Below are 1,117,520 nucleotides of genomic sequence, written 5' to 3'. Positions count from 1 at the left end.
TGAACTTCCGAAGAGCCAAGCTGTGAGGGCCTTGATGGGGTGGGGCAGCAGAAATACAGCAGGCACTGAGACCTGCGGGATATGAGGGAGGCCCTGTGCAGGGCATTCACGATACCTGGGAGCTGAGGCCTGTTAGGGGACAGATGGGAGGCGCAAATGGTAAGCGGCGGTAAGGACCCCGCTGCCGCCTTTTTGATCTGGGCCGTGGAGAGGTGCAATTGGTGAGATCCAGCCAGCCTCAGGCACATAGACTATGGCCTCTTTTGAGTGCATAGGAAATCACACTCGCTGCAGGGAGGTGGTAACTACGAGGAATCTTGACCCTGGCAATGAACACCCCGGGAATGAGCGTCTGCAACCAGAGTGAGGTGGTTGACTACCCCTTATAAGTTTACCACAAGGTGACATGGTTAACCCCTGAAACCCAACGGGGACATGTGTGCTTAGCTGACCGGTGGGTGCCTCCTGGGGACTGAATGGGGGCTCCTGGGGAGAGTGCCTCTGGCCTGGAAAGAGAGCAAGAGCGCTGAGAATTTGGGGGCCTATTGCCAGATGGGCGCCCCAGGAGGTTACTGGAAGAAAAGCGGCGGTGCCTCCCATGGGGTACATTTGGAAAACACCTGAATTGCTGGCCCCCAAGAAAAAAGCCACCATGGTAAAAGATAAAGGTAACCGGGTGCAAGGCAAGAAAATCCTAAACTATGCTCAACTCTTCCCCCGGGGCCACGAACCACAAGAGACAAATATGTTAGCACTACACAGAGAAGAGGTGCAACCCTCCTTAGCAGCTATATTAGCGGCGATCCAGACCACCTGGGATGACCTGGTGCATAGAATCAACGCCATAGCCATTGACGTCAATTTGCTGCAGTGTGACCTGCGCAAGGTATCCAAGAGAGTGACCACCACTGAACAGAATGTGAATATGCTGCAAATAAAGGTCCACTCCCTCAGGGACAATGTCATTGAGCTACAGAAACGAAAGGTAAAGCTTGATGATTGGGTGGAGGATTCAGAAGGGAGGTCACGGAGGAACAATCTGCGCTTTGTAGGATTCCCTGAGAGGGTGAAGCGGCCCTAACTGAATTGTTCTTGGAGGACTGGCTTGTCACCGTCCTAGCTCCCAAGCGACTTTCAAAAATTTGCAACATTGAGAGAGCGCGCAGTACGTTGGTCTTCCTGCCTTGGCCTGGTGTGCCACTGCAAGCTATCATTGCCCGATTTTTGTAATTGCCAAGACAGAGATGCTGTCCTGCAAGCCACACGGACTTGGGGACCGTTGTTGTTTGAAGGCCACCCCATATCAATTTATCCTGATTACACACAGCAGGTCCAAGACCAGCGAAAACGTTTTTGAAGTCCAACGTCATCTACAAGACCTCAACATGAAGCACACCTTCCTCTTCCCGGCTAAGTTAAGAGTTGAAAATAATGGGAAAACCTTGTTCTTTTGTCTTTGCGGCAGAGGTGAGCGACTGGCTAGACAGTACTGGGCGACCGAGTGCCTGTCTGGTGCCCTCTACGGAGTCGTCCAGATTGGCCCGGGATCAAATGCGGCAGATTCAGAAGAAACCCCACAGCGGCGATGGAAGCCCGGGCGGATCTGGGTCTGCTCCAATAGGGGACTGCAGGCCACAGAGAAAGTGCTGGATTCGGACTGTGCAACCCAGGATCTAATAATAGATTCCAGTTTATCGAAGGACCTGTTCAAAGCAGCGAGGTAAGGATATACCTGGGTGGTCCAGATAAGTGCACTGTTGGGTCTTGCTGCGGGTAGGAGATGGGGCTCGGCTGCTATGGGAAGGAAGGTGACAGGTGATGCATATACAGGGATTTACTCCTCCACATCATGCAAGCTGCTGCAGATGGGGGCTTCCCCCCCTCAGAGGATAATGCCTGCGTGGGGAGCTTGAGATCTCTGCCTCGCACCCCGCCGGTTATTCAACCACTGGTATAGCACCAATGTTTGGAGACTGTTACACCACACACCTAAAGACGGATCAGGAGATGTGGACAATGGTGATGTGGGTTCTAATTCTTTACAGTTTGAGGGTTGAATGGGTCATGGGGCGGGGTGTGCAAGTCCTTGCTCTCCAAGGAAGAAGGGGGATGGTGGGGTTGACTATGACGTATGTGATTTGATACGGGTGGGGATGCTTTCACTGTTCCCATGTCTGGTTATATTTGCGTCGCAGAAACGATCCTACTGGGGGAAGGGGAGACGTGCGATGGGGGTGTGAGTCGGAGAACATTGCAAGTGTCACGATTCATGGCTTCTCCATAAAGAAATGGATCACCTGGAATGTCTGGGGTATGGTAGCATTTGAAAAACGCAGAAGGGTATTTGTTTATCTAAAGAGATAGAGGGTGGCAATTGCGTGCCTGCAGGAGATGCATGTATGGGAAGACTCACTGCCTTGTATATGACGGAGATAGAGAGGGCAGCTGTATGCTGCCTCTTAGTCAGGCTTTGCATTGGGGGCTCTCATTTAGGTGGCCCCCGGGGGTTTCCTCTCAATACTTACAACATGTAGGGGATCCCGAGGCAAGGTATGTTATCTTACATGACAAATTGGAGGGAAGGGAAATATGTCTACTTAATGTATACGCTTCTAACGCGGACTGTATTTCCTACTATCATAGTGGTGGCAACCCCTTACCTGGGGCAGCAGTAATCATGGTGGGAGACATTAACTGCGTCCTCGATGGAATGTTGGACCGTGAGCCCCCCTCTGGGTGAATACTAAGCCTCGAATGACAGGGACTCTCCGATATCTTGCATGGCATGCAGTCGTGTGATGTGTGAAGGGCTAGCTATCCCACACAGAGATCATTCTCTTGTCACACCCTGATGTCTAATACCTTCAGTCGTTTGGACTATTGTTTGCTTTTACTCGAGCTGTCTCCAGAGGTGGAGGGCATAAGCTAGTTACCCAGATACCTCAATGATCACTCGCCTGTCTTGCTCAGTTTTTAGGGAACACAGGAATGCCCGGCAATATCCGTATGGCGGCTTAGGACAGAAGAGTTGTCGTATCCCCCTTTTGCAGCTACGGTCTCTGACGTTTTGTCTTGGTACTTTGATGAGGATTGGGGTCGACTTCTATTTGGGCCCTTGAATGGGAGCCAATGAAGCTTGTCCTTTGAGGGGTTTGCCTAAAGACGACCTATTGGGGTGAAGTGTCAGTTTGAACAGGATATACGGACCCTGGAAAGGGAAGTTTGGCAAATTAGAGGCAGAACTCACTACAGCTCCCTAGGTTATGGGGGAATGGAGCGCTGCCGGTGAGGAGTTAAAGTTCACCGACATTGCGTAGCAGCAACCCTTGCATATGGAGGGCAACAAAACGGGGGCCTTGCTCACCCGACTTGTTAAACAGGACGCCCCCATGACATCTTTACTTCCGATTTGGGGCAGTAATGGGGAACTAATATGTATTCAACAGGCGATCCTTGAAGTACTAGTTACGCATTTGGCCAACTTATATAAGAAACAACTCTCCCCGCTGCAATAGGTTGTCCAGGATTTCTTGGCCATGGTGGCATTGCCTTGGCTAGATCAAGAAATAGAGGACGTGATAGGGGCCCGATCACTAAAGAGGAATTGCTGGCAGCTATCTGATGTATTAAGCCGGCTATGAGTCCGGAAAGTGATGGTCTCCTGGTGAAGTTTTATCTCTGGAGGTTCAATCTCTACCAGCCTCCATGAGGGAGGCAGTGGTGGCCATGATACCAAAACCTGATCGGGATCCCATGTTTCCTAGCTCTTACCGGCCGATTTCGCTTCTGAATTTAGTCATGAAACTCCTGAGCAGCTAATTGGCAGTCCGGCTCCTCCTGCATATGCCCCACCTGATCCATTCAGACCAGGCTGGGTTCCATGTTGTAGTACCACTCATAATCTGCAATGCCTGATGCATATTTGGCATGCTTCATGCCTCATGGAAGAGGATTATGATCTGACACTGCTTGATATAGAGCAGGCCTTCGTCTATGTGGATTATTCATATGACTGGTTGGTCTTGTGGCGGCTAGGAGTAGGGCTGAGGTTCCTCAAATGGGTCCAATTACTTTATAAGGCCCCCATCACCCGAATTCAGGCTAGGGTATGGTATCAAAACCGTTTGCATTGGACTGGGGCACCCATCAGTGTTGCCCCCTTGTCACCGCTGATTTTCGTGGCCTCTGTTGGCGGCCCTGAGGAGACAGCTGGGTGCTTGGAGGATATCCCTTGGGGAAACCAACCACGTGGTTTCCCTATATGCCGACGATACCCTGGTGTATATCTGCCAGCTGGCGTAGTCCGTGCCAGTCCTCCAAGTGTTTACAGAGGTTTGGGGACATATCTGGTCTCCGTATAAATCCAGGGAAATCTAAACTGATTACGCTGGGGAGGTTAGCGGCAGTGCTGAGGGACGCATTGCCCAAGGTGGGGCTCCCCAGGGTGACTAATGGTACTAAATACGTGGAGATCCGACTAGCAAATACTAAATACGTGGAGATCCGAATAGCAAGTACAGCTCCCTCATAGCTCAACATGGGACGAGTGGTGGAGGGTATCCTTCCATTTTGGAGAGAGCTACCTCTTGTCTTTTATGGGCCGAATTGTAATTGCAAAAATGATTATCCTGCCTCTACGTGCTACAGCACTCACTGTATAAAGTCCCCAGATACTATTTCCAAACAGTGGATGGGCTATTGGTGGTACTCCTGTGGGGCTCCAAAAGCATACATTTAACAACATTGCAGAGAACATGGGGAAGCGAGGAGCTTGAGGTACACTGCCTTGAGCTCTATTATATGGCCTCCCAGCTCCAACATGCGATCCACTGGCTGGATGAGCATGATAACTGGGTAAAGCGAATCCTGGCGGGCATGCACGGTGACCAGTCCCTACCGGAACTCCTGATGCTTGGCAAAGTAGTCCCTACATTATACAACATGTGGCCTCTGTATGGGAGAGCGCGGTCAGGAGGGTGGCGCAACATGCGCCCTATACCCCAGACATGCCGATGACCTCCGGATGGGACCCTTCCGGTGCAATCCAAGTGGAATGGCGCGATCGGGGAGCACCTAGCGTAACAAGAGTGGGTGAGAATAAACTAGGGTGTCTGAAGTGTGAGTTCCAATGCACAATTTAAATTAGTCCAATACAACTTTGTGCATCAAGCCTACCTCACCCCGCAAATACTGTGCAGAATATACCTGGATCGATCGGGTGAGTGCCCCCGTTGCGGCGGAACTGAAGCAGCATTTCTACACAAGGTGTGGACATGCCCAGTTCTAACCTTGTACTGGGAGGATATACTTACACATCTGAAAGACGCCACGGGGTGCATGGTACACTTTTTACCATGTTTTAGGGAGACAGCACAAGCACTTTAGCACTGGGTAGCAGTGGTGGTAAAATGCAGAGAGCCCTAATGCCAACAAAAACAAATTTAAGAAAAAAGGAGGGGTGAAGGCAAAAAGTTTGTGGGAAGACCACACCAACCGTATTGTGTCTAACAGGAAGGGATCAGGTTGTCAGTTGGGGGCATGGCTATGGTACATAGGGAAGATTTTCATAGAACACTTGAGCCACCAATTTTAAATGTCCCAGAATGTTTTGCAGGAGGGTTGGGGTAGGAGACAGTGTTGATAACGTGGAAACGAAGGATTGGGCAGGGGTGCCTACTTTTCAGAACTTTCCATCCCCATTTAAAAAACATTGTACAAGGGAGAGACACTGGAGAACTGAGTGGGCTGGAACGCGACGGCACGGAAAGAATGCCTGGTGGGATGGAGAAGCTGCCAACTCCACCACAAGGATGGACTGAAGGACATTGGCTTAAACTGGGAGTCTCTCTCCACGGCCAGTGGCGCTAGTCCCCTTATACTCTCTGTTGGACTGTAGAGGGTTGGACCTACTTGTAGACACTCTGAAGGGTTTCACTAGAACGTTTGTAGACTGGTTATACAGCTGGGTGAGGGCAGGCAATGATTCTGATGTTGACACACAGGTGCCCAACAAGACAGCCAAAGACATAGGACCTGTGGAGTGCAGCAAGGAAGGGGATTCTGCTGGAGGCTGCAGATGAAGCCCCAGGGCTAATTAAGGTACAAGGACCCCTAGACAAAGGACTGGTTCAATTCAATTTCCTTTTTAGGGCTCGGCCTCCGCCCACGTAAGTGGGAGGAGTTTCGAGATCCTAATGTTAAAGAAGAGAAAAAAAAGTATCTCCTAGGGCTTTGGCGAGACAAATTCCACACATTCCTTAGTGTGTTATGTCATCTGGCCAGTGATTCGTCTTCGCTGTGGTCTCGTTTTAATAGCCTTGAAGTGATAGGGTAAATGTAGTTTTCGTCCGCCATGTTGGGCATTTTTCGTTCGTGTGCGCGCAAAGAAGTACATTAATTATAATTAGGAGCTGTCAGGGTGCCTCCGTAAGTGAATCCAGATGGCCGGGCGCGTTCACCATTCAGCAGCGCTCAGCGCGCAGCTGCTCCATGCCAGGCCGGGAAAGGGCTTCATTAGTTCAAGAACAAGAGTCTGACGTTCTGTCATGGGCTGTTCTTTTAATCTCAGTTTCATTTTTTTTTCTGGAATGGTCCGTGGCCGGTGTGAATGGAATTGTTCTCTCGAGTTTATAATGTGTTTCTTTGCAGCAGCTTTTGTTTTCGGAGCTGAGGTAATGAATAGCAAGCTGGCAGGCAGCGCCTTTTAGAACTGTTTGCTTTCTGGGCAGAGTCCTGCAGTGGTGTTGAACTTCAGCATAGTCTGACAGGCTGCTGTATTGTTTGTATTTTCCCATACCGCCTGCGTCAACTTTTTTCCACACAGGAATTTCCAACAGTTTTGTTCTCTCTCAATAATGCGCCTTGTTACTTCCTTCAGACAGCAAGCAGAGTTTTAAAGGAATGATTCAAGGAGCCCGTCAGTTGTTGACACAACGAAAGGTGAGGTAACTGTTTGCTTGCAGTTACGGACCTTCGTTTGGGGTTTTTATTGGTATTGTTTTTCCTAATGGGATTGGTGTTTGCGAGAAAATTGACTGCCCACAGCTGCGCTTGTAAGACGCGCCTGGCAAAGCGTGTCACGAGGGCTGCGTGGGGCTGATACAGATGCTCGCGCCCTATCAACATTGGGGACTGTATATTGACCGTCGTGCTGAAAGGCGGAGCAGCAGAAGTAGATTTCCGTTCTTGACTTAAATTCTATTCTTCCGAGCTCTGGGAGAAACCCCGAATGGAATCTAGGTATCCTGCTAGTTGCAGCGTTTGCGCGATGGCAAAAGAGGAAGTGTGCTAAGTTTTATTGTTTTTATTTTTTATAAAGTAAAGAACATTGGTAGGAAAGTTTGTAGAACTCCCCAAGTCTAGCAACTCGGAACACATACTTTGATTATGTCGTTTTTAGAACAGTCTGCCAAAGAATTCATTTCACAACTTGTAAATGCAGTTTGAGAGTTGAGACTGCAGTTTGAGAGTGCAGTTTGAGAGTTGAGAGTGCAGAGTGCAGTTTGAGAGTGCAGTTTGAGAGTGCAGAATCAGAGTGCAGTTTGAGAGCAGTTTGAGAGTGCAGTTTGAGTGCAGTTTGAGAGTGCAGAGTGCAGATTGAGAGTGCAGTTTGAGAGTGCAGATTGAGAGTGCAGTTTGCAGATTGAGAGTTGAGAGTGCACGTTGAGAGTGCACATTGAGAGTTGAGAGTGCAGTTTGAGAGTTGAGAGTGCAGTTTGAGAGTTGAGAGTGCAGTTTGAGAGTTGAGAGTGCAGTTTCAGAGTTGAGAGTGCAGTTTCAGAGTTGAGAGTGCAGTTTGAGGGTGCAGTTTGAGAGTGCAGTTTGAGAGTGGTGTTTGAGAGTGCAGAGTGCAGTTTGAGAGTGCAGAGTGCAGTTTGAGAGTTGAGAGTGCAGTTTGAGAGTGCAGTTTGAGAGTGCAGTTTGAGAGTGCAGTTTGAGAGTGCAGAGTGCAGTTTGAGAGTGCAGAGTGGAGATTGAGAGTTGAGAGTGCAGTTTGAGAGTTGAGAGTGCAGATTGAGAGTGCAGATTGAGAGTGCAGATTGAGAGTGCAGTTTGAGAGTGCAGATTGAGAGTGCAGTTTGAGAGTGCAGTTTGAGAGTGCAGAATCAGAGTGCAGTTTGAGAGTGCAGTTTGAGAGTGCAGTTTGAGAGTGCAGAGTGCAGATTGAGAGTGCAGTTTGAGAGTGCAGAGTGGCAGTGAGTGCAGACTGAGTGCAGAGTGACAGCGAGTGCAGACTGAGTGCAGAGTGACAGTGAGTGCAGACTGAGTGCAGAGTGACAGTGAGTGCAGAGTGACAGTGAGTGCAGAGTGAGTGCAGAGTGAGTGCAGAGTGAGTGCAGAGTGGCAGTGAGTGCAGAGTGGCAGTGAGTGCAGAGTGGCAGTGAGTGCAGAGTGGCAGTGAGTGCAGAGTGGCAGTGAGTGCAGAGTGGCAGTGAGTGCAGAGTGACAGTGAGTGCAGAGTGACAGTGAGTGCAGACTGACAGTGAGTGCAGAGTGACTGTAGAGTGAGTGCAGAGTGAGTGCAGAGTGACAGTGAGTGCAGAGTGACAGTGAGTGCAGAGTGGCAGTGAGTGCAGAGTGGCAGTGAGTGCAGAGTGGCAGTGAGTGCAGAGTGGCAGTGAGTGCAGAGTGGCAGTGAGTGCAGAGTGGCAGTGAGTGCAGAGTGGCAGTGAGTGCAGAGTGGCAGTGAGTGCAGAGTGGCAGTGAGTGCAGACTGACAGTGAGTGCAGACTGACAGTGAGTGCAGACTGACAGTGAGTGCAGAGTGACTGTAGAGTGAGTGCAGACTGACAGTGAGTGCAGAGTGTGTGCAGAGTGAGTGCAGAGTGTGTGCAGAGTGAGTGCAGAGTGACAGTGAGTGCAGAGTGACAGTGAGTGCAGAGTGACAGTGAGTGCAGAGTGACAGTGAGTGCAGAGTGACAGTGAGTGCAGAGTGACTAGCGTGAGTGCAGAGTGACAGTGAGTGCAGAGTGACAGTGAGTGCAGAGTGACAGTGAGTGCAGAGTGAGTGCAGAGTGACAGTGAGTGCAGAGTGACAGTGAGTGCAGAGTGACAGTGAGTGCAGAGTGACAGTGAGTGCAGAGTGGCAGTGAGTGCAGAGTGACAGTGAGTGCAGAGTGACAGTGAGTGCAGAGTGACAGTAGAGTGCAGAGTGACAGTGAGTGCAGAGTGACAGTGAGTGCAGAGTGACAGTGAGTGCAGAGTGACTGCAGAGACAGTGTGTCAGGGTGCACATTGTGTGAGTGTGCAGAATGAGTGTGCAGGGTAAACAGTGTGTGACTATGCAGGGTGACATTGGGAGTGTGCGGGTGAGTAGTGTGTGAATGTGTAGGGGCAGTGTGTGAGTGTGCAGAAAACACCACACACACATACACCACACACACATAACGCACACACAAACCACACACCTCAGTCTCTCAACACCACACACTTGTCACCACTCAACACAACACACTCACCACCACACTCACTCCCCAGGCTCACCCCCACAGACTCACCACCACACACTCACCAGCACACAGAAAACAACACACACAACAACACACCCCCAGCCGTCAATGAATGCTTTCACCATGCACAAACACCAACAACCATCATCCATCTGTGCACGCTTTTACCAAGCACACACCCACCAGCCGTCAGTGCACCCTTCCACCAGGCACACACACCTCCAGCCGGCAGTGCACTTTTCCACCAAGCAATCGCAGTATGGTACACTTTACTTTTAAACATATTCATATAAAGCACAGCATGCCACCATTGGTAAAATTACAATTCAACCAAGATACTTCCACTACACACCACATGCACACACTCCATAACACATGGCAAAAAGACATTGGCATTTACAATGCCATTAGCTCAAACTCAAATAAATCCGAGCCCGATTGCATTTCTAATGCTTGTTTTATACGTTTTAAACATTTTAAACCATAAAAGTACATGATAAAAATACATGATAAGAACAACACAATATACATGATTCGCTTTAAAAGAGAGGCTACCATCGCCATAAAAAAAGTTAATAAAAATGGGAATTCATGTCAAATATAGGACAGCAATTTAAAGTACAGATACCAAAACTCTAAAAACGAGCTAAAATTCTAGTGCAGATATTGACTTGTGTACTAGCACTGCAACTTTCAGAATCAAGGTAACAGTTAAGGACCTCATCATCCAATCGGAGGAGTGCTTTATTAGCTTCTCTAAAATCACTAATGCGTAGCTTCCTAATCACAGGAAGCAGAATGGTGTTGGTGTATATAGAATAAAAATTACAGAAAAATAAAAAAATGCTATATAGATTGGACAGATTTGCCATCACGGGCATGGGCGGTATCCAAGTTAACTTGAAAGCCTAATGGGCAGTTCAATAAGTATTTTATTGTACTTGACCTAAAACAGAACAGTAAGCTACGTTTCCAACGATTCATAAGGCCAGTCAATTAGCTTTGGGGTTGACCAATCCGTCCCTGATTTCTACTTAAGTAGGCCAATACTCTCAGTTTTGCTGACTCTCTTTATTCCCTCTGCCTGCACAAGTTGATACCAACACACCTGTAACTGTTTCTTCTTGATAGTACATGGGCCCGCTGGGTTTTCAAATAGCTGGTTGAAACCAATCTGCAAACAGGATTCAACGTACTTTAACCAAGGGATTTTACTGCCTTTATCGCATGCAAGGCAATCTTTTATGATATCTTTCGTGAGTGCTCCCTCTATTTTTTGCCAAATTGCGTACTAGAAAAGCAACGGTCGGGCGCTAAAGTAGTTTACAACGAAGGGGAGACCCAGCTCGTTGTGGCAGATAAAACTAGAGCTAGAGGTCGGGACTCTCAGCCTTTTTTTTTTAAACAAAATCTGTTTTCCTCTAATTTCACTTGGGGACAGTTCTCAGTTCTCCAAACCTCAGCCAGATAGGTTGCAGATGGGGCACTGTGACCTATGACCCATAGATCTTTAGTGAGAGAACTAAAACGTTCCCTTTCTTAGGGCGAGGCAGGCTGAGTAGTGTACCTACGGCTCTAGACAGTTTATTCCCACTGTTTGCTATGTGTGCTTTCCAAGAGCCACTATCACTAAAAGTCATACCAAGGTAAGTGAAAGTGGTTGTGCTGAAAAAACTATGTTCACCTAACTTCAGGGATGGTGTGTTATATTTCTTAGGGCCGCAGGACATAATAATGGACTTATTAGAATGGGTAAACGAAAATGCAGTAATCCCCATCACCCAAACAGGGTTTCGAAAAAAACTAGGAACAACGACAAACATTCTGGCCCTAACTCTGCTAATTGAATCCGCCAAACTCGCCAGTTTACCCCTCTATATATGCTTCATCGATTTCACTTCGGCTTTCGACAACATCAATAGAAACTTACTATGGGAGAAGCTTGCCAACAGGAAAATGCCGACAACTTTACTATCACAACTGGTGCTATTACATACGGACACATGGGTACAAATCAAGCTAGGTTCAGGAGACTGCCTGTCAAGAAAAGTACAGACGACCAAGGGCCTCAAACAAGGGTGCGTTCTAGCCCCGACCCTTTTTAATATTTTTATGTCGGATCTTTCTCCAATGCTAGACGAATGTAATCCTCACGCCCCAAAACTAGGAGGACTTATAGTCTCAAACTTGATGTACGCCGATGACATCGTGCTCATAAGCCGAACGCCGATAGGGCTACAACACCTAATCAACACAACTTACACCCATGCAGCCAGGAACGGCCTCAGCATAAACCTCTCCAAAACAAAAGCCATGAGAGTAAATGAGAAGTCAGCCACATCTAAATTTCACTGGCAAATGGGAGGCCTAACAGTGGAAACCGTGGACGAGTACAAATACCTGGGTGTAATTGTTGACAGAAAAGGGACATTCCTCCCTCAGAAGGAAGCAATATCAAGGAGAGGTACCATAATATCAGCTGCACTGAGAAACCTTAAAAAGAAAGTATCAGGCCGCAGTTTCACTCCACTCCTACAAATAATCCAAGCAAAACTAACACCGGCTATCACCTATGGAAGCGAATGCCTCCGAGGAAGCGACGCACAGATACTGAACAACACAACAGCCAGGGCAATGCGCATGCTATTTAATCTGCCCAAATACACCTCTCAAGCACAGATAAGACTCGAATTTGGCCTGAGAAACCAAGTAACAGAAAGAATGGGGGCCTACGCCAAAAGTTGGCACAAAATACGAGGAGCCGATGCCTCATCCATGGATTATCATCTCTGGAATGAGCTATCAGGGAGAAACACGAGTCCAGCCGCAACTTATCTAAAGCACTCCATAGAAACTTTGGAGCTACAAGAAGCCTGGAAGAGCAATACCTCACATAATTTGTTCAAACAACTAGCAAATAAATCTGTAAGGACTATGTCTCTAATAGAGGACAAAGCTGCGTTAAGGAAAAGGGCACACGGCTGGACCGTCATCCAAAACGACACCAGCAGCTCATGCCAAAGCTACTTAGGAGCCGGTTTTACACGGTCTACAAAGGAGAAATTTATACAACTAAGGCTGGGCATCCTCCCATCTCAAATCCATCTTCCCCCGTGGAAATGGCCACAAATGCCATCAAGTTGCAGATTATGTGGGAACACAAAAGAGGACATCCTTCACTTAATATGCATCTGCAAAGCTCTGGACAAGGAGCGCCGACAACATCTAAAACCAACCCTAAAGAAACTGGGAATAAGGACATGCCGGCAGGCAGTCAAAGCATGCTTTGATGGAAAAAACATCCAACTAGCAAGTCATCTGGTAAAATTCCTGGAAAAAAGCTGGTAAGAAGCAGAACGACAGAAGGGAGAGCCCGGAAGACACTCACCCACACAACATTTAACTCCGATTACCGCCCCAGCAAGCCTCTACCACAAACTCAAGCCACAATCCCCATGGACAGATTACGAACTCCAAAGAATCTGTAAAGGCCGCAGGTAGCCTGCGAGCTTGCCTTTTATTTCCTGCTCACATAATGACTAAGCATTTAGATAATCGAAAGCCTAATCGCCTTCCAACATAATTTTTTTTTGCTCAAGTAAGTTCTTAGAACATTTTAAAGTTTATTTAACTGAAATGCCCGATAGCAATATTTTATTAGACAAAAGTTTTATTTTAAGTTCATCTACATGTAAATATGCTGGGTGCAATGGTTTTAATTAACTGAGCAATAAAGAATTCTTCTTCTTCTTCTTCTTATTAGAATTCGGCTGCAAATCTAATGATGCCATAAATTTAACAAAGCCATTCACTAAAAGAGAGAGATGGCCTTCAGTGTACAAGCCATCAACACTGCATCGTCGGCACACAGCAATGCAGGTAGCGTGGAACTTCCTATCATGGGGACGTCAGTAGTTAAAAATGACTGAAGATCATTAATTTATAGGATGAATAAAAGCGGGGCTAAAACACAACCTTGTCTCATGCCTCTCATAATATCGACATCATCTGAGACTTCACCATTAGTATTAATCCTTATTCTGGCTTTCATTCCTCTGTGCAGATATGCTAAGAAGTGCACTAAGGCTTCTTCCAGACCAAGAGAGATTAAGATAGACCATAGCTTAGACCGATTAACACTATCAAACGCCGTTGATACGTCCATAAAAGATAGGTACACAGGGGAACTTCTTGCTAATGTATATTTTACTATGATTAGTTTAAGGTTGAGGCACTGCTCTATAGTACCCACTTTAGGTCTAAAACCATACTGGCTGGGATGCAATAATGCTTTTTCTTGTGCCCAGTCATTTATGCGATTGTATAAAACTCTGCCCAGTATTTTTATAGTATCTATTAAAGAAATGGGTCTATAGCAACTGGGCTGAGAGCGATCCACTTTTTTTAAAAATCGGCACTATGATCAAGGTCGGCCATGATTCGGGAATAGGAGCAGTGGCGAGGCTGTTAAAGACATTCAGTAGTAAAGGCGCCCAGAATGTCGGGTTATATTTTAGAAGATCTACAGGCACTCCGTCAGGACCGGGTGCCTTGCACCCAACACTCTGTTGTAATGCCTCCTCTACCTCCTCTAGGGTCAATTGAATTAAGCTAAAATCAAGATCCGGCAAAGTGTCTATGATTGGGTTAATCTGGGCATACATTTTAGAAAAATGATTCTCCCAGTCCTGACTAGAAATATGGCAATTAATCTTTGGGTCTGTGCAATTAGGTTGTTTCATCTTTTTGACTGAAGCCCAGAAGAGATGGCTATTCTTCCCATTTGCGGCTATACTATGGGATTCCCGTTGTTGTGTCACTAATTCGGCTTTTCTAATGCGTAGTGTCCTCTTGTATTGTTTGCTTGCTTCAACTACAGCTGTAGGATTGTTTGGTATGGTCTAAAGAGTACGTCGCAAATGGTTATTGGCACGTGAGCAATCCTGATTGAACCAGATGGTCTACTAGTATGTTCAAAATTTGGGACCATGAGCCCTTTTTTATTGCGCCACACCGATGTACAAAAGGGACAACTACAGCGTTGACAGCATCAGACTCAGTGTGGCATGCCTGTACTAAGGGGTCATTTTCAATAATTATCTTCTGGAATAGGGGTTTAGGTGCTACGGATCTCCATTTCAACCTTAGGCCATGTGTGAAGGGATCAATATGCCGCGCCCCAATCTCCTTGTAATACTTTGGCCAACACTAGATGTGCTTCAATGGGGTTATGAACACTAAAACTAGAGTGGGTCACATTGCCATATGATAGAAAATCCATAAGAAAAGAAGATATAAAAATATAATCAATAGTGGAACTGTGGCCTTGTCCTTTAAAAGTGGGGGGAATATCGGTCTCAGTGCGTGTGACTGGTTCCTCAATATGAACATTAAAAATCAAGCTCCCAGGTAAAGCAACGTTTAGAAGTCAGGAGGCCTGAAAGAAATGCTCTTGTAGGCTAGATATGGTCCTCCGGAGTAATTCAACAACTGAATTGAGATAATCTGCCTTACGGGCCAGAGAAAACCGCCTTTGAAGTTTGGTCCTCCAGGAACATAGGACGGGAGATAAAGTGCATAGCACTCCTCTACCAATCCTTGATTTGCCAGAGGTAGGGTGAAGCCACCTTATTTGTATTTGGAGTAGTGTGGCTCACTGGTTAGAGGCGGCAGACCCAGGAGCAGATGTCGGCCCGGGACCAGGGTTCAATTCCCGACGCGGCAGGGTCGTGGACTTGGGTCAGCGGACTCGATAATTCTCGCTTCGGTGCTTACTCTAGTCAGGGGTTCCACTCGGCAACTCTGGGCATTAGCTTGCCTAATCTCCACAACGGCCCCATCAATTCCGGGGATGCCTGGCTCCACCTTGGGGACTCCCAGCAGGGACCATCCCACAGGGAAAGCCAGGACGGGTTCCCCAGAGTTATACAGCGCCAGGAAACCTACGGATGGGTAGCAGTGCGCTTTACAAGCTCAAATACATTTACATTTACATTTTATTTGTATTTACTTTAATGGGGAGGGGCCATGCTTGGGGTCCCCTGGAACGGATTCCCCTGGGGAAGATGCAAACAGCAATTGTTCTTATGGACCCCTTCTCCCCAGGACAAAGAAGGGCACTGCCTTGCACCAGCACTGAGGCGGTGCCTTCACCTGCTCCCCGAACAGATGGGGGTAGAAAAAGCAAATCCTGACGGTTTCCATCCCCAAAGAGCCCAGTTTTGGCCAGACTGGGAGTCGGCATGAGTAGTATTCCAGTGTAGCTCCAACCCATCATAGTCGCAGGGTGCTAAAATCCAAGTGGCAGGGCACCAAGCACTTTAAAAAACTAAAAAGACACCCTCTGTCTCAAGTAAATTATCTAAACAAAGGGAATCCTACTGACAGTGTTTAAGGGAAGTGTTACCCACGGTGATGTGGGAGCACTTAGTATTTTTTTAAATACCCCTCACACACCAAAAGGCCCCTTGGTGTCATGCTTCATCATAGGGGTCTTCGCACCCCTCTAGCGGGATGCGGCGTGCTACGACCTAAGACTTCGCGGGAGCACTTATAATAATGACTACGTGTGGTGCGTGGTACAAGTGATAGGGATACTTATGGGAGTGGTGGGATTTAGTGAAGAGTTAAAAAGATACCTGGCTCGTGGGTGTATTGGAAAAAACTTTATTCACAACCCCGGGCTGGTACTACTAAAAGAAGTGAAGTGCGAGGTTTAATCTGTCGTGTTAATGGACAGTACCTCATGTGTGCGTCGACATGTTTCGGAGCATGTGCTCCTTCTTCAGGACGGGGGCACAACTTCCCCACCTTACTCACGTTTCACTAGTTTGTAACTAAAAAGTTTTTGTGTAAGTAACAAAAAGTGAAAAAATTATTTATGTGTATAAAAATATAGGCTATAATGTGCCTACAGGGGTTTTGCTCAAGTTCAATGCAATTTGCATGACTTAATAGGTATAGCTTGCTTGCTTCATGAGCACTCTAGAACGTCTGGGGGGGTGATTGCTATTCGTGCAATAAACTCGGGATGAGTTGTCCTCCGTCTTACCCCACACGCTGCTCCGCCGGAGGACAACTCATCCCGAGTTTATTGCACAAATAGCAATCGCCCCCCAGCTATACCTATTAAGTCATGCAAATTGCATTGAACTTGAGCAAAACCGCTGTAGGATTCCCTTTGTTTATGTAACTAAGCCTGTGGAGTAAGAATCCTACACCGTTACTCTACCTCCCTTTTTTGTTAATTTGTCAAGTAAATTATCATCATGATTGATGTATGGTTAAGAAAAAGCAAAATGGAAAAACAGAAGACAGTAAACATAGAATTGAAAGAACATACTATATAAAAAAATATAGGTCATGTGAAGTCGCAGTACCATATAATTTTTAGAACTTCCTCTAATATTCGTAGCTTTTTATACAATTCTCAGTGAAATTGGTCTAAAAGATGCTATTCGTCCCACAGTTTTTCTAAGTATTGTGGCCGAGGGTAAACCTCAGCATCCCCTGGTGAAGGCACGGGGCTTTATTATGAGTGCCCCTTCAGAATCTATGGCTTTTAGCAAACTTAAGAGATAGAATTTAAGCCATTTGAGGGGCAAAATCTCCAAGCCTCCAGACCATTTATCCCATGCTTAGTTCACTAGCTGAGAGCAATTCGTACAAGGTATTCATACATCAACACTGCCAGACTGTAATGAAGTAAGTACACCGGTAGTAGGTTGATTTATTCAGCATGTAAATTAAGCAAGTGAAATAACACGTCCTATCCACTCATAGCTGAAAGCAACTGCCCCTCCAGGAACCAAGTGTAACTAACCTTCTAGAACAAAGAACATAATGACACTCGGGTCATTCTTGATGTGGGAAAGGGAATGCGATGATGGGTAAACCTCAGCATCTCCTGGTGAAGGCACAGGGCTTTATTATGAGTGCCCCTTCAGAATCTATGGCTTTTAGCAAACTTAAGAGATAGAATTTAAGCCATTTGAGGGGCAAAATCTCCAAGCCTCCAGACCATTCCTCCCATGCTTAGCTCACTAGCTGAGAGCAATTCGTACAAGGTATTCATACTTCAACACTGCCAGACTGTAATGAAGTAAGTACACCGGTAGATGGTTGAAGTAGGTTGATTTATTCAGCATGTAGAATTAAGCAGGTGAACTAACACGTCCTATCCACTCATAGCTGAAAGCAACTGCCCCTCCAGGAACCAAGTGTAACTAACCTTCTAAAACAAAGAACATAATGACACTCGGGTCATTCTTGATGTGGGGAAGGGAATGCGATGATGCATAAAACATTCTGAATTAAGAGGCAAGATCATTACACATCTTTCCCCTTTCGGAAGAAAAAGAAAGAAAAAAGGTGAGAGCGCAGAGGGAGAAGAAAGAGAAAAGAAAAGAAAGAAAACCCAAACCACCAAAAGACAAAATGTCAATGCAAAACAAAGTCATTGAGTTTCTTTGCAGCTTTCCAACACGCACACACTTTCTTAATTTCGGCAAACATCAGTAGAACCATTACGAGTGACAAGCAGATTAGGCGCAGGAGAAATTCTATTAAGATTCCAAATGCGACCATCACTTAATTTGACAGCATTTAGGAACAGTTTTTTAACTTCATACGGCGAGGAAAACTTTGAAGTGCCAGGGGGCCTTGGGGAAGGCGAACTTTCACTCTGTCAATCACGCGCACGCGAATGTGTGTGACTGCGTACCTAGAGTCAAAGTATGCCTTTCTCTTAGCAACTTAAAAGTCTTGACTGGCTTGACAAGAAGCTGAATCAGGAGCTGTACTGCCCTCTCGAGAATCCTTTCTAGCATTAGACAAATCCATTTCACCATTCAAACAAAGACCTATACTCTCATCCATGATTGAAACATACGGGTATTAGGTTTTCTCCCACGACAGAGTTCAAAGGGAACCAAGGATGTTGTCAAATGGGGAGTAAGACGGTAAAGCATTACTCTTTCTTGGATCTCTGCTTTCCAATCCTTGTTTTGAGATCTAGCCAGCTGAATGGAATCTTTAAGCACATGGTTGAACCTCTCTTCCATCCCGTTAGTTTCTGGATGATAGAGGGCACAGCGTTTGTGTCTGATCCCTTTCTTTGTAAGGTAGATTTCCATCTCTTTTGAAACCAGCTGGACCCCATTGTCAGTAAGGAGGCAATCAGGAAAACCCTCTCGAGAAAAGATCTCATCTAGAAATTTGATGACCTATTTAATCTCAATACTGTGGCAAACTTTCATCTCTGGCCATCTCGGGAACAGGTCAATTAAGACTAAGACAAATGACTGACCAGAGTTAATAGAAATGGGCCCTAGAAAATCCAGAGCTACTTCTTGCCAGCAATGAGTGGGAGCCTCACATACAGCCGTAGGTTGCACTCTAGTTTTATATATTTTATCAGAAGAGTTGCACTCCTGACAGTCTCTTACCATACGTTCAACTAACAGATCAATTCCGGGCCACCAGAAGTGCAAACAAATTCTCTCTTTTGTTTTAGAGATCCCCTGATGGGCTTGTTGAGCGATTTCTCCCTGAGGGAAATGGGTGGAACTAGTCTAGTGCCTCTCCGAAGTAAATTTGAGGAGGCGGACAACTCATGTCGTACGTTCCAAAATGTCCTTGTCTCCTCAGCAAGACTTTTTATACCCTTCCAACCTACAGTTACCAACTCACAAACTTTAAGAATGACTGGATCATTTGTCATGCTAGATTTCCACTATTCCTCGCTCAAGACGCCATCCGTTACTGCACAGACTTTATAATCATCGAACTCTCATGCCTCACTTAACCTATCACATGTGTCATCTGAGTCATTCCTTACAAGGCGGGGGAATACAATCGAAAACTTTGTTTTTTTGTGTACCAGGTATGTGATGGACAACAAAATCATAGTCCCGTAAAGCTACAATCCATTTGGTGATTCTCGAGGAGACGGCATCAAGACTCTTTTTTGTAAATAAGTCTTTCAAGGGTTTGTGGTCAGACTGTACTGTAAAGGAGTTTCCCCTCGGAACTTTTTAAGTTTCTTTATCGCCCAGAATATTCAGAGTGTTTCCTGCTCTATTACAGAATATTGTAACTCAGGCCCTATGAGAGCTCCTGATAGGAACATTATTGTTGTTTCATGACCACCTTTAACTTGCTTAAGAACAGCCCCATGTCCTTTAGAACTAGAGTCAGTAACGAATAAAGAAGTTGCAGAGGTATCAAAGCTGTGAAGTGATGGACCTTCACTCAAGGCTCTCTTCACATCATCAAATTCTTCTTGACATTTCTCTGACCAACTAAATCTTGCTCCCTTCTTTAGAAGTGTTCTCAGGGTGCAGGTACGAGAGGCAAATTGAGGAACACATTTGTTATAATATTCTGCCATCCCTAAGAAGGTGACAAGCTCATCTCTGGTTTGAGGGATAGGGAGATCAGCAATAGTTTTCACTAACTTGTCCTTAGGTTTGACCCCTTTCTTAGATAGCTGGTGACCTAAGTAGTCAATCTCATCAAGATTGAATTTACACTTACTCTCACGTAATGTCAAACCACGTGATTTAAAACGATCCAGTACTGCTGTGAGCCTTACATCGTGAGTATTTTGAGGTGGGCCGTGGACTAACACATCGTCTTGATATATTTTAACGCCGGGCAGTTCCTGCTAGTTGTGTTGTTTGCGCTATTTCTTTAGCCTCAAATGTATGTGTTATAATGATGAATGAAGCGATGACATGTTGTATAGAATAGGATCACAGCTTTATTAGATGTTAGTCAGATCCATTGTAAAGCCCCACCAGGAGCAGGCTCTCCACAGCTCAGCCCTTCCACACTAACTGACATACTCTTCTAAACCAAACACTATCAACATTCCATTTGACATCATCAGTGGTTGAGCAGTAGGGAGAGAACTTCTGCAGGGAGAGTGTATTAAGTAAAGGTACATTATAACACATCCCCCTTTCATAATGATAGAAAACAATTAATACATGTGAGAGGGTGTATTAAGTAAAGGTACATTATAACAGTATGCTTGTGTCAGAAATCGATGCACGAACACAATAAGCACTAAAATATAACACTGCATGACAGATTTCCATTTTACATAAAAACGCATAATTTAGCGCATTTTTCCTGAAATGTCACGTAATTATGCAAAAGCAGATTGTGTACATTATGCACATCTCTAAATGCCACTTGGCGCTCAACTGGATAAAAACTAGGTTAGAGTAACATATGAATAATTTACTACCAAACACATGACAAAGCTACAAAGAGATACAACTAGCTACTATAAAAACACATAATTATATGTACATTTTCAAAACATGACATATCTCTTTGGAGAGGTGAAGGAAATGGAGCCATGTTTAATATTCTGAATTGACAGGGATGTAATACGGTTTGATAGCGAAGCACATACTTATAAGCATGGATGTCATTTAGGGGTTGCAGCTGCGACCCAGACTTGCCCCCTGCTAACCCTGCGGAGAGAGACCATCGAGTCTCCACCGGCAACCCACCACCGCTAATATGGCCACATAAGGTAAGCGCTAGCCCTTGCCCCTATGGCGGGTTGAGCACCTCCCCATGGGATCACTATACTGACCCCCACGCCTTAACTTTTTAATTGCAGCATCTTGGTTGCCGTAACCACACGGCTCCACAACCAAGGAAGCACGCCCCACCCCCGAGTAACACGACTAAGGACTACTCGATCGCGAGGTAAAACGAACCTCGATCTTGGAAAGGTAATTTTGAGCATGGGCTACCTTCAGACGAGGAACCGCACCGGGAACTACTCCGTCCCTGAACCCCTTTAATCTCGTTGTTCTAGGTACTCGGACCCCCTCAGTACCTTGCTCACTTACAACGGCGCCTGACCAGGACTAAGCACGTTGCTCGGCAGGTCAGTGATGCCCTGGACCACGATCCAGCGGGTGCATGTTTGCCCTTGAATGCCTCACTATTAAGCCACCCACTCTCAAGGGCCACCAATGCAATTCGAATAATCCTCTTATTCAACCATGCCAACTATGAAGCAGTCCATGGTCGGAACCGTTTAAAAACCCAAAAAAAAAACCCTCCCCAATGGGCACCACTTTGTACTATAGTCAGGCATGCACACCACGAACGATTCCTCCGTTTTTGGCGCCACGCAATGGGCACCTACTGCACCATCTGAATAGTCTAATAATTAAACAGTCACCCAGTAGTTCACGGAATCCACTATCATCATCGCCTAATTCAAGCATTTCGGCGGACCACCGACACTGGCGAGTTTTATTCTTTTTCACAGGGCATTGCTCCTGGCGTTGCCCCCGCCTGCATGATTGTGCCACAGACCCGCCGCATAACCCTGCACCATGACATGCATGTTGTAGCCACGGAGCCATCCACCTGGCCCTCGCTATGATAATTACTCCTATGTTCCTACTACTCTGGGCGGATGCCTTATGTTGTTTCTCTATTTTTTCCCCCTTTACTCCCACAGGCATTCGTAGTGAAAACAGGCAATGATTAAAATAGTCCTGATGATGATCCCGGTTCATTAGGAGCCAGGGGATCGAAACGTTGACGCTTGAACAGTATTACAGGAAATTCAATTGTATTTTATTCTGTAAATACTGTACGTCGTAACTTGTTTGAATTGATTAATAATTTGCAAGCGACAGTTGGCTCCAAACCTCTTGCCTGAAAAACCCTTTTCTTTCCTTATCTCTCTCTTCTACTATGGTTTTCCCACTCTTAGGATAGGTACAGGATTGTGCCCTATCTAAATGTTTGTATATGACCCTCTCCAGGTCAACCAAATCCTTTTTGATCTTAAATTAAACATGTCCTCACCCGGCTGGGTTTGGAAACTTGATTATAGTACCGATTGTGGTCTGTAATTTCATTTCTTTTGTTTATTTGAATCTCCTGAGGACCCTTGTTGTCTTTAATACCCCTGCTAACCCTGGCACTGCCTTTGTGACCCCCGGCATAAGATCACAGATAGAAACAAAAAGAGGGTCTCTTGAGCCTTGTTTACTTTTAGAAGCCAGTAATTATTTAGACTGTTATGAGAATATATGGATTCATGTGTAGAACAGGCATGTAAAACAAGCTCACAGCGGAAAGCATCAATCTTGCAATGTAATGATTTAATTTCCTAATGGACATGGCCCAGGTAAAAAGGCGTCTCTGTGTCTTTGGCTGTCTGCGAGCACGTGTGGGAAGGAGAAAAATCAGCTAGGCAGAAAGATGAGAGACAGAAGATAATAAAAGAGAGAAGGCATTGGGGAAGATGACGGGGAGAGGAGAAAGCAGACAAGAAGAGGACACGAGAGAGTGACAGGTCAGCGAACGACGAAAACAGGTGCATGCATTTGTATGTGCAAGAGACAAAGAGGAGACCAATGTGATAGCGGTAGACATCAACACCTGTAGGGAAGATTGAGACAGGTCAGAGAGGTGAGGGAAAGACACAGGCTATGCCAACAGATGATAAAGAGACAGTAGAGGGGATGACCCAGGTTAATAAGAAATTATGAAAATGGATGGATGAGAGAGACAGCTAAATAAAAGAGAGTGGGCAGCTCTTAAAGAGACTTTTAGAAGCTAGAGACATGAGACAAAGAAGGGGGAGATGTGAGAGGTGATAGTGAGGCAGACTGGTGTGAGAAATAACTCCGAGAAAGAGGATAGAGGTAAAAGAGGGGCTCTAAAGAGATAAATAAGAAAAATGTGAGATAGATGAGAACGCAGTGAGAGCGAGACAGGTGAGAAAGAAACCACAACAGCAGTGAGTTTGAGATAGGGGAGAAGTAGAGAGGGGATATAGAGACAGACCGGTGAAAAAGAGAAGGATGAGTGAGTGGGACAGAGCTTTGAGACTGGTAATAGAGGCTATAAAGAGACAAGAAAGGTCATACGACTTTACTTCCTGTGATGCGCTTCGAGTCAAAGGGCACATGATGTCACTACCGCTACCCCCGGCATTTGCTTGTGAATCTTTGGTTTCACAAGCTATGTTTCAGCATCAGGCTTTGTTGTTTTTCATCCTATAACATTTTTGGCTTTATTAGTTCAAATGTCCAAACCTTAAATAATATACTTACTTAATGGAAGTGTATTTGAGAAGATGGCTGACAGTAGGATCAACCTATTTACATTGTGCTTTTCATAGTGTGATTATTTAGATATGATTAAAAGAGATGCGCATGCTGTTATTACTCCGTTTTATGAAAATGGAAGCAGGTTTAAGTTGCATGCTTTCAAATTTTGATGCGTTCTTTTAAGTTTCAATCATTGGTGAAAAAAAACCAATATCAAGGGATGCCTCCCTACGCTCTCCAAACATGGCATGTAATGTGAGGTTAATATAGACTTATAGCCCGCCGTAGCGGGCTATACCAGCTATTAAAGGCCTACTCTGGCCTTTGACAAGGGAGCAGGACTTTAATAGCCGGTAAAGCCCAGCTACGAAGGGCTATAAGGCTATTAGAACATTCTGCCACTAGAGGGCAGAATGTTCTTACAAATAAAACAAAGGCCTCTCAGAGCCCGAGGGGGTTTAAATCCCCTCTGGCTCTGTCGGGCCTTTTTGAAAACAAAATTGAATGTTGCTTTGCGGGCCTGTACCGGCCCGTAGAAGCCCGGAGCACTCCATTGTCTTCAATGGAGTGCTCCACATTCCACTGTTCTAATTAACAATATATCCTGCAAGTAGACAGTAAAACACCACCGCAACATCAGCGCAGCACCAGTCAGCGTCACGCAGCACCACTTCAGCAGCAGCACCTGAGCATCACTCAGCAGCAATTATGCACTACGACACCAGCACAGCACCATCTCAGTATCACTGAGCCCCAGCGCAGATCCAGTTCAACACCTGCACACTACCTCAGCACCAGCACAGCACAACTTGACTCCCAACGTAGCACCTCAGCTTCAGTGTAGCAGCACCACCTCAGCACAGCTCCAGCACAGCATCACTAGGCACCACCTCAGCACCAGCGCATCTCCTCAGCATCACTCAACACTACACATCAGTGCCCCAGCACAGCACTGACTCAGCACTAGCACAGCCACACCACAGCATCATCGCAGCACAGCACCAACTGAACAACACCTGAGCACCACCAAAGCATCACTCAGCACCACCTCCGCACAAGCACACCACCACCTCAGCAACACCTCAGTATCACTCAGCAACAGTGCAGCCCACCTCTGCATCAGTGCACCACCACCTGCGCTGCCCCACCGCTACAGCAATTCAGCACCAACACAGCACCACAGCAGCATCAGAGCAGCACAATTGCAGTATCACCTCAGCACAGCACCAACTTAGCATCATTCAGCACCACCTAGCACCAGCGCAGCACCACCACCTCAGCAGGACTCAGCACCACCTCAGCATCATTCCGCACCACCTCAGTTTAACTTTGCATCAGCACGACCTCTACATCAGTACTCCAACACCAGTGCAGCACCAACTCCGCATCAGCACAGAACCATCTCAGCATCAGCACAGCTACAGAGCAGCACCACTTCAGCACCAGTGCAGCCCCACCTCAGCATCAGTGCCTCACCACCTCACCATCAGCGCATCACCTGAGCACCAGCTTGGCACCCCCTGAGCAACACTCAGCACCACCTCAGCACCTGAGTATCACCAGCAAACCACCACCTCAGCATCACTGAGCACCGCCTCAGTCTGCCCCCTGAATCTGGCATCAGTTGATTCTCCCCTAGTGCCTGTCCGCTGCTCGTGTTGTAATTAAGGTACTATTTCCCAACCTCTATCCCCCCGTTGTGTTCCCCCTCCCGTAACAAAAAAAAAGGCTATAACAAACAAGCATTGGAACAGGCAGGAAGAAGTTGTCAGCATTTCAAAGACAAAAACTAGAAGACTATTATGTTCTTTTTTTTTCAGGGTTGTTCAGTATGCCTTCTTGGTTATGTATAAGGCAATAAAAATGTTCAGCAAACACAAACTCATAACACTTTTTTATTATAACTTTTCATCTTGCTGCTCAGCAGCCACACTGCTGTACAACATAGCTTAAAGACATTGGCAAAGCCAATAGCTCTGGCTGTTCGAGCAGTAACGGCACCCCCCCCCCCCACCCCAGCGCCTTGAGACCCTACGGGTGAGTAGTGCGCTCTACAAATGACCTGATTGATTGATTGATTGATTGGCTAAACACTTATAAATTCCCAAAGGCGAGACTTATTGGCTGTGCCAATGCTTGTTATTGCTTTGCAACCAGTAGGCTATGGCTGTGGAGACCTCCTTTTAACGCGAAAGGAGTATGGCCTACCAGCACTGCTAGGGCAGCGGAAGCATCCATTACACCTGGAAAGCAGGAAAGTTGCAGCATTCAGGTGGTTGGACTCAAGCTACAGCGAGCTTGCATTGAGCAGAAAATCGTCCAGGTATGTGAATACAGAAATCTACAATATGCGTAGATGACGATGTGCCACAATCACCGCCATCATCTAGGTGCAGATATCAGGAGGACTGCGTATGGATAATGCACAGAACCTACATGAAGTACCTGATGTGTGACTGCAGGATCAGTACCTGGAAGTAAGTGCCCTGCAAATCATAGGCCACCTTATAGTCTCCAGGTTCCAGCGCCAACAACAACTGAACCAAGAACAGCATCTTTATTTTCTCCTAGTCGAAGAAAGAATTTAAGACCTTAAGGTTCAGGATCAGACGCACAAGTTACTACTTGTGTAACGATATATCTGTAAGAGACATTAGTTAGTGATAGATTCCTTACCTTAGAATATCCCCAGGCGTCAGACTGGATCCGGAAATTTTTTGCATAGCAGTACCCATGCGCGTCGGTAGGCGTCGTCCGTGGCTCCGCGTCCGTCGTCGGCGTCGTGGGTACCGTGATGACGTCGTCGGAGTACTTAGACACCGCCTCCGCGCGCTGACGTCAGTTCTTATACACAGCTTTTCCGCACCAGAAACACAGAGCCATGATAAAAACCAACACTGGTGCCATGAAACTAGGGCCCTGAAAGGGGATGACCTTAACCCTAGATATCGGTTCGCAGAACGGGGAGGATGGGTGGGTCGGTAAGGAATCTATCACTAACTAATGTCTCTTACAGATATATCGTTACCCAAGTAGTAACTTGTGCATCTGAAAGAGACACGTTAGTGATAGATTCCTTACCTTAGAATAGATACCCCAGCAATACCAACCCCGGAGGTGGGTCTGCGAACCAATAATCACACCAGAAAGTCCTGGAGGACGGAACGGCCAAAGAAGCCATCCCTCCGGACTTGGCTGTCCAGGCAGTAGTGTCTTGCGAACGTGTGCAGCGAGGCCCACGTAGCTGCCTGACATTTGTCCTGCAAGGGGACTCCCCGGCCCAGGGCAGTAGTAGTCGCCGTGGCCCGAGTGGAATGGGCCCTCAGCCCAACAGGAGGTTCCTTTTTAGCCAAAGAGTAGCACGCTTGAATGCACAACACGATCCACCGAGAGATGGTCCGTTTGTGCACCGCCCGTCCCTTCTTAGCGCCCACGTAACCAACAAAGAGTTGGTCATCCACCCGGAACTGGCGTGTGCGATCCAGATAGTAAGAGAGCGCACGTTTTGGGTCCAGACGGTGGAGCCGCTCTTCCTCGAGGGATGCGGAGGTGGAAAGAAGGTGGGCAAGGTGATGGACTGCCCGATGTGGAAGACTGTGACTACCTTGGGCAGCAAAGAGGGTCTTGTCCGCAATACTACCTTGTCCGGATGGACAGAAAGGAAAGGAGGTGTAGAGAAGCGTGGCTCAGTGGTTAGAGGCGGCAGACCCGGAAGCTGAGATCGGCCGTGGACCAGGGTTCAATTCCCCGCCTCGGCGGGTCTCGGGCTCAAAATTCCACGGACTCGACAATTCTCGCTCCGGTGCCTACTCGACTCACGGGGTCACACTCTGCGACTCTGGGCAATAGCTTGCTTAATCTCCACTACGGCCCCTCGCGGCGGGATGCCTGGCTTTCACCTTGTGGATACCCTGCCGGGGTATCTCACAGGGGAATACCAGGATGGGTTCCCTAAGCAAGCGCCTTGATACCTTCGGGTGATACGTGCGCTATATAAGTCGCAATACAAATACAATACAATACAGAGGAAAGAGCCTGGAGCTCACTCACTCTCCTGGCAGAGGTGGTGGCAACCAGGAAAGCAGTCTTAAGTGTAAGAAGACGGAGAGGACAGTTATGAAGCGGCTCAAAAGGAGCGCACATCAGGTAAGTTAAAACCAGGTTCAAGTCCCACTGGGGGATCACGAAAGGAACAGGAGGGAACTTATGAGTGATGCCCTTTAAGAATCTGTTAACAATCGGGGACTTGAACAAAGAAGGCTGATCAGGTAGCCTTAAGAAGGCGGAAAGGGCAGAAAGGTAGCCCTTGATAGTGCCCAGAGCAGAGCCCTGCTGGGCAAGAGAAAGAAGGAAGAGGAGAACCTCAGAAAGGGGGGGCAGAGAGTGGATCCACAGCCTTTGCTGTGCACCATGCCACAAATCTGTTCCACCTGCAGGCGTATACCGACTTTGTGGAGGGACGCCTGGCTGCCAGAATGACATTACAGACTTCAGGAGGCAAGTCAAATGGCCTCAACTGTCGCCGCTCAATCTCCAAGCATGGAGGTGGAGACTGGACAGGTTCGGGTGGAGGACCTTCCCCTGCTGCTGCGACAGAAGGTCCTCCTGAAGAGGCAGACGAATCAGGGGATCGACAGACATGCTGAGTAACTCTGGATACCAATATCTTCGTGCCCAGTCTGGAGCCACAAGGATAACCTGGGCCTGGTCGCACCTGATCTTCTTCAGCACTCTGGGCAGAAGTGGTATAGGCGGAAAGGCGTACAATAGACCACAACTCCACTCGCGACGAAAAGCGTCTCCGAGGGAGTGCTGCTTTGGAAATTCCAACGCGCAGAACTGATGACATAGCGCGTTCTCTTCTGTGGCGAATAGATCTAACCAAGGCTCTCCCCACTGCTAAAAGAGGCCTTGCGCCACGTCAGAGTTCAGACGCCATTCGTGATCCATCATGCACCGACGGCTGAGTTCGTCCGCCCTGGGGTTCAGGGAACCTGCCAGGTGTTGAACCACCAGGGGCACGCCCTGATGTTCCCTGATGTTCCAGCCACTGCCAGAGGCGCAGAGCCTCCTCGCAAAGGGTCCACGACCCCACCCCGCCCTGTTTCTTGCAGTACCACATGGCGGTGGTGCAGCGGCGTCACTAGGTGGGTGCGGACCGCACCAGGTGACACCCTCGTCATGGGGTGACACCAATCTGTGTAACACAGCTCTGCAGCCTCGCCTCTGCTCTGCTGTGCAAGCGCACCTGCTTACAATACAGTCTTCAAATACAAAATCTTGCTAACAGCTGGTAGAGCATTACATTTGCCCTATATCTCCGCTCAATGAGCAGCTAGCATGGAAATTATGATGGGGCTCTAATCCGATTGGCAATGTGCAGGGAAAACGAGAGATCAGCAAGATCGATAACATAAACAATAAAGTGAACAAACAGTGGGCTCTAGGTGATCAACTTCTAGTATTCCAAACAGGAAAATGCATGGGGTTAGTGGGTCAAGACGAGGGAAAGCAAGGGAGTCATCTTTTACCTGCACTGCAAGCACATACTTCACGAACCGGCACAACTCGCATGAAGCAACAAATACTGCAGTGCACGCACGCAAACGCACGCACCACCTACTAGTATAGTGGTGATGGTGCCATGGGCGGCGGCGTACCCAGTTTGTGGGTCCCAGGGCCGTCAATCTTATAGTGCTACCAATGACGCCCTGGGCCAGCCCCTGCGCTGTGCTCCTCTGACGCGCGCCAGTGCGCCACCACCACGCGCTTAGACTGAGAGTGGAGACAGTCTCGGCAGAGGAGTGCTGCTGGGCGATTTGTAGAGAAGTCTAAAGAAAAGGAGAGTCTGGTGTCCACGTAAGTGTTTTTGCTAAACTTTCTTTTTCAGCAAAGCTGTTGTTCCCAAGCCCCCACTAGCTGGTGACAAAAACCAATGAAAACGCCTTGTGTATCAGGAAGAGGGGCAGAGAGCACCGGTTTAAGAACACAAAGGTTTCTGTGTCGTGGCACTTAACTGAAAGAGCAAGAAGGGGTTCATGCGTTTACATCACGCTTTGTGTTTCACTGCTTGGTGATGGGGGTGGGAGGGCTGAACACTTCAAATGTCCAGGCCCCCTCACCTCTTACAGTCTTTAACCCTTATTGCAGTATTACAGAGCACGTGCAGCTCCTATCTGCAGTTTCTCCCAGCCTACTTTCTTAGAACAATATGTAATAATTGCATTTATATAGCGCTTACTAACCCTGAGGAGGCGACAGAGCACTTTTCAGCGAGTAGCACGCTACTCCGGAACCTAAAAAGGATTAGTTGATCAGTATAGTAAAATTTGTGAAATAAGAAAGAGCGCAACACGTGCCCTGGTAATTAGACTGTAATAATGTGACACCACTATAGTTAAAGGTGTCGTGCCAAGTGAGAGTAACAGTGAGCTATGTGTCATGGGTTTCCTGAACAGGGTGGGGTGGAGGTGTGATGAGATCGTGCAAGCAATGATGATGCAGAAGAATTAATTCAGTGGTATAGCGTCGATTTTGCCTAGCAGCACACCAGGAGCTACAAAGAGGGTGAAATAGTTCTAGATTACAATACAATACAATCCAAATAGGCTCAGTCTTAGTACGGATGCTTCAGCACACCTTTCTTGTGTGGTCACATACGTTACAATACCTCACAGAGCCTCCCATGACTATGTAGATGGGACACTCTATAAAACTTTACTCAGACACAGTTTGTTAAAGTCAGCAGTCAATTGCAGTGTATTAAAACATAAAAAAGGTTTCCCAACATATATGCCTTCTGCCTCTCAATCAGAGTAGGGTTGAGTCAAGTTCAAAGTTTCTTTCAACCTTTGCAAGGGGCTGTGGAAAACGTTGTGAAGCTGGTTAGCTTTTCCAATTCACGTTTTCAGACAAATTGCGGCTTTTTGGACAATTTATTTGCATTTGTGTCAGACTAACACAATGGTTGTGCATAAGATATACTTTGCAAGACACTCTTAGAGGGTCATGTAGATCTGAGGAAGGTTTTACAGGCCACCGGTGCTGTACAAAACTCAACTCATCCTGACATATTTTGGTTCCTTGCCCCTCTGGCTCGACATGTAGGATTAAGTTGCATCCAGTGACATAACTGACACTTTTTCACAAATATGTCATGGTCGACTGCTCAACAATTCTTGTTTCTAAGTCGTGAGGGGGTGACACCATGAGTTACCTGCACCGGGTGACACCAACCCTAGTGACGCCACTGCGGTGGTGTGGTCTGTGAACACCTGCACTACACTCCCCCGGACAAAGGGGAGGAATGCCTTCAGTGCAAGCCGGATCGCCCGCAGCTCCAGAAGGTTGATGTGGAGCCGGGACTCCGCCGGAGACCAGAAGCCTCTGATCTCCGCCTCTCCCATGTGTTCCCCCCAGCCCTGGAGGGACGCGTCCGTCACAACTTCGTGCTCCGGTTGGGGTAGGGAGAGGGATCTGCCGCTGACCCAATCGCGGTCCGTGAGCCACCACTGCAACTGTCTTGCAGTGCCCTCCGAGATCGGGACATGGTCGGAAAAGTTGCCCTGATGCTGGGCCCACTGAAACTTCAGGACCCACTGCAGAGCCCGCATCCGCCACCGGGCGTGAGGCACCAGAAGGATGCAGGAGGCCATCAGCCCCAGAAGCCGCAGCGTCAACCTGACCGAGACTCGGGATAAAGGCTGAAAGATCGGAATCAGAGCCTAAATATCCCGAACCCGCTGTTCGGGAGGATAAACCCGAAACCGCGCCGAGTCCAGAACCGCTCTGATGAAGAGGAGCTTCTGAGAGGGACACAGGTGTGACTTCGGCACATTGATGGAGAACCCCAGCAGGTGCAGGAGGTCGGCCGTAGTCTGAAGGTGGCTGACGACTGTCTGGGGCGAGTCCGCCTTCAACAACCAGTCGTCGAGGTAGGGGAAGACTGAAACCCCTAACCTGCGCAGATGAGCTGCGACCACCGCCATCACTTTCGTGAACACCCGTGGGGCGCTGGTAAGGCCGAAGGGGAGCACGGTAAACTGAAAGTGCTCAAGGCCTACCGTGAACCGCAGGTAACGCCGGTGGGCCGGCAGGACGGGGATGTGAAAATAAGCGTCCTGCAAGTCCAACGCTACCATCTAGTCTCCAGGGTCTAGGGCAGCTAAGACCTGAGCCAATGTCAGAATCTTGAACTTCTCCTTCCGGAGGAAGCCGTTGACGTTCCGTAGGTCCAAGATAGGGCGTAGGCCCCCTTTTCCCTTCTTGGGTACCAGAAAGTAGTGGGAGTAGCAACCACACCCTACTTCTGGCCCAGGAACGCGCTCGGGCCCCCTTGGCCAGGAGGGCCGTAACTTCTTCTTGCAGAAGTTTCAAGTGATCTCCCGACACGAGATGGTACTGCGGTGGCTGGAGGGGACGTCTCGAAGGGGAGGGAGTAGCCCCTTCGGACGATTTGCAGCACCCACCTGTCCGATGTTACAGTGCGCCAGTGGTGGTGGTGATGGCGAATCCTGCCCCCTACTGGCGTCACATGGGCCTGAAAGCATGGACTAAGAGGGTTTTGAGGCGGATGCTGCAGTGGACTGGCCTCGCCGTTGTCCCCGACCGCCGCCACGGCGGTTTCCACGTCCGCCACCGCGCTGGATGGTAGTCTGCGGCCCGTGGCTGCCAGGACCTGTGGGGGCGCCCCTTCCTTGGCCACGAAAGGAGCGAAAGGCAGCTGTTTGCTGGCGCAGGGCCGAGAGGCCCAAGGACTTGGCCGTAGCCCTGGAGTCCTTAAACCGCTCAAGCGCATGGTCAGCCTTGTCGCCAAAGAGGCGACGGCCATTGAACGGCATGTCCATAAGTGTGTTTTGGACATCAGCAGAGAAGTTGGCAGACCTCAACCAGGCGTGGCGACGAATCGCCACCGTTGTTGCCATCGCTCTGCCCAGTGAGTCAGTAGTGTCCAGCCCACACCGGATGGAATAACGCGCCGCATCCTGACCTTCCACAAGGGCTTGGCCGAGTTTAGGCCGGACCTCCACCGGGCATTCTGGCAGCACGTCCGCGACTGTGTCCCACAGAGAGTGGGTGTAGCGGCCCAAGAGGCATGCGGTGTTGACGGACTGCAACCCTAAACTCAGGGAGCAGAATACTTTCTTCCCGTATTGCTCGTACCTCTTGGATTCCCGGTCGGAGGGGAGCCGACGGGAATGCGGTCTGGGAATTAGAGGCCCGGGCTCACGGGAGTGGTTTGGGTAGACAGAAAGCAAGGGTCGCCTGGAGCCGGGCGGTGGCGCCTGGCCACGTTCCTATCCACAGGCTAACCTGTGTCGGGCTTGGACCAAGTGCCCAGAAGAACGTCTGATAAGGCCTCATTAAACGGCAGCAGAGGCTCGGCCGAGCTTGACTGCGGTTTAAGGACCTCAGTGAGGAGGTTAGTCCTCACAGCCGCGATGGGGAGCTCAAGGCCCAAGGCCTTGGCCGCCCTCATCAGCACCACGCTATAACCAGCCCCCTCCTCCGTAGCCACGCTAGGAGGGGAGACAAAACCAGTGTCGGGCAAAGTGTCCAGACCACTGGCATCCCCAAGCTCTCCTGTCCAGTCCGCAGAAGACTGACACTCACGTGCCAGAGGGTCCTCAGACCCCTCCCAATCCCCCTCGTCACCCATCGCCTGGTACTCAGGCTCAAAGGATGGGGCCGGGTCGTAGAAGTAAAAATCCCCCATCGGCGTAGAATGCGGCGCCGAGCGGCGCTGCTCCGATGCCGGACCCGAATCGAGGGCAGGATCAGGGACGGCGGCGTCCTGGGACGGCGCCGTGGGCGACACCCTTGGGGTCGGCGCCGGCGAGGTTGTGAGGTCGACTGGCAGCGACCCGGATCCGGAGCCGGATCCAGTGGGGCCCTGCGGCGTCGGGACCGAAGTCGCCGACGGCGCCGGGGCCAAAGCACCCGACGGCACCGGGGCCGAAGCACCCGGCCCGCGTGGGGACCCAGTCGGGGCCGCTTGGCCCGAAGGCGCCGCGGAACCCGACGGAGGAGCGAGCGACCTCATGGCCATGAGGAAGTCATCAATCTCCCCCAGCGTCGCGTTCTGCCCAGGGACCGGCGGGTATGGAGCAGGCCGCGACACCTGCGGCTCCGCTGGAGCCACGTGGGCGGTGTCGCCCGAACCCCCGGCCGCATCGCGCGAGCGTCGGGGGGAGTCAGAAAAGCGATGGTGCCTCTTCGACTTCTTGTGCCTCTTACCTGAGGACTTCGAGCCCGAAGACCGATGACGACTCCCGGAGCTCGTGTCGCTTACGGGACCGCTCCCGTCTAGCTTTAGACGTCAGGGCCCGGCAGTCGGAGCAGGACTTGTCGTCGTGGTCCGGGCCTAGACAGTGCAGGCACCGGCGATGGGGGTCGGTAACCGACATCAGTCGGTTGCAGTCGGCACAGGGCTTGAACCCGGGCATCCCTACCGGCACCGTCGGAGTCGAGAGACTTCGAAGTAGATCAAAAAGGATCGTAAAAAGTTAGTCAAAAATTGACTAGGGTACAACTTTTTCCGGATCTGCGCTTGCTGGCGCGGAAAAAAGAAGAACTGACGTCAGCGCGCGGAGGCGTCGTCTAAGTACTCCGACAAGGTCATCACGGCACCCACGACGCGGACGACCGACGCGGAGACGCGGACGACGCCTACTGACGCGCATGGGTACTGCTACGCAAAAAAATTCCAGATCCAGTCTGATGCCTGGGGATATTCTAAGGTAATATCTTTATCCGATATTCTGCTCTGGAACTAACTCCACCATCGCTTTTTGTACCAGAGCCGCACCCTACTGCTGAAGAATGCAGATGTATCTGACTGGGATCTTGGGATGGGACGAAGACTGATGGGATGGAATGTGGTGTAGATTGTTGGAAGATAAAGTTACGGCCTCTTAATATGCAATACTCCTCCTCCCACAGCAGACATGTGATCCCTTGAGAGAACACTTCATGGGTGGTGCTGAGCAAGACGAAGCATGAGGAGCAAGAGGGCTGCTGGCCCTACGTGCCTTTGAATCTGTCATGCGTCTTTATTGCTGTAGAAAAGAGTTTGGTTCCTGACCGGCTGGGAAAGGAAATTGTTTTGAGGTAGCACAAAACCTGCAAAACTGCCAGGGAAATTCACAGGCTGAGGATGCCAATCGTATGGATCGAGCCTAATTTTACCCATCTTGAACCTCGCCGGTTGTCCCCTGAAAAACCCATGAAGCGAAACCAGTATGCCATCTCATCACGTTCTAGGATCTCATGGCACTGGCAGCAGAGTCCAGGGTCTCAGTTTAGCATGGCCTGAGTGAGGGCAATGCCATTGCTGCAAACTCTGGGCAAGCCAGAACCAGATTTGGCATCAGTTCCCCCACCCAGGTGATGTTGATTAATGTCGAATCAGATGACGACTCCGTTTCTTGTGGTGAGCATTGAAGACACCTAGCTCTGGAGCGGGAACGACATTCAGGTGGAGAGTGGTCTTGCCTGAACCTCTTGTATTATTTATCAATATTTATTTTAGACACTTTAAAGGGAGACAACGATATGGAGATCAAATGGCTCTAAGCCCAGCGCTCACCAATACACCATAAACAATTTTGCTTTCCACTCCTTTATGCCTTGGAGAGCATGAGGCCCCATCGCTCACATGACTTGGAGTCGCACTTGGGCCCCAAGCACGAGAAACAGACCTTGTGTGGGTCCGAAATGGACATCTGCTCTTGGTTGGAGCAGCAGGACATGAACCCTGACTTCGTAGGTGCTGACATCCAACCAACCCAGCACTGCAAATTGTTAGCCATTTTTAATTATTGTGAGAAAATGTTCCACAGAGACCCATCCCAGATCTATTTTGAAGGGCACAGGAAAAGGAAAACGGATAGGGTGGTGCTATACAGCTCCCTGCAGCTGAAACAGAGAACCTAGCAGCGCCACCTACCAGCGCAGAAGAGCTATTGCAAAACTTAGAGATCCAGTCTAGTACCTGGGCTATTCATAAGGTGAAGAATCTGCAAAGAGACGCATACATCAGTTATTATCTTTAGCTGTTTATTTTGTTCTTTAAATTGATGCTTTCTATGTTTATTGTTGAGAAGTACAGTGCCCTGACACTACTGGTTGAGTGCATTTATATAAATACAAAAATAAAATAAATATGGTATCTGTCGCTCTAAATACAACATATGAGACAAATTGCTCATGCACAACTCATTTTTCTCATGCTTACATTCTCATGAACATCAAGGGAATGAAAGAGTTCTTTTAACCTTATACGAACCACTGCAAAAGGCACTGTTTATTGTGCTTCTAGGCCAAGAGTATAATCTTCAGCCAGTTAACCAATTCAAAAGATATTCTGCTTGATATCAGCAGGAGGTTTATTGATGTCCGTGTGTTCTCCAGCAAGCATTACATATTACAAATCAACATTTTTTCTATGATTGAAAATCAAATAATGAAAGATCTAGTGTGTATGCTGAATTGGGGGTTGGTGAAAGGTTATCACCTACATATTCCCTGCTGGGTATCTGGTTTGACTACGCTAGCCCTGTGACACCAGTGTCCATAGTCCACACCATGCAGCGCCCTTAAGGCTAAAAACCAAGGCCCTGGAGGCCAGGAGAAACATCTAATTTGTGACTACTCTCTGGCAAGCACCCAGTTGACTCATTGTTCTAGACCATATCACCAACACCAAAGTCCTGGGCCTTACAATAAGTCACCTTTAATCTGATACCAATGTGACAGTGCAAAAATATTTGGCATTGATAAATACTTTTAAATAGGCAAACCAGTGTACATCAGAGCTGATCGATGTTGGCCTTGAGATGCGGAGCATCTGTGAGGTACATTGGAAAGTGCATACCATAATTTTCTTGAAAAATTGTGATAATTTATTAAACCAGAAATGTATTAAACCAGACGTAACTGTCCATACATGATTTGAGTTTTCTAAAAAAAAACATTACATTTAACAAATGTAATATTTAATTTCCAATCATTGATTGAGATAATACAAATGTAATATATCTCAGTTTTTTGGGGAATAACTACCTCTAGATATCAAAGCTGTGGAGCAATTGTATATTTCGAATGTTCTGAGATAGCTAGTCACTGTCTCAGTGTTGGTAAAATTCACCTCCTAGTCAGATTGTGAATAAGGTGTATACCTGCTTCAAGAATGGCAACGAGGACCAATAGATAGTCTGTGTATGCTTCCACTTTTTGATGAAAATGGTCTGTCTGAAAACCATGAAAGTTGAGTGATGCTCGTAAAGGTTAAATAAAGATGAAAAACAAAGGCAACAAGAGGGAATCCTGCCTGGACTCCTGCTTGTTTTAAATTCACTTTTTACACTGATATTAATTTTGAGAGATCATGAGGCTGATTTTGGTTTTCTAAAACATTTGCAAAACAAAATGAAAACTTCTACGAGAAAATGCTGAAATTGACAGACACGTATTTTTCTGTGTTTTGCTAAATTATTTCTGGGACCCATTTGGATTTTAACCGCAGCCATAATGTGTGTTTCAATTTCAATTTCTGACACCGCACATACCCACAATGTGCACTGATGTTCAGTATGGACATGGTGATCTTAAAGAACCACACATGAATCCTTTCTTTACATTTAAGGATCTTTCTGCCTGTATCTCGGTTTATAAAACATATTTTTTTTGTGTAACTAGATTTGTTCCGTCACCTCCGATGCATTAGGTTAGAATCAGGCATATTAATATTAATTTAGGGGCTAGGCCTAGAATAGTCTCATAAGAAGACGTTGAATAATTAAGTATTGTTATTTTTCAGTTCATTGCTAAATGTGATCAATATTGATCTTCGGACACCAGCAGGGTATGCGATGATTATGGGATGACAACTGTGTGGAAACTCATTCCATATTCTTGAAGCGCATTTGCACCTTGATTCCTGCCGCTGCAAAGTGTTGAACAAGGTTTGCATATCCACTTTCTTTGGTGGGTTTGTGAGAAGGGAGTCTGATTTTTCCAGTTGAATTGGTTTATCTAGTCCTGAGATTATCTTGGTAAATTCATGGTTTATTTACCGTCTTACTGTTCTTTCCCATTCCAAGATGGCAGAAAATAACTTCCGGATCATCAATTTACTTTGGCCATAAAGTCAGACTCTGTAGGCTGATTCAGTATGTAGCATTGTGGATACTTTATTTCTCATTCCGATCTGTCCATGAGTTTTTGGTTTGCTACTTTGTTGCAACAGTTCCTGTATTTTTCCTGCTTTGTTTTCTGGCCTGCTAGCCTGCGCCAGTTTTTTTTTTATCTTAATAGATTTTTAGCTTGGGAACTGGTTTCCAGTGGACTGTCGAGTTTGTTTACACTCTAGTGTTTTTCCTTCAACCTGGGGTCTGAGCAGGGTGAACATACTCTCAGGCCATATCTCAGAACCAAGCGAAGAGGTCCAACCATAACCCAACCTATCCTTGACAGATTGCGATGAAAAAGAGTGTGTCAGCCCATAAAATACTTTGGATCAAGTTCAAGAATAGTGACTGATGTTAATATGTTAACAGACAAAGTATAAGCACTTACTACTTTCTCTGACCCTTTGTCGCTATATTACAAGGAACTTTTGGTTCACCCATGGCTGAATTACGTGAACAATGGTTTGATGGTAATCTTCATAATTCTAAGGAGTTCCTATGATACCAGTATTGTTAACTTTACCTTCATACTGCACATATGCGCATCAAACAGTGCCAAGGTTGGATGAGCCATTAGTAGTGTGGAGGAAAACACCTTTGCTTGGGCTACTCCTCTAATGACCCAACAAAGACTCTTCCTTACTGGACAATTATAATGCATTTTAATTGCCTCCAAGGAGATGTTCGACCGTCATCACCAACATTATTCCCTTCAAGATAAAGTTCAGCCGAGGTTCATTTGACTTACAAACATATATAACTAAGTTTGATGTGTTAGTAAAAAATTGTGATTGGACTGATTTCACCTTATTCTCTATATTTAGAAAAGTGTTTAATGAAAAGCTTGAGGTAAATAAAATATTACCCTGGCTGAATTTCTAGGCATTAACAATTAGCATGCATCAAGTGAGAAGCAGAGTCCGTGGTATCTGAGTTAAAATGGGCTTTATTCCAATAACTCGAGTCAAAGGGAGAATATGTTCCATCACCACAGAGGTTCAGGAAGAGTCTTCTAATCATTTAATAACAAAACATCATATATATACTTTTTACTCCTTGTACATAGGAGCAGGCGCAAGACAGAAAATGAGATAAGAACATGTGGGTGTACACTTGATGAGTCATAGGTGTGTGATAGGTAGGTGTCATAGGTGGGTGGTACACAGAGGAGGAGTTTGCATGACCAGCTCGAACTGTGCCCTAATTGTGCAACTTTGATCATGACGTGCAATTGACGTGTAACTGGGAGGAACCTAGCAGAGAGATCTCTTATGTCAAGGCGACCAGCACATCTAGTACAACTGATATCTAGAGTCAGGGGATGTATTATCTGAAGAAAAGGTTGTTCGTCACTAAAAGACAGAGAGGGCATATTTATTCGTTCATTGCATGAGCTTTCTATGGGTGCAAGCACTGTGATTTACTTCAATGGAGACAGAATGGCTAGGCCTATCTCCCTCGGACGGGTTCTGTTTACTTTTCCTCACCGGGCAGGCAGATAACTGTTAAGCAAAATATACTGTCTTGGCAACCCTTACTGGGCTTCTTGCGGCTGAGCTAGAAGTATGCGAGGTCAGAGGGACGTAACTGCAGCTTCAGTGTGTCAGGAGTCATGAAAACATTAATTCAGGGACTGGTGGTTCAATCTGAACCACAAAAAGGGTTCAGTACGATATTTATTAGAGGTGTACAATGCAAAATGCAAATACATGGGCCTTATGCTAACTTAACGTTTGGGAGACATGATGACTGGCATTTCTAATGCAGGACATGATTGCAGGGGCCTAGTGATTCAGGCCACTACGGGAAATATGCATGGGTGACATGCACATGACATGTAACATAGGGTGTATGTAGAGGACATATTTGGTCATATTTGGTCAGGCAAAATATCATTTTCCTCATTCCCTCCTTGTTCCCTACATAACCCTTTAGGATACATCTATATTCATGAGACCGTATAGTTGATCATACAGCATCATTTCTTCATCTTTTATCCTTTGTTTACGTGGATGTGGAATACAGGCAGTAGCACACAGCCCGCAAATCGCCGGACCACACTGCAAACAGAGACAGCAACCAAATACCATAAGTAGGGCCATTCCTAGGAAGGACATAACTTTCCATCCCCATGCAGATATTACACCCTAGAACCAACTGGACCAAGTCCATGTGCCTGGATCTTGATGTATGGCATTAGCAATCTTGTGGAGTCTTGTTATAGCTTCGTACACAGATGGTGCATTATCTGGGATGAAAACGCAACAACTAGATCGGAACACTCTACAAGCTCCGCCCCTATCCGCCAAGATGACGTCTAGAACGAGGCGGTTTTGAAGAACGACAAGTCTAATAGCAGACTGTTCCTGGGTTAAGTTCGCCAGGGCAGATGCAGTTATATTTACAACTGTTTCAAGAGTCCTTGTTAACCTGCGTATCAGTTTACTGTTTTGGACGGGACCTATGAAGAAAAAGAATCCTCTGTTGAAATCTGTATATTGCTCCCATGCTGTTTCAGTCTGATCGATACCTGCAGAATCTGTCTCTCTCTTTTGTCTAACATGTTCTAGTCGTGAATCTCTATGATAATTTGATGGGGCTAGAAAAACGGGTGGCAATAAGAATGCTATATAACAAGTCCCACCCCAGTCTAAGGGCAGATGTACGTAGGCTGTCTGACCACAAATGAAATAGGTATGGCGTGATGTTTTGAAAGAAGAAAGTCCGTTATCATCAAACTCTACTACAGTGTTACACTTGCTGTGTCCCATATGTACTGAGCCTTTCTTACTAACACATAAATCACCTTTTGCTGGCAGGACTGATATAAACGGTGGACCTGTATTTTGCTTGGGCTGAACATTTAACATTATAAAATTAACAGATGCATTTCCCTGTTTGTACTCTTCATTCTCTAAATCGGATCCCTTTCTTTGGGGGAATCCGTCTTTGTCTGGGAAGCATGCTTCATTCATTACTTTATTCAGGTTTCCATATATCCAGCCACCTGGATAAGCTATGTACCTTCTATCTATTGAGGTCATTAGAGCAAACCATGCTCCACACGAACCATTGTGTGAGAACGGTAATGGGTAGAAGGGCAATACTCCCTTCGTCTCTTGATAAGGGGGCAGTTGGCCACATACCCAGCAATTAGTCGCATTGCTGGTCTGATGAGAATGGTGTAACATTCGAATAAAGGTATTGTTACGTAGTGCAAGTCGATATGACAGTTCATGGGGAGGCAGGTCACTAAATGTGTGCTCTGCGGTGCTGTTACTGGAAGAGTGCATATGTGAGGAAATGGGAAAGAAAACATGTAGCAATAAACTGACACCAATTATAACAATGCACAGAATAAAAAGGACGATTAAGGTAACTATACATCTACTGCGTAATCTCTTGCAGTATTTTTCCTTCTTATCTCTCTTCTTGCTATTCTCATATGTGATCTTATGCATGTCAGAATCGAGTCTAACCGATTCACCACCGGGTGGGCTTAAACAATTAAACTACGTCTGACTTGCTAGTTCTAGACCTATACTCTTGCTGAGGGGTATTTTCTAGCAAAGGTCAGTGTTCTTTTTTTAGTTTTTTTTTTTGTCAAAGTTCCAAATAGTGATGAAGGTGAGTTCGGCCTTTACGTCCTTCCACCAACTTCGGCGTCTTCCAACGTGGCTCAAGGGGACTTGAACGATCAAAGATCCTGAGGAGTCCAAATTCTCCTGGTGCTATGGCATGTTCCTCGACCTGGGTGTTTGTCAGGGAAGGCGGCAGCAACCTGTTTATATAAAAAGAGAGTAGTGCAGACATCAAGGAAGCCAGGTAATCTGTCAGCATGTTACTGTCAACATCAGTTATTTTTTCATGTTTAGACATAGGCGTACCCCACACATAGTTCATAAGTTCATAAGGAGATAGGCCTGTTCTGGAATGAGCTACCATACGCATGTAAAAGAGGGCAACCGGCAAGGCAACCATCCAATCCACGCCTATTTCTGTACAGATCTTAGCAATGTTTTGTCTTGAGGGTCTGATTATGTCTTATTTCTACAAGGCCTACTGCTTCTGGGTGTCTGACACAATGGAATTTCCTCGAAGGGACACTTGTTTCATTAATTCAGAGGAGAATGGCTGATCGTTATCTGAATAGATCACATGAGGTGATTCATAGCTGGGAAAGTACTGCGCACTACTTGTCTGGCTGTTGTAACAGCAGTATAATCTGGAACTGGATATGCTTCTGTCCATCTGGACAGGGCACATACAACTACTAAGACATATTTCTAACCTCTACATCTGTCCATTTGGATATAATCCATCTGGAGAACCTCAAAAGGGTGGTCAGGAGGATGAAATCCGCCTTGTTCCACCGGAATGCCTTTACCTGGATTGAACTGGCAATAGATCATACATGTTCGTAGATCATACATATTCGTACATGTTCGCACTGCTGCACGTAGGTGCTTGTTAAACCAAACAGTCTGTAAGCAGTCTAGCATTGCCTTCTCTCCTAAGTGTGCGGGACTATGTGTTGTGTTTATGATTATTTGTATCATAGAACCTGAAAGAAAACCATGTGCTTTTTCCCTTAGTCATCTAACCTTGGTTAGTCTGGATCCCTCCTTGTAAAGTCCATTTCTTTATCTCATCTGTGGTGGCATGTGTCTGTATGTCGAGTACATCTTGAGTGGGATCCCTGACTGTCATGCTTTATGTCAGTAATGGTACCTCTGTCCTTGTCGTGTCAATTTTAGATCTCCTTGCCGTGTATGTTGGTGTCTGTGCTGTCTGAGCTGTTCGGTCTGCCAGGTCATTACCCTGGGTAATGGTGTCTGTAACTTTGGTGTGAGCTTTACATTTCAGGATAGAAACGGCTGTAGGTAAATGTATGGCTTCTAACAGGGCCTGAATAAGCTGGCTATGCTGAATCTTGGCACCATGGGAGGTCAAGACTACGCCAAAGGCATATTGTGAATCCGTATAAATGTTTACTTGTCAGGCTTGTGTCAGAGCAATGAGCTCTGCTGCTTGAGCAGACAGTGTGTCTATTTTCTGTGTCTCTATGACTTCAGTGGTCACGGCATACGCTGCTACTAAGTCTCCTGTACTTGTTCTCATGCGTGATCCATCTACATAGAGTGTCAGGTCTGGGTTTAGAAGTGCAATATCTGTCAGGTCTTGTCTTGGTTTATTCATTACTTCCACATAGTCATGTGGTGATGCATTTACTGTACTTGAGGGCAAAAGCGTTGCAGGATTCAGAATGTTACACTGTCTGATCTCTATGTGTGGTTGAAATAATGTCAGTTCATATCCTGTCAGACTCGCTACAGTCAAATGTAAAAATAAACAAAAATAAAAAAGCATAAAATGTTTACTGTGACATGGAGTTGCTTAAAACTGGCGCTTGACATAATGCTCTTTTTAATTCCTCAAATGCCAAGGTGTGTTCTTGTGTCCTAGGGAGAACAGTCAAAATGGCTGCCTCCTGTGTAGTTAACTGTATGAGTGGTTGGCTAGATATGCATACTGGGGAATCCATTGCCTACAGTAAGAAGTGAGGCCAGTAAAGGCACGTACTTCCTTCTGTGTCCTGGGCTGTGAAAGGTTAGTAATGAGCTGTATGATTCTTGTGTTAGCTGTCTACCTGGTGACCCTCCTTGGAAAGCAAGTGTTGTACACCACTTGCTTTACACAGAAAGTGCAAGACTGTCAGAGATGCAATGTCACGGTCTGGTTCTGATCCCGCTGTATTAGCGCTGTGTTGGTAGGCATGTCAATACTGTCTAGCTGTCTTTTCAGTGTCTGACTGTAAATGCTAGGGCTCACTGTCATCAATCTAGCAAAAATGAATTACATAAAAACAAATAAATAAATAAATAAATATTCTCAATTCAAAAGCACTATTTTATATTGGGGAACCTCTATCCAAAACCTCTGCAGTTTTACAATAAATCCTACTCTAGATCTCGGGAACAGTATGACCATACTACCTACAATATGTTCTCTAAATGTATCTGAATTAAATCCACATTATTCTTGTTATAAACAGAAGGCCTAGAAGCCTTGAAAAAAACTCACTCCTTTGAGAAGCAGCCCCTCCCTCTAGAATTATGTTCGCGCTCGGAGCTTTGAATCAATTCCAAGCCGGGCTACACTGAGATCTAAAATGGAATGACTGCCAGATGCTGAACTCATCGCAAGAGCAAGACTCTTGCCAATTATTCTGTTTACACTACTCAGGGAATAACTATCCATTTGCAAGCGTGACTTTATCTGAAGTCAATGAAGCTTTTAGTGTTGACTGCTTCAGAGGAGCAACTTGGCCCCCCCTTCACATAAACAAAGGGATCGCGGAAAGAATTGGGTTATGGCCAGCAAGACAGGCACTGCTCGCTCCAAGAGGGAGTAGCCCTCCCTTTTTATATAAACATTAATTACTGGGAACCAAGCCATCTCGGTCTCGGACGGACTGTCTCAAGGTTAAAAAAACACATTCCTTGTACGTCATAACATATCTCTTCCCAGGCCAGAGCTTTTCTAACTTTAACTGAAGCAAACTTTTAAAACGTGTTAAAAAGTAAATTAATAATGACATATATTTTTCTGTAACTGAGTGACATGCTAGCATTTTTAAAATAATTCTGTACTGCTACTAGCTGCAAGGGAAAAAATAAACAGAACAAAACAATCATGGCATGGAAACACACCATATTTTACTTTTTTGAAAATAACATGTCGAACTTCTTAATTCTGCATTGCATAACCAATATTTTCATAAGTAAGTGTACAACCTTTTCTATTCTACCTATTAAGAGGGCCAGAATCATACTTTTTCAAAAGGCCATGTTTTCTAATTTTAGTGGGGACTGTTCTCTGCACATATCAATTGAAGCAGCCTGTCAAAGTACATAGGTCAGTCTTGAAACTAAATGCAAATTAAACTAATGTAGGGGACTCTTAGCAATGCATTAATTTACAAAGAGCCACTTACCTAATTGAGTGGGCTAACATTCACACGCTATTCTAAAGGGCAGCTTGCATTGGGAAAAATATTCTGTAGAAACATTCCTATTTAACTGTTCTATTACACTAATTAAAAGCACATTCTAAGATGGGTCTGATTCATATTTTCTTTCCAACCGTGAAAACATTGAAGCACTCTTTGTGCAAACCCTTATCTCAATTCGACTGGTCTATTTACAACTTTACCGACCTCTGAGCGAAACACATTAAATCAAGTATTCCAAAGCAAAACCCTTCACAAAAACACTCCTTTACTCTCCATGCAACATTTTACCATTCAATCTGCAAACTGAATACGCCCATTGGATAACATGGCAAATCGCACCCCCGCACAAAACATTCTTTTTTCACCACTTCCACAGCTCAGATCCTTTTCAAATTTGGCATCACAGTAGTCCAAGCTATTCCCTAAATCCTCACCAAAAAGCAACCAAATCCCTCCACTGGAATGGGTACGAATTTCCGCTCAAAAACACGCCCCCCCCCGCAAACACAAAAAAAAATAAAACGCCAGAATCCCTCAACACCTTGTTAAAACAAATACTGCCTTCTCAATAAAAGATATTAACTCTTTGGCAGCCTAAGCACAATCATTCCCCAATGACTGCAGTACATGGGAAAGTCATGAACTCATCTCTCCACGTTATCACATAACACATACGCACATCTTCAAAACATTTTCTCTAAGCACTTGAAAGAGATCCAGCTCTCTCCTGCCTAACGTAACGGCTAGGGACCTGATAACATGCTCTGCACAAGCCATAACTACATGGCGCTATTCACAAGCCATATTTACAAGAAACTCAACAAGTCACAAAAATGACACGCTATTCACAAGGCATATTTACAAGGAGCTATACTTAAGAACATTCAACAAACTACTCACAAGTCTTAATCACAAGTCGCTATTTACAAGCAACTACAAGCCATTCACAAGGCGTTACACACATGGATGTAACAAACTATTCACAAGTCTTAAGCACAAAGCACAATTCACAAATAAACCAACTAGTTACTCACAAGGCACTTTCGCAGTCCAGAAGGGACTTGTCTAGATACAAGGAAATGAACTCTTCAGATGTTGTTGGCTTTAATTCTACATACTCTAAAGGGTACAGGTGGTGGCGTTCTCTACCTACTGGGTCTTTCTGAGGTGGTCACTTTAGCTAGTTTTTCTGACAGAACGGGATAAATACCAGTTAACAACGGCATTTCTTGGCTTGTTTAGTTCTCTCTGCTTTATTGAATTCATTCTTTGTTCTCCTATGTCACTCTTTGCGCCATAACTCAATGGCATCTTTCTGAGAGGGTCTTGACTTTTTAACACATATCATGACCCGGTGTGTCTCTAGGCCGGATATTAACTGTCTATTCTAGTATACCTTTTCTGGTCCCTATCTGACATACAGTGGTATGTTGAAACCAACACAAATGGAAACACAATACACAAGAATAGACTGAAACATTCAACAATCATTCATACAAGACACATTATAACACTAAAACAGACACAGTCTAACCTGATACATGGAATAAAACATGTACTTGAAAAACAGTTTTGTGCACTGAAAATACAGTACAACCATACCGGTCCCAAAAAATTGAGACACGTCTTTACCGGGCCCACCTTTTACCGTGGGCACGTCTTTACTGGGCCCACCTTTTACCGTGGGCACGTCTTTACCGGGCCCACCTTTTACCGTGGGCCCGTCTTGAAACTAGATGCAATCCCTATAGTGGTACTCACCGGGAAAGCAGAACTTGAAACTTGAAGGCCTCGGAAACTTGACTTGACTACGCTTGCGCCTTGGAACAGGTGGACCTCTGGAGACCTCGGACCTTGCTCTCTCACGGGCTGGGCCTCTGGTTGAGATGATCCGCTTTCCACACCGCCTCACATGGATGCCAGGTCGCAGTCCGTCCTCCTCCGTGGGCCTGAGGGAGTGGCAGGAAGACCTGCTGGTGCGCTTTGAAGTCCGTCACGGCTGTAGAAGGGGGCAAAGACTAGACCCACAACTCCGGCGAGTGGGGAAAGGGATATGTCCCGGTAAGGGCGCCAAATTATGTGGTAAATAAAATATTACCCTGGCTGAATTTCTAGGCATTAACAATTAGCATGCATCAAGTGAGAAGCAGAGTCCGTGGTATCTGAGTTAAAATGGGCTTTATTCCAATAACTCGAGTCAAAGGGAGAATATGTTCCATCACCACAGAGGTTCAGGAAGAGTCTTCTAATCATTTAATAACAAAACATCATATATATACTTTTTACTCCTTGTACATAGGAGCAGGCGCAAGACAGAAAATGAGATAAGAACATGTGGGTGTACACTTGATGAGTCATAGGTGTGTGATAGGTAGGTGTCATAGGTGGGTGGTACACAGAGGAGGAGTTTGCATGACCAGCTCGAACTGTGCCCTAATTGTGCAACTTTGATCATGACGTGCAATTGACGTGTAACTGGGAGGAACCTAGCAGAGAGATCTCTTATGTCAAGGCGACCAGCACATCTAGTACAACTGATATCTAGAGTCAGGGGATGTATTATCTGAAGAAAAGGTTGTTTGTCACTAAAAGACAGAGAGGGCATATTTATTCGTTCATTGCATGAGCTTTCTATGGGTGCAAGCACTGTGATTTACTTCAATGGAGACAGAATGGCTAGGCCTATCTCCCTCGGACGGGTTCTGTTTACTTTTCCTCACCGGGCAGGCAGATAACTGTTAAGCAAAATATACTGTCTTGGCAACCCTTACTGGGCTTCTTGCGGCTGAGCTAGAAGTATGCGAGGTCAGAGGGACGTAACTGCAGCTTCAGTGTGTCAGGAGTCATGAAAACATTAATTCAGGGACTGGTGGTTCAATCTGAACCACAAAAAGGGTTCAGTACGATATTTATTAGAGGTGTACAATGCAAAATGCAAATACATGGGCCTTATGCTAACTTAACGTTTGGGAGACATGATGACTGGCATTTCTAATGCAGGACATGATTTCAGGGGCCTAGTGATTCAGGCCACTACGGGAAATATGCATGGGTGACATGCACATGACATGTAACATAGGGTGTATGTAGAGGACATATTTGGTCATATTTGGTCAGGCAAAATATAATTTTCCTCAAGCTCACTGATGGAGCTAGCTCGAGTTGCCAGACCAGCCACCTTGTTGGAATTTAGTTTGATAACCTTTCAAATTGATAGTTGAATCATAGAGAGGAAACAGAAGAAAATAATGCCAGGAGGTACAATTGTTTTTTCAAAATAACTCCAGATCCATTCCTGTATCTTCTCAGCTATCCATGCCTACAGTAGAAAACAAAACAATACAATGTGGCATGGCTAGATCTTGGTTGTCTGAGGAGGAGATGGTTAGGCCCTTGGTATATTGTGGCAAGAAAGGGCACCTTCTTGCTGGTTGTCCTGTTCGACCCAAGAAAAGCTCCTGAAACGCGAAGACTCCCACATAAGGTCAGGGAAAATGAGGAATATTTTTATCAATCTGTAACTCAAATCTATTAATATCGACTCCTGAATTTATCCTTCCTCATGCCACATTGTCTTTATTTGGACAAGCATGCAGAATATTGAAAAAAATATATATATAATTAAACTTACCTGTCCGTGAGCGGGTCCTGCGTCTTCTCTCCTCCTGCTCTCCTGCCTCCGGCAAGAAAAGGAGACAGAAGCAGGCAGCCAGGCTACCTCCCCTTAGCCAGTCACAACACTGCAAGCAGCGTTGTGATTGGTCGGGACGCGACCCAGCCAGGGTCTTATGGGGAGGCCATTTTCTCCATGCAGGCTGCAATGCAGAGTGCGCATGACTGGTTTGGGCGGCCCCAGGGGGCCGACCAAACAGTCTTTGCACACTCCCCTGCCCTTAGAGCTGCCCTGCCCGCCCGCCACCAAACATAAAATGGTAATAACTAAAAGTTATTACCATTTTATATTTTGCTTCTCATACTGCGAGAAAGCAGTGAGGCGACGCTCATCCGCCCTAGTGGAGGAGCCACCCCTGCATTTTATATACATCTTTTTTATATTTTTATATACTTGTTTTATGTGTTTTTAATGTGATATTTTAATGTATTTTTTGCGACTTTTATGGCCAATTGCGAGCCGAATAAAGTACTGAAAAAAAACCTGACAGGACTATACTTGAATAAATAAATTTTTCTTAGAAATGTTCTTTTAACTATATGAAATCTGCACAGAATGTCCTTTTAGGCTAAGCATGGAAGAAGGCAATCATGCAGCATCAGTATTAACGGGGACACATACTAGACACTAGATTGCTTTGGCAGGTACTGGTGTGCGTGTAAATCCCTTTTATAAGGTCTGCAAGTGAAGATTTCCTAGACATTCATTATTAGCTCTAAATGCAACAACAACATATAAACACCAAGTTGATGCGGCAGTGCCACAGATGCAAAACAAAATACAAAGCGGATAGAAGTAGATCAAATGATACTTTTATTTGTTTTTATAAAAAATGTTACATATTTAAAATAATTAACACATTAAAATAAATATGAATTATAATACATCTGAAACCTCAGTCTCAACCTCTACAATACACATTTTCACAGTAGACAATTTCAAAGTAATGTGCCTTTAAGCCGAATCATCTGGTTTTACAAGGTTTTGCTCATCTCTTTCACGCAGTAGCAGCTGTATTCTCTCTTTCAGTTTTTCAATTTCCTCTTCTTGCTGCACCACTTTCTTCTGAAGATTATTAATAACCTACGTAGGAAAAAAAATGTGCGTAAGTCCACTGTAAGCCGTCCTTTCAAATATTCTTCATAGAAATAAGGTTTATTCAAGTTGATTCTCACAAAGAATCACACAATAACGGTCATGCAAGCACACAATAACGGTCATGCTTTTCACAGGTACTGCAAAAGGACGTGAAATAAGTTTTCCTTTCAACTGCCATGTTTCCTGTGGATACATTTTCGTTCTACAGTTCCTTCCTCAGTCGTTAATCTCCGCTGTTGTTATGAATTGGAATAAAATATTTTTATCATTTGTGGTGAGTTCTTCTAGAATGGAAGGTGAAGGCCTTGTGTAATCATTTGAAGGGTTGACCACACTTTTGATGATACTGGCAGTCTTATATGGCCTACCTGGGTACATATGGTGCCACTAGCGGCATATTCTGGAATAGGATATAATTTAATGTCAAGTTTAACTGTTTGAGCTATTTCAGTCGATGAAAAAGCAAAAAGAACCCGGAATCGACATTGCTCTGTTCAGTAAAGAACATGTACTGATTAATGTTTGGTGCATTTGGAATCTTTTAGAAGAGTCCCAGAATTATTTGCAATGTGATTCGAGGTGAAAATCGAGAAAAAATAGATTATTAACCAGAATGATTCTGTAAGACCTAATGAACTAATCTACCTTTACCTTGACAGTCTAGATGAGTGAGTGGGGTGTGCAAGCAAAGGTGTAGATTGACCTGTAAGGGAATAGGAAGAGCACAGCATGCTAACAAAAACCTGTTCACAGAACAGAAAAGCTATCTATCAGTAATATGTATTTACTAAAGTCCTTTGGAACGCAGCTAGCTGGAACAAAGCAAGACATTCTACCAATGAACGTCTGAGGTGGATTTTAAGATTCGTAATAAACATAACTCAAACTGAGTTACATTCAGGATTTACTGACGATCATTTACATGAAGGTCGAAATGGGCAGATGGAGGCACAAAAGCAAATATATTTAAAGTTTGGCACTGACACCGCCTTTGACATGATTACTTGTAGCTGCCTGTTAAAGGCTTAAATAAACAAAAGAAGGTTTACACCTAAACATAGTGTGTGGGGACAGTTGTTTATTAAAGTCCGTTCAGAAACGATGTCTATGACCATCTTTTAATAGGATGCCCACCCAAATGAAAACAGGTTTATCTTCACTAGGCAACACAGAATCACTATGGTACATGCTAGGGCAGGTAATGGGTTAATATTTACATCAACATGTTCGGAGAGAGTGGTACCCCATTCCATGTTCGGTACAATACAGCACCAAATAATTCTTAAGTGGGACCCAGTATTCAGGGGCGTGATTACATCCTCAGGTGTAGTGTCTGGATGTAGTGAGTCAAAGTAAGATAAGGAAAGTTGCTGCACTGCTAAAATAGGTCTTCTCTGAGCTGCACCTCTAACACACTGCATCAAACTCACCAGAGCCCTGTTTTATTAAATGACTACTGTATTAAGCGGCGGGAACATGTCACTTCGGAGACTACAAAATCAATCAACCAAACTGTGCCTCAACTTAAAGAATTTATGCCACATCACTACGCCCCACATGGCTCCCAGTGGCCTTTAGACAAAAGTTGAAACTTCTCTGCATAGTCTTTAAGCAATGGTTGGAAATGGCCCAAAATACATGGGAGATTCTAGACGTAATGCAGATATGTAGCCTGCACACCACAGTGTTCAATCAACTTAATAATCCGTTTTTCAAATTTATACAATTTTAGTAATGGTGCTGTTCTTGGTTAAGCCTGGTTAGCCCATCCAGGCAATGCATTATACAACATGAATCAAACAAAAACTGTTTGAGCCCAAGAGCGCACTGTTCACAAAGCCTATAAGGTATGACAAGATAAAATGAAGTAAAAATGAAACTTATATTGTAATTGCACTATTAATTATTCACTGCATATCAATAATCAATGCAAAAAGGTCCTCAACAAATAGAAAACATCTAAAAAACAATGCAATTAAAATTCAGACGTTGTGTGGACTTCTTCAGACGATATATCTGTATTTATTTTATTTTCTTGCGAAGATTTTCATTTCATGTTACATCACAGAAATGGTTTATTCAAGCTTCCCAATGCATTTCGGTACTGAGCACCTTCGTCAGGGGAATGCTGTAAAAATATACATGATATGTGTATGAAACCTAGGCATTCTATAACAACATGGAGGAAAAATGGGATCACAATAAGGGAGAACAAACAAGGCACAAAATTGTTAAAAATTAAATTATTTTTAATCTACATATATATATAAAAAAAGCAATTCATATCATACAAATGTAACCAAAATCAGTAGTAGATTAATCTTGTTGATGTAAACTTAAGGTTCACTGCTCATCACAGTACTGAACAAGTGGAATTCCTTGATCTTCTAATAAAAAGTCAACACGATGGCCTAGAAGTTGATTTATATGTAAAGCCTACGGCACGCAACATGCTATTAAATTTTCAAAGCTTTCATCCGAAATGCCAGCGTGAAAGCATTCCCTTCTCTCAATTTTTGAGGGTCCGTAGGAACTGTACCAACCTAATTGACTATGATAGACAAGCATCAGTTATGAGAAAAAAGTTTCTAAATCGTGGCTATCCACATAGGCTCGTGAGAAATTCTTATAAAAGAGCGCGATTTTATGATCGCGATGCTTTACTAAGAGCAAAAGAACCAGTTAAGAAAGATCAACTTGTCTGCGTCACGAGGCATTCCACCTTGGATGAACGCGTAAGACAACTGATTAATGCCAATTGGCATATTCTGAATTGCAACCCAACATCTAAAGATAATTTGGCCAAGCCCCTGTTTGCACATAAAAGAAATAAGAATATCAAGGACTACATTGTCCACTCCAAATTTGGTAAGAAATCTACCGTATTTGGATCCAATCAGCGATCTTTAACTAATAACCTCCCAGTGCGTGGCACTGTTAAATGCTCAACATGTAAGTCATGTAGTAACATACTTGCAGGTGAACATTTTTCACATAATGGCTTTGAAACCAAAGCATGTGAACTATGGAATTGTAAAACAGCGAATGTTGTGTATTTTTTAAAGTGCCCTTGTGGGTTGGGCTACGTTGGAGAAACCTGTAGACCAATCCAGGTATGGCTTACAGAACACCGATCTGCAATCGGAACTAAAAAACTTGCAGCTCCCTTAGTAAAGCATTTTTTGGAGAATAATCATAAAGCAGAGGACTTTCATTGGCGCATCCTCGAAAGAATTAGGACACCAGAAAGTAAAGGTGGATGCGCTATTCGAAAAAAGAAAGAGGTCTACTGGATTTTTGTATTGAACACCTTCAAACAGGGTTTGAACGGTGAGATTCCGTGGGAAAATGCGATATTTTAATATGTATCATTGCGCATTATTATGTCATACCAAGCTTGTCCATATGGCTTAATAATGCTGTAATTGCTGAATTTCAGAGGTGCCACATTGATTTATATCCATGGTGTTTGATGTCGCAATACACCCTTGGATATTTTAATCAATGTCACTAAAGAATCAAAGATGTAAAAAATAAGGTACCTGGTGTCCATACTATAAAACATAATAATTTCAACATCTTCTGCTTTTGTGTAAAATATGGGTCGGATCAAGGTGGTATCGAACCCCTGGAAGACACCGAGTGTCTCGAGCACGGTTGCGCTATGCCGGTTCCCCTAGACTAATACAGAGCGGCTCTTTAGCCACTGCAAGTCTAAGGTTAAAAAATTGCTTAACCCGGCCCCTTTAACCAGCTAAATTTTGTCCGAGGAAGCGCAGCTGGATGTAATTAACCGGCTGAGAGCCCATATTTTGTTCTGCCCCTTTAAACCTAGAGTGCGGCATACCATGTGATCACTGAAAGGAATATATTTAATGCGATCGAGTTTGAGGCGGTTGTCGTCATTTTCAACCGCCAAGAGGACGCTGCCGGTTATCCGCCATCTAGGTTCGCAGAAGGTCCCATCTAGGTAAGTGCCATAAAATGCGAAGCTAGGATTAGATGTTCCTATTTTAAGGGAAGGAAAGGGTGCGAACGAAGCACAATGAGCGGTTCTGATTTTTCGCTTGCCTGTCTTTTGCTATACAGACTCGACTGCCTAGAACCTGCCTAGCAGCGATCAGCTTTGACAGAGGATTTTTAATTTTGCTCCACATCTCTGCCAGTTTCCGATGGAGCTATTGAAGTCTTTGTATTTCTAACCTGAAAAACCATCGTTCGCGGTTAGTAAACATTATTTGGTTATCATGTATCAGACCCTTAGGATAGATTTACAAAAGTGAACTTTATGAGTCTATGTCATTATCCTTAGGTACCCGATCTGAAGGATACCACAACTCCATTGAATAGAGCGTTAATTGGCCGCCTTTGATGAAAGCATAAGGATTACCAATATATTAATGTGAATATTAGTGGAAAGGTAAATTGAATAGATATCCCTTCGATACTAATACTGACAACCGATTGCATAGGACATAATTTATAAATATATTCGTTGCTTATCTGCCCCCCAGATAGAATACGAACAGGAGACATTAACATGAGGAAGAACTAATCCATAGTTGTCGCGGATTTGATCGTGTTGAATATGAATTTGGGCACAAATGGTTGTTTAAGTTTTTAATTGGTGAGTGTTATATAACAGGCCCCTTTATCCAACCTTTTTGTAAAGAATTAAAACAAAATCGTGAATTTCACTGTTTTACCCTCATAAAACGCAATAATCATGACTTTGCCTACTTCGTTCATTAGGTGCAGACTGAAACAGTTGTATCAAGACAGTACAATTGTGCTCTGTAAAGTTAAACCGTCAACATATCATTGATTGGTCATGAAAAGCAGCGCCTGCTAATTTTTAGAGTAAGTATTCGTTAGGAATAAGAATCTCATCATTTTATTTCGAAAGGGTAGGATATAATAACTCTATCCCCACATGTAATTTAAAATAATGAAGAACTCCTTTAAAGATACTATTCCGTTGAATGACAACTTTATTACCATATGGAAATCAAAAGAATGAGGAATTTCCTTAGAAATATTAATCTCTTGAACACGTTAGGCAGTAACTACAGAGTTGCCTTACCGTGTTGAAATTCAAGTGTAGGTCCTCAGTACTTGCCTATACACTACTTATCATCAAGACTATGGAATTAAAAATCGATAGAAAGTAACAAATGCAAATGCTCATTAATTTGATTTTGACTTTATTCTGAGTGCATATTGTGAATATTGTATAGGATGATTGTTAGATCATAAAGGGAAAAGGGAAACATTGTAAAGAAAGGAGAACAAATGTTTAGACAATAAGGCAGATGATTAATTTTGTAATTAATTATGTTAGTGTTTTGTAAATAGTAAATTAATAGTCATAATTTTTATGTTTTTTCACAGAAATATTCGTGGCTCCTGAAGAAGGCATTTTGTTTGACACCGAAACGCGCGTAGACACCTATTAATGCCACTAGTTGATTTTAGATTGATTGTTTAAAACTGTTTATGAATTTTTATATGATCAATTATGTACTACTGATTTTGGTTACATTTGTATGATATGAATTGCTTTTTTTATATATATGTGTAGATTAAAAATAATTTAATTTTTAACAATTTTGTGCCTTGTTTGTTCTCCCTTATTGTGATCCCATTTTTCCTCCATGTTGTTATAGAATGCCTAGGTTTCATACACATATTTTGTTTTCCCTGTCCTAGGAATTGTATTTACCTTCACAGGGGGTCCTTGTTATTTACATATTGTAAAAATATACATGAATGAATATGCTACTTACCAGTATGCATCTGTTCTTGGCATGTAGGGCTGCTAACATTCATATCTATGCATAGATCGCCGCCTAGTGTTGGGTCCGGATGATTGCACATTGTTGTCCTGGAAGAGTCTTCGAAGTATCACGAGATAGGTGGCTCCTCCCCTGGACTACAGTGCGCATGGGCATCGACTCCATCCCCAGATTGTTTTTAGCCATTGTGGCAGAGATGGAGTGAAATAGTGTAAAGGATGTCCATGCTAATGATGAATGTAAGAGTGTGTCTGCAGCCGCTACGGGCACCGGGGAGGAGGGTGGGCGATATGAATGTTAGCAGCCCTACATGCCAAGAACAGATGCATACTGGTAAGTAGCATATTCAGTTCGAGGCATGTGGGCTGCTAAATTCATATCTATGCATAGAATACATAGCAGTCCCTCCATTAAGGGCGGTTGCCCGTGCCAGCTGCAGAAGTCTGAAAGAGTGTCTTGAGAACAGCCTGTCCTACAGCTGCTTGCTGCTTGGAATGCACATCTACACAGTAATGCTTGGTAAATGTGTGTGGTGTAGACCATGTGGCTGCTCTACAAATGTCTTCCAAGGGAATGTTCCCCAGGAAAGCCATGGAGGCCCCCAATTTGCGTGTGGAGTGCGCCCTTGGGGGTATTGTTAAAGTGCGTTTAGCCTTTTGATAACAGATTTGAATGCATTTAACAATCCATCTGGCTATTCCTGCTTTGGAAATGGGGTTGCCTTTGTGCTGTGCTGAGAAGGCAACAAAAAGTTGTTGTGTCTTTCTAAAGGGTTGTGTTCTGTCAATGTAGTACATTAGCGCCCTTCTAACGTCTAATGTATGAAGCATTCTTTCTGCTACCGTTTGTGGGTTTTGGAAAAATGCTGGCAGGTCAATAGTCTGGTTGATATGAAACTGTGACACCACCTTAGGAAGGAATTTGGGGTTAGTGCGGAGCACCACCCTGTTAGAATGTATTTGGATGAATGGCTCTTGGATTGTGAGCGCTTGCAGCTCACTAACACGTCTGAGCGACGTGATAGCAATGAGAAAAGCCACTTTCCACGTTAGAAACTGAATTTCGCAGGAGTGCAGTGGCTCGAAAGGTGGGCCCATCAGCCTAGTGAGGACCACATTGAGGTTCCACACCGGAGCTGGTGGTGTTCTTGGAGGAATGACTCGCGTCAGTCCCTCTAGGAAGGCTTTAATGGCAGGCACCCTGAAAACAGAGAGATGCTGCCTATTCTGTAGATAAGCCGCTATGGCGGATAAATGTATCCGAATAGAAGCGTACGCTATATTGCATTTGTAAAGGTGTAACAAATAGCAGATGATGTTAGGAATGGTTGCATCTAGCGGGTTGATATTGTTGTCCGTACAGTAAATGACAAACCGCTTGCATTTTGCAGCATAGCAAGCTCTGGTAGTGGGCTTTCTTGCCTCCCGGATGATGTCCATGCATTCAGGAGGCAGGTTGAGGTAGCCAAATTCTAAGACTTCAGGAGCCAGATCGCCAGATTGAGCTGTTGCGGATCTGGATGCTGAATGTCGCCATGGTTCTGCGTCAAGAGCCTGGATGTGAGATGCAGTCTTTGATGCGGTACCACGGAAAGTTCTAGAAACGTGGTGTACCATGGTTGGCGTGCCCATGTTGGAGCAACCAGGATGAGAGTCATCGAGTGTTGCTTTAGCTTTCTTGCCACCAGCGGAATAAGAGGCGCTGGGGGAAAAGCGTACGCAAATTTGCCTGACCAGTTCATCCATATCGCATTCCCCTGCGATTCTGGGTGAGGGAACCTGGCAGCAAAGCTTTGGCATTTTGCGTTTTCCCTTGTGGCAAACAGGTCTATCTCCGGATGACCCAACTGCTGGAAGTACGGGTGGAGTACTGATGGATGTATCTCCCACTCGTGCATTTGATGGCTGTACCTGCTGAGCAGATCCGCCATCTGATTGTCCTTGCCTCGGAGGTGTTCCGCCATGAGGAAAATGTTCCTCTGAATGGCCCACTTCCACATGCTCTGAGCCAGGTGAGACAGCTGTGGTGAGTGAGTACCTCCCTGCTTTTGTATGTAGTACATGGCAGTCATGTTGTCCGTCCGGATCAACACGACCTTGTTGCACAAATGTACTTTGAAGGACTTCATCGCCATGAAGATTGCCATCAATTCCAGGTAGTTGATGTGCAACTTCTGTTGCTGGGTGGACCACAGTCCCTGCACAGTGTAGTGGAGCACATGAGCTCCCCACCCTTGGAGAGATGCGTCCGTTGTCAGGATAATCTGTGGCACTGGCTCTTGGAACGGTCGTCCCTTGCAAAGGTTGTGTGGATTCCACCAATGCAGAGAGTTGTATGCCCGACCGGTCACCAACACTAGGTCTGTCAGTTGTCCCCGAGCCTGTGTCCACTGATTTGCCAAGCACTCCTGGAGCGGGCGCATGTGCAACCTCGCGTGCGGGACTATGAAAATGCAGGAGGCCATCATGCCTATCAACTGCATGAACACTCTCGCTGGTAGGGAGTGTTGCGGTCTGAACCTTTGGATCAGCGACTGAATGTTGTCGATCCTGACCGTGCTTGGCTGAGCCATAGCAGTCACGGTGTTTATTGTCGCGCCCAGATACTGCCGCACATGGGCTGGTTGAAGGTGCGACTTTGGGTAGTTTAGGGAGAACCCCAGACTGTGAAGGAGGTGAATAGTGTGGGACATGTCCGCGGCGCACTGTTGTTCCGACTTTGCTTGAACAAGCCAGTCGTCTAGGTACGGGTAGACATGTATGTTTTGTCTTCTGAGGTGCGCCGCCACTGTCGCCAGACACTTTGTAAACACTCTGGGGGCAGTAGTCACCCCGAAGGGTAGAACTTTGAATTGATAGTGCCTGTTTTGAATGGTGAACCTGACGTATTTCCTATGGGATGGGTGGAGTGGGATGTGGAAGTAAGCATCCTTGAGGTCCAAGGTTGCTAGGAAGTCCCCTTGATTTAGCAGGGGAAGAATTTGTTGTAGTGTCAGCATGTGGAAGTGTTCTGACAGTATGTACATGTTGAGGGGGCGTAGATCCAGAATAGGTCTGAGGGATCCGTCCTTTTTTGGGATGAGGAAGTACAGGGAATAGACTCCTGTGCCTTCCTCTGCCACTGGTACGAGCTCGATTGCGCCTTTTTGCAGCATCACCAAGACTTCCTGCTGCAATAAGTGCAAGTGCTCTGCCGACATAGGACGGTGTCTTGGGGGAATGTTGGGGGGAGTGGATGTTAACTCCAAACAATAACCGTACTGGATAAGTTTTCTCACCCACCTGTCTGTGGTGATGGACGTCCAGACTGGCAGGAACTGCTGGAGTCTCCACCCGACAGGTGTTGGGTGGTCGGGGGGCAGTGACAGAGAGTCACTGTTTATTGGCGGCAGAGGAACGGGTGTTGTTGTTCCCTCTGCCTCTGCCCTTGGTACTGTTACCTCTGTAACCCCCTCTACCCTGCTTGGGTACGAGGATTGTGCACCACCCTTCGTGTATTGTGATTGTTGACCCAAGTGTCCTCTGGTAACACCACGCGCTCCTGAGCGACGAAAAGTGCTTCCCCTGAACTGTTGTGACTGAAGCGCCCCCATGGACTTAGCAGTCTCGTTGTCCTTTTTTATTTTTTCAAGGGTGGTGTCTACATCTGGACCAAACAGTCTGTCAGGATTGACGGGCTGGTTGAGGATTGTAGTCTGGATGTCAGGCTTAAATCCAGATATGCGAAGCCAAGCCTCAACATGACGCTAGTGTTAATCCCCCTAGCCGCTTTATCTGCCACATCAAGTGCACACTTTATTGCAGCGTTTGAGATAAGCTTTCCCTCTTGTATGAGCATTTCGGCTGCTTTCTTAAACTCATCAGGTAGGTGTTGAAGGAGCTGTTCTAGGGTGTCGTAATGCGCCCTATCGTATCGTGCCAATAGTGCCTGTGTGTTTGCAATACGCCATACATTGGCAGCCTGCGCCGCCACCCTTTTGCCGGATGCCTCAAGCACTTTCGACTCCTTGTCTGGGGGAGGAGCTTCACCCGTTGTTTGGGAGTTTGCCCTCTTGCGGGCATTGGCGACCACCAACGAGTCTAGAGGCAACTGTCCTCGAATATATGCAGGATCTGCAGGTGCTGGCCTGTATTTTTTCTCGATACGTGGGTTTACCACTCTCGCCCTGGTAGGTTCCTTAAAGATCTCTGGGGCATGTTTAAGGACACCTTTGAGCATAGGAAGTATTTTAACTGTTCTTTCTGAGACAGAGAAAGTGTCAAACAAAAAGTCTTCCTCCACCGGGTCAGCATGCATGTCCACATTATGATTTGCTGCTGCCCGTTCGATTAAAGCATTAAATGCTGCAGAATCCTCTGTTGGAGATGTACGTGCCCCAAAACCCTGTGGATCTTGTACCACCTGATGTCCACCTTGGTCCCCAGTGTCGTCATATGAGTCCTGCTGAACATCAGGGTCATTGTCAACTGGGAAATTGTATTGGTCATCTTGTTCATCATCCTCTCCTCCTGATTGGTTTGGGGAAGGTGTTGGACTCTTTCTTGGTGGTGGCAGAATAGGCTCAATAAGGGAAGGAATGTCCTGTGCTGGCCTCTTCTTCTTCAGTGGAATAACATAGGATTCCAGTGGTTGGGAAGTGATTTTCCTCTTATAAAGGGTCAATTTCCCTGTTTGGGCATCGATGTAATGCTCAGATTGGTCTTCTGAGGCTTGATATTGATCCGAGCGTCTCTTTTGCGTTGACGGATCCGACGTTTTTGGCACCGATGTTGTTGCAAATGCTTTTGGGGCCACCTTCGGTGGCAGAGTGTAAAGAAGCTTGCTCGAGGACTTCGGAGGTGTGTCCACCGATTTTGGAGCCGATGGCGTGGAAGCCGTGGACGACAAAGTCTTCTCCCGAATACGTTTCGGGGAGTCGGTGACCTGCTTTGTGAAGGAGGTAGAGGGTTTTGTAACAGACGGCCGATGTTCGGTGGCGTCGGAGTCCCTTGGTGTCGACGGTATGTGCGTCGACGAATCTTCGGCTGCAATGTGTCGCGGCTCCGTTGAAGGCTTTGGCGCCGACTCCGTTGCTGCAGATCCGGCATCCGTGTGCCGATGTGTTGTGCCAGCGGCCTTCGGGTCGTGGCTTTTAGTCGACTTTGGTTCGACTGGGCGTTTACTTGACGGCGCCGTAGGAGCGTCCGAAGGCGTGTCAACAGTTTTAGATGTCCGCGCCGGAGCAACCGTGGTCGACGCCTGATGGACGGCCTTCTTGGAGGAGGGTTCCTTGAGCACCTTCTGCGGCGCTGTCGACTCGACAGCCTTCTTCGACATTTGTGGGCCAGAGGGCGACGGAGTCGATGAAGGAGCAGGCTTCGATTTTGTTTGTATGACGTCGGCCATTTTAGGTGTTCTCGAATCCGTAGGTTTCGGTTTCGATTTCGGCTGGACGTCGGCCATCTTGGGAGCCGTAGAATCCGAAGGTTTCGGTTTCGATACGTGCAATGGCGGCTCCGCTTGAGTGTCCGTGGCCGGGCCAGAAGGCGGGGCTGGGGATAGCGGTGCAGGGTCGTGGGTAAGGCCGAGTGGCGAACCCGTGACCTGAGCCTGAATAATGTAGACTTCGGGGCATAGCTCTTCCTCTGAGCTATCTTCCGCGGCCCCATAAACGTCTTCGTCGTCCCCTACCTCCTCGACGTATTCAAGGTCTTGGGCCTGTCCTTCGACGTATTCCTCTGGATCGGCCTGGACCTCCGTCGACGGTGGCGAGATCTGGAGATGGTGGCTATCGCCTTCTTCCTCGGGGTCGTCGAATATGTTGTTGGGTGCCGGTGTCGCTCGCTGGGCCTCCAGGTGCGCCGCGCGCCGATGCTTGAGCGTCTTCTTGGACCTGAATTTTGAGCAGGCCATGCAGGTTTCTTCGTTGTGGTCCGGTGATAGGCATTTATTACAGACCGGATGCACATCGATATGTGGATATTTGGATCCACAGAGGGGGCAGAACTTGAACGGGCTCCGCTCCATGTTAAGTTCGTCGGGGTCTTGCTGCGACGAGAGGGCCTCGATGTCCGAGGAGTTACTTGACTCCGTAGATTTCCGGCTCAAAGAGTCGGACGACGCTCGAGACCGTACGCAAACAATACCGACGCAGGTAACGAAGGCCTTTTGGCCTTAATATCAAAGTTTCTCGGTTCCGACACGGAGACGTCGAAACCACATCCGAACCCAATGGCGGAAAAAAACAATCTGGGGATGGAGTCGATGCCCATGCGCACTGTAGTCCAGGGGAGGAGCCACCTATCTCGTGATACTTCGAAGACTCTTCCAGGACAACAATGTGCAATCATCCGGACCCAACACTAGGCGGCGATCTATGCATAGATATGAATTTAGCAGCCCACATGCCTCGAACCATGTATTTTCTTAATGTTTTGACTTTGTGCATTTATGCAAGATATAAATCTTTCAAGTACAAGGCGTGTAACAGCCCAAGGCCACTAGTCAATGTGTAAGAAAGGTAGAGGTGCATTCTACCATGCAAGACACAATCGTGAAAAAGATCGTGCGAAAAATTATATAAGTACAGTGTTAAAAATACAGTGATGAAAGTAGTGTTCAAAACACGCAAAGAGATGTGGCATGCCATTACCAGAAAAACCCAAAGCGAGTCACTTTCCAATCACTAGTTGATACACACGCTATCCTAGCTCACCTCCGCAAGTATAATGTAATGGAGAACGAATGTAATGCCAAGGTCCACTGTGGTTGCCACTTAAAACGGAAACACTAATGTGGGGAAAACATAACATAATGATACTCAACGTTATTCAAAATATGCCATTCAAAACTTCTGACTCAAAAAACTATTCAAACCCCTGCTCAACACATGCCGCATACCTCTTCGTTCGTGTGGTGGCATCTACCAAACAAATTACCAATGTCTTGCTCCCAATGTACGCTGCAACAAGATATACAAAACACTCGGTCAGCTACTGACGCCATCACGAGTACTGTACTACAATTGAAGCGCCTGTTTAAACGCTTACCGCTATCCAAAGAAGTGAGACCCGCTTCAATCCACTCTGCTTGGAATCACCAAGCTGTTTTCCTCGAGCCCGTCAATCTAAGGATGGCGTGTGACGTCAGCTTATGCGTGCGACGTTCACCTCAGGTCAATTAACATAGAAAAAGGACTATACAAAAAGTATACATGCCTGCCCTTGAAGCAGAACCTAATAGTCCCGTCAATAAACAATGTTAAGCAGAAATGCGAGTGGGACATGTGTTGATTATAAAGAACTCGAAAAGACAAACCAAGATCTAAAACGAGATTATGTGAATGTGTGACCATTAAGTGTCAAAAATATGCTCATGAGCGTTCCCAAAATTATACATCATAAATATAACATGATATAACATTGATTACATAATCATAAAAAGCATGTGAATTCGATTTTATCATTCGGACCACAAGGTTGCATCGTGTTTAGCAAACAAATCCAAAAAGTTTCTCTTTGAGCCAGATATCTGGCAGCATCAACATGTGGTAAGCCAGACACCTGTTCCAATATGGTAAAACGAAGCTGAGGTATAGTATGTTTATTTTCCCCCCAGTGAACTGCCAGATTGGATTTAGCATTGGCTGTGTGGATCATGCTTTTATGTTCTGTGAGGCAAATTTTTATTTTCCTAGTTGTGCGCCCAACATATACCAGTCCACACGGGCATTTAATGGCATACACCACCATACTTGTATTGCAATCAGATGTGTGTCGTAACACAATTTGTTTACCAGTATGAGGATGTGTAAATTTGTTACCCGCGATCACATAGCCACAGTGACCGCAGTTATGGCATTTACGCATGCCCAACCATGTGGTGTTCTGGTGTGTTTTAGCTCTAGACTTTAAGAGTTCCTTAAGATTTTTTGATCTGCACAAGTCAAAAAAGGGATAACCCCTAAACACTTCCTTAAAGTCGTCTTCCTGCTCAATGATCTCCCATCTTTTTACAATACTCAGTTTTATGTCTCTAGCAGGTGTAGAATATTTCAATACGCACACCTCTCTGTGTGCTGCTGGTTTATCAGATTTTTTAGTAATGGTGCTCTGTCTAGGTTGAGAGCTTTTTGTTTTGCTGCCTCTGCTACCTCATGAGGGTAACCTCGCTTCAAATACTGACTTGATATGTTCTCAATGCCATTTCTTCCTTGGGCCTCATCTGAACAAATCCCCCTGATTCTAGTAAATTGCGAAAATGGCAGGTGATTTTTTAGAGTAGCTGCGTGAAAGCTGCAATAGTGTAGTGCATTATTCCTGTCAATAGGTTTTCTATAAACTTTTGTTGTCAATCTGTTACCTGTCTTTTCAATGCAAATATCTAAAAAGTTTATAGAAGTGCTGCTGATCAAATGAGTGAACTTGATCGGATTGTGCAGTGGGACAACGGCCCACTGAACGGCCAACTTACATTTTCAGTGTCATGAAATAGTTCACTTTCCAGAAGGTGGGCTGCTGATGGTCTCTGGGAAGATGCTGTGCTTGTCAACAATTTGACATACTTGCTTTGAACCGGCCACTTCTCGTTAAAAGCAGCAGGGACCTGGCCGTTTCTCAAGGCGGTCAGCACCTCGTTCCGTTCCATCTCTGTGCCGAAAGGCTGAAATAGCTCCAGCAGAACTATGCCCACGCTGTACATGTCCGACTGCAAGAGAAAAATACAGGAAATGAAGTCGAAAAGTAACGCGTGCGCTTTGTACACACTGCGGAAACAGGGACTGTCTCGTGGTTGGTGCAGTCCGCGCTCTGCCGGCGCACAAAGTGTTGGAGTTTCTGTTTCACGCCTTCACTCTTCAGTGCATTCATTCACTAAACTCTTTGGGGCAGATTTACAAGCCCCTTGCTCCACTTTTGCGTCACTTTTCCCATGTTAAAAGTGACGCAAAAGTGGCACAAGGGGCTTGTAAATCTGCCCCTTACTCTCCAAGTGAGAGCATGGTTTTGTGGCAGCGAAGCTCGGAAACACTGTCCTCAGTGCGTGCACAACTCGCACATTTTACAAGTATAATGCACGGGCTGAAGATGCAAAAAAGAAATGCTGACAACTTCTGTGCTGCGCAGTTCAGAAAACGGCATCACGATAAACCCCAGATATATCAGTTCTAGAGACCTGAATGTGGTGTCACACAATACATTCATTTACCACAAAGCAATGTACACTGAGCAATTTGCGTAAAAATTCATTCACCAGCGAGCGTGCAGACTGAGCTTTATACTTGCAGTTACTGCGCCACTTAATTAAATCAATGCTCAAAATGTCAAGACATGCCATTGACAATGTATTTAATCCCCTCGGTCAACTGAGCACACACTATGCAGACGTGTGAAGAATCGGTCACTGGTTCCTAGATGGGAAGGGTTAAGACTCGGCATTTTACCCTTTGGAGGATAATGAAATCAATACCACTAAATTATTATTACTAATTTGTATTAGTATAGTGTACAATTTGCCATTGGAATAGCACTGAAGTGTCTTTCGGTGGTGTTAGTGGGACTTCCCAAGGTTCTCCCTCTCCGCTACACTGGGGGTCCCCAACCTTGTGGAGGAGGCAATTCAGGCGCCACAGCAGCTCGAAGAGCACACCGTGGGCTGGAAAGGGATGTTGGGTCACGTACGGTACTTGTGGAAGGGTAGGGCATGCTTATGGAGGAAGGACAAGGGAGTGGAGTTCAACTTGAGGGCAAGCCAGGAATCACATCGGAAGCAGCTGGGCCCACCACCTAAAACATCATGTCAAACATGAGACTAAACCTCGGCACTCTAGTCAGTTCAATATTAATTCATGGATAGTTCTCCTATTCCTACGCAGATCAATTTAGACAAAAAACAGTCTCCTCCTGTAAAAGTAAAGTAAAAGTCCACATTTGTAAAGCGCACAATCACCCGTAAGGGTCTCTAGGCGCTGGGGGGCCGTCGGGAAGATTAAGCGAGCTATTGCCCAGAGTCACATGGTGCTGGGCTAACCTGCCGCCGGAGCCGGGGATCGAACCGTGGTCCCCAGATTCCAGCGTCAGTCGCCCTGGCCGCGGCGCCACACCTCTTCCACTGTCGAGCGTTGGATGGGCTGCCGATCCAACGCTCAACAAGAGGATTACTGCACTATTCCCTCCATCTTTGGAATATAATGTTACTGTAATTTTTTGCTTCTGAATTCATTGCCAAATCTGTATGTTTCATATATGTATTAAATTGAATAGCAAGTTAAACACAGTTTTTTGTCTAAATTGATCTGCGTAGAAATAGGAGAACTATCCATGAATTAATATTGAACTGATAAGAGTGCTGAGGTTTATTCTCATGTTTGACATTTACACTGGGTTCAGTTGAACCACAGGGGACTGACACCTGAGGTAGTGGGGTGTATGTTCTTAACCTCGAGGGGCACCAATATTGTTTTTCAATTCTCATTACATATAAAGAGTGATTGGCTACCATTAAGACCACCACTACCGTCGGTAAATTAACCTAAAACATCATGTTGGGATCTTCTGTGTGATTGTGGATGCAAACCTCGCCCTTGTGCCTCAACTGAGGCTATGTCACGAATGGATAATTCTACATGCGATGCCCAAGCTAAACACTCCCCTCTTGGAGTTGCAGGAAAAGGTACACGCCACCATCAGTCTAGTATTCTCCCATCTAAACTGCGCTAGCGGTAACCCACTGAGTGATTACAAGCCCAGAATGCAGCTATAAGATCATCCTTAACATCTGGTCACAAATTTATCCTGCACTTCACTTCCTACCATGGCTCCCAGAGGTCAGATATTTAGAACTCTCTGCATAGATCACTGCACCAATCAAAGATACAGGACCCTCCTTTCAACAAAAACTGTGTAGCAACTATCAGCCCAGAGCATTTAGTTCCAGTTTAGCTCCCCTCCTGTCTCTTAGTTCAACAAATCTCACATCGGAGGAAACTCCTTAGACCATTTAGCTCAACTTCTCTTTTCACGTATAACAGTAATTTGCAATCATTATGAATGCCGAAGAGCACAAAAGAATAAGTTGCTTACCTTTAATAACGCCTTATCTGGTAGAGACTTTAACAAGTCGCACATTCCTCACCATAGAATATTTTCCAGGCGTCAGACTGGATCCATAAAGTTTTGATAAGCAGTACCCACGTGCACCAGTAGGCGGCGCTGTTAGGCTCCATGCGGCATAGTCCACACCTGAAATGTCAGCATGCTGACGTCAGTTTCTTTCTGTGACTTTCCACATCAGAAGCGCGGAGCCACGTGGAATACTAACCACTGGTCTGTGAAGCTAGGGCCCTTAGAAGGGTGATCCCTTTTGCACATTAAATACGTTAGCACAGCATGGAGCATCGTAAGGAATCTGTAGCTAGATAGAGTTTACCAGATAAGGAATTATCGAAGGTAAGTAACTTGCTCATCTGATAGAGACTTCTAGCCACAGACTCCTAACTCAAAATAGTTACCCAAGAAATACCTCCCCGGTGGTAGGGCTGTGATACGGATTAGACTAAAAAGCCCGTAGTACTGAACGTGCAAAGTGACCGCCACACCAGGCCTGACTGTCCAGGCAGTATTGCTTCGTAAAAGTATGCAATGAAGCCTATGTTGCTGCCCGACAGAGATCCAGGACAGGAACTCCCCAAGCTAACGCAGTGGTCACAGCCTTGGCTGTGGTAAAGTGATCACACAAGACCTCACGGTGTTGCTTATTGGTAAATTTGTAGCATATTTTGATGCAACGTACTATTCATCGCGAGATGGCCCATTTCTGCACCACCTTCCCTTACTTGGCTCCGACATACCCCATGAAGAGTTGATCGTCCACCCAGAACTCTTCTATGCAGTCAAGGTAGGGTATGAGAAAAAGAAAAAAGCAGGGGATTGTGCTCACTGTATCCCTATGGATGCACAGAAAAAGATGAAAAACAATTCGCTAAATCGTTAGAAACAAAAATATCATCAATAATGCTAGAACAAACCCTACTTGTAAAGGTAGGGTGAGAACTGTTGTCTAGGTCAGATGCCCACAGTGCATCAATCAAATTTCTCTGAGATCAAAACTAGTAAACAAGGTCTTTTACAATCCTGTTTGCCAGTAATAACAGCGAATTCCATTTTGTTGGCAAGCATACTGGAATGATCATCAAATTAATTTTGTCTCAAATTAGCAGCAAAGCCACCAGCTAGAATTTTAGAACACGTTATAGTAGAAAAATGAATGTGGATACGAAAATGGAGTCCAAATAATTAAACAGATCACTGAAGTTATTAGAATTTTTTGTGACAAAATTGTTATTGTAAAAGTAGACTATAAAAAATGGATGTCCCTACCCCAGCTTATTAATACAAATTGAGAATTATAAACATTGATAGATAACTGAGTTGCATATTATGGCAAGAAAGTAGCCACCTAGCTCTGCAAACCCCAGTTAGGCTGGACACAGTAGAAAGGTTCTTGGCAGGCTCTTGTGGGAGTCAATTTAAGACATTCTGCGATTCCAGATTGGTAAAAGGTTTATAGATGGGTATTTGTTGATAACTATGCATGTTAACTTTAGGGAATTGTTTGGACGAGAGTGGCAATGGGTATAGATAACATATAGGTTTATAAAAGTAACCTAAAGGAACAGGCCTGATCTTGGTTCCTAGAACGAGCAGGATTCAAGGACTATATTAAAGACTGAAAAGGATTACAATACATTCTCCTGGGTCTTGTTTAATCGATTGACATACCCGCGAGATACACCTGTTAAAACTATCTAGTTATACAAGGAGGGAAAACCATGCATTTGAATTTGTTCTTCAGTTTACAATAATACTCTAGTTTACCTCTTCCCAGAAAAGGAACCAAAACATAAGTGGTGGTATTAGTAGGTAAATTCAATGTTGGTAACCTTGTATCACTTGTCCTGACATTTCCTTCTAGTGTGATGGTGTTATTGATGCGGTCAAGAGGTATAACTACTGCATTGGTAAAATTAACAGCACTGGAAGTCACTGACATAGAAGAGGTGATGAAGTTAAATGAAACTGTCTTTGGCAAACTTGAAATCGTTGGGGGATTGATAACACCCTTTTGCATTTAACTACACAAAAATACCTGGATGCAGGCAAAACTGTCAAATGAGGCTGGCCTAACCCCCAAAATACCAACTTACAATGGATGATTAAAACAGGGTTGTATCATTGCCCCATAATTATTTTCCTGATACATTGCAGATTTACCAGAATTTCTTGATTTGTTTTGGAGGGACTAGCCCCAAAATTGATTCACCACGAAATTAGTTACCTAACCTACACAGGCAACCTCTTATATTTTCGATAACCTAGCTTGTTCTTCAACACCAACTGGATCGAATGAATGTATAATAGAAACAATGGCTTACTGGTGAATCTTACTAAAATAATTACTTTTGGTCGGTCATTTAAACAACTTAAATGGAAGTAGGTGGCCTCACTAATTGATATTGTTCAAACTGATCCTATCCTGGCGTAACCATTCACAAACTATTAAACTGGCAAGAACATGTCGAACAAGGTACTTACCTTCGGTAATGCCTTATCTGGTAGATACTCTGTCTAGCCGCAGATTCCTTATTTCAGAATTTTCCCAGTTGTCAAACTGAATCTAGAATTTCTCTAGCAGTACTCCTGCATGCTGGTAGGTGGCGTAGTTGAGCTCTGCTTTGTCTGGACCGGAAGTGATGTGCATGGTACCTATATATGCGCCACCCTTGTGCGCTGACGTCAGTTTCTTTTCACAGCTTTTCACTCCAGGAGCACGGAGCCAACAGGAACACTGATAACGTGTGAATTTCAAAAAGCCCTTATAAGATTGACCCTCACACTATAATCAGTTTGCAGAGTGAGGAGGATGGAGGGTCAGTACGGAATCTGCAGCGCGATAGACTCTACCAGATAAAGTGTTACATAAGGTAAGTAACTTGTTTATCTGATAGAGACTTCTAGCCGCAGAATTCCTTACCTCAAAATAGATACCCAAGCAATGCCTCCCTGGAGGTGAGTCTGCGAAATAGATTCAGACTAAAGAGTCCTGCGTAATTGAAAGGGTACAGAGCCCGTCATGATAGACAAGACTGTCCAAGCAGTAGTGTTTGGTAAACGTGTGCAGAGATGCCCATGTAGCTGCCTGACTGATGTCTAGGACAGTGACTCCATGAGCTAACACCGTGGCCACAGCCTTAGCACTGGTGGAATGAGCACGCATGCCCTCAGGAGATTGCTTCTTGGCCAATGTGTAGCAGAGTTCTATTTGGAGCACTATCCATCATGAGATAGTTTGTTTCTGCACAGCCCTTTCCTTAGCTCCAACATACCCTACGAAGAGTTGATCATCCACCCAGAACTCTTTAGTTTGATCAATGTGGAACGACAACGCTCTTGTTGGGTCCAGACAGTGGAGTCTCTCCTTTTCCTTATAAGGATGAGGTAGAGCAAAGAAGGTAGGCAAGGTGTTGTGTTGGCCTGAGTGCAAGGGTGTCACACCATTTGGAAGAAAAGAGGCACATGTTCGAAGAACCAGCTCGTCTAGATAAAAGGTGATATAATGAGGCTGCACAAAAAGTGCCTGAAGTTCGCTGACCCTCCTGGTCGTTGTTGTGGTCACAAGGAAAGCCATCAAGATGGTTAGCAACCGGAGTGGACAACTGTGCAGCAGCTCGAAGAGAATACCCATCAGAAAGGTCAGAACTAAATTTAAGTCCCATTGGGGCATGCTAAATGACCTGGAAGGAAACTTGTTGTGGTCCTTTGGGGAAACACTTCACAACAGGTGACTTAAACAAAGGTTGGGACGCCAACTGTAAAAATGGAGAAATGGCTGATAAATAGCCCTTAACAGTGCCCAGAGCAAAGCCCTGCTGGACAAAGAGAGAACAAACAGTAGAACTTGACAAAGTGGTTCAGAAAGACGGTTGATGTTCCTATATCCACACCAAGCCACAAATTTGTCCCAGAGGCAGGTGTGTACCGTCTTTGTGGAGGGACTCCTGGCTGCCAGAATAACATCACAGACTTCAGGGGGAAGGTCGAAGGCTGTCAACTGTCTGAGGGTTGATCAGGTTAGGGTGTAGAACAGTCCCCTGTTGCTGCGACAGAAGATCTTCATGAAGAGGCCAGCCTGACCGGAGGACCAATGCCCATGCTCAATAGCTCAGGATAACAGACTCTCAGTACCCAATCTGGAGCCACAAGAATAACTTTGGCCCGGTCATTCCTGATCTTCTTGGGCACTCAGGGCAGGAGTGGTATTAGCGGAAAGACGTAAAGGAGGCTGAAGCTCCACTCGAGACAACAAGCATCTTTAAGCAAAAGCAGCCTTGGAAACTCCTGCATGCAAAACTGCTGGCATTGCGCGCTCTCGGCGGTGGTGAACAGATCTAACCTAGGCTCTCCTTACTCTTGAAGGCCCTTTCACCACCTCCGGATGGAGACGTCATTTGTGTTTCGCTAGGCACTGACAGCCAAGTTTGTCCGCCCTGGTGGTCAGGTGTTGATCCACCAGGGAAATGCCCTGATATTCAATCCAAGTCTAGAGATGAAGGGCCATGATGACAAGGGTCCATGAAACTACCTTGCCCCGTTTTTTGTAGTATCACATGGTCGTGGTGTTGTCTGAGAACACCTGCACCAGCCTTCCCCTTTCAATGCCAAACGAATCGGCCGGAGCTCCAGCAGGCTGATGTGAAACCCGGAATCTGTTGGAGACTAGAGTTCTCTGATCTCCACCTCTCCCAGGTCTAGGATACGACAAAGGCCTCTGACCCTCTTGGGCACCAGGAAGTAGTGGGAGCGGCAACCACACCAACTTCTGATGCTGACACCCTCTCGATTACTCCCTTGGCAAGAGAGCCAACACTCCTGATGGAGTAAAAAGAGATGGTCCTCTGTCAGCCAGTCATAAGTGGACAGCATGGGTGGAGGTGTGTCCAGAAAGGGGATGGAGTAGTACCTTTGGCCTATCGGAAAAACTCATCTATCGGATGTTATCGACTGCCAGTAGGGTGGGTGATGGCGTATCCTCCCCCAATTGGATGCCGTGGTGGAAACAGGGCAAACTAAAGGGGCTTTAAGTCTGCGGATGCCAGGGGTGTGGTGGACTGGCCCAACCTCTGGGTAGTTGTCCCACGTTGTCTGTGGGAACTGCGTCATCAGCCACGAAAAGGTTGGGAAGCCTGTTGGCCTTGACATCTGGGAAGGAATGAATGTGGTTGGAAGCCCCTTCTGTAGTCACAAAGGGGGAGGTTGGTGGACTGGGGTTGGCAAGGGGCCCCCTTCTCACCAAAAAGGGAGGAACCAACTAAGGGCATGTCCATTAGCGAAGCTTGGACATCCTCAAAAAGCCATTGGTTCTCAACCCGGTGCAGCGCCTAAGAGCAACCGACAATAAAAGCACTCTGCCTTGCGAGTCGGCCTTATCTAGTCCACATCTGATGGTCCACTCCGCTACGTCTATGCCGTCTGCAATTGCCTGCAACAGTATGGCTAGGGTCTCCTCTGAGACCATGGACAGCACATGTGCAACCAAGACACAGATCTTATGGGTATATCGGCCTATGAGGCACGCTGTGTTCACCAACTGCAGTGCTAGCTTTGTGGAAGAGAACATCCTCTTACCGAAGGTATCCAGCCTCTTGGATTCCATATCTAGTGGAGTGGTAGGGAACGCACAAGGTTTGACTCCGGAAGAGGAGGCTTGGATCACGAACCAGTTCTTCGGGATGGGTTCAGGGTGAGGAAACTGGGGCCCCTGGAGTGGGGCGATGCCGGCGGGCAATTGTCCTGTGCACAGGAGACCAGTGATGGGCTTCAACCAGCCAGAGTATAACATTGTTAAGGGCTTAATTAAATGTGAGTAAAGATTCGGAGGGGGCAACTCCCAGCTGAAGCACTTCTGTCAAGGCGTTGGTCTTGACTGCCACCAAGTGCAACTGAAGGTCCAAAACTGCACCCAACCTTCGTATGAGGCACCCTCCTCCATAGCCACGGCAGGGGGGAGACCAAAAGCCAGTGTCCTGCGCTTCAGGAATAATGGGTGCACTAAATACAGCAGAGGGCACTCCTCCTCCCCCTCAGTTAAAAGAAGCAATGGAAGCCTGTGATGTATAGTCTCTCTCTCCCAGGCACAAACAATCAAGCACAACAGAGAATGTACTCACAATTGACATGTATGAATACCCCGCTGCCCTTGGCCAACTCACATCAATAAAGCATTCTCTCAAATCTTTATTTAAGACCACTATGGCTATCACACACAGTGACAATGACTGTTAGACTTGATATCTTTTGGCGTGTTTCCCCTGTCTTTTTGCTTACTGACCTCCAGGTTTTGACTCTGTTTTGCTGGTTTAGTGTCTCTGCGCACTTTCTCACAGCTGTTCAGTGTTAAAGTGCAAGTGCTCCTGTTGTAAATTGTGTTATGAATTGGTGTTTCCATGATTGGCATATTGGATTTACTAGTAAGTCCCTAGTAAAGTGCACTGAGTGCGCCAGGGCCTGTAAATCCATTGCTACTAGTGGGCTCGCAGCACAGATTTTACCACCCACAGAAGTAGTAGGTAAAAAGGTAACTCAGACCTGCCACCGCAGAGTCTGCGTGCAGTTTGTAACTGCCATGTCTCCCTGCCAAGTGCACCCACTTGCCAGGCCCTAACCTCCATTTTTTTCCTTGTCAGTCACCCCTAAGGTAGGCCAAAGGTACCCCTGTGGGCAGCATGCAGTGTATGTGAGAGGTAGGACATGCCCTGGTGTGTGTGGCATGTCCTGATAGTGAATTAATGCCAATTTCGTTTATTTACTATTGCAAGGCTACCTGCTCCCAAACGGACAGAATGGCGAGTTTGTTTATAACAGCTTTAGTATGCCTGAACTCAGTATCTAAAGATGCATTTTTAGTAAAGGTGATTTTTACATTCTGTGTTTGAAAATACTACTTTTAGAAAGTAGGTCTTTTCTTGCTCAGCCATTCAGTAGGCCTCTGCTGGGGTTTTGGATTGACTCTCTGGGTTTTGGATGACAGGGGCTGGGGAGGAGCTGTGGCTCCAGATAGTCTAGGTGGGTCAGGAAAGGGATGAATAGACCTGGGCAGCATTTAGAGTTGGAGAGATTTCCTTTCACCTGAATGGGCCTGGTCTGCCTCGGACAATGCCGTCTCCACCTCCTGCCAGGAAGCCACACCAGAGAGGGCAGAACTGGTTCTGGCTGGGCACAGACGCTCTCTGCCTGAGAAGACAAAGGATTTTGGGCTATAAAAAGTGGGGCCCAAACCCCTGAACTTTAGAACTCTTTTGGACCAAGAAGACTGCCAAGATGAAGAGCTGGAGAAGTGGTGAGGAGGAACTACCACTTGGCTATGTGCTTTGCTGTGTTGGCCTGCAGTGGCTGCTTCTGCCTTGGGTAGTGAAAGGACTGGACTTGAACTTTCTGCAACTTCTTTTCTTTGAATTTCTCCAAGGGTTTGAGGTAGGGCTTGCCCCCGGTTCAGAAGTCTCAGGAACAGCAAAGACTTCAAGTTCTTCTTCCCTCAGCACTTGGGACTGTGTGTTTTGTGCTGCAACAGAAGAAAAAGCAACCCAACGCCATCTACGATGCCGCTGCCGGCTCCATGTCCTGAAGGCACAGCAGAGGGCACCGCCCCAACGTCGCACCGTGACCCTGGTCTCACCGACGCAGCTATCTGATGCCACCACCGAGCCACTGCTCGTACCGCGACCTGTGGGCACCGCACTCCACACCGCCTCACTACACGCCGCAGCATTGGTATACCCGCCGACCCCCATTTCTAACATTGGTTGCTGGCGGTGGGGATAGGACTTGTGTTTGCATTTGACTTACAGTGATTGGTGTGCACTACTACCATATCGCAGACCATAACGTGCCACATTCCATTTTTGCTGGCCTATTTTTGTGATCCTATTGTTTTGGAACTTTAACTTCCTACTGCATCATGCCTGACACAGCAGCATGTATTGCGACTTATATAGCGCAGGTATCACCCGAAGGCATCAAGGCGCTTGCCTTGGGAATCCGTCCTGGCTTTTCCCTGTGAGATAACCCCTACTGGGTATCCCCAGGGTGAACGCCAGGCATCCCGCAGCGGGTGGGCCGCCATAGTGGAGATTAAGCAACTATTGCCCAGAGTTGCAGCGTGGGACCCCATGATTAGAATAGGCACCGAGGCGAGAATTATCGAGTCCGTGGACATTTTGGGCTCAGGACCCTGCCGCGTCGGGAATTGAACCCTGGTCCCGGGCCAGACCTCTGCATCAGGGTCTGCCGCTCTAATCAGTGAGCCACACTCCTCCACTTGCATCCCTAGAGGAGGCCTTTGAGGATTTGAGGAGGACAGGTTGGAAGCCTACATCGTCAAGGAGTTGAAAGCTATTTGTAAAAACCTAAAGGTCCAAGTCAGAGCCCTCACCAGGAAGGAGGAGCTACAAACGGTGCTGAAGGCCTGGGTAGCAGCCAGATATGCCAGCGAGCAGTCTGGAATCTTAGTGGGGAGGTGAAGGAGACTACTCCTACGGTAGATATGCTGTTGGGAGGGGGGGTCCCTCCCAGCCAGGTAGCAGTGGTTTGTCCCCAGAGGAGCTGGAGGACAGAAGGGAAGCTCGGAGACATGGGAGCTTGAGAGCCTCAATATTTATTTATTTATGTATGGAGTCACAAAGAATGGTACTAGACCATGAGCGTGGGCTCAAGGAGCTGGAATTGAGGAGCAAGTCCAGTACGGACTGTGGCAGCAACTCCTCAATGCAGGCAGATAGGACTGTGCACATCCCCAAGAATGTAGGTAAAGAGTACAAGAATAGGGATGACATACAGAAGTGATTTCAAGGAGTCGTCTATTCAAATGAATGAGGTCCCTGAAAGGAACTGGGGGGCAGGGTTGTGGCCTCTCTTTCCAGAAGAAGCTAGGGATACCCTGATAACTTTGGGTAAGGGACAGAACCTCACCTATGCTGGCACGAAGGATGCTCTTCTCACTAGGTATCGACTCACTCCTGTGAAGTACAGGGATTAGTTTAGGTCCACTAAAAAGTCAGATGGCAACACTTGGTTGGAATGTGTAGATTTGTTCTGCTGGTCACTGAATGGCTGGGTGAAGGGCAGTAATATAACAGATTTTCAGGGGCTCTACAATTTGATTGCATGGGAGTACTTGTGTAGTCTATGTTTTGAAGATCTGGCCGCCAGCACTTGGTTGATAGTAAGCTAACTGACCCCAGGAAGATTGCTATGGAGGCGGACTGCTGGGTGAGTACCAGGGTCCACAAGAAAGCGTTTGGGGGAGACTCAGCCAAAGGTGGGCAGGGTCCTCAGTAGAAAAGTGTGGGGGGGGACAAGGGTAAAGCACAGGAGTTCTCTAAAGTGCCCTAACCTATCACCCATGGTAAAGGTTCCCATTCCCCAGGAGATAAGAAAGCAGTGGTCTCTTCAGAAAATCCTGCTGAGACCGGCCCCCGCAAGTGTTTTGCATGTGACCAGGTGGGTCACTTGAAGGGGGACCCAAATTGTGTCCCCAAGAGGGCACAGCCACCCGCCTGTGGACAGTCCTCGGTGTTGGCTAGTGTAGCCTCTTTGCGAGGAGGGGTGCCCACAGGAGGGTGGGATCCCGCAAAAAATCGAACTCGCAAGGAAACCAGGTGCCCCCTAACACAAAGAAATACAGCACCTGGGTGACCATCAAAAGGAAAAGGGTAGAGGCTCTCAGAGATACTGGAGCCAGTGTGTCCTCAGTTCGATGTCACCTGATCTCTGAAGAGCAGGTAGTCCCAGGGGCATTCCACCAAGTAGTTGTGGTGGACAACTCAGAGCGCCAGCATATGGTGGCGCAGGTTCCCTTTGAATGGGGGGGGGGGTGTCTCAGGTCCCCTGAGGGTGGTTGAGAGCCCTACCATGCCTGTAGATTGTCTGTTCAGTAACGACCTGGAGGAGACCTTATGGAAGGACGTTGAGCACAGGTCTCACTTAGAGATGCTTGGTTTGCCAGAGTGGGCAGGCCAGAAAGGGTGATCAGAAGGACCTGGAGCCTGAAACAGTGGCCCAGGTCCCTGCCAAGAGAAAGGGCAGGGGGCGTGGGAAACCGGCCCCTGAAGTTCCCACGGACCGGGAGGAGGCGGACCTTGAGGGGAACGTCCCGGTATCTACAGGGGAATAGGTAGCTGAACTGGGGACACCTCAGAGCTGACCCATTGGCAGCAAGAAGGGGGTCCCACCAGGGAAGGCTTCTGCAGGGAGCAGAAAGAGTGTCTTTCTCTGGAGGGTCTGCGGCAGCAGGTTGCAGACCAGGCAGCTGGTGATGAGTCCAGATCACATTGGATCTACTAGGAGAATGGTCTCTATTATAGCGAGCTTAAGGTTGCTGAGCCTGGTCAGCCTGTGTGCTGGTGGTACTCCAGCGCTCCTAAGGACCTCCTACTGGGTCTGGCTCATTATGTGCCTTTGGCAGGACATTTGGGGTGAGACAAGACCTTTGACAGGCTTGTCACCCACTTCTTTTGGCCCCAAATGCGAAGGCAGTCGGATGGACATTGCAGGTCTTGCCAGGCAAGTGGTAAGAGTGGGAGGAAGGTCAAAGCTCCACTCCAACCTTTTCCAGTTGTTGGAACACCTTTTGAAAGGGTAGGGATGGACATTGTGGGGCCACTGGATCCCAAGCAAACCATGGGCAACAGGTACATCCTGGTGTTGGTGGACCATACCACCGGGTACCTGGAGGCAATCCCTCTCAGGACAACGACGGCGCCAGTGGTGGGTTGGCCGTTAATGGGGATCTTTTCCCATGTGGGGTTCCCCAGAGAGGTGGTTTCTGACAGGGGGACCAATCTCATATTCAAGTACATGACATCCCTGTGGAAGGAGTATGGTGTAACCTACAAGTTCACCACTCCTTACCACCCCCCAGGTAACGATCTGGGGGAGAGATTCAACCAGACCTTGAAGGGCATGATTAAGGGTCTAACAGAACCCATGAGGAGTAAGTGGGACGTCCTCTTGCCATGCCTTCTCTTTGCATTCAGGGAGATGCCACAGACGTCTCTTGGGTTCAGTCCCTTTAAGCTTCTGTATGGTCACCCTGTGAGAGGACCTCTGAGTTTGGTGAAGGAAGGCTGGAAAGCAGTCCCCCGGAAAACTCCTCAGGATGCGTTTAGTTACAGGCTTGCCTTCAGAAACCAAAGTGCCCACTTCAGGAAATTCGCTCAGGTGAACCGAGAATCAAGCAAGGAAGAAATTAAGAAGTGGTATGACCAGAGTGCAACTCTGGTCGAATTTCAACTTGGGCAAAAAGTGTGGGTCATGGCCCCAGTTGAACCTTGTGCCTTGCAGGACAAGTGGACTGGGCCGTTTGAGGTGGTGGAGCGCAAAAGTGATGTCCCCTATCTGGTGGATTTGCGGACTCCAACTAACCCTTTGAGGGTCCTCCACGTAAACCGCCTCAAGCCCTACTTTGAGGGGTCCGAAGTGAGCATGCTTTTGACGACAGATGATGGGGTGGAAGAGGAGAGTGAACTGCTCCCTGACCTCCTGTCCACCAAGGAGCACAATGGGTCAGTGGAAGGTGTGATCCTCTCCCCTACACTGACCCCAGAGCAGCAGGGGTACTGTCGCCAGTTGTTGGGACAGTTCGCCCCACTGTTCTCTCTGACCCCAGGTGTTACTCACTGGTGTACCCATGACGTGGACACTGGTGATAGCCTCCTGTAAAACACAAGATTTACAGGTTGACTGACCGGGTCAGGGCCAGCATCAAAGAGGAGGTCTCTAAGATGTTGGCGTTAGAGGTGATTGAGCCGTCCAACAGTCCTTGGGCCAGCCCAGTGGTCTTGGTCCCAAAGGCTGCTGCACCCGGTGCCACTCCAGAACTGTGGTTCTGTGTGGACCACCGTGGGCTCAATGCTGTCACCAGGACTGACGCACACCCCATCCCCAGAGCTGATGGGCTCATTGATCGGTTGGGAGCTGCCAGGTTCCTCAGCACGTTTCAATTGACATCTGGGTACTGGCAGATTGCCTTAACCGATGGGGCCAAGGAGAGGTCAGCATTTTCAACCCCAGAAGGACTTTATCAGTTCCGGGGGATGCCCTTAGGTTTGAAGAATGCCCCAGCCACCTTTCAGAGGTTGGTGAACTAGGTGTTGGCTGGACTGGAGAATTTCAGTGCCGCCTACCTGGATGACACTGCAGTGTTCAGTTCAAGCTGGGAAGAACACTTGCAACATCTCAAGGGAGTGTTGAGGGCTCTGCAGAAGACAGGCCTCACGATCAAGGCTAGTAAGTGCCAGATCGGGAAGGGCTTTGTGGTGTACTTGGGACACCAGGTAGGAAGCAGCCAGGTGGCGCCCCTACAGCCCAAAATTGACACCATTCAGGCTTGGGAGCCCCCCAAGACCCAGGCGGAGGTGAGAGCCTTCTTAGCTCTCACCGGGTATTAGAGGAGGTTTGTTAAGGGCTATGGCACCATTGTTGCCCCCTTGACAGAGCTGACTTCCAGGAAGCAGCCCAAGAAGGTGATCTGGACTGAGACCTGCCAGAAGGTTTTTGATGCCCTCAAGGCAGCCATGTGCACGGCGCCCGTCCTCAAGGCACCCGACTTCTCCAAGGAATTTGTCGTGCAGACCAACGCTTCAGAGCATGGTATGGGAGTGGTGCTCTCACAACTTAACGAAGAGGGCCTAGACCAGCCTGTAGTCTACATTAGCAGGAGACTACTCCCCAGGCAACAGAGGTGGAGTGCCATAGAAAGGGAAGCTTTTGCTGTGGTCTGGGCGCTTAAGAACCTGAGACCATACCTGTTTGGGACTAACTTCCGAGTTCAGACAGACCACAGGCCCCACAGATGGCTGATGCAAATGAGGGGTGAGAACCCAAAGCTGTTGAGGTGGTCCATCTCCCTAAAGGGAATGGACTTTACGGTGGAACACCGCCCTGGCACAGAACACGCCAACGCAGATGATCTGTCCAGGTTCTTCCGCCTTAATGAAGAGAACTCCAAGGAGATTGGGTAGTTCTACCTACTTTCAGCTGGAGGGGACATGTATTAGACTTGACATCTTTTGGCGTGTTTCACCAGTCTTTTTGCTTTCTGACCTCCTGGTTTTGACTCTTTTCTGCTGGTTTAGTGTCTCTGCACACATTATCACTGCTGTTCAGTGTTAAAGTGCAAGTACTCCTGTTGTAAATTGTGTTTTGGATTGGTGTTTCCATGATTGGCATATTAGATTTACTGGTATGTCCCTAGTAAAGTGCACTGAGAGTACCAGGGCTGGTAAATCCAATGCTACTTGTGGGCGGGAAGCACCCACAGCATCGGTGTCAAAACATTGCGGTGCTATCGCACCGCGATTTTGACATCGCATCGTCGTTGACATCGCATGCAACGACAGCGCGATGTCATTAACATCGCATGCAACTACAACGCATGCGATGTTCGTTTTTTACAAATGTGGGAATGTTTCAAAAGAAGTTTACTAAATGAGGCACATTAATATGGGCGCAAATGTTTAGAAACATGACAAATGTGGAAATGGCAAATGTTTAAAAACATGACAAATGTGGAAAATGAGGCACATTAATATGGGCTGGAATTATGGGCGCAAATGTTTAGAAACATGACAAATGTGGAAATGTCAAATGTTTAAAAACATGACAAATGTGGGAATGTTTGTGGCAAATGTTTAGAAACATGACAAAGGTGGGTGAATGGATGGATGGGCGGAAATGAGGCACATTAATATGGGCTGAAATTATGGGCACAAATGTTTAGAAACATGACTGGGGGATGGGTGGATGGATGGCATACTGCAAGCATGGATGGGTGAATGGATGGGTGATGGTGGAGAAGCGTGGCTCAGTGGTTAGAGGCGGCAGACCCGGAAGCTGAGATCGACCGTGGACCAGGGTTCAATTCCCCGCCTCGGCGGGTCTCGGGCTCAAAATTCCACGGACTCGACAATTCTCGCTCTGGTGCCTACTCAACTCACGGGGTCACACTCTGCGACTCTGGGCAATAGCTTGCTTAATCTCCACTACGGCCCCTCGCGGCGGGATGCCTGGCTTTCACCTTGTGGACACCCTGCCGGGGTTTCTCACAGGGGAATACCAGGACGGGTTCCCTAAGCAAGCGCCTTGAGACCCCTGGGTGATTCGTGCGCTATATAAATCGAAATACATTTACATTTACATTTACATGGTGGATGTTGCTGAATGGATGGGTGATGGTGGATGAATGTATGGATGGGTGGTTGTTAGGGGGTGGGTGGATGGGTGAGTTTAATGTATGGATGGGTGGTTGCTAGGGGGTGGGCGGGTGGGTGGGTTTATGGGTGGATGGATGAAATTATGGGCGCAAATGTTTAGAAACATGACAAATGTGGAAATGTCAAATTTTTACAGGACATTTGTACTAATGAGGATGTTGGTGAATGGATGGGTGATGGGGGATGAATGTATGGATGGGTGGTGGCTAGGGGATGGGTGGGTTTATGGGTGGATGGATGCGTGCATGAAGGATGGATGAATGGATAGATAATGGTGGGTGAATGGATGGATGGGCGGAAATGAGGCACATTAATATGGGCTGAAATTATGGGCGCAAATGTTTAGAAACATGACTGGGGGATGGGTGGATGGATGGCATACTGCAAGAATGGATGGGTGATGGTGGATGTTACTGAATGGATGGATGATGGATGAATGTATGGATGGGTGGTTGCTAGGGGGTGGGTTTAATGTATGGATGGGTGGTTGCTAGGGGGTGGGTGGATGGGTGGGTTTATGGGTGGATGGATGCGTGCATGAAGGATGGATGACATTTGTACTAATGCGGATGTTGGTGAATGGATGGGTGATGGGGGATGAATGTATGGATGGGTGGTTGCTAGGGGATGGGTGGGTTTATGGGTGGATGGATGCGTGCATGAAGGATGGATGAATGGATAGATAATCGTGGGTGAATGGATGGATGGGCGGGTGCTGGGGGATGGGTGGATGGATGGCATACTGCATGGATGGACAATAGTGGATGAATGGATGGATGGGTGGGGGATGGGTGGATGGATGGGTTTATGGGTGGATGGATGCATGCATGAAGGATGGGTGGAATCAGACCTGCTGATACATTGTAGCACTGATAGCCTGCCAGCAGTGCCCCAAGCCTGCAGGGACAGCACACCAACGCTGCAAGCACAGGCGCGTGCTGCTGAATGCCACACATTTTAGTTCCATCCACTGGCTTCACAATGGCAGCTGCCATATGCATGTATGCGTGACAATGCATTTCAGTGCGGTGATGTGGAGCACCACACTGAAATGCGTTAATCTAACGCCTGATGCATACTTGGCAGGATTGATTGCCAGACCGGCTACTTTTGTTCTGTGAGCGTCTGCAGCACAGTATTCATTTTTCCACCAGTGCTAACGTTTTGGGATTCTGAAGAAAAACCGGGAGCTGAGAATTTTCATACTCACAAGTGTTGTTTCTCACAAACGTTTCACTCACTTATGTGAATATAAACATCCTCAAATAACTGTCCACTCGAGGAGACATTCCTTTGTTTCGTGACTAACTTCCACAGCATATAACATTTGGAATCTGTCGTGCCGTGTGCTGCTAATACTACCTGTTCAGAGCGCAAGATTGGCGCCATTTGGGTCTCTGGTCATTTTTGTTAGATTTGTTATAATGGCCATTCCGTGCCTCCATGGCCAACTACTCAATTGGTTTCAGATTAGTGAAGCACTGGCGAAGAAATTACATTGTTTCACATTTTCGCTCCGCAAAAGAGTGCGTCTGCTGCTCTGCATTCGCATTTATGTACGGATGGCAACCCGAGCCTGTTTTATGCAACTTAGTACTTCACAAAAAATGGAAACTTTACATAGGGACTTTTGTAACAGTTCCATGCAGAACTTACATAGTTTTAATGGGAGCTTCCCAGATTTGTTTTGAAGTAAGTCATTCACTAATTGCATGTGTCTCTAATTTTAGCACATGGAATAATCAAACATACGCAAAATGTATCTGAATTTAGTTTATGACCAGTATCAAAGTAAGACCGAGGATAACACTCATTTTTCTAATGAAACTGCATTCATCCATAATTGGTATTTCTTTCATGAAACATCACAAAATAATAATTCAACACAATATACACAATATATACCCCCCAGCCCCCCAGAAACCCATTGGCTGTGTGAAATATTGCGTTGTCATGTCGCGCGATGTAATGTCGCCGATGTGACACGCGATCCTAGGCTGTGGCCACATTTGCGTTGCAACGACGTGCGATGCCAAAATGGCCGGTGTAATTGAATTTACGATGTATTGGCCGCGATGCGAACGCCCGCGAGGACGTTGCAGACGAATGATCGTCATACAACCCTTGTGGGCTCGCAGCACGGGTTGTGCCACCCGCAGAAGTAGCCGGTAAAAAGGTAACTCAGACCTGCCACCGCAGAGACTGCGCGCAGTTGGTAACTGCCATGTCGACCAGGCAAGTGCACCCACTTGCCAGGCCCAAACTTTCCCTTTTCTTACATGTCAGTCACCCCTAAGGTAAGCCCAAGGTACCCATATGTGCAGGGTGCAGTGTATGTGAAAGGTAAGACATGCCCTGGTGTTTGTGGCGTGTCCTGATAGTGAATTACTGCCAATTTTGTTTTTTTACTATTGCAAGGCTACCTGCTCCCATAGGACAGAATGAGGAGTTTGTTTATAACAGCTTATAAACATAACTGGCCCTGGGAACTAGGTAGAAAAAGAAAGTTTAGTATGCCTGAACTCAGAATCTAAAGATGCATCTTTTAGTAAAGGTGATTTTTACATTCTGTGTTTGAAAATACCACTTTTAGAAAGTAGGCATTTTCTGGCTCAACCATCCAGTAGGCCTCTGCTGGAGTTGTGGATTGACTGTCTGCGTTTTGGATGACAGGGGCTGGGAAGGAGCCGTGGCTCCAGATAGTCTAGGTGGGTCAGGAAAGGGCTGAATAGACTTGGGCTGTATTTAGATTAGGTGGAGGATATTTCCTTTCACCTGAATGGGCCTGGTCTGCCTCTGACAATGCAGTCTCCACCTCCTGTCAGGAAGCCACACCAGAGAGGGCAGAACTGGTTCTGGCCGGGCACAAACACTCTCTGCCTGAGAAGACAAATGATTTTGCGCTATACAAAGTGGGGTCCAAACCCCTGAACTTTAGAACTCTTTTGGACCAAGAAGACTGCCAAGAAGAAGATCTGTAGATGCTGTGATGAAGAACTACCACTTGGCGGTGTGCTTTGCTGTGTTGGCCTGTAGTGGCTGCTTCTGTCTTGGGTAGTGAAAGGACTGGACTTGAACTTTCTGCAACTTCTTTTCTTTGAGTATTTCCAAGGGCTTGAGGTAGAGCTTGCCCCCTGTTCAGAAGTCTCAGGAACAGCAAAGACTTCAAGTTATTCTGCCCTTGGCACTGAGGACTGTGTGTTTTGTGCTGCAACAGAAGAAAAAGCAGCCTGACACCGTCTACTAAGCCACTGCTGACTCCGGGTCCTGAAGGCACTGGCATAAGTCTAAAAAAGGTTAAAATCATATTAATAATTGATGGCTGTCAACACCAGATGTTTCAAAAGTAGTTAACTCGCCATTAAGTAGCTTTTTGCAAGCATTCTTCAGAAAACATCAAATCAGACTTGTTTTTTATTTTACCTAATGCTGCACCGCGATCCTGGTCTCACCAACGATGCCATCTGAAGCTGCCCCCGAGCCACTGCTTGCACCGTGACTTGTGGCACCGCACTCCACACCGCCTCGCTTCACGATGCCGCCTTGGTATCCCCGACGATGCTGCTCCACGCCAAAATAGACGCCGCTTCGTGAATCGAGGGCACTGCTCGTAAAGTTAAACGACGCACCGCCCTCATCCCGCACCACAGCCTAGGCCTACCTACGCCGGTGCCATCGATTCCAGTTCGTTAGCCGACGACATCGCTTCAAGCAAAGACGCCGCCGCTGCTTGTAACGTGATCTGCCAGCATCCCGACAATAACCGCATCACTTCGCACCGTGACCCTGGTCTCACTGACGACACCATCGGACGCCACCACTGAGCCGCGGCTCGCACCGCGACCTGAGGGCATTGCATGCCGCACCGCTGCACTTCACACCACAGAACCCGATGCCCGCCGGGGCCAGCGCTCCTGACTTCAACTGCAAGGAGTTCGATCTGCAGCGCGTGTGACTTCAAGAGCCGACGACTCCTGCACCGACCTCCGGAACCGACGCCTGCGGACTCTGTGCTTTCAGAAGCTCAACAAGAGATCGCAGACGCCCTGTATTTTTAAAGGTACTGTTTTGCGGGTCTTCCCGACACCGTAGCTGGCCCGCGATGCCGTGGGCAGCCAGAACAGTTTGGATTTGATTGTTCACAACGCCGTGATAGCCCACGACAGAGCTATTGACTTCAAGGGGCTGTATTTCAAGGTTATTTTGATAACTGAAGATTTCTAAGTACTGTATTGTGGTTTTTTATCGTTTTTGGTCTTGTCTTAAGTATATAAAAATATTGGATATTTTTCTAAACTGGTGTGGTGTCCTTTTGTGGTGCTTACACTCTAGTACTGTTGGTTATGTGCAAATGCTTTACACACTGCCTCTAGAATAAGCCTGACTGCTCGTGCAAAGCTACCAAGGGGTAGAGCAGGGCTTATATTAGGATTATAACTCCCTTGTTCGGACTAGGAAGAAGGGTCCCTACTTAGACGAAGGTGCAAGCCCTTGCCAACTAGAGACCCCATTTCTAACAATGACCTATAGTTCTGAAGGCTTCTTATCTGTTCTTGTGTTCACTAACTTGGTGTCTGCTATGTTGCTCTCCATCGTAGACTTAGCACAGGAGATGCATATTCACCTTTGTACAAGAAGTGTGGTACATGTGGTACAGATGAGGACACTCGGAGACACATGCTTTGGTAGTTGTAAACAAGAGGTACGCTAGCATGTATTAACCACTGGCTCCCAAATGCAAATGACAACAGGTATTCTGAGAAGCAAAGGTGGGCAAATGCATAGCACATCTTCAGCCAAGTACACAAGCTTCCATCATTGTCAGATATCAGATGCATAATCTTCGATTCCCGAGACACCAGTAAGCATTATTTCCCTCTTCCCCCCAAATATAGCTGCCAATTAATGTCCTCCTGCAGTTAAAAATTTTTTTTTAATCCAGTATTTGTAAAGCACACGGCTAACCAGAGGCATCCCGGCTCTGGGGGCCATTGAGAAAATTAAGTAAGCTATTGCCCAGAGTCACATGGTGCTGGGCTGACCTGCCGCCGGTGCTGGGGATCGAACCGTGAGCCCCAGGGTCCGGTGTTAGTCGCCCTGGCCGCAGCACCACATCCCTTCAGTTCAAAGTACAGAGGAATTAAGAGTCTCGCCCTGCATCAACAGCCACTAAACATGAAGTGCTATGAATTGCCAAGTCTACAGAGGCAGAACACAAGACTAGGATTTCTTATACATGCATCACCACACAAAGGAACACACCGGAAAGAGCTAAATGCACTGTTAATTGCATTGAAAATATTGACAGAACCAGTACAGAACTTGCCTTCTCAGTCCAGCAACTATCAGCCACACCAAGCCAAAAGCAACTCTTCACAATTCCACTCGAACAGTATCCTCCTATGTAAAACTCAGTTAAACTAAACCCAGTCTTTTTCTCCTCCACTGGGAACCAAATTAAACCCAAAGTAAAAGCCTAGAATAATCTTTCACCAAAAGTTGCTGTAAAGCTGTTGCCGTCCTTTGCACCCACAAACTGGTGTAAACTAACTGGAGATTTCTTGGATCAGCTGGACCTCCTTCAGCAACAGCGCAGTTATTGCACCAACCACATAATGAGAAAGAAGAAACTCGATTAAGGAACTGTGAAGTTTACACTTCTAACACCAATGATTAAGCATGGCAGCTAAATGGCAACCATGTTAGAAATTCCCTGTCCCAAAGACATCCAATTATGTTGTTTAAAGGAGTAAATCAACCCAGGTATCAGCCTAGTATCTTAAAATCCAAAAAGTGTATCTCTTGGCCCTTCAGGAGGCAGCTGAGCCCACGGACATAGGGAGTGCAGTCTGGTCCTAGGGCAGTTTGCCCCTTGATGAATTGGGGGGAAAGAGGTGGGTGGGCACGCATAGCACGGTCCAGTTACCCGGTACTGTGGTTTGCTACTCAAAACCGGACAAGGGTCTGAGGTGGGAACTTAGCACTTATGAGAGATTACCTTAAGGCTTGCCCACCATTTGCACCTTGTGGAGCACTTTACCACGCTGCCTCATGCAGATCACTAGCTAACTGCTATGGTAATGGCACACATTCGAGAGCAGCATCTCTATATGAGCTATTCTCAAATGTCCACCTAGGCTAAGACCCAGTTAGTGGCCGATGCAAGAGGACTACTTTCAAACATTAGCTGTAGTTTATTATACATGGCCTTGGGTTTAATGGTGGATAAAACGTATCCTGGCATGGCCAGAATACCGCTCTACAGATTTTTATTAGTAGTGTGGACATTAATTTATTCAATCTAGGCTAGTGACTAGTTTCAGCAGGGTATCCATAGCACTCTATACAGCTGCACAAGGAAACTTTAGGCTGCACTTTGGGGCGCATTTCAATTAGAAGAACTTTAATAAATGCACCCAGGCAGTGCACTCACCGGCCTGCATAGAAGCCACTGAGGTAAAGTCTAGCTCAATGGAGAATTCAGCTGCCAATCCTTGCATGCTTTGTGCACCTTGCTTTCTAGAAGCATTTTAAATATTTGGCTATTTACTCACTAACTTAATCTAGCAAGTTGGCTTTAGCCGGGCATTTGTAGCATTTTATGAAGTAGCATTTTACAAAGCTGCACGAGGCTCTCCGGGTCGCATTTAGAGGAGCATCCAGGCAGTGCACTTAGTGGCTAGCCTAGAAGTCATTGTGCCTTTACCTCTAGTCACATTGCCCAAAGCTTTGCCCAGCCCAGTGAGGCAGCCACGCCTTGCATGCTCTATACACTCTACCTTCTCAAAAGCATTTTAAAACTTGCAAGCAAGCATCGACCAAGCATCGAACAAGGCGAGCTTACAGACTATTTTATTGTGCTTAAATACTAAGGTCAAGTCTTTAAAAGTGTCAATGTTTGTTTGCAGTTACTGCAAACCGAATGATGATGGTATGTTTTTTTTTTAAGGGGCATAACATTTTTACTCACATTCTAGAGGTAGCCACTATGCTATTGTAATGATTTTAACCATTTGCACAATACACCTAAGTCTAAGGACATCCAGAGAGTCATATTGAGTTCGTACCATTTCACGAAAACCCTCTCAAAATGCTGGCAATTACAAAAATTATTGATACAAGGAAATACTAATACAATTATTGTTTTTGATACATTTATTTTTTGTAAAAAAAGATTACCAAAGACCGGTTTCTGTGTGGCACCTTAATGTTAGATCTGGGGGTCTCTAGTTGGATGGTAGGTATAAATGTGCTAATAGGGACCCTTGCTTCTAGTCAGGGTAAGGGGATACACTCATTGGATAACCCCTGCTCACCCCCTTGATAGCTTGGCACGTGCAGACAGGCTTATCAAAGGCAATGTTTAAAGTATTTGTACCAACACTCACAGTAACACAGTGAAAACACCACAAAGGGACACCACAAAAGTTTAGAAAAAGAAAGTATCTTGGGGGGGCGTGGCTAGCGCCCGCAGGAGATGGCGGCTGTTTGTAGCTCTCCCGGGAAGCGGCGGTGAAGGGGGACATGACGCGGCTCCCTCCGAAGACCTGAGACATCAAAAGCACGGAATTAACTATCGGACTGTCTGCAGCATTGGAACAACCTCTTAGCTGGAGCTTTTGAGGTCGAGCAAGTCCATTATCGTCCTTCGGGTAGACGAGGAGCCTGGTGAGGTTGCGGCCATTTTCTGGTCCTTGCTGACGGAGCTTCGCTCCTAGCGATATTCCGGTTTTATTATACCTGCAGTGATTAGCAATCCTTGACCCACTCTCCTTCTGCCCAAGTGCTTTACTGCCCTCATTTCTTCGAAAGGCCAATTTTATAGTTGCAGCATTTCAATTGCCGCTCCACTAACTTAATTTGCGTCTGAGGAGACGCGGCCGCCATTTTGCGAGTCCCGCCGACGGAGCTCGGCTCCTAGCGGTTGCTCGATTATTTTGCTGAAGAATGTACACTATGCCAGTTCTCCTTCAGTTTTCTTGCTGCCTTCTTTTGTAATGGTCTTTTCTATCATTTGCTGCCACAAGCTATATCTTCTTCATTGTGCACCGCCTCACTAACAAATAAGGTTACTCCCTCTTTCTTCATTAAAACAGCATATATTACAGCACAGCTTCTGCACTAAGTGCAAGACGATGGATTATTAATGACTTCTCAATTACTTAGCAATGATGCAATTCTCAGTTTCATGCATGCCATAGTTTAATATTCCTGCAACAGCCTTGGAGGTTCTTTGTGCATAAACCTGCAGTTATCGTTTCACTTGAATTTATGGAGCCATTTATCTTACACTCATTCGAACTGATGCTTTGATATTTCTACATACTTCATTGACTTTTACTGCAGAGCACCGCTTATATTCCTCCTCATGGTCTTTTTATGCATTTATATTTCACTGAGGTTAATTGTATAATGTTCTCTTGAGCATTTATATGTACGTTTATCTCATTATCCTTCTCTATAATGTAATGGTTGGATTCTGTATTATGCATTTGCAATTTGTCTTACCAATACACTTTGCTGGGTTTTGATACGTCAGTATTATGTGTATAGTGGGATTTTGAATTCACTATCTCTGCATTAGTTACATTTGCATTTTTGTTTCCATTCAGTTTTTATATACATACAGTGTCTTGTGAGGTTTATTATTTTGTTTTTTGGACTAATTCTTTCCTTAATGGGTAGGTTATCCAAGGATTTGCAGAAACCCTCAACTTCTTCACGTAAATTCCTAATTCATACGAGCTCCAGATTTCAGTGCCTTGCAATGGAGGACTCGCCGGAGTCATCATCTAAGCATTCATCACCAACATCAAATCCATCCATGTCCTCAGCTACCAAAGGTCCTTTGAAAAGGTTAAAAAAAGATCCTCCTTCTCCTCCAAAGCAGCCTACCTTAGCCACCAAGGATATCCTATTGGAAGATATAAGGGCGCTACGCCCCTTCATCGACGAGTCTAGAGCCACACTCCAAACGATCACGGACAAATTGTTAGCTGTTGATGGACGTGTTACCCAATTGGAGAAGGATATTACTTCCTTGACCTCATCTGTCTCTAAGGTTGACCCGTTGTGCGCGCAGGTTTCAGTTTTACACAAACAACTCGAAAATTTGGAAAATCGCAATAGAAGGAACAACCTACGAATTTATGGTCTTCCGGAGGGGACAGAGGGGTCAGACCCCCTGGTGTTCTTCAAAACTTTCCTACCAAAAGTCCTTTCATTGCCTGATAGCACCAATCTCAATATACAGAGAGCGCACCGTTTAGGTTCTCTTCCTAATGCAATATCCACTTCAGCTGTCAGGAAACCGAGGGGAGTTATCATATATTTCCTTGAATATACTGATTTGCTCAAGATTATATCAGCTGCAAGAACTCAGGACTATGCCAAGGCCACAGCTGATAGGCGCAAGGAATTTTTGTCATTGCGTCCTCAGTTGCGCTCGCTTGGAGCACGTTATGGTCTGTTTCATCCCTGTCTTTTTAGGGTGACTCTCAATAACAAAACCACTACTTATGATGACCCATTAAAGTTGAAGAGTTTTCTTTACTCCCACATTTCTAATGCGATAGATGTTGCATCTGGGTCCCATTTTACTTGATATATTCACTATTGCTGACTTATTGTGCTGTACACATACCTTTATTGCTGTTGATGGTTAGTTCTTAGGTAAAGTCTTATCTTGACTTACTTTTTTCTATATCTAGTTGTTAATGTTTTTCATATGCTCTTTTGTCTCCATTTTATAGGTAATTACCCTGTGCGTTTCTTCTTCCCTCATTTTATCCCTGGAGTCCGCTGAGTCGTCTCTCCTTCCCGTCTTTCCTTCCGAGTTGCAAACCCGTCATTATCCTATGTGGCCTCCATCCTTCCCACCCGTACATGTCCTGGATGTTCTGTAAGTCATATCTCTCTCTTCTTGTTTTTCTTTTCTCTTCTTTTCTTCTCCTGTTTTTCTCATCTTCTCGTCCCTTGGATTCTAATCTTTTTTCAACTTTCTTCTCTTTTCTCATCTTCTCCTGGACGCTCTCATGTTCTCTCTATTTTTCTTCTGTTCTCTCCCAATTCCTATGTTCTTCATCATTCGCTCTTTTGTTTGCTCTAATTGCTTATGAATACCGTTTTTTCTCCATAGGTTATTATATTACTTGCTCTTTTTTGCTTATTCTTAATTTTTTCTGCATACAAAAATGTTGTATTCTGTATTGTTTATGTATCCACGCTTTAAGAGTTCTCTATTGTTTATTCTCAAGACTTATTATTGTTTGTTATATAATCATTTTTGATTCCCTTATATTGTTGTATTACCTTAACCAGCTTCATATGTATTTTTTTTTGCCTTCTTGAATGCCTTTAAAGATTGTTTCATGGAACGTTAGAGGTTTGCATTCCCCCATAAAAAGGCAGAGAGTCCTAACACACTTAGCCAAGCTTAAAGCTGACATTGCGTGTTTACAAGAATCCCACCTTTCACCCGAAGAATCGGTCAAACTTAGAAGAAGCTGGGTGGGTGAGGTTTTCTTTTCCCCAGGTGATGGAAAGCGAAATGGGGTTCTTATTTCATTTCATAAATCCTTATCAGTCAAGATAGTTGCTGATTCAGCAGATCAGTCTGGTAGATGGGTCTTAGTTAAATTTGTTGTGGATAATACTCCAGTTTCCCTTCTAAATATATATGCTCCAACTACAGGGGATGCCTCTTTTTGGTCTTCTTTATCTCCTCACATTACCCAATATTATGAGGACAATTTCATCTTGGCGGGAGATTGTAATGAGGTTTTCGATCCCTTTCTAGATAGACACTCTATCAGCACATACACTCCTCACAAATCACATAAATCCTTTACAAAACTCATACATCAGTTTAAACTTATTGATGCTTGGAGGTTATGTAACCCTACTCTAAGAGAGTACTCTTTTTTCTCACCGCCTCACCAGACTCAATCACGTCTAGATTACTTTTTTATCTCACATCATCTTTCTCAATCTCTGTTTGCATCCGACATTGGTTTTATCCTGATATCGGATCATGCGCCAGTCTCTATTCACCTAGACATTTTACAGAAATCACCCCTCACTAAGAAATGGCGCTTCAACAATTCCCTTCTTCTTGACTCTGATTTTGTTTCACTTTTTACTGCCTTTTTTCACGACTTTTTCTTACGTAATGACTCTGCGGAGGTGCCCTTTCCTGTTGTGTGGGATGCCTTTAAGGCCACTGCTAGAGATTTTATTATTGGCTATGTATCCCGCAAACGTAAGAAAGCTGAGCAACTCACTAATGACCTTTTCTCCAAGATCAAAAAACTGGAAGATTCATACTTTGCTTCTAAATCTCCAGAATGCCTACATGAGCTCATAGCTACTAAATTGCAATTTAACAAGGATACCACAAATAACGCTTCCAATTATTTGTTGCGCTCTAGCGCTAAATTCTACGGGGGTCAAAATAAAGCTGGCAAACTATTGGCAAATTATTTGAAAGTTAAAAAGAATAGGACTAATATAGATAATATTTACGGTCAGGATTCTGTTCTGAGGCACAAAGACGACGATATTTTAAAGGAATTTCTTCAATTTTATAAGACCTTATATTCTTCAGAAACAACTTCCACGACTCATGATATTTCTCAATTCCTCTCCGACATTGAATCACCTTTTGCTACCCCTCCTGACCTCTCTTCATTAGAATCAGATATAACTCAGAAAGTACTTATAGGTGCTTTAAAAGCTCTTAAAAAGGATAAGGCCCGGGTCCTGATAGATTTACAGTAGAATTTTTTTTCTCCACTTTTCGGCATTACTTATTCCCAAATTAAGCTTGCTTATTTCCACTTTTCTTGATTCTGGTTCTTCTTCAGGTTCCTTTTCTGACGCCCTCATTTGCATTCTTCCCAAACCAGGTAAAGACCCGCAGTATTGTAAAAATTATAGACCCATTTCCCTAGTGAACATTGATTATAAAAAAAATTCTAAAACTTTGGCTCTCCGTTTAGAATCCTTTTTGCCGGATCTTTTGGGGAAAGAGCAATCTGGGTTCATCAAAGGCAGATTGCTTTCAGATAACACTTGATTGTTCTTCGATATTCTCTCTAAGACTTCTTACTCTTCTCATTCTATCGCTGCAATTGCCTTGGACGCAGAAAAGGCTTTCGATAGAGTTGAGTGGTCGTATCTTTTTCAGATGTTGAAGTGGTTCGGCTTTGGCCCAAGAATCTTGACCCTTATCTCTCTCTTATACTTGCATCCCAGAGCTGCTATTGCAGCGAATGGTGGCATTTCTTCTTATTTTCCTCTTGGTAGAGGGGTGCGCCAGGGCTGTCCTCTTTCGCCCTTCCTATTTAATCTTGCCCTAGAACCCTTTCTTCTGCGAATTCGCCAAAACACTGCCATAAAGGGCTTCACGTTCCAACAGTCCACAATTAAAACGGCAGCGTATGCGGATGATGTTCTACTATTTTTGTCTGAGCCCATGACTTCGTTACCTGCTTTTTTAAGTGAAGTTAATAAATTTGCCTCTGTCTCCGGCTATAAATTAAATAAAGATAAGTGTGAGATTCTACCTCTGACTAAATTCACTTATAAATCGGATTTCCTCACTTCAGGTTTCACATGGAACTCTAGTTGTATCAAATATTTAGCTCTTCACTTTACTCCCACTCTATCAGGTATGGCTTCACGTTGCATAGAGGACTGTATTAAAAAATTGACGGATCTCACCACAAAATGGCATCCTTTATATCTTTCTTGGTGGGGTAGACTGGATACTATCAAGATGATGCTTCCCCCCTTGGTTTTATTCACGATTTCCAACATTCCATTCTCTATTCCTTTATTTCATTTCAAGAAAATCAATTCCATTTTATCTTCATTCCTGTGGGGACGCAAAAAGGCTCGCATGTCCATATCTAAGTTAACGCGCCCGAAAGCTGAGGGTGGGGTACATTTTCCGAATTTTTCTTTGTATCACAACTCCTTTCTATTAAACTAAGCCTCCAAATGGATTGAAGATCCCTCCACATTTTCTCCCCTGTGGAAATCGCTAGAATTGGCATTTATTTCTCCCTTTTCTTTTACGGAGCACCTCTCTTTTTCTCGTCCACCACAGTCTATTTCTACTCCGATTCTCAAGTACACATCTAAAATTTTGCCACCTTCTTTATTTTCGTCCTTTTTTGAACAACCTATCTGGCATAACTCATCAATTTTACTAAATAATAAACCATTTTTTTGGATGTCTTGGAGAGGTCGTGGTCTTATATGGGTACATCAATTATTCCAGCAGGCTCGTATTGTTTCTTTTTCAGAGGCTGCGGTATCTTTCTGTCTTCCTGCTTCTTTTCAAGCTAAATATATCAAATTAACACAAGCACTTCAGTCAGCTTATGATTCGCACATCATGTTGCCTCTTATGTCACCTCAGGAATCTTCAAGCATTTCCCAATTGCGCACTTTACTCACTAGAGGGACCAGGGCGTCAATGATTTATTCTTTGTTAAATGCTCCGACATCACCACGCACAAAGACTAAAGTGTAGGAAGCATGGGAGGCAGATATGGGTCTCTCATGGTCTGTTGAGTTATGGGACAAGCTATGGGTTAAGATACGTAAATCCTCCAGGGCTGCAAATACTATTCAGACTTTGTTTTTCATCTATAATCGACTCTTACTTTCCCCATTAATTCTTAGTAAAAGATACCCTGACTTATCACATGCATGTTGGACCTGTTCTGCACCTCATGCAGATTTGTTCCATTTGCTTTTCACTTGCACTCCAGTCCACACGTTTTGGGTTAAGGTATGGTCTCAAATAAATAACATCTTTTCAACTGCACACCCGTTTCACATATCTCATATTTTTTTAGGTAGTATATCCCCTATCTGGGATCATTGCATAAAAATAATTGACCTGCTTATTGCAGTAGCTTTCCAGCAGATTACTAAGACTTGGAAGGATTTCACTAAACTTTCGTATCAGGCTTGGTGGTACGTTGTCTGTTACAACCATAGGCTTGACACAACGTATGTTTATCCACTTGCTATGGCTCCAAAACGAAAACAGTTGTGGGATCCAGTCACTTCATTTTTTGATGCATGTGCTCTCCACCCCCTGCCTCAAACCCCCTTTCAGTAGGAAGTCGCTAAACCTCCTTGAGTTCCCTTCATTGCTTTATCTATTTCATCTTAATAATTATATTATCATCCTGTTGTTTATTAATGCATTAATAATTACTGCCTATTTTCATTCTAGCTGGTTGTATTTGTAATTTACTTTTTATGGATTGTTTCTTTTATTCATTTTACTGTATGTTTTTTTTTCTCTCTTTTTCTTTTTTGTATTTGATTTCGTGTATTAATCTCTCTCAAGTTGTATAAGTGATTTTTATGAATATCAATAAACTATATTTTGAACTGAAAAAAAGAAAAATAAAGTATCTTTATCTAAACTACACAAGTCCAAAACGACAAAAATCCAACATACATAGTTCAAGAATATGATTTTAAAAGAGTTCTAGTGTTTATGTCAAAATAATCCACAGTTGCGTCAGTTTTAGCCCAAAGTACCTGTAGATGCAGCAAAAGTTCCTAGCCGCAACTGCAGCGTCGAAAAACAAGCGATGCGTCAGTACTGAGACCTTGTGGAGGCGATGCGACAACCCTGCTGCACTCAGCGGGCGTGTTGCGATGAATCTGGTCTGTAGGGGGAGCAATGCGATACCTTGTATGGGTTCCGGGGTGCAGGTTCTCCGGTAGGAAGCGTCTCGCACAGGCACGATGCGACGATCTTCAGGGCGGCGCAGCATTGATCTGCTTCTGGCGCGGCCCCTCGATGCGTTGGCGCTGGACTCTGCGATGATGTTTGCACCGCCTGGATGCGATCCGCAAGCAAGCGGTGCGACGGTTCTCACAGCGATGACAGGCTCTGAAGCGATATTCGCAGCGACAGGAATCTTCCCGCACCGGGGCAATGTGCTCCGCAAGCGAACGATGCATCGGTTCTTGCAGCGGCAACAGGCGCTGCGACGATCTTCGCGGCAACGGAAATCTTCTCGCACTGTCGACGATGCGCTCCGCAAGCGAGCGATGCGTGCAAATTGTAGATTTTCTTCTTTTCTTCTTGTCCAGCTGCCCAAACAGCAGGAAACAACCTCCAGAGGCCCCACAAATGGATCAAGCACTCTAGGCAGGTCAGCACTCACACAGCAGAGTTCAGGGGGGAAGCTGGGGGTGAAGTCCTTTTGTTCCTGGGACTTCTTAAGAGGAGGCCAGCTCTCCTCAGGCCCTCGGAGATCTCTTCAAGCAAGGGGACACAGCAACTGCAAAGTCCTTCCCTCTCCTTGGCAGAATACCAACTGCAGGTCAGCCCACAAACACACAGCAGGACAGTCCTTCCTCTTCAGTCTTCCAGCTTTTCTCCTTGGCAGAGGTTCCTTCTTGAATCCAGGATGATCTAAAGTTCTGGGGTCTGGGTATCCCTTTTTATACCAATATTGTCTTTGTTCACTGAAGTCAGAGAGGCCTTCGCCTAGTCCAAACCAGTTCTGGTCAGTCGTGGAGCATTCTGTTTACATGACTCCTTCTTTCCTTTGAGAGAGAGAGGCAGGGTCATCAGCCACACAGCAGGAGGTGGAGAGAGCATTGTGGAAAACAGGCACAGCCCTATTCAGGCCCAAGTGCTATCCCCTCCCACCACTCAAGATGCAAAGGGAGCTATTCATACCAGTGCTGACTCATTCTGCATCCTGGGCCCACCCGAGCCCCTGTCACTCACAAACCAGACAGTCAATTCACAAACAGGTAAAGGCACACACAGAGATCAGACAAGAAAACAGCCACTTTTTAAAAGTGCTGTTTTCAAACACAGGATTTAAAAAACATTCTTCCTAAAAGATGGGTTATTAAATTCTGAGTTCAGGGATACCAGACTTCAATTTTCTATCTTGCTCCTATGGGAAGATATGCAGGTAAACATTATACACAGCATCCCCCATTGTAGCCTATGGGCAAGGTAGCCTTTCAATAGTGAAATACGGAAATGGCTGTAATTCACAATCAGAGCATGTCACCTACACTAGTACATGCTCTAGCTTTCACATACACTGCACCCTGCCCAGGGGCCTACCATAAGGGTGACTAATTTTCAGGGAAGGGTTAGGCCTGGCCAGTGGGGACACTGGTCAGGTCAGCATGGCAGTTAGCAACTGCACACAGGCACTGTGGTGGCAGGCCTGAGACACCTTTTTAGGGCTACTCATGTGGGTGGCACAATCAGTGCTGCGGGCCCACTAGTAGCATTTGAATCACCAGCCCTGGCACACTCAGTGCACTTTACTAGGGACCTACTGATGAAACACATCTGCCAATCATGGATAACCAATCATAATTACAATTTATACAGAGAGCATATGCACTTTAGCACTGATCAGCAGTGGTAAAGTGCCCAGAGTCCCATTGCCAACAACCACCGGTCAGGAAAAACAAAGGAGGAAGAAGCAAAAAGTTTGGGGGTAACCCTGCAAAAAGGGCCATTTCCAACACACCTTGGGGAAATGCATAAGGAAAGAATCAACTAATTATGAAGTAGCATGTATCCTTGAATCAGATTTACATTTTGCTAGATTACATTTTCTTTTCTGTAGTCTTTTTAAATATCTCTAAAAAATGTAAACCTGTGTTTCCCAAACAAATAGTAATCTCTGCCATGGAAGCCCCTCCACAGTAATTGGTGTTAATTTATCACACTTTTCAATAAGAAGAAATTGTGCCATACAGGGCGCAACTAGACCCAAATTTAGGGAGGGGGAGGAGGGAGGAGATGACACTACAAATGCTGAAGGAGAAGCCAAATTGAGCCTCAGGTTCTAAATTGCTTGTGGGTGACACCATTATTTATTTTTCAGTTTTATATAGTGCAAACTCGGCCCAAAGGTATTGGAGCGCTTTACATAAACACCATTACATTAGATTACATAGGGTGACTGTAGTAATAATGCCACTTCTGATAAGGGTTCCAACATTTAGTTTATTTGTCATAAGTATAACAGGTGCTCCCAGCTTGGCGGCAGTCTCTCACAATGAACATTACAACGCGCTCTTGTGAAGGCAGGGCGGACTGTACCAGGAGGGTAGATAGTAGAGGGGGGTTAGAGAGAAAGAGGGAGGTTACAACACACCTTCCCCTCTAAGGAGAACGAGAAGAAAGGAAAACGGCGCCCCAGGCTGGCGGGAGAGGAGGGAACAGAGACGAGAGAGGGAAGAAAGGAATGGGAAGAGAGGGAACAAGGGGACAGGAAAAGAAGTAGAGGAAAGAGAACATGAAAGCTGGGTTTGCATCAAAGAACACATTACACCTTGAACTGTAAAACCATCACGTTAACCTCAGTGTAGGATTGACACGAGGTAGACCTGAGCATTAGGTTCCTCAAGTCCTGCAGGATCCGTAATGGGCCCTGGCCTTTCTCCTTGGAGATGAGCACCCTGGGTACTACCATAAGGGTAGCAGGTATGCCGGTCCTTAGAAGTCCACTCCTGCCAAATCGTTTCTATCCACTGCATGGTAAGTCTCAAAGCATGGATAAGGGGCAGGAAAGGGTGGACCCTGACTTATTTTTCTTAGGGTCCTCTAAGTGTGCACAAGAAATACAGTTTATTCCCCCCTTGAGTTGAGCAGTTTTAAACTATTCTTTCCATACCCCTCAAGGGGGGTGTATAGGTAATAACGCTGTTTTCTTCCTTGGGCAGGAGCTGGGGCCCGATCACACCCCGCCTGCTCCCTCTGACAAGATAAGACTCTCTCTCAGTGTCGTCCTCGGTGACTGGTCTGGTCCCTCTTCTACCCTCCTTACCTTGGCCAAGGGCAGAGTCCAGACCTTTATCGAACTCCATATCAACAACTCCAGAAAATTAACATCAGTCTCTGCTGACCATAGTCTGTCATTCTGCTCCCCTCCTTGACTCCCCAGGAAGAACTCCGTAGTGTTTCTCGGCCATGACGCTCCTGCCTGCTACTAGAATTTATCGAGTGGACCCTTCTTCCCTGTCAAGCCTCTTAGTGGGAGACCTTTTGACATTTTCAGCATTTCCCCACTATCACTCACAATCTTTCCACTGTAAGGCCTTTGAAAGTATTCAGCTTTCTCCTCACTCTTATCCTCCTACAAACTTAAGTCCCTTTCTCTTTTCTGCCCACCATAGACTCTTGTTTCAGTCCTGAACTCAACCGGTGTGGTGCTTTGCCTCGTCTCCCTGCACTTAAAGAGGTTACTCCTACATTTCATTTTTTCTCGCTCATTTCTTGCGTTGACTGTGCGTTCTTCCTTTTTCTCGAATTCTCCGTTTTTCACAGCTTCACTTCCTCTGGCTTTTCTCTCGCATTTCTTACGTAATTCTCTTTCATCCACCCAACTTTTGTGCATTTCAAGTTTCCTCCCTATTTTGTCCTTTGCTATTTCTTTTTTTTCTCCTTTACTGTTTGCAGCTCCTCGAAAAACTACCGATCCTTTTGACGGGAACATGCGAGCAACCCTTGTTTCACCCTTGGTTGCATCCGTGCCAATTGCTCTCCCTTTAAAAGCTTCCTCACGCCCCGGACTGTGGAGATCAGTATCTCTTTCCTGTTCACGTTTGTCATCATATTCCTCCATCATTTTGGTCTTGGGCTCAGACGATGTGGTTCTCCTCAACATCCCTATGTGACTGAATTGGATACTCTTACATTTTATCCTCTGCTGCTCCTTAGCTGAACTCATTTTGTTTTCTCCCATTCTCTCGGATTCTCCTTTACCTTCCTTTTTTCCCTCACTGTTTTTTCTCACATGTTTATTAACTTCTTTTCTATACTTTATATTACTTGCAGTTACTTCAATAACACCCCAGTCCTTAGATGTCAAAGCACGAGTCTTCGATACTTCACTGTTTGTTCCCTGAATGCCTTGGATCTGTGCCAACTCGCTCACGTGTTCTTTTCTTCTTCCATAACTTGATGCTTCCAATTTCTTTTGCTTCTTCCACCCTGACCTGGTGGGTCCTCTTTCCGTTATGTATCTGGTACTCCACGTATTGTTTTCCTTGTGCATTAATTCCATTACTTTGTAACCTATAGCGTTAATGTCCTCCCCTGTGTACCTTTTTAAGGATATGTTGGCCTCTTTGAATTCATCTCCATTCTTTTTTTTAGCAATGTCTCTTTTCCATTCACTCTTGTTTACCGACTCATGGCGTGATCCTGAAACTAAGATCATATCCGTCCCTACTCCACCTATAAGGATGGTGAACTCCGGGTTTATTTTTCTAGTATTATCTTTCTCATGGCTAACCATTCTTTCCTTGCTTACTTCTTCCTTTTGTACCTTTACCAACGAGGCTTGTTTCTTATATTCCTCCCACGCACTCTCGATATCTTTATTCACCTTTCTGACGGACCCTTTCGTGTAAACTTTTTTCATTTCGTGGTACTTTTTCCGTCTTTTAGAGCTTAAGCTGTAAAGTAATACTTCAGCTTTTTCCTCCAGTAAAAGGAATTCTTCCTCTTCCTCTACGACTGTTATATACTCTTTCCACTCACTCCATTCTGTAGTGTTAATTTCATCCACCTCCATAGACAGCACTGGTGGCGGAAAATTATACCTTAGACACCCCTCCATGTTGGATGCACCTCTAGCTCTAGGAATTCACGTGAAGAGGTGATATCCACCACCCCAGGAAGGTGGCGGTGCAAGTGCGCTTTGTAGAGTTCTCAGTCTCCCTGAGCAGATTGAAAGTAATGCGCAGGACGTGGGCACTTGTGTTCTTAACGGGGCAGAAGCATTCCTACTCCACCTACTGTTATCACTTCTGGGCTCCCTAAAATCGCTAAATATGCCTTGCTCGTGCCAATGGTAGGTTTAAGGCCCTTGTAAATCCTCGGACACAGATACCCAACGGTTACGTGTCCCTTCCAAGGCAGGCTGCCTAAACTCTGTAGAGACTCCGCTGCAAGGGTTCGTTGAACTCCCTGACTCTTTGCAATCTTCTCACACCGCTCCCCTGCGCCACATCCGTTCCGTTTCACACGTGGCCACCAGGGTTAACTCCCTTCCTTGATCACCTCAGATGATTTATCCAGCTGGACGTGCTGCCACAGTTAATCTTCGATAACTGGAACGAAAGCTCGCTACTCTCTCTGTTCCTCTGATATTTCCTCACCCAGCTCAATTCACTGCTGATCATCCGATTTTTTCTCACACAGCTCCGTTCTCTGCTGCCGTACCTTTCATAGAATTACAACACTGTTCCGTTTCACTCGTGGCCACAGGGGTTATCTCCCTCCCATACTCAACTCGGTTAATTAATACAGCTAAACGTGTTGCCACCTCTAATCTTCACTAACTGGAACGAAAGCTTGCTAAACTCTCTCTGTTCCTCTGATATTTCTTTACACAGCTCATTTCACTGCTGCCGTTCAATTTCATAAGATTACAGCCCGCTGTGTTACACTCCACGCTCCTCACGATGTTACTTAAGCTCGACGATCCAGGATGGAAGCGAGCGTGCGTTGACAAATATAGCCCTCAAGGTGGCAGTGCGGCGTGGCGCCCGCTCAGCTTGAAAGCTGTGGTAACTGACACTCGCGCCTGTCAAACTTTAACAGTTAGCCTCACTTCAATTCTCCTCCACATCAATTTCATAGGTACGCACCCTTGAATTATGCCAAAAAGTCACTGTGCTTCCGACAGGGTAATATTTCCGGGTAATATTTCATCCAATGTTTACCACACTAGTCCTTCCTTCGTTATGCAGAAAATTACTTGAATAATTAAATAACCTCTCAGTTCACGGAGACTCGAAAACCACTCGCAGCTTTTCACCTTAAGACTGTTGTCTCATATGTTCCTCTAGAGAAAGACACCCACCTCAAGATGTCGTACCTCAACTTCCTCCGGGGTGTGTTCTCCAGCCGACTGCTTCCCTGGTTGAGACGGCTTATCAGCTCAGCCTTGGCATCCAATCAGTAACCCTTATGGTAGAAGACTGCCTCACGTTTATCTCCGGGTCAGTGGTGGTAGAAAACCCAGCTACTGTTGGAGTCCAACTGACATTGAAAGAAGACCGTGCCCGAACCATACAGCACTAGCCGTCCGGCAATATTCTTCCACAGCAACAACAGCAGGTATAACGCCTCACACGCTTTCCCCAGCGTCTTCTTTCTCAGTGGTAGCAGGTCCGTTTCCCGCTACCGGACAACTTCTTCACTGTCGCGTCCCAACCAACTGTCCCAGCGATGCCTCCTGCTGCTCCTGGAACGCTACTTCCACCACCGCGGGATGCCGCCAAGGGACCAGGTCGCCGTCGCCAGTCAGACCTTTCACGAGGAGAACGTTCCTCTTTTTCTCACGGCACCGGCTCACCTTCTCTGAGGCCTCACACCCGATTCGGGAATCTCACGTCCCCCCAAGGGAACACCTCAATGATTACCGCCTGGATACCGCTACGTCTGCTGAACAGTTATCTTCAATCATCAACTGGTGAGTCTCCCTTATCAATTCAAAGCTCCGCACAAGCATCACATATCCAGGGGGGAAAGCACCTTACTGACCCTGGCTCAGCATCCCGTCCTCGTCGCCAGAAAATGTGGTAATAATGCCACTTCTGATAAGGGTTCCAACATTTAGTTTATTTGTCATAAGTATAACAGGTGCTCCCAGCTTGGCGGCAGTCTCTCACAATGAACATTACAACGCGCTCTTGTGAAGGCAGGGCGGACTGTACCAGGAGGGTAGATAGTAGAGGGGGGTTAGAGAGAAAGAGGGAGGTTACAACAGTGACATTCTTTATTTTTCAGGCACGGGGAGATGAAGTGATTTCCCACTTCAATACAGAGGAAGCCAGTGCAATACCCAGGGTTATGGGCGAGCAGCCCCAGTCCGGTCCACAGCACCTGATGGGGGAGTCTGACGCCCTTTCAGCCCAATGGCCGTTGCGCGCCTGCCACTCACTGTGCTGCACTGATTTTGTTAACATTCTTTTTATTTGAAAATGTTTAGAAGACTTTGTTTTTGCCATTAATTTGCAACAACATATAGTAAGTTAACTCTATATCTTCTTACTCATATGCAAGGCTGCCATGATTTAAAGCACACTCTGAAACATTACCTTGAAATCATAGTGGGATCCCTGCAGCTGCTCTGGTGCTGCGTACAGACTAGTACCGACTCCTGAGGTATGTGTTGAACCTAAACAACAAAACCAGTTATTAAGTTATTAGGAAAAGTGATATTTATCATTAGGAACTTTGACTGCCACCCTTTAATATTGTGAAGAATAGAATAGGGCAATATTTTAAAAGGAAATCTTTGGCAGAAATGTACATCCACCATGGCAGAAATCAGGTAGCCTCAATAATCAATGCTTGTGTTTGGTATTTAATCCAAAAACGCACAACTGTTTCAGAAAAGATCCATTAACCTTTTCAAAATTAATTAAATTACCATGTATCTTGTCTGTTTTTGACCAGGGCACTGTTTCATCCTGTATGATATCTCTGCAGGCAAGTCCAAAATCTCCTATTCGCACATGTAAATCTGGTCCATGTAAGAATACGTTTCGCGGCTGAAAAGAGATAAACAGACACATTTAAAAACCATATGCCACTTGGAAGCTTAATACATGTGTTACTCATGCGTCTAGTACATTTTTTGTTTGAACATTTTTAAATGAAGGGTTCCCCTTGATTTATGGCAATACAAGTTACCATAACATGTGTTAGAACCAGGGAGAGGTTTGCACCCTGTCCAAACAGGAACCACCACTCTAGTCAGGGTAAGCTAGATACACACTAAAAGATAACCTGTGCTCACCATCTTGTAGCTTGGCACAGAGCACTCAGGCTTATCTAACGAGGCAATGTGTAAAGTATTTGTGCAACAAACACACACTGTAACACAAAGAAAACACCACAAAAAGACTCTACACAGGTTTAGAAAAATAGATAATTTTATGAGTAAAATAAGACCAAACGACAAAAATTCATTAAGTTGAACCGAAGTTATGAATTTTTCAACAAGTAGTGCTTTGAAGCAAATAGCACTCAGGGGTTACTTGAGGTTGCACTGGACCAGGGAAAATCTAAAGTTCAAGCCGACCGCGATGGAGGGCAGGGCGGCAACAGGAGTCATGCAGGTCCAGCTGAAAAAGTACCTTGGATGAAGCAATCATCTATGTTGAAAACGCAATGAATCGGTTTAGATCCGCGCAGGTGATGAAGGCTTCGATAAACCTCGTTATGATGCCGGCAATGTGTCACCATTGAGCCACGTTGTCCATCTTAGTCGAGCCACACTGTCCGTCAAAGCGATGTCGTCTATCAGCTCCTGCGTCAGCGTTGAAGGGAAATGTGTTGGTTCAGATTGGCGCAAAGTCATCTCTGTGTCGATTGTGCTGGTTCTGCACAGCAGAAGCTCACTTTCAAGGGCCCAGAACTGGATTGGCACCACTTGGCAGGACTCACGGATGCACAGCTGAAGTTAGCTTTTGATGGCCATGAGACTTCAGAATAGGTGGTAAGCCTGCAAGCGCTTGGAGTCACTCTGGGTTCAAGTGAGATGGGTCCAGTCCTTGACCTCAGAAGGGCTGAGATCAGCAGGCAGCAAGCAGGGCAGCACAGCAAAGCAGAAAAGCAGTTCTTCCAGAGCAGCAGTCATGCAGAGTGGCAATCCTTGTAGCACAGCAGTCTACTACTGGCAGAGTTCTTCACAGGTCAGGTAGTGGACTGTCTTGGTATGTCAGAGGCCCATTACGTATACCCAAATGTGCTTTTGAAATGGGGGTGACTTTAAAGAGTGGTCCTTGAAGTGCACAAGCATCCTTTTAACCCAGTCCTGTGTGCCAGATTATCTGTGGGCGGTAATCAGCCCTTTGTGTGGGGTCAGGCCACTACCTATTGAAGAGTAAGCGTCAGCCACTTCCTCCCTTTTTTTCTCAGGAAGGGATATCAGAATGCAGATATATTTAGATTGGTACTCAGCCAAACCTAGCCTTCCCGTGTTTGTGGCTGTCTGGAGGGAATGCACAAAATGTAGCTGTCACCCAACCCAGATGTGTATTGGAGACAAGGTGCAAGGCACACAGAGCAGTAAGAGCAGAGAAACGGCCACTTTCTAAAAGTGGCATTTCTAAAATAGTACTGTTAAATCCAACTTTACCAGTAAAGAGGATTTATCATTACTCTTCCAAAGATAAGAAGCGTTTACATTACTCCTTCTTTCCTTTGAGAGAGAGGGGCAGGCTTGGAAGTGGTTTGCACCATCGATGTGGCACACACAGGCCTTGCAATATCAGGCCTGAGACAGGTTTGAAAGGCTACTTGGGTTGGTGGTACAACCAGTGCTGCAGGCTCACTAGTAGCATTTAGATTACAGGCCCTGCGTATATGGTACACAACTTTACAAGGGACTTATAAGTAAACTAAATATGCCAAATCAGGTATAAACCAATGCCACTGTTTTTAGGTGAGAAGCACAAGCACTTTAGCGCTGGTTAGCAGTGGTAAAGTAATCAGGGTCCTAAGGCCAATAAAAAGAATAAGCAAAAATAGGAGGTAAGCAGGCAAAACATTTGGGTGGAAGACCACCCTAAGGATGACAGGTAAAACAGTATGCATGAAAGAGAAGTATAGATAAACTTTGTAATGCTGCTTACACTGCTTGCTGCAACCCAGTTCTTCCAAAACAATTAATACACTGATGCATTTTCATACATACACAAGCCAGGAGTTAGCATTTACAGCTTAATATCTTGTTAGTTGTAAATGTCCCACTGATATAACCAAGTACAACATCTGGCACTTAGTCCAAGTGTATTGTAGCTCAAGTCCATAGCTAAGGCTAATCTTTCTTTGTTATCAATTCACAATACCTACTCCAGCAAAGTGAAAAATGTCTCCCCACCCCTCAAATCTTTTGAAATAGTTTGAGAGGAACCCCTGGAGTGTGCACTTCCTGCAAGCAAAAGCTAAGTTGTACTCAGCAAGGAACTACAAGCACATAGGCACTCATCACAAAGACTTTCAAATTCAAGACCATCATTACCAATCAAGTACATGTTTGTTTTTGCTTGTAATTTATTAGTTTATTCTGTAACCAACAACACAAGCGGTGCAAGTAAAAAATCCAGTTACATATGTTGCACAACATAAGTAAGAAGTACATCAGTCTCCAACTATAAGCATCTCAAGTCATCGTAGCATGAAATAACATGACCACAATGAAGCAAACATACAGCATAACTTATACCAAGCATTGGGGTAGACTAGCATGTAGAGATCAAAACCACACCTGGCAGCCACGACTCTCATACAAAACCCACAGTTTCACCTCCTGTCGCCAGTACCAGGGTCAAAGTTTGAGCCTTCACTGCCACTGAATCTATCCATTTGTAACCCCCAAGCCAGCACATTATTAGCAGCATTGTCAGCTTTACGAGGCAGGTGGAAGTCATGCTCTTCTGCTACCTACCCACTCAAGGACATCTTTAATCCAGAATGATACCTAGGTGCCCTGGGTCCCAGCCACCCTATGGCCACCTGCCACTTAGCTAGGAGGAGTGTGAGCAGGGAAATCTTATAAGGCACCTTCTGCCAGTTGTGCCTCACCACCATACCCAACAGGCAGGCCCTGGGAGTAAAGGGTAGTGTGAGGCCAGTAGCTACTACAATCTTGGGAACGACTTCCCTCCAGCACCTCTGTACAGTCGCACACGCCCAAGCAAGATGTAAGTAAATAGATAGCACCCACCAGGCCGCTGGGTGCACACTTTGCTGCTCTAGCGGGATCTATCCTGTTGAGCTGAAAGGGGGTAACATAGATGCGATGCAAATATTTAAAGTGTAGCAGCTTAAGTCTGTTATTACAGGAAACCATCCTCACCAATCACATGCATTCACCGAATTCGAACCTGCAATGGGCTTTCCCATCTCCCACGCCTGCCGGGCCTTATAGGGAGGCAATCAAGAACATGTTAGATTGAATTGTGTCCAATTTTATGGTTTGTTTTATTTTATTGGAAAGACCCAAAGAGTAGCTCATCAAGCACAGATTGGCGACACCTAAGGTAAAAACATCTACACAGAAGCCACCATGGAAAATAAATTGAATTGACAAATATTTTGCACATCTCATATTGAGCATAAAGAAATGGCCAAAAGAAATAACTCAAGGCCAAAGGGTGTAAAAACCACTTTACCCCAAGTTAGCGCCCTTGAAGAATAAACTTTCAAATATATAACAACATATAGAATGAGAATAAACATTCAAATACAGAACATATAGAATGAGGTTTGAGCTGATACTTAAAACCGCAACAAGGCAATCTCCAGAAGAGGAACAAGCATGGTAGGTTGTCGCCATATCTTCAAAACTCGCATGCAGCCCAGGGATGCCTGAAGACCTGCATTCTCCCCTCCAGATTATTATTATTATTTTTTTTTTTTGGGGAGTTTTATATAGCGCGAACTAGAACCGAACCGAATCAGTTATCAGAGCGCTTTACATAGCACCAGTTACACACTTTCATTTTTTTTATTTTTTTTTAGGCACGGGGAGATTAAGTGATTTGCCCAGAATCACAGGGGGTTATTGGCAGATTTACCGGGGAACCACAAAAATCATCTAAATCGCATACATTCAGATTTTGATAATTTGCACATCTAGCCCCTTCATTTGTGTTGTGTGGCTAAATATGGTGGATTACATGCACTCTGCCGACATACAGAGAAATTATGCCTCCAGTGCAGCCATGGTTACTATTTCATGTTGCTGCAATGTGGACTGCACCTTCTCCCTTTCTCTTTCTCCTACCAGGGCTGGGAAGATTTGAGACTTAAATCACTATTATTGAAGAAGTTCTGAATCATTTATTAAGTAACAACAAAACTCATGATCACTTACTTAATCTTGTGTCTAGGGGAATTGTAACTCCCAGATATCTTACACCAGTCCCCTCCCCGTCCTTATAGAGTATTTCCCTTTGGTTTTCCAGTTGGAAAATTGAGAACATGACGCATTCATTCAGGCACCCCCTCCTCCGGGAATCAGTTTTAAAGTCTAAAGTCTGAAAAACAAATTCCAATATGTGTGCGTAAAAGGGCTTCATTTGCTAGGCTCCCTACATTAAACAGCTCCTTAAGTAAGAGGAAGTCTTGTTAGGTGTTCCTTCTGCTGTCTTTAGATCAATTTCCCACATGCAGCATTCACAATATTCAAAGTGCAATGGAATAACACAAATAAATCATTGTAGAAAGGTGCCTACACACAAAAAGTTACGTTCTTAAAATCTTTGAAGACCTCTTGCAACAGTATGAGCTGAATGAGTGAAATTTTCTACTTCAAAATATACTGCCCAGGTCTTGGACAAAAGAAAATAGTGAACTATAATTCAAAAACAGACTGTACTTTATGCTTGATAGACATTCTCCTTAAAAACATGACCCAGTATTGGCAATGACCTGAGACGAATTGCTGTAGCTGTAATGTAGGTGATGGAGCAAGGATTCGAAGAAAAGAAACTTGCTTGAATCAACCTCTTGTTAACAATTACCAACAAACAGAAACAATAGATAAAAGAAAATTAACATACACACGACATCCATACATGGGTAAAGGGCTTTATGCTTGCTTAAACAACAAAGAATAATTTGCTACGTAACTGAAATCCTGCCTGAAACTGAAAATCGTCTTACGCATGTGCGAACCAGTACTGCGCTAATAACCATGTGATTAACCCATGTGAGAGGGAAACTCTCACGCATACGCAAAGAGAGGGATGTGCTCTGGTGCATCAGGTTCCAGAGAAGTGTAGTAAGTATAAATCTAGTCCTGCACCTGTCCTATAGTCTTTGTCTCCTTACTCTTTATCAGGTGGTCTCCACCAAACCTTTTGGCAAGGGGTTGGGTTTCCGATTTCACCACTCGGTAATTATATTTCTGTCTTGAATTTGTATATCCTTTGCAAAGTATAAGTTATTGTGTCTTTTGTCTCTTCATCCGTCACTCCTAATGCGTTTGGATTGCTGAACGTGTTTGAGTATTTTGAATGTTATTTGATAAATTAATTTTTCTCTCCCATGAATGTTGATGTAGTTTGTACTGTGAACCTGTACAAATGAGCGTTAATTTTAAATGAGTTATTAGATACAATTTATTGAATCTTACTTGGAGTCTGTGATGAATTTATTGAAAGATTAGTGTATTCGTTAATATCACCATCAACTACTCAACTAATGGTCCATTGATCAAAGGAAGAGTGTTAATCTGTGAAGGTTAGTTAGACATTAACTAATTCAGATCAAAGTGAAATCAAACTTGACCCCCAGCGAAACAGTCAGGAAACTTGAAAGTGTATATGGGCCCATTTTGAGTAATTGTTGATTTGTGAAACGTTTATCCTGGCCTTTCGCTGGATCTTAGGTAGAACCCACCTGGGTTCCATTTGATGTCACATGGAATTGTTGGGGGTTCTCCTGGAATCATTTAGGGTCTTCTTGGCTGAGAGACATCACCTATAAATTGTGTTCCTCAAGGTTGAGCTCTCTTCCTACCCAGTGCTACATTTGTGCCGGTGCTTTCCGGTGCTTAGCACCGGCACTTATTTTTAGGGCCGGGTCTACACCTGAGGGACACTGTGTCAACTCAACTGACTGAACTGCATGTAATATATATCAGTATAAATATTTGACTCACTACAGTGTTAGACACACTATCACAGTCCCCTGAGTCCCCGGTGAAGCGTGCTGCTGTACCGATAATAAATCCATATCGTGGTTCTGTGCGAATTTGCCGTCAGTTCAGTGTTGCTGTGGGCGGGCAAATGATTGCGCTGGATTTTGTTATGTGGGGTAGGGGCGCCAGCAGCGTGCGTAACCTTTTTTTAAAAATTCCATGCCTGCACACACGCACTGCTTGAGTCACCACGACTTATAAAGGAAGCGACACCAGTAAACAAGTAAGGACCCAAATTAGCTTTTTATTGCGCGCGGTGCGGTGTGACAGTCACCGTGTTTAGTAAAGTTAAACAGACTTTGAGTCGAGCAATCTTGCTTCCGGACTCGAAGCCTGTTTAACTTTACTTTGTTTATAATTACCACGAGGCCCAGCGGATTTCGGAGGACGTGGCATTGGCGGGTGGCTGGGGCTGCCCTATCTAGTGACTGGAAATAAAGGGGAGCCGGGCACGTGGGGGGAGCAAAGAGCTGCGGAACTCTCCCATGCGTGTGTGCTTTAGGACTGTGGAGTTGTTCTGGTTTACCTCAATGCAAGGTCAAAACACGGTAGCATGTGCAATCTGGACTGTATGGAAACATTGAGAACTCATCAAAGGGCCAGAGGGGTTGAAGAAGCTGTAGGAAAGCGAGGGGGAAACCGGCATGCATAGGAGTGATACCTCCCCAACTTAAGCGACCTATACATGGTAGCATTTCATTAAATATTGCATAACACCCGCCGGTAGTGGGGCGATGCTCATGCTCTACATTCTAGTTAGCACATGGCCACCTCAGTAGTGATGGGTCAAAACGCACAGTCCCCTTAAAGTATTCACTCAGTATTTACTTTTTTTTGCAGGCCAAAGTAACTGCTGTGCCAGCAGCCAAACCGGTCTTTGGAGCAAGTCCCTATGAATGCCATTTGTTTCAGCAAACCCCTGTTCACGTGCCATCCGCTGCCGTGGGCATGTTTTTCATTTTATTTCTGCCCTGGTCCCCGTCGCAGTCCACACATGCAGTGCCTGATGTAGAGGTGAATTAGACTTTTCTGGCAGTGTTGCACCCTCTCTGTGCCACAGTGAGGTAACACTGTGACACCAGTGTTTAATTTGTCTCATGGCCGGCTCAAGGGCACTACGGCCGGTACCACCAAACCAGTAGCTGATTTGAAGGAGCGCAGTGTTTGCGAGTTTATTTTCATTTTAAAAGCATCTGCTGCCGGGTTCCTTGTCTCCAGCAATTTTCCAGGCAACAATAAAGATTTAAAGATAACTCAGTGATTAATGTTCTTTCTGGAGAGCGATGGGAGTTGTGTTTAGTAGAGGTTTTGACTCATCATTAGGTTGAGAGTTAATGTGCCTGCTGTAAAGAATTCGTCCCATGCAGATGAAAAGTGCACATAATGTAAATAGGTCAGTGGGTTACTGCTTTTCTAAGAGACAGCGATTGCTACAGTTTATAAATTAAAAATCCTAATATAGAACAGTAAATTATTAACTGTTGTCAAAGAACTGCGTGCACAGTTCAAAGTGTAGGCTAGAGCATAGATCAATGTTGCAAAAAGGGTTAATTTGGGTAGAAATCAATTCTTATTATTAAAGAGAACCCCCAATTATGGTGTACCATTTTCAATTCAGAGGTTGTGCTTCTCCAGATCAAGCAGTCTTAAACTATACTGCCTACCCGTATAGACATGTCACTCCAACAACTTGTAGTCCTCTCGGCCTGGCTTCTGTAACATTTCATATACAGTGATTTACATACGTAGAATTCATTGTGTGTGGACCCAGTGGAGGAAGTGGGTGGAGCTGGAGGAAAATGGGTGTGGCCTGCGGAAAACATTTGAACACCTGGACCTTACTTTTTACAAATTAAGCACAGTTCCTACCACAGTCTATACAGCTTCTGATTCTTGTCCTGGTCTCACTACCCACTCAATGGTGTATGTCAGAAGCAAGACGTCACTCAGGTGGCTTCTGAACCTTCTTTCCTACCTGCATCACACAGTTCCCCATGTTCTTCTACTTATGACAACAGTTGTATAGCTCAAGCTTGCAAGCTCTGCCAACCCAGTGGTTTCCAGGGCATACACAAATGAAGGGAGTAATTCTTGCTTTTGTAGCTTACAGCTTCCTTAATGAGGCTACACAGACCCAGTGATCATCTGCAGCCATAGCAATCCTTGGTTTTTGATGCTTCTGCTGGTAAGGGCAATTGGAGATGTTAAGGAATCTTTCTTTAAATGAGGATTATTCCAATTACAAAACACAAACTGTGCCTATACATAGGTATCAATTAAGCCCCAAAGAAGGTACCCTGTAATGAGTGACCATGTTGCATAGCTCAGTTCTCTGGTTAGGGAAGCTTATGTAAAAGACACTTATAGAACAGCAATTGAATGGCCACTAGATGGCATTACTACCATACCAGAACTCCAAATGTGTGCCCTCATTCTAGTAGTGTTGTGCTGGCACCTTTTACTACTCCAGTGTTCCCCTATGTGGAAGCAAACTTTTCCAAAGAAGTCATTCCTTTATAAAGAAGTCTGCATGGGCACGTGATCAAATGGATCATCTTCAAATAAGGATTATTCCACTTACAAAACACAAACTGGGTCAATATATAGGTATAGAGTACGCCCCAGAGAAGGGTTCCTGTAATGAGTAATGATGTTGCATAGCTCAGTTCTCTGTTCCAACTAGCTTCTGTAAAAGCCACTTATAGAAGAGCAACTGAATGACCCACTTGATGTCATTTCTACTGTGCAGGAACTCCAAAACTTGTGCCATCTTTCTGGTGGTGTTGTGTTGGCACCTTATACGGTTCTTGTGTTCCCCTATGTGGATACAAACCTTTCCAAATAAGTGATGCCTCAATAAAAAAGTCCCTGTGGGCACGTGATCAAGTGGATCATCTTCAAATGATGAATACTCCAATTACCAAACACAAACTGTGCCTATGTATAAGTATTAAGCAAGCCTCAAAGAAGGTTCCCTGTAATGAGTGATGTTGTTGCATTGGTCATTTCTCTGGTCAGACTAGCTTCTGTAATAGCCACTAATAGAACAGCAACTAATACCCATTTGATTTAATTTGTACCAACCCAGAACTCACAAAAGTATGCCCTTGTTTTGTTGGTGGACCCCTGTCTCAACTACAAGCTGCTGTGTTCAAGACATGACAGAGAACCCTCTCAGAACATAGGCCGTCACACAAACATAAAATGATTACTGGAAAATGGTACAGGTATTTGCCTTGAGCTAGAGCTGTCCAGTCGGAGAAACAACAAGCAGCCAGAAATGTCAATATCTGACAAGAACTGTTAACAATTCACTCGAACTGCAGGGAAACATCCTTTACCACGCAGTGCTTTTACAACGCAGGTTTTACAATGAAAACCATTACAACGCATTGCACTGGGGGGCGCTCTAGGATAGGGAATAGTTTTAATTTACTATCCAACACCTTGCTACTATCCACGGGGACTGGAGTTGGAATAGTAAATTAAACTATTCACTATCCAGCACCCCCCAAAGCAATGTGTTGTAAAGGCTTGCGTTGTAAAACTTGCGTTGTAACAGCATGCGTGGTAAAAGCATGCGTGGTAACAACGTACATCCCATGATAATACTCAAGGTCAAAATAAATTAACTAAAACACTATGACAGATAATTTTTATGCAATGCCTTCGTTTTCCATATAGTGATGTCTGGCTTGATCTTCCAATTGAGAATTGTATCTGTAATTCAAGTATGGTACACAAATGAGCTATATTTAGGGACATGTTTTATTCAAAACGGACAAGACTTTTAACCAACACAAGTTCAAAAGATATTTTATTTAATAGAAATACACGCACATTTTCAATTTGTCAACGAGCTTTTTAACGGGGAGAACTCATCTCATATCTAAAACTGACTACAACAATCTATACAAATATGTCTATTTCTTTAAAATAAATATGCTCACTTTCTCAATTGAGCTTTTCCTTTGATTTATTCTTTGGTCTATACATTATGTTTGTTTACAGTACACTATGGACTCGCACCATCATGCAGACTGGTATGTCCATTCTTTAATGTGGCTTAGGTATCATGGCGATCTCTGGTAGTGCTTAAGAGTTTTGCAAGATTGAGGACCAGTCAATAGTTTTAATTTCTTAACTGATTATTGTAGTACATACCACTAAATTATATTAGCATATTTCTGCTCTTCAAATATTCAAATAAAACCTGAACACAAAAAGCAAACTTTAAAAAAATTCTGTAGTTTAATGTATTTTTGTACAATAAGGAGAAGAGCATACTTAATCCTGCAAAAGAAATATAAATACATTTTAGAAAATTATTTTGGTGAAAACAGATTTTATATAGTCAGTGTGTTTAAAAGAAATAATTACATGCAAATATATGGATTGCAGCTGATCTCCCTCAAGCCAGATCTAGAAAGAAGTTCTAGAACACAGAGGCCTGTGCCATCACAATGTGAAAGTGCTGAAGGGTAATTCCATAAGGGACTCTTGAACAGTCATCATGTAACATCACTTAGAAATAACAACACAGAAATGGGGAACACCACAGTATGCATCAAACAACCACACAATGGCCAGAACAGTTCATCTTCTCCAGCAGCAACAGTGTGCGATTGTCATCAAGAATTTAACGAACTACCAGCGAAATTACATGAGGCCATACTGAAAGGCGACTGTGAGACCATCAAGTCAATCTCAAAAATCCACCCAGTTAATGAGCCAATGACGATCTGGAAGGAGTGTATAACCTACCAATCAGAGCACAGACAGGTAAACTCTGGACTTATATTTTTACATAAACAGTCGCACAGTCTCACCATAATAGTAAAGTCGTTATCAGAAAGTGAAATCAAATCAGAGGGGTTTTTCGGGTTGGATTTCGGAATTCCGCAAAGAGCGTTTGAGAAAGGTAATAGCCTAATTCCATAGAACAGATTCATTGCCATTGGTCATGGTACTGTACAGGCTAAGCCAGAAATAACATAATTACTTTTCATTTTGCAGATCTTATTAAATTTGCATTGCAAGATATCTGCCCATGTAGGTTAAAATGAAAGACGGTCCAATACTTACGGACAATTAAGCATGGGAGCGCAAATGACCGTTTTACAAGTTTAAATATTGTTTTTGTACACAGAATGTGAAATTAAATTTATGAATGGATTTGCTCCCACAAAGTTTACCCTCAAGTTGGAATTTTACAAGTGTGCAAAACTGTTCAAGGGATGTGACTGGCCCGTCAAGAACGAAAATGACTTCAGAAGTTGTTGAAAACAAATCTATGAGTTTGTGGCTTTTCCCTAATATTTGTAAGGCAATCTGAATATGGTACGAGAGTAACTCCTGCTAATGGGAGGATCAAGCTTCTATTCAGCAGGTGAGTGCGCCCTCTCTTTGTGCACATAGAGCACTTTGGTGCAACAGAAAAACCCTCAAACACTTGTGCTGTCCTTTCTGTAATACAGATAGTGCTGGTACTACCTTAAAGAGGTGTTCCCTCATTTGTGTGGTCTCAACTGCTGAGGGGCATAGCCCCAAGCAAAAAAGGAAACACTTTTCCTCTGCAACAATACCATATTATGACCATGGGTCCAGAGTTAAAGAAGCATCATCACCTTACACTAATGCACTGACCCTTGGGTAGTCACAACTTCGTGTCTGCCTTGGGCAGTCACAACTTCGTGTCTGCCCTAGGGGCACGGCATTGTTTGAAAAATGGTGCATGCTTCCCAGTTTGAGCCCAGTGCACCCTGGTATGGGTGTGCCAATGACCTAACAGGGTGAATGTGCCCTAGCTGTTACACAGCCGTGTCTGCTTTCCAGGAGTAATCTTGGGTACTTTTGTGAATTTCAAAAATAGGTGTAAATTGCAACTCTTTGGCAATTGAGCCAAGAGCCTTTTAAGTTCTAGTACTTGGCTACTCCGTGTTCAGGTGTATAGTAATAATAAAAGCACAAATAAGCTTTTGGAGTGCAGCAGAGCCAGCCTGTGAACACCTATCTATCACAAAAAGACTTAAATTAGAGTCTAGACCAGGCCATCTCCTAGACCACTAGAGAAAACTGAACCCACTCCCACGAAAAATCTTGAATCCTACGTTGACAGTTCTATGACCCTTCATTGGTGCATTTAATACTTACGACTATGCATAGGCATTCCTATATGTGATTGTACATATTGCACAACTGTGACTGGGGAAATGGCTGTGCATTCTTTTTCTTAACAGAAAAAAAAAACATTTCTTGGAGAAGCACCTTCCGCCACAACCCAACCAGTTTTGGTGTCCATTATCACAGCCTTCATTGCTCGGGAAGCGATTTACTCCTGTTCTTGACAGTAGAAAATGTTTCCGTATTTAGTCAGAAGTAAGTTTGTGAATAGCCAAAAACTCTTAAGTTTCCCAAACAATCCAGGGATTCATTCCCTGGGACACCTGCTTTCTGGATTCTGCAATGGGATTGACCCAAGCACAATACTGGAGAGGTACAACTGCATACGAATAAGAAGATTTGAGTGCAATGTTACCTTGCATGGTATGCATTTGTATATATATTTATATATGTATATGTATATACACATACATATATCTAAAATATAACCTACTGGCGGTTGCCAGTAGGTAGTTATAGTTACGACCATGCTTTCATAGGAAAAGTGTTTGTTGACTTGCCTAGATCTTTTACGCCAGTAGACGAATCTTCACGAAATTTCCCCTGCCCAAAAAATGTGCCTCTAATTTTAATTGTGCATGTAAAGTTTTGGGACGATCCGACAGGCAGGGGCTGGGAAAAGTGGGGTAGGGGGTAAAAAAAAAAAAGTGCATTTATTATGTTAACTCCCATAGAGATTTTATACACAACTACAGCCTAAACAGCTGGATGGAATAACACCAAATCTGGCAGAAAGCTAGCTCTTGTTCTAGAAAGAGTGCTTTTTGTTATTTTATATAAATCCGTTCATTAGTTTTAGAGTTATTAAAAGAAATCCAAATTTGCATATATAGAGATGCGGATCCTGTAATAGAATGTTAATGGGTTGTTATATGATGTATCTTTAAGAGCGTGTATTTCTTTGATTGACTTAGAGCGTTGTCGACTAGAGGTTCGCTCAGTGACTGCAGTTACTGAGCGAACTCCGGCCTGTCAAGACACACTTGTATCATGGGTGAATAACTTGGAATAAACTTCTTCTTTCTTTATAAGAAGTCTTCAGACCCCTCCACTTATTATAGATTGGCGACGATTGGGATCATTTGTATTCACCCCCGACCCACTCAAGTATTATTATTATTATTATTTTTTTACTTTATGAGTCGCAAATTGTTACGGAGATAAGCAAGCATAAGTCACCAGTTGCCTACGTCAGTATCGACGATTCATTTGCTTCATTTATTGAAATTCGTCGGATTATGGTAGGATCTAATTTTTCTTTTTGGTGTGGCTGCTTTTGTAACAACTCGAAATAGATTAAACTTGGGGTTTCTGTTGTAATCTCCTTTGGTAACAGGAGTAACCCCTTTTGCTTCCATCAGGGGAAGAGATCCGATTGCCAAATCAGGTATCTAACCCTTCTCATAGATGTAACCTACATAATATTTTCCTTCTCAGATGTATCATAGCATTTTATCCTCCTTACCAGCAATGTGTTTATCTCTTTTAGCATCTACCTGGTTCCATTGTATCCTTCCCCTGTAAAGGGAGATGTGTTGTATTTTGTTTTATTCTCCTTAGCATAAATGTGTTCACTCCTTTAGTTTTTTTTTGGTTCTATGGTATCCTTCCCCTGCGAAGGGAGATGTGTTGTAATCTCCTTTCTCCTTCCCTTGGTACAATCCTTCCCCCCCTCCCTCCTTCCTCTTTGGAATGTTCCTTGAGAGTTCACTTTAGAATGTTGGGAAGCTTGTCAGTTACGGAGAATGGATGACAGAATAAAGACGTTCTACTTACATGCTTGAAGTATTTTCTTCTTTACAACAGTTTCCTTTGGCTGGACTATTTCCGAGAAAAGCACTCTCCCTAAGCTCCGGCACGTTTGTTGGATTTATTTCCTGATTGGACTTGTGGAGAGTCTCGTTATTTTTCACTGAGTTCCTCATTTTGATAAACAACGGTGGAGAAATGTGCATCTTTTGAAGACAGTCAACAATTTCACTTACTGGCACGTTCTTTCTGTAATTGTCTCTGCTTCCAGAATCTGCTGCTACGAAGGGATTCCAGTCTGACAAGGAGCGTGACGTAGGACTCCCTTTTGCTTCAAGGAATTCTGGGAGAGCTGCGAGTGTGACGTAGGACGTTTCCAGGAATTCATGCAAGACGTTCTCAGCTCCGGTGTTTCTATACGCGCTGTGAGCCACCCGGCTGCGCGTTCACGACGTCCCTCCATTTTCAGGAAATCGGATTGGAGTTGGTTTTCAGCTTTTAATCTTTTTTTTTTTTTTTTTAAAGGGAAAGGATTCCGAATTTGTCAGCGATTTTTATCTTGAAACAATATCTTGGGAAACACGTTCTCAAGGTAACATTTGACTATTTGATGGCTGCATTTATTTACTGATTTTCAACTTTTTCGACATTCAAGCCGATAGTTCCGACAAGACTCTTTCCGACAAGACTTCATAATACTTTTCTACAGTTTATTTGGAAACATTCTGTAATTTATTTATTATGGGGTCTAAAGTTAGGGGTTGGAATTGGTTGTAATATATATAATATCAATCTTGATTTTATTTTTATATAGGTCTTCGGTCAAAGATATCAATCACACAACCTCCACCCTTTCTAGACAAACCTGGTAAACCTACTCTTTTTAGGCCAGAATGGTTAGGGTTATTTCAAAATCTGGGGGTGAAGCGGTAAGGAAATCTGGTTTTTAACAGCACTGTATCACACCCTGCACCCCCGCACAACCACTTGGTGTCAAACTTACCCCCTCGCACCACCTATCTGGATTCACAACAATGGATTCTGGGTTCTGTAGTTCACTCGAGCACCGTGAACTAGAACAGGTGAGCGGATATTTGGGGGCGGAGCGGGCTCATACCAACAAAAAGGAGGCAGGACTCTCAAACATCTTGCTGCACACCTCCTGGACACTTGGGCGCTGAAGAAGGCAAATGATATGCCAAAATGCATTCGCCAATACAATTTCAATAAAGTGCTTCTAAAGTTCGCCCCTGTGTGGCCTCTGCTCTCTCGCAAGAAGGAGTTTGATATATATATATATATATATATTTTACCAGTCCTGATTTCGAAACATGCAAAGCAGGCGCTGACTCCGTGGGATGCAGTAAATCAAAGAAAAGTTTATTCCATGGATGAACGTAAACCCGTTTCGGCGGACGAGTCCTCCTTGCTCACTATACATAAAACCAAGAGGCCCATTGCTGGTAGGACGGCATTTATTTCAACTCCTGGCATCGCAGATTCCTTCCCATCGAGATAAAGTATTTTTATCTACGATCGTGCAGGCTGGATGCTGTTTTGCTCACGTCATTGGAATATTTACAGCAATGTGCGAGGAACATCAACTCACCGTGAGCAAGGCCCCTGTGGCTAAAATGCGTTGGTTTGTCTTACAGATTGAGGCTTAGTGGTGGATTGAAAATGAATCAAAGACCTTTAAATCCTGAGTGCGGCCAAACTTTGTTTAAATTTATATATATATACACATCATGTGATCAAGGCAGAAGGAGCTGCCGAAACGCGTCATGGCGGAGTGCTTACAAATGCAATAAAGAAAATGTAAGCACTTACTTGGGTCCAGGCTTGTTTGTTTTGACGATAAAAGCGGGAGAACGAGGATTCTTTATATATATATATATATATATATATATATATATATATTTCTTCAACTGAAGGGATGTGGTGATATATATATATATATATATATATATATATATATGTGTGTGTGTGTGACCAAGGCCAAAACGCGTTACAGCGAATAAAGATAAACACGGAAAATAATCCTGAGTCGTGTCCTTGTGTTGGCATCCGATCGTATCTGGGGAAATTGGAACTGGTGTGTATGCATATATATCTATATGTATGTATGTGTGTGTGTGTGTGTGTGTATGTATATATATATTTATTTTTTTTACTGCAAAAACCAAAGGTTACAGGGACGTTATAGTTAGGGTCAGATTTTACATATACAAAACCAGAGATATTCAGCCGTTATAGTTGCCTTAGTTAACTATAACCTGCGCCCGCAATGCACTGCTTATGACCTCGCATATTACATCACTCATGACATCTCAAATGATATCAATGATGACATCATCCACAGCATCTCTGACGCACTCTCACACTCCTATAGAATCTTTTATACAACCACTGCCCCTTCCACACAACCATTCACAAACCCATTCACAGAGCCATACCAGTACTTACACACCCACTCACTGAATCAGAGATCTACACATATCCACTCACCCATACTGCCACTCATACTTCCACTCACTCACTAATACAGCCACTGACATATCCACTCATACACCCATACAGGCGCTCACACATGGAGTGAGTCAGCCATAGAACTCCTCACACACCTAAACACTCACCCATACAGTCAAACACACATCCACTTACACAGCCAAACAGTTCCACACACACCCACTTACTCATACAAATAGTAACATACTCACTCACCTATACAGTTAATGACAGAAGCACGCACTCATCCATATAGTCACTCTCATATTCACTAACTCATGCATACAGTCACTCATGTACCCCGTCACTCACCTATACTACCTTTCACATTCCCAGTTACTCACCAATTCCGACACATGCACTCAATTACCCCCACAGACACTCACTCACCCATAGAGCCTCTCAGACATGCACACAGGATCCCATACAGCCACTGACTCACCCACTCACTGATCCAAACAGGCAGTCACACACCTCCTTACCCACACACAGTCACCCACACACACACAGACACCATATAGGTAGTCAGACAACCAATCACCCATATAGCCATTCATGTACCCACTAACACACTCATACACCCACTAAGACATCAACTGACAGAAAGATACACTCATTTACACAGGAAATATGTATTAATTTAATCCAATGAATGCACATTTTTTGTTGCAGTTTATTTTAGTTAAACATTTGTACTAGGGAGAGGAATGCGACCTGCGTTGACTTTTTTTTATTAATGCTCTCAGGGAGCACTGTATGGCATGTTCTTAGCTTTTTAAAGGCAGTAGTAAGGCTCAGAGTGTGATTAATCACCAGGGGTGAAGGAGAACCGGATGTGGAGCCATTCGGTACCATTTCTTAACTTATTTTATTGTAATTTTTAGGTGTTTTGGTGTTGTACCTTTGACTTTTGTAATTTTTATGTATATTGGTGATGTATTTCTGACATGGTTTTTCTTTACAAAAGCTGTATACAGTTTTATTGATTGATTGATTGATTGATTGAATGCACATTGTTTATTACAGTTTTTTTAGTTAATCATTTGTCCTAGGGAGAGGAGTGGTATGAGAGACGTAGGGGGAAAACAAATGAGAAGGGAAAAGGAAGAGAATGGGAGGGGAGAAAGTGTGGAGAGAGTGGGTAAGAGTGAGAAAAAATAGATGGAAGTGAGGGAGAGATTAGGAGAGAGGTGGAAGAGAGGGAGAAAAAGGTAAGAAAGGAACAGCGTGAGGGGGTAAGAGCAGAAGAAAAAGAAAGGAGCCGTGAAATAGGTAAAATATTGTGCTGGAAAGAAGGAACAGAATGGGAGAGGCAAAGGCATTGTGGGGACGTAGTGGTGTAGGGAGAAAAGTGGCGAATTTGGAGTGGCGGATAAAAATCCAAGTTTTGTTGTCGCATAACATTATGTGATCTTCGGCAAACTTGTTTTTTTCCACTTGTCTGTATGTATAAATGAATGGCCTTAAATGGTGCTATTTAACCAAGGAAACCAAACTGGTCACAATTTATAATAGATGCCCCCGGCCTCCGTATACAAAATGCGTACAGAAAGCCAAACTGATGTAACAGCATATTTATTACACACCGTGACCAAAAGCAATATTGTGAAACGTAAACGTTAAGTATAACACAGATGAAGAAAACTGTGAGACAGTTAATTTCACTGTAAAACGGATGAGAAGGGAAGAGGAGAAGAAAGGGAGAAGGGGAGAAAATGTGGTGGAATAGAGAAGTGGAAGGTAAGAAAAGATAAGCGTGAGACACAGTTAATTTCATTGTAAAGAGTCCTAGGGAGAGGAGTGTATGAGAGAGGGGGGGGTAAAACAGATAAGAATGAAGGAAGGAGAGAAAGTGTGGAGAGAGTGGGTAAGAGGTAGAAAAAATAGATGGCAATACTGAGGGAGAGAGTGGGGAGAGATTAGCAAAGGAGTGGAAGAGAGAAGGAGTAAATGTTAAAAGAAATAAAGTGCGAGAGGGGTTAAGAGCAGAAAAGAAGGAAGGGATATGGTGAGATAGGTCAAATAATGTGCTTGAAAGAAGGAACAGAATAGTAGAGGCAAAGGCCAGTGTTGAGAGAATGTGGTGTAGGGAGAAAGGTGCCGACTTTGGAGTTGGAGACCCAAGTTTGAGTTTAGCTGTGGCCCCAACTTCCTGCCATTAGGCAAATAACACCAATGGGCTTTACTTATTACACTGTAAAACAAAAGTAACAGCATACATATTATGTAAAAAAACATGGCGCACACCAAAGGGAGAAAGGTTCCGACTTTGGAGCTGGGGAGCAAAGTTCAATTTTCAACCGTGAACAAAAGAAATATCACGGAACATAAAAACTAAGTATAACACATATAACTTTCACTTTTGTGTGTTATAAAACAAAAACAGCATATTACCTTTTGAGTCTGTCACACAGCATGCCCAAAGAGCATATGCTAATGATTAAGTGGCCTGGTGCGCACCGGAAGACAAATTAAGCAGTAATTTAAAGTCTAAAATTGTGTAAATATATTAGGGTGCGCACATTTACACCCAGTACGTACTTTATACAAAAAAAGCTGCACCCTATCCAAAGCAGATATACAGCACGGACGCAAAAAAATATATGCAACACAATTGCGTTTTACTTAATAAACTGCAAAAATTATGTAACTGCTTACATAATACACATTTTTATCACATTTTTCCCCTTGTGTATGTAAAATAATTATGGCCTTCAGTGGTGTTATTTAACCAAGAAAACCGAATAGGTCACAATTTACAATGCATGCCCCGGGCCTCCTTGTACGTAATGTGTACGAAAAGCCAAACTGATGTAACAGCCTATTTATTACACACCGCGACCAAAAGCAATATTGTAGAACATAAATAGTAAGTATAACATAGATGAAGAAAAGTGTGAGACAGTTAATTTCACTGTAACGTGTGCTAGGGAGAGGAGTGTATGAGAGAGGGAGGGTGTAAAACGGATGAGAAGGGAAGAGGAGGAGAATGGGAGAAGGAGAGAAAGTGTAGAGAGCGCGGGTAGAGGGAGAAAAAATAGATGAGGGAGAGAGTGGGGAGACATTAGGAGGGAAGTCGAAGAAAGAAGGTGTTATGTTGTTTTAATATGTATTTGTATAGTGTTACTTTAAATTCTCGTGATGACTTGATTGTAGAATGTATGGTGATGTACCATTCGAGTTCGGGTTCAGTTATCAAGGAGCATCTGGACCTGTTGCTGCTTCCCTGGCTCTCACCTGTAATTTACTTATCGTAATCTTTATGCTAAATAAAGATACTTAAATCTACCTGACTTCTTTTCTACAGAAGGAGAAAAAGGTAAGAAAAGAAAAGTGTGACAGGGGGTAAGAGCAGAAGGATAGGAGCCTAAGGCATTTGTTACGCAGCACGCACAAAATCAACATCACCATCAAGAAAACATATATACAAACAAAAACAAAAATAAGTTTTACTTACATTACATAACTCAGAGGTAAAAAACATTAGGGACAATGCAAACCGACATCAAAAGCAATATCGAGGAACATAAATACTAAGATTAAGACAGATGACTTTCACTTCTGCATGTTGTAAAAGAAAACAGCACGCTGGGGACCAAAGTTCGAGTGTTGCCGTGGCCCCAACATCCTGCGATCCTGGTCAAACCGCGAACGTATAACACACACGACTTTCAGTTATGTGTGTTATAAAACACAAACAGCATATCACAACACACCCAAAAACAACATCACACAAAATAATGAAAATCTATGTATAAAAAATACAACAAAAATAAGTTTTAATATAGCAAACAAACAGCTTGTTACACAGCTCGGACAATAAAACATCATGTAGCATAACAAAAAAATATATATAACAAATGCATTTCAATTGGTAAAATTACAAATTTACAAATAAATAACTTCTAAATAAAAATATTACCTCCTCTGCAGCGTCACAGATTGCAAAAACAACACACATGTTGTGCAACCTACAACAACTAAAAATAAACCAGGGCGGTTTGTAAAACAACCAGCAGAACTGTTAATAAAACCTGCCGAGTAACAATACAAGTAAAAGGTCCAGTTCTTATGGGAGCTTCCAAAAGGAGACGTCTCTTTAACAACGTCACTGCGGCGGTGGGCGGATATTTTTTTTTTTCCGTCATGTTTTTGTCTTTTTCGAAGTGTCTTTTGCCGGAGTGGGCTGCGAGATTTAAGTTGCCAGGAAGTACTTTGTATTTGCGATCAGGTAAGCAGCATTTTCTTATCACTTTGTACGTCTACCCCGTCTCATGTCGTCTCCCTGTTTGTTTTAAGTCTTTGCGTGTCTCGTTGCTGTCGTCTCTGTTTTTTTTCTAAGTCTGGTGTCTCCGTGTATTGTTGTCCGTGGCTCGTGGCTGTCGTCTTTGTTTTCTCTCTGTTTTCCGTTTCCCGCTGTCCTTGTGCCCGTTCCCGCCCCGCCCCCCTCCCTCCCGCTGTCCGTGTGCCCGTTCCCGCCGTCTTCCCTTTTTGGAGCCCCAAGCTTGCATCCAGCTCGCTCGCCGGGATCATGGTTCCATTGCAGGCTGGGAGAAGCCCCTCCGGATTTTGGGGTCCCGTGGGCTATGCAGAAGCTGCCTTAACCGAGTTGCTTCGCTCCTTTTTTTTCCTGGTTCCTGCCTTTTGATTGTGCCCGTTCCCGCCCCCCTCCCGCTGTCCGTGTGCCCGTTCCCACCCCCCTCCCGCTGTCCGTGTGCCCGTTAACCCGCCCCCTCCCGCTGTCCGTGTGCCCGTTCCCATAGGACTCTTAAAAAAAATTATTTGTGTTGTAATTTGGTTCCCTAAGGTTGCTTCCTTAAGTCGCCTCGTGAAAGCTCCAACATTCCCGCCCCCCCTCCCGCTGTCCGTTCCCATAGGACTTTTAACACAAATTATTTGTGTTGCAATTTGGTTCCCTAAGGCTGCTTCCTTAAGTCGCCTCGTGAAAGCTCCAACGTTCCCGCTGTCCGTGTGCCCGTTAATCTGCCCCCCTCCCGCTGTCCGTGTGCCCGTTCCCATAGAACTTTAAAAAAAATTATTTGTGTTGTAATTTGGTTCCCTAAGGCTGCTTCCTTAAGTCGCCTCGTGAAAGCTCCAAACCTGGTGGCTTAGGAAAGGCATTGAAGCAGTGGGTGGCCAGGATATCTCCATTGCCTGGCTCCCGCTTCTTTTAGGTAATCTTGATAGATTTACCTGAAATCAGGTAGGAAATCTTTCAGACTGACCTCAGCACATGGACAATGAGCGAGCAGATCACGGTGTGAGGCCGGTGGGAGAGCTCACCTGGCAGAGAAAGTAGAGATGCATTAGACAAGGTGAATGGGTTGATGAATCCCTGCCCCCGGCGTCCTTCGGGTGGAACGGTATGTAATTAGCCAGTGTCGACTCTGAACATGAGGTGGTGTGTATAGGCTGTAAGGTTGAAATAGGCGCCGCTCTTGTTTCTGCTGGTTTGTCCATTCGAGCAGGAAATTAAGTCTTAGTTAGATACACGGTTCACTTTCAGATCTCTTTCGGAATTCTGTTTTTTTAAAACAACGATAACTTTGTTGAAATCTGAAAGGTAGGGGTAACACTATCTCACTTAAACTCACCTTTATTAACTAGAACAGTAGATTAAGCTATTGGCATTGTAAATGACAGTGCCATTTATTTATTCGTTTTCAAAACCAACACATACATAAAAATGTTGTCATTTACAATGCCAATAGCTCTAACGTTTTCAAAGGCGAAACCGTTGCATTGGAATTGCTTGTTTATTAACTGTGGATCAGTGATATCCTTTTCTTCCTACATTTACTATACGGAGGATAGCACTACTTTATACAGGGACCAAAGCTGTTATAATGAACACTTGCCGTGTGGTACCTGTTATTGTGTGAACACTTACCTCATGATGTATTTACCTTCCATGTTCTGGCTTGGGGTTTTCAGGGGGTTCTGTTGCTAATGGTGCTGCAGTGCTCTTGCTGCAGGTCTTCTCTGGAGAGACCAGCGTAGGACGTGGGCTCCCATTTTATTCCATTAAACTTGGATACAAACTTTCTTTCCTGGTGTGTTCCTTCTTGTACATTGGGGGACAAACTACTTTATTTGTAGGAGTCCACAGTTTCACCAAAGGAGTCTCTTCCACCCTGCGGCGTCTTCTGCTTTCCCCAAGATCTGCGCTATATGATTGGTGTTTCTGCAGCCCGCTGCAGCCTCCATCTGCTGCTGCTTGGTGTTATCCTCTTATTATGGATTTGGATTGTTCACATTTTAGAGACAGTCAGCTGCTGGTACCAGCTCAGCATGAACTGTTGTAGTTAGTTGAGCGCCTGCACATTGTTTGCACTCAGTTTGTTTGTGGACGTACGGCAGCATCCTGATGGACAAGTTACCTACCTTCGGTAATGCCTTATCTGATAAAGACATGATCCAGCTGCAGATTCCTTACCTTTGAACTTCCAGGCGTCAGGCTTGATCCAGAAGATTTTTCTTAGCAGTAAACCTGCACGCCGGTAGGTGGTGTCGCTCCACTTGACGTGACATCGTTGTGACATCCGTGTCGCCAATATAACTACAACTCAGCGCTGACGTCCGTACTTTTCACAAACTTCCAAGCCAGAAGCACGGAGCCAAGAAGTGACTGACTATGGTGTGTTAAAAAAAGAGACTAGGGCCCTGAAGGGAAACAGCCCTAACACTAAAAAACAATGCGGGAGGATGGGTTGGTCGGTAAGGAATCTGCAGCTAGATCATATCTCTACCAGATAAGGCATTACCGAAGGTAAGTAACTTGTCCATCTGATAGACACATCTAGCCATAGATTCCTTACCTTTGAACAGATACCCAAGCAATACCTTTTATGGAGGTGGGACTGTGGATAAGCTTTAAACCAGTAAATCCTGCAAGACAGATCGGCCAAATAGGCTCTCCCTGCAAACCTAGAATCCAGGCAATAGTGTCAGGCAAACGTGTGCAGAGATGCCGCCTGGCAGATGTCAGAAATAGGAACACCATGTGGAGGGCTGAGGTGGCTTCTTTCACCTTGGTGGAATGGGCCCTAAGGCTTCCAAGAGATTGCTTGTTTGCCAAGGCATAACATATTTTGGACAGCACGCCCCTTTTTTGCGCCTACATATCCTATAAGGAGTTGGTCATTTACTCGAAACTCTTGTGCGATCAAGGTAGAACGATCACGATCTTTTTGGGTCCAGACGGTGGAGACGCTCCTCTTCCTTGGAAGGATGTGGAGGTGAATAGAAAGTGGGCAGAGTAACGGACTGTCCTAGATGAAAGGGAGTTACAACCTTAGGCAAAAAGGATGCTCTAGTTCTCAGTACCACTTTGTCTTGGGAAACTGTCAGGGAAGGAGGCTGGGATGACAGTGCCTGTAGTTCACTCACTCTCCTGGAAGAGGTAATTGTCACCAAAAAAGCTGTTTTGATAGTGATAGTGAGCAACTGTAGAGGACAGTTGTGCATTGGCTCAGACAGTGCGCATATTAAGAAAGTAAGGACCAAATTAAGGTCCCATCGTGGCATAAGAAAAGGAGAAGGTGGAAACAAGCGGGTCAACCCCTTCAATAATCTCTGCACCAGAGGTGACTTAAAAAGTGAAGGCTGATCTGGAAGCCGAAGAAAAGCAGAGAGGGCTGAAAGGCAGCCCTTCAAAGTGCCCAAAGCAAAGCCCTGCTGGGCCAGGGAAAGGATAAACAGGAGGTAATTTGCCAGGTAGGCAGACAAGCGTTCAAGAGACCAGTCTGTACAATGTTTGCAAAATGTATTCCATAGGCAGGCGTATGCTGATTTTGTGGAGGGACGTCAGGCTGTCAGAATAATCTCGCAGACTTCTGGAGGAAGGTCAAAAGTTGTCAACTGTCGCAGCTCAATCTCAATGCAAGGAGGCGGAGAGTGGACAGGTTCGGGTGGAGGACCCTTTCCTGCTGCTACGAGAGAAGATTCTCCCGAAGGAGCAGCCTGATCAGAGGATCGATGCTCATATCCAGAAGCTCGGGATATCAAACTCTCTGTGCCCAATCCGGAGCCAAAAAAATAACTTGTGCCTGGTGATCCTGGGCACAAGTTCTCTGGGCAGGAGTGGTATTGGCGGACAAAATGCGTTGCAAAGCAAGAGCAGCCTTGGAAACTCCAACGTGCAAAACTGCTGACATTGCGTTTTCTCTTCAGAGGCGTACAGATCTAACCAAGGCTCTCCCCACCGGTGAACGAGACCTTGCGCCACCTCCGGATGGAGACGCCACTCGAGATCAGCAAGGCACCTTCGGCTGAGTTTGTCTGCTCTGACGTTCAGAGAACCAGGCAGATGTTGAGCTACCAGGGAAATGCACTGTTGTTCCAGCCAAGTCCAGAGGCGCAGGGCCTCTTGACAAAGAGTCCCCACTCCGCCTTGTTTGTTACAGTGCCACCTGAACAAGCCCTTGATGGATGGTGAAAAGGCTTTCAGTGCCAATCGGATCGCCTGAAGCTCCAACAGATCGATATGGAGCCTGGCTTCTGCCACTACTGTGAGATCTGGCTGGGGAAGGGAGAGGAGTCTGCCGCTGATCCAATCACGGTTTGTTAGCCACCACTGCAGGTCTTTGGCAGTGCTATCTGAGATCCGAACCAGGTCAGTGAGAGTTTCTCAATTCTGTGCCCATTGGAACTTCAGGTCCCACTGCAGAGCTCGCTTTCGCCACCGTGCACGGTCCACCAACAGGATGCATGAAGCCCAACAGCCTCAGAGTCAGTCTCACAGAAATCAAGAATAGAGTCTGAAACATCAGTATCATAACCTGAATACGCTGGACTTGCCGTTCGGGAGGATAGGCCCAAAACTCTCCCATGTCCAGAACTGCCCCCAATAAAAGGGAGCTGAAAGGAGTCAGGTGCGACTTCAGCACATTGATAATGAACCCCAGCGAATGCAGGAGGTTCACGGTAGTCTGGAGTTGGGGAGTCGAATGATTGGGATAAGCCGGCCTTCAACAACCAGTCGTCGAGATAGGGGAAGATTGGAACCCCTAATCTTTGCAGATAAGCTGCGACCACTGCCATGACTTTTGTTAGCACCCGAGGGTCACTAGTGATGCCGAAGGGGAGCACCACAAACTGAAAGTGCTCGTAGCCCACTGTAAACCGCAGGTAGCAACGACTGGCAGGCTGGACGGGGATATAAAAATATGCATCCCGCAAGTCCAGCGCTACCATCCAGACTCCTGGATCCAGGGCAGACAGGACCGGAGCTAGGGAGACCTTCTTGTACTTCTCCTTTTTGAGGAAGTAGTTCAAGGCTCTGAGGTCGAGGATAAGACGAAGGCCTCCATCCTTCTTTGGGGCCAGAAAATAGCGGTAATAACAACCACAGCCCATTTCCGGCCCAGGGAACCCTCTCTATCACTCCTTAGGCCAAGAGAGGTTTGACTTCCTTGCGGAGTAGAGCAAGGTGATCCTCCATCAGCCGATCGTACACTGGAGACATAGATGGAGGGGTAGTCTCAAAGGGGAGGGAGAAGCCCCTTTGGTATATTTGCAACATCAACCTGTAAGAGGTGATGTTTTGCCAGTGGTGGAGATGATGCCATATTCAGCCACCGACTGGTTGAGAATGATCCTGGGGGATTGAACCAAGAAGTTTTTACGGTGGAGGAGGGGGATCGTATCTTGGATCGAATTCTGGCCTCCTGACCCACAGGGTCGGGTTGAACCGTGTCCACAGCCCTGCAGAGGTTGATGAACTTGCGGGCCCTCTGGCTGGAACAGGGTTGGCGTGGTTGGTAGCCCCTTCCGTAGCAACGAAAGGAGCGAAAAGCAGATACAGGCCGGGACATTGTGGTGAGGCCCAAGGACTTGGCCGTAGCCCATGAGTCCTTGAAACGCTCAAGGGCATCATCTGCTTTGGCTTTGAAGAGACAGGAGCCATCAAAAGACATGTCCATATGGTTAGCTTGGACAGCCCCTGAAAAACCAGATGTCCTCAGCCAGTTGTGGCGACGTACGGCCACCAGTGTGGAAATCGCTCTGCCCAGTGAGTCTGTTGTGTCGAAGCCACATCTGTTGGCAAACTTTGGTGCATCTCTCCTGTCTGAAATGGCTTGGGAGAGTAGGAGCCAGTACTCCTCCGAGTCCATGGGCAGCACCTGCGCAACCGTGTCCCATATCAAATGGGAATAATAGCCCAAAAGGCATCCAGTGTTCACCAACTGCAATGTCAGAGTAGCAGAAGAAATCTTTTTCTTTCCAAAGCTTTTCAGTCTCTTGGAATCCCTGTCTGGGGGTGCTGACGGGAACGCGCCACAGGAAGTGGAATCTTGAACCAACAAGCTCTGTGGGGTGGGGTGGGAGGTGAGGAACATTGGGTCACCTGGTGCAGGGAGATGGCGGCGGGCAATCGTCCTATTTACAGGAGCCCTTGTGCTAGGCTTGGACCAGATGCCCAGAAGGACGTCTGCTAAGGCCTCATTAAAAGGCAGCAAAGGTTCTGAGCTGGAGACACCAGGCTGCAAGGCCTCGGTCAAGAAGTTAGTCTTGACTGCCACAGTGGGGAGCTGCAGGTCCAAGACCTCCAAAGCCATACGCGCCACCATAGCAAATGATGCTCCATCCTTCAAAGTCAGGTAAGGTGGAGACAGCATGCCAGAAACTGGGGAGGTGTCCAGACCACTGGCAGCACCCAGTTCCCCATACTAGTCCATGTCTTGTGGTTGCGGGATTTCTGAGGGATCCTGCTCCACCTCCCAATCCTCCTCATCCATTCCTAACCCTTCAGAATAGGACATGTGGAACAGTATGGTGCCGGACGGCTCGGTCGGCTCCAGTCTCGCATTGGAGGACGCCCGACCGGCTCGGTGTTGTTAGGAATGAGGATTAGGGAGGCACTGCCGGTGGGTGCCGGCAATGCCGAGGACCTCGGCGGTTGACGTGGCTCCGGGAAAGGTCCCTGTGGAGGTGCGACTGGTGCCGGTCCGCGGGGCAGTCCCTCGAACGCTGAGGTTCCTCCGCCTCATCGCGAGCAGGGCAGGGCGAAGTCGAAGTACTCTTTGACTTTGTTTGTTTTTTGTGGTGCCTCTTACCTGACTTCAACAACTTCGATGAAGAGGACTTTGATTCACCGGAGCGATGCTCGGACCTTCCGCTAATCGGAGACAGGGATCGAGATCGGCAAGGCGACCTCCGTGGTGTTGGACGCCAGTCCGCGATCAGCTTTAGGGACCGCTCCCTTAAAGCCCTCGGAGCCATAGACCAGCAATCGAAGTGCGACTGTGTGTCGTGGTCATGCTCTAGACATCAGAGACACACTAATTGAGGTTCCGTGACCGACATGGCGCAGTTACAGGTGCCGCGCGGTATGAACCCCGAGGTTTTCTTACTAGACTTCCTACATACCAAAAAGGAGTAGGCAAAAAGTAAAAAAAGTCTGTCAAAAACATGACAGGGGGTAGCTCTCTTCAATGGATTTGCGCTGGCTGGCGCGAAAAAAAAGAACTGACGTCAGAGAGTGTTAGACTTGGCATCTTTTGGCGGGTTTTCCCGGAGCTTTTGCTTTCTGACCTCCCAGTTTTGACTCTGTTTTTGATAGCGTAGTGTTGCTGCACACTTTTCTCACTGCTGATCAGTGGTAAAGTGCAAGTGCTTCTGTGGTAAATTGTGTTATGTGTAGGAGAGTAGCGTCGGCTTCCTATGGTTACCCCCACTTTCTGCTGTGTTTCACTGGTTTTTCGACTTTATTATGGCTGTGGCCCTGCTAATCAGGCCCACAGCCTAGCTGTTCTCTCTCTAAATTGATACCATGTACTTTAGGTACATACCAGATTGGTTACTGGGTCCCCCTTATGAGTCCCTGTATATGGTACCTTAGGCACCCAGGGTGTAGGTACCCCAGAGGCCTACCAGGGGCTGAAGCATGTATTATGCCACCCCAGGTTAGCCTTCCAAACTGACACCACAGGTCTGCACTTGCAGCCTGGGTAAGGTGGTACTTGTACCCCTTACTAAGATATAGTAGACCTATATCTACCTTTATATATAGACACATAGTAACCTATAAGTTACTCCTACGGCAGGCCTTGACAATCCTGAAGGCAGAGTGCTTAGTTTTGTGTGAGAGGGTGCCCTAGCATGAGCTGTATAAACAAAAAAGAGTTGGCTCGTAATCAGTTAGGCTGAGCACTTCTACACATCCGACCAAAAAGACATGCCTAAACTGATGTGTGGATTGAACAAAAACTTTACTCTGTCAGGTAGAAAAACTCATTTCAGCCTGCAATATTGCTAACAAATAGCGATTTGTTCATTCAATTTGAAAATAATTTTTTTACAAAAAGTTTTTCATTTTATATACAATACTACACCATTATTTCATACAAAGGCTCATTCAGCTAATCATCCATATCACACTCATACAAGACCAAACATACATATGTACAAAAACCAAGGAATGACAAGGGAAAATTAAAGAATTACCATGGGCAAAAAGGGGGGAAAAACAAAGGTTGCTCAAAACATAGGGATCTGTAGTATACCATATATGTATATATACACCAAGAGATTAATCATAATCAGCTTCAATGATGGAACACAACGTATATACTCAAATTAACACCTACAGGTTGTTACTATTTAGATTTCTGATTATGGAGAGCAACACTTTGTACAAGGGCCTACGCGTTTCGAGTCCTATAAAGTGAGGGGACTCTCATCAGGGCCAAAGGAAAGATCTGGAAGAAAAAGATATATATCTCCATGTAAAATTTTTAAGACCTTTAAGGAAATATTTGAGCAAAAACCAATTTCCTCTAACAGCTTACCCCACTGGTCTGCAAGGCCACTTAAAGGGTGTAGAAAGTATGGGCGCAGCTAGTGATGCTCTGTTTATGGAATGGCGGGGTCACACTGAAAGGTAGGTAGCAAGCATTAGCCTCCAGTGTTCTCACTGTACCAAAATGTAGTGAGAAATATCTACAAGGAATAGTTCTTACCTCGCTCAATTAAAGTGGTTTCCCGGGGTCGAATGCGGAGTCGTTCTCCCCTTAATCGTCGAATAGGTGACTCAGACGAAGTCAAGGCTGGTGGCCTAAGAAGAAACCCAGGGAAGGGTCAGGGGCAGTGTCTTAACAACTGACACCCACCCAAAGACATACTGTCGCCCAACAATCATGACAACATGGCCCGCTAGTTGGGCATTCAAAAACCGGTCGGTAAAAATCACCTGTGTTAGGACAGCACCCGGGCTCTGTTGAAGGGCGTCCCCACCGTATTTTTGAAGAGTTGTACTGATTCTGTACTTGACTCCTGTAACAGAGTCCAGGGCATTAGTATTTACAACTGCCTCGAGACACTTGTAGAAAATCAGGCATTAGTCTCAGAATTAGGCTCACCAACTAGTGAAAGTATCCTCGTCTTGCTCGGCGTCACCCCAAGCACTGCTCCCTCGCGCATGCGCCGTAAATCAGGGATCAGATGGGAGCCGTCTACTGAAATAGCGGAGTCCGCCCGGGGAACTGGTCTCTTGCGCGTGCGCACTAGAGTGAGTCCGGGGCTAATAATAGATACAGGAACATTTCGCTGGCAGTATACTTAACATTCAATGGACAAAATCGCCGTCCGTGGGGAAACTGATCTCTCGCACCTGCACACTAATAGGTGTCAGGGAAGGACCAGCTTTGGCACGACGAACTGAGCTGCCCCTGCGGGCAAGTCACTGGCGTATATGCTTACCATGAGCAAAATAGATGGTTAAAACCTCTAATTGCAGCCCATGATGGCGACAGGCCTAGGTAGAATGTGATCATATGCAATGCAAAATAGTTGCACAAAAAGGATTGGAGGAGGACCAACTTGGGCATAACGTCCTGAGCTGCCCCTAAGGGCAAGTCACTAGCGTATATGCTTAGCGTCCAATGGGCGAAATACATGATTTGCAACATCTAATTACAGCCCATGTCGGGGACGGACCTGGTTGGAATCTGGCCATATGCAGTACAGAAAGGTTGACCCTGGAGTTGATCAGAGTTTATAAATCTCTGAGAGTTCATTCAGACCTATGACGGCCGTATTGAATTTGACAATAAGGAGTGCTTCCCTTTTGGAGAGCCTGGCATCCCAGTCACCTCCTCTGGGGTCGCACTCAACCTTGGAGATTATGGTCCATTGAAGATCCTTAAGCTGATGGGACATTCTATTCCAATGGTTAACCAATGGTGCTGTCTCCACCCGGTTTCTCAGTCTAGATTTATGCTGGCAAATTCTTTTTCGGACCTCCCGATTCGTTTTCCCAATATACAGGAGTCCGCAAGGGCACAAGATCCCGTACACCACATATTTTGATTTACAATTAGTATGGGTGTCATGTTTCCACGAGATCCCTCTGTATTGGAACAGAGAGCCCTCTATTGTTGACTATTCGACGATTAAGGGGAGAACGACTCCGCATTCGACCCCGGGAAACCACTTTAATTGAGCGAGGTAAGAACTATTCCTTGTAGATATTTCTCACTACATTTTGGTACAGTGAGAACACTGGAGGCTAATGCTTGCTACCTACCTTTCAGTGTGACCCCGCCATTCCATAAACAGAGCATCACCAGCTGCGCCCATACTTTCTACACCCTTTAAGTGGCCTTGCAGACCAGTGGGGTAAGCTGTTAGAGGAAATTGGTTTTTGCTCAAATATTTCCTTAAAGGTCTTAAAAATTTTACATGGAGATATATATCTTTTTCTTCCAGATCTTTCCTTTGGCCCTGATGAGAGTCCCCTCACTTTATAGGACTCGAAACGCGTAGGCCCTTGTACAAAGTGTTGCTCTCCATAATCAGAAATCTAAATAGTAACAACCTGTAGGTGTTAATTTGAGTATATACGTTGTGTTCCATCGTTGAAGCTGATTATGATTAATCTCTTGGTGTATATATACATATATGGTATACTACAGATCCCTATGTTTTGAGCAACCTTTGTTTTCCCCCCCTTTTTCCCCATGGTAATTCTTTAATTTTCCCTTGTCATTCCTTGGTTTTTGTACATATGTATGTTTGGTCTTGTATGAGTGTGATATGGATGACTAGCATGAGCTGAGCCCCTCTGCAGCTTTCGGAACCATCTCCTTATAGCTGTTTTTTGATAAAGCCACACCATATACTCTTAAGTGCATTATAATCCATCGCGGTTAATGCTAACTTTGATTTGGCTTTATCAACACATGTGTAAGGTGTCAAACACTTTGGAATACTACCCCCCTCATCCTCCCCACCAGTTCAGATGGTGGGGGTAGCATTCCACCCTTCAAGAGGGAGAAGACATGTAGATACTGGTACACCCGGTTAAAGTTAAACAGAGCCCCAGCATCACAAAATGGATGCTGCTGCCACAGCCATGAGTCTGCCCTCCTGCTGCTGGACGAAACTCCAGCAGGGGAGGCCTGGACAATAGGTTTCCTGTCCAGGGAGGTGCTAGCACCTCTCCAGACAGGCTTTAGTGTATTGGGGCAGGGTGGGTTGCATTCAGTGAATGCTTTTCAGACACTGCCTGGGGCACACAAGGTGCTCCATGCATTTCCCAGTTCAAACCGGTTCCTGGGGCACTCAGCCCCAGCTCTGGCGTGAAACTGGACAAAGGGGAAGGGGTGTAACCACCCCCTCCCCAGGTCCACTCATAGGTGGGACCTAAGAGTTAGTCCAACCCCTAAACTTGCTATAAGTATAGAACCCCTGTCCCTAGGACTTTAGATTACCCTAGACTAAACTCTGCAACATATATTTTGGACCTTCGACATTCCATATCGTCTGGTAAACGTAAGAAATCTCCCTTGTGGTCAAGGAGTGACCACCCTTTTCAAACAGGCACCAACTGCATCTTTGCCGGTCTGCATTTTCGAGCCTCCCACCGGATCCCGAAGAATCTGCGCCACAGGACACCATGACTTCCAGACATCTCTGAAGCTGACCCGAGCTGACCCGAGAGACTTGGGACCGGAACTCCTGGACCTCCTGCATCTTTGCAACTGCACCTACTTCCTGAGGAAGCCCAAAGTTGTGCATTTTTGGTAGTTGAAGCCCCTGCCCCGAACACCTTTTGCACCGAAGTACAGAGGCCAGCACTCCATGAGTGACCCGTGAGTTCCCTTTCTTAACCCCATCTCGAGGCACCTTCGGGGTTCCTAGTCCGTTGGCTAGTGAGCCCCAACGAAGGCCAATCCTTTATTTCTTGAGCTTTCCTGGTTGCTCCAGACGTGCTCTCACTCCTCTCCAAAGGAGGAGTCCCTCAGACCTTACTGGTCTGCACCGAAGCCAATCTTGTCATCTTGCGTGGATTGCTGTTGCCAAGGCTAGTTAGGTCCAATCCGGATTCTGATGCCGCAGCAAGCTAGATCCTTCGTGGGACAGCTCGAATCCAGCTCCTAATCGTCGTCGACGCCTCCTGGTCCTCGTGGCTGAAGAGTCAAGCTTCACCTCTTTCACCTGAAATCACCCGACATCGGCTGGCATCTTCTCCTCGCCATCCGGGTCACTGGCTAGTGACCCAGACACTGTCCCCTCTGCTTTAAGGTTCTTCACATCTCCGATCTACCCTTGGATCCACCTGGTCGCCTGCAGCATTTCTTTGCAGCTCTCCATAGGAATCAACGACGAAACCCGACACCAAAAGACACCTATGCACCCGGCTTCCCTGGGTGAGGTAACACGAGTACTCCAGTGCTCCCGTGGGTCCTGACTCTCGAAGTGTCCTAGTCTAAAAGGGTTCCATCGTAGTTCACCTCTAAGTGCCCTTAATCCTTAAAATTGTAACTTGTTCGTTCTTCATAGAAAGTCAATGGTGATCCGCGGCTGTGTTTAGACACTGCATGCGTCCCCCGTGGGCCTCCTGTGTCCCTACCTTGAGTGGTTCCTGGTAGCCCCAGCGGTTCTACAGGCCCTAGGCCTGCTTTCTAACCCTCACTTGGTTCTTATACTACTGTTTTAGTATATGGTTTGTGAGGCCCCTAGGGCATAACGTATACTGTGCAACTTATCGTATGCTAATTAAATTCCTTGTATTGTACTTTTACCTCTGACCTCATAAAGAGTCCAGAGGGGTTGTGTTTAGAATAAATACATATATATTTGATATATACCTTGTGTGGTGTGCTTTCATTTGATCATTCAAGAGATTATAATTGGTAAAACTACTAGCTTAACTCGACTCTAAGTCTTAGCCTGAAGGCTGCTCTCCACAGCTACCACTAGGATAGCTTTCCATAAAGGTTGCCTTTAAACCTACCATCAATAAGGGTCGTTTGGACTGGTGCAAGGTGCCCACTAGAATAGTGGACATCATATGCCAGGCCAACTTCTCACCTTATGGATTGGTGTTTCCATGATTGGATATTTGATGTACTTGTTAGTCCCTAGTAAAGTGCACTGAGAGTGCCAGGGCCTGTGAATCAAATGCTACTAGCGGGCCTGCAGCACTGATTGTGCCACCCACGTGAGTAGCCCTGAAAAGGTAACTCAGAACCGCCATTGCGGAGTCTGCGTGCAGTTTGTAACTGCCATATCGACTTGGCCAGTGCACACACTTGCCGGTCCCTCACCTTCCCTTTACTTCCATGTCAGCCACCCCTAAGATAGGCCCAAGGTACCCCTGTGGGCAGGGTGCACTGTATGTGCAAGGTAGGACATGCTCTGGTGTGTGTGGCATGTCCTGACAGTGAATTACGGCCAATTTCGTTTTTCACTATTGCAAGGCTACCTGTTCCTCATAGGACAGAATGGGGAGTTTGTTTATAACATCTTATAAACATAACTGGCCCAGGGAATTTGGTAGGAAAACAAAGTTTAGTATGCCTGAACTCAGAATCTAAAGATGCATCTTTTAGTGAAGGTGATTTTTACATTCTGTGTTTGAAAATACAATTTTTAGAAGGTAGGTATTTTTTTGCTCAGTAATCCTGTGTACCTCTACTGGAATGCGAATTACCTGTCAGGGTTTTGGATGACAGAAGGGTGAGGAGTAGGAGTGGCTCCAGGTAGTCTAGGTGCCACATGAAATGGTTGAACAGACCTGGGCTGCAACTGGGGAAGGGGGAGGAGATTTCCTTTCACTTCAAAGGGCCTGGTCTGCCTCTGACAATGCCGTCTTCACCTCCTGCAAGGAAGTCACACCAGAGAAGGAAGAACTGGTTCTGGCTGGGCACAGACACTCTCTGCCTAAGAGATCAAAGGATTTTGGGATATAAATATTGGGGCCCAGACCCCTGAACTTTAGAACCCTTTTGGATCAAGAAGACTGCCAAGAAGAAGAGCAGGAGAAGCTGTGAGGAGGAACTACCACAATGCTGTGTGCTTTGCTGTGTTGGCCTGCAGTGGCTGCTTCTGTCTTGGGCAGTGAAAGGACGGGACTGAACTTTCTGCAATCTACTTTTGTGAGTTTCTACAAGGGCTTGAGATAGAGCTTGCCCCTGTTCAAGAAGTCTCAGGAACAGCAAAGACTTCAGGCTCTTCTGCCCTCAGCACTGGGGACTGTGTGTTTTATGCTGCAACAAAAGAAGAAGCAACCTGACGACGTACCGTGACCCTGGTCTCACTGACGCCGCCTGCTGACGCTGCCACCAAGCCGCTGCTCGCACCGCGACCTGTGGGCACCGCACTCCGCACCGCCTCGCGACGATGCCTTGGCATCCCTGACGACGCAGCTCCATGCCGAAATCTACGCCGCTGCTTGCACCATAGTTCGAGGGCACAGCGCGTAAAGTTACACAACATACCGCCCTCATCCCGCACCCCAGCCTTGGCCTACAGACGCCATCGACTCCCATTCGTCAGCCCACGACAGCGCTTCAGCAACGCCGCCGCTGCTTGCACCGTGACCTGCTAGCACCCCGACGAGTGCCGCACTCACTTCGCACCGCGACCATGGTCTCACCGACGACGCCATCTCTCCTGACTTCAACAGGAAGGAGTTTCATCCGCAACGCGTGTGACTTCAAGGGCCCGTGCTTTCGGAAGCTCAACTAGAGGTCGCTGACGCCCTGCATTTCTAAAAAGGTACTGTTCCCAACACCGTAGCAGGCCCATGACGCCGCGGTCAGCCAGAACTGTTTGGATTTGTTTGTTCACAACGCCGTGATAGCCCCGGACAGAGCTATCAACATCAAGGAACTGCTTTTCAAGCATATTTTGATAACTGAAGATTTTTAAGTACTGTATTATGGATTTTTATCGTTTTGGGTCTAGTATTAAGTATATAAAAATATTGGATATTTTCTAAACTGGTGTGGTGTCCTTTTGTAGTGCTTACATTGTATTACGTTTGTTATGTGCAAATGCTTTACACACTGCCTCTAAGATAAGCCTGACTGCTCGTGCCAAGCAACCAAGGGGGTGATCAGGGGTTATTTTTGGAGTGTAACTTCCTTATCCTGACTAGATTGGTGGTTTCTGCCTGGCTTTGGCACATGCCCTAGACCTCCAAAAATTCCATTTCAAACAGAGCGCCAGAGTGGCGGTTAGATTGACAAAGCAGACGTCTTGATGACGTCACACTGAGTCGACCGACTACACCAACCAGTGCGCAGGGGTACTGCTAAGAAGAATCTTCCAGATCCAGTCTAACGCCTGGAAGTTTAGAGGGAAGGAATCTGCGGCTAGATGCCCCTATCAGATTGACCAAGCCCGGTACATCACGACTTTCCGTGCATCTTCGCTTACTTGGCAGCCATATTAGATTAGGTCAAAATGTCGGAGCCCACTTACAACTTCACCCATTATCGTCTCAGCACTGCAGCCATTTTAGTTCGAACATATCTGTCAAAGGGCACATTTCACTCAATTTGTTTTCACCGCAGCAGTTCAGCTTGCAGGATTTGATACACTGGTTATTTATTACAGGTACTGTTTTGTTACTTCATGTAAGGAAGTGCCTCTTTTTGTATGGTCGCCCCCAAGTTTTATGATTGAAGCAGATGTTTTTTCAACTCAGAGTGCCTTGAGGCCTGCTAACCAAACCTCAGTGCCCTGACCCTAAAAGTGTACGCCGAATTGGCTAGAACCAGTAGGAAATGGCTAATTACATGTATGTCCATGTAAATTATACCCTGTTACACAGGTCATGTAAATTAGAGAGGTACCCCACAGCTTGAAGCACCGAATGTGCCACCCTGGAGGTTCCCTAAGTTAAACAAGTCCTCTAGTTTCCCACTGCAGACAGGTAGAGCAGTTGTGAACTGCTAGCCTAACTTTGCTATTGAAAGAAATTGCAAAGCCACCACTTCCACAGGACATGTGTATAAGTCACTCCTTTGGCAGGCCTTCCAAGCCCTAAAGGCTGGGTGCACCATATGACACAGGCAGGACATGTACTTTACATGTCCAGACAGTAAAACATGCAAAACAACCATTTTTACTGTGGAAAGACTTGGTTGCCCAATTGGCAACTACAGAATTACATGCTGACCCCTCAGCTTTGCTAACTCCTGAATGATGCAACCAAAGTGGGCACTACAAGGTATCAAACAACTCGCTACATTATGCACAACTTGTATCTTAAGTCGAAATTAATGTAACTTGTTGCAGTGTGCAGCTTTATCAAAGCTGCCACTTTGTTCTCTTTAAAGCTCCTATGCCTTCCCAGACACCCATTGAGCCTGCTCCACGATACAGCTTTCAGCCCTCCTGGAGAAAAGGGCCAAAGACTGTGAGGTAGGAGAACAATTGGGAATTTCAGGTCAGGGAGGTATTACCTCCGTCCTGCAGGAAGTCACTTAGGTGTTAGCAGATGTCGATACCACGGGGAGGGCTGTCCCATTGTGAAAGTAGACAGGCTGGCAAGGGGATCAGAGAGGGGAAAGCAATTGCCAAACCGGTTTCCTCAGGGGCGTGTAGCCCAGAGTTAGACACACACCGGGTGAGATAGGGAGGTCAGTACACCAGAAGAGGGGTCTCGCCATTTTGGGAGTGTGCAGAATGGTGCATCCGGGGATAGCCAGATGCCACACTCCAAAGGAAGTGGTCACCAGGTGGGAGGGAAATGGCAGTTCTGAGTTACCTTTTCAGGGCTACTCACATGGGTGGCACAATCAGTGCTGTAGGCCCGCTAGTAGCATTTGATTCACAGGCCCTGGCACTCTCAGTGCACTTTACTAGGGACTAACAAGTACATCAAATATCCAATCATGGAAACACCAATCCATAAGGTGAGAAGTTGGCCTGGCATATGATGTCCACTATTCTAGTGGGCACCTTGCACCAGTCCATTGACTACCAACCACATCCTGCCCAATGTGATTTTTCAAGCATAAGATGGGCACCCCTGACACACACACCTCAGATCTCGATCTACTTGGAAGAAGGACTGCCCTGCTGCACCGAGGGACCATCTTGAACGTCTTGTTCCGAAGGACCAAGATGGGGTGCAGGCCCCCCTGGTCCTTCTTGGGGACCAGGAAGTTGTGGAAATAACAACCACTCCCTACTTCCTGACCGGGAACGTGCTCGATGGCACCCTTGACCAAGAGGGCCGTGACTTCCTGACAGAGAAGAGCCAAATGATCCCCCCGACATGCGGTGGTACCGAGGTGGGATGGTCGGAGGGGAGGACAGAAAGGGGAGCGATTAACTGTGGCAGATTATCTGCAGCACCCACTTGTCCGAGGTAATTTCGTGGCAGTGGTGGAGGTGGTGGCGGACCCTGCCACCCAACGGCATGGGGTGTTCCCTGAAGGTCAGATTAGGAAGGCTTAGAGGCGGAAGCAGCGGGGGTTGAGTTGGACTGACCCGGTCGCTGGTTACCAGACCCGCCCCTGCGGAAGTCACGGCCACGCTGGGGCTGGTTCTACACAGGCTTAGTGGAGGAGTGTGCTTGGGTGGTCTTACCCTGGCCACGAAAGGAACAAAACCCAGACATGGCAGGGCTCTTCGTGGAAAGACCCAAAGAATTGGCCGTGGCCCCCTAGTCTTTAAAGCGCTCCAGGGCATTGCCCGCCTTGTCACCAAAGAGGTGGGAGCCATCAAACGGCATGTCCATGAGCGAGCTCTGGACGTCGGGAGAAAACCCGGTAGATAGCAAACAGGCATGGCGCCGCAACGCCACAGTTGTGGAAATCTCCCTGCCCAGCGAATCAGCGGTGTCCAGACCACACCTGATATCAAACTTCACTGCATCCTTGCCCTCTACAACCGCTCTGGAAAGGACAGCGTGGACCTCTTTAGAACACCGAGGCAAGACCTCGGCTACCGACTCCCACACCGCGTGGGAGGAGCAGCCCAACAAGCAGGCAGTGTTAACTGACCACAACCCCAAGCTGGCTGAGGAGAACAACCTCTTGCCATATTGGTCAAGCCTCTTAGAGTCCTTATCTGGCGGAGCTGTGGCAAAGGCACTCTGCGAAGTCGAGGCCTGAATGACCAGGCTCTCAGGCACTGGGTGATGACGCCCAGCGACGTTCTTATCCACCTGCGCTCCCGGGGGCCGGCCGCAACCCAGTGCCCAAGAGGACTTCCGTGAGGGCCTCATTGAAAGGGAGCAGCGGTTTGGACGCCGTAGACGCCGTTTGGAGCATCTCCGTAAGGAGGTTGGTTTTAAGGGCCACCGTAGGGAGGTCGGGATAAAGAGCCTCCGCAGCCCGACGGAACACCATAGTGTAGAAAGCTCCCTCCTCCATAGTAGGCGGAGGGGAGGCAAATCCTGGGTCAGACGACACATCAAGTTCCCCTGCATCCTGAAGGTCATCCACCCAATCCTGCTCGAAGTCACTTTGCCGTGCAAGGGGGTCCTCTGAGCCGTCCCAGTCCTCGTCTGGCTCTGGGGTAGAAGGAGCAGGCTGCGGCGGCAGGACCGGAACCAGGGAGGGGGTCAGCGGGCGTCGGAAGCGGCGTCAGTAACGGCGCCAGCTGGGGCCATGCTATTGCTGCATCTCAATGCGGATTCCAGGCCGGAACACGGTAACCAGGGTAGGGGCAGCATAAACGGCACCCAGTGCGGCGCCTGTGGGGGAGCCAGGGGCGGCACAGGGGATGGAGTAAAGGGCAGTGCCGGGGCCGGAGCCAGTGGCGCTGCACCTTGTGGTGCCGTGGCTGGAGCCAAGGGCGCTGGATCCAGTGGTTCTGGGGCCGGCTCCAGGGGGGGTGCCGCCGGGCCAACAGGATCTGGACACGGGACCGCGGGGCCCGCAGGCGCACCTGCGGGAGCCAGAGGCGTAAAAAGGAGGTCCATGGCAGCAAGAAATTCTTTCATCTGCTCGGGAGTCGCCGACGGACCCGGGTATGGCGGGTAGGCCGTGGGACTCCCAGGCTCCAAAGGAGCCGCAGGGGTGGAGCCCCTGCCCCCCTCGTCCGCCTCCGAGGAGCGATAGGGGGATGTTGGAGAGCAAGCACGCTTCTTCTTATGGCCTCCAGCAACTACCAGCACCACTCTCACAAGGCCTCCAGGCCATGGCTTGACAGTCCCGACAATCCCGGGAGTCATGGTCACTCTGCAGGCAGTAGAGGCAGACATCATGGGGGTCAGCCACGAACGGCCCACAAGACTTGAAGCCGGGCATTCCTACGTGCACCAGGAGACAAATTGAGGAGACAAAAAGTCTAACAAATTGGCCAAAAAATGACCAAGGTACGTGCTCAATCCGGATCTGCGCATGGGTGGCGACTAAGTACTCTCCGTGATGTCATCTCAGCGCCTACGACACCAGTGACGACGCGGAGCCGCAGGACGCCACCTACTGGTGTGCACCGGTACTGCGAAGCAGAAAAACTTTCCGGATCCAGTCTGACGCCTGGGGATATTCTAAGGTAAGGAATATATCACTAACGTGTCTCTTTCAGATATGTATATCTCCGGAAGCCCTCTGGTGGATTTTTATTAGTCTAGTATCTAGTATGTCATTTCGATTTCTTCATCAATTGTTTTGCTGCTGTTTAAATGCTTCACACTTGTCCTGTGTAAGCCTTGCTGCTCACTGCCACAGGCTGAGCTGAGGGTTTTCCAGATGAAACCTACTGGACCTAAAGGGATTGGTCAGTATATTACATAGGAAGGTCGTACAACCACACCCTATAATATTCTCAATTTCCTCACACTTCATCTTCACAGTTGTCTACTAATTTGACATCACCTAGGTAGTACATTATAGTTCCTCTTTTACCATGACTACCAGTCAATACCTTGTGGTATCTGTTATTGTTTGAACACCTACCTCATGATGTATTTATGTTCCATGTTCTCCCATGGGGTTTTCAGGGGGTTGTGTTGCTAAGGGTGCTGCTGTGCAGTTGGTGCAGGACGTGGGCTCCCATTTTATTTCATTAAAATTTGGTACAAAACGTTTTCTGGCGTATTACTTCTTCTACAGGGATCCTCTGCTTTCTATGGGCACTACTCTGACACTGTTGCTAGGACTATTTCAGGCAAGGAAGGAAGGGAATCCCATAGGCACTTGCATTCCCCTAAACGTATATACCCTATAATCATGTATGATGATCTATATAGTGTTTTCTTATGATGATCAATCAATAATCTTTCCTTATACACTGAACTATAATATTATTTAGGCACCTCCATGACCACACTAGTTGGGGCCTTTACATGTAGCAGTTGTACTAAACATGGACCATATACACTGCCTGATAAACAAGTTACTTACCTTTGGTAACACCGTATCCGGTAAGACTCTATCTAGCTGCAGATTCCTTATAGCATATTCCCCAGGAGTCCAATTGGATCCTGAAACTTTTGACAAGCAGTACCCCTGCATGCCTGCAGGTGGCGCCGTTCCGCACCACGTGACGTCTGCGTTGTCTACGCTGGAGAGGACGTGCGCAGTGCCTATATAGGCGCCACTCTTGCGCGTGGACGTCAGTTTCTTTTGTAACTTTCCACACCAGAAACACGGAGCTACGAGGAACACGGACTACTGGAGTGCGAAGCTAGTGCCCTTAGATGGGGTGAACCCTTTACACTATAATCCGTTAGAGTGGGGAGGATGGGAGTGTCGGTAAGGAATCTGTGGCTATATAGAGTCTCTACCAGATAAGGCTTTACCCAAGGTAAGGAAAGTATTTATCTGATAGAGACATCTAGCCACAAATTCCTTACCTTAGACTAGATACCCAAGCAATACCTCAGCGGAGGTGGGGCTGCGATAAAGGATTACTCCAAAAAGTCCTGTCGGACCGAATAGGCAAAGTGACCATCATGCTGGACCGGACTGTCGGGCAGCAGTGTTTCGTAAATGTATGTAAAGAAGCCCACACTGCTGCCTGACAAATATCTATGACAGGAATTTTGTGAGCAAGTGCAGTAGTTACAGCTTTGGCTCTGGTAGAGTGAGCACGCACAACCTCAGGGGGTGGCTTCAGCCAATGTGTAGCAGATTTTGATGCAGAGTACTATTGATCACGAGATGGTCCGTTTCTGCACCACCTTCCATTTCTTGGCTCTGACATAAACCATGAAGAGTTGATCGTCCACCTGAAACTCTTCTGTGTGGTCAAAGTAGAATGACAATGTTCTTTTTGTGTCCAGCTGATAGTCTCGCCTCTTCTTTAGAGGGATGAGGTGGAGCGTAGAAGGTAGGCAGAGTGATAGACTGGCCTATGTGGAAAGGAGTTACCACCTCAGTAAAAGGATGCTAGAGTCTGAAAGACCAGCTTGTCTGGATAGATGGCAAGGTACAGAGGATTTGCAGACAGTGTGGCAGAGAGATAACCTTTCAGTGTCATGAACTTGCTCCAATGGCAGGTGTATAGCATCTTAGTGAAGGGATGCCTGGCTGCAAAAATACCGTTGCAGACTTCGGACAGAAGGTCGAAAGCGGTCAACTGTTGCAGCTAAATCTCCATGAATGAAGGTGAAGCGTTTTCAGTTTTGGGTACAGACTCTGCCCTGTTGCTGTGAAAAAAGATCCTCCCAAAAAGGCAGCCTGTTTGGAGGACTTTTGCTCAACAGCTCAGGATACCTACCTACCTGTGCCAAATCTGGAGCTAAAAGAATAACTTGGGCTGGGTCTTCCTGATCGTCTGGAGAACTCTAGGCAGGGGTGATATTTGCAGAAAGGCGTAGAGGAGACCGGAGCTCAGCTTGAGACAAAAAGCATCTACAAGCGAGAGCAGTCTTAGAAACTCCAGCTCGCAAAACTGCTGACATTGTGCATTCTAGGCAGTACCAAACAGATCTAATCAAGGCTCTCCATACTCCGGGTGGAAACGCCATTTGTGACTTGCAAGGCATCGATGGCGGAGTTCATCTGCCCTGACGTTCAGAGAACCCTCCAGGTGTTGAAACACTAGGGTTTTGCCCTGGTGTTCCAGCGACGACATCCAGAGGTGCAGTGCTTCTAGACAAAGAGTCCACGCCCCCACCCTGCTCTGTTTGTTGCAATACCACATAGTGGTGGTGTTGTCCATGACCACGTGTACCAGCCTTACCCTGACTGCAGGAAGAAAGGCTTCCAATGCCAAACGGATTGCCCAAAGCTCCAACAGGATGATGTTCCCTCTGAGATCTGGACTATGTCAGAGAGATTCCACTGATGTTGCGCCCACTGGGTCTTCAGGTCCACCTGCAGAGATCGCATATGCTAAGGGGCATGAGTAATGTAGGAAAGTAGGATCTGCCTTCAGGGTCACCCCCACTTTTTGCTGGGGTCGTTCTGTACTCTGACTGGGATCCTGCTAATCAGGAACCCAGTCACTGGGCTCCCTCCCTAAATTGGACTTGGTAAGTACTTTTGTTACCTTCCTAATCAGCAGCTGGTGTACCCTTTTAAGTTCCTAGTATATGGTACGGAGGTAACCTCGGCATAGGTACACAAGGGGTCCTCCATGGGCTGCAGCATGTGTTGTGCCACCTATGAGAGACCACTCTAACTGTGACTACAGGCCTGCCTGTGCACCGTGTGTGAGCTGGTGCTCGCACTACTCACAACAGATATAAGTTTCCTTATATCTGAGGTCACTGCACTTAAAACCTATAAGTCACCCCAAAGGTAGGACTTTCAATCCTGAAGGCAGGGTGCCTGCTTATAAGTGTGAGGGTGCCCTGCATGAGAAAGACACCCCCTACGAACCTAGGAGTCAATTCTCCCGGTTTTGTAAGTGTGGTCAGCCATTTTAGACCTATAGTGGACATCAAGTCAATTACGAGATGTCTAACTATATATTGGCTGCACCAAAACCATACATGTTTGGCATCAAACATGTTAGAATCCTACCCCAACACAGATTCCAGTGTTGGATGTAGGATCCCATGTATTACCGGTACCATACTTTCAGGGTCTAACAGCAACCCAGTGCTGCAGCTGACCACAGACATGATTCTGCACTCCTGCTGCTGAGCCAGACTCGAGCAGGGCAAGGTAGAACAATAGGTTTTGCTGTCACAGGGAGAAGTAACCAGGGAGACCGTGTGCAGAGTGGAAACACAACGGTATGCTCAATACAAGTCAATGGGGAAGTCGCGGTTGATGTTTACAAGAAGGAGAGCCCTTCCCAGAGGACCCTGAAGATATCCTGTGGAAGAAGGAAGGTGGATACCCCAGAAACCAGGATACTTACACCAGGGAAGCCGGGGGCATATGTGAGAAATGACGTCGGAAACTGCCATAGACCACAATGGAGGACTTCAGTGAAGATGCCGCCGGCGAAGAAGGTGAAAGTGCCTGGTGGAATCCAAGGGTGGATTCTTGATGAGGAGTACCTGCAAGCAGAGGGGACAGAGTCTATGCCACTAAGGAGTGGCCTGAAGGCACCGAAGACCAATGACCACCGATGACGGAAGATGCAGGAGAGTTGATGGTGCCCTTGTCGCTGCAGCTGTGAGGGACCAGGCGACGCTGTGGAAAACCAGGAGCATTTCATGAGCCGTCCCACGTCAAAAGTCGAGAGCCAGGGGGTCGGTGTCCGGCAGGAGCACCAACAAGCCTTGACGGCAGCAACAGACGAGGAAAACGAAGAAGGTGCAGTGCCGAGACCAGCAAGGTCCAACGCACTCATCAATTGCAGGAGAGTCAGAGCAGGTGTGAGCAAGCAGGGGAGCCCACTGAAGCCAAAGACCCTCAGGAGGACTCTTGTGTACAAATTCACAAAGCAGATTGTGTTTGTACAAGTTTATTGTCTGGAGCAATTGAACATCCTTCCAGCTGTCTTGCACCGGTTCCTGCAAGTGCCTTCAACAGTAAAATCTTTGCACAATAACAATTCTAACATAGAACATTGCTAGTCGCCTAGCAATGCTTAGAGGAACAACACAACAAGGACCCACAGGCCGAAGGCACAGGAGTCGCAAGAGGACCTTAAGCAGCTCACCAAGAATGCAAGACCACGATGCAGAGGATGCAGTGAGGACGAAGATCTTGGTAGCAAGAGTTGCTGGAGACTGAAGATCTCTGGAGAATTGAGTCAACAAGCCTTGGCAACTGCAAGTCGACGCAGAGCACAGGGGTACTGCTCCAGCCGATCTGACCTAGCTGATGTACAACATGGCTAAAAGACATTGCCAAAGCCAACAAGTCATTCATAGGAGAGACCTATTGGCTTTGCCGATGCTTGTTTTCTTCAAACACAAAACCCAACTTTGAGTTTTTGTTCTTTGCGTTTTTCTTTTTTTGAAAAAAAAAAAAGAAGAAACTTTGCCAAATAGATCCGACATGTTTGGCTGAAACGTAGTGCAAAGTTCACACGGTTACAGGAACCAGCTTGACAGCAATCTAGAAATGACCGTCGGCCCAATTGATATTTTTAAATATGGCGGTTGGGACCTCCGTCAAGGCAATTGACTATTTTATTTCATTGCCCTGGCAGAAAATGGCCTGACCACCAAGAATTAAATTGGGTCCTTAGTCATTGATTATGAGTGGGTCAGTACTTTCTGACCCCTGCTCAGAGGGCGGGAATTACAGCACCCAGTAGTTACAGGGGGGGGGGGGTGTTTAAATACCTCACTATCTTAAAGTTCAGCACGTCTAACCAGCTGGAATTTAGCAGAGAAAAACCGTATAGTATTTACTACAACACGTGGGTTTTTGTACGTTGAGCCCCAAAATCCATGCTATTTCCCAGAATCATCTTCAAATAGGTGCATCTGATACATTTTAAGCCCATGGGAGTCGCATTTGTATCAGGTACAATAATTACCACTTACTCCCCTGACACACTCACTATCAGGGCCTTAGTTGTCATCAACTGATTGAGTCCCACTACTAGCAGAGCAAACTTACACAGTTCGAGTCAGACATTGCTCTGTTCCATACATGGCATTGTTATTGGATCTATATGGTTAATACTCTGTTCCATACATGATATTGTAATTGGATCTATATGGTTAATTTGATCTGTACTGTTTAGAGCTATATATTATTTTTTCTCAGTCTCTATACATAAACTGCTGTAACGCATATTACACGCCGACCTGTAAAATCTGTAACTGATATACAAAACATCCTGCTTTATACATACATTCAAATAGTTCCTCTGAATACACAGTTTGCGCTAAGCAATAAACGTTTACTAGACCTGTGAGGCCTACCACATGTACGGCAAGTATAACCATGTCGGTTTCTGAAATTACATCCACTAAATTAAAACATGCAGCAAGAATCTTACTCTTTAAATGAGCTCCTTAGCACCTAGAGACATCTTATGTAAATGCACTTTACAAACATCATCCAACCAACAGGAAAAAACATAGTTATGGTAAGAATGGAAACTGAATTCATGATAATGGTATCAAGTCTGATCGTTTCGGGGGCATGGCCGGGAGCATCAAGATAGCGGTCGCACTTTAGAAGTGCTCCGGACCCCTCCGTCATCCGCTCCTTAATCCACTGCCATCTCAGAGCAAACGGCTCGTATTCCTGCCCTGCTGCTGGAGCTGTCTAGAGTGCAACCGGCGCCGGAGCATGGATTCCATCCTCAGTGGGGCCTGAATACAGCCTCGCTGTGATCCTTCGGGCGGAAGGACTCAAGATGGCGGCCCCCGCTGGCACAGAGACCCGGCTCCGATCGGCGACGCTCTGAGACCGTGCCGTCCCATCCGCTGCTGAGTGAAGGCTGGCCGCCCTAGCTGAGACCAGCTGCAAGGGGCTGCTGCTGCTCCTGCAACTGCCATAGTCTTTGAGGTGAGAGGTGCCGGGGCCGCCTTGGCGTGGCCCGGTGTTTGCGGCGCAGTAGGTACGTAGGCTACGGAGGTGTCCGGCAATCGGGTAGGGCGGCGGGGGGGGGGGAATGGGGCTCCCTCCCTCCCCCCCCCCCTCCTGGTGTCCGGGCCTCAGCCCTGCCTGTTGGATTGCGCCCCCTTGACCCGCGAGAGAAGCGAGGTTCTCGTCGGGGAATGCCAACATCCTTCTCTTCTCCTGGACCTAGTGGATGGCCTGCTACGGCGATGGAGGTGATCCGACTGTCGGTGTGAGAGGCGGGGAGCGGCTGAACTGTGTCCTGCTCACCCCACCTCCTGTTGGCGCTGCCGCGCTCTGCTCGGCCCCGGTGGACGCTAGCCCTCTGGCTTGGATGGAAGTAGGCCCTGGTCCTGAACTCACCTCAATGTTCCTGCGGGCGAGTTTGTTCACTCGCTGAGGCCTTGGGCCGACTGGTGGGGTGAACCGGAGGGGCATCAGCTTACATTCCGGTCAGCGGGGGCCTGCCATACCTGTCCACCCCCCTGCCCTCCTTATCTTACACATCGTTGGTGCAGGGATGCACTTGGGCCTCAGGGGCCTTTCCACCATCTCCACTCTGCATTGTGGCTGACAGGTGCACGGCTGTGACTCACGACGGAGGGCTGGTTGCCGCTTGGGGCGGTGAGAGGACAGCTTCCATGACCTGGGGTCCCTCGCGCATTTGCCTTGCCTGACTCTGGACTTCGGGGGACACTTGCGCCTTGGGTGCAGCAACCGGATGGGCAGATTCCTTAGGTGGCACTCCTGCAGACACGGGCCCCATCACCTCAGCCTTCGGAGGTGTCTCTGCTCTGGCGGAGGGCTGGGGGAACCTGGATGTCCTGGAGTGGTACGGCTGTCTTTTCGTGCAGTAGAGGGTCCCCAGAGGGGCCCGCTGTTGATTGAGACCGGCAATGGTCACATCAAGGGACTTATGACCGATGGCGGCCTTCCCTCCTGCTCGCTCATGAGGGCGGAAGCTCGCAGAGTACGCTCAGTTTCTGGTCCTGACCCGGACGCATGCCCAATCCTGGTTCAGTGGCATGGAGTCATGGGTTTTGGATTTGGACCGACTGATCCCTGCCCCAAATCCATGTCTCTCACTCCAACTGGCTGTGAGCACCTGGGAGACTAATGGTGAAACTGGGTGGTGCCCGGGTTGGTGAGACCTGCCGAAACTGTCCCTGAGCTCCAGACCAGAGCGCCTGCCTGTCCCGATCCTCCCATCACCGGAGCGGTGGGAGAGGGGGGTTGTGGTTGCTGATCTACTTGCTCCCAGGTCCCCACCTTGCCACGATCGATGCTCATGGGGCTTCGGCCCCTCCTGCCGACTGGGATCATAGGAAGAGACTGGGTCAAAGCCTCCCAGCACACAGACCAAAATGGACCAGTACATGACCAACGAGATCAGGGCAACGGGGGGCCCCGTGGACAAGGATGCCCCTGCCAGCACGGATCTCGCCACTATCCTTCAAGCCATCCACACCTCCCAATCCTCTGTGGAGAGCAAGATCAAGGCGGTCAGGGCATGACTCTAATGCGTCAAGACCTTCGTAACGCCATGGCCAGCATTAAAGAAATGGAATCTCACCTCTCCACGGTGGAGGAGGATGTCCAGCAACTTAAAAGCCAGGTTGACCGCCTTCAGACTCAAACTCAAGAACTACATAGTCAGGCTGAAGACACAGAGAACAGGTCAAGACGGAACAACTTCCGCCTCGTGGAGTTTCCAGAGGGCTTGGAACAGGACAGAACGTCCAACTTCATTGAACGCTGGCTGCGCTAGTGGATGCCCGAGAGCTCCCTTTCCCTGTGGTTTGCAATTGAGCGGGCACACCGATCTCTTGCCGGCAGGCCGCCACCGGGTGCCCCCCACCGACCCATCATCACATGCATTCTTAACTTCAGAGACCGAGACTCCATCCTGGCTGAAGCTCGCAAGCAGCAACATCTTAAATATCAAGGTCAAGTGATCATGATCTTTCCCGACTACACCCGGGAGGCCCAGGGTCAACGACGCTCCTTCGGAGAAGTCAAGCAAAAACTCTGTGCCTTCAACATTTAATATAGGCTTCTCTTCTCAGCCCGCCTACGTGTGGTGCTCCTTTCGACTCCTCCGAGGAAGCCTGGACGTGGCTAACGGAGAAGCTCCCTCTGCGGATCAATGGCCCAGGCCGGTTCCCCCGCTCCCGCACAAAGGATACCCAGAGAGTCCTACCTGAGCCGCGACCTAAGCGCAGTCGTTCACACAGGAAGCGAGGTCCACGACGCGCCAGGTCAGATTCGCCACCGGGCCCTAGTCAGCGCTTCGTGTCTGGAGCACCCCAAGTGATCAACTAGCTGTACACCGCATTGGGTCCCCACACCTCTCAGAACCAGGAGGCACTCCGCCTCGCTCTTCCCGAACTGACCTAACTGACAACGATCTCTTCCAGAGTCCGGTCCTCCTCAGGGCTCGACCCTGAACCTACAATGGACTGATGGCAGGGACCAGTCCTTGGGCCTGCGGAACAGTACTCAAGCTTATTGCCGCTTTCTCTCTCTATGGACACTCCCACTGAACATCCTGATACGAGGAGGGGTCCTCCACGAATCCCCATTCCCAAGCATTTTAGTTTGGTTAATTTTCCAGTTCTCTTTGTTTGGGTCTCTAATCTCTCTGGTTTTAAAGCATGGGATCTCATTGGGATCTCCCAGTTGGGAGATGTATGAGGAAAGGACCGTTTGCGCACTTTTCAGGACCTGCATAACCGGTATTCCCTACACTCTTCACAGTTGTATCGATACTTGCAGTTGCGCCACGCCCTCCATTCCCACATCTCAGATGGTACCTCCCTACCTGAATACAGCTCACCCAAAGCCCAAATTATGACTGGCAATCTGGAGAAAGGGGGGGTTTCCCGCATCTACCGCTCCCTTACAAACCACACTCCTAACACACTGCACCTCCTCAGAGATCGCTGGGAGGGATGGCTGGGGGCCTTAGAAGACAACGACTGGAGAGACGGTCTAATGTCTCCTAAAACAATCACAGATTTGGCAAGACTCAGTTTATTCCAAACATACTATCTCCATGCTGCCTACCTCCCACCGCTGCGCCTCCACCACGCAGGGCTCAGGCCTAGCGCGCCATGCCCCCGCTGTAGTCAACTGCAAGCAGATTTTTACCACATGGTATGGCTTTGCCCAGTAGTCACACGTTTCTGGGAATTAGTGGTCGGAGAACTCACTGAGGTCCTGGGCTGAGAGGTCCCTCTTAATGTGCTCTTGGGGGTCACCGAGGGACTGGATGGTTCTTGGACCGACAAACTCTTTCTTAATACAGCCATGATGGTGACAAAAAGGGACATTGCGGCAAGCTGGCTGAACCCAACAGTGCCCACCATGGCACGATGGCGCAGAAGGGTGGACTGGTGTGCGGCACAAGAAAAACACCTGTACGCAGCTAGGTGATGCCCCAAGAAATATAATAAAATGTGGGGCAAATGGGTGGGAGCGATAGAGGACTGAGGTTCCACGGCGGCAGTCTGGGACACGGTGGGTGTTATCCTGCTTTTCCTTTTTCCCTTATTGCCTGTGAATATCCAAGACGTACTTGATGTCATACTGTAGTCATGTCTCTGATGGACAACAAAGCTCCTATTTGCTGCTGGTCTTATGCTTATGTTTTTCTTTTTGCTTTCTCTATGCTCGTTTGTTTTTATTACCAAAATCAATAAAATTGGTTATCAAAAAAAGTGTGATCATTTCTTTATAACCAAAACGGAATGGGTGGTTACCCAAGTGCACCAAAGGAAGCCAATCAAGAATCAACTGCTGTCTTATGCTTGTGAACATAATAACATTTCTTGTACTCTGTACTCTTTAAAGCAAATTAATCACCTTTTGTAACAGAAGAGACTTGTGCATTAACAAACTGCTTCATAAAGATGTAGGTATGCACCAATGCTAAACGTAACACTAAAGCAGTACATAATTGTCTCTTTTTTTATACAGAGCACATCAGTTCTTCCTATTCATTTAGCAGCAACCTACCGAAGGGAAAAAAGTCTACTCTGTTTATTAGAATTAGGAGCAGATCCTGATATAAGGTAAGCTGCGCGCATATTGGTTTCTCAGTTTCAGGGACTAAGTGGTATTCGATGGTTAAGCAAGACAAAAGATTTTGCGTAAGGGGAAAACTAACTGTAAATCTCCTGGCATTTAACACAACTTTTAAAATACTTAACCTACAACTCCCAGACTTCACCGATGGGTCATCTCTCACTATCCGCCTTTCTTTCTTTCTATCTTAATTTATATCTGGGCTTCATTATGTCCAAATGTCTGTGGTACCTGGCACAGTTTTTCTCCCCTCTAGTCTTGCAATCCAACTGGCATAGCCATTCATTACCCACTAAAGGATTCTCTCTTGACCTGGTCTCCACAATCATTCTACAGCCTATTCTCTACTGTGCTTCTGTGAATCCTACAATGCAGGTCCCATGTTAGGGAATGCCCTCTGGCAATGGCACTGCAGGTGGACATGGCTCGCCCATTTAGAGGGATCCCTCTGACACCGTGTCTGTCAGAAGTAGGCAATGGGAGTTATGACATACAGGTTTATGTCTCATTAACAGCCCATCTACAAAAGTTGTAGGTGGGCAAGAAAATGCTCAAAAATCTGGAGCCTAGAGCCCCAAGCAATATTATGCTAATCTTCTGAATGCTATTTAGAGATAGCAACACACTGAGGCTTTTATTGTATTGTACTAACCTGTATATAACATGCTAACAATAAGCTTGTATGGGCATAAAGTTCAGATTTTGCTATATGTAATGCTCTTAAGTATATGAAATATAATGGCCATGACCATGAATGTATTACTCAAAACTGACTTGATTCAGAATCAATCCGAAAATGGCAATACACTTTTTATAAAGAATAAAAACTGATGGAAAACACAAAACTAATACAACATCGAAATAATTTAATAATGAACCGATCTAATTAGACTACATAATGAGGATATATGTGCGTTTGTGTGTGTGTGTGTGTGTGTGTGTGTGTGTGTGTGTGTATATATATATATATATATATATATGTGTGTGTGTGTGTATATATGTATATAAATGTATATGTGTGTGTATATATAAAATATGTCTTAAAATGGAGGCTAGAGGAGGAAAAAAGAAAACTATACATGAGAGCAACTCTCAGTCGTAACAGCAACAGATGTTATGACAGAGATCATTCTGGAGCACCCTTCCCTGTGTAGCAAATCCATTGAAGTTCAGATTTAATTTGTGTACTTGGCAAACCAATATATGTTAACCACTGGTTTTACGTTATGCTACAGTGAATCATCATGAACTGTTTCCTTTTTAAGTGATCCAGCAAGTTTGCAAGGTGATAATTCTTAACTAAGTATTGGTGTAATGAGTTTCAGCATTATAGGGCAGTACCATTTACATGATAGAATCATACAGTCTTTTTTACTACTCTTTTTTACTACTCAAGATTAAAAACTTGCATTTCATGTACAATAGCATTTACGTTTGATCTTATTTTACAGAGACTTCAGGGGCCGCACAGCACTACATCTCATAATAACGCACTGGCCAAATATAATACCAAAATGGACTGAAAAGAAAACCACATTTCAGAAAGCCATGGCATCAATGCAAAATCGAACAGAAGCATGCCTGCGCATTGTCTGTGAACACGGAGTTGAGATTAATGCTGAAGTAGAGGGTGAAAACCGACAAACACCACTACACCTAGCTGTTCGCTATGGGGCCTACCCAGCCATCTCCATTCTGGCTCAGAACGGAGCCAGAGTGAATGCAATGGATCAGTATGGCATGACACCTCTTCACATGGCTGCAGGCACACTCAACACCAAGATGGTAGAAATGTTGATCACGCATGGAGCCAACGTTAACAGTATTATTCCCCATTCTGGCAATACTTCTCTGAAGCTGGCGGTATGTACAGCTTCTGCAAAAGGAGGTAAGGTTTTGGGAACTGATACAGACTGCATTCGCTTACTGTTAATGAATGGAGCCAGTGTTAATGTGCAAGATGAAGAAGGAAGAACCGCAATTCATGATGCCTGCCAAGGAGGAAGGGATGAAATTGTGGATCTACTCTTGAAATTTGAAGCAGATGCAAATCTCTTAACAAAATTAGGAGAATCTCCCATTTTTGTTTTCCTTCAACGGCGTTCAAATCTAAGATCTGTATTGCTGTTCAGCAAGTTGCTAAGTCTGTCATACCCTCTTAGGTTGACCAACAACCAAGGTGATCTTCCCGGTGGTCTCCTACACCCAGAGTTTCAAAAGCAAAAGGACTTTCTGCTACTTTTTTCTCGAGATGCCATGCCGTTGCAAGATATCTGCAGAATCACAATTAGAAACATATACGGAGAAAAACACAAATTCCGTTTAAAACAACTGCTTCCAGGGCTGCTTTGCGAGTTTGTGTACAGCTACCATGATTTCTCAGAATTTCTGCAACTAACTCCAGAAATGAAACAGTTGCAAGCTATCACACTCCAAGAAGAACTGCTCCAGATACTGGGAAACATGAACTTGAGGGGGTGAACTAAACATGACATGTCCTCCATTTCTGTGGGTTCCTAAACATTCTACGGAATATTAAAGCCAACCAGCAAACATTCGAATGTTGCCATTTATATCAACTTTCACGATCATGGTCTAGATTGGGCTCCTGTTGCTTGAGTGGTTAAGGGTTCTCCCAGAGGAGTCATTACCACATTTATCAATCACTTGAATGAAATCTGGAAATACCCAGATCATCCAACCACAGGCCAGTCTATTGTGGGTTCTTGCATGATCCTGGATAAGGTATTCACTGCTATGTCTCTAGGATTACAACTAAGCTGGGAGCCACCCCTTGAGCATTTACTTCTGGCTGCAGGGTTTCTTCTTTACATCTGTTAGGTCCACCTAAATAACTCAGGAGGATTTTAAAAAACAAATCATTTTGTTTTAAAACTCCTCAGTTTTCAGGTGCCAGGGAATAACTCAAATTTGAACATCTGTTGCTCTTACAGTATTCGACAGGCTCTCCAAATTGCTGTCCATTTTTTCATTTGGTGACAGCACATTGAATAAATTCTTTGAATTCAGCATTGTCGATTTGTACTAACTTAGAATGAGCAATTATGTCTGTGCTTCTTTTACAAATGCAGTAATTGCTAACTAATCAACCCCACATGGATTTGCATCCTAAAAGAAACTACAATGTGTCTCCTTGTGTATACTGTATTTTCATAGATGGAGTCACCAACTAGTTTTGACTCAAATCAGAAAAAGCACATGGAAATATCCGCAAGCTTTTCACTTAAGAAACAGATCCGACTCTGAGGGGTTGAAGAGAAAACACTCAGAGGGATAGGGTGTGAATGCTGATGTTCATGGAAAAAGGTTAGCGGTGAAAGTTTGGGAGGACACGGTATGGCCCACAAAGTGGTGAATATAAAGGAGTGACTGATTGTCTTTCATAAACAGCAAAAATATCAGGGAATTCATACCCACATGCAAGTGTAGAGCACTGGCAAAATGATCGCCTTACAGATATTGGTATCTATGAAGTAGAAGAGATGAAAAACACATCAAAAAACAAACTGGTTCTTCAGATATAGGTTAATATGGTCACCAAGCAGCTATTTCAGCAGTTTAAAAATCAAGGGGAGGGATACTGCTATATGAACAAACGGGAAAGAATATGAAAGTTATAAGTGGGGTAGAATAAGTCACGAATTAAGAACACGTAATAACTGTTGTGTCCTACAGATATAAGAATATAGGACTAAGAGTTTGATTGTACGAATATACATGCATCATATGCCTTCATCTTAATAAAGATTTTCAAAAAAAAAATCAAGGGGAGAAGGCTAAAAGACGGGAGGTTGTTCAGAAGGCAAACTAGTTCAAGAAAGGGTGCTCAAATAATGTTTAAATAAATAAAGGTGAGCATATGGGGCTAGGAAACTAATGACTGCTTTACCAAAGGAGAGACGGTAGGTAAATTCAGATTCGAGATTTGATGGGGGAAAACAAAAACAGAAGAAACAAAAAAGCATCTCCCAACTTTTATGGCATTCTAGCTAGCAAAGTACAGAGACATTTGAGGACCAGCGACATCTGCATGCATGTTAAAAATACTCATTTTATTGTAAATACATTACATTTCTGTAAGTCGTGGAATACTTTGTGCAGTTTTACAAGTACAGAAAGCCATTTACAGTTTCCAAGCATTTGATTTTGAAACCATGCATGACATGCCACCTCTTAAGCAGCTGTTGATGGAAACATGCCATGGTTTTGCTCCTCCTAAAGAAACCCAAATCCGACCCTCTCGATTGGTTTCATTATAGACCTAATTTGATGCTTCCTATAATGACTAAAATCGGAAAACATGTCAACAGACAAATATTGGTCTTTGTGGAGACGCACAACTTGTTACACCACCCTCAGTCGGGGTTCAGAGCAGGACACAGTATGAAATCCGCACTTCTACGAGTCACAGAACATCTCAGGCGGTTCCTGGATGAGGGTGGGACTGCAGCGGTGATTTGATTAGACCTCAACGCTGCTTTCGATACTGTGTTGAATGCTTTGCTACTGGAGAGACTGGTTTCTATAGGGTTCCAGGGCATGGCCTCATCTTGGGACATCTTTCTTGAGACCATACCTTCCAGGTCTCCTCAGCAAATGTTTTCTCCACAAAAAATGCTCTTACTTCAGGGGTCCTATAGTGTTGTTTATTTTAGGCTGTCCACCATATCTTTATCGCTCCAGTGGAACAAAACGTGTTCACCATTGCTCCTTGCATTCTATTTCATGAGTACTTGCTTTCTGTAAACATGCTTTTAATCTTGTCACATTTGCTGAGAGTTCAAAGATAGAGGTCAAATGTAAGGCTCTGTCTTCCGAGGGAGCTTGGTGTTCACTTTTCTTTCTCTGACTTCAAATTGAGAAGATTTATGTGACAATCTTTTTTTGTTGTAAACGTTGTTTTTATTGATAATCAGAAACACTGCCATGATTAACAAATACACAAAAGGAAGTAGTTGCAAGGAAGCAAAACGGTCCTTTACATTGAATTCAGATGAACAAAAAAAAGACGCTACCTAGACATGCAGAAACAATTCCCCTCCAAAAAAGGGGAAAAAACAAGTGTCAAATTACATATATATAGATATATAAAACGATGGGTGTTTAGAATATAAAATCTTAATTCCGATTTATAAATCAAGTTGCCAATACACCATCATTCATCTGATACCTCCTCTCTAAGAAAATCCCAAATTCTCTTGGCTTTCTTAAGTTTACCTACCCTTTGGGCATACAGTTCCTATAGCTTCCTAACACGATCTATTTTCATTATCCAGCATTCGAATATGGGAGGAATAGGGGACTTCCATCTTTGAAAAATTAGTGAGTTTATCACTAATGAGCCAATGAATAAGTACTGTTGCTGTCACAACCTTAGGTAACAGTTGGAGGGTGAGATCCCAAATAATTCCCCCTACAAGTCAGGTTCTATTTCGACTTGTAGTTTTTTACCCAAGGTGGCCTTTATTTTACTCCAATAATCAAAAGAATTGGGGATAGAGAAACCCCACATGAGCCTCCCGGATGCCCACATCTGAAAACTTTGGCAGACAAGGCCGAAAACTTCTGTTGCATCTCATCTGTTGCAAATGATATGGGGTAGAATAGAGCGCCCATTTTGAGTAGAAAGCCATACGCTTAAAGTCAGCTCCTCGCACAGCCATATGGGCCATTCGATGAAATCTAACCCAGCTAGCAATGCCCATACTCCACTCAATATATTGCTAAGTTGAAAAAAAAGTTGTAAGAGCAGTTGATTTGTGGAGATACAAAAATTTGATACCAGTTTCCTAGCCCTATAAGTTTATTAGCTGTGCTGGACATCTGGATATAGGGCCGAAGATGGTCGTTAATTTGAAGGTAGGAAAATGCAACATCAGATTAAATATCTGCATTATCTGCTTCTGCTTGCTCCCAGGTTTTTATCTGTCCTGCTAAAAAAAAATTGCCTAGAGTAGAATACCCTGCCATCTCCCATTTCTTACTAGTGCTATTCTGCAGTGATAAGCCTATTAACGCACATTATTTCAAAGACATCAAGAAATGCATCACAGGGAACTGGTATTGTTGAAGTTGGATAAACCTTTTAACTATAGCTCGTGGAAACTTATATCAGGAGTGTTTGGGCAGCTTCAGGATTTAGAAAGGCTGGGAGCAGAGTACCAGATTCAACCAACATTTTCTGTAGATAAAAGTAGCTCGAAGAGGGGTTTCCTGTGGCTGCACGATTCAGCCAATCAAGAAAGGCAGCTTGGCAATATTTACGCATATGGGGAAGTGGCAAACTGCCATCCTCAACAGATAGCTGAAGCGTAGAAAGTTTAGTACGGCTTTCTTTCCTTGCTATAGGAAGTATTGCAAGATTTGTTCGACCTCCGTAAAGAAAGATTGCCTGAATGTGATCATTAGATTTGAGAAAACAAAAACAAATAGAGGTAGCATTGAAATTTTAACTATTGCTACTTATCCGATGATGGACAGTGGTATGTTGTGCCAGCTAGTTAACCTTACTAAGGATGGCAGTATTGTTTAATGTGAACAAAGCTAAGAAATCATGTGAGACAAAGATGCCCAAATATCGTATAGGGCAAGTTGTTGAAAAGGTCTTTTGTATATCTATAGGAAGAATCAAGGGTGGCAAGTGATACAGAAGCCCCTCAGATTTAGCCTGGTTAATTTTATAGCCTCCACTATCCGAAAAAGATAGTATTTTACCGAAGGCCTTATGAACATTAAAGGTTGTATCTGCTAGATAGAGAACTATATCGTCTGTGAATAGTTTTAGTTTCAGGGCACCGGAAAGTGGCAGCCAGATTTTCGATTCTTACCTGAGGGCTGTTACCAAAGGCTCAACAAACAGAGCAACCCATACCGGCGATACTGTACAACCCCGACGGCTGCCTCTGGATATAAAGATGGTTCCTGCTGTCAGGGCATTTATCATGATTTTTATCTCGGTCTTGGCATATACATTTGCGCAGCTGCACTATACGTTTTTAAGGGAATCCAAAGTGCAGGAGGACCACAAATAAAACCTCCCACTGTACACGGTCAAAAGCCTTCCCGGCATCCAGCATAATTATTGCTGCATCTACGTTGTTAGTTGAATAGTAATCTATAACCTGTACAATATAGTTTGTATTTAATACATAGTTCTGTTTGGTAAAAAGTCACTTTGGTCGCTCTGTACCACTGAAGATGCAGCTGGGCCAGTCTTAATGTAATGATTTTAGCAAGGAGTTTATAGTCTGAGTTCAAGAGACTTGTAGCAAGGAACGAACCTGGCTGTTCTGGCGGTTTATCTTTCTTAAGGAATCATATGATTGCTGCCTCTGTAAATTCCTTTGGAATTTCACCGCCATCTAGAAATTCATTATATAGCACAGCAAGAAAATCCACCAGCTGTGTGGTAAATATTTGATAGAATTTAGACAGTATACCATCATTGCCGCACGCTTTGGCATTGGGAAGGAGCTTGATACCTTAGCTAATTTCTGCCCTCATAATGGAAGCTTTAATCCTCTCTTGTGATTTGTTATCCAAAAAGAGAGAGTTCAATCAGGTGCAAAAAGGCTTCAATAGCGCTATGTAAGGGTTTGCTCCTGGAGGTATGAAGGTCCGAATAATGATCTAAAAACATCCTGCCTATTGGTCTATATATGTCACAATGCTGTTCTGCTTTGCATCTAAAATTGCTTTGATGTCCCCTGATTACATTTCTTATTAATCGACCATGCTAAGAAGTGTCACACATGCTCGCTCTCCTCATATAATTTTTGAAAACAAGTACTATACAATATTACATCTCTAGAGATAAAATAATCTTTAGATGCTGGCTGCCTCCGCCACTTTGTTATTAGACTCAGTGGTATGTTAAGCGGAGGTCTGCTCTTTTGGCCTGTTCCAGTTCTTGTTGCAGGGCAATCATTTCCTCGTGCCTAGCTCTATTTATTTGGGCATTGTAGGTGATAGCTTCTCTCCTAATAAAGGATTTACATGCCCCCCAGACTAGGTAGTTAGCGGCCTATCAACTTTCCTAAGGAAAAACTGGATTAATGCAGTGCGCATGATTGTGACCCAGCCCTCTTGGCGATAGTAGGGATATATAGAGGGACCATTGTGGCCTTTCCTTCAGAGAGCGGTTCATTTAAAGATCTACATATAGAACTGAATGATCAGAGAACAGGTTTGAGAGTATACTTGAACCTGCTTTTCTCCAACTATGCAATATTAAAAATATTAAAATCAATACTAGATGCTAAATTGAAACGCTTAGAGAAGCAAGTAAACTCCCACCCCATAGGATACTCAGCTCTCCAAGGATCAATCAAAACGAGTTCACATACCAGACTGATCACGTACTATCCTGATTTAGGCATGTTCTAGAGTGTAATTTGACAGGAACAATCACAATTAACCTGCAGAATGAGGTTAAAATACTTCCTCAATAAGTACTAATCCCGTAAGTGGGGCTAAAATATTCTAAACCTCTTTTTGTGGAGTCGCCTCACCCGCAATGGGCCCATAAAAGCGGACTGTATGCATGGCTAAATTATGGGCCTTTAGACATACCAGGATCCACCTATCATTAGGGTGGTTTATCACCCGCGTTACTTCGCAGACAAACTAGTTAATAAATAGCGCCTCCCCTAATACCGCCTTTGCCGCACAAGAAATTACTGAGATTCAAATTTGGGCATATTTCACAACTTAGCCCACTCTTTTAGATGTGTCTCTTGGAGCAAGATTATCTGAGCACCTGATGAGTTAAGCCTTAATAGGATGGATCTAAATTTGCTCTGTTGTTGATGCCATTAGCGTTGCATGAAAATACTCTAAAGACTTCCACTTTAAGATTTTGGAGTAAATATACCAGTATTTTCTTTCAGTTACCTTCCTACCCAAGTCCCCCCTTACGGCAGTTTCGGCCCCACTAAGATGCGCCATATCTTCCTGAAGCATATTCAACAAAAAAGTGAGTTGTGTTCCTGCGGCAATTGCAATCCTGATTATCTTTTTATTTTTATTTATTAGTGCTCCACCCACAATGCACCCGCCCCATAGTGGATACATCCCCGCCTTGAACTTCCCTAGTCCCTGGAGGCCTTTCCGCCTGGGGCTCCTGGGAGAGTTCCCCTCCCTTCTCTCCGTGCAACCCTTCCTCCTCTTCAACCCATCCCTCTTCCATGTTGTGGTGCTTTGACATGGCACCTGGAGTCTGTTTGGCGCTGCAAAAAACAATGTATGAAAATGTATGGCCACTGATCACAAATATTCTTAACAACAACCCTATTTTCTACCAAAATTGCTAAAAAGGCGAACCAGCTGCAAATCATTTTAACAATTTTAAGTTATTAAAAAAAGCTCACTTTGCAAAATTGGCTCCTCCCAACCCTCGCCCTGCTGTTTTATAGAATGTAGAAAGTCTTGTGCTTTATCACCAGATTGGAAGATATGTGCCCGCCCCGTATATAGAACTTTCAGCTTTGACTGTTGAATGATGTCAGCTAGGGCGCAGAGATTCTGAGAACAGTTAATCATGCCTCTAAAATTCTTTGCTTCGCTGTGCTGAAAATATGGACATGACAGAAAATATATTGAAAGAAAAGTTCTCAGAAGTCTGGCATGTTTTATCTCTGATGGCATTAGCCAGGATAAATTCCTTGATCCTGAATCTCAAACATTCACCACTATTGTCTAAGGATACTTTGCATATGGAGGCTGAACTGCTAGGACGCAATGAGCGTGCACAATTGTTAGGTCTATCTTTTTTGCAGCGGCCTCTGGATTTACTTGTTTGAGAATGAGGTCCGTTACTAAGGAGGCAACTGACTGGCCATTCTCACGCCCCTCCGGTATTCTGGTAAATCTCAGATTACGTAATCCGTTCTCTGCATTGTCGACATTCATCTGAAGCTTTGTCAGTTTGGCTTGTAATTTACCACCTGGGCCTTTTTACGCGGCTTGGCATCTTCAAAATCGAAGACTCTCCACACTCGAGATTTGTGTTTTAAGCTTCTGCATGTTGGTTTGGATTAAACTGATCTGCTGCTCCATTTTGTTATCCACCCCTTCTTAGGAAACCTTCATTTATTTTAGTTTCTCTAAGATCTAATAGAGCAGTAAATTAATTGAAGCCACTTAAGATTCACCAACCCCAAAGGGTTTTCCTTGTGCTTGAATCTGCTGATATTCCAGTATTTAAGCTAGTGTTCTAGTGCCAACTGTATCTTTTGCCTGCATACCTTCTCGTATCATCGGCGATGGAGGGGCAATCATCGCTAAACTTGAGACGACTACATTCCCCTGAACTTCTAGATTAGAACTGTCCTTGGATGGCACATGCCCTTCTTCCTTGTTTTGCACCAGGTCACTGGTACTGGAAAATTATGGGTTTGCTTATAGCTGCTTACTTCCTGAACGGCCATCAGAAAATTGGCTTGGCCCCTTTAGTCCTATGCATAGAGTGGCCTGAGTTTGCCCTACTAAAGGTGCACCCCACAAATTTGTCTTTAATGAGTTCGTACGTAGTGTGTCTGGGGACACCACATCACTAATTTCGGGTTTCATGGATGCCGGGGATACCTTATTACACGCCAGTTATCTTCCCAGGTATTCAAAGAGTATTCTGTCATTTACTAGGCATGACCCCTGCACATACGATATCAGGGGGGAAACCTCTTAGATTCTACGTCGAGCTATTTAGACCCAGTTCCCCTTACAGAAGAGGTGTGGCTGTAATATTTAGCATTGCGTACTGGATTTGTGGCTGCACCATTCTTAGCTGTTGTGCCCCTTCACAGCCGCTTCATCATTCATGTGAATCCATGCTAGGAGATTCTCGTGGGAGCAGCATGCCGTACCTGTGACTTCACAGGCCACTTACATGACAATCCACAAGGCCCCCCTTCTACAGAGGAACCTATTGCCCCCTCTGAGGTGAGCCAAGACTAATTTACTGTAAGGCTGTCTATCTATGAGACTCCAATCACTGTCACAGCTGATTGATTCCTGGTGATGCCATTGCCTGTTAACACTACCTGAGAGTGTCATTAAGTTACCACTGTTTCTGGGTTTTTTGTTTAAATCTTTCTATTAACAGTTTTGCACATGTTTTAATAAAACATACAGTCAGAGCAGCACTCATGCATCATTTGTAAAAAGAAATAAAGGTGATTGGCAACAGCACGATGCACAACATTAACAGGAAAAATAGATGTGTATATTATGGCGAGCACATCGAATCATGAGTCAATATCCCTAGTTAGGGCGGAGCAGTGCTGGTAAGTCACACCACTGGGTGACATGCAAACGATTTAGGCATAGTGCAGGTCGAACCCAACTGGAGACATAGGGCACAACAAAATGAGGACAACATAAGCCAAGAAAGGGAAATTGGAGTCGCTTGAGACCTGCTGCTGCATCTAATGTAGCTGGAGGGCCAAAGCTGTCAGAGACTAGTGGTAATGAAGTTCTGGGTCTGAGGGGCTATGTCAGCATGGGTGTCACTACTACTCATCACTCGCGTCAGCTGGGGGTGTACCCTGATTCCCGTCCCCAGGCAACATGTTCAGGTCCCCTGTGAGTGTGATCATTTCCGGGAGCTTGGAAACCATTGTGTCCCATTGAGGCGCTAGGGGGAATTTGCGAACGCCAAGCAGGTCCTCTCTACGCAGCGCCACTCCCTCTGACTTAGCCCAATTAAGCAGGGATCGGCGCCAAGCAAGCGGGTGAGGCGACAGAGGGGATTTCCATCGCATGGAGATCAACTGTTTGGCCGTTATTAGGCCCAGGTCTATAAATCGGGCGGAAGCTCTATAGTTTTTGTTTCTGCTAAAGAGGTGCAGTACATGGGCTTCCCAGTTAGGGGGAATGGCTTGGGTGGTGCAAGCTGCTAGAGTGATTGTCACATTGTTCCAGTAGTCCATCAAGACCGGACAACACCAGCCACTGTTTCTGTTTGAAGCTCTCACTTGTACTGTGCACATTGCCACCATACACGCTTTCTCCCACTTCCTTTCCCTTCCATAAATGAATAATCTTTTTGTAATTGTGAAGTGTGCTGTAAACAAATATTTGAATATGATCAATACAAATCTGTACACTCGGTGGTCATATCCACACATTATCATTTGTGCACTGTATAGTTTTAACAGTAAAACAGTATGTGCAAATGTAATTGTCATTTCAATTGAAAGCGTATTGTCTGTAATGGCAATGCACTACTACACCTTGTATTCTCCACAGTATGCTGCTCCACTCTACAAAGCTCAACTTCACTATGTGACCCTCTACTCTAAGACACTCTAATCCATGACAGGACACTCCACTACACTCCATTCTACGATGCTCCACTCCATTTTACAACACTTCACTCCACAGCACTCTATGCCACTTTTCTTCACTCGACAACACACCACTCCACTCCATGACACGACACTTTACTCCACACTAAGCCCCTTCACTCTATGACACTCTCCTTTACACCACCCTACGCCACTCCACACTATGCCGCTATACGCCACTCCACTCTAGGCCACATCACTCCATGACACTTTATTCCACTCTACGTCCATCTGTACTACTCTACGACACTATTTCATGACACTCCACTATACGACACTCTACTCCACTCTTCGCCATTCTACTCCACTCTACGACTCCTTCCTGTACACCACTAACTTTAGCCATGTTGAACAGCAGCCACACTGGTTTGCAACATGGCTAAAACACATTGACAAAGCCAATAGTGCTGGCATAGGCAAGACCTCTTGCCTTTCCCAATGTTTGTTATTGTTCTTGGAGCAAGTCTGCTCAGTTTATTACCCCTCGATTGTGCCTTGTGTTTTAGCTACACATTTTAGCTTTCCCATGAGAATATTTTCATTTAGATTAGACTAGACTGTTTGCACTCTGCGAGGTCCTGCTTGAAACATTTGAAACTTTTGACCTGGACCGCAAAACCCTCGGACATGAGGTCTGCAACTCATAAAAGGCTACCATTTTATGACACATTAAATCCTACCAGAAGCACTCTTCTTGAATAGAGACCACAGAAACATCCAACAATATCAATAATTGACAGCTAAAAACATAGTAACAGCCAAGATGTTTTTAAAAACATGCACAGATGTTTTAATTGCTCTCATTTTTAATTGAGTATTGTAAAATAGGCATTATACCCAAAGGACTACAAGTGAAAAACAACTCAGGTCTGTTTGTGGAAAATGATAAATTAAAAAAATGATGAACTTCAAAACATACACTGACATTCCTTTTTTCTGGTGGTAGTCATTTTTTAAACCTTTTTCCTAACTATAATTTCTGTCCCATAAAAATAATATGCAATTAAAAAATAAACTTGGGACTAGGACCATAACAGTAAAATCAGTCAAGTGTTTTGGAATATGAATATATGCTTGTACCTCAAAGTTCAAACTACAATTGAGCAATTATCAATGGCATAATAAAGGTACTCTGGAAGTTTCAATTGTAACTAAATAACAAATGACTCTTACATCACCGAGGAGCAAGCCAAGCTCACTGCATGCCAAAATCATTATTTAAAATAACTTAAAATTCATAAAGGCTGTACTTCGCTGTCAGTTGTTGACTTACTTTAAGATCTCTATGCAGGACTCCCATGGTATGTATGTAGTATACACCTTCTAATAATTCCTTAAAAATTTTCAGTGCAACCTTGGCATCCACCAGATAGTACGGGTCTGAAATTCAGAAATTACACCTTGCAATTAAAATAATGCTCTACAAGCAGGAAAGCATCATAAATATGAGCATATATTTTCCAGGTACAGCCTGGTTCCACCAGGATCTGTTTTTTTTAAAAATTAGGTAATAATGGACAAGCTGTACGAATAACACTGCTGAATTGCCTTGTATATGATTGCTCTATGGTGCTTTGCCTTTTCTAATTTGAAAATAAAAAAAAGTTTAAAAAAAAAAGAAATACAAAATAATAATGGACAAGCTACTTACTTTTGCTATGCCTTATCTGGCAGAGACATGATCTAGCCGCAGATTCCATACATTTGAACTTCCAGGCGTCAGTCTGGATCCGGAAGATTTTTGATAGTGGTACCCCTGTGTGCAAGTAGGTGGCATTGTCGACTCCGTGTTCGTTGTTGTCTTGACATCCGCATTGTCAATATAACTGCCACTCCAGCACACTGACGTCAGTACTTTTCATGACTTTCCTCGCCAGAAGCACAGAGCCTTGAAATTACTGACTGTGGTGTGTTAAAAAAGGCAACTAGGGCCCTGAAGGTAAAAGCCCTCAACACTAGAACCAATCCGCAGTGCAGGGAGGATGGGTGAGTCGGTAAGGAATCTGCGGCTAGATCATGTCTCTACAAGACAAGGCGTTACCGAAGGTAAGTATCCTGCCCTTCTGATAGACACATCCAGACTCAGATTCCTTACCTATGAACAGATACCCAAGCAATGCCATGCCCAGGGGAGGAACTGCAGAAAGATTTAAACCAGGAAGACCTGCCCGACAGACCGACCAAACAGGCCTTCTCTGTGAACCTGGGAGTCCAGGCAATAGTGTCTGGCAAACATGTGCAGCAATGCCCACGTGGCCGCTTGGCCGATATCTGAAATGGAAACATCACGCTGGAGAGCAGTGGTTGCCATTTTGCCCTAGTGGAATGGGCCCTAAGCCCTTCAAGAGGATCCTCACTGATCAGACTTTCATACACTGATCCCACGGCATGCATCAGGGCCAACAAATTAAGCACCCCCCTTTCCTATTGCACGAATACCGATGCAGGGATGTCCCCTGTCCTCGCTGATTTTCATAACAGCCATGGATTTCCTGGTCCGACACCTCGAGAAGGCTAACATGCATCAAGGATTACAGTCTAAACCTGGTACTTTATTTATCTCCCTATTAGCTGATGAAGTTCTGTTGTTTGTACGGCGCCCAGAAGACAACATAGCCTCAATTCTTTGAGAAGTGGTCCGAATCTTTGGCCTCTCGGGCCTCCAATTCAACTGGTCTAAATCAGAATTGTTCCCACTTACATATATTACTAAGCCCTGTAAATGTGCATTCCCACTAGCCTGGTGCGATGGCCCGGTTAAATATTTAGGCATTTTTTAGCATCGGGACAGCGAACAGGTGGTGTGGTTCAACTACAGCCCGCTATTGACAAACTAACCATGCAGGTGGATTATTCAGTGGTTGATGGCCAGGCAAATCGCAATTCAAAAAATGGTGTGGTTCGCCCACGCTTCCTCCACTTTTTCTAAATATTCCTATCCCACTCACCAACTCATTCTTTACTACCTGAGAGGCATTTTGCTACAAATTTGGCACACCAGACGCCCGCGGGTGCGCTGGGACACACTGGTATTTCCTTACGAGAGAGGAGAGTTCAGAGTGCTACATTTACACCTGTATTATCGGTCTGAGCAATGTCAGTTTGACCACCACTGGTTTCACATGGATGCACACCTTCACTATACCAAGGCCGAATTTGATCATGCCGCACCAACGTCTCTGGCTTCCATCCTCTCAACGGGGGGATCCCTCTTGACTCAACTGACATACAGACGTTATACACCACATGCTGGGCATGGAAAAAACTCCAGCGACTACTGAGAGGCTCATTACTTTATTCACCCTCACTGGCATTGCCAGATAACCACTGGCTCCCCATAACCCGGGAAACCCTGGTCACGCGCACAATGACGCAATACACCCTCACCAAATTTGGGAACCTTTTCCCCAGACGGGCATGCCCTTGAGTACTCTGCAGATGCCAGTTTCATCATGGCCTCCAGCATGGACCAATTGTAATGCACCGTATTCAGAGTGTGCTGTGAGCCAACCTCCCGACATATCCACTAACGCTGGACGAATTAACCCCTTTATTCTAGTGATTGACGACTGTGGAAGGGGTTAACTAGTCTCAAAACTATATCAAGTATTTGTGGCTTTAGTGCCTGCTCAGAACGTGAAACTCAGGGCATACTGGGAGACAGGCCTGGGGCGCCAATTGACCAACAAAATATGGACGGCCTGCTGCACACAAACGTGTCTCATTTCCCTTGATTATCTTTATAATAGATTTTTTTTTGCGCAGAGCTTACATCACACCCAGTGATCACAATAGAATAATCTATCATTGAATATATATTTTACCAAAGTGGCTGTTTGTTAACATGAGTTCTTCATTCATGCATCCATGTGTCAGATGAATATCACAAAATAGGACTTTTTCTTAACCTGAAACCTCCATTTATTGGGCCTAGAGGATTTGAATATACAAGTCCCTGTATCCATACTTCAGGTTCCAGTATCGACAACATCCGGAAGGTTTTGCGATTTTTCCATGAGGTTTGAAGTTTACTGACATCAATACAACTTCCTTTTCGATGCATCATTTCTTTACTCGTCATAGTTTTGGATTTGGTATATTACAAATGTGGCTATCCTGATGAAGGCGCTTGGGTCGCACGTAGATTCCATGACGATCCATCATAGATTAAAGACACTACATTGTATCTCTCAACTTTAATATACCCTTTTCTTCTTTAGACTTGACATTTCATTTGAGTATTTCCTGACAATCAAGTTCATTCATTGGAAACACTGTGATTATCTTACATCAAATTGGTTGTATATTACTGTTGAATTTATTGAGAGCATTTGAATAGGATTGTATTTATGGACAATATATACAGGAAATCCATTCCGTTTTTGTTATATGTTTCGAGAGAACAATGAGATTGTGAAACTTGTCGTTTTTTATTGTATGTAATTTCTCAGGTAGTGTCTATCCAAGGAGAAAAAAAAAGTTTTTATGTTGTTTTGTAGGAATAAAAAGTTATTATAATGTATTATGTTGTGTACACTGAGCTTTCTCTACTAGCATGTAGCAATTATGGTTTCTAATGCTATATAGAATAAAAGTTGCCTAAGGAACTGTTTTGCACACTTGTATTTGCCCTTCCCTGGGAACAGATATTGGTAGCAGGTCCTTATATATACAGGTGTAGAAGCACTGCATCATATTGGCATGAGGTATTTTTCCAGATTGGCCCAAGACTGATATTGACCCCAACCCGGACCTGCTCTTGCAATGTACAGGACCTCCCAAAAAGCACTCAACACTTCACTGCTAAGGCCCTCCTTCTTGCCAAGCCCTAAGTCGCACTACACTGGGGTAGATGGCGCCCACCCACGGCCAAAGCCTGGCTCAGCAGCTTAGTATATTGCAACGCCACCAGAGAGCTTCTCTACAGTCACCAACACCCAGGCTGGAGGACAAATGGCAGCCACTATGTGACTACCTGCTATCAGTGGACAATGCATTCCAGGGTTCCAGTGCTACAGACACCGTGGCTCCCTGACATAGCCTAATCCTCAGTATACAACGTGTCATTCCATATGTGGAGAAACAGTTACGTATTTGTTTTCTTTTTGTTGCTAAGTTGGAAAAATTGAATTTATTCACAACAACAGATTCTGGATTCCTGTGCCCCAGGTATGACAAGTACTACAATGTTTTTATTTTTGCCTCACAGGTGTATTGTCACACGAACCCTCCTAAGCAATCATTGAGATTTTGATGTTCACTCGTATGGATATCTGTACTTATTCTGCCTCAATATGCCCCCCTATATGTGGTACTGCTATGTTGTTGTGATCCAATACCTGTATGTTATACAAATGCTCAATAAAACAATAGAATTTTTTTTAAAGTAAACTGAAATAGAGAAAGCTCCAACATCTGTGTCCAAGAAAAAAAGACTGCTGAATGCAGTAGGGGAGGGTGTGGGGAGTAGGGCAGTTTCACACTCCACAGGATAGGAAAGAGCTGAGACTGCAGCCATGTCAAGTTTATTTCCTTGACCTTAATGTTTTCTTATGCCTTAAAATTGACACAATTGCAGAGGGTAATCCAGCACTCGGAGAAACCCAGTCACAGCCATATATTTTCAAAGTAGACACAAAGAACTGATCAAAGGATAACTTACATGCACCATGCAGAATTTTTTACCCAGAACAGGAGTAATAGAAACGTACATAAAAAATAATATATGACTTTCTGAAAATCGACACAAAATAGACAAAGATGTAGCTAACCGCGGGAGGCGATAGAGGGCGCACAGCGGAATGGCTGCCTTCTGAGACAGCTCCGCCAGTCAGGCTCAACTTCCAGCGATAAAGGCTGCTATGTGGATTCAAAACCGACGGCTATTCATAGAAATGGAAATCGGAATGGATGGTCCATAATTTGCACAGGACGGGAGACGTGTAAAACGTCATGGAGCTCGTGTAACTGTAAAAGCGACTGGTGGTGTGACGGAGACTGAGGCACACAAAATGGCGGCGCCCTGAGTTGCGGCTGAACTGGAGCGGATGAGAAGTAAGGTGAAGCTGTGCGGGGCGCCGGGAACGGCAATATGCGCTGACTCTCATGTCACAAGGGAGGAGACTGTCAGGTTCTTCTATTTGAACGCGCTGGGGGAGTTTACAACTGAGCACCAGACGGCTGTGATGTGGAGTTTGGTATGCCTCTACAAAATGGCGGGCCGTTGTAGCGGCGGACCAACAATTGCTGCCCGTTGCGCTCTAACAGCGGTAAAAGTCCACATTTAAATGCGGGTGTGAAGCATGTGTGATCTGTGCTGCTGAGCTACCTGCCCCCCGACCCTTCCCGGTGCAATGATGTTGGATACCTGGGATGCATGAGTTATGCTGTAGGGAGAAGCGTGCATGCTTTGAGATAAAAACCTAATGCGCCACACAGGGAACTGAGGCCTAGATGGAGTAGACTGCAGGCAAAGATTGCATTGGCGCTGAGGGGTGGCTGATTACGGTGTAGAGTGCGGTGAAGTTCAATATATGCAAAGTTTGCGCCGCATGCAGGGAGGATACTGCTGTTGCTGGTGCTGTGGCAAAGTGAAGATCCTGCCGCTACCCGAACTGTGACCTGGTACCCAAAGTAAAGCGGGGCTATTAGACGGCACTAGCCGAGATGAGTGTCTGATACACGAGGAGGCGGGTAACAAGATTACACCTGCCTAGGGATTCCATCGGTGGATATACACATGTGGTACGGAGGGCTACTTCTGGGACTAACGATAATGCATGCCATAGATCACTACTGCTGCTAATAGGCCATACTCTGTGTTGTGGAGACTGTGTTATCTGAAAGCTGAGGGTGCCACGGCCTGGGGGTGTATTTCTCTAGGAGGTGGTGTGGACATACAGCATCGCAGTCGAGTTGAATTAATCCACAACATCATACTTCACGCGTTACAGTGTTGGCTACTGGAATAATGGGCAAGCCGGATAGGCAGCAGACCAAACAGTCATTTGAAACGAAACGGCAGACCAAGGGCACGTCTGCGCCTTCTGACACCGAACTTGAAGCAGAGAACGAGACGGGCAACGTCATGGAAAAAGTGCTTCAGGCAATACAACAAAGTTTGCAAGACATAAATGGGAAACTGGACTCCCTTACCCAGCGGGTTGACAGCATGTTGGCGAAATTAGACAGATAGGGAAAACGTCTTGATGAGATCGAGAGTCGCATTGCAGCTGTAGAGGATGAATCAGAGATCAAGACTCGTAAACGCACAGATATGAAGAAATTGTTGGAGATAATAAAAAATAAAGCAGAGGACTTAGAAGCGAGATCCCGTCGCAATAACATCAGGATTGTAGGAATTCCAAAGTCCACCAACACAGGACGGATGGAGACTTATGTGGAGGATTTGCTTTGCACAGTGTTTGGTGTTGAAAATTTCTCGGCGGTCCTTATAGTGGTGCGTGAGCACAGGTCCTTGGCTCCAAGACCACCGCCCGGTGCCGATCCGAGGCCCATTGTCGCCCGTATCTTTAATTATAGAGAGCGAGACGCAATCTTACGGATGGCACGGGAAAAGCAGCAAATAGACTACCAGGGCAACACACTGGCATTTTACCTGGATTTCACGATGACAGTACAACTCGCACAGAAAGAATTCAACCCGGTAAAAAAGAAACTACGTGAATGGGGTATAGAGTATGCTATGCTCTACCCAGCTCAGCGGAGGGTAGCATGTGATGGTCGCTCTACGATTCTTCAAACGCCGAAAGCAGCACAGGACTTCCTTAAGAAACTGGCCAGTAAGCATAAAGAACAGAAACGTGCTGAATAGAACAGAGACTCGGAATAAGCAAGGATTGAAGGGGAGTATACCCCTGGTCCCCTTGGTGATGTGAAATGTTGGGACTATGGTGTTCCTTGCGGTAGCAGCCAAAGCTGGTGGAACTCTCAAGTTGTAGTTTATATCCATGACACTGGTACTGCATTGAATTCGCTATAAGAGGTTACTGCTGGACAGATAGGCTGCCTGGCCTACTTTGAGTCAAAAAAGAAATGAGCGGCTGCCCTACAGCTAGATAACTTATTTATGGTAGCGGATGGCGATGCTGGAGCACCAGGCGGTAATGTATGCAGTGTAAAATAACATTCCGATCTATGTGTCGCTGTTGTCCTGTGAACACAAAACAGTCCCCTGTACCTTATTCACTCTGAGACACTGGACACTTGACAGCTGCGTTCTGCCGAACTGTAAACTAAGCTGCTCCAAGTGAATAGTAATATGTCTGTATCGGTGGACTAGGGGTGTGCCGTGCAGATTAGAAGGGTTATAAATGCAGCAGTCTGTCGGGGGAGCGTGATATAACATTCACTTTTTGGGGGGGGGGGAATGCTTCTTTATACTGAATAATAATTAGTTATGCACAGAAGCTAGGCGGTTACTGTGATAATTTGTATGTTGTAGGAAACGTTAAATCTGCATCAATAATGTATACCTGACCACCTCCACTATGCTGGATGGAGAAGTGTGCAGTAGGCGGGCCCCCCAAGCGGGTGTTCCCCACAAAGTAATTTGTTATGTTGTTTCTTTCTCTAGGGGGTTGTCTTTGGCATTGTTGGGATGCTGAAGTGGGTGGTGGGTGGGGGGGATGGAGTTTGAAAATGTTTTGCAGACTGTGGTACATGAGAAACATCGCGGATATCCAGGCTATTCGCACTATGAATGATTGTTGCCGACATCTTCCTAAAACAAAAAACAGAACAGGCGCAAGCTACGAAGGTTACACTATCTTGCGATATGTTTTAATACTTGGAAAATGAGCGCTAATAGACTGCAACCTACACAATTAAACTTAATCACTTGGAATGTCCAGGGGCTTAACAACCCGAAAAAAAAATCAGACAAATCTTTGCGAGCCTCAACAGACTCCATATTGATATCGCCCTCCTCCAGGAAACACACCTTGCTCCTAGCTCTGACCGTCACATTGGGCGTAAATGGGCGGAGGCAATACATAGTCATCATATTCCTCATATTCTAGAGGGTTCCTTATTCTGATTAAGAAAGGGACACAATTCAGTGTAGACACCACCATCACTGATGACATGGGGAGAAACGTCATTATCAAGGGGAGACTCAAAGGGCAGAGATTAACATTAATTAATACATATGGCCCCAATATCGACGACCCAGATTTTTACCACACTTTGGAGTAAAATCAATGATATATCAGACACGACCTTGCTTTGGGGGGGCGATTTTAACCTTGCTCTGGACGAGCATCTTGACAGGTCAGGCACGACAACAGAGTCACACCGAAGGGCAGTGGGTAAGCTAAAAGATATTATGACTGAGATGCACCTGAACGACATTGGGCGAACCAGAAATCCGGGGCGCATGAAGGCCACATATTCATCAGCGGCACATAACAGTGGGTCTTGTATAGACTACTGGGTGGGCACTGACGAAACAGTTTTGTGGAAGCGGAACATAAGTCACTTACCTAGAATATTATCCGATCATAACCCAGTATTACTTTCTGTGACCATGCCACATTATGTGCCGCCCCCATATAGCTGGAGATTTAATGCGAAGGCGTTGCTAGATTCAGTATATATGGACACTATTAGTAAGGCTATCACAGAGTACTTTGTGTTAAATGAACCTACCACTGAAGTACAGATTTGAAGTGCTCACGCTGCAAAGCAGAAATAGCAGATTTTATACACCTTGCGTGGGCCTGCACAGCAGTGCAAGACTATTGGGTAAAAATAGCACAGGTGCTAGGTAGCATGGTGGACATTAAAGTAGTATGTGATATTCGTACCTGCTTACTAGGCCTTGTTCGTGATGTGCGTGCTACTAAGCGCAAATTTTGCATAATTGCTTTGCTCCTAGCTAAACGTAGAATCTCGATGTGCTGGGGCAGTAGAGAGATTCCAAAAGTAAGACAGTGGATTCAGGATATGACGTACTGTAGAGATGCTCTGAAAACCTATGAAGAGGAGCTGCCTACTGGTTCCAAGCCTAGAGACTACTAGAAGTACCTGATTGAATATTTGAAAACGTACCAAGTTGATTAATTATGCATAGTAACTGTACTGTGGCAAATTTATTTATAGGTAACATTGTCAAATCGCCACAAACTGTATGATGGATGTTGTTGTACAACTGTCTGTATGTTGTTCACATGTTTGGACATTGTACGTCTTTGAAAATGCTAATAAAAAAAAAAAGATGTAGCTAACCGCAAATACCCAACCATTCTATGATACCATAATGTTCGGGGCCCAAAATAGGACTCAATGTGTGTAGGTTCACAAAGCACTTAGCCATAGGATGACAAAAGCGCACCCGCTTCAGATATGATGGGCAGACAGACTGATCCACATGTAATAAAGGCCTTACTTTCAATCACCTGCAGCAGTCATGTCTTAGGGAGCCAAACACCATCCCATATTTCTAAAAGGTTTAATACATATCAAATCCAAAATTCAATGTAACATGCTGGACTTTCAAGTTTTTTTTACCTATAATGTGCTTCGAGGCAAAACATCGCTATCATGAGACCAATCTCATTTACTGATAAAGATGTGAGCACATATTTAGGAATGAAGCCAATTACACACTCCAGTGTCACTAACAACTTTGTGTCATGCCTGAATTTTCGGTTGATTCAGGTGGTTGAGTTACTAAAGGAGCGCTCGCATTGTGGGGAGGTTCTGGCCATAATGCTATGGAGGACTCATTGCTGGGGTGCGCTCACTTCACCTTGAGTGCTTAACTGCTTGTCAGTTGAGCCTTTTGATTCCAACATGTCAGCCCTGCTTGGCATTCTGGTGGCGAGTCTCTGGGGGTCATGAAGGCAGGCATGAGCAGCAGACTTCAAGGTTTAATCTTCCCAGTAGCCACACTGTTGGGGGTTTCCCGACTCCTTGCTACTTGCCTTAGCCAGTTTGTTAAACCACTTCACATACTAACTTTGGGAAAAGGCATTTAGGGCATACTATATTTTTAAGTCTTTCTGCCCCATACAAGACAGGTTTCCGTTTACTGTTCTAGTATTCTTTTCAAAGTTCTAACTTACATAAGGAGTCTGGTTGAACACTTTCTCTGTTACCTTGCTTCAGGGCCACTTCTTTCTGATGTGCTGGACTCCTCAGAGTTTTGCCCTCTGGAGAACTCATAATTTCTTCAGACTTTCTGCCTTTGCGCATATTTGTTGTATTTCATTAGGCAACTGCGAGACTGCAGTCCACTTTGACAATGGCTCTAGGTTTAACGTTGTCCTTTATGTGGTGTGCATGACATTAAATCTGCAGTCTGCCAACTATCCATCAATATTCCATCCAATTTATATAATTTAATGTGTCTGCACAATGGATATGCTACAGTTAATATTGCTTTATGTGCTTCCAAATGGGATCTCCAGAACCCAATGACACAAATGTTTTCTATATGATAGGGCATATTTTAATGAAAGTCCTCGAAATCGATTTGGGAAGCCATTCCTATCCATGTGTCATAGACAACTCCATATCATTTTCCACCAGTTAGTCCAACAATCCGGCATGCCCACTGGAGGTTGTCAATTTTACCCATTTTTGTCAACACCAATGGTGGGCTTGGATGTCATGGGCCAACAAAATAGAATCCTTTTGTGTGAGTCACAACTGCACTCAATCCTCAACCTACAAGAGACAGACAGCAGTGGCAGCGTGATTTTTAGACATAGGTATCGGCATTTTTATGTGTTCCCTTTTTTTGGGAACTTCATCTTCCTTGTGCAAATGGTATGGTCCAGTATACCATACCTGGGTTCCTTCACCTTTTTCATGTCTGGGAAATGCATTAAGGGTGCCTGTGACTTGTGGGTGTGTTTGCACATATTCATCAGTATGGGTGAAAGTTTTAGTCCTTCGCGGCCCTTCGGTTCTGACGAATGTGTATGGTGTCATATCTTATAGGTCTTCTTCTCTGTGTCGCTCATCTTCTTGTGGATGCTTGGTTTCTCGGAGTCTCCTTCCAGAATTTTGACGTCCGATCCCTCGTGCGCCCACTCTGCTGGTATTCCCTGGTCCTCGTCGTCACTGGACAGGCTCAGGTCCTTAAGAGAAGTCTTCTTCGATGTTTGAGACATGGTGGCGTAGTGGGCCTCTCTCTGCTTTCGACGAGTCCAGAGTGTTTTTGGCAGGAACGTCGCACAGGCCTCACAGTCCTTGTCCTTATGGTCCTTCAGTAGGCAAAGTTTGCACATATCATGTGGATCGTGTTGTGCAAACTTGTAGTGGCACTCGGGCAGAACTTGAAAGGAGTATTTTCCATGGCCCTACCTCGCCATTTGTCGACCTTAGAGGTCTTCCGTGTCGATCCCGGAGTTCTGTTCTTATCTCCGGTTGCATCGTCAATGTTTGGTGTAGTTCACTGGAACTTTTATCAGCTTTTTCTTCTTTTTTATCGGGAATATCCTTTAAAAACTTCAGAGCTTCCCCCATCCTGCTTCCAGACCCAACGGCGGAAAAAAGAATCTGAAGATGCCTTCCACGCACAACGACCTCCAGGGCGCCGTCTGACGTCACACATTTGTGTCAAATGTCACCATTCGGTCAACTCCGTTTAAGCCACTGCTAAGCCACTGTTTCACGCGATCATCACCACGCGTCACAGATAGAATCGTTAGCCTTTCCATGCACTATCTTAGGCACAGATGCACTTTTTCGCTGAGCTGGCACGCAATTTTTTAATTTTTTCTTTGACTGAGGCACGGCGCCCTTGCCGCCCTCACATCTGTCGGCGAGCGCCCATTAAGCTTGTCACGGACTGCCTTTCCTCTCTAGCCATTCGACACCGTGTATTAGCCAATTCCAAACCCACAGACGGAAGTTCATGCCGTTTTTAACATAAACTGCATAACCAATCATCGGCAGCCACCAGATACTCACACTGTTAACATCGTGTACCATTCCACCCGCTCTTTCGTAGATTCACATCACTGCCGCTAGTGTCCCCCCGTGAGCACCTTGGGGTTACCACGATAACGCATCAGTTGGTATTCTCTAACCCGTGTTACTTTGACCCGTCCCATATCCCTTTCTCTTTAGACTCATGAGATTTATTCCATTGGACAACGGGAGATTCGGAACCCTTTGATCCCATAGAAAGTGAGTACTTCACCACTAGGTTGTTCCTATTACTGGGAACACGGACTTGGACATGTAGAATCATTACATGTCTTTCCTTTTTTAGTATACCAGGAGCCCTGTGAGAGCCCTACGATGAACTGAACGTTCTCCGTCTCTTCTCATGTCAAGTAGGTTTCACTCCACCTACTGAATAGGATCACCACAACAATGTAATTAAGCTCCAGATACCCATTCTTGTTTGTCCTTCCACTAGGTGCTCTTTTTGTCCTGATGAAGACCCCGCTGTGAGGCCATCACTCACCCTCCTCGTCACTGGGGTCGAAATGTAGGCCGTCGTACGGTTTCCCACATGCTCATAGTACTAAATGTTATAAATTGCAGGATACATATGAGCAATGTATATCCATGAACTAATTGACCGATATTTGGCTGTAAAGGTCTACTTGTAAATAGTGTGTATTGTATATTGTGTCACAAACACCTTTACCTTGTCACCCACCTGCCAACTCACTTTCACTACTCCAGTACCTTCCCTTTTTCTCACACTCATGAGCACTATCAATAAGTACTTGGTAACCAATTAACTAATGCTTTGAATATTAATTGCATCCAATGTTACAAGTATTAGGAAATTAAATATTTCCCCTTTCATAACGTTTGCTCAAATCTGTGGTGATCTTTCTCCTCCATATTTTATTTTGTGTAAATGTTTCTCTTAAAAGCTTTAGCTACTCTGACCAACTTGTATAACGTACTGCTCTACTGACCCAGGCCCGGTAGTTTTTATTTGGGCTACACCCCGTAAAAACTCAATACCATTTGGTACCTAGCACCAAATGGTGGTCGACAGCGCCCAAACACAAGAAAAAACACAAAACAAAAATGGAATATACTGGACCCAACCACTAGATGGTGGAATAATGCACAGCATGTGAATCCAGAAAAGAATTCACGCTGCAAAACCAAATGAATACCACTATTCAGAGAGATACCCCATTCTGTAACAGATAGTGTCAGCAATTCGGCGAACAGCTTCACTGCCAATGCAAATAAAGTGGGTGACAGTACCCAACCCTGTAGTGTCCACCTTTCAATTATGTATTGGTGGGAACTAGACCTGCCTATCTTCACTCTAGCTGTAGGGCGGGTGTAAAAGTATTGTATCCTTTGGATCATATGTTCACCCAATCCAAATTTATGTAGTGTAGAGAATAAATATTTCCTGCTTAAAGCGTCTATTGTCTATATCCAAGGTAAGTATAGCAGATTGCAGATATTTTTCGGAATAGCCTTTCAATATTTGAAATGGATGTCTAATATTCAATGAAGTGCTGCGCCCAGGTATGAAGCCTTTTTAGTTCAAATGAACCAATTTGGGCATATGTGATATCAAAGCAGGTAGCAAGGACCCCAGTCGACAATTATAGTCTGTTTTATGCATAGAGATAGGGCGATACGATGCCTTGTCTAATGGGTCCAGTCTTGGTATAGACAAAAGTGATCACTAAAGCCTCACGAGTAGTGTCTGGGAGGTATCCCACTTCACAGAAGCACTACTGTATAGCTGTCAGTTTAGGTGTTAGTAACCAACTATAGGCGTGATAAAATTCACCTGGTAAACCGTCCTTGCCAGGCATTTTATTTCTAGCCACACGTTATCGCACCTCTTTTCTCTTGGTCAGTAATGTGAGCTTGCAATTCTAGACCGTTATCCAATCCAATACAGGAGCATCAATTTATCCCCAAAAAAAATGTGATATTGCCTTGTTCAGGTTGGTGTGCACTTTTATATAATTGTGACAAGTATGTTGTAAATGCCAGAGTAATGGTCAACAGCAACTATTGGGTCTGCCCCCAGTATCACTTATAGCAGTAACAGGTGGATGTCTAGACTTGTGTCTCAGAATTTTAGCCAGTAATCTCCCTGTTTCATCAGCATGTTCATGCAACGTATTCCCGGTAGTCTGTATGGTGCAGTCTTTCCAAGAGCATATTATGGTTTTTTTAAATCTGTAATAATGTGGATGACAAGGAGGGGGTTCACTATCGCTTCACGTTCCGTGTTCTTAGCGCACCACCCAATGTTAATATTTTTTTTGTGTTGTCTTACAACATCCTTTGATCATTTTTATAAATATTTCCCGTATAACTACCTTCAGGTTCTCTCATTCTATTAATCTGGTAGGCACAGTACCCGCGTTGATTTCTATATATTCAATTAATGCTTCCTGCAATGTGGCTTTGTAGACAGTGTCTTCTAATTTTATTGGCTGCAACTACCGGGAGTGAATAGGAGCCACACTTCTGACCAATTGCAGCTCTACAAGAGGATTATGGTCCACTAAAGTTCTGTTTAAGTATACTGAATTGTCAACTGAACCATAAATATATTGCATGCAAAATATACAATCTAGTCTGGAGTATAGAATGCAAATGGGAAAGTAAGAGTATTCCTTTTCATCTGGAGGTGAGATTCACCAGACATCCAACCGTGACAAGTGTTGACAGCATTTTTGTAAACCTTTGGCAGTTTTTATCATGGGGCAATGCGGCAAAGGAGGAAACAAGTGACCCAAGTGTATATCCCCCCCCCCATCAAATTCACCATAGAGTATCCACATTTTGTTAGTCTCAGATAATAATTAGACTGTTCCTAGTTTTGAGCACACAAGCCCCTCCAATTGGAACAGGTGCTAGGATGCTTGTTTCCAGTCCAGGGAGGACCTGGCCTGGCAGTTCGGGCTGTTCCCAATGGGTGCAGGGTCAAGACCGATTTGCATATGGCTGGGTCCAAACTAGAATAGCATGGTGAGCAAAACAACGATGGATTTAGGCCCAGATCTCTGCGGTGGGGGGAATGTATGACATTGTTCTGCATACTGTCCATCAATTGTTCTTTTTGCATTCGTCTAATCTACCCATCATGAAAACATTGCACATCAATCACGGTATCAATACTCCAAAAAAACATAATTTGTTATCCATTTTATAACCCCACTTGCATAGACGGAATAAGTGGTGAAGAACACCTGGCCCCGCCACCTTCTGCCCATTTTATCCTGCTCAGTCTGTGACAGGTGGGTTTCCTGTAGGATAACAGAAACACTTTGATCTTTTACTGTGTTCCTATGCTGTTATTGTAGCTGGCTGTTGTTTTTCTGGTGACTAAGGAGAATGTGATCCGCACACATCCTAACCCCCTAAAGAACTTTGGACTGCTTTTTATAGTTACTAGACAGAAATGGCCACTACAATGACTATCCGGGAACATTCTTCTTGAAAAGTTAAATAGCTAGGAGTATTGCTCCTGAGTGTTTGTTCATTTCACATTGTGAGAGAATACTTTTTTGTGTTATTTATCTGTGGTATACATTCTGACAGTGTTGTTTTAATAAACCTTTTCAAACTAAATGCACAATGAACCACATAAGGAGTCACGGCATACCTGGCTAGGTGGCAGATGATGTTTGTGGCTCCCATGTGTAAGGAGCATAAACCAACTGGCAGAGAAAATGTCTGTGTGTTAAAAGGTCCTGCCAAATGGACTACTAAGAATGATCTGTCCTGAGCAAGGAAGCATTTCCAAAGCTTGACTGCTAATTAGCACTATTGTATATGTGTGGCACCTGTGCTTCTTCTGGAATATTTCAGAGGTGAAGTATGAGAGGGTCAGCACACTTAAAACCAGAGTAACAGGAAAGGACTTGGAGCTCAAAAAATTGCCTTAAACTCTGAGCATGTTGATTTGGATAACAAAGTCCACTGTGAACCAGTGTAAGAGCAACTTGAAAGTCATAGGAAGGTCGAAGGTGTAGGTGAGACAAAGTAAAAAGCAGGCTGAGCCAATCACAACAAGTGATCTATGCTTTTCCTCAAGACATAGAGTAAGGCTTACTGCAGGCCCATCTCCTGATCGCAGTAAGAAGCGAGAGGCACCACCTGGACACAGAAAACAATTCATCCAATGGCTACCTGGAACCTTCACGTGATAAAATAATGTTTAGGCTGGCAGCCGCCCCCACCTTAGCATTTCTGAACTGCTGCAATGAACAAGAGCTTCTGCAACTGGGACTTGTCCTTCACAGTTCAGTCTGATCAAGGTAGAACAGCAGAGGCAGAACCTGGTACAGATAATAGGATGCTTACCTGGTAGAGGAGGCTGTTGCTAATTAGTTGTATGGATAAGTAGGAAAAGCTGTGTACAACTATCCGATATAGGAAGGTGTCCATTAACCCCAAGGGACCACCCACTATTTTGCACTGAAAGGAGTAGTTGCTGCATATTCTGGGATTTCCTGGGAGGCTGCCACACTTGGAAATGGGGGCCTTTAAGGTAGGGCACACACAGCCATCAGCCGACATGGAATGCAGAGAGCATATGGCTGAAGCTGAAAAATATCCTTTAATTTGGTGTTGTGAAGGGTTAGATGCTGAATAGCTGGAGATTCAGATTTTCATCACACAAAACTTGGTGTAAAACTCAAGCTTTATTTGTTTCTCACCAATACCAGCAACTGCTGCACTTTCATTGTACAGTCTTGAAACAGGGAGGAGATCAGAAGCCAAGAAAGAGAAGACGGAAGCACTGAAAGTGACAACCTTTAACCGATCAAACTAAAAGTTTGGGCTATTGGCCTTCCAAGTCAACAAATGTGTGAACAATTTGTGCTCAACAATATCCAGCTTGCAACATTTGACTGTCCAGAGTCTGACTTGGAAAATCAGGTGCTTTGTGGTAGGTTTTTATACCCACCACATTATAGGAATGACAGGCACATACCAAAGAGTAGAAACCTGCGCAAACGTACAGCTTAGGACAGGCATGGAGAAACAAGAGAAAGCTGGTAACAAGGAGGGCTATTAACAGGCAACAAAGATAGTCCGGAACAGTGAAGCAAAAAGAGAAATAAGACTGGTGACAAGTTGAAAGGTCGGGCAAACAAACGTAAGGGGCGAAAAGGAAGCCGAAATCAGAAGTAAGATGGGGAAAGGAAGCAGGGAAAGAACAGCGAAAGGGGAAACAAACTCAGAGCCAAGCAGCAACTGAATAAAAAATATCTGTTTGGGAGGTGACTCCCCAAACACGCACAAAGAAATTCTAGAGAATGAGAAAAATGCAGACAGTACAAGTAGAAAGAAAGAAAGAACAACATAATGTTAAGCGACAGGACAGACATCAAAAACAAATTTTAAACTTGAATATGATGATACAAAGCATACATTTTATCTCCTGACAAGGATAATGTACTTCTTGAAACAGAAGTGAGAATTAGACTAGCCTATTTTTCACTCTAGTAGAGGAGGTATTTTCTAAGAGCTTTGAGGACCTAAGCTGTTATGTCCTCAGGATGCTGCCAGAGATATAATAAACACTGTTTAAGCTGTGAAACTTTGTAATAAGCTGGCCTGACCGTAAAACTCTTTTAAGGCTGGCTTAACCTTAAAACTCTTTTAAGGCTGGCTTAAAGGAGGTCGAACCTCAGGCTGCAGCAGCAAAAGACCTTGGAATGAACTGTGTAATTGATTTGTCAACTGATCGCAAGTGTGGCAGGATGGTATAGGCATTTAAGCTAGACCTGGTACCATAAATTAGCTTTGAAATTCATACCCTAGCCAGCTGTATTTACATGCACCAGAGCAGTTTTGAGCGCTTGTAGTTTTTACCTTATTAAAGGCTGTCTGTAAATCGGACTTGTTGTCTACAGTAAGAGCAGGCAGGATAGGAGAACAGGATATAGATCTCATTGCTGCTACCCAGCAGGACACCTCTGCACTAGCTCACTCCCCTGCCAAATGTACACTTTTTTGCTAATCTTTAAAAAAAAAAAGAGAGAAATGTCATTATTATCCAAAGTCATAGAAGATGAGAATGCAAGACTTTCGCTCCAGTGAACAGTTGGAGCAACCATAAATGATTGCCCCAAAGACGAGTCACAACACAGATATCCTTCGCCAGAATTAGTCTGCACTTGATTACTACGGGGGAAAAAGACGTTTGCCTGAGTTTCCAGGTCATCTTAATTTCCCCAGTATCCACTGAAGGGCATTGCAGTGATATTCACTTTAGGATGCATGCTCCAATTAATAGGCTTGAGGCGCATAAGCTTATGTCACACCAAACCACAGCATTAATGGCTTCATTCTGGACCGGAGTAACAACCTATTTAAGGCACAGAGGTATCTTAGATAAGCCTCTCTAGAGACTAGTAGAATTAACACATAAAGGCACCACTCACTCAGGTACATTAAGGCTACCAAGACACGTTAATGCAGTTTCAAGCAACTTTAGTCTTTGGGCACCTTTGAAAATGCTCCAACTTTAGTTGTGTGAAGTGCCTCAAGGTGCCGCCCCCAGTGTTACCAGTTGTCGGTGACACTCAGTTAGGTGCCTGCTGGACCCTTCCTAATATCCCTTAGACAATGTTCAAAAAGGATGTCTCAATGCTGGAGGACCTGTGAAATTAGTCACTTACATAAGATAGCAAGAAATGTTTCCACTTCCTAGTTATGCACTGCTAAGTATTATGCAATGTGTCAAAGCTAAACTTGGATGGCTTCCTCTAGACAGCATGCAGCCAGGCCATCGGTGCTCAGCAACTGCAGTAGATCTGGGTCAGCAATTCAGCAGTGTCCTTGGACAGATTTCCTGGAATCAGAGTCAACAACACAGAAGAAGGAAGGTGGAGTTGGGTGCTTGTTGCATGGTATGCCGAAATTAGGAAATCAAGAACTGAAAAGCTGTGAAATGATGCCTATTCTTTGCAAAGTGGAAGCAAAGGACGGCTATAACAGTTTGGTAGTGTGTAAATGGGCTGTGAAGGTGTGTGCCTATTCCTGGCTACCAAGTCTTTAATTTCTTTCCGTAGATGTTGAAGCAATGTCTTGTCTTGCAGATTGAAAGATGCATGTGTGTGTAGGTATGTGTTAGTGTTTTTAGAGAGTGACCCTACACACAGAACATGCCACCAGCAAGCTATGATGTAAAGGCAAGGGTAGACTGTTGGCTCAGACGTAGAGCCTCTTGAAATGTTGAGTCTTTCAGCCTTTGTCTGAACTGTAGGTCAGTCGATGCTCATCTTATGTTGATAGGGATGGAGTTACAGATCCACGGAACATGAATGGAGAAGTCTTGCCTTCTTGTTATTCCTTTCTTGCAGTTTGGTCTCCAGTCTGACAATATCCTGTCTCCTGGCCTAGTACTGTCCCCCAGAGGCAGCCAGTTTGTTTGCTAAGTAAGCTTGAATCTTGTTTTTGAGGGCTTTATATATCATGTGGCTAGTCTTGAAAATTAACCTGTGTGGAATGGGGAAGACAGTGTAGGTCTTTTAACATGAAGGTGATGCACTAGAAATGTTTTGAGTCATTGATGAACACGGCCACTGCGCTTAGGATATCTTCCAGGAGTGCTAGAGTGGTATCAGGAAGAATGCTGAGCAGGGTGTTGACTAGTTGACACTGCCCAGATGGGAGAGGACCAAGGCTTGTACGGATGTCCTGAAGTCGTCTTCCAAGAGTGATTGCTTCCCTTTTGACAAGAGGAAAGTTAGAACCAAGCTGTCTAGGTCGTTTTGGACATATGTTGCTTGATTGAGAGGTCTGTGTCAAGGGTGAATCACAGAGATTTTGCTTGGTCAGTTGATACGTTTGAGTTGAATAGTCAGACCTGAATCTGGGGCTGTCTAGTGATGTTGACTAACAGAAAGAATTCAGTCTTTGTGGGGTTTAGCTTCAGGAAGTAGGTTGACATCCTACATTGGAAGAATTCAAGACTGAAACTGAACATCTATAAGTTGGTGGATGAGGGATTTTTTGAGTGAGTATCAAGAAAACCCCATGCATGTTTTTAGGGTGTTTATCAGAGCTGAATGGTTGACTACGTCGAAGGCTGTGGAGAAGTCAAGCAGGGCCAGGAGACCGGAGTTGTTGCTGTAGCTGAGGAGGATGATATTGTCAATTAATTGGAGTGCAACTGTCTTAGTGTTGCAGCATGAACTGAAACCAGACTGGTTGTTTTATAGAAGAGTATTCTTGCTGATGAAAGCCTGCAGCTAGGTGGCGATTGATTTCTAGATTACTTTCTCTATGAATGTATAGTGGGTAATAGGGTGCAAGTTGGTGAAGTCAGCTGGGTCCAGGGATGGCTTCCTTTTCAGGGGAAGAATCTATCCTGTCTTAATGGCATCTGGCAATGTTCTTTGACTTAGCGAGGCATCAACAAAGTGAAGGGCCTCTTTTTGGAGCAACTTAATAATAGAGGAAGGAAGGGAGCTGTATTCATAGGTTATTGCCTTGAGACTCCCAAGGATACTGGAGGACACATATATGAGTCTGGACTGAAGGAGATCCATTTGCTGGAGAGGCGATGGGTAATACCTGGAAGTGAGAGGGCCTTGGAAGTAGAGGCAATGGGCTTGATGGCTTTACTATTGTTGAATTAAGTAGGGCCCTAGGAGAGGATTGGTGTAGTTTTCTTACAGTCTTGAGGAGGGCTCTGCTTTTGTTGGCTGCTTCTCTGATGGTGGCATTATAGTAAGATTTGTTAGTGTAAGGAGGGATAGGCCATTAGAGTGGATTGTTGATGCCATCTGAGAGTTTTGTTCTTATACATTTCTTCTCTGGTTTTCAAATGACAGGTTTATTTTAATTGAGCTCTTGAGTGACTGGGCTGCTGAGGGTTCATGGTTGCCCATATTTTCATTGCAGCATAGTATCAACAAGAGTTGTCACAATGATGTTGTAAATGTCGCAAACTGATTTCTGAAGTGGCCTGGAAGTGTTCTGGCTGGTTTAGTTATGCTTGTATTTTTTCCAAATGGATGTCTTTGATGGCATGAAAGAAGGGACAGGACATACATTACCAGAATATTTACTATCAAACTATAGTCCGTATTACCAAACTTAAAACCTAAAGCAGTCAAACAGTCTGTTTAAGAGTGAATGGTCTCATTAGTGGTTTGGAGATACATGTGTGTGTCAATTGAAGTAAGTGACCCACTTGGGGCCACCCGGGTCACTTCGGACCACCTCTCAGCCTTTCATGACAAATGAAGAGTCAGAGAACCAGTGGAGAATATACACCAATTATCATTTATTATATACGCTCAGAGCGGGGCTCCGTCTACACAGTCTTGTGAGAGTACTACAGAGGGAATGGAGTAACAGTAAGCATAAGGATACATATATGCATTGCATGGTCAACTAATAACATGCCCACAGTGGAATTTTCCTAGCAGATGTGGGTGAACGGCATAAAGACAAAAAAAGGTTTCTACTCCTGTATCTTGCACAGCTCAGAACACTTTCAAGGCCGTTCCACCCTGGGTTGTGATCAAACTGCCAGACAGGTGGGAGAGGATCTTTATCAAGAGAAAGCTGTGCACTGGTACGAACAGTTACTCGTTACAGAAACGAAACTTAGCAAGGGGCATTTCTCGGAATCAAACAGGATTAATTTTGAACAGTACATGAAATGGCGTCTGGAAAAGAATGGCTCAGCTAATGCTAACTTATACTTGGCGTTAAAGTGCATCATCAAGCATAATCTAACATCAATGCAAAATAATTTACATACTTTCAATCACCCAAGTATCTTAAAAGGTGCATAACAAGTTTTTCAAGAAGAACTCTTATTGCAAGCTAGAAGAGAACGCAAACTCACCAGGAGCTTTTGTTGTTCCATCATGTTTACAGTTTCGATCCACAATCCAGTCCCAAAGAGACAGTTCACATAATTTCATCTGTATGTGAAGCATCAAATGATACTGCATCTGAACAAAAAAGAAACACCAATTGTGAGAAGGCAGAGTACATGGATTGGTGGCTTATGATGAAGTTTAAAATTACTGTTTAACACAACAGAAATGTACTGCAGCAGAATTCTATTACAAAAGCCTATAAAAGCACATAAATTGTAAGCAAATTTTCAGCTGACATCTGACAACTACTTAGCACCCACTACATCGCCTCACTACTACAAAAAGGCCACTAAAGACAAAATTCCACTCCTTAGCATACAAGTACATCAACTAAAGTTAAATACAAAGTAAAGTGTAGGGGCAGGATTAGGGCAACTGACAATGTTAGGTGTATAGTTAGAGGTAGTAAAGGACAGGGTTGGGTTTAGGGGTATGAACAGGTGTAGGAAGTGCTTAATTTGAGCCAGTGATTTCCAGTGCTCAGCACCAGAACTTAATTGCCAGCACTGGCACTTATCACGGCCTGCCACATGGAATCACAGTTTGTGTAATTTAGATATGAGCACAAAAACAGTTGTTTATTAAGTCAATGTACATTAAAAGCCATTCTTATAGCTCTAGGTCCTGGAAGAGTCTGAATTGTCTTACTTGGAGGAGTTTGATGGTTAGTAGCTGTAAGACTCGGCCTTTTTGGCTAAAGTTCCCAAATGTTTTGCTTTCCCCCTAGACTGTTTTCCTGACAGAGCTGCCAATTTTGATACTTTGGGTAATTTGCCACTGTTGATCAGTGTCAAAGTAACAAGTGTTACCTGTGTATAGTGTAATGGTAATTGGTTGGCCATGATTGGTATATTTGCCTTACTAGTAAGGTCCCTAGTGATGTGCACTGTGTGTGCCGGGGCTAGTAATGCAAAGAAGTGCCGAGAAGGGAACTCAGGCCTGCAGTGTAGGGCCTGCGCACAGTTTGCTAAGTTAGCATGTTGTCCTGACAAGTGCAACCACTTGTCAGGCCTTACTTTCCCTTTTGCATACACAGTGGGCACCCCTGTGGTAGGTCTCGGGTAACCTCTGGGCAGGGTGCAGTGTAAGTAAAAGGCAGGACATATACTGAGGTGTGTGCTATGTCCTGACAGTGAAAACACTCCTTTTAGTTTTTCACTGGTGAAAGGCCATCCTGCCCATAGGACAGAATGGGGGAGGCTGGGTATTGTGTTTTGGTAGCCTAGTTTCCTCTAAGTTTAAAATGGAGAGGTGAAGTTTAGTATGTATGAACTCACAGTGTCATAACACATCTTTTGGTGAAAGTGGTTTTGTCACTGTGTGTTCAGAACCACTCTTTTAGAAAGTGGCTGAGTTTTGTGCTTTAAGCATTTCTGTGGGTCTGTGCTGAATGTGAATTCACTGTATGGATCTGAGAGGTGAGAGGAGCTGGGGGAGGTGTTGACCCAAGGGAGGGGTTGAGATGGCACCAGGCTGACCTAAATCTGGAGAGTAGGCTAGGAGAAGCCCCGGGAGGTGAAGGGGCCTGGGTTGTTGCTATAAAACAATTGACCCGTCCCCTGGTGAGTGATTAAGGATCTAGACACCCAGTATCAATGGGAGAAAGGTGACACTGGGAGGGAGACACCCAGAACTGATTTAGGCAGGGGTCAGGGACCCCTGAGCACCACGAACTTCAAAGACATTTAGGGGTTTGGTACTCAAAAAAAGGAGAGCCTTGTGTCCAGCCACACCCCCAGATTCTTTGCCTGAGTGCAGGGGACAGGGGTGGTCCCCAAACTCTGGGGCCACCAGGCCGATGACCACACCGACGGGGCTCTCCCCACCACAAGCACCTCGGTCTTATTGCCATTCAACTTCAGGCAGTTATTAGCCATCCATGCGGCCAGTTCTTGCAGGCATGCCACAAAATTGGAGGCTGCAGTGTCCTGTGCCTGTGTAAGGGAGACCACCAGCTGCTTGTCATCGGCATAGAACACGACCCTGATCCCAAACCCATCAGCAATCTCAGCTAGAGGAGCCACATAGAGATTGAACAGGGTCGGGCTCAGGGTCGATCCCTGCGGTACCCCCTGACTTAATTTGATGACTTTCGAATAATGGGAGCCCTGTCTCACCTGAAAGCTGCGCCCAGACAAAAAAGATTTCATCCAGCTCAGGGCACTGCCAGACACACCTCCTTTCCTCAAACACTGCACCAGAGTGTGGTGGGCAACAGTGTCAAAGGCGCACTTAAATCCAATAGGATCAAGGCCGCCGTCTGACCCGCATCCACATATTGCCTGATGGTTTCAGTGGCGAAGAGCAAGACAGATTCCGTAAAGTAGCAGGCTCGGAAACTGGACTGAGTGGGATGCAGGAGATTGAATTTCCCAATATGCGCCGTCAGCTGCATATTTACCACTTTCTCCGCGACCTTGACAAAGTACGGTAAAAGAGAGATGGGGCGAAGATTATCCAGTTGATCTGGGCCAATATGAGGTTTCTTGAGCAGCGATAGAACCTCAGCTTCCTTCCAGCATCCTGGTACTGTGCAAGTCCTGAATGAGGTCTCCACCAGATGTCTGATATATAGCAGGGAAACCTTTTTAGATTTTGTTCAACCCCCATTGGCTTGGAAACTGTATATTGTATGGTATTGTATTGTAATTGCATTTATATAGCGCTTACTACCCCTGACGAGGCATCGAAGCGCTTTTTCGGCAAGTAGCACGCTACTCCGGGACCCATTGAGGATTAGTGTTGAATTAGTATAGTGAAACATGCAAGTACATTTTAAGTGGTGGATAGGTTAGTCAGTTATTTAGAATGATCGCAGAAGGATAGAGGAGGACAAAGGTTTGTATTTATATAGCGCTTGTTGACGCACACTATTCAGGAAGCCTATAAAGGATTAGTGGTGAATTAATATGGTGAAATATGAAGTAATGTCAGTGGTGGATATTAGTCAGTTACTTGAAGTGAGAAGGATAGCAGAGGGATAAAAGGGGAAGAAAGATTTGCATTCATATAGCACTTGTTACCCCTGATTGGTGTTGAAGCGCTTTTCTGGCGAGTAGCACGCCTCTCCGGAACCCATAAAGGATTTGCGTTGAAAATTAGTATAATATAAATATTAAGTAATTTGAGTAGTGGATATGTTATTCAGGTATTTGCTTAGTATATTAGTATAGTTGAATATGGAATTTGAGAAGTGAACATGTTAGTCTTTAATTTTGATTGAAAAAGAAAAGTGGAGGGATAAAAGAGTGAAGGATTTTTATTTTAAGGTCTTAGCAGTAGGAGGAGGCTTTTGGATGAGTAAAAAGGAGTTTTGGAGGGGAGGAGTCAGAGGAAAGAGTTTAGAAAGGTTTGTTTTAGGGGATCAGTATAGTAAAAAGAGGTGTCAGATGATGCAAGGAGGGGTAGAGTAGGAGAGAGTCTAGAAAGGGTTATTTTGGCGATCATTGTAGTGGTATGGGGTTTGGGATAAATGAGAGAGTGGATATAGAGGGTATATTGATAGATGTATAGGATGAGAGATAGGGTAGTGCACTGGAAGGAGTAGTAGAAAGAAGTGTGAGATAAGTCAGAAGGTTGGGCTAGAAGATATATTGAGCGAAGTATAGGCTGAGAAATAGGGTATTGCATTGGAAATGCTAAGTTAGAAGAAAGTGATAAATATATCGATCTATAAGTACATTGAAAGTATATAGATACATAAAGGAGGTAAGTATATGTAGATTAAAGATATTGATAGAGGCACAGGATGAGAAATAGGGTAGTGCATTGGATATGCTTTTTCAGGAGAAAAGTAACAGACACACAGATCCAAGTACATGGAAGGTACATAGATGCACAAAGGAAGTATGTACATGTAGACCAAAGAGAATTTTTATTTATGTATGATTATTTATCTCTTAACAACATAATATTATTTTACATGTTTATACAAAGTAATACATACAAATAGGTACATATCTATAGTGAAAACAAATGTTTATATACAGAGGGATATGCTGTAAATTTCGGTTTGTGTATGGTGCTTATGAGGGGAAGAGCCAAATCTTGAGTAGTTTTCTGAAGATAAGGTGGTTGTCGGTGGATCTTATGTTGGGGGGTAAAGAGTTCCAAATTTTGTTGCTTGAACAGAGAAGGGTGTGCCACCCATGTTTTTTTTCTTGTATGGTGGGATTTTGAGGCGAGATGCTCCTTTAGAGCGGAGGTTCCTTTGTTGAATGTGTTTGGTGATTTTATTCCCGATGAAGAGTGGTACTATTCCATGTATTGCTTTGTGGGTGATACAAAGCAGCTTGAACGTGGATCTTCTGGCAACTGGTAACCAATGCAGGGCTTTCAAGGCAGGGGAGATGTGGTCTTGCGGTTTGATATGCAAGAGTAGTCTGGCAGCCGAGTTCTGAATCTGATATAGTCTTTTCATGGTCGTTAAAGGTGATCGTTGGTCGAGGCTATTGGCGTAATCGAGTTTAGACAGAACAAGGGAGATGGTAGCTTGGACCTTGTGTGGAAATCCCAAATGAGGGAAATTAGTCGCAACGTTTTTATAGTAGCAAAGCTTGATCTTGCTAGTTTATCCACTTGGGCATTCATCGACAGCTTGGAGTCCATGGTCATTTCGAGGTTTCTTACTTCCTTTGATATTTTAGGCAGTGATTCCTGTTCATCAGGCCAAGCAGCAAGCGGGTTGTAATGTTTCCAATCGCCACACGTCAGTTTTTGAAGCATTCAATTTGAGATGGCTTTATGTCATCCACTGATCCACGGCTCTGAGACAGCTGAAAAAAGGTGATTTCCCAATGTCTTTGGGGCATTCCAGTTGAAGGAGCATTTGCGTTTCGTCTGCATTGTTATATCACGTGAGGTAAAATGCATTGATCAGTACTGGTAATGACTTCATGTAGATGTTGAAAAGCATGGGCGAGATGATAGAACCTTGAGGGACCCCTGCTTTTGTGGAGTACGGTTTGGACGAGAAAGGTGGCGTATGGATGCCATTAGTTCTGTTTCAAAGGTAGGATGCGATCCAGTCTAGAGCAGTTCCCTCTATGCCGGCTTCTTTGTTTCAGAGTGTCATGGTCAACCGTGTCAAAGGCAGCTGAGATGTCCAAGAGAAGTAGCACAGCAACCCCGTTGCGGTCAACTGTATTCTTTAGGTCATCCCAGCTGGCTAGGATGGCAGATTCAGTGTCTCTTCCCGGACGGAATCCTGTTTGGAAGTCTGATAGTATGTTATTCTCTTCAATGAATTGTGACATCTGGGTGAACACTGCTCTTTCTATCAGGTTGCCCAGGAAAAGTCCATTTGTAATGGGTCTGTAGTATGACTTTTTGAGTTCTTCTGGAAATATTCCAGTAGTTAAGGAATCGTTGATGATTCTTCTTACTGGAGTGGCAGCAGAGGTTGTTAAAAGAATTGTCTTGAAAGTTTGTGGCAGACAGGGGTCAGAAGGGGTGCCGGCAGGCCTGCTTGCTTTGACCAGGTCCATAAATTCACCGTGCGAGATGTGTTGAAAGGAACGGAGAGGTTTGATTAGAACATTCTTGGATTGTTGTTTTGTATAAGGGTTAGTGCTGGTGCTTTGTTTCTGTTTTAGGTACGGATCCAACGTGTCTGCTTTATCCGTGTAATGATTTGCCAGTTTGTCTGTGTAATCTTGAATAACAGGATGAGTTCCTTCTAGGCAATTTGGTTTGCGAAATTCATTGAGTATTTTATAGAATTCTTTATTTGCACATTTAGCGTTTTGAATTCTGTCTGAATAGTACCTTTTCTTAGCTTTTTTGATAGCCGACTTGCATAATCTGTTATTTTTTAGTAGGTGAAGTTTGTCTTGTTTGGCGTTTGTTTTGAGCCAGGTACTTTGCAGCTTTCTAATTTGTTGTTTTATGTCTTTTATTTCTATGTTTCTCCAACGTGCTTTTTTTCTTTTTGTTCTGTTGTGTGGTTTTGAGTGGTATCAGGATGTCAAAAGCTTCCTGTGGCCACTCATATAGATTTTGAACAGAATTTATGGTTTCCAGATTTGTACTGGATGTTAGTTGTGTTTCCAAGTGTTCCAAATTGAGTTTGTTCCATGGCCGATAGGTGGATGGATGTAAGGTAGTTTTAGTTGAGTCGCTTAGCGTTGTTTTATGTTGGAAAGCAAGCAAGTGGTGGTCTGACCATGTGACTGGAGTTATAGTTTGAAAGGTAACTCGTTCAGTATTCGCAAAAATGACATCTAGGATATGTCCAGCGGTGTGTGTTGGATTGTGGACAATCTGATGTAGGTTCAATGCGTCTAGGCCGGTGATTATTGTTTTTGGATGGGTCATATTGGGTTTATCAAACCAAATGTTAAGGTCACCCAGAACGCATAGGTTGGAGTGTGTTGTTATCAGGCTTGAGACTGTGTCTAGAAATGCTTCTGGGAATGTTGCCTTGCTAGATGGAGGTCTGTAAAGGAGCAGGAAGTTACAGGAGGAAGACTGTGTAGAATTGCATCTTGTTAGAAGAGCCTCACAATTCTTTATGGAGATGTTGTCAATTTTAGTGATATGTATTGTTTGCCTGAATACAACAGCTAGACCACCTCCTTTTTTGGCTATACGATTTTGGGTGCTTATTTGATAGCCTAGAGGAATGGCTTCATGCAGGACTGGAGCCATATCCTTTCCCAACCATGATTCGGTTATGAATAGTATGTCTGGTTTTGCATCGGTGAGAAGGTCGTAGATGTGATGCTTGTTTTTAAAGAGGGATCGAGCATTTATTAGTAGACGGTTTAGTGAATGGCCTTTGCTGATAGTGGGACTTTGTTTTGTAAAATAGTGATCAGTATTGTGTAGGTTGGAGTGCTGTGTTGCTTTTGTGGTGTAACATTGTTGTGAAGTAGACATGGGGAAGCAAAGTTGTGAGATGTGGCATGTTGCTTATATTTTTTGTGTGTGTTTAAGGTGGAAGGTGTATGAGTCAGGGGAGGTGGTGCAGGATGTGGGTCATGTAGTAATGTTCTAAATTGTCCAATGGATGAGAGGCGGTTAAGAGAGAGGTGCTGTATTGCTGAATCTGTGTTAGGTGTGATGGAAGAGTGAAAGCTTGGCATTGGAGTTTGTTCCTTTGTGTGGTTTGAAAGGTGGGTATATGTTTGTATTTTGTGATGGGAAGTATTAAGAGGTGTAACGCTTTGAAGATCTAGTTGTGCTGGTGTGTGTGTGTGATATGTTTCGCTTTTGAGGAGTAGTGACAAGGGGTGCTGATGTACATGTTTCATGCAATGGATTTGGTTGTATAGTATTGTTTGTAAGAGGAGGTTGTGACGTAGAGGGGGGGTGATGTGTTTATGAGTAAAGTGTATGTTGTGTGTAGGAGGGAATGAAGTAGAGGTGAGGGCTTATCTTAGACTGGTTTGTTGCAAGAGTTACAAAGTGTGGTGGTGTGCAGTGTGTGCGTTGCGCGTTAGTGTTATTATGGTAGAAGGGAATGGAGGGTGTTTGTTGGACAATTGATGGAAGGATGATTATATGTTTATTAATGATAAAATGTGGTCTGTTAGGTGTAATTACAGCAGGGATAGTGTGTCTGAATGGGATGTATTTATGTATAGTGTTGATTGGCGTTGTGTTGGTGAGTGTATTGGTTAGTGGTATAGGATAGAGTAGTGTACTGTTTGTAGGTGATGGTGGATATGTGTGGTAGTTGGGATAGTAGGGTGTGTAGATCTGGTTTGGTTGGGTTTGTGGTGCATGCTGGTACATTAATCTGTGCATAGTGTTGTGCATGGTGTACATTTGGTGTGAGTTTGTTGCTCTGTTTGTGGATGTGGATGGTGTGGGCTGGGTATTGCTGGCCCTGGTCCCGACCAGTCTCGAACAGACTCAAACAGGTAACTGCCCTTGTCCTCTCTGCCCTTAGCCTCGACGCCTGGGCTGAGACGCCCTAAGCCTGACCTTTTATAGCCCTAGTAATCAGGTGACCCCTTCAGCCAATGAGAACCCTGGCCCTAACACTATCCAATCACAACACTAGCCCTAAAATCTAGAACCAATAGAAGACCAGGACCTTACAGCCAATTTTAGCCCTAGTCCAAGCAACCAATCAGTTCAAAAACCCTGATCTCTACATCCAATAAAGGCCCTAGCCCTACCAGTAGTCCCAGCCCAAGTCCAAGCAACCAATGCCACAGGTATTTATTTGAAATGTAGTATATATGGCGCTGGCTAGACCCGGATGTATCAGAGCGCTTTACATGAGATGGGACATTATTTCAGAACATTGTTACATAGTTAAGTCCTAGTCCCTACTTCCAATAGAAAGCCTAACCCTACTCTTAGTCCCAAAACTAGTCGAGCAACCAATCACACCATAAGCCCTAGTCGCTACTTCCATTTAAAGGTCTAACCCTAGCCCTAGTCCCACCCTACTCCCAACAACCAATAACATAGAAAGCCCTAGTCCCTACTTCCAATAGAAATCCTAACCCTAGTCCAATTGTCTTTGCTGTATCGCGTTTTTTAAATTGTATGTGGCACACTTGCCGGGCCTACCTAAAGTAGATCCTAAGGGTTGAAGAACTGTAGGAACCTGTGTAAGGCGAGCAAGTCTGTATTCATGCCTTAAGACTCGCATTGCTGTCTCAGAGTTTTATTTTAGCATACATTATATAATTTGTCTACTTTTTATACGGAGGGGTGTTTTTAATTTCCAAATCCCTGCTGTACCCGCGCATTGTGCATTTTGTGCCTTTCATTTGCAGGTTGACTATTGTACATGAAGATCCTTGTCCGTTTCACTGTTTTTAAACCAGATGTGTATATTATTTGTTTTATTGTTGTACTTTAATGGCCCAAGAGGCCGAAATAAATTATTAATGATGATGATGTAGAATGATGATTCAATGGTGTGGGCAGTATTTACTTTACACTAGGAAATGGTGAATAGCCAAATGTAGTCAAGTTACTCAAAAGTGTAAGAGTGAAGTTACACATGTAACTTACTCACACCTGTAACTTATCTTTATGAATAACCACCGATGCAATATGGCCAAATGACAAATCAAAAGAAGCCATCACACAAACACTAAACTACGCATGCTAAGATGTACCTTATAAACCTTAAAACAAAGTCAAACTTGAATATATATCAGAAAAGCATGCTGAATTGGTCCTTTACCAGTTCTTGACGTTCATGATTATGTTTAGTGATTAGTAAAATGATCAAACACAAACGTGTAAAAGGTCTTACAGCTGGCATGAAAAGGGTCTCTGAAGTATGCATTGCTCATCTTAAATTAAGAAATATTATGGAAGACCGAGCCCTAATCCATTTTTTTCACAACATTTAGTAACTCATACTCCACAGAGTATTCACCTGGTACAAGCTAAATATATCATCCTTTACAACCTGCCCAGGGAAAGATTATGATTTTCATAACTCACATTTGAATTAGTTGTTTAATTTCAACATCCATCACTCAAGAGTAATGTATTGAACAGAGCCCTGTCAGCAGATAATCCATTCAGCAACTTTATTTGAAGAATACATTAGTATTCAAAGTTTGTTTTTGTAATCAGCAAAACTACAAACACACTTTGTGGCCCTTAAGAAAGCATTAACAGCAAAACCCCTGTAAGATATAGTTGAACAGAGAAGCTTACCTCACACTGTCTGTGTAAACACATTTCCTTTTGAGGGCACTCGTCATCAGAGCTGGAGCTAGTTGAAGATAACGATTCACCATCTGGATTGAAAATGTTCTCTTGTCTCCAACTGAGTAACTCTCGCGATTGTCCCGGGAAACAAACAGCTCTGTTCAGGTTAGCATTTTGTAAACAATCCTCCTTTCCTTCCAGAGGCAAAGTAGAGTTATTCACTTTCACATATAGCTTAGGATCAACATGAAGACAGTCATTTTTCTCAGTTGATTTTATCAAATTATTATTATGAAGATTCTCTATTAATTTTTCACCCGATGATTTTCCTCCTTCAGAATGAGAATCAGCGAAGATTATGGATGAACTACTACCATCTAAATTTTGAGTCCCATTTTTATCTCTGTAAAAAACAACAACAAAAAATATCAGACTTGATGACAATAATGCACATAGGCAAATTGTAGGATCTGGTGTAGAAGCAGCTTCTGCTGTAACATCAGCCTTATGTATTAAAAACATTAATCGACAACTGAATAAGAAAAAACAATTACACACACACGCCGCTCGTCGCCCCCCCCCTCAAAAAAGAGCTTGGACTTGAACCTAATCACCTGCTGTTCTCTTTACATGCCATTCATATCTGGTTACCACCCATCACAGCATGCAGAATGGGGCAGTGGGCCAGCTACCACCAACTATTGACGGTCTTGCACATCAAGTAAGAAATGGTTACTTACTTGTAGTCCCGTTTCTGTATCATAGGCATCTTCATTGAATTCATAAACTTTAGAATAATGCCCTGCTAAGTGCAGGGACCCTGGACACTTGCATCTAATATATCAGATTGTGAGAAGGTGTGGAGTTCAACATGACGAAATGTGGCACATCACCTACAAGCCTATCCAGGCACAGTTTTCAAAACATTTAGACTAAGACCGCCTTTCACATTACTACAATGCAGCACCTTAAAACACAGCCAGCTGTCCAACCTGTATGAACAGATAGGTTTGCATTATAAGAGTCAAAATATCACTCTGCCCCTTTATGAGTCTGAAGTAATCGGAAAGAAGATGGATTCTTCAGGATAGATTATTCAAGTTACTTTATTATATTAAGATGTTAAGTTAAGTAGATAAAATGATAACCCCATCAGGAGCAGCTGTCCTGATGCTCAGCCCTCACCCAACTGACATTCACAAAGCACTAGCATTCCAACCATCCAACATTCCACAACACAGACATTCTAGCTGAGCAGCAGGAAGACTCAAGATACAACATATCTCCCTTCGTTATGGGAACAATTGCATTGTGAAATATAAAAGATGAATCAATTAAGATAATGACCACATGTAAAGTACACATAGTCACAAACTTAAAACAATGCACATATAATGAATATGCAATATATGCAATACCATTCTACTCACCTCGCATGACACACTATACCACAACTCACCAACGTACAAAGAAGATACATCCTGAATCGCTATACCACAATTCACCCAACTAACAAAAAGAATACAACCCGAGACGCTATATAACATCTCATCTCGCACACCACAGTCTGAGCAGAACGTCACATAGGTCCCTGAAATAAAGCACTATCCTTCATCATACACCATCAAACCAAAATGCCACAAATCATACCAGTTGGCCAGACCAGAACAACAAGCAGCACCCACAGGAACAAACCATAACACTAAAAATATCAGGAATCAACGGGTACGCTACAGACAAATGAACAAGCCCTTACATAACTCATTCATACACCAGAACGAGCACATACATAACTCATTCATACACAAGAACGAGCACTTACATAACTCAATCATACACCAGAACGAGCACTTACATAACTCATTCATGCCCTCACCCAACTGACATTCACAAAGCACTAGCATTCCAACCATCCAACATTCTACAACACAGACATTCTAGCTGAGCAGCAGGAAGACTCAAGATACAACAGAGTCCAGGGTCTTCCATAACGCATGATCCCTGTATTGGAAGTTGCCTCATAGAATCCGTTCTTTTTGATGCATGTGAGAAGAAGAATCCAAAATAAACTCTCCAAATGTCTATGTTCCATGACCAAGATCAAAGCTGGACAGGAGGACATGTTGTTTATGATTTTAATGAAGATGCCTATAATGCAGAACTAGGACTACAAGCAAGAATCCATTTCTTCTGCGTCATAGAACCTTTATTGATAGTCATGAACTTTATACAAAATGGAGAATAGAATCTGAAAAGCTTATTCTGCCCTAGTGAACTCCTGTATCAGAATCAAGATGGCTAAGTCTTGTAAAAAGGGTAGGCAGATAGCCAAGTGGCATCTTTACTCATGTCTGAATGGTACATTGCTCAGACGTTTTTTATCTGGAGGAATACGCTCCTGGTTTGCCTGTCAGTGTTTTATTGACCAACTGATAAGAAGAGAAAAAAGAAGAAACAATCCATGTGATGAACTGTTTAGAGGAGACAAGGCCTCTGGGTAACGGAGAACAAACTGGTTAGAGTATGCAAATCCTTTTCTAAGGGCTCCACTGCTGAAAGGGCCTGAATCTCATTAACCATACGAGCTGAAGTGACAGTCAGTAAAAAGGCTGCCTTCAATGGAGCCTTGGGACAGGGCTCAACAGAAGGGCCAATAAGGTTTGATAGATGAGATTGTGAACTTTCCATTGACACCGCAAACAAAATATTTCCCATATGAAGGAACGTGAAGTTCTTGTGGATGGTATTTCTTCTCATCTATAAATGGTCACATAAATAAGGTCCACTTAGATTTCTATCAAAACACAAAGAAAATTCTGACTATATGGTACTGCTGCAACTGTAGTTGGAGGGGTAGCCTTGTTGGTGGCGGGTATATATACTGCTGAAACAGTGTATGTGGGGAATCAATGTAGATGTTTTGTATTGCAATGCCAAATAGGACTGTACTATGCCTTGCACCGATGCATTTTTGTTCTCAATAAAAACAGTTTTTTAAAAAAACACACACAAAGAAAAGATTCCTGGAAAGATCTATCTTGTCAAATATCATTCTACATAAAACCTGCAGTGTACATCCATATCATAACTTTGTGCTTCAATGTCAGACCTCCGGATCAATGACAATGTTGTTTGTCGTTAGGCATGGTATGAAATCCTTGGGAGCTGACTGGACTGCTCTGAGCACTAAATAGTACATTGAACAGGGGCTCTCCCTTTTAAAACATAGACCGTGCACAGAAAGGTCGACTGGATGGGTCCCCAGCCAGAATGGACATATTTGTGACTATCACCCGCACAGGAGGATAGTGTTAAAAAAGAAAGTCTTTTAGGAGATGGTTCTTTTTGATCATCATAAAAGAGACTGATTTACTGTAATTGAAAGCTGAAGTCAGTGCTCCCAGTTGTCTTCAATTGTGCTATTGACCCTCAAGACACTGATTAGGTCGCCTCATATCCAGTATTGCATTCATTACAAATAAGTTGCAGGACGTTGTGGAACGCAGTTGGGAAAGAGATCTGACGAGCTCTCGGTTGGGAGTTCTCAAGGGGAGATAGAGTACTATCATTCTGAGAGAAGTACTATCTTCCTCATCCTCCAACAGAAACACTTTTGCTTGTGTGGTGTCTCATGTTGCTCCTAGACAGGCCTGAATCTGCACAGGTATTTTTTGCTGACTTTTGAAGGTATTGTGCAACAGTAAGATTGTTATCTTCAAGTCCTGCACCACTTTCAGTGGATTGTGGGATTTCATTTGCCCTCATCCAGATAAGGATGGATGAATATATTCTCCAACAATCGAGTGGTGCTACCACCACTGCCATGCACTTGGAGAAAATCGTCTGAGATCTGGAGAAAATTGTCGGAGATCTGGAATAATTTCTAATAGTTTGATGAAAAGCTAGCATGTAGAATGTTTCTCTTTGAATACACATGTTCACAAGATGTAGATCTAGGGTGTGTACTCTTCTTTGGGCCTTTTTTTCTGAACTAGGAAATATCTTGATAATTGTCTTTCCCTTTGTGATGAAAGGGGGCTGGTTTCATTGGTTGTTTACTAACAACGATGTAGCTTTCTTGTGCAATTTGCCTAAATGGAATTTTTTGAAGACAGCTATAGTGGTGAAGCCAGTGAAGGTACCTTGAAATGCAGTGATTTTGAAGACCGCTATAGTGGTGAAGCCAGTGAAGGTACCTTTAAATGCAGTGAGTAGCAATCATTTACAACATTTAGAACCCATATATAGTCTGTTATGTCTTGACACTTTTTTGAATGCTGTGTTCTGGTTTCCCCTACTTGATTGAGATGAAGGAGAAGTCTTTGCGCGAGTGGTGTTCGAGGACGGTCCAATAATGTCCCAATTGGTTGAATCTAATAGGATTTATTTCTTGAACCTTTTTGCTGATGGTACAAGTACATTTGACCCAATTTGTGGGACTGCTGACGTTGCTGGTAGAGCAAGCAGATTGAACTTTTTGTTGAAAATAGTACCTGGGGTCTCCCTGTCTAAAATGTGATCTTTACAATCTCTCATTTTCCTCCATGCTAATCGCTTTCAGATTCTCAGTAAAATTCTACATCCTTAGAATCTTTTCTTGTGGGTGTAGACTGAAAAAAGCAGGACTCTAAAAAAAGGTTTCATTCCTTTAGCTGGGCATCTTGTTTTACTGAAGTAAGACATAGCCAAGAAGAGTGCCTTAAGGATTTGTTAAAACAATAACTGGAAGACACTAGTTCTGCCGAACCTACAGAGAAAAACCTGACTAGATAGAAGTTACCCTTGAAGGATGGTCTCCTCAAAGTATTGCTTGCAGCTCAGCTGTACGTCATCCATTCTCTCATATATCAGCCCAAGATTGCTGTTCCCACTGAGGTCTTAAGAGCGATAGCAACTGCTCCACACATCATCTTTCCGACAACATCAATTTGTTTACTGTGTCAGGAGGCGCTGAAGCCTGCAATGCGGAGGTGTGCTTTTTACAAACTGTAGACATGATGGAATCAGGCTTGGCATCTGATCTCAGAAATATTGGCTCTTGCTGCGTAGGTTTGAACTTTTTTCAGAAAGTACGGTGAAGCTGCTTTCCTCATGGCGGAGGTTCAAGTTTTTCCTCCACAACTTCCAATACTTCTGGCACTGCAAGCAGCAAAGGTTTGGGATCTCTTGGTTGTAAAGTCTCCAGAATGGTAGAAAAATTATGTTGAGATGTTTCTAGAGGAATGTTCAGCCTTGCTACTCCTTGTGTCAACAGATCATGAACATGTGTATGTCAACACACGTTAAATCCTCAAAGGGGGAGGTGGCAAATCAGGAAACCAAGCTGGTAGCAAGAATGATTTGACGTGGAAATGTATCTGCTTTGATCTGTGCAAAGTGAAATGGGGCCTATCATCGAATAGCGCCTTTATGAGAAATGATGTCCAGACTTTTGACTTATCGACGTTGACTGGAGAGGCATTGATAGTTGCAGCAACAGCAAGAGTAGTCGGTTTATGTGATATAGACAAGGATTACGATTGCTACCATGTTGTGTACTTGCCTGCAGTTCAACAATGGCAGTGATGTACTGTTAACACAATAGTGACTCTGACCTCAATGGCAAACAAGCTGGCAACGTCCCTTTTTTTACCAATATTTAGTTTTCTCCCTCTGTGCATCTCCCTCCAAGAGAGTCCTTAATGAATGAAACCACTATATCAAGAGCATACATATGAGCTCTGCGCTGCCTCCTATTCATATTGGAAAAGTGTTCATCAATGTTGCATTGATTTTATATAGTCGATGTGGCATCATGTATGCTCCCTATGTAGCATGCCGTGTGTCTGGAACTGGTCCACCAATATGTTGTGGCTATGGGGTAGTTCATCTAAGGTTTGGAATATCCAGTCCTCAAAATGGTCACCTATCTGTGCAATGTTGTCCCTAAGTCATTCGGCAGTGTCAGCCACTGCAGACACTGCTTGGAATCTAGGATGCAACCACAGTGGGCGTTCTAGCAAGTAGCTTTCCACAGTTTTGGTGCATGTCAAGCCTTGTGTTCAGCAATACATATGGTGTCTAAACGCCTGGAGCTTAGTAGTATCATGCTGCACATGTCTAGTGTTAGTTTGACCATTGAGGTGCAGTGGAGAGAGCCTCTATTTGGGGACTGATTGTAGTTGAACTACAAAACTAAACTTTCAGTGTGGTGCTCCTATAACCCTTGAGAGATATGGGTTTGTAGCTTCTGCAGCAAGACCCTGTGCCTGCCCATGTTAGAAGTGTTTTTACCATTTCAAAGATTTTCCTGCATATTTACACCAGTATATATTGCAAAACCAATATAAGAAAATGAGGTACTATGATTATTTTGGAAAGTGCCGCGGTGCCCAGTCAAAGAATGGTAGTTTTTTCCAAAAACAGAATAGCCTCTTTGGTCGCTGATATAGACTTGCCAATGGTTTTTTTCTTATCTACAGTTTCTGCATCAAAGTGGTATAAATGAGTCAGTCAGTCAGTCAAAAAAACGTTATTTCGACTGTACAGCCATAAAAGCACAAATGATTGTAACATTATATAAATTGCGGTTAATTGTAATACACAGCATATAAAGGCTAAAAAATAATTATACACGGTATCATTAAGTAGATGTGGGATAATATGCTACAATTTTATAGTATAGTGTACCATCCCCTCTACTGCTCGACCCCCTATAATTGACAACCTTATGTATGAAGTATGACCAGGATATCCTATGTGCAAGAATTTAAAAACATTTAAAACAATTGGAGTAGAAACATTTAAAAAAAATTATTTAATAGAAAAACATTAACATTACTCATCAAAAAGAAGAATTTCAAAGCATTTCCCTAGGCGAAGGAATATCCAAATATAGTGCAGTAGCATTTCTAGTGAGAGAACACAGTTACATTATTGCCCGTCTCTTTTCCCTTTATGATGCCTCTGCCAATGCACCACATCGCAAATAAAAAATATCGAGGTAGCGACTACAAATAGTGGATGAGTCTCATATTTAAGTAGCCTAAAAACCTCAATATAATTTCTAAGCCCCAAATTTCTACAAAGTTGGAGAACCCACTTAGATCTAGATCTTTTATAGGCAGGACAGAAAAACGTAACATGGAGTTCTGTTTCTTCTGACAAAGTGCACCCAGGACAATCTAGTTTGGTTGCTCCATTCCATTCGTCCCGTGTCTAAATTGTAAAAACAATTTCTTTGCCATGAATGGTTGAATACTGTCCAGGGCCAACTCCAGCTTGTACTGCTGCTTGACATCCAGAAACCTGGATGCCAGGCAGCATGAATTTATACTCTGGGACAATAGGGCGAGTTTGTGTTTGTTAAAAGCTAGGGATAAGGACTTTTTGGGGCTGGAGGAGCAGGTCTCGACTGCTCCCAGTATGGACATAACATCCCTCAATTCCTCCCTAGAGGTTACTAACTCGGGCGTACTCCATAAGCGACGCCAGAATAGAAGTGGGCGAGAGGCAATTAGATCAGCAATAGGTCTGATGCCCAAATCCATCCTTAGTGGAGTTAAGGGAGCACTTTTTGGGATACCCGACAACTGCCTAATAACGGTGTTCTCTGTAACAGATAGAATATTGGATGGGCAATGTCCCCAAAGTTCAGCTCCATATATTGAGGCTCCCCTTGTTTGGGTTTTTTAGATTTCTGCTGGTGGGCCAACCACTTATAGAGTGCAATTTTTGTGAACTTTTGAGATGCCCCCTATTGACCGTGTTAGTTGTAAATTGGCTTTCTTTATTTGGGTCCCCCAGTCCATCTCGTCATGGAGTGTAAGACCCAACTAATGAAAAATGGACACTCTCTCTAGGGGCCGGTCTTCCATTTGAGGGTGCAGGCAATTGATAGTGTTAGCATGAAAGACCATATATTTTGTATTCTGGAGATTTATCTCCAAATTCCTCTTCCTACAAAATGAGCTGAACTCTTCCAGTACCCGCTGCATACCCATTGGTGATTTGGACAGGAGCAACGTATCGTCCGCAAACATTAAAGCTGGTATTTTGTGGTTCGCTAGCCTTGGTGAATCTATGTCCTTCACTGCCAGGAGCGTTTCAATTAAACCATTTAGAAAAATGGAAAAAAGGGTTGGCGCTAGAACGCATCCCTGCCTCACCCCTTTCTCTACAGGGAAGGGAGCTGTCATTTCTCCTATCTTACCATATCTTACCCTCGCATAAGTGCCTTCGTGTAAGCGCTTCAGCTGCTGGCAAAGGTAAACTGGCGCTCCCATGTCATAAAGTAAACCACATAGCTGATCACGCTGCACCATATCAAATGCAGACTTGAGATCCACAAAAGTTAGGTAGAGACTACCACCCTCCAAGATTACAGTTTTCCAATGGATCAATTGCAATCTAAAGATCTGATCGATGGTCGAGGTTTTGGACTGAAATCCTGCTTGTAAAGGAGTTAATACATTCATCGCATCCATCCATGATTGCAATCGGCCCAAGAGGACACGGGCAAATATCCTTTGGGTATCATCAATGAGGCTTATTGGCCAAAAATTTGCGGAGTTATGCGGGGAGCCTTTTTTTAAAAATAGAAATAATTTCCGCACCAGCCCAGGTCAGAGGGAGCGCCATACCTTGAAGGATGCCATTAAATAAGGTCTGTAAGTAGGGTGCCCACACTACTTGTTCATTTCTAAACAGGTCACCAGGTATTCTATCCAACCCTGGTGCCTTGGTTGGTAGCAGTTTGCCCAGCGCCAAGGTAACTTCTGCCAATGGGCAAGGTGGTGAACCCATGTTTAGAGGAATTTGATCAATATCAGTTACCCTATGTACTACAACTCCATCTAGAGGCCTTGAATATAAAACTTTAAAATGGGATCTCCAAGCTTCTTCCACCAGATTTGGTTTGATAGCAGAGTTGCCTTCGGATTTATCAATTATTATTATTAAAAAATTTTATAGAGCGCGTAGTCACCCTGGGGTATCCCAGCGCTGAAGAACCCTGCAACCAGAGGAGGCATGGGGGAGAACGAAAGCAGGAGTGATTTTAACATAATCATTATAAGTAGAGGCGATATTGAGTCGGGGGGGTTATGGTTTAAGGGAACAGGTGAGTTTTGAGTAGTTTCCTGAATCTCAAGTAGTTCGGTTCTTTCCGCAGGTCTCGAGGAAGGGCATTCCATAGACGCGCTGTATGGATCGAGAAACGTCTACCGCCCGTGCGGGCCTTCTTGAATCTATGCACGGTAATGAGGGACTCCTCGTCTGATCGAAGAGATCTGGGGGCTTTGTAGGGTTGTATAAATTTCCTCAAAATGGGGGGGCCCTGATTCTGCATCAATCTTTACTAGGTTCCAAAAGCCTCTCATGTCTCTATTATATGAAGCTTTCTTAATTGCTTCCCATTTTTCAGTCTCCCATGCTGCTTTAGCTTCAGATAGGGTTTTTTTTTTATAGTGTAGCCTGGTTTCTTTGGTACATAGGATATCCTTATTCTTAATCCCAAGTAACAGTGCACGTTTAGCTTCCCTACACGCTTTGTTATACCAGGGATGTTTAGATTTAAGGTCAGGATTATTGTTTATTTCACAATTATAAAAAATACTCTGCCAAATTTAAAAACATATCCTGGTGATTCCTACCTAACAACAGCAAAGATTCATAGCCTTGACTATTTTCAGACAAACCAAAAGCCGTCTCTAAAAAGGGAATAGTTTGTTTGTACAGGGGGGGCATTTTTTCGGTAGATGCTGCAAATGTTCTCCACCGTACTCTTCTACCTCGTTCTGTTGTAATTAAATTTGGGGCAGATTGTATTGGCAAACCCCGATCATCCTTAAGTTGGGAATAGGCTATCTCTAACACCAATGGATTTTGGTCACTTTCACATCGAGATTGGACCGAAAAGTTCATAATTCTATGCCAATTCTAGACGTCTACCAGAATGTAATCAATTGTAGAAGCCTGTCACAATTTATTAAAGGTAGGGTTGCCCGGACTGTCAGAGGGGAATCGACCATTACATGACCTAAGCGAATGGCTGAGTGTGAGCGAGTTCATTTGGAGAACAAGGGGAGTCTACCCCCTCATTGGATAGATGTTACATTCAGGAATTGCCCAGACAGAGTCTTCCTCACTTGTAATGGTGGTGCTTAAGCCATTAAGGGGTTCAAAGTGACAATTAAAATCCCCTCTAATAATTACATGTACAGACTCAGGTAGAGTGGGGAGGAAGGAGGCCAAGTAATCTAAAGTCTGTGAGGTTTGTCCCTGCCTCACTGGGCGAGAATAAATGTTGATGACAGCCATCTTAAGGGAGTTATCAAAAGAAAGGAGGATACACAAAATATCCAGGGAAAAAGGGTCTATCATCTTAATAGTACAACCCAGATGTATGGCGACCCAAATGCAGAGGCCCCCTGAGGGTCTCCCCCTAGTCCCCTGGAGAGCTGAAATACAGTATGCGACATATCCTACCCTAAACAATGCTATAGTAGACCATGTTTCCTGAAAGAGACATAGCACATGTGTATCAATGTACTCTCCCCAATCAGGGAGGTCCATTTTAGAAATAAGACATGCTATGTTCCAGGATAAAATCTTAGTATTCTGTGGATCTTTTACTGTATCAGGCTGTATGTGTAGGGGCCCCCCCTCCTGGTAAGGTACCTGGTGGAGAATCCCCACCTGTCCCTATGTGGTACCATAAAAATCCCATGATGTATTAATAGAGGCACCAGAGGTGCTAACTGCCACTATAGCCTCACGAGTTTTCCTGAAAGGGTGATCAACAGACTCAAATCTTCACAATTTTGGTGCTTAACTGGCTGGTTAACCATACATTCCATTTGTTTAGCTATAGGATTCAGTCAATCGACCAGGTCTAGGGTACTATATCTGTTGCTAACTGGGATGTTAAAAGGCAAGGTGATTTCGGGGCCCCGGCCCATATTTATCAAGTTTCCAGTCTGGGCTTTCATTTCCCACTTTTTATAAACACTTCCCATTCTCTCTAACATGGGACTCGGAGAATAGAAGTAGCCTAAAGGGAGTGTCTGGATGCCACTGATCTCCCTGGGCAGTCCCCATTTAAGAATATGTTGGAGCACCCTGCTATCCCTAAAATTAATCAGAACTCAATCCCCCCAGAATTTCTTTCTGCCTCTGTCCAAACCAGTTAACACTACGAGCAAATAGAATTTCACTCTGTATTAGGGGTGGGAGAGGTCTATGTTTGTTTAACCAAAAGATGATTTTATTTTTCAAATTCAGGATAGGACTCCCCACTACCTATTTCCAACTCTGGTACTCCAGCTAATATGACAACATAGGGAGTAGAAGCTGGTGGCAGGTCTATACATGGCAGGGTAGAGTTTGTTGTCCTTAAGTTAAGTTGGCGTGTATTCCCATTATCTCCTTTACAATTGCTGGATACGTTTTGTTCCGCTGGCGGACCTAGAGTTGTTGCCGTAACCCTAGAGAAATGGGCAATATCTCCAGCTTGTGTTGCCCCGTGTTGAAGAAAAACTAAGGCTACGACTTGTTGGGTTAGGGGGATAGGCCCAATTAAAGCGTTTGTTTGCGCTAATAGGTTTTGCCCTTAGGGTACAGATAGAACAGTACAGACAGGTGGGATCACTTGTTTTCGTTGGAAAACTGAAGCCTGATCCAGAGATTTAGTAGTTTCGATAGTATTTAAAATAATGTCTATTTTACTCCCCCAAGAATCTACCAGCGAGGTCAGCTTCTCAATGTGTCTCGTTACAACTTCTAGCTCACATTTTATAAGGTTTTCAAAATGGGTTTTGAGATCTTTAAACAAATTTGACGCCCATATCAGTGGCTTTGTTAGCTCTATACTACTTTCATCAGCTACATGACCCTCTGTCAGTTGCTTTGGTGCTACCATGGGTAGCTGGTTCGCTGGTTTCCCCCCCCTTATGAGCTTTTTGTTTCCGCTGTCCTCCTTTCCTATTTGCCCCCCCATGTCAGTTTTCCTTGAGTTTTCGAGAATTACATTTTCTTGGACAGACATTAAATCAGGAGTAATCGAGAGATTTAATGTTTGGGGAGAGTCAAGTACTCCTGTTTCCTTGACATGGGCCTTCTGATCGCAAAGAGGGAGCTCACTAGGGGTTGGAAGTCAAAGTCAGCTCCGACACACAAAAAATGGCTGAACGAATTTCTGAAATGGGCAGCGGCAGAAAGCACACTCAGATTCCAACTGGCCCGGCGGACAGCAAATGATAAGGCTCAGGACGCGGCGCTGGCATGGTAAGCCCTAGTCCAGGCGCTCAGAGATATTATGGAGTTGAGTGACGAGGAGGAGGGAGTGGCACTACAGGAAGCCCCGAGGGGAGAGGTATCGGACCCTGCACTGACACCTGACACAAGCACCTAATGTACTGTTTCCACAATCCTACTCACACAGCTTTGCCCGAGATTACACTGGACACGTAGGCTTAGACACCAGGGGGACGGGGAGGTAGGGGAGGGGAGAGGGAAGTAAAGTTGACCTGTTTATTTGAATGGAGAGAGAATATACACACCCGTAGAGCAGGGGGGCACGATAGGCGTTGGCGAAATAAAAGCGGAGAATATTGTACAGATGAGCTGTCTCTACAGGTACCAACTGCACCATACTACAAGATTGACCGCCGCCCAACCTCCGGGATGTGGGTCGAAAGGCTGTGTACACAAACGATAATCGGACAGTGCCTGCAGTTGTACTGGAGTTCTTGCTGATGTTTATACAGTATGAGTGACAATATCTCTGCAATAAAAATTGCTTCACAAAAAAAAAAAAAAAAAAGTACTCCTGTTTCCATAGTTGGTGAGATTTTTTGGATCGTTGGTGTTAGGGAGAGGTGTCTCTCAGTGCATTCTATCTCACTGGCCCTAATTGCCTGCCGTAACATTTTATCAATAGCCGTGGGTTTCGCAATAGGGGTTCACACAGATGCTTTCTGTCTAGTGTTTGGCCTTATAGGTGGAGGGGTGCTCTCCCCCATACTTGTATAATGGCTGGGCTTCGTCGATAAAAAAATATACAGATAGAAATATTGTTCAATTGAATGGAACAAACGAGCTCCCCACAATACTTCAAATACTATAATTCCAGGACTTCACTCTTTAGAACCCCCAAAAACTCTCCCCGGTTCACCAAAAATTGGCCAATGCCCAGTCATTAAACATGGCACCTCACGTAAACCAACTTAACACAGGGGTGGCCCAGCCCAGCCTCGATCAGTCTCGGACGGGCTCAGACGGGCTCAGACGGGCTCAGACGCGCCCGCCCTTGGCCCGGGCTTCGCCCGGCACATCCCGCGCTGCGGGGGTAGAGGCTGCGCTTTATGCGCGAAAATGGTCCGGTGCCTCCCCCTCGTCAGCAAGACCCAGAACACCTGTGTAGGCTTGCGTTGCACCCTGGATGTTGTGGTCCTCCACAGGGTGATTAGGGCGGAGTCCTGCGGCAGATGGAATGCCCCCAGCAGTTGTCAGCGGCAGTCAACACCCACAGCGACAGTTAAACAAAAATCAGGAGTGTCATCAAGAAGGTCGTGAAAACAGCTACGGGACCCACGATGCGGGGGAGAGGCTGCGCTTTATGCGTGAAGATGGTCTGGTGCCACCCCCTCGTCAGTAAGACCCAGAACACCTGTGTAGGTTCGCGTTGCACCCTGAATGTTGTGGTCCTCCACAGGGTGATTAGGGCAGAATCCTGTGGCAGATGGAATGTCCCCACCAGTTTTCAGCGGCAGTCAACACCCACAGCGAGAGTTAAACAAGAATCAGGAGCGGCATCAAGAAGGTCGTGAAAACAGCCACGGGACACCTAAATACCAGAAAGTAAATGGTACCCGCTACAAGGGTTACAGTGACAAACCTCATGCTCTGTGAGAAGACTGAGAGCATTGGGGTGGGGGGGCGGGGAGGAAGTGATGGGGGCGGTTGGTGAGGACAAGAACAGGCACAACTTGTTTAAACTTTCAGGCCTGAAAGCATGCTGTATCGCTCCGCCAGCAACTTCAGTGGTTGGACAGCCATGTTTGCATATCAAAGGCATGCAAAACATGTTGTTTGGATATAGGAATATTGTATGTGATTAGCTATACTGCGTGATGCATTGCTTTTTTTTCTCCCGACCGTTTATGCCATCAGTTTCATCATCTGGGAAAATAGGAGTGGAAAGAGGAGGCATCTCTGTCTTGTTCCCCTCTGCACCTCTCAAGATTCAGAGAGACACACACTGACAGGAGGGCATGAGTGTGACTTTCTTGGCCACCCGGAGAGTTCAACTCAAAACTCCATTCCTGTCAAAATCGCAAATCAAAAACCCCAGACAAGTATATCAAATACACTTTCCCTGTCAATGGCAGTTCACATCTTGGCTGTCACAAATGGGTTGTCCTGTATGTAGACCAATCGTCAGATATTTGCAACGTGCTCTTGCCAGACACGAAGCTAGACTGGTCAGAAGAGGTTTAGTAGGACTTGGGATATCCTGCTAAACCAGTACTTTGGCCAATATTTTGTAGCCAAGGTTAAACATGGACAGTGAACAACAGGCAGCTATATCTAGCAGGTGTCTGTTTGGCTTTGCAAGTGCCATTATTGTGCCTACTCAATAGTGGGGCAAAAACACCACTTCTCTCACTGTCCAGTCCACTGCTAAGACATTGAAAAATTACATAAAAGTCTATAAAAATGTTATTGCTACTTGGTGTTCTACCCCGGCACTGGCTGGCTCTGCCTTATTCATGAATTTAGCCAGATATTCTCTATAATCAAACAACATGAGCCTATCCCTTAGTCTCATATCGTTCTCGTTGGTCATTCGCTGGCAGTCAAATCTGACACTGGTGGTCTTTCTAGTTCTCTCATGGTGGTCTCAACTCTTGTGGCTTGTGTGTCAGGAGCCACCATGACCCGATGGGACATCCAAATACATATTTATCTCACACAAACTTTAAACACCTCACATTAAGCCAATGTGCTATCCGCTGACGTAGTAGTGTTATCGGCAAAGTATTGTTTTATCGAGACATTCAGAGTTTCGATAAAGGCAGTCTCCTGTAAGGCGAAGGGTTGCAGTCACCAAACGGGTATGCACATTAGGCTCCTTCCTACTGCACTATCATTAATAAGGAGTGGCTCTCTGACATTTTTTGCTTAGATTCTCTGTTGCTCCTTTTGCAGCACTGCAGATGTATGCTGTATAAGAACCATTCTATTATTATGCAAAGGGAGTGTACACGAGTAAAATGAGTACTCTTTCTCCTTGGTGTGTATTTTGCTATGAGACAGTCAGTACTTAGGTGAGCAGCACTTCATTAGTTCAGCTGGTCCATACTAGGGAGGCCAGGTACTACCTAAACTGGAACACAAGCAAACCCCTTACTTTTTTTAATACTGTATTTGTATACTTTAGTGTGTTACTTTAAGAGTGACAGGTATGCCCAGACATGCACCCTGTGTCACTAGAACCGAGCTATACCTGGCTGATGAGCCCTAACTAGGGCAAAACCCATGATGGTTTGCCTATGTTCTGGTTCAGGGAGACCTGGCCTGGCAGATCGTCTAGACTGTTTCCATTGGAGCAGATTCAAGACTGACTTGCATATGGCGGAGTCCAAACTCAGATGGCATAGTGTGCAAAATAACCATGGACTTAGTGGCCTGGGTAATTACCAGTGGCTGAGAATAATTCAAGCATTCCAACCATCACTTTTTTGTATACAAAGTGAAATACGGCATACACAAACAATACACACAGACCCCTGAAGTCAGGGCTCTAGTATTCAATAGGCAGGTCCGAGTCCCATTTCCCTCTCACTAGCAGCAGTGGTTATTCTCCATTCACTATAGGAGACATTCAGGTTAGGCGCCACCAGCAGTCTGAGTCTTAGGAGTCTCACTCTTATTCTTTTAGAAAAGTCAAAAGTATTCCAGTGCATAAGCGCTATCTGGCAGACAAGTTTCACTGGAACTTTACTGGCCCTAAATCATTCTTACCCACACCAGCAGGGATTCCATGACCAAGAGAGCATTACTTGTGCAACAGGAAATTTGCATTAATCTGTCCCTAGGGGGTGGGGGTTGCCGGCTTGCCCGCAGCACACAATGGCCTAATAAGCACAACAGTCCTCTCCTCATACTATTCTACAGAGATCAACTAGCCAAGATTAACCACTAGACCTCATTCCTCCAGCTATCATCTCTTCCTCACAGGGTAAACTGGTCTTGGCAAGCAGGCTGGAAATACTGCTCCATGGCAGGCAGTCTTGGAATCTCCCTGGGTGATGTCCTCACACCCAGCTGGGAGACTGGTGGTCCTTAACCCACAGTCCTGGTGACAAGCAGAAGTCTTGTAGAGCTTCTCCTCATTGCACTGCCCAACTGCATGCTTGGCAGTAGACAATGCAGGGGGCCTCCATCTCCCCTTCTTATAGTCAATTTCCAGACACCAAATGCGATTTAGGAAATGAGACTTTAAAGTTTGGATTTGGGGTCTGCTTCCTTTTGAAGTGCCCTCTCCTCTGCCCTTCTTCTAGAAAGCAGTCTGTCCCAGTAGAAGCGACTTATAATCTGACAGCCATACAACACAGGCCTCGGGAGTGACTAGATGTTCACACCTGGATGTCAGCCACAGTGATGAAGGTGTATCAAAAGGTTACCCCGTGGCCAAACTCGTACTCTTTATGAATTTCTTATCAGCCCCATCTCTTTACTAAAATATGCCTAGGCCCCTTTCCAGTGAGCTCTCCCTGAATCAAAGAACATCTTTTGAAGTATACTAAAGAGCTTGGCTCTTCTTCCTCAAGTGTATATGTCCCACCCAGTCCCCATGAATGCACCAATCCACAAATCTATCTAGGGGGATTCCTCTACATCCTCATGCTCCTCCAGTCAGCTCTGCGTCTCCCAAAATGGAGCTCAGAATCTTCCATGTATTGTACCTTTTCATGTATTGTACCTTTCCAGGCACACACACACACCCAATGCAAAAAGAACAATTGATGGACAGAATGTTGAACAATGTCAAACATTCACCCAGTACAGAGATGGGCCTAAATCCATCGTTTTTTTTCTCCCCATGCCAATCTAGTTTAAACCCAGCCATATACAAATCAGTTTGACCCTGCTCCCAATGGGAACAGACCAGCCTCAACTGCCTGGCCAGGTCCTCCCTGGACTAGAAACAAGCATCCTAGGACCGGTTTTAGGGTTTCACCCCTCATCAGCCAGGCTAGCTTGACTCCAGTGGCATGGAGAGCACGGAACCCACATCTGGGCATTCCCGTCCTACTCGGGGTGACAAATGCAAAAAGAACAATTGATGGACAGAATGTTGAACAATGTCAAACATTCACCCAAGTACAGAGATCTGGGCTTAAATCCATCTTTTTTTTGGGCCCCATACAATTCCAGTTTAAACCCAGCCATATGCAAATCAGTCTTGACCCTGCTCCCAATGGGAACAGTCCAGCGAAAACAGCCAGGCTCACTTTGCCACTGGATTCAAGCTAGCCAGGTTTGTTAGGGGTGTTACCCCGAAACAGGCCCCAGGATGCTTGTTTCCGGTCCAGGGAAGACCTGGCTTGGCAGTTCGGGCTGGACTGTTCCAATGACGCACAGGGTCAAGACTGATTTGCATACAGAGGGGTCTGAACTGGGGTGGCGAAGTGAACTAATGAACGAGTATGGATTCAAACCAGATCTGTGACTGGGGTTATGTCTAAAAAGTTTCAGCGCTCCATCCATAATCTCCTTGTGTTTCCTTTATTCGCATTAAGTTGGCAAGGTATGCCCAGAAGTGGGTCCCTTCTCACTTTGCCACTGGATTCAAGCGTGCCTGGCAGATAAGGGTGTTACCCCGAAACCGGTCCCATGATGCCTGTTTCCAGTCCAGGGTACACCTGGCTTGGCACTTCGGGCTGGACTTTTCCCATGAGGCATAGGGTCAAGACTGATTTGCATATAGCTGGGTCTGAACTGGGGTGGCAAAGTGAGCTAAAGAACAATGATGGATTCAACCCAGATCTGTGACTGGGGTTGTGTCTGAAAAGTTTCAGCGCTCCGTCCATCATCTCCTTGTGTACACATACACCCAACACATACAGACAAGACACATACAGTACACAGCACTTGATGTAGGCCAAAAGTGAGTTAAGCACACAGCAGCAGAACTTTACATAAGTGAGTGTGCGCACCACTTCCAAGGCTTGCAGGTTGGTGACACACCCTTATATGTCTCCCTGTGTGTAATTGACCTTCTCCTTTACACTTGGGGTGAGCGTGGAGACGCTAATGGCGTCATTGCGGCATTAGCGGAGTTTGTACATCATTCAGGCCTGTGAGTTAATTGGAACAAATCAAATATTTTTACATTTAATACCCTGCTTAAAGGGACTCCAACGCCTCAAATTGGAACAACTCTTCGCGGGGAGTGAGTCCCATTCCACTATCTCGGGATAAAGGTATATCTCACAGAGGCAGAGCTGCTTGTCCACGTAATTCTGGCTCTTGCTCACCCTCTCTATGATGGGACAGATTGCCCTGTCAAAAATGATATTCCTCCATCAGCTACTTACTATTTCGTCGCAACTCTGCCAGTTCACCTCCCCAGATCCATCTTCAATTAAATGAATGGTTGGCTTGCCTAGCTTATCTGGGTTACAGAGTGCCGCCGTATAGCTCTGAGTCAGTTATGCTTTCCTGTGAATGAAGGAGGGCATGTAGTGCCTGATATTGAGCTCTATTACCTTGCAGCACAACTTAAATGGGCAGCGCTCTGGCCCAATAGTCTCTGGGCAGTAGCACCTTAGGACTGCAATTTGCTCCCACCAGTTCCAGTCTGGCGACCATTCTCCTTACTCCGCAGCCCCCTCATAGAGCAGATACAGAGGGCCTGGTGTTATCCGTCCTCCGGTTTGCATGGGTCCGAGCGCTACAACGCACCAAGACGAAGCTCCGCTATGCCACACTCTACTGATGCTGTTGCATCTCCCACATACAGGTCACTGGTCAGGATTACAGGACTGGGAGCTAAGGGGAATGAAAACCATTGGCAACTGAGTTTGATGTTTCCCCTCATCTATTTCTCCTATATGGCGCAATGTAAGCAGCAATGAGATGGACATGGGGTGCGGAGGGTCTGGAAATCGTGCCCCCCAGCACAATTGTTTAATGACTATCAGCTCCGAGATGTGGCAGAAATGGGCGGTCACACTTATTTGTAGTTCTCTACTTTCCCAAACAAAGCACAATCTTCGCCCCTTGCGGGCTTACTGGTCTATGGACCTGGGCCAAGACCTCTCAGATAGTGACTGGGCCAATGTCCTCTGCTATGCTCAACGTACCTCCCGAAACACTCGCTTTAAATTAATACAGTATTGTTACCTGCACAGGATATACCTGACCCCTATATGACTCAATAGGATATTTCCAGGGTCCCAGGCAGCTTTTCCCAGGAGTCCATTAGACAACGCAGACTTTTACCTATGGTGTGGGACTGCCCTCGCTCCGTATTGGGAAACCATGACGGCCTTTGTCAATACTGCTACAGGAAGCCACCTTGATAAGTCGCCAGCTATTCTTTTGTTGAGCTTGTTTCCCAGACCCCATACTAGAATCATCACCTCCAGGTTTGCAGACCTAGCTTCAAATCTGGCACGCAGGCATATCTCAATGTCTTGGAAATCCCCGGGTCCCGCATTACTAGGGTAGTGATGCTACCTGGCCAGATGGGCGGAGTGCGAGAGTGCCATTATTAACATCGAGGTACAGAAGGGATGGCACGACCCAGAACATGCTCTAGTGTAGGATCAGATACTACGAGACACCGCACAGATAGGCAGGAATGGCTGCCTACTCCCTACCCCAGATGAAGACTCGGGGATGAGGCCTGAATTTCTCTCTTTCCTAAACTAAACCCCTAAGCACGTATCTATCACATCTTGCCTCTCAGCGCAAGCAAGGTGACCCTTCTTCCCCACTCAATGCACCCCCCCAGCCTTAAGATCCCTGTGTTGGAATCATCAAAAATACCCAGGGGAGACAACGCCCCTTCGTTCATGGGATTAGATTTTCTGTTTTCTTGGGGCCTGATTCAGAGTTTAGCAGACCGGGTTACTCCGTCAAAAACATGACGGATATCCTGTCTGGTGTATTAGGAGTCCATTCTATCCTATGGCACTTGGACTAAGGCGGACAGGATATCCGTCATGTCTGTGACAGAGTAACCCATCCGCAAAACTCTAAATCAGGCCCTTGGTGTTTTCTGTTCTTCCCCCTTTCTCCCTGCAACATTTCCTTGGCTTTGTGGGACTCACTAACATTATTTGCTTATGCGATAGCAGTAGATATTATAACCCGTTACTATGTACCTGGCTTTTTGAATCGCAGATACAACAAAGCTATTGATTATACCACATTGATGTAGGATTATTATCCACCATCGCAAATACTTGGATTGACACCGTGTTTCACTAGTCCTACGAATGTTTGTATCATATATATGGTAAATGTCCAGTGACACAATTAAAAAGGGCCAGTTCACTCCTATTGATCACTACACAGTAATTTGCCTCCACTGCGCTTGTGCTACTTAACTCCTGGCATAAGCAATAGCCTTTCACCACTGAAGGTAGTGCTTTGGGCACCCTTCTCAATCCAACAAAACCGTCATCTATGAGACAGGCCTATGTAATGGCACACATGCATGATCCATGTCTTCCCAGGACAAGAAAAATCAGCACCAGGGATCCAGACATTATTAAAGCCGGGGCACTCAGGGCAGGGGCACACTCCTGTCACCACACAAGGGACTTTTCCATCCCAACAGCATAATATGTTGGCTACTCAGTTAGTCCTATGTGATGGTTCCTAGTTGTGTTTGTGGCAGTCGCTCCTGCCTGAGGTTGTCCGGTTAGCGCTAGTGAAAAAGATTAATGAAATTTCATACAGTGCATAAGTGTCTCTTAATGAGTTCAGTTTATGCATCGTTGTACTTGCGGGATCCGAGGTTTGGCTGTGAGTCCATATACCGATCTTTCCTGACATTTTCATAGGTTCTAGGGGCTCTCATTCCAATACTCTACTATTGTGTCAAGAGGGATAGGTGTGACTTGGGGCATATCTCAGTCACTGCCCTTGGTTTTGTCAGTTAGATTCAGTTCTGGTGCCCATGGATCATAGGTCTGTGTTGTACACTCCTGAGTTCCAAGGTACTGACAGAAGCTATTGCTGCTTCCTTTTCTTCAGACTTTAGAGCTGTCCTTGGTTTGGGAATGTCTCTCCTTTGTGGTTCATTCCTTCTTCTGTTTGGTTGTTAGGAACTGGTTCTTCCCTCCCCACCCTTCTATTTCCCACCATCCATTTATCTGCCCAGTCATATGTTTCTGAAGTGTGAGTGGTTCAAGTCTTTAATTTTTAGACTGGCTGTGAAGAGCATATATTTAGTCCAGTTGCCTCCGTTTTTGCTCCACTTTCAATGTCTTTTGTATTGCACCACAGCAGATTAGTTAGAAAATAAGTATATTTTGGGATTGTTTAGAGCTATATGGCCCTTCCTTCTAACTTCTTGTAGTAACACATCCCAGTCCCTGTAGTTAATCAGGTTCAAAGGCAGGTTTGTGATTCTCAGAAAGACTCAGTGGATACCTGTAATAAAATTGCAAAATACTTTTCTGACAAAATCACTAACATATACGCTAATTTCTCTGGCAATATAAAATCTGGCAATGATTTCTCTGAGAACGAAGATTACATCAGCACTAATATCCACTTGTGTGCCTTCTCTGTACCTCCAACTGAAATCTTGAATAAAATCTGTAAGGGGATTAAATCTGGATCACCCCGCGACCCCGCACCCCCGAAAATACTAAATGCTAGTCTCCCGGTCCTGGAGCCGCACTTTAGATTTATGTTGGAAACATCTTTCTCCACAGCCACCCTTCCTGCTGACTGGAAACAAGCTATAGTGTTTCCCATTAAGAAAAAACCGAACCTAAGCCAAGACATACTGGAGAATCTCCGCCCAATTTCCTTACTCCCCTACCTTGCCAAACTGGCCGAGAAAGTGGTCAACGCCCAACTAATGACCCATCTCGAAACCCAAAAAACCTTTCACCCATCTCAATCGGGTTTCAGAACAGGCTTCTCCACAGAGACTGCACTTCTAAGAGCCACTGAAACTCTGCGGGAGGGAGCCGACAAAGGCAAAACTATGGCCTTGATCATGCTGGACCTCAGTGCCGCGTTTGACACTGTAGCTCATTCTATACTGCTACAGTGTCTAAACAGAGCGGGAGTCACTAAAGAGGCTCTAGGCTGGCTGAAGGCTTTTTTAACCAACAGAAGCTTTCAGGTCCAAAGAGGGATCTATCTCTCTGACAGTCTGATCTTAGAACAGGGGGTCCCTCAGGGCTCGGCCCTGAGTCCCACCCTGTTCAACTTATATATGTCTCCTTTGGCAGAGGTGGTCCAATCGTTCGGCGTAGAGCTTGTCTCTTACGCCGACGACACTCAACTCTTGATCTCCTTGTCTCAATCCCCCTCCTCTGAGGCAGATAACTTCAACTCATGTATGTGCAAGTTGGCTACATGGATGAACGAGCATTGCCTCAAATTAAACGGAACAAAAACAGAGGTACTCGTCATAGGTGGGAACAACACCAACTGGACCAAGGATTGGTGGCCCCCATGTCTGGGATCATTACCCATCCCCAGTCAGGAGGCCAAGAACTTGGGTGTCTGGATTGACACCAAACTTTCTTTTGACAGTCATGTCCAAAAAACAGTTGGGAAATGCTTCGGAGTGATGAAGACGCTCCGTCGCACCCTGGATCTTCTTCCTCTGAGTTCCAGGCGCACGATGACGCAGGCTCTCATCACATCCCGTATCGATTATGGGAATGTGCTTCTATTGGGCACCTCAGAAAAAAACATTAGGAAGCTACAGGTCCTACAAAATTCAGCAGCACGCCTTGTGCTACGACTCCCGCGAAGAGCTCCTTCTAAACCTTCCTTGGATGCTCTGCATTGGCTACCCATAAAAAAACGAATAATATTCAAGGCCCTTCTCTGGTGCCACAGAATCATTCACCTTAGAGCCCCCTCCTATTTGTCAGACTTAGCCTTACCCTATGAACCTTCCAGATCCCTTCGCTCGAAGGGAACTGGTCTGCTCAAGATAATGCGCCCAAAAAAAGCCAGACTTGGAGGCAGATCTTTCCGCATCCTCGCAGCTAAGGAGTGGAATACCCTTCCTATGAATATCAGACAGGAAAAAAGTGAAACATCCTTTAGGAAACATCTAAAAACATATCTTTTCACCACCTAAACTGTCTGATGCTTCACTCCATCTAAGCAACACTCTTCTCCATAGCGCGGGGACACGTCGAGAGACGTCACCAGGCGCTCTATAAGCCCCTATAATAAATAAATAATAATAAGAGCCACTGGGGTTTGCTGCACCCTGTATGCCTTCTAAATGGCAAGCTATATAAAGAGATAAGTCAGACCACATTTGCACAGAGTCATGTTTCCAAGATAAAATCATGTTGAGCTCTCTGTTTTCGCAGGTAAATCTACAATCATAATGTTGTTTCATCTTGATCTTCTGTCGGAGTCGGCTGCTCTGTACTCAATAGAGCACAGATGCTCTTGCAAGTCAGTGACATGCTTCTATAGTTCCTGGGCTACAAGAATGAGCTCCCCTATCATAGCTTCCGTGTTCGTAATCAATTATGTTATTTTGAGCTTTCCAGTATTCAGTAAGTTCAAGTAAATGGCCACTATGTCTTTCTTCTAATTGAATGCAGCCCTGAGGCCATGTACAAGTATAGCATCTAGATTAACTGCTGGGGCATGGGGTTTTCATTGCCCCTGTAGTGCAGCTGAGGTAGTAGCTGTCCTCTGGTGGGTTACTGCTGGGTTTCGTCTCGTATTTAATGCAAATCAGACATCCTTGGAGGGAGAATGGAGTCAGGAAGGGAATCTGTTTTGGGCACAGGTGTGTGGGGTGGCTGGTAATAGATCCCCGATGCATTTATCCAACCTCCTAGTCGCAAACTGTTTTCTAATTCAGTTGTACTTTTTTTGTCTAAAAGTCATCAGGTATCAGGTCCACACCGTAAAATTGATTGAGTTGTGTCTCTGGGGGAGCAACAATCGTTTAAATTATTTGTACCATATGAGCCCTCCACTGCCTTTGTTCCTCCAAGAAACCTGGGGTGAGCCGATGTACTTCATATGTAAGGTACACTACCTGGGCTTGGCTGGGGTGCGGCGGTAGTGTGATATCATAAGTGGCATTATCTGCCTGCTGCTGCCCTCAGCCCACGCATCAACTCTCCGCAGTGTCTCCAAGCCCATCTTCTCACTACTTCAAACTGGCTCCTCCCCCGTTGCTCAGGGCAGCAACACCCTCCACCTGTCTGCGTCTCTCTAGCGATTCTAGCCGATTTCCCTCACCAGCTCCCTGACTCACTGCTCATGCGTTTGCAGGGTTTCACTGCAACTACCCATCATGGCATCATGTCTACATTCTTCCGTATTTTGTAAATGAATTTGGCTCCAATCCAGAAATAGTGGATATCCTTAGCAGGAACTGATCCTGGCCCTTATGAGGCACTTATACTGTGGTTGCTAGAATTTAAGATTAGAAGGATTCAAAGTGAGCAAGTAGACACTGCGGAAAACTCATTAATATGTACCCAGTTCGATTGGTGGTCGGGTGTGCCTCAAAATATTTATTTATAATAATTTATATCCAACCATATCTCTGCTTTACACAAATAAGAGTATTCTACTTTGATGTGCAGACTTTCTGTACCAGTTCTTAGTGCACGTGCACGCAAGGAAGCATCCATACTTTTCTCTTTAAATTAAATAAAAAGGCAATTATTTTATGGGGGGTTTACAATTTTTATTGCAAGCTTGTGGCCGCCATGTTTCGACGGTGGCATGTTTCCTTTCCTGCCTGCTTTTTATTTTTGTGCATATGCTTGCAATAATAAATTTTAAAAAAACTTTTACACCAGCTTGCCAAGGCCAGACCTACCTACTTTTCCAATCCTTGTTTGCAAATGTATGTTTGGTATACCTCAAACACGAAGGCTTAGCTTTAAATATACTCATTTGCTAAGAGCTACTCGGCCTCATTAAGAGGTAGCTTATTCAGGCGGTAAATAGGGTACCTGTCAGAAGCTCTGTCGCAGGTTGGGCTATAGCAAACTTTTGAATTACAGTCCGATTGGACAGATATGTCTAATGCTACATTGTGAAAAAGGAAATCAGATTGCAGACTCAATTAGATACATCTCAGTAGTATATATTAATCTTCAGATTATAATTGACACATGAAAAATGTGTTCAGTTGAGGTTGAATCTCCTTTTTATAACTAGGTTTTGTCAGTGCAAACTTGGAAACTTGTAACTATTTGGACTATATTACCCCTGAAATTTTTCTGGGGTCTTTCAAAAATTTGTTTTCATTCTGACAGAGCGGGGCCTCCCTATTCCCGAGTGGGTGACCGGGCGAGGTGAGGCACACTCCCACATAAAGTAGGGTAAGTGTTGAAAATATAATAAAAAATGTTTGTGATGTATATACACTAAATCCAGCAATATTATTAATAATTGCTGTGTTACGGGGAGACCTTCTCTACCGTATTGTCTGTATGCCTATTGTGTCTTTAGTATACACGCTATGAATTGTACACTTTTCTCCTTGTTTTAGGAAACACGGTATGATTGGATCACCACCAGTGTACATCTGGGCTCAGAGTAACTGGTAGGACTTATCCATTATTTACAGTGCACAAATTCACCGTTATTGTTAATTTATTTTACTTTAATTTGCAGTCGCAGTATTCACTAGGTCCTGAAGAAAGCTAGGACCATTATGTCCATCTAGCTGAAACATGTCGACCACACCACACTGTGCCCTGATGTAGCTATTTTTTCAAAACTACTGGGCTCTGTTTTTAGATTTGACCTTAGTACCATACTTATTAAACTAATTTTTGGTCCTTTGAGTCTATTTTAGTTTCACTTTCACTCATCACGCGCACTGCACTCCATTGGCATCACCAGTGAAGCACTGTGGTCTAAGATTACATCAACAGAATCCATCTTTGCATCAACTTTAGGTGCCTTGGTTAAGTATTGGATTCATGATACATCTCCCACGTGACGATACTCCACCAGATGGGTGGGCTGATGGGAACTTTTTCTAGCCCAGTGCCATCACTACAGTGTTGTTAATGGGTCTCTGACTCAACACGGCATACTCACAACTATCTTTGACCAGGCCACTTTTTTTGTGTTTTGATAGTAGCTAGGGGCCTAAGTCGCCTTGGTCGTTTAAACTGCCCTTTTTGACCCTTCACTACCCCATTTTTCTAATGTTTCCTTTCCTGCCTGCTTTTTATTTTTGTGCATATGCTTGCAATAATAAATTTAAAAAAAACTTTTACACCAGCTTGCCAAGGCCAGACCTACCTACTTTTCCAATCCTTGTTTGCAAATGTATGTTTGGTATACCTCAAACACGAAGGCTTAGCTTTAAATATACTCATTTGCTAAGAGCTACTCGGCCTCATTAAGAGGTAGCTTATTCAGGCGGTAAATAGGGTACCTGTCAGAAGCTCTGTCGCAGGTTGGGCTATAGCAAACTTTTGAATTACAGTCCGATTGGACAGATATGTCTAATGCTACATTGTGAAAAAGGAAATCAGATTGCAGACTCAATTAGATACATCTCAGTAGTATATATTAATCTTCAGATTATAATTGACACATGAAAAATGTTACAGTGTTTACTGGTGGAGTTATCCATGGACTCCATTCATCCTAGAAATCCTTCTCAGATCCTACTTTCATGTGTTAATATTCATCTTTCTCTGGTCCTTTTTAGGTTTCGCCCTGGGCGTTGGCAACTGCGTAACAGTTGCCCCGCCCACGGCGAAACCTCATGATTCTACATATGTACTTTGGTTCAGCCTCTGTCTACCATTGGCTAGCTCCATAAATGGAGGCTAGCCATTGGGAGACAGAGGCTGTCAATCACGTTTTCTCGTGAAAACGCGATTCGGGGGAGTTTCTCTGACTTTTTTTAAGTCCCGCCCCTTTGTCCTGGGCCGCGCTGTCATTGGCTGCCGGCCCGGGACACCCCCCCCCCCCCCCCCCCGTGACGTCATTCACAGGAGTAGAGATAGGCAATGTTTGTGCGGCAATGAAAAGAGGTTTATGTACCTTAGGCTAAAAACCACTTGATTCTAGTAAGAGATTCGGGAAATGTTCCCCGTTACTACAAATATGTGATTTCTCTTTTTCAAACAAATGGCAGGCCTGTAACCTAAATATGCCCCCGTCTATAGTTTCAACTGCAGCCACCGGGTGATCTTCAGTCAGGGAATAATTAAAAGGCTGGGAATTTTTGAATAAGACCTCCGTGTGCTTTATTTTAAACAACATTTTTGGGTCCCGTTTGTGGTTCAGCGGAGGGCCATGTTAACGTTCCGTAGTGCCGTTTATCGTCTAAGGGAGGACATCGTGTGGTCTAATGGCCAGAGCTGCCTACTTTGGAACGGGGGAAGCAGGTTCGTGTCCCGCGTTGGCTCACAGTCCTGTAATTCTCGGCAAGTCACTGAAACGCCCTGTTTACAAATAAAATAAATTTCAACAGCGCTCCAACTCTGTGTTCAGCAGGCTGGACTTTTTAAATACTCGAGCTAATGTAACCTCGTGTCATTTTTGTAAAGGCTTAGTTTGCTTTTTTCTGAGCGGAAGCCAAACATACACTGGTTTTGTCGGCCCCCAAAAATCTATACATTAAGCAGAAAAAGTGAAAGCAGTTAATAATGCACTGATTGGAATTCACCGGTAGCTATTGAGGAAGAGACTCGGTGTCAATACTTGAACCACTTCTATCGAGTGGTAAAGAAGTGTAAACAGGCAGACGCGCATTCGAAAGTGCACGCCATTCCGGACGACTGCAGAAACGAGCACAATATTTAGTGTCCTAAATATGGCAGGAATTAATTGCCCTAGCGCGTGACGGGTGGGGCGAGGGAAGGGGTAACTACGACTCTACCGTTTAGGAGGTATCTCACTGGGCACTTAGCGCACCACTGGAGTGGCCATCGGAAATCCCTTAAGCATAGACGAGGCACAGGAAAGCGAAACCCAGAGGGTTTTGCTGAGGAAAGCACATTTTGCTGCGTAAGAAAACACAAATGGGTTAAAATAAATAAACGCAGTCACTACATGTGAAGGTGAGAAATGTTCACCGTAGGCGAACGGGAGGATTCTATTTGAAACCACACAGCACAAAAGAAACATGAAAATCGAAATATAGAAAATTGAAGATGAGCACAACTTTCTTGATGGGAGCATTTAGTTACACCTGTGAAGCCCAGAAAATGTCGGAAGGTGCAGTCCTTAAGAAATATTAGAGCTGCCCTTCCTTGGCAGAGTGCAGGGCTGGGGAAACATTCATCACAGGATGGACAAGTATGTCCTCAAGCAACATTCGGATGTGGGGAAATGTCTGTGCTGGAAACAGGCCGTGCTCAGCATGTCACTGTTCTGGAAATACCGTCCAGTTTCTCTCCTCTTTGGCGCGAGCGCACGTAATGTCACACTACCAAATGTATAGTGTCTTGTGCTGCGTTAAAAGAATTATTTGGGGGAAGTAGCCATGCTTACATGCTTGAAAAGCCATCCTTCGGAGAGACTGTTCATTTATTCTTGTTATGGTTTCTCCTTTTTTGGGGAGGGGTGGGGGGGGGTGGAGGGAGACGAAAGGGAGGGGCGGGATATTCGGCCGGAGAGAGGGGATTGGGGGCGCCACCTATCTAACAGAGCTATGGGTTGGTCTTTCGCTGCTGCTGCCTCGCGTGATTTCTGTGTGTCGTGGCTTCATGGACATTTGTCCACATGTCTCGGCGCTCAGTCCCTTGAGAGAGCTCACACTGAACAGCTCCAAGCGGGCGTTTCTCGCATAAAGCCCGCACTGCATATTTGTCTATTTTTCTTATGCTGCTAATTTTTTGCAGGCGTACTTGCTTTACATGTTAGCTCATTCTGCACAGAAAACAACACACCTGTGCATTATAGTTGGCAAAAGTAGTTTTTATTTCAAAAAGCGTTCAGTACATTTTTAAATATACAAAAGTGTGACCAATTATTTTGAAAGCCTATGCTCCTGCACCTATGCACCTGCTATTCTGATGAGAGCTACTCCCCCAGCACTAGGTGGTCAACGTGGCTGTGAAAGGGTCCCTGCGCACCCTGCAGACACCACGTGTGCGCCTGGTTGAGTCTGGCAAACGTTATACTTTAACTTTGTGTCACAGTGGCACTGACTCACAGCGGCCTCTTATTTGTTGTGAAAGGCAGCACAGCAGCGACAAGTGTTCGAGCTACCTCTGGAACAGCAGTGTTGATATGATTAGATTAGAGGAAATTGAATTGCAGCCCCCCCTAATGCCTCTTCATGTCACAGGTTGAGCAGGATGCTGCCGTCCTGTCGTGTAGCGCTAGTAACGGCTCACCTTTTATTTTCAAGAAAGAAGAGCCGAAAACGGCTTCTGATTTAATGTGAGACCCTCTCCACGGAGGCAGTGTAAGGGGACAAGCAGTTTGCCCTCGCATGTTATTGGACATGTCCTCCGTATGTGGACGCAGGTCACATGACTGATCTTGTCAGAAGTTTAGGCGGGAAGTGGGCGCCTGTAGAGACAGTGCCAGTGACCTGTGAAAACAGACGCTCAAGTCCCACTACTGGAGACGAGGCATTTCATCACCCATAAGTAAGAGAGCACGGGTCACCATTACCAGAGGGTCTGACGTCACTCTCTGTAGAAATAATACACCCGCCACAGACCTATCTTCACAGGAAGCCTCCCTGTATTCTAGAACATATATTTGTTTAGGGACTTTTCACTGAAGTGTACGCGCCAATTACAGCTGTTCATTAGCGAAATTGGGTATTTGTTTTAAACTTTAACCAATCACTTTGATATGCTAATTATGGTGTAATTTAATTTGAGCTCTGTAATGATGATGCCGTTATTATGGACATAAATGATGCAGTTAAGCTGAGAGTAATCTCATTTGCATACTGTACATGCCAGTAAATTAAGCCCTTTCTTCGGCTGCTTCAGCTTTAATTTTCCACTTCTTTTCACACGGCGCCTTTTCAGCCGGGCTCTCAGAAGCCCACTTTGTGAGAGCGATGATCACCGTGTGATGTACACGGCTGCGGCCCCACGAGACATGAGGTGTGACGTGTGTAAAAGGCGCATTGTCTTTCTGTGGGTTTCTCCAAAAACTTGGGTTAGCTGAGAAGCCTGTGTCCACTGCCCATTAAAAGCCAACAGATCCCTTTAGCAGCAAAACGTGTCTTAAGTGAAGAACGTTCACAATCCATCATTAGAGTGTTCTGCTGCACAAATGATAACTTTTTCTTTAATTAATAGGAAGGGTCGTTGTGTAAGCAGAGTTCAAGCAGCCTCGGAGCCTCTCAAGTAGAACTTTGCCTCCTAGCTCTCTAAGTTGGTAATGTAGCTCAGTGGGGTTTTACTGCAAAAGTTATCACAACCACATGTTTTTCCAACTATGGGATCAAATATATTAAGTACACAGTGGTGGCCAGTGGTAAAATATGAGATCCAGGTGCCTGGAAGGTCAACGTGTGTAAGTGCTCGTCTCTGAAGTAACTATTTAAAATGGTGTTTATTTTTACCCTTTCAGTTCAAGTTCAGATTAAGCTATTGGCATTGTAAATGACAATGCCATTTATTTATTTATTTTCAAAACCAACACATAAATAAAAATATTGTCATTTACAATGCCAATAGCTCAAACTTTTCAAAAGGCGAAACCATTGCATTGTAAATTCTTTTTTTACTTTCCTTTGTCACTATGAACCATTTTTGCACATCCCAGATTTCACCATTCATGAGATGTAATCTCACACTCCTTATTTCACCCTCACTTCCATAGGTGGTTGCCTGTAACTTATAGCTCCACTTGGATTTTCTTACAATTTCCTCCTATTTTCTACTCCACAAGGCAGAGTTTGGCTTTTCAGTTTTTAAGTTTGCTCCGGACATACTCTTGATGCTTCTACTGATCTATTTATCGGTTCAGCCTGCTTGCTCTTCATGGCTACCCTCACATTTCTGACTACTTCTTAATGTTACCCTTGCTTACCTGCCTACTCTACTTCCCTCCAATGCTATAAACTACCTACGCCATAAACCACTTAACCATGACCTCCCTGCGGTTTCTTCTACTACTTATTCTTTAATAAACCCTACTACTTTGATTTGTACACTGCTGTATCAAGAGTCTGCCCTCCTCCTTTACTTACCCGGGTTATTTTCTCCCATTTCATTCTTTTTCATTCATCCCCTTTCCCTAGGGTCTCCCATTTGCTGTAGCCAGTTTCCCTCCTCACTTTTTTTCCTCTCCCCCAGCATCACCTTCCCATTTGTTGTTTTTTTGCTCCCACTTCTCTTTTTTTTCACACTCATTTTGTCCCGCTATAACAGGTTGTTAGTAGAAGGAAAGATAGGGATAGCAAGTGGGGGAAAATATATGAAGGTTAGCATAAATGACAAAATGAGATGGAAAAAACAAAAGTACATTTTGATAGGTGCTGAATGTGAGAAAATGGGTTCCTCCAAGATTGAAGGGTAGGAGAAAGAACATTGAGGGAGTATCATGAATCAGAAAAAAAGTACAACCAATGATATTTGAAACCAAGGAGGAAGAAGCCAAAGACTGATCCCTATAGACCACCAACTAGGAGAGGATCCAAGGTAGAGCGCAAGTAGAACTCAGTTGGAAAGATGCAAGCGACACGAGAACAGGACTGACCAAGAGGTGCAGATTGAAGCTATGTAAGGCTCAAACAAACTGTACCAACTAGCACGGAAAGGAACGTGGATTTATAACACAGAGTTGTTTCTCTGCCACTTTTAGTTGTTGTATAGTGTTAAAATTGTTGAACAATTCTATGTCAGGTACAGAAGCCATCATTATTGTCTTTTCTCAGTTTTGCTACTGACTGCAGCTACTACACAAGAGACACAAGATATAGAGCCAAAACATCATATTTCCCAAGAATCAAGGTAAAGGGTCAATTCCAAAAACTGCGGCCATGTGACACAAATTATCAATCCCCACGGAGTAAATACATAACAGTCACCATCCATTGCCAAGTAGCATCTTTTTTTATGCTGCAGTCTGTAGAAATTAAGGTTCCCTCATTCAAAATCAAATTCAATACTATAAAACTGCATCAATATAGAACATCTTCAAAACAAAATTGCAGCATATTATACAATCGATGTTAAAAATATTAACAGATTCATAATTTAGACTCTCTAGTAGTGCGACGACTCCGAAACTACAGTGTATGCAACGATTGCTTTATCAACGAGTCCGGAGAATAAAAACTAGTCAGATAAGGAGCACCGCAAGGCGTTGACATGGGACTCGGTGAAGACATGGCCAAACCTATGCCAGAGAAAAATCATTTAACAATGGAGCTGATGCCCATGCGCATTACCAATAACAGGTATAGTCATTATACCTCATGACTCTAAGTCGGCTTTGAAGAAAAACACATTGAACACAACCAAGCCTAACTCTAGATGGTTTGAGTGTGCACAGCATATGCATCTTCAGCTACACATAAAACAAAGACAATATTTTTTATTGACAGCAACAAAACTGCAATGTTTTAAATAGAGCTATGGTTGCTTGTGAGATGCATACACTTAGAAAGGTTTGGACGAAGGTAGAAGAATGCTTTCACATGTACTATTACAAGAATGTCTTTGATCACTAAAACTATTACAAATAAAAAATGAAAAGAAGCAAAAGTAGAATATACAGAGCTGAAATAAATCTCTCACCTGTGATCTTTGTGACTGGAGGACTCTGTGAGTATTTCTATCTTAGAGGATTGTACAGGTTTACCTAACAAAGAAAAAGCAAAATAAACACCAGCTGCACAGCCTTGCAAAGATGCAGAACAAATCAGACTATTACAGATTTTATACATTCAAAATACGTTGGGGCCTTGTTAAACAAAATACAAATAAACACTTATTAGATTATAAAATATGTTAATACCCTTTTTTAATTAAAAATAAAAAAATTACAAAAAATAATTCAATTAATTTAGATTAATCTTCTTGTACATAAATTATAAATTTTTACTACATACTATAAATGTTACACTTTAGGTGTTTGTTTTAAATCCTAAGAAAAATAATTAACATTTCATAACTTCAAAATAATTAAATATTTAGTTCAAAATTAAGTTAATTAAGCTGTAGTTTTTTTTGTTCTACATTTTAAATAAATATTTAAAATTAATTTATTATACTTATCTTTAAAAAAATAGTAAAAATATTTTACACTTTTTTGTATTAACTCTTGAACTTTTCCCTATACTTTTCCATAGGGAGATTTCCAACCTGAAAGCAGCGATCTTTGACTATGGGTGAAAAGCTACAGGTACTTAAAACTTGTAAAGTAGGCTCCTCCCCTGAATTTCAGGGATGAAGACAAGTAAATGTAGACTGTAATAAATTCACACTTCTAAATTGTGAGCAACCTAAAGTCGTACATTTACTAAAAAGTGTAGGAGTAAACTTACATGTGTAGATTTACTGACATAAGTTCACATTTGTGAATAGCTCTCCAAGTTTAAGCTCTCATTGTGAGCAAATTCTAACAATTCTTTTTGGAATAAACAACTTGAGGTAAAAAATGTGCTTAGCCTACAGGGCAGACTTGAACCATACAGAAACAGTAAATTTGTTTCCAGTTTGATATATCTCAATAAATGACACAGACCAGAGAAGACAAATAATAACACTTGAAAGAATGATATGTAGCCATATTGTGAATGAGAACCGTTATCCTTAATGCATTTTTGTGCAATTTTGCATCCAACTTACACAAGGAGAACAATTTTGCAAAAGGGATATACAACATGCCATTGTCACTGAGACAAAAGCACACTATCAGTCCCTCTTCCTAAAACATACTAAATAGGTAAACATTCATTACGTGTCAGTGCCCCTGAACCCAATAGCAGCTGTTAAAGTTAAATATAAACAGATGAAGACACATAAGTATGACAAAGTATGCAAGCAAGCAATGGCAATTCATAGACAATTTAATGCATGCTTAAGCGATAAAAATATACTTTCTACATCTTGATTCCACAAACAAAAAAATAATAAAGGTACTTCGGATCACTTATTTTGGGCCTCAGAAAAACACATTCCTAAAACTCACTTCTTGGAAGTGGTGGCTGAACGTGTTCCATCCATGCAGTGTGATACCCCACTATATTAGCATGCTGCAGACCAGCCAGAACTTTAACTTCCCTGAGTACCTGAAACAAGAACAAATCAAACAGGGATATTATTTTTCACAAGGAAAGTACATATTGTAGAATTCTTAAAAAAGCATACACAGCACAGTTTAAGAGACAATCTGATATTAAGAAAAGCCTTCTGTATTAGCATTAGCCTTTGGAATACATGAATATCATATAAATTGACAACAGGTGGTCATCTGACGAATGCATTTTTGGATTTCAAATCGGATTGTGTATTTGAGAACTACCTTTATACCATTCTGGTCCCAAATGGAATCAAATTGTATATACTGTTCAGGTTGGGCACTCTTCCGCTCAATGCGTTTGTAAGCAGGAGGTCTAATTTGATCCCTGTATCTAATTGTTGCCCTTGTTGTGTGGATATGAAAGAGACTGTCGCCCATGTAATGTTTGCATGCCCAGCCTACAGGATTCCTTGGAGAAATGACTGAAACCTGTATGCAGGGGACTGGGCGCTCAGAACCATCTAGTTGTCCTAAGGATTTTGAGATCTGATCAGTCTACCTTGCATGCTTGAGCTGTGGCTAAATATCTGGGGCACATTTGGAGCATTAGGAGGAAATTCCTTGCAACTTAATGATTTTAACCTTGTGAATATAATCCGATTTTAACTCAATAATTGTCATATTCTGGGTGAAATGCCCACCATGTGTAGCGCCTCTAGTTTTACTTAATAGTATGCCAGTAAGGATGTTTATTTTTTTGTACTCTACATTTTTTATCTGTATTTACTTGGTCACTTCAACTTTGGATGGCATTTGGTCGCCAAAATAAAGTTTACTACTAGTACTAAAAAGATAATGACTACAGTGTTAAAAGTTAATAGAAATACCAGGAGGAAAGCAAATGCATCAGACTGAAATTGAAATTGTTTATTTGAATTTCTGCTTTTACACATTGGTAACAGTGTTTTCCTGGAAAACTGGTTGGTGGTCGTTATTTTTTAATTTTGAACCATCGTTTTAGCTTGATATTTCATGAAGTTGCTTTGTTAATCTACATATTTTAATGTATACATTTCATTCATGTATTAGTTAATACATTTTGTTCTAAATAATGTTCCTATTGTTGTATGGAATGTCTATTTTGAAGTAAGCAATGATAGACTGATTGATTCTTCATTAGTGAACCTGGTCACACAGCAAGCAATTACGTGGTGAAAACCGCACTGAATAGCTATATAAAACTTGTTCCCTTAAATTAATAGAAGATTTTTAGAACTCCCAAGGTTGCATTATCAACAATGATTCTGTTAGAATAAAAATGGTCCGCTGGGCTGGATTTCAGCTATAACAACTATAAAAAACCCCAGTGCTGAGCTCAAGTGCCTAGAGCATTACTCGCATCAGAATGGTTCACAAACATCTGAAAGTTTTAAAGAAAATACCTTCATGCAATCTTTTCTAGTCGCCTTCTTTATCAGAATTTTCTTAATAGCATAAAATTGGCCATCCAATTTGTTTCGTACCTGTAAAGTGAAAGTAAACCTACAATAAGCACAAGAAGCTTAATACACAAGACCAATTTACTTAACAGATATAGAAATGGTGGAGGGAAAACCAAAAGAGAAATTTGTCAGTATCAGAGTATAGTTACTAGAAACACACTATTAGCATTCTTCCAAGTAAGACTTTGCCTGAGCATATAAAACATTATTTACAACAAGGGGTGGTGATGGACAGAGTCTCTGAATTAAGCAGAGTACTCTCACCCAGTCAAGAGATCAGGGCTAGATCCAACACCGTTTTTTAGCTCATTGCACCATCCCAGTTTCAGAACCTGGCTGTATGCAAATTAGTCTGTCCCTGGCCCAGTGCATCATGGGAACAGGGCAGACCAGACTACAAAAGCCAATTCTTACACTGGGAAGGAAACAAGCTTCCGGGGACCGGTTTCTGCCATTTCAGGCGTCTTCGGCCCGGCTTGCTTGAATCCTGATGGTGCAATGAGCAAGGGACTCACATCTGAGTATACCCTTCCACGCTTAGGGTGGACAAAATTATTTACAACAAGGGGTGGTGATGGACAGAGTCTCTGAATTAAGCAGAGTACTCTCACCCAGTCAAGAGATCAGGGCTAGATCCAACACCGTTTTTTAGCTCATTGCACCATCCCAGTTTCAGAACCTGGCTGTATGCAAATTAGTCTGTCCCTGGCCCAGTGCATCATGGGAACAGGGCAGACCAGACTACAAAAGCCAATTCTTACACTGGGAAGGAAACAAGCTTCCGGGGACCGGTTTCTGCCATTTCAGGCGTCTTCGGCCCGGCTTGCTTGAATCCTGATGGTGCAATGAGCAAGGGACTCACATCTGAGTATACCCTTCCACGCTTAGGGTGGACAAAATTATTTACAACAAGGGGTGATGATGGACACAGTCTCTGAATTAAGCAGAGTACTCTCACCCAGTCAAGAGATCAGGGCTAGATCCAACACCGTTTTTTAGCTCATTGCACCATCCCAGTTTCAGAACCTGGCTGTATGCAAATTAGTCTGTCCCTGGCCCAGTGCATCATGGGAACAGGGCAGACCAGACTACAAAAGCCAATTCTTACACTGGGAAGGAAACAAGCTTCCGGGGACCGGTTTCTGCCATTTCAGGCGTCTTCGGCCCGGCTAGCTTGAATCCTGATGGTGCAATGAGCAAGGGACTCACATCTGAGTATACCCTTCCACGCTTAGGGTGGACAAAATTATTTACAACAAGGGGTGGTGATGGACAGAGTCTCTGAATTAAGCAGAGTACTCTCGCCCAGTCAAGAGATCAGGGCTAGATCCAACACCGTTTTTTAGCTCATTGCACCATCCCAGTTTCAGAACCTGGCTGTATGCAAATTAGTCTGTCCCTGGCCCAGTGCATCATGGGAACAGGGCAGACCAGACTACAAAAGCCAATTCTTACACTGGGAAGGAAACAAGCTTCCGGGGACCGGTTTCTGCCATTTCAGGCGTCTTCGGCCCGGCTTGCTTGAATCCTGATGGTGCAATGAGCAAGGGACTCACATCTGAGTATACCCTTCCACGCTTAGGGTGGACAAAATTATTTACAACAAGGGGTGGTGATGGACAGAGTCTCTGAATTAAGCAGAGTACTCTCACCCAGTCAAGAGATCAGGGCTAGATCCAACACCGTTTTTTAGCTCATTGCACCATCCCAGTTTCAGAACCTGGCTGTATGCAAATTAGTCTGTCCCTGGCCCAGTGCATCATGGGAACAGGGCAGACCAGACTACAAAAGCCAATTCTTACACTGGGAAGGAAAAAAGCTTCCGGGGACCGGTTTCTGCCATTTCAGGCGTCTTCGGCCCGGCTTGCTTGAATCCTGATGGTGCAATGAGCAAGGGACTCACATCTGAGTATACCCTTCCACGCTTAGGGTAGACACAATTATTTACAACAAGGGGTGGTGATGGACAGAGTCTCTGAATTAAGCAGAGTACTCTCACCCAGTCAAGAGATCAGGGCTAGATCCAACACCGTTTTTTAGCTCATTGCACCATCCCAGTTTCAGAACCTGGCTGTATGCAAATTAGTCTGTCCCTGGCCCAGTGCATCATGGGAACAGGGCAGACCAGACTACAAAAGCCAATTCTTACACTGGGAAGGAAACAAGCTTCCGGGGACCGGTTTCTGCCATTTCAGGCGTCTTCGGCCCGGCTTGCTTGAATCCTGATGGTGCAATGAGTAAGGGACTCACATCTGAGTATACCCTTCCACGCTTAGGGTGGACAAAATTATTTACAACAAGGGGTGGTGATGGACAGAGTCTCTGAATTAAGCAGAGTACTCTCACCCAGTCAAGAGATCAGGGCTAGATCCAACACCGTTTTTTAGCTCATTGCACCATCCCAGTTTCAGAACCTGGCTGTATGCAAATTAGTCTGTCCCTGGCCCAGTGCATCATGGGAACAGGGCAGACCAGACTACAAAAGCCAATTCTTACACTGGGAAGGAAACAAGCTTCCGGGGACTGGTTTCTGCCATTTCAGGCGTCTTCGGCCCGGCTGGCTTGAATCCTGATGGTGCAATGAGCAAGGGACTCACATCTGAGTATACCCTTCCACGCTTAGGGTGGACAAAATTATTTACAACAAGGGGTGGTGATGGACAGAGTCTCTGAATTAAGCAGAGTACTCTCACCCAGTCAAGAGATCAGGGCTAGATCCAACACCGTTTTTTAGCTCATTGCACCATCCCAGTTTCAGAACCTGGCTGTATGCAAATTAGTCTGTCCCTGGCCCAGTGCATCATGGGAACAGGGCAGACCAGACTACAAAAGCCAATTCTTACACTGGGAAGGAAACAAGCTTCCGGGGACCGGTTTCTGCCATTTCAGGCGTCTTCGGCCCGGCTTGCTTGAATCCTGATGGTGCAATGAGCAAGGGACTCACATCTGAGTATACCCTTCCACGCTTAGGGTGGACAAAATTATTTACAACAAGGGGTGGTGATGGACAGAGTCTCTGAATTAAGCAGAGTACTCTCACCCAGTCAAGAGATCAGGGCTAGATCCAACACCGTTTTTTAGCTCATTGCACCATCCCAGTTTCAGAACCTGGCTGTATGCAAATTAGTCTGTCCCTGGCCCAGTGCATCATGGGAACAGGGCAGACCAGACTACAAAAGCCAATTCTTACACTGGGAAGAAAACAAGCTTCCGGGGACCGGTTTCTGCCATTTCAGGCGTCTTCGGCCCGGCTTGCTTGAATCCTGATGGTGCAATGAGCAAGGGACTCACATCTGAGTATACCCTTCCACGCTTAGGGTGGACAAAATTATTTACAACAAGGGGTGGTGATGGACAGAGTCTCTGAATTAAGCAGAGTACTCTCACCCAGTCAAGAGATCAGGGCTAGATCCAACACCGTTTTTTAGCTCATTGCACCATCCCAGTTTCAGAACCTGGCTGTATGCAAATTAGTCTGTCCCTGGCCCAGTGCATCATGGGAACAGGGCAGACCAGACTACAAAAGCCAATTCTTACACTGGGAAGGAAACAAGCTTCCGGGGACCGGTTTCTGCCATTTCAGGCGTCTTCGGCCCGGCTAGCTTGAATCCTGATGGTGCAATGAGCAAGGGACTCACATCTGAGTATACCCTTCCACGCTTAGGGTGGACAAAATTATTTACAACAAGGGGTGGTGATGGACAGAGTCTCTGAATTAAGCAGAGTACTCTCACCCAGTCAAGAGATCAGGGCTAGATCCAACACCGTTTTTTAGCTCATTGCACCATCCCAGTTTCAGAACCTGGCTGTATGCAAATTAGTCTGTCCCTGGCCCAGTGCATCATGGGAACAGGGCAGACCAGACTACAAAAGCCAATTCTTACACTGGGAAGGAAACAAGCTTCCGGGGACCGGTTTCTGCCATTTCAGGCGTCTTCGGTCAAGCCCTGATCTTTGGACTGGGTAAGAGTGGTCTGCTTAATTCAGACACTCTGTTCATCAACACCCCCTTTTCTGAATCATTTTGTCCACCATAAGCGTGGAAGGGTATACTCAGACATGAGTCCCTTGCTCACTGCTCCATCAGGATTCAAGCAAGCCGGGCCGACGACGCCTGGAATGGCAGAAACCGGTCCCCGGAAGCTTGTCTCCTTTCTGGTGAAGAATTGGCTTGGTAGTTTGGTCTGCCCTGTTCCCATGATGCACTGGGCCAGGGACAGACTAATTTGCATATAGCCAGGTTCTGAGCTGGGATGGGGCAGTGAGCTAAATAACGGTGATGGATCAAGCCCTGATCTTTGGACTGGGTAAGAGTGGTCTGCTTAATTCAGACACTCTGTTCATCACCACCCCCTTTTCTGAATCATTTTGTCCACCATAAGCGTGGAAGGGTATACTCAGACATGAGTCCCTTGCTCACTGCTCCATCAGGATTCAAGCAAGCCGGGCCGACGACGCCTGGAATGGCAGAAACCGGTCCCCGGAAGCTTGTCTCCTTTCTGGTGAAGAATTGGCTTGGTAGTTTGGTCTGCCCTGTTCCCATGATGCACTGGGCCAGGGACAGACTAATTTGCATATAGCCAGGTTCTGAGCTGGGATGGGGCAGTGAGCTACATAACGGTGATGGATCAAGCCCTGATCTTTGGACTGGGTAAGAGTGGTCTGCTTAATTCAGACACTCTGTTCATCACCACCCCCTTTTCTGAATCATTTTGTCCACCATAAGCGTGGAAGGGTATACTCAGACATGAGTCCCTTGCTCACTGCTCCATCAGGATTCAAGCAAGCCGGGCCGACGACGCCTGGAATGGCAGAAACCGGTCCCCGGAAGCTTGTCTCCTTTCTGGTGAAGAATTGGCTTGGTAGTTTGGTCTGCCCTGTTCCCATGATGCACTGGGCCAGGGACAGACTAATTTGCATATAGCCAGGTTCTGAGCTGGGATGGGGCAGTGAGCTAAATAACGGTGATGGATCAAGCCCTGATCTTTGGACTGGGTAAGAGTGGTCTGCTTAATTCAGACACTCTGTTCATCACCACCCCCTTTTCTGAATCATTTTGTCCACCATAAGCGTGGAAGGGTATACTCAGACATGAGTCCCTTGCTCACTGCTCCATCAGGATTCAAGCAAGCCGGGCCGACGACGCCTGGAATGGCAGAAACCGGTCCCCGGAAGCTTGTCTCCTTTCTGGTGAAGAATTGGCTTGGTAGTTTGGTCTGCCCTGTTCCCATGAAGCACTGGGCCAGGGACAGACTAATTTGCATATAGCCAGGTTCTGAGCTGGGATGGGGCAGTGAGCTAAATAACGGTGATGGATCAAGCCCTGATCTTTGGACTGGGTAAGAGTGGTCTGCTTAATTCAGACACTCTGTTCATCACCACCCCCTTTTCTGAATCATTTTGTCCACCATAAGCGTGGAAGGGTATACTCAGACATGAGTCCCTTGCTCACTGCTCCATCAGGATAAAAGCAAGCCGGGCCGACGACGCCTGGAATGGCAGAAACCGGTCCCCGGAAGCTTGTCTCCTTTCTGGTGAAGAATTGGCTTGGTAGTTTGGTCTGCCCTGTTCCCATGATGCACTGGGCCAGGGACAGACTAATTTGCATATAGCCAGGTTCTGAGCTGGGATGGGGCAGTGAGCTAAATAACGTGATGGATCAAGCCCTGATCTTTGGACTGGGTAAGAGTGGTCTGCTTAATTCAGACACTCTGTTCATCACCACCCCCTTTTCTGAATCATTTTGTCCACCATAAGCGTGGAAGGGTATACTCAAACATGAGTCCCTTGCTCACTGCTCCATCAGGATTCAAGCAAGCCGGGCCGACGACGCCTGGAATGGCAGAAACCGGTCCCCGGAAGCTTGTCTCCTTTCTGGTGAAGAATTGGCTTGGTAGTTTGGTCTGCCCTGTTCCCATGATGCACTGGGCCAGGGACAGACTAATTTGCATATAGCCAGGTTCTGAGCTGGGATGGGGCAGTGAGCTAAATAACGGTGATGGATCCAGCCCTGATCTTTGGACTGGGTAAGAGTGGTCTGCTTAATTCAGACACTCTGTTCATCACCACCCCCTTTTCTGAGCATATAAAACAGTCACCACTTTGGAGCATCCGCATATTCTATATCCATCATCATCATACTTAATTCGGGTTTTGAGTATCATAAAATTACATAAAACAATATCACACAGACAAGACACAAATACATTAAGATATCCAGCCACAGTGTAAAAAGGAATATCTAGAAATCGTAGTTGCCCATGCCATTAAAGATAGGACATTGGTACTGTGAACATTTTTGGTCACTACATCATTCAATCAATCAATCTTTTGTAAAGCGCACTACATACCCGCGAGGGTCTCAAGGCACTGGGGGGTGAGGGGGGGCTGCTACTGACTGAAGGTCAGCAGGTCTTGGGTCCGTCGTAGGCTCAGTGGGAGGGTGTTCTATGTCTTGGTGGCGAGATGGGAGAAGGATCTCCCACCGGTGGTTGTTCTTCGGATGCGCGGGACGGTGACGAGTGAGAGGTCAGCGGAGCGTAGCTGGCGGTTTAGGATGTAGAAGGAGAGCCGTCTGTTGCGGTAGGCTGGGCCGGTCTTGTGGAGTGCCTTGTGTGGGTGGGTGAGGAGCTTGAAGGATATCCTCTTGTTGACGGGGAGCCAGCGCAGGTTTCTCAGGTGGAGGGTGATGTGGCCGTGGCGTGGTACATCGAGGATCAGTCATGCCAAGGCTTTTTGGATGCGTTGTAGTCATTTGATGAGCTTGGTCGGGGCTCCTGCGTAGAGGGCGTTTCCGTAGTCGAGTCTGCTGCTGATGAGGGCCTGGGTGACTGTCTTTCTTGTCTCTGTCGGGATCCATCTGTAGATCTTGCGGAGCATGCGGAGGGTGTTGAAGCAGGAGGAGGAGACGGTGTTGACTTGCTTGGTCATTGAGAGCGTTAAGTCGAGGATGATTCCCAGGTTGCATGCGTGGTCGGTGGGTGTCGGGGCTGCCCCCAGTGCCGCCGGCCACCAGGAGTCGTCCCAGGCTGAAGGGTTGGAGCCGAGGATGGGACCTCCGTCTTGTCCGAGTTCAGCTTCAGACGGCTGGTCTTCATCCAGGTCGGCGACGGCCTTCATTCCTTCGTGGAGGTTGGCTTTGGCGGTGATGGGGTCCTTGGTGAGGGAGAGGATCAGCTGAGTGTCGTCGGCATAGGAGATTATGTTGAGGTCGTGCTGTTGGGCTACATGTGCGAGCGGGGCTATGTAAATGTTGAACTGAGGGAGGATCCCTGGGGTACGCCGCAGATGATTTCGGAGGCTTTGGAACGAAATGGGGGAGGCGGACCCTCTGGGTTCTGCCAGAGAGGAAGGAGGTGGTCCAATTCAGATCCTTGTCTCGGAATCCCTGCGGGTTGGAGGCGTGCGCGTAGTGTGCAGTGGCAGACGGTGTCGAAGGAGGCAGAGAGGTCAAGGAGGATGAGTGCTGCAGTCTCCCCATTGTCCAGCAGGATTCTGATGTCGTCGGTGTCGGCGATGAGGGAAATCTCGGTGCTGTGGTTGCTGCGGAACCCTGACTGGGAAGGGTCCAGGATTCTGTTTTCTTCGAGGTATCGGGTTACCTGTCTGTTGACGGTTTTCTTGATGACCTTGGCCGGGAAGGGGAGCAGAGAGATGGGCCGGAAGTTCTTGAGGTCTCTTGGGTCTGCCTTAGGTTTTTTGAGTAGGGCGTTGATCTCGGCGTGTTTCCAGATCTCTGGGAAGGTCGTGGTCTCGAGGGAGAGATTGATGACGTTGCGCAGGTGGGGTGCGATGAGGCTGCTTGCTCTGCTGAAGACGTGGTGCGGGAATGAGTCTGACGGAGAGCCGGAGTGGATTGTGCGCATGGTCTTGATGGTGTCATCGATGCTCATGCTGGCCCAGGCTAGCAGGGGTTCGTGGTCGATGGTGTGCGGAGGGTCTGTTGTGTTGCTGTCTGTTGGGGCTGTCTGGGTATTGAAGCTCTCATGGATGTCTGCTATCTTGCGAGGGAGTTGCACAGGGCTTGCAACGGCGGGATGTCGTTTGTGTTGGAGCTGGGGTTGGAGAGTTCCTTCGCGATGTTGAAGAGCTCCTTGCTATTGTGTGCGTTGTTGTCGAGGCGGTCTTTGAAGGAGATCCTCTTGGCCACCCTGATGAGGTGGTGGTGGTTGCGGATGGTGTCCTTATGTGCTGCGTGGCTGTCCGGAGTTTGTTCATTGTGCCATTTCTTCTCTAGTTTCCAGCAGGCTTGCTTGGAGGCTAGGAGTTCTGGGGTGAACCAGCTGGCCCTCTTGCTATTGTCTCTGTGGGGGGGTTTCTTCAGCGGGGCGAGGGTGTTGGTGCAGTCCTCGATCCAGCGTCTGAGGCTGTGGGCAGCATCGTCGGTTTTTGAGGGTTCGGTGGGTGGGCTGAGAGCGAGGTTTGCGTGTAGTTGGTCTTCGGTGATTTTGCTCCAGCAGTGGCGGGGGATCTCTTGGGTGTGGTGGTGTGTGGTGGGTTTCTGGAAGGCGAAGTGGATGCAGCGGTGGTCAGTCCAGAGGAGTTCAGTTGTGTGGCTGACGGAGACGGCGGGCTTGAGGAGAAGACGAGGTCGATCGTGTGGCCGGCAGAGTGGGTGGGCGTTGTGAAGAGCTGCTTCAGTCCGAGGTTGGCGAGGTTGTCGATCAGGGTTGTGGAGTTGTTGTCATTGTTCTTCTCAAGGTGAAAGTTCAGGTCTCCGAGGATGTAGTCGGTGGAGGTCAGGGCGTGCGTGCTGATCAAGTCGGCGATGGAGTCGCTGAACTGGGGGCGGGGTCCGGAGGCGGGGGATCGGTAGACGAGGGTGCCTCTGAGGGTAGAGTTAGGGTCTGTGTGGATCTGGAAATGCATGTGTTCGGCGGTGCTGAGCACGTTGTCGGTGCTAGTCGAGACCCTGATGCTGTTCTTGTGGACGATGGCGATTCCTCCTCCGACTCCGTTGGTGCTGTCTCTGCGGGTGATCTTGTAGCCGTCTGGGATGGCTGTGGCGATGTCGGTGCGGAGGAGTCATTAAACCAGGTCTCTGTCAGGAAGGCGACGTCCAGGATGTTGTGTCGAGCAGGTCCCAGAGCTCGACGGCATGCTTGCGTGCGGAGCGGGTGTTCAGTAGTAAGCATCGGAGGTGGTTGGGGTCTTTCTTGGCGGGTGGTTAGTCAGCTCTGAGGCTGGTGTAGCTGCAGTTCCGGCAGGTGAAGGGGCCATGTGTGCGTTTCGGGGCGGCCTTGAAGCAGGTGTGGCTCCGTCTGGAGTTGAGAGCGTGCAGAGTGCTGGCGTTGTAGTGGCCACGGTCGTCGAGGTGGGTGTGGTGGCTAGGGTTTCTGGCGCTGGGCGCGGTCCAGGCGCAGACGGGCAGTAGCCGGCATATATGGGGATGTGGGAGGGAGGAGCAGCTGGGAGGCGGGGGCAGCGAATGGGCAGTGGGCAGTCAGGGGGGCGGGCCGCAGGGGACGCAGCGGCGAGGGCGGTGAGGGACAACGAAGGTAACAGAGGAACAAGCATTTACAATGCAACGGTCTCGCCTTCGGAAAAGTTAGAGCTATTGGCATTGTAAATGAAAAACTTTTTATTTATGTGTTGGTTTTGAAAAAACATAAATAAATGGCATTGTCATTTACAATCCCAATAGCTTAATCTCTCGCAAATACGAGACCTATTGCATTTGCACCACACCCACACACAGAGAGCCACTCACACACACACAGCCACACACACACACACACACAGAGATACACACACAGAGCCACACACACACACACAGAGCCACACACAAACACACACACACACACAGCCACACACAGAGCCACACACACACACAGAGCCACAAACAGACACAAAGCCACAGAGACACACACACACCCTCACCCTGGGGACTCTCCTTATTTACAAATGGGTCATTCGAGGTCCCCACCAACTCCCAGAGCTCATCCGTTGCTTCCCTCAGTCCAGGTCAGCCGGTGCGCTGGCGTCCATGCCCTGGGCACCCAATGCCCCTCACCACACGCCCACCTCTGCCCAGTAACGCACAGTCGTCCCTTCACACTGGCCGTGCCCTCTCTTTGCCTACCCGGTGTACAACTTGCCTCCATGCACCCCTTGCTGAGCCTTCCTTCTTCGCCCGTCATGCAGGCCCGGGGTGGCCAGTAGTGCAAACAGGCACTGCCCGACGGGCGGGTCTGTGCGTGGACTGGTTTTTGGGCTGTTTGAGGGCCTGCTTTGTGGTCTGCTGTTTTTTACTGTTCATTTCCCCAATAGTGAAACAAACGTTGCTCGCTACAAACTCAAACGTCTATAGCGCAGGACTTATGCCTGGGCATACTTAAAGCACCTCAATTACAAAAATATAGAAGTTGCCCCTCATCCTTGAGGCCAGAATTAGGCCTCAAGGATGAGTGTGTTGCTTTCCATTATAGAAGGAATTTAGCCAGTGCGTTTGGACTGAACTGTTGCTAATGGGGTAGAAGCAAGACTGGGTTCTGCATAGAGCGGGATAGAGGCCAAAACTATGACCTGGAATACAGCCCCAAGTAATTTCCAGTGCGGAGTTTAATTCAAGCATTCCACACATTACCTTTTATGTTTTCCTCAGCGCGCCGTGTACACCAGTAAAGGTATCAAGCTGATTTTCACTGATTAGGCCCCTTATAAGCCAAAACCGGTCCACAAGTAGTAATACATATCTAAATACTTATAACACGTTTAACATACATTTAGAAAACAAAACAAAATATGAACGTATTTTAAAGTATTCCCAGAATCTGCCCATATTCCAAGTGGCATCCTGTAGTCCGCTTTTAATAATGTTTTAAGTATACGTTCAATCTGTGCAACAACAAAAAAAGGACACTTGACAGTCAGCCCCAGCCATACTCTGACCAGATCCAAAAATCCATATTTTCAGCTCTGCCCTTCACCCCACATCAGCCCCATCCACCCCAGCTCTCCATTTTCAACACTAGCGTCGCTCCGGCTGATGCACTTCCACCCCCACCCGAGCCTACACTTCTACGGGCACCACAGCCTCCACCTTCAGTTCCACGTGCACCACAGCTTTCAGTCACACCCACCCAGAAGCAGTAAAACATCCAAGTTCCTGTCCTAACCCAGCTTCTGATCTCCAGATCTGCTCACCTCCAGGCTTCTGTCACCCCCTTCCCAGCCTCCACCTTCAGTTCCACGCCCACCTCAGCCTTCAGCTCCACACGCTCAGTTCATACCCCACCCACCCAGACTCAGTTATACAGTCCAAGCTCTTGTCCCACCCCAGCATTTCTAGATCTGCTCACCCCCAGGCTTCTGTCCCCCCTCCTTCTTCCTAGCCCCTACCTTCAGATCTACGCCCACCTTAGCCTTCAGTTCCACACTCTGGGTTCATACCCCACCCACCCAGACTCTGTTATACACTCCAAGCTCCTACCCCACCCCAGCTTCTCCAGATCTGCTCACCCCCAGGCTTCTGTCTCCACCCCCCTTCTTAGCCTCCACCTTCAGTTCCACGCCCACCGTGGCCTTCAGTTCTACGTGTACTACAGCCTTCTGTCACACCCACCCAGGCGCAGTTATACATCCAAGCTCCTGTCCTAACCCAGCTTCTGATCTCTAGATCTTCTCACCCCCAGGTTTCTGTCTCCCACTTCTTAGCCTCCACCTTCAGTTCCACGCCCACCTCAGCCTTCAGTTCTACACCCTGGGTTCATATCCCAACCACCCAAACGCAGTTATACACTCCAAGCTCCTGCCCCACACCAGCTTCTCTAGATCTGCTCACCCCCAGGCTCCTGCTCCCCCCTTTCCCCGCACCCCCTGTCACTTTCCACACCCTTCCCCCACCCCGCCCTCTCTTCCTTGAAGGATGCTGCCCACAGCCATGAGACTAGGGGGTCGCGGGGGTGACAGAGGCCTCGGTTCCCTCTGTGGGATGGGTGACAGAGGTCTGGAGGGTCCCAAACCCACCCAGTGCTGGGTAGTGTCCGTGGGCCCCCCGGTGGCGAGCGGCACCCGCCTCAGAGTGTGAGATGTGGCCGTGGGAGCCGCACGGTTCGGTATGCATGGAATGTGCTGCATAAACCGCTGCCCACGCGGCACAGGGGTGTGGCAGCACCCCCAGCCCCCCTCCAAGGCCTCTAACCCCGCAGTGCGCCCCCACTCGGTCAGCCCCACGCCCGCTGCCCCCCTCACCTCTCGGGACCAACGCTCGGCCGCAGCAGGTAATCCGGAACTGCCCCAGACAGACACCCCGTATCCCAGAGAGCACTGCGCGACGGGGCCGCTCTGCCCGTGGTGGGCGCCAACTCTATGGCGCCAGAGCGAGGGGGCCCCTACTGGGGCCGACTGGGGCACGTGACTCCCAGGGCCTATGGAATGTGGCCGGGATGTGCTTGGCCTGATAGGGGGGGGGAGGCAGAGGAAGAAGGAGGGTAAATGCAAACCCTCCAGCCCCGCTGGACTGTCACCCCTTCACCCTCAACACTGCATGAGCCACCGCACGAGCACGGGGCTGAAGAAGAAGACGCTCCAGTTTACGGTAAGGGCCAGAGAACAAGAACAGCTGGAGTGTGCGGGACCCTGCCCTGAGCACCGGAGTGAGGCACTGGTGCAAGGAGCAGGGGATGCAACCGGGGGAAGCCTTCTCTGTCTCCGCCGGGGAAGGGGGGGAGGAGAGGAGCCGGCGGTAGGCGGGCACAAACAGAGCCCATTTTTACAGACTGAAGAAAGATGAGATCAGACGACCTTTTCGTTAATGCCGGACAGAGCTTCTTGTCATACAATTTCAAATCTGCTTTGTAGTAAAGCTGTGCACGGCGCTATGTTGTGGCAACAAGTCCAGTAAAAAGATGTTATCTGTTGCACGTTTTGCAGGACATCCAAACTTTTCAGTGAACAGAAGGACCAGAATACAAAATCTAAGCCCTTGAGGTCATGAAGACATGATCGTTCTTGTAGAACTATGTTTAGGAATGGAGATGTACTGTAGTATATAAACTCCCATTCAAGAATTTGAAACAGTATCCTACTTAACAAAGGTAGATTCAAAACATTACCTTATAGACCTTCCCATAGCCTCCTTTGCCAAGCTGTTTTATCTCTTCAAACTCATTCAAGTAACGAGAGGTTTGCGCTTCAAAGAGAGAATTTTTTGCCCTGAAGAAAGAAACAAACTGATTAAAGAAATACATTTGTGGACAATTACATATGGTGCTGCAATGCCGCACTAAAGGCAGATTGCAAGCTATACAAGTGCTAAGTCAGAATAACAACTGTAAACCTTGATATATCAAAGTAGACTGCTGTGGAAAGGAGTTGGCTGATTAGATGTATTTTTTTCCAGTCAATAATCAATGGTGGTAGCTTTGGACAATACCCAAGGTTTCCTCGTGGTAACATGCTGCCATAAAACCAAATGATAAGTAGGATTTGGTAACCATAACCTGCATAGTTAGAGTGAGAGCCATAGACACCAAGGTGTTCATGCTGATAATAATAAAAACTAAAACAAAACGTAATTAAAGAATTACATCTTCAGATTTTTATGAATGAAGAGAAATTAGTTCAATCTAATAGTGAAAAAAATACTTATTTTTTTACACACGGTAAACGCATTATAATATAAAACAAACCATAAATGTGGAATATTGATAGTTACAATGACAACTATAAAATTTGTCTCGTCATATGGTAAATATCTGAAGCTTTGGAACAGAGCTACCATAGAAGTAGAGTTATTCTGGAGGAAAATAAATACAGAAGCACAATCAAGACTGTGCAAATCTATCAATGTGTAATATCACTAACTTATGAGTTGTGAAAAACAAGATCTTCCTAGTGTAATAGTGTGCACATGGCAGAGGTCAGCAACACAACCAACTATCAGAAGACAGAACAGAAATACAGTTTCATCAAAAATATTCTAGTTGGTACTATATGTTTATAAATGGCACATAGGTGTTCCATGCACCAATGCATGAATCCAGTTTTATTATCACACACTTATACAACCAAATTCTACTTTTGTCCAATCTTGTAAAGAAAACCAAAGACAGAAAACGAATGTCTAAGATTACCCAATGTTGTCCCATTCGGAGACTAGGATTAAAAACCAATTCTCATGGTTCCAAAGTTTCCAAAATGCTCACTAGATTACTGATGTGGAGGTGGTTCTGATAGCGAGATGCAAAGAAGGCTGTCCCTGGGGGTATGACACTGTTGGAGGCCAAGCCCAGATTTTAATGCAGTGTTTATTATCAGTATATTTTGTTAAAGTAATAAAGATGTGGTTGGACGTAAAAAAAAAGAAAAAACTTTCTAGACCCTTCCCTCTTCTATCCCTCCACTATCCTTTTCAATCCAAAAAACAGACTAACATGTCCACCGCTCAAATTAATTTCATATTTCCCCAGATTAATTCACCACTAATTCTTTTTTGGTTCCGAAGTAGCATGCTACTCGCCTACAAGCGCTTCAACACCTCATCAGGGGTACCAAGCGCTATATAAATGCAAACCTTTTCCCTCTTCTATCCCTCCACTATCCTTCTCAAGCCAAATAACGGACTAACATATATACCACTGAAATACATTTTATATTACACTATAGTAATTCTCAACTAATCCTTTAAGGGTTCCGGAGTAGAATTTTACTTGCCAAAAAAGCACAGTGACGCCTCGTATGGGGTAGTAAGCGTTATATAAATTAAATTACAATACAATATATAATGTAAGAGTCGCATAAGTCAAAATGTGTCTTGAAGATGCCCAATGAGCCATTGAATAAGGGTGTCTTCTTTCGGGCATTCTTTTTACCATGATTGAAAAGGTCCTGCAGGGCAAGGTGGAAAGACATAGAGAAGCATTGGGTAGCATTTTTTCTTTTAAAATCAGATAAGAGGAGAAAGTGCAGAACGTAGAATTGCTGGTGCAAAGCCTAGAAGTTAGGGAGAAAAGTTAGCAGCATAAGACTGGGGGTAATTAGGTGTTTTTTGTAGAGTACGGAAACTGTAAATATAATTTTCTTTAGCAATTTGGAAGGAGAAGAGGCTACTGCGGTTTATATTTTAGTAGTCCTATAGGTTCCTATTCTCTTCCTATTCTAGAAGGTTGCTTGGGGGAATTGGAAAGCTATAGATAAATAGATTTTCCTTCAATTCCTAGGATTTACTCTTTTAATGAGTGATGGAAGTCGATAAACTCTTAGCCAATCTGGCACCACGGAGAGCAGTAACTTCATTGGTTCTTCTCTTGCAGATCCTGCAGATGGTGAATGATGCATTAAGGCAATCTTTTCCATCATTGAACTCTTAAACTCAAGCAGATGTGAACAAGGCAAGCACTGTCCACGTTGGCGAAAGACTTTCAGTTTACAATCAAAGCAGTTCTGCAAAGGAAGAGTAATGTTCTGCCTTTCTAGAGATAAATCAGTGTATCTCGTATCACATTTCATGTTATCGAATGCAGTAAAATAACACCTCTGGTTCAACTCCTGGAATGCTTAAACAAAACTACGCACAGTAACCCACTTTCTTCACTTTCCTTTTCTGAATTCTAAGATGTTTTGAGCTAAACAAAATGGTTAAAAAAACTCTAAGACCAAGGAGAAGGACTTTGCCTATCGGGAAGAGTATTCTCATCTTGACTGGATGCCTATCCCTCATATCCCATGAAGAAAAAATATATCCCTTCATAGAAAGGGTGGAGGACAAGATTTTACAGTAAATTGCAGCCTGTTACTCCAACCTTGCAATACAGCAGAAGTCTCTTAAATACATACAACCAAAAATAGCATTACTTTGTCCTGCATTTCCAACTACCTGCGTTTGACCATAGCTTTTGGCTACAGAGCAGAGGTTACTGCATTGTTAAAAGGACAATTCAGACACCTTGTCCAGAAAGAAAAGTGAAGAAACAATCATTTGAATAGGTGCCAGTTTTTGAAGTGAGCAATCTGTAATATGTGCCCTGAAAATCAGAAGGAGGACCAATTTAATTTACTCAATGCTTTTTAGAATTCATATTGCATTGAAAACATGCCTCTTTCACAACAGGCGCCAAACCGTCTACCCTAATAACTAGTCAAATATTGCCCCTTTAACAAATGCTTCTCTCTGGTACCACCCGCCCCCAAAAGTATCCAAATTGTCCAAAAGCACAAAACCATTCACTTTTTGGTATTTTGCATGATACTGGAAAGAATTACTGAATTCCAAATTCAAGCAAATACAAAGGTAGACCCCCTGTGGTCGCTCATTCCAATGGACATTTATGCTACCTTCTAAACTGTGTACTATTAGCTCTCCTCACCAAGTCACAGATGGTCATGGAGGGCACTGCCTGAAATTGGTTGAGATCCTGACAGATGTTAATCAGTCCAAATGGAATAATCCAGGTTCACACGGAGCCCCAATCCCAGACAGATGAAGAGTTCTTCAAATATTCATTCTATAACCAAACCTGGGAATTTGACAACTACCTAAATCAGAACTCAAACAGAATAGAGTTAGTTGAATCAGAGTTGAGGAGAACAAACACAGCAGTATAAGCACCTTACTAAAAGGGCCCTATGAATGATCATTCGCAGAAAGCACACTATCTGTTGACCTGACGTGGATTCACAGTTCTACCAAACCCTCAGGAGCACGAAAAAACAAAATGACCTTAATATCTCCTGAAAAACGAAGCCCTTTTTATCTTCACCAATATTTTTGATTAATGGGCAAGATATCGGTTTTTCCAGACCGCTGGGTGCATTTCAAATCTGCCTTCCACTCCACTATTACCTGCAGCTCGGCTGATAAAAGGCCTAAAAACATTAATTATATCTTCCCAACCTGGACTAGAATGCATTAGCATCACCTACAAACAAGTATACTATCCAAGATTAAACAATGCTCAGCCTCCTTAAAGAAGAACAAGAAGCTTGATATTCTCAAAAGATCCACATAAATGTGAAACACTGATCTAAAGGTCAGATTCTGAAAGGTGTCGAACAGGCAGGTGGTAGTAAAATTACATAACTTTGGGCTAACTGGGAAAAGCAAAGACAACCATACTGGTTCAGTTTGTGTATTAAGCAGATAGGCATTGATCAGTGTGAGCTCAGGCCCAATAAGTCTGATAACTGTGGGCAATGTTGCAAGCGTGGTTATGACAACGGCCATGTTAGAGGTTATATAAAGAAAACTGGATTGTAACCAGGAAAGAATTGTTATCAATGCAAATGCCAAAAACTGGGTTTATGAGACTGCTGATGAATGGTCAAAGTGAGTAAGTTTTGTTAAATATACGGAAATCCTCATAGACAGAGTCCTATAAAATAGAGATTTCACCCTTTAGCCCATTCATAATTTCCTACACCAAAAGCCAAGAAAACTCTAGCAGTTATAATTTTTCTGGGAGTACAAGACTTTGACTGAAGTCTACATGTCAGAATTTTCTGCAACCAGTTCTCTGCTCCTGGTGTGACGAGAGAGGGGGGATATTACATAATCAGCCATGAGATGAGTGACTAATGCTCAGAAAATAATTAATAACTTGTACTTAATGTTTTATACATACCTGCTGGAGTGAAGATATAATTCCCCATTGCTAAGCTCCTAAAACAAAAGAGATATTGTACTTTTTACAAACATATGTTGTGTATGAATCATCAAATGGTTACAGGTGAAAGCATACATACAACTAAAAGAAACACGCTCTGGCAAGGGCAATGGGTGTGGCAATGGCTGTTTTGGCTTTGTCAATGCTCATTTGTTTGGGAATGGGTTTTTTTTGTATGAGGACACACATACTATGAAAACAAGCATCATCTGAAAGCCAAAAGGTATTTTTTGTATGTAAAAGCACACATTGCACCAGTAGTCCTTGGCACGGAAAGGGACTATTTATTGGGTCGATGTGAACACTGTGCAAGAGCAGAATGCTGTGATTCAGTCAAGCAAGCCAGTGGCTAAAGCGGGCTAAACCTGTGTCCCAATGCTGTAGGAGCTGGTAGGTGGAGGCAAAATGTGAATAATGCTAAAGCAGACCGAAGGATGTAGAGAAATGCAGACATCACACAACCATAAGCATAGAATGTCCTTAGAAAAAAGGCAAGGAATACACTGATCATGACTTTTTTCCTGTTGAGTGAGATTGAGATTGGCTGTCATTCTTTCTTATGAGTGTGTTCAAAATATAGTAAATAGTCAGTTCATCCAGCAAAGTGTAGTGATCAGGCAACACGTTTCACTCAATTACTTGCTCGCAGGCTATCCCACATATAGGACAAAAGATTTGGAACAGTGAAATGCTAGCTGAATGCACAACTGGGGAAGAATGTTTGTTGAAGTTAAAGAAATATACAAAGACAACTCAACATCTATCAACTCAGGTTCAAGCAATTAGGGATTGGCTACTCCTCTGAAACTGGTGATTACTTTCCACATCTTTCTACATTCAAACTCGGACCTTCATCACCTGCTCCAGCTCCAAGGGAACCGTCAGCAGGCTCATCAGAGCCAAGTATACCGACATAGATGCCATTGCATAAATATTAAATAGCTTTTTGTGTAAATTACTACAATCACCTGGTCACATATTTTAGTAAGTCCAGGTTTACCCACTCCTGACAGCAAACACTTAAAACATCACTGAATAAATAAGGAGTTAAGAGAAGCAAACAGTCCTCAAAAGAAAAGAGACAGCAACTGGTAAAGCACATTTAAAGTACAGGAGGCATAAGGGCAACGAGGAGTCGAAAGAGGAATATAAAGTGGAGTACAGGATAAGAAACGTCCAGAACAAGCATTGGAAATGCAATAGGTCTCGCATCATTAGAGTTAGTGCTTTTAGAATTGTTTATGGGTTTTTGTTGTAAATCTTTAGCATTTTTGTTTCCTGTAGCCAATGGTAAAGAATTACAAATAAAAAAAGCCATAAACATTCCAAAATGTTTGTCTTTTTTTATTTTTATTTTTTAAATGAAGTGTATGCTTGTTTGTGTGTGATGTGTTGTGTTATTGAACCCAAAATATAACTCGCTGAGAGGTAGCCCAAAACTGGTCGTGTGGCACAGCATATAATGCACAGTATTTTAGGTCACGTGTAAGCCAAACATATAATTACTTACGTCATTACTAGTTACAATTTGTGGGTCGCACCTTTTTCAGAGCAACCCTCACACACATTTTTCAGCCCACCTGAAGGGTTCGTACTAAGAATTTCCAACCAGAGCTTCATTCGGAAACTTTTAAAATGTTGAGAGTAGAACGGAGGAAAGGACACAGTAGAACAGTCTGAATCATGCAGACTCGCTCATTCTATATATATTTGTTGTTTGTGCTTCAGTCAGCCTTTGTGATATTGGCACGGGTTGCCCTGCTGTGAGGTTATGGGCATAGCACCGGTAGAATTTCACTTTTAATTTTAAGGAAACCTAGATTTGTAAGAAATTGCCCCGGTGCGGTTGCTAAGGTGATGGCAGTGTTCTTTTGTTTTTTAACGCACTAGGAGGGGGGAGGAGAGTGCAACCAAGAAGTGAGGGGCGGAGCTGGGGGAGGCTGTGAGAGAGAGAGTGGGGAGGAGAGTAGGAGGAGGAGGGGGGAGGAGAGTAGGAGGAGGAGGGGGCCCAAAAGAGACAAGACGGAGGGAAGTCAGAGAAGGGGAGGGGGGAGGAGAAATGCGACACGGCGGGCTTTTATTTTTTTATTTTAAATGAAGTGTATGCTTGTTTGTGTGTGATGTGTTATTGAACGCAAATATAACTCGCTGAGAGGTAGCCCAAAACTGGTTTGACCTCTGACCCTATGCATCGATAACACCTTTCTGTCCCCCATATTGCATTCGTTGTTATGTCATAACAATGTCATTCTAAGTTATGTTTCCCAAGGTCCTTTGCTGGGTTATATGTGTGACGCAAGATCACACCAACTCTGTGCCTTACTGCGCTATTCACAATAAAATACATCCAATTAAAGCAGAGATGGCGGTAAGGATGCCTGCGTGACCTGTTCAGCTTAATTAGTGGCCCCTTCAAAATCTGTAGCTTGAGGGTGGTGTAGGCGTGCGTTTGGTGCGCTTTTGTAAGAGGGGGTGGCCAAAACACGTCAAGAAAAAAAACACAGCCAGCAGCAGTGAAATAATGGAACACTCAGTGTAAAATGAGGTAAGCATGCCCACGCCTCCTGGGCAGGAGTAAAGCACGCATTCTCCCCTTCCAAGGGCTGTAATTAACCCCCCACCACCTGCCGCGCAGCTCAGTAAACAGCAATTAAGATAATCTCATCTTCCTGATTTAAACACCGGGCGCCGCTTGGTAACCGACGGCTGGCACGGGGCGTGCCTGGGATCCGTGCCAGTTCTCGCCGTGTGCACGACGGATCAGTGGCATGAGGGGGCGTGGAAGGACTGTGCGACAGAAGTGTGACCCGAGCTGGCCGAGTTGCGTGTGAGGACGTCTGTGAAACAAAGAGCATTGCACAGAAACGGAAATGACGACATGGAATGTTTTGCTTTGAGCGCACAAGACTACGTTCAATAACTAACAGTAACCCATAACACTGGACTAACCTTGGGTTCTGGAGCTGCGTGCTGGCCAGCGTAAAGTGCCTCGACGCCTCACTAGGGGTAGTAAGCACTACATAAATACAATTACAATTTACTATGTAAGTGTGGGAAGGGGGGTCGGGGAAGGAGAGCCGTCACAAGTATAAAGGTGTCTTTAACCGGGTTTTTTATTAAGTATGTCTCTACCACCGGTTGGTTTGTAAGCAATACAAGGATAAAGTACAATGAACATAGGTCGGGAGTCCCTTTAGCGGCGAACTGTCGAGGTCATCACTTCCAGTCTTTGCCTCGAGGAGAGAAGGCCGGCTTGCTCCAGGGATTGATACTCGAGAGAGAGAAAAAAACAGAAAAGAGCCACGTTAGGGCCGAGACCAATTTATACAAAGATAGAGAGGGGGGTAGGGTAGTGAGGGAACACCAGGGTACTACCACCGTCTGTAACCGCCTATCTGTGCTGGGTGACAGGGAACGGCGAGAGTGTCCACCCTCAGGCTACCCGGTCCCACCCCGTGAGAAAAACAACCCTTGAAAACGCCCTCGTACCTTGTGTAGCCACACTTCTCCCTTGGAAGTGTGGCGGGGCGGCTCATGGAAACGTTGGCCTCCTGGCTTGTCGACTCTCGGCTCCAGGGGGCTCAACAGCGGTTCGACGACGGTTCCTCCTTCTTCTTCCTTGGCGGTGTCTTCCTCGTCTTCCTGTTCCGTTTCCAAAGGATCCGCGCTGCAGTAGGGAAACGGGGCTTCCTTAAACGCCCCTAGCTCCCGTGATTGGCCAGTGGAAGATGACGTCCAGGCGCCGGAGTGGTCTAAAGTCGATGCAAAACCTGATACTGCCGTCTGGCTTTGGCACCAGGACCACCGGAGAGCACCAATTGCTGTGGGAAGGCACTATGATCCCGGAATTCAGCATGCTGTCAACCTCGTCCTGGAACGCTTTGCGTCTCGCCTCGGGGATGCGGTAGGGCTTTTGTTTTACCACCACATTGGGGAGAGTAGGTATACAGTGTTCTGCCAAGTGTGTATGGCCCGGCTGATCAGAGAAGACCGCTGCATGAGACATAAGTAAGGTGGTCACTTCTTGTTGTTGGGTAGCGGATAACTCAGGGTTGATAGGAGCATCACCAACGGTGTGGCTCGTAGTGGAAACGGGAGACGCCACATGGACATCCTGAGGAGGTGTACCTAACCATTTCTTAAGTAAATTGATGTGATACATCTGGGTTTTACCTCTTCCCAGTTGTACTAAGTATGTCGTGCGTCCTATTTTCCTCAAAATCTTAAAGGGTCCTTGCCACTCCTGCCTCATTTTGTGGGTAGAGGAAGGTAATAGGATTAACACCCAATCGCCTACGTCTAACACTCTCCACTTTGTACCCCGATCATAGAGGGTTTTCTGTTTGTTTTGCGCTACTGCTAAGTGGTCGTGAGCCAGGGTCCGTAGTTTATGAAGCCTGCTCTGTAACTGCCTAGTGTAATCCAACAGGGCCTCGGCTTCCTGTGCTCCCACAGACTCCCAGCTGTCTTTAGTGATCTCCAGAAGAGTTCTGGGGGGTCTCCCGAACAGCAGTTCAAATGGCGAAGTTCCTAAACTAGACTGTTTCTGGCTGCGAAGGACAAAGAGAGCCAGAGGCAATAACTGGTCCCAGTTCTTCCCGTCTCCTGACAACAGCTTTTTTAACGTCAACTTAAGGGAGCCGTTGTAGCGCTCAACCAACCCGTCTGTTTGTGGGTGATACACAGACGTTTTGATGTGTTTGATGTTTAACTGTTTGCACACCTGTTGCATCAACCGTGAAACAAACGGGGTGCCCTGATCGGTAATGATCTCCTTCGGAAAACCCATACGAGAGAAGACCTCAACCAACCTCTGGGCTATTGTGGTGGTCGTAGCAGCCTTAAGAGGAAATGCCTCGGGATATCTCGTGGCGTAATCAACTAGGACTAAGGCGTACTGATGACCTCGGGAGGATTTTGGCAAAGGGCCGATCAGATCCATCCCTATTCGGTCGAAGGGAACACCTATAATAGGCATGGGCATCAGAGGGACAGGAGGAGGAGTGTACGGGTTACGTTTCTGACAAATCCTACACTCCTGGCAATATTTCTGCCCCTGAGTGGCCGGCTAACAGATGCGCATGACCAAAGAACAGGATCTGATCACGAAAGCTATGCGGGACCAACAATTGGGGTTCGGCGTCCGCCTTGGCGAGTCTGTACAGTAGTCCGTTTTTCTCGACAAAGGTGGGATAACTTTGGGTGGTCGGGTCTTGTCTATTTCGGGCAACCTGCCATTGCTAAGGCTGGCGTCATTTAACTGGGCTGTCCTAAAATGAGCGTCCATGGCCCAGGGCTCTACGGCTAACAAGGCTTCACTAGGAAGGGACAGGTGGTGAAGAGCCTCTAACAACAAAGTACTAAAGGTGGGGTTATCTGTCCCTATGATTACAGGCTCGGGTAAACTAGACATAACCCCAACCACTACGTCCATTGGTGTCCCTGAGGGCGTTGTCAACGTGACCTTTGCCACAGGATACTCCTTGACGTCCCCATGGACACAACGGATACTGACCCGTCTCCCAGTAAGGAGAGAGGCCTGTTCTACCAACTCCTTTCGTATAACAGATTGTTTGCAGCCGGAATCCAACAACGCTCTTACTTGGGTACCGTTCAACAAGACACGTACGTAGAAAGTGGTTCCGGTTTCTTGTGCGTACATGATGGACCTGGGGGCATAGCTCACGTCCATAGGTTCTTCTTCTCTTTCCTTTTTCTTCCTGCAAAAGCGAGCGATATGGCCCCACTCACCGCAATCATAACATTGAGGGCCGGTGTTAGGCAGTTCAGGTCGTTGGAACCGTGCTTTCACGGGTTCAGGAATGGGTTTTTGGAATGTCTTTTTTTCAGGTTTGATAGGAGGCAACAGCTTGGTATTCTTCTCTGGTTCCCTCGTATAGGGCCTACCCTGGGCTCGGGCGTAACAAGTCGCCATTTCTATAGCGTGATCCAGGGTTAAACCGGCATGTTGTTTCAGCCACCTCTGGGTGCTATAGGGAAGGGACTCAATGAACTGTTCAAGATATATCTTGTTCATTATGGCATCGACGTTTCCTTCCTGGGGTTTGAGCCACAAGTCTGCTGATTCTTTTAGTTTGAAAAACAAAGTTTTGGGTAAATCCCCGGGAGAACCCTTTTCGTGACGGAACCTGAGTCTGTGGGTTTCCTCGTCCACCCCCAACCTGTCGAGGATATACTGTTTCACGACAGCATAAGCCGTAGTTCCATCACGGTTTACCGTTTGATAAGCTGCCTGGGCCTCACCAATCAATAAGGGCGCCAAGTAGAAGGGCCACCTATCCCCAGGCCAGGAACTGGCTCTTGCCGCTCTTTCAAAGTTCAAAAAGAAAGCCAGTGGATCCTCGCCTGGACTGAATTTTTGTAGCGGTACAACAGTGCCTGGAGGGGGAGCTGAAGTCCTTCCCTGTCCTATCACAGTCAACAATTGTGTTTGTCCTTCCGTTATTTTCATTAGATTGTCGGACTGGGTCTGAATAGCTTGAGTAAACGCGGCTCTGTCAGCCTCCATTTGGGTCAACAGGTTCTCCATTCTGTTCGAATGGGGGGGTTCACTGAAGGATCCGAGTCACGGCACCACTTGTGGGAAGGGGGGTCGGGGAAGGAGAGCCGTCACAAGTATAAAGGTGTCTTTAACCGGGTTTTTTATTAAGTATGTCTCTACCACCGGTTGGTTTGTAAGCAATACAAGGATAAAGTACAATGAACATAGGTCGGGAGTCCCTTTAGCGGCGAACTGTCGAGGTCATCACTTCCAGTCTTTGCCTCGAGGAGAGAAGGCCGGCTTGCTCCAGGGATTGATACTCGAGAGAGAGAAAAAAACAGAAAAGAGCCACGTTAGGGCCGAGACCAATTTATACAAAGATAGAGAGGGGGGTAGGGTAGTGAGGGAACACCAGGGTACTACCACCGTCTGTAACCGCCTATCTGTGCTGGGTGACAGGGAACGGCGAGAGTGTCCACCCTCAGGCTACCCGGTCCCACCCCGTGAGAAAAACAACCCTTGAAAACGCCCTCGTACCTTGTGTAGCCACACTTCTCCCTTGGAAGTGTGGCGGGGCGGCTCATGGAAACGTTGGCCTCCTGGCTTGTCGACTCTCGGCTCCAGGGGGCTCAACAGCGGTTCGACGACGGTTCCTCCTTCTTCTTCCTTGGCGGTGTCTTCCTCGTCTTCCTGTTCCGTTTCCAAAGGATCCGCGCTGCAGTAGGGAAACGGGGCTTCCTTAAACGCCCCTAGCTCCCGTGATTGGCCAGTGGAAGATGACGTCCAGGCGCCGGAGTGGTCGGGTGTAGATGCAGTCGGTGGGAACGCCCCCAGCGTCATGGAGGCTGGACACTGAAACTGACGTGCTGGAGGCAGGGCCGGGGAAGCCCACGAAACGTCACAAGGATCCTGCGGACGGGGTGTAAAGGAAGAGACGTTAGCAGGCACACCCCGTCCGATCGCGTCAGGGAGCTCGTCCAGGTCAGGGAGCCCGGCTTCGTGACAGTAAGAGATTCAGCGTGCAATGGCTGCGAGGATCTGACACGAGGAGAATGCAATGAGAAATTGCCCCGGTGCGGTTGCTAAGGTGATGGCAGTGTTCTTTTGTTTTTTAACGCACTAGGAGGGGGGAGGAGAGTAGGAGGAGGAGGAGGGGGGAGGAGAGTAGGGGAGGCACGGCCTAGCGGCCGTGCAACCAAGAAGTGAGGGGGCGGAGCTGGGGGAGGCTGTGAGAGAGAGAGTGGGGAGGAGAGTAGGAGGAGGAGGGGGGAGGAGAGTAGGAGGAGGAGGGGGACCAAAAGAGACAAGACGGAGGGAAGGCAGAGAAGGGGAGGGGGGAGGAGAAATGCGACACGGCGGGCAGGGGAGGGGGCGGAGCGTGGAGAGGGTGTGAAAGCAGCAGGGGTAGGCAGGCGGCTGGGGGCATGTGCACGCGCTTTTAAGCGCATGCGCATTGAGCTTGAATTTCACGGGCACTGCAAGGAATCGCCACGATTCCTTGCAAGTTGGTTAAAGACTGTTTAAGCCCCCATAGTCTCGCCAGCTCGATGTGCATGCGCATCGACAGGCGAGACCTAAAAATAGAGTAGTTGATCACAGTAGGGAGGAAGAAAAAACATTAATCATTGAGGATATGCACACCAGGAACAGAGAAATGTGAAGGTTTCAAAAACCAGATTGTTATGAATGAATCCAATTCAAGCATTACCCCATAAAAGACTAGATACGTTTTCATGTTTTTTTGCTCTTTACTGTGACAAATGCTTTTTTATCGGTATCAATGTTACCTGCTGGTGATATATTTGGTGCTTCGCTGCCTTTAGTAGCTCTGTTATGGCTGTGCTATGATGGAGTCTCACAGTGCTAAACTCATCACTGAAAGCAAAGGAGGACAGCAATCCCATTCTGGTAAACGTTTGACATAGTACTGCAAGTAAACAGAATTAACATTTGCTAAGAATCTTCAGGATACAGGTGCATATTCTTTTATTTGACAAAAAGGTAACAAGAAGACAAAGTTAGATTTTTTAATTTGATTTATGGAGATACTGAAAGCCAATTATTTAAAGCTATGCTAGTAACGTATGTGAATAGGTAATGTTAAGGGTCTCGTATCCGAACCTGGAAAGTAAGAACATCATAGAATTAAGGAGTCCATAATATTTTAACCAAACCTAAATGGCAAGCAACAATTACAACATTTGGGGGCCGATGTAGGTAATTTTTTTTCACCGGTTCATAAATACCGACTCATACCGAATCGGTATTTATGAACCGGAAACCCAAATGTAGGTAAAAATCCGGTACAAAATACCGATTCGGTATCAATCGGTATTCAAACTCGGTAAATACCGAATCGGTATCTACCGAATCGGTAATATCCGACTCGTTAACACCCATACAACCCTATGGCCTTCCAGTCCCATAGGAATGAATGGGAGACACCGAATCGGAATTTACCGAATCGGGAAATACCGAATCGGTAAAATCCGATCTCGAAATTCCGAATACATGACATGTGAGCCTGTGCACCAATCAGGGACACCCACCACACCCCACATCCTGGCATCTGAGAGATCAGCCAATCAGGTGCAAGTACCACACCCCAGTACCTGGAGGTGGCCACACCCATGCAGGTGCAGAGCAACAGAACTGCAGAGAGAGCTGGAAGGGAGACAGAGGAGCAGGCTGCAGTGAGACCAAGAGAAACAGCATGGAGTCCCAGGAGGCACAAAAGGATGGAGGGGACAGGAAGAGAAAGGTGAAATTCAGACCCACAGAGCTCCAGGTGCTGGTGGAGGAGGTTGTGCAGCACTACAGCCAGCTGTTTGGGAAACAGTCTCTGCATGTAGCAGAGTCTGTAAAGAGGACCACCTGGCTGGCAATACAGAGCAAGGTCAATGCTCTAGGAGTGACCTACAGAGAAATTGACGACATGAAGAAGAGGTGGTATGATCTGAGGATCACCACCAAAAAAAAACTAGCCACCCAGAGGAAGGAATCAGCAGCAACCGGTGGGGGGAAGAGCCGTGCCCCAAGCCTCACCGACCTGGAGCAGCTCGTGGAATCAACCATGGAGCCTGAAAGCTTACATGGGATCGGGGATGCTGATAGCTCAGCCAGAGCTGCAAGTAAGAAAGGTAAGATGCATGGACATGTACCCCACCCATTCCCAGGCCCCTTCCCCAATGTGGGTGAATCACTCACAATCTAGCACACATGACTGTAGTCCCCAGGAATGCATCATGGTAGTTGTAGTCATAGGTACATACATCAAAGCTGCCAACACCGAACCCTGCATGCCATGCCACACTCCCCATGCACAAACAGTCTAGGCAAATGAAAATGTGTGTTAGGAATCTGTGTTGGGAAAACAGGCAGCTGATCATTGTCCATGTCTGTTCACAGGAGAGTCATCGCGCAGAGCAGCGCTGGGAGGGGAGTGTAGTGCCACAACATCGTCTGCGCGGGAGAAGGCAAAAGACACTGCTGGACCTAGCACTGTCCCTGAGGAAACATCCACACCCCAGGCACCCACAGCAATGGAGCACGACATCACTGCTCAGCCACTCTCGCCCCTGCTGTTCGACACACAGACTCAGCCAGCACCAGCAGGAGCCACAACACCCAGCTCAGGGTCCCCTGTGCGCGTGAGGCCAAGGAGGCAGGATGTCCCACCTTTACGGATCCTGGAGAGCTCCGATGAGGAAGTGGTAGTGGCTCCCAGACCTACTACACCAACAATGGCTGGCCACGCAGGACAACTTGGCTCACTGGGATCTGGCCGTGCAGGTGACCGTGTCCGTAGGGCACGAGAGCAGGATGAGGGGCAGGATGTGCAGGGTCTCTTCGCTGGGCTTGAAGCCACAATGGTGAAAGTCCAGCGTATGCAGGCCAAAGGCATCATGGCTGTGCACCGGCAGGTGCGCATCCTGAATACTAGGATGTCGGACATTGATCGGGGGAAAGGTGCCATGGCAAGGGGAATGGAGACCATGGGCAAAGGGATGGAGGCAATGGGCAAAGGGATGGAGTCCATGGCAGAGGGGGTGAGGGGCATGGAGGTGCGCATGGGCACCCTCTGTGACAGGCTGCAAAGTGACCAAGAAGAGAGGCGCAGGTACAGGCGCGAGGTCAGGCTGCTCAATCAGTCGATTAACCGCTTGGCAACTTCCACCACCCTGCAGTGTCGCCGCTCTGTTAATCTGCAGACTGACATTGTTCACTGCTGCAGTGACTTGTCCCGGGGGATGGGGAGGGTGACCTCAGCAATGGAGGCAATGTTGACACAGCTGACAGCCACAGGTGGCAACATGGTTGTTGGGGACACTGAGGAGTCAACGAGCAGGAGTGGGTCCAGCACGCCTGTTCAGGACATACGTAGGAGCAGCAGACTCCATGCCGAAGACACCGGCACCACTGCACATGTAGACCCCCAGCCCCGTGCCTCGCAAAACATCATGCGTAAGCTCAAACATTGAAAGATATATTGATCACAGGACAGGTCAAAGTGAGGAAACTTTGGCAAAACATTGTGCAAGGTGCATTTAATTTGATTAATGTTTTTTTGGAAGGTGCAGTTGTGTACATTAAAGCGAGTGTTCCAATCACTGGACCTGGCTGTGTGTCATCGCTCAATTAGAAGTATCTGTTGGTAATTTCAGCACGTCACAGTTGCTGGTGCTGCTCCTGCTGCATTGTGATCTGCTTGTACTGTCCCATCATCAATGTCCTCATGATATGTGAGTTCTATCTCTGTGCCCTCCTTGGTGGCTAGATTGTGCAGCATGGCGCAGGTCGCAATAATCTTGCAACAGATAATTGGCGTGTGTTGCCGTGCACCTCCACTCTTATGGAGGCACGTAAATCTACTTTTCAGCAGCCCAAATGTACGTTCCACCACGCAACGTGTTGTTCTGTGTGCCACGTTATAACGCCTTTCACTCCTGGTGGATGGGTTCAGGTAGGGGGTGAGCACAAATGAACGCAGGGCATATGCACTGTCACCTGGGTGGGAAAGGATAATTAGATTAGTCACGTACTCAGGTGTGCACCTTCTTCATGAACTGTCAGGGTGTCTCACACATACTTACCCAGCAGGTATCCATCACCGAAATCACCAGCCACAAGGCGTCTGTATATCCCACTGTTGGTGAATATGTAGGAGTCGTGGGAACTCCCTAGATATTTGGTCACAATGTCCGTTATCATGTTTCTAGCGTTGCAGATCACCTGCACATTGATTGAATGGGTGGACTTCCGGTTTCTGTAAATGTGCTCAGTTGCTGCAGGTGGGCATAGTGGGATGTGCGTCCCATCGATACAGCCGATAATGTGCGGGAACTGTGCAAGTTGATAGAACTCGGTTTTTGTCCTTGCTAGTTCTGCAGCTGTCTCAGGGAACTCAATGTAGTGCTCCATCCTCTGCATCATTGCGTTTAGGAATTTTCTGAAGAAGCGTGACAGGCAGCTCTGGGACACTCCACCTGCATAGGCTATCACGTGCTGGTAGCTCCCAGAGGCAAGAAGGTGTAGGCAGCACAGCACCTGTACACGGGGTGGGATGGCGTGTGCTCTTGGGGTTGGGTGTTCCAGATATGGGTGGAGGTCCTTGATCAAGTCCAGGATGGTTCTGGGGTGGAGTCGGTACCTTTGCAGGATCTCTGCTTCAGTGAGTTGGAAGAGGGTGATCCTCTGCCTATATACCTGCTCCTCCCTTAGCCAGACCCTCTCTCCTGCTGCCTGTATCCGTAGCCGCCTTGCAATTACGTAGAAGGCCGCCATTGTGGGTGTACTGTTGCATTTTGGGAGCTTCTTATATATCCTGTTCCTGGTTTCCACCTGCTTCCAATCCATGTTAAATACCGACTCTTAAATACCGAATTTCACGAAATTCGGTATTTCCTGGCCTTGCTACATCTCAAATGGCCTTTTTTACCACTTCTTATTTACCGACTCGGTAAATATGAAATTGGTGTTTACCGATTCGGTAACTTACCATTTCTTATTTACCGATTCGGAGATTATGTATTCTGTAAATTCCGAATCGTGTAATACCGATTCGGTGTTTTACCGACTGGTATTTACCGATTCGGTACGTTTTTGGTGACATACATCTCGATGCACTGATACCGGTCGGTAATGGCCGAATTTTCCGATTTTAGTCCGTTACCGACCGGTATTTGGCTACCTACATCGGGCCCTAAGTCACAAAAAAGGAAATTTAATCTGACTATCTCTGGTCAAGTGGGCAGTGTATTTTTAAGCGTAAATTCCACTAGGATTTACTGTTTTTTGTGGCCCTTTTTCGCTCAGATAATGCTTGTGTTTTTTCCTCTGTGACGCGTGTCGGCAGACTGAAAAAGATCTATGCATGGGATCCCACCATGACCTGTAAATGTGGTCCTTTTGATTTTTTCCACTTATGTTTAAAGTCAGATTGATTAGTGACTCTTGGAAAGGGAAAGCCTGTGAAACTAACGGTATAATTACACAATTTCTAGAGATACTTCTCAATGCTTATTTTGCCAGTGATACTTCTTGAAGGGTATGCAAAATATTTAAGATGAGACAATGTGATTGGCCAAAAGAACTAGGGATGAATTACAGTAACAGGTAAAGACCATACACAATTGGATTATCACATTAGGACAATGGTTTTATGAACATTTTATCAAACATCTATATTTACTAGCAGCAGGTTAGTGATGAAATTTTTTTGCAGTTTCACAGCATTTCTAAGGTACAAAATCTAGAATGAGGAATGCTCAGATATCTGAATGAATCGGATAAATCTTGAGCAGTCAATATTTCAGAGGTAAAGCTCACATGTTGTTGAGTGGATACAAACTGATTTTTTTATATAAAGGCCCTTGATAAGGTGTAAACAATCTGGTTGACCCTGCAATACTGAATTTTGAAAACTATTAGGTAACTATAATATCAGTTATTGGATTAGACACTCTTTGAGTGAGTACGTAAATTATACAAGTATCAAGTCTGGAAGGGGGGGAAGGTCCAAGGAACTGAAAGTTATGGAAAATCATTTTAGGCTTTTGGATCAACAGTTTTTTTTATTTTTGTACTGTGGGTGATCCTCACAACTGGTGTCTCTCTCACAATAATCACATGGTAACTGGATTGTGTGTGTTTAAAGCTAATGTTTGCCTTTTAAGATAAGGCCACTATGGCACAGTAAGGGGCGCTTGACTTGTTACATGAACACTTGTGAGGCTTTTACATGAACACTTGTGAGGCTTGCACGCGTGAGACTACTGTAGCGTGCAGACTGGTAACTGAGCACAGGTACCCTGGCACAGACGGGACACTGCAGGGCTAGATATTAGCCTGGCCTTTTGTTACCCTGCTAGGCCAAGTTAATTGCATTGCTCTTCAGCAAAAGGAACAGCAGCCTCCCTACACAAAGGAAGCAATTAACAGTGCTTCACTCAGCTCCTGGGGAGGAAGGGTTGAGGACGAAAATCTGTCTGTTCATTTTCTGTCAGGTTTGGGACATTCCATGACTACTGAACAAAAGAGGGAGTTCAGGCCTCTGGAGCCAACACAGGAGGGAGCTCCTCTCTGACGTTTAGGTGGGAAAGGCCCTGGCAATGATACCAACTAGGGGAGGAGCTGAGGTTTCCAGAGGAGATATTATCTGTGACTTCTGAATGGTGCCATCTTGAACTGTTACAGCATGCTGTGCAGGAGGATTGGGACAGGGGCGGAGAGGTAATGTGGCACCCTATGATTGGCCGGGGGTGCCTGGCTTCTAAAACTTTCCACTCCCACTTACAAACTCTTGCACGAAGAGTGCTTTTTGTTGGACCTGGATACTGGGACTGGAAGGTGGCAGCACCACAAATAACTGGAAGGACAAATCCCCTGATGCCCTTATGGACCAAGGACTCTGCTTATAGTTGGGCCCCGGACCAGTGGGTCCCTCCAAGACCAGGGAGGCTGGTTCCCTTACACCCCCTATCGACCGGTTCAGAGGAAGAACTGGACTTTACACCCAAATTGGAGGAGATAAGTATCAGAGAATAAGAAAAGGGAGAAATGCTGGTGCAGGGAGCCAGTGGAAACTGCCCCCCAAAGTGTGCAACCTTAGAGACTAGGAGTTCTGTAGAAAAATCTTTAGGTAGCTAGTGATCGCCACCAGGGGCAAAATTAACCCAATATAGTATAAAATGGCCAAACAGGGCCCTAGATATCGCAGGGCAAAGGATTTGACCTTTGACCCCCATCAACTGAGAGACTGAGTGCATAGAGCGCCTGTGCAAAAGTTTCCAAAGGCCCTGGGTGGGCCAGGGCTCGTGCAGGTCGACACATGTATGTTGACACTGCAGTGTCCCCATAAGCTAGATCGCAAATAATTAGTTTGTTCCCTCCCCTCCCCATCCATAGAGAATACACTGTATAGCAAAGAACTAAAGGTGAGAAGACACAAGAAATGATCTTACTGACATTTAAATAAGCATCTGGAGCGATGGGGGTTTTGTTCATGCACATAACACAGGTGTTCCAAAAGAGATACAAGCAGCAGCTGGTTGGGAATTGCAGTAGATAGTTTTTGCAGACGTGGAGCACCCTTTATCACTGGCAGCTCCGATGGTGAATCGGACTCTAAAAAAAGAAAAGTATCAATTCAGGTAAAAAGTAAACATTTAACCGACAACATTCTTTAAGGCAGTCCCTTACATATAATTCAATTTCAAAATGCTTTATTCGGTATGTATGAATACAACCATATAACAACAAACATAAAAAATAGATACAACATACATTTGTGTCAGTTTTGGTTTGTCAAATGCCTTAGTTACTTGAATACAATATACATTTAACAACACGTATCCGTCAATCTTTAAAGTACTTTTTGGTACATTTGTCTACTAATGTATGTGCAAATTTAGCAGTATTAAAGTGCAAAATTAATTATATCATCCTTACAGATGTATAGCTTACATTGAAGCATACTTCCACTAGTACATGTACATTTGTCTACTAATTTATGTGCAAATTTAGCAGTATTAAGGGTGCAAAATTAATTATATCATCCTTACAGATGTATAGCTTACAGTGAAGCATACTTCTGCTCATACATGTGCAAAGTGGCAAGATAAAGTGCAAAGCAGCTATACCGTTCTTTCTGTATACATATATATATACGCATTGGAAACAGAACAGTCCACCAGGGAATTTGAATCAGAGGCATTTTGCCATTCAGTTGCTTTGCTGCTCTTCACACTTCTTTACAACATATTTCAGATTACATCAAATTTTAACTTCTATCACCATAGAAAACAATTCCAGACCGAGGTTTCCTACATGCACCGCACTGCCTTTTCTACTCATGAACTCTCTTAAATGAAGAGTTCCTAGCCAGACTGGTCTTAACAGGTCTCCTCGCCATTCACACTCCAGCGAAGAGCTTAACAAACACTAGGGGGAAACTAGACACTAGTGGTGAATCACGGCCCTCAGAACAAGGTTGACACGTTGGGCCACTGTCCACCTTCCCTCAAAGTCAGTAAGTTAAGTCTCTCTGATATCCAACAGAAAATAATGGTGCAGCAGACAACTCCACTTCTTCCTTTCGCAGTGTCACCATTGGTTTTTTCAGAGATGGAGAATATGAAACGTGACTGTGGGAATGGTAGGGGAACAACTCAAGTGACCACATTGCTTCCTAGCTAACCCGATTACAAGGTCAAGGTGACAGTCAGGGCAACAAGTTGTCTATGTTACTTTTCCAAGTTTACCCATTCTACTCTTAAACAACATGCATTGTTCCCAAAAATTATCGTTTTTAGCACTGCAAGCAAACATCTTTATAAAGTTTTAAAGGTGTGAGAGTTCCATCCATTTATATATGTCAACATAAAACTTCTTTGAAAAAACAGAAGGTAATTGTTCAGTTCTACATATTCATGCTCATTAATAACTTATGAATACATTTCAAAAGGTTGGACAGTTGGCTCTATCCTTGGTTGGCTTTCTTCTTTATCAGTAGTGCCCCTGGGGTGTGCGTACTGTTGCACTGCAACTGCATTAGTCAAAGCTTCCTCTGTATCCTGGACTCTCCAAGAATCGCATGGTCAAGCAATCAAAGCTGACTCAAGGAAGTACTATAATGCTGCAGCTCAGATGCAATAAGACATGCGCTAAATGTTAATGTCTGGTCACTGATTTTTAAAGAGTAGGTTTTTAGTTACAGTACAGAAATGCAGTGTAATTAAAATGACAAAGAAAAGAAAAACAGAAAGATGCAATATTGTTCTATTGCACTTCGATACAAAGACGCAGTAGCATTTTACCAAAGGAGGCTACAGCAAAATATTATTCCATGGCCATAGGTTCAGAAGTTTTAAGAAGGCTTTGTTAAATCTCTGGGAACTAAGTTTTAGCCTTGTACAATGAAAAACTGCAATTGATTAGTCGAAGGCCAGAGAGGACCACCACAACAATGCATCTTTGCCTGTCCAACTTTCCCCTCTAAATTGTACAATATGCAGAGCATCACAGAAAAGTCGCGTAGCTGCTTTAAGTTCTTGAACAGCTGATAACCCTGCACCCTTGTGCAAAGATCATTTAGGTATATATGACATGAACTGCCTGATGATGTTTGGAGTATTATTTCTCTGCATTATTGCATGTTCCTCAAACGCAAATTAATATTTCACTTAAAGAAAAAAAACTAGAAATGGAACCCAACTAAACAAAAACAAATTGAGATTCATGGAGGTTTCCCAGTAAACCTAAGTTTACATTAAAGGGAGCGTTCAATGAACAAGGCAGCATCCACCAGGAACATCTGTGGCCTGCCTTAGAAGAAGGGTACCACCATAACATGCAACCATGGTAACTCAAAAAGAGTAGGTTGTGGAATGAGGTTACGAATGGTCCCAAGTTCAGGAAAACCAGTCACCTGTGACTGACAGCACCTCAAGCGTTTTTAATAGAATAGAGAACCCGTATTTTTCCTCTCCAGCTTGGAGTATTAGAGAAGGCAAAGGAAGTTTTTCCATCTTGCAAGCCCCTACCCCTGTACACCATATTCACAGGTCAGTATGAAAAGAAACAACCATATTGTAGGACAATCGTGAAGAGTTTAGGTCAGGGGAGCAACGCAAGAAATACGCCTCATCACACAGACAATTCTCTTGGGGGCGTTCTCCTCCCGATGGTTTGGTCGCTGGTCTTGATCAGCTGGGCTGCAGATCATTGAGGCTCCTGGACAGGCTCCTCCCGTAGACAGCCCTCCACTCAAGTCTTAGTCAGGTGAACTTTGGTCCTTTATTAGGTCTCGCAGCTCGGCAAGGCTTTTTGTAATCGAGTAGATTTCAGAAGGGGACTTGAAGCCCTGCGCATCATTCCTATTGGCTGGCGCCATCGTTTATGCTAAATGTTGGCTTCCCATTGAAAACAAGGCTTTTTTGTTACCGCCCTGTCTCCTTTTGGCCCGCACACCCGGACAGGATCGTTTGTTTGCGGCGTGACGGCGTCTCTTAATTAGCCGCTAAGTACTTTTTTCTTGTATTAGCACAATTGCAACGCCCTGCAGAGGAGTCCTCCGTTGTGCGCTCTGCTTTCGCAAGGGCGCACGCGTTTCACGGGCGCCATGTACATAACTTAATTTAAGGGTTAGGTTTCTGTTTGCCTCTGAAGGTAACTACTAGCATGGCTCTTTTATTCAATAGTTTTTGCTTTTACGGTGCTTTCGAAAAGCACAGCAGTAGATTATCTGAAGTGACCGGCCACTGTCCGAAGACTGTAGCTGCGGCGGATCTGCACTGTGTCCTCAGCCCAGGCCACCCACTAGAGGGCACAGAGGAATCCCACAGTAGGGTGGGCCTACAGCGAGCCGAAGAGGTTGGGGGCCGGGAGCGAGTGCCGCTCCGCTGCCAGACTCAGCGCTGGCACCTGCTGCAACTCTCAGAGGCAGCCCCGCGCCGGGGTATGATGGGTCAGTCTGCCAGGAGACGGCACGGTGCGCACCGGGCCCCCACCAGCCCCACCACAGTCTGAGCAATGTGGTGCCAGCCCAACCACCCTTGATCATGGAGATTGAAAACATTGTGGCCAACACGGTGCTGCTGAAAGCCCGAAAAGGTGAGCGGGCAGCAGGCTCCACCTCAGGTCCGCAGAGGGCACTCCAGATTTGCACTCCCAGGGCGGGAGTGGGGTCCCTGGGAGGGACAAGGGGGGTCCTTCTTTCCTCCCGCAGCCAGAGTCCAGTCTCCCAGCTGCAATATGCGAACTGGTGTCACCGGAGTACTATAATCGGGCGGATAGTACTAGCCCGGCAGCTGGGACCCCACTTCTCGTGGGGGTTTGTAGCTCTCCGGAAGGTCTGCAGGCTGCAGCGGTGCATATCCGAGCAGGGACCCAGTGGTGTTGCAGTGTGTGATGCGCATACATAATGTACACAGTCCGAGATGACCTCACTGCCATAATGTTTGACTCCTCAGCTGGGTTTCTTGGAGGGCTGGCTAAGATTGTGCTTACTCCGGACTGGTTCTATGTTGGTGTCTGTGTCATTTAATTAACATTGTGTACTTTGGAGGCACACTTTTACACTCACTGTGGCCCTAGCACTTGCTAGCTCAGCTGATCCTTGGTTGTTTGAGCGTAAGTATAAAAATTCAGTATGCTCCCATCTGAAGACTTATTCCACTGTGCAGAGAAGCCTGCAAACAAGCATTTAATTTAGCAAAGTAAAGGAGTACTAGGGCCAGCTGGAGTGACCTTCTAATAATTTGCAATAGAATAGGTCTCGCATTTACGCGAGTTTAAGCTATTGGCATTGTAAATGACAATGCCTTTTATTTCTGTTTTAAAAACTAAAACAAAAATAAAAGGCTTCGTTATTTGCAATGTCAATAGCTCAAACTCGTGTAAATGCGAGACCTATTGCATTGTAAATGCGTGTTCTCTTGGTCAAGGGTGCCTCATTTCAGGGTAGGCCAATGAATGACTTGCCTTCCAAGAGAGATCAGCAAACTATATTTGTTCGGTCCCCTAGTTTTGGTCAAAGCCTCAAGGGGTGGGGGAGGGACACTGTCCTAGTCCCTGGACAACAGCGGCTGGGAAGCTTCTTCTTAAACTCAAGACATACAAAAGTACCAGATGGGTCATACTTATCTAACATTTGCAGCAGTGCCGACAATGCCAGCATCCAATCAGGTGTGCTCTATTCGAAATCTGAACTCCCACCCAAAGAAAGCAAAGAACATTTTGTAGGCAAATGAATGGCAGACAACATCATAAAAATACAGAGTAAGGAAAGCACTCAAACCAATTTCCAACACCTCTGAGCCACAATCACCAAACTAACCATGTTACACGTTCCATTACCCATGCAGACAAGACAGCAGTCAAAGTAAAACCACAAGGTCGGAAAAACATCATTGCCCATCCAAACATAAGGCTCTCTTAACCTCATGTCAAACACAAATATCACATACAGTTTAAATCACACATCACCACAGCTCTAGACCAGTGTTGTGAACATCACATATGTGAGGGTACCCTTGCAAGTAGTTAAAACAGAGGCCTACACATATTTATACATGCAGGGTAGGTAGTCAGACTCCTAGACGCGTAATAGTCAGGGTACAGATCCTTAATCCTCCTTAAGCAAGTTATTTTCTCGATATCCCAAAGACTGTGCATTAAGAGCACAAACCAATAACCAAATGTGTAACCATACTACATTACAAATTCACATGACAGACTCCACTTGTAGCATTCAGTTATGATTTTAAAAAACACAGAACAAAATTTGAATCTTAAAATGTACAAGCTAATATAATTTCCATCGCACCAAGATACTCATACACTACCTCCATACAATCCATAGGCAATGGCCATGTGTAGATAAAAAAAACACAAAGAATCTCCAAATGCCAGTATATAAATCAGACTCCTAGGCATCCAGTACTAAAGTCAGACAATGGCGCAATCTCGATTTGCCAATTTTGCTCATTCAGAGGCGACACCACATGAAAACTAAGTACTAACACATTGAAATCATCACAGCTCACAGGTTTGCCAGAAAAACTGCCCAGCCTCGTTGAAGTGTTAAGATTCTGCATAGGGCCTCCGAACGACCCAAATTTGAATCAACATAAATATGAATTCCCAAGTATCACAATACACACAACATTCTGCATTGCCAATGGCAATTCAGTTTTTAAAAAAAAATGTTTTAAACCAAACTCGTTTTCATCAAATACTGTAAAAACATAAAAATACTGCAATCTGATAATGCGCTCTTGAAGCACAAGATCTTTCACAAATACAAATACACAATTTTTTCTCCAACTCATCTTGTAAAAATTGGATCCTTCTTTGAAGATAAAGACTTCTGGCAACTTTCAGCTCTGTCTCCATCACATATGTCGCAGTCCTTCTTTTGTTAACGTCTTTTTGGAAGTAAAAGAAATAGTCCCCTAGTCCCATAAGAATATCAATGCACACAGTGGAAAGTTCCCTCTTGCTTCTAAACCAACGTAATCCACTCCACAGATTTCCATAGCTGTTGACGCAGCTCAATGAAGACAGTCCTACCTCTGTCTCCATCACATATGCCACCAGCCCTACCTTTGTTGGTGCCTTCCTAAAAGTAAAAGGAACAGACCCCTAGTCCTGCAATTCCATCAATGCACACACTGCAAACGTCCCTCTTCCTTCTGAGCCAACAAAACACTCCAAAGATCACCAGAACCTGCAAGTTTTTCTTGGCTCTTGAAGGTTGTGAACATCCGGCACCAATACTTAAGCCATTATAAAGATGCCGTGCCTCTCTTTAAGCACATCCTCAAGGCCAGGTGGCAATCCACCTGATGGCACTCAATGCAACCTCACCAGCAGCTACACCAAACTTCCTCATGAAATTATACCACACTCCCTCAGCAGACTGAGAGGACTAATAATTTCCGGTCCCCGAAAAAGAGTGCCTGTGTCCACCACCTGCACAAATTAAGCACTGCAAGGCCCTCCCTAATATGCTTCCTTTTGAAATGGTTCATCTACCTCTAGGAAGAAACTGCAAAGTCACAATTAACAATCTTTCACTAAGCCTCCTATTTACAATCTCTTTTCTTACTGCCTTTGGACACTCATTTTAATCTCTTCACTGCACAGAGCAATAGCCAGTGGCCGGGATTAACTAAAGCCCTTCTTCCATCACCCTGTTGTTTCTCTAATATTAAGGTACGTCATGTGTACAAGGATGGCAATGTGATTTATTTTTCAGTGGTGAGGGATACAAATCCCAAAATCAGTTAATAACCAGCTTAACATGGGTGACCAGAAGTAAGGTTTGCGGGCGGTGGCAGTTCTTTGCACAAGGTGACATGAGAACGAGTAAAAACAAGTGATCAGTAAAAAGTAAAAAAAATAACAAACGTGGTTGCGGGCTGTGGCAGTTCTTTGCACAAGGTGACATGAGAACAAGTAAAAACAAGTGTTTAGTCAAAAAAATACAAAAAACGTGGATATATAAAGGACTTTCACTCTAAAATTGCTAACACTGCGAGATAAGGACTTCATTCGCTCAGCTGTTCCAACATAGGAAATCACCAACAATGTGCTGGAAATTAAACCCTACGTTATAAAATCACTGTTGAAACGATAGTAAAATTCCATTACAAAGCACGTTTCGGTTGAGCACAGAAAAAAGGCGAACTAACTATATACCCTGAGCAAACTTGGGTTTGTGAGAAATTTGAAACGCATACTGTAACTGGACTGGAGAATAAATTGAAGCAGCTATGTATTTATCATAACACTGACAGGCATGAGATGGAAATGGGCAACACGGAATCACCATTTCAGCTCTGAATGGTAAACACAAACAGAGTTCAGTGTCAACTGTTGGCACTTAAATGACCTGTGTAGTCAAGTCTTTAAATTCACATGCCATTGCACATAAACACTATGTAAGTTCTACCTTCCTATATATAGAAACAAATTATATGAAACACATCACTCAAGGTAGAGATATTACTGAAATTCCTGAAAGATATCATAGTTGCATGCATATTGTGCCTCTCTGTAGCGATAACCAGATTGTGGCAGAAATCTTTAAACTTCATATTTTTGGCACAAGTTCTAATTTACGCAATTACTTAATGGCCTAAATCGTCCACCAAGTCGAGTAAAAAGCTCAGATATTGCTGAAGAAAATTGGGATAAATTTGTGACAGATCATTTTTAACTCTTTGCAATATATATAGAGCAATCTAATGAGGAGAGAATACAACTGTACCCACCGGCTCCTTATCAAGTTTCAGAGAATCAAATAAATAAAGTAATACAAAGAAGCAGAAATGATGGGGCCCCTAGGCCAAATGGTCGGCCACACGCGTTTTTTAAATCAAATGTAGAGTTCTGAACAAGAATGTTGTCCCAGGTATACAATTATGCGCTACAGCAAGAGACGGTGCCTGACTCATGGAGGGGATTGATAATTAACCCAATCTTTAACCCCTTCGACGCTCATGACGAGCTCAGCTCGTCATGAGGTACACCTCTCGTACGCTCATGACGAGCTGAGCTCGTCATGAACCGCGGGTTTTCAAAAACTTCAGCGCACAGCGGGAAAATGCGCCACACGGATGGTGTTAAAAGGAAATAGGCAACAGCTGGAAAATTATCGCCTAATTATCCTGCAAGATGTTGAGGCCAAATATGTTGCCGATCTGCTTCTTATTGAATTGCTGGAATGGTCAGATGATAACAATGTACAGGATTTTCCAAATCTCAAGGTAGAGAAATCAACCTACTGGTGGTATCAATAATAATGGATACATTGATAAACAAGAACTAGCCACTATTTTTGGGCAGTGTGGACTACAAGGCTGTATTCCACGAGTCGAAACCTCCTATGTCACAAGTTATACTTCTGGGGTATTTCGCACCCTCTTTTAAAAGCAATACAGCTGCTATACACAGATACCCGGGTGAGGGTAAGAATAGGAGATGGAACTACGCTGACAAAGAAATAAACTTGAAACCAAAAAAGGGGTTTGGGCTCAATGCAGTAAGGTCAAGCCTCACTTAACTATATGACAAAACAAATACCAGTACTGCAGTTCAACATTAAAACAAATATATCGACATAATGAAACAAATCACTATATTCCCAAGACTTATTTTTCTGTCTGAAATAAATCTTTACATTTTTATTCTTATTTAGCAAAAGAATTTTTTGTTATTTTAAAGCATTTCAACATTTATATACATTTCTTGACGTTTGCTTTTTATCACAACCTACAAAACCAAAAAAGCATTTTTTCTATCCTCTTAGATATTCCATACAAACATTCATTCAAACTCACTTAAATCAACCACACTTTCTTTTTACAATATACATTTTTACATTAAATTATACAATGAATTCTTTTCAATTAGGAACAGCCTTGGGATAACTTTTTCAAGTTAATAGTTTGAACACACTGTGAAGATTCCTAAGGCTGTATGAAGGCCCTAATGTTGAACTGCAGTACTGGTATTTGTTTTGTCATATAGTCAAAGAAATAAAGACATGTCAGGGCCTAAAACAGGGCTCTGCCCTTGCATCGTACCTATTCAATTTATTCTTAGTGGACCTCCCAACTGATCTAAATAAAGTGAATTACCATCCCCCAAAATTGGGCTCTATGCCCATATCTAATCTTCCATATGCAGATGACAAAAAGTTGGCTAGCAGTGACTTATTGAGCTACTTTTTATATATTCTGCAACAAATGGATTAACAGTTAATCTAAAGGAAACAAAGATCATGGAAGTGAGTAGAAAAATAAAAAACAAATGGTTCTTAGGAAATAAAACAAATGGAGCCGATAACATACACATATTTGGGAGTACTTTTGATCATTGGGCAACTTTTAAACAGCATATAAGTGTACTTGAAGAGAAAAGCTATTTCCCTGACCCATGCATTCCGCATCCTACAAAGAACCTTAGAGGGTCCCAGTTATGCACCACTACTGGGAGTGGTTACAGCTAGGCTCCTTCCTGCCAACAGTTACATATGGTAGTGAAGTGCTTTGTTTCAGGGATGCAGCTCTCTCGAATCTGATATCTTCCAAAGTTTTCAGATCTCTCTTCCGCCTACCCCTGAAAACATCCACAACCCACATAAGACTGGAGTTCGGGCTGACAAATCAAATGGGAGCAAGGATGGGGACATACATAAAAACTTGGAACAGAATAGGAACTGCCTCTGAAAATCACTTATGCAAAGCGTTGTGGCAAGAGTTGCAAAGGAATGAAAAAGCTGCAGCTCATATTTATCTAAATACAGCAATAAATGAATTGGGTATGCAAGCAGCAATATGGGCAAATTCTCTTCTGCCAACTGCTTTTAAAAACTGAATTAATAAGATAACAAAGAACGCATCTGTAATAAAGGACATAAAGAAATTTGCTAGCAGAGCCCATGCCTGGGCAGTAATCAAGGATTACGAAATTCTCAAAACCAAACCATATTTAGAAGCTGGCTGGTCAAGAAAACTGAAAATCGATTTTATGCACTGCCGTTTGGCAAAACTCCAGAAGAAGAAAACAAATGGAATAAGACATCTACAAGAGCACTGTGTACACTGAGTACTACAGTTGTTGAGAACACTGTGCACATTGTGTATATCCAGGACTGATAAAAGAAAGAAAAAAATTCCTGAAAACTTTTTTTTAAGAAAAAGGGTCTAGACAAGCTGTCACTGCATGTCTAAGATCCACAGACCCAATGATCAACAGCAGATATCCAAACATTTTAAATATGGCAGGGAAAATATTATCATCAAGTACAGCTGAGCATTCGTTGGCATGTGAAATCGTATAAAATATTTGAAGTTTACTCTGCCATATTTTGACTCGTTATAACCCCAACTTTTATTTTTATACAGCATTGCAACTATCACTGCACTTTAAAAATAGTACGGGGCACATGCCCTTTAGGGATTTAAAACACCTAGTGGTACTCGGTACAGATAGAAAGAGATCTTTCTTTTATATAGAATTAGTCCACATTTTACGATTAGAATATGCTCTTTTAAAAGTGTCGTTCTTTCTCCCACTTTGTGTAAAATTTGATGAAATCTGACGTATGACTTTTGTTAAATTATTTTTAAGTACATTGTATGCTATGGTTTTAAATAACTATGCATAAATAAACACTACTACTACTGTTTTAACATCATACAGCCCAAAAGAATGTGCCTGGCGTTTCAAAGGGATACTAAAAATGCACTGATCACAAGCTAACTTCTGCTTAGGGACCACAGGCAGGGAAGTTACTAGAAAACTAACCAGTGGTAATGTTTGTTTACAAGCAGTAATTTAATTCTCCATTTGAATGCAAAAATAAAAGCAACATTCTATCCTTTCAATGAAAGTTTTGGGTAAATTCACGGGCCATGAGTGTATTTGTTACTGCAGCAAAAAAGTTTGCAAAATCAGAGTAGTCTCCATAAGGTTGTGTACTTGATGGCAGAATCTATCAAGACTTGGGAACAACCACTGTAAGTAAGGTGACTATTTTTGTTTGTGTTTTTGTCATTTTCTGGGGAACTATTAAAGCCAAATTTTGCCTCTAGAGAGGATGTCTGTTTCCTTTAAAGGTGAAGTAACAGCACAGTCAAGTTAATCATTCTGCCCAACAGTTGCCACCACTGAAAATGCATGATTTTAAACTGTGTGTGGTTTGGAAAGTTGACCTACACATGCAGCTGTTTTTAGTAAGACTGATGTGGGGCTTACTATACCTGTTTACATCATACATCCAACATTTTTTTCTTGTGGTTTAAACACGAGAAAAAAAAACTTATTTCACGTACAGTGAAATCATTTGTTGTAAGCAAAAGTATTTTATAGCAGAGAAAATAAATGTTCTACTTTCCTTTTGATACAACCAAGATGGATCGCACACCGCTAGCCTCTCCTCCGGGTCGCCCCTTAGCACTCTGGTACATGTAGTGCATGTAGATGGACGAGTAAAAAGTAGTTCGGGTGGCCACTCGCACCAACTGTGGTGAACTGCTTTTTACTCGTCCGTCTACATGCACTACATGTACCAGAGTGCTGGGGGGCGACCCGGAGGAGAGGCTGGCGGTGTGCGATCCATCTTGGTTGTACTTTCCTTTTGATAAAGCCTTACTCAAGTCAAAGTAGACGTCACTGCCCAGCATGCTCACTGTGCAGAGTACTGGAATGTGTGCTTTCACGAAAAAACGTGTTAATTTTATGCGAGTACAGATTATGAAAAACAAAAATAGCAAAATATAGGACATAAAACTGTACCCATATCCACCTTAAACGGACAACATAACTTCGAGGTACTGTTTCAGAAATGTGCTCTTTATTGAAAAGACGTGTTCAGTGATACAGATATTACCCTTTAGCAAAAAGCTCAAGTTAAAAAGAAAAAAAAAGCAGAAACTATTCGTAGCTTCTAGAGGGTACACTATTATTTAAAATAAAAAGTATAGCGGGTGTAAAAATAGTCACGCCCTGCCTGAAGACGGGCTTCTGAGGCCTCAGAGATACAGACACAAGCCCTAATCACTCGAGTGAGGTCCGCAATCTCCAAAGAACAGGAAGCTTTGGGCGGCTCCTGGTAAGTTACTGACTCCTGCATGCAAGGGCGGGGCATCTAGAGGCAAGCACTGCCAAAGCCAACCATGCTGGGGCTTTTACTGTGGTTGTTGTCTCTTTAATGAAGCCAGTACAGCGTGTGGTCAAGTGACAAAAACATTTAAGTGGAGGTGAGGGGTGTGAAAAATCATAAAGTAAGGATCGGAATGAGAAATAAAAAAAGAAAACATGAGTCGTGGATGATCACTTATGACATGGGAAAAAAGATTAGGACCAAGTTGTATACACAGAGTGAAGAGAGCCAACGCTATCAGAGGGACCAGGCAGTAACACAGATTATATTGTAAATATGTAAATACTTCCGCCTCGCAGACGCCAGCTGACACTGACGAAAGCTACGGCTGAAACGCGTCTGTTTATATTTGATTTGCGCAAATAAATCCTAGACTGGGTTTAATCTAACACGAGTGCTGGTCCTTCAGTTCTGTGACAGTGGAGCTATATATATATAGGAAATAATTGATTTATGTGCAGATAGTGTGGAAAATACATTGGCATGTAAAAAACATCGGGAAATAATGGAGCAAAAAGTACAAAAGGAGGAGGATATTATTCGAAAACGCAAAGCCTTCAAATTCCAGCGCGACAAAACCGACTATAGTGAAGGTCGCATTTTCACTTTTGCTCGAAAATATGACGCAATTAAAGCATCCAAATCATCAGATTTGCAGGCAGGACAGGGCTCAGCAAGAGCAATGACCAACGTGCGTCATAATTCCCCTGATGGCTCAAGCAGCATTGATCTGAGTTCCAATATCGACAGTGGGTCTGAAACAGAAGCAGTGAGAATTTCAGACCGTTTGGGGTTTACACGATTGACTCTGGAACAGGAATTAGAATGTATCCGGCAGGACAGGCGCGAAACACTGCGCCCAAGAAAACCCCAAACACAAAGCGACGAGAGCGCAGGAAAAGCTCCGCAAAACGCAAAACCCAAGAGAAGAAATCAAAGGCGATGGAACTCAAACAAAAAGTAGAAACTCAAGTGCCACAAACAAATAAACTTTCTGATGTGTTGGAGTATGGACTCTCTGTGTTAAATCTAACGGATACCTCCTTCACTGACGTGGAAATTGACATTTTATCAAGGGGTTTATCATACAGTCCACCGAATAGATTTAATTATGTGGACACAAGGATCGATCTTTTTAAATTCACACGAAAGCTTAAATTACAGAAGCACTTTTCCAACAGCAAAACACGCAACACTTGTAGAAAGTCTGTGATGGCACCAACCACTTCGGGGTTAGTAGCAAATGACATCCCCCTGATACAAGATCTGGAATTGTTGCGGGCTGAAGCCCCAAGTTCCCAAAATACACAGGAGGTGGCCCAGACCTACACTGGAGGACTAAGTGAATTTAAGCCTCGTTCTACATTCACCCCTATCACACCATATGATAATATAGATATTTTTCAAGATGCAATTATCAAGGAAGTGAAGGCGTTACATGTAAAAACTCTCAAATCTGATTTTCACAGACAAAGGGGCAACATTGAATATCAAAATCTGGTGAAAAAAATACAAAAAGACAACAATATAGTGGTGAGACAAGCCGACAAGGGAGGCAACATTGTGCTCTGGCCAAGGAAATTATATCTGGAAGAGGCCTATCTCCAATTAAATGATCCAAACTGCTACCGACACTGTGATGTGGGTTCACTTAAAAAAGCACAAATGGACTTCCATTCGCTATTGATGGGATGGCGATCTGGTGGACTCATAAGCATGGATGAACTCAAATGTCTAAAGAATGATCACCCTATCACCCCCGTGTTGTACCTAATTCCTAAGGTGCATAAGGATACAGCTAAGCCGCCGGGAAGACCAATTATTTCGGCATGTGGGGGGTTGTTGGAAAAAGCCACTGCGTACATTGATTTGTTTCTTCAAGAACATGTGTTGGCACTTCCCTCTTATGTTCAAGACTCCAGTGACCTGCTAAGGAAGCTGGAAGAATTACAATGGCGTAGTGACTATTGGTTGATCACTTTGGATGTGTCATCACTGTACACCAGTATTGTGCATGCAGATGGATTAAGGGCTATTGAGTTCTTTTTGGGGAAGCGGCCAATTGAATTGGCCGAGCATAACAAAATGCTGCTCACCATGATTAGCTTTTGCTTGCACAACAATTATTTCATGTTTCTGAACCAATATTATCAGCAGGTCAGGGGCGTTGCCATGGGGGCCTGCTTCTCTCCCAGTTATGCCTGTCTTCACATGGGATACTGGGAGAGACAGGTCCTCAATGGTATTCACCATGAACAGTGTTCTCGCAATATCATACGATGGTATAGATACATCGATGATATTTTGATGATCTGGCGGGGAACACAGGAAGAAGCTGAAAATTTTATTGTTGCCTTGAACAGTAATGATTTCAATTTGTCTTTCACATCACATATCAGTCAAAAGGAAGCCCACTTTTTGGATATAACCTTGGAGGTCAGTCAGGACAGGCTTGAAACAAAGCTCTTTAGAAAGCCAACTGCAGGAAATACTATCCTGCATGCAGGAAGTCACCATCCGCCTCATCTAATTCGGAGCATCCCCTATGGGGAGATGCTCAGAATTCGGCGGGTCTGCAGTACGGATATGCACTGTATAACAGCACAGGCAGCCAGCAAACAAAGGTTTCTGGCGAGGGGCTATGCAGAAAACCTTATTGATACAGCCATAAGGAAAGCAAATGGCCTGTCTCGCAGTGATGCACTGATCCACAAAAAGAAAAAAGACAGGGCTGGCAAAGATGGGGCCAACCAACCAGTCAGACTTATCTGGACTTACAATAGTCAACATATGGCACTACGCAAAATAATCAACCATCACTGGGATCTGGTTAAACTAGATCCGGTGATAGGAGAACGCATGCCTAACAAGCCAATCATTACCTACCGCAAAGCATATTCATTAAATGATGCATTAGTTAAATCGAGTCCGGAGGTAATCCCACCCAAAAACTGGCTAGCAGCAAGTCGAGGCTTCAAAAAGTGCTCCAGCTGTAAGGCATGCTCGCAGGGGCTGAATAAAACAGAGTACCTAACAGCATTCTCCTCAGTGCCAAGGAAAATCAACAAACAGTTGACATGTAAGACAGAATATGTGGTTTATGTGCTGGAGTGCCCATGTGGTCTGCAATATATTGGTAGTACCAAATTGCAGGTTCACAAGCGGGTACTCCAGCACATAAGGGCCATTAACACAAATGATACCGCATATCCAGTGGCCCGGCATTTTAAGGAATTCCACAACAATAAAAGTGGACTCCTCAGATACTTTGCCATAGACTGTGTTGGTCCTCTTAGGAGAGGCGGTAACAGAGAGGGTATTTTAAGAGCACTTGAGACTAGATATATCCTTGAAATGGATAGTAAGGCTCCTAATGGTCTCAATTCCACTGAGGATATTTACACTTGCCTCTAGTTCTCTGACTATCTCCTTCCTTCTCTCCTAGTTGCACATAGGCTTCAACAATTATGTTCCTTATAAGTTTATTTGTAGTTGGCCAGGACAAACACACATGAAAGAAAGAACTTAGTTGTTTGATCCATATCCGTTAAGAAACTGTGTTCCATACTTGGAGGTATAGCTGGTTAAGAATATAAAAGCAAAACAACTAACTGAGCTAAAACATTTGTTTTTAATCACTTGTTTAATAATGCATTCTAAATCTACAACGTAATAGGGGTTCTGCTTTGCAATAACCTTCGAAGTTGCAATGGCAGCAATTTTTTACCAATGGGTTTTAAATGTGTCAGGCTTAGCACAAATTGCTAAAACATCAAACAGCGTATTTTTGCACATATATCCGAGCAATTGAGATAATGAATTGTATACATTAACTTATATCTTTTTAAAAACAGTAATCATTACTTGCATATTATGTAAATAGTTGTAAATATATGAAATACTGTGGATAGACATATAGTTATATTTTTCTATTATGATAGTATATTTTTATATGTAAATGATTGTTTAGTGTGTCGGATATTTATATATATATTTAAAACATTTAGCAAAGCAATGGCTGATGAAAAAAAGATAAAATGTGTAGTCCAGCAGGAAATGCATTACGCTGTGTATGGCTTTAAGGACACTCCCCTGGTTTGAAATTGGTTAACCAATCAAATTGTTGTTTTTTGAATGCACTTGCACTTTAAATCTCACGTAACTCTGTCTGTGCGCCATGTGACCAAGGCCTCTGTGTAGGCTGAAACGTTATACTGCCGTGGCGTGCTGAGTAATAAAGTAACTCACTGCATCTGGGTCTTCCGTTTTTCCTTTGAAGTGATGGCTCTGGACTATGGGCGCGTCGTCTTGAGGGTAACGAATATGCAATATATATATATATATATATATATATATATATATATATATATATATATATATATATATATATATATTTCAAAACACACGATCCTGATCCCTCGGACCGCTTCTCAATTAAGGGCACTCCAAGCCGTTTCACATAGTTTTAAATGCCATATATAATTTCAGCGCTACAAAAGCAAGTCAAACAAACGCGTTTCGGCATTGCCGCCTTCGTCAGTGTCGACTGATTACAAAATTGACATGTTTAAATAAAGTTACACAGTAACATTCCGTCACGTGACTAAAAACAAACATAAAACAAGCATTTGCAATGCAATAGGTCTCGCATTAGGAAAGTTTGAGCTATTGGTATTCTAAATGACAATTTTTTTATTTATGTGTTAAGTTTGAAAATAGTGAAATTAATAGCTTTTTCATTTACAGTGTCAATAGTTACACCTTTCGCAAATGTGACACCTATAGCATTTGTAATGCAATATGTGTTGTATTTACGTGACTTAGATGTATTGATATTACAAATAACAATGGCTCAGGGGTTAGAGGCGATTTTGGAAAAGGGGGTGGTGATGGACAGAGTTTCTGAATGATGCAGAATACTCTTACCAAGTCAAGAGATCATGGTTTTAATCCATCACCTGTTTTTTAGCTCATTGCACCATCCAAGCTCAGAACCTGGCTATATGCAAATTAGTCTGTTCCTGTCCCAGTGCATGATGGGAACAGGGCAAACCAAACTACCAAGCCAATTCTTATACTGGGAAGGAGACAAGCTTCCGGGGACCGGTTTCTGGCATCACAGCCTTCGTCGGCCCGGCTTGCTTGAGGGGGTGTTGCCAGAAACCGGTCCCCGGAAGCTTGTTTCCTTCCCAGTATAAGAATTGGCTTGGTAGTTTGGTTTGCCCTGTTCCCATCATGCACTGGGACAGGAACAGACTAATTTGCATATAGCCAAGTTCTGAGCTGGGATGGTGCAGTGAGCTAAAAAACGGTGATGGATTAAAACCATGATCTCTTGACTTGGTAAGAGTATTCTGCATCATTCAGAAGCTCTGTCCATCACCACCCCCCTTTTCCAAAATCGGTTTTATCCACACTTTGTGTGGGAGGGTATACTCAGACGTGAGTCCCTTGCTCATTGCACCATCAGGATTCAAGCAAGCCGGGCCGAAGAAGGCTGTGATGCCAGAAACCGGTCCCCGGAAGCTTGTTTCCTTCCCAGTATAAGAATTGGCTTGGTAGTTTGGTTTGCCCTGTTCCCATCATGCACTGGGACAGGAACAGACTAATTTGCATATAGCCAAGTTCTGAGCTGGGATGGTGCAGTGAGCTAAAAAACGGTGATGGATTAAAACCATGATCTCTTGACTTGGTAAGAGTATTCTGCATCATTCAGAAGCTCTGTCCATCACCACCCCCCTTTTCCAAAATCAGGGGTTAGAGGCAGCAGACCCGGAAGCTGAGATCGGTCCTGGACCAGGGTTCAATTCCCCGCCTCGGCGGGGTCTTGGGCTAAAAATTCCACGGACTCGATAATTCTCTTCCCGGTGCCTCCTCGACTCACGGGTTCACACACTGCGACTCTGGGCAATAGCTTGCTTAATCTCCACAACGGCCCCTCGCGGCGGGATGCCCGACTTTCACCTTGTGGATACCCTGCTATCTCACAGGGGAATACCAGGAAGGGTTCCCTAAGCAAGCGCCGGGAAACCCACTGCGGGTAGCTGTGCGCTATATAAGCTCAACTACATTTACATTTACATTTTATTTTTTGTAATAATTAATACTTAAATGAAAGTTATTGTAATTTATAATGGCAATAGCATAAACTTTTATAAATAACTTTTGTGAAGATTATGTTCAGTGTTTTTCATTGTGACGTAAATCCAAGAACAGAAGTGAAATATTAACATCTTTTTGTGACATTTGTAATAAAGCTTGAAACATTGAGAGAACATATTTGAACCAGTTGTTGTTGAACTGTTGCACAGAATGGAGAATATCAAAACATATGTGCGTGCAGTGCGTATGAGATGTGCACTCTTACAGAAGGGTTCTTCCCGTTCTGTCTGCAGGACGATCTTAGCCCGTGGGTCGGAGTCTGGTTGCACCTGTTCGGTGCTAGTTTAAATTGCACTGCTGCTGTTTGTGCATTGGCTGTTCTGTGCTCTTAATATACGTGCTATGCCTCACAGCGAAGCTTGGAGTGTGTGGTTGGGGAATGAATGACTATTTTCAAAACACAACATTTACCATGAGGGGCAGGACAAATGACTGCATTTACCAGCATGCACGGGGGAGATACAGTTTAGGCAGCTACTGTGCAACTGCACCTATTTTGAGGCGGGCAGTGTCTTTAGTTCTGCACATCTTTCCAAGGCTTTATGTCGGCGAACACTTACTTATACTGGGCTGCAACGTTTGGGGCAGCGCTGTGTACTTCGAGGCACTTGCGCCTAGTTGGCAGTGTCTGGGGTGGTACGGTGCAGGCGGCAGTGTCAGTGGCGCTGGTGCATCACAGACTAACCACAAGGACAAGGGAAGGGCAGACATGGTCCATCAGCTCAGCAACCAGCGTTGTAATCCGTCCAATTCCACTTCTACAAACTGTGTGATCGTGGACACCTCCGTTCAACTTTGTGCTTCTCTTCGAACATCTTCCTATCGCGGGAGCGCTTACAAACAGGCTCATCCAGCATTAACAGTTGCCTAAAGCTTAGATGAGCACAGAAACATAAACGGAAGTCCTGCAAACACTGGAGATGGCCTTTAGTGCGCTGTGAAGTATGTCCTCACACCTGCTGAGTGTGAGCCGGAGTCTCTCGAGTGAAGCCACGTGCATGAGTCGCCAGCCTCCAGGACATAAATCCTCGCACACAGACCGCGCATAGGTGCCACCAGTTTATTTTGGCGAGAAGTGAGTGCGAACAGGGCCAGTTCCAGCATCACTTGACCCCTGGGCCTGCGCCGGGACTCGTGAACGCGCACACCTGGTGCCTGGAGCGCGCCTCAGTGCAGCGCCGGCCCTGCTGGTAATACAGAGCTCCGAACGGGGTCTCCAGCTTCTCTGCAAAAACAGTCAATTACTGAGGGTCCCAGACTGGGGTAGCGCCTAGAATCAGCCTGAGCGTGCTGGGCGATAGGCTGCGATGCGAGCACCGGTGCCACAATAACACCCCGAGCTTCGCTTTAAAAGGCTGTCAGTCATCGTGAGGAGTGCTAAGCCGAGTTTACTCCACAGCTGCCGACGCGCAGCTGGAGGATGGGGGGATGGGGAGCGGGTTGGGAGCTGGGAGGGGGGGGCAGACATCCCCTATGAGGCAGGTAAAGTGACTTTAGATTCTGTCAACATACGTGCCTGCACCTACAACTCTGAAGCCACGCCCCCCTGCTGGCTGGTCACGAATACAAAATGTTTTATCTCTTTACTGCGTTCTGTCAGTCTTTTAAAATTGAGGTGAATGGGGTGCAGCAGCCCCAGCCCCAGCCGACACCCCCATTACTGAGACTTAGCGCGTTTTCTGCATTCTCCTATAGGTTTGGGATCCTGTTTACAGCGCCTCGAGGGCTCCGAAGCACAGCTAGACAAACACAGGATCTAACCAAAACAAGCCAACTTTAGGTCAACAGTAAATACCAAAATACAAATCAAGCATCAATGAGTGTAGACTTCGCATTCGCCAGCAGGGGGCAGTGTATACTATAAACCGTGCACAAACACGTACATATATACAGCACACACCGTCCTCTCTCAAAGCACATTACCACTCCAACAACGATTACATCACAAGGGTAAACAAATCAATATATTTAATAACATCAAAACAATACCCGAACTCTGACATGTTTTGGGGACTGAAGAGGAGGTAAGCAGTAGCTATCGGACACAAGAGGGTCAGGGCACCCCTGACTCCTCCCCCCACACACACCCAAGAGGTTAGCAAGGTGCGTCTTCGGAGAAGTGACCACCGACTTCCTACAGGGTGCGCCGGGCCCCCAGGGGACTCTGTCAGCCACAGTTGACTCCCTTCACAATCCTAGCTTCTTCCTCGGAGTAAAATTGATTGGGGCAAAATATGTCCAAATGTGGAACAAGTGGGCTGCAGTGTTGCAACACATGTTGAACAATGGCCATCAGTAATATATTCAAATTATGAACCACACAGCTCAACATTTCCATCTGATATTTCAAAAGTAGACCCGTAGTTTATCAAAATAAAACTATGCCTTTAAATGTCTGCAGTCTGCAGGCCTCCACGCCACTCCCTGTGATCCTGCCTGGAGACTGGCTGCCGTCCAGCGCCACGAGGCGGCCATGGAATCTTTTTGGGCTCGTCATGAATCCCCGAGGGTAAAGCTCCCTCTAATTACTGTATCTCCGTCGTCAAATGTGAAAATATTTCTACAGCTCACGCCTTCCTCCTTTTCCATTTGCAAAGGGTTTTGAGATTCTTATAACATTTATTGCCACTTTTACGGCGCTGTGCTGCCTATAAGGCATCAGGGCGCTTAAAAAAGCACAAGAGTTTGGTTAGTATTATTGCAGTGATTCCACTCGGGAATCCGGTTCTTGAGTGATTTCATATAATGTATATTTTGAATCGGACGGCCCGCCACCAGAGAGAGTCACTCACCTGACCGGCTCAAAAATGCTTTGTCACGCAGCGCCTCGTCCTAAATTATTTGTGTCCCCAAATAAATTATCACCGCCTACGGGCCCGGGATTCCCGAGGAAACGCTGTGCCCGCCTCCCTGCTCGGGGCCGCGCTGCCATTGGCGGACCCCTGAGGCAGGAAGCCAGGCAACGGGAGAGAAGACGTGGGCCGGGCCAGAAGAAAGAAGGAAGTCCCGCCTGCTGCTGGCCTATGATTGGCTGCCCGCCGGGATGGCGCAAAGAAGCCGAGTCCTCCCGCGGCCCGGGGCTCCCGTGAGCTAGGAAGAGCCCCGGGGCCGCCCCAGAGAAGAGAAATCCTGCTTAGCCGGTGAGTGGGGTCCGGTGCTGGTGTGTGTGTGTCTATGTGTGCGATGGCGGCGGCGGCGGCGGCGGGGGGTCTTTGTATGTGTGCGTGCGTGTGTGTAGGTGCGCTGGTGTGTGTGTGGGGGGTCTCTGTGTGTGCGTGTAGGTGCGCTAGTGTGTGTAGGTGCGGCGGCGACAGGGGTGTGTGTGTGTGTGCCTGTGTATGCGTGTGGCTGTGTATGCGTGTGGCTGTTATGTGCGCATGCGTGCGTGTGGGTGCGCGTGCACGCAGTGTAATCCAGCCGAAGAGAAGCGCGTGGCAGTTTCTTGTCCTTCATTCCCCCGAGTCAGCTAGCTATAAGTCTCCACCTGGACGCATCCTTTGGATGCGAATTCCAGGCTCGACCTAAAAACAACACATTCAATTCATTTCATTAATGTGGCGGCCATCTTATAGTGTCTAAGTGCTTTCCAATTGTGATACAATACAATCACAATTGTCGACATTGACGAAGGCGGCAACGCCGAAACGCGTTTGTTTGACTTGATTTTGTAGCGCTGAAATTAAATATGGCATTTAAAACTATGTGAAACGGCTTGGAGTGCCCTTAATTGAGAAGCGGTCCGAGGGATCAGGATCGTGTGTTTTGAAATATTGACGCACCCCACTGTGCGGTAAGGAGGCACCCAAGGTGTTGAGAGCAGCGACGGTTGGTGGAAAAAGTGAAACACACATATATATATATATATATATATACATATACATATATATAGTTATTTATCTCTCAAAACCGCCCCCTTCTGGGATCCCCGCCCGGGGTCAGGTGGTCCGCGAAAGCAGTGGAGCCAAAACCAGACCAGTAATTTCAACAAAGATATGAAATATTTACCCAGTAAGTGATGTAACGGACACCACACCCATATAATATCCCTGCTATATAAAAAAACAGAAATGACCTATTTTACAGCCAGAACAGACATACTGTCCTTATAGGACTGTAAATGTATGTGTACAATGTTTGGATTCCTTTCTAAACTCAGTACACACATACATGAACTTAACTTCTGAAACCCACGCTGTGAATATTTTAGACAATCATCGAGATGACATTTAAATCATAATCCACTCATTTCCAAAGATGTAATCATTTGCTTAGCGTGAAATAATGGGCAAGTGTAGATGTTTGATACACTTATAAAAACGAGGAAGCTGTTGCTAAAGCTGCTCGCTCCTATCGTTGTCACATATATCTAGATCTAATGAGGTTGGGGACACAGATGATACAGGACATTAAAGCAGCGTCTAGTTTGTGCTGTGGTTCCCAGTTGCGCTATTGTCTGGGATCCAAGGCTCCCGCAGGTCGGTTGCATGGGCAGACCCGGTCCTAAGTAAGGACATGCCTTTGCCGGAACTGTCCGTATTTTTTTCCCCACTGGCTCCAGACGGATCAAGGGGAGAAGACGGAGATATTCGCACCACAACCCTATTTGATTTACTTTTGGACGATGAGGTGGGGGAGGTTAATGTGTAAGAGTTCATAATGTACAGAGGGCATACTAGTCAGTGGGTTCTTTATTGTACAGGGTTTTCATACACTCTACATGAAACATACACTGCACAGGGGTTGGATACAGTTACACAGCTTAAACTGCACAGGAGCTAAACAGAAGGATGATCCGGCTGTGGTGTATCCTGTAAAGAGGACTCTGTACAGTAGAGTCATTCATTTTACAGGAACCATGCTCTGGAGAATCATTCATAGTACACAGGGGCTTATATTCGACAGGAGTTTGATGCAATAAGTGGACTGAACCGGCACTTGGACTCCAAGGCATCCTCATAGCTCCCTGTGCCCCTTACTGAAACCCCACTGTGCAGGACCTCTTTTATTGCTCGTCTATACTGCCCCATTCCTCCCCGCCCTTTTATTGCTCGTCTATACTGCCCCATTCCTCTCCTCCCCCATAAGCCACAACACAATATTCTTCAGCCCCCAGCAGTATGGCTCTTGCCGGTTTTGGGGGTTGGGGGGTGCACGAGGCAAATCAAGCAGTCAAACAAGAAATGAGCTGTCCCCACCAATTAATAGGGTGCAGTAAATCAAGGGATGGGGGCGAGAAGAGGTCATGGGTGCCCTTAATATTATTATAAACAGAGCAAAGTCTAATACGAGAGCATACCAAATACTCAGCACACAAGCCTGGAACAGGAATCTAGGAGGGTGAGCCCAAGACAGGGGTCTTTCACCTTTTCTGTAATGAGATCAACTTATGTTCAATGAAACTCATCAAGAGCTACTAATATCATTAGTGTTGCAAGTAGATACCTACGATCAACCAATGCGAGATTGATTACCACCACAAGAATCAGGAAAGTGAACTGGGGAGGAAGGAGTTTCATTAACAGCACAGCTAGGCTGTGAAACTATTTCCCATTGCATCTTAGGACCATACCCACCCTGCTCGCTTTCAGAAGGGAACTTAGGACCTGGCTGTTTAGGAATCAGTAGAACCCCAGCTCAGTAGCTCATGTCTCTGCAAGCACCAAGACACCTATGGGTAGACGCGCGCTGTCAAAGTCTCTATAACATAACATGACGTAATACTAACCACATCAGACCAGCTTATGTTAGTGCCCGTCTTATGCAAGATTACTACCGGCAAGCACTTCAGTGAAAAAAACGTGGTTGCCAGCAGTAATGTAAACAAGCATTAGCTAAGCCAATATGCCCGAACGGGCCACTAGGATTCTGGTCATTCTTGTTTTGTCACGGGTTTTTACAAAACGTTATTGTTTGGGAATATGACGGGCCCACGTCAAAGTAAAAACGCTACATTTTCTACAGGCAATAAAGGTTTGGGGGGACGGGCGGAAGAGAAAGAAAGAAAGAATGAAAGGGGAAGAAAGAAAGAAGGAAAGGGACATAAAGAAAGAAAAGGAAGGAAGGAACAGGAAAGAGATAAGGACAAGGAGAATAAAAGTTTTAAAGAAAAGAATCAAATGAAAGAGAAGGCATGAATGAAAGAAGGCAAGAGACGAAAGGAAGGAAGGAAAGAAAAGGAAAGAAATAAATAGAAAGGAAGATGTATTGTTTTTAAATAGAGTTAACAACTTGCTCCTTCTTTCCTACATTACAATTTCTTTAAACCAGAGACGAGTTAACAGCCTTCCTGGTAATCTTCACTACTCTTAGCCTTACTTGTACTAATACCAATCAATTATAAGGCGACACACATTTTGAGAGACTGGAAAAATAGCACAGGGGTAATGCTAATATGTCCCATCTACACCTCACACATTTGGTATAAGAAGGGGCTGACTTTCCCGCATCCTCTTAGAAATACCAAGCATAACAATCAATGACCAGCTACTGGGTGGAGCCATGGTTTCATGATGAATACAAGTATGATTATGAGTAATGAAGATTGGTGGTAGTAAGCTGACCCATACCTCTACATTCCTTCTTCTCATACCAGTCATTGATTATGAGGAATAGCAAATATTTTCCTCTTGGACTTCAACACAAAAATATTTAGGCCACTTGATGTAAAACCCTGTGATTTATATTGAGGCCAGGTATGCCATAGGACATGTGTATACTTAAGACCTCACACCAAAGGCCTTCTTTATAACTGTATCTCATTTGCTCAGTTTGTAATGTCCCACACAATTATTCCCAGAGCATCATGATCCTGTTCTACAATTCTCTGTGATTGAAAATGCTTGTACCTCCCTCCAAGAGGCTGTAACCCCTCTTATAGGTCTTCCCCTACAGTAAAATTTAATGTTAGTCCTATGCTTGAGGAAGCAAAAGTTGCCAACAAATGATCTATTAAACAAACACTTGTAGTTATTTTTAGCTAGATCTACACTGTTAACTTGATATCCAACATACACCACATTTGTTCGTCCACCGTTGATTGCTGTGGAAAAAAACACAGGTAAGAAAATCTCCTGACTTGCATTATTAAACAGAAGGCACTTTAGGAATACATGAATGATCATTTTTTAGCAGCCTATCATCATCAATTATGGACAAAAAAGTGGTCGCAACAAATGTCCATCCTTCTCCATGGTAACATTCATTGTCAAAAATGTTAAATCAATCAACTCCAATGGCTCAACAGGATGTAACTAAAGCTTTACAAACTTGCAGTAATTCATATCCAGGAGCCAATTTATGAGCAATAGGTTGTGACAACTTAAAACATCAAGACAACCTATTGATCATTCATTTTCCGTCCTTCAGATTCTCCCATGGATGCCTAAGCCCTTGAACATTGTGGATCATTGAGCTCTCAGTGTTACTGCCGGCCTTTTATGGAAACAATCCCATAAAAACCAAGACAGAAAACATGTGACATTGTAATGGGAATAATGATTTCTCAAAAACCACTTTCCAAGAACACCAATGTCGCAAAAAGGATTTTATAGTGCCTGGTCTTCTAGATTTCTGAACTGCCTCTGCTGCATGGCTTTTCTCTCTGTAAGCCTCTCCTTTCAATTACCAAATCAAACGATCATATGGTTTCTACGGTTCTATCGGAGGACGTAGAGGGTGAGCCTATTGATAATCTTTGCAGTAGAGGAAACCAAGGCATTTTCGGCCAGAACTGACCTCCAAGAATCATCATCTGGTTGCGTTCTTTGAACCTTGTTATCACATTCCTTATACATGGGATTAGAAGGAATGCCTAGATGAACCCCTGAAGCCATACATTTGTCATTGCATCCATTTGAAGGTTCCTTGAACGCAACTCAATTAACACAATTTTGGGACCACAGGACTGCACTGATCTGCAAACAAATCTAAAATAAATCAGTATCAAACCTGTTACGTATTTACTGAAAACACCCTTTATTGACCAGTATTGGGAGGACAGAAATACTCAGCTCAGTGAGTCTGCCAGAGCATAGTCCTTCCTCTAGGCTGCAGTCAGAGAAAGTAAACAATTCTCTGGTAGGTCCCCAATCAGAAATGCCAGAAATCTTAATTTCACAGATCTCGTTCACCTCCAACGGTTCGCTTAAGCTACTGCTGCCCTCCTATCTGCTCAAGACGTGACTACCTTTAATCTGGGAAAGAAAAAAAACAGTAAGGCATTGGGTATTGCGATTAGCGCCCTCTATTTTGAGGTTTGACAACTGTTCTTTTTTTTTAACCATTTTGCAGAAGTTAACATCTTGTTTAACCATGCACCTCACCCCACTAACCTGTCATCTATTGTGTTTCCTTTCGAGGTTACCATTTGGAGAGAAAGCCTCTTCTTCCATAAGAGTGGATAAAACAACCACCTTAATTTCTGTTTTATTTCCTCTGCTACTTAAATCAATATTTTGAAGTCCCGAGATACCAGGTCCAATACCTCTGCATATAAAATTACAACAGCTTATAAATGAAGGCGTATACAGGTTACTGTAAGTATACATGTTGAAATATGGCCCCGATCTTCAACCAAAACCTATCTGGAGCTATTTTGAAAGCATAAAGTTTCTGAATCAACGAATGTATCTTTTCTACTTTAAGAAGGGAAGAAACACTTTGTTAACATCTGTCCTGAACTGGGGTCCTGTAAATGTCAGGTCTTTTTGACTGTCAGTTGAAATTACTTTACATACGAAAATACATTAATTCATACATACATTCATGATCTCAAAACATTTCCCTAGTTCCTGTATTATTGGAGCATGAAATAGCCTATAGTACAGGGATGGGTAAACATCAAGACCCTGTAGGTTTAACCTAGCCACTATCACTGCTACCAGTTTTGTGACAGTAGTTCAAATTGCCAGTGCTGCTCCTTGCAGACAAATCTCAGATATCTTTGATGTTTCTTGGTTATGAGAACATGACAGTAAAAATCTTTCAGATCTATCGTGATCATGTAATCTCCTGTCTGTATTAGAGGAATTTTGGCACAATCCACTAGCTTAGGATCATCAAGGCTTTGATAGCCATGAAATACGCCGATGGTTCTAGTACAGGGAAAATGATTAAGTAAAGACCCAGGCCCACTTTCTCCCTTGATCATCTCAGCCATTTTGTTTGTCTGGTTCTGGAGGGAGAGCTTTGAATTCTACTATTCAACTTTCCTTCACCACTTGCAGGGCCCAAGCATCCAACTTGAATTCTTACAATGCTTCTAAAATATGTTGAATTCCTCCTCCATCTGGTAATTATTCCTTCTCTGCATTGTCAGAACATATAGTTTCCCAGAAATCCTGGTCTCTGCTTCCGAAAGCTTGTAAAAGTGTAGGTCTTAGCTTTGGGTTGCTTTAATTTTGATGAAGAAGACTGCAGTCACCATGATGGCCAAAATATTTTTGGGGAAAGGTGGATGACTGTTGTTGCTACATAAAAGAAGAATGCTTCTATTTCTTAAAATAAATTGAGTTTCTTCTAGCTCCGGTCTCAAAAAGTCTATTCCTAAGAATGGCATTTCCAAAACGTATTTTTGTGCTAAGGCTATGCGCCATTCTTTCAGCTGCAAGTTTCTTCTGGTTGCATTTGTGGCCCCTCTGACCTGAGCTATTGCTCTAACATCTAACCACATCTAATGAAATGTATGCAACTCAACTTGCTTTCCCATGATTTCAAACAATGAAGAACACACCGCGCCAATTCCAACAACATCAAATAGTTCTTTAAAGTCAGAGACCAATGGCTGAGCTGCACATGCACCATAAATTCCAGCCTTCATAGCAAGGTTCATTATAGGATATGCCTGTTTAGGTGAGGAATCGTTTCAGATAGATCTGTCACTAATGTTCTGCCACCCAAACTCCGTATCATAAACCCCAACTGCATCACACCAGGGAGGTCCTCTTCCTCCAAGTTCTGGATTCTTCTTAAACATCAAACCCCATGCAAGTCTGATATGGGAGAGTATTTTTGGCAAAAGCTCCCTCCCAATAAACTTTCATGTTATCCTTTGGCGATGAATCACCCTCCTCCCCGTTATCATCCCATACATTAGATTCTTTGTAGGGTTAGTTCAAGATTTATCCAATTTTCAGCCAAAAATAATAAGATCTTCATAGCAACTCTCTTGATTCTATCTCCGTCACTAATGTCACTCTTTCTCTTTGTTTCCTGCAGGAGAAGAACTACTTTAAAGGGAGGAGGAATTCAAATAATTCCTCTTAGATCTGGGCTTGCCCAAATTAACACAGACTTTAAGAATGTAGTCAGACAAGTAGTGAATAACAAGACACAAATAGCAGTTCAAGTGTAAAATCGCTCATCTGATCCTAGTCAGCCTTTCATAAAGCCAAAAATCTCCCACTTACTAGGATAAAGCTGAAAATTAAAGTGTGCAGAAGTTTCTTATTGAAATGCACATGTGTGGAAGTGTTCACATGGTCTTGCCTGCGACCAAGACAATACTTCCCTGCTTGTCTGACTCATGCCGTGTCTTATGCCCTTAAATAATATTCTCGGAAATGAAGACATAGTAACATGTTATATTTAAAACATGCCAAATAACAGTTGAGGCTAGCAGGACCGGTTATATTTGATTACTCGCATATGAAAGTGATTTTCTATGCTACTGTATTTTAGCACACAATATACAGACAAGTAGTGCGTGTTCCTTAAAATTCTAAAATAGAGGCGTAAATGTGGCTTGAAATGCTATTGCCGTTTTCATTAATTAACTTAAAGGCAACAATCATAGGCAGAATTTTATTTGAAAGATTCAAAGTTTGAACCCATGAAAATGACATTATATTATATTTGCAGTTAGTGTTTCGTGCTGCTCTTGGAACAGTTGAGCAGTGTAAATCTCGCTATTGTCACTCACACTACACAGCGCCAAGACGCCTCGGCATTAGTGCGCTCTAGAAATACCCAGTCAGTCAGTCAGTCAGTGTCTTAATCCACACTTATTAAAAGAAACAACAACAAAAAATACTGTAGACAAACCTGGGAGTGTCACCTAGCCTTCATGACCCTGAGATCGGCATTCGATCATGTAAATCATTCAAGGTTTTGGGATATTATGACTGAAATGGGGTGGAATCAAACACCGCCAGCTTTTTAAAATGGCTACATACTGAAGTAACTGCAAGTGTGAGGTATGGTTCTAAGGGTAAGACAACAACACCATTTAATGTAGCTAGGGGAATATGACTGGGTTGTGTGCTGGCACCATTTTCATTTACACTTTATATAAATGGCCTGGAAAGTCATCTAGTTAACCTGAATGTGAACCTCCCGCGATTTGGAACTCGCCCAGTTCCCACGCTACTCTACACAGTGCTCATCACTAGGATGTCACAGACTACAGAAATTGCCCGATCAATTTACAATTTATACGACAGATCTAGAATTAACAGTGAATAAATTAATGACGCACATAATGGTTTATGGGCCAAAGAGGAAAAGAAACAAGTCTTCTGTGGCCAACAGGACAAAAAATCACACCTGTCATCACTGTCCCATATCAAGGGGTAGTATCTGATGACACTTGCACCTGGAAGCCACGGGGATGTACTACGGCTGCAAACCTTGCTAGAATTGTTGAGAAACCTGTTATGTTTTCAATAAATGTAGGATTAAAACTCTTAAAGAATTAGTGTATGTTTATAAAGCAAAATGCTTATCTATAGCACATTATGGCTCTGGGGAACCATAAATCATTTGTAATTTGTAATTTGTAACTGGGTTTTGTATCGCGCCAACTCACCGACAGGTCTCAAAGCGCTACTAACCAAGTGCAGCAACAAGAAACAAGAAGAGTATATGGGGGATTCTGGGGCCAATAACCAAATACTAGGAAGTAAATGCGTCTTTGAAGAGTAGAGTCTTCAAGGACTTCCTGAAGTGGAGAAGATTGGACTCTCTGCGAAGCGCCTCCGGTAGCTTATTCCAGATGATCGGAGCCTGAACTGAAAAGGATCTGCCTCCTTTAGTTGCCAGCTTAAAGCGTGGGCAGGACAGCAGGAAAGAACCGGATGATCGCAGGGCGCGCTTGGGTTCGTATATTTCAAGCCTCTCTTTTATATAGGCTGGCGCCTGTCCATGGATTGCTTTGTGGCAGATGCACATACTCTTAAATTCGACTCTTTGTACTATAGGCAACCAGTGAAGCCTATAGAGCAAGGGGGAAGCATGAGTCCGCCTTGGCACTCCAAAAATCAGGCGCGCTGCGTCATTCAGAGTGACCTGAAGACGGTTGGATACGTTTTTTGGGAGGCCAAGGTATAACGCATTGCCATAGTCAATTCTAGACACGATTGTGGCTGAGACAATGGTTCGAAGCATATTCCTTGAGAGTATGGGGACGAGCTTCCGCAGTTGCCTGATTAAATTGGTACAAGAACCAACTACAGCGGACACTTGGTTAGCCATCGAGAGTTCCTGATCAATTTTCATACCGAGGCTCTTAACGCTAGGGCACGGTTTTGGAGTAGGTCCGAGTTCTTGTGGCCAAAACAAATCATTCCAGGGGGAGGTCGAGGTTGAAACTACGAGAACCTCCGTTTTATCTGGGTTGATTTTCAATAAATTGGACGACATCCAGTTCACTGTAAATCGTAATATGTCTTGGGCCATGGACTGAGCCGATGGTGTATTGTCGATACTCAGCAGCAGCTGAGTATCATCGGCATAGTTGAAGACTTTACAGTTCATATTTGCCAGGGACTCGATCAATGGCTGTAAGTACAAATTAAATAGGAGTGGAGAGAGCGCAGAGCCCTGCGGGACTCCACAGGATAAGGCATAAGGCACCCCCATCGGAGACCTGATCTGCTACCTGGATTCTCTGCGTCCTCTCAGATAAGAAGGCTGTTAACCATTCGAGGGCTTGCTCTCTTATCCCAAACCGAGCCAATCTGCCCAGGAGCAATGCATGGCTGACAGTATCAAACGCCGCTGAGAGGTCTAATAATATCAGGGCGCTTGGCTTTTTACTGTCAGCCATGCATCTAAGCTCGTCCAGCACAGACATTCAACCATTTAGAGAATTGACAAAGGGTCCCTCAGAAGACTTGACAGTCCCACAGAGCACTGCTACTCGCATATGTCATGCAAAATTAGGACTTGATTAGGTTTCAGATCATATTAAACTCCGCCCACTCCTTTTCTGGCTGTCCATTTGGACTAAGCCAGAAACTAGTTTAAAAAGCATTTGCAATGCAATAGGTCTCGCATTACTAATAGTTTGAGGTATTGGCGGTGCAAATAATAATGCAATGCCATTAGCTCATACTTTCAGTAATGCGATACCTAGTGCATATTCAAATGCTTGCCTAGTGAGCCAGCAACCAGCAATGTATGTCTCACAGCAGTACCACAAGCTGCTCCTAGAGGTCCCTAGTGAGCAAGGCACCAGCACTGCATGTCTCGGTGCAGTACTGCAAGCTGCTTCTAGAGGTCCCTAGAGAGTAAGGCACCAGCACTGCATGTCTACAAAGTTGGAGTTATTATTGCCATTATAAATGGCAATGTTTTTTACCTAGCCATGTTGTAGGATGCAGTATCATATGTGGCCAAAAGGGGACCTCTTTTGGTCACATATGATACTGCCCCCTGCAGAAGATATAGTAAATCCACCCTACCCATAATGCATTGCAAGCAAGACAGTACTAGTACATTCAAATAGCTATGTCCATATATACAATTAGTAGCTTTGTAATGTGACAAAGGAATTATTACATTAATTTCGGATTAGGTTGTACTCTGTGTGGAGCTGATGAAGGGACATTTATAGATGGTCTCATATAAAGGTGAGATGTTCTAGTGATGGAAGTAACCACTGCCAGCCTAGCTTAGGACCAATTGTATGTCCTGCCTGATGCCTTTCAAGAAATGAGCGCCTTGAGGCTGTAATTAGAACCTAGGGAGTAACAACACATGTAACAGGGGCTGTCCTCGTGGGAGGTTACAAGAAGAGACAAGGCAGTACTAAGGAGGGACTACTAAGCTTATTGACCGATAAAAAGCCATCATTTACAAACGACAGGGGCAGGAGCCAATTAAAAAAAGATGGTCGGAAAGTGGTTGGCGCTTTTTACACATATCCTGAATACAGTATGTCTCAAAGAGACAGCGCAAGCGCTGCCTAGGCAAGACCTGAAAATCGTAGGGTATTGCTGGATTGTATGCAACTCTGCAAGGCAAAGAAGATTCCTTAGCTTGCTCACGTAAAAAGTGTCAACTATTTACTGGACATACCAGAACTATACATTACCCAGAGGTCATTTCTCCCTTGAGCAATGAAACACTAAACGGTTGCTTCTGGGCATTGAGTAGGTGCAATAGCGATTGCACAGAAAATGTTAAATGCACAGTTTTCTAAAATGCAGTCTGAATATGGGACAGAAGGAAGGGAAGCCATGCTTTATATACAATTGCTGCCTTCACTCAATATTTGCTTGGCTGTAGTTAACTATGTCTACTAAGCAATTGGATGGAGACAAAGTTGGGACTTTCTGCTGATTGCAAGCCAGTTGCCCTTGATCGACTTTAGCCCTAAATGATACATTTGTGATGATTTTAATATGACTATCAATCGTTTTTTATTCATCTATGAGATTTTAATATGTTTATCAATTGTTTTAGTCTATCAGACTTTTTTTAATATCAAACTAGATGCGTGTTTATTGTATTTTTTTTATTTTCTGTTTTTTAAAGATGCAGAATATCTATATTACTTTCTTATTTTTCTGTTAGTGTATTTTATGGCTGAATAAAGAATTGAACTGAATTGCCCAACCACGTTTTGATTGAACAGATAGTGAATTTTTACCTTAGTAAAACGTTTAGCATTATGTGCTCTACAATACAGATCACACACTGTAACGAGTTAATTAAATATAAATAATAAATGAACTACCTACTGGTGCTTTTGGTAAACTGATTAAAATGTCCCACTGTATGTTTCATGCTCAGATTCTTGTTTGATTTTAATGCCCCTGGATAAAGAGCTGGCGCGTGGAGCTCTTTAATTAATGCTATTTGATCTATGAAGAATAATGAAAGGGGAAAATGTATATGAATCCAGAGTATAAAATGAAGGAAAAAAATAAATCCCACAAGCACTTCTAATCTATATAGTTGCCTAATTCCATAACAAAAGAATAAGCCCTACACAGGTAATATACCCGGCTTAATAATAACTCATGGATAGAGAATTGTCTGGAATATGTGGACCTTTTTGGTCCGTAGCATGCGGCTAGTGGCACGCTACAATTAGCTATCTATGTTACAAGTGAACAAACTCAACACAAGAGATAGCTGTGCTTAAACAGAGAAAAGCTGGTCTTCAAAGGGACACATGGGAGAGCACATTAAGGGATCACTGAGCACAGGGGACAGGAAAAAAGAGATTCTAGAGATAAAAGGGCTGAGACAAGGTGATAAATATCAGAGGAAAGGGACGAGAAGGGTCAGAGAGAACCCAGAAAGTTAATAGGAAATAAGAACGATGAGAGCATGCAGTGCAGGGTAGAGAAGAGGATACACCGAAATTAGATAGTACAAATGGAAGAGAAGGGATGAATTAGACACTAGAATACAGAAAAAGAATGCTTGAAAGAGCTCAAAACAAAGGCTGAAGAGAAAGGATAAGAAAGACCCAGAAGAACATAAGAAACGGAAGGGGATGGAAGATAAGCGAGTAGAGGGAGGGGTAGAGGGACTCGGAGATAAAAAAAAAAATACACCGCTGGTGGAAGAGGAAGGATGCCAGATGACAGGAAAGGATGGAAAAGAGCATAGAAAGGCAAATCTAAATGTGATTGGCTTCAGTCACTCAGTTATGAGAGAGACGGCATTGTCACACTATTGGCAACATGAATGAATCCAAGAATACCAATTTGCAACGATAAATAATCTATCACACTATTTAGTTCCAAGAATTAGTGCTGAAATTGGGACAAATTGTGTTGGGTCCAATTTCAGCATTAAGACCCATTAGGAGTTTAAGGGGGGCTTTAGTGAAAAGAAAGAAAATGTTCTCCTATCCAATCTTGCTTAATCAACAATCACAAGGCCTCCAGAATGTCCCTTTGTTTGCTGAGGTCTGATTAGGTTGTAACACAGAAAAAAGGCACCCAACAGATTATTAGGAAAGTCTAGTTTGTGCCCAGGAGAAAACACAAAGTTTTCAGTGAAACCCTCACCCACCAGGGTTACCCCTTAGTAGCATGCTTCATCATAGGGTCCTTTCCGTTCCGCTGCGGAACGGGGCATGCTGCGACCTACAAGTTATGCGAGAGGACTTCTGTTGACTATGAGAGACAAGATGGTCTGTGAGGGAGGAGTGGGGAAAGTGAGAATCTTTAAAAATACCTGGCTAGTGGGTCATGATTATTTTATTCCGACCCCTAGTCTGTATGGTTAAAAATAACAGGGGAAATATTAGGAACAAGCATTTACAATGCAATGGTTTTGCCTTTGTTAAAGTTAGAGCGATTGGCATTGCTCTTGACATTATTTTTATTTATGTTTTTTTAACATAAATAAATGGCATTGTCATTTACAATGCCACTAGCTTTATCTCTCGCAAATGACACACACAAACACACACAGAGCCCCCCCCCACACACACACAGAGAGCCCCCCACACACACAGCCACACAAAGCCCCCCACACACACAGCCACACAAAGCTTCCTACACACACAGCCACACAGAGCCCTCCACACACACCCACACAGCACAAGCGGGCAACAGGGGCACACGGAGGCACAAGCAAACCACTTCATAAAGATATACTGAACTCTAGCTACAACCTTTAATAGAGCCACCCGCGACCAACTGCATCAAAGAGATTAAATACAACCCAGCGTCCAAGGCAACCAATTTCTACGTACTGCAGATTTAATCCACAGCATCAAATAAAGCAGGTTCTCTCCCATGTCCAAGTTGAAAACCTTATTACAAGCCAGCAATGAGACAGTACAATTTAAGAGAACACTGAAATTTACCTGCAACCAAATTTCAGGAAACCATAGCTAAATAGTTTAATTCGGTAGCAGCAGATACAAAATAGCATGGCCAGTCTAGCACTGTACCTCAGGATACATGTAGGTCTCACACTATAAATTTGAGGGATTCTGTCCCCCTTGGACACGGCCGGCATGGTGCTGGTGGGGAACGACGGAGACGGCAGCGGGGCTAGGGCTGTGGAACGGGGCCGGGAAGCAGCGGAGGAAGATGAGGGAGGCAGGGGGGCGGGGTTACAGCAGAACGCGCAGAGCTTCTGAGAACTGTGACAGGAACTACACAAACCAGATTGCACATATGGACGTGGATACGCGCCACCGCTATAACCATGTTAGAGTCAGGCAAATGCTTTCTAGTTTGTCATTTTCTCCGTTAGTATAAGGGCGTGACCAATTAAACTGACAACCCGGCAGTTTTACCGCCTGACCTTGAGATGGCAGCCATCGACGATAGCTTGCACAGGCACCAGAAGAATGTTTATATAGAACAAAGAAACTTGCAAATGCCTTCCATCAGCGAGGCCAACCCAAAGCAACGACCGCGTTCCCGGCCAATCAGACACATTAACAGGAGGATGCATACCTCGCACTAGGCTCGCCAAGCGCTTCGAAACGCGGCCTCGGTTGAAATGCCCCGAACGCCAGCGTCTACACCACCCGGCCCGCTCTCCCTCCCAATGTCCCAAAAAACCTCCGCTCCTCGTCTCCTCCCGCCATCGCAGAACACCCGCAAGCAGACCCCCGAGCACAGCACTCACCGCAAACCGAGGGAAAAAAGGCAGCCAATTACCGCGCAGGTCGCCCGGCGAGCCTCCCGCAGCCTGAACCAATGGTAGCGCGGCTCCCGGGTGACGTCAGCGGTTGTTCCCTCGGCTTCTCCGCGGCCCCGGGGCTGCGGCGGTGATTTTCACGGGCAAAACGGCTGTGCACACGACGGCCGGAGCAGGAAGGCGGGCATCAGGAAACAAGCGGGAGGGGGCGGGAAAGGGGGAGGAGAGACGCAGCGCCATTGCGAGGCCAGCATCAGGAAACAAGCGGGAGGGGGCGGGAAAGGGGGGTGGAGAGATGCAGAAGTGCCGGCAATGCCGGACCAGATTCGGGGGCGTTCCCGGCTTTCGGCTGACGTCGGCAAAAGCCAAAGAATCTCGGGAACGCCCCCGAATCTGGTCCGGCATTGACGGACAGGCCCCTCGTCCAATGGCTATGCTCCATTTATGGAGCCAGCCAATAAATGACGAGGGCCGACCCAAACCCACACTACAGTTCTCATTAGGTTTTCGCCTGCGCGAAAAAGCTGCGCAGAGCGCAGCTTTCGCCAGGCAAAACCTAAAAAGGGGGCAATGTTCCTATCTCCTAATGGTCGACATGTTTCTAGCCTACCCCTATTGGCTAATCTTCAGGATCTAGCGGACAACAGAAGTCCTCCCTCGTAACTCGTAGGTCGCAGCACACCCTGTTCCACAGCGGAACAGGAAGCACCCTACGATGAATCATGCCACCAACGGGTAACCCTGGTGGGTGAGGGTTTCACTGAAAACTTTGTGTTTTCTCCTGGGCACAAACTAGACTTTCCTATAAATCTGTTGGGTTCCTTTTTTCTGTGTTATGAATCGTGTTTGGAGGGCGGCCCCAGCTTTTATACTCCAACTCCCTCTTTATTTATGTTTTCATGATTAAGTTGTAAAACATATTGCAACATCTTTCAATAGATGGGCCTTTTTATGTGAAAAATGCAATCCTTTTGTGTAAAGCTGGGTACTTCCCACCAGATTTTTACCGGTGAGAATTCCCAAATTACAGTTTGTGTGTATTTTTCCTCATTTGAACCCAAATAAAAACAAGCATTTACAATGCAATGGTCTCGGCAGCATTAAAGGTAGAGCTCTTGGTATTGCTCATTATTTATTTTTTTTAATCGTAAATAAATGGCATTGTCCTTTACATTGCCAATAGCTTCATCACGTGCATATGCAAGACCTATTGCATTAGCACACACACACACAGTAAGTAGTAGAGTGAGAAGTCGATAGTGAGTAGGAGAGTTATTAGTAAAGAGTATTGGAGAGCGCAACAGAGCTATGTGAATAATAACAGCTGTGAGCCCGTGCCTGAGGTGCATCATCTGAGCTATGTGAATAATAACAGCTGTGAGCCCGTGCCCGAGGTGCATCATCAGAGCTGTGTGAATAACTGCGTCAGCCCCGTGCCCGAGGTGCATCATCAGAGCAGTGTGAATAACTGCGTCAGCCATGTGCCCGAGGTGCATCATCAGAGCTGTGTGAATAACTACGTCAGCCATGTGCCCGAGGTGCATCATCAGAGCTGTGTGAATAACTACGTCAGCCCTGTGCCCGAGGTGCATCATCAGAGCTGTTTGAATAACTGAGTCAGCCATGTGCCCGAGGTGCATCATCAGAGCTGTGTGAATAACGGCGTCAGCCCCGTGCCCGAGGTGCATCATCAGAGCTGTGTGAATAACTACGTCAGCCATGTGCCCGAGGTGCATCATCAGTGCTGTGTGAATAACTACGTCAGCCCTGTGCCCGAGGTGCATCATCAGAGCTGTTCGAATAACTGCATCAGCCCTGTGCCTGAGGTGCAGCATCAGAGCTGTGTGAATAACGGCGTCAGCCCCGTGCCCGAGGTGCATCATCAGAGCTGTGTGAATAACTGCGTCAGCCCCGTGCCCGAGGTGCATCATCAGAGTTGTGTGAATAACTGCGTCAGCCCCGTGTTTAGCCTGGGCAGTTTTGGCACAACTGTGAATAAAAGGACACTTTAGAGGTGTACTCATTTAGTAACAGCAAATAAACAGTTATAGGTAAGAAAGCCCCACCTAACAGAAAAGCAACTAAATCCTGTAGTCTTCTGTAGGAAGGTTGATCCCTGACTATGGTTGCCCCCAACTTTTTGCCTGGTGTTTTGCTGGTTTTCTGACTTAGTTGACCTGGGACCCTGCTATTCAGGGCCCCAGGCCTACTGCTCTCTCTGTAAAATGGATTCCATGTACCTTAGGTACATATCTAAATTGGATACTGAGTCACCTTATCAGTCCCTGTACAGTGTACCTTAGGTACCCAGGGCATAGGTGTACCCAGGGCCTACCAGGGGCTGCAGCATGTATTATGCCACCCCTGGCTGGCCATCCAAATCTGACACAACTGGCTGCTTGACAGCTGGGGCAAGGTGGTGTAATCACCCTTTGCTGTAGATATAGTATACCTATATCTAACCCTAAAATGGACACACAGATCTCCTATCAGTCACTCCTATGGCAGGCCTTAACAATCCTGAAGGCAGAGTGCTTGGAATCGTGTGAGATGGTGCTCTGGCATGAGCTGAGCCTGTCTGCGGCTTTCGGGATCCATCCCTTAGCCGTTTCCATGATATCGCATACCATATACTCTTAAGTGCATTATAATCCTCGCGGTTATATGCCAACTCTGGTATCGCTTTATCAAAACATGTCGAGTAAGGTGTCATACGAATTGGAATACTAACCCCTCGCCAATTCTGGCGACGGGGTTAGCATTCCACCCTTCTAGAGGGACACGACATGCCTGTAACCTATAACCCGGTTAAAAGTCAGACAGAGCCTTAGCATCCACAAAATGGATGCTGCCACCGAGACACAAGTCTGCCCTCCTGCTGCTGGGAGTCCTCCCAGAGCAGGAGATAAGGACAAAGGGTTTCCTGCCAGGGGCGGTGCCAGCACCGTCCCAGACAGGGTTTTGTGTATTGTAGGTAGGCAGGGCTTTAGAGGAAGGTGACTGCACGTGGCACCCCGGTGCTCACTGTGCATAGGCTGGCTGGAACCAGTTCCAGGGTCACTCCAGACCCTGTGCTGGGGAAAAGCCCGCCAAGGAAGTGGGTGTAACCACCCCCCTCCTGGTCCCACCCATAGGGCAGGACTTAGTCGCGTGCCAGCCCCTTTTTACAGGATAAAGGTAGAGACTGGCCCCCTTCCAAATCAGATCATCTTTGAATCCTGAAACTACTTTCTGCGAAAGGAACTCAAGACTTCTTCCTAAGATTTCTCCCTTGTGACTAAGGAGTAGTCACCCTGCATCCGCAGGCACCATCTAAGAACACTGCGGTCTGCTGTAAGTCCTTCCTCCGGAATCCGACTGCCCAGCTCGACGAGAACCGGCTTCCCTGGCACCTCTGACCTCTACCCACCTCTACAGCCCAGCTGAGAACCGTGGGTGCGACGAGACCTCAAGGGACCGGCCATCTGCAAGACTGCACGACTTCTTTCCAGCAAGCCCGCCGAGTATTCCACTGGTGAGTGCTTTGGGGTCCGAGAAGCCCCGACTCTGAGCAGCTCCAGCTCCGAAGTGCAGCCCCCCAGCATCTCCACGATCTGCGTGGGGCCCTTCTGCTTTCCGCTGCTCACCGCGTTGTTTGGCTACTAGCCCGTTGGCTTGTGGCCTTCCTGACGACGCCCGACGACATTTCTGCTGCTGGTCTGGTTGCTCCAGACTGGCCCTTGCTCCCTTCCAGAAGAGGAGCACCCCGGACCCTCCTGGTCCACTCAAGACGCCATTTTGAGTCCACCGCGTGGGCTTGAATTAGCCAAGGCTTGTTGCCCAATCCTGGGTAACTTCGACGCCAACGACTTCATCCTTCGTGGGACAGCTCGCACCTCCATCCTGGTCGCCGACAACGCCTCCTGGTCCGAGAGACTGCAGAGCCCAGCAGCGCCCACTCACCTGACTGCGGTGACTTCGCCCGGTGCCATCCTGGTGCCCACTTAATCACTGGCTAGTGATTCAAGAACTTGGTCCCCTCTGCTTTCAGGTTTTCTTCTTCCTTGATCCAGGCTTGGATCCATCGAACTTTCCTTCACTGGTCGCCTGCCAGCAACTTCTTCCTTCCAGGCTCCTGGTCCGGCAACGAGATCCCCGACGTCTTTTCAGACCTATGCAGCTGCAGCCCCTGGGCTAGGTAACTTCGGCACTTCGGTGTCCCAGCATAGCCTCACTATCCTAGGGTCAGGATCCACTGTCGTTTTCTTCCCACCAGGTCGGGTTCGCCCGTGAACACTAACTTTGTGAATTCTAGCTTCCATAGACTTTGTCCCGCATCCCGCGTGAGAGTGCACACTCTGCACCCGAGTCCCCTGGGCCTCCTAGTAGTAATCTAACGATTCCCTAGTCCAGTCCTAGCGATTCCAAAGCCTATTAGAACTGTTACTTACCTGCTAGTAATTCGCATTCCACTTTTAGCGTATATGGTTTTTCGTGCCCCTCGGGCATTTGTGTAACGTGCTAACTTAAAAGTATTTTCGTAAGAGTTTTGTTGTGTGCTTAGCACCCTGTCCTCATAAAGAGTACAGGGTTGTTGTGATTCTAATAAATACATTGTTTATTTTCATAACACTTGTGTGGTGTCCTTTCACTGGGTGTTCAAGGGGTAATGTGATGGTAAAACAGCTGGCTTAACACGCCCTCTAGAGTCGTAGCCTTAGACTGCTCGTATCCATGCTACTAGGATAGCTGGTCTATAAGGTTGACTTACAACCAATCATCAATAAGGGTTGTTTGGACTGATATATAGTGATCACTAGAATAGTGAGCACTGCACATCAGGCCAACTTCTCACATTGGTGGCAGCGGTGGGATTTGAGCTTGCTGTTGTTTTACCACACATGCCCTAAGAATATCTTGTGAAAGATCACATAAGTACTAAAGGTACATATAACTTAGCTTAGAATACTCTGAGTTCTACTGAACCAGCTGTTGTAGCTCCTAGGGCCTAGCACACCCTAAACTACAACTCTAGCAAGGGATCAGTAGGCAAACATATAGTGTAGGTAAGTGCACCACTTACACCTCACTAGAAAAGCATGTCGACTCAGGGGGACTCTACTGAGACTCCCCTGGTCAGTGTTGACCCTCCACAGGTCACTTCGAGATATGCAGCTCTCAATTTTCAGGAGATGAGACAAATCTGTGTCTCCAGGAAACTGAAGCAGGGGTCTAACCCCACCCTTCCCTTTCTGATAGGTCTCTTAGAGACATATGATGCCAGAAAGCTCTCTCGGTTACATGAGAGCATGCCAGCCTTAGAGGGAACCTCTGGGGATCCAGACCTCCCCAACACTGATTCAGCAGTTGAGGAGGAGGATGAGGAGGTACTCTCTGGGGATGAGGTAGACAAGGGTCTTGAGGTAGTCAGAAGGCTAACTAGGACCAACTTAGACTTACTTGGGCTAGGATCTGGGGGCCCCCCAGTACTGACCCGAAGTGGGCCTAACCTTGGAGTTAGGAGAGATAGATCTCTTTCTAGGGACTCCAATAGATCTCTGCACTCTAATGCCTCTTCTCAGGGGAGAAGGAATCCTCCACAGAGGAGATTTACTTCCCCTCAGAGAAAGGAGCATGAAGCTAGGATGAGACAAGCTGAACTGAGGATTGAAAGGGAAGAAATTGCCCTGGCCAAAGAGAAGCTTGCCCTGGCAAGAGAGCAGCAGATGAGTGGGCTAGCTCCCACTGGTGGCAGCAATCTCCCAAGAGATAGAGAGAAGGGTTTAGATACTAAACACCTGACTAAAATAGTGCCCCCCTTTAAGCAAGGGGATGACATCCAGAAATGGATGGCTGCTTTGGAGAGGGCCTGCACTGTGCAGTGCATTCCCCAGAGTCAGTGGGCAGCTATACTGTGGCTCTCCTTTGATGGTAAAGGTAGAGATAAGCTCCTCACTACAAGAGTGGAGGATGCTAACAATTACCAGGTCCTGAAAAATGCACTGGTTGATGGGTTTGGCTTAACCACTGAGCAGTACAGGTTGCTGTTCAGAGACACCCAGAAAACTCAGTCTCAGGACTGGTCAGACTTTGTTGATTGTGCCACTAAGGCTTTGGAAGGCTGGCTACTGGGTAGTAAGGTTACTGATTTCAAGGGATTGTATAATCTAATTATGAGAGAGCAAGTCTTAAATAATTGTCAGAACCAGTTATTACACCAGCACCTGGTAGACTCTGATCTGACCTCTCCACAAGAATTGGGTAAGAGGGCAGACAAATGGGTCAGAACCAGGATTAGGCCCAAGAAGCAAGGTGGTGACCAGAAAAAGGAATCAACCAAGCCTCAAGAGAAGGGTGGGAATAAATCTTCAGATCAAACCACATCAGGGCCCCAAAAATCCTCTGAGGGGGGTGGGTCCCAGAATCCTTCCAACAACCAGAAGAAACCTTATTGTTATCCCTGTAAACAGGTGGGTCATTTAAAAACTGACAGCAGTTGCCCAAAGAATAACAATAAGGAAAACATACCCCCAAGTAACATTCCCAAACCTCCTGTTACTACTAGTAGTAATCCCCCAGGTGGTGGGAGTGCCCCCAAGAATTTGGGTGCATTTACTTTGGGAGTTCCTGGGGACTCTGGCCTAACCAGGTCCCCAAACTTAGATACTCTTGTCTGTGAGACTGGCATGGGGTTTGCCAACTTCACAACTTGTCCCAACACTTTGGGCAAGTACAGACAGGAGCCCCTCATCAATGGTATAAAAGTTGAGGCCTATAGAGATACAGGGGCTAGCATCACTATGGTGACTGAGAGTCTAGTCCCCTCAAGGCAACTTTTACCTGGTGCCACATACCAGGTGACCAATATTGATGGAGTACAGAGAGATCATCCCATGGCAGTGGTCAATCTCAGCTGGGGAGGTGTCACTGGCCACAAGAGAGTGGCAGTGTCACCAAACTTGCCTGTAGATTGCCTACTGGGGAATGATTTGGAGCTCTCAGCCTGGGCTGAAGTAGAGCAAGAAACCCATTCTAAAATGGTAAACATCCATGGTAAGGTTAGTGGGGCAGTGATAGCCACAGCCCCAGTCCAAGATATCCTCCCTGAACAGGTCAGGAGGGCTGTGCCAGTCACAGCCCAATCTCAGACAACTTCCTTCCCAGAACAGGTTGTCAAGGCTGTGATGGTCACAGCCCACACCCAAACTGAGCCCCCTCCTGAAAAGGTTGGGAGAGTTGTGATGGCCACAGCTCAAACTCAGACAGATGATAGTGTTGTGAAGCCTGAAACTATGGATCACTCCACTCAGACAGAGAGCATTGAGGAGGAAGAGAAATCTCCCTCCCACCAGACTTTAGGAACAGATCAGCCTCCTCAGGGAACTGATCTGACCCCTTGTGAAGCAACTGCCACAGAGGTAGTCAGGCCTAGCCTGGCAGAACCCCTGATGTCAGTGGACCCTTCCAAGGTGGGACCCAGTCTGGAGCAGGTAACCTGCCCCTCTCTACCCTGCCTCAGTCAGCCCAGGGCTGTAGAGGTCAGGGAGGCCAGTGTTGGACCCCAAAGGGCCCCCTGTCCAAAAGAACCCCCCAATCAGCAGATTAAGGGCACTGAAGCTAGTAGTCCTAGCCAAGTGAAAATAAAACAAACTCCTGAGGGATCCCCCTTAAATTTAGTTAGGGACCTCCCACAGATGGACACTGTTGGACACAGCCAAACTTGGGACCTGAGGGCCCCAGACCTGACCTGTCCCTCCAGTAAGCCAAACAGAGGGACCCAACCTCCAGCTGTAGGTAGCCAGAGGTTGACCCTGAGAGCCCAAAACAACTCAGTCTTGGAAAGAAAGGCCTTTATGGTGGATAGTGATTGGAGGAAGCTGAGCCCAAAATTAGTGGAGCCTCACTTCAGTACTCCATTTCAGCACCAGCCTTTTACTTTGCCAAAACACACCACAGGTAGAGATTCCCTATGGTGGAGACCCTCCGACACCCTTAGGGTGAGGGATTGCTTAGTGGACCATGAGATAGGGGGTAACCATGCCAGTGCTGGTACTTCCTTATATGGCCACTCAGGCAATATAGGCTTACCTGGACAAGGATAGCCTTATCTCCTTTCCCTGTACAGTGTACCTTAGGTACCCAGGGCATAGGTGTACCCAGGGCCTACCAGGGGCTGCAGCATGTATTATGCCACCCCTGGCTGGCCATCCAAATCTGACACAACTGGCTGCTTGACAGCTGGGGCAAGGTGGTGTAATCACCCTTTGCTGTAGATATAGTATACCTATATCTAACCCTAAAATGGACACACAGATCTCCTATCAGTCACTCCTATGGCAGGCCTTAACAATCCTGAAGGCAGAGTGCTTGGAATCGTGTGAGATGGTGCTCTGGCATGAGCTGAGCCTGTCTGCGGCTTTCGGGATCCATCCCTTAGCCGTTTCCATGATATCGCATACCATATACTCTTAAGTGCATTATAATCCTCGCGGTTATATGCCAACTCTGGTATCGCTTTATCAAAACATGTCGAGTAAGGTGTCATACGAATTGGAATACTAACCCCTCGCCAATTCTGGCGACGGGGTTAGCATTCCACCCTTCTAGAGGGACACGACATGCCTGTAACCTATAACCCGGTTAAAAGTCAGACAGAGCCTTAGCATCCACAAAATGGATGCTGCCACCGAGACACAAGTCTGCCCTCCTGCTGCTGGGAGTCCTCCCAGAGCAGGAGATAAGGACAAAGGGTTTCCTGCCAGGGGCGGTGCCAGCACCGTCCCAGACAGGGTTTTGTGTATTGTAGGTAGGCAGGGCTTTAGAGGAAGGTGACTGCACGTGGCACCCCGGTGCTCACTGTGCATAGGCTGGCTGGAACCAGTTCCAGGGTCACTCCAGACCCTGTGCTGGGGAAAAGCCCGCCAAGGAAGTGGGTGTAACCACCCCCCTCCTGGTCCCACCCATAGGGCAGGACTTAGTCGCGTGCCAGCCCCTTTTTACAGGATAAAGGTAGAGACTGGCCCCCTTCCAAATCAGATCATCTTTGAATCCTGAAACTACTTTCTGCGAAAGGAACTCAAGACTTCTTCCTAAGATTTCTCCCTTGTGACTAAGGAGTAGTCACCCTGCATCCGCAGGCACCATCTAAGAACACTGCGGTCTGCTGTAAGTCCTTCCTCCGGAATCCGACTGCCCAGCTCGACGAGAACCGGCTTCCCTGGCACCTCTGACCTCTACCCACCTCTACAGCCCAGCTGAGAACCGTGGGTGCGACGAGACCTCAAGGGACCGGCCATCTGCAAGACTGCACGACTTCTTTCCAGCAAGCCCGCCGAGTATTCCACTGGTGAGTGCTTTGGGGTCCGAGAAGCCCCGACTCTGAGCAGCTCCAGCTCCGAAGTGCAGCCCCCCAGCATCTCCACGATCTGCGTGGGGCCCTTCTGCTTTCCGCTGCTCACCGCGTTGTTTGGCTACTAGCCCGTTGGCTTGTGGCCTTCCTGACGACGCCCGACGACATTTCTGCTGCTGGTCTGGTTGCTCCAGACTGGCCCTTGCTCCCTTCCAGAAGAGGAGCACCCCGGACCCTCCTGGTCCACTCAAGACGCCATTTTGAGTCCACCGCGTGGGCTTGAATTAGCCAAGGCTTGTTGCCCAATCCTGGGTAACTTCGACGCCAACGACTTCATCCTTCGTGGGACAGCTCGCACCTCCATCCTGGTCGCCGACAACGCCTCCTGGTCCGAGAGACTGCAGAGCCCAGCAGCGCCCACTCACCTGACTGCGGTGACTTCGCCCGGTGCCATCCTGGTGCCCACTTAATCACTGGCTAGTGATTCAAGAACTTGGTCCCCTCTGCTTTCAGGTTTTCTTCTTCCTTGATCCAGGCTTGGATCCATCGAACTTTCCTTCACTGGTCGCCTGCCAGCAACTTCTTCCTTCCAGGCTCCTGGTCCGGCAACGAGATCCCCGACGTCTTTTCAGACCTATGCAGCTGCAGCCCCTGGGCTAGGTAACTTCGGCACTTCGGTGTCCCAGCATAGCCTCACTATCCTAGGGTCAGGATCCACTGTCGTTTTCTTCCCACCAGGTCGGGTTCGCCCGTGAACACTAACTTTGTGAATTCTAGCTTCCATAGACTTTGTCCCGCATCCCGCGTGAGAGTGCACACTCTGCACCCGAGTCCCCTGGGCCTCCTAGTAGTAATCTAACGATTCCCTAGTCCAGTCCTAGCGATTCCAAAGCCTATTAGAACTGTTACTTACCTGCTAGTAATTCGCATTCCACTTTTAGCGTATATGGTTTTTCGTGCCCCTCGGGCATTTGTGTAACGTGCTAACTTAAAAGTATTTTCGTAAGAGTTTTGTTGTGTGCTTAGCACCCTGTCCTCATAAAGAGTACAGGGTTGTTGTGATTCTAATAAATACATTGTTTATTTTCATAACACTTGTGTGGTGTCCTTTCACTGGGTGTTCAAGGGGTAATGTGATGGTAAAACAGCTGGCTTAACACGCCCTCTAGAGTCTTAGCCTTAGACTGCTCGTATCCATGCTACTAGGATAGCTGGTCTATAAGGTTGACTTACAACCAATCATCAATAAGGGTTGTTTGGACTGATATATAGTGATCACTAGAATAGTGAGCACTGCACATCAGGCCAACTTCTCACATCTTCTGCCCTACATCGACCAGGGTATAAAGAGGTCACCGTATGACACAAACAACACTCCAGTTTCTGTCACCAACACTAACTTAGAATTCATTGGCTGTAAGCATTCATAATGGAATGCACATAGAAATCATAAAAATGTTTACACTGAACATCAAGATGATTGCACGTCTCCACCAATACAACAGCTTATTAAAGCATTACATGTTCACCACATATTTACCTCCTTTACAAGTTAAGAAATCATGGCAAATTATTCGACTGCAGTACTTTCACACCCAGTGAGTGTTTCCACATTCTGGGTACGTAGGAACAACTCATCGTAACAGGTTAGAGCTGGCTCAATTCCAGGGGGAATCAAGGCAACATTACAAACAAAGATACAGTGGGTGGGAACTTGCATTCCCATTTACGTTTCGAAAAGTGTGCGTCGATTGTCAAAAACACTATGTTCCTAAATCAGCTCCCTAGGCTTCTGCTATGCATAAACATCTGCTCTCTATCTACCTTAATGTTAACAAAGGTCCAGGTGCCTCGAGGGCACACAGGTTAGATATTAGAGAAGTTTAGGGCACTGTCTGAAAGTGTTTATGCCCATTACTCAGGTGTGTGTTTCCTTGCTCCCATGCTTCTTTCTTTTAAGAAAAGGGCCTGTACAATTCTATCAGCAGTGCGCCAGGGTACATTCGTCCAGTGGCCTTTTCCATAACTGCAAAGAACATGTGATTGGAGTCAAGAAATACAGATCAGACACCTTATTTTCAGTAGCGCAGTCACTGTGTGATGGGTCTTAGTGCAAGCAAGGGAATGTTGCGTAGCATGATGTTATCAGATACAGTGCATGTCGGTTAGAGAAGACATTTTGCTGAGGTGTGCATTGTTGTTCTGTCTCAAAGCATGATGCGATGTTGGATGTGAGATATTGTGTGGTATGTCATGCTGGACCCATATAACATCCACCTTTTTACCAAGCATCCCCCTTCAAACAGATGCTAATGCTATAAAAAATTACGGAGACACACCAAGAAAAAGAAGAAATCTATTCGGCCACTTGAATTGGGCCCGTCAGTCATCCGGGGAGGGCATGTGCACTAACCTCAACAAACGAAATGGGCACTTTCGCGCACTGAAAGCGGGAGGGAGGAGGAAGAGGGGGCACCCTCATGCCATCAGCGGGCAGACGCCAGACGGCGTGTCCCGCGAGGCAGCAGCCGCGCGTGTGCACTTATTGCAAGGCGGGAGCCATGCCCCGGCCCAGGCGGGAGTGCCCCCATAATGTAACAGGCATGCCTGATCCAACCGCATCGCCTCGAGGTGTGCACCCGCCCTACTGCAGGAGTCCGCAACTGCCGCGATAGAGGCTACCCCTGCCTACAAGTCCACCGACCCCAGGGCTCACCCTGCATCTGACAGCACAACATAGACGGGGGAAGGGGGTGGTGACCAGTTCCAATAATGGCCGCCCGAAGAACACGCGAGCACCAGCCCCTGGCGGCCAGGGTCCGACCTCGCACCACAGCCCCCCCACCAAGCGCCCGTGGCGCGGCATGCCAGCGGTGCGGGCGGGGGGTTCGCCATGATGCCTCGAGATGGCAGAGGCGCAGCGGGGGGGAGGGGGGGGGAGGAGTTGTTGACGATAGCCTCTAAATGATCAAAGCGCTGCTCGGGGGCCTCCCCACGGCACCGAAACCGGGTCCACTGGATGCCATGCATCCGTTCCGCCATATGCGCCACACCCCGGACCAAGAACCCACCAGTGGGCCACGTAATGAAAAAGAGGGGGGGGGGGAATGGTATTGTCATTTATATTGCCAATTTACCCCTAGACTGATGCCTCACTGGGCCCTGAAGGATTAAGTAGCACAAACGTGTGCTTAGCGCAACAAGACCATGTACTCTGGGAACATGGCGCCCGCTAGTCTGTAACCGTCGCGAGCTCTCCTGCCTGGATGATGGAAGAGCTTAGCTAGGAGCAGCGGTTTGCGCATTTCACTTACTGAAACGGGATGCCCGGTCTAAGGACTTCCTCATTTTGACGGCTTTTGGAGCCGTTCTGTGGATAGTTCACCCGGCAGCTTGATTTGCTTTCCTTGCCACATTTGGCCAGACGGTCTCGGTGCTGCGCGGAGAGCCGCCGCCGCTGGGACGCTGGGAGGTGTCTGGGCGGACGCAGCAGCACGGGTAGGTAGGAGCAGTCGCGCAGCAGCGAGGGTCGGGCTCCCACACAGGAGCATTGATGGAATAGGAATACCGTGTAGTATTCAGGGGACAGAAAAGAATCTACTGGGAAAAGCCAACACAGAAAATCTTGTGCCAGCATTCATCCTAAAGGTACAGAGGCTGGAAAATGCGAGAAGGAATCCAACGCCGCTGCTGATGGAGGAGGGCGCTGTAGGGAAGGGGCTAGAAATCCTAACAAAACCTCAGTGAAAATGGGGAACAAGACCAAGACGATCCCCACCAGCAGACGAGAAATAAAAAATGGCGGCAGCAAGCTTCCGAATTTTTCGGATTCGGGGGCGTGGTTTTGCTGTTTTGAGTGACAGACGACGTCACTGTCTAAAGAACAGCAAAACTTACGCCCCCGAATCCGAAAAAGAAGGGGCTAAATCGGAGTGATGCATCTCTTTTCCAATGGCTGGCCTCCGTTTAGGAAGCCAGCCAATGGAGGAGAGACAGGGCAGGGAGGCGGGTTCTAAAGCGCTACTACAAAACATTAATTCTCCGACCCCAGACTGCGCAAGCGCAGCCTTTAGGTCCGAGACCTAAAAAAAGTGTACCAATCCCACACACAGTCGCATTGTAAACATTACTACAGAACATTAATTCTCCGACCCCAGACTGCGCAAGCGCAGCCTTTAGGGCCGAGACCTAAAAAAGTGTACCAATCCCACACCCAGTCGCATTGTAAACATTACTTGTATTGAGTTTGATTAGTCTTAGCAACTTACACCCAAGTCTTGATGGTGTTCTAGACGCGGAAGAAATTTTTCACACCCTTGTGCTTAGCCACCTAATACGTGTTCCTATTATTTTACCCATCTTCAAAATATAAAATGTAGCATTTAATTTTCCAAACATACCAAAAGGAAATGTAATATTATTTCTAGGTTTCTGGTCTATATATGCAACAGGGTTGTGTATGTGTGCCACTCATTATGAGAAGGCTTCCATAAAGCCAGTGCTCTCGTTTCTTTTTCTTTTTTTCTGACCATGCCCGGGCTCTGTGTGACAGAACTCCCAGAAAGTAAGAGCTTGGACTACAACATGGCTCGGAGTATATGGTTTTGATTATACTAGAGATGTGATTACGCCACTATTGTGTTCATGGCAGGGTTCAGTCTACACCAAGACTCAGATACATCTAATTTCCAGATTAGGTCAATATCCAGGCTATGATAAAGTTCTGACAATAATAGTGCCTTAGGTGCATCTGGAATTTGACTGTAAAAGGGCTGTAATGACAATGTTTCTGATTATGGTAGACGTTAAAAAAAATATTACAATGCGGTTTAGAATCTGCATACCCCATGCCTCTAATTGTGGAAACATTCCTATACTGGCTAAACACTGAAGATGCTTAAATTCTCATTAATTCACGTTCTTATTACAAGAGTTTCATAGTTGCTAAATTTCAGATTATAGCAGATATCTGCTGAAGCATTCGTTTCTGGGGAAGTGCCTCAATGTCAGGTTTCATAGGAAAAATCTTTATTGGAGGGCACTGAGGAGTTTTTACACAATTTTTGTAAAGTTAGAGCTTCTTTGTAATTAAAAAAATATAAAATAATCCGCCGAGTTTCATGGAAACAATTTAAAAAATAGAAAATCAAAATGAATGAAGATCCCTAGAAGAATACCCCATGTTTAATCTCAGAGCACTTACGCCAGAAAAAATAAAAAATAACATGCATCCAATGCCAACAATATGATTAAGAAACTCTAACAAACTTTCTCAAGCAGTTAAGGTACTACAAAAACACTTAACATCAGTAGAACATACTGAAAATCAGGTTGGAGTGAAATTCATATTTATCCCTACACAGGCAGCCATGCTTCCGCTACTGGGTACTGTTCCGCAGAGGGCCTTGAGCAAGATACTGGGTAGTATAAGGATTCTCTCTAGAAATGTCCTAGGGGAGAAACGTCCTAATACTGACACACACAGACACTAATACAGAAATGCCCAAGGGTATGTATGGTTAGCAGATCAATACCATTATCAATGTGAATCAAGTTCAGGCTCTGGCAGTTCCAATTACTAAAACTACTGCAGTTTGTATGCATGAATGACGTAGATAATCTATGCAGATATCAGAACCTCGAGCAGATTTCTTAAATAAATAAAAAAGGAAGGAGAGACCATAGTGATCTTCTTGGTCCTGATGAAGGCTGTTAGACATGTATGGGCAGAAACAATCAGCCTTAACATGGCACTGTAGACCAATAGACGCAGGCGCACTAAAAAACTACAAGTCACGGCTTTTGTTTTCAATCTTGACATAAGAAGCCAGGATAAAAATTTACTGGGAATAGGGATATTTATCAGGTGTAATTAAAAAACTGTGTGGAGGTTGATACAGTCAACGAAAAACCTGAACTGTCGGGGTAAACCTGGGACGTCTGGTGACCCTACTTTCAACAAATGTAATTGTTAAAACTATACAACCCATTACAACCACATTCTGAAGTATTTTATGTTTTTTTATTATTATAATGAGCTACATGCTCAGCACAATAAACAATATACGATCATCTGGCTAAAAACACGACTAATGTATTGAAAGGCATTATAATACACAGAGATAGCCAGTTACAAAAAGCAACTTGTACCAACTAAACGTTCTTAATAGCAGCTCTTTGGGTAAACAATTCCATATGTGATCAACTGAACCCATGAGACACTTCACTTCACAAGCCACCGGCAACTGATTCACTGGCATTTCGACTGTATTTGGAAAAGTGACAGATGCCGACTGAAAACGGATTAAGTGCAGTCTCCTTCTCCCACTATTGACAATTTACATGTGTGCGATGTGTCAGTTGTTGCACAGGAAACACACACATAGACAAGGTAAGAGAAATCGTTGAAATTTGGAAGAAACTTAGGCAAAAAAGCAGTCCGAGTGTGCAAAGCAGGCACATTTAGGCACGCCCACGGCAAAAGCCGGGCATGTCGGGACACAAAACGTTTCCCCTTACCATCAAAGGCAGCTGCCTCCTCCAGGGGGAAGTCCAGAGGAACTTTCAGCTCAGCCTTCCTCATCAGTTTGTTGTCCCGTTCCTCAGCAGTGAAATGGTCAGCAGAAGAGGACGCTGCACCGACATCTCCGCGATTCATCGCGCTCTACGGGCAGCTTTCCCTATGGCAGACAAAACAAACACCCTTAAAGCTGCTCTCCCGAAGCCGCCCGCTCAGCTGTCCGACCACCACATGGAGCGGCGACAGTTGCAATCACATGTCGCCTCCCACTTCTGTGCCAAAGGGGAGTGAGTGCGCGTCAGAGCTCGGGAGGGCGGGACTTCCTGGTTAACAAATATCCACTGTAGTACAGTCTTTACTGTAAAGAGGCAGCGCTGGCGGCCATTTCGAACAAGCATTTACAATGCAATAGGTCTCGCAGCATTAAAGTTTGAGTTACTGGCATTGTAAATGACAATGCTTTGCATTCATTTTTTTTTATTTGCAATTGGTATTTAAACGTTGTTTGTGAATGGTTAGCTGTGCTTATGCTAAGCAAAGTTGGCAGTAATATAGAGTGCTAGTCTTGCTTGTTATAAGCATGCTGATTAAAAAAATTATTTACCGCAGGAGAACCTTACCGACTACACTAAAGGGTAATAAGCTACATGAAAATAAAAATATTGCTTAATATGCTAATGTGCTCAGAAGCCAAGGCACAGGAAAACCAGTAAAACAAAAGCAAGTCGAAAATTCTAGTAGGACAAATGCTGCTGTACAAAAAAAACAGGACTGGGTAGAGGTGTCAGACTGGACATAGGCACTTGTTCTGCAATTTATGCATGTGTGCACTTATATATGAGCTGTCCGTGTATGCCTGTCCAATGTAAACCGTCTACGGGTACCCACGAAAAAGACAAAACTACATCTACCCACAATAAATTGTGACCCGCAAAACAAATCTCTCAGAAGCTTTAGGAAAGAAAGCTGAACATCTCCTAATTTGTTTTCCCAAAAATTAAATATGAAAAAATTATCTGGCCTTGCTGCTGCTAAAAACACACGTGTACCTTACAGTTGGCTGGATGAGAAAAAGAGAAACACATGAAAGGAGAGCATGCAATTGAAACACCAAACATTGAAGTGGAAGCGAGGGTGGGGGTTACTATGTTAGAGATGAAAGACGAGAGAAGCCAGGTTAGGAGTTAGATATTGAGACAAGGACTAAACACGTTTTAAACTACAGAGAGTAAGTGACATGCAAGAGGCGTTATGTGCGTACCTCGTACTGATTTGTGTGTTTTAAATAACAATGGCATGGAGGGACAGGCTGTTGAAACTACGAGATGAAAGCAAACATTCTTTTTTTAATTCACCAGGCTCCTACATTAAACACCCGCTGCTCACCTTTATTATGTTTCTGCTTAGCCTACCTTTGTGCCTGAAGTGCGAAAGCATTATTGGGAGCAAATCAACCTTTAAAAAAAAGAAATGTCACCACACTCAGCTTCGTAGTGCAGCCACCTAAATTTAACACCAGCTGCTCACCTTTAATACGTTTCTGTGGAGCCTGCACCTGTGTCGGAGGGTGGTGGAAGGGCATCAGAAAAGACGGGAATAGAGCAACAATTTGTTTTTCTAAGTCAGCACACTCAGCTCTATAGTACACCCACCTCCCTGAAACACCCGCTGCTTGCCTGTAATAACTCTCTGCAGAGCTCAGCCAAGCTGATCAGTGTGTTTTCTAGAGATCACGGAACGCCGGCAGTGTACATTGTAATATGTGAACATCGCATGTTTGCGAAGTGAGTGCCACTGATTACATTAAGGCAGTACAGCCACACACAAACAAATACTATTAGAAATAAATACAATGCCTCTGTAAAAATAACAACAAAAATAAAACGGAGTATGCATACAAGGAAAAAGCTATTACTTAAAGAGACGGGATATGCATTATGCCTTTGAGTTCATCCGGCTCTGCCTTGATGTTTATAATCGCAGCATTTGTGTTGGAGGGCAGAAGCAGTGACAGGGATGCCCCATGTTTAAAGAAAAATCTGCTTTTGAATTGGAGAGTGGTGGGAGGACAGAAGCAAATACGGGAGCAAAGCCATTAAAATAAAGCAACTTAATTTTTAAAGTCACCAAACTGAGCTCCAAAGTTCAGCCATCTACATTAAACACCCGGTGCTCGCTCTCCTAAGTATGGCCTCTCCGAAGTTTGTACTGAGCCCGCATCTGTGTTGGAGGGTGGTGGGAGGGCGGAAGGAAAGACGGGAACAAAGCAACAATTAACGGGTGATTTTTTAAGTTTGAACTGTGCCACCTACAGTAAACACCTGCTGCTCATCTACAATATGTTTCTGCTTAGGCTGTCTTTGTGCCGGAGGGAGGTGGGTGGGCGGAAGCAACAACGGGAGCAAAGGAACAATTTTATTAGGAAAAAGTCACCACATTGAGCCCCGAAGTGCAGCCATCTACATTAAACATTCGCTGCTCGCTCTCCGAAATTTGTATGGAGCCTGCCTCACTGAAGTTGGAACGGAGCCTGAATCAGATCAGAGGGAGACTCACACAGAGACGGGTTGCCTAGTACACAGAGCTTCAGTTAACCCAGGATCACACGCAGGAAAACCTAAGCTTGGCACTCTGGAGTCCGGAGTGACCTCCTTGCCCGGGAATCCAATTGTTTTCTGAAATCACCCGGAGTGAGAGGTACCGTCGCGGTCATGAGGCGTGAGGCCGACCTGCGCAGTCGGTGGCTCTAATTGCTGGCCCGGGGCTGAGGGAAGAGAGGGGAGGGGGGAGGAGAAATGCGACACGGCGGGAAGGGGCAGGCAGGATGACTCAGGGGAGGGGGCGGAGCGGGGCAGAGCGGCATGTGGGTGTGAAGGAGCCGGGCCTTTGAAGTGAAGCTAAGCTTCACTTCAAAGGTGTCGGAGGAATGCGGGCGGCTGTGCACGCGCTTTTAAGCTCAATGCACATGCGCATTGAGCTTAAAAGTCACGGGCACTGCAAGGAATCGCCACGATTCCTTGCAAGTTAGATAAAGAGTAGATGAGCCCCTATAGTCTCGCTTGCTCGATGCGCATGCGCATCGACAGGCGAGACCTAAAAAACAGAATGGAAGAAACCTACGTAAATCACCCCAACAAATGATGTATTTTTAAAATGGAAAGACGAACTCAAACAGTTCCAGTGAAAGAAAGGCGCAAGTCGTAACTGTATCCAAATACTATTTTTGTATTGCGGTTATGTTAACAAGCATTTGCAATGCAGTAGGTCTTGCATTTGCGAGAGTTTAAGCTATTGGCATTTTTCTGTTTTGCTAACTAACATAAATAAAAGGCATTGTCATTTGCAATGCCAATAGCTAAAACTCTTGTAAATGAATGTTCGCCATTGTCCCAGCTCCTCGGCAAGTGAAAGCACGCATGGCACACTTAAAGTTGCAGGAAAGCATGTTGTGCCTGCAGTAGGAGAAACTCATTAAAGAAAATAGTGCTTACAGACTTAAAAATACATACCATGTAACAACCGAGGTAAAAGGGCCAGTCCTGTGGGAGGTTACAAATGAAGACAAGGCGGTACTAAGGAGGGACTAAAAAGCCTATTAACAAATCAGAAGTCAGCATTTACGAAGGACAATGACACAGGCCATTGACAAATGTGGGCGGAGAGTGGGCAGGGCTTCTATTCCATACTCCAATACAGCATGCCGCAGAGCAGCGCATGCGCTGCCCAGGCTTGACCTAAAAAGGAATGTAACAGTGCGCAACAGTCCCACCAGCAGCTATAACGCAACTTATCTGTAATAAACTGTCACGGGATTGACCTCGAGAAGCTCAATGCAGCTTTATTTAACCCCTCGGTATTGCCAGGCCTCGAGAGTACGTGCTTCGTGTCTCCTCAACAAGTAAAAGCAGGGTGGCTTCACACCATCCCTGATACAAATGGATCATCGACATTCCTGGATCGGTTAGGGATTCTTCCACCTCTTCTTCTCTCACATCAATAACCGGCACTTTGATGTTTTGTGTTGCTATCTCTTCTCCCCAAGTTGCAAAAAGAGTACCTTTTACTTCCTCTATGACCCATGCCTTACTCTCGAAAGGTTTCCGGAACATTCATCTGTGACGTTGGTCTCTGCATGAGGACATGATCCCTCACCTGAAAGTGGAAAGTGTTGCCCTTGGGGCTTTGCTTGCACTGTCATTTGTGTTTCTTTGTGGTTGCTGTGTCCTGTCAATACCTAGGGTTATGTGGGCACCATGTAGGTCCAGTTGGGAGTCTATCTCGCGTCCGCCGGGTGAACATCTGCGCTAGGCTTGCAGCGAGTGGTGCTATGGGGCATTTTTCCATAAATTCTCAAGAAATTATGTAAACACCACTCGTGGTCCTCACCTTGGTCTACGCCAAATGCAGAAAGCTTTGTTCAGAGTCCTCATAAATCGCTCCACCTCTCCGTTGGCTTGCAAACGCAGAGGCATGATCTTTCTATGCCTGACCCCTAGGAAGTCTAGATACTCGTTGAAGTCCATTGCTTACAAACGGGCTCTGTTTTCTGTTTTGATCTCTAAAGCCAGCCATAACGTTGCAAAGGTCTTTACCAGTTGGGGCTATACTTTCTGGAATGCCATATTTAAGAATATTTCCATTACCAGGTACTGTGAGTGTTAATCCATCTTTAACATTGTCCTTCTGCTGAAGTCCATACTAATCTTAGTCCATGGTGTCCTGCATGGTTCTAATGTGGTCTGGGTAGGACATGCAGCTCCTTTAGTGATTTGAAATGTGTGGCACTCGTCACTACTTCCTCTAAAGCATTACCCATCCCCGAGAACCATGGTTTGTCTCGTAGTTGAGCTTTCATTTTGGCTATTCCTTGGTGGCCTTGATGCAAAGGTTCAATGACCTGCTTCCACAGCCACAGTGGCTACATATTACACCCTCCTTTGTGGTGCTGAGCTCATCCTAATCCCTCCATAACTGTGTCATCATTAGTTTGTCTGTCTGGCCCCTACCTCTTGGAGCCACTCGAACTTCTTCTACTGGTGTCGTTGCATGGCCTCGACAGCCTTCTGCATGCATGTGTCACTGTTGGATGCTATTTGGATCTCTTCCATGGACATTGCTTTTGGTTAAGCCTCCCAAGTGACCACTCTGATAAAATCCTCTGCTTCATTGTCTTCCTCCATCAGGGATGTCTTAATGGGTGGCTCGAAGACGCAAAGATCACCCCTAGTCCATGTTCCTATTCTTGTGTTCAGTGTGTTTCTCTTAGAGATGAAAATCCCAATGTGGCATCCTTAATCAGTGTACTTTTTATTTCACTAAAATGAGTCTCTGCTTGGGCAATCCAGTTCCACCAGACAGTCGCCTTTGTGAAGGTCCTTAAAGGTCCTGGAATGGTGGCCAGGTTAGGTACAACCCATAAACGCTGACCATAAAATGCCTCATTTCTGTAACATTCTGAACATTCAGGCGTTCCATATGGCTTCTGCCTTGGGCGTATCAACTCAGAGGCCATCTTTTGAAAACATGTAACGAAACAAAACAATCTTATTCTCAAAGAAAGAGCATTTTTTCTGATGAAGAGAGATCCCATGATCTGCTAGTGTAGTCAATGCTGATCTCTGATGGCAGTGGTGCTCCATTAGCATAGCTTAGTATATTAGAATGTCATCACTGATGTTTAAGACACCCTAAGGGCCTGATAACACTTCTCTAATGGTATTCTGTAACCCCTCCAAAATGTAGGCGTTGATATCTCCTCAACCCGAGGTGTGTGGTGAATGTGGTGATATACCTACTTGTTAGATCTAACATCAGCTGGTGATCAGGTCTAACTTGGAGAACCATTCTGCCCCATTAAAATCTGCGCTAATGTCACCCATATTAGGCATCAGATGTCTGTCTTGTCATATGACTTTATTGGGGAGTCTCATATGGATGCATAACCAAATCGCCCCTGGATATTTTGGCCTTGGGGCGGCAGCCAAAGGCAATGCCAGTGGGTGGCTTCCGACACCGTTTCAATCACCCCAGTCCAATCTGTGAAGTTTCTTCTCTACCATTGACCGAAAGTGAAACCGCACCAGACGGTGTCTGAGGGCTTTTGGCTGGATCGTCTTGTCAATATAAAGTTTGATAGATGTACTACTAAGCCTCTCAAATAGCTGTGGAAAGTCTTTAATTATTTTGTCTACCTGGCAATCGTACACCCTTCTCATTAAAAAAAACAAATCCAGTACTTCAGTTGTTTGGAAACCATGGAGTTTTCCCGCATTTATTGGTGACATGAAAGGGGGCCTGATTCTCGATGTCTCTGTTCTGGACTGTCACTTCTATCACTCCTGTCTGCAATAGAGTTGTTTCCTCCATACATGTAGATGTGGGTGCATGTTAAGGTGATGGGTGGCTTGGCTTCAACAATTAGTACTGTTTTATGCCCATGACATTGGCCGATGCTCTTGTATCGATTAGGGCTGGAAATTGTGTGCCTTCGATAGCCGTAGCACAACCAGTGGAGGACTCCTCATATTTTTGCCTTGATTGACATATGATACCAAGAAGATGTCTTCCTCATCATACTCATAAATATCCATTTAATCGAGTTCCAAGCGTCTGGAATGGTCTCCCCTTTTATTTTGGGGCTGATCAATGCCTCCATTCTCACTGGAGTGGTCCCACCTCCGTGGAAAAGAGCGATGGTAAAGGCACTTTTAAAACAATACAGTCTTGACCCGGATCTCCTGGGAAACTATCGACTCATCTCACTTCTCCCAGGGATCAGTAAAATGGTGCAGAAACACGACAATTCAGCATTTATTACATTCCTGGAATCCCATAACCTTCCCCACCCTTCACAGAAAGACTTTAGTCTGTATCAAGGAACGGAAACTGCAGTTTTAGCAGTAGTTGAAGAATCTAAGAAGATTCTTGATGCTCGAGGCACCACAGCTGTTATCCGCCTAGATCTCAGTGCAGCCTTCAACACGGTCAACCACCAAATTTTGGTCCATAGACTTAGAAGTTTGGGGGTGATTGGAGAATCCATAGCATGGCTGCAATCATTCCTGGAAGATAGATCCTTCCAGGTCTTTGAGGGTGACGTCACCTCAAAATGGATGCCCCTCCGCTGCGGAGTTCCTCAGGGATCATCACTGAGTCCCACTCTATTCAATGTTTATCTGAGCCCGCTAGCGGAGATTGTGCTCCCTTTTGGAGTTCATATAGTGACATACGCTGATGACACTCAACTTGTCATAGCACTAAACCATTCAGATAATTCCTCCCTCGGCTTTTGTCCCTGTTTAGAAGAGGTAGCCAAGTGGATGAACCATTCATATTTGAAATTGAATGGAGAAAAGACCGAGATGATGCTCCTAGGAAATTCCTCTCTTTTCAAAGTAGAAGTAATGTGGCTAGCCTGTCGGGGATCCGTTCCTGCCCCCAAGACCCAGATGAAAAGTCTAGGCATCTGTCTTGATCAAGATCTCAGCTTCAAGGTCCAGGCACGGAATGTTGTGGCTTCCTGCTACGGCATCCTATGGATGCTTCGCAAAGTGCTCCCACGTCTTCCCTTTAAGACAAGAAGGCTTATGGTCCAGGCACTCATTCTTTCCCGCCTGGACTACGGGAATGCTCATTATTTAGGAGCCCCTTGGGCGACCATCTCAAAACTCCATACGTTGCAAAACTGCGCACCGAGGATACTTCTTGGGACCCCGAACCGTCAATCTGCAAAACCAGCCCTGAAATCTCTTCACTGGCTCCCCATTCATGAAAGAGTTAACTTTAAGGCCACATGTATCCTCCACAAGACGCTATCAGGGAAGGGACCATCTATCAACCAATCCATTACCCGGCCTTACCTGGAGAATAGACCTCTGTGTTCAGACGACTTGCATCTCGCCATTGTTACCAGGATCAATAATGCCAGAAGTGGTGGCCGCCTATTTTCCTATAATGCCGCTAGGATGTGGAATACTCTTCCTATCCGCTTACGAAAGGAGTCCAGTTATTTGGCCTTTCGGAAATTGCTAAAAACTAGGCTCTTCCCTTAGTATTGCTGTGGTGCCCTCTGTTGACCGCTATCAGCGCTGGGATGCCCCCGGGTAGCTACACACTTAAAAAATGCTTTTTTTCATCTCATTTAATTTCTTCAATGCGCCCAGGTGCTACTCTTCTATTGTCTCTTGCCTCCGGGCTGTAGCGACGCCTAAGTGCTCTGCAGGCTTCCATCCTCTCTCTCCATTCTGGCACACCCTGGAAAAATAGTTAATTTTACTACTCCGGGCTCTACCTTTGTCGCGACACTTGTCAAGGGCCTGAAAGTCAAAACCAGAGTTTCTGCTGCACTTGTTCTAAGTGAGGTGCTGTAGCTTCGCTGCCCGGGTGAAAGGTTGCCCTCTTTTTATGGCATTGATAGTCTCTTTCTTCACCCTTGTGGCCCTGATTGTACACGAATGTGCTGGTCCTTTTGCTAGGGCGACCTCTAACACTTCACCTCTTCTGTCTTGATGTTTGACAGCTCGTGGGACCATGCCTTGACGAGTATGCCTTCCAGTCAGATGCCTGGTTGGCACTGTATCAAGAGCCTCAGCACTGACAATCAGCAACCCTGTGCCCATTCCTCCTTTTGTTGCTCATCATCCTTGAATGTGGTAGCTAACTCCTCCACCTGGGCTTAAAGTTGTTTCATCTTCCATCTGCTGATTCTGTTGCAGCTTGAACCGCTTGTAATCAGTATTAAGCTGATGGTTGATATGCACATTCATAGCTGCTACTGCGGCATTGTAGTTGTAGACAGCTTCTGTCCCTTGGAGATTTTCAAAGAGCTTCTACACCTCTTCCCCTGAAAATGCAATAGCACATATCTCTTTACTGTGTTGTCTACCTCTTGTGTAGCCCGGAAATAGTTATTCAAGCAGCCAACCCAGGTTTTCCATCGGAGGGCTGCAGTTGGCGGGTCACCAAACTCACAAAAGGGTGATAGCGGTGTCATAGAGGCATGTGATATCACTCCTCCTCGTTGTGGTGCCCTTGTGGGTAGTAACTGTGGCTGAGCCCGCTGTGCAGGATGGTCGTTGGCCATGTTTGCCAACTTCTGGTAGTGCTATTCACCAGGGAATCTGCATTCATTAAATTTCCTTTATAATTAGTTACCAGTCAGTGTTATTTTTGTTTTGAAGTTGCCTTTAATCAAGGAATTTATGTCCTTTCTTTTTTCTTTTTTACCTTTTTATTATGTCCTTTTTTTACTTGATTTCTTTCTTGTCTCTTTGTATTGCTGTGCCTTCTTACCCCCTGTCAGAACCCCTTCCACTGGGCCAAGGGGCAAGTAGGGATTACTGGTGTCAACGGTGGGGTTTGAGGCCTTTTACCACTAATGTTCTTGAGGCCCTCCTACTATGGATTCTGAGCAACAGGGACAAATATCCATTCAGCACATGACTCCCAAGAATAGCGTGGTCCGAGCAGTCCAAGGCTCTCTTGAGGTGAGGGTGATACAGGGGAGTGAACACAGGCTCACAACTCAAAATGCACACAGCAGCAATAAATCATTGTCCAGACAAATACTCGCTTTACTGAAAAAAAGTATTTCATTTCTACCACTGACAACACAAAGCAAAAATATGACATTCACAACTACACTGTTCTCCTGAGATAAGGGTTTTAGTGTTTCTTTAGCTGGTCAACTGGGTCCCACTCCCTCCTTGCTATACTGGTTATATCCTAATCACTATAGACAACATTTAGGGCAGCCTCACAGTAGTTCAAGTGTCAAGAGTCTACTCTGACTCTATTTTAAAGTCAACAGTGTTCTAGCACCACAGTGCTAACTAGCAAGCAAGTACCCCCAAGGTTAACAGGCCCCAAATAAGTCTTGCCTGCACCTGCAGGCTTGGAGTGTCCGGAGTACCTGAGCGTGCCCATCCACAGGTGCTTGTAGCAACAGCAACTGAATCAGGTGAGTTTCGCTACATATTGCCCAGGCAGGCCACTCTCAACGGGTATACAACCTTTACCACGCAACTTTTACAACGACCTACCTTTACCACGCAATTTTTACAACGCAGGATCCATTACAACGAAGTACCATTACAACGCATGTATTTACAACGCAGGTACCTTTACAACGCATACCATTACAACGTAAGTATTGGTAAGTATATAATTTTATCAAAAATATTATAAGTTTGAGTTTTTGGGTAAAGGGGTATTTTTAGGGTTCAGGGTCAGTTTTGGGTTTTTGGGTAAAGGGGTATTTTTAGGGTTCAGGGTCAGTTTTGGGTAAAGGGGTATTTTTAGGGTTCAGGGTCAGTTTTGGGTTTTTGGGTAAAGGGGTATTTTTAGGGTTCGGGGTCAGTTTGGGGTTTTTGGGTAAAGGGGTATTTTTAGGGTTCAGGGTCAGTTTTGGTTTTTTTGGGTAAAGGGGTATTTTTAGGGTTCAGGGTCAGTTTTGGGTTTTTGGGTAAAGGGGTATTTTTAGTGTTCAGGGTCAGTTTTGGGTTTTTGGGTAAAGGGGTATTTTTAGGGTTCAGGGTCAGTTTTGTTTTTTTTTGGGTAAAGGGGTATTTTTAGGGTTCAGGGTCAGTTTTGGGTTTTTTGGGTAAAGGGGTATTTTTAGGGTTCAGGGTCAGTTTTGGGTAAAGGAGTATTTTTAGGGTTCAGGGTCAGTTTTGGGTTTTTGGGTAAAGGGGTATTTTTAGGGTTCAGGGTCAGTTTGGGGTTTTTGGGTAAAGGGGTATTTTTAGGGTTCAGGGTCAGTTTTGGTTTTTTTGGGTAAAGGGGTATTTTTAGGGTTCAGGGTCAGTTTTGGGTTTTTGGGTAAAGGGGTATTTTTAGTGTTCAGGGTCAGTTTTGGGTTTTTGGGTAAAGGGGTATTTTTAGGGTTCAGGGTCAGTTTTGGTTTTTTTGGGTAAAGGGGTATTTTTAGGGTTCAGGGTCAGTTTTGGGTTTTTTGGGTAAAGGGGTATTTTTAGGGTTCAGGGTCAGTTTGGGGTTTTTGGGTAAAGGGGTATTTTTAGGGTTCAGGGTCAGTTTTGGGTTTTTGGGTAAAGGGGTATTTTTAGGGTTCAGGGTCAGTTTTGGGTTTTTGGGTAAAGGGGTATTTTTAGGGTTCAGGGTCAGTTTTGGGTTTTTTGGGTAAAGGGGTACAGGGTAAAAATTAAGTACAATACATTTTAAATTACATTAAATTAAATTAATTAAATTAAATTAAATTAAATTAATTAAATTAAATTAATTAAATCAAATTAAATTAAATTAAATTATATTAATTTTAATTAATTTACATTAAAAAAATATTATAAACTTACCAATACTTACGTTGTAATGGTATGCGTTGTAAAGGTATCTGCGTTGTAAATACATGCGTTGTAATGGTACTTCGTTGTAATGGATCCTGCGTTGTAAAAATTGCGTGGTAAAGGTAGGCGTTGTAAAAGTATGCGTTGTAACGTCATACATCCCTCTCAGCGAGCATATGGGGTTGCCAGCTCCTCACTACACAGTACTCTGACCAGATCAGCGCAGAGATGCACATGGCTCAATTCACTGTGGCCCTCCTTTGACAAACAAGAGTCACATAGTTCATCCTGCACATGGGCAACGGGCAGATTAATACAGCACCCATCTCCTCACACTTTGTAAAGTGAATCCACTCAACAGGCGGTCCACTGGACCTCGCTCCCTTCAACCTTCTCCTCTTCCTCATAGGACACATTGGTCTTGGCAAACAGGCAGGCGCTGGTGCTCAAGTCTCAAGGTCAGGTGGTCTTGGATTCCCTGGTTGACGTCCTTTCACCCAACAGGGAGAGTAGCAGTCTTTGCCCCACTCAGTCATGGTCACAGGCAAAAGTCTTACAGTGCCTCCCCTTCTCACAGAGCCCATCTGGCTTCTTGGTCGATGACAGTTTTAGGCGTCTCAAGCTCCACTTCTTGTAGTCCATTTCCAGACACCAAATATGATTGAGAGTCTGAGTCTTTGACGTTTATGTTGGGGATCTGCTTCTTTTGAACTGTTCATTCCTCTGCCCTATCTTCCTCTTGAAAGCAATCTGTCACACCAGGAGTGACCCAAAAGCTGATAGCCCCACAAAACAGTTCATGGGAGTGACTAGAGTCCACACCTGGATGTTAGCCACAGTGATATGTGCATTAAAACGTTAGAGGCATTCCTCTTCCTCCTCTCCAGGTTTCACCATGCAAGCTGGGGTCTCTAAAAATGGAACAGAGAGCCTCCATGTACTGTACAATTCACAGGTACACATACACTCAGTGCATGTACACAGACTACAGACGCTGCAAAGCACTGTATCCTTCATGTATTGTACCACTCATAGACACACTTACATCCAGCACATGCATTTACTATGCATGCACTGCACTGCACTACACCCTTCATGTATTGTACAACTAATAGGAACACACACATCCAGCATATTCATTCAGCTTGCACGCACTGAATGGTACTGTGGTGGTGCTGGTGGTGGTGGTACTGGTACTACTGGTGGTGGTGGTAGTGGTAGTACTGGTGGCTGTAGTAGTGGTAGTACTGGTGGCTGTAGTAGTGGTAGTACTGCTGGTGGTAGTACTGGTAGTGCTGATGGTGGCAGTACTGGTAGTACTGGTGGTGGTGGTACTGGTAGTGGTAGTACTGGTGGTGGTGGTACTGGTGGTGGTGGTACTGGTAGTACTGGTGGTGGTGGTACTGGTAGTGGTAGTAGTGGTAGTACTGGAGGTGGTGGTACTGGTAGTGGTAGTACTGGTGGTGGTAGTACTGGTGGTGGTAGTACTGGTAGTGGTGGTACTGGTGGTGGTGGTACTGGTAGCGGTAGTACTGGTGGTGGTGGTACTGGTAGCAGGAGCATTGGTGGTGGTGGTACTGCTGGCCGTAGTACTGGTAGTGGTAGTACTGGTGGTGGTGGTACTGGTGGTGGTAGTACTGGCGGTGGTAGTGGCACTGGTAGTGGTAGTACTGGTGGTCGTGGTACTGGTAGTACTGGTGGTGGTGGTAGTGGTAGTACCGGTGGCTGTAGTACTGGTAGTACTGGTGGTGGTGGTGGTACTGGTAGTGGTAGTACTGGTGGTGGTGGTACTGGTAGTACTGGTGGTGGTGGTACTGGTAGTACTGGTGGTGGTGGTACTGGTAGTGGTAGTAGTGGTAGTACTGGAGGTGGTGGTACTGGTAGTGGTAGTACTGGTGGTGGTAGTACTGGTGGTGGTAGTACTGGTAGCGGTGGTACTGGTGGTGGTACTGGTAGTGGTAGTACTGGTGGTGGTGGTAGTGGTAGTATTGGTGGTGGTACCGGTAGTGGTAGTGCTAGTGGTGGTGGTACTGCTGGCCGTAGTACTGGTAGTGGTAGTACTGGTGGTGGTGGTACTGGTGGTGGTAGTACTGGTGGTGGTAGTGGTACTGGTAGTGGTAGTACTGGTAGTGGTAGTACTGGTGGTCGTGGTACTGGTAGCACTGGTGGTGGTGGTAGTGGTAGTACTGGTGGCTGTAGTACTGGTAGTACTGGTGGTGGTGGTGGTGGTACTGGTAGTACTGGTGGTGGTAGTACTGGTGGTGGTGGTAGTGGTACTGGTAGTGGTAGTACTGGTAGTGGTAGTACTGGTGGTGGCGGTACTGGTAGTACTGGTGGTGGTAGTACTGGTGGTGGTGGCAGTGGTAGTACTGGTGGCTGTAGTAGTGGTAGTGCTGGTGGCTGTAGTAGTGGTAGTACTGGTGGTGGTAGTACTGGTAGTACTGATGGTGGTAGTACTGGTAGTACTGGTGGTGGTGGTGGTACTGGTAGTGGTAGTACTGGTGGTGGTGGTACTGGTAGTGGTAGTACTGGTGGTGGTGGTGCTGGTAGTACTGGTGGTGGTGGTACTGGTAGTACTGGTGTTGGTGGTACTGGTAGTGGTAGTAGTGGTAGTACTGGAGGTGGTGGTACTGGTAGTGGTAGTACTGGTGGTGGTAGTACTGGTGGTGGTAGTACTGGTAGTGGTGGTACTGGTGGTGGTGGTACTGGTAGCGGTAGTACTGGTGGTGGTGGTGGTACTGGTAGTAGTAGCATTGGTGGTGGTGGTACTGCTGGCCATAGTACTGGTAGTGGTAGTACTGGTGGTGGTGTTACTGGTAGTGGTAGTACTGGTGGTGGTAGTGGTACTGGTAGTGGTAGTACTGGTAGTGGTAGTACTGGTGGCCGTGGTACTGGTAGTACTGGTGGTGGTGGTAGTGGTAGTACTGGTGGCTGTAGTACTGGTAGTTCTGGTGGTGGTGGTGGTACTGGTAGTGGTAGTACTGGTGGTGGTGGTGGTACTGGTAGTACTGGTGGTGGTAGTACTGGTGGTGGTGGTACTGGTGGTGGTGGTAGTGGTACTGGTAGTACTGGTAGTGGTAGTACTGGTAGTGGTGGTGCTGGTGGTGGTGGTACTGGTAGTACTGGTGGTGGTGGTGGTGGTAGTGGTAGTACTGGTGGCTGTAGTAGTGGTAGTACTGGTGGCTGTAGAAGTGGTAGTACTGCTGGTGGTAGTACTGATGGTGGCAGTACTGTTAGTACTGGTGGTGGTGGTACTGGTAGTGGTAGTACTGGTGGTGGTGGTACTGGTGGTGGTGGTACTGGTAGTACTGGTGGTGGTGGTACTGGTAGTGGTAGTAGTGGTAGTACTGGAGGTGGTGGTACTGGTAGTGGTAGTACTGGTGGTGGTAGTACTGGTGCTGGTAGTACTGGTAGTGGTGGTACTGGTGGGGGTGGTACTGGTAGCGGTAGTACTGGTGGTGGTGGTACTGGTAGCAGTAGCATTGGTGGTGGTGGTACTGCTGGCCGTAGTACTAGTAGTGGTAGTACTGGTGGTGGTGGTACTGGTGGTGGTAGTACTGGTGGTGGTAGTGGTACTGGTAGTGGTAGTACTGGTGGTCGTGGTACTGGTAGTACTGGTGGTGGTGGTAGTGGTAGTACTGGTGGCTGTAGTACTGGTAGTACTGGTGGTGGTGGTGGTACTGGTAGTGGTAGTACTGGTGGTGGTGGTACTGGTAGTACTGGTGGTGGTGGTACTGGTAGTGGTAGTAGTGGTAGTACTGGAGGTGGTGGTACTGGTAGTGGTAGTACTGGTGGTGGTAGTACTGGTGGTGGTAGTACTGGTAGTGGTGGTACTGGTGGTGGTAGTACTGGTAGTGGTAGTACTGGTAGTGATAGTACTGGTGGTGGTGGTACTGGTAGTACTGGTGGTGGTGGTAGTACTGGTGGTGGTGGTAGTGGTATTACTGGTGGCTGTAGTAGTGGTAGTACTGGTGGCTGTAGTAGTGGTAGTACTGGTGGTGGTGGTACTGGTAGTGGTATTAGTGGTAGTACTGGAGGTGGTGGTACTGGTAGTGGTAGTACTGGTGGTGGTAGTACTGGTGGTGGTAGTACTGGTGGTGGTGGTACTGGTGGTGGTGGTAGTGGTACTGGTAGTACTGGTAGTGGTAGTACTGGTAGTGATAGTACTGGTGGTGGTGGTACTGGTAGTACTGGTGGTGGTGGTAGTGGTATTACTGGTGGCTGTAGTAGTGGTAGTACTGGTGGCTGTAGTAGTGGTAGTACTGGTGGTGGTTGTACTGATGGTGGTAGTACTGGTGGTGGTGGTGTTACTGGTAGTGGTAGTACTGGTGGTGGTGGTACTGGTAGTGGCAGTACTGGTGGTGGTGGTACTGGTAGTACTGGTGGTGGTGGTACTGGTAGTACTGGAGGTGGTGGTACTGGTAGTGGTAGTACTGGTGGTGGTAGTACTGGTGGTGGTAGTACTGGTAGTGGTGGTACTGGTGGTGGTGGTACTGGTAGCGGTAGTACTGGTGGTGGTGGTACTGGTAGCAGTAGCATTGGTGGTGGTGGTACTGCTGGCCGTAGTACTGGTAGTGGTAGTAGTGGTGGTGGTGGTACTGATAGTGGTAGTACTGGTGGTGGTAGTGGTACTGGTAGTGGTAGTACTGGTAGTGGTAGTACTGGTGGCCGTGGTACTGGTAGTACTGGTGGTGGTGGTAGTGGTAGTACTGGTGGCTGTAGTACTGGTAGTACTGGTGGTGGTGGTGGTACTGGTAGTGATAGTACTGGTGGTGGTGGTGTTACTGGTAGTACTGGTGGTGGTAGTACTGGTGGTGGTGGTACTGGTGGTGGTGGTAGTGGTACTGGTAGTACTGGTAGTGGTAGTACTGGTAGTGGTGGTGCTGGTGGTGGTGGTACTGGTAGTACTGGTGGTGGTGGTGGTGGTGGTGGTAGTGGTAGTACTGGTGGCTGTAGTAGTGGTAGTACTGGTGGCTGTAGAAGTGGTAGTACTGCTGGTGGTAGTACTGGTAGTACTGATGGTGGCAGTACTGGTAGTACTGGTGGTGGTGGTACTGGCAGTGGTAGTACTGGTGGTGGTGGTACTGGTGGTGGTGGTACTGGTAGTACTGGTGGTAGTGGTAGTACTGGTAGTGGTAGTACTGGTGGTGGTAGTACTGGTGGTGGTAGTACTGGTAGTGGTGGTACTGGTGGGGGTGGTACTGGTAGCGGTAGTACTGGTGGTGGTGGTACTGGTAGCAGTAGCATTGGTGGTGGTGGTACTGCTGGCCGTAGTACTGGTAGTGGTAGTACTGGTGGTGGTGGTACTGGTGGTGGTAGTACTGGTGGTGGTAGAAGTGGTAGTACTGCTGGTGGTAGTACTGGTAGTACTGATGGTGGCAGTACTGGTAGTACTGGAGGTGGTGGTACTGGTAGTGGTAGTACTGGTGGTGGTATTACTGGTGGTGGTAGTACTGGTAGTGGTGGTACTGGTGGGGGTGGTACTGGTAGCGGTAGTACTGGTGGTGGTGGTACTGGTAGCAGTAGCATTGGTGGTGGTGGTACTGCTGGCCGTAGTACTGGTAGTGGTAGTACTGGTGGTGGTGGTACTGGTGGTGGTAGTACTGGTGGTGGTAGTGGTACTGGTAGTGGTAGTACTGGTAGTGGTAGTACTGGTGGTCGTGGTACTGGTAGTACTGGTGGTGGTGGTGGTGGTAGTACTGGTGGCTGTAGTACTGGTAGTACTGGTGGTGGTGGTGGGACTGGTAGTGGTAGTACTGGTGGTGGTGGTGGTGGTACTGGTAGTACTGGTGGTGGTAGTACTGGTGGTGGTAGTACTGGTGGTGGGGGTACTGGTGGTGGTGGTAGTGGTACTGGTAGTGGTAGTACTGGTAGTGGTAGTACTGGTGGTGGTGGTACTGGTAGTACTGGTGGTGGTAGTACTGGGGGTGGTGGCAGTGGTAGTACTGGTGGCTGTAGTAGTGGTAGTACTGGTGGCTGTAGTAGTGGTAGTACTGGTGGTGGTAGTACTGGTAGTACTGATGGTGGTAGTACTGGTAGTACTGGTGGTGGTGGTGGTACTGGTAGTGGTAGTACTGGTGGTGGTGGTACTGGTAGTGGTAGTACTGGTGGTGGTGGTACTGGTGGTGGTGGTAGTGGTACTGGTAGTACTGGTAGTGATAGTACTGGTAGTGGTAGTACTGGTGGTGGTGGTACTGGTAGTACTGGTGGTGGTGGTAGTACTGGTGGTGGTGGTAGTGGTATTACTGGTGGCTGTAGTAGTGGTAGTACTGGTGGCTGTAGTAGTGGTAGTACTGGTGGTGGTAGTATTGATGGTGGTAGTACTAGTAGTACTGGTGGTGGTGGTGGTACTGGTAGTGGTAGTACTGGTGGTGGTGGTACTGGTAGTACTGGTGGTGGTGGTACTGGTAGTACTGGTGTTGGTGGTACTGGTAGTGGTAGTAGTGGTAGTACTGGAGGTGGTGGTACTGGTAGTGGTAGTACTGGTGGTGGTAGTACTGGTGGTGGTAGTACTGGTAGTGGTGGTACTGGTGGTGGTGGTACTGGTAGCGGTAGTACTGGTGGTGGTGGTACTGGTAGCAGTAGCATTGGTGGTGGTGGTACTGCTGGCCGTAGTACTGGTAGTGGTAGTACTGGTGGTGGTGGTACTGGTAGTGGTAGTACTGGTGGTGGTAGTGGTACTGGTAGTGGTAGTACTGGTAGTGGTAGTACTGGTGGCCGTGGTACTGGTAGTACTGGTGGTGGTGGTAGTGGTAGTACTGGTTTCTGTAGTACTGGTAGTACTGGTGGTGGTAGTGGTACTGGTAGTGGTAGTACTGGTGGTGGTGGTGGTGGTACTGGTAGTACTGGTGGTGGTAGTACTGGTGGTGGTGGTACTGGTGGTGGTGGTAGTAGTACTGGTAGTACTGGTAGTGGTAGTACTGGTAGTGGTGGTGCTGGTGGTGGTGGTACTGGTAGTACTGGTGGTGGTGGTGGTGGTGGTAGTGGTAGTACTGGTGGCTGTAGTAGTGGTAGTACTGGTGGCTGTAGTAGTGGTAGTACTGCTGGTGGTAGTACTGGTAGTACTGATGGTGGTAGTACTGGTCGTACTGGTGGTGGTGGTACTGGTAGTGGTAGTACTGGTGGTGGTGGTACTGGTAGTACTGGTGGTGGTGGTACTGGTAGTAGTGGTAGTACTGGAGGTGGTGGTACTGGTAGTGGTAGTACTGGTGGTGGTAGTACTGGTGGTGGTAGTACTGGTAGTGGTGGTACTGGTGGTGGTACTGGTAGTGGTAGTACTGGTGGTGGTGGTACTGGTAGTGGTAGTACTGGTGGTGGTACCGGTAGTGGTAGTGGTGGTGGTACTGCTGGCCGTAGTACTGGTAGTGGTAGTACTGGTGGTGGTGGTACTGTTGCTGGTAGTACTGGTGGTGGTAGTGGTACTGGTAGTGGTAGTACTGGTAGTGGTAGTACTGGTGGTCGTGGTACAGAAATAGCCAACACGTTTCGTCGTGATATTCTCCACGGACTTCCTCATGGCTACAAACCGAAAACAAATGCAACATATCACAAATCCGGCTCATAATCATGTTAAAAAACAATTAATAATACCCAAGTGAGAATAAGAAATTCTCCGCCCAATTAAAAGAAAGGTGCGAGAATCAACATATTCAAATGAACTGTGCCCCCCACATATTGCAGTGAAATAGGAGTGCATTTAGACAACATCATGCTAGCAAGCCACCGTGTAACGTGAGGCACACTAAATAAGGAAAGGACGGGTTAAAAATATAGTCTAGACAATCAATAGGGCATCTGATTCCTGTCAACATGCTCATGTCAAGTGTGTGACACGCCTGAGTGAAAACATCCCCCTCTCTGGATACCGCGCGCAGACTACCCATGCTAATACAAAGTGATTCCGTGCAGTTAAAGGCGAGCACAATCATTGTGTAACTCATTCGGTAATCTGTATTTAAATACTGCCTTTTTTTCAGCTCCAAAAAAGCTGCAGACGAACGCGCGCCCTATACATGCAATGCAGAATGGTGAACACGCTCCCACCATCTGGATTGCATTAGAAGGGCACCCTGACAGCTCATAATTAAAATTAATGGACTGCCGTGTGCGAAACCGCACAGAAAATGCCAAAAATGGCGGACAAACATTACATATGCCCTATCGCATCAACACTACTAAAAAAACAGCACCGCGAGGACCAATCACCATTCAGATTATAAAATAAAGCACTGCAAATGCACGAGCACAGAGGAATTTTTCCAGCACGAGCCAGAAACCCCCTAACAATACGGCTCGCAGCTCCTCCCCACTTCTGACGAAGTGGTGACGTCGCCGAGCCCGTAAAAAGTGGTATAACAATCACTAATCGATCAGGGGTAAGGCCTAGGGCCTTGGGAATCGCTTGGACTACACTGGACTAACAGCAGTTAGGACGGGAGTAGCCCGCGGGATTCGGGTGCAGTGCAGAAAGCACAGGCATGCACCAATGCAAAGTCAATGGTGCGTAAAAGTTATTGAGTTACAGTTTTAAGAGTCTTCCGACTGGGCTAGAAGGACAAAACATTAGACTTAGACACTAGAGGTGTAAAACACTACAGGAGCACCGGCGTTCAAGAGTTACCTCACCCACAGGAAGCGGGTGCACAGGTGCAAAGGTGTGTCGGGTTTCGTCACGAAGATCTAGGGTGCCTGGAGATGAAGATGCTGCAGGCGTCCAGAAGAGAAGTGTCCGGTGCGATCCAAGGGTGGATCGAAGTTGTAGAGTACCTGAAAGCAGAGGGGACAGAGTCTGGGTCACTAGCCAGTGACCAGGAAGGAACCAGGAAGGAACCAGGCAATGTCGGGCGCAATCAGGTCGATGTCGTGTAGCTTCTCTCCGCTGCCACGTGGTCTCTGGGGCACCGAGGAAGTCCTGGAGTGAATCACGAGCTGTCCCACGAAGGCTCTCGCTGTTGGCGGTGTCGGCTTCAAAATCGGAGTCAACAGGCCTTGGCAAATGCAACCCACGCAGGATTCGAAGATGGCTTTCTTCAGTCTTCCACGAGGAGTGGGATGTCGAAGAGTCCAGAGTTTCGTTTCATAAGTTTCAGTCAGGATAATCTGATGTGCATCTGCACAGCCCCTACCTGGTTACACCCCTTTCCCTTTGTCCAGTTTCGCGCCAGGACTGGGGCTGGATGGCCCCAGAACCGGTTTGACTGGAATCTGCCCAGGGACACCTTGTGCACCCCAGTCAGTGTTCAGTTTCTTTCAACCCTCCCTGCTACAATCCACTATCTCCTGTCTGGGGTGGTGAGACACCTCCCTGTGACAGGAAACCCTTTGTCCAGGCGTCCTCTGCCAAGTTTCGGTCAGAAGCAGGAGGCCAGACATGTGTCTGTGGCAGCAGCATCCATTTTGTGATGCTGGGGCTCTGGTTAGGATTAACTGCAATGTAGTAAAGTAACATGCCTTCTCCCTCTAGCAGGGGGGAATGCTATCCTCATCACCAGGACTGGTGAGGGGATAGTATTCCAATGTGTATGACACCAAACACGACATGTTTTGATAAAGCCAAACCAAAGTTACAATAACCGTCAAGATTATAATGCACTTAAGAGTATATGGTATGGCAGTATCACTGGAACAGCATTAAGGAATTGGTCCCAACACTGCAGTCAGGCTCGGCTCATGCTAGAGCACCATCTCACTTAAAACAAAGCACTCTGCCTCCAGGACTGTAAAGGCCTGCCATAGGAGTGACTTATAGGTGTAGATGTGTCCAGATATAGGTTTAGACATAGGTATACTATATCTAAGCAAGGGGTGAGTACACCACCTTGCCCCAGCTGTGGGAACACCCAGTTGTGTCGATTTAAGTACCAGCCAGGGGTGGCAAAAGATATGCTGCAGCCCCTGGTAGGCCTTGGATGCACCTATGCCCTTGGCACCTATAGTGCACTGGATAGGGGCTGACAAGGTGTCCAGTACCAAATGGGTTATGTACCTATAGTACATGTCTGTGAATTTGGAGAGAGAACAGCAGGCTGGGGGTCTGATTAGCAGGCCCACAGCCACATTAAGTCGAAAACCAGTGAAGCAAAAAGCAAAAATTGGGGTGACCATAGGATAGCAGACCCTACTCTCCTACACAACCCCCCCCCCCCCCCCCAAACGCAGGGACATTAAACTTAACCTTGACCAGATAAGTCTTCATGTTCTAAGTGGAAGTACCTGAAGAGACCATCTGCATTACCATGGCCAGTCCCAGGGCGGTGCTCCACTGTAAAGTCCATCCCCTGTAGGGAAATGGACCACCTGAGTAGTTTGGGGTTTTCACCCTTCATCTGATTAAGCCACAAGAGGGGCTTATGGTCTGTCTGAATTAGGAAGTGAGTACCAAACAAGTATGGCCTCAGCTTCTTCAGGGCCCAAACCACAGCAAATGCCTCCCTCTCAATGGCTGACCAACGTTTCTCTCTAGGGGTCAGCCTTCTGCTAATGAAAGCAATGGGCTGGTCTTGACCATCTACATTAAGGGGCTGATTATGATGGCGGACGGACCTGAGTCCGTCCGCCACCATAGAGTAGGAGGGACCGTCCGCAGGGGCAGCGCCGGTCCCTCCATGCAGATTAGGATGTGATCGCCAGGGTGGCGGTCACATCCTCTATTTTTAACATTGCGGCGGGTGCAGCTTCAAGCTGCACCCGCCGCAATGTTAAAAATGCATGCACGGCATTTGCGTGCACAAAGCGGCAGGCACCGCGCGGTGCCTGCCGCTTTGTTCACGCAAATGCAGGGGGGTACCATAGGTACCCCCCATGTGCACCCCCCACCCCCTTCACCCAGGGGGCCCGCAACGGGCCCCCGAAGTGAAGGTCCGTATGCTTTTCCACGGCGGAAAAGCCGCCGTGGAAAAGCATACTTTCTACGCCATCATAATATGGCTGGTGGTGTCTAATAGACGGCGGGAAGATTCAAAGACCCACCAGCCATCCTAATTTGGCGGTGGGTCTTTAAAGCATCCGCGGCGGTTTTCCTGCATCCTCTGGGCCGGCGGTGGCTTCCGCCGGCCCGGAGGATGCGGGAAATCCGCTGATCCTAATGAGCCCCTAAGTTGTGAAAGCACAGCTCCGACCCCCAACTCAGAAGCATCTGTTTGAACAATGGACTGTTTGGAGTAGTCAGGACTCTTAAGGATTGGTGCAGAGCACATGGCCTTCTTCAGGTCATCAAATGCCCTTTGACAGCTAACTGTCCACTGAACCTTTTTGGGCATCTTCTTGGATGTCAGATCATTCAATGCTGTCACAATAGACCCATAGTTCTTTACAAATTTTCTGTAATACTCAGTCAGGCCCAAGAAGGCTCTGACTTGTGTCTGGGTAGTTGGAGGAGCCCAGTCCTGTATGGCCTGGATTTTGCTCTCCAATGGTTGAACTTGGCCTCCACCTACAAGGTGGCCCAAGTACACAACCTTGCTCTGCCCTATCTGGCACTTGGTAGCCTTGATAGTCAGGCCTGCCTTTTGCAGGGCCTCCAGAACCTTCTTCAGGTGGATCAGGTGATCCTCCCAGGTAGAGCTAAAGACAGCAATATCATCTAGATATGCTGCACAAAAGTTATCCAACCCAGAAAGGACTTGATTCACCAACCTCTGGAAGGTGGCAGGGGCATTCTTCAAACCAAAGGGCATCACCACAAACTGATAATGTCCACTGGGGGTAGAGAATGCTGTTTTGGCCTTAGACTCCTCAGCTAACCTGATTTGCCAATAGCCTGCTGTCAAATCAAATGTGCTCAGATATGTGGCGGAAGCCAACTTATCAATGAGCTCATCTGCCCTTGGAATGGGATGAGCATCTGTCCTAGTGACAGCATTGAGACCTCTATAGTCCACACAAAATCTCATTTCTCTCTTTCCATCTTTGGTATGAGGTTTTGGCACAAGGACTACTGGGCTGGCCCAGGGGCTCTCTGATGGCTCAATCACTCCAAGGTCTAACATTTTCTGCACCTGCACCTCAGCCTTTATACAATCCCTGACATGGTCAGGTTGCCTGTAGATTTTATTCTTCACAGGCAGACTGTCACCAGTATCCACCACATGGGTGCTCCAGTTAGTTTGACTGGGTGTAAGTGAAAACATGTGTCTATGGACTTGCAAAACCTGTCTGCAATCCATCTGTTGCTGGTCAGTGAGGCTGCCTGCCAAGGCTACTCCTTCCACTGAGCCATCATCAGGGTTTTGGGAAAGCAGGTCTGGGAGAGGGTCACTCTCTTCCTCCTGATCCCCATCTGTAGCCATGAGTAAACCCATGCTTTCCCTGTCAACAAATGCTTTCAACCTGTTCACATGAAGCACCCTGTGGGGGCTCCTGGGGGTTCTAAGATCCAACAAGTAGGTGACCTCTCCCCTCTTTTCCAGTATGGTGTAGGGTCCAGACCATTTGTCCTGGAGAGCTGCTGGGGCCACTGGCTCCAACACCCACACCTTCTGCCCTGGCTAGTACTCAGTCAGAACAGCCTTTTGGTCATGCCAAGCTTTCTGTAATTCTTGGCTGGCCTCCAGGTTTTTGGATGCTTTCTCCGTGTATTCAGCCATCCTGGAGCGGAGACCAAGTACATAGTCCACAATATCAAGTTTAGGCGTTTTGAGAGGTAACTCCCATCCTTCCTTCACAAGACACAATGGACCCCTCACAGGGTGGCCAAACAAAAGTTCAAAAGGGCTGTAGCCAACCCCCTTCTGTGGGACCTCTCTGTAAGCAAAGAGTAAGCAGGGTAAAAGGATATCCCATCTACGCCTGAGCTTTTCAGGTAATCCCTTTATCATTCCCTTTAGGGTCTTGTTGAATCTCTCCACAAGCCCATTGCACTGAGGATGATAGGGTGTGGTGAACTTATAGTTCACTCCACACTCTTTCCACATTGCTGCTTTTAAGTATCCAGACATGAAGTTGGTACCTCTGTCTGAAAGTACCTCCTTTGGAAAGCCCACTCTGGAGAAAACTCCAAGTAGGGCCCTTGTCACAACAGGAGCTGTTGTGGTCCTCAGGGGAATTGCCTCTGGGTACCTGGTGGCATGATCCACTACCACCAGTATAAATCTGTGCCCAGATGCTGTTTGGGGATCCATTGGTCCAACAATGTCAATCCCAACTCTCTCAAAGGGCACCCCCACCACAGGTAGAGGTATAAGGGGGGCCTTTGTGGTGCCACCTGATTTGCCACTGGCTTGGCAGGTGACACAGGAGCGACAAAACTCCTTGGTATCTTCTGATATGTGAGGCCAGTGAAAGTGAGGGACAAGCCTGTCCCAAGTCTTGTTCTGGCCTAAGTGTCCTGCAAGGGGAATATCATGGGCCAAGGTTAGAAGGAAGCCCCTAAATTGCAGAGGTATAACCAACCTCCTGGTTGCACCAGGCTTGGGGTCTCTAGCCTCTGAATAAAGGAGCCCATCATCCCAATACACTTTATGGGTACCTTGAGCATTCCCAGCAGCCTCAGCAGCAGCTTGCTGTCTGAGGGGTTCAAGTGAAGGGCAAGTCAACTGAGCCTGCCCCAGGTCTGCCCTTGAGGGTCCCCCTGTCCCCAGAAACTCAACCTGATCAGGTTCAAGCTCTTCAGAGACAGTCTCCTCTTGGAACACAGAATCACCCTCCTGTGAGGTCTGATCCTCAACCTGGGGCAAGTGGGAAGGCACTGCCTTGACCCTCTTGCTTCTTCTCTTGGGTTGTGGTTGGTCTATTGTTTCAAGATCCACCACAGGTTCAGGTAGGCACTTCTTGGCCTGGGACCTGGTTACAGCAAGGACATGGGCTGAAATCCCTAGCATTTCTGCATGAGTCCTGTACTCCACTTCTGACCATAAGGATTCCTCAAGATCATTGCCCAACAAACAATCAACTGGGAGGTCTGCACTAACCACAACTTTCTTTAGGCCAGTTACCCCTCCCCAGGAGAAGTTAACAACAGCCACACTATGTTTAGTAGTGGCATTGCTTGCGTTTGTCACTAGGTAATTCTCACCTAGTATCATCTGTTCAGGGTCCACAAAGTTAGGTGTCACCATAGTGACACTGGCACAAGTGTCCCTGTAGGCCTGAGCCAGTTTCTCATTGATTAAAGGCATCTGCCTGTACTTGCCCAGGTTACTAGGACTTATAGTAGAGGACATGACTATGTCCCCCTCACAGATCAGAACTGCCTGAGTAGGGATTCTGACTAAGCCAGACTCTATCTCAGTACCCAGGGTTAACCCCACTATAGCCTTGGGTTGTGCACTACCACTGCTAACTGTACTAGGGGGTGCAGGTGTCTTAGGGACTGCAGTGGTAGGAACTGGATTTCTCTTAGTGCATTCACTTCCCCAATGAGAAGTGGACTTGCAAAAGTTGCACCAAGGTTTCTTTGGGCCATCATTCTTCTTTTTCTTGTTACCATTTTGGGAACCACCCTCCTTATTACTATTTTGGGGGCCTGTAGAAGACATCTGGTCTTTTTCTTTCTTACCTCCACCCTTCTGGTCTGCTTTCTTCTGATCACCTCCTTGGTTCTGGGGTTTCTGCTTAACCCTTGTTCTGACCCATTTGTCTGCCTTCTTTCCCAATTCTTGGGGAGAGGTCAGATCAGAGTCTACAAGGTGTTGATGCAACAGCTGGTTTGTACAGTTATTAAGGATCTGCTCTCTCATTATAAGATTGTACAATCCTGTATAGTCTGAAACTTTACTTCCCTGCAACCAACCCTCCAGAGCCTTAGTGGCACAATCAACAAAATCAATCCAGTCTTGAGTCTGTGCTTTTTGGGTGTCTCTGAACAACAACCTGTATTGTTCAGTGGTTAGGCCAAACCCTTCAATAAGATCACTCTTCAAGATAGAGTAGTTTTTAGCATCCTCAGGTCTAACTGTAAGGAGCTTATCTATCCCTTTCTCCGAAAAGGAGAGCCACAAGATTGCTGCCCACTGTTCCTTAGGGACCTACTGTACCATGCAGGCCCTCTCCAGAGCAGTTATCCATTTGTGGATATCATCCCCATCTCTATAGGGGGGCACAATCTTACTCAGGTTTCTATGATCATAGGACCTGTCTTTATCTCTTGGGATAATGCTGCCACCAGTGGGGATCTCCCCACTCAACTTCTGCTCTCTTGCAAAAGCTAGTCTAGCTTGGGCCGGGGCTAATTCCTCTCTTTCTATTTGGAGATTAACTGCTCTCATCCTGGCCTTATGCTCTCTTCTTTGAGGGGAAGTCATTCCTCTCTGTGATTCTCTTGAGGCACTAGAAATGTGAGAATCCCTTGAAGGGGTTCTCTCTCTCCTATTGCCTGGGAGAATCCTGCTATTGGGTCTGGGGAAGTGTCCTTTTCCATTCCCATGTAGGGCCAAGTTGGCTTGGCTAAGCCTTACCACTGGCACCTGGGTATCCCTCTGACCATGATCTGACTCTTCACCTTCTGATTCAGGGTCTGCCTCCTCATTTTCTACTTCTGGGGAGGTGGTCTCATTATCTGGGGGGTTCACTCCATCTCCTGACCCTGAGGGAACTATTCTGTTTCTCTCAAGATCATCCTTTTCTAGGATGGCTATCATGATAGGAATGGTAGGGTTGTGACCCTTTCTCAGCTTCCTTGCAGTGCACAAGGCACTCAAGTCTCTGTGGCTGAATTTGTCATAGTTGGAGGTTGCCTGTGGAGGGTCAACCGTCACAGGTAGAGAGCCTGTAGCTTCACCTGTGCCAGACATGACTCTAGTGTGGTGTAAGTGATGCACCTACCTACACTAAGTGTTTTCCTACTGTACCTTGCTAGTGAGTTGTAGTCAGGGTGTGCTAAGCCCTTATACCTACAACTACTAAGTTCAGTAGAACTTAAATATGCTAAGCTTTTATTTATATGTACCTATGGTACTTAATGTGATCTTTCAATTTGATATAAGATTGCAAAGGTAAAACAACAGCAAAGCTCAAATCCGTACCGCTGCTCACCAATGTGAGAAGTTGGCCTGATGTATGATGTCTCCAATTCTGGGGGCACCTTATATCAGTCCAAACAATCCCTTATGGTGGTGGTTGTAAGTCAACCTTATAGACAAGCTATCCTAGGGGTAGCATCGACTAAGCAGCCTTAAAGGCTTAACTCAAGAGGACACGTGAAGCCAGCTGTTTTACCATATGCAATCCTGTAATATCAAATGAAAGGACACCACACAAGTTATATATTATCAAAATATATGTATTTATTCTTAGAATAATCCCCACTACTCTTTATGAGCAATGAAGCACAAGCGTTTAAATAAAAGCACAGTTAAACATACACAAGTTGCACAATTATGGATAAGGCCGGTGGCCACTCAAACCATATATCACAAAAGTGGTATAACAATCACTAATCGATCAGGGGTAAGGTGTAGGGCCTTGGGAATCGCTTGGACTACACTGGACTAACAGCAGTTAGGACGGGAGTAGCCCGCAGGATTCGGGTGCAGTGCAGAAAGCACAGGCATGCACCAATGCAAAGTCAATGGTGCGTAAAAGTTATCGAGTTACAGTTTTAAGAGTCTTCCGACTGGGCTAGAAGGACAAAACTTTAGACTTAGACACTAGAGGTGTAAAACACTACAGGAGCACCGGCGTTCAAGAGTTACCTCACCAACAGGAAGCGGGTGCACAGGTGCAAAGGTGTGTCGGGTTTCGTCACGAAGATCTAGGGTGCCTGGAGATGAAGATGCTGCAGGCGTCCAGAAGAGAAGTGTCCGGTGCAAACCAAGGGTGGATCGAAGTTGTAGAGTACCTGAAAGCAGAGGGGACAGAGTCTGGGTCACTAGCCAGTGACCAGGAAGGAACTAGGAAGGAACTAGGCACTGTCGGGTGCAATCAGGTCGATGTCGTGTAGCTTCTCTCCGCTGCCACGTGGTCTCTGGGGCACCGAGGATGTCCTGGAGTGAATCACGAGCTGTCCCACAAAGGCTCTCACTGTTGGCGGTGTCGGCTTCAAAATCGGAGTCAACAGGCCTTGGCAAATGCAACCCACGCAGGATTCGAAGATGGCTTAATACTCGGACCAGCAAGGTCTGAGCGGGTGCTCCTTTTCAGGGGAGCGAGGGCCAGTCTGGAGCAACCAGACTAGCTGTGTAAATTCAAGGTTTCGTTGGTACTGGGGCCACTAGCCAACAGGCAAGCGACCGGACCAATGCATCTAGCAGGAAAATGCAAAAGGGCCCCACGCAGCACTCGTCAAGTGTGGAGGGGTGAGCTTCGGTGCAAAAGCTGCTCGGGGCTGGAGCTTCTCAGACTCCAATGCACAGCTTCGCGGGAGCCTCGGGTGCTGCACGGTCAGCACTTCGTTGTTCTTCCAAGATGGCCGCTCCCACGCTTCAGGTCGCCTCCACGGGTCTCAGCTCTGCAGGGACTGTGAATCGGGCTGTTACAAGGCAGGCACGCTGGGTCTTGTTGATCTCTGTTGCTCGAGTTCTGGCGGGAACTGCAACAAAGCAAATGTCGAGGTGGTGGATGGTGCCTGTTTGACCACGAGGGAGATTCTTCAGTCTTCCACGAGGAGTGGGATGTCGAAGAGTCCAGAGTTTTGTTTCATAAGTTTCAGTCAGGATAATCTGATGTGCATCTGCACAGCTCCTACCTTTATTCCAAATCAAGGGGCTGGATTACCTGCTAGGTCCCTCCTATGGGTGGGACCTGAGAAGGGGGTGGTCACACCCCTTTCCCTTTGTACAGTTTCGCGCCAGGACTGGGGCTGGATGGCCCCAGAACCGGTTTGACTGGAATCTGCACAGGGACACCTTGTGCGCCCCAGGCAGTGTCTAGTTTCTTTCAACCCTCCCTGCTACAATCCACTATATCCTGTCTGGGGTGGTGTGACATCTCCCTGTGACAGGAAACCCTTTGTCCAGGCGTCCTCTGCCAAGTTTCGGTCAGCAGCAGGAGGCCAGACATGTGTCTGTGGCAGCAGCATCCATTTTGTGATGCTGGGGCTCTGGTTAGGATTAACCGCATTGTAGTAAAGTAACATGCCTTCTCCCTCTAGCAGGGGGGAATGCTATCCTCATCACCAGGACTGGTGAGGGGATAGTATTCCAATGTGTATGACACCAAACACGACATGTTTTAATAAAGCAACACCAAAGGTACAATAACCGTCAGGATTATAATGCACTTAAGAGTATATGGTATGGCAGTATCACTGGAACAGCATTAAGGAATTGATCCCAACACTGCAGTCAGGCTCAGCTCATGCTAGAGCGCCATCTCACATAAAACCAAGCACTCTACCTCCAGGACTGTAAAGGCCTGCCATAGGAGTGACTTATAGGTGTAGATGTGTCCAGATATAGGTTTAGACATAGGTATACTATATCTAAGCAAGGGGTGAGTACACCACCTTGCCCCAGCTGTGGGAACAGCCAGTTGTGTCTATTTAAGTACCAGCCAGGGGTGGCAAAAGATATGCTGCAGCCCCTGGTAGGCCTTGGATGCACCTATGCCCTTGGCACCTATAGTGCACTGGATAGGGGCTGACAAGGTGTCCAGTACCAAATGGGTTATGTACCTATAGTACATGTCTGTGAATTTAGAGAGAGAACAGCAGGCTGGGGTTCTGATTAGCAGGCCCACAGCCACATTAAGTCGAAAACCAGTGAAGCAAAAAGCAAAAATTGGGGTGACCATAGGATAGCAGACCCTACTCTCCTACATCGAGGAACTCACGATGTTCATTGCTTAACCATAAGAGTTCTATTGAATCAAAGTATTTTATCAGATCAGGTTCTGATGGGCCTGTCTTAGAAGTGTATAACTGTGAGTAAAAATTGTGCATTGTGTCTAAAATCGCTGATGGTGAACCCGCCTTCTCGGCTGTGAGTGTGGAGAGTTCTGTTATGGATGTGGAATTTTGGGTGGTCTATCATCCTCCCCATACCAATGCACCAGCGCGTGTTTGAGTAAAAATCTATTCTCCCTTTCTGCCTCTTCCTGAAAAGCAGTGAGTTTACCCTGGATTTATCCAAGCGGCGAAGACAAGGGGGAGTACAAGTACTGCAACTCCAAAGTGCGGATTTCCTCTTCCAATCTGGCCAGACTGCCGCTGAGCACTCCTGATTGTAAGGCTATGCAGGATCCCCGAATCACCACTTTGAAGGCCTCCCAAGTCATCTTCATTTTGTCAACCGAACCCATATTGTTTTTAAAGTATTCTGTGATGTGATTCCTGATCTCTTCCCTAAACACTGAATCAAGCAGCGCGTTTGGGGGAATTCGCCAAGTAAATGGTTGAATGTAAGAGCTTGACCATGACTGGAGCATGATCACACAGCATGCGGGGGTGGTGTACGACATCCGCAACACAAGAGAGTAGGTCTTTAGAGGTTAACCAGAAAACTAGCCGGGACCAGGCCAGGTGTTGTTGCGTTATACATGTACCTTTGCGGGCCGTGGAGTGGAATATGCGCCATGTGTCCACCAGTTGGTGATCTTGCATTATTCCCTTCAGGGGAGCAGCTGTCTGTGGAGGGTGTGTGCGAGATGAGCCCATTCTATCTACATTGAAGTCACCTCACACAGTATTGCTGCATCCCCCATTGTCTGTACCTTATGCCAACCATTATAAAAAACCTCATGACTGTCAGTGTTGGGTCCATAAATGTTAATAATGATCATCTGTTGATCATAGATTGCCCCTTTTAAGGTTATAAAGCGACCCTCTGGGTCTGTTACCACCATCTGCTTTCTCCAATGGATCCCTTTTATTATGCAAATTGCCACCCCGTGAGCATAGCTTGAATAATTGGACCTATATATCTCACCCCATGTGCTTGAAGCTAGTCTGACATGGGCAGTGTCTTTCAAATGCGTTTCCTGTAAGAGGCATATATCAACATCTTGTCTCCTTAAGTAGGACTGCACTAGTCTGGGTTTTCTATGGTCATTCAGACCGCGTACATTCCAAGTAATACATTTGAATGATGACATTTATGCCCATGAGACACAAACACTGGGATCTGCACAAAGGTTGCGGATGTACCCCATCGCCCCCGCCAAATCACGCTGTGGCCTGATAGCTGGGTGTTCCACGACTTTCACTTCACTCTTGTGCATTACAGGGACCTCTCCATATACCTATTCGCAATGCCATAAACCGTCAGACACTCTGCAGTAGCAAACTTTAAACATGAACATTCCCCTCGCTCCCCCCACCCACACCCACCCCCCAAATAGGTTGTGTTTTTATTCTCATTTAACAACCCCAAATATGAGGATCGCCTTGAGAAACTTAGGGCTGTTGGGAATTATCCCAGAGGAGGGCGTGAGGTCGCTGGCATACACCCCTGTTAAAGACAACAGGGTGGCCGAGCTCTCACATTAACTACTTTAGAAAGGAGACAGTATGCACCGTATACATATGGTAGGGTGTCCACTTCTTGTAAGTACCATCTCATAAACCCCCCTGCAAACTATTATCATCTCAGGAGCTACAAAAATAAAAACATCACACAGCCATTACACATTACTCTTCAATCATTGTCACTTAGTTGTCCTCCTGATGACAACTCTTTCTCTCCAAGCGTACTTTGATGTTGTTGAGCCACTTGCTTTGTAAACTTGAGTGCTGCGCCGGGATCTGTGAATAATAAAGGCTCACTTCTGGTATGCACTCGCAGTTTGGCAGGATATAACAATGCATATTTTATGCTGATTTTCTGCTGGATTTTTTCGGCCGGTACAAACTCCTGCCGCGCTGCCTAGACAGCATTGGGTAAAGTCCGGATTCAAGGCTATGGAGTTGCCCTGATATTGGGTTGCTCCCTGCTCGCGGGCCATTTTGAGGATGGTGTCTCTGTAATTCAAAAGGCGAGCAAGGATCGGGCGAGGCTGCGCTCCGAGTAGCGGTCTGGGAGCCAGTGTGCGGTGGGCGCGCTAGACCGGGAACATGTTTGATAGATCCTTACTGAACAATTCTTTCACCATGGCTTCAACATATTTCTCCATGTCTGTGATGTTTGTTCACTCCAGAATGCCTGTGATGCGAACATTGTTACTCCTTAACCTCGCTTTAAGGTCTTCGTTCTTTGCTCTAATTAAGTTGAGGACTTTATCCATGTAGAGTAATTGTCCGTGCGTTTCGGACTGACGGTCATCAGTGTTTGAAACCCTTATTTCAAGTGTGTCTATTCTTGCCTCTTGTTTGTCCACCTTTTGGGTTACTTGGTCCATCCTTGCCGCCATAGAATCCAGTATTTCATCAATCGCCCGCAGACTGACCTTGACTTCACGCAACATGGATCTGATATCGTCCCCCTGGTCGGAGTCCAAATGTGTTTGCGGCACTACATTGGAAGGCGTGGGACCGCCTCCCTGCTGTCTTGTCGACCTTTTTTCAAGGTTTAATTTCGGCTGCCTGATGTCTGATTTCCCCATGTTGACCTATTCTTTACACCGGTCCAGCCGAACACAGCCTCCGCATCTGCCGCCCAGGCTGCGCACCCAGCAGAGCGCCTCTTCCACACAACATGGCTTTGCCGCAAAACGGCTGTGCTGAACACGCACCACTACCTGAGCAGCAGATCCCAGAGCGCACCTGTGGCTCCGCCACAAACACGCACCTAGACGGTTTCAGCTCCCTTCACTCTCGGGGCCAGTCAGGGCGGGTACAGTGTCCTAACAAGCTGACTACAAAACTAATTCCTGCTTTGCGTACAGTTCCACACCTCTCTGAGGCCTGTCAGTAGTGGGAGTTGTTGCAGCCAGCCCTCCGCCTGCACCATTACTCGTGGCGTGTCCTTGGCTGTGCTTATGGCTCTGCGAGTTGTGCCTCTCCTCCCAGCTTCTGCTTGCGCAGGACTTATTCAGTTGTATCCCCCAATATGTCGCTCAGTCTGCTGGGATATCCTGCCTGTGTTCCTCAGAACAACAACAGCCACAACAGCGAGGCCCAGGCGCCCGGCAGCCGCACAGCAGGACTTATCAGGTAGCCGCCGTTCGCCTCGGTCTGTCGCTGTGTCTCCAGTGCCCAATCAGGCCGATCTGGGCCACCCTCCACCTCCGCAGCACTCAGCCACAGCGGCTCCGTAGCCACACCCAGGTATAGCGGCAAGGGCGTCTGTCGAACCGCTGTCACGAGTGCACCGCCAGGCAGCCACTGGGGCTCACTCTCCAGGCTATGCCCCCTCATTGTTATGTATGTTAGTGTATATTTTATATGTATGTGATGTATTTGTATAAGAGTAGTTTATATTTTTAATATATGTTTTACTTTTTCAGTAGTTATTAATTTATTTTATTTGAATTTTGCGCTTTTAGTTCCGTAGCGGGTTGTGGGTTTATAAGGGTATAGGGTTGGTAGTAATTTAATTATATTAAATGTATTTTTTTTTATTTTACGCTTTTAGTTCTGTCATTGTTAAAAGTCACTTAATTATATAACATAATTTGATTAAAAAAAATTGATTTGAATGTTGCGCTTTTAGTTCTGTAGCAGGTTGTGGGTTTATAGGGAAATATTTATATTACATTTGTTCATTTTTTTAAATGAATATTTGTTTAATTGATATGGTATAGTGTTAACTGTGTAAAGTAATTTATTATTAATTAATTGGTTATTAATTAATTTGAATAATTAATTGGTAACTAATTATGGTAATTGTGTAATTTCAGGTGTTTGTTGTGGTATTTACAGGTGTAAAGGGTGGGAAGTAATTTATTTTTAATGTATGAATTATTAATTGGTTGATTCATTTTAATTAATTAATTGGTTATTAATGTTGGTAAATGTGTACTTAATGTTAGGTGTGTGTTGTGGTGTTTATAGGTGTAAAGGGTGGGAAGTAATCTAATTTTAAATGATGAATTAATAATTGGTTGTTAATTCTTTTTAATAAATTCATTGATAATTAATTATGGTAATTGTGTCATTCATTTATGGGTGTTTTTTATTATTTTTATAGGAGTAAAGGGTGGGAAGTAATTTGTTTTTAATTAATTATATATAGTTTTTAAATAATGTTAATTATTTTCTATTTACTTTAGGTAGTTGTTTATTTTTGCGTGTCCTTTTTACTTTTTTTTAAAACTTTTTTTAAACTGTTTTTATTAAGGTTGTTACAGTAGTATCAAAATAGGGTATATAGACAATAAACAATTTGCATTCTATTAAGGCTTTACATGCATTTTCTCTCATCACAGTAGTTCTTATGTTCCTATGAGTTCCTATCCTGTGTTGGTGTCCCCTCCCAAGGTCAACTTCCCATCAAACCTATTCGATCCCCTCATCTGAGCTATCTTCATCTGATTCCGGCAGCGGCTCACATATGTCCCCCCTGAAAGTGTTCCAAGCCGCCCATATCTTATTCCATTTCCGCGGACACTTCCTGGCAGTATATACTGCACGTTCAATTACAATCGTTAGGTCCATGTTTCTGCACCATGCAGACAGCGTCGGTACCTCTGTCGATTCCCCATTTCTGCGCAATGTCTCTTTTAGCAATCAGGAGACCCAGTGTAGTCCATACTAGCCCATAGCGTGTAAGGTCGTTAGATTCCCATATGTTTAGTAAACATCTTTTTGGGTCTGGTAGTAGCGATGTGTCTGTTGTCTGAGATATGGTGCGGAGTACCTGTCTCCAGTAATTTGCTATCATCGGGCAGTCCTTTTTACTTTTAACTGGGTAAAGGGCTGGTATTAAATTAATTTCAATTATTTAAATATTAGTTGTTAATAGTGATAGTTTTTCTTTTAAAACTATTTAATTATGTTTTATTATTTAATTTAGGTGTGTGTTGAGGATATTACAGTGTTAAAGCATGTGTACTCAATGAATGTTTCATTTATTAATAAGAATTTTTTTTTAAACATATTCTATTGAGTTTTTGAAGTACCACCCGGGCGGTTGCCCGACATGAATCATTTTCATAAGAGCTGATAGCATATTACCAAAAACTGAAATATCATTGGGTACATTTAGTATACAGAACAACATTGAAAACCAAAACTTTAACTTTGCGCAGACTGCCTCATCCCACCCACACTGGCAAGAGTTTTTAAATACATATACAGATTGAAAACGAAAAAACATGACTTCATACATTTTGGGCGTAAACATCCCATGGAAACTCCTGTTTAAGTGGATTGTGAGGGAAGAGGAGGGAAGTCTATGCCTCTGTAGGTAGCCCATCGTGAGCAAATTTCCTATGTTTTTGTGGGCAGCCCGAGTTCGGAAGACTGCCATTTCTGCACCCATGCAGGTGTCAAGTGCCTTTCGCCATTTACCCATTGTCAGTGGGGAAGTCCCTTTCCAGGCCTGAACAATATCGCATATGGCTATTGTGAGTTGCTTGTAATGATTCCCCCTATATCATCAGTACAATGGAGGAGGAATAGTTTAGGGTCTAATGGGAAGTCCAAGGACAGCCACTCCTTGAGGCAGGTCAGGACTCTGCCCCAGAAGGGTTGTATGGCAGAGCAGCTCCACACTGTATGGAAAAATGTCCCCTCTTTCCTATCTCAACGTAGGCATTGAGGAGATGCTATGACTCCCATCTTCCAGGGACAAAAGTGCGTATAGTATACCCCATGGACATATTTAATTTTTAATGACACGGTACCTACAGGACACCCCTGCACCCCTCTAGCTATAGCCTCTGCCCAAACGTCATCAGTCAATTTCAGGATGTCATCTTGCCATGCCTTCCTAATGTTATGGAGAGTCATAGGAGAGTGCGTTGTCAGTGTATGGTAAATTTGCCTAATTTTGTGTGCTCCCAAGTCACCCATAAGGAGGCGTCCCGCGAGCGGGTGGAACTCCAGGAGGTCATCTAATTGCTGAAGCACTAGAGTGAGAGCGTGGCGTAGTTGGAGATACTTGTAGAACTGGGTTTCATGAAGACGGAACTCTACCTGTGGTTGTTGGAAGGATTTTAACGTGGTACCCCGCATGGTATCCCCAGTGTAGAGATGCAAATTAGGTCCCATTGTCGGAACCCCTTCAATGTTGTCACCTGGCAGAGGTAGGAACCCTGCCACAGGGGAGTCGCCTGAGTCAAACTTCCATGCCAACCCATTCGCCGGACAGTATAGCTCCATAACCGTATTGTCGTTCTGCTGGCATGGGTAAAAAGTAGAGTTTCTGCGTGCTAAAGAGCAGCCGTAGGAGAGGAATCCCCTCCATCACTGCGTGCTCCAGGGCAAATGCATGATCGGCAGGTTTGTTATACCACCAATCATTAATAACCAGAAGGTTATATGCCTGAAAACGTGGGCCTAAATTACTCACCTCTAAAAGTTGGAAGAGATACTCCCAGCTCAGGGAATCAAAGGCTTTGTAAATATCTGTGAGAAGTATGGCTGCTGGACGTCCCAGCTCCGGAGCCAATGTCATAGCGTTGTGGACCCAGCGAATATTATGGCGGGTGTCTGTGTGGCATGAAGCCAGATTGATCCAAGTGGATCAGATCTTGGATGCAGGTCGGCAAGCGATCTGCTAGAACTTTCCCCTGGAGTTTAGATTCAAGATTAATTAGGGAAATAGGACAGTCTGAGGAAGGATCTTCCGGGAAGCGACCAGGTTTTAGAGAGAGAACCGTCTCGGCTTGACGCCAGTTCCGGGGTAATCATTGCTTGTCAAGGGCCTTATGGATTGTGTCTAATAAATGTGGGCCCAACACGGACATATGAGAGCAAAGGAATTCTATGGGAAACCCATTGGGACCAGGGGCCTGGCCGGGCCGCATCCCGATGAGTGCCGCTGTTAAATTGTCTAATGTAATGAGGCAATCTAAGTGATCCCGCATCTGATTGGACAATCTCTGGGGGGGTATGTCCCGAAGAAATTCTGCTATGAATTAATAAGATTTTTTTTTATTATTAATTATGTTAATTATGGAAATATATGTAATACAAAATGTTGAAGTGTTTTGTTATTGGTGTGATGTTATAGGGGAGGAAATACAATAAATATGTTTATGTTTTAAATAATGTTTTTGTTTGTTAATACTTGCTACTTTTAAATAAGTATTGTTTATTAATGTCTGGCGTGGGAATAGTCATTTTTACCCCTCCGCTATCCAACACTTTCCCTGCTGTTGCACTCACTGGAGTTGGAAAAGTAAATTTAATTATTCCGCTAACCAACACTTTCCCTACTGTTGCACTTATTGTATTGGGAAATGTAAGTTTACATTTTTTCAATAGTTTAATGTTTTAATTTATTATAGAATGTGTTTTTTTAAATTTAAATTATTGATATACATGTTTATAGTTGTATTTTATTTTTATATAATTTTAAAGGTTAAAAATTAAATAAAGCTAATAGTTAATACATTATTTTAAGTAAATATATGTATACATTTTTATGTTTGCGTTTTTATATATTTTTTTAATTTTATTTGTTATATTTAGTTAAAAAGTACATTAAATGTAATTTATTTTGTGAAAAATAATATTAATTTTCAATATATTTACTGTTGGACTTGGCCTTTTCCCCCCAAAATTTTTCGCATTTTGCCCCCTAATTTGAGATGCCTCCCCCATGGTAAAAGGTCACTGAATAGGCCATGTGAGGTATGAGATGCCTTGTGTAATGTAAAATTGTCATACAATGGTGTGTACATTTATTTTCCCCCCATTGTAAAATGTACCCTGGTGAAACACTGTAGTTAAAATGGCTGCCAAGGCTGTGTGTTGTGCCACCTGACTGCAGGAGGTTAGCAGTCTAGTCGTTAGGTACCCAGCCACCCCTAGCATTTGGAGGGAAAGCCTGGCACCCAGGGTGCTCTACTCCTCCCCCTGAGCCAGTTTAGACCAGTTTGTCACAACATTCTAGAAGGTTCTGGCACTGTCTGGGAGGAGGGTATAAATAAGGGGTTGTGCCACCATGCAGAGAGACAGAGCTGGGACAGGAATGTGAGGGGACCTGCTGCCAGGGGATACCGCCACTTGGGCCTGTGTGCTGGGCCCTGCACCCATCTAGGACCCCCCTACTGTCCCCAGGGCTTGTGAAGCCCCACTTCAGGAGTTCAAGGCTGCTGTGTGGAAGGAGGGCCACGCTGCAGTGGGGATGGTGAAAGCCTACCACCCTGCTTTGATGATGCCCCCACTACCTGCTGACCTGGCCCAGTAGTGCTACTGGTGCTACTGCTCTGTCCCCAGGGCCCCTGAGGAAGGAGGGCCCCCCAAGGTCCCTGGAGCGGCCGGGACCTTGCACCACGCAAGCGCTGCGCCAAGAAGCGCCGAGAAGGGAAGGAGTGTTGTGGACTGGACCCCCCCAAGAGGTGAGAAGAATTACCCTGGGACCCCTGGGCGTGTTACTGGGACTGTCCGCCCCCTTGCGCTGTGTGCCTGGAAGCGCTGGCCTGCAGAAGACTGCTTGTGTCCCCAGAGTGCTGTGACCAAGACTGCCCTGCTGATTGCCTGCCAAGCGCTATAATCTGAGAACCGCTGTGCTGCAGAAGCGCTGTATGGGGAGGATTGTGCCCCTAAGGAACTGTTGCTTGATGAAGTGCTGCTGGCCCTTTGAGCGCCAGGGCCCTGAAAGCTGTGTGGCCCGAGAGAGGAGCTGAGCGCCGTGAATAGCGCTGTGGGTGCCTACCCCACGTGTTTGTGCCCTTTTGCGGAGTGAATAGCGCCGCGGGAGCCTACCCCGCGTGCTGGCGCGCTTATGGTGTGTTTAAAATAATTAATAAAAGGGAGCCTACCCCTTATCGCTGCTGATCTCACCGCCGCAGCCCGGGGAGTGTTGGCGCTGCCTCGCGCCGGTTGTAAGTTGCCGAAAATCACCGCCGCGGCCCGGCGCTGTTTCAGGAGACCCCCCGCGGCTGTGGGCATCGTCGCGGCGGCCCCCGGCACCAGGAGAGGGCTGCCGGAGTAAGGGGAAGGCCGCGCTAGGCCTCAGAAGCACGAAGCCGTCTCCCGCATCACGTGACGGGGGAGACGCGACGTCACTAGCCGCACCCCCCCAGCCGCCGCGCAGTGATTGGCTGCCGCCCGGGCAGCCCAAAGAGGCCGGAATAAGCCAGCCGGCGGTGTCGCGGGCTCCCGTGGCGAGGAGGGAGCCCCGTTCGTGCAGAGGAGGCAGCCGGAAGAGGCCCACAGAGGTCCCGGAGGAACCCGGGTGACACCGCCGTGAGGAGAGAGCGGAGGGCGGGAGCCTACCCCGCCTCCGCCGGTGAAGGAGTGCCCCGAGTGTTGCTGCGAGTCCCGCGGCTGGCTGCAAGAGCACGGAGGGGGGGCCTCGAGGCACATTGTCGGTGCCTGCCCCACTCCGCCTCGAAGTCCTGAGGAAGACTGAGGAGGCAGAAGAGAGCCTCGGAACAGCCGGTGAGTGGGGTCCGTTGGCCCGGATTAGCCTGGGGAGAGCCTGCGACTGGGTCCAGAGTGACTGATGTCCCCCGAAGTGGGCCCGGACCTAAATTAGGCCCTCAGTGTCTGTTGGTTGGGGCCTGGAGTCGGGGCACAGGGTCGGTGCCCGCCCCCGGGAGGACTGTCATTTGGCCCCGTTGGCCCTAATTGTACACCAGAGACCCCGGACTCGGGAAGGGCCCACATGGAGAATTGGAGGACTGTTTTGATGGGTAGAGCTCATCCATCTGTAAGCGGGTCGCCCCTTTTAGACTGACCCCACGCAGGAGCTCAGAGTCCCCGCTGTATGGATTGCCCTGAGGGTCCAAGTTTGTACGGGTGCCTGGTTAATGAACTGTACCTGCCTATGCTAATGGGTTGTGCCCCAGGTTTAATGTGATTCAGGCCTGGTTTATCTTAGGCGTACCTCCTGGTTTGGCCCCCAATGATAAGGCTCCTGTCTGATGCCCCAGGATCATACCTAGAGCAGGGGGAGTCACCACCCCGGGTATTGTTGAATTGTGCCCACGAGGGTGTTTGTGCCCAGGTGCTCAGGATTAGGTTGATGCTCCAGGGTGGATGTGATTATGCCCAGACCCTGCTGAATGAAATGTTTATACTTACCTGATGAGATGGTTATCTTCCTGGCCTAATGTGATGTTGCCTGATCTCTAATGAAATGTGTATTCTTGATTGATGGGTTTCCTGCCCCATGATTAAGGCCTGCTCCGCCCTAGGCCAGATGTTAATGCCAGGTGCTACCTGTTTCTTTTCACAGGAGACGCGGATGCAGATCCTGCTGTGTGTTTATGCTTAATGTTGTATTTTGCACTTACAGCCTACTACCAAGAATCAAGGCCTGAGTTGGCCCTGCGATATTGACCTTGGGTTTCAGCATTAGTATTTCTTTCCCTCACGTAGTCTACTAAGATTCCATGTCAAATTAATAACATTCTTTTTTTTCAGCCATGGACTCACGGACTTAACCTTTTATTCCTTTCCTCATTTTTCCTTGTAAATAATCCCCTTGCATTCATTGCTCTGGCACCAGTTGGCGCCCCATTGTGGTTACTGCTATTATTGTGTTTACCTTTGCAGGTTGGAGACAATACACAACGTATCCTTTTTCCAACCAGAAGCAGTGTCGTGTCTCTTTTGTGGTGTGCCTGGTGTGTCGTCTGTGGGTACTGCGTGAATGCTTTACACATGTCCTCTGAAGTTTGGCCTGCCCCCTCTACTCCATGCTACATCCTGCAGAATTGGTAACCCCATTTCTGACATTTACTATATATTATGTTATTTTATATACATTTTTAAATCAATCTTTTTTTACATCTATATTTTACCTCGATATTTTTGGACTTACCTTTTAGGGTATTGGAGTCGATATTTTAGCAGTCAATATCTTTTTCCGATATTTAGAACATCAATGTTTGTTACATCAATATTCTATCAGTGAACCTATTCAAACGAATCCCTTCCGGGCCCTGTAGCCATTTTTTTTTGACTGTATTTTTATTGCAGATTCACAAACAAGCATCAAGACAATTCGACCGTCTCATCTTTGTTCATTATAGGGCATAGTTCAGTAACGAATTTGCACACAGCCATTCAGCCCACATCCCGGAGGCCGGGCGGCGTTCATTGCCAAACCGTTAAATACAACAGAAAAACCACCTCAGAAGGGTATCCGGTCAACAACACAATTTAGTATCTGCTTTTTTATAACGCAGCAACCCCCCTCCCCAATCCAAACAGAACCAATGCAGCTCGCTCCAGCCATTCACACCTCTGAGTTCTCATGTCCTAGATCTCCAAATTCTCTGCAATTAACTAATCCGCCTGTGCACTAAAGATCCGTGCCATGGGGGCTCCCGCAGTCACCCACCCCTAAGTCTAGCTGCTGCCTATATCCTGCCACTATCTGTATCAAAACCCCAACACCCCACCTCCCAACCCTCCCCCCCAACTACTGCTGATGTGGGCCATAATCATGTACTCTCAGCCACGGCTGTACTACCTGAGGGATCTATACATGTATACCTTCTCGCCTCATGGAACCTCCCACCCTGACCATCTCCTAGTCGTCCTCCTCAGTCAAATAGTCCGTTAGTGCCTGCACTATCGCCTGCCAGGCCCTCGCCATTTTAGGGCCTTGTCATTTGCTGCTCGAGTGGCTTGTCGTAACCTGACCACACCTTCACTCCGAGGCAGTTTCTGAAGTTCGTTTACCCATCTCCTGGCTGACGGACCCTCCTTCGATTTCCAGTGCCAAGTAATCTCTCTCTGGGCCAGTATAAGTCCTAAATCAATAAATTTACTTGTGATTTTCGTCTTGGTCGTGTGAGGGAACCAGAGCAACAGACACGTTGCCATGTCGTACTCCACCTGTCGATCAGTAACTGCGTTAAGAAGCTCCCCCACCTCCGCCCAATACGTCCCCAGTCTCGGGGAGCCCCAGAGTAAATGGTCCAACTCTACCTCAGGCGCTAAACATCTCGGGCAAGCTGCATCTTTCACTTGAAAATACCTCCGTATCCTGCCCGGGGTCAAGTAAGCCCTATGTATGACAAAAAAATGCACTTGCTGAAAGCGGGCATTTCTGCACCCCTTACACGTTGTCTTCAAAATGTGTCCCCAGACCGTATCCAGTATGGGTTTCCCTATGCTCTCTTCCCATGTTTCTTTCAGAGCTGTGAGCGGTTCCAGACCCTCATGCAACATCCTAGAGTAGAGGCAGGTAACCGCCTTAAACGTTCCCGCAGCCATTACGGTATACTGGCAGGCCATGGTTGTGGAGGGCTCTGCTAACCCCGTCTTCCAGTGCTTCTGGATCGCCGCTATCACCGCCGCATGTAGAAGGCAGCTCCCATCCGGGAGGCCAAATTGATCTTGGAGCACTCTGAAGGGCACCAACACCTCATCAGTATACAGGTCCCCCACCACTTGAAGGCCCAAGTCCTCCCAATCCAGTAATGGGGACCAATCCCCCCCACGAGGCAGTGCCGTCAGCATCCCCAAAGGGATCTCCGGTGCGTACGGGCGCTTCACCTTCGCCCTCTTTAAGCTCCTGTGCCAGCATAGTCTTAAGGTCTTCTCCTCCATGGTTAAGCCCCTCATCTCCAACTTCTGCTGCATGATTATATATGATAGGATATGTCTCTGAATACCCATCCCTCTAACTTGATCCGGACCTCTAAACTCCTTAGCAATGTTTTGCGTTAGTACCTGCAGCTGTGCCGCCAGATAGTACAGCTCGAAATCAGGGACCGCCATACCCCCTTCAGACTTAGGCCTCATCAGCGTATTCAGTGCCACTCTGCGCCTACCATGACCCCACAGGAAATCAATCGTCAACGTTCTCAATTCTTTAAAAACCCGCTGGGGTATCCACACTGGTAGTGTGCGAAAATAGTAGAGCAGTCAGGGTAGAGCCACCATCTTTAACAGTGCCACCCGGCCCTGTACCGAGAGGGGGAGGGACGCCCAAAAGGCCATGCATCCCTTCAGAGCCCTAATACAGCGCCCCACTGTACCCTCTAGCACAGCCGTGGGCTCGGGATATATAGGGACCCCTAGATAAGTAAAGCACGATTCTTCACAGATGACATCCGCTGGCAGGGTTGGACGAGGCATATCCCTTCGCAACGGGAAAACACATGTCTTCGCCCAATTGACCTTAAGGCCCGACAGTCTACCAAAACTCGACAGCATCGCCACCGCACCATCCAACGCCGTTCCCGTATCTTCCAGATACAACAGCAAATCGTCCGCATACAATGAGATGACATGCGACTCCCGGCCATGGACGATCCCATTGTACGCCCACCCAGAGCGCGCCTGAGCCGCCAGGGGTTCTATTGCTAGTGCAAACAACAGTGGGGAGCGCGAGCATCCCTGCCTCGTCCCCCTACGTACTGAATAGTCAGAAGATATCACAGGACCCAGTCTCACCCTGGCCGTCGCAAAGGAATAGAGAACCCTTGTCCAGTGCCCAAATTGCTCACCTAGGCCGAATTTGTCCAGTACCCTATCCAGGTATACCCATTCTAGGCTATCGAAGGCTTTTTCAATGTCTACAGAGAGCACTGCTGGCATTTGGTCTGGCTCCAGTCGGCTCTCCAACACTCGAACCAGGCGACGGATATTAGCTGAGGTGTTCCTAGTAGGGATAAACCCAGCCAGGTCTGTGTGAATCAATGATGTCATGTGTGGTAGTAGTCTAGTGGCCAAAATGCGACTTAAAATTTTATAGTCCACCGTCAGCATAGACAACGGTCTACATGAGGTGACATCTGTAGCTTCCTTACCAGGTTTCAGCAGCGGGACCACCGCCGTCTCCCTCATCGAGTGGGGTAGGCGCCCCAGTTCCAAAGCCTCAGAATATACCTCCAGCAGCCTGGGTGCCAAAACGTCAGTATATTCCGCATAGAATTCGACCGGCAGGCCATCAACTCCCGGCATCTTATTCCTAGCCATCTGTTTGATGGCCATTTTAATCTCTGATAACGTTATAGCACTACCCAACTCCTTCGCACTGTCCTTATCTAGCACTGGGAGTTGAACACCCGCCAAATAATTCTCAATGTCAGGTGGCTCCTATATAAAGTTGTATAATAAGTCAGGAAGCGCGACAAGATTGCAGCCTATGAATAAGCCATTCCCCCCGTCAACTCTCGTATACTCATGATCGGGCTCCCCCTAGGCTCTGGGTTCGCAAGCTTTGCCAACAGTGTGCCCACCTTATCCCCTTCTGCGTGCACCTTGGTGGTATACAACTTGTAATCATAGCTCCTCAATCGTTCCGTTTCCTTCGCGACCAGTTCCCTCGCTTCCTGTAACCGGGCCTGCAATTCTGGTCGCTCTGTTCTTTGTTGTTCTAGGTCTCTCAGTACACTATCTGCCTTCCCCACATCAGCTAGCACCGTCGCTCGTTCGCTCGGGAACCTACCAATGCAGAGGCCCCTCACCACCACCTTTAGGGCATCCCATTCCACTGATCTAGTAGTAGCCGTCCCTCCATTTTCGCTAAAGTAATGCTCAATACCCTGGCGACAGTGTCACTAAACACCCGATCCTCCAATGTGTCAGGCCGCAACCTCCATGTGGGTACGGCTGAGCGCACGCGTTGCCACTGGATCGATATCAACAAAGGATTTCGATCTGATATGGTCCTTGTCAAATATTCTGTGTGTGTCGTCATGGCAGCTATCGGTCCACTACACATTATAGAATCTAATCGCACATGTAAGGCATGGAGCGCCGAGAAAAAGGAATAGTCCCTGAAATCAGGATGGTGTTCTCTCCATACATCAATGAGGCCCCATCTCTCCTGCCAGTCCTTCTTGTGTTGAGCTAATCTGCGCACCGGGGAGTCGGCCAGTGGTGGGTGTGATCTATCCAGTAATACATCTTTAATAGAGTTGAAATCCCCTCCCAGTACTATAGGTCCTGCCAGAAAGTGTGCCAACGAACCAGATAATCTATCAAGAAAGCGGGCCTGGTCTACGTTGGGTGCATACACACTGCAGAAAACCACATCACGGCCATACAACCTCCCCTCCACTGCCACAAATCTACCTTCAGGGTCCACCAGATGATTCGTGACCTGAAAAGGGGTTCCCGCTCTCACCCAATTCAACACTCCCCTGGCGAATGCCGAATAGGTCGTGCCAAACACCTGGCCATGCCACCGCCTCTGCAAAGCGTTACATTCCTGTTTGGTGAGATGAGTCTCTTGCAGCAATGCTATCTGAATGCCACGCCTCACCAAATATGCATGGACTTTGGACCGCCTAGACATGGTTCGAAGCCCGCGGACGTTCCATGTGAGGCATTTCAAATTAGGTAATGTCCCCATTGTAGCTATCTCCCATCCTCCCCAGCAATATCTCATGACTGCCCACATCATTGCAGCAGAACCCCCCACTCAAAACACCCCCGAAAACTCCCACATCCCTCCCCCCCAGAACAGGACCCAATAACACCTTATCAGCCCCCATCCAAACTTCCAACACAGCACACATCTTACTATTCTGTAGTTGCCACCAAAGATAGCCTTAAGGGCAATAGGAGGGTGGCTCAGGGCCAGCAGGGGGCGGGCAGAGTCCCCACCCCAAGCCCAAGATCCTTTAGAAAAGTCTGTCACAATACCTCCCAATCTGCGGGTCACCGGGGAATTAGTTCCATCATCGCTAGATATCAGCAGTCCACTGTCGGCATAGTTATTCATTAAAAATCCCATCTGCCGTTTGGGGGGTGACCGATGGCCCTCCAGCGCTATCTGCATCCGAGACATCTGCTGCAGACTTTCCCCCTCCATCGTCAGAATCCGAGCCCACTGATTGCCCTTCTTGTTGCGAGCCCGTTATCACTGCCGTCGCCACCAGAGCCCCTTTTCTGTCCTCCGCCATTTGGCCGTCTTGCATCATCCTCTTGAGTCTGTTGTGCTTGCGGATGCGTTGTGACTTGCGCACCTGAACAGGTCTCTGCCGCTCCCGGTCCCCCCCACCTCTGCGGTCCGTGCCAGCCCTATACGATTCAAGCCACGTCCAAGCATCTTCAAGGGTCTGGAAGAAGTGCGTTGACCCATCCATAATCACTCGCAACTTGGCCGGGAAGAGCAGAGAATACTGGATACCTTCATCTCTCAGTTCTTTTTTCACAGCCAAGTAAGAGGCCCTGCGTTTTTGAACCTCCTGAGTGTAGTCCGGGAAAATCGTGACCGCATTATTGTCTACCTGGAAAGGCCCTGCTGGTCGCGCTCTCTGTATCAACAGGTCTCTGTCTTTAAAATGCAATACTTTGATCACCATTGGCCGAGGCGGGCGGCCCGGCTGGGGCGGTCGGGCCAGAACCCTATGAGCTCGTTCCAAGGAAAAGAAAGGGGAAAGGCCCTCCGGGACCACTACTGTTTTGAACCAGGTCTCCATGTAAGCAACTGTGTCACCCCCCTCAGATTTTTCAGGCAGGCCTACCACTCTTACGTTGTTCCTCCGATTACGACTTTCGGAATCTTCCGCTCTCTGTTCCAGTGTCACCAAGCGATCGAGTATATCCTTCAGCTTATGTTCCGCCGTCACCACCGCCGGCCTGACCTCCTGGAGCAGCAGCTCATTCTCTTTCACTCTATCTGCTAGCTTGGAATGATCCGCCCTCAAAAGACCCAAACCTGTTGCGACCTGCGCGATATCCTGATGCAGGGACTCCTTGGTCGCCGTTATAGCATCCAGTATTCCATCTAGACGTTTGTTCAGTCTCTGCTCCTGCGTCGTTCCCGCTGGGTCAGTCTGAGCATCGCGGCCCGCCTCCAATCCTTTCGCCTGATCTTGCCCCTGTTTTAGTTACATCACTCGGCCGTCTGTGGTCACGTCGACCCTCGAGTCCACCGTCTCTCTCAGAGGTACGCACAGGTCGCCCGTTCCCCCATGAACGCTAGGGCTGCACTCCTCCAAAAATGTTTCTGCGAAGAGCCCAGTCTCCTGTCTGTTCGTGTGCACCACCTCAGGCTCCTGCGTCGTATCTGCCACCAGTAGGGCGAACTCCCTCCAAGCCCGCAGTGTCCGCGTGGGTCAGACCGTACTCCCCCCCACTGCTTACTTCCCCGCGTCAGGCCTGGTCACCCCAGCACAGCGCTATACCCGTCGCTGGGACCCGGTCGTCGGTCGCCATAGCCCTCCAGGCTCGTTCAGACCGGGGCTTCTCATTTGTATCCGGGGCGGCCGGTCACCGTCGGCAGCGGCCTGGCCCGGTGGCCCGGCCACCCCCCTCAAAGGTTCTCCACCCCTTCCAGAGCGGGAGTCAGCGGCGTTCGAACGTTCCTCCGCCCGGTGTCTCTCCTGTACCAGCCACCTGTGTCTCCTCGGTAACCGGTAGCCGGCCGGGACCCCGTCCAGCAGCACCGCAAAGACCAGTCCGGGGTGCAAGGTCCAGCAATCGAGTGCACGCCGCTGCCCTGGGAGCCTCTCAGCGTGGTCCCACAATGCCGCCGCTCCGGCGGCACCGACTCTTCCCCCTGCCTCCTTCCCCCGCCCGGTCACACCACCTCGGAGGGCCGCTCCACACCATTAGGTCCTTCAGCCGGCATCGGCCCACAGCGTGGCACGATCTGAGGCGGGACCCCCAGCGCCCCGCTCACCATCAGCCACACAGTCCTCCTCGGGACCCAAAGTCCTCCACAGGGTCGGAGCCCCGGGAGGGGCCGTCAGCCGATTACATCTCCGGAGCGACCGTTCCAGGCGGTCACACCCCAGTGCACTCCCGAGGCCGACGCTTCTCCTCTCCTCCGCTCCTCAATAGCCACGGTCGGTCTCCGCTCAGCAGCAGACGTCTCAGACTGCAATCGGGGGTCGGGATCTGTACCTCGTGTCCGCCATCTTGTGCAGCCGATGTCGCATCCAGCTCCCCGGACTATCAGGGTCACAGGGGGTGCCAGTCCACTCCAGCCCTCACGTTGAGCCGCTTCGCGGTATGGTCCCCGCTCCGCTTGCCCTCCCAGCGACTTTCCTCAGCACATTTCGCTTCCGCGTCGCTCCGCTCCTCTTTAGGTCACAGTGTCCGATTCAGGGCCGCCGCCATCTTACATGCGGGTCTCGGCACCGTCAACTTCGGCAACGGTTCCCCTCACGCCGTCCAGCAGCCCAGGTCGCCGCCAACGAGCTCCTCAACCGCCCCCGGTTCTCCCAGGAGAGCGCCTGCTCCGTGAACGGCGCTGGGGTAGAATTAACAGGAGAAATGTCGGAATCGGACGCGGAGCTACAGGCTCACGCCGCCATCCCCATCAGCGCCCAAGCCACGCCCCCTTCCGGGCCCTGTAGCCATGTCCTTAACTTTCAGCAAAAATGCTCATTGATTTCTGAATAATGAGTGTAAAAGCATTAAAGTGTACCTTCTTACTTCTCACATACTTTACTTAATCTTGCATTCCCTATGTGTTTGCTTTTTTCAGGATGTTATTACTTTTTTTCAGGCAGCTTATTACTCTTGTCTAGTGCCTAATTTGAATTGAGTTGCATCCAGGTGTTTATAGCTGCACACAATTGGTTGTAGCTGAAGGCAGTGTGAGTTTTTCTCAATGTGGCAGTATGGTGTTCAGTGAGGGGAAGGATGTTGTACTATAGCCAGAGCTGCTAATTTGGAACTCGGGAACCAAATTAGGCCTTCATGACAGTCCAACAGGCCCCTCTCCTGAGGGAGCACATTCCCAAAGACCGTAGGAGGCCCCGCTAGGCCTCAGAAGCCCTGGTGTCCTTAGCACCAGCAGGTGGACTCCAGTGGTGGCAAGTGTGAGCCAACCTTGAAGGTCTGTCCACCAAAATCCATACTGAAGTTCACCTCCAGTCTTGTGGGCAGTCCTACGAAGCAGCACACACTAGAGCAATAGTGACTCTGTCACTGAGGTCACAGGACCCTTGAGGCTAGTCCGCCTTACCCATTGGTACCTCCATTGGCCTTGTTTCAGCAGTAGTAGTGCAACTCACCAGGGATCGGCACTGCAGGATTTGCATACACATCAAACTAAGTTCACAAACTTCACAGTCTTTCTGCTTCATGCACAAGCACTTTTAACGTGCTGCCTGCTTTCGGGCCACTGGTATTGTGCAACAATAGAAAACAAAATTATGCCGCAGCGATGACTAAATTACGCAGCAAAAAAAGGCTGCAGAGTAATGTGTTACATTATCTGATACTTTATTCATTTGATATTTTTACACATACTAACAGTCTCTGTAAATCTTTGGTCTCATTAGAACTAGTGTTATATGCAAATGCAGCAGTGAGAAAGGTGACCAGTCAACCTTTGCAAAGGGCCCTCTGCTTGGCAGCAACACAAGTCGCAGTTTAATTAACTTTCAATCCGTTTGAGCTACAAACATTTTTTTGTTAAAATCGTAAGATTATGCAGCAGATGATGTATTATGTGGCAAATTTTACAGAGCCATAATTATGTGGAAAACATTTGCAAACTAGGATATTTTGCCATTCATGTTTGAACTGTTCTTGTGGAAAAAGGGAGAAGTGCTGATGACAGAAACTGCATGGCTCAGAGACAAATGGGTTGTGATTTAAGTGTATTTGGGACATTCTGTGATTGGAAACATATCCCAAATGTGAATGTATTTTAATGTCAATAGCTCATATTAAACCTTAAATAAACGTGTATCCATTGGTTGGATTAAATAACATAATCAGCTGTGCATGCTCAGTGAAATGCCAAATACTCAAAATTGAGATGTTTTCCTCTTTCTGGCCACACATCTGATTCCACCCACTGACCCAATCCTCAGGTTTTCCCGCCCTCTGATTCTCCACCCACAGTTCCCCTACTTTTTTTTCTTACTTCGACCACTGATACCTTATGCTACTCCATGACTCTTCTTCAGCATCCAGATGACAAGGAATGGTATTGTGTGATGTCATCAAGGAATGAATATCAAGATAAAATGCAGGACGTCACTATATTTTGCCAAGTATTCCAAACTGCATTACACTGATATTCTCTTGTTGCAGGCGACAGAGGTATTGGGTACAAATTGTAGCTTCTTGAACGATATGGTTACAATATGATGCATAATTGAGCATTCACAAGGGGGTAGGAGGATAGTGAGTCTATTCTGCAAATACTTTTCTCTGGTAGCCCTCCGAAAATGGATTTCCAGGGAAGGTATGTCTTCCTGACTGTTTAAATGGATGGTTGCTGCATATATTTTGTTAGTGTGTATGCTCAAAGCCCCTCATGAGGAGTACTGAGTGATCTTATGCACTACTAACCTGGCTCCTCCAGGGGATGGAAATATTTGACCATGACTTTAACGCAATGATGGGCAAAGAGCTGGATTCTCATGGACTCAGTGGAGCCACAAAGAAATACTAATTCATCTGATTGGGAATCTCACTAGGGTTATGTGATGTGTGGCACACTTGGCATTTGGGTGAGAGGGGTCATACATACTATTCTGGGTGTCACCAGTTAATTCAACACTGCACCCAAACCCTGCAAAGTTGCATCCACAGTAATCACACACAAATCCTCCTTGACATAAGGCAGCAATGTAGGAGTTTCAACAATATATATCTTGGTCTTTTAAAGGGATCTTTCCAACACTCAGTCCACACAAATGTACTACTTTTCTGAGAAATGTCTTAAGTGGTTAAGTTAATATAGCAAACCCATTCACAAACTGTGGATATACTCATCTATTCTCAAAAATGCTCTAAGCTGGTCAACATTATGAAGTTGTGGAGCTTCTAGAATAGCCCTCGCAAGGTTAACTTTGGGTTTCTATTTCCTCACCAGTAATATATGATCAAGATATTTTATACTGTCCTTCAGAAATATGTCCTTATCTTTTCTCATGATAAACTCATAACTCTGTAGAAAATCTAGTACCCAATATAAAATCCTGTTGTGTTCTTCTACCCTTCCAGCATGAATCAGAATGACGTCCTGGAAGGCGTACACTCCACCAACCTCCCTGTAGAGGTTGCACATGAGTTTTTGAAAAACTGATGGCCCTGAGGCAAGCCCAAATGGCATACAAACAAACCAATAGGCCCCAAAAGTGTACTGAAATTGTTTAGAGACTTTCCAATAACTCTTATCTGATGTATCACAGATCTCAGATCAATAGTGGTGTAAACTGGGTGCCTTTCTAGAGTACTTTTCCCCCTTAGCTGTAGTAGTTTGAATAAAATACAACAAAAAATAACCCAGAAAGTCAATGGTGAAAAACAACACCTTGATGCGTGCTTTCCCGGAATAGGATGGGAAACATAACCGATCAGAGTGTAAGCACACTTACTGTTACTTACTTTCTTGCCCAGACTTGTTTTTATTCCTCTGTGCCTGTACTTGTTTTCTTGCCTAAACTTGTTTTCCTTCCTGTGCCCAGTTCTCCCATGGACCCCGCCCTTTATTCCCTCCGCTGTGTCCCTGCGGCCCGGCCCCCCTGCATTCCCATTCGCTGCCCCGTTCCCACCTCCCAGCTGCTCCTTCCTCCCACATCTCCTCATTTGGAGGCTGTGCCTGGACCGTGCTCAGTGAGAGGACCCCTGGACCCCGCGAACGCCACAACACCCGACACAGCTACGATGCCAGAACCATCCACCCATTCAACACCGGAAGATCACACACCTGCTTCCTGGCCGCCCGAAGCGCACCCACAGAGCTTTCACCTGCCAGAACTGCAGCTTCACAAGCATCCGCCCCACCATGCTGCCGAACAAGAAAGAACCCAACCACCTCAGATGCATCCTTCTCAACACCCGCTCCGCCCACAAACACGCCGCTGAACCCTGGGACCTACTCGACTCAACCTCCCCGGACGTCGCCTTCCTGACGGAAACCTGGCTGAACCCTGCCTCGGCACCCGACATAGCCATAGCGGTCCTGGAAGGCTACAAGATCAACCGCAGGGACCGCACCAACGGAGCAGGAGGAGGGAACGCCATCGTCCACAGGAACACTCTCAGAGTCTCGACCAACACCAACGACATCCTCAGCATCGCCGAACATCTGCACTTCCAGATCCACAACGACCCCAACACCACCCTCAGAGGAACCCTCATCTACAGACCCCCCCGGACCCCGACCACAGTTCAGCAACTCCATCGCCGACTTCATCAGCACACACGCCCTCGCCTCCACGGACTACATCATCCTCGGGGAACTGAACTTCCACCTCGAGAACAACAACGACACCAACTCCACCACCCTGATCGACAACCTAGCCAACCTTGGACTCAGACAACTCGTCACAACACGCACCCACTCCGCCGGTCACACGCTTGACCCCATCTTCTCCGCAAGTCCCCACGTCTCCTTCAACCACACCACTGAACTCCACTGGACCAACCATTGCTGCATCCACTTCACCTTCAAGAAACCCACCACGCACCACCGCACCCAACAGATGCCTCTCTGCTGCTGGAGCAAAGTCACCGAAGACCAGCTAACCACCACCCTCGCCCAGAGCCCACCCGCCGACCCCACCGACACCGCCACCCTCAGCCTCAGACAGTGGATCAATGACTGCACCAACACCCTCGCCCCAATCAAGAAACCCTCCAACAGTCATACCAACAAGAAAGCCAGCTGGTTCACTGAAGACCTCCGGGCCTCCAAACAAACCTGCCGAAAGCTGGAGAAGATCTACTCCGTGAACGAACACCGGACAGCCACGCAGCCCACAAGAACGCCACGCGCAGACACCATCACCTCATCAGATCCGCCAAAAGGGCCTCCTTCAAAAACCGCCTAGACAACAACGCTCACAACAGCAAAGAGCTCTTCAACATCGTGAAGGAACTCTCCAACCCCAGCTCCAACACCAACGACGTCCCACCCTCGCAAGACCTGAGCGACTAGCTGGCCACCTTCTTCCACCGCAAGATCGCAGACATCCATGACAGCTTCAATGCCACGACGACACCATCAAGATTATGAACACCATGCACTCCGGATCTCCGTCAGACCCATGCCCACACCACATCTTCAACAAAGCCAGCACATCCATTGCACCCCATCTCTGGAAAGTCATCAACACCTCCTTCGAGACAGCAACGCCTTACTCAAGAAATCTAAGGTGGACCCCAAGGACCTCAAGAACTTCCGGACCATCTCCCTGCTCCCGTTCCCGGCAAAGGTCGTCGAGAAGACTATCAACGAACAACTGACCCGCTACCTCAAGGAGAAAAGCATCCTGGACCCTTCCCAATCCGGATTCCGCAGCAACCAAAGCACTGAGACTGCCCTCATCGCCGCCACCGATGACATCAAGTCCCTGCTGGACAACGGAGAAACAGCGGCCCTCATCCTCCTGGACCTGTCAGCTGCCTTCGACACGGTCTGCCACCACACACTACAAACACGCCTCCACAATGCGGGGATCCAAGAGAAGGCACTGGACTGGACCACCTCCTTCCTCTCCTGCAGAACACAGAGCATCAGCCTTCCCCCTTCCGCACCAAAGCCACCGAGATCATCTGCGGCGTACCCCAGGGCTCATCCGTCAGCCCAACTCTGTTCAACATCTACATGGCATCGCTCGCCCACGTCACCCGTCGGCACGACCTCAACATCATCCCCGACACCAATAACACCCAGCTGATCCTCTCCCTCACCAAGGACCCCCATACCGCCAAAACCAACCTTAATGAAGGAACGAAGACAGTCGCTGAATGGATGAGGAATAGCCGAGTGAAGCTGAAATCGGACAAGACGGATGTCCTCATCCTCTGATCCACCCCTTCGGCCTGGGACGACTCTTGGTGGCCGACCGCTCTGGGAACCGCTCCAACACCCTCCGAGCACGCACGCAACCCAGGGGTCATCCTCGACTCCACCCTCTCCATGACTAAACAGGTCAACGCCATCTCCTCCTCCTGCTTCAACACCCTCCGCATGCTCCGCAGGATCTACAAGTGGATCCCCACTGAAATGAGAAGATTGGTCACCCAGGCCCTCGTCAGCAGCAGGTTGGACTTCGAAACGCCCTCTACGCAGGAGCCTCGGCCAAACTCCTGACACGGCTCCAACGCATCCAGAACGCCTCTGCACGCCTGATCGACGACATCCCTCGCCGCAGCCACATCACACCCCACCTGAGAGACCTGAACTGGCTCCTGGTCAACAAGAGGATAACCTTCAAGCTCCTCACCCACGCACACAAGGCACTCCACAACACCAGACCAACGTACCTCAACAAACGACTCAGCTTCTACACTCCCACCCGCTAGCTCCGCTGACCTCGCCACAGTACCCCGCTTGCTAAGAGTGACCTCCGGCAGCAGATCGTTCTCCCACCTCGCCGCCAAGACCTGGAACACCCTCCCCATCCACCTACGGCAGACCCAAGACCTGTTGACCTTCAGAAAACTCCTGAAGACCTGGCTTTTCGAGCAGTAGCAGCATTGCCCACCCAGCGCCTTGAGACCCTCACGGTTGAGTAGTTCGCTTTACAAATGATATGATTGATTGATTGATTGACTGTTCAGCTTTGTGCTCTGATCTTGTCCATAAAAATAATTTTACTGAACCGTTGTACTACTCTCTACAAGGAGTAGCCCTCCACTCCCTTGAGGTGGCACACTCATCGCTGGCAAACACAGAAGGAATCCGTCTGAGCACACTGATCGGAGAGTCTGTGACATATTGCGCTGATAGTCTGCGTTATGCTGTCAGTGTGATAGTCTTGTTATGTGACATTGCACTAAGCGCATGTGCGGCACTTGCCTGATTTTGCCTGATGCCCATGTCATCAACTAGGGCAAGAAAAACTCCACCTATCATCCTTCTTTCTCATCTGGACAGGTAGACACAGCGCACATATACTCTTTCAATTGCGTTTCTCCACAGCAGTGAAACTACTTGTACAAATATTCACACCACAGACACTGCAAAAGGCAGCAAATCTACCTGTTTGTTTCAGCTTGGTTGCTAATAGCTCAAAAGCCTAAAAATGCTTTCCATGCTCATTGCCACTTTTTGGAGGGAAAACTAAGTCAAGTATCACAAGTGAGTACCAAATGTACTTGTACGTTTATTCATTGCTGGAGATGCTCTGCTAAATGATGCCAAACACTTTGGCATTCACCAATATCTCAACTGTCATAGATGGACTGCTGACACCATCACACCTAGCACTAGAGTCATGACAACAGCTCATGCAGGACTTGGTCTGAGTATGGACTCCTGTACAGTCTGATTTACAAGACAAAGGTGAAGCCTAAGAGAGGGCTAATTTAGGATACAGAGTTCTTTGGTCTTGACTTGTTGTAAATAAAACAACGGTATTATTAAGCATTAGCTGAAGCCATAATGCATCAGTCCAAATATCTAGTATAGGGATTCCATTTTGTATTTCGAGTCCGCCATTTTTCATGCCCTACATTGCCATGTGCTCAATGTTCTGATTGTCCTACCTCTCTGCCAGTTACACTGTGGATTCTACCTAGCAACAGTTATTATTAGTCCTTCTTGAGAGTGTAGCGCATGCTCAGCAGAAGTAACAGTTGTTCCTTATTAGCATAGCCCTCCCATGTTCTAGAAATACTGTTAGCTCCACCCACTGATATATTTGGAAATGTCCTTACGTGGTTGCAACCTCTGTCTAAGCTGTAAGCTGAACCCCTTCCACTGTGTATAAAAGGGGCCATGTGCTTGTATTCAGTGTGCTACTCTGTACAATACTGTAGAAGTGTTGTGGAGGTTGTATCACCACCTTTAAAGGTTTATTAAACTATGTTTTTGTATTTCCAGTTTCCTTGCCAACTTCATTTGTAAGTCTAAGGACTTTGTACACAGAAGGGCGAACCCTTTCGGTACCTTTGGGCCTTGCTGAGGCCTGAACTCATCAATTGGCGCCCGTCACGTGGGGCTCATCGGCGACTCGGAGGCTCGAAGGACTGGTCGTGACGAAGGAGTGGAACTCTGCCGGGGAAGTGATCACTGCCAGCGGCGTCTTTAGTCCTGGCATCCTGAGGTATTTCTTCCTTCCTTCCGATCTGACCATCTGGGTGGCGCCGGTCTTCGACTGAGACCTCTTCTGTCGGTTTGCTGTGGATAAGCTGTTTGAGCAAATTGTGGAACTTGGCAAGTGGAATCTGGACGCTCGTGCTTGGTAAGGACCAATGTATGGTAATTACTGTGAGTGTTTATGGTAGCCAGTGATTAGCAAGGCAGTTTTAGGATACGCTTGCTGTGGCTTATGGATATGGATATGGATATGGAGATGTTTGGATGATCGATCATATTATGATTATGAATATGGGTATATATGCGTTGCAACACATATAGGTAGGCAATGTGGAGATTTTTCTCCAACATATGGTTGTGAGCGGCGCAACGATTAAGTGCCATTTTTCTGTATAATATTGCGTATTTCGCACTATTTCTAGCATGTCTACTTTTAGCGCACTACGTAAGTGGTGCTGCTGTGGAAACCGGTTAAGTCTTGAAGAATCGCAGCCGGCTCCCCCAGAAGGGACGCCGAATAGGGATATGTACATTAAGTTTGGTCTTTCCCCTATAATGTACAGCACATTGTGGAGGAAGTATACCAAGAAGGATCCTGAGTTGAGATGGCCTTTGTATGGTTCGTTTGATGTGCGCAAAATTGAGTATGTGGAACAGTGCCTGTGTAAGCGCCGAGCGAGACAAGATATGTTTGAGAGTGTGCGAATGTGGGTGAAAGAAGTACGTGAGCGTGAGAAACGTGAACATGCGCTGATTGAGAAAGAGCAGAGGAAGAATGTGCGTGAGAAGGCGCAAGAAATGAGACAACGTGAACAAAAAGATGCGGAAGAAAAACGGGAAAAGGAACGTAGATTGCAGATATCTGGCCAATATCCCATTCGTCGGCCTCTTTATCCTGTCCTTAATAATTCTGATGATGATTTTTCATTACTAGATCGTTCTCCGCCTCCGTATGCTGGCCCGTCTGCTCCGAAAGGGGAAGATGAGGATTCTGGATCATTTAAAGATAAGGTAGACACGCGGTCTAAGCTAACATCTGATCGTATGGCGGAGCTCCGACAAATTTCTTATCGTATTCTTAAGGGTACAATTCCTCTTGCTGAAATATTGTTGTCTCTTGAAAAATGGCCGGACAGGGAAATAATTTATTTTCTTGAAACCTTTTCTGATGAAGTAGTCGGGGCTTTTCGAAAATATTCTCCTGTTCTTGAACCTGATGACATAATACAAGATAAGAAAGAATTGCGTAAAGGTCTCTTTTCTCCTTCCCAGGCAGCTGATGCAGTTCGACGGTTATTCGTATTGCGGGATGAGGCGTCTCGGTTACGAGAAGAAAAACGACGAAAGACGGTGGACGACAAAGAGACGGGTTTGAGTGGCGACGGGAAACAATCATCTATCTTTTCTTCAGATAAGGTCGATATTGTGCATGTTAAACCTATGCGAGAGGCAGCGCCTTTGTATGTTCCTCCTAAAGGAGCGGGTACTAGTTCAGATAAAGATTCAGCTGATGCCCGAGGGTATTTTATCTATAATTGGGTATATACTCCTTGGAATAGAGCGGATGTTATGGCCTTAAAGAAAGCGTTACCTGACCCACGGAAAAATCCTGCTGCCTTTTATGAGGAAGTTGAGGGGGCTTTGAATTCTTGTACTATGACATTAGCTGACGTTGATTTATTCTTTGGTCTTATATTACCCCCTGACATGTGGAGATCAGTACGGAAAATTGATGATTTAGTGACGTTTAAAGCTAAATGGGAAGACATTGAGGAGGAGGACAGAGCTAGGAAACCTGCGCAGAAACCACCCCAGCTCATTCTAGACCTCCCTGCTGCTATTTTGATTAAATTAAAGACGATTATTCCCCCTAAAAAGATTGACTGGACTATGTTAGCATCTTGCAAGCAAAAGACAGATGAATCAGTTTCTGACTTCTTTACGCGATTTGAAGAAACTTTTCATGATTTTAGTGGTCAGTCTCTGACGGATGACACGGGTCGACATCTGTTTGTAGACAAATATGTTTCAAATTTATTACCGGGAGTAGCAGCTCGGTTGAAAGCGAGTGAAAGCTCCTGGACGACTTCGACTCCGGCATCCCTCCTGACTATGGCTCAGTATTACGAGCGTCAGGAATTAGAAGCAAAAAGTAATGAAGATAAGAAATCTAAGGATTTGAAAACAAAAGTTATGTTAGCACAAGTGTATGGACCACCCCAGAGAGGAAATAATAGAGGTGGTCGGGGTTTTTATGATCCTACATATAACCGCACAGACTTGGCTAAAGATCAATGTGCATATTGTAAGCAACGAGGCCACTGGGCCAATGAGTGTCCTTTAGCGCGAGAACACAGGGCTATGGGACGGGGTAGAGGTTTTGGGAGAAATCGTGGGGGTTTTTCTGGCCCACGAGGTAACCTAAATGACAGGGCTAGATTCGAATCTAGGGAGCAACAACAAGGAGGGTCTAATACCTTTGATAGACGAAATCAGTATCAGATGTCTGACTATGTGCACCCCGAAAGTCATGATTCCCAATATGCATAGGATTGCGTAGGATGGGGGGAGGAATCAGTTGAAGTACCAGTAGATCAGAGGGGTCCTTATGTTACAGCACATGTTTTGGGTTCTACTGATCAGTTTTTGGTTGATACAGGGGCTACTCGTAGCGCTTTGTCTAAACAATTGGTTCCGAGGGCTCCCCTGTCTGGCTTAACGATCACATCTGTAGGGTTCGATGGAACACCTTCTCTTAGCCCATTATCCCAACCCCTTGCATTTCATGTCGACAAATTTACAGCACCATGTCCATTCTTGCTTTCCTCAAACACGCCTGACAACATTGTGGGTCTAGACATGCTGAAACATTTTAGAGCCACAATCCGCTGCTCCCCTGAAGGAGTACGCGTGATTTTAAATGACAATTACCCTGCAAAAGAGAGAGTGTGTATGGTCGCTGAAAGTGCTGCATTAGCCTCTTTACCTCACACGTTGTGGGCTACTTCAGACACTGATGTGGGACAGATGGTCATTCCTCCGGTTCACATTAGTGTGAAGGAGGGAGCTGTGTTACCACGCCTGCCTCAATATAGGATTTCACAGGAGGGTGAGGAGGCGCTCATACAGATTGTGCAGGATCTCATCCGAGTGGGGGTGGTGGAAGAAGTCCCATACAATGTTTGTAACAGTCCTATTTTACCAATCTTGAAGAAAGACACTGATACTAGGGTATATCGATTTATTATTGATTTGCGGGAGGTGAACAAGATAGTGGTGCCCCAATACCCTGTTGTTTCTGACATCACGACACTCCTTACCTTGGTTCCACCAACAGCGACAACATTCTCGGTTGTCGACCTGAAGAACGCCTTCTTTTCGATCCCTATTCACCCTGATAGCCGTTACCTTTTCGGCTTCACTTTGAATAATCGATCGTATAGATTTTGTAGAATTCCACAGGGCTATACTGAGAGCCCTAGTATCTACAGTCAGGCGTTGAAAAGACAGTTGGATTCCTTTGTCTTGCTTGAGGGGGTAGTGCTTATTCAATATGTCGATGACATTTTGTTGGCTGCTGACACCCCTGAGCAATGTGAGACTTGTACGTTGTCCTTGCTTTCCTTTTTGGCTTCTCACAATCATAAGGTATCTATGAAGAAATTGCAATTCTGTAGACCTAAGGTGACCTACCTAGGCCACCTTTTGTCTAAGGAGGGGCGTGCACTTACATCAGATCGTATCCAAGCCATCCTGGACACACCAACACCTTCTACACAGAAAGATGTTCGAGCATTTTTGGGTCTTACGTCCTTTTGTAGGCAGTGGATACTGGGGTTTTCACATATAGTCAAACCACTGTTAGCGCTATTGACAAAAGACACTCCAATTCCCCTTCCTTGGACAGATGAATGTGAAAACGCTTTCCAACAGTTACGTCAGGCCCTTTGTTCAGCACCAGTGTTAGGCACTCCTGATTACACGAAACTTTTCACATTATATGTACATGAGAGAGATGGATGTGCGTCATCTGTGTTAGTACAGATGCACGGGGACAGGCAGCGTCCGTGTGCATATTTCTCGGCATTGCTCGATCCTGTCGCTCGGGCATTGCCGGGGTGTTTTCGTTCGGTCGCAGCGACAGCTGTGTCAATACGTCAGAGTGAGGGAATAGTGTTATCTCACAAGCTGTTAGTGTTGGTTCCCCATGCTGTTGACGCCCTTTTGAATCAAACAAAGACGCAGCATTTAACAAGTGCCCGTCTGACCGGATATGAACTAACGTTGCTGGCTCCCCATATCACATTGAGGAGATGTGCTACGTTAAATCCAGCAACATTGTTACCATTCCTGACGACTCAGCCTGAGGCACAAGAAGCACATGATTGTATTTTTGTGACTGAGGAACAGACAAAGGGTCGTATCGATCTCCAGGATACGCCTTTCTCAGATGTAGATGGAGAATTATGGGTGGATGGCTCCTGCCTGAAGCTACCGGATGGTACGACTTCGGCAGCATATGCCATCACTACTTTGTATACTATCGTGGAAACAGCACGCATTCCACAGAAATCAGCCCAGGCAGCGGAGCTGATCGCATTGACACGAGCATGTGAGCTTAGTGCAGAATTGTGTGTGAATATTTATACAGATAGCCGCTATGCTTTCGGAGTAGCGCACGACTTTGGCCTGCTCTGGAAGGAAAGAGGTTTTCTGACATCACACGGAACACAAATTATGTATGGAGAACTGGTGCACAATCTTTTGACTGCCCTGACATTTCCTAAGAAGATAGCTATAGTGAAATGCAGTGCACATAAGAAAGTTATTGACAAAGTAGGGCAAGGAAATGCTTTCGCTGACCAAGTAGCACGAGAAACTGCAATGAGACCTGACTCCACTTCAATGTATGTTGTGAAGTCACAAGCAGAACGATGGCATGATGCTAGGAAAGAAGTGAGGGAAATACAGAGAGTTGCTTCTGATAAAGAACGAGAGCAATGGTCTGAAAATGGAGAACTGGATGATGAAGGTTGTTGGCGCAACAAACAAATGGATAGGTGGAAGTTGCCCACAGCTTTTGTCCAACCTATGGTTCAAATGGCACATGGGCTAGCACATGTTGGAGCTTCAGCGATTGTGAAATTGCTTGCGCAAGTTTGGGAGCATCCAGAGATTGCTAGCACGGCCAAGAGAGTGGTACAGACCTGTATGATCTGTCTTAAATACAACCCAGGGAAAGGAACACGGACTCCAGCAGGAGGATTTGAAATACCTACTGCACCTTTTGAAGTCCTACAAATGGACTATATCCAACTTGAACGCTGTAATAATCTAAAGTACGTCTTGGTAGTGGTGTGTGCTTTCAGTAAATGGATTGAAGCCTACCCTACTAAGGACAATACTGCAATGACTACAGCAAAGGTGCTACTTAAGGAGTTCTTCCCTAGGTATGGTGTTTGTAGACTATTATGGAGTGATAACGGGCCTCATTTTATAGCAGACGTTATCAAGTACGTTCTGAGAGGTCTGGGGATAAAACAGAAGTTTCATGCAGTGTTCCATCCACAGTCGGCTGGCTTGGTGGAACGCTACAATGGAACACTGAAGCTTAAACTAGCAAAGATCCAGGCTTCCACTTCTCTGACTTGGCCTGACGCTTTGCCTTTGGCATTGTTGTCAATAAGATCAGTACCACACTCCCGAACCGGCCTTACACCGTATGAGGTGGTGTTTGGTCGTCCCATGAATATTTGGGGAGTGCCCAAACCAAGTTCCGTATATGATGTACCTTGTGTATTGATGAATGACTATCTGGCACAATTAACTGATAACTTGGTTTCTATTCATCAACAGGTTCGAGAAGCACTCCCTGACCGGTCCACAGGTGAGGGTCATAGTCTCCGACCCGGTGACTTCGTCCTCATCAAGGCGTTCGAGAGGACGAGTGGCCTGGAGCCCCGATGGTGCGGTCCCGAGCAGATTCTGCTCGCAACAAGAACGGCCGTCCGAGTGACCAACCGGAAGAACTGGATTGACTCCCTTCATTGTCGCAGAGTGCAACCCGGATTGGTGGAGCCTGCCGTGTTGACTGACCATCGAGAAATCCTGACTACAGAGAAAGGCCCTGCTGTGGTACCTGATGAGCAAGAGGAGTTCTTCCCGGACCCGACGACTTCTGGAGTAAGAAGATACAACCTTCGACCCAGGAAGAAGTTTTCTGCTGTTTAGACTGCTGTCAAAACGGCCTCTTGGTTGGTGCAACGGAGAGCCGATGAGGCAAGGGGGGGGGATCAGCCTTGCATTAGAGTAGTGACACCCGTCTTGGCCCGTTGGTGAAGAAAACAACAGCCGCCTTGGGGGAAGAGTTCTGACAGCCTTTTTTTTTTTAGTTTCAGGAAGATTTGCGAGACATTTGTTCAACATGGAGAGAAAGAAAGTGATCTGCGCCTTCGGATTTATTGCTAGTGTGGCAGTTGTTGCCATTATCACGTGGTTTGTTGAGGATGTAATTCCTGCCCGTGATCTATATGTGGTTTCTACACCGGTGCCAGAGGAGCATTTCTTTTATACGCTCCCCTATCAGGAATCAAAACACCGCTTGTCCTTTGTAAATAACACCTTCATTCAGATGCTACATCATACCCACACTGCTACAAATGAAACAAATTGCTGGATATGTGGTATTATGCCAGCGCACCAGAAGAAGGGGGGAACACCGTTTATACCTCTCCCTTTCTCTCATAATGGGTCTTGTCGTGCCTGGTATACTCTTCTATTTGCCACAAGAAAGCCTGCTGTTGGAAGATTACTTTTTAGACTAAACAAAGAATGTCACCAGAATAAAGACGGCTATCCACAAGCCAATGGAACTATATGGGAGTGGGAAGAATATCGACCAGACAATGAGTCTACTCCCTACATTTTTACGAACACTAGAGACACTGTCGAAAGTGAAAAATTTGTGATCTCAGTTGCACAAGCACAAGCGGACTTATGCGTACAAAGTGTTGGGAACATCCCTGTAGGTGTTAGTGATTGTATTAAAGTCTTAAATATAGATGGTCTGAATAATAGCACATTTTTAGCATCCCATAATACATATTTTGTATGCGGTAATAGAGGATATTATCGATTACCAGCTGGCTGGTCAGGAGTATGCTATGTATCGTTTTTATTACCACCAGTGTTTTTAGCACCTGCCACTTATCATAAAGACTTGAAATTGTTGAATAATGCCACTGTGAATAGATACAAACGTACTTTATCTATCGATGATGTGGACCAGACCGACACTAGTTTGCAGCAATATGTAGATTTTAACCTAGGGTTATTCTTTTTTGTTGGAGCTGCCCTAAACAGTAGAAAGATAAGAAGATTAACTAGAGTTGTAGAGGCAGTGACCAACCAAACTGCTGCAGCACTAGGAAACGTAACTGAAGAGTTGCAAATTACTAGAATTGTTGCCCTGCAAAACAGAATGGTGTTAGATGTCATATTAGCAGAAAAAGGAGGAGCTTGTAGACTTATTGGAAGTAGCTGTTGTGTCTTCATCCCAGACAACTCGCCTTCTGTTTATAATGCCATAAATAAACTGCATAAAATAGCTGCTGACATACATGTAGATAATGGTACATGGACCTTCTCTAGTTGGTTTTGGACCTTATTTACTACATGGGGTTGGAAGATCCTCACTGGCCTTTGTATAATAGTAGTAATTCTTTTTACTTGCTGTATGTGTATTCAATGTGGTCCTATGATATGTTCCCTTTGCATTACCTCTTGTATACCCAATAAGAAAGCTGTTTCCGAAGCTGCTTATCAAAAGAGTCTAACTAAAGAGATTTCTAACATTATGAGCATTGATATTCAAGATGAGTTTGATGACTACCCTATGAAATGGAATGGCTTCAGCTAACGCTGAAAGGGTCGTCTGTTGTAAATAAAACAACGGTATTATTAAGCATTAGCTAATGCATCAGTCCAAATATCTAGTATAGGGATTCCATTTTGTATTTCGAGTCCGCCATTTTTCATGCCCTACATTGCCATGTGCTCAATGTTCTGATTGTCCTACCTCTCTGCCAGTTACACTGTGGATTCTACCTAGCAACAGTTATTATTAGTCCTTCTTGAGAGTGTAGCGCATGCTCAGCAGAAGTAACAGTTGTTCCTTATTAGCATAGCCCTCCCATGTTCTAGAAATACTGTTAGCTCCACCCACTGATATATTTGGAAATGTCCTTACGTGGTTGCAACCTCTGTCTAAGCTGTAAGCTGAACCCCTTCCACTGTGTATAAAAGGGGCCATGTGCTTGTATTCAGTGTGCTACTCTGTACAATACTGTAGAAGTGTTGTGGAGGTTGTATCACCACCTTTAAAGGTTTATTAAACTATGTTTTTGTATTTCCAGTTTCCTTGCCAACTTCATTTGTAAGTCTAAGGACTTTGTACACAGAAGGGCGAACCCTTTCGGTACCTTTGGGCCTTGCTGAGGCCTGAACTCATCAGACTTAAGAATGGGCTTCTCATGGTCTTTAGGTACATTGTCCTTACAACGCTCTTCTTCTGCCCACACATAGGTTCTATGTTGAGCAGTAGATGGCTGAATAGACTTTCCAGTGACCTTTGCAATGGAAAGCAAATAATTTTGTGGGAACACCTTTCACTGATTGCAGCTCTGGTCCCAGTAAACAGGGATCCCTTGCACTTTAATATCCACAATTGTACTAGGGACCTGTCAACTGTTATAGGTCTTGCTGCTTAAATTACTTGTTATGCAGGGCCTTTCTCATATTGCCATTTCAATCATCATGTGGCATAGGCAATTGTTATTTCAACATGTAGACGTTGTGCAGGCGTGTGTTTGAACCCCTTCAGGGTTATGTCTCCACCTTCTAGTGACAGCAGGATAAGCAGGACTATCGAAGACAATACGGGTTTGCTGCTTGAAGCATAAGGAAGTGGTTTGGGGTCACAAAGAGATAGGAGTTAATGGGCCCTAGGCTTCATGAAGAACCCGGTGTTCATGATATGCACTCAAATACAACCGCTACAACCTCTAAATGGGATATGGCACCACTTATGAGGGGAGATTTAAAATGCTGTTTTCAGAAATTTCAGAAGGATCCAACTTGAAAAGAAAGATGATTGAAATGAGGAAAAGCTTCTTGGAAGCCATATCAACTGAGAGAACAAGAATGAACAAGATCATCCTCAGAATTTAGGAAGTTAAAAATAAATTGCAAGTGATGAACACTGTTATGGAAGCTGAAGGTAACATACTTCGTGACATCAAATCCCCCACTAAAACCTATAACGGGGGGTGTGGCCAAGATGGCGGGCAGCTAGGACGTGTCTTGCGGTCTCTCCGACACTGCCGCGGCAATCACTTTGCCTTGTCGGCCCTGTGTGCCCATCCCTGGCAGGAGGGAGAGAGTCTGGCTTCCAGAGCACGTCCGGATTTCCCAGAGGTGAGACGAAGCCCAATTGCCCGGGCTGGACGCCATTGGCAGTGCCGTGAGACTTGCGGGCGGCCTAGCGAGAAGGACCGAGACCTGCCAGTGGCACGATTGCCGGGTTCGCCGCGGAGGTAACAGCATTGTGGGACTCCTCTCAGCTGTTGAGGTTTCCGCTACAGAAGGCGGGTGAGCAGCAGTGTGTGCGGACCGCTTTGCAAGAAGTCGGAATATCCTGGTGCTGGGAGTTGAGAAGTGCCAAGCCACAGCGGTGCGGTCCGGAGGGGGAGGAGCAGAGGCCCTGAGGCCTAGTGGTGCTGGATCACAGCGGCTGGCGCTCGGACGAGAAGGGGGTAGCTTGAGAGAACCCCCTGGAGACTGGGGGCTTGAGCACCTCCCCCGGCACCTGCAGCAACAGTTTTAGCACTGCGGACCTGAGGTGCTCCAGCATGTGGTGTGGGGCCCGGGGCACATTCAGCAATACCCCGGGGCCTGGTGTGAGAAATGTACCTGACGCCGGCGCCTACGCAGACGCTGCTGATCTGGTGTGGTCACCAGTCCCCCGGTAAGTGCACAGCTAAGTGGGTAGCGTGAGGTTCCCTGAAGTGCAGATCTCCCCACAGGGACCGGTGTGGACAGCACGCATGTGGAGCCCAAGAAATTGGAGAGGAGTTTGGGTCCTGTAGTTCGTGTGCGGTCCCGTATGTAGGGGGGTCTCAGGTGGCCCACCCGGCCCAGCATATGGCAGTGCAACGCTGATGTATCAGTGAAGCCTAGAAGTGAGAGGCCCCTCCCCAAGACACGTATGCCACTCTCTTCACACATCAGGCAGGCGGAACAGCCTGAATTCGCCCCACCAAAGCGGCACGGCTGAGCGGCATCGTCAGCCCTTGAGATGCTGGGCCCAAGGGAAGCGAGCTCTACCACGCTCTAGGAAGGAGGAGGCAGAATTTCTAGTCAATAAAGACCCGGTCACCCCGTATTTTTATATCCTTCCAAAAAATCCACAAAACCCAACGGCCACCTCCCGGCCCACCAATCATCTCTGAGATTGGGTCCCTCTTGGAACCATTCTCCCAATTTGTAGACTTTTTCTTAAGACCTATGGGAAGAGAAATTTCCACCTTATTACAGGACACCAAGTACGTGCTCCACCTATTAACTGAGGTTCAGTTCTACACCAAAACTGATTTTCTCATTTCCTTTGATGTAGAGTCACTCTACACCAGATTAAATACAAGCAACTATAGAACCCATGCTACGGTCCAGGGAACAGGACACTCTAACTCCAGTCTCCTTCATCATGTAGTGCGCAACATTAGCTATGAACAGAACTTCTTTCAATTTGAGGATTTCCTATACCTCAAAATCTCTTGGACTTTAATGGGCAGTACTTTGTCCCTAGTCTATTGAACCTCTACAGGCACTCTTTTGAGATGAACGAAATTCTGGTACCTGAGAATCCCTATCTCTCCATCATCATACAATGGAAGTGCTATATCAATGACATTTTAGTCATTTGGGGTAGTGATGTTGATTCTCACTGCCTTTCAACACTGGCTTAAATCGGTCAATCTATTCCTGAAATTCACCTGTGAATACATTCAGGAGCACCTTCCTAAGTAGGATCTGCTTCTTATGGTTACCCCCACTTTTTGTGCTTGATGTGATGCTGTTTTAGACTAGTCTCACTGGGATCTTGCTAATCAGGACTCAATTCTATCTGCTTTCTCCTAAAACTGTTGTGTAAGTACTTGGGTACACCCAGGATTGGATACTGGGGTACCCTTGTCAGTCCCTAGTATATGGTACTCTTGAACCCAGGGCATAGATACCCCAGAGGTCTCCCATGGGCTGCAGCAAGTATGATGCCACCTACGAGAGACCATTCAAAATGGAACTACAGGCCTGCCATGGCAACCTGTGTAAGCTGGTGCATACACCACTTACAAAAGATATAGGTTTACTATATCTAAGGGTCACTGAAATTAAAACCTATAAATCACCTCTATAGCAGGCGTTTACAATCCTGAGGGCAGCATGCTGGTTCTAAGTGAGTGACATGACCCTTCAGTTTTAGTGACGGCTCTTCATATTCTTCAGTATCAACCTAATAGTCTGTATTCTCTCCTTTCTAAGAGTTTAGCACACAAACACGCTCTCTAGTCCTTCACACCTGACACCTCCGATACCTGTGCACTGACATATTTCAGAAGGGTTTGTTTCCCACACATTGGTTTGTGATTTTGAGTATTGAACTTCTGTTTTTTATTTGGGTTACGTGCAATAATGAATAACAAATTATTCTATACACACATAACTTAGATAATCTTATATGTTTACATTTGTATCCATATATTGGTTTTAGAACAGTTTACACATGAAGACAATGTATGCAATACAGAGAAGTATTGAGTAATTAAGTGAAAATGATTAGTTTAGGAAGGTAGGATCCTTCTGCATGTGTACCCCGACTTTTTGCCTGGTGCTAAGCTGGTTTTTGACTAGTCTGACTGGGATCCTGCTAATCAAGACCCCAGTATATCTGCGTTCTCCCCAAATTGTTATGACATTGTCAGGATCCCGATGATGAGCTGCCTCTGCTGCCTTTGATCCAGACGCTGTAATCGTATCCCCCTCTACGCAGGCAGGTCCGGAGCCCTTCAAGAAACCATACGGAGAGTCTCTGGAGGAGTGGCCTGTGACGTCACTCAACAGCAACCTATCAGGAAAGGAGACGAGAGACACAAGAGGGCCTAGCCTCCAAACGTGAGAAGAGTCTGGAAAGGAAACGCGTAAAAGAGAGGAGCTCATGGCGTGGACAGGCGGAGAAGAAACCAGGACAAGAGAGGAGAGCGGAAGAGCCCAGCTCGAGAAGAACGCCGCATCCAGAGACGCTGCTACTTATGCGGAGACCCAGCCGAGAGGCCCAGAAGATCGCACTTCACAGAGCCACCCTCCTGGAAGAGGGTGGCTTGCAAAGTTACGGGCGTCATTTCGGGGACTCACGGGGCACAGCAGAGGGACGGGAAAGTAGTGAGGGAGGTCACACAGGCTCCACATGGTGACGGGCAGGCGGTAAAAATTTCCCTCAACCCCCTAATCCCGGAAAAGGAAGTAGTAACATCCTCAACACTAAAACTGTTTTTTTTTGGTTTGTTTTTGTTTTCTTTATTGGCATCTGGGCTGACCCTTAAAACCGAACCTAAACCCAAGGAGAAGCTGAAACGAAGTGCGGACTTCCCCGATAAGGAGAGACTGTTTGTGAAATCCTTTAAGTTGTTACTCTCACAGATAAATAGCACAAATAAAACGTCTGGAACTCTGTTTCCTCGTGATTTTCTTTGGTCTTCCATATTGTCAACAACTCTCATAGCTGACAAGTGGTTGAGAATGCGTGCATATGCTCCATAGAGACAATGAAGAATCTCATGCACCAAGTAAAGGAAGGCCAATCCAAATTAGAATGGGCCATTGAGAGAAGCACCCAACAGGCTGAATTAGACAGGGCGGCTTTCTCCGCAGCCATACAGGCACAGGCGGATAATATGACTAAATTGGCAGAAGGGCAGAACCAGCTTCTGATAGGTCTGGGACAAAGCAGAACCCCTAACCCGTTGGGTACAGTTGTTCAAAAATATGTACCTGGAGAGGACCCCATAGCTTATTTTCTTAACTTTGAAAGAGCAGCTAGAGCCAGTGGATGGCCCAGCAACCGCTGACCTTTTTATTTGGCGTCACTGCTCACAGCAGAGGCTCAGGCAGCTTATCAGACAATTAACAGAGATGGCACAGCTGCTTATGGAGTTGTAAAACAATACATCCTGGACCGCCTCGGGGTTGATGAAGAGGCACTACGCCTTAGGTTCAGACAGGAGTGAGGAACCGCAAATGACACACCCAAAACACTTTTTTACAAGATGAAGGATGCCGCAGATCGTTGCCTGAAGCCACAGGAGTCTAACCTCGAGGGGGGACGTCCTTTACAATGGAACTTTTACAATGAAGTACCATTACGACGCAGGTTTAACAACGAAAGTCATTACAACGACTTTCGCTGGAGGGCGCTCTAGGATAGGTAATAGTTTAATTTACTATCCAACACCTTCCCTACTATCCACGGGGACTGGAGTTGGAATAGTAAATTCAACTATTCACTACACAGCGCCCCCCAACGCAAGTCGTTGTAACGACTTGCGTTGTAAAACCTGCGTCGTAACGGTACGCGTTGTAAAAGCACGCGTTGTACCGTCATACTGATGGAGCAAGGATTCGCATATTACGCGACTTGCTTGGATTCATGAACCTCGAATAATTTATAACAAAATAATTCAACCTGTTAGTCTTACTAATTTCCCTTTATTCTGACATTTGGGGTGTCCTAGAGACGCTTGCATATGTGTTTACTAACTCAATAACGTTTGTATCTAAAATGACCGCTGCTTGGCGGGGTTTCTTTCTGCGCATGCGTTAGTCACACTCTCGTGACGTGACGTACTTGCAGTTCTGGTGGGAAACTTTGCGCTTGGGCACTTGCTTTTAAGATGGCTGTCTGTGTTCTCACATGATGAAGCTTGCGCTAATGTTTTATGTTGTTGTCTGTCTGCACTAAAACACTCACGCATTAGTATATTATAAGTAAAGGGGTATAGAGTAGCTATTCATGGTATACAGTGTATTCATTTATTTCTGTGTTTTAATTTGTTTTCGCTTACTTTTCATGTACCACGTTCTTGAGGGTTTGCGAGACGCACATGAATCCATCTTGAAAAGCTCTACTGCGCATGTCACCCTGGCAGAGGGAAGACAACCTCGAACAGTGGAACTCAGCCAGCTGGTAGCCACAGTCAAGATGCTCCTGAGAAAGTGACCTGCGACCCAGCAGGATGGAGCCGAACTGTACTGCAAATGATACATTTGTAATATTTCCATTGTATTCTGTAGAGCCTGTCATGGGAACCCCAAATTCACTAGGCGGCCCCAGAATATGTAAATGTGAGCTTGTAGAAGTAAAATGTGATTGGTGTGTTGACCTATCCTACTTGGGGACCAATCGAAATTGGGGATTCTGACACTTGCAACATTTGGGGGGTGGTACACTGACCCGAAAACAGTATAACTAGCCTAGGTTTAGCTAGAGAAATTGTCCGACTTGTCCGAATAGCTGACCTGTCACTGACCCAACGCACTCAATAGGTGACTTTATACAGAGGGCTGCGGAGCACTCTGTCCGAAATATCCATAGACTCTAGAGGTTTTACTAAACCTTAAGTGCTGGCGGAGCACTTTGCTGGGGAATTCGATAACCCAATCAGGGTTCTGGCTGATAGCTGCAGAGAGGGTGGAGTGCAGGCGTTGCTTCCAAACTGCGGGTGCTGGTCGTTCCTTGGTGGTCCTGTCCTGATCCTAATCTGGGTTTCCTGTCCTGTCCTGGGGTGTCCATTCTGCACCTGCTGTCCCATTGATGATTGTCCTTCCTTGGGGTTTTTCCTGTCCTTGACTGATCCGTGGCCAGGGTTGGTCTTCACACCATTCTAGGTAAATATATAGTGCTGAAAACTCTATACTGCACCTTTCTATTTTCTGTCTTTTGCTTTAATAAAGACATTCCTTTGCGCAAAATTGATTTTCCATGCTTTCGCAAACTACTGAATGAAAGCTCATACGTTATTGCTGTTTCCTAGCATGTTCCTATGTTACCCTTCCTTTAAGTACAACTCTTCATACCGTTTATGAAATAATAGATGTGGTTTATAATTTTCCTTCTTCAAGTTGATTGAAGTAAGATTGTTAGAACTATAGCATGTACCCTGTTTTCCCTTTCCTATAGATGTATAGGATTTCCCAAACTCTCATCCAAACTTTGGAGTATTTCCCAGTAGTGAAATTCTAGTGTGTCTAAGATTGCTCATCTATAGTTAGTCAATCTCACATTTTCATCCCTGAAAGTTGATTAGCGTGTTTTCTGTTCTTATCTTTCATCAGACTCATAAATGGTTGCCCTGATATATTTTCTATATGGATATGTGCTCTTTGTTATCTTGATTATTGATTGCTTATTAGTTATAAACTGTATGCTTTCTGAATCTGAATTCTAGATAAAACCTTTAAAACTTCTTGAGTTTGTGGTCATTTACGAAGACAAAGAAATATAAATGTTGGTATTTGGTTGTTTGCCTTTCTTTCACAGCTAGCTCCCTGATCCATTGTGGTCATTAGGTACCCGTAACGGTGGAATGGTAAGTCGGGTACTGTAGAGAAAAATAGGAAGGACCCAGGGTTACTGATAGTAGAGTGTAAGGTCACCTGATTAACGCATATTTTAAAATTGTTGGTTATGGGCCCGATACGTATATGGTGAAATTGTTGGCCGGGTGGCCTGCGCGCTCTATCAGTAATTTTCTGGTAGCAGAGCTATGGTTAGGGACTAGTTAAAGTAAGATAGGACTAGTTAAGGAAGCTAGGTAGGTCGGATGCTGCTATAAAAGATTTTGCTGCTAAATTGTGAATATTTTACTTCTGAAATTGATCGATCACGTGAAATGTTTTTGCTTTGCAAATTATGAAATGTTTTAAATTGTTTTTCTTATTGTTATATTGATTTATGTATTAACCCACTTGTTAGTAATTGTTTAGTGTTTGTCTGGAATCCCCGGGGAATTGAATAGCGGGTGGTGAAGAGAATCCACGCCGTGGTGAGGTCACTGACTCTAGGAAAATTGGTGCAGGTTAGGTAAAACTGGAAGCACTAATTAGGGTTTTTCTGAATACATGGTTGTATTAATGATAGCAAAGAGTTCGCTGGCAAAACTTCCACTGTGGCATAACCTAGTGAGGGTCACACGGGAGGAGTAGCAGGTTCATCTGAGCTTGGGTGACAGCAAAGGGGTTCGCTAGTGAAACTTTAGACTTAGTATATATCCCGAAAAGAAGTGGATAAGGCAAAGAAGTAGCAGGTTCCCTAATGCTTGAGTGAGGGATAGGCGGAAGAGATCTATCCGTAGTGTGTGAAAAGTAGACAGAAGAGGTTTACTTGCAGTAAAACGTATCTTTCCTTTCTAGACACTCGAGTACAGTGGCAAATGTGTTTTCGTTGTTAAATAACTAAAAGCACTTGCACTTTAAGAGAGAAATTAAGTTTCCGTTACCTTGTGAGGGAGGGAGTCAGTCGCGGAGCTGCTCTGACGTCACTCTGTGCCGCGCTGGTATTGGTCGAAACAGCGGGTGTGTAGCGGAGCTGAAATTGTAAAGGAGGGGTGAGCGCCGAAAGCGTGAGAACCTGTCTCGCGAAAGGCCGCGCACCCATTGGTCGAAATTATTTGAACCCGTGCACTTGATTGGTTGCACGAAAACAAAAGACGCATTTGGATTGGGAGTGATTTATAAACAAAGTCACTCGCAGAAATCGTATGTGGTACACCTATAGACCGAATACTAGACCTGATCCACGACATTTAGGGTTTGAAAACGATCAGTGGAAAGGGCATAACACCAGCATTATGTACGGAAATAAGAGAAAATTGTCACTTGTAAATAAAGTGAAGAATTATTTCAAAAAGGACAAACCTATCAAAACTAGAGAAGGTGTTGTCATACCGCCACCTAATACCCCCGCATCGTTCATGATGTTTGATAAAGGGTACCCCTCGTGTATGGTTGGAAAATTGGGCGGAATACACAAAAGATGACGGAATTTTGGCTTTCCCGTTAGAAGGAACATTTAATGGCAGGATTTGATTTAATTTGAGAACCCGAATGAATGATTTACATCCCAGACCTAGATTAACGCAGTACGAAGCATTAGAGGAATGGGAGATCGAGGCTTTTGAGAGAGACAAGCCCCGAATGGATAAAGGATTAACAAAATGTAATCCAAATTAAAGCAAGAATCCCGAGATAAAAAAAATGAAACAGGGGAGACAGAATATGATTGTAGAAGGACTGTTTCCAATGATGCCAATGGGTGGTCCTGCGGGAGAGAAAAAGACAGAGAAGTGCAAACATTGGGTGCCCCCTGGGAAGTCGGATGATGAATTGTTAGATGACATGTTTATGAAAAGTCCGCCTCCTTATAATGAAGGTACCAGATCGTCTAGTGTAGAGGACACTTCCCAACGACCTCCGTGTCAGGAAGGGAATAGATCTGTAAACCCAAGAGATAGCTGTCAAATACCTTCCTATAGCGAAGGCCTAGGACTCATAGGTACCGGAGACACCTGTCTAAGACCACCATTTAGTGGAGACTCAAGATATTCAGGTGAAAGAAATGTTGGTTCAAGACCTCCTTATGAGGGAGGACCGAGAGCCTTAAACACCGGAAGCTGTTTCCCAAAACCTAATTATGGTGAAGGACCAAGTATGACGCATCCCACTGCCCCGAGTTGTGCTCCAACTTTGACTCCACAGGTATTGCATGAGAAATCCCTAGGACGGTTATTGGAGGAAAAGGAGCGAGAGGCTCTAGCTAAACAGAGAACTGAAATAATTCAGAAATTCTCCCAGTTAAATACAAGCCCCGAAGCCTTGACAATCCCAGTAACTATTGGACCTGTTGTTCCTTTGTATGCGGATAGACAAGTGAGTCCACAAGCCCCAATTATTTCCCCGACTATAGTACAGCCCCGAAGAGAGCCCTTAATTGTAGATGATCAGACGAGTGAATGTGAATCTGAAGCTTCTTTAATGGATTTGCCGATTAGAAACTCAGGAAGGAGTTTGCAGAAGAGACATAATCCTTTCAATACGAGAGAGATTCAAATGGAGTCAACTTCAGGTACCAAGAGTGTCACCTTAGTGACTCCTGAAGAGATTGAGAGATGGAGTCGAGAATTAGAGAGGCAGACTCCTCAGTCAAAACCTTTAGATATTTACAAATTGAGAATTGAAATGGAAGAACTGACAGCTGGAAATGTGGGGTTAGACAGATTAAATACCTTTTCCGAGGAAGAGCTGCTGTTTATCTGCAAGAGTCTTACCCGTAATACCCGAGTGCTCCATGAAAAATTAACGGACACTGCGGCTAGTATGGGAATAGATATTTCCAAATCAAAGCCATTACAAAAACCCTACAGAGCAGATTTCTCAGACAAAGATCTGGAAAATATGAATGTGTCAGGAAAGAAGGTTCAGATCAAAGAATTGTTGACCGTGTTGCAAAAATGGGGAGATGTAGACAAATGGAAAGCCAGGTGGGCAAAGAAAAAGGAAGAGGTTAGGTCCAAACAGACGACTTCTGAGTTTGCTTTAAGGGAAGCAGACAAGCCAGAACAGTTATACCCCATGCGAGAAGTGCCAGGTGGAAAATATGTGCACGTTCCATGGTCCAGACAGGATATTGTGTCCTTTACAAATGACTTTCCAAAAGTGCGAGAAAAGCCTGTGGAATGGTACAGGCAAGTGGAAAGGTTTGTAAAGGTGCAAAAATGCCTATGGAAAGACCTGGATGGGTTTTTCGACATAGTGGTTCCTGTGGATTTATGGACCGAATGTAAAATTGCAGTTGATTGGCCTAATAAAGAATACACGAGGGACCCTGCTACAGGAGCTCCCTCTGATGAGGTGATGAGAAAATACGACCAGGTTATGTTACACCTAAAGAAAAAGGTGCCTGCAAAGGAAACTGATTGGACCAAGATAGATAGAACCACGCAGGAAAGGGATGAGACTGTGCACTCTTTTTACGAAAGACTGTTACAGGTGTTTAAAACGTACAGTGGAATAGATAATATCTAGATGAAGGATATGACCCACTTCATTTACAGGTTTGTAAATGGTTTAAGACCTGAAATTTGTCAGTGGATCAAAGACAATAAAATCTGTTGGCAGTCTAAGAAAATAGACGAAGTCTTGCGATACGCAAAGTATTGCGAAGACGAGATGGCAGACAAGCGAAAGGCTCTGAAGGAAAAGGTTATGTGGGCACAAGTAAAACTAGCGGAACAGCAGGAAAAACAATTAGGTAAAATGAATAAAATTTCCCAAAATCAAGGTTCTGGGGGAGGAGGGAAGCCCAGAGTGAAAATGAGTCGAGAGGAAGCCAAAAAGAAATTTCCCTGTCACCAGTGCGGAGAGATAGGGCACTGGAGAGACGAGTGTCCATATGCACAGCATAATAACCCTCAAACCCCTGATTTAAATCCACAGACGCAGAATGAAAGGCCAAGAAAGACCCAGCAACAGGTAAAGGCAAGTCAGTTGCCCCGTGCACCTAAACCGAATTATAAGGGAAAAACACCGCAGGGTGATGACATAGAGATCTGGGGAGGAAACGAGGACAGAAATGCAGCAACTTCGCAATTCCTATTGAATGATACTTTTCTTTGTGACGATCAATACTGACGGGGCCTGAGGGGGGAGGACGAGGAGTGCGTACTTGGTGCCTCCTTGCCGGTAGACCAGTCAGGTCCATACATTGAAGGAAAGGTTGAAGGTAATGATGTCACCTTTCTGTTGGACACTGGTGCTACCCGTTCTACTGTAAGAACAGCAGACGTTCCAAACCTACCCCTCTCGGGTGAAGCAATCCAAGTAGTGGGTGTATCTAATCAATTGATTAGTACCCCAGTTACTGAGCCCATGGAGATTACAATAGGGAACTTCAAAGAAATGCATAGATTTGTAGTTTGTGACACCAGTCCTGTAAACTTATTAGGACGTGATTTGTTGGGTAAAATGAACTGCACCATCTTTTGCACACCAAAAGGCGTCGAAATTCAGACCCCAGATGAAGATGGAATATACAAATTAATGTTAATCAAACCTGACTCAGAAATTAAACAATTGACTATACAAGACTTACCCGAAGAACTCCAAAAGACAGTGAAACCAGAAGTATGGGACTTTACTGGAAAGGATGTAGGCCTAACGGCAAATGTCGATCCAATTAAAATAGCCATGAAAGAAAATGCAGTTTAGCCCAATACCAAGCCTTACAAAATGAGTGCAGAAGTTAAAGCAGGAGTTGCCATTGAAATAAAAAGATTATTAGAAGCAAACATCATACAAGAAGTGATGAGTAGCCCATGTAACTCACCCATAATTGGAATCAAGAAACCTAGTGGCAAGTACAGAGTAGTATAGGACCTGAGAAAGGTGAACAAAATCGTTGTTCCTTGCTGTCCTATTGTTCCAAACCCAGAAGTGATCCTGTATCAGATCGCCTGGGATGCTGAATGGTTCACTGTGATTGACCTATGTCATGCCTTCTTTTCGATCCCTTTGCATCCAGATAGCAAATTTCTTTTCTCATTTGCTTTCGACAGTCACATGTTCGTTTGGAATCGCGTCCCCCAGGGGTACACAGAAAGCCCCTCAATCTTTAATCAGATTTTGAAAAAATGTCTTGAATCTTTAACCTTACCTGGAAACTCAGTTCTGGTGCAATATATAGACGACCTCTTGGTGGCGTCTAAGAGTCAGAAAGACTGTGTTGTTGACACCATTGCCCTACTGAACCATCTAGGTGAAGGAGGACATAAAGTATCACCTGACAAATTGCAGTTCTGTACAAAGTCAGTAAAATATCTGGGGCACCAGATAGAGAAAGGTGTCAGAAAAGTTACTTCAGAGAGAATCAGAATAATTCGAAACATGCAGTTACCCAATACTCAGAAAGAAGTCAGAATGTTCCTTGGAGTTGTAGGCTACTGCAGGCAATGGATTGTGGGATTTGCAGTCCTAGCCAAACCTCTGATCAAAATGACAAAGAAAGGAGCAAAGGACCCAGTGGAATGGGATGAGGAAAGCCTGACAGCATTTACTAAATTACAAGAATGTCTGTGTACAGCCCCTGCTTTAGGCATGCCTGATTATTCCAAGGAATTTTCACTGTTTTGTGATACACGAGACAATTGTGCATTGTCAGTCCTAACCCAAGCCCATGGTCTGACTAGACGTCCAGTGGCATATTTTTCTGCCACTTTGGATCCAGTGGCTGCTGGATTACCTGGATGTCTGAAAGCTGTAGCTGCAACCTGCACGAGTCTTGAACAAAGCGAGTCCATTGTTATGGGACATCCTGTAACTGTGTATGTTCCACATGCAGTTGTAATCCTACTGACCAGAACCAAGACCCAGTATCTCACACCTAGTCGGCTGACTAAGTACGAGAGGATTCTTGTAGGTGCTGCAAATGTGGTCATTGCTCGGTGTAACATACTGAATCCAGCTACCCTATTGCCAGACTCAATAATTGCAGAAGCAAAGGGAGAGGTCGAACACGATTGCATTGACCTGACAGAATTCAGTACTAAACCACGCCCAGACATCAAGGAAGTACCCCTGCCAATAGAAGATAGTGAGCTGTTTGTGGATGGCTCATGTCTGAGACACGAACTTGTAGGCCTAAGTGCTGCTTATGCTGTAGTCACGGTAAAACGCACTATAGAAGCATCCTGTTTATTTGGAGTGAAGTCTGCACAAGTAGCCGAGTTGATTGCATTGACAAGAGCCTGTAAAATTGGGAAAAATAAAAGAATAACAGTATATACTGACAGTCAATACTGTTATGGGGTTGTGCATGACTTCGGCCAATTGTGGCTACAAAGGGAGTTCCTGACTTCTTCAGGTACTCCTATCAGAAATGGAAAGGTTGTACAAGAATTACTGGATGCAATCCAGTTACCAAAAGAATTGGCAGTGGTCAAATGTGCTGCTCACAAATCTGGCACCGATCATGTGACAGTAGGAAATCGATATGCTGACGAAGTGGCCCAACATTGTGCCAGACATCGAATGTCTGTTAATATTAAATTGGGAGGATATGGAAACAGCTGCCAACTTATGGTGTTTGAGGAGGTGCCTACATGGGAGGAATTGAGAGATTGGCAGTATGCTGCACCAACAAAGGAAAAGGAAAAATGGAGAAAGCTTGGTTGTCGACAGAGAAGTGAGGATGGTATCATTGTGGGCCCTGACAGTATGCCTGTGTTGCCTAGACGCTTGCTTGCTTCTATGGCCAGATTGATGCATGGAGATGCACACGTTGGCAGGGATGCCATGGTTCGGGTGTTCCAACAAACATGGTACAACCCGAAGTTCAGGAAGGTAGCAGAGTCACTCTGCCAGAGGTGCTTAACATGTCAGCAGTTCAATGCTGGGAAAGGAACAGTAGTCGAATTGGGAAAAATTGGGAAGTCAGGAGGTCCCTTTGTAAGATTACAGGTAGACTTCATTCAATTGCCCCTTTGTAAAGGAATGAGATACGTCCTTGTCATTGTCTGCTTGTTTTCAAAATGGGTGGAAGCTTACCCAGCCAAAAAGAATGACGCCATGACTGTAGCCAAATTGTTACTACGAGAGCTAATACCTAGGTACGGGGTTCCAGTCACAATTGAATCAGATAGAGGTGGGCATTTCCAGAATGAGGTAATCGATCAGCTCTGTAAAGCTTCAAGATTACACAAAAGCTGCACTGTGCATATCGTCCAGAGGCTTCTGGAGTAGTGGAACAAATAAATGGCACTATCAAGTCAAGATTAGGGAAGATGTGTGAATCTACGGGCATGAACTGGATAGAGGCTTTACCTCTTGTTCTGATGGCAATCCGAAGTATTCCAGACCGAAAAACAGGCCTGAGTCCCCATGAAATCCTGATGGGAAGAGTGATGAGACAAGCATGGGTACCAGGATACAAACTGATAAGCATTTCTGATGATTTGGTACTTGAGTACTGCAAGCAACTGGGTGACCAAGTGCGTTCTATCTCTCGCCAGATTGGGGAAGACGCCGTCGCCAGTCCTACAACTCCAGTCCATAAATTGGTTCCAGGCGATTGGGTTGTACTCAAGAAGCATACTCGTTCAAATTGCCTTGCACCGAAGTGGGGAAAACAACGCCAAGTGATACTGGTGACCACGACAGCGGTGAAGTGTGCCGGCGTTCCAAAGTGGATCCATGCCAGCCATACCAAGAAGGTGATCAGAGACGTGAAAACTGACGTTGAAGGTTGTCCAGCTGAGGGGTCTCCAGACGTTGGTCCTGAAGTAGCTGATGACGAACAACCGAGCACCAGTCAAGATGAGTGGATACCCATAATCGACCTGACGGATGATCCAATCAGAACAAGAAGCCAGACCTACGCAGACAGAGAGTGGAATAGTGAGGAAGAGACAGGAATAGGAGAAGACAATCAGATTATCGAAATCCATGTAAAATTTGAAGGAGAAGAAGATCAGATAGGGACAGAACAGGTGATCGACACACCTCCAAGAACTCCTGAAATTGAAAAGGAACAGACAGAAATTAGGGCGAAAGTTCAAGCGGAAGAAAATCAAAGGTTCGAAGTGCTTGAACAGGATCAGATAGAACTAGACGAATGTGTTCAGGACACAGAAACTGAAACGCCCAAAAGTCAAATCCCGTCTACACCTGAACAAGGCCAGCTTAGTAACCAGGCAGAAGAAACAGATATAAGACCTGGGACTAGTCAGACAGGAAGAGAAGAAGCAGAAGCAGAAGTGCCACAAACAAGTGAAAATAAAAGAGCATTAGAAGAAAGCCAAACAACAGTGCCAGCTAAAAGACTCAAGAAAAAGAAAAATACTGAACCAAGGTTTATTAAGAGACTGAGACTGAGATTAAAAACAGTAGAAGAAAAACTTGAGCAAAGAAGACAAAGTTCTCGTATAGCAGAGCAGACTGGAAAAAGCTCCAAAAGAAGAAGTGATCGAATAAAAAGACTGAACGAAAAATACCAAGATCCTGAATGGACTTATTTGATATTGGAGGAATTTGAGGATCTTGATATAACTGACGAAAGTGACGAAGAACAGACAGCTGATCAGTCTGCCGAAGAAGACGAACCAACCTGAAATTGTTCAGTGTAAGCTACCTGTGCAAAGTTACAAAGAGGGGTTGAGAAAAGCTTCTTTTGAGCAGAAATGTCTGATTCAAATGTGAATGGAAGGCCTAGACGTAATTGTTGTAAAACATGCTGCAAAGTATGTATATGTAGTATAGCTATAGTATTAATATTATGGATAGGACTAACAGTTTTTATTCCTTATATGGTGAGCAAAAATACTAATATTGACCCTACACAGATTGTGACAAAAGACACTGAAGAACTGACAACACGAAGTGTAGAAAGACGTGAGAAAGCACTTAGCCTCAGACAAACAAAACGAGACTTAGAAGCACCAGATGAGGAAGGACTACATTATCACGGAGTTAAAAACCAGACTCATTTAAATGTATTCGCAAACCTGTTAGTGCATTACGTAGAAACAATGGAAATAGAAGATTGCTATGTCTGCATGAAGCTACCTACTTCTGTGGCTGAAGGCGTGACTTATCATCACCTGCCCTTGACTTATGGAATTTCCTGTAGTATTTTAGCTAGCTTATTTTATAAAAGAGGACCGTTACAGTACTATTACTCAAACTCAGACGTGATATTTTCTGAACTCCCTATACGTGGAAATCTGAATCCTGTACATACTAAAAGTGACGTTACACGTTATATGGGAGAATACTTTCTGACTATAGGTACAATAGATTTAAATGAAGCACACAGAGATAACTTGACCTGTTCATTACATGAACAAGAAAAAATGTTTCTAAACATGGCAGAGAAAAGGAGCGAAAGTTTCCAAAGAAAGGCAAATGATAAAAGACAGAAAACTCCTAAATGGGCTGAAAACATGGAAAGCGCCTCAAATGGTGGGAGTGGTCCTGCTTTGTTGCTGGATTTCGAGAGGAAGGGAAAACTTTGTCTTCACCGCGAAAAGACTAGTTATTATAATAACATTTTCATTGGTTCCAGTCAATGTGAACACAATTACAAGGTAATTGGAGGTTGGGGTTTCAAAAATGGGTCAGAACCTGTGTTTCCCGGAATTTATTATATATGTGGAAACAAGGCTTATTTCAAATTGCCGGATCACTGGTATGGAAGCTGCTACTTTGGCATTGTCTTCCCGAAAATATACCATGTGAATGAAATTGCTGGAAGCAGTGAAAACACTAATGGCTTAATGCGTAGTAAAAGAGAAAGCGTAGGTGAAATAATGGGTAGTATTTTTAGTGCACTGATACCTGGAGTGGGAGTGGTTCTGAACACACACAGAATTTGCAAATTGTCAACAATAGTGGATCTGTTGTCTACTGACACAGCTCATGGATTTCTGTTGGTCAATACCGAAATGGTTGCGATCAGATCTATGGTTTTGCAGAACAGACTTGCTCTTGACACCTTATTAGCAAAAGAGGGCGGAGTCTGCCGGATGTTGAAAGTGCAACATTGTTGCACTTACATACCGGACAAAAGTGTACAAATCAAAAGGTATGTAAGGAACATTACAAATTTGGAAAAGGAACTCAAACCACTGGAGGTTGATAGTGCCTGGAAGAGACTCACTGATGGTCTCTCCTCTGTAGGTCATTGATTTTCTAATTTAGGTAAAGGTTTGTTGTACAAGGTACTGATGCCAATTGGAGTAATAGGTTTCATCATATTCCTCATATTTAGGTCTCGTCCTTTACCATTGCGAAGCAATGGGAAATGGGGGAGAATTCAAGTGCTCGAACTGATTGTCAAACCACCGCTTTTTTCCGTGGCGTTTTCTTCGAGTGCACGTACAGGCACGCGCATTTGGCCCATACACTTTCATGGCCATCTGTTCCTGTTCCTAATGGCCCTCCCCCCTGCCCCAGCACAGAGCGCGCATCGCGGCCGCACAGCACATCAAAGGGCTTCTCCCAGCGTGTGCTGTGCGGCTTCTCCTCCCCTAATTATGTGGCCGGCCGTACTTGTGTTTCCTGCCCGCTTCCCGGCCGCTCTTGTATTTAATTAGCAGCAGCAGCATTTCTCCTGCGCCAGGCCACATCAAAGGCTCTGTGCCACTTTCACCCACACAGCAACACTTACAGACACGCAACGCCACTCACACCCACGCAAGCCCACTATCATCCACGCAACACCACACTCACCCACGCAACGCCACTCACCCAAGCAACACCACTCACACACGCAACGCCACTCATCCACGCAACCCCACTCATACTCATCCACGCAACCCCACTCATCCACGCAACGCCACTCATCCACGCAACACCACTCACCCAAGCAACACCACTCACACACGCAACACAACTCACCCACGCAACGCCACTCACACACGCAACGCCACTCACACATGCAACACCACTCAGCCACGCAACGCCACTCAGCCACGCAACGCCACTCAGCCACGCAACGCCACTCAGCCACGCAACGCCACTCAGCCACGCAACGCCACTCACACACGCAACGCCACTCAGCCACGCAACGCCACTCAGCCACGCAACGCCACTCAGCCACTCAACGCCACTGACACACGCAACGCCACTCACATACGCAACGCCACTCAGCCACGCAACGCCACTCAGCCACGCAACGCCACTCAGCCACGCAACGCCACTCACACACGCAACGCCACTCACACACGCAACGCCACTCACACACGCAACGCCACTCACACACGCAACGCCACTCAGCCACGCAACGCCACTCAGCCACGCAACACCACTCAGCCACGCAACGCCACTCAGCCACGCAACGCCACTCACACACGCAACGCCACTCACACACGCAACGCCACTCACACACGCAACGCCACTCAGCCACGCAACGCCACTCAGCCACGCAACGCCACTCAGCCACGCAATGCCACTCAGCCGCGCAACGCCACTCAGCCGCGCAACGCCACTCAGCCGCGCAACGCCACTCAGCCGCGCAACGCCACTCAGCCGCGCAACGCCACTCACACACGCAACGCCACTCAGCCACACAACGCCACTCAGCCACGCAACGCCACTCAGCCACGCAACGCCACTCACCCACGCAACGCCACTCACCCACGCAACGCCACTCACAGATTGTGGGTGCAGATTGTGGGTGCAGATTGTGGGTGCAGATTCAGAGTGCAGATTCAGAGTGCAGATTCAGAGTGCAGATTCAGGGTGCAGATTGTGGGTGCAGATTGTGGGTGCAGATTGTGGGTGCAGATTCAGAGTGCAGATTCAGAGTGCAGATTCAGGGTGCAGATTCAGGGTGCAGATTGTGGGTGCAGATTGTGGGTGCAGATTGTGGGTGCAGATTCAGGGTGCAGATTCAGGGTGCAGATTGTGGGTGCAGATTGTGGGTGCAGATTGTGGGTGCAGATTGTGGGTGCAGATTGTGGGTGCAGATTCAGAGTGCAGATTGTGGGTGCAGATTGTGGGTGCAGATTGTGGATGCAGATTGTGGGTGCAGATTGTGGGTGCAGATTCAGAAAAAACTCAGCAGCACCACCACCATTGCAATGCAATAGGTCTCGTTTTAACGCAAATTTAAGCTATAGGCCTTGTAAATGACAAAGCCTTTTATTTATGTTCCAAAAACCAGAACGCAAAAATAAAGGGCATTATCATTTACAATGCTAATAGTTCAGACTCGCGTTATTGCGAGACCTATTGCATTTCCAATGCTTGTTTTCTGTTGCAAATGTCGCAAACACCAAAAGAAGTACACTGTGAATAAAAGAGGTGTGAAATGGAGTGTGGATGAACTTGAATTAGAGGAACTAAATAATCAGATTTACAAAAGGGTGAAAAATTCTCACCCTAACAAAGAAGTTGAAAAAGTTGGCATCTGATTTCATTAGTTATGATGATAGTAAATATCATCAAAGAGGGGATTGATGGAGCAAGGATTCGCATATTACGCGACTTGCTTGGATTCATGAACCTCGAGTAATTTATAACAAAATAATTCAACCTGTTAGTCTTACTAATTTCCCTTTATTCTGACATTTGGGGTGTCCTAGAAACGCTTGCATATGTGTTTACTAACTCAATAACGTTTGTATCTAAAATGACCGCTGCTTGGCGGGGTTTCTTTCTGCGCATGCGTTAGTCACACTCACGTGACGTGACGTACTTGCAGTTCTGGTGGGAAACTTTGCACTTGCGCACTTGCTTTTAAGATGGCTGTCTGTGTTCTCACATGGTGAAGCTTGCGCTAATGTTTTATGTTGTTGTCTGTCTGCACTAAAACACTCATCCATTAGTATATTATAAGTAAAGGGGTATAGAGTAGCTATTCATGGTATATAGTGTATTCATTTATTTCTGTGTTTTAATTTGTTTTCGCTTACTTTTCATGTACCACGTTCTTGAGGGTTTGCGAGACGCACATGAATCCATCTTGAAAAGCTCTACTGCGCATGTCACCCTGGCAGAGGGAAGACAACCTTGAACAGTGGAACTCAGCCAGCTGGCAGCCACAGTCAAGATGCTCCTGAGAAAGTGACCTGCGACCCAGCAGGATGGAGCCGAACTGTACTGCAAACGATACATTTGTAATATTTCCATTGTATTCTGTAGAGACTGTCATGGGAACCCCAAATTCACTAGGCGGTCCCAGAATATGTAAATGTGAGCTTGTAGAAGTAAAATGTGATTGGTGTGTTGACCTATCCTACTTGGGGACCAATCGAAATTGGGGATTCTGACACTTGCAACATTTGGGGGGTGGTACACTGACCCGAAAACAGTATAACTAGCCTAGGTTTAGCTAGAGAAATTGTCCGACTTGTCCGAATAGCTGACCTGTCACTGACCCAACGCACTCAATAGGTGACTTTATACAGAGGGCTGCGGAGCACTCTGTCCGAAATATCCATAGACTCTAGAGGTTTTACTAAACCTTAAGTGCTGGCGGAGCACTTTGCTGGGGAATTCGATAACCCAATCGGGGTTCTGGCCGATAGCTGTAGAGAGGGTGGAGCGCAGGCGTTGCTTCCAAACTGCGGGTGCTGGTCGTTCCTTGGTGGTCCTGTCCTGATCCTAATCTGGGTTTCCTGTCCTGTCCTGGGGTGTCCATTCTGCACCTGCTGTCCCATTGATGACTGTCCTTCCTTGGGGTTTTTCCTGTCCTTGACTGATTCGTGGCCAGGGTTGGTCTTCACACCATTCTAGGTAAATATATAGTGCTGAAAACTCTATACTGCACCTTTCTATTTTCTGTCTTTTGCTTTAATAAAGACATTCCTTTGCGCAAAATTGATTTTCCATGCTTTCGCAAACTACTGAATGAAAGCTCATACGTTATTGCTGTTTCCTAACATGTTCCTATGTTACCCTGCCTTTAAGTACAACTCTTCATACCGTTTATGAAATAATAGATGTGGTTTATAATTTTCCTTCTTCAAGTTGATTGAAGTAAGATTGTTAGAACTATAGCATGTACCCTGTTTTCCCTTTCCTATAGATGTATAGGATTTCCCAAACTCTTATCCAAACTTTGGAGTATTTCCCAGTAGTGAAATTCTAGTGTCTAAGATTGCTCATCTATAGTTAGTCAATCTCACATTTTCATCCCTGAAAGTTGATTAGCGTGTTTTCTGTTCTTATCTTTCATTAGACTCATAAATGGTTGCCCTGATATATTTTCTATATGGATATGTGCTCTTTGTTATCTTGATTATTGATTGCTTATTAGTTATAAACTGTATTTTTTCTGAATTTGAATTCTAGATAAAACCTTTAAAACTTCTTGAGTTTGTGGTCATTTACGAAGACAAAGAAATATAAATGTTGGTATTTGGTTGTTTGCCTTTCTTTCACAGCTAGCTCCCTGATCCATTGTGGTCATTAGGTACCCGTAACGGTGGAATGGTAAGTCGGGTACTGTAGAGAAAAATAGGAAGGACCCAGGGTTACTGATAGTAGAGTGTAAGGTCACCTGATTAACGCATATTTTAAAATTGTTGGTTATGAGCCCGATACGTATATGGTGAAATTGTTGGCCGGGTGACCTGCGCGCTCTATCAATACATCCTCTCCCAAGGACGTTATGAACAAAATCTATCTTGAGCAATATTTGGAAATCTTACCCTCTAATACTCAAAAGTGGCTTCGACAACACTCAAAACTGTCAATTGATCAAGCCGTCAAAATGGCTACCTCTTTTACTCATGCCCAAGGACGTGGTACTTACAAAGAAGCAGAGAGACCCCAGAAAGGATCGATGTCCACAGGTTTGAGAGGAAGCCCACAAAGGGCCACTCAGAATCTCTAAGATCTCGACCAGAAAGACCTGATAATCCTGTGACTTCTAGCCCCCAATGTTTCGAGTGTGGCGAATAGGGCCACATAGCCCGCTATTGTAGAAAAAAAAAGAGAGGAACGAAGACGAGCCTATGGATGTCAGTTATGCGCCCCGATCGGTCCTATATGCACAAGAAATGGGACCCATGTACTATGTAAGTCTTATGGAGGGAAACAAGGAAATAAAAACCCTCCTTGATTCAGGGTGCAAGCATTCAATAGCTCGGGAGGATCTGGTCTCTATCTCCAACATCAGACCAGGGAGAACTGTTAGTATACGCTGTGTCCATGGAGATATTAGAGACTATCCTGTACCTCAATTATCAGTATGCACTAAGACAGGTACACAAACCACTATTACTGTAGGGGGTTCTTCAATACCTTCCTGAGCCATTGATTGTAGGTGTAGACAATCCTTGTTTCCCTTTCTTCTTAGCCAATGCCCTGAAACGCGGAGTTCAGTCAGAAAATCCGCATGATACCCTACTAACTTCAGAACCATGGGCTATGGATAAGAATTTCAGGGGGGCCTAATTAAATGACGCAACTCTTAGATATGCATGGCAGAGGGCACAGGAAACAAAGAAAACCCAAAAGAGAAGCTATCCTTCTTTTGAAGAGCGACATGGGCTCCTATATCGAATCGCCAAAGAAGGAGCTGAACCTCAGTTACTAGTACCTATATGTTTTAGGGATCAAATTCTTTTTTGGGCCATTCCCATTTATTAGCAGGACACGTGGGGGCTGAGAAAACCAGTAAAGCAATCTTAGACCACTTCTACTGGCCTGGTATTTATCTACAAATCAAGAAGTACTGCCAGGAATGTCACATATGCCAAAAAAGAAACCCATTAATTCCTCCGAAGGCTCCTTTACAGCCTCTTCCCATTATGGGACGTCCCTTTGAGCGTATCGGGATGGACTTAATAGGACCCCTTCCCAAGTCCGCTAAGGGACGTCAGTACATCCTTATGATCGTAGATTATGCTACCCGATACCCTGAAGCCATTCCCTTACAAACAGCCACCACCACAACCATAGCACAGAAGCTGATCGAGGTATTTTCAAGAATGGGGTTCCCAAAAGAAGTAATTACGGACCAAGGCACTCCTTTCGCGTCCCGCCTCATGAAAGAGGTGTGTAAACAATTAGATATCAAACACATCAAAACATCAGTATACCATCCCCAAACAGACGGTCTGGTAGAAAGGTATAACGGGAATTTAAAACTCACGTTAAAAAAACTCTTGTCTGGGGTTGGGCGGAATTGGGATCAGCTTCATCCTCTGGCATTATTCGTTCTGCGAAGCACGGTTCAATCCAGTTTGGGTGTCTCCAAATTTGAACTCTTATTCGGGAGGCGGCCACGCACTCCTAGAGATCACGAAAGAGACTTGGGAAGAACAGGGTGTTTCTGAAGCCCAAGCCCTACTAGATTATGCAAATCAGGTGAAGGTGAGATTGCACAAACTGAGAGCTTTAGCTCAAGAGAATTTAGAAAGGACGCAAGAACGGCACAAACAACAATATGATAAAGGAACAAAGTTAAGGATTTTTCAGGCTGGTGATTGGGTATTGGTCCTTCTTCCCTCCTCCTACCATAAACTAAGGAAAGAGTGGCAGGGTCTTTTGAAATCATAAGAAAAATTGGAAAGACCACCTACTTACTACGTGTTTCACCGAACAAGACACAAATGTATCATGTTAACCTATTAAAAAAATGGTTTGGTCCCACCCCCAAAAACCCCTGTAACGTTTCCTTTGTCGCCCAAACACAAAGCACGGTCAATGAGACCTTATGTAGTCCCAAATTAAATACAAAGGAGAAAGCCCAATTACAGGCTCTTCTCCTCTTGTTTGCCGACATTTTTTCAAATCAACCCGGCAGAACCTCCATAACCACTCATTCAATACCTACTCCTGACGGTGTCGTAGTTAAACAAAAACCCTATCGGGTTCCTGAGGCCTGTCATATGGCATTACAGAAAGAGGTGGAGGATATGTTAGCAATGGGGGTAATGGTGCCCTCCAAGAGCAATTGGTGTTCACCAATCGTTCTTGTTCCGAAACCAGATGGGAGCACCTGTTTTTGTATTGATTTCAGAGCCATAAACCGCATCTCTAAACAAGATGGGTATCCCCTTCCCAGGATGGATGAGTTGAACGCCTGGGTGAGGCTCGATATATTTCCACCATTGACCTCACCAAGGGCTATTGGCAGATTCCTCTCCACCCGGCAGATCAAGAAAAAACTGCATTTTCAACACTGATGGCCTGTTTCAATTCACTGTGTTACCCTTCGGTCTTCATGGTGCCCCTGCTAGCTTACAGAGACTTATGGACACCCTCCTAAAAAGTCATTCAGGATATTCGTCGGCCTATCTGGACGATATTGTTGTGTTCAGTAAAACATGGGAAGAACATCAGACCCACCTTACAGCCATTCTTTCTGAAATAAGAGAGGCCAACCTTCACATTAACGCCAAGAAATCTAAATTTGCCTTTCAAAAAGATAAATAGCTAGGGTATTTGTTGGGGAAAGGACTCATTGAACCAAAATCAGAAAAAGTGTAGGCCATACATGACACACCTTTTCCCATTACAAGGAAAGAGATAAGGGCTTTCCTTGGCCTTGTTGGCTACTATAGGCGGTTCATTCCCCGCTTCTCTCAGACAGCTGCTTCCCTTACTGATTTGCTCAAAAAGATCACCACAGCTAGTCGTATAAAAAAACCCTCTGAACAAGAAATCCAGGCCTTCAGGGCCTTGAAGACCTCTCTTACTACATCACCTGTATTACTCACTCCAAATTTTCAAAAACATTCATTCTTCAGACAGATGCCTCAGGGGTGGGGATGGGAACCGTTCTTTCTCAAATAGATAACGAGGGATTAGAACTGTATATTAGTAGAAAACTCTTTCCTTGAGAAATTGTGTATCCCACCATAGAGAAGGAATGTCTCGACCTGAAGTGGAGTATAGAAAGGCTCAGGTATTACTTAGAGAGAAGATCTTTTATTTTGTATACCGATCTTGCCCCTCTTACCTGGCTCCAAAGAAATAGGGGTACCAATGATAGAGTCCTTTGTTGGTTTTTAGCACTGCAGCCCTTTCAATTTGAGGTACGTCATCGAAAGGGTATCGAACAAGGTAATGCGGATTACTTATCCCGTTTTCCTCTTTCCTCCGATCGGGAAAAGCCAAGGGGGGACGTGTGTCAGGATTCCGATGATGAGCTGCCTCTGCTGCCTTTTGATCCAGACTCTGTAATCGTATCCCCCTCTACGCATGCCGGTCCGGAGCCCTTCAAGAAACCATACGGAGAGTCTCTGGAGGAGTGGCCCGTGATGTCACTCAAAAGCAACCTATCCGGAAAGGAGCCGAGCGACACAAGAGGGCTGAGCCTCCAAACGCGAGAAGAGTCTGGAAAGGAAACGCGTAAAAGAGAGGAGCTCGTGGCGTGGACAGGCGGAGAAGAAACCGGGACAAGAGAGGAGAGTGGAAGAGCCCAACTCGAGAAGAACGCCGCATCCAGAGATGCTGCTACTTACGCGGAGACCCAGCCGAGAGGCCCAGAAGACCGCACTTCACCCAGCCACCCTCCTGGAAGAGGGTGGCTTGCAAAGGTACGGGCGTATTTTCGGGGACTCACCTGGCATGGAAGAGGGACGGGAAAGTAGTGAGGGAGGTCACACAGGCTCCACATGGTGAAGGGCAGGCGGTGAAAATCTCCCTCACCCCCTAATCCCGGAAAAGGAAGTAGTAACTTCCTCAACACTAAAACTGTTTTTTTGTTTGTTTGTTTGTTTTTGTGTTCTTTATTGGTATCTGGGCTGACCCTTAAAACTGAGCCTAAACCCAAGGAGAAGCTGAAAAGAAGAACGGACTTCCCCGATAAGGAGAGACTGTTTGTGAAGACAGAAAGAATCCGAAAAGGAAATCCTTTAAGTTGTTACTCTCACAGATAACTAGTAGAAATAAAACGTCTGGAACTCTGTTTCCTCGGGATTTTCTTTGGTCTTCCATATTGTCAACAACCCTCATAGTTGACAGACATGTACTTAGTTCCACTCCACATAGGATACTGGGGTACCCTTATCAGTCCCTAGTATATGGTACACATGTACCCAGGGCATAGCTACCCCAGAGGTCTCTCATGGGCTGAAGCATGTATTATGCCACCCAAGGGAGATCATGCAAAATGAAACTACAGGTCTGCCATTGCAGCCTGTGTAAGATGGTGCATGCACCTCTTACTTAAGATATAGGTTTACTATATCTAAGGGTCACTGCACTTGAAACCTATAACAATCCTGAAGGCAGGGTGCTTGGTTCTTAGTGGGAGGGTGTCCTAGCATGAGCAGGACAACCCTGCAGCCTACGGAGCCCATTCTCCCGGGTTGTCAGTGAAGCAGCCAAAATATAATATATAGGGGCATTATATGGCCGTGTGATGACCATCTTGAAAACGGCTGCAACTATTATGTTTGGTATCAAGCATATTGGAATCATACGCCCACACCGTTACTGGTGTGAGAGATATGTTTCCACCCACCGGGAAAGCCCTCCATTAGGCTCTCAGTGTTCCCGTTACCAGCCTTCTAGTCCCAGACAGCGCAAAATGGTTGCTGCCAACCAGAGAAACATTTCTGCCCTCCTGCTGCTGAGCCAAGCTCGATCAGCATGAAAGTATAACAATAGGCATCCTGTCACAGGGAGGTGGTGACCACCTCCCAGACAGGGTTTAGTATATTAGGGCTGAGTGGGTGCACTTGCCAGTGCCTGAAAGACTGCATGAGGGGCCCATTTGGTTTCCCTGTGCATAGTCCAGTTCAAACCATTCCTGGGAGACTTTGGTTCCCGCTCTGGTGCAAAACTGGAGAAAGGACATGGGAGTAACCTCCCACCTGTCTAGACCCTCCTCTGGAAAGGTCCCCTGAATCTTCTAAACCCTCTCCTTAGGGTACTTAAGGACTTACTTGGTGTAGGTCCCTAGATTCATCATGGACAAGATTCAGAACTGAAACCACTGCACTTCTACCGTCTGTGCACTCTGTACTTCGCTTGGGCCTGACTTAGTCTCCCTTTCAGTCTAGTGCCTCGTCTGTGCCTGTGCACCATACAGGATCCGTGCAGGGCCTGTGGAGCATCCAAGACACCTGATGATAACCTACCTTACAGTGAGTCACACCCAGGCAGCCACAAGCACCACACCACTGCTGACCGTTCTGCTGATTCCAAGCTCCTACGGACTCCGAAGGGTTCAACAACACAGGAGGTGGGTTTCTATGTCCATCGAGGCCAGAGCTGCCCTCTCACCCAGTTTGAGGCCAGAATCCCTCATGGGGGCTGCAATACCCGAACTCCTGTGCACTGCATCCTTTTGCAAGTGCGAATGCTCAATGGCAATTCTGCAGCAAGTGCATTAGGCTCCAAGTAGCCCCAACCTCTGGCAACATTTCCTGCAAAGATATTCAAACACATTGCACCGTGTGCTCCGTGGCCTGCTGTTTTGTAAAGCTGCCCTAGGTCCTCCTGCGCCTCTAGTGTCTTCGACTTGTGGTGGGTCAACTATGTCTTCTTTGGGCTCCCCTGATTGCTCTGTGCTTGCCCTGACTCCCCTGCTTGTGACGGCGTTGAAGCTTTCGTGGATGTCTGCGATCTTGCGATAGAAGAAAGTGGCCACTGAGTCGCACAGGTCTTGTGATGGTGGGATGTCGTTGGTGTTGGAGCTGGGGTTGGAGAGTTCCTTCACGATGCTGAAGAGCTCTTTGCTGTTGTGTGCATTGTGTCTAGGCGGTCTTTGAAGGCGGTCCTTTTGGCGGATATGATGAGGTGGTGGTGTCGGCGGGTGGCGTTCCTATGGGCTGTGTAGCTTTCCGGTGTTCTTTCATGGGTCCGGTTTTTTTCTAGTTTTCCGCAGGTTCGCTTGGAGGCCTGGAGGGCTTTGGTGAACCAGCTGGCTCTCTTGCTAGTGTGGGTGTTGTGTTTTTTTTTTAACGGGCTGAGGGTGTTGGCGCAGTCGTCGATCCATAGTCTGAGGGCGAACCTTGACCTGTTCTCAGGCCAGGCCACTCCCCCCCACCACCCCAGCGTTCCCTGCTGGTGCTGTGTCCTCTGTCTGCTGCCCCTCGCTGCTGCTGGGAGTTCGAGGCCCTCCTCCACCCGCAGGCTCCCGCCTGCGCCTCATCCCTGGTGGCCCAGTGGTGGGCGGTAAGTATTCGGTCTGATCTGCTGCCTGTTTGCCGTATTTGTATTGTATTTGTTGCGTGTTTTCTCTGTGCGCTGCTTCAGTGACTGTTTCCCATATTTGTATTGTATTTGTAGCCTGTTTTCTCTGTGCGCTGCTTTAGTGACTGTTGCCTGTATTTGTTGCCTGTTTTTCTGTGCGCTGCTTAAATAACTGTTGCCTGTGTTTTTGTTGCCTGTTTCCTTCTGCTGTGCCTTTAGTTCTTCGCCGCCCCGCTACCCGCACTCCCCACATTCCTTTCCCGCCGCTGCATCCCCTGCGGCCCCATCCCCCTCCTCTCCTATTCGCTTCCCCGAAACCCGCTTCCCAGCTGCTCTTCCCTCCCTCCACCCCTTCTTAATGCAGGACGCTGCGCGGGCGCGCCAGAGGCAAGCCCGTCTGCGCCCGTACGCACCGTGCCCCGCGCCAGAACCCCTGAACCCCGTGCACCCCACCGCACCATACCCAGCCTCAGCTACGACGCCAACTCTCTCCACGCTCTCAACACCGGCCGAGACCAACGCTGCAACCAGGCCGCCCCAAAACACACCCATGGACCCTTTTCCTGCCGCAGCTAAAGCTCCACCTGCGACAGAACCACCAAACCATCAAGGACCAGACCCAACCACCTCTGCTGCATACTCCTCAACACCCGCTCTGCACGCAGACACGCCATCGAGCTCTGGGACCTGCTCGACACCACTGCCCTGGACGTAGCCTTCCTGACCGAGACGTGGTGGAACGCTCCTCTGCACCAGACATCGCCATTGCCATCCCATACGGCTACAAGATCACCCGCAGGGACCGCGCCAACGGCATGGGAGAAGGAATTGCCATCGTCCACAAGTCCACCCTCAAGGTCACCACCCACGCAGACGACACCCTCAACGCCGCCGAACACCTGCACTTCCGGATCCATACCGACCCCAACACCACCCTCAGAGGAACGCTCGTCTACAGACCCCCCGGACCCCGGGCCCAGTTCAGTGACTTTATCGCCGACCTCGCCAGCACCCACGCACTCGCCTCCATGGACGACATCCACCTCGGGGACCTGAACTTTCACCTCGAGAACAACAACGACGTCAACTCCACCACGCTGATCGGCAACCTCGCCAACCTCGGCCTCAGACAACTCGTCACTGCACCCACCCACGCCGCCGGCCACACGCTGGATGCCGTCTTCTCCACAAGCACCCACGTCGCCTTCGACTACACCACCGAACCCCACTGGACCGACCACCGCTGCATTCACTTCACCTTCAAAAAACCAACCATGCACCACCGCACCCAACCGCTGCCTCGCCGCGGCTGGAGCAAAGTCACCGAAGACCAGCTGCTCACCACCCTCTCCCAGAACCCACCCACCGACCCCACCAACCCAGACGCCGCAGCCCGCAACCTCAGACAGTGGATCGACGCCTGTGCCAACACCCTCGCCCCACTGAAAAACCCTCCAACAGCCACGCCGGCAAGAGAGCCACCTGGTTCACCGACGAGCTCCTGCCTCCAAGCGCGCATGCCGGAAACTGGAGAAGAAATGGCTCCACGAACGTACACCGGACAACCACGTAGCCCACAAGGACGCCACCCGCAGACACCACCACCTCATCAGATCAGCCAAGAGGTCCTCCTTCAAAGACCACCTGGATAACAACGCACACAACAGCAAAGAGCTCTTCCGCATCGTTAAAGAACTATCCAACCCCAGCGCCAGCACCAACGACATCCCGCCCTTACAGGAACTGTGCGACTCACTGGCCATCTTCTTCCACCGCAAGATCGCTGACATCCACGACAGTTTCAACACCACGTCCGACCCGACCACGCCTGACTCCACCCCTCCTCCGAACACTAACAGCGCCAACCGCCTTACCTCCTGGTCCAACGTCAGCGACGACGAGACACGCAAGATCATGAACTCCATCCACTCAGGATCTCCGACAGACCCGTGCCCACACCACATTTTCGATTCAAAAGGGGGTGGTGATGGACAGAGTATCTGAATTAAGCAGAACACTCCTACCCAGTCAAAAGATCAGGGCTTGATCCATCACCGTTTTTTAGCTCACTGCACCATCCCAGTTCAGAACCTGGCTACATGCAAATTAGTCTGACCCTGGCCCAGTGCATCATGGGAACAGGGCAGACCAAACTACCAAGCCAATTCTTTACTGGAAAGGAAACAAGCTTCCGGGGACCGGTTTCTGGCATTACAGCCGTCTTCGGCCCGGCTTGCTTGAATCCTGATGCTGCAGTGAGCAAGGGACTCACATCTGAGCATACCCTTCCACAATTGTGGTGGCCAAAATGATTCAAAAGGGGGTGGTGATGGACAGAGTATCTGAATTAAGCAGAACACTCCTACCCAGTCAAAAGATCAGGGCTTGATCCATCACCGTTTTTTAGCTCACTGCACCATCCCAGTTCAGAACCTGGCTACATGCAAATTAGTCTGACCCTGGCCCAGTGCATCATGGGAACAGGGCAGACCAAACTACCAAGCCAATTCTTTACTGGAAAGGAAACAAGCTTCCGGGGACCGTTTTCTGGCATTACAGCCGTCTTCGGCCCGGCTTGCTTGAATCCTGATGGTGCAGTGAGCAAGGGACTCACATCTGAGCATACCCTTCCACACTTGTGGTGGCCAAAACGATTCAAAAGGGGGTGGTGATGGACAGAGTATCTGAATTAAGCAGAACACTCCTACCCAGTCAAAAGATCAGGGCTTGATCCATCACCGTTTTTTAGCTCACTGCACCATCCCAGTTCAGAAACTGGCTACATGCAAATTAGTCTGACCCTGGCCCAGTGCATCATGGGAACAGGGCAGACCAAACTACCAAGCCAATTCTTTACTGGAAAGGAAGCAAGCTTCCGGGGACCGGTTTCTGGCATTACAGCCGTCTTCGGCCCGGCTTGCTTGAATCCTGATGGTGCAGTGAGCAAGGGACTCACATCTGAGCATACCCTTCCACACTTGTGGTGGCCAAAACGATTCAAAAGGGGGTGGTGATGGACAGAGTATCTGAATTAAGCAGAACACTCCTACCCAGTCAAAAGATCAGGGCTTGATCCATCACCGTTTTTTAGCTCACTATACCATCCCAGTTCAGAACCTGGCTACATGCAAATTAGTCTGACCCTGGCCCAGTGCATCATGGGAACAGAGCAGACCAAACTACCAAGCCAATTCTTTACTGGAAAGGAAACAAGCTTCCGGGGACCGGTTTCTGGCATTACAGCCGTCTTCGGCCCGGCTTGCTTGAATCCTGATGGTGCAGTGAGCAATGGACTCACATCTGAGCATACCCTTCCACACTTGTGGTGGCCAAAACGATTCAAAAGGGGGTGGTGATGGACAGAGTATCTGAATTAAGCAGAACACTCCTACCCAGTCAAAAGATCAGGGCTTGATCCATCACCGTTTTTTAGCTCACTGCACCATCCCAGTTCAGAACCTGGCTACATGCAAATTAGTCTGACCCTGGCCCAGTGCATCATGGGAACAGAGCAGACCAAACTACCAAGCCAATTCTTTACTGGAAAGGAAACAAGCTTCCGGGGACCGGTTTCTGGCATTACAGCCGTCTTCGGCCCGGCTTGCTTGAATCCTGATGGTGCAGTGAGCAAGGGACTCACATCTGAGCATACCCTTCCACACTTGTGGTGGCCAAAACGATTCAAAAGGGGGTGGTGATGGACAGAGTATCTGAATTAAGCAGAACACTCCTACCCAGTCAAAAGATCAGGGCTTGATCCATCACCGTTTTTTAGCTCACTGCACCATCCCAGTTCAGAACCTGGCTACATGCAAATTAGTCTGACCCTGGCTCAGTGCATCATGGGAACAGGGCAGACCAAACTACCAAGCCAATTCTTTACTGGAAAGGAAACAAGCTTCCGGGGACCGGTTTCTGGCATTACAGCTGTCTTCGGCCCGGCTTGCTTGAATCCTGATGGTGCAGTGAGCAAGGGACTCACATCTGAGCATACCCTTCCACACTTGTGGTGGCCAAAACGATTCAAAAGGGGGTGGTGATGGACAGAGTATCTGAATTAAGCAGAACACTCATACCCAGTCAAAAGATCAGGGCTTGATCCATCACCGTTTTTTAGCTCACTGCACCATCCCAGTTCAGAACCTGGCTACATGCAAATTAGTCTGACCCTGGCCCAGTGCATCATGGGAACAGGGCAGACCAAACTATCAAGCCAATTCTTTACTGGAAAGGAAACAAGCTTCCGGGGACCGGTTTCTGGCATTACAGCCATCTTCGGCCCGGCTTGCTTGAATCCTGATGGTGCAGTGAGCAAGGGACTCACATCTGAGCATACCCTTCCACACTTGTGGTGGCCAAAACGATTCAAAAGGGGGTGGTGATGGACAGAGTATCTGAATTAAGCAGAACACTCCTACCCAGTCAAAAGATCAGGGCTTGATCCATCACCGTTGTTTAGCTCACTGCACGTTCCCAGTTGAGAACCTGGCTACATGCAAATTAGTCTGACCCTGGCCCAGTGCATCATGGGAACAGGGCAGACCAAACTACCAAGCCAATTCTTTACTGGAAAGGAAACAAGCTTCCGGGGACCGGTTTCTGGCATTACAGCCGTCTTCGGCCCGGCTTGCTTGAATCCTGATGGTGCAGTGAGCAAGGGACTCACATCTGAGCATACCCTTCCACACTTGTGGTGGCCAAAACGATTCAAAAGGGGGTGGTGATGGACAGAGTATCTGAATTAAGCAGAACACTCCTACCCAGTCAAAAGATCAGGGCTTGATCCATCACCGTTTTTTAGCTCACTGCACCATCCCAGTTCAGAACCTGGCTACATGCAAATTAGTCTGACCCTGGCCCAGTGCATCATGGGAACAGGGCAGACCAAACTACCAAGCCAATTCTTTACTGGAAAGGAAACAAGCTTCCAGGGACCGGTTTCTGGCATTACAGCCGTCTTCGGCCCGGCTTGCTTGAATCCTGATGGTGCAGTGAGCAAGGGACTCACATCTGAGCATACCCTTCCACACTTGTGGTGGCCAAAACGATTCAAAAGGGGGTGGTGATGGACAGAGTATCTGAATTAAGCAGAACACTCCTACCCAGTCAAAAGATCAGGGCTTGATCCATCACCGTTTTTTAGCTCACTGTACCATCCCAGTTCAGAACCTGGCTACATGCAAATTAGTCTGACCGTGGCCCAGTGCATCATGGGAACAGGGCAGACCAAACTACCAAGCCAATTCTTTACTGGAAAGGAAACAAGCTTCCGGGGACCGGTTTCTGGCATTACAGCCGTCTTCGGCCCGGCTTGCTTGAATCCTGATGGTGCAGTGAGCAATGGACTCACATCTGAGCATACCCTTCCACACTTGTGGTGGCCAAAACGATTCAAAAGGGGGTGGAGATGGACAGAGTATCTGAATTAAGCAGAACACTCCTACCCAGTCAAAAGATCAGGGCTTGATCCATCACCGTTTTTTAGCTCACTGCACCATCCCAGTTGAGAACCTGGCTACATGCAAATTAGTCTGACCCTGGCCCAGTGCATCATGGGAACAGGGCAGACCAAACTACCAAGCCAATTCTTTACTGGAAAGGAAACAAGCTTCCTAGGACCGGTTTCTGGCATTACAGCCGTCTTCGGCCCGGCTTGCTTGAATCCTGATGGTGCAGTGAGCAAGGGACTCACATCTAAGCATACCCTTCCACACTTGTGGTGGCCAAAACGATTCAAAAGGGGGTGGTGATGGACAGAGTATCTGAATTAAGCAGAACACTCCTACCCAGTCAAAAGATCAGGGCTTGATCCATCACCGTTTTTTAGCTCACTGCACCATCCCAGTTCAGAACCTGGCTACATGCAAATTAGTCTGACCCTGGCTCAGTGCATCATGGGAACAGGGCAGACCAAACTACCAAGCCAATTCTTTACTGGAAAGGAAACAAGCTTCCGGGGACCGGTTTCTGGCATTACAGCCGTCTTCGGCCCGGCTTGCTTGAATCCTGATGGTGCAGTGAGCAAGGGACTCACATCTGAGCATACCCTTCCCCACTTGTGGTGGCCAAAACGATTCAAAAGGGGGTGGTGATGGACAGAGTATCTGAATTAAGCAGAACACTCCTACCCAGTCAAAAGATCAGGGCTTGATCCATCACCGTTTTTTAGCTCACTGCACCATCCCAGTTCAGAACCTGGCTACATGCAAATTAGTCTGACCCTGGCTCAGTGCATCATGGGAACAGGGCAGACCAAACTACCAAGCCAATTCTTTACTGGAAAGGAAACAAGCTTCCGGGGACCGGTTTCTGGCATTACAGCCGTCTTCGGCCCGGCTTGCTTGAATCCTGATGGTGCAGTGAGCAAAGGACTCACATCTGAGCATACCCTTCCCCACTTGTGGTGGCCAAAACGATTCAAAAGGGGGTGGTGATGGACAGAGTATCTGAATTAAGCAGAACACTCCTACCCAGTCAAAAGATCAGGGCTTGATCCATCACCGTTTTTTAGCTCACTGCACCATCCCAGTTCAGAACCTGGCTACATGCAAATTAGTCTGACCCTGGCCCAGTGCATCATGGGAACAGGGCAGACCAAACTACCAAGCCAATTCTTTACTGGAAAGGAAACAAGCTTCCGGGGACCGGTTTCTGGCATTACAGCCGTCTTCGGCCCGGCTTGCTTGAATCCTGATGGTGCAGTGAGCAAGGGACTCACATCTGAGCATACCCTTCCACACTTTTGGAGGCCAAAACGATTCAAAAGGGGGTGGTGATGGACAGAGTATCTGAATTAAGCAGAACACTCCTACCCAGTCAAAAGATCAGGGCTTGATCCATCACCGTTTTTTAGCTCACTGCACCATCCCAGTTCAGAACCTGGCTACATGCAAATTAGTCTGACCCTGGCCCAGTGCATCATGGGAACAGGGCAGACCAAACTACCAAGCCAATTCTTTACTGGAAAGGAAACAAGCTTCCGGGGACCGGTTTCTGGCATTACAGCCGTCTTCGGCCCGGCGAGCTTGAATCCTGATGGTGCAGTGAGCAAGGGACTCACATCTGAGCATACCCTTCCACACTTGTGGTGGCCAAAATGATTCAAAAGGGGGTGGTGATGGACAGAGTATCTGAATTAAGCAGAACACTCCTACCCAGTCAAAAGATCAGGGCTTGATCCATCACCGTTTTTTAGCTCACTGCACCATCCCAGTTGAGAACCTGGCTACATGCAAATTAGTCTGACCCTGGCCCAGTGCATCATGGGAACAGGGCAGACCAAACTACCAAGCCAATTCTTTACTGGAAAGGAAACAAGCTTCCGGGGACCGGTTTCTGGCATTACAGCCGTCTTCGGCCCGGCTTGCTTGAATCCTGATGGTGCAGTGAGCAAGGGACTCACATCTGAGCATACCCTTCCACACTTGTGGTGGCCAAAACGATTCAAAAGGGGGTGGTGATGGACAGAGTATCTGAATTAAGCAGAACACTCCTACCCAGTCAAAAGATCAGGGCTTGATCCATCACCGTTTTTTAGCTCACTGCACCATCCCAGTTCAGAACCTGGCTACATGCAAATTAGTCTGACCCTGGCCCAGTGCATCATGGGAACAGGGCAGACCAAACTACCAAGCCAATTCTTTACTGGAAAGGAAACAAGCTTCCAGGGACCGGTTTCTGGCATTACAGCCGTCTTCGGCCCGGCTTGCTTGAATCCTGATGGTGCAGTGAGCAAGGGACTCACATCTGAGCATACCCTTCCACACTTGTGGTGGCCAAAACGATTCAAAAGGGGGTGGTGATGGACAGAGTATCTGAATTAAGCAGAACACTCCTACCCAGTCAAAAGATCAGGGCTTGATCCATCACCGTTTTTTAGCTCACTGCACCATCCCAGTTCAGAACCTGGCTACATGCAAATTAGTCTGACCCTGGCCCAGTGCATCATGGGAACAGGGCAGACCAAACTACCAAGCCAATTCTTTACTGGAAAGGAAACAAGCTTCCGGGGACCGGTTTCTGGCATTACAGCCGTCTTCGGCCCGGCTTGCTTGAATCCTGATGGTGCAGTGAGCAAGGGACTCACATCTGAGCATACCCTTCCACACTTGTGGTGGCCAAAACGATTCAAAAGGGGGTGGTGATGGACAGAGTATCTGAATTAAGCAGAACACTCCTACCCAGTCAAAAGATCAGGGCTTGATCCATAACCGTTTTTTAGCTCACTGCACCATCCCAGTTCAGAACCTGGCTACATGCAAATTAGTCTGACCCTGGCTAAGTGCATCATGGGAACAGGGCAGACCAAACTACCAAGCCAATTCTTTACTGGAAAGGAAACAAGCTTCCGGGGACCGGTTTCTGGCATTACAGCCGTCTTCGGCCCGGCTTGCTTGAATCCTGATGGTGCAGTGAGCAAGGGACTCACATCTGAGCATACCCTTCCACACTTGTGGTGGCCAAAACGATTCAAAAGGGGGTGGTGATGGACAGAGTATCTGAATTAAGCAGAACACTCCTACCCAGTCAAAAGATCAGGGCTTGATCCATCACCGTTTTTTAGCTCACTGCACCATCCCAGTTCAGATCCTGGCTACATGCAAATTAGTCTGACCCTGGCCCAGTGCATCATGGGAACAGGGCAGACCAAACTACCAAGCCAATTCTTTACTGGGAAGGAAACAAGCTTCCGGGGACCGGTTTCTGGCATTACAGCCGTCTTCGGCCCGGCTTGCTTGAATCCTGATGGTGCAGTGAGCAAGGGACTCACATCTGAGCATACCCTTCCACACTTGTGGTGGCCAAAACGATTCAAAAGGGGGTGGTGATGGACAAAGTATCTGAATTAAGCAGAACACTCCTACCCAGTCAAAAGATCAGGGCTTGATCCATAACCGTTTTTAGCTCACTGCAACATCCCAGTTCAGAACCTGGCTACATGCAAATTAGTCTGACCCTGGCCCAGTGCATCATGGGAACAGGGCAGACCAAACTACCAAGCCAATTCTATGGCAGGACCGGAGGCTTCTGATTATGCTTTCTCATTTCTTTACTGCACAAACAGCAGCCAATGAAAGTAAAACTACAATTATGAAAAACAACATTTCCCATGAGGCTTTGAACCACGCCTCCTATAACCATAACCAATCACAGTAGTCATAAGCATATAAGATATAGAGACACTAATCTGGCCTCCTCTTTCTTTGCTGCTCCGCAGCCCAGATAAGTGCTCTATATCTTTTATGCTTATTTACTGAGTCAGGCCTATGCCTCTTGATTTTGCCTTGGCGCGCGATGTTTTGCTGTTTCTATGATTGCTTCATGCATGCTTCCCGATTGCTTGTGTGCTGTGCCACGATCGTGGACTATTTGCTGATTCGCTTTAATTTTGCCCCTTCTGACCTGTAGCTCGGGACCGGAGCTTCCCCGCTCCGCGCTCCGACTCCCTTGGCGGCGCGTGTTGCGCCCGTAGGCCCCCGCTCTCTCCCTCTATCCCGCTGCTGCCGGCGGCCGCTTGGCTCGCGGTCCACGTTAGTGAGGGGTTTAGCCCCCCCCTCGGGGAGGGAGGTGCACGTCGGAGCCCGAGAGGCCCTGCGTGCGTCTCTGGGTTCTCGCGCGCGTCAGTGTGCGCGCGCAGGCCCTGAAGGTGCCTGATTGACGCTCTGCCCCCGGCTGAAGTGGGGATCTACGCAGCATTGGCCAGGAGCCGAGGGCGATTTATACCACCTATTGGCAGCGTTTTTTACCGCGTTGTGCACCGGAGCTTCCCAGCATTAACCCCTTGCCTCCCAGTGAGTGGGGAGGCAGGCATACTAATTTTTGGAACCCCAGACAGGGGTTACTCCCTCCATTAGTCCTAGATCTGGACTTGGTGCGTCCTATTTACTTGGTATGTTATGTTGTTATGTTAAAAGAATTTATTGAGCGCAACTATCACCATTAGGTTTCTTGGCGCTTGTGTTGGGGGAGCGGAAAAAGGAGAGTGGAGCAGAGTCTGAGAGTAAAACTCAGTGGAAAAAGGGTTAATTAGGAGAACAGGAAGGGGAGAGTGAAATACCGTCTAAGGGTAGGACTCAGTGAAAAGAAGGGTTTTGAGGAGTGACCTAAACCCGGAGTATGATGGTGACAGCCTGAGAGATAAGGGGAGGGAATTCCAGAAGGATGGGGCCAGAAATGAAAAGCTAAGGCCACCATGTTTCCTCCTCTTAAATCTGGGGACTGATAGCAGGGCCATCTGAGATGACCGAAGGTTGCGAGAAGGGACGTACGGGTGAAGAAGAGAAGAGATATAAAGAGGGGGCCTTGGCCTGCAAGGGATTTGGAGATAATGCAGCCGAGCTTAAACTTGCAGCGAGCAGGTACCGGGAGCCAGTGGAGACTTTTTAAGAGGGGGCAGACATGTTGATCTCTAGGTTGGTGGTAGATCAGGCGGGCAGCCTGATTTTGGATCAACTGGAGTCTCTTCAATTGATAGTCAGGAATGCCTACGTACAGTGCGTTTGCGTAGTCAACACGCGAGATGACTAACGCAAGCAGAGCCAAGGTGAGGGCTTCGGTGGTAAGTAGGCGGGATATTTTTCGAATTTTCCTGAGTTGGAAATGGCTAGCGGACACTACTGCGCTGATCTGGGGTGCCATAGAGAGGTCGCTGCTGATGACAACACCCAAACTTTTGGCACAGTTAACTGGGAGGGAGGACTACCCAGACTAGCAGGCCAAAAGGACGGCTGCCATGGATTGGAGGATCCACCGACAAGAATCAGTTCAGTCTTGTCGGGGTTGAGCTTCAGATGGTTTGAGCTCATCCAATTGCTAATGAAGCCAAGCGTGTTCTGAAAGGTCGTGATGGAATCATCGGAAGAGTCTATAGTGAAAACCAGTTGTATGTCGTCCGCGTAGTTGAACGCGGCGACATTGAACCCTCGGAGGGAGCGAAGTAAAGGAACCAAGTACAAATTAAAAAGAAGAGGGGGCAAAGAAGAGCCTTGCGGAACTCCACAGGTCAGCGCGACCTGGGTAGCAGAAAACTGGGATAGTCTTACGGCTTGTTGGCGTTCAGTCAGGAAGGACTGAACCCAAGCCAGGGCGGTGCCCTGGATACCGGCCTCTCTGACACGGCCGACCAAAATACCGTGGTCGACCGTGTCGAAAGCGGCCGATAGATCCAAGAGGACCAGGGCCTGACGGATATTGGCGTCGGCCCCTCTGCGCAGTTCATCCATTACGGAGAGGATGACTGCCTCCGTGGAGTGCGCGGGTCTAAATCCGGCCTGCCGGGAATCCAGGACCCGTGAGTCTTCGACAAAGGTGCTGAGTGTGTGGGTGACATGCGACTCCAGGACTTTGCTGAGGTAGGGAAGAAGGGATATGGGGCGATAGTTGCTCATGATAGAGGGATCTGCCAGAGGTTTTTTTAAGATGGCCACCACCTCAGCCTGTTTAAAAGAACAGGGGACCTCCCGATGGCCAAAGAGTTGTTTAAGAGGGCCAAGGGGGGTTCAGGGCAGGAAGTGAAAGCTACCCGAAGGGCCGAGGGGGGGCAACAATCGCGTGGAGAGCCAGAAGAAACTTTGTGCAAGAGGGAGAGAAAGTTGGTTGTCGAGATGGGGGGGATCTGGGTTAAAGTGTGGGGATTGAGAGGATTGGTGGGGGCAGTGGTCAGAGGAGAGGATGGTGACGGGGCTTGAACAGAGATACTAGTTTTAATTTTAGTGATTTTATCAACAAAAAATTGATTCAAAGAATCACACAGGGATTGGGAAGGGGAAGGCGCGATGGTTACTCTCGCCGGATTAGAGAGTTCCTCCACAATTGAGAATATATCTTTAGATTTGTTGGAGGAACCTAAGATTCTATTGGAGAAATAGAGGGATTTGGCCGATGCTATAGCTAGTTTGTATTTTTTGAGCAGGGAAGAGAATATCACCTTGGACTCGGGGGAATACCCCCGACGCCAGCGCCGTTCTGCCTGGCGAAGACCAAGTTTTTGGGCTCTTAAGTCCTCGGTGAACCACCTCTGGGCGTCGTGGCAACGTCTCGCCCTGATTGATTTTAAAGGTGCTACCACATCAGCAGCAGAGATGAGCCAGTTAGTGAGGCTCAATATCTGAGAGTCAATGGAGACCGGTGGACCAGAGGTAGGAGGAACAGATGAGCCAAGAAGTGAAGTGAATTCGTTAAGGTCTGCCCTGTTCCAGTTGCGGGCCAGAAAGTTAGTATCTCGAGTCTTAGTGGCAAGAGGGGGCATCGCAAGGGTAAAGGTAATTAAAAAGTGGTCTGACCACAGGCAGGGAAGGACAAGAGGGTAATACCGGCTCCTGCTCCTGGCACTCCCCAATTTCGACGCCCTTGCCCGGGCTGGTGACTGAGCTTCCCTCTGGGGACTGGAATTGGAATTGCAGGTTCCTGATTAAGATGGCTAGTACTGAGTACTGCGATGAGGAGGGTGCTGCGTGTGACTATCAGGGCAATGAGGAATTCTATGACGAGGAATCCATGGAGGATATTATTGACAAAAAATTGGACGCTAAATTGGATAAAGCCCTTTCCTCGGCCCTCCTTCCTTTGGCCAAGAAGTTAGAGCTTTTGGTCCCTGATAAGCCCCTTTCCCTTCCCAACAAGGACTCCTCCCGCCCCCCCCTAAGAAGATGGCCTTTGACCCGGCCTGGCCCCACGCCAAATCTTATGAGAAGGTTTATAAGGCGAAAGAATCTTCTTCTGCTGACAAGGCTTTGCCTTCCCGCCCTGCTCCCTCCCCCCCCCCAAGGATACCACTACTGATACTGACACAGATACGGACTCCTCAGATGCCGCTCCACGCAAACGCACTAAGAAGCGTAAGCATGCCTCTCCGGTCACTCCATCTCCTTTCTCCTTCGACCCTACCGACATTGTCCACCCTAGGTCATCTGATTGGGTACCCCCCCCTGCTGTGGCGGATTACCTGGAGGCCCACCTCCGTAAAGGTTTTGATAAAGAGGTGAGATCTCGCCTTAAGTCTGAATGTCCCCGCCCGGATTTACCCCATAAGGTGGCGATTACCCCGGATAATGACGCCTCCATGACCACTTTTCTTAAAAAATATAAGAAAGACCCCAAAAAAGGGATTGATCGCGCGCTTAGGGCGTGCCAGGATAAGGTCCTTGACCTTTCGGGTCCTTTGGCCAAGATCCTTGAGTTGGCCCTTCAGGCCCAAGAGACGGGTGATGCCATCCACCCGGACGTCCTAGCGGGTTGGGCGCAGCGAGCCATTTGCATGCTGGGAAACGCAAACTGCGCTCTTGCTTCAGAAAGACGGAAATCAGTCCTGCTGCGGATCGATCCTCAATTGGTGGAGTTGGCTTCCTCAGAGCCGGGTCCTTTGAGAGAGGGCCAATTGTTTGGGGACAATTTTGTAAAGGACATTGCGAAATTTGTCAATACATTTGCATCTCTGGATAAGTCTCAGACCTCCTTGAAGAGGGTTTTGCATCAGGTCTCCAATAGGGCCGGACGTGGCAGAGGACGCTCGACCGGCCGCTATTCTCAGTCCAGTCCTCAGAGAGGGTACGCCCGTGGGCGTGGCAGAGGGTACACACAGAACCGGACCAAGCCGGTTTTTACCCGTCTAGATCCCGAGGCTTCCGGGGCCGCTATAATCGAGGGGTCAACAGAGGCTACAAAAACTTCGATAATCAATCCTCTGGTAAGTCAATTGTTTCCGTTGCTCCCGCTAGGGGGAAGGTTACGTCATTTTGTCAGGAATTGGTCGAACCCCACTGCAGATACTTGGGTTCTTCAGACCGTCCAATGTTATGTGATAGAGATGGGGGAATGCCCCTTGCAACCTTTTCCCCCGCAACCTCTCCTTTTTTCCCGTCTCGAACAGAGTTTTATAGACTCAGAACTGGACAAACTTTTGACAAAACAGGCCATTGCTGTAGGACCCTTCATTCCAAGGGGCTTCTGCAGCAACGTCTTTCTTGTACAAAAGAAAGGGGGCGGACAACGCCTTGTCTTGAACCTGAGAGATTTCAATCCCTTCGTTACTTACCGCCACTTCAAGATGGAGGGTATCCATCTTCTTCGAGACCTTCTGTTGGAGGGCGACTGGATGGTCCGTTTAGACCTAAAGGACGCCTATCTGACAGTCCCCATCTGCCCCTCTCATCAAAGATTTTTACAATTCCCTTGGAAAGGGCGTTGGTTTCGTTACAAGGTGCTTCCCTTCGGTCTGTCTTCAGCCCCTTGGGTGTTCACCAAGCTTCTCAAGCCTGTGATCTCTCGCCTTCGGGAGATGGGAGTGCGTCTCATTATTTATCTAGACGACATACTCCTCTTGGCCCAGGACCGGTCCCTTCTTCTCACTCATCTGGAGTGGACGACGTCCTTGCTGCAGAATCTGGGATTCGTGATCAATACCAAGAAATCGGTACTGATGCCGAATCAGCAGATGGAATTCCTGGGTTTCCTGATAGACTCTGCGTCCTCTCAACTGCTCCTTCCCCTTCACAAGATCAGGTCCATCAAGAGAGAGATAACGTCCACCTTGACCAAGGAGCAGATTTCCTTGCGTGTGTTGGCACGGATTGTAGGTCTTCTGGCCTCGTCGATCCAGGCCATCTTTCCCGGCCCCCTCCACTACAGGGCCCTGCAGAGACTAAAGATCTTTTATCTTCAGAGAAAGTTTCACTACGATCACTTAATCCCTCTTTCCCCCGAGGCCCGGGAGGAACTGCAGTGGTGGCTGGATCACATGTCGGCCTGGAATGGCCGAGCAATCTTCGGCGCAACCCCAGATGTGGTAGTCGAATCGGACGCCAGTCAATGGGGCTGGGGCGCTCGCTGTGGAGACTTTACCACAGGAGGACGGTGGTCAGCAGACAAACGTTCACTACACATCAACTGCCTAGAGTTGCTGGCAGGGTCTTTTGCCATCAGGTCTATCTCACCACTGAAGAGCAATTGTTGTATTCTCCTTCGGATGGACAATGTCTCAGCGGTGAGATACATCAACCAGCTGGGGGGGACGAAGTCCCGATTGCTGGTCCACATTGCGAAAGAATTTTGGCATTTCTGCCTGGATCGCAAGATCGCGGTGGTGGCGGAATACCTTCCGGGGAAATTCAATCAGGTGGCGGATTGGAACTCCCGGTTTCTCCCAGACTTCAGCGATTGGAGACTTCACCCATCGTTGTTCTCTCAGATCATGACTATGCGAGGCCCCTGCCAGGTAGACCTGTTTGCCTCTCGCCTCAACGCCCAACTTCCCCTCTTTTACAGTTGGAGACCGGATCCGATGGCAATGGGGACGGATGCGTTCCTTCACCATTGGGGGCGGCAGAGGAATTATGCTTTTCCTCCGTATGCCCTGATCCCGAGAGTGGCGGCGTTGGTACGCCGGCAGAGGGCGACAATAGTGTTGGTGACTCCGTTCTGGTCGACTCAGTCGTGGTTTCCCACACTGTTGGAGTTGTCTGTGGATCTCCCCTTCCGGCTCCCGTTCTTCCCGACGCTTCTGCAGGACCCAGTGGGAGCTTGCCATCCCATGATCCTGCAGAACCAGTTGACCTTAATGGTGTGGACGCTCTCCGGAGACATGAATGCCTTGCAGGCCTTTCACGAGAGGCTTCCGGCTTTATGCGACAGGCTTGGGCTCCTTCCACCCGGAAACGATACTCTGCATCTTGGAAGAAGTGGGTGGGTTGGTGCCTTTCAAAACAGGTGGATCCCGTGGGATCAAATGTGACTGATGTACTGAATTTTCTGTCAGAACGTGCAGCCTCAGGTCTGGCCTACAGGTCGGTTAATAATTTCAGGTCTGCTATTTCTGCTGGTCACGACCTGATTGGAGGTAAGCCGGTGGGGATGCACCCCTGGTTTGTAAGTTGCTTAAAGGTGTGCGTGTGGCCAACCCTCCTCGGCCCAGGTATTCCACAATGTGGGATGTTACAAAGGTGCTTAGATTGTTGGAATCCTGGCCCAGCAATGGTGATTTATCGCTAAAACAGCTCTCTGCTAAGCTCACTATGCTCTTGTGCCTTATTTCATGCCGCAGGGTTTCTGATGTTAGGGCTTTGGATTTAGCTGGTAGGATGTTTTCTCCTCAGGGGGTCTCCTTTGTTATCACACGACGGACTAAGACCATGTCACGTTCAGTTGAGTATCCCGCTTTTCCGCATAACAGTAAATTGTGTGTGTTGCAGTGTCTCAAATGTTATGAAGAACGTACTATTACACACAGGATTGATCCCTTAGGTCAGCTGTTGATCAGTGTTCAAAAACCCTTCAAACCAGTCGCTGCTGCTACTTTAGCCAGATGGGTTAGATGGCTTATGTCTGAGGCAGGCATTGATATTTCTGCATGTGGTGCTCACTCAGCTAGAGGTGCGATGGCTTCTAAAGCCTATTTACTGGGTTCCCGTTTAGAAGATATCCTGAAGGCAGCTGATTGGTCTTCGGATTCCATGTTTACAGTGTTTTACTATAAACCTATTCCTCATGTTTCTGATGCTGTGATTGATGGGCTTGATGATGAGCTTTGAACCAGCATAATCAGAAGCCTCCGGTCCTGCCATAGAATACAGAATTTTCTAGCTATCGCAAAAAGAATTTTAGATTCTATTAAGGACACGGAGGCGAGGATTATCCCACCCGTTGGGACAGTTTCGATAACTGTAATGTTGTTTGGAAATGATGTTGTTTAACAACTTTGTGCCCACCCTCTGAGTAATGTAGTTAGTGGGTTTCTTTTTTCTCAAACCTTCTTTTTCTGTTTCAGGAAATGACTCCAACAAAAGTTAATTGCCTTCTGTGGATGGTGCTGCCCTACCTTCCTGGTGGAAGAAGATACCTCTTGGGTTCGGATGTTTTCTCCGTTGAGAATTACTAAGGAACTGTTCTCTCCGTTGAGAGTTAAAGACTTTGTTACCTTATGACGAGACTGTTCGCGCAAAGAAAGAGGAGGCCAGATTAGTGTCTCTATATCTTATATGCTTATGACTACTGTGATTGGTTATGGTTATAGGAGGCGTGGTTCAAAGCCTCATGGGAAATGTTGTTTTTCATAATTGTAGTTTTACTTTCATTGGCTGCTGTTTGTGCAGTAAAGAAATGAGAAAGCATAATCCTCGCCTCCGTGTCCTTAATAGAATCTAAAATTCTTGTCGCGATAGCTAGAAAATTTTGTATTCTTTACTGGAAAGGAAACAAGCTTCCGGGGACCGGTTTCTGGCATTACAGCCGTCTTCGGCCTGGCTTGCTTGAATCCTGATGGTGCAGTGAGCAAGGGACTCACATCTGAGCATACCCTTCCACACTTGTGGTGGCCAAAACGATTCAAAAGGGGGTGGTGATGGACAGAGTATCTGAATTAAGCAGAACACTCCTACCCAGTCAAAAGATCAGGGCTTGATCCATCACCGTTTTTTAGCTCACTGCACCATCCCAGTTCAGAACCTGGCTACATGCAAATTAGTCTGACCCTGGCCCAGTGCATCATGGGAACAGGGCAGACCAAACTACCAAGCCAATTCTTTACTGGAAAGGAAACAAGCTACCGGGGACCGGTTTCTGGCATTACAGCCGTCTTCGGCCCGGCTTGCTTGAATCCTGATGGTGCAGTGAGCAAGGGACTCACATCTGAGCATACCCTTCCACACTTGTGGTGGCCAAAACGATTCAAAAGGGGGTGGTGATGGACAGAGTATCTGAATTAAGCAGAACACTCCTACCCAGTCAAAAGATCAGGGCTTGATCCATCACCGTTTTTTAGCTCACTGCACCATCCCAGTTCAGAACCTGGCTACATGCAAATTAGTCTGACCCTGGCCCGGTGCATCATGGGAACAGGGCAGACCAAACTACCAAGCCAATTCTTTACTGAAATTGGCTTGAAACACCCTACCTACCCACCTATGGCAGACCGAAGACCTACTCGCCTTCAGAAGACTCCTCAAGACCTGGCTCTTCGAGCAGTAGCAACCCCCCCCTCACAGCACCTTGAGACCCTCACGGGTGAGTATCGCGCTTTACAAATACCATGATTGATTGATTGAGGCTGCGGTCGGGTCTGCGGGTGGGCTGCGGCCGAGGGTTAGCTGGTCCGTCGTAACCTTGCTCCAGCTGCAGCGAGGCATCTGCTGGGTGCGGTGGTGGGTTTCTGTAAGGTAAAGTGGATGCAGCGGTCAGTCCAGTGGAGTTCGGTGGTATGGTTGAAGACGTGGGTGCTTCCTGAGAAGATGGGGTCAAGCGTGTGGCCGGCGGAGTGGGTGGGTGATGTGACGAGTTGTCTGAGTCCGAGGTTGTTGATCAGCGTGGAGGAGTTGGAGTCGTTGTTGTTCTCGAGGTGGAAGTTCAGGTCCCCGAGGAGGATGTGGTCCATGGAGGCGAGGGCGTGTGTGCTGATGAAGTCGGCAATGGAGTCGCTGAAGTGCGTTCAGTGTCTGGGGTGTCTGTAGATGAGGGTGCCTCTGAGGGTGGTGTTGGGGTCGGTGTGAATCTGGAAGTGCAGGTTTTCGGCGGCGGTGCTGAGTGTGTCGTTGGCGTCTGTTGAGATTTTGAGAGTGTTTCTGTGGACGATGGCAATTCCTCTTCCTGCTCTGTTGGTGCGGTCCTTGCGGGTAATCTTGTAGCCCTCCGGGATGGCTATGGCGATGTCGGTGCCGAGGAGGGGGGTCAGCCAGGTCTCCGTCAGGACAGCAACGTCTGGGGCGAGTAGGTCCCAGAGTTTGACAGCGTGTTTGGGGGCGATACGGGTGTTGAGCAGGATGAATCTGAGGAAGTTGGGTTCTTCAGTGGGTGGGTTGGTGGGCCGGATGCTGGTGAAGCTGCAGTTCCAGCAGGAGAAGGGTCCTTAGGTGCGCTTCAGGGCGGCCAGGCAGCAGGTGCGTGATCGTCCGGCGTTGAGTGCGTGGATTAATCACAATTTATTAATCTCCCTGTTTTTGATGTCACTGGTCACCCTTTTTCCTTAGATAATTAGGGTCTGAAACATGCAGTTTGGTTCACTTGCTACATTGTTTTAAACATGTCTTGGCCCCAGAGCACGTCCCAGCATTCTTGTAGTCTTTTGGCTTTAAAGCATCTGTATTCCTATTGGCTCCAACATACCAGCTCAAGTGACACACGGACTACAGTTACTTACCATGTAGAAGCTGAGATACCATGAGGAGCACTTTTTTTTTTGTAAAACCGTTTTTATTGCAGAGCTTAATCATATATACATTATACATTTCTGAGTGTCTTGCATGGTCATTATCAATCCTTAGTTCTTGTTTGGGTAATTCGTATACACGGCCAAGAAGCCCACAACCCGGGGGTCGGGCGGCGTGAAATTGTGAATCACCCCTCGCAGCACCTCTTAAGCACCTTCAATTCCCCATGCAAGTCTTACTGTAGTCTGCTTTTACACTTTTCACCCCTCCACCCCCTCCAAACTCCCCTTCCCCCCAAACTTCGAAACGCCCTAAACTCCCCCCCCCCACTCATCCCTATGGCCTACGCCTACGCCTGGTCTCGCTGTTACTGTGCGTATATGAACTCTACTAGGAGCGATCCAGGATATCCAAAGAAAGTGCCCCTGGTGTGTCAGTGGGATCCTCAGTTCCTGAGATGGAATACCCTTCCTCCTCCTCCAGCGTACTATCTCGCAGTGCTTGCACTAGCGCCTCCCAAGCCGCTGCCGCTTCCAGTGCCCTATCGTCAGATTTGCGATGGGCCAATTGGTATCTGAGAGTACTTTTGCTCGCCATCCATTTATTTTAATTTTATTTTATTTTAGGTTCTTGTATAGCGCAGGAATTCAATCTCCGGAGAGATATCTCCGCGCTTTTGTTCTTTCCGAGTGCAGAGCCAGACAGTGAAATCTGTATAACTTTGGTGAGGCTACTGGATAGAAAATAGGTGCGTCTTCAGGTATTTTCTAAATGCGGGCAAATTAGGATTTAACCTAAGAGTGAGAGGCAGAGAGTTCCAGAGAGTGGGGCCTTTGTATGATAGAGCTCGGCCTCCTTTTCTCTCTTTTTTGATCCTAGGGATCTGGAGCAAAGCTTGATTTCTAGAGCGTAGGGTTCGACCTGGTTGCTAGGGTTTAAAAATTTCCGCTAGGTACCTGGGGGCAGATCCGAACAAACATTTGTGAATGATGCAACAGATCTTTGAGGCATTCATTGAACCATCGCTTGTGTGTGGGCCCCTTTTTTGATTTCCAATTTCTAGTTATTTCCCTCTTAGCTAGTATCAGTCCCATGTCTATAAACTTGCTCGTGACCCTATTCTTGGGTGTGTGCGGGAACCAATGCAGCACTCCTACCGCCTTAGTGTATTGTAGTTCTCTATCCGTTGCGTTGTTCAATGTCTCGCCAACCTCCTGCCAATAGTCTCGTAAGTGTGGGCAGTCCCATAACATATGTCCTAAGTCCGCCTTTGTTGTGTTACATCTGGGGCAAGCCGCATTTTCCTCCCCAAAGTATTTCCCGATTTTCCCCGGTGTAAGGTAGGCTCTGTGAAGAATATAAAAATGTATCAGTTGGAAGCGGGCGTTCCTCGTGCTCTTTCTAGCTCGCCGTAGCAGTTGCACCCACACTGTGTCAGGGATCTCCATCTGGAGATCTAGTTCCCATTTAGCCTTCAGTGTTGTCAGAGGTTTTAAAGGTTCTCGCAGCATTCTAGAATAAAGGCACGTCACTGCCTTATATGTACCGGCTGCCATCATAGTGTATTGGCAGGCCATGGACGTGGTGGGCTCCAGCATAGCCCTGGTCACGCCTGCGTGCAGCAGGTAATCTCCTCTCGGAAGATCGAATCTGTCTTGCAAGATCTGGTATGGGAGTAATGCCCCGTCTTCATTTAGGTCTCCTATCATTTGTAGCCCCGCGTCTTCCCACCCTTGCAGCCGTGACCAGTCACCGCCGTGTGGAAGTGCTGTCACCATTCCCAGCGGTATCTCGGGTGCATACATACGTCGCACTCCCGCTCTTCGCCATGCCCGATTCCAACAGAGCCTAAACGTCTGCTCTTCCAGGGACAAGTCTTTAAGGACAAGCTTCTGCTGTAGAGAAATGTATGCAAGCACATGGCGGGGGGTACCTCCGTCCCTCTCTTGCTCGGGGCCTCGATATACTCTTGCCACCTCCTGCGTAAAGACTTGTAATTGAGCCGCTAGGTAGTAGAACTCAAAGTCCGGGACCGCCATGCCCCCCTCATCCTTGGGCCGGACCAACGTGTCTAATGCTATTCTACGTCTGCCCGTGCCCCACAGGAACGATATCAGCAATGAGCGCAACTGCTGAAAGATAGAACCAGGAATCCACACAGGTAGCGTGTGGAAGTAGTAAAGGAGGCGCGGCAGAGCTATCATTTTCACTAAGGAGATGCGGCCTGTCATCGAGAGCGGAAGAGTGGCCCAAAAGGACATACTCCCCTTCAATTCCCGGATACATCGGCCCACATTGCCCTCCAGCATGTCTGCCGCCTTGTGGTACACATATACTCCTAGATATTTCAAACAAGCAGGTTCCCAGTTAAGTTGTGGGCGATTGGCAGGTCGCTCCTCTCCCTGATGTAATGGGAATAAGCAGGATTTAGACCAATTCACTTTCAGGCCTGACAGCTTACCGAAAAATTCGAGGAGCTTTTCTGCGCCCTCCAGCGCCTCGTTGGCGTCCTCTAAGAATAGTAAGAGGTCGTCAGCATACAGCGAAATAACCTGCGGGTTTCCCCTATAGGTCAGGCCCTTGTAATAACTTCCCGTAAGCGCTTCCGCCGCAAATGGTTCTATGGCTAAGGCAAACAGCAGTGGGGATAACGAGCACCCTTGCCTAGTACCGCGGCACACTTGGTACTGGTGCGATATTAGGGGGCCTATCCGGACTCGTGCCGTCGCGGACGTGTAGAGTACTTTAGTCCATCCTATATAATTATCGCCACGGCCGAAGCGTTTCATGACTCTATAGAGATATCCCCACTCTAAACTGTCAAATGCTTTATCGATATCAACCGATAACACTAAGGGCAGTCGCGCCTCTGGCATCGGGTCACCCATTAGTCGTATCAGTCGGCGTACATTGACGGTAGTGCTCCGCGTGGGGACGAAGCCGGATTGATCGCTGTGAATCAACTCCGTCATGTGGGTCAACAGTCTAGTGGCCAGTATTGTACTCAGGATTTTGTAGTCCGTTGTCAGCATGGACAGCGAGCGATAAGAGGCTAGTTTGGTCTTCTCCCTCCCAGGCTTCAGTAAGGGGATCATCAAGGCTTCGCACATGGATTGGGGCAGCCTTCCCCTAGATTTAGCTTCGTTGTAAACCACCTGAAGTCGTGGGGCTAGTTGTTCCAAGTATTTGCTGTAAAATTCTATTGGCAATCCGTCCAAGCCCGGGGTCTTGTTTCGAGCCATCTGCTTCACCGCACTTCCTATTTCCCCTATCGTGATATCCCTGCCCAGGCCGTCTGATTGTTCCTGATCTAGCTGCGGCAATTGCAGTCCCTCCAAAAAGGTGTTGATCTCACTTTCTCGTCCTTCCAGTCCACTTTCGTAAAGCGCTTCGTAAAATGACCGGAAGCTGTCCAGGATCCCCGTTTGGGAATTGCATATGTGCCCCCCTTCTTTTTCAATGGCCAAAATCGGGTGGCTACGCCTCGTTGGGTTAGCCAGCCAAGCGAGCATCGTCCCTGCTTTGTCCCCCTCGGTGTGCACCCACGTCAGGTAAATTTTGTGGTCGAAGCTCCGGAGCCTCTCCATTCCTACCGCCACTGCTTCTTTGGCCTCACTGACACCTTCCTGAAGTTCAGGATGGTTTGGGCGCGCCAACTCGGCTTTCCGCAGTGCTTTCTCTGCTTTATCCAAATCATCTAAGAGCGTTTTGCGGGCTCCAGCATATTTCCCGCTACAGTGGCCTCTGACGGCCACCTTGAAGGCATCCCACTCCATCGCTCTGGGGGCTGTGGTGCCCTCATTTTCCCCGAAGTATTGTTCAATTCTCTCCCCGAGCGCTTCCCTAAACGGTGGGTCATCTAGGGTGTCCGGGCGTAGTTGCCATGTCGGGATCTGCGAGGTCTCAGTCACCCAGTTCAGCGTCAATAATAAAGGATTTTGGTCGGACAACGTGCGAGTTAAGTACTCAGCATTTGCCACAGTGGAGATCACTAGCGGGGAGCACAAGAAAGCGTCCAGGCGGACGTGGAGGTCGTGCAGACTAGAGTAATATGAATAGTCCCTCAAGGTAGGGTGTCGCGCTCTCCAAGCGTCCACCAGTTCCCATCTCTCCTGCCATTCAAGCCTGCGCTTCGCCAAGCGATGCACTGGTGACGCTCCCAGCGGCGGGTGAGATCTGTCTAGAGCCGTGTCTACCACTGAATTAAAGTCTCCTCCCATGATTATAGGGCCTGCTAAATAACTCGCCAGCGCACCAGAGAGCTTCGTTAAGAAAGCCGACTGTTCAACATTGGGTGCGTACACACTGCAAAGCACTATATCCCGGCCCCGCAGTTTCCCCTCTATGGCCACAAATCTGCCCTCTGGGTCTATTACCTGTCTGGTCATTTGAAAGGGAACCCCCGCTCGGATCCAGATCAACGCCCCCCTTGCGAATGCAGAGTATGTGGTGTTGAACAGTTGCCCTCTCCACCTTCAGTGTAGCGCGACACCCTCTTGTTTTGTTAGGTGTGTATCTTGTAACAGTGTGATCTGAACCCCCCTACGAACTAAATAGGCATGCACCTTGTGCCTTCTTGTCATAGTGTGTAGTCCCCGCACATTCCAGGTCACACATTTCGTTGTTCCAGAGTTAGCCATAGTCCCACAGTGAGCTGCATGTAACTGTATAAGCCCACGTCCAGGCGTACGTATCGGCACCCCCCCCACTCCAAACCCAAACCCAACACAATTGTCCCCTCCCCCCCATGTTCTTCGCCTTGAGCCACCCCAACTACTCTCAGCACCCTCCCCCCCCAGAACAGGACCTGGCTTCGGTAAAGTAGCTCCCATCCAAACTTTAAACAATGACTAACTAATCTCCCACAATCACCCGACTAAACCGCAGTCTGCACTACGGTGACCTTATGGGCCGTTGGGGCGCTACTCGACCCCGAGGGTGGCTATCGCGGTCCCAACCCCCTCCGCACCGCAATCCCCAAAGTCACTCACGAGTCTCTCAGCTTTCAGCTCTCAGCTTTGTTTGTTTGTTGTTGCATCGGGAGCTTCCGGCGCCCCCAGAAGCCGCCTCCAGAACCATTTGTCTCCCTCCTCAGGCCTCGAGAATTTCTTCCGACATCTGCGGCGTTACCACTGGGCCCTTTGCGCCACCAAGTTCTGACAGATCCGTTTCCGACCCTGTACGATGTTCCTCCGAGTCCGAACTCTTGCGTGAGCGGGTACTCTCTGCTCCCGACAGGTCCACCACCGCCTGCAGTGCCGCTCTCCTCTCCTCTTCCGTTTGCGATTCCGTTGGTTTCCTGGACCTTTGCCGGCGCTTCCGGATCCTCTGCGATTTCCGCACTGGTTGCTGGCGTTCCGCCTCTTCAGCTCGATATTTCGCCCCATCCGTTCCAGTTTTATAAGTATCCCACCATGCCCAGGCATCTGCCGATGTCAAGAAGAAGAGCGCCTAGCCACCCACTTCAACCCGAAGCTTGGCTGGGAAGAGAAGCGAGTACTTTATTCCCTCTGCACGGAGTTCTCGTTTGAGCGATAGGAAAGAGGCTCGCAGTTTCTGAGTTTCAAATGTAAAATCAGGAAACAACGTCACGCTGCTATTATCCACCTGAAATGGGCCTACCTCTCTGGCCCTTTGTAGCAACCAGTCCCTGTCTTTATAGTGCAACAGTTTTATCACCACCGGGCGGGGCGGTTGGCCCTGCCTAGGGGGCCTAGCCGGGACTCGGTGCGCTCTTTCCAGGGTGAAGAAGGGTGAAAGACCCTCTGGTGCCACTTCCGTCCGCAGCCAGTTGTCGAGGTATCTCACCATGTCCTCTCCTTCTTTTTTCTCCGGCAGACCCACCAAGCGCACGTTATTACGCCTACTGCGATTTTCGGCATCCTCCGCTCTTCGTTCCAGCGCTTGTATTCGGTCGAGTGCATCCACCAAGCGCCCCTCCATAGACTTATGCTCCGGCACCATCTCTTGCAGTGTATCCTCTGCGCTTTTGACCCTGCCTTTCAATTTGTCATGGTCCGCTCGAAAGAGCCCGAGATCCGACGCCACCTGAGCTATATCCTGTTGAAGAACGTTTTTCGTGGCCGTTATGGCGTCTATGATTCGGTCTTGTAGTTGTTGTTGATCCGTTGGGCTTTGCGTTGTGCCGTCTGGCACATCAGAACCGGCAGCACCATCCACTCGTCCCTTAGGTTTCACCATCTTGCCAGCACCCCTCAGTTCACAGGAGTCGGGCAGCATTCAATACCCCAAACGTGGGACAGCTCCTCCTTATCCTAGCCTCCAGTTCCGCGGGGTCGACTATAGTTCTGATTCCTGCAGGTCTTCACTTCTGGGTCCGGTCAGCTTCAGTGCACCATTCAGCCCTCCGGCGTTGTGCAGGCCGTCACCACTCCAGGGTGTCGTGGGTCCCCAGGCACCACGCTATCTTCCCCCCGGTCACCCCCAGTGCGCAACGTAGTCTCTGGTCGTTCCTGTATCTCCGCTCTTGCCGCCGGCGTTATTGCAGAGCTCCCTGCGTCACGGGCCTCCAAGCGCTATCACTGCCCGGGCCCTAACGTCAAGACCCCGTTTTAGAGTTCACCACCACAGTCTCAGGGCCCTCCCATTAAGGCTGCCGCTTCTGGTGACCTGTGTGCAGGGTAAATCCCCACGGAGGGCTCTCCTCCTTATTCGCACTCCTTAGCTCGCACCTCCCCTGCTAGCGCCGTTGGCGTTTGAACCCCAGGGCTGTAACAAACAAAGCCTCTCACCAGGGCTCTCCCTCCGCTCTCCCCGGTCGGCCAGAGCGCCTGGCTCCTCTGCTCCAAACAACGCCTGCCGAGTCGGCGCTGCTCGGTGTCCCAATCCCAAGGCGCCGGCGAAAGTTGCTCCGCACCTCCTCACCGCTGTTCTCTGCCCATCCTCCCGCGGTGTGGTCAGGCTCGCTGCTTTCCGGTCTCGGGTCCTTGGGGGTTCCGCTCACCGGGTGGGCAGAGGAACCGCTCACTTGATTGGCCACTCCTGCGCCGATCGTGCGCTGCCCTCCGTGGTCCTGGTCTGCTCACAGCGCTTGAGTGTGCCACGATTCCCTCACTCCCCCGATTTGCGGGGTGGCCGCCATCTTGCTCTTGTCCATTACGGAGGCAGCCAGTCAGCAGACGAGTCTCCCCCCCGCCTTCAGAGGTCTCAATCCCGGCTCTCGTTACTGGCATCAATCGGGGGGGGTCCCGGGCGGCACCGTCACTCCCTCCGACACGTCTAGAGGGGCCGTCGCTCGCCCTCGGTCACCGGCCGCTTCGGCTCCGGACGCCGTCCGCCATTCTGGGGCCAAGTCGTCTTGAGAGGTGTTCCTTGCGCAACCTCAGTGTTTCCTCACTGGAGAGACTGTAAACCCGGTTCCTGGGGTTCCGTCGCTCTCCCGACGTTCCGTGCTTCCAGGATGTCGCCTCGCACGCCGTATTCCGTGCTATTTACAGGATGCTAGTGGGGATCGGGCGCGGAGCCCCGGGCTCACGCTGCCATTCCCCCCGGTATCCAAGCCACGCCCCAGGAGCACTCTCCCATTGTATGCACATACATAAATTGCCGACTGTTGGATTGAAAGATAACAAGGGATTAAAAGTACTGAGATATAGGTGCTTTCAAAAATCTTGTTTTACTACTGAGGACTGAACTTGATTATGACTTATTGGCCCTGATAAAGTAAGTGGAAATTATCCACGTGATGAAACACGAATTGGCTGCATTCTGTTCAGATTGGCTGTGATATTACCTATTTGGAATTCTGGTGTTTGAATTGAAACAAAGAAATTACAATAACTACGGACTGCTGGATTTACTTTGGAATGGACATTTGCTCAGGATAAGATTTTGTTTGTATAGTTACCATCTGTTCTGTAGTCCGAGAAGAGCCCACCGGGTTGGTTACTAAGGAAAGCGGCATGTGACACGCTGGCATGTCATTTCAAAAGCTGCTTGATTCACAAGGCCTTTTATATTGGACTCCGCCGCCCACCACAAGATAGCCTTTCCGTGGTGCAACGAGCGTCTCTGTACTCATTTCCAGTAAGGCATGTAGCCTCCAATGTGGCATGTGGGCTGCCCAGGAGAGCGATTCAATTTGAGTGGTATAGTCCTGACCGCTGTTGCCCTTTACTGCAGCTGCAAGCGGTTAAAAGTGTGTTCCTGCCCTATTGACATACTAAGTCAAGGCGTCACTTCCCACATTTTACTGTATCATAGCTCAGAGCGGCCATCAGCATATTGCTGCTGTATTTTATCTCACTCCTTCTATCCCACTTGTAGATCTAGTACACTCAGGGTCAACTGGAATCATGGTAAATGACTAAGGTACCTAGTGTGACACCAGCTAATAAAGTTTGTCCAGCACAACAAATGTTTTAATCAAAGATACTTGGGGATACAATATATATGAGAATTGTTTTTCACTGTTAAACATGGAAGGCTCGATGAGGGCCCTTTTTACTTACGATGGGCATATCTGTTTTAACATGTTGGTGGAACACAGATCTAGGTTTCCATCCTTGATTTTTATGTTGTTGGGGTATTGATATGATTAACAGTTAACAATTGAGTCACTTGATGTGCCCTTTTTGTCCCTTGACAAATTGATTTGCTTGTGTCTTTTCATTGTGATATAGGACTTGACAACTCCTTGATCTTTGCACCAAGGTAAAGTTGAGGAATGAAATCTGCGGGCAAGCCTATGCACCTTCTTTTTAAAGCACAATGTTGAGTTCCTATGACTCATTCCAACCCGCTAATATACATGGTTGATATTTTGGTTACTAATAGTCATGGTAGCCCAAATCCAGGTCCAGGATCCAACACTAATCCTGCAACATACACGTTGGTATGAGAGCTAGTGTGTCTCACTAAATATAATTAAGTTGCTGTCATTTTGAAACATGTTGTTTCTTTCAGGTAAGCACCAGTGGATCCTTGATAACGTGGACTCCCACTCTGACTGATCGTTCTGTATACACCAACTTGTTTTGCATCACTGTATTCATATATAATTTTGCTTGCACATAAGCTTGCAGAAGCTTCCATATATAGCCCTGAAGAAAGTTACCACACCTCTGTCGAGGGTATCAGGCTGAAACATGGCAACCTATTTTTCACTCTGTGGTAGGTTGAATTCCCTCCTGTTCTAGCTTGGTTATTAATCCTAGTCCATGGGTGCCCCTGTTGAATATTGTGTACTCTAGAGCTAGTTTTATTTTCATATTCACTTTGCTCTGCACCCTTCACCACACTTAATGCATTTAAGAAGATTAGTATACCTCTCCTCCCTAAAAACATCCTAGAGCTTCTCCTTCTCAGAGAGCGGGATGTAGCAAGCATTATGACTAGGTTCATAATGTGAGGAAGTTACCCTATGATGAAGTATGTCACCTTTGAGTGGGTGAGGGAAACCGTCCTTTAAAAGGGACACCCCGTTAGCACATTTTCCTCTTCTGTAGACCCAGGGGTTCATTTGTGGTGTTGATCATTCCTACACCATATCTTCAATATCCAGAAAAGAAACTGGCATTGAAGGAAGGAATTGGATTACTACTTCAGAAGACAGCATCTTTCTCAGTGCCTTGGTCACAGAGAGGAGGGAATTTATTCAGTAGTGTTACTTGTTACAAAAATGACCGGGGATTTTAGGATTGTGAGAGACAAGTACATCAAGAAAATGCCTTTCAAAATGGAAATTCTACAGAACGTAATTCCTTTAGTTCAAAATGACTGTTTCATAGTCAGAATAGACTTGATGGGTGCATATCTAGATGTTTTAAGGGCTGAAAGTCATCAGAAGTATGTGAGAAGTCTCCCAGGCAGTTCAGAGTCCTGCCGTTCCAATCCAAGAATACTTACCATGGTTGGAACTTCATTGGTTGCTCATCTTCATGTTAAAGGAATCCTACTTAGCCCTTAGTTGGCTGACATGTTAATTCATGCTCCAACATAAAAGGAACTGACTTATTTACATGACCTCCTACTGCATTTTTCAAAGTGTCTGATAATTCCAAAGAAAGAGTTGCTATTCATAGGAGCCAGATTCATGACATATGCGGACACAGTAATTTTAACAAGGGAATTTTTTTTTGATTGCATTCATTTTTTACTACTTTTTTTCATCTGAAGAATTCTCCAGCCAGAAGAAAATTTGAAAAGTATTGATTGATATAGACCTCATCCGAGAACCACATTATGTTAAAATAATATATACAGATTTCCAGTCCCATAGTATTACAATATATCATGAAATTCTTTAGAAGCAAATAAGATTATTCTTATCTTAAACATCTCTAAAAATAGCGGGAATAACACTTTAAAACTTTTTGACATACAAATTGATCAGGTGAGATTCTTATAATCTCTATCAGATTGATAGTTCTTAAAAATATTATATTTTGTACAAATCGGTTTTAAAAATCGAGAGGTTGCATCAACCAAGCTTCTATTTGGACAGACAAATAGGACATGTACCACATTTTGGATTCCTCCATTACACAAATCTCATTGGCCGGTTTTGTTAAAAATTCTGCCCCACTTTTTAGGTCTCGCCTAGACGAAAGCAAAAGCGAAGCTTTTGCTGTCTAGGGAGACTACTTATGTCGCCACTTTCCAGGGATTCCGAGGAATGTAGACAGCAGACTGTGACGAGCTTGTCCTCCTGGCGATTGTATCTCGTGAGCGCGCACGTCGCGTCGCCGTCCCTGCTATTCCCATGCACAGAAAGGCTCCCGCACGCATGCGCACATACACACACTGCATACACGCACACACACACGCACCCCCCCTTTAACGGACACACGCGCAGACAGACACACGCACGCACATCACACACTACAACAGACACACGCGCACACCCCACCCCCACTCACCCCTCCTCCTCCGCAACACACTCAACTGTTCTGGCGGTGCTCGGCGTGCCTCTCGGGCGGCGGTTGCGCTTTGCGGGGCTCTCTCACCACATGAGAGCCCCGCCTTCTTCATGCGCCCGGCCGCTCTTCACCTGGTCCCCCATCTCGGGACCGGGACTCGATCAGGAGCCCTCGGGGCTCCTCGGACAGTGGCTTCTCTCTCGCGCCGCGATGGGGGCGGGACTTCCGGTTGGGGCCGCGCTGCGATTGGCCGGCTGCCCAACCGCTTCCGGGTCGTCGCAGGCAGCGCGGCGGCCCGGCGGGAAGCGGGAACTTGTTGTTTCAGTGTTACTTATGGTTGTCCAGAGCAAACTCGCGTACTAAATATTTTTCGTCTGAACAGTATTTCTTTTCATTAAACCTACAATACTATCGGAACACATCAGGGGATATCGCATACCTTTCTTAAGAAGCAAAAAATAAAAAGCGATATAAGACATCACTAAGACAACTATCGCAGCTACACCCCCGTAAAAGGGGGGGGGGGATATGAAATTAAAGTTTAAGGTTGGTAAATTGTGGTCTGATTCATCCTGCTTTTAAAATTTCTCGGATAGCATAACGATTTTTTGTGTGCATCTTGCTGGTTCCTAGTATTTTAAGTAATTTGTTAGGAGATAGGGTGGGGAAGCATTTCGCATCCTGTTAGCCCTGTCTGCCGTTTGTGTGTAAATGTAGAAATATTATTCTGCAACCGTGCTAATGAGTCCTTTGTGGGGGCTAACAGACTTGCTTATTAGGATAGGGGTTTCAGTGGCGTGCGTATTTGGAATGGGAACAGTACAAATGCTAAAATGTGTGCATTACTGGCAAGTGACTGGCCATTGCTTCCACACTGTCTACATGTGTTTAATGGTTGCCTCGAATCGCTGCTGGGGAGCTTGGTGTGCTCTTCTGGCGCTGATACACGAGGAAGAGTCATGCAGATGAAAACCCATTCCATGACTAGCCATGAGAGTGGTCAGCAAGTGGAAGACAATCTGCAACAGTCGTTGGTGTTCCTGTGTGGTTTATTGCCCAGACCAGTGGCCTTATTAAGGCTGCAGCGTTAACAGCATAATTATGAATGTACTCTTATCGCCATTTGATTCAGTCGAATGCATGGCTTGCGGACTTCAACATCGTTTCTAGCTAAAACAGGACATTTTGCTGCAAACTCGTGCTACCACACAGTGGCAGGTCTTTACGAAAGCAAATAGTTTTTTAGTTCAATTGATTGCTGTATGCCTGTGTTGGACTGGTACTGATGAGGTGAACATGTTCAAACTGTATTAGTGTTAAAAATGCCACAAATGCTAAATAATACAGTTATGAAACCTGCTCCATAGTTTAGTCCTCTCATCCTGGCTAATTCCAGTGGCTCTGATACCATGTTGCTTTTCAGCTCTAAAGTGAGATACTCCATAGTCCGCTAGTTGGCTGTTTGATTTATCCTTTCTCTATAATGCGCTTTCGTACGCTTCTTATATTTTTCAATTTATTGCTCTAATTAAACTGCCACCATAAGTCTAAACAAGCATTTACAATGCAATAGGTCTCGCGTTTGGGAGCGATAAAGCTATTGGCATTGTAAATGACAATGCCTTTTATTTGTGTTTTAAAAACCAACACATAAATAAAAGGCATTGCCATTTACAATGACAATAGCTCAAACTCATACAACTGCGAGACCTATTGCATTGCAAATGCTTGTTTGTTATATCTTTTAACGGTAGTGTCCTGAGTCTTAGCATCAGGATGCAACGCCTAACCTCATGGTTCAATGTAAAACTCAAATATTTTGGGATCTCTTTATACTCCACCCTAGCTAGCGCGAGCTTGTAATGCTATAACTGTTGACCATAAAGTTTATCCATTTCGTAGCTCAACCTTGGAGTAGATTTTTTCAAACAGAACTTCAGGAGTTCCGGGAACCAACTTTGAAAAAGGTTCTTTGAGCATTGGAAGTGCTCCAAAGCGATCTCTAAATTTCCTTTAAAAGAATATACTTCTGGATCAGCCTTAAAAGTTTATTCACGTATAATTGCTCTTAATGTTCCTTCAGGTGCATGTAGTATGTTGTAAGCCCACCAGACAAGGTTTGCCATAGCTCTTTCGTATGGACTCACTACCTATAATTCCAATTGGAGTGCCTGAACAGGAGTGGCTTGGCTTGTAGATGTAAGCATATGCAAGAGTTTTTCCTCCCTGAGATTTAAAAAAAAAACACACAAAAAAAACTACATTGATTTATAGTAATATATTCAACCATATGTTAAGATAGGGGTAATCTTTGTTAGATAAACTTCCAAGAGGGCTGAAAAATGTCACCTCCCAGTAGATAAATAAAACTTTTTTATAGCACTAGCGTGGGATACTGTTTTTAATTCAGTCAGTTGAAAGTGTGAAGCAGTTCCAGTGGACTAAGAGAAATCTCTCCCTAAATAAATGTAAGTAGATGCTATTTCTACTGTAGTTCCTCCTAGTTTCCAGGTAAAAGGTATAGCTTTTTTCTGCCCCTAAATGGTACTACCTTTGTTTTCAAAATATCTATTCTAAAAAAAAAAAATGCCCTCGGTGTAATTAAAAAGAGCCTCCATATTACGCTACAGCCCAATTGGGGTTCAATAAAATAAAACTACGGCTCAGCGTACATTAAAAATTGATTTTTTGTGATGCTAATTGAGGTGGGAAATTACCTCCTGGAAACAGTCCAGTAAATCGTTAAGGAATAGTGAAAAGGGGAGGGGGCAAGCAAACATATATGCTTGAGGCCGTTTTGCGTAGAAATCTCGAGCTAAGCCCTTATCTCCTTCCATTCGTACCTTACACCATGTGGTTGTATGAAGCGCTACTATTGTTCTTGGCAAAATTATAGGAACACCTAACTTCAGTAGTTTCCTCCACAGGGACGGCCTATCCACCTTGTCAAAAGGTAGAAGGATTTGGATGAAGATTCGAGGCCATATGGCATCTTGCGTCTTCGCAGTCCAATAGGCAAGATTGCATCTTCAGTCACCATTATGATACTTGAACAGGTTTCTTCCACAAATAGCTTGAAACCTGAAGAAACCAATTCCTCTAACATCAGAGATTCAAGCAAGTTTGCGTTGATGGATGAATCCGAAGAATCTACTCAGAGGAATTCCAATGCATCCCGACCAACCAAAAATTCAAACAGATGCAAGCACAATTTGATAGGGTACTGGCCTAGAAGGCCATTCTATGCAAAGAAGATGGAACTTGATGGTAGCAAGAAAGTCAAACTGGAAGAAACTGAGAGCACTTTCTGAACCTTCATCAAATTCCACCCATATCTGCTCAAGACCAATGTGCCAGTAAGAATAGACAACACAGTGACAGGGGTAAATATAAATGACCAGGGCAGTAGAAATTTGAAATGACTGAATGAAGTGTCATGCAAAGATGAAACATGGACAGAGAAGCACATATTTTCAGTCTCAACAGCACATATCAAAGCGAGGACAATCTGGAAGCATATCACCTGAGCAATGTGTTTTCCTCCTCCCAAAATATGACCCTGTCAAAGCCTGTTTTTTTAGGTCTCGGCCTGCGTAGGCTGCGCTTGCGCAGTCTCGCTGGTGAGAAATTTTGTTTACAGTATGGGGGCTTGAACCCGCCCCTCTTCTCCATTGGCTGGCTTCCTAAACGGAGGCCAGCCATTGGAGGAGAGGGGCATCACTCCGTTGAAGAAGGGATTCGGGGGGGTGTTTTTTAATTTCTTTCTGTTTTCTTTCTCTCCTCTTCCCATTGGCTAGAATTTTACATTCCATCTAATGGGAAGAGGAGAGAAAGAAAACCACGCCCCCGAATCCGAAAATGTCGGGGCTTTTCGGAAGCCATTTCAGCTTGACCGCCGCCGGAGAAGCAAGGGAGAACGTCGGAGTCCTCCCCCTCTAGCCCGTGAGAGTGTGTTTTCTTTTGAACTTTGGCTATTTCGTTTATGCTCCACTCCGATTTCCTCCCTTGCTTTCTATTTTCTCGCGCACTGCAGGTTAAAATATAACACGGAAATGAGGGTACTTTGAAACTCGTCTTAGTGATCTAGTTTTTACTTTTTTCCTTATCCTGTTGTTGGGAAGGACCACCGGAAGTAAGCTTTGTTCTTACTTCGACAGCGCAGTCTAGCTGCCTAAATTTTCCGCTAATTGGCAGCTGCATTTAAACCTACAATGGAAGTATCTCTATCTCGCTTCTATCGTATTGGCTTAAGGACGTCGCCATCGGACACGGCTCTGGGTTTCTACGTGTGTCAAATGCTGCTTGAAGTAAGTTCAAACGCTGCCAAGAGTTATCGCTGTTTCGCTACTAATTAGCAGGACCTCGTGTGTGGGCCCCCCTAGAATGTCCGGCACGATATGCCTGACTCCAGTCGATTTACGTGACATTATTTAAATTTCCCGCTAATTGGCAGCTGCATTTAAACCTACAATGGAAGTATCTCTATCTCTCTTCTATCGTATTGGCTTAAGGACGTCGCCATCAGACACGGCTCTGGGTTTCTACGTGTGGCAAATGCGGCTTGAAGTAAGTTCATACGATGCCAAGAGTTATCACTGTTTTGCTACTAATTAGCAGGACCTCCTGTGTGGGCCCCCCTAGAATGTCCAGCACGCCGTGCCTGACTACAGTCGATTTACGTGACATATTTAAATTTTCCGCTAACTGGCAGCTGCATTTAAACCTACAATGGAAGTATCTCTATCTCGCTTCTATCGTATTGGCTTAAGGACTTCGCCATCGGACACGGCTCTGGGTTTCTACGAGCAGGCAAATGCTGCTTGAAGTAAGTTCATATGCTGCCAAGAGTTATCGCTGGTTCGCTACTAATTAGCAGGACCTCGTGCGTGGGCCCCCCTAGAATGTCCAGCACGCCGTGCCAGACTCCAGTCGATTTACGTGACATTATTTAATTTTAATTGTGCTTGCTCTCCTGCCCCCTCATTGTTGTGCTTGCTCTCCTGCCCCATTCCCTCATTGTGAGCGTTTTTTTCTGGCCTCTGTTCCCTCGTTGTGAGCGTTTTTTCTGGCCTCTGTTCCCTCGTTGTGAGCGTTTTTTCTGGCCTCTGTTCCCTGTGTGTGGCTCTGTGTGGGTGGCTGTGTGTGTGGGTGGCTCCGTGAATAACTGTGTGGGTGGCTCTGTATGTGTGTGGGTGGCTTTGTGTGTGTGGCTCTGTGTGGGTGCTTGCTCTCCCTCGTTGTTGTGCTTGCTCTCCCTCGTTGTTGTGCTTGCTCTCCTGCCCCCTCGTTGTTGTGCTTGCTCTCCTGCCCCCTCGTTGTCGTGCTTGCTCTCCCTCGTTGTTGTGCTTGCTCTCCTGCCCCCTCATTGTTGTGCTTGCTCTCCGGCCCCCTCGTTGTTGTGCTTGCTCTCCGGCCCCCTCGTTGTTGTGCTTGTTCTCCTGCCCCCTGTTCCCTCGTTGTGAGCATTTTTTTCTGGCCTCTGTTCCCTCGTTGTGAGCATTTTTTTCTGGCCTCTGTTCCCTCGTGTGAGCGTTTTTTCTGGCCTCTGTTCCCTGTGGGTGGCTCTGTGTGGGTGGCTGCGTATGGGTGGCTCTGTGTGGGTGCAAATGCAATAGGTCTCGTATTTGCGAGCGATTAAGCTATTGGCATTGTAAATGACAAAGCCATTTATTTATGTTTTAAATACAAAAACATAAATAAAAATAATGTCATGAGCAATGCCAATAGCTCCAACTTTAAAAATGCAGAGACTATTGCATTGTAAATGCTTGTTTTCTAAAGATTTGCAAGAGGTTTTGAACCCCGTTTGTGGACCCGTTTGCATACAGGTCAAATCACTTACTCCAGAGATTCAGTTGCAGATTCCTTAAAAAAGGGGCTTGGAAGTGGATGCCCTTCTTTTTTAAAGGCCAGAGTGTTTCCTGCATGCCTCCACCCCCTTTCCATTGATTCAGAAGCTATTGTTATAGATTTCAAAGGAAAGAGCGAATGTAATCCTGGTAGTTCCATTCAGATCATGCAGGACCTGGTTTCTTTTCCTACGGAGGATGGCCCTTCAACATCCATGGGCTCTACCTCCATGTCCTCCTTCCCTAAGATCTCTCACTTCACTGGGTCACCTAAAGATCACTCTGAGTATGGAGGTTGAAAAGGGCGAATAGTTTACAAAAGAGCTTACCTCCAAAGGTTGAACAAGGTTCAAGAAGGCCTTCAACACTAAATCCATATTCCAAAGATGGGTCTAACTTCAATTCATTGTGGTTGTCTCCCAATCTTTCCTCTACTTCTTGCTTTTGACTATTCTTGAACGTTTGCTTTAAAGGGTTTCACAATAATATGCTGTAGGCAACACTTAAATTGAAATTATTTTTAATAAATGCTTTTCATGTGGATGACCCGTCTCCTACAGAGAGCTAAATCTCTTGTTTCAAGATTATTCAAGAGTTTCTCAATTACTAAACCAAGTTCATGTAATGTGGCTCCACATTAGGATCTTACTTTGGTTTTACAAAGTCTACAATTGCACACATTTGAACTTTTAAATACAGCGAGTTGAAATATATTTCCTTATGGGCCTCCTTTCTTGTGACTATTACTCCTGCACTGCATCTGGGTGAACTTTCAGCTCTTCTGTGCATCCTCCTTTTCTGAAATGTTTGGACGATGAAGCAGTTTTGAGACAAGATCCATCTTTCTTCCAAAAAATGAACTCCAAATTTCACATTTCTACACTTCTACTTCTGAAAATGAAAGATTAATGCATTCATTAGACATTAGACATTGAACATGCTTTATCTGTTTACATCGACAGATCCATTGAGTACAGAAAATATTTCCGTTTGTATGTCACATTTGGTTTACCAGCTGGAGGTAAGAAGACGTCTAAAATGACCTAGTAGCTGGATTCAAAAGACTATTGTTTTTGGTTATTCAAGTGAAGATTTACAGCATCCAGGAGAAATTGAACGATGCTACACTAGAAGAAAGGGAAAACTGTGGAAGGCTTGGGTCCTGTCACTGACCGGCTTGGACCACTACTACATGGAAAAACAAAGCAATGGCCGGGCAGTATTAAATTAACATCATAGTACACAAACCTAGTGTAATAAATCACCAGGTTGGACAACCATTTGTGTTGATTGACTTATTATTTTTTATAAAATATTTTGTGCAAGAATTTCTTTGGCATCAAAAAGATACAACACAACATTCATAACACAATACAAAAACCAAATTCAGTGAACTAAGAAACAATTATCAAAACAATGTGAAAACAATACAATTGTCATACATAAATAACATGGACAACTATGAAAAGGCCTCAAATTAATCACTTTACAGAGGCTCCAATCCTGGATGTAGAATAAACAAGGGGACTGTTAAGTTTGAAATAACCTCCTCGTTACAACCATCACAAGATACACAGTAAATACCACATCAGGTGCTTAGGCTAGGAGCAACATGGGAACAGTTGGACAATTCCAAAGTGTATTTTAGTTGAATCCTAGCGTGCCCTAGCAATTTGGTATCTTGGAGGTAAGAACGTCGACGCGTTTCGAACCCAGTGCTATTCCGCGGGTTCTCCTCAGGACAGGGACTGGGGGGTTGTTGTCACTGTGAAACAATTAAGACATGGTGTAAGTGAGGGGTCGTTTTAATAAGCTCATCGCATGGACTCACCCACTTTTAAAATTAAAAAGGTACCTTATTCGTGAGATGGAGGGATCACTGCCTACGGGAAAAGAATGAAATGCGAGATTTACATTAGATACAGTCTGCCTGTGTTGTAAATATGCCGCAGACAGGTTGCTACATAAAATCAAAGCGTACCTTTACAGAGGGCGAGGTTGCCGCTGAACAAGGACGCGGTGCCGGCCGTGATCAGTTGTTCGATGTATAAATCTAAAGTCTGGAGAGAGGGTTGGGACTCAGTATAGCTCTTGTTACCAAGATGATGCACCGGTACAGCGCAGAGTAAGTGAGGAAAATCCTACCTTGTTTGACACAGTTGTTTATTTAAATTGAGCGCGTGGGAGGCGGCGGCCGCCACACGGGCTGGCGTGCTGTTAAAGAAAGAGGGGCACGCATTTAGATTGACATTCATATGACCGTGATTAGATACAAGTTCAAAACAGGGGATGCATGTCCCAAACAGATGACTTACTTCTCGACAGAGAAAGCGAGCTGCAGCGGTCCGGCACCCAGTGACTTCTGAGACACAGCTTGTTGCAAAAAAAGGGGCGTGTCTCCCTGTATTTAAACGCCCAGTGGTCCCAGTGTATTATGGGATTTGAAGTTTTTTAACAGTAGCAAGGAGTGCGCGGCATACGACCGATAGATCGTCTACATGTAAATTGTAGATTAGTGAATCTCTTGTGCCCGAGGTTTTGGTACAGCGCATTCACGAGAGTAGCAACGGCATAAGCAGACCAGCGAAGCGACCAGACCTTTCATTCATAGATTGCTGAGTTCGTTCAGATCGTTCAATCCTGACACTGCAGTGTTGAATTTCAGGATGAGGTATGCCTCTTTCTGTGCCAGTCTTGCATCAGGGTCTCCTCCGGCGCCCGGGACATTTTTTATGCTCGCCAAGATGGTCCACTTCAAATCGTTTGCGGCATGATCTTTTTTCAGAAAGTGCGATACCAGAGGCGCAGTGAGCACTTTGTTGTTGATTCGGGATTTATGTTGAATTATCCGCTGGCGCACTTCTTGTGTCGTCTTCCCTATATAGATTTTGCTACAAGGACAAGTTATGGCGTACACTGCGTATTTGGTTTTGCAGTTTGTGAAGTCCTCATGGCGCCAGTGTTTTGTTCCATCAGTGAAGTGAGTGCCTTCAATCGTCAAACCGCAGACTGAACAAGTTCCACATTTGTGGTGGCCTTTCACTGGGCCCATGTTGAAAAGGGTGCTTTGTGTCTCCTTTCTGGTGGCACCCCTGGTGGATGAGATTTGCTGTCCTATACTCCGTTTTTTTTTCAATGCGAACAGGGGCTTGCCAATCTCAGGGATGATTTCCTCCACGAGGTGCCAATTGTTCCGGATGATTTTTTGTACCGGATTTGTATGGGGTCCGAATGTAGACACACACACCATCCGATCTGTTTGTAACTTGACCCTTTTCTGAAGTAGATGTTCTCGGGGTGTCCATCTCGCCCTCTTCATGGAGTGTTTTACAAGCTTCCCCGGATATCCTCTCTCTCTTAGTTTGTTCATGAGAGCTTCGCCATGGATATTAAAATCTTCAGTTCTTGAACAATTCCTTCTCACCCTAAGGAACTGTCCATAGGGGAGGTTGTTCTTCAGGGTTTTGGGATGGTAGCTTTTGTAGTGGAGCGAATTGTTCTTATCGGTTTTCTTCTGGTATAAGGTCGACTTGAGACCATCAGGTGTTACTTTGATCTCTACATCCAGAAATGGCATCACTCGGCAATCATACGCCAGGCTGAACTTTATATCAGGACTTCTATTATTCAGCCAGGTATGGAACTCTTCTAGAGATTGTGGTGTACCTTTCCAGATACACCACACATCATCTATATACCTCATCCATTGCCCAATGTGGGCTTTGTACGGGTTGTTGTTGTAAACAAACCTCTCCTCGTACTGGGCCATATACAGTATTGCCATCTCAGGTGCGAACGGACACCCCATAGCTGATCCTTTAATCTGTAGGAACATCTCCTCTTCAAACAAAAAGAAGTTCTTCTTTAGGGCGAGGGCCGCGAAGTTGACAATTAGCTCAGTTGGTACTCTGTGAGGACGCGGTCTGGTGTCCAAGTACATTCCAATTACATCAACTCCGTCTTGTTGCGGGATTTGAGTATATAAGGACGTAACGTCCATTGTGACCAGAAGTTGAGTATTTGGGTCAAAATCCAAACCTTCCACCTTATTGATAAAATCCATAGTGTCGCGAAGATACGATGGTACCTTTGTGACAAATTCTTTCAGGAACACGTCAACAAATTTGGAAATGGGCTCCAACACTGAATCGCATCCCGATACTATCGGTCGACCCGGTGGCGTCTTGGGGTCCTTATGTACTTTCGGGAGAAAGTACAGGTGTGGAGTTCTGGGATAGCGTTTCACCAAAAACTCAGCTTCCTTTGGACCCAGGATACCCTGTTCTTTCGCTTCATTCACCAGTCGTGTTATTTCAAAGGTTATTTCCGCTGTCGGATCTTGTGTGATGCGGCGGTACCAATTTAGGTTCAACACGTGGCTTCTGCCCTCTGCTTTGTAGAGTTCCTTCGACCATAGGACCACCGCCCCGCCCTTGTCTGCTGGTCTAATGACCACATCCTGTTGGTTTTTTAGGGTCATGATGGCTTGTCTTTGTTCTTTCGAGAGATTAGCTGGTATAAATCGTTTCTTCTTCTCCAGCACATTCAGTGAGGATAGAACTTTTTGCTCAAAAGTAATGATGTTTTTTGCCATGTTATTATTTGGGGGACAGAAGGAGGACTTGTTTCTAAGGCCCGAAACTTCTGTTTGTGGTTGATTTGTCGATTCTCTGAAGAACCATTTCAGACGGATTTTTCTGAAAAATTCAATAACTTCTAGTTTAACTTTGGTGAAGTCTATACGGGTGTCCGGTACAAATGAAAGGCCCAATTGAAGCAGTTCTTCCTCTGCTTTGGTCAGAATCTTATTAGAGATGTTAATGATGGAGGAATCCTTTATGACTTGTAATTCCGCTTTCGCGTGCTCATTTCCCATTGTGGTTGTTTGAATTTGGTCCTCTGTTGTTGCTGGCCCTGTCCTAAAAAAGGCTTCTTTTGTTGGTTTTTATTGGATGATCCTTCGCCTGGGTCTGATTCAGCTGAAGCGTCTGAAGAAGTTTCAGAGAATGTAAGAAATCTTCTCTTGGATCTACCCTGGTAGCTGTTTAAATATCTAGTGGATTCAGAACGGGTATAGAAGTCTTCTTTTAGATACGGATATACTGTTTCTAGATTGAATGATTTTTTGTCTTTTTCAAATTTCGAAGTTTTGAAATTTATAGTGTTGTCCTTGAATGTTGTTAGTTCTTTTTCAATTTTCTCTAAGAGAAGTTTGGCCTCTGATTCCGTATGATTATCCTTGATAATTTGGAGTTGTTCTTCTATCTCTTGGATTTCTTTTTGGCAGATTCTGTGTGCCGTTTCCACTGTATGAACCATGAGATCTCTGCTGCACTTCGTACTAATACAGCTGAATCCCTTTTTGTAGACAGGGTCGTCAGTAAAGATGACTGGAACGTTTTTAATTTGTAGTCCCCAGGGAATGGTTCCAGCTCTTAGGTTTGCCAGTAAGAATTGGCCGTGTAGTTCCGTCCTGATGTGCTTTTTTTGCAATCTTACGAGTTTGTCTGCTACGTTTTGCTGCTTAGCCGTGCCGCTCAACGTGACCGTTGTGAAAAGTGTTGAGTCTGCGAGGAGCCTGTCAATGTGTTCCTCACTAAATGACAGTGTGTCTTTTTCTGCCATATTATATACCAGGAAACCTGGATGCAATGGATGCGGAGTGCACTATAATTTGCTTGTGACTTAGAGCCGTACGGGTAGCGACCCGTTCTAAAGCAAGGGAAAACTGTGGAAGGCTTGGGTCCTGTCACTGACCGGCTTGGACCACTACTACATGGAAAAACAAAGCAACATCTCTAATAAGATTCTGACCAAAGCAGAGGAAGAACTGCTTCAATTGGGCCTTTCATTTGTACCGGACACCCGTATAGACTTCACCAAAGTTAAACTAGAAGTTATTGAATTTTTCAGAAAAATCCGTCTGAAATGGTTCTTCAGAGAATCGACAAATCAACCACAAACAGAAGTTTCGGGCCTTAGAAACAAGTCCTCCTTCTGTCCCCCAAATAATAACATGGCAAAAAACATCATTACTTTTGAGCAAAAAGTTCTATCCTCACTGAATGTGCTGGAGAAGAAGAAACGATTTATACCAGCTAATCTCTCGAAAGAACAAAGACAAGCCATCATGACCCTAAAAAACCAACAGGATGTGGTCATTAGACCAGCAGACAAGGGCGGGGCGGTGGTCCTATGGTCGAAGGAACTCTACAAAGCAGAGGGCAGAAGCCACGTGTTGAACCTAAATTGGTACCGCCGCATCACACAAGATCCGACAGCGGAAATAACCTTTGAAATAACACGACTGGTGAATGAAGCGAAAGAACAGGGTATCCTGGGTCCAAAGGAAGCTGAGTTTTTGGTGAAACGCTATCCCAGAACTCCACACCTGTACTTTCTCCCGAAAGTACATAAGGACCCCAAGACGCCACCGGGTCGACCGATAGTACCGGGATGCGATTCAGTGTTGGAGCCCATTTCCAAATTTGTTGACGTGTTCCTGAAAGAATTTGTCACAAAGGTACCATCGTATCTTCGCGACACTATGGATTTTATCAATAAGGTGGAAGGTTTGGATTTTGACCCAAATACTCAACTTCTGGTCACAATGGACGTTACGTCCTTATATACTCAAATCCCGCAACAAGACGGAGTTGATGTAATTGGAATGTACTTGGACACCAGACCACGTCCTCACAGAGTACCAACTGAGCTAATTGTCAACTTTGCGGCCCTCGCCCTAAAGAAGAACTTCTTTTTGTTTGAAGAGGAGATGTTCCTACAGATTAAAGGATCAGCTATGGGGTGTCCGTTCGCACCTGAGATGGCAATACTGTATATGGCCCAGTACGAGGAGAGGTTTGTTTACAACAACAACCCGTACAAAGCCCACATTGGGCAATGGATGAGGTATATAGATGATGTGTGGTGTATCTGGAAAGGTACACCACAATCTCTAGAAGAGTTCCATACCTGGCTGAATAATAGAAGTCCTGATATAAAGTTCAGCCTGGCGTATGATTGCCGAGTGATGCCATTTCTGGATGTAGAGATCAAAGTAACACCTGATGGTCTCAAGTCGACCTTATACCAGAAGAAAACCGATAAGAACAATTCGCTCCACTACAAAAGCTACCATCCCAAAACCCTGAAGAACAACCTCCCCTATGGACAGTTCCTTAGGGTGAGAAGGAATTGTTCAAGAACTGAAGATTTTAATATCCATGGCGAAGCTCTCATGAACAAACTAAGAGAGAGAGGATATCCGGGGAAGCTTGTAAAACACTCCATGAAGAGGGCGAGATGGACACCCCGAGAACATCTACTTCAGAAAAGGGTCAAGTTACAAACAGATCGGATGGTGTGTGTGTCTACATTCGGACCCCATACAAATCCGGTACAAAAAATCATCCGGAACAATTGGCACCTCGTGGAGGAAATCATCCCTGAGATTGGCAAGCCCCTGTTCGCATTGAAAAAAAAACGGAGTATAGGACAGCAAATCTCATCCACCAGGGGTGCCACCAGAAAGGAGACACAAAGCACCCTTTTCAACATGGGCCCAGTGAAAGGCCACCACAAATGTGGAACTTGTTCAGTCTGCGGTTTGACGATTGAAGGCACTCACTTCACTGATGGAACAAAACACTGGCGCCATGAGGACTTCACAAACTGCAAAACCAAATACGCAGTGTACGCCATAACTTGTCCTTGTGGCAAAATCTATATAGGGAAGACGACACAAGAAGTGCGCCAGCGGATAATTCAACATAAATCCCGAATCAACAACAAAGTGCTCACTGCGCCTCTGGTATCGCACTTTCTGAAAAAAGATCATGCCGCAAACGATTTGAAGTGGACCATCTTGGCGAGCATAAAAAATGTCCCGGGCGCCGGAGGAGACCCTGATGCAAGACTGGCACAGAAAGAGGCATACCTCATCCTGAAATTCAACACTGCAGTGTCAGGATTGAACGATCTGAACGAACTCAGCAATCTATGAATGAAAGGTCTGGTCGCTTCGCTGGTCTGCTTATGCCGTTGCTACTCTCGTGAATGCGCTGTACCAAAACCTCGGGCACAAGAGATTCACTAATCTACAATTTACATGTAGACGATCTATCGGTCGTATGCCGCGCACTCCTTGCTACTGTTAAAAAACTTCAAATCCCATAATACACTGGGACCACTGGGCGTTTAAATACAGGGAGACACGCCCCTTTTTTTGCAACAAGCTGTGTCTCAGAAGTCACTGGGTGCCGGACCGCTGCAGCTCGCTTTCTCTGTCGAGAAGTAAGTCATCTGTTTGGGACATGCATCCCGTTTTGAACTTGTATCTAATCACGGTCATATGAATGTCAATCTAAATGCGTGCCCCTCTTTCTTTAACAGCACGCCAGCCCGTGTGGCGGCCGCCGCCTCCCACGCGCTCAATTTAAATAAACAACTGTGTCAAACAAGGTAGGATTTTCCTCACTTACTCTGCGCTGTACCGGTGCATCATCTTGGTAACAAGAGCTATACTGAGTCCCAACCCTCTCTCCAGACTTTAGATTTATACATCGAACAACTGATCACGGCCGGCACCGCGTCCTTGTTCAGCGGCAACCTCGCCCTCTGTAAAGGTACGCTTTGATTTTATGTAGCAACCTGTCTGCGGCATATTTACAACACAGGCAGACTGTATCTAATGTAAATCTTGCATTTCATTCTTTTCCCGTAGGCAGTGATCCCTCCATCTCACGAATAAGGTACCTTTTTAATTTTAAAAGTGGGTGAGTCCATGCGATGAGCTTATTAAAACGACCCCTCACTTACACCGTGTCTTAATTGTTTCACAGTGACAACAACCCCCCAGTCCCTGTCCTGAGGAGAACCCGCGGAATAGCACTGGGTTCGAAACGCGTCGACGTTCTTACCTCCAAGATACCAAATTGCTAGGGCACGCTAGGATTCAACTAAAATACACTTTGGAATTGTCCAACTGTTCCCATGTTGCTCCTAGCCTAAGCACCTGATGTGGTATTTACTGTGTATCTTGTGATGGTTGTAACGAGGAGGTTTTTTCAAACTTAACAGTCCCCTTGTTTATTCTACATCCAGGATTGGAGCCTCTGTAAAGTGATTAATTTGAGGCCTTTTCATAGTTGTCCATGTTATTTATGTATGACAATTGTATTGTTTTCACATTGTTTTGATAATTGTTTCTTAGTTCACTGAATTTGGTTTTTGTATTGTGTTATGAATGTTGTGTTGTATCTTTTTGATGCCAAAGAAATTCTTGCACAAAATATTTTATAAAAAATAATAAGTCAATCAACACAAATGGTTGTCCAACCTGGTGATTTAGTACACTAGAAGAAAGGCAGCCTCTTAAGTAAAATTACAAGGTGTCCCAATTGAGATTGGTAAAGCTGGGACTTTGGCATCTGAACATACCTTTATCAAGTACTACTGTTAGCAGAACAGTCTTTCAGAAATAAAGAGTTTCTGTGTAGGGGTTTTACAGTAAGCAAAAGAAATATATGGTTTATTGTTTTTATATACTACATTTCTATGAAATCACAACGTGAAGCAGTATACTACTGTTATGTGTTCATCTGTTTTAACAATGTGCAGATATAATTATATGGCATTTTGAAATTTTTAAAAAGTCAAAAGGCCATGCATGCCATGCTGCCTTTAGGATACCTCAAAGGTAATGACTGGGACAAGGACGAGGGTAATCTTCATTACTTTTAGTCCTACTTGTCTTCGTCCTGGTTATTACAATCCCACTAACCCTCTCTAGATTGGACCTTTTGCCGGCTTGGTACTACAGGAAGGGTAGAGGGATTGCTAGTCTTTATAGATTCCCAGCTGAGCGAGGGTGCGATTAGAGGTAGCATTTTCGGTTTTGTTTTTCTGTCTCTGAGTTGCCCTTATCACCATAGTTTGGTGAACCTAACTCGGAGGCCCACAAGTAGTTTTGATTCAAGCTCTGAAAAAGCCAGCCCGAAATAGATGCAAAGTATTTCTTTTTTTTTTGTTCTTTTCTTTGACGATCCGACCAAAGTAGGCTATCATCAAAAGACAGATTAAGCTGCACAAGCCAGAATTCCGAAACTCTGCCTTAAGTTTCATATGCGTACTATAGTACCGATAGATCAAACCAACTTTACGCTTTAAGATATTGAGAGCGGATTTCGACAAGTTTGACTGGAATGTTGTGGTTTGTTTATTGTACTTTTAACCTTGCACAGAAATGGAATGTCATATGTGTTTTAATGACTTTTTATTCTGTCTATTTGTAATTTATGAGTATTTTTAACTTAGACTGCTTTGAATGTGTTTTTCCTATTGCAAGGATTTTAACTAAATCACGCAATTAAAGAATTTCGTAGCTTTTTGTTCTTTTCTTTACATAGCACAAACTCAATACGAAGGTATTGGCCTCTCAGTATGTGCACCAGTTACATTACACAAGGACACAGTAGTTATGCCGGTGTCTTTAAACACACTATTTTAGCATTTGATATTGATCGTTATACAGCGCCTGCCCCCTAAAACCCAATATACTCGTTTCTCATGATTTTGGAAACGTTCCAAGCTTTCGCATAAAATAACAAATTATGCAATTTCCTGCGATTTAAAAAAAAAAATTATACCGAAAGTTATCATATAGTTCTGCCCTTTCAATTGTGTCTTTCCGCACGCGCTGTAGCCATCGTTCCTGGATTGCATAATTCAAACGGCACCCAACAGCCGTGCGCCGAGACCGAGTGGAGCGGACGCCGCGTCCCCGGCGCACCCCTTGCCTGTAGCAGCCTCTGCTGACCCGGAGACGCTCCACCCGGCTCCCCGCCCCCGATACCCGGATGTGGGAGGTAGCCATGGGTACGTCATTGTTCGTAGACGGGGACGCATTGTAATGGGGTGAACTGAATGGGGGCAAATCCAGGTAATTTACCCATTTTGTTTTCTTTTGCTGTTAAAAACGTATCCACTTTGCTCCGTTTCATTTCGAGTAGCGCAGCCACTTTGAGGACTTGGGGGTAATCCTTCCCGATAGGGGAGTGTCTGTCTCCATTCACAGAAGCCTCGTGTGTATGTGTGTGCCGGCTTCGTTTGCCAGTGTATGCGCGGCTTTGAGAAGAGGAGGATTTGCAATGCCGGTCAGTTCTATTCTTCCCGGAAGAGCGGCTGGCGGAGCCCGGTCGCTGGCCCTTGCGATGCTCTTGGTGCACCACACCGCGCATCAGCTTTATGCATGGGGCAGGAAGCTGTTCCTGTTCCGCGCCCCTGTGACCCGAGCGACGACACGTGACGTCACAATGAACGGTCCGAGACACTGCTGTCACGCGAACGCACTGGCAGCGAAGCGTGCAAAGTCCCTTGACCACCCAAGAACACCTTTATGGCGCTGGGCGGCAGTTGAAATGGAGCACGACGGTCAGACAAATTGTGTTACGTCAGTGCGTAGAGGAGTTTACGTTTCCTGGCTGCCGTGACGTCTCGTTTCCGAGCCGTTATGTCGCCTAGATGTTATGACGTCACAGCCCGCCGTGGAATCCTTGGTGCACGCGCGTTGTTGTTCCTAAGGGCGGCGGACATGGAGGGATAATGCTCGGCTGCGGGCCGTAATCTGAATTTAGACCTCGGAGAAAAAGGTAGCGTTGGCACACGCCGATCCGCAGAGATTTAAAGGGTGGACAGTATACACCTTCAGCCATTATGGATGACGTCTCGAATCTTACTATGGGTTTGACGTACTCCTCCGCCTTTTGACAGTGACACGCCCACTTTCGTGTTCCCTAACTATGACCACGTCCGGGTTTATTGGACGGGACGTTGGGAATTGATATTGGGGTAGTGCGCTCAGGCAAGGGTGTCTTTATTGTGTTTATTTTCAAAATATTGTACTTTTAAATATTGTGATTACGTTTTGGATTTAGAAATATTTATAAAAGCTGGGTCTGGGAGTACTAATAGATCTAAAGTAATACAACACGTACATTTATTTTGCCAATGTTCCGATGTTGCTTAATCGCCCTCTTTGGTGAAGATTATTCAGTATGAACGTCCCAGGGCACATTGCAAGTATTCAAATGTAAACAAGGAAGCGTGTATTGTGCACATACACACGTGGCTGCTGTTAGGCCTCTTTCACTATTTAAACCAACACACAAACATAAAATCATCTGGTTTTGAGCCTCGATTTAAATTTAGGGTCTTGTAGCCGATCATAAGACGAAGAAGACAGTGGTAGGTTGTTGAATTAATATACTGCGTTAAATTAGGAAAGTGCATGAACGATTTTTAACAACGTTCTTTATTTTAATATAGAAGGATGATGGTTCGTTTTGAAAAAAAGTTTTTAATGCCGTGTTTTCGAAATGCATTCACTCTACTAGATTTTTTTTTTTTTGCTTCTGACTCGCACTGCCCATAGTACTGTTTGTGATACCCAAAAATGAGCTAGGCGTCTGAAACGTAGCCACTCCTTACCCTTTGATTTACAATCTGATCTTTACCCTTACTCGAACAAACTACGCATATTGTGAGACCCTACACGCCCTCACGCACTTGGACATTCCTGCGGGAACAGAGTTCAGAACTGGAGCCAAGCCATTAAACCAGGGCCGGTCCTAGAACTTCTCGGGCCCTGGGCGAAAGGAAAGTTGTGAGGCCCTATAATTTGCATGTAAAATCCAGTTGCGGCCAGTATGACTCGCGGGTGGAAGGTCTCGCGGGGGTTCGTGCGCGGGGGGGTGGGGGGGGGAGTAGTTTAAAAATAAAATAAACTTACCTTTCCAGGTCTCGCGTCATCTCTGCTCCTGACCTGCTTTCCTTCTTTCCTGCCTCTAGCAGGAACAGGAAGCAGGCAGCCTCCCTTCCCTAAGCCAATCACAATGCTGCAATGCCAGCCGACCAGCCTGGCGCCTATGGGGAGGCCATTTTCTCCATGTAGGGTGCACTGGTGCCTACATGGAGAAAGGCCAGCGTGTGCATGACTGGTTTGGTCAGCCCTGGAGTGCAGACCAAACAGTCAGGGCCCTTAGCAGTGGGCAAGGCACTCCTCCCCTGTCCTAAAGCAGACCCGCCCGCCCCCAACCAAACACTTCTGCTTTCTCGCAGTGCGCGTAGCAGAAACATAAAGTGGTAGTTTTTGCATTTTGTGTTTCTGCTTTTCGCACTGCGAGAAAGCAGTGGGGCAACGCTCCTCCGCCCTAGTGGAGGAGCTTTGAAAGTTACATCGCGGGACTATTGATCTTATTTGGCATCCCTGAAGAGACCTAACGTGGATATCAGTAACAACATGGACAAAAAGATAAATATACAAATTAAATAAGTCCATATATTTTAAATCTGTATTAAATGGATTACATTTGTCACATTGGATGGAAAAGCTAGGTGCAGGTCTCACAAAGATGTATATTATTTACTCCTCGTTAACCTGTTGTTTCGAGATAAGTCCATGATACAATTTCCAGTTCTGCCTCATAAAGGGGGGAGATACTGTGAGGTAATGAGGGGCGGGATCATTAAAAAAATAAAATGACACAAGAGAAAACCTCTCGCACCATGGATATAATTGCAAATTTCAAAAGGCACCCTTATCTTTCCGTGCCATTATTGTGCTACCTTAGGATGAAATTAATACTTCGTAATTTGTTTTAACATAAACCCTCTCATCAGTATCCCACACGCACATGCTAAGAGACATAGGACAATCTTTTTTGTGTGTAGGCTCTTTACTCACCAGAATTATGTTAAGTTTAAAACACAACACATATGGTAACCATTACATTGCATGACACTACAATGCATGACACTACAATGCATGTCATTACAACGCATGTCATTACAATGCATACCATTACAACGCATAGTACCCTTACACTATCCAACACTTACCCTACTGTTGCAGCCCCTGGAGTTAGAATAGTAATTTTTACCCCTACACTACCCAACACTTACCCTACTGTTGCACTACCTGGAGTTAGAATAGTAATTTTTACCCCTATACTATCCAATACTTACCATAAATGCAATGTAGTGGTATGTGTTGTAATGGTATGCGTTGTAAAGGTAGTATGCAATGTAATGGAATGCATTGTAAATGTAGTTTCTTAAAATGCGATGTCGTGTCATGCGATGTAATGGAATGCGTTGTAAAGGATGTTGTGATGTGAAAAATGTGTTGTAAAGGCATGCGTTGTAAAAGTATGCTTTGTAACTTCATACAACCCATGGTATAGGCCCAGATTCATCAAAGGAAAATCTGGTCGCAAAGGGGCAGATTCTCAGAATCTGCCCCTTTGCGACCGGTATGTTTGCATTTGGGATGCATCATCCCAAATGCAAAAATCGCAAATTGAGAATTCGCTAAATTACGATTACTTGCATTTAAGGAATCTCAAATTGAGATTCCTTAAATGCAATGCATTAAAGTTTAAAAAATAGCGATTTCGCTAATAGGGCACGCAAATTACGATGAAGTACAACTTCATGGTAATTTGCAAAAACTTTGAAAAATGCACTAAAGTGCATTTTTCAAAGTTTCATGTTGCGCACACACATGCCCTAGGGGCATGCGTGTGCGCAACATATGTGCACAGATCAATTTCAGGGGTGCAACAGGGTGTCCTTTGGACACCCCTGCACCCTTGAAATCGCATTCTCATTTTGCGATTCGCTAATTGCGATTCACAAATTGAGAATGTCTTCTCATTCATTCCTATGGGCCTTTAGGCCCATAGGAATGAATGGCGAGGTATTCCTTAATAACGATTCGCAATTTGCGAGTCGCAATTAAGGAATTTTAAGAAATCGCTATTTTTTTTGTGATATCTTCATGCATTGCATTTTGCTATTCCTTAATAGCGAATCGTTATTTTTCGCTAATAAGGAATAGCAAAATGGGTTCTTGATGCATCTGGGGGTATGTCACCTAAATGCAGTACAGTGGAAAATATATAGGGTTTGCTCCAAGTAGGAGTGCACTGCAGTCCTGGCTCTACTGATTTAACCAACTGTTTGATTCTGGGCAAATAATTTTGGCACTGTGCCCCGTCCACTGATTTGACAGCAGGGCAGCACTTTGAAACAGCTTTCATGTGAGAAATAGACATTAAAAGATTACTCCCCGGAGAGGTAGAGGTGGGGAGAAGATGTGGCGTTACTTCAGGGCTGCTGAATTTTGACTGTGTCTCATCCTGTGATTCTCGCAAGTCACTTAATCACACTGTGCCTAAAAAAAGGAACATGTCCATGTTTAACGTAACTGGTGCTCACGTAAAGCACTCCAATACCTTTGGGTCAAGTTTGCGCTATATAAAAAGAGCAGAAGAAAACGGGTTTCATTTACACATTGAAAGCTATTTGCGTTTAAATTACGGAAGGTGCTCCTGATCCTTCATGGTGCATGCCCCCCTCGTGTGCTACAACGCCTTCTTTTCTGCCACTGACAAGCATCTCTTTCGCAGCTCATCAGCATCTGAAAGAGTGAGAGTTGCTTGTCTTTATAAATGTTAAAACTGTCAGGCTCCAAAATGCGTGCTAATTGTCACTGGCGTGGGAAGTGGACAGCATCCTTAATCACAGGTCAAACCTGGCAAATTCAGAAGGGCCTCTCGCAACACGTGGGGCTGCAAGGCCCAGCGGGAAAGGGGCCCCCTCCCTGGGGGTTAACAGCCATTGCCAAGGGCTGCAAGGCACAGGGGAGGGGGCCTCTTCCGCTATTCCTACACAAGCCTGTGAAGCCCAGAGGAGAGGCAGCCCTTCCCTGGGCCACGCAGTGCTCACCACAGGCGCGAGGCCTAAGATGTGGTGAGTTAACACTTTTGCGAGGCCCCCTGTTGATGGGCTGAGCTCGGGGCCCTGGGCAGCCGCCCATGCTGCCCATGCCTAGCGCCAGCCCTGCATTAAACGGTCTGGAACGTAAATCCAACTACTTAAGTCATATAACGACTCTAAGATGATAAAAGTTATTTTGCCTCGTTTCATTGTTACACCGTGGATTATAGTACTGTATTTAAAGTAATGGCTTCCAAATCAAACTACATTATGGAGGGGAAGACCAGTGTCTCTGGTGCTTGGCATTGCTTTCTTTTGGCTTACCTGCCCCCATGAAACTAGAGGCAAGCCACAGACAGACATTTTGACCAAACCAGCTTACTTGGGTGGAACTCCTTCAGTTTCCACTCCACATCAGCAGGCCATGCACAGCCAGCCATGCTTAGCACATACCAAGCCATAGTCCTCTTAATTGACCCTTTACACACCCTTCACCATGCTCTGTGGCCCTCAAACACACTGCACCTAAGCAACGAGGCTTGGCATGTAGTCTGCTGAGCCATGCACACTTTTACTTCCACACTGCATTTACTGACTATTACACTGCACAAATTACTCTCACTTTGCTTACCTTCATTTTTTAGGTCTCGCGACCCGCGCATCGAGCGAAGCGAGAATTCAAGTAGCCAAAATCCTCGTCAAACCAAGGGCTTTCTGCTGCGGTTTTGTTTACGTTCACGTGAATCACGTGATCAAACAAGCACGCGCATCAGCCTCCCTCCCTCCTAATTGCATTTTTAGGTCGAGCCTGTCCCATTCCGCAGGAATGGATAGGATCGAATTCATGTCGGCAAAATCCTCTTCAAACTAAGGGGTTTCAGCCCGGCGTTTTCTTGCAGTTCACGTGAACATGCACGAGCATTCACGGCCAGGGCTTCTCCTCCCCTAGCAGCACTCCTCCCACACCTGCAACTCCCCCCTCCCACACCAGCACCTCCCCTCTCTCTCCCCGCAAACACAGCCTTACCGTGGCAGCACTCCTCCCACACCAGCACCTCCCCCCTCCCACACCAGCACCTCCCCTCTCTCTCCCCGCAAACACAGCCTTCCTTTCATTTCTCCTCCCCCTCCCCAGCCAGCTTCCCCCAGGCCGTGTTCCCTCAGATATGCTATTGCATATCGTTTGCTACCTCTTGTATTTTGTTGCTCTTGATACTTGCACAACTGTCACTATTGTCTCATGTAACGTAACGTTTGCTTTTGTAACATGCTCACTTGTAATTTTGGCTTCATGTATCTAAAAACGCCTCCCTCGCGCTCCTTTCTCCCTCTCTCCCGCTGCCTAGTCCTCCCACCCCCTCCCTCTCCAGCGCGCGCTCCACTCACATCTGCCTGCTGCTCCCCCGCTCACCCCCCCCACTCCCACAACCAGCAATGCCGAGAAGCTTGCTTCCTCTAAGAACATATCGTTTGCTACCTCCAGGCCGTGTTCCCTCAGATATGCTATTGCATATCGTTTGCTACCTCTTGTATTTTGTTGCTCTTGATACTTGCACAACTGTCACTATTGTCTCATGTAACGTAACGTTTGCTTTTGTAACATGCTCACTTGTAATTTTGGCTTCATGTATCTAATAAAAACGCCTCCCTCGCGCTCCTTTCTCCCTCTCTCCCGCTGTCTAGTCCTCCCACCCCCTCCCTCTCCAGCGCGCGCTCCACTCGCATCTGCCTGCTGCTCCCCCGCCCACCCCCCCAACCAGCAATTCACACACAGCAAGGCCACTCACACACGCAACGCCACTCACACACGCAACGCCACTCACACACGCAACGCCACTCACACACGCAACGCAACTCATCCACGCAACCCCACTCATCCACGCAACCCCACTCATCGACGCAACCCCACTCATCGACGCAACCCCACTCATCGACGCAACGCCACTCACACACGTAACGCCACTCACACACACAACGCCACTCACACATGCAATGCCACTCACACACGCAACGCCACTCACACACGCAACGCCACTCACACACGCAACGCCACTCACACATGCAACGCCACTCACACACGCAACGCCACTCACCCACGCAACGCCACTCACCCACGCAACGCCGCTCACCCACGCAACGCCGCTCACCCACGCAACGCCGCTCACCCACGCAACGCCGCTCACCCACGCAACGCCGCTCACCCACGCAACGCCGCTCACCCACGCAACGCCACTCACACACGCAACGCCACTCACACACGCAACGCCACTCATCATATTGTGCTGCAAAACTAAATACTTATAAGGTCCCACAAGCGAGACCTATTGGCAATGCCAATGCTTGTTTTAACGGCCGCCGCACAGCACATCAAAGGGCTTCGCCCAGCGTGCGCTCTGTGGCTTCTCGGTTTCTCCTCCCCTAATTAGTCATGGCTCAGTTTCCCGGCGCACGCATTTGTTGACATTTTTTTCGCCGCTCTCCCCACTCGGCCCCCTCCCCTGCCCGCCGTGTCGCATTTCTCCTCCCCCCTCCCCTTCTCTGCCTTCCATTCCGTCTTGTTTTAATTTATGTAACTTCGTCCACACTAATTTTTACTATTATTTATAAGTATTTAGTTTTGCAGCACAATATCATTGGTGCAACAAGGATATTGTGCTGCAAAACTAAATACTTATAAGGTCCCACAAGCGAGACCTATTGGCAATGCCAATGCTTGTGTTTAAATGGATCATAACATCTGTACCTGTAGCATGAGGATGTGTTCAGACTGATCAAATTTGACAGCCCACTGTAGATTTTGGAGGTTGGTATAACTTGCTCATTACACACTTATTGGGGTGTGAGTGGTTCAATTTGGTGAGAATCGGGGGACTAATCTCTCCAAAGAAATGCCACTCTGCTGTGGACCCTGACCAGACTGTAAATATAGAGTTCACAACCAGCATATTTTGGCAAATTGCTAAAACCAGGATTAAGCTTCAAGTCTCACAGTGCAATGGTTAAAACTTTCCCTCTGTCCCTTGTCTAGCGGTGGAGGTTAGGTGTTCAAGTCTGACTACCTCCGTGAATTGTACACCTTGTGGGAGGGTCATATTCAATATTTTTTTATATCACTTGATTTTTCAATAAAGCCGGTTTCTCATTACTCGTAATGTTTACAAATAAGAGACAAAAAGCATCAGGAGATTGTGAGGCCTAAGATTCTATTTAATTCCAATTCAATATTCAAGTTACTTTCTTTGTAGACTTGACTTGCCAAATATAGTGACGGCAAGTAGAGAAGGTTTTCCTCGCTGCAGTAGAGGGATAGCAAATCAGATACAACATGACACAGTATTATCAAATCTATGACTGTTCGTTTAGAGGGCTGTATGGAATGAAACACTCAGAATAACTCCACAATTCACTCTCAACACCAGGTGCATGCATTTCTTCCTCCTTGACTACATTAAACCCATGCCCGTCTCCAACCTGCTTCCATCAGTGCAGCCTTCGGTTACCCTACAGACCATACATTTTGGCCCCTGGGAAGATGTTTGAGTACCCATGGTCTACAACGTTGTGACAGTGTACTTAGAAATAATTTACCAGTTAAAAAAATTTCCACATTACATCATATTTTGCATTTGTGTTATGCAATCCTCTTTTTCCTGTATTTTATGCCCCCCATAGAAAATCACAAGAACATTGTATAAGAAAACTGGCATAGTTACAGTTAATCATGGTTGGTAGAGCATGCATTATTTTGCTTAATGTGGAAAGTTTTGGTGTATGTTCCCAAATCAAACAGTTGCTACATCCAGTATCCAGTCATCTGAGGAAGGCCTCTAATAGGAGATAGGGTGTTGGTTCTATGTACTTTCCTAATTTTTTAGTGTGGCAGGATGTCACAAATGTTTTTGTTCCTTTTGAATGTAAAACGGTGGTTTCTCAAAAAATACCCCTCAGGCTGATAAAACATATACATTTCCTAAAAGATTTTTTTTAAGTACATTACTCGAAGGGGTAAAGGTGAAAACACTCTTCTATTGTCATTATTTTCTCTAGTTTGTGGTATGCATCCCTCGAAAAAGGATTTTTGTTTACCAGACTTGCAGGTCTAGTGACTTGAATAATCTACTCAACCTTAGTGTAATGCGCTTGACCCATTATCTGGTCTCAAATTGTGTGATTCTAGACAATTATTTTATTTCACAGGGTTGCCTATTCATTATCACGTAATGTGCGAGTTCAGCATGTCTGCTGCACAAAAACTCTTTTGTTTGTTGTATTATTGGACTAAACCTGTGGTCCATGTATAAGTATCTATTAGTGAACCTAGTTCACTAATAGGATTGTCATCAGGGCAGGAGCGAGAATGTTTCTTAGTTCATGTTTAAAAGCTCTCCCTTTCAATACATATATGATGTGGTAGCACACTGTTCTGCACATAGAGCATATTTTCCACTGATATATCCACAGACTTGGCCACTAACTTGCAGTTTTACTGAAAACACTATATAGCTTACCAGCGATAATGTTTGGAATTTCAGGAAATATTTGTCATTTGCACATCACAATAGTTTAGGGTTCTGATTTGTTTGATCCTGTTAAAATCTTTTTTTCCATCACACTTCAATTGCATGAAAAAAATGTGTTTCCCTCACCGCTGAGAAATGTTGAAATATTTGAGCAGTTAATATACAAGCTACTTAAATGTTAGAAAAGAAACTTACATCCTATAGCCTTTCATTTTACACTCCCTGTACCCTTTTATGTGTCCGTTCCCTGTCCAAAATCCTCTGTTTTTTTTTCCAAAGACAATTCAATACCAATCTCCTAGATAAAATGAGCAGGAATCTGTGATAAGACTTAAGCTGACCTTGAACGCAAAGCAAATGTCACAATATTAATACAAGATTTAAAGGCAACTGTACTACTCATTTACTTTTTCTGAATGAACAGAACACCTGTTCTTTGCCATCTCGAGTCCTTAGAAGAAGGGGTCAGTAGGTTCTAAAAATACCTTGTGCTGATAAAAATTTGATTCGTAATAGTGAGTGGGCGACTACTTTTTTTGAGGCCTGGGAATTGGAACGCTCCTACTAGGGCTAAATCATGCTATCTCTCTAGACCTCTTGACCATGCGTTTTGGGTCTATTGGCCTCTGGCACAAGGCATCAGATTCAGTAAATATTTCTTGTAACTACTTGGATTATTTTTTGGCAGTGGGTACCTACCCACCCCAAGGCATAATAGCAACTCATGTCACGGCGACCCCTCAAAGTCACTAAATTAACCTATACTCAGCCCACTGGTAGATATGGCAGAGAGCAAACAGGCTTGACTCAGGGCAATGTGCAAAGTATTTATGCAGTACCAAAACAGTAATAAGTAAAAATTAAAAACAATAAAAACCATAAACCAAATTAGAAAAATTGAATAAAAATGAATAGACAAAATGACAGAATCCAATAGGGGGAACAGGAGATATCAGGACATAGGTGCAGTTTATGGCTGACTGCGATCAAGCGCGAGTCCAATACAATAACTAGGTTTGTCCTTGTCAAAAAGTTTACCTTCTGACTTAGTCTTTTCAGTCCCAGTCAACCACAATACTACACTTCCAAAGCCCCTGTCCTCTCCATCGCCCCAGGACATCAAGGGAGGGACATAGAGACTCGCATAGTGTTGGGCATAGTCCAACAGCAGAATCCAGTCTGTGTCTTGTTGCCACTGTCAAGTGGGTACTTCATGTGGAAAAGGCCTCTTGCAGCTTGTTGCCTCCCTGTGGCCACACAGGAGATCATATAAACAATCCCCCCCCCTCTGGAATATACCCAGGGTAGGCAACTCGAGGTTATGGAGTCTCAAGGGTAAGCTGGCCTCCCAACACAGTGTATACACACACAATAAGCTATCCAAGATTTTTTTCAAATATTAATAATGCATCCCTCTCAACACTACTCAGTACGAGTATTGGAGATACACAAAAATGTGACAGGTTGTTCTCACAGTCATGCTTCATCGGAGGACAACTGACACTCTCCAAAAAACCTGTTTGATGGGGAGCTGGCCTTCACCTGTAGTCAGGCAGGAACTTCTAACTAAGAATTGACCCATGATTAAAGTGTAATAAAAACCAATGTGGCATCCTAAAAATGATTTATTCGCTATACGTGACACTTGGTAATTAAAATCAAATGTGGGGGGCAAAGGGTTTAGTACCCCACCACCAGTATTACCGTCGACATGTTTGTGCCTACTGGCTCAACTGAGTCTGCAGTACAAAACCACAGGAGGTTACACATAAAGTCAGTTGAGACCTGGATATCTTGTATTGTAGCACACAACAATGTCTCAACAGATAATATACATGCATGGCAATTGCAGAAGGAAAGGAACTGGGAGACGTCAATGATTATTAGAGAGTTTTAAGGAGTGGTCTTTCGAGGAAAAAGGAACCAAAAACAATATCAGCACTATTTACATTGATTGTGGGAGTAACCTTTAAGAGCTTGTGCACAATACTTCTCGCGCAACTGTGTGAATGGCACAAGTGACAAGTAAGGTAAAGGGAGACAGCAAAGAAACGGCGCAAATAAATAATTGGTATACAGACACGTAAATAGCTACTGCTTTTCGGGAATTTCCAGTACAATTTCTTTTGGAAATTCCAAAGTCATTAATGAATTAAACAGCCATAACTGCAGCAAAGAGTTGCTCTGAACGGTCGATGGCGTTTCGACCTGTGTTCGATTCAGGTCATCTTCAGGATCGGGTTACAACAATTTTTTGGTGCTGCACAAGGAGAAATACAAGGGAATAGAATAAGAATTGTTTTGATTAGGCATGGACATTCACAAGGAACAGAGATAGGATAAATTACCTAAGTAATCTAAATGTTCCACCAAGGTAATATGCTCGGAGTGGTAGAGCAATGAACCCTGATCAATAGGAAGTGGCCCAATTAATGAATCGTGGTGATTCTGAAAAGAGGGGTAGAAATGCTAAAGCACAAATGGGAGATCGATTTATTGGGGAGTAAGGGGAATGGGAGTACGTGTACTTGGGTGTGAACCTGAATAAGCACTCAAGGGGCCATGTACTGACAGGCACTAAATCAAAACTTTAGTTGGACTCCATTTAGCAGCAGACAACAATGTGGAGCTGTAATACGATTGCACTGCGGGTACTGTACCTTTTTTCATAGCAGAGTCCCCAACCTGTCGGGGGTAATAGCCCTAAGTAAAAAATTGACTCACCCATTCGTAAAGTAGGATCGGGCGTGCGCTTGCAGCGTCCGCGGTCCGATTCGTCCTCAAGCGAGGGGGGAAACGTGTCCTGGACTGATCTGGCATAGACCAGTGTACGTCCAATATCGAAAATGAAAACCATAAGCAGCGAGCGCCGGGGCATTAATAAAAAAAGTGGGGGAGAAGGAGGAATCGCGATCAGTGTTGTGTACCAGGGGCCAGGCTCACCTATAATTGAGAATGGTCTACGTCCAGAGAAGTGGAAGAGGTACGCAGTATTCGAGAAGCGACCTCTGGAAGACCCAGCCTCAGCGTGAGTCCGAGCGGGGGCGTGAACAGAAAACCGGAAGGGTTAATGAAGCCGAATGTGAAAAAGACTAGAGAGGGCGAATAGTGGAGTGGATTAATAACTGCTAGCCCCATTTAAATTCACCTCTGCTTCCACGAAAAATTACCTTCCTTTCCCAGATCTAACCCTCCATGTAGAGGATAAAAAGATCCGCTACACACTATTCCTCAAACCTACTCAACAGAACACACTCCTCTTATACTCCAGTTACTAACCATGTGGGCTTCAGGATGGTCTTCCATTTGGTCAGTTCCTCCGGATTCTAAGGAATTGCAAATGGAAAAAAGAATTCCTCTGGGAGGCGGCGATTCTATCAGAAACTTGCCTCACGCGGCTACCCCGCCGCTTTGTGACATAGGCGTGTAAAAGTGCTTGGAACTGTCTTCGGGAAATTCTATTTACACCTATTGTTTCTACTTTCTGCCCATCAAGCAATAAAGTAAACAAAATCATGAAGAAAAATTGGGATGTCCTTATGGACTCATTCATCTTTCCAATACCCCCCTCCCTATTTTCCTTCAAAAGAGGCAATAACCTGGCAGGCCACTTGGTACATGCCATCACATGGTCTGACAAGACCGACTCTATCACAGCAGCATGGGTGCTCCCTCCTATACATGGTCATTTTAGATGCCAAAACTGTGTAGCTTGCCCATTCACATTTAATACAAAAGAATTTAAGGTGGACAATCACACATACCAGCTAAAACAATTAACCAACTGATGCTCTATGAATGTCATTTATGTGATATGGTGTCCGTTTGACCTATTATATAGTGTCCAGTCTACACAGATGGTAGAACAACACATCATCCAACACAAGAGCTGTATATGTTGCAGAGTGGAAAATGCTCCCTTTGTCTCACATCACACTGAGAAAAATCACTCTTAATCAGACACGGTGTAGCAAGTTATTGACTACCTGACATTGCCCCAATGGAGCGGCAATTTACAAGAATTGAACAGATGTGAATGTAGATGGATAACACTGTGAGTCTGCCAACAGTGGATTGTACACCCTCGATGAAGGGAATAGTACCAATCAATCAATCAATCATTAATCTTCGATATATATTATCCATAAAAGTACACATATTGCACATAATCCATCATCAATAAGAAAGTTATAACTAAACATTAGTTATATTGCAAGCTTATTGTTTAAACATTTCTCATAGACAATTACATAATCCCTCATCAGTACAATTTTAAAACCAGAGTCAGTTCTACAACTAATCAATAAAATATTACAAGGATATCACACATAGTCAATTGCAGCTTCAATACTAAAGTGCCAAAGTGCGATGTGCAAATATGCAGGGAACAGGCAGATTAATAGATCACATTTGAAATTACAAATAGCAGCATTGTATGGAAGTGCCAGTGTGCAAAAACAAGAAAAAATTGAACAAAAAGAAAACGTATTAAAATCTAAACAAAGTGCTCTATGCACCCGCATATTGATTGTATTACATATTCCCCTATTTGGATATACAGTCCAACAGTATATATAAAGTGCGACCTGGTCCAACATTCAAGAATTCATAGAGGAACATGAACGGATAGCCATTTTCAAAAAGGTGCATACTCGGTATATTAAATCATCATTATTAACCTGCAGAACTGTTTTATAAGCAACCTAAAATCCGTTATCCCCATTGACCTAAAAAACTGTATCAATAACTGCATACTGTATTTTTGATAAAAGGTACAGTAAAACAAAAAATGGAGCATGGACTGTTTTCCTAAATTGCCACATGGGCAAGCCAGATCGTCAATATTGGGTTGATATCCTATGGGGAATACACAGCAGATATTTTATTGTACCCGATCTAATACAAAAAAGAAGGCTTCGCTCCCAGCGAGTAATATCTCCTAGCAGATAACTAGCAGGTAAGCAAGATGGAGGTCCGCCTTTTTCTGCCATTGATATATATTGTCCCACGGATACTTTAGTAGACTCCTGGGAATATCATATATCCCCATAATGTTTGTATAAAATTTTACGTATAGTCTTTCCATCGGTTCTATCTAATTGGTCGGGGTTATGAAAAATATAGCCAAGATTAACAGCTGTCAAATTTGCCCGTACTTCTGCAATCCACGGTATGTCACCACCCCTGTCACATTTTAGGCAATCAGCCAAGATTTCCCTTGTTAACGTGGCTGCTGGGTTTTGCCAGACTTTTAGCCAAAACATGACAGGGCGGGACCTAATCTAGTCCTCCAAGTAAGGTAATCTTAGCTCATTATGACCGATAAAAGTAGATGAAGAAATCGGTAAACCTAAAATTCTCCTACAAAATCTATTTTCTTCAGCCTGGACACTTTGCAGATTTATATAGCCCCAGATCTCAGCCCCATAAGTCATGACTGGTACACATTGTGTCCTATAGATTTTAAGTAGGGACAGTACCACCTCAATTCTTTTTGGTTGGGGGAGGCTTGTAACTGAATTTATTGCTTTTAAAAATGTAGTTCGTCCATATGCCAGGTGCGGTGTCCAGGACCCGTTATCTGAAAATTGTAAGCCTAGATACGGAGAAGTGCGAATGCATAGCAAAGAATCTGTGCCCAAAATAATTGCATTAATAGAACATTTTTGGGGGCCACAACACATTAAAAAGGATTTCTTAATATTTGTACAAAGGTTCAGACTATTCATAAAAGCTACAAAACCCCTGACTAAAATTCATAGGGCATTGGGTGTGTGCCCCATTAAAACACCGTCATCCGCATATAGTAGGAGGGCAGTTTATTACCATTGATTATTGGGACATCTGTAGTTTGGTTGGACAGTACATTATGTAGCTCATTAATGTATAAAATGAATAAAAGAGGGGCAAGGACGCACCCTTGTCTAACTCCTCTGCCTACTACTATGCCCCCTAAAATTGCCCCGCTTTCACCCGAGCCCTAAGGTCCCTATGCAAATATGCTAAAAAAATACACCATATCTTTGTCCAACCCATAATCTAAAAGGCATTGCCAGAGCCTGGATCGATTAACAAAATCGAAAGCGGATGTGAGATCCATAAATGCCAGGTAAAGGGGACTGTGTTGGGCGATGGTATATTTACCTATGATTAAATTAAGATTCAGACACTGTTCCCCCGTTCCAAGATGACTTCGGAAACCCAGCTGGCATTTATTTAATATGTTTGCATCCTCTGCCCAGGTTCTTATCTTATTAAATAAAACTCTCCCCAATATCTTAAGAGTATAGTCAATTAGCGAGATTGGTCTATAACAACTTGGTTTAGATCTATCTCCCTTTTTGAAAATGGGGACGATTACAGATGTGGACCAGGTGTTTGGGATCTTTGTTGTTGTTAAAATATTAAAAACATTAAATAGTAATGGAGCCCAAAACTCTGGCCTAGATTTTATACGGTCAATTGAAAGCCCATCCGGGCCCGGGGCTTTATTTCCCAAGCTCTGGTCTATTGCATCCTCAACTTCTGTCAAATATATTTGAATTTGGACAGGATTATGATTTTCAAGGATGTCTTCATATTGAAGTGAGGAGGCATATATTTTTGAGAAGTGAACTACCCACGCTTCGCTTGTTATATTACAACTTAACGGGGTATATACAATGCCAAACGCTCTTAATGATTTAGTGGCTGACCAAAAACCGTTTGTGTTGTTAAGCTTGGCAGCGCAAGCCCGGTTACTCCAATGCTCTTTTAAAACCACATCTCGCCTATCCCTTACTTCTTTTTTATAAGTATGCCGTAGTACTCTAATAAGGTCAGGGTCTCTAGGGGAAACTGACACGGCAGCTCTAAGTTCCCTGTTAGCCCTGGAGCAAATTCTATCAAACCACCTTGGGTCAGATTTTGGTATGGCTATGGGTCTAGAAATAAGTTCTTTGATACCTACACATAATGAAATAAAAGCAGAGACTGCCTCTGGGTTAGGATCAGCAAATGTGAGACAGGTCTCACAAAGTTATGGATAGGTTTTTACCATCTGTTGGAAAACCTTTGTGCAGTCCATACCCTTTCATTTAACTCTTAGGTTATCAGTAGAGATAACTAAATTACCAGACCCTGGCTCCTTTCTGATTTTTGGGTCTAGGGGCTGCCCTAAAAGAAACTAAGATAGGATTGTGGTCCCCAAAAGTTGTTGCCCTGACCTCTGCCAAAACTAAGTGATCTTCCAACTGGGCAGATATAAAACATAATCTATAGTTGACGCTCGTCCAGAACCTCTATAAGTAGGTATCCAGTTATCCTCATTATTTACAGCTGCAATATCCATAACATTTAAAAGACTACTGTTTGATAAGTGGGATATTAGTTCATGTCCTCTCTTGCATGGATTGACTGAGGTATGTTCGGTGGTGCTCGCAATATTTCCCCCTGCTATTTTTGCATTAAAGTCACCGCCCAGGCATATCCCTACCGGTTTATACTTTTCCAGCAAGTTGTCCATGCCCGAGATAAAATTAAAAAGATTAACAAAATTAACATTAGGTGAGGTTAAAAAGTCATTATTATAAAAATTAATAAAACAGAAAGAAATACCCTGTGTGTAAACCAGAACTTGAAAGTTAGCATTGTTGGTGGGGATTGATTTCACTCTACCGCCTAAAACAATGCTGACCCAAATCGATAAGCCACCAGAAGGTCTGCCATGCTTGGGATGAGGGGATAAGGTATTGAAATACTCGTATCCTTCGAGGTATAACTCTTTAGTTGCCCAAGTCTCCTGGAACAAAAGGATGTCTAATTGATTTATCATGTTAATCCATTCTTCAGTGTCTAATTATGAGGCCAAACCGGCCACATTCCAGCTCAACACCCGTAATAAGAATGAGTCCGAACGATCACCTGAAGAAGTGGTTTCCACCTCATTATCCATATTAGTTATAAGAATCTCCATGGGAGCAATAAGGGCGGAGTCAATCGGTTGGGATTGGGGTAAAGGTCAATCAAGAGTGTCTATATCAGAGATGTCAGAGAACCTGTTTGTCAGCTGAAAAAGTGGGCCAATGAATGGGCGTTGTGTATGTGGTGGTCTATAGAAGAAACCAAGAGATAATGTACAAATGTTTGTGGGTAAGGGGCAATATGTCTCTAGCATTCAGCATAGATCTAACAGTGCCTGGGCGATGAAAATTGATGACAATGCAATCGCCCCTTATGGTTTTTCCTGCTGATCCCACCCATCCTACCCTTCGTGCCATTATAATATCCTTTATATCAGACCTCCTATACCCTTTATATTTAGCCAACCAATCCATACATTTGTTCCGTAATTAGTCCCAGGATTCTGGTTTATATTTCTTTAATGGGGGTACCCCTGCAAGAATCAAAACATACAGGCAAGAAGCAGGGGGTAGATTTAAAACGTCCTTATTGGGCTCCACGTCCCTGCTGCTACGAATGTCAGCTGTACTCGTACAGACTGTCGAGCCAGCCTGGGTGTCACTAAGGTTTATATTTTGAGTATTGGCAGATCCGCAGCAATTTTTAGGGACTGTAGAGTTTTTAGTTTTACTATTAGTTTACCGGGGAGCAGATGGTGGTTTTGCAGTTTTGGGCACTAGTTGCCCACTCAGGGCTAGATTTTCCTGAGGACTAGCCTCTTGGGATGGTTGTTTGGATTCCATACAGGGTGGTTTTACCTTGGTGATTATGGATTCCAGACGGTCTAAACGCTTCCATAGCTTTACAAAACTTTCATCTACAAGCTCCTTAACACATTCATACAGTGTATCAATAATAATATCCATAGCAGTGTCCCCGAGTGTAAAATTAGAGAAAGCAGTCTGTATGGATTCCGTCTGGGTATGTACAGAGTTACTTAGAATGTCCAATGCGACTAAATTAGTTGCATCACTGCTGGGGGTTAGGTCTGCTACGGCATTTGAGCCCTTAACCCAGGTATTTAATGTTGCATATTGTGAGTTCTGGCGTGGTGGTTGTTTTCGTTTGGAATAGACTGGTTTCACTGCCTTCCTTTTCCTTTTCAACCGCCTACTTCTGGATTAGGGGATATGGCCGGAGTAGCCAGAGCTAGTGCATCATTCGTGCCACTCACAAGTACAAGGTCTGGTTCTACTATTGCTCCTGTATGACCAGGCCCTTCCACGCTCAATATGTTCTCTCCAGTTAATGGGTGTGCATGGAGGTCATCCTCGCCGAGTGCCATTGTTTGAGCATCACTAATCTCAGTTTGTACTGAAGGGTGGAATTTTGTGGGGCCCAGGGACAAACGTCTTTCAGTCAGCTCGATTTCGCTGCTGACCAAGTCCATCGCCCTCTCCAGCATAGTGTCTATGGACGTAGTATTACGTGTTACAATGCTTATATTCCGTTTAGCCATATTATTATATTGCCCCAGACATTCAATAGATATTCAAGGAACGCCCCACTCACCACTACAGGGTCCAGCGGATTATGGAGTGGCAAAATCAAAAGGGGGTGGCCCTGCCCGGCCTCGGACGGTCCCGGACGGGCACAGACGGGCTCGCCCTTGGCCCGGGATTTGCCCGGGCGCCGCCCGCGCGCGTCCCGTGCTGCGGGGGGCGCTCAGCGATTTTCTAACGCCTCCGGGCGCAGGCTGGAGCATCACAAGTGCGCCTGGGGTCCCCGGGGCTGCTCGGAGTAGTAGTTCGCCCAAACACGCTGGCCGTTGCCCTCACGGCGTGGAGGAGAGAGGTAGAGCGCCCAGCCATTGCCCTCACGGCTCCCGGGCTGTTACTGCGGGTGAGTTGCTCGTTTTGAATAGTACCATTATCCTCTGAGCACCTACCTCTGCCAAAACCTATCCCATGATGTAATTTCAAATAATGTCCTTTGTTTCCATCACCACCCTGATCAGATACTGTAGCTAACTAACGAGCTGATTTGATATTTAGCCCCTTGCTAATAGGGTTTACCTTTTTCTCCCCCCCTCCCACCCCCCTTTTCACCATTTATATTGCATGGCCATCCCATAGAATTGAACCTTAGTCCCTAGTAGACGTAGGTTCAGTATGCCACTTGTAATAAGAGTGATGTTGGATGAATTAAAAAAACAACACAATTCTGTATAAATGAATATGATACTGCTTTAGGTTTGCAACCTTACCAGCCACCTAGCAGATCGAAAATTCTGCCCTTTATCATCTGCAAGGCAGTGGGTCAGTATGGCCCCATATTGATTAAATAAAATAACACCACCATCCAGTATCTTGATATTCCAATTCATATGAAGTCAATAATGTGTATATGATATACGCACAAGCCCGGAGAATAAAAAAGAGCATGGTCGCAGCACTACATTTTGTATGTGCAATCTCATGCTGTGCGACTCGAGATCCTGCACAGTTCCGGACATCATTCGCCACACCTACTTCTAGGACTACAATCTCCATGAGCCTTCCGCTTGAAAGTACCCGGGGGTAGACGTTGCAGAATGACGTGAGAACTAGGCAAGCTAGCAATTGAGGACACACTGGCTCTAGAATTTCGGGCTCCTCCCACCGCAAGTGCAGGTAATTTACCTATTCCTGCAAAACAATGGCAGCTTAAAAGCGCACCCTTCTCCCCATTCAACACACAGCGAGAGGAAGGAGCAGATGCATTTAGATTGGTCGCAAGGGACACACCTTGACGAAGTAAGAGATTTAATGAGTAGAGGGATGTGATATCCCTGGATATGTGTGATTGTGAATGAATGCACATGCTATATGCAATATTTCGGAACCTCCCCCTCCCATTTATTATGCTTTAGAGTGTGACTACAGGGGTCTCTGTGCCCTTCGTCCATGGGGTGTAGAAGACCCAACCTTATGGTAAGATTGTGAGCTGGTCTCACACCTGGGAAAGGAAAATCGTTTTTTTACCTCATAAGTGAAGTGTCACAAACCACGAAGCAAGCATATTTTGCAGGCTTACAATTGTATATGCGTTATAATGTATCGCCTATCTACATAGTATGGAATCTTAAGAGTATCATTAAGAGCCATACTAGTTAAGAGGTAGACATAGGTCACTCTTTGTTAGAGGCAATTCTGAATGCAAGGTTGCCTCACTAGGATCCCGTATGCCCGTCCTGAAGGATGCTGCGGACTCCGTTGAACCACCAGGCACAACACATGTCGATGGTAATAGTGGTGGTGGAGTACTAAATCGCCTTGTCCTCACATTTGATTTTAATACCAAGTGTCATGTCTAGCGAATAAATAGTTTTTAGGATACCACATTGGTTTTTAATGCACTTTAGTCACTGGTCTGTTCTTAGTTAGAACAGCCTCCCTGACTCCAGGTGAAGATCCGCTCCCCATCAAACCGGGTTTTTGAGGCGCATGGGTTCTTCTATGAAGAAGCATGACACCTTGTGGTGTGTGAGGACAACCCGTCACATTTTTGTGTATGTCCAAAACTCATACTGAGTAGAGTTGGAAGGGATGCATTATTAATATTTAAAAAAAACCTCAGGTAGCTTATTGTGTGCGCACACAGGAGACCAGCCAATTGGCCCTTATGTTCACTTCTTTGTCATTGGCATAAGAGGAAGCAGGTCCAGTTCTTCTGCATTCCTCTCGAGCTACAGACAGCAAGTCCTGACCTCTTTTGATGGTGCAGCAGATACAGACAGTGTTCTTAAGTGGGTGCCTGTCACTAGCTAGTGGGTAGGAGTGACTCCTGGGCAAGCCCTAACTAATGTGGTAAACGTTCCAGAGGCCAACCCTCTCCACTTTTTCTGTGGTTCCTGTTTGCCTTGTTGCAAACAGTCCCAAATTGCCATTTGTTGGGGGCATTTTCTTTCAAGGTAGCGAAAATATTTTGTCACTCTAAACTCGGGTTCTGATGGCAGGCGTGGGGGGATATATGTGTGTGTGCTGTACCATGGTAATTCTAGGTTCCCCCCACATTAGTACTATAAATCAGTTTGAGGCAGTCACTATACCTTTATATTTTAAACAACGAAGGAGTGACTTAATGAAAACAAAATAAGACAAAACAAGGTGTGTTAGGTTATGCAATGGTCCCTACCCGGTTGGCGTAACTGTAAGGTTGGAAAAATCCAATCCTAACAATCAGGAGGTCGCAACCCAGAAAAGTAGTATAACTACACATAACTGGAAAGGACAAGTAAACCTCTTTGTTAAAAGGACCCTCACTCACCACTAGTTGGTGACATGCTTCATCATAGGGTCCCCGCTGGGGTGGCCGAATGCCCCCCCAGCGTGCTACAACGCCTGATTTACAGCGGAGCGGGTTGGTGTTGAGTGTGACAGTGGTTTAACTCAAAAGAAATTGTTGCAAAATAAGTGAGTGCAGAATTTAAAAATTACTAGGTTGAAACCCAAACAAAATCTTCAATGTGGGCCAACCTGTATCCAGATTAAAAAGGCGGACAAAATAGGTTCTGAATTTGGAGACCTGTGTCCTTGAGTGAGATATAAGGTCAACATGTTTCTGCTGTAAAAATGCAGGATCGCACAGCATTCGTCAGGACCATAGACCAATAGCACTCCGGTGGTATGTACACACTAAGGTACACCCTCCCGTGAGGCACTTGATGTAAAAAATTGAAAGAGTATGATGTAATTACTCACGGATATTGCCCGTGTCGGCACACTGTGATTCACAGCAGCCCGAGTTACCTGTAGAGAAAGGAGAGGGACACACTAACACATAGACACACAAATCAACATGTTATCCATTTTTACAACATGTAACAAGGTAACGTGAGAATTATCACATCACCTCTGTTTCCTTAACACCCTATTAGAGTGGTAGGATAAAGTACCCTCATAATCATGAATTCGATATAGAGGGATGTCTAGTTACAGACTTCTAAACAAAAATTAGAATAGTGGAACCAAAGAGGGAGGTTCCTGAAACGCAGTAGATTTATTTAAATCAGCGTATTTTGGGCTAAAGTTTTAGAAAGGCTAAGGATTTCTTACCCCTCCATAGTTTATACTTAAGCCGGGTATATAATCAATAATTAAAGCAGACAAAATATATTATTTTGGAGACTCATAAAACGGCAAAAGGGGGGGCCTCACAATGTGGAAACCAGAGCGACAACATGCATTAATCTGCAAGGTTCAATAGCGTGTCAGCAAGGAGCTCAAAGCACTTACAGCTAGAAGGAGGGAAATTCTCTTCATGGGTCAAGACAGCACGGGAATTGTTCACGCGGTGTAAAATCTAGCGTGTAAGGAGGAAAACAAGATGTTACCAAACCCTCCGTAGTTCGACAGTCTTTGAGGCAGAAAGCAGCTGCACGGTAGACAAGCAGTTAAAAACTTACTTTTCCACTCGCGACTCCCCGTCCCAAACCTATGCTACAGGACTGCCGTCTGCCCGGAGGTAGTAGAGAAACCCATGTGAGCTCTTTTAAATAACATAGTTGTTCCGGCCACGTGACTGGCGTGCCCGGACATGAAAAGGGGGGCGTGACACGGGGCGTCACACAGGGCGAGGCGGAGAAGCCTTAAAGGGACAAAGCCCCTTTGGTCACCCTACAGGTAATGCGGTTCGAATCCCCGTTCCGCCTCGTTGGTGAACCAATAAGTTGAGGGGAATAAGATGTTAATTTTGAGGAACAGTAGTTCTCTCCAAAAAATGTGATTGATATTCATAACGATAACGATTAAGGCAAAGACGTGCGTCGATTAAAACGAGCCAGTCCTGAGTGGGAGGCTACGCCTTGATACTGTATGGTAGGCAGCCAATTTGTCTGCGCCCATACCTTCCGAAATAATGCATTGTCATAGAATCTTCTGGGGCATTGATAACTTTAGTACTGTATTATTATTATATGCTTAGATCATGATGCCATATGAAATGGCTCTAGTGCGGTTATATTCTTGGTTCACCTTGATCCACCCAGTCACCTATCTGGGATATGGTATGCGCTAGAAAAGGGTCGAGAAATAAGGCATGTTGTCACCAAGCAAAGCAACCACCTCTTCTTTTGAAAAGGAGGGGCCCTGTTCTTCCATGGTAGATTGATGGTCTCGTTATTAATAAGTCTCTGCTAATAATAAATCAGTAAGTCTCTCACAGCTGCACGCTGCTCTAAGAACCAACAAAATCAACAAGAGAGATAGGGCGCGAGTAGACACTCCTGTACCCCAATAATTATATTTTAAACAACGAAGGAGTGACTTAATGAAAACAAAATAAGACAAAACAAGGTGTGTTAGGTTATGCAATGGTCCCTACCCGGTTGGCGTAACTGTAAGGTTGGAAAAATCCAATCCTAACAATCAGGAGGTCGCAACCCAGAAAAGTAGTATAACTACACATAACTGGAAAGGACAAGTAAACCTCTTTGTTAAAAGGACCCTCACTCACCACTAGTTGGTGACATGCTTCATCATAGGGTCCCCGCTGGGGTGGCCGAATGCCCCCCCAGCGTGCTACAACGCCTGATTTACAGCGGAGCGGGTTGGTGTTGAGTGTGACAGTGGTTTAACTCAAAAGAAATTGTTGCAAAATAAGTGAGTGCAGAATTTAAAAATTACTAGGTTGAAACCCAAACAAAATCTTCAATGTGGGCCAACCTGTATCCAGATTAAAAAGGCGGACAAAATAGGTTCTGAATTTGGAGACCTGTGTCCTTGAGTGAGATATAAGGTCAACATGTTTCTGCTGTAAAAATGCAGGATCGCACAGCATTCGTCAGGACCATAGACCAATAGCACTCCGGTGGTATGTACACACTAAGGTACACCCTCCCGTGAGGCACTTGATGTAAAAAATTGAAAGAGTATGATGTAATTACTCACGGATATTGCCCGTGTCGGCACACTGTGATTCACAGCAGCCCGAGTTACCTGTAGAGAAAGGAGAGGGACACACTAACACATAGACACACAAATCAACATGTTATCCATTTTTACAACATGTAACAAGGTAACGTGAGAATTATCACATCACCTCTGTTTCCTTAACACCCTATTAGAGTGGTAGGATAAAGTACCCTCATAATCATGAATTCGATATAGAGGGATGTCTAGTTACAGACTTCTAAACAAAAATTATTCATATTAGAATAGTGGAACCAAAGAGGGAGGTTCCTGAAACGCAGTAGATTTATTTAAATCAGCGTATTTTGGGCTAAAGTTTTAGAAAGGCTAAGGATTTCTTACCCCTCCATAGTTTATACTTAAGCCGGGTATATAATCAATAATTAAAGCAGACAAAATATATTATTTTGGAGACTCATAAAACGGCAAAAGGGGGGGCCTCACAATGTGGAAACCAGAGCGACAACATGCATTAATCTGCAAGGTTCAATAGCGTGTCAGCAAGGAGCTCAAAGCACTTACAGCTAGAAGGAGGGAAATTCTCTTCATGGGTCAAGACAGCACGGGAATTGTTCACGCGGTGTAAAATCTAGCGTGTAAGGAGGAAAACAAGATGTTACCAAACCCTCCGTAGTTCGACAGTCTTTGAGGCAGAAAGCAGCTGCACGGTAGACAAGCAGTTAAAAACTTACTTTTCCACTCGCGACTCCCCGTCCCAAACCTATGCTACAGGACTGCCGTCTGCCCGGAGGTAGTAGAGAAACCCATGTGAGCTCTTTTAAATAACATAGTTGTTCCGGCCACGTGACTGGCGTGCCCGGACATGAAAAGGGGGGCGTGACACGGGGCGTCACACAGGGCGAGGCGGAGAAGCCTTAAAGGGACAAAGCCCCTTTGGTCACCCTACAGGTAATGCGGTTCGAATCCCCGTTCCGCCTCGTTGGTGAACCAATAAGTTGAGGGGAATAAGATGTTAATTTTGAGGAACAGTAGTTCTCTCCAAAAAATGTGATTGATATTCATAACGATAACGATTAAGGCAAAGACGTGCGTCGATTAAAACGAGCCAGTCCTGAGTGGGAGGCTACGCCTTGATACTGTATGGTAGGCAGCCAATTTGTCTGCGCCCATACCTTCCGAAATAATGCATTGTCATAGAATCTTCTGGGGCATTGATAACTTTAGTACTGTATTATTATTATATGCTTAGATCATGATGCCATATGAAATGGCTCTAGTGCGGTTATATTCTTGGTTCACCTTGATCCACCCAGTCACCTATCTGGGATATGGTATGCGCTAGAAAAGGGTCGAGAAATAAGGCATGTTGTCACCAAGCAAAGCAACCACCTCTTCTTTTGAAAAGGAGGGGCCCTGTTCTTCCATGGTAGATTGATGGTCTCGTTATTAATAAGTCTCTGCTAATAATAAATCAGTAAGTCTCTCACAGCTGCACGCTGCTCTAAGAACCAACAAAATCAACAAGAGAGATAGGGCGCGAGTAGACACTCCTGTACCCCAATAATTATATTTTAAACAACGAAGGAGTGACTTAATGAAAACAAAATAAGACAAAACAAGGTGTGTTAGGTTATGCAATGGTCCCTACCCGGTTGGCGTAACTGTAAGGTTGGAAAAATCCAATCCTAACAATCAGGAGGTCGCAACCCAGAAAAGTAGTATAACTACACATAACTGGAAAGGACAAGTAAACCTCTTTGTTAAAAGGACCCTCACTCACCACTAGTTGGTGACATGCTTCATCATAGGGTCCCCGCTGGGGTGGCCGAATGCCCCCCCAGCGTGCTACAACGCCTGATTTACAGCGGAGCGGGTTGGTGTTGAGTGTGACAGTGGTTTAACTCAAAAGAAATTGTTGCAAAATAAGTGAGTGCAGAATTTAAAAATTACTAGGTTGAAACCCAAACAAAATCTTCAATGTGGGCCAACCTGTATCCAGATTAAAAAGGCGGACAAAATAGGTTCTGAATTTGGAGACCTGTGTCCTTGAGTGAGATATAAGGTCAACATGTTTCTGCTGTAAAAATGCAGGATCGCACAGCATTCGTCAGGACCATAGACCAATAGCACTCCGGTGGTATGTACACACTAAGGTACACCCTCCCGTGAGGCACTTGATGTAAAAAATTGAAAGAGTATGATGTAATTACTCACGGATATTGCCCGTGTCGGCACACTGTGATTCACAGCAGCCCGAGTTACCTGTAGAGAAAGGAGAGGGACACACTAACACATAGACACACAAATCAACATGTTATCCATTTTTACAACATGTAACAAGGTAACGTGAGAATTATCACATCACCTCTGTTTCCTTAACACCCTATTAGAGTGGTAGGATAAAGTACCCTCATAATCATGAATTCGATATAGAGGGATGTCTAGTTACAGACTTCTAAACAAAAATTATTCATATTAGAATAGTGGAACCAAAGAGGGAGGTTCCTGAAACGCAGTAGATTTATTTAAATCAGCGTATTTTGGGCTAAAGTTTTAGAAAGGCTAAGGATTTCTTACCCCTCCATAGTTTATACTTAAGCCGGGTATATAATCAATAATTAAAGCAGACAAAATATATTATTTTGGAGACTCATAAAACGGCAAAAGGGGGGGCCTCACAATGTGGAAACCAGAGCGACAACATGCATTAATCTGCAAGGTTCAATAGCGTGTCAGCAAGGAGCTCAAAGCACTTACAGCTAGAAGGAGGGAAATTCTCTTCATGGGTCAAGACAGCACGGGAATTGTTCACGCGGTGTAAAATCTAGCGTGTAAGGAGGAAAACAAGATGTTACCAAACCCTCCGTAGTTCGACAGTCTTTGAGGCAGAAAGCAGCTGCACGGTAGACAAGCAGTTAAAAACTTACTTTTCCACTCGCGACTCCCCGTCCCAAACCTATGCTACAGGACTGCCGTCTGCCCGGAGGTAGTAGAGAAACCCATGTGAGCTCTTTTAAATAACATAGTTGTTCCGGCCACGTGACTGGCGTGCCCGGACATGAAAAGGGGGGCGTGACACGGGGCGTCACACAGGGCGAGGCGGAGAAGCCTTAAAGGGACAAAGCCCCTTTGGTCACCCTACAGGTAATGCGGTTCGAATCCCCGTTCCGCCTCGTTGGTGAACCAATAAGTTGAGGGGAATAAGATGTTAATTTTGAGGAACAGTAGTTCTCTCCAAAAAATGTGATTGATATTCATAACGATAACGATTAAGGCAAAGACGTGCGTCGATTAAAACGAGCCAGTCCTGAGTGGGAGGCTACGCCTTGATACTGTATGGTAGGCAGCCAATTTGTCTGCGCCCATACCTTCCGAAATAATGCATTGTCATAGAATCTTCTGGGGCATTGATAACTTTAGTACTGTATTATTATTATATGCTTAGATCATGATGCCATATGAAATGGCTCTAGTGCGGTTATATTCTTGGTTCACCTTGATCCACCCAGTCACCTATCTGGGATATGGTATGCGCTAGAAAAGGGTCGAGAAATAAGGCATGTTGTCACCAAGCAAAGCAACCACCTCTTCTTTTGAAAAGGAGGGGCCCTGTTCTTCCATGGTAGATTGATGGTCTCGTTATTAATAAGTCTCTGCTAATAATAAATCAGTAAGTCTCTCACAGCTGCACGCTGCTCTAAGAACCAACAAAATCAACAAGAGAGATAGGGCGCGAGTAGACACTCCTGTACCCCAATAATTATATTTTAAACAACGAAGGAGTGACTTAATGAAAACAAAATAAGACAAAACAAGGTGTGTTAGGTTATGCAATGGTCCCTACCCGGTTGGCGTAACTGTAAGGTTGGAAAAATCCAATCCTAACAATCAGGAGGTCGCAACCCAGAAAAGTAGTATAACTACACATAACTGGAAAGGACAAGTAAACCTCTTTGTTAAAAGGACCCTCACTCACCACTAGTTGGTGACATGCTTCATCATAGGGTCCCCGCTGGGGTGGCCGAATGCCCCCCCAGCGTGCTACAACGCCTGATTTACAGCGGAGCGGGTTGGTGTTGAGTGTGACAGTGGTTTAACTCAAAAGAAATTGTTGCAAAATAAGTGAGTGCAGAATTTAAAAATTACTAGGTTGAAACCCAAACAAAATCTTCAATGTGGGCCAACCTGTATCCAGATTAAAAAGGCGGACAAAATAGGTTCTGAATTTGGAGACCTGTGTCCTTGAGTGAGATATAAGGTCAACATGTTTCTGCTGTAAAAATGCAGGATCGCACAGCATTCGTCAGGACCATAGACCAATAGCACTCCGGTGGTATGTACACACTAAGGTACACCCTCCCGTGAGGCACTTGATGTAAAAAATTGAAAGAGTATGATGTAATTACTCACGGATATTGCCCGTGTCGGCACACTGTGATTCACAGCAGCCCGAGTTACCTGTAGAGAAAGGAGAGGGACACACTAACACATAGACACACAAATCAACATGTTATCCATTTTTACAACATGTAACAAGGTAACGTGAGAATTATCACATCACCTCTGTTTCCTTAACACCCTATTAGAGTGGTAGGATAAAGTACCCTCATAATCATGAATTCGATATAGAGGGATGTCTAGTTACAGACTTCTAAACAAAAATTATTCATATTAGAATAGTGGAACCAAAGAGGGAGGTTCCTGAAACGCAGTAGATTTATTTAAATCAGCGTATTTTGGGCTAAAGTTTTAGAAAGGCTAAGGATTTCTTACCCCTCCATAGTTTATACTTAAGCCGGGTATATAATCAATAATTAAAGCAGACAAAATATATTATTTTGGAGACTCATAAAACGGCAAAAGGGGGGGCCTCACAATGTGGAAACCAGAGCGACAACATGCATTAATCTGCAAGGTTCAATAGCGTGTCAGCAAGGAGCTCAAAGCACTTACAGCTAGAAGGAGGGAAATTCTCTTCATGGGTCAAGACAGCACGGGAATTGTTCACGCGGTGTAAAATCTAGCGTGTAAGGAGGAAAACAAGATGTTACCAAACCCTCCGTAGTTCGACAGTCTTTGAGGCAGAAAGCAGCTGCACGGTAGACAAGCAGTTAAAAACTTACTTTTCCACTCGCGACTCCCCGTCCCAAACCTATGCTACAGGACTGCCGTCTGCCCGGAGGTAGTAGAGAAACCCATGTGAGCTCTTTTAAATAACATAGTTGTTCCGGCCACGTGACTGGCGTGCCCGGACATGAAAAGGGGGGCGTGACACGGGGCGTCACACAGGGCGAGGCGGAGAAGCCTTAAAGGGACAAAGCCCCTTTGGTCACCCTACAGGTAATGCGGTTCGAATCCCCGTTCCGCCTCGTTGGTGAACCAATAAGTTGAGGGGAATAAGATGTTAATTTTGAGGAACAGTAGTTCTCTCCAAAAAATGTGATTGATATTCATAACGATAACGATTAAGGCAAAGACGTGCGTCGATTAAAACGAGCCAGTCCTGAGTGGGAGGCTACGCCTTGATACTGTATGGTAGGCAGCCAATTTGTCTGCGCCCATACCTTCCGAAATAATGCATTGTCATAGAATCTTCTGGGGCATTGATAACTTTAGTACTGTATTATTATTATATGCTTAGATCATGATGCCATATGAAATGGCTCTAGTGCGGTTATATTCTTGGTTCACCTTGATCCACCCAGTCACCTATCTGGGATATGGTATGCGCTAGAAAAGGGTCGAGAAATAAGGCATGTTGTCACCAAGCAAAGCAACCACCTCTTCTTTTGAAAAGGAGGGGCCCTGTTCTTCCATGGTAGATTGATGGTCTCGTTATTAATAAGTCTCTGCTAATAATAAATCAGTAAGTCTCTCACAGCTGCACGCTGCTCTAAGAACCAACAAAATCAACAAGAGAGATAGGGCGCGAGTAGACACTCCTGTACCCCAATAATTATATTTTAAACAACGAAGGAGTGACTTAATGAAAACAAAATAAGACAAAACAAGGTGTGTTAGGTTATGCAATGGTCCCTACCCGGTTGGCGTAACTGTAAGGTTGGAAAAATCCAATCCTAACAATCAGGAGGTCGCAACCCAGAAAAGTAGTATAACTACACATAACTGGAAAGGACAAGTAAACCTCTTTGTTAAAAGGACCCTCACTCACCACTAGTTGGTGACATGCTTCATCATAGGGTCCCCGCTGGGGTGGCCGAATGCCCCCCCAGCGTGCTACAACGCCTGATTTACAGCGGAGCGGGTTGGTGTTGAGTGTGACAGTGGTTTAACTCAAAAGAAATTGTTGCAAAATAAGTGAGTGCAGAATTTAAAAATTACTAGGTTGAAACCCAAACAAAATCTTCAATGTGGGCCAACCTGTATCCAGATTAAAAAGGCGGACAAAATAGGTTCTGAATTTGGAGACCTGTGTCCTTGAGTGAGATATAAGGTCAACATGTTTCTGCTGTAAAAATGCAGGATCGCACAGCATTCGTCAGGACCATAGACCAATAGCACTCCGGTGGTATGTACACACTAAGGTACACCCTCCCGTGAGGCACTTGATGTAAAAAATTGAAAGAGTATGATGTAATTACTCACGGATATTGCCCGTGTCGGCACACTGTGATTCACAGCAGCCCGAGTTACCTGTAGAGAAAGGAGAGGGACACACTAACACATAGACACACAAATCAACATGTTATCCATTTTTACAACATGTAACAAGGTAACGTGAGAATTATCACATCACCTCTGTTTCCTTAACACCCTATTAGAGTGGTAGGATAAAGTACCCTCATAATCATGAATTCGATATAGAGGGATGTCTAGTTACAGACTTCTAAACAAAAATTATTCATATTAGAATAGTGGAACCAAAGAGGGAGGTTCCTGAAACGCAGTAGATTTATTTAAATCAGCGTATTTTGGGCTAAAGTTTTAGAAAGGCTAAGGATTTCTTACCCCTCCATAGTTTATACTTAAGCCGGGTATATAATCAATAATTAAAGCAGACAAAATATATTATTTTGGAGACTCATAAAACGGCAAAAGGGGGGGCCTCACAATGTGGAAACCAGAGCGACAACATGCATTAATCTGCAAGGTTCAATAGCGTGTCAGCAAGGAGCTCAAAGCACTTACAGCTAGAAGGAGGGAAATTCTCTTCATGGGTCAAGACAGCACGGGAATTGTTCACGCGGTGTAAAATCTAGCGTGTAAGGAGGAAAACAAGATGTTACCAAACCCTCCGTAGTTCGACAGTCTTTGAGGCAGAAAGCAGCTGCACGGTAGACAAGCAGTTAAAAACTTACTTTTCCACTCGCGACTCCCCGTCCCAAACCTATGCTACAGGACTGCCGTCTGCCCGGAGGTAGTAGAGAAACCCATGTGAGCTCTTTTAAATAACATAGTTGTTCCGGCCACGTGACTGGCGTGCCCGGACATGAAAAGGGGGGCGTGACACGGGGCGTCACACAGGGCGAGGCGGAGAAGCCTTAAAGGGACAAAGCCCCTTTGGTCACCCTACAGGTAATGCGGTTCGAATCCCCGTTCCGCCTCGTTGGTGAACCAATAAGTTGAGGGGAATAAGATGTTAATTTTGAGGAACAGTAGTTCTCTCCAAAAAATGTGATTGATATTCATAACGATAACGATTAAGGCAAAGACGTGCGTCGATTAAAACGAGCCAGTCCTGAGTGGGAGGCTACGCCTTGATACTGTATGGTAGGCAGCCAATTTGTCTGCGCCCATACCTTCCGAAATAATGCATTGTCATAGAATCTTCTGGGGCATTGATAACTTTAGTACTGTATTATTATTATATGCTTAGATCATGATGCCATATGAAATGGCTCTAGTGCGGTTATATTCTTGGTTCACCTTGATCCACCCAGTCACCTATCTGGGATATGGTATGCGCTAGAAAAGGGTCGAGAAATAAGGCATGTTGTCACCAAGCAAAGCAACCACCTCTTCTTTTGAAAAGGAGGGGCCCTGTTCTTCCATGGTAGATTGATGGTCTCGTTATTAATAAGTCTCTGCTAATAATAAATCAGTAAGTCTCTCACAGCTGCACGCTGCTCTAAGAACCAACAAAATCAACAAGAGAGATAGGGCGCGAGTAGACACTCCTGTACCCCAATAATTATATTTTAAACAACGAAGGAGTGACTTAATGAAAACAAAATAAGACAAAACAAGGTGTGTTAGGTTATGCAATGGTCCCTACCCGGTTGGCGTAACTGTAAGGTTGGAAAAATCCAATCCTAACAATCAGGAGGTCGCAACCCAGAAAAGTAGTATAACTACACATAACTGGAAAGGACAAGTAAACCTCTTTGTTAAAAGGACCCTCACTCACCACTAGTTGGTGACATGCTTCATCATAGGGTCCCCGCTGGGGTGGCCGAATGCCCCCCCAGCGTGCTACAACGCCTGATTTACAGCGGAGCGGGTTGGTGTTGAGTGTGACAGTGGTTTAACTCAAAAGAAATTGTTGCAAAATAAGTGAGTGCAGAATTTAAAAATTACTAGGTTGAAACCCAAACAAAATCTTCAATGTGGGCCAACCTGTATCCAGATTAAAAAGGCGGACAAAATAGGTTCTGAATTTGGAGACCTGTGTCCTTGAGTGAGATATAAGGTCAACATGTTTCTGCTGTAAAAATGCAGGATCGCACAGCATTCGTCAGGACCATAGACCAATAGCACTCCGGTGGTATGTACACACTAAGGTACACCCTCCCGTGAGGCACTTGATGTAAAAAATTGAAAGAGTATGATGTAATTACTCACGGATATTGCCCGTGTCGGCACACTGTGATTCACAGCAGCCCGAGTTACCTGTAGAGAAAGGAGAGGGACACACTAACACATAGACACACAAATCAACATGTTATCCATTTTTACAACATGTAACAAGGTAACGTGAGAATTATCACATCACCTCTGTTTCCTTAACACCCTATTAGAGTGGTAGGATAAAGTACCCTCATAATCATGAATTCGATATAGAGGGATGTCTAGTTACAGACTTCTAAACAAAAATTATTCATATTAGAATAGTGGAACCAAAGAGGGAGGTTCCTGAAACGCAGTAGATTTATTTAAATCAGCGTATTTTGGGCTAAAGTTTTAGAAAGGCTAAGGATTTCTTACCCCTCCATAGTTTATACTTAAGCCGGGTATATAATCAATAATTAAAGCAGACAAAATATATTATTTTGGAGACTCATAAAACGGCAAAAGGGGGGGCCTCACAATGTGGAAACCAGAGCGACAACATGCATTAATCTGCAAGGTTCAATAGCGTGTCAGCAAGGAGCTCAAAGCACTTACAGCTAGAAGGAGGGAAATTCTCTTCATGGGTCAAGACAGCACGGGAATTGTTCACGCGGTGTAAAATCTAGCGTGTAAGGAGGAAAACAAGATGTTACCAAACCCTCCGTAGTTCGACAGTCTTTGAGGCAGAAAGCAGCTGCACGGTAGACAAGCAGTTAAAAACTTACTTTTCCACTCGCGACTCCCCGTCCCAAACCTATGCTACAGGACTGCCGTCTGCCCGGAGGTAGTAGAGAAACCCATGTGAGCTCTTTTAAATAACATAGTTGTTCCGGCCACGTGACTGGCGTGCCCGGACATGAAAAGGGGGGCGTGACACGGGGCGTCACACAGGGCGAGGCGGAGAAGCCTTAAAGGGACAAAGCCCCTTTGGTCACCCTACAGGTAATGCGGTTCGAATCCCCGTTCCGCCTCGTTGGTGAACCAATAAGTTGAGGGGAATAAGATGTTAATTTTGAGGAACAGTAGTAACCAACCGGGTAGGGACCATTGCATAACCTAACACACCTTGTTTTGTCTTATTTTGTTTTCATTAAGTCACTCCTTCGTTGTTTAAAATATAATTATTGGGGTACAGGAGTGTCTACTCGCGCCCTATCTCTCTTGTTGATTTTGTTGGTTCTTAGAGCAGCGTGCAGCTGTGAGAGACTTACTGATTTATTATTAGCAGAGACTTATTAATAACGAGACCATCAATCTACCATGGAAGAACAGGGCCCCTCCTTTTCAAAAGAAGAGGTGGTTGCTTTGCTTGGTGACAACATGCCTTATTTCTCGACCCTTTTCTAGCGCATACCATATCCCAGATAGGTGACTGGGTGGATCAAGGTGAACCAAGAATATAACCGCACTAGAGCCATTTCATATGGCATCATGATCTAAGCATATAATAATAATACAGTACTAAAGTTATCAATGCCCCAGAAGATTCTATGACAATGCATTATTTCGGAAGGTATGGGCGCAGACAAATTGGCTGCCTACCATACAGTATCAAGGCGTAGCCTCCCACTCAGGACTGGCTCGTTTTAATCGACGCACGTCTTTGCCTTAATCGTTATCGTTATGAATATCAATCACATTTTTTGGAGAGAACTACTGTTCCTCAAAATTAACATCTTATTCCCCTCAACTTATTGGTTCACCAACGAGGCGGAACGGGGATTCGAACCGCATTACCTGTAGGGTGACCAAAGGGGCTTTGTCCCTTTAAGGCTTCTCCGCCTCGCCCTGTGTGACGCCCCGTGTCACGCCCCCCTTTTCATGTCCGGGCACGCCAGTCACGTGGCCGGAACAACTATGTTATTTAAAAGAGCTCACATGGGTTTCTCTACTACCTCCGGGCAGACGGCAGTCCTGTAGCATAGGTTTGGGACGGGGAGTCGCGAGTGGAAAAGTAAGTTTTTAACTGCTTGTCTACCGTGCAGCTGCTTTCTGCCTCAAAGACTGTCGAACTACGGAGGGTTTGGTAACATCTTGTTTTCCTCCTTACACGCTAGATTTTACACCGCGTGAACAATTCCCGTGCTGTCTTGACCCATGAAGAGAATTTCCCTCCTTCTAGCTGTAAGTGCTTTGAGCTCCTTGCTGACACGCTATTGAACCTTGCAGATTAATGCATGTTGTCGCTCTGGTTTCCACATTGTGAGGCCCCCCCTTTTGCCGTTTTATGAGTCTCCAAAATAATATATTTTGTCTGCTTTAATTATTGATTATATACCCGGCTTAAGTATAAACTATGGAGGGGTAAGAAATCCTTAGCCTTTCTAAAACTTTAGCCCAAAATACGCTGATTTAAATAAATCTACTGCGTTTCAGGAACCTCCCTCTTTGGTTCCACTATTCTAATATGAATAATTTTTGTTTAGAAGTCTGTAACTAGACATCCCTCTATATCGAATTCATGATTATGAGGGTACTTTATCCTACCACTCTAATAGGGTGTTAAGGAAACAGAGGTGATGTGATAATTCTCACGTTACCTTGTTACATGTTGTAAAAATGGATAACATGTTGATTTGTGTGTCTATGTGTTAGTGTGTCCCTCTCCTTTCTCTACAGGTAACTCGGGCTGCTGTGAATCACAGTGTGCCGACACGGGCAATATCCGTGAGTAATTACATCATACTCTTTCAATTTTTTACATCAAGTGCCTCACGGGAGGGTGTACCTTAGTGTGTACATACCACCGGAGTGCTATTGGTCTATGGTCCTGACGAATGCTGTGCGATCCTGCATTTTTACAGCAGAAACATGTTGACCTTATATCTCACTCAAGGACACAGGTCTCCAAATTCAGAACCTATTTTGTCCGCCTTTTTAATCTGGATACAGGTTGGCCCACATTGAAGATTTTGTTTGGGTTTCAACCTAGTAATTTTTAAATTCTGCACTCACTTATTTTGCAACAATTTCTTTTGAGTTAAACCACTGTCACACTCAACACCAACCCGCTCCGCTGTAAATCAGGCGTTGTAGCACGCTGGGGGGGCATTCGGCCACCCCAGCGGGGACCCTATGATGAAGCATGTCACCAACTAGTGGTGAGTGAGGGTCCTTTTAACAAAGAGGTTTACTTGTCCTTTCCAGTTATGTGTAGTTATACTACTTTTCTGGGTTGCGACCTCCTGATTGTTAGGATTGGATTTTTCCAACCTTACAGTTACGCCAACCGGGTAGGGACCATTGCATAACCTAACACACCTTGTTTTGTCTTATTTTGTTTTCATTAAGTCACTCCTTCGTTGTTTAAAATATAATTATTGGGGTACAGGAGTGTCTACTCGCGCCCTATCTCTCTTGTTGATTTTGTTGGCAGTCACTATACCCACAACTGACCGTAGACAGAAGTCTGGTAGTTGAAAAGCAGAGCCCTTCAGCAACCACACAGGGGATTCAAAAGAATTGTCTTGGCATCCTGTTCTTTACCTTTCAAGTGTGCCCCATATGTTGCATATGGCTTAATATACCTGCAAAGCAGAATTTTACACTGTGTGGTCCCCGGAGGCCCACAGCCATCCCCTGCATATATTGTTAATCTTAGAAGAGACTTCTCTGCTTATTCAGGTCAGACTTTTATTTACTCCTTGAGGCATTTCAGACCATTTTCAGATCTATTTCACACCTGTTCAAGGCTGAGTACAGCCTGAGAACTGACAGGGTCTTATGCTAATGATCCTTTTGCTAATTCAGGCATGTAAATGGTAGCTATATAAAAATAACGTTTCCTTAATCTTTATTAAATGTCTGATTTCACCATTGAATTGTATTCGTATTAGCTAATAAAGTTGTTTTAATATTTTTCCAGCTGGTTCCATTCCTGACATACAGTGTTCGTATTTTAATCTGTGCTCTGGTTTTCTATGTAGCACAGCTAGACTTGTCATTGTGAAAATACCTTTTAGGACCTTGTCAGTGTAGGGACATGTCCTATTCATTTTCTACTTTTCCCACTTTTATGTACCATGCACCTTACCTTGTTGGCCACAAGTCTTACATAGGGATGTTCTAATAATATGTTAAAGGGAGGGACGTACCTAAACAAAAAAAAAAGGATTATTTAACAGGGTGCAGTGCAAGTTTATTCTTCAATGGTCAGGCTGCTCAGGGTACACCAGAAGCCATGTGTACGCTGCCACCATAGTGGGTGGCAGAATATGAGCCACAGCCCGCAAGTGTTATTTACCTTCCAGGCCCTGGGTGCACTTTTTACACCATATCATAGGGACTTATAGGCAAGTTAGATGTGCCAATTAAGAATACATCAGTTCTGCCATGTTTAAAGGGAGAGCACTGACTTTTACCTTTGCTTAAAGGGGTAAAGAGCACAGAGTTCTAAAGCCATAAAAAATATAGGGTTCTGCAAAAGTAAAACAATTGGTCTATTATGGCCATAATGCCTTGTCATAGTCTAAGTAAATTGTCTAGTAATTTCATTTAGTGTACCTGAATATGTTGCTGATTAAGTATTTCAACCTATTATTACCGAAGATTTGGAACTCCTTACCTCCAGATGTACAACGAATACCCTCCTCCTTCAAAAAAGAAGTGAAATCGCTTCTAATAAACAAATGCATTCCATAAAACGCTAAACCTTATATCACTGTTAGCACCTTTTGTTATCTTATATACTACTGTCAACATCTTTCTATATCCAATGTCGTTTACTGAATGTATGTATATTACCCCCAACCATCTAACGTTTCCGTACATTCGATTGTCAAGCGCTCTGACACCCTCTGGGGTCATGTTTGCGCTATATAAAACATTATAAATAAATTAATCTAGCTTATCCATAACCCTAATTGGAACCACTTTTATCCATCGGTTTAATGATAATGTCATCATAAGATTTCCGAGATTCTTTTTCTTAAACTAAATCTTAGAAATGGGTCATTATACTGTTCAACATAATACTGTGAAGATTCTCAAAAAGTGAGCTGATTGTTATGAATTGATTATGATTTTGCGATGGGATGTGGGGGTTAAAAGTGGTCCAGTTCTGTAAACCTGTAAGATCACTTGCGAATTCATGATCACTGGTGCTACAGGAGTACTTAAATCTAAATTTCTTAAAAGAATCTCGTTGGTTTCTACCTTTGGTCAAATGGATCTTGTTGGTGTGCTGGGATCAAAGAAAAAGCTTTACAAAGAACCTATGCCTCAGTGCTGCAGAAGGCATATTTAGATACATTGAAAATAGGTATTGGCATATTGTATTTAGATGCTACTAACTGTATTACTGGTTCTTTATCTCCTCTCCTTGGTAGTGTATTAATTCCTGTAGCCATGTTTCTATCTGCCCAAGCTGCGGCCTCACCTTACATTTTTTTTTTTAAATGGAAAGTTGTTGTAAAGAGGAAGGGTTACACTGTCTTGTTTTTTTGTTTGTTAGATGTTGCTGTTGGTTGTACTTGGAACTTCGCCTGGATCTGAGCAGGAGTCAGAAGACATTTTAGAAAATGCTCCAAATCTTTTTGTATATCTACCTCTGTTAATTCTCGGGTAAAAGCTAGTGGAAGATCCTTTATAGTAAAACAATCTTATTGTAGTTTATGTATCCTGTGGTTGAAAGAATTAATTTTTAAATCACAGATTGATTTTTCCAGAATTTCTAAAGCTGTTGTAGCATCAGCAATTATACTGTACCTAGGTATTCTCTGTTCTTGATCCACTGCCAGAGTAACACTTTCATCAGATGGTGAGCAGTTTCTATGTCAGCACTATCTAGTGACGTGCGGATATGGTTGCCACTCCACTGAAGTCTAGTTTCTAGTGAGGGTCATAAATGGCATATTTTTAACCCGTAGTTCCACTTGTATTATACACACTTTCCTATGCTATGTCATCAATTTAGCATGTTACTCGGTTCCAAAAATGTCAGATATAGCAGCGGTGGATTATTGTGCAGTAGTGGAAGTCTGCTGATCAGTTGACCTACTCCCTGAAGTATATGTAAAGGCGTCTTTTGCTGTCCTAGCATGCTAAAGTGATGATTCAACAGAAAACCTACCAAGTCAGTATGCAGTCTAAAGAAAGCTTTGCAGACCAGCCGCTGTGCTACCACAGCCTACATTTAGATTGACAGGGCAAGGCAGTAGTCAATGTGAGAACTTAAAATACTTAACAAAAGGGCCGTTTTCACATGGAAGACATTTACAAATTATTTTGAAAAACTAGTTCTGATTCACTGAAAGAGACCAGCAGTAGTAATACATGCAATGAATGTGCAGAGGGTCTGGTGTAAGGACATGTCCTCTTTATTGTGTTATCATTTGTTTTTGTAAATACATCTGGAATCAATCATTAACAATACTTTGTTTAAGGAAAAGCAAACTGCTATTCACTCAATCACAGATATCCGAGATTATCTGGTCTGCTCATGCGAGTGTCGTTTTATCTAGTGGACATATCGACTGCAGCTTCTACCATCATACAGGGTCTACGGTTATTGAAAATACTTTAATTAGTGGTTCCCTCTTTGGCAGAGAAAAGAAAACAAGGCAAATGTCTAAATAAACCCAACTGAGGAACACTCTGATAACCTCATCCCTGAAATTGTTAAAATGATAGTATTATTATTTAAAGAGTTGTACCTCCTGATTGAGGGTTTCACCTATAGTAGCTGTAAGTAGACCTGAGGGCTTTAAAAAAAATATTGGAATGTTGCAGTAGCTAGCAAATGATTGCATTTAATCAGCTTCAGAACGTATTGAAGTCCTTGGTTTGCCAGACTCTCACCAGTCTGTACTATTTTGATTTCGTTTGGCACAGGCAAGGGGGAACTGTCCTTATTATTACGTTAAACCTCTTGGTAGCCTTCGACTTTATGACACTATTTCTTGCTGGTTTGGGAGCTGCAGAACCGGCTGTGTGAGATCACATTGTTCTGGCAGGGATAGTTTCAAAGTTTAAATTTGGGCTATTTTATGTCTTCCTCTGTCACAGTCAAATCTGAGGTGCCACAGGGGTCCTCTGTAATACCTCCTGAATGAGAACCAGATATTCTTATGCTGACCCGATGTATATTTTTCTCCTGCTCAGCAGCCCTATTGAAGTTTTTAAAGAAAACTTTAAATTATGGATAGGATGACCAAATGGCTCAGAGGAGCAGATTTAAGGTCAGTGTTGAAAAACCTGATGTCATGTTGCTTGGTCCATTTTACCAGCTCACTGATCCAGCAATGACCCAATGGCTTTTTGCCTCCTAACCAACTAGTTGGCAATCTACCTCATGTAGACTTCTCAGCTAAAGCTTTAAACTGTCAGCTGTGTAATATGTTTTACTTCCTGGCCAAGAACCGTGCAAAGTTAGAAAGGGTACTCCTGTAAACTCGGTTAGCTGCTGTTCATGGGAGACTGTTCAAGTCTCAGATGTCGTGCTTGCTCATAGTTTAGAACACTGTGGTAAGAAAGGTTATTGTACTGGAAATGTGAGCGATGATTTCAGACCTGCTTTTGCTTCAATGTCTTGTGAATGCCAGGATAATGCTTTACGCATTGATTATAGCTTTAAGCTATCCTCAAGGATTAGGTTTATATAACTAAAGAGATCGATTGGTATTGTCAATTCTTCATCTTGTGTTCTGAGACCTAGCATTTAAAAGACCTTCTTCAGATTAAATGTTAACCATAAGTTGATTGGAGATTTGCAGTTCTATGACATATGATGTAGATTCTTGTTCAGTTCACATTTTCAGAATTCAGTCCTTGTGGTCTTGTAGACATGCAGTACAGTTGTGTTTGTATTATTATTTTGGTTGCTGTTTCACTCTTGTTCTGAGTCAGGGTGCTGTCAGTGCCTGTACAATTATAGCTGCTGACAACCTGCTGTACTCACAAGTCAGACATTCAAGTGAAAATGTCCCCAGAATTCTGTGTTTGAAAAACAAGATTCATAAATGTCTTCTGCAGAATGCACCAGCCTTTGTCAAGCAGCCACTTTGTATCCTAGTTAGTCTATTAAAAAAGGCAGTTTTGGGGTAAATGAAACTCCTCCTGACAAAGTGGTATCCTTTAGAAGTAAATCTTTAGAATTCTTTATTCAGACTTGGGCAGTACTTATTTCAATTATCAATCTTAATCTTATTTTAACGTTATCTTAAGTTTTAAGACCTGCTTAGATGAGTCACAATCGGATATTAGATGCAGATCAGACTTTACATTTAGCCCACTTATTGCTTGTCCTTTAAATGAAAAATTGCTCTATCTGCGAATTCTGTATTGGCTGCATGAGTTTGTTAAGTGAGACTCTCAAAGAAGATAAAACAGTTGAAAAACACATTATGTTTCACCAGTAAGGTTGCCATTTTAATTTGATCTAATCTTGTTATCTCCTAGGACATCCTATAATATCTAGAGAATGCTCCAAAAGGTAGATGATGGAAATGTTTAGAAATTAAAATCAAAAAGTCAAAGGCAATTTGATTGTGAAGTGAACCCTGTTATTCCTAGGTTTGTGTCTCAGTTCAATTGAAACGTGATTGCCATTTCAGGTGTTCCTAGTCTTTTATGTTTAACCCATTGAAAATAATTCACGGACGCTACAAATATAGCAGATGGCCCATGCATTGGAGAGCCTTTAAATATATTAAGTGAGAGGGCGTTAGAGCAAAGCCAGATCTTACAACATGGCTTTCTTCAAGATTGTTTTATTGATTGAGCATTCTATTGCTGCCAAGTAGGAACCTGTTAATTTGTTTATGCTTATATTTTGGTCATTTTTATTGGGAGTAAACAGAGGGAAGGAAAATTGAACATAACCTAACACAAGCCAACAGCAAGTAGAAAACCCATCAACAAACATGTACGTGGGGTATGCCCAATGCAGCGTGGTTCAAGGGCAGCACACAGCAAGTCCCAGGCCAGGTCAGTCAAACAGATGGATTGTTTCTTACATCCCCAAAAATGCTGCAATTGCCTCTACTTGAGTAAGAACATGATGCTTCCCTTCCATCATCCATCAACATAAGCTAGTCAGGGTACCACAACAGTGCCATGAAACCCAGGTTTTCATTCATCTGAAACTTGTGTCTGATTTTCATTGACCATTATTGTTATTGGTGAAGCACAGGTCTTGCCCACCATGACAGAGGGACACACTGTTGTCAGATAGGGAAGAAATCTTACTGTGCACCCCTTAGCACCCTGTCTAGAGAATTTATGCTGGGATTCTAGCTCATCAGGAAGAGAAACCTGTTGTTTGACCTAGAAGGTCAATTATTGCCAGCCTTCCATGTTCCTTGAAGAGTTTTGTAAAGAATGCTTAAATACAGGCAAATATATATGTGAAAAGTTGGAAGAGACCTGCTCCAAAAAATTAATTAAAAAAAATGTTTTGTTGGATTTTTATAGAGCCTATAAAAAGTGGGTACCAGCAGGTACTCGTATTAATCACATAGGAACATCGCGGTAGGACAAAAGTACATTAAAGCTTCTACATTATCAGACAATACAAGTGAGAGGGATGTCATCAATACAATCATCATTTTTTTTGATATATTGAAATTTCATAGATTTCACAGTGTAATTACTAAAGAGGTGCAGCAACTTCATCAGGATACTCATCAAGTCCATAATATGCAATCCAGCTCCTCCATATTTTACGAAATGTATGTGGGCACCCCCTGCTTTTATACGTTACTCTTTCTTCTGCCATAAATAGATCCATACCGTTCTTCCATTCAGTTATGTTGGGAACCTCAGGAGCTCCCCAGCGCCTGGCCAGGTCGCGTTTGACCACCACCAAACGCAAATTACTCAGCAGTAATTTCGCCCATGGTACATTCACGTCATTGTGTATCCCTAGGAGGACATACTTAAGGTCTTCAGGCAACTGCACCCCCAGTATGACGTTGAGTTCTGACAACACTCAGCGCCAGTATAGTTATAGGGGCGAACAGGTCCATAATATGTTGATGAAGTCACCCCGATTCCTGCCTCAATGCAGACAGTCTGGCGAGGGCACTCTGCCTAGTTTATGGAAGTGAGCTCTATCATAATATATCCGATGTAGGATTTTGAATTGGATGAGACTTAACCGGGCTCTAATCACTACTTCTCGTGAGAACATCAATGCTGCCTCCCAATCTAGGTCTTCAAATGCACCAATATCGGCCTCCCACACATCCCTCAATTTTAGGAGAGTTTCAGGTATGTTATTATTAATAGTTTTGTAAGTTAAAAAACTGCTTTTTCTTGTGATTTCTCCATTAGAAGCCTGCCCTCTAAGGGAGCGTATTCACGAAGGTCTGGTGGTATATATTTTCAGCTTTCCATGCATGTGCGAGCTTTTATGTATTTATAATACTATCGTTCATGGAGTTGAAATTCCCTCTGGAGGGAAGACAAGGGCATCAAGGTTCTCCCTTCAAGCAAGTCCCCCCTCATTGGAAATGCCTATATGATCCCTGGGTGTAAATCCTTTTAATTTAGGTATTTCGTTCAAGTTTCTACCCATCCATAGTGGGGATTTCATTGTTGTAACTGCTGCCAGAGTGTATTCATGAAGTATGTCTCGAAAGAGTAGATACTTAGGCAATTACAATTTTTTAAAAGTTTTGTTTGTATGTATGTTGACATTTATAAAGAGCGACATACAAAATTCAGGTTAGATCCCAAATAAATTACTGCAGGTAAGTCGCTGTGAGCTGGTGCAGTTCAGTAATAATACAGTAAATGAACAAAAAGCGTATAGCAAACAAATGGGCAGCTTCAGGGGGATCAACATATGAATAACATAGGAGAACCTCATCAGAGGCAGACCGTCCTTCACCACCTTCTGGTGGGATCTTGCCCTGTGCATGACCCACTAGCTGAACATAGCAGTGCCCCAATAGACGTAACTGTCCGTATCATGTCTCATTTTCAAATGAACAATTGGTCAGTAGTAAGGTAAAGTGGAAACATGGAAACAAGCATACTAAAAACAAATAACAAACCATTTCAGGGTGCAAACTAGTCATTAATAGCTAAGGATATCGGAGTAGGTAGGCATCCCCCTTGGGGCCGGGAGGGGATCCACGGGAGCAGGGACAGTAGGCAGGGATCTTGGAGGGTAGCGGGGCAAGCGTCTCAGATTCAAAACCAGCTAAGGAGGGGCAATCCCCACTCAGGGGCGCAGAAGTGGGGCACATCTAGTACACATTCTCCTCCTCACCATCACCTTAGGAGTCATCTCAGTCTCCCTCATCTAGGCCTTCCTGCTCACCTGAACCTGCCTCTGTATCCCCACTGCACTTTGCCAGGCCTCTAGCACCTCCGTCCACAGCCCCGCTATTGGGCTTCCCCGCACTCCATGAGCATCCTCCCAGAGCAGAACCCCCTCTCCTGCTGTAGCCCACGCAGTGATATCTTTTACCCAGGTCCCCACAACTGGTCTCCCAGCAGATTTCTAGGCCATCGCTGTAAGCCTTCTGGCCAGCGCCAAAGCGAAACTTAAAAACCTAGAGCCCACCTTTTGTATTATACCCCAAAAGACCGATCTCTAAGGTGCAGTCAAAAGCCCGACGCTATTCAAGGTGCGTAACTCCGTATTCCCGAACAACTGGAGGCGGGGCAGCTCCAGGATTATGCCAGAAGTCCGCATCCAGGAATCTACATCTATGGCAGCCCTGTGGCTCTCCCCCGTAGATGAGTTGGATCCTGTGAGGCGTCATGTAGGTCTTACGGATATAATTAAATTGAATGTATTTCAATCTTGTGTTTCTGTAGACCTTTTTAGCTTACCCCAGATCCCTGCCCCACTCCGTGTCTGTAAGATCTCATCCCAGCACACCTCCCCATCTGTGCCTGAGAGCCAGCAAGGGTTTCCAAACCAAGCAGGTCAGGGCCCTGTAGAACCACGTCGCCAAATGTCATGGCGAACCTATGGACACCAATAACTGTAGCATGGCGTACGGGGCTGGCTCCTCACAGCTGCCAGCCCACAAGTCCCTAAAAGTCATCGCCTCATAAGTCAGGAACTGGCCTGGGGGCAAGGCATTCTGGAATATCATCTCCTCCAGCTGGATCAGGGAGCCCAGTTAGCAGCAGTTGCCAACCTTCACATGCCCAGCCTCAGTCCAGGAAGATAATTGTGGGGCTGTTGGAAAGGAAAGAGGGTCCTTTTCGGAAGCCCTACAAGTGGCAGGGCCGGATGGCCACGCTGTCCCCACTACACAGCGCCGCTAGCTTTTCAAGGTCACCAACAGCAATGCACCCAGACGGGGGCGGGGTGGGGGTACCATCGCTGGGCATAGTAACTTTGCAAATAGTGCTCCTTGTTTATGTGCCATTCCTATTGGGTCCAATTCTTCCTGATGTGCTCGGTCAAGCCTCCTAGTTACCCACTGGGGCTGCGCTGCCAAGAAATACAGTTCGCACCCAGGGGACCCCAGGCCCCTCCAGGCCCCCATCATCAGGAGGACAGCGGAGAACCTTAAGAGACACCCTTTGGCGAGCTCTCATCCAGAATCAGTTATCTGAGCTGCTGTCGGAACCAAGAGGCAAACACTGCGACCGGGAGATTAATAAAAATTTAAAGCAACCTGCTAGGGCGTGCAACCTAAAATCAGGGGAACTGGGTTTGAGTCTCTGCAACGAAGCGCAATATCCTGTGATTCTGGGCAAATCACTTAATCGCCCGTGCCTAACAAAACTGAATGTGTCCGTGACTATTTTGGATATAGAAACCCAAGCCATGATCAGCAATTTAAGTGACCTCGAAAAGGGACACAGGCTTTACGAGACCACAGGGCTTCACCTAAATTACCCTTCCGCAAATCCTCCAGTGTATGGAACACCTGTACCCCTAGATACTGAAAGGATGTAGGGGACCAGGTCAAGTCTTGTGGGGGACACGACTTTTCAATGGCCTGAGACCCAGGGAATAGGCGAGTTTTTGTCCTATTGACCCAGAGACCAGTAAGGGACCCAAATTCTTCCAGGAGGCGCATTGCTGCACCTGTCAAGCTATCTGCCAGGTATATCAGGAGGTCATCTGCATATACTCCGGTACCCACTTCCGACCTACGGAAAAGTTTCGCCAGCGGCTCGATGGCGAGGGCAAACAGAAGGGTGGACAAGGTGAAACCCTGTCTCAAGCCTCTCTAGATATGGTATTTTTGGGAGATAGTGGTGGCCGTCTTTACTTGCCCCATCGGCGTAGAGCTCAGCAATTTAACCCAGTTAATCCAGCGCTCCCCCAATTACACTTGGCGCATAACCTCAAACAGGTAGTCCCAGCGCACCATGTTGAAGGCCTTTTCAAGATCTAACAACATGATTGTGGTGCCCAGTCGAGTCTGCACTTCTGGGTGATAGAGGACATGGTGCAGTCGCCAGTTGAGGGAAGTGCTATGGGCCGCAGTTAAGCTATTTTTGTCACCATGAATCAGCACAGGTATATGAGGAAACAACTGAAGGGCCGGGACCTTGCTGAGTATTTTGAAGTTCATGTTAAGCATGGACAGGGGGTGAAATGCTGAGGCACTGGCTCCCTGAACCTTGGGTTTGGGCAGTGGTATCGCAACTGTGTCCTGTGAGGAGTTCCGCCCACAGGAAATCACCAGAAAGTGCCTCTAACTTCGGGACCATGATCCGCATAAAAGCGGAGTAGAACCCTGTAGATAGGCCATCCAGGCCCGGGATCTTACCCATGGCCATTTCCTTGATGGCAAAGCGAATCTTCTATGCTGTCACCCGGCCCCACTTCCAGAACCGTAGTCGTGCCGGAAGAATGGTCTGAATCCCGGCGGGAGGGATTCTGAGTGCACTTAGAGATTTTCATAATAGTCCCTAAAGGTGGCGTTGATAGCCCCTGGGTAATAGAGTGTCATATTATCTTCTGTACGGATCTGGGTGACGGACTTCTCTGGATTCAGGTCAAATGAGCCAGGCCAGAAGCCTACCTGGCCGTCCCTCTTTGTTCTGGCCCTAGCTACATAGCGTTTGTAATCATGGCATCGTAGGCATTCCAAAACTGTATTATATTGTTCCTGTGTGTCCCGTAGCCTGGGCAATGCCATCTCATTGATGCCCAGGTCATTGTCTAGCCTGTGTACGGTGTTGTCTAGGGACCGAAATACCCCGTCCAACTCCCTTCAGACAACTACTGAGTGGCTCGGACAATGACCATGAACCACCACTTTGAGTGCATCCCATTCCACTTTGACAGAGGATGGCGAGCCCTGATGAAGCTCGAAGAACCCTGTGACAGCCTCCTTCAAAGACTCTCTAAAGCTCGGTTGAGTTCACCACATGCGGATCCAAGGATGCTTCTGTACCGGTCGAAAGTCCAACAGTAATGGGCTGTGGTCGGAGAGTGTATGACCCAAGTACCCCATGTGAGTCACGTACTGGTTGAGGATGTTGGAGCAGGCAGATTTTCTAGCAGTGTGTGTAATTGATAAATTTGCGAGAAATAAGAGTAGCCTCTAATCCCCCATACATCTGACAATTACCAGTGTGCCAACCACTCACGGAGGCCATCCGGTGTCCTATGCACTGGCAGTCACTTGGTCCTGGTTTGGAGCATAAACACTCCCCAAGGTGATGTCCTTACCCAGAAATGTACCTTTGACTAAGACATTGCGTCCCTTCCTATCAATAGTGGAATGAACATGTTCAAAGGGCATCCCTGCTCTGATCCATAGGAGCGCCCCGAGCGTAAACAAATAGTTTTGCCATCTACGCTGCGAGTGCTTAATCTCCACCTCAGCGAGATGCGTGTACTGGAGCATAGCTGCATGTACACCACTTCCCTTCAAATGCCTGACGCTTAGCCGCCTAACCCATTCCCCCCGGATAGTCCACGACAAGAAGGTAAGTATGTGTCCTTGGCCAGGCATCTAAACTATTAGTGAGTGGGTTCCCTGCTGTCAACCCATGGCCCCCATGTCCAAACCTCCTATAGCAACATAAAGCGGAACCCCTGAGACAAACAACAATAACCCCAACCGTGATCCCAAGAGCAGCCCAGCAACTGCTGGCCACCCAATTCAAAGTGTTGAAACAGTGTCCTAAATATGCCTCCTCCAGTCTCCTGGCAGGGGCAAGTTAGTGGGGGTAGGCCAAGGTGTGCAGGCGCATCCAGTTGTGCGCCGGTCCTTTACCTCTCAGCATCCAGGAACAAGCCTCTGCCCAGGCATGTGCACGCAAGTCCACAGGGTTTCACAGGAGCAGCCATCTTGTGCAGAGAATACTCCTAGGCCCTACCAAGGTGCCGAGGGAAGGGGGCCTCTTACTTTCAGAAACGCACCAGTCTAGCCACTACAGGACTGGGCGGGCGACCTTTCGTCAGTGGTCTGACTGGTACTCTGTGGGCCCGCTTGAAAGTGAAGATGGGTGTTAGAAGATTTGGGGTGACCTCTGTCTGGAGCCAACGTTCTAGGTAAGTCACTATGTCCCTCTTCGCTGTACCTTCAGGGAGTCCAACTACGCAGATGATGTTGCGCCGATTACGGCCTTCCGCTTCTTCTGCTCAGTGTTTCTAAATTCCCACCCTATCAGTCAGGTCTGCCATTCGGCGGTTTAGTGCTTGTTGTTCCGGATGTAGCTCACCTGGTAAGGTTTCCACTCCTTGCACTAGATCTGCAAGTTTGGGGTGCTTGGCCCGCAGGAGACCCAAGCCCATCGATACTGTGCTAATGTCTTGTTGGGGGGTACACTTATAATCTGTTAGGCTTCAAGGATCTTGTCCAACTGGAGTTGGATAGGGTTCCCTGCGGGCTTCGGACCCTCCGTTCTAGGCTGGGAAGGTTCCCCAATCAGGGCTGTGAGCCCGCTGGCCTGGTTCTTGGTTTCTCCATATGAGCAATGAGTCAAGATCTCCCACTAGAGCCCTAGGCTATCAGCGTCCGTTTCTTCAGGGCCAGACTCAGACCCAGCAGAGGGCACCAAACGACCGGGGGGATTGGAGCAGGGGATGCACCAGACCAAGCACAGCCTCTCAGTAGGGCACTGGGGGAACCCAGACCACGTCCATCGGGTAGCCAACCCAGTCCCTCGCTGTTCACACATTCCTAAAGTGACTCCACACCTGCTCGCCAGGCGCCGATGTGTGCCTCGACCCACTCCAATCCATTTAGGAGTATCATTGTGGGCCTTCCCCCAATAGACCACCACTTTGCAAGTCAAGGGGATCTAATTCAGTTGTGGGGGCCTTCAAGAGGGCCTATACTTGGTAACGACCAGGCCAGCGGTCACCAGCCTTCAATTATATCCTCTGTATTGCTCCCCCAATCTTCGCTCCTCACCTAAACTTCTGTCCCACTGATTGGTGGAGTATTAGACACGCCTCACAATCTCAGGGGGCAGTTCAAAGAACCTCCACCCTGCCCCCACCCTCCAAGGCCCACTCCGGCCAGTCCAGCCTGTGAGTCCCCAAGCCTGAAGGCAGCGCCACCTGAAGCAAAGCCCCTTTGGGGCCGCTGGATAAACACAGGTCGCCTCTCTTCTCTGCACCAGATGCCGCCAGTGGTAGTGGCTGCGACACTGCCCAAGGAGCACGGACCCAGTTCACGTCTGTATGTGGTAACCGTCGGGCAAAAGGAGGGAAACAGGTGATTTATTCCATGGCACATCTCGGCCATGCCTTACAAAGCCCATAAAACATCCCAGGAGCTTCACTTTGCCTCATACCCTCCACCCCCCCCCCCGCTGGGTCCTCACTCACCAGCCATCGGGGTCTGCATCACGACAGCACTGCTGGCCAACGGAGCTGAAGGGCGGAGTCGCTCCAGGCCCCAGTCGTCACCTTAGGGGACTGGGCCTGCGCGGTGCGTCCAGTCAGGTTGGCCTTCCCAGCCGCCGCTGTCTCGGGACACGAGCAAGTAGCTATTGGGCCTGGTGCGCTCCATAGTCACCTCGCCCATCACCGGATCTTGACACAGACCTGAAACCTACAAGTATTTAAATTTGGCACCCTCTGGCCGGGCACAACACATCATCACTGATGCGGTAGGGCTCAGTCAGTGTTGCTCCGAGGGTTTTTAACAAAAGGATTAATTTTTTCCTATTGCTAATTTACCATCACATTAGGAATCTCCTCTGAATTTCCAATGATGGTACTCCTTTCTTTGTTTATCTAATCCTTCCACAGGGGAACAGGAGTACTCTCCGTTCATTTCTTGTGAACACGATCCCTTGCGCTCCCCTTTGTTAACATATACAACGGTATATATACTCAACAACACACCCATATATGTGTTCGTGACAAAAATTGTGAAAAAAGCAAAATGGTACCTCACGTGCGCACCACCAGTGGAGCTTGCTGATTGGTACTCACCAGCTATGCTCTCTTTTGTCATCATCAGCAACCATTTTGCTGCAACTTATAAGTGTCCCAAAAAAATCCAAAAAAAGGATTCAAAATAACACACACCCGTTTGTGTTTTTGCGACTACCAAACAAGACAAGACCCAAAAATAATACAAAAAACTGAAGTAAGCGACACCGATTACCATCTTTATTCTACTCTCGTGTCCTTACTCAGATATTTAAAACCGGTTGCATACATGCAAACCACTTCTTTTCAGCCAACATGTTTCATCGCCATTAAATCTTAGTGTCAATTCCGTCAGGGCAGGGTCAAATCGTGCGAAGGACGAGACAACGCACGAGTCTGCAGTCCGGGCGGAATTAAATATATAGATCAGCCCTGGAAGGGAGGAATATACAGTAGGATCCCCCTACATCTTTGAGAAGCTGGTATGAATGACCCTGGCTCCTTGATGTTATTTTAAAGAATACAAGTGTATAACAATAGCGACGATTTGACCCTGCCCTGACGAAATTGCAATTAAGATTTAATGGCGATGAAACATGTCCGCTCCACTGGTGGTGCGCACGTGAGGTACCATTTTGCTTTTTTCAAATTTTTTGTCACAAACACATATATGGGTGTGTTGTTGGGTATATATACCGTTGTGCCCTTTTTAGGTCTCGCCTCTCAATGCGCATGCGCATTGAGCGGAGCGAGACTATAGGGGCTTAAACAGACTTTAACTGGCGATTTGATGCTGTGCCCGTGCGCTTTTAGGTCAATGCGCAAGCGCATTGACCTAAAATGCGCGTGCACAGCATCAAATTGTCAGCCATCTGTTGCCCAGCTTGGTGCCGCTCCACCCCCTGCGGCATCAAAGGCTTTCACGGCCGGCCGGCCGGCCGTGCTTCCAGTTTCACGGCCGGCCGGCCGTGTCTCCTTTTCTTTTAACTTGTTTCTTGTTTTCTTTTTTCACCCACCCATTCTCACCTGCCCTCCGCAGCACACAGCATGTTTCCTTTCATCAACCGGGCGCCTGCTGTGTTTTATCTTTTCAAATGGCAGCCGCGCATTTTCTCACAGCTCTCGCCAGTGCAGGAGTGGATTTGTGCCCTTCACCCTCCTAGCTGTGTCTCTTCCGGGAACCCAACTGCCTCGCGGCGCACCGCAGCTCCCCTTCCCACTTGCTTTAAAGTTTCTTGTTTGTTGCACGGGCATTAAATATGTAGGCACAAAGAAAATTCAACGCTGCCTATGTGGAGCTTACACCGGGAAGGCTTTGGCAAGGGGCTAGGAAGATGGTAAAACTCACTTTCATGTCGGACAAACATGGGGGCTCCATAACAGGGAAGTTTCCAGCAACTGATAAAAGTCGCAATAAGATGGCTATCGAGTCAAGCACAAATACCTCATAAATCATATGCTTGTCTCCAGGAAGTGCATACCTTAGCTGCCTTCGAACCAAGGACTGGTTAGAAAGGTGCAAATAAAAAAAGGTTGAGAGATTTTTTTTAAAAGGCTTTTTGAAAAGTGAAAAATAACATCTTCCCTCTCTCCTCAACCTCCCCTCCCCCTCTCTTCTCACTCACCCCTCATTCTCTCCCCTTTCTCCCCTCGCCTCTCCCCTCTCACCACTCTCCCCTCCCTCTCTCAAATCCCACTCTCTCCTCACTCACTCCTCTCTCCCCTCTCCTCACTCACCCTTCTCCTCACCCACCCCTCTCCCCATCTCCCCTCTCACCACTCACCACTACACTCCCTCTCCAATCCCTCTCTCTCTCCTCACTCACCCCTCTCTCCCCTCTCCTCACTCACCCCTCTCCTCACTCTCTCCAGGCCTGACTCTCTCCTCCCCTCTCACCACTCTTCCCCTTCACCACCACGCTCCCCTCTCAACACCACTCTCCTCACCACTCTCCCCACCACTCTCCTCTCTCACCACCACTCTCCTCTCACCACCACTCTCCCCACCACTCTCCCCTCTCACCACCACTCTCCCCTCACCACCACTCTCCCCTCTCCTCACCACTCTCCCCTCTCAACTCTCCCCTCTCCTCACCACGCTGCCCTCTCACCACTCTGCCCTCTCACCACTCTGCCCTCTCACCACTCTGCCCTCTCACCACTCTACCCTCTCACCACTCTACCCTCTCACCACTCTCCCCTCTCACCATTCTCCCCTCACCACTCTCCCCTATAACAACTATCTTCTCTCATCCCACCTCACCAGTATGCACTCTCACCACTCTCCCCTCTCACCATCACTCTCCCCTCCCTTCTCTTTTTCCCCTCACACTCCCATCACTTTCCCCTCCCCCTCTATCCCCACTCTACCCTCCCTCTCACCACTCTCCTCCCTCTCGCCACTCTCCACCCTCTCGCCACTCTCCACCCTCTCGCCACTCTCCACCCTCTCGCCACTCTCCACCCTCTCGCCACTCTCCACCCTCTCGCCACCCTCTCGCCACTCTCCACCCTCTCGCCACTCTCCACCCTCCACCCTCTCACCACTCTCCCCTCTCACAACTCTCCTCTCTCACAACTCTCCTCTCTCCCCTCTCTCCCCTCTCTCCTCTCTCTCCTCTCTCTCCCCCTCTCCTCACTCTCCCCTCCCCTCTACCATCTCCCATCTCTCTCCACACTCTTCCTTCTCTCTCCTCTACCCTCTCTCCTTTCTCTCCACACTCTCCTCCCTTTCTCCCCTCTTTCCTCACTCTCCCTTCTCTCCCCTCCCCTCTCCCATCTCTCCTCAAGGTACATACGATTGTCAATGGGCACTAACACAGCATCATTTATACCATTTCGGCATTAGTCAACACCACTAGTTTTTCCCTGTTGTTCTCATCTTCATCCCCCCCATGGTTACTCCTTTCCCAGGTCTATCTCCATTGCTCTGCCTTCCACCTCTCATGCCTCTCTCCCAAACTCATCTTCTCCCTTTCTATACTCTCAGACTCCCTCTCCTGCTTCTCTCTCTTGCTTCGCTCTTGGGCTCCCTGTCCGTACTTCTCGCCCCTGATACTCTGTCTCCCTCTCCATGCTTCTGTCCCCTGCTGCACTCTCAGGCTCCCTGTCCGTGCATCTCACCCTTGCTTCACTCTTGGGCTCCCTCTCCGTGCTTCTCTTCCTTGCTGCACTCTCTGCTCCCTCTCCCCTGCTGCACTCTCGTGCTCTCTAGAGATGTGGCCTAACGACCAGAGCTGCAATATCAGTCACGTAAATACAAAACATGTTGCATTCCAAATGCTATAGGTGTCGCATTCGCGAAAGTTAGAACTATTGGCATTGTAAATGACAAAGCTATCCATTTAGCTATTTTAAAAACCAACACATAAATAAAATATTTGTCATTTACAAGACCAATAGCTCCAACTTTTCTAATGCGAGACCTATTGCATTTCCAATGCTTGTTTAAATATTGACGGGGTAGAGCTGTCATTTGACAAAGGGACACTTTTATTAAGAAGGCAAAGAAAGTGGAATTACACTAATTTGTAAAGATTAAGGAGTGTTTTAAAAAGTTAAGGAAAGAATTCCAAAGCAGAACTTTCAAGCAAGTGTCAATCAGCGTGCATTAGCAGCTGATGAACATGCACAGAGAAGGCGAAAAAAGAACCTAGACATACTTTTGGCATATTGCTTTGTCTGCCCTAGAGCCCCGTTTGTAACCTTCTGTCAGCAGTGTCATCCCAGAAGTGGCACCTTAATCACCATGATTCTTTTCTACGATATGAATCACCTTCATAAAAATGTTTTGATATTTTTGGCCCCTGAAGACAATTCAGCTCGTTCTACCAGTTGCCATCCCTTTGTATTTTTGTCAGCGTGGCAGTGGGCTCTATGGAATTAAACAGACTAACAACTCTCCTATCTTTAGACTGAATATTTCCAAACTGTTTACATCTCGGCTGTCAATCTAGTCTCGGCACTTTGAAGACATTTTAATAGCAATGCTTCTACTTCATTTATTTGCCAAATGTCATGCACTTTTTCCCTTCCATTATTGAGTCTTAATGGTTTATCACAGTTTCTGTAACAATAGAAAGGTTTTAAAGTCAGAGTATAGTGATTATACATTTAATAGTTTGTTCTTATAGCCCATTTTTGCAATCTGCAATTTCTTTAAACAAGAGGTGTTCCTTTTACCGAACACCTTGAAGGATACAAATCGGAGTTGGCCTTGCAGTTTCATTCACAGCAAACATCAGATGCACGCATTTTATCGAATATAAAAATATCGACAAGTAAGAAAGATTATATTTTTTATACCTAACTCCACACCTATGTCCTTCTATGGTACATATATCTCCAAAGTACATAGAATAGCAAACCTATACTTCCAAATATGCACTTACTTTTCTAGATTGTGTCCCTTGATATTATGTCGTATATATTAGTATGCCACAATATTGTTGGTGTTGATATTCAATAGTACAGTCGTATGAATAACATGTGCTGAAAGATTTGTGGCCAGTGGAGGTCTGGTGGAAGATAATTTGGAGGTCTCAACCCAGACTAACATCTTAGAGCAGTTAGCGTTTTTCCTATTTATTTATTTGCAATTCTATACAGAGCGAACATGGCCCGAAGGCATCAGAGCGCTTTACAACAGTAATTTAATTCAATATGTTTATTAAGAATTTCGGGGCATATCAACAAGGCCCCGCGATAACATTATCACCACTTTAGCATCCGTTTTCGGGCCAAAAGTGGCGATAATTTTATCACTCTATCAGCAAAGACACGCTATCGCGTGTTTTGATGCCTCTGCGCCAGTTTCCTCAACGCCCAGCGCTGCATCGCTAATGAGATGCAAAGTGGGCGTAAAACACCGAACCTACCAGGAAAATGTTTCTAAGCAACTTTACTCCTATTATCAAGTTGCACGCTAAGCTGTGCAGCGACTGTAGGAAAGTAGGGTATGCTTCCTAAGGTTACCCCCACTTTTTGCTGTGATTCACTGGTTTTTCGACTATAGTATGGCTTTGGTCCTGCTAATCAGGCCCACAGCCTAGCTGTACTCTCTCTAAATTGATACATGTACATTAGGTACATACCAGATTGGTTACTGGGTCACCCTTGTGATCCCCTGTATATGGTACCTTAGGTACCCAGGGCATAGGTGCGCCCTAGGCCTACCAGGGGCTGCAGCATGTATTGTGCCACCCCTGGTTAGCCTTCCAAACTGACACCACAGGCCTATACTTACAGCCTGGGTAAGGTGGTGTAATCAGCCCTTACTTAGATATAGTATATCTATATCTACCTTATATATAGACACATAGTATCCTATAAGTCACTCCTATGGCAGGCCTTGATAATCCTGGAGGCAGAGTGCTTGGTTTTGTGTGAGAGGGTGCCCTAGCATGAGCTGAGCCCCTCTACAGCTTTTGGAACCATCTCCTTATAGCTTTTCTATGATGTAGCCATACCATATACTCTTAAGTGCATTATAATCCTCGCGGCTAATGCTAACTTTGGTTTGGCTTTATCAAAACATGTTGTGTAATGTGTCAAACACTTTGGAATACTACCCCCCCCACCAGTTCTGGCGGCGGGGGTAGCATTTCACCCTTCTAGAGGGAGAAGACATGTAGTTACTGTTAAACCCGGTTAAAGTTAAACAGAGCCCCAGCATCACAAAATGGATGCTGCTGCCACAGACACGAGTCCGCCCTCCTGCTGCTGGATGAAACTCCGGCAGGGGAGGCCTGGACAATAGGTTTCCTGCCCAGGGAGGTGCTAGCACCTCCCCAGACATACTTTAGTGTATTGGGGCAGGGAGGGCTGCATTCAGTGAATGCTTTCCAGACACTGCCTGGGGCACACAAGGTGCTCCATGCATTTCCCAGTTCAAACCGGTTGCTGGGGCACTCAGCCCCAGCTCTGGTGCGAAACTGGACAAAGGGGAAGGGGTGTAACCACCCCCTCCCCAGGTCCACCCATAGGAGGGACCTTCAAGTTAGTCCAACCCCTAAACTTACTATAAGTATAGAACCCCAGTACCTAGGACTTTAGATTACCCTGGACGAAACTCTGCAACATATATCCTAGACCTTCGACATTCCATATCGACTGGAAGATGGAAGAAATCACCCTTGTAGTCAAGGAGTGACCACCCTGTTTAAACAGGCGCCAACTGCATCTTTGCCGGTCTGCATTTTCGAGGCTCCCTCCGGATCCCGAAGTATCTGCGACACAGGACACGGACTTCCAGACATCTCTGACGCTAAACCTGCGCACCCAGCAAAGCTGAGACCTGTGGCGGGCACGAGAGAAGTGGGACCGGAACTCCTGGACATCCTGCATTTTGCAACCTGCACCTACTTCTTGAGGGATCCCGAAGTTGTGCATTGGGGTGCTTGAAGCCCCAGCACCTTTTGCACTGAAGCTCAGAGGCCCACACTCCACGAGTGTCCCGTGGGCCCGCTTTGTGCATTTCCGCTCGACGCGTCTTCTCGGTTCCTAGTTCGTTGGCTAGTGAACCCCCAAGAAGACCAATCCTTGATTTACTTTGCTTTCCTGGTTGCTCCAGGCTTGCTCCCCAAAAGAGAAGTTCCTCAGACCTTGCTGGTCTGCAACGATGCCAATCTCAACATCTTGCGTGGATTGCGTTTGCTAAGGCTTCTTGGGTCCAGTCCGGATACCGACACCGCAGTCAACTAGATCCTTCGTGGGGCAGCTCGAATCCTGCTCCTGGTCGTCGTCGACGCCTCCTGGACCTCGTGGCTGAAGAGACACGCTTCACCTTCTCACCTGAAAACACCTGACATCGGCTGGCATCTTCCTGTCGCCATCCTGGTCACTGGCTAGTGACCCAGACTCTGTCCCTTCTGCTTTCAGGTTCTTCACATCTCCGATCCACCCGGACACTTTTCCTCAGGACGCCTGCAGCACTTCTTCGCACTCTCCATAGGAAGCGACAACGAAACCCAACACCAAAAGGCACCTATGCACCCGGCTTCCCTGGGTGAGGTAACAAGAGTACTCCGGTGCTCCCGTGAGTCTTGACTCTCGAAGTGTCCTAGGCTAAAAGGGCTCCATCGTAGTTCATCTAAAAGTACCCTTAAACAGTAAATTTGTAACTTGTTCGTTCTCCATAGAAAGTCAATGGTAACCCGCGACTGTGTTTAGACACTGCACGCGTCTCCCGTGGGCCTCCTACATCCTAACCTTTGGTGGTTCTAGGCAGCCCCAGCGATTCCAAAGGCCCTCGGCCTGCTTTCTAACTCTCACTTGGTTCTTATACCACTATTTTAATTATGGTTTGTGAGGCCCCTAGGGCATAACGTATACTGTGCAACTTATCGTATGCTGATTAAGTTCCTTGTATTGTACTTTTACCCCTGACCTCATAAAGAGTGCAGAGGGGTTGTGTTTAGAATAAATACATATATATTTGATATATACCTTGTGTGGTGTGCTTTCATTTGATCATTCAAGAGATTATAATTGGTAAAACAACTTGCTTAACTCGTCTCCAAGTCTTAGCCTGAAGGCTGCTCTCCACAGCTACCACTAGAATAGCTTTCTATATGGTTGACTTTATAACCTACCATCAATAAGGGTCTTTTGGACTGGTGCAAGGTGGCCACTAGAATAGTGGACATCATATACCAGGCCAACTTCTCAAAGCTACGATGAAAGTAACGCTAACCGCGCTTATTGCAGGCTTCCTTTCGCCTGCTTTACATCTGACTAAGCCATAATAGCCTATGGGTGGTGGATTATAACCTTAAAGCCACCCTGCCCTATCTACAAGGTTTGGCCTATTGCTGTGCGATTATCGCTGTATTTCCAGCGATAATCGCACATTTTGCCTCTATCGCTGGATTTTATATCGCATTGGAGATAGGCGTTGATGATAAGCTATCTCTGCGATATTATCCAGTGATAGCCGGCGATAATTATACTCGCGCAAAGTGCGCTGAGTGATAATTATCGCTGGGCCTTGTAAAGATGCCCCTTGGATCTCTGATGATGTCCACTTAAGACGTGCATAGATAGACATATTTAAAATATCAGCAATAATTACACACAAGCATTTGCAATGCAATAGGTCTCGCATGTATTTATGTGTTGGTTTTGAAAATAGATACATTAATAGCATTGTCATTTACAATGCCAATAGCTTAAACTTTTGCAAATGTGACAACTATTGCATTTGTAATGCAATATGTGTTGAGAGTGAGTGAGTGAGTCAGTGCGTGAGAATGAGTGGGGGAGTCAGTCAGTGAGTGGGGGAGTCAGTCAGTGAGTGGGAGAGAGTCAGTTAGTGAGTGAGAGAGAGTGGGTGAGTCGGTCAGTGAGAGTCTGGACAGTGAGTAAGTGAGAGTGGGCGAGTCGGTCAGTGAGAGTCTGTTAGTAGTGAGTGAGTGAGTGGGAGAGTCAGTCAGTTAGTGAGTGAGTGAGTGAGTGGGAGAATTAGTTAGTGAGAGAGTGATTGTTGGAGAGTGTCAGTGTGAGTAAGCGGGAGCAGAGCACGGCAACCTGGGCCCTAAATGGCTACATGTGAGCTGCCAATCGAGGCACAGTGTGACCGTCTGCTGGAAGAGTCATCAGCTGCAGCTTGTGGCAACACTCATGACAGAGGAGGGCGGCCATTGGACAAGGAAGGTCCTGAAAATAGCAGCGCCCTCTCGACCATACAGAGCAAGGTGAGTTCAGCAGGTCACTATGTTAGGGTGCACATAATATTACTTTTTCGACGCACTTCAGAAAACATGTTACAATACTCGATGACCAAAAAAAACTCGCCGTGTTGTGCCTTATTGCCCTAATTAACGAAGCAGCTCTATATTAATATGTTCGTTCACGACCTCAAAATGCTTCTAGCAGGTAATTTTTTTAAAACAGTAAATAACACCAGAAAATAGTAATGGGAAAGCATTTTAGTTGAACTGCTCAGCTGTGCTAAGAAAACATTGCTGCGAACGTTAAATAAAGTATGTAATGGCAAAGGCGGACTGGTGATGCCTGAGAAGGCAGAAACGCGAGGCCGCGTTCCCACCGAGAGCGCGCGGCGACGAGGCAAGTATGCACTGACGCCTGCAGGGGTGTCTGTGTCCCTCACCCAGAGGGAGGCATGTATGACTTCACCTTTATCGCGCAATCTGCTCTCCGAGGTCTAAGCGCTTCGCAGCACCGCAATTACCATGAGAAATGAAATAATTTCTCATCTATGAAGTCACCAGCATTCCACGAACCTGACATTTGCCTGGCTTTTCAATCTTAAGGGACGGTCAGTTTGACTGCTCGATCAATCTCCATCCAATATTTTAACCGGCATGGAACGTTCTCAAAAATCTTTCTAGCTGCATACGCCCAACACCGCACTCAATTACATTTCCGACTTGTGGCCCAAAAATCTCTCTAGGCGCAAATACCTCTGTTGTTGATATTTAAAAAATCGTGTCCGTTGCATTGACGGCTGGTGACATACAGGGTGGTGGTATGGGCGCAAATCCCTCCGCCATTCCTCCAAGACAGCACACGTCACGTGAGACGCAACCACAGGGTGGACCACTGACTTTAGCATCACCACGGTACAGTGGAAGCAGCCAGGCCGCCGCTCAATCACGGATCAGTGGGAGCTCCTCTCACAGCATGGGTGCCTGTGTGGGACTGCCAATTCATTGTAACCTGGGTGCCGGAAGGTGGAGATCTTCGCAAGAGGACATGCGAACACCTTGTAATACACATCCCCCCTTTCACTTTTTGAAATCAAACTTAGGAGATGCATGAAATATTATGAATTAAAAGTCATAAATTACAAAGAAACGGGTTATATCATCGGAAAAACTTCACAGCACCTACACTAAAAAAGAAAGCATGCGTCACCTGCAGTTACAATTGTATTACCTTATTGGGGTGTGCGGGTGTCTGTCACCATGCCCTATTACTGCGGACAGTTCACATGGTGAACAAGCAAACTCACCGCTGCAGCCCGGCTTCAACAGGAAGCCAGGCAACCTTTGTTGGGACGGGGGCGGGGCCGGACAAATACAGGAAGCAGACGGGAGCCTACCCCGCGCTCCTGTGCCCGTCTCAGCTAGCGGGGCTCCCGTGCTCGTGGAGAGCCCCGCGGCCCCCGCCTGTTAACCAGAATGACCCGCTGGCTGCCGAGGGACACGCGAGAAGAACCTGGTGAGTGGGTGTGAGGGGGATGTGTGCGCGCCTGTGTCTGTGTGTGCGCGCGTGTGTGTATGCGTGTGTATGTATGCGTGTGTAAAAGAGCCCGATGACTGGTTGGTGGGGGGGGAGGGGGTGTGTACCCGAGTGTCTGTCTGCCTAGCATAGCATGACGCCACTTTCTAGAAGATGCACGCTGTTTAAAAGCGGTTTGCAAAGTCTCTCCGCAGATTGTAAAACAACTTTCATAAAATGCTGGCTTTAATTTTGAGGTGTACGTGAACGTTGTGATAGGAACATACCTGTAGCTATGACACAAGTCATGTTTACAAGCGTGCCCCAAACAGCAGAACGCCAGCACCCAGCACTACACGTCTTGAGAAAGACAAAACCGAAAGCGAAACAGCGCACACACAGCAAGCAGCCAGCAGCAAAAGCGCGCTCACGAGGACAAATCTGAGACAGCAGAAGCGCGTGGCCGAACGCTGTCTCAGATTCCCAGGAGACTGAAAACAATAGTTGTCGAGCTAGATGCATGCTTCGCATGCGCACTCTAGCTCGACCTAAAAACACTTTATTAAAAACCATTATGTCTACGTCACTACACCGTTCTGTACATATTTAGTTCATCAAAATATAGAGTTTTGCAGAATCAGCTCTGGAGGCTCCTTTAGACAGCATAGGGAGCCCTCCAGTAAATAAATACAAATGGTGACACGATAGGAACGGAATACAAAATAAAACAAGCATTGGCATAGTCAGTAGGTCTCGCCTTTGGGACCATATAAGTGGTTAGCCATGCAACAGTTGATGTGGTTGCAACAAGGATATTATGCTGCATAACTAAATACTTAGGTGAGACCTATTGGCTATGCCAATGCTTGTTTGTTAAGGGGTCCGTAAATAACAGGAGGGTGAAGGTTGGGAAATAGCACCTGTGTAACAGTCAGTGAGAGAGTCAGTCAGTTAGTTAGTCAGTCAGTCAGTAAGAGAGTCAGTCAGTTAGTTAGTCAGTCAGTGAGAGAGAGAGTGAGGGAGTCAGTCAGTCAGTCAAAGAGTCAGTGAGAGTCAGTCAGTGAGAGAGAGAGTAAGACAGTTAGTGAGAGAGAGAGCGTGAGGGTCAGTCAGTCAGTCAGTGTGAGAGTCAGTCAGTGAGAGTCAGTCAGTGAGAGAAAGTGAGAGAGTCAGTCAGTCAGTTAGTCAGTCAGTGAGGAGTGAGGGAGTCAGTCAGTGAGAGAGAGCGTGACAGAGTCACTCAGTCAGTGAGAGAGCCAGTCAGTGAGAGTCAGTAAGTGAGAGAGAGAGAGTGTCAGTCAGTGAGAGAGATAGTGAGTCAGTTAGTGAGAGAGTCAGACAGTCAGTGAGAGAGTCAGTCAGTCAGGGCGTGTCCATATCCCTTGAATATTCTGAGAAGGGTAGTTCCATGTTCCTCTTCTCCCTTGCAGTCTCTCATCCGCTTCCCAGCATCAGGTGATAGGGCTTAATGGAAAAAATGGAAGAGATAGCCACCCACACCAGCTACCAGCGATGAGGGCAAGTACAGCCCATTTACTGTTGCACGTGGCTTAGCTGCCTTAAAAATCCAATTGTTGTGTTATGTGGGTATGTCTTAAACACTAGAAACATCTGGGGCTGATTTGCCTGAGACACAGTAGACTTGTCTCCTCACAGCCTTTCGTTGGCTCCCTGGCATCTTGTTGGTGCACTTCAAGGAATAAAGAGAAGAGACTGGTAACCACAGCAACATCTCTGGAAACAAGCAGCGAGGGCATATGCGAAGCACTGACTGCTTCAGCCGGCTTTAAAGCTCTAAGAGGCACAATTCTACTAAGGGGTGTGTCCTTAGCCCTTAGAATATAAAAGACAGTCTCACTCTGAAAAAGCGCACTCTTCTCTCCACTTCTTTCCTTCACCTCCTGTCACCTGGAGATTGCATCTGTGTGGAGGAAGAGAGACTTCGGCATCTTCAGAAACTGGCAGCTCACAAATGAGATTGGATCATGGCATGCCTTTGATGTTAAGTCTCTTCTCCAAACTATACCTAGCCAAACTAGATCTTCAGTGGCATATCAAACAGAAAAATATGTAGATCCCTCAAGCGTGATTTTGTGAATCCAACTGTAATTGTGTCACTTGGGTCTATTTTTGCCCAAAGATTCACATAATTCTAATCCAAACTGAATGAAATGTCCTACACTCATTTAATTTCATAGAGTTAACCAGTTAACCGCATTGTGTTCTTGAAGCAATTCTCTGGCGCAGTTCTATTGTCCTCGTACCAATTCATTTACACCAGTCAGGGGAGCACATGTCTTCATAGTGGTCTGATCCATGTGCACACGCCTTCTGCCACCTCGCTGACAAAAGTCACTCTGAGTTGGCGTATCTCGACTTTTAGACAATTGGCTTGTTCACCTCAGTTTCATTAAGCACAAAACTTTTCCCATCTTGTGGGCTCAAACATCTCCTTCGATAACTATGTCTAGAATGACATCTTAAAAGCATCCTGGTAAATCAACAGTGGGTTGATGTTTATCCTAAGCCCTGAACCTGGAATGTTAATGTTTTTCCTCCATGCTTTGCGCAGTTGAAAATCAGCTGGACAACTCACTTGTCGCTATCAGATCTTGGGGAACAATCAGTTAAGTATATTTCTGCAAGTAATCTGGACATTCCTCACCACAGACTGTAGACAGTAACAAAGGACTCGGTGCCAGTAGAGCTCTTTCGGACTGCGGCTATGTGACTTCCATTTTCTCAGGTTCAGGCAGAGCTGCTGTTTGATTTTGTATTTTTTGAAGAGTGACTTTGCAACTCCAATTTGATGTCTTTCGTTAAGAAGTGAGAGAACCCTTGTCAACGTGTTTTATTCTCAAAATGTTTTATTGTGTCCAGTTTATGATTGTATGTGCCCCCTATTGTATATGAAAACTTCGGTTCGGTGCTCAGGCATACTTAGCGTCTTGCCTGTACTTTAAAAAATAAACAACCCCTGTGCTACTCCGATTAGCCAGGAAAGGTTGACCGAGAAAGAACTGAACCATAACAAAAGTTTCTTTCTGATGAGCTGAAGACCTACGATTGAGGCTCTTCTCCTGTATTCTGTTGTTACTTTAATCTGCTGTGTACTGTTTTAATACATGAAGCACTTCCATGCCAGTGTGACTAGAATGCTCTGTATACGCATCTGTAAAAATACATATGTCTTTGGGGCATAGCTGAAACTGAATGCACTAGAACTGAGCAAATTAGATTTTGATTATGTTAAAGTACAATCCGCCTGTGACTGACAACCCTTGATGCGTTTGTCACAATGAATCTGGTAGATATATTGAGTGTTGCATAGAATAATGTCACTCCACTGCAATATAGAGAGCACAATTCCCATTTACACAGCACTCCTATCGTAACCCCAGGCGTTTTGTGTAGCTCTCCTATACTAGTACCAGCCTGCTGAGAAAGTAGTAATCAGAAAAGAAGATTTCTTAACAGTAATTTGGGGCTAAAGTTAGCGTTCCATGCGACACAGGAGCATCCTGGAAATTTGGAGGCCCAGCACCCCGGAAGCCAGGGGCCAGCACTCTGAAAAGAAGACGAGCTCCTGGTTAGGAGAACAAGTTACAAAACACGACCCTCAGTCACCTACACTACCTACTAGAATAGGGCGACTAGCACCGAGCTACACGTCATTGTAATTTACAGTCAACTGTTGTGTGCATACACTGCGGGCCTTTTTATTGCGGCACCCCGCTGGTAAGCATTCCACAAACATTTTCCATCACTATGCGCAGAGGGAGATCATTTAATTAAAAGAACTATGTGGTCACGTGCTTTGTGCATCGTCGGACTGTAATGCTTTTATTGAACTTACCTTACAAGTGGGCAGTTTGGGCATTATTCTATCTACTTTGCTGGTCGAGTATGGATGCCTGCTTGTAAGGTTGCCCTGCTACGTCCTTTTATACTTCTAAACAGAGCCATGCCCCATCGAAAGAGAAAAGTTCAACTAGTCACCAACATGCAAGCTGCGTGGTGCACGCACGCTCGTGTGAAATCGGACACATAACAGATGGCACACTGCATGCCGCTGCTCGTAACCACAAGCCGTAGGCGGATACATTTCCTGGGAAAGGTGGGACATGCACCCGCCTTTGCCCAATTGCGTGCTGTCTTCGCACATAAAGCCTAATAGGAAAGATGCAAAAAAAAAAATCGCACAAGCGTGTGAAAAGTCCTGAGTGATTGCAAGAGGTCGTATTCCTAGAGCAACGCATGCACGCTGCGCTAGGCTCGACCTAAAAAAAAATAATAATGGATAATTTTTTACAATATAGACTTAGATAAAAAGTGTGATGTATAGGTAAGTTGACAAAAAAACATTTAATTGTATGAATTTCTGAGGCACTTATAAAATAAAAAAGTTCAAAAGATTTTGTGTTTTTATTTGCACTGTGTGAAATGTATTTATTTGTATGAATGAAAATTTATTTTAATGCTCTGTAAGAGCTGCCACTTTAGTCTTTTATTTCCACTTTATGTGAGGAAATGTGCAATTCCTTTTCTACAAATATTTTCTTAAGCGGATTGATTGAAAACCCATTGTGGTCAATACATTTCCAGGAAAACCATAAAGTGATCCATTTTTATTCAGACACATGCCATATCTCTTTCCTTCGGACAATCTACTGCTCTATTTCTATTTTCAATCATTAAAGTTAGAACAGCCTTTTTGGTCAGACACTAAACTGTAGTTTGATGGATATGAGTCTTAAAAAATGAGCAGGCAAAATTTAAGTATGCCTTTCAGTAGTTTGATAAACATGAAATAATTTTAACATTTTGGAAAATGCACGTTAAAGGTTATTATCTCCCAGTTCACCTTTTTTTCCTTTACCCTTTTTAAAACCACTGTTCCCCCTTTTTCCTTTTTCTGGGATACTGTTTTATATTCAGTCTTTTCCCTGCAAGCTAGCGAGCACAGAATTGACAAGAATGTATGATCCTCAAAGAAGATAATACTGTTTTCTGTAGCTTTAATCTGATGTATGCAAGAGTAACTTTGATAAAAAGAATGATTGTCTAGTTTATATAATTTTTGGGTTGCCTGTGAAATAATGTTTTGCATGTGTATTAATGATTTGTTTAACCTAAGAACTGTGTTTTTTTCTATTATTTTGCAGAGATGAACAATGACTATAGTTGACAAACTATCCGAGTCCTCTAACCCTACGGCGTGCCACAACCTGCCTTGCAGCTCTCTGGCACCAGGTTCGGGAGATATGGACTCGGGGTCTGCAAGTTGGGGTGTAGTTTCATCTTTAAATGATGTTTCAAAACACAAGATGTCTTTGGGACCTGTGCCTGGAGCTGCTGTTTATTCCAATTCACTGTTGCTTGAAAAAAATAAGCTAGTATCACAGACGGACCAGTGTAAGTTATAAACTATATGGCTAGTTTATGCTTATTTGTTCTCAAAGGTGTGTACTTTTTTATGGAGGAAATGCTTTAATATTGCAGAATCTGATGCATGGCTAATTTATAAATGGAATTATGGTACACAACTTGGTGTGCATGTAAGGAACATTTCATTTTCTAGTCTTAAATTGTAAAACTAGTTTGCTAACTTTTAGCTAGATATGATTATGGCGCCAGAAGCTTGTTATATTGAGAAGCAAAATGTCCTTGCTAATCTATGGCTTGTGGCTTTTAACAAATCTTGATAGTTGAAAGATCTTTCACGTAATTGTCTAAGATAAATTATCTAATTTTATGCTTTTAAATTCTCCATCATTCATCCTCTTTCTGAATGACAATAGAATGCGGGCTACAGTATTCTCTGACATTAAGCTGAGAAGCCTATTTCAGATTATAACTTGTTGGAGAGGTTCAACTACATTGTTGCCACAGTGGACGTGTGCCACTATCTAATAAGTCCGATCACGATTGGACATGTTTGTCGTCTGTTTGCTCAAAAAGGTAATTTGCCTATATATCCACAACATCCATGTTTTACCTGTATTTTAGTTGCCAACCATGATTTGGCTAAATTGATGTGTGAATTGTTTGCTCTATTATTTATTTGTTTCACAATGTAGACCTTTTGATCATTTGGACCATGAGTGCAGTTTTCAAACTTTCAACCTCCCCGAAGTTTAGTGTCAGTCCAGCAGTAATACAAAGGGAGTTAGGGTTAGTTCAGAGGTGCAATACAATGTTTCCTTAGTAAGAGAAGTCCTAATCAGATCACATGGTGACAGCAGGACAGGTACACATGAGGATGCTACCCAGTGGCGGGTGAGGATTCAGCATCCAGTGTGACAGCTTTGATATTGACAAACACTAAATAAACCATGGCTGGTATAGTATATTATGGTCTGGCACATGCTCTTTTTAGGGCTCGGGCCTAGTGTACACTGCGCATGCAGTGTCGCGCAGCGAGACTCCTTTTCCCGGCGTTTTGAAAATGGACCTGGAAATTCCACGCAGCTCGTGCGTGTTATTTCCAAGGTCCATTTTCATTGGCTTTCGCTTGCGTGCTGTTTTTTAACAGAACACGCAATAGGCCATAGGCGGTCGCGTAGCTCCGCCTAGGGCCTATTGGTGTCTGTTACGCGCACCAGAGGCCATATGTCTTCAATTATCGCGGCTTGACAGCCGCGATAATTGAAGACATATGCTCGCAGTGGCGCGCGCGTGCACCACTCGCATTTTTTTTTTTGTAGTTCGCGATCGCTTTCGATCGCTTTCATTTCTCGCAGATTCGTCTTGAGCTAATTGCTACTCTCTGAGCTGCAGAAGTATTAAGGATGACCAGTGATTGAGAAAGGGAACGGCCCATGAATATTATGTAGGCAGATTATATTTTTAGGATTGAGTGTTTAGCTTCTCAAATTTAGCCTAATTACTTGTAAATATATGCTGATAAAAAAGAAGACCAATTCTACTTTTTGAACAGCGTGAATGGACCGGCGAAGCTTTGTGGTGTAGAGGATTGTGAGATTTGGGAGTGGCCAAAAATCTTACCTAAGTTCTAAGCGTTAGCAGTATGAAACTGTTCCGTCCTTCAGGTCTACCTATAATACACTGGTTAGATTGGATGTCGGTGGATGATAGCCTTAACCCCCCCAAAATCGGTGCAAAACGAAATTACATCTTCTGTTTTTTCGAGAATTGATTTTGCTTCAAGTACTCCCTCACCAACGAATATGTTCTAAAAAGCAACTTTTTAATCTGTTTAATTCAGTTCCGTACGTTTGTGAAAAGACTCTGGTGGTTAACCTGCTCTGGACTTGCGCACATTTCTTCGGAGCAGAGGCGTGTTTATTCAGATATTTGAGCCGAAAGTGAGGCGGGCGAGAGATGCGGAGGCAGGATGTTCTATGTTGTTCTGCAGCGGGTGCAGTTTTTGTCCATGGCCCGAGGGGTGTTCCCGGCAGACCCGCTGTGCCAGAGCAGAGGTGCTAGGAACCCCAGCAGCATCTGTTGGACACCCCCTTTTGTCACAGGTCCTGTCTCAGCCATATTCAGCGCCATCCTGGCCCCTCCCTCCATGCCTACTTCTAGTCTGACGCTGACCGTGGCACTTAAACTGGCTGCCCCTTCTCCGTTCCCGCCTCCACCGCTGTCAGTGCGTGTGTACCGTCAGTGCGTGTACCCACAGTGCTGCTCCCATACTGTGTACTAGAAAACCTAGGGTACCCAGATAAAAAAAAATCAGTGCACCGACTATACCCAATGCAACAGGACCGAGGTTCCAGAGAGCACCTAAGCGAGGTCTTTCCGTTCCGGAGTGCACAGAAGGTGCCCGGATTAAGGTGGCAGAATTTTTGAGTCAGAGCCGGGCAGTGCTAAACCCCTCGGAATGGCTAGGAAATCCGCCTGCGTAACAGCTCCCACCGCCGAGGCTGTGCCAGGCAAAGTTACGTTCTCTCTCGGCCTGATATATACACAGTACATAGAAACAGGTAACACAGGCAGGAGTGTGCAGGGTGAGCAGTGTTCGAGTGTGCAGGGTGAGCAGTGTGTGGGTGTGCAGGGTGAGCAGTGTGTGAGTGTGTAGGGTGAGCAGTGTGTGAGTGTGCAGGGTGAGCAGTGTGTGAGTGTGCAGGGTGAACGTTGTGTGAGTGTGCAGGGTGAGCAGTGTGTGAGTATGCAGGGTGAGCATTATGGGAGGTCCAGGGCCAGCAGTGTGTGAGTGTGTAGGGTTAGCAGTGTGTGAGTGTGTAGGGAGAGCAGTGTGTGAGTGTGCAGGGTGAGCACAAATGACGTGCTTTGGTGCCAGTGAAGTCCAGTCCTTTCACTGGGACGTGGTTCTAGGCACCTAGAAGACCTGGCACATGTTACTTGAGGCACACTGGTGTGGTGGTGTTAAAGACGGGGGCACTGCCTTCAAAATCTTTGACTCCTAAGGGGGACCCCAATCACCTGCCAGCTCTTTCTCAGGAGCGCAACATTTCCATGCTCCTTTATCTGACCATAGCTTCCATTCCAGACGACAGACCCCGGTGTCTCACAGAGGATCACACAACACCACACAGACACACACCACACACACACACACGCAACACCACTCACACACACAACACCACACACATAACACTACAAACATAGGACCACACACACACACACCACACACACACACCACACACACACACCACACACCACACACCACACACCACACACACACACACACACCACACACCACACACACACACAACACCACACACACAACACACACACACCACACACACACAAGACCACTCACATAACACCACACACACCACACACAGCACCACACACACACACACAACACCACACACACACACACCACTACCCACACAACACCACACACACACTCACCACCACACACTCACCACCACACTTTCACCAGGCACACACACACACCACCAGCGGTCGGTGCACACTTTGAACAGGCACACACAACACCAGCTGTCACTGCACGCTTTCACCAGGAACACACACACCACCAGCCGTCAGTGCACGCTTTCACCAGGCACATACAACACCAGCCGTCATTGCACGCTTTCACCAGGCACACACACCACCAGCCGTCTGTGCACGCTTTCACCAGGCACACACACCACCAGCCGTCTGTGCACGCTTTCACCAGGCACACACACCACCAGTTGTTAGTGCACACTTCCACCAGACACACACACCTCCAGCCATCAGTGCACAATTTCTACAGGCACACACATCAATTGTTAACACATCCACAATTAACTATTGTAGCAATCACAGTATAGCACACTTTACTTTTAGGTTCAAATAAAGAGGGAGTTACCCTACTACATACAATAGGGACTAGGTAAGTAAAGAGGAAAAAAAACAAGTATGTCCCTGAGCTATCAACATCTAATCTTTACCAACATAACAGTCTGTGACTGGATACAATAGAGACAATCGCCTAAACCTTAGTTGTGTCAGCCAACACTCAAATAATCCACTTCAATCCAAACAATGTGATTTAAAAATAGTATCTTCGATTTATTACATATACATTTTAAAAACACTTTCCCCATAAAAATATTTTGTATTGATACACATTTTATTACAGAAAACAAATTCGACGCTGCGTTTCGGTGACTTCAAGTGATGTTCACCTTCTTCAGGACAGTTTTCTAAACAGTAGAGAACAATAATATTACAATTACATACATGTGTTGCTGACACTAACTCCTAAGGTAAGTCTAAGGGGCATTGCCATTGGGTCTGCAAACATACAACCGTTTATAGGTTGTGTAATTCTTATACTTTAAAAACATCCCTGGATCGTTATATCCAAAGGTCCAAACATTCAACTATGGGCTAGACATCCATTTAAAAACATTTTTTTTTTATTTAAAAAAGAGAAAGACCACATATATACAATTGTTTTCATAGCTGAGCATTACACAAGAGACTTGTTGATTTATCTCATTACATTGCTGCGAGAACATCTTAATGTCATCACACCTTACTTTTTCTATGAAGTTTCTAACAATGCTGGAATATGGAACTTTCACACTTCGGGGTCACTCCAGGTGTGTATCTAGAATTGTTTAAAGCAATTTTGTCAAACCATTTATTTCTACCTCCATTAGTTATTGGGTAGTATCTAACTTTTGTTCTATACATACCAGTCTTCAAGGAGATCCAAGCCGAGCCACCGTACTGGGTTTTTATTTAAAAAAATGTTTTTGTTTTCCAGTGCGTAGCCTGAAAACAGTAAATGTACTGAGCCCCCCATAAGTCTCTCTGTTATCTATTTAAATTACTCATTACAATATTATTTATCTATCTCATTACTTGCCTAAAATCAACTCGTCAAGAAGCCTGATAGGGTCTACTTGTCAGTCGCCACTGGATGTCATCTGAGCTCGAGATACCATTGTAGGTTATATTTCCAGAGGATAGTTTCTAAAGAATTTTTTTTTTTTAACAAGGAAAGAGGTAAGTCCCAAATCTTTTTTACTTCCATTGGTAATTACTATACTTCCCAATGTCCTTATTCAGAATTACCTGGTCCTGTATTTTAGAGACCACTGTACAGGGTTAGAGGTAGTCTCTCCTCAATGGACCTGTTGGTATAATAGAAATTCTAATATGAGTCTTTGCTGGGTTTGCTGTATCACCCTCCATTACTCTGTGTAAGCCATTCAATTACTCTCATGTGGGCTCTCCTAACTTTTAGACAATTAAAGATTTTAGTGCTGCTTCATCTTTTAATCTGGAGGCCTATTGGCATCCTGGTGTCTGCCTATGCTAGTAAAATTTTTTTTTAGTTATATAACACGTTTCCAGATTCATTAAGAACCGCGTTTACCACTTAATCATGTTTCACCCAACATATTGCCACTCCGTCCGATATTGGCAGTGGTCGCACTATTTTTAGCCCAAGGTTAGTGAACCTCTACATTATTTAATTCCACTGTTCTATTCTACTACTAACTGTTAGTTTATTCGGGGTATTTAACTTAATATAACTAAATGTTCAAACTATCATGCTCCCCCTAAGCCCTTGGACAGAAACCTTCCAGTAGTTGGATAATCACATCGTAATGTTAAACTATGTGGTGATAATATAAAACAAAACCCATCTTCGGGCGACTATTACCCCTGCTCCTTAAATTCCATTCACCATCTATTTACTCACCTGTATTTAAATTCACGGCCTCCCTGCTCACCCACCGGTCTCTCTTTTCTGATTTCAGATTCCAAGAGAGTGAGCCTCCATGTGTCTGTTTTTACGTAACGCGTGAGGAGGTCAAAGGTCATTCCTCGAGGCACACTATTAATGCTCCCGAAGTTGACTTTAATCAAAATGAGTTTGTGGCTTTTTGTGACTTTATCTCTCACGCTTGTCTGGGGTCATGTTTAGTCAAAATCGAGTTCTTTCATGGGCATTTGGAGAAGAACTTTAGGTCTATACGCGTAGTGATCACGTGACCCGGGTCAGAGATCACTATTGTTTATATTCCTCCCCGAGTGCCCTTCGATTATTATAACCTCATAGTTTATATTTTTCAGTAATCATGAAGAGCAGGAAGTACCCTATTCGTATTCCAGTACCCGATCTTTTCTAGTATTTGTTGTATTTATTCGCATTTCGTAATCCTAGGTCCCTTATACAACTATGGCGGCCATCTTGGAATATCAATACTTCCTATTTGGTCTTATGTTCCAGTGCATGTATGTCTCAGCGATGGAGTACTAATGAATGAGGTTCGCGGGTCATACTATTGTTATTATATATATCTTTACCACGAGTCCTACTTTATTTAATTTCACATCAGGATCTTGATTTGTATATGAGCCCACTAAGTTCCAGTCCAGCCACCTATTAGATCCGCTATTTGGTTTGTCTGGTGGTGTGTCCTCTAGATGGTGAGGGTCAGGTATGTCCTCACTCCTCCTTTTAATTTGGGATCAACTGACTATATAGAAAGCATGTCCCCAATCTCCCTACCATGAGAATGTAAATATCTGAATTTCTGATACTATTGAAATATGAAAGACGGGATCTATTGAATTAATTTTTCCCAATCTTCCCTGCTGTTCAGACCTCTCTTGACCGTGTTGAACAAACACAAATAGTACTGTTCACGTTTCTTTCTTTTAGTGGACTCATTTCCACCTCTAAAGGTGGTTTTGATTGTCTCAATACCACACCATTTTAGCTCCTCTATGGTGCGTTTTTCGCTTTACTTTTAAACATATTCATCTAAAGCGCAGCATGCCACCATTGCTACAATTCAAATCCAACCCACATAATTCCACTACACATCACATGCGTACACTCCATAACACATGACGAAAAGACATTGCCATTTACAATGCCATTAGCTCAAACTCAAATAAATCCGAGACCTATTGCATTTCCAATGCTTGTTTAACTTCTCAAAACTACATTTGCTTTTATTGCTTAATTGCTGTCATGCCCTTCATGTATGTGAAGTTTACAAGAATACAGCAGATCACTTGCTAAAGGACTGTATGAGGCAAATGTCCAAATCTATTGGCGTTACATATGAACAGTTGATTGACCACAAAGTAGAACTCAAAGGTGACCCTATTCACATATTGATTTGGGATTTTTTTTTTTACCTGGCTTCCTTTTTCATTTAATAGGTCACAGCACCCATTAGCTACAAAACCACATCTGGACTGTAGGCTTGGCTACTGAGGCATACATATTCCTCTAACAAGGAATCACCTATATACAGAAAAGATGATCATCACTGCCTCAGTTTTTGGTGCAAGGTTCACCCTAACTTTTTCATTTATTAAAATAATTCTCTTCAATATGCTTTTTTCATTTTTTAGAGAACAAAATGGCCTATTAAGTAATTTTGCTGAAAAAACAACTCGAATAATATTGTTTTTGAATGAATAGAAGAAGCTTAAAGATAACTAGGCAGTTTGGCAATCTCCCTTTCATGAGGAATAAATAATGCACTTCAGAGGTCTCCAGCACAGCATCCTTTAGCTGTGGAGTATGCCCTTGGCTACTTATAAGGAATCTATAGAAGAGCTCTAATGCCCAAGATTGGGGATGCCTCTGGGAGGTCATCTATTGTTTCTGCTCTGTGGGATGTGGGACCCTGATTACTGGAATCTACAGTTGCATTATTGTTTGACTAAAACTGGTTTGAAACCTGTGTTGTAAAAGCAACACTCAACGTTCCTGGCTTCTTAAAGGCTTTCCTATTGAGTTGTGAACTTGGGAGTATGCTGTATTTTCACACTTGTTTTGCTTCTTTACAGATGCAGGCAAAGCAATACATGATCTCTTTTTGTCAGTTGTTTCTTTTGTCAAAGTATGAAATTATTGAAGGATTAGCCTTCCTTTATTTCATGTGCTTGTCTGACAGCTACTCACTGGAGGAATACTTGTTTTGGATCAACATGCTTAGGAGGACATTTAGAGTCAGGGAAGCTATCTTTCTTGTTGTCATCAAACTGAAGAACCAGTGGGAAGGTATCCGTCTTCCTGGGGGCATGTGAAACCTACTCTGGCTTCCTTTACCAGAGCATGATGCACTGGAATTGCCACTCATTTTTGATATCCTATTGCTTTCAAAACTGCCCCTTGCTATGCATGATTTGATGTTGAAGTCCTGTTTGATGTTAAAGCGACATTACAATGAAAGAACACTCAACATCAAAGGACATACTGTCAAAGATTGCATTGACCTGAAAAAGTGTTGAGGAGTGAATCGGCATTGCAGGGTACATTTTCAGATGAGGAATTACATCGGGTGGAAGAATGTGCATCACCTGTAAACATGGTGCAAGTATTAAAAGTTCATACCAGCTCGTTGTTGAAGTATGCAGACAAAACATCGGGGCACCTGCATTGTATGGTCCTCCCATAGAAAATATTATTTTTTTGAACCTGTATGTCGTTTAGCCACATTATGTTCATCCCAAAAAGAAGACATACGTTTAATTTCAGATCTTTTTATTGCCAAGATAAAAGGATTAAAAAAACAAGTAAATCATCAACTACCTGGTAACTTCAGTATCTCAGTAAAAGAAATGCTGACTTTTAAATGGGATCTCGAGATAAATAAAATTGGTCCAAGGCAAAAGAGAAAGGCTAAAGCACACAAATGTATCTTGGATTCAGTGCCAGTGGAAACCAGTTCTTGTTAAAGCCAGTCAAGCATGTTCCCCCTTCTTTCAAAGCGAGTGCCAGCAACCAATTCTCAAGTAATGTTACTAAGCACCCCCCATAACACACCATTAGAGGCAATGACAGGCAGTGCATATTCACATTTCAGGATTTCTCTTCCCTCACTCTAATACTTAAAAGCTTTTGTTGATTTCATTTACACTTTTGATTATTGAACTTTGAAATTATCTTGATTGGTAGTTCTGTATGCATGAACTGCCTGCTCTGTGTTATGCCCTTTTGATGCTTCTGAAGTGTGTACTTCTGTTCTGACGGTACATGTACATTTTGTATGTTTTAAACCAAAATATAAATCGTTTTTGCAACAAAATAAATCTGTCCTTTAGAAAAAAAATCTGCTTTTAAATTATCCTTGGAAAAAATAATGTTGCTGGGATTGTGTTCTTTAATAGTTAAGTTGAAACATGTTACCGTCTGTTTTCACAATCTGCGATTGTAATTTTACAAGTTAGACGTTTCTACACACTTGACTTTTTGCCTTCAGAGCTTCCTTCGCCTACTGCTTTCTGATTTTGTGTGCCGCATGAAGAGCATTTATCTGTCCATTCTCTTCCAGGGGATCCTCATCAATAGTCATAAGCATTAGAATATTCCCGCCCATGCGCGGGACCCCGGAAACAATATATTATATGTGCCCCACATATATTATAGACATATATATAAATATATATATATATAAAAATAAGCAATTGCAGCCAAATAAACAATAGAGCTGGAATATGCAGTGAAGAATTTCCACAATACAGTGAATTCTGTATTAGAAACATGAGAAACAACACCAATGCTTGTTTAGAAACTGTTTTAATGTACAGAAAACAGTAGAAATTCTCATAACACACTGTAAGCATATACAGCTCCCAGGCTGCATTGCAAAATCCCAGTCTAAAAAGACTGAAAAGCTAACCTGTAGCTGAATGCACTAAAACTGACGCTGTGCCTTTAAGGCACCTCTGCCCCTAGCTTCCCATCATGCCTCAGGGGTTACAGTTAGGTCAGTTGTTCTTTCCGGCTCCTTCAGGGAAGGACCCTGGATACACAGCTCCACACTTTTCTGCCTTTTTCAGTCAGAAAATCTTCTAAAGAACAATTTTTTTGATTTACTTTGACTTTTCACATCATAGTCAAGTAAATAACTGCTTAGCAGTCAATTTTTTGTGAGGTTTTTCCTTTCAGGATGCCCTCACTTTTTGATGATTGCCCTTCTTGTGGCCACAAGAAGGCAAAAACAGACTCTCATGAGGTCTGTATTTTATGCTTGCCAGAGGATCATGATCCTAAAGACTGTTCTCATTGTAAAAAGCTGTCTGACAGAACACTTAAAGACAGAGAGAGGAACAGGCTCTATAGTCTGGCCCAGAAATCCATGAGAGGAAGATCTGCGGAGAGAAAGAGTTCAAAGAGACCCAGAACTCCCTCCAAAGGCAAGTCAGAACGTCCATCAACCTCAGCACCGGGCTCGGCGCTGAAAAAACGACATCTGATGGACAGTTCAAGAGAAAAAGCTCCGTCGGCGTCGAGATCGGCGTCGATGAGGAAATCGTCGTCGAAAAGAGGTTCGCCGTCGTCGAGGAAAGCTCCGCCGTCGTCAACTAGGCGACGATCGGCGTCGAGAGAAGCCACGAGATCGCCGTCGACGAGAGGTTCGGCTTCAAGACATGAGTCAACTCCGCCGCCGTCAACCAGGCGACGGTCGGCGTCGAGAGACAGATCACACTCGCCGTCGTCTCGACGTCGACAGGCTTCGAAGAGTGTAACACCTCCGTCGACGTCTCCACGGAGGCGCTCGGCGTCGAGGAGCAAGAGCCCCCTCGGACGATCGTCGTCGAGGAAGGGATCATCTAAGGCACGTCGGCGCTCGTCGTCGAGGATGTCCGATCCTCCGCCGTCGCCACATGCCAGGTCGATGACATCTCCGTCGCCGACAGATCAACGTCGGTCGACGGCAGGACTAGGCCGTTCGACGTCGAGACCTCCGTCGACGGCAGGACAACGCCGTTCGACGTCGAGACCTCCGTCGACGGCAGGACAACGCCGTTCGACGTCGAAGGAGATGACTCTGTCGTCGGCACATCATCACCGATCGACGTCGAGGGACCACAGATCATCGTCGAGGCATTCAACGCCGAAAGTTATCGCCCCGTCGACGCCACAGAGGCGTTCGACGTCGAGGGAAAGGCTTTTGAGACGTCCTCCAACACCGGTGAGACGGAGATCACCTTCAGTGCCTTCGACAGTCCTGGTGACACAATCTGCTTCACTCCATTCCTCCTCAAGTGCCTCGGGGTCAACCGGGTCATCTTCGAGGAGTAGGAGTCCGGTTCAAAAGAATCCCCATCGGGGTTACACTTCACATATAAGACTTTCGCCAAGATGGTACGCTCCTTTGAGTAATTGGAAGGATTCTAAGGCACCAGAGAGACTTCAAAGGTACTTGAGTCCAATCCACAGGTCTCCTCTTCAGCAAGCAGAAGAGACAGAGCGATCACGCTCACGAGAGAGAAGAGTGGACAGGTCACATACCCCTAGGGTCTCCCGATCACCAAGGAGGGAGCAACCCAAATCTCGAACACCGAGAAAGGAGGTACGAGATGTGAGATCGAGATCTCCAGTACATCAGAGGGTATCACGTTCTCCTCGAAGGGAGGAACGACCTAGGAGATCTCCGGTGAGGAAGGAGCATTCTCACCACAGGAGAAGAAGAACTCCTTCATCCTCTCCTCCAGCTTCGCCTAGATCTTCTAAAGGGGACTACTCTCCGACGCTGGCAGACAGCCCTCGCTCAAGAGCTTCCCCTCTGGACGACGTCAACACGTATTTGGACGTTTTGCAAAGGGGTGCTCACAAGCTGAATATAGAAATGACCACTCCAGAGGTGTCCACTACTGTGATTTTTTTAGACTCTTCATCACAAATCATATGCACGGCCGTTGCTTCCATTAGTCCCAGGAATAATGGACCCAATCAAAGAGGTTTTCCTCACGCCAGCAACGATCAGAGCAGTTCCGGCACGTATCCAGAAAAAATATAGGCCGGCTGACTCAGATCCTATCTTCGTTAAAGGTGAGCCTGCAGCGGACTCAGTTATTGTAGCCTCAGCTAGGAAGAATCACACGGTCGCTCCTTCTTCGTCAGTTCCTCCTGACAAAGACAGCAAGACGCAAGATTCTTGGGGACGCAAGGTGTGCAACACAGCAGCTTCATCCCTAAAAGTCTCTAGTGCATCAGCCCTTCTGGGAAGGTACGATAGAGCCCTATGGGACTCCATGGAACGATTCAAAGAGAAATTGCCCAAGGAGGACCAGAAGGACTTTGAGGAGACCGTGACGGAGGGCTGTTTGGTGGCAAACCAAATGATTAGTTCATCAGCAGATAACGCCCTTCTAGCTGGACATAACTACTCACATGGAGTATGTGCGAGGAGATCCTCTTGGCTGCGTTTAACTGGGCTCAAGCCAGATGCCCAGCAGCGCATACTCAATCTGCCTTTTTCCGGATCTTCACTCTTCGGGGAGCATGCCGATCAGGAAATGGCCCGGATGAAGACCGAGTTAGACACAGTAAAGGCAGTAGGTCTGGAGAAACAGAAAGCACCGTTCAAACGACGCTTCAAGACCAACAAGAACCGGGGAGGCCAACAGAGGGTTCAAACCCCTCAATGGTCTCAAAACAAGCCGCAAGGAAAGCCACAATACAGAGGAGGAAGGTCAAGCAGAGGTAGAGGCGGACATAATCAATCCTCTACCACACCTAGAGGAGGCAAGGCCTGAGCAGTGGCTTCCTCTGTCGCCGTTACCCACTCCAGTGGGAGGAAGTGCTGCACAACATCTGGCAGAGTGGGTCAGCATCACGAAAGATCGGTGGGTGCTGAATATACTGCGCAATGGATATGCGCTACGTTTCAGGAAGAAACCACAACCGGCTCCTCCAAAAAAGTCTCGCTCGTACCAACTGGAGCTCCTCAAAAAGGAGGTGAGCGTCCTCTTAAAGAAAAACGCAATCGAAGTGGTACCCCTCTCCCAAAGGGGGAAAGGAGTGTACTCAAGATATTTCCTTGTTCCCAAAAAGGACCAAGAAGGCAAATTCAGACCAATTTTGGATCTTCGACTCCTCAACAAAGTGGTGGTCAAAGAGAAGTTTCGCATGTTGGCACTCCATCAAATATGTCCTCATCTACAGATCGGAGATTGGATGTGTTCGGTGGATTTACAAGACGCGTACTTCCACATTCCTATTACACCAGGTCATCGAAAGTACTTGAGGTTCCTGGTAGGGTCCAGGCATTACCAGTTCAAAGTGCTCCCTTTCGGACTCAAATCCGCACCAAGGGTCTTCACCAAGTGCATGGCAGTGGTAGCGGCGTGTCTACACAAAAAAGGTCTCTTTGTGTACCCATATCTAGACGACTGGCTCCTGAAGAGTCCGTCGCCTCGGCAAGCCACCAAAGACTGTCACCTGTGTCTCCAACAGCTACACAGGCTCGGCCTCCATGTAAACTCAGAAAAATCGATCCTGCAGCCCACACAAACTATCCACTATCTGGGAGCAGTTCTAGACACAAAGTTAGGAAGAGCGTTTCCTTCGCAAGAGAGACTTTCTTCCATGGGACAAAAATGCAAAAAGTTACTTCAGATTCCTCGTCCAAAGGTGCGAGACGTAGCGTCTCTGTTGGGCTCCATGGCGTCCTGCATCTTCTTAATACCGAACGCCAGGTTGAGAATGCGGCCTCTTCAAGAGTCGGTGGAGGATCAGTGGGACCAAGCGTCTGGAGATTGGGAGGATCGAATCATCCTGTCTCAAGCAGCGCTGACCTCAATACAGTGGTGGACTCGCCCTCGGAATGTCCTGCAGGGAGTCCCTTTTCAGCAACCTCTGCCTTCTCTGTCTGTGGTAACGGACGCATCTCTAGAAGGCTGGGGTGCTCACATGGGTCATCTTCAGATTCAGGGTCGCTGGTCGACCAACCTTCAGACATACCACATCAACATGCTGGAACTTCGAGCGGTTCATCTGGCGCTCAAAGCGTTCCTTCCAGCAATAACAACGGACAAAGTCCTGGTTCAGACGGACAACACTACAACTATGTTCTATCTGAACAAGCAGGGAGGAACTCGATCTCGCCCTCTGTCTCTGGAAGCCCAGGCGATCTGGCACTGGCTTCTGGCTCGGGGACTGTCGGTGGTGGCAGTGCACCTTCCAGGCGAGTTAAACACAAAAGCAGACGCACTCAGCAGGCACTTCGAAGATCAGCCAGACTGGGTGCTAAACGACGAAGTGGTCGAAGAACTCTTCCGTTGCTGGGGTCGTCCAGACATAGACTTATTTGCGGACGACGAAAACGCCAAATGCCACGCCTTCGCGTCCAGGTTCCACCGGCCAGGGACGCAAGGGAACGCTCTCCTGCTGGAGTGGACAGGAATGTTCGCTTATGCTTTTCCCCCTCTGGCACTGATTCCGAAGGTGGTGGCCAAGCTCATCAGATCGAGCATGGACATGATCCTAATTGCTCCGGATTGGCCGCGACAATGGTGGTATCCAGATCTGTTACATCTGTCGCGGTGTCCACACAGACGGCTGCCGTGCAAGCCAGACCTGCTGAGCAAAATGGACGGGAGGATCCTGCATCCCAACCTCCAGTCGCTGAACCTGACTGCATGGCTCCTGAGGTCTTGCAATATGGACACTTAAATCTGCCTCCGGAATGTATGAATATTTTAAGAGAGGCGAAGAGACCTTCCACAAGGACGTCTTATGCGTTCAAGTGGAAAAGATTTTTCATTTGGTGTAAGGACCATGGCTTTGATCCCACCAAAGGGCAAGAAGAGGTAGTCCTACCATACCTCCTATACTTAGCGACATCAGGGTTGAAATACGCTTCTATTAGGGTTCATCTATCTGCCATAGTAGCGTACAGAAAATCACCTACACAAACATCGTTTTTTCAGGTCCCGGTGGTGAAAGATTTCCTTCAGGGATTAAAGAAGGTCTATCCCCCTGTGAGAAATCCTTCTCCTCCCTGGGAGTTGAACCTGGTTCTCTCCAGACTGATGTCTACACCGTTTGAGCCTATACACAAGGCCTCCTTGCAGCATCTCACTTGGAAGGCGGCCTTCTTGGTGGCAATAACCTCTGCGCGCAGGGTTAGCGAGATTCAAGCACTCTGCACCAAGGAACCTTACACTGTGTTTCACCACAACAGAGTAGTAATGAGGGCTCACCCTTCTTTTCTTCCAAAAGTGGTATCGGATTTTCATATAAATCAAACGATTACCCTTCCTTCGTTCTTTCCTAATCCATCGACCCCAGCTGAGAGGTCGTTGCACTCGTTAGATCTTAAACGGGTGCTAAAGTTTTACCTAGAAAGAACAAAGGACACCAGAAAGACAGACCAACTCTTTGTCAATTATGGTGCAATGAGGTCCGGGTTTGCAGAAGCCAAAAGATCCATCTCCAGATGGATTGTCTCTTGTATCAAACTAGCATACCAGCTGGCTGACAAACCTTTGTTGCAATCACCCAAAGCTCATTCCACTAGAGGGAAAGCAGCCACAATAGCTTTTTTGCATGACATTCCTATGTCAGAAATATGCAAGGCTGCGACATGGAAATCAGTCCATACTTTTACAAGGCATTATTGCCTAGAGTCTGATTCCAGAGCGGATTCTCAAGTAGGGCAAGCCTCCTTGAGAAACCTATTTGGGTAGAAAAAGGCCTATTTTTGGGCCTACGGATATAAATGTTATCTGTTGATTCCTTTGCCCGCAGGGATGAGGTGAGGCTCGCTACTCTATTCTAATGCTTATGACTATTGATGAGGATCCCCTGGAAGAGAAGGATTAGTTACTTACCTGTAATCCTAGTTCTCTTCCAGGGGTATCCTCATCAAAGTCATAAGCACCCCTCCCGCCTCCCCGGGCAAAGGACTTTGTTTATTTAATAGGAGATGTTTTTTAACCTGTTATTACCATGGTTTGGTTTTCAGTCTCCGAAAAGAACAACTGACCTAACTGTAACCCCTGAGGCATGATGGGAAGCTAGGGGCAGAGGTGCCTTAAAGGCACAGCGTCAGTTTTAGTGCATTCAGCTACAGGTTAGCTTTTCAGTCTTTTTAGACTGGGATTTTGCAATGCAGCCTGGGAGCTGTATATGCTTACAGTGTGTTATGAGAATTTCTACTGTTTTCTGTACATTAAAACAGTTTCTAAACAAGCATTGGTGTTGTTTCTCATGTTTCTAATACAGAATTCACTGTATTGTGGAAATTCTTCACTGCATATTCCAGCTCTATTGTTTATTTGGCTGCAATTGCTTATTTTTATATATATATATATTTATATATATGTCTATAATATATGTGGGGCACATATAATATATTGTTTCCGGGGTCCCGCGCATGGGCGGGAATATTCTAATGCTTATGACTTTGATGAGGATACCCCTGGAAGAGAACTAGGATTACAGGTAAGTAACTAATCCTTGTCAGCAATCAGACATATTTGGCACGGTGTGTTTTTCATTCATAGCGACAAAAAAACGTTATCCTAATGGTGGAGAGTGCTGTGTTTCCCCTAACCTTGTATGCTATAAGAGTTCCACCTCTTTCCCATCTGCACCAACTAATCACAGATCCAAAGAGATCCCAGTAGATGATTCCTTACTGATGGCAGACAGTGCAAAATCCCTTGCATTCATCTTCACCACTGTCCTTATATGCAGAAGAATTAACAGGAAAAATAAGAAAGCATGGTACCAACTTGCTATCTTGAAGAAAGTTTGCTTTTGCTCCGAAAAGGGGTCTTAATAATAGGGCTGGTTCTGGTCCTCATTACCTGGATGAAGGCAATGACCTGCTCAGTTGTCTCCCAGACACCTTCCTAGGTCAATTGAAAGACTTCCTACACATAGCAGCTTGTCATATGAAGGGTCTGAATTCAACCATACAAGCCAACACCAAATGAGTTACACTGGTTCCACATCCAGGCCTCATAGTATCACTGTCTGATAGACTTCTAGCTGAAGATTCCTTATCTTAGAATATTTCCCAGATTTCAGACTGGATCCAGAAGATTTTTTTGAGTAGTTCCCTTCCGCGCCAATAGGTGAGGTAGCTTGACTCTGCATATCGTCCTCGGCGTCTTCAGTGGGAAGTGATGTGCACTGTGCTTATATATGTGCCACCCAGTGCGCTGACCTCAGTTCTTTCTTTTCGGATCGAGGTCCCCTTTTTTTTTCTTCTTCAAAACAAATTTTATGATGTCAATAGCCATATATAGTCCAGTGCAACCGGGATTCTCATTAGAGTCCATATGAGTCGGTATTACATCTGAGCTGTCGACATCCATTATATCAATACAAACCAGGAAAGAAAAAACATGATGAGCTAAAACCTTTGCCCTTAGAAGTACACCCAGTCACTTTTTGATTGACTTTTTTATTACCTTTCTTTCAACTTCAATGACCAGTGTGCCTTTTTTCCATCCCTTTTTGGGTATGTCTCACAAGAAACCTACTGGTTATACACCCTGTGGTGCTTGTCACAGGCAGTTAACTGTGACAGACTTGGCGTCCGTGTGGTGCCCGGAGAGGGACCACGACTCCAAGGTTTGTCTGGATTTTTGAACCATGAATCTTAAGGTAATCTGTGAGCGGTCCATGCCTAGCTGGCCGCTCAACAACACGACTCTGCTCCGCTCCAGGTCCCGTTTGTGATGGATGTCCTGGGACCTCACTTGGAGTTGCTCACCCCTGTCATCACCGCAATCCATGACTTCTACAGGTAAGTCTCATAAGAAGTCTAATTGTTCACACATCAAAGTAAATAAACAGTATGTATAGTCTCTATACAGTTTGTGCACAATCAGACCAATGTACCTACCCGGAACACAGTGATCATCCGTGAGGCAGTCCGTAGCATACTCACTACAGATCGTTTCTTAGCGCAGCCGCCGTCTGACGCTCTGCACCCTCACGGCACCCACTTCACGATAATAACTTCAAACAGACGCATTTCGAACATTGATCGTTACCACTTTTAGGATATAGCCCAGCTGGGTTGGAATTATCACCGGCAGCGTGATTACAAAGACCTTTCACTTCTCCATTCAGCCCTGAGGAAGTCGCGTAACTATTTCCTTTTTTTTTTTTTTTTTATTGAGCAAAATTCAAACAAAAAGATTCGACAATACAAATTCGTTGAATATACAGAAGATACTACAATCGAAATACAACATTAAGAGAACATAACGTAAGAAAGAAAAAATTACATACATATAAGTGGGTGTTGCATCTAAATGAAAGTATCATAGAATACCTAAATAAATGATATGTAGATTAAGAGATGCGAAAATAAACCAATCAGGTCGGGAGATGAAAAACCGGAGGGCTCAGATTAATATACCAGCTAGAGATTGGGGCCCAAATCTGTACTCCAAATAGTCTAGCTTTCTTGCCTCTAGTACCATAAATTGAGATCTCCTGTTTGTATGTGGCCAGAAATCGACTAAGCCACATCTGAAACGTAGGAGGCTCAGAGTCCTTCCAACGGGCAGCCAGAATAATACGGAAAATTGCGGTACAAAGAAAGATGGTTCTTTGTTCATCAATGCTATGACCAAGGGATTCATCATGACCCATCAAGTATAGGGTTTCTGAATCTCGTACATTTCGCCCAAATATCTGAGTCCAGAATCCCATGATCATTGCCTTTAATAAATCCAGCTTGGGGCATTTGGCGAACATGTGGATTAAGTTCGCCTGAGGTTGACTACATCTTGGGCAGTTGTCGTCAGCCCGTAATCCCCAAGAGAAGAGTTTAGCGGGTGTATAGTGCAAGTTGTATATAACTCTGTAATATTGGGCTTTAAGATTAGAGGCAATTAACAGTTTCGATGAGAGGGCCAGGGAGAGGTCTATATCAATATTAGGATTATCTAACCTTACAGCCCAAGCTTGTTCAACTCGCTCTAAATCATCCGGAGATTTTTCCATCAGCATCTGATATAAATTGCCGATGCTAGTGGAGCGTTTCCCGATGATTGAGAAAAAGTGAATACTATCTAATTTGATTCTGGGGACACAATTATGAATCGATGTAAGCACCTGAAAGTATTTGAAAAGGTCAGTTGCTGGAATAGTATACTTCTGCTGTAACCACTCAAATGAGGGAGAAGTATTTTGACCGTAAAAGTCCGCAACTGTGTTAATGCCTAAAATCTCCCACCTCCGAGAAATATTATCATTGAGGGAGGCCGAAAGAATCGAACTACGCCACAACGGAGTGTATTTTGTAAATTTTGGAATAAATAGTTGTTTAGATACAAATTTCCAAACATTCCGTGCATCCTTAACTACTTTTAACTTAATTTTTTTATAGTATGATGGTTCAACCTGCCTTAAAAATAGACCTTGACACTTGGACCCAAGACTCAGCTCATAAATGGAAGGGATATAAGATGAAATAATTGTTGTGGTAATATCTTTACGATTTAATAAAGGACCCATGTGTTGAATAAGTGTTGCCCATAAATATAGAGTTAGGCTAGGAATAGCTATCCCCCCCCCCTATCTTGAGGTAAAGTCAGGAGTGGTAAGGCTCTTCTGATCTTTCCAAAGCTCCAAATGAATTTAGACATGGAGGAGTCAAGGGTCTTAATAAAACTACCTCCAGCCAATAGCGGAATAGCCCGGAACAGATATAGTATCTTTGGGAAGACAGCCATTTTTAGGTAATTAGCTCTTCCGATGATTGAAAGATGTAGATTATCTACTCTCCTGAGATCATCTTTTATTTTATTAATTAAAGGAGTATAATTTAGGTGGTTGATTTCGTTCAGATCAGAGGACATACTAACCCCCAGATAGGTAGCCTGATTCACTTTATAAGGGCTTTCAAATATAGTGTTATTTGTGCATAGGACCATTGTTTTGTCCCTATTAAGGGAATAACCTGAGAAGGAACCGAAGATCTGGGTGGCTGACTCAATTTCTTGGATTGCATCAACAGGATTGGTAGTTAAAACAGCCACGTCGTCGGCATACGCCAATACTTTTGTCGAGAACAGAGCCACCTTAACAGGTTGAATAAAGGGCGAAGAAAGCAGCTTTAAAATTAGGGGATTAATATAAAGGGAAAATAATATCGGGGAACAGGGGCAGCCTTGCCTCGTGCCTCTTTGTATCTCAATAAACTCTGACTCAAAACTACAGATGGAAAGTTTAGCCTTTGGGTTAACGTATAAGGCCTTTATGGCATTAATGAACTTCTGTCCAAAGTTATTAAGTTCCAAGATGTTCCACAAAAATTGCCATGACACACGGTCAAAAGCCTTCTCGGCATCGAGAAGTATCAACGACATCTCTCCCCCCGTGGCACCCATGATGTCAAATAGGGTAATGACTCTCCGGGTATGATCCGTGGTACCCTTCCCGGGAATAAAGCCATGCTGCCACGGAGAGACAAGACGCTCGATCACCCGACTCAGCCGGTTAGCAAGGACCTTGGCGTATAGTTTTCAGTCAGAGTTTATAAGGGATATGGGGCGATATGAAGAAGGAAGCTGTGGCGGCTTACCTTTTTTGGGAAAAATCACTATATTAGTGTGTTTCCAGGATTCCGGCGGTGTTGCATGATATTGAACCCCCAAAAAAAGATCCAGTAAGTATGGAAGTATTTGTTTAGACAAAGCCTTGTAAAGGTCCAAAGGAATTTTGTCGGGCCCTGCAGCCTTGCCGGTTGCGAGATCAGCTAAGGCAAGCTCCAATTCCGTGATTGAGATTTCTCTTTCAAGATCTTCTTTAACTGATTCCTCAATCAGGGGATTGGGTTCTAGAGCTGGGATCCAAGTATCGAGAAATTGTTTTATATCTCCACCAGAATATAAATCTTCATTTTTATATAACTTCTGGTAATACTTCCGGAAAACCCCTGCAATATCCTGTGAAGTGGTATATTGCTGACCCTCATACTCGATCATCTTTATCTTGTTATAAGATTGTTTTTGGCGTGTTCGTAGGGCTAGTTGCCTACCTACGTTTTCTCCGGATTCGTATATGTTGTTTTTATTTGCTTGATATGTTTCAGCGGCTTTTCGAGTTAAGGAGCTATTAATTTCAGTCTTTAAAACTAGTATTTTTTGAAGAGTGTCAGAGGATGAGTCTCCTTGATGAATCTGGGTAGCGTGATACTCCTCAAGATTAGATAGTTCCAATTTAAGCTTAAGGTTGATGCTATCTTCTATCTTTTTAGACTTAGCCACATACGATATAGTTTCGCCCCTTAGTGCTGCTTTGAAGCAGTCCCACACAATCAATCTGGGTGCGCTGAATTGATTACAATCGAAGAATGCCTGAGCCCAGGAGGTTATATGAGTTACAAGTTCCGGGTTAACAAGAAGCTTTCTGTCAAAAGACCATTGGTGTTTGGGTCTAATAAAGTTCGACAGATCAAATATGAGAATCAGGGTGTTGTGATCGGAAATTGTTTTTAGGGATTTGATTATATCAAACAAGTCCGATTCAGCTAAAGATGTCAGAATATAGTCAATTCGGACATACTTGCTGTGCGGGTATGAAAAATACGTAAATCCAGAATCGTTTTTTTTCTTCATATCCCAGACATCAAGTAAATTATGACTATCCATTAATTGGCGTAGGGCTCTATAAACCTTAGGCTTACGTCCTTTATAGTTCAAAGGTAGTTGGTTGTCTATAAAGGTTCCTAAAGCGATATTAAAATCCCCGCAGATAATAAGGGGGCCCGGCCAAGAAGCCAATTCTATTTCTAGGTCACTAAACAATAGGGGATCGTCCAAATTTGACCCATATAGTGTGCAGATAGTAAGACCTAATTTTAGTTGAGCTATAGCCCATCTGCCTTGTTTATCAGCTAGTCTGCGTCTAGAATCACCAATTGCAGATTTTACCAAGATAGCGACCCCCGTGTTTTAGTAGTTTGAGAAGTGGCTACAATCACATTGTACCCAGGGATCTTTAGCAATTCTTTATCCGATTCAGCAATATGGGTCTCTTGTAAGCATAGAATATCGACAGGATCTTGTCGTAGCAGCTGAAATAATTGTGCCCTTTTATTTCCATTATTAAGGCCTGCGATATTCCAGCTGCAGAGTTTTACTCTCCCCATCTAAGATGATAGTTCCCGACCCTGGTCTTCAAAGCTAAGTAAAAGATATAACCAAAAACTCCAAACCTTAGATTTATAAACTGATTCCCTCTTATTGGGATCATTTGATCCATCGGTAAAGTTTTACTCTCCCCATCCAAAATGATAGGCCCCGAGCCTGGTCTTAGAACGAAGTAAAGCGTACAACACCAAATTCCAAACCACAAACTTATAGACTGATTCCTTCTTATTAACATCAATTGATCCATCATACTTAAGAATATTTGATGTTGCCTTATTTGAATGAGATTGCTCAATTTTATGCATTTTACCCTACCCCTACCCACCACCCTCCACCCCCCATACACCAACCTCCAAGGCATTTAGACTCTGTAAGAGTCTGTGGTGATGGTGAAACAACCCATGACCAGTACCACAATAATAACTTCAAACAGACGCATTTCGAACATTGATCGTTACCACTTTTAGGATATAGCCCAGCTGGGTTGGAATTATCACCGGCAGCGTGATTACAAAGACCTTTCACTTCTCCATTCAGCCCTGAGGAAGTCGCGTAACTATTTCCATATGCGTCGAAACACGTGTCGGCTGGTTTTGTTTTGGTCGGATGGAATAGAGAATTGAAGACAAAGTATCATTATCTTCATTGTTTATTGACCATTGGTCTGATTGTGCACAAACTGTGTAGGGACTATACATACTGTTTATTTACTTTGATGTGTGCCTGGACAAGGATGTACATGCTTGTGAAACATGCCCGGCATACGTAAGCTCTGCAATTAGACCTGATGTCACAGTAGATGCTGCTTCATGGGAATCTCTTCTACTTGGTTCAGATAATGGAAGGGACTGCAAAAGATCTGCAGTGGTGGCTAACAAACCATGGGTGGGTCTGTGGCAGACCCCTCTCCCTTCCTCACCCTGAGCTCACAATAATGACAGATGTGTTAATTCAGATTTTGGGAAGCCATGTGGAGAGAGTTGAAGATCAGAGGGCTCTGGTCCTTGATGGAATCTCAGCTCCACGTAAACCTGTTGGAACTGAAAATGATTTGCCTGGCACTAAAAACCTTTCTTCCATCCATCAAGGGACGGCTGGTTCAGGTGTTCATGGACAACACGACTACCATGTGGTAGTGCAACATGCAGGGCAGAGTGAGGTTGGGGATCTGTGTCAGAAGGCTCTGCGTCTCTGGACGTAGCTGGATCAATCGAACATTTTCCTGGTGCTTCAATATGTGACGGGCTCTCTGGATGGCAGAGTGGAGGAACTCTGCCGACGGTGCCTCACCGATCACGGATGACATCACCATCGGCAGGTGGTGCAAGGCCTCTTCAGAAATTTGGGAGAAACTTGGTTAGATCTGTGCGCCACTTCAGAGAACACAAAATGTCATGCTGGTATTTCCAAGGCAGCTCTCGCTCGGAGGCACATTTTGTCTTCAGTGGAGCTCAAGACCTCTGTACGCCTTGCAGCTAATACTACCCTTGCCTTTTCTCAAAAAGCTCAGGACCAACTGGGCCCAAGTCATCTTGGTGGCTTTGGATTGGGAATGGAGAGTATCCTGCACACCTGAGAATGAGTATCTGTCCTCTGATCATAAAGCCCCTTCCAGAGGATCTCCTGTCAGAGCAAGATGGCAGGGTTCGGCACCCGCAACTGCACACACTTCATCTACATGCATGGAGATTGAGCGATGATAGTTGACTGTCTTAGACCTCCCTCCAGAAGTGTGTTAAGTCATTCTGGCCGTCAACAAAAACAATATACGCCTGCCAATGGGACAGACTTGTGGGTTGGTGTGATGCCAGGTCTGTTTATCCTTTGTCAGCACCCTTGTCGGAAGTCCTCTTGTTTGTTTTATTACTTGCCCAACAATGCCTTCCTTTGGGCACAGTTAAAAAGTACCTTTCGGCCATCTCTGTTTTTCTTGTGGTTGCTGAATCAACTCTCCCTGTTAAAGTGACCCATTGTGACTGAAAGGCCTGAAAGGTTTGCAACATATGTTCCCTCATACCCCCAGACCTTTCATTATGCCCCATCCTTTTTGTGCTCACAATGCCACCCCGGACCCAGCCATATCCAAATCAGTCTTGACCCTGCTCCCCATGGGTACAGTCCATCCCGAACTGCCTGGCCAGGTTAGCCATGATGGCCATTGCGCCCGTTCTGTCTGCTTTTGTAACACAGTCTGCAGACCCACCTCTGGGGAGATATTGCTTTGGTATCTACTTTAAGGTAAGGAATATGCGGCTAGAAGTATCTATCAGATAAACAAGCTATTTTATTTACCTTATCTGGTAGAAACTGTATCTAGCTGCAGATTCCTTACCTATCCTCACTGCTTTGTGGATGGTAACATTAGTCTCTAAAAGGTCCTTCAGGACCTTACTTTATCACACTGGTCACATTACCTCAGTATGGCTCTGTGCTTTTGCCACAGAAAACAGTCACAAAACTGATATCAATGCGCTAGAGTAGCTCCTATATAGGCACTGCGCTCGTCACTTCCGGTGTGTCCGCCGTCGCCACGTAGAGCTGAACGACACCACTTACCAGCGCCCAAGAAGATTGCTAAAAGAAAACTTTCTGGGTCCAGTCTGATGGGTAATATTTTAAGCTAAGTAATCTGCAGCTAGATAGGAGTTTCTACCAGATAAGGTGCTACTGAAGGTAAGTAACTTGTTCTTCAGTACTAGCTGTATCACCTTCAAATCCATTAAAAAAATACTCCAGAATACTTGGCCAAAAAACTAATCACTTCTGGCATACAGTACCTTAACACGAGTCAGGACACAGCTGGACTAGAGAATAAATGATGCAGGAAGGAAAAACAACAGAAGATAAGCCGTTTCCTTCCATGCTCTCACAGTCTGGAACAGCATCCTTGTTGACAACCAGACTTCCCCCACCCATCTATAATTCAGGAAAAGCTAATTGCACATCTTTTTAAGGAGCATTACCCCGATGTACTAGTGTTACCTGTTACCTCCCATATATAATTCTAACACTTGTCCATGTTTAGTTCTTCTTTGCTTCCAAGGTGGGTTCAAGATGTGCAGGTACCAATACACATTTATTATAATTTTACAAAAAATAGATTTGATTCATCTAGATTTCCGGATCAGAAAGTGTCATACTCATCAGAAAGTGTCATACTCTGAAGAGAAACTCCCTTAGCTAGTTTTATATTCTGTATGGTTTTACCACATACCTAAATGAAGTTTTGTCTTTTTGTGCGCCTCCCTACAAGGCATAAAAGAAATCACACTAGCTGTTTGACAAAAATAACTAAGTTGCATGAAAATAATCAATTAAGGTTCTTTTTTAGACCTTTCCCAAAAGTCCTACATTTGACATGTCTGAAACAGAAAAAAGAGTAAAATGAAAGGTTGAAGATCTATATAGGGTAGTTTCAAAGATAACAAGATTTAATTATTTTTTGGAAAGGATATTTAAGGAGAGAGTGAAATTACATTTCTTTTCTTTTTTCATTGAGATGTAGGACAGATTGCTAAGGAGGTGTTCTCAAAATGCAGAGTTGACTACTCTAACAACCTGAGTCTATGTATCTTGAAGAAAAGCGTGACCACTTTAATCTTCTTCTCAAAAGCATACTTGCACATGTTAGGGAGATTCGATGGGCCAATTTGTCGCCATACTTGATTGTCACACTTGTTGGAAACGCAATAATAGCACATTTATAAGCATATGCGGACCACACCAGAAGAGAGCTCTAACCCAGAGGTCTTCAAACTTTTGTCGGCCGAGCCCACCAATCTAAACCTTTTTACACATCGACCCCCCCCCCCGCTACCGCCACCACCACCACCTGACAAAAAAGTTCTGGAAGCTGGCACTCTGCATCATTGATGGCCATTCCCTCCTGCAGAGCCCAGGGCAAATAATATTAAATAAAGGTAGAGTGTTTAGTAAACTGAAGTTTTGGTAGTCCATGTCCTTATTCTAAAGTTCAAATGAAAAGTCTCCAAGAAAATTGGTACTTTATTTTTCACATAAAACACAAAATTTAGGATAGATTAGCAAAAACACTCCCAAAACACAGGTGTGGGAGTGCATGTTTTTCTCCACAGAGACAATGTGTGGATGGATTGTTGCTTCTGCCATACTTAGGTTGAGCTCCACTTCCAGTCTTGAGCAGTGCCTTGAAACGGGAGTGCTCACAAAATTTTTTAATATATTTTTTGCAGTTTTATATAGAGCGAACATGACCCAAAGGTATTTGAGCGCTTTACAGGAGCATCTTTTACATTACACAAGCACACATTCATTTTTTGTAAGCACAGGGAAATTAAGTGATTTGCCCAGAATCACAGGATGTTGAGCAGACATCAAGAATTGAACCTGGTTTCCCAGCTCTACAGTCATCAGCTCTGGCTGTTGTGCCACATCCTTGCCCCTAAACAAGATATAAGAAAAAGAAGTTCCACAAAATATGCTTTCGGACACAATTGAAAAATCCATGATTAGGTGGGGTACGGGCAGGTGTTGCCATGCTTCCGGTTTTAGACGTCACATGGCTAGAGGAGAGCTCCAGTGGGCAGTCTCCCCTGTGAGCTGTCCCATTTCCATCTCTGCCCTCCCTGCAAGTTTCAACAGCAGCTAGGGCCCTGGGGTCTGATTGCATTGCTAAACACTGATAATCCGTAGTCCCCCTTTGTCACTCACCTCCACGCAGACATGGCTGAAGAGCATGGGTACACGAGGCAGGACACAACAGTGAGATATGTTATGGACACAGATTTTATCATAATGTGAGAATTAACAGTATCTTAATCGGTGGCGGTAGCCATGTCAAAGGCCATAAAAAACATACAGGACCTCCTGTCTGACCAGTTTCGACTTGCAAAGGGTCGCAGTTCGGACCCACCCTGTGGGTGCAGGAGGGTCCCCAAAGTGTGGATCAGAGATAAGAGAAATCCAGAACAAAGGCATACTCTTTTGACAAGTTTCAGTTGCGAAGACCAGAGGGATGAGGTAGCTGCTGGGCCCAGTGGTGTGTTTTAACCAGATAAGGGTACTGCCCACATGTAGGCTTCTGACTAAGACCTGGGGGATACAAATGCCTTCACATCAGTTGTGCAACGCCCATAGGGCTCAAAGGGCTTCGTCATGTGTGTCAGCCCGGGATGAGACAGCTTACCGGGCACTGACACAGACAGTTTTGGAGCTGCCAGACGCACCAAGTACTTCACACGTCTTTAAAAGACCATTTCGCATTAACAAGGCTTTGGTTTTTTCCGCTCCTTAGAGCCCCTGCATGTCTACTCTTCCTATTGCTGGAAAAATTAGCCCCGCCCCCCCCCCCCAACTGTTGCGCCTCTGGCCTGTGACTCCAGACACTCTCAGTCGCGCCCCAGCAGCTGGAGCTACAGCAGCCCGGTCTGAGACACACGACTCGCGCCTGGAAGCAACAATGGAAGGGGAAGTGGAGGGGTGAAGTGTGCGGCCCCCCTGAAGGGATGCTGACCCGTCCCCCCCGTCCCCCCCCGGGGGCGCACCATACAGTTTGAAGACCTATGGTCTAAAGTCTAAACTAAGTACCTTGACCTCTAGGTTTCTGGATATCAAGTAGCAATATAGGACAGAACCGGCTCTTGATTATATCCAACCATTACTGGCAAAGAAGCTCTTTCTTCAATTTAGGCATGGGGTGCTCCCGCTTAGAGCATTTACTAATAAATGGCAGGGAGCCCTTAAACTTGATTGCCCAGGGTGCGACCAAGTAGAAGAAACCGAATCCCATGTCCTATTCTTTTGCCCCGCATATGGTAGACCAAGGTCCAAGTGAGTGTTACAACTTTGCAGAAACTTGGGAATCAGACACTGCACTGAGGCTCGCAGGCTCCTTATGTATGAAATTGACACACTTATTGTGTTTGTCACTTCTAGGTTTCTCTACACGATGTGGTGCATTCGTAGAACCATCCTAAAGAAAACCAGTGTAGGAAAACCCTAGCCCCCAGTGCCCACTCACATGCTGCTATGTTATGTTTGGACATATTTATTGCACTGTATGATATTTGTATTACAACATTTTTCTCCTCTGATTGGTTTATTTCAACATCTTTTTTATTAAGTCCCATTCAGAGACACACAGAAAAAGGGGTCACATTGACACAGCGATAAGCCTACAACCCTCATGGGGCTGGCCGCGTCATATAACTTGTTGCGCAGATTCTGCGTGTGCTGGTATGTTCAGTTATTTTCGTCGTCGTGCACATCAAGGTCAGTCCAGAACCCAAACAAGTCGCTCAATGGGGAGATCAGTAGGTGCAGTCCACCACGCCCCAGCGATACCCCGCCTTATACACCACCCCGAGAGGTGAACAGTTTCAAATAATTCAAACAAAAACAAACAACGGACCATAGTGGCCCAACACTCAACCAGAAGCCTATAAGAAGGCAGCAAAAAGAGTAGAGACAGAAACTAGAGGGAGCAGAGAGGAAGAGAAGAGGGGACTAGGGGGGACAGTCAGGGCAGCGAGACGAAAGAGCCCGGGGGGGGGGGGAAGCAGCCAGCGGAGCACCCTTCAGAAGGTCCACTCCAGTGTCACAGGTCGCGAGGGGTAAAGGGGATTACCGCATCATCCACTAAATGCAACGCTCGCAGTGCCGGGGGCATATTCCTAGCATACTCGCTCTTGCAAAGATAAGTCACTAGAGGCCGCCAAACCTTCTCAAAGCGAGTCATGCGGGACTGCAGCCTAGCCGAGAGCAGCTCCATAGTGATGACCTGCCACCTTCTGCCAAACCATATAGCTAGGGGGGGAGCCTCCACCTTCTTCCAATACAGGGCAATAAGTTGTCTGGCGGCACCCAACATTTGCATCGCTATAGTCCAGTCACTACGGGTCAGGGCAAGCAAATCGGCAGGTTTAATTCCCAGCAACATTATACTAGCAGCATCAGGCAGAGGAAATCCCAGCACCCCCCGTATGTGGCTCAACACCTCTTTCCAGAAGATAGCGATCACGGGGCAAGTCCACCAGATGTGTAGGAAGTCTCCAGGCACCTGATGGCACCTCCAGCAACCGGGCGGCACAGAGGGGAACATCCTGTGCAGACGCTGTGGCGTGTAATACCATTGTGTCATTACCTTATACGCGTTCTCTTGTTGTGGCATGCTGCGGTATATTTTACGGACATCCCTCCAGAGGCGAGCCCATTGTGTCTGATCGATATCAATGCCCAGCATCTCTTGCCATTTTCGCTGATACGGGTGAGCAGGGGGAGTGTGTGGATGTTGTAAAATTCGATAGATCTTAGAGACGAGGCCCGTCGTGCCCGCGCCGGAACGGGCCAGCCGCTCAAACGGGGTGAAGGCCCAGGTGGCCCCCGGATACACCGCATCCGATAAGGCCCAATGACGCAGTTGGAGAAATTGCAGCTCGGCCTCCGGGGGAAGACGGAACTCGTCCCGACAATGGGCAAAAGACTTGAAGGAGCCTCCGTCAAAGAGATCTGTAAGGACTTTACAGTCCTCCCGCGTCCACCTGCGAAAGGCAGCAGTGCGGTTGGCCGGTGGAAACCATGGGTTGTCCTCAATGGGGGTGTGTGGCGAGGGGAAAGTCGTCAGGCCTCTCCGTACCGCCACCTTGTCCCATATGTTCAGAACCGTCTTCGTAGGAGCCGCCAAATAAGCACTAGGGGACGTCCCGCCCTGTGGATCCAAGCCAAGTTCCAGATGGTGCGGCCTGTGACCGCCCGATCCAGATGAAGCCACTCCTTCTCACTCCGCCTAATGCCCCATTCAATCACAAACCGCAAGTGGGCGGCCCAGTAATAGTCCACCAGATTAGGGCATCCCAGTCCTCCGCGATCTCTCGGAGCCATAAGGAGTGCCTGAGAGAAGCGGGGTCTCTTGCCCCCCCAGATGAATTTAGTACAGTCCTTTTGCAAGGCTCTAATCTTCGGTAGGGGGATAGGCGTAGGAAGGCATTAAAATAGGTAGAGTATTTTAGGCAATATAGACATTTTGATTGCATTCAATCTACCCAGCCAAGAGGGGATAAGAGGCTTCCACCGTTGCAGATCATTGAGGACGGATTTGCGACATTCCGCCCAGTTGAGTGCCGACCAACCCTCTAAGGAGGGAGTCAGGGAGAGACCGAGGTACCGGATATGTTGATCCGTCCATGGATGGGGGCAAAACCGCTCTAGTAAAGGAATATCGGCCTGAGGGATCGTAAGGTTGAGCACCCACGACTTTTCGTGATTAATTTTCAAGCCGGAGGCGCCTTCGAAGGAGCAGAGCACTGTATGGAGCGCCGGTAAGGATTGTCGGGGCTCCGTGAGAGTGAGGATGAGGTCGTCCGCGTATAATGCCACCTTATGGACTTGTCCACCCATCTTAACGCCGTGAATGTCCGGATTTCGCCTGATCAAGTCCGCCAGAGGCTCAACTGCCAGGGCGAACAGCAGGGGCGAGAGAGGGCAGCCCTGCCTCGTCCCTCTTCCAATGGCAAACGGTTCCGTCAATCTCCCATTCACCCTGACCCGCGGCGCAACATAAGGTGCCATGATCCTGGCAATCATCTTTGGACCGAGCCCCATCTTACAAAGGACCGCTTGGAGGAACAACCAGTCCACGCGATCAAACGCTTTCTCAGCGTCCAACGACAGGAGGCACGCCGGAATGCGCCAGTGGTGCACTTTCCCCACCAAGAGTGCTATTCTCCGCACATTATCGGCCCCTTGGCGGCCCCGGATGAAGCCCACCTGATCAGGGTCAACAAGGTCCGGCATGTGGGGATCAAGTCTTTTAGCCAGCACCTTCGTGTATATTTTAAAATCGGTATTGAGCAGCGCAATCGGGCGATACGACGAGCAGAGCGCTGGATCCTTCCCAGGCTTAGGAATTAGAGCTATTTCGGCCATCCCCATGTCCGGGGATGGACCCTGGCCATTATCGAAGGAGGCTAAGAGTCGGAGAAGATAAGGACTCAGTTGACCCTGTAATAGGCGATAAAAGGAGAGCGGCAAGCCGTCGGGGCCCGGCGTCCTCCCCAAGTTCAGATCTTTGATGGCCTCGGTCACCTCCTCGAGCGAGATTGGCTCCTCCAACCGCTCCGCCGCGTTGGGATGCAAATGCGTCCCGCCATAGTTCTCCAGAACCTCCTCCGACTGGGATGGGGCTGGTGGTGCCGCCGCGTACAAGGAGGCGTAATAGTCCCGAAACGCCTCCATTTTAGCCTCCGCCGCCGTCGCCCGAGACCCGTCCGGAAGCATCACGTTCGCTATGTGGGATCTGGCCGCCTTGACCCTCAGTCGTCTCGCCAAGAGTTTCCCCACTTTATCCCCTCCATCAAAGTGCAAGCGCTTCAGAGCCAAGAGAGAGCTCTCCGCCCTGTTCGCTCGTAGCATGCGCAACTGACCTCGTAGATTGGCCAGGCGTCTTCGCATCCTTAGCGTGGACTTCTCTTGATTCTGCGTCTCCGCCGCCCGCAGGTCTGTTACCAAGCTTTCCTCTACCGCCCTCTTCTCCCGTGCCCTCGCAATCTCAAGGGATGTGATATGGCCCCGTATCGTAGCCTTAAAGGCGTCCCACACCACTGGGAACGGCGTCTCCGGCAGATCGTTGAACTCAAAGTAGGAGGTAATGGCCATGCGGATGTCGTCAACCGACGTTGCATCCCTGAGGAGGTGCGGGGGTAGGCGCCATTTCCGTTCCCTAGGAGGGCCGCTCCGCGGATCCCTAAGAAGCAGCTCCACATGCGCATGGTCCGAGATGGATATGTCTGACATCTCAGCATCCACCACATCGCGAAGCAGATCGTGAGATATGAACACATGATCAATGCGAGAATAAGAGCGATGAGCACTAGAATAAAAATAATATTCCCTCTTTTCCGGGGAGAAGTAGCGCCATGCGTCAAAGAGACCCAAGTCTCCTATCTGTTTGCGAAGTGCCAAAGACATCGCCCCCGCTCCATGAAAGGAGCCCGCACCATCGTAGGGCACCACACCAGGTTAAAGTCGCCCCCGAGAACAATAGAGGACCCACCCCGGAGGACTTGGTCGCGCAGAAGATCTCGAAGGAAGCGATCCTGTGCCAGGTTGGGCGCATACACATTGCACAGCGTAAGACGGCGAGAACCCACCTCGACCGAAACCCTGAGGAAACGGCCATCACCACCCCGGAAGAGCTTGTCAGTACCCCGCCTGATGCCAGCTTTGCACAAAATTGCCACCCCTGCCGTTTTCGTGTCCGCTGCCGCCCAGTATTGGAGGGGGTATCTAGGATGCGCCATGCGCCCAGTATCAGCCTGGAGAAGGTGGGTCTCCTGCATGAAGATGATGTCCGGGTCATGCCGCAGGAAATAGTGCCAGATCTGCTGGCGCTTATTAGGTGAGTTAAGGCCCTTAACATTGAGTGATAAAATCTTAAGGGGTCTGGTCACATCACTCGCCATTGTAGGGATCCCTGGGATAGGTAAGCAAAGCTACGCGCATCAGATCATCCACCGGCCAAATGCCCCACTCAGAGGACCCACCCCCCCCCAACTCCGCCCACCCCCCCACCCACCACCCCCATCCCCCCATAGTAGACAGAAGAAGGAAGAAAAGAGAGAAAGAAGAGGAGAAAGAAAGCCAAGTGAAGAAACCAAACTTTCAGCAGCCTGTAGGGCTGACGGCATAAATCGTAAAGGTGTGGCCAACAGGGCCAAAGTATACTGTCCCCAGAATAGGGCATCCTACACCCACGGGTTTGAATGTCCATCGGGATGTCACTCCCCAGGAGACAGTTCTGGTGGGACATGACTGGCCGGAAACACTAGGAGGTATGGAGCCCCCACCCTCCCAGGCCCAGCACAAGGGGATCAGGAGTCCAATCAACCCACCCCACCACTCGTCCATCCCCCGCCCGCTGGAGGAGTGCGAGGAAACAGTACCTCAAGTAGATTGCCGCATGTGCGATGTCCTCCTCACGGTGTAGAGGGCCGCTCCGCAGGGGAGCGCTCCGCATGATCGATCTCCGCCTCCTCTAGAGCTCTAATGTGGGCGATGACGTCCTGCCTGGCTTGGCTGGTTGTTGGTGCGTCAGCAGGAGACGCGCGCTGTCTCCTCGGCACCGTGGTCCAGTCCGGGGCAAGCGATGTTCTCTTGCGTGAAGGGTGCCTAGAGGGACTCCCCGGGGGAGAGCCCGCAATGTTGAGGAGCCGCGCCGCCTCGTTGTAGGACCGCAAGGATTTACGCTTACCCTCCCACTGAAAGATAAGCGCAAAGGGATGGCCCCATTGGTATGAGATGTTCATGTTCCGCAACTTCTCCGTTACTGGGCGAAAAGCGCGTCGTCGCTTCAGAGTATTGGGCGCTAGATCTTGGAAGAGTTGAATCTTATGGCCCTTGTATTGTAGATCCGGCTTGTCTCGTACACGCTTCCAGATCTCCTCCTTCTCCACAAAGAAATGCACCCGCGTGAGGATGTCCGGGAGAAGACCCGATCTCCCCGCGGGGGCTGCCACCCGGTGAGCCCGGTCCAGTGTGGGAGGCGACACATCCTCATCGCCTCACACCTCGTGGAGGAGTTGTGCCACAAAGTCCATCACGTCCTCCCCTTCTTCACCGAGTGGCACGCCGCGAATGCGGAGGTTGTTTCGTCTACCCCGATTCTCCAAGTCCTCCTGCTTGATTTGGAGTTCAATATTTTGTTACTCTAGGGCCGTTAGGCGCTGCCACAGGTGTTCCTGGTCCTCTGTGCGCGTGTCCGCGGTCCTCTCCAGACTGTCCACGCGGTCCCCAAGTTCCGTGACCTCCCTCCTGAGCTCTGTAACGCATGAGTGGACCTCTGTCCTCAGGGATCCGATCTCGGCCTTAAGGTCAGTCATGAAGGCGGCCATGAATGCCTGTGTGACCGGAGGTGAATCCACCAGTTCCGCGGGTGTGCCCCCACTGGCCGCCGGCGCTCCCACTTTGCCCCACATGGCCGTCACCGGGTTTCCCTTGGGGGTCGGCGCTGGATCCGCCCTGCTGCTCCTGTTCGTGCGTGTCATCGTCCGTGCGGCCTAAAGAATGCCGCCCAGGCCGTGTCGGGGCCCCTGCCCGAGGTAGGTCGTGCGAACAAGGCTAGAAGCGGGGGGAAGGGACACTGGCGTGAAATCCTAATGCATCCGAGGGCTCCGGGCTCTGCACCGTCACCCCCCGCAGTAGCAAGCTCCCAGCACTCCCCCCACAGCAGAGCAGGTAGACCAGGGTCCACCAGACAACAGTACCTCACATTCGAAAGCACCGACGCGGAGCAGTCCTTCCGCTGTGGCCCTCCAGTCCAGGGGTATGCCTCAGGAACAAGAGGCCTAGCAGGCCAGGAAATAGACCTCGCACACCAGTTGGATCCCACGCACTGCTTGCAGTCAGCTCCTGCTGGTAACGTTCAAGGGAGTCCGCAGTTTCTCGGGGGGGGGGGCCCGGCACAGGACAGCGCCACCCGCAGCAGCCCCGGGTCTCCGCTTCCCCACAGAGAGGGGCCGCTGTACTGCCGCACCTTCACGGGGCCTCCATGCAGGCCTGCATCATGGCGGGCGCCGTCCGCTTTCAGAAGTGCCCCGGGGGCACCGCCCGCGTCGGAGCTCCGCGCAGGTCCTCTCAGCCGCTCCCCGCCGCAGCTCCGCTCTCCCACCACAGCGCGCGGGGGAGCGAGGTCAGGAGTACCCCCGACCGACGTCAAGCCTGGGCAGCAGGCCCCGTTGCCTCACAGCTCCGCCCTGGAACGCGGGGCGCCGAGCGCGCCGGTCGCGGAGAACACCCGGGGGGGTCAGCCAGTTCCTTCCTCCTTACCGGAGCGGCCGCAGGTAAGTGATCGGTAGTCTCCCCTCAATGGATGGGCGGGGAGAGCACCAGCAAGCGTCCGCCGGCGCTCGCAGTGTCCGCTGGACCCCACCGCAGGCCGCCTCTCCAGGGTCGCAAGATGGCGGGCGGACAAGCAGGTCCCGCCTGGACTGAGCTGTCTGCTTGTTTCTGCCTCCCACCAAGCGTATCTCGGAGGCGCCACACGTGGAGTGATTGCCCAGCTTGTCGGGGGCTCCGGGGAGGTGTGGAGTGGGTCCGGGCACCCCAAAATCCGCTTTGATTGCCAATTAAAGGCCCAACGGCGGCGGGAGCTCCGCAGCAGCGCGTCAGCTCACATCGCCGGTCAAGCCACGCCCCCCTCTGATTGGTTTAAAGAAAATATATATATTTTCTATATTTTTCAAGTAGTTTTTTAACACCGTTTAACTGTTTACTAGACAAGTCAATAGCACTTTTAGATTCGCTAGGAGTTTTTAATACAGCATGAATAGGCTATTTGTTCTATTACACAATATTTTAATCTCCCGTGTATTTAAGGTAGAACACACAATTCGTGATGATAATCCCTATATACCTACGCTTAGCATTGAGTGTTGCTGTGTGAGAGTATACCCAAGAACGAATTAGAAAACTCTCCACAAATCAGACTTGTATCTTTTTAGGTCTCGCCTAGCTATCGCGTAAGCGATGCTATGCGAAATATTAAGTAAGGGGCTTCTGAAAGTGCTCCCAAAGGCTTCAAGCGGATCGGGTACAGTGCATGTGCGCCGGGCGCGCGCACCATTTGTCAGCCTGCGTGATCACTTTCGCGGCCGCTTTGATCTCAGTGAGCCGCGCGGCCACTGAGAACATCAAAGCGGACGCGAAAGTGATCACAAACAAAAAACAAGCATTGGTGTCTCAACACATCCTGTTTCCAGTCGTTTACTCACATTCTAACGGTTTCTGGGAACATCAGTCCGAGGAGGTTGCTTCCATTAGCACAAGAGCATTCCTACATCCATGCGCCACAGAGTACATTTAATTTATTTAAATTCGATACATTGTAACTCTTGTTTTGTCGTTATAAAGCTGTACTTTCAAAAAGAGAAAAAAAACTGCTTAAAACAAACAAATGCAAATCACTCACAGGGTTTTATGCCACACCTAGCAAATTCCCACTTTCATGTTTTACACTACCAATTATCAAAATTCAACAGTATTTACCCAGCTATTAATCGCACTATAAAAAAATTAAACCTGCAGGGAGTGCTCCAAAGGAAAATTATATTTTGCTTTAACAGCTTTAATTCTATACAACAACACTATCTTTTTAGTCGAGTTACTTTAATCAATGTCTTTATAATAATGGCAGTTCCCTAAACATATTTCCTTCTCCGTCACTGCATTAAAATATAAAACCATTTCATGCAATATATCTTTATTCCAATGACAAACAGTGCACCATAATTTACTGCGCAATAAACAATACAGAGTTTCGCTTTTTTAAATATCAACCATTTATGCCTTGCACGCTCGGTTCCTCGCTTCATCTACCAACCCCATACCCACTGAACACATGTACGGCGCACAGTGTAAAAACCCATAAGAAAGGGCCTTCACAGGGACAATCCTCCACTTGAGTCTTACGCGCACATACAAGCCCTTCATTTCTCACCTTGCTTCTTGTTTTCCAACCGCTTACTCACATTTCACAGCACAATGTTTAACTACTCTTCTGATGATGATGCTGCTGTATTTAATACTCTACTCACACTGCTGTCCTGCTAACTATTATGCCACTAAAGACTCTCTTGTCACTGCTCTGTTGGTGTCACTGCTCTACATACTTCTGCTGCTATCACAATTCTCCTAATAATACTCTTTCACTCCTCACCCACTAGCTATACTGTCAGTGCTCTAATAATGACACTGCTCAAACTGTTCTGCTCTGCTGTCATAGTTCTAATGCTACTCGTATCACTACTATCCTGATGTCACTGCTCTCCCCACACTCCTATCAATACTCTCCTGCTCATGCAGTCTTTGCTCTCCTCACTCTGCTGTTACTGCTATCCTCCGGACTATGCTAACACTATTGTCACTGCTCTCATGCTTACAACTGTCACTGCCCTACTGCTCACACTGCTGTCCATGCTCTCCGGCTGATGTCACTGCTCTAACTCTGCTGTCACTGCTCTCCTAATGCCACTGCTCTCCTACTGCTACTTTCACTGTTTTCCTCCTACTGCTTTCACTACTCTACTACCTACCTACACTTCCATCACTGCTCTATTCCTAACTCTATTCTTACTGCTCTTCTACTGCTGCTTTCACTGCTGTCCCACTAACTGCTGTCACTGTTCTCAACATGCCACTGCTGTCAGTGCTCCTACTGCTCCTGTCAATGCTCTCTTACTACTGCTGTCCCTACTCTACTACTGCTTGTTACACTACTCTCACTGCATTCCTTCTGACTAGACTGGCACTACTAACCTACTAATGCTGCGGTCACTGCGCTACTGCTAACACTACTGTCACTGATTTCCCAATAACTCTCCTGTCACAGCTCTCCAAATACTACTGCTGTCACTGCTCTCCTACTGCTACTAACACTGTTCTCCTGATGGTGTAGTCACAACTCTAACACTGCTGCTCACACTACTGTTCCACTGCACTACTCACACTCCTATCACTGCTCTCCTGCTGCTACTGTCTTTGTTCTCCTCACACTGCTGTCACTGCTATCAAGATAACCCTACTCTTACTGCTATCCTACTGCTGCTGTCACTGCTCACCTACTACTGCTGTTACTACTCTACCACTACTTCTGTCACTACTCTACTACTGCTATTTACACTACTGTCACTGCTCTGCTGCGACTCTTTGTTTTTCCCACACTGCTGATACTGATCTCATGCTTCTGCTCTCACTGCTCTCCTACTGACTATGCTGTCACTACTAACCTACTAACGCTGCTGTCACTGCTTTTCTGCGAACACTACTTTTACTGCTCTCCCACAGCTGCTGTCACTGCTCTCCCAGTAACTCTCCTGTCTCGGCTCTCCAAATGCTGCTGCTATCACTGCGCTCCTACTGCTACTAACACTGTCCTCCTAATAGTGCAGTCAATACTCTAATAATGCTGATCACACTACTATCCCACTGCCATTGCTCTACTCACACTCCTATCACTGCTCTCCTGCTGCTGTCTTTGTTATCCTCACACCGCTGTCACTACTATCCTGATAATTCTGCTGCCAGTGTGTCCTGCTAACTTTACTATCACTGCTATCCAAAATCGAAATGCAGTCAGTGCAAGGCATTGTATTTATCAAATGGATCCCTTCCTCTTCCATATATTTTAGGCAGAGATTTCTTTTTTGTTCTTTTTTTCCGTAGAATATTTTGTCTTTTTTTGTGAAGACACTTTTTGCCCAAGACAGAACCAGGGTGAAGAACTGTAATTGCCATTCTCAGTTCTAGTGCCAAGCATCTGCGGATAGGTCAGTAACTAGACTTGGGAACAAGCAAATCCAGCATACGGTATAGTCTTTTGAATTTGCCTGCTGTGGCTTCACAGTTAATACAAACTTGCTTTGCTTGGAAGCAAGAGTACAACAGCCGGCGTTGTCCTTGATACAACTGACTTCTACAAACTGCTTCTGGAGTACAGATTTTATTGGGAGATCATGCAATATAAATAAATGGAACTGAAAAGTTCAAAGACAATTTACATCTCATTGCATTTAAATGAATTAAGCAGATGGTCTGTGCGGTCACCTAGTATGGACAGGCTGCTCTAAGGCTTCAAGGATGGAGAGGTGGGTGTCGGCGGGTCTCCCCACATCCCGAGGCTTCAAGAGCACAGCAGAAGGCATTACAGTGCAGGTCAAGACTTAAAAGGCTGCATAAACATGTCAGACAGTAAATGTATTGATGGCGCACCATTTGTCAGCCTGCGTGATCACTTTCGCGGCCGCTTTGATGTTCTCAATGAGCCGTTCGGCCACTGAGAACATCAAAGCGGCCGCGAAAGTGATCACCATTTGCCATCCGAAGGATTCTGTAAGTCGCAGAACCATGATCACTTAAATCGTAGACATTCAATATTCAAACATTTAAAGCCACCTCAAGCGGTATACTACATTCTTCCTCCTGCCAAACACCCATTTTCACATCAACTTGTACGATTCTGCAACACATTTAACCCCTTGCATGCTGCCGCGATTCTGCGCCTGTGCGGCAAAATCGCGAGTGGGTGGGTTTATGACGGCCCCCAGCCGTCATCAGCACACAAGTGCCGTAGTGCATGACGGATGGGGGCCGTCATCAGCATGCAAGGGGTTAAAGCTACCTCATGCGGTATACTACATTCTTCCTCCTGCCAAACACGCATTTTCACATCAATTTGTACAATTCTGCAACTTGCACATCAATTCGCCTAGCACATCCATATGTTGAAAACCTTCACCCGCTCGAAATAGTCAGCACAACGCCATCCTTCATTACACCAGATCTTGCTCGAGAAATAGATATAGTAAAGTCACTTCCCCCACTGTTCTATCTGTGTGGTGCCCCCAATTTAGGTAAATAAAGCAAATTACAAAACTTTTCCTGTGTAACGTCTGAAATTTTTGCATCAGCCCACACCACAAAATCGAAATGCAGTCAGTGCAAGGCATTGTATTTATCAAATGGATCCAGTCCTCTTCCATATATTTCTTTTTTGTTCTTCTTTTTTTTCCCGTAGAATATTTTGTATTTTTTTGTGAAGATGCTTTTCGCCCAAGACACTGCACCTCTGGTCTGTCCCTTATAATGCACACATCTTTCCTAATACACTTTTTAAGTATATCCCTCACACTTCTTACTGAACTTCAGGTCTAGCCACACTGCACATACATCGCACATTAAATCTTCAGTGGGTATGCACTGCACACACCTCTTACAGTGCACCTCATATTAATCAAAAAAACTGATACACCACACCCTCCCTAAAAAAAAAAAACTAATAAGCAAAGTGCTTTTGAAATAACTTCGTTGACCTTGCATTGATTAACACACTACTCGCAATACATCAAAGACATATATAGGCACTGCATACACCGCTCACACTACATCTGACCTGTGTCTACAGTACACAAACCTCTCCCACTCACTCTCAATGACAGACTCACTAATTCACTCTCACTGACAGACTCTCACTAACAGACTTTTTCACTCTATCACTAACAGTCTCTCCCACTCTCACACTAACTGACTCACTCTCACTGACTAATTCACTCTCTCTCAATAACTAACTCTCTCTCACTGACTGACTCTCTCATTAACTCTCTTTCACTGACTCTCTCTTACTAACTGACTCTCTCTCACTAACTGACTCTCACTAAGAAAATTACGAACTCACTCTCTCACTCGTCATTCACTCTCACTGACTAACTCTCACTAACTGACGAACTCTCACTGACTGACTGACTCTCTCACTCACTAACTGACTCTCACTGACTAACTCTCTTACTGACTCTCACTCTCTCACTAACTCTCACTCTCTCACTAACTAACTGACTCACTCTTTCACTGACTAACTGGCTGTCTCACTCTAACTGACTGACTAACTCTCTCAATAACTGACTCTCTCACTAACTCTCAAATATCACTCTCACTGTTGTAAAAAGTGCCTTCACAAAGAATCAACTCAATTACTGTTGAGCCCACACACACACACACAACCACACACACACACACACACACACACAACCACGAACAGCGGGTCAGGTGTAAACATGCCTTAAGATGGCAAGTACACTCATGATTATCTAGGCCGGACCAGTATGATTTAAAATGTAGTTACTTGCACTTTAACTGAATGTATCATCAGTCCATGTAAGGCTTTAGTAGTTAAAAAATATTTTTACAATTAAACTTCCACTTTTTGCAGCTATGTTCATGGTTTGTTTTAGTACATTAAGTACAGTGAGAACATTAGGGGAACAGATAGTACAATAGTAAGCACTGGTTTCTAAAGAAGTGCCAAGCGTTTTTTCATATTTCCAAAACATAGGTTTAGAGAGAGTGAGTACAGTGTGTCCCCTAGCTTTGTCGATTTTGTTTCTTTCTCTGCAACCTTGACAGAAATTCCTTGTGAGTACACTACCCCTCTACTCTAATACCACTCTTCTACAGCTCAACTCTTCTACCACCCTTCCACACCTCTACCACCCCTCTAACACTATTACACCTCCACTACCCCTCTAACCCCCTTCGAACCCTCTTCTAATCCTCTTCTAATCCTCTTCTAACCCTCTTCTAACCCTCATCTACCCCTCTTCTAACCCTCTTCTACCCCTCTACTAACCCTCTTCTACCCCTCTTCTACTTTTATACTCTTATACTACCCCTCTACCACTCTACTAACCCTCTACTACACCCTTCTTTCCCTCTATCCCTCTTCTACCCTTCTACACCTCTTCAACACCTCATCTACCTGCCCCTCTACAGCTTTTCTACACCAAATGAACCCTTTTCGACACCCCTACCCCATCTCTACCCCTCTACTACCTTTCCACCCTGCTACCCCTCTGCAGTCCACTATACCCCTCTTCTAACACTTTTTTACACCTATACTACCCCTCACCACCTCTTCTACCACTATAACCCTCTTCTACACCTCTATCCCTCTTCTATCATTCTTCTACCCCTATACTACCCTTCTACTATTCCACCACTCTTCTACAGCTCAGCTCTTCTACCACCATTCCGCACCTCTACCACCCCTCTAACACTCTATTACACCTCTACTACCCCTCTACCCCCTCCACTTAATCTCTCCGTACCTAACAAAACCAAACATTTGCTATGCAATAGGTCGCGCATTTACGCACATTTAATCAATTGACATTATCAATACCAATGCCTTTTATTTATGTTTTAAAAACAAAATCATAAATAAAAAAAATTCATATGCAATGCCAATAGCTCAAACTTAGTAATTGCGAGACCTTTTGCATTGCAAATGCATGTTTAATATAGCACCCATGTACATAAATTGCACGATGACTTTTTTAACAGTCCTTTAATGATTTACTAAATGTACTGTATTGTCTCTTATGTGCTTTTATGAACAAATGGCCGAAATAAAGCTTCTTTGACTTGACTTGCATATGTTGTTTGCATTTTCTAGAACATTATCTTTTTTGGAAGTTTTATATAGGGAAACTTGGTTTGGTTATAGGTTAGGTTGGTTGTTTTTCTGAGAAGCTAGTAACCTTTAACAATACCTCCATCCTTACTGTGAAACTTCCTTAGTAGAAAATATGGTTAGGAGCTATGGGTTCAAGAAACCTTTCAGTGAACTCTTCAAGTTGGCAACTTAATGTTAAGAGAAACATGTTGGATTTGTTTGATGGAATTAAGGCAAATGTTTTAGATCACTGTGATTAATCGAACCTTTTATATTGCTAGATTACTAGAATGTATGTATTTCTTACTTGTACAGAAATGATTATGCTATTGTATATATGGGTTGGTCTTCTGGTAATGATTTATCTTCATGGAAGAGATGCTTGCTGCACTGTATGATTTGACTTTTTTTTAATTAGGCCTAGACAGCATCAATAAAAAGCACAGTGTCACTTACATTACAACTCAAGCTCATACAGTATAATGTTTCATCTCATAATTTACCGACATCAAGACTTTTCGTGTGTAACCCTTAGTTCTGTAGGAGTGTACATTATCATCGCCTTCGCCTAAATTCTCCCAGCCTGGTCCTAGGCATCTTATAGTACAGTTCAACATTTCAAAGTGTGCAGTTCCTGTGTACATTTCTTATACATATTTAGAAGCGGCACCCCAAGTCCATTCGCCCACAAAAAATTTATAGTAAAACAACACTTTTTCCACTACCACCTCGTTCAGCGTGGTGTTCACTCGTCTGTCTGTGTTGTTTTTAGGTAGTGCAGCAGAGGTTCCCAATACTGTTTGATTCTTTAAGTCTCATGTGGTAGTGAAATTTATGATGGGATTGTTCAAGCTTCTTAATGCTCAGCATAACTCCTGCTTTCTGAGTAATGTTAGATATGTGGGAACCACTTTTAGCTCCTGCCTAACAAATATCTATTTCAATGCCCTAACCAGAATATGTTATGGAAGAACGGTCACGTTTCAGTTATTTTCAGAACCGTGGCTCTTTTTCCTTATCCTAAATGATAAGGAACACAAACTTGGTGTATCCGCATGGAGAAAATTCTATACCACGCCTGGCTTTTCAACAAAAGGAAACGAGAAACATTTTATTCCAGAGAGCCCATGTGTGCAAGTGGGTGCACAAAGACTAAGCCTGACCGTTGTGAATGGTTCTCTCCTATTGTGAAATGGTTCATACAGAAAAATATGCCTCAACTTTAACACAGCTTAACACAGTATCCACTTTAGTGAATCCAAGACGTGATAAATGTGTTTTTGTTTTGTTTGTCACCTTCATCATGAGTTGGCATAACTTAGAATTTTGGCAAAAAACGTGACAGACACTTGAACTGACTTTTCAGGTAGAGTTGAGGGTTACGGTTATATTGCATACTATGGTTTTAAAATAGAATTGCAATTATTTGGCATCACATATTTTTAATAAAACGTTGATTTTGGATGTGTGGCAAATAGATGCTTATTGATTGACAATTAGTACAAATGTTAATCTTGTTTTGCCGTAGGTTCTGGCGATGGAATTGCTCCACCACAGAAAATCCTATTTCCATCAGAGAAGATTTGTTTGAAATGGCAACAAGTACATCGTGTTGGAGCTGGACTCCAGAATCTTGGCAATACATGTTTTGTAAACTCTGCTTTACAGTGCTTGACGTACACACCACCTCTTGCAAACTATATGCTGTCTCACGAACACACCAACATATGTAAGTACACTAACCTGATCACGTCCCGTAATTTAATTTAAGTAGCCACTATTTTAGGAAACTCTAATCTTGGTGAACCTGTAAACCTCCATGATTCTGTGTTCCATACAGTCTATCAATGTGTGCTCCATACAGTCTATCAATGTGTGCTCCATACAGTCTATCAGTGAATAAGCATCTTAAGTTCCCGCAGTTCACCCCTTTCCACAAACTTTAATTGTCTGTAGGCTTCACTATAGACCCATAAAGATGTACGTATAAAGAGGAAGCTTTGACAATCAGTTCTTAACAGAGACATTTTTGCAGCTTTTCTAAAGCTCAGCAGAACAGTCGTATCCTTAATATCATTTACCAATGAGCTCCAAAGCCTCTAGCCCAGTACAGCAAATTTTCTGCCCGCCTTTTAACTAAACCACATTCTCTGAATTTTAGTAGTCTGTGAGTATCTAATCCAAGATTTGTGGAGAAAAAATATTTAAAGCTGCGTTGATTGTTTCCAGTGTCCCTAGGTTCCCCCTGGTTGCAGTAATAATTCGCATATTTTACAACCTTGCTATTTGGGACTTTGGAAGGCCACCAGTATGCCATGTAGCTTGGAAAAAATGAGCACCTAAACTAAGTTTTAGCATTGCAGTGCTTTTGTTAATGATTCTGATGGATACATCTGCCTGTGGATTCCTCACCTTATGAATATCCCCTGCGCCAGCATTCCATGGAAACTTTTTTCCTAGCTCTCCACGCCTACGAGGTCGTCACAATATCATGACTCTGCATGTGGCTCCGCGTGACGTCACTAGAGTCATAAAAGGACCACATCGGCGTGATGACGTCCGTTCCCTTTTTTCTGCTCTGTCGACGCTAGCGTTTTTTTCTGGGACTCTCAATACTTTCGGCTGGATACTTTTAATTTTGATTGTATCTCTCTCTGTTTTGGCATGTTTGACCGAGGAAGTCGGGCTTTAAGCCCTGTAAGGAATGCGGGGCTCATATGTCGGTCACTGACCCTCATGAGGACTGTCTTTGGTGTTTATCTTCTAACCAAGACGTCGAGGGCTGTTCTTCTGGTAGGAAGATGAATCCGAAGGCTCTGAAGGAACGGGAGGCCAAGCTGTATATGGCAAAGGCAAGGAAAGATAAAAGGGGTCGTAAAAGATCAAAGTAAAGGTCATCGACTTCGCACGACTCTGAAGAAGAGGCATGCATCTCAGCGCCGGTTGTCGAAGACTGTGGCTTCGAGGTTGCCTTCTCCAGTCCATCGACGTCGAGTAAAGGACTTTGCTCTCCTTCAGTGTCTCCTCAGGTGACTCCGGTTCATTCTCCTTCATATAAGGGGACTCCGGAGCAGTCTCTGATGCCGAGATTTTCTCCGACTCCTGAGGGTGTGTCGAATCCGGTTGATGATGAGGTTCCTTGGGCACCTGTGGCTCCGGCGGCTCCGATTCCAGAGGTACCTCATTTGGTTCTCGAACTGGCACAGTACCCACAATTTCGGGGCTGGGCTCAGATCCATTGCATTTTTTAAATGCGATGTATGGCGTGTTTGCCAGGGCCTCGTACCCCTCTGGAGCGCCTTCGGGTCCCATGGGTCCTATGCGTTTTAGTTTGGGTGTGCCTCACCAGTATCCTCAGGCCCGCTTTGTGCCATTTATGCCGACGACACCGTCCTGGCAGTTTCCGGCTCCGAGAATGTTGACGACGTATGGACAGTCCCCGGCTCCATCCCGTGAACCCACATGGATTAATTCAGCGCTGGTTACTACAGCAGACCCTCCTTCGACGCCGCTCCTTGAGCCATTGACGCCGTGTGTGGCGCCGCCGACGCTGCAACCGAAGATGCGCTCGAAGAGAGAGGCGCAGAGGTTGCTGAAGGAGGAGCAGTACCAGGCTAAAGAGATAGAGGAAGGAGAAGTTTGTGATACAGAAGATTTGTTTGATAGATTGTGTGAGGCAAGTGGGCTTGATACTTCCCCAGAGTGGGATATTGCTTCTCAGAAGGCTTCTCCTTCCAAAGAGGTTGCAACTTATCATATTGTGAAAAGGAAGGCTGCTGAACTTTTGGATTTGCAGCTTCCTATGGCTGAGTATAAGCCTAATTTACTCACGGAGGTGCTTCATTCTCCTTCCTCTGTGGTTGAACCACTTTTGCCTTTCAACAAAGCATTGACCGAGCCAATCCTTGATGTGTGGCGCAACCCGCTTTCTGCTCCTGCAGTTTCAAGGTCGGTGTCCAGAAGATATAGACCTGCTCCAGGGGATCTGGTATTCCTTTCATCTCACCCTTCTCCTGAGAGTTTAGTGGTGCAGACTTCATGTTCCAAGCAGTCCACAGGTGCTTTTCCGCAGGCTCCTGCTGACAGGGATTCCAAGAAGCTGGAGCAGTCTTCAAAGAAGGTCTTTTCATTGGCTAGCATGGCTCTGAAGTCTTCCAATGCCACTTGTCTGTTAGGTAGATATATTCATGCCCTTGTGGACTCTGCCAAAAAACTTCTTCCTAAGTTGTCTGAGGAGGATAGGGGAAATCTGAGTGAGGTGCTGGCACACTCACAGGCTGCGGCTCGCCAGGTCATCCAGTCTGGCCTGGACACGGCGGATTCGGTTGCCAGGGTGATGGGTTCATCCATTGCAACAAGAAAACATGCGTGGTTGAGGTCTTTGATTCTCTCCCGATGTACAGGCTGCCCTTGATCTGCCTTTTGATGGGTCTAGACTGTTTGGAGGGAAAGTTAACTGCTCTGCAAAGATTTAAGGACAGTATAGCCACAGCGAAGTCTTTGGGCCTGCAGTCTCAGGCGAAAGGTTATGCTATAGACAATACCGTGGCTTCGGGAAGTCTTCCTTTCGTGGTTATAGACCGCCACAGCAGCAGCAACAGCAGCAAAACCCCTTGTACAAATCCTATAGGGGTAAAGGCAGAGGTTGTCTTCGTGGAACCGTACATCAGCCTTCTTCCTCCTCCTCTACCTCCCCAATCCCTCCTGGTAATGCAGGAAAGCAGCCCTAGATCCGCCATCCTGGATCATGTAGGTCCCGTGGGAGGCCGGCATACCCATTTTCTACAGGATTGGAAATTTATCACTTCGGACCCTTGGGTTTTAGATCTGGGTGAAAATGGGTACACCTTTCCCTTCAGGGAATTCCCTCCTCCTCATCCTCCTTGCCAAGGGTTTTGCACGGAGGATCATTTACTTCTCCTTCAGAAGTAGGTTCTTGCCCTGTTACAAAAAGGTGCGATAGAGGTGGTTCCGGAGCAGGAAAGGGGTCAGGGATGCTACTCCTGGTATTGCCTGATTCCCAATAAGGATGGCAGGTTGCGTCCTATCCTGGACCTCAGAATCTTGACTCTGTTTCTCAAGCAGGAGAGATTCAAGATGCTCACCTTAGCGCAGGTTCTTCAGGCGCTGAAACAAGAGGACTGGATGGTGTCCATCGACTTACAGGATGCGTATTTTCACACCCCAATCCTGAAGTCGCACAGGAAGTGTCTCCGGTTTACAGTTGGTTCGCAACACTAACAGTTTGCGGTCCTTCCGTTTGGTCTTACTACTGCACCTCGAGTATTCACCAAGGTGATGGCAGTGGTTACTTCCCATCTCAGGAGGTCGGGGATCCCGTTTTTCCCCTACCTGGACGACTAGCTTCTGAAGGCAGAGTCTCCAGAGATGGTGTGTCATCATCTGCAGGTAACAACCCAGCTGTTGTACAAATTGGGTTTTTCGATAAATATACCCAAGTCTCACCTGGTGCCCTCACAGCGCAATCTGTTCATAGGGGCAGTACTGGATCCCACTGTGTGTTGAGCTTTTCCGCCTCCGCAAAGGATTCTCGACATTCAGTAAATAATTCCTTTGTTTTACAATGGAGTGGTTGTTCCAGTTCTGAAGGTCCTTCACCTGCTAGGTATGTTCGCTTCCTGCATTCTGTTGGTCAACCATGCACGCTGGCACATGAGGGCGCTCCAGTGAGGTCTCCGCAGGCAGTGGTATCAGCACAACGGAGATCACAGGGAGTCAGTCAGGATCACCAGAGAAGCTGCAGCGGATCTGTCTTGTTGGAGCGTGGAGGGTAATCTGTCTTAAGGAAAGCCTTTTCATCTTCCTCCATCAGTGGCCACAGTGATAACTGATGCCTCTACCCTAGGGTGGGGTGTTCATCTGTGGGATCTGGAGATCAAGGGTCTTTGGTCTCCAGAGGAAAGGTTGCTACCCATCCACCTTCTGGAATTGCGGGCGATACGTTTGGTGCTTAAGGCCTTTCTTCCTTCTCTCTGCGGTCAATTGGTTCAAGTCCTGACGGACAACACTGCTGCGATGTGGTACGTCAACAAGCAGGGAGGAGTAGGGCCGTACCGTCTCTGCAGAGAGGCGTTGCGGTTCTGGTCCTGGGCAGAGGACCATCGCGTTTGTTTGATGGCAAATCATCTGGCCAGGCTACTGAACGTACGTGCGGACAGTCTCAGTCGGCAGTTCTCCGCCGATCAAGAGTGGAGGCTTCATCTGGAGGTGGTTTGACACATCTTCCGGACGTGGAGAACACCTCGGATGGACCTGTTTGCCACTCTCGAGAACGGGCACCGCCCTTCATTCTGCAGTCTCCAGTTTCTGAGGCAGGGAGCTTTGGGGATGCGTTTCAGTTGAGTTGGAGCTCACAACTCCTTTACGCGCTGCCTCCCATACCCTTGATTCCTGGGGTTCTGAGGAAGATTTGCCAAGACCGTGCCCAAGTCATATTGATCGCCCCGGATTGGCCGAGAAGGGTGTGGTACACAGACCTTCACCTCTCGTTGCACCCTCCGCTCCGTCTCCCTCTCAGGGTAGACCTCCTCTCGCAGTCGGAGGGGTAGGTTCTACACCCCCACCTCCAGAGCCTGCACCTTCAGGCCTGGAGATTGAACGGGGCAACCTAAACACTTTCTCTCTCCCGCCTGATGTGGCGGATGTTATATTATCGTCCAGGAGACACTCCACCAAGTCTATCTATTCCTACAGATGATCTAAATTTGTTAAATGGTGTGGAGAGAAATCTATTGATCCTTTAAAAGCTCATCTTTCTTTGTTTTTTGTTGCATTAGGCCCAGCAGGGTTGTGCTGTGGCTACTGTAAAATGATATTTGCCGGCTTTATCTAAATTTCTTTGTTTGCCTGATCAGCCGTCTCTTTTTAATTCTCGGATACTTTTAAGGTTCATTAAGGGGCTTACTAACATGTTTCCTCCCACTCCTTTTATTATGACCCAGTGGGATTTAAATCTAGTTTTAACTTTCTTCATGGGTTCCCCATTTGAACCTATGCATAGTTGTCCTTTGAGACTGCTGTCATTCAAAACGGTCTTCCTTGTGGCTATCACCTCAGCCACGAAGGGTGAGTGAGCTTCAGACTTTGAGTTCAAAGCCTCCGTTTCTGACCATACATGCTGAAAGGATGGTCCTCAGGACCAGGGCAGTTTTCTGCCTAAGGTGGTAACTCCCTTCCATCTAGGACAGTCCATTAACCTCCCTACTTTCTATACTCCCCTCACCCTTCCAAGGAGTAGGAGAGGCTTCACCGATTGGATCCTAAGAGGGCGATTAGTTTCTATATCTACTACGCTCTGGCTGGTAAGGAGCCTCCTGAAGGCATTAGAGCTCACTCCACCAGGGCTAAATCATCTACTTCTGCCTTGTCCAGGGGTGATCCTGTGTTGGACATCTGTAAGGCCGCAACTTAGGCCTCCCTCCATACTTTCGTGAACCATTACTGTTTGGATTCTGAAGTGAGGAAGGACGCCATTTTGCACGCTCTGTTTTGCAAGACCTTTTGGTATAGAAGGGTGGGCACCCTTTTCCGGGAGTGGAACTGCTAAGGGATTCTATTCATAAAGTGAGGAATCCACAGGCAGAGGTATTCATCAGAAGAACAAGTTACTTACCTTCGGTAACGCTTTTTCTGGTGGATACAGTATCTGCCTGTGGATTCATCACTGACCCACCCGCCTCCCCGTTGTCCACCCTTTTATACCTTAAAAGAGGTATTGGTTAGTATGGTTATTTCATATTGTCATTTTGTATTGCCTCATTTTGTCTTTATGTGGGTTTATAGGAATGTTTGCTGTCTCTGCTTTCCTATTTCATTTTACACTGTGTGTATTTGTGTGAATACCGTGTACTATGTATACATTGTCTTTATGTTCAGTCCGCCCGTTTGCCTCGGTTGTATGGAAAAAAATGGATGGAACTGACATCATCACGCCGACGATGTCCTCTTATGGCTCCAGTGACGTCATGCGGAGCCGCGTGCAGAGCCATGGTATTGTGACGACCTCATTGGCGTGGAGAGGTAGGAAAAAAGTTTCTGCGGAATGCTGGCGCAGGGGATATTCATAAGGTGAGGAATCCAGAGGCAGATACTGTATCCACCAGGAAAAGCGTTACCGAAGGTAAGTAACTGGTTTGTTTGCTTTAGTTGGGATAGTAAAAGGTAGGCTACCAGACCAGTGATGCAAGGTGAGCCTCCACTTTGAGATTCAAATGTAAATGTAAATGTAAATGTACAGGAATTTATATAGCGCAAATCACCGAGCGGTTTCTAAGCGCTTGCTTAGGGAACCCGTCCTGGTATTCCCCTGTGAGATAACCCCGGCAGGGTATCCACAAGGTGAAAGCCAGGCATCCCGCCGCGAGGGGCTGTTGTGGAGATTAAGCAAGCTATTGCCCAGAGTCGCAGAGTCTGAACCCGTGAATCGAGTAGGCACCGGAGCGAGAATTGTCGAGTCCATGGACATTTTAGGACTCAAGACCCCGCCGAGCCGGGAATTGAACCCTGGTCCTGGGCTGATCTTTGCTTCCAGGTCTGCCTCCTCTAACCAGTGAGCTACACTCTCCACATTCACTTAATATATAACAACTAGATTATTTTCTGTTTTTGTTGGGGTTGTAGCTTTACTCCAAGACAAATTAAATGACTGAGAAAGTGTACTTGGTGCAAAAACGTATTCTTTGGACCCTTAGAAGGACTTCTGTTTTGGCTCCATGGAGTTTCAGCCAGTGTTTTTCATCAGAAAGTTCTCGCGTTGATATTTTTATGATCAGATAGGTCCTTATCAGTGCCTTTTACATGCAGATAGAGGTTTGTATCATCTTCATATGACTGAAGCTGTGTCTTATATCTGAGACAGTGGCTTAATAAAAATATTTAAGAAGGAGCTGAGACTAGGTAATCAACAGGGTCCAACATCTCTTACCCTGACCTTGGATAACCTAAAAGAATAAGACCACTTCTTGTCCATCACTTTGAGTACCATAGTTTTTTTCTTAGCATTGTGTCACCGCTCGAAATATTTTTTCTGCTGGTTAAAAATGTAGTAGTGAACTCATTGTGGGCTTGCTTGGAAAACTGGTCTATTTTTCTTTGCGGTGCTGCGTAACAGTGAGTGTCCGCTATAGCTAACCTTTCTGCCTAGAGAAGAATGCAAGCAGAAAAACGTCTTAAAAAAAGAAAGTGTAACAATGCATAACAATCATATTAAAGGAGTACATGTTTGCATATGGCTAGATGTCTTCATCAGGTTTTCTTTTTATGTATTTAACTTAATTGTCCCTTCACTTCATTGTTGATTTTAAAAACGCTTTGCAGCTAAAATTAGCCTTGTGTTTGGTAACATCAAAATTAGCCCTGTATTTGGTAAGATCTGTAACATACATAAATTATCATTTACAGTTCGTAACTTGCAAATTTAATAGCAGCTCTTTCAAACACTGTAGACGTTGTTTTTAAAGGGCAAACCGAAAAACTAGGTTCAGTGCAGTACTTAGAAAGGAACTGTCACCTGGCAGTGTGCGTCAGTATCACCAATAATGTGGTTCGAGTTCATCATTTACTTTTCGGCACTCTACCCCACATGAAGTGTGTTAATAAAAATTTTAATAAAACAATTTTCCACTGAATTTTGAAACATATGCTTTAATAGTTTTTCCCCATTCCAGTTTCTCAAGATGCGTCCAACAGTTTTGCAAATATTGAAAAAGCGAGGATTCTTTTTGTTTCTGCAGTCAAAATTGAATTTGTCCTTTTAATAACAGTGCTTTTTCCATATTATAAAGTGTTTTTCACCTAGCAGAACTATTGTATATTAGATTCTGCAAAAAACACTGGAAGAGAAGACCAGGTCCAGGATGGTGTGCTGTCCTGAGTGGTGGATGTGAATCACACGGATGCAAGTGTGAAGAAAAATGTATTGAGTCTCGCTAGGCTGAGAAAAGTGTATTGAGTCTCGCTGGGCTGAGAAAATCCCATCAGACCGCCCTTGTGGCGGTGTATCATCATATGGGAGTTGGTAATCGCTCCATACACCCTCTATACTGTCGGGTGACGGTGCGAAAATGAAAGACGACACATACAGCCACAGTCGTGCTCAAATTGTGGTCTAAAGAGAGTGCAGTGCTGTAGAAAAGGTGCTTGCTAAAATTGACTACCTAGACTCACTGAGTTACTAATAGACATTTGATGTAGGTGTCAAGATTAAAAACACGCCTAGTAGTACGTAAGTAAAACTACATCATGGCGCTGTGCAAAATGGTCGACTAGTTTCAGCTAGAAGGAGTATTACTCCAGCTTTCATCAGGACCTAAAAAGAAGATAGGCTACTGCAAACAGTGTAAGGGGTGTACACACATAGAAAAGAATAAGTTACATCAGTATCATGCAATGTACTTCAGGAAGTTATGTAAGTCCCCAAACCATGGAACCCCAGTTTCCATTGACGACAGGAAAGAAATCTTCTTCCCAGCTTTGTGTGGGTGAAGACCTCACCTCGCCCGGCGACCGCTCGGGAAATTGAGGCCCCGCTCTGTCCGTCGGTACCCAACGCTCAAATCCGAGCGGAAGGGAAGGCCGTGTGCGTCAGTATCACGAATAATGTGGTTCGAGTTCATCATTTACTTTTCGGCACTCTACCCCACATGAAAGTGTGTTAATAAAAATGTTAATAAAACAATTTTCCACTGAATTTTGCAACATATCCTTTAATAGTTTTTCCCCATTCCAGTTTCTCAAGATGCGTCCAACAGTTTTGCAAATATTGAAAAAGCGAGGATTCTTTTTGTTTCTGCAGTCAAAATTGAATTTGTCCTTTTAATAACAGTGCTTTTTCCATATTATAAAGTGTTTTTCACCTAGCAGAACTATTGTATATTAGATTCTGCAGTCAACCCTTAAAAATACTTTTGTTAGTGGAATTTTATTATTTAGAATTAGTGACAGTCACAAATTGAATGCCTCATCAGATTCAATATATATGGGAGAACTACTTCTTCTGAACAGTGTAAGTGAAGATTGACAGAGGATTACCCAGTAACATACTAATACATCAGTTTTCACCGGTTTGTATGATTTTTGGCTTTTTACCTCCAAATTCCCATTGCATGCCATGAGTGCCCATTTGGGGAACAAATCCAATGAAAACATTGCATACAATATACTGCACTTGGTGCATTCAGATTTAAAAAAAGTTAGATGAAGCTTAGAATTACGAACACAACATCAACATTAACACACACACGGAGAGCATTACGTCTTCAGTATACAAACACTTTAATTTGACGGGCGCAGTGTCAATCATTTGATATTTCAAATGTGTCCAGTACTTAACAAAAGGCAACAACCAAAAGAAATTGTAACTACAATGTATATAAGAAATATATGAGATGGAAAGACTTTTATCTGCACGTTGGAGCTGCTAAAGGTAACCTTTGAAATGAAAATTACATTAGGGTGGCTTCAGGTTTTATGGGTAAAGGTTTAACATGTTTTTAATGGATGTCGTTTGAGAGGGCTTAGTGGGGTGGAGTCAGGGCTTGGGGAGAGTGGTTCCAAAACACACAGGACTTCTCGGCTTCGGTTATAACAATAAATATACATGTAACAATAAAATATATGTTTAAAGATTATTGTGTTGTAAAGCAGATGGTTTTGCGGGCAGGAGAGTGGATGAAAGACAGGTTACACATGACCGCCTCTGTGATATTGATGGCCATTTCTACCATCAATATACTACAAAGATGGCATGCAATTAAATAGGGCTCAAACTATGAGTATGAAACTGGAAGATTCTTTCATACACTGTAGCAGGGCTATGTTGCCTACAAAAATATACAGTTTTTTTAATGAATAAATTGAATGTTTTACAGCAGTATGAGAAGAGGGATTGTTGGCATCTAGCTCATATTGGGGTGGGTGCACCTCACCAGGGTTAGTGATTGCTAAGGACTGTTGTTACTGGGTCATTTACATAGGAAGAGCAAGGGACAAGGACACAAAATCACTCCTAATTTGTAAGGCTACTTTGCTCCCATCCAACTGCTGTAGCGAAGGCCTTATTAGTTACTTCTTAGCCGACATACATCATTTCAAGGAAGAGAACTCTGATCAAACTATGTTACATAGGGGAAACTGTAATTGATATTTATTCCCACAAAATACCGAGGAAGAAGACAATATAAGAGTTGTCAAACACTTTTGTGGTATTGATTGATTTGAGTTTATTAACTGGAAACGGTGCCTCTTAGGAACTGCAGTTTTGTTTGTAATCCCCATTGCTGAGAAACGTGATGTTTATTTTAGTGGTGAAAGGATGGTATAGTACATGTTTTTCTAATCCTGGTCCCTGTAATTCATTACATTATACTTAATGTCGAGTGTTTTTCGATACAGACAGACAATTGATTTTCATGGTGAAATTGTCACAATAAGTAACTACTATTAAGAATGTTATTAAAGGAGGCACATATTAATGATACAACCGAGTAAACAGTGTGGGAAGGTGGTTGAGGGCTAGGAAAGGTTGGCACATTGTTCAGCCTACCTTAGAGTTGTATGTAGCGAGTAGATACATGCAGCAGATTAATGGTTACCCCTGTTGTGCCCATAAACAGTGGTCTAGCAAAATTATCGAAGCAGACGGTGGAGTAACAGTCTAGTGAGGTTTCGAAACTTTATCGAATATACAGGACATGCAAAAGATGCAGCAACCTAAGGTACTAAGTTTGAACTATCTTTTGCTGCCCTGTTGTATCATAATTGTCATAGGTTATGGAAACGAGCATTAGGGTGTTGTGATGTGCCTTTCTAAATCCTGGCTGTACATTTGTGAATGCCAGTGTTATGCATCTAAAATGGAATATAAAAGATGCAGAAATGGGGGAAACGTAGTTGTGCAGTATCAAAAAGAAGTGGCAGCTCTTGGGCTGTTCCTGATTGGGGAGTTACAAAGGAACAGAAGACTGCCCACATAGATTCTTTGCGTAGGAAGGCCCAGTGTGAGAGCTTTGTAAGCATGTAAATAAAGTAGTAACCAGTGGGGACAAAGTAGGAGGTTGCTCTGAAAGACTTTGAAAATCTGATAAAATCGGTCAATTTATCTAGTTTGCTGGGTCTAAATTGTTGTCCAATGACAGTGCTTAAATTAAGTCTGAGTTTTTGGGCTACATATTTACTGTTATTAGTCGTAGTTGCACTGTGGACCAGAGATGTCTATCTCTTATCGCCTTTCCCAGTTGCGAGGGCAAATTATTTACGAAATGAATACTCAATCTTTTGATTGACTGGAATAATGCTGACAAAATATTGCCAGCCGAGAAAGCTATATTCAGAGTAGGGTCCTGTACTATGAACAATATTACAGCTCTATGATTTTTAGTTGAAAAGACTGTTTATTTAGGTAGAACTGTCTTTTGCTGTATGGTAAACTGTTCAAGTGTGGTTTGGTGTGTACGTAGAGAACTATTATTATACAGTTTAAATTCTTAGGGTATTGATTAATTTCTTATGAAGTTGATTCAGAAATTGTAGGTGTTTACAATATTACAGTTTTAAGGCTGGACAAAGCAAGCTCAGATCAAATAATTACAGCGTATTCTTTTTATCCTCAGAAGCCCCAAGACTCCTCTCCTTGAGACTGACCTGAACCACACAGAATGCAATTCCAACGATTAGACACAAAAAGAACTGAATGATAATGCACCCCTTTATACTTCCTAAATCAACCATCATTCTCCCTCACCTCCTTGGTTCAACGATTAACTTTGCAAAGCTAAAAGTCTATGTTAAAGGTTTGAATATAAATGGCAGTCTAAATACTCGCCCACCAAAGATTCTAACACAGATTTCAGACCCACACCTTACTGTGATCTGCAATATTTTGATCTAGCAGTCACAGAGTTTTGGAATTATGGCCAGGTTATTCCTATTTTGAACAATCGCTCACCAGATCCCTTCTCCCTGCTAACTACACACCTGTTTACCGCTGTCTTGGTAAAAATACATGAAACAATTTTTAACAGACAAAATCTTTCGTATCTCTAACTGAGTTCTGTGAGAAGTTAGTCTGGCATATGATGTCCACTAGTTCTAGTGGGCACCTTGCACCAGTCTAATCGACCCTTATTGATGGTGGTTGTAAAGTCAACCTTATAGAAAGCTATCCTAGTGGTAGCATGAACCAGCAGTCTTAAGGCTAAGACTTCAGTAGGCGAGTTAAGCAAGTTGTTTTACTAATTGTAATCCCCTGAATACCAAATGAAAGGACACCACACAAAGTATATATCAAATATATAATATTTAAATATCAAGTATTTAATCTTAACACAATCCCTCTGCCCTGTTTATGAGGTCAGAGGTCAAAATACAATACAAGTCACAGAGTTAATATACGATAAGTTGCACAGTATACGTTATGCCCTATAGCCCTCACAAACCATATACTAAGAAAGTGGTATAAGTACCACGAGAGAATTAGAAAGCATGCCTAGGGCCTGTGGAATCGCTGGGGCTACACTAATCGACCAAAGGTTAGGAAGTAGGATGCCCACAGGAGCCGCGTGCAGTGTCTAAACACAGGCGCGGGTTACCATTGACTTTCTATGGAGTTCGTAAAAGTTACAAATATGCAATTTAAGGACACTTCCGGATGGACTAGGATGGAACCCTTTTAAACTAGGACACTTCGAGAGTCAAGACCCACGGGAGCACTGGAGTACTCGTGTTACCTCATCCAGGGAAGCCGGGTGCATAGGTGTCTTTTCGTGTCGGGTTTCGTCGTCGTTTTCTATGGAGAGCTGCAAAGAATTGCTGCAGGCGACCAGAGGAAAAGTGTCCGGGTGGATCCAAGGGTAGATCAAAGATCTGAAGAACCTGAAAGCAGAAGGGACAGAGTCTGGGTCACTAGCCAGTGACCAGGAAGGTACCAGGAAGGAACCAGGTGATGTTGGGTGATTTCAGGTGAAGTAGTCAAACTTGTCTCTTCAGCTATGAGGTCCAGGAGGCATCAACGATGACCAGGCACTGGATTCGAGCTGTCCCATGATGGATCTAGATGACTGCGGTGTCGTTATCCGGATTGGACCCAACAAGCTTTGGCAACCGCAACCCACGCAGGATGTCAAGATTGACCTTGTTGCAGACCAGCAAGGTCTGGGGCGCTTCTCCTTTACAGGGAAGCTGGAGCAAGCCTGGAGCAACCAGGAAAGCGAGTTAGTTTAAAAATTGAGTCTTCAGGGGGCTCACTAGCCAACGGGCAAGGATCCCGGAAGACGCGTCGAGCTGAAATGGAAAGGCGTGGCCCACGGGACACTCACGGAGTGTGGGGGCCTGGGCTTCGGTGCAAATGGTGCTCGGGGCTGGGGCTTCTCGTACCCCAATGCACAACTTACTGAGGCTTCAGGAAAGGAGTGCAGGTAGCAAAATGCAGGATGTCCAGGGTGTCCGGTCCCATGTCTCTCATGTCCGCCACAGGTCTCAGCTTTGCTGTGGATGTGGGTCGGAGTCAGAGAAGTCTGGAAGTCCAGTTCCTGTGTCACAGATTCTTCGGGATCCGGCTGGAGCCTTGAAAATGCAGACCGGCAAAGTTGCTGTGGGTGCCTGTTTGAACAGGGTGGTCACTCCTTGACCACAAGGGCGATATCTTCCGTCTTCCAGTCAGAATGGAACGTCGAAGGTCCAGGATATGTCTTTCAAAGATTCGTCCAGGGTAATCTAAAGTCCTAGGGACATCTCCTATACTTATACTAAGGATGGGGGCTGGACTATCTGGCTAGGTCCCTCCTATGGGTGGACCTGGGCAGGGGGTGGTTACACCCCCTTCCCTTTGTCCAGTTTCGCACCAGAGCTGGGGCTGAGTGCCCCAGCGACTGGTTTGCACCGGGCTATGCATGGAGCACCTTGTGTGCCCCAGGCAGTGTCCGGAAAAGTATCTGCCGATGCAGCCCTCCCTGCCCCAATACACAAAACCCTGTCTGGGAAGGTTCTGGCACCTCCCTGGACAGGAAACCTATTGTCCAGGCCTCCCCTGCCGGAGTTTCGTCCAGCAGCAGGAGGTCTGACTCGTGTCTGTGGCAGCAGCATCCATTTTGTGATGCTGAGGCTCTGTTTAACTTTAACCGGGTAAAGCAGTAACTACATGTCTTCTCCCTCTAGAAGGGTGGAATGCTACCCCCGCCGCCAGGACTGGCGGGGGGGGGGGGTAGTATTCCAAAGTGTTTGACACCTTATACGACATCTTTTGATAAAGCCAAACCAAAGTTAGCATTCACCGCAAGGATTATAATGCACTTAAGAGTGTATAGTATGGCTACATCATAGAACAGCTATAAGGAGATGGTTCCGAAAGCTGAAGAAGGGCTCAGCTCATGCTAGGGCACCCTCTCACATAAAACCAAGCACTCTGCCTCCAGGATTGTCGAGGCCTACCATAGATGTGGCTTATAGGTGTATATGTGTCATATATATATATATATATATATATATATATATATATATGTGTGTAGATATAGGGATACTGTATCTAAGTAAGGGGTGATTACACCACCTTACCCAGGCTGTTTGAACAGACCTGTGGTGTCAGTTTGGAAGGCAAACCAGGGGTGGCACAATACATGCTGCAGCCCCTGGTAGGCCTAATGTGCACCTATGCCATGGGTACCTATGGAACACTATACAGGGGCTCACAAGGGTGACCCAGTAACCAATCTGGTATGTACCTAAAGTACATGGTATCAATTTAGAGAGAGAACAGCTGGGCTGTGGGTCTGATTAGCAGACCCACAGCCACTCTAAAGTCGAAAAACCAGAGAATCACAGCAAAAAGTAGGGGTGAATATAGGAAGCAGACCCTACTCTCCTACACAACCCCCCCCCCCCCAAACGCAGGGACATTAAACTAACCTTGACCAGTTGAGTCTTCATGTTCTAAGTGGAAATATCTGGAGAGTCCATCTGCATTGGCACGGTCAGTCCCAGGTCTATGTTCCACTGTAAAGTCCATCCCCTGTAGGGAAATGGACCACCTAAGCAGTTTGGGAGCTTCACCCTTCATCTGATTTAGCCACAATAGGGGCTCATGGTCTGTCTGAATCTTGAAGTGAGTACCAAACAAATATGGTGTGAGCTGGGCGCTGGGAATAGACTCACGGAGACCGGTACTGTGGGTAACGCAGGCTTTATTTTTAGTATACGTCTCCTGTGTATCTGTTTTCGATAGTAGGGAAGGGGGTAGTTCTGCTGCAGCCTCTATGGTGGAACGCCGCTCTCTGCGTCTTTCCGGTCCGGTTCCCCTTCTTTCCCTCGGGCTTCTGGGACAGGTAGTCCGGTCCTCTACTCTGGCGCCTTCCAGCTCGGAAAACAGAGACAAGGGGCAGATTTAGTCCTTGTGAATATATATACAGTGCGTAGGGAGGGTAGTGAAGGATCACACGTGCATACACAGTTCACCCACGACCTAGGTGTCGGTATATTGCAGATAGGGTTGGGGATTTAGTACGATGGATGCCGTGTGTGTTTCTCAGGGCGGTTTGTTCCACCTATGTCCAACCCAACCCGAAAAGCGAGATCGTACCTGTGCAAGCCACACTTCCCTTGAAGTGTGGCTGGGCGAAGCGCCTTCCCGTTGGCCTCCTGGCTTGCTGCTGTAGTCGTCGTCTCTCGCTCCTGCCTCGCCTCCCGCCGCCTCCTCCACTTCTGCAATCCGGGCTCCTCCGATGTCTCCGCTCTCGGTGTCGAGTTCACCTCCGGTTCTTCTCCCGTCCTCCGCTCCCGTGAGTCTCACCACTCCGCCTCTCTTCTCCACGTCCTTCCAACCGCCTACTCCTCCGGGTGATTCACACACCTGTGCCGGGTCACGGCAGGGTATTACCACGGTCTCGTGGGCGGGACTCGGATCAAGTTCCGCCCAGTTAAAGAAACAGGGTTCGTCGGTCGAGTCAGACTCGGGTCGAGGGAGGTGCTCGGCTTCCTTCCAGTGTTCCGGGTGCTGCGTGAGAAAGGGTGAGAGCAACAGGGTTCGGTACACATTAGGGGGGTTCACGTCTCGGGTCACAGTAGGGGGGTTTAAGTCTCAGAGTCCTGGGTACCCCTCGTCACACACCTCTCCCCTAGGATTCTCCCGATCGGGGAGAGGAAAACGGGACAAGAAATCGGCGTTGGCATTGTCTTTCCCTTTCCTATGGCATACCTGGAAGGAGAAGGGCTGGAGGGATAGGAACCATCGCATGACCCTCGGATTGTTGGACACGTTTCGACTCATCCACTGCAGGGGAGCGTGGTCCGTATAGAGTGTGAATGGGTGCCCCTCTAAGTAGTATCTCAGTTTTGCAACAGCCCATTTGATGGCGAGACATTCTTTTTCGATGGTCGGGTACCTCACCTCTCTGGGGAATAGCTTCCGGCTTATATATAGAATGGGGTGTTCTATCCCTGTCTCTGACTCTTGGGACAATACACCCAGATTCCGAAGTCCGAAGCGTCCGTGTGAAGGATAAACGGCTTGGTGAAGTCGGGGGAGGACAACACAGGACTGGTCGTGATAACCCCTTTTAGGGTTTTGAAGGCCTTCCACATCTCTGGTGTGGGATGTAGGAAACCGTTGGTAGGGAACTGCTTTTTCAGGGTGTCCGTGAGAGGGGCAGCTATGTCCGAAAACGAGGGTATGAAGCGGCGGTAATAACTGATCAACCCCAAGAACGCCCTCATGTCCTTCGCAGTTTTGGGAAACGGGGTGTCGGCAATAGCTCTGATTTTTTCGATTTGTGGTTCTATGATTCCGTGTCCGAGCATGTAGCCAAGGTACTTCACTTTTTGGAATCCTATCTGGGACTTCTTGGAGTTTATGTGTAACCCAACACCTTTGAGCTGCTGTAGGATGGTATGCAGGTGCATAAGATGGCTCTCCCAGGACGGGCTGAATATTATAATGTCGTCCAAATAAGCCGAGCTGAAGCTTTGATGTTCTCTGAGGACTTCGTTCATCAACCTCTGGAAGGTGGCGGGCGCCCCGTGCAAGCCAAAGGGGAGGACGTTGAACTCGTACAGTCCGTCTGGGGTGGCAAAAGCGGTCTTCTTCCTGTCTTCCTCTCGTAATGGGACCTGCCAATATCCTTTGGTCAGGTCTAGGGTGCTGATATACTGGGTCTCGCCTAATTTTTCAATCAGCTCGTCGATTCGAGGGATGGGGTAAGCGTTGAACGATGATACCACGTTTAAGGCCCTGAAGTCCATGCAGAACCTGCTGCTCCCGTCTGGTTTGGGCACCATCACAATGGGTGAGGACCATTCACTGCTTGAGGGCCGTATTACTCCTAGTCTGAGCATCTCTTGGACTTCTTTATGTATGGCCTCTCTTTTGGCCGCGGGTATCCTATAAGGTCGTTGCTTAACCGTGGATCCGACCGGTGTTTCAATTCGGTGTTCGGTCAGGTTAGTTTTTCCGGGTATGTCTGAAAAGATGGACGAGAAGGGACGTAGGACCCTCAGCAGCCCCTCCTGGTCGGTCTGGTACAGGTCTAGGGTGGTAACGTCTTTGTGTCCGGTAGGGATGGCAAGATGGTGGCTTACAGGTGGAGATCCCAGCCACTTTTTCAGCAGGTTTATATGAAAAACCTGAGATTTCCTCCCGGACAGGCGGAGTTTGTATGAGGTTTTTCCTATGGTTTCCATGACCTGGAAGGGTCCCTGCCATTCGTTTTGGAACTTCTTGGTGGCAGCAACACGAGTGCCCAATCGCCTACAGAGAGGTTTCTCCATTTCTTCCCTTTGTCGTAGTGGGTGCTTTGTTTCCTCTGGCTGTTCTCCAACTGCGAATACGCCAGGTCTCTTATTTTCCCCAACTTGTTTTTCAGGTTTTGGCTGTATTCTAGCAGGGTCTTTGTTTCTGCTTGGGGTTCTGCCTCCCACACCTCTCTTGTCATTTCCAGGAGGCTACGTGGCTGTCGTCCGTACAACATTTCAAACGACGAACAGCCCAGACTGCTCTGCCTCTGGCCCCGGATTACGTAGAGGGCCAAGGGAAGAAGGAGGTCCCAGTCACTCCCGTTCACAGTGAGCATTTTCTTCAGCGTCGACTTCAAGGTTCCGTTGTACCGCTCCACCAGTCCGTCCGTCTGTGGATGGTAGATGGAGGTCCGGATCTGGTGGAGGTTCAGAAGTTGACACACCTCCTTCATCACTCTTGACATGAACGGGGTACCCTGGTCTGTGAGGACCTCCTTGGGAAACCCCACCCTCGAAAACAGCTCCAGGAACTTGTCTGCTATATTCTTGGAGGTGGGCGCTCTTAGGGGGAAGGCTTCCGGAAATCTTGTGGCGTAATCCACAATGACCAGCGCATACTGGTTTCCTCGTCGTGTTTTGGGTAGGGGGCCGATGAGGTCCATAGCTACTCTCTCGAATGGGGTCCCTATGATGGGAAAGGGTTGAAGGGGCACCCCTGGAGGTCACTTGGTGTTTTTCCGCTGACATATGTCACAGGTCTGACAATGGGTTTTTATGTCTTTATATACACCAGGCCAGAAGAAGCTCCGTAGTACGTTCTGGGTGGTTTTTTCGCTGCCGGTGTGTCCAGCCAACAGATGGGTATGGGCGTAGAACATGATCTGTTCTCTGAAACAGACCGGTACAAGAAGCTGGAGAGGTTCGTCCGGAAGTCCCTGTCTGTATAGAAGGTCCTCTTTTATCAGAAAGCAGGGATATCGGGGTGTGGGGTTGTCCTTGTCGGCGTGTGCTTGTTCCCAGGCGTTAAACAAATTTGAATCATTGGCTTGGGCAAACCTGAAGCTACGGTCACCCACCCATGGGTCAGAGGAAGTTAGGGCAGGGACGGGTAGGGGTTCCAGGGCCCTTTCCCTCTGCAGGGTCGCTGAGAACAAGTCGAGGAAATGGGGGTTGTCTGTCCCTATGATTATTTCCTCAGGGAGAGTATCAAGCACCCCGACTTTGACTACTAGGGTCTTCCCCCCCCTCCAGTACTAGAGGCACATGGGCAACCGGTATCTTTTTATGTCCCCTTGTACGCATTTAATGTTAACCACCCCATCTGGCGTTACTTTGTCATGTCTCACAAAAACCCCTTGCACCACCGACTGCTTACAACCAGAATCTAGTAGAGCCTTAACCCTAGCCCCATTCACCCAGACACTTACGTGAAAGGCCCCTCATAGTTCTGCGGTATACAGTATGGCTTTGGGTACATATCCAACGTCCCTCGGTTCCTCCTGGTTCCGTCTCTGGGGACAAAAGCGAGCTATATGGCCCCAGGAGCCGCAATCGAAGCATTGGGGGCCTTTGAACGAGGGGATCTCTACCGCGGACGGCCGGGGTAAGGATAGGCCAGGGGGGGGGTCTTGGTTTCCTCTCTACGCGGAAAGGCGTCTTGGCTGACTTGTCTGGCTCGCTGGGATGTACCCAGGGTTGTGCACGAGAGAAAGTAGTTGCCATTTCCATTGCTTGTATGGTGGTCAGGTTGGAATGCTTCCTTAGCCATTTCTGTGTCCCGAAAGGCAGAGCCTCGAGATACTGCTCTAAGTAGACTTTGTCCATTATTTCGTCTTTAGTGCTTACTGAGGGAGTAAGTCATTTATCCGCGGCTGCCTTTAGCCTATAGAACAGCGTTTTGGGATTTTCGCCCGGGGTCCTTCTTTCCTTACGGAACCGGACCCGGTAGGCCTCGGCGTCCAGGCCTAAGTGGTCAAGAATGATTGTCTTGATTTGCCCGTAGGGCGTTTGGCCCGTGCTGTTGGCCACCTGGTAAGCCGCCTGAGCTTCTCCCGTCAGCAGGGGTGCTAGAAAGAATGGCCATTTCTCGAGGGGCCACCCACATGCCAGTGCCACACTCTCGAAATTGACCAGGAAGGCGTTGGGGTCTTCTCTGGCAATGTACTTCTGTAGGGAGATGCCGGGTGGGGTGGGGTGAGCTCTTCCGGATTCTCTTACGGGATTGCTTGCAGGCTCATGGATAACCTTCTGTAGTCCCTCGATCTGCGTTGCGACAGTGTTCCTATACGCTTCCCTGTCTGCCTGCGCGGCAGCAAGCTGTTGCTCCACGGCCCATCCCAATTGTTCTTACCCTTTCACCAATGCCTGTAGTAGCTCTTCCATCCTTGTGTCTCGGACGGTCACTGAAGTGCCCGCATTCTCCACCACTTGTGAGCTGGGCGCTGTGAATAGACTCACGGAGACCGGTACTTTGGGTAACGCAGGCTTTATTTTTAGTATACGTCTCCTGTGTATCTGTTTTCGATAGTAGGGAAGGGGTAGTTCTGCTGCAGCCTCTATGGCGGAACGCCGCTCTCTGCGTCTTTCCGGTCCGGTTCCCCTTCTTTCCCTCGGGCTTCCGGGACAGGTAGTCCGGTCCTCTACTCTGGCGCCTTCCAGCTCGGAAAACAGAGACAAGGGGCAGATTTAGTCCTTGTGAATATATATACAGTGCGTAGGGAGGGTAGTGAGGATCACACATGCATACACAGTTCACCCACGACCTAGGTGTCGGTATAGTGCAGATAGGGTTGGGGATTTAGTGCGATGGATGCCGTGTGTGTTTCTCAGGGCGGTTTGTTCCACCTACGTCCAACCCAACCCGAAAAGCGAGATCGTACCTGTGCAAGCCACACTTCCCTTGAAGTGTGGCTGGGCGAAGCGCCTTCCCGTTGGCCTCCTGGCTTGCTGCTGTAGTCGTCGTCTCTCGCTCCTGCCTCGCCTCCCGCCGCCTCCTCCACTTCTGCAATCCGGGCTCCTCCGATGTCTCCGCTCTCGGTGTCGGGTTCACCTCCGGTTCTTCTCCCGTCCTCCGCTCCCGTGAGTCTCACCACTCCGCCTCTCTTCTCCACGTCCTTCCAACCGCCTACTCTTCCGGGTGATTCACACACCTGTGCCGGGTCACGGCAGGGTTTTAACACGGTCTCGGGGCGGGACTCGGATCAGGTTCCGCCCAGTTAAAGAAACAGGGTTCGTCGGTCGAGTCAGACTCGGGTCGAGGGAGGTGCTCGGCTTCCTTCCAGTGTTCCGGGTGCTGCGTGAGAAAGGGTGAGAGCAACAGGGTTCGGTACACATTAGGGGGTTTCACGTCTCGGGTCACAGTAGGGGGGTTTAAGTCTCGCAGTCCTGGGTCCCCTTCGTCACATATGGCCTCACCTTCTTCAGGACCCAAACCACAGCAAAGGCCTCCCTTTCAATAGCTGACCAACGTTTCTCTCTAGGGGTCAGCCTTCTGCTAATAAAAGCTACTGGCTGGTCTTGACCATCTTCATTCAGTTGTGAAAGCACAGCACCTACCCCCAATGCAGAAGCATCTGTTTGAACAATTAATTCTTTGGAGTAGTCTGGACTTTGCAGAATTGGTCATCAAATGCCTTTTGACAGCTGACTGTCCACTGAACTTTCTTTGGCATTTTCTTGGAAGGTAAGTCATTAAGGGGTGTCACTATGGAACCATACCCCTTGACAAATTTTCTGTAATATACAGTCAGGCCCAAGAAAGCTCTGACCTGAGTCTGGGTGGTTGGAGCAGTCCAGTCAATTATGGTCTGGATCTTGCTCTGCAACGATTGAACCTGGCCTCCACCTACAAGGTGGCCCAGGTATACCACCTGACTCTGCCCTATCTGGCACTTGGTAGCCTTGATAGTTAGGCCTGCCTTTTGCAGGGCCTCCAAAACATTCTTCAGGTGGATCAGGTGATCTCCCCAAGTGGAGCTAAATACAGCAATATCATCTAGATAAGATGCACAGTAGTCATCCAGACCTGAGAGGACTTGGTTCACCAACCTTTGGAATGTGGCAGGTGCATTTTTCAGCCCAAAGGGCATTACCACAAATTGATAATGTCCTCCTGGGGTTGAAAATGCTGTCTTTGGCTTTGCAGCCTCGCCAGTAGCCAGCTGTCAGGTCAAATGTACTCAAAAACTTGGCAGATGCCAATCTGTCAATGAGTTCATCTGCCCTGGGTATTGGATGGGCATCTGTCCTAGTGACAGCATTGAGGCCTCTGTAATCCACGCAAAACCTAATCTCTCTCTTACCATCTTGGGTGTGAGGTTTAGGCACCAGGACTACTGGACTGGCCCAAGGGCTCTCTGAGGACTCAATGGCTCCCAAATCCAACATCTTTTGGACCTCTGTCCAGATACAGTCCCTGACATGATCATGTTGCCTGTAAATCTTACTTTTAACAGGCAGACTGTCCCCAGTGTCCACTTCATGAGTGCACCAGGTAGGCTGACCTGGAGTCAGTGAAAACATTTGTCTGTAGAACTTGTCTGCAGTCCTTATGCTGTTAGTCAGTGAGGCTGCCTGCCAGGGCTACACCATCAACTGAACCATCATCAGGGTTCTGAGAGAGCAGGTCTGGGAGAGGGTCACTCTCTTCCTCCTGTCCCTCATCAGTAGCCATGAGCAAGCCCATGTCTGCCCTGTCAACATATGGTTTCAATCTGTTGACATAAAGCACCCTGTGAGGGTTCCTGGGAGTTCCAAGGTCAACCAAATAGGTGACTTCTCCCTTTTGTTCAACATTAGTGTGGGGTCCACTCCACTTGTCTTGGAGAGCTGCTGGGGCCACAGGCTCCAACACCCCCACTTTCTGTCCTGGCTGGTAAACAGTCAGTACAGCCTTTTGGTCATTCCAAGCCTTTTGCAATTCCTGACTAGCCTCAAGGTTTTTGGATGCCTTGTTCATGTACTTGGCCATCCTGGAGCGGAGACGAAGTACACAATGTCTTGTTTGGGAGGTTTGAGAGGTAGCTCCCATCCCTCCTTTACCAAACAAACGGGTCCTCTTACAGGATGACCAAACAGAAGTTCAAAAGGGCTGTAGCAAACCCCCTTCTCTGGGACCTCTCTGTAAGCAAACAAAAGGCAGGGCAGCAGGATGACCCATCTCTGCCAGAGCTTTTCAGTGAGACCCTTAATCATGCCCTTTAAGGTTTTGTTGAATCTCTCAACCAGACCATTGCACTGTGGATGATAGGGTGTGGTGAACTTGTATTTCACTCCACACTCCTTCCATATTGCAGTCAGATATCCAGACATATAGGTTGCTCCTCTGTCTGAGACAACCTCCTTCGGAAAACCCACTCTTGAGAAAGCTCCCAGGAGGGCTCTTGCCACAACAGGTGCTGCTGTGGTCCTCAGGGGAATGGCTTCTGGGTATCTGGTGGCATGATCCACTTCCACCAGAATAAATCTGTGCCCAGATGTTGTTTGGGGATCCATTGGTCCAACAATGTCAATCCCTACACGTTCAAAGGGACCCCACCACAGGTAGTGGTATAAGGGGGGCCTTTGTGATGCCACCTGATTTGCCACTGGCTTGGCAGGTGACACAGGAGCGACAAAACTCCTTGGTATCCTCTGACATATGAGGCCAGTGAAAGTGAGGGACAAGCCTGTCCCAAGTCTTGTTCTGGCCAAGATGTCCTGCAAGGGGAATATTATGGGCTAGTGTGAGAAGGAAGCCTCTGAATGCCAAAGGTATGACCAACTTCCTGGAATCTCCAGGCTTGAGGTCTCTAGCCTCTGAATACAGGAGCCCATCATCCCAGTAAACCTTGTGGGTCCCACTAGCATTCCCTGCAGCCTCAGCAGCAGCTTGCTGTCTGAGGGGTTCAAGAGAAGGGCAGTCCAACTGTGCCTGCCTCAGATCTGCCCTGGAAGGCCCCCCTGTCCCAAGAAACTCAACCTGATCAGGCTCAAGCTCTTCTAGGCCAGTTTCCTCCTGGGTCTCACAATCAGCTTCCTCAGAAGGCTGATCCTCTTCCTGAGGCAAGGGGGAAGGCACTGCCTTAACCATACTGCTTCTCCTCCTGGTAGGCATCTGGTCCATTGTTCCAGAATCCAGTGCCTGTTCAGTGTTGCAATTTCTGACCTGTGACCTAGTCACAGCAAGGACATGTTCTGATATCCCTAACATTTCTGCATGGGTCCTAAACTCCACTCCAGCCCAAGCTGAAGTCTCCAGGTCATTTCCAAGCAAACATTCTACAGGGAGGTCTGAGCTAACCACAACCTTTTTGAGGCCAGTTACCCCTCCCCAGGAGATAATACAAATTGCCATACTGTGAGTGGTAGTGACATTGCTAGCATTGGTCACTAGGTAATTTTCACCTAGTATGATCTGTCCAGGGTCCACAAAGCCAGGCGTCACCATTGTGACACAAACACATGTGTCCCTGTTGGCCAGAGCCACTTTGTGTCCCCTGCCCATCACAGATCAAAACAGCTTGAGTTGGTATTCTGACTAGGCCAGAATCCATCTCATTTCCCAGGGTTAACCCTACAACACCCTTCTATTGAGAACCACCACTTGGAGCTGAACGAGGGGGAACAGTTGCCTTAGGGCCAATGGTGGCTGGAGCTGCCTCCTTCTTGGCGCAATCACTGGTCCAGTGAGTATTTACTTTATAAAACTTGCACCATGGTTTCATTGGTCCTTCTTTCTTTTTAGATTGTTGGGAACCCCCGCCATTAGAAGCTTTTTGGGAACCTTGAGAAGACTTCTGGTCTTTTGCTTTCTCCCCACCCTTTTGGTCTTGCTTCTTCTGATCACCACCTTGGTTCTGTATCTTCTGCTTCACCCTGGTTCTGACCCATTTGTCTGCCTTCTTTCCCAATTCTTGGGCAGAGGTCAGATCAGAGTCAACCAAGTGCTGATGCAATAACTGGTTCTGACAGTTGTTAAGAATTTGTTCTCTCATAATAAGCTTATACAATCCTGTATAGTCACTTACTTTACTGCCCAGCAACCAGCCTTCCAGAGCCTTAGTAGCACAATCTACAAAATCAGTCCAGCCCTGAGTCTGTGTCTTTTGGGTATCCATGAACAGCAACCTGTACTGCTCAGTGGTTAGGCCAAACCCATCTATCAGAGCACTCTTCAGGACATAGTAGTTGTCAGCATCCTCTTCTCTTACAGTGAGGAGCTTGTTTCTGCCTTTGTCTGCAAAGGAGAGCCACAAGATTGCTGCCCACTGACTTTGGGGTACCTGATGTGCTTTGCAATCCCTCTCCAAAGCATTATCCATTTGTGGATGTCATCCCCAATCTGATAGGGAGGGATAATCTTGTTTGGGTGTCTATGGTCATGAGACCTTTCCCTATCTCTAGGAATTATGCTGCCACCAGTGGGCTCTAGGCCACACAATTTCTTCTCTCTTTCAAGAGCTAGGGTCTCTTTTGCAAGGGCAACTTCTTGCCTCTTGATCCTCAGCTTTACCTCTTTCATTCTAGCTTTGTGCTCTCTCCTCTGAGGGGAAGTCATCCTCCTCAGAGCAGAGGCACTGGACCCTACTGAGGAATCAGAATGATCAGAACCACTGGACAGTGATCTGCGCCTTCTGTTTCCACTGTTAGGCCTATTTGGAAGGTTAGAGTGGGGCCTACCACGGCCCTCTCCACCTCCAGATAGTCCTGTGTTGAGCAGGTCAGGTTCATCAACCTCATCCTGTTCAGCATCCACTTCATCATCAGAGACCACTGGATCTTCCCCAATGTTATTCTCTTCTGTTGAGGGATGCCCCCCCTCTCTGCTACCTTGGTTACCTGGGTCTGATGCATTCTCCACATCATGAGCCACTGAGATATCTACCAGGTGGTTAAAGGTTGGACTCTGTCCTTGTCTCAGTCTTCTGACCACACACAAGCTTCTCAGTTCCTGAAAAGAGAATGTGTCATATTTAGAAGGCAACCTTTGGTTGTCTTCTGGCAGAGGCCCACTAGGCCCTGCTTCCAAGGACATTGCTAGTGAGGTGTGGTGTGTGCACCTACATACACTACCTGTTTTCCTACTAGAACCTCTCTAGGAGTTGTAGTCAGGGTGTGCTAAGCCCTTCCCACCTACAACTACTAAGTTCAGTAGAACTTATGTATATATATATAAGACTTGATTTATATGTACCTACAGGTACCTTGATATGATCTTTCAGATGATATCTCGAGATTACTTGGTAAAACAATTGCAAGCTCTTATCCCAACCGCTGCACACCAATGTGAGAAGTTAGCCTGGCATATGATGTCCACTAGTTCTAGTGGGCACCTTGCACCAGTCTAATCGACCCTTATTGATGGTGGTTGTAAAGTCAACCTTATAGAAAGCTATGCTAGTGGTAGCATGAACCAGCAGTCTTCAGGCTAAGGCTTCAGTAGGCGAGTTAAGCAAGTTGTTTTACCAATTATAATTCCTTGAGTACTAAATGAAAGGACACCACACAAGGTATATATCAAATATATATGTAATGAATCTAAACACAACCCCTCTGCACTCTTTATGAGGTCAGAGGTCAAAATACAATACAAGTCACACAGTTAATATACGATAAGTTGCACAGTAAAGGTTATGCCCTAGGGGCCTCACAAACCATAAACTAAGAAAGTGGTATAAGTACCACGAGAGAATTAGAAAGCAGGCCTAGGGCCTGTGGAATCGCTAGGGCTACACTAAACGACCAAAGGTTAGGAAGTAGGAGGCCCACGGGAGCCGCGTGCAGTATCTAAACACAGGCGCGGGTTACCATTGACTTTCAATGGAGTTCGTAAAAGTTACAAATATGCAATTTAAGGACACCTCCGGATGGACTAGGATGGAACCCTTTTAAACTAGGACACTTCGAGAGTCAAGACCCACAGGAGCACCGGAGTACTTGTGTTACCTCACCCAGGGAAGCCGGGTGCATAGGTGTCTTTTTGTGTCGGTTTCCTTCGTCGTTTTCTATGGAGAGCTGCAAAGAAGTGCTGCAGGCGACCAGAGGAAAAGTGTCCGGGTGGATCGAAGATCTGAAGCACCTGAAAGCAGAAGGGACAGAGTCTGGGTCACTAGCCAGTGACCAGGAAGGTACCAGGAAGGAACCAGGCGATGTCGGGTGATTTCAGGTGAAGTAGTCGAACTTGTCTCTTCAGCCACGAGGTCCAGGAGACATCGACTATGACCAGGAGCTGGATTCGAGCTGTCCCACGATGGATCTAGATGACTGCGGTGTCGGTATCCGGATTGGACCGAACAAGCCCTGGCAACCGCAGCCCACACAGGATGTCGAGATTGGCTCTGTTGCAGACCAGCAAGGCCTGGGGCGCTTCTCCTTTTCAGGGAAGCTGGAGCAAGCCTGGGGCAACCAGGAAAGTGAGTTAGTTTCAAAAGGGAGTCTTCAGGGGGCTCACTAGCCAACGGGCAAGGAACCGGGAAGACTCGTCGAGCTGAAATGGAAAGGCGGGGCCCACGGGACACTTACGGAGTGTGGGGGCCTGGGCTTCGGTGCAAATGGTGCTCGAGGCTGGGGCTTCTTGTACCCCAATGCACAACTTACTGAGGCTTCAGGAAAGGAGTGCAGGTAGCAAAATGCAGGATGTCCAGGGTGTCCGGTCCCACGTCTCTCCTGTCCGCCACGGGTCTCAGCTTTGCTGTGGATGTGGGTCGGAGTCAGAGAATTCTAAAGTCCAGTTCTTGTGTTGCAGATTCTTCGGGATCTGGCGGGAGCCTTGAAAATGTAGCCCGCAAAGTTGCTGTTGGTGCCTGTTTGAACAGGGTGTTCACTCCTTGACCACAAGGGAGATATCTTCCATCTTCCAGTCAGAATGGAACGTCGAAGGTCCAGGATATGTCTTTCAAAGATTCGTCCAGGGTAATCTAAAGCTCCTATTCTTATACTAAGGATGTCGGCTGGACTACCTGGCTAGGTCCCTCTTATGGGTTGACCTGGGCAGGAGGTGGTTACATCCCCTTCCCTTTGTCCAGTTTCACGCCAGAGCTGGGGCTGAGTGCCCCAGCAATTGGTTTGAACGGGGCTATGTATGGAGCACCTTGTGTGCCCCAGGCAGTGTCTGGAAAAACATCTGCTGATGCAGCCCTCCCTGCCCCAATACACAAAACCCTGTCTTGGTAGGTGCTGGCACCTCCCTGGACAGGAAACCTATTGTCCAGGCCTCCCCTGCCGGGGTTTCGTCCAGCAGCAGGAGGTCAGACTTGTGCCTTGTGTCTGTGGCAGCAGCATCCATTTTGTGATGCTGAGGCTCTGTTTACACAACATGTTTTGATAAAGCCAAACCAAAGTTAGTATTAACCGCGAGGATTATAATGCACTTAAGAGTATATGGTATGTCTATATCATAGAACAGCTATAAGGAGATGGTTCCGAAAGCTGCAGAGGGGCTCAGCTTATGCTTGGGCACCGTCGCACATAAAACCAAGCACTCTGCCTCCAGGATTGTCGAGGCCTACCATAGGAGTGACTTATAGGATACTATGTGTCTATATATAAGGTAGATATAGATATACTATATCTAAGTAAGGGCTGATAACACCACCTTAACCAGGCTGTTTGAACAGACCTGTGGTGTCAGTTTGGAAGGCAAACCAGGGGTGGCACAATACATGCTGCAGCCCCTGGTAGGCCTATGGTGCACTTATGCCCTGGGTACCTATGGTACACTATACAGGGGCTCACAAGGGTGACCCAGTAACCAATCAACCAATCTTGTATGTACCTAAAGTACATGGTATCAGGTTAGAGAGAGAACAGCTGGGCTGTGGGTCTGTTTAGCAGGCCCACAGCAACACTAAAGTCGAAAAACCAGAGAATCACAGCACAAAGTGGGGGTGACCATAGGAAGCAGACCCTACTCTCCTACAAGTTCTATCCTCGACTTTGCCCAATCTGTCTTCCTGGCCAATCATAACCGTGATACCGTCTTAGTATCTGCCACTGACAGCTTAAGATACATCACGGCCCTGGTCGGGGGATTGCACACTATGGAACAACACACCTTTTTTCTTTTTGGAGAGTCTCTGGGTCCTAGACATCTGTCATGTAGCCCATAAATGGATCAATCATTTTCACATGGTCTATTCAATCTGTATATTCAACCTTCTGCTGCTTGACAGACACTACTATTAATTATGGAGCCCTACAAGGTTCCACATTGAGCACCACTCTTTTCAATATATTTGTTCTCCTACTTTGTGCCTCGTCAGGTCTTGTAGATTCATGGTCCTATTTTATGCTGTTGATACTCCAGTTATAATCTCAATTCCTAAAGAACCGGATGGTATTAAAAGCAAGTTTTATCAGTGTATGCTTGCAGTGTCAGGATTAGTGCATACTAACTTTCTTAAATTAAACTCTGACAAAACAGAGATTTTATTATAAGGTTATCTTTCTCACCCCTTGTCTAATGAATGGTGAGCTTCTTCCCTTGTAACAATTCTGTCAACAGTCATTTCAGTCCGAAATCTAAAAAAGAATTGTTGATTAACCCCCCCCCTTTCAAGTGAATCATATTACTTCTTCCTGCTTCATTAACCCTAAAGCACTGCAAATATCAGCCCGAAAACACTTGCAAATTCATAGTCTACACGTTAATTATCTCTAAATGAGTTTACAGCAGTGCACTTTGCATGTGCTTTTCATCTAGATTTATTGCCCAACTGCAGAAATTATAAAATGCTCTTCCAGGGCCAATCTTCTCAAAGCGCCACACTTTAAATCTTCTCACTGTGGACGTCGTGTTTTTGAGTTCCTTACTCCTAAAAGATGGAATGAGCTTCCATCTCTCTTAAGGCAAGAATGTAATTTTCTACATTCGAAAATAACTTAAAATCGTGGGTGTTCACAGCACTCCTCTGAGGCTATGTCTCTAGTGGTTCCCTGTCCTCGTCTTTCTTGATTTTAGCACCAGAACACTCTGCGAGTTGCAGTGCGCCATACAAATTCAATTAGCAATCAATTAACAAATGACCAAAAACTAAATTGTATGCTTGCACATACTCTCTTTACTTGGATATGTTATTGACATAAACCATGGGTTGTGGGCTTCGGCTTTAGTTTGGTGCAAGAAAAGTAGAAAGATGTGACTTGGTTAACTTTATTTAATAATCAATATAGATTGTTGTCTTCTGTTCCTTGGTTACGCGCATTTCATAGTAAAGTGAAAGTAATATTGATGTATGCTGAAGCTGTCTCTTTCAGCAACTGATAATAAGCTAAATTATATAGAATGCAGTGGATTGAATGGTCTACTAAATTTGAGGAAAGTCATAGCACAACTGCTCTCAAGGTTCAAACTTTGTAGCGTGACAGACCATATTTCTTTGGCTAGAGCAGTTCTCATATACTGGGTGAGAGTCAGGTAGGCTGATATTTTGTTTTTGTAAATAAAAAGTGGTACCAACATGGGCAGAAGTTATGCCTCTTATCAGACCGTATGAAGGAAGAATCTATTCAATAAAAATGTTGTGCTTGCAATTTATTTTTGAATTTTTTTGAGGCAACCGTCCTTCCTGTAGGAATAAACTAGAAAGCAAATTAAATGTGATTACTTGTAAATTTAGCTTCACCTGTGGTCTCGTCAAGCCTAAAAATGTTGTGCCTTTGTTTTCGTTTGCAGATAGGTGTGCTAAATTAAACTTACAGTGATTTATTGGTGGAACCACTATCACCTTGGATAAGGCAAAGTTTTATGAGTTTTTGTTTAATGCAGCTTTTAATATTGAGTTTGGTGGCATACTTTAACAATTATAAAATACATTTTTGGTTATGCAGTATTGAAGCGGAAATCCTGATGCTGATAGTATGGCTTTCTCAAAATTTCTTGATTTGCACAGGTGTAATATAAAAAATGAATGTAATAGTATCTGGAATTGCGTTTTATTTTAAATCTGGCTGCTAGAACAGGCTATGGACCAGATATACAATGGTTTTAGCATTCGCAAACCCCACTGATTCTAAAAATCAGAGTGTTTGTGAGTGCTAAAATCCTTTTACTTGTGTTGCATTTAGCGATTCAGGAACGTTTTTCCGAATCACTAAATGTGTCTAGAAATTTATAATGATTCAGTATCTGGAAAGAGCGTCTTGTAAGTGTCTCTTCCAAATACTAAATCGATATCATATTTCCCAATGTTTTCTGCCTGAAATCTGGAGGTAAACATTGACATTTTACATGCCACCAAGTTGGGGTGGTAACTCGTTCGCAAAAGGGAAGGGGTCCCCAGCCCCTTCATGTATCTACAAAAGTTTAATAGAAGTCCTCTTGAACAAAAACTGTGCTTTTAAAAAGTAGCCCTGTTTCCTTTAATGAAAACGGCTGCATTAAAAAATCAATAAAAATTGTTTTATTGGGGACGTGGCTAGCCAACCGCCAAGATGGCCGCACTCTGAGAGAGCTCTGTGACTAACGAGCCTTCCTCTCAACATCCGAACATTTATCCGCCTTTTCAGCAGTAGCCAAATGGCATGACCTGGAGCGTCTAATCCCCCGGTACACTCGGCTGTAATCCGGACCTCTCGACGACCTTCCCCTGTGGAGCGGCACCGTGTTGAACATTGCGGCCTGGATTGGCGCCTAAGACCGGGGGCTCGAGTGCGAGACACTCCCGGTGACGTCCCACCATATCGGCATCTGTCGCCCTCGCTGTGTAAACAACGCCCCCAGGGCAACAAACGAACGTACCTCTGATCCGGCAGCCCACTGAGAACTCTACCCTGGTGTAGCATTCCCCACGCACGATCCAGACCGCGCCGGGCGGGCGCCTACAGGTACCAGCGCAGCCCCTGCGGCGGCAGGGGAACATAGCGAAGACAGGCCGAGAGTGGACGGACCGGAGGGTGTTCCGGCAGCCCCTTGTCTCGCTCTCCCTGGGCCCGGGATCCAGCGTGGTGATCAGCCGCCGTAACAGCCCCGTCGCGGGGACCTTCCTGATTGGCATACCGGAGTCCGAACTTGGCCCTGTCCTAGACCTCTACGTTGAAGACCTCATCTACAAACAACTGAAACCCAAGAGCCTGTCGAACTACTTCTCAGTTGAACGCGCCCACCGGGTACCGGGAGGGCAGCCAAAACCCGGGGCGCCACCTCGTCCCATATTGGCCCGCATTTTCAACTTTAGGGATCGAGATGCCATCTTACAAGCAGCACGCACTCGCCCTCCAATCAAAATTGACAACACCGAAATCCACTTCTATCCAGACTACACAGCGGCCGTAGCCCAACAGCGACGAGGATTCACAGAGGTTAAGAGAGAACTGCGAGCACGGGAGCTCAAGTATTCTATGATCTTTCCAGCAAAACTACGAGTGGCATCTGAAGGCAAAACTTGATTTTTTGACTCACCGCAGGCGACTCAGGAATGGCTGGAGGGCTGGAGGAAGGCAAAAGGGTCTAGGAATCGAGATCTGCAACGGGGAGCCGCGGAGAAAGAAGCCCCCAGCTAACAGAAGACACAGAATAAATCTCATATGACACACAATGGAAATCGATACTAACAATCACCCCCGTGTAGCTGACCTCTTAGAATAAGTAAGTTACTTACTCCTTTTACAAAGGAGAGAATCCTAATAGCACGCGGAGAGAAGATGCACCGGATGGCCGCGGACCGTGACTGTCCAAATGGGGTGACATTCCGATCATGCACGAACTGATCCATGCAGGTAGGACGATTGACTACAACGGGCACTGCATGTTCACTCTCGGAGGGGGGGGGGGGGCTCAACAACGGACACAGAAGTCTCACCCCCAAGAACAATTTTCTTTAGTTGGGAATACAAGCACTCTGCTCAGTTGGGGGGGTGGAAGGTTTATTGTCCACCGGGCAGGGAGGCAGGGAGGCAGGGAGGGGGGTTTGGGATTTCAATGTTATGAGTTTACTATGTTTTAGTTTTTGTTTCCTGTTGCTAACCTGGTTGGCGTTTCCACAGCACACACCACTACCACCTTGGGCCCACACCACACCCTTGGACACATGGCCTACACTGGAACAACCATACGAGAACATCCTTACACGGTCCATACGACCTGACACACATCACATCAGCAAACCAACGCAAACCCGGGAAGGCACTATGGGCTTAGATACCTACCAGTCCTCGCCACATGGGCAGATCCAAAAGGCAATACTACATTTCCTCTCCAGAGACTATGGCTGAACATGACAGTTCGACACTCGATCCCCAATCACAACCCTTGATATCCCCCCGCTAACGGTCATTTCGTGGAACGTTAATGGGTTGGGCCATAAAATTAAACGAGGACTTGTCCTACAATATCTAAAGATGAAAGCACCCACCCTGGCATTGTTACAAGAAACACACCTGGTAGGCACGTCAAACCAGGCACTTAATCGCTGGGGCTTCAAGATGATCGCACACGCGGAGTTCTCCACCGGCTCCCGCGGAGTGGGTATCCTCATCCAAAAAAGCGCTCCCCTAGTGATCGAACACACCTGGGTGGATGACAGAGGGCGGTTTGCGGCGGTCAACTGCCAATGGGAGGGAAGGCCTTACAATATACTATCGGTCTACATTCCACCAGCACTACACCAAGAGACTTTCCAGGACCTGGGTAAGCTACTGATCAAACTCCCAGAGGGGAATTCATAATTGGCGGCGATTTCAACACAGTATTGAATACCTCTATAGACCGGCAACCCCCGCGGGATACTACAAGACCCGCCCACATATTTAAAGATTTCCTGGAAGCACTGGGGATGGTGGATATATGCAGAATTAAACACCCTCATGAACCCCAATACACATTTCATTCGTGAGCCCATAATAGTTCCTCCAGAATAGATTACATGCTGACACTAGCGATTCCCCCAGAAAAGATTACAGTAATAGAACACCTCCCCCGGGGGATATCGGATCATTACCCGATACAACTCACCTACACGGCACTACCCACCCGGCGCCGGAGAGTCTTCCCGATCTACCCAGGGTATCTCAAAAATAGACAGATTTTGAAGACACTGATGACCTCCACCACACAATACTTTGACGAAAACTTACACTCGGTAGACTCACCATCAGTCCTCTGGGAGGCATATAAGGCAGTGATTAGGGGCCAAGCTATCTTCACCATTACTAAGCACAAAAAAGACCAAAGGGCGAACATTGAGGCACTAGAAACAGCTGTCCAAACTGCGGAGTTGGCCCACGCATCAGACAACTCGGAAGAAACGACACGCACCCTAGCACTGGCCTCTCAGGAATACAGGGCGTACGCTGAGGATATGACCAGAAGAAGACTGACTGACACAATGCACAGGGTCTATGAATTGGGGGACAAAACAGGGAAAATGCTTGCCTGGCTTGAGCGAAAGGAAAGGGCGAATAGATGTATCGCTACATTAGAACTCCCAGACGGCACCCATACAACATCTCCCACACGCATAGTAGAAGAACTGGCCACTTACTACGAGACGGTATATACTGCGCGTGGAGGGGTGACAGAGGAAGCTAGCATGGCATTCCTCCAAGACGTGCCTCTGACCACACTGTCCCAGGAAGACGCGCAAGCACTGGAGAGTGATTTAACAGGGGAGGAAGAAGGGAAGGCCCTGGCAGCACTACATACTGGGAAGGCCATGGGACCCAATGGCCTGCCTGTGGAGCTTTTTAAAACACTTGCACGACAGCTTGTCCCGCACATGCTCCCCATGTATCACGACTGTTTGGAAAAGGGTACACTCACGGCGGACCAGAGACTGGCGACCATTGTATCGATCCACAAACCTGGCAAACCACCTGACCTCCCATCCTCTTATAGGCCTATCTCCCTAATGAACTCTGATGCAAAAGTTCTGGCAAAGCTCCTAGCCCTCCGACTGCAGCCCCACCTCACAACCTTAATCCACCCGGACCAATCCGGCTTTATGCCCGGGAGGAACACGTCTTTGAACCTCCGACGAATCCATGGAGTCCTGCACCGCATCCCTATGCTACGGGAAGACGCGGCCGTTCTCTCCTTGGATGCAACAATGGCCTTCGACCTCGTGGAGTGGCCATTCCTATTTGCAGTGCTTAAGAAAATGGGGTTTGGACCGAAATTTTGTAGTTGGATTAGATTACTCTACGCCGAACCCCTCGCGCAAGTAGTTGCAAATGGCCATACCTCACGTACATTCACACTGGGATGCGGAACAAGACAGGGATGTCCACTATCCCCGCTCTTATTTGCCCTAATATTAGAACCCTTAGCGGTGAAGATCCGCCTTTCCCCTCTGATCAAGGGAACAACTTGGGGGACGGGATGGGAGGACCGCATCTCTCTTCATGCGGATGACTTGTTAATCTACTTAATGTCCCCTACAGCCTCACTGGCAGCTCTGATGACCATACTTAAAAACTACGGAGAGGTGTCAGGGTATGCCATTAATTGGGCAAAATCACTACTATATGTCCTCCTAGGTCGGCCACCCTTACTACCCCCGGGCTGCGCACTACAAACGGTCACTAGAGGTTTCAAATACCTGGGAATATACGTTACACCACAGGAATCAACCTTTGTGGAAGAAAACCTAGTTAAACCCCTACAGAGGCTGAAATCGGATGTCGCCCATTGGTGCTCTTTACCACTAACGCTGCTGGGGAGGGCCGCACTATTTAAGATGCTAGCACTCCCGAGGTTTTTATATGTTTTACAAAATACGCCCTTTCCGGTCCCTCTCACGTATTTTAAATCCATAGACTCCGAAATTTCCACCCTACTTTGGGACGGAAAACCGGCCCGCATAGCACAATCCAAACTGTGCCGCTCCTGGTATGATGGGGGAATCGCCCTGCCCTGTGTAAAATTATATTACTGGGCGGCACAGCTGATGGTGGTGAATCAATGGCTCCATGCCCCACAACAGGACCCAGCCTTCCGCCTCGACAGAACTGTCCTACCCACAGACCAGCTGATGAAGGCACTTTATAACACCAAAAGACGCCACAAATTATCGGGTCCAACTGCCCATACGGTTCGGATCTGGCACGTAGCACAGAAGGCCCTGGGTTGGGAAGGGGTACTCACACTGGCCACACCACTTTGGGACACACGTCATCTGGGTACTCTGGCAAATACCAAGGGTTTCAGGCAATGGGAACTCATTGGCATCTCTAAGATAGGTGACTTATGGAAGAGGGGTGAAATCGTCACGTTCCCCACCCTTCAAGAACAATACGGGATGGCGGATACTGAACGGTATAGATATGCACAAATCAAACACGCCTTACAAAGCGCCATTCCGACAGGTACAACTCTTACTGAATCCTCCCCACTAGAGGACAGACTCATTACGGACTGTCTCGACAAGAAAGCGATCTCTCTCACGTACCGAAAACTAATCAACAATCTCCCAGATCCCACGGTGGTTCTCCGTAGCAGATGGGAGGTAGAATTAGGAGATATTGAGAACGAAGACTGGTTACATGCACTAGCATCGGCAAGAGAGGCAACCATACCATCACGGCTCAAACTAGTACAATTGAAAATATTACACAGAATATACTACTCCCGCACGCTCTTGCACACATTAGGCCGAATCCCAGACCCTAATTGCTTATGGGGAAGTGGCCTTCCAGGTACGTTCTATCACATTATTTGGGAATGCCCGCGGGTACAGCGATACTGGGATAACGTACTATCTGAAATCTCGGAAGCAACGGAGGTGGTCCTACAGAGAGAACCTAGATGTTGCCTGTTAAATATTTGGTCCCCTACTGATATGGATCGAGGTATGCAGACTTGGGCGACGCTGGGTCTAGCTATTGCAAAGAGAAACATCGCTAGGAAGTGGGGGTCGGGAGTATTGCCATCACGTACACAATGGGGGAACGATATGGACATAGCGATGGTTGCAGAAAAGGCTGTATATGTACATAGAGGATGCCCCAAAAAATGGTCCAAGATTTGGGGGAAATGGAACGAGTAGCGAGGACACTTATGTGAACCACCACAAGAACTGTCTGACTGTGAAGCAAGTCCATAGAGACAGGAATCGTTAAAGAATGTTGAGACGTCGTAGTTATGATCTTTGCGGGGGGGGGGGGAAATTATAGTCCGTTATTACCAATAGATATTGTTGATTGCGGGGAAACATGAGTGAAGAAATGTAAATTGATGTGTACTGCCTCGAGGACCTCCAATCCTTCAAGATTCAAACTGTTCAATACCAAGGGTACCTTACGATTTGAAGAAGAATTTGAGAGACAAGGTTATGTTCACTGATATATAAGGATCTGTACACAATTGAACTGATGATGTATCTCCTTTGTAATGCATTTAATCGAACACGGTGTTGTGTAACTTGATGGAAAGCTCAAAAAATGTTAATAAAAAAAAAAAACAGAAAAAAAATAAATTGTTTTATTAAAAAAACAATCATAATCCATGGACCTGGTGGTCTGCTGACCCCAACATGCCACCATCCCTGTAAAATCTGTGAATCAGAGTAGGTGGCCGTTTGCGACCTAACACTTTAATTATCATGAAGTAGGTAGTATTGCGACTCACTTGTTTGAGTATTTTGTGAACCAACCCGTTAGTACGTAGGCCAGTTAGCAGAATACCACACTGGTTGCAAAAATACTGGTCTCAAATTGCAACCAATATTTTATGGCCGGTGCTTTGTACATCTGGCTGTCTGTTCTTTGTTGGTATTTAATCTGGAGGCTGCTACAAATCTACTAAGTTTAATGTGAAGGCGAGTGTTCGAATCACAGACACTGGGGATTACTCTTATTTTTTCGTTTCTGGGAGGGTGCCCAATATAAGCTATATAGAAGTTGTTTTATAAAAGCGGTACTGTTGAATAATGATGCACAGCAATACATTGTATAGTATATATTGAATGGTGCGAATGCCTCTATAATTTTTTTATCCATTATGATTTTTTTAATGTTTGTTTGAATGAGTCATTGACTTAACTCAGTAGTAAAGATTTTGAATGTAATCTCTTGTTCTGGGCCCCCCTTACTATTGGACCTTAACTGAACATCAAGTACACCCCTTAATGACTTGAGTTTCAGGTTTGTGAAACAAACCAGCCCATTGCTTACTTTGGGAAGTGACAAGCAGTAACCACTTACAACTCTGTAAAACAGTGTAATGCAGCTTCTTAAATTAACACCCTATCTTTTACTTTTAGTACAAAGGAAAGTATTTTTGACCTTCTCAGTTATTTTCCTGGCAACTAAGCATTTCTTCGATTACATTCCCAACTATCTTTTTGATCTGAGAAAACTCCTTAAGTTTTTGTAATCCATATTGGAAAGATCTTGCTAATAGAACAACTGTATGCAGATATCATCACCAAGATGTAACCTAATAAATATGTGTGGCCTTATCTAGGCACCAAACGGACCTGACATTACCATTACCATTAATATTGAGGGTATGGAATTGAGGATGGGTTAAAATTAGTCAGTATAACTTGTATTGTTCCAGTTGCTACCTCTTCAATCTTGTATGCTTCCCTACTTTTTAAAGACTTTCATAATGTTCTCCATAGTATCTCATCTGGAAGGAGCACCAGAAGACATAATCGCCAACTAAATCAGGCTAGGGCGTGCGATGGGAAACCCTGGGATCTATGTGCAAAGTCACAGGACAGCCGAAAATGTTACAAACTTATACCATTCCAGCTATGGAAATAATAAGTAACCTAGCCTATTAGGGATTTGTACACTGGTTCATAAAAAAGAATAGGTGGCGAGAGAGTGGTATACAAACTGCAATGCATCCTTTGTAAATAAATGGGTGTGCTGCAGTTGCACACATCCACACCACATTTACACGTTCACAAATTTTAAACAGCTTGTTGCAGAAGCATTTTGTTGCAAAAAAAATGATAAGATGTAACCTCTTATGATTACCAGACGATAATGTAGATCTGTTCAATATAAAGAACATGTTTTCATTTTAAGTTAGAATTAAATACATAGTGAAATGGGCCAGAGTGACCCTCTAAGATCCGCTTAGAGGATTTCAGCTTTATCCTGGTTAGGGCAAGGACTAATTTGCCTCTGGTAGGCCACAGTTCAGCAGCCACATAGTTTGAGTATACCAAGGGATATGTGCATGCTTAGCTTATCTATAGCAGGAAAGTGTTGGGCATTGTGCATATATTTAGTGGACTCAATGGTGAATGTGTACCCTCCTCTTTCGACCGAATAGTTTCCCATTTCTATTATGAACACGGAGCTTCTGGTGAACCATAAAAAAGTTTAAACATTGATTTGTGATCTTTGTCCTTTTGTTGTTTTATTTTGACAAAAATACTGCCACCACCATCTAATTGGATTACTATTGAGTTTAATGTTAGTTTTTTCGCATAAATGTTCTGTATGTAATTTACCTCCTCAAAATTGTTCATTAAATGCCTTTTTTCTTTCTATCATTGTAGGTCATGAGCAAGGGTTTTGCATGATGTGTACAATGCAAGCTCATGTTACCCAGGCCCTTGCTAATTCTGGCAGTGTCATTAAGCCTATGGCTGTCATCAACGACCTTAGACGTAAGTAACCTTTAATGTCACAGTTTGAGGTCGCTTTGAATTTTAATTGAATTTGTAGGGGAGTGGAAGAAGCAGTATGCCATAATGATCATGACAAATAAGAGTCTGTCCTTTCTGCAAAGATACATCATAACAATATGGCCATATTGTATTTTGTTTTTCTGTAAATTGCAAGTGTCTATTTTCTTATAAAAACGTGCACTTTTCTGTTCTAGAGTTGTAATTAAAATGCATATTGTTGAGTAAAATAGTTGTTTTTGCATTACTATGACAGTTTGACTTGTCTTTTTCCTATTCAAAAAGGTATAGCAAAACATTTCCGTTTCGGAAACCAGGAAGATGCACATGAATTCATTCGCTACACTATTGATGCTATGCAGAAGGCATGTCTAGATGGTAGCAGCAAGTAAGTGCTAAACAACTTATATTTTGCGGCAATTAGTTTAACAAGCATTTGCAAAGATAGTCAGTCAGACTTTAAAGTGCTGAAACATGCAACTACAGATTTGCACAAATGCTGGTTGCATGTATTGCATGCATAAATGCTTTTTAGCACATTAAATCCAGAGCTATTGACTTTACCAGTACTGGGAGAAAATCAGCAAAAATGAGTCATTTCTATAGAGAATGAATAGAAGAGCTAAAGAACTGAATATGACAAACCGTGTGATGAATATGTGTATTTTGTGATGTGAAATACCAATGGAAGAAAGTTTGTGACAGAATAGTACAAAAACAGCCGATAACATGAATTGAGAGAGAAAATCTCCTCAGTGGAGCCAAACACACTTTATGTATGTTTTAAAGACTTTGTAACAATAGGTCTAGATACAAAGATTTGCAGTGAAGACAGACCTAAAAAGCAAACTGTTAGATTTGCTGAATGCAAAACATAGATGATTTATTTTTAAATATGTTGCCTTTGGTTGAGTTTCTTGATACTAGCAGCCATCGGGGGTTCATAATTAATCCCAATCATAACCGGGAATTAATAATGTTTACTAAAGGAGTTGAAAATTAAGTGTGATAGTTGTGCATCGTGCTAAGAGTTGCTCTAGAAATCTACACTTTAAAAAAAAAAATCCTTTAATTCCTTAATGGGTCCATACCACACATGTTGGTTATTCAGCATTAGATCTTTTATAGATTTACCTGCTTAAATACTGCCTGTTGTCAGTCTGGGAATCCTCTATAACCATTGTTTTTGCACCGTAAGATTCTCACTGACAGGTATAAATGTAGAATAGTCCTACATATGTGTGGAGACCTCGGAACACTTCTTTACATAAATATTTGGAAAATGCCACCAGTGCCACACTTTCAGGCTTATTTGTTCATAAGCCTGGGCTACATAAGCCTGTAGGACAGGGGATTGGTGAGTCATTTTACAACTTCTCACAGAAGGAACCATAAGTGCAAGTAAAGGAGATAGTCCTTTCTCATGACTGTGTCTCTGAGTATAATGCTAAAGTGAAAGTCATTTTTGATCCTGAGCAAATTGTTTCAGCAAGATTATGGTTTTATAGCTTAAAGAAGCTTTGCTTAACATTTTTGTCAGTGCTTTTTCATACGCTCACGTCGTCTTCCCATGCTATACAATTAAAGCTATCTTTGGAAATAATTTTTTTTAAATTTCTGTTAAAAGATTTATTTATTTAGCAACATCAGCAGTCTCCAGATAACAATCTTGGCTTGTCAAACTAAACAACTTCATCCTGACACATAGGCAACAGAACCCCTAATTTACATGAGTTAGCCCAACCAAACAGAATCAACCAAAGCCTCATACTGTGTTTTTCCTCTCTTCACCTTCCTTCATTAGGGGGAAGTGTTCCTCTTTAATCAGAACCAGAAAAGCCTGGCTTTAGAACTCTGGAGATCCTTGATGAGACAAAAGGGATGAGTAATTGAGTTTTCACAGGAGGTTTTTGATGAATCCCTCTTTCCAAAGTATGATTACTCACTAGTGCTACCTCTTAAATTCTAGATCTGAAAGAAACCGGTTTGTGTTCGATTCCTTACCTTAGAATATCCCCAGGAGTCAGGCTGGATCCGGAAAGTTTTCGCCAGCAGTACCCTTGCGCGTCGGTAGGTGTCGTTTGCGGCTCAGCATCCGTCGTCGTGATCGCCGGGATGAAGTCGTCGGAGTACTTAAACGCCACCCTCGCACGCTGACGTCAGTTCGGTACATAGCTTTCCGCGCTAGGAACGCAGAGCCATGATAGAAACCAACACTGGTGCCATGAAACTAGGGCCCTGAAAGGGATGTCCATAACCCTAGATATCGGTTCTCCGAACGGGGAGGATGGGTGGGGCGGTAAGGAATCTAACACTAACTACTGTTTCTTACAGGTATATTGTTACCGAAAGTAAGTAACTTGTGCATCTGAAAGAAACAGGTTAGTGTTAGATTCCTTACCTTAGAATAGATACCCCAGCAATACCAACCCCGGTGGTGGGTCTGCGATCCAAGATCACACCAGAAAGTCCTGGAGAAGGGAACGGCAGAAAAAGCCATCTCTCCGGACTTGGCTGTCCAGGCAGTAGTGCCTAGCAAACGTGTGCAGCGAGGCCCACGTAGCTGCCTGACAGATGTCCTGCAAGGGGACTCCCCGACCCAGTGCAGTAGTAGCCGCCGTGGCCCGAGTGGAATGGGCTCGCAGCCCCACAGGAGACTCCTTCTTCGCAAAGGAGTAGCAAACCTTGATGCACAAGACGACCCGAGAGATGGTCCGCTTGTGCCCACGTAACCAACAAAGAGCTGGTCATCCACCCGGAACTGGCGTGTGCGGTCTAGATAGGAGAGCGCAGGTTTTGCGTCCAGACGGTGGAGCCTCTCTTCCTCTTTCGAAGGGGTTTCGGAGGTGGAAAGAATGTGGGCAAGGTGATGAACTACCCAATATGAAAGGCTGTAACCACCTTGGGCACTTCTTCTCTTTTCCGCGCCAGCAAGCGCAGAACAGGGAAGAGCAGTACTCTAGTCACTTTTTGACTTACTTTTTTGATCTATTTTGAATCTCTTTTTAGAGTCGGCTTCGACTCTTGGTGCCGTAGGGATGCCTGGCTTCAAGCCGTGCCACGCCTGTCACCGCCTGATGTTGGTGACTGACCCCCACCGTCGGTGTCTCTACTGCCTCGGGCCGACCTCGAAAGCTAGGCGGGAGCGGTCCTGCAAGCTACTCGAGATCCGGCAGTCGGCTCTGCGCCGCTCAAGGTCCCGGTCGAGGAGGAAGTCGAGGGACCGGTCGCGGACCCGCAGTCGTCGCTCGTTGAGTAAATTTTTCAAAATGCTTTATTCGGTGTGTATAAATACAACCATATAGCAACATCATGATTAAAAAGGAGCAACATACATTTGTTTCCCATATACCGTCATTACATATTACAAAAAAAAAAGAAAAAAAATGCAGACATTTTTTTCCCTTTTTTTTCTTCTTTTCTTTTCTATACTGCGCCGTCCGTACAGTCATATAGTTTACAGCACATTAAGCAACTAATTTTTTAGTACAATCACTTAGTGCAAACTTGTACCAATGTATGTACAATAGTGACGGTGTAAAGTGCAAAGTGTTATATGATCCTTCCTTTACATTTTTTTATACATTGGTTTCTCAAGTCTTGTGATTAAGAAAGTGCATATTTAGTGCATTATAAAGTGCAAAATATTTATTTCTTTCTTCCCCTGTCGGGGTATACGGTCACCCAGGGGTGCTGGCTGGACATGTGCAAAAATCGCGATTTAAAGTGCACGAAGTGATATGGGCCAAAATACACACTTTTTACACAAAAATATAAAATCAATTTGAACAATAATAAAAACCTTCAGTAAAATGCATCATAGGGGAATTTATACAATAATTGATTTCCGATGAAAAATACATTTTGAAATATAATTTGCCACATAGAAACATACATCAGGAGTCTTTAAGTTAAATATCAATTGCATCGCTGATTTTGTATTGCGCATGTTATATTTTAAAAAGATGGGTTTCAGATAAAACTTTCTAAAATTAGTATAAAATTTACAAAATAGTAAAAAATGGCGAACACTCTGTATGGATTGACCATCGCATGGGCAGGGGCATGTCCCGGGTTTCTTGATTATAGGGAATGCCACCAGATGGTGGACGGTTCCCAACCGCAGTCGGGTTAATACATAGCGATGACGATTAATGCTCACAATAGTAAGGTCATCGTCATAACTCGTCGGGCTCCAAGTCCTCCGGTAAGTATAGGCATTCAAAGAAAAAGTCGAAGAGGCGATATCGCTCTTCTGACTCCCCTCGCACAAAGCGGCCGCGGGTTCGGGCGACACCGCCCGCGCGGCCCCATTGGAGCCGCAGGCGCCGCCTCCAGGCCCATACCTTGCGGTCCCTGGCCTGCGAGCGATGCTGGAGGAGATTCATGACTTCCTCATTGCCATGAGGACTCACTTCCATCCGTTGAGGCCTGCCGGCGTACCTTCGGGGCCCGCCGACCCGACTGGGGGCCGCGGCGGCCCGGTGGCTCCAGCCCTGGCGCTGTCGGATGCTTCGGCCCCGGCGCCGTCGTCAACTTCGGTCCCGACGCTGTCTGCCCCGGTGGGATCCGCACCTGGATCACGGTCGACACCAGTTGACCTTACGAGTCCTCCGCTGGCGCCGACCCCCCTCGTGTCGCTCCTGGCGCCGTCCTTGGACGACGTCAGCCCCAGTTTCAGTCTGGGTCCGGCGTCGGAACGGCGCAGCCTGGCGCCGTCTCCGGCGTCGATGGGTGAGGCCTTCATCTACGACCCGGCTCCGTCAATCCAGCCTGTATACCAGGACACGGATGAAGGAGAGGACTGGGAGGGCTCTGAGGACCCTCTGGCACAGCAGTGCCAGTTGAGCCAGGACTGGGCAGATGAGCTAGGTGAGGCCAGTGGTTTGGACGCTTCACCCGACACTGGATTCATCTCTCCTCCCTCCGTGGCTACGAAGGAGGGTGCTACATATGGCGTGGTGTTGCGCAGGGCAGCCAAGTGTATTCAATGGTTCATAAAGTGCAATTCCCTAAAATTCTCATCATAAAATGCATTTTTAGTTGATTCTAGTTTTAGCAGCACATAACAAATATTTATATAGACCCGCAATCTACTGGTAATGACAACACTATAAATTCACAATTCCATAAGTACGTTACTGTTCATGGTCATTATAAAGTATAGGCATTAGAACATCCTACAGGGTCCTTGGTTCCTAGAAAACATATATCCTAAAATGTTTCATTATAATTGTAGGTTAACTTTTTAGCCATATAATATTCATTACCAAGATACATGAACGTAGATAGATAAAATGCAATTCCTGAGCAAGGCCTAGCATCATATGTTAACATATTCCCTCACTTGTTAGAATTTTAAACCTCGTTTTAATCTAATAAAATGATTTTGTTTTGTTATATTTCTGTTAGTGCCCAATAGCAGTCGTTGCAAATTTTCAGGGCTCTGATTACCTGTGTGTTTTTTTTTTTTAGGTTGGACAGACATACCCAGGCCACAACTCTTATTTGTCAAATATTCGGTGGCTACCTGCGTTCCAGAGGTATTTTAAAAGAAATGTAGAGCTTGTAACACAAAAAATGTTGATCTTGCACTCATGCTGAATTATATTTTTGGAGCAAATCATATACTAACTTTTGTTTTTTCATGTTTGAAACTGTCTTTTTTACAGTTAAGTGCTTGAACTGCAAGGGAGTTTCTGATACATTCGATCCATACCTTGACATTCCATTGGAAATAAAGGTAAAATCTTTTTGACTCAGTGATATCAAGCAATTCCCCTTCACAAATTCCTGCCTGTTATTTCTATTGCCATCTTGCTTGGAGATCTCATTATACTCTACAAGAGCCTACTTATGAGCCTGACAGAAGTAACACCCCTCTTTGAAGTGAGTTCTTTCGAACTGTGGAGTAATACGTTTAATTTTATTTCAGACAGACCTGTTTGAACAGTGTTCTGTATAAAAGCAGCACATTTCTATAAATAAATAAAGGCATGTGTTCTATGTTCACAGTTTGGTTAAGAAGGCGTCTCAAACAGATACTTAAAAGAGCTAATGATACACAGCTTTCTTAAACTTGTGAATTCCCAATAGATTTCTATTTAACAAATATGTCTTTTAGTAGGTTGTTGTAATTACAATATTTACTGTAAGTACATTGTAACCACGTGTTTCTAGTTACCAAAACAGATATCATAAGTAATGCTGGACAAGTACGTATCTAAAACTAAAGCCATTAACAATAATATGAATACATCATTTTTTTAACAGTTTCTAGGAAGAAAAATAGTTTCCTAAGTTAACATTACATCAAATCCCATTGATGTTGTAAGCTTTAAGGACAAGGCATGCATTTTATTTAGACTTACTGTTCCCATTATTTAGCACAGTGTTTTTCATCCCCGTACCACAACCTTAATGTAGTAAATTCTGGGCACACTGTGTCTCCTTCTGAAAAAGAAGCCACTCTTCTGATTTTTCTGAATCCCCGCTCTTGACCATTCATTCTCTCGGAGTGCGATATATCAACTCAACCTTTCAAACTTATTTTGTTCTAAAAGATTTGAGACATTGGCTTTCAAGTAATCCCTGTATTTACACTTTTGAGATCAATTTCGATTCACCTTTCTTAGCTTTCTCACAAGCGCCATCTAAAAGTCAAGATCCTGTCAGTCAAAAGAATCTCCTTCATCCATAGCTTATGCAATTTCATGTTTCACTAAGGTATGATTTTGGGCTTCTATCTCCTTTTATACCAGCCACAACATTATTCCCTCAACTTCAGTTAATATAAACTACCAGCATCCTCATGTTTTGGTTCAGAACTGCTTATCTAGACCTATCCTAACTCCAATCACTTAGTCTCTATCAGTGTGAACTTCCTAACCACATTCTAGCCTGGTCAAAATCTGTTTTGTACATCTAAATCATAAGATATCCCATCTACAAGTGTTCAGACTATTTTTATTTTCGACTTTTACGTTTGCTTGATAAGAGACCCGAACGGTTATGCTTTTTTTGTCCCTATCATTCTGGTGAAGGATGACAGTTTTTTTTATCCACAAAAGTGGTGACAAGAATAGCCTTTAATTGGTTATTTTTCTTAAAATGTTATTATTCTGACTACTTTTTAGATGCTGTTCCATCGCCCCTTTTGCCCTTGAGTGACCTTTACCAAAAATACTTAACTTTTAAGTTAACATATATTCCAAACATGTACTTATGTCTTAAGGCAATCTAAGTCTCTTTGAAGGCCCAACAGGGTAGACTATAATTTAACTATTTTGGTAGCCCATAAATGAGTATGAATGGTACTCTTGCTTTAATCATTCCCAGTACTGGGGTGCATGTAGTCTCGCTTCTGCTTTGCAGCTTCCCAACTAATCAAGATCCATTGAGAGAGTCTCGTGTGCATCAATTTTGGGACAATAATTCCCATATGCAACTTTTAAAGTGCATGGACCAATGGTCATGGAAAGCCACAGGCATCAACCTTGGACCACTTCCTAATTTCACATTAGAAAAGACTGTTAACTAATTCTGTTTGATTTTCATACAACAGTGGACTTTTTCTGGTCAATGAATTTCTGCCTTTTAAAAAATCTGAACTTAAATTGTAATTTGATTTTTAAAAAGGAAACCGGTTTCCCATATGATTGAAGATTACATTTAATTGTTAATCAATGGTGGTACTTTTATGCTTATTCTCTTGGAGTAGTGTTTGTGTCACTCTAGTTATCACTGAGAACAGTGCTCCAGCTACGAAGGACCCCGGCACAAATTTCTCTTTATATCTGGGCCTGCTGTTTTTAGATACTTTTATAACCAACATGAGTGTCGCCGACTGATTACTTCCAATGATGATGAACCTTCAACTTGTTAAGATGTGAACACCAATGTTGTTCCTTGCATTGTTGCATAGAATTTGACTAATCCTCCTTTACCTCATTTACTGCCAGAAAATCATAAATTTTTTAAGCCTTGGTCCTTTCCTACCACTTTTGCAGAAAGAAGTTGGAGATTGTATCAGTTTAGGGATTGGTTTTCTCTTTACATTGAGTTCACATCATATCTTGGTTGCATTTATCATTTCTCTGTCACCCTGAGTTTTTCTTAATAACGTTATTTATAAACTCACATGCTATTATTTAATTACTCTGCAAAATCAAAAAATATATTTGAGTTCTTCTCATCTCACAAATCTCCATTGAGCCTTCTTTCGTCGCAGTTGGCACCTACGCATGGTAAAACTTGCATCCTAACTCTTCCTTCTAATGAAGATTTTTTTCCACTTGCAGGTAGGGCTGAAAGCTACTGCTGAAGCTATTCGACACTGCCCTTAGCTAGCAGGTACTGCACATGCATACCTGCCTCATATGCAGCATGTCCCCATCCTTGGACTCCTTCTCCAGTTCCCTTAGTTCCTCTTAAGGGTGTGGCTCAGAATCTGCTTCTGTCATGCTCACCAAATTCCTTACGCTGGGCTTAGTCTTGATAGTTTTTTTTAGTTAAGATTAAGGTAAGTATGGAGTTTTGGAGGCCAGACGCAGTATCGAGTACTGTTTCTGGTGATAAGGTAATAAGGCATTTGCTCCACCCCTACTTGGCATTTCCTCCCATAGACGATCCCTCGTGGAGGTCAACCTCACTAGATGCCTGTAACCCTATGGAAGGTTAATGAACTTGGTCTTGAGACTGTTATCTCCTCAGTACCATGCAGCTTATTCACACAGGACCTTGTTCTTATCATGTAGGTACGGGCCACAAAGCACCTGGAAATTCATTCCCTTTGGAAACAAAACACTCACCAACTCTGAACACTTTGTGTTACCCTCAAGTCGAGCTAGTCTGGGTGTGAAGTTTGCAAGCCAATTTTGCATGACATAGTTAGTCTCTCATTCTTAGTGCTTTGCTGTGAGCCTGTTGAGCTGAGAGCTTGATCAGACCTTCTTCTTGGGCTTCCGTCAGAGGGCCAAGACTCTGTTTGCTTTGATGACTACTGAGTCTTGCTCAGGGCAGTCCAGCTTAGCATCCCCTGTTGGCGATCTGTGTTGCAGGCTGATCAGGTATGATGGTCTCTTAACTCTCACTTTGCTCTTCTAGTTGAGCTTGTTTACTGCACTGTGCAGGTACCAATTGAGAAAGGGAAGCATAACGCGGTCAGGAAGCACAAAGCCCAGGTACAAGTGAAGCACAGGAGGCAGGCCTATCCCAGTGTTGCAAACACAAGGAGATGATGGACGGAGTGGTGAAACTTTTCAAACACTCACCCGCAGTCACAGATCTGGGTTGGATTTATCATCATTCTTTAGCTCACTTTGCCACCCCAGTTCAGACACAGCTATATGCAAATCAGTCTTGACCCTGTGCCGCATGGGAACAGTCCAGCCGAACTGCCAAGCCATGTCTTCCCTGGACCCGAAACAAGCATCCTGGGACCAGTTTCAGGCTAACAGCCCTCATCAGCCAGGCTAGCTTGAATCCAGTGACAAAGTGAGCAAGGGACCTATGTCTGGACAAACCCTGTCAACTTCGGGCGAACACAGCAAACACAAGGAGATGATGGACAGAGTGCTGAAACTTTTCAAACACTCACCCCCAGTCACAGATCTGGGTTGAATCCATCATCATTCTTTAGCTCACTTTGCCACCCCAGTTCAGACACAGCTATATGCAAATCAGTCTTGACCCTGTGCCTCATGGGTACAGTCCAGCCCAAGCTGCCAAGCCATGCCTTCCCTGGACCGGAAACAAGCATCCTGGGACCGGTTTCGGGCTAACAGCCCTCATTAGCCAGCCAGACACATTATCTGTACACCAAAAATACAGAAGGTACTAGAAAAAGTAGAAGCACTACGAGACACTGGCTCTCACTAATCTTGCCTCTCTGGACACCTAGCTGCTTTATTCATTTTGGGGAAGCAGTCTGACAGTAGAAAAGCACTGCTGTAATAAATGTGTGAACCTGCCACCTTCTAAGACAGTTCACTTTCTGGAGTAACAAAAGTTGCTACCAGTTGCACTTGCACGGCCCAGGGCAGTGTCTTTATTTCCTTCATTTGAAACATCTAAGAAACATTCTCGCTTGTCATGACACCTTTACCAGAGCTTCAGGTGTCACAACATTTGTGATATCCATGATAGGTCATGGGTCTACCTTGTCTTTGGCACTGGTTAAGCGCTTTTTGTCAAGTCTTTAAATGACTTAAATTGTGACTTGTCACTGTTTAACTGGTCTCTCCCCCAAAAATTACAATTGCTGCCGCTCTGACTTTATTGCCCTAACTAGTTATCTCTCTGGCAAGATCAAAATAAAGATGCTATGCTTAGTTTTTAAATCGTTATATTGGACAAATCTACATTCACCATGTCTAAATTAGTGCTGTATTGCTCATCATTTTTTGTTTGTTTTTAGACTGTCTCATTTAAAAAAAAATTAAAAGCTGAGCTGAGTAGGAAAGATTTTAACATTGCACCTGTGCTTTCGAATTCTCTACTTCCCCCTACTAGCCCCTCATATCTTCTGCTTTGCATTTATTTTCAAATAACATCCCTAGCTGATATTGTCTCTTCGTCCATTTGCCATCTGTACTTGTTGGCAAGAAACCAGTGGACAGACATGCGAGTGCTTAAGAAATCATGAAAGGTCAGTCAACATCACTAATGAGCATGTTCCTCCCTTACCAGTGGAGTCGAAAATAAACAGAGGCCCCGTTTCTCCTTTCAATCACATTCCGAAAACTTGCATTCAGGTGGCGTCAATAAACACGGTGCTAATTAACTGTAATGTTTCTTCCAAAATTCTTCATATTCATAGCTCCGTGATTATCTAATTTATTTGTTCTGTTTATATTACTATAACCGTACTATGACCTCACAAAGACAGGTGCACATTCATCACAACCACCAAATTAAGATGGGGCTCATCTACTTGTCTGGACACATTGTTGAAAAGGCTTCCACTGTGTTGATGCTCAACGTTTACAGAAGTCAAACAATGCTTTTTTTTTTACATGTATCACTCTTAATGGGTAATTAGTTGTAAAGTCTGAATCCTATTTGGTCAATGTTTTTCACCTAAAAGGACCATCTGTTGCTATGACTTTGTTACAATTACCTAGTTTATGGTATCTTAATTGGAAACTTTAGATTGGTCCAGTGTTCTCATATGGAAACACAATCTTTACATTTTTGAGCTAGTTCAAGTTTGCTGGATTATGCAGCATGTTTGCACAGGACGTTTAAGTGGTAACTGTGCACAATATCATACTTGCTAATAGTTTCAGGCAGTAGGATAAATATTTCTAATTTGAAAAGCCTTATTTAATCACCTATCCCACAATATATGCGGGTCAGTATCTATTTCCAGATCCTTCCTTCCTTGGTTTAAACTATATAACCTATTGCAAATATTTTGACAATAACTGGAAGCAATAGGAGGGTTGCGACTGATGCACAGCTATAGACAAAAGCTGAAAGTCGTGCTCAATTACTTTTTAATGTTTGGTATAGGAAATATTGCATAACCACCCTTATAATTGATGATGTGTGATATCAGGGTTATAACTTGATTTATCTCTACACTTGCCTTGACTTAGTGCTTTCACAAAGCCATCAAGAAGGATACAGTGTGGGCCAGCAAGAGCTGACAGTTGGAGACTTGCAAGGGGAGTGCCATCGGCTGCCTGGGTGAGAACACCTGCCTTGGTGGAAATGGAGGGAGGCTGGCGGGAGAGACAAGGTACTTTAATATTGTTATGGGCTAGCCCTGGTCTCTCCCCTCCTACCCTCCTCAGACTCTACTCCCTGCAGTGCGCCTTTATGACAACCAAAAGAAAGCAGGCAATGGAAGGTGTGCAGTACAAGGAGGCCTATTTAAAAATGAAACCCTGCATGGCTTCAGCTATCATGAACTGGAGCTGATTTGTGTCCAAGTATTAAACATTGCTCTCTCTTAATATTACCTGGGAAAGAAACTGCCCCATTCAATATGGCAAAAAATGAAAAGGTTTTCATTGAAACTCCGTATTATTATAAATGGCATTGTTCTATTTCTCTTACGTTTTCATCCAACTTGTTCATAGCTCAAATCTATTTAGTCCTAGGTTTTTAAACATCTTCTCAAACAGTATTTAGACGTAAGGGCTCCAATTTTTTGCTTATGTACAGATCTTCTGTTTTTCCCTAGTAAAGTCTGATTACCACTGTCCAGTATCTGTCCATTACCAACTTTTTCAATCCTTTTTTTTTAATGATCCTTTAACGGTTTTCTAACTTAATTCTATTTTGTTGGAATGTTTTTCAACTCCTTTTTACGGTTGTAAAAAATTTATTGTATGTCCGAAGCAGTGCCATGTACTCAATCTTGCAAAACCTGCATTTGGGTCATTTACCCAACATGACCCAACATTTCTTGTCCTTTATAAGCAGCAACAGCTCAGCTTCCACCACAAACTGTTTGCTGCACATACACAAAGGCTAAAGGTTCATTGTGCATGCAAGGGTCATTTAATGCAAACCATTTGAACATCAGTGCATTTTATGAGGATGCTTAATGCAAATGTTTCATAAGCTTTTGGAAAGCTTGAACTTTAAAAACGTGTAATTTCAAAGGTCACTTTCGAGGATGTAGATCAGTCTGACCTTCTTTACTATTGTCTTAAATGGCAACAAGTTCATTTTCTATTAAAATATTCTTGGGTCTTAAGGGCTTCTTAACACACGTTCTAAAAAATCTGATGTCTGTTTCTTTACTTATAATCTGCATAGTATAAGAAATTCATATGTCCCGTTGTGCATCCAACCTCTTCCAGCCTAAATGGATTCACTGTACCTCTAAACACCAGAAGTTTTTGTTTTTCTGAGACATGTTCTAATTCTATAGTCACAATCTTGTGAAACATTGTCAAAGAGAGGGAAACCTTATGATGGGCTTTGATATGGGTTAAGGGGAGAAATGACCGTTATCACTGTTTAACTTTATCCTTATCCAATTCCCTGTTGTCACAGCATATTATGTTAAGTCTGACCTGTACCAATTCTTCTTGGGTCAAAACATAAGTATCAAAATTGGAACAATGCAGAAAAGATTAGCATTTCTTCAGCACAAGGATGCCTTCCAAATTTGTGTAGTGTTACCTATTTTCAGGGCCAAGTTGTAACTGCTATTCCTTTCAAAGGTCTAAATAAAGAGTGTGTTCTATGGTTGAAAGTCCAAACCAGCATACCAAGACTGACATTTTCCTGAAATTCTTCTTTAACCAGCTTATGTTTCCTAAACATAATACCGTTTCTGACATTACTGATATAATCTAGATAGCAGAATTTAATTCTACGCTACACTGAATAATGTGGTTACCGTTGGTGAAATTCAAACTACCTATGCCCATGTCTGGAGTTGTCTCATAAACCATTTAGAAGCAGTAAACATGGAATTTTTCCAACCATGTCAGCCTGCTACGATAGGAATACCTCGATTTCAGCAGGTTCTGAGACATACCTATCTTTTCTTATAGGCAGCAGAAAAAGGTTTTTCTTTCGAAAGCTCGTATCCCCTTGGTGGCACTTTACCTGTGAACCATATATACCCTCAAGTTATCTGGCTGTACAAAGCCATGTAATGCGACCCGTATTCAGATTTATTAGTACATTCTGTTTCTTAAGCTAGCATGCAGTTGAGATTTGTTTTGTATGCTCTTTTGCATTTGATTGATTCAGTCGGGCTTATTAGCTTTGACTCCATCTTCATATTTTTCAGTTCCTCAGCACTGTTTTCTGAGAGTTTGGCTCTTTATAAAGGCAGGCGACTTAGTGGATAAGTGTGGGGCCAATACTGAAATTCATTCTAGTGGAGTTATTGGTCAATATCTTCATCTCACTTGTCTTGACTATCTATATTCCATGTTATGCTTGAGTACCTTTTGTGTTTGTGAGTTTTAGATTGGGGTCAGTGGAGCTAAATATACATTTCCCATAAATGTCAATACACCATTACAGCTGGGTCCAGATTTACTGGCTGGGTTTGTGAGTCATTGGGATAAGATTGCCTTTTTGTACAGAAACCTCGCACCTTAGTGTTCAGTATGTCAGACTTTCTCGTTAAAGGTTTTTGACTAGTGGTAAAGGCTATGTAGGGTGCACTTAAGTATTATTCAGTTGATATGTAACCTTTGTATTCGTGGCATATATAGCTGTAGATGCACATGATGTGTATAATGCCGGCAGTCCAGTGTTGGGCCAGGAGATTCATTTAATCCGCCCCCCCTCTTCTACCACAGGTTGCCCTTGACGGCCCGGCCACCCTGCTGGCACACAGACAGCCAAAATTGCATTTGCCTGATCCTAAGATGGCGGCCAGGGTCGACTGATTTGGGCAAGGACCCGCCCCCCCCCCTTCCCGGATACTCCACAGCGGATGGTGTTCCCGGGGATACACCCGACCATCCCTATTTGACTGGCATCCTACAGCTCTCGAGGGGTGATCCCCGCTCCGTTTGCTAGAGCAGGTGCGCAGTGTGGATTGGCGCAGGGTTTGTCGAGTGCGGTGGGCCCCATCTAACGAGCACGACTGGCGACACGGCGAAGTGGAACCCGCTGGGGCGCGGGCAATCTCAGGGCGCACTACGCCCCCTATCACTCCCTCCTTTGACTATCACCTACCCTGCCGGACTTCGGGCTAATGCACCCGTGTCTCTCCTGACCTTACCTTCCCCCTCTCCCTTCCCCCAACCCTCCCCCTCTCCGCTCCTACTCTTTCTAGCTTCTGTCCTCTACCCTCCCATGCCCTTGCCCTTTGTCCCCACCCTGTTTTTTTCTGTGAACATCTTCCCTCGCCACTTGAGACTGATCTATTTTGTCTGATGCCCAATGGAGCTACCTGGTTTAACTATAGGGGAGATGAGCCGTGGATCCCTCCTTGGTCGTCACCTACCCAGTCGGTCTTTAGACAGACTTCCTTTCGTCTCTACTGTTTTCTCTTCCCTTATCCTCACTTTCCCTCCTCCCCTACGCCCCACTGCTTTCTCTCTCTTTTCTCTCCTCCCCTAATTGTATTGCTGATTGTTTGATTTAATGTTACTTGTTGATCTTCTTCTAGTATATTGTTGAACCACATTGTTGCACTTCCTCTCGTCTCTCCTGTCGTCTCCTACCGCATCCTCCCTCTATTTATGTCTCTCCCTCCCTCCTCCCTCAATGTTTTGAGACTGAACTATTTTGTCTGATGCCCGATGGAGCTACTTAGTTTAGCTATAGGGGAGATGGGCCGTGGTTTTCCTCCTTGGTCGTCACCTACCCAGTCAGTCTTTAGGCAGACTTCTTTTCGTCTCTCCTTATTGTCTTTTCCCTAGCTCCTATCTTATCTCCCGTGAATCTCTCCCCTTGCCTGCTACTCTGCCTACCCCCTGTCCTTTGTGCTCTTTGACTAAGCACTCCTTCTCCCCTTGTTGGGGAAAGATCCAATATTTATACCCTGGAGTCTCCGCGATCGCGCTGAGTGAGTCCACTGCGCCAAGGGAGCCACTCACACTTGAGGTATGGTATGGCACCCCTTGCCAAAGCACTCCCTCTCCCCTTTTTGGGGAAGGATCCAGTATGTAGGCCTTGGAGTCTCAGAGACCCCTCTGAGAGAGTCCACTGCGTAAAGGGAACCTCTCGCAATAGAGACAGGGAAGGGATACCACTTCCCCTGGGATCACAGCTTACTGGACTTTGGACTTTGCCTTGACTCGTATACCGGTTTGTGTCCCGTCACCTTTCCCCTCCTCTCCCCATGCTGTGTCTCTCACCCTCCCCTCCTCTTTCCCACCTTCATTATCTGTATACTTCCCCTACTCCAACCCCCTCCCCTGAATCCCTCACCCTGCCTTCTTTTCCCCTTACGTATTTGTGCTTATTGTTTATCTCGACCTTACAAGTAACTATGCTGCCATGCTCTAAGAACTGTGTAACCTTCGTAACGATGTAACCTGTAACTATGATCTGATGCTCATGTAAAGCGCTCTGAAACCTCCGGGTCTAGCCAGCGCTATATAAAACTTTTAAAATAAATTAAATAAATAACATTTAACACATAAGAGCATTCTGGGATATGTAGTGTTGGTTGATTTCAATTGAAGTTAGTCACCTGAAAACAGCCGCATGCAAAGGAAAAGCACTATGTTGGTTTTTTCTTTGTAGAAGTCTTCGACTCCCGAGGTATAATGACCATAACTATTGATGGAAATGTCCATTGGAATCAAGTCACTTTTTAGAATGTTTTTTTCTACATTCTGGTTCAGCCTTGTCTCCAACAAGCTCCTGGTCAACTGCATGCGATGATAGTTTTCAGGCCGTTTGAATTCTCCAGCCCGCTGGTAAGCCAATCTACCCGGTCTGTTTTGACAACTGGGATCTCTTCAACACCCTGTCTGGGACCTTTCCTATTGGTTCTACTCCATCATCTTCCCCGCCAAGAATGGCCAATTCGTAATGGAAAGGACTCCATTATAGAACAGTCCAGTGTCGAGCCAGATATTCCTGGACAGACTGCCACCAGGTGTGTAACCTCTGCCCCAGGACCATAACGAAGCCTCCTCTTCATTCAAAGAAGGCACTGTTTTATCACCGGGAATGACAACTCACTCACCGCCCCATCACGCAGCAGCAAGGGGTCGACCCCCTTGCTCTCTTCGGGGATATGGACATTGAAGAAGAAACCACAGCCTTGGCCGACCAGTCTCTGTCTTCCATTCCCAAGGCCATTTCTCACTCAGACTCCAAGCCTGAAGAAATTCAGCCAGTCAATATTCACATGAGGAACACCTCTGCTGTGAGTAGAACACCCCTCCCTGCTCCACTTTCCAGTCACTGAACAGAAGTTGAGTACTGCCCTCAATGGGGTCAGACATTAAGCCCTGAATCCCAGAGTCACTTTTCCGGTCCACCACTGCCTAAAGGCCATGGGCTACACCAAAAACGTGGTTTGGATCAGGGGCCAAGCCAGCTTTCGGTGTCAAAGCACATACTGAAGACTTGGTGCCTGACTCTGGTGTCGAAGACAGCTTCCAGACCACCTTCAGCAGCCAAAGTGAGACAGAAACCACCTTTGATGACAAAGCACCCAGTACCTAGAGCTCTGTCCTCCATTGCAACCGAGGACCAGAAAAACCTACCATGCTACGCCTTCAGGAAGAGCTCAATGCCAGGAAAAAGCGAATCCTGATCCACCCACAAACTGGCAGAATCCTCTCACGGTCTCCACCAAAGCCTCGAGACTCGTTTCCCTATTTAAAAGAAAGTTCACTTTTGAGGAAACTCTTGACTTGCAGCCCGAGCCACTGGCCAAAATAAGGATGCACCGTGACCGGGGAACCAGTTCACTGCTTCCCCAGCCCTGTCCACTTCCTCTCCATCTTCTTCTCCTCTTCTTCCATCCTCTGGACTTCATCGCAACCAAAGGCAGCCCTTCTACCTAAATCACCAGAGGGCTCTCCACATTCTGCCTTTGTGGGGACAGCCCAGGCAATCCATAGGATTCCCTGTAACGCCCCATTTGACCCACAGCCACATGATGACCCTCAACAAATATATCCTCAGAGCACTTCCACATGGTAACGCTCCAGGATGTCATCCCTCTATTACAGCAAAGCAACTCGATTACTGCCCACGACCTGAAGGATGCCTACTTCCTCATCCCGATCCACCCTGCACATCTCTGGTACCTCTGGTTCGTGGAAAGTGACCAAAATTCAGTTCAGGGTGCTACCCATTGGGGGTCGCCACAGCCCCAAGCGTGTTTACAAAGTGTCTTGCTATGGTAGCTGCCCACCTAAGGTGGAGCTGCAACCACATAGTCCCTTACTTGAGTGACTTGCTGATCAAGAGCTCAACCGAACAACAGTCCTTCATTTGGAGTGCATGACCATTCCAGAGGAGGTACAACCTGGGCATGCTATTCAGCCAAATGGAAGAGGTATGTGTATGTATGTATGTGTCTTGTAAAGCGCACTACTGCCCTGAGGCGTCGTGGCGCTGTAGACCGCTGGGGAACCCGTCCTGGCTATCCCTGTGAGATGGTCCCTACTGGGTATCTCCAAGGTGAAACCAGGCATCCCCAGCGAATGTGGGGGGCCGCTGTAGAGATGAGGCAAGCTAATGCCCAGAGTTGCCGAGTGTGATCCCTGGTTAGAGTAGGCACCGAGGCGAGAATTATCGAGTCCGCTGACCCTGGTCCACGACCCTGCCGCGTCGGGAATTGAACCCTGGTCCCGGGCCGTTCTCTGCTTCCGGGTCTGCCGCCTCTAACCAGTGAGCCACACCACTCCATATGTCCACTATTGTCTTCCAAGACACATGGGCCCTCTCAAGACAGCACCCAAAGATGTTGTCTGTTATCTCCTTCACTTGAAGAAGTCAATTCTCGCTTATACATCCATCAGACTTCGTTTAGCAGCATTTGTCAATATTGAATACACTCCACTTTTCAAGGTTCCAGTCATTAAGCCCTTAATGCATGGACTTAAAAGGGCCATTCCACCCATGGTACCACCTACCCCAATGTGGAACTTCAACCTTGTTCTCACAAGGCTTATCAAATCCTCCTTTCGAGCCACTTCACTTGCGCCCTTCACAGTTTCTCCCCTGGAAAGTAGCCTTCCTAGTAGTCATCACCTCCCTCACGCATGTGAGGGTGCTTCAGGTTCTAACCTGGAGGAACCTTTTTTTCAGAATTTTAAAAATAGGATAGTCCTTAGAGCTAACCCCAAATATCTCTCTATAGTCATCTCTTCCTTCAACTTCGATCATACTATTGAACTCCCTGTGTTTTTTTGATACCCAGATTTGATGGCATAGTGGGCTCTTCATACATTAAGACGTTAAGAAGGCCCACATGTATTACATTAACAGGGCAGAACCTTTTCATAACACACAACAGCTGTTTGTTTCTTTCGCCAAACCACACATGTGCCACGCTCTCTTCAAAACGGATTGAGCCCAGTGGCTGGTCAAATGCATACAAGCCTGTTAAGCAAAAGCCAAGAGGCCTATGCCGACTCCTACAAGACCCCACTCTACCTGCAAAAAGGGAGACTCTATGGCACTCTTGGGTAACATCTCTGTAGCTGCCATTTGTAATTCAACTACCTTGTCCACTCTCCACACTTTCACCAAGCACTACTGTTAGAATGTTTTAGAACATTAACAAGCTAGCTTCGGACAGGCTGTACTCTGTACACTTTTACAATCTTCTGCAACATCCTTCGGCTAGCCACCACTTACGGAAGAACTGCTTTACAGTCTATGCACAACATATCTATCTACTGCTACATAGGCTATGAACGGAAAATGCTACCCTGTAACCATCCATTTGTGGCATGTAGTGCTGTAGATTCAAGTGTCCACCCTCCTCCACCAGAAGGTTCAGGTTTTTGCAGATGCCTATTTTTTTCTTCTTCTCTGTGCATGGTCACTTTCTTTTGTGTCTCTACGCTCCATTTCTCACCCTCACCCGCCGAGCGGGAAAAACAATCGAACAATACAGCTGATGCCATGCAAATTCCCAGTAATCGGTTGAGTCACTATACAACGTTACTCAAAGACTTCTCCGAAGGAAAGCAAATTGCACACAACCAAGCCCAACACTAAATGGCAGGAGTATGCACAGCATGTGAATCTGCAGCACTCCATGCCAGATGGTTACAAGGTAAGTAACATTTTCCTTATGGCTAGTCTAGATATGGTGAAGTGTCCTACTGATAGATCTCGGAAAGTGCATATTATTTTAAAAAAAATTCCAGTATTATTCTGCCATCTAGTAGTTGGGTCCAATTGTCTCTTTTAGTCCTTTCACTCTGTCTGTGTCTCTTTTCAAAGAGTCTAGAAGTGTTAGTTGGTCAATATGCTCCTGAGGCACATGTTATCAAAGTCTACTGCCTCAAGGGCGTGGAATTATTTTGTTATTATGCTTGTCCAAGAGACAAAAAGCTGCTGAAATGTACATGTCCTGGAAAACATCCACCCACTCCCCCTAGCACTTATGTGGGTTTACATGGTAATATTAATGTCTTACTGGCTCTCTTCTTGAATAGGTTTCTTCCTGGTCCATTCACTTTGTTCCCTTAAAAAAACGCACCACTCCCAGCACAGACATACATTCCCCTGCACAATCACACTATCACACTTCACTGCACTGCACAGGCACACCCCCTCTCAGGCACAGAAACACAAACCCCCTTCACAGACACATCGTACAGACAGACACCTGCAAACAAAAACACACCCTGTGGATGGGTATTCCATCCAGGCACTTGCACCACAGACATGGAGACACTTTACATGTGCGGGCACACACTGTGCACACTTTGTGCAGTGAACATATAATCCAACCAATCCAGATAGCACAGCTCCCAAATGGTTGAGACCACTACTGAGATAAGGGGATGGCATTAGGAAACGGCACAAAAGATGGGCTGCCTTGCAAAATGTGGCTGAAGATATAAGAAAGGAGGGAGGTGACCCTCATCGCCCTGCTACTGGTAGTCTATTAACTCAGTCCAACAAATACAGGGTGGCCAGCCTTTGGGCTGCTCCTCAGCTTGTTGAGTATTGTTACACTGTCTTAGTTTACTTTCCTTCCTAGTAACATTTCTAAAGATAGAAATGTGTACCTGATAGAGACTTCTAGCTCTAGGTTCCTTACATTTGAATTTCCTACAGGCGTCAGACTGGATGCAGAATATTTTTCAGAAGCAGTGCCACTGCTGCCTCATAGGTGGCGTCAGTCAGTTCCACATGCTGTCGTCCACGCCGAAAGTGATGTCCGTGGCTCCCATATAGGCTCCACCCATGTCAGTTCTTTTCTTTCTGCGCCATCCAGTGCTGATCCGGAGAAGTGCTACCCATCTGTCGTTTTTTGAAAAAATAATTTCGATGTCTTGCCACTGTTTTTGAGATATTACCTCCTGGTGTGTTGAGATGTTATCTCGTACGACAGGTGTCATCGGCCAATGTTGGTGATAGACCCGCACCTAGCCCGGCTTGTGATTCTGCAGAAATGTGCGTCCCGGTCGAGGGGAAGGTCCCGGGATCTTTTACGAAGCCTGAAGTCCTCTTCGTCCCATTGGAAGTCCTTGAGACACTCCGGTAAGAGGTACAAGAAAAAGAGCAATACTTTGAATTGCTTTTTGACTTCTCCTGTTGCCCGACGAGACGAGAGAACATCAGCACTTGAGGCATGGTTTTTCGGATCCTGAGCCTGAGCTGACTCCGTGCCTCCACAACTTTCTGGTAGATGGAGCGACCTACACCCAATTCAAAGAGTTTTATGAGGCCTGCATCTCATTTTTGGGTGGCCCGACCCATTTGATGCACTTTGAGGCCCCACAGGGTCGGAGGGGCCCCATCTTCTTTGCACTGGCACCTCCAGCAGGCCCCCAGGGATCCATTTGTGGTTCCAGACCGATGCCAGTCTCATTATCCTGACCTTCCCTGGCGGCGGTCCTGGCACCCACCAGCAGCGCCATCCCCATTGTGATCCCCAACCTTGACATGGAGCTGGATGGGCATCACCCGACGCAGACAGGAACCACGCTTCTTAGAGCGTAGCCTGCGCCTTATTCTCATAGGCTAGGACTTCGGGAGAAATGGGAGTGGTCGCTGGACCCTGAAGAATACCAGCCCTACCTAGAAGACCCTAATATGGACTTGAGTGAGGAACTGGGTGAAGCCTGTGGAGTGGATACTTCTCCAGATACTAGTATGTTTTCTCCCCTACCGTGGCTACGGAGGAGGGAGCCTCCTACACAATGGTGGTGTGGAGGGCGGCTGAGGTCCTTGACCTTCAGTTGCTCTCAGTATAGTCAAGACCAACATCTTGGCAGAGTTGCTGCAATCGGGAGTCTCCTCATCAGAACCCCTGCTCTTGTTTAGTGATGCCCAAACCCAACCCATGAGCTCCTGTGAATATGATGATCGTTCGCTGCCATTGCCCTGCCCCAGGGGACCCAAACGTCCTCACCCAGCACCGTACCCAGAGAGCTTGATGGTCCAAGCCTCAACTCCCCAGAACACATTCCCTGCCTCTCCCATGGACAGTAAGTCCAAAAGCCTGGACTCTTTCTTCTGCTAGCCTAGCATTGCGGTCTGTGAACATCGTATGCCTTTTGGGCCATTACTCCCACACTCTGTGGGATGCGGCTGCGAAAGTGCTGTGTTAGGCTGTTGCCGACAGAAGAGAAGCAGCAGAGGTCACAATTCGTTGTGGTTTGGACACAACCAATTCACTGGGCCACACCTGGTTGAGGACGACTGGTTTTTCGTGGGCTGTCCAAGCTTACCTTATGGACATGCCCTTCGATTGCACCCATCTCTTCGGAGACAAGGGAGACTTAGCACTGGATCGCTTTAAGGACTCGCAGGATACGTTCAATTCCTTGGGACTCTTGACTGCCCTACGTCACCCTCAGTCTACCATTTATGGCTATGGAATGAGCTTCCAACTGTGCCAAAACCCTACCAGCACTGAGCCATGCATGCTCCCCAGCCTCTGTGTGAACGAGGGTGCGGTACTCACGGACCTTGTTGGTCAGGTAGTCAGCATCTGGTCTGTCCACCACCTCCTCAGCAGCTTCAGCCTCCAAGCCTTCCTAATCTGGCCCTTTACGATCATGGGCCTCCTGTTGGTAGCAGGATCCACCATCACCTGCCCCACTGGCAGTCCATGACACCGGACAGGTAGGTCTTGCAGATTGTCCAGAGGGGCTACTCCCTGCCCTTTGAGATCACTCGACTGCTGACAGAGGATCATTTCTCCTAGCTCCGCGAGGAAGTCCTGACCCTCTTGGCCAAGGGAGCCAGAGAGAGGGTTCAGAGCCCAGAAGTAGGCTGTAGTTGCTATTCCTGCTACTTTGTGGTACACAAAATGGGCAAGTACCATTGTCCTATCCTAGACCTCTGAGACCTCAACCTCTTCCTCAAGAAGGAGAAATGTAAGAAGCTCACACTAGTTCAGGTCTTGTCTGCCCTGGACACAGGAGACTGGATGCTAACGCTGGACTTGCAGGACGCCTATTTTCATATTCCTGTCCTGTCTGCCCACCAGCGCTGTCTACGGTTTACGATAGTTCACAAGCATTGTCAGTTCATCGTGCTCCACTGCAGCCTTACCAGCGCCCCTTGGTGTTCATCAAGATGATGGCTGTGGTTTTAGCTCATCTGCGAAGATATGGGGTACCATTCTTCCCCTATCTCAATGACTGGCTTTTGAAGGATCTCAACTACTGCCTGTTGAAGGCGGAGTTGCCCCAGGCTGTCGTCTTGCTACCGCAAACCGTCGGCAATTGCTGGGATTCACTATCAAGGTGGCGCCGTCACACCTGACTCCCTCTTAGACGCTCTCTTTCATGAGAGTTGTTCTGGACACAGTGCACTTTAAGGCTTATCCTCCCGAGGGCTAGTCCAGGATATTCAGGCTATGATACTGATGTGTCAGCCTCTATCCCGGGTTTTGGTGAGACTGACACTGAGGCTGCTGGGCCTCATGGCCTCCTGCATCCTGCTGGTGACACATGCCAGTTGACATATGCGGGCTCTTCAGTGGGATCTGAAGTTCAGTGGGCGCAGCATCAGGGAAATCTCTCCGACTTGGTCTAGATCTCGGAGGGAAATGCAAAAGATCTGAATTGGTGGCTAACCAACCGCGGTCAGATGCCCCCCCTTTCACCAACCACAGCTGACAGTAGTCATGGGATGGGGCAGTCTTCATTCAGTCAATCAATCAGGGGTTTGTAAAGCGCCCTACTCACCCGTGAGGGTCTCAAGGCGCTGGGGGTGGGGGAGGGGGGTGTGGAAACCAGAGAACTCTACGTCAACATGCTGGAGCTCTAAGCGATTTTCCATCAAGGGAAGACTAGTGCAGGTGTTGACGGACAACACCATTGCCATGTGATACTGCAAAAGACATGGGGGTCAAGCTTTTGTCAAGAGGCCCTGGATGAGCTGTGCATTTCCCTGGTGGTTCAACACCTGGCAGGTTAGCTGAATGACAAGGCAAACAAATGTAGCTGTTGATGCCTAATCAGGGGTGTAACACAGGCCCCCACATCTCCCGCTGTGCGGGGGCACCCAGCTGCAGAGGTTCCCTCAGCACAGTACTCCGGTCTGAGCGCTCCGGATAAAATCCGGAGCGGGCCCCTCCGTGAACATTGCAGGGGGGGCCCTTAAACTTTTGTTATGCCACTGTGCTTAGTGGATCACAAATGACGTCTCCATCCGGAGGTGGTGCAAGGTCATTTTCAACAGTGGGGAGAGCCTTGGTTAAATCGGTTTGCCTTCACAAGAACGCGCAATGTCAGCAGTTTTGCGTGCTGGATTTTCCAAGGCGGCTGTCACTCAGAGACACTTTCCGTGTTGAGTGGAGCTCAGGCCTCCTGTACGCCTTTCTGCCCATACCACTACTTCCCAGAGTTCTCATGAAGAACGGGAACAACCAGGCCTGAGTCATCCTTGTGGCTCCATACTGAACACGGAGAGTCTGGTATCCCGAGCTACTGAGCATGGCCATCTATCCTCCGATCAGGCTGCTCCTTCGGTAGGATTCTGGTGCAGCAGCAAGGGTGGGTTCTCCACCTGAATCTGTCGACTCTCTGCCTTCTTGCGTGGAGATTGAGCATTGGCACTCAACAGCTTTCAACCTTCCTCCTGAATTCTGTAATGTGATTCTGGCAGCCAGGCGTTCCTCCACCAAGGCAGTATAGGCCTTCCATTGGAAGAAAATTGTGGCATTGTGTGCAGAAAAGTCTATTTGATCCCCTTTCTGCTCCTCTTTCTGAAGGTTTGCTTTTTGCTTGTTCCCTAGCCCAGCGGGGCTCTGCACTGGGCACCATTAAGGGATATCTTTCTGCTCGGTCTGCCTTCTTGCGGCTGCCTGACCAACCCTCCTTATTAAATCCCCTTTTATATATAGGATTTTGAAAGGTCTTGTTCACCTTTTTCCCCCCTTCACTATTCATTAGGCCTCAGTGGGACCTTAACTTGGTCCGAAATTTTTTGATGTGTGCTCCGTTTGAGCCTCTACACAACTGTCCACTCATGCTCCTCACGCTCAAAACAGCCTTCCTGTGGCCATTACATTCGCCCATAGAGTGAGTAAGCTGCAGGCATTGTCCTCCAAGCCACTGTATCTCTCTATTCACTATAACAAAGTGATGCTTTGCACAAGGGCCCCTTTTCTGCCAAAAGTGGTCATACTGTTCTCCACGTACCTCTAAAGAAGAGGAGGGACTCCACCGTCTGGACCCAAAAAAGAGCGTTGTCATTCTACTGTCACCCCATATGGATTTCCGGGTGGACGACCAACTCTGTGTGGGCATGTTGGTGCGCAGGAAGGTCAGGTGGTGCAAAAGTGAACCATCTCTCGCTGGGTAGTGCTTTGAATCAAAATTTGTTATGCACTGGCCAAGAAGCAACCTCCTGAAGGTTTGCAATCTCATTCCACCAGAGCTAAAGCTGCGACTACTGCATTAGCTTGCAGAGTTATCTAGTAGAGACTATATCTAGCTGCATGTCCCTTACTGACAAGTTCATCCTCCCCGCTCTGTGGACAGTTTTCTAGAACCAGGGCTGATCCCTTTCAGCGCCCTAGTTTGGACATTCCAGTGTCCGTGTGCTTCATGGCTCTGTTCTGCTGGTTTGGAAAGTTGTGAAATGTAACTGATATTAGCACGCCTGGTTGCCACCTATGTCACTTCCGGTGCGGACAACACCTGTGATGCCACACGGAGCTGATCGATGCCACCTACCAGCGCGCAGGGGTACTGCTCATGAAAAATCTTCTGAATCCAGTCTGACACATGGGTCAATTCAAAGGTAAGGAATCTGTGGCTAGATCTAGTCTCTTCCAGATAAGGTGTTAACAAAGGTAAGTAACTTATCTGAAAGAGACACGTTAGTGATAGATTCCTTACCTTAGAATATCCCCAGGCGTCAGACTGGATCCGGAAATTTTTGGCGTAGCTGTACCCATGCGTGTCGGTAGGCGTCTTTTGCGGCTCCGCGTCCGTCGTCGGCGTCGTGGGCACCATGATGACGTCGTCGGAGTACTTAGACGCCGCCTCCGCGTGCTAACGTCAGTTCTTCTTTTTTCCGCGCCAGCAAGCGCTGATCCGGGAAAACATGGTACCCTTAGTCTATTTTTGACTAAACTTTTTCGATCATTTTTGATCTGCTTCGAAGTCTGTACGACTCCGACGGTGCCGGTAGGTTCAAACTCTGCGCCGACTGCGACCGACTGATGTCGGTTACCGACCCATCGCCGGTGTCTTCATTGCCTAGGACTCGACCACGACGACAAGGCCTGCTCCGACTGTCGAGCCCTGACTTCTAAGGCTAGGCGGGAGCGGTCCTGCAAGCGACTCGAGCTCCGGAAGTCGGCTCCGCGCCACTCGAGGTCCCGGTCCGCGAGGAGGTCGAGGGACCGGTCGCGGGGTCGGAGCCACCATGGCTCCGGGAGTTGTCCACGGTCTTCGGGCTCCTCAGGTAAGCACAAGAAGTCGAAGAGACATCATCGCTCTTCTGACTCCCCCCGACGCTCGCGCGATGCGGCCGGGGGCCCGGGTGCCGCGGCCTGCTCCATACCCGCCGGTCCCTGGGCAAAACGCGACGCCGGGGGGGATTGATGACTTCCTCATGGCCATGAGGTTGCTCGCTCTTCCGTCGGGTTCCGCGGCGCCTTCGGGCCAAGCGGTCCCGACTGGGTCTCCACGCGAGCTGGTTGCTTCGGCTCCGGCGCCGTCAGCGACTTCGGTCCCGACACCGCAGGGCCCCACTGGATCCGGTTACCGGATCCGGGTCGCCGCCGGTCGACCTCACAACCTCGCCGGCGCCGGCCCCAAGGGTGTCGCCCCTGGCGCTGTCCCAGGACGCCGCCGCTCCGACACCGGACCCGAATCGAGGGTAGGACGCCGATGGGAGATTTCTATTTCTATGACCCGGCCCCATCCTTTGAGCCCGAGTACCAGGCGATGGGTGACTAGGGGGACTGGGAGGGGTCTGAGGACCCTCTGGCACGCGATTGTCAGTATTCTACGGACTGGACAGGAGAGCTTGGGGATGCCAGTGGTCTCGACACTTCGCCCAACACTGGTTTTGTCTCCCCTCCTAGCATGGCTACGGAGGAGGGGGGCTGCCTATAGCGTGGTGCTGATGAGGGCGGCCAAAGCCTTGGGCCTTGAGCTCCCCGTCGCGGGCGTGAGGACTAACCTCCTCACTGAGGTCCTTAAACCGCAGGCAAGCTCGGCCGAGCCTCTGCTGCCGTTTAATGAGGCCCTATCAGACGTTCTTCTGGGCACTTGGTCCAAGCCCGCCACAGGTCAGCCTGTGGATAGGAACGTGGCCAGGCGCCACCGCCCGGCTCCGGGCGACCCTTGCTCTCTGTCTACCCACCCAACTCCCGAGAGCCTGGTCATCCAGGCCTCTAATTCCCAGACCGCATTCCCGTCGGCTCCCCCCGACCGGGAATCCAAGAGGTACGAGCAATACGGAAAGAGAGTATTCTCCTCCCTAACTTTAGGATTGCGGTCAGTCAATACCGCATGCCTCTTGGGCCGCTACACCCACTCTCTGTGGGATACGGTCGTGGCCGTGCTGCCAGAATGCCCGGTGGAGGTCCGGGCTAAACTCGGCCAAGCCCTTGTGGAGGGTCGAGATGCTGTGCATTATTCCATCCGGTGTGGGCTGGACACTACTGACTCACTGGGCAGAGCGATGGCAACAACGGCCGGTTGAGATCTGCCAACTTCTCGGCTGATGTCCGAAACACACTTATGGACATGCCATTCGATGGCCGTCGCCTCTTTGCCGACAAGGCAGACCATGCGCTTGAGCGCTTTATTGGCTCCAGGGCTACGGCAAAGTCCTTGGGGCTCTCGGCCCCGCACCAGCAAACGGCTGCCTTTCGCTCCTTTCGTGGCCAAGGAAGGGGCGCCCCACACGTTCTGCCAGCCACGGGCCGCAGACTACCATCCAGCGCGGTGGCGGACGTGGAAACCGCCGTGGCGGCTGTTGGGGACAACGGCGAGGCCAGTCCACACCTACCCCTGCAGCATCCGCCTCAAAACCCTCCTAGTCCGTGCTTTCAGGCCCATGTGAAGCCAGTGGGGGCCAGGGTTCGCCATCACCACCACCACCACCACTGGCACACTGTCACTTCGGACAGGTGTGTGCTGCAAATCGTCCGAAGGGTCTACTCCCTCCCCTTCGAAGCGTCCCCTCTAGCCATGCCACCGCAGTGCCACCGCGTGTCGGGGGATCACGTGAGACTTTTACAAGAGGAAGTTACGGCCCTCTTGGCCAAGGGGGCCATCGAGCGCGTTCCTGGGCCAGAAGTAGGGTGTGGTTGTTACTCCCACTACTTCTGGTACCCAAGAAGGGCAAAGGGGGCCTAAGCCCTATCTTGGACCTACGGAACGTCAACGGCTTCCTCCGGAAGGAGAAGTTCAAGATGCTGACATTGGCTCAGGTCTTAGCTGCCCTAGACCCTGGAGACTGGATGGTAGCGTTGGACTTGCAGGACGCTTATTTTCACATCCCCGTCCTGCATGCCCACCGGCGTTACCTGCGGTTCACGGTAGGCCATGAGTACTTTGTTTACCGTGCTCCCCTTCAGCCTTACCATTGCCCCATGGGTGTTCACGCAGCTCATCTGCGCAGGCTAGGGGTTTCAGTCTTCCCCTACCTCGACGACTGGTTGTTGAAGGCGGGCTCGCCCCAGTCAGTCGTCAGCCACCTCCAGACTACGGCGACCTCCTGCACCTGCTGGGGTTCTCCATCAATGTGCCGAAGTCACACAAATGGCGCCTGAACTCGGACGTGGCGCAAGGCCTCTTTCAGCCGTGGGGAGAGCCTTGGTTAGATCTATTCGCCACAGAAGAGAACGCGCAATGTCATCAGTTCTGCGCGTTGGAATTTCCAAGGCGGCACACGCTCGGATACGCTTTTCGTCACGAGTGGAGTTGCGGCCTATTGTACGCCTTTCCGCCTATACCAAGTCTGCCCAGAGTGCTGAAGATCAGGCGCGACCGGGCCCAGGTTATCCTTGTGGCTCCGGACTGGGCACGAAGATATTGGTATCCAGACCTACTCAGCATGTCTGTCGATCCCCCGATTCGTCTTCCTCTTCGGGAGGACCTTCTGTCGCAGCAGCAGGGGACGGTCCTCCACCCGAACCTGTCCAGTCTCCACCCCTTGCTTGGAGATTGAGCGGCGACAGTTGAGGCCATTTGACTTGCCTCCTGAAGTCTGTAATGTCATTCTGGCAGCCAGGCGTCCCTCCACAAAGTCGGTATACGCCTGCAGGTGGAACAGATTTGTGGCATGGTGCACAGCAAAGGCTGTGGATCCACTCTCTGCCCCCCTTTCTGAGGTTCTCCTCTTCTTTCTTTCTCTTGGCCAGCAGGGCTGTGCTCTGGGCACTATCAAGGGCTACCTTTCTGCCCTTTCCGCCTTCTTAAGGCTACCTGATCAGCCATCTTTGTTCAAGTCCCCAATTGTAAATAGGTTTTTGAAGGGCATCACAAACATGTTCCCTCCTGTTCCATTCGTGATGCCTCAGTGGGACTTGAACCTTGTACTCGGATGTGCGCTCCCTTTGAGCCACTTCATAACTGTCCTCCCCGCCTTCTTACTCTGAAGACTGCTTTCCTGGTTGCCATCACCTCTGCCAGGAGAGTGAGTGAGCTCCAGGCTCTTTCTTTCAAACCTCCTTTTCTTTCTGTCCATCCGGACAAGGTTGTTTTGCGGACAAGACCCTCTTTCCTGCCCAAGGTAGTCAGTCTTCCACATCGAGAAGTCCATCGCCTTGCCCACCTTCTTTCCACCACTGCAACCCTCGAAAGAGGAAGAGCGGCTCCACTGTCTGGACCCAAAACGTGCGCTCTCATACTATCTGGATCGCACACGCCAGTTCGAGTGGATGATCAACTCTTTGTTGGTTACATGGGCGCAAAGAAGGGACGGGCGGTGCACAAACGGACCATCCCTCGGTGGATCGTGTTGTGCATCCAGGCATGCTACTCTTTGGCTAAAAAGGAACCTCCTGTTGGGCTGAGGGCCCATTCCACTCGGGCCACGGCGACTACTACTGCCCTGGGCCGGGGAGTCCCCTTGCAGGACATTTGTCAGGCAGCTACGTGGGCCTCGCTGCACACGTTTGCAAGACACTACTGCCTGGAAAGCCAAGTCCGGAGGGATTTCTTCCTAGGCCGTTCCGTCCTCCAGGACTTTCTGGTGTGATTATTGGTTCGCAGACCCACCACCGGGGTTGGTATTGCTGGGGTATCTATTCTAAGGTAAGGAATCTATCACTAACGTGTCTCTTTCAGATGCACAAGTTACTACTTGTGTAACGATATATCTGTAAGAGACATTAGTTAGTGATAGATTCCTTACCGACCCACCCATCCTCCCCGTTCTGCGAACCGATATCTAGGGTTAAGGTCATCGCCTTTCAGGGCCCTAGTTTCATGGCACCAGTGTTGGTTTTTATCATGGCTCTGCGTTTCTGGGGTGGAAAAGCTGTGTATAAGAACTGACGTCAGCACGCGGAGATGGCGTCTAAGTTCTCCGATGATGTCATCACGGCGCCCACGACGCGGATCCGCGGACGACTCCTACCGACGCGCATGGGTACTTCTACGCAAAAAGTTTCCGGATCCAGTCTGACGCCTGGGGATATTCTAAGGTAAGGAATCTATCACTAACTAATGTCTCTTACAGATATATCGTTACACAAGTAGTAACTTGTGCTTTCGTTGTATATTACGCTGTTAACTCGACGGTGACAATGTATGCTTGGCGTGCTACTGTTGTCTAGGCTGCCTAGTGGTAGCTTGTACTTATTTTCCGTTGATCATATAATGATGAAGGTGGTGGGGTGAGTGTTGGTTTTCCAACTTCTCCATTCTCTAATCAGAGCTCAAATTGTGCCCACTCTCTTGTAGAAATATAAAGGATGTCGGTGTTAAAACTCTAACTAGTACAGCAAACAGCAATCATTGGAAACAACCTTTACAACAAGGTTTTTACTTCGTGCATTTACCACACATTTCTTAGCACGCATATTTTTACTGCAAATGTGCATTTACAACACATGCCAACACCACGCATTTAAGGTAAGTTGTGGGGGGGTCTCGCCCCACAAATACATTGTTTTTAAATTTAAAAACCATGCGTGGTATTGGCATACGTTGTATATGCATATTTGCTGTAAAAACGTGCGCTAAAAATGCATGGCAAAGGCATGCAAAGTAATTGCCTGCGTTGGACCGTTGTACAACCCAATCCTCGTACAGTAGCACTGTAGTTACATCTGTCTGTGCCACTGTGCCCTATTCAGTATAACATCTTGGGACATATGAGTTAGTGTGGGCCCCATTCAGATATTTGCCCTGGTATTTCCTGTCACCCCATAGTTTTACCAATTCAGCTTGCATTTCGTTAGGTAACTGGAGTCATTTAGGTCCATTTGTGCCACTGCCTAAATTGTTGCCTCTTTCTCAAATGCTAATTGCTGTGTGGTCTGTTTCTGCCATTGTTGTGTTTTTTTTATTTTTGTATGTCTAGTTCTGTTTCAGGGTCTAGGCTTCAGGTTCATTTCATGGTGGTGTCTTTCATCAGAAGTTTCACAGCCAAGTGCCAAACCTTGGAAGCTTCTGTGAAAAAGTGTGACTGTTCATTGGCCAAGACATTCTGATTTTTCAGGAACAGAAACATTTACTTTAGGTTCATGTATCTCAGTTTCTGGTATACTGCAATACAAATATGTGTCTGCTTTGTTCGGGCTCACTGCAATGTAGTGCAGCTACTGGTGGCTGAAATGATACCAGTGTTATGAGGATCTTTCGACAGCAAATAATCTTGACAGGCCACTTTCACACTGAGCCATTTCTGTAGATAACGTTCGACATTTGAGCCTTCTGCCCTTTCTGAGAGGCCCACTATTAATATGTTATTCCTCTGGGAGCACTGCTCGGATTCTTCAACCTGGTATTCCAGAAAGGTGGGTTCTTACTTGCAGTTCTATCATTTGTTTGCATACTATCACTTGTTAGAGTAGTTCTCCCACTTCACAATCGATGATTGATACTGTTGACTCCACAGCATCTAATCTGTCAGGTGTTTTGTGTTTGTTAATGTGTAGTAGTCAATATCAATCTATACTGTGTTGAGTTTCACCTGTATTGTTATAGTTTCCCTGATCACCTGGAGGACCTCTTTTTTTACCATCTTGTTTTTCTAGTGAACATGATAGTCGTGGCCCCTCCGGTATTTCTGGTGGCTCCGGGCGCACTTGGGCATGCTCAGTTTCAGTATCGTTTGTATGGTTGCTTTTGGTTTCCCCATATTGGAGGGCCCCCAAGTACATTTTCATGGTTTCTAGTAGGAGGGCAGTTTCACAGTCTCGGTAAGGGCAAGGACTCTTTCCCTCCTACCATTCTTTCTATAGATGCCAAACAGACAGGCCAAATTCAGAAGCACAAGCCGGCAGCCATGGCTCAAACTTCTCTCAGTCTTTCAATCTGCGTGTGGGTCACATTCACCTACTTAAACTCCACTCCATGAGACAGTGACATTAGTTGGACCAATGCCTTTGTCATGCTTAATATGCATCAAAGTGCTGGTAAAGTTTTGGAGAATCACAATTATTGAACTCCTTTTATACAACAGCTTCTCATTCATCTGATGGTATTGGACACTACCATATATACAGAGCTGTCTTTTTATTTTTCTTCTAAGTCAGCCTGCAGCTATCACTCCTTGTACTGGACAGAGCCAATCTCTTAAAATAGTACAGTAATAATAAAATGCAGATAAGATGAGAACTTTTACTCTACTGCTTAACATTAGCAAAACCCTAGAAAGTAGAGCAAGCTATGTGTATGGGTTAGCGGGAGACAAAAATATACATGATAGATTACAGCTTGCGAGCAAAAAAAGTACAGGAAGGTCAGAAAGCATGGGGAAAATTTAAAAGAAGGTACTAAAAGGCAACTTGCTGAATTCAGAGCCGGTGATCTGTGAATGTCTTCAGGACTGCAAAGTCTAAAATAATTGAAGTGACCATTTTCGCGCTCTTCAAGATAACATGTTTTAATAAATAAATGCGATGTTTGCCCTTGGCTTCACCAGGAGGTGGGCAGTTAATGTTGAAGCATTTTCATGAATATCTGCAAAAATGCTCAGAGATGTAGACGTGTGTGTGTGTTAATTTCAACGAGTGATGAAAAGCATAAAACATATTTTCTAAATTATATGCTTCACAGCATTTTTGTGCAAGAGATATTCTGTGCTGCAGCAGCTTGGTTCCAACCATGTCTAATACTAACATAAGCCCCTTTCAGACACTTCATCAGACGAATCAATGTAAATAACTGATCTGGGCTGAAAAGTCATGCAGTGGAACCAAGATGTGAGAGCAGGATGAATAGATTTTTTTTTTAAAACATATTTTATTTCCTTTTACATATATTGCCATTAGAGCAGGATGAATTGATGAGTGAACTGGCATTATTCAACAGTAAATGACCACAAAACAAACCCATGAGGCATGCTTTAGAGGCACGTGGAGGAATCGACTGGTAAAATACAAGTGAGCGTACTGTGGACATGAAGGGCAGGTATGAGTGCAGGGAAGCAAGGAGCAACAGGAGGGGTATATGGGGCAGGTATTGGAGGCCCATGAGGAACAAATACCTTCATGCAGGGGCAAATGACAGCACCAGGTGGAGCAAAGTAAACAGAAGGGTCATAGAGCACAGTGGACAGTAGTTGTTCGTGGAGAGCAAAGAGCTTGTGCTGCTATATTAGGAGCTGGATTGAGATTCCCCCTTGAATCCCACCCCTTCAGCTTTTTAGGTCTCGTCTGAGCCAGCGCATTCGCTGCAAGAGATTTAGTATTGGGGTTTTACAAGTGCTACCAGAGGCTTTTGCTAGCCTCAAGCTGGCGGTAACGCGCACGTGCGCAGCCGCCATCTGTCTTTTCTCCATCACGGGTAATTAAGTGCATCGCGATCACTTTCACTTACGGCGCCCGCGCGGCCAATGCTTTTCGCGGCACGCTTGTTATTTAATCTACCCTGTCTATTTCAAAGGACTTCAGCTATGATCTACGTGTTTTTCTCCACAAGCAATTTTCGTTTATCAAAAGTAGCCGGCATTCCGGCGCAGAGAGTTAAGTTTTACGCCACTTCGGCATGTGGTTTTAAAGTGTCTTGCTTGTGAGACTCTTGCGGTACTAAAACAAATCAGTTGTCCATTATGTCATAATGTACTTGTTGAAATTCACTACGGTACTAGTGAATGTAATGTACTTGTTGAAATTCACTACGGTACTATCTGTGCTTCACCTTCCATTTGAATGCCATAAACTGTCCATTTATCCTTGGCCTTTTTAACGATTCCTCAAAGTATATCTTCTCCAACGAGCTTATTATAAACCCATCGGCTGAAGTAAACCTTAAGGTACCTGAAAAGAGAGATTTCTTTCAACAAATTTGGAAGAGAGAAGGTTAGTCTTTTGTTTGTTTCAAGGAGACGCCGGCCTGCGTGCTGACGTCACCACGGGGGGGGGGGGTAAATCTACATTGTTTCTGTTGTCATGGGCGCCTGCCTCTGCCTTCTGCTGTGGCTGCCCTGCTGACTGCTGGCCTTAGCCGGATGGGATGGGGTGGGTGGGGTAGCGTATGTAGGTTTGTTTGCTTTAAACATGTATTCCTGGGTATAGTCGCCGTCGGTTGATGAATTGTCTTGGAGAAAGTTGCTTACACTGTTTTACGGAGGTCTTGTTTCCATTTCAGTAAGTGTAGTATTCAAATAGAATGTAGCTATACATTTTAAGTTGTTGTACTGCAGTTTTGCAGACAAAGCCAAATCATAAATCTACTTTTCATTTTTTAACAGAAATATCTACTCTGATACAGTCAAAGGGTTTTCCTTCCTATCCATTCCACTAAACAACATTACATTTCTTGTCTCTTCCTGAAGCAGGAAGGGAGTTCTGATACAATTTGTTTAGTCTGTTATGCAAAAAGAAAAAAACATTGTTTGAGGCATGTGTGCTGTAGATACACATGCTTTATATACTCCTGCCATCTAGTGTTAGGTCCCAAAACTCCAACTCCGAGCTGGAGATTGAACTGAAGTCCCATGATGTTCCAGCCGGTCAAGGTGCTGTGAGTACCAAAGCTCTTTTACCCACAAAACCCGCTTCTACTAAACATAAATTTTCCGGGCCGCAACTGCCATCCGACCATGGTATATCGAAACAAACAGAAATGCCAGTACTGATGCCAATTCAAACAATTTTGCCGAACAGAAGCTCCTAGTCAGTCTGTATCTGATTGGCTAGTAATCTTTATTTCATTATAAAACACAATACAACATTTTTTTGCAATCAATTTTTTCAATAAATACGACGCCAGTTTGCACAAAAGAAATGTGTAAAAAGTTAATGAAGAAAAACAACACAACTAATGTTCAAATGGAATGGATCAATATACAAAAAAGATCAAAAGGAATCAAAAAGCCAATTCATTCACCCAAGAATTTCATCTTTCATACCACATTTAATCATCCTACTCAACATTCATACACATACTAACGGCACCATACAGAAAGCGAAACAGGTTTTCAAAGTTTTTGTTCATAGAGAAACTAGAGGGGCCTAACATCAAACAATGCGAGAATATATATACAAAGGCTTGGATGTGCACAATTTTTTTATTACAATTAATCAATTAAAGACACAATTTAAACACCGCACAGCCAGCCCTTTCTGTCGCAACAGAGCAATTGTTTGATAGACAAAAGAGGGTCTACGCGTTTCGAACCCCTTTAAGTTTTGTGGGGTTCTCCTCAGGACCAAAAACAAGGCTGAAAAAGAAAAGGAAATAAACTTGTGTTTAGAGATTCAGACTTCCAATCTCAGGAGTTAGCCACCTCAAAGCAACATGCCACTGACAACTCTTACCTACTTTGTAGATCAACCAATGGTCAATAAAGTTACATGTTCAACCAAGGGAGAATGGTGTATTCTAAAGATAAAAAACATGAACACCCAATGAAAAAGAGAGAGGGAGAAAAAAAGAGAGAAGTCGGACGGCTGTCTCTAAGAGTTTGTACAGTCGATCGCTGGATGAAACCAGCAGTCATGAGCTCTTACCGGATTGTAGCTAGAAGGCGTGATGTGGTTGTTGGATTTACTGTTTCGTAAGTTGATTACGTTATCTGGGGGACAGAAATGTAAAAGGAAAAAACATGTTGGAGCTGGTTGCTTAATGACTAATGTGTTTTTTTGTACTAGCGGTATAACGTGATTTCATACCTGGAGACACAAGTTATTTCGAATACGTCCGGAGCTCAGGCGCAAGGAGCCGATTGATTTGATATGATTCTGAAAGAAACGCAAGCGAGTTTCAATGAGCCAAACTTGTCACTTAATTTAACACAAGTTGACTGCGAAACTCTTTATCAGAGACTATCATCTACTTGTGACCGTCCTCTCAAGTGGCGGTTTCGTGTCTCTAGGGCGGCTAACTTGTTTAAAAGAACGCCTTGTCAGCATACCTTATAGCTTTGAAGTTCCGCGTGAAATGCAAAGCTGCCGTAGTCGCGGTCATGTGCCTTTGTGCTTTTTCGAAAAAGGCTGTAACAAAAAATGAATACCAATTACAACACTTGCATTGCGGCGAGTTGATAGCTGCATAGGTTTAAAAAATGGATTAGGCGTAATACCTTTCTATACCGTTATCGACACGCGTCGTCTAGGGTGTGGCAAAGTCTAAAACTTCCTGCGTTTAAAGCTGCAACAGAAACGACAAGGCATTCAGTCCTGACCTAGCGTCAGCTTGTCAGAGCGCGAAGGTTTTTTTGGGGGTTGACAGCTTACCCGCATTGGATGTAAACAACGTGGCTCTTCGAGATAGGAGCGAAGTCTCCTGCCTGTGTATCCGGGTTTGGCTTGCCTCTTCTCAGGCTCGAAGCCATATTAATGAAAAAAACACATGAAGCAAGGATTGTGGGGAAAAAGCAACCGCTAAGAATTCTGGTGGCTGTAGTACAAAAATTACTGCCAGCACAAATTCAACGTGTCCACCTGGAATTTTACATCCAACTTGAGTCCTTATAAATTAAAGATCTCTGATAATTCATTTAAGCCTGAGCACGCTGTATTGAACTTGACAATTAGTAAGGCCTCACGTTGCAACAATCTCAACTCGGGGTTGCCGCCTCTTTGGTCCTTTTCAATCTTAGAGATTACTGTCCAGCGTAGATCTTGTTCTGTATGGGCTTTTTTGATCCAGTGATTGACTAGTGGAGCCGTGACCATTTTCTTACGAATCCGTGATTTATGTTGGGTAATGCGTTGTCGCACCTCTTGGTTGGTTTTTCCTATATACAGCATATAACAGGGGCATATGACACCATAGACTACATTCTTGGTTTTACAGTTTGTAAAGCTGTCATGTTTCCAATGAATCCCATTATGACTAAATAGTGCACCTTCCACTGTTTGATCGCAGCATGCACATATTCCGTATTTATGATGGCCTGTGATTGGCGGAAGGCCAATCATTTGTCTCAACAATGGTTTTGGATCAGTTTTAAGAGCTGCCCACACAATGTGATTAGACAAGCTCTTTTCCTTTTTATAAGCAAAAAGTGGAACATTGGAAAACGCCGGATCAAGACTTTGAATCAAATGCCAATTCTGGGTGATCGTTTTTTTTAGCTGATTTTTTTTAGCTGGTTTGAATTGGGGCAAAAAGTAGTTACAAACACTTAACGATCTGTTGACTTTGTTTCTTTTCTTTGTAACAATGTTTCCCTTGGAGTCCAACTGGCTCTTTTCAATGTAGATTTAAATTTTTTTTTAGGGTAGCCCTTCTCTGATAGTTTCTCACTTAATTTTTTGCCGTCTAAACTGTATTCGTCCTCAAAGGTACAATTTCGGCGAATCCTCAAAAATTGGCCGTATGGTAAATTCTCTTTGAGGCTTCTCGGGTGGTTGCTGGAGAAGAGGAGGGCCTTGCTTCTGTCCGTTGGTTTTTATATAATGTTGTTGCAAGGCCCTCGTTGGATGGATATACCTCAACATCCAGAAAAAGGCATTTTACTTGTTGACTGATTCATGCTGAATTTTATGTCAGGCGATCTTTGATTGAGCCACTCATAGAATTGTTGAAGTTCATCAGTGTTGCCTGACCAAATTAAAAAAATATCGTCAATGTAACGCATCCATGATTTTATGGATTGTCTGAATGGATTATTAGTGTACACAAATTTTTCTTCGTACATTGACATGTATAGGACGGCCATCTCTGGAGCAAATGGACATCCCATCGTTACTCCTTTTATTTGATAAAAGAATTCCTTAACAAACATGGTAGGCACTGAGACTCTGCTTTGAACGCCCCGCTCGGCACTGAAAGCGCACGTCAAGCCTTTCGGCTTGGGCTCGAGTCGAGATACCACATCTTTGTCACCTAAAACAACGGTTCCGAAAGACAGAAGGGACAAATCCAGCTCGGCACTGAAAATATCATCGACAAAACAGAAAAATGCTCCCGAAAAGTCTCTGGAGCCAGTTATGGAAACCATGCAAGAAAAGCTGGATCCAAAACAAAAGAAAATGTATATAAATCAAACACTGGTCATATTACAGCAAAGCCAGTGATACCATCCTCCAAAAGGAAAATAGACACAGGATATAAAATCCCTATGAAGAGAAAGAAGGACATGGCTCCTAGCCCTATTCATGCCATTCCTCATACCCCTCCACCATCTTCACCAGTACCTATTATACCACTTTCAGACCCTCTAGATATCACACCACATAACTCTCCTTGTACAGATCCTAATGCAGGGGATGGGGATGACACTTATGGACAACCACCAAAAGATCCATGGGATGACTCAGATCGACACCCTGCTAAATCTCATGACAACACCTCATATCAGGAGTTAATTGCTAGGGTAGCCACATACCATGGAGTCACATTACACAAGGAGTCTTTGGAAGAAGATTTCTTATTTGAAACTGTAGGAACCACACATAAGACAACACAGTCGTTACCTATGTTAAAGGGTATGATGAGGCATGCTGAAGATATTTTTAAAGATCCAGTAAGGGCATGTATTATAACACCCATGGTGGATAAAAAATATGAATTCCGTCCATCTGACCCAATTTTGATTAGGGCCAGCTTCCTTTGGATTCCTTAGTCCTGTCCAATTCTCGTAAAAGAGCAAATTCACAAACCTCAGGTGATGCACCACCTCCAGACAAGAGGACTACGCTAATAGATGCCTCAGGAAAAAGAGTGGCTGCACAATCAGCCAACCATTGGTATATAGCCAATACACAAAGTCTTTTGGCTAGGTACGATAGGGCCCACTGTGAAGAAATAGAAGACTTACTCCAATATCTCCCAGAGGAACATAAGAAAAGAGGACAGGAATTAGTACAAGAGGGAAAACTAATTCCTGTATTAGGTGTGCCTTAGACGCTGCTGATACTGCAGCCAAAGGGGTTAACACTAGAATTTTCCTCAGAAGATATACATGGTTAAGAATCTCTGGATTTAAACCAGAGGTACAACAGACAATACTTATTGCCCCATTTGACAAGGAACATCTTTTCAGGGGCGGCTCCTCCATGTGGCGGAGGAGTGTCGCCCTACTGCTTTCTCGCACTACGTGAAGCAGAAACATAACATGGTGTTATAAATACCATTTTATGTTTCTGCTTCTCGCACTGCGAGAAAGCAGAAGGGTTTGGTTGGATGTGGGCAAGTGGGCGGGTCTGCTCGAGGGTAGGGGAGGAGTGGCTTGCCCAAAGCTGTGGGCCCTGACTCTTTGGTCGGCCGTCTGGGGCTGACCAAACCATTCATGCACACTCTCCCTTTTCTCCATGTAGGCTGCATGTCTACATTGAGACATAATGGTTCTTCGCTCTAACCCAAAGTTTCTTCCAAAAGTAGTCTCAGCTTTTCATATTCACCAATCAGTTGAGTTACCTGTTTTCTTCCCTCTACCTGATTCTGTAACGGAAAGAGCTGTAATACATCAGATGTCAAAAGAACATTATTGTATTATATTGACAGAACAAAAGAGTTTTGCAAAACAAAACAACTTTGTGTTGCTTTTGCTCCCTCTGATAAAGGAAAACCGATCTCTAAATCCGGTATTTCTGGATGAATTGTTGTATTCAAACATGTTATATCAAAGCCAAGAGAACTTTGTCTATACCTCCTAGAGCACATTCTACTTGTAAAATAGGAGCATCCATGGTCTTTTTAGGTAACATTCCTATAGCTGACATTTGTAAAGCAGTTACATGGTCTACGCCACACATATTTACTAAACACTATTGTGGGGATGTATTAGCATGCCAACAAGCTCAGGTAGGACAGGCAGTCCTAAAACACTTTTTCAAACAACTGTAACACCCACTGGTTAGACACTGCTTTCCGAGGGTACTGCTATACAGTCTATGCAAAGTATGTGTATCTACAGCATGCATGCCTCGAAAGGATTATGTTACTTACCTTGTAAGCATCTGTTCTTGGCATGTAGAGCTGTAGATTCCCATGCGCCCTCCCTCCTCCCCGTACACCTATGGTCTTTGCAGTTATCATTATGATTATGCATGCATGGACATCTCTATACAACACTCATATACTCCATTCGTACCCTAGTGCGGGATAACAATCTTAACTGTGGAGTCGATGCCCATGTTCACTATCACCAAAAGGAGGAGTCACCTTAACTCGTGACTGGAAAAGACTTCTTCGAAGAAAAGTTACTTGAAAGCTTCCTGATCCAACACTAGTTGGCATTAGTATGCAAAGCATGTGAATCTACAGCTGTACATGCCAAGTACAGATGCTTACAGGGTAAGTAACATCCTTTTTATGCATAATTGACAGCTTGATGACAATCTTGGGTTACCGTCTTTGTTTTTGTGAATCTCATATGATTAACATACACACGTTAATAGTATAAATAAATAAAGATTATTTCTCCCTTATTAAAATTAAGGGAACAGTGCAATGGTATTAGGAGTTTGAGGCACAAGAATTGTTTTACATCTCTTCATTGCTGCAGGATGGCTCAGAAGTGCTTTATACCCAGCTGAATACATGTACACCTGAGCTCTTTTCTTGTCATAAGAGTGATTATGTTTCGTTCCAGTCTCTTGTGGTCTGCTCAGTGCTTGTTGAATGGGATGGCTTGCTATTCTGTTAATTGTTTATAAATATGTATGAAAGTACCTCGATAGAGATGCAGCAGTTACCCATAGAGCCAGTTCTCTGTAAATAGCATTATCATAATTTGTAAAACAACCATCTTCCTATATGCTGGGATTGTGGTGGTTCAGTGGCAATCCTTTAAGTGACAGCTCCTTTTTTCACTATTCCTTTACTGTTCACCTACGCAACAAATTCCTTTAATTTTTCACATTAAAAGAGGGAATTGGGCAGGCTATTGTTCATGAACTAATTTTTTAAACTGTAAAGGGGGGTTATATTTATTTAGTTCTGTAACTTTGAAGATCTCTTGTAAAGATAACTGATGGTACAGGTAAGTATTTTTTCCACTTTAAACCTTAGCTGTTTTTTGAGTAGCCAATGTTTCTGAACACACCCCGTATACGTTTTAGTCTCTGCTTCTCAAGGGGATCTTCCCTAGCAGAAAAATAATACATTTCATATCTTTACTCCATTGCTGTTTTTGCCACCACCATCTTCTAAGGAGACCTGCTACAAATCCTCTCTGGGTATCATAGTTTTCTTGGTGCCTTTAACCAAATGTGTGGACTTCCTTCCAGTGCTTTTATTTGGAAGTTATAGGTACATAATGTTCGAGGCATGTGGGCTGCTGAATTCATATCTTGTGCATAGATCGCCGCCTAGTGTTGGGTCCGGATGATTGCACATTGTTGTCCTGGAAGAGACTTCGAAGTATCACGAGATAGGTGGCTCCTCCCTCGGACTACAGTGCGCATGGGCATCCTCTCCATCCTCAGATTGTTTTTTTCCTCCATTGGGTTCGGATGTACTTTTCTTTACTCAAGTTCGGAAACTCTCTAAAGACCAAAAGGCCTTCGGGGTCGTCGGTATTGTCTTTCGATCGGTGCAGAGTTCTTGTTCCAGTTCTTTTGGAGCAGGACGTCGAGGAGAGCCGCGTGGCCTTTTCGACACCAGAGGCCTGATCGTCGATGGAACGGAGCCCGTTCAAACGATGCCCCCTCTGTAACTCTAAGTACCCGCACATCGATGTACACCCGGTGTGCAACAAGTGCTTATCACCCGACCACAATGAGGACAACTGTCTAGCTTATGCTCGATTCCGGTCAAAGAAGACGCTTAGGCTCCGACGTGCGGCGAGGCAAACGATGTCGAAGCCAGCGCCCGACCCGGTGAATATCTTCGAGGCTCAGGATCCAGGACAGCAATCGGATCCCGGTTCGGAGCATGACTCCACCTATTATGAAAACGTCGATGATGAAGGCGATAAAGAAAACGACGTCGAGGTAAGGGACGACGTATCCCCCATCGGAGCCGTCGATGACGACTCAAGCGATGAACCAGGCCCAACTGTGGGTACGGAGCTCAGAACAGACACTGAAAGGCTTCCAAGGGCTCAGGTCGAGTCATCGCCGGAAGGCCTTAGCCAAGATCAAGAGGAACGTTCGATAGCCCCGCGTCTCGGCCCGGCTAAGAACATATCACACGAGCCATCGGTCGCACTAATGAAAGCGAAACCGAAAGCCATCGAGTCAAAATCGAAACCGAAACTGCTGAAGACAGTCTTCGGATCGAAGAGTTCAAACCTGTCGGATTCTACAAAGAAAGCAAGTGTCGACGACCCTGCGAGGTCAAAAATGAAGGCCGTCGAGCCAAAGATCGGTGCGCTGAAATCCATCACCAAAGTCAAGCAAGTCGAACCGACGAGGTCGACGTCGACGGACAGCGACACTAACAAGGGACTCGAGTCTCGGAAGGTTCTCGATCCGAAGCAACGAGTCGACAGGCCAAAGCTCGTCAAAGCCCTCGAGCCAAAAACCAAAGGCGCCTCGAAGGAGCACGTCGAACCGAGGCAAAATAGCGCGCCTCCGACGCCTCAAGCACCGAAGTCAACGCAGAGCCTGCGGCATACTAACGAAAGGGCTACGTCGGTTGGACCTCTATCGACGCCGGCCCCGAAAAAGGTCAGTCTGTCTAAAGACTCGCAGCCACCGATAACGTTTGGACTGCCCCCAACTGCACGCCCTAAGGCGCTCGATCCGAAAACCGGGGTCGAGACACCCAGGTTGGTGTCCACTGGAAAAAGAAGTCATCCCCCAGAGGAGGACATTGTATACCAAGAGCCCTCCTATGATGAACAGTCGAAGCTGTATATCTACTCCAAAACTGGCAGACTTTCCATCTACCAAAGGAAGATCAGGTCGGAAAATCCTCCGGAATCATATAAAATTCCACTCAAAAGGAAAATAGATTCTTCTACATCACCTGTCCTTTTTGAGACTATAAGCTACCATGGCCAAGACACTTCTGCATACTCGCCCACACACACTAATGAGGATATGGGGTATGACTATAGTGGACAATATGATTACCCTGCGGACACAGATCAAAATGACCAAACTCAGCCATTGGCAGACACTATTGACCCTGGTGAGTCACAGACTATTCCTGATACTCCTTCTTATCCTGTCAAAACTTCCCCGACAGAAGATACAGCTGCGTTTAACACATTAATAGAAAGGGCTGCACTGAATCATGATGTAGAAATGCATGCTGACCCAATTGAAGAGGACTTCTTGTTTGACACTTTCTCCGTTTCAGAGAAATCTGTTAAGACATTGCCAATGTTGAAAGGTGTTCTTAAACACGCAGGAGACATTTTCAAAGAAACCACAAGAGCAAGGGTTGTTAACCCCAGAATTGAAAGAAAGTACAGACCGGCGCCTGTGGACCCTACATACATTAAGGGACAGCTGCCATTGGACTCTTTTGTGGTATCAAATGCTCGTAAGCGTGCCAACTCACAAACTACTGGTGATGCTCCTCCTCCAGACAAAGAGTCTAAAATCTTAGAAGCATCTGGGAAAAGGGTAGCTGCTCAAGCAGCTAATATCTGGAGAATTTAAAATACACAGGCCCTATTAGCCAGATACGATAGGGCGCATTATGACACACTAGAGCAACTGCTACAGCATTTTCCTGATGCCTACAAAGAGGGAGCAGAAACACTTATACAAGAAGGGAAGCTAATATCCAACGCATCCATTAAATGTGCGCTTGACGCAGCAGACACCGCAGCCAGGGCCATCAACACAAGTGTCATGCTCAGGAGACATGCTTGGTTGCGCATCTCTGGCTTCAAACCTGAGATTCAAACCACTTTATTAAATCAGCCTGTGAACCCTGATTTTTTATTTGGTCCTGATGTGGACACAATCTTAGAGAAGATTAAAAAGGATACGGAGACAGCCAAATCTATGGGTGCCTTGCAGTCACAACAATTCAGAGGCTGCTCCTTTCGTCGCTCCGGTAACAGAGGAGCTACAAGAGGCCAGGTATCCCAGCAGACTCCATACAGTAAAGGGAGCACGCAAACCACCTATAATAAGAACAATAGAGGTGGATAACGTGGCAACAGCAACAAGGGCAGAGGACGAGGGAATAACAACACCAGATCCTCCGCCAATACTAAACAGTGACGCCTTGTCACTGCCCCCAGACCATGTAACACCGGTCGAGGGACGATTACAACAGTTCCTGCCAGTCTGGGAGAGCATTACCACAGACAGGTGGGTGAGACAACATATTCAGTATGGCTATTGTCTAGAGCTAACGTCCACTCCACCCAACATACCCCCAAGACACCGTCCTATGTCCGCAGAGCACATAGACTTATTGCAGCAGGAAGTCATCAGCATGCTGCAAAAAGGGGCTATAGAACTCGTCCCTGTACAGCAACAGGGTACCAGGGTGTACTCGCTGTACTTCTTAATCCCCAAAAAGGACGGGTCTCTCAGGCCAATACTAGACCTCAGGCCCCTAAACCAATAAATCTTGTCAGAACACTTTCACATGCTCACTTTACAGCAGGTTCTACCATTACTCAGTCAGGGAGACTTCCTCGCAACATTAGACCTAAAGGATGCGTATTTCCACATACCAATACATCCAGCACACAGGAAGTATCTCAGGTTTACCATACAAAATCAGCACTACCAGTTCAAGGTACTGCCTTTCGGGGTGACAACTGCCCGAAGGGTGTTTCCAAGTGCCTAGCGACAGTAGCGGCGCACCTGCGGAGGAACCATATTCACGTCTACCCCTATCTGGACGACTGGCTTATCCAAGCAAAGTCGGCCCAGCAATGTGCCGACCACATGTCCCGCACTATTCACCTCCTGCCCCCCGTCGGATTCTCATTAAACTACACCAAGTCTCATCTCCAACCCGCCCACGTACAACAGTACCTGGGAGCGACAATAGACACTCAGGCAGCAAAGGCTCAGCCAAACTCAGCGAGAATCAACAGCATTCAATCGCTAATCCAGGGATTCAGACCCCAACACTCGCTCCCGGCACGGGTATTTATGCAGTTGATAGGCATGATGGCCTCCTGCATCTTCATAGTCCCCCACACCAGACTGCACATGCGTCCGCTTCAGGAGTGCTTAGCACAGCAGTGGAACCAGGCTCATGGACAATTGAAAGACCTAGTGTTGGTGACCGGTCGCGCATACAACTCTCTGCATTGGTGGAATCCACAAAACCTTTGCAAGGGTCGACCGTTCCAAGAGCCTGTACCACAAATAGTGCTCACAACGGACGCTTCTCTCCTGGGATGGGGAGTGCATGACCTCCATTACACAGTCCAGGGGCTGTGGACAACCCAACAGAAGAAGATGCACATCAACCTGCTGGAACTGATGGCAATCTTCATGGCAATGAAGGCGTTCAAGGTACATTTGTGCAACAGAGTCGTGTTGATCCGAACGGACAACATGACTGCCATGTACTACATACAGAAGCAGGGAGGGACACATTCTCCACAATTGTCACATCTAGCGCAAAGCATGTGGAAGTGGGCCATTCAGAGGAACATCTTCCTCATGGCGGAACACCTCCCAGGCAAGGACAACCAGATGGCGGATCTGCTCAGCAGACACAGCCACCAGATGCACGAGTGGGAGATACATCCCTCAGTGCTGCACCCGTACTTCCAGCAGTGGGGTCACCCGGAGATAGACCTGTTCGCCACAAGGGACTACGCAAAATGCCAAAGCTTCGCCGCCAGGTTTCCACACCCGCAGTCTCAGGGCAATGCGATATGGATGAACTGGTCATGCAAATTTGCATACGCTTTTCCACCAGCCCCGCTCATACCGCTAGTGGCACGCAAACTGCGACAACACTCGATGACACTCATCCTAGTTGCTCCAACGTGGGCAAGGCAACCATGGTACACCACGATCCTATAACTTTCCGTGGTGCCTCATCAAAGGCTGAGATTAACACCCAGTCTTTTAACGCAGAGCCATGGCGACATTCAGCACCCAGATCCGCAACAGTTGAACCTTGGGATCTGGCTCCTGAAGTCATAGAGTTTGGTTACCTGAACTTGCCTCCTGACTGTATGAATATTATCAAAGAGGCAAGAAGACCTACTACCAGGGCATGCTATGCGGCGAAGTGGAAACGATTTGTCATCTATTGCACCAATAATGACATAAATCCGCTAGACGCATCTACTCAAAACATCATATGTTACCTGTTGCATTTGCACAGATGCAATCTGGCTTACAGTTCCATACGTATACATTTAGCTGCTGTGGCAGCTTATCTTCAGAACAGGCAGCACCTTTCCCTCTTCAAAGTGCCTGCTATTAAAGCTTTCATGGAGGGACTCAAACAAGTAATTCCTCCTAGACACCCACCTTCACCTGTCTGGAACTTGAACGTAGTTCTCACCAGACTAATGGGACCTCTTTTTGAACCTCTACACTCGTGTGAGATACAGTTCCTAACGTGGAAAGTGGCTTTTCTAGTGGCGATTACATCCCTTAGAAGAGTTAGTGAGCTGCAAGCTCTAACTATTCAGGAACCATTCATACAAATTCACGCAAATAGGGTTGTGCTACGAACAAACCCTAAATTTATGCCAAAGGTGGTATCCCAGTTTCACATCAATCAACCTATAGAACTGCCAGTGTTCTTCCCAAATCCAGATTCAGTGGCAGAAAGAGCTCTACATACCGTAGACGTTAAAAGAGCTCTCCTGTACTATATCGACCGGACAAAACTTTTCAGAAAAACTAAGCAATTGTTTGTTGCCTTTTCACCACAGCACAAAGGTAACCCCATTTCCAAATCAGGTATAGCCAGATGGATTGTTAAGTGCATACAAATTTGTTATCAGAAAGCTAAACGCACATTAACAGTACCCCCAAGAGCGCATTCAACACGCAAATTAGGGCATCCATGGCTTTCCTAGGAAACATTCCTCTAGAAGACATATGTAGAGCAGCCACATGGACTACCATACATACATTTACCAAACACTACTGCGTAGATGTACTCTCCAAACAGCAAGCGGCTGTAGGACAGGCTGTTCTCAACACTCTTTTTCAGACTGCTGCAGCTGGCACGGGCAACCACCGCTAAAAAGGGAGACTGCTATACATTCTATGCACAAGATATGAATTCAGCAGCCCACATGCCTCGAACGGAATATGCTACTTACCAGTATGCATCTGTTCTTGGCATGTAGGGCTGCTGATATTCATATCGCCCTCCCTCCTCCCCGGTGCCTGTCGCAGCTGTAGCACTCAGAATTAATCTCTAGCATGGACATCACTTACTGTATCATACTCCATCCCTGCCACAATGGCGAAAAACAATCTGAGGATGGAGAGGATGCCCATGCGCACTGTAGTCCGAGGGAGAAGCCACCTATCTCGTGATACTTCGAAGACTCTTCCAGGACAACAATGTGCAATCATCCGGACCCAACACTAGGCGGCGATCTATGCACAAGATATGAATATCAGCAGCCCTACATGCCAAGAACAGATGCATACTGGTAAGTAGCATATTCCTTACATGCACCCAGATTGTCAGTGTGGCCAAACATAAGACAAAACCAGCAAGGCTTTTGAAGACAGTGTAAGCATATGAGTCTCTCACACTATCCAGGAAAGTCTTGTGTAAGCATATGAGTCTCTCACACTGTCCAGGAAAGTCTTGTATTCAACGAGGGCTCTCACCCTGCTAGGGGACTAAATGAGCCATCCAACATTGAACTCGCACAATAATTTATTTTCTTTTTTGGCTTGGGTTCCCAGCTGGATATGTCCACTATTTGGCGCTGTACGACCAAGAGCACGAGTAATGTTTTTAACTTAATTAGAGTTGTCTGGTTTGTTTATTGTTTGTGGATGCCTGTTTTTTTCTGCCTATTAACAAATCGTGAATTGTCTTGTCATTCAGTGGCACAGTCCACAAGATGGTAGTCAGTAGCTGCTGCAGTTTTAGGTGTCATTGATGGTCAAAATTTGTTGAAATGGCCAGATTTTCAGTTTTTAATGTAACACAATTTTATTGCTTGTCTTGTGTAGCCCAACAGGTTTAACAGTAACTTATATCCAGGGTACCCTCTTGCCAAAGCAAATGGTGATACAATACAGAAGCAACAGTTGGCAAGGAGGGCCCCAATAAAAGTCGTGCCTTCAGCTCATGCAAAAAGAACAAATGATGGACAGAATGCAGAACAATGTCATACATTCACCCTAGTACAGAGATCTGGGCCTAAACCCATCGTTTCTTTGCTCCCCATGCCATTCCAGTTTGAACCCAGCCATATGCAAATCAGTCTTGACCCTGCACCCAATGGGAACGGTCTAGCCCGAACTACCAGGCCAGGTCCTCCCTGTACTGGAAACAAGCATCCTAGGACCGGCTTTAGGGTTTCACGCCTCATCAGCCAGGATAGCTTGACTCCAGTGGCATGGAGAGGATGGGACCCATGTCTGGGCATACCCGTCCCACTCGGGTGACAAATGCAAAAAGAACAATTGATGGACAAAATGCAGAACAATGTCATTCATTCACCCAGTGCAGAGATCTGCTCATGTCACAATAGGTCTTATACTGTGCTACACTGTGTTACGATATACTTTGGTAGGATGTAAGGACATATAGATGGGAAACCAATAATTGTGTCATCGACTACAGTGTAAAAACAAGAAACAAAATAACTAGATGTGGTGAAGGTGCCAAGGTATGTAGAGTAATGCAAGATGGGATGGGGGCTGGAAAGGTGCCACTGGTGGGCATTGCAGTCGCCGTTCAGGGAGACAGTGTCTGTATGTAGCAACACCTAAGGACTTCAAATGTAATAGTGAGTGTGGGCGTGTTAGTATCTCCTTCCTGGTCACTCTCCGGATTATCAAGCAGATTGTCCAAGCTGTCCAACGATGGGCAATCATGTAGAATGGTGTCCCAGGCCTGTGCAGTCTCTGATCCCTAAGTCTTCACTGTAACTCCTGTTTTAATACACATTCCACCTACATAATCAGTTCTTTTCGCCTTGCCCACAGTCCAGGCATGTGCGTGGATTTCTATGTGATGGCCAGTTGGCAACAGTCTCTCCTTTTGCACAGGCTTTGGAAAGAGACCCAGGATGCAGTAAGCTGGGGATTTTAAAATATTACTACCAGTGACCTTAGAAATGAAATGTGTAAGGGCAAACCCACTCCATATGATAAAAACACAGACACCGGTGACCTTTAGCATGAACAGCCGAAAACATAATGTTGATCCTCTTAGGATGAGATAGACTATGTGCAGGTAATAATACTGTATAACATTGCAGAGTGGCCTCAAGGATAGTAGCCCAATCTGTCTGATAGCAGAACACCAATGTTCGCTCCCCATTGGTAACCAACCCCAGTAGGTCAGTGTAATCTGGTGTATCAGTGCTCCGTACAGGGCCGAGATCGCCCACTGCTGTCCAGTGGACATGCAGATAACTCATAAGCCATCATGTAAGGATGGTCGGAGTTGCTGGTGTGCCAGTGGGCATGGACAGTGGCTTAGGTATTTAGCCCCATATACATATAGATTTCGTCCATAAGTTGTTGGAAGGTACTGAATAGCTCATTTTCAATTAGTGCCCAGATCTCACTCTCGTCTGCTCTCATAGTCCACTCAAGTCCCTCTTAGGATTCTAAAGAGGCAAGATCTCACTCTCGCTTGCTCTCATAGTCCACTCAAGTCCCTCTTAGGATTCTAAAGAGGCAACACAAGGATCAATAACTCCAGCGCAATGCCAAGCTTACATGTTTTGAATGTTATGTTATGCAACTTTGAGAAATGTATTTAGGTCATCTTCCCTTTGTCATTATCACCTGTAATTGCTGCTTTATACTTGGGTATGAATCTATGCATTGTCATGGTGAAAACCTGTAATTCAGGTTATGACGCTGACTTTATGCAACCCAGCAGGTGCCCTAAAGGGAAGTTACTATAAAGTTGATACTGCAGAAGAATGCTTTACAAATTGTCTTGTGATGGGTTTAAAGTGATAAGTTTTATGTGGCCCTAATAATATGCACCTCTATCCCCAAGCAGAGCTCCATGCGTCTGCTACAGTATGCCTCTTTGAGCAGCTGGGTCAAACACCACAGGAATTGTCATTCTCCAGAGTCACTTCTTGAGCTTTCTTTTAATGTGATTTTTGTCTTTGATTTCCCCATGCCAACACCTCTGCCCAATAGCTCTACTAATCCAGCCTTCTCTTCCTGCTTGGTAACAGACTTTAACCTTTCTAAGGACCCTTAACTGCTTTTTCTGGAATGGGGACACATCCTCGTTGTAAGACCTCACTTTCAAAGCTTGTTGTTATGCATTCAAATAGAGCGATTTTGTTGCTAGTTTTATCTTCTTAGTCAGCCGTTTTGCCTTTTTTAGCATTTTGTTGACATTCCTCTGAAGTGTGCATGCCACTGTTGTTCCAACCAACAGTGAATCAAGTTCATACAAAAACCCTGAAAAGTCTGACCATTGGCTAGTCTAAATTTGAGTTTGTGTACTATAAATTGTTTATGCTTTTGACGGTGATTTGCTTGGAGACTTTTTTTTATTTGAAAGTAGGGTTAGTGAATGTCAAACTGAAGATAAATAGAGCAAGCATGGCTAAACTTTTACATGAAGTGTGCTGCAAGTCTACGCTGTTACCATTTTGGACTTCTCTATGTTTGGTGTTCGTTCTTCATACTGTGGGTGCGTGGATGTGTGTGGTTGGGAGGGCAGCATGTACACATGCTCCACTCCAATGCAAAGTCTTGATTAAATATAATTTCTTCAATATCTTTTCCTAACTCTCCCTTCTAGGTGTTTTCACTTTTTGAGAACACTTGGAGATGAGTAGGGTGACGAGATCTAAGAGGAGGATAAAGTTGTTGATCATAAAAGCTCCATTGATTTTAGTTTACAACTTTCTTCATATCTTGAGAACCCCTCAGAACGAGTGGCATGGTGAGATCTAAGAAGATGATTAAATTGTTGATCGTAAGAGCTCCAATAATCTTAGTCCATAGTCTAATTTCATGGGACCTATGCCCATATCAAGATCAAAATCATTTCATCCTGTATGAATAGTTTAATAAGAATTGAGGGAAGTTTGTAGATCGTGAGCAAGGTTTGCGACAGAATTGTGCCGAAAGATGCTTTTCTATTAATCCTTTAACTTTAAAAGTTATAAAGTGGGGTTTCTGATCTTTTCCTGGGTCTAGTGTTCACTATGTTGGTAAGTTGGTAATTTGAAGTTGACTCTGAACTATCAGTTACTTTTGGAAGTAACATTTATGGTGTCTCCTCTGGTTTGAAATTACCAAAGAGGTGATGCGTGTGGACTTGCGGTCGACAGGACTTGGTTGTTAAGCTTTCTGTACTGCAAGATTTTTATCAATTCTGTCTGGAAAGTTCCAGAATGGACTGCTATATAGCTAATAGAATATTTGTTTTGTAAAGGGAAAGGACATGCTGATGCATAATGAGTATTGTATTTTCAAACCGATTTTTTTTATCTAGGCAGAAAGATTATGCTTACTATTACTACGCTAGTAATTATTTTATGTATTTCTTTCCAGAACGCTCAAAGTGTAAGCAAAGCTTTGGAGCAGTTTGTAAAGCCTGAACAACTTGATGGGGAAAATGCGTATAAATGTAGCAAGTAAGATCTAAAAATCATGACTTTAATATGTATGTTTTACTTTTCAAATTTAGTGTTATATTATTAAGAAGTATTTAGAAACTGCACAGGAAATGTCACATATTTGGTTACAGTGCACTTTAAGATTTATAAATTAATTTGCTATCTGAATATTTCCCCATTTCAACCAAGGAATCCTCAGAGAGAAATGAATAAAGCAGGAAACTTTTTATATCTTTGAAACACACACACATACATATATATATATATATATATATATATATATATATATATATATATATATATAATCAAAACAAAACCCTTTCAGGCATAGAGTGGCGCATAAATTATGCAAAAAAGGAAGAGAGAACTCTGGGTAGTTCTCAAGTTTAGGTGGAAAGCAGCCCCTGTTAGAGCACTCTCAACACCAGCGAAACTCTAGATCTGCTCACCTCAAATGTCTGTTTTTCTATCAAAGTTTTTAAGCATAGGATTAGCACAGTGCTATCCACGCCGAGATAGAAAATGACAAAGTCTTTTGCAATTTATACAGCAAAGTCTTTAAGCATAGGACTAGTACAGTGCTGTCCTTGCCGAGCTGTAAAATTACAAAAGCCATTTATCACTCCAGGCACAATATTACAGCTTTGAATTAGTGAAATACCAACTCAAGCCAACCTGAAATGAGTAAAAGCAACCCCTGACACAGTGTTTCGCTCTAATTAGAGCTCTTCAGAGAGGTATAGCTTTGTCCAGACACAAGGGAGCACCCAGTATTAAGTCAAAACAAAACCCTTTCTATATATATACACACACATCTATGTTGTTAGCCTGTGACCATCTGTTCATAATGTGTATTGCTGTAGTACACATGCTCTGTGTACTCCTGTCTTCTAGCGTGGACCTGGATTTTGTAACTTATTTTTCTTCAAGGACGACTGAGTCGCAAGACCTGATGTGGCAGTCCACAATGCACCAGCACAGTTTTTCCACCTGAGATAGTTTTATTCTGCTATCAGGCTCTGACGTTTAGGAGCACTTCTCTGGGATTGATGTGCGAAATCGCACTGGTTCTTCTGTTCCAGTGGCTTATCCTTCGATCCCTGCAACAAAAACAGTGCTGTTTGCACCGACTAAAACATCTATCCATTATGCTGGGACTGCAGACTTAACTGTCAGTGATCAGTACATTTAGATGGACTGGTGCCTCGAGCCACCATCCTCCTTTAGTCTCAAGTCTTTGCTGATGCCTCTTAGAGAATGCACCAAGGACACTTGTATGGAATGTACCCCCTACCAGTTCTGTCCTAGTTGGAACATCAAGAAATTTCCTGTGAAACGTGCATCCCTCACCTCCTCCTGCAAAAGACTAAGGTTACCGAAGAGAAAGACGGTGTCCCATCCAGAATGGAAAGGCCAGCCTCGTTGGAGATACACACATTTTTTATATTCGAAAATTTGCCAGAAGCCAAGGAAGAAGAAGCTGGTCCTCCAGCATTTTGGCTCGACAGGCCAGAGTCCATCTTCTCTGAGTGCTCCCAGATCAAAGAAAAGGTACAGGTTTTTGACTCATGGCACAACACATGCAGGCTCTGAAGCCAAAGATGAGGTTGACCAACTTGCCTCTATGGCCAGCTAGGGTGGCCTCAAACCCAGAAACAACCATCAACCGTGGCAGAGCACCTCTCTTGTTTGAGTTGAGCGGTGAGCCAGAAACTGCACAAACTTTGTGTTTGGGTCCCTCAACCAGGAGTCCCTGGATTCGGGAAGGTAGGTAGATGCCTTTGAAGACTCCATCGTAGGGCATTGAACTGAACCACGCTTCAACTACGCCTTGGCCCAGGCCCGCAAAGCCAGATTCTTGAGCTGAAATCAATAGTCCCGGATGCACAGCAAAACAAGCTCCTGATTCACCCTGACACAGGCAAAATTCTTACCATACCTCTGCCTCCAGGACGCATCAAGTTCCGAAAAAAACGCCAGAATTGGACCCTGGTCCAAAAAAGGGTCTAGGATTCAGGTGTAACCCTACACAATTCCTGCCATTGCTACCCAAACCACCTCCACCACTACCCCTGCAATTCCCTTCACCTAATCCACAGGGCACTGACTCAAAGCTGACCAGTCCTTACTACCCACAGGACCCTATGATAAACCCTTCAGGTCCTCTGAGGGATGTAATCACTGGGAGGACTATTTGGAGGTGCTCAAGACGACCCTTAGCCTGAGCCCTGCCAAAATTATCACTCCTCATTGATACTACAGCATATCATGTGTTAATACAGGTGGCTGCACAGTACCAACAAGTAAAAATGCATACAATGCAGGAAAACGATGACTTCCTGGTGCAGACCTTGTCCAAGGTGGAGGGTGCATGCATGCATTAGCTTCCATATTGAAGGGAATGCATTGGTTAGCCACTGACAACTTAAAGGCCAGGGTGGGACTCCTTGAAATTAGAAGAAATATAAGCCTGGCCCCCTATGACCCTGCTTACATTCATGGACAGATTACTGAGACTTCCTTGTAGTTCACACTATCTGGAAAAGGGCTTAGGCACTGGCTGCAGGGGACGCAGCTCCGCCTGATAAGGAGTCTTCAAGTGAATTGATGCTGCTGGGAAGATAGTAGTATTTGAAGCAGCTTCTCGTTGGCACATTGTAAACTAATTTGTTACCTTCTCAATGTATCATAGGTATCACTGGAAATAAATGGGAGAGCTTCTAAAGCACATCCTGGAGCCCCATCATAATAGCGGACAGAAGTTGGTGGCTAAGGGAAAAAGCATCAGAATGTTCAGTATTAGATGCTGACATGTCAGTCAATGTGCTCTCTCCTCCCTTTGTGATTGTCTTACGATTCCTTAGAATATCCCCAGGCGTCAGACTGGATCCGGAATTATTTGTGCAGCAGCACCTATGCGCCCCGGGGGGTGGCGCCACACGGCCCCGCCCTGACGTACGTGACGTCAGCAAGGTCATATAAGTCCCTCCCGGTGCGCTGACGGCAGTTTCTTTCTTTTACGCGTGCAAAGTGGATCCGGAGTGAGCGTTTCCTCTGACCTGTTTTCAGGCTCCCTTTTCAACGCTTCGCGCCTGGAACAGTGTGCGATGCTTTCGGGCTTTAAAACGTGTACTTCCTGTTCGCAGCAGATGTCCGCGACGGACCCACATCTTATTTGTATGTGGTATCTGGACGAGCACCATGACTCCACAGACTGCGACGCCTGCCAACAGCTTAAGCCGAAGTCCCGGCGGGAGCGCCGGATGAAGCTTCTCTTGGCACAGCTGTCCCGGTTGGAGCCATCTCTTCCCCCGGCCTCTTCATCGCCGGCGGCTCCCTCTTCTTTCCGGTTCCGCTGTCGATAACATTCTGGGGCCCGGGGCCGTCGTTCGCCACTTGTAGGTAAGTCGATGCGCATGTCGCCGAGGTCCTCAACCTTACTTTCTTATGTGGTCGGGGGAACTGGTTCCCCGAACATTCCGGATGTGCGCCCCCGGCAGGTGCCCCCCCCCCCTCTATCCGTCCTATCCGGGTGCAGGGGCGACTCAGGCTCAAATGGAGGCCTATGCCCTGGCCTTGCAGGCCTCCCTTGGGTCCTCTCCTGTTCCTGGGGCGTCCTCGGGTCTCCGCTTCTACCGGGTTCCCCAACTGCCTCGCAGGTGGGCTCGCCCCCGGCGCCAATTGAGCCCATGCCCCCCAGGGACGTCGGAGATGTGGTGTTGTCAGGGTGCGGCCTGGCTGGGACCCCCTCTAAGGTGCACATGGCATCGTCAGGGCGCGGCCCAACTGAGTCCCCCTCTGTGAACAACTGCACCCCTGCCGCGTCGCATAGTCCCACGTGGCTCCCTGTGGCGTCGCAGGTGGTTGCCGGTGCTCAGAGCCTTGCTTTGAGCACACCCTGGCCTTCCGGGCAAGCGGCCGCTTGTCCGGAGCCGGGGTCGGCGCCGTAGACTCGCCTCCCCTTCTCCGCCTCCGCTTATTTCTCCGGAGTCGGAGCCTGTTGTGGTTGAGGCAGAGTCAGCGCCGGAGGCTTGCTCTTCTCCGGAGGCCTCTGGAGAGAGTTTGGCGTTGCGCCCGGCTCCGTCTCCTTCTTCTTCGGAAGGGGAGCTTGTTGTGGTTTCGGCGCCGGACGGGTCGGCTCGACGCCGGATACTCGAGTCGGCGCCTGACGAGGCACGATCGGCGCCCTCGGATATCGTTGCGGCGCTATGGCGACCCCAGGTGGCTAGCTCTTCTCCGGAGGCCTCTGGAGAGAGTTTGGCGTCGCGTTCGGCGACATGGGATGTATTCTTGCCTGTGCCACCCTTAGAATTTGTGGAGCCTCCTCAGGAGCCTCCAAACCCGGAAGGCTCTTCGCCTCCTCAAGAGCCCCATCAGGATCCTCATTCTTCAATGGGGCTCCCTTCAGTGGGGCATTGGTCGCACCCTCAGTGTCTTGGGAGGGTAAGCTTACAGCCCTCCCCTACTGATGAGCTGCTGTCCCCTCCACAGCTACCGAAGCTAGTGCAGCTTTTCTGAGAGTGGTCTCCTTGGCCACTCGCATTTTGAACATGCAACCTCCTTTAGCCCCCTTGTCTGGGGACCCTCTGCTAGATGTCCTTCAGCGTGGGTCCGGGAATGTTTTTTTTTTTTTTGTGTGTGTAACTTTTTATTATATAAAACAAAAGGAAACAACAGAACAAACAGACAATCAAGGCAATACAGCAATAATACAGTCATTAGGCCTGTGCTCAAGGAGGACGGGAGATATATGACCACAAGAGAAAAAAAAATTTGGAATACAGATGAGGGGAGGATGCCAAAGGTAGAACTGCATATGAACAGCACAATATATCACAGCTAGAAGGAATGTAGGTCAGGGCGACTGGGAAGGACTAGGAATCACAGTGAGTGGGGGCGTACAGATATCTCCTCGGTAAGAGTTCCACCGGTTCCAAATCTTCCCCCATTTTGTGGGTCTGCCTCTTGCCATATACACTGTCTTCTCTCTGAACATGCACCAGTCAAGACTCTCTTTCCAAGCAGTCACTGTAGGCGGCCTCGGGGACCACCACAACTGTCCAATATCCCTCTTCGCAACCATATTGGCAAGAGTCACCCACCGAAGCTGCGACACGTCATAATCATTCGGACCCCACACATTCAGTAAACATTGTCGGGCTTCCGGCATCATCACAACACCCGTTACTTCATCCATCATCTCATGTGTACGTTTCCAAAATCGCACCACCTCAGGGCATTCCCATATGATATGGAGATAGGTGCCAAGGAGACCACGCCTACACATGCCATCCGTGGAGTAGCCCATATGAATCAGACGGGGACCGGTGACATAGATTCTGTGGAGGATCTTGAGTTGGACCAGAAGGAGGCGGGCCGGAATCGCCACCTCCCTAGGAGAGGAGATCGTGGACTGCCAGTCCTCATCATCCAGGTAAATACCATCAGCAATCCAAGCTTCACGAAGGCGATCAAGCAGACTCGATCGGTCATTAATCATTTTCTTATAGAACAATGAGATAGTACTGTCCGGCACATAACCATCTAGTATACGATCTTCGAGGGGGGAGGATTCAGGAATATCACTACCCACTGGCAACACAGAGTTCAGAGCATGGCGGACCTGGACATAACGAAATTTTTCCCTGTCACAAAGCTTATACTCTACTTGCAGATCCGAGAAGGTCTTCACCTCTCCTTTAACCCAGAGATCATGCACTTTACTAATACCGATTGTGTCCCATTTATCAAATCCCTTCGTCTTCCACAGGCCACCCAACTTCGCAGAGGCATAGAGCGGAGTTGCACCAGTTAGTTTATCACTCCAGCCCATTGCCGCCGTTGCGCTATGCCATACCCGCATGGCTATAGCGGTAGGTCCCGAGAGTTGCGAACGCGAGGGTCCCGAATAAAGCGTCCTGTAGTAATCACCACCCAGGATTAGCCACTTATCCATTGCAAATGCTGGATTCAACGCCGGGCCATACATCCCGTGGTTGATGGCAGCAAGATGGGAGGCCCAATAGTACCTACGAATATCCGGGAGCGCTATACCGCCATCGTACCAGGGAAGTGTCAATTTTGGAAGAGTGATGCGTGAACGTCCGTCCCATATTAATTGCCTCTGCAACGATTCTACTTCCCGAAAACATTTCGACGGGATGACATCAAAACTATTTTGAAGTGCGTATAGGAACCGCGGTAAGGACATAATTTTAAAAAGGGCCGCACGCCCTAGGGGAGATAACGGTAATTTATGCCAACGCGCTACATTGGAGCGCAACATTTGGAGTGGGGGGAGTAAATTGCGTTCATAGCGAACCGCCGAATCCAACGAAATAAACACACCCAAATACTTAAAGCCAGACTGCGACAACTGGATAGGACAGCCCCGCGGCTAACGAGGGACATCACCCGCGAGTACATAAATGTAGGATTTCGACCAATTAATGATAAGGCCCGAGTTCTTCCCGAAGGAGTTAAGTACGTCAAACAATACGTTGAGCGATTTCTGGGGAGATGTAAGGTACAATAAAATATCATCCGCGTATAAGGAAATGCGATCTTCAAATTCCGGCGTCCAGCGTATACCCCTCAGCGAAGGTTCCCATCGTAGCCAAGCGGCGAGTGGCTCCAACGCCAAAGCAAAGAGGAGCGGGGACAACGGACAACCCTGCCGCGTGCCCCTCCCAAGAGTAAAAGGCACGGATACACGGCCATTAACCAACACCTGTGCCAGTGGCGTTTCATACAGGAGTTTGACCCAACCAATAAAACCAACGCTGAATCCAAATTTGGCGAGTACCGCCCAGAGATAAGACCATTCGATTGTATCAAAGGCCATCGTGGCGTCCAAGGACGCCAAGATGGCCGGTTCACGCAGCATCGGGGCTCTCGCGAGAACACCATGCAAACGTTGTAAATTTAATGCCGTGTTACGGTGCGGGATAAAACCCGATTGATCCGGATGAATCAGGTCGCCAATAACCGTAATCAGACAATTAGCAAGCAGTTTGGCGAGGATCTTAGGCTCCGCATTTAAGAGCGAAACGGGTCTATAAGATGAGCAGCGATCCCGTGGTTTACCCTCCTTATGGATCACCACAATGGTAGCAAGTCGCTGATCTCTGGGGAGGGAGCCACTGTCTCGCGCAGCCAAAAACATATCACGGAGATAGGGAGCTAGAGTATCAGGGCGTAATTTGTACAGTTCAACAGGAAGGCCATTGGGACCCAGAGCCTTGCCGGATCGAATGGAGCGTAGCGCGAGAGCCACCTCATCCACAGAGGGCGTGGCATCCAAACAGTCCCGTTCCAATTCCGACAAACATGGAAGAGCTATATCTCGAAGCAGCAACTGCGAATCCTCCTCGGGCCTGTCGGACACCGAGGTATAGACCTCTAGAAAATAATCAGCAAAGCATTCAACAATTTTGACAGGGTCCGTTACACGCACACCATCACACGTCTCAATCACCGGAACCACTCGACTCGCTCTCTCCCTTCTGTCCAGCCAAGCAATCAATTTTCCTGCTTTATCACCCACATCATATAGCCGTCCCTGCTGTTCCCTACTCATCGTCTTTGCCGCATCAGTAACCAAAGTTTTATATTCCAATTGTTTAAGGCGGAGAACATGTAATGCTTCTCGAGACACCCCTCGTTCCAATGCAGTCTCCAGGTCTGTGATTTCAGTCTCGAGCTGAACAATTGCCTCATTCTTACGTTTCTTAGCACACCCCACCAAAGACAACGCCTGTCCCCTGATCACAGTCTTAAAAGCTTCCCATAACGAAACAGGTGAGGATACAGAACCAGCATTCTCAGTAAAATACAGATCAAATGATTTAATCAATTCAGTGCGAGTCTTAGGGTCAAGAAGATACCAGGGGTTGATCGGGGCCACCCTCCCTTCGGTGCCGATGCCAAGATTAAAATGAAACCAAATAGGGGAATGGTCTGATATACCCCGGGCCAGGTGTCTAATCTCTCCTATCGACGGGGACAGGGCAGCCGGTATCAGGATATAATCCATTCTAGAAAGACTACCATGAGCTCCCGAATGGAAAGTAAACTGAGTATGATCCGGATGCATTAGTCTCCAACAATCTATAAGTCCCAATGTTTCCAGGAAGTCACCCAACCAGGATTGCGCAGCAGGAAGATCTCGGGCGGATAGCGGTCTATTCTGCCAGAAATGACGGAGTTAAAATCACCACCCAGTATCAAAACACCCTCCGGGAGACCCAGAACCATCCGCCCCAGGTCCGCAAATGTCGTAGATTATAAGCCCGGAGGGACATACACCGTCACCAACGAAATTGGCTTTCCCTCCCATCGCCCAACAAGTGCAACATATCGACCCCTGGCATCAAGGATCACATCATCAACCTCGAGGGGGAGGGAAACCCTAAGCAAAATACCCACTCCTCTAGAACTAGATGTAAATCCAGAATAGGCGGCAAGACGATAACCCCGTCTATTAAGAGTGTGACAAGTATTTCCTATCAAGTGTGTCTCTTGTATGAAAACGACATCAGGTGAAAGGCGCCGCAGCAGCTGCATAACCACTCCTCTCTTTATCCGATCACCCAACCCATTCACATTCCAGCATAATACCCTCAACCCTCTACCCCCCATCCAGATTCACAATGAACTCCCATCGCAAAACGAGCATCACACCAATGTAAAAGATAATGAAAGTACATTGCCTTGAAAAAGAAAAAACAAACACTCCCAAAACATGGCCCTCCCCCCCTCCCCCAAGATTCCCATCACAACTCCCCCCCCACCCTGCACCCCTGCACCGACTCAAAAGCCACCCCAATTTGCAGTGTGCCTGTCGCCCTAACAATTACTACACAAAGAAAACCCCAGAGGAGGAAAGGGGTCCTGCTATCCCCGCTACCTCCCAAGATACGAATGGAATGATCAAGGAAGCCAGTGAGCCCAGCTGGTTACGTTGAATAGTGTTCCGGACACAGGCACCATAGTCACTCTTGGTCCGTCAGTCCCCCGTCAGCACCACCAGCATGTTCCTGGCCAGCACGGCGAGCCGGCAAAGTGTCCAACCAATCACTCGCTTCCTCGGGCCTGACAAAGAAGAATGTTCGATTGTCATATTCAACACGCAGTCGGGCCGGGAATAACATAGCGTATTTTAGTTCCATGTCTCTTAGTCGCCGTTTCACCCCTTGAAATCCCATTAGTTGTTTCTGGACCGATTGAGAAAAGTCCGGATAAAAGTTCACAGCAGCGTTCTCGAACTGCGTAGGGCCGCTTGTCTGTGCCGCCTGCAGAATGGCGTCGCGATCTCTGAAGTTGAAGATCCGTGCAATAATCGGACGGGGGGAAAACCGGGCTTCGCCAGTCCCCCTGGCACTCTGTGCGCACGTTCGATGGCAAAGAATTTGGTCAGGCCCTTGGGTGCAAGATGATTAAGAATGAGGTCCTCCACTCGAAGATCAGTGGCGAGTGAACTGGAATCTTCCGGGACCCCAATAATACGCACGTTGTTGCGCCGTGCACGGCCTTCAAAATCCTCCAAGCGACAAGCAAAAAAGTCATTAGCAGATCTAAGGTTGCGCACTTCTGTTTGCAAATCGGATACATCCGTGGTGAGGCTGGATGTCTTTAGGTCCAATGACTTCACCTTCTCGTTCGTCTTGGCCAAATCAGTTCGAATGAGGTTGACATCAATAGCCACTGTGTCCAACTTCAGAGCCAGGGCTTCATACTGTTGGCCAATAGATGACTGAATACCAGCAATGGCGCCCATCACGTCCTGTAGCGTTAATTCCGCCAATACAGCAGGATCGTTGACAGCCTCCTCCCGGGCCTTAGGCGTGCCACCAGGGGATCCTTTAGAAAGTGTGTAGTGATCCATGACATTCGTCTGGGTTGAACCTCCACGGATAGTGGTCTTGACTTTCCGTTTTTCACCCTCGGGCTTGCCCGTCATGGCGAGCCGGGTGCCCCGGAGGGAGGCTTGGGATCTGGTCCAAATGGCTCCTTAAAATACACACACAAGATTACAGGAGGAGAAGTTGGGCCAATTGGAGTCCACAGCCAAACAGTCTCTAGTTCGAAGCTCAATGAGCTGGCATTGGGGCTCGTCCAATCAACAGACACACCGCAGATAAGAGACAGTGCGCTGGAGAAAAGAACCCGAAAGTGAAGTGAGGCTGTGGTCTGATCCCCTCAAGCCGTTGTTGTTAGATTACGACCCGGGCACTGCTACAAATCAAGGTCCAGGCTGTTCCATGGAGAAGGCCACAAATTTCAAGACGGCAGAACTCGGGGACCCTGCGTCCGATTCCGACCCAAAAACCTGCTGGTACATCAGCCGGGTTATGTCTTCAATGATCTTCCGTCAGTTCAGGATATTATCCAGGATAACTGCGGGAGGCAGCTAGGGTCCCCGGGAGCCTTGTGCTCACGCGGCCATCTCAGATGGGCGCGTAGCTCCTCCTCTAGGGTCCGGGAATGTTGAGCTGCTTCTGCCCTTTGAAACTTCCCTTTATGATGACCTTTTGGGTACCTGGGTTCGGCCTGCTTCAGGTGATCCGGTAGCTCGTTTAGTTTTGCACCACCACCGTCCTGCTCCACATGATCCTGTTTGCCTTTTTGTGCACCCTGCTGTGTAGGGGTTTGTTTTGCAAACTGTCTTCCCTTCCCTGCCCCGACTGATGCTTCCTACCTCCCGGGAGTCCCGATGGCTTGAGTCATGGGGTCGGAACATCATTGCCTCCACTAGTGCTGTTACTTACGGTCCTTAAATACAGTGTGTGTTTTGGCACGGGCTACCTCTGCCCTGTGGGACTCTGCAGCGTCCTTGCTTTCAGCCACCTCTGAAGGAGCTCGAGTAGACCTCCTTCATCTCCTTAGGGATGGCCGTGACCTTGCCGAATTTACGATCCGCTCGGCCTTGGATACTGCGGATTCTTTAGGCCGGGCTAAGGCTGGTTCTGTCACCTTAAGGAGTCATGCTTGGTTGAGCGTCTTCTCTGAGAATATCCGGGAGCGACTGGTTGATTTACCTTTTGATGGGGTTTTGCTGTTTGATGCTCACGCCGAATTGGCGGTGCCTTTTCATTTAGCATTTTTTAGATGCGTTCTGTGTTTTACATGGGCGGTGAGCCTTGGGACTTCTTTTCACATGGTCACTGGTGAATACCCTTTTATTTGCATCCCTTGGATGCATTTTGCTTTCAGCTGACAGTTGGCCTGCTGTGGCAGTTTTTCACAGTTTACTGTGTCTGGTCCTCTGACTGTGGTTTGCCCTAAGAGGTGTTCCCCATTGTTTGGGGTGTGCATACTCCATGTGGGGTACTTGCATGCTATTATATAGCTCTGCTTATTTCACCTGGGCCTAGTGATCCTGTGGGCTCCAGGCGTCACCTGGTGCTGTTATATTCCGTTTTACAGTGTTCAATGTTTTCTCCTGGCGCCATCTGCTGTGCACCACGGGTTGTCCTGCCTTTTGCCTGTTTCACCTCATTCAGGGGGTTTAATGGTGCTTCTCCTCTTCTATGCAGTTACCGCCTGTCATTACTGTGCTTAGGTTGATGTCCTGGCTAGAGAGAGAGAGAGCGATATATATATATATATATATTCTCGTATGTATGCCAATTGCCATGACTATTCCATATTCTACATCGTCACCTCTCTTCAAGGCTGTGAGGTCTGGACCAATGTCTCCATGTGTTGGGGAGCTTGTCTGTGTGTTGCCCATACGGTCCCTCTTGCTTGCACTTACTGAGGGTGGTTTTCCAATTTTACTACTGCACCTTTTACTAGTGTTTGGACACTGTACCTATCTGTCTGGACGCAGTTACTTCCCCCAGTTAGAGGTTTGGTCTCGGAGTCTGCGACTTTTCTCACGTTTCAACGCCTTAGTGTTTTTTTGTGGCACTTCCTTTGGCCTCTTTCCTAAGTATCACCCTCCTATTCTATAGGCTAGGCCTGCGGGACAGCTCTTCTTCTGGCAGTTGTCCCTGGTCTACTCCTTGCAGATCTATATTTGTGGATCTGATAGAGACTACTAGCCGCAGATTCCTTAATGTAGAATTACCCCCAGGCATGAGACTGGATCCGGAAAACTTTTCTGCCACAGCATCCCAGCGCGCCGGGGGGACGGCACCATGTGACTCCGCACTGTCGTCTGCGCCGGTGACGTCAGCAAGGATACATAAGTCCCACCCTGGTGCGCCTACGTCAGTTTTTTCTCTTTCCGCGTGTAACGCGGATCCAGATTACTGTCCTGGCCTGTTTTCAGGCCTTCCATTCTTTTTACGCTTTGGCGTTTAGTGGAACAGTGTTCGAATGCCTTCAGGCTTAAAGATGTGTACCTCCTGTGCACGTCCCATGTCGGCGACGGACCCTTACCCGATTTGCCTGTGGTGCCTGGGTGAGCACCACGACTCGGAGAGTTGCGACGCCTTTCAGTCGGCGCACTTATCCAGGTCGGTATCGTCCAAGCGTCCGTCTGCGGAATCGCCTTTCGCCGCGGCCCTTTGGGCGTGGCTCACCGGCTGGTAGGTTTTTCAGTATGTCTCCGAGGCCTTGTCCTCCTTCCGTGGAGGAAGCCGGCTCCCCCTGGGACAGGTGTCCCCGCTTGTCGCCTCCCTACCCGCCGTTTCCCGGCGCGGAGGCAACTAGGGCCATAATGACAGCCTACGCTTCGGCGCTGCAGGCTTCTTTGGCCCTTCCTCCAGCTTCTGTGATGTCTGCGGATCCCTTGCCTTGCACGGGGACTTCTGCGGCGTCGCCGGCGCTGAAGGTTTCGGCTTCAGGTCATAGGAGGGTGGCGTCGTCGAGGTGTAGTCCTTCGGAGATTCCCTCATAGGCACCTAGCGTCCCTGCTGTGCCGCAAATCGTTACGGGGCTCCCTGTGGTGTCGCAGGGGATGTATGACGTTACAATGCATACTTTTACAACGCATACCTTTACAACGCATTTTTTACAACGCAACATCCATTACAATGCATGCCATTACAACAAATTTTTAAAAACTACCTTTACAACGCATTCCATTACAACTCATACTACCTTTACAACGCATACCATTACAACGCATAACATTACATTGCATGTATGGTAAGTATTGGATTGTGTAGGGGTAAAAATTACTATTCTAACTCCAGGGGGGTGCAACAGTAGGGTAAGTGTTGGGTAAGTGTTGGATAGTGTAGGGGTAAAAATTACTATTCTAACTCCAGGGGGGTGCAACAGTAGGGTAAGTGTTGGATAGTGTAGGGGTAAAAATAACTATTCTAACTCCAGGGGGTGCAACAGTAGGGTAAGTGTTGGATAGTGTAAGGGTAGTATGCGTTTTAATGTTATGCGTTGTAATGTTATGCGGTTCGGCGTCTGCCTTGCCCCATTCCCGTGGAGGACACGTGGTGGCAGGAGTCAGCCCGGCGCCACGTAGGCCCACTCCGGCGCCGGTCGACGCTGATCAGGCGCAGATGGCGGACTCCACTTAGCTACGCCGCCGCCGGGTTCTGGATTCGTCTCCTGAGGCCCCTTCTCCTGAGGTCCGTCACCTGCTGGTGTGTTCCTCTCCGGAGACAGGGCGCTGTGTAGTTGCCTTCTCACTGGCATCTTCCAGGGAAGGCTCATTGCCGTGCCCATGGCCTAAATCTCCGAACCCTCCTTTCAATGGCTCGCGGCTGGCTTCTCCACTGGCATCTCCGCACTCAACTGGGGCGCTCAGGTTCCCCATTCTTCTATGGATCCTCTTACATGCCGGGGCTGCCCACTACCCCCTGGACTTGGGGATGGGCGGCTCAGTCTGCAACCGTCGCCCACGGAGGAATTACTTTCACCTCCGCTGCGCCCTACTAAGGCCAGTGTTGCCTTTGTTCGGGCTGTTGGTATTCTGAGGATGGGTGAGCCTGTCACCCCATTTCCTACAGACAACCTCTTGGAGATTCTCCACCAGGGCTCCGGTGGACGGGACTTGTTCCTTCACTTTGAAGCGTCACTTCATAATTCTCTTATGGGGGTGCCTTGCCACAGGCGATCCGGTGCCTCAGGCACTACTGCACCGTCATTGTCCTGCTCCGCACGCCCCGTCTGTCTTTCTTTCCACCCTTCTACTCAAGGCGCTCTACTGCGCAATGCCTTTCCGTGTTTGCCTGTGGTGGTGTTCCCTCCGTCTCGGGAGGCCCAGTGGTTAGATTGATGCGGACGTAACGTCTTCGCTTCTTCCAGTGGTGCCTTGAGGGCGCTTAACACTTTGTATGTGCTGACCAGGGTTACTTCGGGCCTGTGGAATTCTGTGGAGTCCCTTCTTTCTCATGTCTCTCATGAGGGGGCCTGTGCTGATCTGCGGGGCCAAGTGTTGGATGGCAGAGAGTTGAGCGCGTTTATTTTTCGTGCGGCTTTGGATGTTGCCGATGCTGTTGGCCGTGGTATGGTCACTTTGGTGGCTCTCTGTCGCCATGCTTGGCTATGCGATGCTGTTTTCCCTGAAAATATTAGAGAGCGTCTGGTCGACCTCCCTTTTGACGGGGTTCTGTTGTTTAATAATCATGCAGACTCCGCCATTCAGCGTCTTCTGGCGGGGCTCCCTCCTCCTCCCACTTGCTCCTCCTCCTCCCACTTGCTCCTCCTCCTCCCACTTGCTCCTCCCACTTGCTCCTCCTCCTCCCATTTCCTCCTCCTCCCACTTGCTCCTCCTTCTCCCACTTGCTCCTCCTCTTCCCACTTGCTCCTCCTCTCATTTGTTCCTCCTCCCACTTGCTGCTCCTCCTCCTCCTCGCTCCTCGCTCCTCCTCCCACTTGCTCCTCCTCGCACTTGCTCCTCCTCCTCCCACTTGCTCCTCCTCGCACTTGCTCCTCCTCCTCCCACTTGCTCCTCCTCCTGCTAATCCTCCTCCTGCTCCTTCTCCTTCTCTGCCTCCTCCTCCCACTTGCTTCTTGTAGGAGAGTAGGGTCTGCAATCCTATGATCACCCAGATTTTTGCTTTTTGCTGCACTGGTTTACGACTTTCCCTGGCTGTGGGCCTGCTAATCAGACCCACAGCCTAGCTGTTCTCTCTACCCAAATTGTACTTAGGTACTGAATTGGCACTGGGCCCTCTCCAAGTCCCTGTACCCAGGGCTGAGGTGCACCCAGAAGTCTCCCAGGGGCTGAAGCATGTATTATGCCACCCCTGGATTGACTAACTAAAACTGACACAACTGGCTGCACGACAGCTGGGGCAAGGTGGTGTACTCACCCTTTGCTTTAGATATAGTATACCTATATCTAACCCTAAAAATGGACACACAGATCTCCTATCAGTCACTCCTATAGCAGGCCTTAACAATCCTGAAGGCAGAGTGCTTGGAATCGTGTGAGATGGTGCTCTAGCATGAGCTGAGCCTGTCTGCGGCTTTCGGGATCCATCCCTTAGCCGTTTCCATGATATCGCATACCATATACTCTTAAGTGCATTATAATCCTCGCGGTTATGTGCCAACTCTGGTATCGCTTTATCAAAACATGTCGAGTAAGGTGTCATACGAATTGGAATACTAACCCCTCGCCAATTCTGGCGACGGGGTTAGCCTTCCACCCTTCTAGAGGGACACGACATGCCTGTAACCTATAACCCGGTTAAAAGTCAGACAGAGCCTTAGCATCCACAAAATGGATGCTGCCACCGAGACACAAGTCTGCCCTCCTGCTGCTGGGAGTCCTCCCAGAGCAGGAGATAAGGACAAAGGGTTTCCTGCCAGGGGCGGTGCCAGCACCGTCCCAGACAGGGTTTTGTGTATTGTAGGTAGGCAGGGCTTTAGAGGAAGGTGACTGCAAGTAGCACCCCGGTGCTCACTGTGCATAGGCCGGCTTGAACCAGTTCCAGGGTCACTCCAGACCCTGTGCTGGGGAAAAGCCCCCAAGGAAGTGGGTGTAACCACCCCCCTCCTAGTCCCACCCATAGGGCAGGACTTAGTCGCGTGCCAGCCCCTTTTTACAGGATAAAGGTAGAGACTGGCCCCCTTCCAAATCAGATCATCTTTGAATCCTGAAACTACTTTCTGCGAAAGGAACTCAAGACTTCTTCCTAAGATTTCTCCCTTGTGACTAAGGAGTAGTCACCCTGCATCCGCAGGCACCATCTAAGAACACTGCGGTCTGCTGCAAGTCCTTCCTCCGGAATCCGACTGCCCAGCTCGACGAGAACCGGCTTCCCTGGCACCTCTGACCTCTACCCACCTCTACAGCCCAGCTGAGAACCGTGGGTGCGACGAGACCTCAAGGGAACGGCCATCTGCAAGACTGCACGACTTCTTTCCAGCAAGCCCGCCGAGTGAATTCCTGGTGAGTGCTTTGGGGTCCGAGAAGCCCCCACCCTGAGCAGCTCCAGCACCGAAGAGCAGCCCCCCAGCATCTCCACGATCTGCGTGGGGCCCTTCTGCTTTCCGCTGCTCACCGCGTTGTTTGGCTACTAGCCCGTTGGCTTGTGGCCTCCCTGACGACGCCCGACGACATTTCTGCTGCTGGTCTGGTTGCTCCAGACTGGCCCTTGCTCCCTCCCAGAAGAGGAGCACCCCGGACCCTCCTGGTCCACTCAAGACGCCATTTTGAGTCCACCGCGTGGGCTTGAATTAGCCAAGGCTTGTTGCCCAATCCTGGGTAACTTCGACGCCAACGACTTCATCCTCCGTGGGACAGCTCGCACCTCCATCCTGGTCGCCGACAACGCCTCCTGGTCCGAGAGACTGCAGAGCCCAGCAGCGCCCACTCACCTGACTGTGGTGACTTCGCCCGGTGCCATCCTGGTGCCCACTTAATCACTGGCTAGTGATTCAAGAACTTGGTCCCCTCTGCTTTCAGGTTTCTTCTTCCTTGATCCAGGCTTGGATCCATCGAACTTTCCTTCACTGGTCGCCTGCCAGCAACTTCTTCCTTCCAGGCTCCTGGTCCGGCAACGAGATCCCCGACGTCTTTTCAGACCTATGCAGCTGCAGCCCCTGGGCTAGGTAACTTCGGCACTCCGGTGTCCCAGCATAGCCTCACTATCCAAGGGTCAGGATCCACTGTCGTTTTCTCCCTACCAGGTCGGGTTCGCCCGTGAACACTAACTTTGTGAGTTCTAGCTTCCATAGACTTTGTCCCGCATCCCGCGTGAGAGTGCACACTCTGCACCCGAGTTCCCTAGGCCTCCTGCTAGTAATCTAAAGGTTCAGTAGTCCAGTCCTAGCGATCCCAAAGCCTCTGAGAATCGTTACTTACCTGCTAGTAATTCGCATTCCACTTTGAAAGTATATGGTTTTTCGTGCCCCTCGGGCATTTGTGTAACGTGCTAACTTAAAAGTATTTTCGTAAGAGTTTTGTTGTGTGCTTAGCACCCTGTCCTCATAAAGAGTACAGGGTTGTTGTGATTCTAATAAATACATTGTTTATTTTCATAACACTTGTGTGGTGTCCTTTCACTGGGTGTTCAAGGGGTAATGTGATGGTAAAACAGCTGGCTTAACACGCCCTCTAGAGTCTTAGCCTTAGACTGCTCGTATCCATGCTACTAGGATAGCTGGTCTATAAGGTTGACTTACAACCAATCATCAATAAGGGTTGTTTGGACTGATATATAGTGATCACTAGAATAGTGAGCACTGCACATCAGGCCAACTTCTCACACTTCTCCTCCTCCCACTTGCTCCTCCTCCTCCTCCCACTTGCTCCTCCTCCTGCTCCTCCTCCTGCTCCTCCTCCTGCTCCTCCTCCTGCTCCTCCTCCTGCCCCTCCTCCTGCCCCTCCTCCTGCCCCTCCTCCTCTTCCTCCTCCCACTTGCTCCTCCTCCTCCCACTTGCTCCTCCTCTTCCCACTTGCTCCTCCTCTTCCCACTTGCTCCTCCTCCTCCCACTTGCTTCTCCTCCCAATTGCTCCTCCTCCCACTTGCTCCTCCTCCCACTTCCCCCTCCTCCTCCTCCTCCCACTTGCTCCTCCTCCACTTGCTCCTCCTCCTCCCACTTGCTCCTCCTCCTCCTCCTCCCACTTGCTCCTCCTCCCACTTGCTCCTGATATTTGGTTTCTGATAGATACATCTGCCTTGTGGATTCCTCACCTTGTGAATATCTCCCTTGCGTCAGCAACGTTCGGAAAATTCTTTGTAGCACGCCGGCGTGGACGATGTCAAAGGAACGCGGCATCGCGCGCGACTCCGTCTGACGTCACTGACTCCTTATTAGGCCCACGTCGGCGTGATGACATCAGTTCCCTTTTTTCCGCGTCGCCGACGCTAACGGTTTCAGGGATCTTCTGTGGTTACAGATAGAGACTTTGTTACTTTTTGTCTGTTACTGTTTATGTTCTTCGCCGAGGATGTCGTCGAAGAAGACAGGTTTGAAGCAGTATGGCTCGTGTGCCCGGATGATGTCGATTACCGATCCACATGGTGATTGCTTGTGGTGCTTAGGTTCGGATCATGACGTCAAGGGCTGTCGATCCTGCTCCAAGATGAATCCGAAGGCTCTGCGAGAGCGGGAGGCAAAACTGCTCATAGCAAGATTAAAGGTAAAGAGGCCAATAGATTTTCGAGATCGAGATCAAGACGCTCCAGATCGAGGCCGAAGTCAAGGTCGAAGTCGCGATCGAGGTCACGATCGAAGTCACGTTCGAGGTCGCAATCGAGGTCGAGGGCCAGATCGGAGTCGGCGTCGAAGTCAGCTTCTGGGCATGCGTCGGGTTCCTCGAAGAGAAAACATAAGAGGAAGAAGCATAGTTCTCGCCATCATTCGGGGTCATCGGACTCGAAGAAGAGGTCTTCTCGGAAACATCACAAGGACTTTGTATCTCCGTCTCCTGCTGGTGGAGCTACGCCGATACAGTCTCGAGAGCATACACCGGTACCGGAGTTGGATCCGAATCTGGCTTCGGGCCAGTCTTCGGAGCATGAGGAGGTCGTGGAGGTTCCACAGTCACCGACTCCGGAGGATGACCTGGAGGGTCAAAAGGGTCAGGAGGAGCCGAATCCGGAGCGGCCTCCTACGGAGCCGTCAATGGGTTCATACCCTTCCTTTCCTGGTCCTAGTCAGGACCCTTCGCATTTTCTAAATGCTATGTTTGGAGTATATGCGAGGGCAATGTACCCCACTGGAGCACCTGCGGGTCCCATGGGTCCTTTGTCTTTTAACTTGGGTGTCACCCAAGCTTATGCACCGGCGCCCTTTCTGCCTTTTATGCCGACTCCATATCCTTCTTGGCTTGGTACGGTGCCTCCGAGGTCATCGACTCCGCACACGGCTTCGCCGGCTCCGGAGCGACCTCGAAGTTTGGATCGGGGTACGACGCCGGTTCCTGTTTCTCAGCCTCCTGTTGTTCCAGCTCCAGGTTCGACGCCGGCTCCGACTCCGTCGGAGTCGTTACCGGATCCGTCGACTTCGACCCGTCTGGAGTGGTCGAGGCGTAGAGCCCAGCGTCTCTTGGAGGAGAAGGAGTATGGGGAACCTGAAGTGGAGGAAGGCGAGCTTCAGGAGCATGAGGATTGCTTTGAGGATCTGCAGGGTGCTAGCAGTCTTGAACTTTCTCTAGAATGGGGGTTGCCTGTGGTTTCGGATGCGCCCTCTAGGGATGTGGTGCCATACCATATGGTAATCAGAAAGGCTGCTGAGTTGCTGAACTTGACTTTGCCAACAGTGGAGTTCAAATCTAATATCCTTACGGAAGTCTTACATTCGCCTTCTTCAGTCATTGAGCCGACTCTGCCATTCACTGAGGCTCTGACCAAACCGATTTTAGAGGTCTGGAAAAAGCCTTTGTCTGCACTTGCGGTGTCTAGATCGTGGCGAGGCGTTATAGAGTGACTTCTGGAGACCCTGAGTTCTTGTCATCTCACCCTTCGCCGGAGAGTCTGGTGGTGCAGGCCGCTTGTGTGAACAGATCAGCAGGTTCTTTTCCCCAGGTTCCTGGAGATAAAGACTCAAAGAAGTTGGATCAAGCTGCTAAAAAGGTTTTCTCCTCAGGTAGCATGGCTTTAAAATCAACGAATGCTACTTGCTTACTAGGAAGGTATGTGCATGCCTTAATGGACTCGGTCAAGCAGTTGTCAGCTAAGCTTCCGGAGGAAGACAGGAAAAACTTTAATGAGGTTGTTTTGGACACTCAGGCGGCAGCCCGCCAGGTTATTCAGAGTGGCATGGACACGGCGGACTCTGTGGGTAGAGTGATGGGTTCTTCAGTGGCTACCAGAAGAGCTGCTTGGCTAAAGTCCTTAGAGCCCTTAGAGTTTTCCGCTGACGTACAGGCTACTCTTTTGGATTTGCCTTTTGACGGAGTTGGCCTCTTTGGGAAGAAAGCGGATGCAGCTTTAGAGAGGTTCAAAGATAGCCGTGCGACGGCTAGGTCTTTGGGCCAGCAGGCGATAGGCACAGCCACCAGGAAGTTCAGGGGCTTTGGCAGGTCCTCCTTTCGTCCCTTCAGACAAGGCCAGCAGCAGCAGCAGCAGCAGCAACAGAACCCTCTGTACAAGTCTTACAGAGGTAAACCGAGGGGTCGCGGACGTGCAGCCCTAGATCCTCCATTCCGGATCATGCGGGTCCGGTAGGGGGTCGGCTTACTCATTTGCTATGGGATTGGGAATCGGTTACATCAGATCTTTGGGTTCTCAATCTCGTAGAAAATGGGTATGCTCTTCCTTTCCAGGAGTTCCCTCCCAATTACCCTCCTTGCCAAGGTTATTGTCCGGAGGACCACCTGCTTCTCGTGCAGGAAGAAGTCCTGGCACTGTTCAGAAAGGGTGCGATAGAGGTGGTTCTGGAGCAGGAGAGGGGTCAGGGGTGCTACTCCTGGTATTTCCTGATCCCCAAAAAGGATGGCAGACTTCGTCCAATCCTGGATCTCAGGATCTTGAACTTGTATCTGAAACAGGAAAAGTTCAAGATGCTCACTCTTGCGCAGGTTCTTCAAGCGCTGTTGGAAGAAGACTGGATGGTGTCGATCGACTTGCAGGATGCTTATTTCCACATCCCCATCCTGTAGTCGCACAGGAAGTATCTCCGTTTTACGGTGGGATCGCAACACTACCAGTTTGCGGTCCTTCCTTTGGACTTACCACTGCGCCTCGAGTTTTCACCAAGGTGATGGCAGTGGTGGCGGCACATCTCAGGAGGTCGGGAATACCTGTATTTCCGTATCTGGACGACTGGCTGATCAAAGCAGAGTCGCCAGAGAAGGTGCTCCTTCATCTGCAAGAGACAACTCAGTTGTTGCACAGGTTGGGTTTTTCGATAAATGTACCCAAGTCTCACCTGGTGCCCTCCCAGCGCAACCTGTTCATAGGTGCGGTACTGGACACTTCCGTATGCCGTGCATTCCCTCCTCCTCGAAGGATTCGCGACATACAGGAAATGATTCCTTTATTCTACAATGGAGCGGTCGTTCCAGTCCTGAAGGTCCTTCGTCTGCTCGGTCTGATGGCTTCTTGCATTCTGTTGGTCAACCATGCACGCTGGCACATGAGGGCACTCCAGTGGTGCCTCCGCAGGCAGTGGTATCAGCACAACGGAGATCTCAGGGAGTCAGTGAGGATCTCCAGAGAAACTGCAGCGGATCTGTCTTGGTGGGGCGTGGAAGGCAATCTGTCTCAAGGAAAGCCTTTCCAACTGCCTCCATCGGTTGCCACAGTGATAACGGATGCATCCACTCTCGGGTGGGGTGCTCATCTGGGGGATCTGGAGGTCAAGGGTCTTTGGTCTCCAGAGGAAAGGCTGCTTCACATCAACCTTCTAGAGTTGCGGGCGATACGTCTGGCGCTCAAGGCCTTCCTCCCTTCCCTTCGCGGTCAGTCGGTTCAAGTCCTGACGGACAACACGACCGCGATGTGGTATATCAACAAGCAGGGAGGAGTAGGGTCGCGGTGTCTCTGCAGAGAGGCTCTGCGTCTCTGGTCTCTGGTCCTGGGTTCAGGACCATCGGATTTGTCTGATGGCAAATCATCTGGCCGGAGAACTGAACGTACGTGCAGACGTTCTCAGGCTCCATCCGGAGGTTGTTCACGACATCTTTCAGATGTGGGGGACTCCTCGGGTGGACCTGTTCGCCACTCGTGAGAATGCTCACTGCCCGTCATTCTGCAGTCTCCAGTATCCGATGCAAGGAGCACTGGGGGACGCGTTTCAGTTGAGTTGGGAAAATCAACTCTTTTACTCTTTTCCTCCCATACCCTTGATTCCTCGGGTTCTGAGGAAGATTCGCCAGGACCGGGCCCAAGTCATATTGGTCGCCCCGGATTGGCCAAGAAGGGTGTGGTTCACGGATCTAGTCCACCTCTCCTCTCACCTGCCGCTCCGTCTCCCTCTCAGGGTAGATCTCCTCACTCAGATGGAGGGGCAGGTTCTACACCCCCACCTCCAGACATTACACCTTCATGCCTGGAGATTGAACGGGGCAACCTGAACTCTTTTTCTCTCCCTCACGATGTGGTGGATGTCATTCTTTCGGCCAGGCGTGACTCCACCAAGTCCATCTATTCGTATAGATGGTCTAAATTTGTTGTTTGTTATAGGGAGAAGGATGTTGACCCTTTGAGGGCTCATCTGTCTGATATTTTGCACTTTGCTCTCTCTTTGGCGCAGCAGGGATTTGCTGTTGCCACAGTCAAAGGTTACCTTTCGGCCTTATCGGCATTTCTCTGCTTGCCGGACCAGCCGTCTCTTTTTAAATCTCTAGTGGTTTTGAGGTTTCTGAAGGGTCTCACAAATAAGTTCACCCCTTCTCCATTTATTGTGCCTCAGTGGGATTTAAATCTTGTCTTAACTTTCTTGATGGGTTCTCCCTTCGAACCCTTACACAAGTGTCCCATGAAGCTTTTGTCTTTCAAGACGGTCTGCTTAGTTGCGATCACCTCGGCAAGGAGGGTGAGTGAGCTTCAAACTCTTAGTTCTAAGCCCCCATTCCTTACCATTCATGTTGATCGAATGGTACTCAGGACCAGGGCTGCTTTTCTGCCTAAGGTGGTAACTCCCTTCCATCTAGGGCAATCCATTACCCTTCCTACCTTCTATCTTCCCCCTCACACTTCCAAGGAGGAAGAGAGACTGCACCGTCTGGATCCTAAGAGGGTGGTGTCTTTTTATCTGGACAGAACTAAAGACTTCCAGATGGACAACCAGCTGTTTGTTGGTTTTGCTGGCTGTCGGAAGGGCAGAGCGGTGCACAAGCGCACACTTTCCAGGTGGATAATCCTGTGCATCAAGATTTGCTACTCCCTGGCGGGGAAAGACCCTCCTGAGGGTATAAGAGCTCATTCTCCCAGGGCAAGGTCTGCTACTTCTGCATTGTCTAGAGGTGTACCTGTTGAGGACATTTGCAGAGCCGTGATTTGGGCCTCCCTCCACACTTTTGGGAAACATTACTGCTTGGATACCGAGGTGAGGAGGGACGGCCACTTCGCGCGTTCTGTCCTCCAAGATTTACTGGTATAGCAGAGTGTACACCCTTCTTCGGGAGTGGGGACTGCTGTGGGACTCTATTCACAAGGTGAGGAATCCACAAGGCAGATGTATCTATCAGAAGAACAAGTTACTTACCTTCGGTAACGCTTTTTCTGGTAGATACAGTATCTGACTGTGGATTCCTCACTGACCCACCCGCCTCCCCGTTGTCCGCTCTGCTATACCTGGTTTTATTTGTATATATATTGGGTTTTTGATACTTTTGCTGCGCATTATTTGTGCTGTTCTGATTTGTATGTACTATGTACACTGTATATATGTATATTTGCTGTCATTGGTCCGTCCGGGTGCCTCGAAGGCACGGAAAAAAGGGCGGAACTGATGTCATCATGCCGACGTGGGCCTAATAAGGAGTCAGTGATGTCAGACGGAGTCACGCGCGATGCCGCGTTCCTGTGACGTCGTTCACGCCTGCGTGCTACGAAGAAATTTCCGAACGTTACTGACGCAAGGGGGATATTCACAAGGTGAGGAATCCACAGGCAGATACTGTATCTACCAGAAAAAGCGTTACCGAAGGTAAGTAACTTGTTCTTTTGGACAGGTGTTACGCTTTCTGTGAGGGATACTGTGCCCTCCGGGCCTATGTGGGCCCCGCTCTTCAGTTGGCTGCTGTTTCTGCCACTTTTTTGGTACAAATGTGTTTTCTGGCTGACTACTAAGCCTTCTGTGGTTTCTGCCGCAGGTCTATGATTTTGTCCTCTGATGCGGTATTTATTTTTTCCTAAGAGTGGTTCCCATGCTTTCTTGGGACGTGTCCTACCCTATGTGGGTTATATGTAGCTATCGTTTAGCTATGTCTTATGCGGGGAGGGTGTAGACTCCCCCATGCGGGTTCATCGCCCTTCCTGGTATGGCTGTATTATGATGGTGCGGTCCTTGGTCCTTACTGGAGTGTGGCTTGGCCATCTATGGCATTGTGCCGCGGTGTTTTGCCCTTGCCTGCCGTTTGGTCTGGGCCTCTGTCTGGGGTTTCTGAGGGCATAGTTTCCTGTGTTGACGGCCTGGTCCATCCTTCTTGTTGCTCCTCGCATGTTCTAGCTGCTCTCAGTACTTAGTGGATGGGTTCTGTCTGGGGTGGTCCACTTTAGGGGTCGTTCGAGATGGTTTGCTAGCCCTGCCCTTGTTCTGAGCCCGACTTGGTCCGGGCCTTTAGTTTCGTGGCGATGTCAGCAGCTGGCTTCCCCCTCCTGCTCTCCTGTTCTGTGGCCGGCGACCTTGGTGTGGGCCCTGGAACTCCTGCTTGTCCTGTGGGGCCATTGTGGGCTTCCGTTCTTCTTCTGCCTGCTTACTGCTGAGGGGTCCTTCAGTCTTGTCCTTGGCTTCAAGCTGTGCCGGGCTCTGCGGCCCTCTTCCTGGGTATGTTTCCCGGTGGAGGGCTTGCCGTTTTGTGCCTCTCCTCCTTGGAGTCTGCAGGTGGCTCTTCTTCCTCTGCACTGCCTGTACCTTGGGGCTTCCGGTGGAGGTCCCTGGCACTTTGACTGGGTTTGGGGTGTTCTGATCTATCTCCCCCTTCCCCCCACCCCCCCTTCGTATTGCTTTCTCCTGTTGGTGAAGGCTGGGTTGCCTCTTTTGTCGTTCTAACACATCCCCTGTGGGGCAGGTGTTCCTCCACGATGTTGGGGTTCTCTTTGGTTTAGGGCTGGTGCCTCTTCCCTGCTGCGATGGACTGGGTATTTGCCCTGTCCCTGTGGCAGGTTCCCTGAGAGGGGTTTTGGGCTTGTCTGAGCTGGAGTGGTCTTCTTGCAGAACCCTTACCCCCTTTGGGGTATGGCTAGGGTATCTATTCTACGTTAAGGAATCTGCGGGTAGTAGTCTCTGTCAGATGGACGAGTTACTTACCTTCGGTAACGATGTATCTGGTTGAGACGATTCTAGCCGCAGATTCCTTCACGACCCACCCTTCCTCCCCGTCTCTGCGAGGGCCCTTCTTGGTCTTCTACGCTTGCCTGCTTCAGGGCGGTGGTCCTCTGCGGGTGCTTTCTTCTACTCCCTCCCTGGGGATGCTTGCCTTGTTGTTGTCGTTGCTTCATTCCTTCCCTTCTGGTGATTGGTGGGCGAATGCCTGGGTCTTCTGCGCCCATGCATTTGGTCTCCAATGCAGGGTTCGTTGTGTCCTGCTTCCTTGTGTTGCTTGCACTTCTGACTCTTGCAGTCCTTGGGGTTGAGGTCCCCTGGCTGGTTCACAACCTCGGTTCTTTTTAGGAGTTTTCCTTTCTCCCTTCCCCCCCACCCCCCTTGCTGGTGTTGTTGGGGGATGAATTGTCATTGGGCTTCCATTCTGACCTTGGACCCTTTCTTGGCTCCGGGTGGTGGTTGCAGGTTTTTTGTCTGGGATGTCTGACGTTACAACGCAGGCTATTACAACGCCTGCCTTTACAACGCGGTTTTTACATCGCAATCCATTACAGCGCATAGTGCTTTTGGGTGTTGGATAGTGAATAGTTTAATTTACTATTCCAACTCCAGTCCCCGTGGACACTAGGGAAGGTTATTGGATAGTAAATTAACCTATGCCCTATCCTAGAGCGCCCCCCAGCGCAATGCGTTGTAATAGTTTGCGTTGTAATGACTGCGTTGTAATGGTAGTGCGTTGTAAAAGTTTTGTTGTAAAGGTTGTTTACCTTTTGTCTGCTGTGCCCTTTTTAGGTCTCGCTTTGCGATGCGTCGCAGGGCGAGACCTAAAAAGGGCAGCGAGACCTATAGCCGTCAGCTCTGCTTACAACGAGCCAAGAGGGAGACAAGAGATGGGCATGCGCAGTATGCTGGAATCGGATCAGGTCGCGCGCGTGAACACGCGCTCTGATTCCGGCATGCTGTTCAGGCACAATGCATCAGGACGCGCACATGCACGCACACACACGCGCAGACACACACAGACAGTCACACACAGACGCGCGCACACACACACACACACACACACACACACACACACATCCCCTCCCTCTCCCCCCCCCCCACCACTAACTGGGCTCTTTCCGCGTGTCCCTCTACCTCCGCAGCGGGTCAGTCTCTTCAGCATGCTCCGATTCAGACTCGGAGCTCGGCGTGTCTTCTCCGGCGATCCTCAGCTGAGGTCACCTTGGCTCTATACACACCGTACCTCCATTTTGGTATAGTATATATAGAGCCAGTTTGGAAAAAATTGCTCAGTCCCCAGAAGATGCTGTCCCTGAGGCGGAGATTCTCACTCTGAATCAGGGTTGCGTAGGCACCAAGACCCCAAACTGCTCTACCTCTCGATCTGGTACCTGAGTTCCTTGAGCTCTGCTACATCTGTCTGCCAGAATGTATTCCTATACTGTGTGAGACAGGCCTTACGCATAGTATACTTCTATACTCTTATTCTTGATCGCAATTTCAGCTTACCTCCAAAACAGACTACACTTATACCTTTTTAAGTTCCCAGTCATTAAGGCCTTTATGTAGGGCCTAAAAAGGCAAATGCCTACAAAAGTGCCCCCAGAACATGTGTGGAACCTAATTGTGGTACTCATGCCCTCCCTTTGATTCCCTTTACTCATGTGACCAACAGTTTTTGGCTTGAAAGATGGCTTTCCTAGTCTGTCACATCCTTCAGACGCATTAGTGAGACCCTAGCTCTTACAGTAAAGGAACCATTCATCCAGGTGCACAAAGATAGGTCAGTTCTTTTTCATGTTTCTGCCCAAGGTTGTTTTTCAATCAATCAATCAATCAACAAAGCTTTATTTCGATATAAAATATTTTAAAAGCACTACATTTAAAAACACATTTCATAATAAATATAGTTAAAAGAGAAGAAAAGGAAAAGAAGAAAAAAAAAAGATTTACATTAATAATCATTGTTACAATAGAAGGTTGTTTTTCCTTTTCACATGTAACAGACCATTGAGCTGCCCATCTTTATTCGTAACCAGAGTCAGTAGTGGAAAGGGCACTTAGCCTTTCCAGCACCCCTCAGGAGCCTTGGAATCTCTAAATTGGCATTGTGAGGTAGGTAGTTAAGAGCATCCAGACTGGTTATGCCTTGGCCAAACGCACACACCCTGTGGGCCACTAGAGGCCTTGGTACACACAAACGTGTACCCCCTAGCTTTTTTAGGTAATGTCCCATTAACATTTATGTGCAGGGCTGATAAGCAACCAAACCTTCACCGAACATTACTGTCTGTACATTCTAGCGCTTTAGCATGCTTTAGTTGTCCTTAGACCACTTTTTCAACATCTGTATCTTCTGTTCACTAGCCACTGCATTATAGTCTGTGCAGAGCTTGTGTATGTAAGTCACACATGCTATAAACAGAAAATTGTATTTTACTTTTAACCATCTGTTCATAGTGTGTAGTGCTGGTCTTACGTGGAGCCAGTGTGGACTAAGGGTGGAGCACAACAGGTCCTGTGACTTCTTTGGAGAAAAACAATGTAAAAATCCAAAGGCAAAATTCAATGCAAGTTACTAATTCTTTTAGGTAATATTTATGTTTGGCGAAATAGTTTTGCTTCGTGGGGAGTGTTGTAATGTCAAAACACTATAGATGGAGAACAGACAAGAAATATGAGATTTGAAAACTGTGATAAACTTTTTGACTGATTTGGTTTCCCATTTCTAATTCATCCCTTGTATTTTTAGGTGTAAAAAAATGGTTCCTGCGTCAAAGAGATTTAGTATACATCGATCTTCTAATGTTCTTACTTTATCTTTGAAGAGGTTTGCAAATTTCAGCGGTGGGAAGATTACAAAGGTATTAAACTGCAAAAGTGCAAACATGATTGTTAATATTTTGATTTTTTTTATTATAGCATGGATATATTTAAAGTATTTTCATAAAATGTGTCCAGCTGTTCTGAGATAATTGTAATTTAGAGTGGGGGCTGGATTCTTCCTATTAGTATTTCTCCAGTATTGTATCTTTCATAGATTCACGTGCTTGAATCTTCCCCATCGTCATGGTGGGAGTCCCACGGTAACAGTAATAAAAGCAGTGCTAATACCTAAACATTATTAATCACATAGAGAACAATAGACATTGCTAGCCACTTCACATTGTTTTAAAACATCCTGACTTCAACCAATCAGAGTAGAGACCCTGAAACACTCATCCCCTGTAGAGCCATCTTACCTCACATTTCTTACCGCACGTCGTGTGTTAGGGTAGTCTCCCTGAGCTCTGCTCAGTTACAGTGTTATTCTTGTCAACTTTTCAAACTGATCTTTCACCTTAAACCGACATCTAAGGTACAGTCTTTGGGATTATTTCCTGGTTACCAGCAAGTAAGAGGCTAAAAAAACAAGCATTTGCAATGCAGTAGGTCTTGCATTTACGCATGTTTGAGTCATTAACATTGCAAATAACAATGCCTATTATTTTTGTTTTCGTTTTTAAACCATAAATAAAAAACATCGTCATTTACAGTGCCAATACCTGAAACTTGTGTAAATGCGAGACCTATTGCATTGCAAATGCTTGTTACACATGCTAACACTCTCTGCAAAGATTTTTTCTTATGAGTACCAGTGGAACATACAACTGCAGCAGTGAGAAAGGTGACCAGTCAACCTTTGCAAAGGGCCCTCCACTTCACAGCAGCACAAGTCACATTTTTTAGGAACTTTTGATCCGTTTGAGCTATAAACAATCTATTGAAATCGTCAGATTATGCAGCACATTATGTATAGTGTGGCAAATATGGCAGAGCCATAATTATCTGAAAAACATTTGCATACTAGGATATTTTGCCATTCATGTTTGAACTGCTCTTGTGGAAAAAGGGAGGAGAAATGCTGATAACAGAAACTCCATGGCTGGGAGACAAATGGCTTGCGATTCCACTTTTAAGGATATTTGGGACATTCTGTGATTGGAAACGTATCCCACTTTGTGAATGTATTTTAATGTCAATAACTCATATTAAATCTTAATTAAACATGTGTATCCATTGGTTAAATTAAATAATGTAACAAGCTATAACCAGTTAGTAAAATGGGAAACAAATACAAAAAAGTGAGAGATTTTGCTCTTTCTGCCACACCTCTGACCTCGCCCACTGACCCAATCCACGGGTTATTCCTGCCCTCTGATTCTCCACCCACAGTTTCCCTACTTTTTCCCCCCACTTCGACCACTGGCATAATGGAGACTCCTCTGCAGCCTTCAAGGTGCGAAAGGAAGGGGGGCCCCTATGTACCTTGTTAGGGACCCCTCAGCCTTTTAACCTTGCCATTGCATGCCGACAGAACATGTAAAATGGCAAGCAAAATTAAACAGTTTAGAGCTCAAGAAAGCCACTCTGCTTTCCCAAGCAATAACAAACAGAATTACGTATCTGATAAGTAAATATTGCTGCCAGACAGAGGCCAAGTGAAAGTGTATGGAAGGGGCGTAAGACATGAAGGGCACAGGGGAACTCCAACCCTTTAGAGGTGACCTCACTCCTTCGGGGGCCCTATTGAGCCCAAGCCAAGTGAATATCTGTTCAGTTTGAGAGACTCTGGGGCCCACATCACATTCTGCATGGGGGAGCCGTCATTTCGGGTTAAGGCACTGCGACAGCCTCGCAGACTGGGCTCTGGACAGCTGTTGCCTACTGTGAGGCGCACCCTGAGGTATAGCCGGCCCTCCTTAAACGGAGGCTGAGGCGCACGCCGCGGGGCAGGTGGTGTTTACATTACATCTTTCCCTCCACTGCCCCCTCTCAGCCCCCACTACTCTCTGGCGTGGGCCCTGCATCTCGAAGGCTCCATCAGCGGTGTGGTTTGTCTCCTAACAGCTCCTTTTGGAACAGTGCCCTTTCCCACAAAATAAGTTTAGCTCGAAACTTGGACTAAGGTAAGGGAAAGGACAAAGGAGATAAAGGAGGTAGCATTAAAGAGGGGGCGAAGAAGAAGAGAAAATAAAGGGGAGAGGGAAGAGAGAGAGAGAGAGCGCGGTATAGAAAGGAGGAGCTAAAGGGAAGGGGCAAGATGTAAGGGAAGGAGAGAAAGCCAAGGGATGATTCAGAGAGAGAGAATAAAGGTAAAACTGAAGAAAGAAAGGGCAGCGGCGGGAGAGACTAAATAGAGAGAGGAGATAGAGAAAGAAAGGGTTAAGAGACACACTGAAGGGGCACAGAGTTTATACAGAGGAAATGTGAAAAGTAAAAGAGAGGAAAAGGAAAAAGCTAGAAAGGCAGGGGTGGAGGAGTGAATGAGGGAATAAGAGTGTAGCAGAGGAGTGTCAGCGAGTGAAATGGATAAAGAAACAATGAGAGAAAGAGGGTCTGACCAAGACAGACAGAAGAGAGAAACAGTTTGAGAGGGGGGGGGGCAATAAAAGCAGTGCAGGTGGGAAAGAAGGGAAGGAACAGGGAATAAAGGTGGAGGCGGAGAAGGAGGATAATTAGCGAGGAGAAGATTGATGAACCTGAAGGACAGAAACAGAGGATTCCTTTGGGGGAAAGTATTGTTATAGCACATAATGAGGCGCATGTTGCACACAGGAAGAAAGACACATGAGAGGCTTCGCTGCCTTTCGTGAAAAGAAGACAGAGGAAAGGTGGAGTGACTGAATGAGACACAGGCAGACGGTAGCAACAAGTTAACAACTACATTTAATTTTACATATCGTTACATGGTACATGGGTGGCCTTGAAGCGCCTTAAAAAAAACGCAAGGCCAAAAACTATGAAGAGCTGTAAAACAAGCACTCGCCATTCCCACTGTTTATTTTTGCATCGCGCTTCCACTTTAAAGTGAAAGCGCGATGCAAAAATAAACAGGCGCCGCCCTATCTCCTTTTGGGACTGCCCATCCAGACTGGATCGCAGGGCTTGTTTCTCCAGTATTAGGGTGTCTTTCATAGATTCACATGCTTTAATATTCCCCGTCGTCGGAGTAGGAGTCCCACGGTAAATAAAATAGCAATAACATACTAATAATATGTATATGTAAAACATAACACATGAAATTCACATTAGAAAAAAGGCAGTAAATGCCTAGACATAATTCCACATAGGAATACATGAAGAGAGAAAAAACACTTGTAGTCTATTCCTGTCATTATGTTGGTCCAAACTGTAGCCAATCAGGCGCCAGCAGCCCTCCAGAACCTTCTCCTCAGAGCTCAGTACCTCAGATTTTCTACCGCACGTCGTGTGTAAGGGAGTTTTCCTGAGCTCTGCTCAGTTTTGTCTACTTCTTCAGGTTTTCCTGTGTCTTCAAAATGTCTACAAGTAAGAAGTCTCTCTTCAGACCTTGCTCTTCTTGTGGAAAGCTGCGTCTTTATTCAGAAGATCCACTCAGTAAGTGTATTTACTGTCTTTACCCCGACCATGATGTGGGTAAGTGTAAGTTCTGTAGAACTTTTTCTACAAAAACTCTAAAGGACAAGGTAGGCCGTCTCCTGCTGTGGCTTCAGAGACTTAAGGACAAGGATGGTGTACTTTCTGATGCCGAAAGTCTCACTTCTGGTCGTTCCCAAGCAGTTTCAAAATGTAGTAGTGTGCAGGAGTTGCCCTCACCGTTCATCAAGAGGAAGAAGATGTCTCTCTTTTTGGCCCCTGCGGTGTCTTCACCACTACCTCCTACTTCTACGCCCACCAGACCTGGCTCTCGGGCGTCTACTGCATCTTCTACTCATGTTTCTGTGACAAAACATGTCTCTGCATCGACGGGAGCGTCGACAGTCGTTCCGACGATGAAATCTGCCGTCTCCGGATCGTCGACGACGACAGTGAAGACGACGTTTGCTTCAGGATCGTCGACGACTGTCTCGTCGACGTCATCGTCGTCGACGAAGGTAACCCTCAGTTCCAAGACTGTGCCATCTGTCATTCCGATTGCTTCGTCGTCGACGAAGAAGCCTCCCCCGTCGACGACCAAGTCTTCGTCGACGAAGAGTGTAAAGAAATTGCCTTCGTCGACGGCCGTCCCGTCGACGACCGCTCCGTCGACGAAAAAGAAGTCATCTTAGTCGTCGACTCTGCCGACAAAGGCTCGGTACCGTCGACCATAACAGATTATGCCAGTGTGGTTCCATCGTCGTCGTCCGCTCCATCGACGACTTCTTCTGCGTTTGCCTCTCTGCCATTGCTGCCATTGTCGTCCACTGGGTCTGCCAATGTCGAGTCTCTTCACCAGCGCCGCAAGGTGCCTGTGGACCAGATTTCCATCGCCAGTGATCCACAGCCTCCCTCGCCCTTGTTTGCCACGGGCTCGGAGCAGGACTCGGAGGAAGATGTACACGAGTCTTTTAGAGCAGCACGTAGTCCATCTGATTTGGTCATCAAGTGCCAAGACTATAGTAATGATGATGATGACCAATATTTCCAACAGGAAACTACGCCGGTTCAAGTTCCTACTGCGACGTTACCCTTTTCGCTCATCTCTAATCTCCAGCATATGTTGGACGACTATAATAGACGTTTCCTGTCATCTCCACAGGTGCCTGCAGTCCCTTCTATTCTGCCGCCTGTTACGGTACCGGCTCCGGTTCCTCTGGCGCCTCTGCCAACTTCTGCTCCTCAAGTTCAAACGTCAGTTTGGATACACACGACTGTGTATGCCGACGACGAGGATGAGGTTTCTCCAGACCGCGAAGATGGTGAGGTTCGAGATGAAGATGATGACGATATGGCGGAGTGGGATAACTACCAAGTTCAGACACCGTCCCCATCTCCGGTCACACCAGGAGATTCTCCTCCTGTGGATATTGCGAGTTTCCATCAGCTAATGGATAGGGCGGCTCAACGCTTCAAGTTACCCAGAGTCCAGAGGGAGGAGGATTGCTTCCTCTATGATTTTAAAAATCAGCCATTCAAGCAAGTTCATACTGTTCCCATTATTGACTTTATCTGGGCTGAAGGAGTAAAGTTGATGCAGACCCCAAATTCACTACCGGCTCAGATGCTCTGATTGGAAAAGAAGTATAAAGCACCTGTCGGCACTCCAGCGTGCCTCATTGGACAGCCAAAACCAGATTCGGTTGTTACACAAGCAGCTCAGCGTCGTTATCGGAACCCTGCGTCTGCTGTTACTGCCCCACCAGATCGCGAAGGTCGTCACATGGATGCTGTAGGCCGCAAGTTTTCCACGATGGCATCCACCACAGTGAGAGCGGCCAATGCTTTGGCCATTTTGGGTCGTTACGACCGCCAGATGTGGGCAGACATGTCAGCTTTTGCGGCCCTGATTCCGGATGCTTCAAAGGCGGAAGCTTTGCAACATCTCCAAGAAGGAGAGAGAACATCGGAATAGATAATTGATTGTGCCGTTGACATCGCCTGTACTGGTTTCCGACAACTCGCTGGAGCGGCTGTTTTACGCAGGCAAGTTTGGTTGCGTTCCACATCTTTCCGACAAGAGGTACAGGCAAAGATCCTGGATATGCCGTATGACGGCGAGTCATTGTTTGGGGCTCATATTGATGAAGCGTTACAGTCCATCAAAAAAGACACTGACACTGCTCGCTCTTTAGGAACCTTGCAGTTTCGGAAACAGCCCTTTCGGGGTGCACGTGGACGCGGCACCTCGTCTACTTTTCGAGGGGGAAGCAATCAATATCGCTCCTACAACCAAGGCAATCAACGCTACTCTAACACCCAGCAACAGTCTTCCCGACAACAGTCTTCTAAAACCTATAGAGGTAAATCTTCTTACAGAGGATCTGCTCCCAAGCGACAATGACTTGCCTTTACCCCAAAAATTTGGAGGTCGAATCTCTCTGTTCTGTTCTCAATGGTCCTCCATCACCTCGGACCGTTGGGTTCTGGACATCGTAGAGAAGGGCCATGCTTTAGAGTTCATCAAACTTCCTCCGCCCACTCCACCTTCCAGCCCACCACCAGCACACATCAAGGAACTATTACATCAAGTTCGCCTTATGATACAGAAGGGTGCCGTCGAAGTGGTGCCCAAGTCTCAAAGGGGGAAGGGATTTTATTCCCGCTTTTTCCTTGTCATCAAGAAGACGCTGGATTGGCGGCCGATATTGGACTTGCGAGCACACAACAAATATCTCAAGTGCCAATCCTTCCGCATGTTAACGCTGGTGGAGATCTTACGATTACTCTCAATGGGGGATTTCATGGCAACTATCGACCTCCAGGACGCCTACTTCCATGTCCCTATTCTTCCGCGCCATCGGAAGTACTTGCCTTTCCGCGTGTGACGGAGGGACTTTCAGTTCAGAGTACTGCCTTTCGGCCTACGTTCAGCCCCTCGCGTCTTTACGAAGGTGTTAGCTCCTGTGGTAGCTTATCTGCGTCTTCAGGGTGTCCAGATTTTTCCTTACCTGGACGACTGTCTCCTAAAATCAAAGTCTCGCACGCAGCTGCTTCAGGACACTCGCCTTTGTCAGGAGGTGTTTCGCTCCCTCGGTCTTTCCATCAACATGGCCAAGTCCCAATTGCATCCAGCGCCCTGCAAGAACTTTCTAGGGGTCTTGTTGAATACAACTCTTGCAAAAGCATGTGTATCTCAGGAGCGTCAACAAAAGATTCTTCAATTGGTGTCTCTTCTACGGACAAAACAGTCTGTTTCAGTCCGACTATTAAAGTCATTTCTAGGGATGGCGTCATCGTGCATTGCATTGATCCCAAATTGCAGACTACGGGCACGCCCCATTCAAGAGGAACTGGATGAACAGTGGTGTCAGGTCACCGGTTCCTTCAACGACATAGTCTGTGTCACCACCCGCATGAGAGCGGCCCTCAAATGGTGGGCGCGGCCATCCAATCTTTCGACAGGGTCGTCGTTCCTTTCCATCACTCCGGAACTTACTCTGACGACGGACGCCTCATTGGAAGGATGGGGTGCTCATTTTCAAGGCCTGTCCATAAAGGGCAAGTGGACTTTGCCTCAGAGAGTCTGGCACATCAACAGGCTGGAGCTGATGGCCATTTTTCTGGCGCTCAAGTCCTTTCATCTCTTGATTCAAGGAGAGTCATCCTTATTCAGAGGGACAACACAACCAGCATGCATTATATAAACAAGCAGGGCGGAACAAAGTCTCCAATCTTGCCTCATCTGGCGCAGCCGATCTGGGACTGGGCTCTAAGTCACCACGTCACTCTCACTGCAGTCCATCTCCCAGGAGTCTCCAACATCCTAGCGGATTCCCTCAGCAGGTCCACGTCATCGACCCACGAGTGGGAGTTACATCAACCATCACTCGAGCTGATTTTTCGGAGATGGGGGCATCCGCGGCTGGATCTCTTTGCCACACCACAGAACCGGAAATGCCCATCTTATGCAAGCTGGCATCCCCACCGAGGGTCACGGGGCAATGCCCTTTTGATGAATTGGTGCAATCTGTTTGCTTACGCTTTTCCTCCAATCCCTCTGGTGCCTCGGGTATTGTGGAAGATGCGGAGACAGCCTTGCCACATTCTTCTGATCGCCCCCAGGTGGCCTCGTCAGGCATGATTTTCAGAGCTGCTTCTTCTATCCCAGTGCGAGCCCATCCATCTTCATCCTCGGGTGGATCTCATCACGATGGACAAGGGTCAGATTTGCCATCCAGACCCCTCCTCTCTGAATTTGTCAGCTTGGAACCAGAGCACCTTGAATTTGCTCATCTAGCCATCCCGCCAGACTGTAGAGACATTCTCGCTCAGGCCAGAGCTCCATCAACTGTTAAAACCTACAAACTTAAATGGAAGAGATTCTGCCATTGGTGCGCAGCTGCTGGGGTCCATCCCATTCATTCCACGCCTGCGCAGCTCCTTCCATTCTTTTTGCAACTTGCTCAGTCTGGACTCTCGCATTCAACTTTGAGAGTTTTTCTGGCGGCAATTTCCCGCTTCCGCCAGGATGGAATCACCTCACTCTGTTCTTCCAGGATAATACGCCAATTTTTCAAAGGATTATTCCGCAAATTCCCACCGATTCGGTGCCCTCCTCCTACTTGGCACCTTAACATCGTGTTGGCACAACTTATGAAAGCACCATTCGAACCTATACACAAGGCAGACTTGAAGTTTCTCACTTGGAAGGTTGCTCTTCTTCTTGCGCTGACATCTTCACGTCGCGTAAGTGATATTTATGCCTTCACTATAAATCCTCCTTTTCTGCAATTTCAGCCGGACTGTGTAGTGCTTCGCACTAATCCCACCTTTCTGCCTAAGGTGCCTTCGGATTTCCACATCAACAAACCTGTTTTCTTAAAGACTTTCTTTGCTAATCCACAGTCTCCAGCGGAGCAGCGCTTGCACTCCTTGGACATTAAAAGGTGCTTGAAGTTTTACATCAGCAGAACAGCCCCTTTTCGCAAAGCTGATCAACTGTTCATAGCTTATGGACGTTTCCACAAAGGGCGTCCAGTTACCAAACCTACTATTGCTCCTTGGGTTTCCTCGGCCATCGCTTTCTGCCATCAACAGGCAGGCAAGCCTCTACAGTCTTCAGTGAGGGCCCATTCCACCAGGGCGATGTCGTCTTCAACTGCCCTGTTCACCGGTGTGCCGCTACATCAGATCTGCTGAGCAGCCACGTGGTCCAGCAGGCACACGTTTACGAAACACTACTGCCTGGGTGCCATCAACGAAGCAGATACTGCAGTGGGACAGGCTGTGCTTCGCAATCTTTTTCAATAAGATGAGCCTCTGTCTTCCCTCCTCCATTATGGTTTACCTTTTTACTGTATGACTTGCATGACTATATATATATTTGGTCTATAAGTCTGTTCATGTGTATCATGACTTAGAAGCCTTCTTTCGGCTATTACTGCTTTCTATTCTATATTCAAGCATGTGAATCTATGAAAGACACCCTAATACTGGAGAAGAACAATTGTTACTTACCTGTAAACAGGTGGTTCTCCAGTATTGGTTTCTTTCATAGATTCACATGCGACCCGCCCACCTCCCCTCAGAGGCTCTCTTCTCCTCATAGACTCTGTGGTCACTCTTGTGCTACGAAAATCTGAGGTACTGAGCTCTGAGGAGAACGTTCTGGAGGGCTGCTGGCGCCTGATTGGCTACAGTTTGGACCAACATAATGACAGGAATAGACTACAAGTGTTTTTTCTCTCCATGTATTCCTATGTGGAATTAAGTCTAGCCGTTTACTGCCTTTTTTCTAATGTGTATTTCATGTGTTATGTTTTCAATATACCTGCTCTTAGCATTGCGTATCTGAACACGCGGTCTCTCGTCAAACACCAGCTTGACATCTTTCTATTACTCTCTACAGTTAAGCCAGATATACTTTTACTTACGGAAACATGGTTAACCCAGGAGTCCATTCCCGATATTTTACCAATCCCTCCCTGACAGACCTCAGTATCTCTCCGTGTATATGGTCGGATCATTATTTAATACAATTTAATATCACCATGCCCTCAATGCTCAAGAACATCTCTTTCGGTGGCGGAGTCATCAGAAAGTGGAGGGCTTTAGACAATCAAGCCTTCTTAGACACACTGACTAGTACAGTACCCCCTCTTAATGTAGATGTCGATGCCATGGAATCTAACATCTCTTCCTGGCTACTGTCGGCCAGCAATGTCCATGCCCCTCTAATTAAGTTTACCCGTACCCGTCACTCAGACTCCCAACGATGGTTCTCTGTTGAATTAAAGGAACAGAAACTTGAGCTCCGCCAAAAGGAAAGGAGATCATTCTACTCTCAGGACGATAAACTCCAGTACTCCCTGGCTCGTAAAGAGTACAAAATTGCTATCCAGGGAGCCAAAGCCGCCTATCTCTCACAGAGAATATTAGATTCCCAGAATAAGTCGAAGGAAATCTTCTCGATAGTCAATGATCTCTGCAACCCCGAAAGGATCCTCCCAAAACAAACCCCTACTCAAGATACCTGTGATTCCCTCAACAATGTCTTCTTACAGAAGACTGCGTCTATTAAAGATAGCATTCCCACTACAACAGTCAATGACCCAAAGGCTAATCTGGTAATTAACACCTCTACCTTAAAAAAGTTTCCTCCTATCAGCCCCTCAACGCTCTTGGATCTACTGACCCGCATTAAATCAGTCTCCCCTAATGATTGCTGCCCCCCCTACATCATGAGGGATGTCCTCTCTCACTTACCACACAGCGTGTTACCTCTCCTTAACCATTCATTGTCACAAGGCAGAGTTCCTTCCGCCTTCAAAAATGCCATAATTGTTCCCCTACTCAAAAAACCAGGGGCTGACCCCGCAAATCTAATTAACTACCGGCCCATTTCTCTCCTCCCCTTCCTTTCTAAAATCCTAGGGGCGCATGTGACCACATGTTTATCTAACTTAATAGAACTATCAGAATACTTGGAGCCGCATCAGGCAGGCTTCAGGCCAGCCCATTCCACTGAGGCGGTAATCCTGACGCTATTGGATACTATGAGAGCCGGTGCAGATAAAGGCGCCACCCAGGCATTGGTGTTATTAGATCTGTCGGCCGCCTTTGACACGGTCGACCATAAGATCTTGTTGGACCGTGTCAGGCATGACTGGATTAGTTCTTTTCTCCAGGGCAGAACTCAAGCTGTCCGCCTCACCCCGTTCACTGCCCCTAAATTAGCAACTTCATGCGGAGTCCCTCAAGGCTCTTCATGTCGCCTTTTCTCTTTAATCTCTACCCTCGGCCCCTGATCAGCTCTCTAAAAAATATGGCGGTCACCACCTTTAATTATGCGGATGACCTCCAGCTGGTCTTTACCCTGGACAACTCTACCGATTTCAGCCTCAATTTTCAATCCACTATGCTCCATATTCAGAGCTGGATGGACCAGAATCACCTGAAACTCAACCCAGGCAAGACGGAATTAATCTTGCCCGGGAAGAGCTCTCTCATCTGGGGACCACACAATTGGCCGGCAGAACTTGGCCTTTCCCCCGCCACTTCCGCGTCGGTAAAAAGCCGTGGGGTCACTATCAACGCCGACCTTTCTCTTAAAGGTCAAGTGGGCACAGTGGTCTCCTCTTGTCTATTTCAGTTACGGAGGATTAGGAAAATCGCCCATCTGCTCACTCATTCTGCTCTAATACAGGTGGTAATTGCTCTGGTTCTGTCATGCTTAGACTTTCCCAACTTCATTTACCTGGGTCTTCCTTTGGACCTACTTAAGCGTCTCCAACTGGTCCAAAATCTGGCGACGAGACTGATACATAAACAACCGAGATGGTCATCTGCCAGACCACTACTGGATAAACTTCATTGGCTCCCTCTGGCCCAATGCATCGCCCTCAAGACTGGGTGTATCATCTTCAAGCCTTTGCACGGTAAAAGCCCAAAATTCATCAGCTGCAGAATTGTCAGACATGTACCCTCCCGTAACCTTCGTTCGGCCCATCTTCAGCTTCTGTCTGTCCCTACCTTTAAGCTGAAATGCCAAGGAGGATGCAGATTCTCTCATCTCGCTCCTGTATTTGGGAATTCCTTACCACTACCAATCCGGATGAGCAATGACCTCCTGACATTTAGAAATTGGCTTAAAACTTGGCTATACGAGCAAGCGCTCTGGTAACTTCCCTCAGTGTGATTCCTGCCTGACTAGCGCCATGAAACCTCTGTGTGACCGTGCGCTCTATAAGTTCCGATTAAGATAAGATAAGATATACATCTGTATGTTATTGCAATTTTATTTACCCTGGGACTCCCACTCCGACGACGGGGAATATTCAAGCATGTGAATCTATGAAAGACACCAATACTGGAGAACCACCTGTTTACAGGTAAGTAACAATTGTTCTTATATAACATGCCTCCTTGCAATAAGAAACTGCTTCACGACAGAAGCAAAGCAGACGAGCCAGTCCGGGTGGGCCGGACCAAAAAGCGAAAGGGAGGCAACCCAGAAAGCTTATTTCAAATAGCAGCCCACTGTTTACCATAAACGGTGACGCTAGCCAATGGAAATAAGGGGCAGGGCTTCAAGCCCTTCTCTCACAGTCCACCTCCACAATAAATCTTGCCGAGGCGAACAGCACTTTGTGCTGCAAAGCCATGCAAGACCTAAAAAGCTGTTAAGGCCTTGTAACTCCTGTGGGAAACCAAGGCTATTTTCAGAAGATACCCACAAGGAATTCCTTTATTGCCTGTACCCTCACCATAAACCAAAGGAGTGAAAACATTTCTGGACCCTCTCAGCCAAAACCCTAAATAACCCTAAGGCAAGGCTCCTTCTTTGGCTTCATAGGAAGGCGGCTCACTTTGACTCTGAGGGTGATCTAAGTGGTTATTCTTCATCAAAGAAGCGCACAAATTAAGGCTCATCCTAATCCTATAACTCCGAGAGGGTGAAGTCTCACAGCGGAGATACCAGTTCTGAGAGAGCTGGGAGTAAGGAACCTGCTGAGCCTACTCACTCTCACAGAAAGTCTCCTTCTTCCCCCTCATCGATTGGTGAAGCAGATGAGAAGAACGACGACACCAGCATCTTCGTTGTCGGCGAAGCGATTGACCACTGCAAAGTCATCGACAAGACCTTCATCGACTGCACAATCATCGACAACATCAGCCCCATCTAAGGTATCAACTGTGATCCCTTTGACGAAGCTTGCATTGGTGCGATTGTCTAAAACAGCCCTGTCAACGACTGTAAAGGAGACAATTTTCATCTCTAAAAAATGAATTCAACACCCTTGCAGCAGGATCCTACAATAGTGTTTCATTTACCTCCAGTGCTACTTCTAGAAATGCAGGAGTTGGTTGATGATAGTTTATTTGGTCCAGCCTGTAGCCCTACTCAGCACAATGGTAAATGCCAGTACACTGATGAGGAAGAAGCTGAGCAGGACACCTCTGGATTTTTAGAAGGTGACTTCTCCTTTCGGGACAGGCGTCAACAGTCAGTGCAAACTTATGACACTTTTCAGGAGCATTATCCATATGATGGCCCTGACGAAGAGCAGCACAGCAGTCCCAGGTCCCTGATCTGGCGCCTTATGCTGAACGGTCATTATAAGAGATTTCCAGATGTGACTGCCCAAATGCAACATACTCCTGTACATTCAGAGGCTCTAGAGGTAGCATCTCTTCCAAAAACTCCTCTGGTCACACATCAAAAGGGAAAGGGAACATTGTCTCCTATTACAATAAGGGATGACTTTACAAATAGTGATCAGGACCAACAGGCCGTGGAAGGCAAGACTCCCTCTGGATCAGTATGTGACCACCTTAAATGGGACGATTACCGGTACCATTGTCTGCTTTGACTTCACCGGTACTGGCTGATTCACCTCCAGTGTATACTGTCTTCCAGCAGGAATGGTTTAACCTTTTTAATCAGTTTGAGAGTGAAAAGTGGCTGAGGTTGTGGCATTTATCTGATCCTTGAAGTTCAGTCTAACATCCAGTATGACACCCAGATTTTTAGCCTTCATTGTGGATTTAGGGGGGACCCAGTTCTACTGCCCACCAGTCCAGGGTTCAGAAATTGGCCTTATTTCCGAACATAAGAATCTCAGTTTTGCCTGAGTTTAGTTTCAGGCAGTTCTGTGTAATCCAGGTTTTAACTGCTTCCACGCAGTCATGAAACCTCTTGCTCATCCTTGATTCTTGTCCCGGTAGCAGTGACACTACAATTTGTGTGTCACCTGCATATGAGGTAAGGCTGAAGCCATAGGATCTAATCAGGGGGGCCGAGGGCGCCAGGTAAAAACTAAAAAGGGTAGGGCTGAGGAAAGGCTTGGAGTAGAATTTCCCTAGGGACACTATTTGTGTTCTGTCAGTTAGAAAGGCTTTTAATAACTACAATGCCTTGCCCTGGACTCCACACTCCGACAAACGATCCATCAGGAGATCATGGTGGACCGTGTCGAAGGCCGCGGAGAGATCGAGCATGATAAGTGCAGCCTCACCTCCCTCATCCAGGGCTTCCCTGATTTCTTCTGTTGATGTTATGAGGGCAGACTCGGTACTGTACCCTTTTCTAAACCCATATTGGGTGGGATCCAACAGCTGATTCTCATAAAGAAAGGCACTCAGCTGGGAGTTCATTACTTTCTCAGGGCAGTGGAAGGCACGAGATTGGCCTAAAATTATTTGGATCCATCCGATCCAGGTTGTGTTTTTTCAGTAATGGAAGTATTGAGGCTATCTTCCAAATGCTAGGGAAGTCTACTGACTCGAACATGGCATTGAATACGGAAGTGAGTGCGGTGGCAATGGGTTCCAGGGCTAAATTAACCACTGGTACCGGACAGGGGTCATAGGGAGACCCTGATCTGATTGAGCCAAGAAGCATTTTTGTGTCACTTGTGGAGGGTGGACCAAATTTATCGAAAGCGGGTCGAGCGCCTCTGACTTTCTCGACTCAGCATCAGGTTTCCTGTACCTCCCTGCAGGAGTTGGTTGAAGACTGCGAAAATGGCTTTCACCTTGTTCTGAAAAAACCTAGCAATATCCTCGCTTAATCCTTGGCTTAACTTGGTCTTAGTTGGACTTGGGGAGGCCAGCTTGCATACAGTTTTAAAGATTAAAGAGTTATATTGAGGAGTTTTTTGCTAAGTTGATTTGGTTTATAAAGAAAAGCGTTTTAGCATTAAATACAGAGTGTTCATAAACAGTTAGGCTTTGTTTATAGGTTTCATTCTCAGCTTCTGTGTATTTTTTCCTCCAGTTTTGTTCAAGCCGTTTGCAAATTAGTTTTTGCTTTCTACGTTCCTCCGTGTACCAGGGTGCAGTCGGTAGAGATCATTTGGGGTGCAGGAGTTTTGTCGGTGCTAACTTTTTGCAGGCTGTCTCAGCCCAGTGAGTGTACCATCTGGTGGCATCCTCCACTCCTGTAGGCTGTGGACAAAGGGTGGTACTGAGCAGATCATTAGTTTGGTCCCCTTCACTCTATACCAGGCCCTAGTCTCTATCTGATTTATAGAGCCCCCTGATTTGTAGTGATCAGCTGGTGTGGTCACTTCGAATTGAATTCCTGCATGGTCTGCCCAGACTAAGGACATCGTTCCCGTGCAGGTTAGATGTGGATGGCTGGAAAAAATCCCATCCAGAGTGTGTCCTGCCATGTGGGTGGCCATATTCACTAGTTGTACCAGATCGGAACTACCCATCATGTCTAACAGGGCTCTGGTGTCTGGATCCGAGAGGGCTCCTAGATGGAAATTGAAGTCCCCCAAAATGGTGAATGAGTCAGAACAGAGCCCTTCTTCTAGCAGAATCCCGATTGAGGTTAAAAAGGAGGTTCTAGAAATGCAATGATACAGTTCAATGTATTCATATGGAGGAAAACAAGGTTAGTGACTTACAGGCAAGTACTCCATTTTGTGGTTCAGTCTTGGGCTTGTAGCACTTACACTGGGCGTGGGTCAGGTACATAAAGAGAGTGCATCCGCATCGGCACAGGGGCAGCTGAGTGCAGAGATCAAAGGAGAGGTCCTGCCCAATGTAGTGCTATTGAGACAGGGGGTATTATGCAGAGCACCGGTCACAGGTAGGTACCTGCAATTTCTAGGCCATGCACCAGGGATCCAAGGTTGGCACAAAGGGGGCCACAAGTAGACACAAAAAGCACACTTCCAGCCGTACACGGTTGGCAGGGTTCAAAGTAGGCGTTGGGCTCCCGATGCAAACTAATGGAGGGTGTGGGTTGAGAAGAAAGGCTGCAGGTTCTGCATAGGACGCTTGGAGAAGTGATTCAGTGACTGGAAGGTGAAGTTGGAGTATTGCTGGGCATGAGGACACTGTTGGTCGGGCACCCCAAGGTCAGGGAGCTGCAGGTGTAGGTATCCTTTTGTGTCAGGTTTTCTCTTCAAGTCCGGTCGTAGTCGGCGGGACCCTTCATGATGAGGCTGCAGGTGTCTCGGAGGAGGTCGTCCAATGCGGGATCCCAGGTCAGGATTGCCAGGGGGACCTAGCTATGGTGTTGGGCCACTCAGGCCGTGGGCGTCGACTGCAGAGTGGTACAGACATGCGGGTCCGTCCGGATCCGGTGTCTGAGCTGGAGTTGGTTGTTGGACAATTCTAGTGTCCACAGGAGATCAGAGTCTTTCCTTGAAGGCAGAGCAGATCCCCAGGGTTCTTGGAGGCTGCTGACTGCAGGACACGCTGGGTTAAGCTTGCTGGGGTTTTGAAGCAGGAGACAGGCCGAAATGGCTGGTGCCAAAGCAGTTGTCTTTGTCTTCTTCTCTGCAGCACAGCTCTTCGGTCCTTCTTGTCTTGTCGAATCTGAGGAGCAAGGTTCAGGTGTGCCCCTAGTTATTAGATTTAGGGGTGTGACAGATGCGTGCAGGTTAGGACCAATGGGTCCCTTCTCTAGGGTGTCTACCCCCCCTCTTATGCCACCCACCAGTGGGAGGGGAGCATATGCCTCATCCTGATTATGGGAGGTGCCTCATCTTCAAGATGGAGGGGACTGAGATGTTTGCTTCTCTTCGCCTCCCCCACCTGAGGGGTGAGGTTGGAAAAGGTGGGCCCACCTCCCTCCCTCACTAGGTTTTCCAGCTGATTCTCCTGCCCAATGTTGGGGTCACAACTAGTTGGAGCCAGCTGCTGATGACAGCAGATGCTGGGGGGTAGCTAACAAAGACGGCAAGCCTTTGAAGATTCCCCTTCGTGAACCCTGCCTATCCTGGGTGTGGAGGCATGACACCTCTGCCCAGGATGTTTTGTATTTCAGGACCCATAGAGCGGAGGCTCTCTACCCAGGGGTCCAGCAACTTGTCTGGTGATGGCAGATGGCTGGTAGCCAGTAAGGAACCACACCAGGGCTGGTCGTTTTTCTGGGGGCATCTCTATGATGCCCTCTGGGTGCATGTTACATCAAATCCCACGCTGGCATCAGTGTGGCCTTAATGTGCTGAAGTTTGATACGAAACTTCTCAGTCAAGCCATCATGGAACAGTGACATTTGTGCTGACAAACTCCCAGCCCTTGTACTCAAAATGGCTTCACTGCACTTACAATGGCTGTGAATGGCACATACACTGTAGGTCCAACAGAGTAATTCAACAAACTTTTACTGGAACTCGTACGATCGGCAAAACAACTTGAATCCGTGACACAAGACGGTGTAGGCATTAAATGAAAATGGACTGTAAAAACTCTAAAACGATTTACCAGATGATAATCAGTTTTAGTAATGCATTTAAGATGATTATTAATCATTTCTGCGGGCCACAGAGTTAACATGATAATGATGGACGAATTTCGGCGTTGATAAACCTATTGCATTATGGGACATGCAGTGTTTGGATTAGAATATTATACCGTTACTAGCCTTGGTGGCTGGAAAAGAGGGCTAATTAGGAAGTAGGTGGGTGGTCAATGATGGTTAAATAGAGGCGGGGTCTAGGGGGTGAGTAATCACTTTCTGGAAAGAACGAGCAGGCTTGACGTTTTTTTAAAACATCCATGGTAGGTACGGCAACATCAGTTGTGATGAATTGGGGTAGAGGGAGATGGTTGTAAGATGAAATAGTAAGAAAGGAGGAGTATGGGAGGTGGGTAAAATCCGAGGGAGGTGGGTAAAATCCGAGCGAGCTGTCGATATAACGTTGGGCATGAAGGTGGGGAGAGGGAAGGGTAAGGAGATTGTTTAGTATTTATTTTTATTTTATTTTTATGATTTATAGAGCGCATGGCTGCCCGTGAGCGTCCCAGCGCTGGTGTATAACCAGGATAATTAACGGGTAAAGAGCATTAAAATATTAGTTTACTTCGAAAATGGAGATAATAAATATGAAAGGATTTACTGTGGGGGTATATGAGAGGGTTACACTGTCATACGATATTGCAAAATGGGGATTAAACCGCAGTGAATGTTTAAACAAAAATATGATGCTGGTTCAGTAGGTAATGATTACTGTTTATATTGTTGTTTTTTAGAGTGACCCCTGACGAAGGGCGTTTGCAGCCCGAAATGCATTGGGTATTTTTAATAAATATACTGCCTTGGACGAATTCTGCATCAGTCTTGTTCTTGCACGAGGTCCGGATGGACACAGCGCGAACAGTAGAAATTGGAAAATGGCATTGAATTTAGAGTGTGGATTCGAGTAATAAGTTGGAATCAACAAGTTGTTTAAAAATGATGGCTAAAATGTAGAAAAATGAAGAAAATATGGTCTGAAAATGGTGAAATACATAATCGCCATGGCGGCATCAATAGCAGTGCGATTGGTTGGGGCGAGAGGACGCCCCCATCTCTTATAGTTCACATACACTGTAGGGGCATAGTGCTCATGCAGCTATGCCCTAACCTGTGGTATGGTGCACCCTGCCTTTAGGGCAGTATGGCCTGCTAGAGGGGTGACTTACCAATGCCACAGGCAATGTTGGTGGACATGGCACACAGGGATGTGTGTCATGTCGACTCTTGGTCTGCACCTAAACACGCAGCCAGAAATGGCAGTGTGTGGGTGTTAAGGTGAGGGGTTTCTGATGGTAGCACAAACGTGCCGCAGCCCTCAGAGGTCCTCTCTAGTCACAAGGCACATGGTACCAGGGGTACCTTTTACTGGGGACTTGCATGTGGCCCAGAGTTGTGCTAATGGTGGAGACAAAGGTACAGTTTTAGGAAAGAACACAGGCCCTGGAATCCTGATTGGTAGGGACCCAGGGCACACTTAGTCAGGTTGGCATCCTGTATCTGGCAAAACGTTAGGGGTAACCAAGCGAAAATGGTTACTTTCCTACAATCTGTAAGCAAATCTCTGCTATGGTGGCAACATCTATCAGGGCATCAAATGTGCTAACCATATTGAAGAGATATGACCATCATATGTGATCTGACATGTCTGCAATCCCGGAATATCTCCCAGAGGATAAAAAGAAGGGGGAGAAATAGGTGTTCCAAGAGGGTGAGAAGAGTTCTTCAGAAATTATCGATGCTGCCATGGATATGTCTTCCACAGCGTTCTTTCAGTTGGCAGGGGCCGCTGTCCTGCGTTGTCAAGGTTGGCTTCAAGCCACTTTGTTTCAACCAGAGGTGCAGATGAAGATACTTGGCATGCCATTTGATGGTGAAAATGTTTTTGGAATGCAAATGGATGATACCTGGCAATCCATAAAGTTGGACACGGAAACCGCTCGTCTCTTGGCACATTGCAGCAGGTACGCTTTCATCCCTTCCGAGGAGGCAGAGGGCAGTTTGTGTCCAGAGTACTTTACCAACAGAATAGGTGCCAACCATATTCTTAGGGGTATAGATCTCAGTACTCCTTTCAGCAACAATATAGAACGACAACAGAATCGCCGTTTGCTCAAGAACCCTCATCTCCGGCTGCAGGAAAGTCCCAGGATGCCTATAGATACCAATGATACTTCATAGGCACCAGTCCCCTCAGTCCTGCCTCAGCACCAATTTGGAAATCCCCTTTTCAGATTTTACAATCTTTGGGGTGTTAGATGTAATTCAACACGGTCACATCTTAGAATTTGTCCAAAAGGCTCCCAATTTTCCACCTTGCAGGATGTCCCATCGTCTTCTTCCTCTGCTGAAGCAAGAGATTTGTTTGCTTCTCTCCAAGAATGCAATAGAGGAAGTACTGTTGCCTCAACGTAACACAGGTTTTTACTCTAACTTCTTTCTCATAAAAAAGCAATCAAGAAAATGGAGACAAGTGATGGGCTTAATGCTGTTGAACAAATACATAAAGAAACAACCTTTCAGGATGATGTTCTTACAAGAGATACTACAACTTTTGAATGCAAGAGATTACAACACATCACTGGATCTCCTAGATGCGTACTTTCAAATTTACACGCAAAAGATCGAAAATGTCTACGGTTGGAGGTGGCGGGTTGCCATTACCAATTAAAAGTGCTTCCTTTTGGGCTATGCTTGGCTCCCAGAGTATTCACGAAATGCATGGCCCCAGTGGTGGCCTTCTTGAGGAGTAGCAGACACCTGGTGTTCCCATACATGGACAACTGGCTCATAAAGGGTCCCACAATTCCCTCTGCAAGAAAGTCTACTTGGGCCTGTTTACAGCTCTTCAAGAACTTAGGCCTCAAGCTAAACAGATTAAAATCATCTTTAACCCCATCCAAGTTAACAGTTTTTCTGGGGCGATTCTGGATACGAACATTTCCAAAGCTTTCCCAACTGCAGAGAGGATTCATCGCCAATAATGGCTTCCCTCTCCGAAAAAAAAAAGTTCAGTTCTGTCTGGAAGTACAAGTCAGTGTTGGGAATGATGTCATCTTGCATCTTGTTGATACCAAACTGTTGCTTTCACATGCGGCCTTTGCAAGAACAGCTAGACGATAAGTGTGTTCAGTGTCAGGGAACCTTTGAGGACGCAATAGCAGTTACCTTGACTGTGAAGTCGACGGTAGCTTGGTGGACAGACACGGCAAATATCTCTCAGGGCCTATCATTCATTCCTGTAGAGCTCAATATAGTCATGGCAACAGATGCTTCCTTGGAAGGCTAGTGAGCTCATCTACAAGACTTAGAGATTCATGGAAGATGGTCTGCGCAGGAGATATTCTTACAATGAATTCGCCTTGAATTGAGGGTGGGTTTTCTGGGCCTTCATTCTTTTCTTCTCAGACTCTGCAATTCCTCGATATTGGTGAGAACAGACAATACCAAAATGATGTCCTATAGTATATATAAAACAGGAAGAAACAAGATCACAGATCTTGTCTGCTGAAACTCAGCAAATTTGGGTTAATTATCCACAACATATCTCTGAGAGCAGGACAAGTTCCGGGAGTGGAGAACGAATGGATGGATTCCTTAAGCAGAACAGAGAAACATTAACACAGTGGCAGAGATCTAGAACCAGCAGTACAGTGAATAAAAAGAAATAGTATTGTTCTACCATTTTGCAATAGTCATGAACACATACATGAATATAAAATGCATTTATAAAATAAAGTGCGGACTCCTAAGATGCCTGTCTAGATGTGCCTAAGTGTGCCTAGCATGTGAGTAGATGCCTAAGAGCCTAAAACCAAGAGCCTAAGTCTAATAGCCAAGCATCCTACAGGGATTTAGTCGAATCCCCATACCTGAATAGTGCGAGTGTGGGAAACGTCCTGGTCTTGAGCTGGACACCCCGCAAGGGATCATCAGACCACTGTCAGCTGGAGCGATGGCATGCCGGACCCGCAGCGTCTCTGGTCAGTGTGTCGGCCTTGAAGTGTCTGTTCCCTCCTGCCTACTGATAGCAAGAGGTGCTGTATTTATACAGTCTGTGCCTATGTTCCCCATTGTTCAGTATGAGGATGACGTTGGGGATTAAACCTTGTGCGTCGATGGGAGAGGTGAAGTGTATCTCCTGGAGAGTGTACTCATAAATTATTCATATGCGCTAAGGATAACGTCTTAGAAATATCGATTGGGACAAACCCACCCTCTGCATGGAAGTAGGTGAAAGGTTTAGTCCATAAAAGGCTACTGTCCTTACAAGGCATAATATCCATACAAGGTAGTCTGTCCTTATTTGGAGTTCTGACGTCAGCGCGCGGAGGCGGCGTCTATATACTCCAGCGACGTCATCACGGCGCACGACGCCGACGACGGACGCGGAGCCGCAGGGGACGCCTGCAGACGACGCCTACCGACGCGCAGGGGTACTGCTACGCAAAAGTTTCCGGATCCAGACTGACGCCTGGGGATATTCTAAGGTAAGGAATCTAATACTAACCTGTTTCTTACAGATATATCGTTACCGAAGGTAAGTAACTTGTTCGTCTCATGCATATGAAATGATGGGGAGATGACGTAGGGAAAGTGTACGATGTTCCCTGGACCTATATCAGGGTACCAATATGAAATATAACACTACTTTGGGTTGCTTAGCAACTTACCATAGAAAATATAGTATTACAGGTCAGATTACCCAGGTCTCTTCCACTTCCTTTCGAATTGGAATGTACCATGCTATCTGCTACCTTCTTTATTGACCTCAAAAGGCCCAGAAGGGCTAGGTAACGTCACTAGAATGGATAAGACTCATCCTCCCTCAACCCCTCAGATACTAGCTGTATGGCGATATTAATTCTTTTTCGGAATGACAAGACCTCTCGTTGAGAAGGCAGCAAGTGTAAAAATCCCAACCCTGGTTACCGTAGCTGGCTACAAATTTTTCAGTTCTAAGAAGCTCATCCTTGTATAATTGATCACTGCATTCTGCATTATCACAAAGTTCCATTAGACTGTGGGGTGCATATCGACTTCCCACCAAAACTTTTTATTATTAAGTTGACTTACTGGGATATTCATAACTTGTTAGAAACATCATTTAAACCATACACCTTAGCCAGTTACCTCAGTGCAAAACCCTCAGACTTCAGTCAGTGATTTGAGAGTGCACTGATCTTCATTCCTCCCAGAGGCTGCCATACTTCACATTTCTGGAGTATTCGTGTGAAAGGATGCTTTGATGGAGAAACTTTTCTTGGGAAGGAAAGAGGCTAGCATGTAAATTTATGAAAGACAGCAATGCTGGAGAACAGTAGTTGCAGGCAAGTATCCTATTTCTTCTCCATCATTTAATCTTTCAAATTTTTAGATGCTTGTAACAGAATAGCAAGTAGTATTCAGCATATAATCTAAACACTGGTGCTTATTGCAGTACTTTGACATTAAGATAATCAATAAGAAACAAAAAGTGGCTCATCTTAATCAAAAAGATGGCATAAGACTGCCTAGCCAAAAGCTGCATCTCCTGTAAACTCTGTATCCAAACAACAGTTGTAAGAAAGGGCCTTCTTTTTGCATGGTTGCCCCCGCTTTTTGCTGAACTGCTGATGTGCTTTGACTGAGTGTGCCCTGGGTTCCTGCCAAACAGGTACCCAGGGCCTATGTTCTTTCCCTAAACTGCATTGTAAACAAAACCCAGTTGGCACTCTTTGTCCACAGGTCAGACCCTTGTAAATGGTACCACAGGTACCAAGGGCACTGTGTCCAGGGAAGGCCTCTAATGGCCGCAGCACTTATTGTGCCACCCTTAGAGGGCCTGTACCTTTACACACTCAAACTGCCTTTGCAGGCTGCATGTTTTGGTGCAGAACAAAGTGAAGAGTAGATATAGCACACATCCCTGTGTGCCATGCGTACAACCCGCTGCCCTGGCATAGGTCATCCCTCACCCCTCTTGCTGGGTGCACTATACAGTGGTGAGGGTACAGGTGCATGAGCCCTGTACCCCTACAGTGTCTAGACGTAAGTGCAGTAATGCCATGAAGAGTGTATGGTACTATGACTTTGTCATTACGAACTCCAAACTTCTCAACACATTAAACCTTCACTGATGCCAGTCTGGGGTTTAATGAAAAATGCACACAGAGGGCATCTTAGAGATGCCCCCTGAAAAACGACCTAAACACTAGTGTCCAGGCTGAGTGACTGCTCGCCAGCTGCCACCTTCAGACATGTTTCTGCACCCCTGGGTCAAGAGTCTGCTGCTCTTGGGGGTTTGAAACAATGCACATCATGGGACGAGGTGCCAAGCCTCCTCCCCCATGACGGGCAGGGTCCACGAAGAGGAAGCTTCAAAGGCTTGCTGCCTTTTTCAGCTTCCTTAGGCCTTTTGCTGCTTCCAGCAACTGGCCCCCACCAGTTCTGACCCCCACTTTGGGCGGGTGAATTGGTGGGAAAACCAAGTAAGGAAGAGAGGTGTGCCCACCTTTGCCAACCCCACCCCTCGGGGGGGGGGGGGAGGCAAGGTGAAGCACAATTCTCAGTCCCCCCCATCTTGCAGATGGGGGGACCCAGCCAACCAGAGTGGGGCATATGCCCCCCTACCACTGGAGGGTGACTTAATAGGGGTGGTACCCATCCTAAGGAAGGGACCCATTGGTCCCACACTTTACTTACCTTTAACACCCCTAATTTTAGCATTTAGGGACATTCCCGAACCTTGCCTCATCAGACAAGAACTGACTAAGAAGAAAAGAAGGAGGACCAAAGAAGCTGTGCCAAAGTGAAGAAGAGGAGGACGCCCACTGACTTAGCTCCAGCTCTACTGGCCTGTCCCCACCTCAAACCTGCAGAAGCGAATTTCCGGTGTGTCCTGCAACCAGCAATCTCAAGAACCCAGAGGACCTGCCCTGCTTTCCACAGCAAAGACTCTGTCTCCCGTGAGCACCAGATTTGCTCACTCACAGACTCTGGCTCCGGCAAAATCTGCAACTCTGCACCGGACACCCACGGCCCAAGTTCGAATGGCCCAATACCACAAGGAGGTCTCCCCGGTGATCCTGACCTGAGATCTGGTGATCTTGGACCTACCTCAAATCTCCCAGCAAAGCCTGCAGCCTATTTCTGATGGATACATCTGCCAGTGGATTCCTCAACTTGTGAATAACCCCCTGCGTCAGCAATATTCAGAAATTCTTTTGTAGCTCCTCACGCCGACGTGGACGACGTCACAGAAGCACGGCATCGCGCGCGGCTCCGCTGACGTCACTGACTCCATAATAGGACTCTGTCGGCGTGATGATATCAGTTCCCTTCTTTCCGCGTCGTCGATGCTAACGGTTTTTCTAGGGATCCTCAGTAGCTTGTGGGTAACTCGGTTACTGTTGATTGTTTCTAGTGCTTTCTTGTTTCTTTGTTTCCTGTCGAGATGTCTTCGAAGAAAACCGGGTTCATGCCGTGCGGAGAGTGCGGGAAGATGATGTCCATAACGAACCTGCACGAAGACTGCGCATGGTGCCTTTCTTCTGACCATGATGTTCAAGGGTGTCCATGCTGTAAGAAGATGAACCCCAAGGCGCTGCGAGAAAGAGAGGCTAAGCTTCTTATGGCGAAGATGAAAGGCAAGAAAGACAGGAAGAGTTTGAAGTCCCGCTCGAGGCGGTCGCGTTTGAGGTCGGCTTTGAGGTCGTTTTCGGGGCATGCTTCTTGATCCAAGAAGAAGCATAAGAAGAGGAAGCACGGGTCTCGGAGTCATTCCGAGAGGGAGTCGGATCCGAAGTCGAAGTCGCCAGGTCGTCGACATCGGAAGGATTCGGTGTCTCCTTCACCTGTTGTACTGGATCCGGAAGGTGAGCCCTCACCTGTGGAGTCACCGGAGAATTCTCCGACATCGAATCCTTCTCCGGCCCGACACACTCTCCACCTCGAGAGAAGGAAGAAGCTCCATTGCCAGAAGGTGCTGCGACTCCGGAGCATCAGCCAGAGGGTCTGACTGACACAGTTCCTGCACCTCGACAGTAACAGCCTGTGGGTCAATACCCTCCATTTCCAGGCCAGGGACAGGACCCTACGCATTATTTGAATGCAATGTATGGTGTCTTCTCGAGCGCCATGTACCCCTCTGGAGCACCGGCTGGTCCCATGGGTTCGATGGCCTTTAATCTGGGCGTCCTTCAGGCATATGCACCGGCCCCGTTAATGCCTTTTATGCCGGCTCCGTCTTGGCATTTTCCGGCTCCGAAGTCATTGACGCCGGTTCCATCTTCACCGGCTCCGGTCCGACCTTGTGCACTCCAAACTGATCCACCGGCTCCGAGTTTGACGCCGGCTCTGTCTGAGTCGGTTGTGGCTCCGTCAACGCCGACCCCGAGGATGAGGTCTAGGCGGGAGGCTCAAAGGCTTTTGGAGGAGCGGAGATATAGATTGGAGGAGGTGGAAGAAGGAGAGCTGCAAGACTCTGATGACTTCTTTGATGACCTTAAGGAAGCTAGTTATTTGGAGTTATTTCCAAAGTGGGAGCTTTCCTCAGCTCCTGACGTCCCTTCGAAGGATGTAGCACCATATCACATGGTTATTAGAAAGGCAGCTGAACTTTTAGATTGGAATCTCCCTACTGTGGAGTTTAAGTCTAACAGTTTGACCGAGGTACTCCATTCTCCCTCTTCAGTGGTGGAACCGATGCTGCCTTTTAATGAGGCAATTACAGAGCCTGTCCTAGAAGTGTGAAAAAAAACCTTTTCATCACCTGCTGTATCAAGGGCTGTTGCTAGGAGATATAGGGTTGCTCCTGAAGATCGTGACTTCCTCTCAACACACCCGTCTCCAGAGAGTTTAGTTGTTCAGGCAGCCTGTTCCAAGATATCAACTGGAGCTTTACCACAGGTACCTGGTGACAAGGACTCTAAGAAGTAGGACCAGTCAGCTAACAAGGGTTTCTCTTCGGCTAGTATGGCTCTCAAGTCCACAAATGCCACGTGCCTTTTAAGACGCTATATACACGCTTTGATCGACTCTGCAAAACAGTTGGTACCAAAGTTACCGGAGGAGGACAGGCGGAACTTCAATGAGGCTCTTGCGGATACTCAGGCTGCTGCTCGCCAGGTGATCCAGAGCGGTTTGGATACAGCTGACTCTGTGGCAAGGGTCACGGGATCATCTGTTGCCACCAGGAGGACTGCTTGGTTGAAGTCTTCTGAATTTTCTCCTGATGTACAGGCTACTTTAATAGACCTTCCATTTGATGGTTCCGGCCTGTTTGGGAAAAAGGCGGATGCTGCCTTGGAAAGGTTCAAGGACAGTAAGGCGACGGCTAGGTCTTTTGGCCTACAGACCAGAGGTTCCTCGAGTAAGAGATACAGAGGATTTGGGAGATCTTCCTTTCGCTCTTACAAGCAACCACAGCAGCAGAATTCTCTGTACAAATCATACAGAGGTAGAAACAGAGGCCGCCCTAGAGGTCATCAAGCTTCCTCCTCCTCCTCTTCCTCTTCCAACCCCCCTCCAACCACAGCAAAGCAGCCCTAGATCTGCCCTTCCGGATCATGTTGGTCCTGTAGGGGGTCGGCTTACTCATTTTCTACGGGATTGGGAATTGGTCACATCGGACCTTTGGGTTCTCAATCTCGTGGAGAATGGGTATGCTCTTCCCTTTCGGGAGTTTCCCCCAAATTAACCTCCTTGCCAAGGATTTTGCACAAAGGACCACCTGCTTCTCCTGCAGGAGGAAGTCCTGGCTTTACTAAGAAAAGGTGCGATAGAGGTGGTTCCGGAGCATGAAAGGGGTCAGGGATGCTATTCCCGGTATTTTCTGATACCCAAGAAGGATGGCAGGCTTCGTCCAATCCTGGACGTCAGGGTCTTAAATCTCTTTCTGAAACAGGAGAAGTTCAAGATGCTCACCCTTGCGCAGGTTCTAAAAGCGCTGCTGGAAGAAGACTGGATGGTGTCGATCGACTTAAAGGATGCATATTTTCATATTCCCATCCTGAAGTCTCACAGGACGTATCTCCGTTTCACGGTGGGATCGCAACATTACCAGTTTTCTGTCCTTCCGTTTGGTCTTACTACTGCACCTCGAGTTTTCTCCAAGGTGATGGCTGTGGTGGCTGCACATCTCAGAAGGTCAGGGATACCAGTATTCCCTTATCTGGACGATTGGCTAATCAAAGCGGAATCTCCGGAGAAGGTGCTCCATCATCTGCAAGTCACGACTCAGTTGTTGTACAGATTGGGCTTTTCGATAAATGTGCCTAAATCTCACCTGGTGCCCTCCCAGCGCAACCTGTTCATAGGTGCGGTACTGGATACCACTGTGTGTCGGGCATTCCCTCCTCCTGCAAAGGATTCGCGACATACAGGATATGATTCCTTTATTTTACAATGAAGGTCCTTTGTTTGCTCAGTCTGATGGCTTCCTGCATTCTGCTGGTCAATCATGCATGCTGGCACATGAGGGCACTCCAGTGGTGCCTCCGCAGGCAGTGGTATCAGCACAACGGAGATCTCAGGGAGTCAATCAGGATCTCCAGAGAAGCTGCAGCGGATCTGTCTTGGTGGAGCGTGGAAAGCAATCTGACTCAAGGGAAGCTGTTCCACTTACCTCCATCGGTGGCCACGGTGATAACGGATGCATCCACCCTAGGGTGGGGTGCTCATCTGGAGATCAAGGGTCTTTGGTCTCCAGAGGAAAGGTTGCTTCACATCAACCTTCTAGAGTTACGGACGATACGCTTGGCGCTCAAGGCCTTCCTCCCTTCCCGGTCAGTCGGTTCAGGTCCTGACGGACAACACTACCGCGATGTGGTATGTCAACAAGCAGGGAGGAGTGGGGTCGCAATGTCTCTGCAGAGAGGCTCTGCGACTCTGGTCCTGGGTCCAGGACCATCAGATTTGTCTGATGGCAAATCACCTGGTCGGAGTTCTGAACGTGCGTACAGACAGTCTCAGTCGGCAGTTCTCGGCCTACCACGAGTGGAGGCTTCATCCGGAGGTGGTTCGCCACATCTTTCGGATGTGGGGAACTCCTCAGGTGGACCTGTTCGTCACTCACGAGAACACTCACTGCCCGTCAATCTGCAGTCCCCAGTATCCGATGCAGTGACCTTTGGGCAACGCGTTTCAGTTGAGTTGGGACTTAAAACTCCTTTACGCGTTTCCTCCAATACCCTTGAATCCTCGGGTTCTGAGGAAGATACGTCAAGACCGGGCCCAAGTCCTATTCCTCGCCCCGGATTGGCCAAGAAGGGTGTGGTACACAGATCTTCTCCACCTCTCCTAGTGCCCGCCGCTCCGTCTCCCTCTCAGGGCAGACCTCCTCTCTCAGATGAAGGGGCAGGTTCTAAACCCCCACCTCCAGACCTTACACCTTCATACCTGGAGATTGAACGGGGCAACCTGAATTCTTTTTCTCTTCCACATGATGTGGTGGATGTCATCTGATCAGCCAGGCGTCATTCCACCAAGTCTATCTACTCTTATAGGTGGTCCAAATTTGTCTCTTGGTGTGGGGAGAAATCCACTGACCCTTTGAAGGCTCGATTGTCTGACATTCTTCAGTTTGCGCTTTCTTTGGCTCAGCAAGGGTTTGCTGTAGCTACAGTGAAAGGTTATCGATCGGCTTTGTCGGCATTTCTCTGTCTGCTGGGTCAGCCGTCCTTATTTAAGTCTCCTATTGTCTTAAGGTTTTTTAAGGGCCTTACAAATACATTTCCTCCTACTCCTTTTATTGTGCCACAGTGGGACTTGAATCTTGTGCTTGCTTTCTTAATGGGTTCTCCGTTTGAGCCTTTGCACAGGTGGCCCTTGAGGCTTTTATCTTTTAAAATGGTCTTTCTGATTGCGATTACCTCGGCAAGGAGGGTAAGTGAGCTTCAAGCTCTGAGTTCAAAACTCCCATTCTTGACCATTCATGCTGAAAGAATGATACTCAGGACCAGGGCTGCTTTTCTGCCTTAGGTGGTAACTCCCTTCCATCTAGGGCAGTCCATTACCCTCCCTATCTTCTATCCTCCCCCTCACCCTTCCAAGGAGGAGAGACTTCACCGTTTGGACCCTAAGAGGGCGGTGAGCTTCTTCCTGGACAGAACCAGAGAGTTCAGAGTTGATGACCAGCTCTTCGTGGGTTTCGTTGGTGCCAGAAGAGGCAAAGCGGTGCACAATCGCACGCTGGCAATATGGATTGTCTTGTGTATCAAGATATGCTACTCTCTGGCCAGTAAGGAACCTCCTGAAGGTTTGAGAGCCCATTCTACTAGAGCAAAGTCATCTACATCTGCTTGCAGGGCGGCAACTTGGGCCTCCCTCCACACTTTCGCAAAGCATTATTGCTTGGATGCAGAGGTGAGGAGGGACGGACACTTTGCTCGTTACGTCCTTCAGGACTTCTTGGTATAGAAGGGTGGACACCCTCCTCCGGGAGTGGGACCGCTGTGGGAATCTATTAACAAGGTTAGGAATCCACTGGCAGATGTGTCCATCAGAAGAACAAGTTACTGACCTTGGGTAACGCTTTTTCTGGTGGATACAGTATCTGCCTGTGGATTCCTCACTGACCCACCCGCCTCCCCATTGTCCACTCTTCTATACCTGCATTAGTGACAATGTTTTAATGTGTATATATATATATATTACTGTCAAAGGAAGTGTATTATTATAATCGCTTTCCAGCATTGCCTGTACACTGTGTGTGTTACCTTGATTATTTTGTACTGTGTACACTGTGTATATACCTACTGTTGTCGGTCCGTCCGTGTGCCTCGAAGGCATGGAAAAAAGGGCGGAACTGATGTCATCAAGCCGACGGAGTCCTATTATGGAGTCAGTGACATCAGCGGAGCCGCGTGCGATGCCATGCTCCTGTGACGTCATCCACGTCGGCGTGAGGAGCTACAAAATAATTTCTGTATGTTGCTGACGCGGGGGGATATTCACAATGTGAGGAATCCACAGGCAGATACTGTATCCAGAAAAAGCGTTACCGAAGGTAAGTAACTTGTTCTTCTGGAGGATCCCCCTGACCGTGACCGGAGCTGGTAAGGAAAACCCGACGCCTAAAGACACCCCTGCACCTGAAGTCCCACGGCCTTGGGTGGCCCAACCGACGGTGTCCCTGCATCCGCAGGCATCCCAACTTACCTCTCCAACCGGTGGTCACCACCAGAAGATCTTTGTCCCCGAGCCTGCAATCTTTGTTGAAACCGGAGAATCTCCATTGAAATCAACAGGGCACCTGACACCAAACCAGCCCCCTGCACACAGCCGCCCCTGCGCTGCTGCGGGTGTACTGTGGGTGCTAAAACGGATCCACTTTTGCCCTGAGCTGAACCCCAGGAGCTTTGCTCTCACAACCTTGTGGCCTGCTCGTGAGCAGCCACCAACCGGAGGCCCCCTATCCCCCTTTGGAAAACATTGGGCCTCAGCACTCTGCATCCGGCCACCCTAGTGCCGCTGAGGATGTTTTGAGAGTGCATCGTTGACCATGGGGAAACCCTGGTTCTAACCCCAGAATACCAACTCTCACAACAAAGTACTTACCTGGTAACCTATAACTTCATTTCTCTCCATAGGAATACAGTGACTGTTTTTCCTTGAAAAATGTTTTAAGTGCGGAGTTGGTTTTTGTACTGAACTTTAAAAAAACTGCCAAGAACTAAAAATTGCTTACTTACCTTTTCTCTAGAAAACGTCCCAGTGTGATATCTAGGTGTATCATATTGAGTAGAAAAAGTAATCCAGACAGTAATCTGCAAAGTGATCTAACAGTAATTTCCACTGTATTGAAAGCATTTAGAAACCTGTAACAAAGTCATTTTCATCCAGCTTGCTTGTATTCTCCAACCTGCTATGCAAATTATCAAATACACTTACCTGTGTCAGGCTTGCTTGGTTCCAGGAAATAAATACAACTAAATAATATTTTTATACAAATCAAATAGGTCGGAGTTCAGTCTTTGAGTGTGTGACATCATTTGCTGATTGAGTGTGAACAACAAATGCTTAACACTACCCTCTGATAAAGCCTTGCTGCTTGCCCACACTACCACAAATAGAGAGTAAGGTACTATCTACTTTTACCTCTGCCTACCTTGTACCTCTGCCTCCTCTGGTTTTCGGCTCCTGTGGAGTGGTGTCTTTCGGCGTCAAATCTGGTGCTGGAGTTTCTCGTTTTTGGAGGGAGCGTGCAGAAAAAGGCTGCAGGCGGCAACTTAACTTGGACCTCTGCCTACCTTTGGGGTTCCACTGGACTCTGTGCACACTATACCCCATTTTGGTATAGTATATTCAGAGCCAGTTTCTTACAATAGTGTCTTGTGAAAGTTTGCCAGATCCTCTATGTTGCTGCTCTGCAGATGTCCCACACAAGCACTCTGGCATGAAGTCCTGCAATCGCTGCAATGCCTCTTGTGGACTCGACCCTCGAGATCCTCGGGCACACAGGGACCCCCTTGGTCTACTTCTCCTCTGGTTTTTGGGCTCCGGTGGAGTGGTGTCTTTGGCGTCAAATCTGGTGCTGGAATTTCTCGCAGTTGGAGGGGGCCTGCAGAAAGAGGCTGCAAGCGGCAACTTAACTTTTACCTCTGCCTACCTTTGAGGTTCCACTGGACTCTGTACACAATATACCTCATTTTGGTATAGTATATTCAGAGCCAGCTTCCTACAATAGTGTTTTGTGAAAGTTTGCCAGATCCTCCATGTTGCTGCTCCGCAGATGTCAGACACAAGCACTCTGGCATAAAGCCCTGCAGTGGCAGCAATGCTTCTTGTGGCATGGGCTGACACTCTGGAATGTAATGGACTACCAGCCTTGGACTGGAAAACTGAATTAATTTAAAACAAGTGTTCCGGGAAACCTTCCCAGGGTATTCTAGGGCCCTGGGCACTGTTTAGCCTGCAGTACTATGTCCATCTCTTCCTCCCACGTGTCCCTAAGGGGTTGCAGTGAGATCTGAGAATGAGCGAAAAGGGCTCAGGGCAGCCAGGTGATGAGTCTCTGCCCATTCCCCATCTTGTATAAGGTATTAATGAGTTGGCTGGTAGCAGGCTCGGAATTCCCAGGCTGCTGAGAATATTACGAATTTGAAATTGTCCCTCCTGGAGGCCAAATTGAGGGCATCCTTGCCTGACCACCTGGCTTCTCTTCCACTATAAAGCCCCCGAATCTAACCCTGATGGTAGAGTCCAAGTATAGCAATTGGACTAGCTTAATGATGTTTGCTCCAAAGTCACACCAGGCCAGAACACAGTAATTCAAAGAAACTGCCTGATATTCCGAGATGTATTTCAACCGGGTTCAAAACTGTTCTGATTCATATATTGTTGATGGCCGGGTGTGGTTGTCGGCTCCGGATCCTGAAGACCTTGGCATTGAAGCAAGGACGATCCCTTCTCGAAGTCACCCTGCAAACAGGGAAAGCCCCATGCTAGCAGATGACTTAGAAAAGGAACCCCTTCTGCAAGGAGGAAAAGCAAAAGACACAAAAACCTCCAAGAAGAATCAAGAAAGGCTGTAAACGCTGAGAACACAAACGTGAAGCAGAGCATGAACACAGAATCAGAAAGTTTGTGACACACTTCTGGCAAGTCTTACTGCCTTATAGGAGGAGGACCGGGAACAGGAAGGAACCCACAAGAAGTAGATGGCCGCCATCTTGTTTCGGGGAATCAACCAGAGGGAAAAATAAGAAAAGCTCCATCTTTGATTGGTTATTAAGTAAAACCAAGATGGCAACTTGAACACAGGATGCCGAAAACCACAATAATAATGCTATTCACCATCATCATGGCATCTCTCCTCTGCCGCCTCCCCTTCCCCACAAAACTGCCTTCACCTACCCGACGACCCACCCTGCAGGTAGGAGTAAACGCGAGGCAACCGCGTGTTGTGCGCCATTCAAGCAGCACGGCAACCGCATATTGTGGTCTGTTTAAGCAGTGCGGCAATTGAGGCGCGTCATTCTCGGTGTTCAAGTCAAAACACGGCGCACCCAACATATGTATTGAGACAGGGGAGCACCCATTGTATATGGTTGCCAACATTTTGTTTAGAATGTTATAGTCAGTATTCAGAACTGCTATATGGAGGTAAGAGATTGGGTTTTTGGGGTCTTTTGTGCTCATGGGCCACTTGCAGTTGGAAATGACGGCCTTGTGTCAGGTTCGACCTCTTCCTCCACCATTCTAAAGTATGATTCATGTTGTACGTCACACGTATGTGGTTGTCAAAGGATCCGGGTCCTTCAATTCACTGGGCATTCAACTCCTTCAGATAGACGTCTTGACGTTCTTTACTTGTTGAGTGAGGGATTGTTGGCCAAGAATTCTCCTCTGGCAGAACGGCTATGCCTGTTTTTGTATGTAAGCTGGCATCCAGGAATTGAATGGAAGTTATTGGCTGGAGATGAGATATGTCTGTATTGAGGGAGAGACCTAACTTGTTGAAAATATACTTTCAAACCATTGTGGATCTCTCTGATTTGTGTAAGGTCTTCTCTTTGACTAGCTAATTGTCCATATACAAAAGACCTGAGTTCCTTGACAAAGCAGGTAGGAAGCCACTGGTGCCATGCAATTTGTGAATATACTTGGGGCTGACTAGAACCTTGACTTGGTAGTGGCATCCAGGTGCCTCTAGTCAGATACTTGTAGTGATTGGGGTGGATAGGTATATAGAAACTGGCATCCTGCAGGTCTGGAGAGGTCATGAACTCTTTCTTGAAGAAACTGTGGTACTTATTGCATAGTTGCCATTCTAAATGACTGCTTCTGTAGATACAGTTGAGCTATTTGAGGCCCAGGACTGGTCACCAGTCTTCCAGTTTCCTTTTTGCTGATCAGGAAGGACCTTTGGGTTGCCCGGATTTGGGTACAGGCTCCAGGGTCCCCGTTGGAAGCATGAACATTATCTCTGCTTGCAGGTTTATTAGATGCTAATGAGTGATTTACTGCACTGGAAATTGCAGAGGGCTTTGGACATACTTGAGCGGGCGTCCTCTTTTAGGTCGAGGACCGTAGGCTGCACTTGCACAGTTCGGTCCGAAGATTTCATGTTTTTTAGTTAGGGGGCTTGAACCCGCCCCTCTTCTCCATTGGCTGGCCTCGTAAATGCTGGCCAGCCATTGGAGGAGAGGGGCGTCACTCCGTTTAAGCCCCGTCCTTTTCGGATTGGGGGACGTGTTTTTTCGATTCTTTCTCGCTGTGATGTCATCATGAAAAAACACGCTCCCCAGTCTGAAAAGGACGGGGCTCTTTCACGATCCCTCCCCCGAGGGAGCTGTGCCCTCTGCTGCAGGCCCTTGTTAGCTGATTTGATTGCGACTTCCCTGAGGACCACAGATCACTATCTCCCATCCATCACCCCTGTGGTCACTCACACAATCCCAGTAACAGTTTATGAAGCCCAGTACCCCCTTCTCATCCATCCCCACTAACCCTCGCCCTCCGCGGGTCTCCTTGGTGATCCTGGGGTATAATTAGAGTCCGGGAGCTCGGGGAGAGTCACGTGACCGCAGGATGAACACAGAGGTTGGGGCGGGTTAAAATATGTGTCCAGGAGCAACAGGGCCGATCTGTCAGTGCAACCGAGGCGGGGACGGAGCAGGGCCCGAAGGAGCCGATTGGAGAACAGGGACTGTGCGGCGTCGTTACCAAGCAACAGTAAGGCCTGGAGACGGTACTTCCTGCCAGGTGGTGCTTCCGCGTCCTGTGTGTGCAGTGGAACCGGAGCCGGGAGGAGGATGCGGTGAGGAGGAGGGGGAGGAGATTTAGGGGGTGCGAGGCTTAACCGGTTGCGGAGGGTGTGTGAGTGGGAGGGACGGGATCTGGCCAACAGATCTGCTCCTGTCTGTGATGTGACAGGCGGAAGAGGGGTCAGGGAAGAGGGCGCTTGGATGACTTGTGCGTCTCACTTGCTGTCAAATAGGTTTTAGTTCCACTTTCGCGTGGTGACGTCGTGTTGTGCATGCTGCAGGGATTGTTCCTTCAACCGTAGTCACCTACTGTACAGCATTGTCTTTGGGTTTATTTGTAATTTGTCACGTATTCTGATTTATATTTGGTTTTGGAACCTAAATCCTGGTTGCCAATAATTCCTCTGTTAAACATTAAGCAAATTCAGGCCTATTGATTTACTCGACTTTTCGTTCTGGGTAATGCTGTTCAGCTTTTAACCATTCTAAGCACTGGATTTAAAACCCCAGCACATAAAGTCCTGTCTGCTGCAAGGACAGTCCTGTAGCCCACGATGGTGTAAAAAAGAGTATTGAATTACTATCGGGTGTAAGCCCATGCACGCTGTTACTTGTAATAATGTGTTCTTCACTCAGGTTTGCGGCTTGTTTTTGAGGTTTTTTATACCTCGCACTTGTCCCAAGGTCGTTCAGTACTTTACACGAGCACCCGATTATATGACACAAGTCCAGATTAATTTTTTAAGCACGGGGAGATTGTGATTTCCCCAGAATCACAAGACGTTGACCATACGTCGGGACTGAATCTGGTTCCCTGTTCCAACGTCGGTAGTACTGGCCTTTAAGCCACATATGTCCCGAATTTCAAATGTACTTTGTTACTGTACCCAAGAAAGCTAGTTCTACCTGCCAAGTGACTCCATGTCTTGAATGACGCCATGCTATGAATGACAACATCGGTCAGTCCCGGCTTTTAAATCAGCAGCATTTCTCAAGCTGAAATGTTCGAAATCACGCATTGAGCTCCAAAGCTAAACTGCAGGTGTCCTAATGCAGTGCTGAGGGTGTAAAGGTTAAGGATGCCAGTCTGTGTTTCAGACCCCAATGTCATATCTTTTTTCCTTTATAATGGGGCTGTGATAGTTTATTAGGTCGAGGACCGTAGGCTGTGCTTGCGCAGTTCGGTCCGAAGATTTAATGTTTTTTAGTTAGGGGGCTTGAACCCGCCCCTCTTCTCCTGCCCCCTGGCTGTGCTTGTTCTCTTGCCCCCTGGCTGTGCTTGCTCTCCTGCCCCCTGGCTGTGCTTGCTCTCCTGACCCCTGGCTGTGCTTGCTCTCCTGCCCCCTGGCTGTGCTTGCTCTCCTGCCCCCTGGCTGTGCTTGCTCTCCTACCCCCTGGCTGTGCTTGCTCTCCTGCCCCCTGGCTGTGCTTGCTCCCCTGCCCCCTCGCTGTGCTTGCTCCCGTGCCCCCTCGCTGTGCTTGCTCCCGTGCCCCATCGCTGTGCTTGCTCCCCTGCCCCCTCCATGTGCTTGCTCCCCTGCCCCCTCCATGTGCTTGCTCCCCTGCCCCCTCGCTGTGCTTGCTCCCCTGCCCCTCCCTGTGCTTGCTCTCCTGCCCCCTGGTTGTGCTTGCTCTCCTGCCCCCTGGCTGTGCTTGCTCTCCTGCCCCCTCGTTCGTTGTGCTTGCTCTCCTGCCCCTGCACACTCGTTGCTTGTGCTTGCTCTCCTGCCCCCTCGTTGCTTGTGCTTGCTCTCCTGCCCCTGCCCCCTCGTTCGTTGTGCTTGCTCTCCTGCCCCCTCGTTGCTTGTGCTTGCTCTCCTGCCCCTGCCCCTCGCTGCTTGGGCTTGCTCTCCTGCCACTGCCCCCTCGCTGTGCCTGCTCCCCTACCCCTTCACTGTGATTGCTACCCTGCCCCCTCGTTCGTTGTGCTTGCTCTCCTGCCCCTGCCCCCTGTGTGTGGGTGCTAATGCAATAGGTCTTGCATATGCAAACGATTAAGCTATTGGCAATGTAAATGACAATGCCATTTATTTATGATTTAAAAAAATAATAATAATTCATACGCAATGCCAATAGGTCTACTTTTAATAATGCCGAGCCATTGTGTAAATGCTTGTTTTTTACTGGATTTAAAACCCCTGGTCGAAGGCAATAGCTTGCAATCGAGAGTAAAAAAAAAAGCCTGCATGTTTTTGCTCCATCTTTTCAAATATGGTTTACAATGGTAATCGATTTTATTGATTTCCACGGAGTTTAAGATCATTAAAGAAACAGCTGGAATTGATTGTTGAAGCCCTCTTCTCTGGCCGATGGAAGCATTTAATCTGCAGCGAGATACCCCTTGGGATGTGATTCAGGCGCTTTATAAACCAATAATTATCAAATACCATGCAGGAGGGACTGGGGCACCAGTCCGAGGGACTCAACCCTTAAACTCCTCGGGCACTCAGGTTCCCCCTTGGTCTAGTTCTCCTCGGGTTTTCGGGCTCCAGTTGAATGGTTCGGGAGGGGCCCCTACTGGTTCTCCGCTGGTGGGTTCGCCCCAGTGCCATTCAGGTCTTTTGGATTCATAGATGGATCTGAACAGAAGTCGGGCGGGCTACCTCGACCTTCCCTGCGCCATCGCCACTGCCCCCATTCTTATCACCATCACGTATCCGGGTGGGCTTCATCCAAAGGCAACTGAAGCCATTACATTCAGCCTGCAGGCTAAGCCTTATTCCTACAAGGTAGGACTTGGGGAAGATTGGGAGGAGCCACTGGACCCTTATGAATATCAGCCCTTTGACCCCAATGAGAGCAATGGTGTGAGGATAAGTTAGATGCCAGTGGCTAGGTCTCTACTCTTACCGTAGCTATAGAGGAGGAAGCCACATTTGCTCTGTTGTTGAGAAGGGTGTCTGAGGTCCAGAACCTTATGCTACCCTCTGTGGCTGTCAAGATGAGCGTCTTGACAGAGGTGACTCAAACCGGGATTAGCCCCATCCAAAACGCTTCTTTGCTTTATTGAAGCCCTCACAGACATCCTACTCTGGACCTGCAGTCCGTCACCATTCACAAGAGCCGGACCCTGCTCCGAAGACTGGCAGTCTCTGCAGTCAAGCCCCTTCTCCTGATAACAGGGCTCCCCTCTGATTACAACCCTGCCAATCTGATGGCAGCTGTGCCTCACCTGCCTCTCCAAACTCCCCCGAATCTGCACTGCTCTGGAGGTCCGAGGCGTCCTTCTGTTTATTTACAACTGTGGGAAGCAACGTCCGAGCTAGTGCACTGAAGTTTTTAAAAAAGCCCTTTTTTCTAAAACTTTTATTATTGCATACTATCCTGGTCCCGTGCAGCAGCCTGCTAAGTTAAATTTCGCTTAATAATCTGAGGTTCCATGCCCTCCTGCACTATCATCATTACTACGCATCAGTTTTTTTATTTACCTAGTTATGTGTTTGTTTATCGTGGCGAATGTTTGCATGCAGTGTAAGCCTGGTCTTGACTGTATAACAATGCAACAATATTACCGAGAAAAAGCAGTGCTTTAAAATACACTGGGGTCTTTTTTAATGGATATTCTATTCGACACAGTATATCTTAAGCACACGATTTCAACACTTGCATCTCTACAAATATTTAAAATTCTGCTTATCATGTGATCCTAAACAATTAATTTGCCCCCGAGGAATTCTCCACCCTGGCAGCATTCAGAAATAAAGGCACCACTCAGGGGCAGAGAGGAGGTGTTCCACTGAATCCTCACAGCAGTTGGAAATTTGCTTTTCGAATGCATTTCTTTATATTTTCCAAATTCACCAAGTATTGCAGGCGTACGCCTAGAAAGCTGCCGCAGTCGTTTTTACAAAGGTGTTAACCCACGCATAACCACCATACAGTAATAAAACTGCATTTTAAAACTTTTTTTTCCATTTGAAAAACATTTTAAGCCTACAGTACTTGTGCGGCAGGATGATCTGTGCATGTTCCCGCATCACCGTCCTGAAAGGCAAGTAGAGATCCTCAATGCCTCCTTTTACTTGTGCTTCTATAATTAAATAAATATATACATAATAATCACCGGAAATCATTGGAGCTTCCTTGTGGTCTGATGATCACCGTCAGTTGGGGATGTCATTACGCTGAAAATATGCATGAGCGAGGTTACGTGGCAGTAATTTGCGCTAACTACTTATAAGGTGCCAAAGGCGAGACTGATTGCATTGCAAATGCTTGTTCTTCTTGGGTATTAGCAGGCTGTCCCCACTGCTTTTAGATACCTTGTCATATGCCGCCCTGATTACTTTAGATGGATATCACCTAGCTTTAAATTTGGCACCCATTTTGCATCTTAAAACCTCTGGCATACTGCTGTAGTCCTATATAAAGGCTTTTGTAATTGTGCAGCTCGGCGTGGCTGGCCCTAGCAAATCCTATGGTTAAACACTTTGCTGTATAAATGGCAAAAGGCTTTGTCCCTTTCTAGCTCGGCGTGGACGGCAATGTACTAGGGAGAGGTGTGGCGCCGCGGCCAGGGCGACTGACGCTGGAATCTGGGGACCACGGTTCGATCCCCGGCTCCGGCGGCAGGTTAGCCCAGCACCATGTGACTCCAGGCAATAGCTCGCTTAATCTTCCCGACGGCCCCCAGCGCCTAGAGACCCTTACGGGTGATTGTGCGCTTTACAAATGTGGACTTTACTTTACTTTACTAACCATATGCTTAAAAACTTAGCTAGAAAACAGACTTTTGAGGTGAGCAGATTTAGAGTGTTGCAGAGGGTGTAGGGTGCGCTATACAGGAGCTGCTGTCACCTACACTTGGGAACTACCCAGAGTTCTCTGTTTAATTTTTGCATAATTTATTCAGCACTCTAACTTAAAACAGTATTGTTTGGACTTATACTGGGTGCTCCCTGGTGTCTGGACAAAGCTAAACGCCTCTAAATTCCTGTAATGACAAAGAAATCCATGTCAGGGGTTGCTTTTATTCAGGCCAGGTGAGCATGGTTGGTATTTTACCAATCCAAAGCTGTAAATACGGTGCCTGGAGTGGTAAAAGGCTTTTATAATATTGTAGCTTGGCATGGATGGCACTAGCCAATCCTATGCTTAAAGACTTTGCTGTATAAATGGAAGAAGACTTCGTCCCTAGAAAAACAGACATTTGAGGTGAGCAGATTTAAAGTGTCACTGATGTTGTAGGGTGCTCTATAGAGGAGCCCCTCTCCATCCAGACTTGAGAAATTCCCAGAGTACTCTGCTTTTTTTTTGGAATAACGTATGGAACACTCCAAGCCTGGAAGGGCATTTTTGATATATATATATATATAAACACCTCATTGCTAGCATTCCGTATGGAGAAATCTTAAGGTTAAAACGCATTTGCAGCAATGAGGAAGAGTTTAATAAATGTCAACAGGAGCTGGTTGACAGACTTAAAGCAAGGGGGTATTCACAAAAAATTCTGCGTGATGCGATAAATAAGGCCAAAACTAAATCTAGAATGAGCCTATTTATTCCTGAGGCAGATACCTCTACGATCCCTAACACTGCTGCAATCTCCAGGAGTATTAACACTCCAAGATTGATACAATTGAGAGGAACGGCAGATAAGGACAATACTGAATAAACATTGGTCAGTAGTGCTAACAGACAATATTCTTCGAAACATAATAGCAGATAGACCTGTTGTCACGTTCAGAAGAAGTAGCACTATGGGCACGGTATTGGACCGAGTATCACCTGAGGTCAAAAAAGTCACCACGTGGCTAGCACCGAAGAAGGGTTTCATAAAATGCACATCTTGTCGTGCTTGTAAATTTGGATGTAACATGTCTAAATACTCTACACCCTTTAGTTCAACCCCTACATTGATTTTGGGAAACTACAATTGTAAGACCGAATATGCTGTATATGTCCTGACGTGCACCTGTGGGCTTAGCTACGTGGGTAGCACGAAGTTGCAGGTGCACGTCAGGATCGTGCAGCATATAAGGGCCATTCTCCACAGCGACGCAACATATCCTGTTGCGAGACATTTCAAAGGTGCATGCAAATAACATCAACTGCTTCTCGTATTTTGTAATAGACGCTGTGGCAAGGAAAAGAAGGGGTGGCAATAGAGAGCGCCAACTCCGTCAGCTCGAAACTAAATATATTCTCGAGCTTGACTGTAAATGGCCTAACGGATTAAATACCACGGAAGATATGCGCAGCTTTCTGTAAATACATACTCTAGCTGCGATATTGTGGTTTTCATCTGTAATCAAGGTTTTACTCTTGTAAATGGCAAAATATACTATCGTCCTGTATGTAAAATGATATTAATTCTCTGATTTTACAAATTATTGTATTATATATTTTTTCTTTTTCTCAGGATTGATTTCTCTAAAGTATTTAGCCCCTATAGAATCATATGTTTTATGATAAATGTGGCTTTTTTTCAATTGTGTATCCATCTGAAGAAATTAGATTTATCTGTATTTTAGGAACGGATGGTTTAGCCCTACATTAGCATTTGATTAATTGAGAAGTCAATTCGGTTCACATCAGCACTTTACATTTATATTTATATATGCACTTTTGCACAGATTTTCTCCCACTCGTGCTTGCACTGACAAAAAGAAAAATAATAAAGAAAATATGAATGGTCATGAAAATCATGATGATAATAAAAATATGTATGTACTGTTACTAATAAAAATATGTATGTACTGTTACGCACGCAAGACCAAGAGGCCATATTGATTGAGATGAGAATAATCGGATTCATCCGGCAATAACACAGTATGGGCGCTGTAGCAACATAGGCAGTCTTGGATTTATCCAATGAGAATCTTAAAATGAATTGTATTTATTATTTTATAAATATTGACATTTAAGCACTTTACATGTTTTTAGATGTTCTTTTAAACGTGTGTAGATATATCAAGTGTGTCATAAGATATTATTCTGCCTAACTGGTTTAGTACTACAAAATAATTTTTGTAGTAACCATAGTCTGTTGTTCATGCCCATTACCATGTGACCTATGATGTCAGTAATCGGGAGTGGTAGTATTCACTTTAAATAGTAGATTGTGTTTTTTCCACTTTGACACGTGAACAAGGGCTTACGGGCTTGAAACGCGTTGTGTTGGGTCACTCGTAATAAACAAGATTTTTGCCCACATGAAAACCTCGGAGGTATGTGTCTCATTCCTCGCCTAATCCGCCGTGGGTGGAATCAGGAAGTGGTTCGAGTTTCCAGGGGATGATATATATATATATATATATATATATATATATATATATATATATATATATATATATATATATATATATATAAATGTTCGAGGCATATGAGCTGCAGATTACACACTGTGCATAGATCGCCACCTAGTGTTGGGCCTGGATGCTTGCAGTTTGTTGTTGTCCTGAAAAGTTCTTTGGAAGTCACGAGATAGGTGACTCCTCCTTTGGACCACATTGCGCATGGGCTCCATCCTCAGATTGTTTTTTTCCGCCATCGGGCTCGGATGTGTTTCCTGCACTCAGTTTTGGAACCGAATTTCCTTCGGTGCGCAATCCTCACCCAGTTCGATGGTATTGTTTCGATCGCGCTCCACATCAACGTGATTCTTCACCACTTCGAAGTCTTCGATTCCGGTCGTCGTCAAAGACCTTCGGGCCTACCTAGGCTTTACTCTCTGGCTCATGGAATGGACGCCATTCAAGAAGTGTCCTTGATGTGGGTCGAAGTTTCCCCACACCGATCTACATGAGGTGTGCAACCTTTGCCTCCCAACTGAGCATGAGACCAAAGACTGTTCCGCTTTGCCTCTTTCCGCTCCAAGAAGACGATTCGGGACCGACGAGCTCGAAGAACCATGGCTCGCTAGTCAGCTTCAATCCCCGACGACATCTTTGAAGAGGGCGTTGACGTGCCAGAACACCAGCACGCCGAAGACTCAAGACGGTCGAGGACATCACTCCAGCTCAACGGGTCGTAAATAAGACCGTCGACCCCAACCCTTCCTCGATACCCTCAAAAAAGGCTTCGGTCACACCCTCACCTATGGGCCCGGGTGCACACTGCTTCCCATGCCCTGCCTTCGGGCCCGGCAAAGAAGCCTAATAAGCCTTCAGGCGGCTCAGGCTCGAGTCATTCCCGGTGCCGATCCTATACCGACATCAAAGAAGAAGCCATCTTCCTTAACCACGTCGACCGCTGCTCCGACACCTAAGCACACCGCGCCGAAAACTGGCAGCGGCTCATCGATGCTGAAACCGCACTCGGAGGCGAGTAAAAAACCACACAAAGGGCCTGATTCACACGCTTCGGAGCCCAAGAAACACCCGGAACCGAAAAAACATGTTCCGGTTAAAGGCATTTCAAAAGGTCACACTTCTAAACTAAAAGACCATAGACCAGCTACCGACTCGGTGCCGAAAAAACCTCCGGAACTGAAAACTTCAACGCCGAAGGATCTACCCTGTCCAGAAGAACTTTTTACACCATATCCTACTCAAAAAACTCTTGCAAAGGATCCTAAGACTGGCCAGCTAGCGCTTAGCTCCAAGAAGAGACGCTAGAGGCGCCAGCACCTCCTCCTCCTCCAAAGAAGAGAGACATTGCAACCTCTCCATTAAGGGTCGCTTCTCCACCACCTCCACATACTGTTCCTCCTCCTCCACCACACCATTCACCTACACCATTCACTAATCCACATATTGATGTGGATACAGACACTGATGACACAGGTGGGGGTGCACATGACCCAGCAGGGACCATTAGTCTCCCTCAATTACCTAATCCATGGGATAACACCCCTGATGTGCCTTACGTCCCACAAGACGATGTATATCCTTCCAGACCTTCCCCACCAGAGGACGCTATAGGCTTTAACCTACTAGTCCAGAGAGCTGCCCAGTACCATGGGGTTGACTTGCATGCCGATGCTGTAGAGGAAGTTTTCCTATTAGACACTTTTGATAACACACAAAGGTCTACTGCCATTTAGACCATGCTTAAAGGTGTCATCAAGCACGCAACAGAGGTTTTTAAAGATCCTGTCAGGGCTCGGGTCCTCAACCCCTGCATTGAGAAAAAATATAAAGCTCCCCCTACAGACCCAGTTTACATTAGAGGTCCAGCACCACTAGATTCTTTAGTAGTGTCTAATGAACGTAAACATGCTAATTCACAAACATCAGGTGAGGCCTCACCACCAGATAAAGAATCTAAGCTCCTTGACGCCTCCGGTAAACTAACAGCGTCACAGGCAGCTAACATTTGGCGCATTGCCAATACCCAAGCGTTGTTGGCAAGATATGACAGGGCACATTATGATGAACTGGAGTCCATAATGCAGCATCTAGCAGACACATATAAAAATAGGTCCAATGAACTCATACAAGAAGGTAAAAATATTACTAATACTTCCATTTGTTGTGCCCTACATGCTGCAGATACTGCCTCAAGGGCAATCAATACCAGTACCCTTTTGCGCAGACATGCCTGGCTACGTATTTCAGGTTTTGAACCTGAGGTACAAATTTCCATCCTCAATCAACCATTTGATGAGACACATTTGTTTTGCCCTAATGTCGATGAGTCGTTAGAGAAAATGAAAAAAGACACCAACACAGCAAACTCTATGGGAGCCTTGCAGCAGCAAGCTCCCAGACGCTCTTTTCATCGCTCATCATATAGAGACAAGACAAGAGGCTATTCCTCCGAAAGCCCCTCCACTTCCTACAAAACCCCTAGCCAATCCACATACACTAAGGGTTACCAGAGAGAGGGTTACAGGGGTAACAACAACAAAGGCAGAGGCAAAACCAACAACTCCCGCTCTGCCTCCACCCCTACCCAATGACTTTCCTCCCTTTCCCCCCAACATTCCATTCCTGTGGGGGGAAGACTGCAGCAATTTCTTCCTGCCTGGACCAACATCACATCAGACAGGTGGATGCGACAAATTATTCAGTCAGGTTACTGTCTAGAACAAACATCTACCCCCCCCCCCCAAACATACCACCCAAACAGCATCCAATGTCACAAGAACATCTATCACTGTTAAAGCAAGAATTAATATCTCTGCTAGAAAAAAGTGCAATAGAACCAGTTCCTCTGCACCAACAAAACAAAGGGGTTTACTCCCTATATTTTCCCATCCCAAAGAAGGACGGCTCTCTAAGGCCTTTTCTGGACCTCAGACCTCTAAACATATACATACAGTCAGACCATTTTCACATGTTCACACTCCGAGTCCTTCCTCTCCTAGTACAAAACAACTTCCTTGCTACTCTAGATCTCAAGGACGCATACTTTCACATTCACAATGCTCACAGGAAGTATCTCAGATTTGTAATAGACGGGCAGCACTATCAATTCAAAGTACTCCCATTCGGAGTCACAACAGCACCAAGAGTATTCACCAAGTGCCTAGCAGTAGTGGCAGCACATTTACGAAGGCAGCACATCCATGTCTTCCCGTACCTCGACGACTGGCTCATAAAAGCCAGCTCATACAACCAATGTGTGGAACACACTCATGCCACAATCCCAACTACTCCACAAATTGGGGTTCACAATAAACCACACCAAGTCTCATCTGCAACCATCCAAAGTACAACAGTACCTCGGTGCTACAATAAACCCCTCAACATCGCTAGCTTATCCCACTCCAGTAAGGATAGCCAGCATGCAAACTCTTCTCACAAAGTTTCAGCCACAACACTCCCTTCCAGCACGAGTGTTCATGCAACTCATAGGGATGATGGCCTCTTGCATTTTCATAGTACCCCATGCAAGACTTCAAAGGCGTCCTCTACAAGAGTGCCTATCACGTCAATGGAACCAGGCTCAAGGTCAGTTAATAGACCTAGTGTTGGTAGACGGTCGGACTCATCGCTCTTGCAGTGGTGGAACACCAAAAACCTTTCCAAGGGACGACCGTTCCTAGAGCCAGTTCCTCAGATAATCTTGACAGCGGACGCATCGCTCTCCGGCTGGGGGGCCCACCTACTGTAACACACCATGCAAGGCAGGTGGACACCGCAACAAAAGCTACTCCACATCAATCATCTGGAGTTACTAGCTATATTCCTAGCACTAAAATCTTTCCAAAAGCAAGTATCAAACAAAGCTGTGTTAGTCCGCATGGACAACATGACAGCCATGTATTACATACAGAAACAGGGCGGAACACACTCCCTGCAACTCTTTAAACTAGTACAGGACATATGGCGGTGGGCTATACCTCAAAACATATTCCTTCTAGCCCAACATGTTCCAGGAGTACAAAATACCATAGCGGATCTGTTAAGTAGTTAGACACAACAGACCCACGAGTGGGAACTTCCTATGCAAGTTCTTCAACCATTCTTTCAGATGTGGGGACAACCTCAGATAGACCTCTTTGCCACCCAAGAAAACACCAAATGCCCAAGCTTCGCTGCCAGATATCCACACCCACTGTCCAAAGGCAATGCGATATGGATGAACTGGTCAAACAAATTTGCGTACGTTTTTCCACCTCTACCACTCATGCCACTAGTAGTACGCAAACTACAGCAGCATTCTCTGACCCTCATCCTAGATGCTCCAACGTGGGCCAGACAACCGTGGTACACCACACTGCTACAACTGTCTGTAGTCCACACCAAAAACTATACCTGTCACCATGCCTTTTAACACAGAACCATGGAGAGATCAGGCACTCGGACCCAGCTCAGCTCAACCTTGCAATCTGGCTCCTGAAATCCTAGAATTTGGATATCTTAACCTTTCTCCAGACTGCATGAATGTCATAAAAGAAGCTAGACGTCCAACCACTAGAGCATGTTATGCAGCTAAGTGGAAACGCTTTGTAATATATTGTTACAACAACAATAATAATCTCCTAGACGTGTCTATTCAACACATCATAGGATAATTACTGCACCTCCAAAGATGTAACTTAGCCTACACCTCTATTAGACTGCATCTTGCTGCAATAGCAGCATATCTGCAAAACAGACAGCATCTATCTCTGTTCAGAGTGCCTGCTATTAAATCCTTTATGGAAGGCCTTAAGAGAATAATTCCCCCAGAGCACCACCTTCACCTGTGTGGAATTTAAACATTGTTCTCACATGGCTAATGGGACCTCCCTTCGAACCCTTACTTAAATGTGAACTACAATTTTTAACATGGAAGTTTGTGTTCCTAGTAGCTATTACTTCTCTGCAGAGAGTTAGAGAACTACAAGCACTAACCATTCAAGAACCCTTCTTCCAAATGCATCATAATAAGGTCGTTCTCCGTACTAATCCAAAATTCCTGCCCAAAGTCATTTCTCCCTTCCACCTCCATCAATCTGTGGAACTGCCCGTTTTCTTCTCGCAGCCACAGACAGTAGCAGAAAGAGCTCTTCATACCCTAGATGTCAAAAGAGCATTGCTATACTAAATCGAAAGAACACAACCCTTTCGTAAGACAAAACAACTTTTTGTGTCTTTCTCACCACCACATAAGGGTAATCCCATTTCAAAATCTGGGATAGCTAGATGGATTATCAAATGCATACAAATTTGTTACCACAAAGCTAAACGTACGTTATCTGTTCCCCCTTAAGCCCACTCTACAAGGAAAATAGGGGCTTCAATGACATTTTTAGGGAACATTCCGCTAGATGACATCTGCAGAGCAGCAACATGGTTTACACCGCACACATTGATAAAACACTACTGTGTAGATGTGCAAAGTAAGCAACAAGCTAATGTGGGCCAGGCTGTTCTCAAAACATTATTTCAAACTACTGCAACAGATAGGGGCGGTCGCCGCTAAGAGTGGGTACTGCTATACAATCTATGCACAGTGTGTAATCTGCAGTTCATATGCCTCGAACGGAAAATGCTACTTACCAGTATGCATCTGTACTTGGCATGTAGAGCTGCAGAGTTACACACTCCCACCTGCCTCCTGGCTACCCTTGTCTGTTCCAGTATTATCTTAATTAGATACAGCTTACATGGACATCCTTCCTTTTCTTGCAAAGCTCCATAATTTCCCTAATGGCGAAAAACAATCTGAGGATGGAGCCGATGCCCAAGCGCAATGTGGTCCAAAGGAGGAGTCCCCTAGCTTGTGACTTCCAAAGAACTTTTCAGGACAACAACAAACTGCAAACATCCTGGCCCAACACTAGGTGGCGATCTATGCACAGTGTGTAACTCTGCAGCTCCACATGCCAAGAACAGATGCATACTGGTAAGTAGCATTTTCCATATATTTATAATAGTGTGTTTGTGTGTGTGTGTTTGAATAATTAGGCCTTTAGAATTGAAATATTGGGAAGGCTTGGGAGCATGCAAGTGCAGTATTTACCGAACATGTCGCATAAAGATCTTTTTTTTTCTAACACTCATTTACCCATGTTTGATCAGTGCGTTAGTAAATGTTGCTTCTACCTATAAAAGGGAGTTCTTGTTCGAAATGTGTCTTAGAATGGTCACAGTATTGTTCATTGTTTAGAAAGGTTTACATTTATGGAATGTATCATTGTGAACAACTATTAACAATGTTATATGTGCCTCAGTCTTTCTTTAGCTTTATTTTTATCTAGAAATTATGAAGAGTGAAATTGGATAGCACTATGTGCAGTGCTGCAGAATTGATAGACATTTAAATGACCACTTCTATTTTGGTAATCCCTAAAAGATTTGACTTGTTATCTATCCATTTTTTTTCCAGGAAGTGAAATATCCGGAATATTTAGATATACGTCCATATATGTCTCAGCCTAATGGTGAAGCAATATTTTATGTGTTGTATGCTGTCCTTGTCCATAGTGGCTTCAGCTGCCATGCTGGGCACTACTACTGCTATGTTAAGGTAAGGAATTGCTCATTAGCATTGATAAGACAACTTAAATCAAACAAAAGTCTTGAACTTGGAAATATTGTAGTTGCTCATGCTTCTAGTTACTTTCATCAATGACAGTCTTACATTTACCATTTAACTAAGTGTGAAAGGGTGTAAGAAAACCGTAGATGCAGTACCCTTACGTTTCCTAAATAGTATTCTCATTTGAGGTTCTGAGTTAAGAAAAACACACCTGCTTTACCTGTGGATGGAACTTGGAAACATTCAAATAATGTGTTGCAACTTTGAGACTATGCTTGGCGCAAATAGCAAAAAGTAGTCTCTTTCCACCCTAATATTAAAAAAGTTCTTAATTTTTTTACAAAAAAAAAAAGAAATTTTACAAAAAAGTTCTTAATTTCTTTATCTTCACCTGTAATTTCATAGATTATTACCTCATATAGGTGTGATTAAGTTTCTGCCTCTTATCGCAGTATTATACTCCTACCGGTACTTGGTAGAATTCTTGTACCCGGCACCTATGACACTGTTTCTTCACAGGTAATGCACCGATCGCTACCTCATATTTCTTTTGGATGCTCACTAGTGTCACTTATGACTCAAGCAGCCTCTATCTGCACCTACACTCTGTTAGTATTATATTAGTATTTGTATTTGTATTGTATATGTATCTTCGTGTGATTAAGTGACCGCCCTATATTGCAGCTTTATACCTCTACGAGTATTCTATACATATATGACTCAAGCAGCCTCTATCTGCACCTACACTCTGTTAGTATTATATTAGTATTTGTATTTGTCTTGTATATGTATCTTCGTGTGATTAAGTGACCGCCCTATATTGCAGTTTATACCTCTACGAGTATTCTATACATTCTGCGTAAACTGCACCCATTTCACTTTTTCCTATCATTCAATGTTCGCTACCTCTTTTATTTGGTTCTTCGATGTCAGCTACTTCGCGATGTTGCACTGATCACTTCTACCTCATTCACTTCGTTAATTCAAGTTAGCTGCACCCAGCCACTTTCTACACCTAGACTACACCGCTGCTACCTCGTACACTCTGATGGGTAAATTTGATTCCACCTAACCTGTTCTACCTCTCATATCTTGTACATGGTGTAAGCTGACTGCTACCTCGCATATAGGATACATTATATAAGTTGCACCTTCGCACTGTTTGTTCTTGGATGCACTGACTTCTACTTCTTATACTTTTGGTCACTCACTAGTGTCACTCCTCTGCCAACGGCCGACAGTTGTTATTGTCGTTCTATCTCCCACACCCAACATCACAGCCTTTCTAATATGGAACTCAATGGCAAGCACACGTTTAGAATTAACTACCCTTCCACCCTCGCCAAAAAAGCCACTAAACGTTTTAAATATAACTTCCTGAGGTCGCACCCTGACACACCCTTTGCCGACACCTACTTCTCACAGGGCAATGGAGCCCAGAATACTGATATCATCTTCCACACCTCACGCAGAGCCCAATGGAGAAAAGTGTTCCTAACCCTACTCACCGTCGCCCCCACCAGGAAAACAACTCATGGCCTAACTCTCTCTATCACACCTTCCCACCTCTTCCCTAGCAGGGCTACCATTACTATCTACAACAACGGGATTGTCCTAATTCAATCCACGGACAAGAACCTGGAACTACTAGACAACCTGTTCCCCAAGTTCAAAGAGCAACTCTCCAAGCTGCGTACCCACACCCAGAACTTCACCAGCACTATCACCCCTGACGTCGCAGCCCCCACCTACAACACCTCTACCCCCAACACCCCAGTAAATGGCCCACCTGCTGTTAACTCCCCACACTCCCCAAGAACAGTCACTAATGTCTCCACCTCCTATATTAACCGCCCCACTAACTTGCCCCCTTTTACCCCTTTTACCCCCACTCATACCCCCCCCCATCCCTCTCCCCCCTTACATAACAACCCCCACCCACAACACGCCACCATCAGAACACACCACCGCTCGGAGTTTATCCACCCCCCCTCCCATCCCCCCCACGGCAGACCCCTCTCCCTCCCCAGCTCCCTCCCCACTCTCACCCACGACACTCTCACACCTGACATAACAACTATCACCCACAACACGCCACCACCGGATCACACCACCATTCGGAGCTTATCCACCCCCCCCTCCCATCCCCCCCACAGTGGACACCTCTCCCTCCCCAGCCCCCTCCCCACTCCCACCCACGACACTCTCACCCTCCCAACAAAACATACAGAACATACCGCCTCCCCTACCTTAGCATCCCCCTCTCTCCTACCTCCTATTCTCAGCCCTCATTACCCTCCTGTCTCCCCCACTGTCCTCAGCCTTCACTCACTCTTCTACTCACCAGCACCGTCTCTCACTGACGGCACTACCTATGCCTCCCACTCACCGCCTACGTCACCCACACCCCTCGCCCACAAACACGCCCACACATTGAATGCCATCCCACTCATTAGCACCGCAGAACCTCCCAGCAACGCTAGCATATCCCCCCCCTCGATACCCTGCCCGCTCTCCAGCTCACTACTCAACCAGTCACCAATGGCTCTCACCACCAACCCCATCCCCAATCCACCTCCTGACCTGACTTTATCCACCCTCCAACAAGTCAAAGAGGATATTCTACAAATCAAAAAAGATGTCCACGCAATTAAAGACCTTCTCTCCTCACAGCCCAGTCTACCTCCCACCTGCCCTCTACCCTACAAACGACGCACCCTCCCTACATACCATCGCCTCCAACGACACCCTCGCTGGCCGACTATCCCCGTTCGCAATAACTCCCAGCGCCCCCGTCGTGTCCTCACCCCACTGTCGGACCGCGACATATGCTCTCTCCTACGCTCTTATCGCCCAGGTCCGGTAAAACACAGATCCAACACACACATCCCCATACCCACAATTCTTACAAACTCTCTGAGGCTCCCAACACTCAACAACAGAGGTTCCGTCCCTAACAACCTCAGAAAAGTTCCACTCACCCTAGAAAGCTCGACCACCCTTCTCTCTCCCAAACTCAAATGCATCCTACTCAATTGCAGATCGGCCCAGAGACACTCCTCCGACATCGCTGATCTCGTCTCAGCTATGGATCTGGACCTAGCCATTCTAACGGAAACATGGCTTACAGGAGCCTCTACCCCGATTATGGACATACTAGTCCCCCCTAATTATCACATCATTAGGCTAGACAGGTCCCCTGGCAAAACGGGCGGGGGAATTGCATGCATTTTTAGGAGCAACCTCTCCGTTACTAAAGTCAACTCCCCCTCCCTTTCCTCCTGTGAACTCCTCTGCCTCGACATCACCAGCGAGGACAAACAAGTTTGTGCTTTACATCTCATCTATCACCCGCCTGGGGACAACCTCATATTCACCCAACAATTCATGGACATGATCACTTCCAATGCTGGTCGGCAGACCACCCAAGTCTACCTGGGCGACTTCAATCTCCACTGGAACGATCAGAAAGACACAGTGGTGAATAGTCTCAAAACTTTCCTTAATGCGCTTGACCTCACCCAAATATGTGATAGACCAACACACGACAAAGGCTCTATACTTGATCTCATCATCGCCAAAGAGAACTCTACACAACTGGAGGCGATACAACCGTGCGACTGGTCAGATCACCACATTATCATCTTCTTTATCAACGAAAAAGTTAAACCTAACCCAGCTCAACCAATCAAATCCAAAACATGGAAAAGGGACATGAAGAATCTTAACCCCTCTACCCTGCCTCCACACATCGGCAATCTCCTCCTTCCCCCCTCAGGTGCCTCGGATGTTCAATCACTGACCGACCACTACCTTGACTCTATGAATACAATAGTCAATGAAGTCGCCCCACTGCAACTGAAGAGAGTCTCCACCAAAATTTCTAACCCCTGGTATGACGATAGACTCAATGACGACAGGCGTACTATGCGAATGGCAGAGCGCACCTGGAGATCGAACCCTTCAGCACTGCACCTCAAAAGGCTTAAGAACAAGAGAAATGCCTACTTCAGGAAAATAAAGCGCACAAAGTCGGACTTCTTTAGCCGCCAGTTGGACCAAGCAAAAAACAGGCCAAGAAAGCTGTTCGAACTAATCAAGACACAAACAAAGACACAACCCTTACAATCAAACAGTACAACAAGCGACACCCCACACTGTGAAGCCTTCCCTGCTTTCTTTAAGCTAAAGTCTGACAACATAAGAAATGACCTCATCATGGATGTAAGCCGATTCCCCAACCACACCAGAATGTCTAACAATCAACCTAAAAACAAGGCATCCTGGCTGTACTTCGATACCTACTCGGAAGAAGCAATACACAAACTGCTCTGCACCTTGAAGCCCTCTAATCACCTCACAGACCCCCTACCTGCTAATGCGGTAAAAGACTTCATCCCCTTGCTCCTCCCTCTCTGGACCAAAATAGCTCCCTACAACAAGGCCTAATGCCAGACTCCCTCAAGGTGGGGCAAGTCACGCCTATACTCAAGAAACCTACAGCTGATCCGTCTGACCTAAACAATTACCGACCCATCACCAACATCCCCACTCTGGCCAAACTGCTGGACAAATGTGTCCAACTCCAACTAACAAAACACATTGATCAATTTGACCTCCTCAACCCTCATCAATCAGGCTTCCGAGCGAAACATAGCACGGAAACAGCTATGACACACATAATTGATGACGCCCTCCAAATTCTTGATCGAAATGAGTCCTGCCTCCTCATCCTTCTTGACCTCTCTTCAGCATTTGACACGGTCAAACATGAGAACTTGCTGGAGCTGCTAAGCACTAGAATGGGTCTATCTGGAACTGTTCTCAAATGGTTTTCTTCCTTCCTTCACAACCGGTCTCAGAAGTTCAAGATCGACAATGTGCTATCTACACCTGTGCCTGCAGATCTAGGTGTTCCACAAGGATCCTCCCTCTCCCCCACACTGTTCAACCTCGTCATGGAACCGCTCGCCACCTTGCTCCAAGCATCCAATGTTCAATTCCATATGTACGCCGACGACACACAACTTTACCTAAAGCTACAATCCCCGGAAGATATCAATCATCTGAACTCATCACTTACTAACACTCAATCTTGGCTGGCCGATAATCACCTCAAACTAAATGCTCTGAAAACTGAGTTCCTACTCATCTCACCCCCGGCGAAAATTTCCACCACCCAAACCTGGCTCAATAATCTATCAGCACTCAATGTCCAACCTACCATCGTGGATTCGGCGAAATCCCTAGGCATCACACTTGACGCCAAGCTCAACATGCAGCAGCACGTTAGCAAAGCCACAAAAGGAGCTAATTTCCAAATCAACACACTAAGGAAAATTAAACCTTTCCTCCCTGCCAAAGACTTCCAAACTGCTGTACAAGCTATAGTCATCCCTCGAATAGACTACGGAATGGTGGCCCTCAGCGGACTCCCGCTATCCACAACAGCACCCTTAAGGGCCTCCCTGAACGCTGCCGCGAGACTCATTACTGGCTCAAGAAAACACTCGCATATATCCCCAGACTTAAAGTCCCTAAAATGGCTGCCTTTTGAAGCTAGAATACAGCTAAAAATTGCAGTTATGACACACGCGGCCGTGCACCACAATGCACCCAATTACCTCGCTCAAAAGTTGTCTATATCAGGAGGTTCGAGATCCAATAGAAGTACAAAAAATCTACTCCTGAAACCTCGTAGATTCCGGAAAGAGAAAACATACAAGCGCTCCTTCTCAGGAATGGCACCCAGGATCTGGAATGCGCTCCCTCCTGAAATCAGGCTTATCTCCTCCACTGCACTCTTCAAGAAAGAGGTGAAAACCATCCTTCTGGCCAAGATCTCCTGAACTTTATAGGTGCAGGATTAGAGACTCTGCATTGCTCTGTATCTCTGTCCACCTGGTCCTTTGGCACTATACTCCTACTTGATGGGGGACATTATTACGCTACTCTCTTAATACCGACCAATATATGATACACTTTGGTATACTGATTCACTCTCCCGATGCCCCCTCTCAGTGTTCTCTCTACACTAAGTCATTGGTTTGTATATTGATATGCTTGATGTATGTTATTTTTATCCTACTATGTCAGTGACTATTATACTGCTTCGATTATCGCTGTTCACTCCTACGTCCCCTACCCTGTCATTGTGAAGCGCTCTGATATCTGTAAGGATCTTGTTCGTGCTATATAAAACTTTGAATAAATAAATAAATAAATAAATAAAATCCTTCATGACAGTGTTGCCGTACAAGCTTTGTTGCTTCTTTGCCGGTCTCCTTTTCAATCTTGAATTCCTGTTCCCCTACTAATGTCTTTTTTCCCCACAAATTACTATGGAACTTTTTTATCTTCCCAGTGACTCTAATCTCCAACACATCCCCTTTCTTTCATGCCGGGTTTCTCCTTAAATCCTTTTTTTAAACGTATTTTTATTGCAACACTGCACAGATACCGCATTACATGTTTGCCATAGTTTACAATGTATCATTGGTAGGCCAATTATTAACATGTTATATATCAGCAGTCTACTTGGGAGCCCGTATGCTTCACTCAGTAGTTTCATTGCTGAGTGCATAATAGCTATTTCGGTATTTAAAACCTTTCCCACCAAGGAGAAATGCGTGCAGCAATACTTATGACTTGTAGTAAGAGAATGAAAATAAAAAAAAATGAACCTTGGCAGTGATCAGTGGCGGAATCCCACCCCACCCCACAGGGAATGTATTTAGGACATCTAGAGCAGGACTATGGGACGGTCAACAGGGTTTTTCGGAGGAAGCGGGGGTGATCTCTTCTGCTTTCCGGTGAAGTCTGTTTCTATTTGTGAAAGCTGGGGTTTTCTCCATTCTCTGGGTTCGGCGTGGGGTGGTATGACTAGACGTTTGTGTTGAGCCCTCCTCCTTCTCATTTTGGTCTGCAATCCCTCCAGCATGCATCCTCACTCTTCCAGAACACGCTCTGCTTTCTCGTCCATTTGCACGACTCACAGGCGGCACTTCTCAGCCACACCCTACCCTCGCATGTCTGCCCTCCATCTATCTAGTCGAGGGAGATAGCATGAGTCCAATGTATTACAATACGCTGTTTAGCCAGGACAAGGCCTAAGAGGCCGAATTTGTATCTTATGTGTGTTCCCTTTTTTGATGTTGGAAGTCGGAAGTACTCCTAGTCAACACTGCTTAATTGACGCCTCTATTCGTACAGCTGTATCTGTTCGGAGCACCTGGATCACTTGTTGCCATTACGGTTGCAGTTTGGCAGAACTCCAGGTCATATTTATGAATGTTGCAGGGTCTGCAGCACAACATGGGGCACGCCGAGGAGCGCCCCGGATAGAAGCTTGCCAATCTCTGATCCTCCTTAAATCCTTAAGGTTTTGCTGCTCCCCTTCTGTAACCCTCATGCACCAAACTAGCCTTTTTTCTCTTGTATTATCTCTTTTATTATTCTGTGTTTTTCACTATTGTTTTGTAGGAGGAGTAGTCTCAGCTATGCAATCCCAGATTGCCAGTTACGTACATAATTTCCCTTTTGTTCTAAATCCATTCTGCTCACTACATTTTAGAAGGCTGTTGAAACATGCTCCTCTTTTTTGCATAGTGGATCTCTCTTTCCAACCTTATGATGTTGGAACATGTGAACATCAGGAAGCCATCACCATCCCTTGGCCCATAAGAAGAGCACCACAGATCAAATGAAATTAGAACTAATATATATGCTCAAACTCTTCCTCGAATCTGTACTGCCACCATACTGGTTATCAGCCCCCAACTTATATAGATGGCTGCCAAATTCTACTGTAATATGCTCCTTGACAAAAAAGATGTAGTTATGTTATCCTTCTGCCATCTACACATATGTAAATATTGACTTAAGTGAAAAACACTTTACACATTTAGTCTAACAAACGTGTTCTTCTAATGGATACTTCTAACAACGGATTCTGCTTCATAGTATGTTCATTAAAGTCATAAACATTTGAATAATTCCCTGCTTTTTGCGGGAATCCTGTACATTATATATTAATATGTATGACCCTCCAGGAATAGAGAAGGTGAGGAGTGCAACATGTTCAGATGTTTGGCAGCGCCCTCCAAAAGACTATAGCAGGCAAGATTTCCAAACATTTTAGAATGTTTCTAAGGCTCATGAAAGTTAACCAAAACTACATTGCATCAGATATAACCTCAACTGCCGCCTATATGTCTAAATGGTGAAAAGTGCAGCCTGCTGGGCTGTCATTATAACAGTTAATAAAAAAACATGTTACTTTAATGTTTCACGGCTTCTACAACCCATGATGCTTTCATTGGTAGTTGCCTCAGAGTCAGTTATTTTTTTTACCGGCTTGTGTTTAGAGGGATCCTGGAACACACTGGGTGTTTTCTCACTGATTTTATCTGAGAATTTTTTCTCAGAATTCTTTCAGAATTGGTTTCCCTCTGGAACTTTTACAATTGTCAAGTTTTGCAAAGCATTTTTAGGCCTGGCCTGTGACAGCACATGTGGTACATGCTCTTTTGCTTTCATAAGATATATGCAACAAAGGACTTGGAGCCTGCTATTGCTCACTATTTGTTTGCCCCTTTGTCACCCTTCTTCCCTCCCACCCTCCTGTGTCCCTGTCGCTTCTTCCCTTCCACCCTCCCATGTCCCTGTTGCTTCTTCCCTCCCATCCTCCCATGTCCCTGTTGCTTCTTCCCTCCCACCCACCCATGTCGCTTCTTCCCTCCCACCCTCCCATGTCGCTTCTTCCCTCCCACCCTCCCATGTCCCTGTTGCTTCTTCACTCCCACCCCCCATGTCCCTGTTGCTTCTTCCTTCCCACCCTCCCATGAACCTGTTGCTTCTTCCCCCAGACCCTCCATTGTCCCTGTTGTCTAGGCAAAAGTATGACCAAGGGGTTACCAAGATTCTGATCAGTGGAGGGTGACATCTTGTTCCTTTAAAAACGTTTCCTTTATACTTAGGTGGGGTGGCGGGGGGGAGGGGGGGAGGGTGTAACAACAAAATGTCAAATAACAAAATAGAGAGAAAGAGGAGGAAGCGAAGATGCTTGTTCGTCTCCCCTGGTAATAGATACATGTAAACAAAGAGAACGAGCTAAGAGCTGCGCTCTAGGATACCCAGTCAGCAGGGTTATAGAAATTAAGCCTCCTTGACAGGGAACCCAGTTGTGTTTTTTAGAAGAACCCTCACCCACCAACCTAGTTGGTGGCATGCTTCATCATCAGGTTCCCACCCAGGAAGTCGAGTGCTTCCTAGGTGTGCTTCGACTCCTGATCATAGCGGAGCTGGGTTATTTGTTTGTATTTTGTGAATAGTGGGTACTGTGAGAGTGGAAGGTTAAAACCACCTCCAGGGTACCCAATCCTTTATTATATGGTCCCTGGTTAAAAAATACTTAATTGGACGTGAGTGAGACTATGGTCTTGCATGTCTCCTCAAAATATGTGAAGAGTGAATTTGTGTGAGGTGGTCTACATGTTTCAGCCAAAAGTGTAAGATTGAATGGATTTCTTCAGGACCTGTGGCTCAGAGTGAACTCTGAGCTCACGTAAACCATGTACACACGCTAAGGTGTGGATAGAATTGTAAGGTGCGTGACTGACGGTTTTCACCGTCAGAATTTCTGTACCTGTAAAAAAGAAAGATAATGAGACACAGCGTAATTTAGAATTAACAGTAGGTCCCCCATGATAGGGACCCTGCATCCATGCATGTGTTTGCAGGTAGCATAATATTGACTATTGACAAATCCGTCCGAGCGTGTAGTGTGCGTTTTGTCAGACATGCAAAGCTTAAGAGTGTAGAAGCACTCGTAGGTAGTAGGCTATATGAGGTTGATCCAAAACAAAATGCCACATTGCTTAAGATCGCAATCATTTTTGTAGCATCTCTCCAACCACTGTTGCTTTTTTTCATTCCCCTCTTAGACTTTTTACTCTTCTTCATCAGCTTTGCCTACTACCATTCATCTTTACCTCTAGTTCTGTGCTCTACTGTTATTTCTAAAAACAGTTTTAAAATGAGATGTGTGGAATATTTGAATTAGTCTAATTTTCCCAACGGTCTTCAACTGCACCTCAGTGATGAGGCTGAACAATGCCAAAACTGGCCTGTAAGTTATGTTCCCATTCAGAAGTCACATGGCCTAGCAATTCAGGATTGAGTGAACCCATTGGAGCAAGATCACGGCTGATTTGCTTATGATTTGTCCCAGTTGGAACCGAGAACATAAAATGATCGAGTGACTGTGACTCTCCTCATCCCACTCCATCTCCCATCCTCCCCACTGTGAGCATTTTAATCTCTCATCCCTGTATTCCCTTCTAACATAGCATCTCACCTACTCTAATTGTTTCCTTCTTTTGTGTATTTTTGTTTGAGTTTTTCCTTTTTCCTCCATCTCTTTAATCTCATGTGACATCATTTGTGACATCATTAGTAAATGCAAAGTTATAGACATTTCACCTTTGCTTTTGAATTTCATGTCTAACGTTTAACTCTGGGTATGTTTTGCGTGAAATATCTTTTTACACTATTCTTAAAATGCTCTTGCATTGCAGGCCAGTAATGGGCAGTGGTACCAGATGAATGACTCCGTTGTTTCAAGCAGTGACATTCGTTCTGTGCTCAATCAGCAAGCCTACGTTCTGTTTTACATCAGGTGCGAACAATTTGTCAAATCTTACTATTATTTTTCAAAAAAATGTCAAGATCGCTCTTTTAATTTCAATTTTAATTTTTTTTTTATTTTAGATCCAGTGACCTGAAAAATGGCGATCATATTAATTCTGTTCATACTCCTGGACAGTCCTCTCCTCGACCCTTAATGAACCAACGCGTCATTAATAATAAGCAAACGCCGTCTTCGTTTATTGGACCTCAGCTGCCTCATCATATGATTAAGGTAACTCTTCAAATAAAGTAGGAATGGGGTTTGTTGGTTTATACAATATTTTCAAATGCTATATCACTATTATTTCTGACTTGCTGCAGGCATTTTTTAATTATGTGGTTCTTTTTAACTTGTGCATAGTTAACATACATCATGATTGATTGTGAAATTTAATTTGTTCTAATATATCCCTTTTTGGTGTAAACAATATGCAGTCTGTTGATGAAACTTGCAGCATCTAATACTTCTGTTCCTTGTGGATATTTCTACTTGCAGATTCAGTATCTCTTTATATGCCTCCAGACTGAATCTAGGAGCTTGAAATTGCACCTCTGTGGTGATGGTTGGCACCTCTGCTCCGTCTCCATTCTGTGAACATCACAGTTAAATAAGGCGCCACCCTGCCATACTGACATCATTTCAATTTTTCTCCCCACCTTTGATGCATTTTTGAGAGTTACTTTTGAAAGTATTATTCAGTCAACATTGCATTGACTGTGTTTTCAGGATGTCTCTCCCGAAAATGTTATGGTCTAAACCTTGAATCGCCTGTCAGAACAAATTGCTGGAGTCGGACCCTCAAGATGTGTGGTGCGAAGTATAATCTCATATGTTCCAGAGTGGGAGGGCTAGCTCTTCACTGCGTAGGCTCTGATTGATTGTCTGGCTTGTATCCGGAACAGATGCAGGTCCTGCTTCAAATCCCACTCCAGGACGCCTACAACCAGCAAGTCCTGGGTGAGAGCCGCTTTCAAGGACAAAGACGGGTCTTTAGAAGACGGACATAAGATGTTACAGGAGAAATACTTCCACTTTATTATGTTACTTCCTCTGCAGGGTTAGCCCTTCCAGATTGCAGCAGCATTTTCCAACCTCCTCATCATCATCGAGTCTTATTTTAGTGAAGCTGTACTCAGTGCTGTATTTGGCTCCGGTGCTGGTGCTGTCATGGCACAGTTTGTGACTTTCATGCAGGCTAACCTGGGCCTTTTCACTCCACTGTGGCTCGATTAACTACTCCTATGGATCCCAAAAAGCCTCTGGGACCTCTGACTAGACATCCTCCGGTAACTCTATCACCAGCCAGCCCTGCCTGTCATCTACCTGAAGGATTACAAAATATAGTAAACTTTCCTGAAGATAAAGGACATTATGGTCAAGTCTTGATGTAAAGCACGCCAGGCTCAATGGACTTTTTTGCTGTGATTCACATACCATTCAGAAGCCTAACATTGTGTACCACTACAATGATAGTAGCAGTATGATAATCCCCTTGGTATCCTTGTAACTGTCACTGCGGTACTCCAGTGACCTCGCTACAACCCTGGATTGACCTCCTGAGCTTCCTTCAAGAAAGTTGTTCATAGTTCCTGGAATTGCCTTTACCTTTAGAGGAGAACAAGGTTAACTTTCTCCAGAAATTCTGCAGCCGACATCCTCCTCGGTTGAACCATTGCTCTCCTTCATTGAAGCGTTGATGGACCACAATTTCTTTGAGTGAAGAAAACCAGTGTCTTCCCCTGTGATGAACAGTAATCGTCTGACTCCTGGGGAACCAAAACCTTTGACTGCACACCTCCTTCCTAGTGATAGAGAGTCAAAAACGATTGAGGTAATGGGGAAGTAGATCTTCTTTTTGGGGTCTCTTTACCTTTGCTTCACAAACACAATTTGCTTCCTCGTTCATTACTCCTGTGGCACTGTGGGTAATGGTGCAAAAAGTACCTGCCAGATAATCTTTGTAATTGATGGGCAAGATGTGACCAAGTAAGTAATTCCTCTGGCCTGGTTCAGTGGAGAAATCCATGGGTTCTTCCACTTATTTTATTATTTATTTATTTATTGTGATTTATATAGCGCACTTTAACCCAGAGGTCTCTAAGCGCTTTGTTAGGATCAGCTAGACAATAAAAGGATGCATCGGATTACAATTAGCGGCCACCCCACGCTTGCTGGAAAAGCACAGTTTTTAATTTCTTACGGAAGGGCATATGGTTCGTCTCATTATGAAGTTCCAACGGTAATTTGTTCCACATAGCTGGGAGAGTATGTGAAAAGGCACGCCCGCCCACAGTGATCAGTCTGCAGCGTGGCTGAACAAGATAGGTGGAGTCAGCAGATCTAAGCACCCTCCCTGGTTTATAGAGGGTCAGGCGTGATTTCAAATAGGTAGGTGCCCTTCCATAGAGAGCTTTGTGGGCAATGCAGAGCCCCTTGAACATTAACCTCTGTCTAACAGGCAGCCAGTGAAGTTCCCGCAAGAGGGGGGATGCCTGGGTGTTCCTCGGTTTCTTAAAGATGAGCCTAGCGGCGTCATTCATGACCGTCTGCATTCTATTTAAAAGACCCTGTGGAAGTCCTATGTACAACGAATTGCCATAGTCCAACCTGGCCAAAATCATTGCAGAGACCGCACTCCTTAAAGTGGAAAAAGAGAGCAGCGAAGAAACTTTCCTAAGTTGTCGGAGGAGGCCGACACAGCTGCCCACCACAGCTGTTACTTGCTTTTTCATGGACAGCTTACTGTCCACCTGGATGCCCAGGCTCTTCACCACCTCCGCCGGTTCCGGAGGCATGCCCAACTCCCCAGGCCAGAAACGATCGCACAAGGGTTGCCAGCGATAGTAATTGGCAGCACCTCGGTTTTGTCCGGGTTGATTTTTAGGGAGTTACTGGACATCCAGTTAGCTGTACTTCTCAGAATGTTTTGCAATCTAGCAAAAGCATTCTGGCTATCATCCAATTGGATGATGATCTGGGTGTCATCTGCGTAATTATATACCTGGCAGTCCATTTGATCTTATCTCTGCTGTTTTGCCTGGATATGTTCCACAGGCCTTTCAGTGTATATCTAGATGTATATTATGGAGCATGACCTTCTATGGAATAATATGCCTCTAGTGAGTATACCGACTTACCACTGAAGCGCTTCAGACAAGTTCAAGCTATGGCTAGATCCTTGGGTGCTGGCTTTCTGTGCTTCACGCTTTAATCAACAATACTGAAAGTTCAGGGGATGTTCTCGAGGTCTGCCCTTTCTGCTGTGTCAGCTCTTGTAGCCGGTGCAGCAGCCAGAGGTATTTTGAAGCTTCTCGGGGGAGGGGCACATTAAAGACCGTGTTCTGGGAGGGATGCTTTTCTAGTTATTCGCAAGAAAGTCTGGAGTCTCTGTTCCATTTCACTTTCTGAATACTTTCCCCCTTTAGAAGAAGTTTTAAACGTATTCTCTTCTGGCTCTAGAACTGTAAGACTCAGTGGTTTCCCTCGACTGTAGCACAAACAATTTCATGCTTGATGCTGCAGTCGCTCTTGCCCTACCTGGGTTTTATGGTAACTCCACCCACTTTCAGTTTGCAGTCCTGTTTGGACTAAAATTTACCTCTCAAGTCTTCATTAAGGTGACTTAGGTGGTCGTGACAGGTCTTTGCAGGTTTGTATTTTTAGTTTTCCCATACTTAAACTACCTACTCAAGGTGTGGTTGCCACAGCCAGTGGGGGACCATCTGCAGACCCCATTCTCTCTAATCTTCGACTTGTGGGTTTCAATCAACCTCCCCACTTCTCACTTGCAATCCTTCCAGTTTCGCCTCTTAAGTGGGCTGCTGAACATTGTCTCTCTCTAGCCTGCCTCAGCCAGTTTAGAACAGTAAGGGTATGATCCCAATGTCTCGGGAGGGAGCTTTTATTCCAGCCTGTACAGTCCCCTGTGTCTTGGGCATGCTCACCTCTTGTCTTCTGCTGGAGCTCCATAGTTGAAGACTCACATGTGCACTCCTGTTGTAGGCCGCTGAACATTGTCTCCCTCTAGCTTGCCTCAGCCAGTTTAGAACAGTAAGGCTGTGATCCCAATGTCTCGGGAGGGAGCTCTTATTCCAGCCTGTACAGTCCCCTGTGTCTTTGGCATGCTCACCTCTTGCCTTCTGCTGGAGCTCCATAGTTGAAGACTCAGATGTGCACTCCTGTTGTGTCTCTGTTTTCAGTGGGCCCAGATATGGAGAGTCCTTCTGGACAACATTCAGATTTTCCCAGACACAGCACAAGTTTTACTTTGTTGGCTGGTGTCAGAACTCATGTGTGGGAAGCCATTCTGTCCCTAGTGGTAGTGGCTACTGTAATTTAAAACCCCTTCATTTGTGTCCTCTTGACACATTGGGGATTCAAGAGCTGTGGTCATCTTCATGTATTGGAGATCAGAGACCTATAGTCTTTCGGAACTGAGGTAATATATCAACTTGCTCATGGTTAGAGCGATCTAACTGGCCCTCGAGGCATTTGCGCTTTCCCTATGCAGTTGATTGGCCCAGGTCCGGACAAACCATTTCACCACAGTGATCTCTCTGGTATTCACTCCAAAGATATGGTGACAAGCTACTCAAGGAAGACAGACAGGACTTCCAAGAGGTCCTTAATAAGGGCATGCTTGTCTCCACCCAGATCATTGGTGCAGTGGCAGACACTTCTGACATGGTGACACTTGGATACTGCCATAGTACCTGTATGAGACGGAGTTCATGGGTCAGATCAACTAGATTTAAACCCGAGGCACAGCAACGAATCTTAAATCTGCCTTTTTCAAGGGATTCTCTTTTTGGTAGTCATGCGAACACGGAAATTAGTCTTATGAAATCTGAAATGGAGACATTGAAAACCGTAGGTGAGTCCTGACAAAAAGAAAGAATACAGGAGAAGATACAAACCCTACAACAGGTGTTTCTTTCCTGATTTATTTCATTTCTTATGTATTTGTTCCGCATCCTGAGATAGAGAATAGGTCTGAACTCTTCCTTATTGCCAAAAAAGGATCTTGGATTTATTTATGTTAATTTGTAGTTCGAAAAACAAGACCACAAGAAGAGTTCATGCTTCATTACACCAGGTTTACCCTGAGTTACATAAAGTGGATTTAAATGTGTGCATTAGACCTCCAATATGCCTATTTTCCTATTCAGACCACAAAGATGAAAAGAAAATTGCTTAGTTTTATGTAATTTCCATTACAGAATCCTACCATTTAAACTAAAATCAGCTCCTTCACCATTTGCAGAATATATGGCTTCATCACAGCATACCTTAGGAGGCCGAAAATCTCCATCTACCTTTATCTAGCCGACTGGTTAATAAAAGCTGCATTTTCAGAGGATACTATGAAACACTTTCAAATATGCCTCAATATACCCTTTGACGTCTGAATCTACGAGTAAACCTCCAGAAATCAACAACCTTCTCAGTACATAAATTGCAGTATTTTGGTGCTATCTTGGATACTCCAGCTGCAAACGTGTATCCTTCGAAGGAGACACTATCGTCTATCCATCTGAAATGTCTCAATCTGTTGCAAACCCCTTGCCCAGTAGCACAACTTATATCGTCTCTCCTAGGCCCAATGGCATCCTGTATTTTTCAGAAACCTCATGACAGATTTCACATGAGGCCCCTACAACAATGCCTAGAGGACCAGTGGAATCAGTTAACTGGCTTCTGGGGAAAGAAATAAACTCTGTCACATTCAGCAATCCAATAATTTCATGGTGGAATCAGTCAAAAAAATGTATTGAAGGGAATCCGGTTCCATCATGATCTCTCTGTTCCAACACTAGCTACAGTTGCTTTTCACCAAGGAAGGGGAGTTCATTTAAGGACTACAGGGACTTGGTCATAGAAAGAAAAGGTCTACCATATCAACCTACCGGAACTAATAGTGGTCCACTTAGCTCTGAAATGGTTTCCTTCGTTCATGACATGCTCCCTTCTTTTTCAGACGGACAATATAATGATAATTTATTATCTGAACAAGCAGGGAGGGTTTCACTCCATATCACTTTCTGTTGAACCTCAACCCGTATAGAAATGGCTAACTGCAAGAAATGTAACCATCACTGCCGTTTATCTGCTAAGCATTCAAACATGCAAGCAGACTCCTTCAGTCATTCTTTTCAAGAAAATCACTGCTGGGTTTTAAACTACAAAGTCTCACAAAAAACATTTTTCAAGATAGGGGCACCAACAAATAGACTTAATCGCAGACACAAGAAACAGAAAATGCCTAAATTACGCCTCCAGATACTACCAACCAGGGTTGAAATGGAATATTTGTATGATAGACTGGTGAAAGAAATGTCTGTAGGCATGTCATATAAAACCACTGATACCAAATATTCTGATCAACATGCACCATTTGAAGACCAGAATGATCATGATTGTACCAGAATGGCCCGGCCAAAGGTGGTTCACAGACCTTCTACACCTATCCGAACATCCACGCAGGAATTTCTGTTAAAGTTTGGTGGCTACTTCCTATACCCCATCCTTTGAGCTTAGCAGCTTTGTTCCTGAATTCCTGTGATACAGGAATCTATACTATTGCAGGACTGAATGGACGTTTTGCTAGAAGCCAAAAATTCCTCCAGAATAACCTTTATGTTCAATTCTAAAAGGTTCTGCATTTGGTGCTATCAAAACAACAACGATCCCTCCAAATGTCTGGATAAAATGGCGATTCCTTATTTACTTCATCTGGCAAGGTCTGGTCTACAATTGTCATCCCTTAAAGTACACCTCAAGGCATTACCTGCCTAAAGGAAATCTCCTTCGCAAACCTCCTTATTTCGATTGTCTCTGATTAAGGACTTCGTAGACGGTATTAGTAAAGTATTCTCTTGCAGCAAGCCTCCTTCACCTGCTTGGGAACTTAACATAGTACTTTCTAATAAATTAGATCTCCCTTTCACCCCATTTACAAGGCCTACTTGGAAGGCTGCCTTTTCAGTACCCATCACCTCTGCCCATATAGTTTGTGAAATACAGGCCATATGCACTATAGAACCTTTGGCCTTATGCGCTCTGGAACCTTTCACAGTTTTCAACAGCAACAGAGTTGGGATGATAACCCACCCAGTTTCCTTCTAAAGGTAGATTGGTTGCTGCAGTGTGAGATGTTGTTCGTGATCTGTGGATGGCTGACGCTGTAATTAATTGGCCATGCTTATGGTGTACCAGTCTTCTGTTCTCACTGACCTGTAATAATTGCTTCTGCTGTACAGATTGGTGTCTGTTGCCTTTTAGGTTAGTGGTATTTTTGGGGACTTAAAGCCCTCCTGTTATGTATGTGTGGGCTGCTGGGATGTCTCCTCTTGGGTGCGACTTAGGTCACTTCAACTATTTGGCTGGCATTTCCTTCTGGCCAAGCTTCTGCATGCCATGGATTCTTCTTGTCAGGTGACTCCTTGTTTACACCTCCTGTTTGCTGGGTGCCAGGTTCTTGAGATGTAACCCTGTCATCATGAGAGGGGGCAGAGTGGAGGGGGGGCAGTTAAGGGGTTCTAGCATTAACTTGTTGAACCTGTAATTGCTTCTACTTACTAACCTTGTTAATTTTTTAGAGTGTCAATGTGTCTGTGCCATTTTTGTCAGGCAACTGGTGGATGGCATTTTGTTTTGATGCTATTATATACCCTTTTTCTTTTGTTTTCCCTTTAGCTGAAGTAGCATCTGACCTCTGGGAACTGTTATGTTGTATTGTGTGCTCCTTGCAGGGATCCTTAGGTATCCCTGCTCCGGGCTTCCTTGGATTCTTTGTTCCTTTCTGAACCTCTTGATTCCTCTGTCCATGGTTTCTTCTGATGGACTCGCTGGGCTTAGCAATGATAGTTGTTTTCTGCTGATTCTGTGTTGTGGTGCCCTTGTGTGTTTGATAATGTCTGCCAAATTGAACCCTGAGGCCAGTGTTGTTTCTGCCATTGGCGCTCGTACTCGCCCTGCAGTTGCAGTTGCTGTTCCAGTGTGGCTGTCCTCTGAATTGGCCTTTGTGCCTTAAGCATATTTTACATTGAGTGGGAGTTTTGGTGTGTCTACCCTGCCCTGTGGCAGAAAGGTTGCGACTGATGGTGAGTAACTTTTACTTTGTGATGATTTATAGGTCTTCCTTTCTTGTCTAGGTTGTTGCACAACCTAAGTCCAAGAAGATGTGGATTGTGCTCCCTCTAAAAGATAAATGCTCCAGTTAACCTATCCCCCGATTTAAGAAAAAAAAGTGCTTACATGTTCTAAGATTAAAAGATTAAAACCATAAAAACAGATCTAGAAAGAAAGCCAAGAGTTTTTGGTCCATGATTGGAGGAGCAGAACTGTTTAATTAGAATATGTCCTTAGCAGTGTGTCAAAATCCAAACCAGACAAAAGGTGATGGTATAGGCTTACTAAAAAGAATTGTGTTCTTAAATGTATGCCTTGTGTGGTAATGAACTGCAACTACTTTGGTCATATCAAGGGGCTCTTCCAACAAAGTAGATAATTTTATCAACTGTAATATTTCAACAATTGATGTATGTGTCCCACATAGTTTGCGATTGGGAGGAGTTATGTGGCGTGAACCAACAGTGCATAGATTAACACCGACGTAAGAGGTGTTTGCCTCACAGTTAAGTAAAACAAAAAAAGTTCCCAAAATGTTTTATTAGATTAAAATACAAAGGATTCTAATATGAATTTGTTATACTATGTACTTTACTTTTTCAGTTTATAGTTTCAGATCTTTTTTTTTTACCTTGAACCTTTATGCCAAGAAAGTTAATCAAAGTCTGTTATTCTAAGCTGTAGATTCGCCCACACAAAATGCCTCCAACAGAAGCGGAGTATCTCTCATCCTCATATCTTGTTACATCCAAGAAACACCCTTGTGCAGTCTACAGCATTGATTTGGCAGGCTGTCTATAATTCTTTAACCTCAAAACTTGATAAATGAGTGTTATGGTGAGGAAAATAATGCAGTCTTAATTCAGCAAAATACAGTTTTCACAGGCATCTTTTGCTTACCTCTTTCTTTATGAAGTTGATTTCTCACCTCTGGCTTGTACAATGAGATGCACAGCTAATCTTTAATCTTGCAGGAGAATGCGCTTCTTTGCTTTAGAATGGAGCGCTGGTCTCTGTTGTATTGGTGGTAGGGGAACATAAGATCCATCATTCAACCACCTTGTTGATTTGGTCAGTAAAATACCTGAAATTAGGTGAACATGCTACTATATTAAATGCTGTGTTCCAAAGTGGAAATGGGTGGGCACTTATCTTTGTTTGGATGCCAGGTTTTGACTTGGGCTCGAGTAATCGTGCCGACCCCAGCAGAGACTCACCTGACTGAAGCCAGTTTCATTGGAGAGTATTTTACCCCCCTGCTCCAGTAGCTTAGTTGCTTAGTCCTGTTTCAGCTAAGTCGCACATGCTTGTGCCCTCAAAAGTGGCTAGGGAAGGTTCAGAGTGATTGTGCTTGCTGATCTCTGTGGTGGGCACATCACCTTGATGGGGTGCCAATCTCTACCCTGTACCAAATGCAGCAGGGCTCGGTCTGCATAGACTGAATACTAAAGAGACCTATCCTAAAGTACTGTGCAAAGATGAAACAGTGCTGGGAAGAATTATTTTGAAACAGGTAACACTCCAAGCAACTACCAATGTTTAACAAAGGGTTAGCTGGGTGAACCAAAACAGAGATTATCATCATTATTCCCTGTAAAGGCACATGTTAAGAATTGCACTCATAAGAGCAGTTTAGGCATTGTCCACTGTCCCCACCAGTTAAAAGGTTAACTTTCCCAATGTATATCATAACCGTGCTCTGTGACTTTGTTACAGTATTGTGTAGCAGAAGTAGAGTATTGGTTTTCTTTTTTGCTCGGTAGTGTCTTATTAATCACTTTTAAATGTTTATTGATTTCTGTCTCTAACCCCATGTCACCTTCCTGAGTATGTCCTAGTCTGCTTGAGGATGTAATCATGTTCTTGGTATTCAGTTTGGAGCTCAGAGGTAGGGAAAAGCTCCAGGATACCATTGTTTGAAGGTTCTAGGTAATACGTTCTGAAATCAATAACACCTTCGCCCTTGGACTCCTGAAAAAAGTTCCAATGCCGAGTATGTTTTTTTGTTTAATATAATGTACATTTTGTAATTGAGGGGAGTTGGTAGGAAAAAGTGAAGGTGAGAGAGTAAGGGAGATGCCATTGGGGTAAAAAACAGTGTTGCACAAGTTCTCTAGCATCTCTGCTTACTGAGGGCGCTTCACTTATGTTGTCTATTTGATGTTGCGCGGAACTGATCAGTGGAAAACAACCCCATTTCGGAGAATTACGTATCTGATTGTATATGGTATTCAAAGTTTTGTGAAGTTTTTAACCATTATATTTTGTGTGATTATAACTTTTTTGGCTCACAAATTACTCCGTTTTTTATGACCTTCATCAAATGGTATTTGTTAGCAGAGTAGTTGATGCCAAATTGTGTCAGGTTTTCAGGTTTTAGTGTCTTTATTTCGATAATAAAATCATAAAAGACAAAATGAAAACATTCATGAACAAATCAAAACCACCACTACATATACACATTTATGTAAAGACAAATTTAAACATATTATTAAATTTACGCTAGGACTAAAATCACAATTAAAAAGTTATTAAACATTTGTCAATTCCACAAGACATAAATAAACCTGAATCTAAAAATACAATAGTCACAAATAACATTTCAAGATATAATTAGGAAAAAGATGGGTTCCTTCTGGCTCTGATTGCCCAAGCCCAGCCTAAAAATTTGGCCAAGCATATCACAATGATTTCAGAAGTGTTTGTTTTCAGGGCCCATATTGCATCCGAGGATTTTCTGCAGGGTAATCGTTTGAATATGGGTTTTAACCACTTGGAACGGGGTTCTGAATACTGGGGACAGGCAAACAGTAAATGACCCTCGGTTTCTTTATGATCTGGGCAGCAGCTACAAAAGCTAGAAGAGGTTTTACCCCAGGATGAAGTAAAAGAATTCAGGGGTAATGAGCCCACCCGAAATTGATGATACAGTTTTTTGTCCAATGGCCTGGTAATAGAATCCCAATAAGTCTCGCGGGCAGGATCCAGTTTAAAGCTTAGAAAACGCCCGGTTAGACCCCCAGAACTGGAGGCATGTACCAGGGAAAGACGGGTTGAGGCCCAAAATAGATCCTTAAATTCTTTTTTCGATGGAAAGGTATTAGTACCTGGGGACACCCACAGATGAGTTAAGCCCATATCACACAGACTCTTTTTTACCGAGCGAAGCCATGGGATTCGCTCAGAACCCCCCATGGACTTCACTTCTGCTAGCTCCTTTGCAAAAAGTACAAGATCCTCAGAGGTCCATAAGCGCCTCCAAGTAGACACTACTCTAAATCTAGCCATGTCCGTGATTGGCAGACAACCCATATCATGGCAGAGGGGGGTCAATGGAGTGGATTGGGGTAACCCTACCAGGTTCCGAAGAAATCTACACTGGATTCTATATAAACTCGAAAGGTAATAAACCCCCATAACTCTGCCCCATAAAGTGTGGCTGTATTTATTTTGGTGTCATATATTCTCAGAGCAGGAATGACCCGCTTTGTGATGGATTTCTTCTGCTCGCGCAGAAGACATCCAGTCAGTTGGGCGAGTTTTAGCTGCTGAGTCGCTATTTGATCTTTCCAAGACAGACGACGGTCCAAAGTGACCCCCAGATACGTCATGGTTTCAACTTGTTCCAAGTTGACCCCACTCATTTGCACGCTACTACGTATTAGGTTTTTCCTGGATAAAACCATAAACTTGGTTTTACCCACATTTATCTGGAGGTCATTTATTTTACAAAACTCCTCAAAGCGGTTTAAAGCCCGCTGTAGGCCTCCCCGGGTCTTTGATAGGAGTAGGGTGTCGTCGGCGAAGATCAACATTGGGAATTTAGTCCCCGCCAAAGATGGAGCATCGGTGTTGGTGGACATGAAAAATTTGGCTACTTGGTCAATAAAAAGTAAAAAGAGGGTGGGAGCGAGAACGCACCCCTGACGAACTCCTCGTGTTACTGGAAAGGAGTCCGTGTATTGACCTTGTGCTCCCCACCTTACCCTGGCGTAGTTCTCCTCATGTAGTCTAATAATCATCTCCACCAATTCACCCGGCATACCCAAGTCCCTCAGTACCTGCCATAATTTGCCCCTTGGCACCAGATCGAAGGCTGACTTCAGATCTATGAAGGCGGCAAAGATAGTACCACCGCCAAGCGTGACAACCTTCCAAAAGATCATACAAAAACGTAGCACCTGATCAATGGTACTTGTTCCAGATCTAAAGCCCGCCTGCATAGGGGACAGTATGTTTTCAAGATCCATCCACCCCTGCACTCTCGCCAGGATCATGCGAGCGAAGACTTTTTGGAAACAATCGATTAAACTAATCGGGCGATAGTTGCCTGGGTTTGATCTGTCTCCCTTTTTATGTATAGGGAGAATCTCAGCCCCCTTCCATGTTTTGGGGATACAGGCACCCCTCGCTATAGCATTAGCTATATTTGTTAAATAAGGTACCCAAAGGGCTGTATTGGCCTTAAACAGATCGGCTGGGATTTGATCCAACCCAGGGGCTTTCCCCCGGTTTGTCAGGCCTAGGGCTAGCTCCGTTTCTGTTTCAGTGAAAGTCATGATCATATCACATGGGGGCATTACATGTAACAGGTTCAAAATGGGCGGGGGATCAATGGCTTCTGAGCAAAATTGGCAAGAATAATAGTTTATCCAAGCTTCAGGGGATATATGATTGGATGGAGTACGGAAGTCACCATCCTTACCACATTTAACAATATCCCAAAATTTAGTCTGGTTGTTAGACTTGCTGGCATCCAAAAGATCCGCCCAATAATCATCCTCCCACGCCCTCTTTGCTTCCCACTGTACTCTTTTGTACCATTGCCTAGCTGCCTTTACTGAGCTCATGTTTCTAGATTTGACTTTCTCAATTAGTAAACTATGGGCCTCCCTACACTCTTTGTTGTACCATTTTGATCTTGAGGCTTGAGGATGCCCAATACCTTTATTGCAGGGTTTCGAGAGAAGTTGTTTGAGCTCGATAAAACATTTATCATGTATGTCCATAATCTTATCTTGTTCAGTATAACCCCTCCCAACAACATCTGTCATCATGTTATTTAGTGCAAACTTCACCACATTTTCTATACTGGCCATTATAGTTGCATCACATGAAATTGTGGACCATTTCAGTCTTCTCCGATCATTTGATAAGGTTATAACCCCCTGCCCCCTAGGAACTGGTCCCGCCAATCTTGTCAGATCATGCAATTTAAGTTTCAAAGACAGGGGATTATGGTCACTTTCAGGACGCATAACAATTTTCATATCAACCATAAGGCTCCAAAATTCCATTTAAAAAAAAATGTAATCTATGCGACTTTTTCTCAGACCATTATCAAATGTGAAGTTGGCATCAATGTCCGATTCGGTACGACCATTCGCGGCCCTTAGGCCCCAGGTAAGACAAAAAGCAGTCCAGCTCAGGGCGGCCTCCGTTGCTTTAACAGGTTTTTTATTCATTAGTTCCGGGATTTTCCATGTTGCATCCTCTACAAACCCCCAGTTATCCTCAGGCAGATATAGCGGCTCGATAGTGCAATTTATATCACCAGCTAACAGGATAAATGTTCCCTTATTCCAGCCAGCCAAAAGATTGTCCAGAACACCTACCCATTGGGAGCATCGGCCGCCAGGAAGACCTCGAGAATAAATATTAATAATAAGTATATCCTGGCCCCCTACCTTGCACAACCTAATCGCCAAAATATCAGGATTTTCCACATACAGTTCAGTAACTGAATAACCCCATGCCTGTTTTACCCACGTTGTCGGACCCCCAGAAGCACGCCCTTTGTTACTCTTTATAGCGGGTTTGAAGAAGTTTATAAACCCAGCTTTGTATATCGGTGCGGTAGCCCAAGTTTCTTGTAGTAACACAACATCATATTTATCAATGAACTCTAACCAATCCTCAGAGTCCAGACGGGTCTTTACTCCAGCTACATTCCAGGATACAATGTTAGATATCAATGTGTCGTGTTCTACAGGGTTATTACTTACATTGGGAGAGGGGTGGACGTTGGATAAACTAACACTTGATGGCCTATTTCTGGCTCTATTTTCTTCATTTTTGGGGATTGGCACCCTTTCCCCAACTGGCGCAGCCGGTATACTAGCTTCCAAGTGGGACGTGGGTTGGTTGTCCAAGTTTAATTCCATAACAGGGTTGGGTGGGTATTGTGCTACTTCCCTGTTCTCATCAGACAGGTTAGATAACAGGCTGGGTGAACACAGTCAATCTATCCATTCTAAGTCTGACAGCACCTCAAAATGATTAAAGAGCGGGGGGTACTGTTGAGGGTAAGGTGTTATCGGCCCTTGGAACCTCCCCCCTCTGGTTTTCCACTGGTTAGAGCCCATGGGGTAGTTAATGTGAGTGTGGGGGTAGAAATAGGCAAGGTCCAGGGTCTGAACGTCACCTAGACGGGCAAATCTCGCTTTCCGTCGGATTCTGTCCACCACCCAGGGATCTTTGAAAGAAATCAAGATACAGTCCCCTTCTAGATCTTTAGAGCCCTTACCCACCCAATCAACTCTCCTTACATAGAGGATTTCGGTGGGGGATGAGGGTGGGAGGGGGCGGTGTTTGTTTAACCAATATATAACTTTATTCCGTAAGTCCCCTTGGGTCTCTTTAGTGCCATCTTTTAGAGGGGCCACCCCAGTTAAAACGATAGTATATTGGGACGCTTCTGGGGGTAAATTAACTCGGGGTGTTGGTCGTATTTTTCGGTTATCCAACGTCTGAGACCTTGATGATTGGGAATTTTTTTGGTCTTTACCCATTGTTGGTAATTGTACTGGGGTATTATTTGGTTGATTTGTCAAGCCTTTCGGGAGGAGATATTTCGCTGGGGCTTTATTAGTAGTTGGTGGGCGTTTATCCCTTGAAGTATCCTTTACGGGAACTCTACTGACAGTAGTCAAGGAGGCAGCGGGTTTTGCCCCTGATAAGGGTTTATTATTGGCAGCGGAAATCCCTGCAGGTACAGACTTATTTGCAGGGATCGCTGTGGGTTTTCCTGTTCGTTGGTTTGTGCCCAGAGTTGAATTACAGGCCCCCATCCCGGTAACGGGCGTTATTAGTTTTTGCAAAAGACCCAAGTTGGTGTTTACAGCTAATTCCAATACATCTATTTTAGCGGTCATCAACCTTGTTCTCTCTAAGACCGGGAGCAGTATAGTTTTTAGTATTGCTTCCATCTTAGCCAATAAGATATCATCGCTGTTAAGACAGGTAGGGCAAGGATTTGATGACCCAGAAGTAGCTAGTGAGGGACAATACACCGTTGGAAAACCTTGATGGGGCTGGGAAGGAGGTAAGCTCACACTATTAATAAGATCAATTTTGGATTGTTTTTGGGCCATTTCCCCCTGTGGACTAGATACATGTTTTCTTTTCTGAGATATTGGGTTTGTGCTATTTTGAGGCAGGTTGGACACACTGGGGGGGGTAGGAACATAAGGTTGGGATGCGTCGAACAGGCTGTGTTCGTCATCCTCAAAATACTGACTATCATCCCCATCGCTTGTCTGGTTAGCATAAGGGTTCTGTTCCCTGTTATCGTGGGGTGGGGATATAGTAACCCCATCTCCATCTACATGGACTATCGCATCTGTCTCTGTGGTAGAAATACAATTAAAAGCTGCATGAGAGACAGGGCTTTTAACATGGGCTAGGGCACCAATTGAAGAACGCTTCCCGGTAACTAAATCTAGGGACAGTCTATGTTCTACCATTTCAATTTCCTTTTCCAGAATTCCCGTCGCTCTGGTGATAAAAGCATCGAGGGGGACCAGAAACAACACCCTTAGAAGTTTGTATATGAACTAGGCGTTGTTTCCCAGATCTTAATGCCATATTTGGGAGCTGAGTGGGGAAATATATAAAGGTAAAATATAAATATAAATAAGAATAAATCCACTATGCCACCTAATAGATACCAGTGGGCCCCCTCTCTAATGGTAGATAAATATTTATTTATTTATTTATTTATTTATTTATTCAAAGTTTTATATAGCGCGAACAAGATCCTTACAGATATCAGAGCGCTTCACAACGACAGGGAAGGGGCAACAGAGTAAACAGAGATAATGGGAACAGTATAATAATCAGTGACAAGGTAATAACATGGATGATAAAAACAAACATAAAACCAATCCATATATGATCAGGTAGGTAACATGGTAACATGGTAATAACATGGTAATAACATGGTAAGTAACATGGTAATAACATGGATGAAAAAACAAACATAAAACCACTCCATATATGATCAGGTAAGGGAGTAGTATATAGCAGCACAGGTCATTGATCCCACTACCATGGCGTACAGGTGGATCAGTAAACCAACGTGTATCATATCTTGGTCGGTAGTAATAGAGTAGCGTAATAGTGCCCCCAACAAGTCGAGGATAGGCAGAGCAGCGATACAAGCAATGCAGAGTCTCTGACCCAACATCTGTAGTGATCAGGAGATCTTGGCCAGAAGCATTGTTTTCACCTCTTTCTTGAAGAGTGCAGTGGAGGTGATTAGCCTTGTTTCAGGAGGGAGCGCATTCCAGATCCTGGGTGCCATTCCTGAGAAGGAGCGTTTGTAAGTTTTCGCTTTCCGAAATCTACGAGGTTTCAGGAGTAGATTTTTAGTACTCCTATTGGATCTCGACCCTCCTGATATAGACAGCTTTTGAGCGAGGTAGTAGGGTGCCTTGTGGTGCACGGCCGCGTGTGTCATAGTTGCAATTTTTAGCTGTATTCTGGCTTCAAAAGGCAGCCATTTTAGAGACTTTAGGTCTGGGGATATGTGCGAGTGCTTTCTTGAGCCAGTAATGAGTCTCGCGGCAGCGTTCAGGGAGGCTCTTAAGGGTGCTGTTGTGGATAGCGGGAGACCGCTGAGGGTCGCAATTCCGTAGTCTATTCGAGGGATGACTAGAGCTTGTACAGCAGTTTGGAAGTCTTTGGCAGGGAGGAAGGGTTTAATTTTCCTCAGCGTGTTAATTTGGAAATTAGCTGCTTTTGTGGCTTTGCTGACGTGCTGCTGCATGTCGAGCTTGGCGTCGAGTGTGACGCCTAGGGATTTCGCCGAGTCCACGATGGTAGGTTGGACATTGAGTGCTGTTAGGTTGTTGAGCCAGGTTTGGGTGGTGGAGATTTTCGCCGGAGGTGAGATGAGTAGGAACTCAGTTTTTAGAGCATTTAGTTTGAGGTGATTATCGGCCAGCCGGGATTGGGTGTTAATAAGCGTGGAATTCAGCTGTTTGATATCTTCCGGGGACTGTAACTTTAGGTAGAGTTGCGTGTCATCAGCGTACATATGGAATATGGATATGGTACAATACTGCTAGATTCCACACATAACAAAAAGTATGAGACAGAATATTATTTATCCCAGGACTCTGGGCCCAACCCAACCTTGTCCGACCACGGACGGCCACAGACGGTCCCGCCCTTGTCCCGGGCTTCTCCCGGTCGCTCCCGCGAAGCGGAGACACTGTGCTCCTTATATCTCTACAACTGTGTGTTCATGGGCTGATAGGCGGGGGGCGTGGCCAGCGGGGAGAGCAGCCCAGGTGTTGCAAGTTGGGCGCGCAGGGGCTCCTGGACGCTGGAGTCCCTTTATGCTCGCAGCCCCGCTGGTGAAAGCGCCTTTCCCCGCACTCCTCCTGTTAGATTCACTGCAGCCTCCAGGAACAGACGACGCGCTGCGGGACCCGCGAAGCGGGTCCGGCGAGTCGTGAAGAGAGTGGTGGCAAGGGTCAGCTCTGCTAAGGCAACAAGTCCGCCGCGCTCCTCCAAACACCAGGTACGGTCAGCCAAATAACTACAGAAGGGTCCCACAGGCTCAGAGGCAAAGCCCGCTTTTCACTCCGTCGGCGGGGGGCGTGGCCAGCGGGGAGAGCAGCCCAGGTGTTGCAAGTTGGGCGCGCAGGGGTTCCTGGACGCTGGAGTCCCTGCCTATGCTCGCAGCCCCGCTGGTGAAAGCGCCTTTCCCCGCACTCCTCCTGTTAGATTCACTGCAGCCTCCAGGAACAGACGACGCGCTGCGGGACCCGCGAAGCGGGTCCGGCGAGTCGTGAAGAGAGTGGTGGCAAGGGTCAGCTCTGCTAAGGCAACAAGTCCGCCGCGCTCCTCCAAACACCAGGTACGGTCAGCCAAATAACTACAGAAGGGTCCCCAAATTGTGTCCATTATACTGACTTATATTGTTCGGAAACACTCCAGGCCACCCTATGACACTGCTGCTGCTCCCTGTTGAAAGACTGATAAGCTTAGGGGATTTTCTGGTCCTTCCTGAGCACTTGTCCCGGGTGCCTTCAGAGCCTTCTCACAGAAAAATCAGAGAAGCACTCTCCAACGTTTTTTAGACATTCTGCATCTAGGACAGCAGTATCATACCTGCCCTCCCTTTTGGTAATGAAGGTTAGGTTCGCTATGTCAAGAAGATTGCTGTCATAAATGCTGTTACATACTCTCTAAACAATTGATCCTTATACCCTTAAAAAGTTGAGGCACAGTTGCTTGAAGTCTAGCTAAAAGTGTTCGCCCTCATCTATTATATTGAGGCATTTGTGAACATAGCATATGATGCTATGGGATGGATTGAGTTTCATATCTAAATATGTAGTTTGTTGGCATTCTCATTATTCAGTACCTCCATCTAGTTTAAGAACTTTCACTTCTAGTCGTAAGGGGCATCTCCGCTTGACGCCACCAGTGAAGCTCCACAGAGGAATAAGCCCCTCAGACATTTGCTAATAATGCAAGAAAACATCCTCCAATGCCTTAGTCCCAAAGTCCTAAAAAAAATCAGGTGGAAAAAATATTGAATATTTGCAAAAACTGCAAGATCCAGGGGTTTCTGCTTTGTCGCTGCATTTTAGAACTATGTCCACTCCATTTTATACTGTGTTGTCAGTAGTACCCGGTTCTTAACCAGTTCCAAAGGCGATTTCTGTGCTGATCAAGCAACCGTTTCTCAGCTGAAATTTAAAGTAATAGCACCTCATCCTGTACAACTAACATTGCCATGCACCCTTTCTTGCAAGGAAACATTTTACATGGACTACATAGGGCAAAGAAGGATGAACCTTTTAAAGATAGAAGCAGAACAGATTCCAGCTCTTTTTCAGACTTTTTTGAGTGAGTAGTTCTTTATAGTGAAATTAACTGAAAGCATTCAACAACATAAAACATAAGATTGGTCGGCATACATCTGTTTACAGAATCTAAAACAAATGTTAGCCATGGTGCCCCCTCAAGATTATGAGCAAACTGACACACTTTTCAAAGATGCCTTCCATACATTTCACAATACTATTAATTATTAGGCTACACTGTATTTTACTGACTCATTACAGTTTGATTTTTCCCACTGGATTTCATTCCTTTTCATCATACTGTCTGTCCTCCGTAGTAAACAAGGCTCACTGGCAAACAATAAGGCCCAAGGATTTTTTAGAGTTTGAAAATCACTAAAAGCGGTCATCATTGCCAAGGTCACCAAAAATGTTTTCCGCCATCAGTAATTTTATTCTTTCAATTATTACCAAGGGATTCAACGAGGCTTAGCCTACCATCCTTGAACAGGTTCTTCAGTCATTGTCAGACCCTCTGCATTGAGTTCATGTGAGAGTCCTGGTAGTGCAAGTGCCAGGGCTTATGGAGCCTTTGATGGAGAGTTTTAAAAACCCTTCTTCTTCCACACACAGGGTTAAGAAGTTTAGTGCACCAGAAGATGTTCTGCTGTTAATAAGGACTGATTCCAGTTCCTGCGATAGTTGTAGCAGTTAAGAAAATGTTCCCAAACACGTAGTCCTCCTCAACTACTACAAAGAGAGGCAACTAATGGATGCCACTAGGAAGTACATTTTGGATAAGTCTATAAAGCAGAAAGGTAATCTGCTCTGATTGTCAGAAACGACCAATCGCTGTTGAGCACCATGAACAGGGTTGTAGATCGTCTTCCATTAGATAATAGACCTGTTTTCTTGGAGGTGAAAGCAGGTGAAAGAGCCACTATTGATGTAGAGGATGTTCTTGTTTACTGGAGGTTTCATCCAGTGTGTGCTGTATAAGGCAGTTTCCTCATTCTTATTTCATGCATGCAGACTGGAGGTACCAACACATTCATCGCTACTGCTAGTCAGATTTTAACAACAGCAGAGTTAACTTTATCAGCTGCAGTCTCTGTATAGTCAGGGAACATCTACAAGAGAAAGAAGTCAGCAGCCGTCTGCTACGGCAGGCAGCACCCCCCAAAGCATCACAAACAGAGCTGGGTGTTCTCTCTTGGTACGTTCTTTTGTGTAAGCCTTATTTTTTACCTCTGCAACACTGAAAAGTAGAGCAAATACTCCTTGATAAAAAGAATCATGGATGAGTACCTGTAGGGAACTGGGCAGTTGTTTCAGCCCCCCACACACTTTTTGCTCCATTTTTATTAGCTACTTGATGCTGATTTTCGACTGGGACAGTGTACTGAGTCCTGCTAACCAGACATCAGTGCCAGTGCTCCTTCCCTAAAACTAGGTAAACTTTAATTGTGTAAAAACTGGCTAAGGGCCCCTCTAAGTTCCTAGTACATGGTACTCCTTGTAACTAGGGCATGGGTACTAAAGAGGGTCCCTAAGGGTTGCAGTATATCTTATGCCACCCTAAGGGACCCACATACTAATTCCACATAGACGGCCATTGCAAGCTGCGTGACATGGTGCAGACCATGAGTGAAAACACGACGTGACACCCACCTGTTTGCCATGCCAAAGTCACTGTATCTAATATAGGTATGTCACCCATTCAGCATGTTTTGGAGCCCTAAGGCAGAGTTCAATTCATTTTATGTGAGGACATATCTGAAATAGTAGATGCCCCTGTGATGTCTAGTTCTAGTACTAGATATTGCAAGTGATCAGGGAAGTCATTTTAAAAGCATTTGCTGGACACTGGTGAAAACGTGTTTCCCAGTTACGTGATGACTTCACTGAAAGTAGGGATGTTTGGTATCAGACATCTCATATTAATGAATCCACACTGATGCCAGTGTTGGATTTATTAATACATGCACACAGAGAGGGAACTTTAGAGGTGCTCCCTGAAAACCTACCAGCATCTGCCAGCTTAACGACAAAGACTAGTTTCTGACCTCCAAGTGTGAGTGCCTTTGCTCTCAGGAGGTCAGAAACAAAGCCTTCTCGGGAAGACCCCCCTCCTCCCACAGGATGACCTACTGATTAGCATTTTAAGGCAGGAGAGCTTTAAAGAAGCCACCCCCTTTGAAATGTGAGTCTGGCTTCCTTCGTATGAGAGGAAGCCAACCCCCTTCGTCAAGAGCCATTTGGCACCTAGACATGCAGGAAAATTAGCTAGTCAGGGAGGTGTGCCCACCCCCAGGCTAGTTCCAGCCCTAAGGTGGGCTACCTGAAGTGGACACAATGTTTCAAAGTTGGCCATCTTGATGATGGCAAACTTAGGGATTCTGGAACGGGAATAAGCCCACTTCCCACTGGAAGTGGCCATATAGGAGGCGTAGTGACCCCAGGAGTAAGTAACTGCTGCCCCTCACTTCCTTTAACGCCCCTAAATTGAGTATTTAGGGGACCCCCTGATACCCAATCTTCAGATTTCGATGGACACAAAAGAAGTGGACTGAGAAGACTGCTAACCCAAGAACCGAGGAGCACGACTGACTTGCCGCCAATCCTTCGAACCTGTCCGCTTCACCTGGTCCTCTTGGAGCTCCTGACTTGTGTTTCCGCTGTGCAGACTCCAAGAAACCCTAAGGGCTGCCAGTGCTTTGCCAAGTGCCAGAGAAACTCCCTTCGAGTAGAGAAACTACTCTTCTGCAACCGCAGGCACCAAAGAAGCAAGACCCGGTACCCCGACCTGCCGCCTACGGAGTTTACTGACACAGCAGCTGCCCAGGAAGAGGTAGCAGTGCTCTTAAAGGTCCGATCCGTCCTCCCTCCAAGTGTGGTGATGACAGGACCTGCCGGAGATGCACAGTATCAATCCCTGGGATACTGGACCCCTTGCAGTAGTCAAGGCTTGTTATGCCCAGACCAGACACCTATGTAGAGGAAGACCAACATGCATGTCGAGAGACTTCAGGGACAGGGAGCCCCACATCGTGAGTGGCACAGCTGGCCTGTGTGCCATGCTGCAGCAGAAACAAAGACCAGGAGTGAGTCTGCGACTGCCGCCACCTGCCACCTCAAAGCACCTGACCTGTGCTCCAGAGCTTGAGTCCAAGGGAGGTGACAGTGCCACTGAGGTCCCCAAACCCACAAGAGCTAAGCCCATCCTCTGGTTTTCTCAGACTGGACTTTAGTCACCGGTTGCAGCATCTTCTGCAGATTTCCTCCAACTGCAAGTGATTCCAGCACCGTAATCTGACCCCAAAAGACACCACTTCACCGAGTCCCACAGCCCAAGGAGAAGTAGACCCAAGGGTGTCCCTGTGTGCCCGAGGATCTCAAGGGTCAAGCCCCCTTGTGGGTTCTCTAGACTGACCCCCCCAGTCCCAGTTTGCAGCCTCTTTGTAACCGGATCATTCTCCCATTGAAGTGAATGGGGCACCTGACGCCGTCATGCACCTCTGCACCCAAATGCCCCAGAGCCCCCTAGGTGAAATGTTGGTGTGGTCTTGAGCCTTGCCCTGTAGGTTGCTGACTTGTGTCCAAATGCAATACATGTTTTTCCTCCATAGGATAACATTACTGATCCAGAATGTGTACAAAGTGTCCATTTCTGAAAACTATACAAATTCATAACTCGAAAAGATTCTGATGATCTTAGTATCTAAATTTATATAAATGTATGTGTTGATTTTATAAATTGGTGTCGGATTTTTTGGGTGTGTCTCATTTATTCCCTCAGTGTGTGTAATAAATGCTTGGCACTACCGTCTGATATGTCTAACCGCTCGTCCACACTACCACAAAAGAGAGCATTTGGGGTGTCATTTGGCCTACGCAATTCCTTTTGGGTCTGCCTGGACTCTCAGCCTAGTGTACCTCATTTTGGTGCACTATAGAGAGTGACAGCTTCCTACAGTGCCTATTAAACAGTTTTGAACCCAGCAGGTGTCTAAACCCATGTGATAAACATTGTATATAGGCCCATTTCAGATTTTATTTATTTATTTATTTAAAGAGTTTTATATAGCGCTGGCTAGACCCGGAGGTATCAGAGCGCTTTACATGAGGATAAATAATGTAACATAAAAAGTTCAACAATTACACAATAAATCTCCCAAAACAAATAGGCAATACAATTAGGAGAAGGGAGAAAGGAGAGAGCGAGGTAGTGGAGGGGGCAGGGGATGTGAGAAAGGGAGGATATGGGGAGAGAAAATATGGAGAGATGAAAAGAGATCTGTCTAAGGACCGACAGGGTAAGGTGAAGACCAAGGAGAGAATCCACGGCCCATCACACCTATAGCTAAACCAGGTAGCTCCATCAAGCATCAGACAAAAAAAAAGTTCAGTCTCAATACATTGAGAGAAGGGAGAAGGAGAGACATAAAAAGAGGGAGGATGCAGGAGGAGACAGCAGGAGGGACGAAAGGAAGTGCAACAATCTGGTTTAACAGTATAACAGAAAAAGATCAACAATTATACCTTACAACGAACAGTCAGCAATACGTTGGGAGAGGAGAGAAAGGAGAGAGAAAAGAAGTGGGGGATAGGTGAGGTGAGAAAATGAGGATAAGGGAAGAGACAACCGTAGAGACGAGAGGAAGTCTGTCTAAAGACTGACTGGGTAGGTGACGACCAAGGAGGGAATCCACGGTCCGTCTTCCCCTATAGCTAAACCAGGTAGCTCCATCGGGCATCAGACAAAGTAGTTCGGTCTCGGGTGTCGAGGGAAGAGGTTCGCTGAAAAACAGGATGGGAGGGAGGTACGGCAGAAAGACGAAGGAAAGTCTGCCCAAAGACCGGTTCTGTAGGTGACGGTCGAGGGGAGTCCCAAAACCCATCTCCTCTATAGCTATCAGGTAGCTCCATTGGGCTTTGGCCAAATAGCTAGGTCTCAATAAGAAACAATTTAAGGAACATGGATGGCAAAATAAATAGACCGTAGAAGGGAGGGGCCAGGGAAGGTGAGAAAGGGAGGATAGGGGAAGAGACAACAAGGAGAGACGAAATGAAAACTGTCTAAAGGCCGACTGGGTAGGTGACGACCAAGGAGGGAGTCCTCGACCCATCTCCCCTATAGCTAAACCAGGTAGCTCCATCGGGCATCAGACAGAAAAGTTTAGTCTCAATAAATTGAGAGAGGAGAGAAGTAGAGATAATAAATAGAGGGAGGAAGCGGGAAGAGACGACAGGAGAGACGAAAGGAAGTCTGGCTAAAGACCGACTGGGTAGGTGACGTCCAAGTAGGGAATCCCCGACCTGTCTCCCCTATGGCTAAACCAGGTAGCTCCATCGGGCATCAAACAGAATAGCTAGCTCTCAAATGACGCGGGAAAATTAACAGGTAAACAGGGTGGGGACTAGGGCCAGGACAGGTAAGGGCAGTAATCAGTTGCAGGAAAGTGGAGAGGAGTAGAGCGGGGAGGGGTAGGGGGTAGGTAGTTCAGTAAAAGTTACATGATTATAAACAGTTACTGGATGTCTTGGCTGAGGTCCTTCCGAAGTTTTGTCTTAAAGTCCCTAAACATGCTCAGAAAAACGTCTTTAATCAGTGCTATGTTGTCCGCTACCTTCACAGGTTTCGGGGGGGGCGCTTGTCCGTCTTGGACATGTTTTCAGTTGTTGGGAACGCCCTCACACCAACTCTTTGCAAGAAAACAGCGAACAGAATGCCAAGACTTTGGCATCCTGGTTTCAAAAGCCAGGATCTCATGGTAATGTTTATGATCAACTGGCCCAAATCATGTCAAATATCCTCAAATTCCTTTATGTGCAAGAATAATTGCCAAGTTGAAGCAGGTCATAACTAAGATGATTAATATAGCTCCTCAACATGTGGAGATACTGATAGGTCACAGATCTATTTCACCTGTCAGAGAAGCCACAAATGAAACTGATTTGCAGATAACACATTCATCACAATCTGGCGTCACTGCACTTAGCAGCTTGGCTCCTGAATTCAGGCATTATGCCTCTCGGTCACCGTTGTTCTATTGAGAATGGTATGGAATTACTTTTTTTTTTAATGTAGTAAGTCATGCCTAATTTTTCGTCTCTCAGAAGGCCACTTAGAAGCTGATTCTGAGTTTAAAAAGACCTCCAATGCAGTTGGCCTTTGTTAGGATACCAGTGATGTCGTAGAAGTCCTAAAAAAATCTGCCCACCAATAAGATGCACTTTTTTTCATTGTTGTGGACATTACTTCTGCTTGCAGAGTAAATGAAATCCAAGCTTTGGGTAGCGAGGATGTGTGCACTGCTTTTCATAACAGTACAGTGGCCCTTAAGACCCACGCAGCTGTGGTCTCATTACGAGTGGCTGTTAAAATCCCTGAAATTCCCTTCTTTTTGGAATTACCATTGCTAGGCGTACCAGCAATTCCTAGAGGTGGGGATCTAAGATCTTTGCAAATAACATACCGGAATCGGAGTTCCCACACAAAGTCCTGCATGCGTTTCCCCAGTATTTCATACCAACTTCTCCATATGAGAAACTACACGTTATAATTCTGATGGACCATGTTATGCATGTTACTATTCACATGATAATTAAAGGCCTAATCCTAATGAAGGCCCTAGACTGGTAATTGATTTCCACATCAGTGTATCTTTTTCCCTGTTGTGTATTTTTCCTAATCCTTCCTCTCCAGGAATGAGATATTTGTACATGCTAGACCTTATGAGATCTTTGAGGTTTTTCTTCAACAAAACTAATGATAGAGCTGCCTCTATTCATCTTTCTGTTAACTGGGGCCTTATTAATACATGAGTTTGCGTTTAAACAATTTATTTCCAGGTAGATTGTCAGTGCATAGATATGCTTAGCATAATTGATTGGACTCGGATTCCAGGATACATGTGCAAATGGAACAACTGTCCTTGGGTAATCTGTTTTCTTATTTCATAGATTTATTTGTTGGTTTTCAAAGAGCAAGCAGCATATACAGGTGTTTACTGACTCATAGTCGAGTACAAGCATTCATTCATAGAACACAGGTTTGGCAAATAGTCAGCACATTATATCTTGTTATGTATCGGTACTAACACCTATCATCTTCATAGTTGTGCAGGATTAATTTAAGAGTTTCTGCTGAGCCATTGCTTGATCACGTTACCTTCAGAGTATCTTGTAGCCCCATCTCCACCACATACATAGCTGTCTAAATGAAAGAAACAGACTAGAACTAATAACAAATTCTTGGGGTAGCCTGTTTTCTTAGACTGAGAACTGCCACTGTTGCCTATTACAGCTATATGCCCTTTGTTCAAACGTAACTTTGGAAAAGGGAACTTGTCCTTCTGGTAAGTGTTAAGGAACATCAGCAAAGATCCTGTGGCAGTGAATTAAAAGTTACTTACTTGTAATCATGGTTCTCATTCTGAATTAATGAGCAACTCTTCTCCACTTGTGTCAGTATATAAGAATACACTCCTTTCAGCTATTATGCTTGAGATAGTGTCAGCATCAAGATGAATTTGAGCTCACTGCTGTGGACTGTGCATTCTGGGATTAGTAGGCCAGCCTACAGCTTTAAAGGCACAGTGATTTTTTTAGGTGATGCCTATGGACAGCTTTAGTCTTCGAAACCTATTGTACGCAATACAACAGAGAGTGGGCTTCGTGTTGGCCCCTTACTCATGATTGGATGGCTTTCTGTTATTTCTCAAATCCCTGCTTCTCATTTACAGTCTTTCCTCCATATTCTTGTGTGTATATACTGCAAACGGTAATTTTGTTGTCACCATATTTTCATTGATTGGTCTTTATGCTTCCACTGCTGACGTCAGGCCTTGCACTGCATTGCATATGAGGGGCTATTTTATCCCCCTCTCTGTTTCTCCCTGAGAAAATTAATTCAAATATTTCCACTGCAGATATGCACTCATCTGCGTTAGCCATCTTTTTAATGGAGTTTCTGAAAGTATAAGAACATTTGTTTAAAAATGGCTGCTGCTCTCACACACACAGTCAACATGTAGGGAAAGAATTCAGCTAACCAATTAAGTTTCACAGGGGATACATATTGTTTTTTTTTTTATATGTATTTTGGTCTGTGCTTTCCTGGTGGCTATATATATGCATATCTAGGCCGTGTTGTTGTTTTTCGTTGTCTTTTAAAAAGATAGTTTATTACCTTGGTAGGTTACTCTAAGTTATTTTTTAAAATAAACTAAAATACAATGACAAAGGATATATATGCGTAGTTATGGTTAGAAAATTTTAAAAGAAGGATTTTCCCCCAGAAAGAGATATCTCTTATGAAAAGGTGTTCTAGAATCATCTGTGAAATCGGAGCAGAGATATTCACTGACCATGAATTCAGCGAACTTTTGTATGATGTTGGACCATGATTACAAGAAAGAAATGTTTTGTTTCTCAGTAGAGGGTGTAAGGTAGGTGAGTGGCTGCACTAAAGAAAACAGGCCTGGCACGTACCGATAACCTTCCACTGTGAGTTTCAAATTAAACCAGACCCGACCCAATGGCCCTCCTAGTGCATTCTGGTCAATGTGGTCCACATTTGCAAAGTTGCAGTTCTTCCGAAGGAGCAAAGCTTTATAAATGTTAGACTGTTGCTGAGTTAAAGTCCTGTTTTGAATTCAGCCACATGGAAGTTATTTTGCTTAAAATGTTTCCCGAGGCCAATAGCTACCACCAGTAGAGGATTTCTCTTACACATACATGCCAATATTTTAGAACAGGAAAGTGGGAGAGTTTGAAAAATTGGGGGAATATATTTTCCCTGTTGGCTTCCATTCAAGCTGAGGCAATTTCAGGTGGGAGATAGTTCAATAAAACCATTTTTGTCTTCAAGAATTGGGAGTTTCACGCCTGAGTCGAGTCTGTTGGCAAGTATGCTAACAGTAGTATACAGTTTGTTGGACAGTTAAGAAGGCCCTGGTCTTGGAATGTTGTGCTGCACACAAGTTTGGCGCTCAGGACCTGCTGTGCTCACCAAAGAGAGAAACAAATGTCTACACAGATCCAACTTAAGCACACTATCTGAGTAAAGTTCTACTTTCGTTACAAGATTGTTGTAAATCTGTTCAGCGGTTCATGTGTACACTTGACCAACGTTTCCTTTGGGAGCTAAAATGAAAAACGCTACTTTTTTTCAGACACCCTGTCCCCCACAACTTTTTTCTTGTGGATTAATGGTCACAAAACTTTCAAGTGCAAGCTCATTGCTCCCATGAATTATTAGCAACGGAAAGTCTCCACAGGATATGCTGCATTTTATCTTTTTATGTAGATTTTATGATTACCCACGCAAACGCTATCTGGTTGTTCTTTTAAAAAAACTTAATTTTAATCAGATCAGGCCAACCCTTATGTACCTACAACTTCTGCATAAGGACAGCATTCTTCAAGTTACTGAATTTTTAAAGCTATGTATAAGATTGAGAAATTGTTTGGATCAGTGATGGTCCTCTTTGTTGATTTACTTCTCTCTTGAATTTACTTTTTGTATGTAAATAACTGACCCTTGAATTTTCTGCACTTTATCGTATATTCATATATTTATTGAATTTTTAAACTGCTTTGTTGCATATGTGCTTTTATGGTTTGAATCAAAACCGAAATAAAGTCTCTATTGAATTGAATATTAGCAATTTAAAAAAAAATATCTTTTCAGTGAAAGTGACTTTGAACTATAACTACACAGTAGCCACTAATATAGATAGATAAGTAGATGGATGACTAATATACTATTTATTACCTTTGTAAAGTGTGGGGTTGGACCATGATGCCCTTCATCTTCTTAAAAAATGTTGATAAATAGCATATTGTACTCTGCACATCTAAATATATGGTTTTTGTATGCATTTATTTTAACAAATGTATTTAACCAAAACCTGGATGTGAGGGGTTAAATTTATGCAGCAAGGTAAATTCACACCTTAGAGATTTTACCACTTTTTCGAGAGCTCTTTCCCTTTGTAAGGTAATTGTTACAGTCACTATATGAGACACTAGAGCGTGATTTTCTCATGTTACAGTTGCTGTACTGGGGTAGCCAACTCGGATTTGACCTTTGCACTGCAGTATTTAATGTGTGAATCATGTTTATTAGTAAAGTTGCTCTGAATAACTTGTTTTTGGGCCACGTTTATTCTCATTGCCATGAATGCAGCAGTAGGAAAATCTATATTCCACAGGGAACTGTGAAATATGGGCAATATTTAATCGTTCTTGCTCCCTGTGAAAACGGGTTTCATCATCATCATAAAGGCAGCCCACAAACTAAAAGGCTATCTAAATTGTGCAGTGATATTCTGAAGTTATTTTTTCAACAAAAAAAAAGCAAATGAGGCTGCATGTTTTCTGGCAGTATCATTTTCATTCAAGTTTGAAACTTTTTTTTGTAAAATATGTAAATTTTATAGCAAATTTGTAATTATGTTTTAAACGCTGCATCCACAGAAATTGCATACATTCACTCCCCTCACCATTGTTCATTGTTTTTTCAACAATTTGTTTATGAAAGATAAACCTATATAATAATAATTCCAGTCAGTGTCCATTGGTATATGAGGTCTTAAGAAAACAGCATTGGGGGGCGCTAGAGGGCGCACAGCAAGATGGCCGCACTGCTGTGAGGCTCTGCCTGACTGAGTAATCATCCGACCATTATCTGCTGCATCCTGTGCTCCTGACGAATTCAAAACTCTGGTGCGACCTCTTGCTCAGTCCCTGCACTGCCTGGGGTGAATTGCGGTGCGCATAACCCTGCCCTTTGTGGAGAACTGCGGCGTCTCATCTGCCTCGTGGTTTAGCCTGAAAATGGCAGCCGCAGGGTCTCGTAAGGCTGCCGGACGGAGGAACTGCTCGAGACCTGTGAGCTTTCTGCGCGGCCCCTCTGGGTGTTGGAGGGCGCTGCGGCTGCGGTGACTGCTGTGCACATTCGGCGGCTGGTGCGGGGTGGCGTGCTCGGAGCCTGCCCGACTTGGAGGAGACCCGCGGAGTAGTTGGCGTGCCGTGGAGGCGGCATTCCCAGTGGGGCCTGAGGCTGCCGGGGAGAGGCTCCTGCATTGTCAGGCAACGGCACCCGTCGGCGCCAGATGCAGTGAGTGGGTCGGCCCGTCCTACGGCTCGGGCCACCTTGGTGGAATCGGGCCTGGGACCGGTGCTGTGCCCAGCTCGCTGTGTCTGGTGCGGGACTAAGTGCGGCGGCGGTGGAGCGGCTGGCGTGCTGCAGTGTCTATGGCTCAGGGGGACCCCCCTCTGACAAATAGTGCTGAGTGCTGATATGTGACAGCCGAGAGGACGTCCGCGACTGTGATGGTGCCTGCTGGGGCCCGGGCCTACCTGTCTCTTGGCACTATTGGGCCTGGCGCTCTCAGGCTTGGAGAGCGCCTGCTTTGCTTGCGGAACCATCGACAGCAGGACATTCCTTCGTGGGGCTGCGCTCTCCTGGGGCTGAAGTTGTTTTCGCTCTCCTATTGCTGCTATTCTCCTGAACATTGTGTTGCAGCTCCCACTTTGTTCTGGGCCTACGACCACCTTAGGTTCTATATCGACCCTTGGTGGACTTTAGTCTTCCTTCATGACTGGTGACATGTGCCCCCTGTAAGCTCTACCATTCATCCTGACACGGCCCGGTACCCCGATTAGATCGCTTGGTGGACTGGCTTGGGGAGTAACCGGGTGGTCGGGGGACTGCTTTGGCTGGGTTTAAGATTGGGGCTGTCTGCAGGTACTGTGCAACCACTGGGGCCTCGTATGGACTACGTTACCTTCTCTTGCCTGGCGGTGCATGGTGTAGCCTTGGGAGGGCCCTTAGGCCTGGGTTTCCTAATCCCTGCTCTTTCCTGCATTGGTGCTTGCGGTGCGGCCTACGAACATGGGTCGGACGGGCAAAAATCAATCTAAATTCACCTTTGAGTCACAGCGGATACCCAAGACCCCACAAAAGGCTGCCTCAGAGGCGGAACACGCAACAGATGGGCCCCCCACTTTGGTGACCAAGCAGCGCACTTTGCAGTCGATTGAAGGCGCTATGGCTGCTGTCAATCACACACTTGATCACATGTCCTCTCAACTTGAAAAGCAGAGTGCACGCATGGAGTAAGTGGAGCAGAGGGTCTCGGCCACGGAGGATGGGATATCCACGGTTACTGACAAGGCGCTGAATATGGAAAATGTCTTATCTCTCATCCAGGCGAAGAATGAGGACTTAGAGGCCCGGTCCCGACGCAATAACATTCGCGTTACGGGGCTGCCGGAGTCCACAAATGTGGGCAGGATGGAGACCTATATGGAGCGCCTCATCACAGAGATCTTTGGCACGGAACAGTTGTCTCCTATGTTTATTGTGGAACGTGCCCACTGCTCTCTGGTTGCACGTCCGGTCCCGGGGGCTCCTCCCCGCCCCATAATAGCTAGAGTTCTGAATTATAGGGTCCGGGATACCATTTTGCGCCTGGCAAGAGAGAACGGGAAGATCGAACACCAGGGGAATACACTTGCTTTCTTCCCAGATTTCACGGTCGCCGTCCAGGCCGCAAGGAGGGAGTTCAGCACTGTGAAGCAGTTTTTACGAAATGAGGGGGTCCCATACGCCATGCTATATCCGGCCCGACTCCGCACCGGCGCTGCAGCTGACAACAAGATCTTTTCTTCCCCAAAGGCCGCAATGGATTATGCTAAAAATCTGAAACGCAGGAAGCGTGACTCAACTGAGGCACCTGAAGGGGATGGGCAGGAGGAGGCAGAGTGCTGATGGTTCCACTGTGGGACATACTGTGACTTTCTCTCTGAGGGTCCCTGTTTATATTGAAATCTGTATGTGCCTCCATGGTGCCATGTTACTTTGTTGGTCAAGCCTTACTTGTATTTTTTCATTGGCGTGAAGGTCTTTACACATGGGTGATCGCTGGAACAATTCTGATCGTCCACTATTTTCCTGCCAGTTGGGTGGCTTGATTGTACTGCCCTTTCTGATTATTGTGGTAAATGCTCTCTGAGTGGGGTTTCCGCTCTCTCTAATCCAGCTCCTTGGCGCCCAGTTCATTGCAGTCGGGGCCTTGGGCTCCCTTGTGTTCTTTCTTCAGTGGGTTATTCTATTCCACTCGTATACCTATAGTTTGTCGGGTTGAGCTGGGATGCTTGGATATTCACTACTCGGTCAACTCCTGCTATGCGGGAGGACCGCGCATCTGTGCCCACCTTCATATGGGTGTACCCCGAATATTGATCTCTGTTGTTATGGGGAAGGGAGGGTTAAGTTGGGTTTTGGGATGGCTTTGGCATGGTTGGGGTGCTGAAGTGGGGGGCGGGTGGGGCTGGGTTTGGGGGTGGGGGAGTGTTCTTTGTTGATTGCCAGGCGTAATGATGTGGTGTGCAGTATTTGCTGCGGCTTGTGGTTACATTCCTCTGCATCCAACGATCGATGCTTGATTTTCCTTCAACCAGGTAATGGGTAGCTCTATTAAATTTGTCACATGGAATGTCCGTGGCCTGAATTCGCAGCAGAAGATCAGGATGGTGTTTGCGGGCCTGGATCGTATGGGTGTGAATGTCGCTTTCCTTCAGGAAACACATTTGACGGCTGCTTCAGTGCGGGACGTTGGGGTGCGTTGGGCCACTGTGCGGGCGTCTTTCTCATATTCTTCGGATGCAAGAGGGGTACTGACGTTGGTGAAGAAAGGTGTTCCCTTCACGGAAATTAAAACTGAAATGGATGATAATGGACGATTTGTGATTCTGCATGGTAGATTGGGTGGTGAAAGTGTGCTCTTGGTGAACATTTATGGACCCAATGTGGATGACCCTGCGTTTTTTTCGGATGTATGGCGCAGGATCCTGTTATTCCCTCCTGCTGAAATCATTTGGGGAGGAGATTTTAATGTGTATTTGGACATGTTCAAGGATCGGCATGGGTCTGGTGAGCTCCGGCAGAAAAGAGCATCAGATGTGCTGTGGGGTCTAACTGATGCTGGGCACGTGCATGATATTTGGCGCTAGCGTCACCCAGATGCCTGCGAGAATACGTGTGTGTCTTTGGGGCATGGCTCATGGTCACGTATTGATTATTGGTTGATCTCGGGGAAGTTGGTCACTGGGTCAAGAAAGTCTCCCATGTTGCCAGAACACTTTCTGACCATTCCCGGTGCTTATGGAGTTGACATTGCCGGAATATAGGGCGCCGCAGTTTGCATGGAGGCTCCAACCGTCGGAGCTTAAGGACCCAGTTTTTAAGCAAACTATAGAGGAAGCAATCGAGAATTACTTTAAAGAAAATGAAGGCACGGTAGATAGCGCAGGAGTCCTATGGGCGGCCTTTAAGGTCACCATTAGGGGAGCCTGAATAGGGGTGCAAGCTGGAGTTCTGCGAGATATCAGGCGCCGGATACGGAAGCTGGCTGCAGACATCAATATTCTGGAGCGATCCTTTGATACTAAGCCCACTGCAGATAAGCTGGCACAGATACGTGATCTTGTCACTGAACACAATGACACTGTAGATCAGGAGCTGCGGCATTGCTCTTGGTGTCGGATAGCTTGGTATTATGGGGAGGGTGGGCGGCCTGGCCGCTCTCTTGCCCAGAAATTGATGGAACCCCGTAGTCAGGAGCCCATAAATGAGCTCATTGATGACACTGGTACTCCCCGTCACTCGATGTAAGAGCTCTGTGATATACTGTTGAAATACTATAAGGACCTATATGCTGCTAGGGAGTCCCCGCCCTCCGAGGAAACATATGATTACCTGGACGATGTGACACTGGGATGGCTGTCTAAGGCCCATTGTGAATATTTGGTGCAGCCGTTTGGCGAGGAGGATGTGCAAGACGCTATAAGGGCTTTGCCTACATGTAAGGCCGCTGGACCGGATGGTCTGCCAAGTGAATATTATAAGACATTTGCGACAGCCCTTGCTCCGCGGTTGCTGGAGGTTTACGCGGAGGCATATGATAGCGGGACTCTGCCACCTTCGCTCCTGGAGGCCTTACTGGTCACCCTGTTGAAGCCGGACAAGAACCCTAACCAGTGCGTATTGTACAGGCCACTCTCCATCATTAATATTGATACTAAAATATTAGCAAAAATGATAGCCACCACACTCCCACCCCTGGTGCCCTTGCTGGTCTTACCGGATAAGTCCGGTTTTGTTATGGAGAGATTCACTACGCATAATCTGCGCACGCTATTCTCCACGCTACATTATTTCGAACCAGACTTTCAGGCCGTTGCTGTGTTACTTGACGCAGCAAAGACGTTTGATTCCGTGCATTGGTCCTATATGTTTACGGTCCTGAGCAGAATGGGGTTCCCTCCCTTCTTTGTACAGTGGATTAGGGTTCTTTATAGCGGGCCTGTCACCAGGGTGCGAGTTAATGGCAGGGTTTCGTCTTTATTTTCTATAGAAAGAGGCACACGGCAGGATGCCCCCTGTCACCCATGCTCTTCTCCTTAATAATAGAACCTGCAAACTCCGCCAAAAGCATTCTGCTGCGGCTTTACGGTTTCGACAGCGCCCACTGATTGTCTTGTAGTACGCAGACGATATGTTACTCTACGTCCGGGAACCATCAGTATATCTCTCGCCATTATTGAGGGAATATGTTCAATTTGAGAGGTTTTCTGGTCTGGGCATTAATTGGTCCAAATCGGTGGTCTTTCCAAAAACGGAGTGCACGAGGGAAGTAGAGTTGGACTTTCTGCTGTCCTGGACCTCTGAGCCCGTAAAGTACCTGGGGGTGATGATCCATAGGGATCCGGCTGTGGTGGTCACCGAGAACTATGGACGCGCCATTATGTGCATAACAGAGCAGGCGGAGCGGTGGGCAAGTCTTCCCTTGTCGCTGGCAGATAGAATTGCCGTGGTAAAAATGGTGTTTCTGCCCAAGATGTTGTACTTCTTTATCAATATACCAATTAAACTGAATGTGGTATTTTTCCGAACGTTGCAGACGGCACTGCTTACATTTGTCTGGGGGGAAAACAACTGCGTTGCCGCTGGGATCTGCTGGTTCAGCCTTTTGACCAAGGAGGCTTTGAGGCTCCAGATCTTCGTTTATATTACCACTGCGCCCAGGCGCATTTTGCCCACTACTGGCACTTTCCACAGCGCTATCAGCCACATGTAGCCATTGAGGCGGACGCAGTCCTTCCCATTCCGGTGCAGGCCATGGTTTTGTCGGGTGGCTCAGGTGGTCCCCGGCAAGAAATAAACCCCCCTTTATGCACGTCTTGGGCGTGGCGGGCTTTGGCTGCTAGAGTGCAGGTTCCATATTTATATGCGCCTCTCTTGCCCATAGCTACACATCCGGGTATCTCGGCTGCCCGGGAGCCCGCCGCATTAAACGAACTTGCCTCTGCGAATATTGTCCGGATGGGTGATCTGTACAAAGAGGGTCGCTTCAAAACCCTTGAAGAGGCCCAGAGTGAGGTGAACCACCCTTTTATCTTCTGCTTTACGTATGTTAAAGCTCGGCAGGCCGTTCGAGATGCGTATCCGGACTTTCCTGTGGAGCCGATGGCTCTTCGGGCATTACAGGCAATGCTGGTAGGGGGAGCCGCAAGGGACTCATTACTAGGCTTTATTATGCTTCTCAGCGGGAGCAAGAGTTCGAGGACCACCAGTCGCGCAAACGCTGGCAGACCGCGATATGTAGTCCAATCTCGATGGAGGTATGGACAGCATGCTGTCAACTCACAGGTCGACTTACGGCCAACTGCAATCTCAGGATTATTCACTTCAAATTTTTGCATCAGGTATATTACTCGCCTTTGCAACTCCATAAGTATGGTCTGAGAGAATCGGCGGGGTGTTTGCGATGTGGCGCTGGGGATGCGGATTTCTATCATGTCGCTTGGGTGTGTGGGACAGTGTTTGCATTCTGGACGGAAGTGGCTCGTATATTGTCGGAGGTGGTGCTGGAGCCTGTTGCCTGTACGCCTGAATTATGTCTTCTAGGGTATGTGAAATGTTTGAAGCCCGCCAACAGACGCCTCGTGGCTGTCTCCACTCTGATTGCAAAGCGGGCGGTGGCGAAGAGGTGGGATTCGAGGTCTGCTCCCACTATAAAACTATGGCTTAAAGATCTGACCTATTGCAGGGACTAGTTGTAAGTGTATGAGGAAGAGTTGCCTGAAGCCTCTCGCCCTAAAGATTTTTGGAGCTCTGTTACAGCGTATCTGATGGCACATCCTGATTTATTCTGAGGGGGGATGATTCATGAGCGGTACTGCTGCGGACATTCATAATGAACTATTACTGACCAGGAAATTCTTCATCGTTGGACCTAAAAGTTGAGTTATGATACTTTTGTGATGATGCTACCTGATTGCAACTGACCTTTGTGCAGCACATGATATTGCTGAGTCACCTCGGTGAGGGGCTCTGGAGTATTTTTACCGGCTGGTTGGGGTTTGAAGGGAGGCAGGAGGGTTGGGAGGAGTAACTGTACTTTTGGGTTTCTGCATATGTACGTTGTGGGTGATGCATATGTTACCAAAGGATATACGCTGTATGTTGATGTGTCGTAATTCCAATAAAAAGTTTCATTAAATGTTTTTTTTTTTTTTTACAAAAACAGCATTTTCATGCTAACTATCCCAAAACAAGCATGTAACATGAAAAATACCTAACTGGTGACATCTAATCTCGGGGTTCTTAGCTGTCAGAAGAGCCCCTTGATGTGACTATATTGGACAAAATTACTTGGTTACTGGTTATGTATCAGAGAGAGAGCGAGCGAGTGTGTGCATCATTGTTACTCATCTGACTTATCTTCCCTGAGCTCATTCGTTCTCCAAAACAGGCCTCAAGATATCAGGGGTGCAAGGATATTTACAAACATATACATCATAGGAGCACATGAAGCAGCTGTGGTTGTATTCATTGTCCTATACTTATTTAATCATTTCACATACTTGGTGATATTGCACCGTTAAGGTTTGTAATTAGAAGCCTGTGACTGCTCTAGTCTATGCAGAATAAATATCTGAGTGTATTTACAACACTAACAATTAAAATCTAAACCCCAGAGCGATAGTTGCTCTTGTATTTTTTATTGTTTCTCCTTTCCAGAACATGCATTTTGAAGATTTAATGCAGATAAAAAAGTTAAATGTGAATGATGACTAAATGATTTTTACTACTTTCAGTTGCTGAATAGCGAGTATGTGTTGACTGACTGATGTCAAAACACATATAAAAGTATGAAACAAAACGTAATCTTGCTATTGATGCATTTTTAAAATTTAACTTGTCATTTTTTATTTGCAGAATTCAAATCAGTATAATGGTGCTGGATCACTGAAAGAAACTCCTAGCTGCTCTGCGACAAATCCAAGCAGCTCTAATGTGAAACGTCCATTTTCAGCTCCACCATCAACTTCTCACCACAATTGGCAAATTAATAGGCCAACAGTTATTCCAGAAACTACAAAAAAACAAAAGATCACAATCAATATTCACAACAAGCTTCCAGCTCGTCAAGGGCAGTCACAAGCAGTTCTTCAGAATGGTACTTTAGAACGTGTAAACAAGACATTACCTTCATCAACAGTTAGCAGTTCTTCTGCTCTACAGTCTACCTCGCAAGCTTCGACATCCGTGTCTGCTAATGCAATCAAACAGATGGCGTCAAATGACAGTTCTACAAAACCAGTTCAGAATGGCAAATGTAAAGTACAGTCAGGTGTATTGGTCCCTTATGGAGAAGAATCTTCAGAAGAATCTGACGAGGAGTCAAAAGGATTAATAAAACAGAATGGCTACTCAGATTCTATTAATGGGATTTTTGGTGACAAAGTTGAGAAACTAAAGAAATCCCAAACTAGCTGTCAGAATTCAGAAGACAACCCCTCCCTGAACGAAAAACTGGCCAGTGTTACTGTTAATGGGGGCATTAGTATGGATGGCGACTGTAAAGTAAATGGCTTCAAACATTTTGAATCTTCATCCTACATGAAATCTGGGGATCAAGCTGAAAGCTGCTTTCCGAAAACAAATGGGTTGCATGGAAAAGTAAGTGTATTTTGTATTTTTTTATTTTAAATGTTTTGTAAACCAGTTTAAAGAAAAGCAGAAGTATTTTCAGCATTCTTTTTTTAAATTCAGAAACCCTGGAAAAGTTAGATGTAGCATTTAACTTATCAAAGTAATTATTTGACCTGACATTAGCCAAGACCTTTTATTTACTGAAATTATATGTATTCTGTACTTAATTACAGAGGCTTTCGGCAGGCCATCTTAATCCATTGGTCTCATTCATAGTTTTCTTCCACCCTCATGACTATACAGCATGGGGTAATGTGTCAGATCACTTCAGCCATTGGCTAACTTCAGCGTTAGTGACAGCATTCTGCCCTTTCACAGGGATCACATCTGCACACAAAGTAGTTCCCTCATGTACCAAGGACGACTATGGCAGAGTATGCTTTTTGAGACCCAAAATATTTTAGCTTTTGACCCGGCAGCTTCCACATCAAAAAAAGCTTTGCAACGACCATGACAGAACAAAAAGGGCACCGACAAAGCCAAAAGGCTGGCGACCAGTGCCAGACGTATTGCCTTTACAAGTGCATGTATGAATATGTGAGAGCCTGGAGCTAAGAACACTAGAGACTGTTTATTAGCTCCAACTTTGGCCATTGTGTTCATTTGCTTTTGCACCCTACCAACTATAGAACTGTTCATACTACTTTCTCCTGAGTGCTGCACCTTTATGCATAGTTGAGTCTTTTCTGTCCAATGGAGTGAAACGGAAATGGTGCTGCAGAATATTTTTGCTTTTTCTGATTATCACTCTTCCTTCGTGCTGTTTGGTGTGTTGGCAGCTTTAAGAGCTGCTGCCACTAATAAAGCCTACTAACGTAGTTGATGTTTTGTTTGCTCAGTCCACCTCTAATAGATATTTGTAGTGTGTATTCCTTATTTTGCACTGGGTTGGTAAATAATATTTCTCTCGTAGAGAGTTTCCATTAATAGACCCGGAGCTCTTCTTCTATATATATCTTCTTAATTGTAGATTTTCGCCTTTCTTCGGAAAGGCCTGCTGGGACACTTAAGAAAACAAATAAAGCAGCCTATAAACATTGGCTTCAAAATCCACTTAGGTCAAAAAAGGGCTAGAAGGGAGCATATATGTATAATTTTATGGTGCCTTAGTGAACAGTGTAAAGCTCCCTCACAAACCCGTTTTATGATAGAGAATGAGAAAATGACAATGTAGCCTCATCGGCTGCCATTATATGGTTAAAAATAAAGACAGAGTCTTTAAGAACCCAGAGACCACCAGTATCCTATCATGCTCAGCAGGTGACAGTTGCTTCAGTTTTTTTCTGGCTCTTTCGGACAGGACCCTGGAGCATTGAGCTCTGCTTTTCTAGGCTTTTTTCCTCATAAAAATTCTGAAACAAACTGGTGACAAAAACTTAACTCTACGTTTTTCATCTCTTCCTGTGTCTTTTAGTTTTGTTCTGATAGAAAACGGTGGTATTTTGTCAAATAGAATGCCATCTTTATTTGACAAGTGCCTAGAGTGCTGAGAAAGAAGGCCAAAAAAGACTCCCATGAAGTCTGTATCATCTTCCTTCCACCTTCCCATATTCCTGCTGCTTGTCATCATTGCAGGAACTTTTTATTAGACGTGAAAGAGGGACCCTTCGCCTTCATGGAACTGAGAAGAGATGATGCCTGAACACAGCCTGAAGGTGGGACCTCAGAACGAGGGGAAGATTTCTCTTCCACCAGGGCTCTGTCTTCAACCTCCAGAGGACGCTGGAGGTCTGAAAAGATGATTTCTGGTCACAAACTACACAAGTCTCATTCGACATTGAGAGGATCAATGTCGATGCGAGGTATGGCCCGACCTGTTCGCCTTCATCAGCTGACTCGACATTGAGGAAATGACATCGACCGTCATCAAGGAAACCCATGTCATAGTCAAAAGACCATACACCGTCGACTCGTAGGTACCATTCGACGTCAAGGAGTGCTTCGTCGTCAGCTAGGAGTGGCTCGACGTCGTAGTGAGATGTTGATGAGTTTTTCGACGTCGAAAGGACAACGGGAATCAAGGAAGACGAAGAGAAGAATATATTCATCTCCTGACCCTCAATATTAAGGAGCATATTCACCCTCTATTGTGGTAACATCCTGTCCTTCTCCTACTCCAACTGCGCTCCCTCCTAATCCTCCATCACCGCCGTCTCTATCACCGGCACTACTTCCTTCACCACAACCAGCCTTGCCTCCTCCAGTTGCGCTAGTTCCTCTTACAGATCCAGCTCCCAGAAATGGGTTGCGCTCACAAACGTCGACCGCTCTCGTCATCATTCTCATCTCTTTCCAAGGCGCTCACCAACATTTCGCGCCATTCATATCGGGTCTCATCGCAGACATACAGATACTGCCTCCTTATCTACAAGAGGTTATTCTTTAACACTCGGATTCCCCACCGGCCGGTACCTCCTCTGTGGATGATATCACAATCTTCCAAGAGGTTCTGGTATTTGGAGCAGCCAAACTTAATATACAGATGTCTGTACCAGCAACTTCCACAGCTGTAATGTTTGAACCTCTACACCAACGAACAGCTTCAAGACCACTGTTCCACTGGTTCATTGCCTTCTAGAACCTGCCATTGAGCTATTTTTGACACTGGCTACTCTTAAGCCTGCTCCATCAAAGCTGCAGAAGAAATACCGGCCTCCGGATCAAGGCCCTTTTATTCCACCCCTTGGCGGCTAAAAATACCACTCTACTTCTCCATCATCATCGGCTCCTGCAGATAAAGAAAGCAGGAAACTGGACTTGGCAGGCCGCAAAATATGCAGCACTGCTGCAACATCCATGAAAGCAGCCAGTGCAACAGCTCTTTTGGGCAGATATGAAAGAGCCCTCTGGGACTCCATCCGGCATTTTGCTTAGCATCTCTCAAGAGATGAGAGAGAAGCCTTTCTGGAGATCATGCATAAGGGGGCGTTGGTGTCTAATCAAGTGATTAGCGCTGCAGCAGATTAATCTCTATTAGCCGCTCATTGTTTTTGTCATGGAGTAACATTAAGGAGATATGCTTGGCTCCGGTTGACATCCCTCAAGCCCGAGAATCAGCAACGCATACAGAATCTTCCATTCTCTGGCTCCACACTTTTTGGAAGCAATTCTGACAACGAAATAGCAAGGATGTAAATCAAAATGGATACTCTAAAAGTGTGTGGGAGGGGGGTCTAGAAAGGCCAAAGGAACAATGAAAATCATTTGGACGCTACCAGCGTCGCTTTTATTCTCAGAGGGTTTAGATCCTTCAGTGGTACACAGGCAAATCTCAGCAGCAATAACAGAGATCTTTCTGGCAACAACAGAAACCGACAACAGGAAGCTATAATCATCAACCTGCCCAAAGAGGTAAACCGACTATAGTGTCCAAACATGAGTCCTTTCTTCCCCCTTTCCTTACCCACTCTGGTAGGGGCAAGCATTGCTTATTATCTAGCACAGTGGTAAAACATCACAAAAGAAGCGTAGGTTCTGAATATTGTTCGAAATGGATATTGTCTCAGGTTCACCAGTCCACTACCGTCCATCCCTCCCAAACCGTCCAATTTCCATCTCACATTGCTAGTGTCGGAGGTCAACTTCCTATTACAGAAAAAAGCAGTGGAACCCTTTCCCTGCAGTCGTCGGGGGACAGTCATCTATTCCAGGTACTTCCTAGTGAAAATGAAGGACAAACGCGAATTGAGACCCATTCTCGATCTCAAAATACCCAACAAGTGGATTCTGTGAGAAAACTTCTGGATGCTGGCACTAAATCAAATCTATCCCCAATTCCATCAGGGAGATTGGATTTGCTTCATCGACCTTCAGGATGCATACTTCCCCATTCCAATAGAGAGAAAACATCTGAAGTTTTTAAGGTTCGTTGTGAGGCAGGGCCATTATCAGTACACAGTCTTCAGTTTGGCCTAAAATCAGCACCAAGAACCTTCTCAGAGTGCATGGCAGTGGTGGCAGCCCATCTATGCAAGCACTGAATCTTCATCTACCCATATCTAGATGATTGGCTCATAAAGATGCCAACTTCTCAAGAAGCCCAACTTCATTTCAAATGGACCTGCGATCTCCTTCCAACGTTTTGGCCTTCATATGAACCACAAGTCCACACCAACTCCGGATCCTTTGCATTATTTGGTAGCCTCTGTCAACAGCAAGCTGGCAAAAATGTGTTCTTTGGAGAAGAGACTCTTATCGATCCTTCAGAAATGTCACTGTCTTAAAGGTATTTCGTCCAACATTGAGGGCAGTATTATCTCTTCTCGGCTTAAAGGCCTCCTGCATCTTCCTCACTCCAAATTCTCGCCTCCACGGCCTCTCAAGAATGTCTCAAGGATCAGTAGGGCCTACTAATGGGCAACTGGGACGACAGGATCAGGCTGTCCCTTCATGCAAAGCAGTCCCTGAAATGGTGGTGCTCTCTAGTCAATCTCCTGCAAAGGCATGCCGTTTCACCAACAGGTCCCCACTCAGACTATAGTGACTGATGCATCACTACTAGGATGGGGAACCCACACAAATCACCCACAGGTTCAGGGCACAGGGTCCCAGAGAGAGCTGACATCACATAAATCTCCTAGAGCTCACAGCCTTTCACCCTTCATTCACAATCAACACCCTGCTGGTTCCCACGGGCAATACGGCCACCATGTACTTCCTCCACAAGTGGTGGTGGTGGGGGGGGGGGGGGGGGGCAGGCGATCTAGAGGTGGCTCTTGGCCATGAACCTAAAGATCACTGCAACTTACCTCCCAGGTGTCCAAAGTGTGCCAGCAGACGCACTCAGTAGAGTACTCGAAGAAAATCACGAGTGGGTCTTGCATGACGAGATCGCACAAAGTATCTTCCAAATGAGGGGCATACCAACCATCGACTTGTCCGCCACTGAGGAAAGCAAAAATGCCACTGCTTCGCCTTGAGGTACTACACTTCAGGAACTCTGGGGAATGCCCTATGGATCGACTGGTCCGGCAGATTTCTTTACGCTTTTCCACTGATTCACCTGATCCCGGAAGTCTTAATTAAGCTATCCCACTTGAAAGCCAAGATGATACTCATAGTTCCAGAGTGGCCACGTCAGTAGTTTTACACGGACCTGCTTCACCAGTCATTGCATCCACATCTCAAGCTGCCATGCAGACCAGACCTCCTAACAAAATTCAAAAGCCAGATGGTTAACTCCAATCTCTCCTCCTTGAATTTGGCTGCATGGCTCCTCAGTTAGTGCATTATGCACATTTGAACCTGCCACAAGACTTTATGGACTTCTTCAAATAGGCTAAGCGGCCTTCCACTCGTTCCGCTTATACCATCAAGTAGAAGAGATTTTGCATTTGGTGTTCCTCCAAGAACGTGAACCCCACTACTTGTCAAGAAGATAGTATTCTTGCATAACTATTATACCTGGCTAAATCTGTCACAACGCATTTTTTAGAAGGTTTATATAAGGTTTTCCATCCCATACGGCATCCCTCTCCTCCTTGGGAACCCAACATAGTACTCTCACGTCTTATGCAGGATCCCTTTGAACTAATCCACAAAGCCTTACTGCAACACCTTTCTTGGAAAACAGCTTTCCTTGTAACTATTACATCAGCTCGCAGGATTAGCGAGATCCTCCTGTCCTCCATTTTAGGGGCCCTCTGCTCCCCTTTCCCTGGTCTCCCATGAGTAAGTTCTCAAGATGCCCCTCCAGGGGTTACATGCCCTACTTTTAGTCAGTCAGGGTTATGCTTTGAATGAGTGAGGCATTTACAATCTTAGTCCATAATGGGAGGATAGACGATTTGATCTCCTTAAAGATAATCAGAGGTAATGGGTTGATGAAGCGATTGGAAGGTTTCAGCACTGTAAGCAAGTAGTGAATGTCGCTTTCCTTGAGGGGAGTGAATGTGTGCCCGGAGGCATTGTTTTAGGGGGAATGCTCAAGGTGACGATAGGAATAGCAGACTGTGTTGGATGAAGAATGGTTGGTAGGTTAGTTAGAATCAGCTGTTGATTGTTGCTTGACAATTTCCCCCCAAAAATGGGGCAGTTTTTGGCTTGGTCCAGTTCAGTTCTAAAGAAATTGTCCTTTGCATTTCTGATTCTTTTGTTGTAAGTGTTTCTCACTGATCTTTACCTTTTCAGGTTCTCCATGGAAGGTGAGGATCTCCTGGCTCTTTTTGCTAGTCTCAAATGTCATCTTTCAGTATTGAGGTTTTTGTTGAACCAGGGTTTAGAGACTTTGGTGGATACATTTATTTGTTGTAGGGGAGCTATTTAGTCAGGGATATTCAAGATGGAGGTAGTGTAATGCTCTGTAAGGTCGTGGACATCCACCATGTCCACTTGGAGAGTCAGGAAATTGTGACTGAGGGTCAATAAGTTATTTGAGGTTTAGGTTCTGTAGATTTCTTTTCCAATGCATTTATCTTTTTTTACTTCAGCTTGTTTTGGGATCACTTCAGCATTGATGAGGAAGGTAATACGGTAGTGGTTTGTCCAATTGCAGGGCAGAATTTACTTCAGTGCAGTGTTGCCCCATTTTGCAATGATTAGGTTGAGGGTCTCTCCTTTATTGTGTGTGCGGCGATCACAACTTTGGGTCAGATCGAGGTCTGATAAAAAGACTTTAAAGGTGTTTACTACCCGGTCTCCAAGGAAGATCTGGGTAGTTTGTTGATCAGTATTGGTTGAGATTACTTCCATGACTTGTTCGATTAAAGCTTGTTGTCTCCGGGAGGGTGGTAGATTAGATGAAGTTTGCAAATGAGTCTTTCATTGCTAACGATATTGATGCAAAGGTATTCTCCTGCTGGAAGAGCATTAGTAGCTGCCTGAGTTACAACTAGGATATTACGGTAAATGTAGGCAACGCCCCAACAGTTTTGTGAGTTCTGTACAGTCTAATGATGTTGTGACACGGGGGGACTGGTAGGTCTAAAATTCATTTAATCAAGTTTCTGTCAGGATAACGAGGTCGGACTCATGAGTGCAGGTGAGGTCGTAAATGTCAGATGCATGACTAACAGCCAATCTGTTATTAGTGAGCATGCATTTCAGGTGAGTATTGGAGTGGGCTGTGACAGTGCGATTGGGGTTGAAATACTTGAGATTGGTTTTGTTAACCCCTCTAGGGCTGTGACTCAGTTCTCTGTAGGGATTATTTAGCATGGCGTGGATTTGTCCTGGACAGCCCTTGTTGGTGTCTTCATGGGGGGTGTAGAAAAGGAGTAGGGCATGTATGTCACTGTCTGAAAGGCAATCATTTGATCTCTTGGGTCGAGGAGGGGAATTCGGGGCAGGAGTGGAATTCCTATTAAGGTGAGGTGTGTGGAGGTTGAGGTTAGGTAGCAAAAACGAATTTGGAGCCAGCTTGCTTCTTCTGAAAACTGTCATGCCTTTGGTTGAGCAGCACCTCAGCAGGTAAGGATGTAAATCTTGGAGTGTCTTCCTTGAGATGTAGAAGGTAAAGTGAGATCTCATCAAGGCGAGATTCCCAAGAGGCGTGTGGGCAGGTGGTCATGGGTTGGGAGCGAAAGTAAACAGTGGAGAAAGGGAGAGTTTGAACGTCAGTAATATCCTGCGGTGGGATTGTCAGAGTGGCAGAGGGATAGCCTGAGGGTGGCAGATAGGAGGCGTTCGGTTTGTCATGTCAGGGGGAATGTGATCAGGCATATTCATCGTCAGCGTATTGGAAGGAGATGTGGGGGTGCAGTAGGGTCTAGGTAGTTATGGATGCATCTGGTGTATGGGGACTAGAGTGTCGAATTAAAGAGAGATAGTCCGTGGAGGGAGTGAGGAGTCCAAGGTAGGGGTGGGCAGAGATGTGGGGGGGGAGCATGGGCTAACGTTGAAAAAGGGCTGGGTGAAGCTAGTGTATGGGAGGGTGTACAATGAGGTGCAGAAGCGGTCAGGCGAGCTGGTGTGTCTTCGGTTAGGGGTTGAGTTCTTTTGGTCACAGCTCTTTTTATGACAGGAAAAATCTTGTTCAGTACTGCTAGGTTGTCAGAGGATTAAATTAGGGTGATTCCATTATTATAGAGAGATATGATAACAAATGCCCTGCAGTACGAGATACAGTTAGTCTAAGCCCATGGGGTATTTTCCTGGAGTTGATTATTCAGAGCAGGGAGTATACGGCAGTTCTCCTCTGTGCATGTCCTTTTGTGTAGAAGATAGGTCACTAATTAGCCTTCCCTTACTCGAGCAGAAGTATAGGTCAGAGATCAGGGTTTCAGGGTGTGATTTGAGTAGGCGGTGTTTGTGACTTTTTGGTGCATTTTTTAGAGCTTAGGGGGGTAATTTATTGAGTAGGCCATGAGTGAGTGACTACAGTAGTCAATAGTAAGGCTCATAATGATGGGGCCATGAGTGAGTGAATACTGTTGCCAGTGGGCCAAAGTTAGACCAAAAGGTAACTTGAGGGAGTTATTGTAGGCGTTAGAAACAGCAACCCTTCAATCCATTCAAAGATGGGTGTCCCAAATTGAGATCGAGGTTCCTAGAAGGTAGGAGAGAGCCTTAGTCTGTGTTCAGATTCAATAGACCCTGTCCTATGCCAAATAGCCTTGAAGAATGCCATCAAGTGTAATTTGGAGGAAGAGGAGCGGAGGGCCAATGGGGTGGTATAACAAGAAAGCAAGATTAAACAAGAGGCTTATGTAGTAAGGAGTTAGAGCTAAACCATAATTCCAAGATGCCCTCCCACCTTGACATCTGAGTACCTTGACAGCAAGAGATAGTCCTTTTTCAGTTTATTAAAAGCTTCACCTGTACAGAGTCCTTTTTCCATTTCCTATTCCCCTTGTGGGGCATCTTGAGAACTTCCTCATGGGGGACCATGGAAAGGGGAGCAAAGGGCCGCTAAAATGGAGGACAGGAGGAATCCCCCAAAAGATCCCAGCAATGCAGCAGTAGTTTACACATCTGACTCGACCCCCCCCCCCATTAGACTCCAATAATACCAGGGGTTACTGAGCACAGATCTTGGAAGGGGAGATGCACCCCCATTCTCTGCGGTGGGCGCACTCGGGCAGGAACTGGATGGCCAAGAAAATTCAAGCAGTCAATGTGGAGTCAGAGGGACGGGCAACTGTTGAAGGTATACTCTGGGAAAGAGTACAGATCACATCAACTCCCTGCCGTTAAGCCCGAGACACCTAAGGAGCGGGGGTGTTAGTGGGGCGGCAGAGCAGCCGTGGGAAGCACTTGCTGTGTTTCCCTTGCTGCTCTGAGAAATCTCTGCCAACGTGCTGCTCCTTCCCGAGAGCTGGTCGGGCGGTGGGAAGAGGCAGACTGGCTCTGTGTGGATGCCTCACATAGGGTCGGGTAGGTATCCGGTGCTCTCTTTCAGCGAGAGTCAGCTGGGCGACTGCCCTACTGGTACGAGTGAGAGGGGCTTTCGTAGCTATCCTCCAGCAAGCAATTGGATACTGCCGGCCACAATGCCGTCAACTCAGCTCAGGAGCCTGCTCCTTTGATTAGAAGCAATCCGATGAGTCTCCAAGAATAGAGGGGAATCCTCGATACCAAAGGTGCAATAGGGTTTTGGATGGCGGGGTAAAAACCCAGGATGTGCACTCATAGGTGATTCCAACACAGGCGATGACGTTGTTTGCTCCCTCTCAGCGCCTATCTTAAGGCTTGGGCGACCTAGTTTTAGCCAAACTGGATTTTAAACCCTTCACTGCCAAGCATATTTTCGACTATTTGGGTTAGTTCGCCCTTGAGCCCCCATAACTTTTTGTTCACATCAGGTATCCACGCCAAATTTGCGTCCTTTTTTCCCAACATGGTATAAGAGGTACTTTGATGGTGTGCGAGGGGTTTAACTTCTAAGGACAACACTGAAATGGACCATAAAGGAAACAAACAAAGAGCTGTAAGTGAGCCAATTTTGCATTGATCCTAGCGCTGATCAGTTTTCTTCGCCCTCGCTTCTTAGAGTTGCGTGCATTCTGTTTTTAGGTCTCGCGACCTGTCCATGCGCATTGAGCGGAGCGAGACTATAGGGGCTTAAACAGACTTTAACTAACTGGCGATTTGATGCTGTGCCCGTGCGCTTTTAGGTCAATGCGCAAGCGCATTGACCTAAAATGCGCGTGCACAGCATCAAATCGCCAGCCATCTGTTCCCCAGCAGCTCTTCCCGCTCCGCCCCACAAGCCGAGCCGCACTCCTCCCACCCCTTTGAAGTGAAGCTTCACTTTAAAGGCCCCTGCTGCTTCACACTATATCCAGGCGTGTCGCATTTCTCCTCCCCCTTCCCCACAGCAATGCCGGCCGTACTTTCACTTTGACGGCCTCAGGCCGTCTCTCGTGTTTCTCCTCCCCCCTCCCAGTGTTTTTTTTTTTTTAAACTTGTTTTACTTGCGGTGTGACACAGTGCCTTCTAATTGCTGGGTGAGCTTACACTCAAAAACTTTCACTTTGACGGCCACAGGCCGTCTCTCGTGTTTCTCCTCCTTCCTCCCAGTGTTTTTTTTTTTTAAACTTGTTTTACTTGCCATCATGCATCCTAATCCAAACTTCTGCAGTTGACTGACGTTGTGTGATTCTGTGTAAAGGACTTTATTTCACTATGGCTTCAAGTGTAAAACAACCATTGAAAATGCAATAGGCCTCGCCTTTTATTAAGTTAAAGCCATTTGCTTTGCTAAACAATACCATTAGCTAAGCAAATGACTTTAACTTAATCAAAGGCGAGACCTATTGCATTTTCAATGCTTGTTTAACTATGTGCGCCACAGGAACAGATCAACGGGAGCGCTGTGTTTTAATCTATGAGTGAAACGACTGAAGCAATGTGTTTGAATCTACTGTGTTTGCTGCCTGCCACACTTCAATTAATTACAGCCACGATCACCAGCACTCTGGTTCATTCCTCAACTTTTGTGGCTACAATTAAAAGTTTTGGAATATTTTGCTTCGGCAAGGCATTATTCAAAAAGTTCAGCTCGAGCGCATTCGCATGGCAATCACCTCGCACGCCAGTTACAAGCAGGCACAGCGCAGAATGCTGTTTTTATCTCGGGATGGTCTGCATGGCAGCATGCATGTAAATGGGCTGACAGTCTACGTTGTTAAAAAAAAGTACATTTGCTCTGCAAACAACCCTTATCAATATGAGTTTGAAGGCTGATTTTCTCAATACTTTACTTCTAATCTTGCTTATAACCCACAACACGGGGAAGGGTTGTGGCATAGCAACTGAAGGAGGACTACTTGATCTCGGCCATTGAAATATAAGCTGGTCTTCTGTGAAGGAGGACTGCATCATCTCTTACGTTGAAATATAAAAGGGTCTTCATATGAGTGAAGGAGAACTACATCATACTTGCAATGAAATACTCGCCATACAGGCAAGGGATAGACAACGATGATAACTTTATATTAATTTGTTGTTTTAACTCCCAGCGACATCGGTGACCACTTTGTTTATCTTTGCTGTTTTGAATTTATTGCTCTTTTAATTCTGTACTGTTTGTTTAGGTAATTGTCCAAACTACTTGATTACTGTTATTATGGAATCTATAGTTGCTCCTCCTATGTTTCTGCAGCATTCTGACCAGCCCATGATCCCATGGGATGATTGGAAGTATGCGTCTTAGTCATATCTGGAGGCATTTGGTGGTGATGCTTTTACCCCTATGAGAAAATGTGTTTGACTTGAGATTTTAAGAAGTCTACCATCTGGTGCGCAGGGTGACAATGATCAGGACACATATCAAAAGGCTATTATTGCTTTAAATATGGACCACAACAAAAAATATAATGTTGTAGTGGAGTGGCATACATTTTTCTCTAGGTGTCAGTTACCAAGTGAAAACATTGAGCAATATGTGGGATGTTTATGCGTACTAGCAGCTTATGCGTACTCGCAGCATCATGCAAATTCAAGGAGTTGCATAATAAAATTATAAGAGACCAATTAATTAAGAGAATGAGTAATCTTAAAATTCTGGAAAAGTTGTTGAGCGAAAATTAACCTACTTTAGAGAAGGCAAAAACTATTGCAAAGAAAATTGAAAATGCCTCACCCTACTTATCAGTTTTGAGGTCAGAGAACAAAACTTCTTCCAAGGTAGATTGTTGTTAGGCAGGTGTGCAAGATGTGAACGTTGTTGTTAGGAAGAAAACTAAGTTGGGCATTTTCGTAGAAAGGAACAAAACTTAATGTTTTAGATCTGGAAGTGTTAGACATGTGTCCACACACGAAGATTGCCCTTTCATGAAGACAAAGTGCTATTGTTGTAGAGGCCTTGGTCATTTTTTGCGTGTGTGCAAGGCCAATCTTTACAATGGAAAAGCGGACAGTAGGAAAAAGAAAGGGAAAATTGTCTAAATGATTCATGAGAGCTCTTCTGATAAAGACTAGGCCTTGGTGGTGAGAGCATCTGATGGCCATAAGAGTTAGTTGGAATGTGAGGTTTGTGGATTCCCCTGGAGGGGACCGAGAAATTAGCCAAAATTCAGCAAAATTTGGGCTTTGTGGGAAAAAATGCTGCAGAAGAAAGCGTTCGTTTTTTTTCCCTGCAAATATTATCAACGAAGTGTTTGAGGTGCTAAAATCACCATCTTCCCAGCTTTCAGGAACTGCAGACTTTTGTCAGAAGACCAACATTTTCTAAACCGTTTTGGAATTTTACTGAGACATAGCCTATTTTTCCTATTTTCTGTGCTATCAGCCTCCTTCCAGTTAGTGGCAGAAGTGGGTGTGGAAAAAACACATTATCCCCACATTTATGTGATGGAAAGTTCTGGAATCTGCAGAGAGCCACAAACTTCCTTCCACCCAACATGTCCCCCAAGTCTCCCAATAAAAATGGTACCTCACTTGTGTGGGTAGGCCTAGTGCCTGTGAAAAGAAATGGCCCAAAATGTACTGTAGCGACATCAAAATTATCTATCACAAAATGACCTGATTTTGCAAGGGAGTAACCTGCGTTTTTAGTAAACTGCCACAATATTACCCGTATGATGAGCTGTGACCCTTACCCAAGGCGCCACTCCCCAACATATAAATGAAATCCCTGGTGTCTAGTAGTCTTCTGCCTCCCTCGGGGGCAGATGGGCCTCCAAATAAGCCTGATCTGCCCCAATGGGGGTGGGGGGTCAGAAAACAACCAACATATTGCCCCCATAATGGGGAGCGGCTCTTGCCCAAGGGATCACTCCCCAACATATACTTAAAGAAAATCCCTGGTGTCTTGTGGCTTTCTGCCCTCCTGTGGGACAGATGGGCCTAAAAATAAAGCCGATCTGCCTCCAAGGAGATCAGAAAATGGCCAAAATATTGCCCTTATAATGGGGAGCTACCCTTGCCCAAGGGGCCGCTCCCCAACATATCAATAAATTCAGTCCTTGGTGTCTAGTGGTATTCTGCCCACCTTGGGGGCAGATAGGTCTAGAAATATGGCTGATAAACGACTAAAATGGTGCCCGAATAAATAGGGGGAGGTCCCTTGCCTAAGGGGCTGCTCCCCAACATACCAAATTACGTTAGCTTTGGTATCTTGGGGGGTTTATGCCCCCTTGGGAGCAGATGGGCCTAGAAATATGGCTGATCTGTCTCCAACAGGGAAAGTAACGGCCAAAATAATGCCTGAAAAATAGGGGAGAGCCTTTGCCTATTGGGCCACTCCCCCACATGCCAGATTACGTTAGCCCTGGTATCGTGTGGGTTTCTGCCACCCTTGGGAGCAGTTCGACCTAAAAATAAGGGGTCAGAAACGGCCAAAGTTTGCCAAACTATGAAAAGGCGCGGCCCTTGCCCAAGGGGCCACTCGCAATGCCCAGAAAAAATCGCGGAAGGCCTAGTGGGTGCTTTCCTGCTGCGTGATCGTGGCCCCACCCACGATCGCGCAGCAGGAGTGCACTGCAAAGAGACACTGGGGGAAAGGAAAAGCTCTTTTCTTCCCTCCACAATATCCGAAAAAACAAACTTTTTCCTCCTTTGTGCTGGAAGCAATGGCTTGCAGCGCGTCCCTGGCCTGCTCTGATGACGTTGGCGCACTGTGCACACGCCGTCATCAGATTGCCGGGGGATAGGGGTTACCGGGGGTGGCAGCAGAAGCTCTTCCGCCGCCTTCCCAGGTGGGTGCCTGTTAATCAGCGGCCCACGAGGGGAACACCAGTGCTTCCCCCGTGGGTGGGTACCAGGACATAATGGTTGCGTCCTTGGCACAGCAGTGCTGCAGTCGAGGGCTTAACCATTACGTCTGTGGCGCCCAAGTGATTAAACCTCCTCCAACAAATGCCAAGTTAACCGGGATCTTCAGTAATGTTTATGTCAATCCACTATTTGCAAAGAAGAAAACTCAACTCAAAAACATAGTTGCTATATTGAGTGATCAGGGGACTATACAGTCTGAGGGTATGTGGATTTTGGCAGGCGTTTTAATTCAAACATACTGTAATAGGTTAGTACACCAATTTGGCAACAAATAGACGATGCAAAATGAGCAATCCCGTCTATAATGAAGCCTATTGGCAAACTCGACAAAGCTGGCACAGCAGCAGCTACTCTGTTAAATGATTTAGGCCTTTTTAGTATCAATGTAAGAATTCTCCCAGACCAACCAGCCTTTGTCACCGAAATCTCCTACAACCAAAAGTCAACCTTGGACTACACATTGCACTTAAGGGCAGAACTTTTCGAAAATCAAATCATTCGCGCTTCTTCACACGGGGATTAGCTACCACGTGATCCTAAAGAGTCCGTTCTCACACGGAGGCTACTGTAAAGACCCACTGAGTCTAGTAGGAGGAAGTAACCCCAGTCAAGAAAATAGGATGGACATACATCAGAGGATTGAATATGAGTTTAAAGGTATGACTGACTCCTGGCACATTTCCATTAGTATCATTCAGGACAATCTCAACTTTCAAGAGCACGAGTAGACACAAGAAAGTTATCCATCAGACGGCCCTCAAATGAATGATGAAATCAGACAACTGGAAAAAAAAGTTTAATGCTACAAAAAGTTAACTTGCTCAAGATCATACCAACAAACACACAAGATCTACTCCTAGAAATTAGGAAACAGTACAACGGAAAACTTTCGGATCTGAAACAAAACTGTCAAGAGTAGCAATGGTTAAAACTGTATGAGGCAGCAAGATCACCAAACCTGCGTGCATTTTGGTTCCTTGTCCATCAATTACTGAGGCCAAATAAAACTCCTCCTCACAGCAACATCTCAGTTGCATTATGGTCTAGATACATTGAAGCCCTGTATGTGGCGGATGAGGTAGTAGCTCCAGTGGAGCATAGAGCCAGTGAAGCGAAGGGCAGATGTTCCTCCAAGCACGAAGCACTAATGCTGAAGTATGATGCAGTACTAACAGAAATCAAGTCATTGCACACCATAGGGGCCCCCGGCCCAAATGGCCTTCCAGCAGTCATTTTTAAAACAGCTAGTCGTGAGTGGGTGAATGTTCTGTTCCCACTATTTATGAACTGTCTGCTTTTTCACATCATTCCAGAAAGTTGGAGAAGCTCGATTCTGATATCCATCCGTAAGATGGGCCCTGGAGATTTACCGGAAAATCCTAAACTCATCACCTTGCTGGACTTGGATGGTGAAGCATTCGCAAAAGGACGTCTTACAGAGCTGGAACAATGGACACCGGTCAATGAGCTAATTCCATGTCCCTCGATGGGCTTCCAAAAATGATGTGGGACAGAGGACAACATGATAACAGTGACTGCTCTGTCAGAGGCAGCAATGAAAAAGGGGCTCTCCTCTCAGTTCACAGCATTCATAGACTTTCCAACTGCATTTGGTCTGATTATGTAATAAGAGGCTTACTATGGACTAATCTGCAAAACTGGGATTTCCTCATTCCATTACTAAATGCCATAATCAGCCTCTACTCCCAAAGCTGGGTGAAGATATATTTAACATCTAACTGGGCCACGACAGGTAAGCTTGCAACATCTATGGGGTGAAGCAAGGTTTAATTCTGGCCCAACTCCTCTTTGACCTGTACTTGGCTGATATCAATGCCCATTTAGCAAAAGCGAGAGTGTTTCCACCGAGAACTGCAGGCACCTTTATCTTTGACCATACCGAGATTGGCCTCTAGCGTTAGCCTTGGGTTGCTACAGTAAGCTAAATAACATTCAAATAAACAGTGCCAAAAGTAAGATAATAGTACTAAGTGGGAAAGTCCATATCATAGGGGTTTGGGATCTGTAGGAAAGTATGATCTGCTTCTTATGGTTACCCCCAATTTTTGCTTGATGTTACACTGTTTGTGACTAGTCTGACTGGGATTCTGCTAGTCAGGACCCCAGTCTATCTGCTTTCTTCTTAAAATGTTATGCATGTACTTAGGTACACTCCAGATTGGATAATGGGGTACCTTGTCAGTACGTAGTATATGGTACACATGTACCCAGGGCACAGGTACCCCAGAGGCCTCCAATGGGCTGCAGCATGTATTATGCCACCCATGAGAGGCCATGCAAAATGGAACTACAGGCCTGCCATTAAAGCCTGTATAATCTGGTGCTTGCACCACTTACTTTAGATATGAGTTTACTATATCTATAGGTCACTACACTTAAAACCTATCAGTCACCCCTCTAGCAGGCCTTGACAATCCTGAAGGCAGGGTGCTGGGTTTTACGTGAGAGGGTGTTCCTGCATGAGCAGAGCCCCTCTGCAGCCTTGGGAGACCGTTCTCCCGGGTTGTCGGTGACGTAGCAAGATATATAGGTAGAGGTGCATTATATGCTAGCGTAAAATGCCATTTCGAAAACGGCTGCAACAAACATGTTGTGTTTGGTATCAAACGCCTTGGAATCATACCTCCACACCGGTAACCGGAGGTTACGTGTGGGAGGTATGATTCCACCCTTCTGAAGCAAGCTTCTTGGGGTCACTGGTCTTCCCGGTACCAACCTTCTCCACCCGGGCAGCACGAAATGGTTGCTGCAGACCAGAGAAACATTTCTGTCCCCCTGCTGCTGAGCCAAGCTCGAGCAGGGGAAGTAGGACAATAGACATCCAGTCACAGGGAGGTGTGACCACATCCTAGACAGGATTTAGTGTATTGGGGCTGGGTGGGTGCACCTCCAAAATGCCTGAAAGTCTGCATCTGGTGCACACTTGGCGTCCCTGTGCGTTGTCCAATTCAAACCAGTCCTGGGAGCTGTTGGCTCCTGCCCTGGCGCAAAACTGGACAAAGGACTTGGGAGTATCCTCCCCACTGTTCTGACCCTCCCCTGGGAGGGTCCCCTGAATCTGTCCAACCCTCTCCCGTGGGTATAAAAGGGCTTACCTGGCTGTAAGACTCTAGATTCGACGTGGACAAAAATCTGATCAAGAAACCACTGAACTTCGAGCATCTGAACACTCTGGACTTCGACTGGACCTGACTTCATCTCCCTCTTCGTCCAAAGCATCGTCTGTGCCCATACACCATACAGGCTCCGTGCAGGACCTGTGGAGCATCAAGGACAACTGAAGTATCTCCCTTGGGGTGAAGGGGTCACTTCCCTGCATTTGCAGGCACCGTAACACTGCTGATCCTGAGTTCCTGCGGACTCCGAAGGCTCTAGCAACATAGGAGGTGGGTTCCTACGTTCCTTGAAGTGGAGCTGCCCTTTCACCAAGTTTGAGCCCAGTATCCCTTATGGGCACCACATAACCTGAACCCCTGTGCACCGCCTACTTTTGCAGTTGCATATGCCTGTTGGCGTTCCCCAACTAAGTGCATTGGGCAATCGAAAGTCCCAACCTCTGCGCACATTTTGTAGAAAGGACTTCGGCCTCCTCGCACTCTGTGCCCTGCAAGCTGTTACTTTGTGAAACTACTAGAGGTCCGCTTGCGACACTTGTGCCTCCGGTCTGTGGGTCCATTTGAGGGACAACACTGATTTTCTTGGGCTCCCCTGGTTGCTCCAGGCCTGCCCTTATTCCCCTTGCTGTGGTGAGTCTCCTTGTCCTTGCTGGGCCAGACTGTGACCTTCCTCGACCTTCTTTGTGGGTTGCCGCTGCCAAGGCTTATTGGTGCTCCCGCCGGACACTGACCCCTCAGCACTCGACATCCTTCGCGGGGCAGCTTGTATTCGGCTCCTGGTCGTCCTCGACGTCTCCTGTTCCCCGTGGCTGCTGAGTCAAGGTCTCCATCTTCACACCTGAAGCACCTGACATCAGTGGGCATTCGTCTACCGAGCCCCTGGTCACTCCTGAGTGACCCAGACTCTGTCTCCTCTGCTTTCAGATTCTTCCCTTCAAGAATCTACCTGTGGGTTCCACAGGACACTTTTCTTCTTTCCAGCAGTGGCATTTCTTTGAAGACTTCCATTGAGACAACAGCGGTTTCCGACGCCACTTCGACCCTATGCACCCATCTTCCCTGGGATAAGTAACTCTGGTGCTTTGGTATCCACGTGTGGGGTGGCTCTCCAACCTTCTATGTTCTAAAGGGTTTCTTCGTAATCCACTGGGAAGGGTCCTTAAACACTAAAACTGCAACCGCGACTCTCCTATTGAATTGTACGTAGCACGCGGTCGTGTTCTCACACTGCACATGTCCTCCGTGGGGTCTCTACTTACTCACCTTGGGTGGTTCCTTGGGGTCCCCGCGATTCTAAAACCTCTAGACACTGTCTTGACTCAAGTCGTGGTTCTTATACCACTATTTTAGTATATGGTTTGGTCTCCCCGTGGAGCCCACTGTGTATTAGTGCTACTTACGTTTGTTTCTGTGCTACAGTATTGTGTGCTTAGTGTGCATCTGCGTGTAGCAGATACTGTGAGGTATTTAAGGTGTGTTATAAAAATAAATACATATTTTTATAACTACTGTGTGGTTCTCCTTTCATTTAACCACTACATTAAGGTTGCATTCTGGTACAACAGGCTGCTTAACATTCCTTCAAGACTAAGCCTGAAGGCTGCTCTCGACAGCTACCACGTGGATAGCTTTCTGAGGTTATATAAATCACCATAAGGGATGTTTGGACTGGTGCAAGGTGCCTACTTTAATTAGCGGATATCATATACCAGGCCAACTTCTCACAAGATCTATCCAATAGGAAGCTGGAAAAAGTCAATCCCATCAAATACCTGGGTGTTTTCTTTAATGAACTAGGCAGTTTTGGTGCCCACTTATCCTCTCAGAAGAACATCTGTGCAGCATTGATTTTGAATTTCTGCAAGCTGATGCAAAAAATAAATGGCCCCAACTGGTCTGCAAGGTGATCAATAGTAAGCTAATGCCAACTTTGATGTATGGAGCGTTTACATTCAGAGACTGCCTTTAGTCATGGCTGGATCAAGGGTAAAATAAATGTTGTCGCTCAGTATTTGCCCTTCCGAATGCATCTCCAGCAGTGTGCTTGTGATTGAAATTTAATCTACCCAGGCAAAACTTGATTGTAAAAGTGTGTGTTTTTGGGCATACGGATTAAAAGCGAAGAACGCAAGCCGGGGCTCTTTGAAACACACAATTTTTCTAATCCTTGTGGATGAAAAACGAGAATGGTACAAATATTTAAGAGCCTCGATGGATTCTTTGAAGGCTAAAGATCTCTGGGAATTCCCCATCCTCCTAAAGCGTTAAATAGATTGTTTCTGAAGCAGGCAAAATTAACACTTGACACTGAAGCTGTAGGTGTGCCTTTATTAAGTTGACTCCACTCTTTACAATAAAGGTCAAATTTTAGGCTTTATGGACTCTCGGCTCAAAACCCCCCCAAAAAATACTACTACAGTCAAGATGCTGTGTAATTTGTCTTAAAGAGAATTGCTTTGACCGGTTAACAGGATCATCAGGGCAGGTCTGCAGACTCTGTGGGTCAGCAGAGACGTCCCTATTGCACATCATTTGTATCTATGAGCCAATATTGGTGCAGAGACGCTTCTGTTTACGTCGAGTCTTGCAATTACAGATACGATCATGCCTGGAAGCAAATTCTCCCTGTTTATCCCTGCAGTCACCACAGTTAGCAATGAGACTTCTGTAATTTAGGCTGCATGTAATTAAGACGCTGAAGAAAGTTTCCGATCAAAATTTGACAAACTTTGATGCCTAGAGGCACAGCCTTGACCAACTTGATGATAATCAGATGGATGTAAATCATCTACCAGACCTGTTCATAGTCGAAGATATTTTCTTCCACCTATACCCTGGAACAAAATCTAGTTTTATGGTGCATGTGTCTATTTGGCTTAACTAGGTGCCTAGTCATCTCAGACGTGAACAGATGTAGAACTAAAGTGGGCAGCCCTCTAGATAATGCTTGCAACATCCTTTCTGAAACTTGATATAATGACTGGTATTTTAATCTATAGTATCCCATTTTCTGTAGATCACAACATCTCAATGTGGTGTGACAACAGTGGATTAGATCACCAACACCATCTCTCTCCTCCTTACCCTTTCTTTTCATCATACTCCTATTAATTTATACAATGACCTATGGATATGTCACCGATAGATAAATCGGGGGGGGGCAACCCTTACTTCCTGCCTGTTCTACAACCCCAACCTTGACCTCCGCCCCACACACAACTTGAGACGCCTGGGCCCAGACGCCCTACCTGTTCATCAGCCCCGTCGCTTCCTAACATAAAAGATATTTCTTATCCAGAATGCTCATATTCCCCCACACCCATCCGTTACCATACGTCCAGGCAGACACCACAGACAGTGCCCACCCGGGAGCCAGCTCCACATCAGCGACGTGGGCCCGTACTACCCCACCACCTGCAGGTCGCCATCCAGCTTCCTTGACCCTTGGAACTATCTTAAATCGTATGTGAACACTTCCCAGAGGCCCCTAGCCCCCATTTCCTACCCTCTCCCCCCATGACTACCTTCCCATCCTTCCCTTTCCTCCCCATTCTCACCGTTATGTACTATGTATCATCTTATCATAATTATCATAGTATGAAGTTGCCGTACCTGACTGTTGGATGATGATTACCCATGCTATGTACCCCTGTGCCTTACTTAATAACAATTAAACACAAAAAAAACAATAGTTTAAACATGTTGGAAAAAAAAAAATACCATTCAAAGCCCACATGGTAGATAGTGAAAATATGCCCGGTTTGGGAATCTGAGTCACTCTTCAATGTATTGTTCTAGGTAGGTAACTAGTTTGTTCTTGGTCTGAACCACAGCATTCCAAAACTTAGGGCTCTGGAGTACCAGTACCCATACTTTGGTTTCTTGCTTGGAGGTCTGACTGTCGATCAGTTGTGAGATGCTGAATGTTTAGCAGAGTGTCAGTGCACAGAAACGTGCAGCATCAGTCCACACAAAAAAATAGGGGTGACCATGCAAGCTGCACCATCTGGAATGCTGGGAGAAGCTTGTAGATTGGTGTTCTTCTCAGTAAATCCAACACTTGCAAACCCAGTTGTGTGATGTTATTCCTTTGACCCTAGCACTAGCCCAACAAAGCCTTTCAGGGGTATCAGTTACATTTTATCTGTCTTCCTTATCAGCTTTATCAGCATTTTTGTGATTACCCAATGAGACGTGTTTGAATCAATTGTTGTAGTGCATTTTTTGAGAGGGCTAATCCACTTGTTCCCGCCAAAACAGTTTGTGATGCCCTAGTGGAACTTCAGTCTGGTTTCGCATTCTGGATCTGCACCGCATTTGAGCCAATGTACAGTTGCCCTTCGAGGGTGCTCATATTGAAGACCGTGTACCTCATAGTAATCACGTCAGCTTGTTGCATGAGTGAGCTGCAATCACTTTCTTTCCAGCAACCATACACCACAATTTTTCCGGGCAAACTAGTGCTATGGACTATGGCAGCGTTCCTCCCAGAAGTTATAGTTCCCTTACACATTGGCAGTCTATCACTCTGCCGTAGTTCTTTGCCCCATCTCATCCATCTCAGAAGAAAGAGATACCCCATCACCCAGAGACCCAGAGAGAACTCTTAGTTATTACATTTATCGTACCAAGTACTATAGGGCGGATGATCAACTCTTAGTGGGGTTCTCTGGGGCAATGAAAGGATGAAAGGAAAAGCAGTGCACAAATGAACTATCTCCAGCTGGATTGTCCTTTGTATAAAGATCTGCTGTGGCCTAGATAAGAAACAGCCTTCAGAAGGCCTGTGGGCTCATTCTGCCAGAGCGAAAGCTGCTACCACTGCACTGGCGTGCCTCTTCTGAACGTTTTGCAGGCTGCAACATGGGTATCTGCACAAGGCATTACTACACGGATAGGCAGATCCGGCGGGAAGGGCACTTTGCCCGTTTAGTCTTCAAGAATTTGTGGTCTGAATCATTCCACAGACCCATCACCTGGGTGGGAAAGTTCTGCTTTGATACCTATTCTCAAGGTGAGGAATCCGCGGTCTGATGTATCCATCAGAAGAACATATTACTTACCTTCGGCTACAGTCTTTTTGGCGGATACTCTTATCTAACAGCAGGTTCCTCACCCACCTGTCCACCTTACTAGGCAACAGACTCCTTTGGTCCATGCTAAAAAGATTCCAATTAGAGATCTGCATACAGGCACAGTCTAAGTACTGAGAGCTTCGCATCCCGCTGTGCCTGCAGATATAGGCAAGAAAAGTACATTGACTCGTGAAGGTGATGGTTCTATTGTTACCCTAACTTAATTTCCAGGCAGTACAGACTGGATGCGGATCTGCATGATGCCACCTATCCGCGCGACGGAATGCCTGAGCAAAACTTTGAGATCTAGTATGATGCCTGGAGGTATTCACGTGGTAAGGAATCTGCAGTTAAATAGAATGTTCACCAGAAATAGTGTTACCAAAGTTGAGTATTTTGTTTGTTCTTTACAACCATTTAGTATGCCTTTACATGACAAGTGTTGCATTTGTATAAGAGTGAACATTGCTACTTCTGATAGCCTGTGTATACGTTCCCTCAATGTTGGCTGTAGTTGGCTAAGCATTTTATTTCCAGATTCTGCTACCAATGGAAAATAAGAAATTACTTTGTGCACCTAATTGTAGGTGTACGCCCAAGAAATATACACTTTTTTCTTTAGGTCACTTTCTTTTTTTATTCTTTTAGGCTGTTTCCGCAGTTTTACCATCTGTTCCAGAGGATCAAATAGTGCAGTCGTTTATAAAGAACACCACATTGAAAACTTTGTCAGAAGAAGAAAAAAGGTATGCATAAATGTATGCATGTGTATTCGTACTACTGCCAGTGATTCTTGCCATTTAGTCATAGTGGTGGCCTGTTATAAGTAACCAAAATTATTTGGTATGCTTTTCAAGAACCAGGGCAGTCAAGACCGTTGTTTTGGAATTTAACTGGAAACATGTTCTTAAGCATATTAGTATATGTGATTTTCTTGTAGTTTTTCCCATTTCAGAAAACAAATATTCAAGTATTTGAATATTGTTTGAGCTTGCTTTTTACATTATTTCACTTTGACACAGAGGACTTGGGATCTTGCAAATTTTTGGAGCATTGAAATTGCAACCCAAAATGCAAACAATTTATCTACACATAATATATCAGTATTTATGTAGTGATGTTCAAGTGTGTTTTGTTGCTGCAGTTATCTGTTTGTACAACAAGAAACAATGTTATTAGATTTTTTTAATGAAGAAATGTTAAAACAAGATGAATAAGGTAAAAATAAAGACCCTAAATGTCCAAGAGTTCATATAACGTTTATATCTGAAATTGTTCATCAGAGCAATCCTAATAAAATATGGTATATCAAAAATCATATAAAAACATCCCGAATAACCTAATTAAAATGCAATAATTAGATTTGTCAATGCCAAAAATATTGTTTTTAAACATTTTGTTATTGTATTCTTTATTACTGTTAATTTTTAGTTGTTTATTGAGGTAAGATGGGTCATTTATAGCCTCAGTCCTGCGGTTGCTTAAACATTTAGTATCACACAAGCAATCAACGCTTTTCGAACTTGGGAGGGAACCAACAGGTGGTCTCTGCCCTCCTACATTCTCAAAAAATTAAGGTAGGTATTGCATGCAGTCGTTAAGAGAGAAGTGTTGTTATAGCAGTAGGGGTATGGGAAATGATGACTGTGCCTAGCTGCTGTGCATGTTCTTTTTTTTTTTTTTTTTTTTTTTGTTGCTTTTTTTAATTTTATATCCGTGGCATGCCTTACCCTTGAGTGCATTGGGATGAGTTGGCAAGCCGAGTGACAATGGTGGAATTTGGAGGAGTTAGTGCCAATGGATAGGGTTCCTAGTAAACAAATTGAGGGCCCTCAGGCAAGGGTGCGTAAAGTAAAGGTGCCCCCTCCCCCCTCGAGAAGTAGTCTATCACTGTCCTTATCTCACAGTGAATTTTTGTTCTGTATGATATAGGTTGTGTTAGTAGTTCCATTGCTAACACATACCACAGTTTGTTAAACCAGAGAGAGCAATGAGCGGAAGTTTTTCCTTGTCCAGAATATTTTAGTCAGTTGCCTTGCCCTGTTGTTTGAGGTCATATGCTCCTGTGGTCTAATCTTTCACCTGTGGAAGAAAAATCACGCCAGTTTTAAGCTGCAAATTGACATCTTCAAGACAATTTTACCAGGATTTGTCACATATTTCACCTTTACCTCCTAGTCACTATTTGATGACGAAGACCCCTATGGTCCCTTCTCAACTCCGGATAAAATATCAGGAGGATGTGACGAGGAAGAATATTATGAACCCTGTGAGTCTTTAAGAGGACCTCAAGAATCATTTCACCAAGAACGTATGGTTCAGATGCCTGCTGCTTTAATGCAAGACCTTACAGCGATGTTGAGGGTCTATAATGCTCGTTTTCCTCCAGTAACAGTCCCGGAAAGAGACCCTGCGCCTGCAGCTGTGCAGCTTGCGACTCCTGCTACCCCTGTCTCAGAGCCCCAGGTAGCCCTACCTTCACAATTCCTTCAGGATGATGACGGAGGCACGGTGGCTGAAGATGGAGAAATACCAAACTCACTCACTACTGTGGACGAATGGGATGAGTATCTTATTCCAACACCAGCCTCGCCAGTTCCCCAAGCTGTTGACTCCCCTCCTGAGGACATAGGAGGTTTTCATGCTATCATGGAAAGGACAGCCTCTAGATTCCATCTATCAATGCCAGTACAGAAGACAGAATGTTTTCTGTATGATTTTAAGGACCAAGGCAGAAAGTCGATTCGTTCAATTCTAATAATTGATCATATCTGGGAAGAAGGGGTAAAGATAATGAAGACTCCGTTTTCAATTCCTGCGATCCTTCCTAGGATCGACAAGAACTACAAGGCGCCAGATGGTGCTCCTGCCTGCTTCTCAATTCACCCTAGACCAGACTCAGTTATCTCTCAGGCGACGCAGAGGAGGTCTCGGAATCCTTCTGTCCCAATAACAGCTCCACCAGACAAAGATGGTAGGCGCCTAGACAACATTGGCAAACGCTTTACCACCATGGTGGGCACTACAGTTCGGGCCACGAATTGTTTAGCGATTTTATGCAGATACGATCGACAGTTATGGTTGGACATTCACCTTATCTAGAGTATCTGCCTGATTTTTTTTTTTTTTTTTTATAAGTTGTATGTTTAATTGAAATTGGTCCTTAATTATTTTTTTTTTTTTATATTTTAAGACCTTTATTATTCAACGTGCATGTTACACAGCAGTCAGCTTACAACCCATGCGGGCCAGCCGCGTACATCCTGAACTGTATTTTGTGTAGTTGATGAACACAGCCTCAAGGCCGATAACCCTGAGGTTCGGCGGCGTAAATTGGTCTATTTTAGCACTGCACAATCATACAAACATTCGGTAATACAGAGGTATGGGTCTGTAGGGTTTTCTCTTTTTTTATGCGAACCCGTAGTTACAGAGCTATGCTAGCACTCATCAACGTCCTCAGGTGGATAGTGGCCCGCTTTGACACATGTGTGTTATGAGGAAGAGTGTCAGCTAAGTTCGCCCTCCAAGAGGGCGCGGGGCAACGGTAGTGGAAGATGAGGCTGCACAACATCTTAAGTGTGTCGGTGAGCGAGTATCTATACAGCTTATCTATCCTGATGAGAGTGTCTGATGTTTGTATTGGCGTTCAGGTAGGATTACCTCGGCCATGGCTACTACTCTCGAAGGCCCCACGGTGTAGCGTGCACAGTAGCCAACTTCGAAGAGCCTGGTCCAAAGGGAGGCGGGACCAGTGCGTCAATAAACTTCAAAACAGTAACATGGGAAATATACGTTAAAGGGAGGGGGAGTGGGGGTAGAGATAGCCATGTGTTCAGGGAAGGAAGTGTGGTGCCATTATATCGGTAGCGGTCGAGTGGGCGGGTAGGCAGGAGATTATAGTGTGTGACTCGCCTGCATGTCAGGTACACAAGGGGGGATCGCCACCATGAGGGCGTGTCAAGTGCGGTAGTACAGTACCGTTCGTGAGGTAGCCCGTGGCAGGACCCCCGACAATAGTTGGTTGTGCGGGGACGTAGGCGCGGGAGGGGCAATGCACACGTCATTGCTGAACAGCCAGGCATGTAGCGTGTGCTGATCGAGACATGGGAGTCGTGCAGGCAGCGATCAGTGTAGTATATATGATGGTGCAATGATGCGTGGGTGCTGGGGAGGGGGGAAACAGAAAATGATATGAGTAGGGAAGTCTGCTGGGTGTAGATGTTTCTCATAGTGTCCACTGCAGGGAGGGGTGCGGGGGGGGGTAGCATATATCTCATCACGTGATCCCCTGTTCCACACATTTCAGTTGAAAGGATTGGAGGATGTCATCCCATTGTTGTGCAATTGGGAATTTCCTAAGGCCCGCTGTCTCCTCTCGCCTCAGGACTGTGCTCTCTGCTCGCGCCCAGTTTGTGAGCGATAGGCTCCAGTGTCGAACGTGCGGAGGTGTGTCGGCTTTCCGCCGCTTGGTGAGCAGTCGCTTGGCCGTGATCAGCCCGAGATCCCAGTACCGGGCCTGGACTTTATTCAGCTGTGTGTGTTTGTATAGTCCCAGTATGCAGGCCTCCCAAGTCCTCGGCACGTGTTCTTTAGTGCAATGCGTAAGCAGCGCAGTCACCCCATCCCAGTAGTGTTGAAGGGCAGGACAGAGCCAGAGCATGTGGAGGAGGTCCGCTCCCACCAGGGAGCAGCGGCTGCAGGCAGTGTCCGTGACCAAAAAATATCTGTTTATTTTGTCTGGGGTGAGGTATGCACGGTGTAGTATGTAGAGTTGTATAATTTTGAAGCGAGGGTTACGTGGGACATTAACTGGGCCAACCAGGACCATCGCCCACTCCTTATCCGTCCAATCCCTCCCCCTGTCTCTGCCCATTTCTCTCTCAGTTGTACGGTGACGGAATGAGTGTGAAGGAGGAGAGCTTGTGCTAGCCAGTGATTTATGTGCGTGCCATTACTCATAACATGAAGGTATTGTATAAAATGATGTGTGGGCAACTCGTCAGATATGTCACCCCAGGCGGCAGTCAGCGTGTGGGTGAGGGACGCGTGCAATAGGAACTGTCCAGCTGGAAGAGATGTGTCGTCCACAAGACTGGCGAAGGGGAGGAGGGCGCCATCGGAGTACAGATCCCCCAGCGTTTCCACTCCTGCAGTGGTCCAGCTGTCAAGCTTTGCAGCCGTCAGAGCCCCCGTCGCAGTCGGGGTGCCCAGTAGAGGGAGTATCAGGGCATATGGTATTGTCGTTCGGGTTAGGCGCAGGCAGCGTAGGAAACATCTGCGCACACCACCGCAAGATACAGTTGTGGGGGGCGGGGAGTCTGGGTCAGCGGGTGAAACAGCACTTGAATCTGCAACTGGGACCAGACAGCGGTGTCCGTGGCGGTGTCTCCCAAGTTCTTTCCACCTAGCCATCCCGACACCCACTGCATTTGCGCCGCCAGGTAATACAGCTCCAGATTGGGAACAGCCAGTCCTCCCTCTTCAGTGGGCATATATAATTACATCAGCGCAATGCGCGGTCGACCCTTATTCCAAATCAGGTCGCGTAGTAGGACTTCAAGGTCTCGAAACACCCGATTGGGGACATAGGATGGAATATTGGCAAAGTAGTACAGTAGCCGTGGCAGGACTATCATTTTCGTCAGGACTACGCGGCTAGGAACGTTTAGTGGCAGAGTTTTCCAGAACCCAACTTGCGACCGGATGGATGTGATCGCTCGCATCAGGTTCCCCTCTAATATATCTGCAGGGTCACGGTAAATGTGAATCCCAAGATATCTGAATGTCGTGGGATACCACTGTAGTCTCTCGCCACCGATGCGTATCTCACTCTCGGGAGCATTCGGGTCAAAGAAGTAGGCCCCTGATTTGGCCCAGTTTACTCTCAAACCCGACATTTCCTCAAAAGTGCAGAAAATAAATGTCAGTGAGGGACGCCAGAACATCACTTAGATCTTTGATATAGAGGAGGAGATCGTCTGCATATGCACCGCATGAAGACCATCCGCCATCGGTATACCCCACTCCGCTCCTCGGGACCTGAGTATCGCAGCCAGGGGTTCCACAGCTAAGGAGAACAGCAAGGGCGACAGGGGGCAGCCCTGTCTGGTGCCCCTCTGCACACGAATAGGGTCAGAAAGCAGTGTACCAGTTCGGACGCGGACCGTGGGTCTGCGGTACAAGAGGCCAACCATAGTCTCGTAGTCGCCCCCAATTCAAATTTGTCCATGACTGCTCGCAGGTAAGGCCATTCCACTGAATCAAACGCTTTCTCCAGCACCAGGCACCCGGTGCGCGGCCACTGTCGTGCGGCGTACTCTTGTACGCGGAATAGACGGCGGATGTTATGGGACGTGTGGCGCGTCGTTACAAATCCGTTCTGGTCGTAATGTACCAGTGCGGTTACCATAGGGGCCAGTCTGCGGGCGAGTGTGGAGGCGAGGATTTTATAGTCCGTGTTGAGGAGGGCTAGGGAGCGGTAGGATCCCATCTGCTCGCTATCCCTGTCAGGTTTGAGCAGAGATACGAGGGTAGCCTCATTAAGCGCCGGGGGCAGGGAGAAGTCGTCCGTGGCTGCAGTGTACATTTTCACCAGGTGGGGAATAAGAATGTCCGAGGGGCCTTGTAGAATTCAGCTGGCAAGCCCATCCGGTCCCGGAGACTTGCCATTCGAGAGATTGAAAATGGTGTCGCGGAGTTCCTCGGGGTCCAGCGGTGCTCCGAGGTCATCCTGCTGCGCAGCCGTTAGGGTGGGCAGCTGTAAGGGTGAGAGATATTCGGCTATGTCGGACAATGGGACACGCAGCCGGGAGCGATACAACCCCGAGTAGTGACCAGTAAATGCCCCGTGTATTTGGCGCTGGGTGTAAAGTAATCCACCTCCCTCTGCCTGTATTGCTGAAATGGGGGTCGAACGATCCTCCCATGCAATCAGCCAGGTCAACAGCTTGCCAGGCCTATCACCCTGTCGATGCATGCGGGCAGAGTGTGCCGCGAAGTTAATGTTACGTAAGCATTCCAAGAGGCGACCATGTTCCGCTGTGGCCTCCGTCAGTCGATTGCCTGCATCCACCTCCGCAGTGCACTCAAGATCCAGCAGCTCAGTCTCCAGTCGCGTCAGGTCGTCTTCAAGCTGTCGCCGCATGCGCCCCTATGTTCCCAGACAGATTCCCCGGGTCACCACCTTAAATGCGTCCCATTCGGTCTGGGGGGAGGATGCCGTGCCAGCATTGAGCTCAAAGTATTGAGCCGTCTGTGTGAGTAGGGAGTCGCGGAAGGCCGCGTCTAGTAAGAGGTCTGGTTGGAAGCGCCAGGTGGGGATAGGCGGGTGGGGGTTTTCCCAAGCAATCGCCAGTGTGTGGGGGTTATGATCTGAGTGTGTGCGGCCCATATATAGCGTGTCCCTGACCAACGGGAGAAGATCAGTGGTGATCATGTATCAGTCTAAGCGCACATGTAGGGCATGCGCACCTGACCAGTAGGAATACGTTCGTGTTGTTGGGTTGCGTGCCCTCCATGCATCATGGAGATCCCATTGCATGGCCCAATTGAGAAGGGTTTTCGTGGTGGTGTGCGTCTGGGCATTGGACGGGGTGCGGAAGATCTGTCCAGATTCACATCCAGGACACAGTTGTAGTCGCCCCAGAGAATCCATGGGATTCCATGCCAGGACGCCCTAGAGTATCTGCCTGATGATAAGAAACATGAAGCGAGGAAAATTCTTCTGGAGGGTGAAAGAGCTGCTTCTGAGATTATTGATATCTCTATGGATATGGCTTCTTTGGGGTTTCGCCAACTTGCCGGACCAGCTACTCTTAGACGTCAGGGCTGGCTGAAATCCACTAAGTTTCGCCCGGAGGTCCAAACGAAAATTCTGGACATGCCCTTTGACGGAGATTTGTTATTTAGCAAACACATAGATGAGGCATTGCAGGAAATCAAAAAGGACACTGATACTGCTAGGGCGTTGGGTACCTTACAGTACAGAAAAACACCTTTTTGAGGAGCAAGAGGCAGAGGCTCGTACTCCTTTCGTGGAGGATACCAAAAGTACCAGCAACAAGGTGGTCAGGGTCGATATGGATATCATCAACAACAGTCCTATAGAAATCCCCCAGCGGCCGCTTATAGGCAACAGGGCAGAAGATGTCAACCTCAAGGCAGAGATTCTGCTAGAAAACAGTGACAATCTCATGGCACCTGCACCAGATATGCCACAAGTATACAAAATTCCGAGAATTTCCCAGCATCTCGAAGATTGGAGAAAAATCACCACAGACAAGTGATTTTTGGATATAATCAGATTTGGTCCCACCCTAGAATTCACCAATTTTCCCCCTCCTCATCTACCTTTGAAGAAAAACCCACTGCATCTTGCTCTGCTCAGAAAGGAGGTGAGAACCATGTTGTCGAAGGAAGCTATAGAGAAGGTGCCGCGCTCTCAAACGGGAAAGGGATTTTATTCTCGCTTTTTTCTGATAAAGAAAAAATCTGGGGAATGGAGACCAATCTTGGATTTGAGAATGCTGAACAAATACCTTCAGAAAAAGGCCTTCCGCATGGTAACACTCCAGGAAATCCTCCAGCTTCTGGATTATGCGGACTTCATGACAACATGACAACGCTAGATCTTCAAGATGCGTATTTCCACATCCCAATTCATCCCAAACATCGAAAATTCCTAAGATTTACTGTGGCAGGTGCACATTTCCAATTCAAAGTCCTCCCATTTGTCCTACGCTCAGCTCCAAGAGTCTTCACCAAATTTCTAGCTCAAATAGCACCTCATCTCAGGCTACAAGGCATCCAATTATTCCCATATTTGGCCGATTGGCTGATAAAGGCTCCGTCCTTTCGTCAGGCTTCTCTCGCAACAGCAAAATGCCTGCAAATTTTGCACTCTCTAGGACTATCTCGGAAAGTTCAAAAGGCAATCCTCTATCCTTCCCAAGCAACCCAATTTCTAGAGGCAAAACTGGATACTGTTCAAGACAAAGCATTCTTGTCCAAAGAAAGAGTATCTCCCCTCGTCTCTCTGGCATCAGACCTCCTAAAAAGAAGGTTCGCTTCAGTGAGGTTGATCAAGTCTTTTCTGGGAATATTGTCATCAACGATTCTGCTAATGCCTGATAAGCGGTTGAGAATAAGACCAATTCAAGAGGAGCTGGACAATCAGTGGCTCCAAATCTCTGGTTCATTCAACCACCTAGTCCAAATAACTCCAGTTATGAAAGAAACTCTTTCTTGGTGGAAGTTTTCCAAAGATGCCTCAGTGGGGCTCAGTTTTCAACCTTAAGTACCGGATTTCATCCTCACAACAGATGCCTCCCTAGAAGGTTGGGGTGCACATCTTCAGGATCCCTGCATAAGAGGAAGATAGTCTGCAGCAATGGCAAAGATGCACATCAACTTTCTGGAGCTACAGTCTTTCCTGCCAAGACTTCAAGGTTCTACAGTTCTCATCAGAACCGACAACACCACTTGCATGCATTATTTAAACAAGCACCTTCTGTCCCAAGAAGCTCAAAGCATCTGGGAATGGCTTCTCTTGCACGATATTGTGATCAAGGTGGAACATCTTCCAGGAGTTCAGAACCCCTTAGCAGACAATCTAAGCAGGACGACGAAATCCTGCCACAAATGGGAACTGAATCAAATGATTCTGGAGAATGTCTTTCGGAAGTGGGGCAAGCCGAATCTGGATCTCTTTGCCTCCAGGAGCAATCGGAAGTGCCTTTCCTTTGCAAGTTGGGAACCGGAGAAGGGCTCTTGGGGAAACGCTTTCATGATGAGATGGACGGGGATTTTCGCTTACGTGTTTCCTCCCTTTCTCCTAATCCCGAGACTTCTACGCAAGATCAAAATGGAACCATGCTGCATGATTCTAATTGCACCAAAATGGCCACGTCAGCACTGCTTCACAGAACTTCTCCTTCTCTCCAAGTGCAAGCCATTCCGCTTTCCAATAATACAGAATCTGTTGTCAGTGAGTGAAGGCCAGATTCTTCATCCTCGTCCAGCCCAACTGCAGCTCCATGCATGGTTTCTGGATTCTAGGAGTTCAAGGGGATAGATTTACCTCAAGACTGCAGAGACATTCTGAATAGAGCAAGGGCCCCTTCTACGTTAAGGACCTACGCCTTAAAATGGAAGAGATTTTGTTGCTGGTTCAGCAACAACAATTTATATCCGCTAGAATGTTCTCCTGATAAGGTTTTACCTTATTTATTATCATTGTCTAAGTCTGGTCTCATGTTTGCTTCTGTTAAATTGCATCTAGCCACAATTTCTACATACAGACGATCCTCAGGAGCGGCATCCCTTTGTTCCAATCGTCTCATTAAACAGTTCCTGAAAGGACTTTTAGAATTTTCCCACCTATTAGTGCTCCTCCTCCGGAATGGAGACTGAATCTGGTGCTACAGCAACTGATGAAACATCCATTTGAACCCATTCATAAAGCAGATATAAAATATCTCTCATGGAAGACAGCTCTCCTATTGGCACTCACCTCTTCCCGAAGAGTAAGTGAAATACAGGCGTTCACTATGAGACAACCGTATTTAAAGTTTCCCAATGACTATGTCCTTTTAAGAACTAATCCCACATTCATACCTAAGGTTCCTACTTCATTCCATCTCAACTAACCTGTGATATTGCGATCTTTCTTTCCCAATCCGTCTTCCTCTGCGGAAAAATCTTTGCATACCTTGGATGTCAAAAGATGCTTGAAGTTCTACATATCTCGGACTGTGTCCATCAGAAAATCAGACCAGTTATCCAGTATTATGGGTGTCTTTCATAGATTCACATGCCTGAATCATTCCCCGTCGTTGAGATGGGAGTCCCCGGTACATAGAAAAGTAATGTCCCATAGACATACATAGAGAAAAGTAGGCCTAAGGGCCTTGCCTTAGTAACCTATCTATGTTCTTTCGTAAAAAGGACCAAAATCCTGAAGGTAGCCAATCAGCCACCACCTCCCTCTAGAACCTTCCCGCCAGGAGCCTCAGTCTCTCAGATTTTCTACCGCACGTTGTGCTAGGGAGTCTCCACCTGAGTTCTCCTCAGGTTTCTTGGATTTATCTCTTTTCTTCAGCAAAACTTGGATAGTTTCTTCAACAAACAACAATGGCTGATCAGCAGAAGAAGGGTCTGTTCAGAGCCTGTTCCTCTTGTGGTAAGAAGAGACTGCACGTCGATGACAAACATGAAACTTGCCTCTACTGTCTTTATCCTGGCCATTCTCCTAAAGAATGTAGAATTTGTAGAACATTCTCTACTAAGACTCTTAAAGCTAGAGAAGGGAGACTGCTCCTCTGGTTGAACAGACTAAAAACCAGAGATGATGTCATGTCCTCAGATGGCCGTGAAATGGCTTCAGTTTCATCAAAACTGTCCTTGAAGAGGCCAAGGGTTGCTTCCCCTAGCCCTACAGACGTTCCTCATTAAAAGACTGCCACAAAGTCTTCTGAGGTAAAATCTGTCACGTCTGTGAAGGATGTTCCCACCTTCAGAAAGCCAACGCAGTCATCGACGACGAGTTCGTCGACGGTTTCTTCAAGAAAAACCACCTATGTCTCCACATCGACGACGACGGTGTCGACTACAATGGCGTCGTCAGCCTCTTCATCGACGACGACCACCACTCAATTGTCGACGGCGGGTAAGCCACTGTCATCGATTGTACTTATAAAAAAGCAATCGACGTTGATCAAGGTTCCGTCGACGTCATCGTCGACGACGACGACACCGTCGACGACGAGACAAAAACCGTCGACACCTACACCGTCGACGAAGACGCCATCGACATCTGGCGCACCGTCGACGAAGACATCGACGACGGTAAAAGCAGCGTCGACGTCAAAGTCACCGTCGACGAGTACGCCGTCGACGAGCACGCCGTCGACGCCGAAGGCACCGTCGACAGGGCCGTCGACGCCGAAAGCAACATCGTCGACGATTGAAAAACAATCGACGTCAGCACCGACGACGACGACGTCGTCTACGACAACATCGTCGACGCCATGGAAAAAATCAGATTTGATACCGCCAAAAAGGATTACTAAAAACCCTATTACACCAGATTTAACATCTCCAAGTAGAGAACAAAGATTACCCCCATCTTGTCTGCTACAAGATGATGAATCAGAAGATGACCAGTTCGATCAAGCTACTAGCCCATCGGATCTCATTGTGAAATGCCAGAGCACAGATGACGATGGAGATGAGGTCCTTTTTACGGAAGAGACTGTGCATGCACAAGTCCAGTCACAAGTCACTCCTATGATCTGCCTTCCAGCAGCTATAGTCACCGATCTACAATTCTTGATCCAAGACTATAAAAAACGATTCCCTGAATCACCAACGGTCCCTTCTACGGAGAAATCTCCAGCATCATCCAGACCGCAACCATCTCCAAAAACAAGACCACCACCTTTGGATATTCCTCAAGAGCGGGAAACAATTCATCACATTCAATCTTCTGATGAAGAGGGCGATGAACCAGAAGAAGGGGAGGTTCGAGACGACCTGTCCAATAACAGAGACGATGAAGATTATATCGCTCATTCTCCAGCCACACCTGAACCCAATACTTCGGAATCTCCGCCAGTGGATATTGGCGGATTCCATAATTTGGTAGAGAGAGCAGCCACTAGGTTCCACATGACTATGGAATCACATGAAACGGACTGTTACGATTTTAAGGATCCAATCAAAAAGACGGCTAGATCAATTCCCATAATAGATCACATTTGGGAACAAGGTCAGCAACTAATGCAAACACCTGCATCGGTTTCAATAGTGGTACCTAGACTGGATAAGAAGTATAAGGCACCAACAACAGCACCTACCTGCCTTAATGCACATCCCAAGCCGGATTCTGTCGTCACCCAAGCCGCACAAAAGAACTCTAGGAATCCGTCCTCTCCACTGTCAGCACCACCAGACAAGGAGGGCAGGAAATTGGACGGCATCGGCAAACGTTTTTCTACAACGTCAGCCATGACTATCAAGATAGCCAACGCCATTGCGCTACTAGGCAGATATAACAGACAATTGTGGGAAGACATTGTCCCATACCTAGCAGATATACCTGAAGAATTAAAGGATGAGGTTCAATCGCTCCTTAAGGAGGGACAAAAGTCAGCATCAGAAATCATCGATTCTGCTGTAGATGTCGCAATGACAGGCTTTAGACAGCTAGCAGGTGCAGCAGTTTTGCGCAGACAGGGATGGCTCAAAGCAACATCCTTCCGCCAGGAGGTCCAAACCAAAGTATTGGACATGCCCTATAACGGACAACACCTATTTGGAGAAAAAATAGATGAGGCCTTACAGACAATCAAAAAAGACACGGTCACAGCACGAGCTTTCGGCACATTACAATTCAAAAATCAGTCCTTTCGAGGGCACAGGGGCAAGGGTCAACCCTCTTACAGAGGATCATATCAAGGAAAATCCTCTTATTCCTATAATCAAAACCGTTCCCAATACCAGCAGCGGCAACAGCAACAAGGTCGCCAGACCTCCTACGGGAGATCAACCTTCAGGGGGAAAAACCAGAGGAAACCAGCCGGCGGACGCCAATGACCATTTCCAACAGCCAGTCCCTCCACCATCTCGTTCTTTCAAAATTGGAGGAAAATTGACACACTTCCTCCACAATTGGAGATTAATAACAACGGATCGGTGGGTACTCCAATTAATCCAACACGGACACTCATTGGAATTCAGTTCCATCCCCCCGTTAACTCCTCCTCGCAAGATTCAACACAGGCACCTAAGATTACTCCTTCAAGAAATCTCTTCAATGTTAAAAAAAGGAGCAATAGAGCGAGTTCCATCAGCTCAAAAAGGGAAGGGATTTTATTCCCGCTTCTTTCTCATACAACAGAAAAAGAAGAAATGGAGGCCCATACTAGATCTCAGGGCACTCAATACATTCTTGAAGAGCCAATCGTTTCGGATGGTGACCATCCAGGAAATCTTGGTATCTCTAGAGGAAGGAGATTTTATGACGTCTTAAGACCTGCAAGACGCATATTACCATGTCCCAATACACAGGCGCCACAAAAAATTCCTAGGATTCGCAGTAGCAGGTCAACACTACCAATTCTGTGTCCTCCCATTCGGCCTCAAATCAGCGCCTCGCATTTTCACAAAGTGCCTCGCTCCTGTGGCAGCTTTCCTACGTCAGCAAGGACACCAGGTCTTCCCCTACCTGGACGACTGGCTGGTGAAGGCACCATCTATGACAGACGCACAAATGTCTTCCAACGCCTGTCTCAATATTTTCAAACGTCTAGGTCTGACACTCAACTACGAGAAGTCAACTTTACAGCCCCCCAAGGTTATAACATTCCTGGGGGCAACTCTAAATACGACCTCTTCCAAAGCATTCCCGTCACGGGAAAGGAAACACAAACTAATCACTCTGGCCACCGCAGTGTCTTCAAAGAACACCATCAAAGTCCGTACTTTCAAGTCCCTCCTAGGGATGATGTCCTCTTGCATACTACTCATTCCACACTGTCGGCTCAGAATGCGCCCCCTCCAGGAGGCCTTGACCAAGCAGTGGACTCAATGTACAGATTCTTTCGAGGATCACATCATCATTACTCGACAAATAACCATGGCCTTACTCTGGTGGAGAACAGCCAAGAACCTATCGAAAGGTCTAACGTTCCTGATGCCTGCAACTCCACGTCATAACTACAGATGCTTCTCTAGAAGGATGGGGGGCAGTCCTACAAGAATTACAAATCAGTGGCAAGTGGACAGAACAAGAAAGGAAACTACATATCAACCTCCTAGAACTGAGGGCAGTTCTCCTATCTCTCCAAGCCTTCCTCCCTCGCATCAAAAACTCAGCAGTGCTTGTAAGAACAGACAACACAACAACAATGCACTACTTGAACAAGCAGGGAGGGACACGTTCGCTAACACTATCTCGCGAATCGCAAAAAATCTGGAACTGGCTAGTACACAACAACATCACACTAACAGCAGAGTATGTCCCAGGCAAGGACAACGTCATAGCGGACGCTCTAAGCAGACAGAGGTCTCTGTCCCACGAATGGGAACTCAAGCAAAATGTGCTGAAAGACATTTTCTCGGAATGGGGGAGACCGCAAATAGACCTCTTTGCCACCAGGGAGACCGCCACATGCCACAACTTCGCAAGCTGGCATCCCCAACCGCGGTCACTAGGAAATGCATTTTCCATCGCATGGCACAACGTGTTTGCGTACGCATTTCCGCCATTTCCCCTGATAACAAGAGTCATTCGGAAAATGAAAACGGACCACTGCACCTTGATCCTCATTGCCCCCATACTGGCCGAGGCAGCATTGGTTCACGGACCTCCGTCGCCTCTCAGTCCAACCATCAATCCATCTGGGCCAACATCCCTCTCTACTCTCGATGTCCAAAGGCCAAGTACTCCACCCGAATCTGAAATCTCTCAGATTATCGGCATGGCTCCTGAGTACCGAGAATTCTACCAGCTAAACATCCCGCAGGAGTGCAAGGAAGTCCTAGCTAAGGCAAGAGCAGTCAGCACAAACAAAACTTATTCCTTGAAATGGAAACGCTTTTGTGTTTGGTGTATGGCCAACGATCTCCATCCCTTACGGATCACTCCGGAGCAGTTACTACCATATTTATTACATCTGGCACAATCGGGACTTGCCCATGCCTCTATCAGAGTTCATCTGGCAGCAATCTCCCGCTTTACAAGAACTTCAAAAGGACCCTCTCTTTGGTCCCACAGATTAATAAAGCAATTCCTTAAGGGGCTCTATAGATCATTTCCACGGCCACGAAGAGTTCCACCAACATGGCACCTTAATGTGGTACTCAACCAATTGATGAAACACCCGTTTGAGCCCATCCATAGGGCTGATATCAAATACATTTCATGGAAAACAGCACTTCTTTTGGCTTTGACCTCAGCGAGACGGGTCAGTGAGTTACAAGCTCTTTCCATACAAGATCCTTTCATGCAGTTCAAAGAAGACAGAGTGATTTTAAGAACTAATTCTCGCTTCATTCCTAAAGTCCCCTCGGACTTCCATTCAAATGAACCACTCGTACTCCGATCATTCTTCCCAAATCCCAGTACTGCAGCTGAAAGATCCCTTCACTCTTTGGATCTAAAAAGATGTCTTAAATTTTACCTAGACAAAACAAAACATTTCAGAAAAACGAATCAGCTTTTCATCACTTTCAGCAGACCAAGAAAAGGCATGCCACTTTCCAAACAAAGCATTTCACGATGGATATCATCTGCAATTGCCTTTTGCCATGACAAAGCCGGACGTCCATTACACTCCAAAGTCCAAAGTCCGAGCTCATTCCACAAGAGCTGTGTCCACATCGGCGGCACTATTCGCTGGAGTGCCGATTCTGGACATTTGCAGGGCAGCGACCTGGAAATCGCCGCACACATTTACCAGGCACTACTGCCTGGATACGGAACTGATGCAGGATGCAGCTGTGTGCCAGGCTGTACTTCGCCATCTATTCCAGTAAGATGAGCCTTCCTCCTTCCCACCATCCTGTACTGGTATGCACATTTATTTACTTTATTCTTTGTACTTGTTGATGGTTACTAGTCGCATGATATGTATTATCTCAGACTGCTCATAATGTTCCATCACAAATGTGCATAATGTATTGCTTGCTACTCTGATTCAGGCATGTGAATCTATGAAAGACACCCATAATACTGGATAAGAAATGCGTTACTTACCTGTAACTGCAGTTATCCAGTATTGGTGTCTTTCATAGATTCACATGCAACCCTCCCTCCTCCCCAGGAAGGTCTCATCTCTCCTTCTATAACATATATTCTGTAGTAGGGGATCTCTGTGTATAGTCATAATCTAGTGAATAGTCCCGCCCATATGCGTGGACCCCGGAGCAATCAAAAATAATCTCTTACAGTGTCAAAAAATGCAGAAATGCATAGACACTTAAGAGAGAATTTAAAGGCAGATAATGCAGCCAAAAAGGCTACACTGTCCAGTACTTCAACTAGAAATTCCACCACAAAATCCACAAAACAGCAAAGCCTGTACAGATTTCCCTTGCTTAACAGCAAAATCCCTCAGGAATGATAGAGAGAAGAACCTGGACAGACAAGCCCCATAGGCTGCCATTATGTGGCTTAAATAGGATACTGTGCCTTTAAGGAACCTTCCAGAACCTTCTCCCAGTATCCCAGAATGCATAGCAGGTCCAACTTAGTTTCAGTTCTTTTTTCCGGCTCCTGCAAGCAGGACCCTGGAGCATTGAGCTCTCCCTTTTCAAGGGTTTTGTTGGTGTTTTTACACTAAATTCGATTTTTGGTACTTTTAAAGTACTTTAGTGACTTTCTTCTTGGGTTCCTGCACTCTTTTATTGTCCATAATGCCAGCATTATTTGACAAATGCCCGGAGTGCTCCAGGAAGAAGGCCAAGTCAGACCCCCATGAGGTCTGTATCCTCTGCCTTCCCTCTTCCCACATCCCTGAGGAGTGTGTGATCTGTAGAGGCTTCTCTGGAAGGACCCTGAAGGACAGGCGTAAAATCAGACTTCAGGGACTTGAAGAAAGAAGATTGAAGGCACGAGGTGGGTCAGGAGGGGCTCCTTCTGCCCATGCTGAGGCCTCTGGGGGGCTCCCCAGGGGCAGGAAGTCCAGCCCGCGCCCAAGATCTCCGTCTGGGTCAGTTGCGCTGACCACGACGTCGAGGGGAAGGTCCACGGCCAGTTCCCGGTCTCCCCAGGGCTCTGGGTTGAGAAAACGTCGCCCGTCGAGGGACGTGTTCCGGCCGCCGTCGAAGCCGGTGTCGATCTCCTCGTCGTCGGCGTCGAGTGGTCGACATCGGAGGACCCGGCGTCGGCGCTCGCCGTCGAGGCGACACCGCCGTTCGCCGTCGAGGACATCGTCGTCGAGGGGATCCTCGTCGTCGAGGCCGCCGTCGAGACGGAAGAAGTCTCCGGCGCGGAAGACGTCGACGTCGAGACATTCAAAGAGATCGACGTCGAAACGTTCCAAGAGGTCGACGTCGAGACGATCCAGGTCGACGTCGAGACGTCCGAAGAGGTCGAGGTCGCCGTCGAGGCACCATCGCCCGTCGTCGAGATTCCGTGGCTCGTCCATCTGGTCGGGGTCGACGTCGAGACGTCGACACCATTCGACGTCGAGGAGTGAGAGGCGGTCGACGCCGAAGGGCCGTTCGACGTCTAGGGACCCAGGCTCGCCGTCTGGGCACCGATCTTCGGCATCAGGAGGTCGAAAAGACAGGCCCAGGACTGTGGGGGGCTCCCCACATTCCGGACAGGATGATGGCTCGCCGGGAACGGCGTATTCCGAGGTATATACCCTGAAGAAGCCTTCAGCGCCTCCTTCACTGCCTCCTTTGCCAAGGGGTCCGCCTCCGAAGGCTCCGACCCCCCCTGCATTGCCTGCTCGACCGGCTCCGCAGGCCCCGCTTCCAGTGACTCCCCCACCCCCGGTTCCACCACGGGCGGTGTCGATGCCCAAGTTTCCGACGCCGCCGAAGAAGACTCCTAAGTCGAAGCCGAAGCCTCGGACTCCGGAACCGGGGAGGCCGGCGGACCGTCCCAGGCCCAAGAGATCGAGGTCTCGCTCGGGGAGACGGGACAAGTCTAGGAGTGGACGCGGATCTTCATCGAGATCCAGGCATCGCCATAGGAGGCGTCGGTCCAGGTCACGCTCATCTGGGACCCGTTCTTACTCGCCCACGCTGTCTGATTCGCCGGAGACTAGGGTGTCCCCGATCGACGATATCGGCACATTCCAAGAGGTTCTCCTGCGCGGAGCGGCGAAGTTGGGGATCAAAGTTGAAGCGCCTACGCCTTCGACTTCTGTCATCTTTGAGACGTTACACAAGAAACACCTGTCTCGCCCCCTACTGCCTCTGGTGCCGGGGCTCCTCGAGCCGGCTGAACAGCTTTTCCTGACGCCGGCGGTTGTGAAGTCTGCGCCTTCCAGGCTCCTCAAGAAATACAGAGCTCCGGACTCGGACCCAGCCTTCTTGAGAAAGGACCCGGCGCCGGATTCGGTCATTGTGACGGCGGCCCGGAAGCTTCATGCCACCTCCCCTGCGTCCACGGTGCCTCCGGACAAGGAGAGCCTCTGGATCGACTCTGCTGGGCGAAAAGCGTGTGGTACATCCTCCTCGTCAATGAAGGCTGCCAGTGACTCGGCTTTGTTGGGACGATACGACCGTGCACTGTGGGACTCAATGGAGCAGTTTGCGGACCTCGTTCCTGGAGACCGCAAAGAGGACTTCATGGAGATCGTCCAGGAGGGGATGCTGGTCTCTAACCAGGCCATTAGCGCCGCGGCGGATATTTCCTTGCTGTCTGCGCACGGATACTGCCACGGGATTAACCAGAGGCGCCATGCTTGGCTCCGGTTGACGTCTCTTAAGCCAGAAGCACAACAACGTGTGGCGAATCTCCCGTTTTCCGGAGATACCCTCTTCGGAAAACACGCGGATGACGAGATGGCCAGGATGAAGGCCGAGGCGGAGACCCTGACGGCGGTGGGCTTGGAGAAGCCCAAGGAGAAGAAACCCTACCGCCAGTTCCAACGGCGGTTCGGGTCGCAGGGTCGTGGAAGAGGGCAGTCTGCCGCACAACATCAGCAGCAGCAACAGCAGCAGCAGTACAGACGGCCCTTCCAGAAATGCCAGGGGGGTAGAGGTAGACAGCAGTCCTCTACCGCTTCCAAGGGCCCGGCCGGGCCTCGACCCTGAGCTGTTACTTACCCCTCGTCCGTTACCCGCTCCGGTGGGGGGAAGCGTTCTATTTTTTCTGGCAGAGTGGAGAAAAATTACTCAGGACAAGTGGGTGCTGAATATTGTTTGCAATGGATACAGTCTGCGTTTCACCAGCCCTCCTCCATCGATTCCTCCCGTCAGCTCGCAGTATCAACTGCGCGAGCTTCAGGCGGAGGCAGACATTCTGCTAAGGAAAAGGGCGATAGAAGACGTACCTCTGTCTCAAAGAGGAAGAGGTCTTTACTCTCGGTTCTTTCTTGTCTGCAAGAAGGACAAAAACGAGTTCAGGCCCATTCTGGATTTGCGACAGGCAAACAAGTGGATTCGCAGAGAAAAGTTTTGCATGGTGTCGTTGCATCAAATCTACCCTCAGCTGCAACGAGGAGATTGGATGTGTGCCATAGATCTACAGGACGCATACTTCCACGTGCCCATTGCATGCAAACACAGGAAGTTTCTGCGTTTTCAAGTCGGCACCAATCACTATCAGTACACGGTGCTGCCCTTCGGACTGAAGTCTGCACCCAGGACATTCTCGAAATGCATGGCAGTGGTAGCGGCACACCTGCGGAAGAACAAGGTGTTTGTCTACACGTACCTGGACGATTGGTTGATCAAGGCCTCCTCCTTCTCGGAAGCTCAAGCACACTTCCAGAAGACGTGCGTTCTCTTGAACAAGCTGGGGTTGCACATCAACATGTCCAAGTCGGTCCCGATTCCGGTCCAGTGCATCCAGTACTTGGGAGCCTCCATCAATACACTGTCGGCAAGCGTGTCTCCTTCGGAAGAGCGACGTTTATCACTCCTTCGGAAGGCTCAGGCTCTCATGTCTACTCCGTCCACGACAGTGAGGACGGTGTCTTCTCTGCTGGGATCGATGGCCTCGTGTATCTTCCTGACGCCACATGCGCGGCTGCACATGAGACTGCTACAGGAGTGCTTGGAGGATCAATGGGACCAGAGGAGAGGATCTTGGGACGACAAGATACGACTGTCTCTGCATGCTCTTCAGTCTCTGAAGTGGTGGTGCTCGAAGGTGAATCTCCTCAGAGGGGTTCCCTTCCACAAGGACATTCCCACACAGACTATCGTGACGGATGCTTCTCTCCAGGGCTGGGGAGCGCACTCCGGAGACCTACAAATTCAAGGGACGTGGTCCCAGATGGAGGCCACGTACCACATCAATTTCCTGGAACTCAGGGCTGTGCACTTGGCACTGAAGGCTTTTCACCCGTCCTTTCAGACCAACTCTCTGCTTGTTCAGACGGACAACACGACAACGATGTATTACCTCAACAAGCAGGGGGGCTTGAGATCGCGCACTCTGTCGCAGGAGGCGCAGGCGATCTGGCACTGGCTTCTGGCTCGAGGACTGTCTATAACGGCCACCCATCTGCCAGGTGTGCAGAATGTTCAGGCAGACGAACTGAGCAGACTCATTCAAGAAAACCACGAATGGGTCTTAAACGACGAAGTACTAGGAGAAGTCTTCGCAAGGTGGGGAACTCCAGACGTGGATCTGTTCGCCACCGCCGAAAACAGCAAATGCCGAGGCTTCGCCTCCAGGTACTACCAGCAGGGGACGCTGGGGAACGCGTTATGGATCAACTGGTCGAACAGCTTTCTATACGCTTTTCCACCAATTCCCCTGATTCCGGCGGTTCTCATCAAGCTGTCCCAGTCCAGGGCGCGGATGATCCTGGTTGCCCCGGAATGTCCCAGACAGTGGTGGTTCACGGACCTGCTTCACCGCTCTCTCCTTCCTCACATGAAGCTGCCGTGCAGGCCGGACCTTCTCACGAAGTTCGGGGGGCGGATGGTACACCCCAACCTCTCGTCTTTGAATTTGGCGGCATGGCTCCTGAAATAGTGCAATATGGCCATCTGAATCTCCCAGAAGATTGTATGGACATACTGAAGGAGGCTAAGCGACCTTCCACTAGGACTTCTTATGCTTACAAGTGGAAGAGGTTTTGCATCTGGTGCAAGTCTAAGAACTATGACCCTACGACATGCAAGGAAGATGTCATCCTTCCGTATCTGCTGCATCTGGCGCAGTCGGGCCTTAATGTCCATTCCATTAAGGTTCATCTGGCTGCTTTGACTGCCTACAGGAAAGGCCCTTCACAGACTTCCTTCTTCCAGATCCCTGTGATCAAAGATTTTTTGGAAGGCTTGAAGAAAGTGTTCCCTCCTGTCAGGCTTCCTTCGCCTTCGTGGGACTTGAATGTGGTGCTGTCCAGATTGATGAAGGAGCCTTTTGAACCCATTCATAAGGCTTCGTTGCAGCACCTGTCCTGGAAGGCGGCGTTCCTCGTGGCCATTACATCGGCCCGCAGGGTGAGTGAGATTCAGGCGTTGTGTTGCCAAGAACCTTATACTGTGTTTCATGCTGCTAAGGTTGTTATGCGTACTCACCCTAAGTTTCTTCGCAAGGTTGTTTCTGATTTTCATATCAATCAGACTATCACTTTGCCTACGTTCTTTCAGAATCCGTCATCTCCAGCGGAAAGGTCTTTACATTCCCTGGATGTGAGGAGGGTGCTGAAGTTTTATCTTGATAAGACTAAAGATATTCGTAGGTCAGACCAATTGTTCATTAATTATGGCTCAGTCAGGACAGGTCTTGCTACCTCTAAGCAGTCCATCTCGAGGTGGATTGTGTCCTGCATACAATTGTGTTACTGCAAAGCTAATAAGACCTTAGGGGGTAAGCCTAAGGCTCATTCCACCAGAGGCAAAGCTGCTACGACAGCTATGCTTCGTAATGTTCCCTTTGCAGAGATCTGCAAGGCGGCCACTTGGAAGTCGGTCCATACCTTTGCTAAGCATTACTGCCTGGACACTGATGCCAGGGCAGACGCTCAGGTTGGGCAGGCTTCGCTGCGGAATTTGTTCGCACAATAGTGGCGTGATTTTCATATTCTCCACCGCCGCTTGATGTGGGGATGGGCTTGCCATTCTATTCACTAGATTATGACTATACACAGAGATCCCCTACTACAGAAGGAGTAGTTTCTGTCCTGTAACTCCAGTTCTGTAGTAGGGGTATCTCTGTTATAGTCATAAGCGCCCTCCCGCCTCCCCGGTGGAGATTTGTTCAGGTACATAATGCTACAGGTCTGGCGTTGTTTACGCCTTCAAAAAGAACTGAAACTAAGTTAGACCTGCTATGCATTCTGGGATACTGGGAGAAGGTTCTGGAAGGTTCCTTAAAGGCACAGTATCCTATTTAAGCCACATAATGGCAGCCTATGGGGCTTGTCTGTCCATGTTCTTCTCTCTATCATTCCTGAGGGATTTTGCTGTTAAGCAAGGGAAATCTGTACAGGCTTTGCTGTTTTGTGGATTTTGTGGTGGAATTTCTAGTTGAAGTACTGGACAGTGTAGCCTTTTTGGCTGCATTATCTGTCTTTAAATTCTCTCTTAAGTGTCTATGCATTTCTGCATTTTTTGACACTGTAAGAGATTATTTTTGATTGCTCCGGGGTCCACGCATATGGGCGGGACTATTCACTAGATTATGACTATAACAGAGATACCCCTACTACAGAACTGGAGTTACAGGACAGAAACTACTCCTTACGTCTACCTAGCTTGGTGCGTACGAAAATCTGAGAGACTGAGGCTCCTGGCGGGAAGGTTCTAGAGGGAGGTGGTGGCTGATTGGCTACCTTCATGATTTTGGTCCTTTTTACAAAAGAACATAGATAGGCAACTAAGGCAAGGCCCTTAGGCCTACTTTTCTCTATGTATGTCTATGGGACATTACTTTTCTATGTACCGGGGACTCCCATCTCAACGACGGGGAATGATTCAGGCATGTGAATCTATGAAAGACACCCATAATACTGGATAACTGGTCTGATTTTCTGATGGACACAGTCCGAGATATGTAGAACTTCAAGCTTCTTTTGACATCCAAGGTATGCAAAGATTTTTCCGCAGAGGAAGACGGATTGGGAAAGAAGGATCGCAATATCACAGGTTAGTTGAGATGGAATGAAGTAGGAACCTTAGGTATGAATGTGGGATTAGTTCTTAAAAGGACATAGTCATTGGGAAACTTTAAATACGGTTGTCTTATAGTGAACGCCTGTATTTCACTTACTCTTCGGGAAGAGGTGAGTGCCAATAGGAGAGCTGTCTTCCATGAGAGATATTTTATATCTGCTTTATGAATGGGTTCAAATGGATGTTTCATCAGTTGCTGTAGCACCAGATTCAGTCTCCATTCCGGAGGAGGAGCACTAATAGGTGGGAAAATTCTAAAAAGTCCTTTCAGGAACTGTTTAATGAGACGATTGGAACAAAGGGATGCCGCTCCTGAGGATCGTCTGTATGTAGAAATTGTGGCTAGATGCAATTCAACAGAAGCAAACATGAGACCAGACTTAGACAATGATAATAAATAGGGTAAAACCTTATCAGGAGAACATTCTAGCGGATATAAATTGTTGTTGCTGCACCAGCAACAAAATCTCTTCCATTTTAAGGCATAGGTCCTTAACGTAGAAGGGGCCCTTGCTCTATTCAGAATGTCTCTGCAGTCTTGAGGTAAATCTATCCCCTTGAACTCCGAGAATCCAGAAACCATGCATGGAGCTGCAGTTGGGCTGGACGAGGATGAAGAATCTGGCCTTCACTCACTGACAACAGATTCTGTATTATTGGAAAGCGGAATGGCTTGCACTTGGAGAGAAGGAGAAGTTCTGTGAACCAATACTGGATAACTGCAGTTACAGGTAAGTAACGCATTTCTTATCAGTTATTCATTTCTTATGGTGGTCATAAGCCAGGATCAGCAGTAACGAAAGCTACTATCTCAAGGTGGATTGCATCCACTATTCAATTCTACCAGGGCAGTGTTCTCATCTACGGCACTATTCGCTGGTGTGTCTTTGGAAAAGATTTGCCGTGCTGCAACCTGGAAAAGTGTGCACACATTTACTAGGCATTATTACCTGGATCTGGCAACAGAGGCTGAGTGCTACGTGTAGCTCGCGTAGTGCGAAGTGCACTGTGTATAGCTTCGCAAAGCGCTACTTCGCGAACTACGCCCAGCCCTAGTCGCATGTGAATCTATGAAAGATACCAATACTGGATAACTGAAGTTACCCAGTATTGGTATCTTTCATAGATTCACATGCGACTAGGGCTTGGCGTAGTTCGCGAAGTAGCGCTTTGCGAAACTACGCAAAGTGCACTTCGCACTAAGTGAACTGCGTAGCAGCCTGTTCGCACTGTGCAAGATGCCGTTTTCAATGATTGCACAGTGTGGACAAGCTTTCGGCACTGTGCAATCATTGAAAACGGCATCTTGCACAGTGCGAGCTGTAGTTTTCTGCTGCTCGAGTAGATTTTTACTCTAGCAGCAGCTTTCTCAACGCGGACTGGTAGTTTCTCATCGCGAGCGGTCGCAAGCATACGTAACCACTCGCAATGAGAAACCTCGCGAGCTACGCCCAGCCCTAGTCGCATGTGAATCTATGAAAGATACCAATACTGGATAACTGCAGTTACCCAGTATTGGCATCTTTCATAGATTCACATGCGACTAGGGCTGGGCGTAGTTCGCGAAGTAGTGCTTTGCAAAGCTACACAAAGTGCACTTCGCACTACGCAAGCTATGCGTAGCACTACGTGAACTGCATAGCAGCCTGTTCGCACTGTGCAAGATGCCGTTTTCAATGATTGCACAGTGCCACACTGTGCAATCATTGAAAACGGCATCTTGCACAGTGCGAGCTGTAGTTTTCTGCCGATCGAGTAGATTTTTACTCCAGCGGCAGCTTTCTCAACGCGGACTGGTAGTTTCTCGTCACGAGCGGTCGCAAGCATACGCGACCACTCGCAATAAGAAACCTGACCTCCCCGCGTTTATTTTCCATGCTCGCGATCAGCAACTTGATGTTGCTGATCGCGAACGAGGAAAAAGTCTCGCCGGCATGTCATTTTGCTTGCTCGCGGTCGCCAACTTGACGTTGAGGACCGCAAGCAAGCAAAATATTACTGCTGCACTATGCTACTCTATGCTATGCGTGTTTGCACTGTGCTATGTGCAGTTCGCGTAGTGCGAAGTAGCGCAAACTACGTGAACGTAGCGTAGTGCTTCGCCCAGGCCTACATGCGACCCACCCTCCTCGCCGGAGAGGCTTACCTTGTCATTGTGGCATACTTACTGTCACTTGTGTTACGAAAATCTGAGGGTTTGCCTCTCTGTGGGGAAGGTTCTAAGATGATGCTGCTGCCTGATTGGCTGGTTTCCAAGTTTGATTCTTTTTGCAAAAGGACTAAGATAGGCTAATGTAGTGACTTTGCTATCCACAGTAGCCTATAGTATAATGTTATTATGACTGTAATGTATATGTTTTATTGTACCGCGAGACTCCCACCTCGTCGGCGGGGATGATTCTAAGCATGTGAATCTATGAAAGATACCAGTACTGGATAACTGAAGTTACAGGTAAGTAACTCGTTTTCATTCCCACTAATGTGACAATATTGATATCAGATTGCGGCTCTGCTCCCTCATTTATATATTGCCTACTTGTGCTTCCACAAAATGTTGGAGATTGATGAGTCCCAATATCCTCCGACTGCGATCGTGGTAGGTCTTCAGTATGGTCTGATAATGTGCCTCTAAAGATTGTAATATCAGTCCGTCCCTCAATACCCATAGACAGACGCCGCTCCGTAAGCTCAATTTTGCTTGAGACAATGCTGACAGACCTTTCCAGCATGCTGTCAATACTGGCAGTTATAGGACGTGTTGGTTTGGTATAGTACGTTTCCCCATAGTAACAACTCAATGGTAGCAGGGCGGGGTCTATTGCAGCCTTTATCAGGGTTAATGGAACACTCACCCGTGTTGTCGTCGTCTTCCAATGCTGCTTTAAAGGGGGATGGCCCAGCCTCGTCCGGTCTCGGACGGGCATGGACTGGGCTCGCCCACGCGGGTCCCGAGCTGCGGGAGCCTGCAGCCTTTTTTCAAGCGCCTCCTGGCGCTGGATACTGACACTGGCAGCTACGCACCGCACCGGGGGCAGAGCAGACGGGTTATTGTGGGCCCCCCTGGACCAAGAAGTAAGACGGCAAGCAGTAGCAGTGCAAGCGGGCAATTCATCACAATGTGGAGCTATCTGCAGAGCATGTCCTGGTGATTAACGACGACATGGCAACTCGTCTTAAGCATACATTACTCCAATATTTACCAGTGGGAAATAAACAACAATCAATTATGTTTGCTTTACAATGATGAGACATTCCTCAGTTGGACATGTTTGCTACAGGCCAAAACTACAAATGCCCAAACTATGTGAGCATAAGATTTTGTCCAGGTTCGTAAGTAAATGCATTCACAATATTTTGGACAGTGAGATTCATTTATGCATTTCCCCCTATACCTTGAATCCCAGGGTGCGATGCAAGAAGAACTACACACTAATAGTTCCAGCATGGACCCGCCAGCATTGGTATAATGGAGTTGTGGAACATGTGACTGGTAACACCAATCCTGTTGAAGCTGGGTGCACAACTGCTTTCTAGGAACAGCAGACAAATATTTTTTAATCTTTATTTTATAGCTCTCTGTGTCATACAGTCATATAATCACATATTTTTTACGTACATTTACAGTTGTAGTATGGAAAAAAAACATTGCAGACTACATATCCAACATTTTGCCTGGAGACACAATATTCAAAGCGCATCTCAACTGGGGTGTACTTGCTACAGTGTAATGTCAGCGTAACATAGTGTTGAGCTTAATTAACCCATGTTACCATTAACCAGGGAAAGCGGGATCCCGCCAGGTCAATGAAGGTCCGATGCCGTATATTTTCACTGGGATCCCACTTCGGGGTTTGCTGTTCATAAGTAATCTCTTAGGGGTTGCCAGATGTCTTTAGGCCTCAACGTGGGGGGCTACAGCGTAGCAAAAAGTTTGCTATTAGTATCGCAGGACATTAGGCTATTAATGCATTGTCCCACTATTGGAGTGTGTTTGCGTCCCCAGTGTGTGGTGAGTTCCCCCTACGCTAGGAGTAGTGCTATCTCAACAAACTTATGCAATGCTTTAGGTATATTGGCGAAATACCCTAGCAATGCTCAGAGGGAGATGGCTCTATCTGCCGTTGTCATTTGTTCAAGTTCTACAAATATGCTTCTCCAGTAATCTGCTATCCTACTACAGATCCATGTCATATGTAGAAAATCTGCAGTGGGGCTCTGTCATTTAGGGCAGTGTGAGAAGCGGGTGGGGTCTATGCGGGCCATTGTTACCGGTGTAGTGTAGATTCTACACAGGAATTTATAATGTATTATTTTGTTTCGATGGTTGAAGGACACTAGCCTACAGCTTTTGTTCCAAATTTTGTCTGTGAACGGGTGTCCCAAGTCAGCCTCCCATGCAGTTCTCAGCTTGGAATCCCGTGTAGGTCTTAGCTCCCAACACGCATGGTACGGTTTAGAAATTAAACTGTCCTCCTCCACATCTGTAATGAGCATCGTGAGCGGTATAAAGTTACCAGGTTCTATAGAATATGTCGGCAATCTACTCCTGAGTACGGTCTGGAGTTGCGCTAAAACAAAATGGTCGAGGTATGTGGCGCCTTCAAAACATGGGTCTTTGGTGCGGGAAAAGATATGGCTACTGTCTAAGAGTGAGTTTTACTAAGGGTTCTCACGTGACAGGTAACCATGGGTTTTCCACTAAGGGAAGTGCAGGTGAATACAGTGCCCGTCATTTGTGATAAACTCGTCCAGGCCCAGCAGGTGGTAGACACAGTTTGTATGTCAGTCTTGTCTTGCGGCAGTCCGGCTGGTTGCAGGGCCTGTAATAGCGTTGGGGCCGCAAGGTTCATCTCCGGTTTGGAACAAGGGAGGCGTGCGTCTGAGTGATACCGGTGTTGCACGTTACTGCATTGTCCCTTTTGATAGTAAAGATGGATATTTGGGACTCCTGAATCATTCCCAGTCGCCGAGATGGGAGTACCACTGTAAAATAATCAAGCAGTGCTTAAACAATTTCATTGGCTATAATGGCCCTAAGCCATGTTAATAGTAGCCTATCTATGTCCTTTTTGAAAAAAGACCTAATGTTGGAATACAGCCAATGTGCTGCATACACCCTCTAGAACGCTCTCAGCAGAGGCAGATCCCCTCAGATTTTCACCAAACGTCATGTGGAAGAGAGTCTTCCTGAGTGCTACTCAGTTTCGTTTCTACAACTTTTACAAATCTGGTAAAAAAAAAAAAAAAACTTTTACAAATCTGGACATCATGTCTGACAAGAAAGGCCTTTTCCGACCACGTAAAATCTGTGGCAAGAAAAGAGTCCATGTGGTTGATCCACATAAAGAGTGCATTTATTGCCTTTACCCAAGGCATGAGGTGAGTGAAAGCAAGATTTGCTGCATCTTTTTGTCTAAAACCCTCAAAGATACAGAGGGAAGGCTGTTGCTGTGGCTTCAAACCACTAAGCACCAGATGCTTTCATCGGAGGAGGAGAGTGAGAAATCCTCCACATCTCATAAAAGGGCCCAATCTAGTGACAGTTCTTCATGAGAAGGTAGGAACTATCATAAACCTTCCCAGGACACCAACAGCTCAAAAATGACAAAGGAGCTAAGCACTCCTCGAATCCGACATTGTGTGTGCCCTCCTCACGTCTAGAAAGGAAGAAGATCGCCCAAGAGCTTCCTCTTCAGATCCTGTGGGGCGGAACTCATAAAAAATCATTGTCCATGACGTTCAATCACTCGTTGACCACAATCAGTGTTACATCGTCTACGCCGTCATCAACGGCAACAATGACAATCCAAGCTCCTGTCTCGTCCACGATAGTTTCCAGAAGCCCGTTGACTGTGAGAACTCCATCATCGTCGAAGACAGTCGACGCATTACCATCGACTAAGTTTCCGTCGGCGAAGATCCCGTCGACGACTGGCTCATCGGCGAGTGTCCTGACGACAACGACTACTACACCAGTCACACTTCCGTTGTCGACAATATGGATGATGATTGTACCGTCAACAACACCATCTCAAGCCCTGTGGGTATCAAGGACAGCCAAAGTATGTATGTATGTATGATAGATAGAATTTATAGAGCGCAGTTGTCACTCTGGGAGCATCATGGTTTTAGGGCGGGCCGAAAATAGAGCAGAGCAGCAGAGAATTCTGCAAAGAGGGTCTGTGGCTCCGAAGATCCAAGTTTTAAGGGATTTCCTGAAAATAGAATCTGACTGAGACAACTGGAGATGGGTAGGTAAAGATCGTTCCTAGGACCGCCACTGATTTGCCTCCTTTAGAGATGAGATTGAAGCTGGCTGGCGTAAGGAGATTTGCTGATGAGGATCTTATGAGGCACTGTGTTACATACGGTTTAACTTTGGCCCTGAGATACTCTGGTCCTGATGACCTAAAAGCTCTGTAAATAATTACCAGGATCTTGAGGAGGATTCTCTTATGTATGGGCAGCCAATGTAAGAATTTTAAGGCTTCTGAGGCTGAGGTGCCTCGAGGTAGTTTTAGGACAAGACGGGTGGCTGCATGTTGAACTATATGCAATTTCTTCAGAACAGGCTTGTTGATCCCTGCGTATAAGCTGTTACTGTAGTCTAGCCTAAACATGATCAAAGCCACTGCAACTGCCTTTCTTGCCACACAAGGTAGTAGATCAAAAATCTTTTTGAGCGACTTTATCAGATGGAAGCATGTGCCGGGCACGGAGAGTGCATGTTGATGGAAGGATAGTGAGGAATCAAATTTTATTCCCAGATTCCTCACTACATTCACTGTATAGGGCGGAAGGGGAATATCATTAGGCCACCACCGGTTGGGCAAAAAGGTGTTGGTTTTCCCAAGCAGCATGATTGCATCCAGTGAAAAACAGCTGTTAGGCAAAGCAGGAAATTGTCTTCTGCACTGGTGGAGTTTTTATCTAGTACTAGAATTATCTTGAGTATCATCGGCGTAGCAGATGGTTTCAATATTGAACAATGATATCAGATTTGTCATAGTAATCTCCCTTAGAGTGAAGGAGTCACTCCCCTGCATCTGCAGGCACTGCAACAAAGCCAACCGGTCTGCTGCTCCTGACGTCCTTCGGACTCCGAAAGGCCCAGCAACACAGGTGCTGGTTCTGCAACTTCTTCGAGGTCTACCCTGCCCTCTCAGCAAGTTTGAGGCCAGTGTTCTTTGTCAGAACTACTGGAACAGAACCCCCTGTGCACTGTGTTGATTTGCCGTTGCCAAGGCTTGCTGACTCTTTCCTCCAGAGATCTTTGGGCTACAATAAGCCCCAATCTCCAAGATCTTAGTCTTCACCGCATCCTCTGCACCGTGAGCCTACATCTTTGGTGAGCTGCTCGAAGTCCTCTTGCGACTTCTGTGCCTCAGGCCTGTGGGTCCTCTTGAGACTCTTCTTGAGTTTCAGTGGGCACCCTTGCTTACTCAGGCCTGCTCTGACTCTCCTGCATTTGGTGAGCCCCTGGACGTTGCTGGTCCCAACGCTGCACCTTTTTAGTTTTCCACATCTGTTGCTGCTGCCAAGGCTTGTTGGTGCTCCCGCCGGACGCCGACCCCCTGGTTCTTGACTTTCGACGTGGGGCAGCTCTTGAATGGCTCCTGGTCTTCCACAGCATCACCTGGTCCTCACAGCTGCAACAACAAGGTCTCCATCATCACTCCTGTATCTTCCATCATCGGTGGTCATTGGTCTTCCGTGCCTCCTGATCACTCCTGAGTAGCATAGACTCTGTCCATTCTGCTTGCAGGTACTCCTCTTCAAAAATCCATCCTTGGATTCCACCAGACTCTTTCACCTTCTTCGCCAGCGGCATCTTTACTGAAGTCCTCCATTGTGGACTCAGTCGGTTTCTGATTTCACTTTGCACCTATGCACCCGGTTTCCCTGGTGTAGGTATCCTGTTTCCTGGGGTATCCACGGGTGGGGTGACTCTCTAACCTTCCATCTTCCACTGGGTTTCTTCAGGGTCCACAGAGAAGGGTCCTTCTTAAAAACTGCAACTGCGACTTTCCCATTCACTTGCATTGAGTATGGGGCTGTGTTTCCATTCCGCACACAGCCTCCAGGGGGTTCCTGGGTACTTACCTTGCGTGGTTCCTTGGGTCCCCAGCTCTTCTGAGTCTTCTGGTCCAAGCCTCGACTTTGGTCACAGTTCGCATTCCTCTTCTTTAGTATATGGTTTGGTCTTCCCCTGGAGACCTCTGTGTATTTGTGCTTACTTACCTGTTTCCATTTGAAATATTGTGTGTATTGTGTTGATTTCTCCAGGTAGGAGATATACCAATGTGTTAGTGAGTGTGTATAATAAATATAACTATTTCTATAACTACACTGTGTGGTTATTTTTCGTTTAACCTACACTATATGATTAGTTCTGGTAAAACAAGCTGCTTAACACTCCTTCTGGACTAAGCCTGGAGGCTGCTCCCCACAGCTATCACTTAGAACGCTTTCTATTGTTGTCTAAGACCACTAAAATCACCATAACGGTTGTCTGGATTAGTGCAAGGTGCTTCCTTTAAATAAGTGTGCACCATATACTAAGCCAGACTCCTACATTTAGGTTCAGTCCCAGGTATCAGTTTTAGCAGTTGTTCCCTATAGAAGTGGTTAATTGTTGCAAATCAGGCATAGCTTCAGGGACGATGGATAGGATGTAAATAATTTGTTATATATTGGTTGTGAACCCAGATACCGCCTCAAATTGATCCAGGTCTCTATCACTGCCAGTAAGGAGTCCTCCTGGTCCATTGGAGAAGGCAGGATGACTTCACTAGAAAGGCAGATCTTGTGTTTCAGTTTTCTGGCTGGGGTGCCTCTGATGTTGCTACGGGACTTTATTTACAGTGTTAGCGGCTTTACCCCGAGAGAAAGTAAGAGAGGGGAGAGTGTTCACTCCTCTTCCCACAGAGAGGAAAGGTGGACGATCCCAACCTATTTTATGTGACTTGAGCAATGGGGAGCTTTTATCCCAAGCACGGAACCAGTGCTTCATTCTCATAACTGCTCTTTATCTAGGACAGACTCAAATCAACTCCTGCTAACCCAGTTAAATTCCTTCCTGGTGAAGAGAGCCCATAATAGTGCTGGCAATGCGATGCAAGGCCTGTGCCGAAGATGCACCCCGGACCAGCGGTTCCAAAGAACTCACAGGGCTACAAGGCAGAGTCCTGCATCTGTTCTCTTCACTGGGCCACAACTGGGTTGGGAGAGCATAATCAGGCCTACTTTCAAGGATCCAGGACTGGGTTGACCTGTGCTGGATTGAAGGTAGTTGGAGCCTTTTCTGTCCCTGATGCTCTGCTCAGGAGGCCAGTAAACTAGCCCCTTGGAGTCACTCAGGGTGATCCTGAGATCAAGATACAGGTACATTCCTTTTACTTGGGCAACAGAGTAGTAATCCTTTATGCGAGGCAGCACAGCAGTCCTTCCGAATCTTCTACTGGTACAGGGGTGTACTGAAGAGTTGAGTCTGATGTGCCATCTTTTTTTATACCTGGTGCACACTTTAAAGTAGGAGAAGGTTCTGGAGGTTTCCACCATCAGAGGTGGCTGGAATTTCCTGCCTTCCTGCCCATCCCCAGCTTGTCTGTGTAATAAAAGGCTACTGTCAACTCCTTTGTGAGTGTGCTCGGGCTGAGCTTTTTTGATGTGCAAGTGTAGTAGGTGACAGCTCCTCTCCCACGTCAAGTCCGAGATAGCCCATCCTACCAACACCTATCTCCCTTATATCTCACTGCCTGGAAGTAATACGCAAAGACCAACTGCCAGCTTCACCTAGTCGTGACCCAAGATGCAGGTTATAGGCACCAAATGGTTAGGACAAGAAATGCCTATTTTCAACTAAAATAAAATCTGAGTTTTAAATTTTTAAATTCCAATTCCGTAGACACCAAATTTGATGTTCCCAACTGCTTCCAATTGAAAGTTATCACTTACTAAATGTAATAAGCTAACCAAATGTTATCCTATGGGAAAGGTAGGCCAGTAGTGAAAAATAAATGTAGGCATTTTAGGAGGACATGTAAAACTTAAAAAGTACATGTGCAACTTTTTAAGTACAGTGCCCCTGCCCTCTGGGTTGTATAAGGCCTACCCTAGGGGTGACTTTTATGTATTGAAAAGGGAGGTTTGGGCCTGGCAGAAGGATGGAAGGCAAAAAGCTGGGGAAACCACACTCAGGATGACAGGTCCAACACGGCTATATGCTTGTATGATGCACATGAGTTTGGGTTTATGGATTAACGTTATGTCTGCCTTGCACATGATGGAAGTGAGGCCTGAGACTTGCATGAAAGTGTTGAAAATTGTTGCTCAGCAGATGGAGGAACGTTTTATAAAGGGATTCCTGAAAAATGTCTGGGCCTATAGTATTTCTTGGCTCATGGCCTCGAGGGCTTCTCAGGTTAAAGGTTTGACACATATACTACCTCACACACTGTTTGTGATGCTACAGTGTGACCTTAACTTGGTCTTGACATTTCTCATGTGTAAACCTTTTAGGCAATGCACAGCTGCTCGTTGATTCTTCTTACCATAAAAGACTGCCTTCCTTATTGCAATCATTTCATCTTGTTGCATTAGTGAACATCTGGTAGGTACTTCTAGCTGCAGATTCTTTACCTTTGAATTATCCCTAGGTGTCAGACTGGATCCAGAAATGTTTTGTGAGCAGTACCTTTGCACACCGGTTGGTGGCGTAGATCCGCTCCCAATTGTCTTTTATGGGGATGTGACGTGCACCATGCCTACATTGGTGCCACACCAGCACACTGGCACTAGTTCTCAGGTCCAGCGAGAGCTACCCCTTCTGTCTGTCCTTTTGATTGTACTTTTTCAAAGTTTTGTCGAAGCTTTTTTGAGCGTTCCGCTCCTGGTGTTGCAGGTCACTAGGAAGGCTGGCTTCAAGCCCTGACAGATGTCGGTGACAGACTCACACTTTGTATTCATCTGGTGCTTGGAATGCGACCATAAACGCGAAGACCTGCACTGATTGCCACACCATGCACTCCAAGGCCTTAAAGGAGCAGACCCTCAAGCTCCTTGCAGCCTGACGCCACGGTGCTCTTGATCCCGCTCAAGAGGAAGATCCCGGGATCTGTCGCAGAGTCCACCATCCTTGTCACACTCTAGGTCATTGGGCCACTTGGATAAGCCCCACACAAAGAAAAAAGCAATAAGTCAAAGAGGTCTTCGACTTCACCTTGGCTGACGAGGGAGGGTCGACATTCGATGCCAGACTTACCAGTTGAGCCATTGCCTGTATTGGCTCCGTGCTTCCCCGTGTTTCCGGGAGCTGGAGCAACCCCATCTCAACTCCACAGGTTTTATGAGGCCATGCACCTCATATTTGAGTGGCCAATTCCTGCCTGCGTGTCTTCAGGCCCTGCAGGTTTGGGAGGGTCCCCTTCCGGTTCCACGCTGGCGGCTCCGGCACCCGTCGACCCCTTGAATCTGCAGATGGAATCGGACCAGTTCCAGTCGTACCACCTCGACTTTCCTTGGCGCCAGTTATGAAGGCAGCGCTTTCCATGCACCCTGATGGCGCAGTTTCTATTCTGATCTCCGACACGGAGCTGGAGGGGCATCGTCCGACACCAACTCGAGTGCCAGTTGAAGCCATGCCATCCAGGCAGGAGCCTGAGTCCTATTCCTATGGACTAGCATTCTGGGAGGATTGGAAGGGGTCGTTGGACCCTGAGGAATACCAACCCTTAGATCCCCAGATGGACTTGTGGGAGGATTTAGTGGAGGTCATTGAACTGGGCACTTCTCCATATACTGGCATGCTTTCTCACCCTTCCGTGGCTATGGAGAAGGGAGCGTCATTTGCAATGGTGGTGAGGAGGGCTGTCGAGGTCCTGGATCTTAGCCTGCCCTCGGTGGCAGTTAAGATGAACATCTTGACGGCGGTGCTTCAGTCGGGAGTGTCCCCTTCCAAACAGCGTCTCCCTGGACGTGGTCCAAGCACAGCACAGGGGCTCCTGATAAAAAGAAAAATTGTCTGCCATCACCACACTGATCGAAGGACCCCCAACTTACTCACACAGCAACCTACCCCAGAGAGCTTAGTAGTCTAAGCCTCTGTCTTCCATGGCACATTCCATACCGCACCCCTGGATAGGGTATCCAAGAGAAGGACACCTTGGGTAAGATGATGTTATTTTCAACCAACCTGGCACTGTGGTCCGTGAACATTGCGTGCCTTTTGGCCCGCTACTCCTACGCACCGTGGGACACAGTTGCACAGGTGCTGCCAACGGTCCCAGAGGATGCCCAGGACGCCCTCTTTCAGGATGTTGCTGACAGGAGAAATGCAGCCAAGTTCACGATCCCACCGACTTATTGGGCAGAGCTGTTTCATTGACAGTGACCTTACGGCGCCGCGCCTGACTGGGGACAACTGGCTTTTCTGGGGCTGTCCAAGCATCGCTTAACCACTTGGATGCTAAGGGTGGTACCTGCAAATCAATGTAATTTCCATTGAAATCAATGGAAACTCCATGACGAGTTACCCTTGTCATTAGCACTGAAGGGGTTAAGGACATGCTCTTTGGTAATTCCCGTCTCTTTGGAGACTAAGCGGATTCAGTGCTGTAGCGCTTTACGGATAGTAGGGCTATAGCCTGGTCCTAGAGCCTTTTCATGGTCCCTCGCCACCCCCCAGTTCGCCTTTGCAGCCACGAATGGGGCTCCCATTCATGTCTATATCCACCCAGCTACTGTGATGTGCAAGCTTCCTATGCTCTGCTTGGCAGAAGACGCAGTACCCACAGACCTTGTTGGTCGGGCTTGCAGCGGTCGGGCCAGTCCACCAAACCCCCGGCAGCCGCGTCCTCCAAACCCTTATAGTCTGTCCCCTAACCATCAAGGGCATCCAGTGGGCGTCAGGATCCGTCATCACCTGCACCACTGGCGGTCTATAACATCAGATTAAGGGTCCTGCGGATTTTCTCGAGGGGCTATTCCCTCCCCTTTGAGTCTACCCCCACCCCTCCCATGCCACCTGCTTGCGACAGGCTGATGCAGGACCATCTTTTTTTGCTCCTCCACAAAGAGGCTTCTCTCTTAGCCAAGGGAACCATAGACATGATGTTGAGGCTAGAAGTAGGGAATGGTTAATGTTCCCGCTAATTTCTGGTACCCAATAAGGACGAAAATCTTCGACCTATCCTTGACCTGCGCCCTCTCAAATTTCTTCCTCGAGAAGGAGAAGTTCAAAATGCTCATGCTCGCTCAAGTCTTGTCTGCCCTGGACCCAGAAGACTGGATGTTAGCATTGGACTTACACGACGCATACTTCCACATTCCCACCCTGCCTACCCACAGGCGTTACCTGCCATTCACAATGGGCCACGCACACTTTCAGTTCTCTGTGATTCCTTTTGGTCTCACCAGCTCCCCTCGGGTGATGGCCATGGTCGCAGCACATCTGCAGAAATCAAGGGTGCCGGTCTTCCCCCATCTCAACAACAGGTTGTTGAAGCTGGACTCGACCCAGGCTGTTGTCTCTCACCTCCAGACAACAGCAGACTTCCACATTCGCTGGGGTTCACTATCAACGTGCCGTAGTCACACCTGGCTCCCTCTCAGACACTCCTTTTCAACCTAGCAGTTCCAGACACGTTGCAGTTTGAGGCCTGTCCTACCAAACGGTGAGTTCAGGATATTCAGGCCATGATCTGATGTTTTATGTCCTATCCTGTACTTCGGTGAGACTGATTCTGAGGCTGCTTGTGACACATGCCCATTGGCATATGCAGGCTTTGTAGTGGGAACTGAAGTTCCAGTGGGCGCAGCACAAGGGAAATCTCTCTGAAATGGTCGATATCTTGGTGGAACTGCAAAATCTTTGCTGTGGTGGTTAACAACCCTCCTCCATCCCCAACCAGACATGACTGCTGACAGATGCGTCACTCCTGGGATGGAGCTGCCATCTGGGAGATGTGAAGATCAGAGGCCTCTGGTCTCCGGCGGAATCCGGACCCCACATCAACCTTCTGGAGCTCCAGGCGATCCGGCTGGCATTAATCTAGCCTCCATTACGGGAAGGCTAGTGCAGGTGTACCCCACACTGACCACACCATCCCTATGTGGTACTGCAACAAACAGGGCGGGTGGGGTTGTAGACCCTTTTTCAAGATGCCCGGCATCTCTGGACATGACTGGAAGGTCAGGGCATTTTCCTAGTGGTTTTCCTGGCGGGCTTTCTGAACCTCAGGGTGGACAAACTCAGCCGGAGATGCCTTGCGGATTACAAATATCGTCTCTATCCGGAGGTGGCGCGATTTCTCTTTCAGGAATGGGGAGAGCCCTGGTTAGATCTATTTGCCACCACAGAGAACGCGCAATGTCAGCAGGTCTGCAAGAGGGAGTTTGCAAGGCTGCTCTCTCTTGTAGACTCTTTTCCTCTTGAGTGGCGCTCAGGCCTCCTGTATGCCTTTCCGCCCATACCAATCCTGACGAGAGTTCTCAAGAAAATCAGGAACGACCGGACTCAAGTCATTATTGTGGCTCCGGACTGGGTTCGGAGAGTTTGGTATCCCGAGCTGCTGAGCATAGCCATCGGTCCTTTGATGAGGCTGCCCCTTCGGGAAGATCTTCTGTCACTATATGCTCCAGAACTTCCACTAGCGCATCACCCGGCCATTTCGGTGACGCAGGAACAAGTAGGCATGGACCTACTGCAACGAGCCGGTATAGACAAACTAGGCGACGTGTATGACGGAGGTCAATTTAAGAGCTTGGCTGACTTACATTACATAAGCAACCCATCCCTGTTGTTCAGCTTTAATTACTATAGATTGCAAAGGGCACTGACAGATCACTATCCTACACACCCGGTAGAACCTAAAACGCTAGCTCCACTACAATTACTCCTTACAACGCCAACCGCATCACACTTGGTGTCCAAACTATACGCTAGCTTACAGAACGCGATGGGTGGCAACACGGACAAGGCTAAGGATAGGTGGAGTGCTGGGTTGGAGATGCCACTAACTGACGACGAGTGGAGTGCCTGTTGTGTGTTGACTAGCATGTTGACGCCTAACGGAAATTTGAGAATACTTCACTACAAATACATACATCAGGTGTATTACACACCACAGCGATTACACAGATATGGCCTAAGAGAGGACTCCAGGTGTTACAGATGCGGTCAGGAAAATGCTGATTTCATACATCTAGCATGGCATTGTCGCAAAGTGGCGGGATACTGGGAACAGGTTATACAAGTTCTGAATGCAATGCTTGGAATATCATTGGAATGCGAGGTGAAGATCTGCCTGTTGGGTATTGTTCCACAACTGAGGGCCTTGAAACGTAAGTTCTGTGCTGTGGCACTCTTGTTGGCCAAAAGAAGGGTGTCCCTACATTGGAATAGCAAAAGGGGTCCGCAGGCGAAGCAGTGGCTAGAGGATATGACGTACTGTCAGGACACGCTCACCACATATGAGGAAGAATTGCCGACTGGGTCTAGGCCCAAAGATTATTGGGGGTTCTTGCGCGATTATTTGCTTGCGCAAGGTACATCAGAATCGGAAGGGGATGAGGGCTGAAATGTACAGACTACAGATGCAGACATATGATGGGGACTAGCTGTCAAGATGGCACTGAGGAGGGAGAATGCTGTGATACGGAGCTCTAGAGGTTAGAGGTTAATTGCAGGTTGAGTTAAGTACTGTTATGTTAATTGAAATAAAAAAAAAAAATACAAAAGTAAGAACGGAAACATGCGTGTACACGATCGAAGCACTGACAGTGATATATGAACTATGCAACCGGGACGCCGCCGGTCCGTTGGATGTCGGCTGATGGGCTGTGTAACTTTCATGACATAGTTTACCTGATGTGTAACATTATAGCCGGCCCATTGTGGTTGTAGGCGCCTAGATTGTAACTGGTTTACTTTGGAATGTGCAATAAACATCTTACACCCAAAAAAAAAAAAAAAAAAAAAAAAAAGATCTTCTGTCACTGCATATGGGGAGGGTTCTCCACCTGAACCTGTCCGCTTTCGACCTTCCACATGAAGTCTGCAATGTCAAGCTGGTTCTTCGGACTAGACCTTCCTTTCTGCTGAAAGTTGATATTCCCCTTCATGTAGGCCAGTCCATTTCTCTTCTCACTTTTTACATCATATTCCTCTCAGGAAGAGGAGTGACTTCACCGACTGGACCCAAAAAGAACATTCTCGTTCTAAGTTGACTGCATGAGAGAGTTCCATGTGGACGACCAACTCTTCATGTGGTATGTCGGAGCGAAGAAGGGAAAGGCCGCGCAGAAGTGGGCCTTCTCCTGATAGATAGTGTTCTAACATAAACTCTGCTATGCATTGGCTGTGTACCAATCCCCCGAGCGCTTGCGTGCTATTTCTGCCAGTGCCAATGCTGTGACAACTGCATTAGCACGCAAAGTCCTGGACATCTGCCAGAGAGCAATGTGGGCTTCCTTGCACACGTTCACAAAACACTACTGCCTGGACAGGAAATCCCATCAGTTTGTGGTCTCCTATGAACTCTCTCAAAGAGATTTCACAGTCACCAAGGCTACCATTGCTAGATCAATCTCTGTCACTATTCAGTATTGTCACAACAAAGCTGGGACACCACTCTCAGCTGGACCAAAAGCGCATTCCATGAGGTCAGTATCAACCTCAGTGGCTGTTTGGCGGTATCCAGCTGGGAAAGGTATGCTGCGCTAAAATGTGGAAGGGCACCTACACATTCATGCAGCACTACTGCTTGGATTCTGCACAGAGAAGTGATGCTGCTGTGGGACAGGCATGTTCTGATAGATACATCTGCCGTGTGGATTCCTCACCTTGTGAATATCCCCTTGCGTCAGCAACATTCGGAAATTCTATTTGTAGCTTCGCGCCGACGTGGACTTGGACGTCATAGAGACACGGCATCGCGCGCGACTCCGCTGATGTCACTGAAGCCTACAACAGGCCCACGCCGGCGTGATGACATCAGTTCCCTTTTTTCCGCGTCGTCGACACTAACGGTTTTGGGATACTCAGTAGCTTTTGGTAGCTCTGTTACTTTATTTTTCCTCATTTTTTTTGTTCTCTTGCCTCTTTGTCTCCCTAGAATGTCGACAAAGAATACTGGATTTAAGCCCTGCAGGGAGTGCGGGAAAATGATGTCCATTACGGACCCACACCAGGACTGTATTTGGTGTTTAAGCTCCGACCACGACGTGGATGGATGTTCGTTGTGCCGAAAAATGAACCCAAAGGCCCTGCGAGAGAGGGAGACCAAACTTCTTGTAGCGAAGCTGAAAGTCGATAAAGTAAGGAAGACTTCAAGATCCCGCTCGAGGACAAAATCAAGATCAAGATCTCGAGAGGCATCGGCTTCGAAGTCCTCGTCGGATCATGCTTCGAGGTCGCATAAGAAGCACAAGAAAAGGAGGCATGAGTCTCGACGTCATTCGGGTTTGAAGTCGGGCTCGAAGTCGAGATCGCCCAAGAAGGTTAGATCGAAGGTGATCCCACCGCAAGAGGCTTCGGATCGGGAAGGTGAGGCCTCGCCTTCGGAGTCACAAGTTCAATCTCCGACTCCGGTTTCCAATCCGACTCCGACGCCGTCTCCGGCTCAAGAAGAGGTGGAGGAAGTTCCTAATGAGGAAGAAGAATCGGCGCCTGTTGAAGAGCCGGATTTGAATCTGCCTCGAGATCAGCCTGAGGGTGATCATCCACCTTTTCCTGCACCAGGTCAGGATCCATCGGCGTATTCTCGAGATCATGGTACCCCTCTGGTGCACCTTCGGGTCCCATGGGTTCAATGGCATTTAATTTGGGTGTTCCACACTCTTATGCCCCGGCACCTGTCATGCCGTATATGCCAGCCCCGACGCCGCTGTGGCAGTACCCGGGTCCACCGAAGTCGACGACTCCGGTACCGGCGTCGCCCGCTCCAAGCAGGTCTTTGAAGCATCCATCTAGGCCTTCGGATTCTGTACCGACGTCGGCTCCGTCGGAGTCGGTGGTGGATCCGACTGCGATCCATGTAAAGGAGAGGTCCAGGAGGGAAGCACAACGCCTCCTGGAGGAACGGAGGTATTACGAGTCTCACCCAGACTTGGAGCAAGGTGAACTGGATGAGGATTGTTTCGAAGAGCTGGCTGATGCTAGTGGCCTTGATTTTTCCCCAGAGTGGGAGTTGCCATCAGGTCCGGATACGCCTTCAAAGGATGTCCAGCCATATCACGTGGTAATGGGGAAGGCAGCAGGACTTTTAGGTTTGACATTACCAACTGTTGAGTTTAAGTCAAATCTGCTTACAGAAGTACTCCATTCACCAAGCTCAGCTGTGGAGCCGTTACTCCCATTTAATGAGGCGTTAACTGAACCTATTATGGAGGTGTGGAAAAAGCCTCTTTCTGCTCCTGCTGTCTCAAAAAGTGTGGCGAGGAGATATAGGGTGGCTCCCGCAGACCCTGCCTTTTTATCATCTCACCCTTCTCCTGAAAGCCTGGTGATTCAGGCTGCGTGCTCTAAAAAGTCGGATGGTGCTTTTCCCCAAGTGCCTGGTGACAAGGAGGCCAAGAAGCAAGATCAAGTGGCCAAGAAAACTTTCTCCTCCGCAAGTATGGCGTTAAAGTCAACGAATGCCACTTGTCTCATGGGGAGGTATGTGCACGCACTTATGGACTCAATGCGTTTGTTGATTCCAAAGGTTCCAGAAGACTGCAGGGGTGACTTTGAGGAGGTGTTATCTGATACTCAAGCGGCAGCTCGTCAAGTTATCCAGAGTGGTCTAGATACTGCAGATTCTGTGGCACGGATCATGGGCACTGCGGTTGCCACAAGAAGACCAGCTTGGCTGAAATCCTCGGATTTTTCTGCGGATGTGCAGTCTGCACTGTTAGATCTACCATTTGATGGAGTTGGACTCTTTGGCAAGAAGGCAGATACAGCCTTAGAGAGGTTTAAAGACAGCAGAGCAACTGCTAGATCTCTTGGTCTTCAAGTAAGAGGTTCAACGACCAGAAAGTTCAGAGTTTTTGGACGCTCTTCTTTTCGTACATATAGACAAGGTCAGCAGCAGCAGCAAAATACCTTGTATAGGTCATACAGGGTAAAGCAAAGGGCACGTCCTCGAGGGCGTCAAACCTCTTCCTCCTCCATCTCCTCCAACCCCCCAGCCACAGAAAAGCAGCCCTAGATCCGCCATTCAGGGTCATGCGGGTCCGGTGGGGGGTCGACTTACCCACTTTCTACGGGATTGGGAATCGGTTACATCAGATCTTTGGGTTCTCAATCTCGTAGAAAATGGGTATTCCCTTCCCTTTCGGGAATTCCCTCCCAATTACCCTCCTTGCCAGGAGTATTGCTCAGAGGAACATCTGTTGCTCCTACAGGAGGAAGTTCAGACTCTGTTAAGAAAGGGTGCGATAGAGGTTGTCCCAGAGCAGGAAAGGGGTCAGGGATGCTACTCCCGGTATTTCCTGATTCCCAAGAAGGATGGCAGACTTCGTCCAATCCTGGATCTCAGGATCTTGAATCTCTATCTGAAACAAGAGAAATTCAAGATGCTCACCCTTGCTCAGGTTCTTCAGGCGCTGCTGGAAGAAGACTGGATGGTGTCGCTCGACTTGCAGGATGCGTACTTTCACATCCCCATCCTGAAGTCGCACAGGAAGTATCGCAGCATTAGCAGTTTGCGGTCCTTCCGTTTGGGCTTACTACTGCGCCTCGAGTCTTCACCAAGGTGATGGCGGTGGTGGCAGCGCATCTCAGAAGGTCGGGAATTCCAGTATTCTCTTATTTGGACGACTGGCTGATCAAAGCAGAGTCGTCAGAGAGAGTGCCCCATCATCTGCGAGAGACAACCCAGTTGTTGTACAGGTTGGGTTTTTCGATAAATGTACCCAAGTCTCACCTGGTGCCCTCCCAGCGCAACCTGTTCATAGGTGCTGTACTGGACACAACTGTATGTCGTGCATTCCCTCCTCCTCAAAGGATTCGCGACATACAGGAAATGATTCCTTTATTTTACAATGGAGCGGTCGTTCCAGTCCTGAAGGTCCTTCGCCTGCTCGGTCTGATGGCTTCATGCATTCTGTTGGTCAACCATGCACGCTGGCACATGAGGGCGCTCCAGTGGTGCCTCCGCAGGCAGTGGTATCAGCACAACGGAGATCTCAGGGAGTCAGTGAGGATCTCCAGAGAAGCTGCGGCGGATCTGTCTTGGTGGGGCGTGGAAGGCAACCTGTCTCAGGGGAAGCCTTTTCAGTTGCCTCCTCCGGTGGCCACAGTGATAACGGATGTATCCACTCTACGGTGGGGTGCTCATCTGGGGGATCTGGAGGTCAAGGGTCTTTGGTCTCCAGAGGAAAGGTTGCTTCACATCAACCTTCTAGAATTGCGGGCGATACGTTTGGCGCTCAAGGCCTTCCTCCCTTCCCTTCGCGGTCGTTCGGTCCAGGTCCTGACGGACAACACGACCGCGATGTGGTACATCAACAAACAGGGAGGAGTGGGGTCACAGTGTCTCTGCAGAGAGGCTCTGAGTCTCTGGTCCTGGGTTCAGGACTGTGGTATATAAATAAATAATACCGGATCTATTTTTGAATGAATGAATGAATAACAGATAGCTCAATAAATAAGAGTCAAGATTCGAGGTAGTAGGAGTTTTGCAGGTTTAATACAGCATAAGGACAGGAACAGGACAACCTGCATAGGAATAGGATGACAGGGCCCAGCAGCTGCTGGGGCTGGGATGAGCGCGCTAGCTTTTAATAACAATACACGAGCATATATATACATAGCGCAAACACATAGCATTACATTGCAGTAGGCGTAGCAGTGGGTGGAGCAGAAGGCGTGACGCGTAGCAGTCGCGAAAGATAAGAGTAAAAAGAGGTGTAACTGGGCGTATACATAGACATGTGGTGCAGACGTAACAGAATATGTCATGAATGGGCGGAAACATAGGAGGGGGCTACCTAAGGAGCCGGGACCTCTAACCTGGTGGTGCGCGCAAACTGGCAATGACGTGTTACGAGGAGAAGCTGGGGGCTATGAACTCTGTGCTAGGAGCAGAGACTAAAGTCTGGAGGGTCGGAGCGACATGTACCTAAACCCTATCTAGTTTCTGATGTTTAGGGAACATGTTGATATAAACTAGAAGTCATGAGGGGAAAAGCTAACTGACTCTAAGACTAGAGCATGCATTTATTCTACATATAGTGCGTGATGAAGAATATTAAATGACCATTAAATACAGTATTTCTCTTAATATGGAGCCGCATAGGCTAGACAATGACGGAAACTATTGATGCAGTTCAGTAGCTTAGGAATGCAGAGAAGGAGGACTAAACTGATAACTGGAATCATAACATAGTCTTGGCAGACTCAGAGACTGAGCCAAGCTGCACCGGGCACTGCGAGGCAGGAAGTAAGTGAAAGGTCGAGGATACAGGTGGGGGCTGGATCGCTCCTCAGCGAGGCTTCAGGAGACAGGAGCTGAATCTGATGTCCGGGCCCTGTTGAGGCCTAGAAACGGGGACTTTATAATGAAATAACGTGCACACTGAGAAGCGTGGCAACATTACTTTACATAGGCCTGATACTCATATTACTCATGGAGACTGGGGAATGACATACCAGAGGTGGACACAACTATAATTGCGTCTTGAATCGGACATGGGGAATAACATATGCATATTGGTCATGCACACATAACATATGATGGATGACACGTAGGGACACAGAACATGGCAAAATTTACTTTTCCACATTCCCTCCTTGTCACTACGTTTCCATCAGGAAACATTAATATTCATGATACCATCTATCATTTCATACAGTACCATTTGTTCATCTCGAATTGTCCTGGAACGGGATTTAGAACGGGGCTTGGGACTAGGAATACAAGAGGTAGCACACATGCCGCAAATCGCAGGGCCACATTGTATACAGAGGCAGCAGCTGAATATGATCGCTACTGCTATACCTAGAAAGGACAGGACTTTCCATCCCCAGGCGGAAATTATATTCCAGAACCAACCGGACCATGTCCAGGTGCCTGGATCTTGGTGTAACAGATGGGCAATTTTATGGAGTCTGGTTATAGCTGAATAAACAGACGGCGCGTTATTTGGAATAAAAATGCAACAACTGGATCCGAGGACTCTACAGGCCCCGCCCCTATCGGCCAGTATGACGTCAAGGACGAGACGATTCTGGAGCACAACAATTCTCATAAAGGATTGCTCTTCGGTTAAGTTACCTAGAGCGGAGGCAGTCTCATCTACTACTGCTTCAAGGGTTCTTGTTAACCTACGGATTAGCTTACTGTTTACAACTGTGCCTAAATAAGGGAAAACACCTTTATCAATATCAATGAATTGCTCTGCAGCAGTTTCAGTATAATCGACAATCGGGAGGTTTCTCTTGTGTCTAGTATGTACTAGGAAGGAATTCCTATGGTAGTCAGGTGGGGCTAGGAAAACAGGTGGCAGTAGGAAGGCAATGTAACAGGTTCCCTCCCAATCGAGGGGCAGACGAACATATGCGGTTTGACCACAAACAAAATAAGAATGACGTGAAGCTTTAAAAATAGATTTCCCACTGTCACTATACTGGATAATAGTAGTACAATCACTATGTCCTACGTGTACAGAACCATAATTACGGACACATAATTCGCCTTTGACTGGTAATACTGAAATAGCAGGTGAGTCTGGAGTAGTATCAGACTGAACATTCAGGACCATGAAATTCGAAGAATAATTACCTAAATTATACACTTCATTTTCTAGATCTAAACCTGTTCTGTGGGGGAAACCTTGCTTGTCTGGGAAACATGTGCTGTTAAGAAAAGACATATCTGTTAAGGATGACGTTAACGTGGACCATGCTCCACACGAACCATTATGTGAAAACGGATAAGGAAAAAGTGGCAGAACTCCCTTTGACGTCTGGAAAGGGGGGAGTCGACCACACACCCAACAATTAGTGGCATTGCTGGTTTGGTGTGAATAATGCAACATACGGATGAAGGTATTGTTACGCATAGCGAGGCGGTATGAATATTCGTGAGGAGGCAGATCACTAAACGTGTGCTCTACTGTAACATTAGAAGACTTAAATACATGAGGAACTGGAAAACACAGGAAAAATGCGTAACTAGTGCAGGAAATCATTATGCTGATGAATAATATGAAACTCAGAAAAACGATACATCGGTTTGAGTTTTGACTAACTCTCTCACTATGGGGGTCTATTTTATACATGTCAGAAACAGTCTAACCGTTTCACCTAGGGGAGGACTTATACAATCAAACTGACTGACTTATTTTACTAGACCGGAGTTTTTGCTTATACTCCTGCTGCGGAGTTTTCTCTACCAAGGGGGGGTTTTGAATCAATGTCATTTGCGGGACAGTCCTTAGGAACAATGTTTTGACAAGTTTTTAAATCCTGGGAAATGTTCTTGGAGACCGGTTTTAATCCGTAGAATTTCTTGACGTGCGAAAGGTGCACCCAGCCGCGGCGTCCTTCCAATTTCACGGCTGTACGGGTGGTGAGGAGGACCTGTCGGGGCTCTTTCCAACGAGGCTCCAGCGGACTTGATCTGTCGAAGTTCCGGACGAGCACCATCGAACCTGGAACAATCTCATGCGGTGCCACCTCGGTATTGTCTGGAAATGCGGCGGCAACCTGTGAACGACATGAGTTGAGGGCAGACATCAAGGAAGCTAGGTAATCTGTCAGCATATTACTTGAAACATCGGTAATACTTCGGGGTCTAGGAGTACCCCACATGTTAGGGGGGCGGCCAAAAACGACCTCATACGGGGACAGACCTGATCTGGAATGTGCGACCATGCGCATATAAAACAAAGCAACTGGTAGAGCTACTAGCCAGTCCACACCTTTCTCTTTACATACTTTGGCGATTCGAATTTTCAGAGTCTGATTATGTCTCTCTACGAGACCGGCTGCTTCAGGATGGCGTACACAATGAAACTTCCACTGGTACCCTAACAACAGGGAAACGTGCTTCATCAACTCAGATGAGAATGGCTGGCCGTTATCAGAATATACGACTCTAGGGAGTCCATAACGGGGGAAGAACTCACGAACCAACTGCTTGGCAGTGGTCGCGGCTGTGTAATCTGGGACTGGATATGCTTCTGTCCATCTGGACAAAGCGCATACAACTACAAGGACATACTTGAAACCTCGACATCGCTCCATCTGAATATAATCCATCTGGAGGACCTCAAAAGGGTGGTCAGGGGGCTGGAATCCCCCTTGTTCCACCGGGACACTTTTACCTGGATTAAACTGACAACATATCATACAGGTACGGACTTTCTGCTTGGCTGCAGCTCGTAAATGCTTGTTGAACCAAATGTTCTGGATACTGTCTAACATTGCTTTTTCTCCTAAATGTGCTGGACTATGTGCGGTATTAATGATGACTTGAACCATAGAGTCGGGGAGAAACCATGCGGTTCTACCCTTCGTTAACCATCCTTGATCTGTCTGGACCCCTCCTTGTTCAGACCATTTCTTGATTTCATCGGGAGTAGCATGTAACTGGATATCTATGACATCCTGGGTAGGGTCCTTAACTGTCATACATGTAGTCAGATCTGGAGTGTGTGTCATGTTAACTGGACTGTCTGGAGTCTGTGCTGTAAGCTTGGCTGTGCGATCTGCTAGATCATTACCTTGAGAAATAATGTCAGTAACTTTCGTATGTGCTTTGCATTTCATGATAGCGATGGATGTCGGTAAATGTATGGCATCTAACAGAGCTTGGATAAGGATACCATGTTGAATCTTGGTTCCATGAGAAGTCAGGAAACCTCTCTCCTGCCAGAGCACTCCGAAGTCGTGTACAACTCCAAATGCGTAACGTGAATCTGTGTAAACATTAACTTTCAAGTTCTTGGCGTGTATGCAGGCTTGTGTCAGAGCAACTAGCTCTGCTGCTTGAGCGGACAGGGTGTCAATACGGTGTGTTTCAATAACTTCGGTGTCAGTAGTCACTGCATACGCGGCGACTAGTTCTCCTGTACTTGTTCTCATACATGAACCATCCACATAAAGGGTCAGGTCGGGGTCTGGTAACGGAATATCTGTCAGATCTTGTCTTGGCTTTGTCGTAATGTTAACTACTTCCACGCAATCATGTGTGGCTGGATTTGAATTAACTGATGGTAACAGTGTAGCAGGATTCAGTATGTTGCAGCGTCTAATTTCTATGTGTGGCTGAAACAGTGTCAATTCATAACCTGTTAAACGTGCAATTGTCAAGTGCTGAGTTTGTGTTCGGTTTAAAAGAACTTCCACGGAGTGTGGGACTTGTACTGTCAGGGAGTGTCCTAAGACTATGGAATCACTTTGTCTGATAGCTAGTGCTGTAGCTGCAACTGACTTGAGGCACGTAGGCAACGCCTGGGCGACTGGATCTAGTGTGCTAGAAAAATAAGCACAGGGCTTGTATTGTCCTGCTTGATCTTGTGTGAGAACAGATAATGCTGTACCTTCACGTTCAGTGACGAAAAGTGTAAAAGGCTTACTGTAGTTCGGTGTTGCTAGAACTGGAGCTTGACATAAAGCTTTCTTTAACTCGTTGAAACTAAGTGTATGTTCAGATGTCCAAGGGAGGACAGTCGATACGGCTGCCTCCTGTGTCGTTAACTGTATCAGTGGCTTGGCTAGAAATGCATACTGAGGAATCCATTGTCTACAATAAGAAGTAAGGCCGATAAAGGCACGTACCTCCTTCTGGGTCCTGGGCTGGGGAAGACTCGCTATTAACTGGATACGGTCTGGTGTCAACTGCCTACCCCTCTTGGACAGTAAGTGTCCTAAGTAGACCACTTGCTGGGCACAGAATTGAAGCTTCGAAGGAGACACCTTGTGCCCCATCTCGGCTAGGAAATACAGAACCGTCAGTGACGCGCGCTCGCAGTCACGTTCAGAACGGGCTGTGATCAATAGATCATCGACATACTGGAGCAGGGCAGTGTCAGTTGGCATGTGAATGTTGTCTAGTTGTCTCTTGAGTGCTTGACTGTAAATACTAGGGCTTTCTGTGAAACCTTGAGGAGCTCGTGTAAACATATAGCTCCTTCCATTTAAACAAAATCCGAAAAGAAACTGGCTGTCTGGATGAATTGGAACACTAAAAAATGCGTTCTTAAGATCGATTACAGTAAAGAACGTGGCTTCAGAATCAATGGCTGTCAATAGGGAAGAGATATCTGGGACAACTGGGTACTGAGGAATAATACATTTGTTAAGTTCTCGTAAATCAATCACTAATCGATATACTGGGGGTGCATTTGGATCAGTACGTTTCATGACTGGAATGATCGGAGAGTTACATACATTGGAGTCAGTTTCTACAACTACTCCTTGAGCCATGAGCTCGTCTATAATTTTGGATAAGGCTGCTACAGCCTCAGGTGGCAATCTATACTGTCTGATTCGGGGTAACACTACACCTGGTTTGAGAGTCACACGATGGGGTGTGATTTGCATATAACCTACATCAGTTGGACCTTGCGCCCATAAATGCTGCGGAACTTTAGACAGTCTGGAATCAAAATCTCGTAATACATAGTGACCCTTAAAGTCACGTAGGAACAATCGTATTCCCTCTGGGGAACAACATATAACGGCACCTAACTCTTTCAGTGTTTTAATGCCTAATAGATTTTCTGGACATGACTTAGTAAGTAACAGATCAGTAGTGCGGGACAATGGACCTACTTCTAGAGTGACTGGCTTTGAAATCTCATTAACGATAGGCTTTCCTGAAAATCCAAGGGAAACATTTCTTGAGCCTGAGAGCGGAGCCCCTGGAACTTCGGCGTGACTAATTGTGGTCCTACTTGCCCCTGTATCAATCAAAAACTTTCTGTCTTTCCCTAATACTTGACTGTGAACATAGGGACCTTCTTGATCTACAGGTATCTCGATGAGAGGCAAGCCTACCTCCCTCTCTAGGCTGTTTCATGAATATGGCTGGTACTCTGGATACTCAGACTGTGCATACTGGTACATCTGCGATGTAACATGCTGTGTTGCAGCAATAGGCTGCGGTACTGTAACTGTCTGTTGTGCATTCTGTGGCTGAGGAATCTGTGAAACTTGTTCCTGTCTAGGCGGACGTGGTCTTTCTTTAGTCTTACCAGTAGCTATGTTATGTTTCAGAACTGCACACTCATTTATAAAATGACCTGGCTGTTTACAATAATTGCAGTTCCCTTTAACGGGAGCTGCAGGATGACTGACTTGATTCGGACCCCTCTTCTGACTGTCTTGAGGAACAGATTGTGCAACTAGCACTTTCATTTTCGTGTCTTTCATACGTTTTCTCTCATGTTCTTGCTCTTCTCTGATTCTATTCTGGTGGTACTGGAGCATCTGGAGCATCTGGGACGGAGTATTAGCTTGCCAGGTGCTTTCGACTTTCAAAACTCGATTTTTAACTTGTGGGCTTGAATTCTCGACTAATTTAGTAACGAAAAGGTGAGGGTATGACTCACTACTTGTCTTGAGGCCACTGTTGATACTAAAGCACTTTTCAAACCTAGAATAAAAATCACTAATATCTTCATCTTGTTTCTGTTTACAGGCTGAGATTGCATCCCAGTCTTCCTTTCTAGTTGTTAATAATCTGGGTAAAACTTGAATTAATAATTCTGGTAATTCTTTACATTTCTCTCCAAGACCAGTACCTGGTACACGTATCTTATCTTCTGCTTCTAGGACTGCCCAATCTATCTTTTTCTCTCCCACCTCCCATTCTTTCTCCTTTAGCTTTTCATACACCCCTGCGGGTAGCAGAACCTTTAACATTTTAATGATATCTGGGTATGTGTATTCTCCCATACGGAGCATGTCCTTTAATTCTCTATGGAACCCTGCTGGATCTTTGTCATGACAGGGAATTAATTTCTTCATTTCGAGGAGTTCCATCTTTGTGATCGGAGTGTATACAAACACTCGTTGCATTTCGCCACCCGTTCCTCTGACTGGGTGGACTTCTCGTAACGGATTCTGTCTGTCTATGTAGAATGATTTACTTTCTGGGGGTGAGACATGGACAAAATGCGGGTTCAAAAACGTTCTATATTTGTGGCGCTGTTCTAGAATGACACTAATTAAATCGGTACCTAGACCTCTCCATCTGTACTGGAGTAACTCGTTCAGGATATCATGTAACGGGCCTGGATCAGAGTGCTGACCCTCATACAGAGTAATGAGGTGCTGAATCATATACATACCCACCAGTCGCTGCTCGGCTGGGGGCATTTTCAGAAACATTTGTGCCACTATTTCGTCCGGAAAAGTGGTAGAATCAGTAATCCATCGGACTGCTGATCGGGCTATTTCTTGTTCATGCATGGTACTTAACTCACTATAACCGATTCGTGATTTCAGAATGTGATCGGTAGCTTGAAATACTTGTTCTAGGGAACCTTGTTCTGGTGCTGGATGATGGAAAGTAGACTTGTGTTCTAGGCGTAAATGGCGATCTGGAAATCTAGATTTTCCTACATACGCTATTCTGGCAGTATTCTCGTCGTCTTCCTCTTCAGGATCAGAGGTACTTTCTTTCTCGCTTACTTGTGCTGCTTTACGCTGTTCGTGTATCTTTATTATTTCTCTACGGATTTTCTTGTACATACTCTCCATGGCACCAATGGTATTGTGCTTTCCTTCGGCTATATTATCACTCCACTTTGTTAGAGTTTTCATTTCTTCCGGGTCTTTAGACGGGTAATCCTGTTCTCTTATTAGACAGTTAATTAAGAACTTTAATATCATGCGCTGAATCTCGGCTTTCCTTTGAGACATGGCATCACTAATACTTTGTGGGTCATCCCCTGTACGGATGAAACGATATATCCTGTCTAGATCTTCTTTCATATTCGGCAGGGTGACTAGATACTCGGTCACTCTCCTTACGCGTACGGAATATAAAACCATATTAAACTCGCCTGGAACTGGGTCATAGACACATTCGCCAAGGGTTTGCCTGATTTCTGCAACAGACTTATTACTCTTGGGAGTACGCTGTGATGCTTGAGCATGTAATTCGAGTGCTGATAAACGTTTGTATGGCGGCGGAGTTTGAGGAAGACCTCCTCCTGCGGCCCCTAAACTGGAATCATCAACTGATGCTTTTCGTCCTGGCAGGGTCGGTAATTGTAACGTGGGCTGGACTTGTATGGCGGGCTGACCCAGGGGGGCTGTTAAGGGCACCCCGGTGTCTGGAGGAGCAGGAATTACCTGGTTTACAGGGACTGGCGGAGTGCGAACAGGATTTGCATATTCGGGGACTGTGTCGTCCAGATAGGACGAAATAAAAATATCAGCTGCGGTCGGTTTGTGACGTAGCTTGGTCGGAACTAATGGTGGCGGGAAATTACTGGATGCCTCTGGGGTCGCTTTTGGCAAGCCCTCAGCAAGAAGAGGATACATACCCTTAATGAGGGCATTCCTCTGTCTGTCTAATTGCTCAGTTCTAACTCGTTCACCTATCTCGATTAATTCTCTTTCTTGGGCTCGTTCTTGGGATTCTCTACTTAGTTCTGACTTTCTGATTTCTCTTTCGGTTCTTTTATGAGCTTCTTTGCGCCATAACTCGATGGCATCTTTCTGTGATTGTCTGGCTTTCTTTTTCCATAATGCTTCCTCTACTCGCATGATGCATTCGGCATCCCATGTACCCGATACGGGCCATCTATACTTTTCTTCTAACTGTTTGGTATACTCTACCCATAAATCTAGATACAATATGGCACTTATGCCATGTTTCTGATACATAAAGTGACCTGGACTGTCCCTGGGCGGGACGGGAACTGCTGCTTCCAGCAGACCCTTTCTAGTCTTTAACTGACGTAACTTGGAAAATATAGGCATGACTGAACTGTAATCTAGACACAATACAATACACAATAAACACGATACTTATTTCCCATTCATACCACGACATTAGAATACATGAAAAACATTTAAAATAACAGTTCGGACAGAATACTACCTGGAAATACTGAGAACAGAACACGTGAATTTTCTCGAGAACAGAAACTGACTAGAACAGAAACGAGATGCACTGCTGAAACAGCACGAAACTTACCGGTCTCTTTAAAGAGACACGTCAGGACCCGCATCCACCGAAGTGGACACTTCGTTTGTGGGACTGTGTACCACCAACCCACAGACCAGAGTCAATTAAATTGACCCTGTCTAGATACCACCCCAGTAACGGTACTCACCGGGCAGCAAGAACGGAAAGCCTCGGACTGGACTGGACTGCTATGACGACGGACGACGAACTTCGGACTTCGGACTTCAGTTACGGGTGGACCTCCGGATACCTCGGACCTTGGACTCTTGGCTTGGGCTCTGGTCGGGACTCGCCGCGTTCCTCCACCGTCTCGTCTGGATGCTGGACCGCCTCCTCCTTCTCCTCCGTGGGCCTGAGGGATACTTGAGCAGAAATATCTGCCACTGCGCAGAAGAGTTCCGTCACGACTGCAGAGGGTCAGGGGGTCGGCGTGGCTTCACCGACGCGTGGGGAAAGGGCAAGTCCCTATTCGGGCGCCATTATGTGGTATATAAATAAATAATACCGGATCTATTTTTGAATGAATGAATGAATAACAGATAGCTCAATAAATAAGAGTCAAGATTCGAGGTAGTAGGAGTTTTGCAGGTTTAATACAGCATAAGGACAGGAACAGGACAACCTGCATAGGAATAGGATGACAGGGCCCAGCAGCTGCTGGGGCTGGGATGAGCGCGCTAGCTTTTAATAACAATACACGAGCATATATATACATAGCGCAAACACATAGCATTACATTGCAGTAGGCGTAGCAGTGGGTGGAGCAGAAGGCGTGACGCGTAGCAGTCGCGAAAGATAAGAGTAAAAAGAGGTGTAACTGGGCGTATACATAGACATGTGGTGCAGACGTAACAGAATATGTCATGAATGGGCGGAAACATAGGAGGGGGCTACCTAAGGAGCCGGGACCTCTAACCTGGTGGTGCGCGCAAACTGGCAATGACGTGTTACGAGGAGAAGCTGGGGGCTATGAACTCTGTGCTAGGAGCAGAGACTAAAGTCTGGAGGGTCGGAGCGACATGTACCTAAACCCTATCTAGTATCTGATGTTTAGGGAACATGTTGATATAAACTAGAAGTCATGAGGGGAAAAGCTAACTGACTCTAAGACTAGAGCATGCATTTATTCTACATATAGTGCGTGATGAAGAATATTAAATGACCATTAAATACAGTATTTCTCTTAATATGGAGCCGCATAGGCTAGACAATGACGGAAACTATTGATGCAGTTCAGTAGCTTAGGAATGCAGAGAAGGAGGACTAAACTGATAACTGGAATCATAACATAGTCTTGGCAGACTCAGAGACTGAGCCAAGCTGCACCGGGCACTGCGAGGCAGGAAGTAAGTGAAAGGTCGAGGATACAGGTGGGGGCTGGATCGCTCCTCAGCGAGGCTTCAGGAGACAGGAGCTGAATCTGATGTCCGGGCCCTGTTGAGGCCTAGAAACGGGGACTTTATAATGAAATAACGTGCACACTGAGAAGCGTGGCAACATTACTTTACATAGGCCTGATACTCATATTACTCATGGAGACTGGGGAATGACATACCAGAGGTGGACACAACTATAATTGCGTCTTGAATCGGACATGGGGAATAACATATGCATATTGGTCATGCACACATAACATATGATGGATGACACGTAGGGACACAGAACATGGCAAAATTTACTTTTCCACAGGACCATCAGATTTGTCTGATGGCAAATCATCTGACCGGAGTTCTGAACGTTCGTGCAGACAGTCTCAGTCGGCAGTTCTCCGCCGACCACGAGTGGAGGCTTCACCCGGAAGTGGTTCGTCACGTCTTTCGGACATGGGGGACTCCTCGGGTGGACCTGTTCGCCACTCGCAAGAATGCTCACTGCCTGTCATTCTGCAGTCTCCAGTTTCCGATGCAAGGAGCCTTGGGGGACGCGTTTCAGTTGAGTTGGGGAAATCGGCTCCTTTACGCGTTTCCTCCCATACCTTTGATTCCTCGGGTTCTGAGGAAGATTCGCCAAGACTGGGCCCAAGTCATATTGGTCGCCCCGGACTGGCCAAGAAGGGTGTGGTATACAGATCTTCTCCACCTCTCTTCTCACCCGCCGCTCCGTCTCCCTCTCAGGGCAGACCTCCTCTCTAAGATGGAGGGGCAGGTTCTACACCCCCACCTCCAGACATTACACCTTCATGCCTGAAGATTGAACGCGGCAACCTGAATTCCTTTTCTCTCCCGCCTCGCCTGACGTGGTGGATGTCATCTTGTCGGCCAGGCGTGACTCCACTAAGTCCATCTATTCTTATAGATGGTCAAAATTTGTCACTTGGTGTGGAGGGAAATCTATTGACCCTTTGAGAGCCCATTTGTCTGATGCTCTCCAGTTTGCCCATTCTCTAGCGCAGCAAGGGCTTGCTGTTGCCACAGTTAAGGGCTATCTTTCTGCGCTGTCGGCTTTTCTCTGTTTGCCTGATCAGCCATCTCTTTTCAAATCTCCTGTGGTTTTAAGGTTTTTAAAGGGTCTCACAAATAAGTTCCCTCCTGTTCCTTTTATTGTGCCTCAGTGGGACTTAAATCTTGTCTTGACCTTTTTGATGGGTGCTCCTTTTGAGCCTCTTCACAAATGTCCTTTGAGGCTTTTGACTCTTAAGACAGTCTTCCTCGTTGCAATAACCTCTGCAAGGAGGGTAAGTGAGCTTCAAGCTCTTAGTTCCAAGCCCCCTTTCTTGACCGTTCATGCTGATCGAATGGTTCTTAGGACCAGGGCTGCTTTTCTTCCAAAGTTGGTTACTCCTTTCCACCTTGGTCAATCCATTCCCCTCCCTACCTTTTATCCTCCCCCACACCCTTCCAAGGAGGAGGAGAGGTTGCACCGTCTGGACCCCAAAAGGGCGGTGTCCTTTTACTTGGACAGATCTAAAGACTATCGTTTGGATGACCATCTCTTCTTTGGGTTTGCTGGCTGCAAAAGAGGAAGAGCGGTCCTTAAAAGAACTTTGTCAAGATGGATCGTCCTCTGTATAAAGATCTGCTACTCTTTGGCCGGTAAGGAACCACCAGAGGGTATAAGGGCTCATTCTACAAGAGCTAAGTCTTCAACCTCAGCATTGGCTAGAGGTGTTCCTGTAGAAGATATTTGTAGGGCGGCAATTTGGTCTTCCCTCCACACTTTCGCGAAGCATTACTGCTTGGATTCCGAAGTGAGGAGGGACGGCCACTTTGCGCGCTCTGTCCTCCAGGATTTCCTGGTTTAGAAGAGTGGACTCCCTCCTCCGGGAGTGGGGACTGCTGTGGGACTCTATTCACAAGGTGAGGAATCCACACGGCAGATGTATCTATCAGAAGACCAAGTTACTTACCTTCGGTAACGCTTTTTCTGGTAGATACAATATCTGCCTGTGGATTCCTCACTGACCCACCCGCCTCCCCGTTGTCCACTCTTCTATACCAGAGTTTCTGTAATGTATTTATTTTATTGTCAAGGAGTTGTTTATTTCAAATGTTTTATTGCATTTGCTTCACACTGTGTGTGTTACCTTGATATTTGTACTGTGTATATGTCTACTGTCATTGGTCCGTCCGTGTGCCTCGAAGGAACGGAAAAAAGGGCGGAACTGATGTCATCACGCCGGCGTGGGCCTATTGTAGGCGTCGGTGACGTCAGCGGAGTCGCGTGCAATGCCGTGTCTCTATGACGTCCAAGTCCACGTTGGCGCGAAGCTACAAAAAGAATTTCCGAATGTTGCTGACGCAAGGGGATATTCACAAGGTGAGGAATCCACAGGCAGATATTGTATCTACCAGAAAAAGCGTTACCGAAGGTAAGTAACTTGTTCTTTACGTCAATTGTTCAACGGAGGTGAGCCTATGGAAGTGGAAGTGATGTAAACAATTTGTCTATATTTATAGATGGTTACACTTTATAACTGTAGTTTGGTTACACGAGTTTTACTTTCATGCTTGTAGATGTAAATATATGTTACACTGATACCCACCATCCACAAAGGTACTTTCTATAACTTATGTATGTATATTTACATATTATGGACTGCTTGCTATTCTGATTCAAGCATGTGAATCTATGAAAGATCCAATACTGTATACGAAAATAAGTCACTTACCTGTAACTGCAGTTATCCAGTATTTGCATCTTTCATAGATTCGCATGCGACCCACCCTACTCCCCATAGAGGCTCCCCTCATAGATTGTGATATTTGTTTTCCCACTTGTGCTAAAAAAATCTGAGGGACTCAGCCTCTTTTTGGAGTGTTCTAGAGGGTGCTGTCAACTGATTGGCTGTTCAAGTTTGATCCTTTAAAAAAAATAAAATGTCATAGATAAGCTATTAATGTGACTGTACATTACCATTATGTCTTATAGTTAAATTGCATACTGCTTTCTATGATACAATGGCACTCCCACTTCGGTGATGGGGAATGATTTAAGCATGTGAATCTATGAAAGATGCCAATGTATAACTGCAGTTACAGGTAAGTAACTTATTTTCTGGTGTTCGAAGGACATCTTTGAGGCATGGCCCACCCCTTTGTCCAGTTTGGACACAGCATTGTTACTTCTTGCTTCTGAGCCCTCACCTTTAACAAAGACTGCGTTTGCTGTCCAGAAGATATTTTTGCAAGGGAACTGCTTCAAGCTGGTTCCAGAACACTGACAGTAGGATTAACCTCCAATATCCGTTAAACAATTATATAAGTATAAGTAGTACCCAAACTATCCTACCTGGCTCCAGTTACATTCTTTTTATGACCAAGAGAGTGATTGCTCCGCAGAGTAATTGAAGACCTACCAAGCTCAAGGTCTGGTGTCCTTGACAGCCAATCTCCCGAGGTGAGTTAGAATAACATGAAGTCTGCCACATCTTGATGTAAGAGGTGTGAGTCTGCCTGTTTGTTTGGGGCCTACTAAGCTTCCTGAGAGAGGAAAATCTGTGTCAGATTCCGATGGCATATGACTGCCTGAGGTGGAAAAACCTAGCCCCTGTACGTGGAGCATGGTCAGCCCAGATGTGCAGACTGAACCATGTGAGTGTTGGTGGCCCTGACCTTAGTCTATGAGTGGATCTCTTTCTTCCCGTAAGTTAAGTTTCTGTCCAAGCCTCAGTTGCAACTGGTAAAAGGATGTGATTGCACCTGCCTGTGCTGCTGTGAACTGCAGGCAGGATGTTTCTGGTGTCTGCAGCCCTCTTTCTTGATATTATCAAGCATCCCATACTTCAGATATTTTAGATACTTTAGATATACCAAACACGGGAACATGAGCATTGACTGTTCTTAACTCCTAAACTGAATGTGTGTTTTTTGTTCTTTATGCATTAAAGCCCGGATTTAACTAGTCGTGGGTTATGACTAAATGGATTTACAGTTTACCGAACTAAGAAAGCTGGTCAAACATGGCAGCGTCCACCTGTGTCTTAACCATATTCCGTGTAATTATAATCCCATTCCACCTATATTAGAACCTCAGTGACCATTATTTTGTGCAGAAATACATTTTGGTATGTAATAAAAGTATGTATCTTTTTCTAAAAGAAGAACATGGAGAGGAACAGCATATCTATTTCAGTTCTAAACCACTACCCCTACACTACTTCAGTGAGAAACCTTTGATTGCTTACCCTTGCTACCCAGAGAGTCATGTAAGATTGTGCCCTATTAGAGCCTGAAAGGAGGTCACTAGACTTCTCAACACCTTTAAATATTCCCTAGAATAGGAAAAAGAGCCATGATTTTTTCATTTTATAGAGCACAATAGGACAAGTCTTCTCAGTTCCTTCCCAAATGACATGCCCTCTGTGGTTCTTCCAATCTTGTCTTCCATTTTGCAGCCCTCCAGACCATCCTTGGAACTTAAATACCTTTTCACCAAAGAAATGTCATGTAAGAAACATCAACACCTTCTTAGTGTTAGTATGTGCGTCATACAAATAGCTGAAGCAGGTAAACTCTTTGGGTATATCTAAAGGATGTGTAAGTAGCAATCCTCCACCAAATTTCCTATGAATATCCTTTTGCAGATGTTGCTGAGAGAGACTTCATTTGGTGTCGTTTTCTGCTTGTCCTTTATGAGGGGAGTGAAGGTTCTGATGGATACTTAATAGCCTCAGATTCCTCACCTTTAGAATATTCCCTGGATCCAGACTGGATCTTGATATTTTACATTTGTATCCAAGCAACTGCTCCCATGCACTGGCAGGTGGTTTAGTGGAACTCAGTTATGACCTTATATCTCATGTTTCTCCCCACCCCACCCAACCCTTCACCAGCTTCCTTCCCCCATTCCCAACCCAGGAAAGACGGAGCGGAGATGAATATAGGCCTCCCCTTTGTGCAAACATCAGTTCCTTTCTTTAAGTGCCCTTCGATGCAGATTTGGAGCTCCGAGCCCTTTCCTAGGCTGGCTTTCAGAGATTCCTTTCTGCAAATGTTCAAGACCTTGCCAGATCCTGCTGGGGCGCTGGCCTGCCTGAGGTGGTTAGGCCTTTCCATGTGGCCAAACCATTACCCTTTCAGGATTTTTTCACTCAGCCACATACCTCAAAAGTGGGGAAAAGGTTTCATTGTCTTGATCCCAAAAGAGCTTTAAGCTTTTATATTGAATGCATGTTGTACCGTAATAATGACCAGATTATGGTATTTGCCGGTGCCAAAAAAGGTTGCTGGTAGATTTTCAAGGTTTATCGTCCTTTGTAATGACATGCTAAGCTTTGCCCAAACCAATAGAGCCCCTCAGCCCCAGGAGCCCGGCAGCTCTTTCGATCAGGGCTGAAATCACTGTCCTGAATATCTGCCAAGCTGCAGCACTACTGTCTGTACCCACTCCTACCTCAACAAGGTATTTCGCAGTTTGGTGGGACGTTTTGGTTTGAGTCCAATCCTCACACACCCATCTTTTCTGGAGGTACTGCTCAGGTATCTATACTACAAGTGAGGAATCTTTTGTTAGAGTATCCACTAGATGTAGAGCATTATAGACTGTAAGTAACTTTGTCTTCTGGTGGATTTCCTGCCTCTATGTTCTGTGGAGTGGACTCATACACCTACTAAAATGGACAAGCTCACCATCAGTGGTGATTCTCTGCACAGCCCCAGCCAGGACACCATCAGACTTCAAACTAAGAAGTGTTTAAAAAAAGAAACAAGAAGAAGAAAATAAGGAAGCAGGTCTTTTCCATCTTTTAACCCAGTATCTGGAACATCATCCCCTTATTCATCAAGACCGCCCAAATGCTGCTCCAATTTAGGAAAGAGTTTAAGGCTCACCTTTTTAAAGATCACTACATTGCAGTGCATTAACTGTCCACAACCCATCTACCACTTTTATCACTTGTTGATTTTCTGCTTGTCTTTTTTTTGGGTCAAATTTGTTTTATTAGTTTCATCTGCATTGCACATAATACAATTGGACAATTGCAATATCTTGAGTTCGCTCCCAACTCCCGCGCTGACCTCCCCCCTTTCGCCACATTCCAGGGGTGGTTCACTGTGTCCATGCGAGCTGGTGTGGGCATTATGTTTCTTAACGATGCAGTTAACAACCCCAAAACCCAACTGTCCCCGGTTCCCCGTTCCCCTCTGCTTGTCTTTGACCCTGTATGATGTGCTGCTGCCTTGAGGCTAGGTTTGCGCTATAGAAATACAATTTGCATTCATATTTTTTTCCCTGTTTTACCTAAGTGAACTGGTTATTAGGAAGTGAAATAACAGTCAAAGGACTGCCTACTCTACCCTCTAATAAAACTAACAGCCTTCAATCTCTAAGGATGCAATCTATCCTTACATTCGTCTGTTGCATGGCTGACTAATGAAACACTTCAACAGTACGAGGATGGAAGGTTTCCTAGGGCCAGGGACACTATATCCATTGGCCCATGTCTACCAACCAGCGAACGCACAACAGAACAACTTTTTAATTGCCCAGATTTATCACTGCCCATATCACGGACTAAGTTCCAGTTGATCTGCAGCTATAAACCAAAAATATCTCCGCTCATAAAGGACTATGCTTCATTCGGAACCCATCACTCCATCTACCATCTTTCCACCGCCCGACCCAGCTTCTCTTGGAAGGCCCATTTCACAAGTCATGGCTCCAAGTCTGATGTATTCTGAATCTTCTGAGAAGATTGAAGATTAAGACTTGCCACTTGCCTGGCTAGCCATGGACTTCCAAAGTTTTTTTCTAGTATTTGTAAAGGGTGGTGTCTCAAAGGTTTGGCAATTCCTCATCTTGGTTACGTTTTGAAGTTGCTAAACTGCTTCACCTTGCTTCTTGACAATTGGTGCTGCTGTTGGCATGATGCTTGTTTTCCATTTAATTACTTTCTCCCATATTTTAATAGACAAAAGGGTATGGCCTTCTTCTGAAAGTTTTCGAGACTCTTCTGTCTGGTTACATCCTGTTGAAGTAGTTGCTTCGCTTAAACAAGGACTTCACTCGCATCGTCTGCCCATTTTGTGGAAGATCAGCTGGAACAGATGCCCACATCTGTGCTATACATTGTTGATCTGTAGAAAATCTATGACTGGTCGAAAGGACTTTCTTTGTAGGTGTACAATGGCCAACAGATCTTACTTAAAGAAAAAATGTTGGCTTCATTTGCAAATCTCTGTCCTTGTGGGCACTGGCATTCTTTTCGTCATTTGGAAGTCATTAACCTGTTTCATGGTATTTGGAGGTAGTGCTTTTTGATGACCTACAGTGCCATTCTAAATGTGCAGGCTAATGCAATAGTCACAGTAGTGACTTGTATCTCTAGTAGCTTCTGTTTGTATCTTTCAGTGTCCCATTTATTCTTAAATTGCTGTGCTTAGATATTTTTTAGGTTTAACTTTTCCTGTAGAATAACACTGTGCTCTTGCAGGCTTTTCGTTTTCTGCCTCAAATGTTGCTGTTCCATCAATCTACCATTAACTGATTCAAATGTACCCACTTTCCTGTGTTATTCAGAATAAGTTTTAAATTGATTTTAGTCAAATAAAATCACAAAAGCAGACATAACAGATAAAAGAAGACAATTTAAACATTATTAACTCTGGATATAAACATACAATATATCTCAAAATAATTTTCCACTAAATGTAAATAAAAAATGCACATAGCCATAACAGTTAAAAGGGGAGATTATTATGCACAACATATATCACAAACGATTCAATCTCACATATTTTGATTAATTCCGGGTCTTAACTGAGGTTAAGCATTTATACTTTTTCTCCCTCTGAGGACGCTTTTTAAAAAACTGGCCACAGCTCCAATACAGCATTCACTGTCTAAAAACTGCAAATATAAGAAAGCTGATGGACATTGCCTCCATCCCCCTGACCTTAATAGAGGCAAAATCCATCTTGATCCCTCCTTTGTATAAAAGTTACAAAAAAGAACCACATGTATCGTTGATTGTGGAGATAAATCATCACAAAGACAGCAGCATAATTCTCTAGACCAGTTATTCGCTTCTAGGTAACTAATTAATCGATGTAAGTTCCCAAATCTAAAACGAGTTAAAACATATCTGTTGTATCCACCTAAGCTAAGGTTGAATGTCATATGTTGTTAAAATCAATTGATGCTGTACCACTGTTGGTTTATTTACCTCCAGAGCAAATCTGTTTGCCTCCAGGTGACTCATATAGGTTTCTTTAAACTCCTTCCTAGAACCAGAGTTCATTGACTCAGGGCGGTTATAGTAATCGGGATGCCCGAGGTCATACATACATTTGATAAATATATTCAAGCCAGGAAATCTTGGCAGCATGGTCCAACTTCATTGAATCTTTTATTATTTCTTGATTCAGACCTGTGCTACTGGAAGTCCAAATCCTTTGCCAAATTAACACTGGCTGTGCTTTAATAACATCCGCAATATATGGAATGTCCAGCTCACTGTGACAGTTGTAAATAGAGGTGCTGCGGGTACTGCTAAAATAAACTTTAAAAAGACATTCTCAACAGACTGAATGCGATATGAATCATAAAAACCCCACACACCCACACCAAGGGTAGCGATGCTCACACATTTTGCCTGGTAGATCTTAAGAAGTATCTTAGGGGGCCTTCTTTCCAACTTTTTTGCAAAATGGGCCACTGCAGCAGTCAACTTCATAAAAAGAAGACTCCTACTTTTGACGGCCTGGCGCCAAGAACCAGTGCGATCAAATAAAATACCTAAATACGTGAACATTTTAGTTGAATCTACCCTACTGATCCCAAGGGGTATGCTTCTACATTTCTGACTCCCTTTACCACAAATCATGACGTATGTTTTTTTAGTGTTCAGTTTTAGGCCCAAGTTAGCCATAAAAATGTGTAGGCCCATCTGAGTGTGGGCCATTACTACTGCGTCGTCTGCTTAGAGAAGGGAGACTATCAGGCATTTGTTATTATACAGTGGGTCCTTCTCCTTTTCCATCAATTCTTGTTCCAAAATGTTTGTATATAGGTTAAACAAGAATGGTGCCAGGATGCAGCCCTGTCTGACTCCCTCTCTACTTTAAACAACACAGTACATTCCCCTTTGGTTCCATATCGAACCTTAGCAGTCGCCCCATCATACAGTTGTTGCAGAAACTAAACCAATAGTGGATCTACCTTCAATTCCGCCAGAATGTCCCATAGTTTGCTGTGTATAACAGTCAAAAGCGGCTGTGAGGTCTACAAACGCCAAATAAAATTTCCCTACTTTAGCCTGGGTATATTTTCCTATTAAAGTACTGAGATTTAAAACCTGCTCCGTAGTTTCCAGCCCCTGCCTACAGCCTTATTGCACATCTGTTAAAATATTGGTTCTCTCTGCCCTGGGTTATTCACCTCTCTTGACCTCTTTTAGCTAAATTTTAAGATCTGTCTGCAGAGAGGAAAAATAATCTTTCAGACTCTTGAAGAGGGCTTCTCCAGCTCCCTACTTATATTTGCCTTTCTAGGAATGACTCCGCCTTCTCACTTACTTTTTCTTCCGTATCTTTGCCTGCCACAGGGCTCACCAACATCTCTTTAAATGAGGGGTTACTTTTGGCATATCCCTCTATTATGACCCACCCCATTTTCTCTTGTGGAATTGTGCCCCATACCACATCGCCCTTGCCCTCTGTAAGTACTCCTTGGACTCTAATATCAGGGTCCTTCCTGCTGTTACTCCCACTTGGTAGCTGTGATTCTTTCCCCTCCCAGTCTTTTTTTGGTCTCAACTACCAGACAGTGCAAGCTATCTGGTTGCGAAAGATTTTTAGTGGGCTTAACAAAAAGTTGCAGTTGTCTTGTCTATTGGTTGCCTTTGTCACTCTCATTTGATGGCTTGCCTTCCTCTTATGTTTGTCTTCCCTGGAGCATAGCCTGTTTACCATCTTTTTGATTGGTTCACTTACATCCTTTCACTGCTCACTTTTAGTGAGCTATGTTTTTTCTTTTTAGTTAAGCGCTCCTTGGGAGTGCATGGGTTTTCCAGCTCTCTCCCTCATGTGCTTCTCTCCCTGCAAATACTTGCAACCCATACGCTTACGTGTTACTCTCTCAGTAGTTGTTGCATTCTCTCTCTCTCGTATGCTTCACCTTTGCCAAACTCCGCCACATTATGAGTTGCTCGCTCCCTTTCCCCCTACCTATTACTTTGCTGCAATCCTACCCATCTTCGTCCTTCAAATTATTATATGCTTTTTTTGTTTTAGCTTTAAATTGGAGCACCTGGCAGTTCCTATTTGCCACCAGCCACGCCACTTAAAGAAATTTATTTTTTCATGTACAGATCCAGGATAGTGGTAACGGCTTGTATCGGTAAATTAAAACATTGTATATAATGTCCACCATTCACTAGGCACACACATGCTTGCCCATAAATCATCATACATGTATTTTTCGGCAAAACCTGATGGTTAATAAGTCAGGACCTAATGGCCAATGCTTGTTCGGTAATGTGCTTTAGCACATTTTGTTATTATTCAAATTACCTTTTTCATTTCTTAATGTTGTTTTTCTTTCAATTTAAATGGGCATCTGCCCACTTGGAACTGTAAGCGTTTGGGGAAAAAAAACAAATTACCATCTCAGCATAATGACAATTACACGCACATGCATAGTTTTTCATGCATATGGTTGTCATGACACCTATGTGCATATGCATGCTGACATGTTTGTATTTACATGTCATGGAGACATTTCTTTTCTTTATTTTTATAGATTTTTTTTGCTGATAATCCGCATCGAAATATATATTTTTTAAAGTGATGGATGAAATGCTTGAATTAATCGCAGCCACTAGAAATTACACGGGCCCCATCCCAGTCGATTGTTATTTTGTATACCATGCAACCTCAGTTTGGATCGAGGCATATGCAAATCGGTCTTGACCCTTCTCCAATAATAACAGCCCAGCCTGAACTGCCAAGCCAGGTCCCCCTAAACCAGAATACATGCAACCAAAGACTGATATTTTCCTTGTTCTGGCCTATCAGTCGGGTATAGGTTTGTTCCAGTGCCATAGTGTGCATAGAATACCTGAGCAAACCTTTCCCACTTAAAGTGTCACTCTGAAGTATGCAAAAAAGTGAAGGAAAGAATGCTTGAACTGATCGCAGTCACCGGGAATTACTCGTACTGAATCAAGTCCATCATTATCTTGCACACCATGCCGCCTCAGTTTGATCACCATCGACGACATATATAGCGCAGTTAAAAAGCGAGGACTTATGCCTTTGTTAATGCTCATTTCTCTCTGATCATAGTCTTAGCACCTACAAGCAGTTAGATATATCCTGTGTTGTTTTAAAAGTGTCCCTATGTCATAGCAGGTTGGTAGTTTTTTTAAATTTTATTAAAGGGCATTCATGCGGATCTCCTACTTCATGTTATATCTGAACATTCTGTGCAGCAATTTCTACACTAACCTACTTAAAGGCACTGCTCCAGTATGCATAACGATTTCCGTAACTATATTGTCTTTCATTGCTTTGTTTATAAAGCACAAGTCCTCTCCGGAAAGGTATTTCTTGGCATCACTTTCTATCATTTGTTGACAAAAATCTTCTAACCAAATAGAAGAAAGAGGCTATAGGATCATTTATTTATTGATTTGCGTTTTGAAAACAGGATACGTTTATATGCTAGTATAGTCAACATAGTGTTATAGCTAACTCTAACAATCAAGACGCTTCATCTTTTTTCTCTTTCTGCAGTGTACATGTGACAGAACCGAAACAGACCAATGAAGAAAATCATAAAGAAATCACATCCGCTACCAGGGAAAGCATCCCCCAGGAAAAATCAGAAAATGAATCTCTTGTTCTTAACTGCAGTGTAAGCAGAGCCTTAGCAACATCAGAGTCGAACCCAGTAAACAACATTACCAAAGAAAAACGTATCATATGTAAAATAAAAGCTGGTGATACTGAACAAAAGTCGATTGCAGAGAAATGTAGCATTGTAAAGCAACACAACCCAGATGAATACAACAGTGGGGAAAAAAGGAAACCTCGAGATGAAAAAGTTGTTTTGCAATTTCCTCTTCAGACCATTACAGAGACTACTGAGAAGGGCCCTCATAAAAATGACACTCACTGTAGTTCCTCACGTCTGTGTCCTCCACAAAGAGAGAATCCCATTGAAACAATGGGTGAAGGTGAAAATTGTGCTCGAACTCCAAGTACTAATGGCCTATGTTCTAAAAGGCATGATCTCATTCAAGAAAGCAACAGTTGTAGAACCAGTAATACCCTTGGTAGTGAAGATGTGAATGAGGGAAAACGAAGTAAGAAAGGTAACTCTCCTCTTCCTTTGAAACATAGTGACTCACACATAATAGATGACCACCATCATAATAAAGTACTCCATGGAGAAAATTCAGAACCAGCAAGTCCTTATATAAATGAAATAAATGACACCTTTTATAAAAGAAGGCATTCCCATAGCAAGGAAAGGACTAGGCCAGATAGATATAAAGAGCGAAGCTGGAATAGTAATATGAGTAGATACAGGCCTTATGATGAAAGTTGTCGTTCTGATAGTGGCAAGGCTGTGGGGAAATACAACTATAATAGAGATGGGTTCCAAAACAGAGAGAAAAAGGAACATGAAAGGAGTAGATATTACCATAGTAAAAGAGAAAGGTATGGCGACCTGGAGAGATATTATCCAGATAGACAGAAAAGATGGGATAACTATAGATACAATAATCATCATTATTCTCCTTACTCTTCCCGAGATAGCAGAGATAGAAGGTTGGTGCATAATGACAGAGGGTATGACAATCTATATTACAACAATAGAGCATATCAAGATTTTGATTACAGAAGCAGGTGGATGTACGAAGCGGCTGATAAAGACAGAGGAAGAAACTACTTCAGCAATTCCACACTAGACCAACATCATGGGTCATCATTTCATCAGTACTCTGGAAAGTACCAGCCAGAGGAAACATCTGTCTCCGAATTAAAGAATTGCTATAACGACACTTTATGCACGATTAATGAAAGGAAAAGGAAATTTGATAGCAGCCTAGAAGATAGTGACAGTGATAATGAAAAAAGACCAAGAAAGAGCTTCAATCAAGATGATCCTTTTGATGGGGAAAGATGGAAAAAGCACAAAAAGTCTAAGAAGAAAAAGAAGTCCAAAGATAAATACAAATATAAGTAAGTATGTTACAACTATCTGCCACTTTTTACTGAATTGCTGCTCAACAGTTTGAAAAGATTTATTACCTAACAATGTTTTACCTCCTCACATTTATCAGTCCTTGTTCATCTCAAGCTTCCTCAGAATGCACATGCAGTAACAGTCATTATGAGGTCACTTTCATTTTACTGTCCAACAAGAGGGGCTGATTTTTCTGTGCCTTCCTTACTTTTTGTCACTAACAACAGGGTGGCTACTGTTCAAAAGCCAAAGGAACGTAAACAATGGCAATACCAATACTATTATGTTGAAATATTAGATGGTGTATATATTCACAGTAGTGGCAACCTACTGACTGCAGTCACAGGTGTGAAATGGCCATATTACTGAAATCTTCCCCTTTTAAGTGTTCTGTTTATTTTTATTTGTTTGGTGCTCTCTACCTGCAATAATGACATTTAGTTCCTATTTGAACCTTCCCATATTAATCCTTAAAATGTTGGGGAATGACCTGGAAGGTTATTCCACTTGTTTGTTTATTTTTATTTCTATTTGTATTCATATGGCCCTCACCAAAAACCGTATCATCCTTAGGTGCTGGAGCATATGGTCAGTACATAGTCATTCACATATGAGAAATAACTGACAGAGATGCTTTCATCAAGATCAATGTAAACATTTCCAAAAAGGGTTTAACTGCTCTCGTGAAGATCATTCATATTGGTATTTTTATAATCTCCGTTATGCATAATGTGTATTCTAACATTCCATTTCCAGAGTCTACAGGTTTATGTTTGGTACAACTCCCCACAGATTCCTCACTTTATCAGAGCTTCTGCCAGGAGTCAACTATCCACCTACAACTCTCCATCTGAATGTGATGTCACAGAGGTACATTAGGTGCTAATCAGTGCACTTACATCAATTATTGTTTTTCTGAACCTCATCATTGTGGTCTGCAGCTCTTGCCCAGTGTCATAACAAGATTCCTCAGCTTTTCACCTGCGACTAGATCAAATGTCTCCACAAAATGTCTCTGTTTGAACCCTTATAAAAAATGCTGGATCCCCACAACATATGTATTGGTGTCTAGAGACAGCACAACAGCCTGCAAATTCTGTGTTCTATGCACCCAAAGGTCATCGGGGAGCAAGAGGCAAAACTGTGTTTATGGCAAAGGCCCACAAGGAGATGCAAAGTACTCTACTTCTCCTAAAAGTAACTCGCCCTCCAAGAAACAATCTCCTAAGAGATCTCTCACCGCCCGAAAAAAATGTAAAAAAACAAAAAGTGGCATAAGTAATGGAAGTCATCTTCTTCCTCAGTGAAACTGTCCCGCTCCGGGGACCATTGGGAGTCTGGCTATGTTCCCCAATGCTAGACTCTTCACGAGGCACTTTGTCATCGTCAGGGGCCAAAGAAGGTGCCTCTGGGGCCATAGAAGGTTAGACCGGAGTTTCTGGTTTATTGACCGACCCCACGCATGTTGATTAATTATGACTAGATGTGCTGGATTTCTTAACGATAGCTCTGCCACTCCCCATGGAGGAACATCCTTCCTTTGGGTTTGGCGACTCCCTGACTCTGACACCTTGTAATGTTGCCTCTCCACAGGCTCCAGCCTTGGTGACCAAGAGTTTGTCGAAGCCTGCCAAGGTACCATCACCTGTTCGTTTAGGCTCCACTTCGGGCCTGATGCCGACACTGCCTACAAATTCAATGCCAGCCAAGGAACCATCGAAGATGAAAAAGAAGCGGCTAAGGAGAAGAATCATAGCCTATTGCCACTGTCCTGAACACCTCTGAATCTAGACACATTTGTCTTTTTTTATTTCAATAAGTCTTTATTGAAAGTTATGACATAAAACCATAAATCACATAAAACAAACAAATCAGTATGCGCAATACAGAATGCGTAGAAATTTAACTTGTAGAATATATGGGGAATGTCCTACAGAGATAATCATTACGATCGAAGTTACTACATAAGCTGTATGTCCCATATTCATGTGGGTATGAGTGGACAAGTGGGTAGACGTAGACCAGCACTTCAACATCATGACTATCAGAAGAAAGAGAAAAACGTCCAGAAGTAGCATTAAACCTTGCTCAGCAGACATAATATATTCATATCTATAAGCCTAATATGGGACGGCACTAGCAACAGGGAGATAACCTGATGATTGGGGATGTCGTAAGAGACTGGTACAGAATTGATTATTGGATGTATCGTTTTAAGTATTGCACATCAGAAGAAGTTGGAGATTTTAACCAGTGGGGTTGTGACCTAGAATGTCGTCCAGAGTTTCCTATATGACTTGAGATATTCTGGGGGGAAAAGCCTCCTGGGAATTATGTGCAATTCTTATGTAAGTGTTCCATGCCCACCAGGTATCATAGGAAATGTGCATGAAAGATTTCCATTCTGAGAGGATGATGTTTGTGGCTACAGAAAGAAGAACATCAAGAAGTGTAAAATCGAGAGCATTAAGAGTCTGTGTCAGAGGTGAAAACCATGGACCCAAGGTGAAAAGTCTAAAATGATTGAATATTTTCGATAGTTGATCTGAGATTTTTCCTCACAAGACCTGAGTTGGGTGCAAATAAAGAACAAATGTTGTGCTGTCCCAGGTGCAGATTTGCAATTTCAACAGACCTTTTTGTCACTTAGTTTGAGTTTAGATCGTGTATCCGGTGTCCAGCGCAGTAGGTGCATAGTAAAGAATTTAGATTGTGCGTGTGAGGGGATCATTTTTTTACTTGGTGCTTTATCCCATACAGTATGTTTTAGACCTGGCTTCCTTGGCATGGTTTCCCCAGACTTTTTGGCTCTACCTCCTTTATTTTTGACTGTGTGCTTGATTTCGTTTTTGCTGGTTGAGGTACTCTGGGCACTTTGACACTGCTGATCAGTGCCAAAGTGCAAGTGCTTCCGGTGTAAATTGTGATTATAATTTGGCTTTCTATAATTGCCGTACTTGATTTACTGTTAAGTCCCTAGTAAAGGGCACTGTGTGCGCCCAGAGCCTGTAAATCAAATGTTACTATTGGGCCTGCAGCACTGGTTGTGCCACCCACACAAGTACCCTTTAAAATACGTCTCATACCTGCCACTGGAGTGTCTGTGAGTGCAGTTTTAAACTGACATGTTGACTTGCCAGTCCCCAACCTTCCCTTTGTATACATGTAAGGCACCCCTAAGGTAGGCCCAAGGTACCCGCAAGGGCTGGGTGCATTGAATGTGAAAGATAGGACATGTTGGTGTGTTTTACATGTCCTCATAATGAAATACTGTCAATTTCGTTTTTCACTATTGCTAGCTCTCCTGTAGGCTATCATTGGAGCTGTCTTGTAACCTTTTACAAGTGTGCTTTCAATTGGGAACAGCTAGAGATTTGGAGGTGGGGCTCCCTGAGGTCAGAATTCAATAACACATCTTTTAGACAAGTTGTTTTTTAAGTTGTATTTAGAAACTGGGCATTTTCTTGTTTACCCATCCTGTGCGTCTGCCTGCCTGTCGAATCAACATCTGGTTTTAGACTGACGGGGGCAGGCATATGTGTGTTCACTCCAGAAACTCAAAGGGAGATGAGGTGTGCCTTGCATAAGTTGATTGATCTTCCTGGGCTACAGTGGCGAAAGGAGTTGTCTTTAGTACCTGAATAGGCTGTGGCTGCCTTGCACGATGCTGTCTCCACCCCCTGTAGTGTGGCTGGGCCAGGGAGGAAAAGCTGGTTTTAACTGAGCAAGAGAGATTTTCTTACAAAGTATTCGAAGACAAAACGGGTTATAAATACTAGACCTAAAACCCCAGATTTTTAGATTGCTTTTGGACTAACAGGACCCTGCCAAGAAGATCTGCCAGTAGGAGTGCTGCTCCTTTCCTGTGTGTTGCTTTTCTGGGTGAGCTTGCATTTGCTGTTTCTGTCTGTGGGCAGTGGAAAGGACTGAACTTTTGCCCTGCTGTGGTATCTTGCTTAAGAAGATTCTCCAAGGGCTTGATGGAGAGCTTGTCTCCTGTTAAGAAGTCTCAGGGACACAAAGACTTCACCTGCAGCATCCGTGAACTCCACTGTTGGGAGTTCTGACCTGCCTTATGGTGCCAACCCCAGTTCTGGGCCCATAGAGGTTGTTCCTGCTGCAAAGAACTGAAGAAACTCACAAAATCGACACTTTGCCCTTCTTGTGGCTGTATTTTCCGATGTAGCACCGCCTTGCCAGAGAAATTCAAGACGCACAGCCCCGCATGGCTAAAGAAATCCTCGCAGCACCTGCCAGTGGCCCGAAGAATCTCCGCATGCCAAGTCCAGCGCACTGGTCTCTAAAATCTGATGACTCCGACGCAGGCCCTGCTGTGCGGCTAAAAGAAACTACTCTTCATGGGACTGCGGCTGAAGAAAGCAATGCAGCGCCTGTTTTGCTGCCGCCACATCAACCTCCACGTGTCTGGATTTCCACACATCGCACCTCGCAGCGATGCCTCTCGTAGCACCCACAGACCAGAACCGTCTTGGAATCGATGCATTACTTCCCCCTACAGTTCGAATTCCGCACATCTCTTCTGTGCAGCAGAACTGTTGTATTGCCTCCCTAAGAACTTAGGATCTGACACATCACTGCGTTTTCCGGCGCGTCCCTCCTCTGCAGCTATTTTGCGATGCGGAGTTTTACGCATTTGAGGTACTTTGTGTAGAAATTACGCATTCATAGATTTCTATGGACAGAATTGTAGGAAACCTTTTATAAGTCATATTTTGAATTGTGTATGTTGATGTTTGTCGTTTTGGTCTTCTAAACTGGTGTGGTGTCCATTTGTAGTGTTTTCACTGTGTTATTGTGTGTGTTTTGTACAGATGCTTTACACATTGCCTCTGAGATATGCCTGACTGCTCTTGCCAAGCTATCAAGGGGCGGGCAGGGGTTATCTTAGGTGTGTAATCCCCTTATCCTGACTAGAAGGAAGGGTCCCTACTTGGGCAGGGTGCATACCACTGCCATCTAGAGACCCCCATGTTTAACAGAATTCCAAACACCTAATGAAGGTGCGGGTCTAAATGTAAAGTGTCAAATTGCTTGGCCTATTTCAGTTGGATTGAGGATGAGGGATTTAGTGTGGAGGTGCTGATCAATTTATATTCTTTTGAAGCAACATAGCCATTTGAATATCAGAGTATAAAGCAAGAAATCATGTCTGGGTGTTCAATTGCCCTAATATAGACAGTTTACATTTGATTTTCAAGAAGTCATCTGGGTTATGTCTCGAACCACCCTCAATTCAGCACAAGGTTTCCAAGCGCCTGGTCCTCTGGACAATCAATCTTTTTCAGATTCGAGGAAGGGGATCCCCTGTTGGTGCCACTTCGAGGTTCTCAGGTTTGACTACTGCCACAGCCATCTCGATGGCCGTTTGTTCATTGGTGGGCTTGACCATAGCCTCCTGCCTTTCCGTCGTCTGTCCGCTCAGGATGTCCAGAGTGAGTGCCAGCAATGAGTGGAAAGGCTTATCATGGGAGGAGGGTGGAAGTCGGACTGGTGTGGAGGAGTATTCTGCTATTTTGCCAACCTCTAGCTAAAAAAGAAAGATGGAGTAATTATGTGGCCGGTGGCCTGATGATTAGCACTTTTATTGTCGGTTGAAAGGAAACTAAAAAGTAGCCGAACTGTGATTAGTGCAAAGAACATTTTTCTTGATTTTAAGCTAGGCAGGACTCTCAGTTCCCAGTCTGAACTCAGTAATAGGCTTCACTATGAGGGAGTGAAGTGCGAAGCGGGTCAGCAAGGACGGAGAGCATCAACCATCATGGCGCTCAAGTGCAGTAACTGTGGTGGAAGGTACTGGTCCTGTTGCAGCAGATAAAAGAGGGAAGACAAATGCCAGTTTTGGCCGACCAGAACTGGTGTCACCAGTAAGGCATGTGTGTTTAAGAGATTTTTTTTATGTTGGGGGAACCACTGGAAGTGAGCAGCTTAAAAAAAGTGTAATTTAAAATGCTTATCTTGGAGTATTGCCCTTCACCTCCATTGCCTCACTTTCGAAACTGGCCATTTCTCAAGTGCGGAATGCAATCTGTTGTCTCTAGATAAGGATGTGGCTTATGCGCTCAAGAGCAAATCTGGTTTGAAAAGTAAGCACCCTTGTCTTGAGACCAATGGTGTTCCCAACCAGTTGTACAGGAATTTATTGTCACCTGGGTTAAGGCGTTGTCTGATGAAGGAATCTAGTAAATACATCCCAAGTATTGACTTGTGCGCAGGGTCGTAGTTTAGTCAGGGAAATGCTGCGTGACAGGGAAATTTCAGAAATGGGCCTTATTCAACATTATATGGAGCATTCCTGTCTCTTCCCAGCGCTGGCGCATAATGTGCTGCCTAGAACCAACACAGGCACCGTTGCACCATAGTGCAAGGGTGCCTGCATTGTAAGCAGGATTGTTTTTGTGTAGGAAGGGCCACCTTCTTCCACAAAAATAATCCCTGGGCATTTTCCTCTTTCTGTGTAGAAAGAGGAAAAAATTTGGAGAAATTAACATATTTCTCGTAAGTAAGTAAACAAACTTTTCGATTTCTGTAGAAGAGAATCATAAAAGCACATCATAAAAATACATAATTATTCAAAATTTACAAAAACACTATACCTGGGAAGGCGTAGCATTTTACCAGTGATGGTATGTGGGAATCGCCAAATCTGGAAATGCGCCAAAGTCCGTGGGTGTTGCATGGGAACACCCATGGAACGCCTCCCTGGGGCAAAGTAACGCAATGCAGTGATTTGCGCTGGGTTGTGTTACTTTAGATTTATCAGGCCACTCAGGGCGTGACATGATAAATCACACTTAGTATGTGTTGCGCATTCACCCTGTTGCGTGGTGCAAGTGTGTCGGAACTACATGATAAATATGGCCCTAAATTTAAAAGGCGTCTCTAGACCAAATAAGAGCCCTCCAGTCATTTGTTTATTCTTGGCCTGTGTTGTGTAAGAGGGAAGAGGAGGGGTGGTGTATACAAGCTCTTCAACATTTAATAGATGTGCTATGAGGGTTTATAATCTGAGTGGAAGCCCGACTAAAGACTCTGTAGCCTGCCTGTAGGCACTGGACCCAACTACATGCTCCAAAATCCATTTATTGGGGGACGGGGTGTGGGGGGTGTCACCCCCCATAGAACTACGCCCCTTCGTGTGCGACCATTCTGGCTGTGTGCCTTTTTTTCTTCCTAATTAATTGTGATTACCTTTCCAGTCCATGACGTGAGATCTGAAAGTTGACAAACATACGTGTGTATGCCTTCTTTGTTCCAACCGTTTTCCTTTGAAGTGGTGGGAGTCTGCTTTGTGGAGGGCAAGTGAGTGCAGCGATTGTCTTGACTGAGAACAGGCATCACTGCCGGATACGAACCGTGGAAAATCAGAGCAGGTGCTGTTTGTTGTGTTTGAAGGGCGAATTTTTCTTCACATGTCTTCAAGGGTGTCTTACCACTCAATGTTGAAGGTCGATGTGGAAAAATATGGTGTGCATTGTTTTGTTAATGCTTTTTGCATGCCTGGTGTATTCACAGTGTGAGATAGGTTGCCTGTAGTTGTTTTGAAGATGTGCATTTTATAATTATAAAGTATGTTTTAAAGAGTTTAACTCTTTACCCGACCTCAGTAGATCACGCTACCAAGAGGATCAGCAGTCATTGAAATAACAAGAGCTTCTCTTCCAGGGGATACTCATCAATAGTCATAAGCACTGAATAGTCCCGCCCATGTGCGGGACCCCGGAGCAATAGCCAATAATATGCATATATCTACATATATATATATATATATATATATATATATATATATATACACATATACACACATATAAATACGCATAAAATAACCATATATATATAGATAATATGCATATACATATGCAGCCCAATATAACCATGTTAGGCTCAAAGAACTGCCACAATAGCCTGTAAAATCTTTACATTTGCTAAATAAAGACATATAAAACACATTATATGATAATGTAAAGAAGAAAACACTGCCTAGGTTTTCTTTGAAACACACAACCTTTATTTTCAAAGGTAAAAACAGGCAGGATCATAGAGGCAGCTTTAGCCTAGATAGGCTGCATAGTAACAACAGAAAAATCTGGCGCCGTGCCTTTAAGACCTCTGTGAGTCTCCAGGCTCCCATCATGCACCACAGGTGACAGTTAGGTCAGTTCTTTTTTCCGGCTCCTTCTGTGAGGATCCTGGAGCATTGAGGTCGCCAGTTGGTGATATTTTTTTCACTTTCTTCTGGTTTTTCTCTAATTTTTTCGTTTTTACACGACATCTTTAGTCATTATCTGACTAATCCAATATTTTAATACTGTTTTTGGGCTATTTTTTCAGTCACAATGCCGGCCTTATTTGGTAAGTGTCCGGCCTGTGGTAAAAAAATGGCCAAGACAGACCCTCATTCGGTCTGTGTAGCTTGTCTACCTTCTTCTCATAAGCCAGAACTTTGCTACCACTGCAGCAAACTTTCAAGTAGGACTTTGAGAGAGAGAGAGAGAAGAGCAGGCTTCAGTCCCTGCATGACAGAGGAGAAACCGTGAGTGGAAAAGAAGATGTTCACTCTAGGAAGCCTTCTTCTCAGCGCAAGGACAAAGGGGAGAAGAGAAAACATCGGTCCCCTTCCACTTCGAGGGACAGATCTTCTTCCAAGGTACCTGTGTGCTCAAAATCATCGAAATCACTGTCGCGGCATACGTCGACGTCGAAGCATCCCTCGCCGTCGAAGAAGTCGTCGTCGAAGCAAGGTGAGAAACAACATGAGCATAGGCGGTCCCGGTCTGGCTCGCCTATGACTACAAGAGAGCGGGACTCGACGTCGTCTCATCGATGTCGACGGTCGCCGCCGAGAGGCTTGAAGCATCAGTCGAGGTCGCCGTCGAGAGGTGCCATGACGCCGACGTCGAACCGGGCAGTAGAGGTTTCGACGTCGAAGAGCCCCAGTCATGCAACGTCGAGGCACACGACGCCGAGAAAAGCATCGCCGTCGAAACGCCTGACGTCGACGCCGAAGAGGCACTCGTCGTCGACAAGATCGCCGCCGAGGAGATCGCCTCCGAGGAGATCGCCGCCGAGGAGATCGCCGCCGAGGAGATCGCCGCCGTGGAGATCGCCGTCGAGGAGATCGCCGTCGAGGGGAAAATCGACACCGAGGGAGAAATCGACGCCGAGGAGATCGCTGCCGAGAAAATCGACGTCGAAGAGAATGTCGTCGACGTCTCCTGCTGCAAAAAGACCTAGAACGGTGTCCAAAGACCGCTCTAAGATATCTGGGTGCTCTGGGAGGTCCTCTTCCTCACCTGAGTTGCGGATTGTGCAAATCTCTCCAGAGCCTTCAAGAGCCCCTTCACCTACAGCAGCTAATATCTCGCCGCGATGGCTGGGGGAGCTCAGAGACTGGAAGATAAGGAAAGTTAACCTTCCAAAATCTCGTTCCAGGTCTCCGGTGTCGGCTAGATCAAGGTCACCTTTGATACGGGTGGTGCACTCTGCAATACGACGTGAGCGTACTCCTCCGAGAAAGTCTCCATCTGAGAGGAGGCGAGCTTCACCATCTCCTAAGTCTTCTCATCATCGATCGTCTAGAAGACGTGATACTAGGTCGTCCACAAGGTCTACCGATTCAAAAAGGAACTATTCTCCAACACTGTCATCAACTCCTCCGAGTAGGATTTCACCAATTGATGACGTGATTACGTTTAATGAGGTTCTCTGTCCGGGTGCAGCGAAACTTCATATCGAGGTGCCTGTCTCTACTGCCAAGACAACGGTAATTTTCGAGACTTTACATCAAACATTTTCATCGAGGCCTTTACTCCCCCTGGTTCCAGGCCTATTGGAACCTGCGGAGCATAAATTCTTAACACCGGCATCCTTAGGTGCGGTTCCTTCGCGGATCGCAAAGAAATATAAAGCTCCGGACAATGACCCTTTATTTCTGAGGTCTGAGCCACTGCCTGATTCAGTCATCGTTTCAGCAGCTCGTAAGAATCAAACAGGAGCGGCTTCATCATCTGTACCCCCTGATAAGGACAGCAAAGGTATGGACTCATTAGGAAAGAAGATGTGTGCCACTTCTGCTTCCTATATGAAGGTTGCCAGCGCCTCTGCTTTACTGGGCCGCTATGACCGTTCTTTATGGGATTCCTTGTCTCGCTTTACAGAAAAACTTCCGAAAGAAGACAAGCAGGATTTTCTGGAAATCCTTCATGAAGGTGGGCTAGTGGCTAACCAGGTGATTAGCGCAGCTGCAGATGCTTCCAATTTGTCGACGCATGGCTATGCCCATGGAATCTGTGCAAGAAGAACAGCTTGGCTGAGGCTTACGGGTCTTAAGCCTGAAGCGCAACACCGGATTCTGAATTTACCCTTCAATGGAAAATCGCTCTTTGGGTGTCATGCTGACGATGAGATGTCAAGGATGAAGACAGAGCTCGATACTGTAAGAGCTGTTGGTCTCGAAAAGAGAAAGGACAACTTTAAGAAGAAATACCGCCCTTATGATCGCAGACAGAACCAGCAAAGGGTTCAAACCCCTCAATGGTCGTCACAGCAGAATCAGGGAAGATCCCAATTCTCCCAGCGTCGTCCTGGTAGAGGAAGAGGTGGTATTTCCAGACAGTCTGCACCTGGAAACAAGCAGCAACAACAAAAACAGTGAGTGCTTGCTTCCCCTGATCCCGTTACCCACTCCGGTGGGGGGGAAGTGTTCGTTTTTACCTGGACGAGTGGAAAAACATCACAAACGACAAATGGGTGCTGAATATTGTGCAAAATGGATATGCAATCAGATTCAAAGCTCCTCCACCCTCCATTCCTCCTCAAAAGTCGGTGTTCCATCACCTTCATCTTTTAAAACAGGAGGTGTCTACGTTAGTCTTGAAAAAAGCTATCGAGGAGGTCCCGAAGGCACAGCGTCGTCAAGGCGTCTACTCCCGATACTTTCTAGTTCCAAAGAAAGGTCCAAACAAGGAGTTCAGGCCCATACTAGATCTCAGGCGCCTCAATCAGTTCATTCGGCGAGAAAAGTTCAGAATGCTGGCGTTACATCAAATAGTTCCACTTCTGCATCAAAAGGACTGGATGTGCTCCATAGACCTTCAAGATGCTTATTTCCACATCTCCATCGCTCCAAAGCATCGGAAATTTCTAAGGTTTTGCATACAAACCAGTCATTACCAGTACACAGTCTTGCCCTTCGGGCTAAAGTCAGCTCCTCGCACCTTCTCAAAGTGCATGGCAGTCATAGCGGCTTTCCTAAGGAAGAGACATATTTTCGTCTATCCCTATCTAGACGATTGGCTGCTAAAGAGTGCGTCTCCGAGTCTGCTGCAACAACATCTCACGTTTTGCATACATCAACTGCGGAGGCTAGGCCTTCACGTGAACTTCAAAAAGTCTATCCTCAACCCCACACAGAGGATACATTATCTGGGCGCACTTCTAGATTCAAAGGACGCAAAAGCGTATCCTTCGGAGGAGAGACTGTCCTCTATTCTCCTCAAGTGTCAAACTTTACTAAAGAATCCTCGACCAACGGCCAGACAGATCTCGTCTCTGCTAGGATCCATGGCGTCTTGCATTTTCCTTGTTCCGAACGCCAGGCTGCACATGAGACCTCTACAGCAGTCACTGGAGGATCAGTGGTCCCAGTTTTCAGACCGTTGGGAAGACAAACTGTCACTACCTCTGTCAGTGCGGATCTCCATCCGATGGTGGATGCAGCGGAGTCATCTGATAGTGGGAGTGCCTTTTCAAGAGGACATGCCCAGACGATCGCTGGTGACAGATGCGTCCCTGCAAGGATGGGGAGCCCATCTGGGGTCCCTTCAAGTTCAAGGAGTGTGGTCAGAGAAAGAAAGACTGTATCACATAAACATGTTGGAACTCAGAGCGGTACATCTGGCTCTCAAAGCTTTCTTTCCAGCTCTCAAGTCATCCTCTCTGCTTGTTCAGACGGACAATACAACAACAATGTACTATCTGAACAAGCAGGGCGGAACGAGATCCAGACCTCTGTCACTGGAAGCGCAAGCAATCTGGAAGTGACTTCTGGCTCGGGGTATGACAATTTCAGCTGTCCATCTGCCCGGCGTTCTCAACGTCCAAGCAGACGACCTCAGCAGGCACTTTGCAGAAGCACACGACTGGGTCTTAAAAGACGAAGTGATAAGAGATGTCTTCCAGGCCTGGGGATCACCAGAAATCGATCTCTTCGCGGACGCCGACAACGCAAAATGCCGCGTCTTCGCGTCCAGGTACCCACAACGAGGGTCCAAGGGGAATGCTCTATGGATGGACTGGTCAGAGACATTACTTTACGCCTTTCCACCGATTCCACTCATTCCCTTGGTGATCATGACATGATTCTTGTAGCTCCGGATTGGCCTCGCCAATGGTGGTACCCGGATCTCCTTCATCTATCCAAAGTGCCGCACAGGAGGCTTCCCTGCTGTCCGGATCTGCTGACGAGGGAGAACGGCAGAGTGTTCCATCCCAACCTGCCGTCCCTGAAGCTAGCAGTATGGTTCCTGAGTTCGTCCAGTACGGACATCTAGCCCTTTCCCAGGACTGTATGCACATTTTAAGAGAGGCACGGAGAGCTTCTACAAGAAAGACGTATGCTTTAAAGTGGAAGCGGTTTTTCATGTGGTGTGCTGCTGAAGGACATGACCCGATTCGTGGTCAGGAACAGGTACTGTTACCATACTTACTTTCTTTGGCCAAAGCAGGTTTGCAGTATTCCTCTATTAAGGTCCATTTGGCAGCGATTACTGCATATCGAAAGTCCCCTACTCAGGTTTCTTTCTTTCAAATGCCAGTTGTGAAGGATTTTCTGGAGGGTCTCAGGAAAGTGTATCCTCCCGTGAGTGCTCCTTCACCTCCTTGGGAGCTTAATGTGGTCTTGTCTAAATTGATGGGTCCTCCATTTGAACCTATACACAAGGCTTCCCTTCAACATCTGTCGTGGAAGGTGTCCTTCCTTGTGGCGATCACTTCTGCGCGCAGGGTGAGCGAGATTCAGGCCTTTTGTGCTTCAGAACCCTATCTTGTTTTTCCATGCGAATAGAGTGGTGCTTCGGACGCATCCCAGATTCCTTCCTAAGGTAGTCTCGGATTTTCACATTAACCAATCAGTGACACTACCTACGTTTTTTGCTAATCCGAGCTCTTCAGCTGAAAAAGCTCTACATTCTTTGGATTTGAAAAGAGTTTTAAAGTTTTACCTGGATAAAACTAAAAGTGTTAGAAAGACTGATCATTTGTTTGTAAACTACGGTCCTCTGAATACGGGCTTGCCTGCATCCAAGAGGTCCATTTCTAGATGGATTGTGTCATGCATTTTGTTATGTTATCAATTGGCACGTAAACAACTCCCGGGTAGACCGAGAGCTCATTCCACTAGAGGAAAGGCTGCTACTATAGCAATGCTTAAAAATGTTCCTGTTCATGAAATTTGTAAGGAAGCTACATGGCGTTCGGTTCACACCTTTTCTCGCCATTACTGCCTCGATTCTGATACTCAGGCGGATGCTCAGGTTGGTCAAGCAACCCTGAGGAATTTGTTTGGGTAATATTTTTATGAGTGTACTGTTTAGAGAGCTTGATATTAGTCCGCAGGGTATGGGATGGGCTTGCTACTCTATTCAGTGCTTATGACTATTGATGAGTATCCCCTGGAAGAGAAGGATTAGTTACTTACCTGTAATCCTAGTTCTCTTCCAGGGGTATACTCATCAAAGTCATAAGCACACCCACCCGCCTCCCCGGACTAATATCAGAACGATCTCTTTTACATGTTACCCAAGCAGTTTTCACACTGTTATACGCCGTCCAAAAGAACTGACCTAACTGTCACCTGTGGTGCATGATGGGAGCCTGGAGGCTCACAGAGGTCTTAAAGGCACGGCGCCAGATTTTTCTGTTGTTACTATGCAGCCTATCTAGGCTAAAGCTGCCTCTATGATCCTGCCTGTTTTTACCTTTGAAAATAAAGGTTGTGTGTTTCAAAGAAAACCTAGGCAGTGTTTTCTTCTTTACATTATCATATAATGTGTTTTATATGTCTTTATTTAGCAAATGTAAAGATTTTACAGGCTATTGTGGCAGTTTTTTGAGCCTAGTATGGTTATATTGGGCTGCATATGTATATGCATATTATCTATATATATATGGTTATTTTATGCGTATTTATATGTGTATATATATATATATATATATATGTAGATATATGCATATTATTGGCTATTGCTCCGGGGTCCCGCACATGGGTGGGACTATTCAGTGCTTATGACTTTGATGAGTATACCCCTGGAAGAGAACTAGGATTACAGGTAAGTAACTAATCCTTTGCAGCTTGTTGGTCGTTTTGGCACTCTTGGAGCAGCAAGTTAAATGTGTTGTGCGTGGAATAACTTGCTGAGCCTTCCATCATGCTTATGGTGGGTTAAGACAGGAGTGAGGGGGGCTTCTTGAGCGCGGGGTAAGTCCTGCAGTCAGTCGGTTGTGGGATTCTGTGCTGTTTCCTTCGATGAGCAGAGGATTGCCTGGGGATGGGAGGGCATCTGAACTAAGCAGCCTGTGTTGGGAATTACAAAACTGGGTTAATGAATGTGTCTGCTTTTCAGGTTTGATAATAAAAGTTCAACATTCTTAGGGGTGGAATGCGCATCAGACCGCCTGCATTTACTTTTATACTTTAAAATTAGAATTACAGCCTGCTAGCTGTTTGTTTGTTGGATCAACATCCTCTCAGTAGCATGCACTCGCTCAGTCCGGCAAAGGGCTGTGCTCTTTTAATTGTCATTCTTAGACACACCACTTCCCTTTCCTAGACACAGACTTTGTGTAAAGCATACTTCCAATAGCAGTAAGCACGGTGACTGGCTCCAAGTAGGGCCAATCACAAACAAGGAGGTGTGAAATTGCTTCACCTTAACTTTCCTAACCCCAGCAATTTGGAATAGACCAATAACAGGCCTGCCAAGAAACTTCCTCACCTTGAGCAAAATAAACTATAGCCTCGTCCTCACCCCTACCATCTACCAAGGGGCACTCATCTGTACCATCTGCAAAAGGACAGTGCTTGGGAGGAACAAATCCACAATGAATTTGCAGAGGGAGTCCTATTTCCATCCCCTCCAAATTCCTTGCCTGGGTCAACACCTCCCTTCAACAGAAATGCAGGTAATACATTTCTGATGTCTGTGAAGCCTCTTCTTCTCCCATACCTTGTCGTATGGTAAACCAGGGGCATCCAAATGGATCCCTTTTAATACTTAAGTCAGACTTTAAGGGTGAACATCAAAGGACATCTGCTTCAGCACGTGCAGAATGTCCTGTCAGTGTTCGTATTGTTTACCCTTCTATTTTCTCACGTTGTTCCGATCACGAGGCTACTGCTGTGTAAATCTCTTGATATTCCTAATATACACATCCAGACATTACTTTAATCTTTCAACCCCTGTGGCGATCAACTGTTCTTGCTGAAGTGGTGGTCTAGTGTATTTGAGCAGTGGGAATACTGTTCATCTGAATGTAGTGATGGTCAAAAATAGCTAATAAAGCATTATATAACACGCAAATAATGTTGTTTCTTTCTACAGAGTTGTAGCCTTCAATTGTATGCTATGTGAAAACATCTCCTCAATATTCCTAAACTCTGTATGAAACCGACCTTGACTTAAACCTTCTGATACTCACCTCTCCTTTATTCCTTCATTGACATTTTCCTTCTTCCCCTCCCTGCACTCCTTCTCTCTCTGAACGCAACCTCTTCTGTCACATGTGTTTGGGTCTTAATCTCTATAAGTGCTTTTCGATAAATTGCCCACACCTCTTTTCAAAGATCATACAGAGCTCCTTTGAAAGTAATACCCCTGCATCCCCACCAGCTAATTTATCATTTTCGTCAACAATCTGCAGGAACTCACATACCCCTACAAATGTTCACAATTAATTCCTGTTATTTCCTTCCACCACAAAGAAACATATGTAAAAGCATGCAGTGGTTTCCTTGAGAGCACAAGATTAATTTCAATAACCAATTATGCTAAACACTAGACTAACCACTAACGTTAGGTTCCCGAAGCAGCGTACTGCCCGGCATAAAATGCTTCAACGCCTCGTCCTGGTTAGTAAGTACTATACAAATATAATTTGCAATTACAAATAGATGTTATCTAAATACAATTTCACTTGTAGCTCTTTAAATGCAGTGGGGTGGAACCATTATTGTATAAATCTTTGACAATACATATTCTTTTGCTAGCCCAAGTTGGTCCGAGATTAGAGACCATTTCTGCTTTGATTTCAGAATTGTTTCAAAGCTAAATGAACTTAGATTGGTGATGGGATTAGACATGCATTTATAAAGAATTTTCTATGCTTTGATTGTGTCCATAAAAATCTGTTGGGAATGGTGGGCCGGGCAGTGCGTAATAGAGAGGATGGAAGAAATCTGATCGGAAGAACATAGTGAGCTTTCCATCTCTAGCCATCGAAGATGAGTGATCTAGTCATCTAGCTGTCAATGTGTACCCTGCACGGCAAGGAAGGCCGTTTGGTATCGGAACCAGTTTGGCAACTGTCAACCGCCCAGTGCAAAATCTAGGTGATGAGGGTTATAAGTTATTCTAGCTCTTTTGCCATACTGTTATCTCTGGCGAATTGTTTATGAGTTGTATTAATGGGTCGATGGACAACAGGAATAGGAGTGAAGATAAGGAGCAGCCGTGTTCTGTACCCTGATACAGACTGAAGGAGGTAGAGAGAGCCCCATTCATTCTGATTCTCGCTTTATGATTAGAATAGAGTGCCATGATCATTTTCATAAATGAAGCTCCCAAGTTATGTTTTGAAAGTACGGATTCTAGAAAAGGCCATGAGAGCTAATCAAATGCCTTCTCATCTAAAGCTACTGCAGTGGCGGATGCGAAGAAAGGCGGACTTTCTCTATAATGTGGAAAATAGTACTTATATTGTCGCTAGCTTGTCTACCCTTAATGAATCCCGTTTGGGAGTTATGTATTAGTTTGGTGATGAGTGGTTCTAATCTCTCATCCCAAATTGTGGCCTATATTTTTGCCTCCTTATTTGTCAGAGATTTCGGTCAGTAATTCTTGGGGTCAGAGCGATACTTGCTGTCTTTGGGAATCACCTCTATCGTAGCCTCTGCTGCAGTTCTGGAGATCCTACCTTGCCTCACAAAGTGGTTAAGAGAATCCTCCAAGGGGTTTCAAATGGAATTTTCACATGTTTTATGAAATAATCTAGAGAAGCCATCAGGGCCTGGTGCTTCAAACGAACGAATGGACCAAATTGCCTTTCTGAAGGCTTATTTTCCAAGTCGGAGATCGCGGTTCGATCCCCGGCGCCGGTGGCAGGTTAGCCCAGCACCATGTGACTCTGGGCAATAGCTTGCTTAATCTTCCCGACGGCCCCCAGCGCCTAGAGACCCTTGCGGGTGATTGTGCGCTTTACAAATGTGGATTTTTTTATTTATTTATTTTTAGTGGTAATTTATTCAAGAATTCGAAATAAACGTTATTTTTTTCTTGGTTTTTTTTTATTTATTTTTAAGATCTTTGCTTTTGTTTGATAAAGGGAGGCATAAACAGTTAAAAAAAATTCCCATGATATCTTCTGTTTTGGATTTGTGGGAGCCATCTATGGCCTTGATGTGGGGAATTAGATTATTATTTTTCTTGAATTTAAGGTTTGCAGTTTTCCGCTGCTTTGTTGAGGTGAAGGAGATTTGTATGCATGTACCCATAAATATGCTTGTTTACTAATAATATGATACTCTTATTGTAGTTATTTAATTTTATTTGGGAGTTGTTTGAGGGACTGTTTGATGTCCCTTTTTTTCCTGGCCATATGCATCATCATATAGCCTCTTATTGTGCATTTAAACACATCCCATAGAGTTACTGGGGAGAAGATCGGACTTATATCTTGGGGGGATGTATCTCATAATTATTGTATATCTGACTCCTTGTCTAAAACCTTGGTGTCCATCAGCCAGATTGAATTCTTTGTGGCGATAGATGTATTGAGGATGGTGATGGATATGGATATGGATATGGATATGGCAACGTGATCTGCGATAGTTGTAGGTTGGATTGATGAGTCAGTGGTGACCTGTAAAAGAGCAGAGTCTAATAGGTAATCAATGCGGGAATAACTTGAATTAAGAGGGGGAAAAGTGAAATTGTTGCCTTTAGAATTATGTATCTTCCAAACATCTGAGAGACCATAAGGTTTATATAGATTTAACAATTGTTTGTGCGCTTTCGGTGCTCTATATTTAAATGAAGATTGACGGTCTAGGATAATGTCCATCGGGGGATTGAAAGCTCCACCAAATATTATCTGAGAGTTTATGGTAATGGTCTATTATTGTATGTTTAGAAAGCTCCAAAGTTGTGGGTCATCAACATTGAGAGCATAGATATTCATTGCATAAAGATCCTTTTCTCCATTTTTGAGTCTGGTAAGTAACCATCTATCCTCATCATCGTGTTCTGGTGAGATATTAGATATTCACGGTCTTCTCGAGATTAGTGTGATTCTCCCATTCTTTTTATTAATAGTTTCTGAGCAGGTAATGTCAGTTACCCACCCTTAAACAAAGGATAGTGCTTTCCTGTATCCAAATTAAGATTTCCTGTAGAAAGACAAGATCGCCTTTCAGGTCGATACAGTAATCTGATATTTTCCTTCTCTTTACAGAATAGTTCAACCCTTTGGTGTTGAGCGATATCATCTCAAGAAGCAACATTTGCATCATTTATAATATTAGTTTGATACAAGAGGCCATATATATGGCATGCAACACATCTTGAGTAAGAATTACATGGCAGTTATCGCTCTGGATCTGAATAAAAGACAAACAAAATTGGGTTAACAACAAGTAAACAAAGAAGCCTGGGATCAACGTGCAGTGGCTTTGATAGAGTCACATTGTGAACGTAGAAAGACCACAAGTGTTCCTTAAGCACATTTAGAACCCTAACTCCCGTCTCACCAGCGGAAGTTTCTTAGAGATGAGGAGTAAATGAAGACTGTGTAGGATCTAGCGAGGAGAATGAGCCCCCAGGGTGTCCAGTATTGAAAGTGAACAACTGATTCAGTACACCATGGGGAGTAAATTGTGTAAATAAACAATAAGCAACAGTAAAACGTTGGGGTACACACAGTACAATGCAATGGGCGGTAATATTGAAAAACAGTTGACTGTAACATTAAATGATCTGATAGTGAGAAAGCAATTGATTAGACTAGCCAACATTGTGGCCTAATGGCAGTAGTTTCCTAGCATATTATTTCTATAAATCATTAGTTATGGAACACTAACAATACATCCATAGACTTAATATATGTTAACCTAATTCGAGAGGGACTCCCACACCCAAACCCTATCCAGGTGCCTTGGCTGGAGAAGATTCAACCTCCATCTGGAATTCTGATTTATTGTCGAACAAAGTTCAGCAGGTTCTGTAAAAATCTTGGTTTGGCCTTTGAAGGTAATTTTGATGCTCCGGTAAAATAGTGTTGTATAGCCATATCTGAGAGTTCTGATAGATACATCTGCCGTGTGGATTCCTCACCTTGTGAATATCCCCCTTGCGCCAGCAACGTTCGGAAACTTTCCTCGTAGTACGCCGACGTGGGCGACGTCACAGGAGCACGGCATCGCGCGCGACTCTGTCTGACGTCACCGACCCCATATCAGGCCCACGCCGGCGTGATGACGTCAGTTCCCTTTTTTCCGCGTCTTCGACGCTAACGGTTTTCGGGATCTTCTGCGATACTTAGTATCTTTCTGTTAATTAATTGCCACTGTTTCTCTCTTACGACTTGATTCTTCTCCGAAGATGTCGTCGAGGAAAACAGGCTTTAAGCCATGTAGGTCTTGTGCCCGCACGATGTCCATCACTGACCCACATAAGGATTGTTTGTGGTGTCTTGGTTCGAGTCACGACGTCAAGAACTGCAATTCCTGTTTTAAGATGAATCCGAAAGCGCTTCGAGAGCGTGAAGCTAAATTACTTTTAGCGAAGGTAAAACAGGATTCTGGACGTTATTCAAGATCGACGTCACGGAGATCGAAGTCGAAGCAAAGGTTTCGATCGAAGTCGGGATCGGCGTCGAGATCCAGAGCGGGTTCGAGATCTGGTGAGGAAACAAGATCTAAAGAGAAATCAAAATCCAGGGAAAGATCTAGGTCTAGATCTAAATCGGCTTCCGGTCACGCTTCGAGCTCCTCGAGGAGAAAGCATAAGAGGAGGAAGCACAGTTCGAAACATCATTCGGAGAAGGAATCCTCTGACTCGAAGAGAAGGTCTCATAAACATCGTAAAGACTTTGTCTCTCCTTCGCCTGCTTTATCGAAAGAAGGTTCTCCGGCCCCGGAGCCAGAACCGGAGCCGGATCCGGATCCGATGTCCTCGGAACATGAAGAGGAAGAAGAAGTGATTCCTCAAGAACCGGCTCCAGCGGAGACTCCTGCGGATCCGGAAGGTCAGAGTGAGAGTGTGTCGGGGCGACCTCCATTGGATCCGGTAGGTCCGTACCCTCCCTTTCCTGGTCCTGGACAGGATCCCTAGCATTTTTTAAATGCAATGTTTGGAGTATATTCCAGGGCAATGTACCCCACTGGAGCACCTGTTGGTCCCATGGGTCCATTATCATACAATCTGGGTATTCCTCAGTCGTACGCCCCAGCTCCATTTATGCCGTTCATGCCGGCGCCTCTTCCACCATGGCTCGGTACGGCTCCACCGAGGTCTTCGACTCCGCATGCGGCTTCGCCGACTCCGGATCGACCTCGCAGTCGAGATCGAGGTACCACACCTGTTCATGACTCTCGTCCTGTTGCTCCGGCTCCTCGATCGACGTCGGAACCGGCTCCGTCGGAGTCGTTACCGGATCCGTCGACTTCGATTCGATTGGAGTGGTCGAGACGAAGAGCTCAGCGTCTTCTAGAACAAAAAGAGGATGAAAGTTCTGATGTGGAAGAAGGCGAGCTTCCTGATCATGACGATGATTTCGATGAGCTTCGGGATGCTAGTGGTCTAGAACTCTCTCCCGAGTGGGTTCTACCTTCAGCTTCTGATGCTCCATCTAGGGACGTGGCTCCCTATCACGTGGTCATTAGGAAGGCTGCTGACCTTCTTAATTTAAAGCTGCCCACAGTGGAGTACAAACCCAACATCCTCACTGAAGTCTTACATTCTCCTTCTTCAATTGTGGAACCTACACTGCCATTTACTGATGCCTTGACGGATCCAATAAAGGAGATTTGGAAGAAGCCTTTATCTGCTCCTGCAGTTTCAAGAGTTATTGCAAGACGCTATAGGGTGGCTCCTGATGACCCTGCATTTCTTTCTACGCATCCATCTCCGGAAAGTCTTGTGGTTCAGGCGGCTTGCTCTAATAGGGCTGCTGGCTCCTTCCCTCAAGTGCCAGCTGACAAAGAGTCTAAAAAATTAGATCTGTCTGCGAAGAAGACTTTCTCTTCTGGGAGCATGGCTCTTAAATCATCAAATGCTACTTGCCTTTTAGGTAGATACGTGCATGCGCTAATGGACTCAGTGAAGCAATTATCATCAAAACTTCCTGAGGATGATAAGAAGAACTTTAATGAAGTTGTCTCTGACACTCAGGCTGCTGCCCGCATGGTCATTCAAAGCGGTATGGACACTGTGGATTCTGTTGCTAGAATTATGGGTTCATCCATTGCGACCAGGAGAGCCGCATGGCTAAAGTCTTCAGATTTCTCTGCGGATGTGCAATCTACATTGCTGGACTTACCCTTTGATGGAACTGGCCTTTTCGGTAAGAAGGCTGATGTAGCCTTGGAAAGGTTTAAGGACAGCCGTGCCACCGCGAGATCTTTGGGTCTGCAGATGAGATGCTCGACGACTAAAAAGTTCAAAGGATTTGGCAGATCTTCTTTTCGTCCCTTCAAGCAGGGCCAACAACAACAACAGCAACAGCAGCAAAACCCTCTATATAGATCCTATAGAGGTAAACAGAGGGGTCGTGGACGTGGACGTCAAGTCTCCTCTTCCTCCACTTCCTCCAATAATGCCCAACCCCCACCCGCATCAGCAAAGCAGCCCTAGATCCACCATTCTGGATCATGTAGGGCCAGTAGGGGGTCGGCTTACTCATTTTCTACGAGATTGGGAATCGGTTACATCAGATCTTTGGGTTCTCAATCTCGTAGAGAATGGGTATGCACTTCCTTTTCAGGAATTCCCTCCCAATTACCCTCCTTGCCAAGGTTATTGTTCGGAGGACCACCTGCTTCTCCTGCAGGAGGAAGTCCTGGCACTGTTTCGAAAGGGTGCGATAGAGGTGGTTCCAGAGCAGGAGAGGGGTCAAGGGTGCTACTCCCGGTATTTCTTGATTCCCAAGAAGGATGGCAGGCTTCGGCCGATCCTGGATCTCAGGATTTTGAACCTCTATCTCAAACAGGAGAAGTTCAAAATGCTCACCCTTGCTCAGGTTCTTCTAGCGCTGATGGAAGAAGACTGGATGGTATCGAACGACTTGCAGGATGCGTATTTTCACATCCCAATCCTGAAGTCGCACAGGAAGTATCTCCGTTTTACGGTGGGATCGCAACACTACCAGTTTGCGGTTCTTCCCTTTGGACTTACTACTGCGCCTCGAGTCTTCACCAAGGTGATGGCAGTGGTGGCTGCGCATCTCAGAAGGTCGGGGATTCCTGTATTCCCTTATCTAGACGACTGGCTGATCAAAGCAGAGTCGCCGGAGATGGTGCTCCATCATCTGCAGGAGACAACTCAGTTGTTACACAGGTTGGGTTTTTCGATAAATGTACCCAAGTCTCACCTGGTGCCCTCCCAGCGCAACCTGTTCATAGGTGCGGTACTGGACACTTCTGTATGTCCTGAAGGTCCTTCGTCTGCTCGGTCTGATGGCTTCTTGCATTCTGTTGGTCAGTCATGCACGCTGGCATATGAGGGCACTCCAGTGGTGCCTCCGCAGGCAGTGGTATCAGCACAACGGAGATCTCAGGGAGTCAGTGAAGATCTCCGGAGAAGCTGCAGCGGATCTGTCTTGGTGGAGCGTGGAAGGCAATCTGTCACAAGGAAAGCCTTTTCAACTACCTCCATCAGTGGCCACAGTGATTTCGGATGCATCCACTCTCGGGTGGGGTGCTCATCTGGGAGACCTGGAGGTCAAAGGTCTTTGGTCTCCGGAAGAAAGGTTATCTCACATCAACCTTCTGGAATTAAGGGCGATACGTTTGGCACTCAAGGCCTTCCTCCCTTCCCTTCGCGGTCGTTCGGTTCAAGTCCTAACGGACAACACGACTGCGATGTGGTACATCAACAAGCAGGGAGGAGTAGGGTCGCAGTGTCTCTGCAGAGAGGCTCTGCGTCTCTGGTCCTGGGTTCAGGACCATCAGATTTGTCTGGTGGCAAATCATCTGGCCGGAGTTCTGAACGTTCGTGCAGACAGTCTCAGTCGGCAGTTCTCTGCCGACCACGAGTGGAGGCTTCACCCGGAGGTTGTTCACGACATCTTTCGGATGTGGGGGACTCCTCGGGTGGATCTATTCGCCACTCGCGAGAATGCTCACTGCCTTTCGTTCTGCAGTCTCCAGTATCCGATGCAAGGAGCATTGGGGGACGCGTTTCAGCTGAGTTGGGGAGATCAACTCCTTTACGCGTTTCCTCCCATACCTTTGATTCCTCGGGTTCTGAGGAAGATTCGTCAAGACCGGGCCCAAGTCATATTGGTCGCCCCGGATTGGCCAAGAAGGGTGTGGTACTCAGACCTTCTCCGCCTCTCCTCTCACCCGCCGCTCCGTCTCCCTCACAGGGCAGACCTCCTCTCACAGATGGAGGGGCAGGTTTTACACCCCCACCTCCAGACATTACACCTTCATGCCTGGAGATTGAACGGGGCAACTTGAGTTCTTTTTCTCTCCCTCACGAGGTGGTGGATGTCATTCTTTCTGCCAGGCGTGACACCACTAAGTCCATTTACTCCTATAGGTGGTCAAAATTTGTTTCTTGGTGCAGGGAGAGAGATGTTGACCCTTTGAAGGCTCATTTGTCTAATATTTTACAATTTGCCCTTTATCTGGCGCAGCAAGGTTTGGCTGTGGCCACGGTCAAGGGGTATCTTTCTGCCTTATCGGTATTTCTATGTTTGCCGGATCAGCCATCTCTCTTTAAATCTCCGGTGGTTTTGAGATTCTTGAGGGGTCTCATAAATATGTTCCCTCCTACTCCTTTTGTTGTTCCTCATTGGGATTTGAATCTTGTGCTGACCTTCTTAATGGGTTCTCCCTTCGAGCCCTTGCATAAGTGTCCATTGAGGCTTCTCTCTTTTAAAACGATCTTCCTCGTTGCAATCACCTCGGCAAGGAGGGTAAGTGAGCTTCAAGCTCTAAGTTCCAAACCCCCATTCCTGACCATTCATGCTGAAAGGATGGTTCTCAGGACCAGGGCTGCTTTTCTGCCTAAGGTGGTGACTCCTTTCCATCTTGGGCAGTCCATTACCCTTCCTACCTTCTATCCTCCCCCTCACCCGTCTAAGGAGGAAGAGAGACTGCACCGTCTGGACCCTAAGAGGGCGGTGTCGTTCTATCTGGACAGGACTAAAGACTTCCGGATGGATGACCAGCTGTTTGTTGGTTTTGCTGGCTGCAAGAAGGGCAGAGCGGTGCACAAGCGCACACTTTCCAGGTGGATAATCCTGTGCATCAAGATCTGCTACTCTCTTGCTGGTAAGGACCCTCCTGAGGGTATTAGAGCACATTCTACTAGAGCAAAGTCTGCAACATCTGCTTTGTCTAGGGGTGTACCTGTTGAGGATATTTGCAAGGCCGCGACTTGGGCCTCCCTCCACACTTTCGCGAAGCATTACTGCTTGGATACCGAGGTGAGGAGGGATGGCCACTTCGCGCGCTCTGTCCTCCAAGACTTCCTGGTGTAGCAGAGTGGGCACCCTCCTCCGGGAGTGGGGACTGCTGTGGGACTCTATTCACAAGGTGAGGAATCCACACGGCAGATGTATCTATCAGAAGAACAAGTTACTTACCTTCGGTAACGCTTTTTCTGGTAGATACTATATTGTTCTTTATTTTGGAGGGCCAGGAACCCTGTCGTTCTGATAACTACCTCTGGCATAGTTTTGGGATATTGAGATTTTGTGGCCCTGTCACATTATAATTTTGAATTTTCTTATAGTGAGTAGAATAGTTTTGGGGTGTTGGTGCAAAGGTTTAAAGATTGAGTGTAGAGCTGAAGCATTTTTAGGTTTGTATGTGGGAACTCTGTGTGCCCTTTCAATTTTGAAGATGTGGGCAAATTTATCCAGGATCCATTAAATTAGGAAATGAATCAACAGTGAGGCTATATTTTCTGCTCTTTCTGGCAGACCAAATATTTTCAAGTTAATTCTTCTGTTGCAATCTTCTAATTCGGTCATCTCACTTTAAGTACGGCCAGAGATTTCTCCAGTCCCTCCAGTTGCTTGGATTGTGTATTACTTTAGTCCCCTATGGAGCAATCAATATCCGTATAGTAAGAACCTTAAGGTCTTTGCAAATGCCCGCTACGTCAAGCTGGAGCAGATCAGTGTTCGTTTTTGTACTCTGGGTTAAATTGTGGACCATATTCAGCTTTTTGAGAATAGGCTAAAGTGTGGAGATGGAGTCTGGGTTGTCCTTTACCAGAGATTCCAGGATCAGAAGTTCCTGTTTTGAGCTTTTGAGGGTTTTTTTTCTCCTTATACTGCTCACCATTGGCTTTGGAGTCAGCCATGGTGGTAGTTAGATGGAGCGAGGGAGGTCAGTGATCTCTTCAGGGTATTGTACCAGAATTTTATCTAGCACAATCAGAACCGCCCCCTTATAAGTCAAAAGTCAGCGCATAGTAAGTGATTGAGTATTCTGGCATTGATATATGCTATCATTCAGCCATAACCAATGCGAATCAGACTAACTTATAGGTACCTCTGCTTTTTGCCTGGAACTCTGCCCTGTTTCGGTAACACATGACAGTATAGGCGGAGACAAGTGAATGAACAAAGTCTAACAAAGTGCACTGAGAACAATCAAAACTTAGTGAGATAGGTTGTAAAAGATGAAGAACAGATACCTTCTTTAAGTGGAGGTATTGAATTCTGATATATGGAGGCCTGTGTTCAGTTACATCACAAGATCTCTCTTCCAAGAGAGAGGTGCTCCATGTGGATAATGGAGGTCAGGAGACATTAGACACAGCTATTCTCTGGAAGGAGAGGGCAGGAAAACCATCACCATGGCAGCTGAGCAGAAATTGCGTTATTTGCCTGGGGTTGAGACAGTTTTAACAGAGGAGGAACCGAGTACAGTGCTCCTGAAGTGTACGCCACCATCTTGATAACCGTGCGGTTTCAATATTGGAGCTGCTGCATTACGTTCAGGACAGTTCTCAGCTTTTGTAATATCTGGTGAGTCACTGCTGGGTCCTGGGCTTCTTCCGACTCACATGCCACCAGTGGAAGATGACATATGTTTAGTGTTGCTGGATAATCACCGGACACTCGCCGAAGCTCAATAGAGAGCTACAACTTTGACCGCTATCCATGCCACGCCCCCACAGAGGACATTTTCTGACTCCAATTCAGAGGCCTTGGCTATAAATAATAAAGGCTGTGGCATCACAGGAGGTGACGACTCAGACCTTGTTCACCTTCAGCCACAATATAATATGGTTGCTAGGCTAATTTTGGACTTACAAAATGTAACTGTGAGCCGCTTAGAATATATGCACGTAGATGACGATCTACTCCTGTGCCCAGTGTGAGAGGTTACTTCTATTGTGAAGGTAGTACAGAAAGCGGTAGGGCCTAATAGTTAACTGTCTGTAAGAGAGAAAGCCTTTTTAAGCATAGCAGTCCACAGACCAATTGCCAAACACTATATCCACTGTTGAGGACACAAGTCTTCCGTCTTCACAACCATAAATGGAAAGCCGTCCTTCAAACTAAATCCAAATGCCTTTCTAACAGCACTTTAGGGAGATGATTGGAAAAACGGAATTTGGTATAGAATGTTTTTTTCCATGTGTTCGGCAAAGCATACTGCTAATGTCATTTTCCTTGAAGACCAATAGCTGCAAGCCTTGTGTGTTGTCAAAGGTTGGAGTGATCAGCCTGCCAAACCATATGAAAATGTTTTCTCACCTGGTGAATGTGGAATGGACTTCTAATAGTTTATTTAATGAAACTGACATCAGAAGTCCGGAGTGATGCTTACATGTGGCTCAGCATTACTTCCAGAACAGGGTTGATGCTGTCACGTAGCCAGAGTACGCCACCTACCAACTCACGGACATATTGCAGATAAAAATGCTGGTTTCATTCTGAAAACATTTAAATTGTGAGCGATCTGTAGCTGGATAAAATATCCACTAGAAAGAGCATTATTGCTGGTAAGTATCTTGCTCCTGGGCACCATATTTCACTGTCATGGCTCTCTCAGATCTTCTCCATGCATCTCAACGAGGAATAGAATATGTACCACGAACCAATGTAAAGGGGCTGGTTGGTGCCCAATGTATTCCACTGAAGTCATATCAGGAGGTAAAGTTGTGGCTGTAGCCACTTAGCCCCATCTGACTGCTCCAGAGAATGATTGCTGGGTAAAGCTTTGCTGGACCAGTCTTAACCCTGGAAGGTGTATTCATTGGGTGAGGAATCTATGGGAAGATTATATATATCCCACTAGAAATGTTTTTACCAAAGGTAACTTTTTATTTTGATAACATCAGCAATCCAAGACCCCCTGATACAAGGGCCAGTACGTATTCAGTTTTTCCTGAAGAAATGTTGCAGTACCATTGATGCACTTCTAATCCCGGCCTTCCAACGCCAGAAATAGAAGCATTAATAGCATTTATGATGTAAAAGGGAGGCCTGATCTACGTTGCCTGAATACTGCAGCTGTCATGATTTCCAAAGCACAAATTCTTCTCTTCATGTTGTTATTATTGCCCAAAGTATACACAGACACACAGATTCCTATATCCTGTTGAAGCACATAATCAAAAGGAAGCATTAGTAAAGCCAGTAGGTCTGAATTGCATTTTCAGTTCTAAGTCAGACCAATTGGCTTTGTAAAAGCTGCCAGGCATGCGAAATTTGTATTTCAGCGGCAGCCTGACAGATGAATCAGAGAACTAACGAGCATGCTGAATCTTACCAACAGTTTAGATGCTCATTGTGATTGTTCAGGATGCCAAGTGGTTGTTCCTCTAATTGAAATAATTAGAGGACTGTTCCTGTGGCATTCTTAGCAACTCACTCGTTAATTTGAACCAGAGTATCATGTAGTAACAAAATGAATTGTTTTTTGATACAGTGCATGTATAAGGTAAGGAAATGAACGTGACAAAAAGTCTGACAATTTGAGTGTGCTTTTTGGTTGTAAAATAGTCCATCATACTTTCCAGTAGAAGCACTTCCCCACCATTGCATCTTTTATATATTTACATGCTTGAATCATTCCTCGTCGTCAAGCTAGGAATCCACGGTACATTAAAATAGCAGTATACAGTGATAAAATGGCCATAGGCCTGAAACGGCATTATCTATTTAGTAGCACGCCCACCTCATTTGAAGGAACCCAAACTTTACCCAATGAGGTCGAAGCTTAAGCTCTCTTACTCCACCTAGAGGCCATTATAGCTTGGATTTCTACTGCACATTGTGTTGCTGAGTACCCTGGCAGAGCTCTGTTCTAACCTTTCAGTTAACTTGAATATGTTGCTATTTTGATCTACCCTGGACTTGAAGTAACCTTGTCTTCAGCGCTGAAGTACTGTGAGTTGTTTTTAAGCAAGATTCTGTCTTTGCTAGGCCAGGGATATCTTTTTATCTGAAAGCTTCCTATCACCAACAGTTTCCATGGCTGACAAAGAGAAAAATATCTTTTCAACCCTTGTTCATCTTGTGGACACAAGAAGATTTACAGTGATGACCGTCCTTCTCAGTGTATTTATTGCCTTTATCCAACTCATAAGGCATATAAATGTAGCAAATGTAAGACTTTTACAACTAAGAGGCTTGAGAACAGAGAGAGTAGGTTGGCATTAATTCTCATGGCTATAGAGGCTTTTCCTCCTCTAAATGAGAAATTCCTCCTCTTCAGGGAAAGGTTCAGTGAGAAGTGCCCCTCCAAGCACTTCCACGAAGGCAGTGCAAAAGAGGAGACTTATTCAGTTTCCTGAACTAGACTTACTCAGGACAGCACTTGCTGCCAGCTCCTCAAATATTAGACAAGGAAAACATTCCTGAAAGTAATACAAGGAGGATCCACCAGTGGAATAGATTAAAAAGCCTTCAAAAAGGATTTTTTCAAGCAAGAAAACATCGTCAATGAGAGCTACTCCATTACGGCAAAACCGTTGACTGCATTACTAAGTACTCCTTTGATGTTGGGCACGTTGACCATATCGTCAACAATAAGTTTGATTAGATCTGTCTTTTCACCATTAAAGGTATCAACTGTACCCTTAATGCATGTTTTACAGTCAGACCAGGGAGAGGATTTTAGTGATTATGCTTCTGAGGCAGCTTACAGTCCTACGCAACTAGATGTTTTAGAGAAGAAATTGACGACAATGAATCCAATGAATAGAACTATCAGCAGGATTATATACCTCAAACCTCTTATTATTGCATAGCTGCAAGACCAACTACCAAGTAGACAATACAGGGTGATGTGGTCCATCTACTTATGGATGTTTTTTTATCTACATACAACAGATGATGGACACTTCTAACAAGCTCCTACCACATTATCCAGCTTAGAATCCCCCAACAATGTTACTGGCTGCACCCATTCTGCCACCTCATCTATCTTCTACTTCACCAGCTATGCCTCCTAGGCAGACATCACTGCTACTCCGTCCTACACTGCCAAGGAAACCATTTCCCAGAACTGTTCGTAGACCATTAGCTCCTGAAGTCATAGATTATAGTAATTCCAATATTTCAGCATATTCAGATATGGATTAGGAGGAAGGGGAGTTTCCCACAAGACGGTTCATTAGGTCTTATAAAGTCATCCTCATGTGGCAAATACACAGAGAGGGGGCTTTGGATGATCTCCCTTCAAATCACTAGTTTTCTTGGCTGACCCTCTATCAGCCATTTCTTTTGAATACATCTACCTGAAGATTCCTCACCTTTTGAATATCCAAAGTGCCAGACTGGATCTGGAAACTTTTAACATAACTCTTCTACGCTGGTAGAGGGCACTGGCTACGTATCGGTGCTACAAGTGACGCCGTTGTGACATCACCAAATGCATAAAACGCCCACCCCAAGCAGGGCAAAACTAAGTCTTGCTCTCAATGTCAGCTGTCTCTCCAGCTAAAAGACTGACTGTTGTTTTCATCCCCAGGAGTAGAGCAAATGAATTAAACTATTGTGTAATTAACCTTTAGCAAGTAGAAAGTGTGTAAGATTGATCTGTATGCAACTGAGACACCTCTCCTGTGCTCTCAGTTCACATTTTCATCTAGTAGAAGTGGATTGTTTCACCTGGATTGGTCTGGCAAAGTACTTTTTTCTCCAAATCTCCTGATTAACAGAACCTTCTCAGTTGTGCAGTCCTCCAAAACTCTTAAGATGATCCTTGTAGACTTATTTGATTTTCATGCCTCAACAACTAATTCCATTAGCTTCCTCAGGTCCTGAAACTCCATGTTTAGTTGTAGGGGATGATCATTCACCCTTGCCTAGCATAGCTAAATTGAAGATCCTTGTTCCTGAGCTCGCATAGGCACATCTACACTAAGTGGAAGCAAACATTACTGTCAATTATGTATCCAAGAAAGCCTCAACAAAATGTCAGTACTTCACTTTTGCTACCCATGTGTTTGCCAGAACTCTTTACAGACCACTTATAGTGATATTGATCTAATTGATGTAGCAATTGTGCAAACATAATAGGGCAGGCGAAATTTTTGTGCTGGAATAGACACACTAAACTGCCACTTTGATGATCTTCTGCACTTTATTTATTTTTTATTTATTTATTGAGTTTTATATAGCGCGAACATGACCCATGGGTATCAGAGCGCTTCACAGTTACATGTCGTAAACCGTTTAGAGTACAACAGGTATAGCAGTAGTAATATACATATGTTTCTGATCCGTACCTTTTGTATCAGTTTCATCAATAACAAGATTAGGATCAGTTTGGAGTATAACAGTAGTATTATACATATTGTTCTGATGTGTACCTTTCGTATCTGTTACAACAATCTCGTGTAGGATCCATTAATTGTAGTAATGAACAGCCTAAAGTGCCTTCGTAGCTAACTGGTGAGTTTATCCTTACATACGTTATTGTCCTGTTAAGGTAAACACCTATATCCGATCTAATTGACAAATCTGTTCGATCATTGGTGAGGGTTGTTTTGGTGTCTCTGTGATCTTTCTTGAGTAGGATGTATCTATATCTGACAGGACTATGCAGCACCTAGCAATTGACCACGATGCAAATGATGATCAATCGTTGTTTAGGGTAGGAATTTGCTCACTAGGAAGATCCCATAATAGAGGATCTGGAAGCTCTATTCCCAAATGATTTGTGGTTGATAATGGAAGACTTCAACTGCAACCTAATGGACCTGGACCCAACCCAATCCTTCCAAATAGCATTAGGAAATGAAGAGTGGGCAATTCCGGAGATAAAGTCTCAATACCAACGGAAGGAAGTTAGCGGAATGAGACTTGCAACAAAACTAAACCAATCTGGTCTGCGTGCTCTTAATGGAAGGTTTTCCACCGATAATCCTGCAGCTTATACCCATATATCCCCTTTCCGCATGGCCACTTTAGATTACATCTGGATATCTCTTCTCGCCTTTCATCTGGTGCGCCAGTTCACGGTAACGCCATCTGTAGACAGCGATCATGCCATCCTAGTATGTAACATCGCCCTTTGGCCTCAACATCGCCCAATAATTCCGCTGATTGGACGGAAATCAAACCTTCAGAAGGTAAAAAAACTGAGATGGTCCGAGGAGAATTGTGAGGTACTTGAAGCAGAGATTGATAATCTTCTTTCCGAATATTGCCATGATGGGGCTGACTATCTGGCAGGTCCCTCCTGGGAAACAAGACTGAGTAAATTCAGAGACCGGCTGGCATTAAAAATAACAAGTAGCCCTCCGCAGGTGCTTCCGGTTTCGACTACCTTGCTGGAGCAAAAACAAGCTGTAATTCTTTCAAAGAGTAACCTAAATAAGTTGCAACGAGCCCATACGTATAGCGAAAGCCAACACAAATCTCTGAAGAGCGATATATCAGCGGCTAGAAAAGTCTATAGGAAGGCCAGATTCGCCTTACAAAGACAGGAAGAAGAGCTTCACTGGGCGGCAGCCTTCGAGATAATTAAAACCAAGGATCAAAGGAAATTTTGGAACTGGGTGAATGAGGCATCCAAAGCTGCCAAACCTCCGACTGCAACTAATATCTCCCCCGCTGATTGGGAGAAGTATGTCAAAGAGCTGTATACAACATCGGGCGTACCAATGGGCAATAGGTGCGTTCAACTAACACTAGACCAGCAAGTCGAGGAAGAAGACACGTCCTGTCCTATCAAGATAGCAACAGAAGAAATAGCTGCGGTAATAAGGAAAATGCGCTCTGGTGGTGCTCCAGGCCCTAATGGAATTCCAACGCAGGTCTTTAAAACCGCTGCACAAAAATGGGCTTTGCTGTTGACTCCGCTATTTGAAAATGCAATACTGGGACGTACCATCCCGCATACGTGGCAAGGATCACTCTTAGTACCTTTCCATAAAAAAGGTTCGCGCTCTGATCCCGATAACTATCGGATGATAGCTCTACTCGACGTGGACGGGAAAGCCTATGCAAGCATATTGCTGAAAAAACTTACAAAATGGGTGGAATCGAATAATCTAATCCCCTTCAGCCAAACTGGCTTCCGAAAAGGCTGCCACATGGAAGACAATCTGATTTCGATAGTCCACCTGATGGAGACTACCATAGCTGCAAAAGGCAAATCCCTGTACATGGGATTTATTGATTTCCGCAAAGCATTCGACAGTGTTAGCCGCCCCAAACTATGGGAAAAACTGTCAAAATGGGGAATTCCGCGGGCACTACTAAATGCGCTAATAGCCCTTCATACGGACACATGGGTCAAGGTCAGAGTAACATCAAAATGGACCACCTCTAATAAAATTTACACAAATAGAGGCCTTAAACAAGGGTGCACTCTCGCACCACTACTTTTCAATCTGTACCTTGCTGACCTTCCCGAATGGTTAACCGGATCAAGAGCCTTTCCCCCAGAAATCGGCCAAAGCAAAATCCAAATTCTGCAGTATGCGGATGACACGATTCTGTTAGACCAAACACAGGTGGGCCTCCAAAGGCTGTTCAATTCCCTCGCCCAGTATTGTAAAAACAATATGCTCGAGATAAACGTAGGTAAAACCAAGGCGATGGCAGTCTCACCTACGAAAACAAAAAAGCTCCTGTGGTTCATAGAGGGGAAGCAAATGGAGACTGTCCCTACATATAAATATTTAGGCATCTGGATTGACCACAAAGGTAGATGCTCGGTGCATACAACTGAGATGCTGACAGTGGCCCGTCGTCTAGAGGTGGTCTTTATGAGAACAAAGAATGCCCTACATCCTCTTGAAGGTTGACGTGTTAGGAAATTTTCTAACGTTTGGGGGAGTGAGTTCCAGATTCTGGGGGCAGCTCCGGAGAATACACTATCATACGTTTTCTTCTGAAAGATGGAAGGTTTCAACAACAGGTCTCTGGCCTTCCGGGATGGTCTGCATCAACCCAATAACTCAATGTCCTGGGCTAAATACATTGGTGTTTTGTAGTGGAGCGCTTTGTGGGTTATATATGCCAGATAAAGTTGAATTCTGGCTTTATATGGTAGCCAGTTTAATGCCTTCAAGTGTGGGGAAATGTGGTCATATTGAATTCTGCATGTCCAGATCATGTTACCCAGTCTGATCTGAACTCAGTCTTCACTTCTTTAATATGCAAACTAATCACACTGATGGCATTTTCTGACATTTCCTTGCTAACAAAAAATAAATGGCCTTCCTGGTTGCATTTACATCCACAACATTTCTGAGCAGCAGCTCTTCTCAATTGATATGTACTTGCATGTATGTAAAGTTAAAGTGCCTCTCATTACAGTTTTGTTCTGCAGCTTTTGATGAACTTCATTGTAACTAAAAATAACTTTCTGTCTTTCAATCATACCTCTTGTTATGTGAAGCCAGAGTGGCCCTCGCAACAGTCCCAATGTTTATTCAGATGTTTTGATGGACTTCATCTAATAAATAACTTCTTGTTTTACATAAAGTCAAAGTAGCACTCACAGTAGGTTTCACTTTGTTCCGAAGGTTTTGCTCAACTTCCATCTTAACAAAAAATGATTTCCTATTGATCAACTCTCCACATTTCTAGTGATAGGTGAGGTGGATGGCATCACAATTTTAGTTGTCCTCCATCAGGGGCTACAGTCGCAGAGCTGATTCCCCAACTGATCCTGTGTGTCTCGGGTTTCCGGGACCATTGACGATAACATACCAGATCAAGGCTTTTGAAGAGATCATGTTGATGATTTAAGACCCACCTTCAGCCCCAAGGAATCACATGGGTCTTCAGTCAGGATGTCAGTCCATGTCTGATCCCTTGAACCCATTCTGGGTCCTGTATCAACTCTTGTTCATACATCTACTCCGGCTCCCTAACACGCACCAGGCCGTTCCTCTTCTACTCCAGTACAGACACAACCGGCACCACAAGAGATTCTGGTGGTGATTCCAATGTCTGACCCCAAACCTACTTTGGCCTATTCTCTACCGAAATCACGCTACGAAACTCCTAAAGCACACTCGTCATAATGCAACCTGATTCTGTACCGGGGCCTCTGCAAGGGCAAACTCAACAGCAGAGGCTCCATTTTGGTTCCAGCTCTGAACTAGGTACACCACCATAGGGTGGGGAGAGAGATGGTGGTCTCCCTCCTCATGACAGTGACAATTTGTACATGGCCATTGGGCTTGATACCTCCTCTGATACAGGGTTGTCTCTACTTGGATCGTCAACCGAATAGGGAGCATCATTTGAAATAGTATTCCGATTACATCTGAGGTTGTGGAATTGCCACTGCCTTGAATTAAAAACAAGGCAAACTTTGTTATAAAAATGTTGCAGCTTGGGCCAGCAACATCTGATCTCTTTCTTCCCTTTTACAAAGTCCTCACTAATACCCTGAAAGGCACTTGGTCAAATCCCTGTTCTTGCCCAACGATGAATATGCAAGGTGGCTAGACATCACAGACCAGTGCCTGGCAATCTTGATTTTCTCATTAAACACCTTACCCAAGAGAACCTGGTGATTCATCGCTTCAACCTGCAAGGTGAACCTCAATTGATTTCCAACAACGCCTCCAGTTATGGAGGACTGAGGCATTTGGAAAACAAATGTTCTCTTCAGCTAGACTATCATATTCTGTTGAAGAGCACCTCAAGACAATGGCAAACCTGTTGACACTGTTGGGATTTATGATCAACAAGCAAAGTCCCACCTGACTTCTTCACAGTCTTCCAACTATCCTGGATACAGTGCAACTGAAGGCCTTTGTTCTGACACAACGATTCCAGGATATTTGGGCTATGATCGCAATTTTTAGCCTCGGTCCTAAATCTCGCTGAGAGCAACTCTGAGGCTACTTGGCCTCTTAGCCTCCTACCTCTTCCTATTCGACTGTGGCAGGTGTGGGTTTTGCTATGGTATCTGAAGTTCCAGTGAGCCTTGAACTAAGAAATCTATTGGGGCAGTCTATATTTTGAAAGAGGCAGCTTACAGTTTGCAGTGGTGGTTGCTCAAATGTGGTTCTGGCCTCTAACTCGCAAAGGACAGGTGTTCTGTTCATTCTGAAAGTTGATGAGCAATAAAGATGCTTTTAAATCTTCTTTTTACCTTGTCACATTTTCTGTGCATTCAAAGGTAGGTCAAATATCAGCTTATGTCTTCTTAAAATTGCTGCCTATTTGATCCTGAAGTTTTGTGTTTACAAAATCCTCTAACTTTGCAGTCCAAGAAAGAAAAATAAAGTGAACTGTCTGACAACAGTGCTGGAGTACAGGCAGTGTGAAATGAAAGACTCTTAAGATGTCAGTATTTTTCTAGCATACACATTTAAATAGCTTGTAAATGAACTCTACATATATTTCAAAATATATTTCAGTCGTTAGGGAAGCACTTTTTATTGTAATTGTGCAGTATGATAAAAACAAAGGTTTTAATAGGATCAAATCAGAACACTTTACTTGATGATGTTCAAATGAGGAATATTTGCAGATACCACATTTCCACACATTATTGTTTGTATGCTATATCGTTTCAGCAGTAAAACTGCATGGTGACGGTAAAACTTGTACCCATTTCAATGGAAATGTCCTGTCTTTAAATGACAGTGTGCAACCACATCACGCTCTAGTAATGTATTTATTAAAAGTGAGAGTTTTCAAATATGAACTGGGAAATATTTCTGCACTACCCTGATGACAATGCTATTATTGAACTAAGAGGCGAGTAAAGGGGTCATGTGTATCCTATATGTGGGCTTGATTTTTATTATACAAGGAGCAAACATTTAGTGTTTTTGTAAAACAGATTTGCTGAACTCATATTTTTGAAGGTGCTCTAATGTTAGGATAAAGAAAAAGGCGACTTGGCGAAATGCATATTTGCTTGGGATCACAATATTTGAGACCAGTTTATGGGTCAATCGCATTATAGTTAGGTTGAATAGATTATTCAAGTCACTAGACCTTTAAGGCTTGTAACATTTTTATGATTTTTCGACGCCTGCTCTTTTTCCTCACCCTTCAACGCAGATCCAGTAGTCTCTGAGTTTGGTCTCTTTCTGTTTTTTTCTCAAAACCTTTTTCAAACAGACTGCTATGGCTGCCTCTCCCGAAGATTCCTGGTTGCAAAGAATACCATGACTGCTGTACCCAGACGTTAGTCTTGGCTCGGTACAGCATCTGCATTTGGTGCCTTGGTACCAAACATGGCTCCAAGCCCTGCAATAAAAGCTTTCTGATGCACCTTAAGGCCATGGGTGAACCAAAACAAAACTGTACGTCAAGCACAAGAGTGGTCGATCCCACTCAAAGTCCTGGGGTCATTCATGGTCCTGGCCCCGTTCACCAACCTCTCATAAGACACTAAGATGAGGTTGGAAGACAAGTCAACATAGGGCTGGCCCATTCCTCTACACTTATGCCATAGGCACCTCTGGTTTTCCCTAGTTCAACAATGGCCATTGCACCAGTAGGCTATTCTAAACTCCGATGTCACATCCGAAACCATCTTCATCTCAAGCCCATTGTGTGTTAAACCTTGAAATAACAAAGCCTAGCCTATGGTGTTGGATAATTCCCTTGTTTCTTCCCTGCCTCAACACCAATATCCGCAGAGGTTGAAGGGTTTTTCTGGCTCTGACTCCGACACTTTTCAGGGCCTTGAACCAGTATCCCGTGTTAATGAGTAGATGGGTCAACATCTCCCCACGCTGCTGAAGGCCTGTTCCTGGAAGAGGCTTCTAACCCCAGATTCCTTACCTTTGAATATTCACCAGGCGTCCGTCTGGATCCATAAGATCTTGAGCACTACCTCTACGTGCCGGTGGATGGTGCAGATGGCTCAGTGTCGATACCATCTGCACCATGAATATAGGCACCGCCCCAGCGTGCTGACATCATTACCCTTCTTTCCACGCCAAAAGCTACAGATCCAGAGAGCTACTGTGGTCATTTTTTTACCAACATTTCTTGACTTGTCTCGACCCATTTCTTCTGTTTTTTCAAGTGTGCTGGCGAACGTCTCCCCTTAGAAAGCTACTGGTTTTAAGCTTTGCAGGGAATATCACAGATAAATGTCTGCAACTGATATCCCTGTGGTCTGCCTGTGGTGCTTGGGTTGGGCCACAACTCCAAAGGCTGCTCAGACAGTCTCTCGACTCACCCAAAGGCGATTCGGGAATGGGCAGTGAAGCTTCTTGCGGTACAAAGCCATAAGTTTCCATGTCATTCCTGCTCCCGAGGACGGTCTCGATCCCACAGACGTCCATTGCCTTGTTCCCCTGATGGGTCATCATCGAAGTCCAAATTTTCATTGTTTTTAGAGTTTTATATAGCGCAAACTAGACTTGAGACATCTGTTATCAGAGCGCTTTACATGAGCACCAGTTTCTTTACAGAAGAACAATGTTAGGCACTGGAAAATTAAGTGCTTTGCCCAGAATCACAGGATGTTGAGCGTCAGTGACGAGACTCGAGCCCCATTCTGCAGCTTCGAGGTCGACTGCTCTTGCTGTAAGGCTACATCCTCTCCCCTCATTGGATAAGTGCACGAAGAAAAAGAATAAGTCAAAGCGCCATTCAACATCTCTGCGTCCGTCCAAATTCCTGAAAGGAGCGCAAGACTGCCCCACTTCTCTAGTCCCGCTCTCACACACTTCCTATGGGGCTGAACTGGGTGCTGGGGCGACTCCTGCTCTATTTCAAAAGTTTTACCAGGCTGTGTCCCTCATCTTTGGGAAACTGACTCCCTCTGAAGAGCTTTCCAAGTAATCAAGAGATACTTCACCTGGGTTACCGTCTACATGCCCTCCTCCAATGCCTGTTGGACCCTCAGGATCCACCCCCGGATCCCAATCCGGACCAACCCAGTCCAGAGCTCTATCCCACTGCCACAACCCTTGCTGGAGTTCGAAGCTCTGGCGCCACTACTGGCAACAGCGATGTAATTCAACAAACCAGGCCTTTCCGATTCTGAAGCGTTGCAGCATAGAGTCCATTGAATGTCAAAAACGGTGCCACCTGGTAATGACAGCCTTTTGGCTCGGATACAACCCCGCTGTCTATGCAAGCTAAATTCAAAGAGGAGGCGAAGTATGGCGTATTTTGCCTCACTGATATTTTTCAGGGGTTTCCCAAAAAGAACTGGTATGAGGCGTTGTGCTACGCCTGTGGCTAGCCACCTCTCCTGACACCAGTATAGTACCTCCACCTGGTCTGGCCTTCGAAGAGAGTGGATCTTTTGCGATTTTGATCAGATAGACCGCTGACACATTCAACCTCAAGTTTCCTGTGGTAGAAGGGAAAACCAGCTTATTTAGTGAAGCATTTCCTTATGTCATCCTAGGAACCTGATCCAAGCCCTGTTCTGAGGTTCCAGTTAATAGCCTTGTGGCACGCCGATATCGCCCGGGTTCGGGGGACCATATATTCCTGACCCAGCATCCCACGAGTTTGGTGGTACAAGTATCCTCGGAGAGGGTCAGTCCAGTGGCTTTCCCCACTGGCCCCGCCACCCAGACAGAGAGTCCGATAGAGTGGACACATTTGAGAAGAAGATCTTTTCCTCCACCAGCTTGGCCCTGCGGTTGGTTAATACTGTTCCTCATTTGAGCAGCATTCAGTGGCAAAAGTGTTTGGTGACAAGGTGGATGCTGTTCTGGGGCACTTTAAGGACAGCCAAGGTCAGAGCCCGCTCTTTAGGATTGGTTGCTGCCCTTCACTAGCCACAGCATTTTCTTTTCGTCCCACCTTTGGGTACGGTAGAGGAATCCACAGGCAGATACTGTATCCACCAGAAAAAGCGCTACCGAAGGTATGTAACTTGTTCATCTCACCAATATCATCCATATCTGCAAGGCCAGCAGGCTTCCAAGCCATTTTGTTGCCGACATAGAGGCTCCCAATGGTAGCGTGAAGAGCAAGAGCACCAAGCTGCCCACTCCTCCACCCCTCCCACTGCTGCCCCCACTAAACCTCTTTAGTGCGCCCTTCCCGGCACGCAGCTACCCTGTAGGAGAGACATCATACAGGACTTTATACCGGCATGGCAAGCGGTCACCTCGGACAAGTGGTTTTATAGATTGTGCAACAAGGTAAACACTTCCATTCCTTGAGACACCACCACCTCCAATACCATGTCTGTAGAACAACTGTTGGAGAATCATCTGTCCTTTTTACATCAAGAGCTGCAGGCTCTTTTGGCCAGAGGAGCCATTAAGAGGGTTCCGACACCACAAGTAGGTGGTGGTTGTTACTTCTACCACTTTCTGTGTCTCCGTCCTATTCTAGATCTTTGCCCTCTCAACGCCTTTCTAAAAAAAGAACAAGTTCAAGATACTCACCATTGCCCAGCTCGTATCTGCCCAGGACCCTGAAGACCGGATGGTAACATTGGACCTTCTGGATGCCTTTTTTCCTGTCCCCAACTTGGAGGCCCACAGGCGTCATCTGTGGTTCACAGTGGGCTCCGAGATTTCAGTTTGCTGTGCTGCCTTTTGGACTTACCAGTTCCCCTTGGGTTCTCATGAAAGAGATGGTGGTGGTTGCTGCTCACATTCGAGGTTGGAGATCCCAGTGGTTCCCTACTTCAATGATTGGCAGGCTAGCCCTAGGGCAGTTGTCACCCAGTTCCATACGACGACGAACCTTCTTCACTCGGGATGCACCATCAACATGCCAAATTCACACACAACGGGGAGGAGTTGTGAACCCTTTGTCAAGAAGCCCTGCGCCTCTGGACATGGCTTTAACATCAGGGCTTATCCCTGGTGGTTCAACACCAGACGGGCACTCTGAACACCAGGGTGGACAAATTTAGCCGCAGATGCCTAGCGGATCACAAATAGCCTCTCCATTCACAGGTGGTGCAGGGTCTCTTCATCAGTGGGGAGAGCCTTAGTGTTAGATGTGTTCTCCACCTCCCAGAATGCGCAATGTCAGCAGTTTTACACTCTGGAATTTGGGAGACGCTTTTCATCTCGAGTGGAGCTCAGGCCTCCTTTACGCCTGTACCACTTCTGTCCAGAGTGCTGAAGGAGATCAAGCGCGACTGGGCCCAAGTCATTCTTGTAGCCCCGGACTGGACACAAAGAGTCTGGTACCCCAAGCTCTTGAGCATGGCCATTGATCCTCCAATCAGACTGCCTCTTCGGGAGGATTTTCTGTTGCAGCAGCAGGGGATGGACCTCCACCTGAACCTGTCCAGCCTCCTCCTCCTTGCGTGGAGATTGGGTGGCGACAGTTGGCAGCTTTTGACCTTCCTCCCGAAGTCTGTAATGTCATTTTGGCAGCCAGGCGTCCCTCCACTAAAACTTTATTTGCCTGTAGATGGAACACGTTTGTGGCATGGTGCACAGCAAAGGCTGCGGATCCCCTTTCTGCCCCGCTTTCTGAGGTCTTCATGTTCATCCTTTATTTAGCCCAGCAGGTCTCTGCCTTGGGCACTCTTAAAGGCTACCTCTCGGCCATATCTGCCTTTCTTCACCTTCCCGATCAGCCTTCTCTTTTCAAGTCCCCTATTGCAAATAGATTTGTAAAGGGCATTACTCCTATCTTTCCTCCTTCTTCTTTCGTAATGCCCCAATGGGGACTTGAATCTTGTCCTTACTTACCTTATGTGTGCTCCCTTCGAGCCACTACATAACTGACCTCTTCGACTTCTTACTTTGAAGACTGCCTTCCTGTTCGCCTTCACCTGTGCTTGCAGGGTGAGAGAGCTTCAGGCTCTATCCTCAAAGCCTCCTTTTCTTGCAGTCCATCTGGACAAAGTGGTCCTTCGCACTAGGCCCCTCTTTTCTACCCAAAGTGGTTACCTCTTCTCTTTCCACATAGGTCAGACCATCACTGCCCACCTTCTTCCTGTCTCCGCACTCTTCCAAAGAGGAGGAGAGACTCCACCGTCTGGACCCAAAGTGTGCACTGTCCCTCTACCTTGACCACACAAAAGATTTCCCGGTGGACGATCAACCCTTCGTTGGTTATGTGGGTGCCAAGAAAGGTCTAGCCTTACAAAAACGCACCATCTCTCGATGGGTTGTCCTATTCATTAAAATCTGCTATTCATTGGCGAAAAAGGAACCTCCAGTGAGACCACGACCCATTTTACCAGGGCGACGGTAGCCTCTACTGCTTTGGGACTTGAAGTTCTGCTCATTGACATCTGCCAGGCAGCCAGTGGGCACCCTTGCACCCGTTCACCAAACATTATTGCCTGGATAGCCAAGTCTGAGAGATGGCTTTTATGGCTGTTGTGTACTCCAGGACTTTCTAGTGTGAACTTAGTTTGCAGACCCACTTTCGGGGTTAGGTATCTATAACTAATGGTCTCTTTCAGATGAACAAGTTACTTACCTTCTGTAACGATGTATCTGTAAGAGACATATATTAGCAATAGATTCCTTACCGCCTCACCCATCCTCCCCTTTCTGGGAACTGAATTCTAGGGATAGGGACTCCCTTCCAGGGTCATAGTTATGTGTACCAGTGGTCAGTGCCTTGCATGGCTCTGCACTTCTGGCATGAAAAAAGCAGTGTCAGCGCCCAGGGGCGGCGTCTAAGTAGACATCACAACATCATCCCAGCGAACACGACGCTGGCGACGGACGCAGAGTTGACTGATGCCACCTACCGACACGCAGGGGTACTGCTAAGAGAAAAATTCTCTGTATCCAGTCTGACGCCTGGGGCTAATTCTAGGATAAGGAATCTATAACTAACATATGTCTCTTACAGATACATCATTACCAAAGGTAAGTAACTTGTTTGTTCAAACCAACATAACTCTACCAGGAGAAAGCCTTGTTTGCTCACCTCACCACCCCTGTGAGGTCAAAGTCTAAAGAAGAGGACCTTGCATTGCAGTGAGCTCGCAGCATTATCTGGTTTTTAGGCGTCCATGAGTAGCAGGAGATACTTGTTACAATGGTTAACTATTTGCCCGAGTATCTGCCAAGCCCTAGTTCTACTCTGGTGACAGTACCTAAGCCCCTTTCCTCTACCCCTGCCCACTGGTGGTCTCTCAGTGCTCGCTCTTTTTATTGTTGTTTGTACCTTGGCTAACATGCGCACATACTGAATTTGCTGCAATACTTTTCATATTGACTTTTCTCCCCTGTTACATTGACTTCACAGTTGCTGAGATTGGTTCTCTCTACATAGAGCTCCATATGATTTGTTAATTAATATGCATTTCTAAATGCAAGAGATCAGTTGTGTGTTGAGTATGTCGAATTTTGATAAACGTTTGAAATTTGTAAAGCCATACACAGTGTGCAATAGAAAAAGACAAAATAGGGAGGTCAATAGAAATGTAGATCAGTTGCTCGTACTATTATACAGTGGAAATCCAGTGTTAACTTCTAAGCTTGAAATTAAACGAGCCAAAAACTATGCTTCTTCTTTCCTTCAGATATACTGACTCGGATGAATCTTCAGCTTTCTCTGACTCCGACAACCACAGATACAAAAAGAAAAAGAAAAAAAGGAAAAGGCATGAGAGAAAATATGAGGACTATAGTGGTGACTCGGATCACCTTACAAAGCTAGCTTCCTACTCTGGACCAGAGAAGAGTGCTCTTATCACAGATGGTCATCATCTAGGATATTTTGGACCTCTTATTAAAGATCACCGAAATTATGACGACGAACGGCATCACAAGGATGAGCAGTGCTTAAAAACAAAATACATTCCATTAAAATGTGAGGAAAATGGTTATTACAGGGAAGATGAGTGTGATATCGGTAAGACGACTGCTTTTTTCTCCCTAAACAAATTCTGAAAGTCTTCCATCATGTTCTTTATGCTGACACCAATGGTCCCAGTACCCTATTGCTTAGTGCATGTTTTATGGTAAAACATATGCTAAACACAAGTGCTTGTATTTGAAATTAGAGGGACCTGTAGGCTGTATCCCCTAAAACTTTGTGACAGGACAGGCATGTGTAGGTGAATTACCTTATATGAACAAAATATAAATTAGTACATCCATTTCTGTGTTTGTGTGTTTTTGAAATTAGAGGGACCTGTAGACTGTATCCCCTAAAACTTTGTGACAGGACAGGCATGTGTAGGTGAATTATCTTATATGAACAAAATATAAATTAGTACATCCATTTCTGTGTTTGTGTGTTTTGCAGATAGCTTTTATCCTCCGCCATACCGACATGGGCCAAGAGTAGGTTCTGAATATAGTCACATTGACATACCTAGATTTGGACATGAATGTTTACATCCCTGTAAAGATGCAGAACCAAGTAAGTTCAGTGCTAACAGTTATTCATTCATTAGTTTTTCTTATGAGTATTCATGATGGAAAGCTATTAAATAGATTGATTTTGTATTACCAAGGAATACGTTCCATCAGTTTTAATGCTCTCCCTATCAATCACTTGACAAAATGAAGTGGATCTACTTTACTTCTTTGTTTATGTGAAGTCTCTATATTGATGCGGAGACAAGAGACCCCCTCTACAGTGACAATCTTATTAGTCCAGCAGCACAAAGGAGACCCATGTTTCCCATGCACCGTCTCACCTCAGTTTCTAAGTTCTGTTCATTTTGAGTCAAACTGAAAAATGCAGAGATCAGTGCATTTGTTTTGGGTCTTTCTCTTATAGAACGTACTCATTTGCCTTTTCTTTGTGGTGTTTTTCCCTACTCATGTCTGCAGTAACATACTTGCTGCCTAAGAGTAAGCTGTCTTGAAAACAGCTACAAACTTGATTGTTACTTATCTCTTTATGAAGTTTGCAAAGTTTAAAACCGAATAGTGGCAACCTCTGCTAACAAACTTGTGAGAGAAAAACGTTGCAGAAAAAACCCCCACCTTTAGCAAAAGAATTGTGTTGCACAAATGTTTCTGGGAGAAAATTATTTTGTAATGTTTTTTTTTTCGTTTGCTTGTTTTGGTTTTTTTGCCAGAAAAGTTTTCCTGCTTGCAATAGTGGTAAACTCAGAACGAAAGGGAGGTGCAAAGATTGCCAGCTACGTTCAATATCAAGCACAAATTCTAAAACTTGACTCATTCTTACTTTTGGTCCTTTGATCCCCTTCCATTAACTCCATAATAATTATTCAACAAATGTAACAGACCTTTGGTATGTTTTAATATCAGACTTAAATACTCTGGTAAGTGTGGCCTCAGATGTTTTATTTATTACTTGCAAAGAGTTTTAAAACAGTATTGCATAGCTCCATACGCCCTTCTTCGATCAGTACTACTTTTTTTATTTGACATTTTTTCTATGCACGGAGGAGAGCCAAGTAGACATAGTTAATATGACTTAGGGTTCCTTGATGCAGTGTCCTCCAACTTAAGAGCTTTTGACTGATGGCTGCAATAGCTCACCTTTGTGCTTGGTACTCGCTTGGATGCTATGTGCCCATTTATCCCTGTGCTGCTGGCTGAGCTGAGCATTGTTTGCAGGACTGTCTTAGAAGGTGTTAAATTAGTGGTGAAATGCATGAGAATATCTCAGTGAGATTGTATATTTGTAGCCACCACGCTTAGTCCCCATTGGGCCTTTAAGGCTTCTACAGTTTTCCAGTATTGGGGTATCTTTCATAGATTCACATGCCTGAATGATTCCTTGTCGTCGTAGTGGGAGTCCCACGGTACATAAATAACTAGATAGTACCTTTCCATAGGATATTATGGTAGCAACCATCTTTTTCTATAGCCTATTAGTCTCCTTTTACAAGCATTTACAATGCAATGGTCTCGTCTTTGTTAAAGTTAGAGCTATTGGCATTGCTCATGACATTATTTTTGTTTTTAAAACATATAAATAAATGGCATTGTCATTTACAATGTCAATAGCTTAATCTCTCGCAAATGCGAGACCTATTGCATTTGCACCCACACACAGAGCCACATACACAGAGCCACACACACAGACAGAGCCACACACACAGACAGAGCCACACACACACAGACAGAGCCACACACACACAGACAGAGCCACACATACACAGACAGAGCCACACACACACAGACAGAGCCACACACACACACACAGACAGAGCCACACACACACACAGACAGAGCCACACACACACAGACAGAGCCACACACACACACAGACAGATCCACACACACACAGACAGAGCCACATACACAGACAGAGCCACACACAAACACACACACATCCTGTCGAGGTGGTACCCCACAGTTTGTACCTTAACCTCAGTGTCGTTGGAACATGCGTGCACCCCAGAGTTTTCTGTCAACAGGCCAGAACGTTTGCATCCCAAATCATCGACCTATCCTCTGAACACTTGAAAGCCCTTGGGGCATCCCATGGAAACCCTCTGCAGCGCCTATGCTCAGTAGAACTTTCTCCCTGTCCTCGTTCTCGCTATGCCGGCTGGATCCCCCATGTATTGCACACACCCTCCTTCCCCCGAAAACAAGTCACTCTGTACACCACACCCCTTTATGCGCCCTGTCGTTCCCCAGGTAGCCCACAAATAGCCTCTGGGACTATGGAGGCAGTAAGTGCTGTATAGCGCCACAACTGCACAGGGCAGCTATTGCTGGTTCGTATTTTACTGTTAAAAGCAGAGTCACAACTCCCTTCGGGAACGGCGCCAATGACCTCCTTGCACCTGCCCCATCACCACCCCACCGATCACGCTCCACACCTAAAATAAATATCCGGAGACTCACCTTGCGGACCCGCTTTTTTCGATGCTTTCCACAGCAAAGAGGTGCTTACCGGCAGCGGGCAGCTCCATTGCTGCGGAGCCCACTGCCCGGCTGGAGTCGCTCGGGCCAAGGAATGTCGCCGCCGCTGTCCTCCTACGCGTGCCGGGGGCAGCGCCTCGTGCAGTGTCTCTTGGCTTGCGCCCCCTCGGAGGCTGTAATCTGCTGCCTCCCGCCGGCCCCCTGCCCGTCAGTCCAGCGCACCCGCTGACTCGAACCCACCCGCCGCGCTCCGGCAAGTCTGACGCTCGGTTGCAGTGCAGCTCAGGCAGACCCGACGCGTGGCGTCAAAACACCGCCTACTTGTCACTCCGTGGCCTTGGCGGCAGCTGATTAGGCGATGATCTGAGGGGGCGGGGACGGGCAGCGAGATAAGTGTTGAGGATGGTGCGTTGCTAAAGGAAGGGACGGCCTGGGATGGAGGGAGAATGAAGGCAGTGGGAATGGGATAGACAGAACGAGAAAAATATTGCAAATATGGAGAGGGGAAATCAACAAAAGAAAGGATGGCAACGAGATAGGAAAACAGGAAATGAGACAAGTACAGGGGAAAATAGGGGGAAGTCAATAAAGTATGGCAGCAGCTGCGGTTAAGCTCTGTCCTTTTCAGACTGGGGGGCGGGTTTTTTGTTGAGTGACTGAAGACGTCACAAAGAGAAAGGACAGCAAAAAACACGCCCCTCAATCCGAAACGGACGGGGCTTAAAGTGACGGACACAGCTATTCTCCAATGGCTGGCCGCCGTTTAGGAAGCCAGCCAATGGAGAAGAGCTAGCTCGTTTACCCTCCGTACTAAAAAACATAAAATCTCGCCAGCGAGACTGCGCAAGCGCAGCCTACGCTCGCCGAGACCTAAAAAGGACCAAACTGAAAACTCAGCCAATCAGCTCCCAGCACCCTCTAGAACCTTCCCAAGAGAGGCTGAGTCACTCAGATTTTCACTGCACTTCGTAGTGTAAGGGAGTCTCCCTGAGCTCTGATAAGTTTACTTCAAATTTTGCAGATAAGTCTCTTTTGGATTTCTTTTAGAAGAATGTCTGATAAAAAGGGATTATTCAGAGCCTGTAAATCCTGTGGGAAGAAGAGGGTGCATGTAGATGATGCACATAAAGAGTGTATCTACTGCCTCTATCCCAGCCATGAGGCAAAGCATTGTAAAATTTGCCACACCTTCTCCACGAAGACCTTGAGGGATAGAGAAGGAAGGCTTCTACTTTGGCTGAAGAAAAGCAATGTGCGTCTTCTGATGTGGACAGTGACACGTCCTCTATGTCACTCAAGAGGCCCAGGTCGCCTGAGGGTCAGGTTGAGAAGAGGAAGAAGCAATCTAAAACCTCTCAAGCGCCTAAAGAATCTCTTAAAAAGGAGAAACAACCTAAAATCTCCTCAGACATTCTAAGGGTAAAGGCGGCCACAAGTCTTCATCGGGCGCAGGTTCACAATCGACGCCTGTTCCCACCTCAACAATGACCACAGTTAGTACCTCGTCGACGGCGCTTACCACATCAACGGTGAGTTCTGGAGGTTCTATTCTGTTGACGCTGCCCTTGTCGTCGACGAGAATCAAGACCACGTTGTCGACGAGCCTGTCAGTGAAGCCGTCGACGAAGAAGACATCGACGATGACACTACCGTCGTTATCGTCGTCGATTCAAAATGTGGCGACTGCATTTCCAATGACTGTGACAGTACCGTCGACGACGAACATTTCACCATCAACGAAAAGGCATATCCAGTATGTTATACTGGTCCATTAACACCATTTCAGCAACCAGTACAACAGCACTTTAGGACACCAAAAATGTCTCCTCTTCTTCCTAGCCATCTGTTAGACGTTGAGGACTCTGATGATGAGGGTCAGTTTAGAGCTGCACGTAGTCCTTCAGAGTTACACGTTAAGTATCAGGAGGATGATGACAAATATGACGAGGAGGAGCAATACTACCATTACTATTCTGCCCCTCCAGTGCAGTACCAGCAATATTTGGATCTTCAGAGCATGTTGGTGGACTATAAACGAAGGTTTCCTCCTCAGGAGGATGTTGTTATACCTCCTCCACAGGAAACTCCGCAAACACCAATGCCTCCACCTCCGGCCACTCCGGTAATGGCACCAGCTCCCATACTTCCTCCTCCTCCCAGAGACGACCCTACTACGTCGGAAGAGGAACATGAAGAAGGTGAGCTTCCAGACCCCTCTCCACCAGCAGATGAGTGGGATGATTACATAGCGCAAACACCTTCACTGCCACCTCAACCCTTCGGATTCACCTCCTGAAGATATCGGAGGATTCCATAATATTATGGACTGGGCTGCTAACCTTTTTCATTTCATTTGCTTTTGATTGATGGCTGCAATAGCTCCCCTTTGTGCTTGATACTCGCTTGGATGCTATAAGCCCATTTATCCCTGTGCTGCTTGCTGAGCTAAGCCTTGGTTGCAGGACTGTCTTAGAAGGTGTTAAATTATTGGCGAAATGCATGAGAATATCTCAGTTAGATTGTATATTTATAGCCACCACGTTTAGTCCCCATTGGGCCTGTAAGGCTTCTACAGTTTTTTTTCTGTGCCGTCTGTGGACTTCGATATATGTATACGGTAATAACATACAGTGAGCACGAGGGTTAGGGGTAACAGGCAGAATGTGTAAAGAGTCACCACCATTGCATCCACCTGCATGTGCAGACACAGTATTTATCACCACCAGACTCAAAGTAATGGTTGACAAGCAGTTATGTTATAATGATTTTTATAGCACACTAATCACCCAAGAGGGTAGCCAGGTGATTGCGCAAGTAGGTAGGTGTTTACTCCTCAAGGTGCTTATATGAAGAGCCAGATCTTCAGCTTCTTGCAGAAATCCAGATGTGAGGAGGAGGCTCTGGTGTGTTGAGGGAAGTCATTCTACATCTTAGGTGTGATGTAGGAGAATAAGCGTCCTCCCGTTTTGCTTTTGCGGATGCGGGGAATGCGTGCAAGTGAGGCAAAGCATAGGTGTCTGGTGGGGTGGTCAAAATGTATGTGGCTCTTCAGGTATTCTGGGCCTGGATTGTGTAGGTATTTGTATGTATGTACTCACTAAATGATACTTGTCTGTAAACTCACCAGCTGATACCTGTCTGTGCACTGAACGTGCTATCAGTCAAAGCAGTATATCCTTGAGAAGAGTAGCACACAGCTTAATCCACCAAGCACATTAGTTTCTCCATTTGTGAATTGTCTGTCTTGGCATTTGTTATAAAGGTTCTTACATTTTTTCTGTTGGCCTTGGTACTACCGTATTATAGAAGATAGCATCTTGTCAAGCCAGCAGGAGAGCTCGTAGGATTGATGTCAGATTTGGAGTTGCATACACCTTCCTTAAAGGATTTACTGTCAGCTGCTTCAAAAAGTTTGGTTGGCAGGGTTTAAGAGGAGCACGTGATAATGCATTGTGTCTCTTTTAAAATGTTGTCTTTAAGCTGACCTAAAAAACATCTAGAAGGAGTTAGAGCAGAGTGCATGGGAGGGAGCATGCAAGGACTGATGTGGCAATATCAGCAGTGGTGTCAGGAAATGCTTAGTTAAATTAATATAATTATGTTGTTGCATTTTGAGGTACAAATTAATTAAATCTGAAAGAGACTATTAGGTATAGATTCCTCACCTTAGAATTACCCCCAGGCGTCACACTGGATCTGTAGAATTCTTTCGTAGCAGTACCCCTGCACTTCGTAGCTTTTACGAAGCCCTTCACTCCATCTTTGGGCATCCCAACACTACTGACACGCCTTTGGGCCCCCGCGGACTCGGTTGGGGGCTCTAGGCCTTCAAACCCGGCGCTGAGGAGCCCCAAGGATCCAGGCCTGGATCCGGATCTGCGCCGGTCGACCTCACAATACCTCCTCCGGCGTCACTTCCGATGACGCCACCTCCGATGCCGGTTGTGTCCCCATGTGACGTCAACCCCGGCCTCCACCGGGACATGGACATGAAGCCGGACCGACATCGCTCTACGCCGAAGGGTACTTTTGTGCCCCTGTTCTATCCTGGGGTTCCCTATAGCTCTGAGTGGCAACCAGGTGAGGATGAGGAAGACTGATAGGGGTCTGTGGACCCTCTTGCAGACCAGTTGGATGAACCTGACTGAAGAGAGGAGTTGGGTGATGCCAGTGGTCTGGACACCTCACGAGACCCTGGTATGTTTTCTCCACCTGCTGTGGCTACGGAGGAGGGTGCATCTTACGCAGTGGTGTTGCATAGGGCGGCTGAACCTTAAACCTCGAGCTTCCTACGGTGACAGTCAGGACAAACCTCCTGACCGAGATGCTTCAACCGGCAGTGACCTCTTCAGAGCCCCTGCTGCCGTTCAATGAGGCCCTCACAGACATCCTTCTGGGCACATGGTCCAAGCCCAGCACGGGTTCCTGTGGATAGGATGATTGCCCCGGGCGACCCCATTCTCCTCTCCCAACACCCTACTCCTGAGAGCTTGGTGGTCCAAGTCTTTACATCCAAGGGCGCATTCCCTTCTGCTCCTCCAGATAGGGAATCCAAAAAGTGGTACCATTTTGGAAAAAAGATGTTTTCTTCCGCCAGCTGTCGTCGGTGAACACCGTATGTCTGTTGGGCCAAAACACCCACACTGTGTGGGACTCCATTGCGCAGGTGCTGCCACAGTGCCCGGAGGAGGCCCGGGCAACTCTCTCCCGTGCCGATGGTAGAGATGCCGCCAAGTTTGCCATTTGGTGTGGGTTGGACACCGCGGACTTGCTAGGCAGGACGATTTCCAGTTATGTAGCCCTGAGACGGTACTCCTGGCTGAGATCCACAGGCTTTTCAGGCGATGTCCAATCCACTCCTTTGGACATGCCCTTTGATGGCGGTCGCCTGTTTGGCGACAAAGCATACAGCCCACTCAAGCGCTTTAAGTATTCTAGGGCTATGGCCGGATCCTTAGGCCTCGCTACCACCCGGCCTGCGCAGTCTGCTTTTTGCCCCTTTCTTGGCTACTGAAGGGGTGCCCCACCAAGTTCCGCCCAGGGTCACAGCCCTGCATAAACTGTTCAGCCACTGCGTGGCCGGGGACGTGGAACCCAGCCTCGTGTGTCAGGGGGCCAGCGGGCTGGCCAGTCCACCAGTGCCCCCTGTGCAGCAGCTTCCAAACCTTCCTAGTCCGACCCTGCAGGGCCACCAGTTGCCAGTGGGCGGCAGGATTCACCATTACCACTGGCAAAACATCATGTCAGACAGGTGGGTTTTGCAGATAGTCCGAAGGGGCTACTTCCTCCCCTTCAAGACTACCCCTCCATCCATGCCACCTCAATTCCATCACATGTCAGAGGATCATTTGGCCCTTCTCCGCCAGGAAGTTGCTGCTCTCTTGGCCAAGGGAGCCAAAGAGCGCGCCCCTGTGCCAGAAGTAGGTCATGGTTGCTATTCCCACTACTTTCTGGTACCCAAGAAGGACAAAGGACTGCGTCCTATCTTAGACCTCAGGGACTTCTGGGCCTCCTGCATCCTGCTGGTGGATCATGCCAGGTGGCATATGCGGGCTCTGCAGTGCGACCTGAGGTTCCAGTGGGCTCAGCATCAGGGGAATCTTTCCGATTGCGTCCAGATCTTGGAGGGCACTGCACGCCAATTGCAGTGGTGGCTAATGAACCAGGATTGGGTCAACGGCAGATCACTCTCCCTTCCCCAACCAGATTTCACAGTGGTGACAGATGCATCACTTCTGGGATGGGGCAGCCACTTGGGGGAGCCGGAGATCAGAGGCCTCTGGTTTCCGGCGGAGTCCGAGCTCCACATCAACCTTCTGGAGCTCTGGGCAATTCGTCTTGCAATCCAAGCATTCCTTCCCTCTGTTCAGGGAAGAGTAGTGCAGGTGTTCAGACAACACCACCGCCATGTGGTACTGCAACAAACAGGGCGGGTGGAGTCGTGGACCCTATGTCAAGAGGCTCTTCACCTCTGGACATGGCTGGAACATCAGTGCATATCCCTGGTGGTTCAACACCTGGCAGGGTCACTGAACCCCAGGGCACAAGAACTCAGCCGCAGGTGCATGATGGATCACGAATGGCGTCTTCTCTCGGAGGTGGTGCAAGGTCTCTTGGTGGTTAGAGGCTTGGTTAGATCTATTCGCCACCGAAGAGAATACACAATGTCAGCAGTTCTGCGCTTTGGAATTTCCAAGGCGGCACTCGCTCGGCGACGCTTTTCGTTGCGAGTGGAGTTGCGGTCTTCTATACGCCTATACCACTTCTGCCCAGAGTGCTGAAGAAGATCAAGCGCGACAGACCCCAGGTCATTCTTGTGGCTCCGGATTGGGCACAAAGAGTCTGGTATCCCTAGCTGTTAGATCTGGCCATCGATCCTCTGATCCGACTGCCTCTTCGGGAGGATCTTCTGTAGCAGCAGCGCAGGACGATCCTCCACCCGAACCTGTCGAGCCTCCACCTCCTTGCGTGGAGATTGAACGGCGACAGTTGACCACTTTTGACCTTCACCCCGAAGTATGTAATGTTATCTTGGCAGCCAGGTATTCCCTGTCTAAGATGGTATACGCCTGTAGATGGAACAAATTTGTGGCATGGTGCACAGTAAAGGCTGTGGACCCCCTCTCTGCCCCTCTTTCTAAAGTTCTTTTGTTCCTCCTCTCTTTGGCCCAGCAGGGCTCTGCTCTGGGCACACTTAAGGGCTATCTTTCAGCCATCTCAGCCTTTCTTCGGCTGCTTGATCAGCCTTCTCTTTTCAAGTCCCCTGTTGTAAATAGGTTTCTTAAGGGCATTACTTACCTCTTTCCTACTATTCCTTTCGTAATGCCTCAGTGGGACTTGAACTAAGTTCTGACATACCTTATGTGCGCTCCTTTCGAACAACTACATAACTGTCCTCTCAGACGTTTAACTTTAAAGACTGCTTTCCTAGTGGCCATCACCTCTGCTCGCAGGGTGAGTGAGCTTCAGGCTCTGTCCTCTAAGCCTCCTTTTCTTGCTGTTCATCTGGACAAGGTTGTCTTAAGAACCTGACCTTCCTTTCTTCCCAAAGTGGTTACTTCTTTCCACAATTGTCAAACAATCACTTTGCCCACATTCTTTCCGCATCCTTCAAACAAGGAAGAGGGGCTCCACCGTCTGGATCCAAAACATGCGCTATCTTTCTATCTGGATCGCACAAGACTATTCCAGGTGGATGACCAACTCTTTGTTGGCTATGTGGGCGTCAAAAAAGGTTGGGCCGTGCAAAAACGGACCATCTCTCGGTGGATCGTTCTTTGAATAAAAATGTGTTACTCTTTGGCAAAGAAGGAGCCTCCAGTAAGACTGCGCACCCATTCCTCCAGGGCGACTGCAGCCACTACTGCTTTGGCACGTGGAGTTCCCCTTCATGACATCTGCTAGGCAGCCACGTGGAAGTCTCTGCACACGTTTACCAAACATTATTCTTGGATTCTCAAGTCCGGAGAGACAGCTTTTTTGGCCTTTCTGTTCTCCTGGACTTCATGGTGTGAACTTAGTTCGTAGACCCTCCTCCGGGGTTGATATTGCTGGGGTATCTATTCTAAGGTAAGGATCTATATCTAAGAGTCTCTTTCAGATGAACAAGTTACTTACCTTTGGTAACGATATATCTGTAAGCGACATATTTCTGATGGATACATCTGCCAGTGGATTCCTCACCTTGTGAATATCCCCCTGCGTCAGCAACGTTTTCTTTTGTAGCAAGCGGCGTGGACGACGTCACAGGAGCACGGCATCGCGTACGACTCCGACTGACGTCACTGACTCCTTATTAGGCCCACGTCAGCGTGATGACATCAGTTCCCTTTTTTCCGCGTCGTCGACGCTAACGGTTTCTTGGGATCTTCTGTTTTACGGATAGTAACTTTGTTACTTTTGTGGATTTCTGGTTTCTGTATCTGTTTGGTGTTGCGGTCTTCGGTCGAGATGTCATCGAGGAAGACGGGATTTAAACCATGCGATACGTGTGGAAGGATGATGTCCATTACCGATCCTCATGGTGACTGTTTATGGTGTCTGGGTTTGGATCATGACGTCAAAGGTTGTCGATCCTGCTTTAAAAGGAACCCAAAGGCTCTTCGGGAACGAGAGGCAAAACTGCTTGTTGCCAAATTGAAGGGTAAGGATACCGAGAGAGCTTCGAGGTCAAGATCGAGACGCTCGAGCTCGAGGTCCCGGTCGAGGTCGGCTTCGAAGTCTGCTTCGGGTCATGCTTCTGGTTCATCGAAAAAGAAGCATAGGAGAAAGAAGCACAGTTCGAGACATCATTCCAGCAGGGAGTCGGACTCGAAAAAGAAGTCAACTTCACGAAAACATAGTAAGGGCATGATATCTCCCTCTCCAGTTCGTAATCCTGAAGGTGAGGCCACGCCTTTACAATCTCGTGAGCCTACTCCGGCATCGAATCCGTCTCCGGATCCATATCAGTCTTCGGAGCATGAAGTAGAAGAAGTTCCTCAGGGTTCGACGACTCCGGTACATCATCCCAAAGAACAAGAGGTACAGGAGGAGTCCAATCCGGTGCAGCCTCCTCAGGAGCAGCCGGTGGGTTCGTACCCTCAATTTTCTGGTCCTGGTCAGGACCCTTCGCATTTTCTGAACGCCATGTATGGCGTATATGCGAGAGCAATGTACCCCACTGGTGACCGGCTGGTCCCATGGATCCATTAGCTTACAATCTGGGTGTGCCGCAGGCCTATGCTCCGGCTCCTTTCCTGCCGTTTATGCCGACGCCGACTCCACCATGGCTTCTATCGGCGCCTCCGAGGTCATCGACTCCGTGCACGGCTTCAACGGCTCCGGAGCGACCTCGTGATTCAAATCGAGGTTCGACGCCGGTTCCAGCTTCACATTCGAAGGCAGCTCCGTCTCCAGCTCCTCATTTGACGCCAGCTTCGGCTCCATCGGAGTCGTTACCGGATCCGACGACGTCGGTTCGAATGGAGTGGTCGAGGCGTAGAGCGCAGCGCCTTTTGGAGGAGAGAAATTATGGAGAAGCTGAAATTGAAGAGGGCAAGCTTCAGGATCAGGAGGATTATTTTGAAGAGTTGCATGATGCAAGTGGTCTAGAATTTTCACCAGAATGGGGATTGCCCACGGTATCTGATGCTCCTTCTAAGGATGTGGCGCCTTACCATGTGGTAATTAAGAAGGTTGCAGAACTCTTAAATTTGACTTTGCCATCTGTGGAGTACAAATCGAACATTCTTACTGAAGTTCTCCATCTTCTGTGGTTGAGCCACTTCCATTTACTGAGGCTCTTACTGATCCCATATTGGAGGTATGGAGTAAACCTCTTACTGCTCCTGCAGTTTCAAAGTCGGTGGCAAGGCGCTACAGAGTTGCGCCTGGAGATCCTGAATTCTTAGCCTCTCATCCTTTGCCAGAGAGTTTGGTGGTTCAAGCTGCTTGCTCGAAAAGATCTGCAGGTGCTTTTCCCCAGGTTCCTGGAGATAAAGACTCTAAGAAGCAGGATCAGAATGCAAAAAAAGTGTTTTCGTCAGGCAGTATGGCCCTAAAGTCGACAAATGCTACTTGTTTTGCAGGGCAGATATATCCATGCTTTGATGGATACGGTGAAAGAGCTATCTCCTAAGCTTCCTGAGGAGGATAGAAAGAACTTTAATGAAGTGGTATCTGACACGCAGGCTGCAGCTCGGCAGGTCATACAAAGTGGTATGGACACAGCAGATTCAGTGGCTAGGATCATGGGGTCTTCGATCGCCACCAGAAGGGCTGCTTGGCTAAAGACTTCTGAGTTTTGTGCGGATGTTCAGGCTGCTCTGATGGATTTGCCTTATGATGGCACAGGCCTTTTCGGAAAGAAAGCTGATGCTGCCTTGGAAAGGTTTAAGGATAGCAGAGCAACGGCAAGATCTTTGGGTTTGCAAACTAGAGGCTCTGTTGCCAAAAGATACAAGGGTTTTGGAAAGTCTAATTTTTGTACCTATAAGCAGACCCAGCAGCAACAGCAGCAGCAAAATCCTTTATACAGGTCCTACAGAGGCAGACAAAGGGGTTGTTCTCATGGACGTCAAGCCTCCTCCTCCTCCACTTCCTCCTCTTCTACCCACCCCCCACCTACAACAGCAAAGCAGCCCTAGATCCACCATTCCGGATCATGCGGGTCCTGTGGGGGGTCGGCTTACTTATTTTCTACGGGATTAGGAATCGGTTACATCAGATCTTTGGGTTCTCAATCTCGTAGAGAATGGGTATGCTCTTCCCTTTCGGGAGTTTCCCCCAAATTACCCTCCTTGCCAAGGTTTTTGCTCGGAGGACCACCTTTTGCTCCTACAGGAAGAGGTACAGACATTGTTAAAAAAGGGTGCGATAGAGGTGGTTCCAGAGCAGGAAAGGGGTCAGGGATGCTACTCCCGGTATTTCCTGATCCCCGAAAAGGATGGCAGACTTCGTCCAATCCTGGATCTCAGGATCTTGAACCTTTACCTGAAGCAGGAGAAGTTCAAGATGCTCACCCTTGCGCAGGTTCTTCAAGCACTGCTGGAAGAAGACTGGATGGTGTCGATGGACTTGCAGGATGCTTATTTCCATATACCCATTCTGAAGTCGCACAGATAGTATCTCCGCTTCACGGAGGGATCGCAACACTACCAGTTTGCGGTTCTACCGTTTGATCTTACTACTGCGCATCGAGTCTTCACCAAGGTGATGGCTGTGGTGGCTGCACATCTCAGTAGGTCAGGGATTCCAGTTTTCCCTTATCTGGACGATTGGCTGATCAAAGCAGAATCTCCAGAGATAGTGCTCCATCATCTGCAAGAGACAACTCAGTTGTTGCAAAGGTTAGGTTTTTCGATAAATGTACCCAAATCTCACCTGGTGCCCTCCCAGCGCAACCTGTTCATAGGTGTGGTACTGGACACAACTGTATGTCGTGCATTCCCTCCTCCTCAAAGGATTCACGACATACAGGAAATTATTCCTTTATTTTACAATGGAGCGGTTGTTCCAGTCCTGAAGGTCCTTTGTCGGCTCGGTCTGATGGCTTCTTGCATTCTGTTGGTCAACCATGCACGCTGGCACTTGAGGGCACTCCAGTGGTGCCTCCGCAGGCAGTGGTATCAACACCAAGGGGATCTCGGGGAGTCAGTGAGGATCTCCAGAGAGGCTGCGGCGGATCTGTCTTGGTGGGGAGTGGAAGGCAATCTGTCTCAATGAAAGCCTTTTCAAACTCCTCCCTCGGTGCCCACAGTGATAACGGATGCATCCACTCTAGGGTGGGGTGCTCATCTGGGGGATCGGGAGATCAAGGGTCTTTGGTCTCCAGAGGAAAGGTTGCTTCACATCAACCTTCTGGAATTGCGGGCGATACGTCTGGCACTCAAGGCCTTCCTCCCTTCCCTTCGCGGTCGGTCAGTTCAGGTCCTGACGGACAACACCACCGCGATGTGGTATATCAACAAACAGAGAGGGGTGGGGTCGCAGTGTCTCTGCAGAGAGGCTCTGCGTCTCTGGTCCTGGGTTCAGGTACATCAGATTTGTCTGGTGGCAAATCATCTGGCCGGAGTACTGAACGTGCATGCAGACAATCTCAGTCGGCAGTTCTCAGCCGACCACGAGTGGAGGCTTCATCCAGAGGTAGTTAGTCATGTCTTTCGGACGTGGGGGACTTCTCAGGTGGACCTGTTTGCCACTCGCGAGAATGCTCACTGCCCGTCATTCTGCAGCCTCCAGTTTCCGATGCAGGGAGCCTTGGGGGACGCGTTTCAGTTGAGTTAGGACTCACAACTCCTTTACACGTTTCCTCCCATACCCTTGATTCCTCGGGTTCTGAGGAAGATTCGCCAAGACCGGGCCCAAGTTATATTGGTCGCCCCGGATTGGCTAAGAAGGGTGTGGTACACAGATCTTCTCCACCTCTCCTCGTGCCCTCCTCTCCGTCTCCCTCTCAGGGCAGACCTCCTCTCGCAGTCGCAGGGGCAGGTTCTACACCCCCACCTCCAGACCTTACACCTTCATGCCTGGAGATTGAACGGGGCAACCTGAATTCCTTTTCTCTCCCACCTGATGTGGTGGATGTCATTCTATCGGCTAGGCGTGACTCCACCAAGTCCATCTATTCTTATAGGTGGTCTAAATTTGTATCCTGGTGTGGGGAGAATTCTGTTGATCCTTTGAGAGCTCGTTTGTCAGAAATACTTCAATTTGCTCTTTAATTGGCGCAGTAAGGTTTAGCTGTGGCTACGGTAAAAGGATATCTATCAGCTTTATCGGCTTTTATCTGTTTACCAGATCAACCATCTTTGTTTAAATCTCCTGTTGTATTTAGATTTTTAAAGGGTTTAACAAATAAGTTTCCTCCTACTCCCTTTATTGTAACTCAATGGCATTTGAATTAGGTTCTTACATATTTGATGGGTTCTCCGTTTGAACCTCTTCACAGGTGTCCTTTGAGACTTTTGTTTTTAAGACAGTTTTTCTTGTCGCAATTACCTCGGCAAGGAGGGTAAGTGAGCTTCAAGCTCTTAGTTCGAAGCCCCCGTTCTTGACCATTCATGCTGAACGAATGGTTCTTAGGACCAGGGCTGCTTTTCAGCCTAAGGTGGTAACTCCCTTCCATCTAGGACAGTCCATTACCACCTGCTATCCTCCCCCTCACCTTTCCAAGGAGGAGGAGCGACTTCACCGTCTGGACCCCAAAAGGGCGGTGAGCCTTTATCTTGATAGGACCAAAGACTATCGAGTGGATGACCAGCTCTTTGTTGGATTTGCTGGCTGCAAAAAAGGAAGAGCTGTGCACAAGCGCACACTCTCAAGATGGATCATACTATGCATCAAAATCTGTTACGCCCTGGCTGGTAAGGACCCTCCAGAGGTTATAAGGGCTCATTCTACTAGAGCAAAGTCATCAACATCTGCTTTGTCTAGAGGTGTACCTGTAGAGGACATTTGTAGAGCAGCGACATGGGCTTCCCTCCACACTTTTGCAAAGCATTACTGCTTGGATAGCGAGGTGAGGAGGGATGGCCATTTTGCGCGCTCTGTTCAAGATTTTCTGGTATAGAAGAGTGGACACCCTCCTCTGGGAGTGGCGACTGCTGTGGGAATCTATTCACAAGGTGAGGAATCCACTGGCAGATGTATCCATCAGAAGAACAAGTTACTTACCTTCGGTAACGCTTTTTCTGGTGGATACAGCCTCTGCCTGTGTTATATATGGTGTTTTTCATGCATTATCTTCACACTATGTGTGTATTTTGGGAAATTATGTACTGCGTACATTGTTTATGTATATGTCTACTATCATTGGTCCGTCCGAGTGCCTCGAAGGCATGTAAAAAAGGGCGGGACTGATGTCATCACGCCGACGTAGGCCTAATAAGGAGTCAGTGACGTCAGTCGGAGTAGCGCGCGATGCCGTGCTCCAGTGACGTCGTCCACGCCTGCATGCTACAAAAGAATTTTCCGAACGTTGCTGACGCAGGGGGATATTCACAAGGTGAGGAATCCACAGGCAGATACTGTATCCACCAGAAGAAGCGTTACCGAAGGTAAGTAACTTGTTCATTAGTTATAGATTCCTTACCACCCTAACCGTCCTCCCCTTTCTACGAACTGACTTCTAGGGTTAAGGACTTCCTTCCAGGGCCATTGTTTTGTGCACCAGTGGTCAGTGTCTTGCATGACTCTGCGCTTCTGGCGTTGAATGTTGTGTAAAGAACTGATGTCAGTGCGTGAGGGCTGCGTCTAAGTAGATACCGCGACGTCATCCCGGCGACCACGACGCCGACGACTAACGTGGTGACGACCGCCACCACCTATCGATGCGCAGGGGTACTGCTACGAAAAAAGTTCTCCGGATCCAGCCTGGGGGTAATTCCAAGGTAAGGAATCTATATTTAATATATGTCTCACAGATATATCGTTACCAAAGGTAAGTAACTTGTTCTTTAGCGACATTCATCACTTTTACATGAGCAACATCAGTACACATTGAGTTAACAAGTAGTACAGTGCCTATTTCTTATTCCTGGTATCAGTTAGAGAAACAATATGTTTCACATTTCATCTTTCCTTGTTAGCAAGTATGTGGTGAAGGGACCCTATATATCTTTTGGTCGAGATGCACGAGGTAGCTCTTCAGCATAGTGTTCAAGTTGATCCCGACAATATGCTCTGCCTTTAAACCAGTGCCGGTGCTTCGGAAATAATTTTTTTCTCCAGTGTAGTGAAACTCTCCGTTTTGCAAGCAGTCGTGCTTTGGTCGTTAATTTACGATTGGTAGGCTGAAGATCTTTAACAAGATCTAATAAACATATCTGAGGGGCACATTCTATTTTCTCCATCATTATTGCTGTGAGTGTGTGTTACTTGTTCCCAGAATTGATTGACTAGGGAGCAGCGCCATGCTAATTGCAAGAAACCAGCTGATGGCGTCCCACATCGAACACAGATCGCCTCCTCTTGGAGACCAAAATTGCATTACTGACCCAGGATATAGTATATTTGGTGTAGATATTTAAAATGTATGATTATGAGGTTACAATTTGATTAGTTAATTTGCCTGTGAGTGTACAACAAAAGTCCTAGTCCTCTGTACTAAGCGTAGTAGCAAGTGTGGTGTCAAGCGGTCCTGTTCGTATCGGCCGACTATCCACTTGGGACACATTATACAATTGTGTAATTAAGTGCCTACGTATGTGGCTCGTGAGCAATAGTGGAGTGTCCCCAAAGCTTTTGGTTCTGCAGGAAACTGTGGCTATAAACTTCGGAGCGCTGCTCGAAGCCTACTGTAATCAAATGTTAGTAGTGGGACCACCTCACCAACACTCTTTAGGTCCACCAGTGTGACAAAGGTTCCTCCCAGGTACGCCCAGTGTTCTCAATCCTGCACCCCCCAGAACAGTTAGGGATCCAGGTTCTCTTGTCACCGAGATTGCCGGGTGATGTTCTAATGCTAGGGCTGGTGCATAACGTGGCTCCGCCCACGCCCTCCGCCCAAGTACCCCCTCCATGCCTGCCTAGTACAATGTATGGTATTAATTTTTTATTGTATGGGACACCAGTGTGTATATGTAGTATCACAGCTTTGAGCGGAATGGGATAGGCACTGTTGCTTTCTGCTGCCACATGGTGTATTTTGGCAGATGGATCCAGTAGTGAGCAAAGTGCGCCTGTGCACATAGGTAATATAAATGCAGGTCCGGAGCTCCAAAGCCCCCTTGACTCTATGGTTTTGTCAGTATATCACAGCCAATCCTTGGTTGCTTAACCTAGACCATGCCAGCTTAATTAACAGTGAACGTAAAGTTTGGAAGAACGTCTGGGTCAGGTATAAAGAGACATTTTAAACAAGTGCAGAAACTATCATTTTCATAAGTGCTATCCTGTCTGCCAGAGATAATGGTAGTCTTGACCACCGTGCTATTTGATCCTTGCGTTGTGAGATAGCCTTTCCATAATTATAGCTCACAACCAAGTGTGGGTCCCTACGTATCCATATCCCTAAATACTTTACAGGGTCATCACACCATTTAAGAGGGTATTCAATTTCATATGGGACAGTGGCTTGTGTTCAGGGAAATATCAATGACTTCAACAATTGATACCCAGTCCTGAGTGTAATTCATATCTGAGGTATTCTCGAACAAGGGGCTCTAATTTGGAACCAGGGTCCCTCACATAAAGCACCATGTTGTCTGCATACATCAATATCGCCAGCGGACGCTGGTGAATCCGGAGTGCTGTTTTTGCATGTCATTGCCGCAATATGCAGGCCAATGGTTTCAGTGCAATCGCAATCGCCCATTCTTTCATTTCTACAGTCGGTATCGTTTTCGATCGCGACTTCCTTCATACTCACGTCGAAAAATTCTGCACTTCTCCATTCCGGCGACCGGCGGGGCCGTTGGGCCCAACTGCGCCATTGGGCCTTCGGCTCATGGAAAGAACACCCTTCAAGAATTGCCCTCAGCGTGGATACAAATTTCCCCACACTTATATACACAAGGTGTGCAATCTGTGCTTGTCCCCAGAGCCCGAGAGCCGAGATTACCAGGCCTGTGCTTCGTTCCGGCCCAAGAAAACTATCAGGGACCGATGAGCGCGAAGAGTCATGGCACAATCCTCTTCATAGGTACCAGACCTCACCGTTGAAGAGACTCCAATCGATCTAGAGTCCGAAGAAGAACAGCAGGAACAGGTCATTGTTTCCGGAGCAGAGGATTCAGCTTCCGGAGCCGAAGAGCAAGCAAACTATGACGATCCCATTCCAGCTGGTCAACAGGTTGTGAGTACAAATATCGACCCTGTTCACATCTCCATACCGGGCCAGGCTTCGGTTCCACTTCCACCTCCGGGTCCAGGTGCACACCGACCACAAACTTCCGACGCCCGGCCTTCCGGCTCGGCAACGAAGACTACCAAAAAGCCTCTAGGTGACTCAGGCTGGAGTTAGCCTCTCGGTCCCGAGAAACAAAAAGTACTTAAACCAAAACTAACTCCGGCACCAAAACCGACCTTGGTACCCAAATCAGTCGAGCCGAAAACAAGCTCGGCATCGAAACCAAGTTCCAGGAAAACTACTGAACCGACGCCAATTTCGGTACCAAAACAAGTCGAAGCCAAGTCCACTTCGGCACTCAAGCACACTTCGGCACATAAAGCTGTCGACCCAAAACGAGCTTCGGAACCAAAAACTCAGGATCCGAAAACATCCGATCCAAATAAAAGGCAACAGCCAAAGAAAGCTTCCGACCTCAAGTCTTCTGAACTGAAACCGAAATCTGCTCCAAAGACTGTAATAGACACTGCCAAAACTTCTAAGCAACTCTGCTCCAAGCAGGAAAAGTCGGCGCAGAAGAAGGATGCTTCCAGAGAAGAGCTTTTCCGTCCAGATCCAAAACAAAAAAATCTTCTTATTCATCCAAAAACGGGACATGTCATTACTGCTTTTGCTAAAAGAAAGCAGGACCCTCCCACCACACCTCCAGTCCCCCTCAAAAAGCATGCTCAAACTTCTCCTATAAGGGTACCTTCACCACTTCCAGAAGAACAAGACCTTGATATTTCCCCTGTACATTCACCATTCATCCCACACAGCCCTGCACCAGCAGATGATGATGAGTATGATTACTCAGGGGGAATAGAAGATGACCAACCACTAGATGACCCAGATAACATTCCAGAACCACCTTATGATCCTTGGGAAGATTATAATGCACCAGATGCCCCAGATCTCACACAAGATGACACATACCCTTCTAGGCCATCTCCTCCAGATGACACTATAGGGTTTACACAACTCGTTCATAGAGCAGCAACCTCTCATGGGGTCGACCTACAGAGTAGAGGATGACTTCCTTATGGACACATTATTACCATCACATAAAAACACAACCATCCTACCAATGCTTAAAGGGGTTGTAAAGCACTCACCTGAGGTATTTAAAGACCACGTCAGGGCCAGGGTAATTAATCCCAGGTTGGAAAAGAAGTACAACGTAGCTCCTAATGACCCAGCATATATCAAAGGCCAGCTGCCACTAGACTCTTTAGTACTCTCAAACGCCAGGAAAAGAGCTAACTCACAGACAACAGGGGTTGCTCCACCCCCGATAAAGAGTCAAAACTTCTAGACGCTTCCGGTAAACGCATGATTTCTCCGGAAGCCAACGTCTGGAGAATTGCCAACACCGAAGCTCTATTAGCAAGGTATGATAGGGCTCACTACGGTGAGCTTAAAACCCTTATGCAATATTTGCCAGACAAATATTAGACCAGGACTTCTGACTTACAAGAAGGTAAGGTAAGGTGATTACTAATACTTCCATTCGTTGTGCTTTGGATACTGCTGATACAGCCTCAAGAGAAATAAATACTGGCATACTTTTACGTAGGCATGCCTGGCTGCGCATCTCTGGTTTCAAACCAGAGGTACAAACCAGAGTTCCTAATCAACCTTTTGACCAGCAACATCTTTTTGGTCCTACAGTGGATACAGCACTAGAAAAAATGAAAAAGGACACTGACACAGCAAAGTCCATGGGAGCTTTATAAACTCAAACTCCCAGAGCGGCCTTTCGTTGCTCCTTTTACAGGGGCGCCTCCAGAAATTTTCCAACAGATACCTTCTCCTCTTCTTACAAAGCACTCACCCAATCCTCTCCCAATAGAGGTTATTACAGAGGAGGACATAGAGGCAGTACTGCCTCCACTCTCAAACAGTGACTTCCCTCCTCTCCCCCCAGGCCATTCCACTCCTGTCGGGGGAAGATTACAACAGTTCCTACCTGTCTGGAACTCCATCACAACAAACAGGTGGGTGAGACAAATAGTTCAGTCAGGTTATTGCCTGGAGCTCACTTCCACTCCTCCAACAATACCACCTAGACAGCGTCCCATGTAACAAGAGCATCTAGCACTTCTAAAACAAGAAGTTGCCACTCTATTGCACAAAAATGCAATAGAACCAGTTCCAGTACGCCATCAAAACACAGGAGTTTACTTCCTATATTTCCTTATTCCCAAAAAGGACGGCTCCTTCAGACCTATACAAGACCTGAGACCCCTAAATCTTTACATACAGTCAGACCACTTCCATATGGTCACATTACAGCAGGTCCTTCCTCTATTAAAACAAGGCGACTTCCTTGCTACCCTAGATCTCAAGGACGCCTACTTCCACATTCCCTTCCACTAAGCTCACAGAAAGTTCCTTCGGTTTGTACTGGACGGTCAGCATTACCAGTTCAAAGTCCTCCCTTTCGGAGTAACTACAGCACCTCGAGTTTTCACAAAGTCTCTTGCCGTATTAGCAGCACACTTGAGAATGGAAAACATCCATGTCTTCCCATATCTCAAACCACCAGTGTGTTCAGCACACACACCAAACCATTCACCTGTTACACAAACTCGGGTTCACTATAAACAAAACAAAGTCACATCTTCAACCATCCCTGTCTCAACAGTATCTGTGTGCTACAATAGATACCCCCAAAGCACTTGCATCCCCCAATCCAGCAAGAATACAAAGTATGCAAGCCATCATACAAAAATTCCAACAGCAACACTCCCTACCAGCTCGAGTGTTCATGCAACTAATTAGAATGATGGCGTCTTGCATCTCCTTAGTACTGCATGCAAGACTCCAAATGCGCCCCCTGCAAGAGTGCTTAGCAAGCCGGGGGGGGGGGGGGGCGGAGCTTGCTTGAGTCCAAGATGGGCGTGTAGCTCCCGAGCTCCGCCGAGCCGACTCACCGATCCTACACTATCCTGGTCCCACGGAGGCTAGAACCGATCATTACTTGACGGCTGTGTGAAGCGCAGCGCTCCGCTGCCTGCAGAGCCGAAATTTGGAGCTCCGTGTGCCCGTTTGCGCCGCCGAATTGTGGCGCACCTGAAGCTGCCGGAGGACCTAGAAGCACCGGCCTTGCCTGCTGGAGTCCGCCGCCGACGTGGCCTTGCGTGTGGCTCGAGGGGGCGGGGCTTTCCCGCTGACTGGAGGTGGCTGGACGCTGCGGCACGCCCGGGCCGGGAGGCACCCGCCTTGCGGCCGGAGGTCGGCGGAGCTACACCGGGGGTGCGCAATCGGTGGGGTCTGCCCGTGGACCACTATTAGGGGTGCGGCGCCCGCCTGGACGGTAGCGGTGCTGCCCCCCCCCACTCCGGACGCCTAGCGGGACACTGTGCGGCGGCGGGCTGGAACGGCCGCTTGGTGGTGGCGTAGGGGCCCGGCGGGGGAGCCGCAGACACTGCCTTTGATGCGTGGGAGCGCCGGAGGCGCGTAGGAGCACCACAAGGAGCGGAGGATTGAGGCCTAATTCCTGCGCAACCTACCTGGGCGGAAGATAGATACAGGCCCCCATACCTGCTAGGGGGCACAACTACCTGTTCACGACCCCCTGCGCACAACTGCGACTGAAGGGCCTGAAGGATTGACACTGATATCGCCTTGGGACTGTGAAACATCTACTTCATTTGGCCTAGCGCTACAATTGGTGGGGCGACAAAGGGCGGCGTCCCCTGCTACCTGGCACAGCGAGGACACCTACGGAGATGGTGAGTGAGGCCCCAGCCTACCCCCACCCCCAACATGGGGAAAACGGACCGCAGCCAATCGAAGCTCCCTTTCACACAGACGCGGAGCAAAGATCAGGACGGTGGTGCTAGTGGTGGAGGGGGGCCGGCTGCCACGACGTCGGAGCAAGATGGGGACCTGTCGTAGGGATGTTATGATATACATCAGCAAGATTGGTTGTATGGCATGCACGTTGGGTCATGTAGGTAGGTCACACGTTTCTCTTGGGGGCTGTTTACTTAAAAATGTGATGCTAGACCCACTGTTTGTTGAAAATGTACTCCACATATCGCAGTAATGATGGCACGGGATTATGTTACTCCCCTATTTCACGCCGCCCGACCTCCGGGATGTGGGCTAAATGGCTATGTGCTATGCCACGTGATTGTATCCCCTGGTCCTGCTCTTCGCGGGGCGAGACGCATTATATCTTCTACAGTACATCACAATGTAAAAATACATTTTAAAAAAAGAGTGCTTAGCAAGCCAATGGAACCAGGCTCCAGGTCAATTAACAGATCTGGTGGTGTGGACGGCCGTATCCATCGCTCTCTGCAATGGTGGAAAACCAAAAACCTTTCAAAAGGAAGGCCGTTCATAGAGCCAGTTCCACAAGTAGTGCTAACCACGGATGGATCCCTCACCGGCTGGGGAGCTCATTTGGCACAGCACACTGTACAGGGCAGGTGGACACCACAGCAAAAGCTACTCCACATAAACCATCTGGAGTTGCTAGCCATTTTTCTAGCTCTAAAGTAATTTCAACATTACCTATCACACAAAGCTGTCTTAGTCTGCACCGACAATATGACAGCCATATACTATATCTAAAAACAGGGAGGAACACACTCCTTACAGCTCTCCCAGCTGGTGCAGAGCATATGGAGATGGGCCATTCGAAAAAGACCTTCCTATTAGCACTACATCTACCAGGAGTTCACAATCAGGTTGCGGATCTGTTAAGTTGTCGGAGCCAACAAATTCACGAGTGGGAACTTCATCCTCAAGTTCTTCGACCTTTCTTTCAACAGCGGGGACAGCCAGAAATAGATCTGTTCGCCACACACCTCAACTCTTAATGCCCAAGCTTTGCCGGCAGGTATCCACACCCATTGTCCAAAGGCAATGCGCTATGGATGAGTTGGTCAGACAAATTTGCGTACGCTTTTCCGCCTCTCCCACTCATTCCGTTAGTGGTGCGCAAGCTACCACAAAGAAGGGGAACCCCACATCAGTAAAAGGCAGGTAGACTGGGAAAATTACAAGTCAAGGCAAAGGAGGGTTACCTGCCCGATATATTAAAAAAATAGGCCTCAAAGAGGTCCTAATATATTCATACTAGACCTCGAACCACACATGAGAATCTCACAAAAATGGTTAAAAAATTATTTAAAAAAAATATTAAATAGGACAACAGTTTTTTTCAATTTCATAATTGTAATCCACAAATTTCATTAAATATAAATCAATAATATTGAATATAAAGAATACACATAAAAAATAACTCAATCAAATCTTCACCACAGCCCACAAGCCAATCAGTACTTTCATACCAACATACATTCAACTCTAATCACAAGCCATACAGCACTCCACAAGATTGTCATAATCAATGATTGATTTGGAAATAACAGTTGGAACAATATCCCAAATCGCTCAGATGGTCCCCAGATTGTAAAAAACGCCACAGCGCGTTTCGGTGTATGACCCCGGGCGGGGCTACACCTTCATCAGGGTGGGAGTATACAGGGGCATGGTGGGGAGTGATGTCATTCTCTAAATCAGGATGCCCAGTAAGGTTTCCTGTATAAGTACTGGCCTCAAAAAGTACAGTCACGATAGTAAGGGTTTCCGTCAGATCGGAATAAGATTCTGGCAGAGGATAATCTTACGCTTCAGTCACCTGGAGTTCCATCGCATAATAAGTCCAAAAATATGGGGCAGACTTCCACAGTCAAGTTGCTCGTTCATCGATCCCGGTAACAGATCGAAAAGGCCATGGACTCTAGCCAATGCTCCGACGCAGCAGATACGCGTCGGGTCCCAAACCGGCTGCCCGTACGGCAAGCTACAACAACACTCCCTCATATTGATTCTCATTGCACCAACGTGGGCAAGGGAACTGTGGTACACCACACTACTAGCTATCAGTGGTACCACATCACAAACTAACACTCTATCCACATCTGCTAACAGAACCATGGAGAGATCATGCATCCAGACCCCATGCAGCTCAACCTAGCGATTTGGCTCCTGAGGTCTTAGAATTTGGATATCTTAATCTCCCTACTGAATGCATGAATGTTATAAAAGAAGCTAGACGTCCAACCACTGGGGTATGCTATGCAGCCCTGTGGAAAAGGTTTATTATACATTGCAACAATAATAACATTTACCCACTAGATGTTTCTATCCAAAACATCATATGCTACTTGTTACATCTACAAAAAGTTAATTTAGCATACTCTTCAATCAGGTTACATCTTGCTGCTATAGCAGCTTACCTTCACAACAGACAGCATCTGTCATTATTTAGAGTTCCTGCCATTAAAGCTTTCATGGAAGTCCTCAAAAGAATAATATCTCCCAGGGTACCACCCTCCCCTGTATGGAATCTAAACATTGTTCTCACTAGGCATATGGGTCCTCCATTTGAACCCTTGCATAAGTGTGACTTACAATTTCTTTCATGGAATTTGCTTTTTTAATTGCTATTATTTTACTCAGAAGAGTAAGTGAGATACAGGCATTAACAATTCAAGAACCATTCTTGCAACTCCATCACAACAAAGTGATTCTAAGAACAAATCCCAAATTCCTTCCAAAAGTCATTTCACCATTACATCTCAATCAGTCTATTGAGCTGCCAATATTCTTCTCACAACCTCAAACAGTTGCTGAGAGAGCTCTCCATACATTAGATGTCACAAGAGCTCTCCTCTACTATATTGATAGGACAAAGCCATTTCGTAAAACAAAACGGCTTGTTGTGCCCTTTTCTCCTCCACATAAAGGTAATCCCATCTAAAAAAAAACTGGGATTGCGAGATGGATTGTTAAATGCATTTAAATTTGCTACCAGAAAGCGAAACGCTCTTTATCCATTCCCCCTAGGGCTTATTCCACCCGTTAACTAGGGGCATCTATGGCATCTTTAGGCAATATTCCCTTAGATGATATCTGCAAAGCAACTACATGGTCTACACCGCACACATTCACAAAGCACTACTGTGTAGATGTGCAAGCAAAACAAGCTAGTGTGGGCCACCCTGTACTCAAAACACTATGTTCGAGGCATATGAGCACCAGATTGTACACTATGCATAGATCGCCACTAGTGTTGGGCCCGGATGTTTGCAGTTTGTTGTTGTCCTGAGAAGTTCTTTGGAAGTCACGAGATAGGTGACTCCTCCTTAGGACCACATTGCGCATGGGCATCGGCTCCATCCCCAGATTGTTTTTTTCCGCCATCGGGCTCGGATGTATCTCCTGCGCTCCGGTTTGGAACCAAATTTCCTTCGGTGCGCAATCCTCACCCAGTTCGACGTTTTGTCTCGATCGCGATCTACCACGCGATTCTCAACTAACTTTGAAGTCTTCGATTCCGGTCATCGACGAAGGTCTTCGGGCCTACCTAGGCCTCACTTTCTGGCTCATGGAAAGGACACCATTCAAGAAGTGTCCTCAATGTGGGTCGAAGTTTCCCCCACACCGACCTACATGAGGTGTGCAACCTGTACCTTTCACCGGAGCACGAGGCCAAAGACTGTTCGGCGTTTGCCTCATTCCGCTCCAAGAAGACGATCCGGGACCGACGAGCTCGAAGAACTATGGCTCGCTCATCAGCTCCGATTCCCAACGGCATCTTCGATGAGGGCGTCGACGTGCCAGAACACCAGCACGCCGAAGAGAGTATCGGATCATCAGATGCCGAAGACTCTGACGTCGAGGAGGTCACTCCAGCTCAACGGGTCGTAAGTAAGACCGTCGACCCCACCCCTTCCTCGACACCATCTAAAAAGGCTTCGCTCACACCCTCGCCTTTGGGCTCGGGTGCACACCGAGAGACTGCTTCTAACGCCCCGCCTTCGGGCCCGGCAAAGAATACGACAAAGCCTTCAGGCGGCTCGGGCTCGAGCCAGCCTACTTCCGGTGCCGACCCAGTACCGACACCGAAGAAAAAGCCATCTTCCTCTTCCACCTCGACCGTTGCTTTGACGTCAACCATACGGCGCCGAAGACTGGCAGCAGTTCGTCGACACCAAAACCGCACTCGGAGCCGAGTAAAAAAATCAACCAAAGCTCCAGAGTCACGCGCATCGGAGCCGAAAAAACCCTCGGAACCGAAAAAACAGGTTCCCATAAAAGACACTTCGAAAGGGCACACTCCTAAGCCAACTGCCGACTCGATGCCCAAAAAACCTACGGAGCCGAACATTTTTACGCCAAAGGATTTATCAGGCTCACAAGAGCTTTTTACACCGGATCCACAACAAAAAACCCTTGTAAAGCATCCCAAAACTGGACAATTGACTCTCAGCTCCAAGAAGAGACCACTTGAGGCGCCAGCACCTCCTCCCCCTGCAAAGAAGAGAGGCATTGCAACCTCTCCATTAAGGGTCCCTTCTCCTCCACCTCCCCATACTGTTCCTACTCATACACCTCCTCCACCACAGCATTCACCTACACCAACTCCTAACCCATACGATGATGTACACACAGACTCTGATTATCAAGGTGGGGGTGCACATTACCCATCACACACTAATAGTCCCCCTCAGTCACCTAATCCATGGGATGATTACAACACCCCTGATGTGCCTTATGTCCCACAGGATGATGTCTATCCTTCCAGGCCTTCCCCACCAGAGGATACCATAGGTTTTAACCTGCTAGTTCAGAGAGCTGCACAATATCATGGGGTGGACTTACACACTGATGCAGTGGAGGAACACTTCCTATTAGACACTTTTGACAACACACAAAGGTCTACGGTCATCTTACCAATGCTTAAGGGCGTCATCAAGCATGCAACAGAGGTCTTTAAAGATCCCATTAGAGCTAGGGTCCTCAATCCCCGCATTGAGAAAAAATATAAAGCTACCCCTGCAGACCCAGCTTATATTAAAAGACCGGCACAATTAGATTCTTTAGTGGTATCCAATGGACGTAAACGTGCTAATTCCCAAACAGGTGAAGCCTCACCACCAGACAAAGAATCTAAACTCCTTGACGCTTCTGACAAGAGAACTGCGGCACAAGCAGCTAACATCTGGCGCATTGCCAACACTCAAGCCTTGCTGGCAAGATATGACAGGGCACTTTATGACGAACTAGAGTCACTAATGCAGCAACTACCAGATCAATACAAAAACAGGGCTAATGAACTTATACAGGAAGGTAAAAATATCACTAATACTTCGATCCGTTGTGCCCTAGACGCTGCAGACACTGCCGCAAGGGCAATCAATACCAGCACCTTACTACGCAGACTTGCCTGGCTACGTAGTTCAGGTTTTAAACCTGAGGTACAAAACTCTATACTTAATCAGCCATTTGATGAAACACATTTATTTGGCCCAAATGTTGACGTGTCTTTGGAAAAAATGAAGAAGGACACCGACACTGCAAAATCGATGGGAGCCTTGCAGCAGCAAGCTCCCAGACGTTCTTTTTGTCGCTCATCGTACAGAGGTAATACAAGAGGCTACTCCTCAGAAAGTCCCTCCTCTTCCTACAAGACCCCTGGCCAATCCACATTCACCAAGGGCTACCAGAGAGGGGGTTACAGGGGTAACAACAACAAAGGCAGAGGCAAAAACAACACCTCCCGCTCTGCCTCCACCCCTACCCAATGACTTTCCTCCCCTTCCCCCCCAACATTCCACTCCTGTGGGCGGAAGACGCCAACAGTTCCTGCCTGCATGGATCAACATCACATCAGACAGGTGGGTGCAACAAATTATTCACTCAGTTTACTGTCTAGAATTAACATCTACTCCCCCAAACATACCACCCAAACAGCGTCCAATGTCACAAGAACATCTGTCACTGTTAAAGCAAGAAGTGGTATCTCTGCTAGAAAAAAGTGCAATAGAACTAGTTCCTCTGCACCAGCAAAACAAGGGGGTTTACTCTCTATATTTTCTAATCCCAAAGAAGGACGGCGGCTGTCTACGGCCTATTCTAGACCTCAGACCGCTAAACATATATATACAGTCAGACCATTTTCACATGGTCACACTCCAGCAAGTCTTTCCTCTCTTTCACAAAACGACTTCCTGGCTACTCTAGACCTCAAGGACGCTTACTTCCACATTCCCATTCACAAAGCTCACAGGAAGTATCTCAGGTTTGTAATAGACAGGCAGCACTACCAGTTCAAAGTACTCCCATTCGGAATCACAACAGCACCAAGGGGCTTCACCAAGTGCTTCACAGTGGTGGCAGGGCATCTACGAAGACAGCACATCCATGTCTTCCCGTACCTCGACGACTGGCTTAAAAAAGCCAGCTCACACAATCAATGCGTAAACCACACTCATACCACCATCCACCTGCTCCACGACTTGGGGTTCACAATAAACCACACCAAGTCTCATCTACAGCCATCCAAACTACAACAGTACCTAGGTGCCACAATAAACACCTCAACAGCGCTAGCTTATCCCACCTCAGCAATGATAGCCAGCATGCAAACTCTCACAAAGTTTCAGCTAAAACATTCCCTCCCAGCATGAGTCTTCATGCAACTCATAGGGATGATGGCCTCTTGCATCTTCATAGTGCCCCATGCAAGACTTCAAATGCGTCCGCTACAAGAGTGCGTATCACGTCAATGGAACCAGGCTCAAGGTCACTTAACAGACCTAGTGTTAGTAGACGGTCGAACTCATCGCTCTCTGCAGTGGTGGAACACCAAGAACCTTTCCAAGGGACGACCGTTCCTAGAGCCAGTTCCCCAAATAATCTTGACTGTGGACGCATCGCTCTCTGGCTGGGGAGCCCACCTACTGCAACACACCATGCAAGGCAGGTGGACACTGCAACAAAAGTTACTCCACATCAATCACCTGGAGTTACTAGCAGTATTCCTAGCACTAAAAGCTTTCCAAAAGCAAGTAGCAAACAAAGCTGTGTTAAGCACGGACAACATGACAGCAATGTATTACATACAGAAGCAAGGAGGCACGCACTCCCTGCAACTATCTCAACTAGCACAAGAAATATGGAGGTGGGCCATACCGCAGAACATATTCCTTCTAGCCCAACATGTCCCAGGAGTACAAAATACTATAGCTGATCTGTTAAGTCGTCAAACACAACAGACCCACGAGTGGGAACTTCATACGCAAGTTCTTCAGCCATTCTTTCAGAGGTGGGGACAACCTCAGATAGACCTCTTTGCCACCCACAAAAACGCAAAATGCCCAAGCTTCGCCGTCAGATATCCACATCCACTGTCCAAAGGCAATGCGATATGGATGAATTGGTCAAACAGATTTGCGTACGCTTTTCCACATCTACCACTCATGCCACTAGTAGTATGCAAACTACAGCAGCATTCTCTGACCCTCATCCTAGTTCCTCCAACGTGGGCCAGACAACCGTGGTACACCACACTACTACAACTGTCTGTGGTACCACACCAAAAACTGCACCTGTCTCCACACTTCTTAACACAGAACCGTGGAGATACCAGACACCCGGACCCAGCTCTGCTCAACCTTGCGATCTGGCTCCTGAAGTCCTAGAATGTGGATATCTGAACCTTCCTCCAGACTGCATGAATGTCATTAAAGAAGCTAGACGTCCTACCACTAGGGCATGTTATGCAGCCAAGTGGAAACGATTTGTAATTTATTGTCATAACAACTACATTAATCCCATAGATGTGGCTATTCAACACATCATAGGTTACTTACTGCATCTTCAAAGATGTAACTTAGCCTATACGTCTATTAGACTACATCTTGCTGCAATAGCAACATATCTGCAAAACAGACAACATCTATCTCTGTTCAGAGTGCCTGCCATTAAAGCCTTTATGGAATGCCTTAAAAGAATAATTCCTCCCAGAGTACCACCTTCACCTGAATGGAATTTAAACGTCGTTCTCACACGGCTAATGGGGCCTCACCTTCGAACCCCTGCACAAATGTGAATTACAATTTTTAACCTGGAAGGTTGCATTCCTAGTAGCTATTAGCTCCCTGCGCAGAGTTAGTGAACTACAAGCACTAACCATTCAAGAACCCTTTTTGCAAATGCATCAAAATAAGGTTGTTCTGCGTACCAATCCAAAATTCCTGCCTAAAGTCATTTCTCCATTCCATCTCAATCAATCTGTGGAACTGCTTGTTTTCTTCTCGCAACCACAGTCAGTAGCAGAAAGAGCTCTTCACACTTTAGATGTCAAAAGATCGTTGCTATACTACAACCCTTTCATAAGACAAAACAACTTTTTGTGTCTTTCTCACCACCACACAAGGGCAATCCCATTTCAAAATCTGGAATAGCTAGATGGATTGTCAAATGCATACAGATTTGCTACCACAAAGCTAAACGTACGCTATCTGTTCCTCCTAAAGCCCACTCTACCAGAAAGATAGGGGCTTCAATGGCATTTTTAGGGAACATTCCCCTAGACGACATCTGCAGAGCAGCCACATGGGCTACACCGCACACATTCACAAAACACTATTGTGTAGCTCTACATGCCAAGAACAGATGCCTACTGGTAAGTAGCATTTTCCTTCAAACCACTGCAGCAGATACTGGTACTCGCCGCTAAGGGAGAGAACTGCTATGCAATCAATGCACTAGTGTGTGATCTGCAGCCTGTATGCCTCGAACGGAAAATGCTACTTACCAGTATGCATCTGTTCTTTGCATGTAGGGCTGCAGATTCACACACGCCCACCCGCCTCTCCACCTCCCTTTATCTGTTCCAGTAATATCTTAATTAGATACACTATACATGAACATCTTTTTCTGTTCTCACACAACTCCATCATTTTCCCTAGTGGCGAAAAACAATCTGAAGATGGAGTCAATGACCATGCGCACTATGCTCCAGAGGAGGAGTCATCTACCATACAAAGACTCTTCTAGGACAACAACAAAGTGTAATCATCCGGGCCCACCACCAGATGGCGATCTATGCACTAGTGTGTGAATCTGCAGCCCTACATGCCAAGAACAGATGCATACTGGTAAGTAGCATTTTCCTTCCAGAGTTTTATATAGCGCCAACTTGACCTAAAGATGTCGGGTATCCTAGCGCTTTACATGAGCACCAGTTGCGTTACATAAGGCCACATACATTTTTGTTAGGCACTGGGAGATTAAGTGATTTGCCCAGATTCACTGGACTGGAACCCGGTTCCCCAGATTTGAGGTTGATAGCCCTAGCTGTTAGGCCACACCCTCTCCCCATTTGCGGTGTCTAATAGAAGCGTTGCAGCTGGGAGTGTAGGTTCTAACTGCTGCAGTGCCGCTAATAACTAGCTCAAATTGTGTGCCATGGACCGTGCTGGCATAATGCCAGAGTGATCTGGCAGGACCATGTTCGGCAGCAGCAGTCTAAGTCTTGTGACTAGTATTTTTGCTAGTATCTTAGCATCTGTGTCTATGAGGGACAGCGACCTATAGGACTCACTTCACTGCGAAGGTTTGTCAGGCTTTAACAGAGTGATTATAAGGGCTTCCCTGAGTGTCGATGGGAGGATCAGTTTTTGATAGGCTTCTAGGTACATGGCATGCAGGTGTGGTGCTAATATATTGGCATATTCTTTAAAAAAAAAACTCCCCTGGCAATCCATTGCTTCCGGTTTCCTTGCCATTGGGCAAGGCACTGATAGACTCCTTTATTTCGTCAACTGTGATTGGTTGTACCAGGAATTCTCTTTGACCCTGAGACAGCCTGACCAATGCAATGTCTTCAAGATAGTTTGCATTTTCTGCCTCCTCGGCCAATCTGCGATCGGCATATATGCGCTAATAAAATTGTACAAAAGTCCAAGGATGTCCAGCATATCATAACACACCATTCCAACCTCAGGCTCACCCTCCACGATATGCGACCGCGCCCAAGGCTCCTTGATTTTAGTGGCTAATTTATGGCCTTGTCTGCCCCCCTCACCATACACTCTGGCCGTCCATCTCCTAGAAATATGTTGCACTTCCAGCTCCGCTGTGTCATTATATTCAGTGACCTTCTCCTGTATCTCCACCAGTGTGACCGGGTGCAGGTTCATTTAATATTCTCTTTCTAGTTCCAAAAGTGAGGATTCTATGCTCTTTAAAAGGTCTCCTAGAGATTTTAACAACCCACCCTGAAGACTTATACATGTACCCCTTATGCCTTACCCCTTATACCTCTTGAATGCCTCCCATAGAGTGACAGTGACCTGCACAAAGTCCACATTGCTGTCCAAGTATTCCACTATAGCTCTCCTCACTCCTTCTTTAAAGGCCTGATCTAGTAAGGATGTTGCTTGTAATCTCTATTGAAATGGCAGAGGGGCATATGTAGGAATGTTGACCACCAAAAGAACCAGTGCATGATCAGACAAGGTTTTATGCCCATGCTTAATGGAGGTCACACATGCCATCACCTTTCTTGTTACCAACCAGTAATCTAATCTTGACCAGGAGTTGTGAACTGCGGAGTGAAAGGTGCCCTCTCTACCCTCAGGATTTCTCACTCTCCAAATGTCAATGAGTCCAAGCTCTCGCATTCCCTCCCTTATCACTTTTGCAGCCCGATCACCATCCCCACCTGTTGTAATCGAGTGGTCCTTGTGTGGGTCTAAATGAATGTTCAAATCCCCTCCCCAGACAATGATGGATGATGGCTACGTGTGCAGACAATTCCCAATATGTGTAACAAAAAACCTGCATTGACTATATTGGGACCATACACATTAACAATAGTATGCAAGGTGTCTTGTAGCCGACCCTGTATTATTATATATCTTCATTGGTCACCCGCCTCCGAGTGCGTCAGGCTAAAGGGTACACCTTTCCTAATAAGAACCATCACCCTGCGTGAATATGATGCATATGACAGGGCACTCTCATCCCGGCCCATTAAGTCCCAATAGCATGTTCTGTGTGGCCTGTAAGGTGTGTTTCTTTTAACAGCGCTTTTTTAATTTTGGGTCTGTCTAAATATGGCAGTACTTGTCTTGTTTTCTTGGGGTTGTTTAAGCCCTGTACATGCCACTTGACCCAGGATAGGCAACCTGTATTCAACTCTAGTGTGATATTACTCATGTGTTAAACCTTCATCAGTTAGCAAATATTGAGTCAATGTGTCTGTAACCATGAAATAATCTATGCAATCAGTCGGCATTGTGGCAGAACAGTTTTTTAACACAAACCCCCAACCCTTCCACTTCAGCATCCCAATCATGCCAAGGTCATCCCCATTCAATATCCTAAATTTACAGGTAACATGGTAAACAGGACTACATGTATACATGCAGATTTTTAAAACATGGTTCACTAACATTCAGGGTGCTCCCACTGAGGGCAGCTAGTGGCCGGTGCCCCTCCACATAGTGGAGGTGGTCAGGGCTTTGTTTCAGCAACTCTGAAAGGACCAGTCGGCTGAGTGCTGCATTGGTACACATAATCAGTGTGCCAGCCTCTGCCCCGTCATATGCCATCTCTTACAGTTAACTCAGGCTGCCAACCAGTTGAACAAGTTACTTACCTTCGGTAACGCTTTTTCTGGTAGATACAATATCTGCCTGTGGATTCCTCACCTTGTGAATATCCCCCTTGCGTCAGCAACATTCGGAAATTCTTTTGTAGCTTCGCGCCGACGTGGATCCGGACGTCACAGAGGCACGGCATCGCACGCGACCCCGCTGACGTCACCGGCGCCTATAACAGGCCCACGCCGGCGTGATGACATCAGTTCCGCCCTTTTTTCCGTGCCCTCGAGGCACACGGACGGACCGATGACAGTAGAAATATACACAGTATACATAGTATAGAAAACAAGGTAACACACACAGTGTGAAGCAAATGCAATAAAACATTTGAAATAAACATTTCCATGACAATAAAATAACACATCATAGAAACTCTGGCATAGAAGAGTGGACAACGGGGAGGCGGGTGGGTCAGTGAGGAATCCACAGGCAGATATTGTATCTACCAGAAAAAGCGTTACCGAAGGTAAGTAACTTGTTCTTCTGATAGATACATCTGCCGTGTGGATTCCTCACCTTGTGAATAGAGTCCCACAGCAGTCCCCACTCCCGGAGGAGGGTGTCCACTCTGCTATACCAGGAAATCTTGGAGGACAGAGCGCGCAAAGTGGCCGTCCCTCCTCACCTCGGTATCCAAGCAGTAGTGCTTCGCGAAAGTGTGGAGGGAGGCCCAAGTCGCGGCTCTGCAAATGTCCTCAACAGGAACACCTCTAGACAAAGCAGATGTTGCAGACTTTGCTCTAGTCGAATGTGCTCTAATACCCTCTGGAGGGTCCTTACCAGCCAAAGAGTAGCAGATCTTAATGCAGAGCACGATCCACCTCGACAAAGTCCTCTTATGGACCGCTCTTCCTTTCTTGCAGCCAGCAAAGCCAACGAAGAGCTGGTCGTCCATTCGACAGTCTTTAGTCCTGTCCAAGTAGAAAGACACCGCCCTCTTGGGGTCAAGATGGTGTAACCGCTCCTCCTCCTTGGAAGGGTGAGGGGGAGGATAAAAGGTAGGAAGGGTAATGGACTGACCAAGGTGGAAAGGAGTAACCACCTTTGGCAGAAAAGCAGCCCTGGTCCTAAGAACCATTCGTTCAGCATGAATGGTCAGGAATGGGGGCTTGGAACTAAGAGCTTGAAGCTCACTTACCCTCCTTGCCGAGGTCATTGCAACGAGAAAAACCGTTTTCAAGGTCAGAAGCCTCATGGGACACTTGTGAAGAGGCTCAAAGGGAGCCCCCATCAAAAATGTCAAAACTAGGTTCAAATCCCACTGAGGCACGACAAAGGGTGTAGGAGGGAACCTATTAGTAAGGCCCTTCAAAAACCTTAAAACAATGGGAGACTTAAAAAGAGAAGGCTGGTCAGGCAAACAGATAAACGCCGACAGCGCAGAAAGATAACCCTTCACCGTGGCAACAGCAAGCCCCTGCTGGGCCAGAGAAAGGGCAAACTGGAGCACATCAGATAAATGGGACCTCAAAGGGTCTATAGATTTCTCCCTGCACCAAACAACAAATTTAGACCACCTATAAGAATAGATGGACTTAGTGGAGTCACGCCTGGCTGACAAAATGACATCCACCACATCGTGAGGGAGAGAAAAAGAAATCAGATTGCCCCGCTCAATCTCCAGGCATGAAGGTGTAAGGTCTGGAGGTGGGGGTGTAGAACCTGCCCCTCCATCTGAGAGAGGAGATCTGCCCTGTGAGGGAGACGGAGCGGCGGGTGAGAGGAGAGGTGGAGAAGGTCTGAATACCACACCCTTCTCGGCCAATCCGGGGCGATCAATATGACTTGGGCCCGGTCTTGGCGAATCTTCCTCAGAACCCGAGGAATCAAAGGTATGGGAGGAAACGCGTAAAGGAGTTGATTTCCCCAACTCAACTGAAACGTGTCCCCCAAGGCTCCTTGCAACGGATACTGGAGACTGCAGAATGACGGGCAGTGAGCATTCTCGCGAGTGTCGAACAGGTCCACCCGAGGAGTCCCCCACATCTGGAAGATGTCGCGAACCACCTCCGGGTGAAGCCTCCACTCGTGGTCGGCAGAGAACTGCCGACTGAGACTGTCTGCACGAACGTTCAGAACCCCGGCCAGATGATTTGCCATCAGACAAATCTGATGGTCCTGAACCCAGGACCAGAGGCGCAGAGCCTCTCTGCAGAGACACTGCGACCCCACTCCTCCCTGCTTGTTGACATACCACATCGCGGTCGTGTTGTCCGTCAGGACTTGAACCGACTGACCGCGAAGGGAAGGGAGGAAGGCCTTGAGCGCCAAACGTATCGCCCGCAATTCCAGAAGGTTGATGTGAAGCAACCTTTCCTCTGGAGACCAAAGACCCTTGACCTCCAGATCCCCCAGATGAGCACCCCACCCCAGGGTGGATGCATCCGATATCACTGTGGCCACCGATCGAGGCAGTTGGAAAGGCTTTCCTTGAGACAGATTGCCTTCCACGCCCCACCAAGACAGATCCGCCGCAGCTTCTCTGGAGATCCTCACTGACTCCCTGAGATCCCCGTTGTGCTGATACCACTGCCTGCGGAGGCACCACTGGAGTGCCCTCATGTGCCAGCGTGCATGGTTGACCAACAGAATGCATGAAGCCATCAGACCGAGCAGGCGAAGAACCTTCAAGACTGGAACGACCGCTCCATTGAAAAATAAAGGAATCATCTCCTGTATGTCGCGAATCCTTTGAGGAGGAGGGAATGCCCGACATACAGTAGTGTCCAGTACCGCACCTATGAACAGGTTGCGCTGTGAGGGCACCAGGTGAGACTTGGGTACATTTATCGAAAAACCCAACCTGTGCAACAACTGAGTTGTCTCCTGCAGATGATGGAGCACCTTCTCTGGCGACTCTGCTTTGATCAGCCAGTCGTCTAGATACGGAAACACGTGAATCCCCGATCTTCTGAGATGAGCTGCCACCACTGCCATCACCTTGGTGAAGACTCGAGGTGCAGTAGTAAGGCCAAACGGAAGGACCACAAACTGGTAGTGCTGTGACCCAACCGTGAAACGGAGATACTTTCTGTGCGACTTCAAGATGGGAATATGAAAATACGCATCCTGCAAGTCGATCAACACCATCCAGTCCTCTTCCAACAGCGCTTGAAGAACCTGTGCAAGAGTGAGCATTTTGAACTTTTCCTGCTTCAGGTAAAGGTTCAAAATCCTGAGGTCCAGGATTGGCCGAAGTCTGCCATCTTTTTTGGGGATCAGGAAATACCGGGAGTAGCACCCCTGACCCCTTTCCTGCTCTGGAACCACCTCTATCGCACCCTTTCGGAACAGTGCCAGGACTTCTTCCTGCAGGAGAAGCAGGTGGTCCTCCGAACAATAACCCTGGCAAGGAGGGTAATTGGGAGGGAATTCCTGGAAAGGAAGAGCATACCCATTCTCTACAAGATTGAGAACCCAAAGTTCCGATGTTATAAATTCCCAATCTTGTAGAAAATGAGTAAGCCGACCCCCCACTGGGCCCATATGATCCGGAATGGCGGATCTAGGGCTGCTTTGCTGCGTTGGCCGGGGGTTGGGAAGGAGAGGAGGAGGAGGAGGAGGAAGCTTGACGACCTCTAGGACGGGATCTTTGTCTGCCTCTGTACGACTTGTACAGAGTATTCTGCTGCTGCTGAGGCTGCTGCTGGGATGATCTATAAGATCGAAAGGAAGATCGGCCAAATCCCCTGAAGCGTTTTCCGGTAGTACCCCTGGACTGAAGGCCCAAAGATTTTGCAGTGGCCCTACTGTCCTTAAAACGCTCCAAGGCAGTATCAGCTTTCTTTCCAAACAGACCTGATCCATCGAAAGGCAAGTCCATTAACGCAGACTGGACATCAGCAGAAAACTCTGAAGATTTGAGCCAAGCAGCTCTCCTAGTAGCCACAGAGGAACCCATGACTCTTGCCACCGAGTCTGCGGTGTCCAGACCACTCTGGATGACCTGTCTCGCAGCTGCTTGGGTGTCCGAGACTACTTCTTGAAAATCCTTCCTGTCCTCCTCAGGAATCTTTGGAATAATCTGTTTGACAGAGTCCATTAAAGCATGGATATATCTCCCCATCAGACACGTAGCATTGGTAGATTTTAATGCCATACTGGCTGACGAGAAAACCTTTTTTGCACTTTGGTCCTGTTTCCTGGATTCCTTGTCTCCAGGAACCTGTGGAAACGCTCCAGCAGATTTCTTAGAGCAGGCAGCCTGCACTACCAAACTCTCAGGAAGAGGATGCGTTGTTAAAAATGCAGGATCCTCCGGTGCAGCTCTATACCTCCTCGCCACCGTTCTAGAAACCGCAGGAGCAGATAAGGGTTTTTTCCAGACTTCATAGATAGGTTCAGACAATGCCTCGTTGAAGGGCAACATAGGTTCGATCACAGATGAGGGAGAATGAAGCACCTCAGTTAAAATATTAGGCTTATAATCAGCCGTAGGTAAAGTAATATTTAGCAAACTCGCTGCCTTCTTAATGACAGTGTGGTAAGGCACCACATCCTTAGATGGAACATTCGATACAGAAGCTAACTCCCATTCAGGCGATAGCTCAAGCCCACTGGCCTCGCACAAGTCTTCAAAGGGATCCTCAGAATCCTGCAACTCCCCTTCTTCAGTATCAGAATACCCATATTTCTCCTCTTCTAGAAGTCTCTGGGCCTTCCTCCGAGACCTTTCTTTCCCAACCGAAGTCAAAGGATTCGGAACCGACTCCGACGGGGTCGGTGCCGGCGTCGAACCCGAAGTCGGACGAGGTCTCTCGACACGAGGTCGGACAGAATCTTGCCTCGGAGTCGCGGGTATCGGCGTCGATGGGATCGGCGTCGATGGAGCCGGCGTCGTGCGCTTCGGCGTCGACGACACAGGTGGTGTCGGAAAATGCCAATGCGGTGGTAGAGCCGGCATAAAAGGCATGAAGGGTGCAGGGGCATAAGCCTGTGGAACCCCTAAGTTAAAGGCCATAGGACCCGTGGGACCAACAGGTGCACCAGACGGGAACATTGCTCTTGAATATACACCAAACATGGCGTTCAGGAACTGGGTAGGATCCTGACCTGGAGTCGGAAACTCAGGATATGGACCTCCTGGATGTTCCCAGGGAGGCGGAGTCGATACGACGTCGACCTCTTCTTCAGGCGCCGGAACCGGAGTCGATGAACCATCAGGTGCCGGAACTTCGGCTCCACCAGCCCCCTGCTCCTCACCTTCATCCTCCTGACCAGAAGGATTGGTTGGCATCGGAGAATGGACCTGTTCTTGAGGTTCGGGAGAACCCGGATGCGAAGCCTCTTCGTGTTCAGACTCCGAAACCTCCACTTCTTTACCCATGAGTTTGACCTGGGACTTCGGTCTTGAGCCAGAGTCCTTCCGAGAGCGATGACGTGACTCATGGGTCCTCTTCCTGTGCTTCTTCCTCGATGACTTCGAAGCGTGAGCCGAGGATGACTCCGAGTGCGACCTCGAACGAGACCTCGACCTCGATCGGCGAGATCGAGATTTCGATGACTTCTTGGCTTTCTTGCTCTTGAGTTTCGCCACGAGGAGCTTTGTCTCCCTCTCTCTCAAGGCCTTTGGAGTCATCTTTTTGCAGCAGGAACAGTCCTCGACATCATGGTCGGAGCTCAAACACCAGACACAACATTCATGAGGGTCGGTGATTGACATGGTCTTGCCACATTCACCGCAGGCTTTAAACCCAGTCTTCTTCGACGACATTCCGAAGAGAATGAACAAAGACACAAATATATGGAAATAGTAACAAAGTTACTGTAAGCTACTACACGATCCCTGAAAACCGTTAGCGTCGACGACGCGGAAAAAAGGGAACTGATGTCATCACGCCGGCGTGGGCCTGTTATAGGCGCCGGTGACGTCAGCGGGGTCGCTTGCGATGCCGTGCCTCTGTGACGTCCGGATCCACGTCGGCGCGAAGCTACAAAAGAATTTCCGAATGTTGCTGACGCAAGGGGGATATTCACAAGGTGAGGAATCCACACGGCAGATGTATCTATCAGAAATATCAGTTTTAGGGCATTGACTAGTCACTTAATACATTTACTGTTATATCGATGAGCCCCATGTCTGCAGTACATTTTGTAATCCACATCATCCCACTTTCCCAATACCTCACTGGGAACAGGCATTAAAGTTCGCCAGCATCATCAGAGGCCACCGTTTCTCATTCTAGGTTGCTTTGTCCTCCTTGTCAGAATCTCAGTGGCTCCTGTCAGCGCGATCCAGCGTCTTAAGAAAAGATATTGCGTCTCTAGGCACTGTTAAGATCTTTGGCTTGCCTTATATTGAATTTTCAATCGAGCTGGGTACAGCATTGTGTATCGCATATTCAGTGTCTGTAGCTTCTTTTTCACTGGTAGGAACTGTTGATGCGCCGCTTGAACCACTGCTGTAAAATCAGAATACAGTGCCACCTAATTTCCCTGATTTTGTAGTGCCAGCTTCGTGTGCCCGTCTCAGTGCCGTATCCGGAGCTCAATAGTTCAAGAGCTTGGCGATTATGGGCCTCGGTAGCGACCCATAGACCAGTTTTGCAGCCAGCGACCCATGAGCACATTCAATAATCAACATTGCAGAAAATGTTTCTGCTCCAAACATCTCTCTGAGCATGTTTTTAACATACTGTTCCAGTATTTGTGGACTCTGGCTACCAGTGATGCATAGATTATTCTGACACAATCTTGCTTCTAACTCCTCACTTTTTACTTGTATGACCGCTAAAACTTTTTCCATATTCAAACACTTAGCTCTAACTGTGCTTAGGCCATACTCGGCTGTAGTTATGCGCTGCTCCGCTTCCGTTATACGGAGCCCTGTTTGTCGAATTTTGTGGTCACGTGTTCCCTGCGCAAATATAAAGCATCAATTTTGCCGTCAATGGACTGCAGGCTTTGCTGCATTGCTAGCAACGTGTTTTCCAGAGTGGCACTACCACCTGTTGCTAAGTCTTGCTCCGAGTCCTATAGTGCATGCTGTTGGATCTTCATTGATCGCCAGGCTTCAAACATCAGTCACGATTGCTCTTTGTCGGTTTTCTTCATGGCTGAGTTTCTCCAATTCAGAGGTAAGTAGTTATCGGTGGTGAAAAGTAGTCCACAGCAGTCCATCTTTATTATCCAGCACTTTTACTCCTGGCACCTATATTCCTTTCCAGATGCCCCGTGCATGTCCCTGTGTTGCTTTCCCCATGGGGGTAGGCCCTCCTTATATCAGTAGTAGCCACGCCATTGCCAGTAAGCCAATATCCCAGAATCCACTCTGACACTCATTCTTATCCCAGTGCAGTCCTCCATATATTGAGTCAGTGGTGAATTAGACATTGGTGAATGCCAGGCACAGTGGTTAAGGTAGATATTTTTGTTTTATTTTTTACCTTCTGTTTTTTCACAGAGGCTGCAATACCCTCTCATAGCCCCTGACACCTAACTTGTTTGTTCTGAATAATTTCATGCCCCACTAGCAGTCTCCTTCTCTCCTTTCCACTGTGAAGGCCAATGCAGTTTCTGTCTGCTGCACCTGCCAATCTACCATGAGGCCCACAGGACTGCCAGCCAACGCTTTCAGGGTAGTACTTTGCAGCAGGGCTCCTCCATATCTTCTCCTGCTGTATTCGCAGCAACCAATTGACACTAGCTTACAGCCCCTCTCGCCGGTGCCAGCTTCTCATTCGCTTGGCAGTCTGGCCCCCTCAAACACTGCCAGCAGGCCTATGCCACAGTTCCCTTCCTTTGCAGCTTCTATATCAGTGTTCCAGCAGACCCGCTTTGCAGCTTCTCCTCCGTGCAGCCTCCTGCGGTCAGGTCTAACTGCGCAGAACAGCTGCCCGAGCCTATTCCCCAGGCCTGCCTCCAGTCACAGGTGCATCTCTGATGGGGCTTCAACAGTCGCGTTCCGGTCACGCTTTGTCATCACACTCCTGCTTCTGACTTACCGGTTGCTCCTCGTGGTCCCGTCTCCTTGGCCTGCAGGATGAAGTATGTGCTGTCCGGCGCTCGCCGCCACCACACCGATCCCGTTCTGCAACTGTGTGGTAGGTTCCGCGCCTTCTTTCTCCTCTGCTTGTTCGGGTGCATGCTGCTCCCGGCCGATCAGTAGCCACGGGCAACAGGTGCCATTTTCCCTCCGCCTTGATCGCTAGGCGCTCCAAACAGGAGGCGATTCTTGCCCCAGGGCAGCGCTCGCCTGTGGGGTTGCCAGCACCACTGCACTCGCCAGTTATTAGGGGCTCGTACATACCCCTACATTTGCGACAATGGTGTGTCTATTACAGGATTTTGGGCAGATCTTTAACCCCGACCAGCAGAGTTGCATTAGTGTTGCTGCGGGCTCACTTTCGCCCCCTACATGAAAACAAATTGTGCATTATTCAAAGACCAGATTATCTATAACTTTACTGTCTACTAACCTCCAAGAAACCCATTTCTCTCGTTGTCTAAAGTCATTTGTCACGTTTGACAGTAAAAATGTCATTGCATGTATTCCATTTCAGATTTCTATGCAGTCACAGCCATATCTGCAGGTGGCCAAGAACACTTGAAAAGAATTTTATAACAACTTTAATTTTATAGCACTTATGTACTTGCAGTGTATTTCAGTGTTTCCCAAAATGTGGGTCCCGAAAGGCCAAGTAATAAATAAAGATGTCTTTAAATTCTGAACTTATATTGTTATCCAGTATTATGGGTATCTTTCATAGATTCAAATGCCTGAATCGACGGGGAATGATTCAGGAATGTGAATCTATGAAAGACACCAATACTGGATAACTGCAGTTACAGGCAAGTAACGCATTTCTTCACATCATGCTAAGCAGTAAATACCTTTCAGGTGTAGATGTTATTGTTGAGCAGTGATATTTTGATTAATTATTGTGAAAGATACATTTACCTTTTGCTCCCTTAATCTTCATGATACTTTAAAGCTGTGCAGCTCTAAGGCTCCCATATCACTCACAGTCCAAAACCAGCAGAGACAGATCTGGTACACAAACTAGTTGTGAATGTCTGTGGCACTTGCATTCAATTTATTTTCAGTCAGATTCTATTTAGAAAATAGAAAGCATGGTGTGACACCTCAATCTGGATTTTTATTCCTATTAGTATACTATTAGTATATAGAGGAATTGGATCCTCCGTATTACCATAAAAATTTGCTACCCATTATTTGTTGTATCTAGCTATCAGGTCTTGGCTTTCTTGACAATGGTCACAGTTTACAGGTAAAAACCCAGAGCAAACTTATTTTCCTCTAAGTTTCAGTAATCCAAACTTTTCTGGGAGGTATGAACAACGTTTAGACCAACCCCCGGTACTCAAGTGGGTGCTATGGAAAACAAACTCTTGGCCTCTCCTCTCTGACTGCTGGCAAACAGGAGGGCCGTATACAGTTGCTGCATGCTCTAGAGCCTTAAACAGATGCTTTGAATTCAGACTGTGCATTTCTTCCCAAGATGTTACATTCTTTTTCTTTTCAATCTCTGTTTTCTCTTGGATGCAGAGGATTCTCCATAATCTAGGCTCTAGAAGGCATCTGAATTTCATTTTTGTTCAATATTTTTATTGAGAAATTATATCCAACAGTTGGTAAAATAAGGCTTTGTTAATACCTTTAGTGCACTATATGAATCCTAAAAGTCAATTTTGTGACTAGAAAGTTGTATTTTCAATCATAGGGCTCGGAAATTTTAATTTTAATGGGATCTTTAAGAGGCAGGCATAAATTGGGTAAAGTTTTCATCATCCATGTTGGTTAATTGCGGAAGAGCTAGGTGTCAAAGGTTTCCATCACACACTGCTTCTCATGTACTCTTGAGTGGACTAAGTCTAAGAGATTGTGGGAGGTGGTATGTTGAGCTTGGAGGGAGAATTGTTTATGTCCTGGCCTGCTCCATCCTCCATCCTTAACAACAGGCAGACCCACATTGATGGAAATACCCCAAGACCTAACAGGGGAACCTCTTGCACTTCCTGACACCCCAACAACAAAAAGATGCTGACTAGTAAGGGTCTTTTGTAAACGGGGAGCTAGGTCCTGGGACGTAGGGTCAGCTGGACCATATGTAAATTCTTGAAAAAATATATTGCTGACCATACACACAATTTGTAACGTCTCCTTATTTGGAGTAACAAATCAACTTTAGTTAAAGATTTGTTTGGTATTATTTATTTATACCCTTTTATTTATTGGTTTTTTGGTTAGAAAATAGTTTGTACGACAAGACATACCTTATACATACACTTACTCAAAAAGACATACTCACAAAATTACACTTAATTACAAATACATCATATATACACAACAAATCATTTCATATGTACATTTGCACAATACTTTGTGTACCAACACAAATATTCGGTATCTGCACTTTTAGATACAGTTTGTTTACAATCAAAAATGAAGAAAAATCAGATGGAGAAAAGATAAATCAATCTCATGTACAATATAAGCAAGACTGAAGGACTTAATCAATATTTCAGTCGTTCAAAGAGCAATTTGTTCCCAGATATTTATACAGTGCTTATCTCCATTTGGCCGACGCGTTTCGAACTCGCTATATTAATTTGCGTGTTCTCCTCAGGGCTTTATGACTTTTTCCTGCATGGTTTGTGCAAAATATAAATGGAAAAGAAATTTATGTCAGTACTTCTTATATACTAGCTAGCCTCATTTTGTCGCTCAAATATATACATTAACTGCAAGGTCATTACCTTACATGAATCGTCGCAGTTTAGTAGGATTCATTTATTGTATACGGGGGTCCCTGCCGTAGTTTCTAGGAGAGGGGAAAACCAGTAAAATTGGATCAATTCAATGTTCCAATAGCGAGTTGATTACCCGATACCAAAACCATGTACACTCCTTACTCATACCTTGTTCGTGTATTCCCTTGTTTTGTTAAAAAAACAGTGGACATCCGGCGTTTTAAGCGTTTCATCAAACACCCACACGAATCCCGTTTGCCTGCCTGGGAACATGAATGAGCACAAATTGTAACTCGTCCTCATTTCAAGCGTTCAGTTAGACGCTGCTTGTCAGTTCACGAGGGATATAGTGAATGAGACTACATATCCCACAACTCCCTATACCATGTGATTCGTTTAAACACTCACGCCCCCTTTCAACATGGCGCATTGATGGAAAGCCACCACGAGTGAGGAGTGTAGCTTTGATGAGAAGACAACGGGTAGGTGAATATCATACTGCAAAGCTTATCTTTGATACGATAGAACTGACAAGCAGCGTCTAACTGAACGCTTGTCTTCCTAGTAGGATACGGACCGCTCGAATTCACATCGAGCTGACCCCGTCCCAAGACGCCTGAAGTAGTGAGAACTAACACCGCCGAGCTTGGAGCACAGGTACACATTTGTGTCTTGTAAAGATCATGGAAGTTCTCTTAAGTGAAATGAGGACGAGTTACAATTTGTGCTCATTCATGTTCCCAGGCAGGCAAACGGGATTCATGTGGGTGTTTGATGAAACGCTTAAAACGCCGGATGTCCACTGTTTTTTTAACAAAACAAGGGAATACACGAACAAGGTATGAGTAAGGAGTGCACATGGTTTTGGTATCGGGTAATCAACTCGCTATTGGAACATTGAATTGATCCAATTTTACTGGTTTTCCCCTCTCCTAGAAACTACGGCAGGGACCCCCGTATACAATAAATGAACCCTACTAAACTGCGACGATTCATGTAAGGTAATGACCTTGCAGTTAATGTATATATTTGAGCGACAAAATGAGGCTAGCTAGTATATAAGAAGTACTGACATAAATTTCTTTTCCATTTATATTTTGCACAAACCATGCAGGAAAAAGTCATAAAGCCCTGAGGAGAACACGCAAATTAATATAGCGAGTTCGAAACGCGTCGGCCAAATGGAGATAAGCACTGTATAAATATCTGGGAACAAATTGCTCTTTGAACGACTGAAATATTGATTAAGTCCTTCAGTCTTGCTTATATTGTACATGAGATTGATTTATCTTTTCTCCGTCTGATTTTTCTTCATTTTTGATTGTAAACAAACTGTATCTAAAAGTGCAGAGACCGAATATTTGTGTTGGTACACAAAGTATTGTGCAAATGTACATATGAAATGATTTGTTGTGTATATATGATGTATTTGTAATTAAGTGTAATTTTGTGAGTATGTCTTTTTGAGTAAGTGTATGTATAAGGTATGTCTTGTCGTACAAACTATTTTCTAACCAAAAAACCAATAAATAAAAGGGTATAAATAAATAATACCAAACAAATCTTTAACTAAAGTTGATTTGTTACTCCAAATAAGGAGACGTTACAAATTGTGTGTATGGTCAGCAATATTTTTTCAAGACTAGTAAGGGTCAGCATGTTTCTGTCATCTTGCCAAGACCCAGCAGCACACTAAGAAAGGGTCCTTTTGAGTATGGCACCGAACCGGGTACGGACCAGCGGAGCAATGCGTGCCCAGTGAGAAAATTCAGCCAGACACATTCTGACACGCACTAGAACCATCCGGTTCCTGCACAATTAAAGTACAAAAGAGTTGCATGAAGGAGCTTCATAAAGTTATCACTGAGTTAGGCAGCAGGGTAAAATACACTGACTGTAGCAACTGCAGATATGATGGAAAACCTAAAGTCGAAGAGCAAAACATTGCTCCAACCACAGCAGGAAGATCTGGAAAACTGAATGAGATGAAATAACATAAGGTTCTATGGATATATATATATTCTCTCAGATTCCTCACCTTATGAATTTATCCTGACTTCAGATTGATATGGAAACCTTTTTTTGACTGACCCCACACAGGATGAATAAAGCCTTCTTGCAACTTCAGGATGACTGAAACCCTCTGAGCTGTTCCCTAAATGGGATAGAGTATCTATTCATGCATGCTTGCTGACTTCCGTGGCTCTGACGCCATGCCTCTGCTGGCTATGGCCACTTCCTCTGTGGCAAAGTCAAACTAGTTAGGAAGCCTTCCCCAGTTTGCTCATTCCGATTTTGATGTATTCAAAATAGTAATGGATCAAGTGCTTGAATTAAGCTCAGCCACTTGTAATTACTCGGGACGCATCCCAATCCATCACTGTTTTGCACACCATGCCACCTCAGTTTGGACCCAGCTATACGTTAATTTGTCTTGACCCTGCTCCAGTGAGAGCGGTCCAGCCCAAACTGCCAAGCTAGGTCCTCCCTGAACTGGAACACAAGCAACACAGGACTGGTTTCACCCTAGTTATGGGCTCAGCCGAATATAGCTTGGTTCCAGTGACACTGTACAAGGGACGTACTTCTGGGAATACCAGTCCCACTTAGGGCAACACAACTAAGTGAAACAAAAAGTTATCAATGGAATGCTTGAATTGATCGCAGCCACAGGTAATTACTCAGGGCTGCTTCCCAGTCCAACGTTTGCACACCATGCCAGTTTTACCTTAGTTATGTGCTCATCAGCTGGATATAGCTTGATTCCAGTGACACAATGTGCATGGGACCCACATCAGACACCCAGATTCTGTCAGACAGCATCACTACCATCCATTATATAAACAAACAGGACAATATTTGGTAGTGTACCCTATATTGGAATACTATTCACCGGGGGACCAGGGCGCAGCCCATATAACAGGCTCTTTCATTGTGAGAGCCTCAGGTATCTCTCACTTTAAGGATCAGAAGAGGGAGAGATGAGGCACTCTTCACCCTATTATATTTTGCATTTGTGGATCACTCCGCTACTGCTGAAACGCAAAGTGCACACAGTTTTGTGCCATATTCCTCAGGATGGTTTCCAGGGAGGGAATGCCTTCAGGGTTAGTTGGTCTAAAGGTGTATGCATTTCTTCCAATCCTTCTTGTGTCCTAAATTCAGTGGAAAATGCAGGAGGATCGCGCACGGCTGATAGTGATCACTCCATACTATTCAGCTTTCTCTTCTGCCCAGAGGAGACCTGCTCTTGTAGCAGAATAGTTAGGTCCTTCATTCCAGTCTCAGGACGCTGCAGTTCACTTGTGGAAATTTAGGGGTGTCAACTAGAATCCTACCTTACGAGGTTACAGATGTCAACCTGATGGCCAGTAAACCTGCCACCAAATCCACCTAACGCAGACCTCTGGAGCAGGTTTGTCCAGTGATGTGCTTTGGAAGGTATTATTAGTCCTTTTACCTGTTGCAATTCCTATGTCTTGAGACTTACATTCACCCTTTCACAGTAAAGGTATGGTGGTGGCTACACTTAAAGGCTACCTGGCAACTCAGTCTGTGTTTGTGCCTTCCTTATTAACCACCTCCGTGTTTGAATCAGCGCTAATGGTGCATTCTCTTAAAGGTTGTGAACTTGACCCTTTCCTACCTTTTAACATTCCGCAGTCAGATTTAAACCTTGTTTTCAATCCTTGATAGCATCTCATTTTAGTTGATTTACAGTCGCCTGGGTTAACTTTGTACTCTAAAAGCAGTTCTTTTGCTGTTGATTACGTCTGCCCGCTGGTTAAAAGAACTGTAGGCCACTTCGGTTCATCCAGCCCTTGACAACTGCGCCTCCTTCTTTCCCAGAGTAGTTTCATATGGGCCAACCTTCCTTCTTACTTCCCTCTTCTGCATCCAGCCAAAGGAGGAGGAATGTCTGTATAGGCTGGATGCCAGGCAGCATTGTCCTACTATCTTGGCATGTGACAAGTCAAAGTTCAGGACTAGCTCTTTGTATGCTTTGCTTGACTTAAAAAGGGCAGTGTGGTGACCAAAATCATGATTTTCGTTTTGGGCATGCTTTATATCGAGGTCTGGGATGCGTGGACCAACGTAGATGAGAGCATCCGAGCTCATTCTACCAGGGCCATGTAGACTTCCATGGCTCTTCCAGAGGTGACCATGTTGCCAGTAACTGCCAAGCGACTACGTGGTCATTTTTGCTTACTTTTTCAAAGCACTACTGCGTCACATCTCAGATTTGCAGTGATGGCTACTTTGCCAGAGTTATGTTTCATGCTATCCTTGGTTAATCAGCACTCCTCAATCCTACTGTGCACGAAGGTACTACTTTGGGACTCATTCGTAAGGTGAGGGTCTGCATAATGATTTATCCATCCAAAGAAACGTTTACTTAGCTCCCGAAATGATATTTCTAGTGTATATATACCTAATTTTCCTGCAGATTCCTTACTGCATCTCTTTTACCTGATGTGCTAATGTCATGATTAATAAAATCCAAAGGTAAGCAAAAATTGCATGTGCTGTATTAGTTGCTGTCGTGGTTCTCCGGGTTTCTCTCCATATGCCTCGATGGGATGTGAAAATAAATTCCTGAAACTGTTGCTCATTGTCTAGTTTGACACCTCATATGTTTCTGTGACATCAGTTACAGAAGCGTGGTCACACCTTGAGCTGCATGGTTTCACCTCATGGTACTGGGCAGTCTTTGCCGGAGTAGAACATTTCCGTCCCAGTCAGATGCCTGGCAGAAGTAATTATAAGCTGAAATATCTGTAAATTAGAAATAGTGTTACGAAAGGCAAGTACATCTTTCAGAAGAGGCCTGCCAAGGGGGCCACGATATCATGGAGTTGGTGAAAGTTCTGCTACACTGCATCAGAGGAAAGCAGATGACCCTCCTATATGGCGAGACCACACATATGGGGTCTTCTTTAATATTTGCAAAGCTCTTCCACCAGACATGCTGCCTAGAGTTCACTTCATCAGACAAAAATAGGAGGTCATAAAAGTTGCCTGTACACAGGGACTCTACAACATGCAGCTGTTTTAAGACCTATTTATGAATAGTTTTCAGAAACACAGAGCCTTCTGTCCCATCACTGAGTTTCTTCAACAAAATGATATACTAATGGGGCCACTCTGTTTGCTTTCTTGTCTCTTGTGTTATGTTATATTGATTTGTATAGTGAACTAATCACCTCAGGGGGTATCCAGGTGCTTGGTCAAAGTTTGTAGGTGTGTAGTCCCCAAGGAACTTATATGAAGAGCCAAGTCTTCAGCAACTTACAGAACTCAGAAAGTGAGGAGGAAGCTCTGATGTGTTGAGGAAAGTTGTTCCATGTCTTGGGTGCGATGTAGGAGAATGAACGATCTGCAGTTTTGCTTTAGTGAATGAGGGGAATGTGTGAGAGAGAGACAGGGCATAAGTGTCCGGTGGGGTGGTAAAAGTGTATGTAGCTGTTCAAGTTTACTGGTCCTGTGTTGTGTAGGGCTTTGTGTGTGTGCATGAGAAGTTTGAATTGGCTGTGCTTGTGAATGGGGAGCTAGTGGAGCTTCTTGAGATGCATTTTAATGTGGGAGTGGTTTGGGGGGTCGTGTATGAGTTTTGCGTCTGCATTTTGGAGTCTGTGTAGGAGTTGTTTGGAGATTCTGGTGTACAGAATGTTGCCGTAGTTCAGCCTGCTGGTGATGAGTGCTTTTGTGATGGTCCACCTGGTGCGAGCAAGTGACATTCAATCTGTTTCCTGTAAGCATCCTTCTGCAATGTGACACTCTCCACATTGTCACACAGTTGAGAAGGAAAGGAAAGAAGGTCTTCTATTGAATGGTGACATCGTCACTGCTTGTGCTACTGGTCTCCATCATATTAAGAGGGTCAGCGCCAAAAAAGATTCCAAAGCAAATTGTGTAAAAGACAACAATTTACATACTAATGTTGGTTGTGTTATGAGCTGAGGTGTTGTCTCTGGGAGTTCAGACGGAATTAGTTGTTAATTTATTGCTTTAGACCAAGGGACGGAGTGGGCAAATTATTTATTGATTCAGGATAATGGTTACTCCTATAGTATACATGGGTATGTCACAAGAGAAGTGCAGAGGGTTGGAAAGATACGAGGTCTATTACTATTTGACAGTTCAGTTTGGTGTTTGAGAAGAGACATTTATCTGACATCGATATGGGAGATCTTTTCACCTTCTCGCTAGAGGACAAACCATTGTTGAGAATATTAGACGGTTAAATCTCTTAATGTATATCTTATGGTGAAGGTGCGCCAAGGGACACATCAGCCTGCTACAGGGGACGCATAACCCTAAAGTATTGGGAAAGTATACATTTAAAAAAGGTTCAGAGAGCAACACTTTTATTTCAGTACAGCAAAGAATGAGGGAGCAGCAGTCTTGTTTGCAGTTCAGTACTACTGTACAGGGGCGGCTGGTGACATTTTAAAGTGGTGGGGCGCAAACTGATTTGCATACTGCACTGTAGCGAGCGAGCCCGAACCCCATAAGGGGTTTTGAAAAAAGAGAAGAAAAATCGTGCATTTTCAAGCAAATTTGAGAAAGCAGGAAGGTTAATAAAGCAATTGTGAAAGTGCAGTTATTACATTAATAGATGACATAACATAGGTAGCTGCTTATTCAGTATAACCACAGAGCTTCATACATTCCTTCCTATTACGCTCAGGTGCTGAATTCAGACTATAAGACTTTCATGAAAATCTCAGCTCTAAGACCTTGCTGACTGGGATACAGACTCTCAGGTGCAGATGACACATAGAATACCATTACATCCTTGTCCAATACTGTGCCATAACTCAGACTCCTGCCTCCCATCTTCCCGCTAGAGCGTTGGGTTCTAACCTTACTATTTTATTTCAGCTCATCTACACTTTTACTCTTCCCTCTTCTATTCCTCCATTATCCTTTTCAGACCAACTAACAGACTTGCAAGTCCACCGCTTAGGTGACCCTAAGGGAAGTCCAGGGACATGATGTTCTTTTTTATTTAAAAAAGCCATTTATATTAATAGAGACTTGTTTCTAGAGGGTCCTTATCCTGCTCAGCACAACTCATCTTGCATCATCACCATCTCGCAGCAAATGCTCTCGTAATACACTGAGTATCAGTCACTCTCTTGACGCCTTTTCTTCCCAATTCTACATTCCTCAGTGTTGGCCTACGGAAGTTTGTGTCACTCTGTAATTGGCGATGCCATGTATGTATGTGCTGCATGGCTAAACTTTACAAGGTGACAAAAGCGATACCTAGTGGCGATGCCAATGCATGTTAGTAATTTTTTACCGGTTTGAGCTAGAAACATTTTTGGTTAAAATCTGGAGATTATGCAGCAGTTGATAGTTATGAGGGAACAGCAAAAAACGCATCATTTGGCGGAAAACGTCATTACTGCAAAATAGCATAAATCCAGTTGCCCCACTTCTCACCAATCTCATCAAAATCCCAGGCAAGTTGTCTCCCCTCTCCCCCAGCAAACTGGTGCGCTATCCCTCGTAGTCCCGGGGTCAAACTGCACACACCTCTCCCTGGACAGCCAAGAGTACAGGGTTCTGTAGCGTATAGCTCTACGCATGTAGCAAACAGTCTGACAGTTGCATTGTTCTTAGTTCTACCTTGGAAACAGTCAGTGCACGGGTTCGCACTTTGCACAGTTCTATCCTGTATAGCAACACGAGAGGACCAGGATCACAATGCGTTTCGTTCCCTGTCATCTGTGAGGGAACCGGGAGTTATGCATCCAAAGAGATATGTACATGGGATGCGTAATGTTGTTTGGTATTTTCAAAATACAAAACAGGACTCTGGCCTGAGAGCGCATCCTGCCCCCTTTGTAAAATACTTTGTGTTCTAGTCATCTAACTCTGGCCAAACTGACAGGAAACAGCCCCATCTGAGCTATGGTGATGTGTCGTCAGGGGCGGGATTATATGCACCGCTCCTCCCATTGAACTGGTTGCTCCTCGGCACCCCGTGTAGATGAAAGTGGAGGCACAGACGAGTGTCCGTGCAGCCATTTCCAGGAGCCGTTTGCTCAATTTCGGCTGTTTTTAGCGGACGACAAAGTTCTAATGCATGTTGATAAATGGATGTGCCCATGACAACACTGTTTTAGTCAACTAGGGAGCTGGCTGGAATTAGAGCTAAACTTTGTTGTCGCTAGCGGAATGAGTTCTAAGGATCGGGCACAAGTCCCCCACTTGTAACTAAGTGCTAGCATAATAGGCACATGCAGATCAAAACGGCTGTGCAACAAATAGTGGTGAAAGACTGCTTTTCACAAGAGAGGTCTCTGATGAATGCGCTGGTGCATAAGGGCCAGCAGGAAACTCTAATAGAGGGGAGTACATTGTCTGCAGCAGTCCTTCCTAAACACATACACAACACTCAAAGAAATGTATTCACACACATACACACAAACACATCCATTCGCAACACTCTCCATCAAACATTCATGCATACACGCACGCTCGCACCAAACACTTTAAAATAAAAGAAAAACACACACTCTTCTCCAGTATTTGGGATGTCTTTCATAGATTCACATGCCTGAATCATTCCCCGTCGTCGGAGTGGGAGTCCCACGGTATATAAAAAAGCAATAATATGCCTGTAATAACCAAAAAACCTTGGTAATAACCAACCAGGAAGTAAAGTAGCCCTAGCTACAGGAGCAAAAAGCTCCCACACTCATGACTATCTTAGTCATTATGTTAGACCAAACTGCAGCCAATCAGGCGACAGCACCCACCAGAATGTTCTCCCCAAAGGCTCAGGCTCTCAGATTTTCTACCGCACGTCGTGTGAAGGGAGTCTCCCTGAGCTCTGCTCAGTTTCTCTTACTTTGGTTGGTTTTTTACCCTTCAAAGAATGTCTACTTCTAAATCCCTTTTTAGGGCTTGTGATTCCTGTGGGAAGCTAAGGCTTTTTAAGGAGGACCCACACAAAAAATGTATATACTGTCTGTATCCGGATCATGAGGCGAAGGAATGTAAAATCTGCAGAACCTTCCCTCAAAAGACCCTCAGGGACAGAGAGGGTCGTCTGCTCCTGTGGCTTCAGAGGATCAAGGACAAGGATAACCCTCTTTCAGAGGTAGGGAGCATTGCCTCAGGGTCTTCTGTCTCCTCAAGGAAGAGAAAGACTGAGGCTGAGTTGGCTTCTCCTAGGGCTAAAACTTTGAAGAAGGCCCAATCCTCTCAGGATTCTGGTTTGCCTACTACCTCCAAGAAGGTGTCTCCTCCTGTGACATCTGCGCGCTCAGGAAAATCTGGAAAATCTACAGTTTCCAAAGCACCTGCTCCTAAGGTTTCACCTCAGGTTACACCTCTGGCCAGGACAGACTCAAGAGCAGCCTCATCGTCGCCGTCTCTTCATGTGGCCACTTCTTCCACTTCAACAGTGACCTTCTCCTCACCAAAATCATCTATGGTGATGGCTTCAGCCTCCTCACCGTCGACGTTGGTTCACGTACAAGTTAGACCCATTTCGTCGACGAAGATAGTCCCATCGATCGTCGACGTTCCACCGTCGACGGGAAGCCGGAAAGTACCGTCGACGGGCTCTTCGACGTCGACTCAGTCGTCGACGAATTTATTACCGTCTACGAAGAAGACCTTACCGTCAACGACATCCCCGTCGACGAAGCTACCGTCGACGTCGTCCTCGACGACTAAGTTACCATCGACGGCGAAGTTACCGTCGACGCCGCCCTCGTCGACGAAGTTACCGTCTACGAAGAAAGTGATAAATCCGTCGACGACCTCGTCGACGTCGAAGAAATCATCCTCGTCAACGACTTCATCGTCGATGAAGCCATTACCGTCGACGGTGCTCCCAACGTATGGGGAAGCAAGCTTGTCATCATCCTCGGTGATTCCGTCGACGCCCCCTCTGTCAACCTGTATGACAATGCAAGTGTGGTCGGCAGGAGCATCCATAATACCTTTGCCATCACCGGCGACCACCGCGTCGCTCCTGCAAAAGCGTGGTTCAACCTCCACAGCTTTGTCTCCTTTGAAACTACCGGATAAATTGTTGGATTCTGAGGAAGAAGAATCCTACGAGGATGACAATTTCCGTGCGGCCAGGAGCCCTTCGGACTTGCTTATAAAGATACAAGACGTAGATCAAGAGGAGGAAGAAAATTTCCAGGAGCACGCTAGTCGGCAGACTGGGTCTACACCTGGCATGCAATTGCCTACAGAATTGTTCCAAAACCTCCAATATATGTTGAGCGATTATTATCGCAGATTCCCACCTTCAGAATCAGGTGAATCTCATGTCTCTACGCCTAGGCCAAGACCATCTACGGCAACGTTAGGACTTCAAGAATCAAATCCTCAAGTGGCAGCTGAAGAAGCACGGTCTGCACTACCTTCTTCACCAGCACCTTCCCATCAGGTAGAGGGGGACAATTCTTCAGAAGACGAACGAGAAGACGGTGAATTTAGATGACAAGTCGGTATCGTCGGAGTGGGACGAGTATCAGGCTCAAACCCCTTCTCCAGCAGTCCCGCCTACGGCGGACTCTCCACCGGTGGACATTGCCAGCTTCCATAAGATTATGGATAGAGCTACTAAAAGGTTCCTCATCACAATGGAGGCTAAACAAGACTAATGCTTCCTATATGATTTTAAGGACTTGCCCCAAAGACAAAGTTGGTCTATTCCCATTATTGACTACATATGGAAGGAAGGTCTAAAAATAATGAAAACGCCAAATTCTCTACCAGCAGTACTACCTAGGGTGGATACAAAATATAGAGCACCTAGTTCATCGCCTGCATGCCTGATTGGTCAGGCTAAGACGGAGTCCGTAGTCACACAGGCAGCACAAAGAAGAGCCAGGAATCCATCTACACAGGTCTCTGCTCCCCCTGATAAGGACGGTAGACGTCTTGACTCGATAGGGAAGAAGGTGTCAACTATTGCGGCAACCACAGTCCGAGCCGCAAATTCATTGGCAATACTTGGAAGGTATGGTAGGCAGATGTGGTCCGACATATCGCCTTTCATCGAGAAGCTTGCAGAACCGGATAGATCTGAAGCAAAAAAGGTCCTATTAGAGGGCGAGAGCGTTTCCTCTGAAATAATTGATGCTGCAGTGGACGTGGCAGCTACAGGTTTTAGACAGCTGGCAGGAGCAGCTGTTCTCCGAAGGCAAGGCTGGTTAAAGGCTACATCTTTCCGCTTGGAGGTCCAGACAAAGATCATGGACATGGCCTATGATGGAGAGTTCCTTTTTGGTCAACATGTTGACGAGGCTTTACAAGCCATAAAGAAGGACACAGAGACGGCACGGTCGCTGGGCTCTCTCCAATTTCGAAAGTCTTCCTTTCGTGGTGCAAGAGGAAGAGGCAGTTTCTCGAACAGAGGAGGTTATTCTCAGCAACGTTCCTACAGTAACGCCCAAGGAAATCAGAGATACCAGCCATACCATCAACAAACATATGGCCAAAAGAGAAATAATTACTCTCAACCAAGAGGTAAAACCTCTTATCGAGGAAGAGACAACAAAAGCAAGTGAGAGTCGCATCCTGCCACCACTTTGTCCCAGCCTGAAACAAATTGGAGGAAGAATATCCAATTTTTACTCAAATTGGTCCAAGATTACCACGGACAGATGGGTCCTGGATGTGGTTTCCAGAGGTCACATTCTCGAATTTGTCAAAACCCCTCCAAATTCTCCCCCAAGAGGACCACCTCCAGCTCATCTCAAGGAGCTGTTTTCCCAAATTCACTCTATGATTCGGAAAGGAGCAATAGAAAGGGTACCTCAACATCAGAAGGGAACAGGTTTTTATTCAAGATTTTTCCTGATCCGCAAGAAGTCGGGGGAATGGCGCCCCATCCTCGACCTGCGTGCCCTCAACAAGTACCTCAAGAAATTATCTTTCAGAATGTTGACGCTTCAAGAAATCCTCCAGTTTCTCTCAGTAGAAGATCACATGGCAACACTCGACCTTCAGGACGCATACTTCCATGTGCCCATCTTTCCCAGGCACCGGAAGTTCTTGCGATTCAGAGTGGTTGGCAGGGACTTCCAGTTCAAGGTACTTCCCTTTGGGCTACGTTCGGCCCCCAGAGTCTTCACAAAAATGTTAGTCCCGGTGGCTGCACGCCTGAGACTAGAGGGAGTTCAAATGTATCCATATTTGGACGACTGCCTTATCAAGGCCAGTTCCATCGACCTTGCAAGAACTCACGTTCAGAGATGCCTATCACTATTCCAGAGCCTGGGGTTTTCGGTGAACTTCAAGAAGTCCCACCTAATTCCATCTCAGAGAAAGTCTTTCTTGGGAGCCACGCTGGACACAAGACTCGCCCAGGTGTTCATATCAAAAGAAAGGCAAGCGAAGATTCGCAAGATGTCCTCATCACTGCTAAGAAGACTGTGCGTTTCTGTTCGCAAGTTCAAGTCTTTCCTCAGGATGCTCTCGCCATGTATCCCTCTCACCCCCAACTGTCGCCTGCGAATGAGACCTTTGCAGGAGGAACTCAGTCGTCAGTGGGTGCAAATCACAGGTTCATTCGAGGACGTCATCAACTTAACTCCTCGGATGAGAAACTCCATCCAGTGGTGGGGGCAAGATGGCAACCTACAGGTGGGTTGCGCATTCCTGACAGAAGGGCCCAGATTCATCGTGACCACGGATGCTTCTCTGGAGGGCTGGGGCGCCCATCTCCAAGGGATGACAGTCAGTGGCAAATGGAACATTCAGCAGAGAAAATGGCACATAAATCTATTGGAACTAAGAGCCATTTTTCTCGCTGTGAAATCCTTTCAGGTGATCTTGGAGGGCTCTACAGTGTTGATACGAATGGACAACACAACCAGCATGCATTACCTGAACAAGCAGGGGGGCACAAGATCAGCCCGGTTGTCCCGTCAGGCGCAGGAGATTTGGAATTGGGCTCTGGATCACAGCATCAAGCTGTCGGCGATCCATGTGCCAGGGGTTGCCAATGTCCTGGCGGATTCACTCAGCAGGTCCGCAGGGAGCAATCACGAATGGGACCTGCATCAACTATCCCTGGATCAGATATTCCGAGAGTGGGGTCATCCTGACCTGGATTTATTTGCAACAGCCCAGAACCGGAAATGCCATCGCTTTGCAAGCTGGATTCCCCACAAGGACTCGTGCGGGGATGCCCTTTCGATGAATTGGTGTCGAATATTTGCATACGCCTTTCCGCCAATTCCGTTGATTCCCAAGGTCATAAGGAAGATGAGGAGTCAGCCATGTCGTCTAATCCTGATTGCTCCAAGGTGGCCCCGGCAATATTGGTTCACCGAGCTTCTCCTCCTCTCGGTGTGCGAACCAATACAACTGCCTCGAATACCGAATCTCCTCACAGTTCAGGAAGGCAAAGTGTACCATCCGGACCCAGCTTCGCTGAAATTGTCAGCTTGGCTCCTCAGCACAATGAATTCGCCCACTTAGACATTCCTCATGATTGTCAAGAGGTGTTGACTAACGCCAGAGCACCATCGACCATAAAGACCTACAAACTTAAGTGGAAGCGTTTCTGTGCCTGGTGCCAGACTGTTAATCTACATCCTTTTCATACTAGACCAGAGCAAATATTACCCTTCTTCCTGCAACTAGCTAGATCAGGTTTAGCGCATTCAACCCTGAAGGTGTTTCTGGCAGCCATTTCCTGTTTCCGTCAGGACGGATCGAACTCTCTGTTTTCTTCAAGAATAATCCAGCAATTTTTCAAGGGTCTATTTCGTATGTTCCCTCCAATTCGACGGCCGCCTCCGGCTTGGCATTTGAATGTGGTACTAACTCAGCTCATGCGTCACCCCTTTGAGCCGATACATAAGGTTGACCTTAAGTTTATTACTTGGAAGGTCTCCTTGTTATTGGCTTTAACATCTACAAGAAGGGTCAGTGACATTCAGGCTTTCACGACAAAATAACATTTTTTTGCAATTTGCCTCTGATTCGGTGGTACTGCGTACCAATCCAAGGTACATGCCCAAGGTCCCGTCGGACTTTCATTTAAATGAGCCAATAATCCTCAAGACATTTTTTCCTAATCCACAAACACCGGCTGAACGAGCTTTGCACTCTTTGGACATCAAGAGGTGCCTCAAGTTTTATCTTTCAAGGACATCAACATTACGCAAGACAGATCAGTTGTTTGTGGCCTATGGCAGACTGCGCCAAGGCTGTGCAGTGTCCAAACAGACTATCGCCAGATGGGTCTCGTCAGCAATCGCACTCTGTCATCAACAGGCAGGAAGACCCTTACAGGCCTTACCAAGAGCGCATTCTACAAGGGCAGTTTCCTCTTCCACTGCTCTGTTTGCTGCTGTGCCTCTTCTGCACATCTGCAGAGCTGCAACGTGGTCCAGCAGGCACACGTTCACGAGGCACTACTGTCTGGACTCAGCAAGTGATGCAGATGCTTCGGTGGGAAGAGCAGTTCTTCGCAATCTTTTCCAATAAGGTGAGCCTCTGTTTCTCCCGCCTCCTCTATGCTCTTTTCTAGACGCTTTACCATGTTTCTTTTGCATTTTATCATTATGCATGTATACTATAATACTGTTAGCGTCTATGAGCATTAGGTTTTGTGTACTGCTATCTATTCTGATTCAGGTATGTGAATCTATGAAAGACACCCCAAATACTGGAGAAGAACAATAGTTACCTGTAATCTGTGGTTCTCCAGTATTGGTGTCTTTCATAGATTCACATGCAACCCGCCCACCTCCCCTCAGAGGCTCCCTCAGGCAATTTATGTTGGTTTCACTCCTGTGCGAGAAAATCTGAGAGCCTGAGCCTCTGGGGAGAACATTCTGGTGGGTGCTGTCGCCTGATTGGCTGCAGTTTGGTCTAACATAATGACTAAGATAGTCATGAGTGTGGGAGCTTTTTGCTCCTGTAGCTAGGGCTACTTTACTTCCTGGTTGGTTATTACCAAGGTTTTTTGGTTATTACAGGCATATTATTGCTTTTTTATATACCGTGGGACTCCCACTCCGGCGACGGGGAATGATTCAGGCATGTGAATCTATGAAAGACACCAATACTGGAGAACCACAGATTACAGGTAAGTAACTATTGTTCTTACCTTGCTGCCGGTCCCGGTCCGCGCCATCTCTGGGCTCTGCTCCCCACATGTCACAGGCTCACAGCGCCCCTGGCCAATCCTGGCGCCAGGGGCACAGGTACCTTCTCGCCCGCAGCAAGCCCATTAGGGCTCCTAATGGGCATGCGCAACGTCGCAAAAACACAAGTGCGCATGCGTGGGCACGGGTAAAAATTCACCCTCCGTCCCCACTCATGCGCACTTGTGTTGCTGCCTGCCTGGTGCCTGTACAATCATGTCAATCAATCAACATGACGCCAGACCGCCCACCCCTTCAGACTCTGAAGGGGCAGGGCGGTCTGACGTCATGTTGATTCATTGATATGATTGTTGTCAGTCTTAACTAAATAAAAAACGCCGAGGGAGCTGCGGGCGGCAGGGGGGGCTACGCCCCCACGCCCCAATGGAGGAACCGCGCCTGCTACTGTAGTAATTATTTCGTCCTTGGGCATTCGCTAATTTTGGAATTGGGACAATGTAAACTTATGCTAGCGACTTTGTAGGAGCGCTACCCACAAGTCTGACATAGATTTCACAACTTCTGAGAGAAACACAAAATATGCACATGTGGACCATTTGTTTAATTATAGATGGCCTAGCCTCATTGTACAGTCCCCGAGATAAAGCAGTTTGCCCTTTCAGAAAATAGGCAAGTTAATTTTGTGATGAACCTACAGGATTTAAAGCAAACATAGGCTACGGCTGAGTTTTCTCACTTTAGAGCTAACCAAAAATATTAGTGGGGAGACGAAGCTTATTGACCTCTCATCTGCAGGCTGAAATAAAAAGATAGAGTGTCACTGTAATGAGAGATGTTGAGAGCAAAGAGGTATATTCAAAGGAAGAGAAATTTCATATTTTGCATTGCTTCTATCAAGGTTTACAGCTTAGTGATTGGCTAGAGGATTAGGATGATATGGTTTATCGTTAGGACTAGAGCATATTAAATCTGACTCTTGACCTAGCCAAGGGCCTTGAACTTCCAAAGGAAATCGCAAAGGTAATATCTGGAATCTCTAAACTTAAGTTTGCCAAGATCTCGAGCCTGCATGGATTCTCCTCACTGTTCTATAAGAGGCTACGCTGAACGCTATCGCCAAATCTCACAGATCTACAGAAGTCCTTACCAGATTCCTAGGCAGTTACCAACGCATAAAGTTGGGTGTCATAAAATAACAGTTTTCATGTTTATTGTGTCCACAGGGCAAGTAGGCCCAACCCACTGCAAAACAAAACTTTGGACTCCAGCTTACAGTCCAATAGAATGGATTTGTGAAAGGATTGTCTGCCTCTAAGGCAGTATGTATATCTATAAGGTCATTCTTGTTTGTATGATTTAATACTGCAAAACCCTTCACTATTACAGCATGAGTTTTATGGAAATGCACTGAGCTGTAAGCTCAACATGTGTTACTGACTTTGGTTAAGGTATGAAAATGTGTTAACATGTTAGCAAAATTTAACAATTTGAGGCTACTGAGAATGCTCCCAAGATTCTCCCTGATTATATGCAAATATATCCAAAAGCAAGAAAGGAAGAATGGCCATTGTTTACTTTTTTTTAAAAATGTACACACAACAAAGTAAATAATTGAGAATCGATGTAAAACTATTATGGGTAATATGAAAATTAATTAGGGGCCACATTCTTAAAGAAAAGTAAAAACACACCAGCAAGGATGTGAATTTGCCTTGGTGATTTACGACTTGCGTGAATTCTCAAGAGTTTACAGAAATAGGCCAGGAAACCATACTCCTAGCAAATATTGGGATTTCTATGTTTGTATTAAGCAGATATGCAGAAGAATATTTTCTCACATGAAAACCTGCAAATTCTCTTTTCCTACAGCGCCTTTTTTGTCGCAATGAAAAAAATTTACTCCTGCGTTTGTCAGGAATATATTTACAACCTTCTCCAGTGTAGAAAGAGATTTGAGAGGGGTTTATAGAAACCCTTGAACGCATATTTTTGTCAGTAAGTACAGACTCACATGGCATTCCAATCGATTGTCTATTCCTAACACACAACACTGTCAAACTTTGTACTGTAAAGCAATGAATATGGTTTAAGGCAATTAGTCACATCTTCACTATTTAGGCTGCCAGTCAGACCATGTTTAGCAATATCAGCGCATTTGCTGTGAGCAGTTTTGGAGCCTTACAAAGTAGTGCATTATTTTTGTGTAAAATGGGTGAAGTTTCTAAATTATGTATGCACTGGTGAGGCTTTGTTTTAAAAGCTAAAACATAATTTTAGAGCAGTGGTATCCACTACTACCATTGCTTTTGGTAACCTTTATTCTTATAGATCTTGTCTGTTTAGATTAATTATCACCAATCTCCCATTAATATACCTGAGAATATTCCTGTTTTTTCTGTGGTGAGAAATATCTGAGTGACTGAGAATGTAGGTACTGTGCTACAATATAGTGTGCCCAGTGTCACTTCAGTTTGGTACAGCAAGCTCCCTTTAACTGTATTAGAGCCCACAGCACTGCATACATTTAAAAATGGGGGTTCAGAGTTTGGAGGCTTCGAGTATTGTAAGATGCAAAGATTTTGCAGGGGAGAAATGTCATTCAGAACCAACCTTACCAATTACTTGTAATTTGCTTGTTTACAGAAATTCTGCTGAAATAAGAAACAAATTAGGGAAAAAACATTCTACTTTGATTAGACAGGTCTTAAAATACTGATTTTATTTTTAATAACATGATTTTCTCTTTGTCTTTCAGATAGAGTGTTAAATTGAAGTGAGCTTCAGATCTAAATTATTTATGACTACGTAACCGAGAAATGGTTAATTCCAAAAGTGGTGCTTCTACGAATACTGTACAGAATTTTACCATGGAATTTTTTTTACTGAAGACTTTTTTTTAATTTTATTTTAGTAGTCCAGATGGATGGATGGAAATGTTTTACAACTTTTAAATGTTGTAAAATGCAGTGTAAATATCACATTGAAAATAATGCCCTGGAATACAATATCTCAAGTGCTGCTTACAGACTCAGGTTGATTTCTTGTATTTCATGTAATGTAACTCCAAGTTGGTGCAAAGAAGATCATAAAACCATGGCTATTTAAAATGATGAATATACTGCAACTGACCGTGTGCATATTTAATTTAAGAAATTATTTAAAAATTCACAAACTCTTATATAGAAATTTGTAAGAACAGTGTTTTTGGTAATGTATGATACTAGACACCTATCAATATGATATATTTCACATTGTTAGTTGTAAGGAAAGCTTAAAATGCTACATGACAAGTATTTTCCAGACTGTTTCCTTAATTGCCTCTCTTGCAAAATTTGGAAAATTACACATCTATGAATAGTCAGGAATGTATCTCTGACACCTAGGCCATGTCAATGTCCGTTTCTAGTAATACACGGTTTCATACAGTGTCATTTGTCTTCTGTTATGGTGAAAGCGCTATCTTTCTTTCTGAAGTTTCTAGTTACTGACAATTATTCATACTGTGATTTTATTTAAATATGAAATGCTGTCAAACTGTGCTAAACATTTATAATTTACTGGTCCTGCATCAGGAGATAGAGTGGGAAATTGTATTTATGACAGTTAAAGACTAATTGTATGTTCATACAGTTTGTTCAAAGGTGTCAAAAATGTTGATCTTTCTTTTTCTAAAGATTAAAAACACATACCCCACTAATTTAGCATGTCCAATGTACATAGTATATAAATACAAACATTTTGAAAACAAGCCTTGTCTGTTTTTGCATTATTTCTGCTAAGCGTTCAGCATGTATCTCGACCATTAGCTTTCCTATGGATGAGCAGAAGTTGATTATTTTCATTTGCTTTAGGTAAGGCTCGCACTTTGTTGCCCAGTCCCACCTCTTTTCCCAGAACAAACAGACCTCAAGTTCCTTGCTCGATTGTGAGACTCCTACATGAGGAATTTAGTTTCAGCCTTCCCAAATGATAGACAGTGGGACTAAACTGACTAACTGATGCGGCCCTTCTAATGAATATAGCAGAGCATTTCAAGAATTAATAGAAAACCAGAAAAAAAGTATTGCCTTTTAATTTTTGTTCAGCACAGTTTGAAAAGAACAAAGAACATCATTCAGTTGTTTGAAAGTCAACAGTTCTAATAACAAATATTATGTATCATTGTTTGTACCGGTTGTAAACTTTTAAAAGAAAATCATTTGAGTGTATTAGACAACAAGGTAGGCAATCACTCAATTTATCTGATAGAGATGTTTAACCGCAGATTCCTTCCCCTAGAATTATCCTCAGGTGTCAGACTGGATCCGGAAGATTTTTTCGTGAGCAGTACCCCTGCTCGCTGGTAGGTGGCTTTGGCCGGTTCCATGTCCGTCATCGGCGGCGTCGACACCAGAAATGAAGTTGCTGTACCTATATAGGCTATACCCAGTCGTGCTAATGTCATTTCTTACAGCCAGCTCTGATCTGGAGAAGAGCTACCCCACTGTCATTTTTTATAGGCTTTTTTCAACATTTTGTCAACTATTTTCAAGATTTACCTCCTGGTGTGTTGAGGTCTTCGCGAAAGTCGGGTTTAAAGCCCTGTGGTACCTGTCGCCAACCGATGTCAGTGATGGACCTGCTCCTCATTTGTCTTTGGTGTCTGGAGTGCGACCACAACACCAAGTCGTGCTCCTAATCCTGGGCCATGGCCCGAAGGCTTTGAGGGAGCGGTCTCTGATGCTGCTAGCTACCCGATAAGTCCCAGGATCGTTTGCGGAGCCTGAAGTCTCCCTCATCCCACTCAAAGTCCTCAGGGCACTCGGGTAGGGAGCAAAAAAAGAAGTTGAAGCATTCTTCAACTCCCCCTCTTCTGTTTGTCAGCCAACGAGATGAGGGAGCCTCATTGTTCTAGGCTGTGTTCCCCGGAACCTGCGCCAACTCAACATCTCCCTGAATTTCTGAGTGCCGGAGCAACCCCGCCCGACTGAAGGAGTTCTGTGAGGCCATGTGCCTCATGTTTGGGCGGCCTGACCTCATTGATGCGCTTTCGAGTCCAACGGGGTTGGAAGGGTCCCATCTGGTTTCTCTCCGGCGGGGCCTCAAGGATCTATTCCTATTTCTGGACCGACTCCAGTTGTGTCATATCAACCTTACCTAGCGTTTATGCCGATGCTCCCGGCACCATTCCCATTGTCATCCCCAACTTGGACACATAGCTATAGGGGCATCGCCTGACTCCAGCACTGGCAGGAGCTTTGCCTGTTAGAACGGAGCCTGAGACTTATTTTCATCGGCTAGGTCTCAGTGAAGACTCTGGGGGTCACTGGGCCCTTTAGAATACCAGTCCTATGAAAAAGAACAGTGTGTGGACTGTTGTGAGGACCTGGGTGAGGATAGCAGTCTTGATACATCTCCAGATGCTCGTCTGCTTGCTCCCCTACCGTGGCTGTTGAGGAGGGAACTTCTTACACAGTGCTGGTGCGGAAGGCAGCCGAGTTCCTTGATCTTTAATTACCCACGGTGGCAGTCAAGACTAATCTCTTGATGGGGCTGCTACAACTGGGAGTCTTCACGCCGAAACCCTTACTCACATTCAGTGATGCCCTCACTGATGTCCTATTGAGCACCTGGTCCAAACCCAACACAGAATCTTCTGTGAAAAGGATGATTGCCCACGGCTATCGCGCCGCACCTGGGGACCCAAACTTCCTCATACAACATCCTACTCCTGAGAGCTTGGTGGTTTAAGCCTCCACTTCCCAAGGCGCTTTCCCTACCTCTCCTCCGGATAGGGAATCCAAGAGGCTGGACTCATTTGGGATGATTTTTCTTCCTCCAGCCTGGCCTTGCAGCCCGTGAACACTGCATGCATTTTTGGGCTATTATTCCCACACTTTGTAGGATACGTTGCTCAAGTGTTGCCACAGGTCTCCGAGAGGGACTGGGCTGTACTCTCCCAAGTGTTTTCCGACGGAAGAGACGCAACAAAGTTCACTATTCGATATGGACTTGAAATGACCTACTCGCTAGGCAGGGCGGTTTACAGGACATTGACCACTATGCGCCACGCCTGGCTGAGGACAACTGATTATCGGGGATGTCCAAGCTCCACTTATGGACATGCCATTTGATGGTATCCATCTCTTCAGAGACAAGGCAGATTCAGCACTTGAGCGCTTTAATGATTCTCGTAGTATGGCCAGGTGCCTAGGCCTCTTTGCTGCTCCACGTCCCCCTCAGTCTGTCTTTCGCTCCATTTGTGGCTACGGACGGGGCCTTGGTACCCACAGAACTCATGGGTCAGTGGTCTGGTCAGTCAGGCTCCTCCCTCCCCCCCCACTGCAACCATCTCCAAACCCTCCTAGTCAGCCCCTTCACCATGGACACCCATCTGGTGGCAGGATTCGCCATCACCTGCCCCTCTGGCAGTCCATAACATCGGACAGGTGGACTTTGCAGATTGTCCAAAGGGGCTACTCCCTCCCCTTCAAGATTACCTCTCCCTCCATGCCACCATCTTCCTATTGGCTGACAGAGGATCATCTGCTTGTTTGCTGTGAGGTGGTCACAGCTCTCTTGGCCAGGGGAGCCATAGAGACGGTTCCTGTGCCAGAAGTAGGCTGTGGTTGTTATTCCTGCTACTTTCTGATTTCCAAAAAGGACAGGGCCTACGTCCTATTCTAGATCTCCAAGCTCTTAATCTCTTCCTCAAAAAGGAGAAATTCAAAATGCTCACGTTACCTCAGGGCACGTCTACCCTGGAGACTGGATGGTAGCTTTGGGCTTGCAAGATGCTTATTTTCATATTCCGGTCCTGCCTGCCCGCCGGTTCTATCTGCAGTTTGCAGTAGGTCACAAACACTTTCAGTTCACTGTGCTTCCTTTTCACCTTACCAGCGCCCCTCGCGTGTTCACCAAGGTGATGGTGGTGGTTGCAGCTCATCTACAGAGGTCAGGGGTGTCAGTCTTCTTCTACCTCCACGACTGACTGCTCGCCCCAGGTTGTCCTCTTCCGCCTCCCGACTACAGCAGACCTTCTGCACTCACTGGGGTTCACCATCAATGTGCCCGACTCCCTCTCAGATGCTCCCTTTAATCAGAGCTGTTCTGGACACTGTGCAGTTTCAGACTTATCCTCTCGAGCGGCGAGTCCAGGATATTCAGGCTATGATACAGGTATTTAAGCATCTATCCTGGGTTTTGGTGAGACTGACTCTGAGGCTGCTTGGCCTCATGGCCTCTTGCATCCTGCTGCCGACACATGCCAGATGGTATGTGCGTGCTCTGCAGTGGGACCCGAAATTTCAGTGGTCACAGCTTTAGGGGAATCTCTCCGACTTGGTCCTGGTCTCGAAGGGAACTGCGAACGATCTGCAGTGGTGGCTAACGAACTGCGATTGGGTCAGAGGCAGACCCCTCTCCCTTCCACAACCAGATCTCTCGGTAGTGATAGATGCGTCACTCCTGGGATGGGGCAGCCATCTGGGAGAGGTAGAGATCAGAGGACTCTGGTCTCTGCCAGAATCTGGACTTCACATCAACCTGCTGGAGCTCCGTGCAATCCGACTGGCATTGAAAACCTTTATGCTCTCCATCAGGGGAAAGCTGTTACAAGTGTTCACAGACAACACCACCGCCATGTGGTGCTGCAACAAACCGGGCGGGTGGGGTCATGGACTCTTTGTCAAGAGGCCTTGCATCTCTGGACCTGGCTGGAACAGTAGGCTATATCCTTTGTGGTTCAACACCTTGCAGGTTCTCTGAACGCCTGAGTGGACAAACTCAGACTTAGATGCCTGGTGGATCACAAACGGCATCTTCACCCGGAGGTGGTGCAAGGTCTCTTTTAGCAGTGGGGAGAACCTTGGTTTTTTTCGTTTGAAAATATTTTTTATTACATTTTGACATAATGGATCTGAATGACAACATCATTCAGCAATGACACTGTATTGACAGTAAGTTTATTGGAACAGGCAGGAGGCCAGGAGAATCTAGTACAGTAGAAGATAACGTTCACTCTGCCGCCCATGCAGTCACACAGTTCCATGACATGGTACGTTTGTCACCGGTACCGGAAGGTATATTAATAGTAGGAAAATACGTCATCATTATACAAATCAAGTTTAGCAATTAGTCATGTAGTGACAACAAAGTGAACCTAACATAAAAAGAAAAACTGAAGGTTGATCACTGTGTGGGTGCAGGCCAGTGTACGGGTGTCAGTGGGGCATATCTTCGGGCAATGCTTTAGTAGTCAAGTAGGTGCTTTGGGCACTCTGGAGAGATCGATGGGGAAGCAGGGCAGGGGCTGATGAGGAGGAGGGGAAGCGACCCGGAGTGGTGGAAGGGTGCACTGGGGCAGGCCTGCATGTACAGAGGAACTACAACCTCTCGTATGGAAGGGGGCCAGAATTCCCTGCTAATGTGGGCAAGGGGGTCAAGGGAGGGGGCAAATCTCGACCAGTATCAAGTATTCTTGCCACGGGGAGAGTTTGGTCGCGTGGTTCTGTCGTTCTCACAGCCATCGCCAGCTGGTTTGTGTGTTCCGACACTAGTGCCCTATGCAAGTCAAGCAACCATATTTGTATGTTGGGGCCCAGTGGCGCCTTCCACGTCAAAGCTATCGTGCATTTGGCAATGAGTAGGGCCAAATCCATAAACTTGTGTTCGAGGCATATGAGCTGCAGATTACACACTATGCATAGATGGCCACCTAGTGTTGGGCCCGGATGTTTGCAGTTTCTTTTGTTGTAGAAAAGTCTTTGGAAGTCACGGGATAGGTGACTCCTCCTTTGGATGATACTGCGCATGGGCATCGGCTCCATCCCCAGATTGTTTATTTCCGCCACCGGGCTCGGATGTGTTTCCAGCGCTCCGTGTTGGAACCGATTTCCGTCGGCTCGCAATCCTCACCAGCTTTGAGAATTCAGTTTAGAACGCGTTTCCAGTCGACGCTACTCTATCAACAGCCAGGACTTCGATTCCGGTCGTCGTCGAAGGCCTTCGGGCCCAACTAGGCCTCGACTCCAGCTCATGGAAAGGATGCCATTTAAAAAGTGTCCTCAATGTGGGTCGAAGTTTCCCCACACCGACCTTCATGAGGTGTGTAACCTTTGTCTCTCCCCGGAGCACGAGGCCAGAGACTGTTCTGCTTGTGCCTCCTTCCGCTCCAAGAAGACGATCCGGGACCGAAGAGCTCGGAGAACAATGGCTCAAAGATCTTCAGCTCCGATTCCAGACGACATCTTTGAGGAAGGCGTTGACGTCCCAGAACAACATGGCGTCGACAGCAACTCCGAGGCAGAAGATTCCGATTTCGAGGACATCACTCCAGCGCAGCGGGTCGTAAGTAAGACCGTCGACCCCAACCCTTCCTCGACACACCCTAAAAAGGCTTCGGTCACACACCGAGACACTGCTTCTACTGCCCCACCTTCGGGCCCGGCTAAGAAGCTAACAAAGCCTTCAGGCGACTCGGGCTTGAGTCGACCTCCACACGGTGCCGACGCACAACTACCGGCACTGAAAAAGACACCATCGGTAGCCACGCCCACATCGAAACCATCGGCACCAAAACAGGCAGTTCCTACCTCGGCACCGAAACCGATCCGAAGAAACAACCCAATCCGAAACCTTCATCGGCACCGGAAAAACCGTCGGAGCCGAAAAAACATTCGGAGCCGAAAAAGATCCCAGCTTCTCCTGTAAAGGACATTACCAAAAGAAGCAACTTCGGTGCCAAAACCTCACTCCACACCAAAAGATCCCAGTTCTGCAGATGACTTATTTCACCCGGACCCTGCACAAAAGACTTTGGTGAAAGATCCAACTACTGGGTTACTAACTTTAAGTTCAAAGAAACGTCCACTAGAAACACCAGCACCGGCTCCTCCCCCAAAGAAGAAGAAGGACATAGCCACTTCCCCGCTAAGAGTGCCTTCCCCTTCTCCTCCACCAATGCCATCACCTTGTGTTCCCCTGCCACAGCATTCCCCTGCACACTCTATCATACATGATGATAATGGGGATGATAGGTCTGATGACAAAGGGGGTAACCCAGATGATCCATCTATTCCCCCAGGCTCACCTGACCCATGGGACGATTATAACACGCCAGACGTTCCAAACATCCCTCAAGATGACATATACCCCTCTAGGCCTTCCCCGCCAGAAGACACTATGGGCTTTAATCAGTAGGTACAAAGAGCTGCTCAATATCATGGGGTGGATATGCATACAGACACAGTAGAAGAAAACTTCCTATTAGATACATTTGTCAATGCACAAACATCTTCATCCATTTTACCCATGCTCAAAGGAGTTATTAAACACGCCCTTGATGTTTTCAAAGACCCAGTTAGAACTCGGGTCATTAACCCAAGAATAGAGAAAAATATAAAGCTGCACCCTCCGATCCAGCTTACATTAAAGGCCCAGTTCCCCTAGACTCGATTGTAGTGTCAAATGCACGCAAAAGGTCTAACTCACAAATGTCAGGTGAGGCTCCCCCACCTGACAAAGAGTCTTAACTCCTTGATGCGTCAGGGAAGAGAACCGCCTCACAAGCAGCAAACTTGTGGAGTATTGCCAATACACAAGCATTATTGGCACGTTACGACAGAGCACACTATGATGAACTAGAGTCACTGATGCAGCACCTCCCTGATAAGTACAAAGATAGAGCTAATGAGCTCATCCAAGAAGGGAAAAATATTACTAACACCTCAATTCGTTGTGCACTTGAGGCAGCAGACACCGCCTCCAGGGCAGTTAACACAAGTGTTTTGCTGCGTAGACATGCGTGGCTACGCATATCAGGTTTTAAACCCGAAGTCCAGAGTGCTATACTCAATCAACCCTTTGATGAGCAACACTTATTCGGACCCAATGTGGACGTATCCCTTGAAAAAATGAAGGATAATGACACAGCAAAATCTATGGGAGCCTTGCAGTCGCAGGCTCCCAGACGTTGATTTCGACACCCATCCTATAGAGGTAACAACAGAGGATATGCTTCAGACACAGCTTCTACCTCATACAAAGCCCCCCCACACAATCTACATATAGTAAGGGCTACCAAAGGGGTGGTTACAGAGGTAACAACAAGGGCAGTGGTAAGACCAAAAATTTCCGCTCTGCCTCCACCCCTACCCAATGACTCCCCTCCCCTTACCCCGCCCCCTTCCACTCTGGTCGGGGGAAGACTACAGCAATATCTACCAGTCTAGGAAAACATCACATCAGACAGGTGGATGCTTCAAATCATCCAGTCAGGTTACTGTTTAGAACTAACATCCACCACCCCAAACATACCACCCAGACAGCGTCCAATGTCACAAGAACATTTGACACTGCTCAGACAGGAAGTGGTATTTCTCCTGCACAAAAATGCAATAGAAATAGTTCCAAAGCATCAGCACAACAAGGGAGTATGCTCCCTATATTTCTTAATTCCAAAGAAGGACGGGTCTCTAAGACCTATTCTAGACCTCAGGCCTCTTAACATTTACATACAGTCAGTTCATTTTCATATGGTCAAACTTCAACAAGTCCTTCCGCTCCTGTTACAAAACGACTTCCTTGTAACTCTAGATCTCAAGGACGCCTACTTCCACATTCCTATCCACACAGCGCACAGAAAATATCTCAGATTTGTGCTAGACAGGCAGCACTACCAGTTCAAAGTGCTCCCATTCGGAGTCACAACAGCACCAAGAGTGTTTACCAAATGCCTAGCAGTTGTAGCAGCACACTTAAGAAGACAGCAGATTCACGTCTTCCCATATCTGGACGACTGGCTCATAAAAGCAAGCTCATATGGCCAGTGTGGACAAACACACTCACGCCACAATTCTACTACTCCACAACTTGGGATTCACAGTAAATTACACCAAGTCACATCTGCTACCCTCGCACACACAACAATACCTCGGTGCTACAATAAACACCCAATTAACACTAGCTTATCTTTCTCCAGCCAGGATAACAATTGTACAAACACTACTAACAAAATTCAAACCACAACACTCGCTTCCAGCTCGAGTGTTCATGCAACTCATAGGAATGATGGCATCTTGCATATTTATAGTACCTCACGCAAGACTGCAAATGTGTCCACTTCAAGAGTGCCTAGCACGACAGTGGAACCAGGCTCATGGTCAATTAACAGACCTAGTGTCCAGGCTCATGGTCAATTAACAGACCTAGTGTTGATAGACAGACGGACTCATCGCTCTCTGCAATGGTGGAGCACAAAAAACCTTTCAAAGGGCGGATCGTTCCTAGAGCCAGTTCCCCAAATAATCATGACAGCGGACGCGTCGCTCTCCGGCTGGGGAGCTCACCTACTGCATCACACCATGAAAGGCAGGTGGACACCGCAACAAAAGCTACTCCACATCAACCACTTAGAGTTGCTAGCTGTCTTTCTAGCCCTAAAAGCATTTCAAACTCAAGTGTCAGGCAAAGCTGTCTTAGTCCGCACAGACAATATGACAGCGATGTACTACATAAACCAACAAGGTGGGACACACTCTCTGCAGCTCTCTCAGTTAGCACAGCAGATATGGAGATGGGCTATACCTCTAAAGATCTTCCTCTTAGCCCAACATGTCCCAGGAGTACAAAACACCATGGCAGATCTACTAAGTCGACAGACACAGCAGATCCACGAGTGGGAACTTCATCCGCAAGTTCTTCAACCGGTTTTCCAAACGTGGGGACACCCTCAGATAGACCTGTTCGCCACCCACGAAAATGCAAAATGCCCAAACTTCGCCGCCAGATACCCACACCCATTGTCCAAAGTCAATGCAATATGGATGAACTGGTCAGGACGATTTACATACACTTTTCCTCCTCTCCCACTACTTCCATTAGTGGTACGCAAACTACAGCAACATTCCCTAACACTCATTCTAGTTGCTCCAACTTGGGCCAGACAACCGTGGTACACCACACTGTTGCAGCTATCTGTGGCGCCACACCAAAAACTAAGCCTATCTCCTCGCCTATTAACGCAGAACCATGGAGAGATCAGACACCCGGACCCAGCTCAGCTCAACCTGGCGATCTGGCTCCTGAAGTCATAGAGTTTGGTTACCTTAACCTTCCTCAAGAATGTATGAACGTCATCAAAGAAGCTAGACGTCCCACTACCAGAGCATGTTATGCTGCTAAGTGGAAAAGGTTTGTGATATACTGTCAAAACAATCACATAAACCCCCTGGATGTGTCTATTCAACACATCATAGGATACCTCATACACCTTCAAAAGTGTAACTTAGCATACACATCTATCAGGTTACACCTTGCTGCTATAGCAGCATATTTACAAAATAGACACCATCTATCTCTTTTTAGAGTACCAGCTATAAAAGCTTTCATGGAAGGGCTGAAAAGAATAATCCCTCCCAGAACACCACCTTCACCAGTGTGGAACTTAAACGTCGTTCTCACATATCTCATGGGACTGCCCTTTGAACCTTTACACAAATGCGAATTGCAATTCCGAACTTGGAAAGTAGCTTTCCTAGTAGCCATTACTTCTCTTAGAAGAGTAAGCGAACTGCAAGCATTTACCATTCAAGAACCTTTCCTGCAAATGCATCATAACAAAGTGGTTCTTCGTACTAATCCTAAATTCCTTCCAAAAGTCATTTCACCATTCCATCTAAATCAGTCTGTGGAGCTACCCGTATTCTTCTCGCAGCCACAGTCGCTGAAAGAGCTCTACAAACTTTAGATGTTAAAAGAGAGCTACTTTGATACATAGAAAGAACACAAAGTTTTCGCAAAACAAAACAACTTTTTGTGTCCTTTTCACCACCACATAAAGGAAATCCTATATCAAAATCTGGAATTGCAAGGTGGATTGTCAAATGCATACAAATCTGTTACCAGAAAGCCAAGCGTACGTTAACAATTCCCCCAAAAGCCCATTCTACAAGAAAGTTAGGGGCTTCTATGGCATTCTTAGGGAACATTCCCTTAGATGACGTATGCAAAGCAGCTACATGGTCTACACCGCACACATTCACAAAACACTATTGTGTAGATGTGCAAACTAAGCAACAAGCCACTGTGGGCCAGGCTGTACTAAAAACTCTATTTCAAACAACTGCAACACATAGGGGTGGTCGCCACTAAGGTGGGTACTGCTATACAATCTATGCATAGTGTGTAATCTGAAGCTCATATGCCTCAAACGGAAAATGCTACTTACCAGTATGCCTCTGTTCTTGGCATGTAGAGCTGGTGAGTTGCACACGCCCACCCGCCTTCGCGGCTACCTTTATCTGTTCCAGTATTATCTTAATTACATACAAACTACATGGACATCACTACTTCTTGTACAGCTCCATCACTTCCCTAATGGCGAAAAACAATCTGGGGATGGAGCCGATGCCCATGCGCAGTATCATCTTAAGGAGGAGTCACCTATCCCGTGACTTCCAAAGACTTTTCTACATAAGATCGCAGTGAAAGTGTGGCGTGATGCGAATGCGGCACTGGGTTGGTGTGGAAGGTACACTCGAGCCACCCCCTTGTATGATTCGGAATGTTTGGGCTGCCTGTGGAGATCGAAAGGATTTGATAAATGGGATATGATTGGTATCAGCAAAGTGGGCGATCTTTGGTCGAAGGGTAATGTCAAGCCCTTTGCCACGTTGAGAGTGGAGTATGAGCTTGGTGACCATGAATTCTTCAGGTACGCCGAGGTCCGTCATGCTCTGTTGTCTGTATTTACTGTGGGTGATGATATTCCTGAGTCTTCCCCTCCGGAGGACCATATCTTAGATGGCCACGTGCCCGACAGCACTATTTCATTGATCTACAAAAAACGTATCAACAACAGAGCTGATTTGTTGGTTCGCCTCAGGGCCTTGTGGTGTGCTGACGGCCTGGAATTGGATGACGAGGACTGGCAGGCTGCTCTGTCCTCGCCTAAGGAAGTCGCCATTCCTGCTCGTTTGCGGTTCGTTCAGCTTAAAATACTCCACCGAGTATATGTCACCGGGCCTCGTCTGGTTCGAATGGGGTTTTCATTGGATGGGCTATGTAAGCGTGGCTGTGGTATGTCTGGTACCTTTCTTCACATTCTGTGGGAATGCCCGGAGATGGTTGCGTTCTGGTCCCGAGTGCATGCTGTTATGGAAGGTGTCACGGGTGTATCCCTGCTGCCCGAGGCCAGGCGCTGTCTGTTAAATGTGTGGGAGCCGAATGACTACAGCTCAGCTCAGATTGTATGGGCGACCCTTGGAAATATGGTCGCGAAACGAGACATTGCCCAGCTCTGGGGTTCACATAGGTCGCCCACCTTATCCAAGTGGAAAGAAAACATGGACTGGTGCATGTTCCGGGAGAAGACTGTCTACCTTTCCCGGGGACGGCCCAAGAAGTGGGGCAGAATCTGGTCCCAATGGAATGCCTATCGTGGCAATATATGTACCCCTTCCCATGATGTCACCATTGATACGTCTTCGTCCCCCTAATTGACATTCACCCTTCACTTATCGCTGCTGATTCTGTTGGTTTCCTTGTCCGCCCCTCTCCCCGTCTTCATTGATGATTATGTATTTCTGTACTTTTGGAGCTCTGCTCGCATGACCTCATGGTAAGGTTTCGCTGTGCCTTTGCCTCGTGAAGTTTTGTTTGGTTTTTGTATGTCTGTTTAATTTCAATAAAATTTTAATAAAAAAAAAAGGAAAAAAAAAAAGACTTTTCTACAACAAAACAAACTGCAAACATCCAGGCCCAACACTAGGTGGCCATTTATGCATAGTGTGTAACTCTGCAGCTCTACATGCCAAGAACAGATGCATACTGGTAAGTAGCATTTTCCTTAGGCCTTTACGGGGCGCGGTGCGCCTCGTGATGCCCAGTAAGAAGTGGGTGGGCTGCGCCACTATTCGAGCAGCAGCTACCTCTGTAAGGATGGTGGCCACCTCGGTCCAGTATACTTGAATAACCGCACAGGTCCAGACCCTATGGGTGAACATGGCCCCCTGCTGCGACACCTAGGGCATCTATCAATCGCTGTCGGGTACATGCGCACCACTCGATGGAGTGTGAGGTAGAAATGATTTTTTTGTTTAAAATTTGTTGGCATTTTACATTACATGTTACATATTGACATCTTACATCGTTATTATGCATTGACACATAACTGCAATTGGGAGCGGAGTGATTGTAAGTAATAACATACACGTTTTTACTGCATCACTGCCATTATGAAAACCAGACGCTGGAGTAAATGCCTGGGAGGAATCCTGTTAGTTTGTGTCTTTCAGCTGTAGCGTCTTACATTCTGGTTGGGCGTGCTTCTGATGGGCATGTATGAATATTCCACTCTTACGTTTTCTTTCCCAGTTTTATCAGGTCTAATCTTGTTTGAATTTATTCCCATCTAACTGTCATCGGAGCCGCAGCTGCCGATGTGAAACAGCGAACTGTCAACTGTGGGGGTGAAACTGGAGGGGACATTGGGGAGCTATGGGACTGTGTGTCGAGAGAATCGATAGTGTGGGCGATGTTGTTGCCAGTTTGCAGTGTAGTGACGTGGAGGTGTGATAGTACGTATGTGAGGAGAAGGGGGGTTTTGGAGTCCTCATATCAGGGCATCCTAGTGTGGAAGAGGAAAGCTCCCGGTATAACTTTTGCATAGCGTTGGAGTTAGGCCGGTGGGCCCTGTCGCGGGACTTCTGCTACTAACCCTACGGAGGATAGAGGTGGGGTCTGGGATTGGGAGTCTGTTGGTGCTTCTGCCGGGGTTGTTTTGTGTGTGAATGTGTATAATAACCATGCCCATTCTAAGGAAATGGGATGCTTATGGATTCTCTTTACTTCCTCTTCTCTTAAAAATTGTTCCTCTGCCTTACCCAATTTTTTTAATGGCGCCTACCCAGGCTGCTTCCGGGGGTCCCGTTGGGGCCACCAGTGCATGGCAATTCTCCTTTTTGCTAATAGAATAGCTAGAGACATAAAGCGGTTCTGTACTTGTTCGGTCTTCCGCCTGCTGAAGATCCTGAGAGCGCACGGTTCCCACGTGGACATAGTCTGGATGTTGGTTGTGACCCTAAGCGTCTGGTGGACTCTATCCCAGTAGTTTTGAACGGTTGGGCAATCTCAGAACATGTGCTTAAAGTCTGCCTCGGGGGCTTGACATCAGGGGCATGCAAAATGTGTGTCTGGATAAAAACTGTGAAGACGATGTGACGTGAGGTAAGCTCTGTGGAGAACGTTGAATTGAATGTTCCTGAAACACGCGTTCCTGGAGACCTTCTTGGGGTATTCTAAGGCTGTATCCCAACCTCTATGGTTTAACACCCTCCCCTTTTCTGTTTCCCATATCTGACGCAAAGACTGTAAGGAGGGGAGAATCGGTTCTCGAACGGCCTTGTATAACCATATGTCCAGGTACCGGCCCACCCCCATGTGCAAAATGGTGGGTATCACTGGGTGTGTCAGAGGTTCCCCCTCGTTTGGGTCCCAGTAGCGGCAACTACTGTCTATGAGTTGCCTGTGTGGTAAAAACTGGAGGGAGGTCATGTTGTTCGGCCATCTGGGCGAACGTCCTGAGTTGGCCCTCCTCAAACAGGGACTCCACCTCCGTGAATGCAAGGTCATTCCAGACTTGGAGTGCCAGCGGTATAGTATTTCTCTTCTCTGGGGAAACCTACCAGAGGCAGTAGGGGTGAGTACGGAGGTCTTCCTTTAGACATGCAGTGAATTCTCTTCATAAATGTGCGGGCTATGTGTGAGGTACGTATGGTGTAGAAAATTTAATTGGGTATATTTCAACCTGGCATTAGTCGAAACAGTTTTCGGGTGCATAGGCACTGTATCCATTGTTTGTCGGTGATGGTTATGCCTAGCTCAGCATCACAGTGTGCTCTAACTGCTGTCAGCACGGGTGGATCATCTAGTCAGAGGGATGTGTACAGGGCTGTCACAGCATGTCTGCCCTGCCCATGTGTAAGCAACGTTTGCAAGAGCTGTGAAGTGGGGGGCTCTGCGCGGTCATTGCCCCACGTTTGCAGGGCCTTGGTGCGTACCCCTTCGCGATCGTAAAGAGGGAGGAGAAGGTGTTGCCCATCTTTACTCTGGCCTGTGGTTTTTAGTACAGTAGCCGTACCCAACGCAGGAAGTTAGGGCCGATACCATACTCGGCCAGCACTGCTAGTAGATAGTCTCAGGTCAGTGTGTCGAACACCTTCTCAATGTCGAGAGAGGCTATTCAGGACATCTCCGGTGCCCCCTTCGCCTAGTCTAGCAGCGCAAACAACCGTCGCAGATTCAATCCGGTGATCCTTCCCAGTATAAAACCGTTCTGGTCCTCCAACCAGCAGAGGGATGGCCTCAATCAGTCGATTCACCATAATTTTCCTGAGGATCTTGTAGTCGATGCTTAACATCGACAAGAGATGGTAGGAAGCCATTTGAAGTAGGTCTCTGCCTGGTTTCGGAAGAACTACCAGGGTTGCTTCCCTCAGGGTGAGCGGGAGTTCCTCTTACTCAAAGGCGTCGGCATACATTCTGACCAACGGAGGCGTTAACTGTTCAGAGTAAGTGGAGTAAAATTCCAACGGCCAGCCGTCTGTTCCCGGCGTCTTACCAGTTGCCAACTGCCCAATGGCTTCCACGATCTTGTCCTTGTAATGGATTCTTCTAGGGAATCGTAGTGTGCCGGTATAATCTGTGGTGGTTGCACCTCGGCCAGAAAGCCCAGTATGGAGGTAAAGTCCGTGGCGATGGGGGACGTGTATTGTGCCATGTAAAATTCACAAAAGGACTGATTGATGCCCTCCTGTGTGTTAACAAGAGTCCCAGCCAGGTTGTAAATAGCCGTTACGGAGGGTTGGGAAGTGCCAGACTTCAGTAGCCACCTCAGCAGCGGGCCCACTTTATCTCCCTCCTTGTGCCTGCGGGCCAAGTATGTCTTGTAATCCAAGGCACAGATGTCGTCCATTGCACCTTTGTATGCAAGGCGAGCCAGAGAGGGGCCCACCCCGGGATCCCTAGGGATGAGCTGCTCGCACCTGTGTATTTCCGCTTTGTGAGTCCCGAGTGCATCCAAAAACGATTTCAGGGCACCGTAAGTAGTTATGATGGCTTGCCCAGGAAGGATAGCCTTAGAGGCATCCCCCTCCACTCCCACTGACGATGCGGTGCCAGTGTTCGTTACAAAGTACGAATCAATGAAGTGAAAGGACGGCGCGGTATGATGAGTCAGCAGGTGCAGCGCTTGGCAGGCACCAGGTCGAGATCGCAGGGCGGTTCACACTCCAGGAGAGAGTCAACTGCAGTGGGCTATGGTCAGACGTGTACGGGGTAAGTAGGGCGCCTGCGTTTTGCTGTGAAGGGCATTATCGGAGCAATCTGAAAGAAACAGGTTAGTGTTAGATTCCTTACCTTAGAATATCCCCAGGCGTCAGACTGGATCTGGAAAGTTTTGCGTAGCAGTACCCCTGCGCGTCGGTAGGCGTCATCTGCGGCTCTGCGGCCGTTGTCTGCGTCGTGATCGCCGGGATGACTTTGTCGGAGTACTTAGACGCCGCCCTCGCGCTCTGACGAGAGTTCTTTTTTCCGCGCCAGCAAACGCAGATCCGGGAAGAGTAGTACTCCTAGTCATTTTTTGACTAACTTTTTTTTGATCCTTTTGATCGATTCTCGAGTCGACCTTCGACTCACGGTGCCGACAGGGATGCCTGGGTTTAAGCCTTGTGAGGACTGTCACCGCTTGAGGTCGGTGACCGACCCCCCCGTCGTGTCTTTACTGTCTCGGGGCCGACCACGATGACAAGTCGGGCCCTACTGCCGGGCCTTGACCTTGAAGGCTAGGCGGGAGTGGTACCGTAAGCGGCTCGAGCTCCAGCAGTCAGCCCGCGACGCTCGAAGTCCCGGTCAAGGAGGAGGTCGAGGGACCGGTCGTGGGGCCGTAGTCATTGCCGCTCGACGAGTCACCACCACTCGTCGGGCTCCAAGACCTCGGGTAAGTCGAGGCACTCGAAAAAGAAGTCGAAGAGGCGACATCGCTCTTCCGACTCCCCCCGACGCTCGCGCGATGCGGCCGGTGGGTTCGGGCGACACCGGCTTTGCCGGAGCCGCAAGCGCCGCGTCGAGCTCCACACCCGCCGGTCCCTGGGCTGCACGCGACGCCGGAGGAGATTCGTGACTTCCTCGTGGCCATGAGGACTCACTTCCCTCTGTCGGGCCCTGTAGAGGCGCCTTCAGGCCCCGTGGGTCCGTCTGGGAGTCCTAGCGGGCCGGTGGCTCCGGCCCTGGCGCCGTCGGGTGCTTCGACCCCGGCAGCGACTTCGGTCCCGACGCCGCAGGGATCCACAGGATCCAGGCCTGGATCCGTGGCGTCGACATTTGACCTTACGACCCCTTCGCTGGCGCAGTCACCATTGGTGTCACCCACGACGCCATCCCCAGACGACGTTGTCCCCAGTCCTCACCCTGGTCCGGGTCTGGCGTCGGACCGGCGCCGTCTTCGACGCCGGTTGGTGAGCAATTCACCTATGACCCGGCTCCATCATTTTTCCCTGATTATCAGGAGATGGATGACGAGGGGGGCTGGGAGGGGTCTGAGGACCCTCTGGCACTGCAGTGCCAGGACGAGGTCCTGGGTAGACTAACTGGGGAAGGCCAGTGGTCTGGACACTTCGCCGAAACTGGATTTGTCTCCCCTCCTACCGTGGCTATGGAGGAGGGGGCTGCTTACAGCGTGGTGTTGACTAGGGCGGCCAAGGCCTTAGCTCGTGAGCTCCCTGTCTCGGCCGTGAGGACTAACGTCTACACTGAGGTGCCCAAACTGCAGGCAAGCTCCTCGGAGCCTCTCCTGCCGTTTAACGAAGCCCTCACCGACTTTCTGGTGGGCACCTGGTCCAAACCCTCTACAGGCCTTCCTGTAGATCGGAATTTGGCCCGACGCCACCGCCTGGCTCCAAGCGACCCCTTCTTCCTGTCCGTTCACCCCACCCCCGAGAGGCTGGTGATCCAGGCCTCTACATCCCAGACCGCATTCCCGACTGCTCCCCCAGATCGGGAATCCAAAAGGTATGATCAGTTTGGCAAGAAACTGTTCTCCCTGAGTTTGGGGCTGTGGTTTGTCAACACCGCCTGCCTTTTGGGCCATTACACCCACTCTCTGTGGGATACGGTTGCGAAAGTGCTGCCGCAGTGCCCGGAGGAGGCCCAGGCAAAGCTCACCCAAGCCCTAGCAGAAGGGCGAGAAGCAGCACGCTACTCTATACGGTGTGGACTCGATACAACTGACTCACTGGGTAGGGCGATTAAAGCGACGGTGGCGGTTCGCCACCAAGCCTGGCTGAGGTCCGCCAACTTTTCAGGGGATGTCCAGGCCACACTCATGGACATGCCCTTTGATTGCCGTCGCCTCTTTGGCGACAAAGCGGACAGTGCGCTGAAGCGTTTCAAGGACTCCAGGGCTAAGGCCAAGTCCTTGGGCCTAGGCCAACGCCAGCAAACTTCCGCTTTTCGCCCCTTTCATGGCCAAGGAAGGGGGCGCCCCCACACGTCTAGCTAGCCATGGGCCGCAGAGTCAACCTCAATGCGGTCGCGGACTTGGTAACCGCTGTGGCGGTGCCGGGGGACAACAGCGAGGTCAATCCACATCCGCCCCCGCAGCATCTGCCTCAAAGCCTCCCTAGTCCGAGCTTTCAGGCCCATTTGACGCCAGTGGGGGGCATGGTTTGCCATTACCTCCTTCACTGGCGTACCATCACATCGGACAGGTGGGTGCTGCATTTCGTCCGAAGGGGCTACTCCCCCTTCGAGGCGATCCCTCCAGCCATGCCACCGCATGTCGGGGGATCACTTGCAACTTCTGCAGGAGGAAGTTATGGCCCTCTTGGCCAAGGGAGCCATTGAACGCCTTCCTGGGCCAGAAGTAGGACGTGGTTGCTACTCCCACTACTTTCTGGTACCCAAGAAGGGCAAAGGAGGCCTACGCCCTATCTTGCACCTCCGGACTGTCAACGGCTTCCTCCGGAAGGAGAAGTTCAAGATGCTGACTTTAGCTCAGGTCCTTGCTGCCCTGGACCCTGGAGACTGAATGGTAGCGTTGGACTTGCTGGACACGTATTTCCACATCCCCGTCCTGCCGGCCCACCGGCGTTACCTGCGGTTCACGGTAGGCCACGAGCACTTTCAGTTTACCGTGCTCCCCTTCGGCCTTACCAGCACCCCACGGGTGTTCACGAAAGTGATGGCGGCGGTCGCAGCTCATCTGCGCAGATTAGGGGTTTGTCTTCCCCTATCCCGACGATTGGTTGTTGAAGGCGGGCTCGCCCCAGACAGTCGTCTCCCACCTCCAGACTATGGCCGACCTCCTGCACTCGGTGGGGTTCTCATCAATGTGCTGAAGTCACACCTGTGCCCCTCTCAGAAGCTCCTTTTCATCGGAGTGGTTCTGGACTCAGCGCAGTTTCGGGTTTATCCCCCCGAACAGCGGGTTCGGGATATTCATGCTCTGATTCCGATCTTTCAGCCTTTATCCCGGGTCTCGGTCAGGTTGACGCTGTGGCTCCGGGGCTGATGGCCTCCTGCATCCTTCTGGTGCATCACGCCAGGTGGCAGATGTCGGCTCTGCAGTGGGATTTGAAGTTTCAGTGGGCCCAGCATCAGGGCAACCTGTCCGACCACGTCCGGAACTCGGAGGGCACTGCAAGACAGTTGTAGTGGTGGCTCACGGCCCGCGATTGTGTCAGTGGCAGATCCCTCTCCCTACCCCAACCGGAGCATGTAGTAGTGACGGATGCGTCTCACCTGGGCTGGGGGGGGGCCACGTGGGAGAGGCGGAGATCAGAGGCCTCTGGTCTCCGGCGGATTCCCTGCTTTATATCAACCTTCTGGAGCTGCGGGCGATCTGGCTTGCACTGAAAGTATTCCTTCCCTCTGTTCGGTGGTGCAGGTGTTCACGGACAACACCACCATGTGGTACTGCAACAAACAGGGTGGGGTGGGGTTGTGGACCCTTTGTCTGGAGGCTCTGCGCCTCTGGCAATGGCTGGAACACCAGGGATTGACCCTGATGGTTCAACACCTGGCAGGTTCCCTGAACGCCAGGGTGGACGAACTCAGCTGCCGTTGCATGATGGATCACGAATGGCGTCTGCACTCGGACGTGGCGCAAGGCCTCTTTCAGCAGTGGGGAGAGCCTTGGTTAGATCTATTCGCCACCGAAGAGAACGTGCAATGTCATCAGTTCTGCGCTTTGGAATGTCCAAGGCGGCACTCGCTCGGAGACGCTTTTCGGCACGAGTGGAGCTGCGGTCTATTGTACGCCTTTCTGCCTACACCACTTCTGCCCAGAGTGCTGAAGAAGATCAAGCGCGACCGGGCCCAAGTCATCCTTGTGGCTCCAGACTGGGCACAAAGATACTGGTATCCCAAGTTACTCAGCATGCCAGTCGATCCCCCGATTCGTCTGCCTCTTCAGGAGGACCTTCTGTCGCAGCAGCAGGGGACGGTCCTCCACCCGAACCTGTCCAGTCTCCACCTACATGCGTGGAGATTGAGCGGCGACAGTTGAGGCCATTTGACTTGCCTCCTGAAGTCTGTGATGTGATTCTGGCAGCCAGGCGTCCCTCCACAAAATCGGTATACGCCTGCAGGTGGAACAAATTTGTGGCATGGTGCACAGCAAAGGCTGTGGATCCTCTCTCTGCCCCCCTTTCAGAGTTTCTCCTCTTCCTTCTTGCTCTTGCCCAGCAGGGCTCTGCTCTGGGCACTGTCAAAGGCTACCTCTCTGACATTTCAGCCTTCTTGAGACTTCCTGATCAGCTTTCTCTTTTCAAGTCCCCGGTTCTAAATAGATTTCTTAAAGGCATCACGCACATGTTTCCTCCTGTTCCTTTCGTGATGCCTCAGTGGGACTTGAACCTTGTTCTAACCTATTTGATGTGCGCTCCTTTCGAGCCGCTTCACAATTGGCCTCTTCGTCTTCTGACTCTTAAGGCTGCTTTCCTGGTTGCCATTACCTCTGCCAGGAGAGTGAGCGAGCTCCAGGCTCTTTCTTTTAAGCCTCCTTTCCTCTCTGTCCATCCAGACAAAGTTGTCTTGCGAACTCGCCCTTCTTTCCTACCCAAGTTGGTTACAGCCTTTCATATCAGGCAGTCTATCACCTTGCCCACCTTTCCGCCTCCGCATCCTTCCAAGGAGGAAAAGAGGCTTCACCGTCTGGACCCAAAATGTGCGCTCTCATTCTATCTAGACCGCACACGCCAGTTCCGGGTGGACAACCAGCTCTTTGTTGGTTACGCGGGCGCTAAGAAGGGGCGGGCGGTGCACAAACAGACCATCTCTCGATGGGTCGTGTTGTGCATCAAGGTCTGTTATTCCTTGGCGAAAAAGGAGCTTCCTGTTGGGCTCAGAGCCCATTCCACTCGGGCCACGGCGGCTTCTACTGCCCTGGGTCGGGGAGTCCCCTTGCAGGACATCTGTCAGGCAGCTACGTGGGCCTCGCTGCACACGTTCGCTAAACACTACTGCCTGGACAGCCAAGTCCAGAGAGATGGCTTTTTCGGCCGTTCCGTTCTCCAGGACTTCCTGGTGTGATCTTGGTTCGCAGACCCACCACCGGGGATGGTTTTGCTGGGGTATCTATTCTAAGGTAAGGAATCTAACACTAACCTGTTTCTTTCAGATGCACAAGTTAATTACCTTCGGTAACGATATATCTGTAAGAAACAGTAGTTAGTGTTAGATTGCTTACCGCCCCGCCCATCCTCCCCGTTCTGTGAACCGATATCTAGGGTTAAGGTTCTCCCTTTCAGGGCCCTAGTTTCATGGCACCAGTGTCGGTCTCTGGCATGGCTCTGCGTTTCTGGCGCGGAAAGCTATGTACAAGAACTGACGTCCGCACGCGAGGGCGGCATCTAAGTACTCCGATGACGTCATCCCGGCGATCACGACGCTGACGCGGAGCCGCAGACGACGCCTACCGACGCGCAGGGGTACTGCTACGCAAAACTTTCCGGATCCAGTCTGACGCTTGGGGATATTGTAAGGTAAGGAATCTAACACTAACTACTGTTTCTTACAGATATATCGTTACCGAAGGGAAGTAACTTGTGCGCGTATATGGCGTTGATTCTTTGTATAGGTCGTGCAGCGCCGAGTAATGCGAATATGTGCCTGTGAAGGGTTGCTTGCTGCGCCATGCATTGTGTACCTGCATGTTGAAAACCCACTCCGTCATGTGCTGCGCCAGTTTAATGGATTGAGCCCGGGGGTGGGGGTGGGGGTTTGGAGGGATCGTGTGAGCGCTCTAAAGTAAGATCTGGCACCCCGTTAAAATCGCCACCCCAGTACATAGGGACCGTGATATCTGTCAGTAAGGACGGTGTGAGTGCTTGCAGAAACGAGGACTGGCTGGAGTTGGTGGCGTACAGAGCGACCAACGCCAGCGGAGAGCCGGTTAGTAGGCCTTCTAAAGTACTGAAACGGCCCTGTGGGTCTACCCTGGATTGTGTAACGAGGTCCCCGGTGCCACCCAGATAAGCGCACCCCTGGCATAGGTGCCCAGAATCGTGCCCCTCCAACGTTTGCGGAGGGAAGCAAGCGTCTGTGACGCGAGGTGTGTTACTTGTAACAAAGCGAATGTAATGCCATGGGTACATAAATACTGATACACTTTGTGTCACTTGGCACACCCAGCCCAGCCAAGCCCATCACATTCCAAGTCAACAACGTATATTGTCCCACTGCCATTGAAACAAACACAGGGGGGGCGCTCAGCAGTTCACCGGCGGTATACGTCCCCGGAGTCCCCTGCCCCATCCCACTCCGCCCTCAACCATCACCCACGCACCCACCGCTAAAGCCATAAAGTTTGCCCTAGTCTGCCGCAAAAATGAGACCTATAGAGTGATTGACAATAAAAAACAGATTCCCCAACATCCCACCCCAGGCTAGTTTGCCAATGGGCAACAGGCCATTCGCACTAAAATGCAATTCAGAAATGCAGAAAAAAACCAGAAAACAATAATAAACAATATCGGTGCTGTATCAGCTACTTAGCATTTGGTGGATGGGAGCGCAACAGGGCTAGATGTCATCGCCGTCTTGCTGCCTCACTCAACTCATCCTGGTAGCATGGCTATGTGCCCACAGCGTACAGTCCGGGCTCCCGAAGCTGCTGCATGTGTCCAAGGTTTTTAGCCCAGTGCATCTGGAGTCTGTGGAGTGAGGCCCGGTCCTCCTTCTGATAGTGTCTCGAGCTGCAAAGGTGTGAGAGGTAGTGTCTGGTCCATTGCTGCTTCCGAGTCCAGTCTTTGAGAATATGTAGGGCTATTAATGTGTTCCGCCGTCTTGATGGCTTGAGCTTGCTCCTGAGCCAGCTGGGCCTGCGTTGGGCGGCGAGGTCGACCGTTGCCCTGTCTCCAGCCCCATGAGGTTCCGGCGTTGGGGTGGAGGAACAATGTGCTAGGCCCTGTTGCTCGATCCATGACCACACCTCCTCAGTAGTATTGCAGAACACTGTGCCCTCCTTATGGTGGATGCGGAGGTGTGCTGGGTATTGCAAGGAGCATTGAATGTCAAGATCCCTCAGACATTTTTTGACGTCCGTGTAGGAGGATCGCTGGCGCTGCACAGTCAGGGTGTAGTACAGGTAGATATGGACCGTAGAGTTGTCTATTTGCCACGGACCTTGGGCACTGGTGACCTGTAGGATATGATCTCAGTCCCGATAGTTGAACAGTCTTGCCACCAACGGCCTTGGAGAGGCGCTCCGGCGTGGAGGGCCCCCCGGTACCCTTGTGCATATTCTATGGAGAAAAACTTCGAGAGCTTCCCCGGCAGGATGTCTTTTGAGAACCATTCCTCCAGGTAGAGTTCCATGTTGGGGCCCTCCACTCGTTCAGAAAGGCCTACGTTATTTTGGCGTGAGCGCCCTTCCTGTTCCTCCACTCGTGCTCTCAGGTAATCCACCTCCCTTTGGAGGTATTGCAGTATGATCTCAGTCCCGATAGTTGAACAGTCTTGCCACCAACGGCCTTGGAGAGGCGCTCCGGCGTGGAGGGCCCCCCGGTACCCTGTGTGCATATTCTATGGAGAAAAACTTCGAGAGCTTCCCCGGCAGGATGTCTTTTGAGAACCATTCCTCCAGGTAGATTTCCATGTTGGGGCCCTCCACTCGTTCAGAAAGTCCTACGTTATTTTGGCGTGAGCGCCCTTCCTGTTCCTCCACTCGTGCTCTCAGTTAATCCACCTCTGTTTGGAGGTATTGCAGTTAGGTAGCCATTGAGGATACCGTGGGGCGCAGTGCCGCCAAGGTGGATTCGGACTTCTCTACCCTGCCCTTCAGCGTCTTGTGGTCCTCCTGTAGATACCCCAAATCAATACTTAGGCAGTCAATCTTCGTTCCCCGGGAGGTTTTAATATCCAGGATCGACGCCAGCAGCACATCAAATCTATGCGAATGTTCACCGCAGTCCACTGAGGAGGATGACTCAGGCTTGGTTGAGGTCTTCGCGCATGGAGGCGGCGACAACAGGTTGGCCTGGGGCTTCTCTGTTCTGGGTTTGCCCATCACGACGGCAGTTGGTGGCGGGGATCCAGGTAGGAGGGCCGAGAGTGATGGAGCGGGGACGGGGCAAAAGACCATGTTGTTGGCCCAGTGGCCTCAGTGGGATGTCCACAGATACCAGGCTCTATATACGCAAGCGTATATATGGCGGGCCCCCAACAGCTCCAGTAGAAAAAGGTGGGTACAAGGGCGGTGTGCCTCACTGGGGTCAGCGCCAGTCGTGTGCCCAAAGTCTCTGGAAGGCCTGAATCGGGTGGGCAGGAGTGTGCGAGGGAACAGTTTAAGGCAGCAGGGAGAGTCCAAGAGTGCACGGGTCCTGCCTCGGCGGGCCAAGCCCAGGCCTGCCCAACGTGGAGGTGAAGGGGTAGACTGAAGGGAGCTGTGCCCAGGCGCACTCACCGCTCCTGGTCCCACAGCAGTGGGGACCCTCGACACCCCCGTATTTAGTGAGCCAACTGTCTGGCACACCTGTCTGACACACCCGTCTCAGTTCCGTCCAGCAAGGCCGCAGGGCACGTGGTCGACATGGCTACCCAAATGCGGCACTCCGGGGTAGGCTGTGGCCATCTGCAGTGGGTTCCCAGGCACCCGCGTAGGAGCTCTGCTCACTGGGGGGCCACAGGCAGTCTGTGTGATGCAGGTGGAGGGGGGCTAGAAGCTGCAGCAGTGTTTGCGTATGACCCTGCTCCTCACCTGAGCACTGCTCCCGTGGTGTCACGGTCCCATGCTCGGCCGTGTAGGATGCAGATCTTTTAGTGTCTCTGAGGGCACCGCATGCAGCGCTGTGCTGTAAGACGGTGGGGCCGGGGGCCGGTATCACGCCCTGTGCTCATCCCCGTTGCCCCTGTAGGGGGTCCCAGTAAGTCTTCACCCGCAGCTCGCCACAGTGAGGCCTCCGATGCATGGCCGACAGGAGTAACATAAGCCACACGGTCCAGCATACCCGTGAGGCCGCAGCTCTCTGGCCCAGTCGGCGCCGATCAGTTGGGGGTCTGCGTCAATGATCCTCGGGTTCCCGATGGGTCTTAAGCTGGGCCGGGGCTGGCACCTCCTCCGGTCACCAGTGCATGGTACGATTTCAAGCCACATGGCTGGAGGGGACGTTGGCCCGCGATCCGTGTAACATCGAAGCAAGTAATTTGAATACATGGGAATGCATTACCTCGAATATTAATCGGAAAAGAAACAGAGTAAGGAGTATCGAACGGACGAACACGACACGTCTGTCTCACTAAATAAAAAGTTGAGGGACACACTACGTACTGAATCGGCGAACACCTTCGAAACGTTCCTTCAGTAAAAATCAACCCAGCGCAAACGAAATTCATTTTCTCTTCATGTTGGGGGAGGCAAAGTTGAATCGTCTTGATCTACAATTAGACATGGTTCATCACTTTTTTGAATTCTTTCTGAATGGGCTAGGATTAGTAAACTGGTTTTAATCGTCCCCTGCATATTTGGGTTTGGTTGTCTGGAAGAGGTCCTGAAGAAGGTGGCCTTGTGCCGCCGAAACGCGCGTCGACCAAGTGCGGGGTCTCATATTGGGTCCTGAGACCTGCAAATTGGCAGGATGTTTCTGCCAATCTAGACTCAGTTCTCTTTTTTCAGATGCTGTGGCTATGAATGTAGTGAGGGTATGATTGTGTGTGACTGCTGTGATTTACTGTTAGTTACCAGGGGCATGAGTATTTGGGTGAATTGCTTTTGTGTATACAGTTATCGTCTTATTTACTTTATTGTATGTTTTCTTTCTTGTATGAACCATGAAACTGTTTATGAAATTTATATTTGTTAAAATGTCTTTTATGAACTAAGTAATGACGAAAAAAGATAAAAAATAAATAAGCAATGATAAACTGCAAATAATAAATAAATAAATAATTTGTTTTATATTTTTTGAAGAAAATAAATAAGACTATTGTGTATCTGTCACCTGCATTATATCAGGAATGGGATATATACCGGTATTGTAAGATTGTGGCCATTGAGGGAATATTGCTCTCGTTGTTGGGGGCTACAGAAGTTGCACAAGGGGCCTATGTAGATCTGTCTCCCGGTCTTCCAGCTGTAGCCCTTTATAATGTTGAAATTTAGGGACATAAAAATCCAATGTTTTTGGTAATGGTTGAAAATAAGTTAATGAGGTGTTTTCATTGTTTACCATCCAGCACTCCCTTCATTCCATTGAGATTGGATTTAGGGCTCAGGCTGACCCCTGGAAAGATAGAATTTCGACCACTGGCTTTTTGGATCCGTTTGTGGGTTACTCCTGAACTATCGCAGTACCATAGTGGTTTGGAGGGAATTTTTTAAATATCCCCTCGCCGTCAAAATCCCTTGGATCAAATATGTTAAAGATGCATTTGAGGGGATGGCTTGACCCTGAGGGGTATTGCTCTTCCATGAGTGCAAAATAATTAAAGAATCAATTTAAAATTTAGAAGTGTAATAATCTTTTAATACATGCACATGACTCTTTAACAAATACCTTTTTAGCAGCTAAGGATACTTACCTTTTAGAAACATTGCTTGATGAAATTGAGCCTAATCTTGCAAAAAACTGGGCCATATGTAGGTGGCTCAATACCGGTCGGTAATGGTGAAATTCGTTAAATTTCACCGTTACCGACCGGTATTTAGGCATATGAGATGTAGGGAGGATTCGGTATTAAGGAATCGGTAAATACCGATTCCTTATGGCCTTGCATTTAAGGAATCGGTAATACCGATTCCTTCAATGCAATGTAGGTAGCACATAAAACAGTGTACCTCAGCCTTAAGGAATCGCTATTTACCACCAACTTCAAGTTGGTGGTTAATAGCGATTTCCTTTCAAAAAGCACTTTTTTGCTTTTTTAAATGTGCCATGTGGCACACATCCATGCCCTTAGGGCATGCATGTGTGCCACATGTGCACACATGCACATTTCAGGGGTGCAACAGGGTGTCCTTTGGACACCCTGGCATCCTTGAAATACCTCCCGGTATTACCGATTCGGTAATACAGAATGTCTTCACATTAATTCCAATGGGCCTCCAGGCCCATAGGAATGAATGGGTAGGTATTTGTTATTACCGAATCTCAATTCCGATTCGGTAATAACGAATATTAAGAATTGTGTATTTTTTAGCGAATTCTTACCTACATCTGAAATACCGATTCCTAACTACCGAATCGGTCAAACTCGGTATTTAGGAATCGTTATTTTCAAGTTACCTACATCTAGCCCTATATCTTCTGTTTAGATATGGGACACTACCATTGCTTGCTTCTACGTCACGATGGACAGTATTATTAAATGCAGACGACCAAGGATGACCTATGTGTGGTTATAAGAAAGAAAATGCACCCCATTTCTTATTCCTTTGCCCTCCATACAGCAGGGCAAGAACTAAGTGGTTGATCCCTATCTGTAGGAACCATGGCACTAGAGGAAATGAGCAGGTGTATAGAATTTTACAAACAGACTCGACACCCCATATGGTTTTCGGTGTTTCCAGATTTCTATTGCATGAATGGCTGATAAGAAAAAGACCGACCAATGTAGCAGGTTTAAAGGACATTGATAGTTGTGATCTTATCAATATTTGTCAAATCCATTAATTTCATAGTGCACCCTTTCAAGGCCCTAGATGTACCATGACCCTTGGCTTGTAGACTAGGCACTTTCTTTCTTTTAGAAATGTTTTTTATGTATGTTTTTATCTTTGTTATTAACCTTGTTATTTATTGTTTTGTGTATCTCTTTTATAGTATTGTACCGCAATAAAGTGTATGTATATGAAGACATGATATATGAAAACAGCATTCCTTGAGGAAATCACATCTGCCAGCAGAGTGAGTGAGCTGCAGGCCTCATAATCTAGGCCGCCTTACCTTTCTACCTGTCTTGACAAACCTTTGCTTCGTACAAGATGCCTCCTATCTACTGAAAGTGGTCAGCCCATTTCATGTAGGCCAATCAATCACCTTGCCTACCTTTTTCACTTCTCCACATCGCTTTAAAGGAGAGGAGCGACTTCACTGTCTGGACCCAAAAAGAGCATTGTCGTTCTACGTTGACCACACAGGAGAGCTCCAGGTGGACAACCAACTATTCGTGGGTTATGTCGGTGCGAATAAAGGTCAGGCGGTATAGAAGTGAACCATCTCTAGGTGGGTTGTGCTTGACATAAGTCTGTTACGCACTGGCCAAGAAGCAACCTCCCGAAGGCTTGCAAGCTCATTCCACCATAGCTAAAGCTGCGACCAGTGCGTTAGCACATGGAATTCTGGTCCTGGACATCTGCCAGGCAGCAATGTGGTCATATCTTGTCAGGTTCCCCACAAGTACCTGTTTCTTGTGGAGGATTCTCGCAGAGACGACACGAGCTATCGCCCCCACAACCACCCTACCCTATTCTGGATAAGGAACAAAACCAGGATAAGGATGGGAGTGAAGAAGGTAGCCAATAATTAGGATCAGGATGGCTTCGGGTAGGTAGTAGCGGATGTCCTTCTGGATAGTCCTTGGGCGCCAGCTGGACGGAAGACAAGGGAACACTGGTTACCAACAATACGCTAACCCAGCATTCACTCACAAACATTCACTCATGTGGGAAAACAGCTCACCTCCTATTTAGCCTCAGGAGCAGTGCTACCATCAAATTAAAAAAGGAAAGATAGTTCCAAGCGCACCTGCGCTAGATGCCAATTGAACCCAGAAGCGCTCCTGCGCTAGAATCAAGAGAAAGAATATTCCAGCGCTCCTGCGCTATACACAAAGGAAAGAATACTATCAGCGCTCCTGCGCTATGCACCAAGGAAAGAATGTCATGCGCGCTCCTGCGCTAAAATCAAAGAAAGACTGTCTCACGCGCTCCTGCGCTAGAACCAAAGAAAGAATGTCACAAGCGCTCCTGCGCTATGCATCAAGGAAAGAATGTCATAAGCGCACTTGCGTTAAACATAAGATAACCCCCATAAGTGCTCCTGCGCCATATACCCTAGCGTGCTGCTCGCTGGTACCTGAGAAGCATGGAGTGCAGGTGCGAGGAATCAGAACCCAGAAGCGCTCCTGCGCTAGAATCAAGAGAAAGATTATTCCAGCGCTCCTGCGCTATACACAAAGGAAAGAATACTATCAGCGCTCCTGCGCGATGCACCAAGGAAAGAATGTCATGCGCGCTCCTGCGCTAAAACCAAAGAAAGACTGTCTCACGCGCTCCTGCGCTAGAACCAAAGAAAGAATGTCACAAGCGCTCCTGCGCTATGCATCAAGGAAAGAATGTCATAAGAGCACTTGCGTTAAACATAAGATAACCCCCATAAGCGCTCCTGCGCCATATACCCTAGCGTGCTGCTCGCTGGTACCTGAGAAGCATGGAGTGCAGGTGCGAGGAATCAGAAGTAACAAGCACTCCTGCGCTGCTGGAGTGTCCGCGGCTGGAACGGAGATAGGCTACCAAGGCAGGCGCTCCTGCGCCGTTGGGACGGTTCTCGATAGGAAGGAATCCGGGGGCTGGAAACAGAACAAAGATGGTATACGAAGCGCTGTAACCGGGGGGAGCCGCGTCTGATAAGCGGGCTTCCCCGGAAGCGCTGATGACGCTACAGTACTTCCGGCCATAGGCTGAAACGCTAACCTGCCGAGGCCGGAAGTGAGGCTGCATCCCACGCGAGTGACGGAATACACACACGCAACAGGTAAACGGGAGGGGGAACCCAGAAACCATGACATATCTGCACACGTTTACTATAGCCTTATAGCCCGCCGTAGGTGGCTATACCGGCTATTACATTCCCGCTCCAGCGTTAAATGTAAATGTGTTGGATTTGTAAAGCGCACAGCTGCCCGTGAGCGTCCCGGCGCTTGCTTAGGGAACCCGTCCTGGTATTCCCCTGTGAGAAACCCCGGCAGGGTGTCCACAAGGTGAAAGCCAGGCATCCTGCCGCGAGGAGCCGTAGTGGAGATTAAGCAAGCTATTGCCCAGAGTCGCAGAGTGTGACCCCGTGAGTTGAGTAGGCACCAGAGCGAGAATTGTCGAGACCGTGGAATTTTTGAGCCCGAGACCCACCGAGGCAGGGAATCGAACCCTGGTCGATCTCAGCTTCCGGGTCTGCCGCCTCTAACCACTGAGCCACGCTTCTCCGTTAAAGGAACGAGCCGAAGGCGAGGACCTTTAACAAGGGAGCGGGACTTTAATAGTCAGTGTAGCCCAGCTACGAAGGGCTATAAGGCGATTAGAACATTCTGCCACTAGAGGGCAGAATGTTCTAACAAATAAAACAAAGGCCTCTCGGAGCCCGAGAGGGTTTAAATCCCCTCGGGCTCCGAGAGGCCTTTTTGAAAACAATGGAATATTGCTTTGCAGGCCTTTACCGGCCCGTAGAAGCACGGAGCACTCCATTGTCTTCAATGGATTGCTCCACATTCCAATGTTCTAATAAGCATTACTGCCATGACAGTCAGGTCCGTAGGGATAGGCACTTTGCTCGTTAGTGCCTGCAGGACTTCTTTGTTTGAAATTGGTTCGCAGACTCACTTTCGGGGCGGTATTGCGTGGTTATCTATTCAAAGTTAAGGAATCTGCAGCTGTAAGTTCTATCAATTTAACAAGTTACTTACCTTTGGTAACCCCTTATCTGGTAGAGACTATATCCAGCCTCAGATTTCTAATCGACCCACCTATTCTCCCTGCTCTGCGAACTGATTTCTAGAGATGGGGATGACCCCTTTCAGGGCCCTAGATTTGACACACCAGCGGTCAGTGATCTTCATGGCTCCGCACTTCTAGTGTGGAAAGTCGTGAAAAGTAACTAACATTCGCGCACTTGGGTGGCGCCTGTACAGGTACCGCAACTTAATTTCCGGTGCAGACGACAGACGCGAAGCAGACCAACACCACCTACCATTGCACAGGGATACTGCTCCCAAAAAATCTTCCAGATTCAGTATGATACCTGGGAAAATTCAAAAGGTAAGGAATCTGCAACTAGATATAGTCTCTCCCAGATAAGACTTTACTGAAGGTAACTTGTTCATTATGAATAGTGATTTCCCAAACTCCAAAACTCTCTCTGTTGCATCTCTTGTTGAAAGAGCATGCGCTCCCTTACAGAGTCTATATCATTTCAGGTGAATGGACTGGTGATAAACATGAAGTTAAACATACAGATTCCAGAAAAGTGAGGATGAATCCCCATGTCCAGTCTTAGGGGCTGGTTTTTTTATGGAGTGCCAGCATATCAGAGAGGAAGCAACCTATTTCCTACAGGATTTATGCAATGTTATGAGGACTCTGTAAAAGAGTGAGGCATGGGTGGCTGAGAAGGAGGGGAAACTACTGCTGTGGTCTAGACACTTTGGAAGCCCCAAACCGACTGGAAGTCTCAGACAACTGACTGCAGGAAGAGCAAGAAGCCAGCAGAATGATTCTTACCAAAGGTAAGAAACCTATTGTTCTGACATTCTCGTTTGGTTCCTAATTACCATTTGCTCTGAAACATGAGAATGTTGTCATCCAATAAATGTTGAGTCAGATCTCCCTCAATCACATGTATTCTACTACCAGAATCATAAACTTTGTGAAGCACCAAAAGGTGACTAAGCGAAAAAATTGTACTTCTCTTCCTTCCAAATGAACTGAAGAAACTTTATCTGAGACCTAAAAATCAGTTCCATCAAATAGGTGACATTCATGTCCAGTCTTACAATCCACCAGCCTTCTAGCAGGTGGACTAAATAGATTGGTACCCACCATTTTGAAGTGCCTTTAAAGAAGCCATATGATTAATTCCTGCAGGTTCAGATTAGTCGTGAATTGTCTATCTAACATCTTGCATACCCACACTCTGTAAAAGAATCATGTGATCACCATACATTTTCCTGCTAGAATGATCTAGTGTTTTATGTAAAATTGAGATAACCATTAAACACTAGAATTGCAAAATTTAAGACAAAAGTCAGTACTCACGGGGACTAACTGTCCGGATCAAATTTTGCCTTTTTGCTTCTCTGGGGACTTGCATTGAGGTTCAACTTTTGCCTTTTTCATTCTGGAATTCTTGATGAACAGGGAAAGGACCCTATCTAAATTTGGTTACAAGAGCATGTTTTGTTCTTAAAAGTTTTGTAAATAAAGTTTGTAAGACTAAGTCATTTTATGGCAAAATGTGTATGAGCTAACACTGCAAAATACTGATTGCAAATTTGATAATTTATCGTTTGGGATTACTGATCATATAAAAACCCCAAAGAAGGTTTGATTCCTTCAAAATGCATTGGTATTGACGATTTTTCACAACTGGTGCTAATATGATGGATTCCTTTGAAAGCCTTATTATGCATGTCAATGCCATTAGTAATACTTTATTCGATATTGACATATCATAAAAGTACATACATTCATATAAAAACAATTTGGTTAAAAAATATACATTTTCATAGAGTAAAAGAATAAAACAGTATTTACAATAAAATGCCATTTGAAGGCAGGTTTTGAAGTGCAGTGATAATGAGAAACATATATAAATTACTAGCAATATATATAAAGGCTACACTTTATTAGCATTTAAAAACCTAATTCGAGTGAGCCAAGCACTTGACAAATATTTTGCCACTCCGCAGACAATAAGGGAGGATGTTGTATCTGTTATAAACATACGAAGGGCAACCCGGAAATCTCTAACCCCTAGCTCCATACACACTGGTTTCAACCACCTCAGTCTTGCCCTTTTATAAGCTTTACAACCAAACAGAAAGTGTGGTAAAGATTCTGATTTACAGGGGCAGCATGGGCATGTACCGTTTAGGACCCTTGAACCTTTCCAGAGTTCCGTGAATTTATTAAGGGGTAAAGTCCCATACCTCATCTTTAAGAAAAGTGATCTATCTCTTGATATTCTGATGAGGTCAAGAAACGGTTCCAACTTCCTGGTTGGCTTATGTTCCAGGAACTGCGTGGTTAGGGGGCCCCAATTCGGATTCCTCCGTTCTTCTGAGTCTACCCATTCCCAGTAAATTTTCTTGACTACTTGCTTTGGGGGAGGGGACTGAGTAGTCCAGAATTCTGTCAAACCCAACTTCGCAACCAATTGCCTTAGTTTGTTTACCCACTGTATTTTACTCGCACTGTTCAAGGTGATTAGTTCATCCTACACCAAAGCATAATTTGCTAGCTTCCGGGGTCCTCCTCAGGCGCACCCAAAACAACAGGGGGCGAAGATGAACTATATCTAAAATAGAGCGTTTGCCCATGTCCGAGAAAAGGGGTTTCAGTGGAGTTGAGGTAGGGAGGGAACTAGATCTCTTATAAATTTGTTCTCCGCTCTGACTAAATCTTGAACATTTTCACCACCCCAAAGTTCGGCACCATATGTTGCAGAGGGCAACGCTCTTCCCTCATACACAGCGAGAGCCGGGGCAATAGGCCTGCTGACTGACAGTCGCTGGCTCCTTAAGATAGCGCCTGAGACTCTGAAATGAACATTCATTCTCCGATCAGGCTGCCCCTTGAGGAGGGATCTTCTGTTGCAGCAGCAGAGGAAGGTCCTCCACCCTAACCTGTCAACTCTTCGCCTTCATACATGGAGATTGAGTGGCTTTTGACATTTCTCCTGAAGTATGCAACACTATTTTGGCGGCCAGGCAGTCCTCCACTAAGGCGTTATATACCTGCCATTGGCAGAAGTTTGTATTATACTGTACAGAGAGGTCAATTGACCCTCTTTTCGCTTCTCTTTCCACTGTTCTTCTATTCATTCTAACCCTTGCCTAGCAGGGCTCAGCTTTGGGTACTCTTAAGTGTTATCTTTCTGCTCCATCTACTTTTTTGTGTCTGCCAAACCAACCCTCTACCTTTAGGTCTCCAATTGTAAATAGCTTTTTGAAGGGGCTTGCTCAATTGTTTCCGCCTACACCCTTTGGTATACTGTAGTGGGACCTTAATTTGGTCCTCACTTTTCTTATGTATGCTCCTTTTGAGCCTCGGCAAAGTTGTCCCCTCCGGCTACTTACGATCAAGACAGCCTTTCTAGTGGTGATAACATCTGCCAGGAGGGTGAGTGAGTTGAGGGTGCTATATTGTACTCCTCCCTACATGATGTCTTTCCTAGACAAAGTGGTGCTTCACAACCTTGCTTAATTTTTACTGAAGGTGGTGACCCCATTCCATCTGGGTCAGTCTATCACGCTGCCCACCTACTTTGCTCCCCTGCATCCCTCTAAGGAAGAGGAGCGTCTCCATCGTCTGGACCCAAAAAGAGTGCGGTCTTTCTACCTTGACCTTACAAGAGAGTTCTGGGTGGACGACCAACCCTTTGTGGGGTACATGGGAGCTAAGAAGGGTCGGGCAGTGCAGAAAAGGAGTATCTCTCGCTTTGTTGTTCTCTGCATTAAGATCTGCTATACCCTGGTTAAGAAGCAATCCCCTAAGGGATTTAAGGGCCCACTCTATCAGGGAAAAGGCTGCAACTATGAATTTGGCTCAGGGTGTCCCAGTCATGGAAATCTGTAAGGCAGAAACATGGGCATGTTTGCACAGTCAGTTCCGCAGGGATGGTTATTTTTCCCGTTCGGTCCTGAAGGACTTCCTAGTGTGAGGAATTGGTCCGCAACCCATCGCTGGGAGAGTATGACTTGGGTATCTAATTCAAAGGTAAGGAATCTGCAGTTAGAAGTCTCTATCAGATGAACAAGTTACTTACCTTCGGTAACGCATTATCTGGTAGAGACAATATTTAGTTACAGATTCCTTACAAGCCCACCCATACCTCCCCACTTTGCAGACTGATTTTGTTAGGGCTAGGGTTACTCCCTTTTTCAGGGCCCTAGTTTTGCACACATTTAAGACAGTTACTTTGTGGCTCTGCACATCTGGCATGGCAAAAACTAAAAGTACTGACGTCCGCATGCCTGAGTAGTGCCTATATAGGTGACCGCAACATCATAACCGACGCCGACTACGACAGACAGAGCGCGCAAGAGGGTATTGCTCGAGCTAACGTTTCCAGATCCAGCCTGATGCATGGGAAATTCAAAGGGAAGGAATCTGCAGCTAGATATTGTCTCTACCAGATAATGCATTACCGAAGGTAAGTAACTTGTTTGTCAATGCTTCAGTCCCTATTATCCATCATCCAATCTTATCATAAGCGGCTACACGGTTGTATGACGATACTTAGCATGCTTTCAGTGCGATGTTTTTACTTTGCAAATGCCTTTACTTCGCATAATCTTAATTAGCATTCAATTACTACGCAAATGCATTAATAAGATATTAATTTACTTTTACTTCTCATAACCTTCCTACGCATACCACTACTTGTTGATCATACACTTTCCACCTGTCCGTTCTCTACACTTAACCACTACCCTGCACAACCCCCGACACTACCCTGAACCCTAAAACACTACCCTACACTACAACACTACCCTAAACACTAAAACACTACCCCTAGCCCAACCCTACCCCTACCCCATCCCCTACACTGTAACTCTATCCTACACTACCCCCTTACACTACCCTAAACACTACCCTACACTATACAAACACTACAACATTACCCCCAACACGACCCTACCCCAAGTCCTTCCCCTACACTGTAACACTACCCTACACGACCCCCTGACACTACACTAAATGATAAAACACTACCCTAAACCCTAAAACTCTACCCCCAGCACGACCCTACCCCTACCCCAAGTCGACCCCCTGACACTACACTTAACCCTAAAAACTACCCTACCCTACACTAACCCTACAACACTACCCTAAACCCTAAAACACCACCCTAAACCCTAACCTTACACTACCTAAACACTACCCTACACCCAAATACACTACCCTAACCCCACAACACTACCCTAAACCCTAACCTTACACTACCTAAACACTACCCTCTGCACTACCATACACCCAAATACACTACCCTACAATACACTAACCCCACAACACTACCTTAAACCCTAGCCTTACACTACCTAAACACTACCCTCTACACTACCCTACACCCAAATACACTACCCTACACTAACCCCACAACACTACCCTAAAACACTACTCTAAACACTAACCTTACACTACCTAAACACTACCCTCTACACTACCCTACACCTAAATACACTACCCTACACTAACCCTACAACCCTACCCTAAACACTACTCTAAACATTAACCTTACACTACCTAAACACTACCTTCTACACTACCCTACACCCAAATTCACTACTCTACACTACACCTACCCAACCGTCCCTACTCCCAAACACTACCCTGCACAACACCACCCTAAAACAGTACAACCCTACACAAGTACACAACCCTGCACTCCCCTACACAGCCCCTACATGACCCTACACAGCTCCACTTACCTCTTTCCATGCGTGGTTCCAATCTTCTCCCCCTTCCTGCTTCCTCTGGCTTCCTACGTCCTCCTCCTCCGCAGCAGACCCAGGGACTAAATGGCCGACGCAACGACATCCAAAAACGGCGTCCGCTCCTTACGCGTGCGTTGTAAGTACGCATGCGATGAAACAGCAAGCGTACTAAAGGTGATGCGTTGTTACATCGCATGCGTACTAACGCTTGCGTAGTAACGGTACATGAAGAAAAGTCCGCACAGTAACGGATGTTTCCCAGCTACACATCGGAACCAAGCACCGCTGGATAATGAAATCCGCCCCTGACGCCTTTAAGTAGCAGTAGGCGCAGCCACCATATTGACTCATCTCCAACTCTGTAGACCGCATCTTTAGGTATATAGGAAAGTGGGATCTGCTTTCATGGTCACCCCCACTTTTTGCTTTTGTCACTATGTTTTACACTAGTCTGACTGGGATCCTGCTAATGAGGCCCTCAGTCTGTGCTTCTTCCCTGAATTGGACAAGGTGAATACTTAGGTACACTCCAGATTGGCTACTGACGTACCCTGATAAGTACTTGGTATATGATACTAAGGTACCCAGGACATAGGTACACCAGGGTTCTCCCTTGGGCGGAAGCCTGTATTAAGCCACCCATGAGAGACCATTCAAATTGTGACTATGGGCCTGCCATTGCAGCTGGTGTAAGCTGGTGCTAGCACCACTTCCAACAGATATAAGATTCCTTATATCTGGGGTCACTGCACTTAAAACCTATAAGTCACCCCTAAGGCAGGCCATTCAATCCTGGTGGCAGGGTGCTCAGTTCTAAGTGAGAAGGTGCCTCTGCAAGAGCAGGACACCCTACAATCTTGGAGTCCATTCTCCCGGGTTGTAAGTGCATCAGCCATTAAGATACATAGAGTGGCCATGCGTCACTACGCGATGACCATCTCTAAACTGTCTGGAACTAACCCTGTCGTGTTTGATATCAAACATGTTGGAATCATACCCCGAACACAGTAAACGGTGCGGGAGGAGTGATTCCATGCACTGTAAAGCTCCTCCGGTAGTCCTTCAGTGCGTCCAGTGCCAGTCTTCTAGACCTGGACAGCAAACTATGGCTGCTGCCGACCAGAGACACAAGATTCTGCCCTCCTGCCATTGAGCCAAGCTCGAGCAGAGTAAGGCAGGACAATAGAGATCCTGTCACAGGGAGGTGTAACCACCTCTCAGACAGGACTTAGTGTATTGGGACAGGGTGGGGGTGCTTGCCAGCGCCACTAAGACTGCTTGAAGGGCACAGTTGGTGCCCTCCTTGCATACTCCAGTCCAAACCAGTTCAGGGAGCTCTGGCGCGAAACTGGGCAAAGGAAATGGGAGTATCCTCCCCACTGTCCAGCCCCTCCTCTGGGAGGGACCCCTGAATGGTTCCAACCCTTTCCTTAGGGTACTTAAGGGCTTACTTGTAGGTGGGTCCCAATGTTTGTTGTGGGACAAGATTCAGATCACATATCACTTCAACTTCAACTGTCTGGACACTCTGGACCTCGCTGGACTTTGCGTTGGGAACCAAGTCTGCAAATGGGAAGACTTTTGCTGTTCCTGGTCTCGTCATCCTGTAAGTCTTCTGCAACGTCTGTGCCTGAACTCCATACAGGTTCTTCATAGGACCTAAGGACATCCAAGAGACCTGAAGGAATCTCCCTTGGAGTGAAGGAGTCACTACCCTTCCTCTGCAGGCACCGCAACACAGCTGATCGGTCTGCTGATCCTGGGCTCCCACGGACAGCGAAAGGCTCAGCAACACATGTTGTGGTTCTGCAACTCCCTCGAGGCCTTCACTGTCTTCTCACTGAGTTTGAGGTCAGTATCACTCGTCGGAACCGCTTAAACAGAACCCCTGTGCACCGCGTCGACTTGCCATTTCCAAGGCTTGTTGAGTCTCTCCTCCAGAGGATTTTGCTCTATTAGACCCATCGAGGGTAGACCATCCAGGCACTACCAAGTTCACATGTTACTCAGCGAGATTTAAAACAGCATCTCGTATGGATTTCTTTTTGACCATCTTGTGATGTACAATTGCCTGCCCCCAAGAGAAAAAAATAACAAGTGGTATTTTGATAAAACATTGCTTTCGGATCGAAAATGGATTGCTGAAACCCAAGATTTTATAAAGTGTTTTTTAAGGAAAATGTGAATACAGCACCAGGTGTTATGGTGTGGGAAGCTTTTAAAGCCACTTTTAGGGGAAGGGTGGTGGTTTACAGGGCTAATCTGCACAAGTTAAGGAAACTCAAGATTGCAGAATACAGGAGGCAGTGGAGAGGGCTGGGAAGGAATTCTCGGGTAGGTCAAATGGGGACCCGGAGTTAGAGGCACTCCAGCAGGAATTTTTAAGAGCTAAGGAGGAGTTGAAAAGATTTTTGATGCTTGAGGAAATTGCTGGAAGCAAAGCTTCTCGACAAAAGGTTTACGAGGAGAGCCAGCACATTGGCAAATTTTTTGCCTGGTCCACAAAAAAGCATCCGAGCATGCAGTCTATTCCACAAATTAGATATCCTAGTACTAGATGCCTGACGAATGATAAAGATGAAATTGCCTGAATTTTTGTGGTCCGTTTTAGTAAGATATATGCAGAAGTACATATAGTGAACCATCGAGCTCTTGCGGAATATTTTATGACACTCCAATTACCTACGATTAATGAGGAGGATTGTATGCTCCTAGGTGAACCAATCACAATCGCGGAATAAAGTGAAATCATTAAAAAATGGCAAATGAGAAGGCAAGTGGCAATGATGGGTTTCCTGTTGAAGTATATAAATTGTTTTTAGACGAACTTGCCCCGTTCTTGATATCACTATACAATCAAATTATGAACGGAATGGAGGTCTCAGATAGATTAAGGAGTCAGTTGTGATTTCAATTTTAAAGAAGGATAAGGACCCTAAAGACTTAAGCTCTTACAGCCCAATATGTATACTAAACGTAGACTATAAACTTTTAATGAAAATCTGGGCAAATAGAACTGCGGGCTATATTTGGTACATGCGGATCAAACCGGGTTTCTCCCTGGAAGATTCATGGCTGCAAATACTTTATTACTGACCCAGGCTATCGACTATTTCTCTGCTATTAAGGAGGGTGTGGCCATCTTAATGATGGACGAGGAAAAGGCATTCGGTCTGGTGGACTGGAAGGCTCTCTTTTTTTATTTTGGGAGAGTTTGACTTCCCACGCCACCTGATCGAGATGCTAGAAAGAATTTATAGGGGATCCACCGCAAAAATAATTATAAACTCAGAGGAGACGGAAGAAGTGGTGATAAGGCGGGGCACTAGGCAGGGATGCCATCTCTCTCCCCTTTTATTCTCATTTTTTATTGAGCCATTGGCGATAAAAATTAGATCCAATGTATCAATCCAAGCTCCCCTAGTAGGAATGCCCAAAATTAAGTTGTTTGCAGACAACTTGATTTTGTACCTGAACCCAGAGAAATTAAACATCCAGAGAGCGCTGGGAGAAATCCAGGCGTTCACAAAACAGGGAGGCTATAGGGTCAATCAGTTTAAAACAAAGCTTCTGGGGGCGGGGCCAAGATGGCGGCGGGATAGGACATGTTTCTTACAGCTCCTGCCCACCACCTCCCAGGAAAGCACAGCACCGGCTTATTGAGGTGCCACATTGAGAGAGGAATACCTGCATCCCTTCCAGATTGCTCCGGGCCCGGTCTGGGCTCGATACTTGACCCGGGCGAGAGGCGGAGAGCAGTTCCTAGACGCGGCTGGGAGACAGCTCCGGCGTCCCTGGCGAGGGAGGCCCTGACAACGCGGTGTCCCCGAGGGCTCGTCCACTCCCATGGTGGCCCGGGGGATTGGCCTACGGGAAGTGCGAGGCCCGGAGCGGAGGCGGGGCCTTCTGCGGCCGCCGAGTCCTCCTGCGGGCCTACGGACTGCACCACATCACTTTAGCGCCTCCACAACTGCCGTCCGGTGCGGGTTGAGTGCTGCCTGCGGCTCGGCTCCTGTGTCAGCAGGCCGGGCCGCGCAGATCCCCGGTCGGCGGTACTTCAAGCGTTCAACACCGTGATAGGCAGCGCGGCTAGGCACTACGAGAGGCTGCGGCGCGGTGGGAGGCGTGGTGGGCCTATTGTTGCCTCTTTGTGCCCAGTCGCTCGACCTGTCGTCCCTGGCTTGGGCCGCCCTCCACTAGTAGCGGTAGTGCCCCCTGCGCTGCCCCGGGGCCTGTTGGAGCTCGGAGGCTGGAGACCACGCAAGAAGGGCAGACATGGTCCTGTGTAACAGGTACGGAGGGGGACTGTGTTCTCGGGGTGCAGGAGGAGGGGCCTTGCCGCTCCCTGGTGATCCCGCCCTGGATTTTCTCGTTGGAGGCCGCATATGCTGGAGTGGCCTGAGTGAGAAAGTCCGGTTGGGCTGAGGCGAAATTTGCACCGGGACCTGCCTCTGCCCTCCATGATCCTTAGCCCCGGGACTAAATGGGACCCTGAGTCACGCTGGAGGTGAACCCCGAGGAGGAGGCCTGCATGGGGAGGAGGGGGAGCCACGGAGGGGCCAAAGACTGAAGCACCTGGTGACCCTGCGGTTCAGGACCCGCGTTTCGCTTCTCTTGGCCCTGGAATAGAGAGCCTTGTGTAGCCACGCGAACTGGTGGTTGAAGTGCGGCGTGCTCGCTCTGGTCGACCCCCGAGAAGACTGGCGGCAGCAACTCATCCTGCACTCTGCAGCATAGGGGGACAATACAGCTAGGTCGAGGTCTGGCACCAGCACTACTTTACCGGGTTGGCGCCCATCCTACCCCTTGGAGTCAGAACAGCATTGGTGCCCGGTAACTGAAGCTTTGTGGCGGTCGGACGCCACCTCCACCTGCGCCTGTATCAGGCAGAGATCGACCAGCTAGGAAGGAGGGTATCGCGGCCCCATTCCCGTCGTCACTTCTGCGCCGCTGTGTCCTAGAGGCGCCCGCTGACCACGAGCTGACCTCGTCCCATCACTTAAAGCCGGGATCCCACTACCGAGACACTGAAGCCCAGGTGGCTCTCCCTGACTGGCTGACATCTCATCTCCACCGGTCTGGAGAGTACTGGGGAGCATGTCCAGGTCCAGAGGCGCGAAGCCGAAAACCATCAAGGACATCTTTAGCCAGCCACAGCCTGCCCTCAAGATGGCCTCTGCAGCACCAAATGCTGAGCGGGAGGGACACTCGGGGAGCACCGGGGATGAACCTATTACGAAAGCATTTCTGGAGTCACTCTTTCTCACACTCCTGGAGGACATCCAGTCGGTGAAAACTGAATTGCGCACTGAACTCTAAGAAATTCGGAGAGATGTTGACCGTGTCGGTGAACGGGTGGCCACACTAGAGGAGAAGAGCGACACCACTGTCTCGGACCTGACAACTCTCCAACAGGAGGTCATTTGGTTACAGGACCAGCACATAGACTTGCAGCTGCACCTGAAGGACATGAAAATCACTCTCGCAGGCACAACATAAGGATCCGAGGGGTGAGAGCGACGGACGACACTCGTGATCTTTTTTCTTTTGCCGCCGGTCTCTTCATGCACATGGCCTACTCGGAGACGAACGTCATATTGGACAGGGCACACAGGGTCCACCGGCGGACATGCTGGTGTGTGTCCAGGACTTTAAGACCAAGGAATCCATTATTTCAAAGGAAAGGGCGGCTCACCCTATTTCCTTCCAGAGACACTGTCCTGTGCTCTACCAGGATCTGGCCCTAACCACGCTCCTGACGACGCCGGCAATTTCGTCCAGTGACGCAGCACCTTCGAGAGCAGGGGATCTCCTACTCCTGGGGTCACCCTTTCCGATTGATATTTCTAAATGGTGGCAGGTTACATCAAATCTGCTCACTACAGGACGCTTGACGGTTATTTAGTCTGACACCACCCGCTGAAGGGGAGGACACCAGAGGTTCCAGCCTGAGTCCTGAACTCTCACCATCGGGCTGGCAACGCCAAGGCAGGAGACGGCACCTGGGGAGACCGGCGGCCTCGGACATTGCCCATGGCCAACAGGAGGCTCTGAGCATGGCAGGAGAGGACACCGCCGGCAAGGGATGACTCCACGCAGAGGATCTGTGCTTCTTCCTCTATAAGCTTCCTTGCTGTCCTTAGGGGGGTGGCGGGAGGAGAGTATATTCTCAATGACCGTATCACGGACCCGATTTGACGATGTTACCAGTTGTCCTGGGACAACGGACTCTCTTCATGGACTACTACTTGTTTGAGTTTTTTTAGGGTATTTTATGTTTGGGTTCCCTTGTCCACCTCCCCTAGCTGCCCCCTGGAGTTACCCATCCCAGCGGCCTGAGAATTTGCATTCCCCCTTCCTGTTCTACACGCTGGCTACTTGCACACACCGCGCTATATCTCACTTACAGTTCTTAGATGCAGTCTGACCCTGTTAAGGTCCTTACGCTAAATGTGCGGGGCTTAAACAACCCCGTTAAGCGTAGGGCCGTCCTCCACCTTCTGGAGCACTCCAAGGCGGAGATCTGCCTTCTCCAGGAGACCCACCTCCTTGCAAAAGATCACCATAAACTGAGGTTCAAAGCCTTCCCCACACAACTATTTTCTTCTAGCACTTCGAAGTCGGCAGGGGTGGCTATTCTGGTCTCTAGTTCTTTCCCCGGTAGGGTTTCGCGGAAAGAGGCGGAGCTTAGGGGCCGCCTGCTCACCTACCAGTTTTCCATGGGGAACTTGAGCTTTATGGTGGTGTCTGTATACGCTCCTAACGAAGGGCAAACCAAATTTCTCCTTCACGCCCTCAGTGAGGCAGCCGCAACGCCAGATAGACACTTGCTGCTGGGAGGGGTTCTCAACGTTGTCTTTGATAATGTTGTGGATCGCTCATGCCAAAGAACGACACAGGTTGGGGTATTTGATAACCCAGATTTTCATCCAGGCACTGACATTAGATCCTTTCAAGATCGGCGCGCCTCCCCCTAAGGGTCACTAGGCCATCTCTTCGATCTGGATGGCATTATTGCCTTCCCCCAACTCAGGGAACACTATGGTCTTTCTGAAACCGAACGCATACCTTACCTTCAAATTCGGCTCTGGGCTTTACATCCACAGGTCAAACCACAAGCTGAACGACTACTGACCCCATACGAGAAATGGTTAGTGACGCGCACTTCCAACAATAAAGTCATTTCCGATCTTTATAAGATGCTGCTAGAAAATACCACACACACATATAACGCGGGTCGTACGCGATGGGAGCGAGACTTGGGGAGATCCTTAAGCCATAAAGAGTGGGAAGGCATTTACCATAGGGCTAGACACTCGGCTTATCACGTGGGACTCACGGAGACCCTGACAAAGGTCACCACGTATTGGTACTACACGCCGGAACGGATACACCACTTTGACCGCTGGCGCAGCGATCTTTGTTGTTGGTAATGCGGGGAGGTGGGCATACTGGAGCATACACTCTGGAGCTGCCCCTGTCTGCAGCCCTACTGGTCCCAAGTATTTGACAAGGTTGACCTGCACCTCGAAACGCAGCTCCCACGGTTCCCTTCCTATATCCTCCTGGGCCTACCCAATCTACTGACATATCCACTCAAATACCGGAGGGGTAGATTGATTGCGATTGCCCTGGGGTCTGCCCTACAGAACATCTTGATACACTGGCGCACCACTCAACTTCCCACACATACTGGCTGGCTCCAGAGACTTTGGTTAGTGTTGGGTATGGAGAAACTCACCCTTGCGCTGGCCGGTAGAGGGTCAGAATTTCCCGATCTGTGGCGGCCCTTCCTCACGCTACTAGTGTCTGAATTCCACGAGCTGACGTGTCCACGGTACCTACATCTGCTCCGCCTTCCGGATACGCAAATCCCAGATAACGATTCCACGAAAAAGCAAAAGCAGCATCACTGAACCCCGAGTTCCTTCCTTTGTCCCTTCCCTTTCCTCTCTTCTCCCTTTTTCCTTTTGTTCTCTCTTTCCCAGTTAGTTTAAGGTGGATGAGGGGTGGGTGGGGGAGGGAGGGAGGGAGGGTGGGAAGGGGGGGACAGGTGGAGGGAGTGTTTCATGAGGTTTTTCCTTTTGCTTATTGTTTGGGCCCGCTCCATGCTTTTTACCTATGGTAATGTTATGCAACACAACTTCATTGTCTCCTTTATGCTATTACGGGGGAGCTGAGGGCTTTTTGTTCTTCTATGTTCAGAAATCAGTCAATAAAAAGATTTAAACCATAAAACAAAGCTTCTCATTAGAGCTGCCAGAAGGGTTAACATTTCTGCCTCTTAATCCTATGAGATATCTGGGCCTGTACATGACAGTGGACTTCCTTCAACTTTTTCAGCTGAATTATGGTAGAACACTGGATAAAATAAGAATTATGATAAAAAGATGGACACTTCTACCTCTGTCATTAATAGGACTAGTCTCGTTGATAAAGATGTCGATCCTCCCCTTTCTGATATTTTTATTTCGAAATCTTCCGCTAAAGATTCCAATCTTGTATTTCAATGAAGTGTACAAGGTGATTCGAGAGTTCATTTGGGCAAGAAAACACCTCAGATTAAGTTATCTATTTTACACTTGGATGTAGATCAGGGGAAACTTGCATTACCTCACTTGGTTACTTACTATCAAGCTGTGCAACTTAGCTTAACTACTCAGCTATTGGCCCCTATTTCTAACTTTGACAGTTTTTTATTTGAACTTACGATAAAGGAGAGTCCTATTAAGCTACCAGCATTCCTGCATACTGCGATGTTACCAAAAAAGACAAGATACAAGGTTGTGAGTATATTCCTAAACCGCATGCTGCGGTTTAATAAAAACTATGAAATTCCATCATGTCATGCATATTCCTCTTTACACGACTGTGAGGTATGGGGCCTTAAGCTCTCGCAAAAGGGAGTTCAGGCCTATTCTAGGCTAGTTTTTTTTTAAACTAGGCGATTTTTACAATGGTGCCAATTTGATAACGTGGGATGACTTTGTAATACAATTTGAATCGCAGAGCCGCTGTAGACAGATTACATGCTTTCTCCTGACCAACTACACAGGAATCAGTGAGAGTTAAATTAATTTTATAATCAGTTTTTGTGATAAATCTAACTGGTATTGGCAATTGGTATAGGTTATTCGCCAGAATACGAATAAAAGCCTCATTGAAACAATGCTACCAAAAATTGCTCAGGAAACCAATTGCTGGTTTAACAGCCAGGAATGGAGACGAGTCTGTGAGCTTGGCCACAGGGCGTTGAGGGCGGCCAATTTTCAAAGAATGTCCTTTCTCTCTGGATGGGTGGCCTATTACGCTTTTCCAGACTCCATAAATGGTTTCCTATGACACCGAATGATTGTTTTAGATGTAATCGACCAGGGGGAGGGGGGGGATTGGACATATATCTTCTTTACTTGCCAGAGATTACAGTATTTTTGTGAGGAGTTGTTTAGGTTTATCAGTAAATGTCTGTCAAGAGATATCCTTCCATGTGCATCGTTGGTGTTGTTTGGTTTCTCCTATGTAGTTGGCCAGCTCTCATTTTATAGTCAATCCTTTGTTTTCCTAGCCATAGCAGTAGCCAGATCTCTAATATTACAGAATTGGAGCTCTCAGGAAATCCTTCATTAGCTCAATGGCTACTTAAGCTGGAGAGGACCTACAAATTTGAAGGGGCCTACACGAAGAGGCTAGGGGTGGTGCTGAGATTTGGGAAGACATGGGAGGGGTATGCTGCAACCACGTTTAAAAATTATACTATGTAACTTATTTTGGTGACTTTTTGCATAAATGTTAACATTGTTAACCTCTGGATGCTACTGTAACAGTTAAAAGGAGGGTTGTCCTCAGGAGAGAGCTCAGGTTGTAGAATTAAATTAATTATGAAGCACCATTTTTTAAAGGAAAGACTGTAATCACATAGGTCAGCAAGGTAGGGGGTTACAGGACATCATTGAGCTGCTATTCGGAATGCTGGTATTGCACACCAGGTAAAATGGGATAAAAAATTGTGTTTTTTTATTAGTGTACATTTTAAATTAATGACTCAATATTCTATGGGGTTCACACTTTTTATCATGTGTAATTATATTTTGGAACTCGTTTTACCTATTGCCTATTTATATGATGAAATTGTGGAGTTTGTAAATTGGTCTGCTTTATGTAATGTGGTTACTATGTCTGCTTTGTTTTGATTTTACGCTCAATTAAAAAAAAAAGAGTCTCTCCTCCAGAGATCTTCGAGCTCCAAGAAGCTCCAGCCTCAAGCATCTCCTGCAATCAAGATCTTCGCCTACATCACATCCTTTGCGCTGTGGGTCTTCATCCTAAGTTTCACCTAAGTGAGCTGCTCGAGATCCTCCTGCGACTCCTGTGCCTCTGGCCTGTGGAAGGTCTCCTTCAACTCCTGTGGGTTCCCCTGCTTGCTCGGGCCTGCTCTGACTTACCTGCTCGTGGTGAGTCACTTGGACCTTGCTGGTCCTGATACTGCACCTTTTTCATCAACTACGTTGGTAGTCACTTCCAAGGCTTGTTGGTGCCCCTACCAGACACTGACCCCCTGGTTCTCGACATCCGACGTGGGACAGCTCATGAACGGCTTCTGGTCTGCTACAGCATCACCTAAAGTGCACAGCTGTAACTTCAAGGGCACCGTCAAACTCTCCTGAATCTCTGACATCGGTGGGCATTCTTCTCCAGTGCCTCCTATCACTCCTGGGTGGCATATACTGTCCCCTCAGCTTGCAAGTACCTCTCATCTTGAATCCACCTTTGGGTACCACTGGACACTTTCACCTTCTTCACCAACTGCATCTTTCCTGAAGTCCTCCATTGTGGTCTACGGCGGTTTCCGACATCACTTGGCACCTATGTACCCGGGTTCCCTGGTGTAGGTATCCTGGCTCCTGGGGTATCCACGGGAGGGGTGACTCTTCAACCTTCCATCTTCCACAGGGTTTCTTCAGGGTCCACTGGGAAGGGTCCTCCATGGCCTCCATGGCCCACCCTCCTCGGCAGGATATAAAATAATGGGGTCATTCCGTCCGCGCAGCGGGCGGGCGCAGCTGGCGCGCCAAAGGCACGCCAAAGGCAGGCCCGTCTGCGCCCGTCCGCGCCGGGCACGGGCCGAGTGCCACCCCCCCTGGTTCTGCCACGCCAACTCGCCTTACACCTTATACACATGCTATGCTAACTGACTTGCGCCCACAGCCAAAGGAAGGATGCACTAGGCACAGTTTGGACGATTTAAAGTCTACCTCTATATTAACCTGCAAACATTGTCAGGTATGCATCCCCCTCCTAAACAAATTGGTGGGAAGTTATGTTCAAAATCAAAAACAGACAATAAAGAATCCCATTATTGCTCTTATTAATGTTCGTTCATTGGCCAAACACAGGCAAGAAATTGCGGACTTAATCTTAGACAGGAATATTGACGTGATGTTCCTAACAGAGACCTGGATGGACAAAACATCGGACCCAGATCTTGTCATAGCCATCCCTAAAGGATTTCAAGCTTACAGACAGGATAGATTAGGCAAAAGAGGAGGAGGAATCGCAATAATAGCCCGGGACACTTTTAAAATACGGATTATGACAATTCCTACCACGACATGTGAGTCGTTTCAGTATGATATCTACTTGTCCCCCTCTTATAATTTCAGAGGTGTATTATTATATAGACGACCTGAGACGCGGTCGGGATTTCTTACAGAAATTGCCACCATTCTAGAATCACTAGCAATTGAGAAATCCATAACATTGTTAGGAGATTATAATTTCCACCTAGACAGCCCTGAAGATAAAGACACCATGGCCCTTCAGTCAGAAATGGAGGTCTGCGGCTTATCACAATTGGTGACGGGACCTACACATAACGCTGGCCACACACTTGATGGTATATTTACCAATTTACAAAACCTATCTATAACTGATGTCCTCCCCATGACTTGGACAGACCATCACTTAATATTAGGCACTATAAAAATTAGTGAGGCACCCTCCCCTAAACTGCCCCCCTCAAGGCAGGAATCATTCAAAGTATGGAAAGATATTAGCATTCCTAATCTTGGAGTATCTCTGGACAACTCTAAACCTATTTTTTCTACCGATCCAGAGATTGCAACAATACAGTATCAGGATTGGTTGGTCCACGCCACTAACGAACTAGTACCAATCAAACAAATGTCCAAAAACAGAAACTCTCCTTCGGCACCCTGGTACTCAGAGGAACTTAGAATGCATAAACAGCTTTGTAGAAACAAGGAGAGGCACTGGAGGAAAAGTTATGATGAGGAAAGTAAAGACAAGTACAAGAAGCTGCTAACTAAGTACAAACTTTTGATCCTGGAAGCCAAAAAGAAATATTATAAGGAGCAAATTGAGAATTGTAGTAACTCCACAAAAAAGCTCTTTGACATAACTAAACAACTTGCAGGAGCAGTTCCTGATCTGAATCCCCCAGCCTCACAAAAGTTTTGCGATTCAATAGCCTCTTACTTTTTTACTAAAGTAAATGATATCTTCTCGTCATTTACTATCTCTGATAAACAAAAAAGTAACGATATAAAGAGGCCACATACCGACAAAACTTTTTCGCAGTTTGCGGAAATCTCAGAAATTCAAACCCAGGACATCATCAAATCCATTAAATCAGGCTCAGCACTGGACCCCTGTCCTTTGAAAACCTTACGCCCATTAATGGATATCTTAATTCCGGTAATAACCCAGATCTGCAACCTAATGTTCCAAACTGGAATCTTTCCCACCTCTTTGAAAAAAACCTTATTAAAGCCACTTTTGAAGAAACCTGGCCTAGATAAAGCAGAGTTAAAAAATGACAGGCCCATAGCTAACCTTCCATTCTTAGCTAAAGTGGCAGAAAAAGCCATGAACACTCAACTTGCGGAATTCATCGAGCAAAACCAGCTGCTCGATGAAACTCAATTCGGATTCCGTAAGTTTCATGGTACAGAAACAGCGCTCATCAAGGCAGCAGATGACATCCGACTGATCCGAGATCAAGGTGGATCAGCACTATTGGTGCTTCTAGACCTCTCAGCCGCATTCGACACGGTCGACCACAAGATCTTGGTCGACCGTGTCGAGGGGATGGGAGTAAGGGGCCTAGCGAAGAAGTTACTGACATCGTTTCTGGCGGACAGATCACAGGCAGTCGCTTTGGGACAATTCGAGTCCACAGAGTTGTCCTTGCCATGTGGGGTACCTCAAGGTTCATCCCTGAGTCCGACACTTTTTAATATCTATGTGTCGGACCTCGCAAAAACCATCAGAGCGCATGGGATGAACCTTACCTCATATGCTGACGACACCCAGTTGATTCTGACGATCAGAGACGATGGGGAAGCAGTGGCGGAAAATTTTAAGGCAGGAATGCAGGCCATTGGCAGATGGATGTCCGAAAGTCGCTTAAAGCTGAATTCGGAAAAAACCGAAGTGGTAACTTTCGGTCACCTTAGCCCTAGCTGGTCTTCGGCATGGTGGCCACCATCTTTTGGAGCTCTGCCTAAACCAACCACGAAGGTGAGAAATTTGGGTGTCACCTTCGATGATAATCTGAATTTTGTGGCTCATGCCAATCAGATGACCTCGGGGGCTTTTTACAAACTACGTTTGGTAAAAAAGATCTTGCCATTTTTACCTGAATCTGTAGGCAGAACCCTGGTAATTGCCTTGGTTTTATCGGCACTAGATTACTGCAATGGCTTGTTTGCCAATGCCCAAATCAGGGTCATAAAAAAAATGCAGCTAGTGCAGAATGCTGCGGCCAGGCTACTCTCAGGTGTTCCTAGATTTAAACCAATATCTAACACCCTGAGAGAGCTACACTGGCTCCCAGTAAAGAATCGAATAAAGTTTAAGACCTTGTGCATTGTGTACAAGGCCTTGCACCAACAAGCTCCACAATTTTTGAGAAAGCACCTCATACTGTACCAACCTTCCCGACCACTCCGGTCTGCGAAGATGAACGATCTAGTAGTGCCACGTACTAGATTAGTAAACTGGGGAGATAGACGCTTTCTGGTGGCCGCCCCTAAATTGTGGAATACTCTTCCGCAATCAATCAGAGCTAGCCCAAATCTGCTGTCATTCAGGAAACAGCTGAAAACATGGTTGTTTAACCTCTAAAAGTCTAGAAGCCAAAGTTAGGAGAGTCTGCAGATTACAGCGCCGAGATGCCTTCGGGCAATTGTTCGCGCTATATTAAATGTTAATAAATAAATAAATAAATAAACATGGTGTTCCTAGACACTCACCTTGGGTGGTTCCTGGGGTCCCGGACTCTTTTATGTCTTCTGGGGCCATTCATGACTTAAATTGTGGTTCGCATTCCACTATATTTGTATATGGTTTGGTATCCCCCTGGAGACCAGTGTATATTCTGTGATTTACAAATTCTAGTGACAAAGTATTGTGTGTATTGTGCATATATCTCCAGGGAGGAGATACTGTACTGTGTTAGTGAGTGTTAATAATAAATACATATTTCTTATAATTACACTGTGTGGTTCTTTTTCCCTTAACCTATACCATAAGATTACATACTAGTAAAACAAGCTGCTTTACACTCCTTCTGGACTAAGCCTGAAGGCTGCTTTTCACAGCTACCACTTAGAGAGCTTTCTAAGGTTGTCTAAGACCACTAAAATCACCATAAGGGTTGTCTGGATTAGTACAGGATGCTACACTTACATAAGTGAGCACCATATACTAAGTCAGCTTCTCACAAGGTATGACAGACCACTAGGAAGAAATGGAGGGGCAGCACATCCCTGATCAGTACCATAAGGGGGAGGGGGAAGTTGAGGAAGACGAGGTCATCTGTAATGCTGAAATCAGGTGTGCCTTGTATACTGCTGATACCGTTGCAAGCAAAGTTAACACCTCCCTTACCTTAGGGCGCCATCCCTGGCTCCACATGTCTGGTTTCAAGTCTGAGGAGCTACAGCACCTTGTCAACCTGCTGTTCGATCGGTAGCACCTCTTCGACCCTCAGATTGATATGATGTGTGAGAAGATCAAAAAGACACAGACAGCCAAGGCAATGGGCACCATGCAGGTCCCCTCTGGCAGGGGTTCCATTGCGCAGTTCAGAGGAGGCTCCAAAGCCATCTCCCCAGAACCTTCCCAGTCCTACCACAGGCAGAAACAGGGCTATTACCAGCAGGGCAGCAGAGGTTTCACACCATGCATTTTGAGGGAATGGTTTCAATGGTAGAGGCAGAGGCTCCATCAGCAAGGGAGTCCATACCTCTAAAAACTGACTTGCCTTGCATCCTGCAATCAAACAGGTGTCGGTGGACTTTAGGGATTTCTTCCCCATTGGGAGGACATCACCTCCGACCGGTGGGTCTTATCCACTGTTGAGCATGGCTAATGCCTAGAGCCCATCACCACCCCACCAATCATCTACTGTATACACTCAGCCTCGAACATTTCACACTGTTTTGAGACGAGGTCCAGGCACTCCTGTCAAAAGGAGCCATAGAGCCAGAGACCCTCCAACACTAGTGCAAGGACATATACTTCCTTATCCCCTAAAAGGATGGTTCCTTCAGACCAATTCTCGACCTCCAGTCCACTCAATTTATACATCCTGTTAGAACACTTCCTTATTCAACCTACGGGATGTCATCCCTCTGCTATAGCAAGGCAGCTTCATGGCCACCCTCCAGCTGAAGGACACCTACTTCCACATCCAGATTCATCCAGCTCATTGGCGATACCTCTTCATGATAAGTGGTCAACACTACCAGTTCAAAGTGTTGTCCTTCGGAGTCACCCCGGCTCCAAGGATCTTCACCATTGGTGGCTGTCCACCTAAGAAGGAAGGGAATCCATGTTTTCCTTTACCGCCATAATTGGTGGATCAAGAGTGCAAGCAGACAAGATTGTCTGACTCACACCCAGGCCACAGTTTCCCTCCTTCACAGGTTAGGGTTCATAGTAAATGCCACAAAGTCCCACTTGAAACAACTCCAGGTCCAGCCTTTCTTAGGAGTAGTCCTCAATTCTGTTGTGGGCAAAGCCTTTCGCAGCCCCTAGAGGGTGTATCCGTTCCAACAGCTACTGCCGCGTTTTCAGCCACTCAGTCAGCTCTCATTCTTATGGATACATATACCTTCAGATTCTTCACCTTTTGAATATCTCCATGTGCCAGCTTGGATGGAAACCTTTTCGATAGCTCTCGCAGGTTGACAGGAGGCGTAAGAATCTACATGGCTCCCCACATGGCACATCATTACATCAGTGGACCCATAAAGCACCCCCTGTCGACGTGTTGAAGTCAGTTCCCTTTTTTCAATAATGTCACCTGCTTGGAAATCTGGTTTTAAATCCTGTAAGGACTGTCAAATGTCTATAACTGATCTCCATGACATTTGCCTTTGATTTCGGGGATCGGACCATGATGTTGACATCTGTTCCAATTGCCAGAGGGTGAACCCAAAGGCTCTTAAAGAGAGATAGGTGAAGTGGTTCATGACTAGAGCTAGGAATGAGAAGAGAGGTAGCCATAAGTCTCAGCCTCGCTCAAGATTATCATCTCCTTCCTCTTTGAAGTCGGCGAAGAAGAAAAAGTGCTGTAATAAGTCTCAACCTCGGTCATCTAATGATATGTCACAGAGGTCAGTTTCTCCGCAACCGAATTGGGAGGAAGATTGTCTGCTTTTTCCGGCTCCTTCTGCAGTGCACTTCCAACGTTACCTTCATTACTGGCACCTCTGCAGCCCTCGGAATCAGTGCCTCATCCTCAGCAGGAGTACCCAGCTTTTCCAGGTAGGGATCTCAGTCACTTCCTGAATGCTATGTTCGGCGTTTTTGATAGGTCCATGGTTCCATTTGGTGCACCTGCAGGTCCTATGGGTCCTCTGGCTTATTCTTGGGAAGGTTTTTCGGCACCTTACCAGCAAGCCCCTTTTATGCCTTTCATGCTGATGGCCCAGATACACAGTCAACTCAGGCATTGATGGAAGTTCCTAGAGGGAGGACACCATCTCCTTGCAGACATCTCAGGCTTTGACTCTGGTGCCTCTTAAGACGTCTCTGGAACCATTACGACACCTAGGACTCCATTGCTGACATCGCCGATACTGGACATTCTAGTAGTCCAAGCCTCTTGTTCTTCTAAGCTAACTCCAGAATTATTCCCAACTTCCCCTACAGATATGGAATCCAAAAAGATGGAGAAGTCAGATAAAAAGATTTTTTCTTTTTTCGGAGCATGGCTCTCAAATCATGTAATGCTACATGCTTTCTAGGGAGATACATAATGCCCTTATGGATTTTGCAATAGCGGTTATTCCCAAACTGTCTGAAGATGTTCTGCAGCCCGCCAAGTAATAGTCTGGTTTGGATACAGCAGATTCTGTTGCTCGAACAATGAGTACTTCAATATTTACCTATATGCACGCATGGGTAAGGGGTTCTGGCATTTCTCAGGATATTTTACAGTACCCTTTTAGATTTTTTTGTTTGATCACTCGTGTCTATTTGGAGCTAACTCAGACTCTGCTTTAGAACAATTCAAGAACAGTAAAGCCACACCTCATTCCTTGGGTCTTGAGTCTGAGCCAAGGAAGGGATTATAGACAATGTAACCAGTTTCAAGGTGTTCTATTACATGGACATCAGCAGTATGGCCTACATCACCAACAGTAATTGTCTAACCTCATCTACAAGTACTACAGAGGACGTGGTAGGTCTAGGCAGTGAGCCATGAACACAACAGTGATTTCAGTCTTCCCTCAATCCTCAAAAGATTCAAAACATTCAGGCTATGATTTTGATTGTTTCAGAATGGAATGATTATTCCTGTCCTGAAAGTCTTCTGCTTGTTAGCCTCCTGCATTCTGTTGGTCACCCATGCATGCTGGCACATGAGGGCCCTCCAGTGGTGCCTCCACAGGCAGTGCGTTCAGCACAACAGTGATCTATAAGCCTGTATCAAAGTCTCTAGAGACAATGCAGTGGATCTTCAATGGTGACGTTTGACTGGCAATCTCCCTCAAGGGAAACCTTTTCACCTTCCTTCAACGGTAGCCACAGTCATAACGGATGCCTACACCGTAGGGTGGGGAGCTCATCTGGAGATCAGGGGACTTTGGTCTCCAGAGGAACAGTTGTTTCATATCAGTATATTAGAATTGCATTGGATACAGCTGACTCTCAAGGCCTTTCTCCCTTCCCTTTGCAGTCAGTCAATAATGGTCTTGACGGACACCACTACCCCAACAAAAGCAAAGAGGTTTAAAGTCATCTCTACTCTGCAGAGAAGCACTTCCTCTCCGATCCCGGGCTCGGATTCATCAGATTTCTGTGATAGCAAATCACCTGGCCGGGGTTCTCAGTGAGCGTACAGACAGTCTCAGCTGGCTTTATTCAGCTGCCCATGAGGGGCGTCTCCTTCGGGAAGTGGTACTATATACGTTACAGCTTTTGGGTACTCCTAAAATAGACCTTTCTGCCACTCAAGAGAATACAAACTGCCCGTTGTTCTGCAGCCTCTAGTATCCGAGGCAGGGGACGTGTTTCAATTGAGCAGGAGTCCCCAGCTGCTGTATGGGGTTCCTCCCATTTCCTTGATTCCTCGAGCGACGAGGAAGATTTGTCTTGACCGGTCCCAAGTAATGATGCTCGCCCGGACTCCCATGAAGACTGTGGTATGCAGACTTCATTCTTCTCTCCCTGTGACCTCTGTTCCATCTCCCTTTCAAGGCAGACATCCTCTCACAGTCTCAGGGGTAGGTTCTACACCCCCACCTCCAGAGCCTGCACCTACGTACCTATACATTGAACATGGCAACCTGAGTTCTTTTTCACTTACCCCTGATGTGTTTGATGTTATTTTATTGTCCAGAAGACACTCCACCAAATATGTTTATGGTGGCAGAAGGGCTAGATGTGTTAAGTGGTGTGATGATAATTCTTTAGATCCTTTAAATGCTCATTTGTATAATATTTCGCAAATTTCCTTCTTTTTGGCCCAGCAGGGCTGTGCAGTTGCCACTGTTAAGGGTTACTTGTCAGCACTTTTGGGTTTTCTCTGTTTACCAGATCAGCCTTTCCTGTTTACATTTTCTAAAATTTTGAGATTCATTAAGAGACGTACAAATAAAAATCCTCCTACTCTCTTTGTTATGCCTCAGTGGGATCTTAATTTAGTTTTAACTTATCTGATGTGTCCTCTGTTTGAAGACCTTCACAGTTGCAGTTTGAGACTTATAACAGTAAAGACAATTTTTCTTACTACCATAATATCTGCTAGGCGAGTTAGTGAGCTAACCTTCTTTCCAGATAAGCCAGTATTGAGAGCCAGGGCAGTGTTCCTGCTAAAAGTGGTTACTCCCTTCCATCCTATCCATCAATCTTTCCACATTCTATCCTCCTCCCTATTCAACCAAAGAGGAGGAAAGACTTCATCAATTGGACTCCAAAAGAGCTGTCAGTTTCTACATGGACAGGAAATGTAAATTCAGACTGGATGACCAGCTTTTTGTGCGGTACATTGGGAAAATAAAGATAAAGGCAGTTCACAAAAGAACACTGTCAAGATAGATCATCCTTTGAATTAAGATATGCTACGCCATGGCATGCAAAGATCCCCCTGAAGATATCTGTGCTCAGGCTACTAGAGCTAAATCTTATACCTCCGCTTTAGCTAGAAGAGTTCCTGTAGGAGATATTTGTAAAGCAGCGACTTAGGCCTCCCTCCACACTTTTGCGAAACACTTGTTTAGATTCCAAAGTGAGGAAAAATGCTCACTTTGCTTGTTCTGTTTTGCTGGACTTTTTAGTATAGACAGACATGCTCTCACCTCCCGGTTTGGAACTGCTTGGGTATTCTTTTTCAAGGTGAGAACCCAGCAGGTATATGTATCCATCAGAAGAACAAGTTACTTACTTTCGGTAACACTTTTTCTGGTCAATACAGTATCTACCTGTGGATTCCTCAACGAGCCACCCCTCCCCATTGCATGACTGTATATATCAAAGGAGCTGATTTATGTATATTAGGTATGTATATTAGTTACCAAAGCCTCGGACCCTTTCAAGCAAGTGATATATATATATATTGAGTTTTATACAGCACGAGCATAACCCAGGTCAGGAAAAATATTACAATATAACACATGTTCATGAGCGATACAGGAAAACACAAGGACAAGCTGGTGGAGGGGGACCTATCCAAGGCAAAGCAGAAAGTCTATATAGTACTTTCAGTTCTTTTTTTAAGGAGTTGTTGAGGAATTCAGTCTAATTTAAGAAGGCAATGAGTTGCACATACTCGGGCAATACCTGAGAAAGCATGGTTATAAGTATTCTTCTATCTGAAATTTTTGAGGTTTCAGCAATAGGGTGATGGAATTCCTGGAGGATCTTCAAACGCCGGATAATTCCAGTTTTTGCATAAGGTACAGGGGGGTGCTGAAGTGTTTGGCTTTGTGGGTCATGCAGGAAACTTTTCAGACACTCACCCCCCAGTCACAGATCTGGGTTGAAGCCATCATCATTCTTTAGCTCACTTCGCCAACTCAGTTCAGACCCAGCCAAACACAAATCAGTCTTGACCGTGTTCCTCAGGGCTGGGTCCATCATCTCCTTGTGTTTGCTTCAATTAAAAATTGCCTGCATGACCCACAAAGCCTGTGCCTGGAGTGGTAAAAGGCTTTTATTGTTTTACAGCTTAAAGATTTTGCTGTAAAAATGGCACAAGACTTTGTCCCTTTCCAGCTCGGTATGGATGCCACTGTGCTAGTTCTATGCTTACAAAATTTGCTAGAAACACAGACATTTGAGATGAGCAGATTCAGAGTGTTGCTAGTGTTGCAGGGTGCTCTGTATAGGAGCTGCTCTCCACCTAAATTTGGGAACTACCCAGAGTTCTCTGCTTCCTGTTTTACATAATTTATTCAGCACTCTAAGTCTAAAAGGTTATTGTTTTGACTTATACTGGGTGCTCCCTTGTGTCTGGACAAAGCTATACCTCTCTGAAGATGCTCTAATTAGAGCGAAACATGTGTTTAGGGGTTTCTTTTATGCATTATAGGTTGGCTTGGATGGTATTTCACCAATCCAAAGCTGTAATACTGTGCCGGGGAGTGGTGAAAGGCTTTTGTTGTTGTACAGCTCAGCATGGATAGCACTATGTTAATCCAATGCTTAAGGATTTTACTGGATAAATGGCAAGACTTTGTCGCTTTCTGGCTCGGCATGGATGGCACTGTGCTAGACATGCTTAAATTTTTTTCTAGAAAACAGTCATTTGAGGTGAGCAGATTCAGTGTCGCTGGTGTTTCAGGGTGCTCTATATAGGAGCTGCTCGCCACCTAAATATGGGAACAACCCAGACTTCTCTGCTTCCTATTTTACATAATTTATTCAGCACTCTAAGCATGAAAGGGTACTGTTTTGACTTATATATGTATGGGATGGCCCTTACTACAACTTAGCAGTGTCAAACAGATTTGGGCCCCTAACTACCTTGGACGAGAACGACTGACAATCAACTAGTAGGTATTTGCTTAGGAATAAGAAGGTTTTTTCTGCTGAAAACTCAGATGTATTAACCCCGCAAGGCCCGGTACTGGATAAGCGAGTGGATGAAGGGGAAAGTAATCCAAACAGTGATGATGCTCCTGAGGGGAATCATATGGAAACAATTGACCATCGGGCAGGAGTGTGTAAAATCCTTTTTTTTAATATTGCAGGCTTAAAGAACAAAGTGAATGACCCGGTTTGGTTGAACTTTATCAGTAACTTCGATGCTTTGTGCTTGCTAGAGACCTGGGCCATTAACAATGTACACATTAACGGGTTTAAAACATATTACACACCCGCAATTCAATCATCTAGCGGTAGGCCGAAAGGGGGGGATATGCGTTTATGTCTCAAATTTTCTAGGGGCACATAGCATCGAGATGGTCATTTCAGAAATTTACTATCAAATCATCCTAATACATATGGATTCCAACAGTACATTGGTTTTGATTAATTTTTATAATAATGTGGAAAAAGGCAAGTTGGGAGCTATATTAGAGAAGCTTACCGGGCCATTAGCAGTTTAAAACTAAAAGATGATATTGATACCATCCCTATTTGGGGTGGGGATTTTAACATTAGCTTGTGCCCATTTGCTGAAATAGGGAACTGTGGTTTAACTTTGGATAAGGATGACCCCCGATTCACTTCCAACACACGGATAAAGGAGAGTTGTTTAATGATATCATGTTTCAACATGACCTTGGATTTTCAAACTGTTGATGCACGCCTAATGTGGAGTTTGGTCACACATTTATAGGTAGAGGAGCTAAATCAACTATTGATTTTATTGTCATGCCAAATCGCCATGCAAGTCATGTGAAAGGGTATTATACCCATCAAAATGTTATGAGCAATCATTTGGCAATTAGCGTGAACATATCGATTTCAAAATGTGTATCAAGGAAAAATTGCAAGAAAGCAGCATGGGTGCAGAATATAAAATTGGGAAGAACAAACGGTTATTCAATCCGCTGGGTGAGCCGGGACCCTGCGGAGTTAAGTAAAGAAATAGTTATAAAGGCATTAGACCCAATTCTGATATGTCTAAGTGAGAGTCCTACACATGAAGATGTTTTAAAAGCTTTTAACTGTATTACTGAGATGGTCAAAAGAACGCGGTCAGTGGAATACAAAGGCATGTGTAACTCCAGGAAGGGATGGTTCGATAAAAACTGTACTAAAAGCTATTCAGACCTAAAGAATGCCCTAAACAGAGTGGTAAGAGACAAGAGCAAGATCAGGGCCTGTAGAAAGTTGAATAATGCAGCCAGGAAAAACAGGATGAATGAGTTGAAAGACAAGGCTTGGGAGAACCTTAGCGATGCCGCAGAGAGTAAAGATAGCCTGAAATTCTGGTGGGCAGTGAATGCCCCATTCCTCAATAATAATTTAGATGCACCATCAATTGAGGTGGTTATAGAGGAAAGTACTTGGATAGACTTTTTTTTACAAAAGTCTACTCGAAACCGAGGGTTATCGAGGGAATAGATCAGAGTCAAGATATAGGGAGGGCACAACAGAACTTCATGCCTATACATTTTCACATTTCACTCCAAGACGTTATCGCAGCAGTAAAGGCAAGCAAGAGCGGCAAGGCTGCCGGCCCTGATAGGATACCTATCGATCTCTATAAAAGGTTTTTTTAAGTACATGGTCTGAATCAATTATAGTCCCCATTTTTACAAAAGGGTGAGCGGGAGAACCCTGCTTGCTACTGTCCAATATTTTTGTTGGACTCTTTAATGAAGGTGGCGTGCAGAATTGTTCTAGATCGATTACAGGCATGGACTGAAGAAAACAGTATTTTAAGTGACATCCAGTATGGTTTTAGAGCCGGTCTAGGAACTAACAAGCAGATTTTAAATCTTAGTATTTTAATAGGTAACTATACGCAGGCTAAAGCAGGGAAATTCTATTTGGCTTCTGTTGACCTCACAGCTGCTTTTGATTGCGTAATTCACAATAAGCTGTGGGGAGTTCTTAACGAATTAAAAGTTGACCCTGTTTTAATTAAGTTTTTAAGGCAGTTATATTCTGGAGCCACTGCAAAAGTCTGTTACAGAACAAAGGACGAGTGTACCGCGCCATTTAAAGTGGAGAGGGGCGTAAGGCAAGGTTGCGTTTTGGCACCACTCCTGTTCTTATTATATACTAACACTTTGGAACAGGTGTTGTGTCACACACTAGGGATCTGCCATCTGTACATACCCGCCCGATAGCCTCTCTCCTCTATGCCGATAACGCGGTACTTATGGCTTTCACTCAGATCGGCCTACAGAGGGCTCTTTCCTTTTATACTAGTTTTATGGATAAGCTCGGTTTGAAACTGAACGCAAAGAAAAGCTTTGTCATGTCATGTGGGAGAGGGAAAACCAAGCATAGAAGTTACCAGGCGGTGGGGAGTAGGGTTGAAACCATCAACTCGTTTAGCTATCTGGGTGTCCTTTTTAATAGAACTGGCTCTTGGGCTCCAGCTGTCAAGGCCAGGAGCTTACTTTTCATGAAGTCCATTGCGGCCCTAATAAACTTTACAAAAAAATGGGGGAAAAGCCTGCCTGAAATCTTACTAAAAATGTATCAAGCAAAATGTGTGAGCATAGCAGTTTATGGGGCAACATATTGAAATTGCCTTCTTTAGGTTTATTTTAGCAGTCCTAGCTAGAGCTCCAGTTTTCAATTGTCACAGCAAATTAGGCATTATATATATCTCCGATTTAATTAAGGTTCAACCGGTATTGCTGTGGCACAGAATTTGGACTTCAGCTAGAACCGGCCTTAACAGGGAAATAATAATGGATGCATTTGAGATTAGATAATGTCTGCAAAATGTTATGGCTTAACTATGTAAAAAAAATGTATGCAAGATATTGGACACCCAGAGTATTTTACCTCACCTGATAACATGAATTCTATTAAACGGAAGGATTTTTAAAAAACTTGTACGACCACCTAGAAGAAAATAGGCTAACTCTAGAGATGAACAAACCCCTGATTGATTGATTGATATGGTGGTTAAGACCAAATAATTACTATAACATGCGATATTCAACCATATTTGTTAAGTGTCACTGGAAGATACAATAGATACTAACGAGATTTAGATTTGGGACTTTCCATCGTCTGATCACCCACCCAGCTAATAATGATTGGTCAAGGGAACTTTGCCGATGCCCTTGTGACAATATCTCATCACAAACTGCAATACATGCAATTCTATTCTGTAAATTTTATAGCAACAAAAGGCGCAGAGGGATAATACCCCTATTAAAATAGGGAGGATGGAGGCAGTGTCGCCCTGCCTTCGTGCATTTACAGATGTTGGGAAATTGTTACTGTATCGGCTCCATGCTGGGTTTTTTAAAGAGTGTGTTGAGGACTAGGAAATGCCTATATAACTAAACCACAAGATACGTAACAGGTTGATATTATCTAGTGTGAGATGGGCCATTTTAGGAACTGCAGATTGTTTACATGTATTTTATGATTTTTTAGGAATTTATATCGATGAGATGTATGGTTTTAGAGCCGGTCTAGGAACTAACAAGCAGATTTTAAATCTTAGTATTTTAATAGGTAAATATACGCAGGCTAAAGCAGGGAAATTCTATTTGGCTTCTGTTGACCTCACAGCTGCTTTTGATTGCGTAATTCACAATAAGCTGTGGGGAGTTCTTAACGAATTAAAAGTTGACCCTGTTTTAATTAAGTTTTTAAGGCAGTTATATTCTGGAGCCACTGCAAAAGTCTGTTACAGAACAAAGGACGAGTGTACCGCGCCATTTAAAGTGGAGAGGGGCTTAAGGCAAGGTTGCGTTTTGGCACCACTCCTGTTCTTATTATATACTAACACTTTGGAACAGGTGTTGTGTCACACACTAGGGATCTGCCATCTGTACATACCCGCCCGATAGCCTCTCTCCTCTATGCCGATAACGCGGTACTTATGGCTTTCACTCAGATCGGCCTACAGAGGGCTCTTTCCTTTTATACTAGTTTTATGGATAAGCTCGGTTTGAAACTGAACGCAAAGAAAAGCTTTGTCATGTCATGTGGGAGAGGGAAAACCAAGCATAGAAGTTACCAGGCGGTGGGGAGTAAGGTTGAAACCATCAACTCGTTTAGCTATCTGGGTGTCCTTTTTAATAGAACTGGCTCTTGGGCTCCAGCTGTCAAGGCCAGGAGCTTACTTTTCATGAAGTCCATTGCGGCCCTAATAAACTTTACAAAAAAATGGGGGAAAAGCCTGCCTGAAATCTTACTAAAAATGTATCAAGCAAAATGTGTGAGCATAGCAGTTTATGGGGCAACATATTGAAATTGCCTTCTTTAGGTTTATTTTAGCAGTCCTAGCTAGTGCTCCAGTTTTCAATTGTCACAGCAAATTAGGCATTATATATATCTCCGATTTAATTAAGGTTCAACCGGTATTGCTGTGGCACAGAATTTGGACTTCAGCTAGAACCGGCCTTAACAGGGAAATAATAATGGATGCATTTGAGATTAGATAATGTCTGCAAAATTTTATGGCTTAACTATGTAAAAAAATGTATGCAAGATATTGGACACCCAGAGTATTTTACCTCACCTGATAACAGGAATTCTATTAAACGGAAGGATTTTTAAAAAAACTTGTACGACCCACCTAGAAGAAAATAGGCTAACTCTAGAGATGAACAAACCCCTGATTGATTGATTGATATGGTGGTTAAGACCAAATAATTACTATAACATGCGATATTCAACCATATTTGTTAAGTGTCACTGGAAGATACAATAGATACTAACGAGATTTAGATTTGGGACTTTCCATCGTCTGATCACCCACCCAGCTAATAATGATTGGTCAAGGGAACTTTGCCGATGCCCTTGTGACAATATCTCATCACAAACTGCAATACATGCAATTCTATTCTGTAAATTTTATAGCAACAAAAGGCGCAGAGGGATAATACCCCTATTAAAACAGGGAGGATGGAGGCAGTGTCGCCCTGCCTTCGTGCATTTACAGATGTTGGGAAATTGTTACTGTATCGGCTCCATGCTGGGTTTTTTAAAGAGTGTGTTGAGGACTAGGAAATGCCTATATAACTAAACCACAAGATACGTAACAGGTTGATATTATCTAGTGTGAGATGGGCCATTTTAGGAACTGCAGATTGTTTACATGTATTTTATGATTTTTTAGGAATTTATATCGATGAGATGTATATTGACGAATTGTATATGTAAATTATGATGAATTATTCTTTTTATATGTCTGCTTTTATGATTTTAATGTTTAAAATCGAATAAAGCTTGTTTTGACTTTGATTTTGACTTATATCTGTGTGTGTATATATATGCGTGTGTGTATATATATATATATATGTGTGTGTGACTATATACGTGTCTGTATATATATATATATGTGTGTGTATATATGTGTGTATATATATATATATGTGTGTGTATATATGTGTGTATATATATATATATATATGTGTATATATATATATATATGTGTGTGAGTATATATGTGTGTGTATATATATATATATATATATATTCCATTATGCTGCCACAGTTGGAGGTGCACGCAATGACAGATGAACTCAGCCACCACAGTTAAGTCCTTTATTGAGGCACAACAGGACACAGCGCTGGATATTTCATTAAGTGTCCGTCTGTGTCCGTTGAAAGTTAAATGCACAAGATCTGTCATTCTGCAATACGGTTTCTCAATTTTTCAAATCCTGCAGCTCACAAACAGCGCGTTGGGGCTTAATGAAATATCCAGCGCTGTGTCCTGTTGTGCCTCAATAAAGGACTTAACTGTGGTGGCTGAGTTCGTCTGTCATTGCGTGCACCTCCAACTGTGGCAGCGTAATGGAACATATTTACCGGCCGAGCCAGGTCGGGAAGGTAGCAACATCACGAAGTTGTTTGTGAGCTGCAGGATTCGAAAAATTGAGAAACCGTATTGCAGAATGACAGATCTTGTGCATTTAACTTTCAACGGACACAGATTTGGAGGCCCGACTAGGGGTTTGATTTTATCTTGCAGGAGGCAGAGCCCAACATGGGTCATATGGTGGTTGGAGGACTACGAATCCCAGAAGTCCAAAGATGACGTCAGCAATAAATGCTATGAAACAGGACGAACCAGGGACTTGTTCTCTTCCGACGTCTGTCGCTGCATGCCCGCCCCGTGAGCAAGGAGCATAAGGAGCTCCGAAACGCGTTGGGGCTTAATGAAATATCCAGCGCTGTGTCCTGTTGTGCCTCAATAAAGGACTTAACTGTGGTGGCTGAGTTTGTCTGTCATTGCGTGCACCTCCAACTGTGGCAGCGTAATGGAATATATATATATATATATATATATATATATATATATATATATATCGCAGCTCCAAACATCCACAAACAATCTGTTTGTAAGGAAAGCAGCACACGCAGGGGGTAGTTCCACATAGAATTTATTGGGGAACTTCACAGCATACGACGCGTTTCGCCAGAGGGCTTCGTCAGGCTATATATCTCAAATCTGCTTTATACAAGTTTATCCATTAATGTTTGGTCTTGCTTCCTGCTCAACTGAATGCATTGGAATCAAGAATCTTGTTATCTCATCCTTCGTGAGATGGAGAGGAAGGGTCTGGACATGTATCCTCAGATCCTCAGTGGCAACATCATCTTAAGTGCTGCTATCCTGTCCACCCACGATAATGCATGAGAACATCAGTAGGATAGGGTGGAGTTAGCCACTTATAAGTGTGCCTTGAGCTCCCTCTCAAGTTTAAATGGAGGTTACGTGTCAGATGGATTCCTAGAGAACGATCATTCCTTATTTATTAGTAGACTATATAACCAAATAGGGGCTAGAATATGTACTAAGTATTATATTTATATTTTGCTTTAGAGTTAAATTGGGACCTCTAGCATTGTCCACAGAAGCAAACCCATATAGCAATATAAATTTAAAAGGAAAAACATTAATGTTGGACCCGAGAGCGTTAGCAGTTGAATATGTTAGGAATGTCTCATGAAATTATAGATGAAAGAATTCCTCTTGTCTTTAATTATTTTTGAAGACTATACACAGTAATCAACCCAGCATCCAGGGATCTCTAGTGCTGCTACAGAAGTGAATCAGGTTCCGCAATATGTACCTTAAAGGGTATCACATTAGTGCTGATCTGAGCGAGTGATCTTCAGTCCAATATGATAGTGATGTTTTATTAATTCGCATTCTTTTGTGGTTTTATTGCATAATTAACCTGATAGGAAATGCAAACGTTAAGGAACTCCTTCATCTACCTATGACAAAATAATTGGTACAAATACCTGTATTGAAATTACCGATGATATATGGTATATCCAGTTTTAGTAATCACAAGATCACTATACGGATAGCACGTTGTGCCATTTTATTACCTCAGAATTGCTCAAATGGGATAAAATCAAACGTGGAACCAAATGAAAGTATCAGAACATTGTAAATGATAGGACTACTAATAATACGAGAATGCTAATGCATGCTGTCCTCTTTCATGCAGTTCTGTCTAGTTATTCATTCTACATGGAAATGCAGCATTCATATTCTTATAAAAGAATACCGAATATAATGTAAACTTACAATGCTGCTGATAGCATTTGAATGATTAGTCATGCTGTATTCTTCTAAAGTCTCCCCTTTTCTGCTCTTTTCCTTTTCCCTACTATATGTCAAGATCCACTCATCTGAATGTCAGGCTTTCTGTAGGAGTGAAGAGATTAAACCAATCCCCCGAGGCTAATCGTCAACACACAATAAATATAGGGTGCTGGTAATTAACCCCTATGGGAAGAGGGCTGGGATTGAACAGAGAGAGAAAGATATTGCCACAAACTGATTTCTTCCCTCCATGAAGCGTTCTATGGAAAGTGCTTATTCTCGAATACTTTTCTGCTTCTGGTTACCAGCTGGAGATCAAAGGGTACAACGTATAAAGGAAAACGTGAAACAATTCAATTCTTACATCAACAGGCTTTAGATATCACCTTGATCGTTACTGACAACTGCTCACATAACACGTAGAGTTATGGTAAAAGAACATATTCAATCATGTACTCTCATTTTCATCTCAATTAGGTACATTGAAAACAAGTAATGATTTTCCTGTAGTATTTGTTCACAACCGCTTTTGCTTAGTTTATTGTTTTCTCTGTACATTAGTTTTGTGGTCCTTTTCTCTTTTAGAATCTTCTCTTGGTACGCCTGTTGTTTTCGTGTGCTTTAACGAAAAGTTCAGTAGTAAGGAGCAGATTTACAAGAACTACGGCATCTCTGCATTTTAGCAGAGATGCGCCAGTTAATTTGTGACACGTAAAAAAACCCTTGCGCTACCATGGAGGAATCGTATTTACAATGCGGCACACCGTTGCACAAGGATAGAAAGATGTGTGACGAATCTTTTGGCATGTTGCAAGAACGATGCAACTGCAGCAATGGTCAGGAATGTCTATTCCTATCGTGCTGCGTCACTCCTTGGGCCTGCTTCAAGCAGGCGCAAGGTTTTGACGCATTCGCGTCGTAAAAGTGACTCAGTGAAATCTCGGATTTCACTGCGTCACTTTTAAGAGGCTTTCTTGCATCAGAACGCCCACCCTGCATACATTATACCTGACGCAGGTATTATGTAGCTCAGGGCTCCTCAACGTGACGCATCTCCCTTGATGCGTCACGTTGGAAATATGTCGTAACATGGCGCATTGTTTACGATGGCGTTGCGTCACAGAAGTGACACAACAGCAGCGTAAGGTTGTCGCGAGTGGCTTGTAAATCTGCCCAAAGTGTTTATATTGCTCATTTTGGGGCATATGTACAAGCTCCTATCGCCACTACAACCTCACTTTTATCGACGTTGTGGTGGCGATAGGAGCTGTGCCATATTTACAATGCAGCGTTAAGCCACTCAACGTGGCTTAACGCTGTCTTGTAAATTAGGCCCCCTTTCACGCTATGGTTGGCGTGAAAGGGGTGGGCAGTGTGTGTTTTGGTGGGTATTCCACAGCAACACCCATTGTTTTTGACGTTGCCCCCTATTTACAAGGGTGGCGTACATAGGTGGCAGCGCCAAAACTAAGACTAGGTAAAACTTGGTCTTAAGTTGGCGAAACGAGGAGAAATGCATTATTTCTCCTTGTTTTTGCTTTTTCCATGTGTGCTGCCTTGTGCAGCACACATGGAAAAAGCAGAATGCCATGGATTGTTTATATACAGGAAGGTCCCCCTTCCTGTAGATAAACAATCCTTTTAAAAAATGCCATTTTGTGACTTTCATGTGGGCTGCATGAAGCAGTACACATGACAGTGACAGAATGGCGTTTTAGAATTGTTTATGTGCAGGAAGGGACACCTTCCTACACATAAACAATCCTCCCCTGCATGCAGACACCCGTGCACAATGGTGCAAGGGTGACTGCGTTGGCATTAAGTTGCTAAGCTTGGCGCCATCGCAGGGGAAAACGCAAGGCTGCACCACATTCTTGTAAATATGGTGCAGCCTTGCGTTTCAGAAGTGGGAGAGAGGCTTTAAGTCATGACGGCTAACGCCTCTCTCCGCCACTTCCTTGTACATATCCCCCTTTGTTTTTAAATCAATGACTTTGTAACACAACTTTCATGTAGGATAGATGATCATGGGCACATTTCAAAGGTTTTTGAGATTAGGGCACTAACCTGAAAAATTAATTTTGTTCTGGAAACATCGGTGGTACCACGATCTTACTGTAACTCTTGTTTGCTCTTTTTCTCTCTAGGAATGTTGTATGAGAAGGACCATAGCTGACAAATTTTAGTAGTTCTCCAGTGCTGGAATCTTTCATAGATGCGCATGCTTGAATCATTCCCCATCGTCTAAATGGGAGTCCCACGGCACATTAAAATAGCTATCCAAAGTTTAACAGACCAGAAATGCCCTAAGCCCTTTAGTTTTGTAACATATAGGGCCAGATGTAGGTATCCAAATACCGGTCGGTACTGGTATTTGGATACTGAGATGTAGGGCATTTCAAAATACAGTTTCGGTAATTTTACCGATTCAGTAATTTTACCGATTCGGTAAATCTACAGATTCGGTAAAATTAGGGCATGTATGTCTGCAACATGTGCACCCATTCACAATTGAGGGGTTCAACAGGGTGTCAAAGTGACACCCTGCCACCCTTCAATGTTTCCCCCTTTTACCGAATCGGTAAATACCGATTCGGTAATTGGCATTCATTCCAATGGGCCTCCAGGCCCATAGGAATGAATGGCAATTACCGAATCGGTATTTACCGATTCGGTAATTACCGAATCTTAACGATTCGGTAATTTTTCACCTACATACCATTTTCCGAAATTAAAATACCGAATCGGTATGATTCGGCATTTTAGAGTCGGTAAAATGGAATTACCTACATCTGGCCCTTAGTCTTTTTATTTTAAAAAGAGACCAAAAAAGAGACCAAAATTAGGTTTTAACCAATCTGGTTGCCCTGCTCCTTTAGAACACCACTGTGAGGAGCACAAGTGTAAGAGAGATACCCACAGGGCCGGACTGGGAACCAAAACCGGCCCTGGCAAAGTGCTCGGCCAGCCCCCCCTCGGGGGGTCGAGCGCTTTGCCAGGGCCGCTTTTCGGCCGATTTTGTTACAGGGCCGATTTTGCAGCTATGCTGCAAAAACGGCTCTGTAACAAAAACGGCCCCCAGGGCCCAAAACCGGCCCCCACCCTTGCGGCCGACCGGGGGATTGCCCGGTGCACACAACGGCCAGTCCGGGCCTGGATACCCAGAAAAAAGAGAGAAAGGTGAGCTTCCTCAGGGGTGAATGGTGGGTCACATGTGAATCTATGAGATTCCAATACTGGAGAACTACAGTTACAGGTAAGGAACTTTTTTTCTTATTCCAGCATTGGAACTTTCAGAGATTCACATGCTTGATAAGCGGTTATGAAGCACATTTTAAATATAAATGCCAAACATGCACTTGCAGAAATGTAATCATGGATATTTAAATATGCATATTGTTTTGAGAAGCATGGACCCTAAGGGCACATAAAAAAAAATATATATATATATATATATATATTTTTTTTTTTTTTCTGTGCAGACCCTCAACAATAACCACCAAGTCCCAGAGGGTCCCAGAAAGGCACCACACCAAACAGCAAGTTCAAGTTGTTCACTTCATATTTATTTGCTTTTTTTCTTTTGTCATTTCTCCATAAGTTTCAACCATGCAAAATGCTTCAGGTAACAAAAAAATACGACCTACGCGTTTCGGCCAGAGGCCTTCGTCGGGGTCATGTGATAGCAAGTGAAGGGTGTTTAAAAAGGGGATGGTTTGACCCGTCCCCAATTAACAAAAATCCTAAAGTTTAAAAAGAGAGAGGTGTGTCATTTAAGGGAACAGACAATCACATTCATTTTTAGATTTGATAATTGTGGGCTGCATGGATTCCTATATGAACTTGGTAAGTATTTAAAATCAAATTACATTGTAAATTCATGTAGGATTTAGATATACTTACTTTTGCAACAATAGTTAAGAGATTACCCAGTAACCGTGTGGCATCAAATACGTATGTGTCATGTGCATAGAGTCCAAATCTTTATACATACATACATACATAACCCCACTTATGCTGATAAATAAAGCAGCTCACTGGATGAGTAGAAAGGCAGGATTTAACATCGTTAATCACAGGCATATTTTAATGGCTAGAAGGGTGCCCTGGATTGGCAACACCAGGAAATGCTTTCCAGGGGACAGCGTGATCATGTATCCAAGGTACCCTGAGCTTGTACGCAATTTACTCATGCAGAGCAAGGAGTTTTACCATGATGAGGGTAAATCCAGTATTAGAATGCTCCCTATGGGTTTTTTTACAGGCATATGATGACCCTACACAACGGGGATGAATATAGGGGACATTTGGCAGAAACAAATGGGGGGGGGTCCAATAGTCTCAGTAACTAACCGTTATGTCCCCTTTAATAATGCAAGGGATCTTAACGATATTGACTGACTGGACCTGTTGTCAGCAACCAGGGGTGCTCAAGGGTTGGAGATTCACCCCATTAACACAGACACAGGTGGGACAGTCACGGCAAATCTAAATGAGGATACCACAAACCTATTACATTCAGAGCTTTTGGGTTCTGGAACGCAGGAACTTTGGGCCAGATGTAGGTAGCCTAATACCGGTTGGTAACGGGCAAAATTACCGAATTTCGGCCGTTACCGACCGGTATTAGGCTTTTCAGATGTAAGAGGCCAAAATGAAGGATTCGGTAATTTACTGAATTGGTAATTTAAGGAATCAGTAAATTACAGAATTCTTAAAATACCGATTCGGTAAATTACCGAATCCTTAATGTAGGGAGCACTCAATTGAATGCTTTTCTCATTTCAGGACTACAAGTTGGTGGAAAATATCGAAAACCGTGAAAAAAGCAATTTTTAACAGTGCCATGTGGCAGACATACATGTCCTTAGGGCATGTATGTGTGCCACATGTGCACCCATGCACTATTCAGGGGTGCAACAGGGTGTCAATGTGACACCCTGCCACCCTTGTAGGTCTTCGCCCCTATTACCGATTCGGTATTTACCGAATCGGTAATTCCCATTCATTCCTATCGGCCTCCAGGCCCATAGGAATGAATGGGACTTACCGATTCGGTAAATACCGAATCGGTAAATACCGATTCTTACCGATTCGGTAAAGTTTACCGAATCATTAGCTACATCATATTTACCAATTCCTAAATACCGAATCGGTAAAATTCGGTATTTAGGAATCGGTAATGTGTGATTACCTACATCTGGCCCTAAGTCACTTACTCACAGTACCCCATGGTCCACAATCTGGCCTTACACAAGATAGTCTTGACGGACATAGCCAGAGAGATTTTAAGATAATCTCCTGGAATATAGCAGGCCTGTCTGCTAAATTTAAAAATGATGATTGGCTAGTCTATATTAAGAAATCTCAAGTCATCTGTCTACAGGAAATGTGGGAGGTGGAAAGTAGCATGCTCCATCTGGAGGCTACCACACCTATTTTGTGCCAGCACGTAAAACTGCATCGGGGAGAGCAAAGGGAGGACTGATTATATATGTTGACCTCAACCTACAGGGCAGAAGGACTGATCTGGGTTGGAACTCAGATTTTATGCAGGGAATTAGATTCTATAACAAGGGCCACAAGCTAAATTGTATTAATTTTTATAATGCAATCTTATCGGGTCAGAGTACTATAAGAGTGGACGAGTTGGAGAGCTGGCTGGCACATATTCAGGAGCCAGGGGCGTTGATGTCCCAGCTGGTTTTAGCTGGCGACTTCAACTGCCACCTGTGCCCAGATTTGAAAGTATATGGGGGGATTGGTCGTCGTGCACCCTGGAAGAGGGCCCACACTTGGAGCATACAATGGAGGGGAGGGTGTTAGGTAAGTTATTAAACACACACGCCCTCTCACACACCATGGATTTGGCTGAAGTTGGGAAGGATAAAATGGTACATCCCACATTCAAAGGTAGCGGAAGCTCCTCTTTCATCGACTTTATCTTTGTTACTAATATACTTAAAAAATGGATCACAGGTTTTAAAACATGCCTAAGCATTTTTAGTGACCATAATCCTTTAGTCATGTCCCTTGTGGAGCTAAATCTCTGCAAGAACCCTCCTAGAGTGGGGGCAGGTGGTGTGGTATGTGCCCCCGATCAAGGGAGGAGACTTGGATGGTCATAGATTGATGGCGAAGCTTTCTATATAGCACTAATGAAAGATGGAGAACAGCTCTTCGCGGACTGCCTAAATTTAAATGTGGAGGGGGGCTGAATTGGTCGCGGCTTTTGAGGGTGTGGCCCATCGGATTGATGGCGGCTCAGGGCTAAAACACATAAAGCAAGTATGAATGACCCAAGGTGGTTTGACCTACAGTGCTCCCATGCCTTGAGAGAGTTGAAATTAGCATTAAAATCCTCCCCAAGAGACAAGAGCCTGGTGGCCTCATGCAGGGCGGACTCAAGTAGCCCTGCTAACGCTGTTCACTGGGAGGCTGAGATATTTTTTAACTGTTTCGAGTGTAACACTTGTTTTTAAAACTTGCATACTTACTGTCTGCTCTGTCCTGCCTGTGACCGACCCCGGTCCGCCACGGCTGACGTGCTGTTTGTTGTAGAGGGCGGTTTCTTCTTTCACTCGTGGCTCCACTTCCTGCAGGACGCGGTCTAGTCGCCCGCCGGAAGGAAGCTATATATTTGGCTATGTGGCGGTCGCGCAGCGGACTCAAGTAGCCCTTCTAACGCTGTCCATTGGGAGGCTGAGATATTTTTAATTGTTTCGAGTGTAACACTTGTTTTTAAAACTTGCATACTTACTGTCTGCTCTGTCCTGCCTGTGACCGACCCCGGTCCGCCGCGGCTGATGTGCCGTTTGTTGAGGAGGGCGGTTTCTTCTTTCACTCGTGGCTCCACTTCTGGCAGGACGCGGTCTAGTCGCCCGCCGGAAGGCAGCTATACATTTGGCTATGTGGCGGTCGCGCAGCGGGCGCGCCACTGGCGCGCCTAAGGCAAGCCCGTCTGCGCCCGTCCGCGCCTGGATCGCGCCCAGCGCACAAAATGCTGCCGGTTTACCTAGACTCCGGGTAAGCTACTCAGGTGAAGAACTTTACTAATTTAATCAAGGGCGAGAGGGTTGCATTCTGTGCAGTTTGAGGGAAAATAGTAGTTGCGCGGTTGTGGATGTGCTTTTATGCCTAGAAATGGTCATTTACCATCAGGTATTACCGGGTGTCATCAGCCCTCCGATGGGCCTAACGCCTGGGATGATACTATGCTGCAGGGCGGGCTCATTAACGCTGGATCTTTAGTGAAACATAGGTACGAAATAGTCCAATTGATAGAACAGGCGGGGCTGGACATGCTTTTTATAACTGAAACATGGGCAGATGCTGCGTCTGATCCAGATTTTATTACGGCCACACCAGAGGGGTATAGATTTGTCAGAGTGGATAGGCCTCTGAACAAAAGAGGGGGAGGTGTGGCGATTATTTTTAGAGAATGTTTTTCAGTCACTGTTCACCCTTTTTCGTCTTCCGCCTGTGAGGCACTTTAGTTCACATTTAGACTCAGTGCCAATTTATACTTTAAGGGCATTCTTGTGTATTGTCCTCCAGGGTCCAAAACTACGTTTCTAGGAAATCTTGACGTGCTGCTAGAAACTATTTTGTTTAATAAGGAGTTTACTCTTCTGGGTGATTTTAATTTTTATTTAGAGGACCTTGATAATAAAGAGAAGGCTATGTTTTTAGACACTTTAGGCGCAGTTGGACTCCCGCCACTAGTGGGTTGTTCCACTCACGAGGCGGGACATACGTTGGATGGGATTTTCTCATCTACAAAGGGGATCAATATTAAAGAGGTGATTCCTCTCCCTTGGTCTGATCACTTCTTTATTCGTTTTAACGTCCCTATCAGCGTTTCCGAGCAGGTCTATAATACTACACCACGGGCAGCCTCCTGAAAAGCTTGGAGCAAAGCAGACAAAACAGCTCTCCGACTTACACTGGAGTGCTCCTCTCCACAAGGCTCTGATAATGTGGACATTGCGGTTAATAACTACATTAACTGGTTGTCGGACGCCATTAGTTCAGCGGTGCCTACGAAAAAGATTTCTTGCAACCGGCCCGCTCCATCGCCCCCTTGGTTCTCTGATCTCCTTCGTAAGGAGAAACAGAGCTGCCGTCGTATGGAGCGTCACTGGCGCGTGAACTATCTGGATTCAGACAAGCAGGTTTAAAGGTTAGCACTTAGGACCTATAAAGATCTTCTGATAGCGGAGAAATGTAAGTACTTCAAAGCCCAGATTGACGCTGCAAAATACTCCTCGAAAGAACTATTCGCAGTCATTAACAAACTTACTGTTCCTAAAGCTCTGGGTAAGTTGGGGAGCCAACAATTTGTTAATGATATGGCCTCTACTTTTAAAACCAAAGTTTTGGATATTTTTTGCGCTTTTAAGGATGGTTTATGTCCACAAATGGCATCTAAGGGGCAGGTTTTGGACAACGGCATGAGTAGTCTTATGGAGTTCTCTCCTGTGTCGGCGGCTATGGTGAGCCGTTATATACAGAATTCCAAGGCAGGCTCACCAGACAATATTTACCCTGGGCGAGATTAAGGCAGGAATTGGGGGCCTGACTCGAAATAAGGCCCCGGCCTGATGGGATCCCACCGACCTCTTCTTGGGCCAGGAAGATCTTTGGGCACCAACCCTGACCAGAGTCATTAATGCAGCAGTAGACACAGGTATGCCACCATCTTGGTCCAGAGCCACAATCGTTCCTATTTTTAAAAAGGGTAATAAGGATAGCCCACTTTGTTATCGGCCTATTTCCTTAATCGATGTGTCAGCGAAAGTGCTAGGAAGGGCTATCCTCAGCCGGTTAATGGACTGGGCTGATGATCAACACATTATCACCGACATCCAATATGGATTTAGGCCGGGAAAGTCAACAACCGATCAATGCCTCAATCTATATTTATTGGTAGCCAAATACACTATTGCTAGCCATGAAACTGTGTAGCTGGCTTTCATGGGCTTGATGGCGGCTTTCGATCGAGTTAATCGTAGGAAATTATGGGCAATCATGGGTGACCTTGGCGTGGACCCCGAACTCATTATATCCTAAGAGTCCTGCATCAGAATACTACAGCCTCAGTTAGATATAATCAGGAGGGAAGTACCACTGCTTCTTTCCCGTGTTCAAGGGGGGTGAGACAGGGCTGTATCCTGGTCCCATTCTTGTTCAGTCTTTATATAAATGGCCTGGATCAAGCACTTGGTGCCCTAAAGGTTGATACACCGCGGATTGGTTTGAGGGATCCCCGTCCTGCTATACGCGGATGACGTGGTTCTCCCCGCACACACACCCAAAGGGCTACAGGGATTGATAGACGGCTTTGTCTCCTTTATGGAGAATTTAGACTTAGCCCCCAATCTATCTAAGTCGTATATCATGGAAGTGGGGAGAAAAAAAAATATATATGATTACTCGATTGGTTCTTATCGTTTGGAAAAGGTGCACTCGTTCTCATATTTGGGGATTTTATTTGACACGTGCCTTCATTTTAAAGCCCTATTAGAACAGAAATGTCGCACACAAGCGAGTTGCTCCAGGTCAATCATGAATTTTGCACGAAGGCTGGGTCGTTGGTCCCCGGAGCAAAATCTGAGACTATATAGTTATATGTGAGGTATGGGGTTTTATTGACACACTGCACTTACAAACCGAAGAAAACAAGTACCATCGGCATCTACTCAAAGTGCCTCAGAGTACACCGTCACATCTTATTCACGAAGAACTGGGTGTTAGTTATGTTAGAGATAGGCTGGAAGTCAAACCCCTAACCTGTTGGGCTAAATTTTGGACAAACCCAGAGGCCTCATTTAGTAAGCAGATCATAAAAGACTGTCTTGCCAAGGACCGGGGGCTGCACATCCCCTGGCTTAAGTACGTAAAGGAGACTTTAGTAGGCAATGGATGTGCAGACCTTTTTAATAACCCCATAAAAATGTTAGTCCAGGATAAGGCCTTGGTGAAAGACCGGTCCCAGAAATATGTCACATCACTTAGGGAAGATAGGAAGCTGGTCAAGCCATCAGTTAGAGCACATCTTCTGACTAAATCATGCCTGGGTATTGAGCCTTATCTATCTTATTCTCGTAATGCCCATGACAGATTTTTAATGACACGCTTCAGGTTTAATCTTCTACACCACTTATTAGCTGATCCGATAGGATATACTTCATCTATAGAGCTGAAGGGCCCATGCGGCTGCGACCATCGGTCTCCGCAGGATACCCTTCACTTTGTTTTATTATGCCCTTTTTATTCATATCCTAGGAGCTTGTTTTTAAAAAGTATTTTAAAGAATGCCAGACTTAAACACGCTAAGGTGGCCTTGTTGTTTTTAAAATTGTCCACAGATACATTAACCCTGTTCTACACTGTAAACTTTTTAAGGGCAGCCGTCAGACTCGGAAATACAAGAGGTACTAGGTGAATAAACATGGCATTTAGTGCTAGCCTGTTAAAGGCCCTAAAATGAATTTGATGAGGGGAATGTTTCGCTTAATCCGGGAGGTATTGAACATCCATTTATTTCAGGTTGTCGTATAGATATGCATTTCTACCATATCATGATGTATTCCATCTGAATTTCTGTGGTTGGGGAGGCTAGTTCCCTATTGGCCCTAAATATGGATTTTAGATGTTAAGGTTTTTTTTTTATGGATGGATTGAGCATGCATCATTATCACTTGTTATGTGTCCCGTTTTAATCATGATGTATTTTATCCGCACTTTTATGGTATTTTTTTATACCGAATAAAGTATTTTTAATTGAATTGAACGTATAAGAGAAACGTAACAGCAATTAAGAACCCTCAGAGGTTGGATTGATTTGATCATTTTTCCCTGTATAAATCAACATAGGGCTAGAGCAGTGAGTGAGTGTCATATAAAACACAAAGGATCCTTCATCAGACATACGTTGGTTAATTATATATAATAAAAGGTCATTGTATATATATATATATATATATATACATCGCAGCACATATCAACTCCATCCAGTTGAAAAAATGGCAAGCACGCTGGTATCCGATTTCGTGAATGATTTATTGCAAACCCCCCTTCACCCCAGACAGACGCGTTTCACTATACAAGCTTCATCAGTGTCAGTTTGTGTACAAAAAAGGTCGCCATTTTAAACCCCACCAGTCATTGCTTTCTTCATCAACATAGAAGATGGTATCATTGGTAAAAGCAGTGGCCATCTTACAGTGTATATGACTCTATGCATTTCATTGGTTAAAACGGCGAGTGATAAAGTGCTTAAGTGCTCATATTAAAAAAAAACAATTTTTTTTTGAAACAACAAACAATTCATTATTGAAGTACATTCCAGAAAAGAAATTAATCATTTGCATTGATACACAAAAACTGCAAGACAAAAATTACGCATTCCTTAAATGTTCGGGGTGAATCCCCAATTATTGTCTTTTGTAATTTTTTATGCAGGATTCGGTCACAATACAAGTTTTCATTTGGGTGATGTTGCCCTGTATGGGCATTGATTTATTTTCGGGTGACCTGAGCTGTACTGCCTCATGTTAGATATACGGGTTCTTGGAGAATACAATTATTGTTATAGATTTTAATTACAATTATTCTACAGGTGGGACGGGCTTGTAGTACACATGATCCCATGTGTGAATTTACAGGTGAACCCACATCTCCTCATCATTATTAAGACCCCAAGGTGTCATTGTGTTGAGGTCAATAATATATCTAGACTCTAAAATTCGTTCTAGGCGGGTCACTTGATCTATACAATAGTAACTTAGGAGGTCCCTATTGCTCTGGTGGTGTTCCGAAAAGTGGCGAGCAACCGGATAAGATCTATCCTTATTTGCAATTGCTCGCATATGTTCCAAAATCCTAAGTTTGGTAGGGTTGATAGTACTCCCTATATATCGTTTCTTGCAGGGGCATTCTAGGCAATAGATCGTATAATCCGAATTATAATTTAAGAGTTTTGTTATTTTTCTGTTTTGTTCACCTGTTCCCGTTCTACATGGATAGTCAGATACTTTTTTGCTGTATTTACACGCTTTGCAGTGGAGACAAGGAAAAAACCCCTTCACGCTTGTTAAATTCGGGGGCTGAATTTTGAATGAAAAGTGACTGTGGACTAGATGGTCCGACAATGATTGGCATCAGCGGTATGTAATAAGAGGTCTATCTGAAAGATGTCTTTTCAGGACGTTGTCAGTGGCTAGAATATGCCAGTTTCTCTTAAAGCTTTGGACCAGCTCACCAGATTTTGTGTTAAAGTTGGTGATCATTCTTACATGGTCCTCATCTTTTTGGGCATTTTTTACCATCAGGAGATCCCTCCTATTTACTATTGCCACTTTTTCAGCAGCCAGCTTAAGTATGTTATTGGAGTACCCCCTATTTTGGAACCTTCTATTAGCCTCAGTTTGAGCCTGTTGGTAATCTGTATCTGCTGAGCAGTTTCTTTTTAATCGTAAAAGTTCCCCATAGGGTACATTTTTGATCAGACTCTTCGGATGATAACTTGCCGCATGCAGCACGGCATTTCCCGCCGTAGGTTTCCTGTAGAGTCTGGTCTGTAGAGTATTATTTTGTATAAATACCTCCAGATCCAAATAACAAACACTGGTCGTACTTATTGTGCTGGTAAATCTCAAATTCTAGTCATTATTATTTAAAATGGTGATGTACTCCTCAGCCGAGGTTTGGTCGCCACGCCACACAATAAACAAATCGTCTATATACCTAGTCCACAGTAAAATCTTGTCATTCGATCTGTCATTAGCCAATCCCCATGCCTCGTGCTTCTCCCACCAGCCAACGAACATGTTCGCATAGCTGGGGTAGAAGCACGAGCCCATCGAGGTACCCCTGAATTGCTTGTACAGCTGGCCTGAAAAAATAAAGATGTTATTGTACAGGCAAAACTGCATCATGTTCAACAGCATACTACTATGTGCCCTATATTTATCTGTTTTTTTTATCAAGAAACCACTTAGTAGCCATCAAACCATCTTCATGGGCTATGCAGGTGTAAAGATTTACCACATCCAAAGTTATCAAGAGCATGTCTGGTTCCCAGGAAATATTATCCATCATGCGGAGGAAATCTTGGGTGTCCCTCACATATGAGGATAAGTCTTTAACAAACGGGGCAAGATATGAGTCAATGAAGCGAGATGTATTTTCCCAAAAAATAAATACATACATACATACACACATCTCGATACACAAGAATACAATGCAAAGAAAGTTTTTTGCTGCATCGCTGCGAACTGTAGAGTCCAAGCAGTAGTGCCTGGTAAAAGTGTGTGTACTTTTCCTGATAGCTGCAAGGCACATTTCCTGATGTGACACACCAGCAAACAGCTCAGTTGAAGCAGATATAGCTTTTTTAGAGTGGGCATGGACTGATGTCTGCAACGGTTTGCCTGCAATTCAGTAGTGAATTGGGCTCGATATCCACCTAGCAATGCTTTGCTTACAAAGATGATAACCTTTCTGTGCTGTAAGCCACAAATAGTTGATTAGACTTCTGAAAACCTTTGGCTTTGTCTAGATACATTTCAAACACCTCTTAATGTCCATAGAATGAAGTGCTCTTTTGGCTGGTGTTGCAAGAGACGGAAAAAATGTTTGCAGGATAAGTGGATCATTAAGATGAAAGTCTGAAGGGACTTTAGGAAGGAACTTTGTGTTTGTGCAATGACCCAATCTATCATCCCGAAACTGCAGGAAAGGTTCCTGAATGTTGAGGGGAGGAATTTTGCTAATTCGTCTGGCAAATTTGAAAGCTACAAGGAGCACAACATTCCAGGACATAAATTTTATAGCAGCTCTGTGAATGGGTTCAAACAGGTGTTTCATTAGCTGTGAGAGCACAATATTCAACTACCAGAGGGGAGGAGGAAGTCTTACTGGTGGAAAAACTCTAAATAATGCCTTGAGGAATTGTTCAACTATTCTAGCTGACCATAATGAGGGTGAAGTGGGTGATCTCCTGAATCAGGAGATGGTTTCGAAGTGGACCTTGATAGATGTGTGAGCCAATCTTGATCTGGCTAAGTGCAGGAGATAAGGGAGAATCTCTTCAAGTGAAGAGGAGAATGGGTACACATTAGCTTGCTGGCAACAAATGCAACAACACTTCCACTTAAGGCGATAGGTTTTGTTAGTACTCTCTGCACGGTCTCTGGACAGTATTTCTCTGCAGTCTGAAGAGATGTTTAGATGGGTGAAATCATTGTGCATAGGAGCCAGGCAGATAAGTCAAGGAATCTGCGATCCGTATGCAATACCTGCCCCTGAGACATTGTTAGGAGAGATGGTATCGACCTCAACTGTATGTGAGGTTTCTGGGGTGGAGTGTTGGCTGAGGACCTTTGGGTTTGCCCGGTGCAGGGCGATGGTGGCATGCAATCGTCCTGTTCACAGGAGCCCCTGTGCTAGGCTTGAACCAAGTTCCTAGCAGGACGTCCGTAAGTGCCTAATTTAAGGGCAAAAGGGGTTCAGAGGTGGAAGCCCCAGGTTGAAGCACTTCGGTCATGAGATTAGTCCTGACGAGCACTGATGGCAGTTCCAGGACCTCAGCTGCCCTCTAAACCACCATAGCATAGGACGCCCCCTTCTTCGTAGCCACTGTAGGTGGAGAGAGCATGCCAGAGTCTGGGGAAGTACCCAGACCACTGGCTTCCCCAAGTTCCCCATACCAGTCCATTGTCTCCTCAGTGACATCCTGGTTCTCTAGAGGGTCTCCAGGCTCCTCCCATTCCGCTCTTGAGCCTAGCACGTCCACAAATTGCTCAGGCGACAACATAGAACCCCTGGGTTCTGTCGACGTTGGAATAAGTGCCGTATGGAGCCGATCCGGCTCAGTGTCGTCGGGGATGAGGATGGGGCTTGCGCCACCGACAGCCGCTGGCACCGACTTCGGGTTCCACACCAGGGAAGGCCGTGTTGGCACGGCCGGCATCAAACCGGATCCAAGATCAGATCCCTGAGGCGCCACCCAGTGTTGTGGCTGAAGCCAATGTCGTCGAACTCGATGGGGCCCCATCTGACCCTGCGGACCCGAGGGCTCACCTACAGGGTTGTTCTGATCAAATATACGGCGCATGGCCTCGTAAAAATCCTTCATTTGAGAGGGAGTCGCTCCAGCTTCTGGAAATGGAGGGAGGCGCGAAGTCTACTCTGGCTCCGCAGAACCGTGCCTAGGGCGGCGGTGCTCCTTACCTCTTTTGACGACGGACGCTAGTAGAGGTGAAGTCGTAGTCCGCTTGGACTTCTTCTTCTTGTGCCTCTTCCCCGATTGTCCAGATGACTTCGAATGGGAGGAAGAGGACTTAGGGCTCCATGAGCGATCGAGCGACCTCCTCTTCTTCGAACAGGATTGTGACCTCTTCGCAGTCTCGCTCAACTGTGTCAACTGCCGGGCCGCGAGCAACTTCAATGCCTGCTCCCTCAAGGTCTTCAAAGCCATCGCCCAGCAGCCTGAACATGACTTCAAATAATGGTCGAGTTCAAGACACCACAGACATACGCGGTGGGGATCGGTAACTGACATCGTGTGGGAACAAGTCCCACATGGTGTAAGACCTGTCTTCCTACCTGACATCCCTCACACACGAAGTTCTCAAAAATATTGTCAAAGTCGAGAAAAAAGCCTGCCAAAAAGAGGCAGAGAGGTAGCTCTTCCCGGATCTGGCACAGAAAGAAAAAAACTGACTTCCGCGCGCCTGGGTGGCGCCTATGTAGGCGTCATGACATCATAACCGACACTACGGTAGCCTTCAACATCACGCGGAGCCGAATGGAGCCACCCGATGTTGCGCGCAAGGGGCGTTGCTCAGCAAAAGTTTCCGGAACCAGCCTGACGCCTGGGAAATTCAAAGGTAAGGAATCTCCAGCTAAAAGTCTCTATCAGATATGGTAATGGCTCCCGGCTATTGTGAATCGTAAGAACTTCCTGTGGGATGAACGGGGATTTGAATATACATATCCTGAAGGTCGAGGATTGTCATATAATCGCCTTGATTCAGCAGTTACAGCATATCTTGCAATGTTGCCACCTGGAAACTCTGTTTTTAGAGATTTCTGAGGTCCAAAATTGAGCTTTTTGCAGACGAAAAAGAAACAGGTATAGATCCTTCCCTTGTTGTGATGTGGGGACTCTTTCTATCTCCCCTTTCTTGAACATTAAGATGGCCTACAATTTGAGAAGGTGTTGATGCTTTGGAATGGAGGGTTGAGGTGGGGTGGGTGATGAGGTTTGGACAAATGCTAGCGTATGGCCAAATTGAATACGGTTTAGGACCCATTGGTCTGTAGTTATGTCTTGCCAGTGATGAAAATATTTTTCCCTCTAAGTTGGGTGAAGAGAAAGGAGGAATAGCCAGAGAGCAGTCATTGGCTATGGCATGTGTTGTTTTATTGGCGTCCTGCTCTACCTCTTGGTGCAGGTCTATTGGAGGCTGCTTGTGGTGGTTGGTGCTGAGAGTACTTGGGACGAAATTGCTGTGAGGAAGATGTATATGAGGGGTAATAATATTGTTGATAACCTCACCTGTAGGTATCCCTACCAGCCACTTTCCTATATTGTAGTGTCCCTAACGATTTGTGTGTGGATGTATCTGTCCTAATTGTTTGGAGCACTTTGTCAACATGCTTGCCGAAAAGGACTTTCCCCTCGAAAGGGAGATCCAGTATTTTGTTTTGGACCTCTGGCCTAAACAAGGTAGCTTTTAGCCTGCTCTACCTCCGTAGCACAGCAGCACCCGCAAGTTGTCTGAATGTGGTAGAGGCAATATCCACTGCACAATCTATCACCTCTGATGATATGCTATCTCGTTCCTGTAGAACCTTCTTGGCCTCCTATTTAATGTCCTCCAGGTGCTGGTCCAGGTATGGGTAGATGTTGGACCACTTTTTGCGGTCATATCGTCCAATAACAGCAAGGGAATTTGCTTCCCTAACTGTAAGCGCCGACAAGCAAGATAACCTTTTCCCAATATTATCAAGGCCCTACCATCCTTGTCAGGAGACGCAGTGGTTGGTGCTGATGGGTTCTTTGATTAGTGCTGAGCTTGCTGTTACGACAGAAGCAGGCATAGGGAGGCCGGGCAAACATGCAGGAGCATCCTCTCTAGCTTTGTATTTTTTATTTAGGTGGGGAAGGACAGCAGTAACCGTGGCTGGAGTCTTCATGACTTTTAAGCCCTCCTCTCATATGTAGCTCACAATGAGCATCGCTAACACACTCTTTTTAAATGGGTCCTTAAAGTCATTAAAGAAAGCAGCCCATCTGCTTAGTGGGCATGGACAGGTTGAATCTCTTTCCTGCCTTTTCGTGCACGTTGTGAAAAACCCAATGTCTTTAGGAGGAGAATCCACTGGAGTTGGTGAGGGGGATGATGGTGTAGGTATCAAATAACCACCCTCCTCTCTATCCTCATCGGCAGTTGCAGGGTCTTGGAGAAGAGCTGCTTCTGGAGTGTGTATTACTGACGTAGGCATCAATAAAGGCCTTTGCTGAGGAGTAGAAGGCTGCACGGATAGAAGTTTTGCAGGTGAGGAAACCAGTGGAGTGATAGTAGACGTTGGTGGAAAACGCTGTTTGTAATCTGAGAGCATACAGTGGAAGTCAGTAACTAAGGAGGAAGGTACGCATACCATCTCTTCCTGGTATTGTTGGTGGTATTTCTCCTGAGAGCCATAATAAGCCTGTTCATCATATTGCTCCGCCTCGTAATCATCTTCTTGACACTCGGCATGGAGTTGCGATGGGCTGTGCGCTACCCAAAAGGGCCAGTCATCATCCAAGTCCTCCTCTTCCAATGGATGGGTTGGCAGCAATGCTTGGAGAGGTTTGCTCAGGGGTCAAATGCCTTATGTTTTCATATTTTTCAGTTTTTTCTCTCGTTGACTGTGCTGTCGACGAGAACGTTGACGAGGTTTTAAACGTCGATGACGCAAAAGATTTCTGCCAACGGAATGGGTGTTGGTGACTTTGTCGTCATCATTGTCGTCATTGTAGTTGTCATCGTTGATGGAGGAGTTGTCTACACTGACGTTGATGGCAAAGTCATGGACATTTTTATTAGTGTTGATGGTCTAGAGACTAAGATCGTTGTCGAGGATAAGTCTTCAAAGCAGGCAATGCTGTAGATAGCGTAGCAACAATGCCATAGGTAACCGTCATTGATGTTGCAGTGCACATTTTCGTTGTTGACGACGATATTCTCATCAACTGGGAGATGCTCGATGTTTTTTCAGTGAATGACACTAAAGAGTGTTTTTTGAAAGAGAGCTGTACCTTAGTAGGTGGTGTAGGGGGCTCAGAATTTGCTTTTACGGTCTTTTTGAAGAGGTAGACGATCCTTTTTTCTCCCGTTCCCTTTCATAAGGAGATTTAGAAGGACTGCGCCCCCTGAGCTGGCATTGTTTAGGCTTTTTTAGGCTGCTCTAGAGAGAAGTGAGAATGGGATGACCTCTCTCTTTTATAGGACCTTCTGGAAGATGAATATGAATCCTCACTGTCATCATTAGATACTGGCTCTTTTCTTGTCCTAAACTTCTGTAGCCATATTAGCAGCCGCCCCTCACGGTCTTTCAAAGTCTTGGTAGAAAAGGTATGACATACTTTACAATCCTTGACCTTATGATGTGGATAAAGGCAATAAATACAGTCCTTATGAGGGTCATCTGAATGAAGCCTCTTCTTAGCACAGGTACCACAGGCTTCTAAAAGGCTCTTCTTCTCCTTATCTGACAAGACAAAGTCAGAATTTAAAAAAGACAGAAATACAGACCCAAGCAGATGTTACAGTGCAAGCTATATATTTCCTGAAGCAGAAAAGGGGTTTTAATCCTTGAAAAAGTGTAGAACCAAGATAACTGAGCAGAGGTCGGGGAGACTCCGTAACATGATGTGACGTAGAAAATGTGAGGGAATGGAGCTCCTCACAGGGATGTTCTAGAGGACAGGACAAACGGATTGGTTGAAACCTAACTTTGGTCTCTTGTTAAAAAAAGGCTATGATATGTTAATAAACCAAAGGGCCTTCGGCCTTCATGCAGGGCTCTAAAAATCCCAAAAATTTTACTAGTCCTGCAGGTCTAGTACCTTGAAAAATCTCCTCGACCTAACTGCAACCTACTTGACCTCTGTCTCTGAAAGCGGAGCAAATGTGACAAGATAACAAGATTTAAAGGCATCTTTATTGCTCATTAACTTTGTGAGCAATAAAAATGCCTTTAAATCTTGTTAGCTTGTCACATTTGCTCCGTTTTCAGAGACAGAGGACAAAAGTTAGTTTGACTTCCTACTCCCCAGAAAGGGCGAGGAGGACCTAAAAACAGCTTGCCCTCGTTAAATTTAGCTCGCATATGCGAGCGTCGAGTGGATTTTTCGAGCCTTGTTCTGGTCTATGTTTAACTTTGCATAGCTATTTTAATGTACTGTGGGACTCCCATTTCGAAGATGGGGAACGATTCAAGCATATGAATCTATGAAAGTTCCAACACTGGAGTAATTAAGTCTCACACTTTATCCCAAATAGAAAGAAGCATGTAAGTCTCTGGAAAGAGAAAAATATCAGAAACAACACAGTTTTAAGCAGTAAGAAACTCTAAAAAAAAACACTTAGAACTGCTGCAAAACCCCTGAAGTGGAAGGTCACTAACCTACTGCATCTTTCTAAGATGATTGTTACAGGGAGGGCATTCAAGCAGTAACATGTCATATTATATGATAGCAAGAGGCTTGGCCTAACACCTGCACGGTTTTGCAAATTGCAAACCAGATGATCAGTCATCATAATTAAGATTAAGGCTCCCTGCTTTCCGTTTTAACTGATTTTTACAGATACATACAGACAGAAAACCATTTATATTGTCTGTATTTATTTTTAAATGTGGATAAAAACGGAAATTGGGTGCTTTTTGAGTGATTCTAAATACACTATGCCATGACTGCCAGGCCACTATCTGTGTGGATGGATAGGTTAGGGGGTTAAAAGGGAAAGGAATTTTAGTAAAGAGGCTTACACAGCAGTAGATATGCAGAAGGCTGATACCAAAATATGCATATTTTTATAATAAGTGGATTGATTTATCTTCTGCGGGTGTTCATACCACTGAAACCTGGCAGGCATTCAAGCATGACTGCATATTTGTTGGTTAGAGTTTTAGCTTTATTTTTTCACAAAACCCATAATAAATTTGCATAAATACAGATAAAGTTGACAAAAAATAAACATGGATAAATACAGACGGAAATTGAGAAAAAAAAACATAAAACAGGGAGCCCTAATTAAGATATACAATTTATAATCATTTAAATGTGAACTATAAGGTCCAAGTGGACTTTTTTTATTAAGAAGTGGTCCTTTTTAGGTTTCGCCTGTCGAAAGCTGCGCAAGCAGCGTTTCGCACAGGCGAAATCTTATGTTTACAGTGTGTGTGTGTAGTCCCGCCCCTCTGTTCCATTGGCTAGCTCCATAAATGGAGGCTAGCCATTGGAACAGAGATCTGTCCGTCAATGCCGGAGCAGATTTGTGGGCGTTCCCGAGAATTTGAGGCTTTTGCCCACGTCATGCGGCGGTGGGCGGTGTTTTTTTTCTTTTTTGGTATCGGCATGTTGGTTTCATTTTGAACGTGTGCCTTGCAGGGGTGGGCTGCGCGATTTCGAGTTGCTAGCAGGTGAGTCAATACTTTTATTTATCCCGTTCCCGCCCCCCCTCCCGCTGTCCGTGAGCCCGTTAACCCTCCCGCTGTCCGCCCCCCCTCTCTCTGTCCGTGAGCCTGTTCATCCGCCCCCCTCCCGCTGTCCGTGAGCTCGTTCATCCGCCCCCTCCCGCTGTCTGTGAGCCCGTTCATCCGCCCCCCCTCCCGCTGTCCGTGTGCCCGCCCCCCCTCCCGCTGTCCGTGCGCAAATCTGCCTTACCGAAAACGTCCGTCATTTTCGGGGGTGCGAGTGCTTGTTTTGCAGCCTTGTTGCAGCTGGGCATATGCTAAACTGAAAATAAATGTTTGTAAAGGTACTGACTTGCATAGATATATAGACGCGCTAAACATTGCTGAGAGTAATAAATGTTACTAAATGTGACAAGAAAATGTGTTGTCTACTGACGAACAACTCTTACTACTGCACCGCTAAATCTAATTATATCCACTAAGCTCTCACAAAGGCAGAGACTAGCGCCGCGAGGGGGGATTCTATGTTCCAAAGGCAGCTGGGGCCGGGCTCCGTCATGCCCGGCATCGCTGCGTCTTTATTAGAGCACGCAGCCGTTTGTTCCCTATCCTAGTGTGCTTCTGTTTCGTCGTGATCCGAAGAGTTGAACTCGAGGCTTGAAGTTGTTCCCCAGGCTCTGGAACAGGCCAATATTAAACTCTTGAGACAAGGCGTCTTCTTCCCCCTCAGAACGAGGGATTTTGGACTCGTCCAGTGCAAGAGGTTGCACTCTGGGACCATTAATTGGCACAGATGCTACAGGAAACCATGTTGGAAGCCTCTTGGACGGCAAAGGTGAATGGAAGAGAGTGAGGAGGTGACTTAGCCAGGATATCCTTTCAGGTACTTTATTCAAAGTTGGAAGGGGGCGCGTGGTATGAACTGGGGCCCCCACCTTGCACATTTCCAAGCTGTGTGAATAACTTTTCTTCCAAGGCGAGCTTGCTAGTAAAATGAAATGTTGTGTAGTGTTTATCTGGCTTTCCTTGTACGTGAGAATGTGACTTGTGGAGACCGCGCCGTTCACTCATTTTTACAACACATCGGTGCAGTATCCGTGCTTTTAATTAAAAATAATGGTACTATTTTAAAGGACAGTGCCCGCTGCTTCCAGGCACTGCAACTCTAAAAATACATTTAGCTCTAGCACCTTGTTGGGAGGAAAGTCAGTCTTCCCAATGCATGCTGTTGAAGGCACAGAGTGCTGATTTGGCGGCTATTTTTCTCAAATGTCATTGCTACTGCTTGTGTACGATGTTGCTTGTCTGTTACCATGACGCAGCGGCAAGGGCTACTCTGGTAGTTATGGAAATGCAGCTTGCTTTTTTTTCATATAGGAAAAACATTAACACATTTTGCAGTGTTACGCTGTTCATGCTGTATTCACAAAAAGCCACTTTCTTGAAAGAAACCGGCACCCATTCTGTTGAACATTTCACCCAAGGCTATTAAACACCTTGAAAGTTTCTACGTGGTTGTGCAAAATGTAAACAATGAAGAGAGCTCAGTTCTATTCTCAAGTTGTAGTTTAGCGACATTTTCTCTAGGTGCTGAACATTTTCAAAAATATATTTAAATGTTGTTTAGTAACTGTTTTCTCGTCTTTCCCTGTTCCAACTTTAGATTTTTTTTCTCCAAATGACGGTGCTATAAAGCCTGGCTATTCTTGCAGAACTGGCAATTAGTAAAAATAGTAGGTTATTTTCTATCCATGCTTTAGGAAGTTATGCTTGCCGTTAACGATGGTTCATTTCAATTTGTTTCGTAGTGATAATACTCTGGAAAAAAAGAACAACTGGCCACCTGCCTCCCCTCTGGTTAGAACAGAATAAGGTAATTGAGGAAACCAGGAAAACGAAACAACTGTACCCCCTGCCCACCACCCTTACCCCTCCCCCTCCCACACAAGCACACCTTTCCTTGGGTATATGGGATGGTGCTGTGTTCAACTCAATGCATATTAGAGGGTTTCCTCTGATTCATGGGCAATTTTTTGTGTGGTTGCGACCCGGTTTTGTGTGTCCCTCTGTTGCTTGCTTTGAGTCCGGTTTTGTGTGTGCCTATGTTGCCTGCTTGCGACACGGTTTTGTGTGTGCCTCTGTTGCCTGGATGTGGTCCGGTTTTATGTGTGCCTCTGTTGCCTGCTTGGGACCCGGTTTTGTGTGTGCCTATGCTGCCTGCTTGCAGTCCGGTTTTGTGTGTGCCTCTGTTGCCTGGTTGCGGTCCGGTTTTGTGTGTGCCTCTGTTGCCTGTTTGCGGTCCGGTTTTGTGTGTGCCTCTGTTGCCTGCTTGCAGTCCGGGTTTGTGTGTGCCTATGCTGCCTGCTTGCGACCCGGTTTTGTGTGTGCCTCTGTTGCCTGCTTGTGATCCAGTTTTGTGTGTGCCTCTGTTGCCTGCTTGCGACCCGGTTTTGTGTGTACCTCTGTTGCCTGCTTGCGATGCAGTTTTGTGTGTGCCTCTGTTGCCTGCTTGCAATGCGGTTTTGTGTGTGCCTCTGTTGCCTGCTTGCGACACGGTTTTGTGTGTGCCTCTGTTGCCTGCTTGCGACCCGGTTTTGTGTGTGCCTCTGTTGCCTGCTTGTGACCCGGTTTTGTGTGTGCCTCTATTGCCTGCTTGTGACCCGGTTTTGTGTGTGCCTCTGTTCCCTTCTTGTGATCCAGTTTTGTGTGTGTGTGTGGGTCAAATGCAATAGGTGTCGCATTTGCGAGAGATTAGGCTATTGGCTTTGTAAATGACAATGCCATTTATTTATGTTTTCAAAGCCAACACATAAATAAAAATGTTGTCATTTACAATGCCAATAGCTCTAACTTTTCCAAAGGCGAAACCGTTGCATTGTAAATGCTTGTTCTGTTGTCCTACTACTTTTCAAAAACGTTTTTTTGGGGCGTTTATGAAAACAGAAGCTTTCTGTTCCTAAACAACAATGGACTGCACAATTATAATAGGCTATGATCAGCAGATGCATACCCCTGAGGAACGGGCCCGTGGAGGCATAAGTAACCTGTCAAAGTCCTGAAACCATACTATGCCATTAGCACACCTTGCAATGAAAAAGCAGTCTAAACAAGCAAATCATTTTTTTTAGTACAGAGTAATTGCTGTACTCACTCACCTGACTGTGTACCCAGAGGTTCTCCCCCACAGAGTGATGCAGTTGAGGATCACCAGCATCTTCGGCCAGGGCTGGTCATTGGGTTTGGGAGGGGAGGAGGTAGGGGGTGGGGAGGGGTCATCGGGCTGCAGCAGGCCGGGGAAGCAGTGCTCAAGGTTGATTGTAGTGAATATTCATTGCAGCACTGATGAGGAGCAGACCTACAGCTGAAGATTCATTGACAGGGTCCTTAATCGGCTCTAGTGTGGCCCCGGCTGGCAAGTAAGTACTGTTTGTGTTGTGTCCATTGGGTCCTGTTGGAGGTGAAGTAGCTGTCATAGATGGCCAATGCTGAGGGTGCTTTTATGAGTGCGCTCTGCCAGGTGCCCACGCCAGCCAGACCAGACAGATGACTTGAGGGAATCCCGTCCTCTTAATGCGTGCAAATTGTGGTTGACCCTGTTGACAAAATCATAATAGTCGGGGGCTGTTGGGTCCAGAGAGTGCTCAATCTCCACGGCGGAAAACATTCTGCAGCACCATGCATCTCTCCCTCCTGCTCTGATAACTACCACGACACCACTATGCAGGGCTCAAGTCCTAAAAATATAAGTGAGGGGATTCACCAAATTAGGCAAAATGGGTGTGACATCACACATGTGACATCACAGGAAGTGACATCATTGTGCATGACATCGCATTTGAGATCAGAGAAAGTGGAATCACAACCCATGACCTCACAGGAAGTGACATCAGATCTTATGGCCTCACATATGTTTATCAAGTCTATCAGGAGTACATTTGAGCACATTACAATTCTTAACAAATTAAATTTTGCATTAGGGTTGTGCCAAAATATTGACTCGCAATGCAAAATCTTGGCCTCAACTTATACATTTATTTATTTTTAAACCCGGTAAGGAGAAACGTGGCAGTAAATCTGTTCTGCTTAATTGTTTGCAATGTCTGTATTTTAACATATTTTATGAGGTCAAGGCAAGTGCTGCAGATATCTTTGTGTGTCAGCTAAATCTCAAGGAATTATAATAATTATAAGATACCTCTGGAGGATGACGTGTTTGCTGTCAAGGTCTGTGTTTTGTCTAGTCCCAATTTTTAATCAATTATTTATTGTTTTAGTGACACTTGACATAGAGGGTTAATATGTTCTCCTGCAAGGCACATTAACACGTTGATGATAGATTTTTTATTTATGTAAACAGGTAAGTGGGTTACTGCTTTTAAGAAAGAGATTCTTTTTGTTACTTGCAGTTCGTAAATTGTAATCTTTCTATTATAGCGCAGTGAGGTATGCTCCACCTTGTAACCATCATTGTCTTATGTAACACATCCTTTATATTAATGTACACACATATGAATATTGTCAATGAATAATCTGTAAGCGTAATTTAATGCGATATGACACCCTGCATTGGAGTGAGTAGTGCTAAAGAAATGTAAAAGAAATAAAACAAATGTGTGGTATTTAAATTGTTAGTTGTGTAAATAAACACAGGGGCGCCCACCACATCTAACATTCTTACAGTGAACGCATATCTCTTATACACAGAGACTGGACAAAGTCAAAAGCATTTCCCTCTTAAGGTACTTGTGAAGTGATAAGAAGTGAGCCTTTGTTTCCCCATCATTGCATTCAGATGTAAGGCTCCCGATAGCTCCCAGCCAAGATACTCCAACAAAAAGAGATCTTGAAAAAAAAACCAGCCCCTTCACTTCGGCATTTTTGTTATGGGCGAAGCTGGAATCTTCCTGCCTGCACGATACTACTCAGAACAAACGCAGACAAACGTGCAGGCACTGCTGAAAAGTCACGATTTCAGAAAATCAAACTGGGACGAGTTCAGCATATTTCTGTGAATTCCTGGAGGAGTAGTAAAGGAACATGGCACTCCACTGAAAGTGGCCAGCTTTGCAGCAGGGTAGACAGCATCTACCCTCTGAAAATAGTGGGTAGACGGTGTCTACCCGCATCTATTTATTTATTTATTTATAAAGTTTTATATAGCGCGAACTTGATCCCGAAGGATATCAGAGCGCTTTACAATTTGAGGCAAAGGTAACAAACCAGAACATTAGTCTAACATGGGGAATCTAATGGGCATTGAATCATCAACTAGTACAAACATAACAGCTCAATATAACCTGAGTGCACGAGTAGGAATCGGCTATGCGATGGAGCATAGAGAGATAAGGGGAGTACATACAATAATCATATGCAGGAATAATAACCAGTACCCAAAACAATAATCGAAACAAGGGTGAAATGGGGAGTACAAAAGGCACTGAACAAATGTTGAACATCCAACAGACCACCCATACACCAGGGTGAACGAAGAACGTGGTTATCTCTCCAGCCAGCCATGCAGTATCATTAATTGCAAAAACCCATACTATGAATCTATAATAACTATATCCAGCTTCTTCAAATACAGGTAACAGTAGAAAAAGAAGAAAAAAATAGGTTACTTACCTCTAACTGCAGTTCTCCAGTATTGGAATCTTTCATAGATTCAGATGCTTGAATCAATCCCCCTCGTCGAGATTGGAGTCTCCGGTACCTTATAAAAGCTATGTCACAATGGACATAGAACATAGAGGCCTAAGGCCCTTTTGTTTAAGAACATATCAGTCTCTTTAATAAAAATGGACCAAACTTAAAAGTCAAGTAAGAAAACAAGTTACTTACCTGTAACTTTGGTTCTCCAGTATTGGTAACTTTCATAGATTCCCATAGCTTGTATCATTCCCCGTCATCGGAATGGGAGTCTCGGTAAACAAAATAACATAGCAGTAGGTACAAAAGAGAAAGAAAAAGGCCTGGGCCTTGTAAGAAGTTGGCCTGATATGTGATGTCCACTATTCTAGTGGGCACCTTGTATCAGTCCAAACAACCCCTTTGGTGATGGTTGTAAGGTCAACCTTATAGACCAGCTATCCTAGTTGTAGCATGGACAAAGCACTCTTAGGCTAAACTGAAGAGGGCATGTGAAGCCAGCTGTTTTACCATATGCAATCCCCTTAATACCAAGTGAAAGGACACCACACAGGTTGTATATCAAAATATATATGTATTTATTTCTAACACAATCCTCTGAACTCTTTATGAGGTCAGAGGCACCAGCACAATACAAGACACTTAATTAAAATACAATAAGTTGCACAAAATACAGTAATGCCATAGAGGCACTTCGAACCATATACTAAAATAGTGGTATAAGAACCACGTCACGAACAAAGGAAAGGCCTAGGGCCTGGAGAATCACTGGGGCTATACTGTACTACCAATGGATGGAGAGCAGGAGGCCCACGGGATGCGCGTGCAGTGTCTTTACACGCACGCGAGTTACCATAGAGTTAGAATGGGAACAAAAGAAATGGAAACTAGTTCTTTTAGGACACTTCCGGATGGACTAGGGAAAAGCTACTTGAAACTAGGACACTAGGATAGTCAAAGTGTGTCGGGTTTCGTCGCTGATTCCTATGGAGCCTTGGAGAAAGATGCTGCAGGCGACCAGGAGAGAAGTGTCCGGGTGGATCCAATGGCGGATCGAGGATGAAGAGTACCTGAAAGCAGAGGGGACAGAGTCTGGGTCACTAGCCAGTGACCAGGATGGAACCAGCCGATGTCGCGAAGCAATCAGGTGCTGTTGTGAAGCTTGTCTCTGCAGCCACGTGGACAAGGAGGTGTCGACGACGACCAAGAGCTGGATACGGACTGTCCCACGAAGGGTCTCGCTGTCGGCAGTGTTGGCTTCCGGATTGGAGTCAACAAGCCTTGGCAAAGGCAACCCACGCAGAAAAGGAAGATGGCTTCTTAATCAGACCAGCAAGGTCTGATGGGCTGCTCCTTTTCAGGGGAGCAAGGGTCAGTCTGGCGCAACCAGACCAGCATTGTAAGTCGAAGGTTTCATCGTCACAGAGGCCACTAGCCAACGGGCAAGTGACCGGACAGACGCGTCGAGCAGGAAAATGCAAAAGGCCCCCACGCAGAACTCGTGGAGTGTGGAGGGCTGATCTTCGGTGCAGTTGGTGCTCGGGGCTGGGGCTTCTCAATCCCCAATGCACAACTTTGAGGGTGCCTCAGAAGTTACACGGTAAGCAATTCGCTGGCTTTCCAAGATGGCCGGTCCCACGTCTCACGTCGCCTCCAAGGGTCTCAGCTTTGCTGTGACTGTGGATCGGGCTGAAGGAAGTCTGGAAGTCCGGGTCTTGTCAGGCTCTGTGCTCGGGCTCCGGCAGGAGCGTCGACAAAGCAAACCAATGATCGCTTGATGGTGCCTGCTTGTGCAGGGTGGTCACTCCTTGACCACAAGGGAGATTCTTCAGTCTTCTACGTCGAGTAGGATGTCGAAGGTCCAGAGTTTCGTATCAGAGTTTCAGTCAGGATAAATCTAGTGTCTTGGGACTCAGCTCCTACCTATATACCAAATTTAGGGGCTGGATTACCTGCTAGGTCCCTCCTATGGGTGGGACCCAGGAAGGGGGTGGTTACACCCCTTTCCCTTTGTCCAGTTTCACGCCAGAGCTGGGGCTGGAGTGCCCCAGCACCGGTTTGAACTGGACTATGCATGGGACACCTTGTGTGCCCCAGGCAGTGTCTCATTTCATTCAGCCCTCCCTGCCCCAATACACTATGGCCTGTCTGGGGTGGTGCTAGCACCTCCCAAGATAGGAAACCTATTGTCCAAGCCTCCCTCGCTGGAAGGACTACCAGCAGCAGGATTTCAGACTTGTGTCTGTGGCAGCAGCATCCATTTTGTGATGCTGAGGCTCTGGTTAACTTTAACCAGGGTTAGTAGGAACAACATGTCTTCTCCCTCTAGAAGGGTGGAATGCTACCCCGTCGCCAGAACTGGCGAGAGGGTAGTATTCTAAAGCGTATGACACCTTACACGACATGTTTTGATAAAGCCAAACCAAAGTTAGCATTTAACCGTGAGGTTCATAATGCACTTAAGAGTATATGGTATGGCTATATCCTAGAACAGCTATAAGGACATGGTTCCGAAATCTACCCTTGACTAGAGTCTTGCCTCTATGGGATTCCGCTCAGCGCCACTTGTCTAGACGGGCGCAGCAGGGTGAGCCCTGTGCCAAGAAAACTGAAGGTGCTACCACATCCACTTGCAAGATGGGCCTGTTGGCACTTCTGCTTGTTTGTTTTACTGAGCAAAAATGCTTAATTCTGTGAATGACAGACTCCACCTTCAGGATCCACATGACATGTCCAAGGGAGGCCGGGAGAGAGCAGGTTTGTTTTAAAATCGCAGTAGAAACAATGTATCAGACATATTACTTGTGTGGTCACCATAAACTAATACAGGATGACAGCAGCCATGTGAATTCATTGCCTGAGGTAGGCTGTGGCACAGTAAACAGCCGAACAGCGCGCCCACCCTCCTTTTTAGGGCTCGCCCCTTTTCTATTTCGCAGAAATAGAAAACAGGGGTGAGTCCTTATGTCGCTGATCCAGTTCTTTCCCCAAAGGCTCTCTTCAGGCAGCTGATTGGTTCTCAAGGAGGATTTCAAACAGTTCATGTGAATCCCAATCATGTGACTTGCTCTCATGCACGAGCCTTCAAAGCCTCAGCCATTTCCTTCCCAACCAGCGCTGCAGGCCGTGACTCGCATCAAAGGCAGCCCAGCCCAGCTTCTCCCAGCAGGCAGCCCACCCCCTCCCTCTCTTGACTTTCAGTGACTTCACACTTTGTGCCTCTGTCCCTTCAAGGCAGCCCCTCCCTCTCTCCACCTTCTCTGCTTCGTCCTGTATTTCTTCTCTCTATCGCCCTCTCTTCCCATCTTCCTTCACTTTCCTGCTGCCTGCCCAGCCTCTTCCCCCACCATTGCCTCCCAGGCGCACACCACTGCTCGCAAACCACTCCATTTCACATTCTCTCAGTGACAATTCACACTTCGTTCAAATGCTGTGATTCACCGGCAAAAGCCTCTTCCAGCTACAGTAATGAGCCGATGTGCCGGACTCCAATTTGCCCCCCCCCTTCCCTCCTCCCCCACCACGCAGCGCGTCTTGCACTATTGCAGGCTGTCTCTCTTCTTTACACTCTGGTGTGTTTCTGACAGCCTGCTCTTGCACTGGCAGTGAGATGTAAATCGGGGCTGTCTGCCTACGTGACTGTCACTCCCCCCCCCCACCTTTAGCCCGCTGCCAGCCCCAGAAGTCCAGCCGAGCTCCTGCTTATTCACTTCAAGATTGGGCCATTTGTGCTGTACTGATCGGAGGTGCCGTGCCCCCTTCCCCCACCACATACACACCGTTTAGCGGCCTACACAGCGCTTCGTACCACCGTTTTGTTGTGAATTGCCCTTAAAAGAACGACTTTCAATCGGTCAATTAAATTACACTTTATAATCGACCTCCCAAGGATGAAACACAGATTTGTCTTGTCAGTGATGGCAGTAAGCGCTTGACTCGCTACCTGGAAGCGTTGCTACAAAATTCGCCTTATAGAGGGTTGTAAGGCCTCGCTGAACAATCTATCTGCGTTCCTTTTGTGTGGGGGATCTGTCCTAACAGTTATCCTTATGTTTTTAGGTCTCGCCTGTCGATGCGCATGCGCATCGAGCTTGCGAGCCTATTGCGGCCTAACCACGCTTTAACTAACAAGCAAGGAATCGTGGCGATTCCTTGCAGTGCCCGTGACTTTTAAGCTCAATGCGCATGTGCATTGAGCTTAAAAGCGCGTGCACAGCCGCCCGCATTCCTCCGACACCTTTGAAGTGAAGCTTAGCTTCACTTCAAAGGCCCGGCTTCTTCACACCCACATGCCGCTCTCGCTCTCCCCGCTCCGCCCCCTCCCCTGCCCGCCGTGTGACCTCGGCTTACACTCACCCCTCCTTTCTCCCCTTTAGGCTGCTTTCGGATGCTTTGTTCGCAGCTTGTTTTTAACAAAGCGTGCCTGCCTATGTTTACTTAAACTATCAGTTATGGCATCTGGAATGCATTTTAAAGCGCATTCTTCTTATGTTTGGTATGCTGAGTATACACACCAGAAGAAAAAAATACCGGCTTTAGGTGAGTTTGTTTACTGATCAAGATATTAAAATACTGGCCATGCTGGTAAATAAAACTGCCCCTTCCTCCAAGTTTAGGTATTCTTGCTCCCGAGACCAACAGTAGGTGTTTTTAGAGGAAGGAGCAACGTAAAACATTGCTTGTCAGTTCGTTACACTCATATTTCAAAATTGATCAAGGCTTTATCAGTAAGAACGCACTGGTGGGCCGAACCGCAAGTATTTCTCACGAGAGGGGGCCGAGGGGCAAGGCTGTATTGGGGAATGTCACTAGAAGCACAACTGAAACGTGTGCGCACTTTGCAGGTCTGTGACGAAAGCTGAGAATTAGCTTACAGTCCCTGCAGCCTAGCTTTACAACTTTCACCAGAATGACGATAGAGCCGCACGCTTGCTTCCATGTCAGGGGCCTGGGCCGGGTAGCACAAAAACATAGGTAAACACTCGCCTGCCTCTAGTTATATGCTAGAAGTATGAAAGGCTGAGTGCCCGTTTACAATGCAATTGTATGCTTCACTTTGTAGGTGGTTGGTTTGTGCGGACAGGCACCCATCAGACTTTGTTTCAGGGACAGACGTGTAAATTCCTGCTAGCAGCCTGTAACCTAAGCAATTGAATCTCGCACCGCTTTGCAGTGGCCGAGGATTTGCTAAACTTGAATGCGATTTTAAACTCCCTCTAAAATGGCACAGGCACATGCCTACGATATGACTGAAAGGAGAAATCTGGTTTCAATGGGGCCCAGTGGAGAGTAGTTTGAGTGTGGCAGTCACTTGTAGGGCATTTGGAGAGAAGGTTAGTCTGTATGCAGACTGGCACATTCTGTAAATAAAACTAAAGGCATAGAGATATGTGCCCAGAGTGGTCTGAGCCAGTAATTTACTAGCTTTGTGCGTGGCGGTTATATTTTAAATTGAGTTCATTAGCCTCGGGGTTTTTTTTCCGTTTTTTTTGTCCTTATCGTCAGAAGTTTGAATAGGTGAGGGGCAGGGGAACAAACTGGTGACACCCTGTACAAACAAGCATTGGCATAGCCAATAGGTATCGCCTTTTTTAAGTTCTGACTGAGGAAGGCTTTCCAGCTAAGCTATACTGCCATGGCAACTGCAACACACATTGACACATATTGACAGCTGTGCTGTCTGAAATGTGAGAGCCATATCATTTTTAAGGGCCTTATTAAGAGTTCAGTGCAGCCAAACCTCCACCAAAAAGGGCTGGATGTACATTTCTCCATACTCGGAGTGCTATTGGTATCAATGCACTCCGAATACGGTGGACAGGGCACCCTATACCTTTTGGTGGATGTCCTATCTAGCATCCGCCAACTCCAAATAAAGCTCTAAGGGCCAGATTTACGACCCTTTTTTGTGGCCGCAAACTGGAGATCCTCCTCCTGTTTGCGGCCGCAAAAAAGGGGAACATCAATTACAAATGCTAGTTTGTGAGTCACTGACATACTGTGAGTATGAGGGAAAATACTTTTTAAGAGCAGGTAGTGGTCCCAGAGACCACTGCCTGCCCTTAAAACAAGCACTGGCGTTGCCAATAGGTCTCGCAGTAGGAAAGTTGGAGCTATTGGTTATGTAAATGACAAAGGCCTTTATGTTTTTAAAATGAAAACAAAAATAAAAGGCATTGTTATTTGCAATTGTAATAGCTCCAACTTTCCTACTGCGAGACCTATTGGCAACGCCAGTGCTTGTTCACTTTCTGCCTATCATCTGCCCCGTACTTTGTCCTAACATTTATTATAATAAAAAGTGCTCGTGATTAACTAGAGATCTTAACAGAACGCAGCGCAAGGACATTTCTAATAAACGTGTTTACCAGATGCAGAATGGATTACGGTTGCCTGACGGCGCTTTGTTAAAAGACTTCTCAGTGTAAACACATTCTGGCGCGAGAGCGAAGTAAAGCCATAAAGAAACTTCCGTGCTCGTTGTTCCATGTTGTTAGGATATCAGGTTTCTAGTATGGGGCTTGTTATCCAGTGTGTCAGTACAATTACTATATCCGGCAAGCTAGTCCAGCTGGTACAATAAAATCAAAAAACACATGACAACTCCCAGAATGTATAAAGTTGTCAGTCAAAAACCTAGGTGGTAAAAAGATGTACTAACAAAACAGAGCAAAGAGGCACTCTGACGTAGTTTGAGTTTTTCCGTGGCATATTGCTACTCTTTTGAACACCTTACTTCCTTTACTGCAAGAGTTCAGTAACACTCAGATTTGCCTTGTGGACTAATTCGTTTTTATATTATAACCGAAAACAATTTGAACAATTTTAAGGTTTAGCAGAGTTCATTGCTGATTTGGCATTGAATTGGGGTGACGTATTTTTAGGCTCATCACAGCAGCACTACACTATTCTGCTGCCCCCCTGCTCGGTCTTCTTCACAGTGGCGTTGCCAATGTATTATAGGCTTTCTACGCTTTTGTTGCCACAACAGTGCGTGTTATGTTCCCTTTGCCACGCACTTTCCCTGCCACTTAGCCTCAAACTTTAATCACCGTCCCTGCCTCTCTACCTTGCACTTTCTCATGCCACTTATCCTCATGTTTTTAGCCTCGCTCTACCTGTCCCTTTGTCCTGCACTTTTTGCTGCCGCCCAGCCTTATATTCTGGACAGCTCATGCCCTTCCCTCTGCCTTCACTCTATCCTGCCACCTATCATCATGTTATTGCCTCCCCATGGCTTTCTTATTATCATGCACTTTGTACTGCCATCTATCCTCATGATTTTTGCTCACAGTACCTGTCCCTTCTTTCTCACCGTATGCCTTCCATTCTGTCTATGCTCGTGTTCTTTATTAGCTGTACTTTTCCTTCTGCCATGCACTACACACTCTTTCACTTGCCACTCAGCCTCATACTCTTTATTCACTGTCCCTAGCTCTCTAGCTCGCACTTTCTCCTGCTACTTATCCTCATGTTTTTTAGCTCGCCCTATCTGTCCCTATGTCCTGCACTATTTGCTGCCACCTACCCTTATATTCTAGACAGCCCATGCCCTTCCCTCTGCCTTCACTCTGTCCTGCCACCTATCCTCGTACTATTGCCTCCCCATGGCTTTTTTATTATCACGCAATGTGTACTGCCATCTATCCTCATGTTTTTGGATCTACGTGCCTGTCCCTTTTTCACACTATTCGCTTCACATTCTGTCCTGCCGCCTATGCCTGTTTTCTTTATTAGCTGTACTTTTCCCTCTGCCACGCACTCTATCCTTATACCTTTCCTTATGTTCTCACTAATGTCTTTCCTTTTGTGTCGGCGTGCACATAGGGCAAAACATATGGACACGCTCTGCCAGTGCCTCTAGTTCCCATATAACAAACTCATGCCATGCAACGCTGTTTACTGTCTGCGAGAAACATTCCTTTTGTAATCTATCACACCATCTATTGTGTGTTCTAAATTGGCCGCTAAAACACGCTTGTTTTGGTTTCGATACCTCAAGCTGCGCATTTACCCCTCCCCTTAAAGCTTCAATGACAATTACAAACAGTCAGACTAAAAGGTGCCTTTCGCGCATCTAGCAGTTACATTTCCTGTTTGACAATAGCACAATACTTGCGGAACGTTGAACATCAGTGCCACAAATATCAACAAATAATATTACGATGCATTCTATTATAGTCACAACGTTACAATTACAATTTTGTCACTCGCCATTACCCTACACAGCAGCACAAGCCTTATGCTAATACGCTAAGGTATCTGTTATTTTGCCTTTAAATACTGGTTATTTCTTCAACCCTTTGCACAAGGTAAACACCTGTTTTAAGCTCTTTATAACACATACTACTCAAAATATAGTTCGCCTGATGCTTCTAGCCTGGCTTCACCCTCCCCTCCTCCAGCCTAGCCGTCCCTGTCTCTTTACCCTGAAATTTGCCCTGCCACTTATCCTTATGTTTTTGACTCAATCTGCCTGTTCTGTGCCATGCCACCTAACCTCATGTTGTTCCCTCACTGTGCCTGTTCCTCTGCCCTGCACTCTATCTTGCCACCTATCCTTATGTTATTACCTTAACGTGCCTTTTACTTTGCCCCTCACGCTGTCCTCCTAGCTATACGTACATTTTAACTTCACCTTAATTTACAGTCTAGAACACACTCTATCCTGCCACTATTCCTCATGTTTTAGCTCACTATACCTATCTCTCTACCCCGGAATAAGTCCTGCCACCTAATATTAGGTTCTTCACTCGCCGTGCTTTTCATCTGCCCCACACTCTGTCGTAACAGTTGTTCTTACTTTCTTTTTTCAATTAGCGTCACTGTGTCCTGCACTCTCTCCTACCACTTTTCCTCATGCTTTTCACTCTCGGTGGCTGTTACTCTGCTTTGTCCTCTATCCTCACAGTTACACTTATTTTCTACACTCACTATGCTTGTCCCTCTGCCTTGCACTCTGTCCTGCTACCTTCTTAAAGAGGCTGGGTACCTACAAAACGGCTCTGCACATGCCGCACTTGTGCGCAACTTACAACTGAGTCACCGTGAAATCATACTGAGCCTTAGGCTTCACGCTTAGGGGGCGCACTGGGACGCTAACACTTCATGAGCTCACTTAAAACATTAACAAGATCGCTCCCGCAAAGGCACCCTTTCTGTAAATGTTGTTTATCGCAAAAAACAATGGTGTGTGTTCTGGTGGCCTTCAGTCCTTTCCCTCAATGTCTACAACGCGAGTAAAGAGAGGGGGTTAATAAAGTGCTCTTGAGTAACCAAAAATGTAAACAGGACGCATCGCAAAAACAACTTGCCTATAAATATAATCTAGGGTTGCTACCTTGCTTGCGCCTTACTCTATGCTGTTAAGACATCATGTTTCTACTATGTGCTTGTTATCCCGTGTGTCTGTTCTATTACTTTATCTGACATGCTAGTCCAGCTGGTTCAATACTAAAACAAGTATTCGCAATGCAATAGGTCTCTCATTTGCTAGAGTTGGAGCTATTCGCATTGTAAATGACAATGCCTATTATTTGTTTTGAAAACCTGCAAGCGGTGCATAAACACCCACTTTGTACGTATAGTCCTTGCTTACGAGAAGCAAGGCTGTCAGTAAGAGAGACTGCCAGCTTTGCTTCTCATAAGCAAGGACTATAAGTACAAATTGCTTGTTGACGTACAGCTTGCAGGTTTTCAAATGCATAAATAATAGGCATTGGCATTTACAATGCCAATAGCTCAAACACTCTTGCAAATGCGAGACCTATTGCATTGCAAATGCTTGTTGTATTAATTCCTGCAGTGCCTCATAATCGCACATTCACGGAGGAGCTATAATGCTTGACTAATGTATTTTCTAATAAATCATGTGGTGTAGAGGCTAAATTGATTAAAGTATCCACTGCATGGGGTCTGTGTTCGACCTCATGGTCACAGGTTCATATCCCGGCGGGTCTACTCAGCCACTCATCCTTTCTGAGGTTGATAAAATGAGTACCATTGAGTTGGGTAACACTAAACATCTGTTATTCAGCGCCCAGAAGCCCCTATAGGGGTAAACGTGCGCTTTACAAATACACATATTATGTTATTGTTGTGATGTGTCCTCCAGCAGTAAAATGCTTTATTCCAACCCCAAGGTACTTGGCACGACTGCAGGACGGCTGTGTCTACCAAGATGATAAGCGTGAACCCAAGAGTGCAGGATTGCTGGCATATCACTACAGGTAAATCCTTACTCTCAAGCATAAGGCTGTTCTTGGTCATGAAACTTGAAACAAAGGCTTTGCAGACTCGGTGCGGTATTTACAGAACCGAGCCTTAAATGACGGTCAAGGCACACTTTGCAAACAAAATCTTGTGAGAATTTCAATTCAGCATCTAATATGCATAAAACAGATTAAACACTAACCCCAGTGGACAAAATGGATGCTTTAAGCCATGTGATAATTTCCAAGCTAAAACATTCTTATGGCAATGAAAGTGAGAGCCCATTATGGGTGGGGGAGGGGGGATTTGATATGAAAATTGCAACAGGTTCATTAAATTAAGCATGGTGGTTTGTGATTCAAGAATGCAGGGGACTTGGGAGGTGACTGTACTACAAGATGGTAAATATTGTGCATTTCATGACATTACATACCTAATATGTATGTTTTGTTTCTCAGTGTACTGTAGTTTGTTTATGTTATGTATGTGTTCTGTTGAATTTATGGAATAGAATTAAAGTTTAAGTAGCCTTGCCCTGACAAAGCAACAAAGAAAAGGGTGTTTCAATTATATTTGTACTCAAATTAACACTTGATTGATTAAAGAAGAATACAAATCTGCTCATTTTGATATTTATCCTAACCCATCTTTAACTGGTAAAATATTTTATCTAAAATGAGGCTATTATGAGTCTGATTACTGGATTCCTAAATTATAAACTGTACAATTGTGTAAAAATGTTACTTCTAATATCCTATAATTCTTGTTTATGTATTAGATCAACCTTTATGATCTTTATCCATTTATTATAGTATTTGGGTATCACTAGGGTACAGTGTACCGTGCTATATATAATAAGCACATCAGCTGTGGCTGCAATCCTCATATTTTACAGCTTTCGTTTTTTTTAACCTAAAGGTAATGCCTTTCATTTATTTGCATTTTTGTAACTTATTATGCTCAATCCATTTGTGTGAATTAGTTGTCTTCATTGGAAATTTGAAAAAGGTACCCTGATTGTGCTCTTCAGGATCCTTAAATAAACAAATGCTGTATCTTTAATCATTGTTTATACCATCCCTTTATTAAAATATATTATTATTGAAATTTGTGGACCGTGATATGGTCATATAAGGTAGAAAAACATTAATAGAAAATAATTAGTACCAATATTTTCCACTGAAAAGGATTACCCAAGATGCAAAGACAGAGTTAATTTCAAAGGTTTGTGAATCTTATACAATATAGAATTTAGGAATCTAGATGCCAGAATCATAGTAACCACCTTTTAGATAAAAGATTCTACCAACGAATGAAGGGGTAGGTTTGCATGCTTTCAAAACATATGTTGACAGTTTAAATGGCATGTCAATAAAGTTATATATGGTTTAGGGTAAATGTTTATTTGTTGATTTTTCTTTTGTTTCTATGTGACAACCCAGAGGAAGTGGACCATGTTATGAAACAGATGTTGGCTAAAGGAGTTTTTTTTAATCATAATCTAGGATGTATTTGAAAATATTTGAAGGGATATAATATTATTCATGAAAGCCACATTATTATTATTTTTGGAATTCTCACAAAAGCAAAACCTCAAGGTTCATTACGAGTTTTATTTTCTGAAAGATTTATTTGAATGGGAGCCGGCTTTGTCCACCTAATATGACTATGCCATCTCAGACAGTGGCAGGCGGCTGGTCTCTCTGGAACACAAAAAATGTCTGTTAGGGTAAATATTGCAACCAAAAATGTGAAAGATTAAGCACAAATTGTGCTGATAGGTTTGTTATTGGACACAGCAGAGAAGAAGAGGATTGTCTCCAATCGCAAAGGCCTAAGATGAAAAAATTGCTTTGGTATATCCAGGAGTGGACCTTGGCTGAAGAGTTGCATATAATCAAAACCAGAAAGGGTGATAAATTAGTGGCAGACGTAACAGAATAGAGAAAGCTCCTCCAAGATATACCATATCTGTCATAAGCTAGGCACCTTGACGATTGTGGTTATGTATCCGATATGGTCAATGAACTGACCTCAACGTACAATGAGAGCTATAAATGAAAGAATTAAGTTGCATGGTTTCTATTTGAGGCCGGGAAATTAAATAAAGATACATAATACAAAAACAGTTCACAGTGGTAAGCTGAACTAATTAATTGAGTGAATGGGATATGCCATAATGAAGGTGAATAAAAAAAAGGTGCTGACTTTGATGCCAAGACGAAACCGTATTGGTGTATGTAAGATTTGAGGAGCTATTCCTTTAACTCTATGTATAATTACTTTGCTTGGTTCTACTAGGAACCTGCATTCACATTTGCTAGATGTTCTTGCCTGTGCTTTTGTGGTGCACAAAAAGATGGCCTTGAATAGAGGGGATGCTCTTATACCTCTGAAAACCTCTCATTTTGTTCCCAAATGTCAACATTTTGTATTAATAACAACTCTCTCTTTTAAATGTATCTTTCAGTCAAGAAAATAAAGATTAATCTACTTCCCCATGGAGAAAATGTATTTCTACTCCTACAGTGACATATCAACAAATTCTCTCGACAATTAAACACTAATGCCCATGCAACATGACGTGCCACCTGGCACACTCCACTTAATGGTTAAAGTACCATATATATCTTTGCCAATTTCACTTCACAATAATTTAGCACACAGCTAATTAAAACCAAAAAGGCTTCCTCCACTTGTGGCATTATCACCAAACACTAAAGATAAAGAACTGAAAAGCATTCAGGACTTCGGAACTCAGAATGACATTAAGATTGTTCTTTCTTCACTCAATATATTTTTAGGGAATGGGGTCAAGCTCTTTAAGACATCACATTGTTGAAATATAAAACTAGTTACTTACATGTACACTATGGTTCTCCAGTTTTGATATCTTTCATAGATTCACATGCTTGTATATTCTCCGTCGTCATGGTGGGAGTCTCAGTGAAAGAATAACCATAGCTGTAAAAAAAAAAAACTGCATAGAAAACCCATAGGGAAGTATATAGTTTGGTAGCTATTACCATCATTATGTGGTCCAAACACCAACCAGTCAGCTGCCAGCCCTGAGATCACAATCCCCAGCAGAGCCACCATACCTCAGATTTGCAACCAGTCCAAGAGTGAGCCAAGGATGTATCTAGAGATAAAAAGTGGTCTATCCGCTAAAATACGGAAAGGCGGGCGGGCCGCATGTGAATCTATGAAAGATATCAATACTGGAGAACCATCGTGTACAGGTAAGTAACTCGTCTTTTCTCCAGTATTGAATCTTTCATAGATTCACATGCGTGTATCAGAATAGTAAGCAGTGCATAATCCAGCAGCGTTTGTAGGATAGACCCCTTTTTGTAGGGCTCTGCCTCCTATATTAGAGAATTATGGAAAATTATGCTGCTCCAAAGTTAAAAATATGCATCTTTTGCTTGTTAGCATGTTTAATATGAAACAATAATCGACAATGTACATAACAGAAATTCTGGTTAAAATATATAATATAAAGAATGAGAGTACCTTAATGAAAGAGGTCCTGTAGAACAGCTTGTCCAACTGCGGTGTCTGCTTTCCACACTGTATCCAGACGATAATGCCTGGTAAACGTGTGCGCATTTGTCCATGTCGCCGCTCTACAAATGTCCGGGAGCGACACTCTCGCAAACAATGCGGTGGACGTTGCCATTTTTCTTGTGGAATGAGCGCGAACCTTAGCGCGCAAAGGCTATGATGGCCGAGGCTATCCATCTTGAAATTGAAGATCTTGACAGAGCTAAGCCTTTCCTCGGCCAAGCAAAGGTGATAAGCAATTGGTCAGTTTTCCGAAATGATTTTGTTTTGTCAATGTAAAATTTGAGACATCTCCTAATGTCCAAAGTGTGTAGCGATCTCTCTGCTACTGAAGATGGATTTTTGAAATATGTAGGTAATACAATTGGTTTGCTGAGATGAAAAACCGTAAGGACTTTGGGGAAAAATGTTGGATTCATCCTGAAAATGACTGTCCGATTTGAATTGAAGAAATGGTTCAGAGACAGAAAACGCCTGTATTTCGCTGACTCTTCTGGCGGAAGTGAGGGCGAGTAATAATGGCACTTTCCAAGAGACGAACTGTAACTCAGCCTTGTGAATCGGTTCGAACGGAGGCTTCATGAGACATGACAACACTTCATTGAGCTGCCACGGAATGAATGGCTGTTCAATAGGTGGAAACACTCTAAACAGTCCTTTTAGAAATTCCTTTATAATCCTCTGTGACCAAAGCGATGGATGATTTAGCGCTCTGCGATACCTTGATATAGCTGCAAGATGTACTCTTATTGAAGCATGGGATAACCCAGCTTTGGCCAGGTGAAGTAGGTACGGAAGAATTTGCTCTGGTGAGGAGTGAAAGGGATGCAGATGTTGGTCAGAACACCAATGGCAAAATCTTTTCCATTTTGCTGTGTAAGTTTTATTGGTAGATAGTGCTCGAGAGTTTTCTAATATATCCTTGCAGTCCTGAGGGATGTCTAAGAAATAAAATTCATGCTCATGAGGTTCCAGGCTGACCAGCTCAGAGAGGTTAGTTGCGGATGAAGAACTGGCCCTTCTCTCATGGAGATCAGGTCTTGTATCAATGGAAATTGAACTCTCGGATTTATCGACAGCTGAAGGAGTTCCGAGAACCAGAACTGATTTGGCCAAGCTGGGGCTATTAGGATCAGATGGCACGGCTCTGCTCTCATTTTCCGTAGTATCTTGGAAGGAGAGGAAACGGGAGAAATGGTTATGTGAACATCCCCGTCCAACGAATGTGCAGCACGTTTCCTCACGATCCCTTTTGAGGGAATCAGCTTGAAAAATGTTTGCACTTCTTGTTGTGCTGATTTGCAAATAGGTCCAGAGTTGGTGTACCCCATAACATAAATATCCTCAAGATCTGAGTTTGATTTAGCTCCCATTTGTGACAGATTGAAGACGATCTGCTTAGATGATCTGCTCTCATGTTTTGTACTCCAGGGACATGCTGGACCTGCATGGGAATGTTGTGTTTTATCATCCAGTTCCAAATCTCTTGGGCTTGCGCTGAGAGATTTTTTGACTTCCTGCCTCCTTGTTTCAGTAAGTAAAACATTGTTGTTGTACTATCTGTCTTGACTAAAACAGGCAAGTTTTGAATTCTGGCTAGGAAGACTTGCAGGCCCAGGAACACCGCTCTTAACTCGAGCATGTTGATGTGCAATTGGGATTCTTGCATTGTCCAATGACCCTGTATTTCCAGTTCCTGAAGACGCGTTCCCCATCAGTTTAACGAGGCATCTGTCGTCATGACATAGCTTGGAGATTGGGGTTCGAACAGTAGATCTTTGGATAAGTTGTCCCTGATGCCCCACCATGACAGAGCTTTTTTGATCTGAGGGTTGATTGTAATTTGATCCTCAAATGATTCTTGGGCTTGTACCCATTGTTTGTCGAGTAATTCTTGCAGCGGACGCATGTGAAGTCGACAATTTGGGGACTAATGGAATGCAGGCCGATATCATTCCCAGCAATGATTTGTATATCCTCACTGGAGTGAACCTTTTTACTTTTAATCGTGCTGTTAGTTCCATTATTTTCTGCGTGCGCTCTTCCGAGGGGTATGCTTTTGCTTCCTAAGTTTGTAATTTGGCTCCTAGGAACTGGAGCGACTGTGCTGGAACCAGGAAAGACTTCTCCATGTTGATTTGCAGTCCTAATTTCTGGAATAAACCCAAGCACCATTCTAGGGCTTGTCGTGCTTCCTTGAAAGATGCACCTTTTATAAGCCAGTCGTCCAGATACGGATATATTTGGTGGCCTTGCTGTCTCAAATGCGCTGCAACCAGCGCCATACATTTTGTGAATACCCTTGGCGCGTATCTGAGGCCGAAGGGTAACTCCTTGAATTGGTAGTGGCGCCCCGCCACTGTGAATCGTAGATACTGCCTGTGTTTGATGTGAATTGGTATGTGAAAATAAGCATCTAAGAGATCTAGCGATGCCATGTTATCTCCTCTGTGCAACATTAGGAGAATCTCTTGCAGCGACAGCATACGAAACAAGGTGTTTTTGATATATTTGTTCAGGCCCCTCAGATCCATTACCTGCCTCCATTTGGTGGACTGCTTCTTCCTTATTAGGAAATTTTTTGGGATAGAATCCTTTTCCTCGTAGAGTTGGAACCTCCTCTATAGCTCCTTTCACAAGGAGGGCCAAGACTTTAGACTTGAGAGCCGAGTGATGATTATGGTTTCTGTGAATGGGAGGTCGCGCTGGAGGTTTGTGTATTAACTCTAGGGTGTTACCGTGATGTATAATGTCCAACACCCATCTGTCCGATGTTATTGACAGCCGCTGATGAAAATAGCGAGAGAGGTAATGGATCTGACTGCGGCGTGACGTGGCGGACGGCGCCTGTATATTGTCACTGTCTCCTATCAGAGCCCTGTGCCCTTCCCCTCGCGGCAGGCTTTCTTCCAGACTGCTGCTGGTAAGAGGTGCTAGAGGAGCGAAATTGTTGATTACTGTTGTATTGACGGTATCCCTGTTGACAAGGTTGATATATGTTAGATTGAAAGGAAGATCTTTGATTGAACCGACCTCTCGATCCTCTTCCACGAGAAATTTGAAAATGTCCTTGCTGTAGAGAGCTTAAGGCTTTTGCAGTATCCGAGTCTGTTTTAATTCCTTGTAACGCCTCATCAATATGCTTTCCGAAAAGGTTCTCACCATCAAAAGGCATATCCACTATTTTTGCCTGCACTTCAGGCCTGAAAGATGTAGCCTTCAGACACCCTTGTCGTTGAAGCGATACCGCTCCAGCCATTTGCCCGAATCCAATAGACGAAAAATGTCCATGGCTATGTCGATGGACTCGGAAGCAGCCCTAGCTCCATCTTGCAGAATTACAGCCGACTCTTCCTTCTTGTCGTCCGGAAGATGAGCTGGAAGTGGAGCAATGTCCGACCACATCTGTCGGTTGTAACGCTGACAAGCGCCAATGTAGAGACCGGGTTCTTGGAGTGTCTCTGTGCTGCCTGCATAACTACTGATTCGGGTCGAGGGTGCCCGATCAGGTATGCTGGTGATGTTTCGGGGGCACAATACTTTTTAACGATCCTGGGAATTGAAACTGCAATGAGGCCGGATTTTGCATAATCTTCAGCCCTTCATTCCATATGTGATCAATGATTAGTAATGTTCTTATCGATTTTCTGGAAGCATCCTTAAAATTGTATAGAAAGCATTCAGTTTCCTTTACCGGCAAAGGAAGCTGGAACCTTTTGGAAGCTTTCTCCATTAGATCATGGAAACCACCTATGTCTTCCGGTGGTGAGCTTGCCGGAGCTGGGGATGGACGTGGCGAAGGAATGATATATTGATCCCATTCGTCGACTCCAGGGTCGTCTTGTATCAATTCTCTTTCCTCTGGCTGATCCTCCGGTTCACTTTCCGCAAAGTCATCCCTAATAGTTATTATTTAAGGGGTATGCACCGTTTGCACCTGAGGTGGTGGCTGAACCTCTGGAATCTGAACTGTCTGTTGAGGTACACTTGTGGTGTTGGCGGCAGAAGTATTGGCATCAGTCGTTGATCATATGTCTCAAGTCGGAGACTAGGGAAATAGGCATAGAAATTGCGTCCTCTCTGGCATTATCGTCTTCTTCCTCATCATATTCATAGGCTTCCTGGAATGATTCGTACCTTTTGGATCATTGAACTGGTCGAATCTTAAAGGACAGTTCTTCCTGAACATCCTGGAGATCCTCTTCGTCCATCTCTTGGCTTTTAATTTGGAGTTGCGAATGACTTTAAGCTACTCCGTACGGTCCCTCATCTTCTGACTCTTGTAAATCCAGTAGTTTGGATGGTGGAAGCGGCGAGATCTTTGTCCAAGCCGTAAATTCTGCTGTTTTCTTGTCCGTCGATGAGCCAGTCGACGGTGGAAATCTTTTTATTGTGATGGACCTTGTAATTGGAGATTTGAAAGTCGTCATCGACGGTACGCTCGTCGCCGAGGTTTTTACACTTGCCATCGACGATGCCGTCTACGGTATCGTCTACTGTGTCGTCGTCGAAACGGTCATCGACGACGACGTAGTCGACGCTGAGGTCGTCGACGTTTTCGTCGACGTCAACACTGAAGACACCTTGATCTTCGTCGACGGGAGTGACGACGGAGCTCTTTCCACAGAAGACTTCTTGAGAGGTGTTTGAGGCAAAGACGTCGATGAATCTTGGGCCTTTACTTTCTCTGTTTTCTGTTTCTTCACCTCAAGTTTCTCCTCAGACAGCTCCCTCTTATGCTTAGAAGAGGAGTGTCCTTTAGATCCCTCCTCAGAGTCAGAATCCGAGGCAGTCTTCTTCTTCTGAAGCCATAATAATAATCGCGCTTTTCCGTCTTTCAAGGTTTTTGCCGAGAAAGTACGACAGTACTTGCACTCCTTAGGGACGTGCTTTAGGTGAAGGCAGCATAAGCATTCTTTGTGAGGGTCCTCAGAGTATAATTTGGCCTTCCCACAAGATTTTCAAAATCTGAAAAGCCTCTTTTTAGAGCTCTCAGACATGCTGTAGTAAGAGATAAAAAAACAGTACCTCAAACCAAGACCTGTAGAAAGGTCAAAAGTTCACCAAGTAACCAAGAACGTAGCAGAGCTCAGGGAGACTCCTTCTCACATGACGGCGGTTGGAAATCTGAGGTATGGTGGCTCTGCTGGGGATTGTGGCTGGCAGCTGATTGGTTGGTGTTTGGACCACATAATGATGGTGATAGCTACCAAACTATATACTTCCCTATGGGTTTTCTATGCCTTTTTTTCTTTTACTGCTGTGGTTATTCTTTTACCGTGAGACTCCCACCATGACGAAGGGGAAGATATAAGCATGTGAATCTATGAAAGATTCAATACTGGAGAATGTTCTTTTCCCAATTGCAGACAATTCTTAAATGTGCTGTATTGGAAACAGCATACAGTGTTGAAAATAATGAATTAAAAAATATCCTATAGTTAGTTAAGAAAGAAAGCCAGACTTGTATGTTCAACAGCTTCACACACCTAAAGAGGTGTGAAAGTAGATATGTATTACATAGATCATAACATGCAAACGCACAAGTTACTTACCATTGGTAGCGATATTTCTGTAAGAAACATTAGTAGTGAAAGATTCCTTACCTTAGAATTACCCCCAGGCGTCAGACTGGATCCGGAAACAAGCGCTGATGTCAGTTCTGTACACAACTTTCCACGCCAGGAACGCAGAGTCATGCAAGAAACTGACCACTGGTGCAATGAAACTAGGGCCCTGAAAGGGATGACCTTAACCCTAGAAATCAGTTTGCAGAACGGGGAGGATGGGTGGGGCGGTAAGGAATCTATCACTAATAATGTTTCCTATAGATATGTTGTTACCGAAGGTAAGTAACTTGTGCATCTGAAAGAAACACGTAGTGATAGATTCCTTACCTTAGAATAGATACCCCAGCAATACCAACTCCGGAGGTGGGTCTGCAAACCAAGTTCACACCAGGAAGTCCTAGAGAACAGAACGGCCAAAGAAGCCGTCTCTCCGGACTTGGCTGTCCAGGCAGTAATGCTTGGTAAACATGTGCAGCGAGGCCCACATTGCTGCCTGACAGATGTCATGCAAGGGAACTCCCCGTCTCAAAGCAGTAGTGTCGGCCGTCGCCCTAGTAGAATGGACGCGTAGCTCCACCGGAGGCTCCTTTTTAGCCAAAGAATAACAACCCTTAATGCACAGAACGACCCATCGAGAAATGGTCCGCTTGTGCACCGCCCGACCTTTCTTGGTGCCCACGTAGCCAACAAAGAGCTGGTCATCCACCCGGAATTGTTGTGTGCGGTTAAGGTAGAATGAGAGCGCATGTTTTGGGTCCAGACGGTGGAGCCTCTCTTCCCCTTTAGAATGATGCAGAGGCAGAAAGAAGGTGGCCAAAGGGATGGTTTGCCCGATGATAAAAGGCAGTGACAACCTTTGGCAGAAAAGATGGACGAGTCCTTAGAACAACTTTGTCCGGAAGGCTGATCTGGAAGCTGTAAAAAGGATGAAATGGCCGAGAGATAGCCCTTGTTAGTTCCCAGAGCAGAGCCCTGCCGGGCCAAAGATAGGAGAAATAGAAGGACCTCTGAAAGAGGGGCAGAAAGGGGATCCACAGCCTTTGCCGTGCACCATGCCACAAATGTATTCTACCTGCAGGCTTATACCGTTTTAGTGGGGGGGGGGGCCTGGCTGCCAAGATAACGTCACAGACTTCGGGAGGCAGGTCGAAAGACATCAACTGCGGCCGCTCAATCTTCACGCAAGGAGGTGGAGGCTGGACAGGTTCGGTGGAAATACCTCCCCTGCTGCTGCGACAGAAGATCCTCCCGAAGAGGCAGGGTGAGCGGGGGATCGATCGCCATGCTGAGAAGCTCAGTATACCATACTCTTCAAGCCCAGTCTGGAACCACAAGAATAACTTGAGCACGGTTGCGCTTGATCTTCTTCAGCACTCTGGGTAGAAGTGGAATAGGCGGAAAGGCGTATAGTAGACTGCAACTCCACTTGTGACGAAAAGCGTCGCCTAGTGAGTGCCACCTTGGAAATTCCAACGCACAGAACTCAGTACATTGCGCGTTCTCTTCGGTGGCAAATAGATCAAACCAAGGCTCTCACCACTGCTGAAAGAGACCCTGCGCCAAGTCTGAGGGCAGATTCCATTTGGGATCCATCATGCACCGACGTCTGAGTTTGTCCGCCCTGGCTTCAGAGAACATGCCAGGTGTTGAACCACCAGGGACATGCCCTGATGTTCCAGCCATGTCCAGAGGAGCAGAGCCTCCTGACATAGGGTCTACGACCCCACCCCGCCCTGTTTGTTGCAGTACCACATGGTGGTGGTGTTGTCTTTGAACACCTGCACTACCCTCCCCACGACAGAGGGAAGGAATGCCTTCAATGCAAGTCGGATCGCCCGAAGCTCCAGAAGGTTGATATGGAGCCGGGCCTCCGCCGGAGACCAGAGGCCTCTGATCTCCACCTCTCCCATGTGGCCGCCCCATCCCAGGAGGGACGCGTCCGTCAGCACTGTGCGCTCCGGTTGGGGAAGGGAGAGGGATCTGCCATTGACCCAATCGTGATTTGTGAGCCACCACTGGAATTGTCGTGCAGTGCCCTCCGAGATCTGGACTTGATTGAACAGGTTGCCCTGATGCTGTGCCCACTTGAACTTCAGGTCCCACTGCGGAGCCCGCATATGCCATCGGGCATGATCCACTGACAGAATGCAGGAGGCCATCAGGCCCAGTAGCCGGCGGGTCCTCCTGACCGAAACCCGGGATAGAGGCTGAAAGATCGAATCATAGGCTGAATAGCCCGGACTCGCTGTTCGGGAGGATAAACCCGAAACTGCGCCGAGTCCAGAACCGCTCCGAAGAAGAGGAGCTTCTGTGAGGGAATCAGGTGCAACTTCGGCATGTTGATAGAAAACCCCAGCAAATGCAGGAGGTCGGCCGTAGTCTGGAAGTGGGACCCCGCCTTCAACAACCAGTCATCGAGATAGGGGAAGGCTGAAAGCCCCCGATCTGCGCAGATGAGCTACGACCACCGCCATCACCTTCGTGAACACTCGAGGGGCGCTGGTAAGGCCAAAGGGGAGCACGGTGAACTGAAAGTGCTTGTGGCCTACGGTGAACCGCAGGTAACGCCGGTGAGCCGGCAGGACGGGGATTTGAAAATAAGTGTCCTGCTAGTCCAACGCTACCGTCCAGTCCTTCAGGTCTAGGGCAGACAAGACCTGAGTAAGTGAGAGCATCTTGAACTTCTCCTTCCGGAGGAAGCAATTGAATTTCCGAAGGTCTAAGATAGGACGCAGGCACTTGTCCTTCTTTGGAACCAGAAAGTAGTTGGAGTAACAACCACGACCTACTCCTGGCGTCGGAACGCGCTCGATAGCCCCCTTGGCCAACAGGGCCACAACTTCTGCTGGAGAAGTGCAAGTGATCCCCCGACATGCACTGGTACTGAAGTGGTATGGCTGGAGGGGTGTTCTCGAAGGGGAGGGAGTAGACCCTTCGGACAATTTTCAGCACCCACTTGTCCATGTTGTACCAGTGGGGGAGATGATGGTGAATCCTGCCAACCACTGGCGTTTGGTGGGCCTGAAATACCGGACTAGAAAGGCTTTGCAGTGGATGGTGCGGGGTGGAGGTGGACTGACCCGGCGCTGGCCTCCTGAACCATCTCGATGGTTTCCACGTCCGTGGCCACGCTGATTTTGTTGTTGTGGTGGTCTGTGGCCCTGCAACCGTGGTGTGGCACCCCTCCTGGCCACGAAAGGAGCGAAAAGCAGAAGGCGGAGGAGGCCGAGTGGCCAGCAGGCCCAAGGACTTGGCCCTAGCCCTGGAGTCCTTAAAGTGCTCCAATGCACTGTCTGCTTTATTGCCAAAGAGGTGAATGCCAGCAACGGGCATGTCCATCAGAATGTTCTGGACATCCCCTGAGAAGCCAGTTGTCCTCAGCCAGGCTTGGCGCCTAAGCTGGCAGATGAAAACAACTTCTTGCCAAGCTGCTCCAGCTTCTTGGATTCCTTATCCGGAGGGGCGGAAGGGACGTGCTCTGAGAAGTAGAGGCTTGGAGATCCAAGCTCTCAGGGGTGGGGTATTGAGAGAGAAAGAGGGGGTCGCCTAGAGCCGGGTGATGGCGTCGGGCCACGTTCCTGTCCACAGGAGCCCCTGTCTTGGGCCTGGAACAGGTGCCCAAAAGAACGTCAGACAGTGCTTCATTAAAGGGCAGCAAGGGTGCCGAAGAGGTTGTCGCTGGCTGGAGCACTTCTGTCAGGAGGTTAGTCCTGACGGCCACTGTAGAGAGTACGAGGTGGAAGGGCCTCTGCTACCCTACGCAATACCACTGCGTAACTGGCTCCCTCCTCCGCAGCCACTGTAGGAGGAGACAGCATGCCAAGGTCAGGTGATGTGTCAAGACCACTGGCATCCCCCAAATCCTCTGCCTCGTCCGGATCATAAGCACAATCCTGTGCTAGAGGGTACTCAGACTCCTCCCCTTCCTCCGAAGTCTGTTTAACAGGCTGACAATAAGGAGGACGGACATAGGGCAAAAAGGGCCCCTGTGTCGGAATCTGCATCGGGCGATGCTGATCCAGCACCGTGTCCAGTTCAGGGCTGAACCTGCGGACGACGTCCTCCCGAGGAGCGGGTGACGTTGGTGGTGGTGCCGGGGAGGTCGACGCCGGTGGAGGGGTTATTAGGTCAACCGGCATCAACCGGGTCCGATCCCGGGTCCCAGGGGGTCCTGCGGTGTCGGGCTGGAGCCACCAAAGATGGAAGGACAGGCCCCCAGTCGTGCCCGCGGGGCCCGTAGGCGCGCTGGCGAGGCCAGGCGGCCCAAAGAGTCGGGCCATGCAGGAAGAGACTCTTGCACCTGAGCCAGCGTCGCCAACAGACCCGGAAAAGCTGGGTAGACCGGCGGCGACGTCTCAGACTCCGCCAGAGCCGTGGGGGTGGCACCACCCACACACTCAGCAGCATCGTGCAAGGGGAAGTCGAAGAGCGACAATGCTTCGATTTACCTGACCCCGAATGCGAACACTTAGATCCGGAAGAATGATGGTGATGGCTCCGGTCTTTCAGCAACTTTCAGGACCGCTCCCGCAAAGTCTTCGGCGCCAGCCTGGCAGTCGGGGCACGACTTGAAGTCATGGTCACGCCCCAGGAAGTAGAGACACACGCGGTGTGGGTCCGTCACCGACATCATACGGTGATGGTCCCCACAGTTCTTAAAGCCGGGCATCCCTACAACACCAGGAGTCGATCGACTCAAGCAAAAGAGACAAAAGGCCTCGAAAAACTCAGTCAAAAAGTGACTGGGGGTACTAGCTCTTCCCGGATCTGTGCTTGCTGGCGCGGAAAAAGAAAGAACTGATGTCAGCGCGCGTGGGAGCGTTTAAGTAGCTCCAGAGATGTCATTCCGGCGCCAACGATGCACATGGAGTCGCCTGACGATGCCTACCGACGCACAGGGGTACTGCTGACGAAAACTTTCCGGCTTCAGTCTGACACCTGGGGTTAATTCTAAGGTAAGGAATCTATCACTACGTGTTTCTTTCAGATAGTATTGCATACAAGAAAAAATAACTTTTTTACTATACAGAATATGCAGACTTGACTTTCATATCAGTTTCTTCCCAGATAACGCTCATTTAGCCTTAACGTGTGTGCTAAAGTATAATAACCTTTAGCAAAATTGTTGCCTGCATCAACAAAATGCCCGTTCATTACTGCAGGGGATAGTGATGCCCGTTCACCTCTATTTCCCTGAGTTAGGGCACTTGAGGATAGAGCTCTAACCCCTATAGCTTGGCTTAAAAATACAGTATTGTGAGTACAATATGAATATACAGGAATAATTTGTCTATAATAGGAGTACCGGAGAAGGTGAAATAGACGCCCATAAAAGTCTCTATGGAAGGTCTCATTCATAAGATATTAACAGCTGCGACAATTAAGGGTAATGCTGATTAAAGAACTCAAAGAACCCTGACATAGCAAACAATGCCGTGCAACAACCCAAGACCGTCACTGAATAGTATTCTCAAATATAGGAGCCAGAACAGTTTACTGACAACTGTCTTGCAAATGCAAGATGTTACTCTAGGTGCCCAAAATAGATGATATAATTCTACAAAGAGAACAAAATGTGACGGACAGCATGGCGAACGGGAAACAGTATGGCCATATAGCACAGGAGTTTGTAAAAAAAAATTATTTGCTGGACCAATGTGCCCTCCTACTCTGGTCACCAAGGGGGACACCCTCCCATTTGCTAATCCGTTACGACCTCCTTTGAGGTAGTGGTAACTGGTTAATGGTTTGAAACCACAAACTGCAGTTGTAAATCAATTATATCATTGCAACTCACGCCACTTTGATGTCCCCTCCATATTAGATATCGGAATGGGTCGCAAAACCTATTTTTCAAGTCGAAAAGGCTTTTCTGAGAGAAGAGAACAAGTTACTTACCTGTAACTGTAGTTCTACAGTATTAGAAGTTTTCAGAGATTCACAAGCCTGAATCATTCCCTGTCGTCGAGACGGGAGTCTCCGGTACATAAAAAAGCAATGCTTATTAGTATAGCAAACTGAAAAGAGGCCTAGGCCCATTTCCCTTTTGCAACCCAGTACCTTTGTTATGTAAAAGAGACCAAACTTTTCCCTGAACCAATCAGTGCTCCTCACTCTCTAGAACCATCTTGAGAGAACCTCTTGCCCCTCAGATTTTCGCACACTTGTGCCATAACACCTTTGGTGCTAAATCCGAGGTGAGCCTCTCAGGGGAGGAGGGTGGGTCGCATGTGAATCTATGAAAGCTTCCAATACTGGAGAACTACAGTTACAGGTAAGTAACTTGTTTTCTTACTCCAGTATTGGAGCTTTCATAGATTCACATGCCTGAATCAGAATAGCGAGCAGTATTATAAAGCACATTTTTTTTCGTTGCGGATTTAGTATAGTTACTTAAGATATCATCTTTCTATACATATTCAACTTGGAATTATGCATATTAGTATTGCAATCACTCTTACCAAACATAGCAATAGAAAAAATTTGCATCTGTAACCAAGAAAGAAGGACGGATGGATGTAAAAGAGGGCTCACCGTTACTGGATAATGTTTCTCAGCACAGTTTCTCCCACCGCCATATCTCTCTCCGCGGCTGCCTCCAAGCAGTGATGCCTGGTGAAGGTGTGCATATTTCTCCAGGTCGCTGCCCTGCAGATATCCTGGATCGGCACTCCCGCAAACAAAGCAGTGGAGGTGGACACTGCTCTCATTGAATGGGCACAAACTCGTGCATTCAGAGGCTTTCCAGCTGCCTGACGACAATATTCTATCGCACTGGAAATCCATCTGGTAATTCCACATTTTGACAAAGGGAAGCCCTTCCTGGGTGCGCTGAAGGCAACAAAAAGTTGTGTAGACTTGCGGAAGGGTCTAGTCTTTTGTAAATAGAATTTGAGACATTGCTGGACATCCAGCGAATGGAGAACTTTTCCCGCCGCCGTTGTTGGTTGAGGAAAGAACCGTTTTATAACTAGAGGCTCATTCAGATAAAAGTCAGTAGGTACCTTTGGAATAAACTTCAGATTAGTTCTGAGAATCACTCTGTCCTCCTTAAATTGCAAGAAAGGGTCTTGAATCGTGAGAGCCTGCAATTTCCCCACTCTCCTGGCCGAAGTGAGAGCAAGTAGAAGCGCCACTTTCCACAATAGGAACTTGAGATCTGGCCTGTGTATTGGCTCGAAGGGCGGCTTCATTAATTAAGAAAGAACTATGTTCAAGTGCCAGAGAAGTGGTGGAGGCTTTATTGGAGGAAAAACTCTGAACAATCCCTTCATGAATTTTTTAATGATTCTTGCAGACCATAGAGATGGTCCTGAGGAAGTCCTTCTGTAGAGTGATATTGTAGCTAAATGTACCTTTATAGATGCATGAGCCAAACCCGACTTAGCCAAAAGTAAAATGTATTGAATAATCTCATGCTCTGCCGAGTTGAGAGGATGAACGTTACTTTTTTGGCACCACAGACAGAATCTTTTCCATTTCATTCTGTAGGTCTTGTTCGTACTATCCGCTCTGGCTTTTGACAGGATGTCTTTGCATTCTTCTGAGATCTTTAGATGTTGAAACTCACAGTGCTTAGGGGCCAGACCTCTAAGTGTAATGATTTCGGGTCCGGTTGGAGCACTTGTCCCTGGGACATCGTCGGTATTGGCTGGAGGCGAATCGGATGGACCTCCGACAGTAGCAGAAGCTCCGTGAACCAGTGCTGCCTGGGCCACCATGGGGCTATCAGGATCATCCTGCACGGCTCCTTCTTGATCTTCATAAGAACTCATGGCAGGAGGGGAATTGGAGGAAAGGCGTAGGTAAAGACTCCTGGCCATGCCATCAAAAACGCATTCCCCCAAGATCCCCGTTGGGGAAGCCAGCTTGCGAAGAACCAGCATTTCCTGTTCTCTGCTGTTGCGATGAGGTCTACTGTCGGTTCCCCCCATCTTTGGAAGATGCTGTCTTGAATGCCTTGGTCGATCTCCCACTCGTGGCAGGTGGATTTGAGCCTGCTGAGAGTATCTGCTTTGACGTTCTGGTCCCCTGGGAGATGTTCCGCTGTCATGGAAATCTTGTGTTGCAGTGCCCATTCCCATATTTCTGGGCCTCTTGAGACAGGGAGAGTGATCTTGTTCGTCCCTGTCTGTTTAAGTAGTGCATCGCTGTTGTGTTGTCCGTTCTTATTAAAACAGGTGATCTTCTTATCCTTGGTAGAAACGCTAGCTATGCCAAGCGGACAGCTCTGAGTTCCAATAAGTTAATGTGTATTCGTTGCTCATGCAACTTCCAGCGGACGCTGACTTGGAGGTCCTGAAGGAACGCTCCCCATCCTTCTAGGGATGCATCTATAGTAATTACCAGTGGGGCTGGCTCTGTAAGGAATGAAAGACCCTGCGAGACGTTCCGCTTTTGGGTCCACCATCTCGCCGCTTGAACCATGATCGGCGTCACCTTGACTATGTCTCCGCTTGATGCCATTGTAGATCTAGCTGCTCTTGCAACAGACTCATCCTTAACCTGCAGCAAGGTATGAAGGGAATGCAAGATGACATCGTTCCCAGCAATGACTTGTACTTGCGTACTGAAAGACACTTTCTTTATGTCAAGTCTTGGAAAAGAGATAAAATTCTCATTTGCCTTTCTTTGGAGGGAAACGCCTTGTTCATCTCTGTGTCTAGTATTGCTCCCACGAAGGTGATGCTTCTTGTCGGTTGAAGGGATGATTTTTCCTCTTTTAAAGTCAGACCTAACCTGGCAAACAACTCCACGCAGGCCACTGTTGACGATCGGGCCGATGCTGCCGATGGTGCTTTGACCAATCAGTCGTCGAGGTAAGGAAATGCTTGGTGTTTCTGTTTCCTTAAAACAGCTGCCACTGGAGCCAAGCATTTCGTAAAAATGATTGGGGCTGATTTCAGGCCGAACGGCAGTACCTTGAATTGGTAATGTTCTCCAGCTACCATGAACCAAAGGTACTGCCTGTGGGAAGGATGGATGGGGATGTGAAAGTACGCATCCTGTTGGTCTAATGTGGTCATATGATCTCCTGGGTCTAAAAGCAGAAGGATGTCTTGAAGAGAAACCATTCTGAACGATTGCTTCTTGAGATAGCTGTTTAAGGATCTGAGGTCTAGAATAGGAAGCCATTAGCCATCCTTGCCTACGTAGGACTGCCGCTCCTCCCAAAGATGATCTGAAGGCTGTGGTCGCGATGTCCATAGCGCAATCTATGACTTCAGCCGAAGTCCTTTCCCCCACTTGCAGAATCTTCCTGGCCTCTTGCCTATCAGGATCTGGAATGCGGTCTATGTAAGGCGAAGGGTCGCACCACATCTGCAAGTCGCACCTGCCCAGAATGGCCAGGGCATTCCCAGCACTAACTAGAAGGGCCGACATAGAGGAAAACCTCTTTCCCGCATTGTCCAATCTCCTACCCTCTCTGTCCCGAGGTGTCGTAATAGGAGCTGATGGATTCCTTGACTTCTGTTGAGCCACCTGGGTTATGACTGAGTCCGGCTTGGGGTGGCCTAGAAGACAAGCTGGAGTATCCAAAGGCGCTTTATATTTTTTATCCAGTCTGGCAAGCACTGGAGTCACCGTTGCAGGTGTCTCCATAACCTTCAGGCCTTCTTCCCATAGATGACTGACAATCGGTAGGGACCGAACTGTCTTACGATAAGGTTCCTTGAAGTCGTACAAGAAACATTCTGCTTTGTCAGTTGACATGGTGAGTGCAAATCTGTTTGTGGCTCCCTCCATTAGGTTAGGAAAACCACCAATGTCCTCCGGTGGTGAGTCGACAGGCTTCGGTGAAGGAGAAGAAGGTGACAGAATGAGATAATCGTCCCACTCTCTGCTAGGGCCCTTTTTCTCTCCTTCCTCCTGATCATCATCCGTGGTTACCGGTTCTTGTTGAGATCTTGTTGGTGGAGATCTAGGCAAAGGCTCTGGTAAATCTCTTTCCGTCGCACTGGTGTACTTGGTATAGAGCGTGGCTGAGGCGTAGCCACTGGTAATTGTTTAGAGGTATGAGGTACAGGATGTCTCTTTTTATAATCCCCCAGCATGAATTGCAGATCCTGTAGCAATGATGATGGAACACTCGCCAACTTCTCCTGATACTCCTGGCGGTATTGTTGCTGGGGACGATCTTGAAACTCCCCATATACGTCCTCTGAGTCCTCTTCTTGGTACTTCACATGTAACTGCGACGGGCTACTAGCGTAGCCAAAAGGACCGCCATCATCCTCCCCTTCTTCTGACTTCTCCTCCTCCAACAGGTGAGACGGTACCAGAGGTGTCACCTTACTTGGAGAAGTTCCGGGGTAATTGTCCTCTTCTTGGCAAAAAACAGTTTTTCTGGGGGGTTTTCTCTCGTTGACATGCCCGTTGACGAGATCGCCGTCGAAACCGCCGACAATATTATCGTCGTAGACTCTACCGTCGACGTCGCAGTTACTGTCGTTGCCTTCGACGATTCCGTAGTCACTGTCATCGTCGACAATCCAGTCGACGACGCGATCGTAGCCGCAGTCATTGTTGTCGTCGATGCCGTCATCGACACCGTCGTCATCACAGATCTCGACAGCCTTAGAACTGAGTTTTACCTCAGATTTTGTCGGCGACGTCATTTTCTTCATCAACGCTCCCATCGACGATGTAGATTTCTCCAATCTTCCCTCAGGAGGTGTGGAGGCCGGCTTTTTGACAGAATGTTTGACATTAGGGGGTGATTTTGAAGGCTCTGAACTTGTTTTCTTAGTATGTTTTACCCCCGAAGCATGACGCTTGCTCTCCTTTTCCTTGCTTGGAGGAGATTTAGAGGGACTGTGCCCAGTAGACCCTAGGGTGGTCTTTTTAAGCGACTGCTCAGGTCTTTCCCCTGAGGTATGAGCCTGAGGAGATCTGCTTCTTTTTTGAGAACTCTTGGAAGTTGAGGACTCCTCCTCACTGTCACTAGACATGCCTTCCTTCCTGGCTTTTAGCTTTTGAAGCCATAGTAAAAGCCTTCCTTCACGATCCCTCAAAGTTTTATTTGAAAAGGTACAACATACTTTACAATCCTTTGCCTGATGGTCTGGATAAAGGCAGTAGATACAATCCTTATGAGGGTCATCTGTATAGAGCCTTTTCTTCTAACAGGTGGCATAGGCTCTAAATAAACCTCTTTTCACTTTGTCAGCCATTGTAAAAAATGGAGAAATAGTAGGTAGAAATCAAATAATTAAATCTGAAGGAGAAGAAATTCTCAAATCCTATCCAGAATGAGTAGAAACTGAAGAGTTTGAACAGAGCTCAAAGGAGACTCCCTAGCACAACGTGCAGTAGAAAATCTGAGGGCCAAGAAGTTCTGTCAGGAGGGTTCTAGAGGGTGAGGAGCACTGACTGGTTCAGGGAAAAGTTTTGTCTCTTTTACATAACGAAGGTTATGGTTTGCAAAAGGGAAATGGGCCTAGGCCTCTTTTTAGTTTGCTATACTACTAAGCATTGTTTTTTTATGTACCGGAGACTCCCGTCTCGACGACGGGGAATGATTCAGGCATGTGAATCTATGAAAGCTCCAATACTGGAGTAATCACAGTATTTGTAATTGCAAAATGGATTCGTTCATCAGGCCCTTCATTTTTTCTATTTCTGCAGCATCCACTTAACGTGGCACCAAGTGTATTGCTTTTTAAAGTGTTTTTTAAGACCTTTCACCAACTATATGATGTTGTCTGACCCAATTGATTCTTTAAGTTTAGCTGGAATACAATGTTATGCATGATCTCTGCGGTGCAATACGAGGATATAGTAATGTTCAACGAGACTCTATTAAAATCATGTATTCTTGCTGTATTACTAGCCTCTCAGTAGTTAGCTGTGCATCAGTAATTATCTCAATGGAAAATAATTTCACAAGGGGTAATACCAAGTTGGTGGTTTTTAAACAGGATTAGAGATGCTTGAAAAAAATGTTGGGCTTTTTTTTTTAAATAAAACAGATGTTAATGTATATGACTTCACAACCTACTCAAAAATGGCGGTTTAACTTTGAGCAATAACCTTAGTGGAACAACTAAAAGAAAGTATCTCCAAACATTCATCTTGCAAAATGTAAAATCTGATACATTTTAAAATTAATTCAAATGTTCATCCATCACAGCTTTGTGCAAAATCAATGAAAAGTCTTATGTTGAAAAAAAATACAATCAATTCACTCTTAAACGTTACTGAAATCTCCCCATCCGACCTATCGTATGTCAGACCGACAAATGTCTCTTCCTCGAGGGTTAACAGAAGTGACTTTAAAAATGAATGGATTTTAAAGTTGCAAAGTGAAAGATTGGATGTGTAGCTGTGGACATTGCTGGAAATTAAACCAGCATTTTGGAGTAAGTTTATTTCATGGAATCCAATAGTCATAATCATTATCAGCACAGCGATTTTGAACAGTGACTTGAGCAGAGGGGTTTTGCTTGATCCTATAACTCTAAGACTCTCTCGTAACCCACTGGGAGAACATGCAGAATTGCTTCACATGAAAAGAATTGCACCTTGTTGCTTATTCTGGCTGCTGCTGTCCAGTGCTGTGACACAACGCCATTGTAAAAAAAAAGGCAGATGATCTGCCTATAAAACCTTATTTGTTCTTCCTCCGAGCCACATGATATGTGTGTAGTCTATCTGCGTAGTCTATCAAGGCACAGTGTTTTCATACTGCTATCACACTTCCATATTCCGGAGGACAATACATCTTCATTACTTGGGTTTCCTCTTAATCATTATCTGTCAAGCTTGGGCTCATTGAAGCATAATAGGATGCTCATGACTACTAAGATATGTAGGGGCAGATTTACTAAGATTTACGCCATGTTTGCGTCACAGAAGTGACACAAATTGGTGCAAAATCTTTTTGTCGAATATTATTTTGCATGCAAGTAACATGAAGCAGCACACAGAGCTGCTTAGCATTACTTAGCGCCAAGAGGCCGTACCATGGGTGGTGCATGGGTGTTTCCATGCAACCATCCAAGGTTACTGAGCTAACCCAAATTTACTAAATAAAGTAGGCAGGGTTTAGCATCAGAAAATAGTGCAACCTTCAACCAGGCGCTATGGAGAAGAAGTGCTTTTTTTCTCCTTTATGTTCAGACTTTGAATGTGTGCTTAGTCTAAGCATAGTATTTTGTACTGGAAGGGTATCCTTCCAGTACAAAACTTATGCTTGACTCATGGAGACACCCTTGCACTATGGGTCAAAGGTGTCTCCGTGGCGCACAGCAGCTAATTTCAGCGCCAGCGCATGAGAGAGGGGAGGAGAGGGCCATATTTCAGTAAATATGGCGCTCTCCTGCATTTTCCTTCTCAGGCAGCGCAGCATTTGCGGCTGCTGCACTGAGCTGCGTGAGAAATTGGTAAATCTGGCCCATAGTGTTAGTTTTTAGGTTTCGTAACCTGGCGAGGGGCGAAGCCACTCCCAGATCGAAATCTGTTGTTTCTAATAGTGAGGTTAGGACAGCCTCTGTTTCCAATTGGCTAGCTCCATAAATGGAGGCTAGCCATTGGGAGGCAGAGGCTGTCAATCGCGCTTTCTCTCGAAAACGCGATTCGGGGGCGTTTCTGGTGCTTTTTTTAAGCCCCGCCCCTTTGTCCCGGGCCGCGCTGCGATTGGCTGCCGGCCCGGGACACCCCCGTGACATCATTCCCGGGCCGCGCTGTGATTGGCTGCCGGCCCGGGACACCCCCGTGACGTCAGCCAATCACAGCGCGGCCCGGGACCTGACTTGTTACTTTCTTGCTGTCTCCACTCCCACTCCCACCCTTCCTCTTTGTCCCTCCTCGCTTTATTCGCCTCTTTTGTTATTCTTCCCCCAATCCACAGGTTCAGTACCTCTTCATTTCATCTTTTTACCGTTCGCTTTATTTCGTTGTGTTCTTTAAAAAAAAAAATCATGCCACTCTCATACACACTTTCTTGCATCACTGGCAGTGCTTAATTTGTGCCGGTGCTTAGCACCGGCACTTAAATGTCAGGGCCGGGTCTACTGCGGGCACACCCACATAGAAGAAAGTTTTGTGAAAATAAATATATGTTATCGGTATTAACCTTTTTATTCTCTTGTACTTTACTATCTGCAGCCCCAGGCGTGCCTGCGGCCGCAGCGTGTTTTTTCAGGTCATCATAGCAGTGTGTGTGTGTGAGTCTGTCATCACCGGCGTCACGTCACTCTCTCACGGTGTTTATTACTTTCGGTTTTGCGAGTCGAGTGAGTGCCCCCCCCCCCCCCCAAACTCACATTTCTTCTGCACGTGAGCCGTGAGGCAGGTGGTGCCGGTGGTAGTACTAATATAACTGGCCCCTCCCTGCTGCCCAGACTAAGAGAGTCGAATAATAGTAGTATTTATTATTCAGTTAGGTGACATATAAAATATGTGCAGCAAGTTTCGTTTCATCATGGGGACCTATTGACAGTTTCTGTTTGAGTTCAGTTTGCCAGTGGGTGGGCGGGCGCGGAACTTTCGAACGTGCACAAATGTATTTGGGCGGGCTGGAGGTTCTGATGGGGCCCGGCCGGGGGTAGGCAGGGCCCAGCCAGGCTGTGCGCGCGGTAGCGCGCAGATTTATTTTCACTTTGGCTCAGACAGGCAGGCACCAGGTGCCACGCCCCAGCATAAACTGCGCACTGGCAGTTACATTCGGCAAACCGCCGGCAGCTTCCCACGTCACGGACAGACGGCCCATGCCACGAGTCATCCATCCACTGCAGTGCTGTGCACATTAAGTTAGCCCGGTGACTGACGCCCCGGCCGGACGCTACCAACAACGACGACGAGAGCAGCCTGGGCTGTCCTGGCTGTGGGTGTCTGGTGGTCACTGCCGGTGCAGTGGTGGCGCACTAGAGACTGCAGTGCGGCGGTGGCCTGTTAGTGGTAGCAACCGTAGCAGGCTGCTGGCAGCACAACTCCGACACGCAGACCACTGAGCGTGAGCAGCGCAGCAGTCAGTGTGCAGTGCACTGCAGTGAGCCAGAGAGACAGTGCAGCAGCGCTAGCTAGGCTAGCAGCAGTGTGTGTCCTGCCGATCGACCCACCGAGAATATAACGGTAAGAAAGAAGAACGAAGTGAAGATAGAAATTGAGTTAAGCAATGCACGGTCGTAAGCACCTAAAGTTTAGTTAAGCTCTACAGCAGCAGTAATTGAAATAATTGTTGTAATTTGTAGCATGTAAATTAACTAACTAGGTAAGCTAAGCGAAGCCAGCTGAGCTAACTAGGGATGCCACTACACAGCCCACAGCCAATTTATGCCGAAATAATGCGGCGTCACCATCCAGACACTGAACCGAGAGCATACCGTCTCACAACCCGCTACTGACAGAACAACACTTTAAACTTATTTCATTTATACAATGACCAGTCACACTGACTTATTTCCTATATTGTGGGTTGGCATATCCAGTCATTCTCCATCTGGCTGACATGATGATATAGGCCTGAGCCTGAATTTTCCAAACTTTCACTGCAGGCAGTCACTCTTTCTAGCCCAGGTCGGCCCTGCACTTTCTGTGTAGCACAAGCCATGCATCCTCACCAGGCAGTCACCGGCGGCACTACCTTCTGCGTGGCGCCCCCGCACGCGCGTCTCTTTGCTTTGCTGCTGTGTAATTTCGAACGCATTCCCATCGTTTTACAGTATCGTTGAATGAATGAAACAATTAGGGATAAAAACCAGGGGCTTCAAGGCTGCAGTGGGAGTTTTAAATCTTGTACACAGCAGCGAATCAGCTCCATACTGTGAGCCTGATGAGATGTTAACTTGAGATGGAATTAAAGCACTGTAAATGTACCCTGCTTTACTTTTTTGTCTGAGTGACTCACTGACTCAACATTAACGTAAAGGCACTGGCAGATGGATTTGCGACTAAGAGGCTTCCAAATGATGATAATTTCTCCCCATTTAAAATGCATCCGAATAAATGGATGCAAACGCCGGGACGCGAAGATGCGCTCAATGCTAATGAGCAGCCACGCAATGGGAAAATCAGACAGCAACGCGCTTTGTCTATGGCGGCCTTAAATTGTAATCAATTTAAGGTTAACCAGAAAAATAACGTCTACAAAGTCATTAACATTTTTCAGTTGATTTCACTGCTGTAACTGGTTTCTGTAGAGGTCACGGTGCGGCCGGGGAGTGAGAGTCAAGAGTGATTTTCCTAATGAGGAAGAAATAATACACACACACGTGGCGTTTATGGATCAATACACTATCAAAAAATACCCGGGCCAGCAGTAGCACAGACCGTGGCACTGAGGTGCCAGCGCCGCCCACAACGGAGAAGGGCGCTGTGTCATGTCATGTGTGATATCAGAGTCACACATGAAACTTTCGGCAGGAAAGCAGGGCACCGCACTGGCGGTTGTCACTTAGAGGTTTAGCTCGGGCCCCTCGCCTCGGGCCTAATTAATCCCACAATAGTGGCTCGGGCTCGTTTCAGTTTCATGTCAGGGGGCTCTCTCTGTAATTCTAGGGCTTCGTGTCTGCTTCACACAGGCATCGTGGCACCCTAGTTTCTCATTTAACAGCCATCTGGATTTATCAAAGCGCACCAGTGTGGCGCAGCAGCCTGTCTTTCTTTGGCAAATCATGGCATCGCCTCGTACCTCCTGTGTTTTAGGGAATACGACCATGATTGTCAGCAATGTGCCTCTCACAAACCACCATCACCACAAGCACCATGGCACCCCTCATTTCAGCATGACACGCATTGTATCAATTCATATGTATCATTATCAATATCATTGCAATATTCTGAACAACAGAATTACGTTGATGTCAGTCAGTATATTTTCCGATCTTACTCCTGGAGTTTAGCTTGTCTCTCTGGCTCTGCACTCCAGCACCAGCAGCTTTTGGTTACAACTTAAAAGCAGAGAGAGGTGAAGTGACTTGCCAAGGATGATAAGGATCACTGGCTGTCACCTCCGTTCGGCGCTAAGATTGATTGCATGCAACTTATGCAAGCAAGGTTTAAAGGGGCACAGCCCCCATGTTGTCTTCAGCACATCTTGCGCGCTCATGTATGTGTTTACTCTGTCTTTGCCCTGATGTTGTCACCCGGGCGGACCACGTCACTTCGTTTATCTGCCATTTTGTGAACAGTCTTCCGTCCCCCCCAGTCCCTCTCCGTTTTTAATGCTCTCCCTGACCTGACCATGGACGAGTGAAATCCGAAGTATGCACAGTTCAAAGCAAAAGGTGACAACCCTGAAGGAAAATCCCACAGACCATTTTCAAATGTTGTATATTGCATCCCAATCCAATATTAGATTTTTGAACATCTTGTGTACAGAACAGGGACGTTGACAAGACCAGTTCTATCATGGAACTTGACTTTTTTTTGCAGGTTTATATAACGTGAACTTGACCCAGAGGAGGTATTACAGGAGCACCAGTTACGTGACAAGAGGATACATTCATTTTTGGGTAGGCACAGGCCAGGACATAAATTAATTAGCGGCTTGCCTCTGTCTACTCAAAAGCTGTAAAGTAAAATCAGAAAATAACATTAATTTATAGGGTTAAACGAGACGCTTGGCTAAAAGTTACCGAAGGAAACACACTGCAGCAACAAACGTTATGATTTTGAAGTTTATTAATATATGCTATAGCTATATTCTTGTAATCACATTCACAATTTGTCTCTGTCTAAAATATGTGTTAACATCTTTGTATACGATCTAGACTAGAAACAGTTATCGCTGTAACATCAGCAGCCTCAGTCAGCCAGCCTCCTGTATTAAAAAAAGGTATACTTAACAAATACATATACACAGAGACCTCTTCTCTTATCATCTGTTCCATTCTCATTCCCAAGTTGCTTCAGACCCCTTCAGTTATTGGCTCTTTCAGTGTGAGTGACGCCTTGGTCCTGATCGTATGTGCACATCCACCTCAAAAGTAGTGCACTTCAGTGCCAAGACTGGTGGGACAGTCACAATCCCTTACTTTGCCATTGATGTGTTTAATTTATTTTTTATGCTGTTAGTCATTCTTGTTCAGGTGAACAAAGAACCCTCCTTTCCAGTAATAAGAATTATATTTTCCTGTGACCTACTTTAAAGCTAAAAATGAATTCTATCATAGCGGATAGAGCAGGAAGTTGAGGCACTTGGGGTTGGTGGTGAGTTAAGGATTGTGGAAAGATTTGGGGGCATATTATCAAGGAACAGCGTTATAATTATCGCCGCTTAAGCAGCAGAAAACTGCCGCAAAAGCGGCGATAATGGGCTTGATAATATGCCCTTGTGAATTCCCATAGAAGCCCATGTTCTGGTGTGAACATGGGATTCTATGGGAATTCTCTAGGGCATATTATCAAGCCCATTATCACTGCTTTAGTGGCAGTTTTCAAAACCTTACGAAGGCTCCCTTTCTGAAATTCAGATCAGGTATTATATTTGACTTATAGCAGTGCCACTTGAAGATGTGGGTGGAGCTAATAGAGGAAGTGGGTGGATCCAGTGGAGGGAGTGGGTGGAGCCAGAAAAAAGTGGGTGTGGCCTCCGACAAACATTTCAGCACCTGCACTTCATATTTTACAAATTAAGCTTTAGGTCTCAGACTCGAAGGTGGAAGCATCATTCATCTTGTCGCATTAATTTGGGCATTTTTACTGTTTGGGTTCTGCGCATGTGTTGGGAATTAGCCCCCCCCCAGCCCCTTAAGGATATTGCAGTGTGCCTAGGTTTCGAGACTACGATCGATTTACCTTAATGTTCACTCCCTTTTCCTCCTCCTTCTCCTGGGTAGGTTCTGCGGGGTTTTCGTAGATATAAGGCACTGAGTTCTTGCAGCCAGCGCTTGGTTTCTCTCCCAGTCCTGTGACATGGAAGCAGGTAATTTCCTATTGTGGTTCAGCCGGAGGTCTCAGGTCTTCCTGTCGTGCATTGCCTGACTTCCGGTTTTCGAAGTCTTGGCGTTTTCTTGGATGAAGACATCGTTCGTCAGGATCAAGCATCTGCTGGACAATCCCTGTCTGGACTTGTTTTTGGGATATTTCCTCGCGTGGCAGGACAGTACAGGTAGTTGTTTCCCAGTTTTTCAGTTCATTCATTGTCCCGCTTTTTCGAGTGATTTTTTACTATCGGTTACCTCGGTAGGGGCTCCTACTGGAGGGTGGTATATCAGGCTACGCGGCTGCGTGCCTGTGGAAACCATAGTTATGTTCCCTGTATAAAGGTTTCCTTTGGCCACAGTAAAAATGATGGCTTTGAAATAAGTGCACTTATATAGTTTGAGAGCTGTATTCTGCTCTATTAGTTAGTGGGTTTTTTTCTTTACCGCTTGTAGTGTTTTTTCCCCCTTCCGGTGCCCGTTACTTCTTATTTCTTATTGCTCTTGTGATATCGGGTAAAAAAGGATTTGTTCCCAGGATATTACAATTAATGAAAGGATTACTGGACATTGTCACAGCTCCTGCAGTATTTGGGTATTGAGACTTGGAAACAGGACAGAATGCGCTCTTTATATGCCAAACTATGAGGACTGCTTGTGGGGGCATGGCATCACTCCTGCACATCTTCCTTCCCCCGTCCCTTGCTCCCCCATCTCTAGTTTCGCCCCAGGCCGTGTCTATCCCGTGGGGCCTAGCAACAGGCCGGGACCCCTTGGCCATGATTAATCACACTGCAAGGCGGACACCGGAAGCCCCTTCCTGAAGCAATAAACGCCAGCATTTTATGGGGCCCTTCCCCTACTCGAGCCCAAACCCAGCATCATCCACTTATCTTTAGTGTAACCATGTTTCAAGCACTGCCATGCAGCAAGATGTTAAATACATGGGGGAGCTATTTACAACCTAACTGAACTTCAGTAAAATATTCTAATGGAGAACCCTGCAACATTTACCCACCCATAATGCCATACTCCCATCTTGCTATCATCAGTGCTGCCCTCCGGCTCACCACAGACCACAATTTGCGGCCCCTTCGAAAAAGTTTGAGAGTATCTATGGTCTAAAGGGTCAGATATACGCATGGTGTCGGGAGATGTTCCTCAAACACACAGAAGGTGATGGAAGTGTAAACAGTGGCTATAGCTTGGTTCCACTGATGTACCGCCCTCAGAGGCAAGGTACACCCAACTGACAAGCCCCAATCAGGTCGAAACTGCCCAAGGGTTGCTTGTGTTCCGGTTCAAGGAGGATGTGGTCGGTCGGTCGGTCAGACAGACAGACCGACAGACACACGCACACACACACACCCACACACACCCCACCCCGCATGATGCCACATAATTAACTTTTTCCTGCTGCATAATTCAGAGAGCCATGCTGCATAAATGTGTTAGATCACTGCCGTCTAATACTAGTGTCATTGATAATGGTAACGCGCTAAAGAGGGTTTAGGGGCTGTCAGTTTGGTGATGCAACCTATATTTCACAGGGATCTGTGAAAGATTGCCCATATTTCCCGAGCCACGTGGCAATACAACACATCCAACAAAGGGCCAGTTGGGGCTCGGGGAGGAATGTTTGCGCAGTTGCAGTGCCTGCGTGCATTCCATGTATATGGGACCTGTTGCTATTGCAATGCGCAGCGCACTGTATGCACATACATACATACAATTTCTCAGGTGATTTAACTATGTATAAATGAAAAATGAATTCACACATGTCGTGCTCTGTCACGCGTTTTTCATCGACTTCGTGTTTTCAGAAACAAACAAAGCTTTCCATACAGCTGCTGTGATGGCCGAGTGGTTAAGGCGATGGACTCGAAATCCAATGGGGTTCGAATCCTGCTTACAGCGTGTAATTTTATATAAAAATATTTCGGGTGACAGGGATTAGACACAGGGCAAACTGTATACAGTCCATCTCTATGCGTGTATATGAGAACTGCAATACTTATCCACCAATCCGTACGCTTCAAGGCATAGAATGTGACACCGAAGGGTTAATGCTGAAAGTATATATGTACACAAGCCCTTGGAGGCACGTACCATAGAAGTGCGTCTGGGCTGCTGGGCTTACCCATGTGCTGCGAGCACACATCGGAGTGGCAGGGGAGTACCTATCAATAGTGCGGCGTGTGGACACACAGCCACACACACAACCACACACACACCAACACATACACAACCACACACACACACACAAAACCACACATACAACCACACCGTCAGTGCACACTCACCAGGCACAGACACCATCAGTCGTCAGTGCACGCTTTCATCGGGCACAAACACCACCAACCGTCAGTGCACGCTTTCACCGGGCACAAATACCACCAACCGTCAGTGCATGCTTCCACCAGGCACACACCACCAGACATCTGTCCAC

The 1,117,520-nt window shown here is 46.2% G+C and overlaps 3 protein-coding genes and 1 non-coding gene across 8 annotated transcripts; 3 read left to right on the top strand and 1 right to left on the bottom strand.

Moving 5' to 3' along the window:
* Positions 1-49,220: 49,220 nt before the first annotated feature.
* EIF2AK1 (eukaryotic translation initiation factor 2 alpha kinase 1) lies at positions 49,221-319,659 on the bottom strand. 2 transcript variants are annotated; one of them, XR_013602088.1, is made up of 16 exons: positions 319,362-319,639; positions 267,307-267,465; positions 260,628-260,767; positions 252,297-252,334; positions 247,791-247,890; positions 234,676-234,756; positions 233,183-233,282; positions 231,787-231,850; positions 198,863-199,259; positions 189,190-189,298; positions 167,662-167,768; positions 103,091-103,211; positions 102,756-102,835; positions 93,345-93,498; positions 63,773-64,006; positions 49,221-49,511 (listed from the first exon to the last, which is right to left on the bottom strand). XR_013602088.1 is itself a non-coding variant. In XM_078665149.1 (15 exons), exons 1-15 carry the CDS (start codon positions 319,498-319,500, stop codon positions 49,383-49,385), a joined length of 1,998 nt encoding a protein of 665 aa, XP_078521275.1. In that variant the 5' UTR covers positions 319,501-319,659; the 3' UTR covers positions 49,221-49,382. The 2 variants fall into 2 exon arrangements, 1 of the variants encoding a protein (XP_078521275.1); XM_078665149.1 differs by lacking the exon at positions 93,345-93,498 and having other exon boundaries at positions 319,362-319,659.
* On the top strand, positions 155,533-156,580 carry ANKRD61 (ankyrin repeat domain 61). Its single transcript, XM_078665150.1, has one exon. It carries the CDS (start codon positions 155,572-155,574, stop codon positions 156,502-156,504), a length of 933 nt encoding a protein of 310 aa, XP_078521276.1. The 5' UTR covers positions 155,533-155,571; the 3' UTR covers positions 156,505-156,580.
* Positions 319,660-458,818: 139,159 nt separating the features above from the next.
* USP42 (ubiquitin specific peptidase 42) lies at positions 458,819-984,325 on the top strand. 4 transcript variants are annotated; one of them, XM_078665145.1, is made up of 18 exons: positions 458,819-458,959; positions 524,574-524,823; positions 568,227-568,427; positions 607,867-607,977; positions 608,281-608,383; positions 613,471-613,538; positions 613,668-613,738; positions 660,203-660,285; positions 688,325-688,436; positions 737,104-737,244; positions 747,834-747,934; positions 748,027-748,177; positions 785,456-786,199; positions 809,250-809,347; positions 875,725-877,179; positions 920,532-920,863; positions 921,260-921,376; positions 984,175-984,325. In XM_078665145.1, the coding sequence occupies exons 2-18, from the start codon at positions 524,583-524,585 to the stop codon at positions 984,189-984,191; spliced, it is 4,146 nt and encodes a 1,381-aa protein (XP_078521271.1). In that variant the 5' UTR covers positions 458,819-458,959; positions 524,574-524,582; the 3' UTR covers positions 984,192-984,325. The 4 variants fall into 4 exon arrangements, with proteins under 4 accessions (XP_078521271.1, XP_078521269.1, XP_078521272.1 ...); XM_078665143.1 differs by having other exon boundaries at positions 458,939-459,023; XM_078665146.1 differs by having other exon boundaries at positions 458,958-459,023; positions 524,574-524,870.
* LOC144786312 (U6 spliceosomal RNA) lies at positions 621,036-621,143 on the top strand. The gene has a single exon (XR_013602120.1). It is a non-coding gene; the product is annotated as a U6 spliceosomal RNA (small nuclear RNA).
* Positions 984,326-1,117,520: the final 133,195 nt, after the last annotated feature.

Source organism: Lissotriton helveticus, chromosome 10 (genome assembly GCF_964261635.1).
Source record: "Lissotriton helveticus chromosome 10, aLisHel1.1, whole genome shotgun sequence".
In the NCBI taxonomy this organism is placed as follows: Eukaryota; Metazoa; Chordata; class Amphibia; order Caudata; family Salamandridae; genus Lissotriton; species Lissotriton helveticus.
This window is presented reverse-complemented; position numbering and strand designations above follow the sequence as displayed.

What these genes read in the sequence shown, in the direction of transcription:
- ANKRD61 (XM_078665150.1), top strand. Translation starts at nt 155,572, where the DNA reads ATGGCATCAATGCAAAATCGAACAGAAGCATGCCTGCGCATTGTCTGT.
- EIF2AK1 (XM_078665149.1), bottom strand. Translation starts at nt 319,500, where the DNA reads ATGAATCGCGGAGATGTCGGTGCAGCGTCCTCTTCTGCTGACCATTTC. An exon ending in TCAGCCACCACTTCCAAGAA is followed by an intron (nt 231,851 to 233,182) that starts GTGAGTTTTAGG and finishes TTTCTTTGTTAG; the next exon opens with GTAAACCTGTACAATCCTCT. An exon ending in TATTTCATGACACTGAAAAT is followed by an intron (nt 49,512 to 63,772) that starts GTAAGTTGGCCG and finishes TTTCCTACGTAG; the next exon opens with GTTATTAATAATCTTCAGAA.
- USP42 (XM_078665145.1), top strand. Translation starts at nt 524,583, where the DNA reads ATGACTATAGTTGACAAACTATCCGAGTCCTCTAACCCTACGGCGTGC. An exon ending in GCGGTGGGAAGATTACAAAG is followed by an intron (nt 688,437 to 737,103) that starts GTATTAAACTGC and finishes TTTTTTTTCCAG; the next exon opens with GAAGTGAAATATCCGGAATA. An exon ending in CAAATGGGTTGCATGGAAAA is followed by an intron (nt 786,200 to 809,249) that starts GTAAGTGTATTT and finishes TTATTCTTTTAG; the next exon opens with GCTGTTTCCGCAGTTTTACC.